Source organism: Venturia canescens, chromosome 3, assembly GCF_019457755.1.
Source record: "Venturia canescens isolate UGA chromosome 3, ASM1945775v1, whole genome shotgun sequence".
Classification (NCBI taxonomy): Eukaryota; Metazoa; Arthropoda; class Insecta; order Hymenoptera; family Ichneumonidae; genus Venturia; species Venturia canescens.
Window position 1 is genome coordinate 10,063,274 of NC_057423.1, and position 1,153,433 is coordinate 11,216,706.

General features: G+C 38.9%; 46 protein-coding genes and 10 long non-coding RNA genes across 101 annotated transcripts in view; 28 read left to right on the top strand and 28 right to left on the bottom strand.

Annotated features, from left to right (window-relative positions):
- LOC122408135 (uncharacterized) overlaps positions 1–33,721 on the bottom strand; it is a 45,704-nt gene extending 11,983 nt beyond the window's left edge. For 2 of the 3 annotated variants that reach the window (XM_043414756.1, XM_043414754.1), the window contains exons 1-3: positions 32,890–33,721; positions 15,384–15,544; positions 3,031–3,188 (exon numbers count right to left, since the gene is read on the bottom strand). In XM_043414756.1, coding sequence (XP_043270691.1) covers positions 3,031–3,188; positions 15,384–15,537 — 312 coding nt within the window. In that variant the 5' untranslated portion in view covers positions 15,538–15,544; positions 32,890–33,721. Of the gene's footprint in view, positions 1–3,030; positions 3,189–15,383; positions 15,545–20,287; positions 20,362–32,889 lie in introns of those variants that run through there. The other variant, XM_043414755.1, reaches the window with a different exon arrangement.
- A 2,847-nt stretch (positions 33,722–36,568) lies between these two features.
- LOC122408363 (uncharacterized) lies at positions 36,569–41,627 on the top strand. Its single transcript, XM_043415097.1, has 8 exons — positions 36,569–36,747; positions 38,550–39,193; positions 39,288–39,429; positions 39,713–39,817; positions 40,251–40,587; positions 40,701–40,889; positions 41,018–41,181; positions 41,259–41,627. The coding sequence occupies exons 2-8, from the start codon at positions 38,908–38,910 to the stop codon at positions 41,413–41,415; spliced, it is 1,380 nt and encodes a 459-aa protein (XP_043271032.1). The 5' UTR covers positions 36,569–36,747; positions 38,550–38,907; the 3' UTR covers positions 41,416–41,627.
- Positions 36,725–40,492, bottom strand: LOC122408367 (uncharacterized). The gene is made up of 3 exons (XR_006260467.1): positions 40,375–40,492; positions 39,279–39,492; positions 36,725–37,762 (listed from the first exon to the last, which is right to left on the bottom strand). It is a non-coding gene; the product is annotated as an uncharacterized lncRNA (long non-coding RNA).
- A 2-nt stretch (positions 41,628–41,629) lies between the features above and the next one.
- Positions 41,630–44,577, bottom strand: Rpn6 (regulatory particle non-ATPase 6). The gene is made up of 4 exons (XM_043415098.1): positions 43,901–44,577; positions 42,769–43,163; positions 42,226–42,550; positions 41,630–42,060 (listed from the first exon to the last, which is right to left on the bottom strand). Exons 1-4 carry the CDS (start codon positions 44,219–44,221, stop codon positions 41,830–41,832), a joined length of 1,272 nt encoding a protein of 423 aa, XP_043271033.1. The 5' UTR covers positions 44,222–44,577; the 3' UTR covers positions 41,630–41,829.
- Positions 44,578–44,691: 114 nt separating this feature from the next.
- LOC122408368 (uncharacterized) lies at positions 44,692–45,320 on the top strand. Its single transcript, XR_006260468.1, has 2 exons — positions 44,692–44,792; positions 44,868–45,320. It is a non-coding gene; the product is annotated as an uncharacterized lncRNA (long non-coding RNA).
- Swip-1 (EF-hand domain-containing protein D2 homolog Swip-1) lies at positions 45,119–65,287 on the bottom strand. Its single transcript, XM_043415099.1, has 4 exons — positions 64,399–65,287; positions 47,279–47,426; positions 46,234–46,368; positions 45,119–45,968 (listed from the first exon to the last, which is right to left on the bottom strand). The coding sequence occupies exons 1-4, from the start codon at positions 64,566–64,568 to the stop codon at positions 45,831–45,833; spliced, it is 591 nt and encodes a 196-aa protein (XP_043271034.1). The 5' UTR covers positions 64,569–65,287; the 3' UTR covers positions 45,119–45,830.
- A 2,547-nt stretch (positions 65,288–67,834) lies between these two features.
- LOC122408362 (uncharacterized) lies at positions 67,835–73,194 on the top strand. Its single transcript, XM_043415096.1, has 7 exons — positions 67,835–68,089; positions 68,231–68,723; positions 69,120–69,311; positions 71,566–71,885; positions 71,943–72,163; positions 72,312–72,578; positions 72,710–73,194. The coding sequence occupies exons 2-7, from the start codon at positions 68,301–68,303 to the stop codon at positions 73,054–73,056; spliced, it is 1,770 nt and encodes a 589-aa protein (XP_043271031.1). The 5' UTR covers positions 67,835–68,089; positions 68,231–68,300; the 3' UTR covers positions 73,057–73,194.
- On the bottom strand, positions 72,210–77,978 carry l(1)G0020 (RNA cytidine acetyltransferase l(1)G0020). Of its 2 annotated transcripts, XM_043415083.1 has the most exons (13): positions 77,721–77,978; positions 77,333–77,596; positions 76,936–77,094; positions 76,380–76,824; positions 75,654–76,279; positions 75,073–75,366; positions 74,844–74,991; positions 74,579–74,723; positions 74,281–74,492; positions 73,906–74,078; positions 73,522–73,770; positions 73,293–73,434; positions 72,210–72,569 (listed from the first exon to the last, which is right to left on the bottom strand). In XM_043415083.1, exons 1-13 carry the CDS (start codon positions 77,826–77,828, stop codon positions 72,556–72,558), a joined length of 2,979 nt encoding a protein of 992 aa, XP_043271018.1. In that variant the 5' UTR covers positions 77,829–77,978; the 3' UTR covers positions 72,210–72,555. The 2 variants fall into 2 exon arrangements, with proteins under 2 accessions (XP_043271018.1, XP_043271017.1); XM_043415082.1 differs by lacking the exon at positions 72,210–72,569 and having other exon boundaries at positions 73,087–73,434; positions 77,721–77,976.
- Positions 77,979–78,095: 117 nt separating this feature from the next.
- Positions 78,096–83,225, top strand: m-cup (mann-cup). 9 transcript variants are annotated; one of them, XM_043415089.1, is made up of 10 exons: positions 78,097–78,448; positions 79,447–79,626; positions 79,799–79,915; positions 80,153–80,461; positions 80,580–80,943; positions 81,036–81,096; positions 81,258–81,440; positions 81,538–81,783; positions 81,873–81,998; positions 82,165–83,225. In XM_043415089.1, the coding sequence occupies exons 2-10, from the start codon at positions 79,539–79,541 to the stop codon at positions 82,384–82,386; spliced, it is 1,716 nt and encodes a 571-aa protein (XP_043271024.1). In that variant the 5' UTR covers positions 78,097–78,448; positions 79,447–79,538; the 3' UTR covers positions 82,387–83,225. The 9 variants fall into 9 exon arrangements, with proteins under 9 accessions (XP_043271021.1, XP_043271024.1, XP_043271030.1 ...); XM_043415095.1 differs by having other exon boundaries at positions 79,802–79,915; XM_043415093.1 differs by lacking the exon at positions 78,097–78,448 and adding an exon at positions 78,562–78,584.
- Positions 82,685–88,158, bottom strand: knk (protein Skeletor knk). Its single transcript, XM_043415085.1, has 11 exons — positions 87,792–88,158; positions 86,965–87,184; positions 86,782–86,890; positions 86,366–86,604; positions 85,946–86,114; positions 85,754–85,865; positions 85,475–85,611; positions 85,081–85,216; positions 84,714–85,004; positions 84,251–84,505; positions 82,685–84,155 (listed from the first exon to the last, which is right to left on the bottom strand). Exons 1-11 carry the CDS (start codon positions 87,883–87,885, stop codon positions 83,848–83,850), a joined length of 2,070 nt encoding a protein of 689 aa, XP_043271020.1. The 5' UTR covers positions 87,886–88,158; the 3' UTR covers positions 82,685–83,847.
- A 979-nt stretch (positions 88,159–89,137) lies between these two features.
- Srp72 (signal recognition particle 72) lies at positions 89,138–92,983 on the top strand. Of its 2 annotated transcripts, none has more exons than XM_043413961.1 (7): positions 89,138–89,316; positions 89,497–89,614; positions 89,743–89,998; positions 90,133–90,612; positions 91,491–92,158; positions 92,482–92,694; positions 92,772–92,983. In XM_043413961.1, the coding sequence occupies exons 1-7, from the start codon at positions 89,217–89,219 to the stop codon at positions 92,905–92,907; spliced, it is 1,971 nt and encodes a 656-aa protein (XP_043269896.1). In that variant the 5' UTR covers positions 89,138–89,216; the 3' UTR covers positions 92,908–92,983. The 2 variants fall into 2 exon arrangements, with proteins under 2 accessions (XP_043269896.1, XP_043269897.1); XM_043413962.1 differs by having other exon boundaries at positions 89,139–89,316; positions 89,746–89,998.
- Positions 92,984–93,057: 74 nt separating this feature from the next.
- Positions 93,058–101,010, bottom strand: LOC122407629 (uncharacterized). The gene is made up of 8 exons (XM_043413960.1): positions 100,658–101,010; positions 98,343–98,492; positions 97,441–97,592; positions 97,213–97,333; positions 95,993–96,944; positions 95,663–95,903; positions 94,876–95,112; positions 93,058–94,526 (listed from the first exon to the last, which is right to left on the bottom strand). The coding sequence occupies exons 1-8, from the start codon at positions 100,735–100,737 to the stop codon at positions 94,462–94,464; spliced, it is 1,998 nt and encodes a 665-aa protein (XP_043269895.1). The 5' UTR covers positions 100,738–101,010; the 3' UTR covers positions 93,058–94,461.
- Positions 101,011–103,090: 2,080 nt separating this feature from the next.
- LOC122408547 (polycomb group RING finger protein 3-like) lies at positions 103,091–107,529 on the bottom strand. Its single transcript, XM_043415364.1, has 5 exons — positions 107,302–107,529; positions 106,134–106,433; positions 105,774–105,919; positions 105,536–105,679; positions 103,091–104,971 (listed from the first exon to the last, which is right to left on the bottom strand). Exons 2-5 carry the CDS (start codon positions 106,408–106,410, stop codon positions 104,846–104,848), a joined length of 693 nt encoding a protein of 230 aa, XP_043271299.1. The 5' UTR covers positions 106,411–106,433; positions 107,302–107,529; the 3' UTR covers positions 103,091–104,845.
- A 49-nt stretch (positions 107,530–107,578) lies between these two features.
- Positions 107,579–107,968, top strand: LOC122408550 (uncharacterized). Its single transcript, XR_006260500.1, has 2 exons — positions 107,579–107,758; positions 107,855–107,968. It is a non-coding gene; the product is annotated as an uncharacterized lncRNA (long non-coding RNA).
- Positions 107,969–108,431: 463 nt separating this feature from the next.
- Positions 108,432–112,018, top strand: heix (UbiA prenyltransferase domain-containing heix). The gene is made up of 2 exons (XM_043415363.1): positions 108,432–108,721; positions 109,977–112,018. Exon 2 carries the CDS (start codon positions 109,994–109,996, stop codon positions 110,996–110,998), a length of 1,005 nt encoding a protein of 334 aa, XP_043271298.1. The 5' UTR covers positions 108,432–108,721; positions 109,977–109,993; the 3' UTR covers positions 110,999–112,018.
- Positions 112,019–112,494: 476 nt separating this feature from the next.
- LOC122408549 (gametocyte-specific factor 1-like) lies at positions 112,495–115,142 on the bottom strand. 2 transcript variants are annotated; one of them, XM_043415366.1, is made up of 5 exons: positions 115,016–115,142; positions 114,363–114,714; positions 113,910–114,036; positions 113,478–113,655; positions 112,495–112,883 (listed from the first exon to the last, which is right to left on the bottom strand). In XM_043415366.1, the coding sequence occupies exons 2-5, from the start codon at positions 114,465–114,467 to the stop codon at positions 112,646–112,648; spliced, it is 648 nt and encodes a 215-aa protein (XP_043271301.1). In that variant the 5' UTR covers positions 114,468–114,714; positions 115,016–115,142; the 3' UTR covers positions 112,495–112,645. The 2 variants fall into 2 exon arrangements, with proteins under 2 accessions (XP_043271301.1, XP_043271300.1); XM_043415365.1 differs by having other exon boundaries at positions 114,826–115,141.
- An 8,615-nt stretch (positions 115,143–123,757) lies between these two features.
- On the top strand, positions 123,758–132,907 carry LOC122408545 (prohormone-2-like). The gene is made up of 9 exons (XM_043415362.1): positions 123,758–123,965; positions 125,386–125,503; positions 125,597–125,722; positions 125,804–125,912; positions 125,986–126,195; positions 129,121–129,216; positions 129,499–129,587; positions 129,755–130,005; positions 130,536–132,907. Exons 2-9 carry the CDS (start codon positions 125,386–125,388, stop codon positions 130,638–130,640), a joined length of 1,104 nt encoding a protein of 367 aa, XP_043271297.1. The 5' UTR covers positions 123,758–123,965; the 3' UTR covers positions 130,641–132,907.
- A 697-nt stretch (positions 132,908–133,604) lies between these two features.
- LOC122407978 (ankyrin-1-like) lies at positions 133,605–135,656 on the top strand. The gene is made up of 4 exons (XM_043414466.1): positions 133,605–133,881; positions 134,292–134,568; positions 135,248–135,442; positions 135,503–135,656. The coding sequence occupies exons 1-4, from the start codon at positions 133,605–133,607 to the stop codon at positions 135,654–135,656; spliced, it is 903 nt and encodes a 300-aa protein (XP_043270401.1).
- A 250-nt stretch (positions 135,657–135,906) lies between these two features.
- Positions 135,907–140,984, bottom strand: LOC122408544 (peptidyl-prolyl cis-trans isomerase sig-7). Of its 3 annotated transcripts, none has more exons than XM_043415361.1 (4): positions 140,491–140,984; positions 137,688–138,178; positions 137,096–137,337; positions 135,907–136,643 (listed from the first exon to the last, which is right to left on the bottom strand). In XM_043415361.1, the coding sequence occupies exons 2-4, from the start codon at positions 138,000–138,002 to the stop codon at positions 135,932–135,934; spliced, it is 1,269 nt and encodes a 422-aa protein (XP_043271296.1). In that variant the 5' UTR covers positions 138,003–138,178; positions 140,491–140,984; the 3' UTR covers positions 135,907–135,931. The 3 variants fall into 3 exon arrangements, with proteins under 3 accessions (XP_043271296.1, XP_043271295.1, XP_043271294.1); XM_043415360.1 differs by lacking the exon at positions 140,491–140,984 and adding an exon at positions 140,119–140,419; XM_043415359.1 differs by lacking the exon at positions 140,491–140,984 and adding an exon at positions 138,687–139,020.
- A 6,347-nt stretch (positions 140,985–147,331) lies between these two features.
- On the top strand, positions 147,332–168,239 carry gbb (glass bottom boat). Its single transcript, XM_043414255.1, has 6 exons — positions 147,332–149,005; positions 153,978–154,167; positions 157,640–157,794; positions 165,672–165,860; positions 166,777–166,853; positions 167,040–168,239. Exons 1-6 carry the CDS (start codon positions 148,546–148,548, stop codon positions 167,298–167,300), a joined length of 1,332 nt encoding a protein of 443 aa, XP_043270190.1. The 5' UTR covers positions 147,332–148,545; the 3' UTR covers positions 167,301–168,239.
- Positions 168,240–171,328: 3,089 nt separating this feature from the next.
- On the top strand, positions 171,329–234,094 carry Patronin (calmodulin-regulated spectrin-associated protein patronin). Of its 14 annotated transcripts, none has more exons than XM_043415327.1 (26): positions 171,329–171,821; positions 173,592–174,126; positions 207,840–207,935; positions 210,156–210,371; positions 211,394–211,848; positions 212,487–212,602; positions 214,180–214,290; positions 216,026–216,107; positions 216,204–216,420; positions 216,946–217,465; positions 217,770–217,936; positions 219,164–219,340; positions 221,022–221,155; positions 221,591–221,744; positions 221,924–222,131; positions 222,238–222,470; positions 223,892–224,069; positions 224,404–224,975; positions 225,076–225,312; positions 225,714–225,891; positions 226,514–226,633; positions 227,161–227,256; positions 228,100–228,198; positions 229,904–230,098; positions 230,181–230,463; positions 230,583–234,094. In XM_043415327.1, the coding sequence occupies exons 2-26, from the start codon at positions 173,743–173,745 to the stop codon at positions 230,725–230,727; spliced, it is 5,373 nt and encodes a 1,790-aa protein (XP_043271262.1). In that variant the 5' UTR covers positions 171,329–171,821; positions 173,592–173,742; the 3' UTR covers positions 230,728–234,094. The 14 variants fall into 14 exon arrangements, with proteins under 14 accessions (XP_043271262.1, XP_043271261.1, XP_043271260.1 ...); XM_043415326.1 differs by having other exon boundaries at positions 171,329–171,816; XM_043415325.1 differs by having other exon boundaries at positions 171,329–171,791.
- On the top strand, positions 196,308–197,273 carry LOC122408535 (uncharacterized). The gene is made up of 2 exons (XR_006260498.1): positions 196,308–196,771; positions 197,127–197,273. It is a non-coding gene; the product is annotated as an uncharacterized lncRNA (long non-coding RNA).
- Positions 234,095–234,156: 62 nt separating the features above from the next.
- On the bottom strand, positions 234,157–383,916 carry wb (wing blister). Its single transcript, XM_043415324.1, has 43 exons — positions 383,178–383,916; positions 348,574–348,881; positions 330,118–330,360; positions 326,410–326,640; positions 321,070–321,306; positions 319,976–320,140; positions 318,221–318,517; positions 317,051–317,311; positions 316,662–316,909; positions 315,876–316,110; positions 314,808–315,034; positions 314,512–314,699; positions 313,975–314,256; positions 249,067–249,173; positions 248,775–248,958; positions 247,283–247,638; positions 246,882–247,079; positions 246,444–246,614; positions 246,200–246,363; positions 245,773–245,907; positions 245,416–245,671; positions 244,978–245,149; positions 244,666–244,887; positions 244,176–244,429; positions 243,987–244,098; positions 243,234–243,378; positions 242,804–243,116; positions 242,452–242,612; positions 241,851–241,989; positions 241,539–241,779; positions 241,276–241,449; positions 240,992–241,158; positions 240,418–240,576; positions 240,188–240,336; positions 239,811–240,098; positions 239,555–239,723; positions 238,975–239,394; positions 238,695–238,883; positions 237,817–238,151; positions 237,328–237,634; positions 236,701–237,139; positions 235,839–236,207; positions 234,157–235,757 (listed from the first exon to the last, which is right to left on the bottom strand). The coding sequence occupies exons 1-43, from the start codon at positions 383,290–383,292 to the stop codon at positions 235,615–235,617; spliced, it is 9,675 nt and encodes a 3,224-aa protein (XP_043271259.1). The 5' UTR covers positions 383,293–383,916; the 3' UTR covers positions 234,157–235,614.
- Positions 313,572–320,175, top strand: LOC122408534 (uncharacterized). The gene is made up of 4 exons (XR_006260497.1): positions 313,572–313,696; positions 315,584–315,794; positions 317,019–317,321; positions 317,418–320,175. It is a non-coding gene; the product is annotated as an uncharacterized lncRNA (long non-coding RNA).
- A 21,418-nt stretch (positions 383,917–405,334) lies between the features above and the next one.
- Positions 405,335–406,465, bottom strand: LOC122407979 (phospholipase A1-like). The gene has a single exon (XM_043414467.1). The coding sequence runs from the start codon at positions 406,463–406,465 to the stop codon at positions 405,335–405,337; it is 1,131 nt and encodes a 376-aa protein (XP_043270402.1).
- Positions 406,466–410,215: 3,750 nt separating this feature from the next.
- On the bottom strand, positions 410,216–562,408 carry LOC122407587 (uncharacterized). Of its 2 annotated transcripts, none has more exons than XM_043413907.1 (6): positions 561,333–562,408; positions 457,552–457,775; positions 437,320–437,464; positions 425,385–425,507; positions 423,958–424,146; positions 410,216–412,439 (listed from the first exon to the last, which is right to left on the bottom strand). In XM_043413907.1, the coding sequence occupies exons 1-6, from the start codon at positions 561,487–561,489 to the stop codon at positions 411,262–411,264; spliced, it is 2,016 nt and encodes a 671-aa protein (XP_043269842.1). In that variant the 5' UTR covers positions 561,490–562,408; the 3' UTR covers positions 410,216–411,261. The 2 variants fall into 2 exon arrangements, with proteins under 2 accessions (XP_043269842.1, XP_043269843.1); XM_043413908.1 differs by lacking the exon at positions 561,333–562,408 and adding an exon at positions 465,645–466,007.
- LOC122407588 (uncharacterized) lies at positions 467,452–469,315 on the bottom strand. The gene is made up of 3 exons (XR_006260226.1): positions 469,064–469,315; positions 468,803–468,991; positions 467,452–468,737 (listed from the first exon to the last, which is right to left on the bottom strand). It is a non-coding gene; the product is annotated as an uncharacterized lncRNA (long non-coding RNA).
- Positions 562,409–567,712: 5,304 nt separating the features above from the next.
- LOC122408407 (uncharacterized) lies at positions 567,713–575,132 on the top strand. Its single transcript, XM_043415182.1, has 5 exons — positions 567,713–569,423; positions 572,931–573,579; positions 573,726–574,126; positions 574,251–574,535; positions 574,637–575,132. The coding sequence occupies exons 2-5, from the start codon at positions 572,940–572,942 to the stop codon at positions 574,823–574,825; spliced, it is 1,515 nt and encodes a 504-aa protein (XP_043271117.1). The 5' UTR covers positions 567,713–569,423; positions 572,931–572,939; the 3' UTR covers positions 574,826–575,132.
- Positions 575,133–576,148: 1,016 nt separating this feature from the next.
- Positions 576,149–579,747, bottom strand: LOC122408411 (coiled-coil domain-containing protein 43). The gene is made up of 3 exons (XM_043415188.1): positions 579,354–579,747; positions 577,498–577,883; positions 576,149–577,042 (listed from the first exon to the last, which is right to left on the bottom strand). Exons 1-3 carry the CDS (start codon positions 579,516–579,518, stop codon positions 576,970–576,972), a joined length of 624 nt encoding a protein of 207 aa, XP_043271123.1. The 5' UTR covers positions 579,519–579,747; the 3' UTR covers positions 576,149–576,969.
- Positions 579,748–588,933: 9,186 nt separating this feature from the next.
- On the bottom strand, positions 588,934–591,075 carry LOC122408413 (uncharacterized). The gene is made up of 3 exons (XR_006260487.1): positions 590,755–591,075; positions 590,278–590,668; positions 588,934–589,117 (listed from the first exon to the last, which is right to left on the bottom strand). It is a non-coding gene; the product is annotated as an uncharacterized lncRNA (long non-coding RNA).
- Positions 591,076–592,222: 1,147 nt separating this feature from the next.
- LOC122408406 (T-cell immunomodulatory protein) lies at positions 592,223–597,423 on the top strand. The gene is made up of 4 exons (XM_043415181.1): positions 592,223–592,548; positions 593,464–595,032; positions 595,531–595,838; positions 596,572–597,423. The coding sequence occupies exons 2-3, from the start codon at positions 593,485–593,487 to the stop codon at positions 595,792–595,794; spliced, it is 1,812 nt and encodes a 603-aa protein (XP_043271116.1). The 5' UTR covers positions 592,223–592,548; positions 593,464–593,484; the 3' UTR covers positions 595,795–595,838; positions 596,572–597,423.
- Cdk5 (Cyclin-dependent kinase 5) lies at positions 595,943–598,983 on the bottom strand. Its single transcript, XM_043415183.1, has 7 exons — positions 598,846–598,983; positions 598,248–598,336; positions 597,982–598,175; positions 597,336–597,423; positions 597,064–597,235; positions 596,542–596,753; positions 595,943–596,325 (listed from the first exon to the last, which is right to left on the bottom strand). The coding sequence occupies exons 1-7, from the start codon at positions 598,949–598,951 to the stop codon at positions 596,218–596,220; spliced, it is 969 nt and encodes a 322-aa protein (XP_043271118.1). The 5' UTR covers positions 598,952–598,983; the 3' UTR covers positions 595,943–596,217.
- Positions 598,984–599,048: 65 nt separating this feature from the next.
- Positions 599,049–605,075, top strand: LOC122408410 (uncharacterized). Of its 4 annotated transcripts, XR_006260486.1 has the most exons (4): positions 600,461–600,957; positions 601,080–601,229; positions 601,755–601,868; positions 604,356–605,075. XR_006260486.1 is itself a non-coding variant. In XM_043415186.1 (3 exons), the coding sequence occupies exons 1-3, from the start codon at positions 599,279–599,281 to the stop codon at positions 604,746–604,748; spliced, it is 522 nt and encodes a 173-aa protein (XP_043271121.1). In that variant the 5' UTR covers positions 599,049–599,278; the 3' UTR covers positions 604,749–605,075. The 4 variants fall into 4 exon arrangements, 3 of the variants coding, with proteins under 3 accessions (XP_043271121.1, XP_043271120.1, XP_043271119.1); XM_043415186.1 differs by lacking the exons at positions 600,461–600,957; positions 601,080–601,229 and adding an exon at positions 599,049–599,293; XM_043415185.1 differs by lacking the exons at positions 600,461–600,957; positions 601,080–601,229 and adding an exon at positions 599,380–600,096.
- A 276-nt stretch (positions 605,076–605,351) lies between these two features.
- LOC122408412 (uncharacterized) lies at positions 605,352–619,072 on the bottom strand. The gene is made up of 5 exons (XM_043415189.1): positions 619,054–619,072; positions 618,559–618,648; positions 614,710–614,776; positions 609,326–609,449; positions 605,352–605,762 (listed from the first exon to the last, which is right to left on the bottom strand). Exons 2-5 carry the CDS (start codon positions 618,616–618,618, stop codon positions 605,537–605,539), a joined length of 477 nt encoding a protein of 158 aa, XP_043271124.1. The 5' UTR covers positions 618,619–618,648; positions 619,054–619,072; the 3' UTR covers positions 605,352–605,536.
- Positions 619,073–623,116: 4,044 nt separating this feature from the next.
- LOC122407980 (uncharacterized) lies at positions 623,117–639,431 on the bottom strand. Its single transcript, XM_043414469.1, has 5 exons — positions 639,185–639,431; positions 633,237–633,303; positions 628,040–628,591; positions 627,355–627,478; positions 623,117–624,063 (listed from the first exon to the last, which is right to left on the bottom strand). The coding sequence occupies exons 1-5, from the start codon at positions 639,254–639,256 to the stop codon at positions 623,835–623,837; spliced, it is 1,044 nt and encodes a 347-aa protein (XP_043270404.1). The 5' UTR covers positions 639,257–639,431; the 3' UTR covers positions 623,117–623,834.
- Positions 639,432–648,795: 9,364 nt separating this feature from the next.
- trk (trunk) lies at positions 648,796–651,839 on the top strand. 2 transcript variants are annotated; one of them, XM_043413994.1, is made up of 5 exons: positions 648,796–649,091; positions 649,207–649,268; positions 649,757–649,939; positions 651,057–651,233; positions 651,322–651,839. In XM_043413994.1, exons 2-5 carry the CDS (start codon positions 649,248–649,250, stop codon positions 651,487–651,489), a joined length of 549 nt encoding a protein of 182 aa, XP_043269929.1. In that variant the 5' UTR covers positions 648,796–649,091; positions 649,207–649,247; the 3' UTR covers positions 651,490–651,839. The 2 variants fall into 2 exon arrangements, with proteins under 2 accessions (XP_043269929.1, XP_043269930.1); XM_043413995.1 differs by lacking the exon at positions 649,207–649,268.
- Positions 651,840–670,195: 18,356 nt separating this feature from the next.
- DNAlig3 (DNA ligase 3) lies at positions 670,196–719,702 on the top strand. The gene is made up of 18 exons (XM_043414592.1): positions 670,196–670,364; positions 685,622–685,941; positions 686,606–686,923; positions 706,139–706,377; positions 708,474–708,553; positions 708,652–708,729; positions 708,842–709,031; positions 709,424–709,579; positions 710,543–710,674; positions 710,753–710,832; positions 710,899–710,986; positions 711,064–711,141; positions 711,220–711,343; positions 711,422–711,492; positions 711,622–712,206; positions 712,746–712,837; positions 715,159–715,249; positions 717,108–719,702. The coding sequence occupies exons 2-18, from the start codon at positions 685,626–685,628 to the stop codon at positions 717,267–717,269; spliced, it is 2,880 nt and encodes a 959-aa protein (XP_043270527.1). The 5' UTR covers positions 670,196–670,364; positions 685,622–685,625; the 3' UTR covers positions 717,270–719,702.
- CNMa (CNMamide) lies at positions 672,636–690,705 on the bottom strand. Of its 4 annotated transcripts, XR_006260351.1 has the most exons (5): positions 690,188–690,705; positions 679,788–679,974; positions 678,606–678,849; positions 676,128–676,401; positions 672,636–675,953 (listed from the first exon to the last, which is right to left on the bottom strand). XR_006260351.1 is itself a non-coding variant. In XM_043414605.1 (4 exons), the coding sequence occupies exons 2-4, from the start codon at positions 679,959–679,961 to the stop codon at positions 676,346–676,348; spliced, it is 474 nt and encodes a 157-aa protein (XP_043270540.1). In that variant the 5' UTR covers positions 679,962–679,974; positions 690,188–690,705; the 3' UTR covers positions 672,636–676,345. The 4 variants fall into 4 exon arrangements, 3 of the variants coding, with proteins under 3 accessions (XP_043270540.1, XP_043270541.1, XP_043270542.1); XM_043414605.1 differs by having other exon boundaries at positions 672,636–676,401; XM_043414606.1 differs by having other exon boundaries at positions 672,636–676,401; positions 690,184–690,705.
- On the bottom strand, positions 719,499–739,171 carry LOC122408063 (prohormone-1-like). Its single transcript, XM_043414610.1, has 3 exons — positions 739,015–739,171; positions 734,391–734,508; positions 719,499–720,302 (listed from the first exon to the last, which is right to left on the bottom strand). Exons 2-3 carry the CDS (start codon positions 734,499–734,501, stop codon positions 720,138–720,140), a joined length of 276 nt encoding a protein of 91 aa, XP_043270545.1. The 5' UTR covers positions 734,502–734,508; positions 739,015–739,171; the 3' UTR covers positions 719,499–720,137.
- On the bottom strand, positions 739,066–746,948 carry LOC122408061 (uncharacterized). Its single transcript, XM_043414608.1, has 2 exons — positions 746,548–746,948; positions 739,066–739,397 (listed from the first exon to the last, which is right to left on the bottom strand). The coding sequence occupies exons 1-2, from the start codon at positions 746,651–746,653 to the stop codon at positions 739,066–739,068; spliced, it is 438 nt and encodes a 145-aa protein (XP_043270543.1). The 5' UTR covers positions 746,654–746,948.
- An 11,830-nt stretch (positions 746,949–758,778) lies between these two features.
- Positions 758,779–771,331, top strand: AstCC (Allatostatin double C). Its single transcript, XM_043414609.1, has 4 exons — positions 758,779–758,839; positions 759,444–759,648; positions 770,256–770,441; positions 770,757–771,331. The coding sequence occupies exons 2-4, from the start codon at positions 759,499–759,501 to the stop codon at positions 770,832–770,834; spliced, it is 414 nt and encodes a 137-aa protein (XP_043270544.1). The 5' UTR covers positions 758,779–758,839; positions 759,444–759,498; the 3' UTR covers positions 770,835–771,331.
- Positions 771,332–777,092: 5,761 nt separating this feature from the next.
- On the top strand, positions 777,093–793,314 carry LOC122407981 (uncharacterized). The gene is made up of 20 exons (XM_043414470.1): positions 777,093–777,250; positions 778,287–778,509; positions 778,692–778,718; positions 779,287–779,397; positions 779,479–779,634; positions 780,269–780,324; positions 780,724–781,042; positions 782,928–783,124; positions 783,357–783,582; positions 784,259–784,377; positions 784,589–784,688; positions 785,229–785,339; positions 785,424–785,579; positions 789,729–789,919; positions 790,007–790,229; positions 790,467–790,585; positions 790,714–790,813; positions 792,844–792,954; positions 793,017–793,172; positions 793,264–793,314. Exons 1-20 carry the CDS (start codon positions 777,093–777,095, stop codon positions 793,312–793,314), a joined length of 2,910 nt encoding a protein of 969 aa, XP_043270405.1.
- On the top strand, positions 787,157–792,865 carry LOC122408058 (uncharacterized). Its single transcript, XM_043414602.1, has 7 exons — positions 787,157–787,337; positions 789,043–789,361; positions 789,729–789,919; positions 790,007–790,229; positions 790,467–790,585; positions 790,714–790,813; positions 792,848–792,865. The coding sequence occupies exons 2-7, from the start codon at positions 789,068–789,070 to the stop codon at positions 792,848–792,850; spliced, it is 930 nt and encodes a 309-aa protein (XP_043270537.1). The 5' UTR covers positions 787,157–787,337; positions 789,043–789,067; the 3' UTR covers positions 792,851–792,865.
- Positions 793,315–798,589: 5,275 nt separating the features above from the next.
- LOC122408057 (odorant receptor 4-like) lies at positions 798,590–804,913 on the top strand. The gene is made up of 8 exons (XM_043414601.1): positions 798,590–798,799; positions 799,822–800,012; positions 800,106–800,328; positions 801,735–801,853; positions 802,453–802,552; positions 804,374–804,484; positions 804,550–804,705; positions 804,803–804,913. Exons 1-8 carry the CDS (start codon positions 798,632–798,634, stop codon positions 804,851–804,853), a joined length of 1,119 nt encoding a protein of 372 aa, XP_043270536.1. The 5' UTR covers positions 798,590–798,631; the 3' UTR covers positions 804,854–804,913.
- Positions 804,914–805,920: 1,007 nt separating this feature from the next.
- LOC122408052 (probable RNA-binding protein 19) lies at positions 805,921–812,471 on the top strand. Its single transcript, XM_043414593.1, has 11 exons — positions 805,921–806,062; positions 806,173–806,377; positions 806,446–806,627; positions 808,102–809,005; positions 809,502–809,903; positions 810,155–810,474; positions 811,037–811,239; positions 811,543–811,659; positions 811,749–811,854; positions 811,935–812,058; positions 812,189–812,471. The coding sequence occupies exons 1-11, from the start codon at positions 806,027–806,029 to the stop codon at positions 812,254–812,256; spliced, it is 2,667 nt and encodes an 888-aa protein (XP_043270528.1). The 5' UTR covers positions 805,921–806,026; the 3' UTR covers positions 812,257–812,471.
- Positions 812,472–815,283: 2,812 nt separating this feature from the next.
- Positions 815,284–857,716, top strand: LOC122407982 (serine-rich adhesin for platelets-like). The gene is made up of 18 exons (XM_043414471.1): positions 815,284–815,689; positions 830,064–830,124; positions 837,783–837,965; positions 838,055–838,314; positions 838,895–839,149; positions 839,269–839,454; positions 840,032–840,297; positions 841,117–841,565; positions 841,773–841,895; positions 842,457–842,915; positions 843,037–843,388; positions 843,529–843,714; positions 843,796–843,945; positions 844,017–847,616; positions 848,325–853,011; positions 854,650–854,809; positions 854,914–855,015; positions 855,643–857,716. The coding sequence occupies exons 1-18, from the start codon at positions 815,681–815,683 to the stop codon at positions 856,101–856,103; spliced, it is 11,949 nt and encodes a 3,982-aa protein (XP_043270406.1). The 5' UTR covers positions 815,284–815,680; the 3' UTR covers positions 856,104–857,716.
- On the bottom strand, positions 821,984–823,088 carry LOC122408064 (uncharacterized). The gene is made up of 3 exons (XR_006260353.1): positions 822,988–823,088; positions 822,242–822,385; positions 821,984–822,164 (listed from the first exon to the last, which is right to left on the bottom strand). It is a non-coding gene; the product is annotated as an uncharacterized lncRNA (long non-coding RNA).
- Positions 857,717–859,952: 2,236 nt separating the features above from the next.
- Positions 859,953–862,580, top strand: LOC122408059 (uncharacterized). 2 transcript variants are annotated; one of them, XM_043414604.1, is made up of 5 exons: positions 859,983–860,060; positions 860,438–860,574; positions 861,661–861,810; positions 861,908–862,045; positions 862,405–862,580. In XM_043414604.1, the coding sequence occupies exons 2-5, from the start codon at positions 860,449–860,451 to the stop codon at positions 862,483–862,485; spliced, it is 495 nt and encodes a 164-aa protein (XP_043270539.1). In that variant the 5' UTR covers positions 859,983–860,060; positions 860,438–860,448; the 3' UTR covers positions 862,486–862,580. The 2 variants fall into 2 exon arrangements, with proteins under 2 accessions (XP_043270538.1, XP_043270539.1); XM_043414603.1 differs by having other exon boundaries at positions 859,953–860,574.
- Positions 862,581–863,342: 762 nt separating this feature from the next.
- On the top strand, positions 863,343–869,532 carry LOC122408054 (rab GTPase-binding effector protein 1-like). Of its 2 annotated transcripts, none has more exons than XM_043414594.1 (7): positions 863,343–864,020; positions 864,163–864,270; positions 865,468–865,913; positions 866,969–867,468; positions 867,726–868,007; positions 868,267–868,597; positions 868,872–869,532. In XM_043414594.1, exons 1-7 carry the CDS (start codon positions 863,972–863,974, stop codon positions 869,037–869,039), a joined length of 1,884 nt encoding a protein of 627 aa, XP_043270529.1. In that variant the 5' UTR covers positions 863,343–863,971; the 3' UTR covers positions 869,040–869,532. The 2 variants fall into 2 exon arrangements, with proteins under 2 accessions (XP_043270529.1, XP_043270530.1); XM_043414595.1 differs by having other exon boundaries at positions 865,468–865,901.
- Positions 869,522–878,234, bottom strand: Pat1 (Protein interacting with APP tail-1). 2 transcript variants are annotated; one of them, XM_043414597.1, is made up of 9 exons: positions 877,440–878,234; positions 875,938–875,946; positions 875,594–875,844; positions 874,908–875,087; positions 873,509–873,764; positions 873,090–873,214; positions 872,709–872,985; positions 872,355–872,520; positions 869,522–872,255 (listed from the first exon to the last, which is right to left on the bottom strand). In XM_043414597.1, exons 1-9 carry the CDS (start codon positions 877,581–877,583, stop codon positions 872,026–872,028), a joined length of 1,638 nt encoding a protein of 545 aa, XP_043270532.1. In that variant the 5' UTR covers positions 877,584–878,234; the 3' UTR covers positions 869,522–872,025. The 2 variants fall into 2 exon arrangements, with proteins under 2 accessions (XP_043270532.1, XP_043270531.1); XM_043414596.1 differs by having other exon boundaries at positions 875,938–876,051; positions 877,440–878,229.
- A 1,179-nt stretch (positions 878,235–879,413) lies between these two features.
- On the bottom strand, positions 879,414–884,575 carry LOC122408056 (DDB1- and CUL4-associated factor 8-like). Of its 3 annotated transcripts, none has more exons than XM_043414599.1 (12): positions 884,418–884,575; positions 883,896–884,317; positions 883,773–883,829; positions 882,621–882,835; positions 882,385–882,528; positions 881,905–882,128; positions 881,656–881,821; positions 881,394–881,559; positions 881,070–881,200; positions 880,471–880,599; positions 880,305–880,388; positions 879,414–879,981 (listed from the first exon to the last, which is right to left on the bottom strand). In XM_043414599.1, the coding sequence occupies exons 2-12, from the start codon at positions 884,248–884,250 to the stop codon at positions 879,931–879,933; spliced, it is 1,722 nt and encodes a 573-aa protein (XP_043270534.1). In that variant the 5' UTR covers positions 884,251–884,317; positions 884,418–884,575; the 3' UTR covers positions 879,414–879,930. The 3 variants fall into 3 exon arrangements, with proteins under 3 accessions (XP_043270534.1, XP_043270535.1, XP_043270533.1); XM_043414600.1 differs by having other exon boundaries at positions 884,408–884,553; XM_043414598.1 differs by having other exon boundaries at positions 883,896–884,549.
- A 12,235-nt stretch (positions 884,576–896,810) lies between these two features.
- Positions 896,811–909,406, bottom strand: LOC122407983 (zinc finger protein 716-like). Its single transcript, XM_043414472.1, has 2 exons — positions 909,193–909,406; positions 896,811–897,157 (listed from the first exon to the last, which is right to left on the bottom strand). The coding sequence occupies exons 1-2, from the start codon at positions 909,404–909,406 to the stop codon at positions 896,811–896,813; spliced, it is 561 nt and encodes a 186-aa protein (XP_043270407.1).
- Positions 909,407–916,591: 7,185 nt separating this feature from the next.
- Positions 916,592–937,513, bottom strand: LOC122407506 (broad-complex core protein-like). 4 transcript variants are annotated; one of them, XM_043413769.1, is made up of 7 exons: positions 936,933–937,513; positions 935,102–935,189; positions 934,538–934,739; positions 934,121–934,312; positions 932,593–933,181; positions 931,606–931,665; positions 916,592–918,705 (listed from the first exon to the last, which is right to left on the bottom strand). In XM_043413769.1, exons 3-7 carry the CDS (start codon positions 934,721–934,723, stop codon positions 917,738–917,740), a joined length of 1,995 nt encoding a protein of 664 aa, XP_043269704.1. In that variant the 5' UTR covers positions 934,724–934,739; positions 935,102–935,189; positions 936,933–937,513; the 3' UTR covers positions 916,592–917,737. The 4 variants fall into 4 exon arrangements, with proteins under 4 accessions (XP_043269704.1, XP_043269707.1, XP_043269706.1 ...); XM_043413772.1 differs by lacking the exon at positions 935,102–935,189 and having other exon boundaries at positions 932,593–933,124; positions 936,220–937,513; XM_043413771.1 differs by lacking the exon at positions 935,102–935,189 and having other exon boundaries at positions 931,606–931,653; positions 936,220–937,513.
- Positions 937,514–1,030,415: 92,902 nt separating this feature from the next.
- The window catches only part of LOC122407744 (uncharacterized), a 130,393-nt gene continuing 7,375 nt past the window's right edge, over positions 1,030,416–1,153,433 (bottom strand). The window contains exons 2-8 of the mRNA XM_043414157.1: positions 1,136,010–1,136,620; positions 1,120,001–1,120,100; positions 1,117,786–1,117,945; positions 1,038,029–1,038,226; positions 1,033,629–1,033,776; positions 1,033,000–1,033,382; positions 1,030,416–1,032,792 (exon numbers count right to left, since the gene is read on the bottom strand). Coding sequence (XP_043270092.1) covers positions 1,032,205–1,032,792; positions 1,033,000–1,033,382; positions 1,033,629–1,033,776; positions 1,038,029–1,038,226; positions 1,117,786–1,117,945; positions 1,120,001–1,120,100; positions 1,136,010–1,136,340 — 1,908 coding nt within the window. The 5' untranslated portion in view covers positions 1,136,341–1,136,620 and the 3' untranslated portion in view covers positions 1,030,416–1,032,204. The remainder of the gene's footprint in view (positions 1,032,793–1,032,999; positions 1,033,383–1,033,628; positions 1,033,777–1,038,028; positions 1,038,227–1,117,785; positions 1,117,946–1,120,000; positions 1,120,101–1,136,009; positions 1,136,621–1,153,433) is intronic.
- Positions 1,048,738–1,079,390, top strand: LOC122407745 (uncharacterized). Of its 2 annotated transcripts, none has more exons than XR_006260267.1 (3): positions 1,048,738–1,048,960; positions 1,078,255–1,078,748; positions 1,079,115–1,079,390. It is a non-coding gene; the product is annotated as an uncharacterized lncRNA (long non-coding RNA). The 2 variants fall into 2 exon arrangements; XR_006260268.1 differs by lacking the exon at positions 1,048,738–1,048,960 and adding an exon at positions 1,077,863–1,078,006.
- On the top strand, positions 1,086,471–1,087,583 carry LOC122407746 (uncharacterized). The gene is made up of 2 exons (XR_006260269.1): positions 1,086,471–1,086,877; positions 1,087,066–1,087,583. It is a non-coding gene; the product is annotated as an uncharacterized lncRNA (long non-coding RNA).

Below are 1,153,433 nucleotides of genomic sequence, written 5' to 3' on the forward strand. Positions count from 1 at the left end.
CACTTACCCTCGCAACCCCTTGATCTTGCTAACAGGCCTTAAAGGCGTCGGGAAGATCCAAAGTAATCAGGAAACGTCGAGATGATAAATTTCCATGCTTGTGTGCCTGTGATCACTGCGTAATAAAAAAATTCCATCAAATTTTCCACTCTTTCTGCAACGAGTCACCGCATTTTTTTCCAAGTCATCGAATAACCAAATCGCCATGAAAAGAACTCCGATTATTCGATACTGACCTCAGAATCGAATTTTTTCCAACGAAAAGTTTGCAGCGGGCTCAAAAATGCCCAGAATTTTCTACCAAACGCTGAAAGCTTCTTGGACTCGCTAATCTCGTTCAATAATTCATCGTTTTTTCGTTTCTCGATAACGAAAAGATTGACCAGTACGAAAGTTGCGTTCGGACAATATTTCATGACAGAAATTCCGTCAAACGATAAATATTTGCCAACGATCGAAAAAACAAGTTTTTCTTCACCATAATACGAGTCGTGCCCAACCTCGTTGCACACTGAGAAATAAAACTCATTGGAACACCGAAATGCGCTATTACGAGGGGCCAATGAAATATGTGATCACAAGGTTAAACATCAACAAACGAACAAAATAGTTTCAGATCAAACTGTAGATTCATTCTCTCCGAAAACATTGCGCAGTTAACTCAAGATAACTTGTCCAAGAACATAGATTGCTATAGAATCAACAATGTTTTTTTCTCAGTGCACGATCAAAGTATAAATATACAACGTCCATGGATTTCATCTTCAAATGCATATTGAATAAAGGTTCGAGCCTGGGGAGAATAAGACGAATCCTTTGTTCTATCGATAATGACCATCAGGACCCTCGTAACATCAGGAATGTCGACATTATACGTATATAGAAGGTCGATACAGAAGATGGAATGGGGAGGCAGAGAGAATTAGAGTTCCCTCTGGTGTCAAGGTGGCGCTTAATGACGTCGTGCAGACATCTTTTACGAAGGGAAACTGCGAAAGCTAGAAGGGCTGTACGGGGGCAAGGACACCCATGGGGTTCTCTGCTCTCGTATTTGTGCGAATCACCAAAGGGGGTGGGAGAAAAATACGAAAAGAGGCTCGATCATCGCGCGGCAACGAGAAGGAGAAAGAGAAAAAAACAGGAGAGTTTCCGTTTTGGCACCCTCGACAGAAACCGCTAAATCAATAGCTACGTCATCGGTAACAAGTTTTACACGTGCCCTTCCACTCTCGAAACAACCCCCCCCCCTCTCTCACTCTCTCTCTCTCGATCCATCTACACCCTTGTATAGCAATCGACTTCGAGGGTTGTCACACTCCCGAGTGTCACACCAAGGACCACCATATTTCCACAATAATGCCCTTACGCGAATACAACCTTCGTGTCTCTCGTTTTTCATCGCACACTCGAAAATTAATACGAGAAAAATCAGCACCGGAATTTCGAGATCAAGGTCTCGAAACTTTTTCGACGATTCCAGCAACCCTTATTTTTCACAGTTTCGTCAATTGGACCAATATTCATTTTTGATTTGATTAAAAAATTTTCAAATTTTTTATTTAAAATTTGCTTCTTTATGAGAGGAATAATATGATAAAAGGACGATGCACGCTGGGTGATTCGATTCCACTTATTCCAGACACTGCATTCATTTTTTTAGTCAATTGAATTTCGATTCACAATGTGAAAATATAGATGGAGATTTTAAATCGGTGCTGAAATGTCTTCGTCAAAGAAATCTGAACGACTTTTTAAACTCGCACAAATTCGTTGAAATTTGATTCCAGTGTTGAATTGAAATTCTGTTTCAAATGCAAAAAGAAAAAAATAAAAAATAAAAACAATTTTTCAACAACGAAATCAGGTTACGCTGAAATAATATTTTCCTTATTGATATGAAATTGAAGCACAGAATCGAATTGAGCCAAAAAAACGGGGCTGAAATTCGCGAAGGAAATTTGAACACGTCCGAGTAGGAGTGAAAAATCGTATTATCCCATCATCAATTGACTCGTGTGGAATACACTTTCAATTTGGAGATATCTTCGAAGAATTTGAGTTTGGAACGAAGGCATGTCCCACGAGAATTCAGCGTGTCTGGCTGAGGGGAAAGCTCTCATCGGAAGGGTGAGAAAACCCGGAGAGAGGATCAATTCTTGAGGGAGATTGGGAAATTCTAGTGGCACGCGTTCGAGCATATTGGGACAATAGTAGTTACAGGAACGATGTGCTCAGACAGGTTATAAACTCAACCAGCCAAATCCGTGATTATACGTGCAGGAGAGCGGTTAGAAGCAGAAAGGCGTATGTGAATTTGCACGGTATGAAATGAATGGTTCTTCATGATTTGAAGCATTTAAACATTCTCTCGTTTCATTGACACATTTAAGACGATTAAGGAGAAAAACCGTTGGAAATCAATGGGGAAATGTACTTTTTAATCATCGGTATGAAATCATTGATTGATAACAGTCGAAACGGTCGAGCAACTCTTGCAGACGATCGTAATAACGTGGATCTTCGATGAACGATCAAGTGGCACAAATATACAGTCGCACCGAGCCAAAGTCCAAAAAGACGAAAGAGATTCTCAGCAACCTAAAAAGATTGAGTTTTATTGCAGTTTCTCGTCTCCTCGAGCCAAGAATCGCTCGAAAAAGCATTCGTTGAGGAATTGAGAAGGCATTGGAGGGAGGGAACGAGGGGCCAAGACGAAATCGCTTATCTCGAATTTCCTTTGGTCAAAGCCAAACTGCGAGCTTTATACTCAACGACGTTTTAATGTCGGTCGACCAAAAACAAAGGGCTTCGAGAGGCTTTGACCTCTTTCGGCTCAGGTATATATTTTATATATGAAAAAAGTAGATTAGAAAAATATAAGGGAAAATATGACGAGGAAAGGCTTTCGTATACGAAAAATGTCAAGAGGTTTCAAAGATTTGAATTAATCAAAATGTGAATGAACCTCCAATCATGCAGTGTTCACGTGTTTCTCAATGTTCTTTGAACGTTGCTTTTCTTCCATTTTACCTTGACATTGTAAACCCAAAGTGGGGTTTCGGTGCCTGCAGAGAATCCGAGCTCTCCGCCAAACACGTAAAGGCAATCCTTGTAAGCAACTGCGCTGTGTTCTTGAAGGGCCGGAGGTCTTTCCCCGCTAGGATGCAGTTCTTCCCATCTGCTCTCAGCTGAAAAATAAGGAAAAATAAAAAATGGTAGTATTTTTTGAAATTTCAACATAATTCATGTACTTCGTTCGAAAATCATTTCGATGAGAATCTCGTCGAGCCCAAATTCGCTATGATCGATTCAATTTTTATCGATTGCACAATAAATGATTTAAAAGTTATTAATCGCGTCGTTTCACTGCTTGATTTGACCTGGAAATTATTTTTTTTCTTCATTCGCTTATTAAGAATTGGATTCTCCAAGTTTTCGGGCCAACTTTATCCCCGAATTTCGTGGCCTACGATGACGAAACTACGACGAAGATTTTCTATACAAGTCACGCGAGATACTGAGAATATTAATCGAGCTTTCGTCCCCGTTGTGCCGAGAGAAGACTCGGGTACAGTGTCTCTCGGTTTTTTCTCACTTGCACCCTCTTCGCTCGAGTATGATGCACCGTGCATGCCTCGTTCGTTCGCATAACTCTCGCGTTGACTGCGCTCAGGCAAAACGTGCCCTACTTTTTCACACATACGTGCAAACTCTACCATCCTCTCTTTCTTATTCGATCTCGTGTTTCGTCCGAAGAAAAGTAGCCAAGGCAAGGTCTCAAGATGTTCATCTTCAAAGTGTAACTTCAAAATGTTCATTAAATATAAAATAACTTCGAATTTCTTGTTCGGAGTAATTTTTGCTTCTATTTTCTCAAATATATAGGAACATGATAATTCGCGATTAAATTTACAGATGCTCGGAAAAAACCTTGGCAATTTGGATAAATACTAAAAACCCTTGAACATCGTGTCAAAAAATCGTTCATCGTTTATAAATCCATTTTGATGACATTCTAAAAATATCAAGACGGAATTGGCCAGTGAATATAAAAACTAAAGATTGTGAAGAGCACACGAGGGTGGCGAGCGTGGATCGATGTCTTCCCAGGCAAAGTGAGAGAGAGAGAGAGAGAGAGGAGAGAAAAGCGAATCGTATAAATAAAGCAGGAAGGTGGAAAACGACGAGCAGACGAAGCTTCGAGTCAGCGATGTGGAGAATCAACTGCACGATTTTCATAAACAAATTATAACAACAATAATAATAATTATAAGCATTTCCAAATGAGAAGTCACTGCATCTCGTTCGATAGCGTCAATGTCAAAAATGTTTTATGATTCCACGAACGTTATTCGGTGTTTTATTTTTGATTGAATGTTACAATTCAATTGGCCGGTTTTCAATGGATCATTTAACAGCACAGTTACATTCATGCATATTTTTGTATGTGTGCATTTCTACTATGTATATCCCCGGATGTTGGGGGTGCGAATAAGCTGACTGTGTCGCCAATGACAATGGAGAAGGGGAACCCCTTTCGACAATTACATAGAAGGAGAGAAAGATAAAGATAAAGATAGGGGAGAAAGAGAGAAAGAAAGTTTGAATTAGGCCACTTTCGAAAGATCGTAACAATGGGAAGGAGCGACAAGGGGCACTGCAATTGGCTCGAGAAGGGCGGAAATGTTGCGAGCTTGAGCAGAAGCAAGTGAATGAATAAATTGATAAATGAAATAAGCAGATATTCATTTGTTCAATTCGAAAGAAATTTGATTGCCACTTATGATATAAAAAGTTGGTAAAAAGTAACTTTTTATTTATAATGGAAAGCACGAAAACTCGATTTAGAATTTCTGATTTCACGAAATGATTCAGGCGCGAAGATCAAACCGGTGGACCAGCTGCAATTTATATTCAAATAGATATTTTAGGGGACTGTCATTTCAGACGTGAGGAAAGCCATCGGCGCCTGCATAAAATTTTAATAAAAAAAAAATGAAGAAGAAGGGAAAGAAAACTGTGAGCTCGGTCCCGAATGAATGCGTTAATAAAAGAGAATGGAGGATGGAGGAAAACAGGGCTGTTCTCTCTCGTGGATCTACAGCATTACTTTTTCTGCTCCCCTAACCGCGAAGAATATGTCAAAGCAATGGGCATACAGTCGCAGCACCGAGAATATTCTGAGAGCTTACATTTTTCAGCTCTCACAGAGACACTTTCGAAAAATACGTACGCGCATTTTCCACCCTCTCTCGTGGCTTCGCAGCTCTCGCTCGAGCTCTGAACAAGGGTGAATCCTACCGAGGAATCACCCATGAATATTGAAGCCGAAGAACCGAATTACAGTCGCTCCAGGATCAAAGAAAGTCAGCGTGTTATTTTTATCCACTCGCATTCAACTCCCTTAAATTCTTTCGATAACTTGCCTCCAGCGTTTTTCACCTCGTTTTTATTTCATCGCCAATCGAGACGGGACAAAGGGCTCGGAGTTTCGAAGATCCAGGAACTGCGTCGCTTTTATTAATCCACTCGTAATCGCACTCAAAGTACAATCTCTTGTTTATCCGACTGATTAAAATACTGGGCGAAATGTTGAGTGGATTGTGAAACTGGGGAGCCGAGCAAGTTGGAAAACAATCTGAAGAACACTCGAGGCTTCATAGATTCATAGGCACCGCGGGGACAAAGAAATTCTTTACTGAACCAAATCCATTTTTTACAAAGAAAATTTGGTGGATTCGTCGATTATTTTTTGACTGGTTAATTATTTAGTTTATTCCACTGAGTCATATGGATGTTCTTGGCAGATTAATCCCCCGAATCGTCCGAACGAAGTGAATTTGTTCGAACGAATGTTATAATTTATTGGCTCAAGATTTTTTAGCTACTCCAATGATAATTTCTTTTAATCGACCGGATTTGCGAATTATTTTGTTTGGGTATTTCAATAGTATCTTGTTGCTCGCGTCAAACTGAATGTTTTATTTCAGTGATGAAAATGATGATCACTCGCTTACGTTCACCCTTCGGAAACCTCTTTGTTGTAGTCCGGGGTCCGGATGACCCCGGAGTCTTCGAAATATCGCTGAATTAAGACAAATCGAAATGAAATATCGAAATGAAGATCGAAATGAAATATTTGAACGTAGGAGCAAAATATTTCGTTCATTTTCGTTGGACCGAAATTCGGGGCACTTCGCATGTGCATCCCAGTTAAATTCGCCAGCGATGTGTTTGAGCTCGGAGCGTTGAATTCTCATTTCCATTGTATTTCGATGATTTTTTCACCGAGAATAATTCTCGAGCGGAAAATAATGGGGGAAGGCAAAAATAGAGAATCGGAGTAGCGCAGAGAGGAGGAAAAACGTGCCTTGAGACAAAGAGATTGTGGCATAAATGTCGATGAGACGGAAAGGTTCTTTAGCCAAAGAGATCTTGAGCTTTTGAGTCTCCAGCTTTGGAAGATTTTCGTACGTCAGAATAATCGACACTAGAGATGTTCGACATTGATTACCACGGCACGTGACCTATCATCTCGTTCGTTGATTCTCTTGAGGAGAGAAAAAACACAAGCATGGAGTCTATTGTTGGCAAAAAAACGTTTTTGCAAACTCATCCACTCTGAAGTTGAGCAATATCGAAAGTGCACTCGTGCACTCCCGAAGAGCTCTCTCGTACTCCGCAATATGGTATAAAGGAGCGATTCATTTTTCACGATCTGACGCTCTTCATCTGAATCTCGGCTCACAGAATATACTGGAAAACGCATTCAATTATTTTGTCAAACACATTCACGCCAATTTCGTTTATTCAAGGTAGATCATGCCCGAAGGATCGTATTTTATGGGCGTCTAAATTCGATCGATTTTTACTCCCTAATTAAAAATATAATCACTCTAAATTAATGTCAGAGCTATTAATTAAAAATTGTAAATACACTTTTTCAACTTATCTTTCGGCGAATGAAATTACAAGCCATTCGTTAATCGGGGATCCATCACCGACCGAACCCCAAATTTCATTCGTCCCTGGCTAAAATACTATAGTTTTTTATGTTAAAAATTGCATTAAAGAGCGCAAAGGGCAAACACAAAGGGAAATGGATCGAGAAAAAAGTGTTGATGAAAAAACAGAGGCTATGACAGGAATGAACCAAGCCAGGAAAAACAAATTGCCGAAATAAGCAAATGTGAGGTTACACAAGTGCTCATTACCAATTTCGTTCAATCTTTAACGTAATATTTTTTTTATTACTATAGTGAGTGAGACACCGTCTCGAATTTTTACCCTGATCTTCGTTATATGCTTATTCGTTATCGCGTATGTTTTTCATAAACTCCGTAAGAAGCGTTCCTGCGTTATATGGAAAGATAAACGATTTTTTACGCACGGTCCCTATAACCCTGTGTATTTTTCTTCATATTTAGGCAGGTTTGTTTAAACAATAAGACGAACTCTTTAAAATTTGATATGCGTGTCAGTCGACTATCCATTGAAACTCTGTGTAAATTTCAAGATTTTCTTAAGATGATGGATCAGTCGGTAATCACACCTCGAATTTTTGATATTGAAACTCTTTGACATCGTTCGTCCGATTAAAACAATAAAAATGTCATCGTACGCAGCACGATCGCAAAAATCCGATGACATTTTTATTTTTTCGATCAGACGAACGATGTGGAAAAATTTCCTTTTCAAAATATGCAGCTATCTCTCTCGCACTCACGGTTGTGATTACCGACTGATCCATCATCTTAAGAAAATTGTTTCGCGAATGAACTACCTTAACGCCCGCTTCGATGTGTATTTCCTCGAATTCGGTACCCCCGTCGAAGAATAAAGTGGAGAAACTTTGGAGGTAACCATTCATCGATTTATTCATTGATTAATTTTCGATTAATAATTTATTTAGTTAATATTATGACGTTATGAGAAGTAACAAAAGTTAGTTTTTCGTGAAACTTTGTCTTTGTAATACGAAGGCTCTGTTTACGGACTTTGTGAAAAGTTAGAAAAAACTGTGAAAATAAATACGCCAACGGATAAATTGTCTGTACAAAAGAAAATGAAAGTACAAAAAAAAGATTGCGTTTGTAAATGTTTTTCCAATTTTTTGGATCGCTGCAGTTTCGGCCTGGAAAAATGAACGCGACATATTTTCGGTATTGCACAAAATATAAATTGCGATAGTAATACGGGGACGAAGCGAGCTTGGAAAGGCGATTCTTCAGTCGACGAATGAGACTCTTGGCTCGAGCATCGGAAGGTCGTTTTCCAGGTTGACGTTCTCTACCAAAGAGAAATCATATTTCCTCGTCAATGATCGTTTATTGCTCGAAATAATGAATTTCGCTTATGAATTTTCTATAGGGATAGCCAAAGAATGGGGATTTCGTGATAATGAGAATTTTTATGAAAACAATTGAGCGAGAGAAGCGATTGGAGGAAAAAAACGCTCACGTCCTATGTACCGTGTTCAGAGAGTCTCGAAGGGGAATGTTTGAGGATTTGTTGTCCGGAAGCACAATTTCTCGATTTGATGGAGCGTCTTCGTCGCGGTCTGCGTGCAGAGCCTCCGCACTTTCCGCCCCCGCGAGTGCTCCTCGCTCTGCTTCGACGCCGGGATTTGGAGCTTCCGCATTTGTTGCTTCTCCTCCGGCTTTTTCGTCTTCCGCCTCCCCCCGCGCATCCCGCTCCCCTTCGTTTGCTCGCCCTTCTTCTTTTGCTTCCGCATCCCGCGCTCCTCGCCCTCGATCTCCGTCTCTTTTTGCTTCCGCATCCGGCGCTCCTCGCTCTCGATCTCCGTCTCTTTTTGCTTCCGCATCCGGCGCTCCTCCCTCTCGATTTTCGTCTCCTTTTGCTCCCGCACCCCGCGCTCCTCCCTCTCGATTTTCGTCTCCTTTTGCTCCCGCATCCCGCGCTCCTCGCTCTCGATTTTCGTCTCCTTTTGCTCCCGCATCCCGCGCTTCCCGCTCTCGATTTTCGCCTCTTTTTCGTCCCGCATCCCGAGCTTCGAGCCCTCCTTGCCGATCGCCTTTTGCTCCGGCCTCGACTTCGCGTCGAACAGCCTCCCCCGCCCCCCCCGCGCCGGCTCTTCATTATCCCGCCCCCCTTCCGCCCTCCGGTCTTTGGACAATATCCACACTCCCCGGTGCACGAGGGACACTTGCAGCAACTCGGCCTCTTCAGCATCGAGACCGCTCCCGGCGTCCTTTGGAACGTGTATTCGCCGTTACGGTGCTCCACGATCCCAAAATCTTCGCATCTTTTCAATATTTTCGCCAACTACACGGAAAAAACGGCAAATGAGAAAAAAGCCGGAAGGTTAACACTTTTTTTTCCTAACGAAACGTTTTTTTCGACTCGACACTTTCGTCGATTTAACGCACTGGAAATGAGAATGAGGTCAAAAGATTTTTAGTCACTCGTTCGAGTCTTCAGGTTCGCTCGGAAGCGTTGAAGTACGTGAAAGAATTTTTAACTTTGTGACGATAAAACAGTGTACAGGAAAAATGATATTTTTTGTTCATGAAAGCCGATTTTTCAGACTCGCATTTCCGGGGGCTTGAAATAATGGAAATGTGAATAAAAGGAGAAATTTTGGGGAGCTTTCATTCTGTTTTTTCGCTCGTTTATGAATGATAAAAAAAAAAACAGGGAGAATGGAGGATGATTAGAGGCAACTTAAGATTGTCGTTGGATCGGAGCTTTTTGGAGGAATTTCATTTGGAAAAGGAACTTTAAGAAGTTGGTTGGTGACGAATTTTCGGCTCGCAGCGTCGAAAAGTTGCCTCTCCGGCAACTGAATTAGTGTCCTCGTGACGAAGCCCGATGGCAAAGAAAAAACGATTAAACGAAAGTGTCTCATCGGCCTCGACTTTCGTGAGCTGTTCGATCGAAGAAAGCTCGCGGATAGTTACCGGACGTTTGATCGATTCCTTGGGCAGCCCATATTCGGCGGATAAGTAGTTCAAGATTCTCTGCTGCGAGGATCCTTGGTGTCCGTCCAATTTCCGAATGGCTGCGACGACCCGACCGAACGAGTGTAAATCGTCTTTTCCCATTTCTTTTCTGATCGGGGATCGCTCACGAAGTTGAAAGCAGGGCGAGTCCAAGTCCGTGAATCGGTTTCGATTACTTCGCTGGTTTCATTTTTCCAGGGTTATCGACGTCAAACTGTCACCGCACGATTAATTTCCAAAGGCCACCTCTTTCATCGAATATTCCGCCTGTTTTTTTTGTCTTCTTATAAAAAATTACGATTTTTTTTCTCAAAAAAAAAAAAATTATTCCTTCATCCTCTTCCTACAGATTTTTTATTCCTTTCACAAAAATTTTGCTCCCCCCTTGTGCGATGACAGAAGAGGCCGATACTCGAATCCCATTAAAATGAATGCGACGTCAGTTCTCTTGATTTAACAAACGAAACTCGATTTTTCGCTTTATAGATATAAAAACTCCTACGTCGAATACATTTTGATATTTATTCGATCGGTTTATTATATTCATTTAAGAGTATGGATCAGTCGACTAACCTCACTTGGAATTTTTGAAATTGAAATTCTCTGACACGGTTTGACCGATTAAAAAAAGGCTCTGTCAGCCTACGCAGAACGATGGCAAAAATCGACTGACAGAGCCTTTTTTTAATCGGTCAAACTCTGTCAAAGAATTTTGATTTCGAAATTTGCAGCTATCTCTCTCGCACTCACGGTTGCGATATACCGACTGATCCATCCTCTTAAGGTAGATCATGCCCAAAGGATCTAAATTCGATCAATTTTTACATCCTAATTGAAGATATAATCACTTTAAATTCATGTTAAAGTTATTAATTCGAAATTGGAAATAAATTTGTTCAACTTATCTTTTGACGAATGAAATTACAAGCCATTAATTAATCGGAGATCCATCACTGACTTAAACCTACATTTTATTTGTCCCTATAATTATTTACTATAATTTTTTACGTTCGAAATCGCATTAGAGAGCGCAAAGAGAAATGGATCGAGGAAAAAATATTTTTCTTCATATTCAAGCAGGTTTATCGAAATAACCAATAAGACGAACCCTTTAAAAATTGATATGCGTGTGAGTCGACTACCCGATGAAACTCTGTGTAAATTTCAAGATTTTTTGAAGAAAATCGTTTCGTGCACGAACTACCTTAATTTGTGCGTGCACGTAGCGATAGCTGGTCCAGCACAAAGGAAAATATTGAAGAAATTATTTGCATCGTTGAATCTCTGCGATCGAAAAATCCTTTCGAATCCCCATCAAAGCGAAACATCTCGTTGATCTCATACTTTTCATTTACGATTCAACAAATTAAAATACGTTTTGAGAATAAAGCAGAAAGCACTCAAAACGCAGATCGCAATGAGTGCAGCAGCCTCCGATATCTCGACCTGTCGAGGACCTTTCGAGCTCGTTTTTGCTCCCCCTCGAACCAGCCGACGAACTCGCGCGGAGGAAACTTTTTATTTTTATGTTACAATGGAGCGATCCCCGACTCCCTTCCAGGAGTAAAAACACCCTCGGGGGGTTGTCACAATATTTTCGCATTGGCAGATAAAAAAGGGTGGAGCGAAGAACGTGAAATTTATGAACGATTCAGAGAGAAGAGTGAGGACAAGAAGGAATTCGAAAATCGATTTCTCGTCTGTATACCTTTGAATAACGAAGACCGCGGATACGAAATTATGCTTTGGTTTTCTACTTTAGAAAATGACGTTCAAATATCTCACAGCTCGACGACCAGCATCGGTCGATTGAAATAAATTAATTTCATTGAAATGCCAATAACTCGACGATTTTTTCCTCTTCTTATTCGAGCGTGTGTTCTCTCGAGTGTTTTTCAAAATACAAGCATCATAGTTGTGCCAAAAATCTCGACTCAAAGGAATCGAAAATTTTAACATTATTTGTAATAATTGAAGAAGGAAAAGGGACCGGTCGCAGCGCACTCTCCAGGCAACTTTTTCCCCGGGGAACGCGAGTGCATGGGGATTCACAACCCTTTTGATAGCTGCTTTAATATTCACCCGGAACACCCCAACGTACAAGCCCATTTGATTAATAGTTTGCCCAAGGGGATCCGGCTACGCCTGCGTCGTTGATTGGTCCATATTCGGTCCACCGCTCGACGAGACTAATTCATGCTCTTCGTGGTTACGCTGCTCCTGTCATAATATCGATTCGTAAATATCTCTCTTTATTCATGATTTTTAGATATTTCAGTGATTCGACAAGCGTTACAGGATTCCGAGACGAATATATCCCGTTTGTTTTCGGGAACTTCAGAAAGTTGTTGGATGTTTTGATATTTCAAAGAATCTCGTGAAAGCGTCGAATGGAATATCTCTTTCGTTCGCCATTCTTTTTTTCCTTTTTCAAATTCACTTTAACAGTTTTTTTTAAATCGATAATCGACCATTTTTTACAACGAGTTCATGCATTTTCAAAGCGAATTCTGTCCTTGATACGATTTATACAAAAATCTTCTCCCTTCCTTTCGTTAGTTTTTTCTCTTCCTCGCCGATTCTCCCTTTTCGGCTGATATTGACCGAGCGGACCGGACCCCACAGGGGATGTTATATGCAGGCCTTGGTTTCTGTGGCTACGCTGGATAAAAGCGCACCCCCGTGGCCGCCCTCGCTTCTCAAATCAACCACGATTTACCCTTCAAGTTTACACGCGACGTAAAACCCTGAAGTTACCACCGGAATATGTTCTCGTCACAGTGTGTACACGCGCGGGGATGAACTTTGAGGATTTTCCGGATCTTATTCATCGACCACTTCCCCACCGTGAAACAAGTTCACTCCGCGCTTACTAGTCGAGAATAAATGTTTCTTTGCGAAGGACAATTTTTCCAAGGAAAGTAAAGCAAGAAAATAGTTTTGAGCAGATGAGAAAAAAAATTCTTTCGCAAACTTTTAATCTGAAAGGAAATGGAAGCGAATCGAACTCAAATTCTTCGAACGTTCCTGTGAAAATAAGTTTCCGACGAAGTCGAAGTTTTCTCAATTTAAACTTCAAAACGTAAAAAAGGAACGCCGAGTATTCAAAGGACGCGACCTTAAAATGATTTTCTACTCTTGCATTGTCAATGAAAAATTTTGAGAAACATTTCTAGCTATGAAACAAAATCAAATTATTTTCTATCGTAACCAAGTACAGTGAAAAGTACTTGCTGAAGGATTTTTTCGCCTCAATGCTTTCTAGAATGCATCTGCAATTATCAAAAGATTATTATTCTGCTTTTATGCCAACTCAGAATCATAACTGCACAACATTCCACACAATATGATACATAAAACATTTGTAAAGAAAAGCTTACGAATTTCGTAAGCTGCCGTTCTGACTTTTCATCTCGACGACATTCATCGCAGACTCAATATCCTTATCCGCTGTTTCAGCCACATAAATTCGGCAATGGGAATGGGACATAAAGTTGTTGGGTCGATCCCCAATTGGTGCAATGATACTGCAGAGTCAAGCCGACCGAGCGAGTTGAATTCATGGATCCGTGAGTAACGAGAGTTTCTCGAGACAGCGATGCGAAATTGTCTGGAAATTTGTCACATTTAGGAGACGAAGATGAATCTCGCATGCCTTCGGCGCTATTTCGCGTTTCATTTTGCAAAAAGAAACTTCAAGTTCTTGGCAATAAATCGCGGAAAAAACCTCTCGATGGTTGAGCGCCTCCTCTGGAAACTGAATCATTAAAAGGCTTTTTAACGATACATTGACCGCGTTAATTAGTCGTCGATATAAAAGCCCCAGTGGCTTCTTCTAATGAACTCGGATTCATCGTCGCCGTGCACTTCACGCTCGCTATAAACGTAGCCCTCTTCACTGTAGTGCGCGCATCAATTTCTATGGACGCACGAATACATACGATCGAAATGAACTCTCGGTCTCGTTATTGACGGATCTCGAAATTCATTAAAATGTCAGCACTCTCGAGTATTTTTCTTCCCCTCTCAAACATTTTGTGGGATTAATGACCGCGTCAACGACGGCAAAAATATGACGGAATCGGGTTTCCGCTTGTAATTGCGGACTGAATAATCAATCGCTGCTATTCCGACGGACGAAAACGTCGGGAATTATGACCCGAAAGTACATTCGTCATGCCAAATTGAAAAAAACGTGAAATCTTATTGAATCGCGTTCCAAAAAGTTGAGAGAAGATTCATCGAAATTGGGGTGATTATTTTCATGCTCCAGCCACTGGATTGGAAAGTAAAATTCGAAAAATTGATGAATATTTTCGGAAATAATAGTCAACAATATACCCTCGACATTACTAATTTGGAAAAAGCAGGGGAATTCAAGTTTTGAAAAACCGAAGAGGGTTTCATTTTTCACGGTGGATTGCTCTTTTTATTTTCATTTTGAGAACACAAATTCCGAGCCTCAATTTTGATGAAATTGATAAGAGAGTTTAGAGGTATTTTCTGAAACTACTTTCGTCGTGTCGACTTCGGAAAAAGTGACTTTCAGTTTGCTCGGAGTCGACGAAAATTAAGAGGAATTTGTTCGTCCCTTTCAGGGGGATTTTAGAAGCTCCGAAGCCTTTATTTCCCCGACGTTTTTCCATTGTCCATCGATTAAACCTCGCTCACTCGAAGAATCATTTTAAATTACGATTTTCACCTTTCAAGCAATTTCGGAGCCTCGATTTTGATCTGAGAAGTCAAATATCAAGCATCATCGGTTCAAGGAGCTCTAAGATTAAAAATAAGGGGTTTGTTCGCATTTCCATAGAACCTTAATAATGGTGTACTATTGATCAAGAGCTCTGTATAGAGATTCCACCATGGCGCATCGGCTGGTCCGCCCTCGCAGGATTTCCTCGGTGTAGTGTCCTGTGAGGGCTGCTCTTCGGAAATGGGGTCTTCGGCGGTCAAACCTCGACTTTGCACGGACGCAGACAATGTGGATTTAAATGGTAGTCTGCGTGGGTCTACAGCCACCATAGAAATTCGAGGCTCCCTAATCGACCGCCGCTAAACTCTGCAGTAATTACAGGATTTTCTGGACTCGACGATTCTCCCCTTTTTCCTCGGGGCACGCGAGAGCCCCGAGACTCGAGATTAAAGAGGCAAATAAACGGGATGAAAAACATAACGAATTGCTTGGATTAAAATTTCATTCGCGAAATTAGAAGCCTTCGTATTTCGTGGAATTTCATTCGAACGATCGATTATTAACATGAATTTTTTATCCGATTTAATGACGAAGCGAAAAACTGTGAATCACTGGACGGTTTTTCTCAGAAGCCTTTGTGGGATCGAATCTATGCAGAAAAATCATTTTGCAAGCTCTCACATTTTTTTTTATCGGAGCTTATACAAATGTTAAAAAACGCTTACCGAGGCTGTATCGCCAGAGATCCTTCAGAGGTAAATTCCCATTTCGACCGCCAAGCAGATAAACGTGTCCTGCCAAAAGGGTCGCGCTGTGTTTGCTCCTGGATGGTGGTGCTGGACCGTTTTCTACTCCGGCCGCTGTGACCGAGCTCCACATTTTCTCACTGGGAACACAAACATGAGAAAAATGATGGAATTAGGCATCGACAGATCGCGACCAAAGGTCAAAATAATTTTAAGAATTAATAAAAATAAATAAATAAATAACAAGCATCGAGAAGGTTTCTCCGCAAATCGTATTAATGTTCCTGCGAGAGATCGAACGATCTACAGCCTTCGTACAAATGAAAATGGCCTCCCCTACACGAGGCTTATCTTGTCAAGAAACCCCTCGTTGTTTCAGGAAGCCAGCGCCCAAATAAAATGGAGCTTAATAGATAGAAAGTTGCTTGTAATGGGAGAAAATCACTCCTCTTTTTTCGCTCCCTCCTGCGTGCGTGTCCCTTCTCATCAAAGTTGTCTTTTACTCGTGCTCTCGTACCCGTTTCTTCCTAGAGATGCGTACGTGTGCGTTTGCGAGAGAAAATGTTCTCTGCTCTTCTCGCTGATGAGGTCTTCCAGTGTGGATTTCTGCGTTACAGGCCATCGCGGTATCGCTTTTATTTAGATCAGAAACGTGGCAATTACTATTAAACGAAAACGATTCTTGACAGGATCAAACAAACGTGAATCGAGGACGATTTCTTCTACAAAATTTTTATTCTTTATTTGATGATTTCGTCTCCACTTTTGAATTTATCTTTACTTTTCATTTTTATTCTTTACACATTTGATGGTTTTAGTGAACATTTTTATGAGGAATAAATGCAAAGGCAAAGAAAGGAGAGAGAGAGAGAGAGAAAATAATTGCGAATTTTTCTCCTCGACAGATCCGGAGAGTGCATTTCCACAAATTCTCTTCTTCCCTTTCACACTTGACCGTTAATTTATATACTTTGAAAAATCATTCGAAAAGTTCTAATGAAATCACTGAAAAAAAGTGGCGCGACTTTTTTTCACATCGAACGAAAATGAAGCGGCTAAATTTTGCCTCGGGCGGAGCGGGGTCGCGTCCGACAACTCAAAATAAACCCAAACAAACCCCTCACGAAAGATTATTCTCCTATTATCCCTTTTTGAATGAGCCTGTAAGGAAAGCTCTCGAAGCTGAGGAAGGGATCGGGGCATTGACACAGCATCTTCCCACGTGCTCGTATAGATCTCTTTCGTTCTTTTCATCGGATGATCCATTTCCTCGAGCTTCGCCGTCCCATATTTAATTCCGCCGTTTCCTCAGCTCTGGTCTGCCAATCCCTTAACTTTATTCGGTCGATTCGGGCTCTTCGAAAAAAGAAAAAAATCGTAAGGCGGCTGGTCCAGAGATGATTTCAGCGGTGGAGAGAGGGCGAGGCCCGTGACGAGCGTTCATCGCTCGTGTTTGCTTCTTTCTCTCGCTTATCTCATCGCCTCGTTTCTCGGGGGATGCGAAAAGGGGACGGAGGTTTGAAGTGAGCGGAGGGTGCTTTCGAGACTGCGCTCTGCACGCGCGTCTCGTATATTTTCTCTTCTCGGACAGCGTTGCTCGATGTCTCGGGATCGTCTCGATAACGAGGTACGTGGGGAGGAAATATGAAGCGTTAGACCGGGGAAATTTGACGGCTGGTCGAATAATCATCGCCGGGACAAAGAGCAGCTTTTTCCGGACAATCGATCGGGAATTAAAGTCTGCTCGAGAGACGAGACGTTTCGGACTCGAAAATATATTCCGAACGGGCCCGAAAACGCCACTCGCGATGCGGTCATTTCTCTGGGGGCCATTCAAACACGATTTTCTTCACGCCACTCGCTTCACGTCGCTCTTCTTTTGCCTGAAAATAATCGCCCAAGGATTCTGCAATGTGGCAATTCCAGCTTTCCACACCCTCGCTATTTTGTCCAGGAGGCCAGCCGGGGATAAGCAGCTTCGACGAACAGAAATATTCAACGAAATTCATTTTCACGACGAGAATCCAATCGATCCGCCCGCAAGTGAGCTTATTCGAACGCCTCAAGAAAATTCGTTTTGGATCAACCAACCTAATCGCGTCGAAACCAAATGATTTTTTTATTAGCTCACCTCTACTATTCTTTCGATGAGTGTTCGTTCGGATCTTCTTGATCAAACTGACCGAAAGGTCGTCCTTCGAATAAGTCGATAAATTAGTTCATTTCTATAATATTACGTTGCATCAACACCAATTTGTTTTGCGGCACCGAAGCTTTGGTGCGTACAGGATTTACGAATTATTTTGTCTTATCTCGGAAATATTTTGTCGACGAATTCAACGAAATGGAAGAGAGAAGGGTGAAAAACAAAATTTTTGTTGGTCAACAATTTTCTTTTTTAGCTCAGTAAATAGACGGTTTAGCTCGATTATGGCGCTCGTTTAATATTTGACAAAATCGAAATATTCTGAATAATTATTCCATTTTTCTCTTATTTTATTTATTTCTTCATTTCGTACTTATTTCAATTGAATTTTAATTTTTAACTAATCAACTAAATGAAATTGCAAGTTGAAAAATACTGTTTTATCCTAGTCGTTTATATAGTCCATAAATTACCAAGATATAATCTCAATGGAAGATTAAAAAAGCTATTAAAGGACTATCGAGAATAATTGAGAGAACAAAAAATAATAATTATACAACATCAAAAACGAAAAAGCAATTGTGACGACATAGAATCAAAGAGAAAATGGTAAACGTGAAAATATTATTTGATCAAATCAACTATCGAGTGGTGAATTTTTCTAAAAGGACAATAAACAATATGAAAATACTGAAATTCAATAAATAAGTAAAAGATTAGAACCCATCATGATCAATATTATTATTTAAATCATTCAATTGGAGTTCAGGTGAATCTTTTTCATTTTTATCCCGATGAACATTGACCAGGAAACTGAAATGTTCTTGGGTTTGTACAAGACTAATAGTAATTGTCTCAGAGGCTGGGGAGATGGGTGCGAAGGACGCGTGACATAAATATGCACGTGGTGATGCATCAGGAGCACAAAGTACAGGGGAGATGAGTAATATTCGCGTTACAGTGCCAATCGAGACTAAAAGAGAATTTCTCACTCTCAAGCCTCAGCTCCATTCTTCGAGAGAATGCTCTGTCGCCGGTTAATTGTCTTTCGCGTGGCACAAAGGCACCAAACCATTTTACGATGGATGCATTCACGGTGTTTCTGCAGTTTGAGCGTTCGCGCGAGCCGAGAGTTTCGCGTTTGAAATATTTCAAGAGAATTATTGGCAAACGAGAATCTAAAATGCTCCCGGAAATATGGGTTCAACGATGGACAATTTCCGGTCACATTTTTCCTGCCCTAAATATTTATTCGTTAAGATTTTTCGTCTGCTGCGTCTCTCCACATTGTTTATATTTTTTTATCAAATAAAGTTTCTCAAATCGAGTTCGTTTCCTCGAACGAAAAATTCGGCTGAAACACTCAATTTCGAGCTCCAATTAAGACTCCTCACTGCACGAAAACTCCGTTCAGCAAAATTTTGTTGACCCTACGAATTTCATTCGTTGCAATAATTCCTTATTTCAACAAAAAAAAATGGTGAATAAGCAAATTCTTCTTTTCTTACTGTGAAATTAGTGATAAATGTCGCGTCACGATTTCCTATCATGCTGCTTCGATTTCTTCTTGAATCGAACAAACATAAACTCGTAGATATAACTGAACAAAATCGACAAGAAATTTATCACATCAGCCTCGTCATTTCCTCTCTTTTGGTCGATCCCTTTTCTCCAAACACTGCAACGAGATAAACGCCATGTCATGGAGACACGCGCTCTTGTTTATATTTCCCTTTGGTACACTCGTAAATTCCCATGTACGTGTGCGAGCGTGTAGGTGCAAAAGGGAGCACGTTAATCGAGGAGTAGAGCAGCTTTGGAAAAAAAGTGCACGCCATGGGGCAGAATACGTTAGAACAAGCACTTTAATGCCATAACCTCGATCGCGTGAGGCTGTAACACATCGCCGTGTGGAAAAGCTTTTTCCTACTTATTTGTATCGGAAATCTTAACCCAGTACGAGAGAACGATAAAAAACGAACCTAGTAGACGATATCGAAACGATCGCGTATGAGAAGTGTTTCTCAAATATTCATTAATAACGGGCTATTCTACAGCATGTAGAAAAAATCTAAAAATGCATGTTTATGATAGATTTCGTAAAAAGTAAATGAGAAACGTCAATATTTGTTTATAAAAATGCAATGGAAATTTTATAATTCAATTTTAAAAATCTTCTTTTTTCATCTGTTTTTCAAATATCTAAAACGCCACCGCCATATTGGATCCCAGCGTGACGTCACTCCGGTGGTAAACAATCTAGATTTTTATCGTGCGCTCTGTGTTATTTCGAAATTTTACGAGTTATTATCACGTTTGAAGACTTTTATCATTTATTTTATTAAAATCGCATCATGGAAGACGGTTTTGTGAAAGCAGGAAGTGCAAATCTGCCAATGATAAATACGTCGATGGTGGCGATGAATCCACAATTTTTTTGGTGTTTTTACACTTGTATTATTGTATTCAGGCACAAGACACCAATGACATAGGTTATAACGCATTATTTTTACAAATCTTGTTACTCGGTCTTTTACAGTCGTATTGCTTAACAACGGAGTGACGTTACGAACCAAAAAGAGCATGGTGGCTAGAGTTTCCGCACGAAAGTTCAAAATCATAAATGAAAAATAGTTTTTAAGACACTTTTCGGTCTTGTAAAATGAAAATGAAAATTCTACTAATTCATTAGGGTCTCAGGATTAATTTAAAACAGTTTTCAAAAAAAGGTGTTTACCTTTGAAAGGTTTTGTGAAGAAAAAGTATGAGCCTGATTCTTCTGACAGATTTCAAGAAAGTAGGGATGGTGGGGAATGTTGAGGGAGGTCGAAAACAAATTTATTTACGAATATTTAAGAAAAAAAGTGATTTTGGAACAGTGATGATCAAACAACGATTCCGGAGGTCAATAAACTTAAGCATTTTTCCGTTTCAGTGAAATATTCATCTGTGAATAATAAATGACCTCAACTCGTTCGTTTTATCAAGAAACCTCGAGGGAAACAATAATTTTATAAAATCCGTTTTGAAGAATTTTGTTGATCGGAGAAAAAAAGCGAAAAATATTTGGGCGGAATGTTGGAAATTGGAAAACGTGGATCAGGTGCTCGAGTTTTTCGGGGTGCTCAGGCTCGTGGCGAATGAAGATCGAAGGGTCTTCCTATCCGCAATGGAGAACATTAGTCAGTAAAGCCATTTCCCAAGAGTTATTTGAGCTCTCAGCAGCATTCGCTCGTTTTTATCCTCCGGGATGTATAATCGAGTTTGTTTTTTCTCTCTTCAGACTATCGTCCATCCGTTTAATCGTGGTAATATGTTTTTTCGGCCCCTCCGTGTTATTTTGCTATAGGAAAGTATCAGCCGGAAAATTGCTTCATTTTTTGTGCCAGCCCTTCGGAATTTCGTTCGCACATTCGTCCGATCGTCCGTGCCAGCCTCGTGAAACTGAGGCTTCCGGCTATTTCGTCGTTCCGAGTAGAAAAACTCGTTTTGGTCAGACGGCGCCAAGAATTAATATTTTTAGGCTACCAAGATCATGTCGAGCCTGAAATATGAAGGGACCGGAAAAATGAGAAGCTCTCACAGAATTAAGGGGAAAGCACAATCTTTTTTCACGGCGCTTTCGACCTCGAACTAAGTTTAGGCATAATTACGCGGTCATTCCACTTGACTTTCGGCTAAATTTGGTATAAAAATCTTTACGACTAGTCATCCCACTCTCTGATATGAATAATGGCTCGTAACTTTTATCAATTTAGCGTCAAAAGGCATACAAAATATCTCGAGATCCGAGAGACCAATTTCGTTCGAATTTATGCCTCCCTCTCCTCGTACCGTGATTCAGGATTCTACTCGAGATTTGAGTAAAAATCAATTTCAAGTAAAAATCAAAACATTTCGGAGAAACTTTGTTTCCATGAAAACTTATTTTCTACCCTTTTTCTTATACGCTACCCTCGAAGTTTTTTCTTTTCTCACGAAAAAAATACAATTTATAATTTCTCATGCACGGAGAAAACGAGGCCGGAAATTCTAGAGGAAAGTACGAGAAATACAGTATCTCGAAAAAAAAATCTATTCACTCACTTCAAATGTTTATATTGTTAAGTACGCTCGGGCAACCCTGAAAAAAAACATAGAATTTACTCTGCTGACAGTGAAAATTTGTGATTTACAATAAATTTCCACTCATCAGTGAGTGCTAGCCTGACACGATGAATAACACTCGAAAACAAAACGAAATATAGTTCTTACATGCATCAATTTTTGCTATCCACTTAAAGCTGTTTAGAATTAAAGGGAGGAGAAATAGTAAAATTCAAAAAATACAATGCTGCTTGTAATCGGTGGCTAAATACTTTGAAAATTTTTGAAAAATCGTATATTCCTCACTGTACAAAACGAATCCGTTTTCTCCGTGTACCGTAGCTAGAGGAGAAAAAAGTAAACCATCGTTGAGTTTAAAAACATTAAAAAACATCAAATTCGAAATTCACGTTGAATTAAGGCCTTGAAATATTCAAAAATTGGAAACTTCGAAAAAAATTGATTTCGTTTTCCAATCGTAGAGTCAGGGCCTTCCACAAGCATTAGAAATAATATCGCATGCTCGTATGCACATATAAATGTCATTAATATGACGCTGCTTTGGATAATGATGCTAAATACAACGAGTTATAACGTCCTGATGAGGTGGTCCAGCAACACGCGAATGAGGGATGGTAAATAAATGCCCGTATGGTTCTCATCGTCGACGAAATGTGATTATCGGCGGCCCTAAATCGAATTTACTCAAACGAATGCACCCTCGGGTGCTTGACAAACACGTCGCAGACGCACAAATAGTCAGTAACGACCGGATCGAGTGTGCATTGGGATTCGACGTTTTTTATAACTCCGGCGAAGGAAAGGATGAGAAAATACGTGGAGATTGGACGGTTTTAAAAAAAACGAAAAATCCTCATAACGAGGACTATTTTTCAGTATTTTGCACATAAATTTTCAATCATTTTTCTTATGGAAATCGAATAAATAGAAAAAAGAAAACAGGAAGTTATAATAAAAATACGAAGCGAGCTCCATTCAGAATCGAAAAACTGGACGATGCACAAGATTTTTATTTTTCTATTCAATCTCGGACGGTGAATAATGGACAAAAGAGTTGGAAATTTCGACTAAAAAAAGGTCCGTTATGGGTCGAGCTTAATTGCCCTAGAAAAAACTTGGTCGAGGGAGACTCGAACGTTTTTATATTTCATAAACGTTTTTACGCCATTTTTGTCCAGGTGTGAAACGAATTTCCGCTCAATTTCCCGCGTCGCATATTCGTTTCTCCTTTAATCTGTTGAAAGCGATGGGAAAAGGCTCGTAAAGTGCGAGCCCGACATGGCGAAAATAACGAGAATCATTATGAGAGACATTCTTTTTTTACTTCTTCGTTGTTGTTGCTCGTTGTTGTTTTTTTCGTTGCGGCCCAGAAGCACTGAACCGACTGTCCTACTCCACTTTAGCTCCCCGCTCTTTCGCCATTCTTCTCTGCGCAGGGAAAAAATATCACGCCACTCATACCTCCAGCAAAAACGAGATGTTTTTCTCGTCGACCGAAAACTTTTGTCTCGATCTCTCCAATTGTTGTTCGACGCGATTTTTTTCGCTCTGTTTTTTCCCCTATTTGTTTTCCTGCTTCGAAGTAGGGACGGTCAGTGAACCAGAGACAAAACAAGTAGGCGAAACCGTTTCTTGAAGAATCACGCGACCCGCGCTGCTCTCGAAAGCGTTTCTGGACTTTTTTCAATCAATACTTCGAGGCGAAAAAATTGGCGAAATTTCTGTACCTGAATAAAGCGCCTTCAAGTAGAAAAATCGATTTGTGGAAGAGAACTTCAGTGGATTCAACAACTTCAAATTTCTTACTGCCGAATCCAGCAAATTATTCGTGCAAATATCTTTTGACTTGCTTCCATAAATATTCGTTCGAATGCCGATGATCAAATGAACCAAACGATAATCGTTCGGACGAATAAATAAATGATTTTACTTCCACGGTATTTGGTCGCATCGAGATGAATTCGTTCAACTGCGCCAAAGTTCCGTTGTCTCGACTCCTAACTTGTTCCAGCATCCACAAATTGTTTCGTCTCACCCCCGAAATATTTGTTCAACTTTTTCCGTGAAAGAAAGTTCCACGAACTAGGAGCTGAGCATTCGCCCAATGATTTTCTCACTCGACCAACGGATTTCGCAGTGTCCAGCGCCTTAAAACAACCAATGTTTGTCACACGTCACATCGCTTCGCGTTGCATCGTTGTATAGCGAACGTTGGCCGAATAAAAGTCAATAATACGATAGTGGCAGAGTCCACAGTAAACTTCGCATGAGGTTGGCCGTACTTGCGGACGAGCGGATGTGAAATACGTGCTTGAACTTTCGATGCGCGCCGCCCTCGAGACTGCACGGCACGCATGCACCTCGAAAATAGCCAAAAGTATGGAGGAGCCAGACGGAGAAGGTTTCGCGAACTCGGCACTTCCTATTTTTCGGATATTCGTCGGATTCGTCGTACTGACGTTTCAGGGGGTCTGAAGAGACTCGGAAAAGTCACTAAAACGTTATTCCCAAGGATTTCCCTGGCAGGATTCTCCGCGGATAACTCCGCCACTGGAAACATGATTTTTTCCACTTTTCATCGCCCATCAGAAAAAATTTGCTGGTTCGGAGTGTTCCTACGCGGAGTTCGAGCCCGAATATCGTGAAAGCTTTTCCCGGAGAGCAGACGGGTGTGTCTATAGGCTCTCGTCGTTTCGGAACCAAGACTGCGCGCCTGTTTGCGTTGAGGAAAGTTGAACGTGCACAGTAGTCGGTCGGGTACATCGTACCGAGCGGACTTGCCAGCCGGAAATTCGGGAGAGCCCCTGAAGCCCGATGATGGAGTACTTTTTCCGTGAGTTACCGATCCGAAGAGCTTTTTTCGAAGCACAAGATCCTGGGGAAATGAATTACTGAATTATTGATTCACGATTGATCTCTTTTAGGACTGACAGCTGTCAAAGCCGAATGAACTAGCGGAGGGAATGCGAGAAAGAAAATCTAAAAAAATGCTCGATTGGACCATTTTCTCATCGTACGAAACATTGGCAAGGTAAAGCATTCGAAAAGTGGCTTGATATTGAAAAAAAATGAAACATTATCGATCCCGTCGCCGATTAGTGATTCCCGGAACGAAGCACCTCGACACAGACGACTTTTCAATCGTGCGGCACACTCAAATAATAAAAACCTTGAAAAATGCATTGAAAAAAAGTAAAATGATCGATTCGATGAACGTCGTGAAGACTGAAACGAAAAAAAAGTGTTTGGAAAGCCCATTATTTCGGGCCGTACATCCAAATGGTAAAAGACTGATAAAAATTTTTTTAACACACGAAAAAGTGGGACGTTATCGATCCTTTGATGCTGCTCACACAGGAGTTTATCCCTCGCAGGACTAAGAAGATTGGGACACGTGTGCTGGGCTCCCTTTCAAAAGAGATACAGTAGCCATAATATAGCATAAAGCTTCTATGGGGCACAGCAAGACTTTCATCCCTCAGTAATTTTAGTAGCTCTTTGATACACGGAAAGGGAAATATAAATGTATATACATAGGTATAGGAGGGAGGGCTCGTCAAGGGGACATTTCCTTGCACGGTCTCTTTACCACGAGTCTTCTTTCGCCCTCGTCCCCTCGCACGACCCTTTCGAAGCCGCATTTTCGTCATTTTCTCTCACTCCTTTATACGAATCGAATGAGAGAAAAGCTATCTTCGCTTCTCCTGCTCTTTTCATCCTTCTGCTCCTCAACTCTGACGCTGTATTTCGATAAATTAAATATATATATAAATTAATTTGTGTGTATGAGCTGAATGCTGGGAGTTGATGCTCCGTTCGTAAGACTTCCATCGTTCCTGGTTGCCTTTACAATTTCGAGCGCATATTGTGAGCTTGAGGACTGCTGCGCGACCCCTTTTCAGAGCTCCTCGAAAGCTTCGTTCCGTCATCTTTTTCGAGCACACCGCCATAGAGATTGGACTTTTCGATTATTCCGTCCTGCTTCGATGATTCCGTTTCAGACATTTTTCTGCTTTGTTTTTCGAATATTCCAGGCTATGTGATAGCTTCGTTCGTGCTGTGGCTTAGAAACGAATCTCACCGAGCAGCCCAATCCCCTTAAACGTTCGAGGCTCGCAGCGACACGAGGATTTCCGCACCCAAAGTCTCGCTCGCCACGAAAAGCTCCGTCGTTATTTCTCCCCTTTCGAATCTCGTCGGCGATAAAACTTACGGATTAAATCTAAGCGTAACCGAGCGCCATTTTTTCACGCTCCTGAAATTGCCTCTGCATATTTCGTTGCTTCGAACGCTCAGATTTTATAATGTTTCAACCGTCTTTACGAGTCTCGACAATAAAGCATTGAAAAATTTTTAAATATGAAGAAAATTATTCAGTTTCCAACTATGTGCTCGATATACTAAATCGTCCTTCGTTTCCATTCTCAACGCTCGACATCCTGTTATTTTTCCTCAATCATACGAACCATCGTTTTTCTCGTAATCCGTCAATGGATCACACTGACAAGCGTGGAAAATGTTTCATCCGGAGAATTAACGAACGACGAGTTTCGAATCGTGATTGATGATTGATGAAGCTCGTCTGTGACTCGGGGCATTGTTCTCTATTATTTTTTCGCGTCGAGCGACTCGCGCCTCCGCCCCCAATCTGCTCGTCGTTTTATCCATTATTTCTCGGAGAGAAAAACATTTTCTTCACATGTTCGGAGGACGCGTCTGAGAAGGTTGGAAAACGAGAATAAAAAAAAAGTAAAAAATCACCAAACATTATTTACCGTTTGAAAATTATTCAGATTTCTTCATTTTTTTTTTTATTCCTTCGATCAGACTCCATTGAAAATTCTTCCATCGCGTTTGCCCCGGTAGAAAATCCGTTGGAATGCAAATCGTTTGATTCTCGAGTCCAAATTGAAGCAGATTTTTCGTCCTCTGCAGAGGTGTCTTGGGAGCCCAAATGGCGGACGATCGTTTCGGAATTTTCTGGGACAATTGAACCAAGGAATAAAAGGAGTGTGGGGATCCCATGACGACAAAGAGTCTCGAGGGTACAATGAGATAGGAGCGCGATAGAGGAATCGTACAGCAGCAGCAGGAGCAGGAGGAATATGGGAAGCGATTGAGACAAACGACGTCCGGCAGCGTACCTTTGAGCCCCGCCGTCGGAACGCCGCTTTCTCTCGCACGCATTTCTGCCCCTTAATTTCGCGCCATTGCTTTTCTCCTTCGGGTGGAAAAAACGTCCTGGTAAAATCCAGGGATGTTCATGGGCGATGATTCGTTCGAAGGAGAATCGAAGCAATTGCTTCTTCCCCCAGCATCCGAGGTTGCGTGAGCTCCGAGCAATCACGATTCTTCGTGGGAAAGCTCCCAAATGGCCCGGACATCACGCGAAATTTACTTTTCCAAGCGATCGATAAAAATTTATCCAAATCCGCAACATTTAGGATCTTTTAATCAATTTTTTAACCGATCGCACGCGGAAAAACTCGATCGCATTGCCAGCACTCAATAAATCGTGCATTTTCATCCATTTTTATCGCATCACGCGTGAAGCTTCGATCCTTGCAAGTTCCTTCCCCTCGCTCGTCGGAGTATCTTTGTATTTTCGTTGCTATATCGACTCATCGATCGTGTTAATAAAAAACGAGGGTCGCTCGAATCGCGAAGCCGATTATTGCGAGTCGATAAAATCTAACAATCGCTCACCGCCATAAATATGTGCGTTAGGCCCATTGAGCCTGAACGCTCGGATGTCAAACACATATTGGATTTATATCAGCGAAGCTTGAACTGAGGGAGATCGTCTGCAGTGTACGTTAAGGAAGGTCGGGTTACAACTCTCGCGGACAGGCAGTTAAATCAAGTTAGAGCTTTTCTCTTATCGCTCGTCTGTCGTAAGAACGTCCATTTATGCGGACGTACAAAGCTTCCAATTAAAGTTCTCGCTGAGATTTTCCGCTGATAAATTTAAAAAATACGCTCGCGACAGCGTCCTCCTAATGGAAATCGCAAATTCCAACTTTAAGAGTAGAAATTTTGAAATGTGCTGGAAACATACAGCGTGCATTTATTCCCGGAATTATTATAGGATCTACAGTCTAGTTGTCGAGAAAAAAAATCTACGAAAATCACGTTTTTTTAAGGGTATACACAGGCTCTTGTGGCAGGCACACTTCCGGTGCGACCATTTGGATTTAATGAAAAACATTGGAAGGTTTGACAACGCCATGGGTTTAAAATACAGATATGCATTCCCATATAAATAAAAAATGGCTGTTGTCACATTTCGCTTGACGATTTAACTACGAAAGTATTTAAAGCGCGCTATCATTATATTAAAAATGACTAAATCTCGACAAATAAGTTACGCATAATTTTAATAAATGCGATAATAAATTTTAATAGTTTCTTTGATCGTGAAAAGAGCAAAAAGTTCAGTTGCTTTTTTGAACCACAAGCCGCATCTGTGACTGCTTACGAACGAGCAAAGAATTGAGGAAATGCGACTTTAAGAAAGGCCAAACTTTGCTTCCGGTATGTTTTTCCGGGGAGATATTTTCGCTGGATCGAGCATCGACCACTCGCTCAGTTATTCTGTATTTCCGTCGACATCGACGCGGAGTTCTTGCTCCATCGTTTCTCTTATTGTTAGAAATAGAAGACGTTCACTTCTACGTGTCTTGTTCAGTACATTTATATATATTGATTTGCAATGACAAATTGAGCGTATCCAAGTGTTATTGATCGTTCTCGTTTTGTCTTTTTCCGTTGATACTTTTTTCACCACGTTTTGTATGTGTTAGACGTGAAAATAAAGCTATCTGTTTTTACAAATAAAGAATTGAGTTGTCTAAACTTATTTCACAATAATCTATCACTTATTTATAGAATTTCTTTGCCTCGAGAAAAATGTATTAAACATCGAGTTGGACGTTATCGTCGGCGTAACCGACGACGAGAAATTACGGATGAGGGTAGAAAGACGAGGGAAGAAAAAAGGAGGGAGTTAAAGTGTGTGCACGCTCGAGCGTACCAGAATTTCTCATTTAATTTAAAGAACGCCGGTGCGCGGTGCGTCCTCTTCGGTTCTCGTCTCCTCGTACATCCGGAGCGTAAAGTGTGCCGAGGCAAAAGCGTATCGACGAGACGATGCGATCCAGGCTACTCTGCTAATCTAAACTTCCACACTTTTTTCCTTCGCTCCCCCTGCTCTCGCCCCCGACGAGCAGTTCCCCCTTCCAGCTCTCCCCAACCCTCCAGGCTCTTCGCAGACGAGACTCTCGCCTTATTTTCGGTCCACGAACTCTCCAACCTTTTATTTTTATCTTTTCCTCCCTCTCGAACAGCCCCGAACACCATTTCCCTTCATAGTCCTCAACGCAGAATAAAAATTCTCGATTAAGCCTCCGTATTTCCTAATTCAACTTTTATCCTGGCAGTTGATGAATTTCTTCTCATTTTTCCATTGCCCAGTGATTTCGAGCACCTTTGAGAATCTCCCGCGCCTTCATCTGCCTCATCGAACGTTAATATCCCTCGATATTTTTTTATTTCAACATTTATGAAGCTACGTTTGCTTCCACCGACGCAAACTCAACGACCAACCGTTCCTGACCTCATTGTACATTTTTTCGAACGTTCTTTCAGTAATTGTATGGAAACATCTCAGCGGTAAACTCGAAAAAAAAGCTTCGTTGAAGCCCTCAAACATTGCAGGCCATGAACTTTCGATGATTAGGAAAAAACTGCGTTTTGTACAGGAAATTTTGTTGCGTCGACGAAGTAATTTTGTTGGAGTAAGGTCTGACAAAAAATTTGGAAATGTCTTTTCCAGCCACGTAAAATCAGGCTCTCCGGGCCCTCTCATCTCGAGGTCCATAACCTGCTAATTAGAATTCTACGTATGCGTAATGCAGAGTCAGGAATTAAGAAGGCGAGAGTTTTGGTATCCGCAAAGCGACTTGAGGGGTTAAAGTTGCAACGAAAAATGCGAGCAGGGAGATGAAGGCGCACGCGATCCGCATTCAAAAGGGCCGCGGTTACTTTTACCGGCAATACGAGCAGCCATTTCTCTTGCTCTCCTTTCAGCCCTCATATCCGTTCCTCTAATTGCCAATTATTCCCTCGCGTGCTCCTTCCCCGTACATATCCCGTCGAAACAGAGTCTTCAACTCCTCGAGGTGTTTCCACACGTATGCACATATAATCGAATCAACTTTTTCCTTCCCATTCACGCAGTTGCCTTCGTCTTTGATGTTAAATTTCGAAAAATATTCGACTCACGAGTACAAAATTCGGTTGTGAAACTCTAGAATTCCGGGTTTTCATTGTTCCCATTAATTTCCCAATTTTTTCCATCGGCTTTTTTTTAATGGCAATTCGATGCCTGAAAAATGCTGCCGAAGTGCCGACTGGCGATGAAATTTTCAACAGTTCCGACAAAAATGCATGTCGAAGCTTTTGTCAATTCTCACAACGCAACAATCTTTATCGTGCTAATTGTGAGGCGGGACAACGAAAATCACTGTGTTTCCTCCATCGTTACTCAAGGGAGGTGGAAAATCTTTGCTCAGACTCGGCGAAACTGCGTGGACAAAGTTCGCAGCCAGGGCGTACATTTTCCAACAGTTCGTCGGCGTCCCCATCGATCGAGTCCATTGAGCGATGGTTTTCCACGCTTTGGAATACGAGACACATTCCTGGGGATCCAGGCACTGCAATTTGGATTTCCAGACACAAGTTTTTCTCAAAATCGTACTCGAAGGGCGTGTTTTTTCAGGGGAATTACATCTTTCGAGCTCGTCGACGCGTGGCAATAGAATTTAACGATCCGACCGCCTTGATCAAAGTTTTATTCGATGGGAAACGCTTCCCTCTATATCGTCCTGAGTAGCAGTTTTTCGATTGCTCGAACTGCCGCTCCTTTAGCGATTTTAACGTACACGTAGGTTGGCCTCGTTTTTGTCAGCCAGTGCACGATCGGAGGGACTCAAATATTTCTATCATTTTTATTGAGAGTTGCATTCACAGATAATGGAAGCAGAAAATTGAATAAAAATATATATTTCGCTGTGCGAAAAACTCTCGAAAGTAGCCGGATGTTTTTCGGCCCCCGAGCCTGCGGTGAAGCCTCTTCATTTGGGTCATTAATGTTCTCGCATTACTCCACATGTTTATTTTCCTGTTTCGCCTTCCACCGGGCCTCCCGTTCATGTTTATACGTCGGTTTTGTGAGCACGCAGATCCTTGATAGCAATTCTTAATAGGCTTACCGCAGCTCTCCGTAAATCCCTTGCTATCTTGTTAGTCGTATGCAACTTCTGACCCACATGCGAGCACGACGATTAATCGCGACTTACCCCAAGATTTTAAAGGCCCGCAGAAAATGCTGGTGCAAGACGATGCGGCTGAAGCAAACAATGGGTTTGATGCAAGCCGCCATTTCTCAACGAATGATCTTGAGATTCGAGATTAAAAAATAGATTCCAGTGTTCAAATGCACTCGATAAAATGGAGTTGTTAGTCGATGACCGAACGGATAAAACGGATTCATTTTGTATAGTGATGAGAAATATATTATTTTTCAAGAATTTTCAAAGTATTTCTTGAATTTTCCTATTTTTCCTCCCTTTAATTATAAACGGCTTTAAGTGCATAGCAAAAAGTGACGTGCGTCATAACTATATTTCGTTTTGCTTTCGAGTGTTATTCATCGTGTCAGACTAGCACTTACCGATGAGTGAAAATTTATTGCAAATCACAAATTTTCACTCTCAGCATAGTTAATTCTATGATAAATACACGAATATACGCCGAATACGTGCGTGGCATTTTACCATACAATTAGTTTTTTTCAGGTTCGCCGAAGCATACTTGGGAGGATGGATCAGTCGGTATATCGCAACCGCGAGTGCGAGAGAGCTAATTTCGAAATCAAAATTCTTTGAGACAGTTTGACCGATTAAAAAAGACTCTGTCAGTCGATTTTTGCCACCGTCCTGCGTGGGCTGACAGAGTCTTTTTTTAATCGATCAAACTGTCTCAAAGAATTTCGATTTCGAAAATTCAAAGTGCGGCAAATCGACTGATCCATACTCTTAACAATATAAACATTTGAAGTGACTGAAAACATTTTTTATTATGCTTATAGAGAAAAAGACTCTTGAGTCTTTTGAACAAAAGGTACGGGCATGGGTCTTTTACTGTGGTGGATAGAGCAATTGTTATTATTGCTCTTCGAATTAATGCTGCAATCCAGTACTGTCCCCGAGATACTATATTCTTTGTGCTCGACGAAATACTTGAATATTTCAACGAAATTTCTATTTCACCTCCGATATTGAAATCGAAGTGTTGTTTTTTTTCTACTTTTATTGTTATCTTGATTTATTACGTGTTCATGCTTAGATTTATTGCCCCCAGGGTCTCTGCACTGTTATGGTATGGAAATGACTTTAATTGTACATAGAAATAGACATGTTAGGTCTCGTTATCTTTCGACTTGCTTGTGTTGCTGTCTCGACATGATTTTCCTTAATACTAATGAGATTTGGTGAAGAAATGAGTATTTGCACGAAGAGGTGAGGTTTGAGACGTAACAAGTGTAACGACAGGGTTGAAATTGAAGTAAAAAGTTTATTTTCGTCGACTACCAAACGACCGCTTGTCCGATGAGCTTTAATTCCGATGCTATTGTTAGCAATTTCATAGAACAAAACATCCTTAAAAATAGTATGAAAGTTTCTCCCTAGCAGAAATAATAAATCGTGCACCAAGAAGAGAAGCTTGTTGCTCGAACAAAATTCCAATTGGATCAAAGACTCGTGGCGACCGAAGCGAATGTTGTTCATTCACCAGAACTTTTCTCGGCTCGCAGCTACTTTACTGAGGAAAATGTGAGCCAAATAATCAACCGGATATCGCTTGAATTAACGAGCTCCATTTAGTTCCCGACGATTTGACGATCGAATTAAGTTAAACGAAGAAAGTTTGGAGCAGCGTGAACCAGCGACGACGTACCTTTGAGAATGCCTATACGTCGGTGCTTCACTCGAGGTCACGATGCTCGAGGTTCTTATTTCTAGGATGTTCATTGAGAGAGAGAGAGAGAGAGAGATCGAGAGCTATTTGTAGGCAGATTGAAAGAAGAATTGAGCGAGGAATCGAACAATTTTATAAATGTCGAAGGATGAGGTGAGCGAATGCAACGAGAATAGCAAAGTCGATATTTACCTCGATTCGGATGTGGGGACAGCTTCAATGTCACGGCATTCCAATAATAATCGAGGACTTCCGTCAATCGCGCATTACCGCTGGTATTTACTACGCGGGCATATGCCGTTGACACATATCACAGTTCGCGAATACTCGTGCCACTTGTCGCACTGATCTCGCACGATACGGATAAACAAATGGAAATAATAAGAATCGAACTGGCACGAGAAAGAGAAAGGAGAAAACAAGGAATTCACTTCAGTCCGTTCTCGAGCGAGAAACCTCACAGTTGTTGCTGCCACGAGCCATCAAATTCAACAGCGAACAACAAATAAGCAAACTTCACATTCAGTCTCGTTGAATGACACGAATTTCGATCGTTAAATTATTTCTGAATGAGTAAATTTCTCGTTAAATCATCACAAATCCCAGCTCCCCTGACACAGAAAACTTGGCAATCACCGAGCGAGTAAACAAACGATAAAATGTGCTTAAAATTGATGATATGTTACGTCAGATTTGACGGAATTGTAAAACGTCCACAGACTTTGACAGCCTCAAAAGAACCGTGTCGACTCTATTCCCCTTTCCACTCTCTCACAGCTTTATCTCCCTCGCTTCTCCAATTATTTTTTCGCCTCCACAAAATTGGTGGAAAACTGTGAATTTCTCTCAGTGACTGCGTGCCTTTTATTGCACGTATTACGAAGCTTACGACGTCGTAGATCGAGCACACGAGACTACGTGGTACGTCGGATCGGGTACTGCGTCCGGGTCGAGCACCTACCCCCGAGCCCTCGTCATCGAGGACTCGACGCACGCGCTCACAAAACTACCCCGAGAACCTATACCGAAGACTCTGCGCACCCGCGCCAACCTTAACTTTCCTCTGTATGCGTGTACACGCACAAACGAAGCAGCTCTACATCGAAGATACAAAACTAACCAACCGAAACCCAACCCAACTCGGGGCTCGAACCACCGAGACGTTTGCCAGTCAGAATGGAGCTACTTTCCCAGTGGTAACAGCCAATTTGTAGGGAGGCACAACCAGCGAGATTCGGTCGCATAATTCGATCTCGAACTGGCTCATTTTTCTCGATGAAAATTTTTTTCTGCTCGATCAACGATCAGCTCAACGAACTCGCGTTGGTGCAGGAGAATATCGTCGGGATAAAAACTCGTTCATTGATCGAGGAGGTTTGGAAAAATATTCTGGGGAGCAAACAGAAGCTTTGAATTAGTTGATAAACCGTGTCAGGCGCACTAAATCGTTTGGATTCGACGATTTGGTTGAAAAATTGGGGAACTGCGGCATTTTTGTTAGACAAAGTTGTTCGATGAACGAATTATTTTTTCTCATTTGCGAAAGAAAGAATGAATGAATTGGAGGATCGGTAGCTCCTTTAGGCAGAATTTCTCTGATGAGTTCTTGGGCTTGATTTTCGTTAATTTTTTTGGCCAACAATAATGGGAAAATTCGACATGATGGGGTTCGAAGTAAATGAGTTTTTGAGGAACAGTTTTGGACGGAGGTTGCTAAATGCAGTTTGCATTTTTCATTTTGAAACGAACGAATCTTCTGAACGCTGGTGATTTTCTTCGTTGACGAGTTTTTTATTCATTCGTGAGGGATTCGGTGGATTCCCCGTTGGCTCTAAAAGGAGCGCATTCGGGGAGGGCATGAAAGATGTTTCTTTCAAATCGTCAGGGGACGTACGTTCGCTCATTCGATAAGGAGCACGTGTGAGGAAAATCGACGACGGGGAGGGGTCCAGTCTTTTCGACGCGATGCATTTTGCTTGGATAAAAATAATGGTTCGATCGAGCGGAGGCTCATTTTTTTGGAGATCGCTTCATTTATTTTGGGAAATCGAAAAATCGTGAACCGCTTGACAACCAGCAAGTTTTAGTCATTTTTATTTCCCCCATTTTTTTGGGATTTCGAATTTCGAATATTGCTTGATTTTTATTCGTATTCGAACTTTCGATTCGACTTAAAAACCGACTGCTTCGTTAAGCATGCAAAAATAACGATAAAGTTTCATAAAGTTCTTGGTCGTTCGTTGAAAAAATGATTTCGTGCTGATACGGATTTCATGCAACATTTGTCCTCCGTTAGAAATTGCACTTTTATTTCGAGCGACGATGAGCGTTCGCGCGCTCTCGTCAACCGAATGGTAACTGAGGTAACTGAATAATTGTGTGCTCTTTCCGTTCCTCGAGAAGGACAGAAGGCCACGCGATCCTGTGGGAAAACGCGGTCCAATGTACGCCTGCGTCCGCGTCGGTTGCCAGGACGACGAGGGATGCTGGCCGCGTGTGAATGTGTATTGATTACTCTGTAGAGCGCCATTCGACGATCTCTATCGCTTCGTATCTTCCACGCCACTTTTATTCCGCTCTCTCACACTCTCTTCGTCTCTCCGCGCATAGGATCCTAATTCTATTTCCTTTTTTTACTTCCCCACTGCCCAGCATCCATTTGGACCATTCGGCTCGAACTCTCTTCCCACTTTGCTGGAGGAAAAGATTTTTTTTCTTTTTTTACTCTCTCGCTTTTTAAATTATCCCTCGCGAGGTAAGTGCTCGCATTTGATCTCAATTCTAACTTCCCTGGAAGCTCTGATTAGTTGAGATGAAATTTTGCAAATTTTTTTTATGCGACGAATCTTCAAACCTCGAATCACATTTATTTAGCCCGGAAGAAAAAAGCGCTTTGTGCTTTTCGAATTTCTATCGGAAATCCTCGAACTGCGAACACATATTTTGAGCTGTTTCAAACTCAAACATTCTCCAGCGATTTTTCTCGAAGCCCCGCGATTGGTCGAAATAAATTTTTGGAAAAAAACTTCGGGAGGAGATTCTGAAACAGAAAATCATTTTCCGACAGTCAGAGTCGACAAACTACTCTTTTCAAGAATATTTCGAAGAGCGATTTATTCAAATTTGAAAATCATTCTTTTCACCCCATTGAAACACCTAACTGTTTCAGCGTCGAATGAATACTTTACGAGACAAAACCAAAACGAAAATGGAACAGGCTTCGATCCCGAGGCTTCGATACGTACAATGATTTTTTTCCAATCATATAAAAATTTCCAAAACTACGAATAACTTTTGTTGAATCCTCAAAAGTTTTAGTATTTTCCAAAGAAGAAAACGAAGCTGAAAATGGAGGCTTTGGCTTAATAATATTTCAAAATCAATTAAAATTCACATTCCTCTAAAAACTTCTAACCGAAAATACTCAATTGTCAAAATAAAAATTCAACCCAAGAAAACGAGCAATAATTTTTAATAAAAATCAATACAAAACTATCCTTTTCAGATAGGAAAAAAAGAAAGCAAAAAGCTTCGTATGCCACAAAAGTACTCCGTTAACAGGTGCAGTGGTAGTCCTCCAATAAAAGAACAAGTCTCGCGGTCTATTCGAATCGCAATATTTCAAATGAAATGGAGTCAAACGAAGTAAGTTAGGCGACTTAAAAAAATGTATGAAAGAAATATAAACGAGACGAGAAGTTGTCGAGTTGGCCAAGCAGGTCAACGAGCTTTCCGGTCGACATATATACACGCACGTGTAAAATCTCGGTCTCCCCGCGCTGGTTTCTCCGCGAGTGAATTCGTTCGCCTCCGTGCACTTTCTTATTCCGACAGTAAATTCGCCAAGTACATTTCCATGCAGATATACGTGTATACGTTTTTTTTCTTCTTCTTTTCATACACGTAGTACGAGTCGTACAATAGCGAAACTCAGTCTTTCCGGACACTTTGTCGTCAGGCTTGTTACCTCCTCTCACTTTCGTGAAATCTAAATAGAAAAAAAAGAATTCAACAAAATAATTTATTGCAGAAGAAAGAATGTGCACAATCGTTAGTTTGTTTTTTTTTTTTTTAATTTTTTTTTTTTGTTTTTTGATCAACAATAGTTCAACGTTACTCAACGAACTCTTTTGTTCAGCAATCTCGTATATCGATGCGTGACAAAATATTACACAATTGGTCAGAGTTTGGAAAGAAATTTGTCATTTAGACGGAACTAATTGTCGCTCCCAAATATGCTTTACATTTTTCCCACCGGAATAACTTTTGACGCAGATAACGCTTCTGTGTCGAACCGGACGTCGCGTAATGCGTGGCTCTTTCATCGAATTAAGGCCAAGGCTGACGTACGAAGATATTTCTATTTGTTTTTTTTTTTTTCATATTTTTCTACTACTTTTCTAATCGTAATATTGCGGGTTTTGTATATCGACTGAAATTGACAAAAAAAATGGAAATAGAGGAGAACAGAGCGGAGGAAAACGGGGGAAAAATGGAGTAAGAAAGCTGACGGAATTGACGAAACTTTTTCGTACGTCACATACTTTTTTCTTCAAGCCCAATTTTTAGCCAACTTTTGGCAAAAGTTTCGTAAACTTTTCTTCAAAACTCAGGAGATTCGCGTCATCGAGACAATAAGAGCAGAGTTTCTTATTACTGGCGAATGAAAGAAAAGAAAAAAACGTCGGACGATAAGAAAGAAAATAACGTACGTGCGGAAAAATAATAGAAAATTTATGCGTTCGGTAGCTTCAACGAGAAATTTCCTGTGTTCCTTAACACAAACATCCTTCAGTTACGCTTGATATCGAGTTATGGATACTGCATCGTAAAAAGTAAGCTATGAAAGTGGAAAATTTCGTTGGAAATTGCGCAGACTTTCTTTCTCAACTTCCCGGACACCGGCAACAATTCACGAAGGATTTATTTCGTAATGAAATAAATTCTCACTTTTTCTTCACTATTTCGAAGCGTACACTTCATGCACTTTTTTTCACTTCGAAATTCTCCAAATTCGAAGCTCCACGACGACCGTGCGTTGCACATCAGAACGGATGATGATCCCCTTAAAAACAATAAAAATTACGGTTTTACCATTTTTCCTAAAATTTTAATAGCATTGTCGAAATCAATTGACCATTTTCCGGCTCCCAATTTGACTCAGGTCTCTATGATTCGAAGATTAAACACTGTTTGATAAAATAGTGGAGTAACGTCGAATAATTGACTGCATCAGCTGCTCCTTTTCTCTATCTCTCTCTCGATCTCATCGACGAACACACGTATCTCTCTCATTTCAATTTCGATGTAATGTTATGGGTCCCAATTAGAAGTATGGCGTGACAAAAGGTGGAGATACGCTTGCATTATGCGTGACACTCTTGTTTTCACTCGGTCTCATCATTTTGTCACAGTTTGTGAGTGCAGGGACGCAATTGTCAACGTAAATAGACATTTTTTTTAGTAGAAAATGAAGGAAAATAGAGTTTTCGTGTAAAACGTCAGAGTTAAACTTTGCTCGTTTGCCTGAATACTTATTTTGAATAAATTTAATTTTTGCAATGGGAAATTTAATAATTTCTTCCACTTTTCGTGAGTGAAAGTACGAAACAAAAGTCTTCTAGGACCATCGATTTTTGGAATTGTAAGAGAAACTGAAGCATGTTGCTATCACGTTGACAAAAGAATAATCCGCGACTTTCATTTTGAGTTGAATATTTGGATAAGACTCCGAGATAAAATTACGAGATATTTTCGAATTCAAAGTTCCTGGAGTTTCCGACGTTGGCACACTCCCCGTGATTATTGTTTTTTCGTATTCTCTGTTTACGTAACAAGTTTTTTGACACCAGCAAAGAGAGAAAATTCATCGGAGCAAGAATTTGAGGAGCGGGAGGACAGCATCAGAAATTGAGAAATTTTCACTGCGAAACGTCGCTCGTGCATCCCTGAAGGGCGTATTCAACGCGATATCTCATGTATGACCAGGATATAAATGGTGAAACTCAGCAAATTAGAGAGTCACTCTTGTCAGCAAGCTCTTCGAAGTCGCGTGTGCGAGGAGAAATGTGCTGCGATTTTCAAGCAAACAAATATCGGGCATAATCCAATAAAATCGAGAATCAAAAATATTGTTTTTTCGGTTCAATATCGACGTGAAGGGGGCATTTGAAAAATCGCCAAATGACTTGATCTTCGAGGACGTTCAATATGCACGTAAAATGTGGTCTGATGATTTTGTTGGGTGTTGCGATCGGGAGTACGCACTCGGTGAGCGGGGAAAAAGGAAAATACGATTTCGTAAAGCCTTCGACGTCTCAGGAGCTTCCGGAGGACAAACGTTCGCCAAGTTTCAACGATCGTCTGAAAGACTCCGCGAATAAACATCTGGAGAGTGGAAAATCTGAGCGTCTTGAGAGTCAGGAAAAAGCGGACTCTCGACAAGAAAAACAAACGAGGACTATTCTTTCTACTCCTGGATCAACGGAGGGTGGAGATAAGTTTATAAATCGAATATTCAAACGTTACGAACGAACGCGAATGATTACCTTCGTTTTAAGTACTCATTGAACGAAAATTACCATTTTTAAGTCTCAATTGCTGCGGATCGAGATTCGATGTTAGTTCGCAAACTCAGCACGATTCTGGTTATCCTGGCCATCGTGGTGGATTAAAAACTTCCTCGGAGCTTCCGAGATATCCTTCGCGTTATGGCAATCGTCCAGACGACAGGTCACTAAATACTCTCCTCCGTCCACATTTCGCTTCATTATTAATCGTTCGTGGCATTGGCACCTATTCAAAAATATCCGGAAATGTTAGTTTTCTTTTTATTTAGGTCGAACCTCGATGGATGACATTGTCACATCTTATTGCCCCGAGCAAAAAGTTTCATTGCAATTTTCACGGATTTTCATTCATATGATCTTGAAACTAAAAATCTTGTCAATTAGCGCAATAATTAATAATTATTAATGGCTGAGTCTCCGAAATAACTCGCCTCGTTTCGGTTTAGACCCGGGTGGCAAAGCTTCAATCCCGGATCGTCGGGACGACGAGGAAGCGTCGGACCATCCCCGGGATCAGGCTCAGATTTATATGGACCGAATACAGGGGACAAGTAAAATCAATGAACTTCTTCGCCTATTCTGATAAATCAGCTTTTTCCAAAAATTCACTGGCTCGAAATTTTCCAATCGATTTCCATCGTGAAATTGGTTTTTCTACGTTGCGATAATATCGAAATAAATTCAGTCAACAAACTTTTTTATACTTTTAAACATAACTTTGAATGTAAAAACATTGGCAGAACTTTTTCAAGTAAAAACCGTTTTTAAATTGACGAAGTTGGTGAGAAAATTTTTGATTTATCATATGAAAATTCGACCAAAAATAAGCTTTCATTTAAACTGAATGAAAAAATGATTTTTTTAATAAGAACAAAGCATGAAAAAAAGGGGAAATCAGTAAATCATAGAATGAATTCTTTTGAACTACGGAACAAACGAGGAGAATCGAATAAAAAGTGTTCGGTTGTTGGAAAAACAAAACAGGTATGGAACGAGGCCGTCATATTACGGAGACAGCGAATACGACAGACCGGGAAGTGGTGGAAATCGTCCGGGAAGACCGTATTATGGATACGGTGGAAGTTCTTACAGCGACAACGGAGCTTACGGGAGTAGCGGCTACGAAGTGAATCGTCCAGGGCATGGTTACGGCGGGCGACCTCCTGGTGGAATCAGTTTTCACGGTAATCGTCCCGGGTCACATGGCGGTGGTCACGGAATCTACGGCACGGTTGGAAACCAGGAAGACGAGTTTCCTGCGGAGGAACCGCCCAGTGAGGAACCTCCGAATCCGGCGATGAATAATCTCGCAACTCAAAAGGTCAAGCGCGAAATTCCCGAGTCATCTGAAAATTGAAATCGTTGTTCAACTAGATAATCTGGAAATTAAATCTTTCGATATTTTTTCAAACGTTTATCCACTGTTTTGTCCAGGCTGTGGCACTCAAAGCTCTCGCTGGTGTCGCTTTGATCGGAGCTGCAGCTGCGCTCGCCACGAATCCAGTTTTGTTACCGATCGGTGTATTGGCTGGAAGGAAAAAAAGATCGGTTAACATCCCAGTAGAGATCGAGGACATCGATATTTATAAATTGACGAAATTGTTGGAAGATCGAATTCCAAAGGTAAATGATAATGAATAAAATATCGATTGAAACGAAATGATAAATTTCGTGAGGAATTAAGGATCATTCCAACTCCTTTTATCCCAATTGTTTTTTCTTTTACCTTCATTGAATTTTCTTGTCGAAAGGTCTACAGAGAAAAACTGCGAAACGAAGTACTGGATTCGCCTTCTTGCGTGGCCAGGCTCGTTTGCGAAATTGACAAAGAGTACAAAGCTCAGAGGGAAAGTAATAATCACGATGAGAATTGGGCAAACGTGTACGAACGTTTGAAACAGCATGTGGCGAATTTGTGAGTACAAGCGAGCCAATTTCCCATCATTTCTACAGTTTCCCCCGAAGCCTTTTTCAAATTTCTTCTTTCTGCAGAATCGAGACCGAAGCTTTGGACGCAGAAACGCTATACAAGAATATAAAACAGTTGATGAAATCGGCGGAAACGTACGAAGGCAAGTGCGACGTTTTCGTCTGTGATTTGCCTAGAGACCAACATTTCATCCCCTTAATTTTGACGTACTTTCACTGAAATGTTGGCTGATGGAAAATTTTTCTGACAAATGTTCTTCGAGTGAGAAAAAAAAACGTTTTTATCATGTCAAACCATTCAAACATTCGAGCATCTCATATTTATTCGTTACAAAACTCCTCCTCGAATCTGATCGGCGAAAAAAAATCGTTCGTTGTTCATCACAATGTATCAGAATAAAATAATTAAAAAAAAAAAAAAAAACTGCAAAATATTATTAAGCTTACGAGTTGTTTATTGATTTTTTTGTCATTTTATGGACCTCTTTCGCTCGAAGTTAGAGAAGGGAAAGACACACGATTAATCCGTTATTATTTAATGACAGTAGCTAATCGTTATCATTAGTAATATTTATAATAGAGTTTTTTTTTGTTTGTTTGTTTGTTTACTTATATAAATTCATATTAAAATGGGCTAGGTGAGTTTCTTGGCTTTCTGGTAAAGAGTGTCGACGACTTTTCCCATGCTGTGTATCGTGTCCAGGGCTATCTCGTAGGTTTTGTCCCGCGGTGTGTCCTCAAATACTATCAACACACCCTCCCCCTGATCCAACACGCCTAACAATTTTTTGTCGAGTATCATCTGAGAAAGTTTCTTTTCGACTTGAGCAATAGGCAACGTTATGCAGGATGCTATGTGGGCCACCTTGAAAACAATCAATAATTTTTTCTAAGATTCACGTAGAAATTTTAAGTAACAAAATTTAGTAAATCTTCAAATATTGACAAGGCACACATGAGATAAATTTATTAATTCATGAGATGAAAATTGAAAGAGTGATTAAATTGACGAAATTTTAGACTTGTATACCTGTACACGTGAGTATGGCTCAACGAGACGACAAAGATTTTGTTCGAGCATAGTGTCATAGAGGGAACCGAGATGAGCTCTGACTATGACATCGTCCTCGAGTTCCTGACGATACTGTTTTACAGCAGCTTGAAAATCGGCTAGAGAACGTTTATGACTCGCTTCCGCTACTGCTTTCATTGCATCGAGATCACGACCAGCGTATTTGACTGCTAATTTTCCTGACATTATAGATTGTACGTCTTCCGGGGTGCGGATCATTATTTTTGAGAGCAACATGTACTTGAGGGCTGTTAATGCTTTTGGATTGTCAACACTGTCGTATCTGAAAAGACAATTTCATGGCATTGGTTATTTTTAGATGGTAATTTTGTGGGTTTTATTTTATTATGGTATTTTATTTTATTTTATATGGTATTTTAGGCAATAATTTTGGATAAGATTCAAGGAAAGCAATGAAAATGCATTCTTTTGTATTATTGTTTCATTTTGATAATGAAGGACTATGATCAAATCCTTAGGTACTATTAATTATGTTTTTACCCTTCAAATGCTTCATAGAAGTAAGAATAGGCAGTCTTGAAGTCTCTTTCGTCAGCAGCGTGTAAAATGCCCGATTGTAGGTCGAGAGCAGCTTGCATTTTGGGCGGACAATAAATGGCATTGGCAGTTGTTCTAGCGCTGGTTAGCGCTGCTCTAGATTTAGCCAAATTGCTCAATGCGTGATAAGTCTTGCTCTCGAGTAATTGTACCTCGACAAGTAACTGTTTGTCATCAAGTTTCTTTAATTCTTTCAACAATGTAGAACCCAATGTAAGAGCTTCGCTGAACATTCCGGTGTCGAAGTACAAAGCTATCAATCTTGTCTCCAAAGATTGCCTGAGAAAAGTTCTTCTTTCTTCTTTCGCCCATTCTATACACTCTTTGCATAGTTGCACCTGTTTTCAAGTAAAACTCATTCATTAACTTCATGATTTTTGTTCAGTGATAAATGCAAGTTGGACAATAACATAAATGCCATGACATTTCTAGAGCTCCTTCAGGAAATTAAAAAACCTCAAGGCAACTATGAAACCGCAAATATTATTAGGGAATTCTTTGAACTATGTCAATGCTAAATGTTTACAAAACATCTATAGGTAACGACAAAAAAGTATCTCTCAATGTGAAATATTTTGGGTAAAATAAGACAAGAGATCAAATGAAAATAGTCTTATTAAAAAAATACATGATTGTTGGATAGCCACAGCAAAAATTTAAGCTATTCAACTTTGTTTCCTTGGTTTCTGTTATTTTTCAGGTATTTCTACCAAAAATGCTATTCAGCGGTTCTGTTCTTCGAATAATTTTCATTTTGTTCAACAGTCGAAAGCAGCATCTATTATCACAGTTGGAAAAAGACATTGTTAAATTGAAAGTTTCGTGGCAGCCCGTCCTCTATCCAGCATAGAAAGTAAGGTTAGAAAACTGTGCTGTGTCACCGAGTAGTAGGATTCAGGTTGTTGACCATCACAGGTTAATGGACAGTATCGAACAGTCAAAATAGAAAACAAATATTATAAGAAACGATGGAAAAAAATAAACACACTGTGAAAGGTTAATACTGTCCGTGTGGTTGAAGAGAGATATTATGAAAAAAAAATCATTTTTCGATTGGTAATGAATTCGAACATACCTCGATTCCAATACCAGCTTCCAGATCAAGGAAAAAGTCAACGAGTGAGCGTACGAGTTTGGCGGCTTTAGCCTTGCTGATGAGGCTCAAGAATGGTCGTGTAGCTTTGATAAGTTCGGCGAGTTCCTTAGCTTTGCCTTCTTTCTTGTAGAGTTCGCCAAGCTGAAGAATACCTTGTTCCTTGACGCGAATTCTTTCTTCATCATCTTCGTTGATCCCGATATTTGGATCGGAAACAATTTCACTCAGTAAAGAGATGCCTTCGCTAGTATTTGTAGCGGAAATGGCTCGAGCACGCTCGAACAACATTGCACCTGCCATTGTGCGCGATAAGTATTTCAAGTCGTTGTTCTTTTCAATTCGACGTGTCTTTACTCAAAAAAGGCTCGTTCGCCGGTTCGTCACAGCGAAACCTCGAAACCGTAGTGTTAAAAAAGTGAAAAAAAATTATGCCCACTCACTCAAACGCCCGAAAAGTCACAAGTTTTCCTCCGAAATAAAAAAAAATCAGCTCCTTTCTACTTTTCGCGAACTTAATATTCGTCCTCGCGAAATTTTTTACCACAAACAAACCCCCCAACTTCTTCAATGTTTTGTCAATTTCAATGATTCTTGCTTCGCGTTTTTTTATTCAGTCTCTCAACACTTTACGACTGAAGCTCCAAACGATAAAACTCGTGTCATGCTGGCTACGCTAGTCAAGTGGACACAATAACCTCCACACTAATAGCCCTAGCCCGCTATTCTTCGCCATTATTCACACTTGAGGACAATTTGACAGAACGAAATTTCCCTATAATTCGAATCAGCAGCGTTCGTTTGAAAACTTCTTAAAAAATTGACAGATGGCGCTAATTGCTGCGACCAGCACCCGGTACCAGCTGAGGTTGAGGTATTTCGCCAAAACTTTTGGAATCTTGACTAAAAAATAATGGAAACTTCGTTAACTTCAATTTTCAAATTTCAGTGGTTATATTCAATAAAAGGAAAACCGATAATTATGGAACGTGAGTACGCTTCAAAAATGACAACCAATTTTTTTTTTCGCCATTACATTCCCGGTTCCATTAGTCAGTAATACACTGCGTCAAAGGGAATTGACATTATCCTTTTTGCACCTGCGTTGAGATCTGAAAAATTAAAAAAAAAAAAGCTATCTAGAGTACAATGTACACAACACACACACGCGTAAAATTTTATTGCAAAAAGAAAAAACAATTTTATATAGTCACAATAATATTTATTCTGGCGTGTTAATTTGCACTCGTAGATGATCACGTCGATACAGTCAGGAAACACAGAGGTTGTAGGTTGTCTGATGTAACATTAAATGTGTAAATATAATATTTATAATATAATAGTACATTTTTGAGTTACACTTGTTAACTAAAAATAAAATAATACTCGAAAAAGTTAAAATCAAAGGAGGAAGAAAAAATAACAAAAAGTATTATGTACAGATGACAGCAGGCTTAAAATTATGTCAAAATTTCTCTCTCCTTTTTCATTTATATTTTTTCGTAAACCACATTTATAAAATGACGAATATTTCATAGGACATAGATAAAGAAAAATCTAAAATGATAAATGATGCTCAGTCGTGCGTGTTTATCTCAATTTTTTAGTCTTCGAGACATCTCAAATATTTTGTTACCTAATTTCATCAACTACGTTAAAAAATATTCAAAAAACAGTGAGAATTTGAAAATTGAGCCATTCTCGATTAACGGTACGTAAAATTTCTCATGTAATTTACATTTTTTTTTGTCAATAACTCCAAAACGAATGTATACTTCTCGGGTCTAAAGCGTGTCGAAAACACGTCCAATTTTAAGGCTAGACGTAATCACATTTATTCTAAATTTAAAACCACGTAAAAGACTCTGGAACAACGAAACGACGTCTAAAACAATGTTTTCTTCGTAGAATATTAGTTATTTCCGAATATTGCTGCGCGCTCTCTGAACTGCGCTCGTCGCGCTGCTTTTTCCTCCTCTTCTCGCTTTCGCTCTTCTTGCTCCTCGCGAATTTCGTCCTCGAATTTATTCGCTTTACGCAGTTGCTCGATCTGTGGGAAAAAAAGGTTCAAGTAAATCACTTTTAGGACATTTAAATATCCTAAAAATAGTTTTTTTCTGCTCTAATTAAATTAGTTTTTATCTTTTATTTTTTTTCCAATTGGACCAATTTCAAAAATTAGCTTTCCGAACAAGTTTTTCCTCCGTACAGGAAACAAACATTTTTCCCATCGAAATTGACGAATCAATTGCATCGTCATCGATCGTTGAAAAACAAAATAATTTTTCACATCGAAATAATGAATCTCATCGTACTTTTGCTTCGAAAAAGTGTTTGGCGCCAGTGACTCCAACTTCATCGACGTCGACTTCCGTTAAACGTGCCAATTGTCCCAGTCCTGAGTCCTGCTCCAATTCGCCAGCTCGTGCTTTTCGATAGATCAAAAGGAACTGGAATAAAAAAATAAAAAAATTATTTTTACATTGGAAATAAAAAATTTCACCATGAAATTATCATGAGAGCCAAGGAAGGGTTATTCGCGTATGGAATTCGTGGAGTTCTGAATAAGCCAGATGGTATCATGTTACATCGAAGGCTTTTGTGACATGAATCATCCACGCGACTGACCGTTCCATCAGGTGGACGATTCCAACTCGTTCGGAAACGTGTTATTTTCTTCATTCGATCGTACAATTGCGGTGTAAAAAAATATACTCGTTTCCCCTTAATTTCAGGGGATTTGAAGTACCTGCTTCTCGACACGTGTCATTTCGTTGAATTATGGTCGAACAACGCCGTACATTTTCGTGACGTTTTATTTTGTGCAACTTAAAAAGCCATGCTTTTATAATTTTTTATGATTTAAAATCGCGATTTATTGAAAATATTATTTTTGGCAACTGCTTTTAAAACTTTGCGTAAAACGTAACGATCGGAGCCCTTTCGGATTTATCGAAGACGAATTTGAAAGAAAAAGCACTCATAATTGAAAAGCATCGGAAACCGCGAATAGTCGATTGTCAATAAATATTGAATTATCGATGGTTTTTCTTCTGAGAAAAATGTATTCGATGAATGAGCGAGGACTCGACCTTTGCAACTTTAAATGCCAGAGAGAATGAACGAGGGATAAAAATACGCCAGTTTTTTCACAACTCCAGAGCCTCTCGCAGCGGTTGATTCAACAGACAAATGATAGATAATCACGTTAATAACAACGTCAATAACAAAATCAATTTGCTTCACAGTGATTTTCATTTTTGTCTTTTGTATGAGGAGAAACTTGATTCGGAATCGGCCGATGTTACGGTCTCGTTGAAAATGTCGTCTCTCATTATGGATTGATCGTTATGAGCTGACCTCTCGAAATGAGATGCGACCGTCATCGTCTTCGTCGACTTCCTGAATCATCGCTTTCAAACCGAGATGCGTCTGAGGTGCGCCCAGCACTTCCATCATTCTCTTCAGTTCAGCAAGGTCCAAAAAGCCGTCTTTGCCATCGTCGAATCTGAAAATATTCGAATTTTTATTCGATTTTTATTTCGTTAGATATACAAATGAGATTTTATCAAAATCCCGATATCGTTGTTAAAATTCCTATGTATTGGGAGGAAATTCATTGCAATCGTGAGAGCCTTCGATGCAATATTAGTTTTGAGAAAAAACAATGAAAAATAGCGTTCAAAGACAAATATTTTCGTCCCTTTCGTCGTCTTATCTGAACATTAAGGAGAAATTTGATTGAACAAAATTTCATTAAGGGGTCTACCCTAATTAGAATTTTCGCAAAAATCGATTTTTTTTATTGCATTTTTTGTAAGTTTACATATTTCAAAGTATCTTACTGAAATTTCATAAATTACGTTTTTGGACGGCTCCTTGATCAAATCTCTGAAACTATTCAACCGATCCTTGCCAAAATTTTATCACGTGTTCTTTATGACTACAGCTATAGCGCGTATCACACGAATTTTGAAATTTTCAGTGGAACTATTTTTTTTTTTTTTTTTTAAACGATGAAAAAAATGTGCTTTTTCGTAGTTTTTGGAATAAATGGTCGCCATTTTGTCATTTTTGAAAATAATCAAAAATCGTATGATATGTGCTATGGCCATTTGCTTACTGAATCTAAAACCACGTTTTTTCTCTGATCATCCAATCGAGAGATTTTATCAACGGCACAAACCCACTTTTTTGGACCTGTCTTCTCCCCCATTTTTTTGCACGAAAACTGAGTAAAATAAATATGAAAAAAATGTTTTGTGTATTTTAAGAGCGTATTTTTAAGGCCTGACAATTTTTATATCCATATTTTTATAATTTATTCAGGTCAACAAAATTTGAGAAAATAGTCTTTTTTGCCTGTCCAATTAAGGAGAGTGGACAACGAAATCAAAACAATCAGAATTTGATAAAATTTGATGATAACTTTCTTGGCATCAAGTATACAAATACAATTTTTTTCAAATTTTTTTACCACATGGTTCTCGAATAATTGAGCGTTAAATCGAAGTTCTTATGCACCAGATGTATAACTGTATATATGTAAACTCTATGATTATACACGTGAACTTTAGTGTTCAATTACTCTGAGCTATGTGGTAGAAAAATTAAAAAAATTTATATCGTCTTATATATTTTTAAAGAATACATTTACCAAATTTTATGAAATTCTTATCATTTAGAAATTCTTCATATTTTTAACATGGTTTAGCATAGCAAAATTGTTCCGTCGCGATCCACTCTCCTCTACTGAGTTTTCAAAACGCTTTTAGACCAAGTTCAACGTACCGATTAAACTTATCGTTAGTAGATATGTATTCAAGAATATTTTATTAACGTGAAAAAATATTTAAAATGATAGTTTTGCAAAACTATCAACCGATAGATGCAAATTTCAATGATGACACATTTTCACAGCTATTTATCAAAGAATCATCTGTATTTTTTAACCGATTTTATTGCACCAAGTCTCATTTTGTTCCTCAACCGATCCTCTACGAATTCACCACGTAGATTTTCCTTTGAACTCATTCCTGAGAGAAATTATTAATGAAAAAGTTTTTTCACTTAATGAACAATTAGCTGCAACGGTGAAACGATCAAGTTAAAAAAACAACTACACGGTGGATTGATAGAGGACCAGTTGACGAACAAAATGAGACTTGTTGCAATAAAATCGATGAAAAAACGCAGATAATTCTTGGAAAAATAAGAGTGAAAATGTGTCAGCATGGAAATTTGCATTTATCAGTTGATGATTTTGCAAAACTAGCGTTTTTAATATTTTTACATCTCAATAAGATACGCTGTAATACAAATCCACTAACAATACATTTAATCGGTAAGTTAAACTTGGTCTAAAAGCGTTTTGAAAATTTAGCACTCATTTGACTAGCATGCAGTACAGAAGTTACCTTAAAACTCCAGAAAAGAAACTGTTCAAAATGTGAGCATCGAAAAAAATGTTGAAGGTCGCTCTAATGACTTCAATATCTTTTTTCCATGTTGACTATCTCGATATAGAAATTTCTGTTTTTCAGTGGGGCAACAATTGATACAAGTATTTGATGTAGCCACGACCGACCTAAAATTTGGGTTCTTCAAACGAAAGTTCAAAGTCCGCTTTCATTACGGTCTGGAAACTGCTTTTTTACATTATTTCATCCAGTAGAGGATTGAAAAAATGCAAAAAAAATCGTTGCCAGTAATTTGAGCGACTTTTCAACAATTTTTTCGGAGCCCAAATTTTGGGAGAATTATTTTATTGTGAAATCCTAACAGCTGTTAAAACCAATGGAAAGAAAGGTTCATTTTAAATCCATCTCTAATGACGTACTTGAATTCCAGTCGTTCTCAACCGAACTGTCAAAACAAATGAATTTTTATTAAACTTGCAACATTGTAGAATGAAAATGAGTTTTACAATCAGTGAAAACAACGGTGTTCGGAGGAAATCCAATGAAATAGGAACAGGGTTTGATGCGAAATTAATTTTAATGCCAAGCGAGTTAAAATGAAGCTAATAGTCTTCCCAGGAGCCTAGAATAAGTTCAGTGTTCTTTCTAAACGGCCTTTTTCCGTCGTTCTTATAACAAATAATTCGAGTGTTGTTTTTCCCTCGCTCGCGTCGTATAATCTCAGGAGATTAACGAAAGGGAAAAAGGCACTGCAACGATTGGGACATTAACCTCGGAAGTTAAGAATGCGCGGGAAAAACGAGGCATTCGCGCTCTCTCGCTCGCCGAGTGGAAGCAAATTGCGCAACGTGCTCGAGACAAAGTGAGCAACGATATTTTCACGAATGAAAGTTCTCTCGGGTTAGCCGATCAAGCGATTCGCGCGCGAGCGTAGAATGCTAAATCGCGTGGTGAAACTATAAACTCGAGTCGATTTTTCTCAGTTTGTTTCTCCCCTCCCCTTCGTCTTTCCTTCTCTCTATGGGTTTGTCAATAAAAATTCTCTCTTCGCTGCGACAGTCAAGAGACGAGCATAACAGAAAAAGAACATTTTTCTGTGCACGTTTTGTCATGAAATTCAATAGTGAAAATATTCATCGATTAATATTATGAGATTGAAAAGTGTCATTCAATAGTAATCTTGCTTCGGGGCGAAGCCACGCACGTGGGACAGAATATATTTAATAAAATCGCGTCTTCAGAGGCTTCGGTCTTTCCTCGAATTAATTCAGTTATGCAAATGTTTGATTCACTCATCATTCGTATTAAAAGAAATCCGAAATTCGACGAAGAAAATTGAGTCATTGAAAGTTTTATAAGGTGCGAGAAAAAATTCATTTTCATTCATTTTTTCTAAATCATGATAACAGTTCAGATTTTTTTATTATAATTACGAAAAAAGGTCATTTTTCGTAATAATAATTACGGTCGAAGTTCCATTTTTTGTAATGACAATTGCGATGAAAAATTCATTTTTCATATAATCTGAAAAGCAATCCACTTCCCTGCGGTTATTACAACATCTGAAGTCATTGGATTTGACATAAATTGTAGCGAAAAATTCGTTTTTTGTCGTAAGACAAAAAGCAATCGATTTTCAGCCGAGTTTACTCGCTATAAATGACGCTGAAGTTTGCAACGTTCGAGTCGAACGAAATGATCAAAAAAACTCTCGAATAATTCCAGTAAATCTCCAGCTTTGTTCCCTGCCGAATTTGCGTTATTTTTCAATCCACGTGAATAATTCGTGAAATGAAAAAATGATGAATGACAAATATTTTATTCCTTCGTTTCGTTGGACTCTGACTCAAATTACAAGAAAATATTATTTTTCGTAAATTATAACGGAAAATTGATTTTCGTAGTGACCCAAAAGGCGATAAATTTCTATCCGAATTTACTGGAGCATTGGGACTCTTCAGCACTGAAATTAAGTCTCTTCCGATTTAAAATTTCGTTTTCGTCTCTCAGAGGCTATTGCCAGGAATAAGAACCGACGAATTCGTGAGAAGACACAGCTTTGTCGGTACAGACGATGAAAATTTCGCGTGGCAGACTCAAAGTTGCACAATCCTTGCGGCAGAAGCGTTGCGCAGTGAATTCCAGAGCAGGAAATTGTCTACGGTCGATAATCTATTTAAGCCGCCAGCGGAGCTCTGCGGAGCTATTACGAGCGGCTCGATTCTTAGTGCAAATTTCGAGTGCTTCTCACAATTCCCTGGCTACTAACGACGAACCTTAATAATCTCTCCAAGTCTCTTTCGTGCTGCATTATTTTCCAAAAATCGAAGATTTTCTCGCTTCGACGGTTGGAATCATTTTTCGGATCAACCGAATCGAGGAGGTTCGTCATTTTTCCGGCGGATTCGTTCGTGAGCTCGATTTTCAATTGATCAAAATTTATCAAAAAAAGAGAAATCGAGGGAAAAATGATTTCTCGAGGCTCTCGCGTGTGAAAATGCATGCAAATCGATCACGTGAGATCAATGGAATGAGGAGAAGCGTAATGGGAAAGCAGCTGAACATTCCACGCTAGAATTCGCTTTCATTGAGCCCCGTGAAGTGATTTCCTGTCAGCTTCCGCTTCCCCGCCGGTAATCGGGTGCATTGACATCCAAGTTTTCTAGTCCCCGCGGTGGGACTCGAATGAAAAGGCTCTCCGGCTCATGAATCGCGAGGAGGAAGAGGTTCGATAAAAAATCAGAGAAGAATCGTTCACGAGCCAATTCGGTCGTCGGCGTTTCCAGCCAAATCGACTTTTCGTCAGCAGAAAAATGTTCACCAAACTGCAATCGAGTGTCAAAAAGCGAGTTACTTATTTTAGAAACGAACCAGGCTGCCACGCGTCCTCGTTGATCCGGAGATAAAGCTTGACCTTGAAATCTTAAAGCTGAACGACTTTCAACGCACAAATTCATGTGCGTGCGTCAACACTGGGATCGAGGCTCCCGGCCGCGAAGCCGAGGCATCGAAATATATCGAAAACAACAACAAAACGTCGTTACGCAGGAACGAAAGTGCTGGAACGACGGAAGCTTTGTCCGCCTGGACGAAAAAACCTCGTCGAATGCGTCCAGCCAAATGAAATTAGCAAATTTGGCTTTTAGCCCGTTTTTGTTGGGTTTGCATGCAACGTACCGGCAACAGGAGCGGGAACGAAAAGATGCGACAAAGGTTGAGGAGGAGAAAGCGTCGTTGTAATGCCCCCGACGGGACGAGGAGTGAAAACCGTTTAATCGATAAACCTTGGAAGCCTTGAAAACTACGACGTCGACGCGACTTCTCGTTCATTTTAGTTTCTCGAAAATCGTGCGTTGATTTCATTGGTGCAGCAGAAACTTTCTGCTAACGGAAGCAAAGTCTCAAGGTCACGAGTTTCATAGGTCAATTAAACATGGAGAGTGTCACGATGCACGCGCTTTCGGAATAGCCTCTGCGATCAATTTCATCGTAAATATCATTTTTATTCTTAACATTTTTCATTCGCTCTTCATAATCGATTGGACACGTGAAATGTTAATTTTTTTTTAATTTTTCCCCGAGTTTTCTTTAAACATCGACATTTCCGGCCTTCTTTGTGAAAAATTCGACGAATTTTCGAATATTTTCATCGAAAACGTCGAAAAAAAATGGAAATTTGATAGAAATTTGTGCCGCAAGCGGAAAAACGATAGAAAAAGATGGTTCGTAATCGTGATAATTGACGAATTCATTTCCGTTTATCACGAGCATAGAAAATAATGTAAAAAACATGAGAATTTTTATCGGAATGAAAAAACGAGTGAGAAAATGGGTTTTGGCACAAAAAATAGTGGAAAAATCGAACAAATCGTTTTCGAAAAGACCGATGAATGTGCGCGATGAAAAAAATATTGAAAATAAAAAACGAAAGATAAACTTCGAGGATTCGGTAGCCAATAATTTCGGTTACTGGACACTCGGGAGAGAATCCCGCCTCGTTGACGTTTCTGGAGAAGATAAAAATCGGTTGAATTCGATGCCGGGGCAGGTTTATCCAGCAATTCAACGGGTTGATCCACATCGGGGAATCGTAATGGAATCTCAGCGCTCGTGGCTATAGTTCCGCGATAGAGACTCGTTCGAGTTTACCGGAGAGATAGTAAAATTCGTACTCTACGGAGAGGGAATGGGGATTGTGCGCATATATACTTGGATGGAAGAAAATACGCTGCGACCAGCAGGGAGCACGAAGCATAGAAACCGGAACTCGGTCAAGGAGAGCCGCGGCATTTCGTCGGCACGTACGATTCGAAGTAACGAGAGCGATGTGCGTGCTCGAGCTGCAGGGGCCGTAATTTTTGACAGTTCTCGATAACGTTTTTAATCCCGATGATATTTCCGATGTTTGCCACTTAAATGCGAAGCTTTATGACAAATTCTCGGGCGGCCTCAGTGTTGGAATGAAATTTTAACGAAAACATTGCGCGAGGCATTTTTTCGTTCGATTATATATCGAGCCAGAGACGAAAATCGAATCGTATTTTTCGCGGCTTTATCGAGTGATCGAATCAATACGAGATTTCTGCGAGCAGAAAACTTCTGTTTAGTCTCGCGACGAATTGACTCGCGATTCGAAATCGATGACGCGTTGCGTCACGAAACGAGGATCGAAGGTCGGAATTCTTTGTGGTGCGAGATCGCGGAGGGCGTCGAGGATCGACAGCGTCCGATGTTTATTCGAATCGAGACTTCTTCACGCGCTCAGGATATTCTGAGCAATTGAGTCGTTGGAGGGACTTCTGCGAGCTCGTACTCGACGCGGTATAAAGCTCGGCGTGGACGGGGAGTGCGGGCTCGCAACTCGCTGCTCGCATTCGTCAATTCTTTTTCCTTCCGCCTCATTCATGCCCGGCCGCATTTCTCGCTGTTTTCCAATACATCGAAATCCGATTCGGAGGAAACTAGCCACAGGACTTCGACAAATTTAATTAACCTCCGTCCTCCAGCAATCGGGTGGAAACTCATTTAACGGAATTCCCACGAAATGTTTCCTTTCCTTCCAAATTTTAATTTTAAAAAATATCAAAAACCACGTGCCGATATGAGTTCGACGTAAAAAAACGCAACGCGGCTTTCCTTTCGCTTTAACATGAAAATACAGGAAAAAGTAAAAACACGATTTTCCCCTTTGTTGATGCGTGCGAGGCCTCCCGAGGCTCTCTGGGCCGGGCCAAATTTAGCTCCCGACACGAAGCCACAGCTCGCGAGTCGCCGCTCGCGTTGCGTAGTAACCTCTCGAGCGGCCGTTGCACGGCTAAAAGGGAGAGATTTCGACGCGTATATATGTATCTACGTGTTTACATGGGTGTACAGACTGCCCTGGAATTCATGGAAAGCTCCCTTTCGACACCCTGCCCGGGGGGTCTTCCTTCGCTTTGGTACTTTATAAATTTCATTTATTCTCCAACTGCTGACATTCGAAGTATTTTCGGCTACCGAAAATCCCACTTTCGGCCCATGTTTACGTTTTTACTTTATACCTTATACTTTTTCTTCGGTTTCTAGTTTTTTTCGAGCTGCTCGAACATTCGAAATCTACGCGTGTGGCAATAAGGCGGGAAGAAAAAGAAAAATCACTCGATTTTTTCAATGTTGGAGACAAAGCAATCCGCTATTTTTGACCCGAAATCGTTCAATTTTTACCTCCGAAATTGAAAAACTCCTCGATCTTTCAGAATTGGAAGGAAAGTCATCCGATTTTTCAAAATCAAACTTTTTATTTTAATTCCAAGATTTTCTTGATTCTGCATTGAACAAATTTTTAATGAAAAAAAGAAATTTTTTTAATTTATCGAAATTCAAAAATCGTTTTTTGAAAATCGCACGGAAAATCATTCGATTATTTATAATTGAACGAAAAATAATTGAATTGTAAAAAAGTAATTCGAATATTCGAATCGGACGAAAAACGATACGATTTTTGGAAGGATTTCGATGTAAAAAGTGAAATGAAATGAGCCGAAATCACTGGAGAGCCGAGAAACCAAAATTTCATCCAACTTTTAGACTGAACGTTGGAGAATTTTCGTTTCGAATTAACTTTGAGTTCAAAGTATCCGAAATCGATAATTTATTATGCACTCGTATTTGTATCTCGAAATAAATAAAATCGATACTTTTTTTACGACGTGGCAAACAAGCTCGTCCCTGTTCCGTGCACGAAATCCGTCAGCGGCATTTCGTGCGTGACATTTTCGTGGTTTCGACTCACGTAGATCGCGCGCAGAGCGCAGAGTCGCCGCTAACGGCAAAACGGTGTAGCATATGCACAAAGCCAGAATGTGTAGGAAATACGAACTCGAGTCGTACATATTTAGCGTACGAACTAATCGTGTCGGGTCCGTAAGCCGTTGAATAACGAATTTCACTCATCTTTATACAAAAGCTCAAATATTTACATTCCGAATGAAGGACGGTAGCGGAAGGGAGTGGGAGGACAAAAAACTGTGAAAAAAGGCGTCGTTCTTGTGCCAAACGTGAACGTTCTTCATGCACACGATTATCGGATTCGATCACGCGCCGTTCCCTGCGTTTTTTCGTGAGGAAAAAAACGGTCTGCGATGGAACGAGATTTCGGGAAAATTTAAGGAGTTTCGGTACAGGCGATACAATGTTGCCATGCTAATCCATGCTAAAAAAATTCAAAAATTCAAAAAGTTCAGAATTTTATAAAATTTGGTGAACATATTCTTTAGTGCCAAATTTGACGACACAAATTTTTTAAGATTTTTCTTCTACACAGTTATCGAGTAATTGATCACTAAAGTTTACGTTTAAGCATAGCGTTTCTATATATATAGGTATACATTCCGGGCATGAGAAATCTGCTTTAATGTGTAATTACTCGATAACTAAGTAGAAGAAAATTTTGAAAAAAATTGAGTTTTCGCACTTGATGTTGAAGAACATTATCACCAAATTTGATCAATTTCTTAATATTTTGACTTCTGTACCGAAACTCCTCAATCCCGAAAACTCGGCAAAACTGGACAAAAGAAAAATGAGAACAAAAAGACAGTTAACGATTCGAGAGAATCCACGCACACGATTGGACACTCAACGCGAGACAGGCACGAACAAAATTCCTTGCGAAAATGAATAAAATTAAAAACTCTAATGCCTCAGAGAAAAACAGTGAAATCGTATACGAGGAAGAGTTGAAATACGGAGAAAATAACACCGCGACTCGTTGTGAGCCTCCTGCATAAGGTGAGGACGGGTCAAGATGCGGTCACACCCGCGTACTGCCGCAGAGAGTCGCACACACAGGAAGTGTCTGTCGAGATAAACCGCATCCTATATATTGTTTTACAATGTGAAACGACACTGACCGGAGAGTTGGACGATCCTTGACTCCGGTAAACCAACGAATATATTTATTCCCATACGAAGAAATTGCTGAAATAATTGTTGCGACTGTTTTTCGATACAAAACCACCACCTGAAACGATTACAATTAAATATTCCGAAATTTTGCTTTTCGTCAAAGTCTGTAAATAAGGAAGATTCGACTATTTTTTTCGACCATCAAATTTTATAATTTTTTGATACTTGAGAAATGTGTCGATTCACGTGAAAAGCGAATTGTTGAGATCATGCCCGAAGTATCCTATTTTATGGGTGTCCAAATTCCATCGATTTTTACTCCCTGATTGAACATATGATCACTTCAAATTCATTTCAGAGTTATCAATTCGAAATTGTAAATACATTTTTTCAAGTAATGTTTTGGCGAGTGGAATAACAAGCCATTATGGATCAGTCGACTAAGCTCACTTGGAATTTTCGAAATTGAAATTCTCTGACACAGTTTGACCGATTAAAAAAAGGCTCTGTCAGCCGATTTTTGCCATTGTTCTGCGTAGGCTGACAGAGCCTTTTTTTAATCGGTCAAATTGTGTCAAAGAATTTCGATTTCGAAATTTGCAGCATCTCTCTCGCACTCACGGTTGCGATCCTCTTAAGGAGGGTGGATCGCGACGATACAATGTTGCCATGCTAAGCCATGTTAAAAATACTAAGAATTTCAAAATGATAAGACTTTAATAAAATTTGGTAAATGTATTCTTTAAAAATATATAAAACAATATAATTTTTTTTAGATTTTTCTACCACATAGCTCAGATTAATTGAACACTAAAGTTCACGTGTATAAGCGTAGAGTTTACATGTATACAGTTATATACGGTGCATGAGAACTTTGATTTAACGCTCAATTATTCGAGAACCGTGTGGTAAAAAAATTTGAAAAAAATTGTATTTCTATACTCGATGCCAAAGAATCTTATCACCAAATTTGATATATAAAATTCTGATTATTTTGATTTCGTGATCCACCTTGCTTAATTAATCGGAAATGCGTCACTGTCCGAACCCCAAAAATTTCACTCGTCCCTGGATAAAATACTACAGTTTTTTGTGCAAAAAATCGCATTAGAGAGCGCAAATGGTAAACACTAAGGGAAATGGATGGAGAATAAAGTATCAATAAAAAGACGGAAGGCTATGACAGGAATGGGCCAAGCCGAGGAGAAAAAACAAAATGCTGAAATAAGGACGAGTGCTCATTACCAATTTCGTTGAATTTTTAACCCTTAATAGTCAACTACCAAATAGAAATTTCGAGAAAATGGGACTTGTTGTGCCCTCGGTCGATAGTTCGAACCTTTGAGAAGAGCCTCATCGTTATTATTTGAAAGGGCCCGTTATAGTTTAGTATTGGTAGTCGATCAAAAATAACACGAATAGAATAAAATCGTTATGGTCGTTTCTTAAAGGTTCAAAATACATTGCAGTATTTTTATTTTATTTTTTTTACAGTTTTTCAATTATTTATCGTCCTCCAAAATAAGTGGGGTACTTTGGACCCCGTGTGACTATTACGCCAGAAACTTGAGGCGTGACTAGTAAGAAAATCGTCTCGAATTTATTCCCAGATCTTCATTACATGCTTAATTAATTGTTATTGTGTGCTTTTTCATAAACTTCGTAAGAAGCGTTCATTCGTTACATGGAAAGAAAAACGGTTTTTTACGCACATTTCCTTCACATTTAAGGACCTTTATCGCAATAACGAATAATACGAACCCTTCAAAATTTGATACGCGTGTCAGTCGACTGCCCATTTAAATCCTGTGTGAATATCGAGACTTTCCGGATAAAATCGTTTCGTCGATGAACTACCTTAATTCGAGGGCCACCCGGAAACGAGTGAAAATTAGCGGCGTCCGGGGCTCTTAAGTTTTGTGGAAAAAATTCCGAAAGATTTTCATGGAGCGTTGAAAAGCGTGAATTTTTTGAAAAAAATAAAGTGGAAAATGGTGTTTGTGATTGAGAAACGAATGTGCAGGGGGCGAAGCTCGCAGGCCGTCGCAGGCACGACCAAGTACGCCAGTGAAAACGTTGCGTGACAAATTATCAAATGTGAGAAATGAAGGAAAAAAACGAATGCGGTCTCGATTGCAGGGCATTGTCACGGATGCTCCCCCTGAATCACGGCAAATAATGAAAGTCGAAGACCGAACATTAATTCTGACTCATTTCTATCGCTCGAAGTTTAGAGAGAGCGAAAATTCGCGCTCTCCCGAGAAAGACCGAACGTTACGAACAATGGCTCGCTCAACGCCATTTTTCTCTCTTTTTCCTTTGAGACTTTTGGGTTACGCTGAAAAATTACTAGTGTGCTCCAGCGTTTCTTAGAAAGCACGAAGCATCAAATTTCACTCGCGTTAGATCTTCGTCGTTATTCGTCGTTATAACTGTATTTAAACCGCGCGTGTATATTCGAATCTGGAACAACGAGACGGCGGAGAATTCATGTTTACGATTCAATGTAAGCGAGTCGCGATGCACGCGAGTGCAGTTCCAGACTGTTTTGCCGTTTGTCAAGTCTGTAATTCGACTAGGAGTATCTCGAAAAAGGAGTTCTCAAAAACTTGCAGCAGTTTCCTTCAATTCGAACCAAATTCGAGAGCACAAAAATGCAGTGAAAAATGTATTTTTCATGTTTCCCGTTCATTTTTTCCGTCCTCGACGTTCCATTTCCAAGCTACAATTCGAAGTGACAAAAAGCAAGGGCGCAAGCTCGATTCGCTCTCGGAAATGAGATTTTAACGCGTAAATTCGTATTTCGAGAATTTTTCGTCATTTCGTTATCTCCGATGCAAATTCTCTTACGTTCGAGTGTGAAACTGTCATGAGAGAATAGAGCGATGCGAGTTCGCATGCGAGTTGCGTCACGCATTTGAGGTTTCGACGCTGCATGCCCCGGGGCCGATGCGGGGGGTCGGAAGTCGATGAATCCGTGCGGCAGGCACCGGTCGAACGAGCAGCGAGTTCGTTATTGGCCAAGAGGGTCACCGGGGCCTCAATTGACCGGAGAAACGTCCCGGAGGCATGGTTCGGCCCGGAGGTCAAAATAGGTCGGTTGTTTGGCCCGTGAAAGCGTCGATTGTATCGGGTCGCTTCAGAGAGGATTGAAAATTTCGCGATTCCCATAAATTTCAATTCGCTGACGACTTTCTTTCCTCAACGCAAAAAATTGCTTCAAAATAATAATAATAATAACGAGGGTACGAAAAGCTCGGGGGGTTGGAGGAGACGAAAAAGAATGCAGAAAATAAATGAGCGGGCGTGCTAAATTTGAAAAGAGCTAGGAAGTACGAAAAGAAGTGGTCGACGAAGAGAGGGGGGGGGGGGGGGGGGAGGAAAAAGATAAAGAAGAACAGAAGAAAGGCAACGTGCACTTTACACGAGCCCACTTGCCCTACCTTCGCCGCGCCACTTCCACTTTCGTCTCTTCCTCCTTTTCTCTTCCCTTTCGCTCCAGCACACTTTGCTTACACAGACACGCGCGCGCACACCGAACTTCGTTCCTCAAAGAGGACCAATCTTTGGTGCTTTGAGAGTGTACGAAAAAGGCCAAAAAAGTTTGTTAATACCACGCTTCTTTTGACCCTTTGCGTTATTCTTACTGTTTTATGCTTCGGTCAAGTTTTGCTTTCGTTACGAAAACTTTGGGCTCGGGAGCACTGCTGGCTGCGGATGAAAAATCTTGTCAATTGTCTCACTGCTTGGTTTTCTCGTCTCCGGGAACGTTGGTATGGAGAAGAACACGAGTTTCGAGCGAAACGATGGAAAAATTGTGTTCATCGAGGAACGTAACGATTTTTATTTTCCTCGAACTCGCTGCTTCTTTTTATCCAGCATTTTTCGGGCTTTGCACACTCGAAAGTACCCAATGACGTTTATCTTCTTTAATTAGAAGATTCCTCGTACTTTTTATCGCTATTCTGCAACGATCGCTGTTCAATATCTTCGACGAGCGTAATCGAAGCGTTTTGTAACGCGAATGACGACGATCTTGTTTCCAGGGAGCTCAAATTCACTTGATTATTAAACGAGAGCGCGAGCGCATGCGACGTTTTCGTTTCACGGATCGTATAACACACCATTCGAAACGATATTCAGTTGCGTTATGTATTTTTGCCTCGACAAATCTCAAGAACCAACCGCCCGCACAGCTTAAGGAGGGTCGATCACAAAATCAAAATAATCAGAATTTTATCAAATTTGGTGATAACATTCTTTCGCATCAAGCATACGAATACAATTTTTTTCAAACTTTTTTACTACGTGCTTTTCGAACAATTTACCGTTAAGGAGTTTCGGTACAGGCGATACAATGTTGCCATGCTAAGCCATGCTAAAAACTCAGAATTTTATAAAATTTCGTCAACATATTCTTTAGTGCCAAATTTGACAATACGAATTTTTTAAGATTTTTCTTCTACACGGTTATCGAGTAATTGATCACTAAAGTTCACGTATATAAGCATAGCGTTTCCACATATATTTACGAGCATAAGAAATCTAACGCTTTTAGACCAAGTTTAACTACCGATTAAATGTATTGTTAGTGGATTTGTATTACAGCGTATTTTATTGAGATGTAAAAATATTAAAAACGCTAGTTTTGCAAAATCATCAACTGATAAATGCAAATTTCCACGCTGACACATTTTCACTCTTATTTTTCCAAGAATTATCTGCGTTTTTTCATCGATTTTATTGCAACAAGTCTCATTTTGTTCGTCAACCGGTCCTCTATCAATCCACCGTGTAGTTGTTTTTTTAACTTGATCGTTTCACCGTTGCAGCTAATTGTTCATTAAGTGAAAAAACTTTTTCATTAATAATTTCTCTCAGGAATGAGTTCAAAGGAAAATCTACGTGGTGAATTCGTAGAGGATCGGTTGAGGAACAAAATGAGACTTGGTGCAATAAAATCGTTTAAAAAATACAGATGATTCTTTGATAAATAGCTGTGAAAATGTGTCATCATGGAAATTTGCATCTATCGGTTGATAGTTTTGTAAAACTATCATTTTTAATGTTTTTTCACGTTAATAAGATATACTTGAATACATATTTACTAACGATAAGTATAATCGATACGTTGAACTTGGTCTAAAAGCGTTTTGAAAATTTAACACTCATTTGACTAGCATGCAGTACAGGAGTTACCTTAATGCGTAATTACTCGATAACTAGGTAGAAGAAAATTTTTAACAAAATGTGTGTTTTCGCACTTGAAGAACATTATCGCCAAATTTGATCAATTTCTTAACATTTTGACTTCTGTACCGAAACTCCTTAAATCGAAGTTCTCATGCACGAGATGTATAACTGTCTGTATGTGAACTCTATGCTTATACACGTGAACTTTATTGTTCGATTACTCTGAGCTATGTGGTAGAAAAATCTAAAAAAATTTATATCGTCTGATATATTTTTAAAGAATACATTTACCAGATTTTATGAAATTCTTATCATTTTGAAATTCTTCATATTTTCAACATGGTTTAGCATGGCAACATTGCATCGTCGGGATCCATCCTGCTTAATTTTCAATCCACATCGCTTCGTTAGCCTCTTTTTCTATCCTTCTTCCGTAATCAGCTAAATGGCCCACCGTGGATTCGAACTGTCAACAATGGCTACCGATCGATTCGAAATCCAGTTCACAGTTCCATGCGTTCAATATTTTATGCAGGAACAAAAAAATACAAAAAATAACGAATCTCGTTGCATCATCGACTCGAAAGAACCGTCGGTCGTGATAAGATTTTTTCAAGTTCCCCAACATTTCGAGTTCTCGGTGTTGAAATAGACTTGAAAAATGGAAAAAATTTGTCGGAACTATAATTTTGAAACGGTACAAACTTGTGATTTGCCACAGAAGTTTCGAATTCAAATTAGTGTAAAAAAACGAAAACGAAAAAATGAAGGAAAAAAAGAATGAAAAAAAAATAAAAAACGATAAGTTAGTTTCGATGCAGTTATTCGTAGATATAAAAAAATGTATTCTCCGAACTCCGCACTTGTCAATTGAAAGAGTTACGTGACGAGAAGAATTATTCCGAGCACATATGTATTCCAAACGTCCAAATGGTCGAAGATGAAAACAGGCGATAAGATATCTCGAAGAGAAGAAATAAAAAAAGCCGGCTTTCAATTCGTACAACGAGAGATAACGAGGACAGTGCGAAGAAAAAAAATCGTTCGAGTAAAAAGGGAAAAGCATTGACGCGCACAAAAATCTATCCTGCTATCGAGCGAGCTGTTTTTTTTTTTTTTTTTTATTTTTCTCCGAGTGAATATTGTCACGTAAATGAATAATTTTGAAGCAAACTACTCGACAATCGTTGTTGAAAAAGGTCAGCTTTTGTTTTCACCTTGAAACAATCTTTATTTATTCGAATGTCCACTCTCACCTTTCGAGCGACAAACGATAAATCATTCCACGACCTCGATCGCTTTTACGCGATAAAAAAAAAATAATAATAATAATAAAAAAAAAGAGTTAGAAAGCGAATCGAACGTTGGCCACTCGTCCACATTTTCGACGTCGCCAATCCAAATTTGCGTATGTTTTTTTTTTTTTTTTTTTTTTTTTAAATCAATTCCGAGATACAAAGTAAAAGTGGAAATAATAAAAAATTGTCATTCGGCGTGTTTTCGCGAAAGCTGCTCATTAAAAAAATTATGATAATCATTCGTCACATCGATCACTAGTAAACGATGTTTTTCGAACGACCGAGGGAGAGAGAGAGAGAGAAAGTTTGCAAAAAACTCGTAAATTAAAACGAGCCTCGTTCGAAATGATCCACGTCGATTAATTTAATTATGAGAGAAAATATAAATAAAAATTTATCGAATACATTCTCAAGTGCAGCTGCGATTTCGGATGAAATTTTTAATTAACTCGTTGCTAATGCGATCGTCGGACTGACACATTCACTTTCTACTCTGAAATGTATATTTTTCGGGTTTTCACATATACGGTCATGTGCACAAGCCCCACCGAAAACGAACGTGACTGAATTATAGAATTTCTTCGTTTTTTCAAATTCGAGTTTTTATAAAAACGAAAATCTTTTTCAATCTACTCGAAATCACGGTTTCACATAATGTTCCAATTTTCAACCGAAAATCCTCCGCAAAGATAATTCAATGGAGAAAAAAAATTTCGTGCTCAGAAAAGTGCGCATTGAAACGTATTCATATCTCGACTCGTTCGACTGATGATAAAAATAAAAAAAGAAACACCGAAATCACTGCTCATTTATTTATCATGTCATTTACTCGAACTCGAAATTTCACGATATCATGGAAAATGACCATTTCACTTTCTCGATGTATCATCATCGTTGTCAGTTGTTCAGACACCATTTAGTTATCAACGAAAATTCGTAGAAAACTGATCGATAAACGAAGAATGATTTTTTTGGATCGCTGCACCTCGATTTTGTAAATACGACTGGAATTTCGACACTGGATAGCGAAATTTGAAAAAACCGTTTTGAGGAAAGGAAAAATGTCACAATCTCAAATGATTTCAATGACGTCAGACGTGACGACGAAAAAATCGAGAATTATTCCCCACCGTCGAAAATAGCGAAAGTAAATTTTCTTATCTACGCAAATGATAAAACTCACCTGTTGAAAGTTTGTTCGTACTGTTTGATTTCGCGCCTGGTAAGTTCGTGAAATTCGGTGAAGACGTTGACAAATTTATATTCTTTTTTGACTTCTTTGCCTTCTTCGAGTTCGTCGTTGATTCTCTGTCTCCTGTTGAGAAGATTGCTCAGTTCGGCGTCTGCGGGCATTGTGTTTTGATTTGAATCCCTCCTCAGAAAATGTTGGTTCAATTTTTTATTTTCTACTTCTCGGATCAGCAGAATGGGATACGTTTGAGGACGCAGGGCAGACGGAAGAAGGGAGGAGAAAAAATATTTTGCAGTTTCTCCACTGCTATCGTCCGTTTCGTTTTGTGCTGAGGTTTGTCCGCACACTTTTCTCTCTGTTCGCCTTCCTCGCCGCGATTTCTCGCTTTTCAAGGCCAAGGAGTATCGACGCTTTGTCGGGAGGTGAGACCCCAACGGACTCTATATATACGTATGATCAGCACGTTTAGCAAAACTGCGTGACCTTCGACCACGTGGTACAGGACCACCGGAGAGAATTATCGACCGCACACTTTTCGCGGCCAATACGATGCAATTTTCCTTCTCTGTCGCCGCGACCCAGTAACTTGTGATTTTCCAAAATTTTATGGCTAATCCAATGAATTTCGGTAGCGCACGAACCCTTGTGAATTTATCGCTTTTCTATTGATTTATTTTCAGTGAAGAATGTCGATATCGACGTTTTGACAGCTGACGACAAAGTTTCTTTGTTTTCCGATTAAATTTTCTTCTCAGTTATTGTTCTCATTCTTCGTGCGTTCTTATTGACAGGTGAAGATTTCTCGATCCCAATAAAATTTACCACGTCTATACCTCGCGGGGAACACGCGTTTACTGAAGCGAATTGTTCGAGCTCTCAGCGGTCTCAGCTGCTGTGGCGCTTGATGGGTGACTTCCCTCTCCCAGCTTCGCTGTGGCCCCTTCCTACTCGTGCTTAGAAAACGATTCCGAAGTACGCACCGGTTTCGACTTCGGCGCTTGCGCGCACCTTCGGATTATATTTTACCCTTTGTTTCCGAGTAGAAATTTTGAAGTCGATTTTTTTAGAGGATATCCGACCGATGATGTTTCGAGTGGTGCTAGATTCACGGTTTTCGATAAAAACGGGCTGAACATTATTTTTTTTCGGTGTTTTTTTTTTAGATTGTAAATGGACAGTTTCAAACTCATTGGCCGTTGGTTTATTGAAAAAAATTGGATCGCTTGCCGATTCGGAATGTTTCGTTGGCTGAGCCCTCTCGATTTCCCGGAATTTCCCACTTGCTTGGCGAATGGCAAGGTTTTTGTTCAGTTTCATTTCATTGTGAAATTAATCGTGCCACTGTGCTCGAGGCGTAATTTTTTTTTTATTTCGAATAAATAGAATTTCTCCTGTCTCGAAGGAAAAATTTCTTGTTTTTCGCATCGATTGTTGTTGAGCGACGAATGCAGGTGTGTGAAAATGACTTTATTTCTTACGAGTCGATTCCTTTGTGCGATCTCTAACGCGCGTGTCACGCCTTTTTCGTCGAAGTGTAAAACAAAACAAATGAACGAACAAGAGAATTAATAACTGTAAATAAAAAAGGCGGCAAACTCGTAGCTTTGAGATTTAAATGAAACATTTCCGTATGAGAACGTGAATCATTATTATTATTGCGTTTGTATACGTTCACGTCGCGTATGTTTATACGCGCGCGCGCGAGATCTTGCGATACGTGTGTTCCGGTGTTTGCCGAAACGGGACGACGTCCTATGCGCAATTTCACGTCTACGATTCGAGAACGAGAGAGTTGTTTATCCATTACTATTTCATACGGATTTAAAAATTGCTTGTCGCGCGTTCGTCACGTGAGAGTTAGAGAAGCAAAAACATCAAGCATTTCTCGTGTTGTGCGAAGGAACTCGCGCGCGAGAATCGTGCGACAAAATCGTCCAATTTCCCAACGCTTTTTTCTCTGCTCGTTATTCTTTCCGTCACGTGACGTCCCATAAATATTTTCACATTCGTCGTTTTTACCTTCGCGATTTGTTTTATTAGAATATAAAAGACATGTTGAAATTTTTCCGTTGTTATTAAAAATATGTTTTTAGAATCTTTGCAAATTGAAAAATGTTACTAAAATTCTGGATAGCTCGAGATTTTCAGCGAAGAATCTTTTGAAATTTCTTATCAAGAATCACGGGAAAAGTGAATCCTCCACGCTTCGTCATGCGTCGTGATTACAGTGAATAACGACGATACGGATAATAAAGCCGAGCGCTATAGACGATTGGAATATTAGTCATCGACTCACAGTCAGAGAAATGGAACGAAAAAAAAATTCGTCGTACGACGTCAGTCCGCACTGCCGCGGTTGTATTTATTCGAACTAATGTTGTTTTCGAAAATAAACGATAATACAAAATAAAAAATTTTATTTTTTGAACGAGATTTTTCGCCGAACATGTGAAAAAGAATGGGATAGAAATAAACTTTTTTAAACATGTCAGTTTTGAAGGCCATTTTTTTTTTTCAATCTTCATACATTGTCATTTGAGAAACCCTGAAGCGTGAGTGTCGTAATATAAAGTATGGTTGAATTCGTAGCGCAGTGAAAATCGATAAAATATGCACGTGAGTCATCCTGCGAAGTAATATTAAACCCTACAACGTTATCAATTTACTGAGGGCGAAGTCCTGTGGGGATTTTCGATTGGAACCCTAACATTAGCAGCAGGGACATGCAACTGTCCTCATAAACATGCAAACTTTCTCCCTCGAGTTCGCACCAATAGTTTTCCTTCTTATAAATTATGCACTGCCACTGGTATTCGTCGTATTTCGCTCCGAGTTGTACTATTGATTTAACAGGGGTGTAAATGCACCCCGCTACGATAATTTTTTACCAACCGTATAATTTGCTTCGAAAACTTCTAAACCATCTGAACGACGACAATTTTTTCAACTCTCGCGTTCATGTACTATCGAATAAAATGTAGCTAAAAATAAACGTACTAATTTTTCTTTAAAATTAATTCAAACTGAATTTGAATTAAGTTAATTGGTAGCCCTGTTGTTAAAAGACCAGTTATATTACTGACGTACGTAATTTTTTTTTTTTGACCAAAAAAAATCTGACCGTCCCTAGGGAGTTTTGGTGAAATGTCTATCGGCGGAATTCAGAACTAACCAAAGAAAATACGAATTGATTCCGGTATTTATGAAAAATTCATTTATGTTCAATTATTGTTTTGCCAGCAGTTGTATTAAGTATCTTCAGATATATGGCGCAATTCAATTTTGGTACAAAAATAATCGCGAAAACTCAAAAATATGGAGAAAAAGTGTTAAATCCGGTTTTGTTATCAGCAGTCGATGACTGGCCTGTAACGAGACAAGTTTGACACCCCCTCGTACCGTTGCTCGTACATGCGTTCAGCCATCTTTGTGCAATGTATTCCATGAAGAAATAGATGGTGCAAAAATCTCCGAAATCTATATTCGCGTACATCGCGTTGTTGAGAATCGTGTTCTGTGACGTGATTTCCAGTGCTATATTATTATTAATTAACAAACATTCGAGTGTACAGAAAGAAAAGTATAATACCCGATTATCAGTGAAAAAGTGTCTGAACAACGTGTTAGAAAATAGGTGAAATGCTGGAGGGTTAAAATATCGAAGAATCTGAAACAAAAGCAGGTAAATAAGAGATTGATATCAAGTGTATATGCGTGAACGTTGAAAAGCATGCTTGGAAGGAAGTGCTGTCGTGTTTTCGGCGTAGTCGCGCCGGTGGCGCTTTGGGGGTGAGTTTTTAATGCGATTAAATTTAATGCGTAGGTGATTCGCGACAACAACAAAGAATCGAATTGCCGGGGGGGGTTTTTGGGCTTTAATCGGTCTAACGAAAATGAGTCCTCTAAATCGGGGTCCACCACTCGGGCCGAGAATGCCGCCGGTGGGAATGCGACCGCCACTGCCGCGTTTTGGCGGGAGGCCTCCAATACCCTTGCGAATGGCACGCCCTCCGGGTCGCCCTCCACTTTTTGCTCCCATGCGTCAGAGGATGATGCCACCGAGGCCTCGTCCTCCCATGATGGGACCCAACGGCCCACCACCCCTTTTTGGTCCTCGAGGCCGTGGAGTTCCTCCTCTAATGCCACCCATCATGGGTCCCAGAGTTATGGGTCCCCGAGGACCCATCATTCGACCCGGACCCAGAGGTATTTTGCCGCCACAAGGTCTGCCGCATATGCGACCAAGATTTCCAATGGGCAACGGCAATATCAAAATGAAAGCCATCAACATCGCTAAAAAAGTCATCAAATTGGAGGTAATATTTTAGTGGTCTTCAACCATTTCTGGTTTTCTCTTGTACACTAAAAATGATGGTGAAAATCACTTTGAATTTGTGTCAATGAAAGAGGCCCACGGAAGTAGAAAATTTTCAACACTTTTTAGTATAAAAAACTTTTTTGGTTCATTAGAGCATAAAAATGAGACTTGAAAACTTTTCAAAGTGCCTCTTACTAAGCTGGTGATTGTAAACACAAGAATTTCTTAGCGAATCGTAATGTTTTGTAGATCAAAGTTCTCATTCATGACTGTTTTTTATAGAAACTATTCGAAATCTTTTTTGCCCTGGAATTTTATTTGCGAATAAAACAATCAATGATTCTAATGAACTTTGAATTTAAACAATTAAAGATAATTTATGAATGCGATTTAGGAGCTGGAAATGAAAAAACCTTGGATGACGGATGAAATCAGAAACGAGATACAAAAAAAGAATAAACTCTATGCCAAAGGGAGAAAAAATAAGGATGCCAAAGAGTGGGAGGAGTTTAAGGATTTGAGGAACAAAGTTACCCGAATGATCAGAGACGCGAAGAATGAATATTTGGCCAAAAATCCTGAGCAGGTTTGTCCCAAGTTGCAAAGATTTTCAAGTTTATAAGTCATCTTTGTACATTTATGTACTGAAACAAATATTCATGAAATGCAACGTGACCCGCTTTATCATTTCTGATGCAATAAATTATGTTGCATTCCATGAATAATAGGTAAGTATGATAAAAACATTTTTGTGCATGTTAACACCAAAAGTCCCACAAAATTGGCAACTCCTTTCACAAAACCCTCCCAAGACCGTATCCCGAGTTTGGATCTTGGAAACTTTTCAAAACCTGTGTTGAATCCTGAAGAAATAGGTCGAAAAATTGAGTTGAGTTCTGAAAACAATTAAAAAGTCGAATGAAACATAAAGTTGAGAAAAAATGAAAAAAAAAAAAAAAAACGTTTGCAGAGTACTCGTTACATTGATCGTTGAAAGGAAACATTTGAAAATTTGTAAATTCCATTTGTTTTGATTGTTTGTTGTATTAAAAATGTTGGTTGATGGGTTGCTTTGGTTACAGGGTGGTCAGAAATCAGAAAACAAAGATAATACAATTGATCCCACGTGTGTTCAGGAAAGTGAAAGTCCTGAGAAAAGTGAGAATATGGAAAGTACCGATAATACTGACAATGAGAATACCGAAAATACTGAGAAAATCGAAAGCAACGGTTGCGCCAATACGCCCGAGAATACTGACAATAATGGGCTTAAGGAGGAGACTCAGCCTTCCAGCATACAGGCTCAGTCTTAAAGCTTCAGGCTAATTCCCTCCTCTCTCCGAAGTAAAAGAAAATTGCATATATATTCTAAATGAAAAACAAAACAAAAGATCAAAACCAACGACATCGTGTTTCTCTTTTATTATATTCATTTTATTTCACAAAAGTATTTCTGTATTTTTCATATTTTTTTTCACATTCTTTCCAAACTTATGTATATTCTTTTCAGTCCTTGCGATCAAGGGACAGTATCGCATTAAATTAATCAATTTGTAAATGCATTAGAAATTAGTGAAATAACGAACAAAAAGCAAATCCTTTTTTCGTTGCTTTTAAATAAGCAAAAAAATGTACATTATCGAACGTCGAGTTAATTATTGCGCCACTTATAATATTGTCACAATGTCTCCTACACGAGAATCTTGTAATAGTGGGAAAACAATGTGATCGATTTGTTTCTCGGTTCCTTCAATTATCTTTGTTTTTTTTTCTTCTTATTTTCTTTCATTCTTTTTTTTAATATATCCTAATTTGAACGAAGCTTGTAATGTTGTAAAATTTACTGTACGAGATCCAAAGGGTCTTGGATGAGAACAAAAATTAAGAGATTATTCCAAAACTTGGATTTATTGTTGAGATTCTCTTCAAGCGTTTTTCATTAATAACTTTCATTTAAAAGTAGATTATACAGTGTTTATCGTGCCGTAACATTCCCTCACCGGTACTCGCATAGCCATAGCATTGTATAACGAATGAAAACGTTGAGAAATATTTAAATTAGATTTATTTAACGAGTACAGAGAATAAAAAACAACACGTAGCTTTAAACACGATCCTAATTATCAGGAACTCAGTTCACTCTCTCTTTCTCTCGTGTGCTTGAATCCATCAGTTTTAATTTTACATGCCACTCAATATTCCACACGATTTTTCCTCCCCTCTTTATCAAATCGACTATCATACTGATCTTGAACTCGTTACGTACCATTGCATCAACGGAAACCGATAAATCATATAAAAATATGAAACAGAATGAAAATAAAATCATAAATTTGTAACTAAAATTCATATTGCAAAAATAAATAATATTTCTACAAGTTCTAACGAAAGTGTTACTTCTCTTCTTAAAGCCAGTAAATGGGTTAAAGAGGTACGACGATGGGTAATCTTTTTTTTATCGATAAAAAGAGTAAATGTTTTATTCAAACACGAAAACAACATTATCGCAGTTCATGCGAAATCATAGTCATGCCTCTTGAAAACTCACCGAATTTGCCTATAGAAGAATACATGAATTAAGGTTCGTGTCTGTCTCAACAAAGCACACAGATTCGATCATTGTTAATTATTACTTTGTAGTGTAAAAACTATTTTCTAGCAAACTTTTCATTAACACAAAACTGTTGTCCCACAATCGCCGGTTGCTTAACATTTTTATTTTGTAAAGGAAAAGAATTGCGTTTTGAAAAAATCAACTAAAAGATAAAAAACAACAAGCCGAATCTATCCTTGTGCCAATCGTCCCGAGTAACGAAAAAATTTCAAGCAAACATTTGCAGGCGCATTTGTACGAAGACGACAACGAAGAGCCTTATGACCAGAGGGATGAGACGTATACGAGCTCGGAAGATGACATCGATGAAGACGATCCATCGAGCCGATATTGCGAGGTTTGCGATCGTGAGTTCGAGACGTCCGATTTGCTTCGGAGACACGTGGAAACTCATACAACGTGTGACATCGACGGATGCACATTTTCGGCGCATCCTAAGCTCGTCGAAAAGCACGTTCAGATGCAGCATCGCACTGGTCTTTATCACAGAATTAAACATATTTCTACACCCGAAGATATCGAAAAATGGATTATGGAAAGAAAGAAGTAAGTTTTCTTGTTCTTTCTGCTCAATGTGAAATTCTCATAGATTTTTTATCTCAGGAAATATCCGACCAAAGCCGTCGTGGAAGCGAAGAAAGCTGAACGCTTGGAAAAGATTGAAAGGGGTGAAATTATCGAGAGACAAAAAAATGATCGCGAATTGAAAAAACCTGTGCGTGAGAGAAGACGAAAGACTCGAAAACGGAGGACCAAGGAGTCTGTCGTGGAAACCGAACCGGAAGTTCAATTGTACAGGGGTTTACGTCCGTTTTCTGGAACAGGTCAGTTCTCGTTCGAATTAAATACTTGTACTAAAAAAACAACCCGAAAGTGAATTATTGCACATTTATTTGTCACGTTAGAATAACAAGATTCAATAAAAAGAATAAGGGATTATGTAATTTTTAAAAATTCAACGAACTCCCACAGCTAAATTGCGTGAAATCGTTGATGAGAATGAAGATGAAGAGCCCGAAATTGAACAAATGGAGGACGACGAGTTTCTTCATGTGACGTGCCAAATTTCTGACGACGAAGATGAAAATGTTCCAGTTCAATGCAGTGAGTCGCTTCCTCCAACACCAGAAAAACCTCAAAAGGAAAATATCCTCGTGGAAAATAAAGTTTCTCCAGTGATTGAAAACAAATCTGGCCTCGCCAGTTTGATGGCGAGTTATGGCAGTGATTCTGAAGAAGGTAAAATTAGGTTTTTTTAGAAAATTTTGTTCACTTCAAAAATCGATTAAAATTCCCAAAAATGCTCGTGTACATTTTTTCCAATTTTTTCTAATCGCGCCTATAAGAATTTTCATCTTTTTCGTTCATAGACGAGGCCCCCGAAGAAATTCCGATCAAGAGACTAAAAGTGGAAATTCCACCTGCGAGTGAAGCTCCGAAAGTCCAAGAATCTTTGGAGCAGGCCACGATAAGCGAGCCAAAAATAGCTGAGAAAAAGCTCGAAGTGAAAGTGAAAAATCGAAAAAACTCTACGAGAAAATCAGAAAAACCACTGAGAAAGGAACAACCCCGCAATATTAACAACAATAATGGACATTACAGTCAGAAACGTTTGATGTTGCTGCAACGACTTTTATCTCGCTCCATACAACACGAAAGAAATCTTATTTGTCAATGTATAAAATACATAGCGGATAACAACTTTTTTGAGGAATGACCAGTTCTGATGGAAAGTACAAAAAAAAACTGTTTTCTGTATATATTTATTTAAAAAAACAGCATATGTTTTTTGTTGTTGTTATGATATTCTTTATATTGTACAGTTTTTCATTAAAATTGAACAATCGCACTGTCATCCTTTAGAAAATCGTTTTTTCTTTTTGTTATTCTTTCGATCGCCCCCGGAAATTTCATCGAGCGCATCGTTCATTGATACATTGGCACGTTTCTCACCGCTCTTTATCGAGATGAGAGATTTGCTGGAATTGCTTTTGAGAACGTTGTCCCAATCTTCGTCGGTGCCTTTTATCGCGTACTGCTTCAAATTTTCCTGTTTTAATTTGGCTAATTCGGCACGTTGTTTGGCTTGAAGTTCCTGCGAGAGAAATTCGCTTGATTGCAATTGATTTGCCAACAAAAGTACTAAAGTCACAAATTGTCGAATTTTTCAAGAAAATTTCACCTTAGCTGCGGCTTCCAACTCGGCGTTCATGCTTTTTCCCTTTTCCGCATCGACACGTATCTCGTCGTTTGATCTTTCGCTTCTCATCATCGTACTTTCAACAAATTCCTCGGCTACGCCGTTCAGGAATTGCATCGACTTTCGTACAACTCGGTTAAACAAACCGAGCAATTGTGACGATGGCAAATCCAATTCTTCCGCGAGCTTGTCCACCGTTTTGTGTTGAAGACCCAGCCCGAGAAGTATTGCCTGAAAAATTACCACAATTATTTCGAAAACTAGGGGCAAATGTAATTCGAGATTTAATTTGTAAAAGAATTTTGAAACCATCAAATCCATTGTAGGGGGGAAAATGAGTCGCAGAATTCGTGATAGGCTACATACCGCTTGAACCGGTGAAAAGTGCGTCTCTCCCATCAAATTGAGGAAATACAGACGTGCCAGAGGCGGCAACAAATCCATTATCAAATGATAATCAGCCATATTATTACTGTACATTCCCAAACGCTTCAGATCGTAAGGCGTGAAGAATGCGTCCAACATTTCTTTTTTGATAACTGAAAAAGAATTTCCGATGCTGATTAATAAAAGCTTTTTTCAGAGTTTCGAATTCAAATTATAAATAGTAAATAGAATTATTGAAACAGTTTTTCCTGGCACTTTGACATCAAATAATTACCAATTAACCAGGATAAAATGATAGAAACATTTTTATTCGAGAACAATTTTTTTTTTATTCCTAATCAGTTTTGAACCGACCTGTGTTCGTAGATTTAACAGCTTTATTCGTGAGAATCCCGAGAGCTAAAGACGGGGAATAGTTATTGAAAGAGTACGACAGAAGGGTAGTAAATCTTCGTCGAAAATCTTTCCAATAAGCCTCGAGCCATCCAAAGTCTTTGTCTTCGTCCGAAACGATTTTGCACAGCATTATGCATGAATGTTCAGCAGTTATGTCATTTGCAGTTTGCCTAAATTTGATGTGGAATAAAAAAATTGATCGCTAGGATTCTCGGATTTGATGATTTTATTCAAGGACACAGAAAGTAGAGCAAACCTCAGATAAACCGGAACGAAGTTTGATCTTTTCCAGAATTTTAAAAGAGGCTCCGTCAGTCCGTAAGACACGCCAATGTAGTCCAAACTTTCGGGTCGTCGTTCAGTCAATTTGAGCAGAAGTGGTGGCAGAGATGCTCTGGGTTCTGGAAAAAAATCCAAATAATTGTTAGACACCCATTTAAAAATGTAATTTAAAGAAATGTTTTTTGGTTCAATTCAATTCCTTTCACTCAACGAGCTCTATAAAAATTGACAATTTTCACCGATTGTTTCCTCGAGAAGGTCCAAATGTTCGTCCGCAATTCGAGAAATTTCCGTGCTCGCTGCCTCGTCAGATTTTTCATCGAGATTCGGTATTTTCATTTCGTAATATTGTCTGAGTAATTCCATAGCTCGACTTCCGTAACCCATCTGCAAAATGTTATCGTAAAACTAGTAAATTTATAGATTGAAAAATTTTCGTTGACAAAAATATGCGAAAATGTATCGTACGCCTTGATAATCAGGATGCGTAGCTAAACGCACGATCCGAGCGCCAGCTAATCTTGGAAAATCATTGTCCTGATACTGCTGCGCGATTGTCCACGGTATAAGATCACCTGCGGCTCTTCGTCCCCGTCCCAATCCATCGGCTATCGTTTCTTTGCTGACTTCGCCTTCCAGACATACTTGTATAACCACCAAAATTTCGGGCAGAGATTTTCTGTTGGGATCGACCGGGCCAAGGAGACAGAAGAGGTGATGAGCTGGTGCGTCCGACATCATTTGGAGATCGTTTGGACTATTCTAAAATGAAAAAGCACAATTCAATTAGAAGAAGGAAAAATGAGATTGTTAAATTGTTATTATGAATCTAACCCAAGATTCTCATAGTCAAAACGTGTCTTGTCAACCCCAGCTCTACAGATTTTAGTAATTGCAGAAAAAAACTCTACAAAACGGAAGAGTTCTGGAATAATGCAAACAAGAAATTTTTCAATGAAAAACAACGAAAATCGAAAATTATTCAAAAAAGGAGTTTTCAACGACAAAAATGGATGTCTCCTCCGATTCTGTTGTAAGAATTCATTTACCTTGTAGTGAGAAGCGACGTAAAGTGCGACAAGTCTTTGAAGAAACAACTCTGAGGCTTTGTGATACGAGAAAAGAGTATCTCGATTGATATAATACAATTGGCAAATGTCGGGCGGTGGACATCCGGAAAGGATCGGCGCGTGAGTCATGGCATCGAGGCAGAGTAAATTTGTGAGCCACTCTTCGACGGCGTCGCCGGGTTTGTAACGAATAGATTCGTCGAGCGTAAGCTCGTAAAGTTGTCGACCGAGAAGAGATTTTTCCGATTTCGATTTGTCGGATTTATCCTGATGATTCGGTGTGGTAGTTTGAGATCTCAGTTGTTGCAACAATTTGAGAGAAAGAGAACGTCCTGTACCCTCGTAGCCGTTGATCGTCGAGGAAAGGAAAACAAGATAAGGGCCGAGCATCGCTTTGACGTAAGGCAGCGGAATCGCTGCTGCTTCGTCAATTACGAGCAATTCCGCTTGACTCAATTTGTGTACGTCCGTTGGATGGATGTACTGGATCGTTTGTCTGTGATCTCGAAAAACGTTGACGCGGACAGTCGCTTTATTGAATTCTGGATTTGTTGATTGAACCAGGCCGTAATCGAGATGTTCCTGGTAAGCCAGAGCATCGAAACCTTCAATTTGGTAGGGGAATAAAATTTTTTTTAAATTTGATGAATCAAGTTAAAAAGTCGATAATTTCATTTGATTTAAACAACCAATATTTCGAGTCACCTTTGAAAACAAACTCGAACAACGTGTTCAAATTTTCTGGACTTGGACTTGAGATGTAAATGTTCGAGTATCCGAAAGCGACAGCTCCGGCGATGGCGAGACCAAGAGTCGCAGATTTTCCACGACCTCTCGCCGCGGTTAACGAAACGGTTGATCTTAAAGTCTTTTCGGATATCGTTTCGATGAATTTGAGAAGAGCTTTGGCCTGATCAACCGTTTTGCAGCAGTTTATCAGTGATGAAACTGGCTGTGTGTCCTTGAAACTTTCCTTTAGCGTTTCAAGCTCAGCTTGTTCCTCGCTCGTAGTTTCACCTTTTGGCAGGGCTTCTATTTTCAAGTTTTGCGACGATATTGGTAAAACTCGTAGTTGATCATCCACAACGAGACAACGGTCGCAAGAAGCAAGGGACAATAAAAATCTTTCGTTGAATCTACAGACTACATCCTGAAATTTGAAAGAAGCCATTTTTGTGGAAAACTATCCCATGAGAATTAAGGCAAATATTATAATATGAATACCTGCAAAAATTCAATGAAATTGGTTAAAATTCTGTACCTGATGTGCCTCGGTCCGAAAACGCTGATGAACATCCATGCTCATTGTATACAATTTTTTCAAAGACGTAACGGATTGTAACAGTAATATTATCACTCCTCCACCTTCCACAGTTTCTATAGTACGAGCCAAGAGATTTGGTGTGAGAGCTTCAAAATCCTTTGAAAGAATAATTAATTTTTAATCCTATTTCATTTAAATCCAACTTGAAATTCCAATATGTTGATATGGATTTGAAATCAATGATTGGTAACATATTTTTTTAGCAAAAGTTGAATCTCGAACATCAAAGAGACTGGTTTATAAAGCAAAACTAAATTTAAGAGTCCTAAAGCAGAAAATGACTCTAGAAGTGAAAAAAAATCAATTATTCAACTAGTTTAAATCATTTTTGTACCTGAAGGACACACATTCCGTATGTGTTTCCTAAAATTTTATGTGTCTCGTTATAATAACAGTAACGGATGTTTGTTGATACAACAAACAATTCGAAAGGGTCGTCCTCGTTGACATCAAGTTTCCCTGCTTTAACTTTTTTCTGAATGGATTTCATACGTTTTTTGCGATGGCTACTGAACCCCAACTCTTTTTTATAACACCATAGAACGGAGGGTCGTGCTTTAACGACGGATTTCGATAACATGTGATGGAGAAGAACAACCTGAAAACAAAAAATTGATTGTCATTTTTCATCGATTTTCATTCCAATGTAATCATTTTTCCATTTCGTGCTAAAAATGTTTTTTCCGTTTGATCACGGGTTCAAAATTTTTCGAAAAAACTACCTGATCCCTCGCTTTTTCTCCAACAATAACGAACATTGTTCTGTGTCCACTGATAACTCCATTTTCGATTAAAACTCGTATACGGTTGTCAATCTTTTTACGAACCATACTGAAGCTCAAATCCTAAAAAGGATTAATAAAAATTTCTATTTTATAACTATTCTAACACTGCCAATTGATTTCATATACTTTGGGACTTTGGGCAGAGTACGTTTTGAGGTTATAAATCGCTGGCACGTGTGCGCAATCGCGATAGTAGCGTTACGGACGAGCAAAATGGGAACTACCATGGGAATGATAGCTATAAGAAGAAATATATATGGGAAAGCTCGCAAAATACGAGCGTATGTGTATATACATATATATATTTTTGAAGAGCAGTTTATTGACATCATTTGGATGTTCTATAAAAAAAATAATATGGACGCACTCGCGACGGGGTTTTAAAATTTTTGTTTTTCGCGCCAAATATCAGTAAAATTTTATAGACGCATGTGATGATGAAACATATCGAATCATTATTGCATTTCGTATTTGAATCTGATATAATCCCAGAATGGTATCAATTATTTGCGTTCACGACGATCGAGCATACAAATGCTGCTGTCATTTTATTAGAATATATACGCGCTCTAGAATGCAACGGGCACAGAATAGTGTGTGCTTCGGTCATCGGTGACAATCTGACAGTTCAAGGAGCAAAACAACAGTATTGAAACTTCGATCGGGTAATTATAAAGCTTTGCTTGTGAATTGTTTTCGTGAGAATTCTTCGTGTACACTGGATGGCATTGGCGAGAATTTTTTGGATTTCGTTTTATCGTCCGGACAAAAGGACAGTTGTCCGCGAAGGTTATAAATGTCGTACGAAAAATGCTAATAATAAACTCGTGTGAATGTGCGTTGTGCATTTTCTCAACAATATGTACGCGAAAGAAAAGTTTCACGATCCGAGCATAAATCTCCTTTGTCCTCGCTAAGAGAACATTTTTTCTAAGTCGTTACCAAAAGTTGACAATCATTTGAATTGAACAGTATTGGCTTGACAGCCGTACACATTTCCTTTGTACTTGAGGTATCTTTATATGAACAAGGGCGGGTTGTTCCAACTACTATAGGTAAGCCTATCTGACAGTTAAAGGTCTACAGAGATAAGCTACCTAGAAGTTGGAACAACCTGCCCCAAGTACTCTTTGTTACATTCTCCACTTATGGCTGAATAACGTCAGTCATTCGTTTTGCGTCGCTTTTAGCGGAATCCTAGGTGTTTTTATGCAGTTTACATTTCGTGTCGTGACGGTATAGACGTTTTTTATTATTTTGGTGAAAAATCACTCGTTCCTATCATAATACTGTAGTTTCCATTGTTATCATTTTAATAAACGCACACAATTCAATCATTTTTATATAAATCGAATTAAATATGAAATTTTTTCAAGTTAATTTTCTTATGAAGTTATACTCGGAATTTCATTTTGGTTACATCTCAGAAAACTAGTAATTTGATTTCTTTAGTAACAAATCATTTATAAAATATTAGAAAAAACTATTATCGTTTACTTAACATTGATCAATTTATAGATACGATTTATTTAATGAAAGTAAATAAAAGATTTGTACGCTGAAAACTTTGGAAGTCAATAATTAATTGTGAATTTGATCTAAACAACATTAATTTGTTCATGCATAAATTTTTCATAATAGTATTTTTTTGACACAATTGCAGTGAGACGAGATAGCGACTTTTCAATGATATTCTGCAACACAGATAAGTGCAGCTAACAAAATGGATCAATTATACAAAGATCTGGTGAAAGAATGCAAATTCATAGCACCAGGAGCTCGACTATCATTTTCAATTCGCAATCGGTTGGAAAAATACAAAAAAGCTGTGCGCAAAGATATAGTAAGTCGTTTGAAAGACGACTGTGCTCCACTTTTTTTAGCAGCAAAAAGAGGAAATGTTGAAATAGTTGAATATTTAATAACGACCTGTGATGCGGATGTAGAACAAAGAGGAATCTATGAAATGCCTGAAGATAGATCCATTCATTGTGTTACACCTCTGTGGTGTGCAGCAGTTTCAGGACAACTGCGCGTCGTCAAATGTCTCGTCCGTCATGGCGCTGATATCAATGCTGTCTCGGATTCAGGATCGACCCCTGTCAGATCTGTCTGCTACATGACGCGCCTTGGTAAAATTCTATTTTTGTATTTTTCTTGCTATCAAAGTTGTATTTGTGGGTCAGGAATCTGGGTCAAGTTGCGAGGATTTGAATATCCACATCAAGGTTTTGCAATCGATTTATTATTGTTCTCTGTTGAAATAAATTCACTGATTCGTCCCCAAGGTTAATGGAATATTAAAGTGAAATTTACCAGTTTGAACCTCCATAATTTTTTGTTCTATTTGATGGTTTTCTCAATTGTAGAAATCGTGGAATATCTCGTTGAACATGGAGCAGACATTCTTAAACCCAACTACAACGGCGGATCCTGTTTAATAAATTCTGTTCAAAGCGTAGAACTCTGTACATTTCTTATAAAGCACGGAGCTGACGTTAACGCTAGTGATGCTCAAAATAACGCACCTCTTTATTATGCTATTCAAGAACACAGATTTGAAACTATGAAACTTTTGCTTGATCACAACGCTGATCCTTATGCAAAATCGTCGCACGGTGAAGATGCTCTACAAACAGCTTGTCTCAAAGGAGCAACACAAATTTTCGATTATTTAGGTAAATTTCACTCCTCATTTTCTGTGATATTGTTTTGTGAATTTTTACTTAAAATTCATCAGGTTTTTCACCTAGAGTATTCATTTTTTCTAAAATTTTGATTATGCTTTAATCGCAGTGGAAAATGTATCTTACTCGCAAGAGAAATTAGCCGATGCAAACGAGCTTATGGGCTCGACGTTTTTCGACGAGCACTACGACACCCAAAAAGCTTTGGAATATTGGCGAAAAGGAATGGAAATTCGATACGCAAATACTGTCAACGGTAATCCATTACCAAAGAGGCCAGTAATGCCAAAACGCGATACTTTTCGTTACGCTACGGAATTTTCAACGTTTGCGGAGCTCAACGCAATTGCTCACGATTTAGACGCCATTCGTATTCAAAGTCTTCTCATTTGCGAGAGAGTATTGGGCGAAGACCATAAAGACACGGTTTTCAGGCTCATGTACCGTGGAGCCGCTTATGCTGACGCTTTAAGGTAAAATCTCAAAATTATTATTCAGTGGAGAGTATATTCTTATGAAAAATGTTACATCCATTGTGTTGGTGTAAAAAATGAATGTTTTTCAGGTATCAGTACTGCATCGATCTTTGGAGACAAGCCCTGGAAACTCGCGTTCTCAAACATTCGGTACGCTTCTTAACTCCAAAAATCATTAACATGTCTGACTACCAACGAAATCGGACTTAAAAAATCGAGTACTTTCAATAACGAAACGTGACTCCGAAATTTAATATTTTTTATGTTTTCGTTGATGATAATAATTATTACTGTTTCCCTCACCCAAGCAGATTCTTTGCACCGACACTTGTTTCACCGCTCAAGCCTTAGTGCGGATAATGGTCAATTTGAATGAACAAATGCTGCAAGTAGCGGATCGCAATCGTGACAAAGAGGAGCCTCGATTCTCAGACGTTGTCGCAGTCTTTAAATTACTTACGAGCCGATTGGGAGCGGCGCGAAAATTACTTGAAGTAAAACCATTTCGTAATCTTAAGTAATAGAAAAATACAATACTAAAATTATAAACACATTAAAAATACTAAATTTTCAATGATTAAAAAATTTCAGATGCGTCCAGTACACAAACGACAACGTGACAGTTACAACAAAATATTAAAGTGCGTAACTCACCTTATATATTTATTGGTGAAAACGGCGAGAACGAGCGAGACACAGGCCGAAGCGCGACAATTGGTTCATGATTTGGTAAAGCAAAATCCCAGATCGGCTTCAACGGAGGACACGCTATTGCATCTTTGCGTTTCGAGATTGAATACCATTAATTCGAGCTATTTCACTGCCGCCGATGTGCAGGTACAATTTTTTAGTGTTGAAACTTTGCCACCCCAGAAACGATCGACGAACGTTGAATTAATAACTCGTCTCGATTTGGCCTACTTCAGACTATTTTTCCGGATCTCGACGTCGTAAAAATGCTACTCGTGTGTGGAGCTTTCGTGAATGCCAGGAACGAGTTCCGGTCCACGCCTCTTCACGTCGCGAGCAATGCTTACAATTTCATTAATCCGGTAAGAATTTTACTTCCCTAGAAAACGACAAATTCTAAAAAATTTTGGCGAATGGTAAAAATTAAATTCTTTTTCTTAAACACATTCAGCAAAAATGATACAAATGGAAAATGATAAATTTTTTTTTCAATTTTACTGTTTGATCGTTGAATTCATTTTTTTTCAGTTGATAAAACTGCTGCTGGATCACGGTGCTCATCTGGACACGCCGAACAAAGCGGGCGACAGTCCGGCGACTCTCATTTCTCAAAATCCTCACAACACTGTAAATCTTGTGAATTACATGTCACTGCAGTGTCACGCCGCTCAAGTAATATTCAAGTATGGAATTTCGTGTGACCAGTTGCCAGTTGCACTCCACCACTTTTTACAATTTCATCGTGACTAAAATTAAACTACAAAAAATTTTCATACTATGAATTTTAATTATCGAGATTAATTCTCACGTTGAAATGCAGTGCGATTCGTAAGAGCTGCGTCTGAAGAGTGTTTCGATAATAAAGAATTTTTAACACATTGTTATCATTCGATCGACGGTCATTCATCATTTTTCATTCCTTTGTTCGGGATTACCATTGAAACAATCTTGGTCCATATATCAATCGCACCAAGTCTGAAAATTTTTTGCTACTGGATGCGACCAGTGACTCCATTAAATGAAGACTTCGATGAATGAAATCCATGGAAAAGAGAAAACTGTATTCATCATTATATTCCATAACGTTCTAAATAACTAACACCAATTTGAGTAGACAATCGAGTTTTAGAAACGAAATATTTTACAGCTACTTGAACATATTATCGTACGGAAATGTCCGAGTTAATACTTTATTAATGAATCATTGTAATATAGTGAAATTGTGAGTAGCTAATACGAGACTGCCTACGGTGAAATATTGTTGCCGAATTTCAGATTTTCGTCCTTCCAAGCAAAATCGCTGGGAGGTAACGAGAATAAATACGATTTTTGTTTCTAGTTGACAAATTTTGTCGTCACTTAAAATCAAGCAATACTAATGTATTTCAATAATCTCGGCCAATTTAGACCAAATTTCATCGTCGCAAACCGTCCGTAAGATATTCAATGAATTGTTATAGCACGAAAATCCGGGAGCAGCCCAGTTGTGATACTATACGTACTATTTCGTAATATCATAATCTTAAGTTTTGTTGAATTTATGATCGAAGCGTTTTTGTGTATCGAATAATGATGAAAGGTGAAAAATCTATGGTCGGTGATGATTGATTGAAATTTATGAATAGTACCCTCATCCCTTTGGGTCGAACGAATAATTTTATTTCTTATTTCTTTCCAAACTTTTGAGTCGACATTTTTCTACAAATCCCAGAGTGAAATCCACTTTATATGGAGAAAATTATACATTAGAGTTTTAACATATCTACTAAAATTAATGCATTACACATTCTCACCGAACTATATGTTCAAAGTTCCATTTTAGTTTACAGAGTAAAGCCGAAAAATGTCAATGAGATTTGGATCCCATTGGAGTTTGATCACGTCTAAGAATGCACGAATTTTTTAGTACGCTTACGTGAATTTTTATTTATTCTGAGAAATACGAAATGGAGGAGTAAAAAGGTCAGGACGTAAAAATTTGTCATGGAATTATTTCTCCCGCTCAATCTTAACGAATAAATACTTAAGGAATAAATGAATCGATCTGACTGTATGTGTAGTGTCGATGAAAGAGAAAAAAGAGGAAATCACACATTGGCACGACAAGCAGCGACAATTTGGTAAGTCATTCGCGAGACTCAACAATTTATTTCGAGTTTCAAGCGCAACTCGAAGATATTGAGCAATTTTCTTATCCTAATTTTCTATCCTTTACACAGTGAGCCAAAAGGCCACGGTCGTGAGGAGAATAAGAGAGCCTGTCGTGATCGTGATCGCTTCGCTCGTTGCCACCCTCAAGTAGGAATCGACGACGTGAATTTTCCAGCCCATGTTCGAGTGCGTGAAAGAATTATAATAAACGACATCGGGCCAGCTGGAGTTTGGAGTCACCTCGAGGAGTCCTGGATCGCCTGGTTCGCACACAGTGATTAAAGTTCTATTGAACTTTTTGAAAGTCTGGAAATTATCGTCCAATCTTCTGTCTCGTGCGTTGTGCTTGCTCAGGCACAAAGGACCGACTGAGAATTGAAAAAATGAATACATTTAAAACGCAAAGCTCAAGAGATGATCAGCGCAATTCTTTCTTTGATGAAAATCGAATGACCAAACGAACCAGCTGTCGGTCGCGGTCGCCCTCTCCTCGTGAACTCGACACCTGCCAAAACTCTCACTCTGCTCTGGCCAACGTCACTCAGTCTGTCGTAACCACCGTGAGGCTCGTCAGTTATTATCAGGGGGTGATAAAGATTTGGACTGTGTGGATTATTTCCTCCTCGTACGTGGAAGCTGTAAGTCAAACCTCGCCGCAGATACAACTCTGGTATCAGCTGGCCGTTAATATACCAAGCCAGACCCATTGTTGTTAAACCTGTGAACGAATTCGATGAACAACTGCTCAGCCTTTTACTCACACGAAAATGTTTTGTTGTACTTTTCTTTCAAATTTGAGGATTTTATTTTTGTTTTGAATGAATTTGAATTTCGATTTGGTTTGCATTTGGTAGGAATAGTAATTATTTATTTTCTCTATTTCATTTTCCCTCGGAGGATTTATAATTCTAATGAATGATTGATACCTGTCATTCCTTGATATCCTCTTTTTCCTCCCGATGGTCCGATCGTAGCATCGAAGTTTCGAATGCTTTTGTCAAATATTTCTGCTTTTTCCCAAACCTCTCGCAATTTTCTATCATTTTCAGTGAAATCCATGCAAGTGTTTTCAGGCTCGTTGCGATTGAGTTCCAATTTGAGATTGCCTTTTGGATAGTAATCGTGGAAATTTGGTTCCTTGTTCTCGTCCAGTCGTCCCAGAGCCCAAATTACGTAAACCGGTCGGTCAATCGGGTATTCTTGATCTCCGGGATCCGCTGAATCATAAAAACGCCATGAAAAATCTTCCCAATCTGTTTTAGATACTCTAATTCGACTCTTTTTTTTGCTTACAGGAAATTAATGTACGTCGGTACGTTATGATGTTTATTCCATTCTCTCGTACGGCTGTGTACAGCTGATTGTTGTCTAATCCACCGACGAGCTCGTCCTTGCAAACGCCTTTGTATTGCCCAAGAGTTTTGCCACACTGAAAATTCAAATTTTCATTAAATAAGAGCACCATTCGCTTTCTTCCAAATACAATATTTTTTCAATTCGATATTCAATCTTGAACTTAAAAAATCGTAATTTTATAATTTTTATGAAAGGAAGGTACAAAAAATCATGGAGGTGTAAGTCTGGTAAAGAAAAGACGCTTGGTACGAAAAAATTGGGATCGTCTAGACTTCGAGTGACCGCAGAAGGTTGGCGCTCCGAAAAATTATAATTTTTTCTCCTAACTTACAGGGGCTTTGGCCGTGATATTGTAATCCATTGCATAACCTCGTACACCATCCATGTAAGCGATTGCTACGTCAGCACCTTCCATTTGACTCTTTTCTTCGGATCCGGACAAGCCGAAGGCCATGTATTCATCCTCACCTATCGAGTCGAAAGGTCAAAATGATCGTTCTTCCTCAAACTTCATCATCGTTTGTGAAAATACTTTTATTGATGTAATTACTCGAGTCGGTCATTTCGTTACTTGCTATGTATTTAGGAAAAAAAAATGTGAAATTCTTACCAACTTGTCCAGCCAATTGGATAGTGATTTGTGGTCCAAAAATTTCCCAAGCGACTTGATATTTTTTGTGAAGTTGCACACAATTTGGCAGGCTTTGAACGTGTTTTTGTACCTACAAAAGCAGTTTTTGTTTAAAAAATGTAGTGAATCAATTCATCATGATTGAATTTGATTCTTCAGACTTTGACTCACTTTGACCAACGAAGGTGGCACGTTCAATCCATCAGGGATGATCGCCGAGCCAAAATTCGTTTTTGTAGACAAATCATAAATGCTTAGCCAATCAATATCGAAAACAGTCATTTCTCCTGGCAATTGGATAACGACGTCTTCGACTCTGTACTCGTGGAGTGGATCCAAGCTATGGGAAGGGAAAAATTGTATTTTTCTGAACACAAACCCTGAAATTGCATAGAAAAACATCTCGATCTTCTCTTCAGCACAAAAACTTCTCTGTAAGTATTAAAGAGATTTAATTGTACACCATTCTCTTCGTTTTTTGAAAACGTAGAAAATGGTCCATAATGGAAATGCACTCATCGAAGATTCAGTGACAAAATCTCTATTAAACATAAAAATCATGGAAAATCTTGACAAATGCTGTTTACTCACTAGCCATACTCGTCAGGAACTTTGCTCCCCTTGCTGGAAGGTTGGGGGCCGGGTCCAACCCAGAAGAAAGTTTCAGCACCTTGGCCATCGTACTCAAAATTGTGGATGCTAATAGTTTTGGAATCAAGAATAACGATCGAGGCGGAGCTCACACCGTGGGATCGTTTGGTCAGTCCAGTTATCGACTGGGGAGCTGGTGGATCAAATTCTTCAGGGATGTAAACATCTCCAAAAGTATTCTGCATAAAAATCAAATTATAATCCAAGTAGTGACACAGATGTTTTTGTCGACAAGTTGAAAATAGAAAATTTGTAATAAGAGAGAAAAATGACGGAGCAAATCACATAAAAGACTTTCAAAGATTTTTCCTAAATAATTAAATAAGTTGATGAAAATTCAAATGAAAAAAACTTACCTGATTGGAGAGATCGTAAACAGCGAACCATTTAATGTCCGTTATCTTTTTATTGTCCGGCAATGTCAATGTAAAATCTTTGTTGAAGTATCGATCAAGAACATTTGTCCTGAAATTTCATTATTCAAATCCACTGAGCTGAAAATATAAAAATTTGAGTATTTTTTGACATCAGTTACTCACTTTCCCCATTCGTCTGGTATAATAAAACCCTGAGGACCAGGACGATTCGCTGCACCAGCCCAGAAAAATGTATCAGCTCCATTTCCATCGTAATTGAACGATGTCAATAGAAGAGTAAATTCGTCAACGGCATAAACGTCTCCTGAGACTTGATGATGATAAGAGTTTAATTTTCCGAGATATTTTCCTCTGTATTCCTCTTTTTCTTCTTGTCCACTTGCTTCATTTAAAAACAAAACAAAATCGTAAGTCTTGGAAACAAAGAAAAAAAAACGAACAATTTTAATAAAATGTCATTGTAACCAAAAAATCGATTTTTGAAAAGTAATTCCTAATTTTTTGACTATTTTTGGGTCTCTCAGACCCACGAGTGTTCTTCAAGGTCAGAATAACAAATAAAATAAAAAATTCGACATTCGAGCTATTTATCGATCTCGGAATTTTGTACAAACGAATAAAAAAATAGCAAACATTTATTAAAATTTCAAAATAGCTTTTATGCTATTGTTGTTATCTACTTTATTTATTAACAAAATGAAGCAAACTTTATCGTGTATGATTCTTATAACGAGTAGCCGGTGATTTCAATGCCTGAGAACGTGAAAAATATTTTTCCAATGTTTTGATAAAGGTTCAAAAATGTTCTATTCCGTGGATTGTATTTTTTATGATTTTGTTAGTAACCGATTATTTTAAAAAATTCTCAAAACAATAACAACGTTAAAAATGTGATAAAAAATTCGAACGGCTGCCATTGTTGCATTCTAACGAGAATAATGTGTATCGTGTATTTTGAAATAATAATAACAATATTTTTTTGTATTCACCATATTGAACGCAGAACACAACAAATAAAGAAAGTGCGACACTCTTAGTCCAAACCGTTATAAACGTTACACACGTCATTGCCCACTGAACCATATTTATGTACTAAAAAATCTCTCAATGACAGATCATCATCGATACTTTCGGAAGAAAACAACGCCCGTAAGAATGCACCGGGAATTTCGGCCTTTTTGTAAAATCGGTTAAGAAAAAAAAGGAATTCCTTTCCTCGCTTACGCAGGAACTGAACTCACTCTTGACCAGTTTTCGAGCAATGTTGTTTTTTTTTCACGGCTCGCAGTGAAGTTCTTAGAAAGCTAGGACCCTGATTTTTTTTCTTAACGCGTATAGTAAGTGGAAGTATATACAGAATGTTCGTCAGTCCCCACCGTTCGTTTTCGAACGTCCACCTCCACATTTTTATGCCAGGAGAAAGTACACGACTCTGTCAGGTCACCTTTTGTCTCCATCGATTCAAATCGAAATTTTTATTCAGTCATTTTTTTTCAATACATTAAAAATTAATTAATTATTATGTAAATTAAAAATTCTCTGTGCAATTTCGATATTTTTAGTGTGAAATTGCAAACCGATCATCAACATTAAAATTTTGAGTTTTAAGCAGAGTTTTTAAAAGATTTAACTTTTTTATTTTATAATCGCTGCTATTCTTTTTGTACAATTTTTACATTTTACACTCCAACTGTTTTCGTTTACTCCGACTGCAGTTGAACATTTTTTACCCATTTTTTCGGCACCAAAAAATGCCGATTTTGTTGATCTTAAATTCTTTTCATGCATTCGTACATGCATTGTGTTATCAGCATTATTCATCACAAAGAAATCCAAATCGATGAAAATTAGATTTTTCGCGATTTCCGTAAAATATTACTGGTGTTTAAAATTCTTATTAGGGCAAACCTTTAAATTTAAACTATATTCTATAATTCAGAAAATTAGTGATAGCAAATTTATTCAAATTCATTCGCCTCTGATTTTTGAAAATCCGCAGTATCCGAAGAAATGTGAAAATTTGGAAAGGTGGCACCGCATAAAATGTATTATTTGTTAAACATTAAATAAAAGTAATAGTCGGTGAACAACAGTCCGTTGTGACCATTGTAACGGAAGTTAAGAACATATATGGAAAAAAATGAAGAAAAATGAGTCAATTTGAGGGCGCTGACAAGTGTACGGATGAGGTGAAAAAATTTTACATATAATATATATATGAGACGGGATAACTTTTGTCGGTAATGTAGGTTAGGATTCGGGTCCCTACATCATCCTCGAACCCACAGGGGCGCTGACCGCAGCGCTCTTGTCGCTTGAGTAAGGGGAGTGTCGTGTTGGAACCATGATAATAACAATCAGAAAAGTACAGTGTACAGTGCGGCGGTGGAAGAATTTTGGAGTAATTGCCCAATATGGCTTCGAAAGAAAATAATCTTCCAACTCTTTACGCTGAATTAAGTAAATTAGGAAGAAATGGAGAATACGAAAGAGCTTTAAAAACTGCCAACCGAAGTGAGCTTCGTTTCTTTTCTTAATGATATACTCGTCTGATTGAGCTGTGAATTGTTGATTAGTGTTTTTGTGATAACCAAAAATCTCTTTGGAGCTCGAAAATTTAGATATTTACCTGTTAAACAATCAAAATAAACAAATGAAATAAATTGAATGTTTTGTTTTTAATATTGTCTATAGTTTTGGGAATTTCCCAAGATGAGGAAGCTGCCATTCATTGCAAAGTCATTTGCTTTTTGCAACTGTCAAAGTTCAACGAAGCCCTTCAATTTATCATTAAAAATTCCAAGCAATCGAGGTATGTGAGAAAAAACAATTAAATTCTATATTGAAACGAAAGAATCGAACAGTCCTTGAGATTCATTTTGTTAATAAATCAACTTTTCAAATTTATCTTCTTCATTAACCAATCGTTGTTTTGTCCAGCAGTTTTGAATTCGAAAGGGCTTATTGCCTTTACCGTCTTAATCAAGTTCCCGAAGCCTTAAAAATCGTTGACAACATACAAAATCCTTCGCTCAAGATCAAGGAATTGAAAGCCCAGATTTTATATCGTCTTGAAAGATATGAAGAATGTTTCGCTGTCTATCGTGACATCATTAAAAATTCTAACGACGACTACGAGGATGAGAGGGAAACTAATCTCGCAGCAGTTCTCGTCAACCTGCAGATCAATGGCTCGGTAAATCAACGTTAAGATATTATCTCAATGTATATTCCATAAAAAAATTCAGAAATAATGTCAGTGGTCTAGGAAAAAAGTGTACAAAACAAAAAGAAAATTCTAAAAAAAATGTACACATTTCACACTTACAGGAAATAGAAGTTCCATCATTGCGTGAGCACACTTACGAATTGACATACAATGCAGCATGTAAAATGGTGGCTCAAGGAAGCAACGGTGATCGAGCAATTCTCGTGGAGGCTGAAAAGAAATTACGAGCAGCAGAAAAAATGTGTAGAGAGAGTTTGGAAGAGGATGGAATTCCGGAAGACGAGATCGAAGATGAGCTCGGAATAATTCGCGTGCAATTGGGTTATTGTTTGCAGCTCCAGGGTCGTGAGAAAGAAGCGCAGATTCTTTACACTAATGCGCTCAAAGCAAAACCAGACGATATTGCTCTCGTTGCTGTCGCGAGCAATAATCTCGTAACTTTGAACAAAGATCAAAATGTTTTCGACAGTAAAAAGAGAATGAAAAGCGCCACTCACGAAGGCCTCGAACACAAGCTCACGTCGAGGCAAAGAAGAAGCATCGCTTACAATCAATGTCTTCTTGCGATGTACACGAATCAAGTAATTTTTTCTCTTTTATTTATCCCCTTTACTCTTGTATACTACCATTGAAGCTAATTAATCCGAGGCAAATCTGTAATATCCGTTTGTTCGACCACCCTTTTGTTGGAAAGTAAATTGGCAAAATTTAACCCTTAGTGTGCACACTTTCACAGCGAGACATTTCGTGCACATGGGGTCACTTTGACCCCAGGTCATTTTTAACATCGAATATCTCGGTAACTATGCGCTTTTCGGAATAAAAGGTTTAGTCACTTTTTGCAGTGAATTGATCCAACTTTGAGGCTGCAAAGTCGGATTTCCAAAAAAATCTTTTTTCATCGTTGAAAAACGTGCTCAAAGTTGATAGTGCGCGTAAAAAGCACTTTTTCGGTTAAATCTCTCGTAAAAAATTAAATTTTGACTTTTGAAAAAAATCCTTACAGAGTTTTACAGACAAGGGTCGATGCATTAAGGTAAAAATAGTCCACTTTGCAACCGTTCCAAAAAGCGTATTTATTTTGGAGTATGAAGTGGCTATGCTCCCTACTTTTACAGAGGGGATAACGATTTCTTAATATTGGGGGTTTTACTTATGAGATGCTCATCTGTAAATGCTATTCATGTGAGAAAAAAATTGTGGGGTCAACCTGACCCCAGATACACACTAAGGGTTAATACTCAATCCAGCCTGCAAGAGACTTTGTCTAAATAATAGTAAGAGAGTTAAATTTCTTAAAGAAACTGTTGCAAGAAAAAACGGAAGAATATCGATGATGTTGCATTTCCTTAAACAACGTCCACCCTCAGATTTGAGATGAGTCGAAAAATGGTGTTTTCGTAGTGATGTTTGAAAGCTAAGTGCGGATAGTTTTCATTTATGAAAAATTGTTTTTCAGAGCGAGCATTGTCATCAGCTTTGTAAAAAATTGGTGAAAGAACATCCTGAGCTGGCAGCAGATGTAACATTCGTGCAAGCAGTGCAGTTGAGCAAAGAAGGCAAAGCGAGTGAAGCTGCAGATTTGTTGTCGGGGTACGCGACCGGTGAAAACGAGCTTCGAATAAAATTGGCTTCGATTCAGTTGCTTCTGAGTCAAAACGAGAGGAAAAAAGCAATTGCGATCTTGGAAAATCTAAACGAGAAAGATAAGTCGCTTCCGGGGATCGTGAGTGCTCTGGTGACTTTGCATATGGCGGAGAACGATCGCGACAAAGCTTCGTCCGTGCTGAAAGACGCGGTTAACTATTATAAGAAAAATAAGGAAAATACTGGAAATCTAGGAACTTTGTGGCGACAAGCTGCAGATTTTCATCTCCGTGGGGGCGAAGTTACTGTCGCCGCTGCAAGCCTTGAAGCTCTCCTCGAAGCCTCACCCTCCGACAAGAAAACACTCGCTCAACTCGTCATTGCTTATGCTCAATTCTCACCCGCCAAGGCTCAAGCGCTTTCCAAACAATTGCCACCTCTTCATGATCTTGCCGAGACCACCGACGTCGATAGTCTCGAGAGCAGCAACTGGGTCATTGGCACTAAAGTTGTCAAACGCAAGATCGAACCTTCTCCTGGGTAAATTCAAATTTTTCACATACATTTTTGCACTTGGAAATCTTACATCATCAGCAGACTGATATTTGTAAACCAGATTGTTTAGTTGATAAAGAATCATTGCTTTGGAGTAGATGAAACATTCCTCAGAATCCAGAGTTCATTTTCGCTACGTAAAATTCTTCTCTTGTAATCCTCTCAGCAAGTGGATTAAATAATCCGAAACTATTCACCAAAATAGTGCTTCGTTCCAAGTTTTGCGACCATTAGACCTCAAAATTTGCAATTATTCCTTGAAGCAGTTCGATACTTACATTTTTAATCCTATAATTACCGTTTTTTAGGAAACCTGGAACGGATTCAACCCAAAAAAAACGTAAGAAGCGTAAGCGCAAGGGCAAACTGCCCAAAAACTACGACCCAAGTATTGGACCGGATCCTGAGAGGTGGTTGCCGCGGCACGAGAGAAGTGGTTTCCGGAAAAAGAGGGACAGGAGAAACAGGGATGCAGCGATGAAGGGCACGCAGGGAGCGGCTGCAGGAGCGAGTGACTTGTAGTGAGTTTCGAGAGCCTGCACGAGCCAAATTGCACAAATTGTCATAAAATTCATACGACGCACCATTTTTTTTACAGTGACATAACGAAAATGCCAGTAAATGCGAAGCCGTCGCCGAACCCGCGACACAGCCCGGCCGTCGAACCAGCGGGACCTCGACAGCAGCAGCGCAAAGTTCAGCAAAAGAAGAAAAAGAAGGGTGGAAAATGGTAAACAAAGAGCATGAAAAATCAGGAGGAAAACTTTGCGCAATTCTTAACGTTTCGTAATAAAGAAAAACTACGAGAAACTGTTTTTCTTGATCAATTCGGAGGTACCTTTTCCCTGGAACCAGGCGATTTGCGATAGAAAATACGAAGGAAATGCAATTCATAAAATATGTTTATTGTAACATCCTTTACGTGTCGTTCTCAACGATTAACACATTGCAACGTAACACAACATACAGGTAACACGGTTGTTTGTTATTTTTTTCACATAATGACTAGGTACATTGGCAATACATATTTTTTCGTTTTTATTATTCATTGGTAACAATTGTATACAAAAATACAATCTGTGTATTCCGGATTATATAATCTATCAACTTTCTCTCTGTCGTTGGGAACTGAATTTTTTTATATTTATTCTCTCGATTATTTTCGCGCTTAAGCACGTTTGTGCGTCATATAGTAAAAAATCTTGACATAAAAGAAATTCGGCATTGAAAATTGCACTCTGATTTCACGATTTCATCGAAACATCTTTTCGAATGTGTAAATGCCTTGTTGAAATGCCCTCTTGATTATAACAACGGCCTTTTACACGTTAAACGTCTTTTATTGTGGCTACGGGATGGGAGGGAGCGGAAAAGTGTTCTTACAACTTTGAATTATTGTCTCGTATCGAATATCAAGTTCGCTTGGTACTTTTTGGTTTCCTGTGTAAAACAGTAAACGGAGGCAGTTAATGTATTGAGGAATTTCGCTAATTCGTAAACGTGACAAAAGTCTTGACGGTTTGAGAAGGAAACATTGAAAAAAAAAAAAAAAAATGAAAAATACAACTGCTCGCGACTTGTAACATCGAATTTTCGATTCGTTTATTCTTCAAATCTTCCTGCGGTAGCGTGATAGATTCTCGATTTACGAAAACGAAAAATATTTGAATACGAATGAAAGACTTGTTCTATTATAACATCTCATGAAACTGCACAACCCTGTTGATATAAAGGTAACAACAAAAGTCCGATCGATTTGAATCAATAATCGATAAACTGCAACGATAATTGAAAAAAATGGTCGTAAATAAAAATATATATTTACGTCTATTATTTGAATGAAAGTTGGCCTATTAAAATATTCTTGAAACTGCACGACCCTGTTGTTGAAATGTCAAACGAAATGATTTTAATAACTAGCCGTGATAATGTTCATCGATATTTTAGGTGATATGCACTTTTATGAAAACAAAAAACTATTTATCCTCCCTGCTTGTCGACTCTCGAGGCACATACAGCTTTTTGTGTTTATTTATTTTTCCTTTCAATCTCTAGTCTTTCTCTTTTTTTCCCTGATTCATTTTTCGCCTCATGCCACACTCATCTATGTTGGCTAAATTTCTTCCCATTATGATCCCAAAACCTCTTTCTTTAGCCGTATCAGCTCGATTATTTTCGATTACTGTCGATCGTGATTATTAGATGAGTAAGGCACAATGATGCTTTTTTCTTCGTCTTCTTATCTTTTTTCAATTTTTTTTTTTTACCTTTTCTAATATCTAATCACACTATTTCTCGGTTATTATTCCCTCCCATACGTCCTCGCGTTGCTTGTTCGCCAGTCTTCTTTTCTCTGAAAGAGTTCACATAGTTTTACAATAATCATCAGAAAATTTTAAATTCATTTTTCTTCCAACCTTACAAACATTGGTTTTTATTCATATTTACGGCATGAGTTTCTAGACTTAACAAAATTCTACGAATCATAATTAGAGAATCAATCAAAAGATTGGAAATTTTATCAACTTTTTTTGTTACAATTACTGATTCTCGTGTTTGGTATAATTTTTGTAAACAGTTGAATGTTACAAAACTTTTTGCAAATGGCTAAATGTCATAGTTTAAATTAATTCAATTAAATGTTCAGCTGTGAGTAAAAAGTGAAGAATTGTAAATTAAAGATGAAAAATGATTTCCCGTACCTTTGGCTTCTCGCAGGAGGAGTTTTTCTTGTTCTCGTTCTTGTCTAGCCGTGGCGAGCTTGAGGCCGAGGGCTCCTGTAACGAGACGTCTCGCGAGGGCGGCACAGGTTTGTGGACGACTTTTGTACGGTTGTAAAAACTCAACGCTTTTCCGGGCTTTCGTTTTGCTCAGTGAAGTTGCAGCACTGAGAGGTCTTGTTTTCACAAACGGATGATCCGAGCCCAACACTTCGGCAGCTGAAAATAATCGCACACTTGTAAGACAATCATCGCAAATTTAAAGGCTTTCTCTCTCTCCTTACAAGTTATGATTGCACGAGGCTATTCTATTGGAAAGTTTTTGATGTGTTGTGCCACGCGAATGGAAAACTTCCCACTCGTACTATAGCTCCTGAGAATCGCTATTAAATAATTTACGTTATTGTTCGCAAGCAAAATATTAACTCAAAGTAAAGTTCAGCCCATCGGGTCGTTTCAACCTCGGAAAAATCCAATTGTTGGCTAAAATGCAATTTTTTAAAAACATTAATCGAAGTGGAACTCTTACTTATTTCCCAATATTGAGTGATAAATTACGAATTACACCATTGAACGAGCAAATGTGAACTGTTACTTGGCCAACTGGATAATCGATGTAATCGAAAGGACTTTCACTTTGAGTACGCGCAACATCGTTCGATCTCCCTATTGCATCAACGAATCTCGATACAATTTTTTTTGGCAAAAAAACTACTGATATTTGCGGAACCAAAAAATTGGAGGTATAACTTTCGAAATTTTTATTTACCAACGAGGGGACTGCTAAATACTCCAAGGCAGTGGGTATCGTCGACCCATTTGAGTTCAAAACCCCCATTTTTCCACGGACTAAAAACCGCTGCGAGATCACACGTTTTGAAGTCGGATGGAAAATTATAAATTTCGATGACATGACCGAATTCGTCGCTCGAAACTTCGACCGGTCTGCTGAAAGCTTTGTAATCATTTTTCGGTTGTTCTATCGTGACTTCGCCGACGGCAGCCGTCAGCTACGAAAAAAAAGAAGGGAAAAGTTTGATTCGAAGAAACAAGTTTGCCACAAATGAATGTTAACTTGAACAAAAATAAAAAAACTCACTTCCTCAATCAATGTTGGATCGAGGCATTCACCGTTGTCATCGAAAAGGCTGTCCCAATCGCACTCGTCACGATTGAGTTTGATGGGCGGTGAGGGTGGCGAAGCGGGTTTGCTTTTGACCCTGGCGACTTTTTTGGGTTTCTTTTCGGGCGGGCTTATAACAGTAGTGTTTTCCTTATCAACGTTTATCATCTTATTATTCTTCTCGTGTTCCTTGGGATCCGAAATAATAAGGACATTCGAGACGTTGCAAGGAATCGGGACAGAAAGATTTTTATTATTCGTTTGTTTATGAGAATCGAGGGGTTCAGTTAGTTCGGGATCTTTAACAGTGGAGTTTGAAGACGAAGAAGAGGACGACGAAGAATCAAGCTCAGGGATCATATCGAAATCGCTGTTCCGTCTTTGATCGTTGCTCTCCAGAGATTCGTCGTTTTTTTCGAACGGGACGTTACTACACGTATTGGTTAGGTTACCATCGACCAGCTTTTGCTGGCTCAAGGACGGAATTTCCGTGAAAACTTCATTTCGTCGATGTTCCGGGAATTCGTGACAAGTTTCATTCGAATAATTTTCCGGCGGTTTCCTCGTTCGTTCGTTAAATAGCACGGATTCAACTTCCTCGCTCGTTTCTCCTCGTTCGTCCGACTTGCTCCGAGATTCCCGGGAGGAGGATCGCATTGAGGAAATACTTTTCTTGTCCCACGATCCCCCGGAATTCCGGTGTTGATGCTGATGCTCGTTCCTGTCGTGATCGTGCGGTGATACATGCTTTCTAAACGAGTCGTTCTCCAACGACGGCGAACTCGTTCTCGTACGATTGCATCTCGATCTACAAGCCGGAGAAATTATTTCATCGGCAATTTGCCCGTTTCCACTCTCCTCCGCTTCCGTACTTCGACGATGCTTTGGCACGTAAACTGCACGATCCGGTCTTCGTTGACGGTTCGCTCTGAAATTCATTAAATTCATAAAAACGAGCTTTCGACAAAATTCTTGTCAAAACAAAGACTTTGATCGGTTGACTCATTATTGACCAAATTACGGTGAAATTTCGCTCAAATAAGAAAATAAAAACGCGAAAAATAGCGTAATTGCAAACGAAAGATTCGAGAGGGAATGTGTTTCAATCGATATGGAAAATGACGTGAAACTGGAAACTCGAAGATCCAAGGAAGCCGAATTGCAAAAAAAATCAGTTTTTCCTTCATCTCACTAACTTTGCAGAGGAGCTACTAGCCGAGTCGTTATGAATCAGGCCAGTTGAGGACAATTGGCCGTCTTTACTCGCTCTCCTCGCCGCGGGTGGTCTGTAGATTTCAACAGCTGGCGACATTTTCACTGAAAAAAGTGTTTCATTTTTATAACGTCATGAATATTTGAGTTCCCCGAGAGAATTATTCAACGTTGTATCATTTTTCAAATTAAACTTTTTCGAAGACCTTTACCTTGTCTCATTTTCGAGTGTTCCGGGGATGCCGAATTTTCCGGTGGTCGTCGAGCCTCTTCGACGCGCATAGCTCCACAAGCCGAATCCAGCGGACGAGAGTCAGTGAGCTCGACGCACGTTCTCGATGGGACACCATTCAATTTCGGGTCTCTGTCAACGATAAAAAAACGATGAATTACTTGAAAAGAAAATAATCAATTCTGAGACGAGCTCCATCTCTATTTTCTCATACAAAACGATCCTCATGCGTCATAAGAAGCTTTTATTATCCACGATTTTCATTGGCTGACGCGTGATAGAATGGGATCTGGTGAATATTCGATTAAAAAATGAATGAAAAAATTTTTCACCCCAAAAAATTGTCATCTTTTTCGATCGCAATCTGCTAATGAGAAATCCGTAATTGAAGAATCGTTGACGATCCTAACTTTGATAGAAAAATCCCAAGTTATTGACTGGTAAAAAAAAAAAAAAAAAAAAACAAAATGAAACCAAATAAAAAAAGCGAAAAAGCGCGTTGAAAATACGTTCAACGATCTCTCCAATTCCGAAATAGAATTAAGGTTGCGGGACAAAGGATATTCCTCGTGTATAAGAGCATCGACATTCTCGGGGAGCGTTTCATTGCGGGGATCTCTAAAAATAATCTCAATCTGGTGACTGTAACGACACGCGGCTTGAGAATCGAGGAGGAGAATTATGTCCCGGGGGGTGGATCAGAATCGACTGAACGTTACGATTTGTCAAGCGCACGATTGACATGTGGGTGGTTATTGATAAAAATAATTAAAAAATAAAAAAATAGAAAAAAATGTTACTACAAATGGAATGGTAAAAAATGAAAAATGGGTAATGAACATTTTTTGTTTTTCGTGCAATAAATGAAACATAAAAGTTCACCTCAGAACGTCGGATTGGTAGCAGACGACAGTTCTTCTCGCCGGGCCTTGGCCGATCGAGAAAGTTTTCAGAAGATCGGAAAATCGATCTTGGACCAATTGGTGAATAATGAATCTCCGATAATTATTTACCGGAGGGAATATCAGTACTCTGAAAAGAAGAAAAAAAAAACACAAAATTCAGCCAAAAAAATAAAAAGGAAAATAATTTCAAAGTAAAATGTACGTCTAGATTTTTCGATACTTAAAAAAAAAAAGAAAAAATTTAATAAATCATGTTGGAGATCGTTAGTGCGGAGAATTCAAACGAAAATTGTCAGTCTTCGAGCCAAGAGCACGTAACCAAAATAATGTTCGGGTTAAGAGCGGTTTGTGTAATTTTGTGACTGTTGAAAAACACGAGGACACGCACGCAACTTAACAATTTGTTTATCTATAGCAACGGTTTATATCAGTGACTGAAGGAGCGCCATCACAGTTAAAACTTTTACATAACCGATCACTCGAGACTCTCCATGTACTTTAACACGACTTTCACTTTCGACGGCTTCCTGAAACACTGTTATTCGTGCACTGACATATATACAGGGTGAGGCAACGACTAGTAACACTCGGAATATCGAAGAATCCGGGAGTTTTAAGCCGGTGGTGGCATTAATAAAGTTTTTCTATGTAAAGGTACCTCGACGATTTCAAGGTCATTTTTAAATCGTACAATCTCAATTTTATAAAAATTGAGCGAAGAATTTTTGTACTTGTACAGTTTCAAAGTTTTCAGACTTTTCGAAGAATTTACGACGCTGAAGTTTGCAACGTTGGAGTCCAACGAAATGAACGAAAAAAACATTCGTAATTCACCAATTTTTTACGTAACGAAGTATCAGTGCAGATTGAAAAACTACGAATTGCGAATTCGACAAGAAATGAAATTGGAGAATTACTCGAATTATTGGAGGTTTTTTTTTAATCATTTCGTTGGACTCCAACGTTGCAAACTTCAGCGTCATAAGAATTTGGGATTTCGCGAACTTGATCCGCGAAGAGGATGATTTTCTCTGGCAACATCGAAAGTGCCGTTGTATTCAGATAGGATTGCGAGAACTTTGAGAAAATACCCGAAAAGTTTTCAGGGAGGTCGGTTTCAATACTCGATTTCGGCAAAAAATATGCGATGTTTTTGGGTATTCGTGGCTAAATTTGTCCAGAAAGTTTCCAAAGTGTCAAAAAACTGCATTTGTAAAAAAAGTCATGAGATTTATTTCCTTTTTTTTAATGCTAATCGAAAAAAAAGTTTCGCTTTATTTTTCAGTTCGGATTCGCAAGATCGATTGACTGTGAAAAACCGTTGGAGCGTAGCGCGCGGCCTGTTTGGATGCGGATGACATTAAACACCGGAGTTTCCAGTTTCATTTTCTTGTCGTTGACTTTTGCTCTCTCTCTTATTATTCGCCAGAAAAAGTGAAAAAGAGGAGGAAAACGAAACGATATAGACTATTAATCAACACGATAAATATAATTAGTCGATAAAGGAACATGATAAATAATTGATAATATTTTAGAAGGAGCGTCTTATCAGTGTAGCGCAACAATATTAACAAATTGCGCAATCGAGTGATTAAGCTCGTGCAAGGTTGGCGTAACATGTGGCATCGACCGCGTCCGTATCTGGATTCGAAAACAAAATAAACGACGGCGAATATTTCTTCTAAGCCGAAGTATGTTCTGCGAAGCGGGGCGGAGAGGAGGCAAAAAAACGGGAACAGTCCACAAAAACAGAGCGGAAAACAGGACTTTAATACGTAATTTTGCGCGTATGTATTTGTGGTGTACGTGAGAGACCTCGCGTGCGTGGGCGACGCACATGAGAAAACACCGTAATGAATTGCGATCGTTCGCGGGAATGACCGATTACTTAACGAAGCTTTGATTTTCGGCTTATTCCCGAATTACTTCCAAAATTCTGTTGAACATCATTCGATAATAAATTCACTTATAGTTTATTCAATAATTTTGCGGATGGTTTATTCCAAATCGAAAACATTTTTTACGTAGCGGTGAAAAAAAAGAAACAAAACTAGTCTCGATAGGCTTGGAATATTTATGAATTCATATCGATGTCGAACAAAGACTCGAGGGAAAAAGACTAAATTGATAACTTGAAGGGAGTTACGGATCACTATTTCTGTTGTAATGGACAGAAATGTATTATTGAGAATCGAGCTGGATCAAACTCAAGTAAAATGTCTGTTCCTTTTGTTCGATTAAGAAATTCCATAAGTTTTTCCCTTTTCCCATTCTATGTCCCTCCTCAAATACCTCTTTCGCCTCGCGTTCTCCGCGAACAGCGTTATATCATTCTCCACTTCTTCGGCGAAAATACCGTCCTGAAGACTCATCTATCGGTAATTGTTGTTTTATTTAATCCAGCTAAGTGTATAATAAGCACAGGAAAAACTGCACTTGTGAACAAATCACACCGAAAACCCTGATTTTCGACAGATTCAAACGTTCACCACCCATGCTAAACACCACGGCTGTTTTTTTCAACTATTTTTCACCACGTAGTTCACTTCAATCCTTTGTACTGACGAGTCGTAATATTTTTCGCTCACTGTACCGTTTATCCACGAAACACAATTCCAACCCGAGTCACAACGCGATGACCGAATGAACTTCCCCTCCTTCCCTTTGCCATTGCCCCACTCGACCATTGCGCTTTGCCAACATTGCACTACTGTGGGGAATCACGCGCATGCGTGCATCTCTTAAACGTTTCCGCGCAGGTCTAATGGTGGTGAGAAAAGCGTCGAGCGAGCAGGTGTTTATTCTCTTCGGCGAAAATTCCAAAAACAATGAACCATTAACATTTTTTTAAACAATATTTGTTTAAAATAATAAATTCATTTACGAAAATGGACGATTTACAAACGACTAAAAAAATGTATTTCTATCCTCCTCAAAAGAGGCGGGAAAAAATTCGCGCAGTTTTGTGATTTAAAAAATTCGACTGAAGATGGCGTCGTTAGTCAAGGTCGTTGAGCACGGTTGACATACACGATTTGACGAACGTGAACGTGAGCCATGATTTTCTGTTTCTTTTTTCATTTTTTACGTAATATAATGTCTTTTGTGTAATTCGAAAGTCCCGACTGGGGCGTGATAAATTTTTTAAATAGCAGCTAAACTTTTAGTAACGTGTCTCATTTGACGAACGTGAATAATGATAAAAATACCTTTCGCTGAATACATATATGGCCATTGAGAATAAGGAATGAGCAAAGTTTACATATATATAGGAGTATGCAATATCTCCACAACAGGGTCGAAATCAACCGACATATTTTTTTCTTCAGCAAAAACTTTTTCTCATTCTCTTGAATCTACGGCTCATCTTGGAAAATTTTTATCAAATTTTCGTTGAATGCCACTTTGTCTTGTACTGTTCTCTTGCGACAGTGAGTCAAAAATTAATAACCTTCATTAAAACTCCATCGCTTTTACAAAAGAAACCTGTTATGCTAAGATAGCAATCGCGATTTCAATTCCGTAGCAGAGAATTCCAGTTTGAAAAAATGTATCGCAGGGGTTCAATATTGACAGTCGATTCTTCGATTCCCATCGTTTTGCGCGGTATAAATATTTAAAAAAAAAACATTGAAAAGATGAATCTTGTCGCGTGTATATCTGCAATGGTTATTATATGAAAGTTTTACCATATCGCGAGTATACTTATACGAGCAAGGCCGTTTAGTATCCTGTATGTGGAGGTTAGAAAGAGGAAAAGAACGAAGAAAAAAAATACTTCTCACCTTGTCTCTCACGATGAGATCGGGAATCTTACAAAACGAGCCTTCTTGTATTTCGCGTTTGCTTATCTGGAAAAGTGAAAGGTAAATTTATCTTATCTTATGTACGAGGGACTTCCTTTTCCCTTGCTCCTGTGTGTTATTATGTCACAGGATCTGATTATGATCAAATTAACATTATAGCAAATACTTTCGCTGTAGAAAACAACGAAACTCGTGGCTTTTCTACTGGTTAATTAAAATTAATTAAGCTCAATACAATTGTTCATAATTTTACTCATTTTTTCAACTAAATAATTTAATATATTTATAAAAATGGTTTATTTTTGAAGTATCGATTGACCATTCATCAATTTCGTCGATGTATTTATACCTGTCAATTACAATAATATTCCAATCACATTATATTACTTGGTAATGTGATCAATAAATTGTTGGTGTAAATCCAAATTTGATAGAAAAATCTGTCCCACGAAAATGTGAGTTAGACAGAACCTAAAAAATTGATTTTTTGTATTGACAATTTAATAAAGAAATAAACCCGCGAATGAATGGGAATGTTTTATTTCTTCCTGATTCCTTTTTCAAATGTGTAAACACACTATAAAAATTAAATTTTTCATATTTGAAGAAAAATTTCAAATTCTGCGGTTTTTGTTTCACAAGAATAAAGCGTGCAATAAATCAACTGTACAAGCCGTTATGATTCACTGGAGAATGAATCGTCAAACCTCAACTTCTTAGAAAATCAGAATTGTTGGGAAAGAAATCAAATTCAATGGATTGCAAAAGTGTGATTTTAGAAAAATGTATGATTGCAAACAGCATCAATTGCAACCTTTGGAATTATGATTCACTCCGAACTCAAGTAATGGGAAAAACTAAACTCTGCGAGAGTAATTTTAAGGTACGAAAAATGGTTGGAAATACAATGAGCCTGTAATACTGTACAAAACATATTTATTCAATAATTTATAGTGACACGCATTAAGTGTACAACGTACAAGCGTTAACGTTTCTCGTATGCTTTCTACTGTTTTTTTCATTTTTCAAATTGATCTTGTAATTTATGTTTTTCCTTTTTTTCTTTAGTTTTCTGTCATCGTTATCAATACTCTATTATATACAATCACACTTTTTGTTATTAAACGTTAGAAAGATGAAAACTGTTTTGTTTTGTTGTTCACGAGTCTCAGTTGTCTATTTTTTCTGTCTCATATATTTACTTTTTTGTTTCTTTTTCAAACTCTTTCCATCTTAAATGCACTCGAAATGAAAAATCAACAATTTTGTTCGTTATTTTCGTTAAATTTATCGTTGAAGAAAATATTTTGAAAATATCGTCAATTTTCCTATGAGAAAAAAAAATTCGCGTTTCCTCACCTAAGAGATTTTTTTTCTAGTGAACTTTCACGATCACGATAGCAATATTTACAGCGTGTAAACATACAAAGTTTTGAAAGGCCCAGGTCCCAAAAGTCCAGACTCAGCTTTGGAAATGATCGAAAGAACGGAAATCGTTCAGGAGGTTAAGCATCCTGAAGTACCTTTTCTGTTTTTGATTTTTTATTAAATGAAAAATCTTTGAAATATCCAAAAATATATCGTTATCTGCCAAGCAGATCAAACTTCTTGGGACTTTTTTTTGTTACAGAGAAATAAACTTTGAGTTACTTTGATTTTCTTTTTGCTGAGCTTCCGTCCGGACTTGAACCACGAACTAACTTTTCTGTTTCCCTGCACCAGCCACATTTACAGGTTTACATAAATTCTTAATTACACAATTATTCCATTGTGGAAAAAATAAAACAACTCGTTACTAATGCAACATACCAAATTCCCCGAAGTATTATTCAAATGAAATAGAAACAACGCAAATTTATGATTATTATGATTCTCTTGTACAGTAATAATTGCACTGATGCAATGCTCGATTTTATCGATCGATATAATACCATTCATTGATTTTTTCTTTCTCACGATAGATAACGCGATCATGGAAACGAAGGAAAAGAAAAATTCGATTAAATTTTTACATTGAAAAAAATATCAGCCATGAAGTACAACGAAATTACACGTAAAGTACTGAAACTTTTTGATTCATCGATACTCTCAAATTCTCTGTTTTTGAATGAATATTGATGACCATCGATAGCATTTTTTCTGTTAATATCAATCGGATGATTAAATAAAACTAGATCATCGTTTTTGTTTCGCTGATCTTGTACTGGGGATTGTTTTGTAAATAAATAACTTTTGTACGCCCAGAAAGAATAACGATCGAAGTAGTAAATTCAAATAGAATGATTTCAGATCCAGGAATTCAATCGTTTGTCTCAATAAACTTTTCTTATTGAATGATTTTTTTTTAACGAAAAGTGTCAACAAAAAATGTTAATTCTGCTTGGATCATTCAACAATTAGTCGAAGATGACAGAAAAATAATAGTTCATTGGAAGTAAATTCATGAAATATTGCCGTAGAATGCAATTGACTCAGGAAGAAATTCAAGATTTTCAATCTTGGTTTAGGTGTTAACTGAAAATTATGTGCAACAAAGAAATATTTTGAAAAATCAGGAAGTGCTACGCGAATAATACAAATGTGAAAGAGAGGATGAAAACTCTCGCTCGATTTGGAGAAATTTCATTACTTCTCAACCACATGGATAAATGGAAGAAAGAACGAAACAGGGTTCTTAAATGTCTATTCGTGGTCGATATTGTAGCCTCAAGGGTGGGTCCCTGAACCTCCATCTGGTAACGTACACGAACTTCAACGTGTGGTCCTTACCTAATAGTTCGTCGTTACAGAGAATATCGATCTATAAGAAGAGAAAAAAAATTATGAATTTACAGAATTTAATTTTCAAGAATACGAGTTTTCGTTACATGATCGAATGTTTCCATGAGTTTTCGTTAGTCCTGAAAATCTGATTTCTTCGCAGCAAAGTGAAGGTTCGCGTTTTCCTGAGTTACGAATAATAAATTTCAACTCGGATCCCGATATTTTGTGTTGAAAAATAAAATTTTTCCATTTTCTTTACACTTTACTTTTTAGAGTCTTTCCTTTTTCCTTAAGTGCAGTTTTATCGTACACCATTTCCGATGTTAACGAACAATGAAAAAAATGGGGACAATTGAATGTTGTTATGCATACGAGAAACATATCACGCTCGAAAGAGAATTTACCGTTTTCGACTGTGTTTCAGAGTTTTACTTCGGATAAATCGATCTTGGAGGTTGAAGGTTGAAAAAGAACTTTAGCTTCACTAGATCCTTGAAGGAGAAACTTTCGTTCGGAGAAGTGAAGAACTTTCGGGCTTTTAGATTTTTTCCCTGAATACTTTCGACCTCGAGCGTATTAAGGTGTTCATCTCTATACTTACGTCGCGATATTTCTCCAATCCATTCAGAACCTTTTTGGCTATAAACTTCTTGAGGTGAGTTATCGTAGCTTGAGCAGAACACCTTATGTAACGTCGTTTCAAAGCTTTCAGACTCGAGTTCATACACTCCAAACAAACATTGACCTGTGGGAATGAGAGAATCAAGAAATAATTAATCACTTCTGATAAAGTAGCAGAATGACATTTTTTCAAGTTACTATCCCATAGGAATACATACTTGCTCGTCCGCTCTGTGATAATCAGATTCTGCATGAGCATCCGCAGATGTTTTTTCCTCTTCGATCTCCCCTGCATTAGGTAATACGTCTTTGGGACACGGCAAACCTCTAGCTCTGTAGAATTCTCTTTCTCTTTTTATTTCATCTGTAATAACATTAGTATTCATGAAATAATTTCAAGAGAAAAATTACAATAAGAACAATGATAAACAATGACAATCTAAAGCAAGAAATCAAATGAATCTTTTACTCAAAAATTCCACAATCTCTGACTCTGTAATGAAATCAGTATGATACTGTAGTTGGAAATTGATTGGAATTTGTTCACATAATCTTCTGCTCCAAATCATTGTACTTACTCTCCTGAAGGTCAGGAACTAATTTGTAAACAATATCCTGCATTGTTCTGTCGAAGCTGATGTATTGTAGAGGATGAGATTGATGTATGACTATTTGGCATGTTGGACAAGTATGTTTCTCCTCAAGATGTTTGACTAAACAGCTCTTACAAAACGTGTGTAGGCACTCGGTAACTGTGGTTGCGTCTATCAGATAGCCTCTACATATTTTACAAGTTATGTGGCTGTTCAATGTTTTCAGTTTTATTCTTCTCTCCATGGCATTGGTCAGCACCATTTAATCAGCTTTAATTCAATCCCCTGCAATTATGATTTCAAATTTTTCTTCAGGTGTTTGAAAAAGACAATCCAAATGATAGTCCTTTATTATTTCTTCCACTACTACCGATAGATTTCTACAAAAGGATTTTTGAAACCACGCATAGACAATACTCTGTATTTATTTCGCAATGAATTTGTACAAAATAAATATAAACATAATTGCTTGCATATTAACATTTTAATCAATCCAATTTTAAAATGCAATTTTGCATCTTGCAATTCCAGAATTGCAAAATCACTGATCGGAGTATACTTAGGATTCAGGAAATTCAAAAACATACACAATCTAAAATTTCTATACAGCAAAATCTTGTTATTGGGCCTTATGATTTTTCAGAGTTGACAGGAAGAATAGCATTTAGAATAAAAACCAGGTTTCCAGATTCATGATGTACTAAGAGCACAAAAATGTGGATTGCATATGCCAAAAAATGATTCCTCCAAAAGATCTGTAAAGATCTGAAGTGGAATTTGATTGTTATAATTTAAGATTTGAACAATAAAAAATTTGTTGCTTTTACACGTTTATTATTTTTTGAAATTCGAAATAAACACAATGTTGATTCATTCCAATGAGGAGTTCCTAATGTTTGAGGGTTGAGTGATTAAGAGAATTATAGAATCTCACGCTTTGAAAAATTTACGAGAATTGACAGTTGGAAAAGGCAGAAAAATTATGACGTTATTTTTGTCTGATCGAACCACGGTAGTTTTTGCGAAAATGACAAAAAAAATTATGTATTACTATGCGGAAGGTGGTAACGCAGATATTTTGTGAATAAACAATGAATTATAGATGGTAAATTATAGAAAATATCGGCGTAAAATGAAATCTACGAATTCTAACCTCAAAATGTAAGATAAGTTCGTGGTCACTTTTACCAGCCGTACCCTAATTCGCTACAACCACAACCAACGTTTACCCTTAATAAACATTTTTGAAATTTTTTCGCGATATCGATAGAGAATTTGAAAGTAAATTAAAGCAGATTCTCTTTAATAAAAACCCTTTGAAAACAACTTATTGTAAATGTGGCTGATGACAACAAAACGACTCGACTGTGGCGCCGCGGACGGTGATTTTTTTTACTTTGCCAAGAGACACGTACCGCAGAAATTAGAGAGAGATTCCAAGCCGAACTTGTTCTTGGGGAATTCGTAATGAAGCGCTTTTTCGTAGCGTTTAACTCGGTAAATAGTGAAAGTTAAAATCCTACGAAGCTCGACGGCTCGACCAAGCTCGACCAAGCCTGAAAATTTCTTTCCTAACTAGAGTCGATAAACTATCATCATTTGTTCATCGAGTAAGTTCCCATGAGTCAAGTTTTTCTTCATCCCCATTTCCAAGTTTCCGATATCACAGTGTATGCCGTATATGCCCAGCGCGCTGAATTTTTCAGAAAATGAATCCGAATAAGCGACGGGAAATTTACACGTAGAACTGTGACGAAATAAACAAGTGGGGAAAGGTGAAGGATGGAAATGCGACGAGTACAATCAGCCGATATTGCAGGTTATCCATTAAATTTTATTTAATCTTCAATAATTATGTTTTAGACAATGAACGAAAATTCGACAATTGTTGTTATTATAGACAAACGACCGCGTTTCGATCAGGCTCTTGAAAATGAACAATATTTTACAATTTTAAATAAATTAGTTAATGACGAATAATATATGTTCATTTTATATGAAATTTTTTTACTGAAATTCGTTATATGTGAAAATTGAACAAAATCGACCAACTTCACTCGCATAATTTTATTTTGACTTTTATAATGAACTAATTTTCTACACGCATCGATTTTTATCCGATAATCACTTACGAGAGCCTGACAAAAGATTTACTCTGATAAAGTTAAAAATTGAAAATAAGTCGACCTAATTTTCGGAAGTGGGGATAAGGGCCAGTTCAGAATAGAGCATCAAACAGGTGTCGCTATCTACAGGAAAAAAAGATGAGGCTCGATCTCCACATTAGTCCCGGTACGTGGTGCCATCCCGCTACTCAAAAAATCGTGTCAGCAGGCTTGAGGAGAAAAACACGTCATCAACATAGTTGAAACTATTTGGCTAAACAAGAACAAAATTGGAACTTGAAATATGTTGATAAACTGACAATTGAAAATATAAAAAAGTCAAGAATAGAAAATATCTTCAAAGTGTTCTGAGCATATTGTTGAAATTCAGTACAAAATGATTGCACATGAAGTTCGAAAACTGTCTTACCTAACTCTCTAACTCTGACTCGTGAAAATCACAAGAAGGTAAATATATTTGTTCGATATTTCTACTTCGTTTTTAGGGAGACCTGTAACCATTTTTTTTCATTCACTCAGAAAAAAATTTAATAGTACAGGATAAAGTTAACGAGTTAATCATGAATTATGGAAGAAAATAATTTGGCTTTATTATTGGACCGAAAATACAACGTGAAAAAAAACAGAAATTGTATCATTGGATGATAAACACAGCTGTTTATGATTCTTCTGCCGACGTATTTACATGGTTTCAACTAAATGTGATTCGAAATTAAGTAGAAAAATTTTTCTGTAAAGCCATCAATTTTTCGAACCGATTCAAACTTATGAAGAATATTTTCCTATTTTCCTTACGTATAATCCTTTCAGCTAACCTTCATGTTATCGAAAGTACAGAAATTAATGCATTATTCAACTGTATTCAACAGTAGACAAACATATTTTTTTATAATTGTTGACTTGATAATTTTCGTGTATAACGCTGAATTATGAAATTCAATTTTTCATGAATATTATTGTTAGATAACACTATAACATGCTGTTCATGATTTATTGAAAGACTCATTGTGTTTGTAAATTATTCATTAATTCTGGGAATCACTATTTTGGCTCTACACACGTGACAAATTGATTCTTTGATGATTGTCCAGAAGCTTGGATACAATTTTCAAAACATTCTACCGTAGTAGAGTTTATAACGTTAATTGAGCTTACAGTTGAACAAAAATTTCTTGGAACTTATAGTTTCTAGTTGAAACACTATCTGATTTATTGAATTCCCAACTATTTTTGGACAAACATTGCAACATATTTTCCAGCAATGGAGAATTTTTAAATGATAAATCTGTACCAAAGTCAAGAGCTACAACGAAAAGTGTAAAAGTTTCAATTTATTTTTTTGCTGAATCTGAGACGCTGAACCATCAAAACTTGAATTTTATTTCGACAAGCGTACCTTCGGGTTGAGATTCATGACGACTAATGTCTAATTTCCACATGGTTCTTCTAAGGAATCCATGTAAAATTTTTAACATAGAATATTAAAAAATTTGAAAAATTTAGCAAGTAATCAAAGTTATTTTCCAAATATGTCCTCTAGGATTCCAATATTCATATTTAAATGGTACCTCAATAGAAATAGTTGCTAGATTGTGTTTACTCTTGAATAAAAATAGAATTGTATTACCTCAGGAAGTAAAATTGGATTAACCGAGCAAAAATTTTCCACAGTTGTAATGAATTTTTGGAAATGACATTCCAGGGTTAAAAGAAAGGACAATGGTATCAAATGGAATTCCAAGTCCAAGGGGAGAGATGGAATCAAAGACGTCTTCGTTGTTGGATGGTACGAATGGAGCATCGTCGGTATCGCCAGGTGTAAAGTCACCATTGATGAAGATATCGTCATATATTTTGGCGACGAGGCCCTGGTCACTGAATGCGTCGTTGATACCGGGTTTATTGGGTAGCGTCTTGGCCTACAGACTGAGTGGTTATGAGAATTTTAATCCGATAACATTCGTATTAGCATCGCTAACGATAATGTTTGTTCACGGTGCGGGAAACGTAGTGAATACATACTTTGATTACATTAAAGGTGTGGACAGTAGAAAAAGCGACGACAGAATATTGGTAGATCATTTATTGTCGAAAGACGAGTTAGTTTCGCTCGGAGCTTTGCTTTACGCTCTTGGTTGTCTCGGTTTTATATTATTAACAGCAATATCACCGGCGAAAATGGAGCATTTGGCGCTCGTTTATTTCGGTGGTTTGTCAGGATCGTTTCTCTACACAGGTGGAATCGGACTGAAGTACATAGCTCTGGGAGACGTGATGGTTCTCGTTATATTTGGCCCAGTATCGGAAATATTTGCTTTTTTAGCACAAACCGGTTTCATACATTGGGGCACGATATATTACGCGATTCCATTGGCCCTCAACACCGAGGCAATATTACACAGCAACAATACACGTGATATGGAAAGCGATAGAAAAGCCGGAATCGTTACGTTGGCCATTGTAATTGGTCATACAGCTTCACACGTTTTGTACGCATTTTTGCTATTTACACCATACATTAGTCTCGTTGTAATGGCCCTCAGGTATTCTGGATGGTTCCTTCTACCACTTGTGACCCTACCGACTGCGTTCAAAATTGAAAAACAATTCCGAGATCCACACATGATACAAAGCGTGCCTAAACAGACGGCGAGACTAAACGTGCATCTCGGTATTTTGTACGTAATCTCTTGTCTTCTGGCTGATCCACTACCCTATTTATAATTATTTATATTTTCAATGAAATTAATGAAGGAGAAAAAATTAAACAAACACTTTTTTTCCGTTTGGAAAAATTAAAGTGTATATGTATACATATCCTGATATGGATGTATATATGAATATGTACGAACAAATTTCTACAAGTCGAATATATGGCAGCTCGAGAATCCCTGATATTGCATAAAAGCTGCGTTGGTTTTTTCGGCACGTCATAGGAACTTTCTTCTCTTTTTTGTACGGAATCGCTCTCCCGGGAGAAAGAGAGAGAGAAAGAGAGAGAGAGAGAGAGAGAGAGACAGGGAGAAAGTGGAAGAGTAATGAAATGGTTTTCAATTTTGAAAACTTAACAAGAAGACCGATGAGCAACTTGCAAGACGAGAAAAAAGCTCAGTGAGCCTTTTACATCCTGAATTGTACGCCGATAAGCTGTTTCTTACGATTTTAACATGTTCGCAGTACATGAGTATCCTAAAAACAATTTTGTATCCATCGATCTTATGTTTTTTTGTATCATTAACAAACTTATTTATTGTTTCATACCGTATCATGACTTTGGAACAATGTGCCCCGAGAACGTATGAATGTGTTAGTGATACGCTTTTTATGCAATTGAAAATATCAAGACTTTTGTGAAACAATGAAAAAATACAATCGACAACCCAGGAACATCGTCATCTTTACATAGACGTCGCTGACATCGTGAAAATGTACTTATTTATGCTATAAGGTCATGTTTGGTTTTATATTAAAAGTAACATGGATCTGATAGTGATGTCATGTATAGATTGCCTATATGCTACGGAATAATATAATCGCCAGGTTTTCCACCGTTGAATATGTGTAAATGTTTGAAAGAAAAACAAATAATGATATGAACAATGATTTTGCCAAGCAAAATAACATTATTGATACTGTTCATTCCCCGGATGTATAATTATAGGGAAGACCAGATAAAACGTATGACAGTCGAACTGGGGGACATTTGACCAATTGTCAATAAAATCATAAAGAATTATTCGTAAACTGTTCTTTTTCATTTATCATAAATCTCGAAATGATTCATGCCAAATATTTATCGTACTTTCCTATTCAAAATAGTCTTTAAATTCTTTTTTATTTATAACGTTTCGGTGCAGTTGATTTTTTCAAATTTCTTAAGATTTATATTCGATTAGAAACCCATGGAAACTGGTTTATTAGCTGTTTCCGGTTCGTTTTATCATTTTCAAACTTACCAACTGATGGTTCGTAGAGAATATTTTTGAATAGAGAAAATGAAGTAAAATTATGGAAGGAAGAAATAAGGAAATGTATGGAACACGAAATTTAACTATATGTTAACTTCACTCCCGAAAAATAAGCAATTCGAAGTTATTTGCTTCGAAATTTCTTACCGCTTACAAGATTATTCAGATCAAGAGATGATAGACAAAGAATATTTACCTTATTATTTAATGGATAATTATTATCATAGCTTCGATGAGTATCAAAATTTGCGATTCAGTGTCGACGAAATCAGGGAATCAAACTTTATTTAGTCTACGTCCAATAACTGTATCAAGTAATTAATACTCGGTTGTTTTATCTCATTAGTTAGTTTCAGTTGAATCTTATACAGTTTATTATTTGCACGGAGAGGTTGAGGAGTCTTTAGTCATTCTTGTTGACCTGAGCTGATCCGCGTCCACGGCCGATCTTCGTAATCATTTCATTGTGTGGCTGACTCCAGGGTTTTCCACGCCCAACACCCATGAAACTCTTTACGGATTCCATATCTTCTACTTCTGATTGTTCGGACTGCTCCATCATCAGAGCTTGTGCCAATCCACTCGGTGCGCGATTTCTCGAGTGCAACGATAGTGGTCGACTCGGCACAATGTATCTCAAACTATAATATAAATTAAGTTAAGAGTTCAAATGTGCATCTAGGCGCTGAGTCGCTTGACCGCAGAAGAAATTGAAGAAAAGTCTCTGAAGAGAAGGCATAACTGTTGCATTTTCTTAGATTTTGAGAAAACTGCATGACAACCTTTCATAGATCGATCAGCTTATAGAGTTACTCAAATTCATCATTTTTCTCACATCCACCGCAGTAGAATCTGATGGAAATTTTGTTATATTCCATGAAATAACATCAAATTATTGTTTTTACCTCATAATTTTCTCAAGCAGGATAAAGGAAGCTTTTCCAAGAAATATAGAGTTGTATAATTGTAATGTTGATAAATATATGACTTGTAAAACATATGAGCCAGTGAGAAAATATTGAGAAAGTTTGCATGATAAATTCTTGCCTAAATAAGAATTTTGTTTTTTCTCAAATCTTTCACTTTTTCAGTTGCTTTTTTGTTTTTCTATTGAATAGACGAAAAATTGGAATATGTAATGAATGGAAATAATTTGGTTCGGTAATGACAGCATGAAAGGATTCCTCGAAGCCGAGTGAATCTGTAGAAAAAGAAAAAAAGCCAAACATTTGTACCGGTTATCCAAGTTTCTTCTGCTCTCGCTATTCATTGGAGTGACGGATGGACAATCAGGAGGATATATTACAGGATACAAAGAATTTTCATTGTCGTCTTCCCAAGTCTCTTGGCTGCCAACGACACTGAAACACTCTGAAGCGACACTTGACATGTCTGCTCCTCTTTTAGAGCATGCTGTAAATAATAAAATTAAAAATAAATCTTTCGCTATTCTCTGCAAACATGTGGTTAATTTTCATTTTATTTCTTATAAACAAAATCAATGTCGAAGGTGTGACTTATAAAATTACATCTTTCAATGAGATTTACATGAAAAAGTTCATCCTGCTCGGAAAGTGTTGTAAATGACAAATTTTTTAAATACAAAAAATGAAAATTGAATTATACTATTCGGAAGAATGAAATGAAAAATGAACCATAAAACTTACTTTCATAAATACCGGGATTGACGTGTTGATGATCGCGACAGTTATTTATATGTTCCTCGACTTCGTTTCGGAATAATCGGTGAGTTGCATTGTATGGACAGCTCACTTTATAATCAGGCGGATAATTCTTGAAATATTAAAAAAAAAACAAATTAAAATCGCATACATTGAGGTCAAATTTTTTGCTAGTCGTGCCGAATAATATGAAGATATGATTTCGATTTCGAATACTTCGGCGATGAATTATTTAACTTTTTTGTCTTTGTTATACTTTATAAAATGTGTATTGAATACTTATGAAAAACGTCGAAAAAATATTTCGTAATTTCAGAGATTAAAGGATTGCAAAAGTAGAAGGATCTTATAGTGAGATTCTTAGAAATATCAAGTTTTCACGAGGGTTTGGCAGACGTATCGTAAAAAAGGCATCAATATAAACATGAAAATACGTACTTTGGAACATTTCACTAAGTGTATCTGTATTCGTGATGGTGCTATGCGGTGATTTCGATCATACGGACAGATGATCGGCCTTTCCAGTATATTCGGATCGGTCATTTTTATTCCGATATTCGAAGAATAAAGTTTTCGGATCTTACATAAACTCTGCAGCGACGTTTTACGTGTCCTAAATACGACTGGACTGATTTTGACTAACGAAGAATGAATTGATGGGGAGGACGGTGATGCCGTCCGCGAATAAAGGAGACAGGAGACCTTTTCGTGTTTGTCGCGTGTATGTGTAAACCGGCGCCGAGCCGAGAGTAAAAATGTAAACAAAACACCACACAAAGAACAGCGACAGCTAAATCAGATAAGAATAAACGGATGAGAATTTTGTATAGTTAATGAAATTATTGATAATCTTTTATGACTTTTCTGAAAGAACAAAATTTTTTGAGAGAAAGAAATTTACCAGTGTCAAAACGCTCATTTCATTAAATTGCCGCATGATGGCCGAAAGTGTATCTATATGCACATTTCTGCAAATGTTACTGAAGTACGGTAAGTCATGCTTTTTTGTTTATATATAATGATTTCGGAACAATGTTTCAATTAAGATACGTATAACTGCTACTGACATTTTCAATTTTAGTTTGCCTTACCGGGTAGAAAATTTTTCCTTTATACTATATACTTGATCAGAATAGAGACGCTGCCGTGTGTTTATCTTTCGGGTTTTTTTCCATTAAAAGCCGGCCATACACGCTACGGTTTACCGGAGAGGTCTACCTGTACAGACGTGCCTGCGCAGGTTGACCGGAATGTGTATGCTGGCGATATTGGCGATAGACCTGTGCAGGTCTTTTGACCTGTGCAGGCGACCGGAGCAAAATCGAAAATCAATTTTTTCGGGTCTGATCATGCGGTGGACCGAGCGTGTGTGGATGTTTTTCGGTGCCCCGTACACGCTACGATGTCAGGTTGACCTGTATAGGCACAAACTGCACAGACAATCAGGCAAACCTGTCAGGTATACCGTAGCGTGTATGGCCGACTTTATAGTACAAAGGATCGGCAGAGGCTGACTATAGTGGTTAGGAATAATCGTCAATATTATTATTTAATTACCATTTCTTAAAATTGAAACAAGAGCACTGAAATTATGAACTTGATATAAATTTGATTGTTTTTCGTCGAAAGAAAAATGTGACGGAAATGAATGCTCTGAACTCAATTTTTTTACTGTCTTTAAGGAGGGTGGCTACGTTCGTCAAATTGATAAGAAATTGATCAAATTTGGTGATAATGTTCTTCAACATCAAGTGCGAAGACACGATTTTTTTCAAAATTTTCTTCTGCTTAGTTATCGAGTAATTACGCGTTAAAGCAGATTTCTTATGCCCGGAATGTATACCTATATACATGGAAACGCTATGCTTATACAAGTGAACTTTAGTGATCAATTACGGGATAACTGTACAGAAGAAAAATCTTAAAAAATTTGTATTGTCAAATTTAACTCTAAAGAATATGTTCACCAAATTTTATTAAATTCTTATCATTTTGAAATTTTTAATGTATTTTACATGGTTTAGCATGGCAACATTGTATCGTCCCTAGCCACCCTCCTTAAAGGTCCACGTAGCGCTCATACGATGAGTCTGTGGGAGAAAAATCTAGAAACATCACATAAAATTTAACAGCGTCATGAAATTAGCGAAATAAGGCTGTTTAAAGTAGTCGTCGATATTGTCGAGGGGAGTGTGCGGACAGTCGGACAGCCCCGGACGATGGCTAAAACTCGGTCAAGGTCGTTTTTCACGTTTTCAAAAATATAACGGTTATCTCATACGTAAATTCTGGAGAATTTCACTCTATTGTTGAAAAAAAATCACATAAAAACTCGAAAAATGTTCTTCAAATGTGGAGGAGCTTCCTTCCAGACTGTCTGAAGCTTTGATCAAGATTCTACGAGAAAATCAAGCTTTTCCATGACGGTAATCGATCGGTAAATAATGTACGAAAACTGATCAAGCCTGTTTCGAAATTTTTCAGCAATCTGGCTCTAACTCCATAAGATTTATCGCGATAGCCCCAGCAGCAGTTCGACTCAAATATTTATAACTTCGCAAGCGTCGACGAAAATTCCAAAGGAACGTCAATTTCGAGAGTCTTCGCATCCATTTCGATGGTAAGTCCCCTAAAAAATGACTTCCCACTCCCCAACGTAATGACACTAATAAAACATACGCTTTGATCCCGAGGATCGTCGTATCCTCGAACAGCGGGATAACGAAGAGGGGCAGAAGAGCCGAGGGGCAAACTGCGTCGAGTCGAGGAGGTCTGGGAGTTTCATGAATGAAAAGCTTTTCGTATATCAACAGGCGAGTCTCGCACTGCGCAGCTCGAGAAGATGCATCGATCCGGGCTGACTCCGGGCACGCTTCCTACCCCCGCTGCTTCCGTCCTGCCTCGCCGCAAGGCATCGAAAATTCTTCTTCTCCCTTTACACACGTAAAGCCTAGAAACGTTCGTCGGTGTGGGTCATTGAGAGAAACCTCGTGCGTGTATGCCCCGATTGGCCAGCCTCGTTTCACGCCGCCAAATGACACCTTTCGTGCTCTCTTCCACAGGTGAAAAATCTGCTGGAACGGTGCGCGGATGGAAATCGGCTGATTGAATCGTCAATATTTCAGATCAAATTATTCTATCTCGCGGAAGAAAACGAGAGCGAGGAAAGGAAAAATAATTTGCTCGTCTTCGAAGTGAAGAGAAGACACGCGGACTCCGAATTGTTCGTCTTCGACGAAAGAGGCAAAACACTAGGAAGTATTGCGACCGAAATTACGAACGGGATCGTCGACTCTCGCAGAATTTTAACCGAAAACGTTTCCACCATTTTCGACGAGGACAAAAGTAAATATTGAAGATGACGAAACGAAATGAATCTCGACGAACATTTGTCATTTTTAATTCACCTAGTTTTTATTTCCCGAAGCATCGGCGCAGCTTGAAAAACTACAAAGCGCGAATTCAGCAGGGAATCATTCGAGGGCTTTTAGATCATTTCGTTGGACGACGAGAGAACTGTTGATACAATTATTCACGCGGTATTGTGGCCAACAGAGCGAGGGGATAATGGAAATGACTCGCTCGACGAACAGCCAGCTCGCAGGATACGTGCCCAGTGCTCTCGCGTCCTATATTTAGTCAACAAATATGCATGGACGTACGCATATGTGACCCAGAAGCTGGAGAGATCAAAATGACGTGAGAGTCCCTGGAGTGGTTCCACCCCTTCCAGGCACTTTTGTGGCTATTGTAGTCGTGCGTGCGTGCTTGGGAGCACCGAGCCTGCCGCACAGCAATCCACAGTTTCTGCGTGACGTCAAAGGTCTACCGCAAAAGCTCGGTTCGTTTCGAGACCGGCGCTGCTCCCCTTCGCTGTTCCTCTTGCTTCCACGAAGCCATTTTTTCAACCCTTTTTCTCATTACTCAATGATTACTGAGTCGAATAGTTGAATTAATTGGATCCTACACGAAGGGAAGGGAACTTAAAATTCACTCTCAGTACTGTCAAGTACGTTAAGGCAGCTATGAAAACGAAAGATCTGAAAAGCGAGGATGGATCCTGAAGCTGGAAGCCTCAAGCTACAATCTGCTTTTCTTCATTTTCCCTACGATCATTTTTTTCCGAGTTACAGTCTCTTGAAATCACCTAAAAGTCTGTTTTTCCAATATCCTTCGATTGGTGTGCCTCCTGTGCATTTTGTTACCTCCTTCCTCCTTCGTTCTTTTCACCTCTATTTTAGTCAGCAGTCACAATTGCTGGCAGCAGAAACTCGCATGCCGATTGCAGAGGACTCGCGACCGAGTGGACATTTCACTGCGTAGTTTTCCTTCTCGGCATCGAAATATCAGCCTTTTTCCATCATTCTCGGAATATATTCGATTCGATCGGTATATTATTGAGGAGTTAATCGTTCCGGTTCATTGACCATGTTCTCATCGATCCTATCTCGTTACTCGTATTTTTCTCCCATTATTTACGTTTATACGGAGAATTCCCAGCTATTTCAAGCTGCTGTGACCTTCATCAATTTATAAAGGGGAGAGTGGGGCAAAACGGAACATTGTCCACACGGAGACGAAGATTTAATGTTTTTTCTAGACTTTCCGTTTCACTTTCGCTCTGCTCGACTCTAACCGTTGACTCCACACTCCCCTATTATTTATTCTTCAGTTTTTAGTCGAATTCGACAAGTCGAGGGTTGTTTTATCATTATTTTATTTGAGAAAAACCAGGAGAAATTGTGAGTTTATGGGATCGGGGGAATGAAAATTTCTGTAAAGTTTCTTTGGAGAAAGCGATGGGACGAAATTCTTCAACTTTGGTTATCCTTTTTATACTTGAGGCCGGCGTGAAATACGGAAAAGAAAAATCTGCCAGCGCACAAACCTGTTCTAATGCAGTGTGATCTGGTCTCGGGAGGAACCCTCGTCCTCGGATACTCAAACGAAACTTTTTGAACTCACTGAATAATAAAATCAGCCCACATCGATTGATCAAAGTTTCGTAATATCCTTGCGAGACAAGCTTCATACTACAGGTTGGCCTAATCGAGTCAACTAGAGAGTTATGCAACCTCGGCTTCGACAAAATCAATAGAGGAATTAGAACAGAAGCCAATATATTCAACGAATTGGGTTACGTAATTAGTCAGTACATCGAGTATGCAGTTTCAATGAAGGATTTTCCGATTTAATTTACCATAGATTTCGAACGAGGCGAATAGAAGCTTCGATTAGAGCTGGAATCTCGGGTTCTGTTACCGTCGAAAAGAGATTACGAAGCTCCGCTTTAAGGGCTCTACCCTTATCAGAATTTTCAAAAAAATCGATTTTTTTTTATTACATTTTTCGAAAGTATAAATATTTAAAAGTATCGTACTAAAATTTTGTAAAGATCTGAGCAATCTGAGTGTACTTTTGAGCGAAGTTTACTTGGCTGCCTGAGCGCGCCAATACGCACGCGTTTTTCTCAAAATTACGTTTGTCGACGGCTCCTTGATGAAATCTCCGAAACTATTCAACCGACCCTTGCCAAAATTTTACCGCGTCTTCTTTGTGACCATAGCTAAAGCGCATGTCATACGAATTTTGAAATTTCGAGCGGAACTATTTTTTGTTGCAAAAAACGATGGAAAAAGCGTGCTTTTTCGTAGTTTTTGGAAAAATGCCGACCATTTTATCATTTTTGAAAAAAATAAAAAATCGTACGACACGCGCTGTAGCCTTGTACCTGTTGAATCCAAAACCACTTTTTTTTTCTCCGATCGTCCGTTCCAGAGATTTAATCAACAGCGCACACCCATCTTTTTATCGGACCTGTCTTCTCCCCCATTTTTCTGTTCGAAAACAGAGTAAAATAAATATAAAAAAATGTTTTTTTTTGTATATTTAGAGTGTATTTTTCATTTGTTAAAAAATGTTAACACTTTTTATATCCATATTTATATTTCATACCGGTCAAACAAATCGTGAAAATAGTCGTTTTTTTGCCCTTAAATGTCGATTTATCGTCGAGCCCGAAAATTTCTGCGGTGTTTTACCTGCTCGGTTATTGAATTTTTCAAGCATATTCTTCGCATAAAGCAATTTGATTCGCCTCCCTGAGCACATATGCTCGCGTTTTATGCAAATTGTTATTGGAATTTTCATCCTCGAATATCATCCAATTTCTCGAATGTCTTTAACTTTATTGCGTGGCAATAAGATCCCTTTTTCCCTCCTGATTTACGGAAGATTCGATGCAATTGAATTGAAAGTTCATGGATAAATCTCCATAAATCATTTTTAATTATATAAAATTATCAGTTTCCTTGTTTTTTTTTTTTGGGCTCGATTGAGCGTTATTCGAGTGAGCGCTTCGTCAATTTCGGTCTGCGTATTAATTCTTCGTAGTTTCAAAGCGGTATTTGCATATCAAATAAATATGAATATTCAATGGGCGAAGTTGAGAACAATGTTTATTCAGTATCACCGCACGAAGAAGCTTCATTTGATCACTGCACAAGAGTTTACCAACTGGTAGTAAAATTCTGAGAGCCCCGGCCGAGATTCCCTGAGATCGGATATTTACGGCGAGCACACATGCAGCTGCGAGGGATAACGAATGGTGTGAATTTGGACCCTCCGGATTTGTAAGCTCGTCAACGAAAAAATCCCTGTTTTTGATGAAAAATTCAACCCAGCTGCCCAGTTTCAATACGCTCGAGAAGTTTTAACTATAAATAAGGCGATAAAATCAATTCCGCTCTCTCAAGCCCTTCCCAAGGGTTTTAAAGCTCTGGAGTGCTTCTCGGCAGCAATTCGTGCGAAGAAATCTCAGCGAAATGAGTGATTCCCGGTGGGCGTAGCAGCTGAAGTAACAGAACGAAATAAAAGCATTAAAAGCTATAAATTTCGCTCTTTTATCGACAGTTCCAACGACCGATACAGCCAGCTAGATTCTTACTGCTTTTTAACTCGTTGAGGCCATTAGGAACTCGGAAAAACTGCTCAACGCTCAGTGATCGATGTACGAACCCCGGTGCACAGAAAATACGAGGCCAAAAATTCTAGAGGTAAGTACTACGCGAATAAGTATCTCGGGGACAGTATGGACGTACTGGATCGCAGCATTTATTCGAAGAGCAGTAACAACAGTTTTTCTATATACCCACCATAGTAAAAAGACCAATACCCGTACCTTTTACTAAAAATACTCGAGACTTTTTCTCTATAAGCACAGCAAAAAATGTTTTCAGTCACTTCAAATGTTTATATTGTTAAGTATGCTTGGGCAACCCTGAAAAAAACTAATTGTGTGGTAAAATATGTCACACGTATTTACAATAAATTTCCACTCGTCGGTAAGTGCTAGTCGGACACGATGAACAACACTCGAAAACAAAACGAAATGTGGTTCTGACGTGCATCACTTTTTCAGGGTGTCTAACGACCTGAAAAGTCATGAAAATTCTTAAATGTCATGAAATTACACTCGGACCTGAAAAAATCATTAAATGTCATGAAAAATTACCAAACAACCTGATTTTTTAAGATCTCTGCAACGCTCATTGTCATTGTCGATTTTTTGGTTTTCTTCAACATGATTTCAAAATTCGCGCGGGGTGGCGACAATGTCTGGTTCGTCAATACTCATCATCGATATAAAAACGAATATCGAATGAGTAGTTTGTAAGAAAAAAAAGATTCTTTATTTCAAAATAAAATATCATTTCTTTGTTATTTTTATTGAATTTTTTTATAATTAAAAGATGAATAAAAAGTATCAGAACCATAAGAAATATCATGAAAAATTCCTGTTCCTTCACTTAAAAAGCCTTAAAAGTCATGAAATTTCTGTTCTGGTCAAAATTAGACACCCTGTTTTTGCTATGGACATAAAGCTGTTTAGAATAGAAGGGACGAAAAGTTGAAAAATTCAGAAAATATAATGCTGTTTGTAGTCGGTGGCTAAGTACTTTGAAAATTCTTGAAAAATAATAGGGGAGACCGGGGCAAAATGAAAAACCCGAGAAATGAGAGAAATTTTTTTGTCTTTTTTTTTTTTCAATTTTTATACTTGTCCGAAAAGAACATGAAACATATTTTTTCCAAACTATCTTGTTTTTTTTTTCGATTTTGATTTTTTCTTTCAAAGAATTCGTTTTTTTCAAATTTTCGTTTTTTACATAACTTCCAAAGTGAAAATGTTTTTGCACAGATATACAAGAAGTATTTGCATAACTGCAATTACTGCTTCGCAGATATATGTTTGCGGACCATCATTGTGTGGTTACACCTGCACATGAATCGTGTGCCCGCTCCGCACAAATTTGGCACTGAATCCATGATTCAGTGGATGAAGAATACAAATTTTTACAAAATAAACATTGGCAATCTTCGTTATTGTTCGTATAATTAATTTTGAATTGAATTACAGAGTTCGAAGTACGTTGGAGCGTTGTAAGCGCTGAGATCGCTTTCAGCGCTTACAGCGGTAAGTCGGAAGCACTCGGTTACAGGTGCATTGAATTAAAATCATAGTAAAAAAAATTTCACGAGTCTTTAAGAGGTATCCCTTTTCGCCTCGGAATTTTTTGTTTTTTGTAAATTGAAAAAAATTCCAGTAAATTTCTCAGTTTTTGGGAGTAAAAAATAGACAGAGCTTCCCAAACTTGTGAAAAGTTCGATATTTCCTTAGGTATCCCGTTTTGCCCCGGTCTCCCCTACATTTTTCACTATACAAAACGGATCCGTTTTCTCCGCGTGTGCTTGGTTAAACGGTAGGCCTGCATCGGAGCTTTTCTCGAAGCTGCTTGACTCGAGGGCTCGTTGGAGGCGTGCACCGAGGGCACGCCGACGACGGCAATCAATGACAATCGTGGTCCATATTGACAGAGGTGAAAGCGATTTTGGAGCAAAAGAGGACAATTGGAATGAAATAACGAATCGTTTGCGGGTTTGTTTGGGTTTGTTAAATAAAAATAAAATAAAATAACGAATCGTTTGCGGTCCGAGGAATCCGCGAAGCACAATGAATCTGTCATGAGAAAGTTGGCGCAAGCTCGAACCTCGAATTCAGCCCCATCGAGGTCCAAATTCCCACGAATTTCTTCCTTTCCTTCCAGGCTTCGGGTACTCGGCTCGTCACAGCGTGGGCGTAGGATTTGTGCTCGCGAGTCACGTGGGCGTTTAGTCTGTTGCGTGGGCCGCGTTGCCGGGCTGCCGCACAGTCCACCCCGGAATCCTCTTTGCCCTCTCCGTCCCTCCCACTTTTTCTCGATACTTATTCTCTCTTATCGCCGGGCAGCGGGGGTACAAAATCTTTGCCTCGCGATTATGCGGAAAACTCGAGGTAACCATGGACACGAAAAAATCCTTCGAAGCTCGTGCTCGTCCATCCAACGAGAGTCGCTCGTTTTCACATCGCGATGAGGGACGACCCCTAAAACGTAAAATCTTTACTCAAATTTGTACACGCGAAAACATTTTATCGAGAGTTTCCAAAAAATCTTCAATAAAAACCGACAAAGCTTCGCCAATTAGCTCGAAATTTGGAATCTCAAGTGTCACATCGCATTGAAAAGTTCGCGGCTCGTACTGCCCAACAAACCCCTCGGGCTCTCGATCTCTGCGTCTTTTCTCACAACCCCCCTTGCCCCTCGCCTTTGGAAAGTTCGTTTCGACGATTTTTTGAAGCCCGGAGTCGACATTCTCCCACCATAGCCGGGGTTGGGACGAAAGAGTTGTTAAGGGTGGGGATCTTGGAGCAGGGAGAAATGTACAGCCGCGGGTGGGGTTGGTTGATCGACCGTGCAGCAAACGGCGGTGGTTTCCGCCTCGAATATCTCGCACATCCCGACACGTTCATTCCTACCCGGAGCCTCGTCCTGGATACACCGCGAGAGCCGAGTTCGAGGGAGACTCCAAGTCGGCAGACATAAATAAACTTTGCTTCGACAGTAGCTTTCATCGCGAGGTTGAAGAAGATCGGCTGCGAATATTGAGCTTTTGCTTTGACTTTCGGTTTTGACAAAACACTCGTCCGCCCACCGAGCTAAGGTATTTCTCATTTTTATTCATTCCCATTCTCGGCTGGCTCTCCCCCGTAACGAGTCGAGGCAGAAAAATCATTTTCATTCCGCGATCTCGGCTTTCGAAGATAAAAATCTTCATCGATACTCGATGCCTGGAAAACCACTTTTTCATATCGCGCGCACTTGCCGTTTTCGACTCGGAAATATTCAATAAATTTTATGCTATCGAACACTCTAAGGGCACTCGCGCGTTATCTTGAATGAGAAGCCAACCAGCTTCTATGAATATTGCGAGCCGCGCGAGTTGAGGCTGGTAGAATTCATGAATGAAACATATTGCGGGGTTTGAGAATTGGGCCGGGAGCAACGCCGCAACAAGTGTTCGACAATTCGAAAATTCATCTCGTAGCCCAATCCCTGACGAAGAGGCTTCTGCACTTTAAGGGGTCTGCACTAATTAGAGGGGCAAACAAAAAATACTATTTTCACGATTTGTTTTGACCGGTATAAATTATAAATATGGATATAAAAAGTGTAAAAATTTTATAACAAATGAAAAATACACTCTAAAATATACAAAAAAAAACATTTTTTTATATTTATTTTACTCTGTTTTCGAACAGAAAAATGGGGGAGAAGACAGGTCCGATAAAAAGATGGGTGTGCGCTGTTGATTAAATCTCTGGAACGGACGATCGGAGAAAAAGAAGTGGTTTTGGATTCAACAGGCACAAGGCTATAGCGCGTGTCGTACGATTTTTTATTTTTTTCAAAAATGATAAAATGGTGGGCATTTTTCCAAAAACTACGAAAAAGCACGCTTTTTCCATCGTTTTTTGCAACAAAAAATAGTTTCACTCGAAATTTCAAAATTCGTATGACATGCGCTTTAGCTATGGTCACAAAGAAGACGCGGTAAAATTTTGGCAAGGGTCGGTTGAATAGTTTCGGAGATTTCATCAACGAGCCGTCGACAAACGTAATTTTGAGAAAAACAAAGGCGGGTACGCAGTAGCGCATTAGCGCGCTCAGACAGCCAAGTAAATGTCGCTCAAAAGTACACTCAGATTGCTCAGATCTTTATAAAATTTTAGTACGATACTTTTAAATATTTATACTTTCGAAAAATGCAATAAAAAAAAATCGATTTTTTTGAAAATTCTAATAAGGGTAGAGCCCTTAAATGTATTCAACAACGTAAATATTGTTTTCGGGACTCGGAAAATAAAAATTTTTCACCCTCACAGTCCATCTCATTGAAATTTGATTCTGCAATGAAACCTTCGTTAACTAAAAGGTCGAATTTCAAAATAATCGAGTCCTGATGGGCCTAAAATATGAAAAATTTTTTTTTTATCAAATATTTATTGAAATAACAAAGAAAATGGGTTGATACGAATTTAGTGAAAACGCTGCGTATTCAATTCTGGTAACTTTCGTTCCAGATGATTTCTCATTGCTCATGGATGTTGCTGCTGGGGATCCTGGTCGTAGCGGCCGAATCCTTGAGCACCGGTTTGATGGAAGACGTGTCAAAAGCCGATCAAGCGATGCGGCCAAAAGGTAGCCTCGAATGGAGTTTTCCAGAATTACGACCCGTTCGATAAGAATTTCCACGGAGAATAAACAAAAACATAAAAATTCCCTGTTTTCCAGCTAAACGCGTCCAGGAACTTTTGATGTTTGGCAATCAGCAGAACCGTAGAGCTGACAGCGTCGCGGCTGCGGTAGCAGCCGCAGCCGCAGCTGATTCAAATACCTTTACCTCGAACACCGAAAAAAGTAATTTCCCCTTTCAATGAAAATGATAAATAAAATGATCGAACGCAGTCTGAAGAACGATTTTGAACGAATTTTTATCAGGAACATTGGACACTTCCGGTCTCGAGGATGCGAAAGTAGCCGCGGACGAATCTTTCAGCAATTCGAAACATCCGAGCAACCCGACGTACAACAAAGATCAGTTCTATGGGTAAGCATCTTCGCCCAAGTCTGAAAAAACCTTCATTTTTTTTAAGGTATTCATTGAAACATTTGGTGAGTAGATACGAAAAGGTTTTGTCGAACGATTTGTCCTCGAGGAACTGGAATTTACCTTCGTACGATCCGTACAGCATTATGCAAGACGATCGTCGCAAGCGATCGGAAAAATCGGCGCCGACCCAGCTCCCTGCGTCAACAACATCGACCCCGACATCCTCCTCGCCTACGACGACTGAGGCCATCCCGGAGCCTGTCGCCCAGGCTAAGCGGAGGTAAGTTTATCTTTATTCGAATAAATCAACCCCTCGTGGCAAGAATTCCGCGCTCGTGACGATCAATAAAAAAAAGACGAATTACGTGGCAAGCAAAATGAGGGGGAGGAAGATTCCAATTTTTCAAATTTGGGGGCGTTCAAAAAATCCTCCTTTTCCAATCACATTTTCAATTTAATTAAATGAATACGGATCAAGATTCGAGTGAGAAAGCCTCTCGGATTAATCAACGTTTTATACAAATCCTCTCAATTCAATCTCTCATTCCCCAGAAGCGTGAAAAAATTTATCGAATTATCTTTCGTGGAGGTTGAAAATCCAAAAAATTCGAAAAACCTCGTTGCAGTCAAAATTTCCTATGGATGACCGTGCTTTCGAAGTTTCGTGAGTGTTGTATATGGAAAAAACGTCGATCAAGTGTGTCCGGGGTAGGCCCACCTGTAGAATATCGTTACTCAGGCGCACCGGGAACGACGAGCATCGATCTGTTTTTCCGCGCGGCCCTCCCTTTCACTTTTCCCGCTCAGCTTCTCTCCATCCGTTCTACCATCTTCTCCCCCTCGACCCGCAACTCGGCCAGGCAATTATTATATGTACATAGATATACTTTGTATATGTTTCCGACATCTGGAAGGGAACACTCGTGCAAAGGGCGTTGTTTCTTATCGGCACGATACCTCGTCGATTCCGATAAGGAGGCGTGCGTTATATTTTTCCAATTATTTGCCGCCATTCGTATTCGAATCAACGATATTTCATAACTACGTATCAGTCCGAATTGTGCATTCAAAATCATGGAAATTTTTTTTTCTGGTTTTGTTTTTTTTTAAGCTAGATCGTGCTCGAAGGATCGTATTTAATGGGTGTCTAAATTCGATAGATTTTTACTCCCTAATTAAAGATATAATCACTCTGAATTAATGTCAGAGTTATTGATTAAAAATTGTAAATACATTTTTTCAACTTACATTTTGGCGAATGAAATTATAAGGCATTAATTAATCGGGGATTCATCACTGACCGAACCCCAAATTTCATATTCGTTCTTGGTTAAAATAATATAGTTTTTTATGCTAAAAATTGCATTTAAAGAGCGCAAAGGGCAAACGCGAAGGGAAATGGATCGAGAAAAAAGTTTTAATAAAAAGTTAATATAAAAAAGTCTGTGACAGGAATGGGCCAAGCCGAGAAAAAACAAAATGGCGAAATAAACAAATGTGGGGTTATACGAGGGCTCGTTACCAATTTCGTTCAATCTTAATATATTTTTATTACTTTTTATAACTTCGTTAGAAACGTTCATTCGTTGTATGGAAAGATGAACGATTTTAAGAAAATTGTTTCGTGCATGTTCATGTGCACCTTAATATTCAACGTTTCGTTTCGATTGTTATCAATCGTTTAAAATTGGTGCTACAAAGTTCTTCCAGATGAAAATTCGAATACTAAAATTCAATGTTGTTCACTCAGTTTCCATAATTCGAGGGCTTTCGCGGTCCACTCGTTTCTTTTTTGAAAAAAATAAAAAAAAAACTTTTCTGAGATAGCTCAGCTTCCAATCAGGTTGAAGATTTGAACTTCTCGCGAAGTATGGTCTCGTGAAATTCCCAATTCAAGTGATAAGAAGAAACAAGATAATTGATCGAACGTAACAATTCTTGAAGCCGTGCCTTTCCAGGAAACACGAGCATCAATATTTTCTTTTCGTTTATTTTAGCTCGGAAATTCGAGCTTTAATTTTCCACAGTCCAAATCGCTCGAAATAACGCTCAAATTGCTCAAATAGCTCGAAATAAACCTCGTTTCCAGCTTCATTTATTATTTCATGAGATGTAGGAATTTTTATCACAAAATCATCGTGTGATAGACGAGAACGTATGAAGGTAAAAGGGGATCAGTGCGTATATGCTTTAAGGGGCAGGGAGCGTTCGATACTCGTGACGCAAGAGAACTCTGCTGGTGCAGCGAGGTGAGGTTGGGTGTCTCGAGCGCCTCATCGCGAACAGATGAAGGAAAAGCTGAATGGAACAGCTAGCCGGGGAAAGTGGGTCAAAGATGGGGTCAGTTTCGGCGACTCCGCACCACCCTCCGCGACCATCGCTCGGTTTCCCTCTCTCGCTCTGCGGCGCGCTCTTTTTAAGAGTCGTAGATAAAACTGGGGCTGTTCAACGACGCCCCCGCGGCATCAACGAGTGCACAACTTCCTGTGCGCAACTGTGTATATATGTAAAACGGATCGAAAGACACGTACACGAGTGAACGTGCTGCCGGAAGGCGTTGGTCCAAAGACGTTGATCGGTTTATCGAAAAGTTTTCTTTTTCGGTTTTAGCGTTTCTTTTTTTCATTGCACGTTGGCTTTCGCGATCAAACGTCAGCGAATCGAGTCGAGGAATCTTCGGGATTTTCTTTTTCACGAAATATCTGCATGAAAAGTTTCAATACAAAATCAATAGTTCGATCAATAAAAAAATAAAAATTAAAAAATTAAAAAAAAAAAAAAAAAAAAAACACGTCAATCAATAAAAAATCAGCGAATCGAATAGGATGAATTTTCGGGATTTTGTTTTTCATGGAAATCTGCGTGAAAAACGCTTCGATCCACAAATCCAATACTTCGTGAACTTTTGGGAAAACTTGATGGTGAACGGAAAAAAAGAAATAATTTCGGTGGAACGATAGGAAATTGAGTATTTTTCTTGTATTTCGTGTTTCGTGGGAGAAGGAAGATTATAAAATGATGTTTAATATTGAAAAATGGGTCTGCCGGGGACGAGGGCCCCGGAGACAAACTTTTTGAGTAATTATTAAATAAAAAAAAAAAGAGTCCAAGAGTCGGAAAAAATCGGTGAAATTTCATCTCCGGGGAGTGGTTTTTTAATGAAAAATTACCAAATAAAAAATGGTGTATTTTTGTCTCGTTGCAGCATTCCGGTTTACCAGGAACCCAGATACAAACGCGGACTCGATCGCGACGATTTTCTGACGCTCCTATCGCTCTGGGAAAACTCACCGCGCAACCGGTAATCTTTGCTTCGCATAACGATTTTTCAAACGTTTGTTCCTTCCCTCAATCCGCCAAATTTTGCTTCGTCACGAGTGATTTCGAAAGCTCGGAATCTTTTTAAACGACTTTTAACCACTGGAAAACTATCTGTAAATGTGTGTTCGAAGAAATAGCACGAAAATGGAGAAAATCAGTGACGCACGCTGCTGTAAATTCGCTCACGAGATGAATTTTCATCAATATTTCCCATCGATTATTCCCGCAGTTGAAAGACCCTGAAAATATTGAAATATTTTAGCAACTGGCGCAATTATGGAAACGACGAGTACGAAAACGTGGAGGACGACAGCAGCGTCATGGGGTTGGATGAAGAGGATCCGAGAAATGGTAAATCATTAAGAATCTTTAAAGGTCCTTTCATTCCCTGAAAATTCGATGAAATAAGGTAACAAATGTTAGCCAAGAGGCAAGAGGAGTTCTACTCCCTCCTCCGCAAACTCTTTCCGTCGTCGTTTTGACAAGAGTCGATAAATTAGTGGATATTTGGGTACCAGATGGAGGGTGGGTGGCGATGGAGCCTCCCCGTCACTTTGGTACCGCGATGCACGGGCCGCAAGCTGTTTCGCCCTTCGACATTGGAATCCCCCGAACCCATCCGGTGAATTACTACGATCAGCTTGACAATCAGTACGCCACGCCTTACGAGACTTCGCAATACGGTGGAGCCCAATACGGTGCTCTTTATCCGTCGCAATCGTACTATCCACCGGAAAAAAGATTCCTCGTTGCTCGAAAACGTTCTCAGGTTTGTAAATAAAGAAGAGATGAGGATAAACAAATTTCTAAATTGAGCGAGACGATAAAGAAAAACTGGCGATTCACTTTCTACGGGATTATCAAAAGTCTGATTTCGTTTTTTCCAAAATGTGGGCTAAAAGGTAAAGAATTTTTTTGAACGTTGAAAAAGCCATGGGAAATGTGCAAAAATATCTGGACACAAGGGCACTGGCAAAAAATATTCGAAAATTGATTATTAATCACGAAGGAAGTTCGAGCGACGAGCAGAGCATGTGCGAAAGATTCGGATGAGCTTTCACCGCCTGGTAATCGGGCGAATGAAGATGTCAGATTAAACATGAGCTTTTACGAGTTTTCAAAAAATTGCCAACCCCAACAATAAATATCTCAATTCGAGCTCGAGTCTTGAAACTGTTTAAAAAATTTCATTGTGCAAAGTAGGAAAATTATTTTTCCACAAGGAGCGCTCGAACCTCCTTAAAGCCTCGCGAGCAAGTGCGAGGATGTGTTAAAAGCGTTACCACCATCAATTTGCAGGCTTACGATTCCTACAACGGTCGTAACGACTTGGCGAGTCTCTCACGACTGATGAGTTCGCAGCCTCAGGTTTATCCGAATTATCCCCACCGTCTTATCTACTAGACTCGATCGTATACCGGAGAACGAAGACGAAGAACGATTAAGTTGATGGATCGGAAAGAAGAAAACAAAATGGCAGCTCGAACGTTTGTTGAAAATTCGAGGGAAAACAAAAAAAGAAACGAAAAAAAAAAAAAAGAAACAACTCGCGTACCGACGATGATTGTTTTTTTTTTCGACCTTATTTTTATGGTTAAATCGTGCTATCGCCTGATGAACGGGTTCATCCTCTGTGTATCGAAGTTTAAGCTCGTATAAGTCGCTACTTCATTCACAAAAAACCAACTATTACGATACGAATATTCCAACAGAATATGAGAGAAAAAAAACGAAAATCAACTTTTCGATGCTCGAAAATCGCAGGAAAAAACATTTAACGAAGGTGTCAAAGCACTGGCAATCTATTTATTTGGCAGTGATAAACGAGCTTCTCACATATTTACTCGACGAAAATATTCGCCTTAATATTCGCTGTTGGCTCGAAAAGCAAGAACAAACCAAAAAGAAAAAAAAAAACTAAAAAACCAAGTGGACAAAAACAAAAAGATCAATATTCGTGCGAAGTTCCTCATCGTTTTTATTCCTTCACACAAAATACATACGATATATGTATATGTATATATATATAAATTTATATATATTTTTGTCTTGTATTATAACTTAATAACGGATAGACTCGACGCGGGGACGTGACGAATTGAACTTTGTAGTTGTACGGAAAAAAAAAAGATTGTAAGAATTTAAAAAAAAAAACAAAAAAGCCACAATGTTTGAAATCTGGGAAAAGTAAATTAGAAAATTAGTGCATAGCAGTGTCTTTGCCCGCGCATCTTTCGGCAAGATGTGACAAGAATTTTTTTAGAAAAAAAATCGAAACACTACAGGCTCTACAACCGAATCTACTTCCGACTTGTATAAGAAAGGCTTTGCGATACTCGCGAAGCACTAACAGATGAAGAAAAATCGAAGATATTCTGACTACCTTAATCGAAGGCATTTCAATCCGATGAGCCCGACTAGGTCGTCATTATCGTTAATCCAAATTTTTTAAATCCCCCGTTCCCCCGTCACCGGGGACGTGGATGGTTGATTATTTGTCATGGTTTTTTTGGCAGCGAGGTTTTTATCATTTGAAAGGAATTTGGGACGGATCGGAGTGGAGTGCCTCGAGTCCGCGAGTCGCGTAATGCAAACTGAAAAAGATGCATCTGTCGTTCTGTGTCAATTATTTATACATACGCGTGTTTTAAAATCGAGCCAACACAATGATCGGGGGGCCCCCGTTTTTCGATGCGCGTCGAGTTTTGCGGTTGCGATATCGATTTTGCAAAAATTCGCAATATTTTTGGCGAGTCGTGCATTCAAGATTGCATTTATAAGAGAAACGAGGAAACGATCAAGAGTGAAATTCGTAGAGAAGAAAAACAACAAAACAAAAGGACCATACCAAAAGTCGAAAATTTGCGAATTTTTTGCGTAAACCCGATTCTCATGGCGAATGTCACCACGCGATAGTAATTTTTACTCCAAAAAAACAAACTTCCGCGACATAGGAGTCTATCGACTTATTTGTAGACTTAAATTTTGCAAATCTTATCCTGCATAATGGTAAAAAGTACACGTTTGCGTTGAAAATGAGGAGAAAAAAAAACAGATAAAATACAAGATCGCGAAGTGATTTTCTCCGGGAGACGCTCGATCATTGTAAAATGTTTAACTCAAACGCTGGCCAATTTCGGATTATATAAAGTGTAAAAATTAATGCGCAGCCTTCGTAGATACCTTCACGAATGAATTTCACGGTGAAATATAGTGAGAACCTATAGCCGTTTATATTTTATTCGATTCGCGTAATAATATATATTTTTGTTGGTAAAATTATAGTATTTTTTTAACGAACTTTTAAACGAAAAAAAACGTCAATGTACGAGATACTTATTATAGTGAAACTGGAACTAGTGCATTGATTTATTATACAAATGTTTACTATTCGATCATACGCGTACATGCATATATATATATATTTGTAGAAAAAATAAATATATATGTATAAAGAATGGTAATCAATGTGAAAACGTTGCAACTTGTGACATATCAGAAAAACAAACAACAAAATTCATGTGTTTTTTCGTTTTTCTTCGTTTTTTCCATACGACTACTTATTGTGGCTTCAAAACATTTTACAAATACTTCTTGAATGGGAAATCTGACATTACTTATGACGTCACTTTGTCACCGGAAAAATATATATATACGAGGTATTATCCGACTATGAGCCAATTTCATCTTTTTTGCTCCTGATCCCACCTATATTTCCACTACCTTTTCTGAGCGATGAAACGAATTTGTTAAAATTGATTCAATGGTGCTGGGACTGCTGGGAAGATCCGGGAGGATGTACCAGAGAAAATTTCGTCACTATATTTTTATTGCAGATTTTTAATTATACGAGAGTTTACGATCAAACGCTTTTTTCGTGTGAATTCTACTAGTTCGTTCATGGTTTACCGGAAACCGCATTTTCTTCGGAATATTGAACGCGTTAGTGTCATTTTCTTTCCTAACGTGATTTTCGATAATGTAGTAAATCTTTAGATTGAGTCATAAAATTGATGACGACCCAACTTGGGTTGGACGAATAAGTGGATTTTTGACTTTTGGCAAAATTGACACCGTAGCACAAGGCTCATGTTGCTCCGTTGTTATGCGATTGGGTTGTTATTCTCTCGAGCCATTTGATTTGAATCAATAATTTGGTCGCAGGACCGTGTATGACATCGCAGAAAACCTTTTTCAAATTCCACGTCAAATGCTTGCAAAAATTCGTAAACTTTTCTGAACGTTGACCAGAGCTATGGGCAATGAAAAGCTTTTTTTGTACTTTTCGATTCTGATGGAATTTGTAAATAATTATCGTTTGTGTTCAATGTGAAGTTGTCGCCGTAGGATTTTGAGTCTTCTGTTCAGATGGCGGAAAAACAGGAAACGCGCGTTGTTGTTGTGACCGAATCTTCGGACTGGAGATATTTGACGAAATCACAATTGAACACGAAACTCTTGCTCGCCTGTACGATTCGCGATGTACGCACAGCTGAACGGGCAATCATGTACGGAGCCAATGTCAATTGTCGAAGATCCGATTACATGACACCGTTGCACATTGCAGCTGAACACGGTGACATTGAATTGATACGATTACTCTCCAAATCTCGAAATCTCGATCCAGAAGTGAAAACTATGCATGGTAATTCGTGAAGAAATTTACTGTGGCTGAAAGTTCCTTGGCCCTGTTTCTGCATGGAGGTTGGAGCCAACTCAATTGAGCATGCCAATCTTTCAAAAGTTCGGCACTGTTTACCCTGAAAAATAATTTCCCCATTTTTTTAGTCAACTGTCAAGAATATTTATCAATCGAGTCTCTCGATGCAATTTTATAATATAAATATTCACAAGTATCGAATATTATCGAGTCAATAAATATTTATTTTTTATGTTGCTAAAAGTAATTGGGATGAGAATGAAAAAAGGCTCGACATCGACGATGCTTGGTTGTAATAATTTCGTTAATTTCAAGATTCCATCTGATGCTCGTAATAAATTTGGAAGGTGATCGCCTACTCGAACCGAATTTCGTATCATCATTTTATCTTTCAGGGTTAACCTCCATGCACATTGCAGCTTTGCTTGATCATACGAGGGTGATGTACGAACTTTTGAAAATTGGATCAAGCACCGACTGCACGGATAATCTCGACCGCTATCCTCTCCACTACGCTGCTCTTCACTCCAATTTTGAGTGCGCTCGATATCTCATTAGAGCTGGTTCACCGATTCACGTTTACGACGTTTTTCAAGAAAGTCCTTTGCACATCAGTGTACTGAAAACCAAGAATATACCGATGATTAAACTTTTCGCAGCTCAACGTCTGAGGTGATTCAAATTCAAAGAAAATTCAGTAAATAATATTCTACTCGAAGCAATTTTAATTTCGATCCTTCTTCGGCATCAAATTTTCGTAAAACGATCTTCGATAACCGTCCCAACACCCTGGGACTTAATTTGTCTACGTAGCCTTCACATTTGACCTTAAATGAGGCTTGAAAATTCATTGAAATACGAGATTACATTGGAAGGCGAAAAATAATGCTAATTCAGCCACGCTTTGTCTTTGGCCGATACAAAGTCAACGTTCTCGAGCCGGTTCCACATCACGTCATCAGCGACCAGGAAGTGTCCGGTTAAAGTGGCTTAAGAAGCCCCGCTGCGAGACGAGGCGATTTCCCAGAGCCCTTTTACATTAAAAACAAGTTAAAAATGAAAAAAAAGTTTTGCCTTCCGATATTTTTTCTCAAAAAATCAATTGCTGCCGAGTAAGACTGTCGCAATTTGCTCACTCCAAATAGTGATAATCTCGAGCAGCAGTAGGATCAGCAGGGATATACGAGAGGGGTTACGTCAGACGAAACGTCATAGAAAAGTGTCCTGATAAAGTGTTTTTTTGTGTTGAAAATGATTTGGATTTTTTGCCATTCAGGGGGCCCACATTTCCATGTTTTTCCTGCTCAAGCATTGAATAATTTTCTTGCACAATTTTCTGACCTTTTCGCAGACGATCACCCTTTACTTCGAGAGATGCACAGTGTTTACTGTTTGAAGCTATACTCGGTGCTCGTGACGAGTCTCATATCAAAATAATAAGCATGATTCTCCACTACGCCGGGGATGTTATAAATGTGCCTGATCCGATTGGTTGGCGAACGCCACTGCATATAGTCGCTATGACCGGGTACTTCGAACTGGCCGAGTGGGTATTTTCAAACGTATTGAAAATGTCGAATTTTCTACGTTCACATTATTTCGTCAGATACCTGATGGATCGTGGAGCAGATTTAGAAGCGAAAAATCGTGCTGGACAAACACCGATGCAAGTAGCCCTCAATTGCAAAAATTATAACATCGTTCGACTCATGCAAGATCGAATGAAATCGATGGGGGATAATCTATCGGAAGTTTCGTAAAACGAGAAGTATCTTTCTTGACATGACAACGAATCATTTGAACTTGTTATTTTAATATTTTTTTCCATTAGTCCTAATCGTTTAATACGAAGGCAGAAAGTTATTTCGAAGTTTTATCGTTGAGGATTTAAAAAAATTGGTTCGTTGGAGGTTATTCAGTTGGAAAAAGTGTAATGTTTACTGAGTACGTTTCTGTGTTCGAATCATTCAATAGGAAGATTGAAAAAATATGAATTCTGTACACGTTGAATATACTAAAAAACTGATCGTTGATTTTATTTGTATTTATCGTGTCTGTAATCTTTTTTTCTACGGTAACGTTCTTCAGAGTGCTCTCTTGGTCGTTTGTCTCCCTGTCTGACACGATCGTTTTTTTCGCTTCTACCGTCCAGATAATCTCTTCTTTTATCATCGTCTTGTCTCTTTCCACGGCGATCGAATGGTTTCTCATTGTAGCGTCTTTCTCCGCTTCGACTGCGACTCTCTCTCCGCGATCTCATTTCGGTACGATTACTTTTGTCTTTCGCACGATCTCTTCTACGGTCGTTGTTTCTTTCGTTATTGTCGCGTCTTTTATCGTATCGCTCGTCATCGTTTTCTCGACGATATTTTTCGGCTCTTCGTTTATCGTGTTTCAATGATTTTGGTCTCTCCTCGCGATTTTTATCGTTGGTTCTTGCTTCGGATTTCGAATCTCGATGATCGTTTGAATTTTTCCGACGATCTCGTCCGCCTCGACTCTCGAATGCATCCGGCTTTGATTTTTTCTCCCCCTTGTCTTTATCCTCGTTGTACATAATTCCTTTACCCTTGCCACGCCATCGCATTTTCGACACAGACTGCGAGAAATCCACGTGTATGCGACGGTCGTCGATGAGAACATTGTCCATTTTGAAATAAGCTTCCTCGCAACTCTTCCTATCGGCAAACTCGATGAACGCGTATTGCAATGAGTCCCCGGTTTTCCGATCTCTGATTACTTCGCAACTGAAATCAAATGTATTGCATTACTTCACTATGTACTGAACATATGGGAAAGCCCCATTTGCCTTTTTTCATAAATACGATTACTGGAAGCTGCTGACGCAGGAGAAAATTAATTGTTACTGCTAATTGAACGGGTAAAAATTTATTCTCAAAGGCTGATTATCTAGACATTCATAGGAATTAGTGGAAAAGAGAATTAGATTTTACATGATGCCAGTTTTGGAGAGTGATGTAGCGGATGGGGAATTCAATCGAAAAATTGACTGTCGAGTTTTAAGCAGAAACACGCTTTCGAATAATCACTACGAATAAATTCAGCATGCTATAGTGGTTCACGTTATTGCACCGTGGTTTCAGGTCATGTTAGGTCTAGAGAAAAGAAATGCATTTCATTTCAGCTATGGAATCTCATTTCGTAGTTGAATTAGACAACAGTATGAAGAGAAACTCACCCGACGATTCTGCCGAATCGACTGAAAATAATTTCGAGATCGTCATCATTCGTAACTGGGTTGAGCTTGCAAACAAAAAGTACATTTTCTGGGGGAGCCATTTCAGCGTCAGGTATGTCACCAACAATCTCTAATATCGTGGCTCTCGCTTTCGCTTCTTTTTCTTTTTGTATTTCTGTTATTTGCTCCATGCTTAATCCAGCTGTGTCATCTATCGCTTCATCCGCTCCTATTCGATCGCTCTAAAATGGTTCGTTTATGAGGAATGACTGTAGAACATTTTTTTAGGATAATGAAAACTGGTTGACAAAAACTTTTTTCAATGGCATCGCAATGCTTCGAAACAAATATTCATTAATCTACAATATGATAAACTGTTTTCGACATTACAGAAATATTTGATGACTCGACATTGCAAGTTTCAATAAGACCCAAATTACTCGAGAATTGATCCAAAACTCTCTATTACCCTTATGGAATAATCCTAATACAAAATTCGTTCCAAAATTTATGCCGAGAGCTAGGTATAGAATTGTAGGTAAGTGAATGGAACTTTTAAACAATATTCATTTTCATAAATGAGTATAATTACCATTAAAGCTTCTCTCGTCGGTTCAGGACTTCTGTCAGGAATAACCAGAGTTTTTGGATCATCGTAAGGATCCTCGAGGATGACAGTATGTGAAATTCTTATATCCTGATAAGGCCTATGATCATGGTCACAAATAGCCTCATTGAATTTCAAAATGACTTCCAAGCCTTCAGCAATTTCACCAAAAACGCAATGTTCACCATCCAGAGATTGGAGATCTCTGTCAAGAGTGATGAAAAATTGGGAGCCGAGCATGTTGTTACCACAATTCACCATCGACAGTAGGCCGACCTTGTCGTGCTTTATTCTTGGCATTTGTTCAGCTTCGTAATAACGAGCTTCCTCGCCTAATAGTCTCCCATATATACTTTCACCACCCTTGCCCGTACCAGTCGGATCCCCCGTTTGAGCTATAAAGTTACTCTGTACTGTGTGAAACAAGTTCCAATTGTAATATTTCACTTTGCACAACTTCAGGAAGTTGCGACATGCTGGAAATGAAAAAATTTAATCATTTTTTAGTGACATATCGATGTTGAGGAAAAAGTCGAGTTGAAAATAAATTTCTAACTATACTAAGAATTCCCATTCATAATTCTCATGGGACTAAAATACAAATGGGTAATTATCGACGAATCAAAATCATCCAGTTGTGAAAAATGGCTGACTCGGAAACTGACTTTAATAAAAATGAAAATCCAAGGCAGAGAATCGATTTTAATGAGACCACAGAAAAGCGACTTTACTCCGACATAATTTCAGCATCTGTTTCGCAACTGATTGTGCAACGAAGAACAATGAACATTCTATCATTGAAGAATACTTGACCAACGAATTTTTTAATTTTTCAAACTCAGTTTTTATAGGACGAGTGTTTTTAGTTTGTAAATGTTATTGAAGCCACATAAAGTAACTTCTTCTGTAATAAACATCGTCGTCTCAAATTAACCTAGAAATATATGAAAGTTTATAAAATGTGGGTCCTGTATCGTTACTCACTTTGCGGACGTTGCTCGGTATACAAATCGACAGTAAAATCGCCTATTGTTGTCTCTATTACGACCGCCATAATCAGTCCGCTCAATTGTGCGAATAACAAACAACGATGAAAACACTAAATTTGTTTACTAAAATCAACACCAAAAAACGGTTTTTTCCCTTGTCACACGTTATGAATTAAAAACGGGATTACTCATCATTGAAAACTGATGATCCGATTTGCATATTATTTTTGTTTATTGTCTCGAAAAGAAACAATGAAAATGAAGCGTACACTTTGTGGCGGGGTTCTAAAAAACGAATTGTTTGAGGTTTGAGGTTATACGTTATGCGACGAGTAATTCAGCTTAGTCGATATGACAGCGAAGCTTTATGATACGCCATCTACTTCATTTTTAATATAGGCATGTCGAAATCTTCTTTACTGACAATCCTATAACAGTAGTGAAAATTATTTTTTGTCAAAGCATATATTTTGTACAAATTTCGCAATTTTTTCGGGTTTTTATAAGTTCATATGGAAGAAAAATATATGAAAATGGAAAAAGTATTCGGAATTTTTGTTGCAGACAATAATCACGATCTCCACATTGCACGCAGCGGTTTATGCAGCTGAGAAACTGCATAAACCATGTACAGATTTAATATTTCTCACATTAAAAAAATGTTTTTGTACTTTTTCAATATCCATATGAAACTATACCAAAAAGTTCACTATTATTTCCGTCTATCCAAAAACATTCCAGAAAATAATCGATTTTTTTGACTTTTTAAAGCAGGACCCCCCTTAATAATAAAAAGACGGGAGGCTACGACAAGAATGGGCAAGGCAAGAAGAACCCAAAATAAGCAAATGTGAGGTTACGAGTGCTAATTACAAATTTCGTTCAATCTTTAAGGTAATATATATCTTCATTACTAGTAAGACAATAGTCTCGAATTTTTTCCTAAACCTTCATTTTCATTATATGTTTAATTGTTATTATGTACTTTTTCGTAAACTTCGTGAGAAATGTTCATTCAGTTTCCATAATTCGATGGCTTTCCCGGACCACTCGTTTTTTTCTTTTGGAAAAAAAAATCGTTTTCATGCCAATTTTTATAGAGTTATGCCAATTTTTTTTCATATTCAAGCACGTTTATCTAAATAACCAATGACGAACCCTTCAAAATTTGCTATGCGTGTCAGTCGTCTATCCATTCGAACTGTTTCAAGACTTTCTTAAGGAAATCGTTTCGTGCATGAACTACCTTAAATCCGAATCGTCGGACAGGAAGTGTGCCTGTTGCAGGAGTTTGTGTAAAACCCTTCAAAAAATGTGCTTAGATGCTAGGAATGTGAACTTAAAAATGTTTACTAGATCCTATAATAATTCCAGGAATAGATTTCACGCTGTATATTTCTAGGATATTTCCAAATTTAAACTCTCACCGTTGGGATTTTCGATTTCCATTAGATTCCCTCGAACTTCCTTAAATTCATCAACTCCGCGTATAACCATGCACGCATAAGCGCCAAACGATTCCGCTGTCAAGGGCTCGGGACCGTGTCAAATGAATGAAAAAATTTGGACAATATGCGCGATAACCGAAAATTGGCACGCAAAAGACTCTACCAGGATTCTGGAGTTCGCAAACTTGGCATTCGAATAAAATTTCGTGACTATCGAACAACCTCTGTTGATTATAGAATGAAGAATGAATTTTTCCACCCAACACAAAGAAACACGTCGCCCTCTGCTCTTTAATATTACGAGAAAAAAGTGAAATGTGCGAGCATTTCACTGCACCCATAAAAACCTACCGCGTGCTCATATAACGGTCCGTTCGAATGGCGCGACTTCGTAGTAACATTGTCCGTAAACTTAACGAGTCCAAAGACATTGAAGTCGTTGGCAATATGTTCGTTGTGTACGTTTTCCGAAACGTGTTGAGCCGCGAGCAAAATATAGCTCGCAGTCATAACAAACAGCGACGAAAATCGTGCTGCGGCGAGTTCCCGAACCGCGTCTCCACTTACTCGCTAACTCGCGCGACTACGATGTCAACGTTATTGTTTCTGTAGTCACGCTCCAGAGCAATTCGTTCGTACCACAACAAGCCTTTCTCACGACTCGGCCCTGCCAATCGCCACAACGCAAAATCTCTTCGAAAACTTCGCTCTTTTAAGGCAAGCGCTTCCACGCAGTTTTTATCCGTCAAACATATATTTTTCCACAGCACCCGTGACTCTTCGTGCATTCATCATTTATCGAAGGGAGATGACGCGAGAGCAAATTCAATAGACTCGAATAACTAAGGTGCGCCGCACAACGTATGCAAACACCTTGGGAGAGATCCGAGAGTTGCGCGCACACGCATTATCTTGCACGCGTGTGTGACGTATCTTATGAACGCACACACGCGCGTTAACCGCCGAGTGTATAGATACAAGCACGATATACCGGTTAACGAGTATATACGCAATGCTTGATAGGAATTTGCCTGAGGGGCCTCCCCGGACTCGCTTTATATCTCGTGGTAGACTCTCTGGCACCGAGTGCTGGAACATGCAACGCATTTCCCTCCCGCTCCTGTTGTCAGCCTCTCTTTCTCTCTTCTCTCTTTTTCCGCTTCTTCTTTCTGCATTTCTTGAGCACAGCCTCGTCGGAGAGGAGCTTCTTGTATGGTCTCTTTGGGGGTCGGGGATAAACGCATCAATTTCAATCGCGCTCGGGAGCAACAAATTCTCACTTTTGGGGTGGGGGGAGGGCAGAAGACTTTTTTACTCGCAGCTACGGACGAATGACGCAGCAACGCGGTTGCTGTTTCGGGCTCCTGCGTGCGGCTTTTTTTAGCAGAGCTTTCGCGGCTTGCTCGTGGCAAGGTTGGGAAAGGAGGGGACTGAGGATTTTTACTTGCTTCGGGCCAATGAAATCGTGGACTCGAATAAATAGGGCTGGAATTGTTATTTAATTATTGAAATAGTAAAATATTGAAATAGGAGAAAATTGAAATGTTCAGTGCCTTTTTCTTCGACGGCTTGAAAACTCGAATGTGTTCAACGTGCTAATTGACTCGCTGCGAAGGCAAACGCGCCCTTGTTTACAAACTTTCTGTTCTTCAACTAAGCCTGCTTCTGAAGTTTCGAAGAATAAGCGAGATGCTCGCCCGAGAGCTGATAAATAATAAAAATAACTTTTTTAAAACCCACACCGGACGTTCGTGCGTAATCTCGTCAAACGAGTACCACAACCTCGAGAGGTGAGAGCGTTCTCCTTGCAGGGAGAAGTCCCTCGGACTTTTCTTCGTTCGTCTTCATCGTTTCTCTCTCTCCTCTCTCTCTCTCTCTCTCTCTCTCTCTCTCTCTCTCTCTCTCTCTCTCTCTCTCTCTCTCCTCGATCTATTCTCTCTCTTGCGTTTTCCAAGCAAAGAGAGCTGTGCCACGGCAGACTTTGTGGCACCTGCGGAGAGTCCAAGTCGGGGTAAGTTACAGCCGAGAGCGCTGGAGGACGAGAGAATACGGACTTCTTGCCGGACGCTTCGTCCGCGACGAGTTTCGACCCCATCGCTTTACTTTTAAATCTTACTTTGCTTGGTTTCATTAAACATCGGACTTTCGCTATTTACGGAAAAATTGTGATAAAGGTTCGAGTCATTTTTCGTCCTGAAACGAAAAACGATAAAATTTTTATCTCATTGCTTTGTTTTTTTTTGTAGAAGCACCAATAAACATTTTTTGCTCATTTTTTCAAATTTCTTTCGCCGGTACAACGTCCGATTTTCGGCTTTACAGCTACATTTGCATCCCACCAATTCATGTCAATATTCTTAAAACTAAAAGAGTTTTTAAAACTCTGTTTTTTTTTAAAAAAAAAACACTGAAACGTGTTTTTTTGGTAAATTTGATAAACGTTTTCAGATTTTCCTTTTCAAATACGTATAATCGAAAATTGACGAGGTTTTTTTAAATAATTTTTGTAAAAACGCTCGTAAAGCTCGAAAATTCTTGTTTCCGACGAATTAATCAACAAAATACTCGCAAATTAAAGTATTTTGTTAAATCTGGAGATAGATTCGAATTTATCTTGATTGACGAAGACTATTTATGGTTCTTTCATCTGAAATGATTGAAATCCAAGTTAATCGTACATTAAGAATAAAGCCAGGACTCGCAATAAATGGTTGTTTATTTCGAATAAATCATGTAAAATCGTGACAACGAGTACGTGGGAATTATAAATCCAACGAGGTTTCACAAAATCGAGAAATAACCTCCAACTGGAATTTTGTGAGACGACCAGCCTGAGCAAGCGTCATAATCGTAGTTTGATATTTTTGCACTTGTACATCGCTAACTAATAACTAAGACACGATTATCTTAAATGTGATGAAATTTAATAAGTGGAATTATTTCACCATTTACGGTCAAATCAATGATGAACAAATTGATCTTAAGATGATGGATCAGTCGGTAGTCTTTGACATCGTTCGTCCGATTAAAATAATAAAAATGTCGTCGTACGCAGCACGATTGCAAAAATCCGATGACATTTTTATTTTTTCGATCAGACGAACGATGTAGAAAAATTTCCTTTTCAAAATTTGCAGCTATCTCTCTCGCACTCACGGTTGCGATTACCGACTGATCCATCATCTTAAAGCCAACAGTCGAATAGGCTCACGTCGTGATTTTATTTCGTCAAGATTCGCTGACAGAATAATCATTCAACAACCAAACAAAAGCAGTTTATAGTTTCGTCGATAATATTATAATAAATCACGTAAACATTTCAACGTTTTGAAGACATTTTGGGTTGAATCGAATTGACAAAGTCGGGTGAAACCTTTTTTGCACGTTTCTAAAGCCACCGTACAAGTTCCTTCCGAAAGCGTTAGTCAGTGCCTGAAAATTTGACGTTTTGAAACCAGAAAAAGCCCGCGGAAACGGCCAAGCCCAAAGATCACTTTTTATCAGTTTCCCTCGATCAAAGTGTCCCTCGACAGGTTGAAATTTGAAGGATTCTATCGACACCGCGACCGATGCGATTGCATTATTTTCATAATCAATATGAATATATCGTAATTCGAGAGACGCGGATGAAGCTCCCTATGAGCAATTGGCAGGAATTTAAAAGCACATCCGTTTTGTGCTGTTAAACTGTTAAGGTGCGGATGAGGACCGAGAAGAAAGAAGCGAGGACGATACGTGGACAGAAGTGTGTAAGGTAGCCACGAGGAGGAGTCGATCGCGCGTAGATATCTCTCGGAGCTCTCCCGCGGGGATATCTCCGAGAGATATGCCATGCTCGCTGAGAATTCGCCTCCGGGGCCATTACCGCCCTCTTATACTTGCCACTTCTTCGTCTACGTATTTTCTCTCGCTTGCTCGTCTCGGCAGCGCAACGTCTCTCGTTTCATCCAACAATTTATACGCATGGAGCAGAGGCCGCGTTTGAGCAGGCCGTGCCACCGGAGTCCTTTTTATTTTACATGAATTTTTTCCTTTTTATTATCCTCGACGATGTTCCGCGTGGACATGATTTTTGGATTATCGATGGACAACTATTTTCAGGGGCTTTTCCCCCAAAGTTAGTGCACACGCGAAAACATCGAGGGCCGTGAGAATTAACGTTCGCAGAGAAATATCGCTGGGCCAAGTTCTGTCGGGGGAGAAGTTTCTCCGCAGGGATCTTCCTCGCTTTTATTCGCTTCGAGCGAACCGAGGAGTTCGGAGGTTCCATCTTCTGGGTTTTTTTCAAACGACTTCATTTTCGAGGGACTCGAGACAATGACGCTTGTGAATACAAAGTTATTTTCATTGATCGAGCAACTCTTGGTCGAGTCGAAAATCATTCGCGGCCCGCGTCCCTCGACGGACTCGAATCGAAGATGACTTTGGTCGAGTACTTTGTTCTGGAATTCAATCGGAACTATCAAGTTCCCTAAGTTCAACTAAGAAAGAAATACTGAGAAGAGTGAGTTTGTCTTAAAATTTTTCCCACTCGCGAGTCGTCGTGAGCCGGAGGTTATGACGAAACATAAAAGTGTTGATTGGATTATGAGGAATCGCCGCGGAGACGTGCGTAATGAAATTCTTCAAAGAATCAATAGAAAAAAATGAAAAAAAAAAAAAAAAAAAAAAGAGAGAGAGATCCGTGGATGATGATAGGAAGCTGCGATATAGACGATGATCGCTCGATGAGTCGCCATCGCGATCGTCATGTATTCAACGAGGCCCTCGCATGGATCGGTTTGAATCCACTTTAGATCGGCCACGGTCTCTGTAACCGCCTACTTCTTCGGCAGGGGCGGGTCCTATCTCTCTATGAGTCAGGAGCGTAGCCTTTTTAATGTCACTTATGAAGCATCGAAGGAAAAGCTCCTTTAATCAGGATCGTTCGTTATATTTTTGAGGAAAAATTCAAATGATTTTCGTCCCGTGGATTTACCGTAGATTCGCAACGAATTCGCACCCCATCATTTTCGGCCTATCGACCGACGAGATTTGTCCCACGATTAAGAACCCACGGGATCGTCGTAAAAATAACTTTCAAAATGGGCTTGCCCCAACCCACCCTCGAAACTCCATATAAACAATTTCGAAGCCTTGAAAATTCTTCTGAACACGATTAAAACAAGATTTTTCCATCGAAGTAGAGCTGGTAACACTGCAAATTGGAATTTTGGAATTCTACAGGGAAGATAAAAGCACTCGCGAATCCGTTAAGGTGGATCGTGCCCAGAGGATCGTATTTTAAGGGTGTCTAAATTCCATCGACTTTTACTCCCTCATTAAAGATATAATCATCTCAAATTAATCTCAGAGTTATTCATTCGAAATTGTAAATACATTTTTTAAACTTATACTTTTACGAATGAAATGACAAGCCGTTAATCAATCGGGAATCCATCACTGACCGAACCCCAAATTTGCCTCGTCCCTCACAAAAATACTATAGTTTTATATATTAAAAATCGCTTCGGAGAGCGCAAAGGGAAAACACAAAGAGAATGAACGGAGAAAGAAGTATTAATAAAAAGACAGGAGGCTGTGACGGGAATGGGCCAAGCCGAGAAGAAACAAAATGCCGAAAAAAATGTGAGGTTACGAGTGCTAATTACCAATTTCGTTCAATCTTTAAGGTAACATTTCTTCATTACTGGTAAGACAATCGTCTCGAATTTTTCCTCAGACCTTCGTTTCGTGCTTCGTCGTTATTGCGGGTACGTTTTTCATAAATTTCGTAAGAAACGTTTCATTCTCGTTATGTGATTTTTTTCTTCGTGCGTTTAAGCACGTTTATCGAAATAACCAATGAGACGAACCCTTTAAAATTTGAAATGCGTATCTGTCGATTGGCCTCTGTGTAAATTTCAAGACTTAATAAAATCGTTTCGTGCATGAACTACCTTGACGAGTCACCTGGATCCGAATTTTAGTACCAACGCTCCCCGCATCCGTCTCGCGTTCGAACGGATCGGATCCGACAAAGAAAGTCGTTAAAATAGTGTTGAAACAAAGGTATAACCGGCATTCTTGGAAACAAAAGTAAGAAGAGACTCCCTGCTGATATTCCCAAGTGGGATTATCGAGATAGCAGTTGTAATAAATGAAGACGGTCATCTTTTTAAGATGCTCCTCTCAAGCTTGAATTCATGAAGCCATCTTCCCAGTGGGGAGTCCAAATTTCTTCCACCGTATATTCGTGTACGCAATCTCGATTTTCAACTGAAATAAAATAACACTGAAACTGTTCTGGGGGGATGGAAAGAGTGGGCAGATTCTTGGAAGTGTTTTTTCTCAATAAACTGATCGTGGAGCGTTTATTATTGCTTCTCAGTCCCTGCGTCAAGTTTCACCAGTTTGAAGCGCGTGTCAAGACGAAATACAGCGTTCCACGTGCTCACTTGTCGTCGTGTGCTCTTTTCACTGCGGAGTGAAAAAATCGACTTGAGTTTCGTCGGATTTTATCGTTATTCTATTGTGCATTGCCCATTAAGGGGGGGGGGGGGGGGGGGGGGCACGATTTCGAAGAGATTTCTCGACAGACGTTTCGCCTCAAGATTTCTTGAGCTCTGAAACAGAGCGGCGTGCCCGGCAAAGTGCGCTGTGCAACGAGCCGAAGTTCACGCGGAGCAAGATCCGAAAATCGTTTGTGCTTCGGAGCCAAATCATATCTCGGTCGCACTGCGATGGAGGACACCGTGTTTTTCGTGCCCGCGTTTTCCGCAGGGCAGGCCGCGGATATTCGTTGTCATTTGTTCCGAAAACGCGACTTCTCGGGTGTCGCGCATTTCCGTAGATCGGATTACGTTCGAAAGCGGTAATCAGTCGACTCGCGTCAGACGAGAAAGTGCACGGAAATAAATTCTCGTTGCGAGGCATCCGGTCGTTGACCTCCGCCCAATCGATCGCTCCCATAAAAAACTCGGGAAACTCCTCTCGTCTCTGCTTAAAATGAGGAGCAAGGTGCGACGTCGAAGTCTCCGCTCGGCATCGCGCCATAATTAAGGAAAAGCGAACGGGGAGGGCCCAAAAGAAGAAACGCGTACGCGAGACTTAATACGCTCCTGAAAGGCGGTGGTGAGGCCGTGAGGCCAAAGACGAGGACTTGTCCACGAGAGACTCGAGGAGAGCACACCGCAGAGTCCGTAAGCAAAAGCTGCCCAGGCAGTGGCAAAGCGGCTCAACATTGAACAAGTCCACTCTGCGTTCGTGTACGCGTTTGTGTGCCGTTGGTGTTGCACGGTCCGCGCGTGCGACTCGTCCCAGACAAACAGACTCTCGGCTCTGGGCTCTGTTGGCTCATTGCGTATTGCCAGCTCTCAGAGTCCAGCGGTCAACGGGAGTTGTCGGTAGCGGCTCCGGTTAAGCATATTTATTCTCTGCCTATCAATCTCCGCCTTAACAACCGTCCCCGTATTTGTCTCCGCCGACTGAAATACCCCAGCAAACGTTCGTTCTTTCGCCCCCGCCCTCGTTTCCGGATCGCGTGCGGGACCGGCTCTCTCGGTCTTCCCTGAAGATCGGTATTAGTATGGAAGCGGTAGGAAACGAGCGCGAGTCTCTGGTGAAGCCTGCCAACGAAGAAAAGTGTGCCGGAAGTGAATTCGACGACTTGGGCCATCAGAAGCGATGAGAAACGGAGCGAATACGGGGCTTTTTAAAACCGGCTGATCGGCGCTGTGGCCCAAGGGAGCCCGGAGCCTCGTTTCTGAAAGTGTCCACTGGTGCTGGATTAAAGCTGAACTTAAAAGTCCCGAGAAGTCCGAGAAATCGGAAGAGACGTTGCGAGGGGGCGCGAAGCGGCGCAGAGGGAGCAGAGACTCAGGCCTCAGGACAGCGAGGAAAACGCGAAAGGTTTTTTATCACTCGTGGAAAATAATCGGTGGTGTTCGTTCTCGTTCGAGTGTTTTGAAAGTGATGAAAATCCGTGGGAAAAATCGTTGAAAATCATTGAAAAGGAAAACAAGAAGCGGAGCTTCCTTTTGCACATTTCGCGCGGAAGATAAATCGAGAGTGAAACGCTACGCGCTTCGTAAAATCGACGAACTGGATCGTATCGGTACAGGATTAGAGAAGGCTAGCCCGGGGAGCCCGGGAAACGTGAAATCAGCAGGGACGAAGAGAACAATCGGGGAAAGGATCGGAAGCAGGAAGCGGGCGAACGACGAAGTGGACCGCCGGGCGGCAACCCCCGGGGTGGAGGGTGCGAGGTCTCGAAGACCGGAGACAAAAACGAGGACGAGGAAGAAAAGTCGTGAAATTCTTATGATAAAAAATGAGAGGCTCGATCTCTCAACGAGCATAAAATCCATCGAAAGTTATCCGATAAACGCTCGTTCGTTCTGACAGACGAATCCAAATCGGCGAGTTATGTTCGAGGCTGCGCCGATGTTGAGAAGACCGCGAAGTTTCTGCGGCCAGGCCTGCGGTATTTTCATATTCGTGGCGACGCTCGTCGACCTGACGAACATCGCGTTATCGGCTCGTATGAGCGGCCTCTACATCGACAACGGTCACGACCAGACCGTCGTTCACCGAGTCGTTTCCCAACGCGAAAAACGCGAGGTCGAACACGAAATATTGAATCTTCTCGGGCTGCCGGACAGGCCGAGGAGCATCGCCGGTAAATCACCTCAGGTACGAAGGTCCGCGCCGAAATTTCTTCTCGATATTTACGAGAAGCAGGCGCTCGGCGAAAACGACGACGCCGAATCGGCCCTGACCTCCGCCAATCATCGCCGCGATGTCGAATCCGGCGAGTTCAATCTCACCGGCCAGGATCTCAGGGCGATCGACCAGAGCGACGTCATTATGACTTTCGCTGCGCACAGTAAGTCTTTCGTTGTAGCTCAACATTTTTCCTGGGGGCCGAAAAGCCGCCGATTTTCTTGGCCTCTTCGTTTTCTCACAGCGTCCTTTCGTCTCGCGCCCACGAATCTCTGTTTCTGAGGATCGATCGGTACTCTCGTTCATACGCGGACGGAAGATCGTAAGCAAAATGGCGGTTTCGCGTGGCACCGACTCGATGTCGCTTTCCTTTTTAATCCGATGTTTGGAGAAATTTTTCAATCGTTTCTTCCGTTATCGCGGTAAGAAAGCAATTTGTAAAGAAGCTCTCGGTAAACGCGTGATTCCCCGTGGCTGATGACCCGCTGTTGTGTTGCCGCGCGCGCGTAGGCACGCTCGATCGTTGCGCGTGGAGGAATCCTTCTCGCTTGTGTGCCCGAAGATCGAGTATTCTTCGCGGGAATGCTGCCCCGGAGATCGAAACGGGGAGAGAAAATTCTTCGTTTTGTTTTTTTCGATAGACACGATAATGTGTATTTAGCGGCGATAGCCTCCTCCACTTTGCCAAGGTTTGAACCTCTTCCTCGACGGGATAGCGACGCAGAATCCATAAATCACGATGAGAAAAGATCGAAGAGTTTCCCCACCACCTTACGTAAAAACGTGAGGATTAAATCGCGTGGCATAACGCGCCAAGGGAAAACGAACGTGAGATTCGGAGGTCCCATCGAAGCAAAAAGGCTTTGAGAAAATGTTCCTTCTTCGTGCGCGCGGACGTTTCTTCGAGTGAATGAACGCTCGATGAAGGGGCACCAGAGCGGGAAGATCCAACTACGGAGGGGATAAAATCTTGCGAGATCGCTTGATTTTTCTCTCTCTCTCTCTCTCGATTTTCTTTCTCTTTGGTCGCGAGACAGGCGATACGTGCGCGACATCGAGGCTGAACACGTTCGATATATATAGAGGCAGTTTTTATACGAGAATTCTTTGCTCTCTTATCTTTCAAGATGCTTTGAAACTTTGATATTCCGTGTGCGTATTTCTCTCAAGTATACGCCATCGTCTTACGAAGATTCACGTTTCCTCGTACGATAATTTATGGGATTGCGAGGAGACTCGAGGCGCATTTGTTTACAGAAGCAGCTCGGCGCTACGTTGTTGCAGGCTTCGATTCCACGAGTCGTTTATCGCTTCCGTCACTATATCGCAGAAGTTTTTTCTTCACGATCGATCACAAATCTTTGGTTCATCCACTACTTGAGCAGCGAGCTTGTAATTATAATTTTCAATTGTCTCCTGGCTCGAATACTTCGGAGCCTCGTTAGTGCGTCAACTTTCTTCTCTGTTTCTCCGCTCTCAAATAACTTTATAAGCTAGTGTTTCTGCTGCACGGCAGTGCTACAACTTCCTGTTTACTTTTTCATTAACTCCACGCTCGAATACGCACGTTCTCATACAATCCCATTTCCGAATACGATGATCCCTAGACACTGCGTTACTTCAATAATTTCGAAGTAGCTCAAACCTCAACGAAAGTCGTGAGGCGAGGTTAATTGAGACTAAGCGCCGATTAAGGTAGCTCATGCACCAAACGATTTTCTTAAACGAGTCTTGAAATTTAGATAAACGTGCTTAAATGTGAAGAAAAACACACTGGGTCGAAGGGACTGTGCGTAAAAAATCGTTTATCTTTCCACATAACGAGAATGAAACGTTTCTTACGAAATTTATGAAAAACGTACCCGCAATAACGACGAAGCACAAAACGCAGGTCTGAGGAAAAATTCGAGACGATTGTCTTACCAGTAATGAAGAAATGTTACCTTAAAGATTGAACGAAATTGGTAATTAGCACTCGTAACCTCACATTTTTTTCGGCATTTTGTTTCTTCTTGGCTTGGCCCATTCCCGTCACAGCATCCTGTCTTTTTATTAATACCTTTTTCTCCGTTCATTCTCTTTGTGTTTTCCCTTTGCGCTCTCCGAAGCGATTTTTAATATAAAAAACTATAGTATTTTTGTGAGGGACGAGGGAAATTTGGGGTTCGGTCAGTGATGGATTCCCGATTGATTAACGACTTGTCATTTCATTCGTAAAAGTATAAGTTTAAAAAATGTATTTACAATTTCGAATGTATAACTCTGAGATTAATTTGAGATGATTATATATCTTTAATGAGGGAGTAAAAATCGATGGAATTTAGACACCCGTAAAATACGATCGTTCGGGCACGATCTACCTTAACATTAACTGCAGCGAAGAGGGCATCTGCCAGAAGAGTTTCGCGATTGTTTCGAAGGTTATTGATAAAATCACACGTCGAACACTGTCACGGGTACGTCAAAGAGAACGAGCGAGTTAGGGAGGGAGAAAAAGGAGCGAAGAGAAAAGGCGCAAAAGAATGAAATAAAGAGAGGAAGAGAAAGAACGAGTTTTTAGCAATTTGTCGATGGTGCGGGCACAGCCCATGACCACGTCTGTGGTCTCTCGATGATACTTTGAGATCGCACACGCACCCGAAAATTGAGCTATTCGAGAGTGCTCGAGGCCGCTACTCGCGCGGGACAAGAGAGAACGAGGATAAAGTATAAGAGGAAATAAAGAAAACGAGGATGAGGAGGAGGTTCGATGGGAGCTCCGACTACGGAGATCGAATCTCTCGAAAAAGCCCGAGGAGCCGAAACTCGCTCCATATATTATCCACCGTTTCTGCGTCAGGGCCCCGGTGTCCGAGGATAGCCAAACTCATATTATATCGAGCCCTGAAAGTCAAAAGGGCCGATTGCTCACTCATCGCTATCCCAATCTCGTCTTTCTTATCTCAAAAGACTGTTCATTTGCAAGAGTGGAATATGTCTTAGTGCTGAGAGAATCGAACAGCGACGAGTCAATGTATCTTTCTCTCTCGCAGTATAGTTAGAACCGGCGAAGGCTCCAGGTAAAAATGTCTCAACTTGCCCAATTTCTTCTTCTCCGTTCTTCACGTCTCTTTTCGCCGTTGCTGCTGCTGCGCTTTCCGGTTGTCTCGCGCCTGTCACTCGCGCGGTACAATCTTGTTTCGACGCATGGAAAAATATGGCTTGCGTCATGAAAGCAATTTAGAAAATTATTTTTCTTCTCGCTGTACTTTTCGCTCCTCCTTCGGCTCCCGTCTCTGTTACCTCTGGCTCGAGGGTCGAGAGATATTCTTGTACATTTAACAATCGACTCGGGAGCAGAACGAAAGATTTCGGCACCCGCGAATCCGCGTTCCCGACGCCACGAGCTTGCGGAGCTTCCTCATATCACAAACGCGAAGGAAACTATATCGAAGAATTCCGCTTAATTGGGGCCTCCGAATCATTCTGACGAATTTCAATCGCGGCTAAATCGACGACGATACTCTCGCGGACATTGCCTTTAGGCGCGGGACTAAATTTCGTGGGCTTCATCGAGCCTGCGACGCGATTTTCCGCTATAATTTAATCGTGAAAAAATTCTCTCGACATTTGCTATTCGCTCAATTTCGCTCAAAAAGAAACATCTGCGGAAGGGAACGAAAGTCCCGGTTTCCCGGGACGTTTTATCAATTCGGCAATCGACGATGGAGTTTTCGCTTTAGAATCCCCCTCACAGTGATAACCGAGTCCGAACGAGAGCGTTGCGAGGCCCGGTGAAATCGATAGACACCTCGAATTAGCGCGAAATCAACGAGATTAATGAGTCAGTGCCGGATCGAAATAAAAAAAAAAGAGGGAGCGAGATGAATGAGAGTAAGACAGAAAAAAGAGGACTCGAGAGGAGGAATGGTCGGGAAGAGATGAAGCGTCGGAGTAGGGATAAAAAACAAAAGTCCTGACGGCGCTCTGGGGTCCCAGAAACGGTTCCCGAGGGGCCTCGGAGAGCTATTTGGACCACCCCGATTTGGGACCTTCCTCTTCACTGTACGCGCCGGCGGTTTCTTTCCTCTCTCTCGCTCTCTTTCCCCGGCTTTCTCTCTCTTTTGCTCCCGGCAATCAGGTGCCGTTGGAATGCGACCTTCCAAAAAAGAGAGTCAAAAACAGAGACGGATAAACGTCTCTTGGTGAGAAAGACGGAAAAGTGAGAGAGGACGCGAGCCGAGAAACAAAACAAATTTTTATGCCCTTATCCAACCGAGGAAGAACATTAGGCATTACTTAGCGAGCCGAAAAGGCCCTCGGCTTATATCCTTCCTAAATTCGTCCGCGTACATGTGTACGCGCTTATACGGGGTGTTCGGAGAATGGAGAGCGGCGACTCCAGCTCAGACTTCCGCTCAAAACCTCTCCTCTGGAGCTTCCTTTTCTCAATGTCTTTTCAACCGACTCCCGCCGCGGTAAGCAGTTTTTCTTACATCTCCCAATTAGAGGCGGACCTCCGATCAATTGAATTTTCATAAAACCCATTAAAGCCTTTCCAGTGCCCCCCGAGTTGCTTCACTCCATTTCGGTGATAGAAAACGGGCACGAAACGTTTCACAGCGAGTGAGACGAGGCCCCGCCTGCGCGTTTTGACAGGACGGTCACTTCTCATCGTCCATCAAATGTTTAAATTCATTTTGCGACTTTCCAAGTCAACGGATTTACTACTCGGACACCCTTTGTGTGCATCGTCGGGATAGTTAAGCGTGTATAAGTATAGTGGTTGGGGAATGAGACGGTAAGGCCCGGCAGAAGAAGAAGAGAGATAAAGTGAAAGAGCTCGAAGAAGAGCCAAGAGGTATAACGTGTATACAGTTATAGAGGTTGGGCTCGTTTTCTGTGGAGGCTAAGGAAGAAAAGAGTGATTTCACGCAGCGAATCTTCCATGGCTCGTTATAGAATCAAGGATTTCATTTCTATTTGCTTTTCTCCCATCTCTCCATCGCTCTCTTCCGACTTTTATTGTTATTAATCGACATTGGACGAGCTGTTTGGCAAAATAAACTCTTCGAAGGGCCATTGCGCGCGTGTGTGTGGCTTCCCTTAAAGCAGAGCGTGAGCGAGCGTTGATTTTTTGTTTCTTCTATCGTCAGATCATCATGTACCAGGAGTGAGACACGAGCGAGGCAAGAGGCTGTGGTTCGACGTATCCGAAGTGCCACCGGGCGAAAATATCATTGGCGCTGAGCTCAGGCTCTACAGAAGCATGGAAATGAAGCACCGAAAAAATCGAGGATCTTCGTACACGATCACTGCTTATCGGCTCCTTAAAACTGACGATGGGTAAGCATATCTCTACAATTTCATTTTAATTCGACCCTCACGCACGTGGGATTTTTTCGTCGCTAGTTCGTTACTGAATATTGAAATAATCACGGGATTTTCCATGCATCTTTTCTTCCCGGTTCCCATACACTTTTCGAGGTTTATCGAGCACTGTATTTTCGTATTTTTGCGACGCTCAAAAACTCCAGGCCCGTTTCTCTCTCCGTTTCACGAGGTTCGGCTCGTTTCGTGTACACTTTTGACATCGTCATCGGTAGGAACGGCTAATTAGTCGGGTCCGTTGGGTGAACGTGGCTTCTCAGGATCCCGAGATCCCAGGTAGAGGTCCTTCGAGAAAGGATCGATTCCGATGCTCCCACAGAGGCGACCTTCGATCGAGCTTTCTCACTTCGTGCGCGCAGTTTCTCGCCTGCTTTATTCCTCGTGTTTTTAAGAGCATTGAGCAAACCGCAAGATATCGTAGAAGCGGCTTTTATTTTTATTGCGAATCGCATCGCTCGCCTATCAAATCATTTCAGCCGTTCGATATTTCCCCCCATCTTTACATCGAACTCGAATTATTGCCATCTGATTTATCCATCCGGTCTATACGACTGGGTACGAAAAAATGATGGAGAAATCGCACGCACTCTTGACTACTCTTGTGGCTCATTCAAAAAGCCCCGACTTTCAATGTAAACTTCGTACACAAGCTTGTGCGAGGACACGTCATAAGACGCTGATCGTACCTAACTTTTTCTTCGCGCCGCTTCCCTCTCGCTCTCTCTCTCTCTCTTTCTCTCAGCTTCTCATACGGTACAGGAAACGCTATTCCGTAAATTGAGGTAAATTAGTGGCGGGTACGCGTGTACGAGTCTCCGTGTGGATATTCCTCGCGGTTGCCCTCGTGTCTGGAGCGGGCGTTATTTAACCTACGCAACTTGGAGCATATGACGAGTTCGAATTACACTAAGACGTACGTATTCGTGCGCGTGTGTATATGCGAATGAAATATAAAACGCGGCAGAAAGCCCGGTCTCTTTGGGCTGTTAAGGTAACTCCTGTACTGCATGCTACTCAAATGAGTGCTAAATTTTCAAAACGCTTTTGGACCAAGTTCAACCTACCGATTAAACTTATCGTTAGTATATATGTATTCAAGCATATTTTATTAACGTGAAGAAATATTTGAAACGATAGTTTTGCAAAGCTATCAACTGACAGATGCAAATTTCCATGACGACACATTTTCACAGCTATTTTTCAAAGAATCATCTGTATTTTTTAACCGATTTTGTTGCACCAAGTCTCATTTTGTTCCTCAACCGATCCTCTGCGAATTCACCACGTAGATTTTCCTTTAAACTCATTCCTGAGATAAATTGTTAATGAAAAAGTCTTTTTACTCGATGAACAATTATCTGCAACGGTGAAACGATCAAGGTAAAAAAACAACTACACGGTGGATTGACAGAGGACCGGTTGACGAACAAAATGAGACTTGTTGCAATAAAATCGATGAAAAAACGCAGATAATTATTTGAAAAGTACCAGTGAAAATGTGTCAGCGTGAAAATTTTCATTTATCAGTTAATGATTTTGCAAAACTAGCCTTTTTAATATTTTTACATCTCAATTAGATACGCCGTAATACAAATCCACTAACAATACATTTAATCGTTAAGTTAAACCTGGTCTAAAAGCGTTTTGAAAATTTAGCACTCATTTGACTAGCCTGCAGTACAGGAGTTACCTCAATCCCTTCCTTTTTCTCCATCCTTACTTTTTGCCCGAAGATTCGTGTCGCGCAGCTCTTCCGTCAAATTCGCGAACGTGTGTGTCGCATCGTTCCTCTTTTTCCCGGTTGTGTATGCACCCGCGCATCTTCGTTTCCTCGAAATCGCCTTCTTTTTCTATCGTACCTAACTCCCTTTTTTCTCTCGCTGTTGTTGCTCTTATTTACGAGGATAATCGCTTTGACGAAACGACTCGTCGATCCTCCTCCAAACTCCCATTTTTCTCGCTAAAAATATTCGACGCATTCTCCTCCCGGCTCTCACATGCCTCTCTTCTCCGAATGACCGATCGCTGATATTTCTTCTCCAGGTTATATTTTATACGCTCGCGTATATATATACGCGCATAGCATAAATACGTATGAGAATTTTTTGCGTGTTTCGCGAGACAAACTGGCGACACGACCCATCCTTTTTTCTCTCTCCATCTCACTCACGTCAAACCACGCACATACACACACGATCGAAATGGAGCGCACTCGAATTCCAGATAGATTCTTCCATCCTAGAAATCTGTAGCATCAAAATGCCTCCTCATTAGAGTCCCGTTTCTATAGAAACATACGCGGAGAGACTTACATCCGATAAATTCATCTTTCCATTGGGACGTACATCAGCACACGGTGGAAATGAGAACTGTTGTGAATGGTGTAAAGAAAGGATAGTTTCGTCGAATTTCACAGTAATAAAAAGGGCAATTTATCTACTCGGAGAAAACGGAGTCGTTTTGTGGAGGGAGGAATATATTATTTTTCAAGAATTTTCGCTATTTTTCGTCCCTTGGAAACAGCCTCATGTGGACACAAAATAGTGACGCACGACAGAACTATATTTCCTTTCGTTTTCGAGTGTTATTCGTCATGTCAGACTTACCGATAAGTGGAGTTGAATTTTATGAGAAAAGTATTACCGAATCAACGAATCTCGTTTCGTTCACCACGATTCGTTAGCAATTGAAAAGTGTCTATCGGGAAAGTTTCATTTTGTGTAAGAAAATATAAATCGAAGCTTACTTTTACAGCTAAAAATCAAAGCCTTTTATTGAAGAGGAAAACAAAAGTCTTGTGACGTGGAAACTTCATTTTTTCATCAACCCGATTCTCTACGAACGGCGACCACTTCAACGTTGCAAGCCAAGCTAAATCGGCCAATCTTCAGTATAAATACGCTGCGCGTCTTGCCTTCCTTTTTTAATACTTGGCGTCAGAACGCTTCCTTGTTTCAAGATTCTCTTTTTTCACCATTGAATTTTCGATGACTAATAAGTCTCATTAGAATGAATTGATGTCGTGCTTTATCTCTTGAAAACACTCGGAAATGTTCCTTCGAAATCACTACTGAAAATTCCTAATCCTTTAACCCTCTCAGTTTTTCTTTCTCCATTCTTATATCACGAAAAATATGAAACCGTCCTATGATTCACTGCAAACCGCAGGAATGTTAGAGGAATCGGTTTTTTTTATAGTTGCATAAGATATTCGTCGTTACGAGTGCATTATTGACGAGGAATTGCAACGTCGCCTAATGAGTTTGCTTTCAATGCAACATTACAATGATTATGATAATTTTCATTATTATTATTATCATTATTATCGTCGTCGCTGTCGAATGGTTATTCAGACTTCTCACATCGAATAATTTCACGTAAACGCGGTATAAAGTGTTTTCAACATGCCTTAATTTTTTCACTGCAGCACTCGAGAATTGCAGTACGTAGATTCGACGAATACGACGGTAGGAAAAGAGGGATGGATGACGTTAAACGTCACCGAAGCCCTGCAGCATTGGGTCAACAACCCGGAAGGCAACAAGGGATTGTACCTCTCGGTGCATCCGGCAGATCGTTCCGGTAAGTTGGCTCTAGTTTTCGAGGGCACGGCAATTTCAGCTCGTCCTGAATTTCCGCATCTGCTTGTTTTTCTGGGGAGTTTTTTGTGTTGAACATTTGTATATTGGGCATGCGTGTTAATGAAATTTTTCGATCAAGTCAATGAAAATGGAATGGAAGGTGAGCATTGACACACTTGGAATTTCCACTGAAATCAAAAGCGGATGGATTTTTTGTTTGAGCTTCAACTTGACTTAGAATTTTCTCACGTCGGAACGTATCGTTGACGCAATTGATATCGAATATTTATTGAAGCAAAACAATTTAAATCTGAGCTTTTCCGGTATTGTAAATGAATTAAATGGCGCGCGCATTTATAGGAGCGAGAAATTTTCGCGTTTGGAGTTCGAGCGCGTTTCTCGTTATTGGCGCTGGCGCAAGTGCGGATCGCGAAACTTCCTCAATCGAGAATGTTCAACGAGATTTATAAACGTTCACTTGTCTGCGAAGGTAAAACGCCTACGAGCACCGCATCGAAATTCTCTCGATCAATCTCTAAATATAGCCCTTCCGCAACCAGCTGGCCGAATATAATTGAACGAGCGCGAACCAAAGCCCGCGAGAAGTTCCGCGCTCAATGTACTGTGTACCTGCTTGTGTAAAAGTTTTACGCGTGCCCTCACGCGGAGCGAGTGGCCCCTCTCTTGAAATCACGCGCTCCATTCGATTTTCAAACATTTCTGCCAACCTCCTCACACGTACGAAAACATCGGAATCTTGAGGGGTCTACTCTAATGATAATTTTCAAAAAATCGATTTTTTTATTGCATCTTTCGAAAGTATAAATATTCAAAAGTATCGTACTAAAATTTTATAAAGATCTGAGCAGTCCGAGTGCACTTTTGGGCGACGTTTACTTGACTGTCTGACCGCGCTGATACGCACCGCGCACCTGCCTCTGTTTAAACGCGTTTTTCTCAAAATTACGTTTGCCGAGGGCTCGTTGATCAAATCTCCGAAACTATTCGACCGACCCTTACCAAAATTTCACCACGTGTTCTTTATGACCACAACTGAAGCGCGTGTCATACGAATTTTGAAATTTCGAGTCGAACTTTTTTTTTGTTGCAAAAAACGATGGAAAAGACGTGCTTTTTCGTCGTGGTTTTTGGAAAAATGCCAGCCGTTTTGTCATTTTTGAAAAAAATCAAAAATCTTATGACACGCGCTATAGCCATTTACCTACTGAATCTAAAACCACTTTTTTTTCTCCGATCATCCGTTCCAGAGATTTAATCAACAGCGCACACCCATCTTTTTATCGGACCTGTTTTCTCCCCCATTTTTCTGTACGAAAACTGAGTAAAATAAATATAAAAAACGATATTTTGTGTATTTTTGAGGCCTGACAATTTTTATATCCATATTTATAATTTTTACCGGTCAAAAGAAATTCGTGAAAATAGTATTTCCTTTGCTCGTTTAACTAGGGTGGGCCCCTTAAACTCTCCTGCTTGCAGCAGTTTTTATCCGGGAAATAAGGAGCCGTCAGTACCGCACCGCAGTGTGTGCAAAGCTCATTTGTAAATTTTCCCATTCTCACAGCTCTGCTTTCCCGTTACAATTGCTAAAAAAAGGTTTTCCTCAGTATAGTCACACCGAGAAAGCATATTTCTTGATACAACAAAAAATCAGTCGACCAATTCAACCGAGTGACGAACAATCGACCGAACTCTCGTTGACTCAGCGATCTTCGTTTTCTTCTCCACCCTTTTTTTATCCAGCATTTGTCGAAGCGGAAATTTTGACTTTGAATCTGTCCCAAAAATAAAAGACACGGATATAGAAGGGATGATTTTGAAAAGCGAACGTTTGCTCGTCGCAAATGCACGTTCTTTCAGTCCCTGCCTCATCCGCAACCAATATTCAACTCAGCTAGGTTCAAACGCGGATCGAAAGTGTCCCGAATTTTCGAATTTTTGTTGCTCCGCAGGCACAGCAACGTTAAATTTGTTCCCCTCCCACAAAACCGAGTACAGATTCATTTTCCACACACTTATATCGCCCAACGTGGATGCAGATTTTTTCAAAGGGTTTACAGTGACGAGCAGAAGTTTCGGGCCACTGCGCGTCCGCGCGTATAGCGGGAATTTTTGCATGCGCATTCTACAGCAAGAAGTGCGTCACTCCCATCGCTCCTCTCAGCTGTTTTTATCTTTTCGCTGTTCGCTCACTTTTTCTCTCTCTCTCTCTCTCTCTCTCTCTTTCCCACTCTTCCGATATGCATATACATGCAGAGATATTGGTTACTTACGTTACTTCCCTCCATGAGAAACCAACGTGCTGCTGGACTTGATCGAGCAACCGGTTTACCTTTGATCATTCGATGCACAAACACAGACACGGACGCGCGGGTCCGTGGATCTACACGTCGACGAAAGTGTCTCGCGGGGAGGCCGAGATTCGTCCAAATTTCGCTCGACATTTAGTTTTTACGTGTCGTTCATTAATCTGGCATTTCCGATGGACGTGCGTGAGTGAAAGCGGCTAAAAAATTCCCAGCGAATAACTAAAACGAGGGAAAAGAGTCGAGTCGAATCGAGTCCGATCGAAGGGGGGAACGAAATCTCCACGATTTTTCGTCGATTCATTTTCTCGTTGGTCTTCGCGGAAATTTCCACAAAGTTTCTCGATCCTCGATACTCGAGAGCGTTGCTTTAATGAGGCGTGAGAGAGCCTGCCTGTTCGTCGTTTCACCGATCGCTTTCGAAAGTAAAACGAGGCATACGTTGAGATAACACACATGCGAGGGGATACGCATTCATATGGAAATAAAAAAACGAAAATAAATGAAGAAAAAAAAGCATTCAACCAACACCCGAGAGTCACACCTCCGAGTCGAACCACCTACGTACTTTATGTATTAATATCACAGCTCGGGATCACGCGGATCACATTTTACTTGCGACACGTTCCACCTTTTCTAGCGGCAATTATATTGTTGTTTTTTTTTCTCGCGTCCCCGTGTGTACATTGATTACGCAGAGTGCGAGATACTTTTATCGGAATAAATAAGATTTAATCCGTGTTCTATGACAACGCTAAACGAACCGTGCTTCAATTTAATATGTGCACGTATACATGAATTCATTTATTTACATACAATGGAAGTGGTGCGCCTTTTCTTTTCGAGAAGAATTTTGTCGACGATTGCACTTTCGGTTCACTCGCAATTTGTTTACGCAAGTCGGATTACGCGGATTGGGGTTTCCAAATAATTTCGTATCCTCCCACGAAAATTAAGGAGAAATCGAGGCACTTAAATCGACCATCTTCGACTCGGTCGGACAGTGAACTCCTCGAATATTGCGCCGCTAGGGAAATTTTCGCTCAATTTTCTCCATTCTTTTCGTCGATCCTTGCCACGGACTCGTGCCAATTTTCTTCCCCTTTCAACGCACAATGTCCGATCAGCGTCTTTGAACGAACACCGAAAGAGGAAACGAAGAATTTTTTGTTTTCATTCGCTCAGACGCTTTTCCGGGGACTCTCTCATTAAGCACGCTGAGACAAAAATTCGGTTCTAACGCTTGAAAAATGGTCAATTTGACTCAAATATTTAGTCCCACACGCACGACTTTTTTTTGCTACGGAAATAATTTTACGTTGGATCTCCGTAGACTTTTTTGTGGTAAGGAAACTTTCAGCTGAATTGACAAGTTGATAACACCGTTCGAGCAAAAAATTGAGAGTATAAAAAGAAAGCTTCTTCCGAGGTGGACATTTTTATAGACAATTGATTTGCTTCGTCATCGATAAGATTTAGTTAAGCCACACGAAGAGAGAATTCGACTATAAAAATTATTTGTCATTTTGCACAAATCATGATGATAATACATTTCAACAAATTTTCGGTTATATTGAACAGAAATGAACAAATGTTTCGAGTCATTAGAACAAAAGATTTGGTTTCACTCGTTCAGTTAATTAACGTAAAGAAAAATTTAGTGATAGTCAAATGCACGAAGCAACAAAAATATCAACCGAAGACATTTAGTTGTTGCGAGGACTTTTTTTCTCAGTGCAGAAGCATCTTGCTTACGCGCGGACTGGAAAAGGTCGGATTTTTTGAAGCTCATGTGCGAATGCTCAAATATAGATAAAAAAGGGGAAAATTTTGGTGATTCATGGTTTTTATTATGATGCGCTTATATGCAGACATCGGTGCGAGATCCGCGGTGAATTCTTGGAGCAAAGTTGTAACGGGCTTCGCAGGCAGGTGTCCGCAATCACGGCAAATGCGCATTCCACGCCGCGGCCAATTTACCAGCTTTCACGAACTCGCCTCTCGCGGGGCCAGAGCTCCGCGATTCGAAGCACGAGGCATGTGCGCGTCCCCCGTCGGACGCGAGAAACGCACGGAATATCATTAGTTCATCGGCAAAATGCTCTCAGCGCCGCTTTACTTGCAAATTGCGGGAGATTTTTCGTTCGCGAATAAACAAATGCCATCGAACTTCGAAGGATTCTCGAGGACGAAGTTTTGGGACGGAAATAACACTTTTCGAACGATCAGCATCGAGTTCAGCACCAATTTACTGTTTTGGAGACGGAAATCGATACTTCGCGGTGAAGCTCCTTTGCGTCGGAGTTCGCGGCGGTCCCAGATCCGTGTTCGATTCGATTGTTGCTACGATCACATTTCCCTGGGACGGAAAATTCGGCGTAAGAGAAAAATTGTTTTTTGTGGTGAAAAACGATTTTTTTACGATACACGGAAACGACTTTGAACTAAATGACTTGTCACCGTCAGACCAAATAAAATCGCACGATTGGTCGAAGAATAATTGAATCTTACGCGAGTCAACTCAAATCGAAATTGAAAATTTTTTAACTCAATACACGAAGAAAACGGATTCGGTTTGTACAGCAAGGAATATATCATTTTTCAAAAATTTTCAAAGTACGTAGCCACCGGTTACAAACAGCACAGTATTTTTTGAATTTTTATATTTTTCGACCCTTCAATGTGGATAGCAAAAAGTGATGCACGTCAGAACTATATTTCGTTTAGTTTTCGAGTGTTATTCATCCTGTCACTTACCCATAAGTGGGAATTTATTGTAGATCACAAATTTTCACTGTCAGCGTAGTTAATTCTACACGGAGAGACTTTTATACGAATATTTCCGACGAATTTGGTAGAAAAATTTTCTATGTTTTGTAGCAGCGCTGTTCTCCGTATCGCCATTCTATTACATTTCACCAAAGTGTATAATAATTTTGATGCCGAAATCAGTTCTCTCAAATCTTACTATGTACGACAGGCTGAATTTAGGTCTGCGAGATTCTTACGTCGAGCGATGTATCGATATCTGCTGAATGTCACTCGTGTCTTTGGCGAAATGTTAAAAATTGGTGAATTGGACTGGACAAATTGCTTGAAATTTTACTATGTGCCACTGGTTAATTTCCATGTTTATACTCGCAACGCCTCCTATAATTGGTGGACGCATGAATTTTGCTATGTTATTGAGCAAAATTCAGTGTGCTAAAAGGAAAAATACGAAACTATGCAATTTCATATCTCCTAAATTTTCATCAAATCACTTCATTATTTACTATGTTTTTTATAAAAATTCGCTCGGTGTTCATTTTTGATATAGTACAGCGCGTTATTTACTACGAACCGTGGTAATGCTTCCCCAAACTTTTCCATTATTTGACACACTCTGTGGCGATTATTATTATAATATCGATGTGGTCCGACGTTACTATAAAAACATAGTAATTTTTGCTATAAAAGTCTCTCCGTGTATGATAAATACACGAATATACACTTTTTTTAGGGTTGCCCAAGCATACTTTACAATATAACAATTTGAAGTGACTGAAAACATTTTTTACTGTGCTTATAGAGAAAAAGAGTCTTGAGTCTTTTTAATAAAAGGTGTGTCCATTGGTCTTTTTACTGTGGTGAATAGAACAATTGTTATTACTGCTGTTCGAATAAATTCTGCAATCCAGTATGTATATACTGTCCTCGAGATAGTATGTTCCTCTAGAATTTTCGGCCTCGTTTTCTCCGTGTAATATTCCGAAATATTTTCGAGAATAATGGTGACACACGTTAGGAAAAATCTTTCTTAACAGAGTTGAAATGATTTATAAATTAATTGGCTAACATCATGGCTCATTTCCAGATTTCAAAATTGATTTTGAATTGTCTCTTGACTATAGTTGCTGCATTGGGTCGATTTTGAACCGCGCGATGGACGTTTGGGTCAGTAGCATTAAAAATAGATTTCGAAATTGAGTTATCCGAACTTGGATCGTTTCGACTTAGAACAGGAAAATCTCGGTTGCGATAGAGCAGTTTACGATCCTGGTTGAAAATCGTTTTCTCTACGATCTGGAATCTCATTGAGATTCCTTTTCAAATTTCCGAATTATTTTCTGAACCCCTGAATTATTACGCACTGGAAAAAAGTTTGCGGACGACGCCGATTCGTCATTGCACATTCACCACGAAGATTTTCTTCTCGGAGGCTCCAGGCAGGTCGTGCTCGCAGTTGGAATTTCTCGCTTTTTGTATTTTCATATTTCCACTTTTGCCACGAAATCAGAAGCATCCACAAAAAGGGAGAGAAACCCGAAAATGAGAGGTTGAGAAAGGGAGAGAGGAAATGCTCTTATAAGCGCAGTGATAATTTAATGACAGGGAGATAAACTTCCAAAAAAAATCGAGATTCACCGACGTGCCTAAGCTTCCGGTGTCTCTTTATACACGTTCGGGAATGGACTCGTCCGATCAATTTGGAGACGCCATTTTTTAGAGTTTCACGCCGAAAATAACGCCTCGCTAACTGATAAACTTCGATTAAAATCATTGCATTTAAGGCTCTATTTCAGCGGTATATTCATACTTATTAGTCCGACGATAACAGAGTTAACGATCTACGCTTACTCTAAAAGTATCCTTTTGTTACTATATCAAGAACGAAACGAGTGAATGGATGCTGAAAGTCTCGGCCGAGCGAGCGAAGTAAGAACCGGGTGATCGACGATGCATACACGACTCGCTAATACCCCCGAGGGAGTTTCGAGATTCTCAAATACTTAAATATTCATGAAGGTTGACTATTAATAAACACGCACGTGACGGTTTCTCGACGTTCCAATGAAACGTTAGAAACGAGAGTTCACGATTATCCTCGAGGTTCCGCCGAGAGTCCTCGGCGCGGCATGAATTTTCATATCGTTCCAAAATCCAGCAACTTCGATCCAATGACGTTCGAAAAAATAACACGAAATTTGTCTTTGTACTCTGTTAACGTTTTCGGGCTGGACGCTCACAAAGTGAACTGAAATTCACAGCTGAATCCTCGAGTTGAGAAAATTCTTGGACAGGACTTTTCCGAAGTGATGAAAACTATTGAATTCTCTTAGAATATTCGCCATTTTGCAGTTCGAAGAAGCGAAAAAGTTGGCGGGACGATTTTTGTAGTACGGGAAATTTCTCACAATGAAGGTTCTCCAAAGATTTTTGTATCTCAGACCATTTGGTCGGAGATCGAAGAAATTCTTTGGACAGAAATGTCTGGAACGTGGCGTTTTACAGTGGGCTCTCAAAGCTGTAAAACTGGAAATAGAAAAAAAGTGTGAGGAGCTTTTACGTGGCAAATTTTCTCCCCTACAAAATCGTTCCTATGGGTTTTTGCTCCAACTCCAACCGTTTTGACAGTACAACAAAAAATCTTGCACTCTACGAATTTGAATGAACTCGAGGGTACGAGGCTGACCGCGTGAGCGACGGAACCCCCTGTAGACGAATGCCGAGGCATACAACAGTTGCAATTAGCTATAATAACATATTCCCCTGATTCTCGTGATTACAGTGCACGAAATGAGACCGGAAGACGTAGGAATAGTTGGTTTTCGTGGTGACGCCGACAAGCAACCGTTCATGGTGGGTTTCTTCAAGAGTTCGGGAATTCGCGAATCGAAAGCGAGACAAAAGCGCGAAGCGAGAAGACGAAAGAAGAGCGATTCGTCGAGTCTTGATTACAGAAACAATCCTTATGCGGGTGAGTAATTTTCATCATCATTCTCAGTTTTTCTTCGTAGAAAAATCCTTCCGAGTACTCAAAAGGGTTGCTGCTCCTTCTACAAAACCGAGAAACATTGAAAAAAGTGAATTTTCCTCATTAATTTGTCGATTAATTTAGTCGAAATTCTCCAGCCCTCCTGGCCACATTTCTCTACACGAGTGACCATAAAAAATTCATTATTATAAACCGTTTAAAATTTTTAAATCACCATTCATTTTGAATATATTTGCAGAAATAAATTTTTTTGATAAATTATCGTTCCCACCATTCCCACGATGTTTGTCGTCAAGCTTTTCGTGTGCTTAAGGAAGTTGAGGCTGTACAGTCTTTTTTTTTACCCAAAAGTTATGACCTGTACCTTTCAAAAGTTAGGCCAGTTTACAGTTTGACAATGTTGCATACACTTTAAAGAAAAGTTAGGGAAAAAAAGACGAAAAACTGGTGAAAGCTCAATCGAAAACACGAACGGTGACGATCCTAGCCTCAAAAAACTGCACGGGAAACAGACTATTATTAATATAATCTCAGCAAATCTCCTAATAAATCTGAAAAAAATTGACATTGTTCAGCAAGCCTTGCTCATGTTGCCCAAAAAATTTCATATTTATAGCATCATTTTTAACGGAGATATCACTGAATGTATCTTGACTTCCATAAGATTACATGTTATTTGGCCCAAATTGTTATTGATTTTTCTCAGCAACAACGCTCCTAAACTGTCTGAAAATTTAAGTGATTTTTTTTTTACGCTTCACTTTATAAGATGCAATCGGTTTAAAAGCGATGACATCATTTTCATTCTAATGCCTCAACTTCCTTAAGAATAAAAGTTTATCCCGAATTCCCGTAGCGTCGTTTTAATGGCTATTTAATGAAAAGTTTAAACTCCCAGATCCGGCGATACAGTACAACTCGAGAACGTGCAAGATTCAGACTCTCTACGTCAGCTTCCGTGATCTTCAGTGGCAGGTGATTACGCAATATTATTTGACGTCTCTTCGCGGTGCGCATATTAGCTGTTTTTCTAAATGCCAAGAATGCGTATGAATACGAGAATATTGAGATTGGAAGAAAGAGGATAAAAAACGCCAACGCCTCGCTCGATAATGAATATTAATTTTTAATACGTTTTTCATTTTGTTTGTTCCAACCTAGGACTGGATCATCGCGCCTGACGGTTACGACGCTTATTACTGCAGCGGTGAATGCAATTTTCCATTGAACGCTCACATGAATGCGACGAATCATGCGATCGTTCAGACACTCGTTCATCTCGTTAACCCTGGCAAGGTGCCCAAGCCTTGTTGCGCACCAACCAAACTATCCCCAATTTCCGTACTCTATTTCCTCGACGAGAGCAACGTTATTCTCAAAAAATACAAAAACATGGTCGTCAAAAGCTGCGGATGTCACTAACGCCCGCGAGCGAGCGCTGTCGAACGCCCTTAATTTCTACTTCTAAGACCACTGTTCGACCAGTTTTTATCATCTTCGATGTTCGTTCGATTATTATTTATTTTTAATTACTTCTTTTTTGTAAAAACGACTCCCCATTTTTTGCTGCTACTTTTCGACTATAATTGCACCGGACGAAGGAGGTGAAAAGTGAAACGCCGCGATGACAGCGATCGATATTTCTTCTCCGTGCGATTTAACTCTTTCGAATGAGAAGCGTCGCTATTAGGCACTAGAAAATTCGCTGATCGAACGGAGTCTCATTTAGTTGGTCAAAAGTGCGGTGGATTAGAGAATTTATTTTCTAAATTCCAATTAATTAAGTTCGTTCAACCGAATGAGATTCGGTTCGATAAACAAAATTTTTATCCCAATTTATAAAAATCGAGCGTTTAGTCTCAACTGAAAGTTATTTCGAGCAAGCAAATGAATTTTTGTAATTTAGTATTATCGTAGAAAATAAGTTTTACTCCGAGCTCGATGAATTTTCGTTACCGATCCACGAGAAAACAGGAAATCAATGAATTTCAAGGTTCGTTGGGTTTTCCGGTTGCTGTCAAACTTCCCATGGGAATCCGTTCTCTGGATTACCAACTTTGTTTACTTTTACCTAGCATTACTTTTTATATCGAGTCATCGATCGAATGGATTTACGAAAATTTCGCACTAGATTACAGTTTCTCCCTAGCGTAAGGTCGGCTCACACTTCGAGCATTTTTGTATGACGAATTTGCAAGGCAAAATCGATGAAAATTCTCAAGTCGTCTCTTCGATTATAGTTTTAAGGAGGGTGGCTACACTCGTCAAAATGATAAGAAATTGATCAAATTTGGTTATAATGTTCTTCAACATCAAGTCCGAAGACACAATTTTTTTCAAAATTTTCTTCTGCTTAGTTATCGAGTAATTACGCATTAAAGCAGATTTCTTATGCCCGGAAATATATGCGAAAACGCTATGCTTATACACTTGAACTTTAGTGATCAATTACTCGATAACTGTACAGAAGAAAAATCTTTAAAAATTTGTATTGTCAAATTTGGCCCTAAAGAATATGTTGACCAAATTTTATTAAATTCTTATCATTTTGAAATTTTTAATGTATTTAACATGATTTAGCATGGCAACATTGTATCGTCGGTAGCCACCCTCCTTAAGGATATATTGCACAGGCGATACAATGTTGCCATGCTAAACCATGCTAAAAACATAAAAAAATTCAAAATGATCAGAATTTTATAAAATTTGGTGAACATATTCTTTAGTGCCTAATTTGACAATACAAATTTTTTAAGATTTTTCTTCTGTACAGTTATCGAGTAATTGATCACTAAAGTTCACGTGTATAAGCATAGCGTTTCCATATATATAGGTATACATTCCGGGCATAAGAAATCTGCTTTAATGCGTAATTACTCGATAACTAAAGAGAAGAAAATTTTGAAAAAATTTGTGTTTTCGCACTTGATGTTGAAGAACATTATCACCAAATTTGATCAATTTCTAATTATTTCGACTTTTGTATCATTCACCCTTAACGTGTCATCAACCGTCCGTCATCCGCCACGAGAAAATATGAGATTGATATTCGACGTAATTTATAACTCTCTCAGACCGTACGTTGCTCCGACGCAAGACGCGCTTCCAGGTCCCATAAAACTGCATCGGTCAGTAAGGTCGGGGCTCCAACTGCCCAGTTCCATCAAGCGAGGTTAGATTGCACCGTAGATACTCCTAAACCGAGAGATAAACTGCATTAATCGATCGAAATATCAATACGAAGTCGGCGTTTCGTGTTGCGTTGGCGCTGTGCGAAAGCGTGCTTTAGTTATCGCAAAATAAAAGTGAGTACACTTTTGTTTTTCATGCTCGAAACGTTATATTTTTTCACAGGCAAGCTAATGCGATGTATTTGAGGCGTAGGTGCTAAATTCATTGGTAAATTTTGCTGATTTTATCCCCCGGGTAGCTGGTATCAGCCGATATTCAAAAATGTTTATTTCCCAACAAAAAAAACAGCTGCAATGTCGGATCACAACGGATTCGTAAACTAGAAAGTATTTTGAGGTGAAATTATGAAGGGAATGATTTTCAAGAAGAAAGAACAAAAGTTAGGAAGTAAGAAAAATATAATCGAAAAAAGAAAAACAAAAGAAAGGAGAAAGAAAAAAAGGTGAGAGAGTGCACTATTTTTTGTTGCTTTCGATTAATCGAACTGTATCTTAAATATTAATTGTATTTACTACAACATTTCAATGCAAGAGTTTAGAATTAAGGGATTACACAATATTTCATCGTGTGGCAAACGTATTTTTATTATTATTCATATTTCAATGTAGTTCTCGTTCGTGTGCTCTCCTTTCACAGGCAGCAAATTCATTCGTTTGATGTTTAGCACCATGACACAGAATTGCTCGAGTTCAACGTCTTGGGATCTAATGTTTTCTGTTACTTTTCGAATTGAAATTTTTCCGGAAATCTTATTTTCACTAGTTTTAACGCGAACCGAAAAAATTCTCCTTTGTTTATTGAAACAATGCTTGAGGGCTGTCTACAAAGTTTCGTCCGAGATTCTGTTCGAAAAACATTTTTCATGCGTGCTATTTTCACTACCAGCGAAATTTTCGTTTGACGCGAGAACTATGTTAAAACAATGTGTCACAGCGACCGAGCTTGCCAGTACGAAAAAAATGAGTTGCGAACTTCGAAACGTCTTTTTTTCAAATGGTTTTCACATGGTCGATCGGATTGAAAAAAAAATCGAGTCTGTTTTTCCGATGTTTTGGCACAGACGCATATTTTTTTTCATTCCGATTCGGCTGTTCTATTCCCGAGATTGTACGTTCAAATGTCCCGAATCGATGTGCGATCACAGTTCTTCTACGCTGTCAAAGTGTCAACAGGAACAAACATTTCTGATTGGAAATGAGACTGTTGCGTGCAGGTTATTAGCGTAGATTTTTATTTTACTTTATATTTACGCGAGGTGTATAGACGAGGTTTTTCCATAACCTTTTTATTCGTATTGACCATGTAAATACTACGTAGATGTAAATAATTTAGTCATGTCATGTCCAATCTCAATTCTGTATATTATAATATAAGAAATAGAAAACAGCACCATACGAGATCGTCGTAGAATGATTTTTGTTTTTGGAATGCTCCTATCCCGTTAAACCGACACGAGTGTTTTCAGTGTTTTCCAAACTGAGGTATCACTCTTTTTTTTTTTCGTTGCTCGAGCTGGGCATGATGCAGTCACGGAGTGAAATCTGAATTCGAAGATTTTTAGGTTATGATACTTGTTTATATTTGAATATGGCGGTTTTCGAACATTTTTGTTTCGCATCGTTATTGTTATTTAATCATCGTCGTAAGATACTTTTGAAAAACATCAAAAACTGTAATATTGGTATCTTTCGAAACTCAAGTTTGTCGTTTGATTTTTGTACTGGAGCTCTGGTGGTCGACATCGAAATTATGAAGACAGAATTGCGTTACTTACAGTCGATAAGGCGAACATGTGACTTATCAACACTTTTCTTAGAGTGTATGAGCGTTCAAAGATGGCGCTCGAGTTTCTTTTGATCGTCTACTGGAGGATTTCGATTCATTCGGTTTTGCAGTTCTCAATATTATTAACCGACAACAGCAGCAGCGACGGGACGGTCGCGGAACTGCGTCGTTGCTGATTATCGACTCTCGAATACCATCAGATTTTTTAATTGAATTTCTATCATTTTTTCCTATTCCTATCTTCTCGCAGAATTGCTTCGAGATCGTCGTCGTCTTCTCTTATATTGTCACAGACGTCACATAATTTTGTAAAATCGAGAGATCGATCTCTCGACATTTATCGATTCAATTTTATACAACCCATAATGCCATAATATATGAAAAGTAGAAGTAGTGGTAGTTGCGCTGATTCGCCGTAGCGCTCCCTCGCGGCGCAACGATTCGGGTTTTTTGTTCACTATGGTCGGCGGCGAACGTGCCATGAACATGGAGTTCTTTCGTGTCTCGTGGTATTTAGAGCTTACAAAAGCCTATCGAGTTTAACGAACGTGCCAACCAAAACTTCTGCAGTTTACGGATACGCCGCGAGGAGCGAGAAATTCGTTACAATTGACTGACGTTTAGAAGCTCAGAGTGGATTATTACCATTAGTTTTCGGTGTTGTGTGCATCTAGTGCGCGGGTTTTGAGATCCTCAAAGTTGTGTGTCCTGTGCTGCTGCTGCAAGCGAGAGATCGGCCTTGTTTCTCTTCTCGAGATTTTGTGCGCGTTCGACCGCTGTCAATTCGCTGTTGCGCTACGAAACTTGACTCGCGAAAATAGGTGGTTTAATAATTACGATTTCATATTGATCTCAATCAGTGTTACGTGCCGCCGTGTGTCAATCGAAAATAATACTTTTTTGCTTAACCTCGGTGAGCCAAAGTGTCGCGAACAGGTACGCCCATTTGCGGAAACACTTCGTAATGTATTCTCTTTTTCCCCTTTATTTCTATTCTTAACGTTCATAAGAGCTTTTTTCTCGTTACCAATTTATATATCTTTCATTTTTCACGGATTGTCAACATTTTTCGTGTCTCCTTGCATTCGTTTCCCCTTTTTTAACGTCATTTCGTCAGTTTTGCTGTTTCAATCTCTTTCAATTAATAACGGATTTCTCCTGCAATCAAAGTTGTTTTTCAATGCAGTTGATTTTTCAGCTTTCTAAAATTTTTGAGGTTTTGCCACGATACTCTTGACCAAAAATTTTTGAACTGACATGTCTATGAAGTTTTTCCCGGAATCGTGCTGATTTCCGAGAATCTAAGCCGGACTCGAAGTGTCCCCGTGTGTTGTCACTCCCATCGGTCATTTTTTTTTGCAACAACATTTCGTCAGGGTCGCTACTGGAAAAATTTCGATTCTCCCTTTCTACGGAAGCTCAAAACTCAGTATTTATTTTTGAATATAAAATCATTATCCTGATATTACTTGAGACCAATTTTTTTTTCAAAACAGTCGCGAAATGTTTTTTCTTTTATTTTTTTGTGTTGTCGAGTTTTTTTTCAACGACAATGTTCGTTTTCAATTGTGTGTCCCCGTAGATAGATCTTCTTCCGAATGATTCGTGCGGAGGGCGGGGGTTCGCGAGCGTAGAACGTGCCACTTTCGTTTGGGCGCAAAATCGATAGAGCTTGCACATTCCACGAGGCAACACGAGTTTTTCGTCGTTGCCTCGTCCGAGTGTACTTGTTGATAAAAATAGTTTATTTTTCATTGTTTTTTACATCCTCTCGCTCTATATTTTTTCCAAATCTTCTTCGACAAGATTGAAGAAAACCTTTCGAGTGCAACAAAAAAAATCCTCGAGGACGATTTCATGTTTCTCTGACCCCCCATACACCGCTGTATATTTTCAGACATTTTTTCGTCAACGATCCAAAGATTCGGAATAAAATCTCGCGTAAGAGATGAACGGAAAAGAAACACCTCGTTATTATTCCCCACAATGTGCACGGTCGAAGGTCCACGTTTCGTTTTTTTTTGCGGTGATCGTACGCGACCTGCATTCTAAAAAAGGTCACGTTGCTCGGCCCGTTGTTCGGTGAATTTCTGCTTCGGCTTCTTTTTTTTTCTTATCTTATATTTAATTCGTATTTGATAGTCCTGTAGAGTTCGAACGGAAAACTGTTTTATCGACCGTTTTGAGGTTACTGTGTATCGCAAATCGGAAGAAAATTCTCTCGTAAACTATGTGACCGCCATAGCCGAGTGTCATTGTTATTATTCACTGTAACGAGTGATCGTGCCGAGTGGCTTTCGAAATTCTCTGTAATCTCGTAAATAGTATGTACTTTTTTTCAAGCCATCTCTGCGAATGATTTAACGCGAGCCTGTACGTCCGTGTTTCCGTTCGCATGCACGTATGTGTCTGTGTATATAAATCTCGAGTTATTGATTGTACGTACGCAGAACTCGAAATGAAGGATGTGCTGATTAATGCACAAAGAAATACGCGAAATTCGATCTCGTATTTTTGACAAGAGAATAAATATTTGCCCAGCTCGTTGCAGTCATTTTTTATTCGAGTATTCTCTCAACAGCCGTCGGGTCAATGATCGTCGTTGTGCCTCGTTAATAAATCGATCCGCATGGAAATACGTGCCTCGATCGTTCTTAATATTGCGAGACATTTTTAAATTCATGATCCTTCTGACGAACGAACAATAACGAGAATGAAATTTACATATTTTTTCAGAATTTTCGTACTAAACAATAATGTTGAGTGACAGGTGACGTGCGATTGTAAATTTCGTACGTAACGATTGGCAATGAAGAGATCAAGGACCCGCTCGAAAGTGTCATTCCTCGTGGCGTGCAATTGGTGATATCGAGACTGAAAACATTGAATGTGGAACACGATAACGCGTCTCTTTGCTAAGGGCAAATCGACGGAGTACGGTGAAGAGCCGATCGTCGAGGAGACCGAAAACGATAAAAACATCGGTAAATACGGAAACGCTTGTACGACGAAGCTCCGAGAATTAAGAAAGGAGAGCTCATCGAGGATTCATCAATTTTCGAATAGTGAGTGCTACGAAAACGGGGTGCCGTTGCCCAAAGTACCATCTGTCCATGTTTTCGTCCCGATGGAACGTAACATGGGCGATGAAAGACGCAGACCAAATGCCGGTGCTCACGGTGACCATCACCAACAACAACAACAACAACAACAACAAATTGGACCTTCCGGTGATGCGGAACACTACACCGACGCTTACGACACCAGACTGGTGAGTTTTCTTATTTTATTCAACTTCATTTTTTTTTCTCTCATTCATTTTCATTTTCTTACCGTACCGCGAAATAATCCAATTTCTTTGTTCTTGAAATTAGGGTGTTTCGACTATTTCTCGGAACCTGTACACGTACGAAGGCTACGAAAGCGCTAAAATTGATTATTTCTGTTGGATAAATCTTCGTCGAAAGTCAATTTTCCACATTTTCTTCAGTTGAAAAATGATTTTTCTTTTTATCTTTGGGCCAACTATATTTTTCGAATGTTTCAAGAGACGAAACTTACTTTAACGAAATAATTTTATCATTTTAGAAATATTATTGGTAGAGAAGCAACATTTTTGTACAAATTTATTATTACAAAATTATTACAAATTTTTCGACGAAATTTTCGTTGAAATTTCGTTACTAAAAAGGGTGCGAATAACGCGCGCGTACACACACGAAACCACCGAGACTGACGTCTTGGTTTTTAATTAATTAAGGAATCAGGAGCGTTAACGCAGCTCCGGATCTTCGGCCCGTTGCGAACCGGAGCGTTGTGGGAGTGCCCCCTGTCTGCCTCGGACATATACCCATGAATCTTAACCTTGCGCCCAATATTTTTTCAAATATTTATATTTTTTTGAGTTTTTTAAAAAAATGCTCACAATTAGTGCTCAGAAAAATAATTGTGTATATTGAAAAACTACGAAGTATAAATTCGGCAGGAAATAAATTGGAGAATTGCTGGAATTATTGAACAATTTTTTAGATCATTTCGTTGGACTCCAACGTTGGGAACTTCAGCATCATTCATAAACTAGGAACGATGATCGATTTGAGATGGAAAAGCCCGTGTTTGTGGAGTAACCACGAGCACGGTCCATTCGTAAATTCGTTCTTATTCCTTCGTTCTCGTTCCCAATCCGATAATCAATATACGACTGGATTTTCCAGGCATTTTCTTCCTCGGTTTTCCTCCTCGATAACGCGCTTTCCCAATAATTGTTATCGTTGATCGCGTCGCATACGAACTTTTCGAGTTGCGAGCTCGTTAAAAAACGGTGGTTGTCGCGTCGGTTTTGTTGGGATTTTTTCCGCGATATTTCTATCGACTTCGCGATTCAATTGACTTCGAATCATAATTGGCCTCGTATTTTCATCGGGATTTCAGCTCACAGAGCAAGAAAAAGCAGCGAAATTCACGGTTAACCAAAAAAAAAAGAGAGGCCAAGTTCCCAACGTTGGAGTCCAACGAAATTATCAAAAAAAAACCTTCAACTTGACAGTAATTCTCGAATTTTGTTCCCTACCGAATTTGCCATTCGTAGTTTTTCAACCTGCACCAATAATTAGGCGAAACAAAAAATTCCTCAATTGAAAATGTTTGTTCCGTTAAGTTCGTTGGACTCGTCGCAAACTTCAGTCAAAAAAAATGGCATTTTGCAGCATCTCGAAAACTGCGAATGAGCAAAATCGTCCATTCGCATTGAAATCTGATTTAAATTGACAGCAGCAGATTTTTTGCTGCACACGAATCTCGCAGTCCTTCGTCCACACGTTTCGCTCTGCACAGTCCATTAAAGACGCGATCGAAGTCCACGGTCGATCGGTTCGCGATCGAGGTTCCTTCCGCTGCCGGTCTCGCGCGCATATTCTCATGCACCTTTATTTCTGGACCCACGTGAGCGTGTGTGTTCCAAGATCGCATCGCGAGCGTTTTGCCATATCGAAGCAACTCGGGCACTCGAACTTGGCAGGATTTTTCCTTATTCGAATCAATGTCCTAGTGCGCGCCAGCTCCGATCTCGTGCGGCGATCGAGTCCAACGAAAATGGCAATAGCTTACACTGACAACTTTATTTCCTCATTCCTGGCGACCCCGCCATTGAATCGCAACAAATTTATTCGCACTCGCTGCACTGCTCGAAATTTATTCGCATTTGCAGTGTGAACAATTCGCGTACCAAGATCGTCCTTAAAATCGGATCGAAAGATAACGCGCGGCGAAATCCATCGAGCAAATTTCGGGACTTCGACCCCGCCCCTTGACGGCTGCGATCCCAAATTATTCACTGATAAAAAAGGGCCATTTTTTCCCATGAAAATCATTTTTCCACGCGATTTATTTGCGAATTTTCATTAATGTTCTCGGCCAGCCGAGAACGCGCACGAGATAAAAGAATTGAGTTTGGCTGGCTCGCGTATGACTCATCGAGTTTTAGACCGCGTGCGCATCGCTCGGGTCATTTAGTCTCGCTTGATAATTTCAAGAACGTTTTCATATCGCGATGTGATTCACAACACGGACGTTGGCGGACCTCTCTCCCCTCGTTCCAAGTATTTTTCAAATTCCTCATAAAATCAGGGGCAGGTTTCATTGATGAAAATTCGTTCGAGTTCTGTGCGTTAATGCAATTAAAAAATGAAGAAATTAATTCAAAATAATCAATGAGAAATACGAAATGAAATGAAGAAATAAATAAATCGACTCTAATTTGTCGAAAATTTTATTAAAGTCCCTAATAAATCGTTTCCCAAACGTTACAGTCGACGCTTTATTTTCCGATCACATATCTTTCCAGAAAATCACAACCCGAACAAATTATTGAGCTCCGGCCGAGGGGAGTCGAATGCATAAATTTCCTTCGATGAAAGTGAAAAGCTGAGAAGCACTTTTCAAATTGTTTTTCAATTTTTCCATTAAACTCTTTCATCAAACTATTTTTCCTCAATTATTTCATGATGAAATATTCATTTGTTTGAAATAATATAAAAATTGGATTTTATATGGACCGTCCAGATGAAGCTTGAGACATTTTTTGAGCCAACGTGCCACGTGTATTTTTATCCGATGTTCTCTTCAAAGTACACTGAAAACAGCGTGCGACACTGCGCCAGTTTTAGTGACAACCTTACTTGGCTCCAGAGTAAAACAAACAAGAGAATTTTTGGAGTAGACGATGACGCGAGAAAAAGCTCGCGAAAATGTATTGAACTTTGGGGAACTCGTCGTGGGATTTCTTCGTCGATGATACTGCTCCGCAAAACTGTTACTTCGAAATAAGCGTCGTCTCGTTGTTCTCACAAGCACTTTGTCCCCGAAAATCATTTATAAATAGAATTTCCCAGTATAATTCTTCGCTCGTAAGTAAAAAGAGAAAATACTTGTGGAAATCTAGACTCTCCAGTTGCCGGCCGGTGAACCCAGCCCGCTTGTTCTTCGCTGCTGCTTCTTCTTCTTTCTTATGCAATGGTTTCGTTATCTTAAGAACTCACGTGTCTAACAGAGCTGTGAGAGTTGAGCTCTCGTCTTTCGTGCACGTGGATTCGACGCACTCTGATTTTATGAATCGCACGAAAGTCTTAAGGAAGTTGAGGCTGTACAGTCATTTTTTTTACCCAAAAGTGATGACCTGTACCTTTGAAAAGTTAGGCCAGTTTACAGTTTGGCAATGTTGCATACACTTTAAAGAAAAGTTGGGGAAAAAAAGACGAAAAACTGGTGAAAGCTCAGTCGAAAACACGAACAGTGACGATCCTAGCCTCAAAAAACTGCAGGGAAAACGGATTATTATTAATATAATCTCAGCAAATCTCCTAATAAATCTGAAAAAATTGACATTATTCGGCAAGCCTTGCTCATGTTGCCCAAAAAATTTCATATTTTTAGCATCATTTTTAACGGAGATATCACCGAATGTGTCTTGACTTCCATAAGATTACATGTTATTTGGCCCAAATTGTTATTGATTTTTCTCAGCAACGACGCTCCTAAACTGTCTGAAAATTTAACTGATTTTTTTTACACTTCACTTTATAAGATGCAATCGGTTTAAAAGCGGTGACATCATTTTCATTCTAATGCCTCAACTTCCTTAACAGCAGAAAATTAGGACGATTTTTCAAAGCTTGAATTCGCATTTTCTGTTGTAAATTTCTTTGCATACAGAAGTGACGATTCCTTTCTCGTACTTTTTCGCTCCCGCACACTTTATTTTCTACAATAACCGATGAACCAAACGCACCATTTATGAGGCCAATATCAATAAAATCAGCTAGTCCCCGTCAACACGTTTGAGCCCACGAAGTTTGCAACGTTCGAGTCCAACGAAATATGGTCTAAAAAACTCTCCAATAATTCCAGTAATTTTCCAATTTTTTTCACCGATTGGGTTCTGGGAGTCGAGAAAAACGTTCATTTCCAACAGAATTTCCCACATCAATATTTCCCTCAAAAAAAAAAAAAACATTTTCCATTCGATTTCCAGTCCTCCTCACCAAGAGGACTCCTCTTGGCTCGTATTAATCTTCGGTCTATTTTTATTTTTTGTTCTTAACCACTCAGAGGGAAAAAATGTTCCCTCGTTGCGATTGAGCCCAATATGGTCGTGTCCCACTGTCGACGTGGGTGTCGCGCGACGTCCATACAAATATATGTACATTTATATCGCTAAGAATGGAACATGTGCCCGGTGTACTCGGTTTTTCATTCACTCGTTCGCTTCTCCGGACTCGGTGCCCTGGCTTTTTGTCACAACTCTCGGGAATATCGAAACCTTCGGTATTTTATTCACTATCCAGAGTTTACTCTCGCGTTTTTACGCTCGTATGAGATTCCCGCGGCAAAACGCAGCCGCAATGGTCAGAAAGAGGCTCCGCAGAGAAAACGTCTCTTCGGGGGCGTTAGAGGAAACCATTTGCTGTCGTTTATTACGTACGTGTGATGGAAAACCTCATTCGGAAACTCTAATATCGAAAATCCGTTAACTTTCTTCGCCTTTTTTCGAAGCCACGTTTTATGGATGCTTTCGTTCTGGAAAATACTTTTTTTTTCTCACAGTCAGCTGTAAAATCAATTCATGCTGAATAAGATCGTCGAAGAAGCGAGGACGTGCTCGACAGTTATTTCACATTCGTAAGTAAATAATGGGCGTGGGCTGCTCAGTGTCACCACGCAGCTTTGGAGCACGACCAAACAAAATGAGCCATAAGAAGTTTCATAATTGCAATGCCCCGTTTCCATTCTCAAATGTCATTTCGATCACGTTACTTCTAGGATTCGCACAACTTCGTAAGAAAGCTTTTTTTCAACATCCGAATTGATGAAAAACGGTGAAATCACTTACGTACCGGAATCCATCAATTCGAAGATTCGTTTGAAAATGGAAAATTTCAAAGTTACGAAAACGTGTCGCCACAGGAGCGTACTTGAATTAATCAAACTTTTTCAAATTTAATCAATTATTGATTTAAAAATGTTGTCTAATCAATTTTTTATTTCAATTTATTTTTTGTTCATTGAATTTAAAAAAATTTTAATTTTCATTAAGGAGTTTCGGTACAGGCGATACAATGTTGCCATGCTAAAAAAATTCAAAAATTCAAAAAGTTCAGAATTTTATAAAATTTGGTGAACATATTCTTTAGTGCCAAATTTGACGACACAAATTTTTTAAGATTTTTCTTCTACACAGTTATCGAGTAATTGATCACTAAAGTTTACGTGTATAAGCATAGCGTTTCCATATATAGAGGTATACATTCCGGGCATGAGAAATCTGCTTTAATGCGTAATTACTCGATAACTAAGTAGAAAAAAATTTTGAAAAAAATTGAGTTTTCGCACTTGATGTTGAAGAACATTATCACCAAATTTGATCAATTTCTACGAAGCTGAAGTTTCCAACGTTGGAGTCCAACGAAATGAACGAAAAAAACGTTTGAAATTCACCAATTTTTTATTTCACGAATCGTTGGGTGCAGCTTGAAAAACAACGAATCGCAAATTTGGCAGGGAACAAAATAGGAGAATTACTGCAATTATTGGAGAGTTTTTTTCGATCATTTCGTTGGACTCCAACGTTGGAAACTTCAGCGTCATTCAATTTCTTAATATTTTGACTTCTGTACCGAAACTCCTTAAATTGAAATTGAATGAATTATTAATTGAAATTGAATGAATTAGGAAAATCGAATGAAATATCTGGTCGGCATTCCAGTGATGTAAACTTCGATACCTCGGAGCAGCACAATCATGACGAAAATAATAAATAATGAAAAGCACTGCGAGCAAAGCTGCAGCCTACGCGTGTCGCGGTACAGATGCGTGCGTAGCCCTCCTTTTCCTCGCTCGTATCCGATGCATAGAGCGCCGCCAGCTGACTCACGGACGCAGCACAATAAACTGGTGTTGTTTGCTCGGGAATCAAGACTCGACTGGCACACGCTCTCTTCATCTTTTCTTTCCCTCTCCTTTTCTCGCCTGTTCTCTCTCTCCCTCGCCCACGTAATTCGCGTATGCCTCCTCTCAGTCTCCTTCTAAATTCTCCTCTCCCTCGGAGCTTGTATTTTTTCTAACTCAATGCAGCAGACGGCAAACTTACGAGGAGAAGGAGCGAGTAGTTTATTCGTGGCTGCCAGTCGGTTCCGTTCTTTCTGGGCTCGCGCGCGCCACGTTCTCGTTGCCACTCTTCTGCGGTGCCGGGAGTTGCTCTCGTCGGGAGATGCGAGGGGTTATTACTTTTGTCCAGTTTTCCTGAGGCCGGTAGTAGCGAGGAAAAACAAACGCTTTGGAACGAAGGATGCTTTTGTGGTCGGTAATAAATCGACAAAAGTTTCAATAAAGCCTGTGAAAAGATCGCGGTGTGCGCAAACCGGGACGATTGGATCGTGAAGATTGGATGCGCGCTTTCGCAGTACCTTAATTATTCAACAGACAAAAGTCGAGTGAATTTGTCAAAAATTTGTGTTCATTATCGACCCGAAGCAGGACGAGTGCCTCGAAAAGTTTGCCGCATGTTTTCCCCTCCGGATGTGTTCCGTACGCACGAAATCGTGTGATTCATTGAAATGTGAAGTGCGAAGTTTTTTATTGCTGGATTACTCACCGAACGAGATTCAGGATACGCCGATTTATAACGAGCCTTTATCCAAACGCGGAGTATCGAAGAAACGAAAAAAACAAAAAATCATTCGAATAAATGGCCAGCGAGGTCATGCTGGCGCCGAGAACGGCGCCGAAGACATCCTGCGACTTGGAAATTGACGATGTCAGGGATGTCTTCAGAAACGCCTCCGTCACGACCGTTTATGTGAGTCTTGCAAACTCCGGCTTTTTATATTTCTCCTTTTCTTATATTTCCTTCTCTCCTTACTTATTTACTTTCGCGATCTGGAATAAGATCAAAAACTGTAAGTCCTACATATTTGTAAAACACGACGACGAGGGGTTCGACTCCCTCGGATCAAAGAGGACACCGCAGCTGCACCCGTTCAACCGGAAGCGCCGAGTTCCCTTCCCTCCCCTCCCCATTCCCTCTCCGGAGAAAATCGCTCATCGCTTTTGTGCAAAGGACATTTCATAATTGGCGCCGTTGCCGATCCTCGGCCCTTCGATCGAACGAATTCTCCGCGATCGGACATTACTTTTGCTCTCGAAGAAAAATCGATGCTTTGACGCGATTTTTCAAACAGTGCTTCGCTCCAGGGCGCAGTTTGATTCTCCCTCAACAAATGCCTTCACGAAAATTCATTTTCGCACTGATTTCGAATAAATTCCCCCCAAGTTTCCATACACCGAAGCCTCCAAAGCCTCCTGCCACATTTTAACTCGCGTCTCACACTCCGTTTTTTCGTCTCTCACCGATTTCAAAGCGTGACCAAACGGAAATCCTCTCTGACGTCGCCTATATCCGTCGCCTCTCCCCTCTCGCCTTTCTTATTCTTTTATCGTCTTGTTCTCCAACCGGTCGATTCAATGTAGCTGCACAGACCACAGGACTCGAATCTCCCCTCGCCTCTGCTCACCGAGGGCTCATTACGCGTCCTTGAAAATCTTGTAACAGACACTTTGTTCGATGTAACTATATCCACGTCCATACTTTCGTATATGTGCACCGAGTGGTGTACGTACATAAATTTTTCAGCTTTTTCCTCTCTCACGACGATGTTGAATGCAGGTGAGCCATCACGCTCACCGTAATTACCAAGAATGAGCATCCCAAGGCCCTTCGACTATTTTTAACACTTTACGACTCCGCTCGATCTTCAGCATTAAACGCTGAGAAGATTCGATTCTTCAAAAAGCATCGAACCAGTTCGCCTTTCTCTGCGATCAGCCTTAAGATTTGTGACTAATTTGAACAAACTTTTTCTCCCCTGGACGGACGATCAGAGGAGCCTGATCATTGGGCACGATTAGGGTGAATTTTGCTCGTCAAAATTCACGCATTTTCGTTTAAACTTTAATCGAATAGAAAATAAAAAATATTCAACAACGCGAGCGGATTTCGACACAAACGTTTCCAGACGTTCAGCTAAAACGATAAATCTCGCGTCGCTATCTTTACGACTCCTGCGACTGATACGCTTCGTTTCCGAGATTATGGATTAAAACTGACGTCCGGCAACAAGATTCGAGAGTGAACACGACTGGAGGAGTACGCGTGACGAAAAAGGGACCAAATTCCGGTCGGTAAACTTCAACTTTGAATGATTTTCCAGTCGAAGAAAAAATCTATCATAATTGTCGTGCCTAGAATTTTTTGTCGAGTTGTAAATTTTATTCTCATCGGGTTCGTTGCGAAAGGAAACGTTTCGTCGAGCATTCGTTTTTCTCTTCAGCTTTCAAGCGAACGACGACTAAATTCGAGAGGATTTTTCAAGCCCAATTTAATGAAGCGTTTTCGAATGACCCTTCTCCCGAGGTTTTCTCACGTGAAACTTCCCAAAGGCATTTTATAGTTTCTCTCAGTTTCTTTCTCTTTAATGACCTGGCATGAGCGTCTCGCTTTTTGTAATTTATGGACCCGACGACCGGCTGACCGGCCCTTCCGTTTCGTCGACGAAGCAGGAGCACTCGATCGGCAATGCTCTCTCTAATTCAGGTTCACTTTCCCTCTTTTACTTTTCACGTGTTTGGCCCGCGTTGATCTCCTGTCCGGATGCCCTCCGAGTCTTCTGCCTTCGGCGATTGTCGCTTGTATCGATACTCACGAGTTTGGGCGTTACTTTTCCCGGTGGCAAGCCCTGCAGATCCGGACCGATTCGGTTTCGCTGGTTTTTCTATTCGCGACTCCTCCAGCCAGCACTTTTCGGTGGTATTTCATCCTCTCCGCAGCGATTGTTTGCCCCGTGCGTTAATTGGGCGTCAGTTTCTGCGAGGAGCAACGAGAAGTGTTGGACTGAGAACCGCTGCGAAAAGTCTGGAGAGAAAAAATTTCATTCAAGTTACGAAATCGTAATGCTCCCGTGACCAGGACGCCTGTGCGACGCTGATGTGTCTGGACGTGGGTTTGTTCTCGGGCGCGGGGGCGGAAAATCATGAAACCCGTGACAGAAAGAGCGAGGGAGAGGGAAGGAGACCAAATCAAAACGAGAGAAGAGAGCGAGGCACGCAGGGGCGGGGGCATTTGGGCGAGGCAGGCGCATCTTCCGGTCAATAAATATTCCGCGAATATAATTGAGACTCTCGGCTCAAAGCGTAGAGTGAGTTAGCGCAGTAGAAAACAAACATTTTCTCCGCGCTATTATTCCTTTTGCCGAAGATTCTTCTCCCGTTAGAGCAAAGCGTGAATATCTCGCGAGTACCCCGCGCACGAGAGCTTGAAATATGCGTGTGTAAGACGTTCCAGGAGAGCACACGTAACGCACGTAATATTATAGACAGTAAATCTTCCGTGTACACTCCCGAGTTCTTAGATAATTCATAATTCTTCATTCCTCTGGCAATTTCCTCATGATTATGGATCACGAATTTCCTTAGCCGTACAGGATCATTTATCTCTTCTGTTCGGAGCGTGAATGTGTATTTTAGCAGATTAGGTGAAGCAGCGAGGCTGCTTCACGGAGCTGCTTTTCGAAGAAAATCACGGGCTTTTCAATGTGCCCGCGTACCATTTTTCGACCTCTTTATTTTCCATGGTAATCGCGTGCTCGCAATGAACGCGCGCGAGCGTTTGCTCTCGAGCTGGATAACTTTATCGCGAATGCTGGACCCGCCGCGTTTTTCGTTCGTTTTTTTCAAGCTTTTTTCGTCACCTTCACGCACATATGTGCGTGTGGATATCTTACGCGATCGTGCACGTATCAGGATTCTCGAAAGCGAGTGTGGGCTCGTGGAATGGAGTCCGCACCCACGTGGTCACCGGAGAAAAACAAGTGCGAGCTACTCCAGGCTATCACTAATTATTCGTCATTTACGAAACGAGGGAAAACGGGAAAAATGACAGATTTCGAGGGAAAATTCATCAACGCTGGGGAAAAACATTGCGTGTATTTTGATGGGATCGAAGAAGCAAGCTTTGTCGATTAAAAACACGTTCGTACGAATGAAAAGGAAAAGCCAAGTTTACGGAATGAAACAGGGCACAGGAACGTTAAATGGACCCATAAAAACGTCAAAATTTCTCCACAAAACTCCGCGCTCTTTTCTATTTCGGTACTTCCTTCGGGAAAAGATTGCTGGTAACGCGCACAGAGTCGTCGAGTTCTCACTTCTCGTGTGTACCGAGCTGCTGAGATATCTCGGCGGTGGGCGAATTTCTACGAAAGCGTTTCGCTCCCACCCCGAGGTCGCGTCGTCAAACACATTTTTTATGGTTTCTTTGCATCTTCTCGGTTGTTTTTTTCTTTATATTTTTCACGCATTCACTCTCGGTACGAGTCTCTCTCCCATCGTGAAACCACGACGCGTTTTACTCTCTCGAGTCACTTCCGCGACGTTTCGAGCTTATGAATGCGCCCTCTCGGCGCATTTAATACGTCAATCAAAATAAATTTACCCGAACCGTGGCCAAAGGCCTCTCGAATGCGACTGCGAGACACGACGCGGAACAACGCAGACGTATAACGATTCCACGTTCGCCAAGAAACTTTTTTTCCTTCAATAATCTTTCTCATTCGGAATAAACAATTAGCTGAATCTATTTGTCATAAAAATTCAATTATTTTTCATTTAGCAAGCCCGACTCGAGCCACCTCCATAATAAAGAGACTTGAGAGTCTTGAGACAAGTCATTGACAGCTTCGTCGTCTGCTGGCTCGAGATTAGCCCGGACTCGATAAATCTCCGAGCGAAACTTTTTCTGCTCCTGGAAGCAAAAATCGCACGATTTTATTCGATAACGAAATTCTTGAGAACTCGACAAAATTGAACTCCGTCGATTGGGCTCAAAAAAAAGTGCGATCGATGCCGTAATTCGATTACCAAATGAACTGCCTTAAATAATGCGAAAATTAATAATTCCCATATATGCGCCTGTTACAAATTGGACCTAAAAAGTTTTGGGATTGGCCACGCAGTGGCACTGTAGACGTTGCTCACGGTCCCTATTAGCCCGTTTCTTATTTTTATATGGGATGTTATCGCGAAGGTATTTTCCCTTGAAATATTTGAGTTGAGTAATTTTCAGTACAAAATCGTTACTTTTTCACTTTATACCCAACGAGAGGGACAATTGTATTTGGTGTTGCCACAACGAATCGAATAATTCGTTTAAAATTACGTTTCATCTCGACTCACAATCAGTTATGGCTCAATGAATTCGGATGCCAGACCATTGAAAAACGGGTCAGAGTTCGTCGCATCGAAGAATAATTATTCCGAATAATTGTCGTCCATTTTTTTCAGATTATTGCTTCCATACTCCACAAACGTAATCCCACATTTTAACATCAGAGATTCAACAGAGAATTCTCATTTAAAAATGTATGCATTATCGCAGTGCTAAAAATTGAAGAAGAATTTAGGATTTTTTAAGGGTACAACAATAACGATGCACGCAGGTGAGAACCCCACCGACGAAAGTCATTCGAGTCGCCTTTGCTACGAGAAATTTATGCAGACGTGAATTTTTCTTCGTACTTTATAACGTGCCTCGCTCTCGAACGAGACTTGAGAGATGCGTGGGTGATTTGGTGGGTGGATTACAAACGGTACGTTATTATTCCTATCTTTATTCGATATTATATATTACACTCGTATCCGTACAGGTATTACGAAAGAAAAAGGAGTAACTGACATTATCGAGCACTTATATCGCTCGATTTACGACCTTTTATTTGCTAGTAATCGACGAATATATTTATATTTGTACGTATATAGTGTTCGCTCGTGAGAACATTGTAAACAACACTTGGCAGTTTCGTTTAATTCTCGATCCTGTTGAACAATATTCGTCAAACTTTCACAACGTGTACTCGCTTCGATCGCGCAGCGCCCACGCTTGTGGCCGCAGGAGATTCTCTGGATCATCGCATTAGAAATGGACCCTTCGTCACTCGTCAACGATTTCGAGCGCATTTGTGTGTCACGTTTTATTATAGATTTTATGAATTCTCTAATTATGAGAGTCGAGCGGAAAGTCGGTCTTGCGCGACTTTTTTTTTGTCATCGATCCGAGGATCGCGATTTTCGAAAAGCCAATGAGAAGTCGATGTTTCCAGGATTTTAAGGGATTTTTCGAGCCCGAATAATCAATGGCGCGTTCCTTGGATTCGGCTTCGAAAAATCCCCGGTCTTTTCCGACTCCGAAAGCTCGGAGCGTGTGCGTTTACTCTGACGGTTCACACAAAGTGTTGAAGCCTCAGCGAACGTGGCCGCGCCTCCGCAAATGTGTTTTCTCTCAATTAACTGCTTATATTTCCCTCCGGGTCACTCCTCGGGCATTTTCGTCTCCAGTTATTCCATCGTTGACGTAAGCGCCCTGGAAAAGACGGTGTCGCGTTCGTCTCTGACCGCAGAATTGATCGTTTATTTATTCTCATAACTGGCCTTATTACGCGCATCGCGAGACGTTTCGATCCCGAAAACTTAATTGGTCACCAGCCGTAATTGCCATGGCGTAAGATTCCTCTCATTTTAATAGAAATTCCGGTGCGACGCACGCTCATGTTTTTATAACGATGAAACATCGGAACACTGAGCCGCGAGATTATTGAGAATTTACGAAAAAAAACCAGCGCGTTACACTCCTCATGAAAAATTTCGAGCTATAAAAATATTGTAGAAATCGATAATGAATTTCGGGGACTGAAAAATACGCGATTTCAGAAGCTAACGATCTCACTTATTTTCCTCAACATAAAACGAGCGTTAGATATCGATGTGATAAACGGCTCGAGATGTTGAGAAGTGAGTGTAATTTGGAGTGGAATGGCCGAGAGGCCGAAAAGCAGTCGCGGGAGAGATTCGTGAGAGAATCGCGAGTCTCGTCGAACTCGAGGCTTTTGCTCAACAGGCACGTGTGTGAGGGCAGGTGTATAAATAACTCTAGTCCCTGGTTTTCTAACCTATGCACACGTATATAGTGTAAGCTGTAAGAGAACAGAGCTCTCGTATATATGGGGCCTGTATCACGCCAACTGCACCGAGTGAATCGACTTAGCAACCTCTCGCCGATCCCTTCCGCATTATTCGACCGCCTTATCGAGTCCGCATACGTTATATCGCGTCGCGGGCGCTCCCCTCTGCTTCCGTTTCTCTGCAATGACGCAAGGTCGTCTTTTATCCTGGTGGGGAAGATGCTAGCAGTTACAGATCATTTATCGAACTGATTTTAGATCGAGGAGCAACGAAAATTCGTCAATTTGTTTTCACTTTAAGTACATTCGACGTTGCGATACAATTTTTACACTTTACGCTCGCAACTGCTGGAGGTTTGACACGAAACGAGCAAATGCGAAAAACAATTGAGCAAAAATCATTTCGATTATCAGATTTCTCAGTTTTTTCTACAAAGTCGATCAAAACATTGATTTTTCAGTGTTCGCGTATGAAAAATCGCTCAATTAAGGTCAAACGTCTCATTTCGAAATGTATCAATATTATTTTTCTACTCGTTGAGACGAAATCGCAAATACGCCGTACTGCACGGAGAAAACGGTTTTTTATGGTTTTTCAAGAATTTTCAAAGTATTCAGGCACCGATTACAAACAGTGTAGTTTTTTTTGAATTTTCCTATTTTTCGTCCCTCGAATTTCAAGCAGCTTTATGTCAATAGCAACTTTATGTAAATCACAAATTTTCACAGTCAGCGTAGTAAATTCTACGATAAATACACGAATATACACCGAATACGTGTGACATTTAACCATACAATTAATTTTTTTCAGGATTGTCCAAGCATGCTTTACAATATAACCATTTGAAGTGACTGAAAACATTTTTTACTGTGCTTATAGAGAAAAAGAGTCTCGAGTCTTTTTAATAAAGGGTATGGGTATTGGTCTTTTTGCTATGGCGTATAGAACATGATAGAATCCGTTTTCTCCCTGCATGTGAGTCATAAAACTGTACAAAATGGCCTGAAAACGCCAAATGTCAATCAACCATCGAAGAACACACAAAGACTCCAAAAACATGTAAATGCACTGGCTCGCAAGCTTCTCGATCGAACCAATGAAATAGAAGACTGGAACGGATGAAGCCTCTGGACCTGATTAATTAAGCAGACGAATAATACGAAATAAAAAAATGTAAGATCATCGAAGGCAAATGCAATCATCGCTAGACGGGGGATCGATTCTAAATTATAAAGAAAAATCGAGCAATTTAATCGCACAGCACAATTATTGAATATTCCCCACGGAACAGATTGTTGCTTATAATATTGTCAATAAAAAAAAAGAAGAAAAAAATAGAGACGAAAAGTTTGAGAAAAATGTTTTAGTCGACTCGACTTTGCACTGGTTAAATCCTGGAAATGTTGAGTTACATATTTACACGTATACGCAGTCAGGTATTCCGTAAAGCTCAGCGATCCGTTGATGAGAATTTCCGCTCAACGGAGTAACGAACGATGCGAGAATTGACGCCGCCGAACCGGTCTCAAAGTTTCAGATGTCAAAACTTCTGTTCCTCTTCCGCAAATAAAACATCGACGTGACCCGGAGTCCTTTAAGTTAGGAGCAATGATGATCTTCGGGTGAAAACTCCCTTCACGAATGACTGTTTAATCGCTTTTTTAAGGGAGTGAAAAATTGATTGGCTCCGAGTTCCAATCCGGAAGTATTTTAAGCTCAATCGTAGAGTAACTTCGTCTCCTGGTCGAATGGAAAAGCAGTTTTTCTTGGTCGCTGTTCAGAGACCTTTAACGACCTGAGAAAACTGAGATGACCTTTGAGGGACCTTGAAGGCTCCCTAAAAAATAGAAATTCCAAAAGTCAGACCAATTAACGTCGACGTATTCGAGTTTTAATTAAAATAATAATTATATGCTGTAAAGTTTATCAGCGTCAATTTATTCGCTCGAAGCTGATTAAATAACGTTCAATTTTCTTATCTTCGATCGTGTGCATATGTTTAACTTTTTGTTTCAAAATTTTCCGACGAATCAATCATGATTCGTCGCTTTTTTTCAGCGATACTTCAACTGGGATCCTAAAACACGAAACTTGGCCTACATGACTCAACGTTTCTTCAATCGCGTTCGACATGCCCTTTTGTTCTCTATCACTCGATAAATTCATTTATGGGAATGGCGTTCGACATGAAAAAAGAATGAATTTTATGCTCGTACACGCTCGGCAGGCCCTTCCCACCGCGGGGACGTGCGCCTGCATCGTATATTGAAAATTGAAAGTGTGTGAAAATTTGATTGATCTTAAAAAACGAACGTTCGCTCTCGGAATTTCGTCATTTCTTTCATCCCAAGTAATCCGTGGTCTCGAATCCCATGAAAAGGAATTTTTCTCTGCACTGAAAAAAGAATTTTCGAAAGAAACGTCGTCTGAACCGAAATATTGTGTTCGATAATGGCAAGAAAATATTTCAGAGGCAAAAAAACGATCGGCGAGTCTCGAGACAATTTATTGCCCGGACGAATCGGGCATCTGAACAAATTCATGTTAACGCGCAACGAAATGTCATCGGATTGATCCTGACCGATCGCGGTTTGGACAACTTAACAATTGATATTCGAACGTATGTCAAAGCAACTAAAAAGCATGCGTCAGCAAATAAACGATACGATTTGTCCGATGAAAATCACTCGGCTTCTATTTCGTTGATGAAGTTCCCACGATTTGGTCCGATAGAGAAAAAATCATTTGCTACTCAACAGTCTTTCGTTCCTCCAAATTTTGGTCCAACAAAAATTGGATTCGGTTGAGTGAACAATTTGTTTCGTCAGTGCAGTGAACTCCCATCGTTTCTTCGTGCTCCAATAACCAAACCCGACGAAAGAGATGAATCCATTGATCAGCGTTCTGCTGTCCCATTTCTACAGAAAGTCATTTCGAATTTGACATTTTCGGGCACTCGATTCCAAGCTCCTTTCAAAAGTAGACTCGATAAGTCAACAACTACGAAGAACAATATTGAAATCAGCAACGGTTCATTCGTTCACACTCCTCGCAGCGCTAGTCTCGCACAACGAACGCGCTGCAAAGAAAATTTTGATACAGTCGAGTTGTGGGGTCGTTAACCCAAGTAATTATAAGAATTGAGTTAGCACCGTTACGGATCTTCGATCGCGCCGCCCGGAGACCGTCCCGGTCTCGCGTCCTCTGGGCTCTTTAAAAGATTAAGAAAATCGGATGTGAATCGTGCAGCAATGTGCAACGAGAGGCGAACAAAGAGGAGACGATTGTTACGGCGGGAGAAACTCGAGCGAGTTGGTGCAGTTGGAGATCGTGGCTGCCGGAATTTCCGGGCGGCAACCACGTGGATCCTGGTGCACTCGAATCTTCGTTCTTCTCATTATATTTTCCATCTCGCTTCGTCCCTTTATCGCCATCTTCCTCGTTTCTCTTTCCTTCTCGGATTCCTCGCGTTCTTTCTTTTGTTCAAACTTGCGGAAAGTCGGAGCTTGGACTATTCGGTGGGTTGAAAATTTCTTTCAATCAGTCATGGGCCACAAAAGTCGTGCATCACTCTGATTGTGATTAATTGATATATCCGTAACGGTATTATCGCTGTGTATAATCACAAATGCCGGAGAGCACACACGGACACTCGCGCATGCACACTCTTCCGAGCCTTTTCTCGTTAACTTACTGAATACCGTACCTCGAGAAAGCATCCTCCTCGGACACGCTTTGGACGAGGCGCGTTTATTCATCAAATTATTCGCCACGTATGCCAAGTTGGATGGTCTCACGGAGGGAAAAAAGCCTCGGTTGCCTCGGGTTTGCGCGTTACGCCAGCTTACTTGTGCCCTTTTACTTGCCAGGAGAATATTCGCGTCTATAAATATATGTATGCGCTCGCATATACGTGCTTCACGCTTCCATGTACCAGCAGCGAATGCGCCCATCTTGCCGGAACGTGTCTTCTGTTTTGCGATTCTCTTACCGCGAGAGGCATCGCCCATTATGCAGATTACGAGAACGTGATTAGTTCGACTATATACGGCCTTTCATCGCTAACGTAAGACTATAACATTCTTGTACACTCGCTTCTGTGAGGCTGCGGATGTCTATAATAATACAAAATGTGGCTATTGCTGAAATTTAAACGTTTTTCAAAATCGCCCGATCTGCATTGCTGCTTACGATCTTATGACGCTGAAGTTTCCAACGTTGCAGTCCAACGAAATGAACGAAAAAAACGTTTGTAATTCACCAATTTTTTATTTCACGAATCGTTGGTGCAGCTTGAAAAACTACGAATCGCAAATTTGGCAGGGAACAAAATAGGAGAATTACTGGAATTATTGGAGAGTTTTTTTCGATCATTTCGTTGGACTCCAACGTTGGAAACTTCAGCGTCATACGATCTTACGGTAAAATTATCTCAAATTTTGTTTGGCTTCGAGGTAGATCATGCCCGTAGGATCGTATTTTATGGGTGTCTAAATTGGCTCGATTTTTATTTCCTGATTAAAGATATTGTCACTTTAAATTAACGTCAGAGTTTTATTAATTCAGAGTAAATACATTTTTTCAACTTATTTTTTGACGAATTAAATTACAAGCCGTCAAAATCACTGACAGAACCCCAAATTTCATTCGTCCCTAGCTAGAATACTAGTTTTTTATGTAAAAATATCCCTTCAGATAGTGTAAAGGGAAGACACAAAGGGAAATGGATGAAGAAAAAAGTGTTAATAAAAAGATAGAAGGCCATGACAGGAATGGGCCAAGCCAAGAAGAAACAAAATGCCGAAAAAAAATGTGAGGTTACGAGTGTTCATTTCTAATTTCGTTCAATCTTTAATTTTAATATATCTTTATTACTGGTAAGACAATCGTCTCGAATTTTGTCCCAGACCTTTGTTATATACTTCATTGTTAATGTGTACTTTTTTATAAACTTTGTAAGAAGCGTTCATTCGTTATATGGAAAGATAAACGATTTTTTACGCATAATTCCTATACCCTTGTGTATTTATCTTCATATTTAAACACGTTTATCTAAATAACCAATCAGACGAACCTTTTAAAATTTGATATGACTACTCATTTCGACTACCAATTTAAACTCTGTAAATTTCAAGACTTTCTTAAGAAAATCGTTTCGTGCATGAACTACCTTGATCAACTTTGAGTGGAAATTTACAGCTCAGTCATTGGAGCCCAATGACTTTAACGAAAAAAACATTTGTAATTTACTAATTTTTTATTTCACGAAATCGTTGGTGTAGGTTGAAAAACTACGAATTGCAAATTCGTTAGAGAACAAAATTGTAGAATTACTGAAATTACTTTTGTTGGATTTCAACGTTGCAAACTTCAGCATCGTCAAGTTTCGATGATTCTTGTAGGTAATCGATAAAGATTGTCAGGTAAAACGAAGGAAAGGATGGTTGCAAAGACACAAAAGCAGGATCAACAGCAACGCGCCAATCGTTTAGTCAATTATGGAATTTCAAGGTCACTGAAAATACTTCGATTATCGATTTCCCCCTCCTTAATCCCACAGCCAGAGATTGTAATAACGAATTTTCAAAAATTCCTCAACACATTCGACTTCGGTGTACGCTCAGAGGATATTTATAGAAATATATTTCGTGCTGTCATTCGATACCTTTTATCAGCGATTTCGTGCTACTGTTCACAATTAGGTGTTTCTCGCACACACGAACGTACTATCGAGAATCGTGTTCCACAATTGTTTTTTTCGCAAGATACCAACGTAAAAGAAAGTTTGTGTGAACGTTCGGTGTAATTCCGATATCCTGGCTGCGGAGATATAAAGGCAGCGCAACACTTTTCCGAAACTATCTTCTTATCGATTTCTCAAGTGCTAATTTCGTTTTTTTTCCTTTTTATCTCGTATCTATGCTTCAATATATAGCAATCAGACTTTATTTTTCGTGCACGTTTTCGTTTCTCCTGATAAATGCGAGCTCCCAATCTTTATTCTAGTCACCAAGAACATTCGTTTGTCCCTGATCACTCGGTAACAACGTTAAAATAAGGTTTCTTCGTCTGTGAACATTGGTTACAGCGCTCTTTTACGGGATTCGAAAAACTGATGAAAATTGACATTGCGTCGCGAATTCTAATGTATTTAAGGCGATGGCTCAGTCGATATACGCGCATCGAAATTTTAAAAGCTGATTCCTGCTGCACTATTCAATTGATTGTGTTGAAATTTGAACTGTGAATATATTATTGTACCAAAATTGGGCTGACAGGAGGGATTTTTGAAATTTCGAATACAGCTCAATGATAAAATCCATCCAGAGACGCAGCTCTGTCTCTGTGCCAAGTATTTAAAAAAGAAAAGATTTTAAACTGGCCAAAGCAAGTCCATCTTGGAGATCGGGCGATATTCTCTTCACTTTTACACTTAAAGTTTTGTCGCCATTATCGAAAGTACTTCAAGTTTTACTTCGAAACTTGGCAACCGTATTCGTCGAAGATTCTACGTTGATGATAAAAAAACAAAGTTTTCAATCCTTTGGAGTTTCTAAATATTTTCCCCTCTGATTCATACGCAAACAGAAATGACCGGAATTATAAGTGATCCTGCTTTTTTATACGGCAAAATTATGTGCCCCCACGAACATGAGCTGTTTTGGTATTGAAACTCGAATCAATAATATCCTTTTCTATTTGCTCATTAAAAATTCGGCTGTCACTAGAGGCCCTCTTGAAGTCTTTTTCCTTAAGGGGGAGCCCTGCTTTAGAAAGTCAAAAAAATTGATTGTTTTCGGGATTGTTTTTAGGATAGACGGAAATATAACTCACCATAGCGAGCTTTTCGGTATTTTTTCAAGGATATTTCAAGAGTACAAAGACATTTTTTTAATGCGAGGAATACTAATTTGCACATGGTTTATGCGCCAAGTCCGATCGTCGAAGTTTCTCACCTGCGTACAATATTCCAAACGTTTTTTTTTTCATTTTCGCATATTTTTCTTCCACACGAACCTATAAAAAGCCGAAAAATTGCGAAATTCTATATTTTTAACGAGTTTGAAAGAATCGACTTTTTTGACTTTTTAAAGCAGGACCCCTCCTCGAAGAAATGAATGAAAAAATTGTTGACAGCCTCATAAATCAATGAATTTTAGCTGGGCGTTGAAAAACGAGAGAATTTTGAAAAGGTTGCTCGTCCGTGGACGAGTGTAGCAACCCCGGTGAGCGAGTACGTAAACGGTTAACGCGATCATCGGTGCGTGTACAGCGATCCACATACGAAACAGTGCGAGTTCTTCGGGCACGAGGAGGTCCCCCTCGAGCTTCTCGATTCTTGCTTATCTCCACTCCATTCCCGTAGAAATATTAGTCTCGTGGTTGCCGTTCTCGTTCGATATCGCAGTTCCGTGAGTTTCTCTTCGATACTGTGTGTTTTCCTTGACAAAAATTTCGTTTTCTCGCCGTCACATTTCGCCCGGGAATGTTGGAAGCTTGAGCAAAACGGAGGATTATAATTTGTGAAATAACCAAGATGTGGCAGGTGACGACGAGTCCGAGTAAAAGTTCTTGACGGCTGCGGGATAAGTGGAAGAAAAAAGTGACTGAAAGAAGCATTCGAGGCTCGGCTGAATGATTTGGATACTGAAACTCGTTCTGGTAACTAATAAATACTTCTTCAAGCCATTAGAAAAGCGTCGCTCGTTCGTTTTACTTTTGAAATCTGACAGAAATCCAGCTTAATTACTCTCCGTTGCAATGGGCGGCTCGAAAAACAATGGGAATTCCTCGAGTTTTCGACTCCGCTTTCCGACGATGCTTTTTTATTACGAAAAAAGAAAGTAAAGAAAATTCAGATTTTCGAGAAGGAGCGAGTGCTTGTTGACAGTGGGTCGGACGACCAAGTTTTTTCTCGAGTTTTATCGTCCGTGGCTATCGAAACTGTGATCGCCGACCCACGCGACCACGATCCTTGTCGCTCCACTACTTCGGCGGTTTCGAAGTAGATATTCGTCCGCTTAAAAGGAGTGATCGTCGGGTCAAAATATTGACTACAAAGACCGCTTCTATTCGTCGTCCCCAAATCTGGGCCTTTGTTTTTGGCTTCGGTCCTCGTCGGCTCGTCGTTTATAAATACGAGTTCGCAAAATCGTAAGTAGAACGAGAGCTCCGCGACTGCCATACCACGGTTCAAGAATCGGAGGTGAGAAACTAAAATTACTTGCTGAACTCTCCCTCTGCGCGATATGTTTGCGAGAGTATAAACGGGGCTATCGCTCGCTCGCGGATAATCAGGGACTAATTTCGTTGCAATTATATGCCGCGCGGTGATCGCAGTCGTCCTCGTTAGGCGGAGAGAAAAAGTGCCTCGTTCACTCGTCCAGGGTGCTTCATTGTAACCGGGCAAGGTGAATCGATAATCGCTTCTTTCATCTGCGTTTATCATTTATTCGTACACGTACGCCTGCATGCGGAGGCTGACGACAAAAAGATTCCGAGCGAAACAGGCCCGATGTGGGACGATTTCGGACGAGCAAAACGAGAAGAAAATCTCGTTCCTTGGGTCTAATTATCGTAATTATTATGCTCGAGTATCCAACGCTCAGGGATCTGAATTCTGGGGTACAGTGGCGAGTAAAAGTTGTGCGAAAATAGCTGGATTGGCCACGAGCTTCGTATGAAGATGTTCGATTTGAATATTCGTAAAACGTGAGTTCGAAGGCTCCTCACGAGCGTCACTAGCTTTGATACGAGGCGTAGACTTATCGCTGGCGGGGAGTAAAGACTCGAATAAATTCCGACTGGGTTTATGAAGCCAGGTAACTGACCTAGAGCTACATCGAGACGGCGAGTCGTGCACGAGTTCGAAAGTAGTTGCTACTTCGTCGTGGCTGCATCGTCAAAGCGGTCAATGTTCTCAAATTTCTCCTCTTTTTTTCCGATTCAAAATACATTTTTCGAATGAAATATCGTTCCAAGTTTTTCGAGCTAGTTGCAGGGGCCTGCATTTGTGAATTGGGACGCGTTTCCAGAGGTTGCAACGCGCGGATAAGGAGGTTCGAGCCCATTCCGTATCGAAGAGTGAGAAGCGACAACGGTAATTCTTGCTCGGAGATAAATCTTATCAATTAATCATGAAGGAAATCGGGTCACTAATACCGTCGAGGGGAGTGTTGCTGCTCGCGATACTGCACCTCCGGGACTCTCTCGCGATAGACGTTGCAAGCTCTGGTCCTCGAAGAGGCACGTTTTCGCATTTTCTACGCGATTAAGGGGCGATATCGGTGTGTGAAATAAACGAAATTGGGCGCAAAAGGCTTCTGCATGGTCCAGGGATAGCTGACCAATCGGTAAGAACTTGTTTTATATTAATATTCAAGTTGCATCATTCAATTTTACCATTTCAAAACTTTGAACGCGTTTTTCTCGAAAGCATGCTTTTTCACCTGGTTTTCTGTCAAATTTTCTCCAATCGACTTCGTTCAAAAAGGATTCTCTTCAGAAAACTTGTCGCTATCGTCGTAGAGTTTTTTTTTTTAATTTTTTACTTTTTTTATTAACAATTTACTGCAAAAATTTTGTGTAAATTTGGATTTTTTTTTAAATGGGCGCCATTTTATTTCTGATCGAAATTTTCAAATTTTCTACATGCTGCGATAGCTATACTGTTATGATTAAATAATCTTTTCGAATTTTTCATTTCAGATGCTTGCCGTCGCACTTATGCTGTCAACCGTCGGAGAGTCTTTTTTTCAAACGCCATTTTGCGACCGCTCCTCTGCTTAAATGTACTAAAAATCAAAAAATTTTCTTGTACACTTCACTTGATTGAATTCACAAAATTTCAAATAATTTGATCGAGCCTTTTTTTCAAAAAAAAAAATCCCAAAACATGATATTTCCCTTAAGTCACACTGATATTTCCCCTTAAAGAGAAGAAAGAACTCTCGTTTATAGCGATTTCGTGATCGTGGTTTATACGCGGTTTTTTTTGCGGTTTACCTTCGTCCTCGTTATGTCTCATTCCTCGTAATTCTTTCGTTTATATTTCATCGTTAATCCTGTTGTGAGAGAAATAATGTAAGGAAGGAGAGAGAGAGAGTACGAAACTCACTGACTTTTGCGTTGGCGACGAATCGCACGGCCAAGAAGCCCACGTGTAAAGAATTCTGGCGCGTACCTTCCATTTCCGATTGATCTGGGTGCAGCAACCAGCGCCAAGGATTCGTCGCCCACGCCTACGCTCAGATATTCCGACAAAAGTCCTCCCCCGATTCTTCCAGCTCGATCAGAACAATTTGAATTCCAAATCAGAGTCTGTTTCACCTGTCTCAAGTTCGCTTACGCGCACGTCGCGAACGTGTGTCAATATTTGTTCGATCGAATCGTAGCCTCGATTGACAAGCAATATTTCCAAAGGTACCGATCTTCAAGGTCGACTTCCGGTTCCCAATGCCGCTTGATTTTTTTCAAATCTCAAATGAGTTCTTTCGATTTTCAACAGTCGATTTTTCAACAATTCCCAGATGATTTAAAAGCGTTCGTACCGTCCAATCAGAAACTTTGGCACGCTAACGTTTTCAAAAGAAAGACTAAAAAATTTGGCTCGTATCAGGTGCCAAATCACTCGGACAAAAGCGTCGAAGTCCCACCATGCGAAATTCACGATCCCGAATGAATTATTCGAGCATCGAATATATCCCCTGACGTCACTATCCGCATCTCGAAGCTACACGCACTGACAATGGAAGGGTTGAGCATCCAGACGACATTGATTTTTCTCTCCTGACGTCCCGGGGAAGCCTCTTCTCGCTCTTTCATTTTATTTCTCTATACATCTCCCTTATAATGGAGCATCCAGGGGGACTCTCTAGATGCAGTCCGAGGGAACCAGCAGACTCGCTTCCCAATCGTTATGTCACCGAATGCCGCAACGTTTTTTTACCTTTTTCCCTCTTCGTATCGATCACTCTCACTCTATTTGTGTTCGTTGACGAATAACTGAGCGTTAAGGGGACCGGGTGGTCTAGAAATTTCAAAAAATCGTTTTTTTTTCGATATTTCGAAAGTATAGGATCTTAAGAACATATTGTTATTGAATCAAAAATGTACAAATAGAGCCACTTAAAAAATTTAAAAAAGGGAATTTCAAAAATCCACGAAAATTTTGATAAAAATCATGAGCATTCAGAAAAATGCGGACGTTCGATTCGTAAAAAAAAAAACAAGGGTTTACTGTAAAATTGTTGAAAAATTATTTATTTAAACAATTTATTAATTACTTTGGGCAATATTATTATTGATAATTGTAGTGCATAACTTTCCAAATGTTGCTTTCCAAATGTTCAGATTTTTATTGCATCACGAAGTACGGAAATTCCCATCAAGTGCAATTTATCGGCTGGGCTATCCATCCAGTAATACCTTAAACTCATTTATCTCGAAACGACTTTTTTCGGCACGGTGGGGGTGAAAACAAAAAAACCATTGAACCGAATCACTTGAAATTTGGATATGTTGTTCACAACGTGTATGGCTATCGTCGGAACTAGAATCATAATTTTATTTAAATAATTTCCTATTGTTTACACTAAAAAACTAGTGAAAAAAGACCCGATTTTACGAACGTTTTTTTTTCAAGAGCGCGCCATTTTGTCTATTTTTAATTTTTTCAATTTGTTCTAGTTCCGACCATAACTGCACTCTTTCTGATAAAGAATCTTCTTGAATTTTGTGTTTGAGATGAGTAGAAGTGTCGAAATCACCTACGCCGTCCGGGTCCGATTTTTCGAGAGGGTCGTCTTCAGCGGCATTTTTATAATAATAAATATTGCTTTTAAAATAAAAAAAAAAATTTTGTATGCTCAATAAACGTAGTAATAAGCCCGAAAAGTTGAAACATCGTTTTTAAATTGTTAATGGCAAAGAGAAATCGTGAAAATAGGTGAAATTTTCGTGCTCTATAGACCACCGGGTTCCCTTAATACACTTTTCACATGATTTTTCGGGAATGAACATTCCCGTAATGGTTGAACGTCGAAGCAGAACTTTCGTTGGAACGAAAAATCTTTCTAGTACTAAAAAAAGGGTGATTGTGCTGGCTGCTTTATTGATCGAGTGTTCTCCTCATTTTCCACAAAAATTCTCTCATTTCCGAATGTTTTGAAAAATCGTGCTACGATTTCCGAATTAGTCTGAGTTTATCCCTCCGCTCGATGAATCACAATGACGCGAATATCCAGGGAAAAAAATCTGAGAAACTGTTTCGGAATGACGGAATGAGCAACGGCCGGTTCTTGACAAATAACGCTCTAAATGTCTCCCGCACCAAAAAAACATTCGTCGAATGAAAAAAGTACGCGAACAAAAACTGACGACAGAAACCCGGAATTCTAAGTTTTTTACGCCCACGAGCACAACAAATATTTACCAAATAGTTTCCAACGATTTTTTCTACATTTTCCAAATAAAAAAATTCCAACAATTTAACCAAAAAAGAAACCGAATCAGCTACATTCTCGTAGACACACACGGGCATAGAAGTTAACGCAAACTCGAAATAACAGGTAAAAGTAGTTTGCGGGAGGCAATACACGTTCAGTAAGAATGAGACACTGCAGGGGAAACCAAACACGTGCGCGCGAACCCTCATCAAAAGAACAGTGCCGGCATTCGTTCGTTTGTGTTTATACCGTTAAGGTGATCTGAGCACGTTACCAGTGATTGGCACGCCGAGCATGGCCGATCGGTTTCTGCCCTGTGCCAATGTGTATGCCATTTTTACGGGGTCGAAGAGTGCAGTGTGCAAACTTTGAGAAGCGGTACAAGTGCCCCACACGTTTATCCACCCTCGTCTCTTTGCTCGTGAGGTTTTTTCCTGTAATTTGTTTTTTTTCCACAGTCGCGGTTCACTCGTACTTCTCGAGTTGTCGGCAACATTTTTTTATTGAACTACGGCTTGAGAAGAGCGTGGAAAACGCACGAGATTGATGAAAAAAAATTGAACTTTCTAAACAGTGCAATGGGCTTGTGGATAAATAGACAATCGCGAGGGCTCTTCATGATTTTTATCGTTTTTTTTTTAAATTCCTATGAGATTATCTAACAAGTGGCTGTTTTGTTCCCTTTTATTCCATGATGTTGAGTTTGCAATGTTGGGGTCCAACGAAATGATGTTGAAAAACTCTCAAAAAATTTCAGGATTTCTACTATCTTGTTGCCTGTCGAATTTGCAATTCGTCATTTTTCAGTCTACACCAATGATTTGACGAAGGAAAAATGAGCGAATTACAAATGTTTTTTTCTTCGTTTCGTTGTACTCCGACGTTGCAAACTTTTTTATTTCTTGCCTGATCTCTCCATTCGTTTCGCTCATGCGGATACCTTGACAAACTGTTTGTAGAGCCTTTTTTAAGTGTCAGTATCGTCGGAGGTTCTTGTTGCAAAGATATTTTGATGGAGAATTTTTTCGTGACGTACATAAACCTGTTAAATTCTTGCTGTTGTCCGTATACACATAAAATTCGTAATTCGTTCCCGCGACGCATGAAAACTCCGCGAAAGGATCGGCGTCGAGAGATCGCGCGTTGACGCGCAGGTTTTCTTTGCGACGTACTTTTCTCTTTCCTACGTATATGTCCGTCATACGAATATCCACGTTTCACAGTTTTGCACTTGCAACACACGTGATACGTACATTATACGCGTGCATGCACGAAGTCCCATGCAAACCTTTCTCCCTCGTTCCCGTAAAGTTGGTTTTCTCGTTTCTCGCAGTCGCACAACCCACCGACCTACTCCTTACCTCGGGAGTGGTACGCTCGTCGACGAGCTGGCTCCCGCGGGTGCGAGGGGACCGTTGGAGACCACTTTGGAGGCATTTCTCTTTCGCTCGAGATTCCTCGACTCGCCGCGAAAATTTATCGAGAAAGATGATTCGCGGGTAAAAATTGCGGTCTCCTTTGCGCCGGGTGGCTGCTTCGCGAGGAAACAAAATTTCTGCAAAATCGTTGGGTAACGCAAAGATAGGCGAGACGGAGAAGAATTTTCCGGCCTTTGGGACGAGAGAGACTTCGAGCCGGGGAAGAGAAAATGAGGGAAGGAATGCGACAATGTTGTAATATCAGCGCTTATCTGGAACGAGCAAAGTCGATCTGTCGCGGCACGTTACTTGTACTAAACGCAGGCAAGTGCAAAAGCAGTTTTTGTTAAGCGCAACGCACACATTTCTCCATGCCCGGCATGGGAAAATGCTGTGAGGAAAGCAAAAACATATTCACTCGACTTAAATCGGTCGACTTACGCCCCTCCGACTGGCACCGATCGCTATAGATATTTACAAGCGAATTTAAACGAATGGCATTGTCGTGGGCGCAGTGTCCGTGGCCGGGATTCGCGTTGTAACCGCGTGTGTACACACGTTGCAATGCGCGCTTGTCGTACGTTGTAAAAGTTGTGTTGTGCCGCGCGCGCGCGCGTAACTTCTGATAATTATCGTTACGCAAAATTACCTTGGCTGACTGTCTCCTCCGGACATATGTTATCCTTCCATATCGGCTCTTTTCTCTCCAGCATCGTATTCCTTCGCGACATCCTGCGCTGCCTCTCACGCAATGCGAACAATCGGCGAGCGGCGGTGCTGGGCTTCGTGAAATTCCACTCGCCCAACGAAAATTAATCGCTTCATTTATTCCGAGGTATATTTAATAATATACAACTTATCGGAATGCAGGGGCTGCTTGATTCATTGAATCCAGTTCTGGACCCTCCTGCATCGGAGCAGCGACGTTCAGAAGCTGAAAATTCGGTTTCTTAAGGTAGATGGGTGACGGCGCTACGTGCACCAGCAATTACATTTTACGAAAGTCTCGAAAGACGAAACTTGCTGTAAAATAATAATAAAAATAATAATTTTATTATTTTAGAAATATAATCGGTAGAGAGGCAACATTTTTATATAATTTTATTATTCAAAAAAACGTTCGAAGAGTTCTTTTTGACTAGCACGGTGCAACAGTTTTGTTTGCAAATTTTATACGTCGTGAAGTGAGTAATTACTGTCCAAAGTAGTATTGCAGTGGAGGAAAATGAAAAAATGAACGATTAAAAAGTTAGCCGGGATAAAAATAGTCGTTTTGTATAAAAACTGACTAAAGTGGCGCGAAGGAAACGAACGACAAAGTACGACATCAAAAGGTCGAACTGGGAAATCATTTTTCAGACCTCCACCCGACCTTTATTCGATCGTGAGACGAGGGAAAAATGATTCTAACTAGACGAGAATTTTCTCAATAAAATCCCTTCTTTTTGCCTCATTTCATGGTCACCATTATTTTCGATCAGCTGTGCTTTGAACATCAATTCACAAAGATTTTTCTTGCACATGGGATGTGATTCGTTTGCTTCTCGATCAGTTATCTTTCCATGCATCTACGTCAGTACCCATAAACCGCAAATTATTGTTAAATAATACGCTATTCGATGTAATCATGAAACTTTTAAAGCACGAATTAGAAAATGTAATGCAGGCCCAGTTATTATCTATTGTCGAGCTCAAATCTTGGCGGTGTTATTATGCCCGCGGCAAATACAATCGTCAGGCCTCTTTCCCTCCCTCGCAATCACGTGGTATGCGTGCTCGTCGATGACTTCGAGTCTTTTTATAGAATAAAGTGTTACAGAGTCCTACATAGAGTAGCGCAGACGTTGGAAACGTGGAGACTTTGAAGAATCATATCGTTGAAAAAAATCCTCTTCGCCCAACCATCAGGCATTGAAGATTTGTTTCAACTTCTCTTTTCACGAAAATGCATTTTCCCAGCGTCATCGATTCCAGAGAGTGTCAGCAAACACTTTTCGATTACTTTTCATATCACTTTGCTCTCGAATCGTTCCGAGTAAGAAAAAATCTCAGGAAAACGCCAAAAAAGATTCTCGTTACGCGTTTAAGAAATTTAAAAATCCAAAACGAAGTGAAAAAATGTTATTTTTCATATTCAGCGACGGCAGTTTGAAAAGCCACTTTTAAATTCAAGTCACGACTGCCTTCTCCGAAATTCTTCACAACCGATGACGTTTCTTTGTATCAAGGGACACGGCGAATGAGAAACGCATTACAGGCTTTGATTGCGCGTAACGGCTCGTCGATTCATTCATGCGAGAGCGAGAGAATCGTTCGTATCCACCAACACATAAAGGATGTGTGCCGCGGTGTATGAGTTTCCTCGCCTCTATTCAGTTTGCAACACAAGCAGGCGGCGCGCCGTCATCAATAACTATAAACGGTAACGACAAGAAGATGAACGGAGCTGTATACAACAGACAAAATGAATTTGCTTGTACTCCCCTTCTTACATTTGATGCCTCGTGAATATCAATTGAAAAGTATCGTTACTCCTCTCCTGTGCAGACTCTGAGACAAATTTCTGTTTTTAACATTACTCGCCGTGCACTTCTGTTTTCAAGATTTTGTGATAGCGAAAGCGAATTTTTCTTCGGCACGGCACATTTGTTGAGAAAAAAAGGTTTTATGACGTTCGCATATTAATTTCACATATTTTTACAGTTGCTTCGATTCGAAGCGTCACGGGACCGCCTTAAGATGATGGATCAGTCGGTAATCACAACCGTGAGTGCGAGAGAGATAGCAAATTTTGAAAAGGAAATTTTTCCACATCGTTCGTCCGATCGAAAAAATAAAAATGTCATCGGATTTTTGCGATCGTGCTGCGTACGACGACATTTTTATTATTTTAATCGGACGAACGATGTCAAAGAGTTTCAATTTCAAAAATTCGAGGTGTGATTACCGACTGATCCATCATCTTAAGAGTATGGATCAGGCGACTAACCTCACTGGGAATTTTCGAAATCGAAATTCTTTGACACAGTTCGATCGATTAAAAAAAGGCTCTGTCAGCCGATTTTTGCCATCGTTCTGCGTAGGCTGACAGAGCCTTTTTTTAATCGATCGAACTGTGTCAAAGAATTTCGATTTCGAAAATTCCAAGTGAGGTTAGTCGACTGATCCATACTCTTAAGGTATTTCTTTCACGAACCCGAATATTCTACAAACAACTGATTTTAAATTACAGTCAAGTAAAAGTGCATGCGGATAGATTGGCAAAATTTCAGGTCAGGTTATCGAACATTTAATAAAGAATTGAAACTTCAAAAATCGACAAATTTATTCGGGAGCTTATGGAGATTCCATCGTCATCACATTTCTATTCAATAATTCATGTACTAAATAATTCTAAATTTCTGATACAAACTGTCTCACGGATAGAAAAAAAATTAAGGAATCCATAGCGACGACAAAAATAAAGGGTTACCGAATGCTTAAAAGAGATGTCAACGATAGAATTTGGAAAAATGGCAGAAGCAGAAGCTTTTCCTGTCGTAATTGCGACTTCTCAGATCAATCGAAATTTCGAGTGCCCCAATTTGCGACAGCAAAAAAATGCTCATGAGAAAGTAGTGCCTTAATTTAAGTAATTCTCCAATTCTGTTACCTGCTCAATTCGTAATTCGTAGTTCAAAAAAATTGGTCAATTAAAAATGTCATTTTCGCTAATTTCGTTAGACTCAACGTTGCAAGCTTCAGCGTCGTTTTTATTTATCATTTGCCATCTTTTCCGATTACATTTTCCCGCATTCGAGATCCCAAGAAAACGCCGAATGATGGATGACGTTAATGTGAAACGGTGACGAGGACATCACCGAGCGTTTAATCCGCTGGAAAATTGTGCTCAACGACAAATTTATGTTTGAGAACGTGGGCCGGCGCGCGAGAGGCTCCTTCCTCATAACTCGTTGACTGCCTCCTGGATCTTTTTCCTCTTCGAGCATATCGCGTCGAGGAGTTATCTTTTTCATATCCATTTCACGGATGGATAAACTTTCACGTGCTTGGAGCACTCTTATCCTGCGTCACTGCAATGAGACTCGCACAAATTGAGATGAGAGACTTTGGCCAAATTCGTGCGAGAGTTTTGCTTGCGATTGGAGAGAGGGCGAGTCGTTTCTCGTAAAGTTGCGAGTTTTCACCAATTTCATGAATTTCGTGTATCGATTGTTCCTGCATAATTCGTTGGATGAAGAGGCTTTTCACACTTTTTCATTCGTCGATGCTCCATCGCGATCGAAAATTTATCACTTGAAGCGTTTCCCCGACGTCGCCATCTCTTCGCGGTGCACTAAAATATTTCCATTCGACGTAAAACTTTCCTCGACCTTTTTTGCGGTGTATAGCCCTCGGGAGATCGAACGTAAAGAGGGTGGAAATTCGTGTATCGAATGGCACACATCGCCGGGTCTCTCGGCCTGCACAAGTTCCTCTCCGTACACCAAATACCTGTACATGCATCCACATACGTTCAAATTTCTCTCCTTTCTCTGAGAGGAGAGTTGAAGACGAGGCAAGCCTTCCTCGCTCGTTCCCCGAGCGATCTCCTGACCCGCTTTCCAGTTTCAAAGACTGCCAATTCCAACGTGAAACCCAATCATTTTGGGCCACTGGTCCACACGATCGCGAGTCCTCGTTCCAATCATTTTTTACTCCGTGTCTAATTTTCCATTTTCTTTCATTTTTTGCCCAAAAATCCATTCTACTACAGTACGATAATTTAAAAAACCGACAAGGTTGGGTGTGCGCTCGGTGAATGGCGCTCGTCTACGGGAATAGAAACACGAACAGGAACAGCACAGGGTGCGGGGAGGTTGGGTTAGAACGATAAGAACGTTTCGTAAAAACCCGAAAAGGTATTCGGAGGAATGACAAAAATAATATAACATTTGACCAACTCCGCAAAATTGTTTGAATTTAAAAAAAACTGCTTTGCTCCTGATTCATGGAAAACTTTTAGCCATGCCGAGCACGGAACTGACCGACGATGCAGTTGCCCACGCAAGCTTTTTACTCGGTTCCTCTTCGATGGGTTTTTTTATTCTTGCCTTCGTGAGAGCTGCTGGGCTGGATCCGGCCCTCGGAAACTATCCACCTCCCTCCGCTCCACCCTCTCCTGGCTGCTAGCTCTACGAACACAAAGCTCAGCTTCGTATGAAAAAAGTTGAGATCGCAATAAAGGAGTTTGGGAGGATGAGAGTCGAATGCAGTCAGAGAAGATACGATGGCAAACTTCCGAGCATTTTTCTTCGAACGAATATTGTTCTTTTTTGCATATTTTCTGATTCCAAATAAAGGGCAATGGTGAACTGATCTTTCAAAGTGACTCGCAGATTCGATGTCCACTTTGCTTTCAATTTTCTAATAATTTTCACAAAAATTCGTACGAACGCCCATTTTTGTAAGGGTCGATGGGAAAAATGGATTAATTTCAATTTGAAATTCATCATTTCGAATCTCAAATGCAGCAAGATACGCAAATTTGTGTATCTTTGTATAATCTTGTTGAGTTTGACACAAAAACTGAAAAAGCCTGAGTCTCCGAAATCGACACGAGATCTGGGAAAAAATTACGAAGGGGATTGCCCACAGAGCAATTTCGAACGACGGATTCATTTAGCTGAGAGACAAAAGTAGTGCGCATAAGTGGGTGTAACACGCTCGATGCTCGACGAAAACTTCGAGGCGTCGCGACACGTCTCGAGAGACTCTCCACTGTATCGTTTGTATACGTATATTTGTTGCTTTATAAAAGAATTTTATTAAGGAGGCCAATGAATAAGAGTCAGCTATAGCGCACCGAGGCGCAGAAAAGCATGCTTTGTGCCTTTGTAATAGTACTTAGCAATCTCGATGACACGAAACTTTGTGTGCAACAAAGTTTTATTTATATTGTAAGGATACGTTTGGTTCCCCTTAATAATCGTCATTCCCTCGAGTTCAGTGAACAACCCTCGTGTCCATGTATTTGGTCCAAACACTTCAGTGTTTTTTCAATTAAATTTTTATCATTTGATTAGAAATATTCGACCCTTTTTGGACTGGAATCCTTGCAATTTTTTAAGGAATTTTCGGTCCTTTTTTTCGCCCCTTTGGATTGGTGGCGAGCGTCAAAAGACGCTGAGCAGAAAAATAATTTTACATCCGATAAAGCTCCTCTGAGTAAGGCGTCGTAAAAAGTGAATCCGATGAAGGAGAATCCAAGAAAGAGAATGAGAAGTTTATTGAATGAAAAAGATTGTTGGATCCACTATTTTTGCCTCCAGCTCCATAGAATTTACTGAATTAATTTTCTTTCAATATTCTCATTTTCATAGGAACTCTCTATACATTTTCTAATTCTGATTTTCTATGTGAATTTTCCAATGTAAAAAATTCTTTGCTACCAATGTCGTTGCGTTATTTTAAACGCAGAGTTATTCTGAACGTGAAATATTCTCGATCTTTGAAATCTTTGAATCTTTCGTTTCAGTATCTTTTCGACGTTTAATTCGGAGTATTTGTTGTTTCAGGCCAAGCAACGTGCCTCCGTGAAATGGCTGCTCTCGAAGGCATACAACAATCGTGTACCGGACAATCTCCGGGAGCCTTATTACCGTGATCTCGAGGTAAATCAACGTGATTTCAATTCATTTAATTTATTCCTCGATTTCGTTTCAAATTTTTTTTTTTTCAAGTACGAGAATTTTACTTAAAACGAAAACACCAAAAATCTTGGGCTCCGCACTTAAAAATTTGTCTTACTTTACGTCAGTAATGTTCTAAAAAAATTTTCTTGACCTATGACCCTAAAGTGAGTAAAATTCTCGCTATTTTTTTTGAATAACAACAATAATATTGAACTTGGATTTTAAAAAATGTGTGACCTTTGACCCATTCTCGTTGGTTTCACTCGCTTTCATCGTTTCCTCGAAGGAACTTTGAAGTTTCCATCATCACCTTGCGCTCGCGTTGTATGTTCACGAGGCTTGAATTTCTTTATTTCACTTCGACGAGACCAGCAACTTTCTTTGATCGTACATAGACACACTTGTCTCGAGAACGAGGCGGATTTGCCTTGGGCTGTTTCAGCCTCTCGTACACCAATCGGAGCACATTTTCTACCGGAAAATCGATGCTCGTGCAGCAGCATTTCTTTCCTCCCAAAAATATTGCTTTTTGAAATAGTGACTCAATTGAATTTCCCGATGCTCTGCTCGGTCTCAGTTCCGCTGAAATAGCGCAATATTCCACGGAGTTTTCCAGTCGAGTACTGAGAAAAATTGAAAAATTCCAGAGCTGCAGAAAAATTTGTAACTTTTGGTACTCGGACGATCGTCTTTCGAATCTTCGACGCGGCGGCTTTTTTCGCAAGGAAATTCGTGTGTCCGAGCACGTGATGCCTCCACGTGAGTCGGATTTTCGTTCTTCGGAGTTAACCCTTCTATTGATGTAATTGAATAAACCGAATTATGGTCGAAGCCAATGCGACGAGCCGCATAAAACGTCTGCGAGTCAGTTGCCTGTGTAACTTTATCGAGAGAAAACAACAAAAGTCTTGACCACGGAAATGATCGGATGGAGGAGGATGAGAAATGAATTTTATTTCGTATCGAATTTTAAATTGTTAAATACAGAAATAAAAGTTAGTGGGATGAAGAGCATTGCTGGACACTTTTATCTCATAGTGAGAGGAACGAATTCGCGAATACTGGAGCACTGGCCTCTCGTTTCTTCGCACACGGAAGTGCTCGCCGTTACTCTAAACCTCAAGGTGAATATCGCGTTCTGGAAAGTCGTTTTTTATTCCCTCCCTCGCGCTTATCAGGATGCTCCCGGTGCCATTTCGTTTCTACCTCGTTGTCCGTAGAGACAGAGTCTCGAGTTTCCCAGCTAATGCAGCAAGGTAAGCAGGGCGGGAGGGAGCAAGATTTTTCCTCCAACTCGTGTGTTCCATGCCGTGAGGAACTTGAATCCAGAAGGGAGAAAGAGGGGAAAAGAGGTGAGCGAAAGAGCAGCGGCGTAGTGCGATTATCCGTGGCTTTCCTTTCGTTTCTTGCATGACAGAGACCTCGAGGGCCTCTGGCTCCTCTCCAGGAGTTCGTTATTCCGGTGCCTCGTTCTCGTCTCTTCGCCTGCGAGGAGAAACTTCAACGAGACACGGAATCCCAGCGTTCTCGTCTTTCCCGCGTAATTGATCGTTTCGAACTTCTCTTCTACGATTTTTATCTCCTTTTGTCCATCTTCCTCGCAACGAATGAGCAATTAGATCATTAAATTCATTCTTCGACCTCGTCGAAGAATTTCCTCGCGATGATTCGTTACGAAAAAAAATGCAATGCGGTCGAAATTGGGATGGAAATCGGCATTGTGTTTCGACTTTTTATTATTTCCTCGTTATAATTTAAATTATCATGGGAATTTGACACTTTTCATGAATTTCAATTCAATCACAATCATTTGGCATTTTGCTCGCTGGAGTTGCCAACACTCTGGGAATAATTAATCGAACTAAGCTTATCCGCAAGACGAATTCAAAGTTAAAACGAATTGTCGGTTTGTGTAACTCGGCGCCGTCTTATTAGCATCTTCTCGTTTGCACGAGATCAATTACCAAACGCCCACTTATTTGCCTCTAAGAGTCTCTCGTTTGAGTTGCTCGAGAACTCGGTATAAATTGGTTGGTCGGCGACCCGACTGCATAACCCGCGCATCGAGACGACCGATCGAGATCTTGCCTCGAAATTTATTCCCCAGTTTCCCTCCCTCCTCTTTCCCCCTCCTCTCCCGTTAACTTCAAATCATTAAACGCATTGATTAATTAAATTTGTTTTTTTTCTCTCTTCAAGGATCAGGAACATCTCAAGCCACAGATCGTCCACACACTCTCAAATGCCGAGCTTTACTGCATGGCTCTGGCCAACATTTACTCGGATCCAAATTATCACAATCAGAATCATTGGGGAATACTTCAGGCACTTGCGAGAAAGGGTGTCTACGTTGCCGAGCCAAATAACACTCAGCTCACCGAGACAATACTCATTCAGAATTCACCACTTAAAATGGTACTAAGAACTTGATGTCAGAGGATCGCTGCGTTGCAATGCAACGACAGGTCTTCGTCGAAATCATCCAGAAATTTGTTTGGGTCTAGTTTGGAGGATGAATCTGAATGAAATTTTTGGGCATTTGTGCCTAGTTAAAAGAATTATTTATTTTTAAAGCCTCAAGTGTGTGCCACTGATTTTTTAAACTCCAAAGAATTTGCTCTAAGATATTTCAATTGTTGATTGAAAAAATCGATTTCTCTGCCTCTTTTTTCATTTTTTAAAACTTCAGACAGAATCGACATGACTTTTGTTAATAATTTTTGACATTGGAGAGCCGCAAGGCAAATTAGTTGCATTCCAACGAAGCAATGTCAAATTACTCAGAATTATAATCATTAATTTTTATTATACTTTAATAGAAATTCTCTTCAGGATTCAAGCTTTAGGTTTTTATCTGTTCTGGTGAGAAAGTGAAATGTGGAACAACTTGATAAATAATTCTTAGAATTTTAATGGGTTCTTAGTCTTTAATGGGAATTGAATAAATAATAACCTGAGTATTTGATATAACGAGGAAAAATTTTCAAAGTTATCGTATTGAACTCAATTTTTTAGTCGTTCATCGCATTAGGAAGAATGTTGAAGCACTTACGACAGTAACTGTCACAAAATTTCGAAATGAGCATTTTGGAGAACAGTAGCCATGCTTTATTGGCTAACGAATTTTTTTTGACAACTTGTGGGAGTTTGATTTTCACATTTTTTTAGAATTCATTAAAAATTGATCTCTTACACTCAAGCCATAGATTATTCCTTCAATTTGCTCGCGTAATTATTATTCAAACATTTTTCAAACGTTCAGAGAGTTTTCGTTGCCGATTATTTTGTTTCTAACCAGGCACGTTTTACATTTGAGTAATGAATTATTTTATCTCGTGAAATCATTGAAAAGTAAATATATTGAGAAATGATACTGTGAAATAATATTCGATTGTTAATAACTATTGACGAACGTAAAAAATGTTGTTTTTTTACAGTCTGCACATATGGCTGTGATAGAAGGCCTTATGGTCTTGTACGCTAAGGAAGTGGTGACCGGTGATCGTGTGGTCTCGGCAATTCGACGTTTCGATCCACCGGCAGACGTAGCGACACCAACGGATCACGAGAAGGGCCTTTTGCTGTGGATAAGTCACGCCTCGCACGCGTTAATTGCCAAGATTCAAACGGACGAGGGTTCTGGTGACAAAACCCGTTTGCCCGATTTACCGGCTGCCAAAGATTTTCAATCGTTGTGCGACGGTGTTGGATTGGCTGCTGTTATTGCTTTCTATTGTCCCGGTGAATTGAACTGGATGGACATCAGAGTCTCAAAACGACCTTCGGTCGCCGATGCTCTTCACAATCTATCCTTGGTGCACGCTTTTTGCATAAGATGTCTGCCGTACTCTATATTTCACATGCAGCCTGAGGACGTTACTTATATGAGAGGGTAAAAAACCAATGACGATTCATTTTTTATGCTTTTTTTTTTCTAAATATTTATTCGTTCCGTGAGTGTCAAGTGCACCACAGTCGAAACCCCACAACGATTATGAAAACGACTTAAATTTCCTAGCAACAACTGTTTTTATGGCTTTTTGGATATTTTCCTTCGTTTTATGTAGCCTCTATTTTGTATACGAAGAAATATGGTTTTTGAAAGAGAGATTCCAGTTGTTTTCAATCTAGTTACGACGTAGACGTTCGGAGAAAATAGGTTGTAGGGATCGAAATTGAAAATACATTATTCAAAATACATTCATTCTGTGTAAAAAAAAAACCATCAGGAAAACGAGAACAATTCAATTATTTTTCTATTTTTTTTAATGGGAAAATTGATCAAAGATACGATTATGATTGGCTACTGGATTGTGGGAACTTATTATTATGAAAAAAAACTCAAAAATATTATGAAAATACTGGCTTCAATAATTCTTATGGTCATTTTGATAAGTTTTTCTAAACGTTTCAATACTGTTTTTTTTTTTTTTTTTTTTTTTCATCAAATCTGAAATTCCTTAATGTCATATGAGAAAGTCTATCCTGCTGAAAGGGTTCAGGTTTTTAATAATTCTAATTTGTTTTCAGGTCCATGAAGCAGAACTTGGTGGTTTTTCTAGCGGATATGTACAATGTATTGGAGATACATCCGGTAAAATGCGTGAGATATCCCGGCGAAGAGAGAGCGTTGCAGTTTTTAGATGGTACGTAACGTTCCGGAATCAGGCACAAGTATATTAACTCTTCGTTTATTTCAAACTTGAGAAAATTTTTTATAATTATATTGTGTTGTACTCTAAACGCACCGACCCTCTGTGTCCTGTCTCTCAAACGATCGACGAAAAACACGTACATATAATACGTATGTAAATATGTACGAGTACGGGACGTCTCAAGTTAAATGGTGAATGGAGTAAAATTCATTTCAGAACCAAATAATAAGTCAAAAAGTCTAAAATCGTTTTTTCGCTTCAAATTCCTTCAACTATTCATTAACTTTCGAAGCTAGTCAACGGCTATAACAAGAACAAAAATGTATGGAAACCAAACTCTACAGAATTGGTCCTGTTCATTTTTTCAAATTTTCCAATCATTTCGACAACTTCAGAGTATCGAGGCAACAATGAAAAAACAAAGACCAAGTTACCGCGACCCTAACGCAAGGGTTACTCTTGATAATTCATCGTTGCGAGTTTTGGTACAATAAGAAAACGATATTTGACTTTTCGATTTGAAATTTGATGGTGAACTTGATTTTACGTTACCAGCCATATGATGTGAAACTTTCTGTGCATTTGGTGGCGGGGACTACTGTGGCGACAAGACACCCGTTCTCGAACTCTTATCCGTTATATAATTTATTTTATTATACGTTTATTCATCGAGTTCCATTGCGACTGAGGGCAGCTTTCTAATGATGACACACACACACACACACGCGCGCGCGCGGGGGCGTACACACTTATGAAGATTTGGTCACTCTCACAATTGTCTATGGAAATAAAATAGTCGAAATCTTCACTGTTCAATGGAAACAAGCCTTTTAAAAGCTCACAGTCGAAATGGTATCACGCTTCTTATCAGTGTTCCGATACACACACTCGCCCAGAGCCATGAGATCCAGTTAAACGAGAAATTAAAAAATCAACGAAATGTCCTCACTTCTTATTTGACCTAATTAATCTCGTATGGTCCAGCCCGTGAACGCATTTATAACGGAATAATAAAACACGAGATTAGGTTAAGCGAGCGAGAGAACGACTGAGGAGGAAGAGATGAAAAAATGGAGACACTATTTCCTAGCCTTCATTTTTTTATACACAATTTCACTGAGCGGCAAGTGATTGTACCGAATCGAATAAAAGTCTAACGAGGATGGAAATGTGTCGAAAAGTGTCGCACTATAATGTAGTTCGTGGAACAACGTTGATATTCTATTCCGACAAGACAATAAGAAACAAAATTAGATTCAACGCATAGCGAAGCAGGTCACTGAGTTTTTTTTTTCAATCTCAAAAATATCCAACTTTTTCGACTGTTTTAACGAAAAACAAACAGTAATTGGAATAATGCTACTGGAATTAGTGGTCTAAATAATCTTCAACGGTGAATAGTTTAACTCTAAAAACACTTTATTACACACGTATAATATTTCCATATATTTCTATGGCCTTAAACCTTCTTGATGCTTGACAACAACGCTATCCTCCGCCTTCTTCTAATCGTCAACCTTCTACCGGTTTACCAATCAACCGAAAATATGGTGCGGTGACGGTTGCAGCCTGCCCGCGCAATAGTCACGGGGTAGCTCATAAAAGAAGTCTACCGCTGTCTATAGCTCCGATACCTGATCTGAGAAGCAACCTCTCCGTGTCCGCGCCAGGCTTCACAGGTATCCACACGTTGAAAAAAAAAAAGAAAAAAAAACATCAATCATCCATCCTAAGTGATTCCTCTTGTTCATCGCCTCGGCTAATTTCGATGACATCCTGCGTTTGTGTCAGACACAAAGATTTTTTTGTTGTTACATTTCCTTGAATAGCAATGGAAAGACTATTTCGTTACTTCATGTCCTGGATCATTTGTTATCGAGATAAAAACAAATCACTTTCGCACTTTCACTATGATTCAAATGCTAACGCACTGTTTTTTTTTATCACCAAATCTTAGTTGAGGGTCGAGCATATTTATTTTCATGTTATGATGAGTTTTTACGAATTTTAGTACTCAGTGATTGAACGTGGATTTGAAATATTTCATTTACATTAAACTCATTCTATGAATTTTTTCAGATTTCGTGCAATTGTGGAGTTTTGGAATTTAAAAAAATCGAATTCAATCTAAAACTTTGGTCGATCTTCGTGTCAAAGGATTGTGAAAATTCAATGAGAAGCACAATCGTTCTTCAAAACAATCGTTCAAAAAATGCATTCGGAGTGTTGATTTTATAACTGCAATTTTGAGTAATTTGAAATCGAATTGGAGGGATAACGAGGAGATTTTCGTTTGCGTCTCAGCATTTAAATCATAGCAGTTTTAGTTTGCGGTGGAAAATAAAAACGCAACGAAGCCTCGAATAAGAGAAGAATTCCGAAGAATTAGGAGCATTGCTTGTTAATTGATAATTATAATTTGCATAACGTGTGAATCGTCGTCGTTGTTTGGATCATCATAGCGTGAACCAAACGCGATTTCTGCATGGGAGCCAGTCGGAGAAAAAAAATGTATTCTATACATATGAATATTTATCCGATAGAAACTCCTGAGACCGTAAAACACTGGCTGCAGCTTTTATACTGACATTGGCTTACTCTTTGACTCTTTTTTCGCATGCTTTAACCCAAAATTTGTTTAGTACCATTTGTCAACTAGTTTTTTTTTCGTTTAATATCGTTTTAAAACACTCGGCAGAAAGGAAAGCACTTAACAATTCGCGTTGCGATGATATTCCACTCCACATTGAGTTTGTTTGTTTACTTTGCGATGTTCTGTCATTCGATTATTTGACGTTTATTACAGTTTTGTTCGTTATGTTGTTCTTCATCATTTGTATTATTTATGTGACGCCCACATTTCCTTAAACCTGCTCCATTTTTATCAACATTTTCAGATTTGTGATAACACCATCGTTACGAAATTCTAGATGCTAGATTTTTTCGTAGGTAGCCAGTGATTGTCACTCTCGAATTATTTCATATTAAAATTCTCAAACGGTGTATAATGTTTCGAGCTTTTTTCGTCGTTCTTTCAATAATTATTGTTTATGGATTTCAAACATTTGTCAATCATTACCGCAGATTTGAGATCTTCGTGATTTTAGCGTGCAAAAAATGCAAAAAATAGATCTTTAGGACAATAATTTATTATTAGAACGTAGTGGGACCACGAAAATTACAAATCTCGGATAATTTTCGTTATTTTCTTGTAATACGAGCTTTTTAGTTCTATTTTTCATTTTTTTTCATCTCCATAAGGAATGATTAATTTTTACAAGATTTACGATTCTTCTGGAGAGTGCGTTTTTTAAATATATTGTCAATCTAGTGTGCCAGAATGAAGTGAGATAAAAATCTCTTCAGTTTCATGCCCATATTTGAGTTTGAACAAAATAATGTTGAACGTTTCAGTTGCCAAATCTGCTCCTCCAATTTCTGTGAAGAAATCGCAGTCGTTGCAGCAAACTGTCGAAAGTCATTCGTTCGATGAGAGGTACATTTTCCTTTTTTGTCATCACCAAATGATTTTCCTCTACAAAAAACAAAATGTTCATGTCAGAATACTAATAATCTAAACAACGATTTTCAGGGGGAGCAATGAAGAGAATTTTATCGTTCATCGTGTCAAAGGTGTACCCACACTAAGTTCGGTAGCGGACGAAAAATTTTCAGCCAGAGCCGAAGCAGCTGGACGACCTAGTAACTGGGAAGATCAAAGACGAAGTTCGTACGCCGGACGACGTTCCCGGCGAAACAGCGTTACCGACGATTCTCAGTTAACGATCGAGAATTTTGGCGGATCTCAGGTAAAGCACATTTCACATTGAAAAACTCACAGCCTCGCTAGAAGCGTATGAAAATTCAAAAACACGAAATAAGATACTCGAATCAAGATAATTTGATAACTTACCTAATAACATAGTTTTTTTTATCATTTGACTGTAAACAAAAGCATCCCACACACAACTAATTCATCATGGAAAACATAACGTAAAAATGAGTTTACTATGAGAATTTTTTTTTCTTTTAATTGGCAATTTCAAAGGAACGTATGACGAATTTAATAGACCAAATCTACGATTTCTTAGACTTAGTGATTAAAAGTATAATTGAGTGACAGGAACGTTAAAAATAATGGGGTTTTATACGATAAGAAATTCCTGTCAAATAATTAATGTTTTTGTAAATTTTCACAAAAGAAGCTGAATTGTTAGCAGAATAAGTTATTCTGCTAAGAATATCCAAACTGTCATTTATTCTTTCTTAGGAGATTGAAGTTTTTGAGATGATTCCAGAGATACAATCTGATTGAGAATGTATTGATTCTGCAGGACAATTTGCACAATTTCGGCTGCGTGAGGAATCCGGACAAAGAGATCGGGGCTCATGTTGGTAAGCGAACAACAACGGAACCAACGTTACCGGCACGCTCGAGCGTACAGGATGTGTACGGTAGCGACGTTCAGCATATTTTGGCCGACAACGGTTACAACAATGACGAGCCACCGCCAAGACTGAGAAGACAAGCCTCGAACTCGAGTCTTAACAACGTTACACTCAAGAATATTCTACATTCCAGTGAAAACGATAGTACGGACGGGGAGGCTACGAAAATGGCTAGTTTTGCGAATCTCAGTAGGCAGAGCTCCGAAAAGGGTATTAATTTGAATTACACTGAACAAGAACGCGAAGCCATGGCTGCCAAATCGAATTTTACGAATAAAAAAAATGCCCAGAGCAATGGCAATGCAACCGGAGAGAAGAAGACTACGTTTGCTACTTTACCCAACACCACCACGTGGCAACAACAAAGCCATCAACAAATTCAACAAACCGAACAGCACACGACAGGTGAGGAAATAATTCAGATAATGGCAAAATTGATCAGACAAACGGAGTAGAAAATTTTTTCGTATTTATCTCCAAAGGTATTTCAATCCAAATGAGAACATGCTCCATTACTCAATCATTAATTTGCAGCAATACAAATATTCGTGATTATTTTGTTGACAAAGTAAACTAGTGTTGAACTAGTTTTCAATAGATGTTTAGAGAAATATTGAAAATAAAAAGATATTTCGTTGCCTTTTATCGATCCAACTTTCAACATCGTAGATTTGATTGTTTATAATAACTTTTATTGATTTTTCAACAGACGAGAATGGCGGAAACACAATAGAAATATCGCAGTTAAATAAAATTCGACTGAAGCTCGAGGAGAAACGTCGACGCATAGAGAATGACAGAAGACGAATGGAGGTCGTCATGTCCAAGCAGCAACAAAAAGTTGGAGAAGCCGCGTTTCTGCAGGCAGTTACGAAGGTAAGAAAAACCAAAGACAACGAAAAGTCTAAGGTACTTGGAGGGAACATTCGACACGGAGCTCGATGTTTCGGTCTCGTCAAGACGTCGTCATCAAGATTTTCATTGATTTCATTGATTATTTCGTAATTCACGTTCATGATTCAAAAATATTATTCATTTTATGTTTCATTCCATTTCCCCTTTATCGCTCATGCATCATAGTTGTAGCAGTAGTGCTCATATCACCCGTCAATGGTCGTATTTTTCTATTTTCGACGACGTAATTTCGTTAAAATTGTACAGTTGAGTCTGAAAAGTGATGAACAACTGTAGCAATTGAATTCATTGAAAAATTCAAATTTCATTATAGAAAAATACAAAAGCTTTTCCGTTAATAATCCTTTGGCCTTGGCATAAGACAACAACGAAATTACTGACAAGTCAGAGGCTCAAATATCTTGTAAAATTCAGCTATTTTTTTATTCTCAGGTGGAAGTGAGCTAACTTATTGTTTTTAAACGTTGTACATGTTTTTCTTTTAAGTTTCATTCTCTTGACCAGCTATGAGTATCTACCTCTATTTATTTCGTGCCCCATCGTTGTGAACGCGATTTTTTTTATCAAATTTTTTCTCATCGCTGCAATGACGCAAAAAAATGATTTATTTTATGAACTATACCTCGAAAAAGGTGTTGGATGCATGCATTTTCTCAAATATATGTATTATAATGCCCGAAGCCAAGTGCACAAGAGACAGTTTAGAATCAAGAGTTTATTTAGATTCTTTTTAAGTCATAGCTCGAGCACGATTTACTTGAATATTATGTTTTACTTTTTTTTGCATAAAGAATGCTCAGGCTATACAGTTACATGTGAAAATTGGATTCAATGAAAAATTTTGTCTGATTCTCAAAAAACCACAAGAAAAGATTGAACCTCAAAAAATTGGCAACTTCTTGAAAATTTTCCATCAGAATCCAAATTTCAGAGTTAATCGTATACGCCCATAAGATTCTCCAGATAGCTGTGTCAGCCTATTTTAGTTGAGATTGCTGCTTGTACGAAAAAAAAAAACAGTTTTTATAAAAAAATACTATAAAAAAAAAAACGAAAGAAAAGTTGAAAAAAGAAAGAAAAGTGGAGAACTTGGCTACGCGGAGTCTCTGACCACGGGGTTGTATGGTGAAACACGGTGGAGGACTGCTCAAGTACCTTAACAGGGCACGCTGGTTGGGCTGGTTACAGGGTAAGGTTAAATCTCCTTCCTCATCGGCATCCGGGGGGGACAGCCCCGGAGAGCATGGCCCCCCTAACCCGATAAGCTCAGGATCTTCTGGACTGACCCCGTCAAGCGTAGACGAGACACCCCCGGTAACACAACCAAATTCTCAAGAGAAACCGCAGCGTCCTTTCACACTTAAGGTATGCATATTGAAGAAAAAAAAAAATCAAAAGAAAAGAAAAACAAAACAACGAAAAGCAGGAAAAAATCAAACTGAAGAAAAAGATTTTTTCGATGTGACCATATGGTAGAAACCGTAACACATTATTACCGAACTTTATTACGCTGAGAATTTTTTATGCGGAAACCGGCAATAATACGCTTTCAAGAATGGCTTCGAATATTATGTCCGTATTACAGATATATACTATGTGTATATATATATATTCAAACATATGCAGAATATAAAAAGAACATTCCCCCTTTAATCCCAATTATCCCCAGAGTTCTACGTTAGTTTAGAAAAGTGCTTTTTTCCAAGTAAAATATGAGAGTTACTAATTGGCATTTCTTTTTGTTCTTAATAAGCTTGGAACGCCCGTGTGAATCCTAGATAATTAATATTTAATCGTGTATTATTTTTTTTGTATTCTTCTAACTTTACGTTCACGTTGTTTTTGGTTGGTGATGGTCACTCTTCAAACTCACTCATAATCCTACGATCGTTTCTCTAAAGCACTCAATATTGAATTGCTCACATGGCGATTCTCCTCGCTCGTACTTACAATGACCTTTGTCTACTAATTTTTCTGTTTATTTGATCACTCTTTGTACCGGCAATTCGAATATAATATATAACAAAACAAAGACCTTGGTGACTTTCACTGTTATATAAGATGTGATATCGATCAAACAAATATATAATATGTGGAGCAGACAAATGAGAGGAGTATTCTTCCAGACTCGATCTTGGAATGTTGACAAATTTCTCATCCGTATTATGAGTCAATTTTTGTGGAATCGCTCGACTCACTTGATTGTCAACCACGTTAATCAGGTTATTCAGAAAACAAAATTTCTGGTTTTTGATGATGTATAAATTTTTCGTATGGCTGACACTGAGAAAATATATAATTATCGATCTCCGTGGCGTTGGGAAAAATAAAAGAAAAACGTTGAAATTAATGAAACGTCAAATTTTTTTTGAGTCAAAATTATCAAAATTTCACTTCTTTGGGAAAATGTTTGGTCGGGTCATGGACAAAATATACGTCATGTTCTCATCACTGATACGAAATCGATACAGTGTCGACAATATCAATGAATTGGAAAACATGAGGACTGAGGAGAGTGGAAATTCTGTCGAATTTGTTTATCGCTCGGTTCCTACGAGAAGCGCGGTTGAACACAATGATTCTACCGAATCCGTGGATGTGTCGATTGATTCTCAAGCTTCAAATTACGTATCGCTCTTCGGAAGTGAAGAAGATTTGCAGAATGATAAACTCGAGTACAACGCTCGGGGCAGAGAAAATTTTGACATTAAGCAGAGATCGAAATTAACGAGAAACGACAATATCGGACTGCAGCATAGAAAACAATTTACCAAAACGTCCAAAAACTTGGTCGATTATTCGGAAAATTTGAGAAATTTTAAAAATAACGTTAATACTGATGGCTCTACTATTTCCGCAGTTCGAATCAATGTGTCGCGTCAACTCGACGAATCAACCAATTGAGTCGGTTGGAGAAGTCAATTCATTAAAAATTAACGAAAGATGTAAACAACACGTTTATTAGATTTTCTCACGGTTGCAACTCATTTTTTCGTCGTTTTTATCCTAAGAGTATCTAAAAATTTCGTTTCTTCCAAATATTCAGGAAATTAGTGAAGGTGTCCGAGACGTTGAACACAAGTGGCTGGAACACGATGGCAGTGCACCGTTCATCGAAACGAGACGCACACCAGATATCGAGAATATGGATCTCGACCAGTATCAACAGTCAATATCGCAGTAAGTCATTTTTTCGAATGTTTTTTTCTTCTACGTAGAAACTGATGGCTCCCAGAGAAAGCACCCAACTACAAAAGTGCGCAAATTTGCAGTTTTCCTCAATAAATATAAAGGCTTCATAGGATTCGTACAGAAAAAAGGTTTTTCTGCAATCCTTTTTGAGTACTTAAAAAAAAAAAAAAATGAACGGGATACCGACTGATTCTTCGGGGGCAAGATTTAATTAATAAATTGTGAATGAAAATGGGAAAGATTGCGTTGGATTTATCGCCCCACCGTTGACAGCAGGTGGAGCTGTAGAATGAGCCGTTTTTTGGTTCTAAATGTTAGAAAAGCAATGAGTAATAAAGCAAAAATTTTGAGCCCTCTGTTCAGATTTTCTTTTGCAAATGAAGTTGGTATAAGTTTTTAACGAGCATGATTTACTCGAAACAGGATGAACAACAGTCTAAGTGAAATACAGGCCGATATTCAACGTCTAGCGAGTCAACAAAATCAAATTCAACAACAGCACATCATGACTCAACACCAGCAACAAATGCATCAACAACTTCAACAATTGCAGAGTCTCAGTCAACAACACCTTCAGGTAGAATTCGAAATTTTGGTTCGGAAAGAAGAAAAACATATTTTTTTTCTCACTCATTGATTCAACAACGAGCGATGGTTTTTTTTCTGAACAACTAACCGCACTTTTTCATTTTTCTTTTGTTTCGTTTTGTTATTTTCAACGCTTTCAATAACCGAACGCTTTTCGCTCGCACTCAGAATTACGGCATGTCCGCAATGAATCCAGTGCCAACTCCGAGGATACAAGAGCCTCAGCAGTCGCAATTTTATTTGCACGATCAGCCGCAACAAATGGCTAGAAGAACGTGGGGTCGTCCACCAACGGCACAAAATTTAGCTAATGAAATGGCTGCTGTGGGTTATCAACAATCTCCCATGGACTCTCGCTATAGTCCACAGCCTCAAGGTAAGACGAGAGATAAAGAAAAAACGCAGGGCAAACATTCTTCAAAGAAAATCACCGAATATCTCATGAGCTCGATCGCTTTATCCCACAAATCGGATTTCTTCAGTTTACCAACAAGATCCTCGATTGTATCAAGACACGAGGACTTGGGCTGTTCATCCAAATCAACAAAAAGGCTTTGTTCTCCACGACAACAGCCAGGAACAAAGGTACCTTAACGGTGGTGACCACAGTCTCTGCAATACGCAGATGCATCATCCAATTCCTAGTTATCCTTCGTCGTCGACACTCTTCAATCAAACACCACCCTCTTCCGCTAGTCCGCAACATCGTAATGCCGTGAGTATTATTTCTTTGCAGTGGTGTTTGCTGGTGACTTTTTTTCTACATTTTCTTGTGCCTAATAACGATTCGACATCAGAGTCGAGAGAGCGGCTTTTTTTATTTTCATTCAATTTATTTTCCCTGGCTGAAATGACACTTAAAAAATTTTGGAGAGGTTTTTGTTTTGTTTTTCTGTAAAATCGTTCCACACTACTGTGACTAACAGTTTGAACAGTTGAATGTAAATTCTTTTTTATATTAAAAATTCACATCTTGACAAGTATTCCGATTCCTGAAAACTTTCGCGAACAATTGGGAATGAGGCCCTTCAGGTAATTCAGTTTTGGAGCGGTTTCATTTCGGAAAAGCATATTTTTCCGTCGAGAGGTTTCCGTTTAAAAAACTGGCACGAAATCGACATTCGACATCTCCAATGTTGCATAGAATTCGATTGCAAAATTTTTTCTTCCATACTTTATTTTTTGTATACCTTGAAGGAAGATGTGGATCTTATTGAATGAAGAGTAAACGTTCCTGGAAATTCGAGGTTTTTTTTTCATGTTACTTATTTTTGAATCTTTGAAGCACTCTCCTTCAATGGTGGCATACAAAACCGAGTATAAAAAAGTGGCTCAACTTTCGGATGTTTTGATTCTTAAAGTTGCCAACTCGTAGATTCAAATACAGTCGTTTAAATCAAGTAATTTTCAACTTTGATAAAAATAAACGGGTTTTTATTGATCCTGATGGTTTCTTGTCTATTTTCTCACATTGGACACAATATGCGAAGAAATGATTGGAGTGTTGAGATACGTCATAAAATTAATGTCCGTCTGCAACAGCGAGAGCTGACCACCACTAAACGAAAGAGTTCAGCTCTTTAGCGTCGTGGCGAAAGAAAAAAAAACCTGTTGGTGACGTAACGCACCTTTTAAGACGCTCTATGTTGTCACCCAACATGGCAGTGTCTTCCTACACCGGTGAATTCTCTCTCAATCTCTCTTCAAGAAAAACACCTACAGTCATTTTTACGACCCACTTCGTTTACCTTCGACTCTCCGTTTGTCAATTTAAATAAGATGTATTTATTCTATTCGAAAACGATTTCCAGTACGCAAAGTTACAGTGAAAAGGTTCGTTTGACTTTGTGTGTAAGAAAAAAAAAAGAAATTATTATTCTTTCAAACGCGCGATATGATGTTATTTTTCGTAAAAAGTGTAAAATTCCAACGTTATTTATTAATTATTGTCGAGGCTCCGCAACTACAGCAGTTGAAATTCCTTCTGTCATATTTATCCATCAAGTTTGTACGAATTTTACAGCAACGGTGTCAAAATGTTTTTCAAAAAAATGGTGATACGAGATATTGTTTCGGGGTTTTATTTTTCTTTTGGCTCATCAAGTGTTACACTACGTTCGTTAAATGACGTTTCAGGTTCATCGGATAAGTCAGTTGATGAACGAAAGCCCTGAAACAAAGAAGCCAACAGTTCACCACATCCCAATAACATGCGAGAGTCCTACCGAAAAAAGACAGATCAACACCACCCTCCATACCCCCGTTCCAGCTCCATCGGTCGACGATATGGAACCACAAAATATTTCCTTCATTGGTGAGTTCTCTTTAAGGGAAATAACTTCTTTTATATATCGAAATATTTTTTTCTTCAGTACTAAAGTTTGCCTCGTTGGAATGCAGCGGAACGCATTTTCGTAGATCTCGAATTCGGGGATTTTAAAATCCTTCAGAAGTTTACAGTTGTGAAAATAAAACGTCCTTGAGTTCTCATCACGCAGTATTTCGATTCAGTTTTTGTTCAAGTAGTTTCTGTGGCGAGTAATAATCAATAATTATAGATAAAAAATCAATAAACTTTTAAAACGAAATATAAATAAACTGGAAAAAAAGTTATTACATGAAATTAATAATTTTGTTTGGTTTAACAGGAAACGACGACGATTTGCCTCATGGTTTACGAGCATTGCACATAACATCGGGAAGTCAAACTTACAGAATACCTTCGCCGACGCGACCATCGATATCCCGAAATTCTTTCCAACCTCATACGTCGTTCCGCGAAACGTCACCCTCGCCATCTTCAACGCCTGAAGTTACACCCCTCGATCCAACGGATGCCGGTGAAAAAGGTTTTTACATCTCATTTGACAACGATGGTCCAAAGAAGCCAAAACCAACGTTACGAGTCAAAAGAGCGTCACCGAAAAAGGAGCGTAATGTGTCGGCGTTTATCGAACAAGAAGACTTTTCCGTAAGACCGGACTCGCCACCGAACAATGTTGCCGAACGCCAGCGACAATTGGAGGCACAGAGAGACTTTGAGAAAGGAAATATCCGTCAAGCGGAAGGACGACAGCAGCAACGACAAGAAGCTCGAGATCGTGAATTACAGCGTGAAATGGATCGCGAAAGACAGAGAGAACGTGATCGCAGTACCGAGGCTCGACAAACTACGGGCGTTGGCCTCGTCATTGGACCGCAATTGGCTAATCCCGATCCCGTGCGTTAAACTAAATTTTTATGAATCTTTTTCTGTCAAACAATGTTATCGTTATGGAATTCAACGAGAAGTGAAACCTTTTGTATAATTGTTTTTTCAGAATTCGATCGACGAGATGGAACGAAGAAAAGAGAGAATAATGCTTCTCTCCTTGCAACGAAGACAACAGCAAGAGGAATTGAAAGAGAGAAAAGAACTCGAAGCGCAAACAAGAAGGGAACAGGAAAAACTCAAAGAAGAGACAAGAGCAAAGAAAAAAGAAGAGGAAAAACAAAGGAGAGCTGCTATTTTGGAACAGCACAAATTGAAAAAAGCTATAGAGGAAGCCGAACGGGAGGTAAACATTTCATTCTCATTTCCACTTTTCATTTTTCAATTTACAGAACGATTCATGCTTTCATAATGAATGAAATTATTCAATATTTTCATTTTAAAAAATGCTTATTTATTTGAAAAACGAATCAATTTTTTTCTAATCTTAGAAATAGATTATTTGCATTAACGATGATTATTTTAGACACAGCTGATGGTTTTTGCTCATTCAATTCAGAAATTGATTTTTTTTAGCCAATCTGATGATCAATCGGCTAATTTTCGTTTGCTTAAAGTTGTTTTTGATGTACAAACTTTTTTGGTAGATTAAGTTGAATTTGGTTGTTTCGAAATTTGTAAGGAGAAATAGTATGCGCCACCTTGAATTTATTAAAATTTTTTTGTACCACCGAATCCGTCTTTCAGGGTAAGGTTATCGACAAAGAAATCCTCAATGCCATAAAACCCACAAAGCTACGTAATAAGAATGCACCGAGCCGTCCGCGTCCGAAAACGATACACGGAGACGCGAGTGCAGATTTGGACTCCGGAGTTCTCACACCTAGTCGGGGGAAGAAAGGTTCTTCCTCAAATCTCAGTACAGGTAACATCATCCTCACCTGGCGTTGCGTCATTTAATTTTTCGCTTTCTCACCATGTCTTGGAAATCACACCTTAAATACCTTTTTAAATTAACGACAAAATGAACTATGTGAACTCGAATAATTTCCAAGACACTGGTTATCGATGTTGAAGCAGAACATTTCAGCTGGTGTGAAATCGATTGCGATTTTATCGTTTGTTTATTAATCGTCAATGTCGTAACTGCATCAATTATTGCATGGCAAATTTATTAAATCCTCCCGAATTTTCACACAATTTTTCAATCCTTTTATTTTGTTTGAACAATAATTATGTTGGAAGCGTGGAACCTATTTGATTTTGATAGAATTATTGAGCGTTACAAAAATCCATCAAGCTTTCCACAAGGTTTTCATCAAAAACTGATAAATATCTCCATGTACAAAAACTAAATTATTTTCATAACTTTTATTGGAAGAAATTTGTGATTTCAATAGTTTAATGAAAATGCTAATGTAGAATAGTAACTTGAGCAGCGTCGTTGACTATAGAATAGGGTAGATCGTTGAAGCTACGTTTGTTTTTGAATTTTATTTTCGATTTTCCAATTTTACGTTGTTGTCGCACTAACACACTTACTATAGCGTCGCTGAGCTCCACGACGATGAGGCGAGACTACTTTCGAGGCTCGCAGGACAGTCTCACTGGTGCCCAGCTCGAAGATCGGAGACACGGCAGCCTCTTTAGAGGTGGCAGCCTGAGGGGTATGCACAACACACGCACTCTCACTCACATTTAAACAAGCGCTGTTTCAGTTTTCCCCCAATAACAGTTACGATGATAATAACTATTTATAAAGAATAAATTGTTTTCCCGAGTCGTTTTCATATTCAATACCATGGTTGCAACAATGCGAAACTGACAAGCTTGTTTTTTCATGAGAAATAATCTTAGATTCAAAACAATCACCCGATACACGAATCAGTTTCATGACTAGAAGCTCTAAACGCTCAGAACGATGATAAAATGCACTTCAGCTTCGAAAGCGAACTTTTTTTGGTTTCGTATCACTGATAATTTTTTTTGCTTTTTAAATCTCTTTTGATTTATATGATTGCTCGTACTGCACATTTGTTTTTTCTTACGATGTAGCATGTTTTCGAAATCCTATTTGCTATATTATTGTAGTTTAGTGTAGTTTTTAATCATGCAGTAAAAAAGAAAATAGTTTTGAAAAACGAGTTAGTACTCAAGGCGACCAGATCTTAATAGTTATTACCCTTTATTTTAGTATCTTCCGTAGACTCGCCCGATGATGGTAGAGGTTCATCGCCATGCAGAAGCTCCACGCAGCTCGGACGTCGCGGTTCCTGCAAAACGTCAAGAGGTGCGTTCGATGTCTCTTTATCAGTATTTTTTTGTTACATCGATTCTATTAACTTTAACGCTGTGAATGCAATTGAATGCCCAATCGCAAAGTAGATTCTTCAATTACAGGAAATAATCGTCGTTGGCATTCGCTCGATCGCGCCTTTACGACGCAAACTCGTTCAAACGTACTTAAAATAAGAACAAGAATCATTTATTTATTTAGTACATGTGCGTTGTTTAGGTATTCGCACCAGTTCGAATGAGAAACGATCAACAAAAGAAATCGTGCTTCTCGATGGTTTATATTTCATTTGTAAAATATTTCGAAACCTCGATAAACTCAATTTTAATTAGAATGTTAACTGAATAATATTCTGATTAATTTGGATAATGCCACTATGAAATAGCTGTTGAATCCTTTTTCACTCGAACACTTCAAATCTTTTCGTATTTGCCGTAAACAAAATCTTCGTTGGAATCGATCGTCTTAAATTAATAATTATGATTTGTATTTTTATTTCGAGTAGCGCCTTGCAGTAGAATTGCAATTTCAGTTGAAACCGCAACGTTGTACCGCACCAAGCTGCACCGGCTATGATTGAGTTTTATTTATATATTTTTTTTTTCAATTTGACGTGTATCTGTGAACTCGTAGTTTTTTTAGATTTCGATAATTCTTCCCAGGCTCGTACGTGATACTGGTGCACGAACGAGAAGCATCCTGCGAAATTGCGAAAAAAAAACAAACATGAATTGAAAAACATATTTTTTTTCTTTTTTTTTTTTCATTTAAAAAAAATTTCATCCCGTGTAAATGCGCGTGCGAGTGTAACAACGGAAACGTTGCATTATATTACAGATGCACAGGAGCCTCAGCAACAAGTTAGAGGCAGGCCTAAATACTCGACTAACCCAAACTTTAAGGGAAGAAAGTCTAATTCGTTGATGAATTTGTGTGGTAAGAAGCACCAAGTGACTTGGACATATAAATTTATATATTACCCGACTACTAATCCTATACATACATACATGTTTATCAAATTGTCAAAACAAAGAAGACAAACAAACAAATTCGCTGTGTCTTACCCATATGTTTATTTGAATTATTTTTTACTCCAACGACACCGCACCTAGTTTGGTTTAGGCAATATGACATCAATATAGTTTACACGTAGACGCATGCTCACAAGCCTAGAGAGCACAGGTGAAAGCGTTTTAAACAGTGAACTACGCCTCTCCACACCAATCAAGCACATTACACTCAATAATGCAAAAGCGATGGGTGAAATTGAAATTTTCTTTTATTTACTTTCTTTATGATCATTTTTATAATTGTGTTATTTTTTAATAACTGGACTACAACAAGGAGAATCTTTTTCCGGGCCCAAAATTTACAGTTTTTCTGTAAATAAAGCGTTGAAAAAGTCGCGTCGAAATAGTTCCTCTTGCGCAATGGAAAAAATGGGAAAAATTTCATTTTCAATCACAATCACTTTTGTAAAACCATCAAAGATGAAACTTAATAGCGATTCATAATCCGTGAAATATATTATTCATTTCGTACCATAGTTAAGGGTTGAGGCGCGGCTTGCTGGGCTTCTCGTTGTTACAGCACTGGTTGTGGCTCCTTGTATTTCTAAGTGTATTTCAGATTAAACGTTGGTGGATCCGGTTCATTGTTTTATATTTGGTTATTATTATTTTTACCATTTTTTTTTACTATTGTTTATCGATTAATACATCTTTTTGATCTAACTCATCGTCTATAGGTGTCTTCTCGCGTCATGAATATTGGTTCTTACATTTGTGTTTAATAATCAATAATACTTATCCATTGTAACGTTTGTCCTTGTAAATTCACATGTTTACAGGTAATAAAATAGCAACGACAAATTCTTGTTATCGGTAAATTCTCATAAAATACTACAATAAATTGTAAACAATGGAAAATGCAGGGCTCTATAAATATGAGCTCGCTCAATGTGAATTTTTGATGGCAGCTTTCGAGAAATTTCAAGAAGAATAACATGAATTTGTTACGTACGTTTTACCTGCATTGTCATTTTATTTATTGACGACTTCAGTAGCACATTGTGGTTTGCAAAAGTTTTCAATCAAAATGAATTTCTATACAATAGATATAAATATTCGAAGTCTTGATTATTCAGACGGATAGAAAATGACATGCTATAGTATCTTTATAGAACCTTCGAGTTTAGCCAATACTAGTTTGCACTACATTTGTACATTTTTTTTTCATTGCAATTCGTTCGGAAATGAGAGGAAAAAGTTTCATGGGAAAGTAAAAAGAAACATAAAAGAGAAGTAATAATGACCGTGTATTTTTTGATGACACGTGTTGATACTTTTTTACGTGTTCGTCAATTTCAACATGCAAGGGTTATTGAATTTGAATATTGCAAGATATCTTGTAGATAATTTTCAATACAAATATTAGAAAGCTATTAACAAAGAAAAACGTATAACCGTCGATAACTGGTGGAATTTGGATTCGTATTTAACGCGGGGAATAATTTTATCTCAAAGGCGTAGGAACGTCCTCGAGATTTTGTGTGGGCTTTTTTATCCTTATAATTATAATAATTCGGTCTCAATCATTTCTAATAAGCCTTAATTATGATTTTATTTTATTTTTCGTACAGACACGGACAGTGGCTTGGGAAGAAATACCCCACCGAGACGAGCAGCCAGTCCTGGGCTCAGCAGCATGAGACTCATGACGTCACCGTCCGGACATGGCTCGCTACCTCCAGGTCTCATGACCAAAAGGAGAGGCTACGACGATGGAGGTAGTGATATCAGCAGCAATACGAGCTCGATGATGGTGGATTACAACGGTGAGGAAATAAAACTCGTCCACGAACAACACGGTTCAGTGCTAATTTATACTGATCTTTATATTTTTTCCTTCAATCGCAGGTCCTCGTCTCTTCAAACAACCAACGACGAAATCGAATAGAAGCATCATGTTCAATGCGGTTCAGTATTGCGTCTTTCCTGGCACGGTTAATCAAGAAGCTAAACAAAGAGTACTCGATGAAATATCGAGATCCGAGAGTAAACACTTTCTCATATTGTTCAGGGACGCCGGTTGTCAATTTCGTGCTCTCTATTCCTACTGTCCCGAAAGGGACGAGGTTTCAAAACTCTATGGCACCGGACCCAAACAGGTCATCGATAACATGTTCGACAAGTTTTTCAAGTTAGTATATTTTTATTTTGCCGAGAGACCTCCCTAAAACTGTACGTAGGGATTTAGAATTGAGGAAATTTGTGTTGAGGAGCTCGAACAGCAGAATAACATTTTTTTATTCCTTACAGATACAACTCCGGAAACAAATGCTTTTCGCAAGTTCATACGAAGCATCTGACTGTGACCATAGATGCCTTTACGATACACAACAGCCTTTGGCAAGGCAAAAAGATGAATCTACCAAACAAGAAGGACATGGCCCTCGTCATATAGTTTTACACTATTGTCACCATTCTCCTCTAACATTTAATGCTAAAAACTAATGCCCTCTGTTGTTCATAGTTACTATTTTAATACAGGCCCATATTAAATTAATCCGGAAACGTGTTTTTGCGTTCTTAGTCAATTTTGTAAGGACAAGTCCAATCGATGCTCGGGGCATGTTCCGCCACGTCTTGAACGAAACAGTTTTTACTTCCCATTAAAGCACGTGTCACAAGCGTACCCGTTCTAATTTTCGACGCGTTGTTTCGTTTTCTTTTTTTAATTTGTTTTTCTGATTTGAAATATTTTTTTTTGTTTTTTTATACTTACATTAGAATCAACCAGCATCGATTGAATAATCATAAGATTTACCAGTATCTACGATAGGAATTGTTTGTCGACGATTTAGCTAAATATTCCTGTTTCATCGTTCCCCGATCAATCTTCAATACTAACTTTCGATGCGTAAACATGAGGACGAAGCAAAATATTTCTTTGAGTCTCTTTTTTTTTTCATCAAGCTCCGTTGCTCTTTCGAAAAAATATTTACTCGTTTCAAAAATTAGTAACGTCGAAGTTTTTAGAAAGAATATTTTGGGAGCTTAATTCGAAAAACAAGAATATAACGCTAAGATTAATGTCAAATTTATTACATCAGCTCTGATCAAGAGTGGAGCGTTATTCTGTGCGAAACACGAAAAATAAGTGACGGTCACGAAATCAAGTCACAAATCTTGAATTATGAGATATTGATTTAGCAAAAAAGGAAAGAAATTTGTCACATTGAAATACGTTGGCCGAATGGAAATTGGCACTATCACGCACTATCTTCCCATCCTCCCCAATACTTGCTGCCCCAATCAAGATCCAAGATCCACGACTGTTGACAGTTCGTGTTTTCCGACCATAGTGTAATTTGTAATTCGCTTGTTGAGATATTGTGTATGAGCAGTTCATGGACAAAGATAGTTTTGTAAATAAATAAGTTGATCACCATAAATGAAGGAAATACCAAATCAGCCTTACAGTCAATTTGGGCGTAATTATCGTTTTTTTTGTTTCTTTTTGTCATATTTTTTTTTCCATCATTACACGTTCATTATAGCACTTCGTCGTTTATTATATTTTATTTGCGTCATAATCATTTTTCAACGGATTAGCAAATTCAAACGGCCATTTCGGGTCTCGTAACTTCAATGTCTCGGAAAACGTTATTACGTGCTTGACACGTTAAAAGATATAGGAAAAATTGCATAAGTGTAATTTTTAATAGAAATCGGTCGTATATGCGGTATTTGACGCGCTAATATTTATCCAATTCTCAGCAACGAAACGTCCTAGCAAAATTTTCCCTCCATGCATTCTTCCTTCCGGACACTTACAGATTTATTTCAAGCGGATCTTCGACTGTACATTAGGCAAAAAGCGAAACTTTTCTTTCTCATCATTCGGTGCTTTTCCGAAAATTCCCAAAATCAAATTCTTTGATTTCACCGATTAGTATACCTTCATAACGGGCCACAGTATTCGACGATTCGATCGCCTGGAATATAATGAAAGTTTTCACTGATGAATAGATTAACTACTACATTTTGGTGCCGTGAAAACAGATTAAGTTGTGATGATTCGCGAATAAATGTAAGAATTTTGAAGTTGAAAAGTTTTGAAAACCAAACAAATTTTTTTTCCAAGTGAAAACTATAACTGGGAGATACGTTCAAACGTATTAATATTTTCCGGATGAAAAATCAATTTTGGCGAAATGAAAAAATTTTAATTTGACTTTCCTTTTACTGCCCAAGGTGTTTGATGTAATTTGTTGAAGTAATTTATGGAAAATTTTTTGATCGAGCTACATTTACAAAGTTCAAGATCGCGCGAAATGGATCTGGCAATGGCGCCAAGGAAAATGAAGAGAAAACAATTTATCGACAAAATTCGACGAGTTTATTAAATTCTATGATTCAGGTAGAAATGGATGAATGACAGAAAATTATAAATAGTAAGATTTCCCGTAGGATTGTGCCAGAGGGCCTAAGAGACATTGAAGCACTTCAAAGTCAAACGTAAAACTGCAAAAAACCAACTTTCATGGGGTGAGCCTTGTGCAAAAGCATAAAAACTTCTCGCATTTATTAATCCAATAAAGTTGTTCGACATATCGATATACCACATTTTACCATGCGGTTCCGATACACGTGTTTTTCCATTTTTCAAACAGCAAAAAATTTTACATATAATCGTATGTCGATGTGCGCGTAAAAAGAGTCGAGTCTCTCAAATAATGAAAAGGAAAAGTGTGACGAAAAGTGGAAACTAGTAAAAATGAAGTGCGATCTCTTGGCTCCCTGTTCGTAAACCTCTGTCTATCGCATATTTTCACAAAAATTTTAGCCAAACATTTAATCGAGAGGACAAAGTGAGCACAGACGAACAAGAATAAAAAATAATAGTCCGACATGACAATATCGATTACGCGAAAAACGCCATAAACGAAGAATATTACAAAAACTACTCGAACAAAAACGAGTCAGAAAGACTTCGCGTTGAAGAACAAAAAACATGATTACTTGGTCGATTGAAGTGGAGGACATAAGGGGAAATATAGTCACTAATATTAAGATTCGACGAGATCGATTTCGTCGCCAACGAGGAAGAGAGCGAGGAGAGAGAGAGAGGAGTCGAAAAAACTGTGACGATAAAAAAAAACAGAAACCACTGGATTGGATAACACTGATCGATGTATGCTTGATATTTATATTTTTCAAGAGGAAAATATTGTTTAGTGTGCGGCTCTCTAAGAAGCATAAATATTAAACGGAAGTGAGACAAGGAGTATGATTGCAAGAAAAACATTGAGGGAAAGTAGTCTAACTGCAAGTTATTTAGGAGTTGCAAAGGAGATAAGAGATTGACAAGTAATGTGCGCCGGGTGTATATGTGTGATTGTGTACGCTGCCGCAAATCGCGCTTACTAATGATAATTAAAATTATGAGAAAAAACAATGAAAAAGCAAGAAAAAAAAACAGATAATCCTTTACGTAATAATCATTCATTTTTCTCGTCACGAGAAAAACGAAAAAAGCTCGTCAAGCAATGGTTTTTCCAATTTATCCGTGTCTGTAAATATTATGTTTTTATATACATCCCTATATATATCTATATATACAGATATATATGAATATATATATGCACATGCATACATACAAATATATGTATATATATAAACGATAATTACTACTCGATGACGTATTTATTAAGTACATCAAGAATTTGGGTCATATTTTACTGTTAGAATCTTGCAGCAGCGAATGTCATGAGTTATGAGAAAACAAAGAGTAATGAAAGAAAAGTAATAAACCCATTATCAACAGATCATTGGAATCGGATAATTTTTCAGTTTTAGAAATTTTTCACGGGTAAATCATAAACACAAATTTTTATCTCGACTTTATTCGTCTTCCAATATCTTCATTTATACGAAAAATCAGCTTTCATTTACCACTGAATTTTTTCGTTTTGCTCCTACAATTTTTATATATTACAATTTTTCTTCATATTTATTATCCTTAGGCGGTATAAATATTACAAAGATTTTCGTGGACAACGGATACCGTAAATAGCACGGTTCCCGGAAGCCAACGACACTTTTATACAAGAAACTCGTTCGATTTAATGTACTTCATTATTCTCGTTACGTTTCGGTTTGCTTACATGTTTATCATTTTTTTTTCACGTGCAACATTCAGGAAATTCATTATATCGGAGTTTCAAAATCTCGCAACGAGACAAAAATTTACGAGGAAAATTGCAATTATTTCAAATATTCGTAAAAATCTTCCAACTATTCTACAACAAATGATCAGATTTTTTAGCCCACATCGTCAAAAGATTTCAGCGACGTATTTTAACGCACGTCATAATTTTTTCGTACGTTTTTCTGGTTTTTTTTTTACCAACTCAAACATTTTTCAAGCCTCAATAAAAAAGAAAGCAATTGACATGAAAAAAAATTTCTGTATGATCTTCTCAAGTTTACGCAATTCGTTTTTTTTTCTGCAAATCTACTGATTTTTTTATGGAATAACGTAATTGGGATGAATACACGTGTAATTTATCGTCGAAGTGATGATTGGGGTATGAATTCTTTGAGGGCGCCAAAAAGTACTTATCTTTTAATCGTTTTTTCGTTTTTCTACATACTATAAAAGTACAAAACATATAGTCTCGTTTCATTTTACGACTCAATTATAATTCTTGCTCATCGAGTTTTTTATATTCTATATATATCTATGTATATATATATATATATAATCATAGTAGTAATAAATAATAACGTGTTTAAATACTGATGTACAATGGCGGCTGATGGGGACTCACGGTGGAAAATGGTTAATTAAACTATATGGCAGTGAAGTTTCTACTTAAAAATTAAGGACCTCTCCGGGACGTAGTCCGTGTGATGAAATCGGTTGTTTATTTCGTCTCGTTTCGTTATTAGCAGTGGTGACTCGTTGACAATCGCCCGGTCCATTTAACTGCAGTGAAAGTATTTACCTTACAGCAGCAGTACTTAAGTTTGTTTTTGTTCGTTTACTGTTTAGCATCTTTTGGCTTCGTTAAGTCTTTAAGGTCTCAAGATTCAACGGATTGCTTCGATCTCCATATGATTTATGGCACACTAACGCTCGGTGACAGAATTCATCGCACTTTACGCTTCTAAAAGATACTCGCAATGACATAAAAAGTCTCTGAACTTTGTGTGCGGATTCTTGACGACCACTTTTTGTGAACTTGAGACCACGGATCGGCTTGGTTTTCAAATAATACGAAGATTGTTTCCTCGTTTGTATTATTCGTCCGTTTTTTTTCGTTCATTATTGTTTTTCCACTTTTCATTGGACCGGACACGAACTGAGGTGAATGTTGTGCAGCTCCGCCATGTCGGTCCAGTCTCGTCTCTCTCCACCGATCATCACGTTTCGGATGCAGCCGTTGAAGTGATCTCGTGTTATCAACGTTCCTTTTGGCGCTGATGCTGCGGAGTCAAATTTACAAATAATTTTATTATTCTCACTCGTTTGACGAAAGATTTTAGTTAATAAATTTCTGTATTAACCTGGTAAACCACCGATGTACAAGGGACTCGATGCAACCGAAGCCATAAAATGCTCATTGATGTTTGCCGGTAAACCATACTTTTGATCGAGCTCGTCGACTTTCAGGGCCAACTCTTCGTCGTTATAAACCGCTTGAATTCTGTGCCATCTGTTGTCGCACATCGCATAGGGACTAGGAAAATGTTGTTCGACGTACAGCGGATTATTGTCACCGAGATCACCGGACATTATTATCTTTCCATTATTCAATTCCAACGACAACGACGGCGAACCACCCGGTGCTGTTATCGATAAGAGAACTCCGGAAAGTTCGGACGTTCGGAACTCTAGTTGCAGCTCCAATATCGCTCCGAGCTCAAAATCCTTTTCTGTAATTATAATTTCGATGAATATTTGATAATCCTAATGCCCGATGCATCAATCAAATTTTTTAAATAAATTGGTAAACGTTACTTATCAACAAATCCTTATGATGCTACATAAAAAATAGAACATCGTTATTTTCAAAATGTTACTAAATTAAAAATTTTCTAATTTTCTATATTCTGAAAAAAACCTTTAAATAACAAAATTTTGTTTTTTTTTCTAGATTATCGAATAATGTCGAAAAATAATGTGAAATTGAACTACGAATTTTTTACTTCTACAGAAATTTATAAAAATAATAATCAAAAAAGCATTGCCGGTTTCCTAAAATAATTGATTTGTGAATAAAATAAAAAATAAATTGCTCAAATTTGAAAAATGGATGCAAAGATTTTTGTGTCTGCAATGATCCAGAAATTTTCTTTATCTTGAGAAATTTCCAAAAACCTTAATCATTTTGTAACAACGTTAATTCTTTCGAATCATCAAACTCACTGTATATTGCATAAGCTTCGTCCTGGAAGTATGCGCCGCTTTCAACGCTTGGAAAGCATTGACCAACATTGTAAGCTCTACTGGTCGATCCAACCATATCGTAAATATTCCCATTGACCCGCAATCCTCTGATGCACCCTTTGAGAGTTTCTAGCTTAACGACAACTTGGTCGGGCAAAGGTGTGCCGCTTTCTGGTAGACCACCGATGTACATCATCGAGGCGAGACCAATTTTCCTGGGTACTTTGATCGTCCTTGGAGTTTGAGTGTCAATTACCAGGGTCAATTTTCTCTCGTCGTGAGTAATTACAACGTGATGCCAATTTCCATCGTTGAAAGGTGTTTTGAATAACACTTCCTTCTTTTGCCTGCTCTTTACCATTAACAAGAGCTGACCGTCTCGAACTATCACCATTAGAAAATGTTTCAATCGTATTCCCTGAAATCACATGCAATTAAAGTACATTTTCAAGACGATTCGATAAGCCAAAACGAAAAAAGTGGACCATTTTACTGGTCAGTTAAGGCACGTTATTTTTTCTGATATTTTAATTTTGAATTCTTGGGCCATGGCGCTTGAAAATATTTCATTTATTATTCATAAAATTTATAAGATTAAAGCCTTACGGGAGTGATGAAAAGCAGACCATTGGGGTAGTAAGTTCTAAAATCAAACTCGATGACGTATTTTTTTTCCCAGAATTTTTTAAAATTCAAATACAGCTGCGTATGGCTGTGAGGTTTGTCACCGAATTTCAGAGCTCCAGGCTCGAGCGAGTAGTAAGGCACTTTTTGGCAGCCTTCCGGTTGCGTGGACATTCCACGCGAAAGGGAAGCCGAGGGTGCATAAGTCGGTGGATCTTTGCCCATGCTTGGGCCAGCCCGTCCTATGAGGGCGTGATCGAAGGAGGTCGCTTCGTCGAATCGTAGAATTCTGAAATCATTGAAATTTCGAAATTCGTCAGAAATGTTTTTTCAAATGAATTTTCTTACAATTGAAGTCATTCTCATTGAAACAGAAATTTCAATTTTTCTCAACTTCACTTAATTTTTATTCGTCATTTTATTTTTAGCGTCATTTCAGGGCCATTTTGTAAAGCTTCAATTGAAACTCACTCATCATTGAAGATCGCATCTTTGATTGCGCCGTACAACGGAACTCCGGTAGCTATCATTTTCGTATTATTTATGAGAGCTGGCAGTCCACCGAAAAATAATCCTCCATTGATCTCAGGTGCTTTGATGGCAGCTCCGGTCGGTAGCTTACCACCACCCTGATAAGCGTCGTCGACTCGAAGCTCGACTTCTTTTCTGCGCTTTGAAATTGTCACCGAGTGATATTTTCCATCGTTGTACGTGTTATTCGATTGAAGAATCAATTCTCCTTTGCCGGAATTCAACCGCACTTGGACTTGACCGCCGATCACAGCGACCGAGTAATAACTGTCCTTCTGAGAAAATTCGAAAGTGTACATCGTTATGAATTATTCAAAAAAAAGCTCAGAACATTCGAGTTTTCACGAAAATTATTGTTCTGTGAAGCAGGCCGAATATGTTAAAGTTTCTATTTTCAAATCTGACACCTATAAAACATCAGTGAACTTTGTAACTTTATTTTAACCCTCAACCGCTGTAAGTCCGAAAACAAACAATAAAAACATGATCTTCTTTTTAGAACTTGATCACACGTCCCTGTGTACTTGAGAATTTATAAAAAATCAAATTTGTAAAAAATCTTTGACTACTGGAAGAACCGTGATTCCTCCATTGTTTTTCAAAGCAATTCTTTTCGTAACTGAAGTTGATTATATTCGACCTCGTTTGATCCACGAAAAAAGCTCGTTTTTTGTTTTTTGTGTAATTAGTAAAATCGTGTCAAAGAATTTCCCTTTTGAAATTCGCAGCTATCGCACTCCCGATGGCAAGATATTCTGAACGAAGAACGCTGAATAGAATTCACTATTAACGATCACGTTGATATCATCAAAACTTACACTAGCATCTGATCCACTGTTTTGAATATTGTTTAGCCTCTCTTCTTGTCCCTGGAAGGTGGACAGGAGAAGTACAGCCTCCTTCTGGAGTGTACGGAAAGAGAAGCTGATCGTGGATGATATTTTTTTAAGAATGAAAGAGTGATACTCGAGATATCCGTCACCGTAGAATCCAACAATCTTCGGAGCCTTAAAATATGAGAAAAAACGAATGTTTACTAAAACGTCGAATGTTAACGAGTCAAAATCATTAGCCTTAAAGTATTTCTCAGTGGCGTACTTTGTTACCGCAAGTTGGTTCAACTCCATAATACTGTTCGGCCATAGGATCGTAGCCCTCCTGAACGACAACGTTTGAAATGCAACCCAAAAACGAGATTTGGCTAGGGAGATGCAAATTAACAGCCCGGAAACCCGGTGGCAAGCCGCCAATGTAATATTTTGCTTCCTCGAGGTCAGGAATATCCTCTTTTCCCGGTTGACGTGACGGAGTTCCAGTTTTTCTGTCGTTGCCTCCGCCGACGTTTAAAATACACTCCTCAATATTTTTACGAGGCTGGTACTGTCGGAAAGCGTCAACCTTCGTCCAATTTCCAGTGTTGTACTTGTACGTCGAGGTCAGCCTTATGCTGACGTTTCCCCCGTAAGCGATGTGGAGAACTACTCGTCCTTCGCGCAGGAATATCATTATGTGCTGATGCTGAGAATTTTCAAGAAATTATTACATTTCAGTATCGTCTGCTTATTCCAAAATTTACTGCTCAACAATAATTTGCTGGGACATCAATATCTCAGGGAATGTTGAAGTTTCTTTAGTTTGGAAAATGAGTGAGTTTTATACAATGAAGAAAATAACTTACATTTTTCGGATTGATAGCTAAAAATAGTAGAGCATTTTCGTCAAATGAGCGGAAATTAATGGAAACTCCGAAGGTATATTTGTTGTATGGGCCCGTCGAAACTCTCTTCCTCACGGCATATCCTTCGCCGTTGAAACTATAAGCTACGTCGTCCCTCGCGTCTTCCATTCTATGGCGATTGAATAATTATATTGTACGTCAAGTTAAATTCATTTTTTAAATGTTTTTCAAAGTTTTGACACTTGGACACACTAACCCTTCAACGCAAGCTTGACAAGCGCTGTCCGGTGCTGAAGTAATGAAATTCCATAGCCCTATAGGCTTGCCGTCAAGGATAACTTGATGGATACAGCCCGGAAGCCCATTGGTTGCTCTTAATTCAGCCGGACGTCTCTGAGATTCTGGAATTCCACCGAGCCACACTCGGTCGGTGCTCATCACGTCGAATCGTCCGAATTCCGAGTTTGTCGCATTTATTACCGGAAGGTAACGACCGGAAGTGGAGCTTTGTTTTCTTACACTCAATTTTCCTTTATGCCTAATTCTGCAAGTGAAACCATGGACGTTGAGCATTTCTCTTGGGTTTGAATTTTTCTACAAAACACTGAAAACTTTGATGAAATTCATTTTTACCTTTCAGCTTCGATCCGATACCACGCACCGTCGTCTTGAGGATTACCAACTTCGATTTCCTCCGGATGAGTCAAAACCCCGGTGCCACCTCCTACGTTCCATAGAAAACGTATTTTCCCGTCGACCATTTCCAATGCTATAAAGTCATCCTGAAAAAATGTTTAAATTCGTTTCAATTGATTTTCGTGTTGTTGTTTGAATTTTAAAAAGATATTTGCTCCAATAATTACGTTCAAACTGCTTGGTAAATAAAACAACGCGCCGTTCCGGCGTGCGTTTGAAACTGCAAGAGTCATCACGATAGTGGTCGTTATCGAAGGCTGGAGCGTCGTTGGTCTGTACGACCGTACACATTTTTTTCCATCCACCGATCTCAAAGACACACGCATCTGTTCAAAATGACAACAAAATATATTATTCGTTATCATTGAAAAATATTTTTTATTCCGCAGACCCAGTTCTGGAGTTTTTCTTAACCCCGAGGAAAAAACTGTGTGCCAAACAATCCTTAATATTGCTAATTATTCACTGATCTTCCTTGGGGAGATTAAAATCTTTGTACTTGAGATTTTTTCAGTGGGTCACACTGGATAATTGTGAGTAAAGGGAAACAAATAGAATGAAAGAAGCAATTATTCATGAGCAAGTGGTAAAAAAGATTGGGCTCTTATGCCATTTAGGTATGAAAAGTCTGGAAAAAAAAAAAGTTTTCAAAAAAAATAGTGAATATTCAGGAAATATTAGTGTGAGAAGCACTAAAATTGTATTTGTGATTCATTTCCATTGTTTTGGAAAAATACTTACGCCCTCAGCAGCGTTTCTTGCTTCTGCGATTTTATCTTTAAGTTTTTGGAGTTTGGCTGCCAACGTTTCGTTCCACCGATCGAATTCGACTTGCCTCATGGCCGAAGCGGTAGCCAAACTGATTAATTTTGCATCGGCTCTTTTTATGTTACTCTGAGCTTCGGTTACTGTCAAACAAACAAATCGAACGATTTCAATATAAAATGCTGAGATTATTCAATATTCTAGGACCCATAATCAGAATCGTTTTAATCGATAAAAAATGTTGGAGAATGAATACTCACACTTTTCACTACCGAGACTGATTTTCGAATCGCCCTCTCGTTTGAGTTCTTGCAATTGAGGCTTCAAAATACCAGCGATACCTTCTTTGTAATCGTCGATAAGTTTTCGCGATTCATTTATTGATTCGACAACTTTGTCCGCATCGTTTTTAGTTTTTGCTAAATTTTCCTGCACTGTTCGGTCCAATTTGAGAAAACCAAAAGTATGAAAATGGATTTGATCAAAGTATCGAAACGTGCTTCATCATCTTCTCTTTACTCACGTATTTTACTGTTGCTCTGAAGTTCTCGAAGTTTCACGTTTATCTGATTATCTTTGATTCCTGTGCTATTGAGAGAATCTTTCAAGTCGAGTACAGCCTGCTGTTGATCTTCTAACTGTTCGAGTGCTATGGAAACTGGTAAGTCATTGGCCTTGGCTCGTTTCCATTGTTCGGTAGACTTCGCCGAAAGGTCAAGGGCATTGTCCAGCAACGATTTCGAATTCGGTCCATCGGGAAAAACCTTCGACAATAAAAAAACGTAATTTTCGCTTCGATGGAATTTCCAGTGTGAAGATGATTTTTACTGCTCACCTTGAAGTAAGCCTCCCATGAAGCATCTTTTGCTTCCTTCGCTGATATCTTCGCAGAAGCTAAGCTGTCTACGATATTTTTGTAAGCTTCACTCGCCTTCAAAGGATTTGCAGCTTCGTCTCGACTTTGGGCGAACAATCTGATAAGAGAGTGAGCATTGTTAATGACAATTGAGAAACGAATTGATAGGAGTGGTTTCCACTTAAGGAGGGTGGCTAGCGGCGATACAGTGTTGCCATGCTAAACCATGTTAAATACATAAAAATTTTCAAAATGATATAAGAATTTAATAAAATTTGGTGAACATATTCTTTAGTGTCAAATTTGACAATACAAATTTTTTAAGATTGTTCTTCTGTACAGTTATCGAGTAATTGATCATTAAAGTTCACGTGTATAGGCATAGCGTTTCCTTATATATAGGTATACATTCCGGGCATAAGAAATCTGTTTTAATGCGTAATTACTGGATAACTAAGCAGAAGAAAATTTTGAAAAAAATTGTGTCTTCGCACTTGATGTTGAAGAACATTATCACCAAATTTGATCAATTTCTTATCATTTTGACGAATGTAGCGACCATTCTTAAAAAAATACTCACGAGACATATCGATCCACATAATCCGAGAGATTTTGAGCATGTTCGACAGCTCTTATCACGTACTTGTCCTCGTACTCGTAATTCAGTCTGTAAAGTATTTCTTCTTTAACGTTCAGCTTTTCGGTCCAGAATGCTAATTTATTTTGCAGTTCCGGAAGGTCCTGTGGAGAAAACGAAAAAAAATATTTTTAATGATTGATTCCGAGAAAATTTTCGACGGACTTCCTACATTTTTATACTACAAAATTCATGTTTTTGGATAGTTATGAGATTTCACGATTTTAAGGGCGGAAAAGTGAGAAAATAGCGATGATGAGAGATCATTTGAGTTTTTATATCGTTTTAGCAATACCTGGAAGTTATTCTGACTGTCAACAACGAAGCCTTTCGCTTCGTCGTTTAATTTTTTTCCCTCGTTGATTGACTCGAGTACTTCGACATTGAGTAAATTTACTTTGCCATACCGAAAATCTGCCTCTTCGTAAGTCATGTTTATCTCGTTGTATAAAACGTCGTATGAATAAAGTGCCTCCGTCGTATCTTCCACGTAAGTGTTGAGATTGTCGAGCCTCGAAGAGTAATTTTCTGACTTGTTTGTCAAATTTTCTAAAGGCTCCGTTGCGTCGAAGCGGGAGTTGAGCCACTCGATAAACTCTTCAGCTTCCCTGTGACAGTATGCATTCATTATTTCCATTTTTTTTTTACCAGTAAATATTTTCGAAAAATTACACTTTGCATTAAATGCGATTCCGTCTGAAATTGCGTGCTGTGAAAATACTCACTCGATGTACGTTTCACATGTTTTTGTCTTTGGTTTGAGATCAATGCTTTTTATCATATTCAAGAGCATTCGAGCCTGCTTGAGAGCCTTTTTTACACCAATTTTTTCACCATCGTCCCCGTACTGACGAAGTTGATTCGTCGTAGCTAAAACAGAGTTCAATGTTGATTTGAATCATTTGAATAAACTTTCGTCATATGATCGGGCAATCGCGTCATGAGACTTTTTCTAACACTTGGAATCTAACGCTATCGAATGACGATTACTCGAAAACTGTAACTTCATTTTTATAAATCTTTTTTTCGTTTTTTGAGAATTATTGATTATTACACTTTTATTTTTCAGTTGCAAACATCATTTTGCCTCCACCTAAAAAAATCCAGCTCAAAATAGTCCAATATTTTTCCCTAGTAGCGTGACATATTTTCAACTAAAATTTTATTAAGAGTTTTTTCCATAAAATTATAATTTTACCCTCTGCTCATTTTATTTATTAAACATTTTTTTTCAAACCAGTAATTCGATTTCGTTGCATGCCAATGTTTTTGAATTGCCGATGAATTTTTGAACTCGCGATTGAGCAAAGAATATGTTGACTTTATTTGAATATTTTTGTAGAAAGAAATTTCGGTGAGCTCACTCACATAATTTGGTTTATTATTGTTGATCTGATAAACTGAATCACTGAGTTTTAAGTTAGGGAATTAAAGACTGAAAAACATTCATGTGGGGAAATCGATCATCACAAACAAACCTTGTAACAGATCTTTGAGGTTTTTCACTTCCACGTGCGAGCTGTAAATATTATTTTTGAAATCATCGGTTTTAGATCTAACGTTCCAGGCTCGACTCGTCATCTCAGCCATCTGTAAATAAAACGAATGACGTAGGCTCGCAGAATCGAAAAAAATGATAATTCCAAACTCGTCCAGTCGGAACTTACATCTTTGAGTAACTTTTCAGATTTCTTCATCAACCGATGGTATTCCGACCAAGGAATATTCTTCATTCTTTCCTTCAGCGCTGTTTCACGCTCGAGCTCGCCGAACAAAATTGTTGTGTTGGCATCGACGTACGATAATTCTTCCCACGGTGGTGGGATGTACCCGTTAGCAATGTGAGCGGTTTCGAGCGCCAATTCTTCCGACAATAGTGTCAGGTCGTCCAACAATATTTTTGTGCAATTGTCGCTGCAGACTGTGAAGTTGAAACGATTGTTTCAATCATTTAGCTGCCCGCGAGAACAGTTCTCTCGAAAAAACGTGTTTCATAAAAGTTTTTTCAATGGAAAAAAAAACTAATTCACATTCCAAAAAGATTATTGTGCAGAAAAATTTCACTGCTTTCGTGATAACTTTGAACTTTGCTCACGGATAATAAACCAGAAAGAAAAATAAAGGAAAAACATTTGTTCCAGTTTTTTTGTTACTTACAAGTGCAAACATCGTTGATGAGAACATGACGAGGCGCTGTGCATTCGGAGCAATCCCTCCCGGTAGATCCGGGTCGGCAATTGCACTGTCCCGTTTCTTCGTCACATTCGTCGCTCGCACTTCCGGCAACGTTGCAATTACACGGCGTACAACTACCCCCGGGAATGCTCGGAAAGCCGTAATAACCGTAGGCGCATCGTTCGCACTTCGAGCCCGCGTATCCTAAAAGTTTTTCATTGACGAAACGATTCACGACAGTTCGACGTTCGCCGAACGTTTATTTCTAATGAAATTTATGTTTTTCGAACCCACCAGGTTTGCAGTGACAAACAGGCTCGTGTTCCGCCCTAACGAGGCAAGTACTCGAGAATCTTTTGTCGGCGTGAGGACAAGGGCACGGTTTGCAGCCACCGAAATCGGGGTGCCCATGGAAGCTGTCGGCGCACATCTCGCAGTAAGGGCCGGCGGTATTTTCTCTGCAATTCTGATCACCGAACAATTATTTCTCGATCAATAAAGATGCATAAAAAACTTGAATAAAAAACCGGAAGAAAAAGTCAACAAATTGCGAAGAACGAGGTGAAATCTTTCGTTTGAAAAAAATGTTATTTGCTCGGTGCAGCAAAAATATCGATGCATCCTTCTCAAGTTTCATTTCCAGCTGATCCACAATTTCTCAACCCTCCAGGAATATTCAATTCTCACGATCAATGATTTTGGCATGAAAATTCCTCGAGACGACGACCTTACCGAGCAAAGTCCAGTTTCCCTGTCGCAGATTTCCGATCTCCCGTTGCACTGGCAACGTTTAGCTTTGCCGACGAGGTCGATGACTATGGTCGACGTGGCGGTAGTATTGCTGTACCATCTGTAATAACCGATACTCGGATCCTGACACGAAGTGCTGTTGTACTCAGCGGGGCATTGGCAAACTTCCACTTCATTGGCGAGTGGCGGTGACCGCGTGGGTGTTAATACAGCCGCGTCGAGCGCAGCTTCGAGCAGCCTGGGCAACACATATTTATCGTCGTTAACGAGAAAATGTTTGCCGATTAGTTGAGCAACTTGCTTTTTGCTGATTGAGCATGCAATCGGAATGGTACTTACGTCGCTCCTTCCAAGTTCGAATTATCGGATGCTTTCAGGAAAATGTGCTGAATGTTCTGGAGTGCCACCATCAAAACTTCTCGCGATACTTTGTAATCAGGCCGGTTCTGTATTTGCCACAGTGACTCGTGAAGCCTGAAACGGTGGTTAAAAGTCCTTCAAGAAAGTGGATACGGAAATGGAGTAATCAGGAGTAATTAATGAAAGAAAAAGTAGCGAATGGAAATGAATTTCACACCGCGGAATGATAAAGCTCGTAATTATGCGTGTTTTTGTTGAACCAAAACGTTTTCTTCGAATGAGAACGTTTCAGATCAGCTTACTGGTGCAAAGCTGACGGACCTCGATTGAAATTAGCATGAAAAAGCTCCTTGATGAATTGTAAAGAAAAGTAAAACGGTGAATGAATAGAGTTCAGTCTTCCTACCTGATTTTAAAGTGATTGTCATCGACCGGCAAATGCTGATAGTGTTCAAGAATAATTTTGTTGTTGCCCTGAATCTGTGCGACGGGATATCGAAAACTGGACCTCAACGGAGCGCCGCCAGTGGAGGAAGTTTTAAAACGCAAAAACCCACCGTAGGAGACAACCTGAAGCAATTAACGATCTAGATAGTTTTGTCTGGCGCTGAGAAAGCATTACGATTGTGTTTTCGTATGTATCTGCTCACTTTGTCGCCGAGAAACGATTCCGGCAGTTCCCAGTACAGAGGATAATTGTAGTAGAGATTCGACGGTAGCATCACGTCACCGAGACTTCCGGGTATTGTGGAGAGACCATTCGTCACGTTTAGTCCTCCGTTCAAGGATGGCAGGACTACCGAAAATCCGAATTGGGTGAGCTAATTTTTTTAAACGTAATCAAGTCGTTTAAGCATGTTTCCAGGTAGATGGTTATTCATTATTGCATTGAGGATCTAAGGATTGGTAAATTTTATCATTTAGCGGTTGAACGAGCGGATTGAATCGTCATTTTCTGGACGTTTTCGCGAGGCTCATTCGCTTGGAGCGATTTACTCCTGTTTCAATGTCACGTTCCTTTGCTGCTGAGAATAAACTTTACCAAGACTGATCCAGACGATTTTTTTAAACGTTTTCACAGCACTTACAACGATGTCGTCAGATGTTTCGTTTATTCGCAAAACCCGAGGACGAGACAAGCGTCTCTGCCCCCAACTCAATCCGGCCTGCTGACAAAGCGTCGATCTACCGAAGCAGAAACACTCGGTGCATCCCCTCGGATTTTCCTCCGATAAACCAAACGTTCCTTCTTTGCAGAGGTTGCATTGTCGGCCTATCGCGTTTTCCTGCGAGGGAGCAAACATTTTTTAATATTTATTTTTCTGCTTTTTATTTCACTTGACAAAGATTATTTATTCGAAGGAATCCGGAACTCTGAAGGATGAACAAAAAAAGGGAATTTCTTATCCGGACAATGCTTTTGTCTTAACGTTTTTCACCTTCATCGTCATCGATGAGCGTGAGTAAAAGATTGAGAGACAAAGTTCACCTTGCAAGGACACTGGCCATCGGGTCCACAATCGCAAAGACCATTCTCACACTTGATCGTACCGCCATGATTGCAGTTGCACGGTCTGCAGCGAGGATATCCGTAGTAACCGGGCGTACAACGATCGCATCTAAGCCCCGAGAAGCCATCGCGGCAAGGGCATTGCCCGCTCGCGTCGCACTGTGATCGCATCGATCCTGGAGTACAGGAGCAAGCCTTGCATCCGAATCCTGGTATGAGATCGTAAGAACCAGGCCTGCATCGATCGCAGTGCTCCCCGAAACTCAACCGAGGACAAACACAACGGCCCGTATCCGGATCGCACACGTGGCCCGGTTTTTCGCATACTTCGCACACTGCCACAAAAAACAATATTTTAAGGTAGATCATGCCCGTAGGATCCTATTTTAAGGGGGTCTAAATTCGGTCGATTTTACTTTCTGATTAAAAATATTATCGCTCTAAATTAATGTCGGAGTTATTAATTCGAAATAGTGGATACATTTTTTCAACTTATTTTTTGGAGAATCAAGTTACAAGCCATTAATTGAACGGGGATCCATCGCTGACAGAACCCCAAATTCCATTCGTCCCTGGCCAAAAGACTAGTTTTTTGTGTAAAAAGTCGCTTTAGAGAGCGCAAAGGGAAATGGATCAAGGAAAAAGTATGAATAAAAAGAAGGCTATAACAGGAGTGGGCGAATCCAAGAAGAAACAAAATGCCGGAATAAACAAACGCGAGGTTACGAGTGCTCATTACAAATTTCGTTCAATCTTTAAGGTAATATAACTTCATTACAAGTGAGACAATCGTCTTGAATTTTTTCCCAGACCTTCATTACATACTTCATTGTTATTGTGTACTTTTTCATCAACTTCGTAAGAAGCGTTCATTCGTTTTATGGGAAGATAAACGATTTTTTACGCATAGTCCCAATAACCCTGTGTATTTTTCTTCGTATTTAAACACGTTTATCTAAATAACCAATAAAACAAACCCTTTAAGATTTGATATGCGACTGCCCATTTAAACTCTGTGTAAATTTCAAGGATTTCTTAAGAAAATCGTTTCGTGCATGAACGACCTTAATGTAAAATCCGATTGAAAAAAAATCGAATATATTTCAAAAATTTGGCGACCGTGGAGTAATGAAATTTTTGCTTCGCGTTGCTTCTACTTTTCTGTGAGATATTTGTTTAGTACGTTGATCGTGTCAAACAAGAACAAAACGAAATACAATCGACAAAACTTCTGCGAATTTTAGTGTATGGTTATTGTGTGCATAACCAATTGATCTTGCGCAGAATATTCTTTTGTTATGCAATCAGGGCAAGGTGTCAATGACATCGACCTCGAGCACGACTATTATTCGTGAAAAAATGATGTTCTGAAACATCAATTATTCCAACACTCGGTACAATCGTTAAAAAAGAGTTTCGAAAAACTTTTGAAAATAATGTTAAATTTAAAAAGTTTTAAAAGTGGTCTTACGTAGGCAGCCTTTTTCCGAAAATCCGTAATAGCCGGGCAAGCAGGAGTTGCATTTCGTTCCACCTACGCCTGGCTGACAATGGCATTGTCCAGTCTCGTGATGACAGGAAGAATTTGCGGAGCCGACTGAGTCGCAATCGCAAGGAGCACATCCTGCACCTGTGGCGATTCCCCAATAGCCGACCTTGGTTCGTCAACAAAATTTGTTGCAACGATTGTCAGCGTTTTCTCACAATAATTATGGCGATCAATCTAACGCGGAAAAAAATGGAGAAATAAATGTTCGCGTTACCTCGCACTGGTGACATTCCCGCCCCGTAACATTCGGTTTGCATGGACACTGCCCGCTGACGATGTGGCAGGCCATGGAAGTGGAGCCTAAAGCATCGCATTTGCAGCCTGAAAAGAAAAGAAAAAACCACGTTACAATCGCGTTGACAGTTTCACGAATCATTTTTTTTCTATATTCTCAAGAGAAGTTTCAATTTCAGCGACGTTCCCGCATCCTCGTTCGAATATTTTTCTCACTCCCTCTCTCCCTGGAGATATCAGCGTTTGTGCTGTCTCGCGCGCGAGCGTCATTCGTCCTCGGGCTTTCGCAATTAGCGATGCGACGCGTCCCAACGCATTGTATTCAAATGAGACGAGTGCGAGAAACCATGGAGCGAAAGGGTGAAAGAAAAATGGATAAAAACAAATTCAATGTCGGCCTGCTGCAGAGCCCGGGGACGAACGTTCGTTCATCTTGTTCGATCAGTTGAAGATTCCTTGCGACAAGAGGATTCTTTGTGCGCATGCTATTTCAAGCAGGTGCTTCGTGGAAATATTCTGTACGATTGAGCGACTCGTAATTGCGCGAATTATGAGAATCTTTATGACCGCATTGAATCTCTTTAAGGGGGTCCTGCTTTAGAAAGTCAAAAAACGATTGTTTTCGAGAATGTTCTTAGGATAGACGGAAATGACTCAGCACAGCCAACTTTTCGGTATAGATTCAGGATATTTCAAAAGTACAAAAACATTTTTTTAATGTCAGAAATGCCAAGTCTGATTGTCCAAGTTTTTCAGCTGCGTACGATGTGAAGATCGGAATGATTATCTGCAACAAAAATCCCAAATTTTTTTTCCTTTTTCATATATTTTCCTTCCATACGAACCTATACAAACCTGAAAAAATTGCGAAATTTTGTATTTACAGTACGTTGAAGTGATATATATTCTTCTTTAGAAGCGTTTTTTTTCAAACTCACTAAAAATATAGAATTTCGCAATTTTTTCGGGTTTTTATAGGTTCGTAAGGAAGGAAAATATATATGAGAATATATGCGCATAAACCAAGTACAAATAAGTATTTCTCACATTAACAATGTTTCCGTATACTCTTCAAATATCCTCGAAACTATACCGAAAAATTCGCTATGCTGAGTTATTTCCTTGTACCAAAAAAATTCTCGAAAACAATCGATTTTTTGGACTTCTTAAAGCAGGACCCCCCCTTTAAACTCTATGTCACAAGTAGAAATGCTCGTATCAGATAAGTGTAATGATATTCATGACGATAATTTCAATTATTGTTATCACTATTCAATTTAAATGTAGAACGACGAGGAAGAAACTCGCAGAGATTCCGATTAGAGTATTAATTTCCGGTATTATATTCGATACGGATTACTTTAAATAATAATATGTTGGGTGTAATTGCAACTGGAAATTTGATCGGATTAACAAATGGAGGTACGAATATTTGCCTGGTTATAAAGAGAAAACGTGAACGACTCGTCAGTTAACGGGGATTATTGGTTAATTGAAAATGTCAGTCGTGTCCTCTCTCTAATCGAGTGGATTTACCTTCCGCCTCGAGGCGAAAGATCCCTGCTCGCGGACGTCTTCGTGATTATAACGTGTGCTCACGCCGTTAACGTGTCACTCGATTAATTTATTAGCGCGTGCGCGCGCGCGCGCGGTCGAGCCTCGCTCACAAACTGGAGGAGGAAAAAAAGGAGGAGAATCCTGCTAGTGGTGCAGCTGCTGTTTTGGTCAGACACGCTTTGATTTATCGTAACGGTTATCCAACTTCCGGTTCCTCGTGTAATTTCGTAAAATATTATTTTTCATTCGAAGCTTTATTATAAATTGGCTCGAAGATGACGAATTTCTTACTCTACGGCAAAAACGATATTTTAATTTTCAAAAAATTCGTTAGCGCGGTGGTTTCTGCTCGTGAATTCGATCGATTCGAAGGCTCCTGCGTGCGTGCGAGTCTTCGCGCTCGCATCGGGAGCTCATCAAGAAAAACTATTAGTCTTGCATGGTTATACAGTCGCGGGAGGTTACGACGGCGGAGGATTCGCGTATAACGAGTAACGCCCGACCGCGGCCTGTAATTTCGTCGTTTATAAACGAATCGCGGGATCCTCTTGATCGTCGTCGCCCCGCGTCTCGTGCCGTTCGCTCGCACCGAGCGCGGTTCATTCGTCCGCTCGCGAGCGTTTCGAAGGTAGCATTACGCAGTAAGTGATACCTGACCGCTTTTCGATTTATCGATCGATAAATTGCACCCTATTACCGTCGAGGATTTCTCCTTGCAGATGTCCGAGTCTCAGCGGGGCTGCGCTCCTCAGGGAAATCGAGAAGTTTGAGCTCGCGATGGGTCTCGGGAACTTTGAACGATCATGAAACTAGAGGAACGAGTGACTGCAGATCGACCGGCGTCGTGGACGATACGCGGATTCGGAAGTGTCGAAATACTTTTCATTTCATTTCCACTTGCTACTGTTTTTCTCGGTTTTTCATGTCGTTGAGAAAATTACTAATTTTCCTTACTAAACGCCCATGGATGCGCGCACTCGCTCATAAAAATCTACGCGGCAGACGTTTTTTGTTACTTCATAGACTTTTCCCTGCTTCGTTTTCTTCACTTCTCATTTTTAGTGTAGTAAGGAAATCGTAAAACGCGCAACGTCTCAACGCTCAATAACACGAGAAAAAGAGAGATATCTCGCGAGTGCGCAGGGAGAAGCTGAAGATCGAGGCAAGATTTAACGATCCCGACCGTTGCTAATTGGACTTTCTCGGTAATAACGTGATCTCGGGGCCCATACACCGCGCGCGTCTTCTTATCTTCCCTCTCTTCCTTTCTCTCTTTCTATCCTGGGTGACGATTCGTAAAGATTTTCCCTACTCGGGAGCGCATCTTAATTAGGGAGCCCAGAGAGCAGGACGATCTCATGCTCGCTGTACAAATACACATACAACAGAAGCTCCGAGGTCTCATTCGCTCCGCGGGAGATCGCTTATAGGATTTAAGGATCTTCCTCGCGTGCATCAACATTATCAAGTTCATTCTTAAAAGTTACGCACGCGAGGACTCGTGTGCGAGGGCTTTGCGGCTCTTCAATCGCGCCGCAACTCCCTCACAAACACTTCCATTCTTTTGGCTGTCATTTCTAGCGAAGTACTCTACAAAATTCGATGAAAATCGTTGCCATTTCAACACCACTCGTCCGTCTGTTCTTTTTCCTCAAAATTGATCATTTTTGCTTGCTACAGAGCCAGCAGACGTTCTCGACTAGCTTAATTACATTTTTGTTAAAGGCTGAAGTTTGCAACGCTGGAATCCAACGAAATGATGTAAAAAACCCTCCCATAATTCCAGTAATTCTCCAATTTCGTTCTCTGGCGAATTCGCAATTTGTAGTTTGATACTTCGTTAAATAAAAAATTGGTGAATCACAAATGTTTTTTTCCTTCGTTTCGATGGACTCGAACGTTGCAAACTTCAGGGTCGTTATTCTCCTAAGGTTCTTTGAAACGAGCACTAAAATCACAACTCGCACGCAGTTCATATGAGAAATAAATATTAAACGACCCCTCTTTAAAATAAAAGTGCAATAATTTCGAGCGATTCTTGTGTAACGTCAATAAAGTTATAGAAGAAAAAGACCCTCATTGTCAAAATAGAACGAGGCCAGTTAACAGATTTTTCCATATTCATTCTGCAGAAGCAATTGTGAGAGAAAAGCTTCCCCTGATCCCGCCCCAAAGACCGATTGGGGACCTCAACCCCAGTGGTTAATGCATGCAGCACGGTCGATGAAAAATTTTCAAATTCATAAACCATATTCTCAAGATAGCAAAATAAAAAAAATCTTGAGTTCTCATGAATATAAAATCAAAATTTCAAACTTATCTAATCAGAAATTCCCCCTCGGCGGGCCCCGACTCATTTCAGTTACAAAGTCTTACGCAGAGGTTTACGACACTCGGAGTTCTGACTTCGTGCATAAATATGGCTATGACTAATGGAAAGAAGGGCTGCCCGACGTAATTTGGTATTTGGAATATCCAATGATATAGTTGCACTTACGAAATCGGCTAATTCACAAATATATTTTCATTCGTATATAGTGAAACATTAAAATAAAATGAGACGGGGAGGCTTGTTTATCGCGTTAGAATAAAAATCACGAGAAACCAGTCGATTTGCGGGGCGAAATCGCGAGGAAAGGCGCCTTCCTCGTTGGCTTATCTCCGGCGGAGAACGGGCCCGAGAAATCGTTTCGACCATATAGTTCTCGTGTATATCGTCGGCTCTCGCGCGGAGTCGGTTGGGTACTCTCATCGCACACCTAAAATATTGTGCGTAAAGGATGTAGAGCGGAGAATGCGCGCGTCAAGAATTCTCGTTTATTGGGAGTGCCAATCACCGGCCGGGGATGATTTGATCTTTCCGGTTTTGTCCGAGGAGCGCGAGCGTCGGCTCTATTCTCGCATTTATTTTTCACCCCCATTTATTCTGTTAACACATATTTTATTTGTTTATTTATTTATTTAAACTTTTTCTTCATCGCCCATGCAAAAGTGCTTTGCCGCGGTTGGCCGACGCCTCGAAAACCGTAAAGATACGGTGCGGAATGAAGAGGCGGGACGTGGCGAAAAAGATGATTAAAAAAGAGAAAGAGAGAAAAAAAAGCGACGGAGAGCGAAGGCGCGTTTGTACATTCGTGTGGTGTGCTAATCTGCAAAGCGGAGCTCACTTAAGTGGCTGACAACGGTAACGCATAAACGATCTCGTCTCATTCCATTACGTTTTTAGCGAGTGTTGCCAGACGATGATCCTTCGAGGTGAGATCCTCGCGAAGGAATCATCGAGCACGCTATTTGTAAGTATAATGCGCGAAATGCGAAACGCGCCAGAGACATTAACTCTCGCTCTTTTTTCTCTCTCTTATTTATCTTTTATTCTAGTCATCTCATCGCGCTGATGACATCGAGAAAAGGGGACGGATAAGAAGCTATCAAATAAACCATATTTCTAACCACGTTTGTTTTATCTCTTTAGGAATTTATGAGCCTTAATTCCCTCAATAATCTCGGCATGGAATTCGTCATAATAGAATCTCTATGATATTTTTAAGGGGCCTGCCCTAATTAGACGGGCAAAAAAGTATACTTTCACGAATTTGTTTTGACAGGTATAAATTATAAATATGGATATAAAAAGTGTTAGACCTGAAGAATACTATTTTCTTTTTTATATTTATTTCACTCGGTTTTCGTGAAGAAAAATGGGAGAAGACAGGTCCAAAAAAAAATTGGTGTGGGCTGTTGATTAAATCTCTGGAATGGATGATCCGAGAAAAAAAGTGATTTTAGATTCAATAGGTAAATGGCCATAGCGCTTGTCGCGCGATTTTTGATATTTTCAAAAATGCCAAAATGGAGGCCATTTTTCCAAAAACTACGAAAAAGCCCGTTCTTTTCATAGTTTCTTGCAATTAATTATTCGTCCAGAAACAAAGGAGCCAAACATGCCTCACTGGCGATATTTTCAATGATTCATTGATCTTGTGTAAAAAATAAGCGCGCAGCCTTAAACAGCGACGAAAGGGTCTCGGAGTGTTCGAGCTCCGCTCTGGGCCCTCTCCCGAAAAGCATTGAAATTCAGTGCATAGTAAATCGGGGAAATCCATTTCGCGAGGGATAATTTATTAAAAAGTGATAAAAATAAAGTTTGCAATAATACGAAGCGCGTTCGTGCGCGCGCGGAGGAGGCCCGAAATGCGTAATTGCCGTGAGATTTACGAGCGATTTTTAGAGGGCCGAGACTCCGAGGGGCCTTCGAGTTCGCCCCGTGAAAAATATTCGCTGAATTAAATACAGCATAAGCTCCGAATAAATTCCGTGCTGGATCACTCGCGGCGGAGGCTGCGCTCAAACTTCCGTTTCGTTCTTCTCGTCCGTATATAAATCCCAGGGGGAATCCGTATAATCACCCGAACACCAGAGCATCGTGGAACTCTCAAGTGGGTAAGAAGCGACGTGAAAAAACGGAAGAAAAAAGTAACATCTCGAGCACTTCTGTACCCCGAGACGCGCTGATCCATTACGCTTTGATTATTTTCTTGTGGATCTAGTACGAGCCAGGCTTATTTTGATCCACGGCTATTGGCGCCGCACGATTGGATCATCGATCGGCCTTGAATGTACGCTCGTATTCGTACACAAATGCTCAATCGTATAACGTGGCTTTGATGCTTTTGAGAACGAGCGTGTGTATCGGAGGTTGGAAAAATCTCTTCTGATTTCTTCCGCAGTTATTACTGGACCCGATAAATATGGTATCGGCTCGAATCCGTGGGATCTAACGAGACTTCGAGTCACGTTTATTCGCGATATAATTTTTCGAAGCAGCGCCTCCGCTCTATTTTACACAAGCATCGACAGCGTTCGAGTAATTTTATTTACTTTTCATTTTTTTCCTTCTCCATTCTACACGCTAATTTCGAGTGCGGACTCACTGTAACGCAGAGTCCAACGAGAATGGAACTTTCAGAATATCGACGTTTTCTCTCCTCTGTGACTCCTCCATTTCGAATCGTTTTTATCCTCAAAGCCCGCGCGAATCGCTTTATCGTCTTTCACGATAGTGAAAACTCCATGACATGAAAGCAATTTAACGATCTCCGTCTATAGGCGCGAATACGTGCGCACGAACTCCGGACAAGCGAATCCCGATGACTCGGTAATCGGCCGTATCCAGCAGCAAACGATATTTGCTTTACAGCCCGTTTCGTTTTCAACGCAGACGCCCTTCTCCGGCTGTGTATAAACGAGCCTCGCTCGCAGTTTGACACACGCGCTTCTCATTTTATGCTCCATGATAATTTTTTCATAAGTTGCGAGCAGTATATTCGTCGCACTTGCGTGATCGGAAAATATGCGACGCATCCGCGAAGACTCATCTGGCAACTCGGTCTAATGGAATCGTCCAGATTTTTTTCAGCACATTCACTTCGATTATAGATTCGAAGGAGAATATTTTCGAATTGCGGAGTGCACTTTCCCATTTGAACTTTTTCATTGTTCAATTTATACCAAACACTTCCAATTACTGGAATAATGCACTCACTCAAAACTCTCGACGCGCAACGCTGTAATGAGTAACGTCCCAATATTTTTTTGCCATAAACAGAAAAACCTGCTCGTTACTAGACGAAGCGAGTGTCAGAGTTGACCCGTGTAGGCTCCCTTTGAGCTCACACACTCACCACACTGGTGCAAATTTGCACTTGGACTTTTCAAACGTTTTTATTTCATGCATCAATGTACGGAATTGATCTTACAACGAGACTTTTTATGGGTAACAATTCCTTGGTAATCGATTACGGTCATTAACAGAATTGAAAAATCAAGTTTCATTATAGAAAAATGGCGAAATCAAAGAGAGGAATTTTGACGTTCTACACTGAGAGAAAACAGTCATTGCAATAACGAAATAACAAGGTTAAAAACGATTTAAGACCAAAATTGTTTCAGATTAAACTACAAATTCATTATCTCCGAAAACTTTGCAGTTGAACGAAGAAAGCTCTTCCAACAGCATCAATTTTTATTGAATCACTAATTTTTTTGCTCAGTCTAGACATTTGAAATTTTCGCGAGTGCAAATTTGCACCAGTGTAGTGTCTACGGGTTAAACAAGTAGAAAAATTCTTAGGATATCTTCATGACAGTGCTAAGAGAGATAGCAGGTTATAAAAGGGTCCAGATCTCGAGCGAGATAAGCTCGAGATCTGTTGAAGCGTGGGTGTGTAAAAGAATGATGTACACGAAGGGGGCTCCGTAGACTTTTTCGTACTGAATGTATATGTGACGCAGTGGTGAATTGATCTACGATCTAGAAAGCGATCTGGCACCGATACACACATCGTGAAGCATCGTGAGTGAGAGACCGATGGGGCCGAGCAGTTTATAACCGCGTCGGTTTTAACCCATTGAATATGTCATGATTGATTCTATGGGGACGAAAAAATTGGTAAAAAAACTAGAAACGAGGCTGAGCTCAGCGTTAGAGGTCTGAGAAACCTAGAGAGTTAGGCAAGAAATGAAAAACAATTTCATTCCAATATCCAATAAAATCTTTAGAATATTTTTCAATCGTCTCTTGAGTGACTTTAAGCGTGACGAAAAATGTGATCTTTTGAATGATCAATGAGAACAGACGCGTCGCGATGATCGATCGATTCGGTTCGACGCCCTATTCGTTCGAAGGAGGAATAAATCTTTCGGTAATTTAGTATCATTGAAGGCCTACGAATAAATTCAGACCTCCTCGATTCAAGGTATCCTTTTACGAACCCGAATATTCTACAACTTACTGATTTTTAATTACAGTAAAATAAAAGTGCACGCAATTAAAACCTCAGAAATCGTAAAATTAATACGCGAACTTATGGAGGCTCCATTATAATTCATGTACTAAATAATTCTAAATTCCTGATACAAATTGTCTCACAGATAGAGCAAAATTTGAGGAATCGACAGCGACGACAAAAATAAAGGGTTGCCCAACGCTTAAAAGAGATATTAACGATAGAAGTTGGAAGAATGGCAGAACCAGAAGCTTTTCCTATGCAATCGCGACTTTTCAGTGGTTGGAAATCAGTCCAAATTTCGAGTGCCCCAATTTGCGCCACCAAGAAACACGCTCATGCGAATACCTTAACTCCGAAGTCGTCATGACCGTCACACTTTTCTTTTTCCTCAACATCGTTGAGGAATCCTTTGGGGTATCCAGAAGGATCGAATTTGGGGATGAAGTGTGCGGATACTCCTGAGAGAACTTGACGCGATGGTTGAGGGTTCGGTGAAGGCCCATAGAGGCGACTTCCGGTACGCCTACGTTCCAGAGAAATTATTTTTCTTATTCCCCATTCCTCTTTCTTTGTCTTCTCACTCGATCTTGCAACGTCGAACTTCACAATTTTACAAAGTGTCGTCCAAGTCGCACGTTATCAAACTTATATGCTAGTTTTGTTCTGCCATTTTACCTGAATGACAATGACACAAAAACGTTATTCTCGAAACGCTCGCCCAGGATTCGAGTCAACGAAGTATCAATCGATGAACACGCACCTTGTTCCAAGGGAAACACAAACTAAAAATGACAGTTCTCGCAACGATCCTTCGTATTTGCACCTTTTAAAAAAATTACAAAAATCACAAAAATTACAAAAAAAAAAAAGTCATTAACAAATCACACAACAAAACCGAGAGAACTAAACCCAGAGGAAGTGCGAAATTTGAAACTTTTGCTGATCTGAAATTTGTTTACAACCACATTACGCAATAAAAAAAATATATTTGGTACTTAAAAAAGATGGAGGCGCGGTGCGAAGATTGTTAAATCTGCGCTCGACGCTCCATATACAGAAATAGTTATGTACACAAACACACATAAAGAATATTATCTATATCGTTGAAGGAGTATTCCCCGTGGACGGTGGTTGGTGTTGCGAACGAGCATCCAGCATCACCGCATCGGGAAAGTATAACCACAGCTTGCGAGCCAAACCACGGCACGTATAAATCTACGAGAGACAGCGTAAAACCCCACGGCATATTTGAGCTCTAGCCGCAGATTCAGGATCTAACTCCGGTGTATGGATTCGAGCCAAAGGAACGAAGCGAGAGATCGTTTGAAATAAGTTAAAAAATAATAAAAATCCAGAGAGCGAGGGAGAGCGACAGCTCACCCTCATTTTATTACCACCCAAGTTGAGGCAACGCACTGCACAGTCGTTATTTTCGCACACTTGTGAACTCTTCCGTCAGGCTGCGCTCTAATGAACGCCGCCGTTCTTTTATTAAGGTAGTTCTGTACTTTTTTTGAAATCTTAAGAACCGCCTGAAATTTGAATGTCCTGTAGCAGTAGTCTTTGTGGACCGACTGTCAAAATTTCGACTCCGATTCACCATATTTAGTTTTCGAGATATTCGCGATTAAAAATGGGTCATTTTGTACGCGATGCTTATATCTAACGCGTCGCTGGATAGCACTTTGTTTACATTTTTTATTGTCGACGCTAAACGGATCTTACGACTCTAAAATAAAACCAGTCGTATATTCGGTTTTATCGTGGTATTAATGTAAAAAAATGGGAATTTTGGACCATCTAGATTCGGAGATGTCGACTGATGAACTGTGTTAATTTTACGTGGCGCGGAACGGGCGCATGACCAGCTGCGACGACGTGGCAACAGTGTACGGTGCGGCGAACCGACAGGCGTAATACAAAACAATATGAAAGCTTTTTTCTCAAATGTTCTTTCTCGATTGAATTGCCATTTGAAGACTTTAACTTTTTTCGTGACGAATAAATAAGAGTTTGGGAAACACCGACATTTTGATGAAACGTGATTGTGCGTAGGACAAGCAGAGTGTACAAGCTTTGACAAAACCGTGCAGCCGGCAGCACTGGATTTCATTGCACGCGACCGCCCGGACTTTTAGCTCGCACGTGTACATACAAAACTACCTTAATCAGGAAAATGATGAATTTTCAAAAACTTTTAACCAGCTGAAGAATGGATGGAAACGTCGAAAAATATCTGCTGCAACGAAACCGACTCTTTCCCATCATTCGCTCGTCGCCTTTATCGACGCGACAAGTTCCCAAGAAAATGGACGTTGCTTCACATACTTCCGAAGTGGAGTAAACTATTCAACAGTAATTATGGATACTTCGAAGACGCTTCAATCTCTAACCAGGCTCTCTGGTATTCGATTAGGAAATGGCAATTGATAAAGAAATAATTTGTCAATTGACTTAAGCTACGGGATTCCGCGTGTGACGAGTCTCTCGTTTGCGTTGTTTTTTCATATTGAAACGTATGCACTTATCGAGGTAATAAGGGCGTGTCTCGATACATAGAGCGGCTTATAGTTCAGCTGCACGGCGATTATACTTTATTCTCATTATCTTCATCATCGTTATCGAGATCGGCTTCTCGTTTAACTTGGGGAGCTCTCATGATTGCTGGGACGCGCGATTCTCTAAATTACATTACGCGTCTCTCGGTTCGTTCGAGCGCGACATAGGAAATCGCGTTGGAAAATAGTCTACATGCAGGTGCTTGTGTGCGTGCGTGGATTTTTTTTATTCTTCCTGCAAACCGAGAAGCTATCACACGAGTCTTTACACTTATGTATATGCGGCAACATTGGGATCGCAATTATATACGTACTCGCGATGCGAAACCCGGACTCTTCATATATAAACATAATTTACTTGCTTGAGAAGTGCCTTTAATGTCGTTTACATCGATGAAAGCCTCGAGACATTGGGAATTTGTCTTTGAACGTAGACAAAAAGCGAACAACGAACGCGTGGATGTTCAATCCGAAAAAAACACTCACACGAATAAAATAAAACTAGAAATTGTTTTATAGTTTTATAGAAGATGCCATGAGTCGTCCATGGCACTTTCTTATCGGGAAGTAAACAACTTTGTTCGGTGGAGGGTCAAGGAAGACGGAACGTTCGAGCAGAGATTACGAAATCAAGTTCATTACAAGCTCAAACAGACGCGAACGAAAGAAAAGGAAAAAACTGGTGTTTTGTCGGTTGAAAAATGATCTTTTTCCTGACCTTCCGTCATGCAGGACCGCACGAACGAAAACCTCGAGTTGCCGACCAGAAATCGATTTCCGTTGTTTTCAGAGTCGGAGGAAAACGAACGAGCAAAAATATCGAAATGGAAGTTCAGTAAATCCGGGTTTTGCGATGCTCGAGCAGAAGCGCACACGTTAACGAGTCGCGCAAAGACGCCGTTAACACCTCGACCCAACCCCGTCATTAGGCCATATATTTATGGGTGTATACAGCCAATGAGGGTCGAGGGGGAGGCAAAATAATGGGAAGAATATTGCGAGTAAGTGAAGCGCCCAGGGGCCACGGAAACATCCATCATCGTGTCTCAACTCGCTCAATCTGCATTGAAAACGCATTGCGGGTTTTCAGGCTTTATAAATGCGGAGGCAATGACGGACCTCAAGGGACCGCGAAACACATTCAATTACGACACCTGTCAATTACACATTCAATTATTCTGATTCCCTACCGAAGCATGCTGCAACCAGGATCGAACATCATCAATAAATTGTTCGCAGCAATTGACCTCAATACTCGGAAAAATTTAGCACTTTTTCTCCACGCACAAAAGTCTGACGTTTCGAAAAGTTCGAGTCAAGAAATTTGATCGTAAAAAAAGGAGATTTGTTTATTTGTACGTATGCTACAGCACTAAAACGTATGTCTGTATGGAGACGGAGTGACTCGCATCCGCAGACACTTTAAACTGGAACGACTATCGTGAACAAGATGCTTGTCCGCTCGTTCCTCATTCATCCTCTCGCCCTGTTCGTCGCGTCGCGCTACAGAACCTCTCTCGTTCCGTTTCTTTTAGTTTTTCTATTTTCTCTCTTTATTTTTTTCTTACTTTACACATACGTAACGTTCGGCTCACTCCGCGAGAACGTTGTAAAATCTCAGGACTCAAAGCTCGGCCACGATTGTAAAGACACCCCTTGACTATATACATCGCCAAGGAGAACTTTACGATCTTGTCGAATATACGTGTATACATACGAGCAAGGCGCATATACTGTAAAGCACGCTATAAAGTAGAGTAAAGCAAGCCTCGTAACACACCATTCATTCGATCGCATGGCGTCTCTTTTTCGATCGCAAGGTGCACGAACAGAAATAATGAGAATCGGAGAAAGAGTGCGGAGAGAGGGAGACCGGAGGGACATAAACAAGGGAAAAAATTTCGTTATCAGAGGTGGAAAGGTGTGACATCAACTCGATCGTTGTTCAATCGATCGATCGAGATCGTCAAGGAGTGTTGATCCATTTTATCGCAGCGAGTATTTTTATGGGGCACTTCTCTGATAATCTACCTCGGGATAGTTTTCGTATCAATGATATATTATTCTTGCCCTGTTTTTAGTGCACGATTGTACGGAAACTTTCCAGCTGATCTCTGGTGCTCAATGGTATTTTTAATTATCTTAGAAATCGATTCTATTTCGGAGGAGAGCCTCTCGTGAGTATTTTCAAAAGAGACTCGACTAGGTTTCTAAATGAAAATAGTATCGATCCTGATGCAGTTTCCTTGCAGAGTAAAGAAAAAAATTATGAAGAAGTAAAGAATGTTTTGTTCAGAAAAAAAAATCGCTTTTCTCAATCACAGTTAAATCGGTACGGTTTTCCAAATATTTTTGACCATGAGCTCAAAGAAATTGAGCTGATTGCAACAAAATTTCGTACGAAGTTACTTGTTCATTCAAATCATCACCGTCCACTCAATTTGGTAATCGATATTCGAAAAAAGTGGAACATTCAATTAAATAGATGTGCGCAAGCAAATAAGTGCTTGTTGCGCAACAGTCATTTGGCTCCAGTGATTTACAGTTGACTAAGATCTTTTATAAAATCCATTTGATCGAATTAATTCTCAATAACCTGCCAAGAAAATATTTGGATCCATCGATTTTTCGTTCAGAAAAGTGCGAATTTTATTCGCTGCAAGATTTCTGGCAGAATAACAACCATCCTCTTTACGCCTCTAGTCAAGAGCAACTCTGCTTCTAAAATCTTTATTCCAAAATTCATAACATTTCTACGTCTACTCGTGTATAATCCATAATCTTCAACATCCCTACTCACGATGAGCAGAGATATTGCGGATTAAATGTCACACCGGACTAGATATGTTAAGGAGGATGGACGTTCTCTACGCAGATCCGCAGTTATTAAGGAGCGGAGTTGTTATCGAGAATATGGCTACCGAAAGAGTTGTTAATTAGCAAACTATACTCATCACAGCTCTACTCGATAACAATTCCGCTCTTGAAACACGTATTTAGAGGAGAACTGTCGTTGAATACGTTTACCGAAAGTAGAATTGTCGACTCGCTGCAACATAGCTCGACTCTAATAAATCTACTCGATAACATTTCCACTCTAAAGATTTTTATTTTATGCACGAATAACGTCTCTACTCTTTAACGCGTCTAGGCGGATAACACAGATTATTAATGACAAAAGAGGAAAAATATTGCGTTGTATTGACTTTGTAAATTTGAGAGTAGAGCAGTTTGGAGCAGCGTTGTTTTTGAGTAGAGCCGTAAAGAGTACGGTTGTTATTCTGTCAAGAATTTTTCGTTCGAGTGTATTTCTCGCATCGGATATAACAACCTTCATAGCAACGTTGTTAGCCTATTTTTTTGGAGAGTCGTCAACGGTTCTCGATCCCGTAAGTAGCTTGAATAATAAAACGGTCAACGTACGTTACTGTAAAAAGGTTTCCGTTACATTAAAAACCACACACGACGCGAGGCTTTTCCGTTTTGTGTATCTTTTCTGTCGTCATATTCAGTATCCAGTGTATACATGAAGTCGAAATGTGAACATATGGCCGGGACTGTTCGTCGTTTTGAAAAAGGCAAACTCTTATTTCGTAAAAAGCCGAGCTTTCTCACACACTGCGTGTACGCGAGCATGTTGGGAGTAGAGAAACGACAGAATGACGGAGAAAAGCAAGGGCTCGTTGGGCGAAAGAAAGCGAAAGAGAAGACGAGAGAAGCGAAGAAGCGATATTGATGCTCGTTGTAAGCGAAAGAAAATCGCTTCTCGCCGGCGCGCGCTTATTCGCGCCGAATTACGAGCGTTCTCTCGTAATTTCACCGATCCTTATACCCTGCTTCGCCGAGCCTCTTTTCTCATGTCCGCGTTGATCGGCCAACGCGCACTTTACCAACGTTCCACCTGACCGAGTCCGCGTGTGCATTTTGCACCCGCTTCCACGATTTTATCGCCCCCTCATACCTTACCGGCTGATATACATAATAAGCGCAAATAAACATTGACTTTGCGTGCTAGGATAGGAGAATATTCACATCGCGAGATGCGCGCCTCCGCCGTATTAATTTCACGTGTTGGATTGCTTGCTTTCCACGCAAGAGACAAGTTATCGCGAACGATTAACGCAGGCGTGCAAAGCTTGCACGGGACCCCGCGCGATCGCGTGTTTGTTATTTCCATTCAATAAGTTCGACGGGCTCGAATCGATGTTTGAATACGTCTCGGACCCGAACGAGCAATACGAAATATTTGACATTTAGCGGCGCTTTTTCAAACGGATTTCAAAGTGGGGACGCCGTCGCGTTGTAAATTCGTTCCTAACTCGATCCTAGCTCCTTTTTAAGGAGCTCTTACTATTTTATGGTCTGACAAATGACGTCACGTGTTTTTTTTTTTTTTCATGAAACACATCCCATTCGCAAACTCATCGTTTTCTTTAGTGAAAGTATTTAAGCGGTTATATTGTATGCCCCATTAGAGAGAAGCCAAAACATTTTATGATACTCATGAGAGAGCTCTCGTGATTCTGCAGATCTTGCAAACCTCGTAAGAAGCCCCCCTCGTGTATAAATAATGCATATAAATATACACGTGCGCATAGATACCGAGAAATATTGCTGGGAGCGAGAGTAAGCACGAATCGAATAGCCAGCGGAGAGAGCTTTATGACAGGGGTTATTACGACCGATTGAATTTATCGTTAAAATAGAGAGATCAGACTCGATCGTTTATAATTACGGATCGAAAGATGGAATGCGTACAGTAGATTAATTACGATTCGATCCTCACCGACAGCTTCGATTAAACTTTGTTTATAAATATATCAACCGATGAATTATTATTGCTTCGAATGAGAAAAAAATTGATTCGATAATTAAGTGAATAAGGCCTTAAAAATCGTATCAGCAAATCCTCTTCTGCGGGTCATCGATCCAGATTTTGCTCCTCATATATTAATAAAATAATCGCCATTTCTCCCGTGTGAAATAACCAAAGCAACCAGAAAGTTTTGCTCAAATATTCTTGACTCCCTGGAACGTGGATAACTACTATATTTATAAGGTACACTCCGGATTGATAACGTACACCTTGCGGTCGCTTATTTTTCCATATTCTCTAATTCCTGGTAACTCAATACGTCGCAACGATTTCACGTGTCGTATTACCCTTTTGCAGAGAGCAGGATTCAATGAGTACACATGCGACCATCGAACATTACTCCGATCCCCTTGCTCGCTCTGTTGCATGTACACTTTCATCCCCATTTTTTCTCACTCCGAACTTTTATGCAGTGGACGTACAGAGAGCACATTTTACTATGAGTATCGCTAGGGGGAGCACGCTGGAATACCTTAGAGAAACGAGGTAACGAGATCGATGTGTCGTGAGCTGGAAGAGAGCTCTGTTACCTTCGTGAGTGAGGCATGAAGCCCTGAGCTCTATCAAGCTTTATTTTATAATATATTCTATATATTAACTTGAGAGTGCATTGGGCTCCTTCGGGCTAAATATCCGGACTGTGCGGCTCTCGCTAAAATTATGCATGAATTTACGAGAGCCAACGAGAGCCCTGATCATTCGATGTGTGTGAACACATTCGTGGTCGGAGGATCGTTCATTAACGAGAATCCGTGCAACGGTTGGGAATAAAAAATTCTATAAAAATTACAGTTCAGCATATTGTAGGCACGGTGGAAAGTCATTTTCGAAAAGAATTACGTTTCAAGCTTGAATTCCTGCTCGAGAGTGATAAATATTCTGCGTTGTCAGCATGGATGAAAAACAAATCTTGCTCCGAGTGTGCACACGGACGACGCGCCATCATTCGCCATATTATTCCGACGTCGAACTCATGCAAATGCTCGTTCACACCTCCGTCTCAGTTACGTGATCTCAGGGTTCGTCAGTATTTAGATTTTTTAAATTCTTCTTTACACTTTCCTCGGAACCGTTAGATGAGAAAATCAGAACGTTGCGGCATAACGTGGATATCGCGTGGGCCGTATTCGATATTTTTTGCTTAACAAGATTATGCAAATTATTCAAGATTTCGATAAATTGCGAGTCCAGCAAACTTCTTGACTCGTAATTACATTAAATTTTTTATTACCGGCACAGATGTTAACAAATGTTTCAACTTATTCTTCTAGGAATTAGGAATTTACAATTTTTTCAGTTCAGCTATCGGATTTCTTCATCCCCCTTGCCTCTGCTACACTCAAGCTGCGGTGTTCCTTTTCAAGGTGAGCTGTACGATATGAGGATGTGAATGAATCTCTACCATTCCGCCTTTCAAGTCTCGCAGTGAGTCTGCGCAGACATACTATGAGAAATGGCAGGCCTGCATGCACGCAATGACTCATGGATAAGATGAAGAAATATTGGAAATAATACGAATCGTAAAGCTCGCAGAAGTCACGTAATGATTAAATGTCCAAGAAAATTGTGCAGGGAGAGCTTCCTGTGTGGTTTAAGGTATTCCTTTCACATGGCCGTATTTTTTGGTGGCGCATACCTTAAGCATGCGGTAACCCTTTATTTTTGTCGTCGCTACGGACTCCTCAAATTTTTTTCTATCTGCGAAACAGTTTGTATCAGGAATTTAGAATTATTTAGTTCTAAATAATTCTGAATTACAATGGAGCCTCCATAAGCTCCCGTATAAATTTTACGATTTTTTAAGTTTTAATTCTTTGTTTAACGTTCGATAACCTGACCTGAAATTTCGCTAGTCTATTCGCGTGCACTTTTACTTAACTGTAATTTAAAATCAGTTATTTGTAGAATATTCGGGTTCGTGAAAGGAATACCTTTAAATAAAAAGAGAATAACGAAAAGGGAGGAATAGACGAACGGAAATACGAGAAGAATACAAAGAAGAAGCTTGTGTTCTTCACCGCAAGTCGAAAAGTTTATGCTCGTGCGTCGGCTTTTGATGCGCGTTTTAATAAAAGGTTTTCGCGCGTACCGAGGCGAATGTACACGACTTTATAACGACTCTGGCACGTCAACGAAGGGGTTTCGATTTTACTGAATATTCCACTCTCTCTCTCTCCTCCAGCATCGAAAGATTATGCATTTATGCGGCATGCGGGAGTAAAGTGGGTGCATGTTGCACGCGCTTCTCAATCGTTTCTTCTCTCCCGGTAGATCGAGCAGCGTGGCTGCTCCTCCTTCAGCCTTCTCCCTCATCTCGTTTCACCTGTAATTTGGGATTACGCGAGCCGGTACAGTAGGCGTATCGCGTCTACAGGCTTTACCGCGTGAGCGCGAGAATCCAGAATAATACAAAACGAAAAAATGAGTGACGATAAAAATGCCGGAAAGTGTAAAGCTTTCAGTGATAAATGCAATCGAACGAATCACTTCTTAAAGTGAAAAAATCGTTGCTCGGACGAGCACAAAAAAGGTCACAACTGCGCTCACTGCATTATTCCCTCCAGAAAGACTTGTGCATTGTTCAAAAAATTGCACCAACTTACTCCGCAAGTAAAACCCTTGAAACTCCTTCGACGATGAGACTTTCGCAGACCGCGTAAGAAGCATCAAGAATCCGAGCTCATTCGACGATTCAAAAAATCTTCGATACTTGCAGCCTCTGTGAAAGATATGCGCGCATTTGTAGCAATAAATGCGTGGAAAACGTTGGTGAATTCAAGCGTCCGTAGCTCGAACGGTGCCATAAAATAGATTCGTTCGTTCCAGCGACTTCAAAGAGATATCTGCCGTAATTCTTGGAGTCCTGTGCGCGCGGTACTGCGAGCCACTATACTTACATAGTGTAGTATAAAACATATATAAGATCAGGGCGATTAAGGTTGCGAGTTCTGGCGTACCCGGCGTGCACGGAACAATGTAGAAAGGTACGAATCGATCGCTGTATACGAAAGGAACAAGCCACGAGAGGAGCCCTCGACAGGATTGGCTCTCGTGGAGTTTCGAACGAGATAAAAAAGGCCTGCGATCGCGAGCGGTCCATTCGCACTAGCGTAAAGTACGCTTGGGAGAATGCAGATAAGGTAATCGATTTGAGATTATGGCATCTCGTGAGAGCGTACGAAGAGACGAATCGAGGAAGCGAGAGCAAAGACGAGATGTATCTCAATCGAAGATTGCCGAGTATCTTTCGTACTGCGTCAATAAATTGGATTATCGATATATTCCGGATACGAGCAGCTCTTCCAAGGCAAATCTGTTTTTATTCGTCCAGCAGATATGTACTCGAGGAACAGGTGGTACGTTTTTAAGGAAAGAGGGAAAAAATAATCGCGGGATCATCGTCTGGTGGGCTGCTCGTACGAACGATTACGTAGCTCCGGTGTGCCATAAGTACATGGTATGACGTCCGGTGTGCAATCGAAGCGTACGTCTCTATACACAGCAAAGATACGATCCTGGCTGAAAGATTTGAGCACCACCTAGTGGCATACTGTGGAAAAAGGTGGAGCGATTATCGCAGAAGGCTTACAACCACAAATAAATGGAAGTGCGCTTGAATATTTGAGCCTATGAATTGAGCAGTGACTTTTAGAGGCGCTTTAACTCTCGTGTTGAAACAATAAAATTCCTCGGAGCACACGGGACACAAGTGGAGCATGCAAAGGCGAGACGGGCGGAGGGGAGGGAGAAAGCTTGTGTGTGTTCGGACAGGAAAGAGATACTGTAGATACGGAAGTTCAAAGGTACCGACTCCTACCCGAGGAGCATCCGAGTCCGCCGCGATCACGAGGACGACGAGGCGCGCGGAGCATTGTCGCGGAGGACCCCACGACCGAGAGTCCAGCGCCACTCTCTTGCTTTTGCTCCAAAGCAAAAAAGCCTCCCCGCGGCTGTTTTATTTCGCCGTTCCCGTCGCCTTCTTCTTCCTCCTTCTTCTTCTTCTTCTTTTTATATCCACTTCCTACTTTTCCCGCATACTCAACCAGAACCATCCTCTCTATTCTCGCATTGTGTACTTCGCTCGTCTCTCGTGACTCTACCAGATGCACGATCCCCAACGACGAACAAGTCGTCGTGAGCTCCCATCCTCGATATGGATACCAGCAAGCAAAATAACTTGTCCACGTGTCTTCCTACTCTTGGATTATTTGCCTCTGAACATATACACAGCATCTTTGACTACGATCCTATGAGGCCGTGGCGATGTAATGAGGTACTAATAAATCGACAGAGATGCCCTCGCTTCCTAAACAAAAACCTTTCCTCCCGCGGACAATTTTATGAATAGATTATTCATTTGGTATCACGATTTTACGTGAGTCCTCGGCATCCCGCTTCGATTGCTGAACTAAAACATTGGGGGCTTGTAACGAAGGATTTTCATGGTTAAAAGTTAGTCGGACGAGAATGAATTTCACCGATGGAGTCTTAAAAGGTAATTGCTTTATTCCAATTCGCAAAGGGATTCGCCTCTCCATTTTTACTGCAATCATTGTACGGATTTTTATTGTTTTTGTCTATCATTTTTATACTCGGAGAGAAAATTCCAGTAAAAACTACCATGGTGCCATATCGTAATATTTGTTAATTCTTACGAAGATACATAATCATTTTTTGTGAAGTAAGAACTCGATAAAATTCTGCTATGTACGATAGTAAATTTCTAAACACTTTTGCGGATCATCGATGCTCGGTTCGAGCTCCTCAAATTTGACTATGTTCATCTGCAAGTTCCCATTGTGAACAAACCATAGCGAAAAAAGGCATTTATAATTTTACTTTACAGTTCATCATCGAGTCAACACAAATTTTACAATATTTCCTCGGCAAACTGCGTACGAAAAAATAGCATAATTTAAACCTTTGTCAGAGCGAAATACGCAATTTAAATGTTTTTATTCGAAATTTAATTGGAAATTACAATGTTTTCGGTAAGAACCTTAAGCACTGTGGCGTCGTAGTAATTTTAACAATTTTATTTCTCCATTGTATTGTATTTGACGCAAGATTTGATCACGTCGTTTACAGTTAAATCGTGATATTACGTCGAATGGTTGTTTGCTGGACTCAATGCCTCATTTTATTCTCACTTTCGACAGGATTGCTGATTTCTTTACACGAACACTGCTCGACGAGTCTGCCATGAGAGCAGATGCCGTTCGGTGTTTCATTACGCTCATGAAACGTAATTGAAAGTTTCTTTCATCCCGGGTACGTTTTCTTCGCATTCCGCGATCTTTAATTGTCGCACAGTAAACTCATCGTTAATTGCAAAAGTAATGACTCGATTACCTGCACAGGGGAAGTTTACACATGGCAGCGTGGATCAAACACGATGATATACGGTTCTCCAGCGCTCAGAGGCTTCTCGCTCTCGTTTATCTACTTTTATATTAATTTTTTGTTTTTTCATATTCCCTCACACGGATGTGTGTTTTGTTTTAACGTGCCCCGCAGGTGCGCGAGAGAACGATTTTCTTGCGAGTGTGCACGTACGATAGCACGTTGTGAATGACATCGCCCCGAGAAGTTTTTACACTCGCATGCCTTCACAATAATTACACAATGAGCGCACAAGTTCGACGGTACTGGAGGGCGAGCGGCAAGGAAAGAGCGAGAGAGACGGAGAGGGAACGATAAAAGGAAGATTGCGATGCGTTCTCTGTGCGCGGAGATTAATTCCGTGATTAACTTGAGAAAAAGTAACGCATATTTGTCACTCGTAGGAAAGCTTGGTGGAGAAACTCACGTTTTTTTACCGCTCTTGAACAAAATGTTTGTGAAAAAAGTGAAGTTTTTTTTTTAACAGCAAACCAGCAAAAATATAACGCCAAAAGAATTTTCAAGCTCCGTCTTATCCACGGTGGACGGGGACCTCCTCGACGCAGTTTTCCACGGACGATTACCGATCTTCGCGCTCAGGCACGCGCACACCGTACCAACATACATTTTCCTCGTGCGTATGAAGGAAAAAAGTAAATGAAACGATGAAAGAAGTGTGCACAGAGCTCCTCGTTGTCCGACCGAGGCAGACTTTTTCTATAAGTTTCAAATTCCCCGGCGCGTGACTTATAGAAAAGAGACCGTGCGTGGCGATTTTATAACCGAGGAATAGTGAGATTGAAAAATCATCGGGATTTGCAGAAATTTTCGAGTGTTTCCTGTTCCAATTATTTTGTCTTTATATTTTACGCTTTTCGCTCTGCAATGATAATTGGAATTCGAATTGAAATTTTCTTGGGTCCGCAACACAGCTCCTGGCTCGAATCATTTATTATTGCCGCTTCTTTTCACTCTGGTGAAAAATAGTAAAAATAAAAAACTTTAATCGATGAAACACGCGGTTATGACGAGCATATTTATTTTTCTCAACAATATTCTATTGCGACAACGTTTAAAAAACGTTTCGTCGATGACGACCACACACGTCTATACATATATAGAAAAAGAATCTTTTTTCCATTCCTCGTAATACTCTCGTTGGTCTCTGTCGATACGAGAAACCACATGCGTGATATTTTTAGCCCGTTGGAGCATTAGCTCTCGGGAGAGTTGCGAACTCGAGCAATCTCTAATGATTTGTCATGGATGAGTTGTACACGTACGCGTGCGTGTGTTCACGCAGTGTTTTTCTCGGTTCGTGTCTCTTCGTTACAGCCAAAGCGCTGTATATTTAATGGCGTTTGTGTGAAAACGCGATCTGCGCGCAAGTTTGGTCCGAGGGATAACTTGGAAATAAAAAATTTGAGTATATCTCTGACCTCGCTGTTTTTCGAAAGGTCCGAATCGATCGGCGCGTCGAAACGCGGTAAGAAGCGTTTAATTTCATACGCGCATAAATCCTGAAGTTTTTTCTCGCGAGATAGCTCAAACACGGTGGAAGATATTGGAAAAAATAGGAGCTGGGGAAAGGGCAAAAACGATGTAAAGATTAGTGAAACGAAACGCGTTGGTCGAGGGGCTTAAATCCCGTGATTAATGGCGGGCGCGTTTGTCCTTCGTGACGAAATGGAACGAGTAAGGAACTCACCGTACTTCAAGCCCCGCCATTTCATAGCTTCGTCGCGATACCTGTTGCTCGGTGGTAAAATAATTCTTGGGGGTGGCGGACAAGGCTTGTAAACAATCATACAACGCACGCACTTCCGGTTGGTGGGCGTGGGCGGTATTATGGCGGGTTGAATGTGAACGTAGGCCAGCGGTTTGCTCATCGAGCGCGGGGTATAGTATCGCGAATACTTCTTGTTTTTCACGGCAACATTGGACGGTGCTTTCGAGCCGGAAGCCGGAGAATTTTCTCCGTTTGTTTTACGCTGTTTGGCAGCGCTGTGAATTCTAGCATCGCGATAAACGTGCAGTGGCCAAGAGCGCGACACCGATTTTCCCGGAGATCGATACCGATAGGATGCTGCAGTCTTTTTCCGCGAACTCGTGTCGTAATCTTGAAGACTGCGTCTTCGCAAAACGTGACCATCGTCAGCAAAAGTTTCCATCTTTTTTTTCGTGCCCGCGGAGATTCGAGGTTCCGAAAACGCTGACTGCTCCGACGAGTACATCCTCGGCGCGCGATCGGTTTGCCGAACGACGTCCGAGTGACCGATGCCCGGTGGGCAGATGAGAAGAAGGGTCGTCGCACCGAGGGCCAAAACGCCCCGGGCCCAGACTGACCTTCCGGGGTACATTGCCGCTACCCCATAGTCAGAAAACGCACGATCGTCTTCTCTCCCGCACCCAGCACGATTGCTTCATATTTTCAACAGCTATTTTACGCTCACTTTGTAAACTACCCGATCAAGCTCCCTTTAAAAATCTTTTACGAGGGGTCCTGCATTCGATGAATTCACAGGTCACTCAATGCCTTTTCCAAGTACTCGCAGCCAAAAGTAAATCTAATTCAATGATCGCTGGGGGGACTCCCATTTAGATGCACGATCGCAGCTTCTTCGATTCCTCGCTTTTGACGCTCGATTTTTATCACGCAAACGCTTTACCACGATTCGAAATTGAATTAGATTTCATTTTGGGACACACACACGCACACACATGTCGGAATAAAAAATAAGTCGCGGATTTAAAACCTTCGTCGTCCGCGACTCGAGAGACACTGTGCCTCTCTGCTACCATTCCCATTAGCTTGGTTCGCCCTCACGTCCTATCTGCTTCCCTCCTTCGTGATCCCTCTCTCCAACTTCGTCGTCGTCGACGTCGTCGTCGATCTCTCCTCTCTTCTCTCTTTTTCTGGCTTATCGCTCGCGTTTGCTGGATACCGAGAACACAAGAGAGCGAGCGAGAAAGATGCGAAGAAAAAGCAAGATACACACAGCATCCGAAACTCTCTCGCTCCACGTACCTTGAAGATCGAGCCCGCGCGCGCGCGCGCGCCGCTGTGTTTATCCTCAATACACAGGCACGTGGGTGTAAGAATGTACGTGTGTGCCTTAAAGTATCAAGCAGACACACCGGACCCATCGCTTCAATCGAACCTATCGACGAAGCTGAGATTTTCATCCTTCCCGGTCGATGTCCAATGCGAGCGGGGACAACGATCATCACCGTGATGACGATGATCAGGAGTCACGATAACTGATCATGGCGTCGTTGTACGCTCTTTAAATTCCAATTAAAAAAGGTAAGAATTCTGTCAAATCGATTATCCAGATACTCATCAGCTCTTGAAAAAGTAATAGGGAAAGACCACTCTTTCGCTAACTCGAAAGATAAATCTTCGTTTTATATTTTTGAATAAAATATTGTGAATTTTGAGGATTCATCGATCGAGAAAAAACAATTTTTTTATGTTAGGGGGGCCGCACCGATTTTGTCTTTCGCGGGAGATAAGACGGCACGAGGATTTTCTAGGCGCCTTCGAGATAGTGAACTTTTTTCGTTTCCTCAGTTTCGCTGGTTCATTCGCGCGTCGCCGGGTTATCAAGACCCACATCGATAACGCCGCTCGTAGTTACTTGTCATCGAGATCTCGTCATCCATTATTGTCAATCGTCGCGTGTACCGCTGCTTTGTAAAAATGAGAAAAAAGTATTTGCCTTATCGAGTTGGAGAAAAAAATTGCTATCGATTTCCTGCTCGATTGTAGAAGCAGTTTGATTAGGATTTCCCGTCGGTTGATGGAACAGCCGGAGCGCAGCGATTACCGATATACTCTAAGTAAGTATGAATGAGGGAGAAACAGAGATGAGTCTGAGAAATAAAAGAGAAGAAAATTTACGCCCAAGCCGTCTTGCGCGCTTGATTTACCGCCTTCGGGATTAATGAGCATTGAGTCGAGATATTTAATTAAAAGAGATCGCGAAGTTGAAGACGGAGCGATGGAGATTCGATTAAAAATTAATAATCAATTGAATCCATAAATATTCATTGAAATAAATAAATAAAACAGAACAAAACTAATCGATTTGATCAATGAATTTCCTTTCCACATTTGAATCTTGAAAAACGATGTATTTACTTTGCAACGTTGGACCAAAGAAAGACGGACTCTTGGTGCAAGAATCGATTATCATGTCCCAATGAGCCAGGAACATAAATTTTCAATCAGAAAAAAAAACACTTTTTTGAGCCAGAAAACTTTTGGGTTCACAAAATATCGCATTTTTTGAAGTCGATCTCTTGGAAAATCAATGATGAATTACAGTAAGGTGAAAAAATTTTGATATCGTTCCACCCTGATTGTGGAAGCCGAAAGAATAAAATTGGTTGAAAATGTTTCATGAATTTTCATTTATTTTTGCAGTTCGTTCATAATCGTTGTTCCAGCGGTTGTTACAGAATTATTCTCAGAGCACAAAATTCATCTCACGTCCAAACTTATTAGCAAATGAAGAAACGCAAAAAAATATTAAAAAATACAAATGTCGAAATTTTTATCAGAGATGAAAACAAGGTCGGTCTGCACCCTCTTTCGAAATCATTGTTTCAACGAAACGTCAGTAGCGTCATTAAAAATGATTTTCAATCACGTAAATGTTTATTGAAATTTTGTTCCCCTCACACCATATACTTCAATTTTAAGATCTATAACAATTTACTGCAACAATTTTTCATAAGCAGTGCGACGCGAACTCGAGATTGAATTTTCGAAATATTTTCTAAAATAATCTAACACTGAAGCTCTTCCAAGTTTCCATGAAAACAGTCAATTTTTCAAAGTCGACAGTGAAACAAAACTTCGACCGTCAGCTGAAGCGTTTTTTATTTTGAGATTGAACAAGTTCATCTTCAAATCCGTGACAAAACGAATAGTCGCTTAAGGTTGATCCTCTGCGACAGCCCCAACCAAAAGTTATGTACTGTCTGCATATTAAAAGGCTTGATAATTCGTTCGGATCCTAATCAATAACTTTGTAAAGACCCTATATACGTACTCGGTGCCAGCAGATATAGTACAAATATCATTTGCTTTCGTAAAATTTATTCTAAAAGTATTTTTGATCCGACATCGTGAGTAAATTTTTTGACGGAACTATCCAGGTTACGCTTCAACACACAGAAAAGGTTGTCTATACAGACGACATTCGCTTGTTCGCTTGCAAAATATATCGTATGCAGCCTAAACCTTCGTACTTCTCGAGGCTATATCTGTCAAACTAGATGGTCAATCACCTTGATTTTTTTTCACAATATCTGTGATATCCTGCTCTAGCTCCTCCTCGTTTTTTATAAACTTCCTAATTTTAGTACTAGCGGTAGAATTAATAATGTGCCGTTTGCTTATGCATGGTCCATATGTTACGTGTTAATTGAGTCAACTTCAATTACATATATCTCGGGTTCGGGATGGTGAAACTTGTTAAAATTTTATAGAGGTGTTGTTCATATGTTAAACAATACGTATGTCAAATTTAAATAATTTCCTAATTTAACTGTCTCGTGGAGGAACCACCTTAATGAGGACTCCATTTGAAAAGACAAACGAGTATTAAGTCCGTTTATAAAATTATGGAAAAATGAAGCTGGGGGCACAAAAAATGAAAATTTCTCGGTGTGTTCGGCGTAGTGAATCGCGGACGACTCAAGTCATGCAAACGCAACTTTATAAAGCCTCTCGTTTGTCCACAATGAAACGCCCACTTTGTTAGAAGCGTACGGTCTCGCGGAGGGTATTACATTATCTACCACACGCGCTTTCCGGTTTCAATTAAGCACGCGGCGTGTATGTGCCATGGGAGGCTCTCCTCTTTGAGTCGCTTTTGTGTCTCGTGGCGGCATTTGCTCACGAGTCGCTCTCTGCTGGTAGTAGGAAAAGCGACAGGTGTACAGCCTCCGGTGCTCGTCGCGGCAAATTGTGCATACTCCAATGCGATTATGCAGTATCTTTTGCTCGTGAGAATAACGCACCTTCGGGCTGGACAAACAAAACGATAACGAAAGCCAATATCGCGCAATAGACTCGTCGCAAGGCACACACTAGCCTGCTTGCATGCATCATTCTCTCATAGGTATCTAATCGTTCAAATGTTTATTCATGCTCGAATACTCGTTACATAGCAATCCGGGTGAGGCGTCTGTGCTAAATTAGATCAAGCAAGAGTAATAATCGTCGTTTAAGCGCGCACTCGAGTGCGCCTCTCGCTCTTCAAAGCTTACGCACGCGAGTGCGTTATTGCAAATTTATATGAGTTTATCGAGCGTGATCCTCGCGCGAATGTCTGCAGAAATATGGCCTATTTCAACTCGTATTTATAATCCAGTGCCTCTCATCAGTTAACCTTTTTCAAACGTTTTTTTAGTCTCTTATGGGACAGGTCGAAAACCACTTCGTACCGATTTCATATTCTCCAACGTCTTCTTTCTCAATTAAATCCATGCACGTAGACATAGTTACGCCTGCTGAACTTACAGTGGAGTCATTTGTGTTACGATCTTTATATTTTTATGGGACATTAAAAAGGGTCGTGGTACGATCGAGGATCGATTATTAGATGAAACTACTATTTCGAAACACGGTGAAGCCTAAGCTTGCTAATTGCTTTATCAAAAATTTGAAAATACTCAAGTGTTTACTTAAGTGCGGAATTGGATTGCCAAATTTGTATATTTGGCTAAGCACTTAATGGAGCCTCTTGAAATCTTTACTACGATCGTGTACGACAACTCAACGATTAGATAGCCCCGAAGTTTCGGTTGTTCGATAGTAAACACGGAAAAAAACATGCTCCCGGATAGTGTCGTAAAATTTGTTTTTTACAGTTTACGAATTCGGAAGATGCTTTGCATAGCGTGCGTGGTACGAAGCTCCTACGAGGACTAGCAGCGTTGCATGCTCCTGTCCGTTCAGGATTTTTTCGATCACGAATCATGTAATTTCATAAAATTCACAAAAATGACTCGCCACTCAGAATTATTGGGGATTTATCGAGTTCATGACAAACAAAATCGTCCCCCACCCCTCCCTCCACTGAAGCCTCTTCCAGCACCATTAAAATCATATCGCCAGAACGCTTACCGAAAAAAGATCTCTTAGCAAAAGTTCGATTGAAATTCAGTAGCAAAGTGATTCCAACTATACGATTGGAACGTTGTACAAATTTTTTTTTCTTCACTGACCGGAGGACCAAAATTGTTTGTTTACGAGGGCAACCAGCTCAACTGGCTGCTCATCTGATTCTTTGCTCATTGTAAAGTTACCGGTCTTTGGAATCCCTATCTCTAGAATGCTCTCCCAGAAAACGTTTTAAATTTAGATAAGGGTTTTTTTCGTAGATCAGTAGAGAGCATATTGATGGAAAGATTAGCTTAGATTAATAAATATTACTAGTATCAATTGCATAACAAACAACAAAACTGTGTAAAAAATAACAAAAATGTTTAACAAAGGTAAAATCAGCATATGCCAAAGGGCAAGTCTCAGCCCTTTGGCATATGGTTGACGTATCGCAAAATTCATTATTAGATAGAAAAGTGATATTTTTTTATTTGATAGTTAAAGTGCACAGGAAAACGTCTACAAAATTTTTGGGCGCATCATTGACTAATTATAACAATAAATAATCGATAAAATTTAGAAATTTAACACACAGATTAGGGAGCTGCAACAGAAATTTGAGCTATGAATAAACAATTTTCCGAATTGGATGTTTTAAAAAAAAGTTCTCAAATGTTAAAAAAATTGTAAGGATTATTTTGAATAAAAAAAGGTTTGCCGAACAATAAAAATAAAAATCTTTGATTTAGTCGAGTAATTACGTGGCGTGGCGTCGTCTTCTGCTACTACCGCTCTAGCTGCATAGAGGTGGCAACGCTGCATAACCTCGAATAACACGGAACGGATTCGAATATGTGAGCTATCAAACTGTTTTCATTGAATAGTGGGATTGAAGGTTCTTATCAGAGAAACAGAATCCTAGAAAATATAAATTTGTTTGAAGAAAATGTTTTTGGTCAGGCCGAAAATTCAACCATGGTCAAACATAATCTCCTTGCATAGACCAATGGTAAATGGCAAACAAACGAGACAGCGTTTCCATATGTATTAGAAGTATGGCTGATTGGACGATGTGAGTCAAATCAGGACATTAAAAAACTTCATAATAAATTATGTTCCATAAATCATCACGACACACACTTGAAAAATTATGGACTTTTGTAATGTTAACAAAATAACTCTTGAATGTCCATCATCTCTACAGCCAATTTCAAGTTTCCAAAATAATAGGATGTCTCTTGATTACCTGCTATGATAGGTCAACCTTAAGGAAGGAATGCAACTACCCACCTAGTCAAAAAAAATTGACCTAAGTAGTACTGAATTTGGCAACGTCGCTTTCGGTTGATATGTGTGCGCGTGTATATGCGTGTTCAAAGCCTTGCATATGCCGTCGACAGCTCATCGGCTGTGTCAGTGAATTTTTGTTCAATTTAATCGCGAGTTCGTTATGCCAAAAAATATTTCAATGTATCAATTATTACATGTATCTCAATTATTTGAAAAGTAATTGAGACTATGTTAATATGACGAATATTATTTGAGTTAAAAAATATTTTACGTATGTAAGATCTGTCATAAGTCACCTTTCAATATTTTTAAGCCAGATAAATGATTCTAAGTATTTTATCTCTCTGCTGTTTAAATTTCGTCTTGATCTATCCATCAATTATGGAGATATTGAATTGGTTTGCGGAATTGGCCTCGGACCTTAAAAATTTGTATGATTTTCTTTTTTATTATAATCGAACGTTCTGCCAAGTTTGGTATTTGTCTGTACATCAATTCTATTTCCTGCGTTACTTTTTTAATAAACTCTATTCTATTCGGTCTCTCGCTCTCGTTCCTCCCTCTCCCATTCCGTTTCTCTCTCCCCCTCTAACTTTGTCAGTAGTGAAATATATGCACAGACATGATATTCAACGTGTTTATATTGTTGTAAAAAAAAACGGCACGTATCCACGTTCGTGTATTCTGATAATTTAACCGCGAGTGTGGAGCGAGGAGAGTTCTCGGGTGTTTACACACACAACTAACCCATTATCAGGAGCGTGAATGAGATTAGGGATTCTCCGGCATCTCTGCAAGAATGTTGGTAAACGCTTGCCTCTCTCCATCTCGCTTTTAGATATTTTAACACGCGGGCTCAGCTTCCTTGAGACCGCTTGAGAGCGATAGGTTTAACATTGTCACCTGCATTCTCGCGCCTCGAGCCAGCCGCCCGCCAGAGCTTCGAATAATCCACTGCTAGAACGACTCAACTAACCGGTGGCCCCTGTACTCTCGGAAACACCAGTTCTCTCTTCTACGATATATGTGCACGGAGAATGTTCATGGTACAGGCTTTCGAGACGAGTATCACCAGCGAATATGTACGAAGAGAAAGTTTGTAATTAAAGTTATTAATGTGATCAAGTTGGCTCTATTCGTCGATCTATTTTGTCGCACGATCACTATCATTGATAATAAAAGTTCGATTATTAACGAAAATACCGAATAAAAAATAGGATCGAATATAATAAATTCGAAATTCTTTATTTTCAAATTCAATTTCAAACGAATTACAATTAAAAAAAAAACGACTCCGTTCTTCGAGGTTCACGAACAAAATTGTCACTTCTCTTGATATTTTATTTTTCTTCACTTTCAATTATTTTTTAAGAAATAGTTGTTCTTTTTATCACTGTTTTTTACAATGTGAACATAACACATTTCGAATACGTTTTCTCTTTCATGTTCCGTCCTCACAGATTTGTTAAAAAAGTATTTCAATACAAAGAACTTCATTAAGAAATTTGTCAATCGATTTTTTGCATCAATCAATGAACTCTTCGAACGGACGTACCACCACTTATAATTGCAGACGTTTTTTTTTTTGAAACTATGAAAGATTATTCAACCGCGCCCTCTTATGAATTAAAAGACTGCAATTCATCTCTGTCCTCTGAAAACGTCTACGCGCGCTTACGTGCGGAATGAAATCCATAAGGAATTCACGACATGGCACATCAGACACAAGCTCATAATCATCGGTCCGTTAACTAGATTGGAAACGATACTTTTTAATTGATCCTTTGGGTCTCGGGTAATGGTGAAACACGCACCGGTCGATCCGGTGCGTATAATATTCCGTACCTATATCTTAACATATGTATGGATATTATAAGGATTTAATGTGCGTGCTTGATAGGTCTTTCTCGCCAAGAAAGACTCCGGTAAGAGCCCGGGCTCTTATCGATTCGAGCGATTCGATTAATCGCTGGGCGGAGCCACGCGCGCCCGGGTGTGAGAGAAAGAGTGAGATTCTGCTTTTCGCAGCATCAATGGGGACCCTCCTACCTGGTGTTCAAAATACGAATATACACGACGCGTATGGAACGGTGCTGATGCATTAGTTGAATTTTTATGGCTAAAGTTATCCCTGAGACTTTCCCAAGCCGTGGAGTTCATATGAAGTCACCTAGACGAAACGCCTTCAAGACAAAATTAGCGGAAACTCATCTGATCCTAATCAATTCTCTCGTTGCTTCTTAATGTGGCTCTTCAACAGTTGGATATTCTGCCAAGGGATGTGCCCGATGGACGACGAGACCGCGATAGCCTGAAGACGATGAGGAGCAAATACTTCTTTTTCGCTTCCAAAAAATTCAAGTGGGACCATGCGTACTTGTGGCTGCGATGCTCCACTCGAGATGAGACGCGCACGATGAAGAGAGATTACGAGAAGAGAGGAAGCGAGGGAGATGAAAAATGTGTAACATACAGAACGCACAGAGAGGACGATAATGTAAAAAGTGTCAACGTGAATCCACACGAGATCAGACGCCGTGCCTCGCGCAGCACTGGTGCGGACTCCATCTTCCTTTCTCTTTCTTCCTGCTGCGTGGCCCGTGGAGCCGCATCGCGGCTCTTATATCGCGAGACGAGAAGCGATACGATCAAAGAATCCCCTTGTTCGTTCTCTCAGCATGCCGAGTTGCTATGTGTATCGGATCTCTCTCTCTGGCTCTCTTTCTTACGAGATTTCAAACTCTTTCGGCGGCGAGATATCTTTTGCTGCGGTGCTGCTGGTGCTGCGGGGAGAACCCGCGGAGGGAGAATTTTTGTCACGCGGAAGGTATAACTCAGAATAAACGGGGATAACGTAGGAAAGTAGAAAAACGAAGCACGGACGCCGGATAATATTTCTCGTTACTTATTCACTGTAAAGCATTTCCCAAGGATATAATCATGGCGGAAATTCGGGCACGTAAATTAATGCGTGTTCCACAACACACACTGCCAACGAGATCGGTGAGTACATAATCCAAGAGTGTGGAGAGCCAAGCTCGGATCGCGTTATTAATGGGATTGGACTCGCCCACGCTCGTGAACGTACACGATGAATACTCGAAGCGACTTGTCGAGCAGATAATACCGATAATTATGCCCCTGAGAAAACACTCATTAAGCATGGCTTATGAATGAATTAACGATCGATAAAATGATCTTGAGTGACACTCTTCAGACACCATCGGAAATGCGGATCTGCATGTAATCCTCCGGAATTTTTTACAACGTGTATTTTTCATAAATAGCAGGTTTTTAATATGAGGAACAGTAGAGGCTATTCGAAGCTCAATCTTCATGAAAATACGCGCGGCTCAGATGAAAAGAAGGAATAAGAATTGGTGTGTAAATCGTTAATAATTCTCGTCGACGAAACGGTTATTTTTGTTAGTTACAGGAACCACCGCCCCTAGTTCCTCGCTCCTCTGATTCATCTCCATTTTAGCCGGAAGATTCGTCCCTCCTGGCAATAATCGAAATCAAACCCCGCAATAATCCGAGCTCCTTCTTTCGTAGTGCATCCTAAACACCCGAATTTTCGATCATTAGCCAACATTCTGACACTCCCCTTTCCTCCAGGCTCGAGGGAATGAAGAGATTTGACTAACTTGCCATCGTTTGTTCCCTGTTATTTCGCCCATGTGATTTCTGGCACGCTACACACTTCAACGTATTCATTTTTCAAGGTTTCAGACCGACGAAGAGACGACGAAGATCCCAAAGTTAACTTACTTCTATGAGCAGACGCCACAAAAAGTCATTTCAACTCTCAACGGGTTCAATGTTAATAGAAAAACTAGAATTAAGGCTGCAGGTATGGAAACCTGATTTTCCGATAGTGATGCGGGCAACTCGCCAGCGCATTGTTCGCGCTGGCGAGTTGCCCGGTGTCGAGCTGACACACTGCTTTCCGATATGACCTGCGAGGACAGGAACGATTATAAAAATAATAATAAATTTTGATGAAGTTTACCGCACACGTACTAATGCCACAGCCGTAAATGTCGGATGTTTAAATATATAAGTACAGGTACTTAAAACGATTTTAAATTTGCAAAGGGTAACAACGCTCTATGTTCACTGAGAATTCATTGAAGTTTTCTGGAATCAGAATTGACCGGGCGAGGGCTTTAAACTCTGTACAAGGTGTCCATTCAATTGGGTTGAGATTGCACTTGCGACTTAATTTTTGTCAAATTTTATCCTTAAGAACTGCCGAGAGTTGAGCCAAGGGAGGCTCTGATTGGATCTCGTTCTCGGGGGAGGTGGGACTCCGCAAGCGCCATGCGGACGCGGTGACAAATGACGAAATTTCAAGTCGAGATTCCCCAAAGTATTCATCAAAAACCAAAATTCATTAGAATGTTTCTGGAGCAATCAAAAATAAAGAAACGATCGTTTATCTTCGATGAAAAATGTTGCTGTCTAATGACTGAAAAAAGTGGAACATCGACAGTTAACATCGAGGAGAGTCGCACGGCGCATGGAAATGACTTAATACGAAGGTTATAGCATATCTTGGTCCTCTGTATACACCGCGAGAGGATATATAGCCGATGGCGTTTGGTCTTGGTGGCGGACCACCCAGGAGGTGATTGCCACGCTGAAGATCCATCTCGCGCAGGAAGAAGTTGCGTTGGGCTCTGGGCAAAAGCAGCAGCCTGTTAGCCCTAGACGTCCCGGAACGTCCATAGCTAGACGTGTGCTCTCGCGTATATATTCCACTTCAGCATTCCTAGATCGAACGGGAGCCCACCGACCGGAAACTAATAACTGGCAGCGCTCAGATCACGAGTTTTGCTTTTCTCCTCTATATACATAGAGTCATGGGGTTGTACGGTGTACATAGATACCATTAGTTATGAGCTATTGAGCCTTGCGAGAGTTTATCTTTGATAAAGTAGTTTCACTGCGGGAAGCCGCGAGTAAAAAGGTGCTTCGAGCCCTTTAGCCAGAGCGTTATGCTCGCGAGGATTTTTTTCAGCAACGTCGTTTTCAAATATTGTAAGGTTAACAACGCAGCTCGTGCTATTGTGCTTAATAAAATCTTGTAATTACTGTAATAACCTTTTGCGCGTTCTACAATTACGAGTATCGGTCGAGTTCTCTTCTCTTATTAATATACTCTTCTGCGCTACAACGCGCTTAAACGCAAACGGAGAAGAAAAAAATTTGAAATTATACCCATATTGAATATTCGATGTCGAGTTATAATTATTTCGTGGCTGCACATAGAGATCCCGTTGTGTTTGCATCAGTGCAAGGGAGCAACGTGCAGCCTCGAGTTATGCCCACACCGCTCTCGCTCCTTCACTCCGTGTCCGTCTTTATGGCTCTCTTTGGTGGCTTTAACGGTGGCACGGTGTGGTCCAACGGGCCGGAGAACAAAAAATTTGTGCAAATAAAAAACGAGCCTGAGAAAGAATACGAAGATGACGCGAAAGAGAGACAAATAAACGACTGCGATAAACGGACTGCTAAAGTCAGAGAGAGCCAGAGAAAGAGAGAGTAAGAAAAATTAGTAAGCGTTGAGACGCTTCAACTGGCATACCAGGAAGCAGCACGAATATCTGTGCATATCTGCGTACGAATGGACACACGCAATGGGAGATGCGCGAGTAAACGTCAGTAAGAGAGTACGCACCATGCGAGGGTACATGAATCTGTCGTAAAGCGTAATATCGCGACCAATATTACACTTTAATTGCGGTTAATTAATCACGCTGGTCCGTGGCGTTTATATGACGATTTCTCATACTGACAGCACGTTCTACGTGTATGCGCGCATACGTTTTTTCGGGCGGATAGTATGATTCAATTATTATTTTTCATTATCGTTTTTTACTGTTTCAGCTGAATCTGTTTTTTGAGGAAAATTTTCATAGGCTTGTTGAGTATTATTCCTATTTTCATATCATAAATATTATGAAAAATGTTTTATAAAAATTACTGTGCTTAGCACTTCGAAAAAGGTGCAAATCGCAAAATGATGACTATTTTATAAAATTTCAAATTGCGAATTCATGATGTAGCACAGTAAAATTTCTCGTATAGCAGACAAATAATGCCCATTATCGAAAACCAATGTTCTTGGACCAAAAATGAAACCTCACTACAACTCGATCATTAAATGATGGTTAGGTGTGAAACTTTATGAGGTAGCTGACGATTTGTACTGTGCCATCTGGTATTTTTTGCTCGCTCCAACCCTATAGTGCGAGCTGTGACTTTAATCTTGTTAAATAAAATCAATAAATTACAGCTTCGTATGCTCCTTCCGCTTGCTGCAAGATTCTCTTTTTTTGAGTCAGTTGATGATAGTTGTTTGATGTGATTAAAAGTGTGCAAATTGAAGAAAAAAAATCGAAACTGGAGGTATTGTTATGATCCCCAATGAAGATGGACCTGTTTTCCACATTGTCAATACAATTATACTTGAAACCCCTTCAAAATTCTCTGTAATTACTTAAAAACTATTTTCCGTTGTAATAGACGAAAAAACCGAAAATTTTTGGTTATACGACAAAAAATACTACTAAGAAATTTTACATCTCGATGACATAATTACTTGTACTCTTACTACTTCGGTGCGCTCCTGTAATGGTACTGAATACGTTGTAGAGATGTAGTTATATAATTATGTTAATAAATGAAGTGAAAAAAAATTCAAAAAAATTGTGTTTAAGAATTTTCATTTATTGTAATAATAATAATAATAATAATAATAATAATAATCGTAAGAGCGAATAATGATGATAATAACAATAATAGGAAGAATAAACTGTGCACAAAATTTTCTAACCGGAAAAGAAACTTAGCCATAAAGATCGGCAAATTTTACTGTGCCAGACCAATATTTTTGATCGTGCCCGTATACTATCGATTTTAACCTTACTTTTCAGTGACATTTATATGTGCTACTTTTGTTTTCTATAGTGCTTGAAGATCGCAGACGCTTTACAAAAAAGCGCAGTAAATTATCTAGAAATTCTCGATAGTTTTATAAAACATTTTTCTCCGTGTATGAATCGTTCAAGTTTAAAAGCCATTGAAGTTTTCACGGTTGACCAAAAGAGAAGATGATTCATCACGAACGTGAAGAGTGTGACGAGTGTATAAGCAAACACAATTTGGCTAGGAACACAAGATTATTCAGAAAATTGTTGTCCTGTTTGGACCTCAATTGGAAATAAGTGAGGGAGTAAACTGGGATCGTGACGGTCCAAATGAAAAATCCATTCAATCATATTTAAACCATTTATTTATTCGTCATAAACATGAACAGATTTTTATAAATACTAAATTAAATTGTAATACGAATTAGGTATAAAAAAGTTGGTAACTAATTTTTATGCTAACATACAAAAAGGTTGAGCGCAGATAATTTTTGGCAATCAATTATTGATAAATTATTAACAAACGTATTATTACGTAAAATGTGATAATTACTAAAAATTCATTGGATTCTTTGTTTTATTTCGGTATGTTCTCAAGTCTGAATCTATTGCTTTATATCACGTAAAAATACGAATGAATTAATAAATACTGTTGTACACTACATGCAATTATAACAGTATGGGAATTCTAAACATAATGTAAGCTATAAAAAGTACGCTAACCAGGACGATTAAGTGCAAATTTGAAATTTACAAAATGTACACACGACGAAATGTACGTCGAAGAGATTTAATTGTCTTTGAATATTTCCATGATTTTATAGACAATCGTAACACATGTAATCCGTTTGTCTCGGTGTGTAACAGTGATAATATTGAATGTGTCTCAAAAGCCTATTTATCGATATCGCTCGGTGTTTGCAGTACGAGCACTGCAACATTTTTTGGGCGTGATAAATTTGATGGCGTCGCCACGCGATTTCAGTGTGCAACTTTTTCGGACAGTAACGGCACGAGTAAAAGTTAGGTTGATTGAATTTATCGAGACTATCTTCACTAAATTTTCTTTTCCTATTACCAAACGTCTGCGTTTTTCTCGTTTCTTCGACAGGCAAATCTTGAATTTCACTGATCGTCGAGTATTCAAGATTCGCTAAGTCTTCGAGTTTCACGTTGAGAAGCGAAAAGTCAGACATGTTGAGGGAAACCAAATCGGTGTCGAGATCTTTTTCAGCTTCTTTCTTCTCGGCGTTTCCATTCAACTGGATATTTCCAAATTCACGAATATTTCTCGGCCACTCGTGCAATTGCTCTGGAAATAGAACATGGGAATCCTGGAATAGAAGTATGCCGATGAATTAGAAAAATTATTCTCTAAATGGAACGTGAATTTTTCGCTTGCTACGTTCATAAAGTTAGGGCAATTATTATTGTGTAAAAAACGATAATTTTTTCGATTTATAACAATGTAAGAACAAACATTCATCAAATCCCAAGATCAGTTCCGCCGTCACAGCTAGAAGCCAATCACCGGCCTTCTTTGTAAGAACGCCGATCTCGAGGCACGCTTCCTTCTAGAGGACGCTGTGACAGCTTCGGGAAAAATAGTAGAGAAGCAACCAAATAAATTTTTTTATCGTTGCGTTCTTTTAAAAAAATCGTAAAATATTTATATAAAAGATGGGATGAATTTCTTTTTTTATAAATTGAAAAAATTGAAAGATGATGCTCGATGACATAGAAGAACGAAATGCTTTCGATTGTTGGTACTTACGTTCAGATTAACCGGAGATGTGTTCTCCATTTGTGGGTGACACGATCGTGTATTTTGAGCGATGCGTTCTTCAAACATTGGAGAAACATCTTCCACTAACTGGTTGTTTGAACCAACGATGCTGCACGGATCAGGGCGATGATCGTCGAATATGGAGAGCACCTGGCAAAACGTAAAAATAAAAAATTTCTTCCTCAAGTTATTTTATTTTTTAAATAACACATTTATGAGCTCGTCACATTCAACGGACCAATTTTATTCGGATACATACCTTCTCAGCACTGAGACGTTGGAACACGAGATAAGACGCGTTCAGAGACATAATATAACTCATTATAATTTTTAAGCCGAATTGATAGACGTGATCGTTGCTGGTAAAAATTGATGTTTCAACCGATTTTACACACTTAAAAAAGTAGTTGCGAAAAACAAGAACATCCGGAGCTAGACAAGTCCGTCGAGCGCAACGGTTCGACACCAATTAATAGCTCGAATGATTCAGATTTTAGAGTAATTTTGGCAACAATTTGTCTTCGCAGCTGAACTTTGAGCGTCCCTTGAGTGGAATCATTTAAATGGTGGGGCTCCTCGGCGACGTATACCTGTCGGGAAATCCTCGTACGAGGATTGGACCGATTGTTTTCCCACTCCAAAAACAGTCGAGGGGATGTTTTGAGTTTTCTCACTTTCTTGAATTTCCCCATCCACGTTTAGGAACGATTCGTATTCACCAATTAAATACTGAAGCATTTCTCCATTCCTTGAATTCACAAATACAAAAACACTTTTTTCAAACGTATCATTGGAGTGTATTTGGAAAGTGGTACACTGAGAAAAAAAAGGAATTGCTGATTCAATAGGAATTAATGTTATTGAAAGAGTTTTTTTTATTTAAGGAAGTTTAAGCGATATATGCAGGATACCATACGAAAAATACATTAGATTTTATTATTCCAAGTTAATGAATTGAAAATTTGCGTGAATTTTGTTGAACAGCGCTTAATTGTGTGTAAAAGTTTGGAGAGGTGTCACCATCTAGTAATTGAGATATTCATTGTTGAAAATGATAGATTAAATATGGGGCCTTAGAGAAGCTTTCAAAAAATTGCCAACTTCAAAAATGAATATACTATTGTGCAAAGTTGGAAAATAATTTTTTCATAAGATGCGCTTGAACCTCTTTAACTGCAATGTTTTCGGAGAGAATGAATCTGCAGTTTGATCTAAAACTATTTAATTCGTTTAATCATGAGATAACCTTGAGATGATCATTGACTTTTTTTTCAGTGTGCTGTTCCGTATAATAACCACAAAAACAAATTCCCCCATCGCTAAAATACGATGAAAGTATTCAAAGATGGTATCAAGCCTAACAGATTTATGCCTGGATTGTTCATCGGCATTCCCACGACTGCAAATGACGAATTTGATAAATCAAATTTTTTTTTCGCTTCAAATCAACATTCCCGTAGTTAAGCCCTATACGAATGTGTGAGTATACAGAATACACAAAGACTGTAGACACGTGCACAACAAATTGCAAGAAGCTGCCTAAGGTGCATTCATAATTGTCTAAAAATAACGAAATTCTCTTTCTGAAGCCGACTAAAGATTTCGAGAATAAAAAAAGCTTCAAAGTTTTCACTCTGCACTTATGAAATAGCATTGGGAACATTCCATGATCGACTGTAGCGAATGTAACCGGGCTCTTTACGGCGAATTAATTTCCCAAGAACACAAACATTTTTCAAAAGCTTTAAATTCTGAAAACAGCAAATTTCATTTTCTTAAGGTACTCCTTTCACGAATCCGATTATTTTAAATATGACTGATTTTAAATTACAATAAAATAAAAGTGCTTGCCATAAGAATGGCGAAATTTCAGGTGAGGTTATCGAACATTTAATGAAAAATTAAGACTTCAAAAACCGTCAAATTTATACGGGAGCTTATGGAGATTCCATCATCACCAAATTTCTATTCAATAATTCATGTACCAAAAAATTCTAAATTCCTCATACGAACTGTCTCACAGATAGAAAAAAATTAAGGAATCCATAGCAACGATAAAAATAAAAGGTTATCGAATGCTTAAAAGAGATATTAACGATACAAGTTGGAAATATGGCAGAAGTAGAAGCTTTTCCTATACAACCACGACTTCTCAGAGGTTAGAAATCAGTCCAAATTTCGAATACCCCAATTTGCGTCACCAAAAAACACGGTCATGCGAAAGGAGCACCTCAACGTTGCCAGGAAATAAAAAAACTGGAAGCTCGCATTCGCATAAGTTGTCGCTAAGTAATAAGAAATTGCATTGTGAACGTCCCATGAGTATCTGTAGTAGATGTAATCGATCCCTACCGCGTACGTACATAATTTGCATATCGGATCATCGATCGAAGTAAATCATTGGGGGTCGTCAGGTTTGCATATCTGCCGGAACGAAGAGATCTCGGTTCGTCTTTACGCGGACGAATATTGATGTGCGATTGTTCTCTTCTCAATTGGTGCAATTCGTCAAGATTCAAATCGCAGTCGATAAAAACAGGCGATTTGTGTTTGCATGCTTGCGATTCTTGGCCTCAAAGACACCAATTTTACTGTGGAGACATTATTTCTCATTCTTAGTTTCAACATCCCTCTTCGTCTCGTGAAAGATCTTTAGACAGTTCCAACGATGCTGCGATGTTTTTTCCCGAACAAGAGTAGCCAATGCGCATTGAAAAAATCATTTAAAATGAAACATTCGAGGCTTTTCTCTTCCGAGCAAAAATATCAACAGCAAATGTTTTCGAAGCAATTTTTCGTGTCCAGTACTTTCGTACGACAAATACGAAAGCAGTGAGTGCTCATCGCCGTCATTTTTGAAGCTTTGAGTATCGTGCATTATTGCACACCGAATGCTCGGGTTTTTCCCCGCTTGTCTTTCTCCCCCAGTACAAGTTTTTCTTCAATATTATTTTGACACATCGGTAGCGATTCGTGCGGCTCAGGTGTCTGCGTGAGTCAAGTTTTCAACAGGTTAACACTTGCACGGCGAACGCCGTTCGTTCGGACGCGCAGGTACACGCTTTTATGTACATTCGTTCTTATTTTATTACCCGACCAACAGATAGAAAAGTGGCGCGACGCCAGACCCCCTCTCTCTCTCTTCCTGCAGTGCTGTAAAGGGCGGCAGGGTCTCGGTCCGACATCGGGCACCGCATTGTTGAGTTGAGAACTTGGCGAAAGGGCTGTGCGAAAAATGTTGACTCTTTACGCAGCTTTAAGGCTCCGGTGTGTCGATCAGGTAAAGCGACGAAGATCATCGGCGGTACAATACCGAACAGTAGTCCGTCATAAAACCTCTTTTGTGTTATTATTATAACAAGATTCAGAGTACGTGAAATATTTTGGTTTCGTAGTTATATGCTGCTTAACGCAGCTGCGAGAAAAATTATTGGCAATAAAATTGAGCGGAGCCTAGCACGAAAAATCTACTCTTTCGTTTTGAGGGTGCCAAAAGTCGAAAAAATATTGACAATTTGAAAAAAATCGTCGTAACGTTTGTTTGGGGTGAATTATTCGCTGGCTCTACTGGTGTTTTCCTTTCTTTAAGAATAATCTTTCATTAAGGACTAGAGCATAATTGGGTTTAGCCACATACTACTGAGGTCTTCCCTGTAGTGGGCGCACGTGCAATTTGAAAAGCCTCTACTTGGCACTAGCTAACCCTTTTAATCCTTTGCGCCTGGCGCTCGTCCAATGGCCTTGAAATTCGTACAGGGCCCAAATTTGGACAAGAGAATCGGGGTACGGGCTTTGGAATTTGAGCTTTGAAATTATACGAGAATAATCCGCATTATCCAAGCCTTTACATAGCATAATATTTGTCAACTAGCATGGTAAATCGTTCAGAGTTTATATATGCGAATGAAGTAAAGACAAAAAGGGGGGAGGGCGAAGGTAACTGGACAGAGCATATAATGATAAAAATTTATGAAACATTTTGCATAAAGCCTTGTCTTTGTTGTCTTCTCTCTGTTACGGGTGAACGATTTTCTCGGTTTAAAGCATCCCCAAAGGAAATTGGTGATCGTTTTATTTTGTGCAGTGTCCCAGCAGGCACACGTAGAACGAAAAGTACATTCTCGTTCGCAGTGGCTACTTGATATACGCCTCTAGCCCTCGGGGAAAAAGCCTGCCTTGGCCGACCATGTTGAATTTCGTCTTCGGAGAAGCCACCGAGAGAGCGTGCACACATTTACATTGGATTTCTACAGGCGTACATAAATGTTGTAACTTCGTGCGAGAACGTTGAATACATCGATGCGCATCAGGAGAGTCGATACGCCTTTTTGACTTTGACTCATCGACGTGTACAGCACGTAGCATCGGCTCAGGGATAATAAAGTCTATTTCTCCACCCCCTAGTGATCGAAAAGGCTCAACCTATTCGATTTAACTGCCCGTATTTCTAGAGTTAAGTCCTTCTGCCTTCGAATACTCGATCTTACGATCGTGCCCAGTCCGCTCCTTTGTATGTATAAAGGTAGTACGGAAAGTGTGGGTGGAATGATTTTCTGGTACGGTATCGCTTATAAGAGAGTCAGCCAACGAGAGTGTGCTCCGAGAGAGGTACGTTACCACCCTGTAAATTAACGATCGAACGCTCGTGGGCGTACCAGTCGCATTATTATATTCCAAGACGGTAAATCAGACGAAATGCCGCCGTTGCGCGTTCCTCGACTTTTATATACAGGGTGTTCGTGCCCTTAATGCGGTCATGACCATAATTGACTCCAAACACCCATTTGCACGAGTACAATTCATTTAATTATTGAATTTTCTCCCCCCTGCCCTCTTTCCTTCGCTCTCAGGAAACACGCACTTTTTTAGGTAGTGTATCATGTGTGGAATGTCAAAATTTCAAAATCAATAATTTATTCATTCAATTTATTTAATCAGTGATTAGATTGATTATTTATTTACTTGATGTATCCATTAGTTGATGGTATTGTTGTACATCGCCTAGAATGACAAATTTATGGTATTTGACATGAATTTTATAATCTCTGTTAATCCTAATGAATTGGAGCCCTCAAATTTTGACGCCTTTGATGACTTGTATTGAAATAAGATGCCGGCGCGAGCCCTGGCACAATGCACGCGAAAATATCGGTTTTCCCATTTACTTTTAGAGCACCCTGTAATATATATCGATATACAGAGCTCATGTTTAGGAATGAGGGTTTCTTTACGCGTTCCAGGTCATGCAGTCTCCCATAATTTTGATCGTTAAATCCTTTCGGTATGTTGAAAAGTTCTTGAAACTTTTATTATTAGTTTTGTTAAAAATCTGAGGAATTTTAACGTTTCGAAATCACGCGAGTGTTTTCTTACGTGCCGATGGATTGACTTTTTTCGTACCAACTTGTTTGGTTTGTTCGACAAATATCTTGGGTTATATGTCTGCGACAGTTCCAGTTGAGAAAACTCATTGATCTGCATATATGTAAACACAGAAATACTCGCGACGAGATCTTCGGGCGGGTACGGTGGCTAAATAACGCATCAGTTTCGTCGCGCGTAGGCGGATCCCCGTTGCACTCTCACACTGACAGGAAGAAACAATAAATTATGCAATGAAGTCGTGGTGATAAGCTCGCGCTGCTGAGTGCAAAGGGACCAACGAGAGGATGAAATGGGCTTAATGTAATTATCGATTGACGAATGTCAGCTGAGAAATATTGACACGTTGTAACTCCGAATTAAGGTATTCCTTTCACGAACCCGAATATTCTACAAATAACTGATTTTAAATTACAGTTGAGTAAAAGTATGTGCGGATAGATTGGCGAAATTTCACGTCAGGTTATCGAACATTTAATAAATAATTGAAACTTCAAAAATCACAAAATTTATACGGGAGCTTATGGAGATTCCATCGTCAAATTTCTATTCAATAATTCATGTACTTAATAATTCGAAATTCTTGATACTAACTGTCTCACAGATAGAACAAAATTTAAGGAATCCATAGCGACGATAAAAATAAAGAGTTACCGAATGCTTGAAAGAGATATTAACGATGGAAGTTAGGAAAATGGGGTAGGGTTCAATATGTCAAATAACCAAATGGAAGAACGGTCGATATTTCGAAATTTTTTAAGTTGTAATATCATATTGAAAAAAAAAAATAAGTGGTTCGAAATTTTTATTTCCAATCGACTATTCAACAGACTACGTGTTTAATCGAATTCTTTGAATTCGTATTTACTTGAAAATATATATTCCTATAGTTTTCATTTCGAATGCAATTTTAACAAACCATACGAATGTCAAAAGTTCATATTTTCGTATTTAAAATGGAGAGTAATTGTTTTATAGATGGACTAGAATTGCTATGTCGATACACGTTTTGTTTGATAGTTAGAAACTCCACTGTAATCTCAAGATCGAATGCTTTGCGATCATGAAAGAAAACGTGTTGTTATTATCAGGAATTGTTTCACTCAGGCTCGCATTTCCATCTCGTTGTCATTTCTCTGTCGGACTCGCACGAGGATTATTCAATGTGTATACAAACGTGTATACGTCATAGCTGAAGATGGATCGATGATGTTCCGAGATATCGTCCCATGAAAATAGGGGGTTTCGAAAAACGCAGGCACTTGAGAATGTATAAATATATGAATATTGTGTATTACGAGCTGTCGGTTAAGCCTGACATCTTAAGTTTGTACCTGTCGACGCTGAGAGTATCGAGATTATGCATGACGTGGCGTGTGACAGCCATCAAATCGGGAGTGCCGGCATCGATAATTTTGAATTCTTTTCTCAGTCTAAACACACGTGCAAGAAGCCCAGAATTTAAAAACACGCAGAACCGATTGCCGCCTTCCAACTTTTCGTCGATTACGAAAACCAAAATCGACGAATCCCACAAATGGAAAAAATTCTCGAACGACCTTTGCCAATAACATGTAAGCTCAAAAGTACACGAGCGAAGGAACGGGACGAATAGCATCGTTGCAGAGTTACAGACAACAAATCCAAACAGGCTTGACTCGATATCATGAGGAGCACGTACAGAGAACTGCGAATATATATCGCTGCACATGGCTTTCGTACCGCGGAGAGTGGATGATGGTATAAAACGTAGCATAAATCCCGACGCATGAGACCAAGCATAAATCATATCGGTCAGAGTATCATAGAATGAACTCGAGCTCTATACCTTAGCAATATATTAAATGCCTATGTACACGTGTATACAAACATACAAACGTCGTGTATAAAAGTCCCTTAAGGAATAAACGTTGTGAGGAACCAGACGAACGAGTACAGTATCCTCATCTGCTGCTCTTCCTCCCAGCATATACGTTTGTGTACATACAAGTTTATATCGAAACGGTGCACTTTTCGTCGTTCATATATATACAGCGCGCGCGCGCGCGCGAGACATAATACCGCAGACGCCGGGTACACTCTCCCCGGAAATCAATGAGGTACAATGTGTGCACCCTGCGGGGATTCAACAGAGATGTTGTATATTATGGAATGATATATTGGGATAAATGATAAAAAGTCGATATAAATATAAGTATACATTATTAACGCATCGAAGATTTTTCATCTTTGCGACATGGATAAATATTTCGAAAATGAAATTTCGCGTTTTTTCAAAACTATTGCGACTTGCGCTCGGTAATTAAGGTTGACCTGTGGTTGCAGACGAGAGATGAGCGATCATTTTGGAAGCTGTTGATGAGCGATAAATGGTGAATTTACAAGCCATTTTAAGGGTGTTACGAAACTCGATGATTTATTGTTCAGCGATCATCTATGCAACGTTTTTCGTTTATAAAATTTTATGTCAACCTGATTTGACTTTTATTCTCCGATCAGCACAAGAGACTTGATTTTTACTGGGGTCCTGTTCGTCAGGCAATCCCTTAACGAGCATGTTTCATTGTTTCGCTGATAAGATTTTTTAGGATCGGTTTCCAATGGGGACCTTCTCATAGGAAACGCAAATCAGTTTTCTTCTAGTGGAGTTTTTTGTGGAGTTGTCAGGTCCACGTAGTTAAAACGACGGTGCCAGAGCACACCGACGTTTCAAGTACTGAATCAACGAATTCGAAACGTTTTATTCTTGTCGGACCTTACATTTCATTCATTTTTGTTGTAAAACAATCCTCACTTCTTTTTAAACAATAACATGACTCTAAAAAAAATTTTGCTGTTTGTCCTAAAGTGCATTTTCATGATTTTCTGGTTAATTATGAACAAAAACGAAGAAAAAATACCCTTATTTCATGTAAAGTTTGCTTTTGTGAAAGTTATACTAATAATACTCATTTTGATGTTTTCATAAGAATTTTCATATTAATTTGAATACATGCAAAAATACTCAACGATAAAAGTGGGGTTCCTGCGTTCACACTGTGTCTTCAGATGGTACTCGAGCCATAAATGACAATCAGGAGAACATTTTCACCAAGATATGAGCTTCGAAAATTTTTATTAAGGCCAATACAATGAAAATATGATGGGAGACTACATTTGGGGTTTATTGAGAGAAAGGACTCACGAACATAAAAGAAAAAGTAAAACTGTGCATTTTTAAGTCATTTTCCACTTGTTTGTAAGCTAGTTTGATAGTTCAAATTAATCAAAATATTATATTCGTATGGTTTTATTATAAAATAAAAATCGAAATGACTCATTTTCAAACTTTTTCATGCCACGTAATTGTGTTCCGTTCAAATATCATCTCATCCGAATCTACCAAAATTTCATACTTAAATGTCAATGTCAAATTTTGTGTTGACAAATTTTTTGGTGATTTTGTCTAATTCACGAGTTACAGACAAAATTTTCAAATTGAACGATTTTTTTTCTCACGAGTCACCGACGCGGTCTTTCGGGTTGGCAGGCGTTTTCCTGTGCACTCCGTGACCGTCCAATGAAAGAAAATATCAAACTCCTCGACTAGTATTTGCGTAAAAGAAAAAAATTTCCTCGTAAAAAAGTTTCTTGAAGGTTCATTGACACGAAAATGTTCGTTTAGCCTTCGCCTCTAAAAAAATATGGGTCGGGACGTTAAAACCGTCATTTTTTTGTGTTACGAGTCACGGTGAATACGCAAGAGTTTATTATTTAGTCTAGACTAATGATTTGCATCTCGGCGAGAGCTCTCCCGCAGTTGGTACTTCAACGAACTACGAAATACGCAGTAGCTAAATATTTCATAAATATATGTATAGGGGCTCGTGTGTATGCGAAAAATCTGAGGTTCACCGAACGCACGCACCCCACACGTGCAATCAGCAGCGACACTAATGTACGGCGAAGAAACGTGACGTTCGCCAAGTCTCGAAGGAGCTCGCAACCGAGAAACGCTTGACCCAGGTCAGCAATCCTCTCGCAGACGTTTTTTTCTCGCTTGTACACACACATGCGCGGAGAGCTGGAGCGATGTGTGAAGAATATCCCGTTACATTTTATTTACGGTTTTATCACAGTTGAAAAAAATGTTACAACTGACTGTTGGAGGATCGAACGATAAAACAAGCGATTTTCATTCTTGTAAATCGAAGAAAATGTGTCATACGCGCTCGACGAATTTCCGGGTTCACACACACGCGCGCACACACAGAGCAGGAGTCACCAGCGAATGAGAACGTATACGAGGAATTCTGATCGGCCATAAATTTGCTGGATAATCTATAGGAAATCATCGGATGCGGTAATCCTAAAGCTCTCAGAGGTCATTCGAACCGTAATTTCGAGGCAGTATGCCAGTGAGCCCTGCGCACAGCAAAACATTACAAAACGACAATAAATAAAATATCATTTCAATCTCCCCACGCCCGGCTCGCCGGTTGGTCTTAAGCTTCTGTAATCGAACGAAATGACACGTTGCCATCCTTAAATATGCCTAATTGGAGTATTGATTAAGTCCGATCGAAGAGAGCGATTCGATAAGAATATTCATCCGTAAACGATCCTTCGCGAAGACGCTGGTGAAGCTCGTACTTTTTAGAACAAAGTATGCTCCGCTAAACGTTATTCCACATTTAATGAACTTGTCATCGTTAATAATCTCGTTACTGTTGCATACATTTCGTAAAATTCCAAAGTAGGAACTTCGAGCAACGCGTAAATAAATACATTCATGAATTCTAGTCGCGCAGCGCGCAATGATAATCCTCGAGTGCGTAAACTCGGTATAATGCGATAACAGTTACGATCGTCGTATCATTAATAAGGGTAACTTGTTGGTAAGTTTAGATACGAGTACACTGTCGTTGGTGTTCCCAACTCCTGGTTAGTTACACTACTGTACTGCCCTGGAGCGTACTTATCAATGGGCTATTCTACATCAAGTGGACCACTCAAATTTCACTGAGGGGGAGCCTTTTTAGGAAGCTGAACATTTCAGAGGTTTTTGTTTTTCCTGTCTAGAAAACACCAAAAAATTGGCGCGATGGCAAATCGGTATGTACACACTGTTTTGTGTGTTTTTCGGAAAAAGTTTTTTATTTTTTTAATCCTTGTAACTTTGGAAATTTGTTGTAATAACTTTGGGTTTTTATTGTACTTTTCGAAAAACAGCATGAAAAAATAGACGGTGACCTTGACTGTTCTTCAGCGTGAAGCAAAAAAATGTCGATTTCAATGGGAGGGAAATTTTTTAATTTTTTCAAAAAATTCTCCGATTAACTTTGACGAATTTAACTATTTTTCAGATTAACTTTATCGTGGCAAAATTATTCTTCATATTTTTTCTTTTTTATGGAATTTTTTTTTCATCAAATACTTAATATTTTGTGGGGTTGAATGGAAAAAATGTTTCAATCCACATAGGTTTTTCAAAAATAGTAGAAAAAACGTCGTCTTAACGATTAAAAACTGATGGGATCAAGGTAGCCAAAGTGATCGAGGTGAGATCATGGTGACCCAACATGACGGAATCATATCAGAGGCTTTTTTCCGCAAAACACACAAAAAAGTGTGTACACACTGATTTGCCATCACGCCAATTTTTTCGTCGTTTATAGACAGGAAAAACAAAAACCTTCAAAATTTTCAGCTATCTAAAAAGTGTCTCTCTCAATGAAAAAAAAAAAAAAAAAAAAAAAAAAAAAAATTCTTCTAGTTTTGTCCAAAATTACGCGAAAATTAACGTGGATCGTTGAGGAAGTCGTTTTATTATAAAGTATGTGTAAAAATCGAAATTTTAAAGAGAATTTCACAGAGAAATAAAAAAAAAAGGAAAAACAGACTCTGGGTAAAATCGAGCAGTTTAAAAATTTGAAACGATCTCTAGATATTTCTGACAATTCAAACGACACAGCAAAAATGTATCGATTCGCTTTGAGATTGTGGAAAATTGGAGTGGTCCACTTGATATGGAATACCTCGAACAGATATAACCCCTACATTCGCATAAGTCTTTCGAGTGGTTCCAATATCCGGTTAATATATTGCTGTATACGGAAACAAAAAACGAAAAAATTTTTTTAAAAAATACACAAAAAAAGCAACGAAGAAAACCAACATGAGATCGTCGCGTAATGCTCGAGTGTTTTGCAAAACTTCGTGAAAGATACCCCGCGACGGAATATCCCCGATGTGTGTCTCGCGCGGATGCAAAGAAGCTCCGGAGAGAGGAAAATCCACGAGAAGGAAGGAGCACAAGGAAGAGAGAGGGACGCAGGCGAAGTAACTTGCTCGGCTTGCTCGCCTCGAGCAGGATCCTCGTCTGTATATGCGTGTTCCTTATTAACGTTAAATTGCTCGATCGCCATAAACGATCGTGCGTACGTATACGAGCGACTCTTGTAAACTAACTATTTGAACTGCACGTATGAGGATGGTGCGTGTGTGCGAGCGTGTGTGGATAGTTGTGTCGAGAAAGTACATTGAGAATTTAATCCCCCGAGCTACACGCAAAGCTTCGACGAATCGATCGGGAAGACATCGCTTATAAAGTGTTTTTTCGCGATCTAATCGATACAAAGATATATGAATTTCGTAAAGCTGTGTGAGAAGGTTCAAGACTCTTGACAATGATGGGCGGACCGGAAAACGAATATTTTATGCTGAGAATTTGTATGGCTAAGTTGTGCGCCGAGGACACCGATCCGCCCTTCAATTAATTATTTTCTTATCTATCATTTCCGTTTCTCTGTTCATATTGCTTGGCCCAACGAAACCATGGCAAATGAACCAGCGTTCACGCTAATTATAGAGACGTATGGAAATTTATCGTCGAGGAAACGACACACAGAGACGAACGCGAATGGACTCTGTCCGTGTTCTTCACACGTGAGCTTATCATTTGCGTGTGTCGGACCACCAGAGACGATGGCACTCGCGACGCGGAAAGGTACTTGCTCGTTGTCTTGTCTCTACTTTCGAACTTGGCCATTGAACCTTCTAACTCGAAGAAGCTTCGGAACGGGGGGAGGTAAAGAGGGAAGCGGTAAGGCGATGCGAAAAAAATTTCGGATTTTGAGCTTTCATTGGAAAAGAGAATTTTTTTAAATTACAAATTTTCCCGATTTTTCAGCCCCGTGCGCAGATTCGTTGCTCTAATATTTTAGTTGAATTTGCACCGATGGTTTATCACTATGAAAACTCGGTGGCATCTGGAGATTGTTTTGTTTTTGTCATCAGCCAAAAATCAGCGTTTTTATCATAGATCGTTAATCGAAAATATCGACGTTGGCTCTAGCAAAATGCACTCTTCATGGAGCATCGATAGTGTTGAAAAGAAACAAATAAATCCTGAAGACAAACGCGAACGAAGTAATTTTCGGCCTCTCGACTTCCCTTGAGTTGATTGAATTTCACCCTTTAGTTCCACCGCTTACCAACGCCGGTATCCGACAACTCATGCGGCTGCTGACGCTGATTGTGGTAAACACTCATTCACCTGCGGCAGTCACTGCCAGCAACAGACAAAAGCAATGCAAGGGAGGGTGTGCGTGTTGGAAAGAAACGGCTAAGCAGTTAAATATGCCAGAGGTTAAGAGCCAAAACAATAAGATTCTTATGCATTGCTTGTGTTCGGGAGAGGGAGATGAGCGTCGTAGAGGTGAGAGTATTGTGAGTTCCGAAAAACTGGTGATTCTATGAACTGTTGAGAAACATTCAATTGTGATAAATTCCTTCGACCTCTCGGAAATAAAAATTCTATTTTTTCCAAAACATTCTTCGAACTTGCCATAGATAGTTGATAAAAAAAAAACGAAACGGTCGAAGTAGTTTCAACTGTTTTCAAATTTTTTCATATACTTTGAAATCGTGTCAATTATTGTCGTGGATGAAAGAAACCGTACATTCGAGCACGATTCGAGTCTGAAAAATCGTTGCCAACGCTCGAGTTAGCGGCGATTTTTTTTCTGAACGCGTTTGGCACCGAGCCGGCGTAGCGGCTCTTTTGATAATGTAATCGAATCCGCATAATGGTTGAGAGATCCCGGAGGCGCGCAATCTAATTAGTTTCAATTTCATTTCTCCACAAATTTTTAATCGTGAACAAACGATCGGAATTCCAAATGAGAAGATTTCCAAGGAAATCTTATCTCAGCGGAAAGGGAACTTGCCTGGAGGATAATTAGAGAAATATTCAAAAGGCTTTTGTGTCGATTAGGAATCGGAATGTAAAAAAATGATTTGCGCTGACTACGTTGCCAATTTGCCACGCGTATGCGCACGAGCAGGTCGTGGGATAAAACGAAAATTCAATCCACAATGTTGGTACGTTCATAGGTTATGGGATTATAATTTTTCTGCATAACCATGTGATCTTGTCCGCGTGGCACTCATGCTTGCTTAAATATATTTTAGCAGGCACATAAACGTAAGTTTAGTTCGAAGGAGGAAAATGGTTATAGGCGACGCTTATGGGAGAGGTTCGATAAACTCGATGAGATGCGATTTAGGATTATGCTGATTGTTTGGCACTGGGAGCACACGCGAACCTTAACGAAGAGGTAGTGATCTCGTCGTCTCTCGACATTTACGCCATTGTGCGCAAAACTTATCAGAAGCATATAAAGAAGGATTGAAACTAAAATTGTCCACGTGAGCCTCTCATTTTAATCGAGATCTCATAATAACTCAATTTTTTATTAACGTTTTTATATGCAACTACACGGAGAAAACGGATTCGTTTTGTATAGTGAGGAATATATTATTTTTCAATAATTTTCAAAGTATTTACGCACCGATTACAAACAGCATAGTATTTTTTGAATTTTCCTATTTTTCGTCCCTTGAATTCTAAACTACTTTATGTGGATAGAAAAAAGTGATGCACGTCAGAACTATATTTCGTTTCGTTTTCGCGAGTGTTATTCATCGTGTCAGACTAGCACTTACTGATAAATGAAAATTTATTGTAAATCACAAATTTTCACTGTCAGCATAGTTAATTCTATGATAAATACCCAAATATACACCGAATACACGTGTGACATTTTACCATACGTATTATTTTTTTTTCAGGCTTGCCCAAGCATACTTAACAATATAAACATTTGAAGTGACTGAAAACATTTTTTACTATGCTTACAGAGAAAAAGAGTCTTGAGTCTTTTGAATAAAATCTTTTTTCTTGGTCTTTTTTGACTATTGGTCTTTTTACTATGGTGGATAGAACAGTTGTTATTACTGCTCTTCGAATTGATGCTGCAATCCAGTCCGAGATACTATATTCTTAGCACTTTTCTCTAGAATTTTCGGCCTCGTTTTTTCCACGCATTTTCGAAGGATCGATTCTCGCATTGGAATCGATCTGAGGAGTTTGTTCAGACGGAAGTTTCCTCGAATCGAACGTTTTGACGTGAAAGAGCCTGTAGGCGAGTACATTTTTTGGATGCCGAGTCTCAATGCCGGTTACGTATATATAAGTACGAAGATAACGCGCTAATGGAGTTTCAATCCTGAAGAAAAGTTGTTAACTAATTGCCATCAGGTGGGGGGTAGCAGGGAGATCGAAAGGTATATTGGAAGGAGAGACAGAAAGATCGCTAATTCAAGCTCCAATCGGGAGCAATTCTTGAGTGCATTGAAAAGGGCGTTACCCGATTGAAAGCATACTTTTTTACATAATTTATATGAGAGGATATTGATTTTATATCGAGTCGCAATTCGGAATAACCAATTTCGCGATTCTCACGAGGGCGAGTTACCGCAATCGCGGTAGGGAGATCGAAGCAACATTTTTAATACAAATTATCTCGCAGTAATTAACGGGAAGCCAAAAAATCGATGATGTTCAATGCAACTGGATAGAGGACACCGAGGCATCACACTCGTGCAAATTTGCACCCACGAAAATTTCAAGTTCCTAAAACTTCAAAAATCCTTTCTTCTATTTGGTCATTTTTCCATAACAAAGCTTGATTTTTTCATTTTTTCAATGATTGTAATGAATTACCAAGGAATTGTTACCCCTAAAAAGTCTCGTTGTAAAATTAATTCCGTACATTCATAGATGAAATAAAAACGTTTTGAAAAGTCCAAGTACGAATTTTCACCAGTGTGATGAGTCTGTGACCTCAAAAGAAGTGTGCTGTCTACCGGTTTATTATTCATCCTTCGAGAACGATCCTCAATCGAAGAAAGTACCTATTGACAGTGCATCATCTTTCTACCTTACGATTTAAGAAATATTCTAATAAAAGTATAGAAAGTAGAGCTACTTTGAAAGACATTAGTGACAACTTCAGCGCGACGTATTTATGATACTCGCAAGTAATTTCGATCGCATAGAAACTCCATCTTTCTCACATGCTCACACGAATTTGCCCCTTCATTGCTTCCTTTGGAACAAGCGAGATCGCTGTGAGAGAACTTCCCTCTCGGCAGGTCCATATATCTCGCTTATCTCGATCGCCGAGTATACGCAGTGGTACTCCTTCCAACGCTTTTTTATTTTTAATTCCTTGTTCCTCTTTTACCTTCCCCCCTCCTCTTCTCCCTCTCGCTCTTTTTTGCCTCTATAAGCTGACCATTTCGAAAATAAGAGTCTCGAAGTTGTGCGCAGGAGCAGTGCAAATGTCCCACAAGATTCAGCTTACTCTCTTCCTTTCTCTCAACCTCTCACTCTTTCTCTTCCCGCGAATTCTTAATTACGAATGAGTTGCCTCACATTTTTCCGCTCGTTTTAACAACTCCATTAGGCGTTGATCTCTCACGGTAAATGGACCGAATAAAAATTTAGTTGGTAGAAACTGATTTGGTTTCTCTCTTGATTGAATGAAAATTTCTAAATTACGAAAAATCGAATGAATTCGAACGAATTAACGAAACTCCGAGACAGAATTGGGCTAGAGCAGGAAGTTTTTTTTTTAATGCTTTCAAGTTTTTATTTACAAAAATGAATTTTTGGCAAGTTTTGCTACCACGTCTCTAGATATTTAGTTGAATAAACTGTATAATTCTGAGAAAATTTGTCGGATCCATGAAAAAGCAAACAGGAATAGACAACATAATTTGACTTCGTTAAAAAACTCAATTGCAGCAGTCTTCAGTGGGGTTTTGAGCTTGAGAGTGCTGGAAACGCGAGCCTCGTACGGAGACTCGAGTCCAATAAGTTCACTGACTTTCGACCTCGTAGGAATATCAACAACGTGATTATGGGGCTTGTTGCTGTGCTTAAACTTTTTCAATGCTATTTCAGAACTAAAGTCGTTTTTCTGGACTCCTCAAGACCGACGTTCTTCTCCGTGCTTTCCCAGCTTCAACTAATTTAGTCCGGTCTGAAAAACAGACCGAAATAATATAACCAACAGGATGAAACGGAGTGGAACGAAGAAAAACTTTTCTTCATTCTGAACTATAGCCATGGAGGCTACTGAGAACGAGGCGTTGGTGAAACAAAATGATTGAACTTTACTCGATAACAAACATGGTTCAAAAGAATAGAAAATGATCTTGAATCTTTACTGCGACTCTAATGTAAGGGGGTCCTGTTTTAGAATGTCAAAAAAATCGATTGGTTTCGGAAATGTTTTTGGATGGAAGGATAGCGAACTCAGCATAGCGAACTTTTTGGCATAACTTCAAGGATATTTCAAGAGTGCAAAAGCACTGCTTTAATGTGAGAAATACTAATTTGTACAAGGTTTATGTGCAAAGCCTGATCGTCAAAATTTCTCAGGTGCGTACAATGTGGAGATCGTAATTATTGTCTCCAACGAAAATTCCAAATTTTTTCCCATTTTCATAAATTTTCCCGAAAAAAAAACCCCCGAAAAAATTGCGAAATTGTATATTATTAGCAAGCTTGAAAAAAACGCTTCTAAAGAAGAAGAGCACACTTCAACGTGCCGCAATGGCGAACAGCATTAAAACAGTTGTTTGATTCCCTTCATACGAAATTTTTCATACTTGAAAGCACGACATTTTTCGGCTCATGGCTTCTTCATCAGACAAATGTCAAATGTCAATGGCTTTGATGATCATTGCGTAATTTTTTAAGCCCCCTACTCGATATGTCATCAATTATTAAACGAATAGTTTTTTCATTATTTTCAATAATTCAACCGAAATATCGAAACGAAAAAGTTGTTCGGAGCGAGACAAATGAATTTTTCGAGTCAATTTCATATCGAATACTGTGAAACAAACAAATACTTTTTGAACGAAAAAAAATGTTTGCACGGCGCACAGTCGGTCCGCGAAGTTTCCTTAATGTATGTTATCGATGCAGCACGTCCCACGCATAACTGCACACAGCTCATGGCCTCACCTCGAGTGTTTTTTTTATTTTATTTTTTTTTTCGTTTTTCTTTTCTTTCATTTCTCTTTCCGCGAGAGGCACAAGAGTGGGAGAGAGAGAAGAGGAAGCCTCGCTCTAAAAGTACCAATTGCATCAGTATGCATCGAATGCGACAATCCGAGTTGTGCGTTGCGGAAGAAAAAGAGAAAATGGATTGCTGAGCGGTGACGAAACGAAGATGGAACACTTTATAGCCACCTCTTTTGTTGCTTTATCGCAGTGACTTTGTCGGCGAGCAACCACGCCGCCCTCGTTTCACTCAATTCACATATGCATTTATTTATTTGCTCGAAGTACTTCAATAGCTTCATATATCGGCATACGAATACATAAGGATGTGTAATATAAGAAGGTGAATTACGAATCCTCGTCTCTCACCCCGACACGATAAATCGAATTTTGCACGAGAGTACTGTGTATGCACAGCCTCGGAATGATAATTGATTGAGTTACTTAGTTCAACGACATTGATTCACTCATACGTTAATTGAATAACGAAGCGTCACGTGATTCGCGTGGGTGGACAATGGGCGAATAGAGAAGTGCGTGTAAGTGTAGCGAGTAAAAGATCGCCTGGTATATATACTGGCGCGCCGTGCGGACGGAATCCATGAATGAAATCACGAAGATCGTACGATGAGATAGAGCGGATATAAAGGAACGAGGCTCTGCGATCTCGTGAATCCCACGGGCGTTGAGATAAAACGGCGCGGGTTTGAGAGAAAAAATATAATCGTACAACGGGTGTCTCGATGAGGGGAAACGGGGAAGAGTATAAGTGTAAAATTGACACTTTTTTTCTTGAGAAATGGAGAAATTGAGGAAACGGCCTGTCATCGGTTTCTCTCTCTTCCTTTCCGTCCTCCTGCCGCTCGCTGTTGGTGTCTCCGCGACGAGAACGTGCACGTGCACGTGCGACGATGAGCTAACATCCCACGCGAGTTTCACGGACGCGTCCGGCTCCGCGGTCAGGTGGGCAAGCGAGAAAACGTCTTCTGAACGACTCAGTGATTCAGGGAACGAAAGATGCTTTAGCGGAGGTTATATATACGTGGATCCGAGGAGGAAGGAGAGCAGAAAAGTTGGTTTGCGAGTACGGAAGACCCTGTGGATATCTGATGCTCCGATTGCATCATTAGCGAATGTACGTGCTGGTTCTACCGACTCCTTGAGCAGGAATGAGCCTGAGAAGATGTTGGAGGATTGTGAAACGCAAAAAAGTTTATGTGGAGCACGATTTTTTGTCGATTCCGTCCGCACATGCTTGAAAATTGTAAAATAATCGATGTTTCTACATATTTCATCTCGGTGGACGACAATTTTTAATCTTCATTTTGTAATGCTGCAAAATAATCATCTTGGGCTTTCCATTCAAAGTATTTCGACGGAATAATCGGCTGTACATTGACTCAGAACGATGGAGATAGCAGCGGGGGAAAAAGCGAGAGGGTGAGACGACGTTGAAGTTCGCAACGTTGGAGTCCAACGAATTTAACGAAAAAAATATTTGTAATTGACTAATTATTTATTTCACGAAATCATTGGTGTAGGTTGAAAAACTACGAACTGCGAATTCGGTGGAGAAGAAAATTGTAGAATTACTGAAATTGTTGGAGAATTTTTTAAAATCATTTCGTTCGTCTTCAACGTTACAAATTCAACATTGTAGGGCGAGAGAGAAACGAGGAAGTTTGAACAAACTTCACAGAGGAGTAATAATAATTTTTTGTTTTTTGCAAACGTACTTCCTTCTTTCTCTTTCTCTCTCCTTCTTTTTTATTTTTACTTTCGTTGTTTCTTGGGTACGTTGCATTTTATTTTTTCATTTTATCGATCGTCCATACACGGAGAGAATTAAGCGGTAATATTTAGCGTGAAATTCACTGTAAAATTCACCGGATGTGTTTAACTGCGGGGACAAGTTAACGAAAAAAAATTAATTCCTTTAACGCGCTGTAAAATTTTCAATATTTTGCCAAATTTTTCGTTTTATAATAGTCAATATTGCAGATAGTAAAATTTACGGTACGTATACTGAAATTTACAAAACTTTTAGTAAATTTTACGGTGCATCACGGTTAAATGTCTTTGCCCCAATGTAGGTATCGATCACTCGCTTCCGAATTCCGTAGCACACTGAATCGGTGATTTACACACTTTGACAAAGGGCTGGGCAGTGAAAAAGATATTGCGAAATAAATGTTGAAATAATATTCAAAAGTACGGCAGCTTTAACCAGACATTTCTTTCAGACATACTTTTAGACATACTCCGGTAAAAAAGATCTTATTTTGAACAGTGAATATTATTCAATGTACAGGAAAATTCAATTTTTTCAGCATCATAGTATCGTGAGTTGGAGCTCGTCGCCGCACTATCGTAAGTGAACAGTAATTTTTCAAATTCCATTTTCTCCGTGTACGATCTTGAGTTTCCATTTGTCGTGCATAACTTTCTTACGTGCTCTTGTCTCTGTCCTGAAGCTTCCTAACGCTAGTAACGCTTCGATGAAAAATGGAATTCTCGATAGAAATGTTCTCGTTTTTTATTTTGACCTTCATTCAGCAATTCATTTATTAACGAATTTATATATATTTGTAACGTCAACGTTTCGACTTCTGCTCACGAATCTTTTTCTTTAGCTCTCAATCTTTCTTTCCCTCATCGATTTTCATCTTCTTTAGCTCCAATGTCGTTCGTCTCGTGTATGCTTTCTTGGTGGATGCGCCCGCGCGTCCACCTTGATGCTCTTGGACACCTCGCAAAAACTCACCCGCGATCATTCGGAATGTAGTTTCGTTAAACTGTCGGACGGATCTCGTTCAGTTACACTCGTGCTATATACACGCTTGTATGTACAGATATAGTATCTGCCCGTACGGAGAGACGAGCTGTCGGAGAACTCTGCCTGAATTTCGCACCAAATTTGGTAGCCCGCTTCCTCCAAAAATGGTCGAAATTGCGTTCATATTCAGTCTTAACTGTACATTAGTTATCATTTTATTTCCACACGGAGAGAACACCGCGTGCAAAAGGCAAAAATTGTCGTCACACCGTTAGAAATTGTAGAGCATCTTGAGTAGTTGACAATTTATGAAGTAAAAAATGTGAATTTCCATAAAAACTGACAAAATTTTGTAGTTTCTTGCCGAATATTCCTTTTATTTTTATTAAAAAAGGACACTTTGAATTCTGGTTGGATTAATAAAAAAAGCTTTGGTTGCTTTGTCGTATTTCTCGATTCGTTGATCTTGGCATGGAGCAATTCGATTTTTTATTCGACAAGACGATCCTCACGAGTGCACATTCCAAGCATCTTGGTGAATGTGTGCGAGCATATGTCATGCTGTTCGAAGAATAAATCCTCGGATTACGCAGGGAGTGAACACATCTAACTATGTATATCCGTGTTTGCTGACTGCGTTGATTCCGCAGGTAAAACACAATTTCATCATTTCCGGGTACCACGTAAGCTGTCTTAGGCGCGTTGATTTCTCACAAATAAAAGAACTCCGTTGGAATTATTTGATTCATCTATTTGGTTGGATCGCGACCTTGCTGTCCGCTTGACATGATTTCGTCGTTTTTATATAAGAAACACGATACCAGACTGGATTTCGCAGTGATCCGAAAAAAGTGGGCGGTCTGATGATCCATTTATTTTTTCCAACTTGTCTCGGAAAAAAAAAACAAAACGTCGAGCGAACGTCGAGTATTTTCAAAGCAGGAATTCCTCCTAATTAAGGAAGATCATGAATTACTTATGATTCAAAAAAGCAACTGAACTTTTTTTCTCTTTTCATGATCAAAGCGACGATTAAAGTTTATTCTCAAAATTATTAAAATTATGTGTCACTTATTTGTTAAGATTGATAAATTACTAATATAATGCATAGCGATTAAAATACTTTCGTAGTAAAATCGTCAAGAAATATGTGACAACAACCATTTTCTATTCACATGCGTATGCACATTTATATTTTAAATCAGCTGGCTCATGCTGTTGTCAAACTTTCAACAGTTTGTGACGTTATTACTTGTTAACCTTAAATAAGTGTTTTTATTTTTTCATTTCCAAAAACATTCTATTTTGTTATTCTCGTTTTTATGGCTCTTTAAAGTTGGGAGGATCCCATTTCATTAAATCTAAATGGTCGCCCAGAAAGTGCGCCTGCCACAAGAGCCTGTGTATAACCCTTAAAACAAATGAGATTTTCGTTAATTGTTTTCTCGACAATTAGACGGTAGATTCTATAATAATTCCGGGATTAGATGCACGCTGTATATTCCCAGCATATTTCCAAATTTCAACTCTCAAAGTTGGAATTTTCGATTTTCATTAGATTCGCGTGAACTTAAAAAAAAAAACTTAAAAAATTCTTACAGTTTTACTAGCTGTTATGAGAGGATGGATCAGTCGGTATATCGCAACCGTGAGTGCGAGAGAGATAGCTGCAAATTTCGAAATCGAAATTCTTTGACACAGTTTAACCGATTAAAAAAAGGCTCTGCAGTCGATTTTTGCCATCGTTCTGCGGAGGCTGACAGAGCCTTTTTTTAATCGGTCAAACTGTGTCAGAGAATTTAAATTTCGAAAATTCCAAGTGAGGTTAGTCGACTGATCCATACTCTTAAACGACAGCTAAATTGTTTCATAGAAATAATAATAAGAAGTTACTTCGAATAATCATTAACGAATTGGTTATATCAATGAATTAGTTTATCTCAATATCGAATGACAAATGAACTTATTCATAACGTTTGCCATTTCGATAATTCAGTTAAAAAAACAAACAAACAAAACCCATTATGAAAATAATTTGAACATCATTTTACAAATTTGCATTATTTGCCAATAAAAAAATAAATATAGTTCGAACCGAATATTTCGTCTCCCAAAATGGATTGAGTCTTGAACGAACGATTTTTATTCTCTATACGGAAAAATACTGGCTACCAGCTACCGATGAACGTACAATAAATACGAGTCGGAAGAGCCACAAATCAGCGTCTTGCCTACACTGTCAACACATACCACAGAGGAAAAGAGGAAAAAAAGTAATGAAACGTCCATATCGAGGGTTAATAAATGATAGTATCGACGTCATTGGATTTTCAAGCGACAACGTGATGATATTTCCGCGACGTTGTGGCAAGAAATGCGCGCGTGTGTGTAAGGATATCGATGTTAGACGGTGCGGGTGTGCTGAAGATATCGAGAGGATGATCCAACCCACCGGACGTACCGGTAAAACAAGCCACGGTGGTAAATCCATCTCGTCGCAGCGGGACGTCCTCGAGAGGCGTAAATTAACGCTTCAAAATGTCGTGCAACGTGTAACTTCTCGTTCAAAGCTTCTCGCACGTTTTTTACATTCACACGCATTCACACGCGCGCGTGCGCCTCAGTGCACACATAAATACGTGCACATCTCGAGAATATTATATTATTAATACTATCGCGCGTCACTTCGATAGCCACGGAAGTGTTCGCGTGAAGTATCTGCTCTTGAGAAACGATCCCAGCAGCTTGCTAACTTTACCTTGCTACGAATGCATGCGCGGGAACGCGATGCTGCTTGTACGCTACGTTAACGAACGGTCAAAGTTCGAAGAGGATTTTTATACCACTCAAGATTTCCACGTCGCGATTCCACGACGGTTAATTACGGGACAGCTTCTCGATTTTTTTGCAACCTTCTCATTTTTTGGGGCTGCATGCACCAAGCTTCGTACCGCACTTGCGATTAATATATCCGTGGTTAAGCGCACGCGGACACTGACACTCGAGATTACGTGGACGTTTAATTACAACTCCTCTGACGAACTTCTCGACCGCTGTACTCCAACGTTGTGACAGAATTTTTTGAAAAATTACGTTTGAAACCGATTGTTTTTTTTTTTTTTTTTTTTTTCAATTATTCTCATTTTAGGTAGATCATGCCCGAAGGTAAATAAATTTTTTCAAATTATATTTTGGCGAATGAAATTACAAGCCATTCATTAATCGGGGATCCATCACTGACTGAACTCGAAATTTCATTCGCCCCTGGCTAAAATACTATTTATTTTTATGTACAAAATCACTTGGACCAAACCAAGAAGAAACAAAATGCCGAAATTAGCAAATCTGAGGTTACGAGTGCTCATTACCAATTTCGTTCAATCTTAAACGTAATATATCGTTATTACTAGTATGACAATCTTCTCGAATTTTTCCCCAGACCTTCGTTACGTAATTCATTGTTATTGTGTACTTTTTCATGAACTTCGTAAGAAGCGTTCATTCGTTATATGGAAAGATAAACGATTTTTCACGCACAGTCCCTACAGCCCTGTGCTTTTTTTCTTCATATTTAAGCTCGTTTATCTTAACAATCAATAAGACGAATCCTTTAAAATTTGATACGCGTGTCAGTCGACTAGCCATTCAAAGTCTGTGAAAATTTCAAGACTTTCTTAAGTAAATCGTTTCGTGCATGAACTACCTTAAAAGAATGACTTTTTATGGAGTTATTACAGCTGGGGATACCACAGTTCTTTTGTGGCTCATGATAAAGTCGGATAAATTAATCGGATCCTAATTGGCACACTCTCAAGGCAATTGATCGACTCCAATTTGTTTGGATGACAATTGTTTGGAATACGAATGTCGCACTCATCGAATAAAATGATTATCCGGACTTACAGTTTTAGCCGATCGCTGTTTATTGCTCAATAATCTCTTAATTATCGGGAGTCTCTCGAGAGATTGTACCGAGGAACGGAGGATCCAGAAGTTCAAATAGTTTAAGCGTAAATGCAACGCCAGATGGCGAAGCGACGGACATTTTCTGCAACATACATTATTCGCAATAACACGTTGTTGAACGAGTAGCGTGTCTTGGTAAAACGCGTGGGATGCCGCGAGCTTAGCGAAGCGTGTCAATTGAAGGCGAGTAATGTGAAGGTGAAAAGGTAACACGGTACGTTTAAGAAGTCGGAATATGGCGGCGGTTCAACAGTAGTAAGAAGTTTAATTAACGTCCCGGAACAGCTCGGGGTATATAAATTAAGCATCGCGCAGAAAACGGACCACCCGCGCCAGAGAATGTAGCTAAATATTTTCATCGCGAGACCAAGACTCGTTCGTTGTACTTTTAACATTCATTGTTCTTTCGTATTTCGTTAACGGGACGCAAGTTTTCGACACGAGGATTGTAGTACAAGTGGAAATATTGATGAGGGGACATTCGTAGGGCTCATCGCTTCGTCATCGACTGTTAAAATGATCGCGGAAAATACAAGCAGTCCTTCCAAATTAAGGAGCTTCGAAGGAGTGGCGAAATGTTGAAATTTGTGTCAAATTTCCTAAGTTTTTTCTTCGACGTATATGCGCGATGGGCTGTCCGAACTGGGAATCAATCGTCCGCACCGATGCAGTAAAACTGAACATCATAAAATCAGCTTCTAATACGGTCAGATGCGAAAGACTGATTAGCGAGAACGAAATATTAAAAATGGTCGAAATACTGCCAAACTACGAAGTAAACTGTCATAATTCTTGTGTCGAAAAATAAATTCGACGAGATCGTGCTCTCAATTATGTACGCATTTGTCAACCAAAATGGTGAGTTTTTCCCGTTTAAATGTTGCTGTCTGATGTTGGCACGTGGCTCGAAAGCGATACTGAAACTTCTAAAATATGGCTGACAAAAAAACTTGGCGAAAGGCTGTCACGAAATCGCGCAAAAATGCACCGGTTCGTGAATCGTCAAAATTCTAAAAAAATCGATTTGGAAAAATCGAAAATACGTTTACGTATAAATTTCAAAGAAAACCGTTTTGCTAATGGATTTAAAGAGTGAATATCGACGATACGAATACGGAGCTGGTCACTATTTCCGAGAAATGTTATGCTTTGCAGAATGGTTTCATACGTTTTGACTTTGTTTCAACAGCAACAAGGGGTTTGATCGAAAAATGTTATTTCAACTTTTCCTATGGGAATTAGAATCCTGAGCCGAAGTTTAAATATTTGATTCTTCAATCTCCAATTTTCCTGTATAACTTTTGTCAACTGTGCGTGTGTGTGACGAGGCCAAAAAAATGGTTCAAAGATATTCGCGAAATATTCCCGGAATATTTGTTTTATTTATTTTTCCGATCTCATCGAGACGTTCATCGCAAAGTGAATCATCGAGTACATAAATATCATCGGATTGCGATTGCGGACATGCAGCACCGGGTCGTCTGAACGAGCCTGAGTTGCGAGGGGTAAAAAAATGTAAAAAAATCAAATAAAAACGCGCAAAAACAAACGGAGAAAAAGGTCGACGGCACACACTCGGCCTCGAGTACACGGATTCGTGCACCTCACTTCCCTCACAACTTCCACATTCAAATGTGCGCGCATGTGTATTTGTGCAAGCGGCAACATCGACGAGTTATTTATTAGTGTCTTATAACTGGTTAATTTCACGTTTGGAGCGCGTGGGAGAGCAGTTTTCGCGCGTAGGCTGGCAGACCCTGAGAGAGGCTATGCGACTGGTCGAGAGGAAAGGTAAATTCATCGTAAAACTCTCTCCCTCTTTCTTGTGATGAATTTCCGCTTTGCAGACTTTCGCGATCATTATGCCTCGATCTCCAATTTCATTTTCAATTTTCCTCGCACCGATGTCTTTTAATTAGCTTTCACATTCTGAATATTTTACATCGCGATTTCATGATTATTTCGATCAGTGTTTTAGTAAATTTTATCATCTTTACCGAACGTAAGCTCGACGGCGCTTCATTTATATTTCGTCGTAATCATGATTAATCTCATAACACTAAACTTACCGCTACAGCCGTTTATGCTCAATCCGTAATGGTGAAGCTCGCACTCATCGCAGCGATCACCAACAACACCCTTTGCACAAACACAATTTCCGGTTACGGAGTCACAAACTTTATCGACTGCCCCGATCTCACAATCGCACACTTTGCAACCGGCGTTAACATTTCCGTATCCTTCGATGCACGACGAACAATCACGGGATCCAAATAACGGGAAACAGGCGCATTGGCCACTGATCGGGTCGCAAGCACTCGAATTACTCCCGATACGGTCGCAATCACAAGCTGCAAAAAAAACACACAATTTTTCAAAATATACATTTAAAGTACATAAAATTACAATTTGAATTGGAAACAAAATCAAGAAATATTCGAATCCAGAGTTTATGAAGCCTGCTTCGATTCTGAACTCTCGATTCAACCAAATTCTTACCAAAAGTGGAAATCACAAGAATGTTTACTCGGGTATGGGCCGATGCCAGTTCGAGATGATCAAATTTGTTAATATGTGCGTCTAGCATACGAAACAAGCAAACTTACGAAGGCAGTTTTGCTCGAGTGGATTCCCGTAATGATTTTCCTTGCACTTGTCACATCGCCAGCCCTCGGTATTCCCTTGGCACTCCAAGCACTGTCCAGTTTCTTGATCGCAGCTTCCTCCGTTGCAGGAGCACGGTTCGCATTTCCTTCCTAGTTTCGTTGGGTCTCCAAAGTAGCCATAATCGCAGCTGCAGAATAAATCGTGGATGAGACGACAAGGAGATCAAATGTCAGTTTGTAAACACAATTTATTCCCAATCCAAACAAACGTTTAGGGGATCATTCAATGAATTAACCTCTCGCAATGGTCTCCCGTGTAGCCAGCAGGACATTGAGTGCATACGTAAGCGTTCTCCAAGTTGTCAGGATTATCCAGTTGACAGCTGGGACTAAAATTGTTGAGGTCGTCGACAAGGGGACACGCGCAGCGCTTGCAATCGTTGGGTGTTCCTCTCGTCGGGTCACCGTAATAGCCGAGCGAGCAGCGATCGCATTTTGGGCCTGTCGTGTGGTGTTCGCATATCTGTACAAGAATCAATAATTCAATGAATGTCTCGATTACTCGGTTGCAGTCGATTGAGGAAGTTGAGGCATTAAAACGAAAATTATTGTCATATTTATCGAACAGATTGATTTGTCGAATGTGTAAAGAAAAATGGGTCAAATATACAGAGAGTTTACAAACTTTGATGCTGAGAAAAATCAATTAAAATCTACATCAAATGAAACTTACGGTTATGGCAATCGAGACACATCCAGTGCTATCTCGGTGTAAAATTATTTGTTTTTAAGAAAATTAGTAAGAAGCAAATTGACCAATGTCAATTTTTTCAGACTTTTAGGGCAAATTTTATCGATTGTAATTTTTCTGTGTTTACACATTTGCTGGAAGTTGTAACAATATAAAGCTCATGGAAAGAACACCCACAAAACTCATTTTACTTTTTTACCAACTTTTGAATCGTACACGTCATTGTTTATGGATGAAAAAATGTTTGTACAGCCTAAACTTCTTTACGTGCTTCATTATTATACTTTGATCGAAAAAAAGGATAATAATTTTTCTTTCAAGGGATCCATGATGAGGAACCTGTGCCACAACTTCATAGATAAATCTTTGCCTCATGGTGTATACAACAGAAGATAAATATGCATCGATCTACAAAACTTTTTGACCGACTGCTGATCGATGATGATCGATGATGTGACTAAACGTTGCCAGCTTGCGACATCTATGAGTGGACTCGTTAATTCAACCAGGAAAGTGAAGTTACCAACAATCGGTAAAACCCTTCGATGATCTTGATTTATTTAGTTTTTGAATAGGGAGCCGGTTTCACACTGTAGAAAACGAATGTACGCACCTTACATTCTCCCATCGCGAGGTCACACGAGCCAGCATGACCGTTGCAATCGCACTTCACGCACTCGTGATGATCTTGGTGATCCGTACCGTTTGTTATTATTTTGACGTATCCCCAGGCACAATTTTCACACGAAAATCCGACGTAGCCTTCGGGACACTGGCACTGCTCGACCAGTGACTCGCTTGTTTCATCAATCGCTTTTTCACCAATGGGCAATATCGCTGAGAGCAGGCTGTAAAAACCCACAATGCATAAAATTTAACGGTTTGCACCAAATCCAATTTATCCAAATTCAACTCAATTACTTCGGTTCGGTTGATTCAATTTATATTAATTTTGTGACTGTTTTCGTAATAGTTTATTCGATTGATCAAAAAATGCATATATTTCTGAAAAAATAACGAAGGCTTATGGTTTCTTATTGACCCTCGAGGGATCGACGATTCTTTAGAGATTTCAAATGAAACCTCGATTGATTCGAACTTTTTTCGACTTCGGAACGAACCTTCTAAGTTTCTTCAGAGAAATATAATCTTCCGTTACTAGAATAGAAGTTTGACATTATTCGAAATGAAAAAAAATCGAAGAATTTTGGCGTGGCATAATTTTTGCGATAAAAATAGATCGACAAAGGTTCATTGTCTTCGGAAGTTTTGCGTCAAGGCACTGTGGCAACTCAGAACAAATTTTATTTAACTTCCCGATATTGAGACGAGAATGAAATATTTGAGAAAGAGCGGATTCGAGATGCTGAGTTTGCAGAATCCCGAAGAATTTTCTCACCTTCCTTCGATCTGCTCGGAATGATATTGGGCCCTTATCATGATGTGTTGGACGTCGGAAAGTATGCGAAGCATTTGTGACCTAGTAACCGGATTGCCGCGATATTCGGTTCTCCTTAATCTCGTAGGAATGTCTCGTATCTCGCTGCGAACATGGAACCATCCTTGTTCTTGAAAAGTGACCGATATCTCGGCGCTTTGTCCGCTGTATTGTTCTTCGCCGTATGCGATTCTCATGCCATTTTTGCCCTAAAATAACCGTTGAAAATCGTACAGAGAAAAAAAAACCAAAAAAAAAAAAAAAATCTAATATTCGAAGCACAAAATTCGTCGTATCTCATTATTTCGTTTATTGCAGCATAAAAATGAATACTCGACGTTAACACTTACGACGAGAATGACGTTCGGCTCTGTAGTGGGTTTGCCGCTGGTGTCGCCACGCATGACGACCCAGGTGACGGAGTAAGTGAGATTGCTGCCGTACGAGGAGAGACGATTTCCGGCATAGATCTTGGGCGCCAGCCAATACGGACTTTGATACTCGACCTCGAATGAAGACATGGTCAAAAGACCGCTGTCCGGATCGGCATTGACGAGGAGAGAACGGGAGGCGTTCATGTCGGTTATCATCCAACCCTCTAAGCTCGATATCTGACATCCGGTAATAATAAAAAATCAACTGTCAGCGATTAATCCTCAATGAAACGTTATTGATTATATTTTTATTTCAGCGGCCTCTTTTTTATTCGTTTTATAGGCTCATTTATTCAAGAGTTGGAAGAGATTGCAGCACCGAGTTGCGGAAGAAGCAGATAATTTCTCGTTGCGGTAAATAGAAATCGTGGCTTTGCGAACGAGCGCTCATGTGATAATAATAATTACGATATGCCAACTCTCTTAAGGTGGACAAATCATCATCCTTCATGCGCGGTTTTATTTATCCTTGTATGCGTGTTCACCGTCACCGTTGTGTGTGTGCGCGCGCGCGCGTGTGTCTTCACGAAGGAGTCGTTACAGCGACAACGTAATTGCGGGTTGGCTCGATCGTTTCGAACCGCCAACACACCGATAACACGCTTTCGTACGTTTCGTATGCGATGCTTTTATACAGACGGGGTGGTTCATACACGTATATCCACTCTGGGCTACACGAAGCAGCATCGTTACGTTACTAATACTACAATTCACTTCGATAAAGCTCAACGTCCTACCTTATCTCTGATCTCGCGAATAAAGCGCGAGGGAGAGAGCCCGGCGGGGGGACGAGAGAGACGAAGAATTTATGACGCGCCGTTTTCCTTAAGGTGATCGACGTTAAATCGATTCCAATGATTATTATGATACAAGCATTAGCGATAAAAGAGAAAAGATCAGATGGCAATGGCACCGACGCCGTCATTATCCACTGAGCGGTGCATGGTTAGTGCAGCTTGGGAAAATCAGATTGTGCTAAATCGATGCTGAGAGACATCCAAGTATTTGCTAAACGTTCGAAAGAAATATTGTGCTGCGGGAGCTTAAGGCTTTTTTTCACGGATTATGAGGAATGGTCAAACTCACCGGCTCGTAAGTCAATTTGGCAGCTCTGCACTCATTCGTAATGCCGAAACAGTCACACTGCAGACAGCCCTCTAGATTGTCGCGTGTCAAAGCGTAATATCCGGTCTTGCATTCGTCGCAAAATTCACCGGCAACGTGAAGCTTGCACAAACAATCACCCTCGCAATCGTGGGCTGGTAAAATTCCTCGGGAATCACACGGGCATGGCATGCAATCGGGAAATTGACGATAGCCTGCCGCGCACTGATCACACTTGTACCCGGAATAACCGGGCTTACACTCACAGGCACCTGTTACCTGAAAATAAAAAACGTCCGCCAATACTTCTTACGTTTCACGAGAATAACGGCCGGTTTTTTAACCTGATGCACACCTCGTACGCGTCAACAAAGGATGAACAGCAGCAGCCCAGTGACCGTGAAAATTTACGAGATTTTTGTTGCGAATAAATTTAGCAGTTTTTCGACGAGTTTTTCATATTCATTTTCGTTATTGCATTCTCAAATTCGTTTTTTTATCAACGAACGTAGGAACGAATCGACAAAAATCGTAGAGAAAACCGATTCAAAGTTCGGGCCCGTTCAGCATACGTGGAGGAATATTTTGAAGGGTTTTCAAGGAAATTTATCAAGAATATTATTGCTTGTACCGAAATTTCTTTTAGTCAACCGAAAATCGACTCTTTTTTTCGTTACACAAAGTTCAAAATATTCTTTGCGCGAGATTAAACTTGTTGTACATTTCATTTTTTTGCAAAATCTCGTTCTCAAGATATTTTGTGATATCGTGACGTCACATCGAGAAAATTATAAATTTTATATAATCTTTGTGAAGATGGAGCAGTTTGAAAATATTTTCAGCTCAGTATATAATCGAAAATCGTAGTGGGTTGAGAAGTGTGACATTCGTTACCATCCTAGCTCGTTTAATGAGAAATTAAGGGAATATGCTGACTCAATTTTTGTGTTAAAATGCTAGAGAAAGTTTGAAATACAGTGCTTCTGTGGTTTGCCACCTTTTCAGTTGATTACCGCAGTTGAGTTCAGCTCAGGACGTGTGCCCGAAAAAATGATGAGATTTGCTTTCACTAAAGTGGTGCATAATTTTTCCGATATTTCGAGCAAGAAAAATACTCGGTGCGCTTCGCAGATGGCGAATGATTTTTTACGAAATTCAAAATACCGGATTGAAAATGCTGCCAAAGGGTATGGATTTCATGGAATTTTTTTCAAAATTTGTCAGAAAATGTGAGTGCTGCATTATTCATCGTGCAATATGATCGCGTGGAGCAAACTGAAAGTATGAAAAACGATAGGAAAGTATCGGAAACCAAAAAATCAGCAGTTCAAAAATAAACAGGAAGAAGATGAAATTTGTTGCGTCGTTATTGAATAATTTTCTCAGCAATTCCAGTCTTTTTCTTTGACAATCGATGTCTAATAATTTTTCGATAGTTCATCATTTCTGATTCTGTATTTTCAAGCAATGCTGGAATATCGAAATGAAAACGTCACTCTCAAAATTCGACCTTCATAAAATGAACCGAAAAACCATCCGTGACGTCACCGAAAAGATCAAACCTTGGCAAGAAACTATTGAATCATGATTCGTGAACATTCATCTGTGTCGATCAACGATCAAAAAAAACGTAAATTTTTATCGCAAGTCATTGTTTCTGCATCTAATTATTGTAATGGAACGATCGTATTTTTATTGGCGGCATAAAATGAGAGCCATGTGCATTGTATAGTTTACCTTTCCAACGTTCGTGTAAGAATCGTCGGGTGTGCAATATCCGGTGCTGCCCTGAAGATTGCAATGATCGCATGGTAAACACGGCTGTGGTGCATCGGGCGGAACGCCGTTTGGTCTGTAATAGCCGATCTCACATTTCTCACAATTGATTCCCGTTGTATGATCCTGCAATAAATTTTTTATGTCGTTTCCAAACGTAATACAATTACCGACGAATTCAACCAAGTCCAATGCGTAATCAACTTATTGCTAGGATAACTTATTTATGGAAACGAGTATTTTTCCATTTTTTTCAATGAGATTTTATTTTAAGGTAGATCATTCTCGTAGGGTAGTATTTTATGGGTGTACAAATTGGATCGATTTCTACTTCCATAATTGAAGATATAATCACTTTAAATTAATGTCAGTGTTATTATTCGAAATTGTAAATAAATTTTTTCAACTTATGTCTTTGCGAATGAAATAACAAGCCATTAATTAATCGGGGATCCATCACTGAGTGAACCCCAAATTCCATTCGCCCCTGGCTAAAATACTATTTATTTTTAAGGTAAAAAATCGCTGTATACAGGGCACAAAGTGTTAATAAAAAGACAGAAGGCTATGACAGGAATGGTCCAAGCCAAGAAGAAACAAAATGCCGAAATAAGCGAATCTGAGGTTACGAGTGCTCGTTACCAATATCGTTCAATCTTTAAGGTAATATATTTGCATTACTAGTAAGAAAATCGTGGAATATGGAAAGATAAACGATTTATTACGCACAGTCTCTACAACCCTGTGTATTTTTCTTCATATTTAAGCACGTTTATCTAAATAACCAATGAGATGAACCCTTTAAAATTTGATATGCGTGTGTGTCGATTACCCATTTAAACTCTGTGTAAATTTCAAGACTTTCTTAAGAGAGTCGTTTCGTGTATGAACTACCTTAAATTAAAACCAAGCTTTTTTTCATTCAAGATCGTTGTAAACTCCACAGTCATTGAAATTCGGTGACTCTGAATTTAAAATACGATTACAAACGAATTATTGAATCGTCCATCAATTTCGACGTAAACAATTATTTGTTTCTCCATTTTTGTACTAACCGTGCAATTAATACAAACACCGCCACCCCGATATTTCCCACGTATATCAAGGGACAATCGCCGCTCCGCGATATCGTCATCGTAACGACAAGAGTTCGCGTGACCGTTGCAATTGCATCTTTCACAATGAAAACCTTTGCCGGAGGTGCCAGGTTTCCAGGGCACTTGGTTGTACATGGGACAGCATTTGTCACATCTTTCGCCACACGTGTGTCGTTCGCACTCGCACTCCTGATGCTGAAAAAAAAAACAGGATTTGGTGCCTATGAGGCATTGTAAAATATGGAAATGCATACGATAATAAAACACTTGAAATCTCGTCGTCGTTGATCTTTAACCAACGTCCAAACAAAGTCAAGACCTTAAGAATCTTCAAAACCCTCTCGTTTCCGGCTCCACTTTGTACAGTTTTATTCTATCATTCAACAGAACATCTTTTCCCCTTTACGAAACGATTTAAAAAATATTCCCTTTGAATGAAAACGTGCTCAATGAGAAATACCGAAAAATAAATGGATTAAGAGATACGCCACTCGAGACGCGATGTTATCCGTACTATTAATTCTTCATGATTGATGTCTAAAGCTCCTCCGTACAAGTAAATCGAAGACCAGCATCCCATATTATCCCCATTGACTAGATTAATGTCGTGACCCTTTAATAACCCAAGCTTGTGTCTCGTTTACGACCAACTCGCTTCAACTCGAATTTATAATGTACACATGCGGAGAAGAGGAAAGATGGCGTAAAAGATCGATAGACTCGAAGATACGAGGGAACGAGAGAGATAAATTATTTCACGTACACTTTAAGTCTGCGAATGTAAAAGCACCAATGTAAAAGCATCATTGTGCGTATATATACAACGAGACCCATATTACCTCGGGCACACAGTCCGACGGGCAATCACGAAACGGCCCTTCACTCTCAATCCCTCTAGCGCCCTCTTTCTCTTTCTCCCTCTTTTTTACTCTCAGACAAACTTTATGAGAGGCAATAAAATTATCAACCGCCATACGCATCTCTTCATACATTTTATACATGTGTATATTTGCTTCACCCATATAATATGCATTCAGAACCCCTTTGTGCAGTGAAGCCTTCGAGAAAAGTTTCGACAATCAAAAACAGTTATTTCGAGAAAAACACGTCATTAAAATGAATTGAAATGATTAAAAGCGACTTTGCTTTATCGAAATCTTCGGTAATTCTGTTTTTAAGTCAGTATAAAGAACGAATTACGTCGGGAAAGTGCATCAAAGAAAGTACATCAACAAAAAGTAATTTTCACAATATTTCAGACTTCAAGAAGTTTTTTAGGTAGTGCTCAAACCACTTTTCGATATTTTCCTGTTTTCTCTCAAAAATCGCGGAGCAAAAATATTTCTTGATCTCATTGCAGAAATGACAGGGAAATGTCGAAAAGTGGCTTGAGCACTATCCAAACTTTTGTTTAATCTGAAATTTTGGGAAAATTACTTTTTTTCGTGTACTAACGATTACCGTAGGAATTCCGAGAAAAAAATCGATTTTTTTGCATCACTCTAGTCGGCATTCTTATATTTATTGATAATAACTCTGCTGAAATTTGTTGGGATCAAAAAATATTTCACACGACATAAATGAGCGGAAATAACGGAAAATAATAATTGAAAAAATTTCACAAAAACACACTGGGAAGATCCAATTTGGAGATTAATGGAAAAAAAATTGACTTTGGTACTTCCCTGTGGATATTAAGCCGACAAATGAATCGGTAGTCACTTAACATTTGTGAAAATATAAATTTAGTTCGTTACCGTGTTCTCTCGTTACGTTGACAGATCACTGCGGTAAGGACTAATTGCAGGAACCGTGGACTTGATTACCCGTGTATATTTTATATATACACATACGTAAGTTTTTTGGAGAGTTTGTAGAGAGCGGATATGTATAAATGTGAGAACGTAAACGTGTAGTTTTGGCCAGAGGCGATTATCGGGCCGGTAAATAACGACGAAAGGTGAACGGGAGGATCGGTCGCAGTGATTCATCGCTTGATCGCTGAGCCATTAAAAAAAAAAACGGTTCCAAGTGTGTACAAATTTCGAGCTACTCGACCGAATCGACCACACACGACCAAATTACCGAAGCAGAGTGTGCTCGGCGATATTCCTCGTTAAAATTGCGGGGGCGATTCTCAAAATGATTTTTCGGCGTATCTGCGCCAATCATCAATTAGATTATTCTGTAAAATATTATTCGAGATCCTCGAGACATATTCATTCGAATAATTTTATGTTACAATTCTGTAGAAAAACTTCTGACGTTGATAAATTCCCAGATTTTCGGGCAAAAGATGCTGGAAATTTCGTTGGCTTTGGCTCTTGTTCGACTCATTTTTTTCGTACATAAAACAGTTCGTTAAAGTTTGCTTTCGAAGTGAACAATCCCGCGTTCGTGTGTTCGAAGAATTTCGATCTTTTAATTTCCACAAAAAATGATGTAAGAAATCTTGTTTTTGTGTTCAGTGTATTTAAATCTGAAAATTCATCAGTATTCCGAAAGAATATGAATAAACGATAAAAAATTGGAAAACTAATTTAAAAAGGATGCGAAAATGAACTGCAACTTCGATTTTAGTTTTCTTTACAGGAAAAGTTGCATAAAATTGAATAAAACGATGAATTGATGACAAATTATTCCAATTATGTTATCGTAAAAAAATGACACTCGAGCGGATATAAAGATGTCATTTTGACAGTTCGAAGTTCTTGTTCGAATGTACGCTCGGACCTTGAAAAATTCGATCGCTATGCCTTCTATGCCATCGGGCATGTGGCACTTTGGAATCAATGAGTTTGGGTACGAGCAAAGATTGGCGATCGAGTGGGATGAATAATATGATTGCTGAGGGGAAAATGGTAGCAAAGGCTAAAAACTAATTCAATTACGATGACAATCGTCGTGGCCATAAGTTGACTCCACCGAACTATATTCGTATATACATCGATAATGGGGCCTCTTCTGAATCAATGATCATTTATCGTCCCTCGACAATCTCGTTATACCGAAAATTCTCAGTTTGAATTCAAGCGAGGCCAGTGAGATTGACCGAAGAGTAGCACCGAACGCGGGATCACGGTCGCAAAAAGTCAAGTGATATTCTCGACGGGACCGATCGAATTAAATCTTCACTTACATATTCAATGGCTTAGCAATGGAATTTCCGTTTTGAAAAAGCAAAAGATTTTACGATAATCGGTATTGGTGAAATATTATTCATCCAATTTTTTTGTAACTTCGATAAGCTCGTATATGATTCACGGTGAAAGTTAAATTGATTAGTTTAGTGAGATGTTGAGTTGATCGTATTTTACGGGTGTCTAAATTGGGTCAATTTTTACTTCCCAATTATTATCACTCTAAATTAATATCAGAGTTATTGATTCAAAATTGTAAATAAATTTTTGCAATTTATTTTTTGGCGAATGAAATTACAAGCCATTCATTAATCGGGGATCCATCACACAGATGGCTGTGATAGGAATGGGCCAAGCCAAGAAGAAACAAAATGCCGAAGTAAGCAAATGTGAGTTTACACGAGTGCTCATTGTCAATATCGTTCAATCTTTAACGTAATATATTTGTATTACTAGGAAGACAATCTTCTCGAATTTTTTCCCATACCTTATTCATTATATACTTCACTGTTATTGTGTACTTTTTTATTCGTTACATGGAAAGATAAACGTTTTTTTACGTACAGTTGCTACAACCCTGTGTAATGTTGCCATGCTAAGCCATGTTAAAAATATTAAGAATTTTAAAATGATAAGAATTTCATAAAATTTGGTAAATGTATTCTTTAAAAATATATAAGACAATATAAATTTTTTTAGATTTTTCTGCCACATAGCTCTCGAGTAATTGAGCACTAAAGTCACGTGTGTAAGCATAGAGTTTACACATAGACAGTTATACATCTCGTGCATAAGAACTTCGGTTTAACGCTCAATTATGCGATAACGATGAGGTAAAAAAATTTGAAAAAAATTGTATTTGTACACAAGATGCCAAAGAATGTTATCACAGAATTTAATCAAATTCTGATTATTTTTATTTCGTGATCCACCCTCGTTAAGCACGCTTATCGAAATAACCAATAAGACGAATCCTTTGAAATTTGATATTCGTGTCAGTCGACTACCTAATTAAACTCTGTGTAAATTTCAGGACTTTCTTAAGAAAATTGTTTTGTGCATGAATAACCTTAAGAGAAAATGAGGAAAAAAATGTGTTCACCAAAATTCAACAGGTTCGAAGTAATTTATACCAATGTAATGAGGTCAACGTGTAAAAATGTATGCGCATCTTCTTCCACCTTAAGGGGCGTCTTGCCCCGGGGATTGCGAATGAAAAAATGATAATCCGACGTTCGGAGATCGTGACCGATATCTGCACTAAGCCAAGGAATAATTCTGCGCGGACATTGGACAGAATTTACGTGAGAAGTAAGCTGGGGACAAAGTTTCGTTACGAATGTAAGAGTAATGCATAAAAGCTGAAGGATCGATCCTTACGGACATGCACTGGCTGAGAGAGCTGAAAATGCAGCGACAGTCGCCAAACTTGGCAATGACCATAGTCGGAGCATTTTTTTCATCGTACTTTGCGAGAAGAGGCAGTTCACATTCCTCCTTTATATCTCTATATATTTAAAAAGTAAATGTGCGCCCTCACTTTTTTGTACTTTCCACCGGGAGAAAGTATGTTGAGGACAATGGTAATTAACGTTGATCGTGCACAAAAGACTGTTCTTTTAAGGAGTGCTACCTTATTTACGATACGAGGACAATCGCTGCGGCAAAAGACGACCCACCGATTCCAACTCACCGAAGCAATCGTTCGTCTATTAATTTTCATTTTCTTTCATCGTCATATGCCATTTTCTTCATTTTTAATTAACTTATATTAAACACTCTTAAATCTGTACATCGCTTTACTGAAAAAGTGTTTAATTTTGGCTGAAAATGTCACGAGTGAGCACTACAAAAATTCTGTCAACTGTACTTTGAACTCTTATGACTTTAAATCGTCTTAAAAACTTGCTAATTAAATAATTACTATTCTTAGAGTAATCAATGAAAGTTGACGTTTTTGACAATCGCAAACAATTGTGGAGCTTCCACGTCGGATGTTCAAGACTCGAACTGAAATTTTCTTGAATCATTATTCCTGCGTGTTGAACCGCTCATACCGATTCTTAGAGTGCAGCAAATCCATTGATTTTTCCATTCTTCGTATGATTCGACGAAAGTTTTGATTCGTTGAAAAAATAAATATTCATAGGCTACTAACCCCGTGTCGAGGGCTGTACCGACATCTGGATGCATGACCAGAGCAGAGGCAACGTCCGCCGATGCTGATCTCCTTTATCGAGTAGAATGCTCGTCTTTTGTCAGCGATGACACCGCCACCGCGGCGAAGCCCTTGAAAGCGCAGCTTCACGTATCTCGCTTGAGTGAATTCTTGAAGCGAGCTCGAGTGATTCACAGCCCCGGGACGGCCGTTCAACAGATGCGTGTGAATCTGAAAGTCAAACAAAATTTTTCATCCTTTTTATTATCGATTATTTGAACGCCGAGCAGGAAATTATCATCGATGAGCTCTTGAAAAAACAAAACTGCATTGAACGAGTGTCGAAATCCTCGAGACCAGAATCGTTTCTATTCGCATTCCTTGTCAGTTTAAAAATAAAGAGTTCAAGAGTGCCTTCACAAATGTGAAATCAATAAAAATTGGCAGTCGAGCAGACTTAATGTGAGTTTAAAGAATCGAGAACGAAACTCGAAGCTCTGAAAATTGAGAATGTAAAATTAATTATACGCAGAATACCGAAAGAGGATAATTGTGTCGGAAATACTTGATTGAGTATTATTTGGGGATGAAAAAAGTTGATGTACGACGAGGCCATAATCTTGCGTCACACAAAGCGTACGACGGCGAGCAATTCATCCGCGAAAGGTGCTGCGAAATAATGAGTGTATCGCAACATAGAAAGAAGTTGCACGGACAGAAGGTATTAAGTTGGCGCTCAGCTTCCGTAAATGGTTCGCGCGGTGCCTAATACGGAACAATCCGGCAAGGGTTTCGGTATACCCACAAGACATGTATGCGTGCCGCGCCCATTTTACGCATTTGCCACATACATATATTTACCGGAGCACCAATTTGCTCCAAAAGTATATTTACATTGAGTATACGAAGGGAAAAGAAAACACTCGACTCGATAAGTTTCTTCGTGAAAAAATCACTCGCGCTCTAACGCACGGAACACTTCTGATCAAGAAATCGTTCGTGTTCGGCTTTGAATATGTGCGCAGTCTAAAGATTTTAGTATTCTGATAATGCTCTCAATTTACATTGAAATTTAGGCAACTAAAATTCGCCTATTCCTTCTTACGATTTCCATTCGAGAACTCAAGAGATTAAAGAGTACTGAAAATTCTTAGAAATGAAGCAATTGTCATCGCGTTTCTTCCATACAAATTTCAGCACTACAAAATATTGGTAAATATTTAAAATACTCACTTTTGCTAAAATGGTCCTACATTTTTTTTTCAGCATCATTCCCAATAAAACATGATGTGTGGATTCATTTTGGGGAGGGGGAATGTACAAAAAGTAAAAAAAAAAAAAAAAAAAAAATTTCGAAAAATCCGAATGAAATTTCAGTTTCTTCGCTATTGTCATCAACGAAAAATGCTCCCAACATTTTTGCCAACGTGTAATATAAATAAAAAAGTTATATGATGAATTTTAAGAATGTCGAAGGTAACACCATTTTGTTTTCATGAGCGAAATTTTTATTTTTTAGTTACTGTAATTATTCATTCTTTCAGGATTCATTGTTCCAAACTCCTACAACCCCCCCTTATCTGTAACACGTAAAAGTGGTTGGGTGGCTCCGAAAAATCATCCTTATTTCGTATTTCGAATTTTCTGCTTTCCCCCCTTCCTGCTTCTTTTTTTCAGATTTAAAAAGAAAATGTTCAATCAAACCTCCCTAAAATTCTCCCTCCCTAAAATTAATCGCGGTATCATTTTTCATAAATGAAAATTGTCAAAAAATCATGTGACATGCTTTTCAGCAAAAGTGAGTACTGTCGATATTAACCAAAATATTCAATGCTAATTTTGCCACGTTATTGGGCTACCAAAAGCTCGTAGTCTAGAAAAAAAACTTGTAAAAAGTCTACAAAAAGCCTTATTTCGTTGCATACTCGTATGAAATATTGAAAGTTCATATGAAATGGGGCCCACCAAAAATATGTTCCTTCCATTTTCATAAAAATCCTTAACTCATCCAACGTAAGAGGAAAAGCACGTAGACTGTCGTCCTCGAATTTGATTCAATAACTTTCAACCTGACTAAAAAAAATTCCCCTTCAGTAGATTTGACGTGGGCAGAAACGACGACACCCCCACGATTTTCTCGCTGTACGACCACGGTGAATGCATATCAGGAAAAGATCCATCGTGGGATAAACGACGATATATATAATTTCAATGATACTGTGCAGCAAATTGTTTCGATAGTTATCAAGAGCTTAAATATAGAGTCATGTATAGTCATATATGAATGTAGTGCAGTGATGTTTGCTGGATTAAATTCTGGCGCACGTACGTCATGCAAGATCGCGCGTCCCTGGATCGTTGGATTGTGTACGTGTATACAGATAAATAGTGAGTGCACATAAACGTAAAACGGTGTATTCTCTCGTCCCGGGAACGGTAGAGTGGGCAGGTAATTGTCTGGATTCTCGGAAGTTGTGAGCAAAAGAGAGAAAGAGAGGTGAAAGGGAGACGAAGATGAAAAGAGGAGCGGGGGGGGGGGGTCTAATTAAAGGTGGTTGCCTCGCCGAGCGTTTACGCGAATGCAACAGAGACGGGAAGTTCGATGATAGAATGAAGCCTGTAAGCCTGAGAAAAGGAAACTTCTGATGTGAGAAAGCAGAAAGATGAGCTCGAACCACGAAAGAAAGACTCGGCTCCGCGAACCTACCGCGCGAATGTAACAGGCTCCGTTTCTGTATGCGTGCCATTTTTCCCTCAGGGGAGTTGCGAGCGAGACAGCAAGGGAGGAAGAGGGAGGTGGAGGCTCTGCCGATGTCGTCGAGATGAGAAAAACGGCAGTCCCTACATTCCGGCCATGTACGGTGATACGAGCGGGCCCTTGTAAGGGATCTCACGTACACACTTCTGGTCAATCTCTGAGGGAGAGAGAAAGTAGGAAGCAGCTTTGTGCTTGTGATGCATACGCTTTCCAAGACGAAAGAATATCAGGGATGAAACCGTCGGAGAATCTTTGCAATGGTGGGAGTCCTCGGGAATTTTGAAAACGACTATAAAATGCAAGAAATCTGGAAAATTAGGAAATTCATTTGTGACGCGAGCACCTTTCGTTTCGGGAACGCTGACGATGACGATTTTTGTTGTCGAATCAATCGCCAATTTGGATTTATACTAATCGTCGTTAGCGCATTGGATATAATTGAGACGATAAAAAATGCTTGGTTCTGGTCCAGCTACGCAGAAACGGCGGAACGTAACAAGAGACAGAACCGGTGTCGTGTGTTTTGCTATCGCCTCTCTTTCTCTCTCTCTCTTTTTCATGTCGAGTTTTGTACATCGGCGCTAAAACGACGCTCGATAATCATCCAATCATGTAATTGGGGAATGCGTTTTATGTTGGGAGCTTGTAAACCGGACGATAATTAATGATCGAGCGCGTTCGTGTGCGACGAGGAGAAATACTCTCGTGTGCGCGCGCGTTAGCCACCCCACAGAGAAGAAAATAAGGGACTAGCCGATCGGGCGCTACACACATTTGTACGTGTACAAGTAAACGGGAACACGGTTCGTCGAGACCTCTTATTATGCGCTCATTATTCGGCTTTTTCTATTATTTTTGTTGGTGCTGCAACAAACGATTTTATTTTCCAGCCAGCTTTCCTAATGCCGTGTAGATTAAAATGATAAAGTTGAAAAAAAGTGATCACGTACCTCGCCATTTTCTATTGGAGTTTGCCGGGAATATATGCTCGTGCAGACGACCTCGTCGTCGCTGATCGACTGAGGCTTTCCCGACATTGGTTGCACCGAGTATCTGCTCCAGCACTCCTCGTCAGTCGGTGCGTAATATTGCCAGGGACGAAAAGTCTCTCCGTCCAAAGATCTTTCGAGGATCCAGGCTGCTGGTCGCGGTGAAATCGCGGCCTTCACGATTACATTTTCGATTTGATAAATCTGCAACAAAAACGTTTCGAAGGGGGCATTAGACTTGGGAAAAATATTGTTTCGAACGCGACGCAGCATCGAAAGTCGCGCGCAGTAGCGACCCCTGCACGTTTGGGGTGCGTTTCTACTGGAGTGGAAACGAGCAGGGAGGGGAAGATTTTTTCTTGACAAAATAGAGAATCCAGCAGGAAACCGGCCGCAAAAAAGTGGTTCGGTCGGCGTCGCATTTCGTCAGAGTTTCGCCATCAGACACAAAAGAATCAACGAGCCAGTTGCCATTCTCGTGGCAATTTTTCCTCGCACCACTCGTAATCACTTTATTTCCAAGTATTTGGCGAGAGTTATTTCGCGCGGTCGACTGTTACAGATCGCCGAAATTCCTAACGCATGGGGGACGATCCAATATAGTAGCCAAAATAGCGAGAGAATGCCAGCAGGGACAGATTCTTCAAAGGACACAGCTCATAGACAAGTTAGTTTTTTCTCATCACCAGAATTTAAAAAAAAGTGAGATTGTTCTACAAGCGAATGAAATTTTTAAACATTTTTCAAGGTCGAATACGAATTCTGTGTGTTTTTGCAAAATTTACGTTCCGATTCATAAACGAAGCTTCATCTCGATGGTATAATAGAAAGAAAAATCAAAAATTCTTTTTTTTCAACCGTTCCAAAGGCATCTGCTTCAATGGAAAAAAAAAAATCTACGAAGACAATAACAATGATCCAGGAGGAAAAATCTAGTCTGAAAAATGCATAAAATGTAAAGAAACATTAACTGAAACGCTATACTGGTGAGAACGATGAAGAAATGAATGGAAAAAATGCATCACAAAATGCAATCGTGAAAAAAAGTTAATAAATGACGAAACCAAAGACGCTTCACGGTCATGTGGCGAGGTTTTTATTTATACTCGATTCTTCGTGTTGTTACTTCTTGTCACGAGCGATCTATAGGGGTATTACAAGGCATCGTAACAAAGAGAACGAGCGAAGGTTGTAGGCCCCGTGCCATAGTTGGATGACGCCCACTTTAATTTGAAAAAAAACTCGATCCCGCGCAAACGAGAAACGAGATAAATGTGTACGCGTGCACGCATCCTCTCCACTTGTACCGAGTGTGCAGGTTTTGCTTCCTTTTTGCTGATCTCGATCGGTCCATTTATGGAATTGTATCAGCAAGAGAACCTCGACGATTTTCGCTGAGTATCTTTCGGAGCAGAGATGACCGAAAGGCGAGACATTCTTTCAGCACTCGGATCAATTATAATAACGCAGACAGTTCTTTTTTCAGACCTGAAAAACTGACCAGGACCGAGCTCACGTTTGATCAAAATTCGAGAGAAAATATACAATTTTATCATCCAGCCTGAACTGCCGCTCGAAGTGTTCAATTCGAAATTCATGCTCCACCTGATTTTGTACGTATAGCCAAAAAGTTCCAGAGGATTTTCCAGCAGAATATAACAACCGTCCTCTTTACGGCTCTATACTCAAAAACAACCCTGCTCCGAACAGCCCTACTCTCAAATTTGCAAAATCAATCCAGTGCAATATTTCTCCTCTCTTGTCATTAACAATCTGTGTTATCCGCCTAGACACGTTAAAGAGTAGAGACGTTATTCGTACATAAAATAAAAATCTTTAGACTGGAAATGCTATCGAATAGATTTATAAGAGTCGAGTTATGTTGCAGCGAGTCAACTATTCTACTTTCGGTAAACGTATTCAACGACAGTTATCCTCTAAATACATGCTTAAAGAGCGGAGTCGTTATCGAGTAGAGCTGTGACGAATATAGTTATAAATAGCTGCTGGTTAACAACTCTTTCGGTTTCTCGACAACAACTCCGCTCCTTAATAACTCCGGATCTGCGTAGAGAACGTCTATCCTCCTTAACATTGATGATTTTAGAACATATCTCATCGCGAGTAGAGATATTGAAGATCAGGAATTATACGCGAGTAGACGAAGAGATGTTATGAATTTTGGAGCTAAGATTTTAGAAGCAGAGTTGCTTTCGAGCAGAGGCGTAAAGAGGATGGTTGTTGTTCTGCCGGATTTTCCAAGTCGCGACATTGGAGTCCAACGAAATGATGTAAAAAAGCCTCCGATAATTGCAGTAATTCTCTAATTTAGTTCTCCGGAAAATTTGCAATTCGTACTTTTTCAATCTGCACCGATAGTTCGTGAAATGAAAAATTGGTGAATGACGAATATTATTTTCCTTCATTCCGTTGGACTCCAACTTTAGCGTCGTGTCTCGAAGCGTATCCCAAGCCAAATATTATTTCAATCTCGCGCACGTGCGTGTTTCGATCCTACGAATCACTTTGCTCCCACACGCGGCACGAAGGAGAGAAAAAGATTAAATAAAGAAACGATGTTGAGGTAGATCGTGACAGGTGAGACTGCGAGATTGCGTGTGACGTCGAGTGCGTACTCGAATTCTCGCGGTGAGCAGGAAACCCTCGTAATTTGCAAAGTGCGATCTGGCCATCGGCAATGAAAGCTGCGAGAGTTTTTCGCGTCGAGAAAAGACTGGAGCGTCGTATTTAGGAGCGAAAAATAATTTCGTTCCCGCCCTCTTTGGCCAGTTGAAATTCCGGCTTTTGGAATTCTCAGTGCGCATGCGTAGCCGTCATTATGTTCATGACAATAGGTGATTCCACTTGCTCTTTTACGCTATCTATAAATATCAGTCGAAAGAGACTAAACGGGCTTTCGACGCGATGGCAGATCGCTTCGAAAGGCTCCCACGATCCTCGCGACGACGCCGAGTCGCCAGCGTTTCTTCGTGTCGCGCGCACGCGAAAGAGAGAAAAAGAGAGAACGAGCAAAAGAAGAGGCGAGAGTACCATGTAAGGAGGATCCCTCGCGACGCCCGTGGCATTAGCATCGAATGACAGAAATGGCTTTATAGACGAGAAACTCGGGAGAGAGATGAAGAAAATCGATAATATAGCCCCTTACCCAGAAAGACAGTACATCACGGATTTTTCTTTCGATCATTTGTGCTCGATCTCTCGCACCAACGATTACGAGTTTATATTTATATATTGGTGAGTGTAACGTGTTCCACTGTCACAATAAGAGGATTACGAGGAGAGTCGAGCTTCACTATCGTCGGAATCGCATTTTACAAGGAATTGACGGCAGAATCAAAGGGATCATAAAAATGTGAGGTAATAAAAAGAAACGAAGTAGTATGTAACGATTGTAACGATACGAAGGCGTCGTAGACCTTAAGGGACAGGGAGATAGATGCGTGAGAGGCAAGGGAGCCGAAAACGGTCGAAGATGACGCACGATCAAAATTTATGACGCTGAAGTTTGCAACGTTGGAGTCCAACGAAATGATCGAAAAAAACTCTCCAATAATTCCAGTAATTCCTCCTATTTTGTTCCCTGCCAAATTTGCGATTCGTAGTTTCGCAAGCTGCACCAACGATTCGTGAAATAAAAAATTGGTGAATTAAAAACGTTTTTTTCGTTCATTTCGTTGAACTCCAACGTTGGAAACTTCAGCGTCGTCAAAATTTGAGGTGCGAAATGATCGATCAAGGAGACGAAGGTTAGTAGTCTGGCTGGGGCGTTTACATAAAGACGCTCCTTCGAAGAAAAAGAAAAGAAGAAATCAAGAATCAAAGCAGCGTTCGTCTTTTCAAAATCGTCGGGATCAGCTTCGGGGTCGTACATTTCGCCAGGATCTGGCACAAGAGTGTAGTCCCCGGAAACACAATTGGATGAGCATTTAAAAAGTCTGAACGCCGTCGTCGCAGCACCGAACGCCGGACGAAGGATTTCGTATTTTGTTGGAAAAAAAATTATAACAAAAGACCGAAAATTTAGCAGCTCGAAAAATGATTTTTTTGTTAAAACTGTCGTCATTTTTTTCAATTCGATATTTTTACAAATCCTTCGTCCAGGCCCAAGCTACTATTACAATAAATAAGCGGTGTAAATTTGGTATGGATCGAATTAATAGTTTTTCAGTTATTATGTCCACCGCAACTGGTCCTCAAAAAGGTGCTACTGGGATGCAGCTGGAGTGCTGTCCATCATTTTGAGAAATTTTTTGATGAAAAAAATGTCGTTCACAGTTTTTCAATAAACATTTATTTTCTTGTCGAAAAAAAAATCAATAAAATCGTCAGGTTTTTTCGCTCGCTGCAAGTGTTATATAAGGCCTTAAAAATAAACGTTGATCTTTCTCATTGTTTGTTGTCTCCTGCATTTTAGATTATTTCATATTTCCATCTGGTAGCATCTCGAAACATAAATTTTGTTACGAGTAATAAAATTTCGTACAGAAATGAGTTTCGGAGTGTGTTGCATCGAGTCAAACGATTGTTGGGCCAAAGAGTGCTCGATTCGTAAACTTTCGCACTTGCGCTTACAAATCGGTGCGATTCGTCACCGTGATTATCGGTGTTAGGTGCTTTATTAGCTGGTTCATTGAAACGATAATTAACAGAGCGATTAGGAACGGTATAAAAGTTTCGTAACAATCAAACAACCAGGCGAGTCCTTTGCCCACCACGATGCGCTTTTCTACTCCACTCGCCGTCGCTCTAGCGCTTCTCATTCACGATTGTTCTTCTGCGCTCGTTATATCCAGACCACGAATTCCCTTCGCTTGCGACGTCCGGAAAGAGGAATATTTCACGTTTTGTTATATCGCCAAGTGCGAGGAAACTTGCGATAATCCACGAGGTTTGTGTCCCGATAACTTCCATCCGAGCGTCAAAGATTGTCGACCTGGCTGCGTCTGCTTTCCTGGCTTCGTTCGAGATGAGGATGGCATATGCACTGGAGCGAAAGTTGCTTGCGAGTATCGAGGTACTTCAAAGTTCGAAAAATCTTCTTAGCAAAATCTTTACCAATTTTTCAAAAATATATTAATTCATTTTTTAAACTACTTTAGTTTTGGGCATCGCATCGAATTTCAAATATTTTATGACCCTAGAAAATCTTGTGATCATTCAAGAAATCATTGGTGTAGAGTTACTGAGTGAACTGAAAATCTGTTCAAAGTTAATTGCTAAAAAATTATTTATGAGATGGCAGTTGGAAGCATGCGTGATCAATGGAAATGCGTTCGAAGGATATTCTGTTACAGTGATCAAATAAAAAAATTGTACAACCCAAAAATAGATTTTTCAGGATTAATTGAAATTCTGGCATTTATTGAAAAAAAACTCGTCGATTTTAATGACTTTATTGGGTGAATTCGATCACATAATTAAATCATGACTTAAATTTGAATCCTAATATCAATCCCATCGTTGCTGTCATGAGATTGCGTGAGTTTAAAACCTGAAAAGATTGTTTCCGTATCTAATGGTCAAAAGTGTAACATTGCAATGAGAACTGGTGTGACTGGACAACGGGATTTGATCAATTCGGAGATTTTTTTTGGATTTACATTTTTCGGTCTCATCACGACACGTTTTCGTCGTTTGTTTCCTCTGCAGCTTCAAACTAAGAGGAAGAGGGTCAATGTCAGAGCTTTTTTTTTCTTGTAACTACCTTGAAGAGTCGGAAATTTCGGGAAATTTTTAAACATCCATAACGACGAACTCAACCTATAGTTTATGTCGTCGATTTAGTACGTTTTGATAGAAAAAATAATCAATTTTTCTATTTCAGATCTTGCTGATAGTTTCTCGAGAAATCCTTACTGGCACGATCCTCTGACTGTCGGTAGAAACAAAAACCGACGCCGGAGATTGAAATACTTGATGCAACTAACATAATTACGTTGCCGTATCACGAAACTTCTCATTTTTTTAAGGTAGTGCATGCACGAAACGATTTTCTTGATAAAGTCTTGAAATTTACACAGAGTTTCAATGGCCAGTCGAATGACACGCGTATCAAATTTTAAAGGGTTCCTCTCATTGGTTATTTAGACAAACGTGCTTAAATATGAAGAAAAATACACAGGGTTATAGAAACTGTGCGTAAAAAATTGTTTTCTTTCCACATATAACGAATGAACGCTTTTTACAAAGTTTATGAAAAACGTACACAATAAAAATGAAGATATATTGCGTTAAAGATTGAACGAATTCGGTAAAATGAGGATTCGTAATATCACATTTGCTGATTTCGGCATTTTGTTTCTTCTCAGCTTGGCCCATTCCTGTCACAGCCCTCCGTCTTTTTATTAACACTTTTATCTTGATCCATTTCCCTTTGCGTTTTTTAAAACAAAAAACTATAGTATTTTAGCCAGGGACGAATGAAATTTGGGATTCAGTCAGTGATGGATTCCCGTTCAATTAATGGCTTGTAATTAAATTCGCCAAAAAAATAGGTTGAAAAAATTGATTTGCAATTTCGAATTAATAACTCTTACATTAATTTAGAGTGATAGTATATCTTTAATTAGGAAGTAAAAATCGAGCCAATTTAGACACCCATAAAATGCGATCCTACGGGCATGATCTACCTTAATAGCACACGTGTTTTGGAACAAATTTCCGTTACTATCGGAAGGTCCTTTTTCATGATAATTACAATAAATTTGGTAACGTTACTAACAGACGATTATAGTGTGTCGCAGAAAATAAAAAAAAAAGTCCATTCCGCATCGCTGAATGGAGAGTGAAAATTTTCCGTGCATAAATAATAAAACGGTGAATGAGAAGAAAAAAAAACTCTATTGAGTACACGCACGACGAGGGAGCTCCTTCTCGTCGTTGAACAACACGACGGGGATGGAGACACGCTGAGAATGGTCAGGGTCGCGGTCGAGGGCAGTTAAGAAAAAGTCTCGGTGGAGAGGAGCCTCTCAACGCGGCGGTTACACGCTACAGACATATCCGTAAGAAGAAACAACGTGAAATCCCGACCTGCCTATAAGATCTCTTGTGTGTACCGAGAACGAGAATCTTCTCGTTTCCTCCCCGCGTGGAAAGGAAAATGGCCTGAACGTGGGCGAGTCAAAGGATCCTCTGTTTTCGTCCTTTTCGAGAAAGCATTCCTCGAGAGATTTTTTTACATGTGAAATTTCTCTGCGATGTGAGGACCTGTACGATTTGAAGCTTGTTAGAATGGTGGAGCGAAAATAACGAAACGAAATTCTGGAATAATCCAATTAGGATTTTTGTAAAAATGATACTTTTCTCGAATGATCTTAAGTGAAGTGACTTGTCTCGTTAACTGTCGAGCCAAAGGATGTCGTATAAACACGGAATTGCATCAGCACTCCATAAATGTCGCCTACACATTAAAATCCCCTACGATTTCGATTTTTAGGTTTTGCCAAAATGTTGAAAACAGAAATAATAAAATGAATAATAATCCACGTGAAAGTATGCCCGGAATAATGAACACAGAAATCGTGAATTTGATGAAACTGCACGAGACGAACAAAAACTTGAAGCGATCGTGAGGAGGAAGGAGGGCGGTTTTCCGACGAGACTGCACGTTGGATGAGTCACAAGGAGAAGAGTCGTTGTCTCCCGCGACTCCTCGACGTTGTCCAGCTACCTGGAAACCGTGGAGGGAGTCGTGACGATAAAGGAAAGAACGAGAACGAGCAGCCGAGTATCGTATCGTAAAGGAACCGAGAAAGGTAAAACTTGCGCAAGGTTAGAAGGGGAGAGCAACGGAAAGAGGGATAAAGAGCGAGGGAGGGAGGGAGCGGGAAAGACAGCGAAGGGGTGGAAGAGGGTGGACCACCATTGGACAAGCAAAACGTGTGGTCAGCTGCTGCAAGCGAAAGACATTGCATCGCTACCGTGCTCTTGCTCCACTTACTTTGTTAAGTTTCTCACGAGAGTGGAGCCTCCTCTTGTTAAGCTTGCTTTTACCTTCTCCTCCCGCCCCCTCTCTCACATTCTCTTCCTCTTTCTCTCGTCCTTTGATTCTCCTCTTTCAGCTCCCTTTATGGTGATAGTATGTGAGTTTAAAAGGGGGAAGAAAAAGAAGGGAAAGAGGGGGAGAGCGAGAGCCACACGATACCAAAGAGCTTACACGACGCGGGAGACCTCCTTAACTAAAGGCTTATAAGCCTTAAGGGCACCGCTAATAAATTGGCCTCGCACGCTATCTTCCTCGAGCTTATATATCCACTCGATGCCGTATGTGTTTGCACAATATACGCGAATATTTCTTATACCCACACCTTAACGAGCGCTGCAACAAAAGCACTAAAAAACATTCACCGCATTTATCTATACAGATACGATTATAGATGTGATAAAATATTGATATACGAGGCCCTCGACAATGACTAGGATGTAAAATGAGATCGGAGATGAAGATCAGCTCGCATAGCTGAGAATAAATACGTCGGAAGGACGATTCTATGCGTTATAATGAATTTCACGTCGTTAATGTGAATAATGGCAATGCATCATGAATAGCTTTGGACGCGGTTTAAAAATTTTCGACACCCTTGAAATATGCATCCTTCTTACATGCTCCATATCCGCCCGGGAAGCTCGTTAAGGTATTCCTTTCGCATGAGCGTATTTTTTGGTGGCGCAAATTGGGCACTCAAAATTTGGACTGACTTCTAATCTCTGGGAAGTCCCAATTATAGTAGAAAAAGCTTCTGCTTCTGCCATTTTTCCAACTTCTATCGTTAATATCTCTTTTAAGGATTCGGTAATCCTTTATTTTTACGACACTGAAGTTTGCAATTTCTTATTTCACCAAATATTGGTGCAGGCTGAAAAACTACAAATTGCAGATTCTTGTCAGGAAACGAAATTGGACAATAACTGGAATAATTGGAAGGTTTTTTAAGATCGCTTCGTTGGACTCCAACGTTGCAAACTTCAGCGTCGTTTATTTTTATCGTCGCTGTGGATTCCTTAAATTTTTTCTATTTGTGTGACAGTTTGTATCACGAATTTAGAATAATTTAGTACATGAATTATTGAATAGAAATGTGATGATGATGGAATCTTCATAAATTCCCGTACAAATTTTACGATATTTGAAGTTTCAATTCTTTATTTAATGTTCGATAGCCTGACCTCAAATTTCGCCAATCTATTCGCAAGCACTTTTACTCTACTGTAATTTACAATCAGTTATTTGCAGAAATAAATAATAGCTTAGTTAGTTATTTAGTTAGCTTAATAAAATTAAATGGCTTAATAAAAAAGTCATCATTGGCACTCGAGGTTGCTCAGCTGCTCTCAATTTTTTCCCCAATCAATCTCTCACCGAGAATTGAATAAAAATCAAATGAGCGGCTCGTGATGAAGTTGAATGAAGTTATTTGGGCTAAAAGGGAGGTGACGTTTGAAAAATGGATGTTGCCTAAATTCGCTGGCAGATGCGGGCCCCTGGTAGGTTTTATTCGCGGTAGCAGTGACGAATAATTAATCCGCCCATTAGCCGCAGGCCGCGAGTTCAACAACGTACGAATGTTTTTTATTTATTTTCTCCGTAAGTCCGGGACGCTCCTTTCACGCATTGTCCTGGCGCCCACGAGCGGGGAACCCTTTGGAGAGTTGAAATATCCCAGGCTTGAGAAGCAGCGGCGGCGAGAGATCCGAAGAAAGGAAGAGGGCGAGTGAGAAATGGAGGAAGAAAAGAATCCTGGAGATTTCTGGCACGTGACTATCTCTCGTCTCTCAGCCAAACACACACCGCCCACGCTTAATGTGTACCCGCAGACTCTTTGCAAGAGACCAAAGATGCGGATAAAACGATTCTAACAAACGAATACCTATACAGTGATGTAGTAGTTGAATTACGCTTGCAGCCTCGTTAGTCATCATACGCTTGAGAAACAACAGGCGACGATTAATCTCGACGTTGACTCAATTGTAATAAACACTCTGCGCGCGCCTCGCTGCCTGCCCCCGGGCAACATTTTCACTCTTCTTCATTTCGCCTTCCACAACCTTTTTCCCCGCATTTCCTCATTCGATTTCTGCTGCTATGTATTCCGAATCATTTTTATTCTAAGAAAAATCATATTTTTTTTCATCTTATTTTTATGGACGGTCGACAATTCTGTCCGGAGCCGTTCAAAAGCCATCAATTCGAGACTCGAGTTGATAGTTTTTAACAAAAATAACATTCGACGATTTCGACAAGTCCATAAACTGTACGAAAATCGCCTGAGAAACCTGTTCCCAATCTCAATGAATATTTTATCGCAACAAATCAAATATTGCTCGAGATACGAAGATCACTCGAGATTTGTGAGCTCATTTTTATTGACACGGATATAAAATTCCAGTTAAAACTTGTATGGTGTCGTAGGAGTACGGTTCTATATCGGAATATTTATTAATTTTTACAAAGATTTTACAAAGAGCTAAATACGCAATTTCAAAACTTTTATTCGGAATTCACTTGAAAATTACAATGTTTTTGGTAAAAATCTCCAAAATGGGCGATATAGAAGCCTAATTCTATGGTTTTATAGTAATTTTAACAATTTTTTTCTCTCCATATAAATATTCAAGCGCAAATGAAATTCTGCAATGTGTCATAGTAAGTTATAAAAAATTTCAGTGGATCGGCAATACTTGCATTCGAGCTCTTGGAATTTTACTATGCTCAACTGTAAAATAAGCAATTCAGAACTGTTTATTTTGAAACGACAAGAAAATTACAACATTTTTGGTAAAACCTCCAAAATGGGCTACACAGAACCCTAAAACTACAGCGGCATGGTAATTCTTACTATTTTTTCTCTCCGTGCAGGTAAAAAAAACTGGTTCACTTTTTACACGACAGATTCGCGATCAGTTTAATCGGATTAAATCAACGTCGTATCAGCGATAAGTAACTATGTAAAGGGAATAGAGAACGAGCTGGCATACGAGTTTGCACACCTTGGTAATTGGCCTGCGAAAGAATATTGAACGAGAGCGAGACACGCGGGTATGGGAATAATTGTATATACCGTTAATTCTAACCAGCGAAGATGGAATACAGCGGGAATAATCCAGGGCTACTATGGAAGTGCGGATATGCGTACTGATCTCTCTGCTTCTCTCTCTCTCTCTCGTTTTTGTATCTGGATCTCTGCTGGTTGCCGCGAGGGTTACGGCGCGGTGACGTGTGCTTATAATCGGATTATGTCGTCTCGCGTTACCTTAATTCCACCTGCAATTAATACCTGCCATGGTCCAGAATCCACGGAGCGGCGGGAGAGAAAGCGGGGAGGAGAAGCAGCGTAGAACGGTAACGCGATATCGCAGAAAAGCATCTCCCCCACGGCCGGTGGAGAGGCCGGAGAGTAAACGCCCCGAGGATCCTCCGGGACGAGTTTCGGACCGTCCGAGCTGCGTTTGTCTCGAATCCCCGAAGGAAAAGCAATCAGAGTGAGCAGATGAATACGCGGAAGGGAAGAGACGGGGGGGAACGCTTTAGAAATGTCGGTTTTTAAGGCTGCGCAGCCCGATTAAATCTCAAATTGACTAATCAACTTTCGGCAGTTCACGGTGCAATATTTTTTGTTTATTATCAACTCTGTACCCGGGGATCCCCATAAAGAAGGAAAGAAATGGGAGTTTCGCTCCGATGAAAAGCACCTTAAGGTTACAGAGCGCAGATTAATAAGGAGAAATGAAAACGCGTATTCGGCCTTACGGATGCACGCGGTGCCGGGTGGTCCGATGGGAATCGATTTTACGACAGGATTCTTTGGTTTCCCCCCGCTCGAGACCGCGACTCGAGCACGCACTAAAGGCTCTTTAAAAACAGCGAGAGGAAAGGAGTAACGAAGATCGAAAAACCGCAGGCCGGAGGTGGTTCTACTGACAGCGGGCCTGTCCTCACTGATTGTGTAGCGACTGGCTCTCGGTGCTGTTTTGTTTCTTCCCTTTTTAAATACGGAGGGTCCTTAAAGCATGAAATTTTTACGAGCACTCTCGTGTACGTACGTGGTAAATTGAAGAAAACTTTTGCCTTTTTTCGCTTGCACCATAACTTGCCTTTTAATTTACATTGCCTACTGGAATTTCCTATTGTGGAAAATTCAAGCGGATTGTGTACAATAATTTCCTAGAGCAATCTTCGTTGCGGGAGCGAGAGGGGAAAGTCGCAAGAAGGAGATAAAAGTATGCGGAAAAGAAAGAGTAACAGAAGCAAATGGAGCGCGGAGAAGGAAAAGAGAGAGAAAAAGAGTAGCGAGAGGGAGCGAAATCATTTTCTTCTTCTGCACTCCCTCTGCCCCTCTCTCCTCCTCCCTCTTTACACATACAACTCGTCCATCGTGACTGGCTTCGCGATATGCTACAGTGGTCCCTGACACACCGTCGTCGCCACCGATGAGTCGGCATGTGAAGAATCAAGAGTAGAAAAAACCTTAAGGAGCAAGATGGCGAGGAAAAGAGATGAAGAGCGAGAGAGAGAGAGAGAGAGAAAATGGAAAGAAATGTAGAAAGAGCCACCACAGCCTGTAATTATCGCCACGGTAACCGTGGGAATTGAATTACGCATTTAATGCCTCACGTACACACGTAACACACCGTAGACCGTAGTGAGACTAATTCGGACGTGGATTACAAAGGCATCGCCAAAGAGGCTCGAATAATAATCAAATACGCACGTCAGTTTGCTGCGTTGAAGATGAAAAATCGCGAACTAATTGTAACGAGTTGGGAAGAAACTTTATTGGAAGGGCATAAAAAATAAACAAATAAATGAAAACGACGACGAGACGAAAAGTTAATTGATAATATAAAATGTCTCTAATTAGGTTATTCGCTGTTGGAAAAAGGGGCGCAGTTAACACGACGCTTCACACTGATTATCAGGTAAAAATTCATCTCGCGACGAATTAAAATACAATTAGAGATACTCGGAGACCCGTGAACGAGATAATGAGGCGTGCGAAGATGTGTGTTCTCGGCCCCCGGACGATTATAATGGAAGGAATGATTCGTACTCGTATCAGAGGCGCAAAAGAGAAAGAGAGGTGCAACGGAAAAAAGGAGAGCGCTAATGATGCTGCGAGCGAAGCCTGCAAAAACCCAAGGGCTTTGGGGGATAGCCGCTCAATTAGCGAACACCGAGATTCCATGGATTCTTCCTGAATCGCCTGGTGCCAGAGTATAATTGGCGTGCGCGCGCGAAAATTTTCAGAACAACGCGCCCTTGGGATTTAGCCGAAAGGTACTCCGGAGACGGTTGATTGAGAATGAAAAACGAACTGGTTCGGTTGAAAATTGTGAGGATTCTGTATTTCAGTCGACCCATGAATCTGCAATTGGCATATGAAGAAGGCGAAATCTCGGAGACTCAGAACGGAAAAATAATTTTATGAGTTTCTTGTTCAGGTCTAGCAAGCTGAGGGGGGTCCTGCTTGAGAAAGTCAAAAAATCGATGGTTTTCGGAAATGTTTTTAAGGTAGACGGAAATAACTCAGCATAGCGGACTTTTCAATATAGTTTCAAGGATATTTAAAAAGTATAAAAACATTTTTTTAATATGAGATGTACTAATTTGCACATGGTTTATGCACCAAGTCTGTATCAAAGTTTCTTAACAATGTGGAGATCGTAATTATTGTCTGCAACAAAAATTCCAAATTTTTTTCCCCATTTTCACATTTTTTCCTTCCATATGAACCTATAAAAACCCGAAAAAATTGTGAAATTCTATATTTACAGCACGCCGAAGTGATATTCTTCTTCTTTAGAAGCGTTTTTATTTCAAACTCGCTAAAAATATAGAATTTCGCAATTTTTTCGGGTTTTTATAGGTTCATATGCGGAAGGAAAATATATGTGAAAATGGGAAAAAAATTTGGAATTTTCGTTGCAGACAATAATTACGATCTCCACATTTTACGCAGCTGAGAAATTTCGACAATCAGACTTTGCAGATAAACCATGTACAAATTAGTATTTCTCGGATTAAAGCAATGCTTTTGCACTCTTGAAATATCCTTGAAGCTACGCCGAGAAGTTATGCTGAGTTATTTCCGTCCATCCAAAAACATTTCCGAAACCAATCGATTTTATTGACTTTTTAAAGCGGGAGCCTGCTCCCTTAATAATTGGGAACATAGATCGACGCAACATTAAAAAAAAAAAAATAGAATACACGGGTTAGTCCACTGCAGAAATGTCTTTAGCTGCATAACTTCCAAAAATGATTCCCAGCAGGGACATGAAAATTCTCGTAATCCCCGGTTTATTCGTGCACCCAGTTGAGAATAATGTTTCGAGTATTTCTGAGAAAATATTCGCGACAAGTTTCCGAGCCGATTGCCGGAAAAGCCTTTTCGCAAGAATATTAACGAAGGAAGATGTTAGTTTCGGGCAAAGTTCTCACTAATGACACACAGACTCGAGATTGGCTCAATGCCACATTGTTTTGCACGGTTGTCACGGAGTTTTCACCGTCGCTTTTCCCATCTTCGAGCTCCATGGATTATACGGGAAGGGAGACGCGCCGACGACGCCGACCACTCTGAATAAAGACGGGATGATGATTCATATTTAACCAGCACTTTTGAGAAAGCCAAACTTTTAACATGAAGGATCACAAACGTATGAGAAGAGAGAGGATTTCATACGCACGTAGACGCGCTCCCGATTAATTCTCTTTCACGTTTTACACCCCCGCACGAGTCTCTCGTTCAGCGGACTTCGAATCGCTCCATCTCACTCTTCCTCTTTCTTTTTCCTCATAATCCGTGGACAATGCGGATACGCACACTCGGCATGTATGCCTGTCAAGTGCTACGAGAGCATTGAGAAATCCTTTCACGCCAGAAGGATTTCAGGCACGAATCCCCCCCTCACGCATATTCTCAGGATCCGCGCTCCGCGACACACATGCACGCTCGTCCGCACACTGGGATTAAATATGACGAGGATTCGGACTAAAAACGCTCCAGATCAACCTGAATTGCATGTACATACTAAGTGAATCAAATGCTCTCGAGGTATTGAATTAATTCGTTTCGTTATAAACCGTATTGAAAGTCTGTTCGCTTGCAATGTCATTGATTGAGATGGAGATACAGAGAATATTCCGTTGAACGAAACACGTCGATAAAAAAACGATGATTTTTTATTTTTACTATAAAAAAGTCATTAATAAAAATGATTGGAATGAAATTGCGTACTGCAGCCTCGGAACGAGTGTATCGATTTGTTGTTTTCTCTTCGAGTGCATGTCTCGAAGGAAGATCAAGGACTCCCAGAACACCAGAGTTCGAGGAACGATAGAGAAATAAAATGTTAAATTTTGTTTGGAAAACTGCCAAGCAAATGCGATCGGAACTTTGGTGTCAGAGAGTCAAATGATTCGTGTGCATCGTCTACAAGGAAAAATTACAAAGTCTGGTCGAAAACTAGTATTATAAGAAAAGCCCTTACTGTGATTTGTAAATAGCATTTTTAAATTATATCTTTCATGCTCGCGCAACTATGATAGACCACCGCAAAGTAATTTTTTATTGCTGAAACAGTAGAAAATTTCATAATTTCGTTAGACTTTCTGATCCAAACGATTTTTCTCTTTATACGGTAGATAATTGAGTAGCGATCGAACAAGTAGGAATAAATCAGTGTCGAAAAACGAATTATGAAAAAAATGTAATTTCGCGTCATTAGTGTTATTTCCACGGTACGAAGGTTTAAAGATTTATTTGCGTACGTGAAGCCGTGCACGGAAAGACGTCGAGAACCCTTGAGACTCTCTCGAACGACGTACACACACTCGCACGTGCATAAAACGTGCGAAAGGAGAAGAGCGAGCAGGAGGGAGAGACAGGAGAAGTGAATTGTACGGAGTCTCGATGGAGCATAAGTCTCCGACGAAATCGCTTTTCTGCAGAGTTATCTGCTGCAGCGAGTCGCTTCCGAGATCTCCCGGCGCCAAATACGGTTGCGATATGAAAAAAATCTTGTTGCTCGTGTGTCTTGGGATATTGCCACTGTTTTCTTGTCTTTCGCGCCGAATGCAAACGGATTTATCGTTCATTGGTGCACGATACTTTTCTCGTGTTCTTTAATCTTAAAAAAGGGGAGATAAAGTAAGACGAAAAGGGTGCAAGTGAGATTAATTTTAAAAACTACCCACACACGCCGCGTAAACACAACGCGGTCTACGACAGAAAACAAAGGAGGGGGCGAGCGAGAAAAAGGCGGAGAAAAAAGAATGGAGAAGCCAGTCGATCGGCTCATTCATACGAGTGAGAGCGGTTCATTAATCGCTGCACGACAGCGACGACGTCCTTGACCTGGCGGGAATATTAAATTTTCGCCATTGCGCATTTACGATCCGATGTAAACGGCTGCGTAAAGTTTGCGAAAAAAACATGAAATTTCCATGGGCTCGATCATATTTTTACCGAGATTATGTTTATTTTTTTATTCACCAATTATTTTACTCGACGATTAACGATTCAACTTCTCATTGTTTTTATTTCTTCCAATGAAAATACTTTCGGCTCGATCGTCCTCGATTGTGCCGCCATTATTTATAAATATGTAAGTTTAAACATACGCACAGAATGCAGGCATGTGGGCACACTGGCTCATGCGATACGTCCACGTCCGTGTAGGTATTTGGAGAGTCAGGATCTTTAAAGAGGATTGGACGAGGCCGCACACCATAGGCCCATTACTGTGCGCGAGAATCGACCCTTAAGAAAAAAGGGCCGAGTAAACTGGGCGCACGGGGCCCTCGTTAAAACGTTATGCCACAGCTCGCAATTTGTAGGAGTGGCTGCAGAGCGTTCTTCTCTCTTTCTCCCCCTTTCTCTCACTATTTCCTTGTTATGGTTATACCTGGTTGGCATACGCCGCCGAATTCCCGGAAAGGATCAAAAGATTCTTCGTTCTTTCTCTCTCATCCTCTCTCCCATGTTCCCTGTATACTCTTATTCCCCTTTTGGCCCTTTTCCTTTTACTCCTCGCCCTTTAAGGTCCACCTAGTTCCTTCTCGCGCAATCTCAATCGTTCTCTTTCCTCCATTTATTTTTCATCGTTATTCTTCATCGTTCTTTTCCATCCACCGCCTCTCTTTTCTCTCTGATGCAGTCTTGCTCTCTTGTCCTGTTAGTCGCGACGAAACTCCCCCCCCCCCCCCCCCACACACACACACACACACACACATACCTCAGTGCAAGAGAGGAACAGCCGACGAGCAGGCTCTTCTCTTTCGTGTTTCGAACAAATCAGGGAAGAAAAGAGGAAAGAGACATAAATCGAGATAAAAGCATGCACATGGATACTTTCTCCGTTTTGGGACTGATATATGTCCTGGTATGCAGTCAATGGACTGCCCGACAGAGTCACAGCAGTAGTTTTTTAAGGCCTAAACGTATCGACGCGGTACATGCTTGGTCCGAGGTTTGTTACGACAGCTCGTTTTCATTTCTTTTTTTGGTGTAAGCGGAGTTTATGTACGAGTTGGAGGAAACATTTTTTTGGAGCAATCGTTCAATAAATTTGTAACAGTCGATGGAAAAATATTCAAATTGTGGCTTGATGAGACGTGACGACGCACAAATTTTGGCGGCCTGCATAAGTTGAGCAAGTGAAGCGTCAAAAAAATTCCATTGAAGTGGTTAATGTTAAGAAAGTTCACACGAATCTAATGGAAATCGAAAATTTCAAATTTAAGAGTTGAAATTTTGAAATGTGCTAGAAATATACAAGGTGCATCTAATCCTGGAATTATTACAGAATCTACCGTCTAGTTGTCGAGAAAACAATTAACGAAAATCTCATTTTTTGAAGGGACAGACTCTTGTGGCAGGCAGACTTCCTGTGCGACCATTTGGATTTAATGAAATAGAATCCTCCCAACTTTAAAAAGCCAAAAACGAGAATAAGAAAACATAATGTTTTTAGATATCAATGATGCCTTGGGAAAGCCTTGTTACCGGTGAAAATCACTTGGGAATGGAAAAATAAAAAAAAACACTCGTTTGAGGTTAACGAGTAATAACGTCGCAAACTGTTGACAGTTTGACAACAGCACGAGCCAGCTGATTTAAAATATAAATATGCATACGCATATGAATAGAAAATGGCTGTTGTCACATTTTGCTTGACGATTTCACTACGAAAGTATTTTAATCGCTATCATTATATTGGTAATTTATCAATCTCAAAAAATAAGTGACATATAATTTTAATAATTGGGAGAATAAATTTGAATCGTTTCTTTGATGATGAGAGGAGCAAAAAAGTTCAGTTGCTTTTTTGAGTCACAAGTAACGCACGATCTTCCTTAAATGTCGAAAATTAAGATTTTTTCTCATTACCAACCTGTCTGAGGTCGAGGATTATCGTAATGTACTCGAACCGGTCGCCCTGAGCGAGAGTCGGGCTCTGCCACCATTTACCAGGATCAGGATTGAGGACGTGACTAATGTTGTGTCTTTTGCCAGGATCCGGGCTCCGAGCATCGCAAACAGCGCATCTGGAGGATTCCGATGGTTTGCAAAATGTCTCGGGGCCTTCCTCGCCGCAAGTCGCATTTGCAAATATCTCCGCCTTCGTAGCAACGTTGAATGTCGAAGGAAACAATCCACCGTTCTTCAGACTTTTGCTCGTACCGAACTGATCTCCTTGACCTGGGAATAATCAAGAGAAAAGTTGACTATACAAAATACCGTTGAACTATGCGAAAAGAGAAAAAGACGGGAAACTTGGCTCATTATTAATGAAAAAATGAACATTCAACAGCTCATAATAATGAATAATTAGGATCGGAGCACAGAGAGATAAATACTACGATAAATCGGTACACAGTTGACCCGATGAACTTCACGATCTTCTTGAGATGAAGAGCAACGGCTCTACGTGTGCTGATGGCTCGCACTCTCCCATAATGTAGATCGTTTTTCATGCCAGTGCTCGGCAACTCAGAAATTATTATGTCCCTGATTCTTTCATATTAAAATGATGGTAAAATGATCGTTAGTGTTATTTCCGGCAGCCTTCGTAGCTAGTCGAATATGTAAATAAGAAATTCCGCAATCAGCATAAAATTGAGAGCACGCTCACGAGGCAACTGTTCGAAGATGGAGAGAAATAAGTTTCTTCACCTTCGCGAAGATTCGCTGAGGTCTCGATGACTTGGTTCAGGAAGTCTCGCATCTCGCTATCGGTCATTAAACGGACGCGGGAATCACGGGTTCGGTGTGCCTCGATTATTAAGGGTAACGAAACCGAGCTCCTCGTATTGCGGAGAACGAGCCAGAGTGCGATGTGCACTTGCGAGGAAATGATAATTTTAGAACGATCTTCTCGCCACCTGCTCCCGCGCAACGCTAGTGCCTCGGTTTGAGAACGTTAGCGCGGTGAGTCGTGTCCGCCGAAATGTGAGAGGGAGCGAGAGCGTCATTTCGGAGTGTCCCTGGCTCGTGCCAGACTATTTGCCGACGGGAAGACATGACTCTCGTCGTTGAACTTTGTTGGGATGATGGTCAGAGAGTTTCTTGACCACGATGACGTTTCCCATCCGGTCGATTAATCATATAGAAGCGGTTATGGATGTCGGCGGTGTAAACTCGGCTGCTTCCGATTCGGCAGGCTAAATGAGATCGAGATCATTCATCTTGGATGATGGACCGTCGTTTTTTTCACTGCATCAAGTTACCGAAAATCACGTTTCGCGTTTGAGTGGAAACTGCTGATGGAGGAGGCACGATTCTGATTGGAATTAGTGGCAAGTTAAAAAAAACACAGCGATTCTCATCAGTGTTCTGCTGGCAATGATCTCAGTCTCGAAATTTCCCATTGAAGGGACGTGACGCGTGGTTAGTCAACGGAAAAGCCTCGAAGACTCGATCATTCACATAATCTGCGGTCAACGGAGAGCGGCATCGCAAACGAGCCTCGCAGAGATTAATCCACCGCTTCGTCTATTTTGAGGGCTCGAACGAACAGCTGTTGGCAACTGCCAAAAACGGTAACGACAGGATAACGGTACATAAATCGAGGAAAGTTTGCGCGCGTGTACAGCGCGTAAGCTCATCGAGGGAAGAGAGTTTGAAAATAAGCGTGCGTGTTTCTGGGCTGTCTAGGCCAACAGCCTTGGCGGCGATGTCTCAGCAGCGTCTTCCATGCCCACACACGCGGGCCAGCGTGTGTTGTGTCTGCAGAACCCGAGCTTCTGGAATAAGTCGAAGCAGTTGCGAGTGTAGTCGGATTACTCGCTCGTGGCTTATCCGCAACCACGAAAAGATACAGCGCGAGCGGAATTATTCGGTGAGAGGATGCAGCGCGCGAGAGAGAGAAAAGGGGGAACCCGATATATGGGAAGGGAGTTTGCTCCGGAGGAGCAAGAAGAGGAGAATCGCTCAGAAAACGAGACGAGTGTTTCACCCTCTGCGCGTATTCTTTTCTTTCCCTCGCTCGCCTCTTCCTCGTGGAGCTTCCTATAGCGAGAGGTGACTGATGAGGACGAAAATAGAGAGCGAGTTGGTCCGCGGCTTGTTGCCTGCAAACGACTACAACGCGGACTGCTCGCTCGGGCCTCATCCTCAGCGCGCTGATGATGCTTGTATCGTTTTTCCCGGCGAGTGTGCCACGTGCACGCGGCTCTGCGTCACGAGACATTATTCCTCGTCGCGCGGGTGTCGCGGGGGACCCTCGCCAAAAGGAGAGAGAAAATAGCGAGAAGGCCGAGAGAAGAGAGCGGAGAACGAAAACAAATGCTGAAGAAACGGGAGATTTGAGGATACGTTTACTAAATAAAACAATTTGTAAGTCAACCGCAGCGATCCTAACCGTAAATTTGTCGTCGAATATGGTTCGGAGGAGCAATCTTTGTGCCATTTACGAAACTCCTTAAAGAGTCTTCGTACTTGCGACTGTATGTGGATCGATAGAATTTCTGCTCGAGCGAAGAAAGCGAGGGGCGAAGGGAGAAAATGTACCCTTGAGACTGCTGCGAAGCAGAGACGAAGGACTATTCTGCGATGTGCCCCCTGGGGGACCCCACACGAGGTGGATATCCGGCTTGCTTGCTTGCCTCTCAACCTTATATGGAATCATGATGTCTGCACACTCACTGCAGAAATATTGCACTCTTGCTACTCTACACGTTGGAACATTCTCTTTCGAATCCCGGTTTCACTCTCACCACAAACACTCGCTCAAATCACTTGGATTTCGATACTGAAACGTATACAGAAGCAAACTCGGAATGAGGTTTCATCCATTTCCCCCACCCCTCTATTTTCAGAACTTTCAAAATTGTGGATATTGCTCCGGCTCTCTTTCAAAAGAAGCGAATTTTGTACCGTCGTAAAATAAGGAGTATATATAAATTAAGCACTCTCAGCGTAAATGCATCAATGGGGAAGTATCGACGCTCTCGAACGAGCCCATCGAGCCTCGACGTCAACATCGAAACTTCCACAAGAAAATGTAGGCTATGTTCGCATGAGTGGGGGGAAACCCTCGCAAATCTATAAAATTACCGATTAACCAAAAAACGCCAGAATTTGTAACGAGTAGTCTCGAGGCAATAAAACCTCGAATTTGTAACTTCTTAAATAAACTTATTGTTAACCTGTAAAAGTATCGAGTCGAAGACCACCTCTTTGTGGCCTTAATCCCTTAAATAATCGTCCCCTACAACACGTTCCTTCGCGACGGTCTTCGCGGTCACAAGAGCAAAATTCCATATTTTGACATTGCGTAAACTTAATTTTCTTGTTTACAAGTGCCTGCACTGAGAAAATAAGTAACTGGAACGACGAAACGTGGCATTACGGAGTGCCCATGAAATATATGTTGATCACGAGGTTAAATATGCTTAAACGAACGAAAGAGTTTTAGATCAAGCTGCAGATTCATTCGCTCCGAAAGTTATGGCAGTTAAATGAAGAAAATTCTTCCAATAACATCAATTATTATTGAATCAACGATTTTTTTCCTCGCAGCGTATGTGCACGGCATAAATATCAGTTCGACGGATAGAAAGATGGTCAATGCGAGAGCAGAGAGCTAATGGCCCTCTTCGATCTCCCTTTTTTCCCCAGTCGCTCCGACGTGAGGTGAGCGCTCTCAGGTTTTATCCTAAATCGTTTCTCACGAGAAACCACCGCCTCCATCAGCCTCTTCCACGCACGTATATATTTGTGTGCACATACTCCTGAGTCCGGGGGTTCATGTTCACGATTACGTATTTACAAAACATCGAAAGAGCCGTTCCGAAAGTTGTGCTGGGTATTGTTGTATAATGCGTCCCATCGCGCGGGCTTCTCGAACCACACGCGTGTGGTTATGGTTCCTCCGCATCGTGCACGCCCACGCCTACCAGCCTCGCGTGTGTGGGGACGCACGCGCACCGTGTGGTCCGTGGCTGAGGAACCACTGGCGCAAGTCTACAAGAATAATGCCACATGGAAATCGAGCTTCTCTTCTTTCTCGTGTTTTTCTTCTCCTCCTTTTGTGTGTGTGCGTTTCCCTTTAGGTTCTTCCAATTATACGACGTTTTTGGCGCGTTATCTTGCTGACCATCGAGAAAATGGAAATGGATTGGCTTCCCTGGACTCTTTCATCTTTCTCCGAAATGCTTGGCCCGCACTTTTTGATTTATACAAACTATTTGAACTTTGATCAAGTGGCTTGTGGAATTGAAGTTTGCAACGTTGGAGTGAAACGATATGGTCTGAAAAAACTCTCCGACAATTCCAGTAATTCTTCAATTTTGTTGTTGTTTTTTTTGCGTACGTAAGAGTTTCGATTTTTCATCAATGCTCGGTGAACGCGGTTGGAGAAGCGACGCAAACTAGGATGGAGTTTCTTACCTGTCAGCGGTCTCGCTATGACAATTTTTACAACATTTTCCTTCGTAAGAATGAAACTCGAACAAGGAACCCCATTTTTTTCTGATTCCCCTCAAATTTCTTCTTCCATCGGATAGAAGAGGCTTTTAAATACATTCATTTGTCATTCCCGATCGATCTTTAGTCATTTTGTTTTAAGGAGGGTGGCTAGGGACGATACAATGTTGCCATGCTAAACCATGTAAAATACATTAAAAATTTCAAAATGATAAGAATTTAATAAAATTTGGTGAACATATTCTTTAGAGTTAAATTTGAAAATACAAATTTTTTAAGATTTTTCTTCTGTACAGTTATCGATTAATTGATCACTAAAGTTCATGTGTATAAGCATAGCGTTTCCATATATATAGGTATACATTCCGGGCATAAGAAATCTGCTTTAATGCGTAATTACTCGATAACTAAGCAGAAGAAAATTTTGAAAAAAATTGTGTCTTCGCACTTGATGTTGAAGAACATTATCACCAAATTTAATCAATTTCTTATCAATTTGACGAACGTAGCCACCCTCCTTAAGCATAAAAATCAGCTGCATACGAAAAATTCGAAATCTTTTAAAACCACACATTGAACTGCATCAGAATAATATTCTCACATTCATCGAATAAAGAGCGTTAACCTGACGTATCCCTGAGCGATTTCCTCATGCCTCGACTTTCTTACGGAGTGTCTATGCGCAGCGGGACCGCCGCCGCGTAAAAGAGTACGTCCAAAGACAGTCTCCTCGTAATTCCCATTTGAATAGCGTTATCGTGCACTCACGGTAAATTCTACGCGTGAAAATGCGATCCAGCAATATTCCCGATCCTCAAAGCGGTCACAGTCTTCCAGACACACATCTGTGCACGCAGTATGGAACGACGCGGAGTGAACGTAGCAGGGCACACATGCAAAATTCCGAACGCGGTACGGCTTCACCTCTGGCTCGTTCGAGTCGTTTTTCACCGTGGCGCCGCGGTCTCGAAACTCGTTTTCACTAATACACGTGTTTATTAAATGCATATATTCATGCACGGCAAACTCCTCGGTTGCCCTACGCCCGGGCGCCCGGGCGGGGACGCGGCGCACGTTCGCCCGCTCGCTTTTCACATATCGAAGCGGCGACCATGCACCCACGCGCGAAATCGTAGCGCGGAGGAGAAGCGAATGCGTTACAAAAAAAAAGACAGAGAGCGAGAAAGAACGAGACGGAAAGTGAGGGCAAGAGAGTGGGAAAAGGGGAAGGAGAAAGTGCAGGAGGAAACGAGATCTGGAAGTGAGAGGGTGGAGTGTAGTGACGCGAGGAAGCTTCACGCCGCTCTCGCCCGAGTGTGAATGAAAGTCATCAATGGACCAGTACGGTGGTGCTCATGGCTCGACAGCCCTCGTAGTTGTAGTGGTAACTACGATGTACACTATCCATGTGTTCATGCGGTATTATGCTGTGGTATTCCTTGCCGCCTCTCTGCGGAGGGAAGGAGCGAGGCAGAACCGAGATCTTTCTCACTTCCGGCTACACGGAAGAAGGCCTGCTCAAGACGACGCTGAAGTTTCCAACGTTGCAGTCCAACGAAATGAACGAAAAAAACGTTTGTAATTCACCAATTTTTTATTTCACGAGTCGTTGGTGCAGCTTGAAAAACTACGAATCGCAAATTTGGCAGGGAACAAAATAGGAGAATTACTGGAATTATTGGAGAGTTTTTTTCGATCATTTCGTTGGACTCCAACGTTGGAAACTTCAGCGTCATTGCTCAAGGATATTCGCACTCGCGAGGCTGCTGCGTCGCGGATTGCAGAATTTCGAGTTGCGGTGCATCGATGGGAGAAGCCATCTGAAATTTGTGTCGATTTACTCCGGATTGGTTGTCAATAATCCGGAGAAAATCGTTAGTTACAGGTGAGACGACCTGCGATGGAGGCTCGACCAATTCACTTGTTGAAATATCGACCGTTGACGCTGAAGCTTCCAACGTTGGAGCCCAACGAAATGATGTAGTAAAAAACCCTCTAATAATTCCAGTAATTCTCTAATTTCGTTGCCTGCCATGACGCTGAAGTTTGCGACGTCGGAGTCCAACGAATTTAACGAAAAAAAACATCTGTAATTCGGCTATTTTTATATTTCACGTGATTATTGGTGAAGGTTGAAAAGCTACCAATTGCGAATTCGGTAGCAGGGAAGAAAATTGGAAATTACTGGAATTTTTGGAGAGTTTTTTTACATCGTTTCGTTGGACTCCAACGTTGCAAGCTTCAACTTCATAAATCCGCTGCAAACTTCAGCGTCGTTTCATAACTTTCCGTATTCGAATTAGAAGTTTTCTGACTCGAACTCAGTGATTTCAAGTGAAAAATCTCGTGGCTTATTTGGTAGTGCAGAATTGTTTTATCGACGTACGTAAACCGGGTTAACTTCCGCCTAGTTCATCTGCTCGAAGTGATAAATTCTTTGGGTCGATTCATGATGTCCCGAAGGAGAGATTAAAATTCATAGTTTTCACTTGATAATTCGTCCATGGATTCCTACAACGTACACCCACATACTGACAAAACCATATTATCACAACTATAATATCCGTAATGCAGGACCGAGTGAATGCAAATGGAATCATGTCGATGCCCACTCTCTACCGACTCACTGTCGTCTGATATGTTAATTAAGGTACAATGCATTCAGGCCGATACTTCACCAGCGAGATTCAAACTCGGGCTATTGAGCAATGGTTCGTTGGAGCATTCGCAGATTGTCAGTAACGCAGAGATCGCGTTTGAAAAGAGATTCAGTTGCAAGGAGACTCAAAGTTTTTGTGGTTATTGAAAAAACTGCTTTGCAGAATGCACTTGAAGCTAGGGATGCCAATCTAAGGATTGATTTTTCCGAGAATCGATTATTAACCGACGAATAATCGATTTTCCAGGTCGACTCTCTCCCACTAATTAATTATCCGAATCAATCTTTCAATTGTAAGATCGATTTTTTAAATACTGCTTTTTAAATTGATGATTCGTGCGAATCATCTTTGATGTGAAAAGATTCTCGTGAATATTTTCGCGAATTTTCGTATTCTTGTGAGCCTTTGTGAGTCGTGAAATGAATTTGAGTATCCAACCAAATGGAAGAAGAAGAAGAAGAAGTGACATTGACCTGGTGATTTTTACTTCCCTACCTCTTCAGAAGTTGACTCGTCTCCCTGCTTTTTTCAAAATCTTGTCGTTATTCATTATTTTTCATTGAAATTCACAGAATCGATGATCGCCGCGTGTACTCAATTTATTATGAAATCGATTTGTTGGGCCCCAACTCGACTCGATTCAATTAATCGATCTTTTATTTTCAACACACCGACACGCCTGCTCGAGGATTCTAGAAAGATCTTTTACAGATTTTCCAAAGGATTGAATCTACGAAAAGATCCTCGTACATAAGAATCCGAGCCTTAGCGAAAGATGAAACAAAAAAAGGAAAAATCTTCGGGAATGATGCTGAAGTTTCCAACGTTGGAGTCCAACGAAATGATCTAAAAAATTGTTCAATAATTCCAGCAATTCGCCAATTTATTTCCTGCCGAATTTATACTTCGTAGTTTTTCAATCTACACAATTATGATTCGTGAAATAAAAAACTGATGGATGTATCATTTTGTTTTCATTCATTTCGTTGAACTCCAACGTTGGAAACTTCAGCGTCGTCTTCGGGACGATTCCAAGGGAAGCGAAGTAAACTTGTGAGTGACTGCAGTCTTCGTATATCCTCGTATATTGAAAGGTCTCTGAGAGTGGATCATTTGCACAAGGTGCTGAAAATATATGCACCTTCTGTGCTCTGGTGCCAAGTTGGGTATATAATTTAGCCAGTGCACCAGGTGAGCTCAAGCAGCGAATAGCATTGGTCTTAAGCACGAAGCCTCGTGGTTGACAGCAGGGATGGTGGTTCATGTGCTCGGAAAAGTAACGGGAATGACCTGCAGTCTATCCGATCGTCACTGCCCGCTGGCGCGGATGTGCCTGAAAATCTGGCACTTTGAGCGAGAAGGGGAGAGGGGCAGGGGGGGGAAGAGGGTCGTAAAAGACCGACGCGTAAAGTGCTTTAAATACAGCGGTGCGTGGAGGCTCCGAAGGTGAAAAAGAGAAGGACTCCCTGCACAGAAGACATAGAGACGCCAACACTTTTCACCATTCTTCATGAACCATTGAACAGAAAAACCTTTCACCGTGCCACGATTTTACGATCGTAACGAATTGGAAAATGAAAAAAAAAAAACGATAAAAAGGAAACGTTTTTCACCTTGCTTCTCGATAAATAAGAGAGGACTTTCCAAGTACTCGAATTTGTGCAATCGCTACGAGAGTCCAACGAAAAAAGTTTTTACATATCGTAGGATAAAATAAAAAGTCGAACAATCGTTCGGGAAATACGCTCATGAGTGTATCACGTCCAGAGCAGTAACTGGGACACTGTGAGAAATCTTTTCATGTGAATAAATATTTCCATTTTATCACGCCGATAAACTATTGCCACCCTCGAGTGGGCTCCCGTCGAGTTCCCCGAGAGAAAGCCAAGGAGAGAGAGAGAGGGAGATAAAAAATAAATGGAAACCTGTCTAACGAAGATAATTAATGTTGCGAGCTCGCGAAACTCTCCTTCGCCAATTAATCAGAGGAATCGGTTATTGTTCTTTATCCCCGAGGCAAGGCTTACTTCCCTCATGCTCCCGGGAATTCTCCGCATGTTGAGTCCCATACAAGAGAGTTTGTTATCGAGCGAAATAAAAGTGAACAAAAAAACGAATATATACGAGTTCGCAAATTTTTCTTTTCTCATGTCAACTTTGATAAAAAATGTTATTTGAGCTTTCGAAAGACTCTCTCCGGCGACACGCGGCGTGACTTTCGAGCGGTATTTTATTCCGCGTGTTAACCCTTTGGTATTATTTTTCGTGGTTTTCTAACTCTCGGCGTGACTGCTTCGCACTTCACCCTCAAGTTTTTCCCTCGTTTTTTTACCCACTTCGTTCAACACCCTCTCGCGCAGAGTGCGCGAGAGGTATCGCGCTCCGCTGGCTTCACATTCAGCAAGCACGAGAGGAGTGTACGAGCCGACACAGGTCTGAAGATCCTGGAAAGCTGTCCTCCTCTCTCTCCCGCCCTTTTTCGCGGTAGCCAACTGTGGCTGTAATTCACTTCCTTGTGAAGCTCGCCGCGAGCCCACGCTTATATACTCGCTCGTGCGAATAACTTCCCTCGCACGTTCTCGCTTCTATTACGTACAAATATATCTCTATAGATACGTATAATACGCGCCATGAGTGCTCTCGAGTATGCGGTGTGTGCTTTAAACGTGAGACTTTAATGCAGCAAGAAGCCAAGATACTTTCCTCGCTCGCCCTCCGAGAAAGGGGAGAAGGAGAAGAAGAAGCGTCGAGGAGCAGGAAGAGAAAGAGAGAGAGAGAGAGGAAGAGATAAAGCTCTTTCTTGTCACCGGAGGTCCAGATCGTAAAGCAACGGCCCACTCTCACACGCGAGAGAGTATATTTTGATATTGTTTTGCTCGTGCCTTGGAGCGTTTACCGGCAATATAATTCGCGGCGATCTGTGGCTCTCCCGTCGTCGAGCATTAAAATCATCTCCGTTCATCAGCGAAGAATTCATCTTTCGTTCGCAATGTGTCTGTACACTATCGATGATTTTATGGTAATGGTTGCGCGGCACACGTTGTACAAGAGGTATCAACGTATAAATATTCAATGACGGGATTTCATCGCGCGTATATCGTGCGCGAAGGGCGTAAGCCTGAAATAGTTGGACGCTTTAAAACTCAGGGGTAAGGCCTTTTCTTTATTACCGTTTGATAAACGATATGCGTTAAGTGTCAAGGGGCCTCGTACAGATTGCATAAAAAACAAGAAAACTACGATGAGTGTGAAGAGTCGAGAGTACCGCAGAGACTGTCGTGAGAAATTTACCGAGTCTCGAGCGAACGAGATGAAAAATAAGATGAAACAAATAACAGTTCGAAAACACTTGACACGTTGTACGTACGAATTCGTACGCGAAATTCACACACACGGAGAAAACGAATTCGTCTTTTATAGTGAGGAATATATATTATTTTTCAAAAAATTTCAAATTATTTTGGCACCCATTACAAAAAGCATAGTATTTTTTCAATTTTCCTATTTTTCGTCCCTTGAGTTCTAAACAGCTTTACGTCGATAGCAAAAAGTGATGTCAGAACTATATTTCGTTTTGTTTTCGAGTGTTATATTCATCCTGTCAGACTAGCACTTTCTGATAAGTGGAAATTTATTGTAAATCACAAATTTTCACTGTCAACATAGTAAATTTTACGATAAATACACGAATTTACACCAAATAAGTGTGACATTTTGTCATACATGTACTTTTTTTTTTAGAGTTGCCCGCGAGCATACTTAACAATATAAACATTTCAAGTGACTGAAAACATTTTTTACTATGCTTATAAAGAAAAAGACTCCTGAGCCTTTTGAATAAAAGGTATGGGTATTGGTCTTTTTACTATGGTGGATACAACAATTGTTGTTACTGCTCTTCGAAAAAATGCTGGAATCCAGTACACGTATGTCCCGGAAATTCTATATTCCTAGTACTCTCTTCTAGAATTGTATTATTTAGCGAAAATTTTACCATTTATTTTATAATTTATTTTTTTAGCGAAAATAGTACCCAAAAATGTGTCAAAAATTCTTGACACTCCGAAAATGCATTATCAAATGACGCTGAAGTTTGCAACGTTGGAGTCCAACGAAATAATCTAACAAAACTCTCAAACAATTCCAGTTAATTTCCAATTTATTTCCCTGCCGAATTTGCCATTCCTAGTTTTTCAACCTACACCAATGAATTCGTAAAATAAATAATTGATGAATTACAAATATTTTTTTCGTTCATTTCGTTGGACTCTAACGTTGCAAACTTCAACGTCGTATTATCAAAAAAAATGTTGAAAAGGAATACAAGGATGAAACAAAATTAGAAAGATCCAGCAATGTGAAAGGAGCCATACACGTGTAAGAAAAGGCGTCAGAGCTTAATTGCATTCCTGAGATAATCGAGCAGGAGCACACGGTGTGTGTTGGTAATTGTGCGTAAGTCGCAAGGTACCATATAAATTGATGTACATATGTATGCACGTGTATAATTGAGTACGCAGTGAGTACAATACCGCGAGGCTGCACGCATTGCGCGCACTGTTTCTATGTTAAAACAAGCACTGTAGTTCTCGGATTAGTCCTTGGTCCGCACATCCGTGACAAGTGGTTTTCTCATAACGATAAGGGCTCAAGCGAGTGTCGCTCATAAGTACCGCTTACACTTTTTACGACGAGACGAATTATGGGAAAACGATAAAGAGCTTTAGAGCGCATATACAATCGATTACCCAGATACAGAAGCCGGGGAATAGATTTTTTAAGTACCATTTTTATGAAATCTCTCCTTTGGAGTGCGAGGAACGAGATACGAAGTATAATTTAATGTAGAGCGTCGGGGAAGAGAGAATCTTTCTCTAACTGGCTGTTGAGAACTGGGATCTGTTGGGAAAAATTATGTGGAAATCCGTAGAACGTTGAGAGCCTTTATGCAACGAAGAAAACTGCTCCATATTCTGGAATATGATTCAGCTTTTCATTCACGTATTATTAGACTGAGACGAGAAAAGCACTGGAAATATATGAAGAAGTTGGAAATCACGAGGCAATAAAAGGAAGAGAGACACTTGAGAAATTCTCTTCTCCTATTTCCCTTCCAAGGAATTCCAGCCTCCCATCTCGGTAACGAAAGAAGTGTTTTTCTTCTATTTTCTGGTCCTTCCCCATGCTTTCTTAGACTCGCTTTTCCGGGTCGGCACCGTCTATGCTTTCCCCCCATTGGCTCACCCTGCTGCTACCTGTTAACTACAAACTTTCGTAAAATCCCTTTTTACATAAGTTCGTATTTATATACATAGACAAATATAAACTTTGTTCCCCTCGTGCACGTTCAAAGCTGCTCAGCAAGACAGCAGAGTCAAAGCTTGTTTCTAATTAATGAAAAACTCCAGGCTAATGGTCCTGCTGGATATTTCTGTGCGTGTTACTCAATCGTAACTCGATACTTTAAAGTCTAAAAACTTTCTTTTTATTTCTTGCTCCCCTCGGTACATATAAACGCGTTAAGTGTGTTGAAGATCCTAGAAAAGTATATACGCTGAGCGATTCAATTGGAAATCATTGAAGGCAATAAAAGTTGGAATTCATCTCGATTTATTTGATTTTGTGAAAGCTTTCAGCAATAACGCTGATATTCGACATCTGGTCGTACATGCCTGATCTCTCAGTGGCTTAACCTTCTTCCATGGGAATCTCGACTCTCGATGATAATCCGAAAGTGACGGAACGATTGTTTGAAAGTTGATATTGCGTTCGCCGTTTTCTAGCTACAATAGAAACTGCAGAGATGAGGCAGCAGTCACTGATCTTTTTCGAAGCGACATCTAATGCTCGCTTGTGCAGATTTTATTGTTCGTCGAACTGTTCGTGCCTGCCAATCTGTCTGGCTCTTTCCTCTTTCGTCGTAGCTCCGTCAGACTTACTGTTCACGGTGGTAGACTCGAAGCTCATCCAACCGCAAGATTCACGTTACTGACCACCTTTCGTGTGCGTTGCAGACACGAAATCATTTTCACGTGAGACGATTAGGTGGCGCTACAACGGTGCAATTAAATCCTGTGACATACGCGATGAATCGTCATCGCGGGTCAATTATTAAGGAGGCCACCCCGTGTGACAACCGGATTTTTTGGGGGTTTTCGCGGTTTTTTGCGGCGAGGAAAAAAACGTAGACTTTTTAAGAGTTTATTTATTGGTTTTTCGACTGCATGATAGAATTTTTTGAGTCTTATATCTCGGGTAGATTCGGCATAAAACTTCTTTACAAAAGAGCGTTTCGATTTGTAAAGCAGTGAAATATTAAGAATTCAAGGATTTTCGCGGTTTGGAAGATTTTTGAAAATAAAAATTTGTCTTTCAAAGCCCAAAAATTCTTCAATTTTTAATCTTTTTGTATTATTTTAGTTCAGGCGATAGCCACTGCTTTACGCAAATCGAAACGCCCTTCGCTTTTTTTTATCTCAGATAAGCCAATCCTTCGGAATAGTCAAGACCATGGAGAAACATATCGGCCCCTGTAAAATAGTTGTACACCGAATCTACCAGAGAAATTAGAGTTAAAAAATGCTGTCTTAAAGAAGAAATACCAATAAAAAAACTCTTCAAATTTTAAAAGTCTACGTTTTTCCCCTCGCCGAAAAGAATCGTGAAATCCCCAAAAAATCCGACTGCCACACGGGCTGCCCCTCAATCGTGTTTGAATAATTGAAAAACTTGATGAAATTTTGCCCCGAGCGAAGGTTTTGTGTCATTTGTAATCCCGTGCCTATTGCCAATCTCGTTCCTAATCTGTTCTCGATTATTTAGCTCGTGTCTCGTTCAGTGAATTTGACAGCGAATTGGCCTTGAACGGAGGTAAAATTACGGAGTTTCCGTCTACGAACGTAGCAAAGAGGAAGCGCAAAAATGAGATGAAGATCGAGCGTGCGCCCTTTGGCGTTCGCTGGGCCTTAAATCAATGAGAGGAGGGGGAGAATTTCCCCTGTCGATCGTCTTGTGAGCAGAGTGAGCTGGAGGAGAGTTTGCAACATTTGGCGTGTCGTGTTACTCTCCGAATCGTTTTCTCGTACACATAAGAGCGAGAATATATCACTGCGATACGACAAAGCGTATGCCGACTCGTGGTAGGCTGCCGCGACGTTGAGAGAGTGAAAAAGATAAAGAGAGAGCGAGAGAGAGATGGGAAGCAGCGAGGAGCATGACTCTTGCATCCCTTTCAAGTGTCAGGCCAACTGCGAAGGGACTTGTGTGTGCTACGACGACTGACGCCATTACACGAAGTATCCGGCGTATTCCGCTCGTATACTATCACGGTAAATGTACATACCTTAATGTACATTCCCATGCACGTATATATATCCGAACGTGTATTGTTGCAGGACGTTTGAAACACCTTGCAAATTGACGGATTAAGTCCGAGCTTTTACCACTGCAAACTCTCGTCGCTCCTCAAGAAGGATCGAGTCTTGTGAAACGACGACGGGAGAGTCTTGCCACTGACTCTGCTGTACGTTCGTTTCTTCACACACGTTTTTCTGGTCGTGTCTTCTCCCCCTTGAGCTCCACGGCGTCCCCCTTAATCTCGACGAATTCCATCGGCTCTACGTCTTCGTCAATCATCCATTCATCTCGTTGCCAGCATATCTCTCATTTTTTCGTGTTACCAAGTTTTCCAGTACTCAAGCGTTAATTAATCCGGTTCGATCTCTTTTTCTAGCGGCGTGCAATCGCACGTAGAGAAAAATATAAATTTGCGTATATGCGGACAGAAACGAAAGAGCGAAGGTTCTGTGCGATCGAAGGTAGAAAACTCTCGTCCCGATTCGCACGAGTGCTGGGAACAGATAAAATCATTATACATATTTATGCAGTGAATACGTAACACAGTGTGCATACACTTTGCGTATGAACATGCGCGCATAAGCAAATCCGCGAGTATCCCCGGTTCGGAGTCAGCTTGATTGAACGGAAACGAGAAATCGTCGAGTCTCCCTTTCATGGACAGCGAACGCTCTGTATTTATCTCAGACTCGTATGTGTTATATTATACATACATGTATACATTACCGGATATATAAACTTATAGCCAAGTTGGAGAAAGAAAAGAGTAATGGAAGGAAGGCTTGAATAATAATTCTACGTCTCGTCTCGTGGCTTATCGTCGATCGGGGGATACTTCCAGAGTTTTCTCCCTCTCCGGCAGCTGTGCAGCATCCGCGCATCGCTCTTCGATCGCTCATCTCGCTCGGCTACCGAACGAAAATCGCGTCAATTCTTCACGCGCGTGATCTATGCACTGGGAAATTAATTTCGATCATGGATTTCCGTTTTTGAAACTCTGCACCTTCGACGCGGACGAACAGAGGAGAAAATGAGAGAGAGAGAGAGAGAGAGAGAGAGAGAGAGAGAGCGCGTTGCGTAAATTGCGCAATAAGTGCGCGGGTGGATGGACCCGTGCGAACGGTGGACCTGCTCATGTCAAATTTCGCATCGTCTCGAGTAATTAGCAAGCCACTCTCTCCGGAGGGGACTCCGAACGGTGTGTACATACGAATGTGCTTCTCTGGTCGAAGAAAAACTCAACTTTTGCGGACTCGCTTATATTTTATGGGATTTGGTTTTTCTACGTTTTTTTTTCGAACTTTGGTGTACGTAGATCGTGTGCTAATGGAATGTGGCGAACTATAAAAATGAGAGAACGAACGAGCTCGGTGCTGGAGACTGCTCTTCGTATGAAAAAACGACGCTGAAGTTTGCTACGTTGGAGTCCAACGAAGCGAAGGACAAAAAATATTTGTAATTGACGAATTTGTTTATTCCACGGAGTATCGGTGCAGGCTGGAAAACTACTAATTGCAAATTCGGCAGGGAACAAATTGGAGAACTACTGGAATTATTGGAGGGTTTTTAAGACCATTTCGTTGGACTGGATGCTTCCAAACTTCAGCGCCATACGAAAAAAAATATTAAAATCCACGAAGCGGACGAGGAATCGTCCCATAAAGCTGTGGGAAGGGGAATAATCGAGAACGATATTCACTCGGATTTTTGTGCTTCGCAGAGGAAAAATGAAAAATTGACACGGATGCTTGGCTCGAACGTAAAAATTAGAAGATTAATGTGACTTTCATTGAAAAATTCATGCGAGGACACAATTGCCACCCGCGGCTTTGGCGAGGGTTGCACCAGTGCGTATGATATTTTTTATAGCCACTTGAAGCTGCAAGATAATGAGACGGGCGAGATAAAATCTTATCGCAACGACGGGATCAACGTTTACGCGTACGAAAGGTAAAATTAGGAACAGTTATATTTATCGAGAGAGGGAAAAAGAAGGAGAGTAAGTAAGAGGAAAAGAATGGAGGTTGCTGGACCTCTCCACGTGTTTCCTCGACTCTGGCAAAATGACTATGCATATAAAAAGCAGGTCGTTGGCACGCGCGTTCTACATAGTTAATATACATGAGCGCGAAACAGAATCGAGAGAGAGAAAGAGAGAGAGAGCGAGGACGAAGAGAGCGAAAAAGAAAGAAATAAAAGGGAGAACATTATTGCAGAATGTAAAACACCGGGTATACGGAGTAGGAACAGCTTAATGGCAGTCAGAAACGGTGGCGCGAGAGAGCTTGTACATAATATTTCATGCTACTCGGAATCTCCTGTCTTCCCTTATTCTTCAACATTAATTGTCTTAATTAGCAATTAGATAACTCAGATCGTGACTTCACAGACACTATGAAAACGTCGACTTTCGATTTGAAGAATTTCTTAAGGGGGTCAGCCCGTGTGGCAGCTGGATTTTTTGCGTTTTTTTCGTGATTTTTTTTCGGCGACGAAAAGAACGTGTAGACTTTAAAAATTTTAAGGGTTTATTTATTGGTATTTCAACTCGCCTGATATAAAATATGATACAGAAATATTAAAAATTGAAGAATTTTCGGGCTTTGTAACAGAAAATTTGTAATTTTCAAAAATCTTTCAAAGCGCGAGGATTCTTTAATTTTTAATATTCCTGCATAATTCTAGTTCAGGCGATGGCCACTGCTTTACAAACCAAAACGCCCTTTCATTTTTTTCCATTAACTATGTTTTTTTGCCAAAATACCAATAAATAAAGCCTCCAAATTTTAAGTCTGTTTTTTTTCCCTCGCCCCAAAAAAATCTCGAAAAAACTCTAAAAATCTGGCTGCCACACGAGGTGGCCCCCTTAAATATTAACGGAGCTCAAACGAAGTAATGAAAAAATCGACGCGATTTATTCTCTCCAGCACAAATGCGAGTCAGTAACCACGTCTCTGCTGGGAGAAACGTTCTCGATGCACAAATCCGTATTTCCGGAATGATAAACTTTCCTTTTTCAGGCGGTCAGTACCACATTATAATTTTTTTTATTTTTCCATTGAACTGTGAAATCGATTTCCAAGATAAAAAAGAGATAATTCTCTGTCGGGGTCAAGAATTTACCGGGTGAATCGAATTATATCTTTTCCTCGCGAGTATACATTTCGAGTGAATGCGAACGCGAGGGAGGCCAATGTATAGAGAAGAAGAAGAAGAAGGAAGAGGAGGAGTTCGGCGCCTCTCGTGGCGCGCGCGCTCGCTCGCGAGCGAACGAATCGACCGTAATTATCGGCGGGTGAGTTCGATTACAGGCCCTCTCGCCACGCGGCTTCGCGAGAGCCTGCGCCAACTTTCAGAGAGACTTCTAAGCTCATGCGTTCACATGTGATTAATGCTATGCACACTAAGGAAACTTTATGTTTGAACGGAACAAAAACCCGCGAGTGCTCCTAGAACAAGCGCACTCGCTTTTGGTACATGAAAAAACGAAGAATTTTTATACCGAATATTTTCATTCCATTTCGTATGCAGATAACGGAACACTTTCATTTTTAAAATAATACATTTTTTGTGACAAATTATGTGATTTCCGGGCCCCCAGGAATTGCAATGTTGGTAGCTTTTCAACGATGTCTCGTACCCGAGCAACGTGCAAGATTTTTTTCCCAATTTTTTCCGAATTAAAAAAAATTGTGCCCCCGACGATATCGACCAGTATAAATTGTGGACACATGAAAAAATTGAAAACGCGATCGCTCCTGTAAAGAGTCTCTCGGAGCGACTAGTTAAAGCGCATACTTGATTTAAATATTTCCCTTAAATTATTTTTACTGAAAAGAATCGACGTGAAATTAGGGGTTATCTGGATGCAAAAAAATAATGCAGTTTTCGTGTATAATAGCTCTATTTTTGTTCTCATCTTTTCGTGCAGTCTCGACCGAGCTCTAGTTTCCTTTTCTTATTTTTCTTTTTTTTTTCAAATACTGTTTTCGTTTTGGATAGCGACGAACAGACTTTCGCATGTCAGATGTAATTCGTGCGAGACGCGCGAGAGATATTACCTCTGCTCTCGCGAGACCCATTCAGCATCCGGGAGAAAAGACGTGCACCCTCCAATTTGGATGCCAACAATCACCTTGACGTGAGCCATACGTGTGTGCGTATATTTATAACTTCTTTTTTCAATCCTATGACGATGAACGATATCTTGACACGTTGCACTCTTCGAATTCCCCACAGCTTCTCCTCGAGAATCTGCGTGTAATTTTTCATTGAGACTCCTTTATTTTGTGACGTTGTGAGACGCATCAACGCTCTGTACGATCCATTAGTAAATGGGAGAAATTGTATGCATAGCGAACTTCTCTCATCGCAGGCTCGTTATCTTCACCGTAATTTTCCTCGCCCTCTGCATATTACATTTCGTGAGAAGCGAAAACGAAGGATTGTTAATTAGCACGAAAACAAGAGGTACTGGATAAACAAGGCAAAAAAGCGAGTTTATAATTTCGGGAGATTATTCGAGGTTGTTGAAGAACCGGTTATGATGAGTTTTCAACGAATGGATTCGCTCAATGTTTCATCCTCAACGTCCAAGTATTAATTCAACGATTAACCTATCACATATTCAATGCATGCTTCTCGTTCCCCGGCGCGCACGAGTAAATAAAACTCTTCGAAAATCGTACTCGCAGTTGTTATCAGCTTATCTCCGAGGTTCTCGATTTCGACGTGGTCGCAGACTCGTTTAAATAAAAGCTGAAAAAATCATTTGCCGGAGCTTGTTTGCCGGAAGAAAAAAGTGAAAGAGAAAAATCACCGGTTGAGGGTTCTTTGCCGCCCATTTCCATAATGCGAGGTGATGGAAGCAGCTAAAAAGTGAAAACGACCATTTCGCCAGTCGTTTTTTTCGAGCGGATCGCTGTGAACGAGTCGATGATCCAAAGCATCGGGGCTGTCCGCCCGTGCTATAATTTTGAATTAATATGAGGCGTTAATGATGAAACAAGAGTGAAAAAGATGAAAAAATATGATTTTCGCGCCCAAGGATACGCCGATGTCTCTTCGTCGCTTCGATCATTCCCGCGTGAATGTTGTTATCGCCTTCTCCTCCCGAGGTGATCGTGCTGATCTCTCCCCCCGATTCAGGGACCCGAGGGCGCGAGTCAAGAGATCGAGAAGCTTCGCGATCGTTATCCGATCGTGTTAGAGGCGCGAGAGAGCGCGCGCGCCCCCCCCCCCCCCTCTCTCTCCCTTCGCCGCCCTCTAGGACACATTGTCGGAATACAAATTATCCTTCGAAAGAGGGAGTGGAGGGACAAGAGCTGTTGCTCCTCCCTCCAGGCTATCCCCCGACAATTCCAAACCCACGAGGCTCCTTCTCTTAACGAAAATCTACATAGAAACGAGTTCAGCGAACGACAACTTTGCCACGTACAGGCCTGTTCACGAGGAATATCGTTGGATATTGTCGATCAACAATTTCTTCACGTCATTCCCTCCGAGTGCAATGGACGGAGGGTTACGATGCTGAAGCTTGCGACGTTGGAGTCCAACGAATTTAACGAAAAAAACATTTGTGATTGGGCTATTTTTTGCTTCACGAAATCGATGGTGCGGATTGAAAAACCTTTCGAAAAAAAAGCACCAACCGCCCTTCGTTGTTTTTCGAAAAATACGATGTTTGAAAAGTCTACAAGAGTTTCCGAACCGAATGGAACATCGTCAAAGAGCCAAACTCTTAAAGCAGCGAGGAATTTCCACTCTGCGATAATCGAACTCGAAACCTTTACAGCAGAGATGTTTATTCAGTTGATGAAATTATCGAACCTCGTAATTGTAGTACGAGTAAATACGTTTGTGTTCGATCGAGCGAACGGAGCAGTACGGACTGCACAATTCCGGCTCGAGGACCGAGAGTAATGATTTTATAAAGGATCCATCCGATGAAGCTTGGAGAAGACTTTAACGAGATACTTATCATAATGCATTTTTTTATCGTAAAATTTTATTATGATAATACAAGCTTGGCTTATGGTTAATGGGCCAAAGGACGTAACACATAAGTGGAGTATTAAAGCGAAATTGCGCAAGCTGCGTGCTGGATTTTCTCTTTGAACTACACGAATTGAGCTATTTCAGTTCCCAGCAGCAATCTCGTAATCTCGCATACTTTTGCACTGTTGCTTTATAATTCATTATAATCAAGAGTTCACGTTACTAATAACAAAGATTAATTTACTGGCAATTGAGTCATTGCACGATTACTACGTCTGCTATTTGTATATGATCTAGACGCGCCGCAGTGATAAAGTGAAATATCGTAATGATCGTCCAAGTCTCTACAGGCGCCTGGGTCTGTGGCACGAAGGCCCATTTTTCTGTTTTCTCGTATTTAGCTTGCGTTACAGCGGCGTAGCGTGGATAACGGTTGGCAGAATTCCTCCGCTCTTATTTGGGTCAGGCACGCATTCGTTTTTCTCCGGAATAACTGGAAGGGAGACCAGAAGTTCGTTTGGCATTTTTTAAGGAATTCGTGAAAAATTGAGGGGAGAGTAGAGTTGGAAAGCTCAAAGTACGACAATGAACAGTTTGTGCATTGCAAGGTACACCAATACCCAAACTTTTTATTCAAAAGACTCGAGAGTCTTTTTCTCTATAAGCATAGGAAAAATGATGTTGAACTTTGCAACGTTGGAGTCCAACGAAATGATGTAAAAAAGCTCTCCAACGATTTCAACAATTATACAATTTAACTACCGAATTTGCAATTCGTAGTTTTTCAATCTACACCAATGATTTCGTGAAATAAATCATTGGTGAATTACAAACGTTTTTTTCGTTCAATTCGTCGGACTCCAACGTTGCAAACTTCAGCGTCGTACATAGTAAAAAATTTTAGTTATATTTTTAAATACTTAAAAAATTCTTGAAAAATAATATATTCCTCGCAAACAAGCCCAAACAAAACGAATTCGTTTTCTCCGTGTAAGAGGATCGTAACAGCGGTTAACGCGCGATTAAAGAATTTTTCAACGGTCCATGGAAGAATCAGTTCCATTTAAGAAATCCACTTTTCTCAGGATTCCCACTGACCCACATCTCTCATTTGTAAGAAGCTCGTTTCTCAAGTGTACTTAACGTCACTTCATGTATCTTTCATACTCGCGACATCAACATCGATATATACAGCCGCATACGCATCAATATATCTGTACAAATCTACAAAAGAACTAACTGTGGATTGTCTCCGAACTGAAGACTCGCGATTACAAGAGACATTTGCCGCAGGCTGCCGGCGAGCGTCTCTCTTCCTCGTCGAGACAGGAGGTTCGTCGTTTGCCCGATGACAGAGACACTCGTCTCGTCGATTACGAGCTTGCGTTTATATATAAACAGCAGCGAGAATCGCGATCGAGAGAATTCGCGCGAGACCACCAACAGGAGAATCGCATCAGTCGAGCACTGAAGCATATATGCGGTGATTTCAGTAGCTAAATTTGAGAGAGGCTTCGAGCCGTTGCTCGCAACAATAATTACGCCCTTTTGGCTCCGAGGCGCAAGGCGAAAGTCAACGAGCTGATGTGCGCTTGTTTATCGATACCACGAAGCACCGGTGCGATAAATCTGTCCCCGTGGACGTGCGATCTCGTGGTAAATTTTCTATATGTATATACGCGCAGGCAGCGGCGGCGTACGTACACGTGCACATACGTCGTTCGAGCCCACAAGGGACACCTGCAACGTGCGGAGCATTGGCATACGAGCGAGCGAGCGAGAGGGGAGCGCGTGGATGAGGAAAAATGAGGATGCTGGAGATACATTCTGCCAGGGGGTTTCACCGGTGGCAGTCTTGATTAACAACTGTCGTCGCGATGACTATTCGGAGGGAGATTTGAAATTTCGAAATTTCCTGATGAGCCACTGGAAAACATGAGCTTCGACGAAATTACGAACATCCAAGTTTGGATAATACCTGCGCCGATTAATACGGACGATCGTTAATCACGAAATAAAAGATAAAATGCTCCTCCTAGAGGCGCTACGATTAGCCTGTATACAAATGTATAATCGCGCATTTCTCGTCGGAGGTATACGAAGATGGATCAAGTGTTAGGCGTTTCTCGAAGTAGCTGCGCGCGGATGACAGATAAATGGGAGACTCACGCGCGCTACCTCATTTCTGATTTATTTTAAATGTATAAACGTATATCATTCTGGAATTTTGAAAGGATTCCTTTAGAGCCACGTTATCGCTGGCAAGGTTTCACACTGATGCTGCTCGAAAGATGTTTTGACACTATCTTGTAAAAACATGCGACGACGGTTCAACTCGGAAAGTGGGTGAATTGAATAGGCTTTTTCTTCGATCGGTGTGAACGAATCTCTTCGATATCATTACGGTTAAAAGAGCTCTTGAATTGATTTGTAATGAGCAATTTTGAGTGAGTTTTAATGGCGAGACAAGAGCGTTACAACAATATAATTGTAAATTAATCGATAATGCTCCGTAATTACAAAATGGAAATACGGTACCGAAACGACGCTGAAGTTTCCAACGTTGGAGCCCAACGAAATGAACGAAAAAAAACGTTTGTAATTCATCAATTTTTTATTTCACGAATCGTTAGTGCAGCTTGAATAACTACGAATTGCAAATTTGGCAGGGAACAAAATAGGAGAATTACTGGAATTATTGGAGAGTTTTTTTCGATCATTTCGTTGGACTCCAACGTTGGAAACTTCAGCGTCATGGTACCGAATAGTTTAACCTTTGCGAAATTCATGTCACACTTTCCATGGAAAAATGTTCAAAGTAGTTCGGCCGTTCGATAAAGTACGGTGAAGGATGACGCTGAAGTTTCCAACGTTGGAGTCCAACGAAATGATCTAAAAAAACTCTCAAATAATTCCAGTAAATCTCCAATTTTCTTCCCTGCCGAATTTCCAATTCGTTATTTTTTAAGCCACATCAATAATTCGTGAAATAATAAAATAATGAATTATGAATCTTTTTTTCGTTCACTTCGTTGAACTTCAACGTTGCAAACTTCAGCGTCGTCGGTGAAGGTCCACTTTTTTGCGGTAATTTTGCAAAATTTTGAATCATTTAATTTATAATATAGAGTATCCTTAACACGATATACTTTACGGGAGAACTCACAATGATATTAATTGTGAAAAAATTATACGGTGTTCGAACTTCGGAAAAGTTTATACCGTGAAGAAAATTTATCACAGACTCCGTTTCTTTAAAAAAAGAAATTACCTTACGAGGCTTTTGAGGAAAAAAACATGAAAAAACTTGAGTTTTTGACGCATCGAAAGCGGATGTCAGTCGCTACTGCTGGTAACAGCTGATTGAGCTTCGGGCAAATTCGGGAATCGCGGGAATTTCATCAAATTTATTTTTGAGACTGACTCACGTGCTTTAATTCGTCTAGTAGCTTCGCTTTTTGTGCCATTACACAGACATAAACTTTCTTTCGCCCAATAAAAATGTTCCCTCGATTGCGTGTATTTCTAGTGTCACCGATTCCGACTCAATCATTAACTATAGTCAAGTTGAAGTATAAACTTCATCTTTTATGATATTTTTAAAGCATTTTATAACATTCTTGTAATAAAAATATTCTCAGTGTAACCGTTTATGAATTTTATTAATAATTTAGACTTATAATTAACCAACATAAAGTAATTGCAAACTTTACTAGTCATAGAACGGGGCCAAACTACTTTGATCGTAATGAACCAAGACTTTGAAACCGTAGACCGCTGGCTCCAGATGATAAGATTTACAGCTACTTCCGGTTGAGGAAAAGGGTTCGCGATAAAATTGGATCGTACGAGCCTCTCGCTCCTCCGGACTGTCAAGGGGGGGAAAATTTATACAATGCGAGGGCGCAGACGTCTGGAGTACATAGTAGTGCTGCTTGCATTGAAACAGGGTTGACAGAGAGGCGAGAAAGAAAGAAAGAGTGAGGGGGGGAGGGAGAGGGAGAATGCCTAAAGCTACAGCATACAAACTAACAGAGACATATCTCAATCTGGCGAGTGTGAAAGATACAGAGACCAAGAACTAGAGGCTGAGGGTGTTACGCACTTTTATTACTACAGAGAGCCATATATACATATATTCAGCCGGAAGTCGAAGGTGACTCGAATGTTTGCGACGACATTTATAACAGAGTCTGTTACACTCAATGTGTATGGACTTTATTAAAGCTCAAAAGATTCGCGTGACACTTAAATGTGGGGGGTAGTACACTGAACGGGAGTATAAATAATATGCGGCAAGGTGCGACCGGAAGTCGTTCGGATTTTCTCGCGGTTTAAATCTCTCATTTGCAATAAAGTTCAGAGCTCCCATTGTCGTCTGAGGATACACCTACACGAAGAAATTCGGCTGCGCAGGTCCCTCCGTACATCAAGTTCCGGGTATTTTGTCATTTATCTTACAACGTTCACCACTTTTTCGTAGGTTCACAATATTTTTACGGTGTCCGCGAAATGTTGTGCGCACGTGCAAGAGGGACAAACCGTAACAATATTTTACAATAGTTACATTAGCTGCGTTTGAAAAATGGCATTTTATTTGTTAGAAATAACAGAGAATCCTGGTGACAAAACGCAGCCAGATCTTTTGACAATTTTTTGAAATTTATTTTTAAAGAGGATTCGAGGCAATCCGGAGACGTGGTATTCGTACGAAAAACCAATACAAAAGCTCTGCCGCACTCCTGTGTACGCGTGAGTATCACGGTTTTTGGGCTTTTGCAGTTTCTAAGAATGATTATGGAATATTATAAAATTTCCCATCGTTTTTTTTTTTCATCTTGTTTCTTTCTCTCAATTGTTGTCTGAACATTTGGGTAGTTTGTTTTAGTGGAAAATAAATGATGGCATATTTGCACTTTATAATGAAAAGGAAGCCTCTCAGATTTGTAATCGTAGCAAACGATCGATGGTACGTAAAAAAAGGAGAATTTTTGTCAATAAAAACTCTTTTAGTTGTGATTTTGGAATTGGCAATCCCACATTCAGTTTATGAGAAACCACCTCATTCGTTTTGACATCGCCTGATTTTCGAGGAATTATGAATCATTTTTTTTTTCATCTTCACCTCGCATTAGTATCGCGTGAAAAAATATTCAGAGTTTCAAATAAATTTGCAGCAATGTCGCGGTGTAATTGCAGTGCAATTCGTACGAAAGACAAAGCACTTTTGCGATGCTCCAAAGCTCGGTGAAATGAAAACTCGGGCACTGGAGAGGCGACTACTTCTCGAGTGAGAAAAGTGGCTCGGGGTCAAAGGGGTTCAACAATGTTTTCCCTGCTCTTGTTCGAGTTCAAATAAAAAGAAGAAAAAATAAAGCTTGAGGAATCACTGAAATGCTAACTGTAGAAAAGCAATGAGCATCGTTATATTGGTAATGCTTTTAATTATTATCCATGAAATGGGTTTAAATACTCAATGCTTTTCATTCGCTTCAAAAGAATATGAAAGAATATTTTTCGTAAATCAATACGGTGACTGAGAGCAGAATAACTGTAGGGACAAGGAAAAAGATGAATGAGCAGGAATCCATCGAAGCGAACGTTCGTGGGAATAGAAAGGCGTGAAATTGTTTCTTCCATAGATTTGCAAAATTATTACCGCGAGATGAGCAAGCGAGTTGAGGGTTATTTTTATCGTCTAAAGATGTCAGAAGTAGCCAACGCCAGTGAAAGAGCTGGCTACACTTTACAGCCCATCGCTTATCGCTCGATCTTTCGTCTTCGTCAAAATTTATAAACTTTTTAGTAGAAAATGACAAAGACTGAGAACCTCGAAAATGAAATATGCAGTAAATTTTCCTAAAATGCAGTAAAATTTTAAAGTTCGAGTTTTTCAAGGGTGCGATCAACCCTAGGCCAAGTTCATATTTTATTTTCAAATTTTTTAGTAGCTCGACGAGCAAAAATCGAGCAAAATTTACTAAGAAAAAAAAACATTTAGTCGCGCACTTCATCGAAAAGTCCTTAAAGTACTCAAAATCTTGAGCAAGAGGTACAAAAGAGAGAGAGAGATGACACTGAAGTTTACAACGTTGGAGTCCAACGAAATGGGGTAAAAAAACCCTCTAACAATTCCAGTCATTCTATGACGCTGAAGTTTCCAACGTTGGAGTCCAACGAAATGATCGAAAAAAACTCTCCAATAATTCCAGTAATTCTCCTATTTTGTTCCCTGCCAAATTTGCGATTCGTAATTTTTCAAGCTGCACCAACGATTCGTGAAGTAAAAAATTGGTGAATTAGAAACGTTTTTTTCGTTCATTTCGTTGGACTCCAACGTTGGAAACTTCAGTGTCGTGTCATTCTCCAATTTCGTTCCCCGCCGAATTCGCAGTTCGTAGTTTTTCGACCTGCACCGAAACTTCGTGAAATAAAAAATCGGTGAATTACAAATGTTATTTTCGTTCATTTCGTCGGACTCGTGTCTTAAAGATTTTTCCTGTCTTCACAGATGTGACATAACCACCGAGCCGCTTTGGCTGTGACGTGATTGAAATGCCTTATAGAAAGTCGATATTTAAACGAATCGTTTTACGATTAACCACCGTTTAGGGGGGAATGAGTTGATCGTATCGTCCTTAAGTCAATTCATGAATGTAATTATAGGCGTTACGGCGTTTCACAATCGTATAAAAGCTAATTGAAAGAAAACACACGCAGCAGAGGGCACAAGACTAATTATAACGAGAGCGTATGCTTTTCTGAATATAAATTCTTTCGAAGGGCTTTTTAGTGAAATCACTGTTACACAGAAGATACGTAACATATGTATAAATATATCTATTTAAATGGTCCATAGAGGAAAATATTCACGGTCCAAAAATTTCTTGACACCAAGCAAGAAGGTCGAGCTCATAGATCTCGTCTCGTTTCAAATGACGCGAGGGGGCGGTTGATAAAAATATCATTCTCTCTCGTGATCCTCTTCCTGCTACTCCGGCTAAACGGAAGTTTTTGCTCGTTTTCTTCGTTTCAGGCATCTCAAAATTCTTCCTTTTTTCATACTTTTCGTTTCATCACTCCAGCTCGTTTTTCGCTTTTGTCGAATAAAAAATGACGAATCTCGAATGCGTACGGGATTCTATATAAATATAGCGGGCCCATCTTTTGACGGGATGGAAAAGAAAAAAATGTAGCAAGATCGAGAGTCGCGAATGCGAGATAATTTGCTCATTTCTTAATTCCCTTCTCACCCCCCGCTCCGAAAATGTTAAGCTGTAAGAATATTTTAGCCTGGCGTCAAAATAACGCCGTATTATTTTTACGATGCGTCGGGATTGCCCGGGACAGAAAAAAACTCCCTCGGCGGATATCCAAGGAGATATTTCGGAGGCGAAAAAAAAACTTTACGGAAAGAAAAGTGAGAGAGCACGCGCGCGCTCCTCTGCAAAAATTCTCTCGAAGCGAATCTCTAACCACCCGCGGCAATGTTTCTTTATTGCCGGTTTATTATACGCTCGGGAACGCGGCATGCTGTACCGCCACGGCGCGTGTACTAACTTATGCTTCCGGGCTCACGAAACTCAGTTGAAGTTCGAAGACAACCTATAAAAGGAGGAAAAAATGTTATGCAATTTGATGCGAGAGGAAAGAAACGGGAGAGAGGGAGAGAGGAAAAAATATTTACCGGAGGAAACCGAACCAAATTTTTTCGTAATTCTTTTTTTCTAAGATTCAAGTTCAGTTCGCTGCAGTGGGAAAATAATTTTACACAAATTGAACGAAATTTGACGAAAACGTTGCTTCGTCAACCAACATTATTTCCTGTAAATTTCAGATCCAAAATACTTTGAAAGTTGAGAAAAAAACATGTATTCTGCAACATTTTTTACTCCCAATTTTTCCCAGTCAATGAGATTTGTGTGTTGCGACAAAACGAATGTGTTTTCCCTCAAATTTACCGTGCTAAAGTAGTTTGACGAGAATTTATGAGTCCCGAGGACGAAATTGTGCTACCCTCAAGTTTTCGTCGCCGTGCTATTGATAAAAGCGACAAACGCGGTTTCGAGCACTGTGTCATTCGTAAAAAACGCGATGCGATCGGAGAAAAGAATCGATCAAAACCATTGCCGCAGTGGCTCTCATCGAGCAACGTTTCCTTGCGAATTTCCAATCGATTAAAGCGATTCTGCAGTGCGACTGGGTATCGTAGATACAAAATGATTAAAAGCACAAGAATAAATGAGTGTGAGTAATCGGCCGATTTGTCTTGCACTTACAGAACCTCGAGCACCTTCCCATCCAATATAATCAAGCATCATCTCGAAGGAGGTTTTTGATTGACCGAAATATTAATTGGATGCTGGCACCCTGAACGAGAGAATTTCGCTCCCTCCCATTCACTCTCCCCCCGGTAATTCTCTCTTCGTCACTTGCCTTCTGTCTCGAAGCAAGTAGCTGGCGTCTGCTCTCGAAATAATCTTATTCCGTACCCCGCGTCACCTTGTTCTTATTTAAATGCCACTATCGAGAGAGACAAAGATGTGGATCGGGGCGAGAGCGAGAGTGAGAGAGTAGCGAAGATGGCATGCAAAAATAACACGTACGTACACATGCATGGTACAGACGTCGAGCGCGTCTGAAGCAACTCTTCCAGGGAGTACGTGCTTCGAGTAACGATTCTCGATCGGGGCCCCATTGGGTTATCCCGATGCGGAGACTGTGCGCAGCCCAATAGACTCGCAACGGGCGTTTATGTGCGCTCTGTGTGGAGCGTGTGTGCATATGTCGATGGAATGCGCGCAATCCGCGCACGCGGACCCCCGACCCTGACCGGCAGGATCGCCTTGAACCCCCTCGGCTACGGGACCCCACCCTGCTCCGATTCACTTGAGGATTCCTTACGAATGCTCGCACCACAAAGTCCATTTGCGAATCAACTGACACTTTCCGCCAGGTGCGTGGCATGGCGTAGAAAAACATGCAAAAAGGAAAGAAGCCTCCGCGATAGAGACGGGAAGGAAAGAGTTTTTTGAGAATAGCAAAGAGAAACTGAGGCGAGGATTGCACCGGGAGGTCGGAGCGTAACAATTTCCTGGGGACAAAAAGCATGGAGAGATCTTGACAAGATAACTGTCAATATTCGCAGGAATTTTAAGGGGGGGGGGGGGGGGGGGCGTAAGGTCAAATCATACGAAAAAAGCCATGTTTTTGTGAATTTTTTACTGACGACACAGTAAAAATATCTTTACTTAACCAGTGGTACATTGAAGTTTGATATTTGGAGAATATCTTCTCAAATTTTCCGAAAAAAATATTTAAAAATACGGCAATGGCAGCTATTTTTCGGACGTATCTCCGAAAAAAGTAGGTTTGCGGTGCCCCTCGTAACTCGCCGCTGGATCATCCGAAATCAAAAAATTAAAATTCATTCGTTAGATAATAGTTTTCCCCAGGTAACGCTGGGAGGATTTTTCGAATTTCGAATTTTTCTATTTTTCCGACCACTTTGAAGGGAAAATCACAATTTTTTGAGAAAAAATCGGCTAATTTCTTATTGCAAAATAAAAAAAAAAAAAAACTCTCCAGCGTTACCTGGGGAAAACTATTATCTAACGAATGAATTTTAATTCTTTGATTTCGGATGATCCAGCGGCGAGTTACGAGGGGCACCGACTTTGAAAACGTGAGTTGTGGGAAAAACGCTTTAAAGTTTTAAGTACTAGATATTATGCATTCAATTTCAAAAATAAAAAAAAAAATTAAATACCTTATCCCCCCCCCCCCCTTAAGGTAGATCATGCCCGTGGGATCGTATTTTATGGGTGTCCAAATTGGCTCGATTTTTACTTCCCAATCAAAGATATTATCACTCTAAATTAATGTCAGAGTTATTTATTCAATATTGTAAGTAAACTTTTTCAACTTATTTTTTGGTTAATAAAATTACAAGCCATTAATTAAGCCATCACTAACTGAACCCCAAATTGCATTCGTCACTGGCTAAAATACTCGTTTTTTTTCATATAAAAAATGAAAAAAAATGAAATTTTATACTAAAAAGTATTAATAAAAAGCCAGAAGGCTATGACAGGAATGGGCCAAGCCGAGAAGAAACGGAATGCTGAAATAAGCAAATGTGAGTTTACACGAGTGCTCATTACCAATTTCGTTCAATCATTAACATCATTTTTTCTTATTACTAGTAAGACAATCGTCTCGATTTTTTTCCCAGACCTTCGTAATATGCTTCATTATTATTGTGCACTTTTTCATAAACTTCGTAAGAAGCGTTCATTCGTTAACGATTTTTTACGCAGAGTCTCGATAACTCTGTGTATTTTTCTTCATATTTAAGCACGTTTTTCTAAATAACCAATAAGACGAACCCTTTAAAATTTGGTAAGTGTGTCAGTCGACTACTCATTTAAACTCCGTGAAAATTCCAAGATTTCAAGAAGATCGTTTCGTGCCTGAACTACCTTAAGAGCTAGAAGATTCAAACGTTAAAGTTAACAAAAAAGAGTAAAAAAGAAAAAAAAAAATCAATTTTTGAATTAAAACTTGATTCGAATCTACAAATCGCCATGATAAATAATAAGAAAAGGAATCTTTTTTTCGTTCACGAAAAAGAAATGCGAGAGCTCCGGCATCGACTTGGATAGGGGCGGGCGCTTCGTTTGAGCGTTGCTCGCGATCTTGGATATTACTACTCCCTCTCTCGCTCTCTTTTTCTCTCCGAGAGTCAGCGCTCGCGCGTATGTATTCATGCATCTTTAAGAGCACGATCTTTGCAGCCCGCGAGAATGCACTTCCCTTCGATCGCTCTCGGACACGCCCACACGTGAGCGATATATATCGATCGATCGAGAGATACTCAGCTTACCGTTAATTATCGGACTTTTGTTTTTATTTCTCAACGCACCAATAACTATATAACAGAGGATGAGCATCATCGTAAATAACCATAGGCATAACAATAAATTTTTTATTGCTCTTGTGAGAATTGTCGTCGCAATAATAAAGCGGAATGGCGAGGTGAAAATTTTTCCGGTTTCCGGTGAATCTTGAAAAATTTTGTGTTCAGTTGTTAAGGAGTTTCGGTACAGGCGATACAATGTTGCCATGCTAAACCATACTAAAAACATTAAAAATTTCAAAAAGTTGAAAATTTTCTAAAATTTTGTGAACATATTCTTTAGTGCCAAATTTGACAATACAAATTTTTTTAAGATTTTTCTTCTACACAGTTATCGAGTAATTGATCACTAAAGTTCACGTGTTTAAGCATAGCGTTTCCATATATATAGGTATACATTCCGGGCATAAGAAATCTGCTTTAATGCGTAATTACTCGATAACTAGGTAGAAGAAAATTTAGAAAAAATTTGTGTTTTCGCACTTGATGTTGAAGAGCATTGATCAATTTCTTAATATTTAGACTTCTGTACCGAAACTCCTTAAGGAGGGTGAATCGCGACGATACAATGTTGCCATGCTAAACCATGTTAAAAGTATTAAGAATTTAAAAATGATAGAATTTCATAAAATTTGGTAAATGTATTCTTTTAAAATATATAAGACAATATCAATTTTTTTAGATTTTTCTACCACACAGCTCTCGAGTAATTGAACACTAAAGTTCACGTGTGTAAGCATAGAGTTTACATATATACAGTTATACATCTCGTGCATAAGAAGTTCGATTTAACGCTCAATTATGCGATAGCCATGTGGTAAAAAAATTATGACGCTGAAGTTTGCAACGTTGGAGTCCAACGAAATGAACGAAAAAAAGATTTATAATTAATCCTTTTTTTATTTCACGAATCATTGATGTGGGTTGAAAAATAACGAATTGCAAATTCGGCAGAAAACAAAATTGGAGATTTACTGGAATTATTTGAGTTTTTTTAGATCATTTCGTTGGACTCCAACGTTGCAAACTTCAGCGTCATAAAAAATTTGGAAAAAAATTGTATTTGTATACTTGATGCCAAAGTATGTTATCACGAAATTTAATCAAATTCTGATTATTTTGATTTCGTGATCCAGCCTCCTTAAAGTGTTGAGTTTTTCGAAAAAGATGATAAAACAGAAGATCTTTTCGGACGCTGATTACAAGTTCGCATATTTGTGGGAGCTGCTGAGGCAATTTCTAATTATTCTATGTTTCAACTAATCCTATTAATCACTCGATTATTAATTAACTGAAAATAAACAAATTTGAGGCCATTATAATCTGCGATCGGATGCTGTGCACCGAAGAGAATACAAAATTTGTAATCATGCAGAATCGTTAAATGCACGGGGATTTGTAAACTACATCGTAAACATGTTTCGAGTCTCTCGTATTCAATGCTTTTCTATCTGTAAGCGCGTACAAAGTAGCTTCTGGAATGAAGTATCGTTAATTTATTTGACATGTTTATCGATTAACAGGACTTTTCTCTACGCTTTTCTAGATTATTAATAATTATCGTTATTTTCAAGATTTAACAGTTACTCAACTCCGCGTTAATTGCTGAGAATGTCAACGTTAGCATCATAAACGTTGTGTCGTTTGTTCGGGGGAAAAAACCCATCGAGACGACTCCGCAAGTTCAAGGATTATGCAGATTGTTCGAGGCTAAAGATACACGTTGTTACGTAGTTCTGGAATCTCACACGACCACCTTAATGAGACGTTTCGTCATATATTTTACATCACTAAAATCATGCTCTTTCATTTGTGCGACGAAAATTTTTTAATCATAAGCATCATGATGGGAAAGAATATTTGAAAAACGAACAAAAATGAAAAAATGACGATTATTTTTAAAGGACATGATCGCTCAATAACGACGCTGGAGTTTGCGACGCTGGAGTCCAACAAAATGATGTCAAAAAACCCTCCAATGATTCCAATAATTCTCCAATTTCGTTCCCTGCCAAATTTGCAAATTGTGAAATAAAAAATTGGTCAATTATCAATATTTTTTCGTTCATTTCGGTGGACTCGAACGCTGCAAACTTCAGCGTCGTCAATATTACTCGAGCAGAAGGTACCGGCGGAACTCATGGCGCTCAATGCCATCGTTACTGTTCTCCAAAATTCTTAATTAATATTCAATTTTTCGACGGATTCGAAGAAACTGGAAAAAAATGGTCATGGGGTGCCGCCGAAGGATATTCGATTACGATCTTTTCTCGGCAATCGTAGCCAGCCGGAGATTCAATGAAAGAGAGAAAGAGAGAGACGCGTCTATCGGTGCGGACTGATTGAATTCGTTAGAGTTTGAAGCGAAACCAGATATCCTTAGAACCTAACGATTGAATATCGAAGTATAATTTACAACAATTTAGTTGAATCTGATGATTCATTTGAGCTTCTAGCATTCCCAAATCCATTCGAATCAATTTATTCAGAAATCTGTAATTATATTTTAATTAATTTGCGACCAAGATGATTTGCGACCAGATCGATTTTCGAAATGCCATCGGTAAGTGTGTCGTCGAAAAATTACGTCTGATAATTTCAGTCGGAAAGATTGGGCCCACCTCTGAGAGAGACGAAAAAGAAGAGAGAAAAACGTGGAAGCAGACTCGGTGGTGCTAAATATACATCGAATGAAAGCCGGGGTGGCACAAAATCCTATTCCGATCTCACTGCTCCTCTCTTACTCGCGTGTCACCCGAAAATATTTTTTCCGATTAGCTTCAACACTGAGCACACATTTCTCTCGGGTTTTTTCATTCATTTTACTTTTCTTGTCACACAACCGCAATGTTTATCAATAAAATGCTCAACACCGGAGAGTTAAAAGATAAATTGTGTAGCAATAAATATAAATGTAATTGGTATTTAAAATATGCGGCATTTTCGACATCGATTTTATGAAATTTGAGAGAATTGATGAAGCAGTAAACGCATGAAACGAAGTATCCGTTAATGAGTATGTAAATACTCGATAGAGAAAGAATCGGAACGAAAGTGTTTCGTTCAGCGACGAAGGTTCGACCTCGACGCCTGGAACTTCCGATTCCCCAAAAGTCAACGAAAATCACTGGTACTAACCTTGCTTGTAATTTCTCTTGAATCCTCGAGCTCCGTCGACGTAGACTGAACAAAATAGCAAAATTAATGGAATGACCCGGCATGGCCTGAGGGCCGCAAACGAACTCGCCGACATTGTGTCACAAGGACGACTATTGAAAAGCGAAGAAAATGCGAACCGAAAAACAGAAGCACTATTTTCACTGTCACTTTATGTCCTGATTGCGCTGATGTCCGAAAACATCGCGCGCGTGACGCCAGGAAATTCAGACGATACACGAGAATTGCGGTAATCGCGCGACCGATCGAGAGCTTACGAACTTTTCCGTAAGAAAATCCGGTAGGAAACGGATAAACGTCGGTGTATAATAAAACAGTGAAAACAAATGTAAATATCGTTCACGGGAACACTTCACTGCACAAAACGCGTATGAAAACTGCACTTTCGGTACTCCTCAATGGGAAAAAATGGTATGAATTCGTACGTCGTTGATCGCGACGTATTTTTCGCACGATAGAGCAACGTCATTTCGTGACAGAGCGAAGGAGAAGCACTGCCGGGAATTTGAATATCGTGTCGTTCGTTCGTTATCGTTCGTCATCGGAAGGGGATGGGGAGGGCGAGGGGAGAAATCAGCGGGAAATCGAGACCTCAATTCGAGTTCAAATTCGATAAAAATGATCTGCAAACTTTCACTTTTATTTCCATTTGCACGAACGTGAATTTTTCGTGTGAAAATTCATTTTTCTAATCCCAGGGGCCGAATATTCATCGGGAAGGAAAAACAAAACAATATCGGGTCGTGGAAGAGTTAAATAACGAAAACAAACGCTCGCGCTCGCTTCGTAAACACAGCCGCGCGTCGTAAGCGCCGCGAGCGAACTGAAGGCCCGAAGTGAGTCTCTCGGGACTTGGCTCAACTCGCTCTGCTCGAGCAACCCCCACCAACCCCCTTTGTCCAGGTAGCCAGTCCGGTACTTCGCTTCTCGGCAGTTTATTTCTTCGGACACTTCATCTCAAGAAAACTCAAACATGCATCAGTTTATGCATTTTTATATGGGCTTGAACGAACCAACCCTTCGCTTCGTCCTTTTACCGCACTTCATCACTTCGTACTTTAACTTACTTGGCGAAATAATCGGATTCTCGAGTCCGCTGTGCACGCGATGCGCAAGTTTCGACTTTTTGAATTTTTAGTTGTCGATGATCTTTTCCGTCTCCGTCATATCCAAACTTGAGAAATTTTTTCTTTTTTTAATATCAAAGCGCTATTGAATCGTTTGAATTTTCGATAAAACGAAAATACATTTTTTTATTTCTAGTCGCCAAAAGTGCCCATTTAACACGTAAAAGATTTTCGAAATCGATAAATAATAACGGAATAAAATTAAAAGTGTAATTCACATGCAGGTTTGAAACTGCAACACAATTTTTTTTAAATCACAAGTTTATGCATTCTTAGTCCCTGGAAGCCGAGTTCCTGTCGCCGGCCACACGAAAACTGTACGAAAGTGCTAAAATCCTGATAATATTGACTCCTTTACGAACTTACCGTACGTATGAAATAGATCTCCACTCCTCGGGCAATAAAAGGCCGAATTTGAGTAAGGAAGAAATTCAAGGAGCTCGTATATTTGATTGTTTTCATAAAACTTACCGGACGTACAAACTCGATCCGCATCTCTCTGACAATCGAAGGTCGAACAAGTAAAGGAAAGTGAGAAAAGGAACATGGAAGTTTTGATTATTCGTAGAAATAAATATTCCCCAAAAGTAGATTTCTCAACATTTTTTTACTAAAGAAACATGTCTCAGAAACGAACACACACGGACATATTCAGTGGTCGAACTAAATCAATATAGTACTCGGCTAATTCCATTCTCCATTCTCTGTTCCCTCTAGAAGGTCATTTAAGATGCTTCGGTTATCTTTTTCTTTCTCCTCGTGTTGATTCTTCGGGTGGAGGATGAGGAGGAGGGGGGGGGGGGGGGGGGGTATTACATAGGAATATTTATGGATACAATCGTTTATTTCATTTCGTTTTTGTTAGATTACCAAGCGATTCGAGATTTCTTTTGTTTTATATATTCCCTCTTTCTTGGTGCTCTGCTCTATCATTATTCTTTGATCGAGTCACGTGTTCGGGCTGCTCGACTCCACGAACAGGGCCGACAATAATAAGCCCCGTGGACGCACCACTTTTTCTCTCAAACCGGAAGGTCGAGGGGGTGCGTGTGATTTTTCGTTTTATTACTGGTTCGTGGGTCAAGCGAGTCAAACAGCGCAGCCTATTGCCTCAACCCTAAAATACATTCTCACACGAAAAACTCGCAAAATCAAAGGCGCTTTCCTCCCGTAACTCCGCATTAAGGATGAAAAGATATGTCCTCGAAGCGATATGAAAACACCACAAGGAAGAGTGACGCGAGAGTTATATATTTATAAATATCTTTTTTTCTTTTTATTTTTTTTCTGTATTTGGACGATTCTTCGTTATGAAATGCCCCCTTTAAGCAGGACATTCTCGTTCGCGGTGTGTCTGTTCTATCTTTGACTGTTCACGCGTATACAGAACATTGACTTTAAGTGAAAAAAAGGTTACAAAGTTTGACTACAACGTTTTGTGACGAATCGCGTCGGAGCGACGTGGAGTTTAGGAGAGTGACGTTGATTTTTCGTTCTGAAATATTATCAGTTACTTCAAACCGTTGAAAAAGTAGGTTGAAACACATGTGAGTCGAGAAAATGTTTGATTTTCCTTTTCAAGGATAAACCCTCAATCTTATACAAATTTCAACATAAATGAAAAACATTTTATTTTCTTTTTTATCGCCGTTTAATTGATGGCAAACTATTCATCATTTTCCTCATCTCGTTCTTTCTCCCACTCTCACTATATTTTGTTTCTCCCCTCGCCGATGGTAGCGAATTGCTTGGACTTCGTTACAACCTTTTCGAAAGTCTCGCTCGTCTATTCCCTTTTTTGTATTTTGTTTTTTCTCCCACTTATTTCCTCCTCTGTTTGCATTCATTATTATTTTTCGTTTATTTTTTTTTTTTATTTTTTATAATTATCGCATCGCACTTTACCCATCCGCACACGTCCTCTACGTATAATTTATATTATCAATATAATATACTTCTCTGTTCGTTCGTCCACCTAAGTATTCGTTTAGTTAAATACTGCATTAAGGAGGAGCTCCATGCTCGAGAGTCGAAAACGATGATGCGACGAGAGTTCAAAGCGTTAAATCTATTGATATGCTTCTTTGGTTTCGTCGAAAAATACCCAGAGAGAAACCCTTGCAATAAAACGATAAAATGATTGTAGCGATTTTTGATATTTTCGAGGAATTCTCGATTTCCACGATTGGTCAGGCTCCCATCCAAATATTCGTCCACTCAACTGATGCAACAAATTCAACTGTTAGAGTCGAGAGATAAAGTTGAAAATCGAAGTTGGAGAAAAGCATGGAGCTCCTACTTGATAGGGGAGAGGGGCCGGGGGCAGAACGGGCTGCAAATTTTGACATAGGCATCAATCGAAATTCGTTTCAACGAAAAATGTCCAAAGATCGATTCCCATTGGTAAGACGGCTGGGATAAGCTGTAGAAAAAACGTCGAATCCAATATTTTCAGGTATTTCAAACGAACGTGTTGCAAGGTTCTTCAGAAACAAAATTCGAAGTTTTTTTTCGAAAATTGGGCAAAAAATATGCGAGCACGACGAAAAATCGTTCGTACTCGCGAAAAGAAGTTCTGAAAATATGGCATATTTGATTTGAAATTGCATAAGGTGCAACCCCTTCTTAAATGCTCCGAGATCGACTCCGTCTCGCTGCCTCTTATCCGCTGCGACTAAATTTACAAACTATAAAGAGGGCAACTCGAGTCTTATATTTTGTTCATGTTTTACGGTGTGCAATACGTGTGAGTGTTTGTGTGTTTGTCGTTATTTATTTTCTTAGGTCTTCAATCGCGTGTGTTTCCGGTGTATTTTATTTTATAATTTGTTTTTTGTAATTTTTTTGTTTAGTTGTGCCAATAAATTCGCGTATTTTAAATATACAATATACGGGTAAGAGATAATTATTACAATCATACGTAATAACAGTAGTAAAAGTAAAAACAGTATGAAAAATTATTGTATTGTTTCCCCATTACTTATTGTTACGACATTTTTTATTTTTTCATTCGTTCTCTCGCGACTTATTTTGTCGCATATCGATAAGCGATTGTTGTACGATGTTTTTTAAAAATTATTATTTTTATCTCCATCCATCTCTCTGTTATTTCATGTGATGATCGACTTTCGTCAGGAAGTTTAACGAAACACATGGCTGCTTACATAGTACGAATTTAATGGTATATATATCGTGACGTTTTATATATTTTGTTTTCATTGTTTAATGATGAGAGCCTAAGGAGATGATAATTTGGTTGATTAGGACGATTAGATGAGTTGTTGATTCTTTTAAAAATGATTACTCCTTAATAAGATGATTACTGGGATGCCATACGTGGAATTTCCAATCTATCAATGACAATGACTCAAGGTTTTGTTTAAAATTAAATAAACTGTGTGAAAGATTATGAAATTCCCATAAGACGATATTGGATGGCTATAATCAATATCGAACGGTGAATCAATTTCGTTATTACATTAATTATTGTTACATACATACGAGTGTTAATGACAGATGCGTGTATTTTTCTTTTACTTTTTCTTTTTTCGTGATATTTTTATAGCGCACGATTCCCCTTGAAATATGAAAACGAAAAGTCTTGCTGCATCGGAAGTTTTTTTCAGCTGCTTCATAACCCACGTCCGATTCTCATCTTGACTATATATTTTTATGAATAGCAGTTCGCATTTATGTGTTAAGGGCGTTTATCAACGTACGAATTAACCCACCGATGTTGATACACGCTGAGACGAATAATCAGAGATCAATATCGACGAAATAATAATCTCGTTAACGGTGAAAAGTCTCAGGAATTAGTTGCTCCTTTATTTTCGTCATTTATCGAGGAAGAGACTCGAATCAAGCAGCAGAGCGTCGGTGACGAGTTCTTTTTTGGCCGTACCCGAATTTTCTTACTCTTGACTCGTTATATATTTTTTAATTTATTATATATATACACATATTTATGTATATATATACGTATATATGCATACATATATATTTATATATATACATGCATATTTCATCTCAATAATTGTTTTCTAAGCACGAAATTGTCAAGCAGCGATTTTCCGACTAGCTACGATCTCTCTGATCGATAATCTCAAGTTGAACTACCCACGATCCCACGTCAAAATCACGTGCACGAACATATTTTATCTAATATATTTATTTATATATGTATATTTGCCTTTGGTTTTTCATATCTTGAAATATTCGAGATACAACAATATCCATAGTTCACGTTGATGGAAAAAAACGTTCACGATTGTTGGAGAAGAGAAAAAGGAAAATCATAGGTTATGTACACGCGTAGAACGACGGAAGTCAGTTCCGCGTTTTCACGCATCACGTTCGACAGACTAACGCTCATTAAATTCTCTCGCTTTTCTTTACGTTTTTCCCCCGGTCCGATCACTCTCAGTCCCTCGTTATTTCCGATTTAGTTGTCAGTCGAATTTTCATTGGGTCGAAATACGAGAAATATTTTCGGCTCCAACGAACCAAAAATGCCCCCTTAATTGGCGTGTTCGATAAATTCATAATTTATTTAATAATAAAACCGTGCATTCAAGAGCGTCCTCAGCGTGGTTTACACGTTTATGAGCGATATGCTTCGTACTTTTGTTGATATGATGCTGTCTGCCCGGCCGCGGTTCTTCCATCGGGAAACGAGCCTAGAATTTTGTGCTGTGTTAAACCGCCTTCGCGGCCGACGGTTTTCTCTCTTATCGACACTCGGAAAAAGATTTCTTCCGCGCTTTCAGGCACGCTGAGTTTTACACCCCGGCGGTAGGTGTCATTGCTGCCGGAAATAGATTATTTCTCATTTCATTGGATCGCATTAAGGGGATACCTCGAAATGAATTTTTAATGTTCGCTATCTTCGCAGTGACGCGCAGCACCAGTCTCGTTATTAATTTTTTATTGCTTTTTTTAAATGTTTACCGACAAAGATATGCTTGATTCGTGATAATTGTTTCTCGAATGCACGAATTTTGATTAAATATAATGAAATTCAACGAATTAAATGTGAATTTCGACAAATGATGTGCGGAAAAACTCGTCCGATTGATATGTTAAAATACTTCCTTTCTATTTTAAGGGTTCGAACTGCGGAATGACCTTGAAATAAAAGTTGTGCTGGTAACGATTTTAGCTTTTTCCTTCAGACTTTCCGACTGTACGCGGTCAGCGTGCGCTTGCGCCTCGTTTTATTTCGCTTTCCTCGTTTTTGCCTCTAACGAGTAAATCGTAATGCGTTGCGTGAGTTGAAACGCGGACACGCCGGATTTTACTGAGCTCACGCAATCGAACAACGAGAGTTTAAAAAAACGTTTACTCCAAATTGTACACTCTTTTCTCGTCGAGAGCGCGATGCGCATACTACCGAAAATTCTTAAACTCGTGATCGGTCATTTTTACGATTTCGTCTATCGATTCAATCATTTTTTTTCCACGTAAGCACAATTTCCAGATTCCCTTTCCTTCTCTACACTGTATTTATATAGTTAAAGCTATCGAATTATCCCGATACTCGCACATCCTCTAGGACCTCGCCAGAATCTATGGATTTTTTTTCTTTATTTTAAGAACGAAAATAAAATGAGAAACGTCATTAGTGTCGTTGCAGAGGGATCGACCCGAGAATTTTTGTCTCCCCGTCACATGGATTCCTGATGAATTTCCTTTCTCAAATAATTCGTGATCTTTCATGATTAATCGTGACGAGAGATTGCTCAGGAAATTTGAGAGCCAGTTCGACTCTTCACGATTCTCGACTCGTAAAACTGAATTCATTTCGTCATCCTTTCCTCTTATATTCCAATCTTATAACTCTTATTTTTCTCGTGTCCAATCCTCTTTACAACTTTTCTACCGTTCTCCAAAATGGCAGTTCAAGAGCTAGCTCCGTTTCCGAGTGTTCTCCCGATCAGTGAGATTATCGGATCCCTTATTTCTATGTCGTTCGGCAAACACGAAGGACGTTTATCCGAATTCACAGTGCACGTAAAACTTTCGGATTTCTATGCATTCGACGAGACAAAAACTTGCTGACACTCTCTCCTGCTCTATTTCACTGCTCGATCTCCTCCAGCATTGACTTTTTATCTCAGATTTCTGCCATTCCTTCGCTCTATTCGTAAATTAAGATTTTCCACCAATCAGAGAATTAACGTGATCGTGAAAACGTGAGAAATGTATGAACGAAGTGGCGGATGCTGGATCGTTAAAATCATTATGAATTGGCAGTTTCGCTTGCAGTTTTTATGTTTTTCATTAAATGGTAGGAGAAGTATATTGGTTCGGATAAATCGAGAGTTTCAGGAGAACCGGTACAATCACTGGCCATCGTAAAAACCGGTCAAAACAGTATGTAAACAACAGGCGTAAATATTTGAAAAAAAGCGATACAAAAAATCGACGTTGAGTAATCCAAAAACTCGCGTTCACTGTGATTAATGAAAATTGATAAATTACGTCGAGGCTGCAACTGATTTGTCCGAACTCTCATCGCGTGATCAATAATTGTACCGTTTTGAAATCATGTTCGTCAGTTGAATCTCCTTAAAATATTTTCTATACGAATATAGTCGGTGCGACCAATGGCTCGTTATTTTTTCGCACATGTAACATTCATTCGCGCCGATATGTGGGCAATTCAACGGCAATTTCGTCGCTAATTAAAAATTTATTATTTCTTTGATGATACCTAAGAACATAAATGCGCATTGGTAAAATGGGATTCAAGTTGCACCATAAAAGTCTTTGTGTCTGGTTGATAAAAATGAATTCCACCTTAAAAACCACCTTTTCGGTAAAGCAATGAAAGATTTTTTAACAAAGTAAATCCACTTGGAATTGCTATGCGAGAAAAAACTGTAATTGAATTCCCCACATGCATATAATTCATATAACTTCTACTTATACGTGTAATAATGCATTCTCTTTTTGCTTTCACATAATAATCTATAAAGACGGCACAAAGCTGAACGGCTAGTGTTAAATACAAGTATTTTACAAGTACACGCGTATGTTTAATCAACTTTTCACCATATTTCCCGTCTCTTCTAGCCATACTAAACTCTTTTCTCTCAATTTCTTCAATTATTGCGTTATCGTCGTTCCCTCGGATCTCTACGGAGCACGCCATTGATGATATCTGCATCGTGATAACCGCCGAAAGAGTGATAGTCGCGAGTAGATTGTAAAACGTATTCGAGCAATTCCGTACGAGGAATTGAGTGCACGGAAATTCGGTACTCAAAGTAAGCGTCGACTAGAGATTTTCCATGGAATAAAAAACAAAACGTTGGGTTCTCGGGCGATAAGAGCATTTCCATTTTCGAGTGAATTTACTCGTGGATACCCGAGAAGTAAATCCTGAAGGGTATTGCGATCAATGATACTCGTATTGTTTCTAGAGTCTGTTGAACGAGTTGCTTGGAACTCGCTCTTTCCGCTGTTGCCGAGTTGGAAAACTTTCGAAGGGGATTTTCAGGGGCAGAATTGCAAGACGATTCAAGGGCGTTTTGTATCCACTGCGCTGTAGGATTGTACACATTGAATGTTGTTCCAAAACACGCAACGGAGAGTTTCTCAACGACGTTCCCACGAGGCTGTGCTTGACGATACATATATAACGGATATATATGTATATGGATTTATTTTACGTATGTATTTATAATATATATAATGTATGACGAGAGGAGTCGCGAAGTTCGCGACGCCACCGCGCGGGGAGCGGTGAAGGGCACCACCGCAGCCCCTCTTTCACCCTGCGAGCTTTGGTCCAGGTCTGCCTCTATGAAACCCAACGAGAAAAGGACAAAAAATAAGCAAAAATGTCATGTGAAAAGTAGATGAGAGATGGCTTGATTAATCGCGGGAAAATAATTTTTTCTTCTGCTCAATCAGCCCGTTTTTTCAGTAGCCAAATATTTTTTTCTGTTCATTTATCTTTGTTGATCGTTTATTTTATTCATCTTCTACGATTCTTGTGTGTTTTTCCTTTGCAAAAAAAACGAGAGCTTCAACACTTGTGGATACTCACCTACACAAACCATTCGTCCTTTTGGCTGGAGGAGATGTCACTGCAAAATAAAAGAGGTTATTCAGACATTAGTGAAAATTTGATCATCAGTACGAAACGCTGATGTGGATTAATGAGTCGAGGCAACGAAACGGGAGATTTATGCATTCATATTTTATATTTCTTCGTCCGAGCTCGTGCCAATATGGTGATTTTGAGAAACAACGACAATTCGAATTCTATTATTTTTTTAATTATTCAGTGTATTGTGTTGGACTTGAATGCACTCAAGTACAATAAAATTTACGAATATTTTTAATACTGTTGCAATTTTCGTCGCGTAAGTAAATAAAAAGCGTAACTTGTTGTTTATTTTTACCAGGATTCATTTACATTTAACAATTCAACTCATTAATAACTATCGAAAGAATGTCCAATTCGAAGAATTCTCGAGAAATCGAGTCGAGCAAAACGATATCGACGAAATGTCAAAAATGCTTTGAATTCCACGCTGTCATTTAGACAGTACGAGTGAAGTTTTTTCCGAATGAATTTAGCCCCACAGTGGTCGTGTTTCGAGAACCAATCGGAATCGCGGAAAAGCGATGACGATGAATGAACAACTAATTCACGCGTCACAACCTTACTTTATGAAAAGGGATCCCTTTTGTTGTGACAAGAAGTTGGAACTGTTCGAAAATGATAGAATCGGGAATTCACTATTTCCATTGAAAATCCTTCGTGACAATGAACTAACCTGTCCGAGCCGTGGCTCCTCACTTTGCCTGGCAGTAGAGGCGGACCCGGGCCTCGCTGTGCCCGAGCCTGAGGCCCGCAGGGTGTAGCCAGTTTCCCGGCCGTGGTAGGGTCGTTGCGCCCGTTAACCCGAGTCCTGTTCCCATGTTCCCCCCCATGTTCCCCATGTTCCCGATCGGTCCCAGAGTACCCATCGATCCCTTGAGGGTTGTCATTCCCATTGGCATACCGGTGCTCGCACCGTTCGATCCGTACATCTGTTGCACTGGAACACAGTCAAAGAACATCAGTCCCGCCACACGAGCCTTAAAAGCCCCACTGGCTAGTGTGTAAATCGCAAATTCATCGACAAAAATGGCACATGCAAATCCGTCGTGTAACGAAGCTCACAGGGGAAAAAATGGTTTGCTATGGAAACGAATTTTTGTTTAAGAATCAAAATATTAAGTGGGACGTAAAAAAAGTTTTTTCTTCACTAATATTTTTATACCGAGAAGAGACTTCGTTGAGACATTTTGTTGGGTGGTCGAGTATTCACAATGTTGTTTTGAAGCTTCAACAAAATTTCGTTTCCATTTTTATAAAATGGAAATGCTCGATTTTTAAGGTATAACTGGATGGATAGCTCGACCAAAAATTATATCTGATTGGAATTTCCGTACTTCTCGATGCAATAAAAATCTGAAAAAATTCAACAACATTTGGAAAGCTATGAACAACAATTATCAATAATAATATTGCCTAAAAGTTAATAACAAATTGTTTAAACAATTAATTATTCAATAATATTGCGGTGACCTGTTGTTTTTTTTACGAATCAAATGTGTGTATTTTTTCGAATGCTCATGAATTTTTTCAGAATTTTCGTGGATTTTTGAAATTTCTTGAAAAAATGTTGAAAAAAATTTTTTAAATTTGAATTTTGGATATGTTTTAGAAGACATATTTACCATTAGTTTTGAAAAGTCTCAAGGTTACTGGATCAAAAATGTACAAATATAGCCACTTAAAATATTTAAAAAAGGGAATTTCAAAAATCCACGAAAATTCGGAAAAAAATTATGAGCATTCAGAAAAATGCGCACATTCGATTCGTAAAAAACAAAACAAGGGTTTACTGTAAAATTGTTAAAAAATTGTTTATTTAAACAATGTATTAATAACTTTTGGGCAATATTATTATTGATAATTGTAGTTCATAACTTTCCAAATGTTGCTGAATTCTTTCAGATTCTTATTGCATCACGAAGTACGGAAATTCCGATCAGGTACAATTTATCGGCTGGGCTATCCATCCAGTAATACCATAAAGGAAAGCCCTTTATTCCAAATCTGAAAGCACATGATCGAGAGGACGAATCAGTCGGATAGTTGCAAATTTCGAAATCGTAATTCTTCGACACAGTTCGACCGATTAAAAAAGGCTCTGTCAGCCCATTTTTGACCTCGTCCTGCGTAGGCTGACTAAGGTCAAACCTCAAAGAATTTCGATTTCGAAAATTCCAAGTGAGGTTAGTCGACTGATCCGTGCTCCAAGATTGAAATAATTTCAATTACAATTTGATGGTACAGAAGAAACAACGATTGCGTATCGTCAAAAGTTGGATAAAAGGAGAAGAAAATGAGGGAAGATTTTTGTTCATTCATACCGCATACGATGGCTGCGCGTGTGTTTTTTTCATGTACAAGAAATATGGGTCAAACGGATTTCCTCTGTGTGGCCGAGGCATTCAGGTTTTATGTTATTTTCATATAGAAGAATTTTTTTAGTGTTGAAACCCTGGCGTATACTCTGCTATTATTGGCTCGGAGGATATCGCTCTCACGTACGGTACATTCGTATTCAAGCTGCAGTTTGAAACTTTGCGAATATAGCAACGCGGCGATATTTCGTGAAATCTTTGTGAAAACGTGTAAGTTGATCCCTCAACGTTTTTTCTTATATACTTATGGCCATGTGGTTGTATATTTATGAGGTCATTAAGTCTTTGTGACGGATTAATGGGAAAAGTGCTTTCTTCGTGTTTATTCTTTTCCAAAGTTTCTTACCTAACGCTGCGCGAACGAGAACTTCTTTAATCCGCAGCTGAATTTAATGCTAAAATATGAATGTTGCCACTTATGGGCAGCTCTCATTATGCTCTCCCGTGCTTTCTTTCCGGCTGCACAAGCAATTGGAAAAAGTATTTTTAACCCGCTACTATTCAGCATTGAAAAAATACTCATGGGAATCTATTATGCGACGTTGAAGCGTGGCTTGTTCTCTCAAGCCGAAAAGCTACGTGGAGTATATGGATAAAGATTTTAAACTTGGAACGCTTTCCTCACGACCGGCAAGCCGAGGGTACGGAATGAAAGAAAAATGAAAAGTAAATAAACGCAGGCTCTTGGAATAAGAAATGAGCGACAGGAAAATTGAAAAATTTGAATGAATTCCAAACAAACCTGGACAGCGAGATTGAGGGTGAGAAATTCTCAAGGGTCTGAGAGTTCTGCATTTATAAATTATCCAACAATTGATTCCCAGTGCGACGAATATATTTCGTACAGCTTTTCATCGACCACTCACACATACACCGTTCTTTTGAAACGTTGGGAAATATAACGAAACGCTTAAAACACGTTCGGTGTTGCATGGTTCGTTCGGTACAGAGAAATTAAAACTCTGCGACGCGAATTTAGAGCGAAACCCACAAGGGATTCCCGAGCGATATGGATCGCTTTCTAAACATCACGCGAAAGCCGAGGTGATGACGAGCACGAGGATGAAAACGTGTTCGAAGATAACAAGCTCAAAGTGCGAATACAAAACTCTGGAATTGATCGCTTTGCTTCAAAAGTATTGTTTCCACGACACTTCGAATACATCGAATTTTTATTTACCAACGAGCAACGCGACCTAGAGCGTGTACTGAAGTATCCAATTGAAAAATAGCATGGAAATGACGATTTAAATAAATTCTCATCATCTCCAATCGTCCTTGCTAGTCAAATGAGTGCTAAATTTTCAAATCGCTTTTAGACCAAGTTTATCGTACCGATTAAACGTGTTTTTAGTGGACTTGTATTACAGCATATTTCTTCAACATGTAAAAATAGTAAAAACGATAGTTCAGCAAAACCATGAGCTGATAAATAAAAATTTCCACGATGACACATTTCTACTGGTATTTTTCAAAGAATCATCTGTATTTTTTGACCGATTTTGTTGCATCACGGCTCATTTTGTTCCTTAACCGATCCTCTACGAATCCGCCATGTAGTTTTTTGAAACTCGGTCGCTTCACAGTTGCAGCTAATTGTTCATTAAGCGAAACATTTTTTTCATCAATATTTCCAGAAGGAACGAATTCAATAAAAATCTACGTGGTAAATTCGTAGAGGATCTGTTGAGGAACAAAATCAGACGTGGTGCAATAAAATCGGTCAAAAAATACAGATGATTCTTTGAAAAATACCAGTGGAAATGTGCCATCGCGGAAATTTTTATTTGTCAGTTGATCATTTTGTAAAACTATTATACTTTCAATATATTTTTTCACCTTGATAAAATATGTTTAACTGCATGTCTACAAACAATACATTTAATCAGTGCATTAAACTTGGCGAACGTTTTGAAAATTAAGCACTCATTTGACCAGCACGCAGTGCAGTAGCTACCTTAATGTTTCTACTTCGAGTGTCGTACGTAAAACTGTTTGAAAATACTGAGCTTTCCGCACAAACGTATATATTCGTATTCGCTGAAAATCGAAACACGGATATCCCTAGAATGGTTCTCAATATTCGTAATTAATTCGGCTCTTTACAAACTCGAATAAATTCGTCGGAATGCGTCGAGTGCTCTTAAAGCCAGCACTGCTATAGTTAATGCCGTATCGTCGTTATTTGCTTTCGATCGAACGTGGATATTCAATCTAACGAGCTCTTTACTCCACTCCATTCCTATTACCGTTCCTCTCGCTTCACAATGCTGGCTTTACGGTTATCGTTATCAAGTAACCGTACAATTTCTACCGAAACGAGAATCGTAGGCTTGTTTGTTAATTGCTCCTCGAATCAGCTGAGTTCGCTAGTGTGATTTTCATTCATAAGTTTATCCAAGCATGCGTATTAATTTATATGAACACAGGACAATGCGACATCGCGTCCAATTAATTATTAATGCAGGGATGCGGTCAATAAAATACCAATTATAAGCGAATTCACGAGGGCACGCGATTTCATCATTTCTGATACGATTAGCTGATGGATATTTCCGGATACGCTCGACTGTTGCTGGACCAAAAGTTCACCGTGAATGGATGACGAGGGATCTCAATCAATCGGTCATTGCAAAGGTTCTGGCAATCTGTGCGCTACTCCACTCCTTCGCTTGAACTATCTCTTGAAAATTATTCATTCTCGTGCTCACTGTACTCTGTACGAAAATAGCTACTGTGTTTCCCGAAAGATAGGAAATAATTGAGTAGCCACTCGAGTCACAGGAAAGAGGACAGAATAAGAAAGAATAATGACAATTCTGCCATTGCTGGAAAAAGCATCAACTAGTTTATGGACGAAATCAATGCTGGGAATAATGAATTTTCCAAGAATCGTATTCCAAATCGTTCTGCAACGACACAGCGAAGGCGAGGCTCCGTGGGACTGATTCTGGGTCAAAGGTCTATCGAAATAACATTTTTTTTCGATAGATTGAGTCCGGTCAATGATTCGGTGAAAGTATAATTATATAATAAAAGATACGTGAAGAAGATATCATTTCGAGAATCATTCGATTTTATTAAATCAATTTCATTGTGAATCGTTTATACTAATAAGGATTGCGTTTTTACCACGATTGAGGCGTTTTAAGTATTTTGAACACGGTTTAAAAAACGCCATTTAAGGTAGCTGGAAACGAAGGTCTGAATGGTTTAATGTAAGAATTTCAAAACACTACGACCATGCTGCGAAAATCCGATCTATCATGGACGAAGAAAATATTTTTTTCTTATAAAAAAAAGTGTCAGCATGGCGCCTGCGAGGAAAAAGGATTTGAATGCGTGAAGTTTTAAAAGAAACAAAATATCAAATGGACAAATGCTCTAAAAGTAAACTCGATTTTCTTGTACATAAAGTTCAAGGAAAGTCTGTTTGGTCAATCGAAAATGGTCACGTAGCGCGATAACGAGATGCTTTTCTTACAAAACGCAACTTTTAACGAGCTAGTATCGTTAGATTTTCCGATTCGCTGGCTATACGCGACTGTAAAATCCAGCGTCGAAATATGCTTCTTAGAAATTGAAAATGGCAGTTGCTACGAACTATTGGAAAATCCGTGCTCGTCCATTTTCGAGGTGTCACTGTGAAAATGTTTGTGTGCAGCAAGTTGAAACTTCCCTGGTTAAATTCCTAGTGAAAGTTCGAGCTATAAAGTGAATACATACTGCGTTAAGGGGGAAGCACAGCGAAAATTTCCCCCACATAATTTCGCTCGGTGTAATAATTGAGAATAAATTTCCTTTGCTCAGCGGTTAGCGCAGGGTGTGATAAAAGTGCAAATAACGTGGGAAAGCACGCAGCGGTTTGTGCAATATTGGATGTGAGCATACATCCGTGCCGAGGAGCAACACTGCCGTATTTCCTTTAGGAAAATATTGTCTGTTAGCTATTCTGATTCGCTTGTTTGTACAAAATCTGCAATAATTATCAAGATGGCGCAGCCGAGTTGCTGCTGCATCCTGCTATTAATGATTTCACTGATTGAAATTTTTATCCAAAATTCGATCATGTATACCGGGGCAACTTTATGAACTTTTGATCGGACTCGGTTCTTCTGATTTCTGATTGTTTTCTTTCATTTCAAAGATTAACGATAAATCCAAAGACGAACGATTTCTTCGGATCCGTGGATAATATTGAGACAAAGAGGAACAAATAGACGAGAAAAGAACGATTAAATGATTTTCATGTGTCAAATATTGTTCAAGAAGATACTCCGCATCGCATGGAAGTCGGTGCACGCATCCATCATCCGAAAATCGCGATTAAAACTCCAAGTTGGAACTGAGCGAGGGGCAACGTGACAGTTGATAAGGTATTTGAAGATGTCGACAAGCTAATTTGGAGTCATCACACTCTGAGACATGAAACGACTTGTGCGACCCGAGTAGAAGCAGCAAGGGGAATTGGATCAGGCTAGCGAGTGAAAGCTGTCCTAATTCTGTGGATTAGACGCAGAATCTTTCTCACACGGAGAGACTTTTATACGAATATTTCCGATGAATCTGCTAGAAAAATTTTCTATGTTTTGTAGCAGCGCTGTTCCATATCGCCATTCTATTACATTTCACCAAAGTGTATAGTAATTTTGATGCCGAAATCAGTTCTCTCAAACTTTACTACGTACGACAGGCAACATTTAGGTCTGCGACATTCTTACATCGAACGATGTATCGAAATCCGAATGTCACTCGGATCTTTCGCGAAATGTTAAAAATTGGTGAATTGGACTGGACAAATTGCTTAAAATTTTACTATGTGCCACTGGCTAATTTTCATGTTTATACTCGCAAGCCTCGTATAATTGGTGGGCGCATGAAAAATTCAGTGCGGTAAAAAGGAAAATACTAAACAATGCAATTTTTCGTATAGCACAGAGAAACGACTGCTATGTTATCTCCTAAATTTTCATCAAATCCTTTCATTGTTTACTATGTTTTTGATCAAAATTCGCTCGGTGTTCGTTTCTGATATAGTACAGCGCGCTATTTACTATGAACTGTGGTAATGGTTCCCCAAACTTTTGCATTATTTGACACACTCTGTAGCGATTATTATTATAATATCGATGTGGTCCGACGTTACGATAAAAACATAGTAATTTTTGCTATAAAAGTCTCTCCGTGCATGAACTTTTGCGATCACATACACGGAGAAAACGTTTTCGTTTCGTATAGTGAGGAATATATTTATTTTTCAAGAATTTTCAAAGTATTTAGCCACCGATTACAAACAGATTATTTGGATTTTGCTACTTTTCGTTCCTTGAATTCTAAACACCTTTATATGAATAGCAAAAAGTGATATGCACGTCAGAACTATATTTTGTTTTGTTTCCGAGTGATTTTCATCGTGTCAAACTAGCACTTACCGATGAGTGGAAATTTATTGTAAATCACAAATTTTCAATGTCAGCATAGTAAATTCTACGATAAATACACGAATATATACAGCGAACACGTGTGACATTTTAGCACACATATAGTTTTTTTCAGGGTTGCCCAAGCATACTTAACAATATAAACATTTGAAGTGACTGAAAACATTTTTTAATATGCTTATAGAGAAAGATTCTCTATACATTTTCTCGCTGGAAGTTGCTCGCGTCGATAGGACATATCATTCCGGACCAAGTGTTTTTATAACTTTTTGCAAAGAAGCCCAAACTATTAACTGGTCTTCCGCGCAGCAAGATTCACTGATTATACTCCGTTGGCGATGCTGAATACGGTAGATTCTCTCTCGCTTGTGCGTTCTATCCGCAGTTTTCTCGGAAAAGTCTACCGAGATTGGCACATCGTACACGTCTACCGAGCACACTCAAGCTCGGATCCTCACGTTTCTGGTTTCGGGTTTTCGTCCCCGTTTCCCCCCACTCCCAGAGAATCCTACGGAACAGAAAAGTCTCGAGAACAGACATACGGACATTCCACATACAGCAAATGTACGAACGCGTTTTTGTAGATTTTCACCATCCACAGTTCGGAGACTGAACGAACTTGAATTGTGTACTCGAGATACAATAGAAGCACTAAACAAATCTCATAACTTTTATAATTTCCTTCTGCTCCGTACAAAACCGAACGAGAGATTGAATTTCTCACTTATTCCTTAAAATCACCATAATTTTGAAAGACCGGAAAAAAGTCATTCTTCTTTCTTGTGCAAAAACGTCACACATCGCGTAACCAGAGTAATAGAAAAAAGGAGACCAAAATATGAACAGTTACAGTGAAGTCGAGTCAGGAAACGGAAAAGAAAAATACAAGCGATTGGAGGAAATATTACGGTAAGAGACCAATCGAAAAGGAAACTTCGCAGTAGTTCAATCTTTCTTCCCCCTTTTCGAGAGAACTCTGAGTCGCGAAACATAGTCCGTCAAATGGACTGTAACGAAGCCAGCTAAAATAATGGGCACAAAGGCCGATTTGAAGGCGGAAGTGTACGAACTGATTGGAAATCACGTTATACCGGGTCGTATATCGGCACGAACGATTCATCGCGATTTTGCGATTCGAATCCAGGATATTATTAAAGAAGGCCTACTAAAGGCGGGGAGAGAAAATTTCTCCTGGAAAAATTTCCTTCTTCAGTGAATGCTTTATTCATAGAACCTTCCAAGCTCGATCCTGAGGAGAAAAGCATCTTTTCAGGAACCCCTCGGAAAAAGAGACGAACGTCCATCCTCGCAAAACAGAGTCGGATAAAGGTGTGTTTAGCCGGAATAACGAAGTTGATGTTCCTGGTTTTTATACTCAATGCAAAGGGGAAACTAACGTTGAACATTTATCGAGACCGTCCAGAAGGTGTAACGAGGATTCTCGCTGATTTACAACGAAAAAATCCCTCAAAATGGAGTTTGAATCTCAAAAATGTAAAGGCGTCCCTGAGAGACTCCCAGAGCACATCAGACACCGACCTTTGGCGATTTCGAGAGAATCTGGCCGCAAGAATGAGGGCGATTGGGGCGTTGGAGGCACGATCAGGAAAATGATCCGATGAAGAGATAAATCTCATTAGAGTACGAGCAAAAAAAAATTTTTTTCAACATTTAAATGGAGTGGGCGGTTAAGGAGGTGTCCGCGTGCAGGGGCCGGTTTATATCTACTATTTTTCTGCGATTTTTCTTGTGCCCAAGAATAGCGGTAGTCATCGATTAGTTCAAAACTTAAAACGGTTGGACGAGTTCACGAATACTCAACATTTGAAGCTCGAAGGTGGGAAAACGGCCCAGAGGTTATTAACCTCTATTGATTTTCGGTTCCATGTTTTACTTTTCACAGCATGGTCCTGCTGATGAGCTACATATTTAATTGGCGTAACAATTCTGCAATTTTTCCTTACGTCGACACTGATATGCAGGAGGAACGTTATACGTAGAAACGTAAGTGTCCCTGTCAATGTTGAGCAAATTTCAAGAAAAAAATGTCAAGCAGTTTGCATATATTGACTCCGCAGTTTTTCAGCATGTTTTTGACACTCTTTCTCGCAATTCCATTCGTAAAACTGCCATTCGCCCATTTTGATAAGAATCTTTGCATATGAAAAAGTATTTTTCCAGTATGAAATCGCGCACAAAAGATGAAAATCGATTTTTAATTTCGTAGGTATATCCAGCGTTAGGTGAACAACATTTTACAGCATTTATCCTAATGATATTTAATTATTTGGGCCAAAGGGGCGTAAAGCACACCGTTTCATTGGAACTCAATGATTCCCTATCTCGAAGATTTTGTTACCAAGCAGATGAATGATTTTTTTTTAATCGTGTTTTAGTGTCACTTCTTATATTCACTATTAATTGTTACATTAAGAAAAACGGTCCATCCAATGAATAAATCAAATATGGATCTGATGCTGTGTCAACGACAAGCACAGTTACAAACGCGCAAGCCAAAATGTACGCAGAATACCGAAGCGAATGAATAGAAAAAGAAAAACGAGAGAGTCGTCTCTAAAATTCGAGCAAAACTTTTTTGAATTGAAATTAGTTGAAAAGGAATTTTTATTTCATTACTGTCTGTCAAAAAATCACGGATAGGGGCTGTTCAAAACGGTTTTCTTCGCATCAGCCCGCTGTAGATACAATCGCACATGCTCAGGCCTGTGACCTGATTTTCGTATCCGATCAGATATCACAGGTATGAACGGCCAAATTCAATTAACTATGACTAATTTGATGATTCTTTTCAAGTATTCCTGGACGAAGAAGATCGATTCGAAGGCGCTATTAAAGATATCTGCATTTTTTTTACAATGTATTTTTTTGTGGTATTCTATATTTATCTACAAAAGTTTAAAACACGAACAATTCTTGGTGAAGTCTGTAACGTTTTGATGTATTTGTTTGCTTTCATATATTCGGTGACCGATATTTTTTAACGTAGAAAATGCTTATAAATGAATTTTGTGACGCCGACTCAATTGTATTCTTCTCCTAAATCTTTATGCTTTGATATTAATGTGGTATTTCAAACGCACTTTATAAAAATTGACATTCTATGAAATCAAGCAATTTTAGGAACGTTTATGCACATCTTGTTTTGGAGATTCGTTTGAAAATTTGGCTTTGCGTACGTTCGACGAGGTTAACGGTTCCGGAAAAGTGATTAAGGGAGAATATATTGAAAGAAGTAGACCTCAGCGAAGACGTACAACGGATAATTTACTCGCTTCAAAAGTTGCAAATCTTAATGAAAAAAAAATCATGAGAATTGAAATTTGGATCATTAGCTCCGTTAACCTAAACCATTGAATTACGTTATGCACGTTCGTGGACCAAACACGAGTCACGATTAATACGATATGGGAAGACGAACGTAGAAATCTTCAGTCGAAACACTTTCACTCGAGCAATAAATATACACAAGTTATCTATCACGAATATCGACGATGAAAGAAACGCGCAGGAAATTAATATCGGTCGTTGCCCCGCATATGGAACTGGAAAAATGAAATCAATCACTAATGAGTGTTAAAAATGATAAACAGAGTGTTATCCATATTTAAAATATGCTTGCGTTGCTTGAGGCTTTTGACACGAGTACGTGTCTATTAGGGTGGTCGTTATTTGGGTCACATGTGAATTTCTCAAGTCCCCTCGTAAAAACACAATCAAGGTGTATAAAAAATGAGGTGTGAGAATTTTTAAGACGCTCGGAAAATTTTAAACTGTGCCCCTAGAGGTTTGAATTTTAAAGGCAAAAATAAATGTATTTTGTCACGCTCTCACTCAATCGTTTCTCCTACGTTTAATATTGGTGAGAAAAATCTAAAACTCAGCACATATATTGTGTATATGATAAGGTATAAAATTTATTTTTTTTTTAGATTTTTCCAACAACTATTATTATAATTACCAGTGGTACATAGATAACCTTATTTTTGACTTTTTAAGTTATTCACGTCGACCGTTGCTGGTTGTGTCTGTTGCTATTTTAATAAAATTTTCGACTATATCTATGAAATTCCGTACTTAAAAGTTCAATTTTTGCAAAAGCTCTGGAAATTCTCTAGAACTAAATTTGAATTTCAAATTTAAACAAAAAAATAATTTCAAATAAATTAAATAAATCGTATGAAAAATTAACTATAAATATCATTTGGTAATATATTTCCACGTAAGCGTTTGACGGACCGCTTTAAACATTGTTTACGTTCGATACCTCTACGTCACCTGTAGCAAACTCATTGTAAAGAAAATCAAGATACCAGCTCCAAGTAAGCGGTCCGTCAAACGTTTACGTGGAAATATATTACCAAATGGTATTTTATAGTTAATTTTTCGTACGATTCGAAATTCGGTGATTTTTCATAATTCGATGTATAAAAATATAACACATGTAATTTTATCGTCCACAAGAGTTGAATCTTTAATTACAATAATTTATTTCATTTATTTGAAATTAAGTTTTTGTTTAAATTTGAAATTCAATTTTAGTTCTAGGGAATTTCCAGGGCTTTCACAAAAATTGAACTTTTAGGTAGGGAATTTTATAGATATAGTCGAAACTTTTATTAAAATAGCAACAGACACAACCAGCAACGGTTGACGGGAATAACTTAAAAAGTCAAAAATAAGTAATTGTAATAATAGCTGGTAATTAGCTGGTAATAGTAGCTGGTAATTATAATAATAGTTGCTGGAAAAATAAAAAAAAAATAAATTTCATACCTTATAATATACGCAATATATGTGCTGAGTTTTAGATTTTTCTCACCAATATTAAACGTATAGGAAAAACGATGGAGTGAGAGCATGACAAAATACATGTATTTTTGCCTTCAAAATTCAAACCTCTAGGGGCACGATTTAAAATTTTCCGGGCGTCTTAAAAATTTACATACCTCATTTTTTATACACCTTGATTGTGTTTTTACGAGGGGACTTGCGAAATTCACATGTGACCCAAATAAGGACCACCCTAGTGTCTATATCATGGACGAACGTCGGAGGCATTGACGCTGAAAGGTCCCATGGCGAATGGCGCTTCCGCCCTCGTTTCGACAAGAAAAAATCCTCGATATTTGGCATCGACGTTGTCGCCCGCTAAGACTGCTGGAAACTTCGGTGGGCATAGACCAAATAGATAAGCTGCATAACCGGGACATGGCCAACCCCAAAAGCCAATCCTCGTGTTGATGGATTCGGCGAAATAATCAGCCGAACGATGATGACTGCAGTTAAATGGAGCTTGCTCCTGCCAGCATCCGGGCTGATTAATTCCACCGTTCATGTAAAAATCGATGTGTCCGCTGGTTTTGATTTGACCCTGTATGAAGGCGTTGGTATGATAAACATCGACGAATTCGGCGTCACCAGCGTCCAATTTGCCGTTATTATCGACCTGAACAAATAATGGCTTTGCAGGATCGAGGCCCGTGATACGCGGTATTTTGTAAGGCTTCAGAACATTAGCGCTAAATGCTGAAATTTGCGCGCCCAGGCTAAATCCAATAACGTGAATATCCGTCGTGCCGACATCGCGCAATCTTTCGATAAGCTGGGCTACACAATGACCCACGTGAGGAACGTTGTAAACGACCATTGGATAACATGGGCCAGCCGCCAATCGATGCCAGTCTACTGCTATCAGATTAGCTGGCTCTTTCTTCAGATATTCATTTTTAATATCAACCAGCGGGCTTAAATGCATATTCGAGTTGTATCCGTGGATGACGATTTTCGTTGGATAGTTCTTCGAATAATTTATTTCGATCAAATTCGACCACGTGCCATTAACACGAATCTGCTGAGCGTTGGACGGATTATCACGGGTGTAGAGAAAAAAACGAGGAAAAAAAGTTACTTCCTCGTCGGGGCAGCTTTGTTTCGTGTGGATACGACACGGACCAATGAAATAGTCTCCGTCGAGATAAAAAAATTTGATTGAGTTATTGGAGCTGCTACTCGTGTCCTGTAAAATACTGTTGTCGTCGAGACTCTGGGAGACTGCGTTGCCAAGAAGCGTTGTTGTGATTATGGAAAATACCGAGAAATGGTTGAGACCGATGAGGCATTTCGGACACGCGAACCTTCGACGTCTTGAAATATTTTGCGAAACCATTATAGGAGCTTCTTCCTCGCAGGCTCCTTGGCGATATGGACCAACAACCCGTCGACGATGACGAATCAGTTTTGTCTACTTTATCGTGCACTTTTATAATTTATTACGAATTTAATTATTCATTTATTTTATAAACTTAATTCGTTTTCGAACCTTTGTTCGATCGGATTTGTATTGAATCCCGCGACAAAGCCGCCTAGTCACACGTGTTCTTTAGGACGATGGCAATGACGAACTGAAGCAAATTCTTCTTCTTTTTTTACTTCTGAACTTTTTTTGGGGGAGGGGGGGCTCGATATGGAGGCGTTTTGTCTTGGCCTCTGGCTTCTCGTAGCCGAGACAAATACATTTTCCAGAACAGCCCAAGCTCTCGCAATCCAACTGGCGTCATAACATCGTTTTCTGTCCTCTTTGTCACCAATCCGAGATCGAGCGACTTCGAATACGGACGCTTTGAGAGGTGTGCAGGTGTGAATTTCTGTGTGTACGTGTATATTTAAGTGCATGTGTACTCACCTGTAAGCGGGCGATTATGGATTTATTGACCGTATAGTCGCGTCGATAAAACGATGTAAAAAAAACGTACAAGTTTGTTGCCCTTCGTACTATACCGAGCTAGTTTCTACTTCCCGAACTAAAATTTTTATTCATTTACCTCGAGAACGATAGAAATATTGAGGGAGAAAAATTCCGCAGTGCTTTTGCGACAATTTATTCAAACACTTTGAACCTTTTACATTGTTTTTTCAACACGAGTGTACCTACAGCGAAACGATCCGCTTCTACTTGTACGTACAATTGACTAAATTGCTCTGTGCTTCGTAAATTTGTGCAACGCATTAATGAAATTGTAGCAACACGAAGAATATTTTTTTCTTTTTTTTTACTGCCGGACCCAGTGATTCACTTGTTGCCAAACGATGGGAAATATTCTCTGCACCTCCATCCCGAAACAGGTTGGCGTATCTAATTTCGCCGACGGATATCAAAACGGTGATGACAATTTTCATAAATCTTTAATCGTTTTTTTATTATTTCCATTCGTATGAAGGTAAATTGTAAATTACGCAATTTCTTTTCTCAAAAATAAACTATAAAAATGCCCTTTCCCTGATTTTTTTTATTCCAAACAAATCCGCTTCCTGTCCCTGAGGTATGCCAATGCGTAGAAACGCGCTTTCGTTTGTACATGCATTTATAAAAAGTAACGTAAAGGAGTTTGCACGAACGTACATTAATGACAAGCAGACTGATGTACATCTAGGTGTGAGTGGAACAGGGATGTCGAGGCTGACTTGACTTTCGAGATTCCTCGCATGAGAGTTCTGATTTCAGACGTTTCATTAGCCAGGCTGATGTTGTTTGTGACCTGCACTCAACGACGCATAAATATGGTGTACAAAACCATTGAACATGAAAGGGAAAATCATATGAATTGATTGTTTTGCTAATCAATTCGTTATTTCCCGTTAAACTACACCTAATTATGTGTGTACCTATGGAATGCAGCCCAAAAGTATAAATTCATGTTAAGAGGATGGATCAGTCGGTATATCGCAACCGTGAGTGCGAGAGAGATAGCTGCAAATTTCGAAATCAAAATCCTTTGACAGAGTTTGACCGATTAAAAAAAGGCTCTGTCAGACGATTTTTGCCATCGTTCTGCGTAGGCTGACAGAGCCTTTTTTTAATCGGTCAAACCGTGTCGGAGAATTTCAATTTCAAAAATTCCAAGTGAGGTTAGTCGACTGATCCATACTCTTAATGCATTTTTTATCGTTGAAGATTTCTCACAAAACGGGCTGTTAGTTAGAAATTTATCTTCCAAGGTTCTTTGTATTATTATTCAATAGTCACAACCGAATAAATTCAATTTTTTTCGACATATCATTTTGCAAATTATTATTTCAAAGATTTTGATCGATTTGGATTTAGAACGAAATCATTAGAAGATAAATGTGAGGTGCTTCCGTTGAGAGGTCCGTTGTAGCGTCCTCACCAAAAAAGCGAGTGCACGTGACACGTCGAGTTGATTGAAATGAGCAAAATCAATACACGACTTTCTTAGAAAAATGCTCTATCTATATTTTGTAGGAGCGATAAGATAATATTGAAGATTTGGAAAGAACTGAAAATACATAGGGACAGTCAAAAATGATGAATAATTAGTTTTTCGGTCGCGGTTCGACCGAGCCCATAACCTGGTCGATAAAAGAGTTTTGTCAGTCACAGAATATTGGAACGAGTTATTTAGGTCTCGAAGAAATATCCATTGCAAAAAGTCACGTACTATCTGCTTGGCAAATAAAACGTTTTTCACGATAAAGTATTTGAATAGGAAAAAGCCTGGCATCAAAAAATTTTTGGTGTGATATCGCATAACATGATGGGACATTGCATAATCACATTCTCATTCGAGTTTACATTAAGATAAGTTGAAAGCATCACGCGTTTGAATTTATGATATGCATACTGCAATGCTGCACGACTACGAGGCAATGTATCAGCAGATACAGAAACTAATCATTGCTAGTTCACACTCAAATGCATCAACTTATATGACGATGAAATTCAGTGTCGTCTTACAATTAATTAATCGAAATGCTTTACGATCAATTGATTAAAATATAAACTGGAAAAAATATTCTTTCGAATTTGAGATATTTTTAATGAGATCAAGCTGGAGTCAATATATGGATATGGAACTCAAATTCTTCTAAAAAAAAATAACTCACAATCAGTGAGTAAAAGGGAAAGGGAGAAAGAATAAACCACGTATGACGTACTTTGATAATATGCATTAGACATAGCAATAATTAAAGGATATGAGAAAAATTTTCAGGCTCTAATTTGGAAGGAAATAGTCGGACACCATAAAATAAAAAAAAGGTAATCGTGGTTTCGAGTGTCCATCTTCAGGATTCATACTCGAATTTTTTTAGCATAACCGATTCATGAGTCGGTGGATTTGCATAAAAAATTTTCAATTTTTTTTTCTCTTTCAAAACAGTTTACGGTCTTGACAATTTATTTTCGAGCGATGCCTTTCATTATACGCATTTGAAGAATTCAATACCTTTCAATTTGATATACTGATGAGCTTTGAACGATCATTTGTCGCGTAGTTATTGGCAATCAAAGGAAAAAAAAGCAAGGTAATTCAACGTTTAAATTGATTTTTTCTACCAAAAATCACCATTATGAGTAATTTTGAAATTTTTATCATTCTTTCAACTCTGAACTTGAACATTTTTCTGTGCAATGACAAACCATATTTTTTGGATCGAAAAAATGGAATTTGAAAAATTTAACAAAGATCTTGTTCCTGTCAAAACTCACCGCGTTCGCAATATTCCTTATATTAAAAAAAATGCTCAATTATTTTTAAACTGTCATTTATCGTCGGCATTAGCGTACCTAAAGCGTGCCACGTATTTTTTATCTATTATCGTTCTTTGTTTATATTATGTCTATTTTCATTGGAGATACGATGACGAGAGAAGTTTTCGGTCAAAAAATAAAAAAAATTTCGGAATGATTTTCTTTGCCATTCCGTTGGTATTGGAGAAAGACGGATTTATAGAATGTTCCTTTAAAGGGGAGAAATTCTGCTCGGTTATCACCTTTTAGACAAAATTTTACGACTTTTTTATTACCAGTGTGCTGTCTTGAAAACCACGGTTTTTTTTACTTACTTTTTACTAAATTGAATTCAACTTTTATCTGTACATTTGAAAATTGTGGAGTGAATGAAATGAATAAATTCGATTTTTTACTTGTCTCAACTTTCCTATACAGCATGTGCGTTCTTATTAATAAATGGGTTGACAGCAAGTAACTTTTTCACACTTTGACATTTGCCATCTCCATAATCTCACTACAGTCACTCCATAAATATTAATGGAGAGTTAGAACCGTTCGAATTTTACAAATATAACCAAAGTCACATTCAAGAAAGATCTCAAATATCACCACATTTTTCACTTATTTATTGTCAACTATGAAGCACAGTTCGTAACATAAAACTCGATTCGCAGCTATGATTTTTTTGTCTTTAAAATAAAAAGTATATTTTCATATGATTTCGACATTTGCAAAATCAGTTATAATTGAGATTCGACGATCGCAGTGGATATGATATTGTCAGAGTGCACTCTGATCACTTTTCATTCCAGCGATAGTTCATCGACAGCGGTAAAAATATTCGCTACCAAGAACCAGAAAGCCAAACTGTTGCGTCTACAAGCATAAGTTAAAGGACGTTGAATGAAGGGTTCACCGATTCACCACAGACAATTGGTTGGAAAAAATGCACATAGTTTCTAAGTGCTAGGACCAACGTACGTTGTAGACATACGATGGATCATTTATTCACTATAAAAGTTGTCAACATTAATGAAAAATCATTACGAGAATTGAGAGTTGTATCGCGTATTTCGAGATCATTAATTCGCTAACTTAAACTATTGAATTACGTCATGCATGTTCGTGGATCGAACATGAGTCACGATCAATACAAGAAGAGAAGACGATCGTACAAATATTCAACAGAAGCACTTTCACTCGAGCAATAAATGTATGTGCATATAAATAAATAATCTATCACGAGTATCGACGATGAAACAAACGTTCGGGAAAAGTAATATCAGTCGTTGCCCCGAATGCGGAATTGGGAAAATAAAAATATAAAATGAAATAAATCACTGGTGAGTGTTAAAATGAGAAACAGAGTGTTTTATCCAGCATATTTGGAATATGCTTGTCTTGCTCGAGGCTTTTGGCACGAGATGTCTGTATCACATATGAGCGTCGAGCGCACTGACACTGAAAGGTCCCAGGGCGAATGGCGCTTCCGCCCTCGTTTTGACAAGGAAAAATCCTCGATATTTGGTATCGACGTTGTCGCCGGCTACGACTGCGGGGAACCTCGGTGGGCATAGACCAAGTAGATAAGCAACGAGACCGGGACATGGCCAACCCCAAAAGCCAATCCTCGTGTTGATGGATTCGGCGAAATAAGCAGCCGAACGATGATGATTGCAGCCAAATGGATTTTGCTTCTGCCAGCATCCGGGCTGATTGATGCCGCCGTTCATGTAAAAATCGATGTGTCCGCTGGTTTCGACTTTACCTTGTATGAATGCGTTGGTGTGAAAGACATCGACGAATTCGGCATCGCCGGCGTCCAATTTACCGTCATTACCGACCGTGACAAATAACGGCATCGCGGGATCGAGGCCCGTGATACGCGGTATTTTGTAAGGCTTGAGAACATTAGCGCTGAATGCTGGTACGTGAGCGCCTAGGCTAAATCCAATAACGTGAATATTCGTCGTGCCGGCATCGCGCAATCGCTCGATAAGCTGGGCCAAACAATCACCCACGTGAGGAACGTTGTGAACGGCCACTGGATAACACGGGCCAACCGCCAATCGATGCCAGTCTACCGCTATCAGATTCGCCGGTTCTTTCTTCAGGTATTCAATTCTAATGTCAACGAGCGAGTCCAATTGCATGTCCGAGTTGTATCCGTGAATGATGATTTTCGTTGGATAGTTCTTCGAATAATTCATTTCGTTCAAATTCGACCACGTGCCATTAACACGAATCTCCTCACCGTCGAACGGATTATTACGGGTGTAAAGAAAAAAAGTTACTTCCTCGTCGGGGCAGCTTTTATTCGAGTGGATGAGACACGGACCAATGAAATAATCCTTCTCGTGATAACCAATTTGTATCGAGTTATTATTGGAGCTGCTACCCGTGTCAAAGTCCTGTAGTATGCTGTTGTCGTCGAGACTCTGGGAGATCGCGTTGCCGAGAAGCGTTGTTGTGATTATGGAAAATATCGAGAGCAGGCCAAGACCGATCAGGCATCTTGGACACGCGAACCTTCGACGTCTTGAAGATAAATTTTGCGAAGTCATTATGGGAGCTCCTTCCTCCAGGCTCCTTGGCGATAGGGACCAACAACCTGTCGACGATGACCAATCAATTTTGTCTACTTTATATTGCACTCGTTTTTATTTATTACGAATTTAATTGTTCATTTACTTATTAAACTTTCTTTCGTCCGCCTGACCAAGCCTTTGTTCAATCGGATTCTATACCCGGCGTTTTACCGTCTACGCGCGGTGGGATTAAATCGCCCGCGACAAAGCCGCCTAGTAACACGTTCTCTAGCACGATGACAGTGAGTAACTGAGGCAAATACGTTTTTCGGGGCAGCCACGGAGCAGCCGAGACTCTCGCTATCCTACTGGCGTCATAACATCGTTTGCCGTCCTCGTTGTCACAAACACGAGATCGTGCGACTTCGAACACAGACGCTTTGACAGGTGTGCAGGTGCGAATTTCCGTGTATATTTAAGTGTGTGTGTGCTCACCTGTATCCATGTGATTATGGATTTATTGACCGTACAGTCGCGTCGAAAAAACGATGTTACATAAAAAGTACAAGTTTGTCGCCCTTCGTACTACACCGAGCTAGTTCCTACTTCCCAATCTAAAATTTTCGAATATACCTGTTAAGGTAGCTCATGCACGAAACGATTTTTTTAAGAAACTCTTGAAATTCAGACAGAGTTTAAATGCGTAGTCGACTGACACGCATATCGAATTTTTAAGAGTTCGTCTTATTGGTTATTGAGATACACGTGTTTGAATATGAAGAAAAATGCACAGGGTTATAGGGACTGTGCGTTAAAAATTGTTTATCTTTCCTTATAACGAGTGAACGCTCCTTACAATGTTCATAAAAAAGTACACGATAACAATGAAGTATGTAATGAAGGTATGGGAAAAAATTCGAGACGATTGTTTTATTAGTAATAAAGATATATTACGTTAAAGATTGAACGAAATTGCTACTGAGCACTCGAATAACCTCACATTTGTTTATTTCGATATTTTGTTTTTTCTTGGCTTGGCCCATTCCTGTCGTAGCTTTCTGTCTTTTTATTAATACTTTTATCTTTACCCATTTCCCTTTGGGCTTTCTAATGCGATTTTCTACATAAAAAACTATAGTATTTTCCCCAGGGACGAATGAAATTTCGCGTTTAGTTAGTGATGGATCCCGGATTAATTAATGGCTTGTAATCTCATTCGCCAAAAGATAAGTTGACAAAATTTATTTACAATTTCGAGTTAATAACTCTGACATTAATTTAAAGTGATTGTATCTTTAATTAGGGAGTAAAAATCGATCCAATTCAGACACTTATAAAATATGATTCTTCGGGCATGACCTATCTTAAGTCTTTCATTTATATTCACAATTTTTCTCGAGAACGATTCAAATTAGGGGAAAAAGTTTCGCAGTATTTTTGTTTTCCCAAACACTTTGAACCGTTCACATTGTTTTTTCAACACGAGTGTACCTACAACGAATCGACTCGCTCTTGCTTGCACACACAATTCACTAAATTGCCTCGTGCTTTTCCACATTTGCGCAGCGCATTGATGAAATTGCAACAACGCGATGAATTTTTTTTTTTTTTTTTCATTGCCAGATCTAGTGATAATGTCATCATTCGGAAAAATGAGAAAGACAGAGGAGAGAAGATTAAATAACAAATATGGGGAAACATGGTTGACGAGAAGAGACACGATCCACTTGACGGCAAACGAGGTGAAGAATTCTCTGCATCTTCGTACCGGAGCAGCTTGGAATACCTTTTTTTGAATGAAACGGTGATGCCAATTTTTTTGAACTTTCAATGGTTTTTTTATTATTTGATAATTCAATTCATTTAAATAAACTATAAAAATGATCTTTTTCAGTTTTTTTTTTTAATTATTATTCCAAGAAATCCGCTTCCTATCCTTCAGGTATGCCGATTAGGGTGATTTAAAAAAATTTTTTTTTTTTTTTCCATTGCAAACAGGCTTAAAAGTTTCTTTTTAGTGTAAAAAGACTCCAGTTAAAATTTGAGCCCTTAATATTAATATTTAGATAGTCCTCATTGCACTTTTCTATTTTCCATAAGAATTACATGGGAAATTTCTTTTTTGCACATTCTGATACTTACTGCAAGCCGATCGTGCGTCATATAAAAAATGTCTTCACTTATTCTTGTAGAAAATCGCACGCTCTACAAAAAAGGTCTCTTATGATTTTTCGTTAAACTTAATAGTTTCAAATTTATTAGAGGTCAAAGTTCAGTCTATCGCAAATTTGACCATTTTCAGTACATTATAGCGGATTTAATGGTTTTATTGGAAAAGATTGGCGAAAAATTTGTGATAATCTTAAATTTAGTCTATTAGAGAATATTTGTTCATATTTTTTTGTAATAATATGGCCAGCGAAACTCTGAGAAAAAAAATTAAAAATAACTTTCAGTATTTGATGAAAATCATATTTCAAAAAAACAATACACACTGAGGAACACCAATATCTATTTTTACGAGAATCAACAAACTAAACTACTTCATCGACTACTCCACCGAGTAGAAAAGTAGTTATATTACCGATATAGGGTCTAAAAGTTTTTTTTTATCGGTACATTGATATGTATGAGACAACTCGATTGCTCAACTATAATTTTGAAAATTGATTTTAACCATAAAAGTTTTCAAAACATGTACGGAGACTATAATAAAACAAGAATAATTAAATACAGTACTTTACTTAACAAGATTTTTTTTACATAAAAAATTTTATAAATTTCTACTAATAAATTTTTTTAAACTATTCGATTTTTTTGGATTACTGTAAAAAATTCTTCATGAACGTTTTCTAATAAATTTGAAACTATTAAGTTTAACGAAAAATCATAAGAGACGTTTTTTGTAGAGCGTGCGATTTTCTACAAGAACAAGTGAAGACATTTTTTATATGACGCACGATGGGCTTGCAGTAAATATCAGAATGTGCAAAAAAGAAATTTCCCATGTAATTCTTATGGAAAATAGAAAAGTGCAATGAGGACTATCTAAATATTAATATTAAGGGCTCAAATTTTAACTGGAGTCTTTTTACACCAAAAAGAAACTTTTAAGCCTGTTTGCAATGGAAAACAAACAAAATTTTTTTTTTGAATCGCCCTAATGCCGATATATACATTTATAAAAAGTAACGTAGATGAGTGAATTTGATGAAAAAAAAACACCTTAAAAAATATAATTGGAGGGTTGCTCAAAGAATGAGGGAAAAGAGCAGAGGGACGAGGAGTTTCATGAGAAATAAATTCATGGATGTGCTTTACGAAACTTTTGTTTAGTTAAATTTAAAAAAATCTGAGGCTCCGATGCTCGCTATATTAAGCATGACAGTGACCCACTAAATTAAAAGTGAATATGAATAATTCGATTATAGGGAAGAGAAAACACAGGAGGTGTGAACACCAACGTGAAAGTATTTCCGATACGGAAGTCGGTGAAACGCATAATTATTTGATATGCCTTTTCGCCTGGACGAACGCACAGGCTCATGACAAGCAGACCAATATATATTTAGGTATGAGTAGAACAGGGACGTCGAGTCTGACTCGACTTTCGAGATTTCTCGCATTGAATACTCGATTGGAACCACCGATAGGAATCACTTTTGCACTCGTTTCATCCACTTTGTCGTCGCACGAGAACTCCGATTTCGGAAGTTTCATTAGCCATGCTGATGTTGTCTTTGACCTAGACTCGCAACGACGCATAAATATGGTCACGCCATTGAACACGAAAGGGAAAATCTTACCAGTTGATTGTTTTGCTAATCGGTTCGTTATTTATAATTGAAGTGCTCCTAATTATGTGTGTGCTCATAGAAAAAAATTGAAATTCAGATTACTGCATTTTATATCGTTAAAGATTTCTTACAAATTCATCGTCCGAGATATTAATTAAATTTTTTTTTCTAAGCTTCTTCGTATTGTTTTTTTAATAGACACAACCGAATAAATCAATGACAACTATTGAATTTTTTTCGACGTATCATTTTGCAAATTATTATTTCGAAGATTTTGGTCGATTTGGATTTAGAAGATAAAAATGTGAGGTGCTTCCGTCGAGAGGTCCGTTGTAGCGTCCTCACCAAAAAAGCGAGCGCATGTGACACGTCGGGTTGATTAAAATAGGCAAAATCAATACACGACTTTCTTAGAAAAGTGCTCTATCTATATTTTGTAGGAGCGATAAGATAATATTGAAGATTTGGAAAGAACTGAAAATACATAGGGACAGTCAAAAATGATGAATAATTAGTTTTTCGGTCGCGGTTCCACCGAGCCCATAACCTGGTCGATAAAAGAGTTTTATCAGTGACAGAATATTGGAACGAGTTATTTAGGTCTCGAAGAAATATCCATTGCAAAAAGTCACGTACTATCTGCTTGGCAAATAAAACGTTTTTCACGATAAAGTATTTGAATAGGAAAAAGCCTGGCATCAAAAAATTTTTGGTGTGATATCGCATAACATGATGGGACATTGCATAATCACATTCTCATTCGAGTTTACATTAAGATATGTTGAAAGCATCACGAGTTTGAATTTATGATATGCATACTGCAATGCTGCACGACTACGAGGCACTGTATCAGCAGATACAGAATCTAATCATTGCTAGTTCACACTCAAATGCATCAACTTATATGACGATGAAATTCAGTGTCGATGTACAATTAATTAATCGAAACGCTTTACGATCAATTGATTAAAATATAAACTGGAAAAAATATTCTTTCAAATTTGAGATATTTTCTTCGAGATTAAGAATTCGAGTACTTCAATTTAATGTACTGATGAGTTTTTGAACCATTATTTGTAGCATAGTTACCGTCGATCAAAGCAAGAAAATTTAAAAGCGCTGCGATAGTCTTTTCTCAGTGCCTCAAACGTTTTTTGAAATAAAAAGTACATATTTGTATCCGATTTCAAAGATCGCAAAACGAATTTTTCATTAAAAAATATTTGCTAACTGGCAAACTGTTGCATCGGCAAGAATGGAGAAAACGTCTAATGCAGGATTCCCCGATTCACTATTCAAACAATTTGAAAAAACTCATCAATTTTCTCAACAGTACCAGCGTACGTTGCAATACCTTTGTAAAATCATTGAATTTACAATCAATAGAAAACCTTGCTCAACGAGCGAAGAGAATACGCGAGCTTGACAAAGTCCATGTCGAGAATCGGTCATTCGAAATGCGAGATACTGTTAGCCTTTGAGCCATCAGTTGCCAACATGCCCCAACTTCCAATGGGTTTTATCGTCCTACAAAAGAAATTGAAACTGCACAAGAGGATTTGTACGCGATGCCTATGTAAGATAAAAACTAGACGGAAAAAGGATCCTACAAAATTAATACGACAGTATGATACACTTGGCTGAACTTGGGTCGCGAACAATACGAAAGAAGAGGACCAGAGTTTGGCAAAATCGGCCTCCTCTTGACCCCTACGCCCCACAACACGTATAGCCACTCTCGTGAATCGAATTCTATATATCGGAAGTATGGAAAATCCTGTTTCTCAACGAACGAATGGCAAGAGACTGTGAGGAAAAGAAAGAGAGAAACAAAAGTTTTTATATATCTAGTGACGACGCGAAATGGCTAAATTCCGATAGGAAACCCAACAGGAATCCGTATTCGTTCACTCACTGGAAATTCCCTGATACAAACGAATCCTAGCTATGCATAGAAAGCTCGGGGCTCAAGCTATGGAGCACGTACCACGTGTATGGAAAATTGCATGCACATATCCAGTGGGCTGTGTGTCCGGAAGAGATAGCCATGGTGTGATGGACAACGTCCTTTATTCTACAAATCGTGAAACGTTTCCGATGCCCAAACCAGCCGAATTTGTAATAAAAGGAATTTTGTAATAAAAGACGAGGACTTCGGATCAATATAATAGTGAAATTCGTGAGAAATTAAATGGACAAATGGAACAAAAAATGACGTTGAAGTTTGTAAAGTTGGAGTCGAACGAAATGGTATGGAGACCAACTCTCCAACAATTTCAGTAATTCTCCAATTTTGTTCCCTACCGAATTTCCAATTCGTCATTTTTTAACTTACACTAATGATCTCGTGCAATAAAAAATTGGTGAATAACAAATGTTTTTTTCGTTAAATTCGTTGAACTCCAACGTTGCAAACATCGGTGTCGTAAAAAGAAAAAATAATCCAACTGTTAAGTGTAATTTATTCAATTTTCCAATTTTTCTGTTCAAACGATTTGAGCCTTGAGAAAAATTCTCAATTCACATATGGAAATAACAAATCATTACGAAAAATCGTAAATAAGAAAGTCGATCATAAATAAAAAAATGATTCTTTAAGAAAAAAAAATAAAATTCCTTAGACGTCCTTGTCAACTTTTTCGATTGTTACGATCATCGATAAATGTTCCGTGTCAAGAAGGCTTTGACACACGGTTGAATCGTACCTGTTCCTTACAAAACTTCAGCTCGCATAGACTAATCAGTTACCGTTATTTGGAAGTCAAGTAAAACCGTGAAGCACAATTGGCTATGTGCAGGTAGTTTCATGTCAAGTTCGAATCCCTCGAAATGATCGTAATTGCAGAAGTAGAAATAACGACGAACTTTCCTTTCCTTCAACGAGAAAATATGTAAGTGACTATAGCAAGTTGCGAGATTTACGTGGAAGTTTACAAATGTAAAGTTGACGCATCCAAGTTATGTTTTAACTACTTTCGAAGCCCAACTGACGAAAAGTTAATTTTTTTCTACAATTCTCTTGTTTACACTGTTCACCAACTGAAATTCAACGAGCTCAGTATTCATTGGATACGGTAGGAAACCCTTGAGGATAAAAATGAAGGACCCAGTGAAATTGGCAAATTGTTATCTCCGGAGGTAAATTGTTATCTCCGGAGGCGCGTGCTACCAGCAGACGGAGCGAGTACAGAATTGTCGAACACTCTCACGCTTTTTCCTGTTTGTTCCTGGTGAATTTGGAAACATTTTACGAGTGTAGTAATCCAATATTCTTGCACGCAGGAATCAATTTTTTGTATGAAATTTTGGCAATGGCGAAGCAAAGCCGATGCTTGTGAATCGATTCCTGCTAAAGTAGACTGTAAATTGCGTTCAAGTTCGAAATATTAATGACAGGACAAACTTTACCAGGAGAAAAATAAGACACCGACCATGAATACAGAAAAGTGCACTATTTAAGGATGCTGTGTACAAAATGTTGTGTGTCTTTCCATTAACCGTTAAAATATGTAAATTTAGAGCATTGGAAAGAGAGCGATTTTTACTATAAAAACACGAATACTCCCGTAAATCTCTCTTGGGAACTCAATATTTTTTCACGATCAAATGCAGCCAATGTCACTCTCCGTCTTTTCAACTATTTCTATGTCAAAAAGCAAGTCGTTTGGTTGGTTCGATAGGACGTCAAGGAAGTACAATTTTACGAATATTCCTGTAAATCTCCCTTGGGAATTTGATTTTTTCCAGGAGCAAAAGTAGCCTATGTTACTCTCCGTCGCCTTTCAACTAACTCTATGCCAAAAATCAAGGAGATTGGTTGCTTGCTCAGGGCGTCAAGGAAGGACAAACAAACAATCGATCACACACACACAGCATTTATATAATATTAGCATAATATAATAATTTAATATAATAAAAGTAAATTAGGATTAGAATTAGGATTCATTTTATACGATTCCGTACCAATGTGCACCTACAAGAATTGGTCCTTCTTCCTGGATGCTCGAGGCGATTAAACTCGCTGAATTAATAAAAAGTCTCGAGAGTTTATAAGTTAACGAAAATTGAATAAATGTTGAAAAAAATAATGAAATTTCCCACAGTGAGAAAGAAAGTTAGTGGTTCAACGATGTTTCCTTCGTAGTCAGAAAATATTTATTGGGGCCAGAAAAAAGAGGGTTTGAATGACCGAAACTGTTGTTGTCAACGAAAATTCGGTTGCATCAGCCAATTTATTTTCGTACAATCAGCGCCTGCATTATGCACCAAACAGGATTGGTATGGAACTGGAAATATCCTGGTGAGTTTTGTGCACAATAAATTCTGTAAACACGTAGATTCGATTACATTATTTTCTTAACGAGAAAATGCCCAGACGCGCGAATGTGTTTTCCAGGGATTTGTGTATTCGTAAACTCCAATGGAGAATATCCAACGAAAGGACTTGCAGAGTAAAAAAAACAGTTGGCAAACACTATAACGAACTCCGAAGCTCGCAAAGCGAGTGTGCAGCCAAACCGATACTTCGTTGCCCTCCGCCCCGTTTCTCTTTCCTTTTTCCCCTGGGCCCTGAGGCAACGCGATTCGATAGCAATTTCGAAAGCTTTTAATTAAGTAAAAGTATCGCTGTGGTTGAAGAAATAAACGAAATGACTCGACGCAACGGGGTCGTCGGTCCAATATAAACGCGCTTTTATTTGTGATATTGAATTAATCGATCGAGGACTATTGCTAAAGAAGTGTCCTCTTTCCACTATCTTTCAATATCGAGTTAACTGTCAACTCACGTTTAATTGCTTATACTGTAATCGAGAGGAAATGAGGGCACATTAATTATAAAAACAAAACAAAAACATTCAGCCATCTTGAAAATCCCATTAAATCGACGAGAAATTATGCTCCTGATGATTTCCGCTTAAAAATAATAACAATGCTTTCGGAGACGTTGACGCAATCATTTCGTCGCCATAAAATACGGTTGCAAAAATTTCAATCCCCCGCTCCCGCTTCCGCGCAACCGATGAGAGATCGCTTGAAGTTATATTCGTTAAAGTAAGTATTCGAGTCACCGCTTCGTGGATGCACACATTCGTGAAACTTTGGAAAGTCACTCTACAGTTTTGCATCTAGAGAAACGGGCTGCGTATTTTTCATGGTTAAATGCCCATTTCTTTTGGCCAAAGGAAAAGGAAATAGAGGAGGGGTGGAGGGACTAAATGACAAGGTTGAGCGTTGCGTACGTTATTCGAGGGTCAAGTTTGTAAGGGTTCAAAAGACGGGCCGTGCTATTGCAGTGTGCAGAGCGTATATCAACAGATGAAAGTACGGGAAGCGAGGGGGGAGAGAGAGAGCCTTAATCTCCGGTTTCGCGAATAATTCAAGCGTTTCTCGAGGCTGCTCTGGTCTCCGAAGTATGCACCCTGCAAAGCCATCCCCTTTCGTTTACTCTCACTTTCCACCTTCCCCCTCCCGCTCTCTCCTTCTGCCAGCTTCCCTCTCAAAAGTCTCTAATAAATCTTGCAGTTCCGGGAGCGTTATCCAGTCGACACGCTCCATTAAATCGAGCTCTGCGCTCGGTGTGTCTTACTCGTCCATACGTATATTTATGTACTATTCGCTTCCACAGCTATTTCCCCATAGATGATTGGAAGCTTGGGGCTTAAATCGCGAGACAAAGGGGCGCGATGCAATTATTATGACCGCTCGCTAATATATGGATGCGTACACACACACACACACACACACACACACACACACACACACTTATTATACGCATGTCACAACGAGAATGGGCGAAACTTTGTTGTGGTTAAGCCCCGAATCCATTAGTCATTATGCGGACTTTTCGCGCTTCAAAAGCCCGCCGTATTATCCACGCGTCACAGTAATTAAAGGAGCTCATTCGTATAAACTCGCTGTAAGAAAAGTCGTTGAACAATAGAAATTCCCTTGAATGGTGGAGCCGGGAGGAGGCTAGAATATTCAACTTTTATCGATTCCACACGCCGCAGGGTTTGACAAGGGGGCACAGAGCCAAACTATTTGGGGCAGCTTTATGCGATCTTCCGGTTTAGGTGAACCGAGCTCACGTGTTTATCCGATAAAACGTCAAATCGAAAGAAAAAAGGAAAAACATCGATGCCGTAATTGGCAATTTTCAATTCAGTGATTTTTGTATAACGCACGCACTTTCGCATGGAAGATCAAGCGAAACACGAGCCAATTTAGGCGGGCTCGACGAACGAGAATCATCCCGCGCTCACACTGCCGCCCAAACACGTTTTGTCCCGAACTCGTGGTTTTGGGAAACCACGACGCGTCACGGTGAGCCGCGCACGCTCGTTGCGTCAATCGCAATCATTCTTGTGATTATTTTATTAATGGGATTTTATTGATCGCGTGAAATCGATAAAAGTATATGGCTGCTGTTAAAGTTACGAGAATAATAGTAAATGGGGATGAATCAGGGAAAAGGGCTGCATGCATTTTTTCTCCACAACATCAAATAAAAATATGTGTGGCCGCGCGTATGAAGAGAAAAAAGCCTACGAACGCGAGAGGCATGAAAGCGTGGCAACGGATCGCACGATGCGATAACGGAAAATTGGCTTTTCTCAATCGCACGAATACCCAACGCGCATGTGTTTGGTATAAATTTATAGATAAACGTACAGGACGATTCGTCACACACGCACACTCAGAATCCGCCGACTCATTTTCAGGAGTGAATTCCGAAACCGAGAATCGTCAAGTCCCAAAACTTTCGTCGCACACTCTGTCAGAACCCCTTAAACGGGTCAGCCCAGCCGGATTTTTTCAAGTTTTTTTGCGGCGAGAAAAGAAACATTTTTGAAATTGGAATTTCGTGTTTCAAAGCGCGAAAATCCTTCAGTTTTTGATACTTCTGCATGGTTCTAGTTCAGGCGAAAGCCACTGCTTTACAAATCGAAACGCTCTTTGGTTTTTTCATCTCAAATAAACCAATCCCTCGGAATCGTGGAGACCGTGAATAAACGTGTGGGTTCCTTGGAGTAGTTTTACACCGCATCTACGCGAGATATCGAAGTTAAAAAATTCTATCATACAGTTGTAATACCAATAAATAAACCCTCCAAATTTCAAAACTCTGTTTTTTATTCTCCCCGCAAAAAAATCGCGAAAAAACCTCAAAAAATGCGGCTTAAGAACGTTAATTATTCAACGAAAATTCGTTAACTGTGCGTGCCCTCTGAGATTAGCAGTGTTTACTTCTCTGGTAGGAATTCAATCTTGAGCTCGAGTTTGCATCATCAGCAGCAGTGGTCTTCCAGCTACGAATCATCGATTATAATATTCGTACATTTCGAAATCTAAACAAAGTTGCACGTACGAGAAACGATCGCTCTCGTATGCTCGTGCATAGCATTGCGCACGGATCAGGACGATTTTTCATGAGAAAAGTATTCCCAAGCAATAATAATGATGGGAAAATATTTCAATTTGATCCGAATGCAACGGTCATAAAAAAACATCATTCACATGCTCCGAATTTACACTGTCGACGCGTACAATTTACCACGTGAATTTTGGCGAATAGAACCGAAAGTTTATCGAAATCGTTAGTCCGCGGATATGCGTTTTGGAACAAAACACGCTTCCATCGATTACGTTGCTGTTATAAAGAATCGCCGTAATCCGTGCGACAATCGAACGTGCCAACGTAAGTGGATAAACTCTCGAATCTTATTCGGCCAGGATCATGGATCCAGTAGAGAAAAAATACACGTAAATATGTAGGCAATATGCAAGTATAATTTGGACTCACATGGGAAGCTGACCGGAGGATGTGGCTGTGCGTTGTGCGCGTTGTGCGGGTGTCTCGGGGTCGTAACACGATGACGACTGTAGCACAAAATGGTAGCAGCAACGGAGCCAGCCATACTGAGTACCGACAGCACTAGTATAACGGCGAACCACGTTGTTTGCATCCCAAGAATCGTCGAAGCTTCGGTGTCTAAAAAAATGAGAGGAAAAAACGGCGGCTGAGTATCGAGAGTTTCAAAAGGATGCTGGCAACATTAAATGAATGTGTGGAAATTCTATTAATCGTTTCGTTTATAATGAAAAATATATTTATAAATCATCGTGTTTTTATATTCGAGAAATTTCAAGTCGCAACATCGCATCGTCGCCAAGCATTGAAAAGAAAGAGTCCAAACGCGACGGAGGTAAAGTCGCGCCCCGAATACACCGCATACACCGAGATTCAACTTTCAATTAATTGCGCTCAGTATTCAACTCGACAACACTCAGAAATCCGTTCGCTTACTGCAATTCCGATGCGATTTTACTAATGAAAAATTCCTGAACCGGAAAAGTAGCCCAAATTTCTATCAATCGCTACGTAGCGACTTGCCTTTAGCTTGTTCTCATTAATCAAAAGAAACACTGCAGTCAACATTGTATACGGAGAAAGTAACGAAACGTCATTGGCATGTATCACGTGAATCTATCTTCGGATTGATTAATACCTTTTGCGGGATAACCTGGGACACAACTCGAATAGTGAAACATCTCCAAATTTCTCGGGAATAACAATTTCGTTATTTTCCTCGTATTTATGCGAGTTATAAATTTTTTATACACGCAGAAAACGGACTCGTTTTGTGTGGTGAGGAATATATTATTTTTCAAGAATTATTTAAGTATTTAGCCACCGATTACAAACAGCATAGTATTTTTTGAATTTTACTATTTTTCGTCCCCTGAATTCTAAACAGTTTTATGTCGATAGGAAAAAGTGCTGCACGTGAGGACTACATTTCGTTTTGTTTTCGAGTGATTTTCATCGTGTCAGACTAGCACTTACCGATGAGTGGAAATGTATTGTAAATCACAAATTTTCACTGAAGTGACTGAAAACATTTTTTACTAAGCTTATGGAGAAAAAGACTTTTGGGTCTCTTGAATTTTCGGCCTCGTTTTCTCCGCGTGCCGAACAACTCAAAATTCGTTGAAAATGGATATTTGGTCGTTCCATTAACTCTAAAACATTTGGAATATAAATAAAAAAATGTAATTTTCGAATTTTTTAATACTCCAACAGTTGAATAATTCTGTAATTCTAATAAATCATCAACAACAAAGGGTCCGACACCATATCACATTACATTGGATATTAAAATAATAACAAATTGCAGTTAACATAAATTATAACAAAAAAAAATTATCCAAAGATTCGAATCGACTTACTAGCACAGAGAGTAGATGCGGATTCGTCAGAGCCATCTTCGCAGTGATTGACACCGTCACAAAGAAGGTCCATGCCAATGCAAAACTCGTTGAGCTTGCACCGAAAATCTTTGCAAGTGTGTTCTGTAAAATAAAACATACATTGTTCGTTAGCTCGAACGTGTACAAAAAAAGTATCGATCTAGTGGTGCCAGATTATTTTATCAACTGAAGCTGCTGTTCTTTCACCTCCCATGAAAAGTCAAACTTAATATTCCACGCTTAGGAGGATTTACTCGAGTCCCTGCTCGTTTGAGAGAGTATTTTGCTAATCGGCTCTCGTCGACGCTCTTCCCTCTACTTGTATGCAAGTCAAGAATCTCAAGGGTTCTCCAGTCACGTTGAGGAGCTTGAATGATAGGCTAGTTTCAAACTCTAAATTGCCTAAACTGGCTCGGCGATCTCTTCACCTCTCTTTTTTCTTTCCTTTCTTAGTGTGCAAGAATTCCGAGCGAGAAATTATACGAGAGGGAATTTTCCAAGCGAACACATCGGCAAACTTTGCATTGTACATTTCGCACTCCGAGGTGCGAAGAAATTCAGAACTGTCGATTATGACTGACGATAACTGGGCTATTGACTATTCTCTTGGTGGAGGATCAAGCAGATTTCATAAGTTCATCATCAAACGAAATAGTTTTTCAAGGCTAATTATCCAAATATCGAATCATTTTATGTTAATCCTTCACCTTCACTTTGATGCAAATCATTCACGTGGACACAATCCTGTATTTATCTGTATTTATTGTAAAAGATAACGTGTGATTGGTTCTTCTGTAATTTCCTAAATATATTGTCATTCAGAGTGAAATTGATTCGACTTTTTATGTACTTTGGATGGTGGCACTTCCATGTCACAACGTCGATAACTGTTATACATATTTTCGTTGTCTGCTAATAAGCTTCAACGTAATAACTAAAAGGTTTCAAAACTTTCTTGAAGAAGATTAAAAAAGTTTATTAAATTCCAGCTCATCGCTGTCTCGGTTCTCTCTCTGCTCTTATATGGCGAAATACCGATCGACGTTTAATAAATCAAATATCTACCACTTTGTGCTTCATCAGGGCAGACGGAACAAAAGAGCTCTGGAAACTAATTGCCTTTCACGTTAATTGCCACTCCTTCGGAAAATTACCTAACGATCGAGAAAAATATTACGAACTTCCCTCTGTAATATCTCTTTACATCTACAGGGTGTCTCAAACACGGAAATCCTTTCACACTAATGTTCGAGTTCACAGATAATATTTGGACTTGAGAATTTCATTTTGAATCGGAATTTCTCCAACTTTTCAATCACGAGGTTCATTGGCCCCGATATCGAATGTTCTATTTCAGGTTATTTGTCGACGACGCTTCATTATCTTCCGATTTTCACGAGTTAAGCGTTTTCGCCGATTTTTTTTCGATTTATTTGATTGATGACTAGTTTGAGATTAGAAAATGCTTTCAACGTAGTTTCTTGTAGAGAATTTTTAATTAAGGGGGAATATGGGCGTGGAAAAAAAGAGTTTGGGCGCAAAAGAGCTTCTGTGCGGTCCAGGGATAGCGGATTAATCGGTAAAAACTTGTTTTATATTAACATTCAAGTCACATCATTCAATTTTATCCTCTCAAAACTTTAAACGGGTTTTTATCGAAAGCATGTTTTTTGACTTGGTTGACAGCATAACTCTGTCAAATTTTGTCCGCTCGAGTTCAATCAAAAAGGATTCTCTTCAGAAAACTTATCGTTATCGTCGCATCGTAGAGTTTTTATTTTACTTGTTTACATTTTTTTTATTTACAATTTACTGCGAAATTTTTGTGTAAAATTCGAATTGTTTTTTTAATGGCCGTCGTTTTTTTTAATCAAAATTTTCAAATTTCCTACGATGCTGCGATAGCTATACTATTGGAATTTAATAATCTTTCAAAATTTTCGATTTCAGATGCTTGCTGTGGTACTTATGCTGTCGCAACCGGCGTCCGGGAGTCTTTTTTTGAGACGCCATTTTGCAACCTGCTTAATAAAATGTATTAAAAATTAAAAAGAAAATTCCTCGTATACTTCATTACCTCAATACTTAATACACAAAATTTCAAATTATTTGATCGAGCAATTTTTTCAAAAAAAAAAAAATCCCAAAAAATACCTCATTTTTCAGCCTCTCACACTGATATTCCTCCGTAAATGATGCATAATTGTATGAAGATATGCTTGATTCGTCTGCAAAGCAAGCCACGAAAAATGAACAAATTTTGAATAAACTGAAACTGCTGAAAATAAAAATCGCGGTAGCATGAAACTTTTCAATGTAATTTTATAACAGAGCAGATCATTTGTGCCCTTAAGGAGTTTCGGTACAGGCGATACAATGTTGCCATGCTAAACCATGCTAAAAACATAAAAAATTTCAAAAAGTTTAGAATTTTATAAAATTTGGTGAACATATTCTTTAGTGCCAAATTTGACAATACAAATTTTTTAAGATTTTTCTTCTACACAGTTATCGAGTAATTGATCACTAAAGTTGACGTGTATAAGCATAGCGTTTCCATATATATAGGTATACATTCCGGGCATAAAAAATCTGCTTTAATGCGTAATTACTCGATAACTAAGTAGAAGAAAATTTTGAAAAAATTTGTGTTTTCGCACTTGATGTTGAAAAACATTATCACCAAATTTGATCAATTTTTTAATATTTTGACTTCTGTACCGAAACTCCTTAATTATTTTTATTTCGAGGAAATGACTACGAAAAAGTAATCACGTCCTGCATTTGGTTTGAGTCGAGAGTGGCGGAATTTCGTTCGAAATATGACAAAAAATGGAAAGGAAGAGATAAGAAAGAAATTGCCAATAAGGTTCGGAACACTGCGATGTAATTTTATGCAATTTTTAAACAAATTATTTTACCCACTCCCCCTTGTCTTGAGTCCACACTCCTTTTTCTCACTTCAAGTCATCCCCCTCCCCGCTCCTTCCGGAGGAGTTTCGTTATCGCGGAGCTTCGGTAGTTGGTACTGAGTCCGGAAACGCCACAAACTTTACATTACGCTTTTTCTTATAAATGTCTTCTTCGAAAAAATGACAAATTATTGAAAGTTGTCATTCATATAAATTTTCAATGTTCAAGCAAAAAAGTTTTTTTGGTTCGAGAGGTTTTAGAACTTTTTGCAAGCCTGATCATCAACGCATGGATCAAAGATAAAAAAAATGAGATCAAGTTTTTCGTATATGAAAATTTTCGTACCTCAGTGTACGCATGCCTGCTGTTTGTTTTCTTGCGTTTTTTCAACACTTTCGTGGAAAATAATCGAATATGAATATAAAATATTTAATAACTTTTAATTAAATGAACTTCTTTTCAATTTGTCTTTGTCCTACGCTGCGGCTTCAAAGTATCTCATTTTTTCAATAAGTATTTTCATTGTATCTCTATCCCATTTTACTGTTCGTTGAATGTGGCAGGTACCGCAGGTACATCGAGGCAAACGAGAGGTATTCGCTTCAAAATTCCTCGGTTCTTGTATCGTAATAGTAACAACGTGCATGCATAGCACAACTACCCGAATATTTCGTTACAAACTTCCCGGACTAAAAAACTGACAGAGAATCTCGCGAGCTCTTCGACCGCCTCAGTTATTTTTCATCTCCAATTTTTCCGGTTTTAATGGTTTACTACAACAATGCTTTCGACATTTTTATGATTCGAGAGCCTCAATGTTTTCTCACTTTGCCTCTGAAAAATCCAGAGTTGTGGCAGCGAGATTCCGATGCACTTAAAACGGGCTCACCAGAGATATTCTCGTGCGGCATAACCCGAAATCTACGGAGTCCCGAATAGTTTGTTTAATTAATGAAAAATCGTACGTCACTCATTTGTATAAACCGAAAATCGGAGAGAATTTTTTGCTTTCTATCGCTTCTTTTGACACCGATTCGTCATCAGTTCACATCCAAATATTATTATTCGAATATCGAAATGTGAAATTGACATGGGAGGAAATGAAAAAATTTGAAAAAAAAGTGAACAGTGGTCTTGCTGCCGTCGACCCTGTCATTTTCGAGTCTTGACTCTCATTACCCCCACTCCTGTCGCTTTCATACCGTACACTGTCGACCAACGTCCGCGTCTTTGCTGCCGTACCCGAGGGACCTTGACGCAGGAGCCTCACCATTTCTCTAGTATCGACTATTCGTTTGTAATTAGCCAAGTGTATTGTATCGATTGTGGCTATTATTGAACGAGTAAAATAGGTGGATCCGGTGATATAGAGCAGCGAAGCTGCGGTTAATCCTCGAGGGGATAAATTAAGCTGAACGTAAGATTGCCAGCCCCTGGAGAAAGCGAAGAGAGTGGGAAATAGAGAAAGAGAGAGAGAGAGAAAGAGGATTGAAAACGGTTACTATACGTGAATATCGTGCTAGATCCACCGAAATCCATAAAATCGATCTCTGCGAAAGCAACTCACAACGAAGAAGCACTGAACAGAATACTGGGAATGCGGCGACTTACGGGGTGCGGAAACGAGCAACGGGGGGACGTGGAAGCTCGAACAATATTGTGCTCGGGCATCGAATGCCATTTTCCACGGATCTCACTCTGCTCAACCTGGACAAGGGAATTCTGTACTCCGTTGCATGCTTGTCTGTCTTTTTCTTCTTCCTCTCTCTCTCTCTCTCTCTTTCTTTTTCTCTTTAACGGATATATTTTCAAGCAACGTTCGTAAGATTGGCACAAGCGAATAGGATTTCCACGTGGCGAGCTCTCGAGTCCCTCGCACTTCTTTTGAGACCTCATCTTCTCATTTTTGCTGCAAGCTCCCAACAACTTCTTGTCTCAACTGCCTAATTATAAAGATATCGTGGCACGAGCCCCCTTTTCACCGTTTCATTTCAATCGCTCGAGCGATCTGGTCGTTCGTTCGTTCGTTATCTAAAATGAGGGGAAAATCCTCTCTTTGCTCGATCTTAAACTTGTGAATAGGAGACCTGCACGCGACTCATCGAATCGACGCAAATAAACGTTTTTTCACTATTACGTCGATAATGGTTTGTGAAATTTTGTATACGAAGAAATCCGGCCCTCATAGAGTGCGTGCGTGATCGTGTGGAGCCACTCGTCAATCGATAAGATCGATTCGTCACCATTTTTGCGTGTCCATTGAGCAATAATTTCACGCTCATCTGAAACCACACACTTGCTTTGGCTTTATGTCGAATCTTTCTCGCGCTAATTAGCTCGATGCTCGTTGGCTTAAGGAGGTTGAAGCGTATCTTATGTTAAAACTATTTTCCAACTTTGCACATTAACATTTTTTAAACAGAAAGGTTAAGACAGTATTAAACTTCTGGCGGGATATGCCGATGATTCACCGTCGTGAAATTGAGATATTTATTTTTGAAGTTTGCTATTTTTTGAAAGCTTCCATAAGAGCCCATGTTTAACCTTGTCATTTTCAACAATGAATATCTCGATTACCAGGCGGTGAAACCTCTCCAAATTTTTCACACATAATTAAGCGCTATTCAAGAAGACTCACGTAAATTTTCAATTCATTAATTTGGAATAATAAAATCTAATGTATTTTTCGTATGATGTCCTATATACATCGCTTCAACTTCCTTAATCATCTCTCTCGCCATTCACTAAAGGAGCTCGTTTTTCTTGAGTTCTCCCTCCTCCAGAAACACTTCAAAGAGTATCTCGTCGATGAGTCCTCTCCACTCTTGCTATAGTTCTCTAACAAGTTCGATAACTCTTAATCAATAAATAGCGTAAAAGTTATTCAGTAATAACTGTGCTTTGACCAACATTCTCTGTGACTGGCTCTAAAGTCATTTTTTTCACTATAAACTCATTTTTAAAAATTCTACCAAAAGAAATTTTGCCTGAGTAAAATGAAAGTAACTATTATAACACCCACGGCCATTTTTATTGAAGTTTTTTTCCACTCGGTGAAACAACATATAGCGAGGTCCTGAAGAGCATTGATACTTTTCCTCTCAGTTTGATTTCCACTCATCACGTTGAGTGCCTACCCCGCGTTCTGAGGAGAACGGAACCACAAATATTTCGGTCCATTCAGCCACAGATACTTCACTATAAAATCAGTAAAAAATGCTTTTCAATCTGATGTATGGTGCAAACCCAAAAAATAATTCACACCGTAAGCAAAAAGAAATACGCATTTTGTAAATTATACAGTTTTTCCTTGACGTTTTTTCGACTTTTTTTCACCTGTTTAGAAAGAATTTCGAATAAAGTTATAAAAACTTTCTTAATTTTGATCATTTTTAAAAGAAATGGAAACGAAAAATCGGAAGAGTAGAGGATGCTCAGAATGATTTTTTTTAACGAAATTTAAAAACAGACAAAAGTCGATTTTATGGAGACCTCACTTTTTTAAAATAAAAGATACACCAGAAAAGTTGACAAACTCTGTAAGCGTGAAAATATTTCCCAAGTTATCGCAGTCTGAATCTAAAAGAGTAGAATAGAAAGTCAAACAGTTCAACAACAAAAAATGAAAAGTAGCTCACTAAAAATAGTCGAAATTATGTAATACAAAATATTGTCGTAAATGAGCTTAAAGGTAGACTGTCCAATCGTCAACTTTCACTGTTTCGAGTAGAAGAAAATGAAACTTTTTTCTATTTTTAAACAAGTACTTTCTTGATTCAGGGCCTGTGAGCAAGAATTTTTTGGTTCATGAAAATCATATGAGAAATCACAAGCAGCTTCTGGAATTGAGGATTTCGTGCTGTTGCTCACAGGCATAGAGAAACTCGTGCTCGCTCCCTGGCCTGTTTGACGGAGGTTCGTCGATGGGAAATTCTGATATTATCGAAGCGCGAAGTGATTCGCACCCGACCACGTTCTGTTTCCTCCGGAGCATCGCTATTGTATACTTTCCGTTATTTACGAAGGCAATCACGATTATGCCAACAGCAGTTGCAACAACGCCAGTTGCAACGAAACGCACGCAAAAGCTTCCTGCTCGTTGGGTTCAACCGAGAGGAAAAAAAAAGAGCGCAAATCCTCTGTATTGGCAATGTCCCTATTCTAGTTTCGTTTCCTTTTTGTTCCACGTGATTGGGCAATCAAGTGACCTGCTTTATTGGAGAAAAACCTTTTTCGGTCAGACAACTGATGTTTGAGCTCTCAAAGCGCCGAAAAATTACAATTTTCATCGACGAAACGCTACTATGAATTTATTTTAAAAATACATTCTATTTCTCATTCTCCAGTTATCAGACGACAAATGTTTTGTATCGGTACCGATGAAGCGTCGATGTTTTATTTTTTTTAAGACCCTTCAGCACCGTATTTGTAATGCGAAAGATTATCATTCAAAAAAACACAGTAAAATGTTGTATTTACAGCTTCAGTCAGAAATGAAAAAAACACAAAAAGGCAATCATTTAACCCGTAGACACCACACTCCCTTTAAGGTCACACACTCATCAGACTGGTGCAAATTGGCACTTGGACTTTTCAAAACTTTTTATTTCATCCATGAATTTATCGCCTTAATTTTACAACGAGACTTTTCAGAGGTAACAATTCCTCAGTAATCGGTTACAATCATTTAAAAAATTCAAAAATCAAGTTTCATTATAATAAATGGCCAAATTGGAGAAAGGAATTTTAGAGCTCTAGACACTTGACATTTTCGCGGATGCGAATTTGCACCAGTGTCGTGTCTACGGGTTAAAATAGTCAGACCTTCTTCTGAAAAATCCAGTATTTCCTGATTTTCTGGGAGAAAAGAAAGAACAACGACAAAGTAGGTACTCAATGTTGGAAGGATTATTCGGAAGATTTAGAATGTAAGCCAGATTGTAATCGATATCCCAGTGCTACGAGTACACCATAGTGCGTGAGTGTGAGAGAGAAAGGAGAGAAAAGGCAGTGGCGGACACTGGGGAAGAGAGAATAACTCGAATTGGAGTACTTACTAAGAGTGGAAAAGAAGCACGTCAGGAAGAGAAACGCGAGTACAAAAAAGGTAAAGAGCGTTTGTTTGAAGTCGGTGAGGATTGACATCGCTCAATAAACGAAAAAGCTCACTAAGTAAGGGAGATAGAAAAACGGGAAAACGAGATGATGGAAGAGAAAAATAGGAATGGAAGAGCGAAAAATCCAGCGAAAAGAAAAATGGAGCAAAAGTATACGAGGTACATAAAATCCCTTAAGGGAATAGTTGAAATGGTGAAAAGGACGTGAAGTTGAGAGTGAGGGAGGCGATAAAATTCGTGGAGGCGGAAACAGTGATCCGCGATGGAAAATGTGCTGATCGTCCGAGGAAAAGTTCGAGGCAGAAACAAGGAAGACAGTTGAAGAGATTTTTTGACTGATTTCACGCAGGCTTACGCTTCGATAAAAGTTTGTAAAACAGTCAAAATCATAAAATCGATTACGCTGCGAGCTCAGCGATACCCTCGTTGTTACATTTTCCGCGTTATGAAGAAAGCACTTAAGGTTGTTCGACATGATCATGAGAAATTCGTCGAGTTTTACGTTCCTAGATTTATTATGATTTTGGCTATTCTTCGAAAAGCGAGAGAGGATGGAGACACACATTGAGGCGGTCAACGGTATCGTCGTCAAAAACTTCACTATAACCCCCTAAGCAATGTAAAATGGTGCGATTGAAAACTTCAAGAAATGCAACGCCTTAAAAATAGCCTCGCCTTCGTATTCTGTTGGTTAGTTGTGTCGATGGAAACTTGGCCGCAATAGCCAAGATTGGATAACTCCTACAATGTTAGCAGTGCACTGGCCTCACGTTCCATCGTAAAGCTGCAGTTGAACGGTATTTCAATGGTGTCACAACGGAGTGCCCTTTGACACAACATCCGTGGATATTGTACAGAGATATTGAATCACAGGACCATTACACTTTATACACGTTGAAATTGCTTTTTATAGGATAGTATTTATGTGCTTATACGAAGATTATAATTTGCCACGATGACCCCTGAATTCCTGACTTCGGTAGTGCAGGATTGAGCCACACTGTTTAAGGTAATAGACGGTAAGGTGTTGGAATTAACCCACTAACGGGCAAAACGAAAATTTTGGGCATGCAATTTGAAGTACACGATTTTATAGAAAATAAAAGTGTATTTAGGATAATCCAAAGAATACGTGTGATTTTTTTCAGAATTTTTGAAAGTTTTTAAATATTGTTAAAATTGAAAAATTGAAAAATAGCTAAAATATTATTGAAAAAAATTAAACGTGTGCTTTGGATGATTCTTAACACTTTTTGTTCTATGAGATTTATTCGTTAAGTTGATACTTATCGAGGAAAAATCATGAAAATTTACATCATGCTGTTTTGCGAAAATTGCCATCTTGGAAATGAAAAAAAGAGTTCGTAAACGGCGTTCTGGAAAGGTCGGACATTAAGGACACCTTTGCTAGTGACAATATGGTTATTCGAGTGCAGCGACAATAAAAAAAATCTATTTGAAAGAAAGAAACGTCCAAAATTCTTGACTTTTTAATTAAAAACGCAAAAATAATGAAGTTGTTGATTTAATTTTACAAAATGAATGCCAAATTTTGTGTACTTCAAACTGCGTCTTCAAAATTGTCGTTTTGCGCATTAATGGGCTGACTTGATTTACGTCAGTGCTGCACTTTATATTTTTACAAGGTCAGCTCAAGGTTATTCGTCTCAGCATAAGCAGAAATAGTTCGAACGTTTTGTCAAATGTTTTGTCATCTCAAGATCGACTTTGCTGTCGTCTCAGTGCAACAGCTACCGACAAACAAATTCCGAGATAAGTTTACGTCCATGCTGTATCGCTTAGAAGAAAATACTGGAAACTGAAGGACTCGCGACACGAATTTTTCAAATCTCCACAATTTGCACAAAATCCAATATTCAATGAAGCTCTCTCACACAAAATAACAAGATTTACAAAAAGACCGAGATACATCTCGTTTCAGGTGGCTCCCATAAAAATAATTTTTCTAGCTTTTGTTTATTAAATTGAATTTCGAGTTTTTTTTTTTTTTTTTATACACATAATAAAATTATTGCTGGTAGTAACTCCCAAACTGTACATTTATCCGAGCACCTTAAAACCGTACACACAAGTGCAAAATGAAATCCAAAATGCAAACATAAGTATAGATGCTTTAGGGGTAAAATTTCCTGGCCAATCGCGTGGCTATGATTCAGTGACGTTTGAAACTGATGCGAATAAACTGAGGGTTTATGGGCTCTTGGGTTTCATACAAGAATATATAAATGGTATATCGATAAGTCAATGGGCCTCCGCGTAGCGTCAGTATATGAAGTTCAAAGGTACTGAGAGCTGCTTTTGCCGTTCAAGAACTGTCATTCCGATCCTCGGCGTTATATAAGGCGCTCCGAGTCCGTCGATATATAGAATCGAGAAAAAAGCCCAGAATTCCAAGGTTTAGCGTTGCTCGACGTGAAAATCGAACGTGGCGGAAATCGAGAGACGCGATTGCGCATAAATCATCGCACACTCCCTCTCAATGGGTTTTCGCAGGTTGGATCGTTTTTTTTTTCATGCGCAAGACATTCGCAGACGAGTCAGAGCAAAGGAAAAAGGGAGTGGGAACGAACAAGACTTTAATTTTTAGACTCTAATGGAAATTATATCCCACGAGAGTCTGGGTAATTATTAAAATTTTCATCATCCGTGAGGTCCTTCTGGGATATGACGCTCGGGATGAAAAATTTGAGATTTGAAGAAGCCTCGCACATGCTCTAAAATCTGACGAAAACGATGGCGCTCTCTCATTCCAAAGCACGTGCGAACACGAGTGAAAGATAAATTCGTGTCGTTTACTCGAACGAATATCTGTGAGAGTGATAATTTTCTATCAATTAAAATGGAACTCGGCCGAGGAAAAGAGAAAAAAGCAATGTTTGATGTTTCATTTGGTTTTTTCGTGTGGAAAATATGTTGAGAAATGAAGATAACGAGGGAGAATGTGTGTCGAGTGACTAGAAACATCACGCCTCGAGATGGGTTTTTTCTCACTGGCAAAAGTAATTTCATTATGATAAAAAGTGGAAACGGAGAGGTTAAAGTTGAAGAACGTAGAACTCCGGTCTCACGTGGCTCTCGGATAATGGATAAATGGACAGTGGCGCGTCGTTGGCGAACAATGTAACCTCTGGCGACGGAGGGGAAAGCGGCCACGATGAAGAGAAGAAATAAAGAGAAAAAAGAGGTTGAATGAAGGGAGAAGAAAAAGGCGCTCGAGAAACTGCTGAATTGAAATGAGAGGGAGAAAAAAAACATCACTAAAATCTGTCGGCAAAACGTGAAGCATGAGGGTGAGATGGGAGCACAAAGGCACCTCACATTTCTGTCTTTTTTTTGCCATAAGGAACGAAAAAGCAACATTTCGCCTTTACTGTGTATGAGAAAATTGTCGGGTCTTGCTCTCTTTTTTTCATCTTTTTAGACGATAATGGCCTGTAATATATCACTGCGGAAGCGGCAGGAATCCTCGGCTCAGATTAAACTCACCCCGGAACGAGGTTTTATTATTTTTGTAATTGAATATTTTAGCCACTGTAACAACGTAGTTCGAGATACGCAAAAGGTAGAAAAGTCCATTCTATTTGTGCATGAAAATGAATTTAATGAAACTTTATTCTCGTTAAATTCTTTCGTTTCATTAATAAATTTATTATGCACGTGCAGTAAAGTTCCTTAAAAAAACCAACACTGTCGAACAATGCTCGAAAAGTTTACAACTTCACTTGGCTGTTCGTAAAAAAGGCTCCCTCAACAAAAACAGAAATTTCCCGCACAGTTTTGGCCAATTCAAAAAATACAATACAACGAAAATCTGTGAAGATTACAGTTGACGAAGAAAATATTAACAATCAATTGACACTCACTCTGATCTTTGATGGCGGTAATAACGAGCCGGAAGCCATTTGCCTCCATGCCCCATCCGTCCGTGACGTATTTGAGGGTGACGAAGTTCGTCCGCGTGTAGATTGCGCCGACGCCAACGTTTGTGTTTTTGCAAGAAAGATCAGCCTGCAACAGGGAAAATAAAAATATTGATATTACCCATTTTTCCTTATGAATAAACGAATGCAAGTTGGTCTCAATTAGTTCATATTACAGTAGTGCGAATTTCCACCAAGATGGAATCTATTTGCTATCAATTAGATCGTTATCTGTTCGAATCATTGTCTAAATATTTTGCAAAATTTAACAAATATATTTTGTCGTGCGTGTGAGTATAAATATTTTAGTTAAACTGCTCACACTTTTCAAGCGTTTCGACCAAATTTTTTCCTCAGTGTAGCAAAATAGAATTTTTTCAAACTTTCGTTCTCATTTTGCCACGAAATATTATTTTCAGGACTCGTAACGACGGTGATACCTTTCCGACGAATTTTCAATTAAATAATACACGACTGTTATTCCATACTTTTCGATAAGCCAAAGTGTCCTCCGAATAACATTCGTGTGGCTCGATAATTGTATAATTACGACGAATCATCGATTCCAATTTTCGTTCAATTTTTCTGTCGCCCTCTCAAATTCTTTGTCGTTGTATCATTCAAGCAAAAAAACTCTTTCAAAAACGTTTTTAGGTCACAAAGAGAACCGGAGGTCGAACGTGAATTCGGAATCGCGTCAATCGAACTGTCAACCTTGTCACTTGTGGTTTAGGAGGAGTTTGTAACAAGATGAATCGTCGCTGAGGCGCTGAATAGTTGTTTCGCAAGGGGTTGGAGAGGTCGGAGCAGGGCACCCGTAATTTGCTTCGAATAGCGTGCAAATAACACTTGTTGCACTGTGAGAACAGCGCGGTCGATCATATATATACGATTCAATGAACGGACGCTCGAAAAAGGTGGGTCTGGGCAGAGAAGCAGTATCAGGCGTGTGTATAGCCTAATCATGCTATATTCATCTCTCCCTTGCGCTGCGAGAAGCAATAAAGTAATATTGCCAATGAATAAAGAGAGACGAGTGAAGCTTCCCTTCGCAGATACATTTCGCGGTTGGAGCGAGGAGCCAAAATATTCAATGTAGAAACTGTCACTCATGATCTATGAGTAAATTAGTGGATAAAATATTCGTCAAGGTGAAATTATACCTGCAGAATTAAAAGACTTTCAGTCTCGTCTACGGTCATTTGGGAACAAAAGCGATATGAATCCTTCAGCCGTAGACGAGTGCGAATTCGCACCAGCGAAAATCAATTTACACAGGGGAATATTGGAAATCACTTTTTTCAATGCCTCATCCTCGTAGCCCGTTCAGACTCGATAATTGATTAAATTATTACCACGTTATCAGGCGGGTAATTTGACCCAAAACCGCATCTCTCCTCATCTTACCGTTTTCGATAAAGTTTTCACCGCGAGAACGTGAGTTGGAAATCATGAAATCTTGCACCGGTGCACACGGCTCGAAGGTGCTCGGATAAGTGTACGGTTCAAGGCTTAATGAAACACACAGCCCCTGGCCAGAGACCGGCGGGAGTGGTGTTGAGAAAACGAAAATCAATTGGCATGGAATCAACGAGTTCGAACCGAGCGTTAATTACAATTTAATGATTAAACGAACTTACCTAAGTGAAGTTCTATCATAATTGTATGTAGCGCCTCTTCCGAAAGATCAACTGTAGTACCCCCATCTCCACGAAGGTGTCACCACAAATTTTCAAAGCCATCTGAGACTTTTTCACTACGATAGTGGTATCTACACTAGCTCGTCATTTCATGTATTAAAAGCGTTGCCGTAAATCTCTGGGCATATATCCATTGTTAACAATTGATATGGGTTTTCCTGAATATATAAAGGGTGGGACTGATCTTTCGGAAGAGGCGCTACATACAATTATGATAGAACTTCACTTAGGTAAGTTCGTTTAATCATTAAATTGTATTTCGCGCCTCTTCCTCAAGATCAACTGTAGATGTTCAAAGTCATTTACGGCAACATATATTTATTTATTTATTTATTTTTTTTTTTTTTTTTTTTCACCAAACAACACATATACGAAACAATATTTGTAACTATTGCAATATAGCTCGGGCAAATGCCTCCTTATCATGAACTATTGGTAAGTTATAAAAACGAGCAAAAGTTTGTGAGTTGCTGGACCATCCTGCCGTTGCTCTAATACTGTCAATACTGACATCTTTAATTTTAGCGGTTGACGTTGACGCATGTCGAGTACTGTGAGCTGAAAAAATCTGAGTATTAAGGCCGCTCTTAGCCAACATATTCTTTGTCCATCGACATAATGTTTGAGAAGAAACAGTCTTATGAGGCTTCTTAAAAGCAATAAATAATGACTCTGTTGATCCACGTAAATTTCTTGTTCTTAACAAATAGGAGTCTAATGTAGCTGCCGCACAGATTGTCCTGTCCTCGTCAAAAAAAGGCAGAACTAGTAGAGGTTGTTTTCTGTTGGCTGCGGAAGTTTTGATTTTATCTGGAATCTTTATTTGCACAGACGATCCGTGTCTTTCGATATTTTGTATTTTAATTAAAGAGAAAGTTTGCATTCGATGTCCGGTTACCAGCGAAAGTAAAGTAACCAATTTTAATGAGAGCATCTCGAGAGACATCTCCTCGTTTGAATCAAGAGTACGTATGTAATCTAAGACAATTTTTGGGTCCCATGTCTGCTCATATTTTGGTTTTGATGGACGTAATTCAGACACACCTTTAAATAATCGCCGTATTCTAAAATCCTGGCCTATTTCAGGACCCATTATTAAAGCTATTGCCGATCGTAGGCAGTTCAGAGAGCCTCGTGAAGCTCCGGTGTTATACTCATTAGTAAGTAATATCATCACATTCTCGATGGAAATTTGGAAAGGGCTGATTTCTCTTCCAATGCAAAAATCCCACAATTTCTTCAATGAACTGTTGTATTGCTTGAGTGATGAATCTCGAAGCAAAGCGATCATTATCTCTATTGACTCTTCTGGAATACCTTTCAGCTCGAATGCTCTCCTGACAAAAGTCCGACAACCAGGGTATTCTTTTTCCATAGAGGATGTGGATCTCTATTCGAAGAAGATAATAAATTTATATTAGGCTTCTCGGTCATGTACAAGATCTTTCTCTACATCAGACTCATCATTGCTGAACGATTGTCTCGACGTCTGACTCTGACGGCCCTCATAGCTACGACGAGAGTCCGAAGAGTCACGAGAATGTCTCGAACTGTGTTGACGCCCTGATAAAGAAAAAATAACCAACCTTGTCGTCATCATTTTTATATTTATTTATGTCACTGGGTTAGAGCCCATTGACATGTGAATTTCCGAAAGCCTGCCCATGTACTCGATAAGGTTAGAGCCTTTCCAGAGTGATGTAAGGGCATATTTCCCTTTTAGACCTGAGTATAACTCTTCCGTAAAGGTTAGAGCCTTTACGGATGGTCATTGTTATTGCCATGGAGACGATCTCTCGGTCCGAGTTATAACTCTCGTGAATAGGTTAGAGCCTAAACACGCGACCATTTCCAAGTCTTTTCTTAACAATATTCTCTTCTGGCTCTAGACAAGAAATTCATTAAATTTCAATCGAGACTTACTGCGCCTCCTCTTTTCTTTCTTCTTTTCTTTACGCCAAATTAATTCTTCCAATCTCTTGATCCGTTTGTCTAAATCATTCTCCTTGTCTTCGCTGTCCGTAGAAACAGTTCTTCCACGTTTTCTACTCATCTTAACTTAATATCTTGAATTAATATTCGTATAACCCAATGAGAAAAAAAAAATACGTGTGGTTTCACCCGCACAAAGATAAAGAATGAAATGACGAGCTAGTGTAGATACCACTATCGTAGTGAAAAAGTCTCAGATGGCTTTGAAAATTTGTGGTGACACCTTCGTGGAGATGGGGGTACTACAGTTGATCTTGAGGAAGAGGCGCGAAATACAATTAGAATTCCAATGGAAAAGATCAGACAAGACTCGTTGTTAATGTCTTCTAGAAATGTGAGAATTTCCATGATTCCGATGGAATCCGATGGACTTTAAACGAACAACTGGTGAGCTTCCAGCCGCCAGTTTCCGAGAGAAGAAATAATATTTCGCATTTTAATATGAAAATAAGAAGAGAAAGTATTTTCCTTTTCGGAATAATTATTTCGAGACAGAATATGATAGTTCAGAGCGAAGGTTTTGCTGGCATCTCCAGTTATGTATTATCCGGAAGAGCGGCGCGCTAATATAACGTTTCCCAATTAGCGCGGATGGAAACCGCAGGAAAGCAGCGGGAGGCACGCGGCGGAACAGAGAGAGAGAGAGGAGCAACGGGCTGGAATAATCCATATTTAATTAGACTGAGGTTGGTGCCTACGTCCAGGACAGCGAAAGCTGACCGATCTCTCACAGAGGTCGAATCGACCTAGGGCAACACAACATACACGAGAGAGGCAACATAACGCGCCTTGCGAATGTCCAGGACATCACGGTCGAGGTTAGGACAAGGGAATCCACAGAGCTGCGTTCTCCCGACATCTACATCATGCCAATGGTCCGTGGCTGACCAATACTTGGGCGTGCACCAACCTCATGCCTACTTAAGCCAAGCCTCGCTCTCCTTCGCTGATGAAACAGCAGAGCAATGATAATTGAATCAGACAGCACACGTGTGTTAGTAGTAACGCTCTGTGGATTGTCGCACATTGCGTGCCTTCCACTGTCGCCCTTGTCACTTGCTTTTGGGTCACGTACACATAAACGAGAGAAGCATTGAACATGATTTCTGAGCTGTTTGCGAGTGATGCTGTTTGAAATGGTTATCTCGAAGGTAGCTACGAATTGAGAATATTTTTGTTGTCGTTATATTGTGACTTTTCATAGTGGAAAATATAGAATAATTTCTTGGTTTCTATAGATTTTTTACTGATTGGAACAAAAAGTGATTTTGAAGGTCTGATCATTTTGACGATTTAAATTAAATTGATAGTTTGTCATTAATGGTGAATTCGGTTATTAAACATGAAAATACTGTCGCATTGCACTGCTCCTTATCAGTCGTGGATCCGATTCAATGATATTTCCATTAAGCCTGATAAATCCAGAGTAAAGCAGCTGCGATATAATTCGATAAGCGCGCGAGGAGTAAACGAGAAGAAAGAGGAGCAGTGGAGAGAAAGGCCCAGAAAGCCTCCATCGACAAAGTGCCCTTCCCATACAGTCTCAAACATAATGGCCGGGGGCGCGACGACGCCGCACTCTTTTTCACGTCTTGCCCATTCTAGTCATGCAAATGGCAATCTCCCACGAAATATGGTTAGCACACCGGCGACAGGAAAATCTCGTAAAAGGGAAATTAAATGATCAGAAATGTCGAAGGGTAGTGGCAGGAAAGCACCGCCATATTCTCCACCTAAAATCATTTCCATCGAAACCCAAGAATTAACAGTCACAATAAAAATTGGCGAAAATTCGCTGACTTTTTCTGCAACGATTATTAACCAAATCGAAGATCCCTGAGGATTAAATCTCAAGTTTTTAAATAATGCTCCTTAAATAATACACGTACAGAGGCAAGAGTCGTCGAGACACAAAAAAACTCAGCGTCAAAGACCGCGTGATGTTCTCAACGAAGGGCGACATTTCGCATTCGCGAAGGGGGTTGAAAGACTCCACATGCCATCGCACAGCAATGTCGAAACTCAAATAAGAGCCATTGTGTAAGCTTCTCGTATCCGGCCTCGAGTATATGCGACAAGGATGAGACATTTTATGGAGAAGGATGAAGCAGGGGGACGACGAGAGACAAGAAGCGTGGACGTGCACCAACAAACCTACGAATACGTATGCGCATCTCCATACGCAGACGCGCAATGTTTGGAACGACGCGAGTCGTTCCGTATGCGTTTGTCAATGACGAAAGTGGCTCAGGAATGTGTGAAAAATTGTGAACTTTTCGCAGTCGCACGAATTTGGGTGGATTCAATGTTTTCTGGTGAGGAAAAAATGTCTTAATTCGTCGATTTCTCGTATAGTTTTAAACAAGTCCGTATCCCCTGATGAACGTTCGATGCTTTTTCAAAAAAACAAGCCCTTCGATCTTCAATGACGTAGAATTTCCTGCAACGTCATCGTTTACCAGCAAAGGCGTTAGGGTTTGGATTCTATCAGATTGTTTTCCACACAGAATGTCGGGTATTTATCTTGTGGAGGGAAGCCTAAGCCTCCCTTCGCTGAAAGACAAAATCGAAAGGAAAAAGTGAGGAATAAAGGGAAGATGCTGGGTATATCAGGAGAAAGAATGCATCGGAAAAGCGAAGAAAGCGAAGAGAAAATAGAGATTGCGGGGGAGCCGAAGAGATAGCACGAGATTATAGATCCATCTTTGTAAATGTGAATACATCAGGCACACGAACACAGGCGCCCGCGAACAGGCGACACAGAAAGTACGTGAATGGAAAAGCACCGCTAATATACATTTTTACATGGAGAACGACGTCGCTCTCTGACGCTCTGCTTCTTTCGCAAATAGAATATCTCTTGGGGCGTAGAGATAAAAAAGCTATCCGTGACGGCTGATTCCTTTATACTTTTCGTTCCCTCATTTTTTTCTCCATTCACCCTTTTCCAAGAGCTTTTAACTTTGTCCTACCCCCCTCAGAACCCATCTGCGACGATACGAACATCTTTTTTCCAGAGTTTTTTTTAAGGGAGACTCTCGAAACGAATTCTCCCACGAATGAGGTGACGCGATTCGTCATAACCCGGAGAACGGGAGGGGAAAACCTCGCGATGGATGTAATAACTCAACGATTGTCATCGAGCTTTTTTAGTGTGAAAATAATTCAGTCGACTGTGCAGACACTTTCATCGTGTTTGACTGAACGATTCGTAATTTTTGTCTAAACAGAAAACGAAATTGCAGGCTTTAGCATGCTCTTCGAGCTTGTTATCAAACATTTTTTCTATACCTATCACGAGAGAAAAGAAAACAGCAAAAAACAGGCTCAACTACCTACATTTTCAACTTTCTCGTCCGATATCTCAACAACGATGAACGGTAGGTGAAAAATGTATACAATTTGAATTGTAGAACGCTGAAAAAGGAACAAAAAAGTATTCCATCAAAACTTTCGTATCTTTACGGAGAGCCGAGTTATCGGGAATAAACCGAGTCTAACCCTTTTTTCAAGATGGAGGCAAATGCACGTAGGAAATCTTGGTAGACAATTTGAAGTTTTTCTAGGCCTTCCCTACTTAATATCGAAAATTCAGGTTTCTCTGCTCACATGCATTTCTAACCCGTTTTTTCCGACGTAATAACTGGGACTAAAATATGTCTTGTTGTATTAAGGAGGGTGGCTACCGACGATACAATGTTGCCATGCTAAACCATGCTAAAAGCATAAAAAATTTCAAAAAGTTCAGAATTTTATAAAATTTGGTGAACATATTCTTTAGTGCCAAATTTGACAATACAAATTTTTTAAGATTTTTCTTCTGTACAGTTATCGAGTAATTGATCACTAAAGTTCAAGTGTATAAGCATAGCGTTTCCATATATATAAGTATACATTCCGGGCATAAGAAATCTGCTTTAATGCGTAATTACTCGATAACTAAGCAGAAGAAAATTTTGAAAAAATTATGACGCTGAAGTTTCCAACGTTGGAGTTCAACGAAATGATCGAAAAAACTCTCCAATAATTCCAGTAATTCTCCTATTTTGTTCCCTGCCAAGTTTGCGATTCGTAGTTTTTCAAGCTGCACCAACGATTCGTGAAATAAAAAATTGGTGAATTACAAACGTTTTTTTCGTTCATTACGTTGGACTCCAACGTTGGAAACTTCAGCGTCGTAAAAAATTGTGTCTTCGCACTTGATGTTGAAGAACATTATCACCAAATTTGATCAATTTCTTATCATTTTGACGAGTGCGGCCACCCTCCTTAATAAACTTTATAAATGCCACTCGTTCATTTTTACTCTGTTTAAAAAGGCTTTTCAGTTAAATGTATGAACTCTGTGTCTATGGAGACATTCATACATTTCATACAACATTTTTCATGCCATTGTTTTCTTCGTGTTAATTATGAGGCTCCCTCCGATGAAAAAAAAAATAGAAAATGCTCACTCCGTAAAGTTTTGCCAGCTGGGATTCTGCGGGGTTCTCGTTAATCCCGCATATTGTTGTGATCTCATTGTACCACCCTCTGTTATTATTTTCACTCGATAACCTCGTTTCCAAGAACAATGAAATTTGCACGTGAGCACACACACGCCCACACACGGACACAATAACCGCGCGTTCTGTCCCGAGAATATTTACTGATGGGATCCAGCTATTTAATGAGTCGAATGAAATTAAACAGTGAAATTCAATGATCAATTTATCCAAGAATTTTCCATCGGAAAAGCTACCCTGATAAAATGAAAAGAATCAACGAAAGAAAAACTTGTGGAAATTTATAAAACGAGAGTGCAGATGCTTAAGTGAGACGAAATGGGAACGAACAGACAAAAGTTTATGAGCTTTCCTCCTCGGACACAATCGCATGAATTTTGCCACGCTAACGGTACCGACTCCTCATCGTACTTTTAACAAATTGAAATTGCCTATACAGTTCCGAAAAATAGGGAATTAACCGATCGTTAAAATTCGATTTGCATATAATATCATGCGGAATGTGCGTATACAAAAATAATAATTTTGCACAGTTATAAATGCATGAAATCCGTAACAATGATACTCGTCCGCTAATACCTCTCGTCCACATTTCGTCCAGTGTGGAAATCGGCAGTCTATAAATAATCGATCGCAAAGTCCATTAACAGGGATCCGCATGCATACGCGCAATTCATTATTAAGTACGCCCACGCATATACGAACGAGCCCAAAAGTGCGCTGGTGTTTTGGAACCGTTGAAGCGTTGAACGCTCCGCGTTTGGTCAACCGCAGATTTTGAATGAACTATTGACATGACGAATGAAATATGCAGATGCGGTCAATCACGTCGTACATTGACAATACAGAGAAGAGACACGGCGCTTGTTTCCCTTCACATGCAACGTGGCTGCTCTACAAACTGGGTCGTTCACCGAAAATCATAAATTTTCATGGGCCATTATCGATGAGAGAAACGTCGACGACGGCTTCTTTGATGCTGGAGCTTCGTGGCACGCCACAATTATTAAAATTACGAAATTGAGGGAAGAAAAGGTTTTATCGGTGCAGAGAAAGTGGAAGGGAAAAGACATTATTTGAAAAACAAAACGTTTCCACGCAAAGGTCGTTTTGTTATCGCGACAAAGTACGAAATACATCCGAGTGTAGGGAAAGGAATAAGCCACGCATTTAAAGCCCACGACAAATGGAAAATGTAAAAGTGGAAAAGGTGAACGTGCTTCTCGGGTATAAGGCAAGTCCCTCCTACCGCTTCTGCTACTGGAATAATAGAATCGGGCTGGAGGAGGAAGGAGAGGAACAACAGATATAGAAGAACGGAGGTTGAGACCGTGAATGGAACAACTTCTCAGCTTGCATACAGCGGACATTTTGTGCCGAGTTTTAAACCCGCAAACTTTTCATAGCTGTGATTTTTCTTTGATTTTCGATCTTCCGTATAAAATTATATCCTCCGGTTCAGAAGCAAATTCAGAAGAAAATATTTTGTCACTAATCAGAGTCGTCAATCCTCTTGTTCGTCTACTTTAGCATTATCTTCGCTGTGGCCAAAGCCATTTTTATATCTCGCTGGAATTAATTTTTCAACGACATTTGTCAATATCTCAATTCGTAAATTTTCGCTCTACTTACGAGCTGACTTATCGAGTTTCCCTGATTGCGGAACGAGTGAATTTTCATCATAATTCGTTCAGTGAATGATGAATTCTGAAATTTTTTAAAACTTCCGTTCTACGATTTTCGCAAACACGAAAAATCATGAGGTCGAAAAAAAAAACGTTTTAATCAAGCCTCACGAAGCAGTTCGATTTTGTGGGTTTCGTTTTGTCCGCGGTGTGAAATGTCCCATAGACAGTATTTTCTCTCTTTCTATCTGTCTCATCTTGGGCTTTCTTTCTACAGCGGGCTTTTGTAAGCTTACGCGCTCACTGAAAGGCTCTCGGAAGAAGCTCTCACGTTTATCATAATTGCATCTCGCGGTTTCAACCCCGCGTCCTCGCCCTCTCACTCTCGACCCGCCTTTGTCTCCCTCGCTCGCTCCCTTCCGTTAACTTTTTCTCCTGCTACGTTTCTGCACAAGCCGATGGGAGAGCCTTAACTCGAGAAAAGGGCTCTGAGTTTTCGACCTTCTTATATAAACCGTCGCAACACACCGCACGATCGGCTACAGCGCAGCCCCTTCGAGGTTTTAACCACGGGGTGAGACGAGACATATTTTCTCTCTCCCTTTTTCTTCAGGCATGCAAAAACTCGAGGAAAATTAGTACCCAGCTAGTTTATGCATGGAAGAATGAATTATGAAGACGATACTTCCATACCCGGCCACACACACACACACACGCGCACATGCAGATTTTTAGTCTCTACAGCTTGTCGGCACGGATCCTTAATTTACATATTGCGTACAAAATGCTTCTGGTTTTACGCACAAGAATGAAAAAAAATTGGAATCCAAAGGATTTTTCACGCTGCATTGCATTTTTCGATCGATAATCAGCTTTCCATCGCATTTACTAACTAAAATAGCATTAAGGAGTTTCGGTACAGAAGTCTAAATATTAAGAAATTGATCAAATTTGGTGATAATGTTCTTCAACATCAAGTGCGAAAACACAAATTTTTTCAAAATTTTCTTCTACCTAGTTATCGAGTAATTACGCATTAAAGCAGATTTCTTATGCCCGGAATGTATACTTATATATATGAAAACGCTATGCTTATACACGTGAACTTTAGTGATCAATTACTCGATAACTGTGTAGAAGAAAAATCTTAAAAAATTTGTATAGTCAAATTTGGCACTAAAGAATATGTTCACCAAATTTTATAAAATTCTAAACTTTTTGAAATTTTTTATGTTTTTAGCATGGTTTAGCATGGCAACATTGTATCGCCTGTACCGAAACTCCTTAAAAAATCGTTCTCGAAGACAGCGTCTTGAAGCCCACAACCGAAGGAATCATTTTCCATTCGAGGAATAAGTCTCATAACCAGAAAGATGGCTCAACAGAATCTTCAACACAAACATCAATTTTAAACGAGTTTATGAATAAACCATGTTCGTTGTAATTTCGAAATATCCTTGTTACGAGATCAAAGTCCAAACTTGAAAAAGTAATCAGAATTTTTTTCAAATTCATCAATTAATTGGCGTCAAACATAGGTGGAATTTAACGTGAAGTTTTTTCATGTGTCATCAGAGTGATTTTTAAGGCTCCTCTCGATGCGAATCCCCCCCAAACTTCATTCCTTCGTGACGCATCGATTTATTGAAACAATAGTCTTGCCGCACGTACGAGGGATCGCATTTATATTATAAATCGAAAACCAAGCTATTTCCGCTAGAGTACGCACAACTGCTTTCGTGGGAGTCCTCTCCGGAAGGTGGCTCATAAGTTTACGTACGTATACACACGCAAACAGCGGAACATCAAAGGGAAACAAGAATCTACGGCGAGAGGAGGGAGCAGAGAAAGAGAGAGAAATGGTTATACAGAGAATAACGGAATGGACACGTTATGCACACTGGATTTATCGTTGTAGCATTACGGCCTGGGGATCGTTCAAGCGTAACTCGTGGTCTCAGCCCTGAACCTCCGTAACTCGGATCTCTGTTTCTCCCTCACGAATCCGCGATCCTCTCCAAGTCTCCAAGGATATTCGAGAGGATATTAGTTCGGCAAGTTTCCGTTAACGGGGGGCCGTCTGTGCTGCATCGATATCCGTGAAACTTTTGCTCCCAAGTTTCATCTTGTCTCTATTCTACTCAACTAAACGCGGTAGGCCTTACGGCAAATTATCGGTATTAAGCGTTTTTTTATAACTTTCTTACTGAAACAAAAGTGCTGGCGGAGAATGTGACGTTGAAAGATGGAACATGGATTTTTGTTTTTATGGTTCTCGGCTAAGTGGTCACCCATTCGAGTGTTGGCCTCTTGCAATAAAAAACTGCTGAATTTGGGAGAAAGCCGAAACCATACGTTTCGGCGTTTGTTTCAGCGAAAACTGTTTGTTTCCAAAAATGTATAAGTCAAACAACTTCGATTGTGCCTGCGTCTGGATCGTCGCGAAATTTGAGCTGACGTTCCGTTTCGATAAGTTTATTTGGTTATGGCGTGTCCTAGTGGCGTCGCAGTTGCTCGGGTACTGAAATCAGAAATTGCCGAGACCAAAGTACTCGCTCAAAAATATTTGAAATTGTGGAAAATTTCGTTTTTGTTTATAATAATATTTTTATCGTGATTTTACGTTTTATTCAAGTAAATGGAGACGTAAATCCGTGTTTGAAAATTTGAAACAGTGTGCGGCACAGAGAAAAAGTCACGATCGACTCAACATCGGCCGAGTGACGCCCGTAGTTGGCCAAAGTTCAGCCGAATGTAAATGTCTTTAGAGAGCCGCCGTTCTCTCATTCGAGCTTCCTTTTTATTTTTCAAACTGTTTTCACGGCCCACCCCTTAATTTGATGCTCGATTAAACAAAATGGGAACGATAAATATTGTAAAACTTTCAGTCAAAATATCAACAGAGAGCTTACGAAGGAGTAGATTAGAAGAGCAGAGGAGGAAGAGAGCGAAAAAATGAAGCCTCGAATTGCAAGAACGAGGGTGGGATTGATCCAGGCATTTATTCGGTGCGCGATGGGTGTTTTTCTTGCATATACTCCTCTCGCTTGGTCCTCAAATCTGGAGAGATTGATACGAAGTCGTGTCTCACAATATCATCGCATCTTTCGTTAGCTGGCGAAGCCTCGAGCGTCAAGCAGAATTTCTTCCCTCGTACGCAGAGCCTGATTCATGGCCGAGGGGCACATCCGTCGTGCTCTTTGAAAAAAAGCGTGAACAAGATGAACGATGAAAAACGTTGGTTAATACATTGCGAGACGGCAGCTTGGACCTCCATTCTCAATCATTATGGAATACACTTTTTATTGTGGCTTGAGCTGCTGGATTGTGCTCAGACACTAAAAGCAAATGCTAGCATGCACTGATTCGGACACAATTCAACTACTGGGTAATTGTAATTGTTATGAATAACTGAATTGAAATTATTATTAACCAGCACATTCGTACTGGCACATTTAACCAAATTATTACTTTGCTGAATTAGTACTTTGCTGAATTTCATGGTGAGCAACAAACGAATGATCACTAATTAGGTTAACCCGATTTCTTTGCGATTAACAATAATCCAAGGGCCTTAAAACCGACGAATCTGAAATAGAAATACAACACGGAATGCAACGAAAAATATTCTTGGTACGAAAGCCATGAGATGGCGAGAGGGACGCGAAATTTGGCAAGCGCTCTTGTCTCCAGTATTCCGTTCTTATCCAACAATGTTTCCCGTTACATAAATTCGGTCAACTTACAAGACTGGGCGTGCGATATTTGTGGAAGCTATTTCCGCAGTACAAGAGCCAAGCTCGCACGGTTTAGGGGATGGAAAGTGGAGAAAACGGTTGCTCGCTTTATATTTTAGCCCCCTAGAAATAGCACAACCAGAGAGCAGTAACAGCCGCACCACAAAACACGCAAACTGTTACGCGAAAGAAGGGAAAAGCGACAGAGACTGCGAGTCGGGAAGAGAGATCGACAAACTTGAGAAATTCTAGCAGGGAAGCTAGCAGGAATCGGTTCTCGAATCGCATTTCTCTATTCTCGGTCTCTCTTCCCCCCCAGTTCGCAAGATGCGGTTTCCACTCGACCCGACACATACCAGACGTACAGTTCCCTCGAAACAGCTATCCGAGAAAAAAGTAAGCATCCCAACAGAACCTAAGTACGAGACACCTCGACTCGTTACTGCATGTGACGCTGGAGCAGCTTTAAATGAATACTTTTGCCTGTCGAAAATTTGTAAAAATACAGTCAAACTCTTTCTTCGATTTTTATGCGACAACGCAAAATGACATTTTCGGAACTTCCGGTCAGATTTCAACAAGTTCGTTTTTTATTTAATTTCATTGAATTCATTTGAGAAATTCAATTATAGTTAGCATTTGTCATAAAAACTGCAGATTCGAGAAATCGTGATGGGCTCCCGAGAGACAGTGTTGGTCAGCGCAAAACTTAACAAGCTTTTTCTATGCTGTACTCCTGTGAGTGTTTCTTTTGATCTTTCACTCTCAGGAGCTCACGTAGTGCGTTCGAAATGTCGTCGGCGAGTGACTCAAGTATTAAGGAGCAGAGATCGAGGAGGCTGCGAACGAGAGCTTTTCGTGTTGCATGGTGTCTGAGAAAGTGTGGACCCAGCGAGGACGTGTAACGTCGTGAATCCTTCGAGTATACCCGAGGGGGCGTGATGTACGATGTCGTTACAACTTCCGGTAGAAAACGGAAGATGGCGGGAGGAGTAGAGAGGAGAGAGAGGGATGAGGATGAAAAAATTATTTCTCTGGATCTTTGACGCTGCAGGCGTGGTTAGGGAAGTTGAGGCATTAGAACGAAAATGATGTCATCGCTTTTAAACCGATCGCATCTTATAAAGTGGAGTGTAAAAAAAAATCAGTTAAATTTTCAGACAGTTTAGGAGCGTCGTTGCTGAGAAAAATCAATAACAATTTGGGCCAAAGAATTTTTTGGGCAACATGAGCAAGGCTTGCTGAATAATGTCAATTTTTTTCAGATTTATTAGGAGATTTGCTGAGATAATATTATAACCCTCTCAGACCGAGACCTATTTCGCGTTGACGGAAAGTGATTCCCTTCATAATTTTATCTCAAAATACTTTCTACTTTCCGAATCCACTGTGACATTTCGGTTTTTTTGTTGGGAAATATGAATTTTTGAATGTTCGCTGCGCGCAGCACCAGGTCCTTGGGGAGCAAAATCAGGAAAATTTACGAATGAATCTACCACCGAATACCTTAAATACATCATATTAGCTTCCCTTTGAAAGGAAATAACGATTGGAGTACGAAAAAAAATTTTTACCCACTTTTCTTTTGCGATAACTAAAGCACCTTTTCACGCACAACGCCAACTCAACATGAAACGCCGACTTCATATTGATATTTCGATGAGTTAAAGCAGTTTATCTCTTGGTTTAGGAGTATCTAAAGTGCAATCTAACCTTGCTTCATGGAATTAGGCAGTTAGAACCCCGACCTTACTGACCGATGCAGTTTTATTGGGCCTGGAAGCGCGTGTTGCGTAGAAGCAACATACGGTCCGAGAGGGTTAATAATAATCTGTTTCCCGTGCAGTTTTTTGAGGCTAGAATCGTCACCGTCCATGTTTTCGACTGAGCTTTCACCAGTTTTTTGTCTTTTTCCCCAACTCTTCTTTAAAGTGTATGCAATATTGCCAAACTGTAAACTGGCCTAACTTTTGAAAGGTACAGGTCATCACTTTTGGGTAAAAAAAATGACTGTAAGGCCTCAACTTCCTTAAACCAAAGACGGTAGGTCATTGGGTTGAGAAAAAGCTTGACCCTTCGAAGTGACATTTTACGTTCCTTCGCAGGGAGCCGTTGACACTTCGTATCTCGAGTTTATTCCACGATCTTTTTATTACGTCTCGTGTTCTTATTGTTTGAAGGATTATTTGCAAAAACATTTTTTCATGTAGTTTACGACTACAGAAGTGAGCTAGAACTGGCAATAAATCTGTCTCGATGTGCAGAAAAGCTGAGTAAAATTTTCATCGCTCGACACAAGGAACTTTGTTGAGTGGCTCCGAACGTAACGGACCATCGTCGAAGCCCGATGAATCTTTATGAGAAAATCACAAAAATGATTTACTCCAAGTCAATAAATTACTTCGAAATGTTTATAAAAGAATAAACTGCAAAAGAGTTGTCGGCAATGTGCAATGAATTTATATATCGAGGACCGGATGAGGCTGAACAACTTCGAAGTGTCATGTTGAAAGGAGAAATGAAAAAGGAGTGCCCTACACATTTGGAATGATCCAGAATGGGGGATGACGCTGAAGTTTGCAACGTTGGAGTCCAACGAAATGAACGAAAAAAAGATTTACAATTAATCATTTTTTTATTTCACGAATCATTGATGTAGGTTGAAAAATAACGAATTGCAAATTCGGTAGAAAACAAAATTGGAGATTTACTGGAATTATTTGAGAGTTTTTTTAGATCATTTCGTTGGATTCCAACGTTGCAAACTTCAGCGTCATAATGGGGGAACGTGACGGGATGTTTAATAATTCTTTCTGGAATTGAAGTACACGTTCAGCCCATCGAGAGGAAGGTCAAAAAGGTTGTGGACTTGGCTAAAGTAAGAAGAAGCAGAAGAAGGAGGGGAAAGAAGACGAGGAAAAACAGAAAAAAATAAATGCAAAACACATAACGAGGACGAAAAGAACGGAGAGTAAAGTCTGGTATAGTAAACTGCTGATGGTGTACTGTTTGAAAAGAAGCAATAAAAACCACGCTCAACGGCCCATTACGCAGCCCATAAAAAAGATTAAAGTTAAACCGCCATTATGCAAAGTTGCATTACTCTCTGTCTCGATGCCGGTGGCCAAGGGGTGAGAACGTAATATGCATGTTCGTATTACATACATACGTGTGAAAATATACGTAGAAATGCTTTCATGACGGTTCTTCAGTGTGTGAGAGCAGTTTGAGAGACTCATCTACCATGAAAATACAAATTTCCATACGAGGTGCTTGCTTAATTAAAAAATTAATAATAAAAAGTGCGTTTTTTAATTTTACGTAAGCCCAACGACCCTAGTCATAATTTTACTTTCCTGGTGAACATTTTTTCCCCTCAAAATCGTCGGAGGTCATGTGCCTCCATCATTTTCGGAACGGTGATATTTTTTAATCATAGCACACCTTCGAAACGATGCACAAACCGATTTTATAGACGAGACAGGTGACAAAAAATATTTACTACTTCTCCAAAGTTAAACAATTTTAATGAAAATACCTGAATATCAAAACATCTTCATGCAGATGAATGAATAAATTTTTTCTATTTTTATTATCTTTATTTATTACATGGTCACGTTCAGATTTCTTGCCCCCAGGGTCTCTGGACTGTTATAGTATAGAAAATATTTCAGTTATATACTGAAACAGGTATTGGGTCTCCTATTTTTCGACTTGCTCGATTTATTATTTTTATTAGTTCGACCACTTTATTTATTTATTTTCAATTAATTTTTTTATTTATTCAATACTTTTCTATTTATTTATTTATTCATCTATTTAATACTAATGAGATTGGGTGGATAAATGAGCATTTACGTAACGAGGTGCGAGTTTATACGTAATAAGTGTTGGTAGTCGAGCAGCTTGTTTGAGTGTTTTTTTTATAGCAAATCTCCATTTTTTCAATGTTGTTTTCTTGTATAGTGGCAACAGGCATTCTGTGCCGACTTTAGAATATTTCCCTACGACTATTCCTCGAAGGTAGTTGACGATATATTTTATGGAATGAAGAGATTATGAATAGAGTTTTACTGTCAATTTGATCACAAATAGTGTTTGTATAAACAAACCTTTTTAAAAAACCAGTTCAGATATGGATTTAATTAAATTCGAGATATATTTTTCCAAAATCTTTTAACCATTCGTTCCCTATCAGCAGCATGGTATTATCACTGAATATTGCTTGCAAGATGAAACTGTAGCCAATGAAAGATTCGCCACTCTTTCAAACGGAAGCAGAGCGCAGATTTTACTGTACGGATGAAAAAAAAATCTATTCAAACTTCGGTAATCATTGGCTCCGAAACCATCATCGTGTTTTTTTTTCTTTTTATTTATGAAAACGTTGTTCCAAGAAAAGTGTGCTGGTGTCCTTTTTCTTGTGGTAGCGAAACTCATAAAAAAATCGTGGACGATGACGATGATAGTAAGAGTCAAAAAACTATAACGAATTCGCATCGCTTACATAAATGAATATTTGTACACAGATAAATTGCTGACGTGCACACATTTGAGCAATTCAAGTAGCTTAAGCTCGGAGGACAGCAATTATAATTGTAATCGCTCCAATATACCGTATACGTATCGTCCTCGTTTTCGTCTCTTATTCCCCGAGTTTCTCGTACGTACTTCGTGCACGTACATATTATGTGCCCCAGTATCACATGGGAGTTGGATCTGAATGTGTAAAATGCATATAACATATGTACATTTTGTATGTATTCAAATTTATAAGCGAGATAACGTGTACGAGTCTCCGCACTGTAAATGGAATTACGCTTTTCCACGTACATATATAGGTCACTGAATCATTTATTTGAATGGATTACGCGAAATGCAAGAAACCAGATGCCGTCTGACGTCCTGATTGGAACGTTGCCGTGTGGACCGAGGGCGAATGTAATTCTGTTCAAATTCGCAGTGACCCAATCCCCTCGTTTTTCCTGTCTGCTGACGCTCGCATATAGAGAAATGTGTGTTTCTTTTTCAACGTTTTACGATCAATGGAGCAGCGGGTTGATTTTTTTATAAACGCCCGTGCCAAATGTTGGAAATTTCAGGTGATCGTTTTTTGTTTCGTGTTAGAAAATTGATTTTCGTTGTCTGTACGTTTCGCTGGAATCCTTAAAGATGCTGGAACATCAACAGTTTTGAGTTTACTTTATTTGCTCGAGATACGATGAGGACAGAAGGAAAGCGAGGGAGACAGAGCTTCGTCTTTCATCGTGCACGATAAAGTTAGCCGGTGAAATTGACACGTCTCTCTAGGCAAGGCGTAAATTGTTAGTCGCATCCTGCCTTACCCCCTCTCAGTCGGAATAGAGGATGAATTAAGGGCGCGCGGAGAATATATACGTTCTGCTGAGACCGGGGAGCGAGGAGGATAAGAAAGATGGGGAAAGAAGGAGACAAGGATAAAAGAAGAGGCGAGAGTCGCGAAGGGTTGGAGGAAGAGAGAGAGCCTCGAAGAAACGAATCTTGATTAATGGTGCAAGTTTCCAGACCCTGTCTCAGTCTCATGCTTGGAATTTATAATGGTTGGACGTATTAAAATTCAACCTCACGAGCGCGCCAAGAAACGCGTTCGTTCTTCCACCAGCCATTTTCTCTCTTCTCCCTCTTTCTCTTTTTCTCCCTTTCCCAATCTTTTTTCCTTCAAGTGTCTTTCGTGCGTGTTCTTTTCTTTCCTCTCATTCTATTTTGAACTGGGGATAAAATTCTTTCACGAGCGTGCAACGGACCAGCGGCACGATGAGAATTCCGCATTTTCGCGTAACTCGTGAGCGAGAGGAGCAAAAAATTTGCTTCTTTTTCTTCTTCTTCTTCTTCCTCCTCCTCCCCCTTTCTCACACCAGCAATATTCAGTCCTGTCCGAGAAGAACCGAGAGTGAGTGGGCGAGAGAAGAACGCAATTTACGTCTGTGAGATGATCATTTGTTCAGGTTTTGCATTGCAAAGCAGGTTATGAACGCGGAGGAATAAAAAACTATGAGAAGAAGAAATATTTTCCAAAGCAGGCTCAACCGTAAACGGCTTTTTGCTGAGGCCTCGGAGACTGACTAAAGAAGAGGAAAAATTCACTTCTCTCCCGCGGAGTTTAATCGGACCTCGAAAATCCGACATCCGCAACATGGAAAAACGTTTCGAGGCCTTTTGGCCATTTTTATTGTTTCCGATAAGCTTTTCATTGTTTCCGAGAAGCGACACGCCATGGTTTCTAGCGGCATAACTGGGCGTACCCAGCATCCTTTTTTGGCGCTCCTGACATAAATCGAAGCTTTCTCGGCTTCGACGAAACGCGAAACTCGGAACGGAGGGGAAAAGGGAAATTAGAAAAAGCCGAATTTGTGTAGGTTTTCGTGAGCAACTTGGACCTGCTGAGGGGAAAGTCCCTTGGTCTAATTTATTTTTTTTTATTATATCGACGTTTGGAGATTTTAGTCTCCTGACGTGTGTTGTTCAACTCGGAAAGTTTCGATACGTGACTCCTTCGAAAATCTCTATTTTCGTATGAAATACAATTATTTTCACTACATCAATGATCGGTCGAGTGCCCACTTCTTCTCGAACTCACCTTAAAATTGTCGACAGCATGTGCTCCATCGTAAATGTAAAGATGATCGTTGCAATCCAATTGAAGTCTGTCGAATCTCAGCATGAAACGTTGGAGGATACTATGAGTCTGAAAGGTAATGGCGCAGTCGAGATTCCTCTCGTTCTGTGACGTGAGCACAGCACCATCGATCTTCCTATAAAGATCGTTCATAAAATGGTGCTTGCATACGTTGCTCATCTTGTCTGTAAAATAAACAAAAAACAAAAGAGATTGTTACTTTCTCATGATGAAAGAGAGGAAAAAAAATGCACATTTGCAATAAATTTGTTGCAGCTGAAAACAAAAAACGAACCGCATCATTCGAGCAGCTCATTTGTACAATCATTTCGTTTCTCACCGGTCAGTAGAAATATTTTTCTACCTACGCTTGTGTGACGCTGAAGTTTGCAACGTTGGAGTCCAACGAAATGATCGAAAAAAACTCTCCAATAATTCTAGTAATTCTCCAATTTCATTCCCCGTCGAATTTGCAATTTGTGTTTTTTCAACCCGCACCGATACTCCGTGAAATAAACAAATTGGTGAATTACAGATGTTATTTGTTTTCCTTCATTTCGTTGGACTCGAACGTTGCAAACTTCAGCGTCGTACGCTTGTTCATTCGAATATTTACACATGTTTTACCATTGCCAGCTTCGCCACAACTAACCTCCTCGTTTTTTCCACAAATCTAAATGTCCATATGTTCCCGAAAACAGAGAAGGCACGGAATTAAAACTCGTCTATATTTTTCGGAGTCGCTCATGCGCGTTAAACGAGCTGTAAAATATGTACGTGCGGTCTGTAGATAAGTATTGAACAAAAGGACGTAAAACCACGCGATTTAACACTGAAAATATCGCGAACGAAGCTTTTATTTCGCTGTTTTTCCCATACATACAACCGCGTATATGGGTGACCGTACAAATATATACGGAATGGAGTCGTACGTACACACAGATAAATATTGTAACAGAAACCGCGTGGGATTACAGTAAATACAAGCTTTTTTCTCCTCCGCAGGATACGCGAAATCCAGCACCCTCTCATTTCATCCTCACAAACGCGCACGCACACAAACTACCATCGCGCTTCGGCACCGACTCATGACCACTCCATCGTGGGCTTTATATCTCGGTGTTTTCTTTTTTTTCGGCTGTGTGTTCGTACTCCGAGTGCAGTGTCTGGTGCTCGGTGCTGAAAAACTGTTGCGAATTCAAACCGGCGTTTAGTTCGGATATTTTTACATTGTAAACGCAGAAGGAAATTGATCTGGCCAAAATTCATTAACGTTATCACGTTTCCACTCACTGTCCGGTTATCGTTTATCCGACTTGACTCAAACTCATTTTGCCATTTTCGTTCGCGCGTATCCAGTTTCATCCGAATTTGAAGTTTTATTATCGTTAAAAATGTTTGAAGAGATCGAATTTACAGAATATTGCGAATAATCGTGCTTGTTGAAGCTTCACAATGGTGCGGCCTCTCGAAAAATATTGATGAGAAAGAGACTGTTTGAAATTCAGCGTCCAATCTCAACGAGTGGATAATCAATACAAGAAATGAAGATTCAAAGCGAAACCATGCAAAAGATCTCGGAGTTATTTCACATTTCAGTGTGTACCGCCGAATACATATTGAGCTATATAATAAGCGATTGGGCCAGACATTTGAGTTTAATAGGAGGGAAGTCGCGGCCATCGCCGGTTATGACCTGCCCCTTCCACGGAGCGTCGAATTATCCGATCGATTGGCAACCGATTGATTTGTGCCTCGACGAGATAATGGCTCGGTACGATCAAATCCGGACGTTGGCCTGGAGAAAGATAGAGCCAGAGAGGAAAAAGAAGGTCTTTATCACTCCCACGACGAGCCAAAGCGGCGTATTGTAAAATCCAGTACGATGAAGCTTCTCTTCCGATCTCCTCGTCCCCCCTCCTCTCCTCCATAAACCTCACCCTTACCTACGAAATCTCTGTTGGGCGCTTTCGCGATGAAACCTCAGTCTCCCGCTCTTATAATACACAGATATACTCCGAGTGCGTGCCTGTATGGAAGGAAATGAGGAAAACTGCTGAAATGGAGAAAAGCCGGGAGCTTTTACGGTGCCCGCTTTCTGTCTACCTCCGCACCCGCTCTGTGCACGCGCCACATTCGATCGACTTTTCACTCGAGCTTATCAAAATGAAGAAACAAAAGAATACGCATCAGCGGGGATTAATTTGAGAGTTAAAATAAAAATGTTTATTTCCTAACGCCAGCTTCATAATTGAGTCTTCTCTCGTGCGGGTGCTATTGGAGTTTGCATCGCGTGCATTCGAGGCTTTCATGAAAAATCTTTTCTCTCCTGCGTGCGTGCATGTTTTTTGTTATTTTATTTTTTTCGTTAGATTTCTCCTCATGTGGGCTTGAAAATGGGAGTCTAAATATTGTGCTGTAAAAATGCCAAGAATGTAGGAAGAAAATTTGAATGAAGCTAAAATCGAGTGTAATTCATCTCGTTCTACCGTTAATCGCGAATATCAAAGTTTGCTGAAAAAGTGGAATATTTTCTCCTCCCGAGGGCGACGATCCTTTGTTCGAATATATAACTAAAAAAAACTTTTTGCTCGAATCTGATGATCTTCCGTTTTCGTCACACAGTCCAAATGCACTAGCTCGCAGTGGAGCTTGAAGCACTCTCGTTCGGTGTGTCTCTATGTGTGTGTATGTGTGTTTTTTTCTATTCAGTTCTTTCATAATTGTTTCTTTCATTGGTGATACACGACGACAATTTCATGACGAATGTGTGGCATGAAAAGCGACTCTGAGGGTGCTCCAGAAAGTCTGTAGTGTGTGTAGGATTCCATGACAATAGAAATATACAAGGGCGGGGAGAGAAAAATGCGAGTAAGCAAGAGAAGGAAGGAGAGAAGAGAAAAGCGGCATAGCACAGAATCGTGTCAAGGGTCTCCGAGAGAACGATAGTTTTCCGGATGCTTTCGTCGACTGTGGAAACCTCGTCGGACGTATACCATCCTATGTAGGTCGAACGTTTTGCCGAGGTCGTGGACTCTCTCCCTCGGGTGTTCGCTATTCCGTATCATATATCCAGATGTACATGTTCATACGGTTAAGCATATAACTAGAACGGAAGAGGGAGAGCCCGATATAAACTCTGCTCTAAGGGGATAAAGTCAGGATTTAGTCAGACCTGGAGGGATCCAAGGATTTCACGAATTCTCAAAAATTATAACGACTTTTTTCGAATCTGTGTCTCGAGAGATCAAATCTTGTGCCCGATTTCTTGTATTTTGAGAACCTAACCTCTTTTGTAGGGAGAAAGGGTGCTGGATATTTGATCTTCGTCAGTAAATAACTCACTTTACGATATCAACGGATTGGGCTTGACGCGACAACTTTGAAGTTTGCAACGTTGGAGTTCAACGGAATTAACGATAAAGACATTCGGAATTCACCAATTTTTTATTTCACGAAATCCTTGGTGTAAGCTGAAAAACCATGAATTCCAAATTCGGTATGAAACAAAATTGGAGAATTACTGGAATTATTGGAGAGCTTTTTTACATCATTTCGTTGGACTCCAACGTTGCAAACTTCAGCGTCATCTTGACGCGGAGATGAATATTTTAACGACGTTGAAGTTTCCAACGTTGGAGTCCAACGAAATGAACGAAAAAAAGTTCGTAATTCACTAATTTTTTATTTCACGAATCGTCGGTGCAGCTTGAAAAACTACGAATCGCAAATTTGGCAAAAACAAAATAGGAGAATTACTGCAATTATTGGAGGGTTTTTTTCGATCATTTCGTTGGACTCCAACGTTGGCAACTTCAGCGTCATATATTTTACTGTAATCATCCGGGACTATCAGTTGAATACCACGAGTGAACAAAATTTCCAGTGAAAAGGAAAAATTTCATACGAGAGAATAATGATGAGATATTCGCTAAGGAACGTTGGAAATTCTTGGAACTTCAAGTGAATTTTCCCAAGTGAATAAATCCCCTCTTTGTAATAGTCTAGTACAGATACAGTGAGCAAGCACGTTATACAAAAATGTATGTACACAAATACCATAAGTACACTCCCTTAATGATGGTTCCCATTGAAAATTTCTATGAATTCGTAAAAGCAATGTGGTCAAAGGGTGCTCACGAGATGTAGAGAGAGCCGTAGAATTCAGAGTATTTTCGTTCCAGGAAATCGGAACTTCCCCTCATCTGCAGGTCACTCGAGCGGAGAGTAGCATCCTACGTCTCTTACACTCTTTGCTGAATGTCCATTGACCGCCAGACAACATCGACGGGTCGCTGACCCTTGCCCTTTGGGATTTCGATCGCAATATTTTGTATCCTAGTCACAGCCGCGGACACATTATTTTCCTTTCCGTAATATAGTAGAATGAGGCATCGTTAAATTAACGAGGCTGAAGTTTACAACGTTGGAGTTCAACGAAATGAAGGAAAAAAACATTCGACATTGACCGATTTTTTAATTTCACAAAGTATCGATGCTAGTTGAAAAACTACGAATTGCCAATTCGAGAGGGAACGAAATTGGAGAATAACTGGAATTATTGGAGGGTTTTTTAAAGTCATTTCGTTGGACTCCAACGTTGCAAACTTCAGTTTCATTTAAATTAGTGATCGTTCTTTTTATTGGAAGTGCCCTCTTAAAATGATTGCGTGCCCGAAATGATCTAAAAAAAACTCTCGAGTAATTCGCAGTTAATCTCCAACTTTGTTTTCTGCTGAATTTCCAATTCGTTATTTTTCAACCCACAACAATGATTCGTCAAATAAAAAAATGATCAATTGTGAATCTTTTTTTCGTTCATTTCGTTGGACTCCAACGTTGCAAACTTCAGCGTCGTGTTATATTGACAGTGGCCTGGTGGGATACTTGGTCGAATGTTCCGTCATTCATTCCCTTAGAAACGCTTGTCAGATAAAGTGTGTTTCTTGAAACGTTAAGGTAGCTTATGCACGCAAGGATTTTCTGAAAGTGTTGGAGTTTACTCACAGTTTAAATGGACTACTCGACTGACTCACATTTTAAAGGTTCGTCTCATTGGTTATTGAGATAAACGCGTTCAAGTATGGAAAACACGAAAATTAAATGAAGAAAATGAAATATGAAATCTTGGATTGTTTTATATGGATGATGGAGAATAGTGAGTATCGAATCTTGCAATATTTCATAGATTCTGTTGCCAAGATCACGTCCGCATCGCTCGTGCAACTACTTCGACTTTAATACAGAGTTACATTCAACTTATTGAACAAATCAGAACTTGTAAGCAAAAAGTATTATTCGCGTTGTCTCAGAAATAAATTTTTGAAAGAACGTATTAACGATCGAGTATGTTCTTGGGTACAAACGTGTATGAAATTACCGCGCAAGTTAACAAACTTACGTCTCCCCTTAAACTTCAATATACTCGAAAAATCGAAGAAAACAACGTTGAAACTTGCGTTGTTGGAATAAAACGATTTTTTGTTTTTTTTTTTTCAACTGTCATACGATGACGCTGAAGTTTGCAACGTTGGAGTCCAACGAAATAATTTAATAAAACTCTCAAATAATTCCAGTTAATTTCTAATTTTTTTCCCTGCCGAATTTTCCATTCGCAGTTTTTCAACCTACACCAATGATTCGTAAAATAAATAATTGGTGAATTACAAATATTTTTTTCGTTCATTTCGTTGGACTGTGCAAACTTCAACGTCGTGTCATACGGGCCTCGAAGCTACTGACGTTAACGATCCTTGTGGGTCAAATTTCGGGCCCTGTGCATTAAACGCGCGTTCATTCTGTCAAAACATGCGAATAGAACGTAAAATGAAATGGTACTAGCTTCTCCGTGTACGTTAAATCTCCGGCTGCACATCTATTTCCACTGCTTATTTCCGAGCGCAAATTTCTCTGCCTTCAATCGTACGATCCTAATTCGTCACGGATAATTCGTGAACCTCAAAACGTGCCCAAACCGTTGTTCATCGTTCAAGAACGAATCTGGTATTGTGTTTCAGGCGAAATTCAAATGAATGAAAAACTTTTAGAGCAAATATCAGCACCCGAAAAGTCACGAAGCTGAAGTTTCCAACGTTGGAGTCCAACGAAATGAACGAAAAAAACGTTTGAAATTCACCAATTTTTTATTTCACGAATCGTTGGGTGCAGCTTGAAAAACAACGAATCGCAAATTTGGCAGGGAACAAAATAGGAGAATTACTGCAATTATTGGAGAGTTTTTTTCGATCATTTCATTGGACTCCAACGTTGGAAACTTCAGCGTCATGAAAAGTCAAGTATTTGACCTTTGAAAATTTTAATATTAATTTAAAAATTTTAATGAAAACTACACGAGTCTTTCGTACCACAATAGCCGTAGCTTAGCCTGCGTTACTTCCGGTTTTATAAATCATCGAACTTCGCCACGTGAAGAAAAGGCTTTTAAAACGATTCAAAAATGACAGCGCGAAATCATTTTCTGCAGACTCACACTTGGAAACTTTGAACAGAACTTGGAAGAAATTGCATGTTTGAAAGATGAAACGGTTTACAAGTCCGAACAATTTAATGAGAACGTGTACGAACGAACAAACCACAAGGCCGTTACATCTGAAAGACGTTTCTCACTTTTTTCGAAAAATCGGGGAGCTTTTTGCTCAACGTTGTAGCAGAATTGGCCAGAAGATCGCGCGAAGGGTTTAATGACGTTTGAGAACTCGCTACATTTCGCGTGAGTGTTAAAATCGGTCCAACACTTTCTCATTTTCAGTAGGAATTGCAAAAAAAAATCAACACCCGATTAATTGCATTTGAAATATTCGCTCGAGCATCGCTGCAAAATGATTGTACAAAATCAGTCAGTTGTATACTCGAAATTTTGAGGGCTGTGGAAACTGACAATTTCGACTGGAACATCTTATACGCTCGTGGAAAGATGAGCAAGTAAGCAAGCGAGCGGCGAGCGCGGCCACAATGTCGGCGTATAAAACGAGACGGTAGAGTGACAAGGGAAACGACAGAGAGGAAGAGAGACAGAGAAAGAGGGAGATAAAGGATCGAAGGGAGAATCTCTCTCTCTCTCTCTCTCTCTCCGTCTTTCTCCCTCTCGGTTTTGGCCTACGGGATCGTATGTACGTCGAGGGCTGTGCACCCTCTAACACACGAACCCACCCTACGCTCCCTTTACTCTAGAGCCCACGAGCCACCCTCGCTCGTCTCGCTCACTCGCTCACTCGCCGATGTAAGCCCACGGCGATCAATATTACTCTCTTCGAACGTGTACACTGCCTTCGTGAAAAGCAGAACACTAACGAGAAACCGAGAGAAAAGTGTAAAAACGGGAATTAAAAAGAAATTGAAAGACCGAAAAGAACGAGAGAATCCTTGGAGCGTTGTCGACGTGTTTTTATTCCCATTATCAGGACAGAGGAGGCCTGTTTCAGTTTTTCCAGCTAAACCTCCCGAATAAACATCCAAATGGAAAGGTTTTTTAAATAATTTTCAAAAAAAACGAAACGAAATTATCGACGGGCCAGTGAATTTAATTTAACCGGTTCGAATGATCCGAGATTTCCTCAGCACCGCAGCCGCGATGACGTATACGACCGAATACTCGATAATTCCGAGCCGCGAGCTTAAATACACGCGTAAATAGTTGTCAACTGTTTTTTAAGATCCACCGGACAAAAGCAGTGCGAAAGTATCACTGATCTCGTGTGATCATCTTCGGTATCGTGTATTTCGAGTTGTCGAATTTTCGTAATCAGGAGATTGGATTTTCAGTCCGTAGAAAAAGATGCATCGAGCGGAATGTTGTCGAGGCTTTGCTCAAAAATGAACAACCCACTAAAAAACTCGTTGGAAAGGAAGACGAATTATTTTCGTTTTGATCCAACGATCCAGAACTCGAGGTAAAAGACACACACTTTTCTTACGCTTGCTAAAAATCACGGAAACCGTCACCCCGGACACTCGAACCGCGCAAAGTGCGAGGCGGATCTCAGCGAAGACGAATAGCCAAAAAATGTGCAATTACCCTGATAAAAGTAACTCACAATTTTCATTTTTTCCCTCGGCCGTGGCAGTGATAGTCCATCCGGCGATAGCGAAAAGGAGGGTCCAGCGTAAGACCGGAGGACCCTCCGAGCACCACCACATATTTATTGATACGTTTTCATCGACACGGTATGCAAAAAGGACGAGACACGACACTCAAAGTCATATTCACTGTTAAGCTCGCAGCGGTGTTGAACATTTTCGCAATTATTTAAAAGCGATATTTCTCCTGGTTCGTTCGACGATCAGTGACACTGGGGAATAATGAAAAGTATAAAAGTGCCACGAGGCGAGAAAAGGGACATGAGGAGGCGGTGTGAGAAATGGGAAATTGGCGATAACTGTGTCCACACGGTGCAGCGCCCGGCGCGCGACTGAGCACTCGTATTTCCCCGTGTCCCTTCGATCCAACTCGTACGTACACTCGCCACTACCGATACTACTTACTATCCACGCTACGTCTATATATTTTCCTTACGAATTCTCAACGTCTGTATACAATCGGTGAGCGACTGTACGTGAGCCGAAGGATGATAGACGAAAGGGCGTAAAATATTGAATCGGAGGCGTGCCTCCTCGGCGAGTTACGTTCTTTTGTTTTTCACCTACAAATATACGTGCGTTGCGCGCGGTGTATGTAAACAGATATACGTTTGGTACGTTTGCTCGTGAGAGAGCGAAGGGGCGCTTGCGCGTCGCGAAATTAGGGTGGGTCGTACGATACTCCCCCCACCCTTCTCCTGCGCACGCTCCCCCATTCGCCCCTCGTCGCACGTCCTGAACGGGGCTGGGGTGGGGACAGAGCGGGGCACTCTGTCCTTTGCCTGGTTTCTCTCTGTCGCGAGTAAACTCCCGCAAAGTTTTACGTCCATCCGTCTTTTTCAGTGCACTGTCATCGTCAGGAAAAAATATAAAAAACAGCGGTGTTTTTCGAGCGTGATTTCCTCGCGCTACAGGCCGATTTAATTTAACTTTGTGTGCCCCGCCGCAACGCCAAAGAAAAGATTCCCTCGAGTACGAAACATGGCGATTAAGCACGTATGAAATTTCGCTACCTTTTTTTATCAACACTTATCAGGTCGGGTATTTGCTGATTGAGAATACTGCTGCGACAGATTTAAGGGGAGTGAAATATGCTTCTGAATTTTTTTGGGGCTTTCCGACGTGCTGCAAAATATTTACAATTGTTGACTTATGACGTCGAGTTTATTCGGGGTGAAACTAAATTTCGTGGTAAATTTGTTGACTTATTTTCGTTGAGCAATTTTTTTCGTTTGCACCAATATTGATTGTATTTTTTTTCGTATTTTTTAATCGTTCGAATTTATATTCTGCGAATTATGTTAACTCGGGCGACTGATAATGAGCTCCAATTTTTTATGATTCTTGGGTAAATTTTTTCGGGTTTTTATCACATTGGCCTCACTTTACTGCAAGATCCTTCGGAGTACTGCCCACAGCCAATTGTTCCTAAAGCATTACTAAAGTATTTGTAGAGGAACGAAGGAAACTGTGGAAAACCAGGCCGATACGGACGGTTGTATTTTTTGTCAGAAACCCAAAATGCTTTTCAGGCATTGATACGCGAGTCAGTGCTTAACCCTTTCGTCGGTGTCAGGTTTTGTTACGCGTTTCGGTTCGCTATTTCGGATTTGTCATTTTTAATTATTGCATTTTGAGTGCAGATTCGAAATGAGCAACCTCGAAAAGCTAGTTTTCGGGAAAATTCGAAAGCTTTTTTTTTGACGTTTTATTGGGCACTTGGCGTGAAAAATTTCTCTTCAAATAAGCGCTCAACTCGAGAGATTACCACTGAAGCGGTTTAATTTTAATTGCTGTTGTACAGAAAATTAAACATCCGAAATTTTTACATTTTCTACAATTGTACGGATTTGTACGGATTTTTGTTCAGCAAACCGCCGATAATAACTAAGAACTCTTGGATCAGCACTCGACTGTTTAGCAAATTTCCAGATGTACTCCCCATTCTTGGCATATTTGTCAACGAAGTTCAAATTTTTTGCATGGCCACATGATCATTGGATCAGTGGAGAAATGCAGTGACAAGACAAAAAAATTCGATAACAAAGAATGAAAATTAAATTTTTCTATAGAGAAGCTCAGAAACACTACGACCGATCAGAATTTCGGGAGAGATCCAGTGCTATAATATTTCAACCTTTTGTATTTAGAACTCGAGATCCAAATCTGTCAAAACTGTCGATGGTAACAATTTTCGTTGCGTTGTGCTACAGCTTTCCACTGACAAACGATTTTTTTAAGTACTCTGCTATCAAATAATCCCTTCTGGAGGTTTCACAGCTGATTCATTTTATTGCAATGTACCACTTTTAACTTTTCATTTCACACGATTCTAAGATTACAAAACTTTGTGCTATCCGTCATGAAAGCTCATAGGTCTTATGTTACTATTGTTACTTACAAAATTGTGAGCTTGTAGCGTTGGCTTTATCACAAAAAATTTGGACGAATATTTTTGTGAATTAGCTTATAACAAATTTTAATATACATTGTTTTAGAACTTCAATGATAATCGTGTTGTTTCAGAAATTCTAAGCCATTGAGACTCTTCCTCAATGATCAATACTATGAGAACGGTAAAGATTTTCAAATTCTTGCAAGAACACATTATTGAGGTCGATTTGCAACTAAACAGTTGTCATTAGATGTCTCAGAACATTAATCAAATAAAGTAATCAGGGTCGTGAATTGTTCCATATACGTCATAGGAAATCGGAATAAAATCATGGAGAAATGAATTTTAGTCAGAAGTGTCTCTCCAAAATTTGAATTATGTTACCAGATATTTCCCATCTTTGTAATGGGACTTGAAAAACTAAAGTTACCAGTGTGAAATCAACATTTCTAGAGCGATTGAACATTCAGTCCTGATAGTTTTGTGTTCAAACTACTCAACGGATCATCGTTTGGATCATCAACAACGTAAATCAACTGGTTTTCTCGATTGCGCTTCTTAACAATTTCTTTTATCGATCCCATGTACTCGTACAGACTGTTGAACCCAAGACTGAGATACGGTATGTAATTTCCAGTCAATTTGAAGAATTCGTCTGCAATAAATTATGTTTTCTGAAAGTTGGATTTGTTTCAAATGAGATTTCATGTTTTTTTTTACCGTCTAGTTCGTTCTGCGGTATACCACCCGGACGAGATGAGATACAATATTTAAGAATTCTGTATGTTTCTTCCATAACTTGAAATTCCATAGTTCAATTTTGTTGCGAAACGTTAAATACCAGGAACGAAACTATTAGTCAAAACGTATCTAACGTGCTGTCAAAAAATAATCCAACTCCAAATTGCCCTGAAAATCATTGACTGTTTTAGTGTTTTTGTAAATAATTGCAGTATGTGTTTATTAAGTGTTTCGTCTTACCTGCGGATATCTCGCGTATGATAAGGTCTTTTAAAAGATTTGAACGTGTTTTTTGAGGTTAGGTTTTTCGCTCAAAATGAATAACATTAGTATTTCAGTGAGCTGTACAAAGAAAATTGGAAAAACTCTTCAAGTGATTATGAACGAGGAAAAAATGCAGGAATGCCTATGTTTTATGAACGATCAGTTTCAACATCGACATCAACAGCCATATATAAGTACTCGCTGGTTTTGTTCATCGCGTTCACGATTCTCGGTTCTCCTAACCTCTAAATTCGTATTGTTGGATTATGCCATACAAACGATACAGATCGAACCGCCATGATCGTGACAAAAGTGAGTCTAAACTAAACCTCTTTGCACCATTTGAAAAATTGAAATAAAGAATATTTCATATATGTTTGCAAATTTTCTACACACGTTAAGCACTTTACAACCAATCGATCGAATAATGTGAAAAGAATTCGTTTACAAACTTTGCAACCGAGCCCGGGCGTACTAGCGATATCCGCTTATACGAATTGTTTGAATCAAATTGAAATCCTGTGCACCTTAAAAAAAAAAAACACGGTGTGGGATTGTCACAAAAATAGTAAATGTCACTGGTCGATCACGAATATTGAAAATTTCTGTTTTTCTTGAGGGAAAAACGAAAATAAGATTTTTCCATCCAAATATATATCACGAACTTTATTGTACACGGTTTGCATGTAAAAATTAGAGAAGTTTGTAAAAAATTACGCGATAATCGTGAACGTATGTTTACTCAAATTTTTTACTTTCGTGTCAAGTACTGCTGCTCTAGGCTTAACTGCCGAATTTTGCTGCCGAATTTCAACGCACTGAAGTCCATCGTGTATCGTGTATCAGGTCATTAGCACCGCCACGGCCATCTCGTGTCAATTATTCTGTCGAACGTTTCCGTGCACTGTCGAGCACGGGAAGATATCAAAGTATTATTTTTTTGGCTCGACATTTTCGGGAGACAAACTCAGTCTAATTATTGTTCGAACTTCCGGACAAACCTTATAAAAATAAACAAAAGTAGAATATAATTCTTGCAAATCTTTTTCTTTGCTCCTAGTGTTCTTTGCACTTCTCAATCTTCGTTGTATTGAAAACCATAGCAAAGTTGCTCTGTAACAGGTGGGTGCGTCTCAAGAACATGTAAAAATTCTAAAGATTTTTGACGTTCCAGGAGAAAATCCTGAGAACGAATCGTGTACGATTTCCGTTGAGAAGAGTTTGCATATACGAAATAAAACATATCTGTGGAGCTACAAAAGTTTCGGCAATGCTTCTTTCTCTCTTTTATACGTGTAGACCCGCGTATCCGTTTGTATGTGTGTGTGTGTGTGTGTGTGTTCGAATTGAAAGTTTTTCACGAGACAGTAGGAATATACGAGGCAAAGTGGGTGTACCGAGAAGAGGTTTGCAGATGTCATTTATCTGCCGGGGTTGCGCCACTTGAAGCGCCAGGGTAGTTTGTATCAGCGAACCGTGAAGTTGGATGTTCTTTCGACTAGTGCAACAGAAAGTTTACGCGATTTCGTATCTTATATATATAAACGCACTTGTATACACGTATATAAATATCATTCGTTGCGGTAGAAATAGTACAACGCGGTACATCGTGGAGTTCTCGCGTAGGTTTGTAATTACGAATTTCGCAGGTTTTTTGCCTTTTTTTTCATCTGGCTGCGCCTCTCGCTTGCGCTCTAGCCCTTCCCCGTTGCTGTTATCATTTTTGCCTATTTGCGGTGTACTTTTAGGTATGCTTAAAACGAATGCACCGTAACATACTCCGAGGGCAACGTAATCATAATTATCGCGGTTTTGGGCTTGAGCATTCAACTCAATATTTATTTCGAGCTCCATTTTATTTGAGAAAATAATGAAACAGTGAATTATTATTAAAGAATTTATTATTTGACTCGGACGTACGGAGTTTTGACGTAAATAAATACGAGCTTTTTCAGACAGCACCTTAAAGCGTCGAGTTTTATTAATTGTTCGATTGCACAAAAGCGTCGTTTTGTCGGAAAGGTCGGTTATACTATACGCGATATTATAAAAGGTCACGTCACAGAAATAGAATTGAGCCCAGAGATGCTGAGCGTAGACGTAACTGCGGGTTACAGTTCACGAAGGTTTTTATTAGAACATTCCACTGGGCTAAGTACATTTTTATGAGCCGGTGAATGAGTTGCTCAACTATGCTGAGAACTCGCACGGCGGTCCTGACTCGTCAGAGTCACCGTTTCTCCGAATTTTTCGTGCCACAAGTGTCAAAAATGTTTTTTTCGATGTTTTGAGCCTACCGAAAGGGAATATTATTTTTTATTCTATATATTTATTTTCTTTCGTCACAATCTATTCTGCTGTCGAGTCGTATTCGATTCTATGTGTAATTCTTTGATAAATATATCGTGAAATATGATTTCGTAGAATTTTTCAACAATTAGTTGATACTTTTGTGAATTTATCGGTACTAATAATTCTTTAAATAAATTTAACTTCCGATCCATTCGACGCGTTCATTAAATCTACAATTTTTCTGCAATCTCAAGTGCTCTTATCACCTCCAAAAATTTCACTATTTCTTCACGGAAATAATCGAAGGATATTAACCTTTTAAGGACGGGGATTTTTACGTTGAAATCGACTTTTTATTTACACGAAATTTGCGCATAATATCGACGAATTTTTCAAGCCTCATATCTCGTCCTCTAAACGTTAAAATGGGGTTTGTAAGTGTACGAAATCCAGGAATCAGAATATTGCAAAATTTTATTTTTTAGAATATTAAAGTTCATCGATGTACTCGTTAATTTGTGTAGCACTGAAGAGCAAACACTGAAGAGCGGCAGCGTTGTTTTCGGTCTTCGAGGCCCCTCTGCTGGTGTCCCGGTCCGTTATACAATTCGGTGTTCAATTACAATCGATCTCGAATCAGCAATATTGCTCCAGTTAAACAACGGTCGTGATTGTTGCATTGAGATTAGTTGCGACGCAAAAGCTCGCCACAAATCATTTTTTCTCGTTCGCATAAGCTTTCCGTGTTCTCGCAGAGATTCGCTGATGCACGGAACACCGAATGAAGTGACAGTTAAAATTTTTTATCAACTTTTCTCACCTTTAAGGGTTTTTAATTGCGCCCCCTCCGCGTGATTACGACGAATGATGATTAAAAAAAACAAATTGCATATTTCGGGTGTGCAGATCTATTTTCACTGTTGAAATTTGAAATTACTCATTTGACAATCCAGTTTTTCATTTGCAACTCGCCGCTCATGAATGGAGCTTTGGCTTAGCGTGAAATAGAGCCGGCTCCACGATTATTTGAGTTTGGGTTCGGAGATTTGCGCATATTTCCAAACTCTCCACCACACACGGAGAGTTTCTGATCAACAAAAAAGACAAGCGTATTCGTTAAGTAGATCGCGGATCTGGGGAAACATGGGCAAAAGAAGTAGCTGGGTAAACTCACGTGACAAAATGCTGCAGTTTCCTTATCCACGCAGTAATCTAAAGGATCGTTGGTGCATTTACGCTGAAAGTCCTCCTAAATTTTTTCAATATAACGCTAAATAATATCTCACTTGTTTCTTTTCATTCTGATATTTATTTTTTATAAATTTTCCACTCGCAGATTTTAAGCTCGAGAGTTATTCGCGAATTCCAATAGGATCGTTTCGCGTCGCAAAGCTTCGGAGAACTGCGAATTTTATGAAATGTTTCTTCAGACTCACCGCTCGTTTGTGATCGAAAGAATGTACGGCGACGACAAGTAGGAGGATTGAAACGATGAGCAGGCACTTTGAAGTCACTGAGAAGATTGGAATGTTTCAAAATTCATTACGAACTTTAATGAGCTTTAATGCTCTTTTGCATTTCGTTATTCTCAATTTTAACATTCTGAATGTCACCAAGGAATGGATGAAGCGACATTATTTTTTTGGCAAAAATTAAGGAGCTGTTTCGACCAAGGAAAACGAAATTTTTCGAAAAATGCCGAGTCAGAGGCCCGAGTTAAGCGAAACCCATTTGACTGGAAATAACAGCTTTTTCTCTTAAGGAGGAGTACAGCACGTTGAAGTGATATTCTTATTTGGAAGCGTTTTTTTTTCGAACTCGTTAAAAATATAGAATTTCGCAATTTTTTTGGGTTTTTACGGGTTCGTATGGAAGGAAAATATTTGAAAATGGAAAAAAATTTGAAATTTTCGTTTCAGACAATAATTAGGATCTCCGCATTGTACACAGCTGAGAAATTTCGACAATCAGACTTTGTGCATAAACCAGTGCAAATTAGTACTTCTCACATTGAAATAAATGTTTTAGTGTACTTTTGAAATATTCTTTAAACTATACCGAAAAGTTCGCTATGCTGAGTTATTTTCTATCCTAAAAGCCATCCCGAAAACAATCGATTTTTTTGACTTTCTAGAGCAGGACCCCTCCTTAAAATGCCTTAGTGAATTGGGTTTACAGTTAAAAATTAACTGCTCTTTTAGCTAAGATTAGCTCCGATACACCGTTATAACCACTCTATCAACTCACCCATCGTACAAAGATGTTTCGTCTTACGAATTTTTCCAAGCAATGACGCACAAACGTCTATTGACCTTTTTATATCCGTCAAAACGTGTGTGTATACAGATGCTCGACTGCCTGTTACGCCGAATGAATTTTAACATGTGGCAAAGCGCGCACGACGCTTAGGAACTTCTCCCACAAACGCTAACTCTCAATTATTATCCAACCACGTCTTATCACTCCCAGCACACTTGTCGGGTTCGAGTAATGGATAAAAATGATTAGTGGATTCGGGGGTGTCCAAACTCTAGATCGCGAACGATATTCACGACTCCGTTTTACTTTCATTTGTATAAGCATCAAAATTTTTGTCTATTTTCAAATATGAAAGCACGTTTAATAAGGAATTAGGTTCACCCACTGTACTGTACGTAAATGTGAATTGAGCGTTCTCCAGTAAACCAGTCAGAGGACCCAAAGAAGATGTGTATTTTTTTCATCACCAATCAACGTTTGTCTTTATTTTTCTTCACTGTATCTAATTTTTTTTAAATTTTAACTCGCAGCAGCAGCTCAAGATCTTGCATCTACGCCGGCTTCGTCCGAGTCTGAGTTCGAATTTCGTATTTTTTCTTCAACACGTGTGTTCGGTCGTCAGTGACTTGAAAGCGACGGTTCGGTGAAAAAACGTAGATCCCACCCAAGCGAAAATTAATGTTTCCTAGATTCCAGATCGTTTCGTAAAAAACATTTTTTTCCTTGAGTGTTAGCGACTATTTTTAGGAATTCAGTAGAAAAAAGATAATAAATGAAGAAACATGGTAATCAAATTTTCAAGTTTTTTATCCGGTTCCATAGGCTTGCAAGGCTTTTTTCGGCTTGATTCCCGAGACAACGGAAATGTGGCTGCAGACAGTTGAAAAACAAAAATGATGCTAAATCTTATAATGTTGGGAGGGAAGGGAAGAAAAATTAGCCTCTTCGAAATTCGCCGCCATTTTTCGCACGTTTATGGCGACCCAGTCGTTATAACACAGAAATTTCGATATTTTTCAATTCCAAAAAAAATCCACGTTCCTTTTTAACGCGCTTCAAGGACTTTCGTTCGCTTCGGTATCGAAAAATTAACGTCAAGCGCGCCTCTAATCGAACGATATATGTGAATACGTCAGGTTCGGCATCGATTCCTGCCACCTGTGCGCTGAGCGAAAATCGACGCCGCAACGAACGTGCGACTTAATAATTGGTTTTTAATAAATATATCGATAACGGAGCGACGTATCGAGCTGAAACTAGTCGCGTTCGCGTCATTTTTTCGGGAGGACTCTTCTCAAAAATCCAATTGATTTATCCGGGTGATGGAGATCCTCGTATTTTTTGCTCTTTCCATTCTGACTAATTGGAGCTCTGTATAACTCCGTGCGTATTAAAAATATTTGCTGTTTCTCTTAACGATGTATGGTACAAAAGTCTAAATAATTAGAAATTTATCAAATTTGGTGATAATGTTCTTCAACATCAAGTGCGAAAAAACACATTTTTTCAAAATTTTCTTCTGCTTAGTTATCGAGTAATTGCGCATTGCAGATTTCTGAATTTTATAAAATTCTGATCATTTTGAAATTTTTTATGTTTTTAGCGTGGTTTAGCATGGCAACATTGTAAGCCTGCACCAAATATCCTTAATATCGAGTTTTTGTCGTACAGTTCGTCCCTCAGCACCCTCATTTTGGTCAGCATGTGAAGAAAAATCTTTTCTGACACACTATTCGACAATGACGTTTTCAACTTCATCAGCTGCGTGGCCTTTTTTCATTTGTGGTTTTCCACAAAGATCAAAGGTACAACCCGCGCAGGCTTGAGCTCTCGGAGGTGCACTCGCGCTTCGTACAAAGTAAATTCTCACAGTTGCGGGAGCCAAATACGTGCACAAGTGCGTGAGGCATTTCAGGCCAGATCAATATCGAATAAGGTCAGGTTCGCTGCGGCTCTTTTTCGAGTCGAACGATCAAACTTCCTGATAAACTTTTGTGCAAGAACATTTGGTGATTCTTCTCACTCGTATTGAATTTGACACGAGCTGTCATATTTGTAGTTTCCTCCTGTTAAAACCTCGTCGAAATGATTTTGTAGTTTAGACTTTCATTGTCGCGTCATATTAAAAATTTGCGTGCGTTCGATTGACTCGAATTTTTCTTTCCCATGCCCGTAAGCCCAGTTTTCCTTCCATCTTTGCCTCTCTCATTTGCTATTATTGCGGTGACCTCAGTTCCGGAAGTATTTAATCTAAACACACATGTGGAATCGTCAAACGTGACTGACAACGTTGGCTGACTCGAATTCGACGGGAAACAATTTATCTCTCCGTCTATATCCACAACTCGCGTGCCAATGAGACGTTTCATAGTAATTTACACAATTTCGTTGATCCATTATGAAACTTTGGGTATACACGGAGGGTATGGAACTGCAGCCAAAGTCGTGCACGCGTCTCGTTTGCAAAGCGAGTCCGAGTGTGAGACTCGTTTCAAAGTCAAAGCGCACAGGCGAGCGATATCCCAAACATTGCCAAGAGAACGTGGTCATAATACGAGGAACAAAAAACAGTTACAAAAAAAGGGGGAAAAATTCTCTTAAAGTTTTCACTCTCGTATGTGTCCCCCGAGTACAGAACTAACAGCCCGTGAGATTTCCCGAGTACAAACTCTTCCCAGGGATTATCCTACGAAAGAGAAAAAATGAGGATCGCAAATTTAGCAGGATTCACTCTCTGCAAGTTCTCTCGCGTGTCAGTTCTTTCATCCCTGCGCCCAGCACCGCAACTTCGTGTTACTCTTCGTGTGATATGCGCTTGTGTGCATATAAGTGCATAGAAAATTAACGCAAACTCTCATAAGCAGCCTTGAAATGATGAGGGAAAGGACGAGACAGGAGAGTTGGAGAGAACGGAATTTTTCGGGGTGCGAGTTTAGTACTGTAATGGAGCAGTGAACCGAGTAATTAACAAAGGACTTCACTTCAAAGAGTGTGTAGCTCTGGCAGTCCAGTCTCATACGAACCTGTCTCCGTTTGAGAAAAAAGCCTGGAAATGGAAGCGAAGAAAAAAACACGAAACGAGGGGACCAAAAGGGACGAGAAAATGGTCGTGGAAAAAAACGCGTATCTTCATCTTCATTGTCTCGTTGCAGCATATCCGAAAAGTCTCTCGAGACTCGCTATACCGTACATTCTCTGGCTCGTACCATTATTATTTTTATTTTTTTAAACTCTCACCTCACTCGGAAGGGGCATTCATTTAATTCAAACAGAGAGTTGTGACCGCAGGTCTATTCAGTTTTAATGGAATCCAAGACCGCCTTCTGATTTTTCCGTGACAGCAACGAGGACTCCCGGTTTTGCAAAAAAAAAAAACAATTTCAGGGGACAATTTTATTTTAATGTTATTTCAATCGCTTACGAAGAAGGGAAGGCGATGGGTCGAGACGATAAGAGTTCTGGGTTCACACGCCCGGGATTCTGCGTTCCGGGGAATTTCGGGACGGCGCCCAGCGTCCAGGTGGTCCGCGGGTGAAGATAAAAATGGTGGCAAAAGACAATAAAGCAAGGCAACGAGACGAAATCTCTGAAAGGAGGGTCGATTTTTTTAGATCTTGACCAGGAATTGTTGGAAAAATGTTTGGAAAAAATTGTCGAAAGCTGTGGACGAACGAGAGCGACCGTAACGTCGTGACGTTGTCAATAAATTAATCTGAAACACTAGAAAATTTGGATGAAAAACGCTTTGGAAACTGCAAGTCTGAAAACTCCGTTGGGAAAATCCTTAAACGAATTATAACGAATAAATGCGTGCAGCCCATTACCTCGAAATCTGTGATGAAAATCTCATTATCGTCAGGGCAGATTAAATGAAAGCACGGGAATTGAAAGGCTCGAGACGCGAGTTTTTTACGATGAGATTTACTGTTTTAAGCTTTATTATGAAAAGGTAGTAAAGAGCAAGAAAATTCTCTTTTATATGAAAAAGAGAAGGAGAGAAATAAGTGCTGAATTGTTTTCCGGTGTGTCGAGTTCTTGAGACCACTCTGAGGGGGTTTTAATAGTGAACTCACGCCCGAAGGACAAGGGTGGGCCTCTCTTACTCTTGAATAGATTTTCGGCCGTTGAAAAGGGATAGAAGGATTTTTGGCGGCGGGACGTTAAGTTCGCTGTTTTTCGGGCTTAGAAAATCTCATATAACTATAGACATTTGAAGGGTATAATTGCTGAGATTCCCGACTTTGAATTTTACCCAGTAAATACAGAAAGAGGCAGCGCGCAGTAGCAAAGGACGGGAAAACTGTTGAAACCTTTTTAAACGGCGTGAACCGAATTACCAAAGCTCCGGTGGGCGGCAAGTACTGGAAAATGAATAGAGCGAAGTGTGAAAGTCGGAGGGAATGAAGTCAGGGAGTAAAAAAGGCTCCGAAAAAGCCACGAGGAAAAAACAATTGCTTCGTAAACAAAGCACGAATAGAAATTTAATTCAAAGAACAGAAATCTATTTTCTCCACTCACAGCAGGGTCTAGCCACATATGCTTCTGACCAAAGTATCTGAAAAATCAATTTTCAATCGGAAACTGAGTTCGACTCTAACGCAGGATGCCAATCGGACCAAAATTTGGAGTTTCAATTGATCGCTGCAGAAGGTTCCTACTTTGGCTTTTCCCCCACTCAAAGTATTTCCCATAAAATAATCTCCCCATAGAGATGCGTTTCGTACATCAGACTTGCCAGCGATGCTCGCAGCTTGATGATGAAAAGCGTCGCGGAAACGGCTTTCGCTGTGTCACGTGCACTCGACGAGACCTCCATCTCGCCACATTGCGTCTATGCATTTCAAAACTATTTGTCAAAACGAATGATTGCTTTCTCAGTCTTAGTGATCCGCCAGCGAGCTATGTACAAAGGCAGAAAAACAGCGGTGATAAGAGGGGAAGAAGCAGAAATCCCTAATGGGGGCTGCCCTCGCACAGGGCAATGGCGAACTCGTTACAAGTTGGTCGAGCAGTTAATTTGCCAGGGAGCTGATTGCGCGAGAAGGCTTCCTGGAGGCCCACTAGTTACACACCATCCTGTCTTCTGCCCATTTCGCTTTTGAATTTCTCCCTATGCAAAAACGTGTTTAACATTCAACACAAACATGAGGGGCTATCTGTGCGAGCAGTGGCTCTGGAGATTGCGCTGTATATACGGAGGAAAGGAGCGTCGGAAATTCCGGGAGTACGGGGAAGCGTTGTCGCTGGTCGCATATCCTCTGGGCGAAATTCGCGGCCCGTTCCGTTTTATCTCGTGCGTCCCAACTCCCATTTTGCTTTCGCTAACTGCGCATAGTTCTTGCTATGACTTTTCCTTGCCTGACTTTTCTGGTTCCTCTTTACTGCTGCGAGCGAACGCGACATCTTCCGTTTTTCCTCCTTCTGCACCCGCGTCGCTGTTCTTTCCCTTTTTTCTCCTCTTCTCACTGTATTTTCTGGAAAACTCCTCCTCCGCATTGACGACGCTTAAAGCATTTAATTAAGATGCGCGATTTTTGAGATTCTCTTGTTCCGCCGCCAGAGCTTCGTCTCATGGACTTTCTACCTCCCGCGATGAAAGCCCGTTTTTAAGGTGGTTCCGGCGCAGCTCGAACGACCGGACCTCAGAATTACCGAGTCTTTTCTCTTCGACGTTCCTAAAAGACCAACACGTCGATCACGCGAGAAGAAAACTTCGTCGATTTCGTGAATTTTGGAGAGTGCGCTCACCGATTATTCATCAAAACTCGACAGATTGGCAAGTTGGAAATTCTTCTTTCGCGGAGGACAATACACGATGATTAACTCTCGCGACGGCAACGTATTTTCATAACTCGCAACAATAATAGGGAGCCTCCGTTAATCCGCTGCCAGAGTTGACTTCAGCTCCGTGGGAATCCCCACCTGCTCCAGGTTCGTGACAACTGCCCTTCGACGCGTAGCACCCAACGCAACAAACTGAGCTAACAAGTAACTCATTTTTCTCAAAGGAATTTCCATCCGCGTGCACCTTCCTATGTGCACGTGCGTGTAAATGCGGCGTTGGAATTATCGTCAACATTCGTAGCTCCTTAATAACGTATTCAGAAAGAATCAACGAATCAACGTTTAAAGTCTTCACGAAAGTTTGCCCAAAATCCTGACAAATTGGCAGCGAACGGCAGATTCCCGGCGGAGGGACGATGGAGAAGCGATCTCTGATGTAAGCTACGTACAGACATTGCTCCTGAAAGTCCCTAGAGAACAACTAAACTCACACATGCTTTAGCCTGTACTCTCACATGTGCCGAGCCGCGCAGCAGCGGGAGGCAAGCTGCAGCCCCCTGAAACTTCGTCATGTCTCCCCTTCGCTATATCTTAAGTTCCAATTAAATTACCTACTCACTTTCCGGGACATTATCGAACCGCGGCTACATGCTGCGATTCCCTTCTCTTTCTCTCGTCATCGCAGTCTTCCCCGGAGCGAAATTCCATCAAATCCTCCGGCCCACACTACTTGATTTTATAATTTCTGCGATACGGGTAACAAACACGATGTGATGTGACATGGTAGATAGAACCGTGGTCTGAATACTGTCCAGCTTGAATCCATTTGGAGCCTCGATAAGTGCGCATTTAAGAACAACTTTGTTAGCGAGTAGGGAGAAGAGATCGAGAAAGTTTTTCGACCCGATTGTTCGCGAGTGACGCGTAGAGCAAGGTTTTACTTAGCGGAAATCATTGTTGCCGATGCGATATAAATACGGATATTGTGGATATTAATGATGAAAGGTTTCGCACAGGATGCGATTAGGGGAGGTAAGAAAACACGAGGTCCCTTTCCACCCCGGCGCTCTGGGACACGAACAAGAGGAAAGTGCAGCCGGGATAATTGGTTTTGAATCCCAACCGTCTTGTCATCGAGTTTTCCTTCTTAAGCCTTTATTACCCGGTGTTTTTGTGTCAACTACTTAAAAGCGCAGTCCGCGTTGAACCTTCCGTCATGGAAGAGGCAGTAAACTCGTGCTGGAAGAACAGCGGAGGCCTGGATTATCTCTCGGATATAGAAGGAAAACTCGGAGAAAAGTGGGTATATATTATAACGTTTAAAATGTATTCTAGTTCCGAGGAGAAAAAAGTTGTCGTCGAGGAAGCGACGAACGAGAGGAAACACTCTCTCGACTTCCGTTTTCCTTTTGTTCTCATCTCCCTGCCATTTTCCTTGGGATAGGAATCCAATTATCCTTTGCAGCCGCAGAACAATTAGGAAACGATATAAATTTGCGGACTCGCTAGTCGAGATACTGAAGCCAGTTGCACGAGTCCGAGCCATGTCAACGTTTCCCACGCTGGTAATCGATGACATCGTGTGTGGTTTACGTATACAATTTGGCTGTTTTTATCGCTGGATTAATCATTCGCCAGCCTCCATTCCTTAACATGATCCCCGATCAGCCTGGGGGCTTGATCGAGGCTATTGAGAGAGGCTCAAGAAGCGATACCCGACAAAAGTCAATCGGTCAAACGTCGAAAACCCGTGGCAGAAGGTCTCTCGTAATCTTCGAGGGTGTGAGTACCGTTTCGCAAGGGTGTATTTTGGCCTGTACGCAAGGGTATGTTTGGGAAAACGAGAGAGGGCTAGGATCGACAACAGCTGTGGAGGCTTGGTTGGCCGGTATCGAACAAGTGGGAAGGCCTGAAATACCTTTGGGTTAGTTACGTATGCAGAGAAACCGCAGAACCCGTCGACCACCTGCTCCAATTACGCTTGTTAGAGACTAGTCGTACGAGGTCTTCGCTCTTCCCCTCTGTTCTCCTGTTATCCACGGTCCTTCAGACGTTGTACATCACTAACACCAACATTCTCACGTTACATGCACGTAGATCCTCATTTTCGTTAATAGACGATGTTAAAATGTCGCTCTCTCAAATCATCCTTTCCTATGTTTCGTGTCCACAATCCCTCCACGATTAACAGGCTATGTTTTTCAAAAAATATCTTCGTAGCGTAACGAATTTCCTTCACCACCGGATGTAAGCATCTACATGCCTGAAGCTTGTAACAACGTACTGAGGCGAGCTTGGATTTGTTCGTTGTCTTGAGACCATGCACAGAGGTCCGAGGTCATTAATTTGTGGATCGATATTTGGGATGTTTCTACTGATATTACATTTTTTTCAATTTATCCTCAGAGGAGTAATTATTGAGCAAATAATATTCACGGAACGAAGCAACTCGTGAGGAGGAAGCAAAATTTACCAAGGGACGAAGAGATGTGCAGGATAAAAGGATAAGCTCGAGAGAGCGAAAAGGTAAGGAAAGGAGGAAAAGCGACAGCTTGAAAATAGCTGCCTGGAATGGCCGATCTAGAAAGTATGTAACCACTTTGGCCACTATGAACGGGCCCAGATGGTTTTATCGCTCTACGTTCTCGCACTAGGAAAAAAAAACAGTTATAGAGGAGAGAGAAAAATACAAAAAGACGATAGCACAACTTTTCGTTTTCCTTTCTGTTTTTTTTTCGTTTTTTTTTTTGTGTTTTTTTTTTTTTTATTCCGTTCAAAGAACTTTCATGAAACGTTTCAGTCTCCTCACGTTCACCAATTGGGAAGTTCTTCAAAGATTGTTCGCAAAGAGGACGATGGTGACAACAACGACAATGATGCTCCCGGCTCTCCGGATAGCCAGCATGCGATTCTTATCCAGACTTTCCTCTCTTACTTTCTTCTTACACTCTTTTTGTTTTCTTCGTGTAAATTCTCGTGTTGAGAGACTACTCCAGATATATCTACTACTATAAAGCATTTTCACAGCTAGTATTTTCTGTAATGTCATCAGATCGGATATCTTTCAACAAAAGTTTCTCGTCCCTTCGGAGATACTTATGCAGCCTTCTGTATCGCATCAAATATTTTATAGAATTTGATTTTTATTCGTTGCGCAAAACAGCAAAATCTTTTTTATTCTTTTGTAGTGTGTGACAATTTTTTAAGCGTTTTTTAGAAACTAAAGAATTGATAAACACACGCAATAAGGCTTTTTGGATTGCAACGGTTTATCTGTAGAACCTTTGGGAATTAAGGTAGGCAAGTTAATGACTTTCTCAACTTTTTCTAGGTCTTCCATAAGGCATTCGAGTGGAATAATTTGAAGGTAAGTAATCGTACGATAATTCGGGGAACTGCTGTTGCGAGAGTTATCGTTTAAATTTCTCGTTCGATAATCATCGCCGTGGGTTTAATTATCGACATCGTGATGCACTCACATATACATACGTACGTACATACGTAGATTGGTGAATGTGGAAATGTGGTAGGAAAGTTGGTTTTCCTGGGACCACGAGAACCACGAAGGTTTCCGTTCAACCCCCGAGTTATTACGGAAGCCCGAAGGGGAGGATGCATAAGGTGAGCCGACCGAACGAGGCTACGGACAAAGTTACTCCAGCGTGTGAGAGACTCGCGGCAAGCGCAAAAACGATTATCCACACGATCGGACTTTAATAACCCTCCTGGTGTAATGTACACAGTTATCTGATGTATAAAGATCGTCTTTTACATAAAATATCACCGGTGGAAATGATTGCGAACTTTTTCGAGGAACGGAGAGAAATTTATGCTTTCGGGGTGTTCAACGGCCTGGACGAATGATTTGAGAAAATCTAAAACGTCATGAAGTTTGAAAAAATCAGGGTTTCATAATAAAGTCATCGAGCCTCCACGCTTTATGAAGTGCGCCATCATATTTTTGCTTCGAGTCATGCACTTCGTTGCAATTGTCCTATCACTTTAACCCTCTCAGACCGAGACCTATTTCGCGTTGACGGAAAATGATTCCCTTCATAATTTTATCTCAAAATACTTTCTAGTTTCCGAATCCATTGTGACATTTCAGTTTTTTTGTTGGGAAATATGAATTTTTGAATGTTCGCTGCGCGCAGAACCAGGTCCTTGAGGAGCAAAATCAGGAAAATTTAGTAATGAATCTAGCACCGAATACCTTAACTACATCATATTAGCTTCCCTTTGAAAGAAAATAACGTTTGGAGTTCGAAAAAAAATGTGTACTAACTTTTCCTTTGCGATAACTAAAGCACCTTTTCACACAACGCCAACTCAACATGAAACGCCGACTTCATATTGATATTTCCATGGGTTAAAGCAGTTTATCTCTTGGTTCAGGAGTGACTATGGTGCAATCTAACCTTGCTTGGTGGAAATAGGCAGTCAGAACCCCGACTTTACTGACCGATGCAGTTTTATTGGGCCTGGAAGCGCGTGTTGCGTAAAAGCAACATACGGTCCGAGAGGGTTAAGGAAGTTCACGCGAATTTAATGTAAATCGATAATTCCAACTTTAAGAGTTAAAATTTGGAAATGTTCTAGAAATATATAGCGCGCATCTGTTTCCGGAATTATTATAGGATCTATCCTCTAGTTGTGGAGAAAACAGTCAACGAAAATCACATTTTTGAAGGGTTGTACACAGGCTCTCGTGACCATTTGGATTTAATGAAATAGGATCCTCCCAACTTTGAAGAGCCAAAAACGAGAATAAGAAAATAGAAAGTTTTTAGATATCAAGAATGTTTTGAGAAAGCCTTGTCACCGGTGAAAATTTGAGGTTAAGGAGTAATAACGACACAACGGTGGGAGGTTTGACAACGCCATGAGCCAGCTGGTTTAAAACATAGATATGCATACGCATATAAATAGAAAATGGCTGTTGTCACATTTTGCTTGACGATCTTCCTACGAAAGTCTTTCAACCGCTATCATTATATTGAAAATTGATCAATCCCAGCAAATAAGTTACACATAATTTTAATAATAGCGGGAATTAATTTTATTCGATTCTTTGATCATGAAAAGAGCAAAAAAGTTCAGTTGCTTTTTTGCATCACAAGTAACGCATGATCTTCCTTAATTGTTAGATTCATTCATACTTTTAGTATTGCCAATTTAAACAAGTCTATCCTATCTATTTTATCTTGATTCACTAACTTCCATCTTTTGCTGAAGCATAAGGGCAAAGGGGAACTGGAACAAAATCAGAAAAATTGTTGAAAAAAATATTATCACTAGAAAGACAGCAGTTTATCGAAGCCCATTGAAAGATTGATTGAATCAGTGATGACAATGGTCTTTAGACATTGCTCACTGACAACCGATGAAAATTTAAATCTAATTCCGTATGTAATAGTCGGCTCATGCAATGTCCAGACATTTCCGTATGTACACAATGCGCCCGACTGACCTATTTCTGCCCGATTTTCCGTCGCTTTCTATAGCAGCTACCAGACAATCTTGCCCCTTTCAAAACCCTGTTTCTCTTTCAACTAGCCTTTTAACTACTTTTAAGGTACGATGAAATTCTCTAATAAAGTCAAGTGTACCTTGCAATTTATTTTATCATTTATTTTTGTCAATTTATACCACAGTAGTCACAACTCTCAGTTGAAGAGAATTACTAAAATTTGGTGAAGGAGCATGTACGTGTTGCCTCCGTTGATTAATAAACGTATCAATGTTAATTCCGTATGGTAGGTGAAGTCGACAGCGAGTAGGTTTGACATCGTAATCAAACGAGTCCTAAAAATAAAGGAAAGCAATAACGGAAATGTGATCGCATCCGTGGAATAACACAGTGTGGAATAAAGGAGAATGTAGGAAGAGAAAATGGACGATATACACAGTCCAAGTAATACTATAAAAGTAGATAGCTTCAGGCGTTTTACCCAACGAGTCCCCTTCGTAATATGATAGTAATCCGGTAGTCACGCTCCATTTGCTCGTAATGGCGACTGCCAATTACATACAGATCGCGTATCTCCGGACTCGGTGTGCACAATAATTGACCTGATGTCGATCTTACATACAAATATTTATAAAAACAAAGAAATAAAATAATATCCCAAATTCAATTTTTATCGAGATCTTTTCTGCATTTGACTTTCAATGATTCGACCTTCGTACGCTAAAGCAATTTTGATGATGTATCTTTTTCAAGTTTCGTCTCTCTTCGAAATATGCCTTTTAGTATGGTTATCTATGGTATATATAAAAATGTATGTTTATCTGAGTCTGACGTGATTTCAATTTCAACACACCATTCTACAAAAAAATACTATGAAAACAAAATTTTTTTTTAAGTTTTTCCAGTCTTCCTGAGTAAGTAAAAGATGTTTACAAGGTTTTATGTAAATCCATTCAACCAATTTTTATTTATAAAATAAACAAAAAAACACCTAAAATTCCAACGTTTGCACTGTTCATAGCCCTTGGCAAAAAGGAGGGGGGGGGGGAGCTGACCGCTGCCATTATTTTATCAGAGTGTATGTCATTTTTGGACGATGCATGAATAATTAATATGATTAATAATTAATAATAAAATGTGGATAAAAATGATGTTAAGGAAATAAGAAATATTATAAACATTGCTTATACTCATTGAGCATCGAATGGGCACATCGATCGATGACACGTTGAGAGAAACCTGTGCTTTTTAGGATCTAATACACCAATTGCTATCGATCTCGTGAATATATAATTGCAATTCGACAGATTCGCCATCGGCTGCTTTCCGGTGTGGTATTTTGTGTAATGTCTGGTTTATGTACCTTAGCTATAGTGGTTTGTCCGTCGAATTATAGCTGTGACGGTAATCAGCATTTCGTACTACGAGAGTGATGAGAGCGAGAGAGCGAGCGAGGAGCCATCAGGGGGGAGGGCACATACAAAACGAGCTTCGCCACCACGGGGTTTTTGTGATTGCCCCCTTTGGCAGCCGTGTCCAATCAGCGATGCAATTAAGGCAAAATGTGACCGTGGAGCGCGAACTCGTGGAGCCACGATTTTAATTAAAATGTCGCCACGCAACCTCTCCTTGCCATATTCGTTTCCACTTTGTAACATAGTGTACATTAAATGCTGTATGCTGCAAAAATGATTTTTTATTTCCAGCAAGTTATTTGTAACCTTCCAGTATGACTTGCCTCCTGCTTTCTAATCTTTTTACTCCCGTTACTCTCGCAGCATCTCAATCATTTGGGAAATCGACTAAGAAATGATTTTCAGAAATTTGATCCTCAATATCCGCTGTTCTTAAGGAGGGTGGATTGCGACGATACAATGTTGCCATGCTCAACCATGTTAAAAATATTAAGAATTTTAAAATGATAAGAATTTCATAAAATTTGGTAAATGCATTCTTTAAAAATATACAAGACAATATACATTTTTTTAGATTTTTCTACCACATAGCTCTCGAGTAATTGAACACTAAAGTTCACGTGTATAAGCATAAAGTTTACAAATGTACAGTAATACATCTCGTGCACAAGAACTTCTGTATAACACTCAATTATTCGATAACCATGGGGTAAAAAAATTTGAAAAAAATTGTACTTGTCTACTTGAAGCCGAAGAATGTTATCACCAAATTTGATCAAATTCTGATTATTTTGATTTCGTGATATCCACCCTCCTTAATGAATAGTGGTGAGAATTATGACATTGAATATATTAAGAAAGTTGAAGCGATATATATAGGACATCATACGAAAAATACATTAGATTTTATTATTCCAAAATAATGAATTGAAAATTTACGTGAATCTTCTTGAATAGCGCTTAATTATGTGTGAAAAATTTGGAGAGGTTTCACCGCCTGGTAATCGAGATATCCATTGTTGAAAATGACAAGGTTAAACATGGGCTCTTATGGAAGCTTTCAAAAAATTGCAAACTTCAACAATAAATATCTCAATTTCACGACGGTTAATCATCGGCATATCCCGCCAGAAGTTTAATACTGTCTTGAGCTTTCTGTTTAAAAAATTCTAATGTGCAAAGTTGGAAAATAGTTTTAACATAAGATACGCTTCAACCTCCTTAAACCGTCGATATGCAACCTTCCAGATGCTCAGTTTTTCACGATATTCCGAGACATTTGATTCGTCCAAAAATTATTCGCATGCTCACGCAGCTCACCATATTAAGGGAACTATTTCAACCTATAAACAATGACATTTGTAAGGAGTGAATTCTCAAGAGTCCCGTACCGACTAATTCGGAGAATTAGGGAGTTTGCACGTGGCTGAGAATCCTTAAGCGAATATGAGGTTACGCCTGGTTGACAGCCCACCTTCGTAGGGTTCGATACACTCGGAGGCAGAGCTCCTTCGATCGTATTCCTAGCACGGATGCGCACACTCTTGTATATAGTGTAAGATGTAGTAAGCTCGATCACGATGCACCTATCGGTTCCTCACACACAAAAAGATTGATTGTTCGTATTGTTCCATTTGAAAGTCCCTCGGAATTACGTCCTTATAATTGTCAATTCAGGGAGGTTATAGATCTTGAGTTATAGGGATGTAAGTACTGGGTGAAACGAGGAAAGCGGAAGAGGAAGGAGAAACAAGGAGCAAGCTAGTCATTGAGGTAGTCTACTTACTCGGGTTGAATGTTGTCTTCCTGCAACGGGGATCCCCGCGTTATATACATGTTTACATATACAGTGATATCCTTTGAGTACCTGTGTTATATGTACAACTACGTGCTATGAGTCCGAGATAGCGATCAAGCCCTGGCCTACCGCCTCACCTGTCTCTCTTCTTTCCCATTGCTATATTCCACTATATCACTGGATATCCGTTCAAGGTTTGCAGCTGAACCCTTCTTCCGTGGAAACATGCTCGAAGCGAGCTAGCAGAAGGAGAAGGGGCATGAAATTCCAGAAAATCCATGAATTTTTCCTCCTCCAATACTCCCAGATTGAACATCTGTGGGATGAAGTCTCGCCGTTTGACAATGGGGAACGCTTCCTCCTGCCTTTGCTCACATGTGATTTTAAATTTCAATAACTCCTTGTACCTGCTGTGATCCTTAACGCTCTGGAAGTTTGACCTTAAAATGCTGCAGTTTACTATCAGGATTTGGCGAGAACCGAGGCCAGGTTGGAAACTGTTCTTCAAAACTAATCGTCAACTATTCAAGGTTGAATGAGTTTTACGCTTACTCAAAAATGGTATAAAAATTATAAGAGGAACAGATTTTCAGATAAACGTACATTTACACGTTTATTTTTATGGTGAAAAAAATGTTCAAATAAATCCAAAGGTGAAGGCTAGCTCATCCAGTCTCGAGAGCCTGTAACTTGAAATTTGATGGCTAAAACCATAGGAAATCGGTAGTTCAGTTGACTGGAATCTCAAGAGGTGAGTGGAAGCGTTCAAAGGTCTCAGATCCACAGCTGCCATGTTAGAAAAAACAAACAATTTCCGTATCTCCCCTGAGCGTATTTTTCAAATTTTAACTCATTTGCTTAAGATACACCACGGCAAGTAAAACGACAAAAACAATTAGAAACAATAAACCAAGTTGAGGAGAGCCCTCGGGAGTCGAGGCGAGAACAGTGAATAGCGATGCAGGGAGAAATCTCTGCTCCCCCCCCCTCAGACCCACTGTCAAAGGTAAAACCCCTTCTCGCTGGATATTAGTTAATAAAGCCAAGCCACAGTGATTGGAACTCGATTGCACTGCTGCTCTCGACGACCCAAGCTCCAGCTCTCGCTGAGCATGCCCGGCCGCCAGCCGTTCGTTGTAGGGTGGCCATGGAAGTTAACCGCGGATTTAAGCGACCGGCAAACCACAGGAGAGGGTTACGAGAACACAGTAGAAGTATGTGCCCTCTATTCTTGAGGCTGCCTTACGTGCCTCTAGTTTGTATGATTTACATTCGTCTTCTGTCGAACAAAAGGACTCAGACGATGCCATTTTACGTGGACACCAATTTGTAATACTTTCTTTCTCTTCTAATTGACACAAACATATCTCTGTGCAAGTAGATTCTAGACGTGTGCGCCCCATCTGCTGCATGCGATTTCATGCTGTAGCACTCGGTTCCTTATAAATGTACATTGACAAATGAAAAACGATGTTCGATGAAGCCACGAGAGGCACCCGGCCGAAGTGGAGCTTCAGATGATGGATCAGTCGGTAATCACACCTCGAATTTTTGAAATTGAAACTCTTTGACATCGTTCGTCTGATTAAAATAATAAAAATGTCATCGTACGCAGCACGATCGCAAAAATCCGGTGACATTTTTATTTTTTCGATCAGACGAACGATGTGGAAAGATTTCCTTTTCAAAATTTGCAGCTATCTCTGTCGCACTCACGGTTGTGATTACCGACTGATCCATCATCTTAACAAAGCATTTTTTGAGGACTAATGTATTGATAAGTATTGTGAAATACTAAAGAAATTGGGAGTTAGGATGAAATGGAAATAGAAATATCTAGAGACGTCGCAGCCTCTTGACGCCAAGTACTTAAAAGAAAAATGTAAGCAAAGCAAGTCAAGATGGGCCGCGTATCTTTATTATACTCGAGATTGCTCGGTTTTCCCTCAACTCGTGAAGATGAAGTGGCCGCCGTTTGTTGGAAATTTGTCGGATGAAAAAAATGACAGTGCCACATGATAGTGTGATTTATGTGCTTCCATGATGAAAAACTTTGTTTGCTGCGACGTGAAATACTAAAGAATTAGGAATGTTGGGGCGACGACGTCAATTCCTACGCTGCTTTCATTTTACTTAGCAAAGAAGATTGGGGTTCAAACGACATTTCATGTCGCGCAAGTACGATGTATGTGAACACAGAGAATCAGCGTCGCGTGTCATTAATCTCTTGTCTATATGAAAGCTCGAAGAATGCTGATGCGAGAGAAAAATCGCACGATAAATTTATTGAAAAAACCAGGTAATATGAAGATGGAAGAAAGGATGAAAAAAAGGGGGAAATGTGATTTTAGGAAGAGTGAAAAATCTAGAGGTACGGAATGAATGCTTCGATGTCTTGTGGCTACTGCAGAGTTTAGAAATATTCCAAAAGCAAGTGCACATTTCCGAGTTCGATGTCCAATATGCCAAGGAGAAGTTCCTCCACGAAGGAAAAAAGGAGACACGTATGGATACTTAGGCTATGGGTGCTTTCACTTTTCCTGTATATTAAAAAAAACTTATGTACACAACTTCATGCACACTTTGATACCCACATAATTGGGAACTAGGTATCTGCACGAGCATTAAATATCTGACGGTTTGTTAATAAAATATTCTCAAGTATTTTGTTTTTTTCATTTTCATTTGTACAACTTGTTGAGATATTTCGACTGATCGTGTTGATCGATACGCTATTTAATAAGTTAAAAACACTCAAATATGTTGAACGATTCTGTAACGAGCTTCAACGTAACTTGGAATTTGATTAAATTTGTTAATCTAAATAGTATGTGCGAATTATGAATTCATCCGTTTCACGTGCAATGGCTTTCATAATGTGCTAAATGCTGGAGCAGGTTCTACCCGTACAAGCGGAAATACCTAAATATTATAAACCTTCACTGCGTTCAGCATTAAAATGAGCCTCTCGAAATTCGGACTAGAGATTCGGTATAGGGTTTTGTATATTTTATAAGCTGATAGAATTCATGGCTATGTACCGTAATAATTTTTGTGTGATGTTCAATGTAAATGGGAATAATTGTTTCAATCTATGTTCGTTTGGTCAACGTTAAGGAGGGTGGATTGCGACGATACGATGTTGCCATGCTCAACCATGTTAAAAATATGAAGAATTTCAAAATTATAAGAATTTAATAAAATTTGGTAAATGCATTCTTTAAAAATATACAAGACGATATACATTTTTTTAGATTTTTCTACCACATAGCTCTCGAGTAATTGAACACTGAAGTTCACGTGTATAAGCATAGAGTTTACATATAATACATCTCGTGCATAAGAACTTCGATTTAACGCTCAATTACTCGATATCCATGGGGTAAAAAAATTTGAAAAAAATTGTATTTGTATACTTGATGCCAAAGAATGTTATGACCAAATTTTATCAAATTCTGATTATTTTGATTCCGTGATCCAGCCTCCTTAAAAGGATGGATTACGATAGTTGGATGAATTTCGAGATAGAAATTCTTCGACACAGTTTGACCTTTTAAAAAAGGCTCTGTCTCAAAGAATCTCGATTTTAAAAATTCAAAATGAGGTTAGTCGACTAAATACTCCTAAATCTTTCCACATAATTTTTCTTGGAACTAGTTCATAAAAAATCGTCCTCTATACCCCGTTGGCCAGCGTAATCAATTTTCGGATATGAAAATATGACAAAGTGTGACTGACGCGCGTGTTATTGTACGGAGATTGAACTACGAGTTTGATTCCAATAAATATAGTAGTTAGGATCGTAAACCTAATTTCGATGAATCGTCAACCGCGGGAAAAGTCAAATCTCTCTCTCCCTCATTCTATTTCACGAAGTGTCCGGTGATCGGGTTGGTTATGCAACTTAACGATCAGTTCACCCTCTCTTTCATTACCAATGCTAGGGTTAATTTGCATTTTCAATCTATTCCCGGTAGTAGGCGGACGGATATAAACCCGACGACGGAGACTCGACATCACACAGCCCCGAGAATTGTCGAGAGAGACATCGAGTGTTAAGGATAACAGATTAGTGCAGATATGCACAAACAAAGTATTTACATGCCCATATACGTTTTGTGTGTATGTTACGTAAACAGGCGAAACAGAGAATAAGAGACTTCACGATGCAGGGGGATCTGGAATATTAGGTGACTAAATTCCAGCTCTCGTCATTCGAACAGCTTGATGCACGGTAGAGACATTTCATGTGGAATGAAACTCGATGTATTTTTAATGAGCTGAGGCGTCCATTCCACTTGATTCATTAATGAGTTCTAGACTCTCGGAAAGATGTGCGTACATTATTTTTCACTCCGGGTCTATCCCTCGAAATGGTGAGCAACTGACAAAACGTCTTTGCTGAAAGTACGAGGGTTCATAGAAATATCGATTCTCGAAGAAGGCCTGCTCAAACAGCCAATTTTATTTGAAACTCAAAGATACGAATAGCACTTGTTTTAAAATGATATTTCGAACTCATCAAGAGCATGGGAAGAATCTGGGGACGAGTAACAGCTCTGCAGTTTGCTCGTACGTCTCTGAATTCGTTGCCTGGGACTCGCCGAGTATATATTTTCTTCCAATAAATACTATCTTCGAATTGAAAATATTGAAACCGTTCAAAGGGGTTCATCATTCGACGCAAACTCGGCCAGCACTCTCATTAGAGAATGAAAACCTACGTTCTCCAAAATATAAGCGAAACAGTGAATTTCAGATTTCCACAAACAGGATCATTTTCGAAAACCATTCCGTTACACATATTTAACCATAAAAACTGTATGAGTAGCTGTTCCATTTGAGACAGAAGGTCTTATATCCGTGCATTGGGAGACTCACAATGCTGACGATCCTTCTGCCTTGTCGCGTCGAGCTCTTGGCCACTGTGCGCCCAGAATTACATACGTTCGTCTACTATATGCATAATGTATGTATGGATGTATGTGCCCGGCGTATAGATGCTACGACGTAGTATATTATGGTCTATACTTCTATGCACAGGAGCATGTCTGGAACGTAGGGCTAGAGAAAGGGAGCAAGCTGAACGGGACAAAGGCGGATATGAAGCTGGTTCAGAGCAAGGATGTTGTTCGTGCTAGGATACAACGTTCTTTCTCCTTCTGTCTCTGTCTCTGGCTTCGTCTGTCCCACTCTCTCTTTCTCTCTGGGATATTCAGAGATCACCCCTGCCATGGATTCGCGGCGATCCTAACACGCGAAAGCTCGCGTCCGTCGGCCATTCACTTCTCATCGTTTGGCCTTCCATAGATGCAGAGACGTGTACAGAGAATTCGTTGTAGACACGAGCCACTGTCGTTGTTCCATCCTAGTTTTGTGGTTAATTATATTGATGTTTGAGGTGAAGAATTTGTGAATAATCCGCTGGTTCGTTTATCGTTTGTTCTAGCGCGATTTCTTTTCAAACGCTACGACTAAAGGGGATTAAGGTGGTTTCGTTGTTATTCTGAATGGAGCAGGTGGAAGGAAGTTGCTACTATTTATTTTAGTTTTATGGTGAGATTTTTTATGTGAAAATAAATTGGAAAAATGATTCCGGGCCAGGCCAAGGCAGTTGGATACAACGAATTTATACGGTATTAATTCGACAGCGATTTATGCACGCGGATCCGGAGAGACCGAGGACGACATTTCACAATAGAGACGACAAAGGGAAAATGCCACGGGGACAAAAAGGACACGCGACGGTTCCACAAGTCGTGACGTCCCCGGGGAACGACAAAGGGCGCGGTCCCTGTTTTATTAAGTACATATATCAATTAACTTATTCTCGAGTGAGTTACTATGCACGTGAATTTAAAAAAAAACGATAAAATGGGCTTGTATACTAGACGAGCTAATGGCTGCGTTTGTATTATTCGTTTATCCCCAATGAACTGCTTTCGAGTAACACTTTTATGAATTTTTGCTGATTCTATTTTTTTGGCCATTCAGCGTTGGACGATGTTGTAAAAAATAATTTGTGTGGACATTTTTTCAGATGATGCTGAAGTTTGCAACGAATTCAACGAAATAAACAAAACAATATACATTTGCAATTTACCAATTTGTTATTATTTCACGAATTATTTGTGTAGGTTGAAAAATTAAAAATTGAAAATTAAGGTATTCCTTTCACGAACCCAAACTTTCTACGAATAACTGATTTTAATTAACAGTAACGTAAAAGTGCAAGCGAATAGATTGGCAAAATTTCAGGTCGGGTTATCGAACATTTAATAAATTATTGAAACTTTAAAAATCGTAAAATTTATACAGGAGCTTATGGAGATTCCATCACCATCACATTTCTATTCAATAATTCATATACTGAATATTTTTAAATTTCTCATACAAACTGTCTTACTGATAGAAAAAAATGTAAGCAATCCACAACGACGATAAAAATATAACGTAGAAATTGAAAAAATGGCAGAAGCAGAAGCTTTTCGTATATAACCACGACTTCTCAGTGGTTAGAAATCAGTTCAAATTTCGAGTGCTCCATATTTGCGGCTCCAAAAAAAACGGTCATGCGGAAGGAATACCTTAACCCCTCCGATAGCAAAACATGTTTCACGCCGAGTGCCCAAAACACTGAAAAAAAGAAAGAAAAAAAGATTTCCATGAAAATTGGTAGCCGTATCGATATCCGAATGTCACTCGTGTCTTTGGCGAAATGTTAAAAATTGGTGAATTGGACTGGACAAATTGCTTGAAATTTTACTATGTGCCACTGGTTAATTTTCATGTTTTTACTCGCAACGCCTCATATACAATTGGTGGGCGCATGAATTTTGCTATGTTATTGAGCAAAATTCAGTGCGGTAAAAGGGAAAATACGAAACTATATGCAATTTTTCGTATAGCACAGAGAAACGACTGCTTTGTTATCTCCTAAATTTTCATCAAATCATTTCATTATTTACTATGTTTTTTATCAAAATTCGCTCGGTGTTCATTTTTGATACAGTACAGCGCGTTATTTACCATGAACTGTGCTAATGGTTCCCCAAACTTTTGCATTATTTGACACTCTCTGTAGCGATTATTATTATAATATCGATGTGGTCCGACGTCACTATAAAAACATAGTAATTTTTGCTATAAAAATCTCTCCGTGAATGTTACCTAAACTGCAGCATCATTTTTTCCGAAAAATTGAAAAGTATTAATTACAAAATATAATTACATTAATGCCAGCAACTTGAAGCTACTGTAAACAAGGGGGGCATAATTCGCAAAGTTCTCAACGCAAATAAATAGACTCGGAGCCCTTCTGCTTGTAAACACGAAATGCTCGTGTAAACGTGAATTTTGCGTAAGCTCGTATCCTCCACAGTGCACAACGAGGGAGCGTACATTGTTGTTGCACCAATATTTACATCAGCCGAATGCATCGAAGAACCTTCCCGAGCGTTCGCAACTTTGAGGACTCGAATTTTCGAGATTCGCAGCTCTCGTTTCGCACAGCCCGCCAGCACGGCGTCAGAGTGTTTGTTATCACGAGGCAAAGTCCGTTTGCACTCCCTGACGAATAGTAGGCACGCAGTAAATATCGAATGCGGGCAAACAAAAAGGTGTTACCGTTGCGTTTCAGCCCTCATAGTTATGCGGTATCCGACCTTTTTTACATTGCCAGCAGCCCCTCGAAAACGAGAATGTGTAAAGGCACACATGGTCGTGTATTTTAAGCTTGTTTCGTGATCTCACTCACTATAGCACTCCAACCATGCAGGTTACGCTTATAAAATGCGTGATTATGTTACCGTATTTTTTAGGAATCGATTCATGCGAAACTTCGCGCTGCATAAATGCATTACAGTTCGATTTTACAGTTCTCAGAGTTTCCATCAAAGCACAGGTAAAAACAAATGTTTTCTGTGAAATGTTAAAAAACACATCAAGCAAGGTGTTGACCGATTTTTTATGAAACATTCAACTGATTCATTGTTGGACGTTGAACAAAAATAATTTGAGACGATACACGATCGTTGAACTTCCGATAGAAGCGGTGTAGTGAAGCGAATGCAAGTCGCAGCCTATCGAGAAAAATTCGAATTAAATCCTCAGTCGAGTAAATTCTCTAATTTTTTTTTGGTTTTTAAAAAAATTATTATTTTCATGAGAAAATAAAATGAAGATAGGAAAATTATGGTTAAACTTTCTTTATTATCGTACAAATAAATTCACGGATTATTTTTATTGAGTAAATATTTTGTTATTTATGAATTATTTGAAGGGTCGGGCTTTCCTTATTTTTTCGCATGAATTAAATTCATTAAAAAGCTCGAATTCACGCGTAACGGTGTGTTCGCTTGCACAATCGTCCCATTACATTATTTTAAATTACATAAATTCAGAAATTTTTCCGTTCAAGTTTCTTGTTCCCGATTGGGAATCTCGCCAAACGTTTATGCTCCGAAGATTTCGGTGTTAACAGCCAAGAGCAGGCAAAAGTGCCAAAAACTTGGCGCCTTTGGAAACTTTGACTGTAAGATTGCTTCGACTTGCACTTTTCCTCATCTCCATCACAATTCTAAGCCAAATTTACCAGGGACGAAAAACCTTCTTCCTCTTTTGTTATATGCTTCGTGGCTCGAAACTTTTCTCCCATTTGCTATCAGATTCTATGGAATCGTGGAGGGGGATTCTGCGCTGGGAACAGCATCGAAAAAAAACAGCGAATCATGCAGATCTCCGTTGAAAGGAGAAGAATTTTTCATCAAACTTCGTTACAACTTACTTCCTTCCGGGAACAATATTTTTTACAAACATTTTTCCATTGTGGAGAGTTTGGACTTTCGCCTTTCTCGACAAATGTAGCCCTTTCGATTCGATTGTTTCGTCGTCTATTTTCTGCGTTTCCTTCCCATATTTGATTCAGGGACAACGTTATGGGAAAGAAATACCATTCCTGACGGAGATAAACCACGAAAATTGAGTTTCCAAATTGCATATATCTGTAAATAATCCCAGTGAAGGGTCGCGATAACCCACAGAGAGCGAGTGAGCTCTGAAATTCCGTGTATAGTGGATTCAGTTCAAATGTGGATTCATCTATATACGTGTATGTACGGGGAAAGACAGGGGATGCTGATTGCTCTCGCTGGTTGGCCATACCGAGTTTTGATCCCGAGCAATTTCCTTGTCGAGATGGCTCTCGTAAATCCGCGTGTGTGGTGCGAACTACCTGTTAAAACATACATGCTCCGATGCAAAATTCATCTCACTCTTTGTTCATGCTGGCATGCCATTTACAAAACAAAAAAAAAGGAAAAAAAAAAAAAAATAAATAAAAAATACTGAACAAGCAAGTGGCCGGCGGGATCGATATCTGCGTATATAAATTTGCTATGAACGATCGAGTTTTAACGACTTTACCGATCTCCTTTCATCACGCATCTTTATTTCCAATTGATTCTTTCGGCCGGATATAAATTCTCACGGCTACTTCACTACAGGAATATTCATAACCTTGTTTCGACAATCAATTTAAGAAAAAAAATATTCCTTTGAGAACTAACTGCATCGACAGGCTTTTCTATCGGAAACACAATTCTTTAGTTTTTCTTCCAATAGAATGAAGGATTTTTCGTTTTAGCATTGTTCATCACTTTAAATAACTGTAACGTTTTTTTTCTATAGAAAATTCGAGCCGTAGCGACACTTCATTATTTTTCGTGCAGAGGAAAAAATTAAGGTAGTGCACGAAACGATTTTCTTAAGAAAGTCCACAAATTTACTTAGAGTTTAAGGAGTTTCGGTACAGGCAATACAATGTTGCCATGCTAAACCATGCTAAAAACATAAAAAATTTCAAAAAGTTTAGAATTTTATAAAATTTGGTGAACATATTCTTTAGTGCCAAATTTGGCAATACAAATTTTTTAAGATTTTTCTTCTACACAGTTATCGAGTAATTGATCACTAAAGTTCACGTGTATAAGCATAGCGTTTTCATATATATAGGTATACATTCCGGGCATAAGAAATCTGCTTTAATGCGTAATTACTCGATAACTAAGTAGAAGAAAATTTTGAAAAAAATTGTGTTTTTGCACTTGATGTTGAACAACATTATCACCAAGTTTGATCAATTTTTTAATATTTAGACTTTTGTACCGAAACTCCTTAAGTCGACTGACACGCGCATCAAATTTTAAAGGGTTCGTCTTATTGGTTATTGAGATAAACGTGCTTAGTTATGAAGAAAAATACACGGGGATATAGGGACTATGCGTTAAAAATTGTTTATCTTTCCGTATAACGAATGAACGCTTCTTACGAAGTTTGTGAAAGAGTACACAATAACAATCAAGTATATGGTTTGGGAAAAAAATGGAGATGATTGTCTTATTAGTAATATAGCTATATTGCGTTAAAGATTGAACGGAATTGGTAAAATGAGCACTCGTAACCTCACATTTGCTTATTTCGGCATTTTGTTTCTTCCTGGTTTGGCCCATTCCTGTCACAGCCTTCTGTCTTTTTATTAACACATTTTTCTTGATCCATTTCCCTTCGTGTTTTCCCTTTGCGCTCCCTAATGCGATTTTTTACGTAAAAAACTATAGTATTTTAGGGAGAGGCGAATGAAATTGGGGGTTCAGTCAATGATGGATTTCCAATTAATAAATGGTCTTTAATTTCATTCGCCAAAAGATAAGTTGAGAAAATGCATTTACAATTTCGAATTGATAACTCTGACGTTGATTTAAAGTGATAATATCTTCAATTAGGAAGTAAGATTCGACCCAATTTAGACATCCATAAAATACGATCCTCCTTAAGGCACGATCTACCTTAAAAGTGACTAAAAAACGTAGAAACAAGGGACGGAAAATACTTTTGTTCCAAAGGTGGTTCGAGTTCGTCGAATATTGACAGAACTGTCAAGTTCTTCATGACGTTTAACAATGGTCAAAGTATGTACATACGATTTTCTACGTCGATCGACTCTCGGTTTGGCCGAACGTTGCGCGAAGATATATTCGTGGAAAGTGCAGTATATCATTGAAAGACGATAACTCGATGCGTGTTAGTTTCCGGGGTCGCAGGATCGTTATAATTCTCTCATTCCATTGGTGCGACGAGACGAGGAATTTTGTCGGTTTTGCTAGCGCTCCGATTTGGAGAAAGAGGAAACGCAGCATGTAATTTATCGTTTCGCCTCGCCTCTTATGCTCTCGCGTCGATACGTACAACATTACGCGCGTGCGTCCCCGTAGGATACGTCTACATATTTAATACACGACGGTGTACATCTATGTAGCAACGCCAATGAATTATCTCCCCGATTATCTGAATTACGCGAGCAACGTGGAGAGAAACCAAGAGCTTTGAATCAATTCCCATTAACGCGGGTTCGAGCTTTTCTCCTGTTGTGATTTATCGGTTACCCGCTTCGCGTTACTCCGAATATTGCAAAGTTCTCCGAGAGAGAACCTTCCCAACGGATATAAATACCAACGCAGTAGAATATTCTTCACTATTTTTATTTGTTAAGGGGGAATATCAGTGTGAAAAAGGAGCTTGGGCGCAAAAGAGCTTCTGTATAGTCCAGAGATAGCAGACCAATTGGTAAGAACATGTTTTATATTAATATTTAATCTACATCATTCAATTTTATCCTCTCAAAACTTAAAACACATTTTTCTCGAAACCATGTTTTTTGAGCTGGTTGACAGCATAAATCTGTCAAATTTTGTCCTGTCGACTTCATTCAAAGAGGATTCTCTTCAAAAAACTTATCGCTATCGTCGCATCGTAGATTTTTTTTCAAATTCTTTACGTTTTTTAAATTAACAGTTTACTGCAAAGTTTTTGTGTAACAATCGATTTTAAATCGCCGCCATTTTTTTCTAATCAAAATTTTCAAATTTCTTACGATGCTGCGATAGCTATACTATTATATAATTTAATAATATTTAGAATTTTTCATTGCAGATGCTTGCTGCGGCACTTACGCTGTTAATCGTCGGGGAGTCTTTTTTCGAGACGCCATTTTGAGACCGCGCCGCTGCTCAACAGAATATACTAAAAATAAAAAAAAATCTCCTCATATACTTTATTGTTTCAATAATTAATACACAAAATTTCAAATAATTTGATCAAGCCATTTTTGAAAAAAAATTCCCAAAAAATATCTCATTTTTCAGCCTGTCGCACTGGTATGCCCCCTTAAACGTTGAAACACTCTTTCGCGTCGAATCTTTTATCCCGAGGATTATATTGAGCATCTTCTCATCACTTTCTCATTTGTAGAAATATTTTTGTCACACCTTCCTCGGAAGTTCGATTTTCAATTCATGTTTCTTAGTGTGACTTATGTTGTCGACGATTCGTTTCTTGCCAGTGCGATTGCGGACTGAGACACTGATCTAGTGCAGTGTTTACAGCACTCACCTTAGGCTCGTGCCGCAAATAACACTCGCACTTGTGCGAATATGCATCATAAGCGTTCGCCTCATGCGGCAACTTCGCGCGCAATCTAATTGATCGCTTTCCCCGCACTTGTTGTATAATCCCACTATTTGCAATGCTTGTTTCGGCAATGCGATCTCGATCGGTGTAGACAGCGCGCGGAAAACGAAGCGTTAATTTTTTTTCAGTATAATTGTCAATTTATTGAAATATTTCGTTATTCTTCAGAGTTCAACACACGCGCACAGTTCACAGTTTTTTAAAAACGGAAGTTTTATTGAAAAATTTTTCTCAGCGAACCCAAACACAAGATATTAAGAAGAGATTTACAAAAATTTACAATTAATTTATTGAAACTTTACAAAAAGTCGTTAAATGAGTAAAAACTCTAAAAGCAGTCCAATATTTTCTTCAACTAATTCAAAGTCCATTTATTCCATGGCACAGTTGTTCTACACAAAGAAACCTCGAAACAAAAAAGTCTGATTGATTTTTGTGACCACTTTTCTTCTCTTACTTTTTTTTATCATTCTTCTTATCGAGTTCGTAACTTCCATCCTCGTCACAGCCAATAATCATGAAACGAAGACCTCGATTGAAAAATTCTCCATTCCCTCCAATCGAATAATCGATCAGGTTGAAACCGACTTCTTTTTCGTGCGGAATCACATACTCGTGGAAGGGTAAAAGCGTCTCGGGGTGTTGAGTCAATTCGAAAATTCGAGTTCGTCGCAACCTCCGTCGAGGCTGAGCAAATCTTCGTTTTCGACACGCACGATCAGTGAGTAATGAGCATCTATTAAGAACGATCGATATCGCGTTTACGATCGACGAATAGATAACCATAACCACCAAACTAACACGCATGCATACTAGCTCAAGAGACCGAATCTAATCAAGGACTAAGGACTAAGGACAGCTTATCGACTCAGGGATCTACACAACACACGCACACGTTCCTCTCTCCCTCTCTCTTTCACGTCTGCTTCGCCTGGATTGACGAACACCGAGCAGGGCTACACAAGACCTCGTTCAGCCGATCCTACGTGTGGTTCATGCGTGAATAGTGGCGATGGCAAATAGTGGCGGTGATGGAGAGCAGCGTGTTGATCAAGGGTAATTCAGTCTCGATGAAGACAAACTGGTTCGGATGCACATGAACAGTGCTTAAACTCGCGATACATCCTAATATACACACCGAACATTATATCGAACGAGATTTGCTCTGGTAAATACGAATAAATCCCACATCACTATTCAATTTTCTTGCTACGAAAATTTCCAATATTTGTACGTTAATGTTTCCACAATACAGTTTAATTGAAGTGGAAATTCGCTTCGTTTCAGGGGTTCCGTAATGTTTGCTCCTCGGACAAAATATCCGCGATTAAAGAACCGCGACAAAATAACCGCAGACCAAGTAACCGTAGCTAAAATAACTACGGATAAAATAACATTAGATAAAATAACCATGTATAAAATATCCGCTACATTCCATTCGATGTGTGTGCGGGATCGTTGGGTGGATGCAGAGCACCTTCGTTCGATGTGCGTGTGCGGGATTTTTATACATGGTTATTTTATCTAAGGTTATTTTATCCGTAGTTATTTTAGCTACGGTTATTTTGTCTGCGGTTATTTTGTCGCGGTTCTTTTGTCGCGGATATTTTGTTCGAGGAGGAAAATTCGTGACACGGTTTCAGGTGCTCGATAAAATTTTACACTTGCACTGAAATCGAAGTCATAAATATTTTATTTTATTAGGAGACCAAAAAAAATTCTCTCTCCTACCACAGCTGATGGCGGAGCTCTAATTTTTGAGAATCGAGTTGCTTCGTTGCTAAAAAAATGTGATGAGGAATTTGCGAGTAGGATCGGTCGAAGTACGAGCCCAAAATATACTTGAATCACCAGGTCGCTCGAAGATGATCCATCACATATAATTTGTGGGAATTCTTGTTCATCACGTCTGAACTAGAAAAGATCGGGATGAGGGATGTGAGCTACGATCTCGAACATTTCTGACGAGAATTCATTTGGGAGTGCATCAACGTTGACACGAGCAAAGAAAATGATTGCAGAAACTATTGTTTCTCGTGGGCACGTAAACTATTACGATCGACTACTATCGATTAAGGTTGTTACCAAGAAATATGAGAATACAAATCGTACTTGGTGAGTGGATAAAAATGTTGATGCAGTGCGACGACGTCTTTGCCAGAGCTTTTATTTACACAGATCTCGTGCTCCCACAATCCACGATGTGTTACCCTGGCCTTGGTGGATCTAAAGAAGTACATGCTCATATATATTATATAAACACATATTATTGTACATATAGATGAAGACTTAGAACGCGCAAGAGAGCCAAAAAGTTCCCTTGACTCTCGTCAACGCGCAATTCACGATGGAGAAAACCTCGCGAAACTCAGGGGACGAGGGAGAGCTACTTTCTTTGGGAGGGGAATGCGGGCCAACAGCTTGAAGAGGAGTTCGAAGTAGGCTTCAAGTATATTTCCTTTAAAACATTTAAATTGCACAAATTAAAAAGAATCTTAGATTCTTAAATTGTTAGTTTGCATATTATATTTTTAATTGTTACGAATGCTCAATTCGATCCACGCGAGGACATTCATTTGTGTTCACCTTAATAAACAATCCCACCTTCAGTCGTGTTAGTAGATGTTTGTTAACTATTTTCCACGAGCTTCAATTAGTCAACAAATTATTATTTCATTATTTTCATTTACTTTTTTATAGTCCTTCGTACATTAGCCCTCAAGATTTTTCAATGGAATCTACGTGCACATCCTTCTCTCTTTATATGATGGTCTCGCAGTTGCTTGTCCCCTCGTAAACTCAATGATTATATGGCACGGTCGTAAAGTCTTCTGGTAAAATTAAATTTTTTCCTGATGACGTATAGCTGGAGTCTCCTCCCTCACAAACCAGTTTTATAGATGCTCCATTTTTTGTCTGCATTACTGTTGGGTTCAACGATTTCTTTACGAGAGCTTTTTCTAAATTAGGAAAAAGGGGGCTCTGAATATTGTATAATTTCATATAAAATTCGAATAAAGTCTCTCATGACATATTTCATGGATTATTAAAAGCAGATCAATGAAAGACTTGTTTTAGGCTGTTTTTCGTGGTTTATTTCAACGCAAAAGTTTCGATTACATGACTTATTTCATGGATGGACTAGCTCCAAAAAAATAATGGAATTTCTCCGAAGGGCTGGATTTGACCTTCGCTGTTAACTTCAGTTTTGATTCTCATCTCTACTCGAATTTTCTTGCTCCCTATAGCATCTCTTGTTAGCAGCAAATTTGTATCGAACACTTAATTAAAGGACTCTGTACGAGGACTCGATACACTGTGCATATAATAGACATTTATTGGGTTCGAAGTGCACTCAGGAGGGTTTGCAATCGATGGTTCGAGCGAGGTAACTCTCGCACCAGGTTCTCCAAATTCATCAGGAAAATTGCTTGATGACGATGTTACTCGATCAAATGAGACGTAACGTTTCTACCTTGCGCGCAAACTTTTCTCGACGACGTAAACGGAGGAAAAATTGATCGAGTGCAAACCATTGTTTCCGAAGTTTCTTTTTTACTTTATCTCCGGTTTCTGCATTCATATTTATCATTATTTTTTTTAATTTCTTTCTTCGACTTTTTCATTCTAATTTTTCATTATTTTTCTCATTTCTTTCTTCGACTTTTCCATTTTTATTTTTCATCCTATTTCATCACTGTGTTTATTAGTCCTTATCTTTCGACCGACTCTGGAGTACTCCACACGGAAGAATTTGAATATTTATTTTATAATTTTGAACGAGCATTTCGCTGTTGAAGAAAAATGGGAAAATAAATTTGACAGGAGAAGGAAGAGCTTTGCTCTCGTTACTGGAGAGCACCAGGAGCATTTGGAAAGTATTGAGGTGTCACGTGTGCAAGTGTTCTTACTCGAGGATGGAACAATAAAGGTCTTGATTGCAATATGGAACACGCACAACATTGCAGATGCTTGCTCCTTGATGAGGCTTGTCATTCTCAAGTCTTTCCACATACGTTGTGACCCGGGTGTGTATGTGCATTCCGATATTGCTCCAAAAGTGTTCGCAACAGTCCCTCGTCGGCGAGGTTAATAACGTATCTTTTCATGCTGTCACTTCTGCAAGTATCTCCTGAGCTCAGTGTGAACAAAGCTGTGTGAATCTGCCACGAAAACTGGAACACTCGACTCCTCAGACTCGCCTCCATTCGGGAAATGATGAAAAGCTACAGAAAATAAGGAACTAGACATTTGACGAAATTCTGTTTTATTTTTTGTGAAAAACATTTGACGATATTCTGTTCCGAGCATTTCACTATGTCCTCAGACCACCGAAAATTACCTTTTGCACGAGAGGACGAGAGACGGTTCGTTCCGAATTATAATTTAACGAAAAATGCCTGCGTCATGTGGGCGGAACCAAAGCGATTTGACAATCAACATCGTACAGGTATTAATTTCTTTCGCGTCGAATAAGTTCGCGTTTAAATACAGCTTTCGTAACACAGTTTTCATTCGAGCAAAACCTTTCCCCTCGAATCCCCTTTTTCTCTTCACAACAGTTCTGTCTCCCGCACTCTTTTTCTCCTTTTTCCCCTGAGTGGATACAAGCTTTAATATTCGCCAACGTGTTTTCCGTAACTCGAGCCCACGTAGAGCTTGGACCCTGGCTAGGATTTTCTGTAGCACTCCGCCGGGTGAACGTATTAGTAAATCGCGAGAAAACGACGAGAAAAGCAAATGTATACGGCGACGTGGCGAGTGCGAAGGGGCGAAGGGTGAGGTTAGTTAAATTACAGAAATAAATCACGTCCATTGTTGCGCCAGCACGATTTTACCATTCGTCCGAAATTGTACAACCCCTTCCAAGCCTCCGTGAACGCAGCAGACTTATAGCAACAACAGTCCACGCGGATACTCGCGTTTTCCTCCACTCCGCAATTCTGCTGTTCTTTGCTTGATATCTGCGTTTCAATGTCGGTATGATTCGATAAATTTTATGTAAGGATAGACATTACGATACAAACACAATTTTAATATACTCGAATTTCCTTTTTCAAACTGCCAGGGTAATTCGGGTTCACGTAATTGCTTTTCCCGTCACACAGTACCTCCGAATTTCCTCCAAAACACCTTAATTGTGATCCAATTTTTTTGCGCGTTTCCAGTCTTGAAACGGTACCGATGAGTTAACGAAGCAAAAACTGTTTACTACACTCAGCCAAAGGCCAATGTGGAATTGAGGAGAAAATGAAAAACTAATAATTCAACGATATTTTTAACTCACATCGCGCCTCGTGTAACTCTAAACATGACAGGGCCTTCGTCTGCTAGATCAAACGTCCATTACTTTACCTGCCTCGCGCTCTTTGCTTTAGCTATACGAACCAATGCCAGAACTTGTAGTTCGCGTGGACATAGAAAATCGATAAACTCGAACGCGTATGATTCCCATTACGTTAATATTGTACAAAGTATTCGTGCACAAATGCGAATGGATTATTTCGGCACACGAGGTTCAACGTGCAGGCAATCGATGTAGGAAGTTCACGATACACGGAAGGCTTTCTTTCTCAGTCCCTCGTCACTCGGTCTTTCTCCCCCATCGATCCTCCCTCCCTGTCGTTTCAAATATATTTCAAATCCCGCTGCATGTTCACTCAGTCAGGGCTTCACAAGAGCGATTTCTATATCAAAGGCGTAAAATATTGATGCGTATGTAACGGGGCAGTCTTATTTTCTGGCACGATTCCTAGTGCAGCGGAAATAAGCCACGCAATCGAAGCGTTTCCGCGTGGGCGTAGCACCACCCACACACGCTTATGGAGCCCCGAACTTTTGTTTCCTCCGCCTCATTTCTGTAGCAGAGATCTACGCAAACGTAAGAATTCCACTGAGTGGATGCACGGTGAGAAGGACCCCGTCTGGCAGCGTACTGGCAGCAGATAATCCTGAGAAAAGTTGCTCATGAGTTGGATAAAAATATTCGTTCTTGGAGGAAACGTGGAGGCGCTTCTCGTTCCACAAAAACAAAAACTTTATTGTCTGCTTCCAAACAGGAGTTTATGAGATGGACTGCAACCTCGATTGTTTGAACTTTCATTCGATTACTTTATGCAAAATTCTCACGATGCAACCTGCACGTCTCTGCACCTGGGAGAAACGCTCAGCTCGCGCTGTTTGAATGAAAGAGGTCACAGTGTTATAAAGACAGTGAAGTAAATCATTGTTACGTGGAAGGTGAGGCCTCTGTGGCCGTCTTATCCATCACTCGCTTCGCTCAGCATGAGGACCGAAAGAGAAAAAATTCCTGCCAGCATCTTGGTGTGGCTCATCCGTGACAACTCCGTAATTAATTCTGGAGCATCCCGTACGAATGTTCCCAGCGTTGGGCATCAATACTGTTTATAGAATTCAGTACCCGAAAGGGAAGCTGGAGCTAAATCACCCCGAGGCAACAACGCATGGATAAACGTGTGTGAGCGAACACATAGAGACTGTGTGCGGTCATGCTAGCCTTACACTCGGTTAATTCTCTCCGCTCGAACATTGTCAGGTGCGTTCTCTGTCCGATCGCTGTTCAGCCACACAATGGTGACGTGGACCACGCACACGCGAGCTATTGTGCTTTCGTGAGCGCAATTAAAACGCGTACAGTGATCTGTCCATTGGACTGGCTCATTTTTTGCTTCCTGTGAACCGCGAAGTTTGTGGTGTTGTTCCATGGTGCGAAGGAATAAAGGCTGAAAAAAAATCGAATCCTTGCAGAAGTGAAATTGCATTGCTCGAGTTTCTTTAAAACTTGTTCAAAGTGGAGTAGAATGAGATAAATCTTTTGAGGCAATTAGCAAATCGTCGATGTAACGTGTCAAAAGGGAAAAAAATCGTCCCCAAACAAACGACTCAACGCACGTTTCAATCCGTTTCCGAAGGTTTTAGCCTGGAACAACCTTAAACTGATTAACGTTTCCTTCGAACAAAAACGCTGTGTGCTTCCCGGATGATGTCACAAGGGGCATTTGCCAAGAACCCTCGTCAAATCGAGTGTCGAACGACACGATTTTCCATTATGCTTTTGCACTGATTCAGATAGCTGGCTTGGTATTTCCCTTCTCGTCGAACGGGGACAATTTTCTTCGGGGAAAAATGGCTTGAATGGTTTTCCTTCCATCGTTGAATGTTTGCAGTGTCTATCCATTTGACTCAATTTTTCAAATCTATTTGGGTGAATAAGTGACGAAGTAACGTTCCGACGAAAATAAAATGCAGTCAAAGTTTTGAGAATTGAAAAGCAACAGTAGTTAAACCAATTCCAGATGGAATTGAGTAATGAATAACTTTTTTGAGATGAAAATTATTTCATGAGATTAGAATTTCCCCAATAGTGATCATTCAACATTTATCATGAAGCTTTGTTGAATAGCTTGTCTGAAGTATCATCATTGAAAATCAATTTTTTTCGAGTTTTAATAGAGCTAACATTTCTTAAATTATTTATTATCATTTACGAAATTTTATAACCTCGATCTAATCGATTTTTAATAAATTATCGAATCTAAATTGATTTTAAAATTTGTCACTTCAATCGCTGTTCTGTAAATCCTTGTTTCAGAATTCCCATTTCCATTCCACGTATTAGAATATTTCACCAGTAAATTTCTTTGTGTGTTTTTTTCAGTTTTTCATCACGAATGAGGGAAAAATTTCTTTTTAATCTGCGAAAATTAATTTCACTCTCAAACAGAATAAAAAAAGTAACGCTACAGTTGCAGAACTCACGAGTATTGATGTGTAAGCACATGAGAGTGGGTGTTTGTTCCGGTCGAGAAAATACAATTCAACATGCAGTGCTTCCGACGTGCACATAAATGATACTTTTCTTAACCTTATTTCCTCAGTCCTTACGCTCAGTTTTTATCCAGTATTTACACAGCAAACCTATGTAAATTGGACAATGTATATTTTTTGGTAACATTGAAAAATTGTGACTTTTTCTTACCAAGCAAAAAGAAAAGTGTGACTGAATGAGAGATTTCCCGTTCCTAGGCGTGCTTTTTTTACATTTTGAACGTTTCACCGACGGTGTTTGTACTTTTCTATCCCCCCTTGACATAACGCGAGCATCAGCCGAGTAGTGATTGTTTGCTCGAGTAGCGGGCGCGTCGCGTACGCAGACGACAAACTTACGTTAGAATTGTTATTTCAACGGGAGTGTGATGACATTCGTACTCGTGCATGGTCCTGACAACTGAGCGTTTCAATCGATGTTTATACATTGAAAACTTTGGTCATCAACATCTGAAAGCCTCCCATACATAAAAATGATTATTTTAACATTCGCCACATACTTGAAACGTGATTATTTCAGCTGATTTGAAAAATCATTGAATTTCTACAGATTCGTAGTGGATTGGAAAATAGCTTGGATCTGCGACTTCAAACACTGCAACCGAAGACCGCAAATCATTTGGGTCAAAAAATTCAAAAAAAATATATATATCGACTGGAAATTGATCACGTATGATTGACCAATAGAAGAGGAAAAATCTGGAAAAACACGTCACCGCGATATTCAGTTTTTCAGTCAAACGGTTCGTCCGTAAGAGCGATTCGAACCCACTGTGACGTCGCATGAAACCGAGATATTCGAGTTTATAGAATTTCGGCAGGACCCGCGTCAGCCCTTCACTCGGGTCGAGTCTCCCCCTTTCAGGCTTATTTCCGAAGACAGCAGAGTTACGTTCGTTTCATTCCCCTTGTTTATTTATCCGTATTCGGAAGAGTTTCTAATTAATACGAAGATTCATGAGGCTTTTAAAAATCTAAAGGTAAACACAGTTTTGAGGAAGAATCGCGCATAAATCAGCGAAGGCTATCTCCGAGTCGATGGTGGGTAATGTCAAAAGAGGGCAGTTAAAAGTTTAAAGAGAAAATGTTGGTGATAGCTCGTGCTTTTGCTGCAGGAAAAGAATTTCTTTGGCGTGTATAAACGTCCACATTTTTTTATTTTATTTTCAAGGGGCTGCTTTCTCCAACGACGAAGTTCGAGTTGGAGAAAAAGAGAGCTCGGTTCTCGCGACGCTAACACTAGCAGTAACGGTATAGGAAGGTGGTATTAGCAGAGCGACCCAGTGGGGATGACAGGTGGAGTCGTTTTAGTATCGCTCCGATTCAATTTAGATTGTGCGACCCTCCGTTCCAGCGATTCGTACATTGCTACACGGCACTGTCGCTTTTAGTCCTGCTACCTTCTGGAGCTTTCTCTTTTTTCATTTTTTTCACCGTCTTTACTCACTCCCTCTGTGTCTTCCATCTTATCGATTCGACAGCGCGAAATCAGCCAGTCCGAAAGCGTGAGAATATAAAAGAAGGCAAATTTTAAATCCGACGCACTGCAGAACGGACCGAATTATTTTTCAACAAATAAATTACCGTTTAAGCGTACAATGGGAAAGAATAAATCCAATTACTCTCAAGAGAGTGGAATCATCTTTGTGCAATTTGCGTAGTCACATAATTGCGTAATGGATCAGTTCAATTGTTGAATTTAATCAGTCAATCGGTCGGGGATAAAATGTTAGAATGACTAAAATGTCGAAAATTAATAAAGCAGAAACTTCAAGGTTCGAAGGGCGTTTGCATCTAAAATAGAATGTGACAATCGCCCATAAAACGACGACTAAAATGTCGTTTTTCCGAAAATTCGACTATCGCTCTTTCGATTCATAAATTACTACAATCAGCAATACTGCGAACATTCACAATTTCGAAAATATAATAACCAAATATTACTGAGGCTAAAATACTGGAACAAGTCGAACGGTCAAAATGGCGAAACGTTAAAAATCGACCGATCAGAATAAAGGAATGCAGCGGAGCTCAAAATACACGACTCACTCATTCGATCGGAAATAAGAATTTCGAACTACTTATTTTTCTCCAATCTGATAATACAACTTCAAAAATTTCGAAATATCGAGCGTGTTCTACAATTTGGTTATTTGAGATGCTGAACCCTACCCCGTTGTCTCGTGCTGATCATCTTTGATATTCTAAAATTTTTTTATAAATCCTCGACCATCACAGGCCTGTAAAAGGACCGTGAACAATTAATGAGCTTTCATTCGAAGCTCTTGCGTTTGAGTTTTTCTTTTTGACAATCAGTTGAAATCACTCTTTCCGACTGCCCATATATACGCCTCCAGATAAATCAAGAAGCTGACAGTCGAAAGTATTACGAACCAATAAAAACACACTTCCCGAGAAAATCTCAGTTCTGCGTTCCCTCGAGTCCCAAGGGAGAAAAAAATTCTGTCTCTCAAGTTCGATAGTGCGAAGCCGCACTTCCGCGAGCAGAGAGGATACCTGAATTCCAACTCCTGAAACAATTTGAATCACTCGTCGATAGTATCTCCGGAGAGCTTTCCTCAAGCTCCGTCCTCTGCGTTCCCGTGAAAAGAAACTCTTGGGCCATCGACTCTTCGGCTGTTTTTTAAGGCTGCTCATCCACCGGGGAATCGACTTGTATGCGAGGAATTTTTCCTCGAACGAATTATACTTTGCGATCGATTTATACAAGTTTTTTTCGAGCATTACCCACTTCGTAGCGCAATCAAGTTCGGTGAGATGTCGTTTTTCCAGGGTCTTCGAAGCCGTTTCCCTTCCCCAAACGTCCCACAAATTATTATTTCCACAAACCCCATTTCGATTCCTCAACAGATAAAACTCATCTAATACTCACGAACTTAATAATGTTTCAGTTTTAGTGAAACATTCCTCATGTATACTGAATGGTTCTCATGTCTGACCAATCTGCACGAAGCAAAGGACGAATGATCGGCGCTTTTGACCTTTTTTTCCGTGCACGCACACTCGGCCTCATCTTACATGATCTACGATTATATATCTGATGCGATAGGATCTGCGGAGCTTAAAGGGAATAGTAATCTATGGTTTGTTTTGCTCGAGCATACTTCGATCCCCGTAAAATCCTCAACGTGCTATTACATGGGTAGCTGTCTGAGAAAAAATCCAATAATGGTCTGGTCTTTAAATATTTTCTTGTGGCCCGCTAATGAATTAGAATTTTCTTCAAAGGATACAAACACTTTTATTTGCTAAAGAAGCCTTCGAGCTTAGAGTTTTCCTTCCTTTGCTCAGTGCCTATTCACTCCGAGTGACTTTCCGTCTTGAATTCCTTTTCTGAGATACGAAGGAAGATGTCCCGGGAGATCCATCTATACATGTATATATAAAAATAAAATCTTATCGGAATGATTTGAGATTCGAGACGCGAAGCGGCAAGCTGTGCTGTCCTTGCCCGGGTATGTACTGCGAGTCCAGGGCTCGAGGGATTACCCTTAAAATCCTCCTGAATCTTAGCGGAATCCCTAAGCAAGAACGATTCTCTTCTGTTTCCTGCTACGTACACGCATACACGGACACTCACACGTTCAATTTCTGTGAGTGGACAGTCTGGTCCGAGTGGCCGGTCGTCGGAGCGCGAAAGGTAAAGATCTGTCGGAAGGTTCTGCCCGACAGAGAAGAAGCGAGCCGCAACATCCCTTTTTATTTTCTGCGCTGAAGCTTGCTACATGAAAAAAGCTGTTCAACCGTAAATGTTCTCCTTTCCCTTTCGCTCCCTTCGTCTCCTGTCACACTTCCTCCCTTTGCTTCGCGATCCTTTTGAAGAATTCTTGCTCACTGAAGAGGTCGTTCAAGTTTTTGTACATTCATTTTTGCCTCGCCCTCTTTCTCAGCCTCCCTCGCGCTTGCGGTGCGCTGGCTTCATACTTTTTACGGTCCATTGCTGCACCAGGTGCACGATTCCGTGTGACGAGAGACTTTTCATAACAATGGTTAACGACAATCTCGATAGTTGGCTTCATTATCTTCTAAAGGCAGTACGATTGAGGGAGAAAAGCTCGTCCTAAAGATCCATTCGGATTCATTGCTATAAATGTTCACTGGAGTTAATAAAACGAGGAAAAAAAACAGCTTAAAAAGGGATAATGAGTAAAGCAGTGTAATCGAAACGGAGAGAAAGCAAAACAAGTTAAACAATAAGAGAAAGGAAGGATGTTAAAAAGAAACGAAAATATGACGTGTGTGTGTGTGTGTGTGTATAATGAACACAAAAACTCGGGGAAGCTTGACAAGGTAAAAAGAAAATGAGAGAAACTCGTGAAGGGAGAGAAACAATGAGTCTGTAACGACGAAGTTCCGCTGTTTTGCTAATTATGCAGCTCGACGTAGTCACCTCGCATTTAGATATACAGATATTCCTGGCTCCGTGCGTAGGAATGTGTATATCTATAGAGGTTGAGAGCCCTGATGTTTCGCACGAGAAAACCTGAATCTCACCCTCCGCACTTCTTGTCCACCCTCGCACTCACCCTTCCGAAGCTCGCTTTCTTACCCTTTCAGACTCGACCACCCCATTCGCCTGACTCCACATCGCCTTCTGTCACGACAGGGAACCTCGTTAGTCAACGATATTCTCACCAAAACTCTCCCTTAAATGCGCGGCGGGGTTCGGATACGTCAATTAAATTCGTGACCTCGTCATGCGTCGTGTGTGTTGATATTGTGAAAAAAAGGTTCGGGTTTGTGAACATTTTTAAAATACTCGAGGCGTGTGTGTATTTTGTTGCTTGAACGAAACTTTTTGTTGGACGGGTATTCGACAAAATATTTTCAAATTTATGCGTTCACTTTTCACTTTTCCCCTCCTGTTGCTTTTCCAGTTCCTGCCAATGCCCTTCGAAGTGTGGCTGCGAAAATAACTCAAAAAACGTTCCGCAATCCGCGACCAGGATTCATGAAAGCTGGAATAAATGTTTCGTCGTACTTGAAAAAAATTTATTTACGCAACGAAAGATGGTTTTCTGTATACACGAAGACCCCGAAAGGTGGAACCGCGCCAGGCTCAGCGGCGTTAAAAGTAAATCAAATAATATACAACACACCCGAAAGATACGAGAAGCGAGGTAGTTTCGCTTCGAAAGTTACGCGACCCTCGTCTCTCGCATCGCCAGATCAGTTTTCATCTCCCACTATTTTTTATATGACCGTACAGATTTACGTTTGGTGCGAAACCGGACTGAATCATGTTTATACGGTTCCAGGGGGTAAAGGGGGTTCCAAAGAGCCGCAAACTTTCACGGAAGGGGTAAACTTTATCAGAGGGGTGCCCCGATGATGCATCGCTTGGAAATGCCAGCGTGCTTTCTGACCGGAAGTACCCCTCGCATGTGGCTCGGTCCATACAACGCGAACTTTCGGCTTTTCCATGAGATTTTCAAAACGATGAACGCACACATAATGCGCGTTGTGTGTATGCGCAAGCACACATGCAAATCGTGTTTACTTCAGGAGTTTAAACGAAAGCTTTACGTTTCGTCATGAATCGACGTATGATTTTACCTAATCATGTGCCTCGCACTCGAGAAATTGAGTCTGCACGCATGCGGACTGGCTGATACGAAAAATCGAAAAGTGAAGAACAGAATAAAAAATTTAAGGTGGAGCGGTACGATTTATCAAAAAAGAGACATTTTTGTGCAGATTGGTAGACACGTTCGAAAGTGTTTGCTCGCGAAATTTTAACGGGTTCGATCATACCGTTACTGAGAAAATTGAATTACTTTTGTACATTGGATCTTATACAAAAGCGTAAAAAACTCAAAAAAACGTTGAAAAACTGCTCTTAAAAATACCACTTTTTGGTGAAACGAATGCTAGTATACGAACCAATTTTCAAGATAACTCTCGAGAAATTTGCAATGATTTCACACCGTACCGTTTATCCGCAATATGCAAAAGAAAATTAACAAACGAAATTTGTCTCTCTCTCTCTTCTGGCGGACACAGCTTCAAGCGCAGCAACATCGCACCGATCAATGCACTCTCGTGAGAGCTTGCCCTCGAGCTTGAGCGGAGCAGCCAACAGTCAAAAACTGAAACTATGACCCTGCATTGCTGCTGTCAAAGCAAATGTTCGATATTTTAGAATATTAAACAAGAAGCTTTTTTCGCCAAAATTAGAAACATTACGATTGAAATAGTTATTTTTTCGTCTGAAAGTACACAATTATTATTTTTTCGTGTAAATTGAAAATCAGAAACTAAATTCATGTGCAGTTGGTAAAACGAGAGGCTTTCCACGCTCAAGCACAGAAGTACCCTTCTCGCGGCCTGCCCCACAAAAGAGATACAGTTCTACCTTAATTTTCACTGCTGAAATGGCTGCTCAACAAATAACTGACTGCGAGCACGTCTCGTTTTAGTAATGCCGGTAATCGCAGAGGAATGTAAAAAGTATTAATCGGATTTGGAATTCACGTAAATTTATTTTTCAATTACCAATTTTCTGTCATTACAATTACATATTTCGCAAAAGAGCCGCTGAGTTTCGTAGCCTCAAATATTAGCAGTCTGACAAGAACAATTATAATGCTTTGCGAATTCGAAAATACGATCAGCAACATGGAAAATGTAGCACGTAGATGCGACATCGCGATAACGACGATGCTCGTGAGCTCACATTACGTGGTTATTTACGAGGCGATTCTCCGCTGTGCAGCTATAGCCTAACGCAGCGATATGTTTGCAAGTTTACGCGTTACAAACTTACAAGTGTATTAAGATCTGGGGAGGCGATAGAGACTTATCGGAACGATGTGTACCTCGTTAAGCCGAAGAGAACTCGACTTGCAAATCTGCTCGCGACCAGCAGACTTTAAATGCTTGTTTGATCGAAAATCTTTTTTTACAACGCCATCGAGCTTTCTTCTATTCGAATTTATGAAGAAAAGTCATAATTGAAATGTGAAATTCCACGATCGGTCAGCCACGCTTTCCAAAGATTCGATCCCGAATATCTTCATAGATGTTCTTTCCAAATTTTAGGAACACTGGCAAATAATGTTTCCAATATTTCGTGAGAGCCGATGCTTTGACCAATTTTCTCGTGAAAATGTTATTTTTTCTATTGACCCATAAATGTATAATTTGCATTTCTAGTGGCTATTGATTGTCGTTTTGAATAAAAGGCACCAGAGACTTGGGAGTGAATTCTCGAAGGGAGAAAATTAATTTCATGCACAATTCCCAATGGTTAAGCGCTACTCAGTGAGATTTGAGGGCTCCAATAGTTGAAAAGCTCGCAGCCATGCGTCCTCGAGCAGGAGTCAAAGTAGCTAGGTTTGAGTTTAAAAGAAGTTGAAAAAGAAAATTCCCGAAGAAATGCAGAGAAAAGAGAAGTCAGAAGTCTCTCTATCTTCAAATAACAAGCTTACGAGGTACAAACAGCATTTTGTATTTTTTACAGAAGCTTGGGGAGAGGTAATAAAGACGAGTTAAGTAGAGAAGGAGAGAGCGCGAGAAGTCGACGCCAAGGAAAGGAATGTGCGTCGAACGAAGCGGCGCGGTGCTGTACGTTTTCTCGTTCATGTTTTGCCTCGTGCAAACTAGTGGTCTGCACCGGTCACCCCGCGAGCCCTGTCCCGGCTTTGTATTTTCCTATAATGGGGTGAAAAAGTGGACGCGAAAAGGGTGTCATTAACTAAAGTGAAGGCTCGATCACGGGCAAGCTTCGAGGCGCGATAGCGTACGAGGAAGGAAAAATTGATGGCATGCTCAAATGACTCAATTCTGAAAAAAAAATATTTAAACCACCCTTCGCTCAATACTCTTTTTCATACTCTGTGTCGAACGATGTTCAAGAACTTTTCCCAGAATAATCGTAAGCTCTTGGCTTTATACAACTTTCGGTTACGGAAAAAAAATGTTTTTCTTACTTACGTTGTCGATTTTACGGAGTATTAATATACAACGTTACATCACAGTTTTGTTTATCATAAGAATCACTCAGCAACTTACCTGAAACAGATAATAAATACATTTTCTATAAAATTATGAATTTTGAATTTCTCCATTTTGAGTAGAGAATGTCCTCTGAACTATTGAATCGACTATTGATTTGGTACCTTCAACGCGAAAATGTTAGCCTACAAAAAACGTGAAATAAACGAATAAATGAACGAGGCTGCACCGCTCGAAGAGGGGTTGGTGTTGGAACAATCTACCACGCAATATCTTGACGCAGAACTTCAAACGGTTGAGTCTCATACTCTCTCGAGGGCGATCGATGCCCTTCTCTCCATCCCACTCTTTCCTTCCTCGCATTCATCCTCGTGCTCCGCCTCTCCCTTCCGGTCTTTTTCCCTCTCTGTCTCTCCCCCTCGTAGTCAGATAGCGAAAGGGGTTGGAAGAACATTCCGGCCCCGGGGGTGCAAAAAGCAACGGCAAAGACTGTGTACATGCACGTCGCGTCGCAACGCGGGCCACAGAGAAATGAGGGAAGAAAAGCTGTTTGTTTCAGGGAGCGAGAGGACAGGAAAAGTCGTCGGGAAAAGGAAGGAGGCGGGGAGGGAGGGAACGAGGCAAAAACAAGCAGCATAACGTACATCGCACAAGCCTCTCGCAGCTCTTTCACAAAGTACTACATAATCTCTGTAAGAGGAGCTTTTCCAAGAAGACATTTCTCTATATATTTTACGAACTTTATGCCGATGTACATTTGTACGCCTCAGCTTGAGGATGCAAATAGAAAGGTGCACAGAGTAAAACGAAATTGGTACACGCGTAATGTACTGTAGAGATTGGAAGGCTACTTGTGCATGAAAAGATCACAAACGAAACGAACTTCCATCCAGCGCGGAGGGCTCGAAAGGAAGGAAGCACAAAGTCCAACGGCGCGAGGGAAGCCCTTTTTGCTTCGACTTCTTGATCGCAGGGTAATGACTTTTTTCACTTTTCTTGAGTTTCTACTTTTTTCCGGTCTCGAAGATTTGGAGGATTGCAGACGAACGAACAGTGACGACAGCCATCAACTTTTTTCTATTGTAAATGACAAAAATGATGCTCCGAAATGAGCATTCCCCTAGGACAAGATTAAAAATCCATTCCATGCGAACTTGGAATCGCAGTGTTTGTGCTGTTCCTGTAACACCGACGTCTCAAGATTTTTCGCTGCTCTTCTGTCTCGAGGAATAAAAGCATGGCGAGATTTCTAAGAAATTCCGAATGCATCCCTCGTGCTCTTGCCGCGGTGCTGTTTCCGGTGCATCGTCGGTTCCTGGTTGCTGAGCTCGTATAATTTAAAGCCTCCAGAAACCGCCTCGAAGTACATCCGGTGCGTCGAGAATTTTCATTCGCTCGTACATAATGCTAGAAAAATACGGTTCTCTCGATACACTTGGGGCGAGGAAACGATGCGCGAAGAGGAAAATCCGCAATGAGGAAAAGCTAATGTTTATATATGGGTATGAGGGCATGCTGAATGCACGTGTGTTGTTACATCGCCTCAAAAAAACGAGACAACTCCAACTCGAATCCGGAGGTTGCCCCCCGTACTGCCAGTTCCCTGTTTCCTGTAACTCGACCCTCAAATTTTACGAACCCAGTCGACTAATGAATTCGTTCGAGGGATAATCGAGCTGCCGCTTGCTCATGCCGCTCTCGCTTTCGCCCTTTTACTGCTTCGACTCCTTCTGCTGGAAGAAGGGATGGACCTGCTCGAGCTCATTTATTAAGCGTAAGATTCTTACCAAGGAAACACGCGTTTGCTGAACTCTCTCAGGAAACTATCGTGCACTCTAATTGTTACAATTGTCCGAGAAGCGGAACGAATTAATGAACAACTCGTTGAAACGATGGATATGGAGCTGGGAAGAACTTTACCGTCGAAGGGACGCTCCTGGCAGTGCGACTTCAACAAAATAAATGTCAACTTTCGACGTTCCTGACTCTTCGGCTCGGTGCCCCGAGGCGAGGCTTTACGACATCCCGATAACTCGGAAGGTTCATATCCCGAAATAAAGGATCGATAAAACTCATAAAATCGTAACTGCTCGTCAGTTTTACTTGGCTCAGTTAATTAACAAGTGTGAACCCGATGAATATTCGAATAAATTTAGTTCTTTATGTCGTCTCATGAATTCACAAGACCCCATAACAATGAAAAATTCTCGACAATGTCGACCCCGCAGGCTAATAAAACGCGGAGAAAATAAAACACGTGTTTGTACAACAGCTTTGTGAAGTCCTCGGCTTTCCGTGTTATTAATCATCAAACGATAACGCTGTTTACTGTGAGAGCAGACTCGATACCAGAGATATAAATAATGCATTTCCAATCTGTGGTTACGAGCGCGAACGCGGCCTCGTAACGTGAAATAATGTTTTATGGAGGAAAATGTTCCGATACTATAACGAATTCGCATCGCCCATGATGTATCTCAGTATAAAACGTTTTTCTAATCCTTCATGTGTACGCGCGTGCATGTTGCACGCCCAGTGATTTACAGATTTATTATTTACGTATTTCCTATTCGCGACGGTTTTATTTCAAATGAAATGTCGAATAATCTATTATAAGAATACTTTTTTGGCAAAGATTAATGATGCGCCATGCTCGTATGTTGAGACCGCGAATAACGAAATGACTCGTTATTTCTTACATTTTCAGCTTCCCTTAAGGTATTCCTTTCACGAACCCAAATGTTCTAGAAATAACTGATTTCAAATTACAGTAAAGTGAAAGCGCGTGGGAATAGATTGGCGAAATTTCAGCAGGTCAGGTTATCGAATATTTGAATTAAAACTTTAAAAATCGTAAAATTCAATGACCCTGAAGTTTGCGACGTCGGAGTCCAACGAAACGATATAAAAAAGCCTCGAATAATTTCAGTGATTCTGCAATTTCGTTCCCTCCCAATTTGCAATTCGTAGTTTTTCAACCTGCACCGCGATACTTCGTGGAATAAAAAATTGGTGAATGACAAATGTTTTTACCGTTCATTTCTATTCAATAATTCATATACTAAAAATTCTAAATTCCTGATACAAATTGTCTTACAGATAGAAACAAATGTAAGGAATCCGTAGCGACGATAAAAATAAAGGGTTAGAAAATGCTTAAAAAAGATATTAACGATGGAAGTTGGAAGAATGGCAGAAGCAGAAACTTTTCCTGTAGACTTCCCATAGAGGTTAGGAATCAGTCCAAATTTCGAGTGCCCCAATTTGCGCCACCAAAAAATACGCTCATGCGAAATACCTTAATTTTTTTCGTTTTTGTTTGCTATTCTTGAGCGATGAGAGCTACGCAATAGTGAATTTTGACATACTTCAGTTTAAACGAATTTGACAAGTTGACCATACTCCCTTCAGACCTGTTAACAAATATTGGCATTAAAAAATTGCGTTGATTCTAGTTCATGATAAAAAAAAAACAAACGGTATGATTTTTATGATCGATCTCGGGGCGTTGCTCTGCTGCTTTGGTATATGCATTGGACTTTCTATGTGCTGCAAAGCTATCAGAGGTTATTTTCCTTGTCATCGGCTTTGACACAAAGTGAATCGTTTTGTAGAGTATACAAAACTGTTAAAACGTTTCACAAACGTCACATTATTATTGTAAAAAATGTGTCCTTTACAGATGTCGCAAAACCAGTGATTATTCAAACGACTGTGGAAGATAAAAGATTCGACGAAGCCGGACAAACGAATGAGAGGCAATGAGAAAAATGACCCCAGTAATTTTATCTCGCGAGTTCGTATTTTAAAAAGTACCAAAATTTTTCGTGGACTCACTACTTTCAATTGAACTCCAAACGTCGCAGTGTAACTCCATGAATTCATTATTTTGTAAGTGAAAATACCAAAAAGCACATTCGTTAATTTACATAAAGGTCCATCCGCATATTGTATCAACTAATACATACGTATAAAAACGTTTCTTTTTTTTGTTGTACGAGGATGAAACTCGGCACATGAGAAAAATACTGTCATTCGTACGTATTATATAATCAACGTGTATGAAAAGCTGTGAAACCCGTTTGCGTCAGAGAGATGCGAATTTCAATGCACGTGCGGCTAACGTCATTTTCTGGCTCTCCATGAAAAATATCATAATGTCACCACGTATCAGACATGCATAATGCACGCCTTGTATCCTGGATTTCACACGAGCTCAGCCATATATCTCGGTATATAAAGCATATACACGTAGGTATGTAGGCGTGTACATGTGTACACACAAATGTCTTCGTATAATACCATAATATGCCAAGAGACTCGTCTACGAAAGAGGAAACGATATAAAATCCCAACGGAACAAATTCTCGACGAGAGTGAAATGAGTTTTACTCGAAATGCGTTAGTTTCGCGTCTCAATCAGCCTGCACATTCGCGTTTCGTTACTCTTCACAATCGAATTATTGGGAGGGAAAGAAATTCAAAAATTGAAAATAAAATAGCGATTTAGAAACTTGATTCAGTGCGGATCTGATTGGTCGAATCTTAAAATGACGAAATGGGAGGATTAAGGCCTTAGGCCACTCTAGAGGCCGAAAAAAATAGGCTTTTTGGGAATTTTTTTTCAGAAATACTACAAATTAAATCGAGATAACAGAAACATGATTTTATTATTCATATCAGTGACTGCTTACAATAATTTTTTTGAAACGATTTAGTGCAAAATGGCGGCTGTGCAGCGTTTTTGCGATGGCCCAACTTTTCAAGTTGGCCGGACTCATAACTCAGGCAATTTTCAACCGATTAACTTGAAATTTTGAAAATATCTTGAAAAATACATTGTCTATGGAAGTACGTAGGATTTTTGCGATATATTGATTTTTGGCCAAATGGCGCCCTTCTAAAGTGGAAAGTGAAGATCTTGAGAAACTTGAGAACTGAAGAATTGTCAGATAATTGTTAATAACGAATGAACTACGCAATATAAAAAAAAAATCCTACGTACTTCCATAGACAATGTATTTTTCAAGATATTTTCAAAATTTCAAGTTAATCGGTTGAAAATTGCCTGAGTTATGAGTCCGGCCAACTTGAAAAGTTGAGCCATCGCAAAAACGCTGCACAGCCGCCATTTTGCACTAAATCGTTTCAAAAAAATTATTGTAAGCAGTCACTGATATGAATAATAAAATCACGTTTCTGTTATCTCGATTTAATTTGTAGTATTTCTGAAAAAAAATTCCCAAAAAGCCTATTTTTTTTGGCCTCTAGAGTGGCCTAAGGCCTTAAAGGAAACTCAATTTTTTCACGCCAATTCTACTGAGCTTCCGAGCCAATATTTTCCTTTTTTGTCCTGTCTCTTTCGTGCACTTTTTAACCCGATTAAATAATCGAAGGACCTGAATTTTTATTCTCAAACTCGAAGAGTATCGAGACTCGAGGATTTTACGAAATTGGGGGTTTGACGCTCGTGTGGATCGAAGAGGCAAAGAGTTAATTATGGCCTGGGCGTGCCCCACGGATTCTATCGGGCAAAGTTTCGGTGGGGGGTGAAGAACGCTCTCGTCATGTTCCCTCTTTCTCCCTCGAATAGCTCAGCAAAACGAAGAGAAACAGAACAAGGGGGAAACGAGGGTTGGCTTAATTTACCCACGTTTTCGCTTTCCCTCCGGCGTGTACTTTCCCACCGAAGTTCACAAAATCAAAGCTTTTACTGTATCCTTTCCATCGCGATGTTGCCTACGAATAAGGTAATATTTTCCCTGTACATACACACCGTAGGAAGAGGTCACACGTCAAAATATATCGCGTGTAGAGAATTCATGAATCAGGAGAACGAATCTTCTCGTGAAACGTCCTTGGAATAAACGATTTTTTCAAATTATTCCTACCAAGTGTCTTTTCGCACATTTACTTTTCTCACCATCCATTACAATGATGTTATTTTATCAACTTCCTCTTCCTGCTTGTTCCCCGGTAATTTAACTCTCACAGTCTTCCCAGCCCACCCAAAATAATTTGACTTAGAATCCTTTTTAATAACGACTTGTTGGCGATGCATTACGAAGATAAATCGGCAGCCAAGAAATTTCCAAAAACTTTCATATCGCAGTGATTCTTCACTCGCTCTTGAATTTTCGGTAACGCAATTCAGTGGATTTTGTGTAGTACGCGGTAAGCACCTCAAACGGACTGTCAAGAATACAATCGCGTTTACAGCTTGACGTTTACTTACTTCCGCGTTCTCCTACTAGTTCTTGCAACAATTTTCGTGTCCTCTATGTGAACTGACTTATATATGTGTGTAGATACGTTCATATATGCAGGAACATGTATGTATAAATGAACTTGCATATCCTGGGAGTATGAGCAGTTCGTGAACATCTGCCCGGTCCATTCCCGTCGGATTTGCACTGACATAACACGTAGATCCTCTTCTTGCCAGTCCATCCGCCATATGTGCTTTGGGTCCGTTATAATACGAGCTACAAAGCACACACTGTGAGCTAATAGATTCGTCTCTTATTCTAAATTAAGGAAGGTCGTGCGTTACTTGTGATTCAAAAAAGCATCTGAACTTTTTTGCTCTTTTCATGATCAAAGAAACGAATAAAATTTACTCTCCCAATTATTAAAATTATGTGTAACTTGATTGTTGAGATTGATCAATTTTTAATACAATGATAGCGGTTAAGATGATGGATCAGTCGGTAATCACAACCGTGAATATGAGAGAGATAGCCGCAAATTTTGAAAAGGAAATTTTTCCACATCGTTCGTCTGATCGGAAAAATAAAAATGTCATCGGATTTTTGCGATCGTGCTGCGTAACGATGACATTTTATTATTTTAATCGGACGAACGATGCCAAAGAGTTTCAATTTCAAAAATTCGAGGTGTGATTACCGACTGATCCATCATCTTAAAATACTTTCGTGGTAAAATAATGAAGCAAAATGTGACAGCAGCCATTTTCTATTTATATGCGTATGCATATCTATATTTTAAGGAGTTTCGGTACACAAGTCTAAATATTAAGAAATTGATCAAATTTGGTGATAATGTTCTTCAACATCAAGTGCGAAAACACAAATTTTTTCAAAATTTTCTTTTACCTAGTTATCGAGTAATTACGCATTAAAGCAGATTTCTTATGCCCGGAATGTATACTTATATATATGAAAACGCTATGCTTATACACGTGAACTTTAGTGATCAATTACTCGATAACTGTGTAGAAGAAAAATCTTAAAAAATTTGTATAGTCAAATTTGGCACTGAAGAATATGTTCACCAAATTTTATAAAATTCTAAACTTTTTGAAATTTTTTATGTTTTTAGCATGGTTTAGCATGGCAACATTGTATCGCCTGTACCGAAACTCCTTAAACCAGCTGGCTCATGGTGTTGTCAAACCTTCCACCGTTCGTGTCGTTATTACTCGTTAACCTCAAATAAGTGTTTTTCTTTTTCCACTCCCAAGTGATTTTCACCGGTAACAAGGCTTTCTCAAGACACCATTGATATCTAAAAACGTTCTATTTTCTTATTCTAGTTTTTGGCCTTTCAAAGTTGGGAGGATCCTGTTTCATTGAATGGTCGCACAGGAAGCGTGCCTGCCACAAGAGCCTATGCATAACCCTTCAAAAACTGAGATTTTCGTTAATTGTTTAGCAAGGGTTTATCCTATGATAATTCGGAAAATAGATGCACGCTGTATATTTCTATCATATTTCCAAATTCTAACTCTTAAAGTTGGAATTTTCGATTTCTACTAGATTCGCGTGAACTCCCTTAAGGAGGAACATGACTTATCTCGCTGTGACAATATCAAAGTGTTTCTCTGTCAATCGCAATAATGTGGTGGTACAATCTCATGAATTTCCAAGAAACCTTAGAAAAGCCCCGTGATTATACTAAACGTGAAATGGCAAACTGCGTAACCGCGTGAACATGAACCGCGTGGATCCGGAAAGATAATGACCTGCAGCCATTCAGTACCCAGTTTCCAAAGCCCTGAGACATTTTCTCTGTTCAAGATGCCATACATTACGCTTCATATGGCCGGAACAACGTGCACTTCGATCGTACCGTTTGCTCGAAACCTACTACAACAACCGCTGGTGAATGTTCCAAGCGTTCGCATCGTCGAGGTTTTAAAGACGGCAGTAGTCATAAAAATGTCTACAGAAATGAGACCTCAAATGAGACGGTTCATCGATATGGATAAATGCTCTTCGAGCTTTTATGATCGTCATCAATCCATGGGGTGAAATAAATGTAAGAAAGCTCGTTGACGAGTGCGTGATCTCAATAACAATGTCGTCTATTGAAGACAAAACTCCGCAAATGCAAAGCTTGCAAACGCAAAGTAAAGTGAATCACGGAGTGGAACTTCGCAGGGGCTAAGTCCATTTATAGAGATGCGGTAGCATCCTGATGCCAAAAGAAAATGGTTTGAACGACAAAAGCAAGACGCGCCACGTATCGAGAATCGAAATCCGATTTATTTCTGCCATGCGCATACCTCCGCTCAACACTATTTGAAAATGTTCTTAATTTGTTTGAATTTGTGTCGATCGATCCTATCGATCCATCCAATTCATGGAGAAAATTAAATTTGGAAAATTACCGTGAGTAACGAAGTTAATTAAATAAATAAACGCACTGTAAAATTTATTATTTTATATACAATTACAGTTACAGTTATAGTTTCAGGAATAAATACTCTTCATTAATTCCTGTAGTCAAATATATCACGGTAAATTTCACGCTAAATATTACCGTTTAATTCTCTCCGTGCAAAATGTTACCTCGTGGATTTAGTTTAAGGTAGATCATGCCGGAAGGATCGTATTTTATGGGTGACTAAATTTGGGTCTATTTTTACTTCCTAAGTAAAGATATTATCACTCTAAATTAATGTTAGAGTTATTAATTCAAAATTGTAAATAAATTTTTTCAACTTATTTTTTGGCGAATGAACTTACAAGCCATCGATTAATCGCGGGGATCCGTCACTGACTTAACTCGAAACTTCATTCGTCCCTGACGAAAATACTGCAGTTTTTTATGTAAAAAATCGCATTAGAGAGGGCAAAGGGAAAATACCAAGGGAAATGGATAAATAAAAAAGTGTTAATATAAAAAGACAGAAGATTATGACAGGAATGGCCGAAGCCAAGATGAAACAAAATGCCGAAATAAGCTAAAGTGAGGTTACGAGTGCTCATTACCAATTTCGTTCAATCTTTAACGTAATATTTTTTTTATTACTGGTAAGACAATTGTCTCGAATGTTTATCCAGACCTTCATTATATACTTCATATTGTTATTGTGTACTTTTTCATAAACTTCGTAAGAAGCTTTCATTCGTTATATGGAAAGATAAACGATTTTTTACGCACAGTCCCTATAACCCTGTGTATTTTTCTTTATATTTAAACACGTTTATCTCAATAATCAATAAGACGAACACTTTAAAATTTAATATGCATGTCCGTCGGCTCCCATTAAAACTCTGTCTAAATTTCAAGACTTTGTTTAAGAAAATCGTTTCGTGCATGAACTAACTTAAAAAACCAGAATAAATATTATTTCACGAAGTATAATTGAAAGACATTTTGTTTTCATCAATGAGATTATAAAAAATTGGTATGCGTTGAGGTAATTCAAATTTCAATTATAAATTACGATTTCATTTAAAGGAGGGGACGAGATTAATGAGACATTTGAGGGAGGCGGATAGTACGAGATACCACGGAACTAATTATCATTCTGAGTAATTTAGTATCGATTGGTCTTGGATGTGGAAAACAGATAGCGTTTCGTTCGATGCTCTTCGCGTCGTCGTATTTGTCGTCGTCGTCTTGTTCTATATATATTCTATGTATATCCAGCCAGCCCCAAGAGGGGCTTAAGAATTGCTACTCGCAAATGAGCTCACCGCGGATTTGCCCTGAAGAAGGATGACAGATCGTGGCGGAGCTTGTAATAGTCCAGATGCTCAGACAGAGTGGAGTCAGTTTCGTTTTGAGATCGAGCGGGAAAGGTGTGACAAAACGAAAATGGTGGCATAGCAGAATCGAGAGAGAAAGAGAGAGAGAGAGAGAGAGAGAGAGAATGAGATAAAGGAAGGACTAATAGAGAAAAGGAGCGGACTTTTGAAATGAGATTCCGAGAGTTTCGCAGGCTGTTCTGCTGTCAACTCGTCGTAGCTTCAACTCCTCTGGATTTACAATGAGTTCGTACAAAATTGGGAGGATAAAGAGAAGCCATGGGACAGAGGAAAGGACCAAAAGAGAAAGAGAAATTTAAGGACAGAGTGACATAACAAGTTGGAGCGCTTTACCGCTCACCGCCTCATGATTAATACATGAAGCGGACGACTGCGTCCTCTCCGTACAGACACTCTACCTACCCCCCGCGCGCTTCTCTTTGCTGCATTGTACACTTTGGATGAAATTTCATTCCAGGATTAACGCAAAGCGGGCTCTCGCATTATACAAATCGTTACATATCATTTTCTCGCAATTTAATTACTTGAGATATGAATATTCATGAATAACGGGTGCGCTTTAACCGATTGAATAAAACTGTTCTACAAATGTCTTCAAATTCCATGGTGCGACATTTTTCGCGGTCTAACGATGCCCAATTTTGTTTTACTTTTGGAATTTATACAGCAAATACTCAGGAATCCTAAAAACAAGCCGACAAAATTTTTCGAGTTTCCTAATCCATGTCTGCCTGCACCCTTAAATAAAACACTCAATGCAGCCCAGTAGAGCTGAAGCCTCGATATCAATGATGCTACGGATGAGGAGAAATGTCCTCCTGCGAAATCCTTCGCTTTTTTATGTGACTTGCTGCAACGATATCCGCCATTACACAGCGATTCGCAATCCTTCAAAACTAAACTGTCAGTCGTCGAGGTTGGCGTTTCCACGAAACTTGGACACTTCGTAGGGGCAACTTTGCTCGAGTTAGAGCAGGTTTATTCGGCATGCATCAATCCTACTCGCATACGAGAATACTTATATATCGCCAAGCTACACGCTCTCGAGAGCTCGCCCAAGTTTCGTTGAGTTTTATCCGTTAAGCGAAATCAAGACTTTGAACGAGCAATCGCAAAAGAATCTTCCACCTCGTTCATCGATCCGATGCAGTACTATTAAATTTAGATTGCTCGAGAAAAGAGTTGGCCACACGCGAACAGCCTTAATGCCAATAAATATTGATAATTACTTCGTCGTACGAAATTCCTTCAAGAATTGACGAATTCGCATTCGCGTTTATGCCTTAAATGCCGAATAACAGTTCATCGTCGTGCAAGCTTAAGGTGGCTAGTACCGAATTTCCGATAAAACGTTGCTCCGTATATTCATCCACGGCCACAACGTAATAGCATCCTATTTTCCTTCTCTCACCTTCTTCCTCTTCCTCCCTCGCTTCCTCTCGGTTCCAAAAACTTTACGAGGCAGTATAGGAACGCGTTTCTCGTTTTACGAGCAGAAACGATCGACGTAGCAAGTAGACGACCCAGGGCAGAGAGAGGGAGAAAACGGAGGAGGAAAAAGCAAGGGAGACCTCCGGTTCCATCGACGAGCGAGAACTCGCGTCAATCATGGCCCACCACCTCGTGAAATTCCACCCTTTCCGTGTCATCGCCGTTCCATCTTATAGCATAGCCTATCCTTCACCTTTTTCCCGCCTCGTCCCCGTCACTTCCTTTCTCCTTTCGCGGCGACTTGCCCCGACGAATAGTCTACGCGTGGAAACGCATTCGCCCGTGACTCTCGCGAGAGGAGAGCCAACTCCGAAAACAATTTGTCGACCATTACGATTGACGTACCGAACGTAGAAAACGAAAATCGCTTTTCGTTCCTGGCACACACACTCTCGAGAGAAATATGAGAAATGATCGAAAAAGAGAGAAATTTGTGATAGAGCGTACGAAACCTCTTCGTGATGTAACTTCGCTTGATTTTATGCACCTGAAAAATGGCATTAATAATGGCAACAGTAGAAGAAACTTTTTCGCAATTTTTACGCTGGCATTTCATTGGCTCTTGGACTTTGCATCTTATTTTAAATCTCGTCAATAGAGGCATTGGAAGCGAACTTTAAATCGCGTCGTCCGGCTTTTATATTCGATACTTTCTGTTTTCGTGCTCATGAAATATTGCACAACGATCATGAACGCAATATGAAACGCAATTGATATATTATTACTGTACAACTTTCCGCTTGGCTCGCGATCCTCACGTCCGAATGCTAACACGGTGGTAGTGCCGCTCTGATCAAGAGAGAAAATCTCGCTCCGCCGTTCCGTTTTCTATATTTTCCCTGTCACTCCTCTTCTCGACTGGTCTTTTTCCACTCGAGCGATATTAAATCCTTCTTGAAAAGAACTGCGGCTCTGCACCCGCAGCAGCAGCAGAACTCTTTCCCGAATGGGTTCGATACGCTTTACGGACCGTGACCAGTTATGAGGGTAGAAGCTACCCAAAGCTTCCGTGATTGCTTCTCTATTTCCGAGCCAATGCTGGGGACCGTGAGCCGTCGGTACTTTTTAAACTTTTTCATAAAAGACCCAAAATCAGCCGGGTTTCTTGTGTGGCGGATGCATTTAATTCTGGGCCTGTAAACGTTATGTAAACATTTATTTCATCCCTATATTGAGGGGTTTTCCGTCTCTCGATGACGCTGAACAACAGGAGTCAGGACGCTCGAGAGCAGAGGGCAGAGAGCTAAACTGATGACGGGAATTGAAAATTAATCGAAGTTTCAGAACTTTAATGAGTTGATGCAAATGAGATCAACAGACTTGGGAGTCTGCTCGTTTCATTTATTTTTCTCAAACTATTACTCGAGGATTCTTATACTCATATACCTGCTAAACTTTCGAAAGAGGACGAAGATATACGCGACACTTTTTAGCTCTGGATCGTTGAAAAGTTCGGATCCAATCAGAAGAGGATATTGTGGAGTCATGGCGGGATAAAGTTTCTCTGACTTCTTCAATACGTCTTCTCAATACGATGAAACACTTGAAAATGGCAGCTCAAATTATCCAGACATTTCCGTACGGTTATTTATTTATTCTGAGGCGATTTATTCCCATGACGCTCTTTTCTGTGGTTCGAATAAATAATTTCGTTATAAGAGAGCTTCCCACCTCCGACTTAGTGCGGACGGATAAGTAAGTTTATCAGCAAAGGGATGAAATTTTTTAATTTATCCGAACCGAATGTCAGGTTATCACAAGTTTAAGGCCTTATATACAGTTGTGATGCGGGCGGAAAGATGGACAATTTTTTTATTAGATATTCTTCAAGTACAATGACTGAAGAATATTCTCACCAAATTTCGTAAAGATCGGAGCATTAGATTCGTAGCTATGGGCATTTCAACCGACCGCCCGGTGCGCGCGGTCTTCTAATACTCGAATTTTTAAACGCGATTCGTCTTTTTTGAAAAATACCTTTGCGGTGGAGACGATTACTAAAAAAACTATTAATCCGATCCATACCAAATTTATATACCACTTAATTAGTGTAGCTCGGACCTGGGCGAAGGATTTCGTAATTTGTTGGAAAAAAAATTGTAACAGAAAAGCCGAAAATTTAGCACCTCAAAAATGATTTTTTTGTTAAAATTGTCGCTATTTTTTTAATTTTTTTTAAATCAAAATTATAGTTAATAGTTATAACAAGCGGTATAAATTTAGTGTGGATCGGATTAATAGTTTTTTAGTTATCATTCCCACTGTAACTGATGCTCAAAAAAAGGTGCTACTGGAATACAGCCGGAGTTCCGTCATTTTGAGAAATTTTTTGATGAAAAAAATTGTACAAGTACTTAAACATATCTACTGATGATCGTCGTTCACAGTTTTTCATAAACGTTTATTTTCGTGTCGAAAAAAAATGAAGAAAATCACATTTTTGCGGCAGCTGCAGGTATAAGGCCTCAAAATATCGAATAAAATAATTGATCGCTCATGCCAAGTCATATCAAGTTTTTCATCCCTCTATGTTTTACAATAAAGTTCACTAGCGACGAAAAGGGATGAGAAACTCGAGGCCACGAAGGGATGACAGTGCTGACTCTGCAGAGTCCGTTGGTCGATAGAAATCTGCAGCTTTCACACTGGCAACCGTTGAACCAGTCCGCTTGCTGATTTCGCAGTCAGTGTCACGAGAACATTTTCTCCACAATCCGTTTGGTCCCTCTTCCAATCCTTCAAGGCTTCTCGCATCCTGCTTCCTTTCCGCACTATCTTTCTCCCTTTCTCGAAGTTCGACGAGACGAATACGTATATAGAGCTCAAAGCGGATGGGTATCCTTGTCAGACTTGTCCACTTTGCTTCTGTGGAATACCAGCTCAATCTTACGCGAGTTTCGTGCAGGCCCCGGGGTTATCGATTATCTCGCGAACCCCCCTAAACTCACCGACGAAACCGGAGTCATACTACGAAGCATCTGTCCCGTCCTACTCTATTCAAATGAAAATCCTGCTTCGAGTCGCTGTAACGTGTCAGTGATATAGAAGCATTAATGCCAGACTGGAGGATGGAATGATAAGAGACGAGATATGGGTTCAGTTGGAAAAAGGATTCGTCGACGCCCGCAGGAATGATTGTTTATGCTTGATCGTTTCCGTCGGTACGTGTCCTCATTTACTGAAAAATGCACAGTCGTATCCTGTTTTTAATCGTAACACTCGGATCTCAAGAATAAAAGTAATTTTTAGCGATCAACTCCATCTGACAGCATCTTCAGTCTAGAAAATATAAAGCTGATGATGAAAAAAAGGACGGGAAGGCTCACAGAAAAGGTCAAGAGATTTTGGTCTGCTTCCTGAAACGGGAATCCGGAGAAGTGCGGCAAGAGTTAAGGGGATACGACTTATCTGGACGGGAGAGATATCCACCTTCTCACCGCTTCAACAAATTTAGTCATTTTGAAAGTTTCCCAGCAGCATCAGGAGACAACACCCAGAAGAGTTGCTCTCTTCTTCCCCCAAACTGCTCTTTCCCTACCCACCTTTCTTCTCGTATCGCGCGACTCCTCCAAAGTCTGCTGTGTGCGAGCCACCCTCTTTTGGCTCTACACGAATGCAGCAACCCCTGACTGCAAGGCCAGCAAAGCTGTTAGTAAACCCTCGTGCTTTTGGTCCGTGTCACCTGACTCCGGAGCAGCGTCTTCCCGACTTCTCACAATTAGAGACCCCCGTGAGAGAAAACCACAAGGCTTAAGAGCCCGGCCTGACTTCTAAACGACTCTGGAATGTGATTTCCCGGAAGTACAATTTCCGCAACCAATGAGAATAGGGCCAAATTGAGGCTCGATGTATCGTCGATTTATTCGACGATTTAACGAAAACTAAGAAAAACGACCGATTGCTGGACGATGGAAATGCATCCATGGCCAAGCCAAACGAGTATGTATGGGAAAGAGAGTACCTACGGAGGAAATATCGACTCGGTAATGAGGCCAGAATAGACCCAATGCACGCGACTCAAGCTTCCTAACGCTCAGTCCAATGTGCCTCCTCTGCCTTCGTGCTCTCTACTCTCACTCGATAATGATTTTTGAGCCCGGAAACGCAAAAATTCCATAACCGATCGCGAGAATTGAGGATAAAGATCTTTAAATAGGGACGAAAAATGCAAGGAAATCCGGATTCACTTCAGAACCGGTACATCCTGTTTAAGGAGGTTGGATCACGAAATCAAAATAATCAGAATGTGATATAAAATTGGTGATAACATTCTTTGGCATTAAGTATACAAATACAATTTTTTTCAAAATTTCTTACCACATGGTTATCGAATAATTGAGCGTTAAATCGAAGTTGTTATCCACGATATGTAAAACTCTATGCTTATACACGCGAACTTTAGTGTTCAATTACTCGAGAGCTATGTTGTAGAAAAATCTAAAAAATGTCTATTGTCATATATATTTTTAAAGAATTCATTTACCAAATTTTATCAAATTCTTATCATTTTGAAATTTTTAATGTTTTTAAGGAGGGTGGATCGCGACGATACAATGTTGCCATGCTCAACCATGTTAAAAATATTAAGAATTTTAAAATGATAAGAATTTCATAAAATTTGGTAAATGCATTCTTTAAAAATATACAAGACAATATACATTGTTTTAGATTTTTCTACCACATAGCTCTCGAGTAATTGAACACTAAAGTTCACCTGTATAAGCATAGAGTTTACATATATACAGTTATACATCTCGTGCATAAGAATTTCGATTTAACGCTCAATTATTCGATAACCATGTGGTAAAAAAATTTGATAAAAATTGTATTTGTATACTTGATGCCAAAGAATGTTAACACCAAATTTTATCAAATTCTGATTATTCTGATTTCGTGATCCACCCTCCTTAACATGGTTCAGCATAGCAACATTGTATCTTCGCGATCCAACCTCCTTAGGAGTCATCGAGCTCACGTGACCAACTGAAAATCGATGGTGGCGCCCCCGTAGTAAAGTACAACTGTATGTAGTAAATACGATCGCTGTCACATGTCAGACGCCTCGCGTCTATTCTACCGGATATCTCCGTCAATTTATATTGAAATTGCGACGAATAAATTTCGTAATGAGCAGTGAAGTGGTGTGAATCCGTCTCTGGTCTCTTCGGTGTGGCAAATGTGTGTGGAGTTTGTGATAAAATGATATTTGTGACCTGTGCAAACGGTGTCATGGCGTACGCAAACTGCTCCGTATTTTTATTTACTCATTGCGTTGGTGATAAAAATCTGCCGTCCGAAAACGGAGCACAGCTGGAATCGGCTAATTGAATCACATTTTTTAAATATTTTTTATATTCACCTAGTCGTCATATTTGCGACGAAATCCAGTAGAAAAGGATTTCAATCTGATTTTTGGACCCGTTAAGAAATTACTGGCCCTTTTGAAATAGCGGAAAGCGTTAGTGAACGAAACGCAATGATCGAGTAACGATGACTCGTAGCCCAAGGACTGTACGAGAAAGAAAAGCAATTTACGTTTTCCATTTTAGTAACGGTTCAACGAGCGAATAAGATTATGTTTTTTCATGCATTTTTGTTAGCGTCTCAATGTAAAAGTGAATTTAGGGTATCGAGGGTATCGTCGTCTGGTGTACCGGGGTGCACTATGAAATTTCTATCGAAAATGAGTAGAGAGACTGAACGTATAGTGTATTCGGTTTGGAAGGCAGACGACTCAGCGTCCTCAAGGGAGCTCGAAACCGTTCACGTTATCCTTGAGCGAACCTGGACTCGAGAGAAGGTTATACTTCGATTGTTCGGTACGAGGAAGAGACACTTACGAGAGCAGGTTCTGGCCACTCGACCTTGGTACACGAGGAGAACACATCGAGGTTCGGAGCGATGAGAGGCGGATAAAAATAAATATACGAAGAAAACGTCACGGGCATACGGGAAGAACACCCTCGTGAACCACTCGAGAGGTCACACAAGAAAGACATCGAGCCGGGAGGTAAGGGTTTGCCCTTTCTCGAGAAAGAGTCCTCCACGTTCAGTGGATTCACGATTTATGCCATTTCGACTGATTTTTTTATCTCATATCAAGTCAATTAGCATTTTTTTATAAAAAAACACATCCTCCGAACGTGACAGAGCGTATTTGAAAAAAGGGGGGTACGAAAAATAAATTTGACGCAGAAAAGCAGATAAAATTATAGAATTAAACAACATTCGAGAGTGAAATGAAACTAAGAGGAAAATATCGTTTGCTTGGGCGTGGGCAACCACAATTCTAATTTTCTTGTTTCACAAATGAATCGTGGTAGCTCCGAGATTTTTTTTTAGTGAAGAAAAGATCTTTGCTGGGTATTTACAGATCTGAAAAACAAAATCTGAAGGAGCAGCATTTACCGGATAAATTGGATTCTCTGATTTTTATTTCATTTTTTGAAGTGTTTATTTTTTTTTTCAATTTTCTCCTTTCTCATTGGATATTTTCCTTCTTTCTTCAACTATATGGCATTTCGCAGTTGCTATTTTCGCACAAATCTTGGGAATGAAAAAATGCATTTTTTTGTATCATCCTGCTCTTCATGGGTCGGTTGTGACTATTAGGTTTACTCATCAGTTCGATAACAATGAAAAGACAGAAAATTATAGGATTCGTACTAAAACTGTGAGCCATCCGGGAGTCGAAGCCACTGCTGAAAAATGAGCGCAGAGCTAATGAGCGAGTGCTCCGTAATCGACGAAACTTTTTTAACGCCGCAACTATGGCGCGGACAAAAATTCGCATTCCAGCACATTAATCCGCTCGTAATAAAGCCTTTGTTGGACGAACCATCATCATTTCTACGCTTCGCTTTTCACTGTCTCTGACAAGATGCTCTGGCCGAGTTCTTGGATTCAGAGGAACTTTCCAGACAATGGAGAAGCTCTGTCTTCTCACCGTCGTCGCAGTTTTGATCCGGGTGCTTCCTCGGATCGCGCTTTTGTTGCGCACCATTAGAAAGGCGAAGAATACCATTCGTATGTGAAAAGAGAGTTAATTTTCTTTGGTTTATCAACGTCGTAGCCTTTCCACCTGATAAATATAACAAGAATCTTTTCGAAACGTTATCAAACTGTTTCATCGCAGTCAAGCCACTCGCAAGGTGACCTGCCAGCGTCCTGAATCGAAATGTAACGACCCTTATCATCATGCCCTGATCTCCGGACTGTCTCGCCGGTCCCTGGTCGACTGACTAATTGTGCTCTCATCAATTTTCAAAACTCAGACCCAATTGCGCTGTCTGGAGGCTATCATTGAATGATGCTATCACTATACACTTGAGGACTCGACGAAATATTTTACGTGTCGATACTGGTTTCAATATGGATTGAACGAATGAACCGTAGAGCACGCTCCAGTTGAATACAAATACGCTGAAACTTTGTTCGCTGTTTGACACGAAGAATACGGAAGGTCAGAACTTTTTGCAATTCTGGCCCACAACTTTCTTGGTTAACATATCCAATTTTTACCAGATCAACTCTGTTTGAATTCAATGAATTCCAGTTGGGAACTAGTCTATGTCCACTAGTCTACGAACTAGTCAAATAACCAACTACTTTACGTTGATTAAATTGAAGTCTAAATTATAAATAAAATTAATAAACAATTACATTGAGAATATTTTTATCGCAAGAATGTAATAAAGTAAAGAATGTAAAAAGTATCATAAAAGATTAAATTTATAGTTCAACTTGACTAGTTAGGTAATGATTGAGTTGGTACCGGTGACACTTGAAATACACATAACATAGGGAACATTTTTATTGTGCGAAATAAAGTTTATATCGGTGTAATGACACCGAGAAAAAAGAATGATCAATTCATGAAAAAAAGCGAAGCTACGAGACGAATGAAAGCACATGAGTCAGTCTCAAAAATAAATTTGATGAAATTTCTGCGGTTCCCGAATTTGCCCGAAGTTTAATCGGCTGTTACCAGCAGTTCAACGCAATGACTAACATCCGCTTTCGACACGTCTTTTTAACACGTTTTTTTTAAAGAAATCGAATTCGTGATGAATTTTCTTCACGATGGAAACTTTTCCGAAGCTCGAACACCGTACAATTTTTTCAGAATTAATATTATTGTGAGTTCTCCCGTAAGGTATCGTATTAAGGACTCAAAATTGCAGATAAAATAATTCCAAATTTTTGCCCATAAGAGGCCTCGGAACTGTGCTCATCGTCATCAGGGGACCTTAAACTTTCATTTACCGCAAAAAAGTGGACCTTCACCGTACTTTATTGAACGGCCCAACAACTTTAAGTAGCATCGGAGCCGGAGATGTTTTTTCACTTTTCATGATAAATACGAGCCTCTCTAACCAGCTTTCCGTACATAGCCATTCGAGATTGTCGATCGAGTGAGACTTGCCTCCTTCGCATTAATCGAGCGTGTTCCTTGTCCGCGGCAAAGAGCTTGTTCTCATCCTCAAAACCGCATGAAAGTGACGTGAAGGAAGTGGTCGGATAATAACGACTACTTTCGGACATCTCGAGTAGTAGTTAGAAGCATGGGGAGGATCTGACAAAAGAGAATGTGGCAAATCGCCAGTGGGATTTATTTAAGAGCCGCTCGCAATGACCTCCGTCCGTCCTCATGCGTCCTGGATTGATCCAAGCTGGAGAAAAGGGGAAGGAAAATCGAAGTGAGCGCGAAAGATATTTGCTGTTGTAACTTCGAAAGAGGGAGGAAGGGGTTGACGTTTTTGTTGCCTCCCACCGAACGATAGAGGAGCAGCTCGTCGCTCGACTCAACCCACGGACGACTAACTCTGTACTCCTAAGATCCTAGCTTAGCAAAGGAGACGCCAAGAAAAGTGCCTCCGAGAGGCAGCGCGAGGTTGCGGAAAGAAGAGAGAAAAAGGGGGAAGGAGGGAGGTTCGGAAAAAAATAAGGGAGAAGTAGCTATGATAGAGGACGGTGGACGCTTTTCTCGAACAAGAAAACCTTCTCCTTACCCCCAACCAGCATTCCGAACACAGCGGTCCAATGAAACGAAAGACCGAGGAAAGTGAGATAAAAAAAAACCAAAGAACTCTTATGGATCTGTGGAAGTGCGAGGCAAGGGGTAGCTTTTGTCGCGAAAGGTTATTCAGCACTCCCGTTTGAATTTTCTTTCTTTTTTTTTCTTTCACGAAAACGATTTTCGATATCCTCATTTCCAGCTTCCGATTGCTATTTTCTATTCACGATATTACCATTATTACCTTCAGCTCTAACGCCACAATTTTATCAAAGTGTCGTTATAATCAAAATATATAGTGCCGGAAATCCAAAGGGTTGATCCTTAAGAGGATGGATCAGTCGGTGTATCGCAACCATGAGTGTGAGAGAGATAGCTGCGAATTTCGAAGTCCAAATTCTTTGACACAGTTTGACCGATTAAAAAAAGGCTCTGTCAAACTGTGCCGAAGAATTTTCATTTCGAAAATTCCAAGAGAGGTTAGTCGACTGACCCATACTCTTAAATGAATCATCATTCTGGGGACAGAATCCAAATCGTTACTTCTGATACAATGCAGATACAAACTCTGTCAGCATTGCATCACAATAGACATCCTATGACATAGCGATGTTTGTCATCGAGGTATCTGATTGTGAATTGAGACATGGAAACTATGTCAAACTCGATAACATTGTTGCATATCTACCATCGTAATTTGACTCGTCTATATGCACCAGGAACTGCTTTACACATTCTACAATGCGTATAAACTAGATAATAATTAAATGTCCAGCCAAAACGAATCATTTCGTTGGCTCGTCGTGATTTGTTGGACGTTTACATAACAGTTTTATTCTTTGTGCACAGGGAGGCAGATGTTTTCAATGTGTCTCATGTGAAAAATTAAAAAAAAGCTGCCAAATTCTTGGATATAATCGATTTGAATGCTCGAACGCGATTCAATATTCATTCTTTTATAAACTGGACGTAGCTGTATTGAAATATCATTTTCTATATAAAAGCTCGTATTCTGAATAAAATAGAGAGGGCATTTCAAGAGAACACTTTCATTGCTACTCGATATAAATCGATTTTCTCTGTGTACGTTAATTATGAGAAAATTTTGAAAATGAATGTTAATGTAACAGCTGATTAAACCGGGCAAATGAGCGATTGAAATTTTAATGATTCATTTAATATTTATCAAGAGAAGTTCGTTCAATCGGGATACATTAAAACAGGATTATCTGGCATGATTTCTGAAAATGATAATCTTTTTTTTTAACGCAATGAAATAAACATGGATGCGACTGTGACATACGTTTCGATTCGCCAGAAAATTTGGTACGTGAATTTGTTATGTGAATTCACATAATTATTCCATGAAAATATCAGTGAATCTTTAGTGCCTCAAATATTGTGAAACGCCATCCATTGAGATTTTGAATAATTGAGATGCTTCGAAAAAAAGTTGACATCAAAAGGTAGTGCATATCGCTCCAAAGGTTGGTTTTATTCTCCTGGAGTTTGCAGTCGATGAAATTCCTCGTGAAATTCGATGTTTAAGGCAAACCTTTTCCCAGAAAAAACCAGAGTTCACGACACAATTTCGTATCCTAGTTTCACGTAGCCAAAGGATACAAATAGTCGAGTACCAACATTGATCCGGCGAATTATAGATTGTCACGACTACGCCACAATTCCGAGATATAATCTCGCGAAACTGGACCATCGGTTATCGATATTTTACTAATATGTACGGTTCTACTACCATTGCGTTTACATTCTTTAGCTCCCTGGATTCGAGACCAAAGCTTTTTTCATTGTCCTTTTCTCGATACGCCTTGTCGACCTTTTACCATTCAGATTTATGTGAACTCTCCATATATTTTTTTCCTAGACTCCAAGATAAATTCTGGTTACACTCCAAATTAAAATGAAAACTGAACACTGAGCTTTTTGTACTGAACATTCAATTTTTTATTACAACTGAGAAAAAAAATTGTTGATTCAACAGCAATTGATGTTATTGGAAGAGCTTTCTTCATTTAACTGCAATGTTTTTGGGGAGATTGAATACACAGTTGGATCTAAAACTATTTTATTCGTTTAATCATGTTTAATCTCGTGATGATCATATATTTCGGTAGCACGTTTAAATATCACAGACATTATATGACCACGACAAAATATCATACGTCAAAAAATCACGAGATCAAAAATAACTGTAAATATCAAGTCGATGGTAGATGAAGAGCAAGCATTTATCACGAATTAATCGAAACTCAATATGCTGTGTGCATATTTTGAGTCTTGTCTGATAACCGTGATTGTAGTTTAGTGCGAAAAGTGTGTGTCTGTTTTTTTGTTTGGATGTGTGTGTGTGTGTGTGTTTGTTTGGGTTTGGTTTTGACTTCGAAACCAATCGTTACTAATTGTTTCTTTACCAAAATAATTTAATGGTGATTTATTGTCTGCGTGATATTTTGTCGGAGTTTTTTTGTTGTGTGACTTACAGCCATGGAACCATATATTTCATGGGCACTCTGTAATGCCACATTTCGTAGTTCCAATGACTTTTTTCCCAGTGCACCGCGTTCGTTTCACTCTCGTATTCAAAGTAACTTCTTTACTGATTCGTAATAAACATATCAAGATCCTGAGAATGAAGCCTTCGTGTGCCTTTGTCCCAGTGAAAAATCGTTAACCAATTTCCATTAGCGAATATGAGCAAACTTGAGAAGCACGTCGCATTGCGATCATTTTGATTTTCAATCTTCATCGTGGATTCACATAAGTTTCTTCCAATTACAATTTCACCGTAAATGCATTGATATTCCAAATTTTCCCGACTGTCTTCCGAGTCTTCGGTTATACATTTCTCAAAACTAAGCGAACGAGTATAATTCCTTGATTGATAGCTGAAAGTATTGCGAGAAACTTGTAATTCCGTCGTTTCATCATCGGTCGGTCAGCGACGTGCCCATATCGATATCGGAGAACGTGATTTAGGCATCTGCCGACAGATGGCTAAAAACAAGCCGCCATCTCTCGGACCTTGATCAGCACTAATTTTCGTTCGCCTATTGCGAAACGAGATATATATAGTGAAACGTGAATAAAAGCACATGATTTTGACAGTTCTCAATTAATTCCAATGGAAAACTTGTTATTTTAATGACAAACGATTCGAGTATGAACAGCTTTTAAAGCATTCGTGGACAAATTAAACGTGGTATAGATCCCAGAAAGACGATTATCGGCGCATATAGATTAGATAAATCCAATATACACGCAGGTATATATCGATATTCCATGCATGCGTTCTCCTTATTGCATATTCCAAGCATAGCAATAGGTTTGTGAGAGAAACGAGGGGGTGCGAATACGATTTCTCATGCTCACGTTCGCATAATCGAGTACTCGTCGAGTAAAGCGATCGGATAGACTAGAATTGTTGATATATATATATATATGTTTATGTAGCGAAGGCAAACTCTCGTTGGAGAAATTCACGGTTTTGTGCATTTGCGGGCCGAACCCCCGCGGATTTTCAGAGCTTTATCTGTGTGTGCATGAATATATAGGAGCGTGTGCGAACGCATAGGTACAGACACAACCAGATGCGAGTGTCGGAGTGGGCTGCAGATTCGAAGAAAAGATAGAGAGGAGCGAAAGGAGTTGAACCACTTTTGGAAGCGGCGGGGATTGCTGCCCTGAAATCGAATTTAGATTAAAAGTTCGGTGCTATTTCTACTCGCTCTCTTCAATAAATCAAACAAAATAATGTTTTCCGATGGCAAAAATCAACTGGTAACGTCACCGTAGCTTTTCACTTGCCTCTGGCATCTTAAGGTGGTTCATGCACGAAACGATTTTCTTAAGAAAGTCCTTGAAATTTACACAGATATTAAATGGGAGTCGACTGACGCGCGTATCAAATTTTAAAGGATTCGTCTTATTGGTTATTGAGATAAATGCGTTTAAGGACTATGGGTAAAAAATCATTCATCTTTTCATATAAGGAATGAACGCTTCTTACGAAGATTATGAAAAAGTACACAATAACAATTGAGCATACAACGAAGGTCTGGGAAAAAATTCGAGACAGTTGTCTTACTAGTAATAAAAAAAATATTACGTTAAAGATTGAACGAAATTGGTAATGAGCACTCGTAACCTCACATTCGCTTATTTCGGCATTTTGTTTCATCTTGGCTTGGGCCATTCCTGTTATAATCTTCTGTCTTTTCATTAACACTTTTCTCTTTATTCATTTTCCTTAGTATTTTCCCTTTGCCCTCCCTAATGCGATTTTTTACATAAAAAACTGCAGTATTTCAGCCAGGGACGAATGAAATTTTGAGTTCAGTCAGTGATGGATCCCCGATTAATTAATGGCTTGTAATTTCATTCGCCAAAAGATAAGTTGAAAAAATGTATTTACAATTTCGAATAAATAACTCTGACATTAATTTAAAGCAATAATACCTTCAATTAGGAAGTAAAAATCGATCCTTTCCTTCGTCTTGATAAAGTTCTTTACTGTTTACAGATGAAATCTATCAACAGAGGGACGAAATCGTTCCTGACGGAATTTAAAATGAAGTAAAATGATCTTAACAAATCTCCAATTTTATTTATTCTTTCATAATGATTTGTTCTCTATCACAATGAAACAATAATATTTTTTAAAGTAGAATAAAAAATTGTCGCATGGTTTCGTGTTAACTGCGACCACTGATAGGTCGCAGAACATAGCGGGACGCATGCTTTTATATCCACAGATTGAAACGCCTGTGCGTACGATTGATGCGTACACAAGGAGCTGGTCTGTGGGAAGAAAGTGATTGAAAAATCATTTCCCAGGCCTTCTAAAAGTCACCCGCGCACTTGAAAATGGAATAAAATTTTATTAGCATTTTTGATGGTAGAAGCCCGACTGAGACGAGGGTTCGAACCTGATTCGCTCGCCGTTTCAGTTACGACTTAGCCCGCTCGGCTACAACAGCGTCGTAGAAGCAATGCTTCTCATCGTCGATTTTACGTACAGAAAAGTAAGTGACTTTTTAAATAATTTTTTTAATAAAATTTTTATTTCAAAATAATTGAAGTGAAATAACAAGTTACCGCAGTTAGAAAAATCCATCAATTTTGATTTTCTTTCCTTAAAACTTTATCGCTCAATCAAATGAGCTTAAATAAATATTCGAAAATCTTGAAAATTTCAATAATTTTTCAAACTATCCATTGAATTCGTGATTCACAAAAACAATTTTTTTCATTACAAAAAAAATCGAATAATTCCACTGAAAAATTATTCGAAAATTGTACATTTTGGTCGCCATTTGCTTGAATTTTTCATCAAAGTTTTTGTTTTTTCAATAATTTAAAATGCGTATTAACTCGGTGGTTGAATACGATTTTTCGTCACAGCTCCCGATATGGAGTACGAAGCGTTCGAGTGAAATTGAAATATAGAGCAAATAAGCATGCACACGAAGAAGCATAAAAATAAGAGTAAAGAGAGAGAGAGAGAGATAATATTTTTTGGTATTCCGTGATAGGAGGATTGAATTTTTCACTGTACGCAGGAAGCGTTAAGGTTATTCGATTTGTTTTCCGTCAGCTACTCCCGCCAAGTACAACGACGGGGCTGTAGCAAAACATGGGGAATTTGAAATAACGTTTTTCCTCTGCTCACACTGCTTCTTTCTGGCTCACATTGCTTCTTTCTGTTCACATGTTATGTGGACGTGTAGTACGTCTAGTCGCCTGACTTATGTGCTAATAAATGCTTTACTACGTACTCACGTACGTAAATATGTACAGCACGTAGCACATACGTGTGCACATAAAAAATTATATTGATGGAAATAACAGGTCGTAATAACAAAAGTTTTATGAATATCCCCGAGACATTGGGAGCAGGATGAAAAAATCTATCGATTTATCTCCATCGATACTGAGGCGAAAAAAAAGTTTCGATCTCTCACAAACGATGCTGGATCTTATTAAGGAGTTTCGGTACAGGCGATACAATGTTGCCATGCTAAACCATGCTAAAAGCATAAAAAATTTCAAAAAGTTCAGAATTTTATAAAATTTGGTGAACATATTCTTTAGTGCCAAATTTGACAATACACATTTTTTAAGATTTTTCTTCTACACAGTTATCGAGTAATTGATCACTAAAGTTGACGTGTATGAGCATAGCGTTTCCATATATATATGTATACATTCCGGGCATAAGAAATCTGCTTTAATGCTCGATAACTAAGTAGAAGAAAATTTTGAAAAAATTTGTGTTTTCGCACTTGATGTTGAAGAACATTATCACCAAATTTGATCAATTTCTTAATATTTAGACTTTTGTACCGAAACTCCTTAAGGATGCATGTATAAGCTCCATTTGAGATGGCACGATAATTTTTTTGTATGCTATAGTCCAAGCTTAATACTCAATCTGTGTGAAATTTCAAGGTCTCTTAAAGACTGATTAGTCGAAATATTTTTAGTCAAAAAGTTCACAATTTTACGTGGCACCTATAGCCATAATGACTTCGAAGCCTGTATAACTCAAAATTTCATGTATCAGATTTTAATCATAAAAAATGTATATTATGTGCATTGAGCCCTGAGGATTCTAACGATTCATTAAAAAAAAAGGGTCAACGAACATCTGAATTAGAAATACAAAGTTGAAGACGACAAATGCTCATGAAAACTCAGGATTTCATAACCTGCTCGCGAAGAACTTTTTAGAGGTTATGGTAAGCTTCAACCTTAGCTGTCAACCGACCACGTCCAATGTTGTCAGACGTCTTTTCGTAATGAAATAAACTTAAATATTATTTACCATTAAAAAATCATTACGAAATGTCTTAATGATATTGGATTGGGCGTGGTAATTTCTTTGAAAAAATATGATTAAAGACTATACATTGACTAGTACGACCTTTTTCCACATCCTTAAGGAGTTTCGGTACAGTCGATAAAATATGTTGTCCATGCTAAGCCATGTAAAGGACAAAAAATTTCAAAAAGTTCACAATTTTATAAAATTTGGTGATCATATTCTTTAATGCCAAACTCAACGATACTTGTTTTTTATAGATTTTTCTTCTACACAGTGATCGAGTAAACACGAAAGATCACGTGTATAACGCAGCGTTTCAATATTTATAAGTATAAATTCCGGGTATAAGAACTCTGCTTCAATGCTTAATTACTCGATAACTCTGTAGGCGAAAATTTGGAATAAAATTGTGGATTTGCACTTTACGTTGACTTTACGTTATCACCAAATTTTGTAAATTTCATGTTCACCATTTTTCAAGCGTTTTATTTCCAAGAAAGGTGGAAAAATCGCACTTAATTTTTGGCCACGGTCCGTTCCAAATGAAGTTCCCTGATGCACGAAATCCATAGATTTCGCGCATATCTCGTAAAATATTTGCCGGCTGCCTGTGCCTACTCTTATTCGTGCAAAAGAACGAGAAGATTTTTCGTTTCGAGTTGCGGAGCAGTGGTACGGATTCGTAGGCGCAGGTATTATACAGGTAGAGAGGAGTGCCGATGGCGTGTGCCATATATAATACCGAAGCCTAGAATGAAAGGGTCCTCTGGCTCTGACGCGCCGCTCTATTCCCCAGATTGCCGGGAGGGCTCGAGCGGAAAAGACTGGAAAGTAAAAAAGACAAGAGGACGCGAAGAGAACGAGGGAAAAAGAGAGAAATGAGGGGAGGAAGGGGAATGAGGGGATTAACGAAGAGGATGAAATTGCAGGATGGGGAATGAAGGGGAAACGTCCGACGTTAATGGCAGAAAAGTGTGCCACGATGAGAAAAATCGTAAATCTGATACACACCGCATCCGCGCACCGCGCAGCTTTTGCCTCGTAATATTCTGCGAGCTTGAACACACTGTCTGCTGCGCCAGAGATATTACACACGTTCAAGTTAAAAATTCGTCTCTTGAGTTATTGGAAAAGGATGGAAAAATTGGGAGAATGTAGGTCAACATTAACGAGGACGAAGGGGGAGGAAAAAAGTCTGTTAAATCCGCAGACGAATTGTAGTGAGCGCGCACATGGGTAGTTACTCTTCGGAAACCAATCGATTCTACGCTCGGAGCCGATCGTTCTCTTTGACACAACGACAATGATGACGAGGACGAGGACGACGAAGGAGACGAGAGAACGGAGAAAAATGCTCTTCGGAAAACTCATTTCTAGTATCGACTGGCCATTTGTCTGTGTGCCGTACAACCGACTTATTTTTCTCTATCTTTTTCTTATTTTTCGTTCTTCTCCCCCCTTTCCACAAATGGATTCTTTACACAGAAGTGCGCTTTTCTTATCCTCCACGAGGAGGACGTATATAAGCTTGTACGGTGTACAACACACGCTTTTACGTCCTAGGTTCCGTGGAACATCAAATGGCCAGGGAAGAGTACCGAGCCAAGTGGAATTATCAATTTTTTTTTATCAAATTCCGTTTTCATCGAGCACCTCCATTTCCCTGGCATTCTCCGTCTACCCTGGAATCTCATCGCTCTCTCTTCTCTTTTTCCTCCAAATCTTTTCGTAGTTTTCAATTCTTTCATCACATTTCTGACTGATGTTCCTATCGATGCCCGAACCGAAAAGCCAGGAAACCAGGATATTCCCTGAATTAAATTCCTCCAAGATCCGGATTCGATTCTCAACGAAGAAAGGACTCGAGCCCGCGTACAGAGAATTTTATCGACAATGGTTTTCCTCGTAGCTCTAACGGTATTTACTATTTGCTACGATTGATCATTGAGATCCGATATTTTTTCACAACCCCCAATTTATTTCCGCTCCAAGATAGTCCTTGTGAAGCGAAGAACTCTCTGGGAATCATTTTGGACAACGATGCGAAATAATGCTCAACACTCCAGACACCAAAATTCATTCTCGTTCGGACGTTACCAGAAAATATTTCTGCATAAAAAATCTCTTCCTCCCTGCCTGAATTTAAAAGCTTTTTCTTTTTATTAACTCCATGTTTTGTGCACGAGTTCGGTTTATACTTTTTCCGACGTTATTCTCCTCGCGGAAGGTTAAGTATGGCCGAGGGTCCTTGTTTGCATTGCCCTTGTGAGTCACCTGGTAAGACAACATTTACGTAGTCTGTGAGGATGAATTTGCTGCTCTCTCTCTCTCTCTCTTTCTCTCTCTGCACAAGCCTCAACAGTCCGCCTTTAGTCTTACGTGTCGAGACGTCTCACGGTTTTCTTTGAGGTTTCTAGAGGCCTCGAGAAATAGATGAAGAGTGGAATGAAGGAAAATGAAGAAATGTAGCGAGCGAGAACGAGCGAGAAAGTATGTCTCGGCGGGCGCAGTCTTAATTTGGAGAAGCTGCTGCTCGTCCTTAAAGTATTTGCGCTATTTATTTTTAAATCTCCCCCAACCCCTCGCTCCTTCTTTTTCTCATCTGTCTACCTCTCGTCATCAAACTTTTTTGTGCTCCTGCTAATCTGCAGTGCCTGAGAAAACTGTTTCATCGAGTCTGAGTACCTCGATAGACGTGTGAGTCGTTAAAACTGCAACTTTCTTATATAATTGGCATTCGGTTAAACAATGGAGCAAGACCAGCAGAACGACGGAAATTCGTTCGAATTGTTGGATCAGACCAACAGTTAAGGTTTTTGTACAGTTGCAGCGGACGAAAAAACGTGATTTTCTTCATTTTTTTCGACAAGAAAATAAATGTTTATTGAAAAAATGTGGACGACACTCATCAATACACATGTTCGTGTACTTGTAGAATTTTTTTCATCAAAAAATTTCTCAGAATGGTGAAACTCCGGCTGTATTCCAGTAGCACCTTTTTTAATAAATTCGTACCACTTATTTATTGTAATAATAGCTTGGGCTTGGACGAAGGATTTGTAAAAATTGAGATTTAATAAGAAATGCCGACAGTTTTAACAAAAAATTCATTTTTTGAGGTTCTAAATTTTCGGTTTTTATGGTACAATTTTTTTTCCAACAAAATACGAAATCCTTCGCCCAGGCCCTAGCTATTATTGCAACAAATAATTGGTAATAATATCGTATGGATCGGATCAATAGTTTTTTGGTAAACGTGTCCACCGCAAAAGTATTTTTCAATAAAAATGACGATTCTGAGATAATCGCGTTTAAAGATTCAAGTATTAGACAACCGGGTCAGCTGGAATGCCCGCGATGGTGAGAATATTCTTCAGACATTGCACTTGAAGAATATCTGAAAAAAAAATTCCATTTTTCCGCCCATCCCAAGCGTGTATAAGGCCTTAAGATAAAACTTTGCTATACATGAGAAAATTTAGGGTGGGGATCAAATGTTGGAATGACTAAAATTTCGAACAGCTAAAATCTCGAGTTTATAAACTTCGAATGATAATATGGAGACGGATGGATTCGACTAGAGCTTTGAATGCCGAAAATAAATAAAGCAGAAACTGCAAGGTTCGAAGCACGTTTACATCGAAAATAGAATGTAACAATCGCCCATAGGACGATGACTAAAATATCGATTTTTCGAAAATTCGACTATCACTCTTTCGATTCATAAATTACTACAGTCAGCGATACTGTGAAAATGCACAATTTTGAAAATATAATAACGAAAGACCAAATATTACTGAGGTTGAAATACTGAAACACCAATAAGTCGAACAGTCAAAATAGCCAAACGTTAGAAAGTCGATCGATCAAAATAAAGAAATGCAGCGTGGAGCTCCAAATACACGCGTCTCACTCACTCACTTACTCAGACCGGTGATCTCCAATTTTAAACGTCGCCATTTTAACTTTCGCCTTTTCGAGCCATCGCTATTCCGCATATCCAAGTTTTATAGGCTCGAAAAATTCACTTTCGATTTTTTGCTACTCTATATTCTGGTCTGTCTGTAAAACAATTATGCTCTCCACTTTGAATTCGAAAATATGAACATTTGACATTCGGATGGTCTGGTAAAATTGCATTCGAAATGAAAACTATTGAAATATATATTTTCGGGTAAATACGAATTAAAAGAAGGAATTTTTGATTAAACGCGCAATCTGCTGAATAGTCGATCGGGAATAAGAATTTCGAATAACTTATTTTTCTCCAAACTGATGTGACAACTTTAAAAATTTCGAAATATCGACCGTTCTACAATTCAGTTATTCAACATATTGAGCCCCACCCAAAATTTAAATCCACCAGAAACATGTGGAAAATGGAACGCACAATTGGATAAAAAATGTGATAACTCACTGCCCCATTGGACATGGCACATTAGCGTGACCCCATAATTGCGAAACAGTACTACAGATATGCGAGGTTGTCTGCAATTTGGTCCGTTGAATAATATATTATTGATGATTGCGGAGAATCGAGTCTCCCCATTCCTCACCGAATGCTGTCAATTGCCATAATAATGGGCTGCTTAATTAATCTCTTCGGAGGGCGTATGTCCGGGTAATCGAATTTCATTGTCAGCCGAAAATATAATCTCACCCTTTTCGGCTCTCGCTCGTTTTCTCTCCACCCGGTACTGCGCGCCCATATTCAATAAACGATGTCTAATTTTCGTTGGAGGACGAAGATGTACGTAGGCAACCGTCGAAATTAATTAATTCATACACAAATTCGTTCGGTAAAGTTTGTAAAATGAATATTTTTTTTAATTATTCTACAATAATAATGGAGAAAGGAAATCCACAACAAAACGGTTGGTCAAATCGTTTTTCCTCCTCGCGCCATCCTTCTCCCTCATTCTCATTACCGCAGCCGAAAATGAACGGAAATCCATTTTTGTGCATATTCCCTTTCGCTATAGAAACAAGCTTGAAAGAGGATCGCGATATCCAACAGTAATTTTCCACGCCCAGACACCGATCCATATAGATATGGAATTTATTTAGCAAAGGATGCGAGGGGTGTAGAAAAGAGGCATGCGCGATCGCAGAAGCATATTTTCTCACGAGTTATATCGTTCCCAGCGGAGAAATAACCATCCACCTAGCAGTGCGCCGACCACAATATGCTGCACCCACAGATAGAGACGCGGTTTGAATACACTATATGAAATTTATTCCTATTTTTACGTATTCACCGTCCGACGGACAGAAGGACGCAACTCGCGTAACTCCACCGATGAAACTCCATCCGGCTCTGACCTTCTATTACGAGCGGCAGTTTTCTCTTCGCGTATTTTCCAGCCAAACTTGCAAGCAAATAAGAACGAATGGGGAAGAATAAAATGCAGAAAAAATGGAGAGTAAGGAGCTTAAAACTAGACACCCCTTAGCGCCGTTCAGGATCAAGAGATTTGATGTATTCTGCAGCGTACCCGCGCCTCTTCACGCTCTTTTCTCTCCCTTTAAATCGTCGAGTTTCTTGCTTTTGTTTGCAGTGTGAAAAAATACTGTGGGGGTTCGAATTCGTCGTCAAAACTCCAGTGATTTTTTGACTCCAACTAGTTTCTGGGACGGAAAACTATCGATCGTTAAATCGACTCGGCTACGAACGATTTTATAATTGTCTCACTACTTCGCCCAGTTTTACATCGAAATTCGATAAATCTTTAGAAACGCGAACAGATTCCAGACGATGCAATGCCTGACAAGGTTTCAATGATGATTGGTGGAATGTCTTTGCCTCTTTGACTATTTTAACGTATCGACGCACTCCTCATCGCCGACGGATAGTCCAACATGTGACAGATGTTTTACTTTTCCTTCGTCTCAATTCCCCCCCCGGTCGAATTTTCCAAGAGTCTCTACGGCGGAGCGCCCACGCGAGAGACTTTTTGAAAGATTTCTCGCTCGCACAGGAGAAGCTTGAGGAAAAGCTTTCCGTGTGTCTGATGGGTGTTCGCGGCTAGGCCGTGGAAACGAGAGGAGTGAGAAACGAGAATCACCAGGCAGAAGCAGCAGCAGCAGTAGTAGTTTCGATACGCTACATTGCGCCCCGTGCAGCTTTCGAATCGATTGCACGCCCGAGCCAACAGCCGAACAGGCGAACCGAACGAAACAACCGGTCCGATAAGAGCTTTGTGGAATGAGGACTAGCAACCCCCTCTCCTCGCCTTCCAGCCATTCCCAACTCACCTACGAGAGCTACCATCCCCTGAGTCGCCTTCACACATTCCTCAATCACGCCATGGAGGAAAAAATCAAATCTCTGAATAAGTAAAATTATCACAAAATCATTTAGAAATTTTATTCTCAGTCGACTTGGAATCGATATAAAAGAAAAACACTCGTTCGAGGAAATAGCAAAAAGGAAATGATTTTAGTAGTGACAGTGGGAAAAATTCACTATCCCTTTTCATACACGGAGAAAACAGATTCGTTTTTTATAGCGAGGGATATATTATTTTTTAAGAATTTTCAAAGTGTTTTTATTTTTCGAATTTTGACAGTTTTCGTCCTTTGAATTCTAAACAGCTTTATGTGGATAGCAAAAAGTGATGCACGTGAGAACTATATTTCGCTTTGTTTTCGAGTTTCATTCGTCACGTCAGAGTAGCACTTACTGATGAGTTGAAATGTATCGTAGATCACAAATTTTCACTGTCAGCATAGTAAATTCTACGATAAATACACGAATATACGCACCGATACGTGTGACATTTTACCATAAACATAGTTTTTTTCAGGGTGGCCCGAGCAAAATTTACAATACATTTCAAGTGACTGAAAAATTTTTTTCTTATGGAAAAAAAGACTCGGAGTCTTTTGAATAAAAGGTATGGATATTGGTCTTTTGACTATGGTGGATAGAACAATTCTTATTACTGCAATCCAGTGCGTATATACTGTCCCCGCGAGATATTATATCCCTAGTACTTTTTTTCAGCCTCGTATTTTCGGTGTAGCAAAGTAGGGTTGTTCCGCGTGTGAATTTGTTGTTCATTGTCCTACTTTTCCGTGATTTTGCATTGGATCCCTGACCTCGAGTCCAATAGTGACTCTGACGTTATTCTGTTCTTTACAAATCACGAATGCGAGGAACGATAACGAAGGATACTTACTCTCAATGAATTTAGCTAAAAAAAAACAAATTTTATGATAATTCGAGTGAGGAATCGATGAAGAACGATCTACTGTGTGAAATTATTTTTTTTAATTCTTTCAAAAATTCGATTGATATTAGAGTCTGTTTCATTATTGAAAATAATGGAAAAGAAAAAGTTATTGAGCGGAAAACGCGCATCGATTTAGCCTAGTTCGAGAAGCATTTAATTTTTCATAAAAATAAGTTCGAGACGTTTTCTTCTGAAAGAATATTTTTCTTGGTGTCCATAAGTGCAGTGGAAACTTCATCTTCTTTGATTAAGTATAAGACCAATTCTATTTCCACCCAATTTTCAATTGTTCGGGTAGAAAGGGACTGCACTATAATAGCTGACAATGAATACAACTGCGTGCACATGCGAGGTGCACTCACGTTTATTGGAGAATTTGTCGGTACAGTGAGAGATGAATCGACTTTAATCTTTCTAACCAATATCCACGTACATTCTACGCAATCGGTTGGTTGTGTAGACTTCATTGAGGCGAAATTGTTGCTTAATATTGCAAAAACATCCTAATCGACATTTATTTGATACAATTCGGCTTTCGTGAGTACGTTTCCCGTCACGTTCTCAGTATAATCAGCAGTAGAATACCAAATTCCCGATTCCCCTTAACACTGAAGGGATGACGAACCTGAAACGCGATAACTTCGCCTTAAAGCTCTTAAACGAATTCGATAATCTTGTTCAATGGATTCACGGATGGCTCACTCTGCCAACCATTCAGATCTCGTAGAAGTTAAAGTTTTGGTTTTCCTGAAAATACTCGATTTTCATCAATTTTCATGAATATTGGTAACCCAAGACTTTTCGTGTCGCTGATCACGAAAATTCAAAATAACAGGTCCAATATGGTGGACGCGAAATTCAAAATACTTTTGTTCTAAAACTTAGCATTCAGAGGCTTCGGGATCGCTGATTACGAATCCGGCGTTAGATTTTGAAAATGAAAAATGGCGTATCCAATACCGTGGACGTCAAGTTTTATATATCTTTTTATTCATTGGCCTGAATTTAGTCACTTGAAATACTTCAGGCAGAACTTAATAATAATTTATAAATGCGAGATGGCGAATTCAAGGTAGCGGACCGAAAAATTGGCTAACTTTTTGTTTGGGGGTTCTCAGAGGTCCTGGTTATGAATCTGAACCCGGAATATCATAATTCCTAAATCAAAAAATCTGGATTCAAGATAGTGCATGAAAAAATGTAAAAAATTATCGAAACTTGTTCCTTGAAGAATTTCTTTCCTGCAATGAAGGTCAAATTTTTCGACAACATATTTGTATCTCTCAGCACTACCCGGAACTAACGACGAGGAGGTGGAGAGCATCCAAATCCACTTTTGTTTGTTGTATTTTTCAAATTTCATGTCCGCCATATTGGATCTGACATTGAAAATTTTCCAAATCTAATGTCAGATTCGTAATCAGCGACCCCGAAAACCCTGAATTAGAAAGTTTTAGAAAAATTAACAAGTATTTGGAACTTCACGTTCGCCATATTAGATCCAGCATTTTGAATTTTCAAAATCTGGCTTCATACTCGTTATCAGTGGCTACAAAAACCCCTAGATATTTTTTTTTATGTGGAATTGCTTCGATATTGAGCTTTGAGGTAATTTTTTTCAGTCACAGTGACTGAAAGGGTTAAAGGTTTTCGGAATCCACATGGAAAAATGCTACGCGAAGCGATAAAAATAGACGAGGCAGTGGTTGAAACAGAGCTCGACTGGAACGAGAGGAGCCATTCACACTTCACAGCGATACCAATTGGCTCGTCTGCTCTCTCTCTCTCTTTCTCTAACCATAGATATATTTCATGTAATTAGACACTTTGGTTCGCTCGAATGACGAAGTTTGACGGGAATTGTGGCTAACAATTTGGGAGAAAGTTTCTCGCTTCCCTCAGTCCATTGTGTCCCCTAACCTGAAGAGTTTCCCAGCACATCTGTGTATGTCCGGTTTTGTTGGAAACTATGAACCCCTAGCGAAACACGAGCTTGCAGTTCTCCGTACAATTCAACTTCTCACATCTGCCGGTACAGAGAAAACCTTTTACTAAAACGTCTTCTTCTGGAAATGAAGGAGACATGCTTCCAGAAAAATAAGGGGATAGCGGTTAAGCAATTTTGGCCTCAATCACGTTGTTGAGAATTCGAAGGCTTTTATATAAGTGTTTTCTGCAAAATTTCTGCAGAATTTCATTAGAAGATTTCCAAGCGGTGCGCAGCTACCATTCGCTGTGAGCAGTCCAGTATTCAGGATGGCAAAACGGAATAAAGCCTCTCGTACAACCACTGCGATTTCAACGTGGACATTGCAATTAACGTAAATGAATCGTAACCGTAAATCGGAACGAATTTCCATAAAATTCTCTCACTGCGCTGCAGGAATTCTTCTCGTTAAGTTATTGCAGTAAAGCTGCAAAATCCAGTTATAAGACGAGTCGTTACAGTGAGATATAAATATGCGAGTTATAGCCCTGGCTGTACAGTGCTCTGTAACTAAAATCCTTAAACTCTTGAATGTTTTGGAGCGAAGTAAGTTAGGCGAATACCCTGCAGAATGTGGTGGCTACCACACGCCCCGTTCCCGTTGTTGCAACTAGACTGGAACAATGTGGAGTAAACTTACTCCTCTCCGGCTACGAGTACTCCTTGTATTACACTCCCTATCTTCCCCCAAAGTATACAAGAAGAGTGAAAGAGACGGTGAGGAATCTGTGCATAACCATTTTCTATTTTACCATTACAGGTATTTATAGAATAATGACTGTGGATTTTGTTGAGGAATCAAGCTGTTTCAGACGTTGACAGCAACAGATGAGAACGAGTTTCTCGTTTTTGGCTTTTTAAAGTTGGGAGGATGCTATTTCATTGAATCCAAATGGTCGCAGAGGAAGTGTGTCTGCCAGAAGAGCCTGTGCACACAACCCTTCAAAAATGTGATTTTCGTTAATCGTTTTCTCGACAACTAGGCCCTGGATCCTACAACAATTCCGGAACTAGCTCCACGCTGTATATATTTCAAGCATATTTTCAAATTTCCACTCCTAAAGTTGGAATTTTCGATTTCCGTTAGATTCATCGCGTGAACCTCCTTAATGGATCGGGACACTCGATATGTACCGAGAAGAGGAGTGTAAACTCGGACAGTTTTATCCCGCGCGATCGATCGAAATCAATCCTTTAAACATGAGCTGTGCGAAGATGAGAAAAGAAAAATGTATCTAGCTCCAAGTATACGCAGAAAATTGAGCGTACATCATCAATGAGGAAAAGTTGCGAGTTATCATTCGAATCACTATATAATACACATTGCTCATGCTGATAAAAAGAGCATCGAAGATAGATGAAAAAGAGGGACTCATTTTTTATAGCCCTCTTTTCTGCCTCGTGCATTTTCGCACACACACACACACACACACACACAGACACATACACGAGTGAAGAATTCACGGTGGGTGTTGAATTTTCGAGTCAGCGATAGCAAAATGCGGGAGAAGGTGGCAGAGAAACGTGACAACGTATGTAGCCCAACGTCATAAATCTACCCACTTCCGTCCTATAACGGAAAGTAATATTAAAGGTGGAGGGAGAGAGAGAGAGAGCGAGAGGGGTTGCGACTACCTCGCACAGGGATCGCAGGTTCGGACCCCTGAAGGGGGCGTCGGGTGTCCACCTACCCGCCTAGAAAGTTTCCTAGGTACCTCCTCAGGGTATTGTCAGGCTGCCATGCTGCCTTGGTAGGGCGCTTGTAAGGCCACCTGATGACGCCCTGTTCCAAAATGTTACGCCCTGAAACAAATGGCCGTGACCAGGTTGCTTGGTCAGGCCCGAATAAGGCGCCCTGGTCCGGGTCGGTTGACGTTCGTTTACAGACCCTGATCAGGTTATCTGACCGGGCGGTGATCAGGGTTTTCGACTAGGCTACTGTCAGGTTGTCCTACATGAAAATCTCGTGCACATAGACTTCTAGAAGACATCGTTATTTTATTAATCTTTATTAAATCAATCATGTAAATTATAAGTCTTTTTTTGAATATTCTGACATGTGTAACCTATAATTTAATAATTATGTTTTATAAACTGTCAAATTTGAGGAACGTGTGGATAAAGAGTATAATTTTATATTCTTAAAAATACGCGTTTATTGGGCATTTTTTTAGCGTATAGCCCGATTTCCGTTCCAATCCTTGGCATTGTTGATGACTCTGCCAACAGCTTGATCAAAATCTTTGACGCTTACGGATTTCTTCTCGTTGCTGGCGAATTTTTTCGGGCTATGTAAATCTGTGAAATATTGAACAATAAAATAAAATGATTGGTGTGCTAAGATTGGCACAATTTTAGAATTTCTAAGAGAAAAATCACAAATTTGTATCAATAATTCTCTGAACACAATTTTTGCTCGTTTGTATAATGTCAACAATTCTAATTCGTTCATATAATTAATGCAAATCACTTTAAAATTGTACATACCTTTTGTAAATTTACGCATAGAGCGATATCTTCGCATACGCATACGCGCCTTATACCGACGTTGGTCATCTCGATTCATTTCAACTTATGTTCAGATACAATTTTTTTATTGTTTGATTTCAGTTGAAAACTTGTCACTCGGATCTTTTATAAAATACGAATAGAATAAAACTTCATCAAATATATGGAAACTCACTTTGAAAATCACTTGGAAACTTGTCACTCGGAGCTCGTACAAAACACGAATGGAATATAACTTATTCACCATCTATTCGAATACGCGTGTGTGCCAATCATAAGGCAAGCCTTGGAAGGACCTAATAGAACAAGTACTGTCAAGGCAGTATTGTGGTAGATTCCAGCTGGAATCTCATAAGGATTTCCACATATGGCGTGATTAAGTCGAGCCTGAGCAGGACCTGAATGAGATAACGGTCAAAAAGGCCTTATCTAGGCGAACCCGATCAGGGCCATTTTAGATTAGGCTGTTTTGGAAATTATTGTGGAAAACCTTATAGCGGCCACATCAGGCTTTTAACAATAGGATTGCCCGTTTCAAAACCTGATCATGACCTCATCATGAACAGGTGAACCCTAACAAATTTCTAGGCGGGTAGCTTCTCTGCCGAGAGCTTCACGCTTTTTCTCATTCCTTCGAGCATTTTTTATTTCCCTTTCACCTTCTTCTTCTTTTTGTATGTGCCATACCTCCGAAGCTTCGTGTTCGACGTTCGCTGTAAAGTACTGGAATTTTTTTAGCTCAACTTTCGATCTCTCTCGCTCTCTCGTGCTATTTTCCACGAGACCTCCGCCAGCTTTGAAATTCTGTATAAGCGATTTGTATTATACAGATATATCGTCGACGCAGGATGAAAATGGCGAGCGGCGAATCGACCAAATTTATGTATACATGTACGGAGACCCTCTCCAAGGTCTCTTTGCTCACGTCCACTCTGTAACCCTCAAACGTTTTATTCCTCTCCGTACTCTTCACCCTTCGGAATATCTTTTATCTTTTCCTCGCGTCCTCGGTCCGTATTCTTTTTCAGTCTTTCCACGTGTGCCACTTCGAATGTCCGTGTACTTTGGGTCAGCGCATTCGTGTCGTGGCAAACGGCATACGCGAGCTTGGATATTTATCAGGCCCTCAGGTTCGTCAATGCGCGAGCAGCGGCAATTAAAGGGTGTTTGGAAATTTTCCTCAAAGCTTGCAACCGCGAGGTCTCGCATCGGTTGGAGAAACGAGAGAAAGAGCTTCACAATCGAGCGAAGAGGGCGTTAGAAAAGGGCGACGAGGTCATTGGCCGCTTTGTTTCTCGGCGCCAAAGAGAAAATATTGTACGAGAAATATTTTTCCCGCCTGGTCTATCTTTTGCTTCCGCCTTTCTCTTCTCGCACAAATGATCGTCAACTGCTTTCCTACTTTTTCTCCCCACCTTGGCGCTACTCGGAGCTCGGAGCTCTTGACACACGCGGAGACTTACAAGAAACTTTGTCATTCAGAAAGAAACGGTGTCGTGAGGATTGAAGAAATTTAACGGAAGCGACTGGCTATCTACAACTGTATTCCATGAAAAAATCACATTTCTATCTACCAGATTTAGAATCTTCGGGAATGAAATACACCGATAACTATGGGGCATTATTGCTACACACTTAGACTCTGTGACGAGAAGACGAGCCGTGTCTTCGCTTTCAACGTCGGTGCGTTTAAAGTTGCAGCTTTTTTCGCGAGGTTATCGTAAGCGAGGTTTGGCTGTCATTGTTATTTCACTGAGCATCTTTCCTGGACGCAGAAATGAGAAAATTTGAATTTTACTATGACGCCATGGAGCTGGAGTTCTGTATCGTCCATTTTGGAGGTTTTTACCAACAACTTTGTCATTTTCGAGTCAATTCCGAATGAAAATTTCTCAACTGCATATTCTGCTCTGACCGAGGCTCCAAATCTGCTTTTTTTTAACGCGGAGACCTCGTAAAATTTATGTTGACGATGGCTGGTACACTGCTTCCACAATCGAAATTCACAGTTGAACGTGTACGCAAATTCCAAGAGCTCAAACACAAGTATCGATGATCCGCCAAAATGTTTGGAAATTTAGTGCGTGCGTGTAGCAAAATTTCAATCACACTTGTACGAATATCGACGCTGTACACTGTGGAGGCTCCAGGGCTTAGTTTTGCTTATATTTGAAGGAGCGTGCAGTTCATTCAGCTGTGATGAAATGGTAGAAGCGAAGGCGAGTATCCGGACAGCGTGGAATTACGTTCGATCTTTTGTTTCGTATAGACGATAAATATATGAAAAATAATTTTCAATTTTTTCTTAATAATTCATAATAGTTTATAATAATAATTGATAACAATTTTTTTTGTAATACTCATCATTTTTTTATAGAATTTTCGACTGTTGGATTGCAATATTTCAAGAGGCACATTGCACAATTGTACGGTAGCCACTCAGTAAACTTTCAGTCAAACTTTGACAGCTCGAAATATACATTATTTCACTGCGTGTCCCGATGTATTTCCAAATCTATTTGATAAATGAGAAATACGATTCGGTTGTTATTCGACTTTTTCATTTATTGGTTCATTGAATCGTGTTATGAAAAGTGATAAATAGAAAAAGAGAACACAAAGAGGAAAAAGTCTTTCGATCAATCACATATGCCGTTGCGGGCTGCCAGTTATATTGAATTATCATCACAATATTATAAAGTATCAAACCAATATATCGGATTTCAATCCAGCGGCACAGTTAATGGTCCAAGAACAGCATTGCGGTCAAATCAATGAAATCGCGTCCGATAGCATCAAATCTTATTGTACTATAATGGCTGCTTAATTTCACGATACAAATCATGGAAAATAATAGAAATACGTAATTATTATTTCCAAAGTGCTATTGCTCCAGTGGCAACCCTAATGCAAATATAATTTGACTCGTGAATTGATAGCCAAACGTACACGAATCGTTACGTTTTGTTGCATTAAGGAATTTTTTAACAACACATTTGCATCGACAAGAAAATATTTTGAATGGCAGATGACGCCGTTAGCACTTTTCGTAAAAAAAGTACTTTTTTCCTACCGTCTGATCGTAATCGATCTGCTTGCGAAATAATCACTCAATTCCTGTCATTACTTCGACTATAATTAAGCAAAAATGTGGGCGCCTTTTCGCCCTACAAATTATGTAGTTTTTCTAGGCTACAGTGAGGCTAGAAAAAAACCGGTTTTTTCGAGATACACCCACGTGTATTGTTGATTGCGAATTCGTTGCAGGTTGCAGCCTCAAACGACGGTGAAAATCTTTCTTATTTTTTATTTCTTCTTTCAATACTCCAAAAGATACGTTCGTCAAGAATGCTCTTACCAAATTTTTTAAGGAAATTTGCAAAATTTACGGAGATAGAGCCATTCGAAACGGACGATCGCGCCGAAATGCAAAATCGCCCTGACACGCTGTAAGGGTCGTTTGTGTGCGAAACATGAGAAAAATTATGAGGTTCTGGGTGCTGAGGAGTAAACTCTGTGGTCCAGGAATAGATGCCCAACAGTGCAAAAGGAAAGAAAAGAAAAATTTTCGAAAATCCAATATCTGTGACACCACGTAGGGATTTTTTTAAGGGATTTTTTTAATTTTCTATTGTTTCCCGATGAACGATGAGTAAAAATGGGCAATAGAATCAGCTGATCCGCCATTTTTTTACTTTCAGTGAATTTTATTTTTATTTTATTTTTTAAGCAAACCGTATGGCTCAATTGTTGTTAGCCATTGAGAAGCAACTTCGTCGAAGTGTTCTCTCAGAAGCGGCGTACACCGCAAATTGAGCTTTAAATTCGAATACAAAAATTTGTATACACTCTCCCATTTTTATATATTGACCATGACTGTTAATAAAAAAAAATCCATTCATCGCTCGCGTGTAAATAATTACAATACACCCTCGTACGGCGCACGCACCATCGTTGTGGACCCTTAATTCGTTTGCAAAATATATCTCATATCGACCAGGAAGCAAAATACTAACAATCGATTAGCATGACGCTGAAGTTTGCAGCGTTGGAATCCAACGAAACGATCTAAAAAAACTCTCGAATAATTCCAGTAAATCTTCAATTTTGTTCCTTGCCGAATTTGCAATTCGCAATTTTTCCACCCCCATCAATGATTCGTGAAATAAAAAAATGATCAATTACAAATAATTTGCAAACTTCAGCGTCGTTCGATTACCAAAAGCTCCGACATTAGCAGCGACTGCTAAATCCCATCACGTTATATTATCATCATTATTTTTTGAGTATCATTCGAATTTTTGAATAAAAGTTCCTCGAAAGCTCATCCACAAAATTACCGAGTTCATTAATGTCTGCGTTTCATCTCTTCAACTTTGCAACAAACTGTTGATCCGGCTGTTACGAATTAATTGTTTTAATTATCGTATTCACGTTTTTAGAGAAAAAACAATGCAACGAATTCGTGAAGGGTCTCTCGAGACCGAAATATTTGATCTGGCAAATTGCAATCAGTTGAATAACCAGATTATGCTTTTCATAAATATAAATGAAAATATAACATCATGGAATTGTTGATGGTTTCCCTAATCGATTGTTAGTGTTTTCTCGAGTCGAAAGCTCATTGAATGCAATGAGCTTTTCATTCCTTTAATGCATTCGTGTACTTGAAAAAATTCTTGCAATTTTCGAGAAAAAAAAACTTTGCTAGCAAAAGAATAATCGATAGAAGTCGATCACTTTTACTTGGGCGCTTTGTATCGATAGGATTTTTTTCTTTCACTTGGTCACCCTAATAAGTTGAGTAATTTCATCAAAAATCATATTTTAGAGATGCTCGTACCTCTCCCCGGTACAGTATCATCCAGTAATTTCTAGAATTTTCTACAAGGCAGTTTTTCCGTGTTTCCAGGCATAAGGAGCATACCGGAGCTCGAAATATGATCCGAGGTGCGCTCAATTTCAAATATTCGCGGATAGAAGCGTCTTGAGGTCACACAATCACCAGACTAGTGCAAATTTGCACTTGGACTTTTCAAAACTTTTTATTTCATCTATGAATGTATGGAATTGATCTCATGAGACTCTTTAGGAGTAACAATTCCTCAGTAATCGATTACATCACTGAAAAAATTGAAAAATCAAGTTTTATCGTAGAAAAACAGCCAAATTGAAGAGAAGAATTTTAAATTTCAATCATCACTAATTTTCAATGTTCTCTCTGCAGTTGTTTTTCTACGATTGAAAATCTCGTGTGATTTTATAGTCGAGTAACTGCTGATGCGTTAATGAAGCGTCAACCTGTAGCATGAAAAGTATCCTGATTCGATGAATCACGAAAACGTATATAATCGAAGCTCGCTAATCCCCTAATTGTATCAAGGCATATTTCATCCTCTATTTTGACCAGCGGAGAGACACTCTCGATCAGCTAATGTGCCACATTCGAAATGGAACCTCGTTGAATTATTTTCAGTCGCAAGATCCAACACACGCGTGGAAACGTGCTAGTTTTTATCTTGGTTTCTATAACTTGTTCTCCAGTCCCCAGGCTCATTTCAGCACCGTCGAAAAAATCATTTGAACGTAAATTTTGAAAAAGCTTCCCCCGAAAATTTCTCCCACTCCGAGTCCGGTGTTGGCGAAGCATCTTTCCAAAAGTCCTCCGCAAGGCCCGTAACTCGAAAACGAACGATAAAAAATGTCGAAAAACTAATGTGCGGCTCTCGCAACGCGTTTTAAAAGCGTCAAAGTCCGCAACGCTGCCAGAATGTACTTACAATGTTTTCCTGGTTCTCCTCTGCTGCTCCATGGCAAAGTAACGAATACAACGAGAATAGACCAAAGTAGAAAAGTGTTGGTGGTCCCGAGGTTGTCCCGGATCCCATGGTGAGACCGGTGACACCGGGGCAAAGAGCCCCGCGAAGTTGAGGTCATAATCCTCAAACGAGGTGCATAATTCCTGCAACACTCATTCCTCTCGGCGTGAAAATCGTGGTCCCTGTCGCTCCCTCCGTTCTGCCGAGGTCCACCAGCGTTGCCATAACCTCCGAGAGTTCACGAGCGACACTGTTCCACGCGTCGAAAAAGACACCAGAGGCCAGCGGCTTCGAGCCGCTTCGAATGTTTTGCCGAGAAGAGCAGCTGCCGGTTAAAATATCGAGAGTCGAAAGACTACAATAATGTTTTATTCCCTCTGGCAGGAAGTACCGAGCACAGTTTCTCATAACCCTGAAGCGAAGCACTTTTTCCAGTGATTACATAAACCCAGGAAAATGAGAGGAGTCACGAGCGTCGTATGTGAAGAAGTTCACTGGGAACGAGCCCACCGAAGACCGAGTTGCACTCTTAATTCACTCTCATTTTTTGACTCTCCGAATATTTATGTCGAAAAAACAATCCGATGGGTTACGAGCTTGGAACGAAGCTCGAGGTTCATATATTCATGGACGCAGGCTTGTGTAAACGCGCGTAAGTGCACATGTACGTGTGTACGTAATAAAGTTGTTTGATCCTCGCAACCCCTCGTTTTGGCAAGATTCGAATTCGGCGCAATCGTACCGTGGGTACTCGTTTGTGTCTCCCCGCTCGTTGGTAGTGTGGGAGAGCGGTGCGTGTGTGATCCTCGGACAATGTTTTGTTCGCGAGGAAGAGTATACGGCTCGGGAGACTGCGGCGACTATTTGATCATCGTCAGAACGCGATTACACGACTCCGCCACTTGTTCGCGAGCACACACGTCCCTCCTCTTTCGTCCCTTCGCGAAACTTTATCAAGAGCGCGCGGGGTCAACTTTTTTAGGAACAGGTTATCGCGGCGACCGCACGAGGCCCGCGCGCGCCCTTATCGATCCGTCGGCCAACCACCCCGAAGTCGACCTACCACGACAACTCCGTGCCGCCGCTTCCATTTTGCTATTTTACCGCCGCGTACCACCCACCACTTCTGACGCGAGACTCATGCGCGTGGAGCCTCTTTTCACCCTTGGCAATGTGTGTTACACCATTCGTAGGCTCTTTGCGGCGGAGAGAAAAATGGATTTTCATTTTCGCACATTTTTCTTTGTGTCTGACAAACGCGAGCTGCGAGCGTATTCGTTGGCTGCTGCCGAGCCGTTTGCGGCGGTCCAGTCAAATTTTTTGACTAAAATGTCTCTTTGCCATTTTAGCCTTTAAGAATTTCTTCGTTATAAGTCCCTCCTGAAGCCCGAAACTCTTAGCTCCGAATGGAATGACCCGTGCTATTCATAATTATCGATTTCTTGGACACAAAATTACCCGCGGTTGACATTATACGACTCCTCAAATTGTCGCGAATACACCCTTTTCAATGAGCACGCTCAAATATGTGTCACGTCGTTTTGAGGCGCTTGCGCACCCCGCTCTCTCACTTTCCTTCTCGCATTAACGCGCTCTTCGACTCAGCAAATTCTTACCCAACAACAAACGTCACAGCAAACATTCGGAACATTTTTTTTGGCTTGCTGCATCGAGCTTTGTGAACCTTCCAAGTTCGTCTGATGGGCCCGGAATAAAAGCTCATTACTGTCAATACTATCGGTCATGTGCTTGGGTTTTATGTTCCTTAAGGTAGACGAAATGGAAACGCTGGCGCCACCTGCGGAAAACCATCTGTCATATGAGCGAAAGCTCCGCCGGCAAGTTTCGAAATCGCAATAAAACGTTGCCGCTTGGAATTTCTACTTCGAATGCATCGAACGCCGGAATACGCGCGAGTTTCATGCCTGGTTTATTGACCCGTTTAGACGCTAAACGGATTAAAAACTTCCGGAGAATGCGTTTGAGGTTTTTCCGAATTTTTGAAATTTTTCAATGAATTGTCAAAATTGAATAATTGATAGAACATTTTTTTTAAAATCACACGTCTTCTTCGGACGATTTTAAACAGTTTTTGCTTTATAACATTTTCTTGTTGAGTTGATACTTTTTGAGAGAAAAATCATGAAAATTGACATCATGAAAAAAAAGTTCTTAACCAGTGTTCCATATACCAAATAACCAGATTAGCACCAGCAAAGAGACCTTTGCTGGTGATAATCTGGTTATTCGAATGCAGTAACAACAAAGAAAATCAATTTGAAAGAAAAAAACGTCAAAAATTGTCAATTTTTTAATTCAAAAAGCAAAAATAATAAAGATTTTGATTTTATTTTACAAAAAAAATGCCAGATTCTGAGAAAGCACCCTCGAAAACTCCCTACATAAGATTTTGAAGAATTTGTTTTGTTCCTCAGTTAAAACTGTGTACTTGAAATTGCATGTCCAAAATAATCGCTTTCTGCATCAATGGACTAAGTTAATTGCGGTGCATCTCATTACCTTTTTGCCTAGATTCTATTCAACAGATTACAATCATTATTTACATTTAACCAAAACCTGTTCAGGCTGTTTTTTTATAATAATTAATCGTTGAAGATCATTATTGATCGAACAAACTAAACGATAAGATCATGAGATCTCGTGAATTGATAAACTCGTAAAGATTCATGGATGAGAAATTCACGTGAAGCTCTTCGTCCATCGAATCAACGGAACGACCAACATGTTTTTTAATCGTTTAATTAATATTGAAATATTGTATTTGTATTTTTATAAAATATGGAATATAAAAATATAAAATATGTAAAATCGTGAAATATAAAAATATTCTTGTTGTCCACGTACGTTTTTATTTTCTGGTATTCGAACAATGCTTCGTGTCCAATCTCCACAAGTAGCGAAGAATCGGGTACGCACATTATTTGAAAAATTATTGGAAAAGGGAGAAACGTGACCAATGACGTTTTTTAGATTTGCCTAGTTTTTGCTATCGAAGCGTGCGTCAGCGTTCGAAATTCACGCTGACCGCAGCTCCTTCTCTGCGTTGATGAAGTTTCCAGCGCTCAAGTTCAACGATACGAAGGAAAGAAAATTTGTAATTATCGAATTTTTAGAGAAACATTTTTACTCACAAATTGAAAAAAGAAAAAAACCAATGGCAAATTTGGGAGAGAAAAATATTGGAGAATTAGACATTTTTTTTTCGTTTTTTTAGTTGAGCTCCAACGTTGCAACCTTCAGAGTCGCCGGAATTATTCCAAATTCCTGAAAGGCCTCCAGGTAACTCCGGATAGCAAACGACCAACTCCGGACGTCAGTAAAACGGTGCGACTTGTTGATGAAGCAATAGAATAAGAAGCGAAATAGGTGAATCGGAATGTAATCGGAACGAAATGTCGCACTACTTCTACAGCGAAGCGCGAGGTGCAAGTTCATATATATAAGCATAAACGATCGGTCACGATAGCTTTATCGTCGATATCGCTGCGTTTTTTTCTAATTCCCAGCGATAATCTCATGATGCGTACATATAGCGATCATAACTCGTCAATTTACGTCATAAATTCATGAATATTCGTGCTCAAAAGTGCACGAAAATGGGTCGGAATGCGACGAAAATTCATGTAAAAATGTGACCTCCGACCTGAAAAAATGTGACAGAAAAAATGAAAGTCAGCTTGTAGTCTCGAATACCTGTAGTTACACTTAAACTCGTGAATCCAATGAATGTATCCCCTAGACCACAAGCCAACTGATAGAAAATCGTGAAAATAGACACGGCATTCGACACTTCGTTGACGATTGAGAATCACTCGAATTGCGAATTGATGATACGGCACGCATGCGGTGCAAGCGACTCAAGAGAAAAGCCACGTGCGTTTGAGCTCTCAAATATTGGGCAAGATTGCGAATTGTTAATGCAGAAAAAAGGTTCTAAGTTTAGGCGATTCGATTACGTCACTTGGTAAAAAACAATTGATTTTGCAATATTTCCCTTAAACTTTTCTATCGATAATTATTCGCTGTTTGTCTGAATATTTTACCGGTCGTTCCTGTTCAACTTTTATACTAAGATATTTGACCTCATTTTTCGAAAGAGAGCGATTTTTACTGCAAACATACGAATGTTCCATAACCAAATGTAACCAACGTAACTCTCCACCTTTTCAACTATTTCCGTGCCAAAAATCAAGTCGTTTGGTTGCCTCGATAGGACGTGAAGAAAGGATAATTTTCCGAATATACCCGTAAATCTACCTCGGAAATTTGATTGTTTTCCAGGAGCAAAAGTAGCCTTTGCTACTCTCCGTCCTCTCAACTAACTCTAAGCCAAAAATCGAGTAGATCGGTTGCTCAGTTGGGGCGTGAAGGAGGGACAAACAAACAAGCAAACAGTATTTATAATATGAGGATATTCGACCTCATTTTTGAAGCTTTTAAATGAATGATTGAAGAAATTGTACTAGTTCCTCAAACAGCAAAGTTGATTGAGAAAATAAATGAAATCAGAGCGTTTAATCGAACGATGAAATTGGTGAATGCAACTTAATTATGGAGTGAGAAAGAATTATATTAATTAGGTACGTACTCGTCGTTGCATAACATTTCCTGTGGCAAAAGCTAACGGAAACGGTAGAGAATTCGCAATCGCAAGAGCCATCTAATAATGGCTACATATTATATGTTAATATACGCATAAAGCGAACTGCAAATGTGTGGAAATAATTGCGTGATTTTCGCTATTCCTCCAACTTGTGTTGCCGGTAGCAGTTCCGGTCTTGAGGCTCTCAATTGCAATGTGCCATCGCTAAAATAACGTTGACCTATAGTATGAAGGAAAATTATTACGATATCAATGACGACTGGATCAATTATGGGTTGAGATATGTCTCGTGTGTCGAAAATAAAATACTCTTTCGAACAATGGGAAAATGTAAATTTGGTTAATTCACATTCGAGAGAAAGTTAAAAATGTTTAATTCATTGGATTTTCAGATGAAGCTCGAGTTAATGGGATTTTGTCATTTTTATAATGAAAATCTTATAATTGAAAATGAAAATCTTGTTACGAAGCGAACATTTTTACGGGATGAATAAACATCGAAAAACGGCGACAGGGCATCCACTGATAGGATTTCACGATTAACATTGCACCAGAGACGTTTTTATAATAATAAAGTGAAAGAGAACGAGGAAGACTTTATCGTATTACGAATCAATAATTTTCTGAAAATTGCCCTGTTCCACAATAATAAAAGAATCTCAATTTTTCTGAAGATGACCCAATAAATTTGTCGACGTTTTTTTTTGATACGATGATTTGAAATTTTGGAGGAAAACGGACATAAATTTTGCACAAACATTTTTTCTCAGCATTCATATTTTTATTTATTCCGTTATATTGTAGTACTACAAAGGGATAATTAAACGGTAATATTTAGTGTGAAATTCGCTGTAAAATTTACCGGTTGTCTTTGACTTCAAGGACAAGTTAAGGAAAAAAAATTAATTCCTGTAACGCACTGTAAAATTTTCAATATTTTGCCGAATTTTCGGTTTTATAATAGTCAATATTGCAGATAGTGAAATTTACGGCACGTGTACTAAAATTTACAGAACTTTTAGTCAATTTTACGACGCATCCTGGCACAAACATTCGTACGGAATTTTTATAGTGCAGCGCGATAAAATTCACCGTGACGCTCATGTAATATTTCGAATTAAATATTGAATCGATCTCCAAAAGTACGACACTTTTAACCGGAGATTTCTTTTAGACATACTCCGGTAAAAGTTCCTACTTTGAACAATGAATATTATTTAATGTATAGGACACGTGTAAAAATTCTGAGAGTTTAACAGCCACTGAATTACTTCAATTTAATTTAACTCAACGGTTCTTCCCAGCGCCTTTTTTCGTTACAAAATCGTTTTTTTGAGATGTTTTTTAAACGAATCTCAAGTGTTCGAATTCAAAAAGATATCGTGCCTCGCAGTCACGAAGTCAAAAAAAGAGGGAGGCAACGCTCGATTCTTTACTTTTCTTCTGATAAAAGTTGTACTTCAGCGAACCAACAATACGACCGTCCTTCAGTTAAACGTCCTCTCTTTCCAATCAAATATATTGTTTATCGATTGTTGAGTTTTACATCGAAAATTTGAATGAAGGGAAAGAAAAAAGTGTCAGTACGAAATGCCAGCTGTATTCAGAGTTGTTTTTATTGTGAGAAACGGGTCATCGAGTTATCGCATTATGAACTGACAGTGTGGCGGTGGCGAGGGAGGGATTGGGACGAGGGAAGTTTCAGTCTGTCGTCGTGTGGCTCGAACGTTCGTTACATTTTCATTCAGTCTGCAACGAATGCCGATCTTCCAATATCGTTCTGTTTATCGAGTGGATAACAAAATTATAAAGCGAAAATTTCGTTGACGAAATTCATGACTTGAGCGATCGTGTATCAATTTAAAACCATTCGATCCGGGGATTCAAACTTTTAGTGGAAATGAAATAAATGTTTTTTCCTTACAAACGAAAATCCTAATCATGGGTGCATCGATTTTTTCGTAGAATTCATTTCACTCGAGTTCGAATCCAGAACAGTGTACACCAAACCAACGTGGCTCTTGATGCAAATTGGAGGTTGCAAAAAATTTAGCAAACGTCGAACTCATCACGGATTGAGAGCAATTGAGTTACCGGATTTTCTCGGCTTCTTTCGTCCGAGTAACGTACTCCAAGATTAAAACATTCGATCTCTAGCTCCAGTGAGTAAATGGAGAATTCAAAACTCGTTTAACAGAGACTTTGGTTCAACGATGTTCACTTGTTTACAACAATGCTCCTTAAAACATCCACGTTTTATTTTTATGCATCTGTAGAATGCTGAATATCAATTACTGATGAGTCAGACCAAATGGCGATGTTTTGCCTGGTTCAATAACATGAAAAAATTTACCAGAGTTCTTCGGTCCTACAAAATCATTTGCTGAAGACAATGGATTATGGAAATTTCATTTGGAACTAGTTGCTTTTGAAAAATGATGAGAAAACGAGTCATAGAAATTCATTATTCGTTTGTGACGAGCATGTAAACATTGAGTGAAGGAATTCTTGACGTTAGCAACCGAAAAAAATTTGTTCATTTGCCACTCGTCGATGCTATTTAACGATTTCGTGGCATGAATGACTTTTGGACAGGAAAAGTCTCGAGTTAATCGACAATTCAGTGGTTGAGAATGGATCGTACTTTGAAAGCATATTATTGAGGTACACAAAGATGAGAGAGAGAGAGAGAAAAAAGGAAGGACAGAACAAGAAAGAGAGAAAGAGAGAGTGCGGTGTTAAGAGATTAGTCGAGCGAGCGATGCGGTCGTCCACACATCGATTGACAGTCGAAGATCGAGAGTGACCGAAGAAGTAACCGCGTCCATGAAAACAAGAAGTTCGCGTTCGTCATTTGCCTTCGAGTTCCATATTTTACTTCATATTCTTGTCATCGACGTCGCGTGAATAAAAAAGTTGCAACGAGAATGCGAGAGGATTTAGAAACAATCGCGAGTATGACAAGGCCAGTTCCGTCTTCGTGACCGTCAGTTTTTCTCGTGATCGAGAACGATAGTTAAAAAAAACTGAACGTGAAAAATTCGTGAAAAAATACTGAACGTTGAGAAACTTGGAAGCGCGTGTGCTTTAACGCGGCTTGGAAAGTGTCAATTTTTCTAAACACGCAGAAGCTTCGATCGTCCGTCAGGGTTTTTTCGAATTTGTAATTCCGATGACGGATAATTCACGTTGGAAATTTAAATTCAGGAAAATTCGTAATCATAGATCGTGAAGAATAGCAAATAAATGAGAAAATTCACTGTTTACGGAAAACGTAGTTTTTATATGTTGACTATTTTTGTGTAAGCCGAGGTTCAAGCAAGTTGTCATCGTATATGGCTAACCAAGAAGCCGGTTAAGTGTGCGTGTAACCAACCCGTTTTTGTGCCATTTCAGCAAAAGGTGTTCGTATACTCCGAACGTAAAAGGTTCGTATCCTTCTCGATTGTGTATTATCGCATTTTTCACATCTAAATTCGAACTGGCCGTCGAAATTTAACGGCAAACAAAATGAAAAAGCAACTCTCCGATCGACCTCCACGAACTTGGATTTTAATCCGATCCATACGAGATTTGTACCACTTATTTATCATAATAATAGCTAGGGCCTGGACGAAGTATTTGTAGAAATTTTGATTTAAGGAAGTTGAGGCTGTACAGTCTTTTTTTTACCCAAAAGTTATGACCTGTACCTTTCAAAAGTTAGGCCAGTTTACAGTTTGACAATGTTGCATACACTTTAAAGAAAAGTTGGGGAAAAAAAGACGAAAAACTGGTGAAAGCTCAATCGAAAACACGAACGGTGACGATCCTAGCCTCAAAAAACTGCACGGGAAACAGACTATTATTAATATAATCTCAGCAAATCTCCTAATAAATCTGAAAAAAATTGACATTGTTCAGCAAGTCTTGCTCATGTTGCCCAAAAAATTTCATATTTTTAGCATCATTTTTAACGGAGATATCACCGAATGTGTCTTGACTTCCATAAGATTACATGTTATTTGGCCCAAATTGTTATTGATTTTTCTCAGCAACAACGCTCCTAAACTGTCTGAAAATTTAACTGATTTTTTTTTACACTTCACTTTATAAGATGCAATCGGTTTAAAAGCGATGACATCATTTTCATTCTAATGCCTCAACTTCCTTAAAGAAAAATGGTACAGTTTTAACAAAAAATTCATTCTCCGAGGTGCTAAATTTTCGGTTTTTTGTTACCATTTTTTTCCAACGAAATACGAAATCCTTCGTCCAGGCCCCAGCTATTATTATAATAAACAAGTAGTATAAATTTCGTATGGTTCGGATTAATAGTTTTTTAGAAAATCGTGTCCACGGCGACTGATGCTCAAAAAAACGTGTGACTGGAAAAAATTGCGAAATTTTGAATTTACAGCACATTCAAGTGATATTTCGTGATATCTTTGGAAGCGTTTTTTTTTCAAACTCGCTGTTTGGTTGATATGGGAATAAAATCGCGTCGAAGGTTCCAAGAAAACATGAAAAACTGCAGTTTTTGTATTCCAACTTTTCGGATACGTACCAGCAGCTAATGCGCTTTTAATTTTTGCATCTCTCGATCGAAATGTCGAAAGAGCGAATTGGACAATAACCGTTTCTGAATATTGATCAATGCATCGTAGACTCCAGAAATTTATTTGAATTTTTGATTGAAATTTTCAGATAAAAAGCTACACAATTCCATCATTAAATCGACTAAATTATAATAGCTAAACTATAAAACGATTTCTTTTGTGGTCTGCGTGCTGAAAATTCACGTATTTTCTTACTACGAATATGTGCACTGGTCGATCTGTCAACTGAAAGCGGATATTGTTTTTCAAAGCTTCTTTTCCACGCACACCTCCTCAACTCTCTCAATTTACTCGATTTGTATTCCATACCTTTCGACATACATGTACGTTAATCTTTACCACAGCGAGTCACAATTACCGATATTTTCTATTTCTGTGGATCGAATTGATTGGTAAACGTATAGGGAATTGTCCAACCGCTTCCTCGTGCGAGCTCTTGCGGTATCGAATTACACGAGAACACATTTAATGCAAAGTGTTTTGCGCACGATAAGTTAATCGGCCAAGCGAATATCTCCATCGTAATTCAACAATATTTTTCTGGATTGAGAGACATTTAAGGTCTCAAAGCATGCCTGACGTATCGGGATGCCTGCTGAGCTTTACTAATTTGTCTGTCAAATTGAGGGGAGTAGGAAATTTTGATCAACTTCTGTGAGGTTTTGAGATTCCGAGACTCTGTAAAGCGAGGATTGCTTTTCGAACCGTTTTCAAATATTTTTTTCGTATTATTCCGAAAATTCAAGACTCTTGCAGATGCTTTCGGGTTCACGTATTTTGAATTTTTCTTATTCAGTGTTACCTAGGCCTTAAGGAGTTTCGGTACAGGCGATACAATGTTGCCATGCTAAACCATGCTAAAAACATAAAAAATTTCAAAAAGTTTAGAATTTTATAAAATTTGGTGAACATATTCTTTAGTGCCAAATTTGACAATACAAATTTTTTAAGATTTTTCTTCTACACAGTTATCGAGTAATTGATCACTAAAGTTTACGTGTATAAGCATAGCGTTTCCATATATATAGGTATACATTCCGGGCATAAGAAATCTGCTTTAATGCGTAATTACTCGATAACTAAGTAGAAGAAAATTTTGAAAAAATTTGTGTTTTCGCACTTGATGTTGAAGAACATTATCACCAAATTTCATCAATTTCTTAATATTTTGACTTTTGTACCGAAACTCCTTAAAAAATTTTCATTGCTTGTCTTCGTTATTATAGTACATACGTGCGTTAAATGTAAATTACGATGCTGATTCCACCGGGTGGAAGTAATCTTTTCGATTGAATTCCAGCAAAAGCAGCTTCAAGTTTCCTTATCTATTTTTATAATTGGATTTTGCATAATTAAGTTTTTGCACAAATCATCGGTACTTTTTTTCAAATAAAGTTATTTTTAAACTGATGCCAATTTATCATTAAAATTATCCTCAAGAAATACGTTCGTAAAATTTCAAAAAACTTTGCTGCAATTGACGTTTATTTATATTTTCTTGATAAGCGCGGTCGATACGCTGGATTTCTTATGGAATATTCTTCATTGCTCAACTCCTAAGCTCGGATAAAGTTTATCTCGTCCCGCATTGATTGAATTAATTTAAGACCTTCCATGCACTTGTAGTGAGCGAAAAAACTCGATTTTCTTCATTTTTTTCGACAAGCAAATAAATGTTTATTTAAAAACTGTGAACGACACTAATCAGTACATATGTCCATGTACTTGTACAATTTTTTTCATGGAAAAATTTCTCAAAATGGCGCAACTCCGGCTGTATTCCAGCAGCACCTTTTTTAAGCATCAGTTGCGGTGGACTTAACTAAAAAACTATTAATCCGATCCATACCAAATCTGTACCACTTATTTATTGTAATAATAGCTTGGGCTTGGACGAAGGATTTGTAAAAATTGAGATTTACTAAAAAATGCCGACAGTTTTAACGAAAAATTCATTTTTTGAGGTTCTAAATTCTCGGTTTTTCTGGTACAATTTTTTCTTCCAACAAAATACGAAGTTGTTAGTTCAGGTCTTAGCTATTAGTATAATAAATAAGTAAATTTGGTATGGATCGGGTCAATAGTTTTTCATTAATCGTGTCCACTGCAAAGGCATTTTTCAAAAAAGACGAATCTAAAATAGCTACGAATCTGATGCTCCGATCTTTATGAAATTTGGTGGGAATATTCTTCAGACATTGTACTTAAGAATATCTAATGAAAAAATGTTCCATTTTTCCGCCCATCACAAGTGTATATTAAGCCCTTAATCCAACGTGCAACGTTGAACCCAAAATGAATTATAATTTTTTTATGTTCTGGGATTATTGGAAACAGGTCATCAATATGTTTTACTTGAGTGGAAGAGGGAAGCTCTCCAGGCATCCTGAAGCCAACGATGAGGATCAGTTCGGTTGGTATCTTGGAGACGGTGAATTAGTTGAGGACAAAATCTATAAAAAGTCGTCTCGAAGTTCACGGCTGCCGGGGCAGGTTAATGACGTTGACGAATCAATATCGACGAACCCTACGGTTACGATTATTACGTGCAACGACATCAGCGACCATGAACCGTCTAATTATTCAGTCTCGTCTGACTTGAAAAATGAGAAAACGTCGCTCACGGCAATCGAGCACATTGAAATGAACTCGTTCGTCAAACACTTGTCATCCGAAAACCAGGATATTGATCTGGAAATGATCGAGAACGACGCCAATCGGGGTGTTTTTACTTCGTCTATTAAGTCAGCCGGAGAACTCGACGATTCTTTAAGCTCTGAAAACAAAAAGGTGGACAATGAATCTCGAGGATTTTGTTACACGCCTGAAAGATTAGTCAGAACTCAAGCGTACAGAATACTCACGCCTTCCCCTAGATATTTGTCCATTCCTCGTAGCGCAGTCAACGGTATCGATGATACGAACACTCGTAGACTTCGAGGTCACCGCAGGAAAATTGGTGATCTCATAGATGCAAAGCAATTTGGTAAATTTTTAATTTTTAATGATTTTTACACGAAATATTTATTCGTCGAAATTTCCTGCCCATTTTCATTTTTTCACATTTTTCCAATGCAACATTTCTGTATTTCAATGGCGCTGATAAATGTTTATTCTCATTTCACGAAACAGGGGCGTCCCATCTCGAAGCTTTGTTGGATTCAGGGGTACCCGAGATTCGATTACCTCTCGCAAATCGTCGTCGATGGAACCGCGATCGTTCAAGTTACAAAAAAAATATCGAGCTCAATAATTCTCCAAGCGAATTTTACGAACCACTGGAAATAGCAAATCGCGAGAGTCCTGAAACCTTTCAAACGCCCGACCTCGTAAGCAGTAGATCGAGTTACGAAAGATTGAACAGCTGGGAAGAAAGATCCAAAATAATTCGAAGATCGTCACAGGATGACACCTCTGGTATTCACAGTAATGACTGGAGCAGTGACACACCGAGTGATGTACAAGCTCCGGTCTGTCTCTGCGACGAACTCGCCTCTGCATCGAGGAGATTTAGCTTCAGCATCGAATCGAGGGTACCATTTTATTCAAACTTTTTTATTTCGTTCGAGCGAAGCAAAAAAGCCAGCAGGAATTGTGGCAAATTTCGTAGAGTGTTTGCTGAGTATAAAAAATAATTTTTTTACGTTTCTTTTCCAGAACCGAACAGCTGCGATAAACGAAGTTGTATCAATCCTCGAAGATTTAGAGCGAGATCCAGATCGAGCCGCGGAGCTGCTCGAGGAAGACCGATTTCTCGATGCTACTTCCGGTCACGATCACTTAACGAGGCTGGCCCTTGCAATCGAACCGGACGGTTCTCCGCCAGCAGTTCACCTCGATCCTGAGAATCTTGTACTCGAACTTCGTGGCAAAGTAGAACGACTTCAGGAAACGACTAGAAATATACTCAAAGACGTCGATGCTCTGAGACGAGATTTCGAGGTTCGTTCAGTTCGTTGAAAACATTCGGCCTGTAGAAACAAAAAAAAACAGAAGTAATTTTGAAAAAAGTAAAAAAATCATTTTCTCTCATTCATTTTTAGTGCAATGAGAATAAGGTTGACGGTCTGATCGACGCAGCGGTGACTCTGCGTCAAGACACAAATGAGATGCGTTACCTGGACGATCTCCTTAATTTGTTGGACGGTGAGCTCGAGCGGATATCAAGAAGGAATTGGCCCTTTGTCTTTGGTCACGAGAACCAAACGGGAGAAATGAATCTCGTAGTTTAATCGTTTCCTCTTCCCACAGTTCGTACGTTTCACTTTCCGCTTAACGAAAACTTTCGAAGCGAACAATCGCAGGTGTTTTTTTCATATGTTTTTACGTCAATTTCCATTTCATTCGTGCGTATATCAGAACCAAAATAATGTGTGCATTTTTCTTTGCATTTGGTTTTCTTACTGATTCTCGAAACTTTGCAATGTTTATTAATAAAAAAAAAGTTTTTTCGTGGACTTCTTTCCTCTCTTCTCAATAGGATCAATATCATTTTCTTTTTTTACTAATAAAACCGTGTCCACTTTTGTGTACGTGAAATATGCAAATTTTTTATTCACCCGTTGACCTTTTATTCATGGATAGACAATCGAGATAGAATTCGATTCTGATCGAATTTCGAAAATCAGATTTTCATCCTCCCCAACGCTGGTCTTTCAGAGGGCCACAATGAAACCTTTTTCTATCGGATAAAATCTCAATTTTAACATCTTTAGTGCGATATTATTTGAGCACTTGGCACACATCAATTGGACAACAATGATCGATTGTGCAGTTTTATAATCAACTCTTTATGGAGAAACGTGTACAGCTCTTTGCTTTTTACAATTAAGGGCTATGAACAGTGTAAACGTTGAAATTTTAGGTGTTTTTGTTTCTTTTATAAATAAAAATTGGTTAGATGGATTTACACAAAACCTTGTAAACATCTTTTACATACTCTGAAGTACTGGAAAATATTTATTTTTCATTTTTTTTTAATGAAAACACACGTTTTCCCCACAAAATGCAATTTGAATCGAGCCACTGGAGCAAAAACTCTTTCCGTTTTGCTGTCACGCCGATTCAAGGGGTGCCATTTTCAACACAGCATTGTACAAAAAAATACCATGAAACATTTTATTTAAATCCAATCAATTTTTATTTATAAAATAAAGAAAAAACACCTAAAATTCTAACGTTTACACTGTTCATAGCCCTTAAAACAAGAAATATAATTGAAATTTTCTGTAAGTTTGTACACATTTTCATACAGTAACAGGAAAATTCGCGGATAACGCTACTGCAATGTTGAAGGCTCATATTCGTTGTTATCAAAAAAATTATTAATTTTCTCCAATTTAAAAAGTAAAACTTAATTGAGAATAGCACTCTTGAAAACTCGCAACTCAGTAAAAGCTCGTCAATAAAAACTTGAAAATTCAGTAAAAGCTCAAGTAACATCATCAATATCGAGCATGATGACAAATCGAAATTATGGACCTCAAGTTCTTGGTTTGGGGAAGGAACGCACAGAAACTGCAATGAAAGGCTCTGAGGAAAACCGAACAAGGATATTGTTGTAGCTAATCGAAAGCGTATATTCAACATATCAATATTAAGTACAGAAATATTTCAATCTAGATGGGGGAGACTGAAAAAAAATCTCCATGGAGTTATTTGTTTAAACTTGTTCCAATAAATTTTACGAAATGAAAGTCAACAACACACCGTATAAGCGAAAGTGACAACGAGTATTCGGGAGATTACCGTAAACGTTTCCTTTCAATATTATTTGCTGCTCTATCAGACAGTAATTTTCAATTGTAAAAGTTTCTCGAGTGTTTCAAGACTATAATCAGGCCTTTGTTTCAATACTCTAAGGGTAGATAAATCGATTTTCGCCACGTCGAGGTATGTTTTAATCGCACAATCGCGTCATTGCAAATATGAAGTTCATTGTGTCTCCGCAACGTTAATAAATGTTGAAATGAGATAGTACTTTTTGGTAACAATGAATAAATTTTAAAAAATTCTAAATTATTCCGTTTCAAATGAATGCACCAAACAAAAAACTTAGGACATTTATTAGAATTTGATGAACTAATCATCAAACTCGTTGATCAAAAATGACAAATATAGACCAAGAATATAATGTGATTAATAAAATGAGGTATCAGCCTTAATAGAAAGATCATTGATTCGAGGTTTAATGAGAATTTAAGTTTTTTCATCTAGAAACGTTGCAGAGATCGAATTATGTTACACGCATCAAAATAAATACAAGTATACACCGTAAGTGTCTAGACGACATTGTACGCTGGGTTCTTCTTTTCTTCTTTCCAACGTGACACAGATTTGGGCGTTCATTTTCAAAACTTTTTCTCACTCGACTATGCTACCTCCTTCTTTCACCTTTTTGTGTTTTTCGCTTCTCCTTTTTCTCTTCTTTCAGCTGCTTTTGTTTCTCTCTGAAATAAGGACGAAAGAAAATAATACTCTTTACAGAAGATAATGAATTACAAAAATCACAAATTCACATTCATTTTTTTCGGTCTCTGGGTTATTGAGATTCTTACTTTCACTAAAGGTACTAACGCACCTCAGATTTTCGAAATTGGTCAAATCGTGTTGGAAAATTGCAACTTCAAAAATTTGAAGTGAAGTCAACTCACTGATTTATACTGTGGGGAAGGTTTCAATAAGAGAAACTTTCCCAAAAATATGTTTACCGCTGCTTATGGCCAATAGAAAATAAAGTAGCATCTTGACAGTGAATCTTTTGTGACCTGACCAAGGACGTTGCAGCGTCTTAAAACAGCGTAAGCATATCAATGTGTTCAAAAATGAAAAAAATTAATCGAAAACTTGATGGTGATGTTACATCACATTAATACACGAATTACAATTGAAAAAATGATCTCACCGATCCTCTTTGTCTTTTTCTTTTTTCTTCAAGCTGTCTTGTTTGGCTTTCTCTCTCTTTCCTCTCTCTTGCTGAACTATCATAGCCGCATTCATATTTTTCTCAATACCACAATCAGCACCAGCCACCTCTTCTTCCCCCTCTTCGTCACTGCCTTCTTCATCGGCCATTTCACTGTATTGAGCAAGTATTGCTTCACGAATTCGTTTTTCATCATCTGTGTAACTTTTACGAGTCGTCGTTGGTAGACTTTGCGACTCCAGCATTTTAGCCAATCGTATCTCTACATCTTCCCTCGGCGCTGCTGCACTGGCAAGATCTTCGGAAGGTAGCCATTCGACCCATGCTGCTAATATTTCAGCCACGTGTGTTGGAATATTATCATCCTGAAAATATCATAATTTTATAAATCAGAAATCTTAATTACTTTGATCAATCTATTTGATGCAATGGCAGCTCCTATTTGTATTTTTTCTAAAATCTTGATCAAATGTGTATCTTTTCACTCCTATTTTTGAAATAAAAAATTTAAATATTAATCATATGGATGTATTTGGATAGAGCTTTTGTCCTGCTTGGGTTTTTTTTTGTATTTTCATGCCCAAATGGACAAACCTAGAAGGTTTAATTCTAATTACATGGCAGCCTGAGCTTTTTTATTGCCTGGCTCTATTTTGTATTTAGTTCTTACTATTGTGAGGCTGCTCAAATTTATATTGCATGATACTTTAGAAACATTTTCCAGTCAAGAATCTCATACTTTATTGAATCCATTTTACGACGCTGAAGTTTCCAACGTTGGAGTCCAACGAAATGAATGAAAACAAAATGATACATCCATCAGTTTTTTATTTCACGAATCATAATTGTGTAGATTGAAAAACTACGAAGTATAAATTCGGCAGGAAATAAATTGGAGAATTGCTGGAATTATTGAACAATTTTTTAGATCATTTCGTTGGACTCCAACGTTGGAAACTTCAGCATCATTCCATTTTGATTTTTTTCCTAAGATTTCTTATTGTGTTTGACAAAAAGATTAACTGATTTTTGTTACCCAACGTTACACATAAACTTCAGGTTCTATTGGAGAACAAAAAAATCTTTGGTTCCTTTGCGCCAGTAAAGCTTAAATGTTTGCAAGGTTGTAGTCCAATGAGATGAACTAAAAAGATATGTGCTCTTTTTTCCCAAATTTGCAATTTGTAGTTCTCCAAACTATAGAAATTATATGTGCAATAAAAAATTGAACAACCACAAATTCTTTTTTGTTTGTTTTGTTGGACTTCAATGTTGCAAACAAAGTTAGAAGTAAAACTACAGTCGCAGAATTCTCTAACTTGGAAGTTAATCAAAAAAGTTGGAGAGAATAGAAAAGTGATATAAAATGTATTACTTTGCGTATTTGAGAACAAAATATGGACTTTTCTGAAATGGTATGTTCCAATCATCAAGGTGAAGATCTTTTGAGGACATTGAACGAATATGGATTTTAGATATTGTTACCAAAATGCTCCAAATTACTGATAGTCAACACTTCCATGTGTAAAAGTTATTTAGAATGAAAATAATCTCCCCTGTGGGTACACTCATATTTGATATAAGTACTTCAAGTTCCTTGTCTATTTCAATCCATTTATTAAATAGTTTTTGACTATTAGAGTGAAGAAATGTCTTAAAATTTTAATTGAAAGAAAAATGTATATACATGGATGTACTTATTGTTATGAACGTTTATATGAATGATTCAAGACTTTCATAATGAATCCATATGAATTTTCGAAAACTGTTTTTTCCCGAATACCATTCGGCAGACACCGAGTGCATTCTAACCTCACATTCCAAACGGTCCTCACCGTTATCCCGGCGAGTATGCTTTCAAGGGCTTCGGTCTTCTCATCATTACTCTCATCGCCTTCCAATATTCCTTTTATATAAGAACCAAATACACCTTCGTCTGTATTTAACGCTTGTAATTTCTTGGTCAACCAAGAATCGAAGGAATTTTTCACCACCGCCATTACTATGCATGCAGCAACACACCAACACCATACACAGATGCAGCACTGACGTATAGCCCGTATAGCAGAAGAGTTAAATGTGGGATGATGTTGACCGGTACTTTAGCGCCGTGAAATTTATCCGGCGACTTTAGTTTTCGATATTTATCCGTGATTCTAAAAGTTTGTGCTTTATTAGTAGATTATGGTTGGATTAGACTCAGTATCTTCCAATCTTATTATTGAGATACGACGTGATAATTTTGCGGCCGGTAAAGAAGGTAATCCACACTTTTCTTGGAATATCAAGCGACGAGTCTCAGAAAAAATCATGTGTATACATTCTGTTATCGCTCCCGTACGTTCACTCGTATTTCGGATTATGAAATGCCCAGTCAGGTTAAGGGTAGCACCTCAAATATTGATTCTATGAAAAAAGTCGTAAGGACCAAATTTCTTGGAAATTCAATTCTCTACAACTTTGTTATAAGACATTTATGTCTAAAAGTTAATAATAAACGAGATATCTTGATAATAATACTTTTTCACTCTTTTGCCGCTTAACTTGAAAAAACTCGAAAAATATCGATTATACAAAAAAATGTGCAACAAATAAAATGTAGAGAATTAAATTTGCAACAACTTTGCCATTTAAACCTTTGACTGACCTCCCCCCCGCCCCAAGATTCCAACAATAAAATCGAGCACGGAAATTTTTGCAGGGTTAATGCTAACCCGACTGGGCAGGTATTCTCAAAAGTCGTATGGTGGCGATGCCAAAACTTACCTTGAAGTCTAAAAATGATATATCAGATATCATGCATAGTTGCGATATATCACACTTGATAATTCGAAAAATAAACGAGGGAATTATATACACGTTATATTCTCGTTTGTAGCATAAAAGAAGAGGAAAAAAAAATCGCCGTGGTAAATGCAAAGCACAAGATTTCACATAGTTTCTCTGCAAATTGTATACAAAGCGTGTTCTATTGGAACAAAATAATCAGTGGATCGGTGGCAATATCAATAGCAGTAGAAAAAGCCTTAGGAAGTAGACAAGCGAGCCCCAGAATAATTCAGAAATGAGACTTTTTTTTCACTCGATTCGAACTAAATGTGTCGTCATGAGTCCCAAATAAGATAATTTTTTGCGATACGGTGAGGGGAAAAGTTCAATTTGGGGCTTGATTCGGGTTCCATTTATTCACTTGAGTCCTCATGACAATTTTTTTCAAGGACTCGCTGATGCGTCAAGAAGAGTCGGATCGCCGCACTTGTTCTAAAGAGATTTTGGCAGTTCTAATGCTTTCGGTTTCGAATATTGAAATTGTAGGGCCAACCGGGACGGGTATTTCAAAAAATGCGGATTTATTTTCCATTCATAGTTTTTTTACATGTTTCCAGAAAAAAACAAAGTAATTTTTTCAAAATTGCCTGAAAAAAAAATCGAAGAGCAAGAAAAGAGAAATTAAACAAAAAAAAAGATTTGGAAGAATTTTTTTCTTTCCTCTTTGACTGCTTCTTCGAAGAAGAAGTAGTCAAGGTGCGTTGGATGGAAATTGCAGCAAAAATAAATTCGCAAATTTTTTAATGACTGTAGTACGTTTAAACGAACCTTAACTTCGAGTATTTTATCGAACTTTTTCTTCAAAGACAAACAAGTTTCAGAGCAGCCTCAAGAAATAATAAGATTTTCATTGGTAGTATTTCCCACTACGTCAAAATTACGAAACTAACTTTTGAGAATTTTCCAAAAGAGTTTAATGCAAATCTTTTAAAATAAGATCAATGAAGCGAGTTTCTTTTTCATAAACGCAGTCGTCCCCAGATTTCTGTAAACCATATTTTTTTAGTAGTTTGCACACTAAAGATTTCACGGTGTTCCCCCGCACCTCTAATTTGTGGTATGCGGTATGCGAAGCTGTTCCCAATTACATCCTTAAGGGTGAATGATACAAAAGTCGAAATAATTAGAAATTGATTAAATTTGATGATAATGTTCTTCAACATCAAGTGCGAAAACACAATTTTTTTCAAAATTTTCTTCTGTTTAGTTATCGAGTAATTACGCATTAAAGCAGATTTCTTATGCCCGGAATGTATACCTATATATATGGAAACGCTATGCTTATACACGTGAACTTTAGTGATCAATTACTCGATAACTGTACAGAAGAAAAATCTTAAAAAATTTGTATTATCAAATTTGGCACTAAAGAATATGTTCATCAAATTTTATAAAATTCTGATCATTTTGAATTTTTTTATGTTTTTAGCATGGTTTAGCATGGCAACATTGTATCGCCTGTGCAATATATCCTTAATCGCCACGATCACATTGTGCAAGGTCAAAATCATAAAAGATCAAGCAAATTCTGCGTATTTTCCGACAGGCACAACATCTCAATTTTTCATTTTTCTTATTACTAGTTCGTGGGTACATAAGTATTGACAACAAGCAGGAAGTGTCGTGCTGGAAAAAGTGTTCCACTTCAGAGGTCGTTGAAATCCGAGATCGTGATCCTCCATTTTTAAAAACACGTTACAGGATTGAAATAACATTGCCGAAACGTTACTGCATGCTGTAAGAAAAGAGACATTAGATGATGTGAGATTCAAAATTTAAATCGATTCTCCAAAATCATTCGCTTCTCGCTAATCTCGCTCTCTTCGCTCTGGAACGTCAACGATACCAGCCTCGTCGACGTCCCAGAGCGAAGAGCCAACAAGGGACGGAGTTCTCGAAGAAGATAAGTTTCTCAAAATTCTTTGTAATATCCATTCGAAATTTAAACGAAAGACTATCCTGAAAGGTGTGCCGGAAAAATTTTAAATTGACGTGTGCGTGCGTACGTGCGTAATTTGGTATGAATGTATGTAATTAAAAGTTTACTCGACGGAATAACCGCAATTTTAGTTTTGGATAATATCGATTCATTGATAATGTGTAATTCGTTTTCTTTGCCACGTAGAGCTACCGGTTAAAAAGAAATATAAAATAAACACACAATAGTGAAAGAATTAGTTTTCGTTATTGTAAATGTGTGCTATCGTATCTGCCGAGGAGTCCTGGGCAGCCCTGGGGAGGCTCCAAAAGCACATTTAAATGCGCTTTTTACCTCGCCTCGTGCGGGGAGAAAATATTTATTTTTGTTTACACAGACTCGATTATGGGTTGGATGAATTATCAGTATTTTTGGTAATTATGCAGAAGTCGGGTACCAGCCCAATTTTAGGGGAAACATTTTTTGTTTTCTATGAACGACTTCAGTGTGTCACTATTAGTAAATTTGAAACCGGGGAGACTGACATTTTTTATTATTTCCATAAGTTATGGGGTTTTAAGTTTGAGAAAACAAACGATAAAATCGGGCATTTTCGTACATTTTGGTACACTTTCGTACACTTCTGCATGATTACCATATTTTTTTACATTCCCAAATGAATTGATGGACAATTATTTTTCCACTTGTTCTCAAAAAAATGCTTCTACATCGCCCTTCATTCAGCTTTGATTGCCCAGAATGTTATGAAAAATCAACGAAACTTCATTTTCTCTACTCTCTTGATTTTCCATTTTAAATACCAATTCAATTTTACCTTTTGCAACGATTTTTTAAAACTTGAACAGAAAGTGCTAGCAACTTGTCCATTTTTGAATGAACTTCGTTCATTCTGACATCTTTGTTGTTTATAAAAGTATGACTAGTACTTACAGTCCTGGGTTCTTCAACCGGTTTAGCTTCATCTGGTGCAACAGTAAGGGGGCTAATCATTAACGCGAAAGCTTTTTCAATGGCCGTGATCTATAAATAATTATATACAAATAGAATATTAAAATATTAAACAAAAAATGTATGCAGGAGTTTTTTTTATGGTTATAATTATAAATCACAGCAACCACGTCACAGCAAACTTTCACCAGTGAAATAAGGTTTTTCCAAAATTTTCGTTTTCGTCGTACTGCATTTTCACTATTGAAATATTTTTTTAACACTCGTTATGACAACTATCAGATTCTTGGAGATTTCGAATGAAAAATAATAAGTTATAAGTAATAATGATTTGCTATGATTGCTGAAGAACTGTCGATCATTTGAGTGTTGTTGCAATACGACTAGCTCAGCTACATAAATAATAGGTTGGAAAATTGGAATATTTCGTGCTCTATATTCATTATTGTTTGTAGAATTTTGGCAAATACTTACTTTTTGAGTTTTCGCGTTTGTGAAGATGTCTGAGTCAATGTTCAGCAGTGCAACAAAAATCTTTGCGATTTTTCGTAAGCTCTTGACCTGCACGTGCAAAAATATTATCTCTGGGTGACTGGGACCGATTCGATATAGTCTAAGTGCAAATTTCTACGTGGTCTTTTTCATTTCAAAATTTCTGTTCGTGTCACAAAGTAAAGTCTCTTAATAGAGGGACAGACTTCCAGCAAAATTGAGTCGGAATAATCGCTTTTATGGTATAAGGTTTTTATGCACATGGGAAAAAAAGTTGTTGATCGAATGTTTCCTTCCTCTCACCAAAAATATTTTTAAGATAATACGAAATGAGTTGTAAACGCAGCAATAAGTTATAGGCCTAACGAACAAAAGTTTGGTTTGATGATGGATTTTCACCAAGTGAAAGACTACAGTCCACTTCATGAAACGTTCAACAGAAGTCAACATTTGAGCGAGGACAGACGTAACAAGAAATATAGAAAATTGCTGCTCAGCGTGCTACTGTACAAGAATATTTTCACTTTTTTTAGCTAATCGAAGATAGAAATAATTATCTAGTTCCAGCAGTTGAGCCTGTTGACTTTCTGCTCATCAAAAATGTTCGAAATTTTCAAAAAATCGATGTCACAATCACCAAAGCACATCAATTTATCCGACAATTTTTTCAACAACGTTTCACTCGTTTCTTACGAGCTACAATGACGCCATTACGAACCATTTAATCAATCAAAGCGTTGTTTTACAACTTGTCATTAAAAGGGAAAACTGTGAATATTTGTTGAAATTTTCGTGGATGCTCAATCGTTGGTTGCTTATGACAATGACACTGACACTTACACTCTCGACTTTCTCTACATTTTGGGTGGTATCTATTCGGATGATATCAGGACTGAATAGCAGTCTGGCCAACTCTCTCACATACTCGATCTAGAAGTTGGGAGACATGATTAATTTACAATTTTTCTTCATGAAATTGTTTGTAAACGATAATCGATTTATTCACATTCGATGATTGCGTTGTCTGACCACAAAATATTCGTTCTTGCAATAAAATTTTATTCGTCGTTGAAGATAATGTGTTACGAGGACTTACACTTCCGATTCCTTCGTGAAGCCCGGTAGTGTACGGACGAACGAAAAGCGGCTTTATCAATAGCATGGTTACGGTTTTCCAAATCGCGACCTACAATAGGAATAATCATAGGATGAAGTATCGTGATCTGAGAATTATATTGACGTATTTATACTCATCGGGGAAAAAAAGTTGAGTTATTATTAAAATATCTTGGAGAAAGGACCTTTTCGCCATTTTTATATTTTATTTATTCATAATAAATTCAAAATGTCATTCATCCTCCGGGGTCGCACATTCTAGAAAACGTGCTGGTCACACGGGGTCGGATTGACCCGAGCTATGCTTAAACGCTCGCCGCGTTGCCAGTATCGTTCCGAACGACACAAAAATTCAGGATATTAGTTTGAACCTCTCCGAATAAGAATATCATAGGAAAAATTTTGATTCAATTTTCAAAATGGCGAAAAAAATCAACGAGACTGTGTTTAAAAAAAAAACCATTTTTTACTATGAAAATCATGACTCCGACAATGGTTTAAGAGGATGGATGAGTCGGTATATCGCAACCGTGAGTGCGAGAGAGATAGCTGCAAATTTCGAAATCAAAATTCTTTGACACAGTTTGACCGATTAAAAAAAGGCTCTGTCGGTCGATTTTTGCCATCGTTCTGATTAGGCTGACAGAGCCTTCTTTTAATCGGTCAAACCGTGTCAGAGAATTTCAATTAAAAAAATTCCAAGTGAGGTTAGTCGACTGATCCATACTCTTAACCAGCTTCCTCGGGCGCCGATAATTAAAAAATTCTATTCTAATTTATACAGAGCTCCATATTTATGGATTTTTGGAGTCACTAATCATCGATTCGACAGCAAATCCACCGGTTGTTTGTTTCGATATCTGTATTTTGTATTAAAAATTTTATTCTAAATTACATTGAACAAAAATGTCTGCCATTACAAACCTCCATACGAGGGTTAGTCTTTTCCGAATCATCATCAGCTTTAGTGACCACGCCATTGGCGATTACAATAAGAATCAAAACGCCAAAAAGTCGAATTGACCACATCACTTTACGGATACGAAGATTTTTGGTTACAATGTCGATAATAAGGTGTTGCTCTACCCGATTGCGCGTGGACTGTTATGGATTAGTGGAAATTTCCTAATTTTTATACTATGCTGTTGCACCTGTGATGTTTTAGGTGTGACTGACTTTTGTTTTTCGTAAAACTTCTATTGTTGGGTGAACCAAACGCTTATTTTATTTTTAAAGAAATAATAGAGACACCAACGTCGATATTCTGATATCAAATGTTTTTATGGTTCGGCTTCAAAAGAGCCAACAGCTTTTTGACATATGTTTCGACAGTCTAATTATCTTCAAATATCGATTAAACAATCTAGCGATAAGAGAATTATTCAATTTTTTGATTAAAAGTTTTCAAGGAATGACGTCAAACGTTATATTTATGTGCAAATGTGGTCGTGTACCGTTAAAATATATACGGCACATGTCGTATAGAAATTCAATCAATTTCCAATTAGCGAATCCCGCCTACAGAACGCTTAAAACTGGCGGACTCGACTTTTTTCTCATTTTACAACGTTTTTTCTCGTTAACACGATATGGTAGGCTCAAAAATCATGAAAATACGAAAATTTTCAAACATACAAACTTTTTCCAGTTACTTTTGTTATTACGAATATTTATTTATTCTTTTCGTCGTTCGAATAAAATTATGCACTTTTTCTTCATCGGACTTTGAATCTTTCTCGCACGCATTTTTCATAAAATCGATAACGATCTTCTGAATTTTTACTGCCATAAATAAGACTTCGGTGTGAAGGCTAAATGACATTTTTTTTGCAAAAGTAGGAGAAGAACCTTGCGATAACGACCCCAGCAACTATTTAATGGGCTGTACAGCCTAGCAATTTATCAAATATTGGAATAAGATATGCGACGATCATGTAGTATGAATAAAACAGGGCAATTTCCAACGTCCAGGAATAATAAGAGGATAAATTATTTGAACGAGAAAGAAATAATAAATAAACATTTATAGTGAGAATTATGACTAGCAAATATGTGTGCAGATGCAAATTCATTTCATAGGTAAATCTGATTTGGAATGTTGTTTATGTATCAGCCTATTACGAATTTTCTATTATTTCGGATTCTATATACAAAAATCCCTACTTCGGAAAATATTATATAGAACACCCTCGGGACGATGTCAGAAAAACATTTAAGGGTGAATGATACAAAAGTCGAAATAATTAGAAATTGATCAAATTTGGTGATAATGTTCTTCAACATCAAGTGCGAAAACACAAATTTTTTCAAAATTTTCTTCTGTTTAGTTATCGAGTAATTACGCATTAAAGCAGATTTCTTATGCCCGGAATGTATACCTATATATATGGAAACGCTATGCTTATACACGTGAACTTTAGTGATCAATTACTCGATAACTGTACAGAAGAAAAATCTTAAAAAAATTGTATTGTCAAATTTGGCACTAAAGAATATGTTCACCAAATTTTATAAAATTCTGATCATTTTGAATTTTTTTATGTTTTTAGCATGGTTTAGCATGGCAACATTGTATCGCCTGTGCAATATATCCTTAAAAAGAATTTCAATCGGAGGTTAGAAACGGTTCCTGAACAATATTGCTGAACAAAGATCGTACACTGAATATAATATAGTGCTCTCAAAAAGCAGGGTGAACAAGTAGTTTATAATCTGAGTTTACGTTTACTGTTTATTACCGACTGTCCCTGGCATCATTATTATAGGAATTTTCGATACTAACTCAGTGACAAGTCGAGTTAAGAAAAAACTCTTTTGGTTTACAAAAACCCTATTCCAAAATCCACTGCGCAACTATATATATAGGTCAAAACGAGCCAAAATGCTCTTCATCCGATAGTACGGTCGATAAATTGGAGCCGGTGTTTAAACAGTACCAATCGACTAACAGCTAATTTCACATTGACGTCTTATAGTCTTGTTTCGTTTTTCCAGATTCAACGTATTCAGACATTGAATTTATATGAGATAAGGGGATTTTGATGGGGATGTTTTCATGGATGTTCTGGTGACGACATTCTCGAAATCCTGCAAACTCACAGACGAGATCATTTTTGCTACCCAACACACCGTGCAACACGTGCGGTGATTTTAACCACACTTTCCAAACTCTATGGAACGCTACTCAGTCCCTTCAACAACGAAAGCGTCATGGCTGTTTTTTATGATTTTTATCAAGATGGAACTCTTGACGTTATCCTCGTTGAATTTGACAAAACCAACAACAATTAGAAAACAGCCGCTTTCAAAAACAGTCTCTACTATGATGCCAACTTCGTTAAAGCTATGGTACTCACTGGTTTGACGAACAGCAAATATCCCATTTCCCCTGGCACCTTGGGCAAGAAGAAACGAACTTACGGGACCAATTTACCTGGTCCTTCTATCGCGTATAAAACTATCACACAAGATAACTTTCTTTTGGATTGTTTCTTCGAAGAAGTAGTCAAGGTACGTTGGATGGAAATTGCAGAAAGAATAAATTTATGAATTTTTTGAAGATTGTTAGCACGTTTAAATGAACCTCAACTCCGAGTATTTTATAGAACTTTTTTTTTGAAGATGAACAAGTTTCAGAGTAGCTTCAAGAGATAATAACATTTTCGTTGGTAGCATTGAGCTACTGAGTTTTCACTCAAAACGATGAAAAAAGTAAAAAGCAATGATGAAGTAACGATGAAAAAAAAAAACAAGCAGTGTAGCATGCAAATTCTCAGTATTTCCCACTACGTCAAAATTACAAAAATAACTTTTGAGAATTTTCCAAAAGAGTTTAATGCAAATCTTTTAAAATAAGATCAATGAAGCGAGTTTCTTTTTTATGAACGCAGTCGTCCCAAGATTTCTATAAATCATAATTTTTTAGTAGTTTGCACACTAAAGATTTCACGGTATTCCCCCGCACCTCTAATTTGTGGTGTATGCGGTATGCGAAACTGTTCCCAATTACATCCTTAATCACCATGATCACATTGTGCAAGATCAAAATTATAAAAGATCAAGCAAATTCTGCGTATTTTCCGACAGCCACAACATCTCAATTTTTTATTTTTCTTATTACTAGTTCGTGGGTACATAAGTATTGACAACAGGCAGGAACTGCCCTGCTGGAAAAAATGTTTCATTTCAGAGGCCGTTGAAATCCGAGATCGTGATCCTCCATTTTTAAAAACACGTTACAGGATTGAAATAACATTGTCGAAACGTTGCTGCTTCCTGTAAAAAAAGAGACATGAGATAGTAAAAGTGTTAGCATGAGTTTTCGTTATTGCAAATGTGCTGTCATGTCTGCCCAGGGCCCTACAATCGGGAGGGTCCAAAAACACATTTGAGTGTGCTTTTTACCTCACCTTGTACGTGTAGAAAATATTTCCTTTCGTTTATACAGACTCTCATATGCATTGGATGAATTATTATTAGTATTTTTTGTAATTATACAGAAGTGGGGCATCACCCCAATTTTAGGGGAAATTTTTTTTTTTTCCATGAACGTCTTCAGAATGTCACTATATTAGTAAATTTGAAACGGGGGTTCTCCCCCGCCATAATATTGCACGTTTTATCATTACTGATTCATAAGATGCATTATAACAAAATGAGAATCGTTTTAAGGTGGTGCCCCACTTTTGAATAATTACCGAAATTTTAATCCAATTTTCAAAATGTCGAAATAAAAATTAACGAAGCTATGTTCTGGAAAAAAAAAAACTACTTTTTACTATAAAATCATGACTCTGGTAATGGTTTAACCAGCTTCCTCGGGCGCGAATAATTAAAAAATTCTAGAAGTTAATTATTAAAAATTCTAAAGTTGCTCTTGGGCTCATCTTGATCCCTGGAGGGTTAAGGGTGAATGATACAAAAGTCGAAATAATTAGAAATTGATCAATTTTGGTGATAATGTTCTTCAACATCAAGTGCGAAAACACAAATTTTTTCAAAATTTTCTTCTGTTTAGTTATCAAGTAATTACGCATTAAAGCAGATTTCTTATGCCCGGAATGTATACCTATATATATGGAAACGCTATGCTTATACACGTGAACTTTAGTGATCAATTACTCGATAACTGTACAGAAGAAAAATCTTAAAAAATTTGTATTGTCAAATTTGGCACTAAAGAATGTGTTCACCAAATTTTATAAAATTCTGATCATTTTGAATTTTTTTATGTTTTTAGCATGGTTTAGCATGGCAACATTGTATCGCCTGTGCAATATATCCTTAATTTGTACAGAGCTCCGTATTGATGGATTTTTGGAATCACTAATCGTCAATTCGATAGCAAGTCCGCCGGTTTGTTTTGATATCTTTATCGCTTGCAATAATAATTGTATTCTAAATTACATTGAATAAAAATGTCTGCCATTACAAACCTTGGTACGAGGGTCAAATTTTTCCGAACCATTATCAGCGTTAACGATCACGCTATTGACGATTACAATAAGAAGCAAAACGGCGAAAAGTCGAATTGACCACATGATTGCACGGATACGAAGACTTTCAGTTACAAATTCGATAATAAAGATTTGCTCTACGCGGTTGCGTGTGGACTGTTATGGATTAGTGAAAAATTCCTCGTTTTTATACTTTTGTTGGTGTATGTGTGATGTTTCGGGTCTGACTGGCTTTTGTTTTTCGAAAGTCATTTACATTTATTGTTGGGTGACCCAACCGCTTATTCAAATATTTTTTTTGGTTCCGCATCAAATGATGGAAAAGTTTTCGGCATATATTTCCTAGTTATCTTCAAATCGATGAAGCAACCTAGCGATAAGAGATTTATTCGATTAAAAGTTTCCAGAGAATGACGTCAAACGTTATATTTATGTGAAAAAAATGTGGTCGTGTACCATTAAAATATATACGACGCACGTGTCGTAGAGAAATTCAGATCATTTTCAGTTATCGAATCTAACCTGCAGAACGCTTGGGACTGACGGACTCGATTAGGATTTTTATTGAGGAAAAAATTTAAGTAAAATTTCCATTCCGCCACGTGGTGCTAAAAATTGTTAGTTCGGCCACCTTGATTATTAGTTCGAAGTATTTGCGAGCGGTTTAGTTAACGAATTTGATCACTCCCTTAAGGAAGTTGAAGCGATATATATAGGACATCATACGAAAAATACATTAGATTTTATTATTCCAAAATAATGAATTGAAAATTTACGTGAATCTTCTTGAACAGCGCTTAATTATGTGTGAAAAATTTGGAGAGGTTTCACCGCCTGGTAATCGAGATATTCATTGTTGAAAATGACAAGGTTAAACATGGGCTCTTATGGGAGCTTTCAAAAAATTGCTAACTTCAACAATAAATATCTCAATTTCACGACGGTGAATCATCGGCATATCCCGCCAGAAGTTTTATACTGTCTTAAGCTTTTTGTTTAAAAAATTTTAATGTGCAAAGTTGGAAAATAGTTTTAACATAAGATACGCTTCAACCTCCTTGAAAAAGGTCGTGCAACAATTTTTTTTCTCATTTTACAACGTTTTTTCTTGTTAACACGATATGGTACCCTCAAAAATCATGAAAATACGAAAATTTTCAAACATACAAACTTTTTCCAGTTACTTTTGTTATTACGAATATTTATTTATTCTTTTCGTCGTTCGAATAAATTATGCACTTTTTCTTCATCGGACTTTGAATCTTTCTCGCACGCATTTTTCATAAAATTGATAACGATTTTCTGAATTTTTACTCCCGTAAAAAAGATTTTGATGTGAAGGCTAAATGACATTTTTTTTGCAAAAGTAGGGGAAGGACCTTGCGATGACGATCCCAGGAACTATTTAATGGGCTGTACAGCCTAGCAATTTATCAAATATTGGAATAAGATATGCGACGAATATGTAGTATGAATAAAACAGGGCAATTTTCAACTTCCATGAAGAAAAAGAGGATAAATTATTTGAACGAGAAAGAAACCGAGTCTCTTGATAAATAAAGATTTATAGTGAGAATTATGACTAGCGAAAATGTGTGCAGATCGTGCAGATGCAAATTCATTTCATAGGTTATAATCTGACTTAGAATGTTGTTTATGTAGCCTATTACGAATTTTCTATTATTTCCGATTCTATACCCCTACTTCGGACCTCGGGACTATGTCAGAAAAACGTTTAAAAAGAATTTTAATCGGAGGTTAGAAACGGTTCCTGAACAATATTGCTGAACAAAGATCGCGTACGCTGAATATATATTCAGTCAGACCGAGCCAAAATACTTTTCATCCCATAGTACGGTCGATAAGTCAGGGCCAGTGTTTAGCAAACTTCCAGTCCATTCCAGTCTCACGACGTGCTCATCGCGGCGTTTGCATGAGCACCAAGCAGCATATACCAAGCGACTAACAGCTGATTTCACATTGACGTCTTGTAGTCTTGTTTCTTTTTTCCAGTAACACGGAGAGTAACTGCAATACTGAAAATACGTTTACAGACGAAACGCAACAAAAGATAACGGGTACAGTGAATCAATTCGGATTCTTGAACAAAATAATAGGTGTGACGATAATACTGAGGTATAGTGAAGATCCAGAAGGAAAAATGGTATTGGCTCCGAGTTGACTCATTTCTCATTTGTCAACGATCGTCATTCCCACGCCATAATCTCCACTCTCTCTGTTATATACCAGGTAATATTTGTCAGTTACTACGTAGCATTATTTTTTTGTTTATTACTACATTATAACCTGTCATAATGTTTAAATCCCTCAACATATTTCAACTCTGAAATTCTTTATACCAAATACATTCGTTTAGTTATTTACATTGTGTCTTTACATTTGAGATGTGACCATTTTTCAAACGTGCTCGTATTAAAGTCAAATTATCTGATTGAAACCAACCTTTTATATGCTCGTGTGTAGGCGAGTCAACGTTATTCTTGCCTGGAAATGCAGGTTTATTCGAAGGTTTCCATACAAACTCCTTTTATTTACTTCTATTTCTCAATGTTCAGTTTTCTCTGCTTTTCAATTTTAAACATAACTTTGCGGTGAATGACATTTTCGGAAATGTTAAAGTGTTCAATTTTTACAACAGTAATACCCTTCAATTAAATTGGTCAGGTTATATACAAGTTTTATACATATAAAAGGAGTATAGGTTCAACGAATTTAGACTTTAAACTCGTTGATAGGTGGTGGCATTTAATAAAAAATTAATCATTTCAACTATTACTACCATCATTGTTATTAATGTTTCCATGATAATTTATATGACATAATCATTCATTTATGAAACAGCACTTCAGTCAATCCAGTTATCTCCAAGCTTTTTTCAAACTTCACAAGCAGCACAAATATGTTCATAGCGAACTGATAGAAATGATAATTGAACTTACGTTCAATCAGTTTCACTGTGATTTCTAATTGTAACTTTAAATACAGATAATCTTTCTATTCCGACAGTACAAATTTTGACATCTGCATTATCCACGCATTCTATTATATTATTGTGAACAAATTTGACATGGTTAATAAATATAACATTTAATGCGATGTGAAGAAATTCAATAAATGAATTGATGTATATGTTTGAATCCGCAGATCATGTGAGCGTAATTCACCATGAATCGCAAGTATGTAATTGCAGCGTTTTTGGTAACGCTGTTGTCATCGATATCTTGCAGCGACATAACGCGAGCGGTATTCGGTGACGTGTTAGATGGAATGCCAGCGGCATTTGGTGACTTCAATTCGGATGAGTTGACAGACGTCTTTGTGCTTCGAAAGGAGCGAAAAACACTTGAAATTTTATTGGCTTCGGACCAAGAGCCTCTCCTCCAACCAAATGTGAATTTGAGTTGTACGTTCAAGGATTTTGTGACGAGCGTAGTGCCGGGGGATTTCGATGGGGATGTTTTTATGGATGTTCTGGTGACGACATTCAACAGAGAAACAAAAGCGATGCGAGCTCATATTTTGTGGGGTGGCACTGGTCAGATTAATTGTCCTAACGAGACAGATCCGATGGTTGAAATGCATGGTCAACCATTAACCGTGGATTACAATCAGGATATGATAATTGATCTATTTGGTTTGAACACCGAAGATCAACGAACGTTCTGGATATTCAACAAAAATCGAACTTCTCCAACAGCCATACCGATGGAGCCCAGTCATGAGCTTCGTACTCTTCTTCCAATAAGAAAGCCGCACGCTAATGCTTTCCTTGATCTGAACGCTGATTTTCTCCCAGATCTCGTTGTAACAACGAAAAAGTATTTTGAAGTATGGCGTGGAATTTCAAACGGTTTTGTATTCAATCACACCATAGAACTACCTTATAACATAACTAATCGCACCTCGTTTCCTGGACACATCGGCCAATCGCTCTACCTCGACGTGGAGTTGACAGGGAAAATAGAATTAGTCTTGCCGATTTGTACAACGGCTGATTGCGAGTCGAGTGCCATAATGATTCACAGTGACGGTGTTTGGCACAATCTTGACATTAAGTTCCAGGACAATGATCACGTTACGTGGGGCTTTGTACCGCACGACGCGATCTCTCATCTGTACACCGATACCATTACCCTTCGAGGTGGTGATTTCAATATGGATGGATATCCCGACTTATTGGCAACTCTTCGATCTCACCCTCGCAATCCTGCAAACTCACAGACTAGATCGTTTTTGCTACTCAACACACCGTGCAACACGTGCGGTGATTTTAACCGCACTTTTCAAGTTCGATGGAACGCTCTCAGTCCCTTCAACAACGAAAGCGTCATGGCTGTTTTTTATGATTTTTATCAAGATGGAATTCTTGATGTTATCCTCGTTGAATTTGACAAAACCAACAACAATTACAAAACAGCCGCTTTCAAAAACAGTCTCGACTATGATGCCAACTTCGTTAAAGTTATGGTACTCACTGGTTTGACGAACAGCAAATATCCCATTTCCCCTGGCACCTTGGGCAAGAAGAAACGAACTTACGGGACCAATTTACCTGGTCCTTCCATTGCGTATAAAACTATCACGCAAGATGGCAGTCCAAGGAGTGCTATTGCGGCACAACTACCACAGAGTGCTCACTTTTCACTTAATTTACCATACACGACTTTTGGCCTTGGCAGAACTCCTAACTTTATTGATACTTTAACCATCGGGGTAAGTTTTATGTAGATCAAAAATCCTATGATAGTAATAAATCATTTGAAAACAAGGAAAAATGGTTAATTTCATGTATAATTGAATAATTTTCAACGATTTGTTCGGTGTTATTACATTTATATTCTCAATATACAATGATTGTTTTAACTCAATTAAGACAGAGGAATCTTTGGAAAAAAAATCATTAAAAATAAGTAGAATTTGAGTTTGAAACTCAATTTGAACGTATAAATGAATAGAAGCGGAAAAGTGGGATAATGAAGAAATAAAAAAAAACTTAGAACTGAGTTGTGTGCATGGAAATAAGACGTGAAATTTCCTAAAAGTAGCAGCTGAAGTATATTCAAATAGTGAGATTTATTATCGATTAAAAAAAAGAAAATTATTCCAAACTTTTAATTTCAACGGAGCATCATATTTTGAATCGATTTTTTTCTCAGTACGCAGTAACAATTTGAATGCCATTTCTTATTTAAAATTCAAATCTGTTTCCAGGTATCCGGTAAGTTGCGAGAATGGCCACAAATAATCCCGAACTCACAGATGGTCGTGATACCAAATCCAATCAGCGAGCCCACGAGATGGAAGGCTCAGTTATTCGTCACACCAAGCAAGCTTATTTTACTGAGTGTCATAGCACTTACAGCCACCTGCGGTTTAATTGCCGTGATAATCATCGGTCTTTATTGGAAGGAAAGACGAGAGGATAAAATCGAGAGATTACAAGAGGCGCACAGATTCCACTTCGACGCTATGTAGATACCGTCAATTTTGGTGACGTCTCATTACTATGGAACGTTAATGTAATATACAAATATATATCAATATCTACATATATATATATATTTAATTTAAATAAAATTAGCTCTGAGAGACCACGAACTGTCGTAAAATCATTAGTGTTGGCTTTTTCGTGGCAAAATTGAGATTTTTATTCATTATCTTTGGACAATTGTATATAAAACAGGACTTTCGAATAATCCTCGCAATTTGATTAACGCACCGAGCGCTCAGTATAATAAACAATCTTTACCGGACTGTTGTTTTTGCTTTCTCTTTTAGCAGTTAACGGTTTTTTTTGTTTCTCATATATTCGTTCATATGAAATGTTCATTTATCTTTTGGTCACTGCGCTATGCGCGCTACGTGCAGTCAGTCGAACTATTTATAAATAAAAACGCGTTATTGGCATCGGTCGTTTTTGAGGGCCGGGTTTAAGTCGCTAAAATAAGGATGTGCCATTGCTCCTTCTGCTGATAACCGAAGAGCTGGATTGCAAACTAATAATCTCTGAAAAAAATGAATCGATTTGCGAATAATGTTTATTTAAAAACTTCGTAAATATTTAGAAGTGGGCCCTTCCTCAGTAATGACGATATTTTTGCTCTTGAGCAACAGCTTGAAGTTTGAAAGCGACCATGGACTTTTTTTAATAAAAATCGTTATCCACTTCTAAATATTTACCGAAAATTGCATTCAGTTAGTATGATTCATATCCAGTTTTACCTGAAGTAGATCTTTGCCTCTGATTGTCAGTTTCGGAGTGACTTGAGCGAGTCCTTGAGAAACATGGTAACGAGGAAATGATTTGTAATCCGGGAGAGTTGTCAAATCTGGCCAGGTTTCCTCGGTCGGTGTTCCCAACATTTTGAATATTCTTTTCAACTGATCATCCACATCTGACCCCGGAAATAGTGGTCTGCCTGCATTCGCCAATTCTACGAAAAGGGATTATTCATTAATCTTGGTATTTCCACAAGTTTTCTGAATGGCACCAAATTTTATCACAACATCCAGATAAATGAATACAAAGATTGCTGTGATAATGGTTTTGACAAAATTCGTGAACTGAAAATGTCAAGCATGGAAAAAATCGAAATGGAAGAAGCTAATAAAATATTAAAAACAAAAATACTTTGTTTTAATCGTAGAGATTAAGAAAGAATTATTTCCTAGCAATTTTAGATTATATCTGAAGCAACATTTTTCAGCACAAAAAATCCAGTTTAGAATAAAAATCAATCTCACCAGCGAATATACATCCCGCGCTCCACATATCTATGGACGTTGTGTAAAGTTTTGCTCCAAAGAGAACATCTGGCGGACGATACCAGAGAGTGACAACCTCGGCTGAGTAACATTTAACAGGTATACCAAAAGCTCTAGCTAAGCCAAAATCTGCCAATTTCAACTCGCCGTTCTACCCAACAGAAAAAGATGCACAGAAAATAATGAATACCTCCACAAATTGCCAATAGATTTACATCTGAATGTTAAGGTAACACAAACGGTTTTCTCACCTTGTTGATAAGTAAATTTTGTGGTTTGAGATCTCTGTGTAACACATTACGGCTGTGACAAAAAGCTAAGCCGCAAAGCAATTGATACCTGATATGGAATTAAACCAAAATTTGTTAGACAAACTGGATATAAATTTGGAGAAAAAATAAAATGTACAATCGAAAAAATTGTATATGGCAGAACCAATTAGAAATGGAGAATTCCTCATTGAATATTCAATCATAAGAATTATTGATTCTAACACTATTCCAGAAATTGTTCGATTGAAATCACACATACCATATTTCATATCGTTTTCATCTCTATAAATGAATTTTTCAGTATGGAAAAGATTGGTAAAGAAAAGGCTTTTATTTTTATTACCTATTTTTGCATGGTAGCAATACCCGTACTACCAAGAAACTCGGTAAAACATTGAAACATACACATTGACAGTTTTTTCGTCTACTAACCAGGAGTTCACAGAGTTTTATACTTTCTAAGGAATATGGCAACCAACTATGAGAATAGTTAATCTATTGTAGGGAAGTCATTTTGTCAAAATGTGAAAGACATTTTGAGATAAGTTAATTTTTTCAAGTCAATTGTGCTATTTTACGTTGGTGAAAGTTGGTCTGTAATTAATCATTATAATTATAAACTTACAAGAAAGATTTGACAACGTCCAGATCTATTTCGCCGTTAAGACTATCAAAATACTTCTTAAGATCCTGGTCACAATGCTCGAATACGAGTGTAAGCTTTTTGTCACTGTGAAGTACATCGTAGAGACGAACTATGTTTTTGTGTTTCAACTCTTTGAGCAGGCAAATTTCTCGAAGAGCTGATGAGGGAACACCCTGAAAATTGTATTCCTATTAGAAGAAATGAGTACAATAATTGAAATATTGAGCGAGTATTTATGAGCAAACCTCGTCATCTTCATCGAGACGAACTCGTTTGAGAGCAACTATCTCGTGTGTTTCACGATTTTTCGCCTTAAACACCGTTCCATAAGTGCCTGAAAAGAAAATATTTATTTAAATATAATTTTTAAAAAACCCACAATAACAATGCTTTGATTTCATTGCCTTTGGGATCTAAATTAACCTAAAAAGACTTCACCAAATTGCTAAAACGAATTTCAAACAAAACCCAAATATTAGACAAGAAATTGAGTTGTCCTTGGACCCACAGGTGAACAGGAATCTCGAGAAATACCATACTCTTTATAAAATTGATTTCCTGTATACACTACTCAATGAAAATATGTTTCGATCGACTGACGAACCTACTGTCGAACTGGATAATTCAAAATATCTCGAAAAACTTCGCTATTCTGTTCATCCTGAACCAAAAACAAAAACAAAAAAAAAAGAAAACACAGATTCTGACAGTTCGTTATATGCACGCGAAGAGGCATTACACCGATGTGATTTATACTTTGGATTCCATTTCAAGCATTTATAACATTTGTAATGGGCATGAAAAAAACAACGGAATTAATAAGAAATAAGAGAGAATCCATACCTTCTCCTATTTTTTCAAGCTTCTCATATTTTTGCATATTTTTTGCGGTTCCACTGGGCGGAATGTTACGCACAGTGGTTAGCGCTGAACCAGAACGGCGAAACATGGAACTAAAATGCTTTCTCAGTTATATCAATATATATCTCTCTCTATACCTATTTCTCTCCCGTAATCGTGTTTACCAACGCGCAGCTTCGTCCTATAATTGTTCTAGAAAAAAAAAGATAGGGGCTGCTTTTATCCCAGAATCATGCATATTATTACTATTATTGAGAAAATGTACAACGTTATCGATGCTGTAGAATTATTCAAGATTCACGTATAGAAATGCAAAGACTCATGAAATATATTTATAAATTTTTATTCGCGCTTATAATCGGTAGGGTTACTAAAATAAATCAACTATTGAAAAATCCATGAGCTAAACCGTCCAATGTTAGAAGTGGAGGTAAGGTGGCTAATTTGAGATGATTCCCAGTTTATCTTATATATTAAATTGTAGGATTTTCTCCAACAACTTCATTAGATTTTTAATTTCATATTCTCATAAAAAAACTTCAGTCCAGTTTTTCATGCAAGCATTTATATGATGAATATACAAAAAATCCACTCCATAAATGTTTTTTTTCTTCATTTTGTAATTCTACTTTGAAAAATTCAACTACACTATCAGATTTATGATAAAAATTAGGTCAAACATCTGTTCCGTAACGCATATAAGAGGGTAAGCGAAAAAAGTAAGGTTAACATAATTCCACACGTTCGAAATAGAAAGAGAAAAACTGAATTAAGAAATTTCGAAATCGGTAGCTCCCGAAATTGAGTATTGAGCAGATGCAAGTACGCGAAAGTGTTTTTAACACGAACGAATGAATTGAATACAGAATCTGATAACACAGAGGCCCAATTTTAATTTTTTCCCCCATTTACACACAAATCAATCTTTGCCGCGGTGGTAAGAAAACAATTAGTAGCAGAGGAGAAAAATGATTTCGTCTGGCTGCTGTATTCAAGCGGTTCATTTACTCATGTCACCACCTCATCATTATTCGTAATCGATTGGTTAGATTGTGATTGTTGCTAATTAAACGTTCTGTCAGTGTCAAAATTGAACATATCTTGTTACTGATTTGTTTAGAATTATTGTGTGATAAAAAATCATTGAAGATGATACTCCCGTTGGATTACATATCGAACAGCATTGTTTTTATGCTTCTAAATTTCACTATTGCCATGTACACATTCCGACGAGTAAGTTTCGTGTTACTTTCGTACATTTTTCAAGTTTATTTTTTCTATACTGGAAAGTTCACTGCATTTTCGATGACTATACTCCTCACAGTTTTTTGCCGTTATGAAATCACACTATCAACTAGTCGCTGAAATCTCAGAGTTCAATTCAATTGTGAGTTCAGCTATGATGGAGCATCATGTTTCTCAACCGTTGGCAGTTATTTTGGCTAATGAATCACATTTTAGGTTCGTCAATCGCGTATGAGTCTCGATTACATGAATAACCAAGTATCCGAAGCGATGAAAGAGGTAAAACTCACTTAATTTTTCAACTCAATTGATCACTAATCTGAAATTCCGGTATATTTCGTTCGGACCGAACTCGCGTCACGAATCGGCGCACTCTACACTCAACAAAGCGTTTGAATGACCGCTACAGCGGTAGAGGTCGGGAACGAACTTGAGTCTTTCGAAATGTTTACACCGCGAAGAGATTATGGGAACAGAATATGGGAATAAAATAAAACGAATGATCTTTCGTCGGTAACGATTGCATGACCAGATAGTGAACGAAAATTATTTACCCAGTGAAAAGAAGCACGATTACAAAATTTCGTACATTAAAATATAACTCTTTGTAAATTTTTATATTCGTCGCTTTGGAAATAAAATTACTAACATAAACTGTTGAGCTGGAATAAGCACATAGATGGCGCCAAGTCCTGATCGGAAAGAATGTTGAAGTTATACGAGCTAGGTGGGACAAATGGTCCCAAGGCTCTAATTGTTTTCTGTATTTATTTTGAAGTTCGCGCACACCAAAATTATGTACTCTCGGCTAGAAGGGACAGAAGACTTTCTCCTTTTTTCTACCTCTATGTACATTCTCAATAAAAAAAATAATAATTACTACGTAATTGCACTCGTTTATTGGGTCACCTTAAAAATACAGTGAAACTTTCGTAATTGCTGACTTATATCTTCCATTCTTCTCTTTATAGAAATAATTGTCAACTAATTAAGGTGGTAACGTTATATCATTGAGTGACAGGACATTCATGTGAATTTGTGTATTGACGAAAGCTCATTATGCAACTCGTACTACTAATGAATTTGTAGTACTGGATAATTAACTCGTCATAGTGGGCAACGTACGAGTCAGTTATTTTATGTGACATTAGATTTTTGTAATTCTCGTAGCATTGAAATACTGCGGACAAATAAAATATTTTTATCGTGAAAGAACAACGTCAAATAATTAATGCAAGTGCGAAAATAATATTGAAGGAAATCATCGCAGTGGAAATGGACATTTGTCTTCATAAATATTTTTCGTTGCACTTACTGTTGTAGTAATTTAAAAATAAAAAAATAAAAAATAAAAAATAAAAAATAATTGGTCATTAAGGCCTCAAAGTTGTTTTACAGCCAGCAGACTGTTTTGTATATCGAAGTTGTCAATGAATTTAAATCGAACGAATAGAAAAAATGGTCATTTGACGCTATGAACATTTAGACAAGCACAGCATTGGGAATTGGGATTTCTTAGTATTTTCAGTTCTTTCTGGTTCCTGGAGAAACGACTTTAATTATGTATAATCAAAGGATATCGAAACGTTCGATTTTTAAGTGTGACTTTCATACGGAGATTCTGATTTATTATATTTTTTCAACAGATAGAAGGTGACATTGGAAAAGAGCTCTACGTAACCCACAATTTAACAAAAATCAGTTCGAAAATGGCCATGATTTTGCGACGTTTCAATGCATTGGAAGAAGGTGTCATCGAGGTAGAGAAAAATTGACAATATTGAAATATTTATAATCAAATAATATCACAATACGGAAACTTGGTCAAAAGTTGGTTTTTTGTTCTGCCGGATGAATTTATTGTTGTTTGTTTCTCAAAGTTATCTTCAAAGCGTGCATTTTTTAATGCCGAGAGCACAAAAAAGACGGAGTTAGCAAAACCGTATGAAAATTCGTTTTGGTGAAATTCACAAATTCGAAGCTTGTGAATTTGTAAAATTTCAATGGTTTTACGACCGTTCCAGCAGGCATCGAGCGCGCATGTATCAATTTCATACCAAAACATTGAATAATTTCATCAGGAAGAAGTTTGCATGATTATGTAACAGAACCGACAGATTCCTACTTCATCAGATTAAGGAGGAAAAATATTAGATTTATTATTTTAATATATTAGATTTTATTATTGCAAGTTACTGAATAGAAAATTTGCGTGAATTTTCTTGAACAGCGCTTAATCATGTGTGAAAAATTTGGAGAGGTTTCGCCGACCGGTAATCGAGATATTAATTGTTGAAAATTACCGGTTAAACATGGGCTCTTATGGAAGCTTTAAAAAAATTGCGAACTGGAACAACAAATATCTCAATTTCGAGACTGTGAATCATCGGCATATTTCGCCACCTGAGTTTTCTATTTTAAAAATGTTATTGTGCAAACTTGGAGAATCATTTTTCCATAAGATATGCTTGAACCTCCTTAAATCCCGAACTTTCATGAGCAGCACTGATCAAGAAGCAAGTAATATCAATAACAATGAAATTTAATTACAAAAACTCATCGCTTTGATAGAAATAAAATGAGATATAAAATAAATACTTTTATTGTTTTTTTTTCTTATTTATTTTCAGGGGCTTTGAGCTCTAACTTTTGTGCCCATACTGCCCCGCCAGTAAGGCAGATTCCTTACTGACTCGTGATGCATATACAATATTTACATTTCTCATTTTGCTTTATATTTAATTAGTTAAATATTAATTAATTGCTTTAGATTTAATTTACATTCAATCAAGGTCGATACCAGCCCATTCCGCGGTTCCGTGCATCTTGTCACATTGCCAAAAAACGTTTAGAAAATTATGATTACATCTTATTCTATTCAAAGACACTATCGCTTTTCTGCTTATACACAGTTTCTCATACCACGGCTTTGCGTCATACTCAAAAAATTTTTCAAAGTGTTTTTTCCCTTTGATTTCTTTGGTACTTGCGTGCAATAGTTTTTTCCTCGGTCTTCATCCCGACTTCAATTTGGAAAATATATCCGTATATGGTACAAGAAACTGGCAGTCTATCCCCACTCTGATTGCATTTTTAGCTCCTTCATTCACTATTTCATTAAATCTAACACCAACGTGGGCCAGTAGAATCCAGTAGAATTTTATCCTTATACTATTTTCTACGAGTTTATACACATGTTCCTTAATACTACTAGTAATCAGGTACGACGTGGGCTTTTCTATAACTGTGTATATCAAATGTGACCCCTCATTCCCAGTCAATTTGTTAACGATGTTAACGTACAAAAGTCTAAATAATTAGAAATTGATCAAATTTGGTGATAATGTTGTTCACAACATCAAGTGCGAAAACACAATTTTTTTCAAAATTTTCTTCTGCTTAATTATCGAGTAATTACGCATTAAAGCAGATTTCTTATGCCCGGAATGTGCACCTATATATGTGGAAACGCTATGCTTATACACGTGAACTTTAGTGATCAATTACTCGATAACTGTACAGAAGAAAAATCTTAAAAAATGTGTATTGTCAAATTTGGCACTAAAGAATATGTTGACCAAATCTTATTAAATTCTTATCATTTTGAAATTTTTTATGTTTTTAGCATGGTTTAAGGAGTTTCGGTACAGGCGATACAATGTTGCCATGCTAAACCATGCTAAAAGCATAAAAAATTTCAAAAAGTTCAGAATTTTATAAAATTTGCTGAACATATTCTTTAGTGCCAAATTTGACAATACAAATTTTTTAAGATTTTTCTTCTACACAGTTATCGAGTAATTGATCACTAAAGTTGACGTGTATAAGCATAGCGTTTCCATATATATAGGTATACATTCCGGGCATAAGAAATCTGCTTTAATGCGTAATTACTAGATAACTAAGTAGAAGAAAATTTTGAAAAAATTTGTGTTTTCGCACTTGATGTTGAAGAACATTATCACCAAATTTGATCAATTTCTTAATATTTAGACTTTTGTACCGAAACTCCTTAACATGACAACATTGTAAGCCTGTACCAAATATCCCACGTCCCCATGGTGGCTTAACAACACTAAATATTGTTACATTACAAAAAATCCGAATGTCATTTTCAGACAATTTGATTCGGGACCATATTTGTTATAATTTGCTTGCATTATTGATAAAAAGTGTGAATAAATTTGAGCTCAATGAAAAAAAAAATAAATAAATAAAATAAAATAAAATAAAATTCTTCGTCACAGCTGGTTCGCATGGAGCACAACACGGAGAGCATAAAAATCGAGACGCCGAGTGACATAAACACCGAGGTGAAGAAGATTCTCGTGGCAGCAAGAAAGAAAGAGCGAATTAATACGGGCGAGCGTCCAAAAACGCCGAAAAAAATAAAAATATCAACGTCAACGTACCACGCTGTGAACGAGTCTCAAGTGCAAAATCCTTTGACGAAGTTTTCTGCCATCCAACCATCGAGCCGTGGTAAAATCGATTTTTTGGAAATCTCTAATTCCACGATGTCCAAGGGTGAGAATCGAAGCTCACTGGAAAAGCCGCTCGTGAAATTATTGACTGAAAAAAAAATGGAAAACCTTTCGCAGCCCATTGGCTTTCGGCCGTCTTGGAAATGCGAATCGTAAAAGTGATGAGATTTTTTCATATTTCCATGTCCTCATACACCCACATTTTTCCTTAACTCATTCAGTTAAAGGGAATCGAAGTATGTAAAGAACTAATCGAAATACTCGCTGCGCTATGCCATTGTTCAAGTTCGTTTTATTATTAACATCTTCATAATACATCATATAATTCATAAAATACGTACAAATTAATGCATCGCCAACATCGATAATCAAAGTTCAGGTTCCTTCTCCACTGGGATCGTCTTCCCTCGTTCGAGAGCTCACAATTCAACAATAATGCGTCACAATAATTAATAACTTCAATTTTGTACGTAGATTTATTAACCAGTTACTCATCTTTTTGAACGATTTACAATATTTTTTATAACTCTTATTATTCCACTATAAGAGGACACAATTTTGTTCATAAACGATTAATAAACTATCGTACGTACATGTACGCCCAATCTCGAGTACAGATACGCTCCGAGTTTTTTACTTTTGTCGTTCGAAGACTATTTTCTTCATACTGGGCGTCGAGACGTTCTCGCATCTCCAGATATCTTTGGGCATGCACGACACAAATTAATTCTATTCAGATTTGACAACTCTACCATCAAAATTTATTTATAAAATACTCTATGTCGAAGTAAAACTTTACTGAAAAAAGCCGACTTGGCTGTTGTGATTGAATTCGATTTTTAAGTTAAAAAATCAACTCGATTATCACTGCCAAGTTGGTTATTCAGTGGAGTATTCCTTTTAAATATCATTCGTTATTCGGAGTATAATAAATATTTGAATTATTAATTAGTGTTGATTGCACCGTTGAATCCGTAATCGATCTCGTCAAAATCACCCTTTCCACCGGTATGAGAAGCCACTTGTTTCGGAATTTTTATCTCATTTTTCTTAACGAAACTGTCCAACTTCGTTCTATCGATCACGTCGAAATTTTGCTTCGGAAGAACTCTAGCAAGTACACGAAAACATTCTCCAGGCTTCGAGTACGTCGTTCCGGTTTTTGGAAACCTACTGACAATCAAAGTTCGATGCTTAGTGATGACCATGTATATACGGTTTTAGAATTTTCAAAAAATCGATGTTTTTATTGCATTTTTCGAAAGTATATATATTTAAAAGTATCGTACTCAAATTTTATAAAGATCTGAACAGTTCAAGTGAAGTTTAAATGCGTTTTTCTCGAAATTACGTTTTTGAACGGCTCGTTGATCAAATCTCCGAAAGTACTCGACCGATTCTTACCAAAATTTTACAGCGTATTCTTTATCACTATAACTATAGCGCGTATCATACGAATTTTAAAATTTTGAGCGGATCTATTTTTTTTTTTGTAAAAAACGATGAAAAAAATCGTGCTTTTTCGTAGTTTTTGGAAAAACGGCTGCGATTTTGTAATTTTTGAAAAAAATCAAAAGTCGTATGATACGCGCTGTAGCCATTTGCCTATTGAATCTAAAACCATTTTTATTTTTTTTCTTTGATCATCCATTCCAGAGATTTTATCAACAGCGTATACTCATCTTTTTTTTGGACCTTTCTTCTCCCCCATTTTTCTGTACGAAAATTGAGTAAAATAAATACAAAATAATTTTTTTTGTGTATTTTAAGAGTGCATTCTTTAGCCCTAACACTTTTTATATCCATATTTATAATTTTTACCGGTCAAAAAAATTCGTGAATATTGTCTTTTTTGCCCGTCATATGAGGGTAAATTCCTTAAGGGAAAATAGTATATTACACACCTAGGGAGGGAAAGTAGACTACTTCAAACCGCGGGCAGAATTGTCACCCGAGCCGAAGGCGAGGTGGTCTAATTTCACTCCCGTAGAGTGTATACTATTTTTCACCACACATGCACCGAAAATTCAACCTTCCGATTTCGGAAAGTTGAACTTTCGGCGCAGGTGTGGTGAAAAGGTCGATTTTTTCACTGCTTTCCCAATTGTTTTTGTGGCAGTGCTCTCTGAGGATTCGTCTTGACGTAAAACATTTTATTTTCTTCGAATACATCCCCTTTAAATAAATCGGCGACTAGGCGATGCGTGTGTATACGTTTGGGTGCATTGTGTGCGTGTGTGGATACCTAACGATTAGAAAATTTTGTTTGGCGCCCGTTCTTCCATGTACGTATTCAATCGTATCAAACCGTTTCCAGAAGTGTTTTTATCGTTCATCTTATTTACGATTCTCGACGTATCGTTGCCGCTCATTCGCGCCAATCGTGCTCCTCCTCTCTTCGTTTCTGTCTTTTTATTTCTTTATTTTTTTTCCCAATGAACACAATCACCATGGAGGGTTCGTCGTGCATGTTAGTTCATCGTAATTGATTACGATCCCTTTGTTTTTCTCTGCTTTTTCAACCATTGCAAAGATCGTTTTGGTCCTTAACTTACGAAGCAAAATGACGAAACTTTGACGTGGCGAAATAACGAGTATTTTTTTTGGATACCGTCGCATTCTTGTTTTACATTCACACCATTTTTTTTCTGTTTTACTTTCGTAAAATTTTTAAACGGAAATTTTAATAATGTTCCGGTCTCGGGAGTGAATTAAGGATAAACTCTTTTCGTATCTCAGCTCAGTTGAACGAATTTTTATAACATTTACAAGAAAAAATCTACTTGGTTGACTCTCTGTGTACAATTCCTCGGCAATTAAATTTATAATTTAAGTCTGAGAGACAGTTTCAAGTCTGAAGTGAATTAGATGAATTTAATGAGAGCCATTGTCACAGGTGGTCTTTTACACAACCGTGCTGAAAAAAACTCGATCTTTCTTTACGACCAACGATCAAATTCTTATTGCACACGCCATACGATGCTTTACTACCAATTATCTGACAATCTTGTCCCTAGTTCAATCAGTTGTGAGACTTTTCAATTACGGATAAAAGCAACAGAAATTATTATTATTTGACGAGCATGAAAAGTTCTGTGACAACTGGAGTTGGGATTTTTCACCATAATTTTTCACAATTATCAAAAATACTCTCCATACTGGACGGTCTAATTGATTAACGAAATTTAATGATGTGTAAAGCGAGACAACGTAAACGAAAAGTTTTGGAATTAAATGACTGCAGAGTTCGAGTCAAGTTTTCTGTGGATTTTCAATGAAAATCTGATAAAATAAGGAATTGGTGTATTCCCGGTTAAAGATTATGCTTGTGAGAATAATTGTCGATAGAAGAAAACTTCGAATTGGGCGATTTTCCAGGCACCACATAAAAAAACGATCCAATAAAAGAAAAACGTGACAAAGGGGTCAGAACCTCTTTAAGTGTCGAATGAAAACTGTGCTGAATCTTTTTTCTTTTGGTGTTACGAGCTATCACGCAAGTCTTTTTTGGCCATTTACGTCTCGTTGTGTTCACAAGCAAACCTACTTTGTTCCACTCCGCAGGAAACGACTCCCCGAAGACCACTTTCCTTTCGATTTCATCTCTTTCTTGGCTCACTCAACGATTTTTCGCAAGATTTTTACTTAATACTTTTATTATCATCGAAATTAAATTCAATTTATTCCTCATTTGCGTAAAATCTCGTAATTTCTTTCAAAATTTAAATAATCACAGAATAATATTTCGTGAAGATTCATGCCAGCTCAGAGTGTCGTTACAACGTTTTTTCGTCTAATTTTTTTGCGATTAATCTGCAACATTTCTCACATGCTAGACTTACACGAACCACCACATACTCATTACATCACTGTTATGAATTTTAATAACGTCATTAGAGATGCGAAACCAAAAATTTAAAGCTCGATCTCACGAGGTGCAAAACGAGGTGATACTGTGCAAAAATTCATGAAATATCCAAGCTCGAATCCTCTGCCAAGTCATCTTCTCGGAGTGCATCTGAAGCATATTCGAAGGTGATTTGCGCTCGAGGCAAGACGCGCTGTTCAGTGCACGAGCCTGGATAACAACATTTTCTTTGAGAGAAGAGGATCGATTTCTTGATGCACTAGGGCGATATTGAAAGTTTTGGAAAATTATCCGAGGAGCGTGAGTCTTCGATCAAGTCTATAGAGGCATTCGCTATTTTTTCACTCCCATTCGTCAAGATACGTAACAGTTATATCGGTATTGGAGCGTTCGTGTTGCAGGAGAATGTATTCAGGAAGCTTCGATTGGCGGGTCAGATATGAATCTGATAGAAATTTGTGTTCTAGGTCACTATTCGTATCTTTGATTTGTATGCAATCGGCTGTCACGATTGTTAAATGAATTTCACGATTTTTACAATTTCGAAATGAAATTTACGATTTCGAAATGAAACAGTGGATTCATTGCTCTTCGAGATTTCATAAATTGAAAAATATCATTGAAAGATATTTTTGTTAGAACTCTCCTACATTGAAGAATTTCAATCGTTTATTTAGGGAAAGCTGGAGTGTGCGCACGAGAATAATTTTCTATGTTCAGATGATTTTTTACTTTCCTGTTTACTAAACGAAAATCTCATTTTTATAATCGAGTTTTGAATTTGAATTACAATTTATAAATTCATTAAGTTCGCTTTGACAATAAGAATATTTATTTGAGATTATTATGAAAGGCTTGAACTCACGTGTTCGGATCGTATTTTTTGCTCTGTCCGCACGTCGCTCCGGATAAAGAGTCGAGACCCGTGCGTTCGTATTTCACGAGACTGTTGTCTTGGCGAGGTCGGTAATTTGATATTTCCGAATCATCTACATAAAATGGAATAAATATATAAATCAATCACGTAATCAGAAAAGAACGTGGCACACCGAAGAAGTGGATTTTTCATGCTGTTAAATAGCCTCGAATTCAACAGCCTTCGGTTGGAGTCTTTAAGTAATTATCGTCTCTAGAGAATCCTCACGAGATCGTGAAGAATTCATGATTATGGAAAAAACCAAGAAAATCGAGTGAATTTTTGTCATGGTTGAGAGTCTGTGCACTTCGAATCCACTAATTACGATGTGGCAGTATGTCAGGAATTATTATGGAACCGAAAATACGCGGACAACTGGGATTTCCAAATACATATAACGTAATTTATTTAAAATTTCATACAATCGAATGAATTTTCTCAAATGATAATTTTCATAAATCAGTAATGCGCATATTCATGGCTGAACGGTGTTGGCTCTCGTCGTTATCGTGGCGATTCGATGATCCGTTTACTCCTTTCCCGAAGCTCGTAATATTTCGATCGTTTGCGTCGAACTTCATTTGACCCTGGATTCGATGGAGTTCCCATTTTCCGCCACGCTCGTATGTCGTTCAAAGAGCGTTTTCACGGTCATCAGAAAGCATTCTGTAATCTTGCAGATCGCCGACGTCTCTCAGTAAGTTACCACCGCCGATGTGATCGAGGTTTCTCTGTTGGACCGATTGGACCGCGGAATTTCTTAGCGATTTTCCTTGTTGATGTTTATTTGCTTGACCAGCTTCATTGAAGTAGGGAAGGAATTCTCGTCCGGAAGGATAAATTCGACCATTCGTAGTTCGAAAGTTTTGGATCCACGGAAATTTGTGATCTTTTCCAAATTGCGAGTCCGTTAGTAAGTCCCCACCAGGGTGGTCATCGTACCAAGATTGTACGTCCTTAGGATCAATAACGAATTGTCTACCTCCCGTAAAAAGCCCAGAGTTTTCATCGCCCACTTTTGCTCCATTTGGCAATCTACTCGGACCAGATTTCTCGCCCCCGATGCGATCCAAATTCCTCCGCAATTTCATTATTTCCTCTTGAGGAAGTTGCGATGAGTCTGAAAGATGATTCAAATAATTGTCACATCTCTGCGAAGAAATTTTTCAAAGGGACACAAATTTCCGATTAAATCTTTCAATATTTTCAACAAGTTTCATCACTTTTTATCACTGACAATGAGTTATGCTCACATTCGATAAGAATAAAGAACAAAAAACAATCGTTTCAAGCGCTAACACATATTTAGACATAATTAATAAGCATGTGTTGCTTACCTCAGTGCACGTAGCTCCTGCCGATGAAATCGAGATCTTTCATCGTTAATAACAAAACAAGGCAATGTTAAAATACAGTCGACAAATAATAAAAGCGCTACAAAACGTTTAGTAAACATTTAACGAACACAAGTTTAAACACTGACCGATAAATCGACTACAAGAAATCACGAACTTTTATCAAGCTGGATCACGAACAAGTTTTAATCCTCCGAGGAGAAGCATAGAGTTAAAAAAAACGATTCTCCGTTTGTGGAGAAAATTTCATTTACACGAAAAAAACCGATACTCCAGAAACCCCTCTTCCGCTTTATCCTCTCCTTCAATATTAACAAAAAAGACACTAAAGTAAGACGATCGGGCTGACGGTGACGAGTAAAACGCTCGAGAACTGAATAACGAGCAAGAGGAAAACGTTAAAAAAAGAGGCTCGATAGAAGCTGATTCAAGAATTTGCGGAAGGAATAATAGGTGAAGTGGAATAATACTCTGAGCGTGATTAGAAGGATGCATAGCGCCTTTGATCACGCGATTGTGAAAAAAAAACGAAACAATAACAAGTACATTGTTGACGTGTATATTATGGAACGCAATGTTCGGAAATTCTCTAGGGATTCGTCGTTGAAATATTCAACGTAGAGACCAAATCGATTAGGATCGCTATTTCTACTGTTTTATCTCTACGTTTCATCGGACCCTGTTACGCGTGACTCTGAAAAGTCAGTTGATCATTGCGATCCTGGACGTAATGAGAATTTTTTACTCTTTCTTCGTACACCGCCGGGGAATAAACGTTAGTCGAATCAAAAGTGACCTCTTGCCAGGAACCTCGTGATCTTTCTTTACTGAATACTCACGGAAACGAGCACGGAAACTAATATTTACCCATCAGAGCGAAATTATATGAAATACATTTAAATTCCGTGTAACGCATCCTTCATTGAAGTATTCGCGAACTAAAAAAATCGTACGTACTTGTTCAATAGTTTGTACATAAAATCGAAAAAATGAGATTTTTTCGCTTGGACTTGTCCTTTGGCATACACAGCCGATTTAACATTTGTTGTGCAATTTTGTTATTTGTTATAAAGTTTTGTTGTTTGCTGTACAATTGATACTTATGATATTTATTAATCTAATTGTAAGCTAATCTTTCCATCAATGAATCTACGAAAAGAATCTTTTTTTTAATTTAAGAAGTTTTCTGGGAGAGAATTCCAGAGAGGAAGGATACTTCAAAGTACAAAAACATTGTTTTAAATGGAGAAATACTAATTTGTACACAGTTTATGCTCTAAGTCTGATTGTCGAAATTTCTCAGCTCTGTACAATGCGAAGCTCGCATCTGTTGTCTGCAACGAAAATTCCATATTTTTTTCCATTTTCATATATTTTCCTCCCACATGAACCTATAGAAAGGTGAAAAAATTTCGAAATTCTATATTTTTAGCGAGTTTGAAAAAAACGCTTCTAAAGAAAAAAATATCACGAAAGAAAAACTGTAAGAAGTTGGTGAAAAATGGCGAAAGTACGTCCACTACCGGAAGTACAGAATTGAAAAATTCATGGAATTATTCGTTTGCATTGTAAATCGATTATTTTGCTGTGATCGAGCAAATGTACGGCCAAAATGTGGCAGCATCTTATGAATTTTGAATAGTCCGCGTACTTGAGTGCATCCAGGCACTGCTGGGAAAATACGTACTGGCCACACACAAAGTTTCGAGGGAAACGGTTCTCGTTGTCCACTCTTATGGAAAATAAATTTATATTAAAATCTCGTTATCTTGGTAAAGAGAGACGAATTTCGTTCAGGAACTGCATGAAATATTGAATACGGGGAGAGCACCTCGAACTCTATGCTTGAAGATGCTGTCAAATTCATAGAATTTTTTTCAATATTAAACGATCGTTAAATAAAGTCGAATCAGGGACCAAAAATATTATTAGTGACCTTTCGAAGTTTCCAGTTGTCCCGGACCTCCTTAATCCACAAAACTTTCAAACACGGTTCCAATACTTCTCATTCCTTCTGGTTGAATTTTTATTTTCCCTGCTGTGGACATACTTCCGGGGTTTTACGAGCCCTTTCCATCGCCGCGACACCAATTTTCCCTCAGTTTCGCTGTTCCTGTTTCCGGTTCTACGAGAACCCCCCACAGAGCGTCGCTCACAGCGACTCGATAGAGCTCCATTTGCACGACGTCCAAAGAAAATTGAAGCGAACGTGGCCAAGCGGTCACCCATCCCGAAATTGCCCTTGCACGACGCCCCTTAATTTGGGAAATTGTCGAAGCCACGCACGGACTGAGCGCACCCATCACCGCCCTACGAAGTTTTTTCATTTATTTGACATCCCGCAAAATGGCGAAGGAAACACTTCAAACTACAACTTGCCTCTTTGCGGATCTAACACAATTTTTCATCGTTTAAAAAATTCATAAAGTTACACAACCTTTTATGTATAAACGTCGTACAGAATTTAGCCAAGATCCCGAAAAAGCAAGTTCGAAGCCCAAACTATGTTTGTGCACGCTAAAACGCGAGCGCGTAGTAAACTGCAAGGGTCGGACAGGTCCGGCATACGAGTAGCAAAGTGCCTTTTCAACTACAAGTCTACGATTCTCGTGTCATCTTAGGTTCCAGGATGTGTGTCCCTCAATGAAATGTTTTGAGTGCAACAAGGAAAATATTCGCTCGCTTGTCCTAACTTACACGATAAATGTGCTGGTGCTTACTTTTTTACGTTCCCTGTAATGCAGTGTACCAGAGCTTTAAAAGCAGCACCATTTCCGCCACGCTACGAATACTGCTGTAGTCGCAATAAGTATTTGATGTATTAAATTTTTTGTGTATTTTAAGCGTGCACTCTTTAGGCCTAGGACTTTTTATATCCATATTTATAATTTATACCGGTCGAAAAAATTCGTGAAAATAGTCTCGTTTTGCTTATCTAATTAGGGTTGACCCCTTAATATTAAAAAGTTGGATGGGGTCAAAAATTCCAACTTTTGATACTTCGCAAATATTTGATGATGGATAAAGTGACTTATAATAAAAATTATCATAACTCAAGTCATGATCGTTAAAAATAATGTGCATTCGTGCCTGTTGGAGAGAAAAATGCAGAATAGCCAGAATCATGGAGATTTCGACAATGGCGTTAACGAGTTGTCAAGAAATGAAAGCGACGTTCCTGACAGCACAACAAAAAACGAAATGGACATGTGGACAACGTACGCAGGATGATTCAATTGGGGAAACAGTGACAAACCGAGATAATTTAACTTTTTTTCTCTCATGGGGCAAAAATATCATTGAAAGTGGTTATGGAGCTTGGATAAACGCGTGTATTTTGGTGGGTGGTACGATTTAAAAGCAGCGTGTAAAGGGGGATTGGTCTATTCCCCTGAGTTGGGAATTACACTTGGTTTGGAATTTTGGTTTTAAGCACACTTTGTTCTGCCCTCATCGTCCTGCCCTTATTAGCTTACCAATCTCAAGTAATAGTCATATAAGTTCGGGAAAGTTGGCCATTTATTTTGAGATGCACTACTCCAATTAGCTCTGACGTTGAATGTTTGAAGATGCTCAAAGCTCCGGTGAACCCACCCCACGAAGTATTTCGGTTATTTCCTTTGTACACGCAATACAAACTCTCGGTGACTTTTTTCCTTTTTTTTACTTTTTCCGTGAGCGTGGATTTTTGGGAAAAGCACATATTATAATACATTTCACAATTAACGAAGCACTCGGACTTTGGAAAACGTTGGAAGAATTAGCGTTATTTACAGCTTTCGTCACTAACGAATAATGAATTACTAGATTATTCGCGTGCCGAATAATCCAGAATTGTGAACTGACGCGTCTGTACGCTTCGAGTATCACGATAACGGAATACATCATTTTTTTTATTCACGCAACAAATAAATTTTTCATCAAGTTAATAATTTTTAGAAAACATGTTAGATACAATAAAACAAGGAGGTCACATACCGAAAGGGCCATTGAACATTCCCAGCGGATATCCCATATTTGAATCAGCCAAGGGCGACATCACATTCTGAAATCAACCAAAAATACGTTTTTCGATCAATCGAATGTTTCATTTTTTTCCAAATTTCTTATTATCATAACATTTTTCTGTGCTAATTCGTGTGAGATCGATATTTGTGCATTATTTTTTCTTTTATTATGGAACGTGCAGAGTTGGGAGTAAAAACTTTTAAGGATATTTTTTTTATTGTCACTCCTGTTTAAAAGCACGTCCAACAATAAATATTTTATCTGCACTGATACCAATAAGAAAAGAATGTTCCGAGTTATCGAATGCAAAGGTATACGAAGCCAGTGAAATTGATGAGTGTCGCTGTAACCCAGTAAACTCGAAAAAACTTTAATTTTTATTCCAAAAGCTATTTTTCATTCGTACAATTATGCAAAACTAACTTCATCTGGATGTGAAGTTGAGATCGCGGTCAAAGGAGCAACCCTTTTCCTTCGTGTCAATATCGCGTGGGAACAAGACGTCACGTTCCCTCGTGTGTCTTTCATGTTTGACAGAATCGTAAATTATTAAGAAAAAAAAACCATTTAAAATCATATGAATGATTCATGTCATGAAGAATTTCAGCGGTACCAACATATTGCATAAATGTTTTTTTTTTTACCCCAGAAACCTCGACTTTTCTCAATATGTAGATTTTTGAAATGCATTTAATGTTAGAAAGCTCTTTAATCGTCAGGAACGATCAACCTTTGATACTCTTGCTCTACATTAGAGACCAAGGATATCCACTGTTCCTTCGGTATTTGAAAGGAACATTTTTTTTTCGATTCAATATTTTTTTGAACAGCGAATTCATCATAAATCTCAGTGCAATAATATTCTAGTCGTGCTATCCCATCGAAATGATTTTTTGCACATAACTGAACAATAGTTGGACAAATTACTATAAGAAATGTGAGATTTCCATTGATTCTTGAGAGTGAGCATACATGTAATGGACGTACTTTCGATAAGAAGTTCTTTAAATAGGAACGCCCCACTGAGTGAAAATTTGATGAGATATTATGGTCTGCAATGCCCTCATTGTATCTCAACTGATGAACGAAGAAAAATGATAGAAAAATGCGTCATTGAGACGTAGCTTCTGTAACGTTTTTGGATCTGATTATACGGAAATTAAAAAAACCTTGTTGGCCTTCCGTTTCAGCTGAACAAGTCTCATCAATGAATCGATAAATGTTAGATAATAATTCGACTGTGTGATACTTTCAATGATTTTTGCGAGAACCGAGTGCATTCGGTAAAAATCAAATATTTTACTACAATTAAGATTGAGAATGGCAGTTGTATGTCTTTATAATTATGATCGTTTCGCATTTCCAAGCACAATTTGTTTAGGTTTCGAGCAGCAGATTAACCTCTGCATATTTCTGTCTAAACGGGTAAATCTTTCAATGTTGAAAGCAGCCCTTCGCGAATGATTAAATCTCGTTTTCACAGAACTTATCTTCTCAGATGATTGCGTTCGATTAATCGAGGGGGGGGGGGGGGGGCGATTAATGTGTGTACACTAAGGCACCTTTGCTCAGCCGTTTTCATCCAAAAATGGATAATCTTAAATCGTCGTCTTCAACGAGTTTGAGTTTGGCTTTATTTACTGTTGGATAAATACTGCATGCAGGACTCGAAATCGCTGATCAAATCGTCCTGATAAGATTGACTTGTTTCGAAGGACGAATAAATGATCGATGTGATTGGATTCAATTGTCGTTTGTTTGGATTATTCGTTCGTAGATGTATCGATAAAAAGGGCCAACACACACGTGGAGGTGGTTCCACTGATTTTGGGGAAATATGTTTTTTGAGAGACTTAAGGTAGTTCAAGCACGAAACGATTTTCTTAAAGTCTTAAAATTTACAGAGAGTTTCAATGGACAGTCGACTGACGCTCATATCAAATTTTAAAGGGTTCGTCTTATTGAGATAAACGTGTTTAAATATGAAGAAAATTACATAGGGTTATAGGGACTATGCGTAAAAAATCGTTCATCTTTCCATATAACGAATGAACGCTTCTTACGAAGTTTATGAAAAAGTACACAATAAAAATGAAGTATGTAATGAAGGTTTGGGAAAAAATTCGAAACGATTGTCTTACTAGGAATAAAGATAAATTACATTAAAGGTTGAACGAAATTGGCAATGAGCACTCGTGCCTCACATTTGCTTATTTCAGCATTTTGTTTCTTCTTGGCTTGGCCCATTGCTGTCATAGCTTTCTGTCTTTTTATTGACACTCTTTTCTAGATCCATTTCCCTTTGTGTTTTCCCTTTGCGCTCTCTAATCCGATTTTTTACATAAAAAACTGTAATATTTTTGTCAGGAACGAATAAAATTTCGGGCTCAGTCAGTCAATGGATACCCGTTCAATTAATGGCTTGTAATTTCATTCGCCAAAAAATAAGTTGAGAAAATGTATTTACAATTTTGAATAAATAACTCTGACATTAATTCAGAGTGATAATATTTTTGATTAGGAAGTAAAAATTTACCTACTCTAGACAATCATACAATACGACCCTTCGGGCACGATCTACCTTAACTTCTACCTTCGAGCCTCTGCAACTTTATATGAAAAAAGTTAATTTCCCAGTGGAATCGATCAGACTTTTCATATCAATTACCTCTATCGCAGAAAGCTAAGGATCATTATACTTCGTTTCCCAATCATGATTGTTTCGTTATCAGAGTATATGGAATGCGAAAAATTCTTTTCTCGGAAGAGTTCTATTAAGAATCTATAGGAGCAGAAATTTTCGATTCAACAGGATGTAGGTAATTTATGAATATGCGTGCATATATATATTTCAACGATCTGCATGCAGAGAATACGTAAGTCATGACTGCGTTGTATTAGTATGCATGAAAAAAGTTGTTGCTTGTGCATATAACTTTATCCACAGGTAGTGGTTCGGCTGTTCCGAGGGACAACCTTAATACAGGGTGCGTACCAGTCCTCCGGACATTCTCGTGAATTCTCGTCGTACATTCAATTTTCACCGCGATCAACTCTTGCTATATGCTCCAATCACAATTCATTTTAGGATGATTCATAATATATGCACATACCTGAAGACAAACTTGTATAGAGTCTACAAACTAATGAGGGTGATACAAGAATTCAGATCACCGGACCACAAACCGAGCTGATAGTATCGCCTGAAGTATCCTCAATATTTCTCATTTTTCGGAATAAAAATTATTCAGAAAAATCTACTCAAACTCTCGACTATATTTTATCGAAATTGCAGTAATCAACTGTTCGTATAAAAGAATTGAAAAAATTCTTGGACTACGACAAATCAAAGGACAAACTATAAACGTCTGCAGTGTATCACTATTGGTAAATTTGAAACCGGGGAGGCTGACATTTTTTATTATTTCCATAAGTAATGGGGTTTTAAGTTTGAGAAAACAAACGATAAAATCGGGCATTTTCGTACATTTTGGTACACTTTCGTACACTTCTGCATGATTACCATATTTTTTTACGTTCCCAAATGAATTGACAGACAATTATTTTTCCACTTGTTCTCAAAAAAATGCTTCTACATTGCCCTTTATTCAGCTTTGATTGCCCAGAACGTTATGAAAAATCAACGAAACTTCATTTTCTCTACTCTCTTGATTTTCCATTTTAAATACCAATTCAATTTTACCTTTTGCAACGATTTTTTAAAACTTGAACAGAAAGTGCTAGCAACTTGTCCATTTTTGAATGAACTTCGCTCATTCTGAAATCTTTTTTGTTTATAAAAGTATGACTAGTACTTACAGTCCTGGGTTCTTCGACCGGTTCAGCTTCATCTGGCGCAACATTAAGGGGGCTAATCATTAACGCAAAAGCTTTTCCAATGGCCGTGATCTATAAATAATTATATACAAATAGAATATTAAAATATATTAAACAAAAAATGTATGCAGGAGTTTTTTTTATGGTTATAATTATAAATCACAGTAACCACGTCGCAGCAAACTTTCACCATTGAAATAAGGTTTTTCCAAAATTTTCGTTTTCGTCGTACTGCATTTTCACTATTGAAATATTTTTTTTAACACTCGTTATGACAACTATCAGATTCTTGGAGATTTCGAATGAAAAATAATAAGTTATAAGTAATGATGATTTGCTATGATTGCTGAAGAACTTTCGATCATTTGAGTGTTGTTGCAATACGACTAGCTCAGCTACATAAATAATAGGTTGGAAAATTGGAATATTTCGTGCTCTATATTCATTATTGTTTGTAGAATTTTGGCAAATACTTACTGTTTGAGTTTTCGCGTTTGTGAAGATGTCTGGGTGAATGTTCAGCAGTGCACCAAAAATCTTCGCGATTTGTCGGAAGTTCTCCACCTGCACGTGCACAAATATTATCTCTGGGTGACTGGGACCGATTCGATATAGTCTAAGTGCAAATTTCTACGCGGTCTTTTTCATTTCAAAATTTCTGTTCGTGTCATAAAGTAAAGTCTCTTAATAGAGGGACAGACTTCCAGCAAAATTGGGTCGCAATAATCACTTTTATGGTATAAGGTTTTTATGCACATGGGAAAAAAGTTGTTGATCGAATGTTTCCTTCCTCTCAACAATAGTATATTACACACCTAGGGAGGGAAAATAGACTACTTCAAACCGCGGGCAGAATTGTCACCCGAGCCGAAGGCGAGGGTGATAAGCACGCGGTTTGAGGTGGTCTAATTTCACTCCCGTGGAGTGTATACGATTTTTCGGTCCGACGCAGGCGGAATGCGGCAACTTCGGTACGCGCAGCGGGCCGAAAGTTGCCACTTTCCGCCCGGAGGGCTGAAAAAAATATTTTTAAGATAATACGAAATGAGTTGTAAACGCAGCAATAAGTTATAGGCCTAAAGAACAAAAGTTTGGTTTGATGATAGTTTTTCACCAAGTGAAAGACCACAGTGCACTTCATGAAACGTTCAACAGAAGTCAACATTTGAGCGAGGACAGACGTAACAAGAAATATAGAAAATTGCTGCTCAGCATGCTACTGTACAAGAATGTTTTCACTTTTTTTTTAGCTAATCGAAGATAGAAATAATTATCTAGTTCCAGTAGTTGAGCCTTTCTGCATGTTCAAAATTTTCAAAAAATCGATGTCACAATCACCAAAGCACATCAATTTATCAGACATGTTTTTCAACAACGTTTCACTCGTTTCTTACGAGCTACAATGACGCCATTACGAACCATTTAAACGACCAAAACTGTGAATATTTGTTGAAATTTTCGTGGACGCTCAATCGTTGGTTGCTTATGACAATGAAACTGACACTTACACTCTCGGCTTTCTCTACATTTTGGGTGGTTTCTATTCGGGTGATATCAGGACTGAACAGCAGTCTGGCCAATACTCTCACATACTCGTTCTAGAAGTTGGGAGACATGATTAATTTACAATTTTTCTTCATGAAATTGTTTGTAAACGATAATCGATTTATTCACATTCGATGATTGTGTTGTCAGACCACAAAATATTCGTTCTTGCAATAAATTTTTATTCGTCGTTGAAGATAATGTGTTACGAGGACTTACATTTCCGATTCCTTCGTGAAGCCCGGTAGTGTATGGACGAACGAAAAGCGGCTTTATCAATAGCATGGTTACGGTTTTCCAAATCGCGACCTACAATAGGAATAATCATAGGATGAAGTATCGTGATCTGAGAATTATATTGACGTATTTATACTCATCGGGGAAAAAAAGTTGAGTTATTATTAAAATATCCTGGAGAAAGGACCTTTTCGCCATTTTTATATTTTATTTATTCATAATGAATTCAAAATGTCATTCATTCTCCGGGGTCGCACATTCTAGAAAACGTGCTGGTCACGCGGGGTCGGATTAACCCGAACTATGCTTAAACGCTCGCCGCGTTGCCAGTATCGTTCCGAACGACACAAAAATTCAGGATATTAGTTTGAACCTCTCCGAATAAGAATATCATAGGAAAAATTTTGATTCAATTTTCAAAATGGCGAAAAAAATCAACGAGGCCGTGTTTAAAAAAAAACCGTTTTTTACTATGAAAATCATGACTCCGACAATGGTTTAAGAGGATGGATGAGTCGGTATATCGCAACCGTGGGTGCGAGAGAGATAGCTGCAAATTTCGAAATCAAAATTCTTTGACACAGTTTGACCGATTAAAAAAAGGCTTTGTCAGTCGATTTTTGCCATCGTTCTGCATAGGCTGACAGAGCCTTTTTTTAATCGGTCAAACCGTGTCAGAGAATTTCAATTTTAAAAATTTCAAGTGAGGTTAGTCGACTGATCCATACTCTTAACCAGCTTCCTCGGGCGCCGATAATTAAAAAATTCTAGATTAAAGTTGCTCTTGGGCCCATTTTAATCCCTGGAGAGTTAATTTATACAGAGCTCCATATTTATGGATTTTTGGAGTCACTAATCATCGATTCGACAGCAAACCCACCGGTTTGTTTCGATATCTGTATTTTGTATTAAAAATTTTATTCTAAATTACATTGAACAAAAATGTCTGCCATTACAAACCTCCATACGAGGGTCAGTCTGTTCCGAATCATCATCAGCTTTAGTGACCATGCCATTGGCGATTACAATAAGAATCAAAACGCCAAAATGTCGAATTGACCACATCACTTTACGGATACGAAGATTTTTGGTTACAATTTCGATAATAAGGTGTTGCTCTACCCGATTGCACGTGGACTGTTATAGGCTAGTGGAAATTTCCTAATTTTTATACTATGCTGTTGCACGTGTGATGTTTTAGGTGTGACTGACTTTTGTTATTCGTAAAACCTCTATTGTTGAGTGAACCAAACGCTTATTCTTTTTTTTAGAGAAGTAATAGAGACACCAACGTCGATATTCTGATATCAAATGTTTTTGTGGTACGGCTTCAAAAGAGCCAACAGCTTTTTGACATATGTTTCGACAGTCAAATTATCTTCAAATATCGATTAAACAACCTAGCGATAAGAGAATTATTCAATTTTTCGATTAAAAGTTTTCAAAGAATGACGTCAAACGTTATATTTATGTGCAAATGTGGTCGTGTACCATTGAAATATATACGGCACATGTCGTATAGAAATTCAATCAATTTCCAATTATCGAATCCCACCTGAAGAACGCTTAAAACTGGCGGACTCGACTTTTTTCTCATTTTACAACGTTTTTTCTCGTTAACACGATATGGTAGGCTCAAAAATCATGAAAATACGAAAATCTTTAAACATACAAACTTTTTCCAGTTACTGAAAGTAATACTCGATGCTAGCTCGTAAGACGAGAAGTTTGGTGACGTCGTCACCAGCACTTGAGATGCCTGAGGACACTTCGCCTCGCTTAGGGAGTACAATGGGGCCCTATGTCCAAGGGCTAACGGATTCGGGTCTTGGCGAGACGGGCTGAGGCAGATTGGGACGAGACGCGGAGTGGAACACACCACTCCACTACGACCTGCTAATTGTGCAATACTTCTGTTGTTTAAATAAAATCAGTAACTTAATCAATTAGTCAGATTCAAGGTTTCTTACAATTCAGAAGTGGGATAAAGAGCTCATCCGTGGCTTCTCCGCAGTTCGTGAGTTAAAATAGAGTGACAGTGCTACGAAACGTTCTGAGGAAAAATATTAGATTTATTATTTTTTATTATTATGATTTATTATTTTATTATATTAGATTTTATTATTGCAAGTTACTGAATAGAAAATTTGCGTGAATTTTCTTGAGCAGCGCTTAATCATGTGTGAAAAATTTGGAGAGGTTTCGCCGGCCGGTAATCGAGATATTAATTATTGAAAATTACCGGTTAAACATGGGCTCTTATGGAAGCTTTAAAAAAAAATTGCGAACTGGAACAACAAATATCTCAATTTCGAGACTGTGAATCATCGGCATATTTCGCCACCTAATTATTTGATTAAGGCAAATTTCTTATGCCCGGAATGTATACCTATATATATGAAAATGCTATGCTTATACACGTGAACTTTAGTGATCAATTACTCGATAACCGTGTAGAAGAAAAATCTTAAAAAAATAGTATTGTCAAATTTGGCACTAAAGAATATGTTCACCAAATTTTATAAAATTCTGATCATTTTGAATTTTTTTATGTTTTTAGCATAGTTTAGCATGGCAACATTGTATCGCCTGTACCGAAACTCCTTAAAGTGTATGCAACATTGCCAAACTGTAAACTGGCCTAACTTTTGAAAGGTACAGGTCATCACTTTTGGGTAAAAAAAATGACTGTACAGCCTCAACTTCCTTAAAGGGAATCGAAGTATGTAAAGAACTAATCGAAATACTCGCTGCGCTATGCCATTGTTCAAGTTCGTTTTATTATTAACATCTTCATAATACATCATATAATTCATAAAATACGTACAAATTAATGCATCGTCAACATCGATAATCAAAGTTCAAGTTCCTTCTCCACTGGGATCGTCTTCCCTCGTTCGAGAGCTCGCAATTCAACAATAATGCGTCACAATAATTAATAACTTCAATTTTGTACGTAGATTTATTAACCAGTTACTCATCTTTTTGAACGATTTACAATATTTTTTATAACTCTCATTATTTCACTATAAGAGGACACAATTTTGTTCATAAACGATTAATAAACTATCGTACGTACATGTACGCCCAATCTCGAGTACAGATACGCTCCGAGTTTTTTACTTTTGTCGTTCGAAAACTATTTTCTTCATACTGGGCGTCGAGACGCTCTCGCATCTCCAGATATCTTTGGGCATGCACGACACAAATTAATTCTATTCAGATTTGACAACTCTACCATTAAAATTTATTTATAAAATACTCTATAATAAATATTTGAATTATTCGTAAGATAGATATTTCTTATGATTTTTTTCTTTAAGTACTCTATACACAGGTATGTACTTTCTGTATTATCACCCTCGCATTTGGACGAAATACATGTTTGACAGTTTCTCATTTCAGGTAAACAATTATCGTAAAGCCAATTGCTGCCGTTATGACAAAAAAAGGTAGGACTGTTTCCACGTCAATTATTAATTAGTGTTGATTGCACCGTTGAATCCGTAATCGATCTCGTCAAAATTCCCCTTTCCACCCGTATGAGAAGCCACTTGTTTCGGAATTTTTATGTCATTTTTCTTAACGAAACTGTCGAAATTCGTTCTATCGATCTCGTCGAAATTTCGTTTCGGAAGAACTCCAGCAAGTATACGAAAATATTCTCCAGGCTTCAAGTACGTCGTTCCGGTTTTTGGAAACCTACTGACAATCAAAGTTCGATGCTTAGTGATGACAATGTATATACGGTTCGTTCAGTGGGTCATTGTAAATCGATAAATACTGGTAGGGATTTTCAACAACAAAGCGGTTTAAGGGCTCTACGCTAATTAGAATTTTCAAAAAATCGATTTTTTTATTGCATTTTTCGAAAGTATACATATTTAAAAGTATCGTACTCAAATTTCATAAAGATCTGAACAGTTCACGTGAAGAGTTTAAATGCGTTTTTCTCGAAATTACGTTTTTGAACGGCTCGTTGATCAAATCTCCGAAACTATTCGACCGATTCTTACCAAAATTTCACCACGTATTCTTTATCACTATAACTATAGCGCGTATCATACGAATTTAAAAATTTTGAGCGGATCTATTTTTTTTGTAAAAAACGATGAAAAAAATCGTGCTTTTTCGTAGTTTTTGGAAAAACGGCTGCGATTTTGTAATTTTTGAAAAAAATCAAAAGTCGTATGATACGCGCTGTAGCCATTTGCCTATTGAATCTAAAACCATTTTTATTTTTTTTCTTTGATCATCCATTCCAGAGATTTTATCAACAGCGTATACTCATCTTTTTTTTGGACCTTTCTTCTCCCCCATTTTTCTGTACGAAAATTGAGTAAAATAAATGCAAAAAAATTTTTTTTGTTTATTTTAAGAGTGCATTCTTTAGGCCTAACATCTTTTATATCCATATTTATAATTTATACTGGTCAAAAAAATTCGTGAAAATAGTCTTTTTTGCCCGTTTTATTAGGGTAAATCCCTTAAGGGAAAAAGGTTGATTTTGTCACTGCTTTCCCAATTGTTTTTGTGGCAGTGCTCTCTGAGGATTCGTCTTGACGTAAAACATTTTATTTTCCTCGAATACATCCCCTTTAAATAAATCGGCGACTAGGCGATGCGTGTGTATACGTTTGGGTGCATTGTGTGCGTGTGTGGATACCTAACGATTAGAAAATTTTGATTGGCGCCCGTTCTTCCATGTACGTATTCAATCGTATCAAACCGTTTCCAGAAGTGTTTTTATCGTTCATCTTATTTACGATTCTCGGCGTATCGTTGCCGCTCATTCGCGCCACTCGCGCGTCTCCTCTCTTCATTTCTGTCTTTTTATTTCTTTATTTTTTTCCCAATAAACACGATCACCATGGAGGGTTCGTCGTGCATGTTAGTTCATCGTAATTGATTACGATCCCTTTGTTTTCCTCTGCTTTTTCAACCATTGCAAAGATCGTTTTGGTCCTTAACTTACGAAGCAAAATGACGAAACTTTGACGTGGCGAAATAACGAGTATTTTTTTTGGATACTGTCGCATTCTTGTTTTACATTCACACCATTTTTTTTCTGTTTTACTTTCGTAAAATTTTTAAACGGAAATTTTAATAATGTTCCGGTCTCGGGAGTGAATTAAGGATAAACTCTTTTCGTATCTCAGCTCAGTTAAACGAATTTTTATAACTTTTACAAGAAAAAATCTACTTGGTTGACTCTCTGTGTACAATTCCTCGGCAATTAAATTTATAATTTAAGTCTGAGAGACAGTTTCAAGTCTGAAGCGAATTAGATGAATTTAATGAGAGCCATTGTCACAGGTGGTCTTTTACACAACTGTGCTGAAAAAAACTCGATCTTTCTTTACGACCAACGATCAAATTCTTATTGCACACGCCATACGATGCTTTACTACCAATTATCTGACAATCTTGTCGCTAGTTCAATCAGTTGTGAAACTTTTCAATTACGGATAAAAGCAACAGAAATTATTATTATTTGACGAGCATGAAAAGGAATTAAATGACTGCAGAGTTCGAGTCAAGTTTTCTGTGGATTTTCAATGAAAATCTGACAAAATAAGGAATTGGTGTATTCCCGGTTAAAGATTATGCTTGTGAGAATAATTGTCGATAGAAGAAAACTTCGAATTGGGTGATTTTCCAGGCACCACATAAAAACACGATCCAATAAAATAAAAACGTGACAAAGGGGTCACAACCTCTTTAAGTGTCGAAGGGAAACTGTGCTGAGTCTTTTTTCTTTTGGTGTTACGAGCTATCACGCAAGTCTTTTTGGGCCATTTACGTCTCGTTGTGTTCACAAGCAAACCTACTTTGTTCTACTCCGCAGGAAACGACTCCCCGAAGACCACTTTCCTTTCGATTTCATCTCTTTCTTGGCTCACTCAACGATTTTTCGCAAGATTTTTACTTAATACTTTTATTATCATCGAAATTAAATTCAATTTATTCCTCATTTGCGTAAAATCTCGTAATTTCTTTCAAAATTTAAATAATCACAAAATAATATTTCGTGAAGATTCATGCCAGCTCAGAGTGTCGTTACAACATTTTTTCGTCTAATTTTTTTGCGATTAAGCTGCAACATTTCTCACATGCTAGACTTACACGAACCACCACATACTCATTACATCACTGTTATGAATTTTAATAACGTCATTAGAGATGCAAAACCAAAAATTTAAAGCTCGATCTCACGAGGTTGTGAAACTGTGCAAAAATTCATGAAATATCCAAGCTAGAATCCTCTGCCAAGTTATCTCCTCGGAGTGCATCTGAAGCATATTCGAAGGTGATTTGCGCTCGAGGCAAGACGCGCTGTTCAGTGCACGAGCCTGGATAACAACATTTTCTTTGAGAGAAGAGGATCGATTTCTTGATGCACTAGGGCGATATTGAAAGTTTTGGAAAATTATCCGAGGAGCGTGAGTCTTCGATCAAGTTTATAGAGGCATTCGCTATTTTTTCACTCCCATTCGTCAAGATACGTAACAGTTATATCGGTATTGGAGCGTTCGTGTTGCAGGAGGATGTATTCAGGAAGCTTCGATTGGCGGGTCAGATATGAATCTGATAGAAATTTGTATTCTAGGTCACTATTCGTATCTTTGATTTGTATGCAATCATCGTCTGTCACGATTGTTAAATGAATTTCACGATTTTTACAAGCTACTTTCGAAATGAAACAGTGGATTCATTGCTCTTCGAGATTTCATAAATTGAAAAATATAATTGAAAGATATTTTTGTTGGAATTCTCCTACATTGAAGAATTTCAATCGTTTATTTAAGGAAAGCTGGAGTGTGTGCACGGGAATAATTTTCTATGTTCAGATGATTTTTTACTTTCCTGTTTACTAAACGAAAATCCTATTTTTATAATCGAGTTTTGAATTTGAATTACAATTTATAAATTCATTAAGTTCGCTTTGACAATAAGAATATTTATTTGAGATTATTATGAAAGGCTTGAACTCACGTGCTTGGATCGTATTTTTTGCTCTGTCCGAACGTAGCTCCGGATAAAGAGTCGAGACCCGTGCGTTCGTATCTCACGAGACTGTTGTCTTGGCGAGGTCGGTAATTTGATATTTCCGAATCGTCTATATAAAATGGAATAATTATATTAATCAATCACGCAATCAGAAAAGAACGTGGCACATCGAAGAAGTGGATTTTTCATGCTGTTAAATAGCCTCGAATTCAACAGCCTTCGGTTGGAGTCTTTAAGTAATTATCGTCTCTAGAGAAACCTCACGAGATCGTGAAGAATTCATGATTAAGGAAAAAACCAAGAAAATCGGGTGAATTTTTTTCATGGTTAAGAGTCTGTGCACTTCGAATCCACTAATTACGATGTGGCAGTATGTCAGGAATTATTATGGAACCGAAAATACGCGGACAACTGGGATTTCCAAATACATATATCGTAATTTATTTGAATTTTCATACAATCGAATGAATTTTCTCAAATGATAATTTTCATAAATCAGTAATGCACATATTCATGGCTGAACGGTGTTGGCTCTCGTCGTTAACGTGGCGATTCGATGATCCGTTTACTCCTTTCCCGAAGCTCGTAATATTTCGATCGTTTGCGTCGAACTTCATTTGACCCTGGATTCGATGGAGTTCCCATTTTCCGCCACGCTCGTATGTCGTTCAAAGAGCGTTTTCACGGTCATCAGAAAGCGTTCTGTAATCTTGCAGGTCGCCGACGTCTCTCAGTAAGTTACCACCGCCGATGTGATCGAGGTTTCTCTGTTGGACCGATTGGACCGCGGAATTTTTTAGCGATTGTCCTTGTTGATGTTTGTTTGCTTGACCAGCTTCATTGAAGTAGGGAAGGAATTCTCGCGCGGAAGGATAAATTCGATCATTCGTAGCTCGAAAGTTTTGGATCCACGGAAATTTGTGATCTTTTCCAAATTGCGAGTCCGTTAGTAAGTCCCCACCAGGGTGGTCATCGTACCAAGATTGTACGTCCTTAGGATCAATAACGAATTGTCTACCTCCCGTAAAAAGCCCAGAGTTTTCATCGCTCACTTTTGCTCCATTTGGCAATCGACTCGAATCAGATTTCTCGGGTTCTTGAGCTTCGCGTAACAAGTGTGCACCTCCGATACGATCTAAATTACGAAGAAGGTTTCCGCCTCCGATGCGATCCAAATTCCTCCGCAATTTCATTATTTCCTCTCGAGGAAGTTGTGATGAGTCTGAAAGATGATTCAAATAATTGTCACATCTCTGCGAAGAAATTTTTCAAAGGGACACGAATTTTCGATTAAATCTTTCAACATTTTCAACAAGTTTCATCACTTTTTATCACTGACAATGAGTTATGCTCACATTCGATATGAATAAAGAACAAAAAACAATCGTTTCAAGCGCTAACACATATTTACAGACATAATTAATAAGCGTGTGTTGCTTACCTCAGTGCACGTAGCTCCTGCCGATGGAACCGAGATCTTTCATCGTTAATAACAAAACAAGGCAACGTTAAAATACAGTCGACAAATAATAAAAGCGCTACAAAATGTTTAGTAAACATTTAACGAACACAAGTTTAAACACTGACGGATAAATCGACTACAAGAAATCACGAACTTTTATCAAGCTGGATCACGACATCCTCCGAGGAGAAGCATAGAGCTAAAAAAAACGATTCTCCGTTTGTGGAGAAAACTTCATTTACACGAAAAAAACCGATACTCCAGAAACTCCTCTTCCGCTTTATCCTCCCCTTCAATATTAACAAAAAAGACACTAAAGAACATGGTAAGGCGATCGGGCTAACGGTGACGAGTAAAACGCTCGAGAACTGAATAACGAGCAACAGGAAAACGTTAAAAAAAGAGGCTCGATAGAAGCTGATTCAAGAATTTGCGGAAGGAATAATAGGTGAAGTGGAATAATACTCTGAGCGTGATTAGAAGGACGCATAGCGCCTTTGATCACGCGATTGTGAAAAAAAACGAAGGAATAACAAGTACATTGTTGACGTGTACATTATGGAACGCAATGTCCAGAAAGTCTCTAGGGATTCGTCGTTGAAATATTCAACGTAGAGGCCAAATCGATTAGGATCGCTATTTCTACTGTTTTATCTCTACGTTTCATCGGACCCTGTTACGCGTGACTCTGAAAAGTCAGTTGATCATTGATCCTGTACGTAATGGGAATTTTTTACTCTTTCTTCGTACATCGCCGGGGAATAAAAGCTAGTCCGATCAAAAGTGACCTTTTGCCAGGAACCTCGTGATCTTTCTGTACTGAATACTCACGGAAACTAATATTTACCCACCAGAGCGAAATTATATGAAATATATTGAAATTCCGTGTAACGCATCCTTCATTGAAGTTTGTACATAAAATCGAAAAAATGAGATTTTTTCGCTAGGACTTGTCCTTTGGCATACACAGCCGATTTAACATTTGTTGTGCAATTTTGTTATTTGTTATAACGTTTTGTTGTTTGCTGTACAATTGATACTTATGATATTTATTAATCTAATTGTAAGCTAATCTTTCCATCAATGAATCTACGAAAAGAATCTTTTTTTTAATTTAAGAAGTTTTCTGGGAGAGAATTCCAGAGAGGAAGGATACTTCAAAGTACAAAAACATTGTTTTAATTAGAGGAATGCTAATTTGTACACAGTTTATGCTCGAAGTCTGATTATCAAAATTTCTCAGCTCTGTACAATGCGGAGCTCGCAATTATTGTCTGCAACCAAAACTCCATATTTTTTTCCATTTTCATATATTTTCCTCCCACATGAACTTATAGAAAGGTGAAAAAATTTCGAAATTCTATATTTTTAGCGAGTTTGAAAAAATCGCTTCTAAAGAAAAAAATATCACGAATGAATCTACGAAAGAAAAACTGTAAGAACTTGGTGAAAAATGGCGAAAGTACGCCCACTACCGGAAGTGGAGAATTGAAAAATTCATAGAATTATTCGTTTGCATTGTAAATCGATTATTTTGCTCTGATCGAGCAAATGTACGGCCAAAGTGTGGCAGCATCTTATGAATTTTGAATAGTCCGCGTACTTAAGTGCATCCAGGCACCGCTGGGAAAATACGTGCTGGCCACACACAAAGTTTCGAGGGAAACGGTTCTCGTGGTTCACTCTTATAGAAAATAAATTTATATTAAAATCTCGTTATCTTGGTAAAGAGAGACGAATTTCGTTCAGGAACAGGATGAAATATTGAATACGGGGAGAGCACCTTAAACTCTATGCTTGACGATGCTGTCAAATTCATAGAATTTTTTTCAATATCAAACGATCGTTAAATAAAGTCGAATCAGGGACCAAAAATATTATTAGTGACCTTTCGAAGTTTCCAGTTGTCCCGGACCTCCTTAATCCACAAAACTTTCAAACACGGTTCCAATACTTCTCATTCCTTCTGGTTGAATTTTTATTTTCCCTGCTGTGGACATACTTCCGGGGTTTTACGAGCCCTTTCCATCGCCGCGACACCAATTTTCCCTCAGTTTCGCTGTTCCTGTTTCCGGTTCTACGAGAACCCCCCACAGAGCGTCGCTCACAGCGACTCGATAGAGCTCCATTTGCACGACGTCCAAAGAAAATTGAAGCGAACGTGGCCAAGCGGTCACCCATCTCGAAATTGCCCTTGCACGACGCCCCTTATTTTGGGAAATTGTCGAAGCCACGCACGGACTAGGCGCACCCATCACTGCCCTACGAAGTTTTTTCATTTATTTGACATCCCGCAAAATGGCGAAGGAAACACTTCAAACTACAACTTGCCTCTTTGCGGATCTAACACAATTCGTTTAAAAAATTCATAAAGTTACACAACCTTTTATGTATAAACGTCGTACAGAATTTAGCCAAGATCCTGAAGAAGCAAGTTCGAAGCCCAAACTATGTTTGTGCACGCTAAAACGCGAGCGCGTAGTAAACTGCAAGGGTCGGACAGGCCCGGCATACGAGTAGCAAAGTGCCTTTTCAACTACAAGTCTACGATTCTCGTGTCATCTTAGGTTCCAGCGTGTGTGTCCCTCAAGGAAATGTTTTGAGTGCAACAAGGAAAATATTCGCTCGCTTGTCCTAACTTACACGATAAATGTGCTGGTGCTTACTTTTTTACGTTCCCTGTAATGCAGTGTACCAGAGCTTTAAAAGCAGCACCATTTCCGCCACGCTACGAATACTGCTGGAGTCGCAATAAGTGTTTGAACTCTTTATTACCGTTCATAGGGGAGTGTGCGAAGGTCGAAGGAGTTTTCTATTACGACAGCATTTTGGGTGAAGGAGAAAGATCAACGGGTTGGAAAGCGTTTGTGCATTGAGAAAAAAAAATTATTGATTCAACAGCAATTGATGTTATTGAAAGAATTTCCTTCGTCGAACTGCAATGTTTTTGGAGAAGATGAATCTGCAGTTTGATCTAAAATTATTTTATTCGTTTAATCATATTTAATCTTGCGATGGTCATATATTTCATTGGCACCCTGTAATGCCACGTTTCGTTGTTTCAAAGACTTTTTTTTCTCAGTGTCGTTATGTAGGAACCGCATTCGCATAGCGATGCATGAGTTTTCGGTTTTCAGTTAAACCACCAGGGGAAGAATGTTCATTCCAATGGTCATCTTTTTTTTGTATCTTTCTTCTCCCCCGTTTTTCTGTACGAAAATTGAGTAAAATAAATATTAAAAAATTTTTTGTGTATTTTAAGCGTGCACTCTTTAGGCCTAAGACTTTTTATATCCATATTTATAATTTATACCGGTCGAAAAAATTCGTGAAAATAGTCTCGTTTTGCTTGTCTAATTAGGGTCGACCCCTTAATATTAAAAAGTTGGATGGGCTCAAAAATTCCACCTTTTGATACTTTCGCAAATATTTGATGATGGATAAAGTGACTTATAATAAAAATTATCATATCTCAAATCGAGATCGTTAAAAATAATGTGCATTCGTGCCTGTTGGAGAGAAAAATGCAGAATAGCCAGAATCATGGAGATTTCGACAATGGCGTTAACGAGTTGTCAAGAAATGAAAGCGACGTTCCTGACAGCACGATAAAAAACGAAATGGACATGTGGCCAACGTACGCAGGATGATTCAATTGGGGAAACAGTGACAAACCGAGATAATTTCACTTTTTTTGTCGCCGTTTCTCTCATCGGGGAAAAATATCATTGGAAGTGGTTATGGAGCTTGGATAAATGCGGGTATTTTGGTGGGCGGTACGATTTAAAAGCAGCGTGTAAAGGGGGAATGGTCTATTCCCCTGAGTTGGGAATTACACTTGGTTTGGAATTTTGGTTTTAAGCACACTTTGTTCTGCCCTCATCATCTTGCCCTTATTAGCTTACCAATCTCAAGTAATAGTCAAATAAGTTCGGGGAAGTTGGCCATTTATTTTGAGATGCACGACTCCAATTAGCTCTGACGTTGAATGTTTGAAGATGCTCAAAGCTACGGTGAACCCACCCCACGAAGTATTTCGGTTATTTCCTTTGTACACGCAATACGAACTCTCGATTACTTTTTTCTTTTTTTTTTACTTTTTTCGTGATCGTAGATTTTTGAGAAAAGCACATATTATAATACATTTCACAATTAACGAAGCACTCGGATTTTGGAAAACGTTGGACGAATTAGCGTTATTTACAGCTTTCGTCATTAACGAATAATCAATTACTCGATTATTCGCGTGTCGAATAATCCAGAATTGTGAATTGACGAGTCAGTACGCTTCGAGTATCACGATAACGGAATACATCATTTTTTTTATTCACGTAACAAATAAATTTTTTATCAAGTTAATAATTTTTAGAAAACATGTTAGATACAATAAAACAAGGTCACATACCGAAAGGGTCATTGAATATTCCTAGCGGATATCCCATGTTTGAATCACCCAAGGGCGACATCAAATTCTGAAATCAACCAAAAATACGTTTTTCGTTTAATCGAATGTTTCATTTTTTTCCAAATTTCTTTTGTGCAGAGTTGGAAGTAAAAACTTTTGAGGATATTTTTTTATTGTCAGACCTGCTTAAAAGCACGTCCAACAATAAATATTTTATCTGCGCTGATACCGAAAAAAAGAATGTTCCGAGTTATCGAATGCAAAGATATACGAAGCCAGTGAAATTGATGAATGTCGCTGTAACCCAGTAAACTCGAAAAAACTTTAATTTTTATTCCAAAAGCTATCTTTCATTCGTACAATTATGCAAAACTAACTTCATCTGGATGTGAAGTTAAGATCGCGGTCAAAGGAGCAACCTTTTCCTTCATGTCAATATCGCGTGGGAACAAGACGTCACGTTCCCTCGTGTGTCTTTCACGTTTGACAGAATCGTAAATTATTAAGGAAAAAAACCATTTAAAATCTTATGAATGATTCATCTCATGAAGAATTTCAGCGTTACCAACATAATGCATAAATGTTTTTTTTTTACCCCAGAAACCTCGACTTTTCTCAACATGTAGATTTTTGAAGTGCATTTTATGTTAGAAAGCTCTTTAATCGTCAGGAACGATCAACCTTTGATACTCTTGCTCTACATTACAAACCACGGATATCCAGTGTTCCTTCGGTATTTGAAAGGAACATTTTCTTTCGATTCAATATTTTTTTAAACAGCGAATTCATCATAAATCTCAGTGCAATAATATTCTAGTCGTGCTATCCCATCGAAATAATTTTTTGCACATAACTGAACAATAGTTGAACAAATTACTATAAGAAATGTGCGACTTCCATTGATTCTTGATAGTGAGCATACATGGAATGGACGTACTTTCGATAAGAACTTCTTCAGATAGGAACGCCCCACTCAGTGAAAATTTGATGAGATATTATGGTCTGCAGTGTCCTCATTGTATCTCAACTGATGAACGAAGAAAAATGATAGAAAAATGCGTCATTGAGACGTAGCTTCTGTAACGTTTTTGGATCTGATTATATGGAAATTAAAAAAACCTTGCTGGCTTTCCGTTTCAGCTGAACAAGTCTCATCAATGAATCGATAAATATTAGATAATAATTCGACTGTGTGATACTTTCAATGATTTTTGCGAGAACCGAGTGCATTCGGTAAAAATAAAATATTTTACTACAATTAAGATTGAGAATGGCAGTTGTATGTCTTTATAATTATGATCGTTTCGCATTTCCAAGCACAATTTGTTTAGGTTTCGAGCAGCAGATTAACCTCTGCGTATTTCTATCTAAACTGGTGAATCTTTCAACGTTGAAAGCAGTCCTTCGCGAATTATTAAATCTCGTTTTCACAGAACTTATCTTCTCAGATGATTGCGTTCGATTAATCGAAGGGGGGGGGGGGGGGCGATTAATGTGTGTACACCTTTGCTCAGCCGTTTTCATCCAAAAATGTATAATCTTAAATCGTCGTCTTCAACGAGTTTGAGTTTGGCTTTATTTACTGCTGGATAAATATTGCATGCAGGATTCGAAATCGGTCATCAAATTGTCCTGATAAGATTGACTTGTTTCGAAGGACGAATAAATGATCGATGTGATTTGATTCAATATTCGTTTGTTTGGATTATTCGTTTGTAGATGTATCGATAAAAAGGGCCAACACACCCGTGGAGGTGGTTCTACTGATTTTGGGGAAATATGTTTTTTGAGAGACTTAAGGTAGTTCAAGCACGAAATGATTTTCTTAAAGTCTTAAAATTTACAGAGAGTTTCTATGGACAGTCGATTGACGCTCATATCAAATTTTAAAGGGTTCATCTTATTGAGATAAACGTGTTTAAATATGAAGAAAAATACATAGGGTTATAGGGACTATGGGTAAAAAATTGTTCATCTTTCCATATAACGAATAAACGCTTTTTACGAAGTTTATGAAAAAGTAATACGATAAATTACGTTAAAGGTTGAACGAAATTGGCAATGAGCACTCGTGCCTCACATTTGCTTGTTTCAGCATTTTGTTTCTTCTTGGCTTGGCCCATTGCTGTCATAGCTTTCTGTCTTTTTATTGACACTCTTTTCTAGATCCATTTCCCTTTGTGTTTTCCCTTTGCGCTCTCTAATCCGATTTTTTACATAAAAAACTGTAATATTTTCGTCAGGAACGAATAAAATTTCGGGCTCAGTCAGTCAATGGATACCCGTTCAATTAATGGCTCGTAATTTCATTCGCCAAAAAATAAGTTGAGAAAATGTATTTACAATTTTGAATAAATAACTCTGACATTAATTCAGAGTGATAATATTTTTGATTAGGAAGTAAAAATTTACCCAGTCTAGACAATCATACAATACGACCCTTCGGGCACGATCTACCTTAACTTGTACCTTCGAGCCTCTGCAACTTTATATGAAAAAAATTAACTTCCCAGTGGAATCGATCAGACTTTTCATATCAATTACCTCTATCGCAGAAAGCTAAGGATCATTATACTTCGTTTCCCAATCATGATTGTTTCGTTATCAGAGTATATGGAATGCGGAAAATTTTTTTCTCGGAAGAATTCTATTAAGAATCTATAGGAGCAGAAATTTTCGATTCAACAGGATGTAGGTAATTTATGAATATGCGTGCATATAGATATTTCAACGATCTGTATGCAGAGAATACGTAAGTCATGACTGCGTTGTATTAGTATGCATGAGAAAAGTTGTTGCTTGTGCATATAACTTTATCCTCAGGTAGTGGTTCGGCTGTTCCGAGGGACAACCTTAATACAGGGTGCGTACCAGTCCTCCGGACATTCTCGTGAATTCTCGTCGTACATTCAATTTTCACCGCGATCAACTCTCGCTATATGCTCCAATCATAATTCATTTTAGGGTGATTCATAATATATGCACATACCTAAAGACAAACTTGTATAGAGTCTACAAACTAATGAGGGTGATACAATAAGAATTCAGATCACCGGACCACAAACCGAGCTGATAGTATCGCCTGAAGTATCCTCAATATTTCTCATTTTTCGGAATAAAAATTATTCAGAAAAATCTACTCAAACTCTCGACTATATTTTATCGAAATTGCAGTAATCAACTGTTCGTATAAAAGACCTGAAAAAATTCTTGGACTACGACAAATCAAAGGACAAATTGACAGCTACAATATTTTTTTCTTTTATTTTGATTTTTCATCAGTTGGTATGAGAGAAATTATTTGTTTTGGTCCTTCACAATTCATTGCGTGTAAATGATGGTGAATTTTTCTCAAGCATTCATAAACTATCAACGGTTTATTTGGGAATTATTCAACAGAGTGTTTTGATGAAAAATGATATAGAAAAAAGTTCGATGGTGAAGAATCTGAAAAATTTGATCACTTTTGACTACTTTTTTTCTTTTTATCTGATACTGGGATTTTAGTATTGATAATTTCTTTTGGTTGTAATTTAAATGTTTTCAATAAACTTGAATGCTATTCAGTGATTTTCTTTTCAAAGCTAGACAAAATATTTTATCAACAAATGCACCATGCAAGAATTTCCAGTTTTCGCACTTGTTACATATAAAATATTATAAAAAACGAAACGAATAATTCCTACCAATAAAATTTTTGCGAATCCGAATTTGAAAAAATCTCTAAAATCGTTTGAATGAACGAAAGCGAATTCCACATTTACTGTCGGAGTATTTTTTGTTTAAAAAATCTGCTAATAAATCGTGATAATTGAGACAATTGAAAATATGGGCTCTGTGAGTTCCGAAGTTGTCTGAACTTTGACATCCTGTGGAGAGTTTGACCGAACAAAATTATTGCAGCAAAGCACGTGTCCTTAATTAGTATGAACTGGACCGTGTGGAACGAGGAATTTTCATGCAACTCTGATGAAAAAATCTCTTTGACTTAAAAGTTCTATCCTCCATGATTTTGTTCCATACCTCGATTAACCATCTGATGACAATTCGCATGCTAATTTCAGTGCGAATGCAACGAGTATTGAAGAAACCGCTTAGATATGGAACTCCTCGTATTTTTTTTAGGGAACCGTCAAATTTCACAAAATCCAAGCTCGATTGAGCCAAAGACAAAGTTTAATTTTAAGTTTAATTAAAAAATTAAAAAAAAACAGTCATTTTACTCCAATCATAAAATCTTTTTTACAGTTTTTTTTTCATTCACAGCGGAAAGGTCACGCGCTTGAGTCATCTCTTCAATTCGTTGAGTTCGTGTCACATAAAAGTAGCCAATGGTAAAAAGTTAAATGCCACAACGTATATGGCAGTTGTGAATCTAATCAGTGAATTGTGATGAGTGTAGCCGCATGGACAATCCACCCTCGAGTAATAAAAAGTCAGGGGGTGAGTGTTCCATTAAATTTGAATGAATGATAATTTCAGGATTTGTGTTTTCTGGGTTATTGGATTCTTGCTCACTTTGACCTGTTCTGCGATAGAATTTTTTTTACGCAGCGTTCGACGCTATTTTTGTCAAACCAAATTACAAATATTTTCATATATTTATTTCATTAAAAAAAAAAATATTATTTCTTGTGGCCTGCGAACGATTTTGTATTATTTGGATCAAAATTTAAATTTTGCGCCGTAAAAATTTTCAAATATTCGACATTGTTCGAGGTTTTTTAGTGTTATTATCGCTGACATCGCTCATCATAAATCTACTTGCATGAATAATAAAAAAAAATAGAAAATGTGACGCCGTAAATTTCGTGCAACTTAAACCGTTATGATAGGATCTTTTTTGACTGGTTTTAAATTAGGAAACTTATACGCTTTGGTGTGGAAATACACAATACCGTTGGAGCGAGCACTAACTTTTGCTGAAAATTGTTATCATCGCCCATCTAGGTGACTGCGTACGAAGTCACTGTGAGTTCGTTACTGTTACGTTTGTAAATTAATTAAACTAATTTCATTTCGAAAATACATTGAAATCACTGCAATCCAATCAAACTCGAGCGGAACACAAATCGTTGTGTAACGTAACTAAAATACAGTGCAACGCTATCTTGGGCCTTTATGACTTCGATTAAATGAATTTTGCCAATTGGGAAACCGTCGAGAGAGCGTTGAGATGAAAAACAATTACCGATCATTTGTTCCTCGCTTCCAGCGATGCTTTCAGAATGAATTTATTTATTTCATTTGCGTTCGCTGCTGATATTCATTCGATCGACGTGTCACTCGATCCCTCCCACCGATACGTTACCAGGGAACTTGGATTCGAACAAATCAAGTTTTCTCATTTATTGTCAGGGGTAAAAACGAAGAAAAATTCAATTCGCTTAAACTCGGACGAAATACCTTCAAAAGCGTTGACTGGCAACACGTTCTATTAATCTTCACAATAAAAATCAACAATTTGTCTCAGTGGAGTGAACCGCACCGATCGTGAGATCGAGAACTAGATAAATCTAGAAAAATTATTATTTTTGTAGTTCAATTCGTAAGCGACCGCGTTACTTCAAATATTGGTCGCGTGACAAACGCTTGTTTCGGAAAATAGAACCATTGAATTTTGGTCACGTTTAAAGTGAACAAATAACAGAAGTAGAGCGAAATTTCGAAACTGAAAAGAAAAATTATCTTGGCTACACAAAAGAACAAATTTGGTGGGGATCGGAAAAATTTCCGATGCTCGTGCCATTGGAATTTCCCGCATTATCGTCTTTGAATAAATTTTGAATCATGTCATGGCGTTTATGGAAAAATTCATGATTTTCATCCTTATTAATTTTGCTCCCCTGAAAACATTTCCCCATACAAACGCTTAGAAACGCGACATAAAATAAAATATTCTCGAAGCATTGTCGATACCAACATGAATAATGACGGAAAAAACTTACCCGCGAAGGCGCTGCAGCGACGGACGCTGCGATCGTCAGTACGATGACCAGTGGCTGAAGCAAGTTCTTCATCGTTTACGTACGAATAGAATTCTACGATTTCTCTAAAGTATTGTATTCGTTAAGGTTGCGCTATTAAGGCGCAGATATTTCAAATAACTGAAGCGAAATCTCAGGTCTGAGATTCGAACAAGCCGGTTAAACGCGGGTTGAACAGTGGCTGTCTCGCGCCCTGTCGCGTAATATTTAGACTCGTGTCAGACGCGCAACTTGACTGATGGAGTGGGAAACTGGAGCTTGCGCGCGCATTCCCCGCGAGAATCACTTTATTTTCCCGAAAATCAGATAGGGTTGAATGCCAGGAAAGACGGAATGCCAGGAGAGACGAGACAGTGCGCTCGTTTTAATACATTCAACGCTCATTTCCCACGTGAAAGTGTGGACTAAAGCGCTGATTAATGGCAAAGCTCGGTTTTATCATTTCGGAGAATACGCTGTTGGTGTAAAGTCATTTTATCAAATTTCTTTTCAAATTGAGTCGCGAGCAAGCTCACCATTCTCAAAAGTTTCGTGGATACTGGACTTTTCTTTCCAAGTGTCATTTATAAAAACTCGAGACAAAATATCCTCGTGACTTCTTGGAAAAACTGTTCGTTACTGAAACCCACGCATTTTTTTAAGCACGTTACAGAAGTTGCGGTGTACGCTCTTTTCGCATGTCACTTGTATTTAACTCAACACGCTTCCACCATCAAAAGAGCACTGAAATCGATTTTCCCTTCCTATTCGAGTAATTTTTTTATTCTGTTCTTGACGCAACTACTCACAGCGCACATACGCATTCTTTATGGGGGAGATTAGATTTTGGCGGAAACGAGTCGTTACTAACGAGTCTCGAAAAGCAGAGCATTTCAGCAAAAATTTTTATCGAAAACTTTCTAAAAATCTTTCATCGTATGGGTTAATTCTGGCCTGAAAAAGATGCTGCAGGCTCTCGTTTTTTAATTCATTTTTCTTTTCGATTGTGACGATTTTTTAGAACTTTTTCGCCAAATGCAAATGGAAAATTTCATAATTATTGTTTCGTCCCATAAATAAGAGTTTAGCACACATTTTTTGAGAAGTTTCTAAGAAAGTTATCAAAATCACGGCTCAAAATTTTATAATCGAAGTGACACTTGGGAATTTTGAAAATTTTATGTAATTAGCAGATGTTCCGACTGACAAATACGATCGAACGCCAAAAGCGAAAAGTCGATAAAAGTTTTCGCGTGGAAACGTCTAAACTGAACTTCGCTCTCGCTAAACATTAAACTCCAACTCAAGATTTCTTTGAACAGGTTTCATTTTAATTTTTCGAAAACTAATATAAAACGTTAAATGAAGAATATAATCGAGCGAGATATGTTCAGATCTACGACGTTCCTAAATCAAAGTTCATTTCATTACTCAATATTGCTCAATACGAAGTAATGTCATTGTTAATTAAATAAGGAAAATTCATTCATTCAAAACATGGCGTACGTGCTCGAGTTTTAAGTTTTAAGCACGTACGTTTTGTGTGAATTCGATATTCAATGGTTTTCTTAATTAATGAGCTGGCATCGCGAATCCTCCTGTGTTCGAAAAAATATCGATTTGGGTCTGCGGTTAAATTAGGCGTATATTGATGAACTGTATACGCACGAAACGTGTGATAATCCACAACGTAGAGTTCCAATTTATACAATCTATAGGAAACACGCTTCGACAAATCCATCACCACGTTTGTTAACATAAATAATTGAAGATAAAATGGAAGGCCGAAGATCCGACGCAAGCTATCTTGATGTATATGTACGCAGATGGGCAAATACTCAACTCACGATCGACGAAAAATTCTGTTCAAAGAGGCTTAATTAATTGATCGATTCTTTACAGGAAAATATAACATCAACTGATGCCAACACTTGTGGAGACATCAGCAATTTTTCGATATTTCTAATCATTGAATACAATGAGTCAGCTATTATTTTTATATCGAAATATAAAAGAAAATTATTGGAGGCAAGTATTGAAAAATGCTGAACGTTTTGGAGGCTTAAGGTATTCCTTTCACGAATCCGAATATTCTTCAAATAACTGATTTTAAATTACAGTAAAGGAAAATACATGCGAATAGATTGCCAAAATTTCAGGTCAGGTTATCGAACATTTAATGAACAATTAGATCTTCAAAAATCGTAAAATTTATACGAAAACTTATGGAGATTCCATCATCGCCAAATTTCTATTCAATAACTTATGCACTAAATAATTCTAAATTCCTGATACAAACTGTCTCACAGATAGAAAAAATGTAAGGAATCCACAGCGACGATAAAAATAAAAGTTTACCGAATGTTTAAAAGAGATATTAACGATAGAAATTATAAAAGTATGGCAGAAGCAGAAGCATTTTTCAAAGATTAGAAATCGCTTATGCGAAAGGAGTATACTTTAATTTTTGTGGTAATTGACATGTAAACGATGATCAGCAAGTATACCACATTACTGTAATTTTGGATCGACTTACATGGATTCGATCAATCGTAAAATTCGTTTTCACCTTTGATGAATGGACTGAAGAGAAAGGATTTCATGTTCATTTTTTTGACTCGATTGAATGGCTTCGAGGTTGGAATTCTTGAAATTTTTTTTTATTACAGAGCCAAAAATGCTCTAAATACAAGAGAATCGCGTCTCTTTTGACGACCGAGTTCTTCGTGTTTTTCTCTAGTCCGTTGGCTACTTTTAATAACGTTCATCTGCGACAGTGGACTTGAGTATTAAAAACGGTTCGACAAGCCCACCGTGGAATTAGTGGAAGATTTGCGTCGTTAGTGAGCTGATGTCGTAATGAATTCATCGGCTTCCTCTCTTTCGTTGACCATTCAACGGATAATGGATTGGATTAATTAATATGGTTAAGCCGCTATTTTCAAGCATCTTTTCCATGGCTTTACAAAAGAATTGTTTATCATTTTTGAAAAATTTCGATCGTTTGAAGCTGATTTTCATGTTCGTTACACACCTTATTTTTGATTCTTCGGAATTAGAGGACAAACAATGCGGAAATAAAAATGAAGAAAGTCACCCCTTCCTTTGGAGTGTTCCAACATTGATTTTCATTAATGAACGTGCTGTGCGGATAAAGTGTTACAAACTCGATTAAGGAAGAGAGATGATGATTTTTGGAGCCTTTATTCGTCGGTTATTTCTCGGTCGAATATTTCCTGTAAGAGTTCTAATTGTGAGTTAGTATCGAAAATTTCTATAATAACGATGCCAGAGACGGTCGGTAATAAACAGTAAACGTAAACTCAGATTATAAACTATTTATTCACCCTGCTTTTTGAGAGCACTAGATATTCAGCGTACGATCTCTGTTCAGCAATATTGTTCAGGAACCGTTTCTAACCTCCGATTGAAATTATTTTTAAATGTTTTTCGGACATCGTCCCGAGGGTGTTCTATAATATTTTCCGAAGTGGGGGTTTTTGTATAGAATCTGAAATAATAGAAAATTTGTAATAGGCTGATACATAAACAACATTCCAAGTCAGATTATAACCTATGAAATGAATTTGCATCTGCACACATTTTCGCTAGTCATAATTCTCACTATAAATCTTTATTTATCAAGAGACTCGGTTTCTTTCTCGTTCAAATAATTTATCCTCTTTTTCTTCGTGAAAGTTGAAAATTGCCCTGTTTTGTTCATACTGCATATTCTTCGCATATCTTATTCCAATATTTCGTAAATTGCTCCTGGGGTTGTCATCGCACGGTCCTTATTCCCCTACTTTTGCAAACAAAAAATATCATTTAGCCTTCACATCAAAATCTTTTTTACGGGAGTAAAAATTCAGAAAATCGTTATCAATTTTATGAAAAATGCGTGCGAGAAAGATTCAAAGTCTGATGAAGAAAAAGTGCATAATTTATTCGAACGACGAAAAGAATAAATAAATATTCGTAATAACAAAAGTAACTGGAAAAAGTTTGTATGTTTGAAAATTTTCGTATTTTCATGATTTTTGAGGGTACCATATCGTGTTAACGAAAAGAAACGTTGGAAAATGAGAAAAAAAATTGTTATACGACCTTTTTTAAGGGAGTGATCAAATTCGTTAACTAAACCTCTCGCAAATACTTCGAACTAATAATCGAGGTGGCCGAACTAACAATTTTCAGCACCACGTGGTGGAATGGAAATTTTACTTAAATTTTTTCCTCGATAAGAATTCTAATCGAGTCCGTCAGTCCCAAGCGATCTGCAGCTTAGATTCGATAACTGAAAATGATTTGATTTCTATACGATACGTGCGTCGCATATATATTTTAATGGTACACGACCACATTTTTTGCGCATAAACATAATCTTTGACGTCATTCTCTGGAAACTTTTAATCGAATAAATCTCTTATCGCTAGGTTGATTCATCGATTTGAAGAGAACCAGGAAATATATGCCGAAAACTTTTCCTTCATTTGAAGCGGAAACAAAAAAATATTTGAATAAGCGGTTGATTCACCCAACAACTTTCGAAATACAAAAGCCAGTCACACCGAAACATCACACATGCAGCAACAAAAGTATAAAAAGGAGGAAATTTTCACTAATCCATAACAGTCTACATGCAACCGCGTAGAGCAAATCTTTATTATCGAATTTGTAACTGAAAGTCTTCGTATCCGAGCAATCATGTGGTCAATTCGACTTTTCGCCGTTTTGCTTCTTATTGTAATCATCAATAGCGTGATCGTTAACGCTGATAATGGTTTGGGATCGGCTACTATTACCGAGGTTCGTAATGGCAGACATTTTTATTCAATGTAATTCAGAATACAATTATTATTGCGAGCGATAAGGATATCAAAACAAACCGGCGGACTTGCTATCGAATTGACGATTAGTGATTCCAAAAATCCATCAATACGGAGCTCTGTACATTTTTAACCCTCCAGGGATCAAGATGAGCCCAAGAGCAACTTTAGAATTTTTTAATTATTAACTTGTAAAACTTTATAGTAAAAAATGGTTTTTTTTCCAAAACATAGCTTCGTTAATTTTTATTTCTCCATTTTGAAAATTGGATTAAAGTTTCGGTAATTATGCAGAAGTGGAGCACCACCTTAAAACGATTCTCATTTTGTTATAATGCATCTTTTGAACCAGTAATGATGAAACGTGCAATATTATGGCGAGGGGGAACCCCCGCTTCAAATTTACTAATAGTGACATTTTGAAGACGTTCATAGCAAAAAAAAAAATTTCCCCTAAAATTGGGGTGATGCCCCACTTCTGTATAATTACAAAAAATACTAATAATAATTCATCCAATGCATATGAGAGTCTGTATAAACGAAAGGAAATATTTTCTATACGTACAAGGTGAGGTAAAAAGCACACTCAAATGTGTTTTTGGACCCTCCCGATTGTAGGGCCCTGGGCAGACATGACAGCACATTTGCAATAACGAAAACTCATGCTAACACGTTTACTATTTCATGTCTCTTTTTTTACAGGAAGCAGCAAGGTTTCGGCGATGTTATTTCAATCCTGTAACGTGTTTTTAAAAATGGAGGATCACGATCTCGGATTTCAACGGCCTCTGGAATGAAACATTTTTTCCAGCAGTCCAGTTCCTGCCTATATTGACAATACTTATGCACACACAAACTAGTAATAAGAAAAATTTAGATGTAGTGGCTGTCGTAAAATACGCAGAATTTGCTTGATCTTTTATAATTTTGATCTTGCACAATGTGATTATAGTGATTAAGGATGTAATTGGAAACAGCTTCGCATACCGCATACCACAAATTAGAGGTGCGGTGGAACACCGTGAAATATTTAGTGTGCAAACTACTAAAAAAATATGATTTACATAAATCTTGGGGCGACTGCGTTCATAAAAAAGAAACTCGCTTCATTGATCTTATTTTAAAAAATTTGCATTAAACTGTTTTGGAAAATTCTCAAAAGTTATTTTTGTAATTTTGACGTAGTGGGAAATACTGAGAATTTGCATGCTACACTGCTTGTTTTTTTTTTTTCATCGTTACTTCATCATTGCCTTTTACTTTTTTCATCGTTTTGAGTGAAAACTGAGTAGCTCAATGCTACCAACGAAAATGTTATTATCTCTTGAAGCTGCTCTGAAACTGGTTCATCTTCAAAAAGAAGAACTTTTTGCTCAATGCTCTTACCACAATGTTTCCAGAAAACTTTCCAGATTATAGTTATTCAACGAATTATTTGAAAAAGCAGCAAAGCTTTTGCTAGCGAACAGATTTGTAGGTATCCAAACGAGGTACAATAGAAAATTTAAGCTTACATGATTGTTTGAATTATAAACTATAAAAAATATCTGAAAATGAGCCAAGCCGAGAGGAAAACATTAAAAATACAAAAAAAAATGATAATGAGCAATCTAATTAATTCGTTAATTATTCTGATAATTCAGCCTCTTTATGATTTCAGTAAACTTTAATGAAAATTCGGAAATTCTTTCGTCGATTAATCCACTCGAAAGTATTGCATAATTAAAAACGATTAACGAATCTTCAGAGTGTTTTACTCATTCTAGTGCACCTGGAATCAGTAATCTCGTTTTATTACGTCTAAATTTGGTCGATTTTGGAGTCGAAAGATTTTCAAACGTTCTCAAACTCGTTGAAAAGTGCTAGAGAACACAGTGAGATATTCCATTGGTTTTGGAGTTTCTTAATTCATACACCGTTTCAATAAGTCTCCAATAAAAATAGACTCATGTATTTAATTGAAAAATAAGAATAAAAATTCCGTGTTGTAAGAGCTTGGAATATTATATTTTCGAATATTAACCCTATTAGCAAGGAGTGAGTTAGCTCCACGGTAAAAAATGATATTATCAGGAGGGAAGATAATTTTATTACATTATAGCGTGTACAAAGTTGTAACCTTCAAAAAAGGCGTACCTCTCCTCCGGGCTATATGAAGATGAACCTTCAGAGTTCTATATACTGACGAGACAACATTTTCTTGCCCGGTGAACCTTATCAAAGTTCTCCCCAGCGTATTCTTTTATCTCTTCGCGGAAAACTTTTTCCACCGTACCGAAAAAACTTGGACACGCACTTTTCTCGTAAGAAAGCGTTCGCATGGGAGCAGATTTTTCGAATTCGATCGTATGGCTCATAAAAATGGCAAACGATCGATCTCTCAGGGAAGAAAGTTTTCACTGTTTTCTTTGCCAAGATAATTATTCGATACCGCGAATGAGGAAAAATAACAAGAAGGAGAAACGTCGTCGAAGAAAAAACGTGTTACCAACCTACCGATCGATCCCCATCGTATCTGGTGCAGAAAATAATTGCCATAGCCATGAAACTCGCAAATGCGTGCACCTAAAGGTAAAAGCCTACATCGTATGTTTACGTACACACGTACACACCGTTTTATCTACTGGAGCTTTCGATACCGAATTTCGAATAATGAGCTCCCACTCATATTTTAATTCGCCTGGCTCTTTAACGCATTCATCAAATTATCTGAAAGCTCGTTATTATGAGTATTTATGAAACGAAATAATTTAAATTATAACAGAAAATTAAATACTTCGAGCCTTTTATATCCTTTATCCACGATTATTGTTTATATATTCGGAATATTATTATTCAGTCTAAATGTAGATGATCACCAATCGAAACGAATAAAAACTGGCATCAATAACATTTGATGTTTTTCCATTTTTTCTTTATTCGAAGTCTCTTCGTAAAATTGTACTCATTAATCTCATTAAACTTTGGCAAACAGGAACGAAAAAATATTGGATTTCAACGAAACTTTTGAGTGTCAGTTAGCACGGAATGCGTCATGTATTTGGGTAAATCCATACCACCGTACGGCGGTAGACCAGAACAAGCTGATCTATCGCACTTGAAGTTCTTTTGAGAACTCCGCATGCTAACGTACACTAATCCCTGAATTATTATCAGAGTAAGAAAAAATTTCGAGTCTAGTTTTATCATATTTTATTGCAACTCTTCTTTCGATCTTACCGCGGTAGAAAAAAAGTGTTTTTTTTTTTTTACAAAACAACGTTTTGCATTTCCCAGTTCAGAGGGACCTTCTATTAGTAGCCCTGCACTCTTTCCTAATCCACTAATGCATCGGGTCCGTGCGAGAGCTTAACTGGCACTCTTATAGGTGGGTGATATTTTACAACCTTCGAGCCATTTTTACAGCATCAATGGCTGATACAAACTACCTGTGGCTCAACGATTGATACGTGAATCAGTACTAAATGGTCACCGATCCAAGAACCGTATTCAGCCAAATTGCTGTGTACATGGCTGGGCACACGCATTCAAAGCGACTCATGAAGCGTGTATTTCGTCGTTATCGGTACACCATTTATTTAGTTATAATTTCATAAGTTACAGCTATAATTGAAAAAACTAATTCTTGTTAAGATTCCGGATGATTACTCGAACAATAAGATGCTCAAGATGTGCGAATTTCAGTCGAATAATTATCTTGATGGTATTTAATTCTTATTTCACATACAGTTGTGCTGGAACCCAGTAAGTTGACGGCTTCAATGATCAGAAATGATGTGTATGGAAAGTTCTAAGGTTGATTGAAATTGAATTATCTAGTGAAATTAATAATATAATAGGATCATTCCCCCAAATACAGAGTTTAGTTGTCCTGGAGGTCTGAATTATGAGTAATTGCCAGTTCTATTCAAAAGTACGTGTCGTGGAAGTATTTAAGGTAGTTCAAGCACGAAACGATTTTCTTAAAGTCTTAAAATTTACAGAGAGTTTCAATGGGCAGTCGACTGACACGCGTATCAAATTATAAGGGGTTCGTCTTATTGGTTATTGAGATAAGCGTGTTTAAATATGACGAAAAATACACAGGGGTATAAAAAAAAATACGAAAAATACACTATGGGTAAAAAATTGTTTATCTTTCCATTTAACGAGCGAACGCTTCTTACGAAATTTATGAAAAAGTACACAATAACAATGAAGTAAATAACGAAGGTCTGGGAAAAAATTTGAGACTGTTGTATTACTAGTAATAAAGAAATATTACGTTTAAGAGTGAACGAAATTGGCAATGAGCACTCGTGCCTCACATTTGCTTAATTCGGCATTTTGTTTCTCCTTGGCTTCGCCCATTCCTGTTGTAGCCTCCTGTCTTTTTATTGGCACTTTTTTCTTCATCCATTTCCCTTTGTGTTTTTCCTTTGCGCTCTCTAAAGCGATTTTTTACATAATAAACAATAATATTTTCGCCAGGGACGAATGAAATTTCGGGTTCAGTCAGTGTTGGACTTCCGTTCAATCCATAGCTTGTAATTTCATTCGCCAAAAAATGAGCTGAAAAAATGTATTTACAATTTTGAATAAATAACTCTGACATCAATTTAGACTGATAATATCTTTGATTAGGAAGTAAAAATTGACCCAGTCTAGACACCCATGAAATACGATCCTACTCAATAATTAATCATCGTATATTGTTTTTAACAATTCGTTTGAGTAATTTTTTGTGGTGGTTGCCACTGATACGAAGCCTGATTCGTTCAAGGACTTCAATCCATTCGGTGACAACGAGCCCCCAAATATTTTCCCAATCTTTCTAAATATGATCTCTCATTTTTCTCGACCTTCAGGAATGCGGATAAAAATACATCGTTACGTAATACGCTTATTCAACGACGAGACAGGATGGCCTGTCTCCTGATCTGATCGAATGAGACTGAGGAGAATGAGACTGTGCCACGAGCTGCAAAGCCCCCAAACATCCCACAGATTCGGAAAGAACAATGGAAGAGTTTCTTCCCTATCGAATGACAGCTAATGGCTTCATTGTTTGAAAACTGATGGTGAGCATTACACCGTTTTTACCTGCTTTCACCGTGGAGAGGGTGGCTTCATCCCCTGCTTGACAAAAACTATATAAAAGCCGAGTAACGATGCTTATTTGCTGCAAATCATCAGGAATATTCTTGCCAGTGGTACCCAAAGTGTGAACGGTGACGATGGCGTTTTCAACAGTTACTGTAAGCCTCGTTTTTTCGAAGTTTTTTTACTTTCTTCAAATTAAAGTGTTTAATCAGAGAGGATATTTTATTGGCGGAAACGATATAAAAAGGGGCGAATTTGAATCGTCACTGAGAGAACAAATTCTGTGAAATTACTGCGCGTCGAAAGTTATCGCGTGAACTTTGAAAAATGCACACGTCAAATAAAATTATAGGAAAAAGCAGTGTTTCCAAGTTTTTCACGAAATAATCTCATTTTCGTCATCAAGTGAGAAACTTCGCTGAAAAGGGGATAATTCTTTCACCTCAGTCCAATTGATCTCTACAAATTGAAAATTATTTTCCACCTGAAATTCATAACATCGTAGTGCAAATGAATTTAATCTCACAGCTCTTTAATAAACATCAGTATCACGATTTAAATAATACAGCACGCACGAACTCGATTTTAATTCGATGCAAATAAATTCTCATGTGGTTTAATAGGATTTCATTATTGTTCGCAGATCGTGATATTTTTTGCGATCACACAAGTCACAAGAGTAAATGCTTTTCGTCGTTGGAGCGATGATCCCTTGGAGCCCGATTTCATCGACATTCGCAACGACTGCTCGAGCGAAGCTTGCCTTGCATTATTTCCAAAAAAACGTAATGGAGAAATCGAACAAGTGGATGAAAAACCAAGACAGGTATTTACAATACTGGAATAGTGGAAATATTTCCTAGGAAAAAAGTTTTCGTCAATTTTTTCAAATTCTCTTGTCAGAAAAAGAAAAAAAAGGCTAAGAAATCCCATAAGATTTTCGTAATTTTTTTTTTTACAAATTTGTTACTATCACCTGAATACAGCTCGAGACCGAAGGCTTCTGGTTAAATTCTGTCAAATTATAGTTAAAAATTCAAAATAGGTGAAGCCTCCTGTCATTAATTTGTCAAGAGGGAGTCCAAAAAGCTCGTTCACATCATACTCTTAAGCTAGTTCGATAGCTAAGTGCTGTATAAAATATACGGTGCAGCCCCCTTCATGTTTGAACACTACTCGTTGTGAAATATGTTCCAAAAAATCACTCAAATTATCGTTAATGATTCCACTCAAATTTTCATACAATTTTTATTATTACAGTAATTTTTTTCTCAAAAACTAGACCGTAGATCATGCTTTTATATTTTATTTTTTCTCCAGAAAATACTCAAACACTGTGTTTTTTAAAATGAAAATCGTAAGAACCGTTCTCGAGTTATTTCGATACACATTTTGCCTTTGACGATTGCCATCTGTTCAGATGGAGAAAGCATAGAACTTTAACCTGTAATATCTAAAAAAACTATACGTTAAAACGACTTTTTTGAACGATGTATGGTACAAAAGTCTAAATAATTAGAAATTGATCAAATTTGGTGATAATGTTGTTCATTATCAAGTGCGAAAACACAATTTTTTTCAAAATTTTCTTCTGCTTAGTTATCGAGTAATTACGCATTAAAGTAGATTTCTTATAAACGCTATGCTTGTACACGTGAACTTTAGTGATCGATTACTCGATAACTGTACAGAAGAAAAATCTTAAAAAATTTGTATTGTCAAATTTGGCATTAAAGAATATGTTGACCAAATTTTATAAAATTCTGATCATTTTGAAATTTTTTATGTTTTTAGCATGGTTTAGCATGGCAATATTGTAAGCCTGTACCAAATATCCTTAAAATCGATTCGTTAGATTTTTCTGCGCGACGTTTTTTTTCAAAATTTCTGCAAGAAATCGGGTTTTGCTATTGAACAATCCTAAAACGGATACCGCCTTACAGGTTCTAACACCTTATCACATAATGGGAAGACCCTGGCAAGTGTCTTGTCCCTGTGAAACTCAATACGATATACTAGATTTGGGATTGGACAGTTATCCAAGATATTTGGCAACCGCCCGATGCACACCGAAGACCTGTTACAACAAATTCACTCCGTGCAGACTCATACACTACAAGGTTTGAAAAAAACGAAAATGGAGACGACAAAAATGTGGAAAATTAAAAAAATTAGGCCTAAACGATAACGGGATGCGTTCCTTTGCAGGTGCACATTTTACGTCAACGTGACACGGGCGTTGAAAGCGATAGATCAGAAGAACAGCAGCAGTACGTCGAGCAGATTGCGCTTCCCGAATCCCTTCGTTTGAAATGGGAAATGAAGCCGATAAAGATAGCCGTAGCTTGCATTGCAGCCGATGGGAAGAAAAATTGAGCATCCTCAGTGTCATGTATCATCGCGAATATTAAAGTGATTGAGTAAGAAGGAAGAAGAAAAAAATTCGGATTGTAGATCTCGCAATTGTACAAGTGGAAGAATTTAGTGGCTTCCAATAAGTAATCAATGTATACGCCCTTGGAGGTTTAAACGGAAAATAATTTTTCATTTTTCGAGGTCAATACTGTGAGAAATTTCGTAAAAGAAAACAAACCAGTCTTGTATCGCTTTGTAGAATCTGACATTGTTTTAGAAAATTGTACTCTGCGATAGCCCACAGTTCGTAACTCCTCGAAACTTTCACTTCACATTCAAAGATGTTGAGAAAAATCTTGAAAATATGATGAATGCGTAAAAACCCTTATTTCCAGGACGCTTTGCAACGTTCGAATCCAACGAAACGAACGAAAAAAAGATTTTTAATTAATCATTTATTTAATTCACGAATCGTCGATGTGGGTTGAAAAATTACGAATTCCACATTCGCCAGGGAACAAAATTGGAGATTCGCTGGAATTATTCGAGAGTTTTTTCATATCATTTCGTTGGACTCGAAACGTTGCAAACTTCAACGTCATTTATTTCCTTCATCGGCCTCGGTGCTTTGGAGAATTCTGACAAGAATCTCATCTCGAGCAGGAGTTCAAATTCATCATTTACCTCGAAGTAAACTGGACACGTATACTTTTAATGGATTTCCGTGTTTCTCGTAGCAACTGAAATTTTTCTCTCATTGTCTACCCTCTGGTACAACCCTCCGGGGTGGGGGGAGAGGGTTAGTTGTCATCGTCATCGATAAACATCGGTAAAGCTTGCAATATACTTTATCCTTGGATCTTGGGATACCCAAATTTTGTGTGTTATTCTAGCGCGAAAAATGCTCGGATTTGAATTTCCTTTATTTTCGAAGATTCCGGTGGCAGGGGTTGCATAATAGAACTTTAGAGGTGCGTTAACCTCGGGTGTCTCCCTCGTCGGAACGAAGGTGTTTAATCTCATTCATAAACGAGATATCTTCGCACTCGTATAATTTCCGTGGTGGGATAATACGCAGCGAAATATTTGTCTTTTTACGTCCCTTCTTCGGTGACATCAGAAAAATTCTTAATAAACTTTCGTAAATTAAAACTTTCCACTTTGATAAAACCGTGATGAATGTTTCTCAGTTGCCATGCTTTCTGGTTAAGGTCTTGTTGGACATTTTGTGCTTTTTTCAAATGTCCTTCGTACGACATGCTTCCATTCGTGGTAAATTTGCATTTGACATCACTAAGTTTATAATTATTAATTAAAAGAGTCAAGAAAATGAGCAATTTATCATTTGGCATTGTACCAGCAGTCCAATTATCTTGATCATTAGTGTCGCTTATGCTAATTATTCATGATAATGAGTATTCTAATTAACATATTTATTATCCATCTTTCGCTGTTTGAGGGAAATTATGCACTGGTCGAGAGGCGTGGTAGCGGCGTGACAATAATGATTCGGAGAAAACCGGCTCGAGCGCTTTCACATTGGCGAAAACATTGAACGAATGCAGATGTGAGTCACGATTGTTTAATCTCGTTTAGACAGACATTCGTCTACGAGTGTGGCGGGGTTCGTTGTAGCCTTTCTTCAATTCTTCATTTTTTATCAAGAAGACAAAACGTCGATTTGTCCATTACGAGTCTCGTTCATGTTAAATGGGACTTTTCGATCTCGTCGAGATCGAGCGCTAGAGGAATCATACATAAAAAATTCATAAAAAATACAAGTATTATAGATTTTTTGATGTTATTGTAGGATTATTAGTAGTTTATCGTTTAGTTTTGGAATGTTTCTAGTCGAGTGTGGAACGAGTTGTTTTTAATGAAAGAAAAATAAAAGCGTTTTGTTAACAAAAAAAAAAGAAGTTGCATGTCAGCTTGAAATTATGTTCTGATTCTGTTATATTTGAAGTTAATGAGATCATGCCCACCACACGAGCGTTGAACAACTGAATTTTTTGTCATGATAAGGGATTGGTGCTATTATATATTCTCTCAAAATTTATAGATTTAAAAATTAACATAACTAATCAATTAGTCCGTTGTAATTATCAATTATATTAAAAATATATCATTATTAGTAAAAATTTGACTAGTTAACTTTTTGATTTGGCAACTTTGTTGTTGGTGGAGAGATATATCTACCTTGCCAACGGTAAACTGATAGCTTGTCACTCACATATGACTTGATACACATAACCAACAATTTATTTGAATTTGAGGTTACGTCATTATTTGTGATTACAAATATTTTTGTTATCACAATATTTGTATAAATATGAACAAAAAACATTTTTCTATTAATTATATCGAGAAAGTATACACGCCTGCACAGTACCGATACACTAATGTAAGCACGTCACAACTAAACACGATATACGTCGATATACATATATATAAACAGCTGATAGAGCGGTGTTGCCGATGTCGTACCGAACCTAGTATTCAACGATTCATCGTGAGCGATAATCGTGGTTAATTTATGATTTCATTCTTAAAGTTTCGGTGACCTGATATTTTTATAACGCCATTAACAAGATAAATGTTCAACGAATACGTATATGATTTAATTTTTTTTTTTCCAGCATTTACGATCCCTTAAATTTGATTGAAAAATCACGATCCATTTACTGCCACTACGATGTCCAATTTTTATTACTTATTTTCTTGCTTAAATGTTCGGTAACCTCCCCTCAATTTTTTTTACCGTAATTTTCGAACATTTTTCTATGCTGTGTAAAAAAATCAGATTTTTCTGCAGATTTTAAAATAGTGGCCATGATCTGATTAATAAAGAATTGTTAATTGTTTTCGCATCATTCACCCTCTTTCTCTTAATTCAATGACACATCAAAAAATCTATATTATGTTAGTGAATTAAGAGAAAGAGGGTGAGTGGTGAGAAAACGATGAATTATCTTTTATTGAGAGAATGGATCAGTCGGTATATCGCAACCGTGAGGACGAGAGAGACAGCTGCAAATTTAGATTTCGAAAATTCCGAAAATTGGAAAAGTAAGATTAGTCGACTGATCCATACTTTTAACTTCCGAATATAAAAGAATCGGAACACAATTTCAATCGATACGTCTTTTCGTCATTCAACCTGACATTAAACTTCTTTTTTTTAAACAAAACGCTTTTCTTTTTCTTTCATTCAAAACAACTCGTTCCACACTCGACTAGAAAGATTCCGAAACTACGCGATAACCACTAATGATCCTACAGTTTCAATCAAAGTTTCTGAGTTTTTGCAGGGCAGAGAATAGAATTGCTGTCAGCCGTGAGTGCATGTGAAAATCTATAAATTCAGATCGTTCGCGAAAGTTTTAAAACGTTTTTGATACTTTCCAAACTGCTGCAGCACTTCGAAAAGCAAATTTTGATAGCTGCACAGGCAGTAATTGACAGTGAAAAAATTTAATTAAAAAAAAGTAAAAAATTCATAAAATCTATTTTGAAGTGCAAGCCCGATGCACGTCACTCCACGAAGATTTTCCGGTATTTTTTGTGAAATATCGAAAACCAAGATATCTACTCGAGAGCAAATCTACAATGAGCAAAAGAAACATTAAATCGAGAATATTTCTATCGCTGCTAAAAAATACATGTAAAGGCTCAAAGTTATGCTTATAAGATCTCATGGGAATCATTTCGTGTTTGTATCATTGAATAAAAATGTCGGGGTAGTGGTTTATCCCTATGAAGGACGTTAAACGATTTTATCGCTGTAATACTTAACTCAAAGCTCGGAATATCGATCCCGTATATTCGCAGTAAGATGCATCCTCGATTCTACTTTTGACAGTTTATCTTCCTTTATATTATGACAACCGGACACACCCAAAGGAATACTCGCATACAATTCTAGAGAGCTAATGGTCAAAATAGCTGGTGGAAGCGGTAAGGTAAAAATTCTCGCTTTTAACATTCTCGCTGCACGTTAACAACGTTAACCCTCTTGACCTCCCTCTCGACATCGCACAACCCTCGATCGTGCGGCTCGGTTTGTTGAAAGGCCAAACGCGCTAATGATCGAAAGGCATTTAGCGACAAGCTCAAACTACCCACCCTCTGCCTTGTGTGTTTCCTAAATGCATGAGAAACAAAAAAGCTCCTACAGAGTGAACGAAAAAAAATTAATTCAATTTTTACGAGCTTTCGACCGTCGAAACGTATTTTTATGTAGTTTTTTAGTGCCTCGTGTAAATCGCTGCGCGTGTTTAAGCTATTGGCCTTGGTCGATTGAAATCGAAGTAGAAAAATATGGCCCATTCATTAACACGTGGATCGTTCCGCAAACCAAGTGTTGCTGGTGGCTCATTATCAAATATGGGAGAGACGTGCCGAATTCACGAGTCGCGCAAATGTCTTTCTGTCAAAAAATAACCGCCTTTTCTACTTTTATTGTATTTTGATGACATGCGAAGATGTGGCTCATTCATCGGATCTAAGGTCGAACCATTTATTATGTTAATTCGATCAATTCAAATTGAACGATTATTTCACATATTTTAAAATTTTTTCATGGCTTCATTATGAATGTACATTAACTCCTGTTATAGCACAGTTGCTATTCGTTCATTAAAGATTCAGAATCGATAATAATGTGTATTAGTCATTCTTGCTATTCTGATAGATCGATTTTATCTCAAAAAATATATACAGAAAGATATTTTTACAAATTTTCAAATTTTTTTTCTCTACTTATCTATAAGCTCTTGAAAATTTGAGGCATTTTATAATTAAGAGATCGAAATTTTTGTCTTCAGAAGTTCTTCCATTAGATTTATGAGGTTTGAATGTTTGACCCTAGCTTTCACAGGATTTTTAAGCATATAGAACTCCAAAAAACCCACGAACAGTGGTGGTGTTTGCACAGTATTTGCAGAGTAGTGGCAGATTCTCCAAAATACTGCAAGAAGTCATTTTTTACACTCTTTTTCGAGAGTTTACGAGTTTATTTTTTTTCCAATCTAAGAAAAATGTCATTATTCTTATTTCATGATTTTCCCTTAAACTTTGGTATGATTGATGGATTTTTCGCGTAGTGACAGCCTATTAAAACCACAAACTTCAAAAATTTTCCTGCTCCTTCAATTCTTTGGTTGTGGGTTGTAATTGAATTTTTTTACGTGAACACTCCCAGTATAGCTATAGTTGAGATCATTTCCGTCTAATTCACGTAATCAATGAAATGTAACAAATATTTCATATCAGTGTCATAATAAATACGTAACTTTTTCTTCACGCAATCATAACTGATTGTGCAATAAAATTCAGACGTCCCGTCGATACATGGTCACTTGACCACTGTAAAACGTAAGCATTACGTAGCCAAGCGTTTGTTTGTGCACCTGCACCAATGCAATGGAGATAATACGAAAAATCATTATCAGCAAAGTGGAAACTTAGTAACAGGATTACGAGATACACATTCGATAAATCGTCATATGAAATTCTGAAAAAAATTCAAATTAAATGATTGAACCAGTCTAAAGGGACAAAAATACATTTTCTTTCGAGCAAGATCAAAATTTCTCCGAAACCATATCTCGAAAAAAAACTGATCAAATGATTTCGATGTCTGGATGTCGTTATTACTTCATATAAATACAGAACGATCTGTATTATCATGATTAGTCATGATCTGTAATAAAGAACATTAAAATAAAAATAGTCTTTTCGATTCCTTGTATAGAAACATTTATCGATGAATTATTATGCATATGTCCAACATTGTAAGAAAAGTTTTTTTCAAGTCGGTTGAAGAGGTTCGTTATCAATCAGCTGAACAATGTCTAAGAAACAGGTCATTGACTCTCATTTTTTTTCTTGCCCATTTAGGCTCGTGTGCGATTATACTGTACTCTTTTTCTCGAGAGAAATGGAATTTACGATTGAAAATAAAGCTTCATTACAGGCCACGTACAGAAACCCAATGAGGGAAAAGAAATGAGAAAATACGAAGGGTTCTCAGGAGGAGATTGGAAAAAAATCCAGTAAAATCTTTCGTTAGGAGGAAGTCGAACGATTTTATGAATAATTATTTTTCCTTCATCCTTAAACTTTACTTTTTATCATAACTCAATAATTATGAACTAAATCAAACAAAAATACACGTAAACTGCGTTATAGAGGTTACCAGTAAATACTAATTTGTTCGAATGTACAGATATGAATGAGTGTCAAACGTACAGAATAATGAGAATTGACAATAGCAACGTTTCATCTTTCGAATATTGATATCGTCACGATTTCTTCCCACGTTGAATTCGTATTTGCTTTTTTCTTAATCGATCCTGTGCTCATGTTTCTTTTTATTCACCACTCCAACGCACTTTTTCGTTTCCTTTTTCTTAATTAGAGACTATCTCGAGGGTCACGTTCGAAATGTGTGGGAAAGCTTGCTTCACTTTTACGATCGGTTTTCCTTTCAACCTTATTACTCGTAATCGTTTCTTTCTTTCCCCATCACTCCTTCGTCGCTTCTCTGAGCTCAGGTCAGTATTACAGAAGCAAAAATAATACTACGAGATACACGTCGTCGATCCTTCAAAATTAAGGTACTAAAAAAATAAATGAAGAACACTTGATGATGAGAGCGAAAACAAAGGAGATTAGAATTTTAGTGACACAAACAAAATGGCTCTTAGGTTCTCATACATTCTTCATTACTCGTCTATTCATTCAACATGAATTATTTATACGTTCGGATTATAAAGCCTCAGGTATCCAAAGATTTCGCAGAATCATCCAAAGATGTCTCGGACACACCCAACTATTTTCGGAGACCAATTTTCTGGGGGCAGCCTTAAAAAGCCACTTTCCTAGCCATGAGAAGCTGTGTGAGTGCAGTCAGTTTAGTTTGGGGACATTTTCATTTCACTATAAATATTCTTGAGCATTCGATCGAACCTTCGATCGTCTTTTCCATCTATGAAATCGAAACTGAATGGAGAAAATATAACTCTTCCAATAGAAACATACCACTGTCGGACCTTAATTCCTCAAATGGTATTTTACTGTTGCATATGCACAAAAAATATTGTCGAAATCCCGGTATTGTATCATGAATCTACAAAGCTGAATGCGTTTTTCAATCTTTTAAGGATTATCACAATTGGAAGTATCGAGGTACCACCCTGTATGCAGAATCTTTTCTCGACGCTGCGATACCCGAAAGGCCACAACCACTTTGTCCTTATCAGTATACTTTGGGTCACTAAACTGCATACGCAGCATCCTCATCTCCTGCCCGTTATCTACCAGCATCTCTACAGTTACACCACTCCCTTCCAGCCACAGCGACCCTTCAATTTCAGTTCCCTCCAGCCTCGATTCCATCCTGAACTCCTCGAGTTCCCTTCAAGTCGTAAGCCCATGAGTAATTATGTGTATTCACTTACTCTTGCCTCAACGAAAACATGAATTCGAATTTAAGCAAGTATTCCAAGGTTTAGGGACAATTGATCTCCCTGCAATAGTTGATCCTTTGAAATCGAATGTGTCGCACTGTACGCAAGAGTCAAGAGAATAAAAATTCGGAGGCTGATTAACTTCCAGGCTCACGTTCTGCTCGGCGCATTATTTTTGAGGGAGGGTAAATATGCTGGACGTGTGAAAAGTGGCTTCATCAATAGCTCGGTTACGTGTTTCAAAATCGCGAACCATGATAGGAACAATCATAGGATGAAGTATGATGATCTGAGAATTATACTTGGTTATTTATACTCATCAGGAAAAAAACAGTTTATTCATCCATAATAAATCCAAGCTGGATTTTCCCTGATTTTTTTGAGTCAACAAACACGAACATCTCACAAAACCCCACATTTTTGAGACCTTTTTGATACGTTTCGTCTAAACCGCCTTTTTCGCGGATTTATCAATTATTTTTCCAAGCTGGACATATAATAAATCCAAAATATCATTCATTTCTACAAAGCTTACATATAATATTGATGGATTTTTGGAGTCACTAGTCATCGGTTCGATAGCAAGTCCGCCGGTTTCTTTTGATATCCGTATCTCGCAATAATCGTTTTATTCTAAATTACATTGAATAAAAATTTTAGCCATTACGAACCTTGATACGAGAGTCAGTTTTTCCGAATAATCGTACGCCTCAGTGACCACGCCATTGACGATTATGATAAAAACCAAAATGGCAAAAAGTCAAATCGACCACATCACTGTACGGATACGAAGATTTTTGGTTACAAATTGGATAATGAAGCGATTGGCTTTACTCGCTTGCTCGTAGACTGATATGGATTAATATGAAATAAGAAATTCAACAAATATGTAGTATGAAAAAAATTGGACCCAAACAAACCCAAACAAACCCAAACAAACCCAAACAAATATGTAGTATGAAAAAAATTGGACAATTTTCAACGTCCAAATAAAGAAATTATTTGAATATTAGAGAAAGAACAAATAAAGATTTATGGGAAGAATTACAAGTAACAAACATTTGTGCAGATGAAAATTCATTTCATAAGTAAATTTGGCGTAGAATGCTGTTTATGTATCATCCTAGTACAAATTTTCCATCATTTCCTACACAAAAACTCCTTCGGAAAATATTATAAAACACCCTCGGGACGACGCTGAGAAAAACATATTCAAAAGTAATTACAATCAGCGAGGTGAGAACCATTTTCTTAATAATTACTAAACAAATATCGTAAGTTGAAAATATAGCGTACTGCTTAAAAAGCAGCAGTGAACAAATAATTTATAATCCGGATTTAGGTTTACTGTTCATTACCAGTCGGTATCGATATTACAGAAGTGTTCGACACTAACTTAGTGACAAGTAAAATCCTGAAAACTCTTTCAGCATCATATTTTATCAAGGAAACGAAATTATTTCGGTAATTTTTCAGAAGTTCGTTTGTTGTTTGTCGTCCATTTTTCGTTACTTTACAACAGCATTAATATTCGAAAAATTAGTTTTATTATTTCTTCTTGCCAGTTCCCCAGGATGCTCAGTACGAAGCACTCATTGGTCAAAATTCGGACGAATGGAAAAATCACCATTTTTTTTTACTAATCTAGTAAACTTTAATAATTTTATCATCCAGTAGGTATGACTAGTACTGACAACTGATTTTGTCAAATGAGCGTACTCCCAAGTTGTTTGGTAGATTGAAGCGGTTTTGAAAAAGTGAAACACGCGATAAGTGCGGGATTAACATTAAGTGGAAAAGTTTATATTTGCTTTTAGTAAACTGGTTGAAAGCTTCATGATGTCACGATGGACATTAATAAGTCACGTATGCTCGAGAGGGAAAACGAGATAAGGCAATAAAAAACGAACGAGTGCTTGCACCCGAACTCCTGTTGAGACACTCTCTTCAAATTATCAAGCAGCCTGTTACGCCTACTCACAATATTAATAATGGGAAGCCCAAGTGCTCAGAGGAAAGAGAATTCGCCAAAATTTTCAACTGAAAATCAATAAAAATACGTGAATCCAATTGGCTGCTTTATTTCCACTAAATTTAATCGTCGAACAATCCGTTGTGACTTCTCATGGGGTGGGGGCATTTAGTAATTGAAGGGAAGCATTTGACTTTGTTTCAAAGTATTAAAAATGCACTCAATTATATAAAAAACATGATATGGAAGAGACTGGGTTGTACGATCAGATAAGGTAGCCTGCGTGGAGAATTAGATAGGCTTTTTCACAGCCATTTTATGAATTAGGTTGGATTGATAGTGTTATCTCGAAACACTGAATCGCTATCGAGCCCCAAATTTCAAAGCATTCGCACGAGATTCATGTTTATCCACGTCAGATAACATAGGAACAAATCCGTACGTGTGACAAATTTGATAAACAAAAATTGAGTGGCTGTGAGCCGGGGTGATACTTGGATGGGTGATCGCTTATAGAGGGAAAAAGTGAGGCTTGCGTAATAAGATGAGCTTGTGAAACTTCGATGGAGTTTGGACGAAAGAGTTTAGACTCATTACCAATTTCCTTCAATTTTTAACGTACTATATCTTTATTACTAGTAAGACAATCGTCTCAAATGTTTTCCCAGACTTTCTCTATATACTACATTGTAGACGTATTTTTTCGCATAGTCCCTATGATCCTGTGTATTTTTCTTAATATTTAAACACGTTTATCTGAATAAGCAATAAGACGAACCCTTTAAAATTTGATATGCGCGTCAGTCGACTACCCATTTAAAGTGTAAATTTTAAGATTTTCTTAAGAAAATCTCGTTTCGTGCATGGACTACCTTAAAAATGTTTTTGTTTTACTAATTACGCGTTTCGGACGAATGTGTATAAGGATTTCGAAGAATACCATTTGTTAATCAATTCAATCAATTTTTTTCTATCCAGTGAGCTTTCCCGAAATGAATCTAGAAAAATCGGGTTTACTCAGGATAAAGTTCAACAGAGAAAACATCATCAGAAGGCTGAACAAGTTCAAAACACTGGACATAATAGAAAGATTCCAGAACAATGTATAAAATCGTGAATAACATCATAAAAATAAGACCTATGTGTCAATGTAAGGATGCCTATGTGGCAATGTATGTGAGTATGAAAGCTGCGTGATATTTAAAAAAAAACAAGATAACCACTTAATGCTAAAACATTGTAATAAGACAAGACAACTATTCAATGCTATATTGTTAGTAGCTTATAGTTAACGCTGGAAAAATTATAATAAAAAAAAAAAAAAATCAGGATAAAGAACGAAGTATTTTCAAGGTTTTATATCATCTGTTAAATGACCGTTACGAAATGATGATAGCCATCGCTGTACGCATCCCTGCGGCCACATTTTAAGTGAATTCGTGGATAGTAGGCGTAAAATTCATTACTGTTTGGTTCTACGCGATTAAATACTAAAGTAATTGACACCTGTTATCATATGTGCAGGAGTTTTGTTGAATTTGTTGAGTCATTAAATATACGAGCTGTATATTTCATCGTTCCTAGTTCAATTAAGCGTGAAAGGCAAATAAATTAATAATTTGTTACATATTTGACCTATAAACTCACTAGCTCAGTAACGAATCTGTGCGTAGCAAATTGGACAGAATTAAACGAAGGCCTTTTGATTTTCCACATTCCATGGATGTTAAGGCCGTTCCTGAACAATATAAGGATCTTTTTTTTACATTTTTCACAGGAAAAATGATGGAACACGCAAAGATTTGTGACTTTTTAGGTGTTGTACATGGAGTTGATAAATATTAAGGTATTCCTTTCTCATGACTGTGTTTTAGTGGCGCAAATTGGGGCACTCGAAATTCGAACTGATTCCTAATCTCTGAGAAGTCGCGTTACTGTAGGAAAAGCTTCTGCTTTTGCCATTTTTCCAACTTCTATCGTTAATATCTCTTTTAAGCATTCGGTAACCCTTTTATCTTTATCGTCGCTATGAATTCCTTACATTTTTTTTCTATCTGTAAGACAGTTTGTATCAGGAATTTAGAATTTTTTAGTACATGAATTATTGAATAGAAATTAGGTGATGATGGAATCTCCATAAGCTCCCGTATAAATTTGACGATTTTTGAAGTTTTAATTGTTCATTAAATGTTCGATAACCTGACCTGAAATTTTGGCAATCTATTCACATGCACTTTTACTTAACTGTAATTTAAAATCAGTTATTTGTAGAATATTTGGGTTCCTGAAAGAAATACCTTAAGTTGACTCAGGGGAGGTTGCCGTCGGAGAAAAAAGGTCGAATCACATTGGGTCACTAAATTTGCCTTGAATTTAAATCTAGTGGATCAATCATCGAATATAAATGAGCCGGAAGCCGAAATTTTGACCCTTCGTTCTTTTTCACTTGGCTCCAGGCTACCATGTTTTAAAAGAGTATTTTTTATTTATTTTTATTTAGAAAGGACGTTGGTACGGAAAGATTGTGAAAAATCAATGGAAACACACGAATAATTGGGGCTACAAAAGAATCGCGAAAATGCAGAAAAAAAGCTGCCAGAAAGACGAATTTACTCTAAAATTCGTTTTTATTCTCTTCCCATTGCTTTCATATTCAATTTCGTAACAACATAGCTATTGAACTGCTCTCTACCGGAACTCACACACGTGTCGTTGAAAGCTGTAAGGGTATCAACGGAAATATCATAACGAATAAACCATGTCCGAGTACGAAGCGTATACGCAAACGTACACAAACTGGTGGTCACTATTGCTGGTAGAGGCAGTTAACAAAGAAAGGATACGACATCCCTGCTTCGCACTAACGATGTTAACTCCCTCGACCCCACGCATCCCTCGGTCATATTGCAAGGTCCGTTCGACGGTCGAATGCACTCACGGCCGAAGGACGTTTAGCTAGCAACTCGAATAGTTCTACTTCCACCACTCTGCATGTTTCGCAAATGTTCGAGAGACAAAAATTTCGAAGCTCTTACAGATAACATGATAACGTTAAAGGATCTTCATTATATGTGAGGCGTTTCAAACGCCGAATCGGAGGGTTTGGAAGGGCAAGTTTCGCAATTTTTTTCAACAAAATGATAACGGATGAGCGTAAGAATTTAATCATGATATAACCTTTTTTAGAAGTTGAGTCTTACGTGAATTAGCACTTTTTCGTAATCGCTTTTCCGGGACTCTCAGTGGTCCGGGGTCGAGTCAAATTACGGTCAAGAAATTCTTTTGTTATTTTTCTACGAAATCGTGACCGAGCTTTATTTCCAAAACGTTTCGAAAAAGTTTAATTGGAATTTTATCAAGTGAACAATAAATGATGAAAAATGTTGTATGGTTTACTCATTTTCGTCACTGAAACTTCATCAAAAAGATATTTGATTTGAGCTGTTGTGGAAAAACGAGTCATCAACGATAAGTATTTTAGGGATTGGGGCCAAAAAATGAGTCGAAACTCCGAGGGGGAGAAGGAACTCGGAGAGGTAATTTCAAGGCACTGTCATTAGTAGATTTATTGGATCTTAAAAATCTGTATGAAAGAGAACGATCGATAGCGGTTGAGATTTTACAAAAATTTAATGTTTCCTATCGGAGATCAGAACATGCATTTTGCGAGGATTTCGTAATTCTAGTTTCTAGGTTAGAAGTTCGAGGACATCATTGATATTAACAACGGAAAAAAGTGTCTTATTGATTTGCTGGAAGTAGTAATTTTTTTATAGGCAACACGGAAAAACACTCTAAAAAATTGCGCCATAATTGAAGTATTTTACGGTTTTAACGATCGACACCTACTTCCACCGCGTTTTATATTCTGTAAGTCTATTTTTCATTTTTCTTAATACATTTTACGTAACACTTTCAATACTGCGAACTTCTCATAGATATAACAATTCACCTTAAAAAATTGTGTTTTTCAATCGATAGACCAGGCAAAACTTTGAAGACGCTCGCAGTCAATAACTCTAATTACGAGGAAGGCAGCGGTTGATCCAGAACCGAGAAGATAATTGTGGTAGCACAGCAGCGAGGGTCAGCGTTCGACCACCGTCGGTTCTTTATTCTCACCTCCTAGCTGACCCAGGATTGCTTTCTGATATCGTTCCATGGAAACACACAATTTTGTAAATTATTGTTCGATAACGTTTGTTTCTTAGCGACCGAAGATTGACTATTCCGATGGAAAATGTAGCATTGGAAACATTGAAAAAAAAAAAACAAAAACAAATAAAACAAAACAAATACCTTAAACAAATTCCAGATTTACCACAGTATCATCGCTCGAGCCGATGTTCGAATAACCAATTTACAAGTTTTTTATGCAACATCTTCTAAATCGTCGATTCATTGCGGGTACAAGGCAATGGCAAAGGATATGCGCGCTGATCTCCTTTTCTTGCATAAATGGGATTCCCTACGCTCTGGAAGCCCAAACCTAGCAAGTGAGCGTTGTCCAAGCCAGACCCAGTAGATCCGAAACCTTGCTCAGTGTTTGGCTCCTCATAAAAAACTTGGTCAGTCCGTATTTCCATCTTGGGTTCCAATGGTAAAGGTGCTGTTTCCCCAGACCACGCGTACGATGCGTTTGTGTGTAACATCAAGGACTCTAGCCACCTGGCTAGCTGTGCCAGCTCTGTTTCCATGTTTTCCAGTTCATCAGCCACGTTGTTGCTGCAAAGCCCTTAATGCCCGGTTACGAGAATACGTTTGCTTGCATCCCTCGCTGAGTGCAGCCTCATATATGACTATAAATCGTAGTGTAAATAGCCAACATCTCGGCTTGTCCGACGTTGCATGTTCACTGGGAATGGTAAGGCTCACTCTGGTGTTGATTTTGGAGTGCGTCGACGCCAAATCCTAATCCTTTAAACGCGTTCGATGCAGATGTTTTTCGACGTTGAGCAAACTTAATGGAAACAGCAACTTAACGATGTATGGTACAAAAGTCTAAATAATTAGAAATTGATCAAATTTGGTGATAATGTTCTTCAACATGAAGTGCGAAAACACAATTTTTTTCAAAATTTTCTTCTGTTTAGTTATTGAGTAATTACGCATTGAAGCAGATTTCTTATGCCCGGAATGTATATATATGGAAACGTAAACTTTAGTGATCAATCACTCGATAACGGTACAGAAGAAAAATCTTAAAAAATTTGTATTGTCAAATTTGGCACTAAAGAATATGTTGACCAAATTTTATAAAATTCTGATCATTTTGAATTTTTTTATGTTTTTAGCATGGTTTAGCACGGCAACATTGTAAGCCTGTGCCAAATATCCTTAAATGAATAAAGTACCACAATTTTACTTTTCTCAGTCGATCGTTTGTAATCGTATTCTTAGTCAGTGTTTTTTTAGCTGATTGCTTTGTCAGAAGTTCACTAGAGACAATATACTGTTATTTCTCAATTTGGAACGCGATGAAAAATGGTGGAAAAAATGAAATTTTTTTCTCGGATACGTAACCTGAAAATTCATTTTACACCTACTCCGTAATGAAGCACTTCAGAAAAAGGAGGATTTATCACGTTTCCACTGTTTTAACCAACGATAAATTATGTTTTACAAAGATATAGGTAATTTCATTATCCCCGGCGATTGGTTCGTTACGAGTTTTTGTCAGGGTCGGAAATGTGAAATCTTCGTGTCGACAAACACCGCAGGGAATTGCTTTTGTGAACGGTTTTTTCCTTCCTTTATGGTTTTCTATTCCTTCATCTGATATTTTTATACTCCAATTGATTATTTTTTTGAGTAAATTTGTCTAATTCCACTCGTCGTTCGCGTGCTTTTTATTAATTCTGCGTGTTTAAACCAGAGTTTTTCGAGTCTGCGCCAAAATAATTTCGGTCAATAACTTCCCAAAAGAGAAGGGTGGTCGCTGCTACCCTCACGTAAAAAAAGTTATGTAGGAAAGGGAATCAGCCCAGAAGGTTGAGTATCCAGGACCCTTCGGAACAACTCCGTGAGCAGGTCAAATCTGGAGCGGACACGAAACATCCACAGTTTTTTAGACGGCATATAACCAACTCGCAGGTGAATGCATTTTTTTCTGCTCACCGTTTTTTTCACATCGAATATCCTGCAAAATAATTTTTTTCCCCATAATACAACTAGTTTTTCATACAGTTAGCACAAAATGCGCCAACAAAAAAGAATTTTGTGTATAAAAAAATTCATAAGTGGACAAGAGCCGTTGGAACAAATGATAATGGAATGTGCTGAATTTGTGAAACAGAGGCTTCGGACATTAGCATAAATTTCTTCAAAGTTTTTGGGTCTATTGATCGACGTAAATACGGCCGGACGTGAAACACCCAAATTCACAAATGGGAGGTGCCGGAAAACCATTTACAGCTGGAAGGTGAGGTTGAAAGGTTTTTCTGACCGGGTGTGTTGTCATGTTTATTGAAATGTCTCAAGAAACCTTATACCATTGCGGTTGATTGAATTTCCACTAAATGATGGCGTATTTGTAGGTGATTTTGAAAACTTCCAGGTACAGAATTTCTTATTATTTAACATATTGATGAAAATCGATGAGGTTTATTCGACTTCCGCCATATTGGATACGTCGTCATTAATTTTGGAAATCTAATGCCAATTCTGCTGTCAACATCCCTTCAACTATCCGGATTTGCGATAACGTTTTTTAACTCTTCTGTTGATCTAACTCTATGGAAAATTAAACGCATTTTATTATGCAACAAATTTTCTTTGATAACTAATTAGATGGGATCACCTCGAAAAAAAAAAATTTTTAATTTGTTCGATACCTCTCGGTTTTGTGATTGTTAGCATACTTAATAGCACACCCAATAGAAAAATTACGCACTCTTTGACGGTAAAGGTCATATATAAAAACGACATCGTTGAAGGGCTGGCCGTTACCCCGAAGCGTCATCGATCAGTCATAACATCGTTATTCTTTACCATCAAGTATAGAGCACGCAGTCTCGTTGGCGTTCCCTCATCGCATTTGTTATTTATAGTGAAGTGATCTATTCGGAAAGATCGTGACCAGCAGTACGGTTAATGTTTAATTGTTGTCGGAGACTTACCATCATGACACGCAAGAATGAATTATTTCATTTTTTCATAGTAAAATGTGACAGTAGGAATATCAATATATCCACGGACGAGACCTATTGCAACAGCTAGTGAGGAGACACCTTATTATTTTCAAAACATTAAATTAACTATAGATGATGGATTTATATATTATTTTATCAGTATTACGAAAGTCCATGATTTTTCAGGTGTATGTCGTGATGATTTATGGAACATCATTTATTATGAAGTTTTTTAAAGTCATTCTCATTTGACTCACATCGTCCAATCAGCCATACTCTATAATACATATGCATGGCAACGCTGTCTCCTTTGCTTACCATGTACTATCCCTTTGTGCGAGGAGGTTATATTTGACCATGAATCGACACAATGTTCGGCTTGACCAGAAACATTGTCTTCAAATTTATTTTTTCTAGCATTCTGTTTCTCGGATAAGAACCCTCAATTCGACTATTCAATGAATGTAGTTTGACAGTTCACATATTCGAATCTGTTCCGTGTTATTCGAGGTTATACAGCGATGCCACCTTTACGCAGCCGACGCAGCCAGAGCGGTAGTAGCAGAAGACGACGACACACCACGCAATTACTCGACTAAATCGAAGATTTTTATTTTATTTGTTCGGCAAACTTTGTTTTTTTTTATTAAAAAATGATTCTTATCATTTTTTTAACATTGGAGAATTCTTTTTAAAAACATATCTAATCGGGAAAATTAGTTATTGATGGCTTAAGTCTCTGTTGAAGTGCGGTCTTCATGAGCTGTGTGGTAAATTTCGAAATTCGAAAGTCGATGATGCGCTCAAAAATTTTGCAGGCATTTTCCTGCGCACTTTAACTATGAAATAAAAAATATCACGTTTGTATCTAATAATGAAGTTTGCGATAGGTCAACCTTAAGGTCTAAGTAGTTCGAGTTGGCTGAAATTTAATTTTTACAATATTCGTTCAACTTCGTCGAAAACAAAGCAGTTCAATGGCACAACAAATTGTATTGTCAAAACGTACTTTAACAGTCTAAATAAACAGTTCAAATGCTGAATCCTACAAAACTGATATTCATTTGAAACCTCAAGTGGAATTCAAGTCGATTCCCAAATAACTTCCGGAATATAGCACGAATGTTTTATACTTTTACATTATTATTTGAATGTCCTTGTCTTAAGTCTCTACCGAGACTCTAGTTCGTGTTTTCCGGTGTTTTTCAAGCGTTGAGGTCGATCATCACGATTTATCGTGCCTCCGGACCAAATAAAGACAGGAGACAAATCGTTCTTCTTTTACAGTTTCATTGTAAGTTTATACGGAATGAAAAAGCAGTCTGTCCCATGCCGGCGACGAATTTACAATAGTTTTGGAGATGACGCTCAAATTCAAGTAGAAATCTTTTTTTCCTCCAATAATTTGCGTAGTATAAATCATTCTTTTTTCAATTTTTCACTGGAAGCTGATTTATTAAACGCCTAATTCAGAAATACAATTATCCTAAGATGTAACAAACACGAAACTTCAGATTTTATGTACCACCGTCGGTAATAAGGATAAAGCGTTTGTCGTGGTTGAACGGAGTATCGACTGAGAAGGTCAAAATCTGTCAGCCCTCGAATTGTTGAATGGAGCTGTTGTTAATTTTCCCAAATGCACACTCAGGATAAAAAGATAATCTCCCTTTTGGACTCATGACGATAAAGGGTGGGAACACGGTTTTCTCTAAGCACCAAGCATGTCGCTTTAGCGATTTTAATAAAAATATTAGCATGCTTATGCATGAAAAGGAGATAAAAATATTGCGCATAATAAATAAAAACGAGAAATGAGCAGGAAAAATCATTACATCAAATTTGTTTGTGTTAGCTACACTCTTTTTACTCCAGTAATGGATAACAATTATAGAAAAAAGTTCTGTAAAAATGCAGACTTCGGATGAACGGATCCAAGAACGACTTAAATCGCTCGTTAGAGAATGATATTTTAGATTTTCATTTTATATTTTTTTCTTCACTGCATTTTTCATTGCTTCTCATGCGTCCAAGTGAAACAAATGTATCGACTGAGCACTCGTAGTATTGACTTTTAGGCATTGGGGAATTCTTGTTTGAATTTGAATGAGGTTCGATGTTTATCCGCCAGGGTATTTGTGCTGACAACTCACGTCAGCGGCTTGTTAAAAATCACGTGACACAAAACTTCTCAGCATAGTTATATGTACAATCTGTGTGAGTTAAATAAAAAAAAATATATTTATCGACCTGGAAACGTCGCTCGTCGAAGGAACTTTACCGTGATCTTGTTGTCGTGAAACAGAAAATCACGTAGTCAAGGTAAACTATCAACATTATTTCAAAGATTTTGTCATTTTAAGGTTAGATCGTTAACTTTCTGTTCGTCACATTTCATGTGGCAGTATTTTCTTGGCAAATGTGCGTTGAAACAAATAGTTGGCCAACAACTTTAAATCGATTTGTTGGAAATTTTTTCTTTCTTTTTAAAACACGTAATCCCAATTTTGGTGTTGGTTATCAGTCACGGGACGAAGGGTTTATAAATAGAAAATATTTAGCTAGTCACATCGATAGATGCCACTCAACATCAGTTTTTCAAACATCTTACCCGGCGTAGATGGCATTGCGACCACATTGAAAAAAGTGTCAATTTCGTTTTTAGAATTGTTATTCTCAAACAAACATTCTAATCAGTCGAACAATCACCGACGAACGATTATGAAACGATTACGAATAAAATTATAAAGGGAACAATATTTTGGGGGATTTACTTTTGACGGTGGTTTTTTAGAGTTATTATGGTCGAACAGACGTTTTAATTAATCAAAAAGCATCACTAAACGAACGTAAATTATTGGCGTTGAAAAAAATCAGAAAAGTCGACATGAAGGGGCTAAGTTTAGGTAGCCTAAAACCCTGTTTTTCCTCATTGTTACTTGCTACTTGCTACATATTCAACGTCGTTGGAAGCGGGATCTTCATTGTCGACTGCGCAGTAGATTCATCGATGTATGGAGGGGAGATAGAAATTAGAATTCAAATGAAAAAAGGCTACTAAAAATACGTCTTTCATTTGTTTTTCACGCAAATTGTTTTTCAGGCTCATTAGACAGATTATCTCTTGACCAAAAAAAGTGAATCTCATTCGATTATATCTGACGTCAAGTATCTTCTTCGTTTTTTTTTTTTTTTTTTTTTTTTTATTTCACATATCCACATTCGTCCTTGCACTTGTATCTTACTCCGGTCAAATTTAATTCGAAAATTCATCGATTACGAAATTTGTTGCGTAGATTAAAACAAACGTTGACATGTCGGCATACCCAAAGTGGTCACGGGGGATCATGAAGGGAAGAAGGGAAAAAATGATGCGCACTTTATGACCGTAGTAATACGTCTTGAATGAATTTCGAAATGTCGCCTCAAGAGCAACGATTGCAATATAGCCTTGACGCACGCGTGAGGTTTTGTAACTTATGATTTCCTACCGAACGATAAAAACAAAAAAAAAAGAAAACCGTAATGTGGCATAGAGTGAAATTCATACTTACTGATAAGCTTATAACCAGTACGTCATCCTCGATAATCGTCTCTCCTTCCTGGGATTCACTCAGAAATCTTATAAAAATAATGTTTTGTTGCTATTGTCAATAGCGGCATTTCCAGAAAAATTTGCCCAATTGTTGATGAATACTTTTTATCAATGACGAGTGTTGTTACGTGCCGTGTCGAGAGGGAGGGGGGAAGCCTTCAAATGTGAGAAAATTTGAAAAGTGTCCAAAAGATTTCGCTTTTCAAGGAATTAATGAAATGTAGACACATATCAGAGGTTAGAATCATCAAAATTAATTTCTTAAAATTTAGCATTATTTCTTGGATTACCATTTTTCAATAATAAGCGCGAAAAAAAATTGTAACAGTTTTTTAAATTGTTGTTTTCATCTCTAATTGACAATGTATCGCTTCTCAACTAGGGTAGATATTTTTCATTTCAATTTTTCACTTCTGCTGTAGAAATAGAATTTTCCCAAAGATCGGAAGGTTATGAGTGTGCCCACATTAGAATTCTCTAAAAATTATAAAGGAACATTTCATCAAGAATTTAAGAGTGACATATTCAGAGTGAGTATTCAGAATTGTAAACGATGTTTTGAAATTGTTTATGAAATTCCACTAATGGTTAAAAACGCTTCTTCACATAAACAGCGTTTCATCCTATTTTTTGTTGAAATGATTTTTAAAGCACCATTCGCAATGGTCGCGATTCAGCACTTTGATCACTATTACTCAATGCACGTTTAATATCCAAGGCTCTGGTAAGTATGCTGTAATTAGAACACCACGATTTATCGTGGCATTCTTTCGAGACAGGACAAAAAAACTAAATGGTCGAACAAATTAGGATGAGGGTGGACTGGAAGTTATTGATGACTGTAGTAGAATAACGATGAATTCCATTTTTTTTTTTTTTTTTTTTTTTTTTTTTAATAAATAGAGTTTAATAATGCTAATAAGAAAAAAAAGAGAGCAATTTTTTCATAAATAGTTTATGCCAAGGGTGCAGAGACAAAGAACCTTAAATGGCTCCAATTTATCTTGCTAATAATTGTTCAGATTTATTTTTGTCCATTCTGTTTCTCACTCCATTTTCACACCCTCTCGTACACAATCTAACACTGTTTTTTTTCTATATACTCACGACTTCCATTCTCAAATATCGATCAAAATTGATGTTTTTAGCATTTCTAAGTAAAGTATCTACACACGACTTTTCTGCACAGTGTACAAAAGACACAAGAGTTGATATAAATAAGTCAGGTGTATCTTCGTCACAGATATTTTTGCTGCTTTTCCAGATAATATACGTTTATTGCTTTTTTTTGTATTCTCAAAATCAGAGACACCTGGTTCATAATAACAATAAAATATGATTATTCAAAATGAAATTTAGCTTAGAATGAAACATGATTTTATGAAAGTAACATAACGCGATACACCAATTAATTTTTGACTTCCATAACCATAAATTTGTGCGCGATTTTTTTGCACTTTTTCATACTATAGACATAACTACGTTGAATGTAACATTCGTCCGTAATCGATGATTTTGCAACCTCGCTCGTTCTTTTTTTTGTTTTTTTTTTTTTTTCACATTTATATTTTTACGAATTAATCATCGGGACACCAATAAACCCTGCACCCTTGCTACACACATCAGTAATATCTACGAGAATAAATATGATACGCACAATTGTCGCGCTTTTGGTAAGTATTTTTGTCATCAGAGCCTGCTTGGAGACACTGCGCATTTATCACACTTTTTTTTTTCACGATGCAATATTTACGTGTGGCCTTTCAACGAAATCATTTATTTATACATATTTATTACATATCTGTGAACTCAACTGACGAGTAGATTCTTAAGCCGAAATAAATTGACGTTAAACGGTCACTGCACGTCGATGCAACTCTTTGCCACCTTTTTTTATGCTTCATTTTGTAACGTTTATGTCGATCATGAAAAGTAGCAAACGAAGACTTTGCTTCCAAAGTTTTTCAACGCCCGTAAATCAACATCCCATAAAAGTGATATACCACCAACAAAAAAGTTGTTCGCAGATTAAACGCGAATATTTCTTCACCGATCGGAGAACTTTTTTATTGCGGATATTCCGATAGATTTTTAGTGAATCCCTTATTTTACATATATTCGTGTAATAAAAATAGAATTTTCATTGTTTCCTGGATGAGGCTCGCCCTCTACAGTCCTTGAACGCAAGTTGCTTTGGCTATTCGTTTTCTAACGGAATTTTCGGGGTCTTATCTCTCCTACGTTTTAGAGACTCTGCTTCAGGGGTTGACTATTCTTCTAATAGTGCCTTTGAAACTTTTATCAGCCCATCAATTATTTTCCGGGCATATTTAACTCCAATTTAAGAACTAAGCAGAGTCAAAAACAGTTGCAGAGTTGAAATTTAATGAAAACTGTTTTTTCAAGCTACTTACATGCTTCGGCAACATGCACTTTTTCTGTAGGCAAAAGTCCATTCTTTTTGAGTTTCTACGGGTGCATCGACGAGTATAAATAATTCGATTAAAGAGAATCAGAGCCCGATTTACTTTCAAATTCCATCGCCCAACACACGCCAAGAATATTGTACTGTTGATAACTTCAGTGTTGTTATTGTGAATTCGCATTAAACCCGTGTAATGTGTACATTGATATAATATTATTTTCTTTCGTCATCATTTCACAATTATTTACTGTTATTTGTAATAACAGATTACAATTTTACAATAAAAGTAAAAAAAAATGATTTTCCATAAAAATGGTAAATCATCCAGTAATTTCACGTCTTCTCCACCGCAGTGTTTTTGCGTGTAATATTCTTTTCGTGTGTGGATCTGTGATTAACCCGTAGACACGACACTCCCTTTGAGGTCACACACTCACCAGACTGGTGCAAATGTGCACTTGGACTTTTCAAATCGTCTTTATTTCAAATGTATGGAATTAATCTTACAACGAGACTTTTTAGGGGTAACAATTCCTTAGTAATCGATTACGGTGATTAAAAAAATTGAAAAATCGAGTTTTATTGTAGAAAAATGGCCAAATTAAAGAAAAGGCATTTTGAAGTTCTAGAGACTTGAAATTTTCGTGGGTGCAAATTTGCACCAGTGTCGTGTCTACGGGTTAAGAAAATCGTTGTGACAATTGTGAAGATTTCTTGATATGGATAAAATCCTCCTTTTTATTCGTATTGACAAAACGCTCGTGAAGGCTTCATACAGAAATGTATGTGAAAAAAATTGGTTCGCAGGTACAATCGGGGTGAAGAAAACATTGAAAACATTGAAACAAAGCACGTTGAATCGATGTGCCGGAGGTTGAGGGTTGTTGATGGAAAAGCTTAATGTCAAGTGATTTTTTATTACGTGTTCCGACGAAGGGACGAAGGGCTTTCCTCTTGAATATATTTTACATTTCGGATGGAACCAGCCAATCGGAAAGTTAATGTAATTACAAAAATACGAACCCGTTCCGGCGAAAGCGTATTCACGAAATTCGAGTTAACTATAATCACGTGCGAAAACCGTGGGATAAAAAACTTGACTAAATAATTTATGATTTGACTGACATTAGAGCGATGTGAGCAAACACATACGGACAATGTAAAGAGATGGAGAGGTAGAAAATCTTTAGAAATACTTGTCAAACAACTTTGGCATTTCGTCATCGCTATAGAATAAAAATTATCAGATATAATAAACTCTATGAAAGTGAATTACATGAAAGACTCATGAAGCTCATACTAATTCCTTCGAATGCAAAGCCTCCGCATTAGACTGTTAAATACTAAAGATTGTGCTGCGTGCTCGTGCGCGCCCATGAGTGTGCGTGTGTGTGTGTGTGTGTGTGTGTGTGCGCGCGTGTCTATGTGTTCGCATGCGTACTAATTTTGTGTTCTATCGACGTGATTGCATTTTTGAATTGAATGTCAAGTTTTTCGTTCATAATAAATCTCATATGCTTTATGATTTTTTTTGTGCGACAAATTGAATTTTATTTTCATCACGTTACGTACTTGAATATCGAGAGATCGAAATTGCCATTGTGCACAAAGTATCGGCCGCCCACATTTCGAACGTTCTTCATGAACATTTGTCCATTGACGCCAACCTTTCTCTTTCGGCTGACTTCCGCGATGAATTTTTAATGTGGACAACATGGCCAGCGTTGATCGTGATCGGAGAGTCAATTCCCGGTAGTCCTTCCGAATCGACTGCGTGTGTATATGGTTTTTCGTTGTTTTCTACTTTCTTCCTCTTTCATTGCCCATTTTCAATTCCCAACGGTCATGTACGTCAAATCCCCGTCATTGTTCTTTCATTGGGCATAATTTGCTTGGGAATACGAGGATGATTTTATTATTCATCGAGCAATTTCAGTAAAGAAAAATTGATCTGCGTGACCCTTCGTCGAAATTCAACAAATAATCGAACACACGCTTCGTGCGCTTGGTAAGGAAAGAAGATTCTCATTTTTCGCTCGCTCGCATTTATTCATTTATTTTGTACCTTCTTCGTGTTTCGCCAAGATCTTTTTTCCCATCAATCGTCGGTTTTTGTGCACAGTTTTGACGCTCTTTTCCTCATCTGTCGTTTCTCTCGTTATTCTTGTTTGCATGCGCATTTGAAGTTCTAAAGGAAATTGAGTGTAGCGAATGGGGCAATTGAACGGGGTTGTATCAATGACTCGCGAGGCGCAGATTCTCTCGATCGGATACTTGCAACACTCACAATTGACGCTTTCGACCCATGTTGCAAATTTTGAAATGACACAGCGTCATGTCTGAAACAGAAATATGGCTTTTTTTAGTTTTTTTTCTTACCACTAACAAATTAATCATTTTTCACTAAACGAGGGACGTCAATCTTACACGGAGAAAACGAGGCCGAAAATTCTAAAACAAATTACTTCGAATATAATCTCAGCAGTACGTACTGGATTGCAGCATTAATTCGAAGAGCAGTATTAAGCATTGTTCTATTCACCATAGTAAAAAGACCAATACCCACACCTTTTATTCAAAAGACTCAAGACTCTTTTTCTCTGTAAGCATATGAAAAAATGTTTTCAGTCACTTCAAAATCACTTCAAATATATTCGTGCATTTATCATAGAATTTACTATGCTGACAGTGAAAATTTGTGATTTACAATAAATTCCCACTCATCAGTAAGTGCTAGTCTGACAAGATGAATAACACTCGAAAACAGAACGAAATATAGTTCTCGCACGTGCATCACTTTTTGCTGTCCACATAAAGCTGTTTAGAATTCAAGGAACGAAAAATAGTAAAATTCAAAAAATACTATGCTATTTTTAATCGGTGGCTAAATACTTTGAAAATCCTTGAAAATTAATCGCTATACAAAAGTAATCTGTTTTCTCCCTATACAAAGTCGAATCAGGTTAAAATAGCGAAATTTTACTGTGCCATTATTTGATTTCGTTAAAATGAGGCAAGTTTTCAAAGGGCATGTGTAAAGTGTGTAACATCAACGAAAGAACGTCGACAGTATATTTCATGATACCACTAGAAAGACGAGAAGACATCAGTGCATAGAAGACGAACGAAAATTTTTTCGAAATTGTTAACACCAACAGAGAATCACAGTGCAAAGCTTCAACTGGAGCCTTCAACGTTGCGTAAAACGTGCTCTCTCTAAATCTCTCGTGTAAATAAACTGCAGTTTCATTCAATCTCGAATCCATTGAATGTGATGTCTCGCGATGCCAAGTGTTTGTTCCAGATAACTATGAGAAGATTGTTGTCGAATGGACAAAAGTCCGTAGAATAGAGAGAAAGAGAGAGGGAGAAAAAGAGGAGACGCACTGCTTAATTGAAAAATGTGACGTCAAAAAATCAGGTGTCAGTGGGAGTCAAGTGATTCAATGAACGGATCGAAGATTTTCATTCTTCTAGTCTCTTAACTCTTTGCAACTGTCAGACCTCTTTTCTATATTTCATGGCGTGAATAATTCAGGCTCAAATATACATGAGGCGTTCCATGAAACTTTTGTCATGTAGGTGGCATCGCGGGAGCCAGTTTTTAATTGCCACCGAAATGACGACATGTTGTTATTCATATCGGCAGCAGACACTATTATAAAAACTGATTCAAATGTATCGTTTTTAGCCTGTCAAATTAGAACTTGAGGTAATGAAATACGCAAAGGTTTTTAACGTGAGCAGATTGCTAATATCCGAAAGTCCTCTGTGATAACTCAAGTTAACGAAAATCATGTAATGTCCAAAGTATTGAAACGCTGCCTCAGTAAAGGCTTTTTCCAAATAATTCTCATAAAATTTTCGAAGCAGTATTTTTGTATGCGTGGGAATAAACCATTATTGGGTTGATGAATCGGATTTTTCAGTCATCGAAATTATAGTAAAACTTTTTATGATGGGAAAAAAATTCATTGCGACCTCCATTGAGGGACTTTGCATCGATCGAGGTTCTAATAATCGAGGCTGCAGTGTGCCATCAGTTCGAAAAAATAAATAGAAAGCTTCCCATGTGATGGATTGTAAGAATCAGAGTATTCCTCATTCCATTATCGAACGATTTTTTGAGAATAGAAAATTGAAAATTCTCATAATCGTGATGAAAAGGTAAAAAACGATGATTGGCAATTTTTTATCATATCCATCGATATTTCAATTACTTCAGGGATTATCGGTATTCGATCGTTCGAAAAACTTCTAGAATCGAGCCTTCGGAAGAAATGGCAACCTTCCAAAGAACAAAATGAGGATCCAAAAGTGAGCAAATTTATAAGTAAGTCGTATAAAAATGCTTCGCACAATTACGAGTTCAAAAAGTTACTAGCGGGCAAGATTCTAAGTGAAACACATCCAGAAAACGATATTTTTCACGTAATTTCAAATTATCAAATTTACCATACGAAAACAACTGGTCCGTGATAACGAAATAGAGCAAAATCATCAAATATTGTAACCCGAAGTTGAAATATTATTGAGAACTCACAACTGGTTCGTTTTCCTGAATGCACGGGTCCATGATGAACAATCGCGCTCGGTATGGGCAACATTTCGATGTCTTCGCCGGAGTAATCATTCTGCACGGACTGATGCATGCGTTGATTTCTCCGCGCCTCCTCTTGCTCGTCGAGCATACCCTGAATCACCATTTTTTCGTTCTCAAGTTCCCGGGCTTGTTCGAGCACTTCGTGTTTACGGCCTGCTATTTGTCTCAGCCTTTGGAGCAATAGCTGAAAAATGAACAGAAATGATCTGCATAAGAGGACTCCGTATCAGACGTGTGAATAGAGCTTGAAATCATTTTCATAATATATTTCGAAATATAAGTATGTGCAGAGACGCTGCTGAGTTTTTTGGACATAGGGTCACACGTTTTTTCGATACCAGAAAATGGTGTCAGGTGTTCTCACTAGAATTTGACGCATGAAACGTTGGTTTACACGGTTTACGTTGATTTGAAAATTTTATCAATTTTTTAACACCACACAGCATGAAGTTTATGCTGACACCATCAATCACTACGAGCAATCGAATTGGAACACGGTAAACCGTTTCTTTGTCACCACGAAGTACATTATTTTTTATTCTACTAAACCCGATCATCACCGGTTAAACGTGATGAATTTTTTTTAATCCACTTTTTCCTGTAGAGCAAGATCCCACGAATACATTGATTTAGAATTGTAAGGTATTTCGTAATTTTTTTTTCTACTGAGGAAACAGGTTTTTTTTATAAAGTTTTTTTTATAAAGAAGTAGACTTAAAAAAAAAGAGAAAACCGTTATTATGGAAAAGTTGATTACAGTTCAGAGTGAAAAAAATAGCTTCGCGTTATGGCAAAAACTGCTTCCGTTTGGAATTAAACTATTAATGGCATTTTTTTACGTCTGATGAGGACTCAAAAACGTATATGAATTTTTGAGAAAAACGTCTTAGATGAAAGTTGAAAGTTGTCAGAACGACCGCGTTTCTCAATCTATCATGTTTCTTAACAAATGATAATTGAAAAAAAAAAAAAAAAAAACACACACACAAAAGTCCGGCATTATAAACCGGAACTTCTAGTTTTCTATCACTTTGTACAAGAACTTGTACAAAAAAGTGCAATTATAGGATTAAGTTATTCAAAAAATCCATTTTTCAATGATAAATATGTGTAAATACTTACGAAGCTTTCAGCATCGTCGACGTAACTATCGCTGTAGATGAGACTCGGGGGAACGGGCTCGGGTTCAGCCTCGACTAAATAATTAAACGGTGAGCACGACAGAACTATCGCCAATAGCCATAGTCCCGAAAATCGCACGACTAACCTTCCCCTCATTTCCTGATTCTTGCACATGGACGCTCTGAAACTGTTGAACGAAAAGAAATGTTGAACGCTCAGTTACCTCCGAAGCTGGACAAGCTACATAATCACAATCATAACAAAAATACGTGTTGAACGCCCTAGAGCGGTCTTGTAACTTGTGTCGGAAGTAGACAAACGTACACGTAGGATAGAAATCGCTGAGTGACATGGTCGACAGAGTGAAACAATGACGATGAAACGCATTAAAAGAGGAAGAAAGAACTTAATGTCACATCCGATTAAGGGGGTGGATTTTCATTGCGTTCTACGACTTGTTGCGTCTGTTTTTCATTCAATGTCCACAATGGCATGGTACAATTTCTGGGTCAAATATAATGATGTTTGTTTTGACGTTTGATAGCGATGAAAATTAAGCTCTATATATTTTTATTGACGTTTCATCGTTGTTATTATTATCAATATTTTATCTCATTTACGTTATTAAAAGATAATTGAAATTTATAATTCTATTGTGGACACGACAAAAGTACTCTTTCGAATGTTTCACTTGTTGATAAAGAAAAAATTCCGAATTATTTGGAGGGAAACAGAATCGACCCAGTAGCCAGCCATTACAACGTCGAAGCTGTTGGAATCGCGAAAGTTTAATCGAAACGGCCGTTAGTCGCAGACTTTCGAAATGATGCGTAATTGTTTTAAGGGAAAATTTAATTTGAAAGCACTTATCAGTAGGAGCGTCGCTACTATGTTATCTAATATAATTTGTTCTTTTCCAGAGAAAGTTTACATCGCACCAGTTATTTTTTAACGCTGCGTACAACAACATTAAAAAAAGCTTTTTGTATCCTATCGCCACCGGCTGAACGTTTTATGTTCAACAGGATGCAATAGGGATTTAATGTTACTCGTTCGAGCTACAAACGATATTTCTTTCCTGTTCAAAACAGTCTCTGTCTGTCAGGATTACTACGAAAGTTTCACAACCGTGTTTTTTTTAACCACGTAAAAGGTCCAGTTGCAGCGTTCCCAAGATAGGGGGAATTCATTTTTGTTGACTGCACTGAAAATCTGTTGGACGAATGAAGTTAAACGGCTCTAATTAAATCGAGCTCATCAGCAATGTTTTTTGTTTTAATCGAATCAAAATGATTTGACGTTCGAATGATTTAATAAAGGAATTCTATATTTGAATAATCTGAATGATAATCGGTATTTCGTTGAATCGTTAACCTAATTTATGTGCCTCATGAAGCAAATTCCGAAGCTCCAATAGTTACTATTGTAGTGGAATAATTATTATCCATGTGTGTTAAGGATTAAAGCTTTATATAATTGAGCGTGTCGATGCAAAAGGGATTCGCCTGTCGAGAATTTGCCTGAATCCTGAGAGAATCCTGAAAATTCGCTTTCAGTCAATTTATGATCGTTGAAATGAAAGGCTATTCAATGAAAATCAAATGCTTTGATATCGTGCGTTCCATAAAACTTTAAATTTGGACAATGAAGTAGGGGAGAGTAGGCCAAAGCGGAACACTTCCCAGAAAATTTAGAACATTTTTTTCTTTATTGGAAATCTACAAAATTTCGTTATTCGGCTGAAAACGTGCTTCAAAAACTCAAAATTGGAGGGAAAAATTTTTTTTTTTGAAAATTGAATTTTTTTTTTTTTTTTATTTAATCGAAATAGTGAATTATATATTTGAAATATCTTTTAATTATTTCTTTTTTGCAATTGTATGATTTGTCACGAATATGTATTTCAATATATGCAAATTATAGCCTCGTACACCCGCTAGGGACTATAATTCATAACTCATTTGATCGTAAATTGCGACAATGAAATACTAAATTGTCCAGCGTCAACGTGCACCGCGTATTAGCGGCGGGACGATAATATCCTTTTTAACTCGTATTTGTTCTGACGTCCGTCCCCACTGGTATGACGCGAGAATTGTGAAAAAAAGAATACGTAAAAGACTCTGATTCATTTTTCCACATGCAAAATTTCTTTCGTCCAATATTATGATCGACGGAGAAATATCATACGATCGTCTCGATATTTTTTCAGGCCTTCAATATACACCTGGAAATGTTTCCTCAAGTTTTACATTGAAATCGAATGTCAAAATGCTCAGCTATTTTTATTATCAAAAAATGATTTCCAATGTAGACGAATTTTCTCGATTATTCGTTTCACTTCAAAAATCAAATTATTAAAAAAAAAAACGTATCAGATTTCTCGATTTCATGGACAAAAAAATACTTTCCAAGTGAATCTGAATGACTCTTACTTCATCTGCTAAATCATGAGGTTTGTCATGATTGTATAAATAATGAATAATCGATCACGTGTCACTTTTTCGATTTTGGTAAAAAAAAAATTTTTTAATTTAAAAAATACGAACAGTTGATCATAAAAACTCAGGCTTTTTTGTTGACGGTCACCGTGTATCTAGTTGGATCGTAGAACCAACGATTTCGTCATAAATTTTTGAAAATAAATATTTATGAAAGTACCTCCACCTTCAATGAATTATCACGGTTGAATTTTTCCTCAAAATAACTTTTTTTGGCACTTTTAGTATTGACGAGTCAAAAAACATCCATACTGTGACCATCCTACCTTCTGAATCTTCGGATAATTGACCCACGTATTTTTGATTTTTGGAGAATGACGAAAGAACGTTGCACTTTTAGAAATTTCAAGACGAATAATGCTTTGATGAAACACTTTACTTCTTTGATGATGAAAAGCTTTCATGAAATAAATTCGGAAACTTTGCGATATAATTCTTTCCGGTCGATCCCGGGTCTTAAATTTTAGTGGGATGCTTTTGTAGCTCGCGGTGAATTTTCCAAGAGTGAGCAGTGGAGGGTAGCTGCGCCCTCTATTATACCCTCGATGCCCAGCTTCCCCGTTCTCTCGCTCTTTTTACCTTCCCCTGAACTTCTGCCACCTGTAGAACGCGCTGAAAACGCTATGCCGCCTACGTGAACGGGGTATATTTGATAGCCAACGTATATGAAAGTATCAAGATGTTCAAGCGTTTATATCGCTCGTGTGAAATGAAACTTCTATATTATTCGTCACATTCGTCAAAAACGAGTGTGCGAATGGAAGATTGCATTGGCTCGTTCCTGAACGTCTCAAAGTTTTATGCAAGTTTTCTCGCTCCTCGTATTTTCTAATTTTTATTTTTTATTCAATATTTCTTCCCGCAGCGCAAACTAACGTTTTTTCGCTTCACTCATCCGCGTTAATTTTCGTACGAGAACGAATAATCATTGAAAAATGCTCTTTGTTGAATTTTGCACTCGATTCATAATCTGACATTTCATGGTGGAAAATTCATAGATATTCGTCCTCGAAGGCACTACGTACGTGACTGAAGTGCACAAGTATATGCGAAAGGTTTGCACAAAATATATACATAAATATGAATAATGGTTTTGATTCGTCCAAGCACGGAAACCATATCCGTAAATCCAATTGGAATATGGGATCGGGATTCACGAGATTCTTTACTCCGTTTCCACATGCGTATTCTAGAGGCTTTTTTGAACACAAATTTCCCGGGTATTCGCATAAATCGCGTACGCATTGGCTGTTCTCTTATGCAAACTGTTGGAAAATGTGAAGTCGGGGAGTGCAACCTCACGAAAAAATAATATTGATAAATGTGAGGAAAATTTTGAGGTGTGAATCTCGCTGTTAAACTATTGTACACAGTTTTTATGGACGAGGGTGATGACAATTTTTTATTGCCATACGTCAATTTGGGGGATAATTATGGGCAACCGATTCTGCTCCAGCGATAGCAGCCTATGACGTGTCATTTTTCTCGAGCTTCAGACATTCTTTAAAAGTGAGAATCGTTTATGAATTATCAATCAGAAAACGGTATGATATTATTTTTCATGCGAATCGTGTCTCTGCGATAGGGCCACAAAAAATTGCGATTACATTTATATCAGTAGGGTCGAAAAATTGGATTTTCACAATCACACATCCGGCACATAGTTCATCGAACCATCGTCATGTGTTTCTCTGATCTTCAGTTACATTTATCAAATTATATCGCCCTCGGGTCGAAGAATCTTTCATTTAAATTCACAAGAGAGCCCGAACTCTGGGCCTCGTGAAGAGCCGATGGTCGGCCAAGTGATAAAGATGCGTGTGTGGTCAGCCAAGCGCGTTTTCAATTTCTTCCACCGGAATTAACATCTTCAAATTTTCATAAACGTACTAAATTCGTTAAGAGCTTAATTCATCAATTACATTCACTTTGCTTCTTCCATTTTCTCACTTTTATCAGAAGTAGACATTTAAAATATTAAATTTATTGTATTAACATTTAGCCCAAGGAAACATGGTTTCATTGCATCGGTTGGAATGCAAATTAATCTGGAATTTTTTAAACGATTTTATAGCGACAAGAATTTTGATAACTTTCTCGTTGATTTTCCTCCACTTTCAAAGCGACTCGATGAGAGCACACTTAAAATAAACCGACCCTCCGCCATTCGTTCGGTTTCATCAATAACATTGCGTCGACGATCGTCCAATCGATGGGCGTCGGAGTAGATGATTCGAAGCTGTCGATTGGTCACTAGTGACGTCACGAACATTATAAAACAAAAATCATAAGTTCATAACACGAGCGATAAGCGTATGAGTTCTCCACGGTTGGAGCCCCCGCAATGAATCTCTCGTCGTTTGCTTGATATACGATATCGTTTGAATCCCCCCCCTCGCCGCCCTTCATTCAGATCGAATCCCCGGCAAAATGGCCGAAGACATTACCACTGAAAATAAGACACGTTCGAATCTCGACTCACAACAATTTTTTGCAGATCCTATTTCTTTGAAATTTATTCTTCAAGAACTGAATTCCCAATTTCAAAGATTAAAAATTTAATTGGAAATTCAACATTGTAAGAAAGCACGTAATGAATGAAAAGTCAATTAATGCTCTCGCTCTTCTCCTTCCTATATCGCCAGACTTTGATTGACAAGATGTCAAAACAACTTATTCACGGTTGTGATAATATTACTTTTACAACATTCTTGAACATTTTTGACATTTTTTTTCCCTCGGGTTTGATCATTTTCCCATCACTCATGACAAATTGAAATTTTATCGGTATCTCCACTGCACTTCTCCGATTGCTCATCCGTAATTATTCATATTTTTGCTACTTTCTTCCCCATCATGTCTCTTGCTCTCTCTCTCTCTCTCTCTCTCTCTCTCTCTCTCTCTCTCTCTTCAAGTGCATAGAAAAGTGGAATAAAACCGGACTGCTCTTGCTTGTCCACAAGACAAGCAAGAGGAGTAATTCACTCTCTCCATCTCTGTCGTTCAAAACTTCGGTCATTATTGTACATCACATTTTTTAGAACAAAATAAAATGTAAGTTTTACACTGTAATTTTTTAGCCCATCGTTTTCTAACGAAAGGGGCAGAGAGTGAAACCCATCCTGCTCTTCGCATCTCATACGAAATAAAATTTGTGATAATTCGAATAAAATAACAAGTTTGAGGATTCATCTGTCGAAATTTCTAAAGATCGATGTTAATCGTTCGAAAATTGTTCGAGAAAATGAGCCAGTAGAACAAATTTCCCCAATACGATTGGCCGATTACAGAACTGATTGAATTATTGGTTTAAAAATTTTGTTTTTTAAACAGAAAAATGTCCGATCAAGAAGAAGAGACGGAAAAGCCATTCGCCGTTGAGAGGGCGAAAACTGGTCGTGCGAAATGTAAAAAGTGCAAGTGTCCGATCGATAAAGATGTGATCAGGATCGCAAAGCTCATGAGCAATCCATTTGGCGATGGTAAAATGAAGGCTTGGCATCATTTAACGTGTATTTTTGATGTATTCGCCAAACAACGCGCCACAACGAAGAGGATTGAAAATCCATCCGAGGATGTCAGCGGTTGGGACGACCTCGACGACGATGGAAGAAAAAGTGTTATCGAGAAATTAGAAGAGTTCGAAAACAACGGTGAGTGTGTGCATTAATTGGATCAATCATCAGTAGAAATGAGTTCGTTGTCATCTTTATTCAGGTAGTTCTCGATTCTAATTCAAGCAATCATTTTCCAAAGTGAATTGAAAGATTTGAAATATATTTCTGATCAAGCATCACGTTTTTACATTTACTTTTCATGGGTATAAAAATTGTATTATTTCTAATTGTATAAATAATAAAAAAATGGGGCCTTCCAAGCATGAAAACATTCCCATTTAATGAAAATATTAGTGGGTTAACGAAGCTTTTACACATAGATCGGGGAGTGAAATTTTCGGCGCTATTGTAGCGAGACACATAGCTCGAGAACAATATGAGATTGTCAAGCAACAGACCACGAATTGACGGAAGAATATTATTGACGTTTTTAACGCAGTTTATCGTTGTCGAGTTCGCACGGTTTTTCGCCGTCCAATATAAAAGTCAAAATGATTAACTTGTCCTGTGATCGGTAGCACGTTCCGGTGTGTAAACTACAAATAGACTAGCAAATGTAATACGAACCATAGACACGAGATTGGTTGTTCGAAAATTCCATTTATTTTAACCTTCAATAATTTGGCATTTACTTGTTTTTTTTTTTTCTTTTTTTCTTTCGATAAAAATGTAGTCAATATTTATCGCATTGATTTCTCAGCCCCGTTCAAAACTGCAACGAAGAAACAAACAATGAAGAAAGCTGTGAGAGCTCAAAGTCCATCGAATCTAGGCCCTCCGACAAAAGTCGCTAAACTCAGCCCCAAGGATTCTCTCCCATCAACTAGTAAAAAAAATCTTTCGAATGACAAGAAGCTGGATGTGAAAAAAGCGATCGATTCATCGGCGAACGACAAAACAACGAGAGACCATGCCTTCCGTGAGTTTCGTCGCTTGTGCGCCGACTTATCGAATGCCAGCGCGTATACAGAAAAAACTGCAATTGTCAAGAGAAGACTAACCATGGGAGCCAACACCGGTAAGTCAAACCTCACTGAAGCACTGTTTTCTTACTGCTTCTTTCTATAACAGTAATCGAGTATGCGAAGCAAAATATCAACACGAAAAAAACGGGAGACGTTCCAGGCGTCAATTGAACTCGAAAATCACTTTTGAAATAATCCGTGCCATTTATTAACGAACCGAGCTATTCTGCTCGAAGATTTTATTTGTGCATCGCGTCTACGTCACTACTCAGTCGTTCTTCGACGAATCTTCAAATATTCATGAGTGCTTCTTTCACAATTAAAAAAAAATAATTTATATTAAAATATCCTAACTAATATTGCAAATGCAAAAGTGTATTCGTTGTCCTTCCTTCACGCTCTAACTGAGCAACTAATCTACTTGATTTTCGGGACAGAGTTAGTCGAAAGGACGGAGAGTAACATAGGCTACTTTTAGTCCTGAAAAAAATCAAATTCCGAATTCCCTTATCGAACCAACCAAATGACTTGATTTTTGCCATAGAAATAGTTGAAAAGATGGAGAGTGACATCGGCTACATTTTGTCATGGAAAAACATTAAGTTCCCAAGGAAGATTTACAGGAATGAAAAAATATAAAAAGAAAACAACAAATGAATGTTATAATAATAGAAGCACTAAAAATAATTTCAATTAAGGTAGTTCATTCACGAAACGATTTTTTTAAGGATATTTGGTACAGGCGATACAATGTTGCCATGCTAAACCATGCTGAAAACATAAAAAATTTCAAAATGATCAGAATTTTATAAAATTTGGTCAACATATTCTTTAGTGCCAAATTTGACAATGCAATTTTCTTAAGATTTTTCTTCTGTACAGTTATCGAGTAATTGATCACTAAAGTTCACGAGTATAAAGCATAGCGTTATACATTCCGGGCATAAGAAATCTACTTTAATGCGTAATTACTCGATAACTAATCAGAAGAAAATTTTGAAAAATTTGCGTTTTCGCACTTGATGTTGAAGAACATTATCACCAAATTTGATCAATTTCTAATTATTTAGACTTTTGTACCATACATCCTTACGAAAGTCTTCAAATTTACATAGATTTAAATGGGTAGTCGACTGACACGCATATCAAATTTTAAAAGGTTCGTCTTATTGGTTATCGAGATAAACGCGCTTAAATAAGAAGAAAAATACACAGGGTTACAGGGACTTTGCGTAAAAATCGTTTATCTTTTCATATAACGAATGAACGCGTCTTGCAAAGTTTATGAAAAAGTACATAATAACAATTGAGTATATAATGAAGGTCTGGGAAAAAAATTCGAGACGATTGTCTTCTTAGTAATACAAATATATTATGTCGAAGATTGATTGAAATTGGTAATGAGCACTCGTACAACCTCACATTTGCTTATTCCGGCGTTTTGTTTCTTCGTTGGCTTGGGCCATTGCTGTCGTAGCCTTCTGTCTTTTTATTAATACTTTTTTCTTTATCCGTTTCCAATTGTACGCTCTTTAATGCGATTTTTCCATAAAAATATTATAGTATTTTCACCAGGGACGAATGAAATTTGGGGTTCAGTCAGTCTTGTAAATTCATTAGCCAAAAAATGAATTGAAAAAATGTATTCACACTATGTATTTACACAACGATTATATCTTTAATCAGGGATTAAAAATCGATCCAATTTAGACACCCATAAAATACGATCCTTCGAGCATAATATACCTTAATATTTAGAGATCAATACCGTTGAAGCAATTATCCGAATGGATTTTGCATTCCAAATGAATGAGGCCCGATGCGTTGAATCTTTGGTTTGAAGATCGGTTGTACGGTTCTGGTCAACTTTGATTTCAAGCATTTATTTGTGGGTTATAAGACCGTGAATCTCAATAGGGTCTGGTCTCGCCGCAGCAAATTGCTCTAATCATGTGAAAGTGTTAAGAGGCTTAAATAGCGGGTTGAATCGAAAGACGCACGCGCTTTCATCCCGCGAGTAAGAGTTCTATATTCGTATAAATAGGTCCATGGTGGTGACGCATGATTTATGAGACTCAAGTCGAGCCGTGCTCGTTCAACGGCTTGCAATATACACGTCCAAATCGATGAATATGCATGCTAACTAAAATGCTTTTTTATGACGATCTTTAACCCTTTAAGAATCGCAAGAATTTTCCCACTTTACGCATTGTCGTAACATCTCGTTACCCCCACCTCTGCGCGTGCTCGATTTTTCGTTTCATTTATTGATCATTTCAACGTCGATTCGGAATTCCATTCAATTTTCATCCAGAAATTCCTAATCATTTGGGATTAATGTGTTTTTACGTTAGAGTACGTTTTTCAGGAATCGATTGTCGTTAAGTCATTCATTAATTTGTTCGCGTGTATTTAAAAAAAAAAAAAAAAAAAAAAAAAAAAGTAATGAGCGATACATTATTGACCGTACTAATCATCGCTTCTGTCGATTGTGCACCATCGAATCAATGGCCCGCGTATCGGGTCTTGAGCAGAGTGCAACCTTAAACCGAGGGGCACCCCTCGAATGAAAGAGAGGGAGAAAGAGACAGCGAGAGAAGTAGGCATATTTCACACTGTTTGCTTACGACGACCAGTCAGTAATTAACAATTCATGTGATACCGGAATCGGATACAAGGAAAGCATCAATCAAATTGATTCCTCTCTTCTTCGACCCTACAACGGTAGATTTTTTGCTGTATCCGTTACCGCGGTTAAATGGAAGATTTTTTTGGGGTTATCTCAAAGCGGAGCGCGAGGGGAATTAAAAACAAATATAATATAATCAATGACCGTATCCGTTCAATGAAACAATGGCGGTCTTAAAAATGTGCTTGTAAAAACGCGGAATGAAATAATAATAAGAATAATTGTGTGATTATGAAAATTCTTCTTCTTTTTCGCTCTTCCTCTCTTCCTACTTTGAATTGTTGAATCTCTGCGTTGTCTCTTTCAATTTTTATTTTTCATTGTCATCACACTGAATTTACATCTACCAGGGACTCAATGGGGATGAAAATTCTGGACTCGGTTCCAAATTTCTATCTCAAAATCGAAAAATAAAGCCACCTGACCGGGAATAAGTTTTCGATAAAGGGTTTGCTATTTACCAAGAATACCGATCGAGGTATCAGTGATTTTCGAGTTTTTCATTTCCAGTTATTCGAATTTTACGAAATCGCTTTACATTTTGATGGAAAATCCGATAAATCAAACGCTACTGTACCCAATAAAAGAATGAATTGCTAAGGGCCATCAAAAAAAGGTGCGTACTCACTTTTTTTCTGCGCTAATCCGTTTCCAATTGTTGATTTCGCGTTGACAAATTGTAAAATGAGATTTTCCAGGGCTTCTTTGAACTTTTTGTTAATATCGTTGTCACGCCACCGTCAAAAGGATAAATTGAACGCACACAATGTAACGACGTAATAATCGTGATCAGTGTTTTTTTTAAAAGTGCAATCCTCCTCGGCTTAAGTCATTTTTGTAGTCTGATAAATATTTTTGTAAAAAAAATATATTTTTACGATGAGAGCAAGTACAACGATTGGTTCGTAGACTTTTTCGCTAATCGCCGATCGATCGATTCACTGATCGACGGAACACCGAACAATCGATAGTGCTTACTGCTTTAAACTCCACGAACAACTTTGCTTTGTAATTGGCAATTGTGAACTTTGATTCAACTGTGACGAAGCGAGTTGAACAGACGAAAATTTTAAATTACTCAAGAGTTTGCTTTTTCTAGAAGTTTAGAGGTCACTGCATTCACTGTTTTGTGACTATTGGCCCAAACGGAGAATCGTGGTGACTTATAAGCTTACTGTCCCCACCGCCCATCACTGATAGTTCATTACGATGACGAGCCCTCTTCATGAGCAGCCAGCTTGGCGGCACCTGATTCTCCCACTCGCACTCAATCGCTCTTCACTTTTCCCCCATGAGATCTCGAAGCTTCCCGATAATTATTAACACTTGGAAACATATCTCCATTCCTCAGCGTGAGTATGCTTTTAATTGGACATTGGATTTTCTTACGTTGATTAGCCATTTTTTCAGCTGTTGTGGGAGATCGTTTCGGCTTTTGCCATGAAGCCTGAATGAGGGTTAAAAAATTGTTTCACTTCGTAACATTCCATGGATTTCCTTCATTTTTTTTCAACCATTCAAATACGATTCTGATATAGAAATATAAAAATAAAATATTCAGGGATGAAGCAAAATAGTCGAATTCAGTGACGAATTTAAAAACCTTCAGAAGTGAGTAGAATGGCAAACTAAATTAACAATCTAACGTTTCAACCATTTCGAATAAAAGTTCGTACGTGCTAGTTTCCAGAAATCAACCAAACAAGATTCTCTATTTTTATAAAATCGTTTCAGAAAATCGAGGGCATAACTTCTCTAGCCACTGGATTTTGTCAAATGTCGACACGAGAAGCAGTACCAGTTGAAAGTACAATTATTTTTCACATGGATCGGTATCCTCGAGTACAATAAATATGTCCAAAGGACAGGACAAATGTTAGAAGTAGGACGAGTCAGAAATAGGATACGATCACTATTCTACTATTCATTCATACGTCAAATTGATATGGGAACTCGGCGTAATTATTTTCATTGAATAATGAAATTTTTTGGAAGAAAAAATTTTAATTGACCTTGTGCACGTGTTTCTACTTCACTGTCACCCGACGTCTCGTCGTCACGTATTAATTTCACACATTCTCTCCTTCAATATCTTTGCGAATAACCCAACTCGGATCAAATTCGGTATTATCATCAATGACTTCCATGTTATATTGCATTAATTTCGGGCAATCTATATGACACCAGACCTTAAGAGTCGTTGATGACGCAAGTTTCGCCCGGACGAACGAACGCAAAAAGAATTCAAAAATGGCCTCCGCTTCGTGTATCATCACTCGAACGAAGACTGTACACTCTTCAAAAAACGGAAAGAGAAAGAGAGAGAAAGAAGGAGAGCGATTATAATGCCTCGTGGATACATCCGAATTAATTTGACGCATTGCTTGCGCAATATTTGACGTAATCTGTTGCAAATGATTGCAAAAGATTTTGCTCAGGGAAGATGAGGAAAGATGGGCTTTGTGGGGCAGAATAAAGTTTATACGATTTATATTTATTTTATATTCAACCGTTTTTCCAGTTTCTATATTACTGGAAAGCAGGAACAGAACAAAAATGCACGTCACATGTTACGTAGAAAAATAACGTTGATTCTTCTGATCAAGTAAAAAAGTTTTATTCTGCACTAAATGACTTCTGAGCGAGTCGAATTTTTTTCATGCTTTTTTTAATAATAAAAAATATTCAAATTAATTTTGTTTGTTAATATTAATGTCTGTTTATCGTGATACAAAAGTGAAATATCGGCTGTTTACATTGTTTTGAGTAACTGTGCTGTTGCTGACGTCTTCAAATGTTGAATTGTCACTCAATCGTGATAATAACAAAGCTGTTCGATTCAAGCTTCCTGAAATATTATCCATATAAAATAAAAGGGAAGTGAGAAACACGAAATACTGTTGTAAAAATTTCAAATTGATTTTATCCCAAGAGAAATATTGCTCTGAAACGTTCGTTCGTCGTTCACTTTCTTCTCATCGCACAAATCTCGTTTGTATGGAAATTACGTTGAATCGAGATCCACCGATTGAAAAGAAACGACGTTTTCAAACGCGTGATCGTTATTCGGATTTGAAACTCCTACAATCGAGCTCGAACTTTCCTGTATGGATTCTCAGTCAAAAAACATTGCAGGAGCTATCTCTGTGATGGCCTATTCATGAAAAATAATTGTCAAGTCAATTTTAATTCCCTGAACCCGACCATTTTTTCAAGCCCTCAGCAATTCCACTTACCCTCCGTTTCTACCAACCCCATCACTCCACGCGTTCATTTGAATGTTAAAAGAGGATTTTGTAACGTGGTAAACGAAAGTGAAAACAGTATTTTGTGCAACAAGTGCGGAAAGCGACGGATTACATAGTGCGTGAGATTGGCGCATGAGCTGGAAGCTTTTGATGCACACTCGCACGCGCGAGTGCAAATGCGTGGCACGTCAACGAGCCGATAACAAGAGCTGCAAGTAAATCCGAGTACTCGTACGAATATGATTCATAGGCGGTTGCGAATTCGGTAAACGCACTATTTCATTCGTCCTTTATTGCACAATATTTTTTGTGGCTTCTGCGTCGCAAGTTCGATTCGAGATTCGCTAAATGTGAACCAGCACTAGAGCGGTGAAGTAGGACGAAATTCGAATCATTGGAGAAGTTACTTTCTTGTAAACGTCAATCGGAAATCAAACTTCCGATGCAGGTGTCGCAAAATTATAGCGGCCGCGATGGAGGGCGAGAGTAGATTATTTGAAACCGTGGGCAAAAATGTTATACGCGCCGACAGCGGGCGCGACGAACCCACGGTTTGTAAATCGACTCCCACAAAATGGAAAGTTGAAGTCTTCGCGGAGGAAAAATATTTACGAATAATATTATGCCCTACTCTTTTAAAACTTCGTGTCGTTTTTTTTTGTTCGTGAAAATGTAAGAAGTTAGAAAATTTTCAGTCCGGCTGTGTGTGTGCCAATTCCGAAAATTTATCGAAGCGTTTTGATTTCGGAGGATTCAATAAGAAATTCTATCCATTTCGAATCTTATTCGGGGCTCGAGTCGAATCTTAAAAATCGAAGCCTCTTATCTGGTTAGCCTGCCTCAAGAGAGCATAAAACCTATTCGGGACCTGGGATTGGAGTAACAAAAAGCAAACTCGAATTGAGTCTAAGGTCGAATTTTTTTCTGTTATTCCTGATTTTCAACTGGAAGTGATTTCAGTTCATTTTCAAAATTTCTGTCCAAATACCCCGACATTCGTACTGTCAAAGGTAACAAATGTGGACGAAATTGAAAAAAGAGTTTTGGAGATAAAAATTCGGATATGGAACCCTTCGAAAAAATTTATAAAAAAAAATCAATATTTTTCTTGAATTAGGAAATTGGATTTTACTGTTAACAGAAAAATTATCATTGCAATGAAACGTCAAATCTATGTCGTACTTTGAAGATATTTTATTTCAAACTCATTTTCATTTGCGTATGCCCAACGAATGAAGTGTTCCAAAGCTTATTGGAAATGAACTAAAAGCTGGATCATACACCTTTAAACTGATACGTTGACAGGTGGACGTTTTTGACAGGTTGACAGGAGGGGTTTTTTCCACAGAGGACTGTACATGTTGTGGCAGCATAAGTAGAGCACTCGTTGATCAAGCAAAATTCGAACAGGCTCGAAAATGTGAACGAGAATAAAAATGTATTGTAAACTATTTACACGCCACACAGCAAATAAGAATCAAAGAATCTCCACTAACTGAACAGTTTCCGGTGTTGTTAATCCTAAGCTTTAAGATACCAATTTTTACGAAAATGTGTTCTGCTAGGAAAATTTACCCAATTTCTGGTAATTTTTTCCGTACGCAAAACAATTTGAATCAGATATATTTTGAGGTATCTCGTCCATAAATTATGTGAATAAAAAAGTGGTGATCGTGGAACTTCTGTGCGAGCTTCTGTATTAATTGTGCGCTCCCTGAAGTTGAAATCCTTCAATAACCAGCAACGCGTCTTGAAAAATTTCCAGGCTTTTTGCATACACTTCTGCTACATTGTAAATGAATATTAGTTATTCGTAGAGTGTTTAGGTTCGTGAAAGGAATATATTTCGAAATGAGTGGCTTTAGAGGTTGTACCGGAGTTCTTGGTCAGTTTTTTGTACTTTTTTTGTCTCATGTATACCTCTGGCCTTTGGGGAAAAGCTAAAAGAACAAGAAATTTTTATCAATTTTCTCTTCATTTTTGGAAGGAATCAGTAGGAAATAATTAGTCAGTAAATTTGACAGCTTCGTCGTTGTACGCTTTGGGTAAAGCAAATGCTGGTGGTAGGGACGATAAGATGTCACGTAGTACCAAAAGCAGCTGGAGGTTGCATTTTTGGATTTATGACAACTTGAAAAAAGAGTCGATGACACTTTAATTTTTTTTAATAAAAAACACATTTAATTTAATTTTTAATTCTTTCAGGCTCAGTAATCGTGTTTCTTGAATTATTTTCAAAACTTTGTTCGCTCTCGACGGAAAAACGTTTTGCCCAATAAATTTGCAAATTTATAGGATTTCTGTGGATACATCGATCCGCAAAAGTTGTATTTCACAAGAGTGTTTCCATTGATATTTATAAATTAGCAGTCGGTTTTCCGAAAAGCTGTAAAAAAAGCTCTTCTCTTACAAAAAAATTACAAAATCCTTTTTGTTTTATCTTCACCCGGTTATTTTTCACTGAGATACAACCATCCAAGAATTGAGAAAAAATTGATGAAAATTTCTTCTTCCTTCCATTTTTCCCGTATTTGCCAACTTTCGATGGTCCAAGCCAGTTGAATCTCAGTAAGTAAATATCTGGCTGGATTTTCCACAGTTTCTTTCGGCCTTCGAGCATGTATATGCGATACTCTAGTGCACCAGGACAGAGTGGCTATCGAAAATACTCTGGAAATAGAAAAAGCGCGAAACATGCAATGGGGCAGGGGGAGGAAGCAGGGCTAAAGTGATTGAATGATTTCGTGAAATCCGAAAAGTGTATATTCAGGTTCTCAAAAATGTTTTAAATGAAAAATGTCTTTCAGTTGTAAAATTAGCTCCGAGTGTAGCAAATCCGTGTACCGATGCATTTCAACGCTACAAAAATTCTGAGGAAACTGCTCGAATGTACAAAAACTCGCCATAATTGCAATGAGATACAAACCACATAAAACACTTCCGAGTACGTCCGGATATGAATAGAGATTGGCATAGTGCGGCGTTGAAAAAACGTTAAATTCATCACTCTCATACTAAGCATGAATGACGAATTCTTCCGTCTCGTACGATATCGAAAAAGTGCTCTAGTATACGGTGGAGCATTGACGAAATTCGAATGAAATGGTCAACTGCGCAGCCAGACTGTTTGCCCTCGTAATAGATATTAAAATTGCGTGAGATACGACATCGCCGGTTGATACCGTGAATAAAAAAGGAAGAGGAATTTCTCATTGGGAGCACCATGACATCTGGCACGTACCAATATCAAACGAAAACCGTACGCGTGCTGGGCAAACTCTTTTCGATTGGCCTCGCACTCGTTGTTCTCTATAAACAATTTCTCGAGTACGAAACATGAAAAATGAGAGAGAGAGAGAGAGAGAGAAAGAAAGAGAAAAAATCCGGGACTTGTATTTTTACAGATGCGCGATTCATGTGTGTGCCAGCGGCAAATACCTTGACCTCTTTAACCCCCGGAGAGGCGTCTGAGCGGATTTCACACATGAAGTCACCGCCTCATTTGTTCTTCGATCTCCATACGAAAGTAAAACGCGTATTCGTAGTTATCGATATTTTTTTAATTTTAATTTTTATTTCATTTGTCGGAAGATATACAGCCCATCTGACTATGCTTAATTGCATGTATAAATGAGATTGAAATCGCGCGTAGAAACATTACGAGTTTTACCATATCGCAGTAATTGAATTTCGGCGTAAAAGCTATCGTACGCGTTATCCTTTTCTTTGACGTCTTGAAAAAAAAGAAACGGGATATCTTTGATACGAACCAACGTTTTTTATCCCCAACGCTATTTTTTCGTATTAGATTACTCGCGTGCGCGCGGCGACATATCTCTTTGAAAGAAAATGGCAAAATTATGAAGCGACGCGCTCGCTCTTATGGATAAAAAACTCATTCGAGAATATTTTATTCCGATGTTCCAACTGCCTATCAGCTTATATGAGAATTTTTTCACTCCAATCTTAGCTTTATCCGAATCGGCGTATTTCCTGATACGTACTTCCGCTTGGCACGGATTACGCTCCGGCTCTGTCATCCCATTTTTTTACTCGTGAATCTCACCCAAAATATTCGTTTGAAAATGTCACGTTCGCCGAACGAATATACCATCGATTTTAATCGGGAATTAAATAGATTCACGATCACAATAACAAACTCACTTCAACGTACATTGTTACACAAAAATTCAGGGGAAAAAATACTCTTGACCGTCATTTGTGGTGCTACCAAGTGATCGAAACATTTTGCGGTGCTTAATAGTTGAACGTTTTGTATATTCATGTCTCATTATCGCAGTATAATTTTATGTTATGTATCATTTTTTCGATGGGCTATGGAATTCAAAAAGAGTATTCCGTCAACTCGGACACATCATAATACGATGATTGTAGATCAGGCCAATGACCTTTCCGTGTAGAATAAATTTCTTAATTATGCCACGCTCCAGTATTGAGAATTCTCTTCCTAGAATTATCGCAATTTTAGTTCCACTGTCGACACGTGTATGGTGAACGTTGTTGTGTGTGCTTTCTTTTTTTTACTCCGACTTCCCCTTAATGGACGTGACATCAGCTTCGTTGGTTTTCTGGCTTCTGAGTCGTTGAAATGGCAATAGTTTCTTCTGGACACTCCAATATCAGTTTAGAAAAATTTTTAAGTTGAATGAGAAAAAAATATTTGTTGCGTGCGTTTTCTTCAAAATTATTCCAACTCGCTAAAAATCTTTTCGGGTATCTTTTTGAGATATCTGTGCAAAAAGCACGCTAATTCGAGGTTGGATCTTTTTGGTGGTTCATCCTCAAGCTCATATTCATCCGCAATCGATATTTAAAACCAACATTTGAAAATATTCTTCGTACATTTTTCTCGAGAAAAAATTACGAGGAAAATAGCAAGTTCTAGTACTTCCGATCTGCAAATCCAACGCTCCACTAAAAACGGAGTAAATTTTTCGAATAGAAGTCTCTACTCCTTCGTGATGAATGCCAATGACAGAGATTGATTGATCGATTGATTAAATTCATGATGCGGCGGAAGAGATTCCAATCGACAAAATTAGAGAATACAGTATACCAGTAATATGGCGGATGCAAATTAACGAACGAAACAAAATTACAAGTGAAGATAACAATAAAAATAAAACATGGTGATGATGAAGCTATATAAAAATAAAACTAAAAATCACAATTAAAATAGAAATAACATATAAATATAAGAATAGAAATAGAGTACAGGTCAAAATATATAAATAATAAAATATAAAGACAAAAATGTAAAAATGAGGATAAAAATATAGAGTAAAAATATATGCAACTAAGTCTAAAACTAAAACTAGGACTAAAAGTAAGCTAAGGATGGCGACAAAAATAAAAATAAGGATAAGAATAAGAATAAAGTAAATTTCGAAAATCAATCAGAAGAAACCGAAATAAGCAGCTAAGAAAAATTGAGTAAGTTTTGCAAGATTTCACGCAAATTAAGCAAAAAGCAGATAGAGAGAGAGAGAGAGAGAGAAAAAAAGAGAGAGAGAGAGAGAGAGAGCTGTGACGGTGCTTCAAAATTCCAAGAATATTGTAATGATTCAATAGTCAGAGTATTGCGTATTTTTTTACAAGTATTACTCGGAAAACACTTCGAGGCGAAGATACACATGCATGAGCATATATACATGCACAGCTGAAAAAATGTAACAGTGTGATATCTCGCAGTGTCAACTGTCGTAGTGTTTCCCAACGAGAATCACAAGTACGCTGAGTGAACTCTTACTATCGAATTCCATGATGTGTCGGACGCGTCAGAGCCGTATCATTCTTTCCTCCTCACCTTTAAGCATCAATACCGAAACACTTAGGTATGACGGACAACCGGGTACAGCTTACAGATAATACGTTATTTAAGAGAGATTTCAGTGTAAACAAGCCACATGCACGCACATTGCAATCAACACGTTGCATTCTCCAATAATGAACTCATTGCATATACAGCAGGTGTTGAATACCTGCCACAGCGGTTCTCCATTTTCGATTCATCCCATTAGGGCTCATATTGATCGTGCAGTTGCCACGACTCCGTTAAATTATTCCAAAATTTCGAAAGTTATGTGTTTGTAAATATTGTGACAGAATTGAAAAATTGCATGCACTTTGATAATATTTTCATGGTTAGGCAAGAAAGTTTTTTTTCTTACGTTTATCAATAATAAAATGATTTTACTCAACAACGAATTGTTGAAAATTAATTCAAATCGGCAGTACCGATTCCTTGACTTTTTCATGAGCTGTTTTTTCTGTTATTGATAAATTAAGGAATTTTCTGTTTCATCAATTTTTGAATGTAATATAATAGTAACTGCCATAAATTTTGATGCTTTTGCTGGGACAGATCAGAATGTTTTTTTTCGATCTAACGATCAAAGAGCAAATGTCCTTCATCGCAGTTCATGATTCCTCAGGGCCCTCAAAGGGTTTGTAACTTCTCATCGAAACTCGAAAACATTGCAAGATTTCGAGGAATTTGATCCTACTGGAAACCCGTCATGAACTGAAAAGACTGTTGATCTTCATTGGTAAGTTTTTTGAGAAATCGATGCTATTTTCGTGACTAGAATTCTGTCAATCTTTGTGATACTTATCTCGCCATCTTCACAACTTCGTTAATTAAAACAAAAATCGAAGGACATTGGTTAAGTTCTCTACGAGATGATCAAACATGAGGAAATCATAAAAAACATTAAACATCGTCAGGTTTGATATCACACACTATCGCAAAGGGATTTATCCAACAGTAATAATGAGTCAAAATAAATGTTATCAATTCGAGGAGAAAATCGGTAAAAAATCGATGAAAATAATGTCCCTCATCCAAACAATAAACTGAGGAATTAAAATTTATCGTTTTCTCTAGTTTAAAGACCGTTTGCAACTGAATTTTTTGGATCGACGATCTTCAAATAAAAATTAAAAACGCAATATTCCTTAAGGCCTTACATACACTTGTGGTGATGGGCGGAAAAACGAAATTTTTTTTATTACATATTCTTCATGTACAATGTCCGAAGAATATTCTCACCAAATTATAAACGGCCTTAAACGTTATACAATGGAAGTATTGGGAAAAAACTCGGTCGATGATTTCGATAATTTTGTTGAGATAATCTGCTTCAAGTATCACGACGACCGATCCCAATTTGTCCGCACTGTTTACATTCACCGCCTCTCTTCTTTGCACATGTCGATAGATATTACATTTTTGCAACTTTGGAGTGGAAAGCTACTGTGTCATTGGCACTGTTGGCATTTTTAACCACATGATTTTGTTTTAGCGCGATCAGCGTCAGTTGTCCCATATTATGCAGAGTGTACACTCACAACAGATCGTTGAATGACATCATTATGCGCAATTTTCTGATGGCACGTATCACAACATATTTGTTCCGGTACAACAACATTTTTCGATTTTCTTAAACGTTTTTTTTCAACAAAATGTAAATTGATTAATTATCTTTTCATTTGAAATCCCGTTGGCAATGCTTGTGCCAGGCCAAGAATCGAGAGAGCATCTGAGAATTTTCCATGCTTTTGAATCCCTCATGTTTATTAATAGCTCTATTATGGCAAAGCTTGAAAGACCTGGTATCGTTATTGGAGAGTAATCGACGCGATTCTTTTGGAACATTACCGAAATTTTCAAGTCCCAAAACTCAGCTGGACATTCTTGGTTGAATGATCGATTTTATGGTGATTACAGTGAAATTTGAGTTGAAAAATTCTTATGTCATTAAAACATTGATTGGGGAGTAAAAATTAGGCGTTTATTGCTAAATAAGAAGGGAATGACGAGAAAAATGGTCGCGTTTTAAGAAATATTTATTTGACGATCAACGCGAGAGGAAACGTCATGAACGAGGTCTTCGATCCTTTTTTCCAGTTCAATGTCTTTCAGTTACGATATCGGTATCGCGAGCCCCTGTAAACATCGGTTAGCTTCGCGAAGTTTTACCAATCGATTATGGAAAATCTGATGAAATTCCATAAAACTCATCGTACATAATCCGTTGGAAATGAGTAGAAAAAAAATATTGAATTTCCATCGGAAGGTTTAACGCCTTCGATCCTCAGTTGAGACGTCATCAATTCTGATTCATTCTGCATTTATTTACAATCTTTGACCCTGTCGTCTATTTAGTTTTGCTCGAAGTTGCTGTCGATCGTATGGTAAAACGTGCAGAGGGGATTTCGTGTGCGAACCGAGAGTTCGTAGAGCCGATGCCACGCAGTCTGCTTCGTTGCTTTATCATTTTCTCACTCGTGGCCTCTTGATAGCTGAGACGCTCTTCACGTCTCAAAACAATTCGTGCTAATGCTCTTTGACGCTTCGCCTTTTTTCCTTCTCCTCTCCTACCCCCGTAGATTTTTTTTTCATTAGCTCATCTTTTCGTTCTCGATGGTACGCGTTCAATGAAATTATTACATACGCAACTTTCTGTGTGACACTATCGAAAGCATAACTGCGCAACTTAAATCTCATACCGCGTGGTTGTAGAGGAAAAAAAAGTGACTCGAGGATTCCAATAAATCTAACATCCGCTGTCAGTTGCTTATTATTATGAATTTTATGTATATCCAGTGTCACGAGTCATGATGTATTTGTCAACTTCGACTTGTGCTCTGCTTCCTCCAATCGTTTAACTTCGATGTCAAGGATGACTTTTCATGACTCTGCAAAACTCTGTTTCAATGTTTCCAATCCATAATAACGTTTGGCATGATGCAGTTACAAAAAATTACATTTTATTACTATCTTCAACTATCTACTATCTTCAACGTTACGATGTAGAAATTTGATTAGTCATTGGAGAAGTGACTTGGTTACCAGGAACTTCCTGAAGCTATGAACCTTTTGCACACTTCAGAGGCTGAATTTGTACCGTCAGAACGCTCCGGAACAGTTAAAGTAGATCATGCCCGAAGCATCGTATTTTATGGGTGTTTAAATTGGATCGATTTTCATTTCCCAATTAAAGATATGATCGACTTTAAGTTAATGTCAGATTTATCAATTTGTAATTGTAAATAAATTTTTTCTACTTGTGTGTTTGGCGAATGAAATTCCAAGCCATTAATTAATCGGGGATCCATGATTGACTGAACCCGAAATTTCATTCGCTCTTTAAAGTAATATATCTGTATTACTAGTAAGGCAAACTTCTCGAATTTTTTCCCAAACTTTCATTGAATACTTCATTGTTGTTGTGTACTTTTTCATAAACTTGGTAAGAATAGCGTTCATTCGTTATATGGAAAGATAAACGATTTTTTACGAATGGTCCCTAGAGCCCTGCGTGTTTTTCTTCATTTTTAAACACGTTTATCTCAATAGCCAATAAGACGAATCCTTTAAAATTTGAAACGCGTGTCATTTAAACGTTGTGTAAATTTCAAGACTCTTAAGATAATCATTTCGTGCATAAACTACCTTAAATGACACATTGAAGTACGCAAATGAGATTGTTATGCAGAGAGATGAAGGAATCTGCATTGAGTCAAGACGAAATTGAATACTTTTTCAAAGTCGTCAACGAAGCATGGGAAATTAAATTGCTTTTCCTCGATAAGGTCACGTAGCTCTCAGAAGCGCTGCGACAGTAGAAATCTTCAAGGTGAATACGAGGTTCGATGGCCACGGGGTTTCTGACTGATGGCTCCGCTACTTTCAACGTTTCTCTGCGTATTTTCAACGTCGACTCTGTATATGCTACTTATGATTGTTGGTGAAATGATTGAGGAGTACAATAAGCAGCAAAAAGGCTGATATCGATCAATATAAGGACAGTTCGAAACGATCCCAAAGGAATCTTCGACCCTGCTTCGTAGCAGTTTTCAAGAACAAACATTTAAAATGTTAACGCCGAATTACCCTCGATAATTGGATCTCTTGGTTCGCTTGAGCGTAAACTTGGAAAATATGGAAATTTATTGACGCAATAATAATGATGACGTAAGTAAATATCCGAGAATTCGAGAAGAAGGGGGCTTTTGTAAAATGGCTCAAATTGGATGTAAGAATTCAAAGAGATTCGGGGAATGCGAGAACATCGTGAGCGTCCATTACGAGTTGCGTCATTGGCACTGATCGTCCGTTACAACTCTTAAGAAATAATCGTTGTTTTCTTCGTTTCGTATTTTTTGTTCCCCATCGATTGACCCGCGTCGCTAATGGGTGGCGATCAATGTGTATCAAGCTACGGAATGATGATGACAAATGTGATACGAGCGTGTGAGATTTTTCATGACTGCTTTGGTCTATAAATTACGAGAATTCATAAGTTCTTAGATTGACAAGCATGGCCATCAACTATACAAAAAATAATACATCCACACTATAAATCTCGTAGCGATATATTCAGAATGTAACTGTGCCAAAGCCACAGTGACTTTCCACTAACTAACAAATAACAAATGACAAGTATCGATCTTTCAAAGACCAATATTGCCATTCTTATTCCGTATGCGTAGATTGTATTAAAATAATATTTCGAGGACACGAAGAAGCGGCAGCTCATGAGTTGTGATTGTTTTAAAGTTCGTTATCACTCCGAGATTTTCAATCGTAAGCGAAATGTATGTTTATTGTTTATCTATGCATAATGATGGATGGCTTGAGCATCGATTGGAAAAACATTTGTCCACTAACTGGAAAAAAAATCGTTTTGTTGCACGAAAAATCGGGAGGTGGAACAATTTTTTTGTTGAATGCAAATGATTCGGTTGATTTAACTGAACCATACAAATTTCGAGAAATAAAAAACAAAAATAATATAATTCAACGATTACAAGCACGAGCAAAAATGTTTAACAATATTTGTTCGAATTGCAATTATCAAATGATATGAAGGACATTCGTTTAAACGACTAAATGAATGAGTTTATTTTGGTGATGATTTGTGGCATTAAATCCTGAATATATTGAACTGCTTCAAAGTATCGTTGATTCGATCTTGTTTAAACATTAAAAAACGGTTTTGTCTTGTCTCAGAAATATTTTGATTTCCGTATTGAATCAAGTATTTGGATTGTCCGAAACAATTTTTTTTTGTTCGACTGTTTTTATCAATTTTACTCTCGACCGAAGCAGTATTCCTGAGTCTATTATTTCCATAAACCGTTACGATGGTGGCTCCATAAAGAAATCGTGAACGTTTCTGAAAATATGCCTGACGCACTCAAGTTGTGGACGTTGTCACGTGAGGTCCTTTCCACAGTTGTGATATCGTGATTACAATTTAGCAATCACGTGCCTTTTTAGCAAGGTATTTTCAGCTGAAATCCATTAAGCGCAATGCCGATTGTGCTTCTCGCGTTTTTTTTTTTAATTTCTCCAAATCGATGAAGCGTTTTGAACAGATGTTGATTTATTCCTGGTTTACTCGTTTGCTCGCGGTTAATTAAAGAATCGAAAAGTCTCCCTCGTCAAATATCTTTATATTCCAGTAAAACACGTGCCACATTTACTCGCATTGTAAACAACTTCGTGCACTGGTTTTCGGTGGCTATTGTATAATTGTTTTTTCTGTCTTTCCGATTGATTCTCGATCTCAAATCTTCCATAAAACAGGCCTTAACCAGTTCGCAGTTTCAATCGTAAGCGCTTCAATTATTTTTTATCACTGTAAGTTTCTCGCTTATAAGGCGTTTGGTCGGGATTAACTGAAAGGATCGCTCCAAGTTGACGCATGCATTTCCGGAAATGCTTACGTTAGCCAGACTTGCATCTTGCGACACGTGGATGATGATAATAATACAAACACGAATCTATCTTATATGATGATAAAGAAAAGGAATAATCGTTCTTTCGTGGTAGGTATATCGATATATCGCTTGTCCAATAACAGGGGCGTCTGAGAGTCTAGTACGTCTCTTGAGTGCACGCGTCTCCGGACCTGTCCATTTTATAGGCTGTCCCAAAAGCCGTTTTCAAAATGAGAAAGACGAGAAGATTTTGGGCGAAAATATTTTTTCATATTTTACGAGTTTTACTGTTCAGGAGATATGGGACTGAGACTTTGACTGCAAAATTGCGCAGTTCGACAATAATTTTATAACTATTTCAACGTAGACACTGAATGACTACCTTAAGACAAGGTAGACAGGATAACCAGAAGAACGACTCCAGCCTCGGGCTTCATATGTGTCTGTTTATCAAATTTCTTCTCAGTTTTATTTGTGTAGTACGACGTTTTTGTAAAAATCACAATTTCCCCAGCTAGCATGTTGTTTTTCGCAAAATATTTCGCTGAAGAGCATGACTCAGTGGGTGCTTCCAACATTGAAAAACGAGTGGGGTTAGGCGATGGTACATTTGAAGCTCCATAACAATGAATATGTTTCAGGGAAAAAGTGTAAAAGAAAAAAAAACAAATAAATACAATATTTTCTGATGTACCAAGTTCTACCTTCGTCTTCGTCCCATAGTTCGTCAAGATGGCGTGAATTTTTCAAACATTTTTGGATATTTACAGCCACTAAAGTATTTCTATCAAAATTAATGTAATTTTGTTTAATTAATTAACAAAGTAAAATTGATGTACTTGAACAAGTTTTTCAATGATGAATGAAGTAAGAAAAAAAAACAAATAAATACAATATTTTCTGATGTACCAGGTTCTACCTTCGTCTTCGTCGCATAGTTCGTCAAGTTGGCGTGAATTTTTAAAACAATCTGTATAACTCGAATGAAACGAGTTTACGCTTTTTTGTGTATATGCATTACACGAATATACACATCCATGAAAGTGCTTCTGTGTCTCTTATTTTCGAACTTTATATTCGTCTCTGTCGGGCAATTTGATTATTGAATATTTATACAACAAGCTTGCGATCGGGGTCCAATGTTTTATCCTCACGTCTTATCAACGTCGTAATTTTCCACTGCTTCATGATCAAAGCTGTTACTGGCGCGCGCGCGACCTCTCGCAACCCCATGCATTACTCCCGCGATGAACACAACACACAAATATATTGCACTCTTATGTTTTTACACGTAGATGAGCAGAATACAATGCGTACGAAAGAGTTACGACGAATCTTTAGCCATTTCCTTGATGCGGTCGAAATCATAAATTGCACGCTTCGTTTTTGAGATTGTGGCGTAGTCGCCCTTGCGTGACTCTCTAATAGCACTGGAAGGCAGACAAATTAAGTCCACAATTATCGTTCGAATGTAAAAATAGCAAAAATAAGTCATAGTTTGTTTTTAAGGGACTCGAATTGCGTATACGAAGGATTTTCGAATTCATGTGACTGAGTTCTTTGTCATTGATACGTTTCAGATGGCTTCCAAGGTGATCTTTTTCTGTGGTGCAAACTTTTGTTGCCCGGAGCCGTCAAGAGAATTTATAATCTCCAGAGCAAACAATTGGTCAAATTATTCGCACGATTGTTCCGGCAGAATGAAGACGAAATGTTGGAGAATCTGGAGCAGGGTGACGTCGCTGAAACCATTAAAATTTTCTTCGAAAAAAGTACGGCGGTGACTCCAAGTTCCCAGAGTCTTCTTACCCTTCAAGAGGCAAGCACTTTTTAGTCTTTCTATTTTCGTGGGGAATAACATGGCCAGCACTCAAAAAAGTCCGTTACCCGGACATTTTTTCAAGTTTTCGAAATACCGTGAATTTTTTTCACTGCGTTAGTGAAAAAATACATTCGCGACAGACATTGAAAATGTTCCAGGAATAGATCATGAGAATTTGATGAAAATTTCATAACGATGGGTACTTTTTGCTAAAGAAAATATGGAAAACATCGTTTCGAAACGTCACTAAGAAGTCGTTGGAGAAATATTGATCATGGTGAATTACCGTGGTACAATCGAATGGTAAAAAGTAGAGCTATGGGAAAGCATTGTTTTGTTAAAATTGCATGATGAATATGAATAAGATTTGTTTTTGAACGAAAATATGTTTCTACATTTCGAGAATACGCAGCTATTCAACATAAAATCAAAACAGATTTTACATTTCTTATTGATTACGACTCGATTCAGTCATGAATATGTTATTAGGGTAAATCTCTGAAAAGCGAGAAGCCGGACATGTTAATCCAATTCATTACCCTCGCAGAATACGACACCCACAGCCCTATTTACATTTTGTGAAAATTCATTCAAACTTCAAAGTGAATTTAATTTAAAACTTTACACACTGCAGTTGGAATCGAATTGAACGGTTAACCGTTTTTGTTTTTGGGCTGGAAAAATTAACCTCTGTTTTATCCTCGGTATTGAAGCGCCGTGAGTCGGTTTTTATCGTCTGCGACTGGTTGATTCATAGAAACACGAATGTCTAGTTTTCATAGGATTCGTTTGGACTTTATTGCAAGTTATAACAAAAAAATGAATTAGTACCGATCATAATCTGGTTTTCCGAGGGTTTGAGGGTGAAAAAGGATGATTGTAGGCAACACCATATCGAATAAAGAGGGTCGTATGAAAAGTGGGCGAAAAGAAAATCGATTTTGCTTCGGCGAACATTCAGAACCAGGCCTTCGTCTAAGCTTGGCTTGTATGACTTGAATCATCAGCAGCAAGTTGATCCAGTACTCAGAAAAAAAGGTTGCGGTGTTGCAAACTTTTCAACGTGGGTAAAGCGATTTCCAGCTTCGAAACGAAGATTTCCCACAGGCAGCAAAACTCTTCACTGGCTTTCCCGTGGATTATGAGGGATATTATAGCAGTTTGTTGGCTCTATACATATAATCAAGTAGACGCAGCTCGGAATTAGCATGGGAAAAGTTTGATAGCGAAACCTCCGAAGAAATCTTTACCCTCCAATACGGTAAACTACCAACCCAGACTTAATTTAATATGTGCTTAAATCGATCGTTTATCTAGCTCGTGGATCAAACTTCTTCATTCTGACCATAATATGCCTTTCGCTCCAGTTATTATGGTTACGGATATCGCAAATTTAGTCGAACATAAAAAATGTATTGCGTCTACGCAGCGTCCAGTTACCTCGAAACTTTATACACGAAATCTTTCTACCGAACCTTCGAGCACAGGATTATTAATACAGTAATTAAATATTCCTCGACATTTCCGCGTAAAAGCTCGAGTCGTACTCTGACTGAGTCGTCACAAGGGCTTGAAAAAGATTTTCAAATTCTGGGAGTCCACGCAATTTTTCAATCGGAATCAAAACCAGATCCCCTCCATTTTGGACCTTCTATAACCTTCTATACGTGAACTCTGTACACTTATCGAAGTGTAAAATGGGCGAATCAATCGATTCGTGGCCTCCATGAAATCAATTATGATGTTGAAGTTTGCAACGTTCGAATCCAACGAAATGATGTGAAAAAAATCTCCAATGATTTCGTGAAATAAAAAAAAGTTAATTACAAATGTTTTATTCGTTAAATTCGTTGGACTCCAACGTTGCCGACTTCAGCGTCGTAAATCAATTAATTATCAGGCTCTCGACAAAAGTCACTTCAAACCATTCAAACGAACACCAACTTTTTCTCATATCTAATTTTGCATATCTCTGCACTTTAAGTGAACAATATGAAGTGTCAGGTGAAAATAATTATTGATGGCTAAGAGAAAAAGGGAGCTTTGACGAAGTATAGATTGACAAATGTGAATTTATGTCGGTAACGTCACAGGTAGATGAATTTTTGGAGGAACTAACTCAACTCACGAAAGAGGATGACCAGGCTCAACACTTTCGATCACTTATTAGCAGGTATATTACATCAAATCATGAGTATCAACCTCATACAATTTTTCGAAATTTCATTTGAGATTTCTATAATTAATTTTTTGATCCTTCTGATGAATCAGATGCACACCTAATGACCTGAAGATGATAATAAGATTGATCAAGCGAGACCTGCGAATCAACGCCGGCCCTAAACACATGTGAGTTTTTTTCCAACTGTCAACTAAAAATCGGCAGGCTCATTAATCTATGGAGTTTTCAATGTTTCATTGAGAATTTGACGATGTGAAAAATGTCTGCCGTCCTCCGTAGACTCGAGGCGGTTCATCCAGATGCTTACAAGGCCTACCAAGTCTCGAATGACCTTGGCGCTGTGATAGAACGTTGTGTAAATGTCGATTCGTCAACTGGAGCGTCTACGTCGATTAAGGATTCTCCAAAAAATGCTGGAAAGAACGCCACTATATCGCTGTCACTGATGACACCGGTTTTACCCATGCTGGTAAGTTTTTTTTTAATTTTCAATAATCCTAAATTAAATTGAACGCGCTAACCGACAAAATCGGTCAATCATAATATGGCTACTCATATTAACATTAAATCAATACTGAATCAAAATGGACGAATTTGAAACAAAAACGAAGAGCCGAATAATCTGCTGCCAATGGTCACTTAAATTTCTGAAATATTCATATAAAAATTAATATTTTTCGTGGAGGAAAATCGATTCTTCATTATTTCGTCAGAATCTTAGAAATTCGGCTGTAGAATGACTTTATCCGCAAAGCATAATCGAGAAGTATCCTAAGGTGGCCACAAAAAATATTTCAGATTCTTTTCTTGAGAGATCGTAACATGAGATTTATCGAAACTGTATGATTTCTCATTGAACAGGCAGAACCGTGTAAATCAGTTGATATGGCTATGAAAAAATGTCCCAATGGCATGTTGTCCGAGGTGAAGTACGATGGAGAAAGAGTACAAGTGCACAAAAAAGGAACCGAGTTTCGATACTTCAGCAGATCCCTCAAACCAGTGCTGCCACATAAGGTAAAAAAAAAACAAAAAAATTATAAGAGTTGGGTGTCAATGGAATTTCCAGAATCCATTGTTATTGACGGTTTCTAGCCTAGAGTCCAAATCAATGTTGAAAAAAAATAGTAATTCGATGAGTTGAAAATATTAGTTAAAATGTACCATTTCAATTTCACGAAAGTGGGTCGTGTCATATTCGGTGAGCTCGAAAACTTTGTCCAATGAAATCACTAACTGGCTGCATTAAGGAGTTTCGGTACAGGCGATACAATGTTGCCATGCTAAACCATGCTAAAAGCATAAAAAATTTCAAAAAGTTCAGAATTTTATAAAATTTGGTGAACATATTCTTTCGTGCCAAATTTGACAATACAAATTTTTTAAGATTTTTCTTCTACACAGTTATCGAGTAATTGATCACTAAAGTTGACGTGTATAAGCATAGCGTTTCCATATATATAGGTATACATTCCGGGCATAAGAAATCTGCTTTAATGCGTAATTACTCGATAACTAAGTAGAAGAAAATTTTGAAAAAATTTGTGTTTTCGCACTTGATGTTGAAGAACATTATCACCAAATTTCATCAATTTCTTAATATTTAGACTTTTGTACCGAAACTCCTTAAATGCACACTTGACCTGACACAATTTCAAGGGTGGCAGTCTTTTGTCGGTCTGTTCGATACCTTCCGATCAATGTCAAATCTCAATGTACCTGATCCGCCGATTTGTATGAATGCCAGGTCAATGTTTCGACCTAAATTGTTAGCACTGTCTGGGTCACTCAAAAAAGGCTAATTATGAGTTGAATACCCAGCTGTCAGTTCAATTAGACGCGAATGAATCATCGAAGTCTGGAGGGGTCCTGGGGTCTTTGGAATGACGAAAATACCCAGACCTCGTAGACGATTACATCAGAGGAAGAACCCAAAAAGGAATGTTCCGGACAATCGTTTCTCTGTTTCTTTTGTTTCAGATCAAATTGTTCAAAGACTATATACCCGAAGCTTTTCCTGACGGCGATGACCTTATTCTGGATAGTGAAATACTCATGATCGACACAAACACCGGCCAACCATTGCCATTTGGATCCTTAGGAAAACACAAGGTACTATGAAGGCGCAGACCCTCTAAACAAGAGCTTTTCTGTATACAATCAAACGCACAATGTGCTTAATTCTTTCAGAAAGAAGAATTTAAAGATGCCAACGTTTGTCTGTTCGTCTTCGACTGTTTGTATTATAACGGTGATGTCCTCATGAACAAGTGAGACTTTTATTTTTGCATACAAGATTATTGGATCAGAAAGGTGTAGCATTTTATTATTTACAGGCCCATGAAGGAGCGCAGAAGAATTCTGAAAAACACAATGACCATCATTCCAAACCGAATAATGCTTTCAGAAGTCCAAGAAGTTCACGTAAGTTCAGTTTTCTTTTTAAATATTTAATCACAACGCATTATCATCTGCAAAGTCATATACGAATGGGTTCGCAGGATCCGAAGGATCTGGCTCAGATGATTGCCCAGGTATTGAAAATGGGCCTCGAAGGATTAGTTCTCAAAGATATAAACGTAGGTTTCTCTACATTGAATTTACTCGTATAATTGTCAGTAACATTCCCTTCCTTATTTTGACTGTTGGTATTGCAGAGTTTGTACGAGCCCGGGATGCGACATTGGTTGAAGGTGAAGAAGGATTACTTGTTCGATGGGGCAATGGCGGATAGCGCAGATCTCGTTGTTCTCGGTGCTTGGTATGGTACCGGAAATAAAGGTTTGCACGAGAGTTGTTGACAGATTTTCTTCTGTTACTTCTTATACTTCATATATGATTTGAATAATTTTGTCGCAGGTGGAATGATGTCCGTTTTCCTCATGGGATGTTATGATGATGACACTAAACAGTGGGTTACGGTAACCAAGGTATCCGATATAAACTGTCAAAAACGCCAATTTAATCAGACATAACTTTCACAGATGAAAAATGTTGTTTTTTTGAAAATGATTGATCGAATATTTTCATATTTTTTTTGTCGTTGTTCCCTCGCAAAGGTTCACGGTGGCCACGACGATGCAACTTTAGCGAGACTTCAGGACGAACTGGACATGATAAAAATTGGCAAAGATCATAATCTCGTGCCAAACTGGCTGAGAGTAAACAGGCCAATGGTACCGGATTTCATAGCTCGCGATCCGCAGAAGTCACCCGTTTGGGAAATAACTGGAGCTGAATTTACGAACCAAGGTGTTCACACAGCGGACAGCATCAGCATAAGATTTCCACGAGTGACGAAGATTCGTGATGATAAATGTTGGCGAACAGCAACTTCATTGAAGGAACTTCGAGTTCTATTTGATAAGAGCGCATCGTCGATCGACTTCTCTTTGTTGCTGGGTGATGCGCAGGACAAACAAGACAAAAAACCATCGTCGCTGGATACTTTTTTGCAGCCAAGTACGAGTGGGATTCCAAGGTCACCATCTCCGAGCCCGCTCAAAAAAATCAAGGACGAAAGTCCATCCGACGATGAAGATGACTTCAACGGACGTCCTAGGAGAAAAGCCGTTGGCCTTTTCTCCTCTGTACACTACGATGAGTCGTCGGATTCTGACCCAAGTGAGGATGAATCGGTACCGGTAAGCTCAGACCATTTTTATCAATGGTCATTTTTGTGGCTCAGTGAGTGAAAACGAGATTCGGAACTAAGATAGTCACACCCGTTTACTGTGGCAAAATTTTCAATTATCTGAACAATGAATACGCGAACTTAACGTAGATAGCTTGCCACTGCCTCGGGTACGAACAATCCACTTCTCGTACCGTCACCTATTCTATGCCCTCTACACGCTTGAATAGCGTTTCCACAAAGCAACTATTTGTGTTTTGTGTACGCTGGACCTTAACTCACTTCGAGCTCTAACATTGGGTAGCTAGATTGGACTCTGAGGTTGAATAAGTCACCATGCAACAACGCCGTGTCTAAAGGTCACATCGAATCGTTTTACGAATCGCGTATATCGGTTAACGGCATGATCGTGTCCGAACTGTTCAGCAGATACACAAAGACGAGAAGAGTTGCGTGAATGATGACTGTCTCACAGAAAAGTTTTAAAAGAGCTTGAATATTATTTGAAGATCGGGTGAGGCATCGTTTAAACAGACAATTTTTTCACAGCAAAGCGATGGAATTTTTTCTGACGTTCGGATCAGCCTGAGTCGTGACCTCGGCGAGTTCAAACGGAAAGCTCTTCGACAAACGTTAAAAGCGTATCCTTTTTTATCGCTAGTAAGATAATTCCACTAGGAATATCTTCCCTGGTCGTCGTGCTATGGGAGCCAGGCTAACCATAGCCTACTATTAAAAGAATTTATTTAGTTTTGAACTAAATAAGGACCCTGAGACGAGAAAAGTTTGCAGGAAATTGTAGCGGGAGTAAAAAGCTACATGGCTTTGGATTTTTCATCGTGAATCTCGTAGTTCTTGAATTATAGGAATGAATTTGTTAGAGTATCAATCGAAAATGGTTCAAAAAAGTCAATAAAAATTCTGGGATAACTTTACCTAATTAAGATTCCCGTTAAAGCAACTGATTGAAAATATTATTTTTGGGAATGAAGTTTAACTGTAGAGATTATAAAAATTAAATTAAATTTCACCCCTTCCAAACGATTCAGAAAAATGTACACGGTGTCAACGATATGACATGGCTTCGAAATATTTTCGCAGTCTCGGAGAGAAAACCATCGTTGACAAGGCATATAGTATACAGTCCCAGATAGAGAGGAAAATCAAATTCTTGTTATGCATAAAATATATTTAATTCGTTCATACAAAATTTTATTATTGAGCCTCTACAATATATGTTAGAGCTGCTTGATAAATTTGACAGCAGAAAGAGCCATCTGGAAGACATCTCTAAACGTAAATATATTAAAGTAAATTAAAGTAAATCATATTTTCTTTGGATCTTTTATATTGGGTTAGATTTGAAGATTCTAAAAACTCAGGAAATTTCTGTTCGCATAGATACGTATACGTTAGACTTCCGAATTTTCAAAGTGTTTCGACAGAAAAATTAACGAAATTTATTTTGAAAGGATTTTTTCTGAACCTCCCCGAATACTTAGGCATTTTAACGGATTAATCGAGAGAGTGCAATTTCATTATCCCACGTACGAATATGACGAAGTCATGTCGCGCGTATATATACCGATGAAGAAATATCGTCATGGGTATCACGAGGATATCTGATATTGGCCTATTGACCATAAGTGCAAACCGCAATCAAAATTCTCATTCCGAAATTAATTGACCACTGATTGCTAGTGTGTATCGCGTTTCCTGTCAATGAATTTATCGACGCTACGGTCAAGCCGAAATCACAAACGGTTGTAGAATAACGAACCCATTCAAACGCGATTTTACTTCGTTTAGACATTGTAGAAAATGCAATGACTGTTGAGATTCTTTTGCACCGGTGTGTATTAATAGAATTAATTATTATCAACTGCTCGGATATACGGAGTCCGCGTTTACTTTAAGTGGTACAAGTAGAGTTTTATTTTGTTTCCAATCATCTGACAAAATTCCGGTAAAAGGTCCAGTTATAAGTGCATAGTTTTGTGAGTCTTGTAACATGTGATGATTTTTTAACCCTTAGTGTGCATCTGGGGTCAGGTTGACCTCAAAATTTTTTTCTCACATGAATAGCATTTACAGATGAGCATCTCATAAGTAAAACCCCCAATATTAATAAATCGTTATCCCCTCTCTAAAAGTAGGGAGCATAGCCAACTTCATACTCCAAAATAAATACACTTTTTGGAACGATTGCAAAGTGGACTATTTTTCCCTCAAAGCATGGACCCTTGTCTGTAAAATTCTGTAAGGATTTTTTTCAAAACTCAAAATTTAATTTTTCACGAGAGATTTAACCGAAAAAGTGCTTTTTACGCGCACTAACAACTTTGAGCACGTTTTTGAACAATGAAAAAAGATTTTTTTGGAAATCTGACTTTGCAGCCTTAAAGTTGGATCAATTCACTGCAAAAAGTGACTAAACCTTTTATTCCGTAAAGCGCATAGTTACCGAGATATTCGATGTCAAAAATGACCCGGGGTCAAAGTGACCCCATGTGCACGAAATGTCTCGCTGTGAAGGTGTGCACACTAAGGGTTAAATACGAAATCGTCTCGTTATATGTAGGAAAATAACATGGTGTCAAAGAAGATCCGATGCATAAAAGAAAGCCCAGTATCCTTAAAGGTAGTACACCTCAAAAAAGGAGAAGCAACGAGATGTGTCAATGGAGGTTCTCTTGGCAAACGAGGGGAAGGGTATTTGGAAGTCTCTACGGGATTTCGTCAGCGTCTACCAGGAGGCAAACTATTCGAGGTGACCTTAAAGACGAACTGTCCAGGTCAAATTGGTCTTGTTGCAAAGGTCACCCTCAACTATTACATCTTCAAGTTTAGAGGATTACCAATAGTTTTAATGGAATTTTCCTATGAGAGCAATTTTGAGGCGAGACTTATTATACAAAGCAATTAAATTCCTTGACCAACTACGAAATGCATCTTTTCTTAGTAACGGTGCTAGAATCCTAAGGCGTCAAGCGTTGTCCGAAGCGACCCACGTTATACACAACAGTAACGCAGTGTCAGCAACCGTTTTACTCGTGAGTATACGTATGACGAATGCAGTCTTTCAACTTTGTAGGGAAGGAGTTTAAAATATGCGAAAAAAAACGTCTTTGAACATATTTATTCAGGTAAATTGTTAACGCGACAAACAAGATGGAATCCCTTTTGCCAGAGTAGTCTCCCTCATTAACCGAAGCTGTTGTATCTGCTTTTCGACTCGTCGCTCGCAGTATATTGACAACACTAACCAAGAACGGAAATATACGTTGCAAATCAATATTTTGAAATAAGATTCGATATTTTTTAAATTCTTTCAATTTTGAGTAAGAATCAGAGAGGACTGCAATACTAAATTCGTATTTGGAATACTGTATAAATTCTCCCTTATGTATTGATCAGTCCAAGCAACTATTTGATTACTTAAATTAGTTTTATTAAAATTTAAGTGATTTTTTTTACTTTTTCTTTTTCACAGCATAAACTTCGAATTTCTGTTATTGACCATTATAATTCTTATTAATCACAATTTCGTAAAACTTTCATATACAAATAATTACATTTTGAGATTCTAGGATAGTAAAAAATGTCTGTTGAATGTGATATCGTCATTTTTTTTTTGAAACATGCCAGTCGCAATTTATACCCAATGAAAAATAACAATCGTACGTAAACAGAATACGAGAACGAATGATTCTCATTCATTGCAGTTAACACTTTTCTTTCTACTTATAACTTACCTCAATGAAACAGACTGGATGCTTTTACGCTCACGTTAACGTTGAGTCTGATGGAAATTTTGGAAGTTTGTCAGAATACGTGTTTATCCAAACTTGAGCTCGGTAATAGCGCATGCAATCGAATTAACATCTAATCTAATTAAGTCGGTCATTCCAGCGTCCCCATTACTGATACTTGAACAACGTTCAACAAGCTTCGACCTGATTCAACACGGTGAAGCAACACCTTTTAGCAAAAATTCCCACGTCTATTCATGCACACCATTCAGCACGAATTTACTTCATGTTCCCTTTTTTACTTTAGTTTTGTTCTATTTTTTAAACTCAAACGCTTTGCCGCAGGATTTTTTCGATCAGAAATCAGAGTTTCGTTCGCAACACGCGAAACAGTTCGAGCAGTTTTTTTTTCATTTTCATGCGTTTGAAAATTCCTGTACGGTCCACTACATCGCTGCATCCGAAGATGCAAAATGTTGTACCTTTTTCAGCTGTGTGGTTTCTGGCCCCGGGGAAGAAATAGAAAAGCGCGATCATTTACGTGAAAATAACAAGCCTTTACGTGAACATTTAAAGGAATTAAATATCATCGTAATTCTTTTGAGCTTCGTTTTCAAGTTTACAACCAGAAATGTGAGAAAAGCTTAGAATATTTCACTTCATTTTGGAATATTTTTCGTCACATTATTTATCTGCGGAAATACTTTTTTCACACCTACAATGTACTCGAAAGTTTTTACGTTAATATTACGAAATAATGCAATTCAAATTTTTTTTAAACCACAGACCGAGAAATTTCGAACAATCCTGTAAAGTGTATGGAGGTTACGAAAAATATTTTTATGCATTCATGAGTGCACTGATATTCATTGAAACCCTGGAATTCTTTGTACTGATAGTAAAAGATGGCAAAATGGTGTCAACTAAATCGTATAAAAACTGTACATTACGTTGTACTTTGATTCAATTTTTTTTAGTACGAAGATCAGTTTATATTTTCTTTGCCCTGCAAGGCTCAATGGTCTTGTATTCTGGAAGAAAAATAATCGATTCGAGGAACCGTGCTTTTTCCCTTACCCAGTGGCACTGTGATCGCAAAAGATAGAAACTGAATTAAAAACTCATCGATTCAACGGCTCATTCGCGTCTTCCATTACAGGATCGTTCTGGTGTACCGAAAACAGCAAGACACGTGAATTATTCGTGGGTCGAGCGTTCTGCAGCTGAATCAAAGATGTTGGATGTTTCACCGCACGCTGTGAAACTGCTCGGAGACTATTGCGAATGTCCCTGTTCTCATGGACCTCGTGGTGTCCAATAAATGAATGGGGCTCCAACAAACGATGCTTGTACTAAAATTGAACGAGATTCTACTGTACCAGCGATGCCTTACAAGATCTTCCCGTCTCAATATAACTTGAATGATGAAACAATTGGTAGCGATATTTGTTCAGATAGAGTGGGCACATCCGTCATATAAACAATCGTTTTATCAGGCTTCCCATTGATTTTATGTTGTTTGTGTCGGTCAATGAAAACCGAGGGAAGATAGAATTTCTAGTGCACCACCTACTTCAATCATCTCGCCCGTGATACCTCCTCAAATTTATATCAAAACTTCATTCATGTTCAGGCAGAGACTAGAATATTTGACCACTTTGAAAATGTACATTTTAATGTTCATAGTAATTCCATACGGTTTTTTAACGAATTTTTTTACGCAGCAATAATATTCACGTACTATTTGATGATCTTTTGTTTTTATACGTGAGTGCAGTTATACTTCTGTACACATTGACACCGTCTGTCTTCGATAACAAATTCACGTAATTTTGGAGGTCGCAGTAAAAAAAAAACTTGAACCATTGGAAGGGCTTTGATCATATTGTGTTGGGGGAGTTTCGACAAGTCGAATGCTTTCCCAATGGCTTCAACTTGCAGTTCAAAAGTGACGGGAAATCGCCCAATCTCGAGTATCGATACGCTGCACGTCTTGCCTTGGTTGTTTGAGAATTTATTTTTTTAATACTTGGTGTCGTGACGCCCTGCGACTCTGGATAAATATAAAGTATCAATAAGGTTGCAACGGTCGAGTCAAGCCCCTTCTTCCACGGGAAAAACTTCCGTCCATTTTTCCTGGATATATTTTTTCAACTATTAGTTTCTACGTACTGTAATAAATTGAATATCTCCAGTTACTTCGAAACAAAAGTACAGGGACACAAAATGCGAGATGTCGACCTGCTGCAGGAATTTTGTAGCATAGACGCACCATGAGTTCTTTTGACTTGATGAATCCTGATTTCAAATTTGTTTGTACTTGGTTTATTAATATTTCGCGCTTTAATTATCGGGAACGCGCAATTTTATATGAGAATTTTGAGAGTTATCCAATTATTGAATGTACATAGTACACGAACGACGTAAAATTCGATGAAATGCCGCAATATCTGAACGGAATCGTGCAAATGAATCACAGTCATTTTTTTTAGTAACTATTTTTGAGGATTTGACGTTTAACATTTTTTCAATGTTGCGACTCATGGTGTTCCTCCAGACACGATTTGCTTAAAGGGGAACGCGGCTATGACGAGTCAGAAAATTTTTTGAGTCGAAAGCAAGAATGAATATTGGAGTTAACATTTTATTTTATATCAAGACAAAGCGACACAGTATTTCAACGCGTTGTCCTCGATACTCGGAAGTTTTTTTTTGACCCAATTCTCTCGAGTCCTCGATGCCTAATGAGCGGATTAATATTATTTTTGTTCGTTATCGCATCAATTAAGGCTGGGTCCATTAAAAGTTAAATGATCAACGTTTTTCAAGACTGCTTCAACAGAAAAAAGTTTCTAACAATAAAAACAAACATTCCACTTTATCATTTATAAAAATGGGATAAACAAAATAAAAAATGGCCACGCATAAAAACAGCCGCACTTACCGAGGTAACGAGGCGTTATAAAAACATGGTAAATTCAATTATTTCTTCCAATTTCTCTCGAATTAAAATGCATCTATGCTATAGATCACCACGCTTGTTGTTTTTTTACTTGTGATGTATCCTTTACTACGTAATTATTCGTAATCAGCTTTACTAATAGTTTGATTTTTGGAGAAATATCAAAAATTAACAAGGGAATGTTTTTCCGAATTTTCATTTATAGACAATGATTCGGAAATTGATTTGTTCTGAATTATGCAATTGGAATATTAATTTATTTTGAAGTGCACCGTTTTGTCTGTTTAACACTCTATTTTGTAGACAGTTCTTTAGTACAACATCAAAGTTGTAAAAACGAGGTTACAATCATCGTCATCATTATGCTTTTTATTTATGTAATTATAGATTATACGTACCTTTATACAACGTTGATTCGAGATGTGTTAACCTTTGATAGGGTAGATTAACACTCTTTTCATTCATATACGACTATGCGACAATGCCACAAATATGTGGCAAATCTGGTCATTTGTTTTTGTACAGATTCGTAAGAAATGAATAGTCGATAATTAGTTTTATGTGGATTTTGGAATAAAATTACTTCGAGAATCAGTACCGATATGTATTTCAGTAAACTATGCTCAGGTTACAAGTTTTTTCTTTTGAGTCGCTCCTCGAATACTTATTCCAGTTTTACAATTGTTACACCGTGAGCAGCCACCTAACATCCAATAGAATCAATCTTTGTTCGTAGTGTTATACATTTTTTGTTACATTTATGCACATGAAAATAAAATGATCGATAACAGAGGAGGGAATAAATTTTTTCCAATCTCTGTGCTTTGGTTAAATGAAAAAATGCTGTGACGTATCATAATCGAAGACAACATTAATTCAACTCGAATGAACGCCAGTGGGGAATGAAAAAACGTTCCAGACTCACAAAAATGGGAAAAATTTCATCGTTTCCATGTGAACGATTATTGAAAGAGAATGGACTGTCCAGTGTGATCTAAAATACACGTAAAAACCCAAGCAAAAGTATGTACTGATAAAAATGATTGATCATGAAAGAAGCCTCAGAATAGCTTCTCATTCGTTTTCATTTATTTGAATGAACTCGGCTTCTTGTACTACGTCGATTAACATCTAAGTTTTGTGTCGATGAGGAAGCATTGGAAGAAAGGGGAAAAATATAATCATCTCCCACGTAATGCCTGCTCCAGAATCATGGTCACGTGATGATTACTTGCCAAAGCAAGACACCGCGTTGAAAGCGCACTGTTTCCAGTAGCTTCGCTTACGTTGCAAATCCCCGATATCCATTTGGCTCCGGAGACGTTGCACCATTTGTTTCGTGAAGAGGTAGTTGATCAGTGCTGTTTCGATGCTTCCATCATCGTCGACCAGCTGGAAATACGACAAATTCAATTGTACGGTGAAAGCACAATAGACAGTGCGAAGCAATCGTTCCAAAACTTGGTTCTATCTTTCATTAAATTCCTTCGCTTCTCAACAACTCATTATCCGAATGAAGTAAAACGAACGGGAAATTTATGAATAGTTATAGTTTGTACAATATCATTATTTCTGAGCGCGTTGAAAATACTCTTCCAGCGTCAAAACTATTGGAGTGTATCAGGTTTTTGTGATTTTTTTCCCTGATTGAGATACACGAGAAATATAAATACACGAATGAGAAACAGCAGATTATTTAACGTCGATTTTTCAATGAAAAAAAATGAATGAATGGAAATTGATGACAGCGTAAAGCGATAGTGCTCCAACGAAAAGTAAAATGCTGAAACGATTTATAAAATCGTTCGAGTTTTTAGTGCTTGAGACTCTTTTGTCAATGTTAAGATACTTTTAGTGGCGCCTGAATTTTATGCTTTCAGAAATTTCGGCGAAATATCCTCTCAACTACTGTTATTATTTTATTGCTAAAGAAACAAATTTGAAAAACAGTTGAAAACGCGGTGCGGATACGAGCGCCAATTGACGCTGCGAGTAATGAGAGTACAGCAAACTACGCGATGAGGTTAATCGATCCTCGTTTCGCTACAGACATACTCATACGTTTGGTTAATCACCCGGTGATCGCTATGTTAAATGTCATGTCGTTGAGGAAACTACGCGATGAATTTGCCACCAATTTCTGATCTATTTACGTTGAGTAATAGGACGATCGAAAAGGAAAGAAACTTGGAGTAGCAGCGTGTACATTCGGAAGAAGTAGAGAGATGTTGCGGTGTACTCGACTTGACGGATGAAGTATTTCGTTACCATTCAATTTTCGTATTGATGTATGAACTGAAAAATTGTATGTTGCAATCGTGAAAAATTTCAAGTTCTTGTGGATTTTTTGAAAACCATTTTCAATGGTTCAGAATGAACTTTAAAATATATTCGAAAAAGTTTTCACATATACAATCAAGATTTAACCGAAAATTTGTCAAAAAAGTTTGGATTTTCTTCCCATTTGGTGAGTTTAATCGGAGATGATATACATTCTCAGATATAAAATATCTACATACACAGATTTCAATCTTACGTGTCCAGAGACGAGGGAGCGTTTTGACGTCAAGTATCTTCATAAAGTTTCTTTCGATCGCGAGTTCAAAAGTTCAAAAGTGAGATAAAATCGCCTAATCCCGAGTAAAGATAAGCTGCATGTGTTGCTTTAGCCATTTTAAAACTAATTTGCCTTCAAGAAACTGAGGCATCAACGTATACTTTTAAATAATCAAATAAAGTTTATAACTCCAGGAAATAAAAAGAGTCAATTAAAAAAAGAATTTTTACGAAGAAAATGACTGCGGCGTTTGGGTCAATAAAAACTTTGAAGCTCCCGAAAATAATTTCAACATTTCAAATTTCCAGTGCTCCCTTTCAGCCAAAATTCGTGTCGAAGAAAACATAATTTATCCATGAATAAAATGGGCACGTAGGCCAGAGAATCTCATGATTGGTATACGTTACGTATGGGGACGTGATAGGATTTTACGGAAGAGTGGGTATGCGCTGAAGGTAGAAAGGGAAAGAGATCGTCAGTCGTAGAGCATATAAAAGCTTTGCTCGAAGGATCAAATGGGGGAAGAGATGAGATGTGCACGAGTTCCTCTCATATTGTGGTTCACGTAACAGCGATCTGCTGGTATCCACACAGTCCAGTACCACGGGGGATTGGTTCTGTTCTTGGCAATGTAATATCTACAAACTGACTTGGTATACAAGTACATAAACACCAAGGGATTCCGTTGCGAAGTCAAAGGACCTTGGGATCTCTTGATAACACTTCTGAAAACAAAATAAATTGATCTTTGTCGACGGAGGATTCGTAATCGTTGGTTCATTTATATGAACGCATTTTTGAAGCTAGATGCATTGGAAAACAAATTAAAATAACCAAAGTTCGATTAACTCATGTTATTACGAGTATATTCCAACGCTTTTGTTGCCCCTGAAGTTTTTTGAAACTTGAAACGAATCTAGGACTGATGCAAGCTGCGATCGAAGGCCGGGTGACGAAAAGTAGGGAAGAGTGATTAGTGTGTCGTCAGCTAAAGCCTGGATATGTCAAAAATTGGTCGGAATCAGTTGTCCAAGTTCTATGGACAGTTCCAAATGCTTTGTTGTGGGCAACATTGGATTATTTTCATCAAATGTGGTCACGTTTTTTCCTTATCACCCACACACAAAAACTTCAGTTATTTCTGCAGATTATTTTCGCTGCTACTCAGGATTGAGCAGACTCCTCGAAAAAACACCTGCCATTGCATGGAACAATTCGAACTCGTATCCATTGGACAGATGACGCTGAAGTTTGCAACGTTGGAGTCCAACAAAATTATCTAAAGAAAAACCCTGTAATTATTCCAGTAAATCTTCAATTTTCTTCCCTGCCGAATTTGCAATTCGTGGTTTTTCAACCTGCACCGATGCTTCGTGAAATAAAAAATTGGTGAATTACACATGTTCTTTTCGTTCATTTCGTTGGACTGCAACGTCGCAATCTTCAGCGTCGTTCTGGACACCTTCCCATGGAGGACGTTTCACTTCTGCATAAAATGAATAAAGCTTACATAACTATGAATGATAAAAAATATCGCAGAACGCATCGGGAGTTACGAGCAATATACCTTCGATATTTGCGGTTGATCGTAGCTTTGACTTTCTTGGATGTGGGGTGAAGTCTTACGGTGACAAGATACGACCCTCGCCCCAAGTTTATTTTGCCCCAAGCGTGCTGAGCTTTTCGCGATGGATTTCCCGTAGCACGGACTTTATTCTATATATTTGAATCACAAGTCAACCGGATGAAAAATAAGTTGTCATAAATCATTCATTCAGTGACATTTTATATCCTTTGGAACAACGGATGTACAACTTGTTTGGAAACTCGGTATTCGATAGGATCAAAACATACTCAGTATCGTGAATATTGTTTTAAACTGAAATCCGAGATAATGCAACGTTATTTTCCATGCACATCGATTCGACTTTTCGCCTCTCAGCAATAACGCTGGATGTAACTGGAGATGTAAAAATTCCAGAAAATTCTGTTCTGGAATATCTAAGATCGGGATAAATTGAATAAGCTTGAAGTAAGATTCGACTTCCATAACACGAGATGCGACGCATCGTGTAATATCATGCATCGCGAGCCAATCAGAATAGCGGAAAATCGGTATTGAACTACAACTTTGTGCATTACTCGTGAACTTCGTAACAAGGTGAGAGAATAAATCACACTGATATTTCATAACACGAAAAGTATCTCTAACCACTCCATTGGACGATAGACGTGTGCACGTTAATTTACTTGCCTGACGACCGGTCTTCAAATAGTACTTGGATTACATCGACCTAGTTTGGAATCCCATATTCCTCAAAACGGTAAGTGGAGGAAGAAAATTTATTGTGAGTTTCTCTAAGAAGCTCAATATTTCCACGAATCGAGTAATATCAATAGTATTCAATGCATCTCGAGGCTGATAGGATTCCAGCATGTTGGTTACGGGTGTAGGCACGAAGGTGGAACGCGTACGAACACACGTGTCTGAGGATAATGTGGAATCGCGAATATCATTGGGACCTTCCATAGAAATATTTTTGTATTCGATATATTTTTTTATCTCTTCTTTATTATTTTTATGTCACAGTGAATTGAAACGAAATAGGCCCCATAGCTGAGAACTAACTGTTTCCACATCTGGGTCACTGAGTTATTTTTCTTTTATGGATGTTTGTCTGGGAGGATTTGAGATGGGCAGGCAGGGATGTGGGGAAACACGGGGTGTTCTAGAGCCTCGGTGGGCATCCTTCTCCGTGTTTTATATCCACTGCCACGTCTATGTGTGAAACTCTTATTTAGAAGCTCACTGCTGTCATTAGAGGTCGAAAATCGAAAATTTTTCACCTTTCGCTGTTTCATATTTATATTCGTGGAAAAGAGCTTGTTAGCTTAAGGAAGTTGAGGCATTAGAATGAAAATGATGTCACCGCTTTTAAACCGATTGCATCTTATAAAGTGAAGTGTAAAAAAACAATCAGTTAAATTTTCAGACAGTTTAGGAGCGTCGTTGCTGAGAAAAATCAATAACAATTTGGGCCAAATAACATGTAATCTTATGGAAGTCAAGACACATTCGGTGATATCTCCGTTAAAAATGATGCTAAAAATATGAAATTTTTTGGGCAACATGAGCAAGGCTTGCCGAATAATGTCAATTTTTTTCAGATTTATTAGGAGATTTGCTGAGATTATATTAATAATAATCTGTTTTCCGTGCAGTTTTTTGAGGCTAGGATCGTCACTGTTCGTGTTTTCGACTGAGCTTTCACCAGTTTTTCATCTTTTTTTCCCCAACTTTTCTTTAAAGTGTATGCAACATTGCCAAACTGTAAACTGGCCTAACTTTTGAAAGGTACAGGTCATCACTTTTGGGTAAAAAAAATGACTGTACAGCCTCAACTTCCTTAAAGTAAATCATACAAGCACAGTGGTTTATGTTATGGAGAGGGAGGGAGGGGAAAAGGGCTCTTGTAAAAAAACGTTCATTTTCATATGGACTCTGATTGTGATTCTATTTCGATATTATTGTGTAATGGAGTTTTTTTAGAGGTTTTGCTTTTAGGTGTTTGTTACGTTTGTGAGATAGTAAATACGATGCGAAGATCTACACGAAAGACGAGGTAGCATCCTCAACTCACAACGAAAGGTGAAGTGTAAAGTACGGAGTTTCGGAATCTTCAACTTTCACACTCTCTTGGCATTGCCCTCCAGTTTAATGGGATTTACTGATAGGGGTTGTTGTCGACTCTGTGGCTGCTGGGTGGCCACACCGTTGCAGATTCGATGATTGAGGACAAATTGCAATGTAAGTAATTACTGAGAGAAGTTAGTGGAGAAATGAGTATCTCAAGGTTTGAAAACTTCGAGGGAAAAGAAAAATAACTTTTTATATCATTAAATTAAGTATGGGAAATTTCTTTATTTATTATTAAAGATCGAGAAAAATTATGTCTCCCCACTTTTTTGTACACATTTTTTCGTGATTGAAATCCAAGACATAATAATTCACTGCAAACTCAAAACTCTCGTCAAAAACGTTTTTGAAACCATAAATAGACTAAAGCGAAAACACTTAATACCGTGCACCGAATTTTTCGTTGAATGGATTCCGAAGGGAGAAATTTTGCTTATCTAAACCTATCAGAGTGATTGGTTGATAATGTGCCATCGATGATTAATTCTGGAGAAAAACTTTTGGAAAAGCGTAATTATAGGCTCAGATGAGGCGACTTGGCATCCTCAGTTCTCATTCTCAAACCCTTTCGATTGAAAAACCATATACAAGATGATTTATTAACCTTTGAATCGAAGCAGTATCAACCAAATTTTCGATGGAGCATTGAGAATATTTTGTGGAAATATTAATTAACATCCAAATACGTGAAGATACATTTTCGAAGGTTTCGCAAGCCAGTCTGAAGGGAGAAAGTAGATTTTTATATTTTCACACAAAGGGTTGATATACGGAAAGATAAAGAATGTATTTTTCATTGAAAGATCATAAATCTTGATGATAATCAAAACGTGATTTCATTCCCTGATAAAATCGCTCAGGCCTGATCCCCAAGATCAAAGGAATCAGCAATAAAGCTTAAAACTCTGTAACGAGCTTTTCATTGAAGACCTGTTAGGAGTTCCATCTCGACGAAAACAATCTATGGATAAGAGAAGAACAATCAAGATTTGAATCGAGCCGAAAGAGAAGAGAGCTCTCCTCTCATTTGAGTCGAATTTCGATAAATCTCTAATGCCATCTGAAAGGTCAGAAACGAGGATCCGTCGATCGGAGGGTTCGAAAGGCGCGGATGATATATGGCAAATCACCCATCGTCTGCTGCACAACTTCCTTTTTCGTTTGCGATATACTTTACCCTCACCATCAAGCATCGTTTTATTAGATTAAAGTACAGACTTGGCAAGTACCCCGCAGCATCTAACGACGCAGGACGTTGCCGAGTCTCTCGATTTCTCGATTAAACTCCAAACCTTTGTCCCTCTTCGATTTTATTGCATCAAAGTAGGAATAGGGATTTTCACGTCGTGCCGTAGACTTAAAATGTACACTCTTCTTGAAATGTCACTACACATTTCGTGTAATCTTCACTCTGATTAAGAGTTGAATACATTATCGTCTGAAAACTGAAAATATGAGTGGGAAGTTCGGTAAAATTAATGAAGTATGAAAAGCATCATGGCTTCAGTTCATTTCGTTTTTCAAATGGTGCAAATTGAAAGTGATGAGTTTTATTCTATAAAAACCGTTTTCGTTTCCACTCTCCTTTTTCTGCTTACAACTTTTGTTCGTCAAGCAGTATGAACACTTTTTTTGGCAGTCGCGTATAAACACGCAACCCTTCGGTGCACGGTTCAGAGTTGAGCTCTAAAAACAAGAAGCGATGTAACGGTGAAAGTTATTAAACTTTTGCTACCTACAAATCGGAAAAAAAGAGGAGGGATTGGACAACAAAACTTCGTACCAATCTGTATATACCCACATGTATACTCACGGGGAGGTTCTCCATGCAAAAGTTTCTCTTTGTTGAAATTTAATTAACGCGATGTTGTATACGTAACATATGCTGCGAGAAAGGCAACGTCATCGATAATGACCATATGTGGAATTTTCGTTGAGCTTTCCACGGGGATTATCGCGTTACGTTACGAAATGTGGAAAATTGGTTATCAGATTAAAACAGTTGCTAAGCGACTACAGACATAAAAATTGTGCGTTTGACAAACGTTCTCGATTGTAACACGGAACGTTTGTAGATATCGCACAGAGCGTGATTATAGACAGTGAGAAAAGTTTGTTGAAAAATCGTAATTTTATTTTTTTTGTCGATGATAAATCACAAAATTAGTACATGAAAATTAGTACGGAATAGTACATGCATCGAAAATACGTTTTCAATAATTGAACGCATTTTTCTTTTCGTGTTTTTTTCCATTGCCAGCCAAAAGCGAATGGCATTCCCCTCCTAACATCTCCGCAAATTATTTGCTTCCGTTACATATTGAAACGTTTAGTGAATTAGAAACGATCTAGTGAATTTTCTAGAGTATTTAGGATAAACTTTTGTTTCATTTATTGGGTTCAAAATAGCTGTTTCATAATTATCAAATATAGATATTCTCATGGCCTACTGTCTTTTCATTATATTTGACAAATTCATACTCGACTTGAACCTCGACACGTAACGAAATAAATTTAGATATATATGATTCCTGGTAACTAAGGAAACAGATTGAAAAGAGAACGCTTCACTCACTTGGAGATAAACCGTGGTTGAATTTAGGCCATCTAACGATATGCGAATAGTGATTAATTGATAAGTTGAAACAAAATGAAGTTTAGCGACTTTGGTATCTGTGTGATTATTATAAAATCGATACTCATAATCATGTGGATCCTAAACTTAAAATTAAACAAAAAAATAAAAAATGAGAGGGTTAAATAATTGAAGAGAAAAACTATTGCAAAATGTTCCATAATTAATCGAAATTTTCTAAATTTTGCAGCTAGATAGAGCTGTTAAACTTGCACTGATTTTCATCCTGGTTGATCCTATCTGTCGCAACTCAATTCTGTAAGGATGTTGCAGCAATTTACAGAACGGAAGAAAGGAAGAGGGCGTCTGATAGGAGAGGAGCATGTAAAGAGAAAGATAAAGAGAGAGAGTAAAGGAGAAAGAGCGTGTATGTAGAGCGTCGAGGATACTAAATTGGACCATGTAATGCGATGCAAGACTAAAAAAAAAGAAAATTCATGATCAGTGCAGGACTGCAGCGATATAAGGTATTCAAAAAATTCCGACTGCGTTTCACAGGACAGAACAAATTGTAAGATTTTTGAAAAACATAACAGTCTTCCTTTGCATCTTCAAACAATTTTGCCATCTTGTTGTCTCGAAAAATTTGAGTTGCTAGTTGGTGTTCGCTTGGAGGGAAATGACTGGCCTAACTCGGTTGACAATATTCGAGAGGGAAGTTATATCAGCAGAGCAATCGTTCGTGTTTCGTCTTTTGTTGTGTCAAAACATTTGTTGAGATAAGGGTTGAGGTGAGTTTTCAGCGAGGCCTTGATAAATTGAAAGGAATAAACATTTCAGCATAACCGAATATTGCAGTCGACATATTTCACGAAGCCATTTCGTTGATTCGAATTCTATGTTTTTCCTCAACGCACAAATTCTTTTTCATACTTCTTCCATCATAATAAATAAAAAACCTTTTAAAAACGAAAATGCGAATATGTGTATACATATACAAAAGCGATTCCTCCCTCCGCCAGCGAATTCTTTTCATAAGTCGAGGAGTAGAGCGTAAACGAACCTGAACCTATTTCCATAAAGTATCCCTGTAATGTAAGCAAGTGCGATAGTTTCCTTACCGGAATTTCTCATCATACTGCTGCCAACGAAAATTTTTGCCTTCTCGTTCTTCAACACAGCTAAAATATGAATACTTTTCCTCTCTCCCATTCGTGTGGCGAGGAGCGACAGTTCCGCATACTCTTCATGATTGGTGGTAGGAATACGAAATGCATCTTGCCACGATTTGAAATAGTTACTATTTACGAATTCTTGAGTAGTTTTTCATGGTTTCTAGCAATTTTTGGACAAATGGAAACGATTTTAGGAGTAAGAGTCGTAAAATGTTGGAAAAATTCGAGTTTAATGTAGTCCCAAGACATCCACATGCTTTAAATTGGAAAAAAACGTCAAAATATGAACAACAAAATTAGTCACATTTCATGGATTTTATTTATTAATATAACTTAATATAGAAAAGTTGTGGAAAAGAATGTTTGCAACTAATTCATTCAATTTTAGTAAAGTCTCGTCTACACCAAAGTTTGTAGTTTCATCGCGTCAGATAAAATATGATCGCATTATAGTACTATTACATATATATTATGCAATAGCTTGCGCAAGCTCGAGTGCAGCCCACTTGTTTGAGATATAGTTTGATTGGTACGAAATAGTTAAAAGTTAGGCATCCTACGTTAAACGGATACGGATGAAGTATTTGTCCATCCCAACAATCTTTGATTGATCGCGGTCGTTCATCGTATATGTTATACGATTTGATAAAGCACCAACAGGCTTGCCGTTTTCATAATACGTCGAGTCGTGATATCATATTCAAGTGCAGCAGGGCTCGTGCTGGATTTGGCTGATCATGGCGGCGGCGCCTTGATGAGCGTTCTCTCGAGTGGGAGAAAAACCGGTAGCATGATTGATAATCCGAAATTTTTTTTTCAACGCGTGACCGCAAATACGAACGGATGTATTGCTCGTGCAAATGACAAAAAATTATTTTTCTAGATTTGGAAATGACTTTTCTTCGATGGTGAACGTGGTTGTTAGCAATGCATTCCACTTAGCAAGAGATTTTTCATTCTGTTTACGGGAAAATGCAATGTTTTTTTCTTGCACATGCAGAAACATGTGATGACAAAATTACAAATTAAAAAAACGATTGGAATACGTGGGATAAAATGATCGCCAGAAATCGTGTTAATGTCACACTCAAAGACCCAAGTTCCAAAAATCCTCATCTGCGTATATTGACAAAAACATTTGAGTACATTTAAGAAAAATGTTAAAATTCTTACAAAAATACTGTTTGATCTAAAAAATGACTAAGAATCATGATTTTCTAAGCTTCTCGTTTTTCTGCGTGAAATGCCATGACAGCAGCTCCCCAACTGTACATCAACGGCTTCGTACGAGCTTGACTCTCATCCGGAGCAGCTAAACCTTCCCTATATGTCTCTCGGGAGTTTCTTTGGATCCATGACGATTACACATATGTGTGTTCTTCGCAGTGTGATTTATGAGATAAGAAAGTTGAGTTCTGTAGCAGCACGTGACAGCTGTTCCAGCATTTTCTTTTTTCACAGTCGTGTACGTAGCAAAATGTGTGTGAATCACTTCAGGATTCGACGAATCCACATTGGCCAAATAAAAATTCACTATTTTCAAGATACGTCACTGTCCCCGATCTCGAGTGCGTCTCACAAATTACTGATAATAACCCTGATATCACATTTAATAAGAGATTCTATGTTACAGATATTCGTGGTAATTACCAGTGCGGATGTTTATAATGCACTTATATGAATTTGTAGGGCAGCGGTCAGTGTGGATTCATAATTGCTGATTTTGAATATACAGTGGGTTCTGCTTGATTAGTGTTTGTCTGCAGAGTTATAGCTGTGCGCCTGATATTGCTCACTGCAAGTGAGCTTTGATCCGGTCGTCTTTGATGATGACTCCGTCAAACGTGTAGAGGTTATTGGTAATATTATTATTGTTGTTAATATTACAAGGGTTATTATTATTATTATTCCTTATTATATTATCGATATGCTGAGATAGAGAGTGGACCCACACCTGTGATGTCATTGATGACCACAATGATGATGACACGATCATTATTGTGATCCGATAGTACATTCGAGCAGTGTTTATTCATAGAGTTTGACCGAATTTTCGTATATCCATATAAATTATATTGGCTCGTAGGTTTCTGTAATTTTTTAGAAGTCAAATAAATTCGGTTTTTGAGTAAGCTCGTGCGGACCGCGGATGAGATGGAGAATGTATTGAGAGTCTGTCCCCCTTTAGTTTAGTCCGTTTGTTTCGGTCGCTTGAACGATTTTTTCAGGCGAAAAAACAAATTGCTTTTCTGTAGCTTTTCTTGAGATCGAGCACTTTTGTCGGCCGGCAAAGGGGCTCTTTTCCATTTTTACCCAAACGCTGAAAGGGGCGAGAATAAAGTGAAGGTAAATTCGGAACTCGAAGGGGTCCGCGAAGGCTTTTCCTGCCGTCAGGATCTTTCGGTTGAGGCTGAGAGAAATCATGAGACTTTTCATCCCATTGTCCATAACAAAACAGACTTATCACCGGGTTATAAAGTCTCAAGGTAAAGAAACTTTTGTTGTTCTCATCGGTTAATTCGATTTTCCACTCTTCTTCGTATTTTTTCTTTTCTATTCATTTCATTGTTCTCTAATCTTTGACAAGCATTTTGTTCTTCTGCTCTGGCAGTGTATCCGGTTGGAAAAACGAATTCACCCAATTATCACAGACTTAGGGGCAAAAAATCCACTCAAAAAGTGCAACCGGCGGCTTGTGAACCAGGCTCAAGTTACCAGTGAAACCTTGTGTCACTCGACTCTAACGAGTTATCGGATATTATATGCCAAGGTAGGAAGAGAGGCATGAGAGCAAAGCCGAGCGAGAAATATGTGTATTTAGACATTTGCATAAGAAATTATGATCATTAAATAACATTATTGTAGCAATGTAGGAACATCATTTGGTGCGCGAATAAATTGGAATAAACAAACCACGTCAGTTCGGTTCATCCTTCGAGCCTGTCAGGCGTAGAAAAATGTGAAACTCAACTTCCCCTAATTGATTATGCACGTACACAAGATCTTTGGATAAATAAAAACATTAGGATTTTCCACTTCATCTAGTATGAACCATTTAAAAGAATTCTGAAGAGTCGTACAGAGTGCGGAACGAAATGCCATATTTAATTGGCGTTAAAAGACAAAAGGCAGTTTTTTATCCACGTCCTACATGACTCCCACGCGACAATAAATTCTCGTTATTGGCCCAGGTCAGAACGAAAGGATACAAACAGGATAATCCACGCAACGTAGAGAAACGAGCTAAATATATTTCGAAATACCTCGCGCTCGATTTTAATGGGACATAAACCTTTTTTTTATTGATTCAACGACTCTTATGGTCCATACGCACTTGGGTTTGTTGAATTTCTCTTTGTACAATTAAAAAGGGCTCACTGGAGTAAAAACGCCTGAAAATGTGAACAGCCGTCAGACCTTTACCAAAATGGATGATGGAATATATCAATAGCTTGTTTTTCAATATTTAAATGGCCATTGTGAAGCGAAACAAAACAAAACCTGAGCTGCTCTCATGACCCACGAGGGCAGGGTATATGTAGCAGGTAATAACCCCTGAAAAAAGCCTCCTGCGGTCGACAGCAAATTGGTGGTACGTTTGAAGCGTAGAGAAGCAAAAAAGTGAATTCAGAAATTTTATAAAATACTTAAATGACGAGTAGACGAAAAAAGAACTTTGGAATTTTAGCCAGTTTTGATGTAAAAAAACTGAAAAATGAAGCTGAGTGGTCGGCGAGTGAAAAAGACACGAGTCTCGCTGTCCATGTGAAAATCTCGAGACTAAATACACATCGTTTATTTTGAGCCTGGTCAAAATTTTAGAAGTACGAATATACTATCGATGATTCAAAGATTTTGAATTTTATTATCAATGTTTCCAACATCCGTAGTGCGTAGAAAAGTCAACAGTGCTCAATTGTTTATTTATTTCGATATTTTCTTCGAGTCTCAAAGAAGCAATAGAATCTCAGACTATCTCAGCTTATACTTCTTTGAAATGACATCATTGAAACTTCTTGGGCGATCACGTGACATATACAGAATGTGATTCGCCACTATCGGGGGTGGCAAACTTTCCCTCGATCGTAAAATGTTACTCATCGGAATCACGATGGCATTCTTGAACTTTTATACCAACAAATGTTCCAATGCAGGAGGAAAGGCTCCTCCATCCGCTTGAAAGCATTTGAAACGATTTGAAAAAGGCACCCTAACAAAAATTGCATATAAACCCCACCCGATGTATATCGGTATGTATAGAGGACGACAAATAATATCGTCCATTATTTCGCGTGTTTCATCAATTTTGGAGGGTTGTGTTCGTGATAAAAAATTTTTGAATCGTTCTCTCTCCTCAACTTATTGAATTACTTCGATTTTTACTGTTATTCTTGGGTTTTACTATCCTAAATTGCTTGCACAATAATATATCGTAGTGAAAGTATTCTGGATCACATCTACCCAAAAATAAGTGAATTATGAGAAAACTACATGAACATACGCCATGGAAGATTGAGATATGGACTCAGAAAGTCTATTCAAAAACCGAAAAGTCATTCCAAATTTTTCACATTTATCGAAGTTTGTTTTATGCCAAATTAACTTGATTCTTTACCAGAACTTTTCAAAGATAATACTGAAAGTTTAATGATACAAAACTCGACGCATTTCGGAATCGTGATTTTATGCCTTTTTTCCGGAGCGGAAACACATAAAATGGGACACTTATCTTTCGTGTCACGAGGCAGGGGCTGCAGATAAGTCGCAAGCATCCTGTGAAGAAGATCATTTTCGGAATATATCTTATCCCAACTTCGGGAAGCGTCTACATTCCGATCCCCCCCAGGCGACATGTGTCCAATTTTTATTCGACCCTTTTTTCGCTCCCTCGAACCCTAACAGCTACCATGTTATACAGACATTTTTTTATCTATCAAAAAAAAAACAAGAAGAAAGTTTGGAATACTTTCATATTTCTATGCAGAAGTAGTGGCCCATGCGGGTGTTTCAGAGACGGGTGCAGTTCTCTTGACACATTTGGTTATATTTCAAGTCAAAGTAAACGCACAAATTAATGAGGCAAAAAACAAACCTAAACAAACAAACTGGTCTTTATTCGAATGTTTCAGATAAAACGGTATTGAAAAGGTTAATGAACGGGGGCCTTCTTGTTTGTTGTCCCAATGACTTCTCGTGTTCACTCAATAAGTACTGATCGTGCTGAGTCGCTTGAATGCACGTTATTCGTGGATTGATTATCCATCTGGAAGGCTTCATCGCATCATGAGTCCAGGATATTTGACTGATAACAACCGCATTTTTATCCGGTAAGAAATAAGTCAAAGGTTCGAATTGGCAGCATGTTTCTTGTATGACAATTGTCACTGACGATTATCACACGTGATATTCAAAGATATTCCTCACGGGAAAATTTATTTCATTTTTTACGTGTTGAAGTGAAAAAAAGTGAACTCACGTCAAGCTCGTTGATGAATCTTTCTTTATCGCCGGCGGGAAGAGCGGTGGAGAAGCTCGTGAGAGCTACAAGAAATACGACGACGAAGAGTGCTGTTCTCAGTGTCATCATGTTGGTGCTGAAATCAAAATCGATGTTTCCAATTCAGGGGTAAGCCAATTCTCAGTTCTACTTACACTAAATATATGTTAAAGCTTTTGCTGAAAATTTATCGATTCCGTGCACAAAGGCTTCGTTCTCACTCGTATGACATGAGTCCCGGGTTATTCGTGGGGCGACTGTACTGGAAGAAACATAACTGTAATCGCGAATGCTCTCGAACTTCAATTTATATTTTTTTTAATACGAAAACTTGTATGTCAGGATCTTGAGAAGAAAATAAAGCTTGTTTAAACAGTTTTTACAGCGCGTTGAAGTGATTTTTTTTCTTGAAAAGCGTTTTTTTTCAAATTTGCTGAAAATATGGAATTCCACAGTTTTTAAAGGTCCAAGGAGAAACCACTTAATTCAGAATAAAAAAAACTTTATTACGCCTCGATCGAATGTATAGTTTTTTTGCAATCTTTCCTGCAGCTGAGAAACTTGAATAATGAAGCATTATGCATAAAGCATGTAGTACATATTATTATTTTTCCCATAAAAAAAATGTTTTTGCACTCTTGAAATATTCTTGGAAAACTATACCAAAAAATTCACTATGGTGAGTTATTTCTTTCTATCCTAAAAACAATCCCGAAAATAATCGATTTTTTTTATCTCTTGAAGCAGGAACCCCCCCTTAACAGTGACCCCAAAAATCTCTTGGCATAGTAAGAAAAATAAGTTGCGCACGAAAAATCAAGCTTGGAACGATTAGTTATTGGGATGTAATTCGAAAAAAGAGTTACAATTGTATAACCACACTTCATTAGCGAAAGCAACAAATGACGACGAGATAAGCCGTGCAAAATGGCGGATATCACAACTCAAAGAAACATAACTTTGGTTGGCTAGTTATAGCACAGCAATTATCGTTAATAATTGCAAAACTCTGTTGTTACTACGCTAGTAATGAAATCCTCCTTGACGTCATTTAACTGTCACTCTGAACGAGCCGTGCGTGCTTCATGTCCAGCTTTCAAGTCATTATGCATGCTATAGAATATTAATTACTGATTGAGCACGTATGTAGGCAATTTGAAATTAAAGATGTCGATGTCGATCGCTGTGAGCATTTCCAAATGTTAAAAAGCTTCACATGAATTTCGAACGATACGAATCCATTAATTTAAACTCTGTTCTTAAATTGAAATTCTTCTAAAGTTGTGAATAAATCCAAGAATAATTCTCATCGTTCAGTTTTCATTCAAAAGTAGAAGCAAAAAAAAATTTCATTTTCTTCTCACTGTGCAGACATTTTTATTTTCCATATTTTCAAATCTAATTGTTGCTCATTTTTTATTGTCATCTCAGTGACGAAGCTTATCAAACAGAAATATTTTTTGTCGATTATTCCATGTACGCCTTATTTTGAGTCCCCACCTTGACTGGTTCAGTAGAGGGAAAAAACGAAAAAAAAAACAAAAAAAACAAGAAATCAGTGTCAGAATAATGCTATTGTAGCCTTTTTCAGTATCTTTTGAAGAGTTTCTTCTACACAAAAGCTTCCTTTTATCGCGTAATAATTATCTGTACATATATATTCATATATATGCCAGATGTACTTTATCTACCTGTGAGGGAAGCAAGCGCCGGAAATTTCATTAACCCCGCCTCCTGCGTGAAAACCTCCGCCGGAGCTTTATTTCACTCACCACCGTACATGTACGATTTAACGTTATTCCCGTTAATTAATCGACGTTGTCTGTTCGGAAATGATTTTCAGTATTACGCCGTTCAAGCCGCTAGCTCGCGAGGATCTTGCATAATGTGAATGATTATAGTGACTTTATTTTCTTCATAACTGCCCCATCATTAATTTAGGTTTGGTTGAAAATCGATAAACAGTATCCCTCTCTGAAAATTTTTCATTTAATCTTTCCGACTTGCCCGATTAGGGAATAACGACATTGAGCAAGATCTTTTTCACTCCCATCAATATTGATGATGTGGAAAAAAAATTAATTGTAATCTGCCTTGTGGGAAAGAAAATCCTACAAAGACGTGGTGAAGTTTAAAAAGTTCACTAGAATCCAACGAACCTTCCTTTGTCCACATAAATTTTTTATTGATTCGTTTTTTTTTTTTTTTTTTTTTCAATTAAAAGAAAATCGTTCATGGTTAACGAACTCATTAATAAATTTATCTTAATTGTGTACATACATTGTCAGCACAGCACAAATTTTTTATGAACACGCAGATTGTTAGACGAGAAGGAACGCATAAAAGAGTGTGATATAAAAGTAGAATATTGCCAGTCGTTTGACTCCATATATCACAGCCCTTAATAGACTTATGGCTTTTTTACGATATGGAAGACCAGTCACGCACCATTATCTTCCTCTTAACGTCATTTTATAATGCTCCCACATTTTTTTACCACTCCCTCAGTCATGATCAACGATTTTCATGTCTATCACCCTGTCTTTGACTTTGCTTTTTTATAACGGATAAAAAGAAGAGCCTCTCCTGTATCGTAGCGTGTTTATATCACAGTCCGAAAGAAGCCCAATATCCCTAAAGCCCTGCATATAGTACCTTAGCATCGGGATATAGATAATTCTATGACTGGTTATAAAGCCGTTCGACATACGCTAAGCTCCTCGTAAAGTCGATAGTCTGTATACATACGCGCAATTATCCCATGGTTTACTCACATTCAAACGACACACGGTAGGGGACTAGATTTTTGTCTAAGAATGAGGGTTTATTCTTTTTTTTTTTTTTTATTAAGAAAAATCAGAATGCAGATATTAATATTGTTTGCTGAAATATACAGTTTGTCATTTCGATCGAGCACCAAAATTGAGATTTCATCTGACAAACATTCCTGCTTGTTGTGGTTTTTCTACCGATTTTTTTTCCCCCCATTCAGAGAGTTGGTAGCAAAAATCGTGTTGCGACTATTAGTTTTGCCTCTAAATTGAAGATGCGCGGTAGCCAATCGAGACAAATACGTTTTCACAATGAGAAAAAAATGGTTCTCTAAATTCGTCTGACCACAGCCGCACTTTTCTACTGTCGACCCCTCGTTGCTGCTCGATGGTATTTTCACTCCAAATTTAAGCCCTTTCATGAAGAAAATTTGTTGAAAAGATTATTTAAGTATCTACGTATCTTAATGTGACACTCAACAATGGAAATGTTTATTTTTGAATTTTCTGGTGTATTTGACGAAAAAGATATACAAAAGTCGCATGGGTAAGCCGAGAATAATTAATCAGATTCTTTTTAATCAATTCAAATGTCGGTGATAATATTATTTTTTGATTTTCAATAATTACTGATTTTCACAAATTCCTTATGGCGAGTTCGCTGTAAAAGTTGCATTAAGTCATTTCGAAATAACTTTCATAATAGCCATCAATAGAGATTCCGCATATTTTATTTGGAAGCAGAAAAAACTTAAATTTCTATCATATAATTAAATTTGAAAATGAATATCGTTGCTAAGGATCATTGTGAAAACTGAATACAAAGACAGAAAAGAGTTTTCGTTTTTGTATAAAATCTAATAAAAGTTGAATGTGAGGGTATTTTACTGAAAGTGGTAAAAGCCTTTAGGGTCGAGACGATTAAGTGATAAGTAATAACGACAGGGGGATATGGAGCTGAATCATGGTATACCTCAGGCACTCAGGAGAAAAGGAAAATCAAGTTGAATGATGGCTCGCACTATGGGAACTGGGATGGGAGGCGCAAACGACCTTGATGTACTGTGACGAAGAGTTCTATGGGAACCTCTTCATAAACAGAAACCTCTTTAAGCGGGACCGTAAATCGACCAAAAACTTTCAAGTTTCATCCGCCGGTTTTAACCAATCATGCATCTTCGTTCTTATTCATTTACTCCCGTATTCTTTTACCTCGTGCTCTTTCATACACGAACGAAAAAATAAATTTACATTTTCACCGAACCCTGGGAAAATTACTGTAATCACCAAAAAAAGCCCCGACGATATTTTTTTACAAAAGTAACTTATAAAAAGTATTGTTGGGAGGGTTTCAATAATATAAGAAATAAGAATTTGAAAAATCAGTTGAAAATAAGTCCAACAAACAAAAAAAGCTTGATTTTTGATGATAATATTTCATGGAATCATTTTTCCAACGTCAGTTTTCTCAAATAAACATTTCATTTATCCATTTATTTGAGTTTCGTAATTTAGAAAAATGTTATCATTGTCCTCGAAAAATAGCGATTCAAACAGAGCAGCAAAATTATATTATCGTGAAAACATTAAATAAACATAATAAAAATTCTTAATTGATTATTTTATAACCGTTTGATGTTTTAAGAAAGTTCCAAAGACTCGTTACCACCGTCATATAATTCATTATCAACAAAAATAGGATACCGAAAAAAAATGAAATGAGAATACGAATCAGACTGTCATATATTTTCCATAAAGAAACACGAATCAAAACGAAATCAAGATAAATTAAATAGTGAAGGTAAAAAAAGAAATTTTAGTGAGATAAATACCTGCTGATGAGATTTGGCGGTTGCAAGGTTAAGTGGTTGCAAGGACTTGAGTCAGACGTGACAAATTGAGGATGATTCTGTTAGCAGCGATTGTAGTTTGATCGTGTTGCTCGCTCGTAGTGTTGGTAGGTGCCTGTGCGGGGTCTCGACGCAGCTGTGACTGAGCTTGGAAGCACGCGACCACTTTATATCCTTGCCGTACGAGGGTGTCGTGGGACGATCCTGTCGAGGCTGATGGTGGTGGCAGTCTACCACGAACGAAAAACCTGCCCAGCTTCCTCGCATCGTGCGCACGAATAACTCATCCCACTCCGATGAAAAAGCAGCTTCACTAACATCTTCATCCTCTTGTCCATGCTGTGTACCGAAGCAACAGGATATCACTGTCAATCATTCAAAGGGGTTTCCTAGCAGTGCCAGTATTTACGTGAAATTATTTTTTAACTTTTTATAAACTCTACAATCTTCACTACGTAGTATTTTAACCAGCTTTATTCGTGTAGTATCATGACTTTAGGATTACTCGAAAAAATTACTGTGGAAAAATGTATTTTTGTAACATTATTAAAATGAAATCATGAAGCGAATATTCCAGAACAAAACTCAAACTTCACTGTTATAACCTTTTTATATCGTTTCCAAAGCAGCGCAATTCGATTATTAATTCCTTTAACTCACTTCATCTTGCAGTTCATTTCCACACACCACTTTACTGATTTAAGGTATTCCTTTCGCATGACCGTATTTTTTTGGTTGAGCAAATTGGGGCACTCGAAATTTGGACTTATTCCGAATCCCTGAAAAGTCGCGGTTATATAGGAAAAGCTTCTGCTTCTACCATTTTTCCAACTTCTATCGTTGATATCTCTTTGAAGCATTCGGTAACCCTTTATTTTATGGCTATGGATTCCTTCAATTTTTTTCTATCCGTGACACAGTTTGTATCAGGAATTTAAAATTATTTAGTTTATGAATTATTGAATAAAAATGTGGTGATGATGGAATCTTCATAAGCTCCCGTATAAATTTTCGATTTTTGAAGTCTTATTTCTTCATTAAATGTTCGATAACCTGACCTGAAATTTCGCCAATCTATTCGCATGCACTTTTACTTAACTGTAATTTAAAATCAGTTATTTGTTGAATATTCGGGTTCGTGAAAGGAATACCTTAAAAAGCATCAATTGAATTAGCACTGATCGAAAGATCGACCAACATTTTGTATCTGATTTCAGCCGAAGTAAATTCTTCATTTTTGTAGAAAAATTTTAGTGCAAAATTTGTTAGGCATATTCAAATAATGTCTATTGATGATTCTGGTTTTAATTCTTTTCACGTAATCAACTTTTACTTAGAAGTTCATTCGCGGGTGTAGAATCTCAGTAACATAGTTTGCGAGACAACATTAAAGCTTCATTGTTTTGAGCCCCTTTTCCATTTCCTGCGCTGCATTTAACGATTTCGCTCATTTTATTTTTCTTTTTTTTGTTTCATTTTGTCCCAAACGACAGCTGCGAACATTGTATAATTAGAATGAAACAAAAGGATACTTAACCGGTCACAGATCCATATTGGAACTGCCTACGAACGATATTTTATTATATGCGACTGTACATTCGAAATCAAACTGAGGACTAGTATTTCAATAAACAATGGGAACGGGCACAACAAATTACATCATCTCGTGGAAATATTTTCGTCAGGTGTTATCAAATTAAGATTACATGGTCATGCGATTCTCGAAAACATAGTAATGGATACCCATAATCTATTAAAGGATTTTGCATTATCATATCCGGCTCCGGAAATTACATTATCATGTTCCATTGCTGCACGTGGGCACATTGCTTATTCAGTGGACCAGAGTTTGCCCGTAACGAATTTTTATTTATATGAAATTTCGTTGCTTAATTTTCACGTTACCTAAAACATACTTCCCCCCCCCCCCGCCCCCACCCCCACCGCCACTCTCAGCTCATCCTTCAATAATTACAGTCACTTCTCCCTAAAATACTGGAATGAGACGAATTTGTGTTTATGCACTCAACTATAGTTGACGAATTCTTCCAATTCTTTGATAGGCGAGTTTTATCTTTCCAAAATAAGGGGCTTAAAAATGTTTGGATTGCAAAATGCTTGAAGAAGTTATTCGTCGAGTTTGAAGGTAATTAATTTGTTAACGCAACAGCATAGGAAAAATACAGAACGTCTTGAGTTTCTTCGAAACTTTGGAATACGTCAAATCAAATGATGGAACGCTTACTCGATATCTTGATATCAGAAAATGAAGAAAAATATTTTGAAGTATCCAAATGCTCGAATTTTTTGGAAAAGTAGTGAAATTTATTGAAGAATTCGGAAGAATTCGGTGTGATATCATTCAAATTATAAGACTGACGTGGGGAATAAAGTGAAAGGACTGAATAAAAAGTGATTTTATAAAGGTTCGCATCAATCGGGTGGAACCTTAAGAATTTAATATGCGAATCAACAAAGCGGGTGTCAGCCATTGGCAGTGAGAAGATAAAATAAAATTGACGATGTTAACACTTTGAAATATAATATTTCATTAAATTTGTGTAAATTCTTGTTTAATTGACAAACAAGCCTTAATCAATGACGAAGAACTGAGACATCTGACGTTTTTATCAACAAGGCACAGCCTTTGTCATTGCGACCTATGATCAAAGTATGACCAATTAACAACTCTTTTCAGCATCCAAGACAATTAAGATTTTTTTAATAAGCCAAACGATTGCGTGGCCGGTTAGCAAAGTGGGCCAAGCGAGGATTCACCAAATTACTTCCATAACATTTCACTCCTTTCTTTTTGCCGTTCGGCTCTTTCAAGATCCAAACGTTCCGCCTACTTGATGACAGCGGTAAAAAAAAATAGCTGACATTCTTAGAAACCGAAAAGCACCCCCGGGGCTGCTCCTGAAACGGAAAAAAGATAATGCCCCAAAATCTCTTGAACGTTCTTTATCTCGAAGAGTAAAAAACCTCTGAAATATCACCCTTCTCAATGCTTAACGGACGCTCATGAAAATACACTATTCGAATATTTCATTTCGAATATTAAAAAAAATTGATTTATTAATATTATTTTAGTATTAAGGGGGGAGGGGTATATAAAAACCCGAAAAAATTCTATATTTACAGCACGTTTAAGTAATATTCTTCTTCTTTAGAGGCGTTTTATTTTCAAATTCGCTTAAAATATAGAATTTCGCAATTTTTTCGAGTTTCTATCGGTTCATGTGTAAGAAAAATATATGAAAATGGAAAAAAAAATTTGGAATATTCATTGCACACAATAATTACGATCCCCACATTGTACGCTGCTGAGAAATTTCGACAATCAAACTTTGCGCTTAAACCATGTACAAATTAGTATTTCTCACATTAAAACAATGTTTTTGTACTCTTTAAATATCCTTGAAACTATACCGAAAAGTTCGCCATGGTGATTTATTTCCGTCTATTCGACTTTTTAAAGCAAGGCAACTTCATTTGTAACCCTTGCAATTGCTCTGACGACATAAGGAAAGTAGAAAATATTTCAATGATCGATACCAATGGCATTCTTGTGTATGTGATGAAAAAAAAGCATCCTCAAATAGGCTCAAAAATGATTAATAATCGACAGTACCATGAAAAAAAAAATATGGTCGTACCAAAAAATCTACTCCACTTGATCTCTTTATCAAAAGTCATATAATTCTTTATATTATTCCATAGTGTGACACGAGGGAACACTTTCATGACATAATGACAACCAGATCTGATACCAATGGAAAAAATAAAAAATTACTTCCTATACAAGCTTCTGTGCAAAGATCCATGGTTCGTGACGTGCTCGATGCCATATCGTACGTTTGCTATCAATGCTTCTTATTGTGGTTATTGGCTGTCATTGGAGAGACAAGTATTGGAGTATGGTTTGCGAAATATGTATTTGTTATGTTCGTGTGTTAAGCCCTATGACGTTTCGATATTATGATATGATGATATATGATGCGTGCGGAGATGCTTGGTTGTTATATGATGGTGTATGGTGAAGTGATGATGTAGGCTGTAATATGATTTTATGTATTATGCCACAGAATTCAAATTCAAGAAGGTTATTCCTTGTGCTATTTCTACGCGGTCGAAATACTATTTACATTTGGTCGACGATCGACCATGTTTCTGTATTTAATTGAATTGTAGTGTAATCGAATAATTGTACTGTTTTGGGAGTACAGCCTGATGATTGCTTTAGAGAAACTTTTCTAAAAAAGTGAATTATCGTTGAGGTTGATCATTTTCACTTCAGTTGCAAAAAACTTACAATTAGTAGTAAAACACTTATAGCGAGTTCGTGACCATGCATGGGTAATTCATTCTTTGAATTAAATGAATAAAATAATTCATTCATTGATCATTTATTAATTAATGAGGTACGATTATCTAGGAGAGGTTTTTGCCCAACAGGAAGTCCACCTTACTCTCAAACCATTGATCTGTAAGAGGGTTCGCTATGTTTCCCACTTAAAAATTGATTAACCAATTAACTCATTGATCTATTAGTCACCTTATGAATAAAGGAAAATATATAAATAAATGAATTTTCGACCTTTCAGAAATTCTTGCTCAGTTTACTGAATAATAGCACACATACTCGTGAAATGTAAATAATTGACTCATACTGTAAGTATATGAGCGGACCACTGTTGGCCACAATAGGCCGAGCAACCTTTTCGTTACTTTTACGAGTCTATATTCTTCCACTCGTATTTTAAGATTATTTCAAGCCCTCCTTTTAAGGTAGATTGTGTCCGTAGGATCATATTTTATGGGTGTCTAATTTGGGTCGATTTTTATTTCCTAATTAAAGATATTATCACTCTACAATAAATGTCAGAGTTAATAATTTTTAATTGTAAATAATTTTTTTCAATTTGTCTTTTGGGGAATGAAATTACAAGCCATTAATTAATCGGAGATCCATCATTGACTGAATCCGAAATTTCATTCGTCCCTGGCGAAAATATTATAGTTATTTATGTAAAAAATCGCATTAGAGAGAGCGAAGGGAAATGAATCAAGAAAAAAGCATTAATAAAGATTAAGTAGTAATAAAATTAAGACAGAAGGCTATAACTGGAATGGACCAAGTCATGCAGAAACAAAACGCCGGAATAAGCAAATGTGAGTTTATTCGAGTGCTCATTACCAATTTCGTTCAATCTGCAACATAATATATTTGTATTACTAGCAAACAATCGTCTTGAATTTTCCCAAACCTTCATTATATACTTCACTGTTATTGTGTACTTTTTCATAAACTTCGTAAGACGCGTTCATTAGTTATATGGAAAGATTGGTAAATTTCAAGACTTTCTTAAGAAAATCATTTCGCACATGAACTACATAAATATTATTACTCAATCTCGTATTCGTTCCGCTTCAAACGAGAAGAACGATGAGGTATTTTTTGAAAGGTAAATTCTTCATGACCAATGATGAGTAACTGTTTCATTGCGAGTTCTTTTCGTTTTCCTGTATCCCTTAACAAGTTGAAAAATATTCAACCCTAACTAGCCACTCTCCGGTCAGGACAACCGACCGCAGATAACCGTGTTTTCTTTTGTACCAGTCGATACGGTATGAAACCTCAAACCGGAAATGGGTTTATCGCGTCGATTCAAAAGGTACGAAATAAAATAAAAGACGTTTTCGTGCGCATAACGGAGTTTGACCTTTAAAGTCTCATTTCTAATTATTGTTTGGAAATTGTATTTCCCCTCCATTTGACTCGATTATAGCTCATTGGGATAATTTATCTTGAAATTTTCGATACTTTTTTTCAAATTCATTAATCATCAGTGTATCTCAGAGTTTTAATGAACTATAAGGCTCAAATTGAAAACTGGACAAAATGGAAATGTACAAAAAAAATGTTAAAAAATATTTATACTTCTATTTACGTATTGAGAGAAGAAAAAGGTTTGTTTTTATAAATAATTGACAGTATAACCATGAAGTTCCCATAAGACAGCTGCGGTAGAGATGAAACGACGCAGCAAGTCGTGCCTTTGTCATTAGAGCTGAAGAAAAGTTGGTACGAAGGTGAAAAATCGCATGTGGCAGAGGGTTACCAGGCAGAACAATAATGCGTTTCCGAGGAATGCGAAAATATTACAAATGATCCTGAATTCACGGTGAAAAAAGTCGAGTGATTACTCGGAGAGAAATTGAGGTAAACAGTTACTGTATACATCGTCGGGAGAAGCCACATCGTCATTTCTGAGCGAAGGAGCAGTGAGACTCGAATACACACAGTGTGTTGGGTCAAGGAAGAAGAAGAATGATCGTCTCAGTATCTCAGAAGGTCGTATGTCATGCTGCTCATCACTGTTCTCTTTTGTCGATGAAAGTAGTTCGAAATAGTAGTTCAAAAGATCCAGAAGGAGATTGGTAATTCAAAGCCCTCAGTCTAAACCGTCGGACTCGCGGTGCCACGGTTAATCAGCGACGGGATTAATCGTCTTTTTCGCATTCGTATATTCCAGGAGGTCGATATTGTTATTATCCAAGTGAAAATCTAGCGAATGTTCTCAAAGGAGACTTTAAGATCGCGTACCGAGATAAAGGGAGTCAGGGTTTGAAAATTCGCGACAACGCGTTTCGCATAATCTCTCATTACCGGAGTTCCGAACCATAGAGAGGGTGAAAGTTCAATCCTGTCGAGAATCCAGCGCCCCAGATTATCGAAGATTAGCTCTAAGGACAAGCGTCCTATTTCAATCTAGCGGAACCAAAGCGATCGTCGTCTCGTTCTATATTTTGCACATTCTGTTAAGCTGCACCTTCTCTAGTTATTGTTTTTGAAAAATTTTCATCAAACAATGGATGATACTCCGGTAAACTATCGCACCAACAAAATTTCGACTTGGGTAGGTAAAAAAGTTTCCTTCGTTCACGGAACTGCGATTTTTCCAAATTTTTCCTTATTTTCAGCGGGTTTTTACAACTTACTCAAGATTCGAATGGTGTGCGGGCTAAACGTACTCTGGATTCGGATTAAGGTAGTTCATGCACGAAACGATTTTCTTAATAAAGTTTTGAAATTTACACACAGCTTCAATGATTGTATCTTTAATTAGGGAGTAAAAATCGATCCAATTTAGGTACCTATAAAATACGATCTTTCGGGCATCATCTACCTTAAGCGCCTCAAAATACATTAAAAAAATACTTGTTCTAGGTCAATAAAATTTTTCTCGGTATTGCGACTGCGATTTATGCAATCGTCACTTATTTTCAGCCTGCTTTTGTAATTTACTCGAGATTTTGAAGGTAAAAAAATTAACTGTCATTACAGTCAGATACTTCATTAGTCGAAGGCTCGCAACATCAACCGTTCTTGTGATGGCCCGGAGATATAACAGTGATCCTTATATCAATAAATTGGTACTTGATCCATTTCCGATTAATTGAGTGACATGGGACTATAATAATTGGATGATAATATTGTCTGGGGCTCACCTGCTGATTTCAGGATCTGTGTGTTTCTCCAAAAGGAAATGTCATCGTCCGTTGCTGCGACCAGGAAACATAGAATTAAGAAGCTCACGCTCAACGACACAAACATTGAATGGCACGCTAATTAACGGATTGACAGATTGTGTGGAATCATCAAAACACAAAACGGCTTGAATTTCACCAAATGAGTGAGAATCAGATTCTCACGTGAAATTCGTACGAATACGATCGCTCATCGAACACTTTGGGGTCTTGTTGTCGCTCCCATTGCATCCGTTAGAATCTGCCAGAAACTTTTAATCATTTTTATTCTCATTATCACTTCCAAAGTAAATTTAGGAATTATTCAAATGGGAATAGATCTGGAAAGGACACTTCCAGATTCGATTCAGTACGATTATTAATGTAAATCAGATGAAAATTTTACGCCACTTTTACATCCTTAAACCTTTTCTAGGATTCGAATTCTCATTCGTGCTCGTTACTGTTGGTAAAGGTTTTCTGATGCTTACAAACCCCAACATACCCGGCTAAAGCTGCTCTGCATGGATCACATTTACCATGTGAACAATTCAAGTTCTTATTTGTAAATCAAATATAACTCACGTGTAGGATTTCTGCTTTCCTAGAATCATTTATTCTCGAACTTTACGAAGGTATGCATGCGTGGTCGATTACAGGAAACGAGGACAACAGAAAAATAAAAGTGAGGGCGGTAAAGATAATTAATATAATGAACGAGACTGCATAGACTGGAACAAGTAATAATGCAAAAGAATTTCAAATAGTTCGAACTCTCGTTGAAACGAGTTACTTAAACGAAGCGGAAATCGATTACGGAATTGTCTAATGAAGCGAACGGTTGAAAAAAAAATCTCAGAGGCAACAAACTGAGCTTTGAAATCTTCGGACGTATTAATGGACATGAGGACACGCTGAATTAACTTATACTCACTTTTACCCTTTATGCACCGATGATTTATGTAGCACTGATTTCACTCTCCCACCAGTTTTGTGCCCTGTTAGGGAGAAGTACACGTAGCAGCGCCAAGAGAAAGTAACAGATTGAAAAAACTTTGGTGCGAAATAAAAAGTTTCGAGGCTCATTACTTGATGTGTTTGGAGCGTGAGCTTTACTGGGAATAAAACTTTTGAACGGCCTTTGAGGAGAACGTTTGATCTGAATTTTTGTATACGAACAATCAAAATTAATTAGGTTAAGTAAGGTGCTACATGTGTATTGGAAACTCACGTATATTACTGTGTTTGTTCATCAATGAAACTAGCGAATGATGGAAACGGATAAAAGTTTATCATTCTGCTTGAAAAAGCGTCCTCCAAGTTGTCGCCAAAAAAATTTCTAGGTCATTAGATTTCCAAGGAAATTTCGTTTTAGAGATATTGATTATTGAAGTTTGAGAAAAACGTTATCGCACCGGTTGCTCAAGTAAGACCACAGTCCTCGTATTTTTTTGCGAATATCGCTCGAGACAAAAAAAATTATTTAGGAAAATGAGATCTATACCAGGAAATGAATCGTTATTCGTTCTGTAAAAGATATTCGGCAACATCAAACATTCAAACTACAAAGACATCGTCAGAGAAGTGCTTTTAAATAACAAGGTCGTAAAATGAGTCTCAAATTAGAAAAAAAACACTTACAATGGGGTGGTGAGTCGTGAAGTGATGACTTGCCACCTTGCTACCAAGTTTCCTCTAACTTTAAAATATTTCTTTAATAATATTATTGTAGTTAGAATATATTTGATATTGCCAGAAAAATTTGGTATAACTTTTTTCAAGGACATTGAAATAAATACGAAGCATATTAGAATGACAACGTGGTGGCAGATTACTCTTGGTTGTTGGATTGCGATAACCTGGCAAAGTTTTGGAAGCTAAAAACAACAAAATGTGACCTAAATTAAAAAGAAAAAAAAAACAATAAAATAGAGTATTACTGATAATGTATGTTTATTTCACTTATTAATTTATAATTCACTTACGACGACAATTTAAATATCATCATGCGCATCGAAAAATACTTCTGCTAGCACGAATTTTGCAGTTTTAGTAGTGAGTCCAGGTAGTTTAAAATTTCCGCATGGGTCATGGAATATAAAATAATTTTTGTACCTTGATATTTTTTTTCGACTTGGAAAATGCTCTTTCGCCAACTCACAAATGTATTTTATGAGCCGATTTAAAGATAAAATACGTTTTTTTTTGTGTTTATTTTTTATAATAAATATATCGACTCTACGTCTGCACTTGAAGTAAGTGAATTATTATTTTTTTATCAGTATTTCATTCTGGACAAGAAATTTAATGATTTGGTACACATAATCAAAGAATAGGTTGATTCACGATCTTTCTATATTCATTGCATACTTTTTTAACATCGAAGATTGGTGGAAAGGTCAGCGGGTGGCTGAGTGCTACGAGAGAAGCCTTTAGAGCTTTACCCGACTCAATATCGTTTCCAAGTTCTACCATTATCCCGAGAGAGTTAAATATGGTGTGCGGTGATCGTACTCGGTGTGTTGTACGCTCTGATTGACTTCCAATGTCGTACGAACCGTTTTCTCTCTCTTTTCGTTTTCGTCTTTTATTATTTCCTACCTTTTTATTGACAAATTCATTTCCGCTGTAGAAGCATCAATCATTTGACGCTAACAGATATTATTTTCTTCATATTTGTCGATATGAAAAGTGACTTTATTCATATTCAGCTGCTGGAGAGTCGTAAGAAACTCAACCGTTTATAAATATCAGATACGGAACCAGGCTACATTTTCGACAAGCAAAGTCAAGTATTTATATTCGTCCACTTTGTATTGAGAGGCATGAGACCGTATGTTCACACAGTTCTTGTGTAAAAATTGCAAAAAAAAAAATACGCATGTGGACCGTTAAGATCACTTTTTTACTTCGTTTTCTGTATATTCGTGGTTATTAAACTGGTTTTCAAAACGTTTCGAAACCCAACATAAAAAATAAGTAGTCTTCGATCGCAGCTGTACATGTCGTTGGATTTTATCTGCTCGAGTTCGGTACGAAACTTTTTTCACACTTTTTTTCCGAGACATATTTCCAAATTCTTCAAATGATATTTTTCCACGTGACGAAAGACTTAAATGTTTGGTTTTTAATTTAATTGCATAAGCAGAGAAATGCCCAGCATGAATCCAATCTTCACAGTTTGGTTAAATGTCCCAATGCTCTGAATCCCCCAACGTGTTGTCTTGATAACAGATTTAATTAAATTTAATACACATGCACAGTTAAAGACAAGATGTCGTGCTCCATTAGTATTTTTTATCGAATGTCATGTCGATGGTGTATAAATGCGAAATGAAATGAAATGGTGTAGTCAATGTTGAAACGATCACTTTGAAGGATTTGTGAAAAAATAAATAAACTTGGTTTCAGCAAAATGTACTACATCACTGGTATCCTACTTTTTCTCTGGCTAAAATAACGGTCGTCGTAATGGAACTGTTTTATCCGATATATTATATTTTTGACGATAAAACGAAACGCAAATTTGATGGATTCGAATGATGCAGCATGTAAACTAATGAGAATTTCTATTTTATGGCGATATTGAATTCGATCCATGGTACGTTGAGGTTACGTACGATATGAAAATAGAAAGAAGTCACCAAAATAAAAGTCTTCATTTGTGAGTTCAGTTATTTATGTTTCTTACAATAGTGAGAAAAATCAACAAACGATAAAGAGCAGCATTTAATTAGACTCGGGCTTATGCAGTATATCGAATCGATATCAATAAGAGTCTCGTTTAATAGAACACCCGCATCGATTCGAGTTTCGTAGGACCAATCGTGCTCATAAAAACTAACGTTCCATCTTGGCTTTTTCAATTATGATGTGGCGCCGCTTCGTATTATCAGATTGAACTTTAATCCAACACATCTTTGAGTCCAAAGCCTTCTCCAAAGGCCAGATAAACGAAAATTTATAATACAATGTGGATAAATATTGTTGTGAGTTAGCTGCATGGATGATCTGAAATCTGAATCACAAACATTTAGGTTTTGACATGAATTTTAAATCTTTGGACTTGGTAACTTTTTAGTTGGTGGAGTCTTCGCGAATAGAGTGAACCTTAAATTTCAAAAATTAAAAAAGGAATGCCAAGTATTAAAAAGTCGCGACCTTAGTTTTAAATGATTTCCAGTATTTGCATTGTTAATAAGAAATTTTGAAAAAATTTTAAACTATGAAAAAAATGAGATCATTTTATAACGTAGACAAGTGCAGTAAAATATTACGGTTCCTGCTAAAGAATTTTTTCGCCTCAAGGGTTTCTAGAATGATTCGGCAATTATTGAAAAATGATTATTCTCCTTTTATGCTAGCTCAGGATTATGGTCGTAAAACATTCCACACAATATGATACAAAACATATTAATAAAGAAAAGCGCAAATACGCGTGCGCAAATGCACGCATTGTACGTGTATGAACTGTACAAATTCACTGTCAACATTACGACGAAACTTGGCGTGCATGGTTTTCAAATAGAAGATCGGCGAAGGAATTCTGCATCTAGAGCGAATTTCAATCCCCACTAATTTATTTGTTCTTTATTTCGTTGTCCCTCATCCAGTCACGTATGGATTTGTTTACTTGTCTACTAATTCATTCGTTGGTCTATCACAAGTATTCTGTATCCCATTCGTTGATGTGTTCATCAGATTGTCAATTTCTCTTGTAAAACTTCATTTTCTTCACATTCCATTCACTTATCGATTCAATAATTCAATCCATTCGTCTACATATTTACTGTGTCAATATTCAATCATTCATATTTTTTAATTATTTAATTTTTTCATAAGCTCGCTCCGTTCATCAAACAAATATAGACTCAGGCGTCCTATTCATCAAACCATTAACAGAGGCTTTCCTGTTTCATCGAGGGATCGAAGTTTTTTTACTGTCGCTAATAAAACTAATTGAAGATCGATTTGGATATATTCAATCAATTGTGTCTCCCCGAACGAGTGAGTGGGCCGCGTGGGTACATTGGAATGCGTATGCGCATGAAAAAATGGTCGTATCTATTGGCATAAGATTAGGCCATAAACGGATTAATATCCGTGCGTGCGTCTCAATCTCTTATCTCGTCTATTCATTTTTTTGTCCATCTGTCTATTCGTCTACATAAATTATGTAAAGTTATTTTTATTAAATTTTTTAAAAATTATTTCATCGCTTTTTTATTCATGTTTACCATTGATTTCATCTTTTCATCCACTCGTTTAATTGATCAGTTTCATCCATTTATCTCAGTCATCTATTTTGTTCATCAAATCATTATATGATATTATAGCCTCTCTTATTTTATTGGGGGATCGTTTTTTTTTTATTATCGCCGATAGACTACTAATCAATTATTGATTTCATAGTATATTCGAACAATTGTCTCTTCCCGAGCTTCTATTTGAAAACCATACATGCCAAGTTTGTGCCAATTTGACAGTCAATTTGTCCAGTGCACAACCATTTTTAATAAAAAATATAAATATAATTTTTTTTCAGCTTTAAACTATGTATGTAGATATATTCTTGTACTGAGTGCTTAATTCGTTATGGCTACGAGTAACACCATTAAACTTCTAGCGTATATACAGGGGAGACCTAGGTAACGTGAGGTTTAGCATTGCGGAAATTATTTTTTTTTTCCGTTCTCATAATTCGATATATTTTTTCGAACAAAAGAAAAAAAAAGATATGTTTTTTAAATTAAATAGAAAGCTTCAAAAAGGATGTGAAAGAAGAAATTTTAAAAAATATTGAAGAATACATTCACTTTCAAAAACAGCATTTAATATTTCAAACTTCAAAATCTTAAACAAAAACACTTCGATTTTTGTTTTAACATTTTTCTCTGTAAAGGTTATTTAAAAACAACGCTTCTGAAAAAAAGCTTCAATTTGAACCATTATTAAGAAAGTTGTGAACAAAAAACCAATTAATAAATGCAATTTTTTTGAAAATTCGAACACGCAATCAAAAAAATCTAAAAATTTAACAGAAAGGCTCTCTTCAGGGATACTTAAATTCATAAAAAAATGGAAGAAATCTAATATGAAGAATACTCAAAGCTTCCGATTTGGCGTGGAATCGCCCATATATACTTGACTTTAATGGCGTTAGTCAGACGTGGCTATACGACAGGAACGGAGTACTTCCGAGCAACTAATACTTCACGAGAATGCGAACACCCGTTTTTCAAGTAAATTCAATCAGCTCTTGAAAAAACGTATTAGCGCGAGTATTGGTCATTAATTTGTGTCAAAAACGTGACGCGGCTTCTATCTCCACAGTTTCCGACATTTTTTAATTAAGTGGGTTCTGTTTATAAGCAGCATTTAAGAAGTACAGTTAATGCGAAAAACACTACTTACGTAGGAATTAGGTTTTAGTAGATTAAAAACACAGGAAAACTGTCTTTTATTATTATTATTATTATTATTATTTTCATGTCTATTCAAAGGTGCAATTTTTGTTACACGTGTAACCTGTAAAATGTCGCTGATTCTGCAAACCAATTCTTTTTCCTCGAGTAGAACCGAAAAAAAAAAATTCAATCCACTTCACCGGATTTATCAACGACAAATCTCTTCCAACACAGCCCCCAGATTTTTATTCTATGCTTTTATCTAGAGTCGATACTCTATAGTCTAGTGAGATTTCTGGGACCCAAAACATCATCTCAAGCTCCATTCTCAATTTACAATTCCACTCTGAACAAAGGGGAAACATAAATTATCACTATACTCTTCCCGTTTTGGTGACATCGATTGATGCAGTTTATAAATATATTTAGAGATTAAAAAAAATATTGCACCTTGCAAATAATACGACAGTCGATTTTTTATATCAATCAATTTGCAATAATTCGTTTTTTCTGTAAGGCTATTGTAACATATGCTTTCCCATGAGAAAGAAATGGCAATGCCAAGGGAGGAAAAGAAACTGTGAGTGTTTTTTTTCGACGTAGATTGATGAGAAGAGAATTGGGTGCATCGTTGTACCGAAAAATCTTGTAAGCATCTGATGTAGTATGAACGTGGGTTGGTCGATATTCTCCGAAGACTTGATAAAAGTTTCACGAAAATTTGACTCGGCCAGTAGCAAATGTGCTTCTCTGGGCTTCTGTCAGGCTGACATGTGCCATACTCTCTAATAAGGATTCCATTGGCTCGACGTCATATGAAAGAATCTTATGCGTACTCACAACAAAGTTTCAACTAATTCAAGAACAAATACCTACGACTATACATGATACTCTCTTAGGAATCGCCGGACAGGTTTCCATGCAATGACTCGGCGACCACTAAATTCAAGTCGAGATAGATTCCCCACTTCCCCCAGTCTCGAAGCCTCCGTTTTCACAGCACGAGAAGCACTGACAAGGGGAACGAAGTGAAAAGGATCAGTTCAAGGACTTTTTTTATTTTCGAAATTTCTGCAACATTCCCAGCACTATTTAAAGTGACCGCTGTCACCTTCATGACTCCACGCCTCATCTGGATAAGTTATTTCGAAAAAACAGTTGTACGCAATTAATATCGATGCTCCTTTGAAAGATTTTCGTGTGATAGAAGGGAAAAGCTTTTTTAAATAAATTGTCGAGGTAGTGTCGAGGATTGATCAAGATCACAGGGGAGATGGAAAAGTTACAGAATTGCTCGAAAAATAAGAAAATTCAAATGCTATGGTTTCGCTCAGGATATGACGAATTACTCGGTGGTAAATGATAGCTTAAAATAAACAGCGTACAATCGAGAGCTAAATTATACCGGTAAACATTGTAGAATGATGGTTATTCGTCACAGTGGTGCGGGAGAAGAAAAATAATGAGGCGACTCATTTCTCAAAGATAAGATAGAAAAAATTATCTGACACTGAAAATATTCTGAGGGTAATCAATAATCTGAATCCAACGGACTTTCGAGGGGCGAGAACGCTGCAATAAAATACTCCACAAAGTGTCACGAGAAACTTCGTTGATTTGGGTTCAGGGGTTCGATGCTCTTACTCGTGAGTGCAATTACCACTCTTCGGGGCGGTAATATTCATCCAATTACAAACGAGCGAACAACAGAAGTCACTATATGTATATATTCTTGATGTAATAAGAAGCGTATTGTGGTAAGATGAGAAAAACCAACTGCAGCGTGAAGCTATAGCTTCTAGGAAGACGAAAAATCATTAGTATCTAAGTGAAGATAACGAGTTTATGTCGTCTGTCATTTGGGAGTTTTACGTCACTGCTATTCCTGTTATTAAACGTCCACGAGTAACGAGGAATCTAGATGACAAAAAGAGGAGCGGAGTGAGGACGATAGATTGTAGAACGCCGTTTGACTATTTATTATTGAAACTTGCGTATCTCAAGGGGCTCTTTGAACAGAAAAAGTCTCTGAAAGCATTGTCACTTGGTCAAGAATGATGATGAAAGTTCTACAGTCATAGAAGTTGTAAAATTCAAATTGAGGATTAGCCTCGAAATAAATAAGTCAATCAATGTCGTGGTACGATGTGGCATGCGGAAATGTACGATTAAGAAATTCATGAGACCAAGCATAAATTCACACTGATATATCACGATTATAATTATTCAATGAATTTAACCGAATTTTAGAATGGATTCAACATCAAGTTTCGCCAGCAGGTCGAAATAGTATCGGTGATTTTCAATAAAAATGAAAGTTCTCACACAGTGGTGGGTTGTTAAGGTAGATCATGCCTGAAGGATCGTATTTTATGGGTGTCTAAATTGGATCGATTTTTACTCCCTAATTAAAGATATAATCACTTTAAATTAATATAAAAATTATTAAATCGATATTGCAAATACATTTTTTAACTTATCTTTTGGCAAATTAAATTCCGAGCCATTAATTAATCGAGGATCCATAACTGACTGAACGCGGAATTTTATTCGCACCTGGCTAAAATACTATAGTGTTTTACGTAAAAAATCGCTTTAGAGAGCGCAAAGGGAAATGGATGAAGAAAAAAGTATTAATAAAAAGACAGAAGGCTATGACAGCAATGGGCCAAGCTGTGATAATTCTGTCTTTTCTTCTTTTATTTTTTTTTTGTGGATTTTTTATTATTCAACTTCGAAGTAGAACTATTAATAATTCGATTAATCATTAGTTATTCGAACCAGAAAACCCATGTACTTATCTTGTCTTTAGATGCGTGGATGGCCAGGAAAAGAGACAGGAGACAATATGGATATGATAACTTTATTATTTTCGTATATGCTTGTGGCTAGCCCAGAGACAACTACCCGCCTAGAAATTTGTTAGGGTTCACCTGTTCATGATGAGGTCATGATCAGGTTTTGAAACGGGCAATCCTATTGTTAAAAGCCTGATGTGGCCGCTATAAGGTTTTCCACAATAATTTCCAAAACAGCCTAATCTAAAATGGCCCTGATCGGGTTCGCCTAGATAAGGCCTTTTTGACCGTTATCTCATTCAGGTCCTGCTCAGGCTCGACTTAATCACGCCATATGTGGAAATCCTTATGAGATTCCAGCTGGAATCTACCACAATACTGCCTTGACAGTACTTGTTCTATTAGGTCCTTCCAAGGCTTGCCTTATGATTGGCACACACGCGTATTCGAATAGATGGTGAATAAGTTATATTCCATTCGTGTTTTGTACGAGCTCCGAGTGACAAGTTTCCAAGTGATTTTCAAAGTGAGTTTCCATATATTTGATGAAGTTTTATTCTATTCGTATTTTATAAAAGATCCGAGTGACAAGTTTTCAACTGAAATCAAACAATAAAAAAATTGTATCTGAACATAAGTTGAAATGAATCGAGATGACCAACGTCGGTATAAGGCGCGTATGCGTATGCGAAGATATCGCTCTATGCGTAAATTTACAAAAGGTATGTACAATTTTAAAGTGATTTGCATTAATTATATGAACGAATTAGAATTGTTGACATTATACAAACGAGCAAAAATTGTGTTCAGAGAATTATTGATACAAATTTGTGATTTTTCTCTTAGAAATTCTAAAATTGTGCCAATCTTAGCACACCAATCATTTTATTTTATTGTTCAATATTTCACAGATTTACATAGCCCGAAAAAATTCGCCAGCAACGAGAAGAAATCCGTAAGCGTCAAAGATTTTGATCAAGCTGTTGGCAGAGTCATCAACAATGCCAAGGATTGGAACGGAAATCGGGCTATACGCTAAAAAAATGCCCAATAAACGCGTATTTTTAAGAATATAAAATTATACTCTTTATCCACACGTTCCTCAAATTTGACAGTTTATAAAACATAATTATTAAATTATAGGTTACACATGTCAGAATATTCAAAAAAAGACTTATAATTTACATGATTGATTTAATAAAGATTAATAAAATAACGATGTCTTCTAGAAGTCTATGTGCACGAGATTTTCATGTAGGACAACCTGACAGTAGCCTAGTCGAAAACCCTGATCACCGCCCGGTCAGATAACCTGATCAGGGTCTGTAAACGAACGTCAACCGACCCGGACCAGGGCGCCTTATTCGGGCCTGACCAAGCAACCTGGTCACGGCCATTTGTTTCAGGGCGTAACATTTTGGAACAGGGCGTCATCAGGTGGCCTTACAAGCGCCCTACCAAGGCAGCATGGCAGCCTGACAATACCCTGAGGAGGTACCTAGGAAACTTTCTAGGCGGGTAACTACTTGAGCGAGACGATCTCCCTAAATTTCTACAATTAAGAGGGGGTAAACGGTGGTCAGTCGACTGTTCCTACCTATGTGCGCTTGGCGCTAGATTTTAAATTCACCACAAAGCCAAGGAGAAACAAAACGCCGAAATAAACAAATGTCAGGTTATGAGTGCTCATTTTGCCAATTTCGTTCAATCTTTAACGTAATTTATCTTTATCACTAGTGAGACAATCATCTCGAATTTTTTCTCAGACCCTCATTATATACTTCATTGTTATTGTGTACTTTTTCATAAACTTCGTAAGACGCGTTCATTTGTTACATGGAAAGATAAACGATTTTTTACACATAGTCCCTGTAGTAAATGTGTGTATTTTTATTCATATTTAAACGCGTTTATTTCATTAACCAATAAGACGAACCTTTTAAAATTTGATTTCGTGCATGAACTGACTTAAGCATTTTTTATTTCGAGTTTTCGAATAAAATTACCGATACAGTTATATTCTGTTGCTACCCTACGGTATTGCGTATACGAAGCTCTTTTTCCTTGGAATTTGGGTGAAAAAAATAATCAGCTATATATTACTCTGAGCGCTTTGAAACTATCAGGTATTTTTTTGTGGCTTTAGTTACCAAGCAACAGACGTGTGAAGTTTGGCGGATTAAAATCTCGAGGACCGGCGTGCGCAGGAAATCTCAAGTGTCTAGTGTCAGAAATTTTCATCTGCCAAACTTAACGCGCCTGTTCTTAGCCAGGAAAGCTTGCGGAAGCCACCTGATGCAGAACACAAGCTCGAAAGTATTCTACCGATTATTTTCCTCCGAAACGATTTTTTCCCCAATCATCTTTACGTTTCTGACACTTACGTTGATGGTAAACAAAAAACTATTAATTGTTGCAAATCACCTTTATCAACAGTTCGAAGATTTTTGAAAAATTGCTGATTTGTAAGTTGAGAAAACTGATGGAAAAAACTCATTTTCGTACATTGACAAACATAGACTTTTTCTACTCATCATTTCATTAGAAAAATGCTGATGATATAAATGATGATGCGTTTGCATATAAATCTGTTGAAAAGCCAAACGTGAATTGCTGAAATCCAGAAGAAGTTCTTCTTCACATTAGGAATAACGGCAGCCCTCCACAGACCAAGTATATAGAAGGAATAGAAAAAGACTTCTCCAATGATTCGACGGTGCGCTCGAAACATTTCTCAATTCTCATCTGTCATAGATTTATCCCACGAGGTCTCGAAGTGAAGATTGCATCAATGTATAGGAAAATCACTTCGGTATCCTTGTTTATATAGAGAAGTGCGAAAGAAAGAAACAGCGAATTGACCAGTTTTTAAAATGAAACGTATGTACTTGTCGACCGCAGGGAATTCCTTTCGTATTACCCAGCAAGAGAAAAATCTGAAGTGTGCGTACATAAAGCAAGTTTTCGCGCCTGCGTTCCCTCTCCTGCCTCTAACGGAGGACCAAAGTATATAGGTCCGTGTTATCCACTCTCACGCGTCACAACGCGCCCGAACAATAACACAGAACGGTACAAACTTTAATGCATTAATCATACAAATCGTGTAATCACTGCTTGGTTAGAATCACGATTAAATCATTTGATTAGAAAAACAATTGAGGCGAGATTGCAATATAAAAAAATATAAGCAATTTCGTATGTAACAGTCATGATGGAGCGAACATAATTGAGTATCGAATTCGCGTGCGTGTCGAAAAGGCTGAGATAATTAGCCTATTCATAATCGTTCATTCGTGAGCACATTTCAGCCGTAAATCTCAGTCATCGAAGCTTAAAACAACGTCAAAACGTTAAAACGGCGTTAAAACGACGTCAACATCGACAACGTCGAAACAAAATCACTATTTGCCTTCAACATATTCTTTCTTCCCTCCGTCCATCAATTTGTTTCTCCTTTCTCTCTCTTTCCTTTTTCTGTCATTCGATTGAGAAGCCTCCGTCTTCCCACTCATCGATTTGATAAAATTTTTCCCGTTTCGATATCTTCCTCTTCATCAATTCGGATTCTCAGTGACTCCATTTGTATTCACACATCAATACCTTTGCACCTGCATATTATATTTCCCTCGTGACTTCATAAACGTGTTTCACGGCAGCGAGTGAATTTGTACAGAAGCGCAAACGCGTGTAACACAATTCGTTTGACGAGTTCGAGTCGAGATCTCGATATGGCTACGTCTTTCATACTTTTCGTACTGATGGCAACTCTCACAATCACCGGAAGTGTCGCTCTTGTTCTTCCCAAGCGCAACCTACCTGACAACGTACCGGATAATTACGACTATTACGATTATCCCGAAAAGTACAACGACTATCCAGTGAGTCAAAATTCATAATACGAATTAACAGAAATGGGCAAACTCATTTTTCACATTTTATAGTCACACGATTATAAGATCTGTCGCAAAATCTGCATACAAACAAAGATATTTTTTCCAATATTGGTGTACTTTTTGCATGTACGTATTTGAGTAATAACAGAGCGTAAATATGCAGAGCTGATGAATACAAATGATCGAGTACTTATATTTTGTTTATTGGGTAAATAATTCAAGTGACGGCGCAGTTTAGTTTTTCTAGCTTGGTTTCTTTTTTATTTTCAATAAATCCCATTTCTGACAGACCTTTTTTTCTATTCATGGTTTTCTATGAATTATTCTTTCAGCCGACGTGTGACATTGAACTATTGGAAATGCGATTCCGATGCACCACGGCGACATTCATTTGAACAATCAATTTATATTTACTTATAATCGCAAATTTATTTGGTATTATTTATATTGAATTTATCCATATTATATTGACGAGTAATAATGTTGGAATGTTAGTCGATTGAAAACTTAGCACTCCTACTACGAATATCCTGAGCCACGTAATCGAATTTTTCCATTACCCCTGAAAAAATGAATTTCACTTTTCCTCGGAACTCTCGTTCTACCCTGTCCGACCCTCGCTTATGGATTCATACATTTTCATTAGGAAAAAAATGCGGTTTTAGATTAATAACAGTCCTAAATGCTGAGCGTGGAATACAATTGGAATTGTATTTCCAATTGAAAAACTTTCGAATAATCATGTTAAAAAGCTCACAGAACATAAACTTTTAGTTTGATCACCCACGCGAGAGCTTTCACTTTCGAGTAGCCCTGAAATAAATTATCTTCTTTCGACTCAGACGTCTTACGCTTTTTTTGGACGAATTCTATCGGGGAAATTTCCCAAAGGTAAACTCGTGTAACGATGTAGCTTGTCAATAGATTCGTGATTGGAATGTTTTGTTGCGAGGGCGATGTAAATTGGTTGCCTCCCTTAATAGTGTTGAGCCTCGAAGTGACGAGCACGCATTTACAGGGGAAATTAAATAGGACATTGGCAAGGAAATAGAACTGGCTCTGCGATACAAGGTTCATTAAAAACCTGCGAGCGCGCGCCAGTGCGGCTTGGTTCAAATCTCATTTTGAATTTTTCCTCCTTTCCAGGTAAATCCCAATGCTTTTTCTCTTCATTTATTCGAAATATTTTGAAAACTCACGTATCCTAAATTTAAATCCATCGAAAATGGTACTAGCTTTAAAAAAGCAGGAAGCGCCAATTCCCACTCTGCAAGGTTACCGTTTCATCAAAATGCGAAGCTCTTTGGTTTAAGGTTCGCACCCCCATCCCTCCCCGCACCGACTAACTCAGTTTTTCAAATTCTCTCACCGCCCAATCGGCGTATGTCGTCCGAGCCCCCAAATTTATACAGAAAATCATCAGATCATGCAATATCTGTGCGAGTAATTTATGAAAAGAAAGTCTCGAAACGGTCATATTCGAGTTTATGATAATGCAGCAGGACTCGCACTGCCTTTTTTTTTCATTACTCGACGCCACTGTCACAGCTCCTGAAACCGTTGCCCGACCACAGGACGGACAGTCAATCCATTTCTCACAGTATTCGAATAGAGTGCGCTCGTTTGAGGAATGTACCACGAACTCTAGACAGCTGTGGGAAATAAAAGTATGCATGCCAGGGTCGAAGGGGACACAGGAACTCAAAGGTCATTTCAAACCCCGTACAAAGTTGTCACCCAAGAGCGAAAATGGTAATATAAGCAATCTCGATGTCAACGATTTTGGCCGGCCCTCTTCCCCTTACACAACACTGGTCCAATGAGGGTTGGTCGGAATTGAGGGCATTTTCCGACTCGTATCAGAATCTCATCGGGTCTGTTAAAAAATTCATTCCATTTTCTATAGAAATGCCCTTTCACAGGTGGCACGAAAATGTGGTGTTAATAAATAATGAAACGATTTTTTTCTCCGACAAAAAGGGCGCCAGTGAGCCACGATTTTTCGATCGAGTCGGCAGATAATAAATTTATCATTAATCTCGAACGGTATCTACAGGGAGCATTGTATGAAAAACATCAATTTAATCAAACACATTAAATATCTGTATCGTTCAGAGAACGTTGGAGGTTGACGGAAAAACTGCGTTTATGAGGTGCAAGGATGGGCAAGAAGTGCCACCTCTGAAGTAGACCTTCAATAAAAAAAATGAGCGTCCATCCAATGAAATTTTAAATAATGAAATAAGAAAAAAAAACTGAAAAAAAATTAATTGCTTAACAAATGTGGTTCTCAAGAAACAGTGTGGCTTTGTAAATAAAATTGACTGTGCTCCCCCTTCGAGGGATTTAAAAAATTGAGGAATAGGATTGAAAAATATTCAGCAGATCAGCGGGGGGAACATCGGCATTCGTTTTCTCCACAGTTAAAAAAGATTCCATACTTTATTGATTCAGATATATTCTTAATATTATTATGAAAGTCAACGACGTTTCAAAAATATGCTACCTGGCATTTTGTCTCGAGGATCACATTTATTCGTCAATGGGATTACCTTCTTAGTGAAATCGATAATACACAATCGACCGAATCGAAGATTTATTAAATGATCGTCTTTCTAAGTTGAAAAATAACCATTACCATGTTTCGAGGATTTGAGAATTTTCTCAAAATAAACTTAATCGCGAATCTACGTATTCCTCGCTCAAATCGCTGTTATACCGAAAATTTTAAATGCCGGAGGTTGGATTGGTAAACTTTATCCCAACGACCCAGGAAAAGGACATGAAAAAAGTGAAATCCAGCCTGACGCGAATCCCAAAAGTATATTTAATGCGTTATGGAGGAAATATGAATTATTTCAAAATAGCTTCCAATTACACACGGTGCTCCAAATTGACTTCCTTGAATCAATCTGCTTCGTCGCGTAACTAATTCGTTCATTCGTTTCTAACTGCGTCTATTTACACGAGCCGAACGTTTAGTTTCGCAAAGTTGTTACTTAACTCATCGATCTAGTTTCATCCCATTATCGAAAGCAGCGGGGAATCCGGGACTGGTGAAGTATTTTGTGACGTTTCAAGTATTTTATTATCACACACTGGAATCGATTCGAATGAAACTTCAAGTCGAACAAAAGTTATTTAACTAACTTGGCTAAATTGTGATTTCACGTTATATTCAGAAAAATTTCACTAAAGTTTTGTCTTAGATTATTTTATTATCTGATTACTCGTGATTTACCGCGCGTGGGTTGTTTCATACGACAATGAGAACAGCGCGGTCGTAAACAAAGAAGATCACGCTGTCGCATATGACGGAGAGAGAAAATCATATTTTCGATGTTACCTGCAAGGAATATTGCGATGCAATTAGGCTGGAAAGCCACAGTCTAGTCACGCTGATAGTGCGTTCCTGTAGAAGGACATGTCGGACTCTCCTGCCACGATTTTAATTGCAACGCTTATATTCCTTGACTAAATACACTTTTGTATTCAAGCTCAATATTAAATGACTACAGAGAACATTTCTTTTTTATTTTAATAGGAAAAAGGAGACTCGAATCTTTATTGAATATGATATTGACAACAACATGAAAATATTGACATTGCAGAGGTGAAAAATGAATAAATTATCGACAGATTATTATAATGAAACTCACGCTGTTTAAAACAATATTTGGTGACATTTAATTAGAGTTATAAAGAAAACGACTAAAACGATGGAAATCAAAAAGATTTTTTACACTTAAGTAGAATGTATTGAGAGATTTACCATTCATCACGATCATTAGAAAAAAAGTCCATTAATTAGCAACGCTTCTGGAAATGCTGTGATTCATTCAAATTGTGAGAACGGTTTTTGAAAGGTTTTGATAACAGATGGAAATCCGTTCTTTTGGGTATAAGAGTCTCGGAGCAAAATCACTTAAAAACTTACTCGATTGGATGATCTGAATGTCGTAAAAGCTTCTGAGATAATGTATAACCTTCGTTGTCATTCGTCTTCGTAGGCTCCTGCGCACATTGTTTTGGGTTGTTAATTTTCACGTAACACGAAAAAGCTTCTCGTCGAGATATAAAATTTTATATTTTTATATAATCCTCGAGCTGGATGAGTCTTCAGCAACGCGACACCCTCTTTCGATCTCACCCCCTATGGAGTATCACTAAAGTTATAAAACGAAGAGAAAATCTTATTTTCTTCGCAAGCCTCATCCCACTATATATTACCTTTGAATCGACGAGAATTGATCCGAAGGAAATTCGTCTGGGAACGTTCTTGTCTGAAAAATATTTTACCGCAAGGTCTTTTCTGAAGTTTTCAATTTTCCCATTGGACAATTCGCAAATGGAATTAGCGTCAATTAGTCGTAGGATGTGCAACAGTGCAGCGTGAAGAATTGTGCGGTGCTCGAAGTTATGATGTGTGGAATAATAGAGTGGATGATGCTCTGGAGGCAACATTTTTCGGATAGCTCGGAGAGCGGATTTCCCATAAACGAATCTGACTGAGGGGGTTGAATTTTCCTAGAACGCTTTTTTCATCGTTTATTTTTCGAGAATCTTCCCCGTGCTGGGAGTCACTTTTGCCATTATCTACATTTTTAAATGAGAGGTACTATTTCGTAGGTGGAATTTCAATGGAGAGCATGGAATTCAGTAATTCAAGTTGATGAGGTCGAGAAAGAAGAATACATAAATAGATGAGAGATAAATAATTAGCAATGTGAAAGAATACATCAGAATGTTTTCTCGCTGTTTAACGTGATAGGTGGGCTTCCGATTCCAGGAATTTCATACAGTGATACTTCTTTTGTTATAAATATACGTGGAATTTAAAAGGTAAAGTAGGCTCAAAACACTCGGTCATTACACAACATTACTGCAACGGTTCAGAGAATGTGCACGTAAGATTAGCTCAAATAAAAAGTCGAAAAATTAATTGCAAAATAAAATAAAGGTCAAACAGCCCAAAATTAAAGTTGCGAAGGAAATCGTTTTTAAATATTGAATTTCTCAACTATCAAAAGCACAAAAATCGACTCACAGCGCTCTACTACGTTTAAACAAATAGGGTGGAAAATGTTCACTTCGTAATTCGCACTTTCATGGTTCATACCGATCATACATACCCTTAATTTAAAAAGTCACGAGTCGCGAGTATGATTCTAACTAAACGTCGAGACTGAAAAAAAAAATATCGGATGTCGTATCCGCAAGGTTCGTAGCCTATTTCGATCAACCTCGCTCTTTTTACTCCTCGATGGAATTTTTCGTTCATCTTGATAATGGTTAGTCGATCCCTAGGAAACACGAAATATGGCTCAGGAAAACAACTCGATAAATCATATTGAATCTTTAGAGGGTTTTAAAATATGTGGTGAATTAAAAAATCTGCCCATGTCGATACTTTCTGTTCTATTTTCAAAGTAATGATGTATTATTTTAAAGGACCATAAAATAAGAAACGAATGGAGTTTTTAATTAAATTTTTCTATCATCGCTGCACCTAGTATTTTTGGTCCGAGCTTCGTGATGACATTATATATGATCGTGTGCACCTTGATGAATTCATACCTATATTTATTGCTCTTTCTAACATTAAAGTACTTACAAATTTCAATAGTTTTTCAGCGGAGAGAAATATTTTAGTTCGAATAACTTATTTTTAATAGCGTTGTATATTTATATCCGTCAATTTAACGATTTCAGATTATTGTTGATAATAAAAAGAACAGATAATTCAATAAAATTGATTATATTAGAATATCCAAAAAACTATTTTCTCGGAGATTCAAAAGAATCATTTTGAATTTGTGCAGAATAGAAATTTGTGTATCGAAAAATTAATTTCTTTTGTCCTTTTGACCACTTGTGCTTCCAATGAATGGAAACTGGACTATTTTATAAATTTTCAACAGATGTTATCCGCGTGAAATAATTTTTGCAAGACTGCTTTTTCTGAGAGGCCATTTTCAAAAGATCCCTTGCGACAGTTCCGAATTCGGAAGACTATGATTTCCTAAAACCTCTAATCTCAGACAAGTCAATTCATTTATCCCGACGTTTTCTACAACATTAAGAATTATTCGAATAACTGATCAACATGCTGACCCTCTATTACTCTCGGGTAATTCGTAGTACATTTTATTATAAATTCCAAATGAGGTCGAAGATACATTTTTCTAAAAAAATCGAGTAAAAAAAAGTAATTGATAATGCTATTTAGATTTAATAATCTTTCATTATTGACTATCAATATTTGTCAAATGTTCTGTTTTTCTAAACGTGAATATTGGAAGTACGTAAATTTAATGAGTTTACTGTTTGAAACTATATCGAGTTTTGATAATCGTGAGAATGGAACCAAATTTTCTTCACAATAAAATCATTAAGATAAACTTTTATTCTTAATCCTTAAAGTGGATAAAGCTTATCCATGCAACTTCTTATGAAAATAATTGTTCCATGATTATCGCGCCACGTAGTTTATTTGACTTAAATTCATTGGGGATACCCTTTAAGAACAGATGAAACAAACATACATACGGACCTTCCAGTGGGGTTGACTATTCAAAGAGAGTCGATATTCAATGGATATTTTGTTTGCTCGTTCCTTTGACGTTAGCGGATGCCATGGTGAAAAGATTGTTCGACGATAAGACGCCGAAGGCGTCTTAAACGAGATAAGATGTTGATGAATAAAAGAAACACAGTGCATGGAGGTTTCACCATCGGTCTTTCAGTTAAACAGGAATATGTGAACCTTCGGATCGTGATAAACTTTTTGGCGAAAAATTCATGTTCAATATGAATTAATTTTTTGTACTCGCTTGCGAATCGAAAAAGCGTGGAGGACTGAAAATGAGTCCTTATATAGTCAGAACGGTTCAATTGTTCTCTTTCCGTTAAGGTAGATGCCGTAAGGTGCGATTTCTTGTGAATTGGAAATCGGAAAGACTTATAAAAGAAATTATGTGCGTAGAGAAACCAACAGAATTTCAAATTAGCTAAATGATTCTCTCACCTTTCGGTTTTCGTGGAATTGGATAACCCAGTCCTTTAATCTCGCTCTACACAAACATGATGGAGTGAACTACAATATTGGTTGAAATGCCAATGACGCAGATTTTCCGATACAATTCGTTCACGCGGAGTCAGTCTACGAGAGAGAAAGCTCGTAGTTTTCGTATCACTGTTTATATACTTCAACGCCTCTCGAGACTTCTCGACCGACTATTCACACTTAATCGGCATGTTACGCGAGCAATCAAAATAACATTTTCCTTAAGGTAGATCAATAAGGTATTTTAGTCTATTCAGAGCAATGGAAAGTTCGTTTTCATAAGGCAAACTGATAAATACACTTAATTGGATGTGCTTATCCTTCAATATTTTATGCACGAACAAATAAGTGAACGATCAAAAAGGTTTAGGTATTGTGACAACCAATTCTCATAATTAGTCGCACAAATTTTTGGAATGCAGTTAGCTACGTACTGCATCCACGTGTCTATTGGACTTATCAAGTGGTAGAGTACGAAGATGTCGCTCTCCGTCTGATCCAGGATCCTGTAAAGAATTATCCATATTTATTCGAGTCTGAAATATGAGGGAAGGAGTACGTCCTCGCACATGAGCACACAGCGTTGCCACCTGCTGCTATACTTCGACATGCGCCACGGAGTCGTTCGGGGACACGTGTTCTCCGACCGACAGAGCTGCTACAAACAATTACGTTGTAAACAATCTTTCATACGCGCGCTTTTTGAACGATCTGTGTTGACATAAAAAAATAACAAACTGAACAAACTAAAAAAGCTCCAAATTGAACTTCCTTCTTAGGAAGCTCCAAAGTCGACGAATAAAAAGTCCGGTTACGAGATCATTTGACCCGGGTCTCTTCATAACCATGTAGGAAGCGAGGGTTGAACGTCAGTAACATCAGAAGACATATTATAGATTGTCGATAGTCGAATGAACAAAAAAGGCTTTGACTCGTATCCCCAGCCTCTCGCCTCTCTTTGGTAACCACTAAAATTTCCTGTGTTAGTCATCCGTGAAATCGATAAAAATAATACCAATCACAAGTCGATTCCAGCCAGGTGAATTTGTTCCCTTCCAGGAATTAAGTCTTCCCGACCGACGTTAACATGGAATCTATTTAAAGTAACCGTGTTTATCAGAAACTCCGATGACCTTTGTAAAACTTTCATGAAGTGTGCATCAAGGGAAAGAAGAAAAAGGAGTGAATATATCTAAGAGACGTAAGCTTGTACGAAGTGATCCGATGAACTTTGTACGGGCTCGAACGTCATCATGATCTACACGCTAATTTCTTGGTAATCGAATCAAGTAAAAGTTTTGGAACTTGTGATAGCCGGTTATAATATAGCCATCGGGGAGCTAGATAATGCTTCCTGGTCCTGTCAGGTCAGTACGAGCTGGACGATAAACGTAGGAATGTTTCATGGGTAACTTATTATCGAATCCAGAGTTGGTGAGTTAGTTACAGGACGTTAAAGCCAGTATTAGGAATTCAGTGCATGCACATGTGCATGTAAGAAGTGAGAGTACTCGATATTACTCAAAATAAATCGTTTTGCAACTGAACAATTGACGCAAGACATAAAAGCAGTTTTATGAAGGGGCGCTGATGGAAATGTTGTTGATTCGAGTAATAAAAAAACCATCCCAGCAAATCTTAATGGAACTTTATGCTGGGCGAGCAGAAACCTCATTTTTAACGGTACTTTGTTTTCCACAGAAATATTCACGAATATAAGAGTGCGATACAGATGTAAACAACTACATGAAATTTGCAGTAAAAAAGGAAACTGCTAAAGTCTATTTCATCAGTTCCATTGTTAAGTCGAGTGCGGTTTACACGAATGAAAAAAGTAGCCACGTAATTAGGGTATAAGTGAAGATAAAAATTGGGTAAAATATTCGGTTAAAGAAAAGACAAGTAATGAATACAAATGACATTGTGTCGGACTGCTCAACGATTCACTGAACATGACAAGACAGTAAAGAACGATATGAATAACCACATACGAATGTTGAAATTTGTAGTAGCAAAGACACGATCTCCCCATTCTTACTTATACCCACCCTTCGCGAGACATCTAAAAGGAGACCATAATTATAATCGGCCATACAAAGACTATACACAGACAGCAGTCGACGTACTTGTTCGGTGTCTCATGGCAAAAGACGAGACAAGATTCCCATCTCTTTGTAAAGTGACCTTGATCGCTGATACCCATGAAGTTCATTGCGCTTGAACAATAACCAATGATCGAGTCTTCATTTCATACAGCTCGAGACTTTATTGCTGTACAGACGGTACCCAACAAAGAAAAAAAACGTTCTACTGAGAATCAAACCTGTTTATCGGCAATAGACTACGCTATACAGCGGTTCATATGGCATCAATCGATCTGAATTCAAGCACGAAGATGTGCTTTGTCAAGTGAAGAATTATGGTGGATTGTATCTTTAGATGTGAAACGATGGAAAATATTTATTAATGCATGAGTCTCTTCTTCAAACAAACATGGTATATTGAATAATTTGTTTTTTCTTATTGGTTAACAATCAATTTTGATGTTCTGAAAATGATTGAATCCATGATTTGATAACTTTATTTCGGTCATTGAAAAATTTCGTTGTAGAATTTGTAAAATTCTTTGGTCTCTACAATAATCGATTTCATTTTTTGCCTCAATGATAAAAAACAGACTTGAGAAATCCTCGAAGGGGATGTCGTGAGGAACGAGAGACTTATCTCGGATTCTCTTTTCCATAATTCAACAATCCTGTCAGAGATGGGACGAGAAACACGAGACACAACTTCGCTAAATTCTTTGACTGTTCAATCGCTCACAACTAAAAGCTTAGCATTAAGTGAACTCTTGCCAAGTATATCATTTTAGAGAATAAAATATCTAAAGTAAAATATCGAAACTTTAGGATTTTTTAGATCCTTTTCTCTCTTGTCACGTGTAGAAGGGTGCGTTAGGGTTATCGTTTTTATTATTTTTATTTTATTTTCCGTGAAAATCGGGATCACCTCGCTTTTTGGTTTAGTCTATAATTTTATTAATTGAAAAAAGGTTGCTGAAGATTCCACCCATGGGATTGAGTTACAAAAAATGATTTTAAGAGCAATTTTTTAAGATCGATTGAAAGTCACCTTGAAGGTATCCTCGAATGTCTGCCATAAGAGTCATGTGAAAGAACACACATAGCTTGTAATTTCACGACATGATTTCCCTGATGTCAATCAAACCGTTCATAAAATGTACTTACGTTATTAAAATAAAACAAAGACGAGATTATCAGTGAAAGTTCAAAATGATTGAAATTGTTTGATATTCCAAATAATTTTGGTCCTGATAACGCTGCACGTGGTGGACATAGGGCGATGAGTAATTGAGCGACTAACAGGGTGAATGGAAAGGTTGGAAAGGAGGGGGGTGTGCCTATAACCTAAGGCTGTCCCATTACAGTCCTTCGAAAAAAAACATATTCGGATACAGGTAAACACATATTTCTGGAAACTGAGTTTTCGTATTTTGTACTCGTAGGTCGTGGTTACCAAACGAGCTGCTCTACTATTGGACAGACTTATGGTCGCTCTGCAAAAAGCAATTGATGATCAAGGAGGATCCGAAAGTGGTGGAATGGATACATCCGTTGGATTGCCAATGCGCCAACAGCCTCATTCGATTGTCAATACTGGTGGCACTTCCATTAGCAACGACAAATCGAGTGTAAGTTAAATATATGGCAAAAACGAAGTTTACTCTCAGCTATTTTTTTATTCCGATCAACAAAAATTTATGTTTAATCTCATTTAAGTAAATTGGAATAAAAAATTTCATGGAGACAATTAAATTAAATTAAAAACAATATAAAAAAGTGTAGTTTGATCATCTATAGTTTGATCAAAATTGCAACAAGTTAAATTTATTGATTTCTGTTTTTGTCAAGATATGAGGGAATGATTATTTGTGTTTTCTGCTGATGAGGCTGCTTGCAAAAAATTGATTATTTGAGCCAATCTCAAATGCTGTGTTTTATTACAGATCGATCGTCGAGCGCAAGGAAAAGGCCGAGTATACTGGCGATGTTACTTCAATGCTGTGACGTGTTTTAAGAAGTAGAAAAGAACGATCTCACAGTAGAATCACCGACAATTCTTTTCGTCTCTTTTTCATTTCTGCTTTCATGACTTACTTACTCGATATATGTGGAACGTGTTAATGGCAACAAAATCATTCTGTCACACGTTTCTTAAACGCTGATATTATTTCAACGCGATTTCAAACTACACATCACTTGAAGGCTTTCGACTCGTCTTCCTGAAAACGTTGATATTTTTAAGATAAAATAAAAAAAATATATATATATATATATATTCAAACAATTTAAGAAATTTGTCGAATGAATGATTCACTACTCTCGTATATCCTTGGAATAACTGTAATAAATCATAACCCATGTCAAGCTCGATAAGGCTGTTTTTATATAAGTGCGATGATTGGCAGTAATCATTTTCGTAAAAGTTGAACACTCGACATATAATTTCTCCCTCTTAAATAATTTAAAACTTATGTATTCAATAATAATTTAGTGAGTAGAAATTTATTATTTATATCAATTGGGAAATGAGATTTTTTTTCATTGTTCCTCGATTTATTGAGATTCAGGAATCTTATGAGCTTTGAATGAAGAAATACCTATGCTTCACTGCTTAATTTAGAATAGTGAATCACGTTCAGCCATGGAAGCAGCTTTTCAATTGAATTTTTATATTGGTGCGCAGTTGTGTACAATCAATTACTTTTACCATATAAAATTGAAACTGATTTAGTAAAATTGAATTCATGGAGGTACATTCATCAAGGTATATTCGAAATTGAGGGAAAATGTATTGATTCCCAAAAAAAAACAGAAACACGAAATATTCAGCTTTAAGCTGGAACTCCATATCGCTGAAGGTACGTCCATAAAGAAGGTGATTCAGAAAGGAATTTTTTTTTGTATCTGAAGTGAAAGGACCCATCGATTCATATCATGTTCAAGGAGATATACTTCCAATGTAATAACGTCGGTGTTTTTTTTATCTGTTACTAACTCTGACAGAAACGTGGGTCTCTCTCGAATGGCAGAAAAATATTCGTTGCTCCCTTTCTCACTATCCCACGATCCTCACTTATTTTAGTTTAACGAAATGAAAGCAACCAGAAAACAGAAGGGAAAGCTGCGTTTTTGGATTTTCTCATTTTTATCTTTACATGCGCGATGAAAGTAGTGCTGTCTCAAGTGAGGTTCGCCCTTACGATGCTACGTGTGATGATAAGTCATGAAATAACCTGGGAAAATGCCAAAAATAATATGCCAAAGTTTCTGAATTATTTGAAGCACAGAATACTTTACTTTTTTTGCGTGGGATTAATGTGAGGAATCCCACGCCGATACGAATTAGTTCTGATTTTGTCCTTAATTTATTATATTGTTACATTGGGGGCGAAATAAATGATTGAACTAACTTTCGGAAAGTATGGGATGGTTGATTGCACAGTATATAGAACACAATAGCACGTGTATTGCTTGAGGTCCGTACATCTTTTATGTCTTTTTATCTGATTTATTACAAAGGACGATCGTTGTCAAAAAACATAAGATCTTCATTTTAACCCTTAGTGTGCACACCGTTAAAGCGAGACATTTCGTGCACATGGGGTCACTTTGACCCTAGGTCATTTTTGACATCAAATATCTCGGTAACTATGCGCTTTTCGGAATAAAAGGTTTAGTCACTTTTTACAGTGAATTGATCCAACTTTAAGGCTGCAAAGTCGGATTTCCAAAAAAATCTTTTTTCATTGTTCAAAAACGTGCTTAAAGTTGTTAGTGCGCGTAAAAAGCACTTTTTCGGTTAAATCTCTCGTAAAAAATTAAATTTTGAGTTTTTAAAAAAATCCTTACAGAGTTTTACAGACAAGGGTCCATGCTTTAAGGGAAAAATAGTCCGCTTTGCAACCGTTCCAAAAAGTGTATTTATTTTGGAGTATGAAATTGGCTATGCTCCCTACTTTCAGAGAGGGGATAAGGATTTCTTAATATTGGGGCTTTTACTTATGAGATGCTCATCTGTCGCGTCCGCCCTTCGATATACGGACGGATCATATATTTAATATTATTTTTTATCGCCGGTTCGGGGTGAACTCGTGCGACCGCGGGCTTTCTGATGTGGAGAGCTTGGTCAGGTTGATCTCAAAATAAAGAATCCCTCGCGAAACAAAGCGACGGGTTTTTTGTTGGTTTTATTAAAAAATGCGCTACTGCGGATCACACAGAAGCGCGAGACAATACAGGAATTATTGGAAATGTACTTGAAAGTAATGCCAAACGACGCGTAGAGCTGCTTCTCGTACTTATGCAGAGAGAAGACTAACTGTAACGCAAAGAGAACGAAAAATTGGGAAAAACGCGGGGAGACAGAGCGGGGAAGTAAAGATATAGGTAGAATTAGCGCCGATAATACTCGGAAGGAGAGGCTTCGGGCGAGACACTTTGTTTACATTTGGCCAGCGTGACCAAAATGCGAAGAAATAAGAGTGCTTAGATTTTAAGGGGGGGTAAGGTATTTAATTTTTTTTTATTTTTGAAATTGAATGCATAATATCTAGTGTTTAAAACTTTAAAGCGTTTTTCCCACAACTCACGTTTTCAAAGTCGGTGCCCCTCGTAACTCGCCGCTGGATCATCTGAAATCAAAGAATTAAAATTCATTCGTTAGATAATAGTTTTCCCCAGGTAACGCTGGAGAGTTTTTTTTTGTTAATAATTTTCATTTTGCAATAAGAAATTAGCCGATTTTTTTCTCAAAAAATTGTGATTTTCCCTTCAAAGTGGTCGGAAAAATTTAAAAATTCGAAATACAAAAAAACCCTCCCAGCGTTACCTGGGGAAAACTATTATCTAACGAATGAATTTTAATTTTTTGATTTCGGATGATCCAGCGGCGAGTTACGAGGGGCACCGCAAACCTATTTTTTTCGGAGATACGTCCGAAAAATTGCTACCATTGCCGTATTTTTAAATATTTTTTTCGGAAAATTTGAGAAGATATTCTCCAAATATCAAACTTCAATGGACCACTGGTTAAGTAAAGATATTTTTACTGTGTCGTCAGTAAAAAATTCACAAAAACATGGCTTTTTTCGTATGATTTGACCTTACCCCCCCTTAACATAGAGCATGAAAAATTACGCGCGTTAATATAGTTTTTCTATTAAAATTCGAACATCATCTGTAAATGCTATTTATGTGAGAAAAAAATTTTGGGGTCAACCTGACCCCAGATGCACACTAAGGGTTAATAATAAGACAAATACATGCACATGCAGGAGGGGAAAACCGTAACAGTATTTTAGTATAATTTGTAGTGTCGTAATACTTCTAAAAGCACTCAGAACTTTTTTTTTTTATTTTTCGTTACGATTTAACTTAACGACATTATTATAAACAAAAATCGAGTGATACTTCATTAAATATTTTTCCAAAAATGTGAATTGAAATTAATCGTATGAATTTGAGCTCCAATGCGTTATACTAATAACAATCCAGGTATAGCTGAATCGACACAAACGTCTAAATCACCAGTTTTTGATGCAGGAAATATCCTCTGACATTGCCTAAATTCTATAATTACTGCGATAGTTATAGTTTTATTGTTTTACAACTTTTATTCGCTCCGTGCAAGTTAGTGGGGGCGACCTCTGGCAGCTCAAAAACGCGAAAAACCTGGGAAATTCGGCCATTGGGAAATTTTATTAAAAGTAGAGTTGATTTAAATAAATGGCTGTTTTAGGAACAACTTATATGTTATTATAAGCGGATATTATTCGAAAATTGTCCTCAAAAAGAAACAAGTACCATAATTATTCACGAGCAGAAAGTAGAAAGAACAATTCAGAATATTTTGAACCAATACAATGCTAGTCGTAAGGAAATCTTCCAGAATTATTGTTCCTTTTCCCCACCGCCGACGCTGGGGTAGATTCGCTTATCCTCTCCAAGGGCCTACGCGGAGCCGACTAGTTAGCTTAACATGAATTATTTCAATGTTCTTTACAACTGACTTTTTCATGTTGCTTTAATTTCACTTTTTTCATTTTACTTCTTCCAATCATACTATTTCGCGGTGCAGAAATTTATTATTTTTGAAACAATTTTATTATTACGAAAGGAAAACAAACGTTTCCACATCGGTCGTGTCCAATCATCCGAAGCATGGCGCACGTGTTGCAAGTGAACGTATCATCGTATTCAACAGTTTTTTGTTTTGATATTTTGTTTTTCGAAAAATCCATATACGCTTGTGTCGAATCATTATTAAAAACTATGCCCAATGGTAATGAAATGTATTCTTCGAAAACTGTCAAATAATTTTTTGGAGTTTTGACAAAGATTCTGCATGAAAAATATCCGAGAATCAACTGTTCCTGGTCAAAATATTCAAATAACTGAACCATCTTACCAGAGCACACGGTCGAGGCCTACAAATTGCCGCCTTGTGCTCATAGCGAGGGCTACGGGTTGATTTTTTCCGAATCCTGTACCATGTATTTATCTTTACCTTGAGTGGTCTTGTATCGCATCGCCGCGGTAGAGCCAAAAGTTATTCCCTGTATTGCAAGGATCAGGTCGTGATCGTGCGTTATAAGTGAAAGTTTCCGCCTGCCAATGCCGAATACTATTCGACACGACATTTAATGATATGTAAATTATCGTATCGCATATCAAAGAGGTGAAACAAACAATTTTGGCTAATTTTCTCATTTGCGCACTGATGATCGCCAAACAAATGTTGGATGCAGAACGGTAGGTGCTCGTAGTTCTCATTCTTTTGTTAAACTGGGGCAATAGACATTTGACGGTTTCTGGACTTACTGAAAAGTTTTACTCTAGAATAATTACATCAATTTAATGAAAAATAAAATTCTCTTCTCTTTCTCTGAAAGAATCAGTCTCCTTTATTTGCAATAAAAAAATATTGGATATTTTTTTATTCCGATAGAATGTTCAATCTGATATCAATATCGCTTTGGCTTACACTGAAAAAAGCGGTTTCTGGAAAACCTTTTGAAATTTAATAGAAATAAAAATATGCACATTGCCCCTTTGCTTCGATCTCATTCCAAGAAATGAGGGTCATTTTATGAGTGATTGTATTAGTGGGGGTGGATGGTAGTCTCGATTATTCGTGGATCGCGAATTAATGAGGGTGCTGAAAAAATCCTTGCACGTTTGTTTGCGGACTACAATAGAAATGAAGAAACAATTGTATAATTAAACACTGCGATATAGAGCCGGAATATGAGCCCTTCCCAAGCTCATTACGAAAAATCCCATTCAACGACATATGATACAAAAACCTTGAGGAGTGTTTGTGAGTAATTATCAACCCATTGTTGAAATTACCGGCAGCGAAACAATAATGAGATGCTAATCACTGTAGAAACATTCGAGGGTATCGTTAGGTTCAATAATTAGGCTTCAATCAACATTGATCAAGCATAAATATCAGTTTCCTTTCTATTTTCATTTTCTTTCCGTATCACGAGCTCGGTGATGTGCTGAATCTACAAAGGCTACCGCAGTGAGAGTTCGACGATCATAGACTTCGGACTACGTGACGGGACCCCATAACATTGAATGTCTCCCTCGAACTCAAAATGACAAAGTCAAATGAATTAAAAACGTTAACAAAATATCCAACAAGTGCTGAAATGGTCCCATGCAAAACTTTTTTCGTACGCAACATTTTGGTATTACGCATGACAGGGTTGTTTTACATGAACTCTGTTTTCACCGATAACGTTGATAAATCCACGATTTGGGAAACGATAATTCCCATCATTGGCGTAGGCCAAATATCGATACTTTTATGGTTTGAATCGGCTCAGATGATCAATCGGTGGACATCGGACCCAGACAAGGCGATCGAGCCTGGCTCAGGGGCAGTCACTTGTTGTTTTTGCATTGTTAAGGTAATAATAATATTAATGATGATATTCGAACTCACTCAATTTCATCCGGAACGATTAGTATAGAAAATGTATTGCATGCCACGAAGAATCGCGTTCAAGATGAATTGTGCATCTCGTTCATGTGCCCACCTCTTTTGTCAAAGCAGAATGACCAACCACCATGTGCCAAAAAAAATATAGAACAAATGATGAGTTTGGTCAACAACGAAAAATCGATTATTATTATTATTATTATTATTATTATTATTATTGCACATCAAAAATCCTGTTGCACATTTTTCATAAAAGTCTACATGAGGATGTATCATTTATATGTCAAAGGGCTGGGTTATTTGGATCAATCGTGTTAGAATTCGAAAAATGCTGCGTCGTGTGGCAGTCATGTGGGAAGACTCCAATCGCCGACCAAGAATAAGAGAAGAAATCCTAAATATTGCAAAAAGTGCATACTACTGGGAAAGATGGTATATTATCACCGCCGTAGTAGCTTGTCTGGCTTATGCCGTGCGACCATACGCGTAAGATGATAATAATAAAAAACGTAAAAATATAAGTAAAGTAAAGTAAAATACTCTCTAATACGTATCTAAGTAACGATATTTTTATACGACTTCTTTCTTAGAGGTTTGCGAACAAACTAAAACTAAAACTGTAACTTCTTTTGATTTTTTCTTTTTTTAGCTTTCAATTATTTTTGAGAATGAGCTCTTCTTTTCATCATTGCATTTCGAATGCATTTCTTTTTTCATGTTCCGTCCCCACTACATATTTTTTCTTGCATTATATAATTAATATATCAATATTAAAGAATAATATATAAATATAATATGATAATAATAAAACATGAGAGTTTCTCGCAAAACAACTAACAACAAAACTAGTGAAAATGTACATTTTGTTTCAAAGCAATATTGCCTCTCAGTTTATATTTTTGAGAGCTCACGAGCTGAGTTTTATTGCGCTTTCGAATAATTTATAGTCGCTTCAACGAAATACTGATATTGATTAAGGAAAACCATTTATTATTCCGAAACACTCCGTTGTGCCTAGATGAGAAATTGAGTTGGTAGTATCGCCACCTGCGCTCCATCCTCAGTTCATTAATACGTAATAAGACAGTGCAGATTTCGAATAAATCAACATATAGGATAAAGCGGAAGTGAATCGAATAAGTGTTCGTATCGCTTACGCGATTATCGGATTTCCGTCATTACCCAAGTATTTCATCTTGATCCAAAAGCCTTTAAATTTTTTTTTTTCAATGGCTTTATATGGAATAATTACGTGGTACGTCCAGAATTATGGAATTTCGACAAAGTAATCCATTTACAATGGAATTTTTATTGTAAAATGAAAATAATTTTGATACTCAAAATTCTATGGTTCGTGAAAATGAAGCCCGTAAAAAAATAAAATTTCGAGCTTAAAATCTTGACAAAAGTAAAACATAGAACTGCATAAAAAGTTTAAGAACACGACCCGTTGAACATAAAATATCCAGTAAAGTGGAAGTGCGAAGATTATAACACTTATATATGCGATTATTCATTACAGTTTTCTCTTGCGTCATCATTTGTACGAAAAGCACCAGAATGTTTCATACGATTATTCTCTAACGGTGTATCCAGGGAAGTATTTCTGGTCAACGGATACCTTGGGCAAATACATATTGTGTATAAGTTGGGAGCAAACTATCGTTACTTTTGTCGGCTTGTACGCCATTGCTACAGATTGCCTGTGCTATCAGCTTACTGCACATGCCGGAATAGAATTTCGAGTAATTACGGAATAATTAATAACTTATCAATCGTGTTACAAAACTTCTTAGAAATCTTAACCCAAGAAAGTTTCACAGCGTTTAAACGAGTGTATTTTCGATACCTCCAAAATTTGGTCATTTAGTCACATGAGACGTCATTTTTATTCATATCCGTGATGTATGTGTTCTATGATTCGCAGGTATTGCAGCACGATCTGGAACATTTAGTGAGTTCAAATGAAGATCATATCAGCAAAGAAAACGAAAGAGTATTGATCGCTCGATTATCAACAATTGTGGAGAAACACTGCAACTTATACAGGTGGAAAAAGCTTTTGTATCGAATATAAACATTTCACATTGCAAATACCTTCATAATGAAGGGAGAACCTGTAATAAAAAACAAAACTATCGAAACAAGTATGTAAATCATGTTGATTTTCAGACACTGGGAAAAGATCAAACAAACATTCGGAGCGACAATATTTTCTATTTTATTTCTCACCGCCGCAAACACTTGTTTATGCACATTTCAAGTGCGAAAGGTATGCGTTTGGCTCTCCCTCCACGTTTCCTTTTCAAATCCTTTTTGTATTTACATAAGTATGAGAGTTATTTCAATTGGGCTATTCGTATATGGAAATGGAATGATACAAGAGTTCCTATTTAAATTTTATAAATAATAATAAGTTCGACGTTGAAGTTCTTCGATAAAAAGGGACAAATTTTCTTTTTCTGCTCCCCATAATCAGTTTGTGTTGATGACTAAAAATGAATAAAAATGTTTGTTGTTAGGAAATATCACGCAACAATTGGGGAGAGGTCTTCAGAAATCTTTTTCATGCTCTTATTTTGGGTGTTTCGAGCTTCATGCATTGCATGTATGCTGATCAAGTAGCAGAGCAGGCAAGGAATAAAACGAGATATTTTTTCTCTAGCAATTAATCAAGATTTTTTCTAACCAGTGAGTTTTTTTTCATTGAACAGTCGAGTTTAGTTGCTGAAGCAGCATACAAAAGTCAATGGATGCATCGGAGTAAAGAATTCAAGATCATGTTGAACATAATCATGATGAGAGCGCAACGGCCTCTCGATTGCACCATTTATGGCTTGATTTCACCAAATCTCACCCAAGTTACGCTGGTGAGTGCGTTTGCATCTTAATATCTGTCAAAAATAGTCATTTTGCATCAACATAAGTGAAAAACTATTTACCTCGTTTCCTTTTCGCAGATTTTCAAAGCAGCTTCGAGTTATTTCGCTCTTCTAAAATCGCTCACCTAATCAAAACGTTCATTACCGTCGGTCCAAATAATGGCATCTCTGTACTTGAGTCACTGTTACGTCAAATCTGCACGAAGCTTAAAATGCCCATAACTCGGGTCGTAAGAATCGACTGCCTAATTATCACGGAGATGTTTCATAATTATTTTTTATGGCTGAAGTTTGGTTCCGATAAGTTGACATCTTATTAGAAAACGTCACGTTTTGAGTGGACGTTATGAAATCTATAGTTATTTCATCAGTGAAAAACGTACTGCTGATCGAGTCAATGGCAATCTAAAGAGGCCTCCTCACAGAAAAGAACGTATAAACTTCGCCGAAGGACTAACTTTGAACTAATCGTTTCAATCGAATTCACAATAAAAAACTTTGCGATATATTTATCCATTAAAGTACTCTAAAATTCGAATGGTAATTCGAAGATAATGGAATTTTCCTTCCATTCGGCTATTTCGTACAAAATTATTATCCAACACTCACTTAAATTTCGAAGCTTATCAAGCGATCGGACATTCTCCTATGGTTGTATCATCACGATAATCGGAAAAGGTGAGTTTTTTCTTCTTCCAAGGAACCTCGTCTTCTCTGAGGTAAAAACGAGCATGCGCTCGTCCAGTTAACCACCGCCTATGAAGCATAGAAATATTTAATTCATAAATAATCATAGAGTAGACGGTTTCTGGTCGTTCGGAGTATAATCAACCCATCATTAGATGTACGTCCGCGCCGTTGATCCATCCTGAGAAGAATATTCGCTAGTGCATTGCTCAATTATTGACGGGAAGAAAGGAAGTGTTGGAAGGTTGCTTGATACGCGAGTTCCTGAAGTTATATTTTACCACCATTATCATCGAACTACTATGATAAACTATAGTGCAGTTCCTTCAACCTTGTATGTTCTGGAATAATAGTGATCTGAGGCCAATTGTTTTCGGGTTGAATGCATAGAATGGCAGAAACAAGGGAATTTACGAGAAACAGAGGAAATGAACGTCTACAGGAAGAGATCACGTCTTTCGAAAAATTACTTGGACGCGACGTCGGAGTTTTAAGGATTGCTGGATTGTTTTCATTGAACAGTGTTTTTAGTGGCAAAGTTGTGAAATCTACGATGTGGGAACCCATACTTTTCACCATCGGTATAATACACATTTTTTTTGTTGCTTCCTGCGAATTTGCAACGATAATTAGAGTTTGCCGTATTGATCCAAATTACGCGATAGGCAGTTTCACTGCAATGTTTTCTGGAATCCTCTGCGCTGTGAAGGTGTTGAATTTTGAATTTCTTATAGAAATAGTTTTTCAGTGTTGCGTCACTACTTCCACAGATTTCACCCTCACTGGTCTTTTTTCGTTGACACATTTCTGTTCCACATTAGAAATTGATATTTTAATACAGGGTAGAGCGGGACATAGCGAAACGGCCGAGCAAAGGGAACACCCCCTCCCCCCCCCCCCCCAAATTTAGATTGTTTTTTCTTCTAGTGTAAGATTGCAAAGTTTCGTTACTCGCCTGAGTACGTGCTTCAAAAACTTAATATTTTTTTCCTTTCATAAAAGAAAGTTGTCACGAAATCTCGAAGTGCGAGTTATTTTTGAAGCTGCTATAGACGTACTTTGATTGGTCGATGATGTGCTCGGAGTTCGTTCATGTGCGTATTTCAGATCGTAGAAAAAAGGAGGAAACAATTGCAACACATTCGATCGCAATCGTGTCAGATAAATTTATTTAGCGACATAAGAGTGAAGTGATGGAGTAATTTAGTAAGAGTGATCTTACGCAATTACTATTCGACCGTAGGTACCGTGATTTTTGCAATGAACTATTCGAAACAATAGTCCTGAGTAATATTTTTATTTAAAAAGTGTTAAAACAATTGAAGATAAGCGCGCGCTTGCGCGGTGACCCTAGTTTTATTAAAAAGAAAACAATTTTTTCGAACATTTAAAGTTTTTCTCCGTCAATGAAATTGGTCCATTTAACTCCGCTGTGTGAGCTGATTTTTTTATTTCGATAAAATTCGGTTGTTTTATAATTGAATATCAAGTTTTAAAGAGATGTCCCTAATACAATATTGGAACTTTCTACCAGAAAAAAAAACGTTCACTTTTCGAAAAGGGTGCTTCGCTTTATCCGACGGTTCGACTTTATTCCATGTTCAATCTATAATTCTATTGTAAACTCATCGAATCTAAGAGGAACCTAATTTGCATTTATTAACATGCATTATACATTTTTTGAAAAATTATTAAAGAATTCTTCACTTAGATATAAGAGGTTGAAACTTTGTCCCCCTTTTTATAAAGTAAGATTGTGACGCGTGAATTAGCTGTTCATTGTCATCGCTTTTCCGCGATTCCGATCGGTTCTTGAAACACGAGCATTGTGGGGCTAAATCAAAATGACAGCTTGGAATTCGAACCATCTTTGACATTTTGTTCATAGCGTTTTGCTCGACTCGATTTCTCCAAAATTCTTCGAATTGGACATTCTTTCAATAGTTACTCAATAGTTATTAATGAGTTGAATTATTAATCCTGGTAAAAATAAATAAAAAATTACGCTGTGCAAGAAGATGACGTGCGCGGAGCGCGCGTCTGTGACTCGCCTAATAATACATAAAAATAAGGGTAGGTAGTGATGGTATATACGTAGACCAAAAACTTAAACCGTTTTTATAGCCATTTGCTCCGGAAATTTTAACGTATTGCTGATTCACGATTCCCTATTTTCTGCCGGTAAAACTGTTGAGCATAGAGAGAAATTCGGTAAATTGTGAATAATAAAACCTTCAAATAAATATATTCGATGCGTTTATTTATTCAAAAGTGACAGATCGTAGATGAATCGGTCGGTTGTTCAATGTACCCTTTACATTTGTAATTCTGACTGATTGTGAGACTCTTCTATGAATCGATTGAATTTGATACTGAATGACTTTACTTTCTGCACCTCAATTTACAAAAAAAAAAAATAGGTGAATCTGAAAACGGATTTTTTTTACAATTCTCAACTACTTTGATAATTTTGAGGAGCATAAATTGACTATCCGCAAGCATTTCATTGTTTAAGAATAAATTCATAGTTTTATAAATTTAAGGAACGAACGTCTTAACAAACTTCATACGATTCATTTGTCTGCTGTTATAAGGGTCTAAGGATATGGTTTTGGCGTGAAGAATTTCGTAAATTATTACGGCTATTGGCCATAATGTGGAACGAATCGAGTGATCGAGTCCAAATCAATCGAGAAAATGAAAAAACCGCAACCAACGTGTCTTGTGTGAGCAAACGGTATATCTTGATGGTGTTTGTACTCTGCTCAAGCTACGCTTTGCGTCCGTACATGTGAGAGAATAATATACAAATATTGCTAAAAAAGTTTATTGTTTTTAAGTCATAATAAATTATGATATCGAATGATTTTTCCATCACCGATCAAATTTTGTGCGAATTAAATAAGAAAATGTTTTTTCTCAAGTCATTCTTTACGAGTCAAACAAATGTGCATCAATTACCTCAATAAAAAACGTATATTTTGAAGTGATGCAAAATAATAAAATGTTGTTTTAATGTTTAGACTACTCCTGCACTATCATTGGTACGAAAAACTATCGAATACATCGTATGATTACTCCGTTACGATATATCCGACAACGTATCCTCTATATACAACTGATACAATGAGCAAGTATATTATTTGTGTATCTTGGGAACAATTTGTCATAGTTTTCGTCGCACTTTATTGGATGGGTTCCGACATCATGTTCGCCCAGATTACCACGCATACGGCAATCCAATTTCGAGTAAATGCGAGTTATGGAATTTGCTTAACTAAGTACCAGAAAATTTTTTTTTACGAACTAAAATATGGACTGGCTCGTAACAATGATTCGAGTATCTTAACCCCTTTGTCGGCATTGATGCTGACAACTGAATTGAGGATTTTTCAGTGTTCCAAATCGCGGATGACGCCATCAATGCCGTCATCGATCGTTTCAAGATTGACTTGATGGATTTTTACCAAAATTGCTATAGCGGAGTTTTTGAGGTTGCTGATTACGAATCTGCGCGCTTCACAAGAGCGGCTTGATCTCTTTTGACGATTTAAATATCGCCGCCGAGGTCAACAATCGGGCGGACCATATCAGGTGTTATCATAAAATGTATATCATGAAATGTAGTTCGTTTTTATTTTTTATTGTGTTTTATAACATATTTGTTTTCTTTTAACATTTCCAATTTTTAAAAATATATTTCAGATTCGAATCAGCGACCCCGAAAACTCCCGAGCACTAAGTTCCATCCGATCCAAATTAGTTTTTGTATTTTGGTCCACTATTTTGAAAATCCGAAAACTTTTCATCTGCATTTTGGGCACTTGGTGTTAAAAATGTCTTGCCGACGAAGAGGTTAATAATTACATTTTTATATATGGCATTGATTTTTCTTGTAATTAATAAGTTTATGGCTTTTTGACAGGTATTACGTCACGATTTAAAGTACATAACGAAAACGCTAGACAGTAAAAACACGAAGATCGAAGAAGTACTGGTCAATCGATTATCGAACATTGCAAGACGACATCACGACCTCTACAGGTAAAAATATATGATTTTTGTCTTTTCTCCTGCCTTAAAACAAATATTTCTGCAATTAAAAAAATAACTCTATTAAAAATCTTCATTAACTCAGTTTCTGCTTTCGCTACTATATTAACTGCATAAAAATGAATGTTATTATTTACTCTCCCAAAAAATTTCGTCTGGACAGGAGACGATAAACATACAGATGATATTTAATGTATTGCAGGCACTGCGAAATGATTGAGCGAATTTATAATCCAATAACTTTTTTAACAATGTTACTCACCGCAGTCAACATGTGCTTCTGCGTGTTTCGCTTGGAAAAGGTGTGAATGTAATAAAGGAAAATTCATTTTTTTCCAATGAGGTGCATGTGACTGAAAAATTTCATCACAGTATTCAAAAATATTAATTAACCACGAACACTTTTGTTGAGTGGCTTCGGTGGTTCTCCGCATTAAGCAGCGTCGATTCACATTTCGAAAACTATAGAACAAAATATTTGAGATCACAGTGTGTTTTCGTTTTTTGCAAAAGTTCAATCATACTCTAACTCTTTACTTTCGTCTCGATAGTAGTAGCAGTAGCACGTGAAGAAGAAATATTGCTGCAGACAGTGCTTCAAAGACTCAGCTTTTCAATTGGTAAAAAAATTAACGAAAAAAATCGAAACGAAAATAGTAAAGCGTGATAACATTAATTTCTCAATCACATGCCTCTCTTCGTAGTAGGGACTTGATCCAAATTTTCGTGAATTTTGATTAAACGATAAAAATTCAAAAATATCTGAAAATAAGCCTTATGTTGAAACACTGAAAAAAATTCAATCCTAAATACCAAGTGCTAAAATTTGTTTGTTCTTCAAGGAAGTATCGTTGAAAAATTGGGATGAAGTTATCAAATATTTATTTCACGCCGTTACTTTGATTGTCCAAGCTATTATATATTGTGGCTATGCCGATAAATTAACCTATCAGGTAAGAATCCAACCAAAAAGGAATTCAAGTTTCATTACCTTTATCGCGTACACAACTTTCCGATTTAATGTTTCATATTTACAGACGGGTCTGATTGCTGACGCGGCTTACGATTGTCAGTGGATAGAACGTAGTAAAGACTTCAAAATTCTCTTACACATAATAATGATGAGATCTCAAAAAAACTTTAGATGCACTGCGTATGGATTTTTCTCCGTGAATCTCAATCAGATTACCGTGGTTAGTGATCATGGATTGAATTCTTCCGACAGAATATACAATTCTGATAGAATATTGTGAAATAAGTTTAGACAACTCGGTTATTAATTCGTAAATTCAGATAGCTTTATTTTCACGTCTAACACATACAAAACGTTGTGAAAGGAAAATCAACGGAAAAAGACAAAACGAGAACGATCAATAGCGCTTGGATGCGCTCAATTTGTCATTGCAAAACAATATATATAAATGTACTGGACAAGACACGTAGAAGTGAACGTCTTCTATTTCTAACAAATTCTATTTCGGACTGCATACGATAAAACTTGGTTGTAATCGTATTTTTTCAAGGGTGTTTACATATCATTTACTTCAATTTTTTTCAGATCGCGAATACAGCAGCAAGTTACTTTGCACTTTTAAAAACAGTTGCTTAATAAAAGCAGATGTACTTCAGGGGATATGTGCAATGTAAAATGCATGTGAATTAAAGAAGATTGAAAAACGTTTTTATGAATTGGTCATTGTCAGAAAATTTCACAATCTCAAAGACAATTTCGAAATGATAATATGAAACAGTTTTGACTTAATGGCCGTTCGAGTTTCGAATAAACTGTTAATTGAAACCACCATTGTTTTTTAAAACCATGAGTACGAATATGGTCAAAAAAATCTCTTTTGGTGACATATGCTTGCTGATGTATTATGGAAAACCTTCAATTTATAAGTACTTTTTCTATTCGAAATGACAATCCCAATCCAATTCCATTTAGAATTTCACGCCCATGACATCTCCCGAATAAATCTATTTAATAACTTATGAGTCACTCATTGACGGCCAATGAAGCTTATCTGTGATACGTTGACATTAACTCGCTGCTAGGTGCCCACGGTAACTGGTGTCGCTCGAGTATTGCTTCACTTTTGTGTCGCTGATCTCAGCCCTGTTTGTGAGATCGAATTTCGAAAAACCTCCCGAAACAATTTGTCTTGAATTCTGTAGTTATCACTGTGCATAATACGTTTTTTAATCCGCGGAATTTCCGAAAGCTCCTACTTGGACATAACTCTATGCCTTGATACAAGGCGTAGCACTAAGAAAAAGCTTCTTTTGTTGCATGAAACTTTGTTGATGACACCCGTGTAATGTCGAATGGGAGATATGCAATGTATACCCTTTATTCTTCTATACTTGTTCACGAAAAGTTCTCTAGAAGGGTACATTGGCATAACAAGCGGTATTGAAAAAACGACGGTGCGAGCCGGAAGGGGGGGGGGGAGGTAAAAGCGCATACCGAAACTCCTGTAAAACAAGTTTCTCGTTATAACCCATTATTACCTCTTTTACGACAAACTTTCGTTCACATCGAATGCACCTGAGATGCGACCCATAATTTATGGCGCTATTCTTGTATGTGAAGGGCAGCCCTAGTACTGATAAAGGTTCACTTATGGACAATAATGCATCATAAATGTTTCTCGGTACAATGTAAGGGAGACAAAGTTTATACCCATAATTTACTTCTTACTCGGTTTTTCGTGGCTCCGTGACGACCAAGATCAAAACTATTCTCTTCAAAGTTGAACATGTGATGCTAACACTAACGCAATCGTGACCCCTAGTTGATCTCAAAAACAGACAATGTAATTCTCGACAAAGCAAAATTTACGAATTCAGGAGGGTTCTCAGTCACACACTGGATTTAGTCGTGAAAGCATAATAAATTTGCTTGGAAATTTCTGTGACATAATTAGTTCCTCATTTTTGTGATGGTTCAGGTAGGTTGTAGTATAAAAAACATATCCGCGTATGTAAAAGCGTGACAGGGCGCGTGCTTAATTGAGTGCTTAGGTTTTGACTGATTCATTAAGTTGTTGGTAACTTTTTCAATTCATTCAGTTATTTTTCTGTCAGAATGAATTTAGAAAAATGAGACATCGGTTTTTGAAATTTTTCCAAGCGGAGTTTTATAAGTCTTACAGGATTGTAACGCTTTTGAAAAGTTCATTTGAATTTTTTTCACGCTTTAAAATAATTTTCATTAAAAGGTTTAAGATTTTTTTTTACAATACGTGTGATATAATGTGGAAACGGGCGGATCATCAATTCAATTATCCGCGTTCTTTTTCCCAGAGAGATTTTGAAGGTTTTTACTTTGATACAATTGTGATAGAAATAAAGATGAAAATGGAACGGTTCGAGTCCTATAAGTACGGGTGGGGTTCCGCTGGCTCTGGAGCGCTTCATCCGCAATCCTCTAGTCTGTTTTTTCCACACCAGAAATCGTGCTAAAGGATAAGGCTGTCCCTGTTCACTTGCAATAAAGTTACAATGTGTCAGGTCCCGCGTTTAGATCGATTTATTCAATTCAATTTCATTATTTTCTGACGCGAGGATAATTCTACGCGTCAGATAACGCGAGACATGACGTCGCTTCACCCCAACACTAATATATCGTTCTCATTAAAAGTGTTGGAATGCCCTTGATTTGTTCTCTACGTGATTCCTCGTGCCATCGCGAGTGGAAGAAACCCCTCGGAATCTGCCGATTCGGCATTGCCTGATCGCGGCTTCCGAGGTGGCTCGTTGAATCCCCTGGTAACGACTGAAATGCTGATATGCACTGAAAACCCCGTCACAGCGATCGCTTTCGAACTCTAGTCGCCGTGGTGAGGATTTTTGTACATTAGTTCCGATTGATCCTCAACGGACAACCGGTCGTCCCTCGAGCTAATTTCGTAGCAGTAGTGCTCGCGATGGTATTGTAAACCCCTGCAAACACAGGGCAGACTGTGCTCCGTTAACGCGTATGATTGAGCAGCACCAGCCCCTGACTCAAGGACGTACCAACACGAACAGAGAAAGCCCTTCGTCTGTTCACTTTTATTCTTATCTTTTCTTTCCGTTATCAAAATTGTTATTGTGGTGTGAGCGTGTGGACCCGCGTACCCCCGTGTAAACGCGGATCATTGCCGAAGAGTGAATCAAGCGGGGGAACTGTCCCCGCAAATCAACGCATGTAACTGGGTTGTAGCTTTCTTTAAACTTTTTCTTTCAATTTATCTTTTTTTTATTCTCCAATAAATTTAGTGGTTGTATCTCTTCTGGTTTATACTTTGCTGACTATTAATCATTTGAGCGATCCTTTCCAATCAATCCGGGGCTCGTACGGGACCAAAGCAGACAAATTTCATTGAACCTGTTCCCATGCTTTATTAGATTTTAACAAATATTGAATAAACGACGAATTCATTTACAAAATAGGTCGTTATAACCAGCATTTTCCGCTAACAACAATCAGACGTTCAACTTCCAATGAATTATTTGTTGTCTCTACTGTCATTTTTTCAAAACTCAAAAAACTTAAGCACAACGGTTCCTGATAAATAACAGTGGTGAAATTATTTTGTTCTTTCAATCGCGCAGAATATAACCAACACTCGCATACGATTTGTGATTTGTTCATGTTTAAAAACGTTCTAGATAAAACTGGTCGCACGTCAAAACTATGGAAGAAATAGTGTTCAATAATGATGTAAAAATCACATCATTCGAGACATTGCTTAAACGCGATGTTACAGTATTGCAAATAGTAGGACTGCATTCACTCGCTGATGTATTTACGGCTGAAAGGATGAAGCCTAAAATTTGGGAATCAATAACCTTCGAAATTGGGTTGGTTAATCTGGGTGCAGTCGTACTATTTGAGACTTGTAAGGTGTTTGATGTATGGGGTCGAGATCCGGAGTATATCGTCGGTGCCTTATCTGCTATTGTCTCCGGAACAGTTTGTCTTCTTAAGGTATAAATTCTAGAAAAAACTTTGGAAATGCTATTCATCAATCACTCCGAAGGACATTTTACTTATTCACAATATTTTCTTCATATTACCTGTCACTGTATCATCACAAGGAATCTCTTGTCACTATGGCGGTAGGGAATCGACAGTTCAGTTGAGTCTTCACCCCTAAGTCTCCTTTAACCTTAATTCAATTTGGCAGTTACGAGAGAAAGTTTATTTCATGAGAATAAAAGGAACTAAAATTGCACAAGGTTACTTTATGATGTATCACGAGATTTGGGCATAGTCCGCTTGTAACAAATTTGAAAGGCACCGAAAAACAATCTAAAGGAGAGCTGGGCGAAAATATTTTTTTATTCGGTACAAGGGTGGTCGGCTGTGGTTTTGGCGAGAAGAACTCCGTAATCTCTTACGCTTTTTGGCCGTATTGTGGAACAAAGAAAATACAAGAGACAGCATTGAAAATATAAAAATGGCGGAAGCGACGTGTTTAGTGACTAAGATACACATCATGATGGTGACAATACTTTGCCTAAGTTACGCCTTACGACCGTATATGTAAGAAATGAAACAAACATTTTCCGACACAATTTTGTTATCACGTTTTTTCTGAAATCCAAAATATTAATTTTATTATTTTTTCAGACTCCTGTTAACATATCAAATGTATGAAAAGAATCTGAATGAATCGTACGATTATACAGTTACGGTATACACGGCACTGTATCCTTGGTCAACTGGAACCACAATTAAATACATGTTATGCGTCACATGGGAACAATTTGTGCTTTGTGTCGTCGCACTTTATTGGATGGCTGCTGACATCATTTTCGCCCAGCTCACTACACATATGGCAATACAATTCCGTGTAAATGATTTTATTATTTTATGGATATGCCAAAACGAAAAAAGAAGCTTCCTATTTTCAAGTCAAATTGCTCAGCTTGTCATTCTAACCATTTTTTTTCACTTGCCATGGCAAAATCGGTACACACTTGATTTTGCTATGAAAAATTTTGAACTTGTGAGAATAATTGAGGATTCTTAGTCCATGAAATATGATTGATAGGAACACTGTAAATTTTTAACTTCATCAATTTGCTAGGTTCTTTGGAACGATTTGGAACATATCACCATCTCTGACAACGGCCAAAAGGAAACAAATGAGATTAAACTGAGGCATCAGTTATCCGCGATTGCCAAACGACATTGCGATTTGTACACGTTAGAACCACCTTTCATAAGAATATTATTGATCATTTTGACTACATTCACCGGCCAAAAAATCACTAAAGCATGTCAAAAAAATTTCTAACTCTCATTCCAACAATTCCAAATTTGCTTTGTTATAGCCATTGCGAAATGATCGAGCGCATTTTCAATCCGATCGTTTTCCTTACGTTATCATTCACCGCTGCTCATATGTGTCTTTGCGCATTTCATCTCCAGAAGGTATGTTAACTTGTTAACTATGTTAATATATGTTTAGGTTCAGCGTTCATCTAATATTCAATTAATGAATTTCATTTATCAAAACCATGATATCGTTCTCGTTTATGACAACATTTACACGACGCTCTTATTCCGGTTTAGTTATATCAATATAGATACACAAAATACTATAAATATATACAATTATACCCGTCTGAATGTGCAAAACTGAAATAAAAGCACCGTGTAAATGTAGTCAATGATTTTATTCGTTTTGATGTATTGGCAAAAGCACAATTTAATTTCGCGTGGCTATTAATGTATAGCCAATCTGTAGTAATAGTGAGGTTGGTACACGGCTTCGGCGATCTTCTTAAGGTTGTGTGGGGTCTAGCCGCCGGGGGTGAAGCAAGAGGGGGGCGCCCTATGCTTATACATGGGGCCGACTAATTGTTACCAACTATATCACTATGAAATAATCGCCATAATTAATATATGGTTTTGGACAGTTTTTTTTCACGTTTAATCATAAAAAAATGCATTTTTAACAAATTGACGATCTCAGGAAATATTCTTATTAATTTAGAAAATTATTTTCGATAATTTTTTATACCTCAATTTGCGACATACGAATTAGCAACGGCGCAAATCACGTTATGCGATAGCGATCAGATTGGCGACAGTGTCGCCGAACTTTAGAGTACGCATCCTATACATAACCTCAAAATCACCAAAACTTTCAAAACCAACATCAACATATTTATCAACGGAAACCCTTGTACAGGGTTACCGATTGTGAGTATGGGTAAAGTAGGGAGTGTCCGTGCCATCTACGCTGTTGCCGTGTTCCATGACGTAATATTTTGCGTACTCGATTTTACAGCGAATTCTCGATTAAAAACTTGAATAACTCTAAAACGGTGCTGTAAATTCTAATTTCGGAAATGCTACACGATAATCTGATATTTCATCAAACCGTACCAATTTTTATAGCTCTGTGGTAGCATTTTTTTAGGAAGTATATCTAAAAAACTGAAAAATGGTCGGAATGCTCCCATATAAGCGACATGTAAAACGCGCATTAAACACTTTCCGAATTTTTTTCTCAAGAACGGTACTGTGAATCGCCTTCAAATTGCACAGAGCGTTCAGCGAAGGGGTCATGAACACAGAAAAAAATTCAGCTTGGTGGTAGCATTTTGAGCTGGCCCCATAACAACCTTAATCAGTGCTAAGCTGCTTCAGACGGCACCGGTACACGAATAAAAACTTCGCCGTATACCGCCTCCCGCATTCCTGAGAGATAGAAAGGTTTTTTGAGTTTCTAATGGTCTCACTAACCGGAATTTAAGTAAAAATATAGCCACTTCAATATTGGCAAGATTTTTCACCTTATCAATGACCATCGGACGAATACAGTACAGTAGTGCATCGGGAAAGAGTGGCTGTGGGTTTGAAACAATGGGATGGACTTGTTGAGACTCGCGACGGTATACGTAGAAACAATGAAAATCCGAATAGACTCTAACCAAAAAAATATTTACTCGAAAGTGATTTCAAGGCAGCAGAAAAATCACTTGACTGAGATTTGGCCCACCTCCAAGCTTCAAAATTCTTTTTTCTTCTGATTCTCCGTATAATCATTTTTACGAAATAACAATCTCTTAAAATTCGCAGAATTGCTAGAGCTTTTTACTCCTTCAATGTTTTTTGACTAACATAAATAGTCTAAATATGAGGGTCTTGATTTGAATTTCTGCCAACCGCTTTGAACTCAAAATCCTGAGACAAATAGTCAGACTGGCATGCATACATCGTCAATTTGGAAAGCCCATATTTGGTAGTAACTCTCGACGAGTAATACGCATAATCGAATGATCAACAGACTCGGTAGAGTCTCAGAACAATTACTTTGACAGCTCTGTCGTCTGCTGGCCCGTGACTCGACGAGACTGTATTTTCTCTGTAAAAAACGATTCGCTGTGGTAGGGGAAAATCGGTATACAATTGAGTTAATTTATTACACTTTATACATAATTTGTTCTTGGAAGCAAGTAATGTATGGAAACTGGGAAGAAGTTGCCAAGAGTCTATTCCACACCGTCACCGTCATAATACAAGGATTTATATACTGTGGCTACTCCAACAAATTATCTCTGCAGGTAAAATAATAATTGTATTGGCAATAAACATAAAGTTTTCATCTTATCATTTGTATTTGCAGTCAAGTAGAATGGCGGAAGCTGCTTATAACTGTCCATGGATAGACCGTGAAAAAGAATTCAAGATTATGTTGGGCGTTATTATGATGAGATCGCAAAAGCCATTCATTTGCACGGCTTACGGATTTTTTGATCTGAACCTTATGCAGATGGCCGCGGTTAGCAACAATTTTTTATGTTTTACCTTTTATTTTTATCTGAACATATTTTGCATCACGGAATATATCCAACTTCGTTGATTTTATACAGATTTTCAAAGGAGCTGGGAGCTATTTCGCACTTCTACAGTCAGTCACGTGAACCACGTGATTATTCCTTTAAAAAGTTCAAAAAATATATATTATTATGCAGCAAAACGTACATATCTTCGTCGTTCAAATCCTCCCATTTGCTCCGTTGTTTTTTTTTTTTTTTTTTTTTTTTTTTTTATTGAACATTACAGTATGAAAATCGAACGAAACCGAATAGTACATTCGGATCTTCGACGGCCGGCTTTCTGCAAAAGAATTAACTGCGTGTAGTAATGTGAAATCCCAAAACCAAAGACCTTAGTGATTTTTTATTTCCACTCGCAGAATTCGTGGTAGAATAAGAAGATTGGCGTTACAGCGAAATGCAATGATCGAGAATGATTACTCGGAAACTGTAACAAGCATCGAGAACCGTAAAAAACTTGGCGAGAAAGAATTTCCATTCTGTTCGCACCCGAATTTCAAACTGTAGCCGTCACGTTGGACAGTGGCGGCCAGTAACATAGTGCTTTACACAAACAGTATGCATGGCCGATGCCCATCCACTACCGGCCGAAAATATGGGGACGCTAGTTGAAATTTCTTGACGCACTAAAAGTTAAATTGCTCAATCAAAAGAAGCGATATCGAAATTTTGCAAACGACATTTTGAAGGAGACACATGGAGCTTTACTTTGCGTCTTTATAATACATTTTTCAATTTTTTTTCGGTCCGGTAAACGAACTTTTGAACTAGGCCACTTTTCAACTTTTTGTCGGTCCTTGAACATCGCGGGCACGGTTCGTAGACAATTTGTCATTGCGTATAATTACATGATCAAAATGAATAAAATAATTCAAATTCGGAACGAAAACTTCGGAAACCATGGACCAGATCAGTTGGGATCACAGTGAATTTCCGGTTATTGCTCGGTTCGAATCACTCTCTGACCCTTTACTTTCGTCCCGATATCGTGCAGTAGCGCGCGAAGAAAAAATATTGCTGCAGACAGTACTTCAAAGACTCAGCTTTTCAACTGATGAAAAAATTAATGAAAAAAATCTAAACAAAAACAGTGATGCGTGATAACACTAATTTCTCGATTGCATGCTTCTCTTCACAGTACGGACGTGATCCAAATTTTAATGAATTCTGATCAAACGATAAAATCTCAAAATGATCTGAAAACCAGCCTCATATTGAAGCACTGAAAGAAATTCAATCCTACGTCTAAGGAAAACCTTCGATTTATAAATACTTTCGAAACGACAATCCCGATCCAACTCCATTTAGAATTACACGTCCATGAAGACGACGTCTCCCGAATATATCGATTTAATAACTTATGGATCACTCATTGACGGCCGATGACACATTTCTGTGATTAACTCGCTGCCACGTGCCCACGGTAACTGGTGTTGCGTGAGTGTCGCTTCATACTTGTGCCACCGATCTCAGCCCTGTTTGTGAGATCGAATTTCGAAAAACCTCCCGAAACAATTTGTCTTGAATTCTGTAGTTATCACTGTGTATAATACGTTTTTTATTCAGCGGCATTTCCGAAAGCTTCTACTTGTACATCACTCTATGCCTTGATACAAACGTAGCACTAAGGAAAAGCTTCTAAGCCGATAAACCATGTATTTTTGGCATGAAACTTTGTTGATGACACCTGTGTAATGTCGAATGGGAGATATGCAATGTATACCCTTTGTTCACGAAAAGTTCTCTAGAAGGGTGCATTGGCATAACAAGCGGTATTGAAAAAACGACGGTGCGAGCCGGCAGGGGGGGAGGGGGGTAAAAGCGCATATCGAAACTCCTGTAAAACAAGTTTCTCGTTATAACCCATTATTACCTCTTTTACGACAAACTTTCGTTCACATCGAATGCACCTGAGATGCGATCCATAATTTATGGCGCTATTCTTATATGTGGAGGGCAGCCCTAGTACTGATAAAGGTTCACTTATGGACAAAATGCTTCTCGGTACAATGTAAGGGAGACAAAGTTTATAATTTCGAAAAACCTTCCGAAACAATTTGTCTCGAGTTCTGTAGTTATCACTGTGTATAATACGTTTTATCCAGCGGAATTTTCGAAAGCTTGTCTTGATACAAGGCGTACCACTAAGGAAAAGCTTCTGAGCCGATAAACCATGTATCTTTGGCCTGAAACTTTGTTGAAGACACCTGTGTAATGTCGAATGGGAGATATGCAATGTATACCCTTTATTTTTCTATACACGCGTACAATGATATTCGCGGAAAGTCCTCTAGAAGGGTGCAACAGCATAATAAGCGGTATTGAAAAAACTTCGAAGGGGGAGGGGGGACGGTAAAGCGCATACTGAAACTCCTGCGAAACAAGTTTCTCGTTGTAACCCATCATTACATCTTTTACGAACAATTCGTTCCCATCGAATGCACTTGAGATGCGACCCATAATTTATGGCACTATTGTATTTGAAGATACGGTGTGTATGCTACCACAATTCTGATAAAGGGTCACTTATGGACAACGGTGCATCGTCGATACTTCTCGGTATAGTGTAAGAGTGACAAAGTTTATACCTATAATTTACTTCCCACTTGCTTCTTCGTGGCTCTGTGAAGACCAAGGATCAAAACTGTCCTCTTCAAAGTTGAACACGCGATGTTAACAATAACATAATCGTGACCCCTAGTTCATTTCAACAAACGACGTAATTTCCGACAACGCAAAATTTACGTATTCAGAAGGGTTTTCAGTTACACACCGGATCTAGTCGTGGAAGCATAGCACATTTGCTCGGAAATTCCTGCGACATAACTCGTTCCTCTTTTTCGCTATGGTTGAGGTAGGTCGTATTAAAACATATCCGCGTATGTAAGAGCGTGACAGGGCGCACGGAGTCTTTTTTCTAATTCTAGAAGTCGAGTCACTGCCGTGTGTTTTGATATATTTTAGCACCGAAATATGAAATTTTTCAAGTGATTCATTGAAAATTCATAATTTTTCGAGGTCTGCGTGAATGTGATTTCAGTGACAAGTTCTTCCATGCGTACACTAATGTGAAACATTGAAAAACCAGCAGAATGAAGTGCGGGAGCCATATTTCCATAAACTAAAGATTTTTTATTTACGCAAAGGAAATATAATTTGAAATAACTCTTACACTTACAGTAATATGTTAAGAAGAGCGTTAAAGATGTAAAAGCGGTTCGTACTAGTCAATGGACAGTCTTTGACCATATTTTTTCAAAGAAATTACCACGGGCAATCATATATAGTACAATATTATTAAGAAATCTTGTAATGATTTTTTAATACTAAATAATATTGTTCATTTCATTACGAAAAGGATTTTATGCAGAGTTATTAACACGACTCAGTAGTGCAGTGTAAAAAGTTTACGTCTCACATGAGACATAGTCAGTTGACAGCTGAGGTTAGAGCTTACCATAAAGACAAAAAAGTTACATAGAGCATTTTTGCTGTCCTACATCCTTTGTCCACACTATTTGCTGTCCTACAACCACTTAGAAAATCACAAATATTGGAACGCTATGTCACTTACGTAGATACCTCCTACATTAAAAAAAAAATCGTGTTTTTCCGAATTTATTAATAGTAATTTGGTCTCCTAATGTTAATACGTTAATTTTTTTGTTCAAGTCCCTGAGTTATTCCGTAAGAATTAATACTCCGAATTACCAATAAAAAAACTTAGCTACAAATTCTGTCATAGATTTTGGTGCTGTACGTAACTTGGATGATAGCCTTAACTCATTTAGGGCGGGTTGTTCCAACTTCCAGGTAAGCCTATCTGACAGTTAAAGGTCTACAAGTCAATGCTTTTACCCGCCAGATAAGCAATCTAGAAGTTGGAACAACCCGCCCTTAACTATTTTTCCGTCGGAATAAAATTAGAAAGATGAGACATTGCTTTTTAAAATGTTTTCAAGCGGGGTTTTTGGGTGTTATAGAATTATAGCGTTTTTGAGTGGTAAATTTGATTTTTTCCACGTTTTAAAATGATTTTAGTAAGATTTAAGAATTTTTTTTAGAATTCTTGTGATGTAAAGTGAAAAAAAAAACGGATCGTCAAATTACTGGTCCGCATCGTTTTCCTCAAGAGGGAATCTCAACCCTTTGAGGAACAGCCGTACATATATGTATCACCATTTTTCCTAGGGTTTATTATTGCCGTTGTATTTTGCAATATCTTTATACTTTTAAGTAGCTGCTAGTAACTTGAAGGTTCGAGCTACTTATTCAAGCTACTCATAAGATACTTATTGAAAAAAGTGTATATTTGTTGATTTATTTATTTTTTCACGTGTCCAGTACTATTATAGATTTTTTCCGATTTTTCGGCACGCTAGAATTTTCAAAAAAATTTTTTAAATTTTCCAAAAATTGAGTTTGAAAATTTTGGGTCCGCTTTTTCAAATTTTTCAGTTCTGACGCCAGAATCGTAATTAGCCACCCCAAAAAAACTCACATTAGCAAGAAGCGGAGTACAGAGTGGGGGCATCTGAATCGATCGCAGCGATCGCAGTGGTCGAAATTTCGTTAAATCATGCTCGTATTTCATTCACTTCTCTTACGGCTCTACCGTATAATCATGGAGACTGCCCATGATTTAATGTCGTTGTCAGATGTCGCTTTCGTCGCGCACCCTGCCAATACCGAATTTCGTGCCGAGTGAACGAGAAACTGCGAATTTAACCTAAAGTAGTCGCACTTTGGGCCCGCCATTTTTAATTTTCAGATTCTGATCCCAGAATCGTAACCAGCGACCCTAGGAAGTCATAGGACATCTTCGGTTTTGTAAAATTATCTAATAGAAAAATGTGCCCTTCAAAAGGTTACGGTTTTTACTCTGTTTGATACCATTTTGGTAGGAATAAGGATGAAAATAAAAAGGTTGGAGTCTTATAGGTGTACGGATGGGGCTTTATTAGATTTTAACAAATATTGAATAAACGACGAATTCATATACAAAATAGTTCGTTATACCCAGCACTTTCCGTTAACAACAATTAGACATTTAACTGCCAATGAATTATTTGTTGTAATTCACTACCGTCATTTTTTCGAAACATTTATTGATGCTCGTACTGTTCAAAAAACTCGAGCACAACGGTTCCTGATAGGTAACTGTGATGGGATTATTTGTTCTTTCTATCACAGAGAATATAACCAACACTCACATATGATTTGTGGTTTGTTTATGTTTAAAAAAGTTCTAGATAAAACTGGTCACGTCAAAACGATGGAAAAAATAATCTTCCGTAACAGTGTGAAAGTTACATCATTCGAGACATTGCTTAAACGCGATGTTACAGTATTGCAAATTATAGGACTTTATTCATTTGCTGATGTATTTACGGCTGAAAGGATGAAACCCAAAATTTGGGAATCAATAACCTTTGAAATTGGGTTGTTCAATTTGGGTGCAGCTATATGGTTTGAGATTTGTAAGGTGATCGATGTATGGGGTCAAGATCCGGATTGCGTCGTTATGACCTTGACTGCTATTGTCTCTGGAATAATCTGTTTTCTCAAGGTATACATTCTAAAAACAACTTTGGTAACGCAATTCATAAATTTATTCGAAGGCCGTTGCGTATTCTCAATATTTTCTCCATATTACCCGTTAATTTATTATCTCAAGGAATCTCTTGTCACGATGATGCTAGTAGTATAAGAACCCACGATCAAAACTGCGTATATCATAGCAATACGGCCACAACTGTATAAAATCATTAGATTATACGATTCTGAACTCGACTAGGTGGGTGTAGTAACGGTCAAAAGTGTAGCAACTCCGTGGGAGATCATTTCTGCTGTGTCAAAAAAAAAGACAGTCGGTATTATGGTAATACGTCTGATATTAAAAATGTACATAGATTTCGTCATTTCTTGACGAAAGAGTTTGTTTTTAGAAATTTTGCAGGTTGCATATGGCCTGAGTGCATTTTTAAAAATGTCAAATGATTTAGCTGACCTGACAGCTATTCTTCTGACAGTGACAAAGTATTCTCCGCTTTGGAAGAATTCACATGAAGATTGTCGATTTAGCATTTTAGATTGTCTTCATCACCCGAATCGTTTTTTTATTTATTAATTTTCCACGAAAAAACCTTTTTTGATTTTTATAAAATTGCGAACAAAACACGAAAAAGGCTTGCGGCACTTTTCAAAATTGGTATTTTTTGGGGAGGTTTTTTCTTCCACCATTTATGAACTTTTGAGAGACGGTAAATGAAAAAAGAACAAATTGCAAAATCAAAATATTTCTGATACGGGTATTTTGTGAAGTGCAGAACAATCGAATCTATCAATTTGATGCAGTTTTGGTCGCATTCGCATTGCTATGGGACAAAAACTTTGGCCGTGAGCTCTCGTACCATAGGCATAGGGAATCAACAGTTCAATTGAGAGTTTTCACTACTCTAAGTCTTCTTTAACCCTAATTCGATTTGGTAATTACGAAAGAAAATATAGTCCACTAGTAATAAATTTGAAAGATACCTCAAAACAATATGGAGAAAAGTTCGGGGAACATATTTTTTTATTCGGTATAAGGGTAGTCGGCTGTGGTTTTGGCGAGAAGAACTTCGTAATCTCTTGCGCTGTTTGGGCGTAATGTGGAACAAGGAAAGTGTAAGATACAGCGTTGAAACTGAAAAAATGGCGGAAGCGACATGTTTTGTAACCAAGATCCACACCATGACGGTGGCAATACTTTGCCTAAATTATGCCATACAACCGTATATGTAAGAAACGAAACAAATATTACTCTGCACAATTTTGTTATCGTGCTATTTTTTACCCCGAAATCCAACATATTATTTTTATTCTTTTTCTAGACTCTTGTTAACACATCAAATGTACGAAAAGAATGCGAATGTATCGTACGATTATACAGCTACGGTATACACGGCGTCGTATCCCTGGGCAACTGGAACCACATTGAAATACGTATCATGCGTCACTTGGGAACAATTTGTCATTTATTTCGTCGCACTTTACTGGATTGCTGCAGACGTAATGTTCGCCCAGCTCACTACACATATGGCATTACAATTTCAAGTAAATGATTTTATTATTTTATAAATATGATGAAACGAATGCTCAATTTTCTAACAATATTTGTTCAACTTGTCAAGACATAACCGGGTTTATATTCAGTCAAAATTGATGAAAAGTGATCGAAATCAACAAGGGTTCAATATGTGAGATTCTTCATGAGTGATAAGTAATGTTGGTCAATTTGTCTTAAGGAGTTTCGGTACAAAAGTCTAAATATTAAGAAATTGATGAAATTTGGTGATAATGTTCTTCAACATCAAGTGCGAAAACACAAATTTTTTCAAAATTTTCTTCTACTTAGTTATCGAGTAATTACGCATTAAAGCAGATTTCTTATGCCCGGAATGTATACCTATATATATGGAAACGCTATGCTTATACACGTCAACTTTAGTGATCAATTACTCGATAACTGTGTAGAAGAAAAATCTTAAAAAATTTGTATTGTCAAATTTGGCACTAAAGAATATGTTCACCAAATTTTATAAAATTCTGAACTTTTTGAAATTTTTTATGCTTTTAGCATGGTTTAGCATGGCAACATTGTATCGCCTGTACCGAAACTCCTTAAGGGACCACGAGCGTCTGCGAAGTGACTTCTATAGAGACCTAGCCATGCCATGAAAGAGTTTTTTATCCAATGCCTCGGCAGTACAACTGTACTATTCATTTTTTTAGTTTTATAATTCTACGGAACATTTTTTTCGTATAAATTAATGCCTAAGATAAAGGAAAAAAACGCTATCGCTCCGGTAAAGAGTCTCTGGCAGCAACTCATCATAACATAAATGTACTTGTCTCAGAGTCGCTGCCGCGACTCTAGATCCTACAGAAAAGTAGCTCAATTCGTTTTCAGATTTTTATGCAAAATTTTTTTCTCATTACCCAACTGAAAAACTGCTAGTTTTACTCCAGAAGCTTATGTTCGTTTTATCCGACACGGTTCAAACTAGTTTCAATTTGTTTCAAGATCAATGAAACAAAGTACTAAAACGCGCTCCATATTGTTCCATCATTCGGGCCCTCAAGATAGGAGTTACTAATTAAAAAAGTCGGTGATCGATGAAAACATGTTTGACGAACCAAAAAGAAAGCGTGATTGGAAAATGTGCCCAGCCGAAGCCCGAAAAACTCCAATAATCTCGGATAGTGTAGGTCCGATTTTGCCGCTACGATGCGATAAATTATTTCGTAGGAAAACACTAATGTGTACGATAATGTCAGCTACAGAATGTGAATCCCAGTCCAATTGCTCGCAGTTCCTCAAAAACTTGACGAATTCCTGAATAGAGCTTACGGAAATAATTTAAGTCAAAAATATTTAATTTCTCGTACTGTTCTATTCTTTGTACATAATATATGATATCTGAAAACACTGTGAACTTTCTATTTCATTTATTTGCCAGGTTCTTTGGAACGATTTGGAACGTATTACCATTTCTGACAACGGTCAACAGGAAACAAATGAGATTAAACTAAAGCATCAGTTAGCCACGATTGCCAAGCGTCATTACGAATTACACACGTTAGAACTACACTTTTCGTATTTACTTTACATCTATTTTTAATTAAGGAGAGTGGCTACATTCGTCAAAATGATAAGAAATTGATCAAATTTGGTGATAATATTCTTCAACATCAAGTGCGAAAAAACACAAATTTTTTCAAAATTTTCTTCTGCTTAGTTATCGAGTAATTACGCATTAAAGCAGATTTCTTATGCTCGTAATGTATACCTATGTATATGGAAACGCTATGCTTATACACGTGAACTTTAGTGATCAATCACTCGATAACTGTACAGAAGAAAAATCTTAAAAAATTTGTATTGTCAAATTTGGCACTAAAGAATATGTTCACCAAATTTTATTAAATTCTTATCATTTTGATATTCTTAATGTATTTAACATGGTTTAGCATGGCAACATTATATCGTCGCTAGCCACTCTCCTTAAAGGGACTAAAGCACCTTTAACATTCTCAAAATCGGTCGAATTCAAACCATCTGTCATAAGAAAATTATTAATATCATTTTCACTGCATTCATCGGCCATGACATCGCTGGAGCATGTTACCGATTTTTTAAAAACTCATTCTAACTATTCTAAATGTGCGTCATTATAGCCATTGCGAAATGATCGAGCGCATTTACAATCCGATCGTTTTTCTAACGTTATCATTCACCGCTGTTCATATGTGCCTTGGCGCCAGATATCTTCAGAAGGTATGTTAACTGCGTAAATATATATTTAGATTGAGCGTTCATCTAAAATTGAATTGTGCCGCATAAAAAATAGGGTGCAGCCCCCTTTCTGTGTGAACATTATTCGTTATGAAATATGTCCCAAAAATCCTTCAAATTATCGTTAATTATTGATTAAAAAAAATATATGCTAACGATATTTTACTAAAATTTCATAATTGCTCGTGATTTTGGAATTTTTATATTTTTTCTTTTGCGTACGCCCCTGCTAGAATACATCTTCATACCGTATGCACATATAAGAGCATACAAATGAACGCTCAGAAGCGCGTCAATCGTAACAACATTGTACACAGGCAACTGTTTGAGACGAGCGCAGCGTCCTAAAGTATAGTGATAATGGTGATAATCATTGCCCGTCTCACCTCGACAGCGTTGTCCTGTCGCGAACCTTGAAATTTTCCCACTCAAATTCTCATACGATTTTTATTACAATCATTTTTTTCTCAAAAACTAGACGGTAGATCATTTTTTTTTTTTTTTTAATTTTTTCTTCAGAAGATATTCTAACACTGTGTTTTTTAAAATAAACATCGTAAGAACCGTTCTCGAGTTATTTCGGTTAATATTTTTCGTTTGACGATTACCATGTGTTCAGATGGGGAAACCACAAAACTTTAACTTGCAATATCTGAAAAACTAAACGGTAGAACTACTTTTTTTTTATAATCGAGTCGTTAGATTTTGGATATATAAAGATGCTGCCTTCGTCATTTTGAAAATACTGATTAGATATTTGACTCCTTGAATGCCGCTGCGTCTCCAAATTTATATTGAGATGCATTTTCTTGTTCATCACGACCATCAAATGCTCTGAACCCACCCAAAGATTCCATTGCATCAGCTAAATTTTTCATGTTTCCATTGACCCTTGGGTGGATACGGTACAGTGGTGCATTGGGAAAAAGTGGTTGCGTGTTCAAAAGGGAAAGTGGGTTCGAAACAATGGGATAGATTTGTAACAGTATACGCAGAAACAATAAAAATAACAATAAATTCTAATCAAAAGAATATTGCTCGGAATAGATTACAGGGGAGAAGAAAAATCACGAGGTTACTTCAACGAATTATTGCATTCCCGGGTGATTGAGCGAAACCGACTATGTTCTCGTACACAAGATAATTGGGTATATTTTGACCGAGTTCAAGATACGCGAGGTATCGCTGTTCAAGCTTTTCAATTCGTGATTTATTCTTGAATTTTTAATAGATACAGCAAATAAAAGGCGGATTTTGGAAATTCAGATCTTTCCCAGGAAAGCATAATTGGTTGGTTTTTTAAAAAGCAAAACAGGGTTTTCAGTAGTTTACAAAATGTCCGGCTACTTTGAAAATATCGCGAAAAGCACCTGTGCTGCGAGGTTGGTACGTTCGTTGAGCCATTTATTTTCATTTTATTTCAAAGAAAATTTTTAAAAAATTTTAAAAACCCAACTCCAAGTTTAAAAATTCTGTTTTCATCTGTTACCCTGTATGATTGTTTTTACGAAGTTACAACCTTTCGAAACCCGCAGCAATTACTAGAATTTTTCTGCTCTTTCAATATTTCTTGCCGAGTCTATATAAAAATGGTCGAGCAAACGTAGCAGTCACCTCACATTAGAATCTGAGGTAAGGAACAATCAATGCTGGTCAGAACCAGCAATGATTGTATGATTATATTTTCCATGCCGAACTGGCATCCAACCATCCTCAGTGTGGAATGCCCATATTTGGTAAAAACTCTCAAAGAGCAGTATGCAACCGCATGATTATGCTTTTTACATAATTTGTTTTTGGAAGGAAATAATGTATGGAAATTGGAAAGAAGTTACCAAGAGTCTATTGCACACCGTCAGCGTCATAATACAGGGATTCATATACTGCGGCTATTCCAACAAACTAACTCTGCAGGTAAAAAAAAAACAATTTTATTGACGGTAATTATAAAGCTTTCTTCCTGTCGTTTCTATTTGCAGTCAAGTAGAATGGCGGAAGCTGCTTATAATTGTCCATGGATGGACCGTGGAAAAGATTTCAAGGTTATGTTGGGCGTTATTATGATGAGATCGCAAAAGCCATTCATTTGCACGGCTTACGGATTTTTCGCTCTGAACCTTATGCAGTTGGCTGCGGTTAGCATCAAATTTTTCTGTTTTACCTTTTTATGTTTACCTTTATTTGAACATATTTTGCATCACGGAATATATCCATCTTCGTTTCTTTATACAGATTTTCAAAGGAGCTGGTAGCTATTTCGCACTTCTACAGTCAGTCACGTGAATCACGTGATTATTCTTTTAGAAAGTTTTTAAAAATATATATTATTATGCAGCAAAACGTATACAAATCGTCATCATTCAAATCCTCCCATTCGCTCCGTTGTGTTTTTTTATTGAACATCACAATTCGTGAATAATTGATTCAATTTTATTGAACATCACGATTCTAAATCGATTGGCCGTTGAAAAAAAATCACACTTGAGTAAAAATTTAACAAATTTGCGGCTATAACTCAACACTTTTCTTTCGTTGGTCAAATAAAAAATAATACCAAACGAATGTTTTAATTAATCAAAGAATCACAAACGATTGACGAACAATCATTATTCAACAATTAATTCGAAAAAAAAGGCAAAAGTCAAAATTGAACAGCGTTTCTCTCTTTGGCATAGTCTGAAGGTGTTTCCTTGGCAAATCTCTACCCTACCGACCGACTGTGCTACCCCAACCGTACCCGGAGAGAACCTGCGATCACCTCCATAAAGTTGGCCGAACAACTTCGACTTTCTAAATTTTTTATAAATCGTATCTTTGGTTGTAGGTGGCATAATAAAAATGATTAGTAGTCATTAGTAATTTTTTAATTAAATAAATAAACTTTTCAGTGAAAGCTAGTCGAACATTTTTGATTTTTCGTACAATCGATTAAACAAGGGGCTAAATCTATGTAGAATCGGTTATGTGGTCATAAATGAGTTGTAATGTTCAATAATCAATAGATTATTCAATAACTTAAAAAAACTCTTAGCACTAGTTGGCAGGAGCAGAATCGTTTGGTAGCGATTAGTAATCTAATTTAAACATTTAGTAGTCACTCCTTATTTTTTAATTAAATAAATAAAGTTAAGGCAAGGTTGGCCGAACAATTTTTATTTTCATTCAATCGTTTAAACAAGAAGCTAAATCGATGTAGAATTATTAGGTGGTCACAAATAATCGCATTGTGACGTTGAATGGTCAATAGATTATTTAGTAACTGCGAAAAACTATTTGTGACTTTAGACGTAATTAGACCTAGTTCTTCCGGTGTGCGCAGTGGGTACTTGCAGAGCACACGTGAAAAATACCGGTACTAAGCGACGACATTCATTATTAGTCAACAAAACCCACACACGTTGTGCACGTGTTATATTAAAGGATCGATTATCGATAATTATTTATTGACAAACAACAATGTCGCGTTTGATTGTTAAAAATTTGCCTAAAAATGTAAGTACACCTCTAATCAACTGGAGTTTATTTCATTTGTCACTGAATTCGACTATTCTTTTTTTTTTAACCTAAAAATTTTGCTCTACTGTGTTTAATTTTAATTTCAGGTCACGGAAACAAAGCTCAAAGAGCTTTTTAGCGAGAAAGGAATAGTTACTGATGTACAATTAAAACATACAAAAGATGGGAAATTTCGCCGTTTTGGTTTCGTTGGTTTTAAGACTGAAGATCAGGCTAAACTTGCTCTTGAATATTTTGACAAAACTTGCATCGATACTTCCAAAATATCAGTGGAATTGTGCACTGGATTGGGTACTCCAAGATTCATTTGAATATTTTTTCTCACTTTTGCACTAATAAATTAGACTGATTTATCACAGGTGATGCGGCCAAACCAAAATCGTGGAGTAAATATGCCATTGACAGCTCGACGCATAAAAAATTAACTGAAAATGAATCACAGCCTGATTCAGAAACTTTGATTAAGGACAAATCAAAGAAAAATAAGAAAAAGGAAAAAAAGGAAAAGGAAAATGCTGAAATTGCAAAGGCACTAGCAAAGGTAAAATTTTTTTTTCATACCTCAACTGAACATTTGCGAATCGGGTTGAAAATGTCTAAGGACAGTCTTCTTCCAGTATATTATGCAAACTGGTTGCTCATGTAACTAGTGATTTTTTCTCATACGTCAAATACATGAAAAATCTGTCGTACAAAAACCAAATGTTTCAACTATAATGGGCTACTTACAATATATTGGGTACATTAAGATTCAAAACATGTTGAGTACTTTATACATGCTTGACTACAACTAAGTCTTGAAGATCGCTGATAGATTTGAAAAATTCAAGTAATTATTTCATGAGTGTTTTCTTTTATGTGCTTTAACCTGTAGAAGAGCGGAAAGCCGATATATCGGCTCACCCTGTGACATGAACTTTGTATATAGTTGATACGTGATACCAGACACTAATTTGAGCACTTTTCAAGGGCGATTTCGACTTTCAAATGCCGGTCTTCTAAAGGTTAACATTCTCCAGTAACTTGTTTTTTGATCAGTGCCTGATGAGAGGATTAGTACTTTGCTGTAACGAGAAATCAGAATTTATTGACTCTGGAAAATTCAAAAAGTGCCAATATTAAGGATGTACAAGCACAAGGGTTGTTTTTAGATAACACTCTAATTTTTTCATGTCTTACAATCCAAGATTTCTTTTCTACACCTGTGAAATTTCAAGACCCTTTATCAACTGTTCGATTGAAATATTAACAGTCGAAAAGTACATTAACATGTCGCTTATGGCCACAATGATGTACTGGCCCCTTCAACCATCCTCAACTCAAAATTTGATGTATTTCTAAATTATACGTCAAAGTTGAAAACCATTTCTTTTATGAATTGAGTCATGGAGAATCTAGTGATATGTTAAAAAAGGGGATCAACGGCCATCTAAATCAGAAATATTAAGTTGAAAACGAGAAATGGTTACAGAATTTTCAAATTTTGTAGGCCCATACATCACTTGTCATGTACAGCGCAACCTATATCACATTCTCAATGGAATTGACAGCTGTACTTTTTAGGGTTATATATGGTGATCTCTGATCTAATCTGTCAACAGACTACATTCAACTTTGTCAAACTTTCCCTTTTCGCAATGTACTATCGTATCATGATGAAGACTCGAAATGAAATATGTTCTGCAATGAACTCAAGTTAAACGTTATTTACGATTAAAAAATTAAGATAACGCCTTTCTGCAAATATTGTGCTATATATGAATGACCAGGGAGTTCCTTTGAAAAGGTATGGAAAGCCTGTCAATTGACTAGCACGACGCGCATATACATCCTAAATTGATATCTTGTTCGATTTTTCAAGCTTCAGCTCACAGTGTACATTATCATGTACAGTGGAAAGAAAATTTTGAAAAACACAATCTATCATGTTGATTTGTCACAGTAAATGGAGAAGATTTTCATTTCCTTCTACACATTTACCAAATAATTGAAACAGAAAATGAATTTTATTGCAGCACAAAGATGATCCTCTCTTTAGCGAATTTCTGGAAAGTCATGCAGGACCAACAGCTAAAATGGCTTGGGACAATGACGCGGTTAAATCGCTTGAGAAGGCTGATGACGATGATGAGAACACAGCAAACAACATGGATTCGGAATCAGAAGAATCCATAGATGAGGACAGAGTAGAAGGAAATGAAGTAGAAGAGAAAATTGCTGATAAGAAGTTATCCGATCTCGAGTACATGAAAGCACTGAAAAATAATAACAAAAAAGTGTCTTCTATCAAAGAGGCTGTGGATAAAACGGATCACGGACCGAAAAAATTTTTCACCGTTAAAGTTCGAGGCTTAGGATTTAATCACAAGAAAAAGCACATAAAACAATTTTTCCATCCTCTAAAGCCTCGCTCCATAAGGGTACCTCAAAAAATTAAGGGAATCGCTTATGTCGGCTTCAAGACAGAAATACACATGAAACAAGCATTAAATAAAAACAAAAGTTTTCTCGAAGGTAAACGTTTGTTTGTTACGAAATACGAAGCGAAAGATAACGAAGTTGAATTTAACAACAACGAAAAAAGTAACGGCGATCCGAGATGGAAAAAACAAGAAGATGCGCTCAAAAATGAAGAGAGTATTGCTGAATCGGGTAGAATATTTCTCAGAAATTTGTCATATACAACTAACGAAGACGAAATTAGAAATATTTTCGAAAAGTACGGCCCACTTTCCGAAGTTAATTTACCCATCGACAAAACAACAAGAAAACCAAAAGGTTTTGGTACTGTAACATTTATGATGCCAGAGCACGCAACAAAAGCTTATACAGAATTGGACGGTTCTGTTCTCGATGGCAGAATGCTACATTTGTTGCCTGGCAAAGCTAAACCATCTGCCACAGATTTACTTGAACAAGGTAACAGGGCCAATTTTTTGCGGATTCATATTTTATTCCTCAATTAATTCTTACGAAGTACACCGAATGGAGTCGACCAAAATCGACAAAATCCGATTCACTTTGTGACATTTGAAACCTTTGTTTAATCTATGACTTGGGGACTTTTGGAAATATATTCCACAAGCTTGTATTATTTTAGAATCGCATTACTTTAGTATCTATTTCGTAAATTTAATAAATTCGATTAATATAAGTAAAAACAGAACTTGGTTCTCGAAAGTTTCTAGAAATTTGTCGTACTGTATAATTATGGTAAAACGAGACGAGGGAGATCATTGCTCAACGAAACTAAGAAATACGTAACGTAAACTCTATGTAATCGGTGACTGAAAATATGAAGATGCTCCTTTTCATAGAGTTACTCTGAAAATATGGTGGAGCGAACTTTGTATGCAGGTACTTTTAGTCTATGTTGTCAACATACTAATTCAACATTGGCTATTCAAATTTACAGATGGCTTGAGTTATAAACAGAAAAAAGAATTGGAGAAGAAAGCAACAGCTGGATCATCGCACAATTGGAATACACTTTTTCTCGGACAAAATGCAGTTGTCGATGCAATTGCATCGACTTACGGCACAACAAAAGACAAAGTATTAGAGGACGGTGGTAAAGGTACTAGCGTAGCTGTGAGATTGGCACTCGGAGAGACACAGCTGGTCGAGGCAACGAGAAAATTTCTAGAAGAAAATAACGTACGTTTGGATGCTTTTAACCAAGCACCTGATAAAAGATCGAAAAATATCATTCTCGTTAAAAATCTTCCGTCTGAGACTCACATTCGAGAAATTAGAGAAAAATTCGTTCAGTTCGGTGAACTTGGTCGTGTTGTTATGCCACCATCTGGAATTACAGGTAAAAACAAACCCGTAGCACTTATAAAATCTTGATCTTCTATTCGAAATCGATAAAGAATTTGATATTTTCGAATATTTTTATATTTCTTACTTTTCGTCTCATTATTGGATCCTTACTTTTCTTACTTATTCATTAGATTATTGAATTGTCCATTTTCTTTTAAATTAGATGAAAAATTGAGCAAACCATTAGACTTCTTTAAATTTATTCTATTCTCTATGAAAAATTAATTTGCGATGTTTCCAAAGCTCTTGTGGAATTTCTGGAGCCTTCAGAAGCTCGAAAAGCTTTTACCAAATTAGCTTACACGAAATTCAAACATTTGCCTCTTTATCTGGAATGGGCACCGGACAAAAGTTTCAACGCTCCTGCCAAACCTGTTGGACAAAAACTCCAAGGATCCGACAAGTCTCGTATAGAAAAAAATGCAGATGAAAAAAAAGGTGATTCTGCACCGATGGAGGCCAGTATCGATGAAGAAGGGGAAGATGAGGATGAGCCAGAACCCGATACAACGCTGTTCGTAAAAAATTTAAACTTTTCAACAACCGACGAATCATTGAAAAATGTAAGAAACCATGATCAAATAATTGCGGTTGTTCCATGTGATTTTACGTATCCCGCGACATCAAGCATTAAAAATTCTCTTAGATTTTTTTTTCTACAAATAATACCCATAAAACAAATTTGATCACCAATTTTTTTTTACTTCTATCTCATATACTCCAGTCACAAAAATTTCCAGGAAAATTTCATTTGAAAATTTCGGAAACATTTCAATGCCAATAACTCTTGAATTGGCCGAGAAATTTTCAATGTTAACGAATCCATTTTTTTTTATCATACTTGCGTGGAAACTGAAAAAATTTTCATTTATGAACGCGAACGATTCTTTTGCGCCTGAAAATCGTTTTTCATCTAGCAGAGCTTATAAAAATCGTGTACATCAGTAACACTATTTAAAGCGTGCTTAGACATTCGAAAAATGCTGGAATTCAATTGACAACTATGAGGTCAATCGAATTCCAAATTTAGAAATCGGTTCATAATGATTGCGTTTGAACTTTTTTGTTCATTCAAGAGGAAACTACAGAACTAACATAAGAATTAATGTCGATTCCATTTTACAGTATTTTTCAAAATGCGGCAAACTTCATTACGCAACAGTTGCAATGAAAAAAGATCCGAACAATCCGGGACAAAAATTGTCTATGGGTTATGGTTTCGTTCGATACAAATACAAAATGGATGCTGATCGAGCATTAAAAGAATTACAAATGACAGTACTTGAAGACAAAACGCTAGAACTCAAACGATCAGAAAGAACATTGGGGTGAGTTTAAATATTTATATTTTATCAGTTTTTGTGTCAATCTACATTGCCCTACACACAATGAGCATACATAAACTATTATATTATTTTACATGGTTTACGAAAGAAAGATATTTTGTTGAATATATATTTTTTTTCATTAAATTTTTTACACTAATATAAAATAATAAATACACAATCGAAAAAAAAACTGAATTAAGTCATTATGGGGTAAATGTGCTTATGGTCATAACCGACGACGATGCGAAATAAACCTTTCGTTAATCCATCGAATTATTTCAACAAAAATTGTGTTATTCACAGCACTGACGTGACTACGACGAAAAAGACATCGAAGATTACGGCTCAGACGGGGACGAAAATTCTCATAAGAAACATTCCGTTCCAAGCGAATGCGAGTGAGATAACGGAATTGTTCAAGTAAGCGTTAAATAGTATTTTATATAAATAATCGCACTGCTGAAGTAACTTTCGAAAATCGATGGGATTATCGAATGGCTATTTTTCAGGGCATTCGGCGAAATAAAAGCAGTAAGATTACCGAAGAAGTTGGTAGGCGTTGAGAAGCATCGTGGTTTTGCCTTCGTCGAATATTACACGAAAAGCGATGCGAAGGTTCGAATTTACTCTTCTATACAATAAAGTATGCAATAAATGTTGAAGAAAAAACGACTGAGACGTCATTATAATTTTAGCGAGCTTTCAAGGCTTTGTGCCAGAGCACCCATTTGTATGGCAGAAGATTGGCTCTGGAATGGGCGCAGGCAGAGGAGGATGTCGATGACATTAGAAAGCGAACAGCAAAACATTTTCACCAAGGTATTCGCGAATTCCAATCACCCCTTCGCATTCACACGCGTATCGTTCAACATTCCCAATCTACGGCGCGACCTGTCCTACTTTCTTCCCTTTTTTCCCCCAAATTAATTTTTATGTTCCTGATTTTTAGAGGATTCAGCCAAGAGAAGCAAAAAAGGAACCTTGCAGCCAGAGAACTTTGGACTGGCTGTCGAATAAATTTCATCTTTTGCTTCGGCGACCCTGGGAGTATGGCATCGCTAAAAAAAAAAACCAATACTCGTTTTTTATACATGTTCAAAAACTATATGTACATTTTTTCAAATTCGATTTTCCAATGTAAATATAGAATTGTTGTTTGTACGAAAGAAAGTTTGTAAGTGAATTAGCTTATGACATCCGCTGTAAATAAATATTTATGTCATTACAGATTATCTTTGTGAACTTGAACAATTTTGTTTAATCTGAATTACTTAGTTCCTAACTAAGTAATCTTTAGTCACGTAGTTTTTCGAGCATTTTTTCTACATTTATTAAATTCTATACATCAATCGAATGCGATTTTCCATTCGAAATCTTGGATACTATAAATTGAGAATTCTTCGCACGTGTTTCTTACAGAGAACAGTTATAATTTCCCATTTTCCACGGTATCGTTGAATCTTTTTATATCTTCAGTAAATTCTCATTTGCAGAGGAGCCTTTGACGTTGTTCATCGCAAGTTTTCTCGTTTTTTAACGCAACAAAATTAATTTTATTCATTAAGCAGTAAATAACTGCAGTGCACTTTGGGCAAAAGATCATCGGAGTTTTAGAATGAAAAAAATATGTAGAAACAGTTTCCGTGTTTGGCTCAGATCATCTCTCGAGTCAATCGGCCTCAGGCGGAGCCACTACTTTGATGGGTGATCGCTTAGTCATGCACTGGCGCGCTCACGAATCACTGAGCGGGAGACAATTTTACTGAGTTTCTGAATAGCTCCAACCCAGTGAAAATATCGATGCCAATATCGGTCAAGCTTGTGTTACCATTGCTTTTGCAGTTTTTAGGGATTCGAAAAAACCACACTCGTAACAAGTACGAAAATTCGTAAAAACTTAAAAGCTGCCCATTTCTATACGAACGTGCCTTAAAAATTTCAACTGTATACTGTCCAGATGTTATTCGTGCGATCGGACATGTCCTCGGATGCCCGATTCCATCGCTGCATTTCATAGAAATATAAAAATTATTTTTCTAGTCTTGTTTTTGTACGAGGCTGAAAGTATCAAACAAAAAAATCTTGATCGTACAAGCAGAAATACAATAAAAACTCTGTCATCGTGTAGACGATTGTACATACTTGAAGAAGGGATAAAAAATGTTAGATCCACTTGGACCATTTAAGGGAAATTCTCAAGGTAAGCCTTAACGATAGTGCCATTGCTCTAATTTCTTTTCGATTCGTTATACGATGATATTTGGATGTAAATAATTAAAATATTTTAAGTTTCATCGGTACCGGCGACTTTCTTTACGATCTCTGTCACTTCTAACTCCTCGTCACGTTCTCGAACTTTTCCCTCGATCGTTTTCGTTCTCGCCATCGTAAAAAATGAAAAAAACGATCTCTCGAGGCGAGCCGGCTCCGATAATGGCATGTAACTGGGGTTCGACTCCCTCAGATTACTCGGTGCAAATAATCGATGCTTACCTGACTGGACTCCGTCCTACGTAGCTGCTTTTAAATATTTATAAGTAAATTAACTAAAAACAACTGAGATGATTTATCGATTGGTAACATTTTTTTCAACTATTCAAACAATCTTTCAACACTCTTAATCTCGAAGAAAAAAAAAACGAAATTCATTTCGTTTTTAATTTTATTTTTTCTGTACGAAAGATAAAAAAAACAATGAAACGAACGTAGCTTGAAAGTTGGCTCGATCGTTTCCCTACAGCAATGCTCAAAATCCGCGGTAACTGCTCGACGCAAGGTATTTAACCGGTTAACTGGTACCGTTTAAGGACAAAAAAATATGCCAGTTTGAGCATTGTATAATATGATGAACAAAATTGAATAACTACCTGAATGTTCAACTGATTTTCACAAAATTTGTACACAGGAGTTCTTCGAAATGCTCTATCCGAAAACTGGATCAGTACGTAAAATTTAAAACGTCAGTCTCGGAACAACGTCATATATGACCAATTTTACGAAATTCTGACACAAAATTTTGCGGTTTGTAAAGTGGAATCTAAGTTTGGAAATAAAATCAGGAGCTTCGACAAGCCCAGAACCAAATGATCGTGTATTTTGATAAATAATTTCCTCACACAAGAATTCTTGTCATTTTTTAAAAACACGATGTTGATAAAAACTTTGAAAGTGTCTGAAAAATTGAAAACTGAATATTGAAAATCCCTTTTTGTTCTAATTCTTTCAAAAATTTACAATAATCTAATACCCTTTTAAATTTTTCATTTAAAAATCCATTCCACGGAACCATTAACATTAGAAATATGAAACGAGTATTTTATGTATCTCGCCTAACGTACATCTGCGCGATGAAAATTTGTACGGCGCCTATTTGGAGAGGAATTTTGCTCGAACATCTGGCAGCTCAGTTATAAAATTCCGTAAAAATCTGCAATTATTTGATCGCTTGAAATTTTCCAAATCAAATGTTTATAAGAAAAAAAACTGATTTAAAAGGACAAATTTTATTTCAAGAAATTGGATATTATTCCAATCCAATGACACAATGGAAATCGCTTGTGAAAAACCTTGATTTTATTATTCTAAAAACGCGAAATAAATTGGAGAGAACATTTGTTGAATTCTGGGCTCAGAAAGTCCGTGCATTTGTGAGAACGTACAAGACACCTGCATCCGAATTCTTGCACATTTAGTGGGTGCGATACGTGGCCGTACGTGCCCGCATATTTAATTTGGCCGGCCGGCTTCTTTGAGCGCGAGCAATTGACGGCAAAAGGGAAGAAATGTCTTAACACACATAGCGATTCTTATGTTTAGACATGTAAACCTTTCACCTGCGGTATGACGTAGCCACGAAGCGACGAGAACCATCTCTTTGCGCGAACGTGGAACGTGAAAACCGGGCGCGCGTGCTGCTGCAAAGCAAAAGAGAATATCGTACTCGTTCCGGTTGGTGGGGCTATTGGAAGGTGGAGTTGTATCTCCCGATGAACAACCATGAAAGTAACAGTGCTGTGCAGCACCTTGGCGAACGCGAAAGGGGAACGCAAGAAAACCGGGCTCTGTTTTTATTCAAATCTTCTCATCTAACTGTGAACGCGATTCCAATTAAATTTGTAGTCAGTGTCTTTGATGATTTATTTTTGATCCTCGCAAGTTTTGACATTTCGTCAAGTAGAATCTCCCCGTAGATTCAAACGGAGAGTTTTTAAAATAGTTGCTCGTTCGAAACTTTGTTGTTTCTCGTCAGAGCATAGGGACAAGAATATAAATAATAATAATAAATAAATAATACAGTGAGGTGAACGTACAGAGTGCCCTTTTGCCCGGGGTCAGGATGAGTGCATCCTGAAAGGCCACGTTTTATTTTCCCTGCCGCCAGGACTCGTCGCCTCTCTTGCAGCAATTGGAGAACAAACTTTCGATTCGACATTCATCGACGATGGACTGGGTAGGTTTCGAGTACTTTGTTATTTATTTATTGAAAAACTCCTTTGTTCGCTTCATTCGACTTACTTTTCCTGATCGACGCATATTCAGTGAAATCATTTCGTGAAGAAAATCTCCCAGGAATACGTGCAAGTTTATGAGGTCGAAGAGAGTCAGCCTCGAGCCTTTTTTCCTTGCTATTCATTGCTGGAGTCTAAGCTGCATGCGATACCAAAACGGGATAAGTTAAACGGTAGATAAGTTTTCGATTATAACGGATGAAACTTTCTGCAGCCTTGAAATATTCATTATAATAGAGAACGCTGGAAACGACAGAGAGAAAGAACGATGAGATTCGTTTCTAACGGACGTCGGTCATTAGTCTGTCTCGTCAAGGCTTTTTTTATTGCTGAAAGAATAAAAAATTCATGTCGACAAGAAAATTATTATCATCCACGAGTTATTATTTTCTCCGATTTTAAAATTGATCATGCAGGAAGTCTCTTCTAAACGTGCTTCTCAATGCCCTGTTCTGGCAAAGGCCAATTGAGCGACCACAGTTAAGTTTCTGATTTGAGAGAAACGACAAAAATTCTGCGGTTACAATAAAATCCTTATAATCCAATCTTCGGCATAAGTAGCTAATCGAATTGAGGAGCCAGTTGCGGAACTCGACGAAGAGGCAGCAAAATACAATGACAAGATTTTAAGTTATTTCGACGATTTTACAACCGTAAACGCAACTGCTGCACATTTTCTTATGACACCGTCGAATTTCCGGGAAAGCAAAAGGAAAGATTTTAACAGAGGATCTTCCTCTTCCTCGAAGTGCTAAATGTCTTTGAGGCAAAAGTGAATCTGCCGTCATCTATTCACATTGAACTCGCACGATTGGTGGAGTGCCTCATAGAAAAAATTGGAAAATTCTCGCCCCTTCGTTTTAGCGTATCCAGTATCCATCGTTAAGGATAAAGAAAACATTAGAGTCCTTAAAAAGTTGGACAATTCAACTTCGTGTAACCACGTGAATGAAAAGTTCAGATTTAGTTTTCAAGTGCTGACTGAATTTTAAGGGTGCAGGCTTTGAGCCGGTGAATCTCGTAGGGAAAGTTTCAAACAAATGTTTACATTAGAAAAAACAAACAGGAAAGAATTGATTAATTCTCACAATTGGGCTTTTCGACCTCAAAGGAAGAAAACCCAGCGACGTTCACCATTTTATGAATAAATTGTGAAAATAACCGAAAGACTGTCGAACGAATCCGTAATTCAATAACCGTCGATGTTTATCGTCCCGTCATTCATTAGTGAAAATAAGTGTCATATAGAAGCTGTTAAATAATATTAGGGAACGAAGCGTTTCGTCGCAACGAACCAATGAAGGAATATGTCACGTAATAGCGCGATTTTATAACGCCGGTAGCATCTCCGAAGCGAGATTGTCCATGTCTAGTAAAGAATATCAAATCTCCGTAAAGCCTCGCTTTTGATGCAAGCCCGAGGGAGGACTTTCATACCTCTGGGTATTATATTTACAGTGTGAAAAGTTGGCGATGTGCCGCGCAAGAGTTACCAGATGGATCATTCGAAGAAAGAGCGCCAGTGTAGCAATAATATTCAATTGCAAAATCTCTCCCGTGAGGACGTATTTTTGTATTAAGATGTTGACGAGAGTCTCACATTTTCTCCTTTCGTGGTTCGACGTAAGAATCGCCGTGGGGTGAACATTCGAAATCCGCGAGTTACTCAAGCCAGATGTGACCATTTTGGGTGAACATTTGCTTCAAAGGAATATTTTTGAGCGTGATGAAAATTCTCTGGAGAAAGCCACGAAATTGCGTTTATTCTAAATGAAGATTTGTTGGAATCTTCAAATATTTGGTTGCACGTGTTTACCAAAATTTCAAATATAACGACACGGTTACTTTGAGCTGAAACTAAACTTTGCTGAAACGATTTTTTTTTGCTGCATGGTTTTATCGAAGGTAGTCACTCAAATATTTGAAGATTTCAACGAAATGGTGTTTTTAATGTTGAATTTTAATCGCGGTGTAGCCTTCAGTGAGTTTGATTTTATTTATTTCGGTTTTTCGTGTTAGCAAAGCGATAAAGATTTGAGAATTCCAAATTTTTAACAGTTTGAGTAATTCTCATGAATATTGTGCCCGGAGGCACAATAAAAAATTCGACGTTTCCGATCAATACGATCGAACGCTCTTGATATAAAAGTGAACGTCCAGAACGATCTGAATAATCGACGACGATGTATCGTGTCGTTACATCGCTTCGTGAAAGCAGATGATTTTTTCTCTTTATTTGTTTTTTTGTTCACGCACGAGGAAGTTCCGCTCGTACTGCCGAAGATGAAAAGTGCCCGTCTCTGGCTCATTGGCGACGAGAATCGACCTTCGCCAAGATTTCGTATCGGACTGCTCCGAGAGTGGTACGCGTGAAAGAGAAAATACGCGCGTACGTTCGATGACGAGAGCGAACAGCGAAGAGACGAAAGTTGTACGATCGTATATGAAATAAAAATATAACTTGTCCAGAGACTTTACCGAGTCTCTTGATGTATGCATGAATAAAAGAATCGAGGCGCGTTGTCGAGGACGATCAGCTGTGGTTGACCTTTCTCAGTGGTAAGATTACCTGCTCGGGATGAACGTACAAAGTTTTTTCAAAAATCCGGTGCCATTGACTTGCTTTAACATTTCTAGAATTCTTCGCATAAACGTTGGAAATGAATAGATATAAATTTCATAGAAACGAATTCTTGAGGTAGTTCATGCACGCAACGATTTTCTTAAGAAAGTCTTAAAATTTACACAGAGTTTAAGGAGGGTGGCTACGTTCGTCAAATTGATAAGAAATTGATCAAATTTGGTGATAATGTTCTTCAACATCAAGTGCGAAGACACAATTTTTTTCAAAATCTTCTTCTGCTTAGTTATCGAGTAATTACGGATTAAAGCAGATTTCTTATGCCCGGAATGTATACCTATATATATGGAAACGCTATGCTTATACACTTGAACTTTAGTGATCAATTACTCGATAACTGTACAGAAGAAAAATCTTAAAAAGTTTGTACTGTCAAATTTGGTCCTAAAGAATATGTTCACCAAATTTTATTAAATTCTTATCATTTTGAAATTTTTAATGTATTTAACATGGTTTAGCATGGCAACATTGTATCGTCGGTAGCCACCCTCCTTAAATGGCTAGTCGACTGAGACGCACATCAAATTTTAAAGGATTCGTCTTATTGGTTATTGAGATAAACGTGTTTAAATATGAAGAAAAATACACAGGGTTATAGAGACCATGCGTAAAAAATCGTTGATCTTTCGATACAACGAATGAACACTTGTTACGAAGTTTATGAAAAACGTACACAATAACAATGAAGTATATAATGAAGGTCTGGGAAAAAATTGGAGACGATTGTCTTACTATTAATAAAGTTATATTACGTTAAACATTGAACGGAATTGGTAACGTGAGCACTCGTAACCTCACATTTGCTTATTTCGGCATGTTGTTTCTTCTTGGCTGGGCCCATTGCTGTCATAGCCTTCTGTCTTTTTATTAATAATTTTTTCTTGATCCATTCCCCTTTGTGTTTAGTCTTAAAGCTGTCTAATGTGATTTTTTATATTAAAAACTATAGTATTTTATCCAGAGACGAACGAAATTTGGGGTTCAGTCAGTGATGGGTCCCCGATTAATTAATGGCTTGTAATTTCATTCGCCAAAGGATAAGTCGAAAAAATTTATTTACAAGTTCGAATTAATAAGTCTGACATTAATTTAGAGTGATTATATCTTTAATTAAGAAGTAAAAATCGATCTAATTTGGACACCCATAAAATACAATCCTTCGGGCATGATCTACCTTAATTTTAGAATCTACAGGATCTTCTGTAACAAAGATTCTGAACAATTGTTAAGCAAAAGTAAGTCAAATTCAATTAATGAATTTTCAAAATAACTGATGCTTCCAAGGAGTGTTTCGAATAAAACGAATACCTTAATTTCATAGCACATTTTTGCAATACTAGGAAAAAAATATTTAATCGTACTTCAGGTCGTTTTTCCAATAGCCTCACTCGTGAATGGTGAAAGTCGAAATTAGTTTGATAAAATCAAAAAGATGTTCAATATTGGTCATCAAGAGGCCCAAAACGGCGGATGGATGCAGAGCATAGAACAAATTTCAAGAGAAACCGCGAAATAATACTCATATAATCGTGACTTTTACTGGTTATTTATCATTACATTGGAATGATGAAATTCATCAATTCTCGCACGCGCCTTATCGCCACATTTTTTCATCATTATTTCCTATTTTCATCTCACGTCAACCTTTCAACGACAGCGGGTTTTGTATGTATATGCCTAGCTGGACATTATCATTCCCGTTTTAAAATCCAGTTTGGCCACTTTTCCTCTCGTCGCTCATTCCAATTTCTTTTTCAATCCTCATCCTGCTCTGACGTTACACGTGCGCGCACACCCGTTTATTCTAATTAATCAGGCTACGAAAATAACTAGAACGATTGAAAAAAATGATATTTTGTAATTGAGCCAGTTATTATTGATAAGAGAATTTTTTTCCATTTCATCAGACAGAAAAAATAATACGGCGTTCAACGACTCGAAGGCTTTTCCCGTTTATTACTTCATGCTCAGCCAAAATTTCCGATTGGTTGTGTAAAAAAATAACAATCGACGATATACGTAAAGAAAAAAAACAGCCCAAGTTTTCATGCAATAAAGTCAGAGTATGGCAGAAATGTCTATATATTTGAAGCCAAGGCAGCAAATTCCTTGGAAAAGTAAAAGTGAGTCCGTAGCACATATATACACGTATTCATCGTAATCAAACAGGTGGGGGGAAAGGATTTACCGATCCACTGATTGAGACGAAGGAGTATTTTTGTCGAGCCTTAAATTTAATTTATAAAAAATCATTAGATACCGAGGGACCGCTGAGGGATGAAAAAATTACTGGTACGACCTGCCTTTTCGAGAAAAAAAATCATCGAAAACAGGGTTTACTCGGCTCTAAGCTGAAACGAGACACTAGCATGGGCATTATATTCGCATTTAGGGAGTCTCGTGGTGTTTAGGATAGCGAATAGAAAATAAGAATATCGTGACACGTTCGTGAAGATTCTGGTTAAGCAGCGAAAAAGATAATGGTGAAAAAAAATTCTGGGGTTTTTCGACTGAAGGTTTCTTAAGATACTTTCACAAATAAACAAAGAGGGCTCAGGTTTTATTGGAAGATCGAGATAAGAATTTCTCGAGGTCAACTTGTTTGCAATCGTTTGGTCACTAAAAGGAGGTCCAACGTCTTCAATTTCCAAATCCGATATTTCTATACTTTTTCGTACATTCGAATAAATTAGCCTTTCCAGTTTTACCAGTCAGCTATTTAGTTATTTTTCATTCCGAGTTCAATGAGTTGAATGTTCGAAAAACATTTGATTTGCAATGCAGTATGAGACAGAGTTCAGATAGTGTTTCTCCAGTCACTGTAAATCATTATAAATTTCATGAATTTTATTTTTATTTTTATTTTTTATCAAAATGACTTAACCACTGTACTTTGTTCCCAACAAAAATGTTCCCTTTGTCAGTGACTCGTAGCTAGTTACGTTATTAACGAAATTAAAAATCGTCTTCACGTTTTTAAAATTAGTGATCGTCAAGAAGTCCTTATATTTTTATTTAAATAAACACTAATCCAAGCATTGATAGAAATAATTGGACTTCGAGACTCATTTGGTTGAGAAAAGAGCTCCATTGCTGAATATTTTTATTAAATCAAGTGTGACATGGGTGACTTGTTTAGAATGCACTCAGCTGATAGAGACACATGACAGAAATTATAAGAGTTTCGATGAGCATCGTAACGGTAAGGCTGGAGGAGAAAGTGCGTCATAGCTACATAGCGCTCAATCGCGTTAATTCCTTCGCTATGAAAAATCGACAATGAGAATGACTGGCCATTACGAGATATTCATTGCAACGGAGATAAAGCTTCGTTTCTCTTTTTTTTTGTTTTTGCAATCCATAAAAAGTTTATTTCAGCATTCTACGCTAGAAAGAATTAAGTTATTTGACTCACAATCAAATCGTTTTTTCCTATAGAAATTTTTTCAGATATATTTTAAAAAATCCGAATCGATTTGACCGTCAAAGCGTTCCTGTACACAAAATACGTGGAAGTTTAAATATTCGTAAAAAATATACAAGCCGAGCCATCATTCCGGTTTTCGTAATAAAATGAAATAATTTTCTACACACATAGAATAAAAAATATTCTTTATTGATAAATATTCAAAATCATATGTTACTGAATATTATTAATATCCCGTCAACGATGGCATTATGAAATTTTTTCATCTTTCTATATCAAAACGATGATTACACAGAAATTTCAGATCTCATAAGATTGGAATTCTATTCCTACTGATTCAAATTCGTCCCTGTAATGAAACATTGAATAAAATTAGTTGCCTGAATTCACTGAATTATTTCGTAGCATCAATGACCGTTTTAATACCGTGATTGAATTATCTTAGAGCTGCTAATTGCCAAATTAACCACGTGGCATTGCACATCCCAGAAAATGTCTTGATGCGACCAACGTTTAGCGTCTTGGCACGAACACCGATTAGGTTTCTATAACGTGCATAACACGAGTCCTCTGCAAACAGATTTTGAAGTCACACCTTCTTCCGTGAGAGTGATTTAATAACGGAGTATGAAACCATCACATTTGAAAGAGTGACTCTCGCTGACTGTTTTTATCTCGTCATCGATCAATGCACTATGTCACAATCCAGGTATTCACTCTGAACAAACATTATTATCTTATTATCACACTAATGCTAATGTGCCAAAATCAATTTCCACGTTTACGATCGAGATTCATGGAAAATGGAGGTCTCATTTTATAAGCTGAATCCATCCTTAAATCTTACTTGAAATATCTTCTGTTGGGAATATCGTATTACAAGATTACACGAGAATATTCATGAATTCAAAGAGAACATGACAATAGAAAAAAGGTCGTACGGTCAGGGGCAACAGGGTTGGGATCCAGAATCCTGATAATATTTTAAATTAGAATATTATCGAGATAAAGAACGAGGAAAGTGGAAGAAACACGCAGCGAAATGCTGTTAAGGGAGTACATAATGTGATCAAGATACGAGTATGAGAATATAATTTGTACATTTTATGAACGGATGTGTTTTATACCTGTGCGCTTGTAGTCGTTAGAATATTGAAATGCCAGACACTTACTTTCGGCGGTCCCGGTCTTCCCGGGCGGCGGCTCATGAGGAGCGGGGCCAGGGGGCAATAAAGGAGCTACGGACTGCAATGGCGAAGCGGTGCGATCGTCTGCATGCCTTGTAATATGAATACGGGTTACATAAATATTCATCGCGCGAGACTCCCACACCTCAAATAATTGTACATTCTGTTACTTTTGTTCTTGTCCAATTACTCATTGCGCTCTAGTGAAATACGAATGGTTAATGAACATGAGAAACATGCAAAAGATCGTTTGAGCAGTGCATTTGAGTGCTGGATCATTCGTTACACAAAAAACTCGAACTTTATTTTTTTATGGGTCAACCCCGGACTTGGATCTTTTCATCTCAATTGAAAGACTTCGAGATGCGAGTTATTGGCGTTTGCGAAAATCGTTGGGATAATTGAAAAAGTGATTTCTATTGTAAATCTCTGGGCTTTGGAATTTTGTCGGTTACATTCGAGGGGTTTTTTTAATTCCGATTTTCACTGTACACCACGTTGAGACGAGTGTCGATTTTTTTTATTGCATTGGACCACCCGTTAGTGCTGATGGAAAAGATAATTTGTCCAAATTATAAACATTTTTTCAAATTTTTTTGGCACTCCCCTACCAATATTTCTCCATTCTCACGAAAAAATAGTTCTCAAACTTTAAACCTTCCGATAATTTTCTTCGAAGGCTGCTCGAAGAACACGCGATAAGAAAGGAATATTGAAAAGTCGATACAGCCATCGGGAAAAACTTGTTTAAAATGAGACTCGAAATTCGGGAGAACCTCTTTTTCAGCAACTAAAATCTTTCGATACGATACCGAAAATCTACACGGATTACATGGATTCCGGCTAAAGTCCGATCGAAGTTACGTAAGATTATTGCAAATCATTCAGTCACGATCTAAAATAATTGAAAAGCATGCAAATTTTCAAAAAAAAATTATCCAATTTACATTTGTTTTTAGAAGTCTGACAAGAACGAAATTAACAATATTTCCGAATCGTCCTCGTAGATACACTTGTGAAGTGCACTTGAAATGATTAAATCAACTTCACCGCGAATGTCGTTGAGTTTTATAGAGTCTAGATTTCACTAATCAAGCCCCAAAATTCGACACAAATATTTCAATCTGCACCACCGAGTTTTCCACTCGGTGACAGACTTTGTTTCCTAATTTCCAGCTCCCCTGAATAAATACAAATCCAATGTTCCACAGAAATAGTAAAAATGTAGATAGACACATGATTTGAAAAAATTCAAGGTGAGTTTGCCAAATCACCGGTCTCTCAATTAGCCGATTGAACTTCAACCGCATCTACGTAACTTTCATATATATTTATAGTTACGTTTCTGCGGATGTATTGCCCGGCAGAAATTCCTGATGACGGTTGCGAGAAAGTCGCTCCAAACCCGCACTCAGTTCTTTCTTTCTCGCGTGCTTTCTCTTTATATGTTTATTATATATATCGCCCATAAATGTGTGAGTACACAATACACACAAAAGTTTAAGAGGGTTGCATAACGGAGGAGTGGCTGTACGTCGCGGCTCTATGTACTTTGCCTCAGTTTTTCTCTCGTCGCTTTTTATTCTTCTCGGTTTCTATAACGTACCGCCACCTAAATTCTAACGTTCGAGGCAGAAGACTGTCTGTTAATGATTGACGATATAATTTACGTGGTACATTTATTTCCTCCAAGACTTGACGGGCACGCTCTACGAATTCCAACGAGGCATGAAATTATCGATGAATCAGATTGAACATATCTAATTTCATATACCTTTAATAATCACTCGTTATTGTTCCTCGGAAGAAAAATACTTAATTTGCCTTGCGACTGAGTACTTAATTTGACTGCAAATAAAAAAGTACGTGTTTTATGGACTCTTAATTCTTTGTAGAAATTTCTACAAAGTTCTTAGATCAAAAGTGTTACAAATATCGTTTTTTTATTATTTTACCACGAAATTTAACAACGAATTGTTATTTTTTTATTTTCGTTCTTGGAAAACTCTGTAGAAATTGAAACCAAGTAATTTGTAGTAGAGCATGTATTCGGTTCTCCACGAGTATAAATCTATAAATCATTACCACTCTCCGCGTGTAGAACAATTATAGCCCTAACGATTTAACTACACAAAAGTACAGTTTCGTACATGTACCAACCAGCATCAACATTTTTTTTCTTTACAGCACACTGAATTATTTCATTCATGCATAATAATTAATTTAGCACAATATTTTTAATTTACGTGTCATTAAAAAAAAGAAATTCTACAATATCGCTCGAACGTAAAGAACGAAATAGTCGCATTTGAAAAGACGCAAGGTTCAATAATCCTCCAAAAAAGTTTTTTCTCTTCGACGATGACGACATCTCCGAAAGTATTTTACCGATGAGCTCCCACTCGTCCTAGAGAATATGGGAAACTACTGAATGGAAAGACTGAGGTGAACATTGCTGGCAATGAAGACTATCAAGAATAAAAACTTGGAAATTTTTCCAGCTCGAAGGGTATTCGACTGATTTTTTTAGCCGAATTTCAAGCAATATACATTTGCTATTCGTCATTAATTTTTTAAGGGTTCATCTGTGGACCATTCTTTTTTACTCATCTCGACAACGAGGATGTTTTGAACACGCTCATAGGTTACAAGCTCTAGGAATCTTGGTTTTGTTGGCTAGCAACGTCAGAGAAATTTTCGCAAACATTACCGGTGGAATTCCATTTTGCTAGTACCACTGCTGAGTCTTGAGAGCAGCAACCAAAAGTGACAACGATCATAGCTTCTTGTCACTTTTGGCTTGCCTCGTTGTTTTATCGTTTACAAGCCAACTCATAAAAACCACATTTTCAAATCATCGGATTTCTTATTCCTTACCAGTAACTCTGGTAATTACAGGGGAAGCTGTTAAAATTTGAAAATTGCAGAGACTTTAAGCTTTACGCTTTCGCCACTAACTAATTTTGTATTAACCCACTAGCAATTGGAACTGTACTCGAGGACAAATGAAAATTTGTGACAATTTTGAAATGCTCGTAGTTTAACATAGTTTGGTGTCAGACGTAAGTTAGATCGATAGTCGAATAGTAAATAAAAAAAGAAGACAAATTGCTTCAATTTAACAATTTTCGTCTGTAGATCTCTACAAAATTTCATGAAACTTTGTACAATTTTGTGGATAATTTTTTTATTTTTTTCGTAATTTATGATAAAAAGTTAAAGCTAAAAAGAATGCATCTATAATTAGAATTTTCTACGTATTAAATTTTGATATAAAGAGTTTTCGGCTATTGCACGTTCATATCCTCGCAGACGTTTCCTTCTACGTGATTTCATTAATAATTGATGAAAATTTCTACGAATGAATGAAAGAGAAAGAGAAAGACAGAAATTTTCATATCCGCATTCCTTTTGTGAATTTAAATGTAATTACCTGGTGATGATCCACTAAGAAAATTTGATAATTTATGTTCCTATAAAAAATCACAAAAACAAGCAGGACTGGTAACAAAAAAAACCAACGGTTCGATCACCTCCCCCTAAATGGTTAACCCACCGTTGTATCGTTCGTCAAATACAGAAAAATCATTGCATTCGACATTCTAGAATGAAAGGAGTCGTTCAAATATTTCATAACGATACGTGTATTTATCATTTTAAATGCCCGAATGTACGAGAACGGAAGTTGCAACGATGTGTACGAGGCGTGTCGTTTCCTGAAAGAGAGTGAAACACAACTGTGGAAGTTGCTAGAACGAATGTTGGATGTGAGCGAATGTCTTGTGTAATTCTGCAATGCTGATTTATTGAGATTGTCTTATCATTTATTAATATATGGAAAGTAAACGAAAAAATTATGCCAATTAACTGAGATAATTGACTCAATGCACATTCTCGTAATGACTTAAAAATTTTACGACTGAAAGAATTCAATAATTTAATCGCGTACCTTTGAATTGAAAATAATTTTATGAAAAATAAGGGCCTAATTGGACGGGTAAAAAAAAATACAATTTTTACGATTTTTTTTTGACCGGTATCAATTATAAATATGGATATAAAAAGTGTTAGGCCTAAAAAATACACTCTTAAAATACCCCAAAAAAAAATTTCCATATTTATTTTACTCAGTTTTCGTACAGAAAAATATGGGCGAGAAGACAGGTTCAAAAACAAAGACGGGCGTGCTGTTGATAAAATCTCTGAAATGGACGATCGGAGAAAAAAAAGTGGCTTCAGATTGAATAGGTAAATGGCTACAGCGCGTATCATACGATTTTTGATTTCTTCAAAAATTACAAAATGGCATCCATTTTTTCAAAAACTACGAAAAAGCACGTTTTTTTCAACGTTCTTTGCGAAAATAAAATAGTTTCACTAAAAATTTCAAAACTCGTAATGTGCTATAGCTATAGTCATAAAGAACACGTGGTAAAATTTTGGTAAGAGTCGGTTGAACAGTTTCGGAGATTTTATCAACGAGCTGTCCAAAAACATCGTTTTGAGAAATACGCGTTTAAACAAAGGCTGGAGGTACGTGGTACCGCACTGGGCGGTGCTTATTAACGCGCCCAGACAGCCAAGTAAGCGTCGCTCAAAAGTACACTTAGACTGCTCAGATCTTTATATAAAATTTTAGTATGATACTTTTAAATAAGTATACTTTTGAAAAATGCAATAAAAAAAACAATCTTTTGAAAATTTTAATTAGGGAATTCATGGTGGAGTGCGACGATACAATGTTGCCATGCTAAACCATGTTAAATACATTAAGAATTTCAAAATGATAAGAATTTAATAAAATTTGGTCAACATATTCTTTAGTGCCAAATTTGACAATACAATTTTTTTAAGATTTTTCTTCTACACAGTTATCGAGTAATTGATCAGTAAAGTTCACGTGTATAAGCATAGCGTTTCCATATATATAGGTATACATTCCGGGCAGAAGAAATCTGCTTTAATGCGTAATTACTCGATAACTAAGAAAAAGAAAATTTTGAAAAAAATTGTGACTTCGCACTTGATGTTGAAGAATATTATCACCAACTTTGATCAATTTCTTATCATTTTGACGAATGTAGCCACCCTCCTTAAGCAAACAATGCGGGTCTATTTACAGGACAATATTTTCGTGGTGATAAAAGAGATGTGTAAAGATCAGATTCTCATTTACCAAATTTATCCACTTTTCAAGCAAAACTTTTCAAGCATGTTTGCCTCAGAATCTAGAAAATTATCACAATCATAATAGAAAAATATCAATCGGAACAACTAGAAAACTCTTTTCGCATACTGGAATTATTATCTGTTTTTCGAGTATTGTGTGTAAAAAAAATGAGCGTAATTTTTTCAAAATCAATTTGTGACTCACATTCCATCGATTCGTAAGTTTTTCTATCATCGTTTTTGGTGAGGTGAATAATAAAGGTGATAGCGTGTGAATCTCACTTGAATTTTCTTTTTTTCACTAAGTTCCAGCTTTATATATTTTTTTTTCTCATTAATGAAGGACTATACAGTTGGAATCGTATTTTCAATTCCCAAAGTTCATTCTCAACCTAGTTCGAGATTAGCTCTCAACATCGCACCTCGATATCAATGGGAAGTGAGAGGTCTAACTCAAATATGATTTTGCAATATGGATTCTCAAAATATACTTTATACTTCGATGGTGCTATTATAATAGTGATGATAATGATGATGTCGAATATGCTTATATAACCCAGCATCAATGAAATTGATTCTAGGGATTAAGACAGATTCAAAAATGTTCCAATCCACTCTTCCGATCTTTTCGGTGGGAATAGAAAGGGCTTTTTTGAGTGGGCTCCAGCGTTTAGATCAGATCAATAAAGATACAATCGGTTTTTAAACAGTCAAGATATTTTGACACCTTTATAATGATGGAGAAAAAGGATCGTTCGATTTTACCTCTAATGATTTCGACGTTTATAGTGAAGTACAGTATCTAACGTTATCTAACTTAATGCATTTTGTCGGACAACTATTTGGGAGAGCTAAAAATTAATGTTTTTAATGGCAAACGATCTAGTTCTTCAACTGGATGATACAAAATTTTCGTAGATAATTGAACGAAATCATCAAAGCCGAATCGAGAGACGCGGCAGCGTCTCGATGCCAAGTATCGAAAGAAATGAAATAGCCAGTGCGAGGCCTGCGCTCAATGTTTTTCGATTTTTATCTTCCGATTGCTTTTTGTTGCAACTAAATCGGTCCAAAACCCTGAGAATGATGATATTCGTGAAATATTTTCCACCTTCGATTATCAAAGCGTTACACATTTGTCCCACTTAATTTGAATCTCGATTATCGAGAGCCCTGAATCATCTGGAAGAATAGAAAAATTAGTTTATTCCGATAGAATTTTGTTGCGTTACCATCAATTTGTTCAGCTGCACCAAAGTTTTTTTAGATCAACCTAAACCTTCTTCGAGCAATTGGAAATTGTTTTCTCTTAGCTTAGGAAATTTTTCCTACAAAATATTCCAGCTAAGCTCGTCCATATCCTATTAAATATTTTGATTTATACAAACGAAGTTTACGCCTGTCAATAAAACTTTGATCTCTGTGTGTACCAATTAATTATCCACTGAGTACATAATGCGTGTCAGATCTTCAGCTTTCGAATGCTTCTGTGCCGGAAGAAAGTGAAGTATGTTTGTTCGGCTATGCCCTTGAATGCTTAGAACAATTTAGACAACGATCTACATGAGTGAATCAATTAAGTCGTAGCATGCTCGACACGCTTCGAACGATCTGTATGAACAGACGAAGAGTCGTATCTGCTTATTAACTAGCACAAATTAGTACGTGAGGTGAGCACTTTACGCCAGATCGATAAGCGATCAGAGGTGGTCCAAGTGAGAAAGTTTGTAACCTTGTAAAAGTGAAATTCTTCGCTCCCGATTAAACACTGAGGAGGCGACGCTGCCCCGAATAGCCGTACACAAATGGACCGGAATCAACACTGAATTCATCGAGTTTACAATGAAAACGATCCACGTGTCATAATCATTTTCTATTTTTTATCTTTACAGAAGACACGGATAGCAGCGCTGCTGTTTTGGATCTTCATCGTTCTTTCATCAGTTGCAGATGGTGAGCTATGCACATAAAATCTCTAGAAACAATTGTTTTTATTGCAAAAGGAGTTTGTCGGCTTCATGCTCGTGTCAGTTTATTTCTCTCTGTAACTATTGCCGCGCGCACTTGTAACGCGTGATCCCTGCTCCTGCCACCCTGCATCTAACCTTGCTCAGTACGAACATTTTTTACTAATTTACCGATGAGGTTTTACATGTTCGGTAATTCGACAGGCCGCGATTAGCGCTACAGTTTTTTTTGAAAAATTCATTGCTTCAACGTGAGAAGCTAACTTAAAGAAGCTAATTTGATTCTATCAAGGAATTTCGCGTAGATAAATGAATAAGGATACTCGTCGATTGATTTCAAATTTTGAGAGTTTGTTGAGGACTCTGCGATATGTTTTAACGTATGAAATGTAAATGAGATTGAAAATGATCGCAGTTTTATGTATTTTTCTACAACTCAAAGCCTCTTGTGAAAACTCTACGAATTTGATTCTGTAATAATTGATTTACAATTAATTAGAATTTTCCGTAAATTATTTCCATGTTTTCGAACACGAATTGAAGAATTAACTTTTTATGAGGATCGCGAGACAATAATTTTATAAAGTGGCTATCTTGACACGGAGTACCCCATACAAAAGCAAACAAACTTATTCTTCTAAGGCCTTTAAACGCGATAAAAGAGCTCGTGAAGTCTCACGAGTAGCAACGACCACATAAATGTACGTTAACAAGAAGAATTTTTTTGTACATTTTTTTTCATTGCTATGAACTATCGTTGTGATCGGTTTCCGGATCTAATGTCAAGAGAAAGTCTTCGAAGTTATTCTTTGCGAAGAGCAGAGCTCAAACAACGTTGGAAACAAAAGTTTACTGCGTTGTATACAATCCAATATTTAATAAAGATTCGTTGAGGCAACAATGAAATTTGTGCTATAATCGACCGGGGTAGATTTATTTCTGAGTTGATGGAATAAGGCTCAACGTGTCTTGCTATCTTTCGTGAAATCAGGTCACGCCATATTTACATAATTCAATTATTTATGCATTATAGCTTCGCGGATACTCGAATCGCTTTTGGCTTCATAATTTACCAGATTATTCGCGTACACACGGGGAGTATTAAATGGTAATATTTAACGTGAAACTCACTGTAAAATTTACCGTGATACAATTGACTGCAGGGACAAGTCAACGAAAAGTATATTCATTCCTGTAACGCACTGTGAAGTTTGAAAGATTTTGCAAAATTTTCAGTTTTATAACAGTAAATATTGCACGTCAAAATTTACTTAATACTCCGATAAAAGTTCCCACTTGGAACAATAAATATTATTTAATTAATGGAAAAATTCAATTTTTCTCCCATAATAATATCATGAAGTGCAGATCGTCACCGCACTATCGTTACTCACTTTATTGAGAAAATTTTGGGACGTCGTACTGAGTGTCATTAGCTTGATCCTCTGGATAGTTTCTTTTCCAAGTGGCCGAATCTGTTGAATTTTCGTTTGTGTATAGTTCACTCTCCTTTAATGATCGTTGAATCAATCAATAATGAATATTTCTTTGGAAAAAGTTCGATTTGAAGGATGATAAATCGGATTATAATGAAAATAAAATCATTGAGATGGAATCGTTTTAAATTCATAGCTACATCAAAAGGCTGAAATAAAAATAAAAGAGTAATCTCCAACGTGTGTTGTGAAACAGCTCCATTGGTCTGGAAAGACTTTTTCCAGAGGCTGGAACTGAAGCTATTTTCGGAGGTTTTTGTGTGCAAAAACAACAATCGTCGATCTAAAAAAAAATAACTATGAATTCAGTCTCTGAGTGCTGATATAAAGAGAATTTATTCTCCGTTCGGAGCGTAACAGAACCGGTTTTGAGTCATTTTGATACGGAGAGCTTAGACTAAATTTAAATCTGTGCAGTACACAACCAAACCTGCACATCCCAATGAGGGTGACCTCAATAAATTCCTGGAGATGAAATATACAATTTCAATATAATCCTCCCACTAGTGAAAAAACATTCTTCAAAACCTACTGGAGCATTCGAGGAATAATATTTGTAATCATGAACCAAACCGTTTGTTAAGAAGTACGAACGAAAAAAATGGCTCCGAGGTTCTGTGACGATTGTGCATTCGAAAAGACGAGTGAAATCGTCACCTGGCAAGAGACAAATTATACTGCCTCGATGTTCGTAAGCTATAATTGTCAGTTTCGAAAGGCGAAGGCGTACCGCGGATCAAGAAATTCGGCTTGAACTGTCGCTGCTGTCGAGATCGACGCTTTCGACAGTGCGTGAGCCTTAAATATTATGCATTTAAAAAACGCCTCGAAATCCTGACCTGACTTCCTGTAAGAAAGCGATCTGCCATTATGTTAGCACGAAAAATAGAGGGAAGAAAAACACACTGGTGGGCTAGTATATCATCGTTAAATGAACGTGTGTACATGGACTTTTCTTAGGAGTAAAACGAATTGTGCGAGTAGACGAGAAAAAGTCGGACTGCCGGAATTAATCAGAGCTGGTATGTGAGGCTTCCTCGTAATTACTCCTTCGGTCTCTGTTCTGTAACACCCCCATATCTCAATCATAAAGAAGGAGAGAGCCATTTTGCTGATATAATATACGCACACATCATAAACAAATAATAAACAATCATGAGAATTTCTTGCTATATACAATTTCCTTGCAAATCGAGTTTTATTATGAAGTGAAGATCTACCTGAGCGAAAATATGGGTCATTGAATGGAAATTTACGGTTTCATATTGATGGTTAACTTCTTCTTTTCCATTCTTTTATATCTCGACCCACAAAGTCATTTTTACAGAGGAATCGAATAACAACTGATATGATCTCAGAGAAAACGTCAGAAAATGAAATTTTTGACATTTCGTTGTCAATTCTTAAGATAGAATTGTCTGATTTTTTTTTTATTTTCGTTTTCGACGAGAACAATTTTACTTTACTTATATAATGTGGCGTTGAGAACGAAATATTAAGGGGAGAAACTTTTTAGTTTTCGATTTTAATGTTGCTTGAATATTTTCAAAATGTTTCCCAATGGATTTCATATTATTTCTTGAACTACGTTGAATTTTAAAAAATTTGTCTTCTATTGGTAAAAATGGAGTAACTTTGCGATAAATATTTATGTCATACTTTTGAATTAATAAAAATGAAATTTCTGCTTCAGTCACGTACAAAAATGCGTACCAGGTAAAAAAAAAAATCACAAGAATTTTTCCGAAAAAGCAAAACGAAGCTGGATTTGTTTACTTCAAATGTGAAATTTAGTTAACTAACCTTTAATGCGGCAAGAAATAGCAACTGGTGCGTACAAACTTTTGAGCCATGGTATAATTATATTGCCATATTAAAAACTCAGGAACACACTACATAAAGTTTCAATAAAACGTCTTGCAATGAAAAAGTATAGAGTTGTGCCTTTCTGAACTATGAACCAACATCATAACATTTCTTTGGATCCCTCGTGTCGACAGTATTATCCAATAATCCGGTAACTATTCATTCTCCATTGACTGGATTTATCGAATTTAGGTCACAAGGAAGTTTGTCCACTGTTTGATCTTAAAAAATCCCCCTCATTGTTCACAATAATTTTAGACGATTTTACCATCGAGTAACACAAAAATAAAAAATCCATTAATCGTTGAAAATGAAGATTTGAACTCCGGAATTTCAATACAAGCAAAAGTCCTGGAAACAATGAAATACTTCGAATCAAATTTTCCGAATAAATTAACGATTTCCATCGATCGTCACAAATTTACTCCTTACTATAAAACTTTACTCTAAAACTGAAATGTCAAATTCAGTGGATGCTCAAGCACTATCGGCTTTTCGACATCAGCTTATTAGAATATTTAAGAACGTAAAAAGGATAAACGAAAGTGATAATGATGAGATAAACCTTGATTAATGATACAGTTGGAGGCACTACTCTATTTTTATCGCTGCATAAAAAAATCCAAGGGAATCTCTCTTTTATTGTAAATCCATACACTTATGAATACCTTGTCAACTACCGGACTCGTTAAGGTAGATAAACGTACATACATTTATCTACTTCGTACTTGATGCGTAGTAACCCAGCATACTCAAGTTTCCCTTAGGCATATGAGTGGCCTAACTACTGTTACGCGGACAAACACGTATCGAACGTTACACGGGCATGGCCTTATAGCCATAGCAAAGAGGAAAGTTTTTTTATAGCGGAAATCGGAGCTATAACGAGAAGAAGACGTTTCTACATTTATATTTTTGATGTACGTGTATCGTCAATAAAAACTTTCAAAAACTACAAAAAGAACGTCAAGTCTCGAGGTAGTTGTCTCGTCACAGTCACGTTCAAAAGCTGGGGCCGGGTTGAAATTCCGAACGGTGAGAAATCAGAAGGCTCAAAAGTCCGAAAATCTCGCTAGTGCGGTATATCTATATATTTCGAGTCCCAGCTAGATTTTCGGACTTTTGAGCCTTCTGATTTCTCACCGTTCGGAACTTCAACCCGGCCCCCAAAAGCTCATTCTTCTGTCAACGTTCGAATAAAACTTGGAAATAATCTGAAGGGATAGAGCTAATAGTGATAGTTGTGGCATTTTATAGGAAAAATTGAATTTATGAGAGTTCCATACGAATTTCAGAGTTTTTGGCAAAACCAATAATCCTTACCTGATATACTGCGGAAACTAAAATTTTTGAATTCCTGTGTGAATAATAATGGAGAACAAAGGTCGGTAAAAGAGTTTGGGCGATATTGAGAGGATTTTTTGACGAAATTTATACTCAACCAATGTTATTGGCTCGCTCCCTTAAGGCTTTGTTCCTTTCGGACTCTAACCTTTTTGTTACTGACTGAAAAATAACTACAATGCAAAGACAGTGCAAAGACCATTTAATGGAAGATCGAAGAGATTGGATACGATGGAACAATGTACAATTGACTCAAATATTGCATAGGACTGTGCCAAACAATGTCTGCTGGATTCCCAAATGTTGGTGACATTCCTAAATTGATAGTGGCCAAGACTTGCCAGGTTGTTGGCTTTCAATGCTTGAGTTGAGCATTCCCTAAGCGTAGGCAGCTATGTGGGCCTTTGTAGGGGCCCCCAACGTAGGTCTCTCAACGTTCGTTGACCCAGTGGGTGCTGGGCCAGGAATTTGTAACTTTTCATGGATAGTCACGATATGCATCATCATGAGAGCTCTTTTTATTCCAACTTCATACAGTCAAATTCAACTTTATTTGCACTCAGAGTTTAGTCACGTTTTCAGATGGAATTGTCATGCTTTTTTTCGTTAAAAATTAAGTGACTATTCGAAGAAAAAACATTCAAATTTTTTTTAAAACGCACGCACTCAGACTTCACAGCTACCTCGTTAAATGTTAGACGCGAAAGTTGGAAATAGTAAAAAACAGTTGAGCTAAGGTTAAATGCACGCTTTACATGTGAAGAATCGGAAAAAATCGAACCTGGAAGCCCTTCTGACCGTGTTTAAGGAAATCATTTACAGATTTCGCCAGTGAAATAGCTCACAAACTATCTTCGGGAACTTTTCTACTATACTGTCCAAAAACTTTTCACCAGTGCTGTGAATAATGACGCGCGAATGTATACGCAATGACATGGACGTAAAAAGCATTTTAAAAAATCATTCTTTTTGCGCTTCTAAGAAAGAATAAAAAATCGTATCCGTCAAATCTTTAAAGCCCGGATCAATCGATTCAGTACGAGATTCAGATTCTAGACGCGCAGCCTTGAAATCTTTTAAAAACGATTATTCTTTGGGTCTTTATAAAAAAATGGACCGAAAAAGCCACAACCTTGAAGTTTCTTCTAACACACTTTCTCAGGATCTTTTAAAATACAGCTTTTCAGGACATGATTTTTATCGATTCAGGCACGAATCCATAGGGAAAAATTCTGACTGATTTATGGCTAGAGGACTCCCTTTATATTTTTGTGTAGGAAAGCCAGACCAACACAGGGTACTTAAGGAAATTCTAAAGAATTTTTGCAATTTTCTTCAATTTTTTTCAGTTCTTAAGGTACAACGGGCTTCCCCCTTCACAAATGGGTAAAATTTTTTTTCACCGCAATTCCAATTCGATGCACCTTAATTTTGTCTTTTAAGCAATCGCAAAAATTATAATTTCTCCAAAATTTCTCTTTTCTCCAATTTTCATCTTCTTTTAAAATTTCTTCTTTTTCTTCCTTTCCGAGATTTTTTAGAAAATTTCGAAAGCATTCTTTTCTTCCCTTTTTTTGAAGAGTATACCAAATTGCTCCAAATAATTTCCGCAATTTTTTAAGTGCCCCCCGTTGTGCTGTATGTCTATATGCTTTCGAATGTTCATATATATTCTTCTAAGAAGTTTTGCACTTAGAATGACAGTCCACCATAGGCGCAGCGGCTCATTTTCAATTTCTCCAACGGACGTTAGTCAGACATAAGTTTCACTCCTAGCCATTTATGTACCGTCGCTATACTCACGATCTGCCTGCCAATTCCGTTCGGATCTCTATCAGTACATGCCGATTTATTTGATGCGTAGAAAAATACTTTCTTTTAATGAAGTTTCAGCTACTCCAATGAAAATAATAGTAAACATATTTCTATTTCTGTACACGAATATGTAGATCGATTTTTTAAAGATATTTTTTTGCAAAGCTCTTCCATCGTTGAATAAACACACTCAAATTTTCGAAAGTCAGGAATTGACTGTATTGTTCCACAAGATACAATGAGGTAGCAACGAGGCAAAATTCTCACGAAATCCCAATGAATTTCTCTAGTTTAAGTTGATCTGTCACTTCATATATTGTGGCCTCGCGACACTCCTACATTCACATTTTCATTTTAAGGTCATCTGAACCCTTTGACGGTGACCTGGTGTGGTATTGCACCATCGATTTTGTATGTATTTGAATTCTGTCGTGAATAGGATTTTTGTTTCCTCTTTGAAATCAGATTGCTCTTGTTTCCATAATCGAGGATTTGCAATAGTTTGCAGAGTAAAATGTGAAAAAAGTATGCGCACAGGCAAGTGTGTAATCGTGCTTATGTTAGCATTTTAGAAAAAATGGGCGTTGATTCCCATACATTCTTTGTTTTTCTTCTCTAACAAATACTGAGACAAGTTCATTCAAGAGTTGTTCACTGTGAGATACTTTCATAGATAGTACTAAAATTCGCTTGCTTTTCAACAGTCTTTTTCAATAATTGTTAAATGTCAACATTTTGGAGAGTTCTCAGTGTGGGTTCCCTCGCAATTTTCCACCTTTGTTCAATACATTTTATAACCTGATGACACAGTTGTTCGGCGTGTTACTGTTCACTTACAACTAGTTCGAGTGTCATTTTTGTTTCCAACTGCAAAGCAGTTGCCAATGCAAATAGCAGGTTTCTGGTGCCGAAAGATTGACGTAATATTTGAATTCTGGAGTTTTCTAATCACCACATTCCTTTTCTGGAAGACTCTGGAATAATGGAAAATGTTTTTGAACCCACCTAAAACCAAGTCTGAAAGTACAATGACTGTTAAAATTTTCCAGCGAATTCCTACTTTGCTAGATTTTAAAAATCATCGAGATGTATAATTATTTCCACGGGTAATGTGTTCTTACAGGAAATGCTGAAAAAAAAGTCGTCTGTTACTACACAAATTGGTCGGTCTACAGGCCTGGAACGGCCAAATTCTCGCCTCAAAATATCAACCCTTATCTCTGCACGCATCTCATATACGCTTTTGGTGGTTTCACGAAGGAGAATACTCTGAAGCCTTTCGACAAGTACCAGGACATTGAAAAAGGTGGGAAATAATGAAGCCAGTAAAATTAGTAATTGCAGATTGGACTCCAATCGACATTAACAAATTCATAAATATTTGTTAATTCTCAGGAGGATATGCCAAATTTACGGGCCTAAAGACTTATAACAAAGATTTAAAAACGATGGTGGCGATCGGTGGTTGGAACGAAGGATCCAGTCGATTCTCACCGATGGTTGCTGACCCACAGAGAAGAAAAGAGTTCGTCAAAAACACGGTCAAGTTTCTTCGTCAAAATCATTTCGACGGTCTTGATCTCGATTGGGAATATCCAGCGTTCAGGGACGGTGGAAAACCACGGGACAAAAATAATTATGCGGATCTCGTTCAGGTGTTGATTCTTTGTCTTGACCATAAAAACTCCAATAAGCGCATTGAATTTTTTTCAATCCCGTTCAGAAGTCATTTTCTTCATAACTAAAAAAAAAAAGAATTTTTCTTTTTCATTTTCACGGTATCAATCATTTTTTTCAGAACCGTATGAATCATAATTTTTCAGACTTATTATCGTTGCGTCGGTTACTATATTGAAATCCTTAAAACAAAATTTAGAAAAAATCTGATTCGAGACTCATCAATGAAAAAATGAAAAAATGTGAAAAAAAATTCCATAAGAAAAATCATTGAACCAACTGTATAAATAATTTCCACACAAAAATTCGAAAAAAATTTAACAAATCATGAAGAAACATTACATTAAAAAAAATACAAGTCTGTAATTATTTTTTTAAGTTTTTTCAGACTTATTATCGTTGCGTCGGCTACTATTGAAATCCTTACAACAAAATTTTTAAAAATCTTATTCGAGACTCATTAATGGAAAAGTGTATGGAAAAAAAGGCCATCCAATTTTATTCCGCGATCGGTAACACGTTTTTTTCTTGCGGGCAATGATAAGTCTCGTTTTGCAGGAATTACGACAAGAATTCGAGAGAGAATCCTCGAAGACCGGTCGACCGAGACTTTTGCTTTCAATGGCCGTGCCCGCTGGTATCGAATACATTGACAAAGGTTACGACGTGCCACGATTGAACGAGTTTCTCGACTTTGTGAATCTTCTCTCTTACGATTATCATTCGGCCTACGAACCAGCTGCCAATCATCATTCACCCCTGTACCCTCTGGAGGAGGACAACGAATATAATTACGACACCGAGCTCACAATCGTGAGTGACTTCCGTACAATTTTTTTTCTCTTCCAAATCCCATCGATTCGTTTCCCATCGACGGCTACACGCTCTACTCAAATTTATAATAACCAATGAATTTTTTTCACCTGCTGTAGGATTATACGATCACGCACCTTTTGAAAAGCGGAGCATCGCCAGAAAAAATTATTCTTGGAATTCCGACTTACGGCAGATCGTACACTCTCTTCAATGAAGATGCCACTGATATTGGAGCCCCGGCAGATGGTCCAGGTGAAGAAGGTGATGCGACCCGAGAGAAAGGGTACCTTGCCTATTACGAGGTAATTTTTAACGTGTTGCTGCGCGTAAAGTCCTGCAACTCTAAATTCAAATGATTTTCGAGCTGCGCCAATGTTTATTCTCAAATTCTCGAGAATGTGAGCACCGAAATCAGAGTTTATGGTAATTTCGATCTTTCTACGCGAGCCGACGTTTTATTCAAATTAAAGGGAAAAAAAAAAAAAAAAAACAGTGAGTGAGCGTTGGCGTGGTCAACTCGATATTCGGTATTTGTTAGAAAAATTCGTAGCAATAAACGGCTGAAAGGAAAGCTGTAAGCTGCTGGGGAATTGGCTTTCTGATCTTGCGATCGGAATATCTTTCGATCTTTCCAATAAATTTAATTCGACGGTAGTTCGCTGGACATCGAAGATATTTCTTGGAGAATCGTCATTCGAGTTTTCTACACCAACTTATTAGGAAGCTCGTATAGACAAAAAGTGGGTGAATCTTTGGCAATAAAGTAGAAAAACAAAACACGCGTCACACAAATTTCCCATTTTTCCTCTCATTTTTTATTCGTCGCGAGATCCTCGGTCACGATAAAAAGTCTTTATTGAGCGACGTCTTTTTCTTCAGATTTGTGAAAGTATCGCAAAGACGGGCGAGTGGCAGGTAGTACAACCGAATCCAAGCGCCATGGGACCTTACGCTTACCGTGGTAATCAGTGGGTTGGTTACGACGATGAAGATATAGTCAGGGCCAAAGCGCGTTACGTGAACGAGAAAAAACTCGGTGGTATAATGTTCTGGTCGATAGACAACGACGATTTTCGTGGAAAGTGTCACGGACGTCCATATCCTCTAATCGAAGCTGCGAAAGAAGCGATGCTCACTGGAGACGAGTGAGTATTATTTCCTCCTTAAAATTAAGCATGGCTTGTCGCCCTGGCGAAAAAACGAGCCCCCGGAACTGCGCTCCTTTAATTGTCGGGCTGAAAGTGCCGTGGGGTGTGTCACCGGAAGAGATCCAATTGGGTCTTTTTTCTCTTCTACAAGTGAAAACGAAAGTGAAGTTACGAGACGAATTGAACGACTGCTTTTCGAGGGAACCATCAAAATTTGGCTTTCCATAGTTCCAAATTGTATTTTCTCCATTTGCATTTTCCTATATCGCCTATTCAGAATTTATATTTATTTAGTATTCAAAATGAGGAATGCAAAAACAAATTATTTTTTGTCATTTTTTGCGTTGGAAAAATTGACGAAAGTATTCATCAACGCGTTGAAGCGAGCGGTTAAAATTTTGAATCCTGATGAATGGCTTTCATTCAAACGGAAGATCAATACTGATTTAAGAAAATTGTTGACCCAACCAACTTGAATGCTGCTACAATGAATCGCGGCAGACAACTTTTCTTGATACAACGACGTTTCCGTCGTAGTAAAAAATATTCGTTTGAGGCAACAAGTTGAATTTTCTAACCAAAATTTCGTTCAATCGACAAAATTTTTCTCTCGGTACACCGGAACCCTGGATGACAGAAAACGCGGTTACTATTTGTACGTGCGAAAGATATTCTATCAAAATAGTATATTTTACTGGTTTTTAATACTGAAGAATTATTTCCACCAAAATAATATTCATCCATAATTTGTTTAGTCTTTTTAGCGTCTATACATTTCCGAAGCACAACTCGTCATTATTGAATACCCTATTGCAGAAAAAGTCATTCTGGCACGAAAACAAGAGTTTCGAGTACACGCAAAAAGAGTAGGAACCAGGCAGGTTCAAGATTGCAAGTTGATTCGATCAGCAGAAAATCGAAGACGGATAGACGAACCACCACAGAAGCATCGTCAACGAGAAGAAGGATCAGCACATCTCGAAGCAACGGTCGTTTCAATGGAAAGGCTCGTGGCAACGGAAAAGTTGAAGATAACGAAGAGGATGACGAAGAAGAGGTTAACTCTGTTAAATCAGCTGAAAAACCGAGATCCAGAGCCCGCGCTAAAAATACACGGTCGAGAAATCAATCACTCGGAGGAGGACGTAAAAAACTACAGAATTCACGTTACAACGATGAGAAGAATGTCGAAGAACTTGAGGAGGAAACACGCAGTCATAAATTAACGACGCCAGAACCACCGACTACTCCAGATCCTGGAAGTGGTGAGTAATTGTGGTTGGTCAATAAGCTCCACGATGGAGCATTGATTTGAGATAAACTACTTGGAAGAGCATGCTCACGTAATAATCGAATGTTTGATGATATAATTCGAAAAATACAGTCAATCATTTCAATTGTTAAAGATTGGATGGCTGATTTATTTTTTTCGAAAATTTCATTTATTGCATTCCTTTTGTGACTGTCTGCAGATTTCAAATGCGAGGACGAAGGATTTTTCCCGCATCCTCGTGATTGCAAAAAATATTTTTGGTGCCTTGATAGTGGCCCCAGTGGTCTTGGCATCGTTGGACATCAATTCACTTGTCCGTCAGGTAGTTTGTCACTTTCATCTTGAATTATCTGCACTCAAAAATATCGCTATGCACATACATCTTGGTTTACGATTTCCTGAAACTTTTTCATTCGCAAAATCATCGAAAATTAAATTCTGTTGCTATGGACAATCCATTGATTGGAAATGTTTGAATAACATGGATAAAATTTGGGTAATTCCGAGTAATTCTGAGTAATTATTTGACTCGCAATGCATTGCCGTATTATTAATTATTTCCAACGGAGCGTTTACCAGAACCAGCCTCAAAAAAATTGACTCGAGCTCCATCTTCGTAATTTATTTCGTAGTTTTTTGAAATATTTTAAACGGAAGTTTCAAAGCATTATTTGTTTTCACATTATCGGAAGTCTCACGATTGACAAAAAAAATTTATCCAAATGATTGACAGTCGGATTTCTAATAATCTTTGTCACAAAGAATATTTTAAGTAACGCTTGTTTCTTCTGTAATTCGCAACCACAAAGATTTTTCAATATGTTATTTTTTTAATTAAAAAAGTAATCTGATCAACAACGTTGAACATTTTCTTGTCTTTAAGGTCTTGTGTTCAACAAGGCTGCGGACTCTTGCGACTATGCACGTAACGTCGTTTGTCCAAAGGCAAAAGTTTCGCAAAATGCACTTACGACGACAAAAGCACCGATAACTGCGGCGACCAGCCGTACAACGTACCTCCATAAACCGACGCACCGTACAACTACACCAAAAGACGAATCGGAAGAGGAGTACGAATATTACGACGACGAAGACGAGGATGCGGATGATTCTCGGGAAATCGAGGAAGAAATCGTCAGCACAACTACACCAAAAACTTACAAAACAATCAGTCGAAATAGACCAACATCCGCTACAACTCCGTCGAGTAAGACAACCACCGAGCTTTCTGTACCATCGTTAACGAAACCTTCCAAAACAACAACCGAAAAAGTACCAAGCTACGAAGATGAAGAAGATCCAAGAGTCATCAAAGAGCTAATCGATTTGATTAAAAAAGCCGGTGAGTTTACTTACGAAGAAAAGTCTTTTCGCCAGACGATCAATAATTTCTGCTCGTCTTATATAATATTTTTGCAAGGAACATCGTCCGGCAAAGCTCCAAAATTTGTATTGTTTCGTAGGAGGGATAGAACAACTGGAGAAGCAGCTGCTCTATCAGGATAAAAATTCTGGCGCCATCTCTGAATCAACGGCAGAAAACGGAAAATCAACTCCAGCTACAATCAGTCGAAGCCTTTACGAGCGTGTGTTGAACCGTCAAGCTACGAGAATAGCTGGAGGATTCCTGGGTTCATTTTCAACGACTCAAACATCAAAAAGTCCTGAAGTCGAACGTAGCACATCGAAGAATTCAAGAACTGGTTTCATCAATGGCCCCGGGGGTGCTCAATTTGAGGGTCTTGACCAGGTACCGGAAGTCAAGACTCTTAGAAGAACGACCAAACACCAATACGTTACGATTGAACGACAAAGGTGACGAAACATTCCACGTTAAATTTCGCATCAGTTTTAAGTCTGTTTTATTCAAGACGTTTGATTATTAGCAGATTTTCTTCGTTTCAATGAGTCTGCGATCGAATGTCGTTAATGTTTGCATTGCCCCATTTTTAAAGACAAACGACGAGTGAATCACCAGCTGAAGATGAAGAGGAAATAGACGAAGAAGACGAAAACGTTAACAAGGAGATTGCGTCCTCGGAGGACAGAGCTGTTGGCACAACCTCTGAAGAAAAGCCTTCCAATCGTCGGTTCACGCCGAGTTATGTTAACATTCGTCGTTCACGGCCTTCGACAGCAACGTGAGAAATAACTTGGCAATTTTGTGCCAGTAGTTGAGCTATCACTCGTTGTAAAATACGGAATATTTTTGTTTAACGCAGAAGCGAAAACGATGTGGATTTGAAAGAAGAGGGAGAGGAATCCGGGGAAGAAGAAAACGAGGACTTGGAGGAAGAAGGGAGGGAAGAGCCTCCGAGCAAAAACCGTAAAGTTGTAACGACCGAAGAAGAAACATCGGCCCCAAAACCGAGGTTGATTTGCACAAAAATAATTGTATTTCCAGAAGCTTGGAACAGAAAATTAATCGAATGCGATTTTCCAGGTACACGAATGTTCAACGCTTCCGGAGTTCAACGTCGCGTCACAGCGTGGACGAGGTGACGGAGCAAGTATCGTTGAGAAATGATTTGAAGACATCGAGCACTAGCACGTCCACAACGACAGAGAAAACCGTGCCAGTGACGGAAGAAATTACCGAAGATCCGACGACTCCCCCCGCGACATCGTCGCCCGTATCATCGAGTTCGCAGACGCCCATCGAGCATAAATTCCAGAACGCAACAGTCGACGCTAATTCTAAGGAAGCTTCGTCAACGCCGAGTGAAGAAACGACGAAAATAAGTAGCGAGTCGGCGTTAAGGCTCGTTGAAAATTCGGCGACGGAAATTTTATTCACTACAGTTCCAGCATCATCGGTTTCACTCGAAAGTAATTACGACTCGTTTACACGTGGGCCAACTGTCTCGCCGATATCGCAGCCGAGGCCATTCGGTTTTTCGCGGAGAGGACGACCTACGACGACGGCAATACCTCCAACGACGGCGACCCCGGTGACCGAGCAAACACGTACCAAGGTGAGTAGCAAACCAACGAGAAACTTTGCACGGTCGTCGAGTCCGTCACGGCTTCGCGGCGCTCGGCCAAGATCGAGATTGACATCGACGTCGTTTTCCACGACCGAGAGTCATCTCCGAGACACTAACGACGTCAAGTATCCCGACGTCATAAGAAGAAACGATTATGAGGAGAAACATTTTTTAAACGATACTAATGACGATGAGGAAACGCTTGTGAACAAATCGCAATTCGCTTCGAGGAGAAGAGGCGTTAACAGATACACGCCACCCACTTACCGTGTTGAAAAAACCGAAAACCAAGAGAATACACTGCTAAACAAACGAACACGTCCAGCTTCCGTACCGGAAGATAAATTCACCACCGAATCAAGCTTTGTCGAAGCCACCGTTGTGCCGATTCCTCGGGGACGCTCGAGGTCAACGACGGTTCCCTCGACTACAACCGATTACACTACTACCGAATCAAGCAGAAAATATTCAAGACCATCTCGTGTGAGGTCAACAACAACACCAATTAAGGACAGTCCAATTATACGGATAAATCCTCAAGTTATCAGAGAATCCAAGACACGAGGTGAGCTTAGCCACCGTGACGACGAAGACGATCAGAAAATCACGAATATTCGGGTCTTCGATAGTTTTGATGGAGCAACGTCCACTGAATCGACGCGTGAAGATCGTCGGAACGTTACAACGCCGTCGTCGCTCTCTTACAGTGTTAACTCACCGTCTACTCTAGAGAATCTTGAACCTACAGAAGTATACCAGGATCGGTCGAGTCAAGGCAAGAATATTTTGAATGCAGAAGAAATCGGTTTGGAGACGGTCCCTAGATTGGCGCCTCCTAAAATTGAGCAAACTACAAAACCCATTAGAAGAAAAGTCCTTAGACAACGGAGACCAGTGACCTCGTCAACAACAGAGAGTTACAAAACGAGCAGCCACGAAATCAGCGAGGATAACTCAAACCCCAGGAAGAGAAAAATCGTCAGACGCCTTCGTCCATCGATGCAAGATTCCACATCAAACCGCGTAATCGTTAACGCCGATGATTCGCGAGCCCAAAAGTCTCGAAATTTTTCAAGCTCCGCGATACCCACGGTTGAGACTTCTGGTTTTTTGAATGAAACTGCTGAAGGAAACACGACGAATTCAAGGCCATTTATGATTATAGTGGAATCTCCAGAAATCAGTGACCCTTGGAAGGAGATTTTGAACGAGGACAATTCGACTTCGAGCTATTTCGATACGAGGGATGGTGAATTCTATGAGGAAGATTCGTCAACCCTTTTACCAACAACCATCATCGATGCACCCACCGACGAACCGGAAATAGTGGATTCCACAAGTGAAATTGTTGACAATCCTGAGAATGCAGCGGACGAAAACGATGCACTTGAAATCGAAGGAACCTCGATGATTCCGTCGTTAGAAACTTTGCTTCCGAACGAATCGACGAGCTTCGACGGCGATTCTAGCAACGAGGCGGACAGCTCTAGCACCGAAAGTCCGACGACGTTAGAGTTTCGAGCCACCACAGCCTCGTCAACGTCTACAATCGGTGAATCGCGTTTTGTTAGAAAAAAATTTGTTTACAAGCGTCCATCAGCCTCCTCATTTAAGGCACAGCGTTTTGGATCCACGAGACTTCCAAACCGTCCACCACCATCGACACAATCTAAGGATCTCAATGGTCTGTCTGATAGACGGAAAAATCTTTTTGTGCGCCGTCGTCCTGTTATTTCAACGACCACTGAACTGACGATTCCCGTAACGAACGAAGAGACTGAAAATTTAAGTGTTTTCGATGATTTTCATGACAGTGACGATGCCTCCGAAGAATCAACTACCGAAATCCACAATTCCGCTGGGGCTATCGTTAACGACAGTGAGAATTCGGATTTTGATGATTTTTGGAAAAATTATACGCTCACCGGACCCACGGAGAGCACCGATACGGCTACCGTGACTTTATCGCACGACCTTCAGCAGGATTTCACGAATCCGATTTCGGACAGTAACAAATTCCTAGTCGACCTTACGGAAGATAAAGTGAAATCGGACGACGGGGACGAGAATGTTGGCCAAGAACCCGATGAAGGAAAGGAAGAACATTTTGAAATAAAGAATTATCGCAAACTTGATGAGCGTCCGGTATTTCAGGTTCCGCAATCGCTGAAAAAGGGATTGAATCGTGAGACAACGACGGAGTCATCGCGCTTAACTCAAACTGTGTTTGACTCTGCGCCCGAAGAATCAGCTGAAACAAAGTTATCGGACGAAGATCCTAAAGTCGTTGATTACCGGGAACCACGAGCCCGTTTCGGCAGCACTCAAAACGACGCCACCGAAGAGCACTTGGACGAGGATTTCACCGAGAAATTTCGTTTCTCTGCCGGCCGTAAAGATCCGTTGAAATCCGGAAATGCGGATCTCTCAAAGGGTTTTTGGCGGACCCAGAATGCCAAAAATCGTGTTTATCGGAAGCGTTTGACGAGCACGACTGAACAAGCGGTAACGGAGACTCTCATACCAGCAAAGAAATTCGACTACGTCGCCGATGCACAATTACGGAAACAGCAATCGTTAAAGACGACACAACGCTACGATGAAACAACAAAAATGTTGGCCGAGAATCGAAAAGCCTCTGGCCTCGAGGACGAAAATTCAGTCGAAACGGATTTCACGACAGCGTCCTCGAGCGACAAGCCTCAAATAACGAGACTCGTCACTTCGGTCGTGGAATCCGGTACCACCGAGAGACAAATAATCCACATAAAAACAAAATACTCATCGTTGACCTCAACGGCGAGAATACCAGTTCAAAATGCTCACAATTTAAAGGACAATTATTTCGATAAATCTGTCAATTTACCGAGGGAAAATAATGATGAATTTCCCAATGAGATACGTGAATCAACAGAAAGTACAGCCGAACGATCAACCCTGTCAATCGAGGGTGAATTCGCTTTGAAGAATCGCTTCACCACCGAATCAACGATCCAATCATCGACCATAGAAATTGAATCGGTCTTCAACAACCTTATCCCAAGGGATTTGCGATCGTAGCAACAATAATAAAGCGAATATCACGAATTAAATCAACAATAAGCAAATAGAAAGATAACCAAAACACAAGACAAACAGACGATCTACGCATCAAACCCATAATCTTCACGAACCCCATAATCTCAATCAAAACTGCCCGACGCATCGTTATTTATTATACATCATATAGTTTATGAAAAGATGCTCTTTGCACACATACATAGAGACTGGTAATACTGTACATATAATAAAACGCAATACTCTGTACGAAAAAAAGTGATCACAGATCTATAGATATGTATAGATATATATACATGAATATATTTAGATATGTATGTGTATATAGTATTTATGTGCATGTCAAGTTTATGAAGATCGAGAAATCGACAACATAAGCCCGTCCATGGACTGTTAACGACGTAATAACTGCCAAATCGACCTTGAACGTCGATCGTCCCCGTCCGATATCTCCATCATCTTTTCACATGTAATATACGATCACTGAATATAACCAATATAGATGTATACCTATATATACACACAAATGAAAGAGACAAGCCTCAGTTACTGAAAATGACAATGAACGCCTCTGAATCTCAAGAGGGAAACACCAACCTGAACAACACCAACAAGAACAACAGAAATTACAGAAACAACAAAAACGCAGAGAATTCCTGACGGAGAGAGACGAATCATTTGCCCTGGACCGTTTTAAACAAAATTAGCGTGGTCATGTATCGTTATGATTTTCAGGTCGATGAGGAAACCCTCAGACTTCCAACCCTCAAGGAGCTCGTTGGTTTTACAAAGACCTTATCAAATCACGTAACATCAGAATTTACTGAATCGCCGACGACGAATCTCATCGTTGATACAACTGTCGGGAATAACGAGCTACGAGATGAGTCGGACGTTCGTTTATTGGGAAAAGATCAATTGAGTAGGTACGATCTTTCCAAAGGGGGAGAAAATTCGAGTGCTTCCGGGGCTCTTCCGGAAGAATCAAATGTCGAGAAAGATACTCTCGATAACGATATTCTGAGCTCCGAGGAAATTCAACGTCGTTCCTCGGCCACATCTTTTGTTCATTCTAAGCAAACGCGAAACGATGGGTCCACTTATGACCGAGATAAAAATCCGATAAGCAGTAAAGAGATCGGGACAGTCGAAGTACCTGTTACTATTTTGGATCACACCGGTGGTGAAGAAATAGCCGAATTGGTGCTACTTCGTGTGCCTGAGAATAGATTCCACTCTGCCATACTTAAGCCCGTATTCAGGGTGAAAATCCTCGAGCAGGACAACGAATCGGCCCTTAATGACATTGAGAATACGAGAAAGGCTGGGAAACTTGAAGTTTTTCCTGAATCCAGTTCGGAGAATGAACTTCCGAATAATTCCCGAACGACTTATGGCAAACGTGGGAAAATCGGATCTTCAGACTTGAGTGAAGAGGCTGAAACCACCTTCGAGAAACACCAGCGTCCAAAGAACCGCCCACACAACAGACAAAGAATCGTTAAAGCTCGACGAAGAACTCGTCCACTTGATTCTCTCAGACAGAATGACGAAATTATGAACGTTTCAAACAGCGAACCAGGGCACTCCCAAGCTCAGATCATTCGGATTTCCAGGAGACGTGAAAATACAGACAAATCTGCCACAGAAACGACAACTTCGGTTCCTGAATCTTTTGAAAATCTTTCGAACACCATTGTACCGACAACATTGAGAGGAAATTACTCACTTTTTTCAAAAGTTTCAAACGTCACTCGTGGCTTTTACATAACAAGAACAATCGACGAAACTTCAACCACTTCTGATCCTATCACTACAGAGTACTGGAATGATCCTTCCGATGATACAACACTCGATTTTACGACGCAGAATTATGACTTTACAACTCGGATCATAGAGCCAACGACTTCGGATTTGGACACCACCGTCCAGACAGAGGAGACTGGGACGCCTGTAGAAATAACAGTTAATTTTTCTTCTTCCTCAGAAGAAAGTAGTACAGTTCAAAGCACGTCTACTTTGTTAGACGCCTTTCAGACATCCGTTGTAGACCAACAGCTTACGGCAAGTCTGGGAGCTGTAATTTCCGAGTCCTTATCAACGGAAACAGATGAAATTCCTGAATCTACTAGTTCATGGGATCCAAAAACTGAGAAAAACCCAATTAACGAGCCTGAAATAACGACCTTTCGACCACGCACGACTAAAACAGCCACTACGTCCGATGGAACGATACCGACGAAATCTGCGACGACCGGATTTACAGTGAATAGTTTAGAGAGCACTGACAACAATGCTGATCTTCCAAATTCCGGAGAAGCCAACGATGACGTAGCGCAACCGTTGGATATTGAAAATAGTGACCGGATATCTTCGACGACGGGTGAGCCAAAGATTGTACAAATTGAAAAGGTCCCAACTCAAGATGAACAGGACGAAGCTCGGACAAGAACACTTGGAGCCAGAAGTGCAACGGTATCCAGTAAAATAACCTCCAACCGAAGTGGCACTTCATCAACAACAGTCGAAAAATCAAAAGTTGAAAGTACAACCATCCCCATGCGAAATACGGTTTATGAGCTTGACACAAACGTCAAGTCGGAAGCGGAAAGATCTTCACATGGGACGAATAATTTTAATAACGCGACAGTCACGATTTCTAGGGCCGGTTCAAGAAGAGGTGGAGTGCGTTACACCACGACAGCAAAATCACCAATATCAAGCGATGGATCATCCTTAAAAAGTCGAAGCAAACCGCAGAAATCGGCAAACGGAGATTCAGTCTTGCCGACAGATATTATTACAACCAAATCCTACGACGCGACAGTGCGAAATTCCGCGAATCAAAAAGCCACTCAAACCGATCCAAGCAGCCTCCCACCAAGCTCGACTCCTTCTTCCAGGCGACGTGGTAATGGAAAAGTGTCGACGAGACCCTTGAGGATCGCTGAAAACAAAAGTAGCTCTTCTAAACCGTCAAAATTGCAGAACATCGAGTATGCTGTGACCGAGGACTATAACCACAACGCGAGATCAAGGGTTCATAACCAACCAACTTATTCCACTACGAACTATGACCAAACGACGGTAAATCGTGCTCAAACCCTACGGGGATCCCCCCATGGTCGGGAAGGTCGCTTGAAAACAACATCCATCGATGAAGCCGGAAGATTCACTCCGACTTATCACGAAACGAGTTCAATAAGCTCGACTGAATTTTATGAAAAAGCAATCGAAAGCCCTGAGGGAAATGAATCCCCACATTCAACAATGAATTCTGAGCAAGAAATTGTTAATAGTTTGAACGCTGCACAACGAATTTCCAAAGACTCTAGTGAGACTCAAGAGACCAGTGAGCCTTCCAGCTCTCAGAAAAATATGGATGGAACATCAAAAACTCCACGAACGTTTCCCAATAACTCTAGTGAGACTCAAGATACCAGTGAGTCCTTTAAATCTCATAAAAGTATAAATGACACGTCAGAAGCTGCCCAACCGTTCTCCAACGATTCCAACAAAACTCAGGAGACCAACGAATCGTTAAACTTTTATAAAAATATAAATGGCACATCAGATCCAAAAATATTACATGAACTGGTCACTGAAGCAGTGACTGAAGCCTACGACAGAACAACTCTCAGCAGTGAAGCTCTTCCTACGACTATCAATTATGAAACCACCACCACGAGCAGTTCTGTCACTCCTGATCCAACCTTCCCCGTGTTATTAAACGATCAAGAAACCACGACAACGATCTCAACCTTAAAAGATTTGATTTCACCCGTCACACCGCCAGAGTCTGACGGAAAAACCTTGGAATTAACGATGTTGACTGACCCAACGATTGATTTAATAACCAGCACAGTGGAGCCGACTGAAAGCGGCATTTTATCGTCGCAAGTTCCTGGATCGGAGATAACAAATCTTCCCACAAGTAACAATTCAAATGGCAATGTGGAATCGATAAAAGAAGCTCCGACAAAGATTTTAGCTACAACGGATATTTACGAAGAAACGAAGAGCGAGGAGTCGACGACACTCTCTACAGAATCGACAACACTGGAAAGTGAGTCCAACACATTTTCGACGAACATTGACACTTTGGATAAAATCACTGAATCAATCGATTCAGTAGATACGAGCCCGCCTTATGAAGTTACTACATCAGAAGCAAAAGAAACGACATACAACTATGAGGGGACTTCATTTTCTGTAAATCAGGGGATACGTGACAATGAAAGCGAGATTTTGATAAACACGAATGATGGTACAACGAAAACGACGATGGAAATTTCTCAATCAACAACCGTTTTGTACGCGACCGACGACCGTGACGAATTCGTTACCAATTCTGCTGACATTGGAAGAAAAAAAGTGGCGAACCTGCCAGGGGAAGCTTTTGAAGATATTCCTCCATCAATAATTTCGGATGAACAGAAGAGTTATATTCTCAACAAGGTATCTGAAAAATCGACTGACAAAACCATAAAAACTAATACGACGAATGAAAAAATAAAGTCACGTGGCAAAGAGTTATTTTTGCAAAACGACGTTGTTCCCAGCGAAGCTACATCGACAACGTCGGTTTACGAAAACTTCGTGCACTCGACAACAGACGTGTCGTCGACTCGACAAGCATCCACGGTTGAGCCGCAGATGAAACGTCCTCGAGGCAGAGTGAGGTTCACCAGTTTTGCTGGCAGTTCTAATGACGCCGATGAACAAAATCGAAGGCCCATCAAACAAGTTGTGGTCCGTCGTCGTCCAGCCAAAGATCGTCGACAGAATGCCACAAGCTTGGAATCAAATTCGAGAAAATCGGAAATCGCGTCGAGTGACATAAATAGAAAGACTCATCGTGCCAAAATTCAGAGTAGAAACGATGAGAATTCAAATGTTAAAGATGAATATGAAAGTACGAAGAACGTGGAGATCGGAAAAATAAGTGATGAAAATGCGAGGAGAGATCATGCAAGAATCACAAACGAATTGAACGACCAACGACCCGGAGAAAAAACAAATTCCCCGAAAACAACGAGACGTCGTGTAGTCGTCTACCGGGGACGACCGCGCCCCGAAAAAATCGCGACAACCGCCGAGCCCGTGACCACGACGTCGACGACCCCAGCAACCGTGCAAAGTTCTAGTTCCAGTACCGAAACACTCGATAACAAAAAAAGGAGAAGGCACAAGTGGCGAAAAAGGTTAGTTCTGAAGCGATCAAGGGTCAACGTCGAAGAGGAAGACCAAAGTATCGCCGAGTCTGGTGATTTCAGAAGAGTTTTTATCAACGATCGATACGTCGAGAACTCGCCCGATGAAATTACCACACCACACATCTTTATGCCTGATACACTTGAAAGATCCTCGGAACACGAGGATATCGCTGTAGAGGTCAGTTTAAAAAGTAAAAAAAAATCTGGCTCCTTCTGGTAACGCTGCTGCTGCTGCTGCTACTGACCTTGTGATGCCTGTATCATCTGCAAACCTAACGCAAGAAGATTGATGCCTGTAATGATCGATCCATAATTAGAAACACAATGCATAAATCTTGGTCAATCGATTACCATGGCTTGACGCTACATCTACTGTCTCTTCGCCTCCATATTCTACCGCTACTCTTCGGTCCATCGCAAAATAGACCTCTGTCTGCAGCAAGCTCTATTTTCCTCTATCAAATAAAAAGGAGAACTGTGAGATAGAAAAAAAAAATAAACATTAATGAAAAGCTACTTCGCAGTTTCGACGACTCGATTTACGGATTTCGAGTGTTGTAAACGAAAGCTTTACATCTCTGTTTCACCCTCTTAACAAAGTCAAATAGAGAAAGAACATGACAGTGCGCTTCGTGAAATTAAAAAAAAAAAAAAAAACAAAATAAAAACACATCGATGACGTGCTTAATTGATACACGAGAAATTCGATATTTCTCGGCTCAACTTCATCTAGCGAACAATAATTCTCTCATCCACATTTGTATCTATCCTGAATAACCAAAAAGCGAAAAAAGCTTTTGCATTAAAAAATGCTTCGACTGTTTGGCGACATTATCACATCGCTGTGCTTCTTTTCTTCTGGACAGCTGTCCACTCTATAATAATTTATAGTCAGAGTTTCTCCAAATTTGTGATACTTTGAGAGTCTATAGCTACCAACGTGACGAATCAGAATATCATAAGAGGAAAAATGAAAATAAACAAACTTTGTGAACTTTAACGATATTAACGATTTTCTAAAATTTAAACTTAGTTTTAACGGCGAGATCCACACCCACGTCGTGTTTTGATATTCTGATATCGCAACTCGAGCTATTGTACTCCAAAGTACGATTAACCTTTCACGAAAAATCCATTTCATTAACATTTTCCACAGCTCTCAAACGAGATTTTCCTCGTACCATGTCGTTTTTACATTATTTTTTCTTCCCCCAATCTAATACAGTGCGAGAGCTATGAATAACACGTTGGTGATGATAGAATATTAGAAAATTATGCTACTTAGATGAAAAGGAAAATATTCATTAAATGTGTATTAGCCAAAATTGAATCGTCGTTAGGATAACATTTTGTTCGACTTCAATCGAAGAAACTTCACTTTTTAGGTCAATTTGACGCGTCACGTTTGAATTTTTGTTCTTCACTCAAGAGCAAATACTGTAACGATAACAATAGCGACGACTATTGACGAAAAGTGCATGCTCTAATAAGTCTTTTCAGCAATGTTACATTTATCATGAGCAATACTTCCAATTATCACTGCCCATCACGAATCAATGTCATGAAGATTTTTCAAGTAGAAAAAGGACAAAGTGAGATAAATTTATTTGTTCAGTTTGATGCGAAGCGTCCAAATCCGCTTGATTTAAATTTTTCATTCGATAACTTCGTTACTTGATAAATTGTGGCTCCCTCAAAAGTTGGCGTTGACCTTGAAGTTCGATAAATTTGACTTAGTCTAAACACATTTGTCCCGAAAATGAGGTCAAACGGAATACGATTTGTGGAAATTAATAGTACTTTTCTCGATGAACAGGCCAGTCCGTTCAAAACTACGGGAGCCTTCCTGCGGAGACCGGGAACGTTGGTCCGAAACGATGCTTTGAAACGATTGCGCTCGAATGTTCCAAGTACCTCAGTGCCAACGATTCTTCCGAGCGCAAAAGCTGCTCCGTTTGCAAAGATCGTGACAGTTGGTAAGCGTTTGCGCGACGTAGAGAAATTCGAAAAAACTTTCACGAAGGAATAAATGCGTATTATCATCGCAGAACTTTGGTTACTGACTTTTTCATTTTTCTAGATCCGACCTACGAAATGAAGACAGAAGATCAGAGTGTAAGAGCTCAAGAAGTGGCTGTGACTCTGTCTGATCCCCCAGCAGTCGATACTTCACCGACAACTGGTACGATCCTCCAATGAATATTTTATAAATATCTTTTGTTCTATTTAGAACATTGTACTTTACGTGAATCACGGAATCGCACTACAAAACTCGCTCAATCATACCTCGATCTCCACTTATTTTCGTTTATCACTCGTTTTTTATGTCATTGTGCAAATTAATCAAACGACTGATCTTTCTCCTCAGCTCAAAATCATCACGTTGTGTATCGCCCTTGAACTAACTTAAAAAAAACTATACCTCGCCTGGCTCGACGATCCGACGTTCTATACTCATCCGACTATCTTCTGCCACTCGCAATCATCTGCTAAAAAATTGCATCATTCTTTCTCGTCATCGCTCTTCCGGGCATCTAATTCTGTGTGCTTTATTCTTGCACTAATGCGGATATCGTTTCCCTTACTTTCTTTGTGTGTGCATAAATTCGACCTTGCATCATCTTCGCACCGTGACTATTCGTCATTTGGTCATTTTTCATGTTACGAGTATCTTCGAATCAGTATTCATTTATATTTTCTTTAACTTTTTCTGTTCTCTTTATTCTCCGTCGTTCTCTATTCGCTTAGTTGATAAAAAATGGTAAAAAATAGCATGTGTAAAAGGAAAATACCGGTTGTGTACAATCAGGTCGTGTAGGCTTGAGAACACAAGGAACAACAAGAAAAATAAGTACAACTGTAGCACCAAGAACGGAACCGACGAGTACTCCAAGAACTGTGTCGATCGTTAGGAGACGACAGAATGGCCTCAGATATAATAATAATTTACCAATCGTCGAGACTCCAGTCAGACCGAGGAGACCAGCCATAATCGATTACGATTATTACGTTGATGATGAAATTCGTCTCGTTTTTAAGCCTGAACTCAAGGACAAGCTTTTCGTCACTAAAAAGGGAGGGATACGATGCCTCGATCAGGGAAACTTCGCTCATCCAACTTCCTGCAAAAAGTTTATCACCTGCGCAAGAATGGTCAATGGTCAAGTTATCGGTACGGAGTACACGTGTCCAGATAAATTATCCTTCGATCCTGTCGGGGGTATATGCAACTGGTCGGCTGGTCTCGGATGCGAAGAAAAATCGAATTAGTTTCAAAATTGTGTCAATTCGCTGCTTTCCTTTTTTTATTATCTACTCGAACCAGCGAATGCTCAGTTATCACTGAAGGCTTCCAGCATTATCATTACGATCCAATTATTATAATCGACTCGTTAAAAAACCCGTTGAATTATTTTCGAGCACATCGAATGCGGTGAGAAAAATTCAAATGAGGAAAAAATTACCGGGGCTCAAACGTTGCTCCGGAAATGAAACGTCCATATGAAATTTAGGTCAGAATCATGAATTCCACGATACTCTCAAGTCTCATACTGATGCATTAATTTCAATACTTCCGCGGACGCACTTGTAACGAGCGGTAATATAATATTAATAAGGACGCTACGTAAAGTTTCCTCCGCTACATTTTTTTCACCGTATTCTATTCAGGCAGTTGAATTTAAAATTTGGCTTGCTGTGATTTAACTTCGATCTACAAGTTCTAAAAAAATAGAGTCAAGAAGTGCAAGGAATATTGGGCTCGGAGGAAGAGCCCCAGAAAAATGATCAGTTGTCATAAACTGCTTCAAATAAAAGGCAATGATGCATCTATAATTGTAACATTGACCATTGGTAGCCATAAATACTGCATAAGTGCATCGTAGTGATATTATCAATAAAAGTTTATGACGAAATTTTTGTATATAATAATGACTAGTGTATATTATTTTAAGATGAAGCAAACGACTCAACTTCTAAAATATGTTCAATGATTATTGTCCTCCAACAATGCATACAAAAGTTATAAAACTTGAATATTCGACATCACGAGACTGTCACGTCGCCGAACTTAATGCTATATAATATTAAAATAAAATCCTTCAACGTTAGCTTACTAATGGATGACACATTGTTTATGTATTTGATTTTTGAAATTATTTATATTGTATTATTGAAGGGTCAACATTTTAACGAATCGGTAAGGTATTTATTTGAAATTCTTTATTACGAACATTACGACTTAAAATTTAGTCAAGAATTTTTTCATTTAAGTACGTTTCATTGATAATTTTTATTAAAAAAACTTGATTATCTTCGACCGATTATTTGTACTTGAAGATTTACAATAAATGACACTGAAATTGTGAGCACGTATTTGAAATCAATAAAGGAGACAACATAATCTATATGAAAAATTTTAATTATTTATTGCCTTCAATTTATTGTAATTTAATATCAAGTTACTTTAGCCCCATGCGACCCCGATTGTTGAAACCCCAATCTATGCAATATCTGTAAGTGAGATGCGGAGTCGGTCCCGTCGCTGCTCCAACAATCGAGGTCGTAGTCTCTTATCTATACTTACTATAGCTAGCCTATTCAATCACAGGTGTTGAAGTTGTCTGTCTAGATTAAGTTCTTCTGCTAGTTAACAACGGAACGATTTGGGTACGACGCAAATTCTTCGTTTACCGCACTCCAATAAAGCTGTAGCTTGTTCGCTCTCGACTACTTAGAAAAAAACAAATATTGGTAAACATTAGGAAATCAGACTCAACCGTGGATACGGAATGGTCGAATGTGTCTGATTCTTCGTTTAATTCGATTGACACAAAATTGATTGTGATAATTATGTAATTTATGACAAAAATAAAATGGGTTTATTGATGGAGTCATAAAAAAACTGGAATTTTTTATTGATTTAGCTTCAATACGCATCGCTCATCTCAATTGATGTGCCTCATAAATTAATTTGCATCTACTTAAGAATGTTTACCGAAACATGCTTTTTTGGTTATTTTGAATTTATTATAAAACCAAGCATTTGTGTCCAATCTTATCGACTGCAAGAATACTTTGATATATTTTATTTCGATTGCGCAAAAGAATTTTTTAAAAAAAAAAAGTAATTGAATATCTCTAAACGGCGATCACTTAAATTTTTCTAGATATCAGTTTTTATTTTTCCTTCTTATCGACTACCAACTATATTCATGAAAAAAATTCAAGTGCGAAGGAACAGCTGTAACAAATCGATAAAAAAAAATTTGTCAGTCATCGTGTATTGACACCTGCTTTTTGGTTAGATTATTACCAAAAATATATCGATGTGAAGGAAAACTCTAGCTGAGAAAGAAGAGAAAACTGTAAGAAGAAAAAATGGAACACAAGAAAATTAATAAATGGAAATTATAGATGCCAAAGGACCGACTGCTCCGGATTACTGCAGCCTCATAAAAAAAACTCCTGATGACCATTTGGCACAATCAGTTTTTTCTTATTTTTATAAAAGTCGTTTACTTTGTTGCTTTATTTATGAGGTATTCTATGTGAAACCGGTGTACTTTTTCTCTGACCCCCGCCAATTTGGTTAATTTTTTTTATACGATTATATGAAGTCTAAAAGACACCCTGACGTTTTTCAATTTTCTTACCACAACGTTGGCTTGCTCATTTTTTAAAATAAATTCCTTCCGGTCCTTCCATGACTAGTGTAATAGCTTCAAATATTGTATGTATAATTATTAGGGTGGTTCAAAAAAATCGACTATTTTTATTTCTTCAAAGCCCGGGTTTCAATTATTGCAGTGAGGTGAAAAAAGATGCCTGACAAAATTTGAGCCCTTAAAAAAATTTTTTAGAGATCGCTCATCGCGATTTTCTATTGTCCATTTAAATAACACGGGGAAGACGTTACTAACTGCTTTTGAATTTTATTCCTCGGCAACGGGTGAGGGTACGACAACGCCCAAAGTGGTTTTTTGTAGGGATTTGAACGCTCTATAAAAAAAGTCTCTTGGCGTTTTACGCTAAACCTACTCCTACAAAAGTTATTCAACGTCAAAATTGGCTTTGAAGAAAATTTCGACATTTTTTCACTTTTCCGGCGAAACTATCGACCCTGTCACAAAACGCTGTGGAAACTTTTTCGGAAATCATGTGATTTAGTATAATATCGTGATCTTAGATTATTATAAAATTGAATAATTTATAATAATACTACATTACGAGGTTATTCTTAGAGAAAAACTGCAATTTCCGTCGAGTGAATCGTTATATTAACAAAAAAAGTTCCAAGTTTCATTGAGTCATTAGGTAATGCTTATTGTTGATGAAAATTCCAAAATGCATCGGATTTTTCCACCTTCCATTTATAATTTCTTTTGGGGCATTAATTTTTTTTTTTTTTGGGAATGCAATATAAATACAGATTCAAAGTTATTCGAATTAAGTATAAATTGAAACGTCTAATGTAATTGAGTTGCAAAAATTGAGTGGAAATGATGTTTGGAATTATGGATCATAGCCTTACAGTAAGGGTAACCTCCTTTTCCGTTCTGCCGGTATCATAGGATGTTGCCCTTACTGTAGAGCTATCCATTATTCCAAACATCATTGCCACTCAATTATATTAGACGTTTCAATTTATACTTAATTCAAATATCATTAAATCTGAATTTATATTGCATTCCTCAGGAAAAAAAAATTAATGCCCCAAAAGAAATTATAAATGGAAGGTTGAAAATTACGCGAAAATCAACGTGGACCATTAAGAAAGTTGTTTTATTAGAAAGTATGTGCAAAAACCGAAACTTTATCTTTTGACATTTTTTTTGTGTGCCCATTAGTTTTCAATACACGGAGAATTGAAGAAAAAAAACGAAAAAGCAAAAACTGTGAGTAAAATTGAGCAGTTAAAAATTTGAAATTATTTATAGATAATTCTGACACTTCAAACGAAACACCAAAAATTTATGAAGTCATTTAGAGATTGTAAAAAATTGGGGTGGTCCACTTGATATGGAATACCCCATACATTAATCGATAAACATTTCCAAGTAATAAGCAGCCTTATTAAACTCATTCCATAATTCATATGTACTGAATAAATACGGTGAAATGACGAGCTTCAGTTTTGTGCGCGTGTACCAGGTTTCAAGTTTGTATTAGATTGTATGCCGACTGCAAAGCTAAGAATACTATCTTTAGCGTGACATAAACGTAAAAGTTGGTACTCCTAATTTAATTACTATGTGGGTATTTTGCTGTTGAAAAAGCATGAGAATGTGAAAAAACGCCTTGAAATAATCAGTACTTTGTGTCTTCCGAAAATATATGAAAACTCAAAAGCGTCGATATTTAAAAAAAAAAAAAAAAAAAAAAAAAAAAAAAAAAAAAAAAATCGTACGCGGATAGACAAAAAATAAAATAAAACAAAGTGGAATATACTAAGTAAAGAAATAAAAAAGCGTATATCATGTATGTATGAAAGACCCACGTGCGTCATTACCTATTTTATTGTGGGACGTTATCGATATCGATCGAATCAAATTCGATGATAATAACACGTGTTCCAAATTATTTAATCACGTGAAAATGTTTAGTCTGTAGCGAAATGAGGCGAGAACGTTGGATATATAAGCCAGGTGTGATCGTTGCTGAAACAAGTTACCAACAGAGATCATCCCAACCAACAATGTGTCATTTCCAAGCTTTTTTTCTCGTCGCTGTTACGGTTTTGGTAAGTACGAATTACTTATTACGGAGGGTGGATCACGAAATAAAAATAATCAGAATTTGATAAAATTTGGTGATAAAATTCTTTGGCATTGAGCATACAAATACAATTTTTTTTTCAAATTTTTTTACCACATGATTATCGAATAATAAATTTTATTAAATTCTTATCATTTTGAAATTCTTAATATTTCTAACATGGTTTAGCGTGGCAACATTGTATCGTCGCGATCCACTCTCCTCAAAAACTGATCAATGATGCCTTATTAGCTTCGTACTTGTAAATTGACTTAGTTACTTTAATGTAATCAATTACAAAGTGTCAACGGGAAGTTTATGAACAACTTGCTGAATTTTTATTATTTATTCATTTGTGTATCACATTTCGTATAAAGTATCACAGTGAATAAGAATAATGAGGTCGAAAAAAAATATTTCATGTTAGAGGATATGAACAGTGTAAATTAATAAAATAAAAATAAAAACAATGTTTTTTCATAAATCATCAATTCACACCCCAAAGAATATATATCTCAAGTTTTAAGTGAAATTTCGACTTATGGCTAAAAAAAAAAACACCATAATACTAAATATTAACCGTCAAATTTTATCGATTTAATTATTCTCAAACTTTAAACGCCGTTTACTCGAAATAATATTTTTTTATCCCGTCGACAGTAAAACGATGAGAGCTTTTATCCTGGCTACTTGATTTTTTTCTAAAGAATATTTTGAAAATTCCCTACGTCCAGCTACAGCTGATAAAAACATACATTTTGAGAATGTTTTTCGTTTTTAGCCCTCAAATATTCCATTTTAGTGAGTTGCTGTCAATGCCACTGAATGAGACTAGATTCAAGAGGTGTCATTTTCAACGCACCATTGTGCGAAAGTATACTATTAAAAAAATAATAAAAACATTTTTTCCAGTACCTGCAACTGTACAAAAGTTGTGTACCAAGTTTTATGTAAATTCATCCAACCCATTTTTATTTATAAAATAAAGAAAAACACCAAACACGGACGATTCGTTCGAATGTATCATTCCATTTGTTTTCGGAATAACACGCTTCAAAAAATAATTCTCTAGATACCTTATGCCGCCACTCTCGAGGAAGAAGAACGAGTAAGACTAGAAACTGTCAAGCAAAAATGTATTCAAGGCATATACCAGACGTTCCGTGATGTAAGAGACGAGTATGAAACCTTTCACTTCGACGACGAAAAAAACTATTTTTCGGTAATAAATTAAAATTATCGATGAAAGCTCTGCCTTGAATGATTAAACGCTATGGACTTGAGTAAGCTATTAAATATTATCCTTTTTTTTTTATCAGGGATTGAAAAAAATATTGTTAGACGGGTTAGAAGATGTTAGAAGTCTTGTCAAGGAACTAGATGAACATAAAAAGTCGATAGACACAGTGCAGACGACGCCGAATTTCTATGGACGTTCGATACATTGCGATGCAAACGTAAGTAATCGCGCAGACGAATGATCATTGGAGTTTTCTTATCGCGTATATTGCTCGAAACATTCCGATGGAAGCCGAAGTCTGTACCGTCAATGTTGAGAAAAATTCCTCTTGGAGGAAACGTTGGATTTACAATTTGGGCTTGCATCGGAAAAATGTTCAGTTCCGTGGATCGCTTCAAGAGCTGAAACGTTTTTATTAGGGTAATCTTTTGAACGAAAGCAACTATGGAGTCGAACAATTTTCCAAAGTGACGAATACGTTTGAAAAAATTCATTGCGAATTTCACTGCACGTAAACTACTTTTTTTTTCTTTCTAGCTAACGAACGCATGACATTTTTCTGTTCTGTAATTATAGGTGACTGACAAGTTATCGGAAATCGTCAATAGAATTCGCGAGCGCTCCGGATTAACGATCAAAGGACTAAAGACACCTTAAACGATATTATCTGGAACTCAAAAATAACTTAAATTCATCGATGACGACTTTTGTAATAAAACTGAAATTATATTAAAATCAAATAAAAAAACTACAAAGAGACTGTGAAGAGATGGATTAAGTCCCAAACAGGATTTTTTTACCCTCACTCGGTTCAAACCGAGACTTTCGTCGGGGATCAGTCGATATGGAATTCCGCGAATCCCAATTCGAGACTCGAATGAAGAGAAAAGTTCAACTGGGGACTTAATTTGAGGGTAAATTTTTCATAAGTCCTGCGAATCCGAATTCTGATTTTTTTCTAATTTTTTTAGGTTAAGGTAAATAAAGATCACATGCAAAGAATCAGGTGGCAAGTCATATATATAGTATCTCGACTTCAATAATTGTAAATAAAAGTTGATTCAAATGCACTCACTCAAAATAATAATTCCCGATTATTTCCATATTAATTTCGTTCTTTTAATTCTGGAAATACACTCAATTCGGTGATACGTAGTATTCGATGCTTAGTTGACGATTGTTTATATTTGGACACATGTCTTCTGCGTGCTACTAACACAATCAGTCTGCTGAACGCAGTTTGCCAATTTTATCGCGCGTCGCGCGCAATGAATAAGAAATTTTAGCGATTCCACTCCGTCAAGTGTCACAAAACTGAAATAAAAAGAAATATAATGATTGATTTGGATAACTCTTTCAATATAACCTACAATCTCGACTGAGTTTCGTTGAATGATAATTCGCTATTTTTAAGTCGGTACGATATTCCGGTCGCGAGAGGGCCTTGCTGCTTGAGGCAATAAAGTTTAAGGAAAGTACTCTTCAATATGCTTGTTTTCGTTTTCGATGATTGTCAGTGGCGATTGGCGATTGGAACACAATTGTCATTCGGTGTATGATCGACTCGTCAGAAAAAAGAACTTCGAAAAAAAAATTTCGAAGAAAACGCATTCAATACAGACCAATAAATATATACACACTCGTTCATCAAAAAAATAATAATAAGTAATATTCCGGTAATTCCGGTCCAATTAGTCGACTTTGTAAAAATCGATTTGTTGAAATGAGGACCTGCTTTTTGAGTATCGATACAAGGAATAAACCCTGTTATTCAATTTTTTTCTAATTTTTATTATTAGAATTGGTAGATAATACGAGCAATACATGCAAGATATCAGAGTGTGGCAGTTTCTCGGTTTCACGTGGTGTTACGCAGTCCATCGAGAATAAATCTGCTTCTGTTTCAACGCATTCATTAGCATTATTCTCGATGTATAACAGCTGATAGTACTATAAAACACAGTTTTGAAAAGAATTTGTATATTATGTGCAATTAACATACTGGCAATACCTCATCTTAGTGATGAAATGATTTTTTGTCGTTTCATTGTTTTTGTCCCAAAATGGATACGTCGCGTGTAAAACTATTCGATTGACAGTAAAGTGATCATTTTCTTCATATGACTAAACAATTGTTGCAATAATGGAAAACGACAGTGAGGAAAAACACAATGGTGATGAAGATCGTAGTGGTGTGTTTGCCTTGAGTTTTTTAAATGACAAAATAACTATTGTAATATCGAATATTTATTATTTCAAACTGTAATTCAAATCCGTGCAATCGATTCATCTTTGATTCTCCACATGAATAAAAGTCCATCTGTACCTTTGCAGATGAAATGCGGTTGAAGATTGAAAAATTGGAAACGGAGAACGGCCACATGCGAGAAGAATTCAATGCACAGCGAGCCAAGCTAAAAGAACTGTTTCTTCAAAAAGAAGGTACAGTTAGAATATTCCAATAGAGTACATTAAAGAAGTAATACTTCAGTGGTACATATAAGATAAGAGTTTGCCTTCATAATGGGTATCAGATTAGGCATGTGCCACTATAGTTAAGTCAATACATTTTTTAGACCCGTGTTCTACACGTTGAGTTAAGAATTTTTAAAATAACAAAATTTCTTCATCTCATTACAACTCGCTTCTACTTCCAACCAGTGTATCTTTGAAACTGAAAATTTGAAGAATAATTTTTCTTAACATATTCTATTTTATGTGTTTTTATAATTAAAAATAAGTTCTCTGGGAAAAAAAGGAAAGAGGATTTTCTGAGTTATTGCAATCATAAATTTACAATATAATTATCCATTAAAATGCAATATAATTCATTCGAATTTGAAGTCCAAAGAAAGAACAAAAAAAACAATTTGTAATTCTCCAATTACATTTCCTCCCTAATTTGCAGTTTGGGATGTTACAACCTACACAAGTGATTTGGGAAATTACAAATGATTTTTTAGCACATTTCGTTAGACTGCAATGTTGCAAACTTCAGCATCATTAATTTGAAATATAATTATACTTTTTTTGCAAACTTCTATTGCGATAAACATGAAACTACAGAATTTTTTAAAGCATTCTGAATAACTTCAAATTCTGAATAAAAGTATTCTAGTTCCTTCACTTGATCAGGATTAAGTCTTCCAATAGAGGTTAAAAATTTCAAATTTGTCACCAAGCCCAGAATAGCCTAGGTTGTTCACAATAACATTTATTACTGTGTGTCCAAATTACTCATGCAGTAAATGGATTTTACATTGAAATTTGGAAATACAATTTGGAAAGCAGTAACACCATATCAATGTACAAAATTTCACTATTAAGCAATATAAGAAAATCCTGTGATTGCAAATTTAAAGAAGTTTGAACTCTTAACTGAAAATGTTTTATTCTATGTGTAAATCCTGTGTGGCTAGGGAGTCTACCAATAATTGCATTTGTGTTTCAATTTTTTTTTTTATCAAGTCCAGTTCCAAATTACGTTTTCATCTCCATGGTGGAAAAGTTGATGGCTCATAATATATAGTCTATAATAACCCTACAATAAGTCCAAAAACTTTCACTATTATTGCGGATATTGAAAAAATGTTTTCTCAGTTGCGTTTCATTCACATGATCTGCGTTTTTTGGTTACAGAGGAATTGAAGAGACGATCGGAGGAGAATACACGATTGCAAGAAGAGATAGCCAAATTGAGGAACGAATTTGACGAATGTAAAAGTCAGCTTGTAGTGGCCAGTTTAACATTAGAGAATGATGTCGATGCTGAGAAGCGCAAAGCGCAAGAAGAAATTCAGTCATTACAGCAAGTTGTATTAGACACAATAAAAGAAAGCTCGTTATCGAGAGATCAATTGGAGAATGAATTGCAAAAATTTAAGAGCGTTGTGTCGAAATTGGAGCAAGAAAACAGTCTGTTGAAGTCTCAGATGACAAAAGATCCGCAGTCCGATGGACCCCAAATTTCTCTATCCACTGTTACCAAAACTATAGCTCGCAAAGTTGCCTCACAGTTGGGAGCTGATGCTCTCTCACTGGGATCTGATAACCTCGAAGAGAGCATGAGGAAGGTAAAAAAATATGTACGTAAGCTTGCAACCACATATAGATTATATTTTTCAATTTTCTACACTCTGTCAGAGCTTTTTGTTTCATTCGATTATTATGTGAATATTTTTTCCTCATACGCTAACAAGTTTTAGAGGTCTTCTTACTCGAAATCGTAAAATCATCATTGTTATCCGTTCGTATTGAACGGCCTATAAAATTGAATGTTTTTTCAATACATTTTTTCCTATTATTTTTTGTGCTATATTGCTTGATTGTAACATTCAATGAGGCTTCATACAAAAGAATTCTGTGAACCACGAATTCACAAACTATGTGCACGCTCACCGCTCTGCCTCACTTGGTTTAAACACTGTTCAAACACTCGCTCGTAAAATATTCACTACTCTTATCTCGACGTCCTAATCCTTCAGTAAGCTGAATAATAAACTTTACCAATCACTTTACTCACTCGAAATCGAAGAAAGAAACCATTCAAAATTTTTACTAATCGAGGAGGTAGAATTTTTTATCAAATTCCTCATCCTTCTCCACTGGGTGATGGTTTCAGCGATAAGGTTTTGGGTCATTAGTGTTCACGTATGCTAAAAACCTAAATTTTCACAATCATTAGGTGTTACATTCAATCAATTCCCTCAATTCTCATTGTTTGAATGGGAGTTCACCAGAACTCTGTTCAGAGGAGGAGGAAAACATTTCGAAAACTGCATGTCAGTCTCAGTGTTCTCAGCTCACTGATTGTATAGTTCAAATCATGTGTACTAGTCCCTGGTTGAATCGCATATTTATGGACCGATTCGAGATTAATTTAGTACATGTCATCGTGTTACGGGAATGAAAATACTAAATATTTCCGATCACGTTAAACAGGAAGCTCTGAATTAATTTTCCAGTGCGTAAACAAAAATATTGGAAAAATATCTTTTTTTTCATGTAACGGATTAGATGTACATAAACGAATATAGAAAAAAATTTATGAAAAAATGACCATATTAGAAAACAATGCTGGATTCACTTTACAAAATGAGAGGTATCCTGTATTCATTATCAATTCGAACAACATTTTCAGGCCGAAGAAGACGCTGAAGTATTGCGTTCGCTAGTCGTACCGCTCGAGGAGGAAATAAAAGCACTGAAGGAAAAATTACGATCGACCGACGACGAGTTGCAGCGATGCAAGGAATCTCAAGTTGTGCAAAAAAAATCTCAAGAAACGAGCTCGTTAGGACCCACTTGCGACATGTGCGTTAATTACGAAGCTCAGCTAGTCAAAATTCAAACAACCGCGAAGGAGCTCGAAATTCAATTGAACGATACTATGCGTATGCTTCACGCTCAAAGAGAGGACCTCGCGAAAGAAGTTGAATTTCGTAAAGGAATGGAAGAAAAATGGAACGAGAAGAAGGAAGAGCACAAAATTAAAGTAAATGAGCTCACAATGGCTTCGCAAATGGCCCAGCAAGCTCTTTGTGAAATTAAGCAAACTTACAGACAAGGCCAGCAAGGCATTATGGAAGAATTGAGCACATTAACAAGAGCGAGAGAAGAAGTTCAGAGACATCTCTATGAGTAAGGAATAAAAAATGTATTGCTACTTTACAAATTACATAGTCGACGAATGTGATATTAAAATAAGTACAAGTGCAAAACAGACGGCTAAGTAGCATGTTTCTGTTTTCCAGTTATTTTTTCGAACGAGATGTAAAATTAAAAAAAAATCAATATCAACCCGACAAGTATTTTTAACATTGAATTTATTTACAAATCATCAACTTCAATAGAATTGAGGTCAGAACGAAAGCTATAGCATTTTTTTTAAACTTCAGGCTGCAACGAGAAAACGAAATGCTGGTGGGGAAACATAGCAAGCATTCGCAGCAGTTGCAAAGCGAGACTATCAATATGCCAAATGACGTCGAAGAATTGCACGTAAGTTTACTCAAAACTCACGAAGACTTGATAACTGCGAGAGTTGCTCAAGAAGTGGCGCAAGAAAAGGAAGAAACTTTGAGATATGAAATTGGTCTATTGAGAGAACAAATGGATCAGGATAATAGAATGAGAGAACAACAAGAAGCGATTGTGGCCAGTGAAATACAACAGCTAAAGTAAGTTGCAAGATTCCGATATGAAAAATTAGATGATTCTTATTATTCAGTTGTACTTTTATTTCTCATGGTATAAAAACTCTACTGGGATTCTATGTTAGGTGGAGAATCTTTAAATTATTAGAAAATATTTGCCCGAGTGGCGACTAATGTTTTACCAAAAATGATAGATTTTCATTGACACTAGTCCCTGCTTAGTGGCCGAAATAAAAACTGCTTCGTTCAAATGAATTAAAATAAATAATTTACTGTGGAACAGAACTATGGTTGAAAAATATCGGCGAGATGTACGCGAACTAGCGGAAAAAGAAGAAAAATTGCAACGCGTTGAAAAACAGTTGGAGGAAGTGACGAAAGAGAAAAATGATGCGAGTACAACGATCGCCGAATTGCGTCAGAGAGTTGCCAGTCTTCAACAAGTATTAGATACAAGTGGCGAAGTGCAGAAAGATTTCGTCCGTTTGTCACAGTCGTTGCAGGTACAACTTGAAAAAATTCGTGAATCTGGAAGTGAAGTCAGATGGCAACATGAGGAAGACGTAGACGAATGTCCGACTTGTCATTCGGCTTTTACAATATCAAAGAAAAAGGTAAATCGAACTTTTCGAACATTTTCATATTTCATATGTCCATACTGCTTCGGTATACTTGTACCACTCTCGTTTTTTTGTTTCGTCAACAGAACGAAACCCGAAAAGATAAATAATTAAAGAACGAAGACACCTGCAAATTTTTGAATAATGAAATCTCTATTGAATTGATGTTACTTTAGCTAATGTAGAAAATTGCCCTAATGTACTTTGCAATATCTAATTTATAATCATGAAACAATAATCATAATCACAAATTTCCATCCGTTTTTAGGTACACTGTCGGCACTGCGGTCACGTATTTTGTCAATCCTGTATGACGCGAACAGTGAACAGTGGACCGAAACAAAGGCCATCCCGTGTTTGTGGAGTATGTCATACGTTGTTGGTGCGAGACACAGCTCCTTACTTCAGTCAGGAACCACCGCACACTCCGGATTAGATCGCTATTTTTAGTTCCCTCTCCTAAATTGTTCGTTTCTTCAAGTAACGGAAGGAATAGAAGATTGTGTGCAAAAAACGTGCAATATAACAAAAATGAGAGTTATAACAAAAAAGGTTGCCCATCTTGTGATTGTCTCACGATTGCTATGGTTGTAGAAAAGAAAAGAGACCGTATGAGAAAACGATAAATGTCCTCTCATACAGTGAATATTCCAAGGAAAAAGAAAAGTTGAAAATATATTTTGAAGGATAGTATCCGCTAATTTCGAAACAAGCTATCTCTCTTCTCTTCATCTAAACGAAAAAGCAAAAGTCTTAGACGTTGAACGCTAAAGTGAGACAAAGCGCTAGTTACAATTATTATTGCTCGGTGATAAATATCGTTCGGGTGATACAAAAAAAAGAGTCGTGTAAATACGAAGAAGAAAAGTTCTGTAATACTTAATGTTTATGATAATGTAAGAGATTAAAGCTTTTGAATGTATCTGTTATCATCATTGTATTTTTGTTGCTTTTTTATCCCCTCGACAAAAATTTTACAAATGTAATTACTGATGTATTTTTTTTAGTGAGACCAAAAATTAGCCTCACTCGATGGTTTTGTGAGTTACGATGCTCAATCTTGGTAACCACTATAACTCGAAACATTTTCCGTCGATGCATTTTTTTCTTTTTCAATTTCAACATTGAAATTTGGATTGAAGTCGTTTTTATAATCTCGATAATTTGAAAAACAAACAAATCCCAACGCTGTCGCGAATTTGGCAGCGAAATATAGCGTGTCTTCAGAAATACGATTGGTTTTAAATGGGCGTGCGTGCTTTCATAAAATGTCCATGGATTTCGCAAAAAAGCGTTCTTCAAATAGGAAAAATAATTTCATAAATATTCGTCGGTGAGATTAGAGACGGAAAAAAGCTAATCAATGGGGAATTTCTCGTTTACATTTTTTATCGACTCAAAATTCCACGATCTCAAATCAAATGGTCCACTCTCAAGAGAGGAGCGCTGATGCATTTTTCTGTCGTTGCATTACAAATATACATTTATAAATTAGACTAAATACAGATCACATATTAATAATCTCGAGGGATCACAAATTAACAATCTCGTTGATTTGAGATGATGAGATGACTTCTTTTTCATAGTTTTTTTTTGTTGCGTCGCTGTTAACTTAAAATAACAAAAACCATGTTATTCAAGAGCTGCTGATAAATCGAGTTATGGTTAAATTCTATAGTCAACAAAACAAACGAGCACATAAGTGAAATACACGAAAAAAAAATTCAATTTTAGTATCAAATTACAAAAAAGTTTGGCAGCTTTCCTCCTGTGTTCGAAGAATAAAAAAAAAACGTAAAAATATTTCAAACGAGTGAATGAGTGAAAAAAAAAGACGGGCCAAGAATATTCTTCCTTGACAACATATTTACTATTTAATTATATACAAAGTAAAGTGTAAATATCCGATGCCAGCAAAAAAACAGTGGATAAACAAACGTTGGTTACCATTCCTACGACATACTTCTGTACAAAGTACATTCTTCAGGCGATTTATTACCCGCTACTGATACATGCAAGGTTACATGTAAGAAGATAGATGAACAACTTGAGATTTCGTTGTTTTTCTAACACTGTCTAACGCGATTTCGCTTTTGCAGCTCTGTATATCGATCCGATCCAGTTGAACCAAATGGAAAAATATTATTTCTAAATCTTCTGAAGCGGGCGTGTAATACATCGCCTAAAGACTCAACTTTGTGAAATGTCTTAGACAATCTTCCGCGAAGAGCACTGCTCGAAATACTCTTGATTTAATCAACGTGGGCTTTCTTTTCGAATTTTAAAACGAAATTTACACCTTAAACTGTGAACGAGTGATTGTCGAAAATGTTCAATAGTACAATAGATCGAATTCACATTTGTGTGTGACAGAAGAAAAAACTTTTGAGTTTTCAACAATTTCCAATTTTTTTTTTATATATTTTTTTTTTTTAAATCAAAGTTCATCAATATAAATGACTATTTTAATGCGACGTTAAGGTTGATAATTACGTACGGTTTTACGTTTATTAATCAAATATTTATGAAGATTAAACGAATAACAAAAGTCGGATCATTCCCCTTTTCATTCAACTAAGTAAGTGATCATCAAATTTATAATAAAATCCGGAATAATTCTTTACTATTTTTTATAGTTTGGAATGCTCTTACACTCTTGAGAGTGTAAAAGCATGGCAGCAGTCCTAACATTGAAATAAAAACAAAGCGTCATACTTGTTTATAGCTTTCAAGCCAAAATCCTCAAAGGGGTACGTACATTAGATTAGAAATAATAAAAATAAACAACAATATATAATTCGATTTTTCGCTAGTTGGTCATTGTTCGTGACTTTTTTGTAATCTTGTTCCTTTGTCTCCGATAATGAGAAATTTAAAAGAAAAAACCACCACGATTATTCGCTTTTTCGTCTGCGGTGGGTGAATATAATCTTCAGTCTACGTCTGACGTGTCTTTGCAATCATTTAAAAAAAGTGTTAAGATGGAGACTCGGCGTTGAAAAATCATGCTAGACTATGTGTATAACATATTTTCTGAGGAAAAAAAACCCTCGTATGAAAAATTACGAACGAGCGGGAATTCGAAATGGCTCTTTCCAATCATATGCGAGTAAATATTTCTAACCCCTGAAATCGGAAAATTTTGATAAATCGTTCGTTCGCAATAAAGAAAAGTAGCGTAGAGTACTACAAAGTTTCCCTGAACTCGTGCGATCTGATCGATCCCAAAGAAGTACCATCTCCAAAACCGATGGAAAAGATAGAAAAATTGCTCAAACTCGACAGTCCTGCTCGTCGGTCTCCCTTAAGAAAGTAACAAAAGTCATTTATCGAATTCCACGGCATACGATCGTGGAGAAAAAGTGTAGCGATACTGCGGGATAACGATACGCGAAGAAAGCCAATATTCTGTTATAGAAACATCACATCGCAAAAAATTCGTCTATCACGCGGTCAATCGGTTGTGGACGTTTTTGCAAATCGATCGGCGGATCTTCTGACTGTGCGTGTTGATCTCTCAACTCTTTCCAATGATTCAAAGCATCCACGTACTCGAGAGTTTTATCCAATTCATTCAGTTTTGTATAAAGGTGTAAAAGACCTCGATAATCATATTCCAGTCCACTGTAGCTTTTCCCAAATAATTGTATGTCTGAAAAATCAAAGAAATTATAATTATCTCAACTTTGATTTTTTTGGGCCAATATTTATACATTTATTGTGTCTGTTACACATTATTTGGGATATTTACTTATCGCGATACTTCGTAAGTAGAGTTGTTCCGCGTCTCGATATCGTCCCATGTGAAAATTGTACAATGATGCCAAATGACCTATGCTCAGTGCCATTTCATAATCATCCGGTCCAAGGAGCTCTTTTTTTATTCCGATAGCCTTCAAGTGCATTATTTCGGCTTCCTGAAACGAGCGATAAAAAAAAATACTCAAACGATCTTACTTATTGGTCATTTTTTCAATTTTTGAAATTCAAGAATTCGTGCTAATATAGAATTTCTAAATCAATTGAAAAATGTTGTGCTCCGCGACAGTGTGTTAAATTTCAAAGTACTGCAGTAATTATAAAGATTATCGGAACACATGCTTACCTCGAACCTTCTCATACTTTGATAGAGACGACCGAGATTACCGTAATGTTTGGCTGTCTGTACATTTCTTTCACCGAATGCCGTTTGCGCGAGTAAAAGAGCCGACAAATGTAGACCCTCAGATTTGAGCAGTAAATTTTCTTCGTCTGACATTGGCGAAGAGTCAAGAGCTATTTCTTCGAGAATGAGTGCTTTAACTCTCTTTGCACCGGCCAACATCAAATGTTCGCTTGGCAAAAGCTTTTCCATTATTTCGATTGCTCGGCCTGCGCGATCACTGAAGTAATTTGCATTATAGTAATTAATAACTCTATCAATTGTGTTTTGAGGAGAGAGAGAGACAGGGATAAACTGTATGAATAACGTGGAGAAATTATCTACCTAGATACTTGAAACCTGCCAGAAGTATACTCATGGACGTAGAGAGCATAAGCCAAATTCTCATATGCTATGGCTACAAGAAGATTTGTTTTGCCAAATATTGCTTTCCTTATATTTAGCGCAGTCTGAAAATTGAAAAAAGGTTGTTTCATGTATCGATACGCTTGCTCTGATTCTACAGAATGAAATAAACGTTTTCGTCGTAAGAAAAGGGTCTCGTGAATTGAAATAATATTTGTATGAGATAAATTTCAACGCTGCTAAACAAATTTTTTACTGAAATCGTGTACGGCTTTTTCGTACATAAAAGAAAGAGTGCTCGTACTACAGCATGAATTTATAAAAGCTTCGTTCAATTGGAAAAAGTTATACGCAAGCAATATACATTCTCCTCTGATTTGTGTGTTTCGTTAATTTACCTCGTAAACAGACACACTGTTGGCGATACTGTCATAATTCAACAAATAAAATCCATAGTCTAGGAGAACATCGCAGTATTTCGGATGATCGGTATCGAAAACTTCACGAGCAAGATAAACAGCTTGTCTTATGAGCAAACCAGCTCGCTGGAATTCCCGCTTTACAACGCAAGATTTAGCAGCTTGGCGTAGTACATTTATTGTTATTCGGGCTGGTAACGAGGGTACCAACTCTTTTAGAGCCGCTAGACTCCACCTGATAACCAATAAACAAAATGTGCGTAGCAAGTGTCTGACATAAAATATATCATGCGTTTAAGGCAATCTTTCAGTCGTATGCTTGATGAAAATCCTGTTTTCGAATTCGTTTTATTGGGAGAGGCTTGATATTTTAAAGAAAATACAAGTAAGACGCTGCTAATCTTCTTTCATCAGAGAGGGAGGTGTACTTAGTATTTTTCTTAAAATATCAGCGAATTCGCGTAAGCACAGTGTATCCGTTTTTTATTTGTGTTTTTCGCGCTTAAGGAGGGTAGCTACATTCGTCAAAATGATAAAAAATTGATCAAATTTGGTGATAATGATCTTCAACATCAAGTGCGAAGACACAATTTTTTTCAAAATTTTCTTCTCCTTAGTTATCGAGTAATTACGCATTAAAGCAGATTTCTTATGCCCGAAATGTATACCTACATATATGGAAACGCTATGCTTATACAAGTGAACTTTAGTGATCAATTACTCGATAACTGCAACAAAAGAAAAATCTTAAAAAAATTGTATTGTCAAATTTGGCACTAAGGAATATGTTCACCAAATTCTATTAAATTCTTATCATTTTGAAATTTTTAATGTATTTAACATGGTTTAGCATGACAACATTGTATCGTTGCTATCCATCCTCCTAAGCAACTAATAGATCACCTTAATACGGACAGAAGTTACAAACTTCTGCAATAATTCAAACAATACTGATGAGTATTATTGGTAGGAGTTTAGCAGTGGTCATATATCAAATCACAATTATTACAAAGAAGTTATGGGATAACATAAATAATGGCTCAGGCAAAGTGTGAGCCCGAATTTCATAACCTGATCTTGAGAAAATCAATCATTTTTCTCATATATATATATATATTTTTTTGTTGAACAACACTTCGAGTGTTATTAAAAAATGTACTAAAATATTGTTTGTCATCGATAAAAAGAACATCAGATTTTATTGCTTTTGATTTGATAAATAATTGACCAACAATCGTCCGAAACTCGGATAGCCTTAGAGTTATTATCGAAAGGTATTCGTTTGGAGAATTAAGTTATTCAAAGTTATACATTTATGGGAGAAATTTGTATTTATGGGAGAAATTTGTATAGATATAGATGAGCGTGTCTTTTGTACCTGTATGATTTGTCATATTCACTTCTTGTGAAAAAAAGAACGCTGAATTCCGCATAAAGCGCAGCGTGATTGGTATTTCCATACCCGGCAGCTTTTAATTTCTCGACAGTAGAGAGTGCTAATTCGTGTGTTTCGGCCGCTCCTCTGAACGCACAATAAACCGCTTGTGCGTGCAATAACCTACAAATTTAAATAACAATATTGAAAGTCTTGTATTGAAAAGAAAGAATTTCGGATTCGCTTTTTTGTAAATAATTTTCAAATCGATTGGTAGTTAACAGTTTTTTTACAATGTGTAAACGGTCATGCTGTGAAATTTTCTCACACTTTTTTGAAAACGATGTCAAGTCAAAAAATTCAAATAGCACGAACATTTGAAATTTTTTCCCAAAAAAATGTTCTATACAAGATAGTTTTTCTTTGGAAGTAGATTATCGTTTTTCAAAAATCAAATTTTTCATAATTTTTTATTCATTTTTTCACCTGAAGGATTAAATACTACTGCATTCATGATTTCAACAAATACTTATGTTTCAAAACTACAACTTTGTGGTGGAATCATTTGCAGATTCATAGACTAAGTATAAACTGGATTTTTTCCAAGGAATTTTAAAAGTAAAGTACTTGAAAAATGAGAAAAAGACCATTAAACATTGTTCTTGGGAAAGCAACAGAAGATACTTTACTTGTGACAGCAATCCAAAGTTCTGCACCAGGTTTCTCGATTGTCACCGCCAGTGAGGCAGAGCTCTTTGCAGGCGAGCAAGACTCTCTCGCTCTCACAATACCAACCGGCGTCACTGAGAAATCCACCGAGTCTTAGACCCAAGTTAATAATGTTTTCATGAGCCGGAGGTTTCTTCCTGGCAGCCAAACAGTAAAGACTATAGCCAATGGCCAACTCGGTACCAATTTTAGTCCCATGATCCATTAGCGCCTTAACCGGATAAAAACCATTTTTCAATCCATACAAACATCATCGCACATAATCCTATATCATTAGAAGAACTTGGAATACTTTTTGCTTTACCTGAAACATCTGTAACAAATGAATTCTTCGATTTTGTACTTTCAACATTCGAGAAAACGTGTGGAGTTCGCTTAATTCTCCTGTGAGCAGGCACAAACGCTTGTCTTTGTACAGCTGGAAAAATAATTTGAGGTTTGTTCTTTTTAATATTGTATCTATAACGTAAATTGAACTGTAAAATTCACAACGGGATGTAACATAGGATGGCTCAAATATATTATATTTTCGAATTTCCTCAATCAAAGTTGTCTCGCAAAAATATTTTTCTATGATCGGTCAAAGCCAGGAACAGTACAATGTGATTGCTCGCCAATTTTAAGGAATCATTGTTTCAGATTTAAGATACCATATTTTAAAGTTTATAAAGCTTTATATGCTTGCATTATAGAATGTGGTTGAAATTTCTTTCACCTCAACAACTCTGAATATTTTCTTTAGATTTTCTTCAATGCTTAACAAAATTTGTCAGAATAACTAAGATAGTAACCTTCATATTTTCGGATACAAGAATAGAAAGTAGAGTTTGAAGAAATGTGTGTTTGTGGATGTGTATACCTACATATACAATACTGTAAGCAATGTCATCATCTATGCTCCTAAACTTCATTCCTTAAACTTCATTCTTTCAGTTATGATTATAAGTTTTATAAAGTTTAATAATGATTTCATTCTATCTGCCTTCAAATGTCATGATGACAGCTGGTCCATTCAAATATCTATAACAACTCAAATTTTTTTGTGATAATTAATGGATTGAAAAGATGATAGTGAATCATGACTACTTTCAATAAATCTGAACCGATGTGCTTAGTATTATGCCAAACATAGATAGAATGACCAATACAACGTTTTTAAATTACATTTTTTTCCTCATACAATGATTAATATTCTGTTCTCAAGATATTATTTTGCAATGTTAACGATAATTTTCAAAGTAAAATGAACTTTGTATAACTAAAAAGAAGAAAGACATGCAGCGCTCGAAGTAGTGATAGCAGAGTAATAGAATAAGAAGAATATAATAAAGTGAAGTATTATTTTAAAAAAGGACAAAGAGTGCAGAATTTTAAAACGTTGGCTAAAAAAGTGACATTAATCAGATGAAAAATGGTGGCTCATACAACATTAAGAGATATTGGCAAGGAACTTCTTTTCCGACGAAATTTAAATCTCTGTGAGGCATATATTGTGCAAATATATATACAGATATATCTGTGCACGTTTGTAAAATGAAGAGCGAGTATAAGCATTGCGAGCTAACTCGAGGGAAGATAATAAGGCCAAGTCGTACGAGATAAGACGATCGCAAAGTGCAGAAAATGAAAAAATTGAATAATAAAGAACATATTATTTTTTTTCCGTTATTGTCGTACGGAGAAAAAGACAGGGACAAAGAGAGAGTTTGAGAGCGAGAGGGAGAGAGAAAATAGGAAAGATATATAGATAGGAATACGAGAGAAGACGAATATGACGACAGACGGGTCACAAGTTCTGACACTTACCTGATAATACACGTCAAATAATATCTTTTCCGGTAAGTCAACGATGTGCTTTTTAGATAAAAAAAAATCGTCAGCCATTGCCTTTACACCGAGATCGTAAAGAGTTTTGGTCGAAAAGACCCGTGATTCGCGTCCTTCGGCCATTTTCCTCGAGGGGCCCTCTACGATGTTCAATCCAGGCGATTTACTGTCAGCACTCGGAGGCACAAGACACAAGCACCGTGGTCACTCGTCGACGACACACGCTCATATGTTTGTGCGCAAGTCGTATTTCACAGATACGTTTCACCAACACTACGCACACATACGAACTCGCTTTCCCCGCTCTTGTCGCTTTGTCTGCTTGACAGCTAGCTTTCCGTTCATGCGTTCTTCCTATGCTTTTTTCTTTCTCTTCCTTTTTGTTGACTGTTCGCTACCAAACTCACAAACAGCTGATCTTTCGCGCTTCTCATATCTTTGAATATTGTCGTACGTTAAAAATCACTCGACCGCCAAATAGCACATCGCTATATATCACTAAACGCGTATTCCGTCAACTTTTTTACGTAACAATGGAAAGTTAAATAATACGTCTGTCATCGTGAAAATCGTGCTCTCTTATCTATTAACGCTTATCGCAGCCCTGCGATCAATTTCATCGTTCTATTATTCTGTCACATGAAAATATCATTGTTGAGAATAAACTATAAAATTGTATACTGCATTCATGGATAAACAATATTCGAGAGCATTATCGGTATCAGGGCCTGAACGATTCTGAAACAATAAAATATAGTTGATTTTATTGTCCGGGTTAACATCTTTGAACACTCCTAATATTGGGAATTGAGAGTGTGTATACTCTGCGTTCCGAAAGGCGCAGTTTATTTGTGTTGGTACAGTTCTTTCAAAAAATAAACTGACATAGCAGTGAGAACTAATATCGAGAAATATGGAAGTGGAAGCCATTTTTTTGCTTGACTATACGATAATAAATGCGCGTGCACAAAGGCATGCGCAGATCAGAGAGAAAAGGATAGCCTCGCCTTGAGTTGCTATCTTTGTCGGAGCTTTTGTATCCCGATAGGACCTGATGAGTGCTCGAGTGCTGCGTTGCGTTACTCACGCTCGTTCGGCCAATACAGAAGCACGACGTGCTGTTCTGTTGTCATTCCCTTTTGCTGTTACGAATTATTTGCACACGTCATGTCGGCGTGTTATTGTCGTTCTTTTTTCTATATTTAATTAACGTAACAAAAGCTTTATGCAAAGGCAAAAGATGCCATATTTGTTTGAAAATGCAATTTCGTGTCGTGATGCTAGCACGAAATTTCTAGTTCATCTCGTAATCCGTTAATTAAAGTGGTTCTGAGCTTTTTCATTTCTTTTTCAATCAGAAAGATGAAGACACTTTTTTAAATTTATTTACACGAGCTTTTACTGTAGTCTGAAAAGGAGCTTCCCAATATTCTGAACTGCAAAGAAACTTTTGACAAACTAACGATAAATTAACCATAAACTAGTGTATCAATAATAGGATATTTATATACACCGTGAATCGCAATCTTGGCAGTTGAGGCTTCAGTCCATTGATTGAGAAGAGAACAGAAAGGCCCATAACTGCGGACAACTGTACCACGACAAAAATTAGGAGTTTTCAAACCTAATACCATGGAGTAAAAAAGCCGAAGGGCTTAGATTTTTTTTCCCGAATTACAGATTTTCGTGAACGTATAAATATCTGATGATCCATCTTCATAGAATGTTCGTCGTATTTTTTCAATCACTTTAAATGATTGTTATCAGTATTATTCATTGAAAGTATTTTTCGTTATATATTCTTTACCGGAATATTTACCTTTACCGGCATCAAAAGAAAAATGCCTTTCGAATTATACTGTTTTTTTAGGGATTAATTTTTTTATCGTCATCATGGATCGAAAGGTTGGCGTATGTTAAATATTTCACTTTGCACAGATAAGGATTCGTTGATTTAAAATAATAATTTACCCCCTCTTTATTTGTGTATAGATTTTTTTGTTTTTGTTGTGAAACAACCAGCCTCAACGTAATAGTAAATAATGCAGTAAATAATTTATTTCAGTGGCTTAATAATAAAAGGCTCACGGAGAAACGTAAAATTATTGCCGGGATCGGGAAATGTAAATTTACTATTGGGGAAGATCTTTGTAATTTGTAATTGTAATCGAAATTATTTTTATATCAAGACAAACATGAACAGTAAATTTTTGGTGATTTTTAAAATCTCTCGAATTACTGATGTTCGTAACGGAACTTTTTCTTTCGCATAATCTGAAGTTGCACTATTTATAATATCGTTATATAATATTTATGAAAAAACACGACAAAATGTATAAAATATTTCAACTCCTTTTTCATATTGAAGATTCATGTGTTTTCGCCCGCATAGCAATAATAATATTTTCTATGTTACGTTGCTTTCCTTATTCGTAATCCCATTTCAATTCGCCATGTATTATTCATCATCTTAATCCTCGTCACTCGATATTCCGTTCCATAGATTGTTCGATCGAAGACGCTGTAATAATAATGTTCGTATTAATTTAAAAGTAATCGTCATGTTATTTAATGTTTTGAAAACTTTTCCCGTTAGATTTCTCGAAAACGGGCGCAACTGATTTAAAATTTGACAGTTTGAAACGATTTAACAGTCCCTCATGATTTTTCTGAAATTTTTTTATTAGTAAAATCTCTGCTGACAAGCTAAATTTAGACGGACCAATTCTGGTCGAGAAGGATTTTGAAGAGTAAAATCATCTCTGTTTTTTTTACAGCCGAAAAGCCCCGGAAGTCAACGAAGAGCTATAATCGATGATTTTAACTTACTTTTTTTTGACTTACCGTTAGTTCGTAGTATAAATTATCATAATGACTTTCATGTGAAAGATGACTATTCATTCGATCCCTCAAGTTCGCTGTAACCGACTGAGAAACAAATGAATTTATTTGTTATCGTTTTTGTGGTAAAAATTAATTTATAATGTTGTCGAGATTTATTATTTCTTACTTCTTTGAGACCAGTTCTGGTCAAAAGAGAAGGTGGATTAACAGCCGATGGGATCCAAATTTTGACGTCGCTGTCTAAACCGCTGCTGGCTAATATGGGAATATGTGGATGAGGTTTGACGCAATTAACCTGGCAACAAAAGCTGTCGTAAAGATAGAATCTTGGCTTAATGAATTTTTTTACATAAACAAAAAGTGATCTGTATATTTGACTGGACCCCTTCATCTGGAGTTCGAATATGGGGTCACATTGGTCAATGTACCTCTAAAATCTTGATTGTAAAAAAACGGAGTTATGAAAGGCAAGATGACCGGACTCCGAAACCGGGTCCGGTGCATCAAAATATTAAAAAAAAATATCATCGATCTAGGTCAAAAAATAATTTCTCTTATGCGATTATTTGCAATTTTCATCCATTGTCAGCGGTATTTTGTAATTTACTTGAAATTTCGAAGATGTATTGGCCAATCTGATCCCGGATTCGAATTTAATGCGTCCAATTATATGGAGATACACGAGTCTAGTCAAATTTGCAGACGATTTATTGTTTGTATGCCAGTGTAATTGAGTTTAATGATTAAAAATGAAATATTTCATACCACTCCTTCAGCATCTGCCGGCAAGTATTGGACTATAGCTTCTGTATTTTTTTCCCAGATATATATATTACCACAATCTGAACCAGAAACGATAAATTCACTTTCCGGTCCGAAGTAATTGACACCCTTTACTGTAATTTTTAAATATTTTACTAATTTAAAATAGAGTAGTGCATTGATTTGTTATCCAAAATAATTGTTTCTCCTTATATCAAATTTTTTCCAAATTCGTAAGATTTCTTTGTTCAAAACAATCGTTCAACATAAATGTTTGTTTTAAAACGAGTGAAACCCTGAGGGATCGTTTTCTGATGAATTACTTACTTGTCTTATTGTTACGATGACCCTGGTACTTGTGGGCGTAATCACCGTTTGGATGAGGTATAAGGGTATCAAAAAGATAAATGTCATCGTTATTGTAAGACGCAAGTATCTCAGTGCCGTTATAATTGTATGCGACAGCAGTAACGTGAATCTGTGCGGTTTCAACCTGTATACAAGGTGAAAAACATGAAACCAAAGAAATCAATGAAAAAATGGAATCGAAGAATTACAAATGGAATCAATTGGGTTTGAAAGTGCTTACTAAATTTTTAGGACGCAGAATCAAAGTGGGTTCCTTGGCTTTACGACGATCGTAAATTCTAACGAATTCCGAATGACCGCCAATGCAGAATTCGTTACAGTTTTGAGGATTCGCTTGAATCGTGTATAGTTGCATAGAAAAACCTTTTTCTTTCGGTGTCACCAATCTGTTGGAACATTATTTATGAAAGAAAATGAAAATATAATCATACTTGAACTTAATTGTGAAATTTTTTTCTTTGGTACGAACTTTGAAGTTTCGCCGTCTCGTACATCTATGGACAGAATTTTACCATCGTCTCCAACGGATATTGCGACGTTGGGATACTCCGGATGAATGGCAAATCTATTGCAAGGTCCTCGATGTGCAGCTAATTTTCGTGTAGTACCGTTGTTCAAATCTAGCAATCGTACTTGACCATCACTGGAACATGTTACCATCATTGATAAGTCGTCGCGAGGTAACCATGACGCCTGAGCAGGAGAAAAAATATGCGTCGTTAAATGACCGAGCACAATTATTTAGTAACTATCAAAGTCGGTTTATTTCAATTATAATAGAAAATTTTTGCTCAAGTGAATTACACAAGAAGGTCGAAAACAAAACTAATATTTTTCTCAAAATAAAGGGTTTCAAGAGAATGCAAAAAGTTTCTCCAGAAAAAGTAAATTGAATAATGTTAAATATTCGAGTTTTGCTAACTTTTTTTCAGTAACAAATTCAACTGACCTGAAAAATATTTTTCCGATGACCACTGTAATAAGGCTTGCGCATTCTTCCAGTTGCCCAATTCCAAACAATCACTTCCAAATCGTCGGATCCACTGACAAGAAGATTGCCTTGGGCGTTGAACTCAACTGTGTTTACGCAGTCCTGAAAATTTGTAATGAACATTGAATTCTTAATCATTCAATCATAAAAGTAGGAATAAGTTTGATTTTGTGAGAAATGATTCAATAGCTTACCCGATGTTCTTCGAGTGAATGCAAATATTGCAAACGCTCTACCATATAAAGAGACCCATAAAATTTCCTTTCGAATTGAACTCCTGGACGTATCTGTCTGTGGACAATCTCTTTTATGACGTTCAAGGTTGGTTTAGGCTTGACTTTGCTGAGAACTGTCGGTGTAAGATATTTTTCTTCTTCCGATGTTGTCCAATCGTCTGAGTTTTCTTTACCTATTGAGGCAGTATTGGACGAACTTTCAAAATTCTTGCAAATAATGGGGAATGTTCAAAAGTTCGATCCAAACTAGTTGAATGGTTGATTAGAAGTTTGAAGAAAATCTAGATAAAATGATTCCATAATCTATTCTCAAAAGTTTGTATGCTCTTAGTAGCCCACCTATGGTTCAATTTTTTCAAATATTTGCTTGGACATTTAAATATAAAAATAGTACGAAAAACGTAATCTTTGTTCCAACTAACGGACTATTTTTACAAGTTCTGGTTCTTATGGACATAGTAAAAAAATGTTTATACCAAATGATAATCAACAGTCTACAAAACTAAATTTGATAAGAATAATTTAATAATAATTCAACATAAAGACATACAAAACATAATTTTTATCAAAGAGCTGTAGAAAAGAAGTGTAATATACACTGATGTTAAATCACGTTTTACACACAGTCTTTTTCTATTAAGAATTTTGACAAATGATTCACTTGAACGTTCCAATCTGATATAAAAATGGAATCATCCACGTTTTTTTCTGATATCAGAAGACAAATATGATTCTGAGAAGAAACCAAGGAGCAGATCGCTTACTACGCTGAAGTTAACATCGCAGTCAAACAAACAAAATAAATGAAAAAAATTATTGTTCTTAATTCTCCAATTTTCTTCTCTCCCAAATTTGCAATTCATAATTTTTTACAAACACTTTGTCAAATTAAAAATTGGAGAATTACAAATCTTTTGTGTTTTGTTTATTTTGTTGGACTCTCTTGATAGAAATTTCAGCACCATGATTATTGGTAAAATTTTGCTCTTTTTTTTTGCCTCCAAGATCTATATGTAAGGTTCTCAAATGAATGGTTTTCAAACGAAAATCATGGGGATTGGGAGTTTGGAGAATCAATGTGACTCGTCTACAACAATAAATTTTGCTTACGTTCATGATCACTATCAATAATGGAAGATGTGTCAGAACCATCTGGAGTGAAACAGTCTGAAACAAAACAAGTTCATCAAAAAAAGTAAATTTATGAAGTAGTTAAAAATACAATATCACCACCTGCATTAGGACTTTTATTTCTTTCACTTGCAGTTCCAGTACTCGTGTCTTTTCCATTTAAGGTGGTTGTACAAGAAGTTAGTTTTGTCTGTTCTTCAGATTCATTCAAATTCGTAATGCTGCTGCTAGGTTTAGTCGAATCATCGACGTTTGAGCTGTTCGAGTTATTTTCATCGATGTTCGAATTTTTCTGACGATAACTTCGTCTCTTGGTATTTCTTTTTGAACGATTAAAAATTGCACTACTTGTGCTCGCTTGATTTTCAGGTGCCACTTCTGAATCGTTCAAGTTTTCAATCGAATGATTCTCAAGCTTCTTGTCATGTTCTACTTTCTCTTCAACATTTTTCTCCATCCTGTATTGTCGTTATAACGATAACCAAAACCTTGACCAGAGTCTACATTTGAGGTTATTTGACGTTCTGAAACACACGGAATTAACGATGATTGCGAGGTGAAAACAGCGAAAAGAATCACGAAGTTACGAATTTATATATAACGAGTTATCACACGAATAATAACTTTTCTTCCTCTTCGATAGGTTTCTGAGGATAACGATCCTTTATTTTAGCTTCTGGATTTCCGAATTGACCGGCCAACAGGTTTGAAAAAAATAATAACACGATATTCTTGTACGTGATTTGAAAGGAATTGTAAAGTGAATATAAAAAAAATATATATATGAATAATAACAAGGAGACTATTTACAATATAAGGTGAAGCGCCTCTCGTTGCGAAGATGTGAACTGGTCGTAAATTGGTATGATTGGTACATTACCGTTTGTCAGTACGTTAGTGAATCTTTCAACCGCAATGAGTTCTCCGTCATCTCCGCGCAACTAAACCGAAACAAGCGTTGGTATGGCAGGATTCTATATCATTTTTACGAAAATTACTGCTTTCATTTTTTTATTCATTCATATATTTTGTCAGATTAAAAAAAAACCACAAAAATAACCGCCAATGCAAATTTAGACTAACAAATTCGGAAATGATTTTTTTTTCATTTCACAAAAAACTTCATAACAAGGCTAATAATGAGAGTTATTTCTGAAATTGATTTTCTCATGAATAATAAATATTTAACCGAACAATAATTATTAATCGAGAGATTTAGGAAGATCGAAAAGCAATTTAAAAAATCCAATTTCGGGAAAAATAACACAATTTTTGTTTGCTATAATTAAAGATTTATTTCATAATATTACACCAACAACTATTATTGAATTTTTATAATAATCATTCCTTATCGTGTTAAAAATGCGAATAAACACTTATCTCATAATATAATTATATGTATACATATAATTATACATATATATAAATACATATATAAATATATATATATATATTTATATATATATATATCGTAGTTATTATTATATCTTATAGGTAAAATATTAATAGGCTAAAAAAGTGCAAGGGGGATGCGAGCTTGAGTCCCACGCGAATTATTCAATCGTCGCGTATTTTTTTTGCAATGATATTTCCACTCAATCATCGTATGAAATTTTCCATCTCGGTTTTATTACTGCGGAAAGATGCATCCTGCCAGATTTAATTTTTTTTTTTTTTTTTTTTTTTAATTTCAACTTTCTTTTTCACTTGATCGACATTCGATTCAGTTCAGCTGTATTGACATTTTGTTTTCTATATTTTTCTTTGAAATACGTTTCAATACGCCGATTTTTTTTTGTTTTCATGGCATTGATATAACCCTGAAATCATATGTATTTACATTGCCGGTTTGAAATTTGTCATAACTTGGAATGCTCGATTGGCGTAATTATTCATACGTCATTATTACGACATGAAAATAAAATAAATTGTGTGAACGTTTTCATTGTTATCGCGATCGAGTGGACGACGGAGATAGAAACGATAAGAAAATAATGAATTTTTTCTGTTCGTTCATACGTTCAAAAGAGTTCGGTAAATTCGTGGCACACGTGGAAATGCCCTTAATAAAAAGGAAACATCGCTATAAATAAGTATCGATTTATTCGGATGATTTTTAAGCAAAAACGATTTTGCTCGTACGTGTATGAAGAAAGAAAAAAAAATGCCAAAGAAAATGATTTTTTTCGATATGTTACAACAATGACCAATGCCATTTCTAAAAGCTGTCGTAATTGTGTTTACCCTCCTTTTTTTAGTATTTTGTTTCTCACGAGTTTGCGCTCATTCGTATATAAATATATGCGAGTTAAATCTGCAAAATATAATGATATGGCGATCGCATGCAATTTGTACACGCACACGAGATTAAACTTTATCTTCATCGTTTTTCATCATATTCATTATTCATCTTACAGCCGATCGTGTGATCCGGTCCTTCGTGTGTCAAACGGCTCAGACTATTTCCACCAATTCTCTGTTTTATTTTTCGTTTTTTTTTCTCTCTCTCTCTCTCTCTTTCTTTTTATTTCCCACGCTATTCTTTCAATATATATATTTTAATATCGATAATGTACAAGACATAAGTACAATAAACTATTGTAGCTTAGATGAGAATCTGTTATTGCCGAGATCCAGACGAAAATACGCGATATTAGGGATGTAATCACTATGAAGATATTCGCAACATCTTAAACATCGAGACTATTTTGAAAAATTGTACGCTCTTATTGAGTCCTAGGCAATTTTTCGTCGATTTAGCTTCCGGTCGTTCGAATGCCAGGTCTTTGTTTTCTTTTCAATTGACTCCGATTCTTATTCGGACCGATAATTTTTTTATAAAAATAAAAAATCATTCAAGTTGTTGACTAAATGATCCGATAAAGAATGACTTCAATTAGTATAATACGAGTGCATGTATTTTTCTGTTTACTGATAAATTTTAATCAACCCAAATAATCCTACAAGTTCCAGGGTTCGAACGGCTTTCGAATTAAAAAAACGTGTAAAAATTGTTCCGCCGATAAACCGCGCGGCCCCAAATGCAGTTTGGAAGAGAACGAACGAAATGGTTCGTGAATCATGGCAGTGTAGATTTCAGAGATGTTTTATTTTTTTGACTGTTCAACGTGTCGCGTTCTCTTTCGCAAGTGGAAAAGTTTAAAAAGAAATATATTTTCTCGCGATTCACAACACACGTGTATCCATGAAGGAGTAGAAAAAAAGAGTCTGGAATCTCGGCAATTGAGGTATTTGTGACGTACTCGTCCTTTCACGCTATTACGACCAATCGTCGTTACTACCAAAGATTCGTTTCGTTTTTGTTTGTTACTTCATTTCTTCTGTTTTTTTTTTTCATATCTTAGTATTAAAAGTTCTTCATCTTTTTCTTCCGTTTCGTTTTTTCATTCTTTTTATTTATTTATTTATTATTTTCACCTTTTGAATTTCTTAACTACCAGAATCGTTTAATCATTTTTTATGCTTTCTTTTAACTCGAAGACAGGTTTCTTTTTCTTTTTGTCTTTATGTATTTGTATTCGTTTTGTACTTGTACTGTTCAGCAAGGCAGCGTGTTGCACTTTGTTACTTTTTTTCATTTCTTTTTTAATTCTTCTTATTTTTTTTTCTCTTCCTCTTCATTATTTATATTATTTGGATCGCAATGGGCGCGAAAGTGTAGTACGATCCTTTATATATGCGCATTGCTTTACCACAGAATTTCATTTCTCATTGCTCTTTTTTAAAAACCTTTATTTCCATTATTTGCGAGTGCGATGCATTAATCTTATTCTTTTTTTTCTTCTTCTTCTTACTATCGAGACGGTTAACAATTGTACTCTTGAAAGAAAAAAGATAGTACAAGAATAATAGTTCGCAGGAGGGAGATGTGAGCTCGTGTACGAAGATTTTTTGTTTTTTTTTTCCTTTTTCTCGAGGGCGGGGGAGGGGGGGGGGGGGCGAGAGGGTACCAAAAGCAAAAAAGTACATATCGTTGCGGAGATCCTCGGACATCCGGATCCTTCATTTTTGCTTTCGATTTATGTTATCCTCCGTCAATTCCCCCTCTTGAATAATACACGGAAACAAATCGTATGACAAGTGTTTTGCATACTCAATTTACAGACCATCTTTTCGACTACAACATAACAAAAATTATTATATTTCGAATAAGAATATTACTCCATGAATTTTTTTCCCCATTATTTATCATCATTCTCTTACGCCTTTTTTTTTTAAATCTTTCACTATTAACTGTACCCAATATTCACAAGTACTCGGCTCACGTTCGATACATAATGGGAGCTACCATTTTATACCATAAACGATCGTGCGTGATTTACACGCCACGACGAGCTCACGCGTGAATCAATCGCTAAAACGAGAGAACGCTCTGTCGTTGATTTTTTCTCTTCTTTCTCGGTCACCAATTTCATGGCGTTACATTGAATAAGTTTTGAAAAAACAAACATAAACATCAATTATAATTGCAATATAATATAATAGTATATCAATATACCAATAATAATGATAATAATAATAAAAATTAATCGACAAGTTCTCATAAACATATTTCAACAATCACTTTGAGAACTAATTCACTATCGTATGAATATAATAATAGTAATAATGATAATAAGAATGATGCTGATGATAATAATAATAATAATAATAATAATAATAATAATAAAGAGAACCAAGAAGGAAGAATAAACCTTGAGGAATATGTTTACATAGTAATATGTATGTATAGATATGTATACGTATGTACACTTAAAAAATTAACATACCGTGTCAACGTTATGTTCATCGTATCGTACACATGGATAGATTAATTTCACATTGAATCTTCCTCCTTGATTTTTATATATATAAATATATAATTGCCAAGAACAGAAAAACATGTGTTCAATACATTGTATTGCGATTTAAAATAATAATAATAATAATAATAATAATAATAATAATAATAATAATAATAATAATATATTATTCACACATACGTAAGAGTTTTTTCGTACATTAATACGTCTTATGTTATCGTGTGATCACATAGATCGTCAAAAACGAATAGCAAGTGGAATAAAAAAAAAGAAAAAGTTTTTCTATCTCGGTTAAAGATAATATAAATTGATATTTAAGATTGAGAGTAATTACACGTTTACTCTAGTGTCTCATAATATGAGCAGCGATCGTAAACGCTAAATATGATCGCACGTCAAAGTGCAAGATAAAGAATTAATAGTGCACATCTATTGAAAAAAAAAAATAAAATTAAATAAAATTAAAAAAAAAAAAAAATAAAACAGAAATTAATAGTTAGAAACGTGAGAAGTGAGATATGTTTTTGTGCATATGTGTACAGGTGTATGTGTATGATGTTATCGTAATTGTATGAGCAGAAAGAATATTTACTATTTCACTCGAAGATACATAATTTTTGACTGATTATAAATGTATTGACCGAAAGGAAACGATTACTGAGATGAATAAAGTCGGTATGAATCGCATTAAGATCGAAGCCTTCGAGTCAGTGATAAATGCAATGGAGAAAACTCAATATTTTATGTTTTTACGAAATTTTAACGAACTTTTTAACTGCATTAATGAAATTCGTTATTTCATTATAAAATTTATTTTTCGTTCTCGTTATAAAAACTTGACGAATCTTTTTCTTTCGGTGGTCTTGTTGCGTTTGACATCGGTAGAAGAAGAACTAGAAACTACTTTATTCAATTGACATAAAAAAGTGTTTGCACGGTGATTTTTGTGTATTTTTTCCTTTTACTCGTAAATTTTTCGCAACACTAATGCCGAACACAGCGATATTTTGGCTACAATGCGCTCGCTTGCGCATAATGTCGTTGTTTCTTGTTGTTGCTTTTTTTTGTTGTTGCCATACTTATTCGTAATGGGGGGAGTGACAGTGAACGCAAACTGTACCTGAGAGAGAATTTGACGAATATTTTTTTCGATACCATACAAATTCATGCTTTTTTCACAGATCAAAAGTACTTACGCACCCACGCACATATACAGACACACGTGCACGTATACGTCAATTAACGCGCTTATCAGCCACGCGATAAAATCCTTCCGAAACCGAACTTTGGTCCAATTTTCTTCATTTTTTTTGACAAAACGTTTGGAAAAAATTTCATTTTCTCTCTTTATCTTCTTCGTAATCTATTTCATTTATTTTTTTTTATTTATTTATTTATTTATTTTTTCATGCTCACGTACAATCCTCATAGTACTTTCCATTGTCAAAAGTCTCATGTCATTCTTTTTCTCATACAATTCTCTTCGAGACCTGATCTTTCCGATGATTCAACATTATCGACCACTCAACGTTCGAAATATTTATCATGTCCTTTTCATTTTATGGTAAAACTGAATTTTTCCTTTATTTTGTTTCTCTGCATGCTTTCATCTCTCATATTTACCATTACGATTGGATATCGATAGATAGCAGCGATATATAATATATTTGTTTATTTTTAATTTTATGTTTTTTTTTTTTTCATTTTTTTGTTTTGTTTGCAATTTTCCCTTCCAATAAATTTAAAAACTTTTCGTAACAATTAATTTATACTTAAGGTTCCGTTAATATTAATTATGGCACGATATAAATATTATATTTAAAGTCTTTTTGAAGACATAATAAAAATAAATCTAAGTAGTCTTTCTCCTATGTTTGACAATTTCACCACAATTTTCGTCTCCTTTTTTTCATATCCTCGATATAATTACATCCCTAAACTTTTTCGACTCGAAGACATTCTTTCTGTACGGTTGGGTGTTTGTGTGTATTTATTAAGTTTCTTTAAATCATTCTCTCGCTCTGCATTTCTTCACTTTGCTCCTTCGTCGTAGTAGCTTGTTTCATTTTAGGTTTTGGTTGTTTACCTTTTTATTTTTCTTTTCATCTTCAAACTAAACGAAATTTTTTACTCTCTTTTGTGTGTGTGTGTTTTTTTTTCTCTTTAAACCTCGACGTGTTCAATAATGAAAGAGATTCGCTGCGTTCGCAAGGCTCGCAGAGCTTTGTCGCTCTGCTTAATTTGTCCGGAGCAAAAGTTTTTTTCTCTCTCTATTTTTCCGGACTAATTCGATGAGATTGACATATTGGCCTGAAGAGAACGTTCCAACGAACTTTTCAATATTCTTTGGTAAAACAATATCACATGAACAAGAAAACTTTAGAACCAATCAAAGAAAAAACAGTCTAATCAGTCGTTATAACGTTCCTAAATTTAGGAACAAAAAAGACAAAAAAAAACAAAACAAAACGAATGTGGAAACAAGTTCGTGTTAATCAATTTCTTCTTAATTACACTGAAGTGAAATTTCTTTTTTTCACGTTTCGTTTTTTATTTTTAAATTTATTTCCGTAATCATATATAAAAATCAGCCTTCTCGAAAGTAATAATTCGATAAATTCAACGTATCAAAGTATTCCGTCACAGCGCAATAAAACGAAAAAAAATTAAAAATTGAGCTTCCGCCGATTTGTTTTCTTTTTTTTTTAATTACATATACCCGATTCGAAATTCAAAATTAATCGAAACTGATCCCCTCCGCCTCCCCCAAGTACTCACATCCCGCGCTCACTAAAATCGACCCCACTTCCTTATTTCTCTTTTCATTTATTCAAGCTTCGTGCATCATCACCGTGGAAGGAAAATTGTTGGAAGTAGAAAAATTTGTACCAGCTATAAAAGTCGGTATTTCAAATTGGAAGAAATTCATCAGACTCTCACGAAAATAGTGTGCTTTAAGAAAAAACAAAAAGAAATAGTCCCTGATTCCCGGTTATGTTTTTTTTTTTTTATTTTTCTTCTTTTTTGAGACACTTCGAGACTTTAGCATTTGAGAAGCAAAGCAAAAAAAGAAAGGACGATTTTTTGCAAATGATTAAATATCGAAAGGCTCGATTATTAATCGTCGAAAATGTTCTTACGATTTCTTCGCTCGATCTCGACCTATTTACTCCTCCCTCACTCTCTCCTCTCTCTTTCTCTTTCTCTTTAAATTCCTTATCGATATTGATATTTCTATTGTATGTATGTACACGTTATCATGATATACAAGAGTGCAAATAAAAATATATAGTTTAAAATATTTGTTTCCCCCTCCCTCCCGCCCAGCCCTCCTGTCGCCCGATCAACTCCAGCACAGCTTTAAAAAAAGAAGTCCATGCATTGAAAATTCTCAAAGTCCGTCTTTTTATTCTCGTCAAATATTTTTCTTCGTCTTGTTAAAAATCGTAAATCGTTATATCCTTTTGTTTTAATATTCGACTTTCTACGTTGGACAGATGGCAGAATACCCTTTTTATTTATTTAAAAAAAGTCTCTCGAACAAGTTGGCACATTATAATGAAAATTGTTCATTATTATTTTTTTTTATTTTTTCTTCAACTTCGTCAAATCGTTTCAATTGAAATAGAAAGAAGAAAAAATCACGCTCGAACAGATGTCGAAGCGTTGCTCACCCTAGAAAGATATGTCAATGAAACCTGTACCTATTGCATGCGAATAATCGTGGCAGCTGATCATGCAAAAATCAATATTTCCCTACGTTATAATCGAAATGTACATATACGTTTTTCAAAAATATTTTTAAACAAATTATTAGTAGTATCTCGCTCGAATAAAATACGACTAATGAAAAATTTTGAACTTTGGCATCGAGACAAGTTTTTTTTTTTTGTTAATTTCGAAGAAAAACAAACAACAAGAATAATTTACCAATTGACTGAAAATGAAAATTTATGAAAATCAAATCACAAAATTGGGCGTATTCTTTAATACTGATACGTATACAATCGCGGACGTGCGAGATTCTTCACAATAAATGACGAATTTGGAAGATTTATTTTCGAGCTGTCATCACCGAAATGAAATATAAAATTAGTATAATTAATTTGATCAATCATTTGAATTTATTCCATCGATCAGCTGCCAACACCTTCGTGCCTTTCTATTCTCGAATCACCAGAATCACGATGAAAGGTTTTTCCCATTATGAACTATTTTCACAACACTAAACATTCATGTATTTTCCGTATACTTTTTATGTGTTTTTTTTTTCATTTTTATTATTTTGTTGTTTTTTTCGAATAACATTCGCAATTTTAGCATCTAGTATACCAACTGAAGAACATCACAGAATTTCCCAATATCGTTAATCAATTTTCATTTTATTTTTCCTTCATCTTCTTTTTTATACGAGACATTCGCGACGTTAGACACAATGTAGGATAACACATCGCTCACAAAATATCCTCGCTGGCTGATTTTTTCCTCTGATTGTTCTCTTCAACCTTTTTTTTCCTTTTTTTTTTTTCATCGCCACTCTTATCACAGAATTACAGAAGTTTTCGAAAATGACTAGGTTCAATTTCCCTACTGACGCGTATCCTCCGTTCGTATGATTAAAGGATCGAAAAGCCAATGTTTCATCTCCCTTTTTTGCCCTTTTTCTCATCATTCTAAATAAATAATCACGGAACGTTAAATGATTTTTTGCTTTTTCGTTCTTCGTTTCAGTCAGTTACCTACATTACGTCGTCGCGAAGTCTCGGAAGAATATAGAATGTTTTCTTTCTCGCCTCTTTTTACACTTACAATTTAAATATGAACCTTGAAAAGTCCGTTTTTTGACACAAATATTTTTGCATTTCCGCAAAGTGAAGAACAACTTCGGGAAGACACCTAATTCTATAATCGTATAATTGTTTTTTCTTTTTTCGTTATGTTTTTTATTTATTTTTACGGTATACTTCACACTTCGAGGATATGTCAGAAAACCTTTCTTCCATTCGTTTATCTCTCTCTCTCTCTCTCTATTTCTTTTTTTTCTTCCTCTCACTTTCCCCCTTTTTTGACTTTACATGTATCTGTCCCTAGTATACGTATGTTATTTAGTTCTTTTTCATCTATTTCGCCCTCCTTTTTGTCCTTCTTCGATTTCTGGTCTTTCATTTATTCTCTTTCTCATTTCTTCTTCTTTGCTTACAACGAAATCTAAGATACACGTAGTCGTAATTTTTCGTTTCTTTTTTTTTTCTCTTAATAATTTGTACTTGCTCGTTAGTTAAAAATGGCCTTTTTTCTCATAATAACGCCCGCTTTTTTCGTAGCTTACGGATAAAACATTGATCTTTTATTATCGTTTTATCCACGTTGAGTTTTGAGACCTGAATATACGTTGTTGTGTCCATTACTGAATCGTTTTGCAGGGCTCGAGGTTTTTTCGTCGTTTATTTGTTCTTTTGCAATTTTATACGTGTTTTTCTTTCGTTTTTTTTTTTTTTTTAATCTCTGAGTAGGGTTTTTTGTAATTGGAGAGCAGGATAGTGGAAGGCACGCTTGATGGTAAATTGCGAACGGATTTTTTCGTACATATCGTACGGTCAGCATGTAAAATCTCGATTGAGCCAAGCTGCTCCTTCGCATTTGATTTTTTTTGAATTTCAACATGCCGAGGAAAAGCGCTGTACATTTTCATAAATGTTTTTCAATTTACGAACACGTTTTCTTTCCGATTGATACGAAAAATTCATTATTTTTCAATAATATCAATATCATAATTGTTGGAAAAATACTCGGTAAAGTGAAAGAGTCAAGCTTTTTTTTCTTTCTACGTCGAGAGAATCTTTTTTTCTCGAGCGCAATACAAAAACGTTTAGCCAACGATCTTTTCGCGTCCCTCAAATTGCACACTTGCCAAAATAAAAGAACTTTATGACCCGAAAAAATCAACGGAGGGCGAACCATTTTTCTTCTGTACCGTTAGTATATTTTTTTTCCACCGTCCAGCTCGCCAATAAATTCCGTACACAGTTCGACAGGATTAGAGGCCTCCGTTGAGGAAAAAGACAAAAAAAACAGAAAAAAAAACAACGCCAATGCACGACGATCCGCAAGATGCATCGATTATTAAAAAAAAAAAAAAAGAAACAAAATCATGTTCTCTTTCCTCGCTCATCGATACCGAATTTTTACGGTTTTTTCGAACTTTTAAAAAATGATGAACTCACATTTTGTTGACTGCCCGGAGTTTTTAGGTTTTTTCTCTTTTGCTTTCTATTTGCCAAAGTCGGTTCTTATAAAATTCTGATCGAGGATAATATCGTCGTCATTAGCGTATCGTTACGAATATAATATATCTATTTACACAGTTCAAAATATCATGTTCATTTTTTTCCTTTATTTTATCGTTTGTTTTCTTCGTAAGAGTTAAAAATATAGTCTGTACTTCGCGGGCGCGTGGTGGACCGTTTTTAATTTTTTACACGTGTCAAATCCGTAGATTCTCGATATCCTTTCCCCTTCCCTCCTTCTCCCCGCCAGAACACGTCAATCTTATCGTGATTGTTTTCTCGTGTATTTGTTGCTTAATCCTTTCTAACTATCCATTTATTTTTCCTTCGTTAACGCGATACTTTGTTGGATTTGAGCACATTAGATTTCGTAATTGAATTTCGATATATTTTTATCTTTTAATCCTTTTTATTTTCCTCGTTATTTTTTTTTTCTCTCGTTTTGTTTGCTTTTTTTTCTTAGGCCTAAGAAGACGATAACTTTTTTGCTATTCCCAAATGTTTCATTTTGACTTATTATATCTGAATAATAAACACGTGCCGCATCCTTTATACAGTTTAATCGCTCCCGGTATGCGACGTGTGAATATATATATATTTATATATATGTGTGTGTGTGTGTGTGTGTGTGTGTTTGTATATATATTTTTTTGTTTCTATATATATGTACACGTTAACGGCCGAATTTTATTTCGTTAATACATGAGCAGAAACATCTTTTTGTCGTCATTCTTCAAAGTTTCTCTTCTCATTCCCTCCCCCCCCCCTCCCTCCCTCCCGCCCCCACACACACACATCATTCACAATGTTTTTTTCATTAATTTCATCCCTTATTTCATCGTGAACCCACGTTAGTCTGCCTGCGTCAATAAATTTCATATCTCGCTTTATTCTATTTCTTTCATTTTACTTTTTCGTTGATCAAAAATGCCTCGAGAATTATTTTACCTCGAGATTATTTTATTTTTTTGATAATGTATCCCACGTATACGCGTATAAATAACTCGGGACAATATTGAAATTGAAAACAAACGAAAAATTGTCCCTCGCCACGAGGGATTGACGATTAAAGAATCGTTCGATTAAACTTTCTTCCCTTCTCACTTAAATTTCTTCGCCGAGATCAAATGGAATGTTTCCGATTGTTCGCATTTACGTTTGGTTAAGCTTACTAATAGACGAAAAAAAAAAAACAAGAAAAAAAAAAAAACACGAATTAAATTTTTTCATCGCATTACTTTCGTCTCTTCTTAAAATTTCTCAGTCAATTTCGTTTCCATTATTCTTTGGATTTAGCGCAGTCTTGACGAAAACAAAAAAACACATAATTAGAAAAAAACGCTTTCTTTTTTTTCATTTCATTATCATTCGCTGTGAACCTTCCGAATTTCGATGTTCCACGCAGGCCGACCGAGCCGAGGGAGTATACACGTCGCATTCATTATATATTTCATTAATGTATTATTCGATAAACTTCCGATTGACAGAGCGACTTCTCGCTATACAACGAGCAACGCGATCTCTGTCAACAGCGAAGGGATTATAAATTTTCTCTCATTCTTTTTCCTAACTCTCTTTGTGTTTTGATCCTGCACCTATTTTAGCGACGATTTACGAAACGGCAGTGTGTGATCCTGTTTCGAATCGTTTTTCATTTCCGTGATTTTTCTCCTCCGTTGTTTTAAATCGCTCGGAGAACACGTTGATTTCGTGTTCGAGTTTCGTGGATTCGCCGATCGAATCAGTCGGACGAATCGGTCGCTGAAGATGAACGACGTAAACGAAGAGGAGAAAAAAAGGATACTGATCGTTATTCAGTTGTGACGATAATTGTGCATAGAGCGACGCGATGAACCGTAAAAATCGGCAATAATGTTGCTGCTTGAGCCACGAGAGCGTAGCCACTTTCATTGCGGCTGCTGCTGTATGTGAGGATGCTGCGCCAGTACGTTCTTGATTGCCGATGTTTTCAGTAGCCTCTTGAGCATACCGCTCGAGCCACGATGCTGAAGACTCTTGTGGGTCGTTAGTGAATTTTTCGTACGATAACGACGATTGCAAAACTCACACACGTAAAGGGTGTTCGATTGCTCGTGTTTGTCCTGAAAGTGTCGTTTTAGCGAGTAATAGCACGAGAAACTGCGTCGGCAGTAGGGACATTCCTGGGGCTCGTTTATACCGCCAGCTGTCGGCGGTGGCATCCGGTACACGGCAGCGGGAGGCGTCGTCGGTGGATGCATCCCATTGCCCGTACCTGCAAAATAGAGTTCTCCATTTTTTTCTTTGCTTTCTTCGTTCACTTTTTTTCTATCATTCATCACATCTCCGACAAGCAGACATTGGAAAACCATTTAGTTTTCTCCGTTCGGTTCCCAAATGATATTTTCATAAATCGTATTATTGAGGAAGTTTCAGGCGGTAAGTTTGATTTCGAAAATAAAATCTGTCCTCCCAGTTTTTTGCGTGAAAACTTTGCGCCAAGGATAATTTACATGAAAATATTGCAATAATGCGAGTTATTCGATCCCGTGAATCCAGTGAAGATTCAATTCTTCTTTTAAGCACTCCTTTGCGTACTTGAAACTTCCACAATATTTGAGACAGCTGTATCAGTCCAAATATTTGAATCACCGGATTAGAGAATTGAGAAAAAATCTCACGTTTCCAATGAACATCGGAGCTGAGATGAGATATTTGAAATAATCAATGAGTCACTCCAAAACGAGTGTTTCGAGCTCAACGTTGGTACGAAAAACGGCATTGTTTTTTTTCTTTCAATTTTCAAATAAAAAGTTATGGTTCCCGAGAATGAAATAAATAACCATTCGCCAGTAGGAAAAAAATCATGCAATAATAATATTGAAGATCGACGAGTCGTATTAAGATTTTTTTTCAAACCGAAAAGGAGCCAAGAGATGTCAGTGGAAACTGTGAGAAAAGCTGGAAAATAGTATCATGCTTTTTTTCGTCGCGTTGAAGTAAGAAAAAAGCGGCAGCGCAGTGTTAATTCGTGCACGATGAAATGATGATGAAAAAAAAAAAAAAAAAAAAAAAAACAATATTAAATAGTGAAAGCGAGTAGGTAAGATTATGAGAATTATTCTGAGAGACAAAAGATCCGGATCGTTGTGCAGTCGCGACAGTCTGAAAGAAGAAAGTTCAGAGTGATTCAGTCAAATAAAACAAACGAGCATGCAGACAACACGAAACATTCAAAGCCCATGCACGATGACACACAAAAGCAACTGATAACGAGTATAAAACAATCATAGTAAATGATGATAATAATAATTATATGAACGAACAGTAATTGCATTGAGAATAAAATAAATTAAATAAATAATATAAATTCGGTTGAATAACTAAAGAAAAATTGAGGCAAGTGGGATTTTGGATCAATTATTTGGGAGCCTGAAGCATAAACAATACGATTGTTTTCTTTGCTTGTTTTGTTTGTTCGTTATAATCACAAGTATTGTTAACATTAATACGAAATTTTGGTTTTTTTGTTTTGTTTTTTATTTCATGAAAAATCAAAGATGAACCCTGAATTTTCCTAAAAAATCGGTCGCTCCAGTATCAATGAGAGTGTCCTCTCGTTTTCAGACGCGACACGATGACCTATTTGTCTCATTTCATTATTTTGTTGTTCTTATAGATTTAGAGGATCGACGCTCCGATGGATTTGATTAGTAGACGCATTTATGATGTTTCAGCACCGGATTAAGTTTTCGATCGTTCGAGTATATTATTTCTCGTATACTTATGCATCGTCATTCCGCCATTCCACAAACTCGAGCTTCTCCGATTAATCAACCCATGCATGCATTACGAATTTACGAAAATAATAATAATAAATTAAAGTAATTGACAAACGATACTGGATGAGGCGAAGTGGGAGGAAAAGTTCGAAGGGCTTTTTTGTACTCCATTTGTCAAACGCATTTGTCGGGTGTGTGAAAAAGGAGATTTCCAAGAAATTCAAGTTTCGACAAGGATTATGAAAAAAAGGAGTGGAAACAAGTTTAAAAGGTTTAGTTACACGAGCTTGGAACAAGAACCACGATTGAGCTAATCATTGTTCAGACAATTTTAAAACCACTGGATTTTAAACGAAATGAAAATGATCTCCCTTACGTGACTATTAAATTAAGCATAAATGTGCGCCCGAGGATAAAATTTTCGTGGTTTTTAAAACAACGTTAGAAGAGGCTCGTTTGCACTCGTAGCTTTGTTAGTCGTTCATGCACTTGCTCCAGGAACTCACGAGACAAGGATATAGACCGAATGAAACCAGATAATCATTTGGATAGATATCAAGATGGAGAGAGAGAGAGAGAGAGAGAGAGCGACAGTGAGAGAGAGAAGAGAAAGAAGCTCCGAAGGAAAGGAAAGAAAGAAATATCGATCGCATGTTACAGGAGAATAAAGGTGATATCCGTTTGAATGATGAATGAGAGAGAGAATCCAAATTAAAAAAAAATAATAATAATTAAAAAGAGTATTAAACAAATCAAATCGAAGAAAATAAAGAAGAAAAACCGTTTGATTGTTTGTTGTTGCAAAATTGTTTCGATTCATTGTTTGTTGTTTCAATATTTTTCGTGTGCGTGGCCCTACCTTATCTAAACCTTCAAAAGAACTTAATGTCAATGTCGCCAGGTCTGCTCTTATGATAGGTATAGATATGGGTCATCAAGGAGTTTCGCGAGCAGTAGACTCGCTCGCAGATGACACATCGGTATTCCTCCTGTCGTTCGGCGTGCTTGTCCGCAACGTGACGTTTCAGCGATGCTTTGCTGCAAAGCACCTTGCCACACAGTTGGCAGGTGAAGAGCTTCTTGGCAGACGGCGTGTTCAGCGAGTTCAATGTCAGCCCTGGCATGGAGGCGAGCACTGAAACACAACAACGCACCTCATGCAACACCCCACACTTACCTACCACCAAAAAAGAAAAAAAAACGAAAAAAAAAAATAAAAAAATAAAAAAAAACAATTCCTGACACTTATCGTGATATGTTCTCTCTCCCTCCCTCCTCTCTACTCCACCCTTCTATGCGAATATTTGACTCTTCATCGTGGCTCTACCGTAATCAATGAAAATGCATAATTTAATTTTTTTTTCTCCATTTAAAAAGAAATCGCGATAAGATTATTTTATCTCGCGCGATTCACCCTTTTCCACCGCTCATTCTTTTCCTCTCCATGTTTCCTAACGTTTTATTCCTACGGTGATGTTATATACCCGGACGTTTTCATGGCGCAAACTTAATACGATTATACTTGCAGTTGAATAGATTGACTAACGAAAAAATGTTTTTTTTTTTTTTTAATTTTAATTTTAATTTTTTTTTTCCACTCGCGACGAGAAACTCGAGGGGGTCGACGACTCGATTTCAAAAGAGTTTATTTCTCTCTCTCTCTCTCTCTCTCTCGCTCTCTCTCTCTATCTCTCCCTCGTTTTTTTCATTCTTCTTTCATATTCCGCCTGGAGAATGTGTTGTATCAAGTGCCGAGATCTCGTTCATCTTCGACTTAAGAAAAGGAAGATTTTTTCTCCTCTTCCCCGAGATACGAACAGCAGCGCATCCGTTTTTTTTAACACGATGCGGCGACAAATCTTGAGCATATGAAAAGGCCCAGGGCTCGTTTTCCTCCGACAAATTAAAAGTCAATAAAGCGGAAATGGAGAAAGAGACTCAATAGAAAAAGTCTCGTTTATTCAGCCCGAGAATTCGCGAGTCAACGAGGAAGAATAAAAAAAAAAAAAAGAAAAAAGGACGTTCCTACATCTCCGAGAGTAAAAGCTTGACAGAAAAAAAAAAACATAATACTTATCGCGCGTTCCTGCCTGGTCGAAAAGCACCGGTTGGTTGGATGGTGACCCGAGGGATGTAAGAAGTGAAAAAATAAAATAAAAAAAAAAGACACAATAACCGCAGTTGTGAAAGTCACGGCGTTCATTTTTCTTTGGAAATTACTCTTTATCCAATTTCTCGAGGTTCACTATATTTTCTTCTTTTTTCTCTCCTTTTCTCGTATCTCATTAAACTTCAGGCTAAAGAAATTGCTGGGTCGTATAGAAAAAGGGGTGCAACGAAGCCAGTGAGGACTTACTCAGAGATCGGAGAGTCGAAGGAAGCGAGGGGGGCGGCGGCGGGGGGGGGGGGGAGGAGAAAGGAAAAGGGCTTTTCTTTTGAGCATAGAGCTGCGACTCGGATGTTAAACTAAAGAATACGTTGTCGTATGCGACAAACATAGCTGTGCCGTGGTCGTAGCGCATCAATGTATAAACTCCTTTGAATTTGTCGATTACAAAAATCACGCGAGTGTGCGTACCTCGTACACTCGCCAGATCAGAGAAGTACGACTGAAATAAAGAAACCTCGAAGGAGAAAAAGAAGTTAAAGAAACTGGGAGCATGAAGAAGGAAACAAAACAATGAAAATGTGATTGAAAAATATTTTTAAATAAACCGAGAAAAAAAATTGTAATAAAACTGGTACAATCGATCAGGAGAAACGGGAAAACGGCGCAATGCAAAACTGAGCTCTTTGTACGACACTTTGGAAAAAAAAAATATATATTCATACTCGTATATATATATTTATATATTTTCAAGATAAATATTATATAAATGAATATTGTAGTGATGTATATCGTTAAAACTCTCGACTCTCGTCGTTTTTCATAATGCACAATATAACATAAAAATAATAATATTAATAATGTATATAAATATATATATATATATATTTATGCGAGGGCTCAACAAAAGACGACGAGGGATACACTGAGCATTCGGGTAGACACTTAAAGCATGCAATTTGATAGTGAATAATAACGCGAACTGCAGTCTATCTGTATATTTAAAAATACTGAGGAGAGAGCTCGGAAGCTATTCTTAAGCATACTTATTGTTTTTTTTTTTTTTTTTTTTTCCATTTCTTTTGCTGAAGGCTCTTCGCAATTACGCGAATTTTAGTATGAACACGATATCCACCGCGATTATGACTATCTAACTCGTCCGGTGACTTTTTCTTTTCATATATCTTGTTACAATACGCGAAAAACGTACGTGTGTTTTGTGATGCATAAAACTCTGCTTAACGAGGAACAAACACATGAATATAGCATCGTTTATTCACGCATGACTGTATATATATCGTTGGGCATCATCTTACGGGAGAGGAAACGAATAAGGGTGTCGAGCAATCGCGCCATGTCTCGAAACTTGACGATTTTTATATCAACGTTTGTTTTTCACATTTACAATAATTAGATAAACGTGAAAGTTGGTATTAACCATCGAATTTGTATCGAAATCGTTTTGTTTGTGCCGATATTGGATCGTTAATACCGAATCTAATGGTGACATTCTCTAGGAGAATTCAATGTACTAAAAAATAAAATAATCTTTATTATTGCTTGAATGATTTTTGTTCTCGTTTAAAACGAACGTTAACCGCAGTTCATGATTTTTTTCAGATGAAATATTGCGTTGATAAGGGACGAGAAAAAAACGACTGGAACGAAACGGATCTACGAAATAAATACATTAATTGTACGAGTCAGGAGTATTTTGAAGATTTCTCAATATCGAAATGTCAGAGGGAGGAGAGTGCGGTTTCACTTGGACATTCATGTTTCATAGAGTCGACGTTCGACCCTCTTCGTTACAGACTAAGACATATGACGTACCATTCGATTTTTCGTACAAATAATACTAACGCGACATTTGAGTTTGCTGATTAAAAAAACGTTGAATAATCGGCTATTTTTATTTTTAAGCTTAATTTATTATTCGTGTGTTTTTAGGATTTTATGGCTGACGTGACAACAGTTACAGAGTACACATCGACAATGAGCTTTTCATCTTACTGAGATCACGAACTTACCTTTTTCCTGAAAATTTATTAACCGTTCAACGAATTATGCATAACGAGCGCGAGCCACGTTGACTCACGAACGATCTCATTTCTTTCAACGAATCAACAAGCATTCTTCAGTCAAATCATTCGTCGATGATAATCGAACGATTTAAAAAGGATCGTGGGTTTTTAAAAATTTTACGATTCTCGTGGTTTTTTTATTCGACCAGCAAATGGTCTCTGAATGAGACCACTGCGAAATACTGTCCTCGTGGTACGAGGAACACGAGTGTCGTATTGGCGACGAGGAACGAACGAGTCCAACGAATATTTATGGGGTTTCGTTGGTTTTTTTTTGTAATGAGGATGCGATAGGTATCTATGAAAAATAATGAAAAGTAAACAACGAAGTTATTAAACCAAATAGTACATTTCATATAATATAAAAAGAAAATATATTAAAATGCATTTGACATGGCTTAAAAATTAAAATAATAATAATAATAATAGATAATCGTAATAGTCATCAATAAATATATAATATAACCAGAACACCTTGGCAGATAACAAATAATAAGTAAGCAAGATAACGTAACGATCTTTGTTTGTGTTGTTCATTTTGTAAATCACTTTTTTTCTATCTTTCTTTCACATTCACTTTTATCGATAAATTTTCATTGAATTTAGTCTCGAATGTTCGCGCGACGAGCGGCGTATTTTGGTGCGTTTTCTCAAGACGTTCCTTCCTTCAATTTCATTCATTTTTTTCTCCTAATTGTCTAGCATAATCGTACACATGAAGCTTTTTTCATCTCGTCTTTTTTCATCTCTAACAGTCCTTCGATTAAAATATCATTTCAATAAATTCGCTCTGGCCTATCATCCAATGTAAATTCAAACTATTTACGTTCCCGCAGGTACCAACGTACTTCCCGCTCGTGATCTTTGCTATTCGCGAAGTTATTTCGCCACGTTATATATATATATACGCTTAACGTATATTTATTCATTCATATATCATGTTTATTTATATATAAATTAATGATATATAGGCGCAATACGGTAGCATAATAGAATTAAAAAAAAAAAAAAAAAAAAAAAAAAAAATTAAAAAAAAACCGTACAAGATGGATGAATTGTTGTTTAAGCTATTGTACGAACGTGTGCATTTGTGTTATTCTGTTTTCCTGTTAATATAGTAGATCTATGAAAGTAACAAAAATCCTATTACATATTATGTTTATTCGATTATACGTGAAGAAAGCTGTACTTGTGTATATATGATTGTAATCCCTTGACCATTGATTTGCGCGCTACATTATTGGTGGCATCGAGTGAACAACAAAAAAAAAAAATAAAAAATAAAGAAAATATATATAATCGCACCAACGCGATCGATGTCGCGGTTCGATCTCTCGCTCTTCTCGCTCTTCTCTCTCTCTCTCTCTCTCTCTCTCTCTCTCTCTCTCGTTCGCTTTTTTTTCTTTTCCTCTATTCATAAAACCTATATACGCTGTTATTTGAGAAACGGTTTTGTATCGCGGTTATCGAGTTTCCTGCAGGCCCCCTCCCTTTCATTTTTTACTGTTTTCTCTTTTATTTTTTATTCCCATCCGATTATCGCTTTTGTTAAATTGCACGCCTCTTTTTTTTTTTTTTCATGCTTTTTGCTTTCCTCTTCTCTCCGATCATCATTTATTAAATTCCTCTCGTCTTTGCTATATAGTTTTTCTCCGAATTTCAATTTCTTTCTTTAACCTTAATCAATAGGGCTAACGCCTCGATTTTACTAACATTTTGGTAACATCAGTCAAATATTTCATTCAGTCCAATACAATTATCAATATGTCGTGACTTATTGAAAAAAATTTAAAAAAAAAAATAAAAAAAAAAAATAAACAAAGAAACGTAATTATTATAGAGCGAATCAGTCCAATTATCAGTCCGACATCGGTTTGTCGCATGTGGCCGTTCACATTCGATTTTTTTTCTTGTCACAGGTACGATTTCAATTTTTTTTCTTCGTTTTTCTACTTTTAGGTTCCTTTTATTTTTATTATTATTATTATTATTATTTTTTTTTCATAAAGAAAATCGAGCCCGCAGTCAATATAAATATTTATATATCTTTGTGTATATATAATATATCTATATATTTTCATTTGTTTTTCATTTTATCGTTAAATATAGAAGCCAATTAATTTTTGGCCATTTTCTTTTAGATAGTCTCAAAAACCAAATTCAGTCTTTTCACAAAAACATAAAAAAAGCACGCTACTATTATCGTCACTCGACTGGGCCAAATCTACGATAGAAACTCTCTCTTTCTCTATATCACTCGATCTCTTAATCCCCTCCTCTCTTTCCCTCTTTCTCTGAATTCGTTTTTCAGCCTCGAGATTTAACAGTATACGACGAGACCCAAATCCTATATTCTCTTACAATCATTAAACAATTATTATCTGTCTAGTTCTTTAATTCAACGCTTTGTTGTTTGTTTTTTTTTTTTTTCTATATATTACGCTCGGCCGCTCGATTCGTGTAGTTAGCAACGTAACCATAATAACGAAAAATAAAAAAATATATATTAAGAAAAAAAAGAAAAATTACAAAATGAAAAAGGAAAAAAGATAATAGTGAATCAAATAATCTCTACGAACATGTATCATGTGCAATTAAATATTCCTCAATTTATATTAATTTCATTAATAATTTATTATTTTCATAGAATTCGTCGCCCATGAAGGGGGGACAAATATCCGCGTATTTGGCCATTTTTACAGTAGTCACAAGTCAATTTGTTCCTTATTTATTCTTTTTTTTCTTCTCATTTTTTCTTTTTTTTTTTTTTTTGGAAGGGTGAAACGGGGCGGGGGATAGTCTATGTTTAAATATTATCAATATCAGTTCTTTCGCGCCTTTGACTACTATAAAACTGTTATTAATCTTTTATTCCGTTAATTTAAAGCTTCTTTTCTTCATCATCATATTTTCGCTCCGAGTGACCGACCCAGATATCTTCATATATTTATATATTTATATATTTATATCCTTCTCGATCGTGTACCGAAGTTTACATACTTTTTTGCCCCGCTCATGCGCATCCGTGCTTCGAATGAAGAATTTAACGGAAACAAAATAGTCATTCGCGCTCAGAGACAAAATTTGTGTTCGAATATTGGCCGGGATTTTCCGTTAATCAACAAAAACAACGGGGAAACATTTTCACTCTTCATCATCGCGCCATTTCTCTATGAATTCACGTCTGCCAACGAATTTCCCCAACTCAACCGCGCACGAAGGAAATATGAACAATAAATTCGACGTTAATAATAAAACGATCGTATTCTTCGTCGTTGGCATAGTCATTGGAAAAGCAAAATCATATCTGTCCCAAGATCAATGCATTTTTATGGTGAAATAACAACTTTACTCCATTACAAACACGTCGACGGATTAATACGTAACTAGGAACAACGATAAAGTATAAAAATGCTCGGTTATTTGCATCGATTAAACAGAGTCCCTTCACTTTTGTATCACTGGTTCGAATAATACAGTTGAATTTATAGAAAAATTAAGGTGCGTAGCCTCGAAAAAAAAAAGTATGTTTCAGTCGGACCACTCAATTGAACATACCCTACGACAAATCTATCATAGCCTACCTATAAATAAATGTTTCAACGCGTGTTGGGTTTCCTTTTTACACATATATACATACACATTGAATGAATGTATATATATATGCATATATTTATACGTAAGTTTCGTGTATTCCAATATATCGATGCACAAGTATCGGTATGTTTCCTGTAAAATATAATATATATACCGTATGTATGTTGTAGATTTTTTTGTTTTCAATGATCCTCGTAGGCTGTTGAAATTGCAACATTTTGCTATTACGATTATTCGCTATGACAGGAGCCTAAACTGTCGGTAAGTTAATCGATCGGATTCGACATTCGAAACCTCCTCGCGACGTTGAAACGAAATAAAAAATAAAAGTTGCACAAGTTTATACATTAATAGGTTATTTTGTTCACATATGATGAATAATGAAAATGGAGCTAAGTTACTTAAAATTATAGCAAAACGTCGTACACCGGCGGGGGGTCAAGGAGGCTCGAAAAATCGTGTCTTTTTGCTTATGAAAGTTCTACTAAAATATATGTATATGTGTGTATGAAGTTGAGTTATATTAAGGTGTATGCGGCTATTCGTTATTATCGTTAAACGAGACTTCTCATCCGCCGATATCAATGGACCGTTGTGTTTCATTATTCTGCATGCTTTTTTCAAATTATCTTTTAAATAACCGGTTGAACTTTTTGGAAGCTTAATCCTCTGCGTTATTTCGCGTACTCGTATAATTCGAGGGTGAATATAAGTTTGACAATGACGGTATTGAAAATTCGCGAAGGGTTTTATCCACTTCGTTATTAACGAAAAATGTCTCATTATACCATCAAATATTTTCCATTCCGGTGGAAGAAAAAAAACTATGAAAAATATACCTATAAGTAGGTGTCTGTAAATTCATATATTTATGTATGCTTTAATGTGTGAACGATTCGTGAAAACCGTATGAAATATGTCAGTGAAGCGAGGGAAAAAGCAACGACGAACGTTCGCGCACGCTCACAGACAGCCCGTTAACAGAATAACGTTCATAAAAAAGTAGAACAACTTTTTTACTTTTCCTTCGCTAATAATATTAATGATATTATTAATGACAATAATAATAATTACGATAATTATAAAAAGGTACTTTATAGAGTCCCGCTCAAAGGCGACCCTCAAAATAAAAAATCTTTCGCGAAATATATATCGTACCCCGTTAAAGCCTTTTATTTTATCTCTTTCGTAATGGAATGAATTATGTCAAATTTTCAAAATTTATACACAGAGCAATGAGAAATCAGTGTCGAATCTTTCTTTCTTTTTCGTAGTTATTGAAATTTTTAATGGGCGTTTCTCGATCACTCGATATTCTCGTACGTTTTTATACGCATGTATATATACATAAATAAAATAGCGAATTTTTGTAACGTCGAAAACTTAACGACACTGTAAATAATTGGGAAATTAAAGTATTTCTGAAAAAATTAAGTTGCTCTGTTGCTGTTGCAAATAATTCAATGACCAATTATGTAACGTGCATGATATACTTGAGTGGTTCGTGCTCGTGATATTCACTTGTTTATTTGTATATATACATTCGCATTCGACCCACGTGTGTTTCCCTCTCAATACGATAATCTCTCGTTGCTATACATTGAGTCTCGAAACAATAAAAATGATTAAAAAATTCTCGAGTCTTGTAGGCAATTAATTTGTTGTTGTTGTTTTTTTTTTTTGTTTTTTTTTTTTTTCGTACAGTCTTTTAAACGTGTGTGAATGTTTCTTTTCTGTTTTCTTTTTCTTTTTTCTACATCTTCCCTAAAAGTTAGTTGGACGATGGCGTCTTTGACACCTGGAAGTTTTCATATCCCTCATTTCTTGCTTCGTTTCTTCATCGCGTTACTTTTTTTACATTCATAACTCTTACTTCCCCTCATTTAACAGAGCCTAACTAGATAGTTCGCGGTTTCAAAGCCGCGTCTCGTATAACACTTCGTCCTTAATTTCAATATATCGCACTATCGCGAACACTGTACATCGTTTCGTTTTTTTTTTATTTTTTTTTTTATTTCTCGTATTTCTTTCGCCTCTTTGTTAAATTATACACAAAAAGAATGGAGCGAATATAATTGAATTGAGAAATTGTCACGGTCCACGTGCTCTCTAGAGTTCCTTAGCTCGTTGAGAACGAAGCAGGAAGAACAACGGTAAAAAAGGGCAGAGCTGGGGGGCAGACGGGAACGAAGAATCGAATAATTGAGCGAGCTTTTTCAATGACGGACGATGGATAAACGTTGACGAAGATACAATTGCTATTAAGGATGCAGCCCGACGAGATATTCTCTCGAGCTTTCGGACCGAATTCTCTATTCTTCTTCGTTGCTTCGTAACTAATGATCGGTGGTGCTGCCCTCGAATCTGGATTTTTCTCGCTCTCGCGAGTCCGCATCTCTGAATCTCTCTTCTCCGATTCCTCCGCCCTCGTGTCTTCATAATATTGTTGCATATTTTGTGGAAGCACTTTTGTTTTTTTTTTTTTTTTTTCATAACGTTTCATCGCCCGAATGTAAGAGCTTCGCCGTTTTGGGAAAGCTCGAACGAAATAGCGAGCGTCACTGTACGAGCGAATACGCCGAAGGCGTGACGCCGCGACGGCTGCCAATAATCTCTCTCGTCTTCGTTAAGTTCTCTTTCTTATCTTTTTACAAAAAATTCTTCGAGCCCGGGATCGCGGGGGAAAAAAGGGTCGCGCCACGGCCCCTCGGCTCTCGTTCGATCCTCTATTTCTGCCTACGATGATAAATGCTCTTGTGATTGTTCAAGCTATTTAAGGTCCGGAAAACTTTGTTGCACAGTATGCAGAGAGCACTGTTCAACGGCTGAAAATGTTGCTGCTCTTTGTGACGCTTCAGTGTCAACTTCGTCGAGAGAGTTTTACCGCATACGTCGCAGGTGTAACATATCCCCGGAGGTAAAAAACTGCTGTGCAAGGGATGCGACAATCGCATTGCTAATATCGCAGACGGAGGTCCTAATCATAGTTTCAACGAATTCCCGATATTTCGTAACGTTCGAAAGATTATCGAGGGCGATAATATTTCGAATGTTTATCATTGTTAATTGTTATTTTTTCAAAGAAATTTCGTCAACGTTGAGAGAGAGAGAGAGAGAGAGAGAGAGACGATAAAGACACGTAACGTTTGAACGATTGAGACATTTGATTTTTTCGTTTCATTTCAGTTTAAACGTCAACGTTTCCAATTGAAAAATCAGAGTTAACCAAGCACCGTTATCAAGATAAAAACCCAGTGACGTATGCGTTTCAATTGTTGGTGTTGTTGTTGTCGTTTTAAAAATAATATCCGTTTACGAACCAATTGACGTGGAGGAGGCGAACACACAGAGAGACCGAGCCACGTGTGGATGGACCCCCAGCGAAAATCCATTCGTGAAGGTAGTAGTAGTAGGTACACACAGAACAATGACGAACCAGAGCACGTATAGCCGAGCGAGCGGGACCGGGAACAAACAAGAACAAAGATACGGCTGCCATTAATATTGTGGACACATTAGTACGATCCTGGTATTTCTAATACAAAAGCAATTCGGTCTTTGGTAAAAGGATAGGATGAAGTTTTTGTGCTGGGCAGTTGGGATTGAGATGGCGCGATGGAAAGAATTAACGAGTCTCGTTTTGAATGGATATTTTTGAGGGTGCTTGGGAGGCATATTTTTTCGTCTACTCTTTATGAAACGACATTGGATATTTGGAAGGGAATTGTGGGTGCTGGAAGAATGTAGGAAGAAAGAGGGACCAACTGTACAAAATTCTCGATTTATTTCCTTTTCTATTGTTTCTTTCTTTCTTTTCTTTTTTTTTATTTTTTTTTTCTTTTTTTTTAATTTTTTTATCTTTCTCTCTCTCGACATTTATTAGATTTTGGTCGTTTAAATCCTCTTTCGCAAACGAGAGAGAGAGATGGAGAGGTTGAATTTTTCTTTTTTCGTTTCATAACAATCTCTATTATCACGAGAATAGAGGGGCTCTTGCGGGGGCTCTGGTTTGTCATTGATCATGGTAATGCGATTATCGTGTCAGCCACAACTGATCGACGATCGGGGAAACGCACTCTTTCGTCTTTTTTTCTTTCTTTCTTTCTTTCTTCCTTTCTTTTCGAGTCTTACGCATCGATTCGAGCTTCGTGGAAAACTCCCCGCATTCGAATACAAAAATCAACGTACGACAATTTTCCAACACGTCAGCTGTATTCCGAGACCACGATCATTTGATTAATCCTTCTCCGAAAGCCTTGCAACGTTCTATACTCTCCCTCAACTTTGAAAGAGATTTTTCAAAAGCGATACGTCCAGTCTCGGAATATGGCTGATGACAGATTATTCATTTACACAACAAAATTCATATGGTTAAACAAATAATATTTTCAGATCAAATTGAAATGAGAAAAAAATGAAGTTTCTTTCAACATACCATTCTCAATGCTTCCCCGGACGTGGACGAGTCTAATGAGGAACATTATAGTAGCACAACCAAGCTTTCAACGCATCGAGATAAGATACGTGTCAACTTTGCCAACTTCGCATCATCGTCATCATTATTATTCGCATTAAAATACGACGTAATAAAAACACGAGTGAATTTTTAAATGAAACAGTGAGCGCACGGTTTAAACTCTTTCGTGATCGATAAATTTAGGAAAATTTTGACTCCTCGCTTCTACTCGAGAGCACTCTTTTCTGCTTAATCATCTCAGCAGAAATACTTATCGCCAATTCAATTTTTCACTAATGAAGGAAGCGTAGTAGCCAGAGGATGAAAGTTCCCTTAACAATGGTTTCCTAGAGTGGCCATCGCTCCTAAAAGTCCATATCAAAATCTCAGCTCTTTTCGTCGACCTTGCAAGTTTCACTTTCGATTGAGGGAAAATATTAAAAACTCGAGGAACTCGGGCGTAGCTCGACGTCAAAGATTTATGGCTTTTCCCCCCTGAATTTCCAGTCCCATAACAGAAATCATCGTCGTATTCGATAAAAAGGGGGGAAGATTGGATTAGATTCGACAAATCGTGATTTAAAAAGTCGATTAAAAAACAGGGAAAAAAATTAACGGTCACCTCTGCTCGACACGGGGCATTCGATACGAGCGAATTCTACACTGAAAATATCGATCGCGATACTCTTTCGTTCATATCCGTTTACAGACAGTAGGCAGCTCTCGTCGTACTCTTCTTATTCGCTTATTTCGATTGTTGATGTTCGTAATGGAGAGAGAGAGAGAGAGAGAGAGAGAGAGAGAGAGACAGACAGAGAGAAAGAGAATTAAATGGAGATAAAATAATAAAATAAATATTGGTGTACGAAGGGGACTCTCGTTGATTAAATGGAGAAAAATTCTTTTATTCAACATAAATAATGGCGAACAACGTGCGCGTAATGTTACAATGAAAATGCATTATCCTCGATCCCTTCCCACTCCAAAAAAGATGATATATATTTCTATGGGTTTGTTTTTCGTTTAAATATATATTTATATATATATATATATCTATGCTATGTGATAAAAAATATATTATGCCTTAAAACTCAGGTATAAAAAGTATCTATTTACAGCGTCAGGCGACTTTACGACGTCGAATCGTGGCTGTGCTTTCGCAAAAATGTCGTTTACTGTATTCATATACATTCGTCATTCCCGGAGTTGGCTAAGTGTGTCCAAAACTACTACGAAGGCTTTTCAACGAGGGCTGGAGCAATATTTTATTGCTCGTTTCGAAAAAAGTCGTTTTTTTTCTTCTGATGAAATTCGACAAAATGATTGAAGTGAGGGTGATTTTTTCTCGAGTCCTCGCGAAGATATTGAACTCGAAATTTTTCTTATTGACATAAAAAAGTTGCTGCGAATCGTAGAAATTGTGGACACCATCCCGAAACGAGTTCGAAATCTCGATCACCCGAATTGCAATCGCAGGGGCTGCATTTTCGCCAAGAGTGTACGTTTCAGGACGTCTGGTTACCGTTTCAACGGTATAAATTAAGGGGACGTACAGCGTGACAAAGAGAAATGGACGAGATGCTTCGCTAGTTACACAAAATTTGAATAAATTTCAAAACTCGATGGTACATCAATTTCGCTCGATTTTCTCGTGATTTTTCGCTAACACGGAGTTGAACGATCCTTCGAAATATCACAATTTTACGGTCTCTCGGTTAACTTATTTTTTTATTCAAAAGTGATCACAGCGAGCTCGCGCAACTGTTTCCCTTCGACGTACATATGCGCATCAACTTTCGGTACAAGGTTTTTTTCTCTCCGTAAACACGCCGAATTTCAAACCGAATAAAACTTCAAATTCGTTTCTTTTTTCGCCAAAATTTTCGCTCGTTTCATCGATTCTTCCGAATTAAATCGCACAGTAATTTTCCATCTCCCATTATTCCATTTACGTGATCACAAAGAATCGAAAGAAATAAAATTAAAAGTGACAAGACGAAAGATTTTGAAGGCCGAACGGACGAGCAATTTATTCCGCGGAGACAAGACTTTTTCTCCGTCGAGGGCGTGCCTACGTCGCGATTTACTTCAACAGAAATACTTTTTGGATATTGATTTTTTACTTTTTCGTTTTTTAGCTCGGTACAGGAACTTCCCGTGCTTGGGTGTCACGCTTCGGACGGGAAGCGCGAGAAAAGTATCTACCTTTAATGTACGATAAATTGGTATTTTGTTTGTTCATTTAAATAAATTATTTTCTATATACCCGTTCCGAAGTAACGCGACACGGGGCCTCGTTGCGCAACGATTCATATAAACTTTTTTTTTTCATTATAATTATCGATAATAATGACAATAATAATAATAATAATAATAATAATAATAATAATAATCTACATAGATCTCTAGATTTGCAATAATAAGAAGTATCGTTATAAATGTATGCATAAAATATCAAAGTTACAAACGATATATCATCAACAAGATCGTATATAAACATCCCAACGAAATAAATCATCAGTTATTTCGATATTTTTTGTTTCATTAAATTACAAAAATCTTAAAAAAACAAATGTTTTTAACGAGAAAATATTGCTTGTACATTCCAAACCGAAGCTTGACGTCTATGAGAAATTTCAATACCTCGCAATCCGTTGCTTTTTTTTCCCCAGTAAAAATCGTTTCTTTCTCCATACTTGTGTGTCGATGTTTTTTTTTTTTTTTTTTTTTGAAAGAACGAAAAAAATGAATAATGATCGGAGAAAAATAGAGAAACAACTCGAGAAGAAAAAACTGAGGACTCGTTTCACTGATGAATCTTCGCGTATTATTTAGCTGTAGCATTGTTACCGGAAACGAATAACGGGAAAAGTAGCGAGTGTCGATGGCGGTGGTCGATGAATCGATGAGAGAAGGTAATATTTGGTGAACGCCGGAATTGAAATCCGGATCTGTCAGGTACTAATTACTAGCGTTTATGACGTCGGGCGAGCGTAACGTAAACATTTTAGATTTTCAACTGCATATGCGGATGCAACGTTGCGAGTGTGTTGGTGCTCAAAATTGGTGATTTCCGTTGGATAAAAATCTCGAGAATTTAAGGTGTCTGCGAAGTACTGAAAATTCTGACGAATCATTCGAGTGGCGTGGAGTACGAGAAATAAGTAACGAAAAAAATGTTCTAGCCGTAAAGTCGTGTTGAAAAAGTGTGAATTTGATAACGCGAGTGACGCGATTTTCAAGTAAACTCGTAGTTTCGTTGCTGCAAGACGAGAATGAAGATTGCGAAATTGCACAAATACCGGATATAATTAGTGTAACAACTCGATGAAAATAACTTGCACGGCTAAGCCCGTCGCTAACTAGCTTTGAAAACAAAGTACTTGGCCGGTTCCCGAAAGACTCGCGAGTCAGTGAACTCGTAAAGTTATTTATCTAAGAGACGCATCGAATCCCGCGACCATAGAGTTATTAAGGTACATTGAATTTAATCCTAAACATCAAAGATGAAAATGAGTAATAAAATTAAGGAGAAATAAGTGAATATTGTCTTATCGATATTCGATATTTTCCGAAGGATAATCAAGGGGGTTTCGGAGCTCTCTGCGAAACGCGCGATTCAACATTTATATTTAACCCATAAACGATAGCCTCGATTGCAAAATCCTCCCGTGATAGCGAAACCGTCACGAATAAACATTTATTATAATTAATATTGCTATTGTAATTATTTACAAAAAGAGGAAAGAAAGAAAAAAATAAGTAACCTAATAACGACGATCGTGGAGTCCTTAAACGGCTAATTAATTGAACTTGTTTAATACAATCAGGAAACTCTAGTTTGTTATCTTCGCGTTTTCTTCGTCGGTCACATCGTCCGCTGGATTAATCACGGAGTAAATTCGCACGACTTCTCGTTCTTGAATTCGCTTTTTTTTTCGCAAAGTTCGTTAAATTGCGAAATAGCAACGAACGATCTTGACTAATTCGCCGGCGTGGCTCGTCGCCTCGAGTTATTGCGACGTATTCGTCATTTCATTGGTTATTGATCGATCGTATTTGTTGATTTATTTATCGAGCCCGTTTCGCGAAGATCAACCCATTCGTGAATGTTGCTGTTGGCCATAATTTCTACCCTGTTGTTGCTGCTGTTGTTCCCTGTGCTCTCTCTCACGTTGTTCTTCCTCCTTCCTTTGCTGCTCGATCTTTCCATGCTGACGATGGTAGATGCTCTTGTGATTCCTCAGACTGTTGAGACTGGAGTAAACCCTCTTGCAGATGTTACAGATCGGTTCCTTGCTCGGCCTCGTATGAACGTTCTGTATGTGACGCTTCAATCGCGTTAACGAGGTGAGATTTTTGTTGCAAGGCTCGCATCGAAACTCGTCAGTCGTGCTGGTACGGGGCAACAGACCTGGCGGCAGAACCAGACGCAGATGGGTTACTTTTTCGTGTTCTTTCAGTTGCTCGTTCGGGGATTTTTACTTTTATCTGTTTTTTTTTGTTTTATTTTTATTTTTTTTTTATTTTTTATTTGTCGACGATCTTTTTTTTGAGCACGGGGCGAATGAATTTTCTCGCCAATCGAAATTTCAATCTCTCGCTCTTCCACATGACACTCTTATAACACCGAACCCTTTTACCACAACGTGCGCGTCTTTTCCACGTGCATCACACGTCTCCGTGCCTCTCACGCTCGATCCCTTGCATTGTTTTATTCTGTTTTTTGTTTTTTGCTTTTGTTTTTTTTTTCATCTATTCATTTTTTATTTTTTTGTTTTTCTATTGAATTTGCCACCGTCACCCGAGAAGCCGTGCTGGAATCTTTGCGATCCATTTTATTTGATTTATTATTCAACTTTTTGTTTGTTTGTTTCACTACTTAATTTCGTTCGTTTGCTTGCTATTTCACAGAATGCCAGGTTGACGCGACGTCAACTCACTTGCTTCCGTTGTATTTGCGTGTGTGTTCGTGTGAGTGTGTTTCTTGTGCAGTGATGTCGCTTTTCATAAACGCGATAACGTTTATTAGTAATATTACAAACAAATTTATCGCAATTAATTTTCTATTGATTTACGAAAAGTTCGTGTATCAGAGGAATTGAAAAATTATTTTTCTCTCCCGAAAGCTCCGAAATATTCGATTCTATTGAAGCAAAAGCTCATTCCGTATTGTCTTTGAGCCACTGTAGTTTGTACGAAAATCAAAAAGAAATGCCAATCGACGAAGAAAAGTCTCACGAATTCATGAATTATTATTAGTTTCAATCACAAGAATATTTCTCTCCACGTTTCCAACAGCCTCACGTTATCCGATGCAGTGACGAAATAATTGCTTCATGTGGGCGGAGCGAGAGACAAAATCCACACGAATTGAGCAACAAAACGAAAAGAAATATTTCAAAACGTTTATCGGCTGTGAAGTAACTGAATAAAAATCGTGATCGGATGGACTTTTGACGAAACAACATCATGGAACTCAAAACTCGCGACACCGAGGTTCGGTAACGAAAAAATTAAGGCGACAGTGAATTCGAGTACAAAATTATATAAAATACTCAACCAAAAGGGCTAAGCGTTGTCTCCAAAAGAAATATATCTTGATTCAAATAACCGAGCACTCGATCAACAACGATCGAAAAGTTTTCATCGTAAAAAGTGAAAATCCACGATTTCATCGTTCCGAGAGAGCCATTTTTTTTTCTTTTTTCTTTTTTTTTTTTTTTTCACGTCACAGTGTAAGTGTACGAGTGTCATTTGGTGTAAAGTGTGAGTGTAAAAAATTGAATTGGATTTTTATAGCGATAAGTAGAGTGCAAGCAATCCAATAGTCCAGCGATCGATCGAGAGCGATGACGTTAGTGTTCGGTACACCAGATGTATCCGTGTTGATGCGTATTATTTACAGCAGTAGGATAGTAGAAGTAGACTTAAATACGTGATAAATAGTACAGAATAAATATATTATATAAATGTAATAATAAATGTATATACAGATGATTTGGTGATCGGTTTTGATGAGCTGATGCGATGAAGCGGATGTTAAGGTACTTCGGCTTGTTTTTTTTTCTTTTTTTTTTCTTTTTTTCTTTCATTTTCATTAACCGGGGCTTAGTAAATAACGATTAATCATTATTCTTGAGATATTACGAGAGCTGCATACACTGGGAATGGACGATGACGCGTGACTAATTTCTATATGTACGAAAAGAGCTGCGAATATTCTTTCAGAATGATTAAATCATTAATTTATCATTTGTAAAGTCAATGGACCTGGTCGACAATACGAAATCCCTTTTCCACTAAAATCAACGAGACAAGGACCCCCGAATTCATCTTATTTCGAGTCTGAAGAGGCTTTTTATTTAATCTCTTTCGAGGGACACACGATTTCATAATTACACTGGTATTTCTCGATTGATTGTAATAGCTCATCTGTCTGTTCAGTCCCTTAATAAAGTAGAATAAATAATAAAAATTATACAGATTCCATGTAGCAGGTGATGCGTCATGGTGTCACGTGGCCTGACTTATTTGCTGTTGTTTATATTTGGTGAAGCGTGTCGGTCGGTAATATACGCGCAATCGTGGTACTTTGATTCGCGTCGGTACGGTCGTGTTCTCGATGACCGATGTTTTGCGCGATTCAAGTGTTTTTTTTCTTCTCGATTTGAAACTTGGGATGTTGCTGAAGATTCGAGGTGGGACGATACGAATGATCGTTTTTCTTCCGACGGTGAAATCAGTCGCGAGAGTCCTGAAGTTTGACCTCGCTGACTTTCGTTGTTTTTATTATTTTAAGTTAGACCGGAAATGCGAGGACGGGCTCTCAGTAAGTGAGCTCGCAATGAGCCTCGTGATCTTTTCTGTCTTTTCTCGCGTGATATTGGCTCTTGTGGCTGACGAGACTGTTGCGAGATTTGTAGCTACGCCCGCATTGGTCACAGGCCAAAGATTGCGGCACGTAGAAGTGGGTGTCGGCGAGATGGCGTTGGAGGGACCAAGCGCGTGAAAAAGTTTTCTGACAAAACCGGCAGTAAGTCGTGCTCCCGGAGGTGCGGAGGTGAGCGGCATATTTGCGTTCGGTTTCGGCAACCGGTCGACGGCTCATTCCACGCAATTTGACGCGAGGTTTGAGGGCGTCCGAGGTGTGCTCGAGCTTCCTCGTGGACGAATGATTCTCGGCCGACGCAGTAGTTTGCTTGGCAACGTTACGATTTTTGTTACGTTGGCGATAATCACCGTTGCCATGAGAATTCCCGACGTCGTAATCGTCATCGGTGTCATCGAGCACGAAACAGGATTCGAAGTCATCGACCACGTTACATTTGGGCGACGCCGGTTCGCTCTTGAACGCGATTTGCTTGTTGATCTCGTCGAGAAGATCGATTATCGGCAGGTCCTCATGCTGCTGATCCGTCATCATCGAGCCGAGTCGATCACTGTGACGTTCCCGCTCGTCCGAAGTTGTCGCGAAAATCGACGCATCTGCTGTACCCCGATAACGACTTTTCGAGGCTTCGTCGTTATCGTGCTCGCGAACAGCCTCGTTCTTGTGCTCGTCCTCGTCGTTATCATTGCCCTGCGGCCCATCATCATCATCATCATCATCATCATCATTATCGTCATCGTCCTCATCCTCCTCTTCCTCTTCCTCCTCCTCCTCATCATCATCCCCATCATCAACATCATCATCTTCTCCGCTGCTCCTTTCGATGCGTCGGTTGCCCTCATGGCACACCCTGTCGGACGTGATTGCGGACCGCCAACCCCCGTCCTCCTCGGCGACCTCCCGGTCTGCAACCAAAGAGGATGGGGGGGCTGAGTCCAATACCGTTTCGCAACATAGTACCTCTACACAGCTCCACGGCTACATTAAAGAGTAGGATACTTAAAAACAGATCCGCGAGCCCTTATTTATTTCAACGACGCAACATAGAATCGCCACTATGAATGTCGGGCGAGCCATACGCGCTGAGGCACACAGCGACGTGCACGAACGAAAATTCCTATCTTTACGAGTATGGGCGAGTAGGAGAAAGAAAAAAGTGAAAGTTAAGTAGGAAAGGCTGAGAGGGAAAAAATGTTCAAAGTCGCTGGTGTGTTTGCGCGGTAAAAGTGGTTGGGAAGGGGGGGGCGAGGGGGGCCTCGTCAAAATTCCGCGCTGCGAGCGGAGGAGCGGACTTTATTGTGGTGGATGAAGTAGGCTCGTGACGAAGGTACAAGGACGCAAAGCGAGTGGACGGAGGAAGACATTCATGCCTGATTCTCCGGTAGAGCTTTCGGCAAAACTCCGGGTCAAACCCTTTCAGAGGGGCGAAAATCCATCATGCATTCGAAATATTCAGACCAGCATTGCCCGGGCGCTGGGGCAGGGCTTGTTTGTCCGCATTTACTTTTTCATGGCCGCGTAACCGAGGGGTCGTGTGTCTCTCCAAGGATGTTGTTGTGCACGACGATCTTTCGCGGATGCAAAGAAAGGAGGAGCGTGGGGGGGCCGCGCGCCCCGCTTTTCGCAAAGAAAACACGGTGCACGGTGACAACGAGCGATTCAAGGAGTTGAGGCACTTTTTGAGGAAGCCGCCAGCAGGATTACGATCGAGGTCGCAAGAGGCCGCGGTAAAAAATGTACGTGATTCCTGAGCGTTGGACTTTCAGGGAAGAGAAAGGCTCAAGAGCTCTCACCACATCGCGCGCGGGGTCGCGGCGCAAGGGCGCGAACCGACGAGCACCGAGTTAGGTTCCGAGCAATGTCTCTTCTTGGAGCAGCACCAGGTCCCACCGATTCTCCCGCGTACCGAACATATTCATCCCCCGTATTTTACTCGCTCATAAAAGCCCTGCAATAACGCCTGTCCAGATGGGATGTCAATACAGCCGCGGCGAAGCCCATCGCACCGCCGGAGCAAGCGTGAGAGAAAGAAAGCCGCTCCGGTGCCGGCACGACCAAGGTGGAGACCAACCGGCGGCGCTTCTTCGCGGGATTTTACCCGGCCGCGGTTACCCTGGCAACCCTTCGAGCGCCCCAGCAGCCGAAAAGCTTCGCGCCAGTCTCTCGCGAGACGGATGAGCGCGAGAGAGAAAGAATAATCGCAGAGGGGAGAATCCGCTAGGATGCGTATTATTCTTAATAACTCCGGCGTAGCGCGCCCCGTATTATGACTGATGTTGACTCTAAGCGCGCGCGAGTCTCCGCGGAAAAACGATCAATAGGCTAACCTCTCTCTTCGCCGCTTGTGCTCCGAGGAGGAGGATCTCATCTCGGATGATGAAGAAAAATGTAAGCATCTGTGCGGGACTCTTCATTTTTCTTGCTTCATTATTGATGACGGGAACCACCGACACTTCTCTGGGTACAATCCTCTTGAATTTTCTCCATTCCCGGAGCAAGGACATTCTACTTAATAACCGATGAGTTCCCACCTCGGAATAAGGAGGCCAATGAAATTTTCAACTTTCGTCCGATTTACCTTTCCGTGCATAGCTGCACCAAGGCGAATCTCGGGATCGGGCTAAATCTTGACCGAACGAGCACTTCGGATAGTCATAAAATTCACTCTCGAAAGATTTCGCTCTGCTCCAGTGTTCTCGAGCCGTCTTCGAAACAGCCATATTCCCTTGAATAATGAGAGAAAGCGTTTATATTTGGAAACAAGGAAAGCTAGCCGCGCGCTAAATGCATTTCGTACGCTATTGGAGAGATTCGAATAGATTTCTCGAAACGAAGTACATCGAGAGGTCGCAATGTCATCGGGCCACGGTTCCACGTTAAAGCGAACTTGCTGCTACGAAGACTCGAGAAGTTACCAAAATTCGAGTAGATAAATTCTATGAATAAGTAAAAAAGGGAATTCTCAGACACAGAAATTTGCTTGTGGGAACCCGAGCGTCCCGAGCGATTGAGAACTTATCCCGAGTCACACGCGACGTTTGACGGAGCCGTTTGAATCGCACCTGCTCAATGCTCGTTCTCCGCGCTTCGCCCCGACAATGTGGAAAATCTATTTCCGGCTTTGACACCGAAGCATCAACGGGCACGACGGAGGGTGAGGAGCAGGAGTTGAGCGAGAGAACGAAACGAGACACGCGATTGAACGGTACAAGCGAGGAGAGTATCTGGGCGCGATTGGCGGCTCAACACACGTTTCGAAGCTCCGACCACCGGAGTATTTAATAGAGTTTCTTAATCGACAATGCAAAGAGAGAAACGGAGAATGAAACAGAGATGGAGGGACGTGAACTCTTGACTATTGACTCGTCATACGAGTGACAATTGACAATGGGAGGGGTGGACAGAGAGAAGGAAACTCCGAGGCTTTCATAGTAACGCTGTGAGAATGGAGGAGCCGCGACGATGGCGAATAGAAGCTTGAACAGGTGTCTAGAGCCTCGTGGGACTGGGCGAATCTTTGGAATCCTCCAAATTCTCGTGCACAGCGGATTCGCGTTGAAGTATCCGAGTGGCACTTTACCGGGGGGTTATACAGATGCGTGATACGGGAGAGTCTATATGTGGCTTGAGATGGAAATGAGAAGTGCATTTCAATCTCGCAGTTTCGCGACCTTTCCCCGCCCCAGCTCCTCTCTCATTCCGGTCCTATTCAACCTACTTTTACACATTGACATAATCGATTTATTTTCTTGTACGTGCTCGTGTGACGCTATAAAAAGAGTGAACAATGGGGTCTCGATAAGACGAGAGAAATTCAAATTTCATTCACGAGATCGAAAGCAGGCGGATAGTCCTCTCCGCGTCTCTGTCAGTGAAAAATTTATCAAAAATACAAATTCCATTTTCGCCCGCTGCTGCTTTTCATTCGAGAATACCGTCCATGCGCGAATTCGGCTCATCTCTCTTTGCCGCTCGCTCGACCAGTCGCTTGCATTTTCTTCGCTCATTCTTTCTCTCCTTTCTCTCGGAGGTCAGAACGAAAGTTCATCATCGATAATAGCACAAGAGGAAAAAACAAGCGAGCCATCAGCTAGACCCGGACGGCCTCCATCGATAAGTACCACGTTCGCTAGCGATAAAACTCTCCCTCCCTCCCGCCCTCTCCCCCCCCCCCCCTGCACCGCCACGCCGAAAAAAACGAACGAAATGTCGGACCGGTCGAATTCGCAAATTCGTTACGCCGTCCCGCGAGAACCGAGAGAACTTTCGTTCGCGACCTTGAGAGATTTTTTTCGAGCTACGCGCGCTTGGAGCTAGCGCGCGCTCTATGCGCGTCAAAAAAAGCGACGAGGCTCAACTTTCGAAAGAAAATTCCTCTCGACGAGGTCTAAAAAAAAGCACTCGATACAAGACCGAAGGATTTTTCAATTTTTTCGGCATTTTCTTCCGATTTTCATCACCAAAAAACTGTTAAAGAAATTGACAATCCTCCCTGATTTTAAGGAAGTTGAGGCCGTACAGTCATTTTTTTGCCCAAAATTTGTGACGTGTACCTTTCAAAAGTTAGGCCAGTTTACAGTTCGCCAATGTTGCATACACTTTAAGAAGAATCGGGGAAACAAAAGACGAAAAACTGGTGAAAAAAACAGCACGGGAAACAGATTATTATTAATATAATCTCAGCGAATCTCCTAATAAATCTTATAAAAATTGACATTATTCAGCAAGCTTTGTTCACGTTGCCCAAAAAATTTCACATTTTTAGCACCATTTTTAACGGAGATATCACCGAATGTGCTTTGACTTTCAAGTTATTTGGCCCAAATTGTTATTGATTTTTCTCAGCAAGGACGCTCCTAAACTGTCTGAAAATTTGCCTGATTTTTTTGACACTTCCCTTCGTAAGATGCGATCGGTTTAAGGAGTTTCGGTACAGGCGATACAATGTTGCCATGCTAAACCATGCTAAAAGCATAAAAAATTTCAAAAAGTTGAGAATTTTATAAAATTTGGTGAACATATTCTTTAGTGCCAAATTTGACAATACAAATTTTTTAAGATTTTTCTTCTACACAGTTATCGAGTAATTGATCACTAAAGTTGACGTGTATAAGCACAGCGTTTCCATATATATAGGTATACATTCCGGGCATAAGAAATCTGCTTTAATGCGTAATTACTCGATAACTAAGTAGAAGAAAATTTTAAAAAAATTTGTGTTTTCGCACTTGACGTTGAAGAACATTATCACCAAATTTGATCAATTTCTTAATATTTGGACTTTTGTACCGAAACTCCTTAAAAGCGATGACATCGAATTCTTTCGAACGCCTCAACTTCCTCAAGTAACTACGAGCGAGTTTCGGTCGATCCAGAAATCTATTGAGATGAAAATATTTCAATGATTCCTCAAGCAATGAATGCCTTCCATTTTTCTGGTGATCCCCATAACCCCGCGCTTTTTTACGATCGCGTTTCGTTATTTCTCCGCTCGGAGCGCTCCACGGCCCGATGTTTCGGCTACGCACTTTTATCTCGCGAACGCTTTCGCGAATTCGCGTTTTACGACCTTCCTCATGCTCCTCTCCCTCCTCGTCTCTATCACTCTTACTCTCGGCCCTGCCCCCTCCCCAGCCGGGCTCGACAGACGCTGCTACTTTTTTCCTCCTCTAGCGAGAGCGCGGGGCGTACTGTAGCAAAATGAAGTTCGAAGAAATCTTTCGGCTAAAGTCTACGTGTGCATTTGGCTCGCGATCTCCTACGATATATCAAAGGCATAGGAGACTAAAGTATGCCTCGAGGATACGCGATTACGTTTCAATGTATGCGTGCACATTCGAGTACCGTGCACATACAATTTTTGTACATGGAACAAAGCTGGTATTAGCGGGCTTGTTGAGTGTGCGTTCCAATAAAAAGGAAACGAAGAAAAAGGAAGGAGCGAGTATATTGAAGCGAGACAGCGACGTCTCTACGCCCGCTGTAAAAACATTCGTTTTAGCACATGCACATTAACGAGGAGCAGAAGCTTCCACAATTGGCGAACTCGCGGACTCGTCTCGCCTACGCGCGCGCGCGATCGTCCGGGCAAAAAGAAAAAACACAAGATGGGAATAGAAACTAAAAAAAAGGAGCACGAAAAATCATTAAAATGATAGCGGAATTTTTGTTCAATGGCCGAATTCATCGTTTTTTTTTTCATCTTTCACGTCGCCTCGAAGGAATCAATAAACCGCTCAGAATTCAACTGAATTTTCGGCATTCGAAGAAATAAAATCGCCCCCCCCCCCTTCCTCCTCTTTCGTCCCTCGCCGGTCGCCCCTCCCCCTCGATTTTCGCGAACGAATTATCCGAGGTCAGGAGATGCCTGCTGCGTGACGATTACTTTACATTAAAATGTGATAGCGAGCCCAATGAGAGAATCTCTCCCTCTCCTACGCCCCTCGCCTAATCAAAGCACATTTTCAGTCGACGTAACTTGCCGTGTCAATAAGTGAACAGTAAAATTCGCAAATGTAGGCTTCGACGAAACGAAAGAGAAATAAAGTGGCGCAATCGCTCGAGACCCGTAAATCGTCGTCGCGCATCACACGCCCGAAGTACGGCCTTGCAATATCTCGCGCTCTTTTCTTCTTACACCGGCTCAGGTGCGCACACGCACCCAATCGTCTTTTAAGTTCGTTTCAAAATAACCGTTTTTTGTCGTCTGGTGAACGATTATTATTTGTGTGTAGACAGACTACGCCATTTCGCGATTGAGGATTCCACGTTGATGCACGTATTTGCGAATTTAATCGTTCGAGCATATGCGACGGAACGTTTTTATTCATGATTATCGCCCGATATTTGGCCCATTTCTCGCATTATTCACACACGGAATATTCAAGCAGTCGTTCTCTTCGAACTTTTGCACGAAATAATCTGACAAATGGATTCTTTGGAACGCTCCTCCGCAAGGGCAAGCTTTGCATCCTCGTTTCAGTGCATCAAAGATTTGTCTATTGTTTTTTTTTTCTATTTTAATACGAAAAATGTGATGGGGAGGGATAATCGAGAATACATTTATCGACTGGCAGTCGACGTGGGGCGATTTTCAAATAATTTTCATCCGTTCCAAGCCCGGATTCGAACTTGCGAGATCCTCGTCGTAATTTTTAAGTGTTTTCATGATTTTAACGACCTTTTACTCCCTTAAAAACGACAATGTTTTAACGCACGTTACGAATTTGAATTTTTAATGTGCGGATGCACTCTACAAGTTTTCGATATCGAGTATAAAAATACATGGAAGGAGAGAGCTCCCGAGATCCGTGTATCTCGAGTTCGCTATTTTTACGCGTCTTCGGGGGCTTTTACAAGGGGTTTACCTACCGCGTGTAGCGAGAGCGCTGCGAAGGATCGTTCGTGGAAAGAACGAGGCAATTTTCCCTGGGGAGACGCGAGAGAAAAAGAATCGAACGTTGGAGACTGCGGGCTGACGTTTTCACACGGAAACCGCGGGGATGGAGTCGCCGTGCAACTCCAACGGACAATGAAAAAAACGCCGAAAAGCCGGACACGCGGAAAAGAGCAAGTGGAAAAAATTCGCTCGGCGCTAATAAACTTTCGCAACTTTCATAAACGATTTTCATTCTCGAGGGAAAAAACGAATCAATGAAAAACGCCGTTGCGTGTCCTCGGGACAATCTGAAGCGAAAATTTTCTTTCTCCGAGGCCGTGTCAACTCTCGACGGAGAGAGGGAACAGGGAAAGCGGGAGAGACTCGATGGGAAGTAATTTTTCAAATTTTCCGAGTGCTTTCATGGAGAAAAAAAAATAATAAATACTTAATGGAATTGCGTTGAGATCTAATAATATTCTTGTGGGCTCAAACAACGCGCCCTTTTGTGTCTCGAGTGTCGTGCTTCATCTACGGAACAAAGAAAGAATTTACGAGATGGCGAATGATGAAATAGACGGGCGATCTCATTTATTTATTATTTTTTATTCTGCCGTCATCCTCGCTCCGTATCGTCAGGGTGTTGATTTTTTGCGTAACCGCGTTACGTGCGCGCGCTAAGGACGATAAAAATTGGAGTTGACCGCGCGATCACTATTGAGGGAGTATCAACGAGAGGACGATCCGGAGCGAATAGAGAATCAAATGAAATATGAAGAGAGAGAGAGAGAGAAAAAGAAATGATTTCACGACGGAGGCATTTATTTCTGTCAGATAACGAGTCGAGTGTATCGCGTCGTGGCGTGCTCTATTTTTGCTGAGAGGTTGAAGAGGTTTCGGAGGACTCGAAATGACCGGAGGAAGAGAGAGAGAGAGAGACGGGGAGAATTTAGATAAATTCTTTGCTGAAAGAGTAAAAAGAGAGGAAAAAATGAAGGAATAAAAGCAAGAGAATGTGGAGGATGAGTGCATCGATCGTAAATTATGAAGAGTAAACGAGTCAGGAAAGAAATTATAGAGTTCGGTCGTTCGATGAAGTACACGGCGAAGGTCCACTTTTTTTGCGGTAAATGATAGTTTAAGGTACCCTGACAACGATAAGCACGATTCCGGGGGCCTCTTACGGGCCCGAATTCACGATAATATTAATTGTGAAAAAATTGTACGGTGCTCGAGCTCCGGAAAAGTTTATATCGCAAAGAAAATTTATCACAGATTCCGTTTCTCTTGAAAAAAAAAAAAAAACATTACCATACGGGGCTTTTAGGAAAACATGAAAAAACTTTAGTTTTTGACGCGTCGAAAACGTTGAACTGCTGGTAACGCAGCCGATTGAACTTCGGGCAAATTCGGGGATCGCCGAAATTTCATTAAATTTATTTTTGCAACTGACTCACGTGCTTTCATTCGTCTAGTAACTTCGTTTCTTTTAATGAATCGACCATTCCTTTTTCTCGGTGCCATTGGACCGACATGAACTTTCTTTCGCGCAATAAAAACGTTCCCTAGATTATGTGTATTTAAAGTGTCACCGGTACCGACTCAATCATTAACTAGGCAAGTCGAAGTATAAATTTTATCTTTTACGATATTTTCAAAGCATTTTATAACATTCTTATGATAAAAATATTATCAATGTGAGTGTTTATTAATTTTATTTATAATTCAGGCTTGAAATAAATCAACATAAAGCAAACTTGACTAGTCATAGGACGGTCGAACGACTCTGAACGAATTCAGTAACGCTCGAACTTTGATCACAGCAACATTTCGAATACCATATATTAATGATGAATTTAAAAAATATTTCTCTCTTCAATTAAAACGGAGTTCGAGTTTGAGAAAGAATAATTAAAGGTCACCGTATCAATGTTTTTCATTCTTGCAACATTGTAAGAATTCAATGAAGAATTTTATTGCCCGCTGGCAATGCCAACAATTTAATCTTATTGCACAAAATATATATGTTTTGCATCTGGAAGAAAATAGTGCATGAGAAAACCGGGAACAATGACCCCCGGGACGCAAGTTATTTTCTCACTTTTCAAATTTGAAACGTGTCCAAAATACGAAAACGCAGAAAGCAATGAAACCAAAGCAAACGATTGGAATTTTTTTTTTTCATTATTTTTGTTTTTTCAACAGGAAAAAGAGCAAACGATTGTGACAGGCAAATAGAATCGGGGGGCTTTTAACATCGGCTACTAAAATGGCGGCATATATGTGCACGGACGATTTTCACTAACGCGCGCACGAATCAACATTTTGTGTCCGTTTTGCTTAAGGAGAAAGAGATAGAGGAAAAGTGAAATAGCGATAAAATGAGAGAGGGAGAGAAAGGTGGAGGCGGAGGAGAGAGAAGAGCTGGTGGAGTTTAATGTGTCTAATAATTCACGGTGCGATGTATGAACGTGAGTGGCGTACCAAGGTCGTTGTATTTTTAGTTTGGGCCAATGTTTAGTTGGCCAACGCTGCCAACGAGCAGTCCTTCTCTCTCTCTCTCTCTCTCTCTCTCTCTCTCTCTCTCTCTCTCTCTCATTCGGGAGATAGAGAGACCTTGAATTTGGCGGATAACATCTGCCGGCTTATCAAGCTCCCCTGGCCTTCTTCCCCTTTGGGTTTCTCGTTGTCATTGCTCGTCCCCCTTGCGGCTCGGCCCGATTGCGGGAGCGCGCTATGTCGCGACGCCCGAAAAAAACCGCCGCCCCGGACCGCCGATAACTTTTTTTGACATCTTTTATTTCTGTTACTAACCTATCGTAAGCCAACCGTTCAAATATTAATGGAGGCGTCGTCGGCGTGGCACTCTCGGCACACCGCACCTGAATTTGCTCACTGTCTCGCGCGATCACCGGCGAATTTCGCCCATCGGCCTCTAAATTTTCGCTTTTTATTTGCTTTTCATTTTTATTTTAGAAATCTTTTATCCCAAGGTTGCTCAGCAAGGTTCTTTCGACTTTTCTGAGCTCGTTGCGTAGCCAGCGCAGCATAATTCGATGAAAATTTTTTCTGCTTTTGCTAACGGAATATCGCGATGAAAAAAACGAAGAACGAGGAACAAAATTCTGCAATGAAAAAGCTGGAAAAGGCGGGTCGAGAGTACTCAGAAATTGTTTGCTTTCGAGCGGCTCGTGACGACCGCGAGTCGAACGCTTATTTTGGAGGATTTCTAGGATCCTTGCACTTTGGAACTTTTACAAGTGCTCCGCGAATGTGTCGGTATTTATGGTTTTGTGTTTGTTCTACGATTACATGTTACGGTGCCTAGAAGCAGCGCGCCCAAACCGAGCGTTCAAGAGCAGGGATGACATTGTCATCGGTGGAGGCTTAAATACTTTCGTTTCGGTATTAATGTACGTTTAAAAGCCTAATTCAATGACTATAACCTTAATCCACATTGGTGATCCTTAATTTGATAAAAATTTGGACTCGTTATCGGAGTTTACAGCTTTCTTCGACAAACGATATCTTCGGCAAAATGGTCGATCGGTTGACTAATCAGCCACGAAGATAATCTCGAGAACCTCCGAGCCTCGAGTGCTACGATCAATAAATTGAGAATCCTTGGAAACAAAAATATTGAAGAAAAAAAAGAAAGAAAGAAAGAAAAGAAATGCTTTTTTCAAGCTACGTAAATTAGTCTTGAACGCGTTCAAATATTTTCTTTCGTTTATGCGACCACATTATCGAGTATTTGCTCGAACGCATTCGAGTTTCGAGCGAGAGCCTAATTTAACGCGGAAATCATGGCACTTTTCATTGGTCGATCGTTAAAGCATGTGAATATCCGTGTCACACGTGTTAACATCGCGAAACCTCGAGTTTCGGACAAATATTTTATCGGCCTTGAGATGTATTGAGTCACCGGCATCTACTCGCCGTTTTTTCCTTCCCCTCTTGCCGCCCGCCCCTTTTTGATCGTCTTTCGGATGTGGACCGCTCATGAGGCTTCTCACGTCACAAGACACTGCGTTATGCAAACACACGCTCCGCGCCTTTATCCTGTGACGGGGAAGACGTTTAAAAAAGAGAGAAAGATAAAAAAGAGGCAAAATATAACACGAATATCGAGCTAACGACGGAGAGCCTCCGAAGAGCCAGAAACACATTCTTATCTTTTATCGAACTAGCTATGCATGTGCGACGTGAATGACACGTATGCACGCTCGAAAAACGAGACTGACTTTGAAGAAAGAGAATAAATGTCAAGCGGGACCACAGACGGCCCAAATAACGATGAATAATTGCTCTGCACAAATATTAAATATCACGAGTCTTTCTCTCTTTTTTTGTTCTTCATTAATCCTTCGAAAAATTGGCAATTTATTCGAAAACAAGTTTGTTCTCTGACGAATGTTCGTACGCATGAAATATTGCAGGTTATCGATTCGACAACTTTTTCATTTTTTTATCTCATCGCATGTGATAGTTTAATTCCAGCAGGGAATAAGAGCATTCGAATGAATTCGATCGACTCGAAGGAAACCAGGACAATGGGTCGTCGAGTAATTTGAGGCTTTTGAGCTTTTTCGATGATTGTTCGCTGCAATTGTTTCGAGATTCGTTCATTCGTGTACGGCGCATAGGTCGATGAGGTGTTTGAGAAAGCCGATTCGTTGGCACGACTTTTCAAAGTATAATCCTGCGTCGCATCCTCATTTTCATTAATTTTATTTAAATCCCGTTTTAAATTCGTTCATGTAAAACGTGATCGTTGCGCATTTTGCATAACGGGTCAGCCATAAATTCCTAATTCACACGAAACCATGAATTTTAGTGTTGCTTCGGTATACTTTTTTTTTCGCTCGAATTCGACGTCCGCTGTGCCGGGACACTCGAATTGAATCTCTCGATGACGAAAATAATCGTCGAACGGACGAAATATGGAATGGGACGACGACAAAACACTGATACAAAACTTACAAATCGGACAGTACGAACACGGCACGATAACTATAACTAAATGTGACGATGGTCAGCGATCGATGATTTTTTAACGTTCCAATCGTCGAGACAGTTGAAGAGAGCATTGATTTCTTTCGAGTTCGTAAATAATCACCGGTTCTCGATGACCATCGACGACGAATGTGTCTTTCGTTTGTCTATATTCACAGTTACGCAAATTTTTTTTTGTTTTGTTTTTTTTTTTGTTTTCTGTTTGTTTTCTTTCGTTTCAATCCGTTTTGTAATCGATGCTTCAAAATATATGGTCCAATTGAAATTGTACAGTGATGCCAAACTCACGATTCTCTCTTTCACGTTTTTGTATATGCCAATTGGGTAAATGATCGATACGAGCTCGGTGGATCGATGCCGATTTTCTTTTTTCTACAATTCTTCTAAATGCTACTTGATTTTCATTAAAAACTTTGGAAACAATTGAATATTCCGAGCCTCTTTTATCGTAATGAATTAATTTGTTGACAAAGTGAATTGGGGGAAAAAAAAAATGAAAATTCGTCGATGAAAAAATCTCGAATCGAAGAGAGCAATGCGAGGCGAAGAATTCAGAATTTTTCTTCGTTAAAGACAATCGCGTTTGTTTCTTTGACGATTAAGCAAAACTTTCGGCACCTCACCACCAATCAGCGTAATGAAAATATATATATATATAACATATAAATATATATTAATATATTTATAAAAATATATATATTTATATCCGCGACGGTAATGAATTTCATGATATGCAAAATGTAAGCGACTCGTGATGATTTCGTAAGATAATAGAAATGATGAAATTTTGTTGTTGTTTTTTTTTTTTTCATTTGTTCGAAAATTTTGTTTTAAATAAATGATTTTGAAACGCATGCCAATTAGAAGAAATTTAATCTTCCAAGCAGACAGTAGTGTGCTCTTTCACCGCAACCAATTAAAAATAAATAAAAAAAAAAAAAGGATTTTTCTTGTTGATTATCGTAATTTGGTGTTTTTTTTTTAAATCTTTTTTTTTCGATGTTTCGAAAGTGAATTTTGGTTTTTTGTTAGTTTGATATAACTGCACAAGTCACATTATTGACTTTTAGACCATAACCGTTACATCGAGAGTCATGTGGGCTCTTGGAGATGTATTGGCAAGTCGATTGAAGGTTGAATATATAAAAATAATAATAAAAAGTATATAAGAGAGCAGCGAGAAGTTAAGTTCGAAAAGGGAACGAAGAAGGAAGAATAAAAGGCGAAAAATCGAGAGAAACGTTGATCGATGAGCTCTTTCTTTGCGCGTCATCTCTCTTTCGTCGTTTTTAAGGAGAAAGTTGATTCGGAAAAGTTTAGTGATTTTTTGTAATACTCGCCTTATTTCGTTCGTTCTTTGTTCGTTTTTATGTAATCGGGACGTTACGGTTTTTATGAAAAGTGCTCTTACCTTGTGAAGTTCCTGCGAGATCCGGCGTCTGTAAGCCGTGGCCTAATCCTGGAAATTTCACTAGAGTTACACGTAGCAATCGCAGTTCGTCGACGATTCGTGACCAAAACAGACAACGGACCACATACGCAAATTTTTCAAATAATCCCATCGACTTTTATTTCGATCAACAGGACTCGAAGGGTTTCTCGAAAAATATACGACAGGCAACGCAATTTTCATGGAGCATGGGAACGCTTTGGATCTTCCGGGCACAGAAAATTCATTGGAATCTCATTCAAATTTTCGTCGAGGATTTATCGATTTTTTCAAATCACACTCAACAGTTCAATGCAAATATTTAAAAATCTTGGACTTTCGACGAATGCGAATGAGTGAGATTTTCAGGTTTTTCGACTATTTTGCACTCAGCTCATGCTTCAATCAATCAACAAAGATGTCTAAGAAACAACAGAAAAAAAACAAAAGCTCTTGAAAAGCCGGATGCACGAGGATGCTGATTATTGAAAGACAGCCGAAGGACAATGCCAAAGAGCAAATATAAACACTGCACGATTTTAGAATACATTAAACTTTCCGCTATATTTTTCGTTCGAAACGTCAAAAAAGTTACTTCCCCGGTTGAACAAGCTTCGCAAGAACGCGAAAGAAGAGAAATCGACTAAATTCGTGTACGAAAAAAACTCGTCGAGTGATCGGTCGCATCTTCGTGTCTGAAGTTTCCTGATGTTTCGAATGAGTAAAAGCGAGGTTGTAAAATTTCAGAAAAACGATACGAAATATTCGTTCCAACAGTCTCAATCAGGCATGCAATAAAAGGCATGAAAATGTGCGTTTTTTCGAGTACTCAAAAGACACGGAAAGCTCTGCGATCAAAAACGCTCTCGTTACGACAAAAGAAAGCGCGCGATAAAAAAAGGGAGAATGAAAAAATGGTTTCGCGTGCGTACAGGCCCGTTGTAGATCGGAAGAGAAGGTATCGCTCACCTGATAAGGGCGTGTGATCCGTCGTGAGGGCTGCCATGCTGAAATTAAAGCTTCCCGGTGTCGAGGTGAAGAGCTTGCTCTCCGGCAAATAATTGGGTGTGGATGGATGTTCGGGTTCGTGATCGTGTTCGTTACTGCTCGCGGATGCTGGTGGCCGATCGGAGGCGGCTGCTCCCGAGTCGGAAGAATCCTCGTTATTGGCGGCAGCGCCGCCATTACCACCGGTCAATTCCAAGGGTTCGCACTTAATATTATCGTCGGCGATACGACTGTTCTCGTCGTGGAGGCCGTTGCCCTCGACCTTGGAGGACAAGTGATTTTTCACCATTGAAAAATCGGTCGGGGTCGCGTCGTTGTTGTTCAACGGTGGTGAATGAACGCGTATTCTTTTGGTCGTTTCGTCGTGCGAATCCGGCGAGCGCATCTCGTTTCTCCGTATTTGTCCTCGTCTAAGCATGTGTTGAACCGACGTTGGGGTCGGCGTCGCCGGTGTCGGTGGTGAGCCACCCCTCGGGAAACCCTCATCGGCCAGCTTATCATGCGGTGGTAAATGGTTAGTACGGGCTGCCAATGCACGTACGTGCGATAGCTGAACACAATAAATAACCAAAAATACTCTCACACGTATCCAACCAGTCGACTCTCGCCATTTATACCCAACTCATTTTTAAATAAACAATCCGAGTTTCGATCGGGCGATTTTCAATCAACGAAATCGGACGATCCGACGATCCCGGGGGACAAACTGTTTCGGTTCAAGCCACTCTGACAAATATTTATTCCAAAAACGAGACTTATCGACGCCAAAGTATTTTCCTCTCGTCATTCGTTGCAAAGTTACGACTTTGTTCTACCACCTTTTGTTGAATTATTTTATAATCAATAGCGCGATTCGACGAGACGAATAATTCGTCGAAACTTTTGAAAAAGTCTTTCAATCCTTTTGCCGAATGCTCTTCTTTTCACCCTCGGTTCTTAACGATATTAAAAGCGTTTAGGGCCGTTGAACGAGGCTACAAAAACTTGAAATCCGCACAAATTCGTGAAATACTTTCTCTACTAGAACCGTAGAAGATAAGATATGATTGGAGGCCCCAAATCGTCACACGGAGTTTCGAGACTTCATAAAAATAAAACCGAGGATCAAACACAATGTCGATTATCGGAGCTGCTTGACCTATGACAATCTCTGCGACAGGGACGCGTGATTCGGGCTACCGCGCTCGGAGATACCGCCGATGAGAAAGAGTCGCGAGAAGGCAAGCGTTCTATGAATTCGAGTCGAATCCAGAACGCCACAGTTGAGTTTAATTCCCGAAACTTTTTAATCTTCGAACGAGTTTATTCACGCCGGATTGACAGAAAATCGAGCCTGTCGATCCTTTGATTTTCAGGTCGATACCGAATTCCTCTTTTTTCCTTCTCACTTCTCTTTTCATCGAGCTAACGAGTAATCAACGGGGGAGAAAAAAAAAAAAATAAAAATAACGAAAGAGTTTGTTAAGCTGGAATTTTTGTCGGGACTCACCTCATCTCGCTCGGTCTGATCGGCTTGTTGCGTTAGACCCGAGACCCTCAGGACCTCCGCAGTTTTGAGGAAACTGCTGAGCGATCTCTGGTGAACGTTCACCTCGCCATGGTAGATGAATTCAACGAGGGCATGCAAGTCACTGAATGCCACATCCTGAAGTACTATCACCGGATGTTTGCACGGTGTGCTCTGTAACGAAAGAATCAAATTGTTTTTGCTTTTTTCCTGCAGCGCACGATTCGGAGATTTTTTTTGGATTTTCTATGGAGAAGAATTTTCAAGGGATTCGGTGGGGAAATTTGACGCTAGTATATTGAGGAAAAAAACATAAATTTTAGGGGAAAAGAGCAAAAGTGTTGGAGGGGGAAAAAAAAAAAAAAAAACACAATGAATGAATAAACGAGTGGTAATTACCTTGAGCAGTTCTCGAAAGTATGGACTGCAGGCGGAGAGCACGACGCGATGCGCCTTGAGACTCTTGCCATCGCAGGCGAGTGTGACGTCGACGAAATCTTCGTCATCGCGAAGATTCTCAAACGCGGATGTGATGCTGCTCTGGTAATTGTTCCATCGCAGACAAAAATGTTGCGTATCTACCATCGTTATATCTATTCACCTGTGATAACAGAAAGAGAGAACAAAGAGATTATTAAGGAGTTTGCAGGCTGGATATTTCTCAAAAAATTGATAGCAAAAATACGAATGTTTTGCTCGCTTTAACGCGAGGTTGAAAGTCCCACCGTTATACTTTCTTTTAACTAACATAATTTCTCTAGGAGCATGACCAATGAAGATAAGGCGTTAAGCAGCTGATAAGAATCCGATAAAAACGTATTTCGCGAGAGAGTGAAGTAACTGAATTTTCAATGAATTTTATTCCCGTGCACTCGTCGAATGTGGGATTATTCGCTCGAGTCTTTCACAGGCTTTTCCTCCGGGAACTGCAATTCCCGACGCCGAAAGAATATTTCTACGAACCTTTCGGAATGTTATTTTTGGGAGCACCGCCGAGTCAAATGAGGGAGTGCGAAAAAAATTTTTCGGAGCAATTACGTCGCGAATTTTTCTAAGCACAGAAAGATTGGCCGCGAGTCAAGACTCGAGAGAGAGAGAGAAAGAGAGGAGAGCGTAAAAATAATTCTTTTGCACGATTTCGTGAGTGCGAAAAGAAAAAAGGAAATGCCGATAGAAAATGCGCGCGGCGCGCGCGTTCCTCCTTTCTTTATTTTCCTCTATTTTTTACGTTTTTTCTTCTCTCTTCTTTTATTGCCAACGGTACACGAATAAAAAAAAACACACACACACACACACACACACACACACACAAAAAATCAGGTCGTCACTCTGGAGCCAAGCCAGAGGATACGATTAAATAATGCTCTGTTACTCGTAGAAGTGCAAGCGTTAAATGTACGCTGATAAAAATGCTATCTTGGTGAAACGATAATAAAAAAACATAAAACAATAATAATAATAATAATAATAATAATAATTCTGAAAATAAAGTTACAGACCAACGAGTCTCTGTTATTCAAAGCACTCTCACTCTCACCCTCGCTCTTTCTCTGCTTCGCCTACAATTGAGAGCTCGGTACGCTTAAAAGTGAGATTGCTGGGGGAAAGAAAAAGAAAGAAAAAAGAAATTCCGTTATCAGCGATTTTGAGCGGGCGCGCTCGTAATGCTGCTAATACATCATAATCTTCGCTTTTTTTTTTCTGTTTTCATTTGACAAAACATCCTTCCCTTATCTCAAATGTCAAAAGGATCTTTTAGCAGCAAGCCTTCGCGATCATCGTGGACTTTATTCGAGACTAGAGTAGTAGTGAAAATGATGATAATAATTGTACGCTCCGAAGCTTTGAAATATTAAAGTTGTGGCTAAAGAGCGCACTTGCGAAAAACGTATCTATAAATATCGATAAGATATTTCGAGCTGCGACGAGAGCAATGGGGATAAGACGTTTCGTGAGAGAAAAAAAATGCCGCAATGTCAAAAGCTCGCGCAAATATTTGAGCGTTAAGTTTGTTTCGCATCGGCGTTATTTTTTCGCCTCGGATCGAAAGGTTTAATTGTATATTCGAACGGTTACGATACCTTGGGTACTTTGACATCGGCTTCTAAATAAACTACGAAGGCACTTTCACTGCACTCCGAACTTTCGCGGTGTATAATAGCGCGATACTGTGCTTAGAGTCGCGCAGCAATGAGTTCCCGGGAAAGAGATGCCGGAGATAAACAAAAGTAAAAAGGCTTGAATCCCCGTATTTATCTCGCTCGTTCCCCGATCGAAATAATTGGCAAAACGTCACTGCCGCTGATGCATTTATTCCCGGAGCGACTCGGCAAACGCGCTCCGAAGCGGATATTCCCGGCGAATGTCTGCTCAGATTTTCCGCATGTATAAAAACGTTAGTCTATCTTTACTTTGTCATCTACGAGGAGCGCTCTTTATTTGTAAAAAAAAATGGCATCGTAGGTCCGAGCTTGTCGCGCACGTATCGATAAATAACCTGGAGCGCGGAATCCGCAAAAGTTCCGTTCCGACTGGCCGACTGGCGTATTGTTTTTATAACGTCAAAATGAGGAATTCACTCTGACAGATATTAGTCGGGGAGAGCGAAAGAGAAAACAAAAAAGTAACAACGATCGTTCGATACGGAGGATCGAAGTTTGAAAGGGTTAAAAACAATGAAAAAAAAGCGCACGCACACACACACACACAAACAAAGCAACGAAAGAAAAAGAAAGAAAACGTCACAAAAAGGAAGCACCGTATAAAAACTGTGGCGATTGGTTAAACTTATCACCCGTGGCACACGTGAACTCGATTATTTTTTAAACGTTTGACGATCGGAGCCCGAGGCGACGAGAAGACCGATGAATGTTTCGGCGAGCACGCGATCATCTCGCGCGCCTTTCAGTTCGAAATTCCGTGCAACGGCTGATTTCAAGAGAGCGCGCCCTTTCGCCGTGCAGTTATTGGTCCACGGTGTGTGCTCTTGACGCCGCTGTACGAATGTGCTCGTGGATACGTCGCGTATCTACAGGATATATCGAATTTCAAAAAGTACCCCTTAAATCGGGGGGTTTAACGGAGCACTTGGGGGGCTTGAAAGAAACTTGGAGCGGTCGTTATTGCTCGTTTCTTGGGCATAAGTAGAGAGTGGTTGTTTAGAAAAAAAATAAATGATAAAAATGAAACGTGCGTCGTCGAGTAGCGTGTTTGCGTGTGTGTGTATCTCGAGCGGTCTCTTTTCTGTCTTTTGGTCTGTTCCTTCCTCTCAATTAGCGGGATCACAGTAACGGAGCAAGAACGGCAGCTCGTTCCGCGATTGTAACGCGTGTCGTGGCGATATCGTGGAGTGTATACGCGCGACCTGCCATGCCTCAGCCGTCACGCCGGAGGAACTAACCCCTAAAACGTCACGAGAGTGGCCGAAACCGGGGCGAAAGGGGCCGCAGCCGCGGCGCACGTCCGGAGGGGAGTAGCGGAGAAGCCTGGCGGGCAGCAGCCCCGCATGAGCGAGCGAGCGCGTCGAGGGATAGAGCGAGAGGGCGAGAAGGAGAGAGAGAGAGAGAGGGCATGGGGGATCCCGCGAAACCGCACGAAAATGCACGAAATTGCGCGACCGAGAGTGAGCGAGAGAGAGAGAGAGAGAGAAAAGAACGAGAGAGAAGGGCAGATGTTTCGTCCCAAGGGGAGCGAAACGAGAGAGTTAGAGGAGAGGAAGGGGCACGAGAATGAGGGAGAGAGAGGAGAGCAAGGGGAGAAAAAGATGAAGTACGAGAGAGGGGAAGAAAAAGTGACAAGGGCGTCGCGCGACGCCGCGAAGAAAAAGAGGAGAGGTCGAAAGAAGAGCGATACGCGAGAGTCTCGTGCTCGTGACGAAGAGGCCGAGAGGATGAGCCCCGACGTCGGCGAGAAAGCACGCGAGAGGAAAGCGAGGAGTCGCGTCGTGCGAGGGAGATAAAAAAAACAGTAGCGCGCCGCGGGAGTGAGAAAAAGTGCGGTTGTACGAGGAAGAAAAAAGCGGGAGCGTGAACCGCGAGAAAGAGCGGGGGCGAAAAAAATATGAGAGGGAGCATGACGAGCGGCGATGATATGCGAGAAAGAGGGAGAAAGAAATATGGAACCAAAAAAAGAAAAAACCGAGGAGAGAGGCGGAGAGCGATAGTTCAAAAAATAAGAGTGGGAAATGGAGCTGATGAGAGAGAGAGAGAGAGAGGAGGAGGAGGAAGGGGGGGGGGAGATTTAAAAGAAATGGAATGAAGCGGGAGATAAAAAATAACGCGTCGAGAGGAAAAAAATGGAGAGCGATAGGCCTGCTCGTCTGAGTGTGTGCGGAATCGTTCCACTGGAGAACGCTTCGCATGTGTACAAACGGATAATGTGGCCACGCGGTCGGTGGTAACATAGTCCGTTACTACTTTGACTCGGAGACTCGATACCTCGCTGGACGCACCAGGGCCCCGCGGACGCTGACGAGACTCGGTCTGAGCTACCCGGCTGCTTCTACTTGAATACAGTTTTGACCATATTTCCACAAATACTCACATATACGTGCGCACTTATCTGCGTACACGTTCGGTAGAAGTTCAACCGCACTTACACGGAGAATGAGCGGCGGTGACGCGCGGCGTCGCACCCGCCCCGGAGCCTCTCGAGTGCTCATGTTCCAAGGGAATCTCAACACGAGAAAGAAGGGAAGAAAATGAGCTGTACGAAAGCCCGTGGATACATCTGGATCGACGTAACGCACACTCGTTTCGAGATATACTCCCTACTCATATTCACCTCATCGCACGAGCGTACGAGCGTAAATTCGTCGAAGCAGCCGCACTTACGTCACGAATGACAGCGCAGTTTGCGGCGGGCTCCAACGAAATTATGTGAAAAACCGTGCAATCGTTTCAGTCATTCCCTCATTTCGTTCCAGGACGAATTTGCAATTCGTTGTTTTCCAACCTCCATCGATACTTCGCGGAATGAAAAATTGGCGAATTACTATTATTTTTCCTTCGTTTCGTTGAACTCGAACGCTCCGCCGTACGTCACGAACACCGCTCATAGAGGAAAAGTAAAGAAGGATGCTTCCCCGCCAAGAGTTTTTACACTTGCACACGCTTTTTTAACGATCTTTGTATGAATCGCATGTTTCTCCGGGACAGATTCACGATATCACGCTGTGCTCGCTCCACCTATTTTTTAACCTTCCAAATCTATTCCTGGCACACATTTATCGACGTATGCGCTTCTTTTTCCGTAGCTCGATGCACGGATGTTAAGAACAATTTAGAATACTGTTTATAAAGATAGTTCATGATTATATAGTCAGTGACCCGAGCGAGAGAGATAGACGGGAAGCGTGAGTGGAAAAAGAGGCCGAGAGGGATGATTATCGCGCCAACTCGAATATGTATCGTTAGAGAAAATAGAGTTGCGCCAAGGATACACTGTCTGCGTGCAGCACATAGGCGAGGAGAGAGAGAGAGAAGCGACCGCGGTGTGGCGGGGATCAGAGACGACGAGAGCACACCGAAACGAGGGGAAACGACATCGATTACGTAACACCTGAAAGATCCTCGCGGCATGAACGAAGAGAGATATTATCTCAATCAAACATCATTTTAAAAAAGGTGTGTATTTTATGAAAAAAAAAAGAGAGAGGCGGGGGGAGAAGGAGACGTCAGAGTCGTCGGTGTACGTGAGAAACGAAAGAGCGCGAGTGCCTGCTCGTTTTTTTGCGATGACCTCGATTTTCAATAATTCGATTAAAAGCTGTGAATCACGGTTGTTTTATACACGTTACCTGGTATACGTGCGTGATCATTTGCCGCTTCGATTAGTCCCCTAATTTCATAGTTCGTTTGAATTTAAAAATCCACGCTGTCAAAGACTCAATATTCATTGGGCGAAAAAATAATTCGTCGGTGAAAAGTGTGTTGGCTCGATACTGCGGTTATTATTCGGGGTAAATGTTTTCATTCGTAGACGACCGCTCATCCGGTGATTTCAGTCGGTTAGATTGCCACGATTCGTAGCGTTATTCATGTGAAATATTTCAACGTCATACGTTTTTTGGCTATTTAAGCACGGGCTCGATTGGACTACAGAGCGCGAGAACGATACAGAGGATCGACGACGTACTTTTTATCGGCGCACGAGACATCTGTCGTTATAAATGGGGACTAAAAAAATAGTGCGTACGCAGAAACGAAGTGGGGGGCAGGCTCAAAGAAAGGAGAAAGAAGAAAGAGGAGGAAAGTCAAGATAGAAATGGCGCTGGTGGGGATCGAGTGGCTTGTGTGTGCGGCGCTTTGTACATCGAATAGTCTCCGAGATCCCCCTTCATTCTCGAGACTTTTATATTTCTCTGCCCCGCCGCACACCCGTGTCCCCGCGAGCCTGGATCAAAACGCGTCAAGCTGTAACGAGTTTCAATTATGAAGAGCGAGACGATAGTATTTCATAAATTTCATGATTTCACCGCTATTGAAATCCTTCGAACATTGTTTTAATGTTTACAATTGCGTCTGTGCGAAGCGCCTAAATGGAGCCCGATGGTTTAGCATATTTACGCCGCGTAAACAGAGGGGGATGCAAGAAAATTTGTTCATCATAATTGCTCCGCACGAATTTCGTCCTCGTGATGATTGTTTCGAGGTTAACATTTCTACGCTCATTTTCGTAGTGGGTCAGTCGCGAGAAAATAAATAAAAAGCAATCGATTTCAAAGGATTTTAGAGCTCGATTTATCATCGATTCTTCCCCGTCTTGATCCATTTAACAAATTTCCAGTCAAGTCGCATTCGAATTTCTCACGTTTTTCTCGTTGGCAGTATTTTTGTTTTTTTATTTTTTCAGGCATTCAGAGTTCGAACAGTTTGTTGAGGCCTCGTGAACTCGTTCGGAGCCAAAGATAATTTCGCAGTTTTATTGTGGTTAATTAATTCCACAGCAGAAAAGTTATGAACTTTCTACCCAAATCACAGACAGCTGTCAGAACGAAAATGCAACGCCACCTGTTCCCTCGGTGCTTTTTTGAATCGGCTGAATTTTCGTGCGAGCGATTATTTCACGACGTTCGGCCAACGAGGGTTTTCCAGCAGAGAAACGTTTGGTCAAATGTTACATCAGCGCTTTTTTTTATCTTCTGCCACAGTCAGACCGCGGACAATTTTTTTTTTTTTTTCAAAAATCGTCGTTTCTACCGAGAGGAGAAAAAAGAAACTGAATCGACCGCTCGAAAAACATTTCACTTCCTCTGTTGTTCTCTGAGCCAAAATTCGATTACTCGAATCGCGTTGATCGCCGATTGTAGAAATTCGAATTTTTAGTAGATTTTTCAACGCTTTTACGAATTAAACGATAACATGAATCATGCCACGAAATTTAAAACCGGACAAACAAGATTGTACGATGAAAGAGCGTATTTTCGTAAGAGGAAGAAAAATCTTAGTCCGATATATACACGAGGCCAGCGGCCATGAAAAAAGAGCCCACTCCAACGAGCTCTTTCCCTTTTCTCGACAAGGATGTATCACATCATCTTTCCTCTCTATCACGCAAGACATATTCTTTTTGTACCCCTGAGTCAAGACTAATATTTTCAGCAGTGAAAACAACAGTGATTTAAAATCCGGGAAGTACGCTCATCCTTCAAACCGTGAAAAAAAGCCTGCTATAAAAAAAATCGATGGCAAAACCTAAACGACGTTGAAGTTTGCACCGCGTTGAACTCTGACGAAATGAACGGAAAAAAGATTCGGTATATATTCACTTTTTTTCATTTTTTATTTCACGAATCATTGGTCTAGGTTTAAAAACCTCGAATTGCAACTTCTTTTTGTAATACGATGGCAAAATGTAGGAAGTTCCATTCGAAAAAAATGGTTATAACATTAATGTGCGATCCGTAGAAGTCAGAATTAAATTTTGGCCGAGGAAATTTGAATGTTCCACCGAAGACGATCGGATGACGGGTTGGAAGTAGTAACGAACGAGGTACCTAAAACGCCGAGAAAGAAATCATTGAAATGTAATATCGTGGGAGGAGGTAACGTTTACCGAATCGAAAATACGGAGAAAAGAGCATTTCTCGGCAGTTGTACGAGTATCCTCGCCCCGAAACAAAAGGAAAGCTGCGTTATCGTTATCCTTTTTGCTCCCGCGTTCGTTCGTCTCACACCCCTTTTTCCGCTGCCGGGAGTGATCTTTCTTTTTCTATGATAGGCTATTTCTCTCCGCTCGTGAACGTTTCCGTCGAGCGTAGTTCGTCGTTGTCTTTCTCTTTCTCACCGACCCGCCGTTCTTCGTCCTTCGAGTTCCTTTCTCCCTCCGTTTCTCTTAACACGGCTCATTCTCTTGTCGTTGTTGGTTCATCCACCTACCGTAGGAAGGACCAACTACCCGCTACTTTACCAACACTACTGTTATAACCTTCGACGTGCTACCCCATCGCTCCCGCGCTGTCCGTAAGCCCCACTTCCATGGTTTGTGTATAGCCCGTACGATCAAGCGGTTCGGTTCCCCGTTGCCGGTGCTGGTCTCCGCCGCGTCCCCCTCGTCTCGTCCATGCCATCCTCGTGACCCCACTCGATTCGCCCCCTCAAAAAATCATTACGCCGTTCCGCGGGCTGCGCATGAACGCGGTTTTAATTCGCTACTAGTAGAAAAGTAAAGTACAAGGGGGGCAGAGGCAAGGAGCTGCGGAGCCCGGCAGCACCGGAGAGACCAACTTCAACCCTCGCGTACACACGTTCGCGCTCGCCCCGCGATGTGTGGGTGTATGACGGAAGGGGCGACACGGGGGGTTTACAATATTCGTACAAAGTGTCGCTGGAGGGGATGGATCTTGGGGCTTGTCAAAGGGGGTCGGGGGAGAAATATCTCGCGCGCTATGGCCCTCCGTCCGTCTCTCTCGCTCTCTTTCTTTCATCCTTTTTCTAGCGGAGGGCTGCCGCTGTTCTTTGGTGTTGGTGGGACGAATGGCGAGCTGCGATGTCCTGTACACACGGAGGACTCGACTCGTTGCTGGCGGAGCGAGCAACGAGAACACGAGAGATTTCTCAGACGCCAGGATATACAACGTTCTTTTGCTTCTGTTTTTTTTTTTCTTTTGCGAATATAGTATCGTGTACATTCGCACGATGAAGCGAGATGCTTTTAGTCGAGTATATATATATTTATGTTCCCCTACTTTTGTGGCATTTTCTCTCCCCCCGCCCCCGGACCCTCCTTCCAGCTTCACTCTCATGCCTGTCTCTCTCTCCTTCCTTCTTTCTCTCCTGAGAATTTTCTCTCGCTTTACTCTCTTTCTCTCCATTGTAATATTTATTGATTGGATTCCATGCGGAGCCAGAACGCCCAGAAACCAGACCGTGTACCGACGACTCCCTTTTTCTCATCTTCTCTTTCTTCCCTCTCTTTTGCCTCGGACCTTTTTATCTCTTATTCATCTCTGTCTTTCGGCACTTACGATCGAATCCGCGAGGCGATCGGAACGCCCTCTTTCATTTATCAATTTCTTCATTTTGACATGCACAAGTGGGATGACGGAGGAACGGAAGAAGATTCGAGCCCGTCGAGAGCCTGGCTCGCGCTTCTCAATGCTTTCATTTGTCCTCCCATTGTCATCAGTTTTTAATGTTTCTCTATCGTCTTCCCTCAATCCACTGGAATTACGTGGAAAACTCATCTCGATCTTCGAACCTGCGCTTCGGCTTCGAGTGTCGAGAATTTTAAAAGCGGCGACGAAATTCCTGAATGAAGAAATTCATAAAGATAACGGGAACGGAATCGACGATCGTATACAGTTCGCTCGAACTCGACAAATTGATCGCGTAAGACCCGCACGGAGGCGCACCGTAGGACGACCAACGGAGAAGATAAAGAGCAACGGAGAGCGACGCAGAGAAACGGCCGGCATGTGGTGTGCAAGGGTCACGTCAGGCCTTGACCGCGATGCCTGTCCTCGGTCACTGCCGTGCGTATAATCCCCGGCGCGGTGAGACGAAACTCTCTCGCCACCCCGAGAGCTGCTATAGATATGCACAGACTCGTGGCGATGTGTGCACGTGATGTTTGAGTGTGTAAGACTCGAGCCTCCTCAATTCAACATCCCGTACAGTCACGCGTATATACAGCTAAACACGCGCTCAAACAGATCATTCGATGCAATTTTGGATCACGAATTCGAGGATTCGCTATAACCGTGCTGGGTGCGAAACGAGTTCAACTGTGGGGGTGAGTCGACGAATCGTTCGAATTTCAAGAAGCCTTTGGGCCTGAAAATAGCCTAAAAACGTGAATTCGACGTAATTTCGACATGTCAATTCGGGGGTTTTTGCGGGGAATCAAAAGACTGAACACCGCAGTCAATGAAGCCTCGCGCGCGAGCATTCGCTCGCTCGATTTTTTTGTCAATCGATTTATACGCGAAAATAACTGCTCGACGATCTTTCCTCCTCTATACGCACCCGGATTCTATGCGCCGCGAACGCGGTATTGCAACGAAGCGCGAATGTGAGCGAGAGGGAATGTGCAATTGGGATGTTTTCTATGCCTCGCGGCGACGTCCGGTGACTCATCGTGCATATAGGCGATGCCTGTTGTGGCTGGTATTTCGCGACAAGTGTCCTTGAGGCCATATAAAATAGAATATCGCGGTTTGTCGTGCGAGCTTGAATTCTGCGCAGACGAGATTCTCGTTTATTTTCATAGATCGTATTTCCTCGACAATTTTTACCGGGAAAAGAGAAATTATTAATTTACATGCAACATTTTAGGTTCGAGACAATTAAAATTAGTCAATAAAGCCAACGACGATTGGATTCCTCCGAAAAACTTGTCGCGCCTTCTATTTTCGTTTTCTGTTTTTCAACCCTCAAACACGTAAAAAATATCTAAAAAATATTAATTATGAAAATTTCTCGTTGTAGAATCGACCGAACGAACGAAGCCGAATGATATTTTGTTCGATTAATTGAAGCAACTAAAAGTTCGCATCCCAACGATCGAATAGCCTCAACGGTCGTCGTACGGATCAACGAATGAATTAGTTTATTTCGATGATACACAAATGATTTTGAAATAAATGAAATTTGTTTCCGTCAACATGACGCTGAAGTTTGCAACGTTGGAGTCTAACGATATGATTTTTAAAAAGCCTCCAATAATTCCAGTAATTCACCAATTTCGTTCCCTGACGAATTTGCAATTCGTAGTTTTTCAAGCTGCACCGATTCTTCGTGAAATAACAAAATTGGTGGATGACAAATGTTGGTAATTATGTCGAATCACGGCTCCACCTCGAAAAGGGTCCAAATGTTTATTTATCATTTCCTAACGCTTGTAGATGATAACCCATGCAATATTAAGGAGGCGCATGACTTTTAACCTCTTAAAAAAAATAAATTACAATTAGTAGCGATATTTAAAATATCTAATAGCCGAATATTCGAAAAATAACTGATTTTTAATTACACGGTTAAGTAAAAGTGCATGCGAATTGATTCGCGAAATTTCAGCTCAGGTTATCGAACATTTAATAACGAATTAAAACTTCAAAAATCTACCGAATTGTAAAAATGGCAGAAGCCGAAGCTTTTCCTACATAACCGCGACTCTCCCGCGGAGGTTAGGAATCGGTCCAAGTCCGAGTGCCCCAATTCGCGCCACCAAAAAATACGCTCATGCGAAAGGAATACCTTAACCGGAATATTTTCGAAAATAATGGATCTGCAGTTTCATCTAAAACTATTTTATTCGTTTAATCATGTTTACAATCATTTAAAAAATTAAAAAATCAAGTTTCATTATAAAAAAATGGCCAAATTGAAGAATTTCGAAGACACTTGGAATTTTCGTAGGTGCAAATTTGCATCAGTGTCGCATGTCCACGAGTTAACTTTCCTCCGACCATAAATTTCATTGGCACCCCGTAATGTCCCATTTCATTGTTCCAATGACTTTTTTTTCTCCGTCCAGTTTTTCCTCCCGTGCATGTATTACATCGTAAAACATTTCCCGTCGAATCTCATCAAATGAAAAATTGTAAAAAAAAAAAAAGAAAGAAAAAAAGAAAAATAAAAAATACTGCAATAGAGAAGTTCCGATATCCGTCTGGCCGAGTAGATATATAAAGGGAAACGAAGAAAGAGATTTAGAGGGAGAAAGAGCGAGAGAGAGAGAGAGAGAGAGGGAGAGAGGAAGAGAAAAAAAGAGAGAGAAAGGTGTTCAAGATACCCCGCTATGCCTGACGGCTGCGGTGGAAGCCGGCAGCTTAATGTAGAGCGGCGTCGGGCAACGTTCCCCAAGAGTTCAAGGCTAACCACCGAGAATATATGTATACAGATATACGTGTGGTTGTATAGAGAGAGAGAGAGAGAGAGAGAGAGAGAGAGAGAGAGAGAGAGAGAGAGAGAGAGGACGATATAGATAGAAGGCAACGGTGAGTTTGTGCCACGGAGCTTTTCTCGTATATAGTACATATGTGTACGTGTTAGCCGAAGAGGATAGCAAACAGCACGCTTTTATGTGAACGTAGCCCGGGCGTCGCCATGAACGAGCTCGTTCACCCAGAGAGAGAGTGAGAGGGAGGAAAAAAGGGGGATAAAAAAGGAAGGGAATGAAAAAATGAAATAATTCAGCTCACACACCTGGTGTGCAATCAATCCGGGGAAAAAGATTTGCGAATTTGTTGAATTACTTAGCCATAAATGCGGAATCAGTTTTTTGTGTCTGCTGCGGCGGCTGAATAAAGGAATTAGCTGATTGCATTTCCGGCTCTCGTTTTAACCGTTATTCGCGTTCTTTATGCACCGTTTTCGTAACGGTTTCCGCGTGGAAGAGATGCAAAAAGCTTGTTGCGAAAAATCATTTTGGCTTGATGCGGATAGACTAATTTTATGCGATTTTTATCCGCGATGACGCGAGCACAGAAATCATGAATTATTTTAGTCGTCCGGGGGTGGGAACTCGATCGCGAGTCCATGTAATCCTGGATAATCGATCGATTCGTTCGGGAATGGGACGAAATGGGAGCGAGATCGGTGGAATCGACAAAGAAAAATTTCGACCCGAGTCGATTTTACGAGGAAGGAGGAACAAGTGGGGAGAAAAACGAGAGCAGAGGAAAAACGAAGACCGAGTTCGATTCAGGGGTCAGACACGTTTGGCCTCGAGACCCGTGTCACAAACTACCGCTACGGTGACTCCGTGACTCACTTTTATTTCAAGTTCTCTCCCCTTTTTCCCTCTTCTTCAAGCTCTGCGTTCCCAAATAATGAGGCAGTTTTTAGCGATACTGGCGTGCCCCGGAGGCCTTAAAAGTGCTGATTATAAGCCTCTGAATTTCTCATTCTTCTGTATCAACTTCACATATTTTGGTGTTTGACACATTCGACTCGAGAGTTGAGCTCGTCGACTTCTCATTGGCTCACGACGCAAGTTCGAAAGGACATCGAAATTTCAATTATTTTGAGATCGCCAACAACTATTTCAGTCGAAATTCAAACTGAGAAAGTCCACTTGCTCAATACTCGTTTTCGAGTATCGAAATAACGTGAAAAATAATAAATCCATAAAAAAGGTGATTGCATCTAATGCAGGCTAACGATTTTATCAACGGTGCAGTGATTATCCTTCTCCCTCGCTTTCAATTTCTCCCTCCAACTCTTATCGTCCGCTCGCTTTTTTGGGCAAAACGAAGAGTGTATCTATGCACGAAAAGCTTATTTGAAGGAATAAAACGAGGGATTGGCTGCCCGGGCGGTTCGAAGCGTACGACTCATTAGCTAACCTGAACACACCTGCCGCCGCATAGCCCAGCAACGAGCTTACACATACACGTGCAACGGCGGTACACACAGTCGGAGAAATATATGCCAAAAAAGTATATGCGAAGTAGGACCGGGGGCAGGGACGAGGTTCGAGCTGCACGTACATGATCCAGAGTGCATGAAAACGCGCGTATAAATTCGTCGCTGATAAATGTATGCATGTGTCCCCGTGTGTGTGTGTGTGTGTGTGCGGGGAGGGAAACGAAAGCCTAAAATCGTGTGCACCCATCAACCAATGGGCGATAAAGAATATGGATCGCGTAGCCTGGCTCCTGGCTTCGTTGTGCTCCGATGAACCAACGAAACGAGCGCGCCGGGGAGAAAGAGATGGAAAAAGTGTTCCGGCGATGTGTGAGAAAAAGAGAGGCAGCCGCGTGTGCAAATGCACTTTCCGCACGCAATTTCGTGATACCGTCGATAGCCGACCACGAATGTGATCCGGCGACGTGGGACCAGAAGAGAAAGAGAGAAAACCCCGAGGGAAAGACGAAAGAAAAAGACGAGGAGAAACGCAGAGGCGCGGAGGAGCGAGAGAGCAACTCTTGCAAGCAAAAGCAAAGGCTAACCAAACGATTGCTCGTGTATTCCGTTGCAGCAATGCTCCGGGTCCCCTCCATCTAGAATTCGCAAACATTTGGCGGTCGTTGACCCGATATGCCGGGCCAAACCGCCAACAGACCTGAACAACAACCAACTATTCTCACTCTTTCTTTCTCCCTTCTATACACATCTTCGTATATTATACGTTTATATGTGTGCGCGCGCGCACACGCTCCTCTCAACGTTACATGACGCTTTTCTTCCAGGATATTTTCTCAAGTTAAACTCCGACAACGCTGAAGCTCGCGACGAGTCCAACGGAATGAGAAAACGTTTGTGATCCAACTATTTTTTATTTGACCGAGTATCGGCGCAGATTGAAAAACTGCTAATTGCACATTTGGCGGGGAACGAAATTCGAGAATTACTGCAATTTTTTTCACTGAATTACTGGATTCTTTTATATCGTTTCGGTGGACTCTGACGTTGCAAACTTCGGGCTCGTGCTAACGAGCGTTCTCGTGAAATGGATAAACGCAGCAGCTCGATAAAACGGCTCGCTAAGTATCGTTGGACTAGGAAATTTTAACTTTTTTTCATTATTAGAACTCAAAAATTAAAGCTCGAAAAATTATCGTTGTTATGAACGATCGCTGTCGTCTCGACTGAAAGATTCGCTGGGCGAGGGTGAAAGCGAGAAAAATTCAAACTGTGCCGAGTCTCCGGGATCGCTCCTCTGACGACGGAGACAAAAAAATTGGAAATCTGACTACGCGGCAGCTCCCTCTCCGAATGGAACTGCCCGTGCTCTCGGAATACATTCGTTTTCATGCTTTCGGGCTTCTCGACGAGCTGCGTGTCTTTATGAAAGCGCGTGCACCAGAGACTATTGGTGTGCACACGGTGCACACAACCCGATGATAAAAATACTCGAAAAAATTTACTTCGGCTCTGTTACCAACGACGCCAGATTTTTACTACTCGCTGCGCTCTCCTCCTCGGTTTCGCGAGGCTGCAGATACTCGATGCGTCTCTCGCCCACCTGAAGAGATAAAACTCCGAAAATTGAATGATCGATCTATTCATACGCCTCGCAGATAGAACGACGATTTTAGGATGAAAATTTTTTTGCGTCATTCGCTCTCCGAATCGTTAAATTAACACAAATCGACAAAATCGTGGCAAACATCGGGAGTCACAGTTTTCGACTTTTCTATTTTCTGAATGCGTTCTCTCATCGAGAGACGGGCCGAACTCAAAATCTGAGTTGTGACGAGCAGTTTTTATTTGTTTATTCACTCTGTCAAGGTTCTTGCTCGAAACAGATTCCAATCCGAATCCACGCTCCGGCATCAGGTTGACCACGCAGCTCGTGAGATGAGCCATGAAAATGAAAGAAATCGAAGAACGTTTTCCAAAATTTGCGTACGAGGATGGAGTGAAATTTTCCGCAGGAATCGTACGTGCTTGGGAGTGACGACGAGCTTTTTGCACCTCGATCTTGTGATAACGTCGAAGTTTGCAGCGTTCGAGTCCAACGAAATGAGGCAAAAAACCCTCCAACAATTTCAGTAATTCTCCGATTTCGTTTCCTACCGAATTCGCAATTCGTAGATTTTCAATCTACGACAATGATTTCGTGAAACAAAAAATGTGACAAATGTTTTTTTCTCCCTAAGGAGTTTCGGTACAGGCGATACAATGTTGCCAAGCTAAACCATGCTAAAAACATAAAATATTTCAAAAAGTTCAGAACTTTATAAAATTTGGTCAACATATTCTTTAGTGCCAAATCTGAGAATACAAATTTTTAAAGATTTTTCTTCTACACAGTTATCGAGTAATTGATCACTGAAGTTGACGTGTACAAGCATAGCGTTTCCATAAATATGGGTATACATTCCGGGCATAAGAAATCTGCTTTAATGCGTAATTACTCGATAACCAAGTAGAAGAAAATTTTGAAAAAATGTGTGTTTTCGCACTTGACGTTGGAGAAAATTATCGCCAAATTTGATAAATTTCTCAATATTTAGACTTCTGCACCGAACCTCCTTAAATTCGTTGGACTCGAACGTTGCAAACTTGAGCGTCGTATTCTACGACCATTATTTGTTTGAACCCCGAATACGCTAGCGGAGTAAAAAGATTCTTACAAATCGTTTGTCTCGTAAAATTGAGAAGCTCCCAGCAATTTATGCGAGCGTACACGTGTTGCATTAGCAAGTAGTAAAAACCAGAGTCTCGTCGCGACTAGACGAGCGTTCTCCGCTACCGAGCACTCGCTCGCTGCACTAGTAGATGCACTCCGTATGCAACCAGCCAATTTACGTTGCACAGATCGTAAACGGCGCGTTCACTCGAGCCAACCAGTCGTCTGACTGCACCTACGGCCATTCGCCGGCTCCACTTCGCAGTCTGCCTAGCACTAGCTCTCAACTACTTGCGTTTCGCTACCTGTGGCTCTCTCGTTGACGGCAATCTCCGGTGTGGAATCGTTGACCAAAATGGATTAACGTTTCCATCGACTGTGTGCGGTGAGATAACAAACTTGTCCGGCATTCAACTCGATCCACTTGGTTCGACGAGAGGAGTGAACGAATCCAACAACTTTTTTGAAAATTCGTCGTAGACTGATCAATGGTGACCACCGAAACGGAGTGATTCGTTCGTACGCGGAGAGAATTAAATTTGAAAGATTATCGGCCTCCGGCGGTAACGACGCGGTCCGCTGAAGAGCTCCAATTCACATGATTATGGGAAAGAAATTGAATCTTCTTGTTAAAAAAATAATATTCGTTCTTCACAGTAGGAACTTTGACGGGAGTATTTAGTGAATTTTGACGTCACGGTGAATTTTGGGCCGCTGCACTGTCAAAATTTCCGTACGAATGATTATCCCAGGATGCCGCTACGCTGGGGAGTGTTCGACGCCCGCGTTAGGGCAAAGACACTTCACCGTGATGCACCGTAAAACTGACTAAAAGTTTTGTAAATTTTATTATACGTACCGTAAAATTGACTGCAATATTAACTATTATAAAACTGAAAATTGTGCAAAATATTGAAAATTTTACAGTGCGTTACAGGAATAAATATTTTTCGTTAACTTGTCTGCGCGTCAAATATATCCGCGGTTCATTTTGCAGTGAATTTCTCGCTAAATATTACTGTTTAATCACCTCCGTGTGGGTACTGTTACTGCTCATTTGCTAAAGCGCATTTTAGAGTTGCCTCGATGAATATTTGTTTGAATCTCATAATCGAGCGGACCGAATGGTAATAGTTCGAATTAATGGATAAATTAGTTGACTCGGATGCTATTGCGTCGCCTTATAAAGAAACGATTGCACCGCGCCAGAGCTTCGTTGATTCGAGGATTAAATTTACGAATTATTTCGTCTTATCGCAAAAACATTTCGTCTCGTTCGTATCAGAAGAATATTCTGGTTCGGAGTAACAAAATTTTTTCAGATCTACCGAATTTCATTCTCATTGCAATCGCGCGACAGAAATAATCGTCAGCTCGAGTCTTTATTTTTCCACGTTCACACATTGCCCATTCAACTCCCGAGGAATTGCAGTAAATTTATTCCAAATTCGAGTGATAATTCATCGAGGAAACTCGTCGAATGATCTAATCGATTCGGACCAAATAATCAAAGATGAAAAATCTGGATCGAGTCCCCAGAGAACGTGCTCAGTACCAATGGGCGTGTCATATTTATTCGGCAAGAAAAAAATTCTACAATGAGTAGAACGGATTTGGCATAAATAAGAGAATGAAGATTGCGTCATTTTAGGCAAAAATGTTCGCAGATAAGTCGAAGGAGGATCGATGAAGTGACGCGATAAGGGGGGACGAGGCGTCAAGGTCAAACGGACTACGGTGAAACGCGATTGATATTGATACGATCGTGCACAATGGGACGAGAAAGAGGTTGGGGGGGGGGGGGGGGGGGAGGCTAATCAATTATTAATCTTTGCTCATCTGACCTTGTGCTGTGCATATACTGACAAGTGACAATTTTCGGTTCTCTCGACAATAAATATGCCAAAATTGTGGAAGCTCTTTGAAAGGCGTCGATCCGCGGGGAGCAGAGAGGGAAAAAGAAACTCTGAGAAGCCTTGACTAATGTTCGGCGAGCGCGTAATTAAAATGCTTCGTTGTCAAAAACAAGAAATTACGTAACCCGAGAAAGAAATGCGATTAAAAACTTCAGGAGGAAGAAAAAAAAGGAATGTTGGCTGATAACTCACTTCGAGTCGTAGAGACGAGAGAAATTAATCCGAAAATTGCGCACGCGTCGATCGTGCTCGTCTCTAATTTGCATAATCGAGAGCAAGGGAAGGACGATCGGTTCTCGAGCCTCGTATTTCCGTCTGCGCTCGAAAATATAATGTTAAATGGGTCAGCGATGCGAAACACAGAAAAAGAGCGAGAACAACGGAGAAAAGGAAAGGGGAAAAGAGAGCGAGTGCACGCGAGACGGTTAGGCGATATATTTTTAATTGCTCGACAGACGCAGACGCTGCTCTGTGTAATGACTCGTGTGTGCATAAGCCACCGAGAGAAAATAAGAAAGAGAGAGAGAGAGAAGGAAGAAAAAGAGAAGTGTTCCTTCGTATCTGAAATTTTTCGTTGCACCCAAGCAGCGAACTCGGTTGCGTCATCGATGGGGGAATCGTCTATGCAAAACGCACGCACACACACACACACACGCGCGCGCGCGAATCCCCATGGGAAGGCACAGTGACACTAAAACACGAAAATTATCCATGTTTTTTGTTTTTTTCTTAAATATTTATTCATTCGTTGTTTCGTTTCTTACACGAAAGGTATAAATGAACAAAAAAATGAGAACTTTAAAATAATTATCGTAAATAAAGAAATTATTGAGGAACCCGGCTGTCGTCAACAGCTCCTCGCAACTCTTTTTTCTCCACAAATATGTCAAATATACTAAATCTAATAAATTCTTCAAGACCAGGTGAAAATATCCGCGTCTGCGTACGAGCGCAATTTCTGCGTTACGAAGAATACGAGGAGATGAGGACTCGTCGCGACGTGAATATCTCGTCGCGGGCACGTTCGCTTAGGCGCATCGCGCGCGCTCGCCTCCGAAAGATCGTCGGTATGAGTGTCAAGGATACACGCGAACGAGACTCTAATGCAAACATACACGGAGGCGCACATTTATATGAGAAACAAAGAGAAGCAGCAGCTACGAAAGAACCGCATGTCCGCCGCCTGCATAAACTTTTAGTCCCCGAGCTCCTCCTCGTCCCCTTTGCCGTCTCTAATTCTGCCGGATACGAGAAAGTAAGCCACGGTGGGAGTATCCCAATTGTGGAGACTGCACCTCGCGAGCCGGCGTCGATTCGTCAATGTTTCGTTTTTGCTCTCTCTCTCTCTCTCTCTTCAATCGAATCTTTAGTCACTTTTACAACGGGCCTCGTTGCGAGTGCTCGCAAAACAATGAAGGAAGGCGGAATCGTGGGAGCCTTCGCGACGTTTGGCCTCGGAGGATTGAATTTTTACAGCATTGTGATATTTTCGTTTTTTTTTTATTCTGGGGACAGATTTGGGGCTCGACCCCTTCTCAGGAAACTTTCAATGGTTTTAATGAACTCTGGGACTATTTTGAAGCTGCTCGATCAAAATGAACAACGCGCCTTTAATGAAGGGCCACTCCATGTCGATTTTGCTCAGGATTCAGCAAAAACTGGGCCCAGCGAATGGAAAATTGTATTCGAAAGGAGGACCTCAAAGTCACCGACAAGTAGAAGCAGAAGTTTGTTTTGCCAAAAATCCACAGACCCGTCACGAGCAAATACAATGTCGTGATTAATAAAGAACGCAGATAATCGCGTGACGCTGAAGTTTGCAACGTTGGAGTCCAACGAAATGATAAAAAAACTTTCCTAAATTCCCGTAATTATCCAATTTCGTTCCCTGTCGAATTTGCAATTCTTAGTTCTCCAAGCTGCACCGATACTTCGTGAAATAAACAAATTGGTGAATTACAAATGTTTTTTTCGTTCATTTCGTTGGACTCGAACGTTGCAAACTTCAGCGTCGTGAGCCTGATGCGCGAGCCGTTTTCATCGACGGGAGCGTCGATGCTTCGATCGCGTCGTAGGCAGAGGCCATCAAGGTCAGCGGTTGAGACTTCCCTCGTAGCTTATTTCAGAGCGTACTTCATCGAACCTCGTGCTGGGCAACTGCCTCGCTCGATTGATCCGTCATCGAGTATTTTACGTCACATTTATCCATCCAGCAATGTTCAATGTTTAGAACATAAATTAGTCGTATTTATCGCAAGTAAAAGAGGATTAAATAAAATCGTAGACACACGAAGTGGAATTTGATCAATGGTACGAGGTATAGTGAAATTATTCCATACCAAAGAGAAAGAGGAGCGAGAGAAAGAGAGAAAACGAGCTCGACGACCAAGACGACGACGACGAGCGTCCGCTCTCGGCCTCTCGTCTAAATACATATTCACCGGGTGGAATCTAATTTCAGAGATAACGCGAGCGACGAGTAATCTAGTTACTAAGCGTCTAATCTAATCAGCGATGCCAATTGTATATATATGTGTGATTTTTATTCCTTTATTTTGACTTCTGAAACTAATGGACGTCTTGTCGCTAAACTACCCGCTGATGTTTTTCTTACGACGCTGAAGTTTACAAGCCTGGAGTCCAGCGGAACGGAGGGAAAAAACATTTGCAGTGTGTTTTTGTTCCACGAGGCGTCGGTGTAGGTTGAAAAACTACGAATTGGAAATTCGGGAGGGAACGAAATTGGAGAATTATTGGAATGATTGGAGAGTTTTTGAGATCATTTCGTTGGACTCTGCGCGACGTTGCAAACTTCAGTGGCATTTTTCTGATCAACTCGATATTCCCTGCGGTGTCTAATCCGCGTGCTCACGTTTCTTTTATTCTTTCTAAATTCACAATCGTTTTCTCTCTCTCTCTCTTTCTCCGCGGATATCTTTGCTTCGTATCACGGTTAATTGGACCCGTGACCTGTTAGACGATTCGTAACTGGGTCGTCGTTCATTAATTTTAATTACCGCCTATTTTCGAATACTATTTCGTCGTTCGGCGTCCAATTATTCATAGCGATTAAGAGACTTTCCAGGAGCCGCTCAAGTGCCAGAAATATTGTAAAAAAATTAACTTCTCGGACACCTTTTTTGCAGCCTCGGTAAAGGAAGAATTCCGAAGATAATCGTCCACAATTGACGTAGCGAACTGTTCGGGTTTAACTGCAAGATTCGTTGCTCGACAACGCGGTTCACGAATGTCGAGTCTCAAGGTTCAATTATTTCTTAGGACGTGGCGCATAATTCGAAAAAGTCGTGCTCTCTTGCCAGTAGAACGACATAAAAATCTTTTATAAATGATATTACGCGAGCGCTCCTCGCGTAATCGTCTTATCGACGATTTGCCGAGGATTAATTCAAGAAATAAACAAACAAAGACCCGTGAATGTAAGTAAAAAAAAAAAAAAAAAAAAAAACTCTCTCCAACAATTCCAGTAATTCTTCAATATCGAAATAAAAAATGAGCCCATTACAAATGAATTTTTCGTTAAATTCGTTGGACTCGAACGCTGCGGACTTCGGCGTCATAATTTCTCGGGTGCCCTTTCAGGCGAGGGGACGAGAAACTTGCTCGAAAGACGCGTCGACAGTAGAGAAATGATAGAAATAATAAACCTCAATAGCTCAAGGAGGGTGCTGGATCACGAAATCAAAATAATCATAATTTGATAAAATTTGGTGATAACGTTCTTTGGCATCGAGTATACAAATACAATTTTTTTCGAATTTTTTCACCACATCGTTATCGAATAATTGAGCGTCAAATCGAACTTCTTATGCACGAGATGTATAACCGTAAATATGTAAACTCTGTGCTTATACACGTAAAATTTAGTGCTCAATAACTCGAGAGCTGTGTGATAGAAAAATCTAAAAAAATTTATACTGTCTTATATATTTTGAAAGAATACATTTACCAAATTTCATAAGATTCTTATAATTTTTAAATTCTTCATACTTTCAACACAGTTTAGCGCGTCAACATTGTAACGTCACGATCCTTAATTTACCGTTAAAATAAACCAATATCTTACTTACGATAGAAATAACGGCAGCTCAAAAAATAATGATTACGATAATGTCTCGTCGATTACCCATCAAGGGCGAGGCTCCGCTTCCTCCGTCTACGAGAATTTCGTCCTCGAGGCAGTCTCGGCTATTCTACTCGAAACTCACGTTCAAGGATTCGCACTCGCTTTGCATACAGCGATTCGGGTCTGGTTAAACTGCCAAAGGCTCTCTTGTATCGGGGCTCGGTGTAAGTGCCCACCTCCTAGCCCGTCTTTCTTTCTCTCTCGCGTGCTCTCTTTCCTTCCTTCGTTTCTTCCCCTCGCCTCTCCCTATCTTCATATCCCTCTTTTTTCTATTCGCACACACGCGTGAACTCGAGACTCCTAGCGATTCGAGCTCATACGAACGTGTACATGTGCGAATCGCGTCTCGTTTTTCAAGAACCGAGCTCCGGCACTCTCGTACACGTAATGGCCGACTCATCGCTATATTATTTTTATTTTTTTACGCTCCCTCCCCCTCTCTCTCTCTCTCGCACTGGCATAAATTCCCGTGGCACAAAAATCTCTATTTATACACGCACGCACGATACACAAACTCATCGGTCCTCTCGTACGTATGCTCGCGATATATTCTCTACTCCAAACTGCATGCAACTCGAAAAAAGTCTCTTGCACAGCCAGCTTTTGGCTACAACCTAATAGCGATACAATTACACGGCTGTGTGTGCGCGCGCGCGTGTATAAAAATATTGGGAAAACGAGTGGAAAGAAGAGTTCTAAAATCGTCGTGGCTACGACGTTGAAGTTTGCAGGAACGTTAGAGTCCAACGGAATGAACGAAAAAAATATTTGTAATTCATCAATTATTTATTTTACGAATTCATTGGTGTTGGTTGAAAAACTAGGAATGGCAAATTCGGCAGGGAGAAAATAATTGGAAATTGACTGGAATTGTTTGAGAGTTTTGTTAGATTATCTCGTTGGACTCGAACGTTGCAAACTTCAGCGTCATTCTCGTGGCTCGAGTGCCGTCTCAGGCGGTATACCGCGTATTTACTAAGAAAATTCACAAAAAGGCGTCAACTTTGAACGGAGACATTTTTCGCTGCTCGTCACCGAAGACGCGGCGCCGAAGCTGCAACGCTCGAGTTCAACGATTTTAACGGAAGAAACATTTGTTATTGAGCGATCTGTTTGTTTCACGAAATCTTTGGGTGCAGGTTGACAATATACGAATTAAAAATTCGGTAGGAAACAGAATTGGAGACGAGGCTGAAGTCTGCAACGGTCGAGTCCAACGAAATGAAGGAAAAAAGACATTTGGAATCGACTGATTTGTTTACTTATTATTCTGGAATAACTGGAGGGCTTTTTTTTACATTATTTCGTTGGACTCGAACGTTGCAAACTTCAACGTCGTCCGACGATCGTAGCTTTCTCGTCAGGTTTTCGGTACTTCCGTATCTCGACGAGTCGATTCTCTTCATTCTGTTGGGAATATTCGAGCGTAATTCCGATGAATTCCCAGCGACATAAACTTCCCAATGATTTTCAATTGCTTAGAAACAAAATTCTGCTTTGTGCGAAGGGCGGAAAGGCTTTTTCGGCTGGTTATTATTCATTAGCACGTTTCGATTTCCGGTCCCAACGATCTCCCGGTTCGGGTGGGACGATTATCTACATAGGCAAAGTATCGAAATCCTAGTTCCGAATCCATATTCAGATTATTTCAAACGAGCGTGAATTAATGAGCCGGAATTAAAACGCAGACGGGGAGCAACGCGTTTGATTCCGCAATCGATAGGTCGCGGGATGACTGACACGCCAAATCGAACGGTAACGAAATAGCGATGAAAATATTCTGAGAATCGATTGAAAGTGAAGAAAAAAAAACTTTTATACGAAAATCCCTGAAATTGCGCACGCCCGACGAATTCTGACAGTCGAAAAAAATGCACGGTTAATAAAATCGCTTCTCTGTCGCTGCTCCCTCCGAGCTCTGAGCGCACACAGCAGCACGCGTATTAAGCAACTGAACAGAAATGTCTCGAGGTCAGCAAATTTTTGTCGAGTGACGACTGAAAAATGTTCAAAGTAAGGCGTTATCGGAACGCTTGAAATTCGTCGGTTGACCAACCGCGCCCGCGTCGTCTATATTTATGTGCTGGAGGAACATGCGAGCTTTTTTCGAGAGCGCCAATTTGAGCACGAGAAATGAGAGTAAACGAAAATTCCGTAGATCCAAGACGAAGTTTTCCCTCCCGAAAAATCCGAGTCCTTAAAAAAGCCGCACGACGCTGAAGTTTGCAACGTTCGAGTCCAACGAAATGAACGAAAAAAACATTCGTAATTCACCAATTTTTTACGTAACGAAGTAGCAGTGCAGATTGTAAAACTACGAATTGCGAATTCTACAAGAAATGAAATTGGACAATTACTCGAATTATCGGAGGTTTTTTTTTAATCATTTCGTTGGACTCCAACGTTGCAAACTTCAGCGTCACAAAGCCGCCACTGTTACGACGCTGAAGTTTGCAACGTTGGAGTCCAACGAAACGAAGGAAAAAAACATTTGTGATTCACCAACTATTTTTTATTTCACGAAGTATCGGTGCAGCTTGAAAAACTACGAATATGACGCTGAAGTTTCCAACGTTGGAGTCCAACGAAATGATCGAAAAAACTCTCCAATAATTCCAGTAATTCTCCTATTTTGTTCCCTGCCAAATTTGCGATTCGTTGTTTTTCAAGCTGCACCAAAGATTCGTGAAGTCAAAAATTGGTGAATTTCAAACGTTTTTTTCGTTCATTTCGTTGGACTCGAACGTTGCAAACTTCAGCGTCATCCGCTATTTGACGGTGGCTTTATTGACATTTGGCCCAAAATACAGTTTTTTTCAAGAGTGAAAAAAATCGAAATTCGGCCCTCAAGGCAGTCACGCAGGAGATCGAAAGTTGAAAATGCTTCGACAGAAATTCATTTGCCAAACTGGTCATGTCGCTAAAAAATATTTTCCTTAGCATGAGCGAACAAACAAGAAGACAAAAGATTTGAAAAAAAAAGGAAGAGAGCGTCGTTAGACGTACGAAGAATAATTGAAAAACAGGTTTTGCGCGCGGTTGGGCCGTACGAGTCGCGGGGCGATCGCAGAGGATTTAGTCTAGCGACAAGGGATACGCGGTCTCGTCGATTACGTCATTTTTTTCGCACAAACGCCACAGAGCCGCGCACACAGAGGGAAAGGCAGCAGACACCGCAGCAGGTATCGTAGGATAAGGCGGTGAGTCGCGAGAGCTCGTCTCGTTTCTGGGCATTATTCCGCGTCTAGCATTCGTCTAGCCACGTCTCGATCGCTGGTGTCTGTGCCGGGGCAGAGAACGCTGCGAGAAAAGTAGGGGCGCGCCGTTACGGAGGCCAAACAAACGGCGGCGCACACGTTTCTTTTTTGTGGTAGGACCGATCGTCTGAGAATTCACTTGAACGAGCTCGTAACTCGGTTACGCAACTGCTCTCGCGCGTTCGTGTACGAAAAAAGTACGACGATCGAGGAAGATTCCACTGATTTTGACAAGTATTTATAAAAAACCTTTGAAACCGCGCGGCGGACGTCCGATAATTTTCGGGGCTTTCAGGTGCAAAAATGCGGGAGACAAATACGAGAAGGCTTTTTTCCAATTGTTTTTTTGTGCGGTAACGTTTTACGAATCCCCGAAAAATATCTTTCAGGGAGGTGACTTTCATGGGGATTGAAGCGGCGATCGAAATTCATGTGTTTACACTGATTCGGCATGGGCATGTACACTTGTATAATACGTAAGAGCAAATGTGCGAGAATGCGCGGGGATCTCGCACGATCGTTGATTCAGTGAATATACAAAACGAAGGCCGCCATCGGGCGCTCGCTCAGCTGCGCTCTTTCCAACCTCTTCGCGGGCTCGTTTATTTCGATTTTTTCATCGTTGTCGCCGCGTGTTTGTGTCGATGTGTATGAATTAGGTTATACGCTCGAAATTGGCATTTTCATAAATATTTCTTAAGGTTATTCGGTACAAGTGTGATTTAATATTATTCTGCGTACCTCAATCGTCTGGAGATGTAATATTGTCGCTTTCCCGCGGCGTGTCCTTGCCCGATTCGGCGTCCCGAAGTACTTCGACGGCGCTAGTGTCGAACAACCGAAACGCAATATTTTTGAATCTTCTCTTCCCCCCGTTCACGTTCCGTGGCGAGCCACCGTTCGCCTGCTTCGTTGTTATTATTATCGTACTGCAATATTATGATTTCTCATTCCTTCTCTTCGCGCTTAGTATTTTTCCTCGTTTCGATTCGAGCCGATTATGTGGCACTTTCGACGATTTCCGGCTTCGTAGCTGGTTTCGTTATCCCTCGTGCTTTCGGCAGTGTCTTTTTTCCATGGAGCTACGTCGAAGATTTATTTTTTCTAATGTTGACCTTTATTCACGTTTTCCTTCGATTACGATGTTCCGACGAGATGCGGTTATGGGTTAGTGTCGAATGTTTAATGCACGTGTATTTTTCACTCCTCATCCGGCACCTTTGACCTCGTCGGCCGAAAGCACGCTCTCGTCGTTCAAACCAAATGTTTTTTCCACTAAACCTCGTTTTTATTCGCAACGATAGATCGTTGCTGTCTCGGCGCACAGATTCTAAGTTCTGCGTCCATGGCAAAGAGTTTTTAATGTTTCTCCCGTACTTTATTTCCCCTCCGAGGGCTATTTTATTTTCACGATTTCTAACAATGCTTCTACGATTTATCCAAGATCAAAAACAACAGTGAAACGTTTCACGAACTCTTGGCAAACACTTGTTTTTTTTCGACTCTTCTTTTGCCCCGTTTCACTGTATTTTGTCCTTCTCTAATAGCATCGAACCGCATGAAATTCCTCCGCTCGCGATCTATTTATTTTCTCTTATTCGTTAAACGAGTGTTTTTATTATTTATGGTTAGTCTATCACAGATATGTGTATACACGTTTATGTATCACCAATCAGCGATGAAAACGACTATCTTTATACATATATATATGTAAATATTTATACGTATTTATACGTGTACGTATGCGTGTGTGTTGTGTGTCAGCGAGCGCTGCTCTCCGCGTTGCCGTGATATTCCCGTTGCTACTTTGTAACGCCACTGGACTCGAGCTCGCTCTTTTTTTTCTTTCTTTATTTTTGTTAGCAATGTATTTTCTTTTATTATTATTTTAAACTCTTTTATTATTTTCTTTCTAGCTCTCTGTCTTATCTGTCAGTCTCTCGCGTTCCCTCCTTCTCTTTTTCTTCGCGACTCAAGCTGATGACAGTCACGAAGCTGTCTCTGCACAGTCAATTATTTTCAATCTCGTAACGTGCACGTTTTTTCTCTTCCTTACGCACCTTCGTATTGTTCTGTAAATCCGTAAATCTCGATGAGAAAACACGTTGTAAGTATTATTGGTTTTGTTGTGTGCGCGCGTGTGTGTCTTTTCCGATAGTTTCTCTTCGTTTTTCGGCTACGGTGGCGCGTCAACGACAACGGTGGTTGCTGTAATGCGAGCTGCGCGAGATTGCCGGATCGAGCGGGCTTTTACCTCGTGGCTGGAGGGCTCTCCTCCTCGTGGCCAGATTTTGCTCTATTCCTCTCTCTCTTTCACCGCTTTTCACCCACCTGACGCTCGTGCACTACGCGTTCAGGATGATCGTTGTTTTTTCGACGCAAGTGAAAATTACACCGACACCGATGAAAGAGGAATAGTGAGAAAAGAAAAAAGAAGTAGACAAAAATAAATGTAACAACGAGAAAAAAAAAAAAAAAACAGTTCTCCTCAATTTCCTCGGATATTCCTCGACGGCTCGCTCTTTCGGTGTTAATATTTGCCGGGGCGAGAAAGAGAGAGAGAGCGAAATGTCGTGTGTTAACCGTCCGGTGTGCGCGCACTCGCGATGTTTATCGTGACAATTTTATGTACTTGCATTAATTCTTTAAATTCTTTTTAATTTCCTTCCTTTATTTCACAAGCGTCCCGCACACGGTAGTCCAAAACAGGAACAGCGAATAATGAAACAGCGTCGACTGCGCGATGACTGCGACGTCCCGAAAGTTCGACGACAAAACGAGTGCCGTTTTGAGCGCGCGGATGCAAATACGTGATATAGAAAAATCTGAATTTTTACAAAGTCTCCCGAACAGTACGTGTATTCTCAGTTCTTTTCGTATTCGGCCCGTTAGTCTGTACTTTTGTTTTTCTAAGCAGGTACTTGAACAACTCGTCGTTGAATGTTCGAGCGTCGAGACGATGACGTTGTTTGCGCGTGTGCTTTATCCATGAGAAGAGAGTAGAGTAAAGCCCGAACGAGACGGGAGGAGAACCGACGTGAAAACAACCGGAGAGAAGAGTGCGGTGCGCGGGCCTTTGCGGACACCGGGGGACTACCTAGTCGTAGAATGATTGGGAAGGCGACTGGCCAAAAGCACTTGATTCGCGCGCTGTTCGGGGTTTCGCCCTGCGCCTCTCCCATGCATTTTTTATTCTTCGCAGTTGTCTCTCTCCTTTTTTTCCCTCTCCCTCGCTCTCCCTCGCTCGGCAGGCTTCTTTCTCTCTTCTTTTCGGGGGGCCACGTTGTATTGGTGCGTGTAGCGATATTCGCGCGGGTCTCTTTCCCTCTCTGGGCCCCCTCTCTCTTCGCTCGTCCGAGCTCTCTCGCACACTTGCGGCGAGCTGCGGTGTTGTTCGCAGAATGGCCCAGCAGCTTGTTATGTGTATTATATATCGTGCGATGCCTGCCGAGCGAAGCGCTCCTCTCTAGCTGCTACAGAGAGCGCGGCGTGCGCTTTGCTCCCCAAAAAAACCCCGCGTCCGCCGAGTTTCGAGTCTCTCTTCGTCGGATATCTTCCTACTATACACGAACTCGAGTCCACCCGTGTGTATGTTACTTTTCGCATAATATACGTTCACCCATATATCCGAGTACGCTCGTCCATAAGTATACCTATGGAGGCACTAAAATCGTGTGCGAGAGAGTAAGACCAAACGAATCCCCGCGCAGCTTTGCATCAGCGAGAGAGGAGGAACCGATGCGAATGAGCATACGCGCGAGTACAGGGCTCTCTTCTTTCGTTCTCGGTCTCGCTCGCTGTTTTTTTTCTCGCTCCCTCTCCGGTGTGTGCCGTCAGGTCCGCCCCTCTTTCTTTCCGTTTCTGTGCAGGCTCTCCGAGGGGGTACAGTAACCGAAATGTTAACCTCGCCGAGCGGCTTTATCCTTATTTTTCTGCTGTTCCACTCATTTCCCGGGTGTCGTGTTTTTCTTTCCTCAAATATTTTTAAAATCGACTCTCGCGAAATTCATAGCGCGAGGATTGCTCGCGAAGAGGGCGCGCGCGCGAGTCAGGCGCGGCGATGAGCGAATCGCTCGTTCTTTTTCTCCGAAAGAGTGCCCGCGCGCGCTGTGCTCACCGGGAAGGAAGAAGACAGCGCGACTAGTCGGGGATAGAAAGACCCGGAGAGGGAGAGTGACGGAGAAAGCACAGTTCGGCGGGCGAGAAAGAGCCACCGAAGGAGAAAGAGTTGAGCGAGCGTCGAGGGGAGGGAAATGAGCTTCGCGGTGGGGGCCGAGCGCGAGCGTTTCGCCGAGGGGTTTAAGGGGCGAAAAGGCTCCCCACTGTTGCCCGTAACGACACACAGCGATGCCCGTTGTGCGCTGCAGATTTAACCAACACGCGTTTAAATCTTCGCCGCGACGTAGAAGGTCCTAACTTGCGGCTCCCTCGACCCAGTTATTCCCCTTTTCCGCCTTTCTCATTCCCGCATTATCGGCCCCTCGCTCCTCAACCTCTTCCCAAAACGGGCGCAACTTCGCCCCGGTTGCATAACCCTTCGAGCGATTTCCGTCCTTCCCAAATCCGCACGCGTCCTTAATACTCGATTCTCAAGCGCGTTCGCGCGCGTCCGCAGCTTTCTCTGTACGTGTGTGTCCAGCCGAGAGGAAGCTCGAAAAGAAGCCTCTCGTGCTGCCCCCCGTCCGAGCCGGGCGACGAGCACGTTTGAGTTGCTGCGTCCTCTGCTCCGCGATTCTTCGTCCCACCGAACGGCGCTACAGCCAACATGTTGCTACAACTGCGCCACTGCTTAACGAGGACGACTGTGACTACGTCGAGAGCGTCGAGAGAGCATCGGCTTCCTCGCCCAAAAATCCCCCGGCCCTGGCTCAGCCTCCTCCGCGCGTGCATCTCGCTCCCGCGGGTGTCCGCGCGCGAAGCGCGGACACCCGCGATCCTCCGGGACCCGGCCGCATGCGATATTCTTGCCGGGCGACGTCGACGACAACGAGGCTGATGACGACGACGACGACGACGACCAGGACGAGGATTCTCCTTCCAAAACTCCCTCTAACCGCTCCCCCGGTCTGTCGAAAATCAAACTACGCTCGTACCCCCCCCCCCCCCTCCTTCCTCGCCCCCTCTCGGCAGTCTTTCTTACTCCCCACTCCAACGACCTCTAGCTGGCCCCGTGCGTCCCACTCTTTCCTAAAATTGACCCCTTCTCTTTCTCCTCATTCTCGTCTGAAGCTTCTTCTCTCTGGCGGGGCCCCCTCCTCGTTTCAACGTTTTCGCCGTCGTTCTCTCTCTCTATACGCGAGCAATTGGCCAAACGGCATTTATCTCGTGCGTTGGCCAAACTCGCGCAGGGGCTCGATCGACGCCGAATAGGGGCCCGAAAATTTGGGGAGATTGTGTACTTTCGAGGTGCTCGAGAACTAGACGTTGAGTCTGGAGCAGCTGATTTTAATTCTCTCGTTCTTCGATGCAGCAACGTTATTGTTTTCTTTGGGTCGTGCGCGCTCGCTCTCGAGATTATATCTCGCAGTTAGTTTTCTCGTGATCGAGCACGGAACGAGGGATGATACGCTGGACGAGGCGGTGCGAAGTCCTCACCGCCTCATCGAGGCCCTGAACCGTTCTCCGGTGACGAACTTGTCGAATGACCTTTCCGCACTCTGCTCGAACTCGCTCATCGATGACTGTGCGAGAATCGACTTTTTTCCAATCATTTTTCGCAGGGAGTTGGAAAACTTGAAGGGCACGTGATTAGACGGGGGGGAAAAAAATTTGCACAAGTTTGGTTTGACCGGTGTAAATGATAAATGTGGATTTAAAAAGGGTCAGGCACCAAAAATACACTAACGTTTTTTTTATATTTGGCTTACTCGGACTTCGGACGGACAAATGGGGGCGAAGACGGGTCCAAAAAAATGCGCGTGCACCGTTGATAAAATCTCTGGAACGGATGATCGGAGAAAAAAGTAAAAATGGTTTTAGACTCAATTGGTAAACGGCTATAGCGCGCATCGTACGAATTTTTTAAAAAGTCACGTGTTTTTTTCATAGTTTTTTGAAAGAATAAAATAGTTCCACGAAAAATTTCAAAATTCGTATGATATGCTGCGCTGTAGTTATAACCACAAAAAACACGCGGTAAAATTTTGGTGAGGATCGATACCGTAGTTTCGGAGATTCGATCAACGAGAGCCGTCGAAAAACGTAATTTTTTAACGCACTTTTGTACAAAAGTACGCTTAGACTGCTCAGATTTTTATAAAATTGAAGTACGATACTTTCGAGAAATGCAGTAAAAATAATGGATTTATTGAAAATTGTAATCAGGGTAGACCCCTTAAAGAAGAAAGCAAATTGTTCTCTCGAAATGTAGCGTTCCTCGCTATTTTGGCATGCCGTATAGGTTCATTACCTTCTCAACTTCCGAATCTTGGCTGCCGCATCCTCTTCGTGCGACGCGACTTAATACCTATATAGAAACTCACGCATACGCGACAGCACTCGGGTCCGTGTACGCACATGCTTTTGCTACTTCTTGCGTGCCGAGAGCGAGAAACCTGTGGAGCCTTCTGGGACCGACGTTTCGCGTTGTCTCGAACGTTAATCGTTATACACTTCTCGCTTCTTTCGTCGCTTCATTTCCATATTTTCTATGAAGCAGGAATGACGAAAAAAAAAAACATCGAGAAAATCTATTCAGCCGTGCTGGAATGGCGGGCAGTTTTTTGCGTTCTCAGAAGAATAGAAAAATTCAAAAACGAGTTTTGCCACGGTTTATTGACTTCTGAAATTCCCTCGAAGCTCCCTCGGTCCATTTTATTTTCATTTTTCCACAGGATTTGACACAATTAAGTGTCGTCAAGAGGACCGAAGCGTCCAGAATCGAAATATAATTGAATCGCGCGATCGATTCACAAGTCTGAGGAAGACGCTGTACGTACAGCTTCGTCCAAATAAATGAAACGGTTTTATCACCTGAAAATCGACGATTGGAAAAATCAATGAACTAATAAGATGAAAATGTTGAGAAAACGCGAAAGCACAGGGAACGATATCGCACTGTTCAGATTCAAATGTATCGACATTCAATACCGTTTGTGGCGCGGCTAATCATTTTACGATGAGATTATAATTCGGGCATGGACATTTTTCCTCTATCGGGGGCAAAACCATTTTAATTAATCCGATTCACGATAATGCTTTTATATAGACGTCGAAATATCCATGACTCGGTGTGAAGAGCAGACGAAAAAAAGGAAAAAATTGAAAGAATAAAAAAAACAAAAAAAAAAAAAGAAAAGAACACATACAGGATTCAATAGAACCGTTCATAACCCGATATTCTCGAGTCGACTCTCGTCCTCCTCTTAATTGAGTTAATTTTCGGTACACCAGAGTCGTATGCCAGAGATCGAATGTGACGAACGTCAAAGGACCATAAAAATATTCTCGCTTCTCTTTGAAGTGGAAAATTTGTTTTGTTGAGCATTTAACGTTTCGTTATAGACAAAAAAATGAATAAATACACGAAACGAAAATATTTGTTAATCGGTTTCTAGATACTCGATAAAGCTCACCGTCGTCAGAGAATCGTCCGATGCTGCACTTTAGCTCGAAAGGAAAGCAGGCTCTCACGAGTCAAATTAACATCCATAAACAATATCTGGGCCGCATCTATTTCGAACTACCAACCGCGAGTCAGCCTCATCGCATGAAGAATCAACTATCGATTTTCTCACATTCATACTCACTTACATTGATACGTGGAGCGCATGTTTAATTCCATGTTAAGTGTCGAGCGCTTTAGTTCATTTGAAAATAGCTCTCTCATCTGTCCAATCGTTTTAATTGAATCAACCGCTCGAGTTCTCCGATTCGACGAGAGAACTCCGAATGGAAATGCTCCGATCTCATAGAAACAGCTCCCGATTCATGAAGCAGATTCATCCTCCGACCGCGATCGAATAGAATCGAGAATAACTTCACCCACGGAGCTCATATCATTCACACTATTTTCCTTCATCTAATAACCCCCCGAGAAGCAGCTTTCATTGAAAAATGTAGCAAAAACTCCTCCAGAAGCTCTGCCTTGTCGGTCTCAACGAGGACGTGATTTCTTCCATTTTTTCTCGTCATTTCCAAGAAATTTTCAGTGACTCTTAATAGAATTAAAGTGATTCTTAAAAAAATAATTTGGTTTTCGACATTTTTTTCTTAGAATCTCAACTCGTAATGACGTTTCACGAATTCGTTAATCAAAGCTCTCAAAAAATGTTCAATTTCCCACACGGTATTGACACGAATCTTGCTACATTCGTATCGACCACAAAGTGATCAGGCTATTTATTCATATTCGCGAAAAAATGAGGCTCATAAGAAATGCAGACTCTTAATGCTCCTATGAAAATAAATTTGCTCGTCACATGCATGAAACGAAGCTAATGGATGGGATATTAAAGTTTCATTAGAAAGTGCACCGAACGTAATTCAATAATTTCATACAAGCATAGGCTCTTGTTCCATAATGCAGGCGGTAGGAATCGCGAGAGTTGAAGAATGGTTAAAAGGAGCTTGAGATTTGGTTGTATCTCCTTTTGGACTTGAATTACTTGAAATATTAATGGTTAGAAATTAGGCCATGCGCATCTCTCCTGTTCGTTGGTTCTCTGTTTCCATTCTTCTCGCGCCAGCACGTTTTCTCTATTGCTCTCGTTCCTCTTCTTCGAGATTATAATGGATTAAGAATTCACTTCGTCGGGGTGCTAAATCCCGCGTGACCTGTCGTTCGCGTGTGATTTCACATCCTCTCGTTTTACCCCGGGATCGACGGGGAAGCGGAGCGAGAGGTAAAATCATTGCTGCCCGAGTCTCAACTTTATCGAATTATCTCGTTCACCTCGATTCAATCATTTCTCAAATGCTAATTATGAATGAGCGCTCATATGTCTGGACACCTTTTCTCATGTGAGATAAAAAATGTATTAAAAAACGAATTACGATATCCTGTGGCCGGAATGGGGCAGCGAATTCGTGGTAAGAAGAAACGTGCCTTTGGACATTTTCAACTGGCCAAATTTCCATGTCGAGGAGCGAGCAACACATTTTTTTTTCATTCCCATTAACATTTTCCAGTTTCCCGATCGCAAAACATCGGAGCCCGATTTTTCAATAACTTCGATAATTGTCTCAGCTTCCTCTCGAACCAGTTTCTCCGGAATCGTCGGAGACAGTTGCGTGTTCTCTGAAGTTAATTGTTTTTCAGGTGCCAATAAGACGGAGATCGTTTGATGCTTAAAAATGAATGTTTTGAACCATCTCAGAGATCTGTCCGCAGCAGCTTATAACAAGAGACAATAGCTCCTGGCTGACAAGCTCATTTACGTTGCCACGTATATCGAAGGGGGAAGGCTCGTCACAAGAGTCTTTACAACAAAAGCAAAGCTGGTTAACCGTTTTTTCTCAATTCAAAAAATTCTTTTTACAATATTTAACGAATTACAGTGATTCCGAAGATCCTGCGCGATTCCATGGTTTTATTTATTTTTTATCTTTTTATCGTGACTTTTGAACGTGTATTTTAAATATAAAAGTCTCTTTTTTCGGCTCACTTGCGTGAGTCGAATTGTAATTTTTCGAAAGGATTTGATGCACTTGAAGTTGTCTCATTTTTTTTTGACAGCATTTCTACTGTCCTCAGTGCGTAAGCATTGCCCCGACTCAAAATCTCTTTGTGCAGGGACAGCACTCCATTGCCTCGTTATGTAAACACAAAAGAAAGATATTTTTGTTCTCCTCAAGTGAATATCTGGCATTAATAATAGTCTTTTGTTGTTAACGAAGGGTCACGCGCTTTCGAAGATGGCAATATTTCTTCAGCGATCGTCAGGTCCACCTCAACATCATTGCTTCCCAAGAGTTTCATTTAACAATAAATTGTGTCTCGACTAAGCAAGCCGGCGATACGATAGGATTGAAGAAATCAATTAATTTCTATTTCAAAAAGATGCGATAAGATTGTCATTGCCAGCGGAAGTGAAAACAAAAGCCTATTTGCGGTGAAGCGAAACAAATTGTGCACACTCAATTACTTGTCCTTACGCTTCTCGCAAGAAAGCCTGCAAAAATAAAGCCACGGATTCGCTCACGAGATTCGATCGTCTCTAATGCTGTATACGCGTGAATTTGTATGTAACCGTCACTCAATATCGGTCCAGCTTCGGCGTAGATCGACTTCACCGTTTCATGAACATTCATATTTGTATTCAAGTGCTTTATTCAAGACTCTGCTTCCGCAAGAGAGGCATTCAGATGAGGGGAGCAATTCGTTATAATGAGCATTTCGTGTGATCCACGCGGAGAAAATTGAAAGGTATAAATAATCGTTACAGCAGCAAGGGGACCAAAAGATACCTTGAATGTTTGAAAATGTTCACTGTGCAACGTGTCAATTCTCACGAAACACACCCTAGAATCGCTTATTTATTGCAGGAAATTCATTTAAGTAGAACTCGATTGAGGCTCGATCGAAAAAAAGTAAAACTCAAAATACAGAATTTAATCCGAAAAATGTTCTTGTTTTATTGCGTATTCTTCGATTTTATTCTACTTCAACAGAAATCGTGGGTGGTAGTCGACTTACTAAAATGTACCCTCAACTAATGCCGGAGATCAGAAGTTTGGGCTGAAAACCTACAATATTTGTAAGTTCCAAAAACGTTTTAAGCGGTCAACCCTGATTAAATGGGCAAACAAAATTTGCACAAATTTGTTTTACAACAAACATCTTTTTTATATTTGTTTTATTCAGCTTTTGTACGGAAATATGGAGGAGAAGACGGATCCAAAAAAAACATCATATACGAACTTTGATTTTTTCAAAAATGGCAAAATGGAGGCGATTTTTAAAAAAATAACGAAAAAGCACGTGTTTTTTCATCATTTTTTGCAAAAACAAAATAGTCCCACTAGAGCTTTTTGTGCAACATCAGACCCACGGAAAGTTTCATCACCGTTTGGATTAATTTTTTCCTCCGACCCTCTGATCTCGTCGATAATAAATAGTCAAAAATAAGAATTAAAAGTCGCCATAAAGATCGTCTTTTTTCATCGCTTTTCTCCCGCAGTTTGATTTTCTTCGCTGCCTCGATGCATGCACACAAAATGCATAAATATTCACACTCTTATGTGCTTATACTGTGTGACTGGTGGTCGTTCGATGACTCTCTCGTCGACTATACTCTCAACTCGCACCCCTTCACCATATCCGACCGACATTATCGACTTTCGACCTCGTGATCAATCTCCCTGCCATCGAGTCTCTCTTTTGTGGTCTATCACGTGAACAAGGTAAATCGAGCCGTCCACAGGGCCAACAGCACTCTTCCACACGACACATGTTATGTAGGATCAACTCTTCTGGACGAGAGAGTTTCCAATTCTCCTCGTACCCTGTTGCCTGCTGACTTTAATAATCATATGTAGGATGCATCGATTCAAATTTCGCAGCATTTCGTTCACCAAGATTATCGTCACACACCAGCTGGAAAGGTGCGGGCATCAAAGTGTTTTGAGATTCCCCCCGTTCACCTCGATCCGAAGTTTGAAAAGAGATTTTGGAATTTTAGCGTTTATAAAATAAGCTCTTGGGAACAAAGAAATGGGAAGAAAAGACTGAAAAGAACGGGATGAAGAATTTGCTTATAATATAAAAAATATTGGATCCTTAGGAAATAGATTTCATGAGATTTTTCATTTGAATTTACTTTTGCGAGAGCTCAAGAAGTGGTGCAACGTAGGCCAAGGCTACTTACTTCTTATCAGCTAATCGTAACGAGCCCATTTTATCATTTTGAAACAACAAAAATCGCTTGATAAAAGAATCAGCGACAATTTTTAATCTAAGTGCATACGTGCTTTTACACGCTTTTGAGAAAAGCCGAGAATCGTGACGACCCTGCGTTTAAAAACTAATTCATTTTTAGGGTCACCTTGCCGGGCAGTGGCATCGGTCTTATTATTATTAAGAAATTAAAAAGAAGAATTTTCTTTTCCACTTCTTACGCAGCCGAACAACGATGAATTTTACAGTTTCTAACATAAGCAGCAAATGGATCCTGGAAAAGTACGTGATGAATTACTTAAGAAAAAAAAATATTCGATAATTATTCGAAAAGAATGAACCAAATCCACGCTTCGATGAGTTCGATGATGGAACAAAAAATATTGAAATTCCTTAATTACGAAAACGAAAAGTTTCGAAGTACCCTGAAAACATCTTTGCTACGCACGTATCTGAGCAAAATCGTACTTTGAGTCCACGAATGCTGTGGCAAGAAGACCAGGCGACTGCACTACGTATACGCTCGGGTTTGAGTGAGATAAGATTGCAGCAGAGTATGCGATGATATTGTTCCCGATTCCTCATCGCTAATAGACCGCGAGACGAGGAGTGGAGCGAGACGCTGAAATACGATAAAAAAAAGAAATTTCTGCAATAAGTCTCAGTTTCGCTAACGTTAAATGTCTACCAACTGAGATTCTTTCGGGCTCGATTTCGACTTGGGGATGGAGGAAAAAAGAGCGACGTTTCAAAAAATCGGTGATGTTTCAATTGAAAAAGTATACCGATAACTTTGGACGAACGTACGAATATAAATTTCTCCGCTTTCATGGTTTTTTTCCAACGCTTTATCAGGTCACTCGAAAATTAGGAAAAAAACTCAAACGGGTCATAAAAAATCGGGCTCGTTTGCATAAAATGCAATATACGACGACGAGGGCTTCCCGCACAGTTTTTTTCCCAAATTGTAATCTCGTATTATGATATAAAAGCGAGTATCGAGGTTTTATTTGGACAGATTTGATTAACTGGGTCGCATCTTTTTTTATGCACCACCTGTGTTTGATCTCTAACGTCGATCACACACATAGAAAAACGTGAATAAATAGGCGCGAGCCCCAATTGGCGTCTGAGCAAAGCTAACATTTTATGCTCTAAATATATCAAATAATCAAAATTGATTACATTTTGCAATGTACTCTACTATAATTCTTGCGTTTATGTACATAAATTATTGTAACGTCTAGAATTATTCGTTAGTGGAATCCTCCGAGAGATCGAGAATATTATCATTTTTTAATGAATTCCACTCGTGGATTTTAATTATTCTTGAGCTTCAAGCATTATTATTCAATACAATAAAATTAATCCCGAAAATAATGAGACCGAAAGTGCATATTACAAAAGCGTCGAAATTCGATTTCCCGAGAATGATTTTTGGAACGAATATTACGGAAACAATCACTGCGGGAACTAAATAAAATGCACGAACGTTTTCATCAACAAATTCTATAGTTACAATAATATGTGAATTCAGGAAACACAACAAATGCGCGGTGCAATAAAAAATTTAAATAAAATAATGATTTGAGCGAGCAGGAAATATAATAATTGACGAAATAAAAAGGAAGTAAAACAACATCGTGGCGGGTGTCACGTGGCCCGAGGAGCGAAGGTTATCAGAAGCATTTTCCGCAATTTCGTAGCAGGTCGAACGAGCTGCATTAGACGAGACTAGATCAGTGTGTGGCGAAACGCTGCGAACGTGCGTCACGACGAGTTTTTCTCATCGATCGTCAAACTGGACTTTTTCAGGTAGTTATACCTGTATACATTGGCAAGAGCATCCGAAAGAAGTAGAAACGAGCCTAAGCGAGAGCGAGTTAGGCCTGACGTTGCAGGATCGTGATTGAATGATGACTGCAAAATTTAAGCAGCATGATATCGAGATTCGAGCATGAGGACTCGAGCTGCTTATGAGCAGCGCATTTTGACAAAATCGAAATTTTTGGGACGTGATAAAATTGCGTCAGAAGCAAAATTCCTACTGAGAAGAAGTTTAAAGTTTGTTACAAAATTATGTAAATACAGAGTTGACGACCGATAGCAAGATTTGCTGGTTGATAAAATTAGTTTCGCTCAAAATCAAAACGATTTGATGAAGCTTTAATTCCATTTCGATAAATTTTCGAGAGAAAATGTATTTTCGGATGAAAAAAGTATTCGAGGACCGATTTTTTCGGGGATGGAAAGCCAAGGAGTTTCATGTACAGGTGAATATTTTCAGTCGCGAAGAAGCGTTTGAGATACGTTGGACTTTTCTTGCGAGAGGAAGCCCAGCAAATTCGCGTTAGTGCGGCCCTTGCTGAGGCCTCTGGGCCTTGCTAGCAGATTCGGCTCTCTCTTTCCCTATCCATCCTTTTTCCTCGTCTCTCTTGCTCTCCCTTAGACTCAGGAAGCGCGAGTTTGCTAGAGTCCGTCCGAGAGGGCCATGAACCCCGAACAGGTTGGCCCCTTGGACGTTCACCTTCCTCGTTTTCTCTCTGACCAACCTCGCGAACCAATCGTTCCCTCCTGCTCGCCCTTCTCTCTGTCTCGCTCTTTTCGTCGGCTATAGAAGAAGGTATGTGAGCTATAGGTGGGCAGAAAGGAAAATGAGAGAGAGAGAGAGGGAGGGATTGCAACGCAGAAGAGTCCAAACTCTTTCGCCAATGCCTTCTTATCCCCTTTCTCCTTTTCTTATGGGACCCACGAAATATCGAGATACCCCTAGCCCTTCGGGCCTAGTCCCACCTCTACCTTCTGTCGTTCTTTTTTCCCCTCCACTTTTCTACCTCTTTCCCTCCCCCCACTCTCCATCCTCTTCTCTCTTCATTTTTTCTATCTTCTTCTGTTTTGTCTTCCGGAGAAAAGGGCACACGCGACACCGTTTCGTCCTCGAACCGTCGCCCTTTTGCTCGTTAACTATCTACTCGTTGCATCAAATTGTCATAGATATATAGTAAACACTGTATACAGTTTCTGCCTGCCATTACTTCCTTACACTCACACATTCGAAGGTCCTCTCGATCTCTTGCTCTTTTCCCCCCTTTTCAGTCTTCTTCCCACTTTAATCGTTTCTTCGCGATACAACCTCCTATACTATATTTCTCAGCAACGACGAACCTGAGGGGCTTCTTTCACCTCGCATCACATACACGTTGCATTTTTATGTGCAAACGTTCGTAAATGTGTCCGTGTGTGTGTGCATATAATTTGATGATGCAGCACGAGGGCCCAAGTGTTAGATAATCTCTCGTGTCAAAAATCCTTTCTTGCCCCCTCAGGCACACACGAAGGACAGAGAAAAACAGAGCAAGAAACAGAAGGACAGAGGGAGCGGGTTAAGGTGGATGAGTCGATGCGAAAAAATTCCAAACCTCCTCTCTCCTTCGAGCAGGTTTCGACGACTTTAAAAGCTTCTTGCATCGCTGACCACATCCACCAATATCTCCACTCAAAGATCCCCGTGCGATCGTCTTTTCTATTCTTCTATTTAGTCATCAAGCATTCTCGTGACTTTTGTTATTGACTTTTCGAATGAAATTATTCGCTGTTGTTCATTTCATCTGATCGCATGCTCGATATCGTCAAAAACTTGAATCGTCGCGCGGAATCGATTGCAAAATCATGAAGAATCTTGGCGATTTTCCAGAATTAAGGGGAAAAAAAAACAGAATTTTACGAGGCTACTTTTTTGTTTTAACGAAATTCCATTAACGTTACGCAGAGGTTTACGAGACTTGCGATATCAGCTATAAATTTGAATCTGTTGGGAGAAGAAATGAGCCCGTCGACTTTGGCTTCACCTCATTGGCCGTATGATTACTCACAATTTTATTTCATTATCTGCCCGTAAGAAGGCTGAAAAGAGCAAGCGTGTCGCGTAAATTAAGATTATTACGTTCGAGGGATGCTACTAAATTAACGAGTCGATTAAAAATCGTATTTTTGTATAAAAATAAGGGCGCTATCACGAATGTATCGGTCAACGTTATTCTTAGTTTATTCTTCTCCTCGTTTATTCGAACTGACTAAAAATATTGAAAACATTGCTGGAACGTGGAAAAGTTTTGAGGTCACAAAAAATGAAGCAATCTATGTGCAATAAAGAGTTTGAAATGAATAATACCTCGTATTATTCGTTCCCGGAAATGTTGGCTAAAAGTAACCGAGAAATTTGCACGTTTCGGACTCCAGTATTTGTGTCTGCCTGTCTGTGTATTTCGTTCTACAAATAAACGAATTCTCAAGCAACGTCGCGTCACTCACATACCGCCAAGTTTCGCAAGACCCCAATTGCCCTCGAAAATTGCTTGTCGAGAAAGACAGAAAAAGAAAGGAGAGAGAGAAACGATTTTCTCGAGCAAGTATTCGTAGTCGAGGCAAAACCGAGACGCAACTACGATGGCACTGAATAATGAACCAACGCTCATTTTTATAGCTTCATCCATGATATGAGGTATTTCACACCTATGCTACAGACGAAAACCCAACAAATTTGCTTCAACGTCGAATCAATATCCAAATAAATATAACCTTTTATCTCTCTGAACCCCCTTAAAATCCTTTTTTTGACTGAATTCGTCCAAGTTTTTTGCGCTATGCAAAATCTTTTCACCCAATTCTTCCATTTTCTCAGTATTCTGGCTTTGTTCCGTAGGAAGAAAGCACCTGAACTTTTTTGCTCTTCCGACGATCAAAGAAACGATTAAAATTGATTCTCGCAATTATATTAAAATTATGTGTAACTTGAATGTTGAGATTGATGAATTTTTAATGCAATGATAGCGGTTATTAAAATACTTTCGTGGTAAAATCATGAAGTAAAGCGTGACAACAGACATTTTCTATTTATATGTGTACGCATATTTATATTTTAAACCAGCTGGCCCATGGTGTTGTCAAACCTTCCACTGTAACAAGGCTTTCTCAAGACATCATTGATATCTAAAAACATTATATTTTCTTATTCTCGTTTTCGCGACTCTTCAAAGTTGGCAGGATCCTATTTCATTAAATCATATTCTAGCATATTTCTAGCATTATTATTTCTAGCATATTTCCAAATTTCAACTCTCAAAGTTGGAATTTTCGATTTCCATTAGATTCGCGTTAACTACCTTAAGAAAACGTTAAAAAGTTCTTATTCATATTCGCTTATGATATAATCAACACTACACACATTCATTCAACTATTACTACAAATAAAACAACACTTTCAACAGAAATTGTATACAAATACGGCAGCGATCAGTCTGGCCAGGCGATCCAAAGCCCGAGGTCTGACCCTCGATAAAAGCGACGTGTCAAAAGTCCATAAGAGTCGAGAATGATTTCCTCAACATAACCGCTAAAGAGTCGATACTAATTTCCCCTTAATCTACATCGAATATCTCACACATTATTATTCACACCAATGATTTTCAATTTGTTTATTTCTTGTTACATTTAAACTGGTTCAAGCAAACTGGGTTTTTTATGTCTTTTGAAGGCTTTTCCCCAAAACCTTGTTGTTATTATTTTATTTTATTTTATTCACACTAACTAACTTTGCGAAGCAAACAATCCCATTAAAAATGATGAAACTATGCAGGGATATTCAAAAGCCTAATTTTTAGTGGTCGATCAGCGATGGTGGGCCTCATTTCGAGATACCGAATGTTGATAGAATTATGATCAAGTACCAAGTCATTTTTCAGTGGCTCATCAGTCATTATGGAAGAAACACTGTGGCCAATTTACAGATATTAACCCATAGGAACCAGCACACTCCCTTTGAGGTCACACACTCACCACCCTGGTGCAAATTTGCACTTGGACTTTTCAAAACATTTTTATTTCATCCGTCAATGTATGGAGTTGATCTTACAACGAGACTTTTTAGGGGTAAAAATTCCTCAGTAATGGGTTACAATCATTTGAAAAATTGAAAAATCAAGTTTTATTATAGAAAAATGGCGAAATTGAAGAAAGGAATTTTGAAGTTCTGGACACTCGAAATTTTCGTAGGTGCAATTTTGCAACAGTGTCGCGTCTACGGGTTAAATTTTAATTGAATTTTTATCGAGTACGTTATTGTCAATATCATTACGAGGATTGAAGTAATACGAACGTAAGCGTTATAAAAACTGCACAGATATGCACGGTGAAACGGTTCAAAGATTAGTCACCGCGTGCACGTGTGAAAAAAATGTATGTAGAAGGCAATACGAATGTGATGTGTGTCAATGTGAAGGCGCACGATCCGGCGAATCGTTCCTAGACTGCAGCGAATCGTCTATACGGAATTCAGTGGTGTTCGTTCCATCATAGAAGAGAGGGACGAGCCACGTGGGCAACTGTAAACCTCTGACTTTCCTAGAGCTTCAATTACGCTGACAGAGGTATAACGATGTTTCACACGCGCGCTTCGACATTTGCTTAGCTCGACATAGAAAAAGTATAGACACGAGACGGAGCAGGATCGCGTTCGAATGGCGAAATGCCGTCGAATATTTAGCAACGAACGAGACGACGACGACGACGATGACGATTTTATTCATTTTTCGTCGTCAGGAAAATTGCGACAGTAATTTATTTTTATTTTTTTAATTCAATATGAGACACCCACGTGCATTTTTCACTTGCTCCCTTGCTCGCAATTTGATGCGGAAACATTTTTCTGGCTGTTTTTTTTTCTTCTATTTATCATCAAAGTGGAGTTTCATTTATTTCTTAGAAAGAAAAATAAATTTGCAGCACTAAAAAGTTAACGAGAAAACGATTTTTTTCATTGAATCTTCTACCTGACGAAAATCTATTTTCACGTAAAATACACATTGAGCCAATGATTGCATGTTTATTCGCTTTTACAGTTTGGACATATAAAGGGAGGCAAAATATCATCGATTCGTTCGTATTGAAAATATTGTTTAAAAAGGGACAAATGAGGAATTCATTATTGTTCTCTGTATATATTTATATAATACGTCATGGAATGATAATGGCTTCGTATTTTATACGATCGCACGTACACATACTGCTCTTCCTACGAAATCGTTCACATTAGCTATGCACGTTCTCAATTCGTGAACAATTTTCATATTCGATACGTCGAAAGAGAACGGACTTGTTCGTCGCCGCTCTCTTTGTCTCGTTAATTAAAAATTACAATCAATCCCCTTAATTAAAAACGGGAATAACGTACGTACCCATTTCCCATTTCGATATTAATGCGAATCAGCCCCCACCGATCCCTTCCCTGCTCTCATCTCTCCGCCATTCGTTTTGCAATCTCGCTTTAATGCCTGCACAAAACTTCGACGATTCTATGCATTTCGAATATCAATTTGGGATTTTTCGTTTTCCATGCATTCTCTTCTCGCCCTGGCCCTTCCGGCCCCTTTCGTCCCCGCCCTTCTCTCTCCCTCTCGCACTCTCTCCGCGTCATTAATATGCATATTTCGACTCCCGTTTTTGTGCAGCTTTTGAATAACACACTGTTCAATACAGATAGTTTCCTGCATGAATAGTTTAAAAGCATTCGCGTTCTTCCATTTGATATTTCATTTCGAGTACGTATTATTTGGTGGCGAATCGAACATGTCAAAACGATAGAGGGAATTGAATCGAGCATCTGGATAATAAATCCTCTGCATGTTACATTTAGACTTCGCTGGTCGGATTGACCGTTAAATAAATTTTTCGATGAATAAAATTATCGATTCGGTGCATGTCCGTGTGTCCTTCATGACGTCGGGCTTTTCCATAAATCACAATATTTCCTATAAAAATTACTCTTCAAATTAAATGGGCGGTATTTACTCGGTAATTATAAAATAACTTTATTAAATCGTCAAATTTTCTTCCAAAAATCTCCATCGTCCAAGTTTCAAGCAGAATGACAAAAATCTCGAAAAAGCTGCTCGAAAAGCGTTTAAAGTGTCACGAAATTCCTAACTTTATTTCTAGTCTCTCCATTTCCGTGATTTTTTTCAATAGCTGAGGTTGAGGAGAAGTACATTGACCCTAATTTCCCAAAGGTGCGCATTTCGTCCTGCGCCCTCGTCAATTGCACGGATGCGTTTCAACGCATAATATGTGTAATAATGGAAAGAGTAAGAATGCCAAAAAATCTCCCCCACGTTCGGTTCTTGACCTGAAAAAAAAAAAAAAAAAAAAAAAAAAAAAAAAAAAAAAAAAAACACACAAGACACGAAACTAAGGAAAAAGCCCGGTCTTTTTCTTCTTTTTTTACGCGCGATTCGCTGGTCCCGGGTACGAGGTACGTAACACGCAATGTTTCCCGCACGCTTGCTTGGCGTATCACCCTCATTCTCGTACGGTACACCCAGGATACCCGAAATAAATAATTCATTCAATTGTGGCAAAGCTTCGTTGGCATCGCGATGTTACATTGCTCGAGCATCTATATACCGGAAGTCCAGTCGAAATTGCATACTGCCAATTACACGGTTTCGTTTCTCTTTCATTTTTTGCCCTATGTACGTTCAAAGCACTCGAAATGTATCCGCGAACTAACGCAGAAAGAACCATTCATCAAAATCATTCGAAAATGAAACAAACGGGCGTGCAATGCAACTTTGTATTTTCAAAAGAATTTCTGTATTTCCATTGAGTTTGCAAATTCAGATTAAAAAAAAAAAAAAAAAAAGAAAATAATAAAAAGTTGAGTTCTGATATTGCGCTGGAATAATTCGATTCGCTGAGTGAAAAAGTTGTGAACGAAAACGTTTGATAGTCATAACACGTTTCACAAGACCAACAATTACGAAATTTTTCGCTTTTGTCTCGAGGAAAACACCTCAATTGTCGCAATCAAACGGGCTGAATGTGTTTTATAAATGTTTAGTGTTGCCGTTAGCGTTACGAAGGAACGAGATATTTCTTTTGTTTTGTAAGGAACTTCACGTTGAAACGTTCCAATGGGAGAGGGAGGATGAGGGATCTCGCGAGAAACCAATCGACGAAACAATGTCAAGCCTATACAACGTCGAATATTACAGAGCCGTAGAAAAAGCAATGATGTCAGAGGGACATAAGAATAAAAATAAAAAAAAAAATACATCGAGTTCACAAATTATGCTAACGATGGTCGCTATCGAAAGAAAAAAAAAAAAGGAAAATAATAATACCACATTTTCAGCCAATTTCTGTTTCCAACCGCAGAACTCGCCAGGAAAGGCAATGCATTGAAAAAGGTCATGAACCGTGGTTAAAAGCAGCTGCAAAATCTACCAACCACGAAGAATATGCGAAGGAAAGTGGCCAAAAGTATCGCGTAAAGCGTATGTCTATGCCGAGGGACGTGAGGCTCGGTCTCTTTACCGCATTTGTTCCTTCGTCTCTCGTTCGTTCGTCGTGTCGTTACTCTCCCAAAAAATGTCCCAGGACCATTGAACTTTACCGCTAACGTGTATGCAGCCTCGTGAATAATTAAAAGCATTTTAGTTGCTTGAAAAAAATTCTCATTTTGTTAAAAATTCAATGACAGACGAAATTAGATCCGGTAAGAGCAAAGTGATTAACGAATTTGCAATCAGAATTTAGAATTAAAAACAAAAAAAACTGTATAAAGCGACCATTCGAGCACTTGAAGCAGACTCTTAAGATAGATCATGTCCGTAGGATCGGAAAAACCGAGCCTCAATTGGCTCGATTTTTACTTCCTAATTAAAGATATTATCACTCTAAATTAATGTCAGACTTATTAATTCGAACTTGTAAATACATTTTTTGAAACTTATCTTTTGGCGAATGAAATTACAAGCCATTAATTGATCGGGGATCCATCACTGAATAAACACGAAATCTCATTCGTCCCCGGCGATAATACTATAGTTTTTTATGTTAAAAATCGCATTAGAGAGCGTAAAGGGAAAACATAACGGGAAATGGATCAAGAGAAAAAAAAGTGTTGATAAAAAGACAGAAGACTATGACAGGAATGGACCAAGCCAAGAAGAAACAAAATGCCGAAATAAGCAAATGTGAAGTTACGAGTGCTCATCACCAATTTCGTTTAAGGAGTTTCGGTACAGAAGTCTAAATATTAAGAAGTTAATCAAATTTGGTGATAATGTTCTTCAACATCAAGTGCGAAAACACAATTTTTTTCAAAATTTTCTTCTACTTAGTTATCGAGCAATTACGCATTAAAGCAGATTTCTTATGCCCGGAATGTATACCTATATATATGGAAACGCTATGCTTATACACGTGAACTTTAGTGATCAATCACTCGATAACTGTGTAGAAGAAAAATCTTAAAAAAATTGTATTGTCAAATTTGGCACTAAAGAATACGTTGACCAAATTTTATAAAATTCTGAACTTTTTGAAATTTTTTATGTTTTCAGCATGGTTTAGCATGGCAACATTGTATCGCCTGTACCGAAACTCCTTAATCTTTAAGGTAATATATCTCTTTAAAATAGTTATTAAATAATAAAGATTAAAGAAAAAAATAGAAACGTTCATTGCCTGCTGATGCTAAATATTTACCAATCGCACACACAACCTGAACATCGACACTGAAAAACAAGCCTGAGAGGAGGCCTAGATGCTTTGGTAGTTTCCAAGGTAATGAGGACAACACAATTTTTTTTTGTCTCGGGGAGAAAAGAAAAAATCAGCGGTAGAGAGAAGATCATCGATAGAGAAAGAACGATATTGATTGAGAGAAATAAGGAGAGCACAAAATTCATCTTGGTTCAGTTGTCTATTTCGTGATTCTCCTAATCAAGATTAGTTTACGATATATTAATTTATCTCAACTATAGAATGTAAGGTGCAAGAAATAGATAATTCTCAGCTCACACAGTTGTATCCATCTCAATGTCGAAACTCTATCTCACCGTGTGAGTCCTGTCTTGCACATCTCGCCATCTCAAATTTATTAATTCTCTCTCAATCTCGCTGTACTTCTTTTTTTTTTCTCGTTATATTGATTACTAATTATATAAGTCTATACATATTTTTTACTCAATTGTAAGTTAGTTTAATTTTACACATTGTATTACGCATTATCCATGCTCAGAATTTTTTGTAACTGGGCTGGATTATTATTTTCTGCTTAATTGCCTAACAGGTCCCTAAGGCAAATAAACTTAATCATCATCATCATCATCATCATCATCAATCTCAAAATTGACTATATGAATGATTCTCCTCGAATTTACTCTCCGATTCTCATTATTCTATCACATGAAATCATGCTTCTTCAATAATCGGTATGGATCAATAATATAATTTCTTTCAGAGATTACCAAACGAACGATTATAAGTTCCACACATATATTGAAAAATATCTTTATTACTGGTAAGACAATCGTCTCGAATTTTTTCCCAAACCTTCGTTATATACTTCATTGTCGTTATGTACTTTTTCATAAACTATACCCCTGCGTGTTTTTCTTCATATTTAAATATGTTTATCTAAATAACCAATAAGACGAATCCTTTGGAATTTGATACGGGTGTGAGTCGACTAGCCATTTGAGCTCTGGGTAAATTTCAAGCCATTCTCACGAAAATCGTTTCGTGCATGAACTACTTTAAAAAAGACCGTCAAAGAGATGTTTGACTGCATTGAATGGGAAAGATGAAAAAATAATTGAACGTAATTCCTCGAAATAATAGAACCAACCTTTTTGTAATATCCTTTGCACGATTTTGCTCGGTGGCCGTTGAAATGTAGTCAAAACCGGAATATACGATCCAACGCAGCCATACATACACCGGGGTACACAGAGCTCGAATTTGATCGAACGAGAAAAAGAGAAACGGAGCGAGAGCGCGAGAGAGAAGCGAAAATTTTGGGAGACTGTTTGTCGTGCGGGTCGTCGTAACACGCTACAATCAACCGTGCATTCATCGGATAAGCACGACGCTTAAGGGGGTTGGGGAAGGAAAAACTGGAGCTCGATGATGCAACTGGCGTTATGAAATCGCGCGAGTGCGATTTGTTGTTGACGCTTGTATTCTCCGGTAGAGGCGAGGCACAATTTTTAGACTTGTTTGCAGATTTTACAGCAACCTCGTATATTCATTGTATATGCACATGCAAAAAATATATAAGCAAATCAATGGAAGTAGGGTGAGCGAGACGCGTGTGCACGTGTGGAGAATTCCATCGCGCACGAAGGGGCGTAACTTTGTTTCGTTTCGGACTTGAGTATCGTCGATCGCGGAGCGTCTCACCGGCAATCGATACCCGAGCGGTTCTATGTCAACATGACCTGGCTACGGGTCTCATTACTCAAATTACAACGTGCAATTTAGTTGCCACATCGCTCAAAACGATCTTGAGCGAATGCAGTTGTTGCAGTGGACGGTTCCATGTGCTTAATAATATTTTCAAGTTTCCCCTTTATTTCAAATGAAACTCGTCGCTCGGTTCTTTCGAGCAGTTTCGAAACGGTTTTCCAAAAATCCAAAGTTTTGAGTGCGTCTTTTCAATAATTAGATTAAAAGCACCATGGGATCGTGAGACATGCGATGAAACGCACGAACGTTTTTATGGAAATTTACTTCATTCGTGTTGTCAAGGATCTCGAAGAGTGTTGTAATAAAAGTAAAAAAACGCTGATCATGGAGAACGAATTGAGATGAAAAAAACTGACGAGGATGTTTCGCGTTGCAGTCGGGCGAGTATCTTCTACGCGGAGGCCATGGATTTTCGTGGAGAATTTGAGAGAAAGAAGGTTAAGTGGTGAGGTTTGGAGATCCGTAGTTTTGGCCAAGCGCAGGGTAGACATTATCTATATTTACGTGTACACAAAAGAGTGGGTGTCCCTTTGCTCTCCCCCCGTTTGGTTTGCTGATCGTCGTAAATTTCGACAATGCACGCCTAGCGAGATCCCTCCACTCGACCTCACTCGCACTGCAAGCCCCACTCCTGGTTAACCAATGTGATCCTCGAGACCACTGTGTCCCCGATGCATCGAGTTTTTATTGTCGAATTGATGCAATTCGCACAATCATTTATACATGTTTGTACTCGTTGTACTATTGCGTGCACGGAAACTTTGCTGATCGAATCAATTTCCTATCGATCCAACTTCGGGCTCGTCGCGGTGCATACTTCGGGTTCTATGTGTAAGATTTATTCTCGATTCTTATCACCGACGAGACTTCCACTCTGAAATAATAAAGAATTTAATTGGAGTTCTTGTCTTTTTGACTTTTTTCAAATTCCCTTCAAAGGGTACAATGAAATTCATGGTTCGAGCGAAATAACTTTGAGGTTGGAATCGAAGCTCCTTTTCTGCTAGTCAAAGGTCAAAAAACGAGATGAATCTTCACAAAATCACCTGAGGGCGGAATCAACGATTAAAGGGATAACGAAATTTTTATTTTCACCTCTTTCTCGTGGTCTGTTAAAATGAACCCCTTTCGGTTCAAGAAAATGTATGACTCCTGAAAGGCAATAGGGATTTTATTAGGATTCAGTGATTAAGGAGGGTGGCTACATTCGTCAAAATGATAAGAAATTTATCAAATTTGGTGATAATGATCTTCAACATCAAGTGCGAAGACACAATTTTTTTAAAAATTTTCTTCTCCTTAGTTATCGAGTAATTACACATTAAAGCAAATTTCTTATGCCCGAAATGTATTCCTATATATGTGGAAACGCTATGCTTATACACGTGAACTTTAGTGATCAATTACTCGATAACTGTACAGAAGAAAAATCTTAAAAAAATTGTATTGTCAAATTTGGCACTAAAGAATATGTTCACCAAATTTTATTAAATTCTTATCATTTTGAAATTTTTAATCTATTCAACATGGTTTAGCATGGCAACATTGTATCGTCGCTATCCACCCTCCTTAAGAATCTCACACGAGAGGAGAATTTTCACGAGACTTGTGTGAGACGATGATGTACCGTGTCTTGCTCCAGTTTGAGAATTCGAGAATTGATTGATGAGACATAACTATATAGAATTGAGGCAACCGATATGATAGTTTTCGAGGATAAACTTCATTGAATTAGAGAACAAACACGAGTGAGCAATCGAATAAAGCGTAGAGATTATCACACACACAAATCAAATATGATTATTCCAATAAAAGTGTAAATTATAAAGAAACGTTCTAGATTACCTGACGAAATCTCTCGATTAACTGTAATTTTGATCACACAGATGCAAATTTCGCAACTTTAAGAAACTTTAAGGAACTTTGATTGAATATATTCATGACATAAACTTTACGTCCTTTTTCACCGTTCTAACCAGTCGTTCTGGACTAGTCAAAGACAGTATGACCATCCTCGTTGTCAACAGCAATCGATAATATTAATGCTCAGTTCAATAAATGAACCATTTATCAAACAATAAAAATTTCCTCTGAACATAGTTAATATTTCATAAATTCATATCAAGTGTGATTTCATATTAATAATAACCATAAAAATAATATAAATTCCATATTAAGTTTAATAAAAAGTGTGAAATATAACTTGTGTCTGGCGAACTTTGTCATCCGTTCACAACTTGATTCTGGTCAGGTGACTTCGAAAAGATTTGACTTTTGATTTTGGACATTCAACCGGTAGAATACGAACTCGGAAGGAGTTTCCACAGCTGAGAAACTGAGGTACACGATAAACACATACATTTATACAAAGAGGATAAGGCCACGTGGGAATTCCTCTTCCCGGACGTTGCTTACGCATGTAATACACGATTATTACGGGCATCCTTGCAAATTTCGTTGCACCGGTGTGTTATACCACTGGCCTGTTAATGTGCTAATGTGGACACGCCATTATAAAAGCTCATCGTACAATGTTTTATGCACATACATATTTTCAAATACATATATTCGTATCTCGATGTGAGCATACACTTATGAATATACGGATGACGAGACAGAGAGAGAGAGAGAGAGAGAGAGAGAGAGAAGGTAACCACAAAAAAGGAATGAAAGAAAGGGCGGTAGGAAAGAAAAGAGAGGAACGGATATATATTTCGGCTTAATAATACCAGGCGGCCGGTATAGATGTAAGATAGTTATAATTAGGCGTGCATTCGGTCTAGCAGCAACGAGCAGGTTACGCATGTGAACTTCCCTTGCAACTTTTGGGTGTGACGATATGCGAAGGTGCGGTTTTCCGAGCGTGTCTTTCACGTGGACTAGGGCAAAGGCGAAGACCGGAGAGGATGCAGAAATCGTTGCAGCCGGAGAGATAGTTTCCGAAATTAGCTCGATTAAGAGTAGTTTTAAAATTGATCATAATAAGTGTCGTGTCTATTTTTATTCGATATTTCGAGCGGCGTTTCTGCCGAATGGATGTAATCATTTTTGTTTTCGTCAGTCTTCCATATTATTCCCGGTGATTCGAAATTGTCAAGTACTTTCGGCTGCTTTGGTTCGTCGTACGTTTTAACGAGAGCGATCTCTATCAGAGTCGAAAAGAGCGGGAGCTCGTAAAATACGAAGAACGAACGAAGCGCTCGGCGATCGTCGATGCTAGTCAATACCGCATCATGTGCGCAGCGAGAGTTTGTAATATAATTAAATTCGTGCTCGCTAGACGCAAACATACACACACGCGCGCCCGTATAAGCCTTGGTATATGCACAGGGAGGAAGAAACAGCCAGAAATGGACGAGTGAGTGGTGCAAATAGCGCAGTTTTATTATTTATCCATCTATATCTCTTTGTGTTTACTAAAATTACGTATTCGCGTTTGCGATTATTGCGTTTCGGTCAGTGGATTTGTTATTTCAACGTTTTTGCATTAAATGCGGGGATGACCCCTTTCCTTTCTCTCGAGCATATCCACTCATTTGACCCGGGCACTATTAAACGTCCCTTGCCCCTCTCCGCCCCCCGGCGCTGCCTTCTCCTCGTTCTCTCTTTATTGCGCCCTCGAATTTTCATTCGATTTGTACGAAGCGATGCTAATCGTACATACAGGCTGTTGATGATTGAGCATGGACGCGAAATGTTATTAATTCTGCGGTATCCGACAAACAAAAATGATTAATATTTATCGTTGCTGCAATTTCTCCACACTCTAGCTTCGCTCTCTCTCTCTCTCTCTCTCTCTCTCTCTCTCTCTCTCTCTCTCTCTCTCTCTCTCTCTCTCTCTCTCTCTCTCTCTCTCTCTCTCTCTCTCTCTCTCTCTCTCTCTCTCTCTCTCTCTCTCTCTCCGCTCTATTTTCTCTGCAAAACACTGATGAGCTTGTGTATGGCGAATAAAATTCTTGGCAATATTTCCCCCGTTGTTTACATCCATCCTCGTTTTACACCGGAGCCATACTACCCCGAATTAATTTCAATCCGTATTTTCCATCCCAATATCGTTAAATGTAACAATTTCATTAAACAACGTGAAAATAATGAGAAACATTATAACAATAATAAAAGATTTTCTTTCATAATTTTCCTCGGCAATGAATTCTCGGTGATTCGATAATATTTATGCTCCTTTTCAGAGTATATTAAATTTATCGATTCGATCGTCTTTATTTAAAAATTCTAAATCCATCGGATGCAATGGGAATTATTTCATTTATTTATAAACCCAAACACGTTTTTGAATCTACACTCATATTGCGATGCTGATGAACTAATACAAGCTCCGAATCTTAGCGTTAATATTATATAAGTGCAGTCTATAGTTATATAAGAGTTACACAACGCAGACTGTTCTTTGTACTGTGCCAATGAGTTTTCGTCCTCCTTAAAGAGCCCCACTTCTCTCTCTCTCTCTCTCTCTCTCGCTCCTCTCCTCCGTTCTTTCGTTCCACAGTGAATTATACTGTCAATCAATTTGTGTAAATACTCGAGTAAACCTTCGACTTTCCAAATGATATTTTCTTCCCGCAATAGCAACGTTGCGACCGGGAATGTATAAATTCGTTGTTCGCCGTGCACAGACTCGATGTGAATATTTATTTATCGAATCTTAACAAAATGATTATCCGTGTATAGCGTCGCTGGCAGTCCCCGGTGCTCGACATAACAACGCGAGTATGGAAAACCTCGTTTATTACTTTCATCTGATTACCTTCGTCGTTATATTGAAATTGTTCATTCGCAGTACGATAACAGAAGAGCACACATCGAAACGAAAATTATTGCTATCACAAACCTCCTCCCAACGAGGCTGCCATTCTCGGGATCAATGAACACGAAATATTCGACGAGCAGAATCGACAATTTGTAAATTATAGAAATTCAACGAATTTAGCGCGCTATCCAACCGCCAATATAACGTCGTCGATTACTGTTCACTGAGCTTTTTCAACGATATATATTGCGCGACGAAACCGCGCGAGGTACACTTTTTTCAATTCATTAATCCGCTCTCTCTCTCTCTCTCTCTCTTTCTCTCTCTCGCTGGAGAGAAGATGAGTCTAAATATGTAGGAAGATATTTTTGCATCGTCAGAAATCGTAACCTGGGCGACATCACCGACGTTTTGTCACGTGACAAGAATCTTCCAAAAATATATGTCCAATTGGAAGATTCGTTGTTCTGAGAATTCCAAAAATCAATTTTCATCTGTATCCAATGGGGCTGGAATCGTCTCATCTTGCTTCATTAACTTTGGTCAAATTTCAAAATCCACAATCCGACCCATTTGTTAATTGTCTAAGCAAATTCTGTGCTCGCTGGAGCGGAAAAATTCTCGTCGTAATTTCAGAAAGTTTTCCAGAGCATTTTCGTCGTGTTTTTCGAAGCTCCATGGACACTGCCGACTCTCCATCGATCGAATTAGTATCGCCCACGTTTCTCGAAATAATTACTGACAGCGGAATTAAAATAAAATGTCGATATTTGACTTCTCGCTTCAATTGAATTGTGATAAACGCGCAACAGTGGCTTTTCTTCGTTACATGCATTGCAGGAGATCGTTTAATCTCCTTTTTCCTTCCCCCCCCCCCCCCCTGTCGCGCTTCCGTTCCTTCGTGTCCAAGCTAAAGCAAGCGTGACAAAATTAAGTACAGATGTAACGAGTGTCTCTTTGCACGTTGTGTTTTGAGCTCTTGTTCGACTCGTGTCTCGCGTGTTTCGATGCTCATTATAATTCCCGCGGTGTTCCCGTGATGCTCCGCGCACATTTTCTGGCGTCAGCTCTCCGTCTCACTTGTGTTTCTCCGATTCGTTTGTAACCGTAGAAACACGAAATTTTAGGTGCAAATATATTTGTGGAACGTGGAACATTATCATCTAGATTTTCTCCTCGTTTTCCTTTGCTCTCCCCTGTATTTCGTTGCCTTCGTTTTCGTAAGGATTCGACGAGCTTTATTGACTGATTTGTCTGATTATAGAAACAATAATAAATTCCTGCGCCACAGACGAGTTTTCTCGAGCACTGTTCTGAAGATTCCTACGAAAGTTGAGCTGTTTTTAGTACTTTTTCTTCTCGTTTTGCGAGGTTTTAGCGTGGAGATTGAAGCGTGAGTGGGAGCAACGGTGGATGAAAACTGCTCCAAAATTCAAAATATTCTTTAAAAATCTGATTCTTCCGGGATTAATAATGTTAGAATATAATTGACAGCGGACTAGAGCGAATTCTTTACATTCGCAGAGAAATTATTCGAGTCGGAGAGATAAAAAAGCTTCGCTCCCCAACTGCAGTCGTTAGCAGGGAATAAATTCTTCGTTGACCAACGTCGCTGTGCACTAAGAGGGCCTGGCTGGTCTGACGTAGATACAGATCGGAGAGAAAGGCCCGTAGTTTTGGTAAGTTGCAGTTTTAGTAGTCGTAGGGCTCGTTTTCGGGAGAAAAATCGTCAGCATGTGGGAGAGCACGCGGGCGGTAGGATGCGACGAGACAATTGCTCGAGAGCTTGGAGGATGGGGTGAAAAAAAGAACGAAAGAGAGAGAGAGAGAGAGAGAACGAAGAAACAAAGACGGGACCGAAAAAAAGGATTGCAGTGCAGTGTTCACGGACCCATGACACACTCTCTCGGTGCGCTGATGGTGATTATTATTTGGGTGTTAAGAGAATGCGCGTTTTATTTGTTTCACAGAGAATATTCGTATGCAAAGACTGCGAAAGTTTTTCACCGAAATATGTGGAAGGAAAACATTTTCGGTCGCATTCTTTTTTGGTTGTAAAGCGATTTTCTTCGGTGCTGATGTCCCGGGGAACGTCGAAATTCACCGTTTTAAAAATCTATTCAGGAACTTTATCGTGCGTCGATGAACTTGTGTGTAGTATTTTTCATTTTTTTTTTAACGGGAGTTCAAGAACCCCCTGAAATGTTTTTACGAAGTTTACCTCGAACCGGAAACCCTTCTGTTGGGTGAAAGAATGTAAACGGGTACATCGGCCCTCATCGAAGCTTCTTTCTTTTCCCGGAGCATAAGCGGCTATTTCTTCCTCAAATCAAACAATCTCTGGAAATAAAGTTTTGCTGCATCTTTTGTATACAGAAAATTCTTCTTGGTTCACTCGTACTCATTTCTGCGTCAGCTCTCGTCAGTATCGATGTTATTTACGAAGATCAACGTCTTTTGTTTCTTTTTTACGGCGGGCATTGAGCTTTTCATATTTCAATGGATATTTTTAACATCACAACGCTTTTTTATTATTCCAATTTTCTTCGGTTTCAAAATACTGCACTAAAAACACTGCTCGAACGAGGGTTTAACAATCGAGCAGATTTACGATTCGTTTCTTCCACTCTTTTATTCAATACATCAACAATTTTCCATCAACTCGAACATTTCTGTTTTTATTATCTCCCTCAACTGTATTTTCTATGGACTCCTCATGTCAAATTGTTCGGAGTTTACTATTGTTCATCTACGACCAATTTGTTGCGAATGGAATTTACGATCCGCGAAATGCTCGAATTATGACAACCGAATATTTTGAGTCACTGTTCTGCGAGTAAGCACAGCATTTTTTTATTTTCAAGATAACACTCACATTCAATTTAATCGAATGGAATTGAATCACGGACGAATTGAAGACGAATTGTTCCCCGAAAACGACATTTCGTTGAAAAACTTCAATTTTTTTCGTCCCCAATGAAATTCTTTCGTTCCAAACCTGAAATTTCGAATACTGCAAAAAAGCTTGTTTCCACCGATGGAAATTTGGTTGAAACGATAAAATATTTAGTTGCGCCAACGAAATATTTTGGCGAACGTATTCAATAGAAAGCTTGAAGATTTCAATGAAAAACGTGGTTCCAGTGATTGAGAAATGATTCAACCGCTCTTTTTTTCTGGGGTTCTCAATGGCGAATCAGCCATTCTGAGGTTTGAGCTTCCCGAGCATAAGAACGACGCATAGTGTTGTAGCGCACATGTCAATTTTTGGGCTGGGTACGTTAGCCCCGTCCTGCTGCTGCACGCATGATGGTCACGCATCGTGGTAAGAAAAGAGAGAAAAAGCGAGTAAAAAATGTTGGCCCTAGAGATCGAGGCCGTTGCACCTCGAAAAGCCCTCGATGAAGGAGAGCGTGGCTTCGCCGACGTTCGCGACGTGGGCAAACTGCAGTAAAAATTGGCAAAGCCCGAGGGAAAGGCGAAAAGTATCGAAGGGAGAGCTAAGCTTCGTTCTCGTAATATTATATTACGTTTCTTGCCACATAATATTACGCAGCGTAGCATTTATCCCGCATTTATCGAATTATATAATTATTTCGATTTCCACGTTAGAATTTCAGCTGTGCCGGCCCATCGTTTAATTTCGTTGTGCGAACAACTGTCCAAAGAAAAACGATTCGCAAGTATCAGCATTGATTTGTGCGTGCCGTCATTACAACGGCGAAGTAAGCGAATCGAAGAAAGCGTCGATTGAGAGGTTCTCGGAAAGTCGAGAAGATCTCGGGGATAAACAAAGCAATTGATACGACAATGAGTAGGATTGGTGAAAACGAAAGAAAAAAAATGGCGATAAGCCTCTCGCGAACTGTAGATTCTAAATGGCTAAGTCAAGTCAACAGGGGCCAATGCACCGAGGAATTGGAGGAAGAGGGACGGAAAGAGAGCGTCGAGGGAAGGCTCGAACGAAAGAAACGCGAAGAGAGACCGAGAAAGCAAAAGTATAGAAGAGAAAGAGAGAATAAAATTGTGGAGTAGGATGCCAGAGGATGAGGTGGGATGGAAAGAGTGCGCTGCTGGGCCTTTCGTGGGCAGGTGGTCCAACTCGGCTCAAAGAACTTTTTCAGGGGCGTTGATCCTTGACTACGAAGACGACGACGACGACGACGACGATGACGACGACGACGACGCGATGGAAACGAAGAGAGAAAGCGTCCTCTTTTGATGCAGCTTCTCCAGCAGCAGTAGCAGCAGCGTGCACTGCCGATAGCCAGAGACTCACCGAAGAATAAAATTCGGCGTAGCTTTGTCTGTCGTTAAAAAAGTATGGAGGACTGGCGTCAAGCGACCCAACATTTGTACACGCGCCGCGTTTCCACAATGCATCTGTATACATGCATACCGAATGATATTGAGATATTAAAAACGTTGGTGGGAATATGGACGAGTTTAGGGGACGAATGAAAAATTGGAATGAGTCTGTAAATAAATCAATCTTTCATCGATATTCAATCTGCCAAAATCCACATGTCATCGGCCACTGAATTCTTCGATCAATTTATTCATCGCCAAGAAATGACCTGAATCAATGATTTGATTAGAACGTATACGAGAAACTACGCGTTCGGCCAAGTCCGTCAGATTTTCAAAAAATTATCTCGTCTCTTCGAGTCGAGAGCCAGTTTGGACCGATTGAAAAAGATGCACTTCCGGCGATCTCAACTATTAACGGAATAAAGTGAATCCGAGCATTCCTGAAAAGCAAGAAACTTGAAGTTTTCTCGTTAAATTGTCAAAGCGCTCGTCCACCGAGTTTTTTCTTCCTCTAAAATGAAGTGTGAAAATATTTCGAGTCGACGAGAAAGCGAGTGGTCCAAATTTCTACCCACTCGTTTTCGTTACACGTAACACGTACGACTTCAATGTCCGTGCACATATTACACATGCAAATGCACGAGGGCGAGGGCTCCTTAAAAGGGCGTAAATTTAACGCGTCCAACAATTAGGAAAGCCATTTCGATATTCAGCCATGCTCGCCGCTATATACGCATATATATAGAAATACGTTGTATGTGAAAGCAGATGAGGTTTCGTGTGAAATACGCACGATAGGATGCTACGAAAAAACGACTGCGGGCGAGTCTAGTGTGTGCGTGTGTGCGGCAGCGTCGGTTATTTGTGCTTCGAGGGCAACGCGAAACCGTTGAGAATTAGCAGCAGTCTCCAAACTGTGGGCCCGATGCATAACACACGAATTTAAAGCGTCCATGTATTTTTTGCATACACGAGCGCCGCGACTCTCCGTCTCACTCGCTCTTTTTTCCCCACTTTTCTTCGGCTCTATCCTTCTCGTTCTCTTCTGTGTATCATGCTCGAGAGCATCGACTTCGTTTATGCATGTTCCATGGCGCTGACGCCCGCTCTTTTGGGGTGCTTGCACGCGGCCGATGCACCAAATATTCAAGGAATCGATTATTTTGTTATAACCGGAAGCACGCCAAGTTCCTTGTCGCTCTATCTCCTTCTGTCTACTTTTTTCACGATAGCATCGTCTCTGCTCTAACGAGCTCAATCTTCTCGCAGCGAATCCAATCCGGGAGCACGAGCGTTTCACTAACGTCGAGTTTCTACAAACTCGGAATAAGCATCGCGGAGATTCTCATTTCAAGATCGATCATTTTTATCCACAGATGAAAAAGCTCTGCTCGGAGGCTCAATATTTTCATTCGAAAATCAGATTTCCGTTCGGAGATCGATGATTTTATTCGAAAGTCGAAGTTTTGCTTTCCAAGGTTTAAATTTTCGAAAGCTGAAAATTACGATCCAACGGTTGAAACTTTCATGATCGATGCTTTTTTCTCTACACGCTTTCATCGTTGTGCTGAATTCAACACTGCCAGGATAGTGTGCATCGATTATAATTGGCACACTCGAAGAATTATTTTCTACGACAAATATGAAAATGAAAGTGTGAAACGTCAAGTGTCGCATTGATACGAGTTAAAAACGATAAAGCGATGGATGGCAGAAGCTAATTATAGATTCATGCCTCGTGTCACAGTGGGAAAAGATATACGAGACATGGACGCCGAGACTGTTGGTCAGACCGGAGTGCATTCATGGCGTTGTGCGTTTCGCAATATATATTCATTTCATTTAATAAAGGAACGTCATATTCTTACACTCTTGTGTGAAACGGGGGTTCACTTGAGAAAGATAGCGCATCATTTGTCGTATCTTGAATGACAATCTTGCGGAGAATCTATACATGTGAAGAGGTTGTAAAAATGCATACAAATTTTAACGTTTTTATATGGGAAGCATCTGCATAAAAAACACGTACGTATCCATGCTTGTAGATGTGGATGAAGTTGGAACGAGAAGTAGGGGAGACCGGGGCAAAACGGGGTACCTATAAGGAAATATCGTAATTTTCAGAAGTTTGAGAAGCTTTTTTTTCTTGCTCTCAAACACTGAGAAACGTACTGAAATTTTTGGTATCTTCGAGGAAAAAACGAGAAAATATTCTCGGGACGCGCGTGGTGCACGCGTTAAATATTGGTGAAAGTTTTTTTTCCGCTGCAATTTCAAACCTATTCAACTTGAATAATTTCCGTAATTTTGATGTAAATGTTACGGACTTGTGAGAGGTTTGCATATATCGAAGTTACGAAAGTGATCCAAGTGTGTTTGCTGGGAATGCGATTTGTCTGCTTCTTTCGAAAGGAAGTCGTAAAAAAATTAGAGTTTTTTCAAAATTTCTCTTTTTTTCAATGTTCATTTTTTTCGAAATTCCTTACTCTTCATTTTTGAAACGATTTCTGGAAATTTTGAAAGTACTCTTTTTTCTGTCTCTGGAAAAAAACCACCGCGAATTGCAAGAATGAAATAAAATGAAATAAAATTTTGTTGAAGCACCCCGTTTTGCCCCGTTTTTTCCAATTTCAATTTCATTCAATTACACTCGTTCATGTAACTTTTTGCTTGCACGTCCTGTTTCTGGTCCCTTGCATTGAAATGTGGCACGAGTGTGCTTCAATCTACTTCGTTTTTCAGTAATTCGATTGCAACTGGATTTTATCAAGCACTTTAAATCGAAACGTCACTTCAAATATCGCGAGCCAGTGTCAAAGCTCCGAAGTTTACAGTTTAATTGATAGTCGCCTGAATCAGATAGAGAAAATCTAATCAAACTCAGCCGGATTAGTGGACACTCGCGAGAGCCTGATTTCGCGCAACTGCAGTCAAAGAATTCACACAGAACTCTGAATAGCACTCAATAAAGTGTGAGATAAAAAGCGATCAATCGCTGTTGAAGAATTTCGAGAACGAAAAAAATTGTAAAAATTTTGGAACAACCCCGTTTTGCCCCCGCGTAATCCAAAGGCGATTCAGTTCGCAAAATAAAGAGGGTTACGCCCCGCTTTTTTCGAACATGCTTCACGGCTGTCGTCGGCATTCGCGCCCGCGCGCGCGCGCGCGCGCGAATGCCTGTGAAGTACGAGGGGAAGGTGGACCTTGAATGGATGAAATGAACGAAATAGCTCGCAGCGCGAGGAAGCGCGAAGAATGAAGCTCGCAACAAGAACAGCTTCACAAGCTGGGTTTCTCCTCGCCCTGGCACTAGTCCACTTCGTCGGTTTTGCTTTGGTAAAAAGCATGTGCGAGTTTACGTAGGCTCGTCTCGTATTGCGCTCATCGCGTCGTCTCAGCTAGTAAGCGGAGACGATTCCGGAGCGGGTGGAGGGTGGAAAGACAGAAGGAAAAAAATGTGCGTTACGGAGATGGAGTAGGAGGACCAAGGAATTGAGGAGGAGGAGGAGAAAAGATTATAGAAAGAAACGTAGAGAAGCAAAGAGGAAGAATCGAGAGTCGAGGACGCCGCAGAACGAAGCCAAGCAGCAACGGAAGCCGTGAGGAGGGCCGGGCCAAGAAGAAGAGGGAAAAAAGACAACGGCGCCACCGAAAACCGCCTAGCGATTGCATTAAGTAGGCGAGAGAGTCTCCGCCATCATGGCCGAGGTCCTCACTCGCACATGGAACGACTGCAGGGATAACGACGACGACAACTTCGAACGCGAACTTGACAACGAGTTACCCATCGCCAACATCAAAAGACTCTCATACGATTTGGGAAACGCAGAGCGAAGAAGACTACTCGAGAATATCTTTCTGTTGTCCTCGTAAAACGCACGGTTTTCGCTAAACTGAGAGCTGCGAGTGCAAAATTTTGTATTTTCTGATGAAATATCGAAAATGGGTGAAAAACCCTTTTTTCTCACTCTTGCAGTTTATCGTAACCATAAAACAGGGACCAAGAGATCGGGATTCATTGCTTCCGCGGGGAGTGCGACGGGAAAACCGATTTTTCTGGAAAATTCAGGACCGCCTAATTTTCGTTCGATCGGTCGAATGATACGACAAGGGTCGTATCGTTATGATTATCAGGGGACCAGCATCACCGCAATTTCGCCTGCAAACAAGGCGAAAAGCTGATGGCGGATGAGAGGATTTGTGGTGGTGCGCCGTCCGTACGGGAACGCAGACATAAACTTGCGCCGAATTTGAGACTGCATTCGTCGGAGATTGTGGTAGTGCAGAGCGAGGGAGAGAGAAAAAGAAAGATAGACGAAGGGAGAAAGGAGAGAGCGGCGAGAAGTAGCAGTAGCGAGGGGCGAGGGTGTAAAAGGAGGGAAAGAGGGTCTAGAAATCAGGTTGTTGCACCGGACCTGCAGAGTGGGGAGAGAGCCCAAGGCCCCTTGGCATTTCCCCGTCGTGAATTTAGGCCGTTGCACTCTTTTCGGCCATTCCCGTATGGTGGGGGGCCCAAATAGAGGCGCTGCATAGTCGCCTGGTGGGGATTCGTATATTTGTATTCTTTTGCGTGTATGCGTGGCGTGTGCATGCCTGAATTTTCGTATGTATGATGATGGCCCGACGGCTGCGTCCATCGGAGATTCAGCAACGGAGAGAGAGAGAGAGAGAATTAAGGAGGGAAGGAGACGAGCGAGGTAAGGGAGGGATAGTGCATTTTAGGTGCAGCAGCAGCAGCAGGCAACTGCAGTCCCGACATCGGCCAACTTGGCCACGAGAGGAGGAGGGGGAGGAGGAGAGACGAGTCTCTAGCAAAGAGACAGGGCCGCATGCTGACCCTCAGGATCCGATCGAGCATTTATGTTCCCAAAAATGTTTTCCTCTGTTCGTCCGATCCTTCAGTTTTCTCGATATTCCTTGGCCTCTGTAAAAATCAATTTTTGAAAGTATCGCAGTTTATTTCATTGTCAAAGAATATGCTTGTACGGAGCTAGTACAAATTTGACGTAAACTGCGGAGACTTTGGTATTTGCGTCGAGGCGTTTTTTTTTAAGGAAAAAGGCAACTTTAAGCTGCACTGAACCCGAGATTGTTGTGGCGGCTTTCTGTATAATTTTAGGAACATGATTGTAATTTTTAAAATATCGAGAAAAGTGCTTTGTTGCCAATTTGTTTAAAACTCCTGACCACGTGTGATCAGAAATTCCCGACGAGCCTTTCTCAGTGAGCGTCGATCGTGTGCTTACCCCCGAATTTTAATCAGTTCCAAAAACACAGCGAGGAACAACAATCACGAATAATCGATCATCCGCGCCGACAACGTTAAATTAGTTGTGTAATCGATAATTGATTCTAGTTAAGGTTTAAGAAAGCATGTTATCATTAGCTCGATACGAAAATGCGGAACTCGATGCCAGGCCCTGAAGTATGCTCGTGCATGTATATTCGTGACAGGTTTAATGTAGGCGCAGCCTTATTTTAAAAACTATACGAGCCGAAGAGCGAGCGAGAGAAAGAAAAAGGGAGGCTAAGGCCAGAAAGAAGGAGGGAGAGAGAGAGAGAGAGAGAAAAAAGTCGTTTCTTATACAACGTGGGTTCTCCGTCTTGACAGCGTGTAGAAGATAACTGCGCACCAGTCCGCGATATCGGAGAGATTGCAAGCTCTCCCGGATGATCCACGTGCATTCCCTCATTCGGCAATGTATATATAAACGTATGTAAAGTATATAAAAATCGGTGTATATAGACATAAATATATAGTAAATTATATATAGTACGGTATATAGTTACGGCAATATTCTTTAGGGGCATGACGATGATGATGGTGCTTGGTCGTTGTAATGGCGGCTTACTCGTTCTCCTGTTTTTATTTTTTCTCGTTCGACTCGCCTGGACGCGAGGCCTAGGTAAAAAAGAAAAGGCAAACTTGCGAAAGCCGGGCGGCCCGCGAAGTAGATTGCATTTAGGCCGTTGCACCTAAGGTGGGGTAAGGGCCCCGGGGTACCCGTTCCATCGTTGCTCCTCGCTCGGGTTCTCCTGGTTTTATTAATTTTTTCTTATTTTCCTTTGCTTGCGAAAGTCCATCGTAGTATAGCTATATGTCTAGGTGTGGAAAAAACAGGGGGTAAGTGGGCCTAGCAACTAGAGGGGAGGTAGATTTTGTGCGAGAGAGAGGCAAGGGGAGAGAAAAAGCCGTGGACGTTATGGTGGGATCTGAAAAGCCGTTCGTGCACAAGCGTAGTATAGGAAGCGCATACGAGTTTGAAAGGAGAAAGATAGAGAAGCAGGGAGAGCGAAGAAAGGGGCGGGCGAGAGAAAGAGAGAAAAGCCACCGCCGCGCGCGCGCGCGCGCACACAGTTTTCGATGCATTTTGGGTCCTCGCGTGCATTGGGCGGTTAGAGAGGCCCGGAGAACGAAGGAATAGAGGGGACCGAGCGTCGATGCTGCTTCCAGCCAATGCATTTTTGGGACTATTCCCGGCTCCGCTGAGCGTGGTGGGGGTAGCGAAAGAAGAGAAGGAGGAGGAGGAGAGAGCCACGAATTGAAGTGGGCCCTAGCAACGAGAAGACGCCTAGCAACGCGGATAGCAAGGAGAAACCGAGGGGAAGCAGGACGCAGAGAGCTTAGCCCCACTATGTCTTTACCTGTGTCTGTGCGTGCTGGTTAAATTGGACGCGCGCGCGCGCGCGCGCGCGGGGCCGGACACCCGAGCAACCGAGTGGGGCTCCCTGCGCTGCCCGACAGCGGGGGCGGGGGAGCCTAGAATGCATTTTAGGCGCATACAGGTTGTGCTTCGAGTTTCACCAGAACCTCTCTCGCGCTCTTCGCGCCCGCACCGGGCCCAAATCGAAGAAAGGCCGATCCCCGAGAGTGGGGGGTAAGTAGGGTTCACCGGAGGTTTTCGACTCCTTTCTCAAAGCCCCGGCCTATCCTTGTGTGCGTTTGCTTCTCGCTCTCCTCTCCTTTTCACTCCTCCTTCTTTTTCAACAGCTTCGTCGCCTCCTCCTCCTCCTTCTCCTCCGGCTCCTCTTCATCCTGACGACTAGTTTCAGTGGTTCCCAAAATATTTTCCGATCGGTCCCCACCGAGGAATATTTACTCCAGTCACCTCTTTCTACCATCATTTTGGGCATTTCTTCACCAAAACGTATTTTCATGCGCATCTTCGCCTCCTGTGAACGTTAAAAAATATTTTTCCCCTTGTCTTCTTCACCGTTCGTTCGCAACCGCATTCCACGTCTCTTCGAAACAATTAGCCTGATCGTGAAAGATATAAAAGACAAACGATTGTACAAGTACACATTTTAGGCTTTTTCTATTACAAATAAAACTGTGAAAAGTGGCGTGTAAACATTTTTTCTTCTGCCTCATAATATTTCATGATATTCCGCATTCGATCGATTCGTTATAGAACGAGACAGCATGCTCTTCGCAAAACACGTGATGAACGTATACGTAATTTGAGCGGCGAGACGAACGCGAGCACTTATACTACGTACTTATAGTTAGCGAACGGAGTACACGCTTATGTACGTCGATAGAATATTTGCTCACGACGTATACAACATTATTGTACACGCATGAGCCAGGGACGAGTTTGAGCACGCGAGTACCACGCTATATCCGGGTAATCGCGGTATGGAATTGTATGTAATAAAGTCAACTTTGTGTATAAACTCATAGAAAAACCATGGAGCGGTATTACATGAAACAATTTACTTTTTTCAATCAATACCAAGTGTTTGGAATGGGGAATTAAAAATTGCGCGTTTCTCCATCCAACTTTTCCTTTTCCAGGAAGCATTTAGAAGGGAAATGTTCAATTTCAAGCAATTCAGTTGACACACGGTACACAAAAGTATTAATTATTCAGAGCTTTTCCTATCATTCTCGCGAAATTGATTCAAATATTTAATATTAAAATTTAGTTGGTTTTTGTCATATTAAAGTAATTCGGCCGTTCTATACTGGTTAATAAGTACTTTATGTTGATTAAATTGAAGTTTAAATTGTTAATAAAATTAATAAACACTTGGATTGAGAATATTTTTATCATAAGAATGTAATAAAATGCTTTAAAAATATCATAAAAGATAAAATTTATACCTCAACTTGACTAGTTAATGATTGAGTCGGTACCGGTGACACTTGAAGTACACATAATTTAGAGAACATTTTTATTGCGCGGAAGAAAGTTTATATCGGTGCAATAGCACCGAGAACAAGGAATGGTCAATTCATAAAAAAAAAACGAAGCTAGAAGATGAAAAAAAGCACGTGAGTCAGTCTCAAAAATAAATTTGATGAAATTTCCGCGAATCCCAAATTTTCCCGAAGTTCGATCAGCTGTTACCAGCAGTCCAACGTCAAAAATTAAATTCTTTTCACGTTTCCTTTCTTAAAAGCCCCGTAAGATAATGTTTTTTTAAAAGAAACGGAATCTATGATCAATTTTCTTCACGATATAAACTTTTGCGTGTTAGATAACGTGTTAAAAACTCAAAATTGTAAATGAAATAATTGAAAATTTTGGCCCGTAAGAGGCCATGAAACAAACAAACGAATTGGATATTCGAGAATTTGTACGTTCGAGAACCGCGATCGGCGAACTAGTGACTAAATTTTGCAGAACATTTTGTAGAAACAATAATAAGTCGACACCCTCATGGGCGTAGCTGAGTTTGCTTCGCGAATGAAATAATTATTGGATTCCGAGCTCTGTGGATATTGACCTGAAAAATGAGCGATTTTTCGGATTGAATATCCGTTGAAAAAGTGGTTAAAGTATAACGTCACTAGAATTTAATTGGAGTACAAATCGAGGAGGAGAATATCTCTCGGAGTATTTGCATTCCCAAAGGGACAGTTAACGCACCCGGAAGGAAATGTTATATAATGCAGCGGGGATGAGGGTAGAAGGTTAAATCCACATCGAGAGTCTCGTTACGCGTACGAAAGTTTCGAGTAATATCCTCCTTTACTTTCCATTTGCGACGACATGACCTTGCCGCGTGTGGCCACGGGACAGACCAGCGAAATGCTTTTCTTCCGGTCTCGCCGTCGCCTCCGCGTACGATTAGACTGCATGCTGCACAGCTGCGGTACACATCCTCACAAATTCATGTGGGCGATCTTGCAATGAAACGTGTATGAGCGACTTTCGAGAGCCGACGTTTCAAGCCGTGATTTTCAAACGGGGGCTTACCCAACTTTCGTTCCTTGACGTACGAAAACTTTTTTCTTCGTCTCATAACCGAATAAATTCAACTCTTAGAATGTTTTTTTTTTCTTTTCAATCAACGATAAATCTTATTTATATAATTGAATGGTCAATATTAATCGAGAAAATGTACCGAAAGCGAAAAACTTATTGCGATTCGATCCAAAGAGTACTTGAGCCTGCTCGTGACGAAGTATTTTCTGAGATTTTTTCTTTCCGTCAAATATACGACGAACCGCCGGATAATTCATTTAAAATATTTACAAAAAGTACAAAAAATAGTGATTCGCAATATTGTGAAAAGAAATGGGGAAGGATTGAATATTTCAAAAAATGTTTAAAGTTATTTGGAAGCTACTCAGTTACCTAACTAGTCATAAAAACATTAAACCATCGTTTGACCTGAGTAGCAATTCATCTGTCGACCTCAAAAATTTTCACGCATGACGTTTACATCATAATTTAAAATTCTGTAAAGTTTCATATTTTTCTGTCCATTATCTTGCTTAACCTTCTTAAGAAAACGGAGTGTAAGTGTTGACAACTTCCATTGAGGAAAGACACACGTGAGCCATCAAAATTGCAGCTCGTGGCTGCTTAAGGAGGGTGGCTATGTTCGTCAAATTGATAAGAAATTGATCAAATTTGGTGATAATGTTCTTCAACATCAAGTGCGAAGACACAATTTTTTTCAAAATTTTCTTCTGCTTAGTTATCGAGTAATTACGGATTAAAGCAGATTTCTTATGCCCGGAATGTATACCTATATATATGGAAACGCTATGCTTACACACTTGAACTTTAGTGATCAATAATTACTCGATAACTGTACAGAAGAAAAATCTTAAAAAATTTGTACTGTCAAATTTGGCCCTAAAGAATATGTTCACCAAATTTTATTAAATTCTTATCATTTTGAAATTTTTAATGTATTTAACATGGTTTAGCATGGCAACATTGTATCGTCGGTAGCCACCCTCCTTAACGTGACATCGACAACCTGTATCTTTGAGAAATTTAACGCAGAATAATGTTATCATTTTAAAACAGAATAAAGTGGCGTATTTTGGTATTTTATTAATAACGCGACCGAGTTGGGAACGAAACACCTTGGGATATCGCGAACTGCCTCGAGTTGGATTCGTCCTTCGAGATGACAATGGCGTTTATGAAGAGGGTGTTCAACAACTTTTTTGATGGACATGAAAATCTGCGTCATCCACTTAATCTTCTCGTTGTATCGGGATGAACCGACAAAGTATATTTTCGGGTCTGTACATTAAGCATGTTTATCCCGATGTTACATTACAGCTTCAGACTCGTCAATCGCAATAATTGATTGTGTCCAGAAACAAATGCACCATCGTTATCAAAAGAATTTTGAACTTTTCGAGACCGGGAAAAAAAAACTGGTGCGATTAATGAAAACGGCAGACTGGAACAGAAGAAAAGTCTAAAATTTCTATTGATACTTTTGCGATTACGATTGCTTTTTTCTATACGCAGAAAAAAAGAGTCGTTGCCCGGGACAAATTTCGTTTGTCTCCATCAAAATATTGACTCTGATCCGGGTAACCCGATATTTCTGAGGTGAACAAAAAAAAATGTTTATACTAAAGCAAGTTAGTGAACGAACCAACAAAGCTTTGGTGCAACGAAATTCATGTTAAGGCAACAAAATATCAAAATAAACTGGTTCATTCAGTCGTCCGAGCGATGATTATTTAGTTATTCGGTTATATATTTATTGAAGCGATGAAAAAACTATACGCGCGAGCAAATAAATATTATTGAAGCCCGAATGAAATGATTGTAAATTTGCAAGTCATGATTGATTGGTCAAAGCTACTTAACGCTACCGGAAACGGTTGGATCCACCAAATGCTCGTACAATATATAAAATGAATTCGGTTCAAAAAGAACATTGATTTCTTGGTGTAAATAGGGGTTGATTTCTAGAAGGGATAAACGCTGAAAAAGTCTGAAAACCATAATGATGGGGAAAGGAAATGATAAAGAATGAGAGGAGGATAGGTGAAAACCGGAAGGAAGAATCTTTTCGATCATGAAGGGCCTCTCATGGAAGTTGTGTGTGGGTGTATAACTTCCGAGTCAAGCCACCCTCGACGTTTTCGTGCTCTCCATCTTTTCCTCGATCCTCTGAAAGCCTCTCCGCTGTGCTGTCATATGTATGCGAATAGTTTCTCGGAGTCCTCTCACTCGTGTTTCCTCCTTTTTCACCCTTCGAACTCGTGGCTCGTCGCTCGCGGCGCGCGGTGCGGCGTCTTTGCCTTCTCCCGCGTCTCTTTCTCTGCTCCCATCTTAAAATCAGGCTTCTTCGTAAGGAGGCCATATTTCATAAGACTACGCTGTGCTTCTGCTATTGCTGGCTGCTTCTGCTCTTTCCTTTTCTCCTCTGCTCATAGTTTCCTCTTTCTTGTTCTCCTCGCGAGGGGTCGTTCCCGCCGAGCTGCCCTGCGACGCTCCCGCGTATTACTACCAACGGGGGCCGGGCCCTCCGCGAGAGGAAAAAAGAGAGAAAAGAGAAGGAACACGAGAGTCTAGGAACGCTTGCGCGCGGCTCATTCCATCGCCTCCCATCCAATACCACGCTCTTTCCACACAGCCAGAGTACCTACTACCAGCCGCCAATGTAATGTTTCTTTTATTGATTTTGCGGCGGTCGACGGAAATTACACCGTTCTCACTCCTTCATATAGGCTATGTGTGCATGCAAAAAAGCTCATGGGAGAGACCCACCACCCTTTTCTCCTATCCATCGTTGACGCCATATCTGTGATCCCGGCCCCCTGCCTCGGTACATAACAACCTGCGCACACGTTCCCTCAAAATTCTCTCGAGCTACGCTATATTTTATTATCCAATATTATCAGTCTTGTATAATTAACGCACTCGTTTCCCAAATTCGTTCTTGGATGCGAGGCTCATTTTTGGACTCCCATTCTTGGACTGGTTTCAACTTTAGCAAATTTGTTATTTTTTCTGAAAATCCCACAAACCCAAACAAAAATTCTCAATTTTTCCCAAATGAGTAGTTCATCCACGCTCCAACAATTTTCCGTCCGAGTTCATTTCGAATGCTACATTTCGAAAGATTTTTGACATCGTTACGCTTTTTGATGACAGAAAAACTGATCCTCGACGCGCTGATATTCGATTTAACGCGAGGAATCAAACGTTTCGCAGAGCCGTTGAAATTTCATAGAGAATTAATTGACATTGAAATGAGAGCTGGAACGTGGCCTCTTCATTGGCACGAGAGTGAGTGCAAAGGAACAAAAAATCTGGAAGACTGCATGCGCGAGAAGGAGGCTTCTCCAGGAAACCCAAAGGTCAGGAGACCCTTTATTCGTTGGCCGTCCCGTTGCTTTGGTCCAACGACTTCCGGGTGTTCCGCGGGTGCCGAGATTATTCGACGTCGATAGGTCAAGGACGTTCCCACGGTGCGAATCCACAACTGGTGTGCTGCTGGTGCTCTCGGGGTCAGGTCGACAAATCACCCTTTCCAGAGCCCGAACGCCCGTGAAAAAAAGCTCGCCAAATACATTCGTAGACTCGAAAATACGTACACGCCAACACATCGAGAGAGAGAGAGAGAGAGAGAGACACACGGAAACGAGAACACGTGGAAACGTATCGTCGAGAGTGAGAGTGGCGAGGAAAGAGCGAGGGTGGTGAGAGACGCACCGACAGAGAGGAGTCGTGGAATAAAAAGAAAGGAAAAAAAAACACACCGACGAGAGTGAGAGAAAAAAAAGAGTGAGAGCGAAGAGTGGTGAGAGGATCGCAGAGAGCAGCAGCGGTGCAGCGTGTGTTTCACCCCCTCGGGCATACATATATGGCGTGGGTCCTGATCGGTCATAAAAAAAATTCTGCTACTCGATTGTATATGTATATAGACGTACGTTATAGGTGTGTATATATACGAAGTACATACCGCCCTGACAATCTACCCGTTACCATATTTTTTCTCTTCCGTAAAATCTGGGTGACGAAAAGTGGAAAATAGAGCATTAAAAAGAGCGCGACCGTTCTCGAGACCGTTTTCCCGAGCCTGATGCTTCGGTTACCAATATTTATAATCGTTTAATGATTTAACGATGTTTGATCGTGAACAATGAAAACATCTTCATCGTGCATTTAAGTACCGATTAAAAACGAAGAAACCTCAATATGTTTCCATTGGATTTTGTGCTTTGAGTAAAAGGCTCATCTGACGGTTGCGAGTCTTGTATCCACGATACAGAAATTCGAGGAAAAATAGTCGTTGAGAAATATGAGAAGGAAAACTCCAAATGAATTATTTCCTGATTCGGTGTTCAATTTTTTAATGCGACTGCCGTTCCAGTTGTCACAAGGCCGGAGCTGATTTTTATCAGATTTGTTCTGAACTGTCAACCGCGTTTGATTAGCTGCCGGACCGATCGTTTGCTCATTTGTCTCGCGGTTTGTTGAACGCTTTACGTTTCGTTTTATGAAAAATATAAAAGAAAAATATTCAATTTCATCTCGTTGTTGTCGTGTTTGTTTTTTATGATTTTATTTCATTTCGACGAGAGTGGACACTCCGGAGCGTGTGTCCGCGACGCGCGAATCATCGGAGCGCGGGTGCGGAGGCGTCAGATGTCAAACAAGCGTGGCGGAATACGCCCGGATACCAATTGGCGGTTCAACCGTGTTTTCCAGGCCCGTGCTCTTCGTCGCGGCGTCCGTCATACTCGATTTCCACAAGTATGCGCGTATACGAATTGTCCTCTGTTGTCGCCCACGAAATCCCAAGTTATCCATTCGCAGCACAACCTACAGGTACACGCTTATGTTCGCGAACAGCAGCTTTCAATCGATCCGTTTATATATTTTGCCATGAGAACTTAAACACGAACAATTGTCACGAACCAACCGATATGGGGGTTGGAAAGCGTTGGACCGAAAGTCGCATCGAGCGAGATGATTCTCGCGTCCAAATAATCACTGATTATACATATTTATGGAATCTTCGTGTTTTCGAAACTATCGAATGAATGTTTCATTCGAAATGTTGGAAATATGAAACCCGAGCATTGTTGGGATGCTCGAATGCAAGATTTTCTGGTATTCGGTCCCTCTGGTCTCGTTGTCCATCGGCGGAGCTCCTACCGAGGGTTTTAATGCTGCAGGGGAGCCAAAGGTTGTAGCTTGATAAATAGTAAAGAGAGTAGCAAGTGTCTTGTGCTTGGTTCGCAGGCTGGAGCACATTTTACCTCTGACGTTTTGGAGTTGTCGTATGTAGTTCGTCCTCTCACCTCGTCTCCGGGTCTCTCTTTGTCTCGTTCGTGTATACACATATATAAATAAGCAGATAGAGGTGTGTGTCCGTATATAAGCGTTGGTGTTCGTATGTGCATGCTACGTATATAGACGTGACTCTCGTTTTCGTCGAGGATTCGAGCGTGTTACCGTATAGAAAGTGAAAACGTTTCTCCTACCTACGTTTCGCCCATTCACGCAGAGCGTTGAAGGTGGAGGTGAAAAAAAGCGAAGAATCGCAAACGGAGAGAGGCCACGGTGGAGCGAGTGATACGGAAAAAAAGTGATGAAAAAAAGAGCGAATGGAGCAGGAGAAGAGTAAAAAAAGAGGAGAGAGAAAAATAGGCAAAAGAGCGAAAAAAATCAGTGGAGCACGGAAAACGGAAAAAAGCGGGCAACGCGTAGGTGGCTGACGCTCTTTTCTCTCTCCTTCTCCGTGCTACACTTTCATACAGATATAATCGTGTAAAGCGCGAGTACGAGCGGTAGTGGTTTTGGACCGCGTGAGCGAGAGCTGCCAGAGCGAAATAGCGAGATGCGAATACAAAGAGAAACACACGCCATAAAAGTGAGTGGGAGAGAACGCGAAATAAGGGAGAAAGAAAAAGAGGGGGAGGAGACGCGTCAGCAGTCGCGAGAGTGTGAGGGAGCAAAGGGCAGGTTTACGAAAGAGTGAAAGAGAAACCGCGCGAGAGGCTGGGAGGGCTGAAGGGAGGAAAAATGAGAGGCGGATACATAGGAGAGTGAAAAAGAGGAAATACGGACTAGATCGAGGCAGATGGAGACACACCAAGAGCAAGTAAACGCCGTGCGGAAAGGACGGAAACGAAAAGTGGGATGGAATCGCAATGAGGGTGGATAGAACGAGTTGGACGAACTGGAGGGGTGAAATACTGAGAGAAAGAGCGAGCCACCCAAATAAAGAAGGATGGAATAGGGCGAGTGCTCCGGTGGGGTTGACCGGGGGAAGGTTATAGAGAGAGAGAGAGAGAGAGAAGGAGAGAAAGAACCGCGTATATAGTGCGAGTTAAAAGAGTGGGATAAAAACGGCCCGAAGGGTAAAAAGGGAAAGGGGATTGGGTTCGTTGCCAGGGATGAAGTACGTAGGTATTGATCTATTTAAAGCCTAGAGTACCAAACGAGGTCCTTATTAAAAAGCGGAATGAAACAAGGGGGAGCTCGCCTCTGTCCCCTGTTATCCCTCCCTTCCTCTCTTTCTCTCCCTCCCTCCCGCGTCGCTATTTCTCTCTTTTTGTCTCTATTTCTCTCTGCACCGTGTCACCCTTGCACAAAACTCACCACGCGTACTTTATCGCTCTTCCTTTCTAATGTATACTATACCACACACTCGTGACTCTCTCTCTCTCTCTCTCTTCTCTTCATCCTGCTTCCCTTATTTTTTCCCTCTCATCACTCTCTTTTTCTCTCTCCATCCATTTCCTTCGGTCTCACACCGTGCCGCCCCATTTTACCGAGAGCCTACTCTTCCTCGGCAAGCCCCCCTCTAATCACCGAGAACGTACTTTCCGCGTCTATGACGAACGCACCTCCGCGACTTTCCCTTCCGCGTTTCAACCAAGAGAGAAACTTGGAACGCGAATGAGATGCGAAGAGAGGAAATAAGAGACAGCGGGAAAGAGAAAAAGCGAATAGACAACGAGGGGTGAAGACGCGGAAAGAAGAAAAATAAAACACGGCTTCAACGAATACGCTCGCTGCTATAGTCTACGTGTGCACACACGAGTAGCCCTTTGCATAGAACGAGGGTGAGGACAACGACGACGACGACGACGATGACGACTGCTCAAGGAGAGAATTGGGGTTGCCACACCGCGAGACTTTTGAATATACGTTTGGGGCAACTACCCAGCTACGCTCATCCTCCCCCATTTTCACGTTCAACTATATAACGCATTTCTTATGTATATTTATATCTATGTGCATAGAAATATGGTTGCATATATACATGTTCAGTTTCCATCACACTCGGTACACAGTCCCTCGTCTCTTTCTCTTCGTACCAGGTACAAAAGAAACCGTGTATGAATAATTAATGATTAAAATTTTTGTGACCGCGGTTATATTCATAAATGCTAATATTTCTCACTATTTTCGGATGTTTATGGATCAGAGAAAACGATTATTTTTAATTGGAAGCAAAACTTTATTTTCGCCCTTTATCACTGCGTTTCGCAATCAAGAGTATTTACAATTTCATTATTTTACTTGATTATTTGATTTACTCTCATTTAGAATGATTAACGTTACATAGCCGGATGAGTTTCTGTTCTGTAAGTTCCTCCCTTTCCCAACATCGTTAGGGCTGAGCTTGGGTTGTTTCTTTCTTTCAATAAGAAAGAATGAAAATCATTGTAAATTCAATTGTTTATTTACTTTATTCGTACAATTTTCAGAGACGAGACAATTTATTCTTCTCATTCTAAGCACGTTGAGTGAGTTTTTTTGTTTCGAAAACTCAGTTATTTTCAGATCTCATCAGTTCGTTGTGTAATTTAGCATGATAAATGTTCCATTCGGTCATTGACTCGGGAATAATTTTTTCGATTACAATTACCACCGCGTTATGTAATCGCGATTACGATAATTTGCATGTCTGGATCCAAGGAATTAGGGGAAAAAATGACGTCGCGAAATGAATAAAGGTGGAAGAACGCTTCGATTGTCCTACGTACTGTGGAAATGTACTGGTCTCACTTGTGCCGAGATACAGATATACATTCGTTGATTGGTCGGATGAGACAAAAATGAGAGTAAAAAGCATCGAGATAAGAATTATTCTCTGGGAGTGAGCAGCAGCTTGTGAGAGCGAGGTCCACGATATAAAGCGAAAGCAAGCTCTCCACGCGATAGGAGAGGATCCCGCCTTCACCCCCTTAGCGAGCCCCACTACGACCTCTCGGCAGATATAAAATCCGTGATTTTAAAGGCATTTTAGTATCGATCCGAAGCTTTTTTCGCCCTAGACGTAAAAGCCTTCCTCGTGCTCTGTTACTACTGCCGCTTGGCTCCGGCTCCACACTCGAATGGTGGGGAGAGTTTGCCCGGTGGTGCGCGGTGGTGGTAGGAATTAAACTACCCTCTGCTCTCCACTCTACATCCAGCCCCGGCTCCCTTTTCCCGATTTACCCTGTGCCCTTCTCCCTCTCGTGGTCCTCGCGAAAGAGAGCTCTTTGGAGAACGCGGGAGGGACAAGGGCAACAGCGGCGGGGGGGTTGGCGGTGGGGGCTGCCTAGATGAGAAGGGCGAGAGAGGGGTGGTGCGTGGTTATATACGATGGGAAATGTATGAGTGCGTTAATGTGTAATCAAATTCCGAGAATTCAAGCTTCCCCTGATTTTACTAAAGAACCAAAAAACATTCGTTCCTGACCTTTAATGCTTTCGAGGACGCGAGAAGAGAGCCCCGCGAACGTTCTTTTTCGAAAGGACTTTCATACGTCCTTTTTTCTCTATTTTTCCTCTCCGGCTCTTCTCATCACTCGCACTTTTCACCCCTTTCATAGAATTTTCATTTTATAAACGCTTTTTTATTTCCTGGCCAAAGTAGCGATGTGGAAGAAGAAAAACAAACAAAAATGACGAGGCGCGAGCTCGCACAGCTGCTCGACGAACGAAACGCTCGGGAATCAACCAGACGAGATTTACGCCTGTTTTTTCACTTCTCTATATCTCCCTCTTTTTTTTATTACCTTTTATTTCGATTTTTATTTTATTGTATTTTTTTTTTTTAATTTTCCTCTTTTTTATCCCTTTTTCCGTCGGTGCGATTACACACGTGGAAACTTGGGTTGAAGAGCTACGTATTTCCTACAGCATCTCCGTGGTTACGAGAGCACTCTGTACTCTCGCCCTCTCTCTCGCGTGGTAGTGCGAGGCACGCATTTTTTTCTTCCACCCTTCATTTTCTCTCCCTGCGTTATCGCGCCCCGTTGACCATCCGTGTATTACACAGCTTCCCGTATCGAGTTGCCCCGCATCCTCGGGCCGAAGCTTGCTTTCTCTCACACGTGCGCTCCTATTAATAGCTCAGATCTCGTGAGAGCTTTTCTTATTTGACGTTCCACGACGAAGGATAAATTATGTAGAGCGTAATCTTCGAGGCAAAGGAACGCACGAGGAAACGATTCGTAAGGAGGATTCTCTACTCGTTTTTTATTCCATAAAAAAAAAACTCCGAAGCATGAAATTTTTTTGAAAATGTAAAAAAACAGGCATCCCAAGAAAAGTCGCTTGTTCATTGATCGTAATGAATCATGAGAAATGCAAAAATTTTGATTGGCAGAAAAATCGTATTTTCTTTCAGTAATGTGACAGAAACGATGAATCCTCATTAACAACGAATTTGGCGAGAATCGAAATCGTCGATGAAGAAAAAAGGTCTCGTTTTGTCGCATCCATGCGCACACGAGCTTCGTATCGAGTACGAGCCCCGAATATATATGAAAAAAATGAGTAAAGAGTGAAAAAAAAACGTGGAATTTGATCGAAGCGTAAAAAAATGTCGGATCGAATGATACTTTCGGAATATCTGTTCTAGAACAATCAGCCTCCATAGAGTTTTACAGCGACGTGCGTTGTACAGGGAGAAGAGGAGGCGCGCTTCGGTTTTTCGTCTGGCCAGTGATTGTAACGGTAGAACGAGAGTAAACTATACCTTCATCTCTTTCCCTCTTACTCTTTATTCTTCGCTCATTTTGCGAGGGTGGAGCAAAAATGTATATATATTTGGGGAAACTGAACACGCGCATGGCCGGTTTTACGGGGGGCTGCGATTTTCCTCTCTCGCTATTCCTCGTTTGCCTCGTGCGTTGGCTCTCTCTTCGGCCAGCGTTATGTTGCCTGTATAAAATTCGAGCAATGCAACGTTTCGTGTAACGCGTTTTATTCCGCGACTTTATGGCGGTGTGCCGCTGCCGCGCGGTGGGCGTCGGGGAATGGCGGATTGGCAAGGGGGTGCTGCTACTGCTGCTGATGCTGCTGCCGCTTCTATGCCTAGGAGTACGCGAGGACGAAACGGGGGGTTGATATAGTGGTGGTTGAAACACGAGAGAGGGCTCTGAAAAGGGGGGCGCGACTCGTCGTACTGGTAGCGGCAAGCAGAGGGCAAAAAAGCCTGAGAGAGAAAGAGTCAAAAGGAACGGGAGAAAAGAGGAAAGAACGAACGAGAAGAGCTATAGGAAAATCCATAAAGTTATAAAATGTGCGGAGAGCGTAATAGTACGCACCGCGCAGATTAGTTATGAAAATATAAAAGAGAACTGGGGGAGTGATGGCGAGCCTGGTGGGGATGATGCGGACAGGAGCCGAGAGGGTGACTATATCCTCTTTCGCTCTCTCTCCCTCTCTCTCCCTTACTCTCTTTCGTTTCTGGCAGGGTCGTACGGCAGCCGAGAGGGCTCAACTTTTCCAGCCACCCCGTAGCAAACAGACACCATCGTATCCAGGGACCGTGTACGCCACCGGTGAACCCAGCAGCAGGGAAAAACTGTAGTTATGTATAGCGACGAAACAGGACCTCTGACGGCCTACCTGCTCGTAGCCCTCTCTTTCGACATTTTCTTTTGCCCCAATCTGTCCTCAGCACCCCGGTGCGGATCAGAAATTAAAAAGAATCTGCTTTTCGTCGCATACACGCGTCGGAACGACAGATGAATTTTGGATTTTTTTCCATGGTTTTTTTCCTGGTTCCTCTTGATCTCCACGGAGAAAACGAGACCGAAAATTCTAGAGGAAAGTACCAGGAATATAGTATCTCGAGGCGTACGTACTCGATTGCAGCATTCCTTCGAAGAGCAGTAATAAAAGTTGTTCTATCCGCTATAGTAAAAAGACCAATACCCAACCTTTTATTCAAAAGACTCGAGACTCTTTATCTCTATAAGCGTAGTAAAAAATATTTTCAGTCACTTGGAATGTTTGTGTTGTAAAGTATGCTCGGGCAACCCGCCTGAAAAAAAAAACTATATGTATGGTAAAATGTCACACATGTTCGGTGTATATTCGTGTATTTATCATAAAATTTACTATGCCGACAGTGAAAAATTGTGACATGCGATCCATTCCCACTTATCAGTAAGTGATATAGTCTGACATGATGAATAACACTCGAAAACAAAACGAAATATAGTTCTGACGTGCATCACTTTTTGCTATCCGCATAAAGTTGTTTAGAATTCGAGGGACGAAAAATAGGAAAATTCCAAAAATACTATGCTGTTTGTAATCGCGGTGCCAAAATATTTTGAAAAAAAAAAAAAATATATTCTTCATTGTACAAAACGAATCCGTTTTCTCCGTGTGGGACAAACGAACGATTTTTTCATAATTGTGTTTCTCTAGCCTCGTAACGATGAGAATGTGCCGCGCGTCGGGGGAAGATCCATCGCCATATTAAATCCGAGTAATCTCTAAAATTATTATCTCTGTATTTGGGGTATACGAAAGAAAAAATCGTCCTGTATCCATCCCATTAATAGTGATTACGTCATGAGACAGAAAATGGTCGAAAAAGACTCGCATAGAAATCGTTTGATGTATCGCGGCCAAGGCGAAAGGGTCCTTTGCGCCAGCCTCTGTGTCACTCTTTCTTCCACAGAGAAAAGCAAGTTTGCAGGAGATTTCTCGCTATATGTTTTTCACTCACCCTCGATGCATCCCCTTTTTCGGATATCCGTATTCCGAGCATACTGAATTCGACCCGATTACACATCTTCCTCGGGCTCTAATGACCAAAAGAAAATTGCTCTCTCAAGCAAACAAGCAAATCAGTACCATTCGACTAGAGTCAGCATGCTTATGAAATTCGAGATATTTTCAACCCGTTTTCTTAGCATCCTTTTCCTTATTTCTCTTCCTCCAAAATAGTCTCAAATTCATCGACGTTGTGACTCGCCTCCTCCGAAACATTAATTCTTCCATCATAATGAAATAACGTGAATATATAGTGACAATGAGATCGAGACACGTGACGGTGACCAAAACTTTTAAGCATCCTCGATCTATTTCCAGTTAACTCGAGACTTCAATTATTTCGATATTCCACTGTAACTTCGATATCCCGATGTTCCGAGTAACGGTCACGCAATCCTTTGAGCTATTGTCACGTGAATCGGGAGACATGATAAATGCGAGCTGGCTCAAAGGGAAGAAGCGAAGAAAGCTGAGTTGTCGGCGGTGCTGGTCCAAGCGAAAATCTCTCCATCCGTGTCTTTTACTCTTCTTCTTGAACAAGGTGGATCATAGAATCGATAATGTATGAGACACACGAGGCTGGGGCAAGAAATGTGTTCTTTACAACTACCAAGAGAAAGAGACCAACATCATCATCGCGAGGTTTATACAATTCGCTGTACGCTCGGAGTCGCGTCTTTGGGCTGGAGGAGAGCACTGGGGGCACACACCGGTGTGCTCATGCATAATTCAATCAGAGTTAGACTAGAAACGTCAATACAGCTCGCAGATTATTTCTTTTCCCGGGCCGCTGTTCTCTCCGTCTGTTACTCTCGCTCCTTCTTTTTTCCTTCTCCATCTCGAAAAGCCTGCCTCTCTATTTAAATATATACACGTATATTTGATATATACGTATATGTATTTAGAACGAGCATACCGAAGGGTACATACTTGTTCCCTCTTCTCTTCACTCTCGCTCTCTCTCGCTCTCTGTCTCAGTTACTTCTGAGGCTACGAGAACGAGAGAAAAAAGGGTGGGAAAGAGAGAAACATGTACAGCGGTACACTCGAGTCAGAAGAGAAAAGCAGCTTGGAAGAGAGCTCGGGAGGAAGGTAGAGGAAGCGAGAGGTTCGACGAGAAGCGGTGAAGTGAGCGCGGAGTGGGTGTACGAGGACGAGCTTTTTCTCCTCCGCGCTGAGAGGGCGCCTGACCCCCCTTACCTATCCATTCATTTGTCGTTTTCTCTCCATCCTTTATTCCATATCTCCTAGCTCTTCTCCCTGCACAGTGGTTCTTCCCTTATTTCTCTCCTTCTCTCTAAAAACCCGTTTCCAAAGCAGCCTCCCTTCTTTTATATTTTAATCAACTAATGCTGCGCAATGCGTACATTTATTGCGTCGTTTCTTGTCTCTCCATCTCTCATACACTGCTGAGCATTCCTCTTCCGCCGGCCCCTGGTTCTTCTGCTGTTCGCGACCGTTTTACGTTTTAATTGCCTAACGTCGCGCAGATTCGATGACGGTGCGGGGGGACACCGTCTTCCTTCCTCATTGTCCAGATGATTTTATCTCAAAATAAACTCCCAATCCCGGCTAATTTGTCTCGCGATTGATGCAACGCTCAATCCTTGTTTTTGGCATTTCCGGTCGCCTCTAATTATAAATAACAAGACGAACGTTTTCACCTCCGAGTTAATTATTATCGTTATCATGCGTCCCGGTTAAATCTCTTCCCTGTTCATTTGTACATTATACAGCGAAATTATCAATATGATTTTTGTTGAGACTCGTAAATAATGTACATTATTCTCGGTATTGACGAAATTTCATCCACTTTTCATTATTTTGTTTAATTGGCATTGGTGCCGTCTATTGTTCGTTCGTTTGGTACAGCACATACAAGAGAGAGATGTGCGTATGGGCTTCGATATTTGTACAATTATTAGTAGTGAATGTACGCGTAGTTTATTGTTCGCTCAGCATTCTCTATCTCGCGAATAATAAATCATGCATTATTTTAATAAAGAATATAATGAGACCTGACCGTAAATGTATTTTTCGTTTGACCAATGGGCGATGACGTTGACTCATTAATTTTAATAACCTCTGCTTCGAAATATCGAATTCGGATGCATGCAGTAAAAAATAATATTCGAGATCGACAGTTATACACGTTGAGCAAATGATTCATTATAACAAAAGGAAACATGAAGTTATATTCGACAAGAGTTTGCGCTGTACGGAGAGAGAAATCTCAGTCGTAATCAACCCCTGCATGACTGGAGCTTCTTAACGAACATAGTTGCTCGACCTTTCAGGGGAGCGATGGCTCCATTCCCGCTGTTTTATTCACCGCGAGCGTATTCTTCAGGATGAGAAAAGGGCGAGGAACCGCGTCAATTTTTTCGTACGCGATGGTCGCCCGAAGACAGCGATGATCGTCGTTTTTGTTGCAATCGCCCGTTCAAGATGCTCGCGAGTTCTCCCTCGTTCAAACATTCCTTCCATATTTTGTGGTTGTACTCGAGCCCAACGAACCGTACGTGACCATATCGTGGATACTTTTATGCCCGAGCTCCTTCTTGAGAGCAGCTTTCGTGGCAGTTTAGTATCTTTTTCCCCCCAAGATTTCCTCTTCACGTATATAAAACACTGCTGAGAAAATATTGCATTAGCATCGCCGCTAATAGTTTCCTTTGACGAGCCATCGGTATACGGATGGGCCTTTAATCTATCTTTTACAAAGGAACGTTCACGCATCCAGAGGAGCGTCTGGTGTACGCATAACGCGTGCTATCCAAGGTACGCTCTTTCTATATAGCGACGCTATAAGCCCCAACTCCCTTTTCTCCTTAGCCTGCCTCTTCGTACCGCACCCTTGGTGTAATATTATGCTATATTATACGTTCATGCGTGCGACGTGCGCATAGTGCACGCACGTAGATAAATATATATGCGAGCGAGGGTGTAAAAAGGAAAAAAAAATGAAGAAAAAAAAAAAAAAAGAAAAAAAAAATAACAAGATCGAGTTAAAGCGTAAGGGATGAGATGCGTAAGGGGGTTGAAACGCGCGTGTGCCGCAATGAGAATTATCTCTCGGTACACCGGATGAAGAAGCGAGCGTAGAAGCTTCTACGCGCGCGGTAGGGAACCAACCAGAATGACGAGTATAAAACGAGTCCTACGGTTTTCGAATACGAAGCACCTCGCGTCACCGAGCCTCCCGGTCTTTTACGTATAGTTGAGAGTTTCTTTTTCTCTCTTTTCAACCAGCCTCCTTCGTTCTGACTGGCTCGATTATAAATACACGTGGAGATTGCTGTAGCAACTCGGCGATTGTCTGAGTACCTTGTTTTCATTTTGCTTGTCGTTTTATTTTTCCAATTTATTATTTTTTTTTATAATTCAAGGTAGATCATGCCCGTAGGATCGTGTTTCATGGGCGTCTAAATTCGGTCGATTTTTACGTCTTAATTGAAGATATTGTCACTCAAAATTGGATGTTGGGGTTATTAATTTAAAAATAGATTTTTTCAAATTATTTTTTGGCGAATGAGATTACGAGCCGTTGAGGATATTTTTGGTACAGGCTTACAATGTTGCCATGCTAAACCATGCTAAGAATATAAAAAATTTCAAAATGATGAGAATTTTATAAAATTTGGTGAACGTATTCTTTAGTGCCAAATTTGACAATACAAATTTTTTAAGATTTTTCTTCTGCATAGTTATCGAGTAATTAATCATTAAAGTTCACGTGTGTAAGCATAGCGTTTCCATATATATGCCTAGGTATACATTTCGGGCATAAGAAATCTGCTTTAATGCGTAATTACTCGATAACTAAGCGGAAGAAAATTTTGAAAAATTGTGTTTTCGGACTTGATGTTATCACATTATCACTTTCTAATTATTTAGACATTTGTACCGTACATCGTTAATTGAACGGGGATCCATCACTGACCGAACCCGAAATTTCATTTGTCCCTAGCGAAAATACTAGTTTTTTTTATCTAAAAAATCGCTTTAGAGAGCGCAAAGGGAAATGGATGAAGAAAAAAGTATTAATGAAAAGACAGAAGACTGTGACAGGAATAACCCAAGTCGAGAAGAAACAAGATGCCGATATGTGAGGTTACGAATGCTCGTTTTGCCAATTTCGTTCAATCTTTAACGTAACATATTTTTATTTCTAGTAAGACAATCGTCGCGAACTTTTTCCTAGACCTTCATAGCATACTTCATTGTTATTGTGTAATTTTTCATAAATTTCGTAAGAAGCGTTCATTCGTTATATGGAAAGATAAACGATTTTTTACGCATAGTCCCGATAACCCTGTGTATTTTTCTTCATATTTAAGCACGCTTATTTAAATAACCAGTTAGACGAACTCTTCAAAATTTGATACGCGTGTCAAGGCTTTCTTAAGAAAATCGTTTCGTGCACGAACTACCTTAAAAGAATACACGAATATCGAAATTGTGTCGTGAGGTTCGCTTTAAATAATCACTCGAATAAAGTACGAGTTTTTACATTTTTTTTATAAAAACGTCCTTCAATAAAATCTGATATAAAGTAAATATGAGAGATAAGTTTCTGCAGGTCTTCTGCTAACTTCTTCTTTGTAAGCCCCTTTTAAGGCTTCGCCCTCTTTTTGATGAGGTCGAAGAAATAGTTTCTTTTATTCCGTATTTTGTTTGGGCGAGCCTAAGGATTCATAAATATAGAATCTATGCAGGCAGAAGCACAGGGCGAGACGAGAAGAGGAAGACCTTTTCGTCCCTCCATACTCCATTTTTTCTACCGCATATCTTTCCTCCTTCACTCTTTCATATCCCTCTCGTCAAATGTCTTCCACGTTCTGTCTCCAGTTCCCTTTATTTAGCCTGTTTCTCTCACTGCATGAGTTTTTTTTCAAGCCTCTCATGTTTTTGCGCGAATCCTCCTCTCCGGTCTTGATTGGTCTCGGGAGCTAAGCCGCGTTCGGTTCTTCGCGGGTTGTATACGAATCTGCAGTCGCGAACATTAGGATTCGCATATCCGGCAAACCCTTTGCGCGTAGCTCGAGGAAGAGAGCGAAGCGGTGGAGTCGAGCTAGCTTCGAGGCTTCGAAAAAGAAGGAGGATGTGCGATGAAGGCTGAAGAAGAGGGAAATGAAAGCGAAACTGTTGAGCAGTAGTGAGCTTGCCGAAGCGCCCCTCAAAGCTCGACGTCCCTTTTTGGCTGGGCCCTCTCTATCGCGGACTGGCGCTTCCCGACCCCGCTTTTTCTCACTCCCTCATTTATTCTCTCCCGTTCTCGCTCTCTCTTCCTCGCACTCTTTTCCTACTCGGCCCACCCTTCTAATTTTTCCACCCCTTTCACTAAAATTAAAATCAATAGTGGCACCACGTGCCCGGAGAGCAACCACCTTTCCCCTTCGCCCTTCTATGCTCTCTGTCTGTCGGCCGCCCACGACAGCGACAAAACCATCCTTCGTTCTCTCTCTCTTCCTCTTTCTCTCTCCATACATCTCTCTCTCACTTTTTCTCCATGTTTATACGAGACATCTCCGAGTTTCTTCTCTCTCAAAATTACTCGCTCACTCTCTTTTTTTAATCTCTTTCTCCCTCCCTTTTGCTGTAGCTCTCCCTCTCTCTCTCTCTCTCTCTCTCTCTCTCTCTCTCTCTCTCTCTCTCTATCCCGCTCCCTCGTTCTCTTTCTCTCGGGGTAGTTTGTTCGCACTGTTGTACTGGTTGAAAATCGTGCCCGTGCGTCCGGACCTCCCTCTTTTTACCCTTCGAATTTCGCGCGATGCGCGATAGACCGGGAGCTTACAAAACTCTCCGTGAGGCTTTTTGTTTTTAATAGTCCCTCCTGCTATCTTCTCTCGCGCGTATATTCAGGCTCTTCATGTCCTAACTGACGGAATTTCAATATTTCCTTTTGAAAAAATACACCGGCTTATAAGAGTCGAGATATTCCCACCGCTCGGATATACGTGCAAGCGTACGGTCCTCCTTTTTTGCACGCCTTTATGCGTGGCCACGTCAGAAAACCGCTTCTTTATATCTTTTAACCCATTCTCTCACCCGTCCTTTGTTCCTTCTCAGTTTGCATTGCTCCGAATTCCGTACCAGTTACAGTGTTTCATCCTCCCAAAAAAACTTCCTCCGCAAGTACGAAAAAGCTTCGTTGCAATATGCGAAATTTAGTGGCCCCCCAGCGAAAAACTTCGTTGAGCCCCAAACAAGATTTCCTCGCCCCCGACGCCTCGCCGCCAAATTTCAGCGTCTTCGCTCCAACCCGCCTATATCCTATTATCGAAATTGAATCCAGCGACGATTCTTTGGCGCATCCCATCAATCAGAGACACTTATGGGTACAGATCTACGCGGCTATGTATCCGCATGTAAATATAGAAACAAACAACGCATTAGCACCGTTTGAGAAGAATCAATCCCCTCTCGCCGCGGTCGATCAAGTGGCTCATCGTCGTCGTCGACGAGGCGGTTGCCTCCGTCGCGGTTCTCCCTTTCCCGGAAGCGGAAGCCCTCCATCGTGACCAGACCTCTCGAGATCTTCTTCTTTCTCTCTCCCTCTCGCGCTCTCCCGTTCTCTCGCTCTTGGTTCACCCTCAACGTGGAAAGGGTGACGCGACATACAGTATATATGCAGGGCGATATACAAGGCTCTATATATATCTGACGGTCGAGTAACAGGTAAGGTTCAATCTACGGCGGGCAAAAGCATACAGGTGGCCGACCAGGCTATCCTATATGCTGGCTATGTACATACAAGATCACGTGGCTGCATGTGTGTGCGTGTGTGTGAGCGAGCGTGAGAGAGAGAGAGAGAGAGAGAGAGCTGGGGATTTGTTCGCGTTAGAGGGTGCTCCGGGGGTGGTTCTGGCTCGTTTGTGTGTTGCGCGAGCATCGAGCATATGTTTACAAATACGAATGAAGAGATAGGCGATGGTGGTTGGAGGAGGCGAAGCCGCGCTTCGAGAAGGGAGGTAAGAATGTGTTCGAAAAAAGCGAGAAAATCTGGCGAGCCGAGCGATAGCGAAAAGGCCGTTTTCGAAGGGTGGATGGAGAGTCTCGATGAGCTGGGAAACGTCAAAGTGTGTACACACGTGTACCCACCCGTGGCTGTGTGTTGGCCAACACGGCGGGAAGAACGGGAGAACCGGCGAGGATAGCACGTGGTACACACTGCGGAAGAGACGCCGACTGACGGAACACGGCCGAGAGAATGTGCGGAAAGGGGTTAAATCCGCCCCTTCGTGCTCCAGTTTCCCGATCTCGCCTCTCCCCCTCGTCGCACTAAGATCTACAGCTTAACGGAATTTCGACCGGGGACAGGAAACGCAGCCACTTCGCGTAAAGCAGCGATCGAACATTCGAACGGGGAAAATCGCGCGGGAGGCTTTTCACCTCTTCCGTCCGGACTTTCGGCTCTTTATTCTCCCCGAATTTAGCCTCTTCTGAGCTCTTCGTCAATCAATATTTTTCCTGACCAAATCTACTTTGGATCATTCGTTGTTTTTTGCTGCATATTCCTTCCCATGATATTTTTGACGCCAGGAAATTTCGCTCGCCGTGGACACTGGGTCCAGCTCTCAAACTCAATCAACTCTCCCGTTACGTTGAATTTATCACAGCAAACAATGTGTTTACAAATATTAACGAATTTATGCATATTTTTAGTTTTCGGATAAAAGTGTATAATGATTCCGGTTGCGGGCGAGCGGGATGATTTAATCAGCTATGTGCGTGTGCCCCATCGAAAACCAGGTTATTCCAGAGGGAAAACTTTTATTTGTGTATAGCCGAGCGATGATGATGGAATACATGATGGCGCAACGAAAGCGACGAATCCGGTCGGAGCTGTCCCCACTTCGTATTAAATGACGACAGTGCCGATATGAAAATTGGTTTGTTATGTATCCATACAATAAATATAAATATGTATATAGATGGAGATAAACTTTACATGGGGAGGTATCACCGCAACCTGTGCAGAACGCATATCTTGTGATTAATGAAATGTAAAATTTGTTCAATTCAATGTTGCGTAATCGAATAATTAAAAAAATATGTCGGCATATATGCATTTCGTTATTACGATGATATTGATCGCTTTTCGAAGGGTTTGAGAGCCTTTTTTCACGTGTACAGATTCGAAGCATCGATATATGCCTATATATAAATTCAATATTTTGAAATGATTCCAAATTCTATTTTCCTCTTTTATGGAGTACGACGAAAAATGGATGGCCAAACGGCCGTGCGCCCTCTGGCCCTCTCGTTGCCTCTCTGTCGAGCACGTAAATATTTTTTATCAAGACGTATATATATTCATTGGTAACGACACGTACATTGAGCTGTGGTGCAAGCTCACAACAATGGGAGCATCGTTGCTCTGATAATTCCCGCGGCTCTGTTCCCTCGTTTTGCGTTCACGTTCTACGACAATAAAACTCCCATGTCGGCCGAATGCACTTCCGGAATAAATCAAAATCCGCTCTATGTGCGAATCGTCCTGACAAAAGCGTAAGTTACGAATTAAACGATCCGCGCGGTGTTGAGGAATAACGAGAATGAAAAAAATAAAGAGAGAGAGAGAGAGAGATAAAGAAACAAAAAAGAAAAAGGAGAAAAAAGCAAACAATCGAATTGCACAACTTGAACCAACGTTTACTCGAAAACGACTTCCGCTAACGGAATCCATTTTTTTTTCTATCTGTTAATACGGGGCGAGGGGAAACATGCATACGGAACAATTTTTAAAATAAATCCGATCAGTAGGTGCGAATTCAGAGGTAAAAATTAAAAATTTTCATAGCATGACGAAACATGCGGTTGAAATACTTTTCTCTTCCGAGTACGTTCGACCGGTGTTTTGTCGCGTGTGGGTATATGTTTATGTGTTAAATAAATGCCGCAGAATACGCGTGGATAGACGAATAAATAATTCACGTGCGTATATAGGAAAGGTTGCGTGTAAAAGTGCGGGGCCGTCAAAAATATCGTTGTCATCCCACCGGTTCGATCGTAAACGAGAGTGGTGGATGGTGCGAGGAGCGTTAAAAAGCCGATACACCCGAGGGGGTGGCGTGCCCCTCGAGATAGACGAACACATAGTTATACCGATTCGCACATATTTTCATGTATCTGTCATTTGGGACGAAAAAGACTCGAGCGCATGGCTTTCGGGGCACAAAACTGGCGCTAGTTTGGCCAGTCTGTTTGTCAGGTGTCAATGTTTCCGCAATGGGTACAGTTATACGGAGGCCGGTTAATAGTATTTGATAATGGAAACGCGGCCGCGTTTTGTGCTCTCGCCAGTATAAACCTTTACGAACGTTAGGCATTGGTTAATGTTACGAGATGTAACCAATCCCCTCCGCTACGCTCCCGCTCCGATAGCATAGAATTCGTTCTCCTCGCGCCTCTCCTCTCTTTTTATGTTACTTTCTCTCTCCCTCTCCCTCTCTGTCTCTCTCGCGAAGGGATGCTTTCCCGTTGGAAAAAGAGCGAGGGAGCAAGAGCGATGAATTCGCGAGACGCTAGTCGCGCGAATATCATTTTCTCTCTTTCTCTCTTTTAACCCCTCCTAGGAACGTCGACAATGCTATGGTATTGATTTAAAAGTACATTCGTGTTTTCATAATGTTGTATCTGTACCGTAAGCACCGACGCCCACTTTTCCCCAACGTTTCTCTTTCGCCCCCCTCACTGTCCTCATACCCTATGGCCTCATCCACCACCCCCGCACTCTCTCTCTCTCATTCCCTTAATATACTTATATATACACATAAATATATGGAGATATATGTATACGTGAACTTATGGCCCTCCTGTCATCCCTCCCGTAAGCCGCACGTCCGCACCCCGTCCTTGTGCCTTCTGCCGGAGCTTCCTCCATCTCGCTCTTCTTTAACCTCCGTCCCTTGCTGACACACACACACACACACACACACACACTCGTTTTTTTCCCTTTTTTTCATTGAATCGCGACCAAAATCACCCGGAACGAGGGATGCAGACTGAACAATTAAATCACGCTGCTAATCGCCGAGTAAATAACGACGATTCACTGCAGCCAAAAAAAGACATAATTGCACGCTCCTGTCACAAGCTATATGCTCTCACTTTTGAACATTGCACGAGATTTTGGCCCCGTTGCTGCTCATAGCTCAGCCACGGGAGAGCTTCCTTCCTGAAAAATGGATTTCTTGTAGCTCCGTATTTTTTCATAGAACCATTTAAATTAATCGAAAATTCCAACTTTGAGAGTTGAAATTTGGAAATTTTCTACGACATGAACACTGGAAGGTTTGACAACACACCTTGGGCCAGCTGGTTTAAAACATAGATGTTGTCACGCTGTTGTCACGCTTTGCTTCATTATTTTACCACGAAAGTATCTTAACCGCTATCATTGTATTAAAAGTTTATCAATCTCAACAATCAAGTTACACATAATTTTAATAATTGGGAGAATAAATTTTAATCGTTTCTCTGATCATGGAAAGAGCAAAAAGTTTCAATTGCTTTTTTGAAGCACAAGCAAAGCATGATCTTCATCGATGTATTGAGCCTACAACAATTACAATCGATCAGAAGTTAGAATCTATCGAAGCTTCGATGATTGCATTCGTTTTTGATTTGCGAAAAATTTTTTCGTCGAGATCGATCTAATTGAAATCGTCGCGTCCAAACATTACGTGTCTCGTTTCACATTTTCCTGGATGCGATGATAAGACCAACAATTATTCCTTGTACGTTGATACATTTGTGAGTAAGTGTGCTTGTCTGCACCGAGGATGACGTCGGAATTGCTAAGGAAGAAATAAATAAGCGAAACGTCTGCACGAACCACTGCAAAACACGCCATATACGAGCGGCTCAAATTTCGACGAGGCTTCACCCAAGATGTAGACTTTTTCGCGGTTTAATGACGGTGCTCTGTACCTGAAAGCCCGCACCTGTTTCGTTTTTTGCGATTGAGTTTAATAATCCAGTCATTACGGGTGATGTGCTCGCGACGAGCATTATTTTGCCCCTCGCGCTCATGGGGAATGGGCTTTTAAGTTCCTTTTTCTTCTTTTTTTTTTCTTATGATACTCGCGTCAAGCTGAACCTTCTCCTGAATGAAAAATATAATTGATACAATTATAATTTTGCTTGAGATCTCGAATCGCGATTATAATCTCGCTGCTCTTGCTAACGATTCCTTCGTTAAAATGGAATGAGCCGATTCCTTGGCGCACGCGAGTACTGTGGGTCGTGGTTTTCAAAACCATTTACAAAAGTTCCGATCGAGGAAGCTTTTTTTGGAATATCGTTGAGCCGTTAAGGAGGGTGGCTAGGGACGATACAATGTTGCCATGCTAAACCATGTAAAATACATTAAAAATTTCAAAATGATAAGAATTTAATAAAATTTGGTGAACATATTCTTTAGAGTTAAATTTGAAACTACAAATTTTTTAAGATTTTTCTTCTGTACAGTTATCGATTAATTGATCACTAAAGTTCATGTGTATAAGCATAGCGTTTCCATATATATAGGTATACATTCCGGGCATAAGAAATCTGCTTTAATGCGTAATTACTCGATAACTAAGCAGAAGAAAATTTTGAAAAAAATTGTGTCTTCGGACTTGATGTTGAAGAACATTATCATCAAATTTGATCAATTTCTTATCATTTTGAGGAATGTAGCCACCCTCCTTAAGCCGGAGAAAAGTTGTCACCGCGAGAGTTGAACGTGGACATTTTCCGTTGAACTTTCCATTCATCAATCGATTTGTTTCGATCGCTCAATCCCTCTCCCTCAGAACTATATTGGCAATTATTGACATTCGCGAGGCTCCGGTGGTAACCGATTTCGGTAATGGGATCAATCGGCGAACCTACGAGTCATGAAAATTAATTTGAAAATTAATTTCATAATGATCGTCGAAACTATCGATAAATTCGTGCTTCCGAGCCTCGATAAAACACTCACTCGTTGATAGAGTCATCGCAGTGTCAATTGTACGACAAAAAAGTAAATTAGACACGCTTTTAACGTTGAAATATAAACTTGCCGGAAGAGTTTTCTGTCTGCAGCCCCTCCCTTTCTGGATGAACGAGGGTCGGCTACGTCGCTTGTAACCGGGCACACGAGAGTGAGCCTCCTTGATTCGGGGGTGTGAGCAACACAAAGTGGAGGGGACGCACCACCGGTTTTTACTATTGATTACCGAATTAAAAACGCGCATGCATAATTCAGTGATACTTTCTTGCGCGTTTATTCGCACGCGCGCGCGCGCGTGTCAGGAGTCCTCGTTATCCGTTGCCGCATACTCGTCGTTGGAACCTTCAACCCTCTTCGTTGGAGCTTTCGTCAAGTGGTAGCTGCTGCTGCTGCTCGGCGATAAAGAAGGGTGCGAGTAAACTACCCTAAAAGTTCTATCCTCGGTCGGTAAAGCAGCGAGGTTACTAATGAGCCACGGAAAAATGGGGTTGGATTTAAGGGTTGTCAAAACCCAGGGGTAAGTTCGAGGATTCCGATGAATCGTGAAACAGGAATTTCTGTAGCCATCGACTGGTCTCGCGATGACGGTTTTTTCTTAACAATCTTCGGTTGTTTACCCTCAGTTTTCACGAGCTTTTCAAATGATCCCGGAAAAAGTAACCAGGTGACGGTCTCATTGATATCGAAAATCGATTTGATTAATTCCATTTCACAGACATTTCTGTCGAGTTTAATCGTAAAGGCCGTTTCCTACTTCGAGGATATTTGGTTGCGCAGTTATCCATTTGAGAATCCAGTGCGATCCAAATCGAAATGAAAAAAGCAGGGACTGAACAAGTCGCAGAGAAATAAGGAGGCTGCCGATCACTCACAATCTATTATTAATAATTTATTTTGCAAAATAAATTGACTTATACAAGGGGGATACCTTAGCAATTCAGCGAAAATGAATTTTCCGTTACAGATCGAAAATGGACGTTCTTAAACATTAGGTGATACAATAGCATGATGTTTTCTTTAATTACTTTCGATTTTTATTTCTTTTTTCGTTTCTTTTTCAAGCTGCGAACAGCCACGCGCGTTCACTCGCCCTAGCACTCGTACTCTCAGACACGAAACTTGCACGCGTATACATACAAACTTTGTTAGGTTAAATGAACGGAAATAAATGCGTATTAAGAGTTTTCTCGGTTGTGTTTTTTCAATGTTTCTTCTTGTTTCCGTGCAAAAATTCGTGTTTTCCCAAAAAGTCACAATCTCGACTGCGCAAGCTTTTAATCTTCACGATCGTCAACGAGATTGCAATAATTCGACACGAAAATTGACAAGAACTCGCGAGTTCCATTATTTATAGCTACGATTATAATTAATTGATCGTATGGAACGGTTGAGTGACGTAGCTCCTCGAATTCCTTTCTCCCTCAATATGCAATGTATGCACTTATTTTTATTCATTTATTTATCGATATATCGTTTTATTCATTAAATCACTTATGCTAGTGTATCATTTTACGATGAATTATAAATGATTTCCAGTCTATGGGATTTATGATCTAACTGCGTTGGTACAATTACGTTGTATCGATGATTTTTTATTGGCACAAAACAAACTAAACGAGAGAAAGAAAATCTACCGATTTTACGTCCTAAGTCGATCTTACACACATCCCCATCGTCTAGTAGATTTATTTTCGTCATATTTAGGATACATAACCGCGCTACTAAATTTTTCGAACGAATTTTAAGGGGAGTCTTGCTTTAGAAAGTCAATAAAATCCATTGTTTTCGGGAATGTTTTTAGGGTAGATGGAAGTAACTCAGCATAGCGAACTTTTCGGTATAGTTTCAAGAACATTTTAAGAGTACAAAAACGTTTGTTTAATGTGAGAGATACTAATTTGTGCATGGTTTATGTGACAAATCTGATTGTCGAAGTTTCTCAGCTGCGTACAATGCGGGGATTGTAATTATTGTCTGAAACAAAGATTTCAATTTTTTTTTCCATTTTCATATGTTTTCCTTCCACGTGAACCTATGAAAACCCGAAAAAATTGCGAAATTCTATGAGTTTGAAAAAAAAAAAACTTTTGTCTAAAGAAGAAGAATATCACTTCAACGTTCTGTAAATACAGAATTTCGCAATTTTTTGGGGTCTTTATAGGTTCATGTGGAAGGAAAATATACGAAAAAGGAAAAAAAATTGGAATTTTCGTTGCAGACAATAATTACGATCTCCTGCATTGTATGCAGCTGAAAAATTTTGACTTTGCCCATAAACCATGTACAAATTGGTATTTCTCAAATTAAAACAATGTTTTTATACTCTTAAAGTACCCTTGAAACAATACCGAAAAGTTTGCCATAGTGAGTTATTTCCGTCTAGCCAAAAACATTCTCGAAAATAATGGATTTTCTTGACTTTTTAAAGCAGGACTCCCCCTTAATAACGCAAGGGAGAAGTCAAATTTTGGCCTACAGTTTCTCACCACGGTGGTCATAGCAAGAGAAGCTTCTTTTTACAAACGTTAGCAGGTGCTGCATGGTGTCAATTAACGTATAGACAAAAGGCTGAGTGTGCGCGTATACGCCGCGATAAAAATCGCATGGTTTAGTTTTGCTATGGCTCAACGAGTAATTCGATCGTCGTCTCTCGGACATTCAATCTTCGCGGATTCGAGTGATGACTTTTTGTTGCCGTATCGAATATCGAGGCGTGAAATAGGAATTAAAAAAAAAAAAAAAAAAACAAAAAACGCGCGCGCAAAATCTTCGACTTTTGGTAAAGTTGATTTTTTGCCAACAGTTTTCAAAGGTTCAAATCCTTTTGCATTTTGCAGAGAAAACAGAGACGACATTTTTTTCTGACCCGAAGAAACATGAAAAGCGAACGAGCCCAGTCAGTTTACAAACATCGTGTAATGGAATCGGACGATCGATCGATCGACGAAGACGCTATTTCTTTCACTTGGTATGTTTTTTTTAAATTCTTTCTTTCATAAATTTGTTACAATCTACGATGAATTCTTACATAAATATTCGATAAATTACGATTTACGGACTCGTCTATAAATACTTCAGACATGAATTACGTCGTAACTTTAATTTTGTTGTGTTTTTAATATAAAATCTATAGTAGCCATTAGTCCAATCGTCTTCATCACACTTACGCTTTAGCACCCTAGATTATTCGCCTAAGTATTACGAAATGTCATTTTTTCAAATATTCGACGAGACAATTAATTATTTGGGTAATATCTCGCTTTGTTTTTCCTCGGCGTCTCATACGAGCTACAGAAAAAAGGCAATAAAAATGAAAAAACTTTGACACCAATGGCCCTTTTACACTATCGGTAATAACGACGTCTAAAGGTGACTATATTACAGTTCCTCATGGGGAATTCGCTTATTCGCTATCGGTTTTGCGACCCCCGCCTACCGAGACGACTCCTCAAATTCAAACCCCACTAAAAAAAAAAAAAAAAAAACGCACACACTCTCACAAGAATCCGTAGCGAAATATTCAGAAGAGAATTCTCCTGTCACTCACATCGAGTTTTTTTTCATACTCCTATGTGTACAGCAGATTTTATCAAGCACTTTTTGATGCAGTAAAAACGAGGATCGGACAACGAGAGAGGTCGAAATATCAAATTAAAATGGAGCGTTAACTCAAAAAGGTTCACGAATACCTAACGGATCGTTATTGCCCGTGGCTCGCGCGACGAGAAAAAAGTCTCGTTAATCCGGAGGACGAAACGGATGATATCGACGTTAAAAACTACTCGCACGCAATTGGATCATCAACGACGTCGATAATCCGTGTGTTTATGTTACCAATGTATTCAACGTAATCGTATATAAAATTTGAAATGTATAACGTAGTATTAATACTCAAAACAGAGATATAATAATTTATATTTATATATATTTTGTTCATATATTTACGATCGTATAGTTAATATGTAATCGCAGAAACATTTATAAAGTTACGTAGTTCGAAGTCTTAAGGAACTATTTTGGCACTATAAAATGTTCATGTCGTGTTGCGCAATCATTGTGCTCACATATGCTGAAAATATTTGATACTCATAAGTCGTCTAGCGTCAACGAAGGAAATATTTGTCCCTAAAAACGTGACAATTCCTTACCGAGGAATCCCTCGCGTTCCAGCACGCGCTTTCCCCTCATTTTCATGAGTTTCGAGGCATTTTAAGCCCTGCGTTGTGAACCATTATAATCGCTTTCGAAAGTTGTCAAGCTTCAGGAAAATCTCGGGAATAAAAATGATGTTGAATTCTGCCAGAAATAGTCATTTCGTTGCCTCGAAACGGTGCGATTTGACGTCGCAGCAGCCAACGTACCAATCGCTGTTTGACGGGATCGACTCCATCCGGAAAATTGTACTTTTGCCTCATTCATCGAGTGCTCGTTCGTTAAGTCTGTCAATACGCCGCCGGTTCGGAAGTGACCAAACCCTTGTGCCTCGATAATTTCTCCACGTTTGCGGACGTCAGGAGAACCAACGGTCCTTTCCTCCCTACTTTGCTCCCAACGAACAATGCCCTTTAGTGTGTGTACTCGTGTTTCGTAATGCGAGATGTGGCGAGTGAGTTCGTTAGCAGACGATTGTTCGCTCTGCCGATTTAGCGGTCGCTGTCTTTTCCGGCAAATTTGTCCTGCAAAGTGTCGAGGAAGGATCGCACACACACATATTTATGAGGGAGCGAGTGTGCGTGCCTGCGTGTGTTGGTCATTAGGCTATATTGTCGACCTCGACCACGGCTGTTCCGCCACGTTTTCATCCGTCGCTTCATACGTCTTCTCTCCTCTGTCTCTTTACTCTTTCTCTAACCTTCCTTGACACTCGCATCCCGTATGCATTTTCCCGAGATTTGACCAATTTACTCCGCCGCTGCTGTCGCGCTCTGACAGTAGCAGTAAGTTGTGGACGTTCGTCTTGGCTGTCCATCGAGATAATCGTCGCAATGTTTTTTCTCTATTGAGGGGTTTTATTGGGCGTTGACGCGAGCTCGTAACCGCTTTCGCACTGACAGACCCGAAATATTGAAGCAATTATTCGGGGTCCTGGGACTCAAAAATCGATTCCTAAAAACTGATGGTGTTGAGAACTTATTGTTGGAAAAAAACGTTTCGTTTTGAAAATCATGACTTTTCCATGGGTTTGGAAGGAAATAGTAAAAAACTGAGAACTCAATGACCTCGATGAGGGTTTTTTTTGAATTTGCTTTTCGAAAATTCCCTCCAGATTGTTACTGTGGTGGAAATCGTTGAGGCGGGAAAAGAGAAATTCGAAATATGAAAAACTGAGCTGCTGCTCTAGACTGCCACAAACGTGGCTGGGAATGCTGACCAGGGTCGAGGACTTTTTTCCAGAGTGTCAAGAGAATTCTGCAGATTGGAGTTTTGCCAATTGACTGGATGGTTAAAAAATGGAGCAACAAGATTTTTCATAAATTCAATATTTTGGAGTAAAGTGTCTGATGAATCTGCGGGAATACGGATTCAATGAATATAAAAAACTACTAAAAACTTATCGGATAGTTGAAACGACAAAGAACGACGAAGTATCGTGTGCGAATGAAATTGGACAATTTCCGTTAATCGAGTTTCTCTTCTACGAGATACAGTACAATCGAGAATATGCGTAGTCGCTGAATATTTGGTCCGTCGATACGAAACAAGGGATGCCTTCGAATGAATCAGCGAGATGAACGATGCGTTTTAGTTGTTGGTTAATAAAAAGAAGACATTTCGTTAGATTAACTCTCTTTTTCTTCGATGGGGCTAACCTCGTTTTGGAGAAGTTCGAATTTCGGACTGAGACCGGGCAGAATGCTCTTCGTACTCGTTTTTATTTGACTGTAAATATCGAGTGACTTTTTGCGATCGATCTCGAGACTTTCCTCGATTAATCGGGGCGGTATGCTCCCACTGCGTTTGTGAGTCGGTACGAACGTGCTCGTCCCTTCGGATTTTTGTTTCTTTATTGTTTTTATATCTTGATTAATCGTCGGTGTATCCTCGTTCATCTTGTGCTCCGGTGTCAATGTACCGTTGCCCAATTTTCTCTGTTGTTCCTGCAGCGTGTCTTCCAGCGTCTCCTCTTTCAGCAAAACTCCCGTTATCACTGGTTTGTTCGATTCTAAGCTTTTCTCCATCAATTCATTCGTCAGACTTTTGCACTCCATCGATTCCAGCTTGTTCGCTGTTGTACCGTTCATCTGGAGGTTTGGATTTGATCTCACGGTGTCGGTGGAGTTACTCGCGTCTGTCGAATCTTGGTGCTCCAAAGACGAGCCAGAATCTTGCGATAAATCAACGTTGTTCCGTTTGTCTATCAAGGATGTCTGCAAAAAAGAAAAGAAAAGAAAAACAAACGATTCAATGAAATTCGAGAAAGCGCCCAACACTTTTTCTTCATTTTTTTGTAGCTCAATAGACTGATAATTTTTTGAATGAATTCAAAATTTCTTTGAAACCATTTGGAAAAGTGCAAAGTTGCCTTTGAAGCTCGGTTTGAAGTTGGAATAATTATGTAATGAATTTTAGCTCACCTGCTCGTTAACGTCCTGCTTATCCAAACTCAAGTTTTTCGTATCGTTTAGCATAGCTTTATCATTATCGGAAGAATAATCAGCTTCGACCCATTTCTCGATGCTCGAAGCTTTCGACTCGTTGAGAAGGGTCTTCTCGGTGTCAGGAGAATATTCAATTTCCACCCACTTGGAGCCACCCTCGAGTCTTCGCGAAGTCGTGTCGGACTCGTAATCACCGAGTCCGTTTACGTACGTTGAATAACCAAACTGACCCGCCACCTCGTACTCGACTTGATTTCCGTAACGATAACTGTGATTTATCGAACCTTGGCTCGATATCGAGAGATCCGATTGGGAAAGACCGGTATTCGTGCTACCGAAAAATTTCGTCTTGTCGAAGTCTGAAATTCATATGAAAGAACATCATAAAAGAGAATTTATAACGAACGAGAAAAATAATTTTTTAAAATTAACATTTTCGTTACAAAACCGTGGGAAAATGATTTTTCTCTGAACTGAAAGTTCGAAATGTGAAAAGTTTCGTATCATGATTGAAATGTACGAAACTCCGTTGCAGAGAAAACTGATGTTATTAGCACTTAAAACGATTTTTTCTCAACGTCGAGATGCAGCTGAACGACTCTTACCCGAACAATGATCCTCTGGGATTTCTTCGCGATGCACAAGAGCCTGTTGATCGGTGACGCGACCCGTTGTGTTTCGATATTCTGTCTGGGCCTCCACGACAAAAGAACAATTGTTGTCTTGATACTTGTTGTTACTTTCCATCGTTACCTGCAACAGGTTTAACCGAAAAGGTTCATCAAACGCTGCTTTAATCTACTGACGAGAAAAATATTTCCCAAAGAGAACAAAGTTATTGTACATATTTGGAGATTGACGAAATAAATGATTATTTGGATCGAATTCTTCATATTTTTCAATTATCAATAATAATTGGATTGAATAAAGAGTGATTTTTTGAGTATTGAAGCAATCGAGTTCTCAACTTTAAGGTAGATCGTGTCCGAAGGATCGTATTTTTTGGGTGTCTAAATTGCACCGATTTTTACTCCCTAAATAAAGATACAATCACTTTAAATTATTGTCAGAGCTATTAATTTAAAATTGTAAACAAATTTTCCATCACTGACCGAATCCAAAATGTCATTCGGATGAAGAAAAAAGTATTATTGAAAAGACAGAAGGCTATGACAGGAATGGGCCAAGCCAAGAAGAAACAAAATGCCGAAATAAGCAAATGCGAGGTTACGAGTGCTCACTACCAATTTCGTTAAATCTTTAGCGTAATATATTTGTATTACTAGTAAGACAATCGTCTCGAACTCTATCCAGACCTTCATTGCTATTGTGTACTTTTTCATAAACTTCGTAAGAAGCGTTTGTTCGTTATATGAAAAGTTAAACGGTTTTTTACGCTCAGTGTTTTTTCTTCATATTCAAATACGTTTATCTGAGTAATCAATAAGACGAACTCTTTAAAATCTGATATACGTGTCAGTCGTCTACCGATTGAAACTCTGTGTGAATTTCAAGACTTCCTTAATAAAGTCGTTTCGTGGACGAACTGCCTTAATACGCTGAGCCTGAAGAGAAAGATCGGAGTTGGTGAAATATCGAAAATCGTTGCGAAAGTGTTTGCACGAGGGATAAAAAGTCGAACGGTGGATGCTCGCGGAGCTTTGGCATGCGTCCTAACGAGAACAGACGTGTTGGAGCTGAACAAATATTTGGCGCAATGTTGTTTGAAATCCTGATAGTTTTCAATGGGCTGAAAATGCCGAGTGCTTCTAGCCACACGAGAACTGAATCGATTGGTCCGGAATGTCCGGAGTATCCGCGGGTGTCGGCCATATTGGTAATAACACATATCTGACCGGCGAGCTTCGGAACGAAGCTCGTAAAATGTGGAGCGAATTTATCACCATGAACTTCTGTGTACGGAGCTTTCGTCATCTCTCTCTGATCGGTATGTGCGGTCACTATTTTATACATAGAACAGCAGAACGAAAAAGAAGACTCGAGGAAAGATGCGTGTTCGTTCTCCGTCTTCGTGAGTTCGGAGAACTCGAGAGTGAAATAATAGAAGTAAAAACGCGAGAGAAACGTTTGAGCTTATTTTTTTCATCATACAGAATAAGATCGAGTTTGTGGGTTAACGCAAGTTGCCTGCGATATCGAGCTTCGATCGCATCTCTCGACTAGAAGCTGGGTCACATCTCACGGACCGCAGCTCCGTGTGATCAGCTTCTTTCTCACTTGATCTCGTTCTTCCTTCCCTCTTCTCTCCTCCTCGGCATCTGCCTCGCTCTCCATCTCTCTTTTATTCGAGCAAATATTTCTGAGTCCGTCTTTCTCGCGCCTCCAGGGTAACGGGCGATGCACACTCCGCTTGACATTCGGGACATCGATCTGTTCCCGTGACCTCCTCCGTAGCTCGCCAGCTCGCTTTATCGACGATACCCAACTCCCGTGATGGTTCTCGAATTTTTACTAGATTTGTGAATGCCCGGATATCGCGGTAGCTCGTTAGGAAGTTGGGCATGTTCGTTTTTTCATCTGCGTCTCTCGAGAAACTTCGTGGACGAAGAAACCAATTCTCGAGACAAATGTTCCAGATTAAAAGTGCTTTTGAATCATAATCTTTCATGAATCTCCGAAAGTGTTGTCGAAAGTGTTCCCATTACGAGATTGTCCCGAAGATGTTCGACTGGGGACATTTTCCGAGTGCGACGCATCAGACTGCGTGTCCAATTTCCTTTAAGGAGTTACCCCTATTCAAATACGACGAGAAACGACTTTTTTGTTACGGTACATTAATTCGTGTTAATGTGATCCTCACGTTCGAAGCTTTCTACAAATTTTGGTCCTCGATCGTTCAAGAGATCTGCGCGCCCTGGATTATTCCGGTAAAAGTTCATAACGATGTGCTCAGAGAACGAAAGAAATCACCGCTATAAAGACGTCCGAGGAAACGAGGAAAAGTTGCCTCCAACGCTGCGCCTAGTGTGTCGGTTATCGATCCTCGGGAAAACACATCGACAGGGGTGGTCAACGGTGGGCAGAAGGAGGTGACACAGTAGTTACTCTCAAGAGACAATTCTCCCGATCTCCGAGGTATAGGTACACAGATAAATAAGGGCAGAAAATGCCAAAGAGGAATTCACATCCGGCACGGCAAGGGATCGAGGGATGAAGGTGACCCAAGGACCGCAGGAGGCTTGTTAGTCGCACACATTATACCAGCCATTAACGCCTACCCGGAACTTCCGACGTGTCTCTCCTCGCTTAGCTGCCTTCGAGACAATTCAATGCGGTTTGATCGAACATTCTTAGCTCCGGCGTCTCGACTCATCGCCCCATTTATTTTCACTTCCTGTTAACGGGAAACGTATTTTTATGCTGGAACGGACAACCCTAAAACTCGACTTCTAATGAATTAAATGGACGACGCTGAGAGTGGTGATTGATTATAAATTGTTCGCGTGGACAGCCAAGTTCCATCGTGTCCGATTTGGATGCTCAATCAACGACGTTGTCGCTCTCGAAGCGCAGCATCGTCGTAAAAATAATTTCGCAAGAACATTAATCATTCGGACATTGAACGATGAAACGATGACGACTTGATGCAATTAAATCCTATTAACGCCTACGACAAATATTTCACTCCGAAGAATCGTTTGTCGTGATTATTTATTATCAGATACGATTCTGTGGATGACCGTTGTGAACGATCTACGGGTTGTTGGCGCTCGGTATTCACCAAGTGGAAAAGCTTCCCCCGTTCTTTCCGGTACATCGCCTACGAGCCACGTACCAATTCGTGATCCACGCCTTTTCATTGTTCCGAAGCTTTTCAGGAATGTCGAAGGCATCTCTCGACGGAAAACACGGAGAGTTACCGGTGCATAGGGACAAAAGATTTACGTACCGAGCACAACATTTCTTGCTATAAATGAATTCCCAAAAGCGGAAGTACTCGGTAGATCTTTTGTGACGGCTACTCGTTGAAAAAAGTGAATGTGGTTACCAAATTTTTAGATTGGCAATATTGGAAAAACAAAAAAAAAATTCAAACGAGGTTTATTTTAGCAAGTTTTCTCTTCTTTTGTGTGTGTTTTGTTAAAATCGGAAGAAAAACTTTCTGTATTAATGATGATGAAATGAAATAAAACAACATTCTTGTTCCTGATTCTTTGGATTTATCCTTGATTACAAAGGTTGCCAGTCTCATTAAAATATCATCAAGATGATTCCAATTATCTAATTCTGCACGACTAATCGAGGCAACTTTGTTAATATACTGAAATATGGTATGATTGGTTTTTTCTGACATCGTGAGCGTATGACGAATCTTTATTGAGAACTTGTTTCACTCGTCATACATTTCTCCACTTTCTGAGTCGAGTGAGCTTCTTTCGTCCAAAGCCTGAGGTTGTCTCGCTACTGGACTAATTCTTTCAATACTGAGATTTATTTAATGAATCTAAAAATTGTGTTAAAATGGCAACACTAATCAATAGTATCCGTATTGCTTTACGCAAGTCTGTTAAGAGATTTTATTCGCTTGTGTGAACGATTCTTGGGTCAAAACACATCCAGCCAATCTTGTGTTGGTTTTTTATTCGTTCACGATCTAAATTGTATCGCTGATTATGTTGGTTTTACCAAACCAAGTGAAAGAAAACTTTTCAGTTTAGTGCACTCTTGTAATATTAATATTTGCAAGGAAAGTGCTTTTCTTGCGTCTGCGAGGTGATTTTTATTTCATTCTGCCAGTTTGTCGTTACACAATGCCCAAATTCAAAGTTAAAAGCCATTTCCATGCTAAGAAGCACTGCCAATGATCTATGCAAAAGGGGCTCTCGCGATCTTTGAACTTCGTTTTCACCTCTTCGCCCTCTCGTCATCAGCCACACGAACTTGAAGAACTTTTTCTCGCAGTGCCTTTTTCTCATGGTCGTATATGCCTTGGAACGCAAGTTATTACAGCTATGCCATGAATATATACGCGCGTTATACTCACAGCCCGTTCCTCGGTCTCAACGATGATGTGGTTGTTCTTAAGCGTGAGGGTGATAATGTTGCCGTTGGCATTTTTGCTGGTATGATTCCCGGGGGATGCGTACTCGGCGACGTTGCTCGTCGCGGCTCCGACGAGTGCCACTTCATCCATTACCTCGGTCTCACAAATGTACCTTGGACCATCGAGACCGTTGACCAACTGAAACGAGAGTAAGAAGGAGAAAAAAACGTGAGTTAGTACGTTTCAGAATGACGCGAATCTTTGACGTGTCAATATGAGGAAATAAAAGTTCGCTGATTATTTAAAAGGGGATTTTCTCTCTGAGCGGAGGAAAAGTTTTTACCGGGGCAAAGGAAAATCGTCGGGAGCAAATCCCTGATTTTCATCGCAACGGTCTCGAGGACCTTCGCAACAGAGAGTGCACGAATTCCATGGATCTTCTGCCATAGCCAGGGTGTGGATTTGGCCGGAATTTTAATCGAAATTCAGGGAAAACGAATACCATTTGGAGGTAGAGGTTCGTTGTGCAGGAAACGCGTACCGCAGAAGAGGGCAAAACGAATGACCAAGCTTTTACTCTTCGACCAGGAAGATCGCTGCCGTCGAACAACTTCAATGTTTGAAAAAACCAGAGCGAGAACGAGCGAAAGAGAAAGATTTTTCCAGGATAATTCCGGATCTAATTTCAAGGATTCGGAGATTCATGGCTTCGTCCATCGATATTTCCAATAAGTCTTTCGACCCTGTGCGCGAGCATGAATACCCACTGTCGAAGAGTATTCGCTCTTCCCAAACCTCCGGATATCTCGATCATAAATTTTGACTCCGTGACACGATTCGTTGGACTTTGCTATAGGCATGCCAGAAGACCGTCCGGACTCGTCATCTTTCTCTCTTTGCAGATTCGTTTTTTTCTTTTCTTCATTTTTGCAGCGATGCCATGAATGGACGAGAGTTCTCAGTCCAATCGACTATTTTGGAGCCGAGAGAGCGTGTACACGCGAGACGATGGTAGGATTAAATATTGATCTTGTCGAAATCGAAAGGAGCATGTATGTATATATATTTGCTGACTTTTGCTTTCAGTGATAGCGCATATACGAGAGAACGATGGCCCAGGGAGTGCAACGTGCGATAGCCTCAGTCAATAAGGACATCGAAGAAAGAAAAATTTAATGGTGCACTGCTAGTGAACGTTTCGGTATACTTTAATATGCGATCGGGCAATAAGCCGAGACTTATACGTTTTACTGCATTCAGCTTATTTTAACGACTCTTCCATTCAGTATATATTGAACAAAAAGAAAAAACTGATTCTTCAGAGATCGAGGCATTATTTTCTATTGGAAGAAAAGAAAACCCATTTAGACATCACTGCTATTATTGTATTTTACTATTTTTATTGCATTGCAATAAAAATAGCATTATGGTTTCTATCATTTCATGAGACCTTTAAAGTGACTCTTCACCGATTTATTTCACGTGACAATCATACTGGCTGAAGCGTAACCACCGTTGTGTATTTCAAACATAAACGTTGCTTTCGTTATTGCGTAACTCTCTTTCATGTTTTTCTCTCAACGTTACTTGAGGTTGTTCGATACCAAAACTCGATTTCTTATGGAAATTTTGAAAAAAATATATGTCGCGCAGACAAATCTAACGAGACGATTAAAGAAAAGTTGTTCTACCATATAGTTTTTCAAATATTGCAAGTTAAAGTTCTATGGTTTCTCCATCTGAACCCATGCCAATCGTCAAACAAAACATGTGTATCAAAATAACTCGAGAACAGTTCTTACGATTTTGATTTTAAAAAAACACTGTGCTGGAGTATCTTCTGAAGAAAAAATTAAAAAAAAACATGATCTACAGTCCAGTCTTTGAGAAAAAAATTGTTGTAATAAAAATCGTATGAGAATCTGAGTGGGAGAATTTCAAGGTTCGCGACCTGGCAACGCTGTCACGTGAAACAAGCCGTGATTATCACTATACTTTAGGACGCTGCGCTTGCCTCTGTGTTCAGTGTTGCCACGATTCACGCGCTTCTGAGCGTTCATTTGTATGCTCGTATATGCGCGTACGGCATGAAGAAAAAGGCAGAAGAAAAAATGAAAATTCCAAAATCACGAGCATTTATGAAATTTTAGTAAAATATCGTAGCCACACATTTTTGAACCGATCACAACGATAATTTTAATGGTTTTTGGAACGTATTTCACAACGAATAATATGTTCACACAGGAAGGGGGCTGCACCCTATTTTTTGTACAGCACTTAGCTATTGAACTACCTTGAGTAAACGACAACGTCGTGACCCTAAAAAGTTTTTTTTTCACCAAAAAGCTCCCGTCGGAAGCTGTATGAGCTGGGGAAATGCACAAAGTTTTTGTACGACTAAGGGTGCGTCATACTGGGAGTGGTCTACCAGAAGTTTACATTGTCACGAAAGAGAAGAGAGAGAAAGAAAGAAGGAGAGAGAAGAATCTTTTTTCCCCACGTTGCTTACTTGTCTCGTGAATTTTCGTCAGCTATCCGTCGCTCTTTTCTTTATATCCCTATTTTTCTTGACGCTTTCTCTGTTATGGCTAAGGTATCAAAGAGCTATTAAAGTGTGTATTACGATCCCCTTGTGTTGCTGAATTGTTATTCACATGAGTATTTTGTCTTCACACCTGTTTCCCTCACAAATAGCTTTCTTCTCGGAATGCTTTTATACTCGAAATATCTGCCAGCTGAACGACGAGAAATAGTGAACGTTTCTACAAACATCTGTGGATAGACAGTGGCGAAAAAATTAGTATGAAATATTTCTATAAATAGAAGCCTGACAGACGAAAGCTTTAAACTCCAACGCTGAATCCAAATTTCATGATTTTTTTTTTTTTTTATCTCTATGCGTAAATCGTTATTTCTTATCAAATGTTCCCCCCGCCTCTTTCTCAGGAAACTACGTCGAATCGACTATACTACTGACGTCTATTTCCGGATGCTTGGTCTTCCGTTTTCCTTCAAAATTTATAGCTCTTGTTGTACGTGGTATAATGGACGATACGCCCATTTCTGCTCGATGGGATGCACCCGATCACGTACTTGACCGGGTTGCAGTACCAATCCTTCCACAATGCCGGACTTCATTCCGGTACTTTCAACAAGCTATACCTCGTATTTTCAGCGCAGAGAAAGTACTTGCGAGCTCGTTATAGGTAAAAAATATTGAAAAATGGAGACACTATTCGGCTAAAAGTCTCCATCATCGTACATTCAACGTAAGTCTATTTGTCAAAATGGACCCCTTTCGGTCCAAGAAAATTTATGATTTCTTTAAGGCAATAGGAATTTGATTAGGATTCAGTAGTAAAATATTATGATAATTGATTCGGAACAAGACTAATCTCACACGAGAAGAGAATTTTCACGAGATTCGTGTGAGACGATGATGTACCGTGTCTTGCTTCAGTTTGAGAATTCGAGAATTGATTGATCAGACATAATTATAGAATTGAGCTAATCGATATGATAGTTTTCGAGGATGAACTTCATTGAATTAGAGAAAAAACACGAGTGAGCAATCGAATAAAGCATAAAGATTATAGCGCACAAATCAAATATGATTATTCCAATAAAAGTGTAAATTATAAAGAAACGTTAACTTTTAGTAGATTACATATGACGAAATCTTAATTAACTGTAATTAAAGTGAAGGAAAAAATGCACTCCGAGAATTCATCTCCATCACTCGTTCTTTCGATCACAAATATGTAAATTTAGCGACGTTAAGAAATCTTCTTGTTCTTTGGCAACTCAAGTACGATTTTAAGGACGAAGAGGTAATTATAACACAAAATATTGATATTAGATAAACTGATTGAATATTTCCACGACATAAACTTTGCCTCCTTTTTCACCGTTCGTCGGAAAAAAACTGTCTCCAAGTAAACAAGCGTCTTTTTTTCGTTTGTTCCTTTTTTCTCTTTTATATTCATTTATGTATCTGAACTATTAAAAGGCAGCGTGACCATCTTCATTGTCAACACTAATCGATAATATTAATACTCAATTCAAAGAAAGAACCATTGATCAAACAACAAGTTTCTTTATTTTATAACATCTTTTAAACAGTACTATTATGCGAAAACTCTTGAGTTCTCTTGCTGAGTTTCCTTAAATTTTCATAATCTTCCATTTATTTTGAACAGAACATCGATTCCTGGAGTTCTTCTTCGGTATCGCAAGCCCCATCGTCTAGTTAACTCTCATAATAATCTCAACGTCAATAGTTATTCCCGTTTTCTGTGACGATTGTTCCTCACCGTTTGGATTACACCGATTGACTACTGTTCCAGGCCCTTTTGTTGTGCTTCCCACGCAGGCAGCCCCGGTTGCCGAACAGCCAATTGTAAGTGGGTGGCCGGTGATGATACAACGCGAGCTTCACAATCGGAGAATCGATAAGTCACCGAGGTTGGAAAAGCGCGGCGATGTCAGAAACGAGTGGGTCGATGTATACGTACGCGTGTTCTCCGGAAGCGATGAAGCCACGGAGCTCTTCTTTCAAGCGTATAACCGAGAGGGTATCGATCTCCTCCTCCGTGCCAAGGAGACTCTCGGTACAACGCATTTCTACGACTCTCTGTTTTCAATTTCATGAGCGTTGTAGGAAAGCTATGCAGACCTCTTTCTTTTCTTGTTCGACCCCGGCCGTATCCCACGTCATTCTCTTTTCTCGTTTTGCTCCTTCTCGCAGTGCACATCCCCACAGCGAAAACTCGCATAAGAGCGAAGAAATTGGCAATTTAAGCGGAATGTCTTCGCCGTTTCCATCCTACTATTCTCCTATGGAATGGTAACGCATACATACGGGTGTGCCACAAGCGCAGTACATTGAAAAACGCATCTGTAACTAACGCCGTAAGGTTCCTTCCTGGATGGAACTACTCGCACGACTTCTACATCCGCAATACTGGATGAGAGTGGGGCGGGAAGTATTTTGCACCCAACACCGAAACTTCGCATCCTCTTTTGCCCCTTTCCCATGCTTTCTTTCTTTCTCCCTTCGCTCCGGGAGCTCCTCGCGCACTCGAAATTCCCTCAACTGTGCTCTTTAACATCCTGTTTACTATGCGTTTACCTTTGCGATTATTTAAAGCGAGAATTCCAGTATGATTCCGCAGGGATCGCCTGAAAATTCCCCATCCACGTGAAAATGGATTTTTGCGTAAATCGTTGATCCAACGTGATCGAATGGCTGATGAAAGATTCTTTGAAGTATGCCCACCGTGAAAAAAAATCGTTGTGAATCGAATTAGCGCTGTTTCTGCGTTCGGGAGCTTAAAAGACTTTGAAATATGAGTTTTTACAGGTAATAGAAGTTCCGGATACGCTTCGAAACTGGGCTGGCCTTTGATTAATGTACTTCAACCTGCCGCTCGTCCCAAATTTGTGCTCTTCAGCTTTTCAGCGTCAGAGTATAAGCGGCTTGGGTAAGAGTTCTGAGAATTGCGAGTCCTAATTGAGAGACCGGCTGGCTATGACGTAATCTAAGGTGGACGCCTCCATAATACGGTACCCCACAGAGGCCGTTAACCTCGTCTGTGAATTTAGACTTAGATTTAGCGCTATCTTTCTTTTTATTTCAGCTCCGCAAGACGGAGCGTCGTTCGTCTTTCCGCTTCTATATCCCGCCAAAATAAATGTACTGTTCTCTATTCGTGCTCGCGCAAAATCCAGACAAACCCGTTGAAAACGGCTTATCCTCTCCCTCCCTTAGCGAGTTCACATGTGTAAAGCATTACCAAGGCATTGTATCACAAACGACCTGGCAAGCGAGGCATTACATCGCGCGCGTGGGCCCGCACGCGGACTTGCGGAGCCTCCGCGTGTGTGTAACCCGCACAAAAGACGCTCGTTTATTCGCCGCGTGTCTCAGGACCCATTTTTTCTACAAGCCAAACAAAATCTACCTCCAAAATAATCCAAATTGTTTATACGTGTGTCGCACTCGAATAATCTCGTTTAATAGCAGGCTCGCACACACGCGATGTCGAGCGAATAAATGATTAAATTTTTGTCCGCAGCAGGCAGATGGAAGAGAAAATTATCAATGATATTGAAAAGAAGAAGAAGAAGAAGATGAAGGAGAGGAGAGAAAAACACGTCTGCAGCGTCTTGATTCGACGTCAGGGTTCTTTTACGTCCGAAAGAATGGTTCATCCCGTTCCGTTATCGTACACCCAAGAAAACTTTGTCTAACCTCTCTCCTTCGAACTTCGCTCTCTCGATAACAAGTTCATTTACTTTTTTTATTTATCTGGCAAAGCGCACAGACTGGTTTGCCCCCGAAGATCATTCGCAAAGATGCCTCCAAGTTGGATGACCGTCTCTTACTATCGCTATTCATTCTGAACTTTCCTCAATTCCGAGCCCATTCAAGGAGCATTCTTTCACTCCTCTACAGGATAATGACCCACACAACAATTTTTTTGACCTCACGATAAGCTCACTTGTATCCTGCTCTTTCGAATTGAAAGAGTTCCGAGTTGAACCATGTGTGGAGACGAGTACGCAGACTCGAGGCAACTGCAGACCGATAAGGGACTGCGAGATGAAGGGAGAGAGAACGAGACGCTTATTTGGCCGAAGGAAAAGTTCGTGAGGTTGGGACGAGCACGTTCCACTCTAATTACTTGCTCCTCAGCCCGGCTATCTCTCCTACAACCCCCTTTACCATCGTCAAGGGAGTTTTGAGTGAGGATTAATGACGAGAGAAACTCTCCCTTCTTCGATCCCGAATGAGACTTGCGACTTGCACAGTTTGTAATTCACTCATATAATGTGTCTGCAATATCGATCCAAATATAGTGCAAGTCTTTTGCAAATCGATATAAATTCACATCAGCCATTTACCGAATTCGCTGACTAATCGCTCATCAGGAATAACTAATGGCACCTGTCAAATTGCGCAGCTAATTATTCGCCAAAGTAAGCCAGGCCAAACGAGAGTGAGAATATTATTTCAGGCACCTGAATACTCAAACCTGTTAGACGAGTGTTAGACCGGTGAAAGTGCTAGACTCGCTAGACCGTGAATGGTCTAGACGATGCTCAGACATTAGACCAGTCAAGGTTGCCCAGCATCGTGGAACCTCTGCCGCTTCTCGGCCGTTTTCATGTACGTATTTAATTATCTGGTTTGATGCGAATGTTGTTGGGTGAGTCATGGAGGGACGAGGCTAGGCGAGAGTTTCATTTTTTGAGGTTTATGTACATTCGAGGTTGGAATCAACGAGGCCGAAACAATCGACAAGATTTCATTCGTTTTATAATTGTCGTGTCGTTGACTTTAAAAAATCGGCTTTTTTTTATTATTTCGGTGAAAAATGTGAACATTTCTTAATTGATCGTCAATTAAATCCGTAGTTTTTAGTAAATCTCTCGAACAACATGCTCGAGCACACACGAGGAGAGAGCGAGAAGGCGCGAGAAAGAAGCGATGCCAAAGGCTACTGACCCTGACCCAAGGGGCGTTGATCTTGGTCCCGAAACCGCCGTTTCCTCTCCGTGCCCGGCTAGTTCGGCCACGCGATTTGAGCAAGCTTTTCGCCATACCGGCAACCGACCGGCGAACCGTCGTGAGGACGAGGAAGAAGAGGAACGAGAAGAAGAGAAGAAACGAAAGCGATGATGCCTGCTCCTCCGATGCCCAGCGCGCGCGTTTTGTCTTGCCTCTTCCTCACTGTGCATCTTCTTTTCTTTGCGGTCCCGACTGAGCGTGCGAGCACATTTGCCAAAATAAAAATTGGCTCTCAAACTTATTCGAGGAGTTGTGAGTTTCCTCTCCGGACTTGACGTCGCTAAGGGAATCTCTGATGAAATTGGATCCTGAATAATTTTGAATATTTTCAGTCGGAAAGAGCGCTGATGAAAAATGCCAAATTTCGAAATTTCCCTTCCTGTGTTTTCCTACAAATTTGTTTCTCTCAAATTCTTGGCTCTGATCTGTAGCAAGTCGCAGATCCGAGCGTCAGTTTAAATTGCGCACGCACCGTGATAACCGGTAACAAAGTATAAAAAACGCGCAACACAAAATCGAAACGGCTTCACCGACTTGTTATAACGGAACGTGATACTCGTTTCGAGCAATAATGCATGCGAAAACGTGTGATGAATTTCACGAGCACTGGCGCTGTGGCAGTTTGGAGCTTAGGGAAGATCGAAAATGTTTTATTACTTTTTTGATATTTTTATTTATTTCTATTTTTTTTTTTTTTTTCAAAATTTCAAAACAAATGGATGAGCATTTTCACCTGGTTTTCTTTATAGTCACTGAAAATGGGTAATTCATTCTCGTTATTTCAACTAAACTCTCAATTGTGAAATGGCCGGAGGCTACGTTACGCTATGAAAAAGATTTTTCTCATTGGATTATATTTTCTAACTGAAATTCAATAAAATATTCATCGAATACGCAGAGGCGGATTCACGAGTTTATGAATTTCGCGATAAATGCAATTCAAGAAACGTGAATTCGTAATATCGAGTGCCGATTTTACGTGTATCTCTGTGCCAATTACCTTTCGTACAAAAGCACTGGTCGCGTTGATTATTGAATGTGAATTATTTCGTAGCGCACGAGAAGCTTATACCGGGGGCAGTGTGAGGTACCATTTTCATGTTTAAAAACGTATGAACAAAGCTCCAGTGAAGTGACGAGAGTCGAAAAAGCTCTAAAGTTCGTATGAATCGTTTGTTAATTTACAGATATTTTTCGCTCCACAAATTTTCTACAATTTTATATTCTAACAAGACTTACGTTCGTACTCGAATGTACTTAATTTAAAGGAAGAACAGAGCAAGTTAATTGCTAGTTAAAAAAACAATCGTATTTGTCTCCTCAGTGTAAAATAGCAAAGCGTTTTCGGAGCCAGCAAGAGCTCCAGCCATTTTCTCAAACAGAATTAATCTCTGAGACGACGAGCGTGCAATTTTTATTTCGAGATCTTTCTGCATGAATTAATTCCGCTTTCCTTCCACCGCCCCTCATTCTCATCGAAATGTATATTATATTATATCAAAGTCGTTAATGCTTGAGCCTTCGCGAAGTACATTTGTCATTCTGCCCTTGGTGAAGTACCGTTCGTTTGGTATACTTAGTTCTCTCTCATGGCCTACAAAGCGAAAGGTGCGTATTTTTATTTTCATTTTTATTTTGTTTTTCGTAAGGTATAAGATTCGAGAGAGGTCGGCCAGTTTGTATCCTGAGCATCGTCCGTAAAAGGATCGACTAAGACCCATTCTCGTATCTGTGGCCCGTGGCCCTCTCGTCTCCTCCTCCTCCCACAACTCGAGCCTCGCAAACGCACAGTCTTGAAGCTACAGCATCAAGCAACCAAGACAAGGCAAAATCCCACGTAGACGAGTTTTGTCGGTGTCCTATATTCGGGGCCTTTCACCTTTCGAACGTACTGTATTCATTTTCACTATATTCCCTGCCAAAGAAACGGAATATCTGTATTTGCTAAACAAGGCGAACCATTGCGAGGGATCAATCTAATTTTTGGTTCTCTAAGCCGGCTTCCAAGAAAAATCACTCGTTTGATGAAGACGCCTCTTTTTCTATTGGCGTCAGAAAAAACGATATTTTGCTCATTCGACTTATATTCCTTGTTTTTTTTACATTTTATTATTCATTTTTGCAAATGAATGCACGATTTAAACGACTTGAGTGGGTAAGAAGAAATTATAGTTTAATTTTCACTCCAATAGATAGTAACAAAATGTAGGAAAACGATAAAATACCACGATAAATATGGAACAATTTATAAAACGTCGTACCGAGCTTCGGTCGTTGTGACTTCGGTTATTAATATCGAGATTTGCAAAATATGATCGAGAGCCTGGCGAAAATGATGTTAAAATGTTAATCGAACTTTCATTATTTGTGACCGAGAGTTCAATGATCTCTTTTTTATGTTGAAAATCCTGAATAGTTTTGTGATGTGTTCGCAGTCCACAGAGCATCGTCGGGTTGCGAGCCCCTGTACATAGGTCGAGGAATGCGGCCCGTCTTGTTCTCAAGCAGGGGGTATAAAGAACCGGTGCTAATTCCGCCATTGATCGTTTCGCTAGGATCGTTAATAAGTGTCTCGATACCAGTCGTTTAAATTATTTTATTTGATAAAAACACGCTTTATTTCTCTAAATTTTATGAAGCTTAAAAAAAGATGAAAAAAAGCGAATGGAAGCACGTGAAAAGAGGTTTTTTACGTGAGAAATTGATAAAAATTGACAAGTTCGAATTCATAATAAAAAATATTTCTGTCTTTATACATCGAAGTAATGCGCGAACATGACACGAGTCGTTGGCACGGAATAATTGCGAGTGAATTTATGGATTGAAATTTCCGAAGGCTTTTGTTGCCCGTGAAAAAATCGTGGAGTTTTAAAATTGGTTGGGTAAATTCGGAGACTTGGCCTAGGTCCATGGAAATCTTCCGAGTGGATGTTTTGATGCAGGCGCTCGAGAGGAAAGATTCGAGTGGATTGGCTGCAGCCAAGTGCAGCTCTAATTCGTCCTTGAATCTAATGCAGCTTCATTCGCGAGGGAGCGAAGGAGAGGGAGAGAGAAAGAGAGTCGAGTCGTGGTCGTAGACCTCCGGTCGTTGCCCGTTAAAACTGCGTCGAACGATTCGCGGGCCGTCGAAGGCCGGCGAACTGCGCCAACCGGAGATTGTGACTGTGTGCAGTTTCTTTGAAGAGTTGAAGTAGAAATGAAAAAAGGTGGCGATTCCGTCGGAGTTTAGTTTTAGGCACATGTGTGGCTTAGAAATGTTGGCGCGGTGAAACCACTAAACAGCGGCTGGTCGCGCAGGATTATGTGCGAGGAAAACTGCGATTGGTTGACGAATGGAAATCCGTGGAAAGTATTCCGAGGTAAGCGGATAGTGCGATAATCGTAGGATGCGTTAATTCGTTCGGTGCGATCTGCACAGTTGTGCAATGCGGAGATCGAAGCACGTGCGATTCACTCGATCTCTCTTATAGACGGGACTATAATTTTTCGAAATTTTCCACTCTCGTGTTGAGCGACGGGTAAAAATTCTTCGGGAAACGCCCTGGAATAGTGTCGCCGAAAAAAGATGGTGAATAATCGTCCAACGGGATGAAGTCGTTGAATTTAATCACAACTCATTGGCGACATGGACTTTTGGCAACGGGAGAGTCTCGGAGTGGGAGTAAATAATCGAAACGCAGTCAAAGGCTCGTTATTGTTCCGAGACCTCGAGGCGTTTACGTAATTCTCAGCTGGTTCGGAGAGCAGCGAATTTGCTCGATGGCCAGCCAGTTCGTGTGCGAAATTCCTCTTGTTCCCGACCTCTCTATCGCTTCGACTAATATTTTCCTCGATAACATTGTTCGCCCGTTGGAGTTGGGCTATGCGCTCGGCTGTTGGGACGGTTGATTGGTCGAGGACCACTAAAACGCATCCGCAGTAGGCGTGAAGGAAAGATAGAGATTGAGCGAGCGTGTGACGCGAGCGTCACGGCTGCGAAACGCGCACTCCTGCCAATCTCAGAATTAAACTATTCTAGCAATGTGCTGGTGCGACGTCTGCGGAACTTCCTGAGGGGCGAGAGAGGACGAGGGGGAGGCTGGGACGTATTGCGTCTAGCATCGTGCTTTGTCGGAGAGCGCAGATCCTTTTGTGCGAATGCTTCGCTCGACACTCTCTCAATAGTGCGCTCCCCCTTCTCTTGCTCTCTCTCTCTCTTTCTCTTTCGCTCATGGATTATGAAAAGAACTGGGACGAAGACAAGAAACGTTTGCTAGTAGAAAGAGACATCGGAGGAGTTCTCGTCTCTCCACATCGCGCCCCTTCCATCCTCGGTGCTTCCTCTCTCTCTCTCTCTCTTTCTCTCTCTCTTTCTCTCTCTTTCCATCTCGTATAACAGTCACGAAGCTGAGGATCTTTTTCCACACGAAAAATTATGATATCGTTTTTACACCTGGATTCTAGACGCGGGAATAATTCGATCGGTGTATGCGTGCCGAAAAAGTAAGCGCACACGCGTACAAGCGTCACGTAGGCATTCAGCAAACTCGTTTGTGCTAGTTCAAGGCTAGGCCAGACGGAAGTCTGGCCTCTCGTTTTTCTCTCCACCTCTTTCTCTAGTGTGTTTGGAATAACATTAGTATTTGACGGTCTTCGTGCGTCAGCGAAGTTCAGCCTGGCAATGCGAGAAGGGGCTCTAACACACGCACGCCGCACAAACACATGCGCGCACGCTTTCGCGTCTGGCTCTTACCAATGTCGGAGTCATAAGGCCCAAGTATGCCTCACGAAGAGACGAGGACGGCGCATGCTTTCGAGCGTCTCCGCGTCGAAGCGATAGTGTTAGACGCGTCTGGGCGGTAACATAGGTTAGTGACACGCCAAGGCCATTCTTGGAGTATTAAATACGCGTTAGAGGGAGAAAAACGCGTTTGAATTTGCTCGAAAGAAAGAGCTAGAGATATTCGCATTGAGAGGGAGTCACACGAGTGTCGAGACTTGGAAAGCGATACGATAGAATTCCAAATATTAAAGGCACTTCGCAGACGCTTTTGTGACTTATAATCTGAAACGATTCACTAAACTAATCGATCGTACATCGACCCCAGAATTATCTCGAATAGCAAACAAGATTATTTACTCTTCGTATCTATTAAAATTACAGGGATTAGTCGTCTAGTCTGTGCTATTTTTACTTGCGGATACTAAATATATGCGGAAGGATGAGAGGGATTGTGGCATCCACTATACTTTGCGTAACGAGAAAAATTTCAATAAATTTACAGACAAAACATTTGCTTCGTTGGAAAATCGTAAAAAGAGATTATCAGCGATTGTAATTTCTTAGGAACACGTCCCAAAGGAATTTTTTCGTAGATGCAGTTCCGAAGGGAGCCAAGAGAGAGAGAGAGAGAGAGAGAGTCTAGAATATCGATTTGCCCGATTTCAGGTCATCGACTTGGTGTATGCAGGTCACGCGGCCCTTGTGGAAACCACACACGCTGGATTTCTCTCTTTTCCTTTCTTTTTCTATCACGACATGCTCTTTCTCCTTCTTATCTCGTAAAGCGGATAGATACTTTCGGAGAAAGGAGGAGAAGTGAGAGATAAGGTGTTCGAACAGGTTCGAAAAATCGCGGCCGCTCCTTTCTGGATGATGCTGATAAGAAATGCGAGTGCATAGCACATGAAGATATACACCCATGGGGAGAAAGTTCGTGCTATATTTTCATACCACCGAAAAAAAACGAATAAAAGAGTAAAACGACCGAACCCATTTCTCTTCTGCGCACAATCTCAGAATAGAAATATGTTGTTGGAAAGGGCGCTTTTAGATTGCGGTGCCAAGGAAACGATGCACCCTCTGACCTGTTATGGCCGAATTCACCGAGCTACTCCAAGAATCACATTTTTGTGAGCCCGCAAAAAAAACCCTATTTTCCTCACACAAAATGGGTATTTTTATATTACTGATTCGATCTTAATTATCCTGCACATTTTTTTGGCTAATCTGAAATAATTAACAATATTTGGTATGAAAATAATCAATAATAGCTCTATATACGGATATAAAGACGCAGATGACGCGAGTGGAAAATGCCTGTCGAGCATGCGATGTAAAAATGACGCAGCTGCAGTGCACGTGGCCATGAAAATGTTATTTCACCTTTTACACGCGATAAGAGCAAACATAACGCGAGACAGTCTCGTAGACGTAGGCACCTGTGAAAATGCTCCGCGCACCGGCCATTTTATATTCCAGACGGTTGTTCGGTATTCACGCTCTCCGGGATTCTAATACCGATAGTAAAAGGAATAGTAAAAGTAGACTGCGTCTAGTCCTAGACGAGCGTAGAAAGGGGAAAATAAAAAAATGGCTCCGGGGACAGACTGTGAGAGACGAAGTTATACGGAGACCTTCACTCTCGCGGACGTGGAGCGAGAACCGTTAGAGTTGACAGACGGTCATAGTCGAGAGCGAAGTGAACGTGAGAATTTGTCTAGCGCAAATCCTGCTCGCTCACGTAATACGAAATCGTAACCGGTTAGCCTTGTGCTTTTTATTTCTAATGTGCGATGATGATCGCATCGCGACCAGGGTCGCAGACGGTCAAACTCCATATTGGGCAAGGAAGTCTACGTTCGCCTAGGCTGCTGTCTATCTGTCTACATTTTATTTTCTCTCTTCCTCTTTTTTCTATCTCTTATTCCTTTTCCCATACGAATCTCTGTCGTAACAGAAAAATTGCGTAATAATACGAGCCCAAGGTCTTCACCCCTCCTTCCGCGCGGCTATATCCACAGACGTCCGCGAAATATTATTAGAACCGGTCAGCGGATAATTTTCGAGCAGAATCTACGCATACTGTGGAATTCTGGGAGAGCACGCCGCAGGAATTGATACGAAACGATTATGTGAATTTATAGTTGTCTGAAATGTCGTGTCGTTTCTTTTTTTCGTTCTTTCTTTTCCATGGGAATACGAATGTGCAAGCATGTGTGCGCTTGTGTGAAAATATACCTTGGGAGAGGATAATCTAGGTCAGACTAGCTCTTATATCGTAATGTCTTTTCGTTTGGCAATACCGTTAAAAGACGAGTCTCGTGTCAGATTAGGCCGAATATAAACGAGATAGACGGGATGGCCTGGCTTCTCTCAACCTCACGATTGCGTATATTATTAACCGTATATATACAAACCAGTTTGTCAATTGGCATTGATCGCTTTCATATTTATAGCAGAATACAGCGAAATGAGATAGAGATTATTATTGTGATTTTGACACTAATAAATGTGAATATTATGTACTCAATCACAAATAGCGTTGTACTTTGAAATATTTATCTCGAAAATTGGACTTCTATGCTCAAACTCGTTAAGGTCATGGAGCCAGGGACGTGACAAGCGGAGAGAAAAAATATACAGCTCATTTGCTTTCGAGAGTCATCTTCGCTGTCAGTGATGCGTTCTCTCGCGATGAAGATTATTTCATTACCACCTTGTTTTTGTGCTTGTCTGCATACGTTGGTGAATAAACCTCGAAGACTAATACTCGGATTTAAGACAAGCTAAATTCCTCAACCTAGATTGCTATCGCGCATCAAGCTTCCCACATACATGTGTGGAATATATATCGCTATAAAAGAGCCTGCTATTTTCGTCCATCGACTTGGAGTCTTGTGCGAATTCGTTTGCGGACTAGCAACATTCTGCTTTTAGGTATATAATGACTCGGTTGCTCACTGCGACGTACATCCGGATCTCTTCTGCCTTGTCCGACCCAACGGTATTTTAACTTAGTTACTGGAAACAGAAAAGAGAATTTATGCTTTCTGTTAAGTTTCGTTCGACTCCAGCTTTGCGGATGTCTGCTCCTAAAATATTTTCCTCGAAAGTTAGGAAACGATGGGAGGAGAGATTGATGAGTAATATACACGCTGCTCGCTGGATTACTCATCGCCACGATTTTCTAACGCGACAAGCGCTCGGTTGGTGTCGGTGGTCAGTGACGTCGTGAGAATCATTCTAAGATGTTTGTCCACCTTTTCTCAAAGTCATCGAAACAGTGGAGATGATTTAATCGAAATAGAACAGGGTTCCTCGTCGCACGTTAAAGAGCCAGGAAGACCTCGACGCAGCTGTTGAACTTGACTCGATTCACGGCTTTCGCTCGAGTGGCTCGGAGATCAAAATGGAGGGCATCGAATCGCCTCTAATACCTTTCTTCGTCTTTTGCGTTTGCTCGCTTCCCGCCGGTTGCTATTAAAGGTCAAAACACAAGAGAAGCGAATGCCATCGGCAATAGCAATCGCTGCTCATGCATCGCGGTAAACCGGAGATCATCGCGACGCACCGGGGCTTGTAACTCGTTGAGATGCAACCGCGCGATGGATGGCCTTAATTCTGCGGGAGCGAAGGTGAGCAACGTAGGAGTAAAGTCCCAATATTACGCAAAAGACATCGTTATCGTGATATATGTACCTTATATATAAATCCCGAAAAGAAAACAGGTTTATTATGATAATAAATGTCATTTGAATCAAATAAAATTCGATTCTGTTATTTGGTAGGTAATTGCCCAATTTGCATTTGTGTCAGATATCCGAGAGTCTAGACATCGATAAATTATGAGAAAAGAGAAAATTAATTAAAAGCATTTACATATGCTTCGATCTTCAAATGGCTTTTGCTGATTTGATATTAAATTTTCGTGCCGTTTATCGACGCCCACTTCGCTCCGTCTCATAAATGCGTGTACACAAAAAAAAAAAAAAAAAATTCAGCTACAAAGTTGCGTTGCCTCCAATTTTAATGGATCGACATCCGAGCATATAATACCGTTAGTAAATTACCAAAGTAGTTCGACCAGTGTCTTCCTGCGATTGTGCGTGTGACGCGGTCTCGAGTCCGACAAACTGGCAAATTTGCGATTAGCATGCAAAAGGTCATCTCCATGTGTGTGCCTCCGTAAGTGTGACTTTGCTTCGAGAAAAAAACAAATAAAAATAAAAGAAGAAGAAAACGAAATATTCGAGGTCACAAGAAGGCTGTGCGTTTGTGCTGTTTTGCCACCCGTTACAACACACACGATCCGATTGGACGTGAACGACTCGCATCGTTGGCATCGCAAATGCTGCTCTCGGATACATTAATATAGATTATATATGATCCAATGGGTGCCAGAAGATTCTGCGCATTCACCAGGACGTACCTATTTCGCAGTAGGCATCCGCCACACGAGTCTGTGTAACATTCGAATCTTAATGAATTCTTGCTCGTTTTTCTTCCTTTAAAAGCTAAAACGATTGTTCATTCGAAGATTAAGAGGTCAGATTTAGCGAAGAAGTGGTGTCGTGCTCGAGGTTTTATTCCGTCAGGATACGAGCAACGATCCAATGTGCCAGTTGCCCTCAACGAAAGAGTCCATTTCTCTTGAAGGGTTAAAAGGTTTGGGTTCTCATAGAGCTGTCTGACCTCGCGCAGCGTCTACTCCAACAGTGGGTACGTTGTCCACCCTCTTTTCCGAGTGCGGAGCCGCTTGGCTCCACGTTCACCGAGTGCAACCCAAATGGCTCTATTAAAAACGTTTTGCGGAGGGACACACGAGAGTTACGAGAGAAATGCGAAATGGGAGGGTTCAGAAGGACTGCGTACTTCATCTTCCACGTATGCAACGTGCGATACTCTACTCGTTTTCTCTTCACCGTGGCTGTACTTCGGCATCAACGATATGGAAATTTGTACCTCGATGTATACGCGAGAACCACACATTTCTATGAATTTATTCAGACTCGAGAGGGTCAATGGGCCCTGCTGCTGCTGCTGCTGCTGGCTACCGTTATTACCGAGGATCTTGGACTACATAAAAGGGGTGTTGATATTTCATTCCCACTTTTGCTGCTTCTGTAGCAAACGGTGAACACGCGCTGATCAACAAATTTTATTTAACCCGAAATACGCGACAGGTTTTCACGATAAAACTGTATCGAAGCTCGAGCAATCGTTCACAAAATTTGACTGAAGCGGGAACTTCATTCCTAAACCTACTGGTGGGAGACGGCAAAAAAATTGCTATCTTTCACTATTGATTCGTCACACTGGTCCTCCTGTCGAGAGCCTACATTTTTCATAAACCTCGTAGCCACGATTTCATTGAGTTTCTAATAAAAAATTGTAAGACAATTGATTTTGTTCGTCATCGATAAGATTTTGTTAGAAAAAACTCGACTGTCCAAATTATTTTTTATTTTCCACAAATCATGTTGGACAATGTAATAATACATTTCAACAGATTTTGAGTTATATTGAACTGACCAGTAGGATTCGATATAAAAAATATTTATTATTCTCAGCAAAACCGTTTAGATACTTCAGTACTTGATATTAAAATCAATATATCATAAAAGTGTATGTGAATTAAGTAGAAATAAACATATATTCCGAGTTCTTCGAACAAAATATTTGGTTTCACTCGTTTAGTGTTAATTCGCGTAAACAAAAATCTAGTGATTCGGATGAGTAAACTACTCCTTATTCACGTTAGTTGGATCAAGCAACAAAAATATCAACTAAAGACACTTAGTTGCTGCAACGATTTTTTTCTCAGTCTATTGACTTATGGATTACCAGTAGGGTTCGTCAGAGGTCAGTAAGAGTCTATAAGTGTGGCAAGGGAGTTCCGAAAAAATTCATTGACGTTAAAGTGTCAACATTGCCTCTAGCTAGAATTTTGACTTCAGCCACTCGAAAATTTCTCTCGAATTCGAGGTGATCCCTCATCAGGATTGCTGCAGTATATTATGAAGGTAAACTCGTACGGAGCACGCACTTTCGGATGACGTTAATAACTCCATGGAGATTTCTTCGTAACTTGTTTACAATGTTCATATTGAAACCGGTTGATATATACGATCGTGTCGCGATTCTACACGACGCATCGAAATCCTCCGATATTCCAGCAGTGAGATTAGACGGGGGTGGGAATAGTCGAGTTAGCAAAGTTATTGATCGAACGTGCGACGGAGATTATCTAACGAACTATTGAAGGGTTATGGAGCTGGCAATCGATGCGTTCCACATTTGGCTACTGGTCAATCTTTGATCCTCCACATTTCTCGTGGTCAATACAGACCAGTGGAATTGTTCAGAATAATTGTTGAGCTGTACCCGTGAGCAAATGTCCTATTATTACTCAATTCAAAGCTTCATATGCATGGCATAAGATAACTGCATTTGTCGCTGTTCTCAGCATGTCAGAGCCATCGGAGAACGAGATGCAGGCTGCTGGCTGGGAACTACCTCGTTCAATGAGGGCTCGAATCGATTCTATTGCGAATTCTAGGGATCGTTGGCGTCGATATCAATTATGATGGCTCTAATGAAGGACGGGTAAATTGACTCGAAAGCTTGCATTAATGGCAACAGATTTTCACACTTCGTACTCCGTTTATCGTCGAGTAGGCTTTTTCCCCTACAAATCTGTGAGCAAGTGCATCGTAATCGCGTTCCTCGGTGTACGACGTGCGTTAGACCGCGACGATGCACATTGCACGCCGTAGGCGATTGCACTCTAACGGACTCTGTAACGGGGAAAGGGAATTTCCCTCTTCCTGTTTGCTGTGTGTTGCGACTGCTCTGACTGCCGACATTAAAACTGTCTGTACAGCGAACGGTCGAGCTCGCGAGCTCTGGAATTCTCGGTCAAGGTTGCCCACTCTCGGAGCTCGTACTACTGCACGCTCCATTCTTCGTCTTGTGTTCCTTGTATCTTGCACTCTTGCGTGGCGCTTTATTCTGACGGAATGAAAATTGTCTTTCGTCAGCTTTTCTCCAACCTCGTTATCCAGGCATGTTAATATTCTTTCAAATCGAGATTTGCTCGGCTTACGACCCAAACGTTTTACATCCGCATTCAAATTTGTGGCCGCCTATGCAAAATCCCAGACGAAACGCACGTCATTCCGGCAGGATCTCGTCTCGCAGATCGAATCTGCATTTTTTAAATGTCCATGCTGAATATGCTCATGGAAAAATTCATGTCAACGTATATGAGGGTCAAACGAATTCGGTGTGACTATAAGAAACTAATTTCGATTGCGTGTCTCATATGCAGGTAAGCCGGACTCGTTACTTCTTATCCTCATTTCCTTCCTCACCTGAATAAATACTGCATGAGACGCTATCTGCGATGGTAGCGGAAGCTGCACGGAGAGCATTAATAATTGACGTAGGGGATTGAGACAAAGACGGGGAGAATGTTTGTGGCCGGGGAGAAACGCACTTTGATGCTTCCCAATGACGAAGTCTGCGGTAACAAAATTTTGGTACTTTCAGGCTTTTTTTCCAAATTTCCCCAGACAGTCGCTCGATTCTTATCTAGACAGCAAGAAAAATGAAGGAACAGTAAAAATGTATTATACACGGATGAGGAAGCAACTCTGAATGTCAAGCCTTCAGGACCGAGAGTGCGAAGGAGACCGCGGAAAATTGAGAAATGCTCGCCGGAAAGAGGTCCACTGTAGGAAACAACGGTTCGTAAACTTTTGTCCCGGCAGACCGGGCGTTCCGTTGCTCATTTCTCTCTATCCGTGGCTTCCTGCAGCTCTTTTTTTCACTGAAATTGAAATTAGTCTACCGCGGCGTCCTAGCAAAGTTACGCTTCGCTTCAAGCGGCGACTGGAGAAGGAGAGCTGCAATACCACTGAAGAATGAAAAAAAGGCTCCTCCTCCGTGGGAATATTAAACATCCTATATGTCTTCATAACTATGTACGTAGCACGACGTAAGCAAGGATCTTGTTGCGGGAGGTGTCGACGAAGAAGACAATTAAAAGGGCAGTGTGAAAGTCCAGGACTTTCGTCGCACATTGTGTAAGCTGGGTTCTCCTTCCCACAATTGAACTAGTCGGAACTCGAGTAGAGTGCACATCCGGTATTACGGTGGTCTATGTAAAATTAAAAAGAACGAGAGAGCACTCAAAAATTATGTAAAAAAGGACAAAATGCTCCGACACCGTGTCAGGTTTCATTAAACTACGTGATGGAATATCTAAAGCTCAACGAACTTTGGAAAATAATCTCCAAAAGTATAACATTATTAATAAGTGTAGAATTATGTAATTCGAGTTTCCGATAAAAAAGGTCTTGGAAGAAGGAACGAAAGAGGGAAGCTTGTGAAGGACCCAAAAAGAAAAAAGGAGCAGTTTAAATACGAATTCAAGAGAATGATGACGTGTATTCTCTCTGTTCATGAAATTCATAAATTCATTTCAATCGTTACAAATAATTGTGCTTATATTTCAATCCTACATAAGTAATAAGAAAAATCAAATATTTCTTTGTTTTTTCTTAGTTACTCTGAATAAATAATTAAAAAAACTCTAAAACACTTTTTTCCAATATCCCCAAGATAGTTGGAGCGTAAAGAAGTTCGTTCGATTAATTCCTTCAATTGAACGTCATCACCGAGGTCATCACACAAAAATAAGTAGCGAGAAAGAGTTTTTAAAAGTGAAAAACAAAATTCCCATTTTCTTCAGCATTGCACGACAGAGCATCCTCAGGGTACCTTCATTTTTCGAGTCAACTAGAATAAAACCTAAATATCCTGTTGTTTCATAAGTTTTCTCGTTGTGAAATATTCATTCGCAACTGATTTCAGTACTTTTATTTTTACAATTACAATTAAACAAACAAGTAGACCGATAGAGCATCGGACAAATGGTGTTTTTCACTTGCAAATTTGCACATAGAGTTGGAGAAGAGAACGAACAAAAGTAGAGCGAACTTATGTTGAAGTTGGTTTTCTTTACACCTGATGGTTACGAGCGGGAAGTAGCGGAGTCCGCTCGTTAGGATTTCGCTGGCAACTCCAGCGGGTGGAACGACCAGGCGCATATATTCGAGTACAGCGTGCCCTGCGTGTGCTCTCTCTCGCGGCTGTGCGCGCCCCTGGTACAGAGATTCGCATATATTTATATCCATATCGGGTCACACGGCGAGCGATACGAGTTCGCCGAACCCGTAGAAGATTAATGAAGATATTCAAACTTGCTAAGCGGTAGCCATCATGAAGCCTTTCGGGAGAGTTTAGAGAGCCTCTTCGTTAACCACGGCACGATATGGCGGAGCAGATAGGGAGAAAACGATCAGTCTGACGGAGTGGGATGAGACGTGAATTTCTTGCGCTTTGCGCGGTAGCGATTGTTAAATTAAGGCGACGGTGCGTTCAACTCATTTTTCTTTATGGAATATTCGATGAAAAAATACAGGGCAATATATTCCATTTGAAGAACAAGCAATCCTGAATCTCTGATGAACGAAAAATTCTTTAGGCAGCCCCATCGACAGATGGTGGCATCGTCCAGCTTCATTTTCTATGCATGAATTTCCCGATGGTGACGGGAACTGGAGTTCTTTGACTCAACCATTATTATTTTTATTAAACTATAAAACAGCGTGGTAGTCAGCATTTTTCCGAGTAAAATATGGCAGCGATGAAAATTGCGACGTTATTTTCACGGGAGAACTTGGTGAGCCTCAAATTTCAAGCTTGGATGGCTCGTAAAAAAAGTTGAAGCGTCATATTTTGTTATAAAAATGTGCTAGGAAAACGATACCCAGGGATATTGCTTCTCTCGATGGACATTTGTACCACAAATTGTGGATTACGTGCATATACACGTCTCTTATTTTTACTGGCTTTATTCGATCGCCACGAGTCTCACGATCACTGTAATAATATTGACACTCGGAGTACTCCATTGTTGCAAACATTGAAATCGTTTGATACGTACACGTGCATAGGAGAATTTCGTTAGTATACGAGAGAGCGGCAGAGATAAGTGCTAATCTTTCTGTCACGCTAGTGCGGAAAGTTGCTTCTACGAGGCGGCAAATAATCTCTCGAAGCCGTCGGCAAGGGGCTTATCATTCTCGCCAACGTGTATCTACAGCGGCTTGATAATTTCTGCACTGTTTCCTGCTTCAGCTCTATAACGAGAGTATTCTAAAGCGATAGCGCGCTCTACATTCCCTATTCGTGCTGCATTGGGATCCTCCCAATTTGTTGAAACTTTGACGTTCGGTTGCACATTACAATTCTTGCTCGTGCGTAAACAACCTAAAACACGTAATTATCGTTAACGCTTGTTTGGTCAAATTTTCATGCCAAATTAATCAGAAGCCTTAGGAATTTTTTTCTCTCCCAACGAGAAATAAAATGAGTCTGACAATTTTTCAACAGGAATTACGATCACTGTTAAAATGAATCGCCCTTTTGGTTGAAGAAAATGCATCATATCTTAAAGGCAATAGGAATTTGATTAAGATTCGGTGATTAGGAAAAATATTATGATAATTGATTCGAAGCAAGATTAATCTCACACGAGAAGAGAATTTTCACGAGACTCGTGTGAGACGATGTTGTACCATGTCTTGCTTCAGTTTGAGAATTCGAGAATTGATTGATGTGACATAATTATAGAATTGAGCTAATCGATATGATAGTTTTCGAGGATGAACTTCATCGAATTAGAGAAAAAACACGAGTGAGCAATCGAATAAAGCATAAAGATTATCGCACACAAATCAAATATGATTATTCCAATAAAAGTGTAAATTATAAAGAAACGTTAAGTTTTAGTAGATTATCTGACAAAATCTTGATCAACTGTAATGCAAGTGAAGAAAAAAATGTTCTCCATTAATTCATTTCCATCACTCGTTCTTTTGATCACACAGATGTAAATTTAGCGACGTTAAGAAAACTTCTTGTTTTTTGGTAACAAGTACAATTTTAAGGGCGGAGACGAGGGCGGAGACGTAATTATAACACAAAATATCGATATTAGATAAACTGATTGAATATTTCCATGGCATAAACTTCACGTCGATATTATTAATACTCGATTCAAAGAATGAACCATTGATCAATCAACAAGTTTCTTTATTTTATACAACATTTTAAACAACGACGAATAATTTTTTCCATAGCAAAAGTACTTTCGAGCAGTCCACTCGAGTGATTTTAATTTCATGAAATTTCGTATTCCCCTGAAAATTTCTGCACATATTCCAAAAATGATTCCATGAGAGAGATATTTTTTAGGCATAAACGAGGCAAGACGTGTGTATAGAAGCGATAAAAGATTCATCAGAATGAAAATTCAGGAAGAGCAGAGGGCGTTACGTCTCCTGCAGGCACCTCGTGTCCCCGCTCATCGTATCCTACGTCCGTGTTTGTAAGGTCCAGCGGACAAAATAAAGATGGGTCCATGAAACAGAAGAAGGAAGAAAGGAATAAAGAAAAGAGAAAAGAGACGGATGAGTTCGCCTTCAGCGGTACTATCGTGGACCATACGAAACTCGCCAGCAGCAACATTCTGTACGGGCTCGGCTATTTGCATCGTGTATCGCCGAACGTGCAATGAAATATGACAGGACTGTAATCACGATTCTTTAGAGTGCGCAGTATCTCAGCCTAGAGAGAGAGAGAGAGAGAGAGAGAAAAAGAAAGAAAGAAAGACGTAGAGCAAGAGAGAGTAGGAAACGATTGAAGGAACAGGTACGGAGAGAACTGAGGAGAGGAAAAAGTAAAAAAAAAGATTCTTTGGAGCCTGCGGACGGCTGTGCTTTTTCGCTTTACCAACCGTACGTACCTTTATCATGTTCGTGTTTCTCGAATGAAGCTCTTTCTTCTTTTCTCAACCTTCGTTGCATGCCTCATAGTGGGTTTAGCCTCAATCCTCATGCATGCACTACTCACTAGAGGCCCTTCCGCCCTCAAGGTACGACGAATCCCTTGCCCCGTTCTCTTCGGGCTCCGATGAATTCTCATCTTTGTATACTTGGTCCGACGTATGCACTGTGCCGTACGATTATAAGTGTTAACCGACCAATAAGATCCAATAAGTGGTCACGTCATGAACGCTGATGTTGAGAGAAAGAAAGCCAAAAATGAGGAAGAACGATGGAGAGAATCTGCTTTTGAATAATCATTTTTTTTAACCAAAATTTTGGCTGCGCGTGTACCTCGAGCTTTGAATTCGATTCCACTGATCGCGATTCTGATTTTTTTCCTTCGTGAACGCCCAAGCATTTATTTTTGTGACTGCACATCTTATCGTGGCCGTCTTTGCTCGAATCACGGGCCAAACCGCTCCTAGGCGGAACGCTGAAAATTTAGCACGCGAATGTTAGATAAATATTCGGTGCTTGTGCATCAAGGCTTCATCCAACTTTTCGCACTACCGCCCGGACTCCATGAAATCACGAGTTAAACGTTTAGAGGCAAACTTTTCGTTTATTTCACGGTGTAATTGACGGTTTCTGAAGTTTTAAGAAGTGCTCTCCGGCCACATGATCGGCCCGCTTTTTCCTTTCCTCCCTTTCTCGCGGTATATGTGCACACGATCCATCAAGATAGCCCAAGGGCGTTCAACTTTTGTCTGAACCTGATTATACGTACGTGCATGTGCAGCGGGCCACACAGCCGATTATCTCAAGATATCTTAATGTGGGTGAGCGTATCTGTGTTTTCTATTTCGATGGAAATCACGTAGAATTTTTACCTCCGAATTGTTTATGAAACGATGATTCATCGAAAAAAAATGAAAATGAATAACGAACACGAAGACTCGTCGAATGAATGTTCATCGTGCCACGTGGAATGGATAAAATGTCAACTTTTTCCAAGCAACTTCCAGCTCCGTATTTTCGATTATTAAAATGAGAAAATCGTGAGCCAAACAATTTGGAGATTCAAATGCGCTGCAGTAATATGGTTCGGTACAGTTAGTGCAAGCGACGCTATGAAAATCCGCTCTACCAAAGCCGAATAAAATGGTGTATTTCCGGTTGACGGGATCGCGACAATAATGACGTTGAAGGAAGAGCGAGACAGCGCGTTCAATATGGCGAGTCTTCGGATGCTGTCGCTCGTCGACAGGCGGCAATTCAGTGGCCCAGAAATCATAATTTCCATAACATTATGCTCTGAGAGAAGAGAAATAGGACGAAAGGTCGAGGCTGAAGGATGAAAAGGGCTTGAGAGGCGAAAGGATAAAATGAAGATAGAAAAAACGGGGTGTTAGGAGAGACGGACGGAGAGGGATGCACAACGTGGAGATAAAAGTCTGCAACGCCGAAAGATACTTGTCGCAAATTCTCGACGAGTAAAAAAGCTACGATTCCCTCTTAGAGTGTTACGGTTGAACGACATCAGCAAACAGCATCAGCTTTTCACAAGGGCACCGTCCCCAAACCTTAGGATCTCAGTATAATACGATCTTCAATCCTCATGAGCTCTCTGTCCAGGATCTTCGCTCGCTTCGTCCAACGACGAAATAAGAAGTTGTCTCTCGGCCGCTCGTACTGTACTCATGTGCATCTCCAGGATTAAGTGAACTATAGAAATGTGTTAAGCTACGAAAAGAGAGCCTGCGAGAAACGACAGGTAAAAAAGGCTCCTAAGGAAATGGAGGAAAAGAGGAAGTGCCGGAGTATGAAACTGCAAGAGAGAAGAAACTGTTGAGGAGAAGAAGAGAAAAAAGAGAAAGAGTGGAGAGCGAATGACGAGTATAGAGTCGGGAGAGTGCGAGTGTGCAGGAGGTAGCTTGAGCGAAAGGATGCTGCATTGGTGAAGGAACAACTACCGCGCGAAATAACTGACTATCCTCTCGAAGAACCTGGCAGTAAATAACTATAATTTCTTTCGCTCGTCCGCGAGTCCATGGGTATATTTTTCGGTGAGCAATGGAGGCTTTTCGCAGCCATATGAGCCGTCGTTGAAACGTTAGTTTGGACGCGAAACTCTGCTACGAGAGTATGGGCCACTCTCTATTCGATTAACAATTTATGCGCATGTGAGTGTCCACAGAATGTGGCGCGAAGCTTCAGGAAGCCTGCGGACGTTCTCTAGCACAAGAGCCCAAAGATGGAACTCACGAAGTTTGAGAAAAAATGGTAAAAGAAAGATTTAGAGGTAGAAATGAGTGTATGGCTGGGTAGAGTAAACCAAGAGTTTTGGGTCCCCAAGGCCCGATCAACAGCTTCACGCCGCAGCATCGGCAACAGAACCGATTGCGAACGTGACGATGCACAGGGAGGGGATGAAAGCGGGCCTTGCTTCTCTTTGGACTGGGTGCAACGACCCTTACCTTCGGGTCAGCCACCCCGCAAACCTGAACTTACGCACGCGGACAGATGGACGAATGGACTGGTGGAATAAGCTAAGAGAAGATAAAAGGACGACGAAAACATCGACTCTCCGTGGCCGATGCTGCGCGAGGGACCACACCAGTCCCCAGCCATGAGAAACACTACAGGGGATAAAGAGAGACAGACTTACGCATTATACAAACCGCGAGAACGAAAAAGAATTTGCTCATCGGGGAGAAGCGATAGCGTTAAATAGCATACACGCCGAAGTGTTTGAGAAGAGACTGCTATGGTGAAATTAGGTAATAGCACGTTACCTGAAAGCCTCTTTTTCAAAGTGTTAAGGAAAGATCTATAAGAAAAGAATCGCTTCGATGCATTTCACCTTCGGGAGAAATAGTTCGTGCGGATCATCTTTAAGATTATGGTGTGGCGAAGGACAAAATTCTCTTTCGCTCTCTTCCAATGCTTTCGGCCAGTGGAACAAAAATTTACCCGAGCACAAAGACACTTTTGAAAATATTCTTCTGCTCAATATTCTCATTCGAATTGAGATGTCAGAAAAAATTACTCGACACCAGAAAAAAAATGTGCTGACACGAATTGTACTTTCAAAAAGTACAGACCTGCAGGACATAGGTTTTCGTTTTCCACCAAGTAGAGTTTGCTTTAAGGTAGTTCACGTGTTTAAATGTGAAGAAAAACACAGAGGCATAATGACGGTCTGGGAAAAAATTCGAGACGATTGTTTTACTAGTAATAAAGATGTATTACGTTAAAGATTCAACGATATATTGGCAATGAGCACTCGTATAACTTCACATTTGCTTATTTCGGCATTTTGTTTCTTCTTGGCTTGGTCCATTTCTGTCATAGCCTTTTGTCTTTTAATCAATACTTTTTTTTTTATCTATTCTCCTTCGTTTTTTCCCTTTTCGCTCTCTAATGCAATTTTTTACATAAAAAACTGTAGTATTTTCGTCAGGGACGAATGAAATTTTGAGTTCTGTCAGTGATGGATCCCCGATCAATTAACGGCTTGTAATTTCATTCGCCAAAAGATAAGTTGAAAAAAGGTATTTACAATTTTGAATTAATAACTCTGACATTAATTTAGAGTGATAATATCTTTAATTAGAAAGTAAAAATCTAGCCAATCGAGGCACCCATAAAATACGATCCTACGGGCATGATCTACCTTAATTCTGAAGAAGCCAAAGTTCTGCTGGAAGGGAAACTGCTCTTTTTCTTTTGTCTTTTTAAAGCGCTGTTTCACTGGTTTCGACAAAATGAAATTTTAATTGAATTTGTACTTGTGAAAGATTAATTTGTCGACAATTCAAGGCCTGCGGATTGAGCGGTCTGAGCACATAAGATTCGACCGACTGCCTAAATTTTCGTTCAAAATTATCTTCGATAATTTTGGAGCGATGGGAAAAAACTAAATTGATAGTGAGCTAGCAATCAGAGCGTAAAAGCTGTGCACGTAGACCTAGGAAGTCGTGATAGAATCGAAGCACCATCGAAATTATCCGTTTCCATGTGTATAGCTAGCTGTTTTGGGGGTCGACAGTGTTATCAAACTGACTCAATAATCTGATAACCCTGGAACGGGAAACCAGTAACCGGATATATAGGATTGAATTCGTTCATCCGGATGAATTTCCCATCTCGATAATGGGTCGATGCCCTTTCGGTTCATGGACAAGACTTGCATATAGGGACAAACATCTCGCAATGGAAACTACATTTAATCGGACAGGAGTGCAGAGTGCATCGTGTTCAACCCCCGTGCAGCCAGGCATCGCTCTATGAAATTGATGCGAATGGATTTGCTGCCGGAAATTTGAGTGCTACCAATCGTGTTTCAAACCAGTCGGCAGATCGCGATCTCGCGATTTTAATATCTGACAAATAAATTCCAAAAATAATCATGCATCGCAATCAGTATTGGAAAAATAAACATTGTGATCGTGAAAATTATCAAAAATTCTTGTTATCGATAACCGAAGGAGCTTCCTCTTATAATAGAAAAATTCCTTCAAGAGCGAAAATTGTCGATGCTGAGTTTCGAATTCTTCCCAACTTAAAGTGCTCGAAATGCTATTGAATTTTGACACCACAACTGACAGGTAACTAAATTTCAATGTATTTTTTTTCCCCCCCCCCGAATAAATGGATGCTGAAACAATATTCACTAATTTGCAACGACACCAATAAAGTTTTGGGGTTTATCGAGCCTTTTGAATAGATAAAAAAATGATGGTGGGACTGATAAAATTGAATGACGTAGGAACGATAAGGCGTAAAAGTTTCGAGTTCTAATAACAATTATAAAAAAAAAAAATAAAAATAGCAAATTCTAAGGTTTTTTCGTTGCAATCACTGTAATACTATAATTGGTAAATCATCGTTGATTATACACGTTCCTCGTGCTATCCTCTATCATCGTTTGACGTAGTGGGGCTAAACCGGTTTGCCGTGGGTTCGAAAGCCTGCAGGGATACTATTTGATGCAGCAGCGAAAAATCTTTCGTGCGAGAGATCAGCAAACGTGAGTGCATAGTCTTTAGCTAAAAAAGTGCATATCAGTTTATCGAGATGGCAATAATTTGGGAATTTGAGTGTGATAGTCCGTAATGAAAATACGTGGGAACGGACAATTTGGATAATCTTGTCATTAAATCTTTCGTAACATTGAGAGATTTGTTGAGCAGCGATGATTTTTACGGTAGTTATAATCTTCGTTAAGGAGTAGTTTTGTTGAGGAAAAATCTTCACGAATGTGTGCATAGATGTACGTGGAGTCCTTTTAAATTACTGCAATAACGTATGTGTTCACATTAATGCAGGCGCAATTAGCAGCAGGGGGCGCCAACCGCGTTATAGAAAGTTTTGTACCAGGATTTACGAGGAGAGGAGAAAAAGGAAGAGAGAAAAGAATGAAGAAGAAAAAAAAAACAAAAACAAGGTTAAATGGGAACGAGAAAGATGAGAAGTGTGCAACATATTTTGGCCAGCGGGTCGAACAAAACCGGAGAGAAATCGCATCAGGATATTAGTGGATGTGTCGGCGTCGAGAGATCGCTATTCGTTGGTCACAGTTTGAAAACTGGAGGCGGTAGCGAGAGCAGAGCATTTCGGGCCGTTTGGTGTCACGCGGCGGAGAGAAAGGAAAGGAAAGAAAGAAAAAAAGAAGACGCGGGATGATATTCGTCGTGGCAGGAATGTGGAGAAACCGTGTCGATGAGAGTGCCATCAAGTTGCACGCTCACGATTTCGTATACAACGACAGAAAAATGATCAAGTCTCTTTCATCTCGTTTTGATGTTTGAGCACGGAGAGGGGCCGGGGGGGGGGGGAGGAGTGAGAAAAAACGGGAGGGCAAAGAGTTTTGATTGAATCCTCGCGTGATTATGAGATGTTGAGAGAGAGAGAGAGTTTCTACACGAAGAAATGCATTTGAGAGACGAGCCACTACCTCGTGCTTCGCATTTTATTTATTTTATTTGCCCTTTCCATGGATGACGAACAAATGGGAAAGAAGCTCAGGAGACAGAGAGAACGAGATGATTCAAGAGGGAGAAATTGGTTGAGAAACTACCGAGTGTGAGACAGTGATGAAAAAGAAGTTTGCTGCCAGCAGAGCAAAGACCTCTCTTGGCCAAAAGTCCGAAACTCTTCTTTAGGTTTGCCTCTCTGGTGCGCGGAGACTCAAGAAATAATGCGATGGGACAGTCGTTGTGGTCCGCTGGAGCTTCCTTTCTCTGCTTCTTCTACTTTGCTTCCTTTTTCTTATTACTCTTTCTTCTCCTTTTCTCTCGCTCTCTCTCTCTCTTTCTTCGACCTCCGGTACCGTTCTTCTTGCTATTCTCCCTCCTCTTGCACAGGCTTAGAATGCAAGAACGAAACAAGCCGGATGAAAGCAAGGGAATCGGTCTAAGAGTAATTTTCAGAAAATGCTCCTACTCGTTCAACTTCTTCCTCTCTCTCTCTTCTTCCCTCTCTCTGTGCCCTGTTCTTTGCACTCGCGTGTAAGTAGTTACCGAGGTGTTCAAACTTCATTCCTCTCCAGAGATGCTCGAGTTCTTTCGCCTTGTTCCAACTTTGGTCTGTAGCACATCTTCCGGCACAAGCTCCAGAATTAACGATCCCATCATTCGAGATCAACTAAGCTTTTGTAGACTACGAGGATGATACGCGGAGATGCAGAGATTTGTAAATATTTTATTGTCCCTCCGAGTTCCTCTTGATGCCTGTTCATTGGTTTAAAACTTAATCGATCGAACGACGATGAAGTCGATTTTACTAATGATTGACCTCCCAAAATTGCATGGGTTCCTCCATAGATTCAGCGTTTAAGTACCGAGTGGCGAGACTTAGATTTGGGAAAAAAGGTAATAAATGTCGAGCAAGAATTTACAAGTTTTTCGTTGTACGTAAAATTTGTGTTTGCTACTGAATACGAGATGAGCCCTTGTTACTTTTTTATAAGGAAGTAAATGGAAAACGCGTTCCCACGCCTACTTCGGCCCTAATATCGCGTTGCGTAAGGACTCGTGAAAAAAAATATTGTGAAAAGGTATTCGGTGTGTTGCAAAGTGGTATTTTTTACACCCAAGGGAGGAACCGAATTCCCTTTCAGGTTGTCAGGCCCTGTTGGCCTAACGGAAATTCCTTGTCGATTAGAGGGAAGCGTTGTACGAGAGGAAAAGTCTCTACAGATTCAAGAAATGTTTTCTTTTCTGGGTTTTTCGCAGTCTGCTGGCGGGCCAAACGTGTTTTTTCATTTTCTTTGGGTCGGCATTGCGGTGGACAGGCTTTCCGGGGCATACGTTTTCCCAGTATGTTGAGTGGAGAAAGATTCTATATTACTGTGTAACCATTGGTCTCAGCTTTGCACAGGCTCGTTCCATGAACGAGGAAAAAGAGGCCGAGCGAAAATATGAAAAATGCCAGCGAGGAAAAACTGCAAAAGGAACACAAAAGAGCGAGCAACAATCTCTTGCATTCTCACGAGTGTCGTCGGCTATGCCCGAGGAGACGGAAATTGGAAATGTTTTTTAAAATTCATTGTGGCATACGAAAAGTTTTTGCTTGCATAAAGTGGTCACGAGGCGCCGGACACGTGTTGTGCACGCGCGGCACGTCAACCGTTGCTCCTGCTTTACTCATTGTAGGCAAAATACATTTTTTCGTTGCAAATTCCTTTCGTACTTTTTTTGTCTTATAAATCGATGAATTACGTGCGTTCGTAAGCGAACCCGACCTACCGCTGTTCTGCACCAAGTTGCATGCTATAAAAAACACGCGGTGGATCCGAGGGGCGAGATCGATGAGTTTTGTAACGTGACTCGAATCGTGGAAAACAGCCATCGCTTAAATATTTTATTTCTATCTTTTTCAAGTAGCTTGGCCCTTCGATAAAGTACGGTGAGGGTCCACTTTTTTTTGCAGTAAATGATAGTTTAAGGTCCCCTGGTAACGATAAGCTCAGTTCCGGGGCCTCTTACGGGCCAAAATTTTCAATTATTTCATTTACAATATTGAGTTTTTAACACGGTACCTTATGTGAGAACTCACAATAATATTTATTGTAAAAAAATTGTACGATGCTCGAGCTTCGAAAAAGTTTTTTTCGTTAAAAAAAAAAAAAAAAAAAACATTACCTTACGGGGTTTTTAAGAAAGCGAACATGAAAAAACTTTAGTTTTTGACGTGTCGAAAGCGGATGTTTGACATTACGTTGAATTTCTGGTAACAGCCGATTGAACTTCGGGCAAATTCGGGAATCGCAGAAATTTCATCAAATTTATTTTTGAGACGGACTCATGTGCTTTCATTCGTCTAGTAGCTTTGTTTTTTTTTTAATGAATTGACCATTCATTTTTCTCGATGCCGTTACACCGATATAAACTTTCTTCCGCGCAATAAAAATGTTCACTAAATTATGTGTACTTCAAGTGTCACCGGTACCGACTCAATCATTAACTAGTCAAGTTGAAGTATACATTTTATCTTTTATGATATTTTTAAAGCATTTTATTACATTCTTATGATAAAAATATTCTCAATCCAAGTGTTTATTAATTTTATTAATAATTTAGACTTGAGATAAATCAACATAAAGTAGTTGCAAACTTGACTAGTAATAGAACGGCCGAACTACTTTAAATCTTCATTTAGGAGTCGAAAAACGATACTTTCGGTTATTCTTCATTTAATTTTGTCCGACCATGAAAAGCAACCAGCTTAATTTTTTTTCAAAGCTTTGAAGCAGCGCAGCCCACGCTAGACCGTACTGTTGAATCGTTCATACGCTGTTAACTGCAAAGTTTCTTTTCAAATGTTTTCTATACAACTTACGCGAAAAAAAAAATCATATTCTCGAAATATGAGAGTTCCGCAGCTTTCAACTCGTTTAAATTCAGCGACTCTAAATGTACATAATGAAGTGCTTTCGAAACTTTATCAACATCCGTTTTATAGGAAGTTTTGAAAAATTGAACTCCCCAAAGTTCTTAGCACCGGGGCGGCCTCTGCAGCGGGGGTAACTTGTATTTTGCAAGCATTTTAAAAGGCGGTACCATATGAAGCGGTCCTTTTAATATACAAATGGTAAATATAAAAAATAAATAAAAGCGCCATTTTACAATATATAATTCAAAGGAAATATTTGCATAAGAATTGGCTCATTTCCATGCAAATGTTACGGCTGACTCGAGTAATTCCGAGCGACTTATTGTTGCATACACGCCGACTTGGTACGAATGTACATAACAAGGCGGAGAGAAGGCTCGAAACATACGAGAAAATTATGGCGGAAGTGAATTCCGGAAAGGACGAAAATTGGCCAGAATTCGTTCCTTTTCCTGGTTCATCAATGCAAGTGGAGTAAAGCGGGGTTGAACGAGGTCATCGTTGAATGAAAAAAATCTTGAATTACATGCAATTCGATGATTTTACAAAACACTTGACAGTCATTAGCGTTGCGAACGTTAATGATTACATTTCGATCGATGATATTGTGAACTGAGAACTTGCGGTGATTAACGACGAATAGGTTGATCCATAAGTATAGCTCGGAAAAATTCTTAAACTACATTTTTTTCGCAATCACACATTTTCAACTCTTTAATAACGAATTGCTCGATTTGTCGAGTGTTTTAGGAGAAATTTACGAATAAAAGCTCGCTCGTCCGACGCTGAAGAACTCCGGGAGATTCGAGTGCTGAATCTCTCATCGTTTTCTATATATTCTCATCTGTTTCCCCTCGCTTCATCCTCTCGATGCGTCGCTTTTTTTCCTCGTTCGTTGCACGAGCTCTGTGCATCTCGCTTGCGTGGCCTACTTTGCGCGCGACAGTTCACGATATTCGCGCGTGGTACACGAACGAGAGACTTGCACCATTGGTATTCGAATTAAATGCATCTCTTGTATAGGATGAGAGAAAGCGAGAATATAGCGGGAGCGAGTGAAAGAAAGAGAGCGAGATGAACGGAGAAATAAAAAAACGAGTAGGCAGAAAATAACTCGAGAGTTTTGAGCCTCGGAATTGCTGATGCTTGCGCGATCGGTACAATCAAACCAAACGTCTATCTGTGATTCAATTTTGCTTATGAACCTCGTGCATTCGCAAATACACAGCCATCGGACCGCTGGTCAATTAAAAAAAGCATGTATATCCACCCCTTCAGGCAGTATTCATACGACCTGCTATACAATATGAATTGGACCATGAAATCAATTGTAGAAACCGAACTAACGATTGAGGTCTTAAATGAAAAAGCGAGCAAAAGACTATTCTACTAATCGAAGCTTCTCGGGCAGGCTTTTTGTACTTATTATTTGGAATTGTAACGAGATCGTGACGCTTCTTTTAAGGGGTCTATCCTCATTCGACGAGCAAACAAAAGACTATTATCACGATTTTATTTTGACCGGTATAAATGATAAATATGGATATAAAAAGTGTTAGGCTTCAAAAATACTCTCTTAAAATACAGCAAAATTTTTTTTTTTTTATTTTTATTTTAGCCAGTTTTCGTACAGAAAAATGGAGGAGAAGACTGGTTAAAAAAAAAGATGGGAGTGCACCGTTGATAAAATCTCTGGAACGGATGATCGGAGGAAAAAAATAAAAATGGTTTCAGATTCAAATAAATGCGCATGCGATTTTTCATTTTTTTTTAAATATTACGAAATGGCAGACATTTTCTAAAAACTGCGGAAAAGCACGTTTTTTTTTCATCATTTTCTGAAAAAAAATAGTTCCACTCAAAATTTCACAATTCGCGTGATTTGCGTTATAGTTATGGTCCTAAAGAACACGCGGTAAAATTTTGGTAAGATTCGGTTGAATAGTTTCGGAGATTTGATCAACGAGCTGTCCAAAAACGTGATTTTGAGAAAAACGCGAACGTTGCTCAAAAGTACACTTGGACTGCTCAGATCTGTATAAAATTTTGATATGATACCTTGGAAAAATACAATGAAAAAAATGGAATTTTTGAAAATTCTAATTAACCTAGACCCCTCAAGTGGTTTGGGAAAGCATGAATTACAATTGATTCCTCTCAGACGATTCTTGTAAAATTCCGCATCAATGTTCCTTCAATCGAAAGATTATGAGACGAGAGTCGAAAAAGGCAGAATGTCGAAGGAAAAAAACGGATTTGACAGGGAACGGTGTCAAATCGTGAAGTGTTCGAGTAGCGAAAGCGCAACGTGAATTTAGCACGAGGCCGTGGCGGGAGTTGTTTCTCGAGTGATGCGTGGCCGCTCCCAAGAGCAGGATCAGCGCAGCATCATGCGAGTATATGAAGAGAGAGAAAAGCCTCGCGCATCGTATCCTCTAGGCCCGAGAGATACTGATGGCCTAACGGGCCTAATGAAAAATGCGGGTCTGTCGTTTTCGGTCTTGTAAACGCCGCTCTTCCGACGAGACAGGCGAGACTTTACGTCTCAGCCTGTATAACTATGTGCCTGTGCCTGTGTCGAACAGAGACGAGAGATGTGAAAATAAAATGAAACGAGATAAAAGAACGGTACGTTCAAGACCGAAGGAGTGACTTACGCGCGAGAGGGGCGGCGGGGGAATTTGAAAGAAGAATAAGTGCCTTTAGGAAGATTCTCGTTGCCCGGATATAATAATACGTTCATATACTCTCATTGGCCGCAGCATTTATTCATCCACAAATAAATGTAAATTCGTATCTCAAAAGACCTGAAAAAAGCCATTTTCTTGTTGCAGAAAGATTCCTGGCATTTGGGCTGAAATAATATTTTATTGTCTTATTATTTTGAATTCAGGGTATAAATGCTTTTCGATGTTTTGATCAGGAAGTCAGTTGATCAGGAAAGCATAATATTCGAGCCTAAAATTTTGAAATGAATGTTTGACTTCGGAATATAACGAAAAAGGCGTTGTCACAGCGGGAAATTCGAACAATTTTGTTCGATTATTGAGTTCAATAATTTCAATGAAATATTCAAAGACAGAGCGATGAATTGTTGGCCGAAATTTGTCGTCGCAGGCGACTTGAATTTTCAACTTTCTTTCAAATTTAAGTGCCCGCGTAGTTCTATCTGATACGCGGATTAAACGTCGCTGCAGTTCCGGATATCTTTGAAACGAAAGAAAACGAGGTTGCCTTTATTCTAGTAGAGCGCAAGTGTGTGTTCTGGTGTTCGCGGTGCAAACTCATCGTCCGCACACACAAGGCCAAATGGCAATTTGAAATTCCATTGTCGAAAACTTTCGCTACGTCGCCGCCAGGCAAAATGTTCTTCGGTTTTCGAACTCTCGCGCATTCAAACGGAACAATAATATTATTAATTGATCGGGGTCAGCGGAATAGAATAGGCTGAGCTCACTCGGGTTGCACCGAAGAATCATCGCGCATTCTTTTTTCGGTTGGACGTGAAATCCCGCATCGCGTGTGTCATTTGTACGCCGAAATAAAAACTCTCACTATTATTATATACATTAGGAAGGTCGGATGCATCCGTCAACTATAATGATTTGTCAGTGACCCACGAGGAATTCGGAACGCATTCGACAATCACAATTGCAGATATAAGCGATTCACCAGTCGCTCCAATCTACCGCAATGAATTTTAATACAAAACACACGTTTGTACGGCGACACTCGAAAATATAAAGAAAACCGACAACAACAACAACATATTCGCTTTGGTAACGCCTCTAGTGCGGCTATCAAAGTTTCCTACGCCGAATCAAGAGCTTTCGAAAGTCAGCTGCTTCCCCCACTCGCTGACCGGATACATTTGCGTATGCCTGCCAAACAAGTCCGTTGGAATTTATCAAGAAAAATTCAATAGCCTGTTTAATGGAAATACACGAGGACACTTATTTAATGAAGATGCAAGAGATCAGTGAAAGTTTTATCCTCGTAAACGTGTTAAATACGAGGGGGGAAGCTGCCAGTTATTGGCAGCTTAACGAAACGAGAGTAAAATCCTCTGTCTCGATTATTACTCCGTGAGTTTGACTCTTAGAATGTGAGCTCGTAGCTAAATTTGCTGGTCGTGAAAAATAGTGATTTGAGCCTCATCGATTCTTGATCAACGACTTTAAAATACAACTTGAAACAACTGCGTTCGGACAAATCGTCGACGCACGCGTGAGATTTCTCATGACGAGAATAAAATGAAATTTTCGACCTTGTACAACGCACAGATCCCAATATTTCATAATTATACTTAAAAAAACACAAATTTTGTAATATTCCTTTGAATTATTTAATCTTTAAACGGTGCCAAGATATCTGGCCTAAAAAGATTGGCACATTTTCCTGGGAACGGTGCGGGTATACTTGGTGAAATTGCAGGGGCTCTATAACGTATGTTTCTTCGAGCAAAAGGCGAGACTGTGCGCAAAAACTCCCAGTCCCAAACGTCCGAAACGGTTCAGAAAGAAAAGAGAGAGAGAGAGAGAGAGAGGAATATACATAAATGCTAAGAAAAAAGAGAGAAAGAGGCACTCGCGAAACGGATAAAGTGGAATTGGGCACACGCGGAGTGTGCAAGAGCGGTTAAGGTCTAAGGCAATTGCAGCAGCAGCAGCCAGCTCGGCTCTCTGGTCTCCGAGGTACAGCTCGCTTGTGCACCGTGGCCGGGTGCAACGTGGCTCTTCGGGTTTACACGTTGTGCCACCGCTGGCTCTCCGAAGAGTTTTTCGGGTGGGGCGAAAAAAGTGGTGCTACTATTAGTACGAATAAATTGGGGCAATGATGGTCATTGCCAAATACAATGATGGGCAGTGAGAATAAAATTTTATCACGTTTGTAAAAACCGAATTTTCACGGGTTTGGCGAACTTCGTATATCATGAATTTTCTGCTCATTTAAATTTCTATTCATCAATAGCACAGTTCGTTATTATCCAACTTATTATTTTCCTCGTATTTCTACTGTGAAGTCGAAGCTTTCGAGCTTTAAAGCCGCACGTTTCCATCGATCTCGTTCATATTTTAGTTCCCCATGTTATTGAAAGCAACGGGCACGCATCCGGGACGAGTAGACTCTGTAACGATGAACTCTGTTCGAGGATCGAGCTTTTAAGCTTCTTATGCCATTTAGCGGTATTAAGGCTCGTGAATGGTGAAATGTGCAACGGCGTCTCGTTAAGGTTTGAGTCTCACGAGCCGAGGCATGGAAGTTTGCTTGGGATAAAATATCAAAAAAGTGTTAATATTTAGAAATGAACGAGTGGCAGAATAAATATTTGGCGAGAGTTTTTTCCCGGTGAACGCATTATTCGAGCGAATCGTTTTTTTTTTTTCTTTTTTTTTTTCACCGAGATTCAATGTTGTACGACCAGAGTTTGGCGGACCAGCGAGAGAGAGGGCGAGGGGGCATCGCGCGGCGTTGGCGGTTGCAACGACGAAGGCGGTGTGTGCAGGCTGCAGCAGCAGGCCTGATGCACTCTCGCCAGTGACGCCAGCAGCACCGTCTATATATGCCCAGAGCATAGGGGCAATAGAGGGCAACGCACCCAGTCAGCCTTGGCATGAATTGAGTCTAGCAATGCGAAAGTGAGGCTTAGCTTTCGAGCGTTTCGTTGAGAGAGCAAGCCACGAGGGCAAAGCATTTAGAATATATTCGCTCGGTCTCATTTATCGCTCCTTCTCTTTCTCTTGCTTTTCAAACGTCCCTTCTCACCAGACAAAGCAGCCTGTCGAAAAGGATGTAGATCATGAATTTTCGTAAATTTCTAATAAAACCACAGGCGAGCTGCGCTCTTTGCGCTTAATTTTCTGTCATTCGGAGCGTAAAATAAAACTCTCGATGAAACAAACGAATCGACTCTTTCGCATTAATGACCGTTCATATTTTGCCTGAAGCGTTTCGGCTTGGAATATTAAAAAAAAATTTCACAGCACGCAGTGAATTCGATGGCTAGAAATAACAGAATAAAATTGACAAGAATGTGATCAAACGAAATGCAAAACGATTCAGTTCAAGTCCAATTATTGTCATCCGCAGTACGTAGAACAAATAGATCCGATTTGAATATAAAATAACGCAATTCGTTATCGTAATTATTAGTAAAAATCGATGTGAAATAATGCCAGGGCATCGTGGTTATGAAGAAAATAAAACTGTGCAGCATCCATTTTAGAATTTTTCATCTCAATCTGGCTGCTCTTAGTGGCCGCGACTACTTGAAATTTCACCAGGAGAGCTCGTTGAAATATTTCAACTACGCTATTATTAGTTATCGCATGCTTCGCATATTATGATTATGACGTTTCTGATTAGAAGCAAACACGTACAGCGCAGGTATATATTCAACGCAAGATTCTCGCTCCCTTCTCCCTCGCTCGCTCGCTCTCGACTCGCTTTATTTTGCTTTTAAAGCAAATTTGCATAAGCCAGTTTTCCGAAAGCTCCTAACGAACCGGGGGCTGCTCGATATGTACGCGTTATCCTCCGTGTACGTATGCTGGTACATGAATGTATATGGTATATGACAGGAAAATTGTGTACGGGCTGGAACCTAACGCAGATTAGACGAGAGGATGACCGACCAATGCTTTACACGAGATAGACTTCATTGTTAGTGACGGACAGCGATAGGAACGTGGTCAGTGCGTGGTTCTGATGGTCTTCCATGTTCAACACTAATGTTTACGTCTATTATTCCGATTGGTGACTGTCAATTCGACTCTATTAATTCCTGAATGTCCGGTGACATGTGCCGAGCTTCTCTGATTTATAGGTCAAATTATTTGAGGGAAATGGTATGGAACGTTCACTTTTATCCTGATGAATCGTTGTTAATTTTCTATGCTGTTGCAAAAGTAATGCCGGAAAATTTTTTTTTGTGGAACGTTGACTATTGCAAGAATGTGAAGTCGTCCGGAGTCTTCGTCATTTCGATGTTGCCCTATGACCGTGAAAACTTGGAATGGCTCGAGAATAATTCGTTGAATTTTGCAATCCTACACATTTTTCAATACGATATCACAAGGTATCTTTCTTTCCACAGATGCGGTAAATACCAGTGTACAAAAAAAGGTTTCATCGTTTTTCCATTCCCCTCCGGTGCATCGTACCACTTTCAAATTTTGTCTTGGTACAGAGTGGAGCTCTCAATTGGCATGGCGAAGAGAACTTTTGCAAATATTTCTCCTCTTCCCATCTTCGATATACGTATATACACACACGGACGAGCTATCTTCACTGTGAAGACCCCCTGAGGGAAATAATTCGAAAGAGTTGGAAGTCGTTCGCGTGCTTATCTCCCGGATCTTGGCAGTCGCGATGCTGCGCTATATTTCTGCTCGAGAGAAGTGTCTTATTGATCCGCAAAGAAGAAACATAAAAACAAAAAATGAAACAGAAATAATAAAATACAAAGAGAAGCAATGAAGAGGAATGAAAAAATGGATCGTGTACGACGATCTCATTTAATCGGGTACGCGCTGTTGCAGTACACAGCACAGATATCTAAGATTCGGTCCAGAGACAGCAGACCAATTGGTAAGAACATCTTTTATACTAATATTTAATTTACATCATTTAGTTTTATCCTCTCAAAACTTAAAACACGTTTTTCTCGAAACCATGTTTTTTGAGCTGGTTGACAGCATAAATATGTCAAATTTCGTCGAGTCGACTTCATTCGAAGAGGATTCTCTTCAAAAAACTTATCGCTGTCGTCGCATCGTAGAATTTTTTTTCAAATTGTTTACTTTTTTAAATTAACAGTTTACTGCAAAATTTTTGTGTAAAAATCGATTTTAAATGGCCGCCATTTATTTTCTAATCGAAATTTTCAAATTTCCTACGATGCTGCGACAGCTATATTATTATAATTTATTAATCTTTTAGAATTTTCGATTTCAGGTACTTGCTGTGGCACTTATGCTGTCAATCGTCGGGGAGTCTTTTTTTGAGACGCCATTTTGCGACCGCTCCTCTGCTTTATAAAATCTACTGAAAATAAAAAATAAAACATTTCCTTTTATACTGCATTACTTCACCAACTAATACACAATATTTCAAATAATTTGATCGAGCCGTTGTTTCAAAGAAAATTCCCAAAAACTACCTCATTTTTCAGCCTGTCACACCGATAGTCCCCCTCAATTTATAATAAAATGAAAAAGCTTTCTGTTTCAACGTTTATTTATAATCGATCTGCCGAATTGGATGTAAATGCATTGCGAAGCTTCGTCGAATGAAGTTTGAACTGGCAGTTCCCTGCTTAATTATATTTCGACATTGATTGAATTGCGAGTATGTTAAAATACAATGAAATGGCGAAATGGCTGCCGTTAGCCTTGAACTTGCATGCATTTTGATGCTAGAAATAATCGAGTGTATCGAGGATTCTAGAATAAAAGTTATTCGTCCGTGGAACATTTGAATTTGCGATAATGTGTATTCCAAATGAATTACATTTGGTATGCATCGAGCGTCATTATCGTATTGTTCGTGATGAATAATGGGGTCGGCCGTAGGCGCAAAGTGGAATAAAGAAATATAAGTGCGGATGAAATTTTAGCTTGAAAATGTTTGAAATGAAAGAGAGGCCTCGTGTGCCGTTGGTTCGAGGCGAGACGCAGCAGCTCGGGCGGCGGGTCGCCAGTCGGAGAGGAGCTGTACCTCTATACACGTTTTATGGTGGTTTGTCCAAGCTCGCGGGTACAATTTACGAAGCATGCAGCACTTTTGGTTGGGCGCATATAGCGTGTCTGTTTTGCTGGCACATAGAACGTGTGCATGCACTATATACACGCGTATTTACATATATCTATATGTACAAAAGAGAGAAAGAAAAAAGAGAGAGAGAGAGAGAGAGAGAGAGAGATCGGTAAGCAGACGAGTGCAAAGGCATGCAACGAGAAAGCCTTTTTGCTCGCGAGCTGCTCGGTGTGTCTCACTCTCGTGTTCTTTTTCCCTCGCGCGAGATCTACACACGTACATAAAGACACACACACACGATAAACTCGACGATACGTACATGCGTGTTGAAATATATAAGCTAGTATAGTGGACGAACGCGCGATGTGAAATTGCATCGGGTCGCGCGAGCTGTGCGCAAAAAGGGGGAAAGGGGAAGAGGGAGCGAAAACGAGAGGCCAGAATAGGAGGAGGGAGGAGGGGGAAGGATGTTACGGAGCTAGGGAATGATGCGGGGACAGTGGTTGGCCGTGCATGATGAAAAGAGTCCGATGGTACGGAGGCTCGGATGATGGGCGAGCGCGTGCAAGAATCTTCGTCCAATCACTGTCATTTTTCTCGTACTCTTTAATGGCCAATCGTCGTAACGTTCGCCTTTTGAGAGACAGCGAATGCCAGGCCGGGAGGAAGGGGAGGGAAAAAGGAAGGACGAAAGATTGAGCCGGAGCGCGAAGAAGCGAGAAGAAGAAAAAGTTGCATCGGCAACCGGATAGAGAGCGAGAAAAGCGAATAGCGCTAGTTACATTTGCAGGAGCGAGAGAGAAGGATTTATCTCGCGAGCACGCAGAGCCTTGTCGCTTGCCGGGTGGGGTTGACGGCAATGCCGAGCTGCCCGGACTGACGCGAAATTACGGGGGTAGGGGGTAGACGAAGAGGTGGAACGAAAGTGCATCGACCATCGGGCTCGCATAGTGGGGGCAAACATTCTCGCTTTTGAAAAAAACCACGAAGCTTTAAGAAGGCGCGCTGTACCCCCCACTACCGAGAGTACGAGCGACGCGGTCTTCTAGCCTCGACCATAGAACATAGAGTGCTCCAAAGTGATATCTAACGCAGTTCTAACTCGACGGATTCGAACGCGAGTCTAGGAAAGAATAAAATCCATTGGAATACCGTATTTTATGGAATTCCGCGGTGCCGGGAAACCTCGCGCGACAAACATTTTGAACCTTCGGTTATGTGATTATGATTACCGTTGAACAAACGTGCTCTTTTATTCAACCGCACGAATTCTTATCTATTTTTTATTTGACACCTTTTGCCGCCCGTTCTCTTACCGCTTTGCTTCCCATCCGCCTCTCCTCGCTCTACTCCCTTAACAGCTTTAGCTTGCCTCGGTTTTCCATGTTTTTCTCACTTTTTATGTACTTTTCCTGTCGATTTTCAGACCTCTATACTCTTTGCATTCATCACTCATTTCATACTCTCACGAAACTCTATTTTATTCTCGTTTCTACATCTTTCACTCCCCCCATATTTTTTTCTCGTTTACTCCAACCCCCCGTGCTGCCCGCTCTCTTTCTTCCCGTTTCTATTGCTCACGTACAACCACAGAACGATGAGATCTTTCTTTTTCTCATGTTCCATGCTTTTTTACTCCTTCGTGCTTTTTTTACCGGAGCAACGATTTCGGGACTAAAGGGCACGGGATCTCCCTCGTATTTCTCTCGCACTTCCCCCCCCCCTCTCTCTCTCCCTCGTTCTGTGTCTGCATAGTTCTGGGTGGTACTCGCCCGTTTATTTGATCGTTTCTTCGCTTTTTTACTCTACCTTCTTTTCTTCGTTTTCTCAAAGCCCAGCTTCTTTTCTCGATTGCTTTCTCGGGTTATGCCAAACCAGCAAGCCATCACCAAAAGCTATCCCAACTACTATCCTTCGGGAATACACACTTTTTTATCTTTCTTTCGTTTTCCTTCATTCCACTCGCTGATATTTTGCAGGAGTTTTGCGAACTCGATGTTACACGCCTTCGGATCTTTGTCATACAGACGACCTCGTTGCACCCATAAAAGTAGTGTTCAACCAAAGTTCTCCTCAGCTGCGTCTTACTTTACATTTTTCAAATTTTATTTTTCTGTCTACAATGCAACTTACTCTGTCAAGATTATTTTCTTAGCCATTGTCGTCGAGACTAATTTAGCTTTTTTAGTTTTGTTTTTAGTTTTTAGTTTCGTTACGATGGTTCTCGAGAAAAGCAGGCTCTTCGAGCTAAGTTTGCGTCGCTTCGTAGTAACGAAATATTTCGAGTACTTTCAAAAGTTTTCAGCCTCGAATCTCGCGGTGATACTTTCATAGGGCTCAAAACCTTTCACTCCTTCCAAACGGATGCAGCTGGCAAAATGGAATCATTAAATATTCAGTGTTTTCGATGCTCAAAGTGGTGAATTTTGCTCTGGTGAATTGAAAATTCGGTTGAAACTTGTATCTTTTGATGAAAGTTTTCTTAAAAAAACGACGAAAGTGCTTCGAGTGGTTGATACATTTATCGATTTTATAACAAGGGAAAAAAACACATTTTTCGATGGATATATGAAATCTACGCGACATTAAATTGGATGTACGAAAAGAGTTTCATCGTTTTTTTCCTGATGAGAAATCAGGCGTGAAAAAGCCCGGATAAGGTACGATATTCTTTTCAGGAGGATTCGAGGCTCCAGAGTTTTGGGTTACTGCCAGAACACTAGAAAAAAAATGTCTTCATAATCGAAAAATCATTATTGACTTGAAACTTGATTGGATTTTTTCAAATGCATGTCAAATTCAATTGATTCTGGCTAACAGATTTGAAGTTAAAGATTAAAAGTTTCTTTCCAAATGAATTCTTACACTGTTTCAAGAAATTTACCAAAAATTTGTTCGATTTTAAGTTGAGAAAATCCCAACGAAATCACACGCATGAAGACTGTAAATGCATTTCTCGTCCGGAAGTGAAGTATGAGTGGTTTAATCGCACCGTAAACTCACATGATGTATTGTCAATTGAAGCAAAAACGTTCCAAGCCGGACTTACGGAGCCTTCGAAAATTTTATTTTTTCGTTGTGAACAATTTTGTAAACACGACGTTCGCTCGTTCAAACTAATAAGCGGAGAAATCTTGCGAAAGAAAATAATGTGCGTTTACCAGAAACGAGATAATCATGTTTATTTAAAAATACTTGAATATAATTAACAGAGCAGGTAATAAGCATTTATAAATTCCTCGCAAAATTTCTTGTACTCAAATACCGTTGATATTCCATAAATAACTAAAATAACATTCGAATCATATCACCGGAGAAATGTGTGTCTCAATCACAGAATAAGAATTTTTTCTACTGGTACAACTGCGGACTAATGATTTCTGAACGTATAACTGCGAATAAATATTCAAATTGTAAAAGAAAAATTACGAATAAACGTTGAATGAGAAAAGAAATCTTTGGATACGTTTTCTTTTTAATGGTGCGACAAGAGTCTCTTGATTGTGGTGTTAACATGGATAGACGAGATATAAATATATAACCAGGAGTCGAGGTAAATTTTTATGGTATCTCGTGAAAGCAGGCGCCTCGCGGATATAGTTACAATAAAAGCTGCTGTGGGCGACGTACGTTTCTTTTCGAACCTGTTCGCAGACAGGATCATGAAAAACATGAGAAGCAACTCCTTCGATCCTTATATTTATATATAATATACTTACGTAGCCCATGACGGCTCTCTCGTCGCCGTCTTCATCGTTGTCACTGTCTTTTCCTCGGTTTCAAGTCGGAAACGCGCTCAGGATCCTCGGCTAGGTGCTTTTTCGCGCATTATATTTTTGTTCACTCATTCGTCATTTTTTTGGTTTTGAACCTCGTACAGCGCTAATGACGAATAGAAACTTTGGCCATCTTCCATCGAGGAGACAAAATAGAAGAATGATGAAAGTCTTTTTTCAGCTGTGCATTTCGAAGTGCGTTACAAGAATTATTTTCCTTCGCGAATATTAAATTTACGAGTGAAGTTTCTTTTCAGGTTTGGCGAAGTCGAAGTGAAAATATCTTGTGAATTTTTCCTCTTGTAAATATGAGTATTATCAAATCTCATATTTTCGATTTCTTAAAAGGACTCGAACGTTTTTCATCCAGAATACAATCATGCGATAACGCCTTTCGCTTGAATAAAGTGAACGAAGAACGAGAATAATTTATATTTTGGGTTTTTTTTTCACTCTGACACTTTCCAGGATAAAATTTATCGAATTCAGCACTGATCCGAAAAAAATTCTCCACCGATAACCCGATTCATTGCCTCATCGATAAATGGCTCGGTCAACAAACAACTTCCGGTTTCATGCGCCATTAAGCCTCGTCAAGTTTGGTTGGGGAGTTATTTGATGGAGAAAGAAGTTCCCCATCATTTATAACGCTTTTCGTGGTCTCGTACACGTAGGAAATAGTTTCGGTGCGCCTCACACGTGCGTCTCTTTTCTGTCTTATTTGCTACGTGACTTGAGCGATCGGATCTCGGCATCAAGGCGAGAGTGGCGAACACGGGAGGAACAGGAGTAAAGAAAACGAAAAAGAAAAGAACGGGAGAAAGAATTCGGTCGTCCGCGAGCTTTGGCGTACGCCAACAGGAAAACATTCGAGGGGAATTCACCGCAATAATATCCAGCATAATTCTCTGTTATGCAATGTACACGTATATACATTCGTGCGAATTTCAACCGCCATGCTTTTCCCACATTCTGATACAATAAAATTATTTTCACGTTGACGCAGAATAACGCGTAGCAGATGGAATATTTAGTGCCACGCAAATTTCATATCAAACCATGGGGGAAAACGTGCACGGTTTCACACTCTCCCAATTTTCGTTATTTTTGCATATTCGTTCATTCCACCGCGACCGTCGCATTTTATAATTCATCAATATATGACACATTGAATTTTAATAAAAATACAATATTTGGCTCACCGAAAACGGGAAAAAAATTATTTTCCGTGTGACAAAGTGTTAAAACGAACCCCTCTCGGTCCAAGAAAATATGTATGATTTCTGAAAGGCAAAATAGGAATTTTATCAAGATTCAGTGATTAGGAGATAAATATTATGATAATTCATTCGGAGCAAGACTAATCTCACACGAGGAGACAATTTTCACGAGACTCGCGTGTGAGACGACGATCTACCGTGTCTAGCTCCGGTTTGAGAATTTGACGATTGATTGATGAGATGTGTATAACTATAAAATTGAGGTAATCGATATGATAGTTCTTGAGGATGAACTTCGTTGAATTAGAGAAGAAACACGAGTGAGCAATCGAGTAGAACGTAGAGATTATCGCACACAAATACAACACAATTATTCCAATAAAAGTGTAAATTATAAAGAAACGTTAAGTTTCAGTAGATTGCCTGACGAAATCTTGATTAACTGTAATTCAAGTGAAGGAAAAAATGTACTCCATTAATTCGTCTCTATCACCCGTTCTTTTGATCACACAGATGTAAATTTCGCGACGTTAAGAAATCTTCTTGTTCTTTGGCAACTCGAGTACAATTTTAAGGGCGGAAACGTAATTATAACCCAAAATATCGATATTAGATAAACTGATTGATTATTTCCATGACATAAACTTTACGACCTTATTTTTCACCGTTCGTCGGAGAAAAACTGTCTTCGAGTAAACAAGTGTCTTCGATTGTTCCTTTTTTTCTTTCATCTATGCATCTGAACTATTCAAAGACAGTGCGACCATTCTTACTGTCAATACTAATCGATAATAATAATACTCAATTCAATGAATGAACCATTGATCAAACAACAAGATTCTTTATTTTATAATATCTTTTAAACAACAATTTTGTTCAGGCAATAAAAAATTTGTATTCTCCAATTTAAGACCATATCGACATTCCTAGAGACGAAAATAATACGTTCAAAAAATATGAGTTTGTTTTACGAAAGTTCTGGATTACCATAGAACATAAATATTTCCGATGACGCGGCTTATCTCTCAGTTTCATTTCAGCGAGAAGCAGTTGAAGTAACCAGAATATAAAACCAAGATCTGATTCCCGTTCTTCTTGGGCTGTAAGTTCGAAAATCCATGGAGTACATCAATGGAAGGTCATAACCGCAGGGAAGTTTGGCCCCCAGCGAAAAGTGTTATTCCATGCAAAATAAGTGTCGGGGTCTGTCGGCTTGTAAGAAAAATATGAAGAGCGATCGTGGCCGATCGAGAGATCGTTGTAAATATCCTGGCAATTCCTTACCAAGGATCCGGGCCGAGAGAAATATGGTGAAAAAGTGACGTGCCGAAAAGAAGGTTATCGGCAAATTATTTTTACGGCATTCCAATTTTTGTCCGTGAGGTCGAATAAAAACGTTTGAAAATATTTTTCGCTTCATGATAAATCACACGGTCGTATCGTGATTTCGGATATGCACGTGGACGCAAGAGAGAGATACGTCATGAACTCGTTGTTAATGACTGTGCCCGCGATAGAGCAGCAGGGTGAATCCCGAATTTTATTCGTCGGGAAAACTTTTTCGATGATATATTACGTGCGCACCGTTCCATCGCGATTACGGACTTAATATTTTACGATATGTGAATGTGCCCACGTCCATTCGCGTGTGAGCGTCACAAAACGTAATATGTTACAAACTCGGAGTTGCTCGCTGCGATATATATTTTCGAAAAGTAGAATACAGTGTATACGTGTTTTGTGGAATAGCGCAATACGTGCTACGGGGAAAAGCCTGAGCTATGCTGCAGCAGAGAAACAAGAATGGAGTATAGATATACGAATATTTGTGTGTACCTGCATTTTCGATTTATTCTCGAAGGAGTAGCATGAGTTATGTCGAGATATGGACCCTGGGGAGTGGGCACGTTCGCAGCACCGACATTGGAGTGCATCTAGAAGCTAAGCTCACGTATATAGATGGGAGGTGAGTTTTGTATGCTTGTGTACAGAGAGTTAGAGTTAGTTGCAAAGCGTTATAATCAGAAGGACGTAAGGAGCACAACGTAAACCGCAAGTGCTTGGGAGACGTAGCTTCAGAATTCTTGGTGTCTTATGTGTACAGAAAAGCTTGGCTCCAGCTTGTAAAAGCTTTTGTAATGCATGGACTTGTAGGGAATAGATTACAAGAGGGAAAAGGAAAGGTGAATGGCTCACACATTGAAGAAAGGTTGGATGCGGTGCATGCAAAGTAAGATAGCGAGGGGAACAGAGGCAGGAGAGATGGAGCAGAAAAGCTTCTTGTACAATATGTTCAAACGATCTAAAGACTCAACGTTCTCTCTTACAACACTAACGTTATCGACCTTTGAGGCGTATGGAGGAGCACAAAAACCCCGAATCTTGACCCGGAAATGGAGAGCCTTTATATAGCCTAAAGGGTTACAAGGCTCGTCATTTTCACCCACCAGCATCATTTCTCTTGTATTATCTTTGTTCTTTTTTATTTATGTGACCACGTACCATCGATTTTCCATTTACTGTGTGGATTAGCCTCGTATATAATGTACATTCAATCTCATTCAAGTCTCTCCTCTCCTTTTGGGAGATTACCTCTTATCGTCAAGCTGCCTTTCTTGCACAATATTTACTCGCCACTGAATAACGAAGGGTTTTACGTTGTGCATTTTTTTGATTCCAGAAAGAAATGTTAGAGTATCGATTCATTGGCTAGCATGTTCAGCACACAAAAATCGAGGACAAAAAATCTTTGATTGTTTAAAAATGTTTACATTTAGCCTCCACTGTAAAAATGATTCGAAATTTTAATCGACTGTTTCTTGAGCAAATTATTGAAATTCGATGAATGTACGATGCTACATTACGAAGAAGGATTCCATCGGTATGGAATGTGATGGAAATTTACATCAGAGTCGTTCTATCGAGCACAGATCTCCACGAATCCTAGTCGTCAGGTTTTCCAGCAAAATTGTCGCATCTGACGCTCCTGAAGTTGACTCACAATATTAAATCGCACACCGCGACGGAAGGATGCAGACCCACGTGCGTATCTTCTGACGCCATCGCTCAGTGCGATCTTGTCAAAAACGTGACAGATGCCTGCGAGTGATCAAGAAGGTATTGCTATTAACCCTCAACGTGCTCATGCGGCGACGAGTTCAGATGAGTCAGAGAGCACGAATCCGTTTGAAATTCCGTATTGCATTCGCGAGCATTACATTCAGCTCTTCCTAGCTCCCTGTCCCGGTGGCTCATGTACCGCATGATTCTCTCCGTATCTCATATGGCATGTACGTCTACGCATTATAGTATGTAAACTATGTACTGCCACGAATTCTCCAAGTATGTTGGGATATATCGTTAGTTAGTATGCAAGAATGTCTTGTTCGTCGACATGTTTTTCATACCGGTGTCGTGTCTTTATACGAGGTATCTCCGGCCCAAACTCACAACATCGATGGATCGTGGCATTCTGAAGATAAAAGCATCGTTCACTTTCTCTGTGTGATAGTTTGCTGCTGAAATATCGAATATCCAATTATCGAGTGCAAGTTAATTTGTACGTGAATGTGAGCAAATCGGATGCAGCAGTGACGCGGAAGAAACGATCCCCTGTTCAGAATCTGCTGGTCACACTGAGGTAAGAATTAGGAAATCCAAGCAAGTCGGTGATATTCATTCGTGTCAGGTTCGTCGAACAATTTTATATTCAATTGGGCGAAATTATAGTGGATTCAGACACGTCTTTGTGCGGTTTAAACTAAATCTTTCGGCATAGAAAAAAATGTAATCCACTATATTTTCATGGAAAATGCATGAACTTTCCAGTGAATTGTATGACAGTTTGGGAGTCAACGTTTCAGAAACCTGAGTATATACACGGAAAAAATTAATTGTAGCAACGAAATGTGCCAATGAAGTACACGATCGTCACAAGGTTACAGATGATTAAACGAATAAAATAGTTTTAGGTCAAACTGCAGATTCATTATCTCCAAAAACATTGCAGTTGAATATGAAGAAAACTCTTCCAATAACCTCAATTGCTATTGAATCAACAATTTTTATCCAGTGCAGTTCAGAATACTTGTAGAAAAAGTGGTTTTTTGACTGTGGAAAAAAGGAATCCATTTTGCATTCCTCAAGAGAATACGCACTCTTGTTACTCAGTCCACGATGATTCGTATAGGCAACCAGAGTGTATGCAGACTTGCACAGCTGTTTCACGAACTTTGTTGAGCTCTGGTAATATCGGAAGTCAACTGATGGGAGATACATGGCCGTTGGAGCGAGGTGGAATTAAATACTCAAGACAGGACAAGCCAATAAGGTAAGGTCTTTGCTGCTACTGCTGCTGCGGAGCTCCGTCGGGAATTACCATGTCACGTGGGTCCTAATTCATCCATTTCTCGTCCAGGCTTCGAAAGCTGTGTCTATAGGTATACGTCCCGTTGTCGTAATCACAATGGAGTGCTCTTGAGACGTGAGAGAATACTACTACGATGTACACGTAGACACAAGCTAATGGGAATCGTATGGGACATTCTTGTTAGCCAGAACGTCGCATTCTCTTGGTCATTTGGAACTGTTCAACTGTCTTACTAAGAGCTTTCATTCTTGAGCGTTAATAAACGATAGGAAACATACTAAGCATCGAAAAAACTGGGCGCAGACAGTGGGACTAAGAAAAAGGGAAATAATAATTCCAGCAACTTTTCAAAACTTTATCTTTACTCGAACAGATCGTCTCGTAATAATAATTATTTACTAGCTAAGGCACAAAGAGGAATCTAGTCACTAGTCACTCCCTCCTATTCGTTTTCCTGGCATCTCCTGTAATATCCAGCCAAAATTGCAAGCTTTATTTGTCCGCCCATTGACCAGCTCAGTTGATTCGCGGACCTATTTGAATTGCTTTCCGTCGGTAGATTAATCGAGTAGCCAGCCAATCGATATTCACCAAATTGACTTGGTGCGTTTTGTACATAACGGGATTCGCGTGCACGCAGAGTGCTTCACGCAGCATACATCGTAATCGATCCTCTCGTTGCTTACACATCCACACACGCGTCGAGCCACATATATGCATACGTAATATAACTCACATGTATATACATGCCTGCGTGTCGAGATATATGTATTTATACATAATTTCCGGTGTAGGTTTGCGAACGGAGAACTGAGTTTACCTACCGTGCGTACCGACGTTGTACCCAAATCAGTCAACGTGGGTGGGCATGTGTGTATAATATTTACATATGTGTGAGAAAGGATTCGACAGAATTCAGACCACTCATTAAAAAAGTAAAAAAGACATGAATCTTGCGAATTAAAAAAGTTTCGATTGTCAAAGGATGTATCGAACTCTTTCCAATTAAGGTCGTCGTTTTTAGAGGGTTTGAGGCATCGGACACTTGGACGTGTGATTCGATCGAACCGGGGTGGAATCTTCCAAAACTTTGGGAACTTATTATATCATTGAAAGATTTATTGATGTTGAAGGACTTTTGGTCACTGGTCAGAATGAAGGAGCAAAGTTTAGTGCTTCCTAAAGAATTATTCCCAGTTTATCTAATCCAAAGGCTTTTTGAACGTTTGCTTTTTTATTTAACCTGCTTGAATAAAAATTTGCAGTAGCAAAAAGTTTTCATGAAAATTGGACATCTTTGAATTGAACGACCGTTAAAAGCTTTCGAACATCCGCTCTTTGTTCTCACTGTTAGTCAAATATTTAGAGGTCATAAAAATATTGCTCATTTCACAGAAAAAACAAAAACTCATTTGAGAATAAAAATCTTTGGCAAATAAAGTATTCCTTCGTACTAAAATGTGAATATCAATATCATCTATTCGAGTGGATATATTATTGGAATAAAGGTGCCTTTATTTCAAGGCACAAAAGCGATAATATTCCACAGAAAATCGAGATAATACGCACCGACCTGTTTAACCGCGACAAATGTAGCGATGCAACGATTTCGGTTAACATTCCAGTCTTGGCGTGGTAACTATTCATAGCTCTCGGTCATCCGTTATAATTGCAATTATTGCGTACTGACGTATATCACACACGGTAGTCAGGTATTTTTGTCTCTCATTAGCGCAACAGTAGCGCTCCGAAAATAGAGGAATTGTTTATAAATTCTTGCTGAGGTTGCATCTGCATGTCTGCTAAATACTGTCACAGAATAGCACAAAACGTGTTAAATTCGCCATCAGCCATCAACAGCAGAGCTGCGCAGAACTTTTTAAATAATCGCAAACATTAAAATTAGTTTCACGAATAGAGGTTTTGACAAAGGTGCCAGGGATATTTGAACAAGTAGCACCAAACAAACGATCGAAAGACCTGAAATTCTGTTTTCAGTTGATCAATTAAAAGTTAAATCTGTGGAAGGGATTATGGAAGTCAGAATTCAAGAAGCATTGATATATTTCTGAAATATAAAAGAAATATAAAAAATCGTCGGATGGCGATGATGGATGGAAGGGAGTAGGAAGAACGAACGACTCGGGTTGTTTTTCTGCAAGTAGCTGGCAAATCGACGAAGCACCTCGCAGAGAAGCGTGATAAAAAAACTCTCTGATTGATAAATTTTTGCATTGTTTTGTGATGCTTCGAGTTTTCTCGTAGGCGCAGTCGTTTCTTTAAGCAAGTTTCTTCTTCGACTGTTTTTCGAGGTCGGAATACTCAGCAGCCGGACTCAAAAGACAAAACTAGATGGAGATGTGCACCCAATTAGCGGTGACATAGCAACGGAACAATGGGAATGAAATTTTATGCAGTGCTGTATCGATTGATACTCCGAGCTAGCGATGCAGGCCTCTTTTAACGATGTTTTCACGAATTCATCGAATATTTATTATTTGAATATGAGCTCCGGCAAGCTTCATGTTTATATTTCCATGGATATGAATTCGTTCGATAGTTTGAACACGAAAACTATTGAAACAACTCGAAGCAGCTGTAATGCGTTGTTTTTTATCCTTCCACAAGAATCATGCATCTTGAGATGAAAACTTTCTTGCATATTTTGTGCCCCTAATCCGCGTCTATTCTTCTCTTTGTTTTTTCGCATATAATTTTTCCTCGTTTTTTTCAAGCGTGCATCCGAATGGAGTGCATATGGCGAAAAAGTTTTGACAAATTCTTCAGTTCTCCTTCCCTCCGAACGAAGCCAAAACACAACACGTATGCGTGATGCTAATAAACACGCTGAACCTTCTCTCTCTCTCTCTCTCTCTCTCTCTCTCTCTCTCTCTCTCGTGCTCTCGAAGTTAACTGAAAAGCAAACGAGCCTGTACTGCATCGAGGCCGTTGACTCTGCAGAGCTGCCGAAACACGCACAATGCTGGTCGAGCAACAATAGGCCGACTCATACAGATATAATAATATTTATGCCGAAACAGGGCCCCGGGTTATATCAAGTTTTGGCTCTCGCACGCAACTAGAACCGATACAAAAGGCAGCTCTTTTATATTTTGTTGTAAACAATTTTGTCCATCGGCATCCAAAGTTTTCATATGATTTTCGAGATTCTTTTATGCTTGTATCTCACATCACATAGTGAAGACTTAAAAAAACATTGCACTTTATCGCCCGTACCATTGCATATTGAACCCTTAAAATATTCGCTTCACTCCGTCGGGTTACTAATTTCTCGTTGAATCTCGTTATTTTTTCGTTTTCAGTTGTTTTTATTTCATTAAAATGTACGGCAGAACAGAACTGTTTCACTATTCAGCCGTAAATATCGACGCATATTTTCATTGATACATACCCTTTTACCCCTTTTCATAAATTTATATTCATACATCCGGAATAGTGATGAATTCGAAATATTTTTTGGCCCACGACATGCCTCATGAAAAATCGAAAATGAATTGCTTTATAAAATTGATCTCACAAATTTTCGTTCGGCTCACCGAGCACTGGCTTATTAGCGAAAACCGCTTTTCCACAATAGAAACCACGTTGACCAATCTCTTTATCTGTATCTCTCCGCCGCGACGTTCCTGCTATCTCGGCGGCTGGCTCTCATAGGTGTACGTTCAGTGCTCGCGGTACCGAGAATGCATGCTACCTCAATAAAGGATATTTTCGAACTCGAGACCGCGAGTACATACCACATTATGGATGGCCAGCGACTCGAACTGGGTTAATGAGTTTACAGCTCGACGAACGCCCGAGAAAGAGAGAAAATGAGAGGGACGTATCAGGGGGTGCGTGGTCATGGATTATTATCACCCACCCTTGATATCCCGACGATGAGAGAGAAAGTCGATCAGATACGTCGAGGGACCGATCACCGACACCATACATTCATTACGCAAATTTGTGCTTGATTAATAATTATTAAAGCCGAACATTCGATCACAATGTGCATTGAGAATGCACTTTTCAAAATAACGCTGATTCTACATCGATGATTTATCTCGTTTTTGTATTCGTTCTCAGGCTGCCAGAGACGAGTAGAATCCACGTTTTTTATATTTTATTGAGATCAACGACCGACTTTTGCACAAACGAAAAATTTCCGCGGCTGCGGTGAGTACGAGTACATTCGGTCGTGCACTAATTCATACCCGGATCATTTTGCTCCCTCGTATTGTGCTTTAGAAAGCAATTATTTGTTTAATATAGAAAGATAGTAGTGTGAAACTGTTTTCGAAAGGAAACTCGACACTGTTAACGTTCCACGATTATCGTTCCCTCGATTCCTTTGACAACTACTCCACCACGCTTGGCCATTGTCCGAATAATTTTCCCTCCTTTAACATAACACCCAGTAAATGTAATAATCCGAAACGATCGTTCTTATTGGATATAATTCTCATATAGCTCGACGAGTATTCCAGCTATATTTTGATGCAACCAATTCAACGAGAGAGAAAATGTTCTGCATCCACTTTCCTTGTGACTACGTACGTCGGAACGACTTCCTTTCACTGGAGCATAAAGTTGCGATCCTCAAGTTCGGACGAGCGAGAGAGAGAGAGAGAGAGATCAAGAATTTTGGGTATCTGCCCGTTCAGTATAATCCAATCCTACGGACATACACACAGGAGCAAGAATATATAGATAAGTTTCTACACAGGTACAAGGATCCATAAAGTTTACGTCCTACCGTTATATAGTGATGAGGCCCTTTATACCCGAGATAATTTCAGTACAGTGGCCATGACGTGCGTTCGGGTACATTCAATGTGATATTCACATGCTATGTGGAATTATGGCGAACCGTTGAACGATGTATGATGAAAATCTATATAAGACCTTGCTCTTTCGGATATTTCACATTAAGTTCGATCGAATGACTGGCAGATTTTCCAATGTAATGGCTATTGGTGACCGAAACAGGTTTTACTATAATAGTAGACATTTTAGTAGCCCACGCGTTACTTCCGGCTTTCACAGGATTGTGCTCCAAAATTGCAAAATTGAAGGATGCAATTTCGTTAGATGCTTCGATCATTTTGCTTGTATCCTTTTATATTTTTTTTTTCGTGCGTATCTTCTCCTCTCATGTACGAAAAAATTTCTTCCTCTATTAGGAAATAGGTGGTGCGACATTGTTGAAACTCTCACGGTGATTGGGTAAGTATAAGATTTTATTGGATGGGACAGCTGACTCGATTGAGTTGACGACCAATAAAATCTATCGAAATCGCACGCCTATGAAAGAACTGAAATCATTCACCGGATGTTGGCATCAGCTCTGGAAAGAGTTCCCAAGGAAGAATTTCACTCGATCGATTCTTTTGAAGCCAACTTTATCCAACAATGCCTCTGGCACCAGAAAAACTCGATCTTGACGTGGAAGGTGTCTCGTTTCATCTTTTGATTTATAGAAAAATCTTTGTAATCGTGAATGCGTGTAAAAAACAAGGAAAAAATGTTTTTTCTTTTCAACTAAATGCATGCGAAGAATATAGAACGGAGAATAGGAAGGAAATAAGTCTCTGTTAAGGTAGATCATGCCCGTAAGATCGTATTTTATGAGCATTTAAATTGGCTCGATTTTTACTTCCAAATTAAAGATATTATCACTCTAAATTAATGTCAGAGTTATTAATTAAAAATTTTAAATACATTTTTCCAACTTATCTTTTGGCGAATGAAATTACAAGCCACTAATTAAACGGGGATCCATTACTGAGTGAATCCGACATTTCATTCGTTCCTGGCGAAAATACTATAATTTTTTTATGTAAAAAATAGCATTAGAGAGCGCAAAGGGAAAAAACAAAGGGGAATGGATCAAGAAAAAAGCGTTAATAAAAAGACAGATAGCTGTGAAAGGAATGGGCCAAGCTAAGAAGAAACAAAATGTCGAAATAAACAAACGTGAGGTTCCGAGTGCTCATTTTATCAATATCGTTTAATCTTTAACGTAATATATTTGTATTACCAGTAAGACAATCGTCTCGATTTTTTTCCCAGACCTTCATTATAAATTGTTATTATGTACTTTTTCACAGATTTCGTAAGAAGCGTTCATTCGTTAAATGGAAAAATAAACGATTTTTTACGCATAGTCCCTATAACCCTGTGTATTTATCTTCATATTTAAGCACGTTTATCTAAATAATCAATAAAACGAAGCCCTTAAAATTTGATATGCGTGTCAGTCGTCTACCCATTTAAACTCTGTACAAATTTCAAGACGTTTTTAAGACAATCTTTTCCTGTATGCGTACCTTAAATATACTTCCGGTAACCAAAAATTCTCAGGGGTAGAAAAAGTCACGACGATTGAATTGTACAAAATTGATTACTCGCTTCAGCGGTTTGTTATCGGTTTTTTGTACTCGAACGAGGTAAATCATTGAAGCATTGAATTGCTGGTAAATGTTTACTTTAAATGCTTCATCGAATTTTCCTCTACGTCTCGTCGTCGTGTTCTATCGCAAAGTAATTTACTTGAACAATAGAACGAGAAACCGGGAAACTGTGCTTCGCCACTTTTCTCATATGTTCAGAGTCGTTTTGTCGTCGAGCGAGATGAAGAACCGTCGAGATTATTTCAGGTACTGTCGAGCCACGCTTTAACCGGGTCACTGGAATCTTTTGTTTCTGAGCGTCGAGTCCACTTTTGACTTGGGCTATCAAACGTTCACACAGCCATGTGCTTAACTACAATACACGAATTGTTGGAGTAACTTGGACCACGAATTGAAGAGCAAAGACTCTTGAAGTTTCAAAAGAAAAGCAGGATTGAGGAATATTCAGTCAGCGAACAAAAACTCTGTGTTTCAACTCGACCGGCATGTTTCCAAATCGTTGGATCACGAAAAACTCTGCCATGAATCAAGGAAACTGAAAATATTGCCTATTCGTGAAAATAAGCTGAGAAAAAAGTTTCAAACGTACATTTTTTTGATCGTTTGCATTGTTTCTTCTTAAAAATGGAGTGATTCGATGACTATTAGAAATTAAAATAAATATAAAGTTGGAAGAAAGTGATTTTTTAAAAACTTCGTAATAAAAGAATTTTCACGCTATGATAACTTCGCTATTAAGACGTTTAATTAATCAAAGTTTGATCAAATCGAAATCATCTCTTGTTCCGGGTGTCGAAGTTGAAGTATAGCTGCAGGCGTTCCACAGATATTCTCTCTCGATACGTGATCTCCGATCGTTTTATCGCTTACGAGAGTTTGCCCTCGACATTTAATCGCACGTGGCGAACTATATCACAGCTTTTGTCTTTGCGTTCTCACAGACTTTGGGCATTAAATTCGAACGAATTTACTATGCCCAATGAAAGGGATTCGTGATTCGAAGCTCCGAAACTCATTCGTTCACGTTTGAGAGCGAGAAAAGGGCGTAACAGGAGAGTTTTCGGGAAAGGGGGAGGGGGGCAGGGATGTCTTTTATTACCGGATGGAAGCCTGAATTGAGAATCGTCGTTGAGGAGGAAAACGATTTCATGACAATGGGAACAAGTTTTCGGATTACTATAAAAAAAAGAGAAAATTACTCTGACAATATGAACAAATGACCCACCCCGAATTTGTTAAGCTTCCTATAAATTTCGAAACAAAGATTTTTCTGCAGCATTAAAATTGCGATTTATTTGCTTCCCCAGTGCATATTTTATTTCCAGTTCCAGACAAATTAATAGCCTAATCTCTCGTGTAGGCTCATTTGAGATGCAATTATTCGAAGCTCCCATTCGGTCTCCAGGGACTCAAGTATTCCATGTATAAAACACATTAGCTCGTCATTTTCTTTCGACCCGTCTTTTTCGCCGGCTCACAAAGGAGTGAAGGGCTCGTAAAAAGTCCACACTCCGTGACACCCGTAGATCGTTAAAAGTTAAAAAAGAACCAGTAGCCGGCTATTTTATTGCAGCTATAATGTATATGCCCTGCCCCAAGATGCATCCTCGCAGTGCGACGTCTCCTAACCTTCGTAATGTTTTTTTCATTTTCAAACTCTCTAGAGTAGCCCCTGCATTGACGGCTCTTTCAGGCCTGACACTAATTAGCAACTGACATTATACCGAAGGTACTGAATTAAGCTTTTTTTGCAAGACAAAATTATCTATAATGATGACAATTTGAGCTCGTTCGCAGGCTTCAACAATAGCGCACCCTGGAATAATCGGATAGAAGCTTCGGCAGGAAGCTGTTTGGGAACCGAGCCTAGAACTCGTGTCCCAGTTTTTTCAACTTCCGACACGTGATTGAGATGGTGCTCGATCCCAACGTATTTCTGGCCATCAAATTTTCTTCGTAAGATAAAAGACCTGGCAGCGTGCGAGATTTTTCGTTTTTCAATGATTAAAAGAATAATTCGCGACAAATTTAATCTCGTGGAACGTGCGTCGCTGATGATAGCTCACTTTGGAATTGAAACATTCGGAAAATCGATGGAAACCATATTTTTTTGATATTCCGACATCGAGGTCGCAGTCGACCTCGCCTGTGCGTCGTGAGACTAAAATTAAGGATCGAGACGAACTTCGGTGCCTCTGAATCCCATTAAAATTTCCGTCATTCCCTGCCCATCGTTTCATGTTGATTTTTCATAATTATGTACTTCGGGCCAAGTCGGAGTTTTTCCATGTTCAACTCCACTTCATACTTGTGGATTGACATATCTGAAGAGTGGGAAAAGCAATCGCTGATCGAGCAAAGTCGCATTCAAATATAGCAGTTACAAGGGAGTTTCTTGATTGCGACTCACGATGCTGGGGTTCTTTGCCTGCTCCTTGAAGATTGACTCGAAGAAACTACGAACTTCCGTTATACTTCTAGACTCGTCGATACCCAAAGTTTTCAACTGTTCGGTCTGCAAATTAGCGTGTTTTCATGGGCTCGGCAATTGACAGTGGTTGACTTTTCACTCGTGGATCAGCCCAATGCATTTTGAGGCACAACCTTAAAAGCGACGTCGCGTACAAAGTGAAAAAAGGATCCTCATTTTCTACGTCGTCTGACAACGATCGGGCGAATTGAAAATTCTGAAAAAGGCAACCAACTTTTTTCCCAATTAATTCTCACCGCGAAACGACCGCCAGAGTAACGATGCACGGAGGGAGGATTCGAAACGTGAGCTCGGATATACGCGGTGGCTAAAATGACCAATTAATTTCGGGGTATCGCGAGCTTCGCACAACTACCAACGTGCATTTAGGTTTTCCCTCGGTTTCTATGAGCGCGCAACAGCGGCGGGGGAAATTGTTGACGGTATCATCGATCGCTGATAGGCTAAACGGCCTACGGCAATTTTCCTCTTTTTCCCATCCACCGGTAACTTTTATTTCGAATTTTACTCCAATTACTCAAAAACACTGAACAATTTATTTCCAAATGGCGTCAAGCAACAATAATAATGAATTGATAAACGTCGTTTTACATGCGAATTGAATTCGTTGTACGGATACAATTCGCTCCGTAGCCCGCGGTAGTGAAAAATGAGAGATAAATCTCAGCAAGAGTTAGCGCGTTCGGCGTCATAATTCGGAGCAAATAAAAAAAAAAAAAAAAAACAGAGCGAAACAAAACCCTTGGCAGACGGGTAGTCCTCGTTGCAAAATATGATCTGGAAACGCGGGATATTCCCAGCAAACTTTTTCAGCCAGTCGCCTTACCTTGTGGCACAGCTTACCTGTTGGAAAACACTGCGAGGGGGTTGGGCTTTGAGAGGAACGGAGAGTTTTACGGTAAGACATGGAGCTTTCGTGGAACCGCGATATAACATTCTTGAAAAAGCGTTGGAGAGGAATAGAAGAAAAAAGTGTATAAGATGGAAAAAATGAGAAGAAGGAAAAGCTCGAGGGGGTGGGAGAGGGCGAGTAAAACAAAAGTTGTGCAACTCCATAAATATTACTGAGGTAAATGCTAGAGATGTTTCCTCAATTCGGACTTCTGTGTCGTGTACTTTTTGGTCGAGATGTCTCTCCCCCTTAATCTTTATCGCTGTAACTCACAATTTTGCATTCCATTCCAAAAATTATCTCGAATACACGTCGAAGTTTCGTGGACGAATTGACAGAACAATCTAATGTTGAAACGAAATACTTGTCTAACTTGAGAAAAAAAAACGGAACATCGAAATTTCGCATTTCGCGAGTCAAAAATGAATATTGCTACTATTGAACGAACAAGATAGTCTTAGACCAAACAGCACATTCATTCTGCTAGCACATTGTCTGTCGAATAAGCAAGTTCACGCGAATCTAATGGAAATCGAAAATTCCAACGTTGAGAGTCGAAATTTGGAAATGTGCTAGAAATATACAGCGTGCATCTATTCCCGGAATTATTGTAGGATCTACCGTCTAGATGTCGAGAAAACGATTAACGAAAATCACATTTTTTTAAGGGTTAAACATAGGCTCTTATAGCAGGCACGCTCCCTGTACCTTAAAGAGCCAAAAACGAGAATAAGAAAATAGAATGTTTTCAGGCATCGATGATGTCTTGAGAAAGCCTTGTTACCGGTGAAAATTACTTGGGAATAAAAAAAGAAAACCACTTATTTGAGTTTAACGAGTAATAACCTCACAAACTGTTGAGAGTTTGACAACGCCACGAGCCAGCTGGTTTAAAATATAGATATGCATACGCATATAAATAGAAAATGACTGTTGTCACATTTTGCTTGACGATATTACTACGAAGTATTAAAACCGCTATCGTTACGTTAAAAATTGATCAATCCCAGCAACTCAATTAAACATAATTTTAATAATTGCGAGAATAAGTTTTCATCGATTCTTTCATCATGAAACGAGCAAAAAAGTTGAGTTGCTTTTTTGAATCACAAGTAACGCATGATCTTCCTTAACAAAATTTGCAATGACATGAATTGATCGCACTAACAACAAATGAATAGAAAACAATTTTTCAAAGAAGTGAATATACAGTAAGTTTGTAACCAAAATAGTAGTACTGTTATCTTTGCGAACAGATTGAAGTTACTTTATTTTGTTAGTAAAGAGAAAATACGAGTGGACAAAGTGAAGAGCAACGTGTCGGGGCCACCGAGTAGGGTCTTTCTTTTTAATGCGGTGATTAAGACCGGGAACGTGGGATCAGATAAGCGGTATGGAGCAGACACTACATGCATTTAATACACGTATTATGTATATGGAAGGGCGAAGAGAGAGAATGTAGCACAACGTCGACGGACGCGGGTGCTGGCCTCTAGTGGCATTGTGTGGTTGTAAAATTCTACTCATCCCGCGCGAAATGCAGCATTTCTCTGGAGAAAAGAGGTGAGAAGAATTAGAGATGGGAGTGCTGGTTGGTTGGGTCCTCCAGTCGTAACACGTTCTTGAGAATAAGCGTCCTTGGGAAAACAGCCCCAAGGGAAAAATTTCATAATGTTGAGAGGCGAGGAGAACTTGCTGTTGTCTTGTTTGGTATTCCACTCGTGAAAAGTTCGAGTCAGCAGCCCGTTGTTGACCTTTCTGCGTTGTAATATTTTTGAGTCCATGGCAAGCTTTATTTAAAGGAACAAATGTATCAGAAAAACGTAACGAGAGATGTGGAATCGAATGAATTCGTGCTCGGAGCCGCTGAATACGGGTGCGTTCGGTGTGGAAATGCTTGGTGACGATTCGGCAGTGACGCGCAAGCAGAAACGTTGCTACAGTCTTTTGGGAGATGGACGAGCGTCCAGAGAATGTCGAGACTTCGAAGATTGGTAAATCCGTCACCTGGAAGTATTTGCATCTGCTACTGTGGAAAGGGAAAACACGATGAGCCCGATAGCGGAGCAAAGCGAACGACGCCGAAGATACAATCAGAATGCAACAATACTGCAGCATAAGGTGTGTAGAACAGAGAAGGAGAAAGCCCCGTTATTAATTCGTCCGGATGTCTCACGAAGAGCATCGCGCTCGGGCGACGGGAACGTCTGTTGCGTCTATTGTGTGCGGCCACGAGTCTCGCATCGTACCGAGGAATGCTGAACTTCGTATGGCCCGTCCTTCGGGAAAACGTGACGACGTTTCAGCCCAAACTGTTATTCCGGCAGGACATTTGGGGATTGTCGACAGTTGACGAAATTAAGGTTGATGGATGGACGCGACGCTGATATTAGATTGGATTATGGGAAAACGGCATTTACTAAGGTCGCTTCGTTAGACAAGAATTTGCAAGCACACTTCAGTCCCGCCATAGAACCATCGGCACGGTGATTCTGTCTGTGAGATACACAACAGGATGTTCGATCCTCCACGAATTCACGAGATTCCCAAGGACTGTCACAGCTCATATATGCGAGGATGGTATCGAATTGCCTCGTCTCGCGTCTACGCCGCAGCTTGAGATAGGAGGGTTTGTTTGCATAGAGAAAAAAGTGTTGAAGGTAGGCTGTTAGTGGATCTTCGTGTCAAGTGTGCTCGGCGAGGCTGCTGGCTGCTTCGGATCCTCCGGGATGTTGAGCAGCATTGCCGGTTCTTCTTCCACGAGCGAGAAAACTCCGATAAGCGTGAATTGCCGTGAATCCACTTTTGGTCTTGGTATGCGAGGAGACTGGTGGTGAGGCTGGGCAGGATGAGAGTAGAAACAGGAGAGCCGGATAGAGAGCGAGTGGTCGAGCAAAGCGAAAGAGAAAAGCAGGGGAGAGGGCTCCCGCACCCGGTTCTTTCTAGAACTATGTATAGTGATAGAGTTTTGTTGGTGTAGCCCCCGCACCAAGTAGGATCTCGAATACCAAAGGTTCGTGACTGGGGAAGGTGGGGAAGCGAAGGAGAGGAAGAGTCCCTTGAAGAAGCAGCAGCAGCAGCAGCAGCAGCAGCAGCAGCTTCCAAACGGGAGATCGCCTGGTGTATACGCTGCGAGAGGGCACTCCCGTAATTCACTTCTTGCGAGAAAGAGATCCTGGCGATGCGCACACAATCGAGTTGCTCGACGGTGCTTGCTGGCCCCCGAAGATCACGATGCCAAATGAACAAAGTCAGAGAACTGTGGGACAAGAGAATTGGCAACGGGGGAAGCTTCTCTCGATGTTTCTATTGCATTGGCTTCGGTACATAATGTACAGTCGTTTATGTATGCAAAGCCGGATACAGTTATAGACGTAGGTGGCCGAAAAAAATCTTACGACGGGATTTTTCAGCGTAGCTACTATTCCTCCAAGCTGATTGGAAGATCGTCGTTAAATCTAGACATAAATCTCATTCTCTTTTAATTCGGGTTCGCCTAGAAAAACACGGCTCATCTTTGCCGCTCGGCGCGTTACTACCAGCGTTGCCTTCTTCATTTTTTGTTTTCTTCCGCACTATAGCCCATTCCTCGACGTATAATTTATCTCCGAGAGCCCAGCACGTTGCTTTTTCTCTTCATTTCATTTTCTCTTTTTTCAATATATCTCCCCTTTCTTCCCTCCGCTCTTTCTCGTGTAGCACGCTCGCTCGATTCCTAGCCTCGAGCCTCCCGTCATCATCGCTTTAACAGCCCTCATCTCTATACTCTGTTATAACCATCCTCTATCTTGTATATATTCTTCCTTTTGCCATCACGTACCGACTCCTCATTTTCCCTTTTTCTTTATTTTTTTCATCTTATCCTCTTTTTCTTTATCACGCTAACCATCAACTCGCACATATTGCTTCCACTTATTTATTTGTTTGTTTTTGTTTTTTTTTTTTTTTTTTTCACTCAAAATCTCGCACTTGTTCCATCATCCTGAGTATTCCTCGCTGGTGTGCACGTATTTTTTTTTGTAACGTTCAATTTAATTGAATATCCTTCAAAATTGTATTCTTTCGTGCTAAAACGAGGTAATGATATTCAACATGATTTTCATTAGGACGTTGAAAAAGTCGTTACGATCGCGCATCCCCTCCTGCGAAACGGCAAAGCCCCATTAAATATGTGAATATTTTTGCCTCAAGAAAGGTTGAGAAAAAAATGTTCTTAACCGAGGGACCCTACGTTTGGGGGTTTAGTGTTTCAAAAGTTCAGACAACTGCGGACTTGTTACACGCAAAACAGGGAACTCGGGTAAAATATGACACGGAGGCAAACTCTAAACGAGAAAATATCTGATTTATATTCCGGACAAATATTCTCCGCGAAATTCTAAAATCGTACGAAAAACGGCCACATGGGTTCGGGCGAAATACACTGGCAGGGCAGAAAATATAGATCGATAGAGACAGCGAGGGAGGTTTTTTCTATTACCTTGCGAGGAAACTCGACGCATCGCGAAATGAAGAGGGCGAAAAAAAGAAAGAAAATCAAACTGGGGCGTGCTCGGGGCGTTACGTTACGTCAAGAAATGGCGAATTGGTTGCGAGTGAAACTCGCCTATTTCTCTGTTTCTAGAGTCGCGGAAAATTCTCGAGCACTTTTCTTGCTGTAGCACATGAGGGCCGTATCGGTATTCTGCCACGAGCAGCCTCTCCTATCATATCCGCAGTTTCGTTGAGATCACTCACTTTCAAGTATAGCGAGGGATGCTTCCAACTTGAGGCCGCGTGAAAGGGAAAGAATTGAAAATTTCATTTTGAGAGGCCGTCAAACTTTTGTGACGTTTCGAATAATTCCATTCTTTCGTATTATACAAATTGTACGGCTCCGAACACAAATCCACAGAAATAACTGTTTTCATTTCATTTCTTCAGTTTTTTAGCCAATTTTTGAGGTTGATCTTACATCCAACTCATTTCAAAGATGGAAAAAAGGTTCTTATGTATATAGTTTTTATTGAAGTAACCAAAAAGATCTGGCTGTCGGAGACGTTTAGAAAAAATATAGGAAATGAGGTATCCGCTGCTAAAAAAGTGGACAAACCCCGTAACATTGACGTATTTTTTGTTCCAGCTGTGTCATTTGGCAAGCTGTATATACGTATAATTTTCACACTCTCTTTATTCGACGCACAAAGAGCTGAAAATTCTCAAAGGCAAGCTTCGCGAACTCGGTGACTCTCTAGCAGGTGCAAAAATTCGCGTCATCAAAAGGACGGAAAGTAATGTATATTCTCACCTAAAGAGGAGACGAAGAACACCTGCCACTCTCATGTCGAGTCACGAGAACGAGACACTTGGGAGAAATGGGCAAATCTGCTCGTCGCTCGCGAGTCGAGAGGTGAAATCATACACTCGCTAGAGACAATCTTACGTCGTCTACGCCCATTAACCTTAATACGATCGTTTGCATAGGCCTCCTTCATAATACCTGAGCGTGCGTTGTACGATGAAAATTTAGCGTAAAAAATTTTTCTCTGCATCGTACGTTCAGATGAATTTCTGTCTGCACGAATCCTTTTATCGATTTCCAATTACAGGCGAGGACAACGGTACCTAAGCTCGAAGTTTAAGTAGCTCAAATCTTGTCCCGCACACCTCCAGAATTACAAATTTTATTGAAAAAAGTACACATTATTAAATTAAAAGAAAATATCTGATTAAATGGATGCCGTGATTCGTGAGTTCGGAGTTCAAAGTTCGCGAACACTGGATAATAGAATGGCGAGTGTAAAGTTTTACTCACACTAAAAAAGTATTGTTGCAGGAGACTCTGCTGCAGGAAACTTTTGTACTATGGGTTCTTTCGTACTGTCGGTTAAATGAGTTTTGAAATTCTCCTTAACGTAGAGGTATGAGTGTGATCATGTGGAAAAAGCGTTTTTATTGTTATTTCGATAATCTAAGTTCGGTTTGTAATTTTTTTTAAATTTCTATTGGAAAGATTCTTTAGAAAATGATGATTTCATTCATACGGAGACGTCAACTGGGATTTAAATCGTAGCAAAATTCGTGCCTGTAGTTAAATCTGGCAGCATATCAGATGCTTCAGAACACGTAAGTTTGCAACGTGAAAGTCGAGTTGTAGAGTTTATACAAATATTTGCGATGAGATTTGTCTGCCTCTCCCTCAAAAATGTGCCTGAGGGAAGCTGCCACCTTTTTCTGCGTGGGCGAGGCAAAAAAGTGCAAGCACGTCACGTTCTTTGACAAAAACAGTTTTTTTTCCGCTACGTGTGGTAATCGCCTATTTTCCTCATAAAATTCATGTGTTAAAAGTACTGTGGAGATTGTAATGCTGTTGAAAAACCTCGTTATTATTTGTTTGAACAAATATTACCTGGTTTTGGTTGACGACTTTATTTTATTTATGTGAATTTATAATAATCGGTCGTTGAGTTTGAAAAAAAAACATATAATTGTGAATGATAAAATAAATTTGAGATTGATAAATTTACTTTATGAAATAATGTTAAAGAATAAGCAAGATTTATCAAGTTCACATTAAAATGCGTGCCACACTAATCCTCCTGTTCAATTCCCAATCAAGTTAATTGAAGACACAGAGATTAATCGGATCGCGGTGGCTCATTGATGATTCCGGTTAATCTGCGGGTTTGCTAGGTGTCTTCAAATAATGTTTTTGTTAAATAATTACAAACTACAATAACTAATAGATATTAGAAAATTTAACAAGAAAAATAACTTGAGACTTTCAGCAAATCTACAACTATAATTACGAAACGAGCATGACGAGTTTGTTTGAAATTGAATGATGTATTATAGTTTCTAACTTTTAATTAAACTATAGAAAGCGTTTTCTCTCTATTTAGAGTGTTGTAGGTAAGTGTTTATGAAAAAAGAAGGGAGAAGATATTTTTTTGATATTTTTTGGTTTTCTTGGATTCGAAACGAGATTCGTTCGGGGTCTTAAATATATTTATTATCGAGAGTCTCAATCTATGGTTTTACTAACTAACTTTTCCGAACATTATTATTTTCGAATTGGGTTGATCCGTAAATTGGGATTTTAGTCGTGGAGTGTGATTTTTTGAATGTGATGCAAAAGGAATTGTAAACTTTTGGAATAAAAAATTGCGCCGTCATTCATAAATGCAAGAAATAGAAAAAGCATTTCGGAATGATCAAAATCTCGTTTGAAAACTATTTGAAGATTATCTTCGATTCTCGATAGTTTATAGCGCATCGTATCAATCTCGTCCCATTTTTACTTTTTCTTTCCACCGTATTTCTACGAAATAGAGATCGATCATTCACTGAGGGTTATTCATGGAAGTGTGCACTTGGTATCGATCACGCCGTCGAAGAGTAATTACCCTTGTAGTACGTGTATCGAAATTTTTCAATGGAAGGCTGGAAACGGAGAAGGAGCAAGAGAAAGGGGAGAGGTAACACGGAAAGATAGAGAGTAAGTGAAAGGGGATGAAAAAGAGGGAGATAGGAGAGCCTACTCAACCGGAAATATCGAACAAAATGTTGTAAAAGGACGTGATTTTTCAGAAGTCAAGCCGAATATATTCAGCGTGCGGGTAAGCTTGAAACGATTATTCACTCGACCACCAATCACGAGAAAAATTGGAGCTACTTTACTGAATTTATTCAAAAATACTCGAATGAGTTTATAATAATCTAGTTTATAAAAAGGTGCACGATAACAATGAAATATACAATAAACGTTTGGGAAAAAATTTGAGACGATTGTCTTACTAGTAATAAAGATATATTACGTTAAAGATTAAACGAATAGGGTTAATGAGCACTCGTAACTTCGCGTTTGCTTATTTCGGTATTCTTTTTTCTTGGCTTGGCCTATTCCTGTCATAGCCTTCTGTCTTTTCATTGAAACTTTTTTCTTGATCCATTTCCCATTGTCTTTTTCCTTTGCGCTCTGTAATGCGATTTTTTACATAAAAGACTTTAGTATTTTCGCCAGGAACGAATAAATGGCTTATAATTTAATTCTCCAAAAGATACGTTGGAAAAATGTATTTATAATTGCGAATTAATAACTCTGAGGTTAATTTCAAGTGATTATATTTTTAATTGGGGAGTAAAAATTGATCTAATTTATACACCCATAAAATACGATCCTATATGCGGGCATATGGTCTATCTTAACTTGAAATTATGTTTAAAGTAGTGTAGAAAATTTACCCAAACGTTGATATATAGTACGAAAAGTGTAACGAACCTCTTTAGACAGGATCGCGAAAAACAAAGTAAATCGTGATCCCAGATTTGTGTTTGTTGGAAGAAAAATATTCGAATCCTTTTGTACTGAAGATTGCTCTCCTCGAACATGCTTCGTTTCCTTGAGAAAACAAAAAACTGAAGAGTTTCAAATCCAGGAAATTTTCTTCGTTTTTCTTCATAATCACGGTACGAAGCACGGAGAACTGCGATGAAATAAGCGTCACTTATTATGCTAATAGAATCATCTTTTACGGAAAACACTCTGCATAATCATAAAAGCGCAATGAAGACGTCTTTTCGAGAAACTATACATTTTTCTTCGTTATGAGCAACAAAAAAATGTACGCGATTATGCGCATGGTTACTCGCAATACAGATATACGAAGATGTTTGAAAAACTCGCGAGCATTTCCCTTCGTCTTTTGCTTGCTCAAAGAAAACGTGAAAAATGTTTTTCTCGAGTGGGTCAACGACGCTCTTTCAAGAAGTACGTAATACAAGAAACGAATTTATACGTATATAGCGTAACTCAAGTTACAATGACATCAGAGATACCCCGAGCTTAATATTCCCCCCCGCTCTCTGTCTTCTTCGCTCTCTCAAGTCGACTCGAGAGTTTGCTAAAGAGGATTCTTAAGAAAACTCGAAAAAACTCTAAGAAAAATACACGATACGGCTCTCATGTCAGTAAATACTAAGAAAAATCAGGAATGTCACAGACGTATGAGAGTATCAAAAAAAACGTTATCTTTCAAAGAAAAAGAAAAACTATGATCATAGAATGAGAAAAGCTTGTTATACGCGATGACGAGAAAAGTTGAATGTCAAAATTCACAAGAAAAATACGTCTGGAGAATTGATAGGAATCTGCGAATTTCAGTTTTTCTATACCTCTCGATGAATCGAGAAAAATCGATAAAAAAGTATTATCCATTCTTCAGAAATCATCCGAGCTAAGATTCCATTCCGAAACGAAGTGATAAACAGAATTTAATCGAAGTGAAAAAATACTTTGTTCGTCTTGTTTTATTTAAAGATTAGAACGCTTGTTACGTCAGCCCAAACATCAGCAGCAAAATAAAACGTAATTCGACGATGATGTTGTATTCGAAACGTATTTTCAAGCACGCTCTAAATCCAGCCCTATTTTCCTGAGTAAATGAAAATGGTGTAGTAATGATATAAGGCTTGCATGGGTGCGTTGAGGCTAGGACACATTAAAAGGAAGTAAAAAGTACGAGTTGGTGCGCGGAAGCATCGTTGTGCTACGGAACCTGGGGACTTTCATCTTTGTCTCTGGTCTCTCCCTTTCTTGCTCTCGGGACCTCCCAAGTGTGACAGAGGTCGTCGAGCGGTAGTGCGGAATGCTGTACGGGTAGTTCAGGCAAGGCGAGATGCGGTAACTCCGTGCGCAATGCAAACGCTTTTCTTTTATTTCTTTCTTTTCGCTGCTTCTTTTTTTTCACGCTGAAGTACGTGAGAGAGGTAGAGAGAAAAAGCAAAGTGCAAAAAGGAGGAAGAAGAGAGTGAAGGGAAAGGGGCGAAGGCATTTAATGCGAAAACACGACTCGGAAATGCGTGTCCATCGGTTACCTCGATATCTGCTTAAGCAACAGAAACAAAAATATTTTTTTATCGCTTTTGTATAATTTTATGTGAATTCTGCTCAGATCGTCGTCGCCGTACGTTGCTTGATGCGAACAAAGTTTCCGATATTTCCGAATGGATTAGCACCGAGCACAAAAAATGTCGAATCTAGTCAAGTACAAACACGAGCTTACGCACCGTTCCACTGAAACTTTTCATAGTTATTAAAACGGTATTTCTGAAGATAATTTTTGACCAGGATTCCAAACTTTCGGTATCTTGTTAACCTGATAATGCTCCCTCATAATTGTATCATTTCAGGGGATTGGCACGTGAAAAATGAAAAAGTTTTTCACTCGCTGTTACTTGGCATTTGGACAATGGATTGTTCTGATTGACGAGCACTGAAAATCGAGCACATTTTTGCATTGTTTTATCAATTTTTTCCATTTCCTATCAATCCTATTCGTCTGTTTGCTGTATAGCAAGGAACGTCGAATATTTTATCACGTTTATTCAAGCGTGTATATTTTATATAGATGGTACGTGCTTTTCCTATTTTGCTTATCAGTTTGAGTGCTACTAAACAATCAAACGGGTATGCACGTCGAGCCACATCCTGATTCGAGTGATACATTACCGATGGAAAGTGTTTTTTTTACAAACGTAAATGTAAATTCAAATACGTATATTTGTGTAACCCAAATAACATTTTATACGTAGGACAATGTACAAGGTTTGTTCACAGAGTAGATTCGCTGGAATTACACGAGTGATGATGACAGTGGGAGAACGAGAGTGAGCAAAAGGGTGGAATAAAAATAATAAAAAAAAAAAAATAAACGTAGACAGAAAAGTTAGAGTGAGCAAGCATTTGCCGCGGTTCGTATCCAATTTCGTCTGCACACTCGTGTATATTGCGTTACGTTCGCACGAGGAAATAAGAATAAAATTAAAACGATAACAAAAGGAGTAGAGTTTAAAAAAAAAAATAAAAAAAAAAATAAAAAAATAAAAAAAGACGTGAGTTTTCTTCTGGCACCAAAAACTCTCGAATGAAAGTGGATGAAAAGCACGCAGCTCTGTGAAGCTTTTTCGAGTTGGAAATTACTTCATGCCGGGTGACTGTATTGCGAAGAGTGTAAATTTAGTTTCCACACCTTCCTCCCCAAAAGTACGGGGAGGCGAGTGTCGTGATCTCACTGTTTCCGGCCATTGCAACTTTTTTATGGGACTTCAAGTTTCGGCAAGTGAGCTCCGTGAGGCTATAGCCTGCGAAGTTTATGGCTCTAAATTCTAAATTTAAAAGTGATCTGTAACATTGAAGACTGAAATTAGGCAACGATGAATGTTCGGAGGCGATATTTGTTCGACGCTCGTGCAGAAACAAGTTACGATATTCTTCCTAGAGCATTGTTATTCCGATGCAATGTCTCAAATTCATTGTCGAGGTGATTGAGTCGAGAAAGTTAACGGTAGAGTTGATTTCATCGCTGATTCGATTTCGATTGATCGACCATTCCTTTTCTTCTGATGGCAACGTGCGTGCATGTGTGGACTTTTCCCTGAAGAGCTTCTCTCGTTGAGAGCAAATCTCCGTTACTCGCTTAGTCCCTTCCTCTCTCTCTCTCTCTCTCTCAGCTCTCTCGAGAAAAGACAATTCTATAAGCCACCACGCTTGAGGGAACGCTGAAGATGGGCTCGCCGGGATCCAGGAGTGTCCTCGGGGCTGATTCTCGACTCCCGAAGTGAATTTGTTCTTGTCCGAAAGATCTCTGTCTTTGAAATTGAATGAAGGAGCTGCGTCGATTATACCAAGAAAGAAAGAAAGAGCCAGGCATTGAAAAGGGTATCGAATGAAAAAATGGCGCCGAAGGCCAATTGGAAACCAAGGATTATACACTTTTCGACGAAATTTCGAAGCAAGATTCAATTTTGAAGGAAAACAATCTTCCAAAAAAACTATTCTCCTCCTTGTAAAAAGATTCCAAATTTATTCAACCCAACAGACGAAGAATAAAAATCTTTCTTTCCGTAACAAATTTACGAGCTAAAAGATTCAATTTTTTTTTTTTTTTTTTTATAAACCACGCAAATTTCTCATATTTCTGTTGCAAAGACCCGAACATATGAGGCACGAGAGAAGGAATGAAAAATCTTTGGATAAAAAGTTCGACGAAGATCGATGATATAGCTGCGGAGCAGCTTTATCCTTCTTACCGTGTATATACAACAGTAAATATTCTGACGGTTTAGCTGTCACGTTTATCCGGTAGTGGCCCGTCCATCTTGACTTCTTTATCCTGCAATACACTTTCAACCATAACTTCCTCTTACGTGGCTCCATCTTGCGATTGAAATAGCTTTTTCCAACAGAAAACTTTCACCACGTTTCAGGAAATATTCAATGGAATATCCTCCTACAGCGGTGTTATATCTCTATATTTTAGTGTATAGATATAGGATATGTTTTTTCCCCTGGTGAACGAACGACGGAAATGGTGGAACGTTCGAAAAGCCCGACAAACTTAAGTGATTTATATATAGGACTGGTGGGTTCGCAGAAGAAGCTGACCAGACTATCGAAGATGTTATTTCTTCTGGCAAATGCATATCCCTTTAGTAAGTGTCAATCTCTTCCAAACAATTTTTCACTCTTCCAAATCTTTTTTTCATTATTATTCTCGTTCTGTTCCTCGTGTCGAGTTGCGAAGATTTCTTTTTCACCAACAATAAAAAGCTCACGATCAGCAATTTCGTCATAATGTTGACCTCACGTGGGGATTTAAGCTGCGTGCAAGTGTTACGAGGAATTTAAAAAATTCTACCCTTTGACCGTGTCGAGTTTTCTCTAACTGGATCGTAAAAAGCCCTTCTCATCAGTTCGGATAACGACGAAGACGAAAGTCACCGTGGTCCACTCTTTTGTTACGATGGACTAACGGAGAGGCAAAAAGAACGAGAGGAATGGGCGAAGGGCGTGAGAGAAGGGAAAAATGAAGGAAGCCATGCATGAAAATCCGTTGAAACATTAATTAACGTCGGTCCGGTGGCAGTAATTAAAAGCAAAATCCTCTTTCGTTTCCTCTTTTCCTCTCTCCCTTGCTAACCTTCCAGCTGTACATGCTCGCGCCAGTCGCGAGATATCCCGATGAAAAACTTTAATTCGTAGTCCCGAGATTTGCTGAGGTACACGCTAACTCGGTTCGCTAAAATTACAGCGAAACATTCGAGATACGTCATTTTCTCAATTCGTCGCCCAGAAATAAATAAAGAATCATGTTTTCACGAGCTGTAAAACTCGAGATGGCCTTCGTCAAAAAAACGGAAGTCGTCGGTCCATTCTAATTAGGAAAATCTTCGATATTAAAAGATCACTGAGATTAACGAGTAGATAACAAAAATGCGATGAATTTGAATAGCAGCTCCCAAAAATGAAACTTTTCCTCTGATTAATTATTTCATTTTTACGTCCAGCACATATCTTGTGCCCTTCAAATTATGAATAACTCTCGCTTCGAAAATTCAATCCAAAACGTTCGCAGGTCCTCGAACAATTGCTTGATTATTCGTTACATTTTTTTTGCTAACTAACGTGTTTCAAAAATCGTTGCAATTGACAATTTTGATGCTTTCCGGAAAGAAAATGATTGAATTTTTTCACGTTTTCGTGACATCCCACAACACTGATAATTTCCCAAAAACATTGTCGGGTACTGTCTACGTGTAAAGCTCGTTCAAATACGGTTTTAGTGACCGCAAACCAAAGGAGATGAATTCGCAATGTTCGGAACATTCCAAGTGAGCAGGGGAAACGTTTTGGTGACACACATGAACACGCGGATATGCTGTTGTTCCTCGCAGCTAAGCCAAAGACCACAATTCTCTGTAGATTAGGACGTTCCGGATCCTTCGAGGTCCTCGGAATGCTAGTGAGTAGCGAACTTTACGCATAATCTATCTGTCCGGTGTGTCTGACCACAACCGCTCGTATTTACTTGTACGCCGTGTGGCATAGCCACGAGGCTAGCAGGATCGCAAACCTTTGGAGCCGCCGAGGGCAATGATGGGACGAATATCCACTCGGTCGAGGGGTTTGTCGGACTTGGTTACGAGCGATAAACGGTCTCAAAGGTGGTTTCAACGTTTCCTCTTCTCCAACATGTAGCAACGAGTTCCGAAGCAAAGCTTTGCTGCATCGAAACGTTAAACCTGAACGGACGTTGGTGAAGGAGAAAGCTCGACATTCTCTACAACAAACTTCCACGTCAAGGATCAACGTTATTATGGACATCGTTAAATTCGTATTCCGTTTAACTGCGGTTCGAGCTCGCAGTTGGAAAAGATTCACGCGTGCCTTAAAATTGCGTTCTTTTTCCTTAATCAATGAATTTGAAGTTTACGCAGGAACCTCGGACCTTCGAACATTTATTGGCGCTGAAAATCATTCGAGGATTTAACTCTGGGTATTTTTTCACATGGAAATTTGGGGAAATGGGGGTAATTCCAACCGCCAAAGGAAAATTGATTAATAACCAATCACATGATGAAATCACAAAATAAATTTCCGATCTATTTTATTCCTTGATATCTTGTTTACGATTTCCGATGTAAATTTTAACAAACGGGTGAAAATATTGCTAGATATTTAGGAAAAAACAACACTCCGTAAAATTTAAATTTACCCTGAACCTCCGGAGTTATTCCGGACGGCCCTTCGACTGAATCCAGATATTGAAATAGAAATTGCTGCACGCATATCGCAAACATATTTTTGACTCGTACTTTCGCTTGTGCAACTTTTTGAGCCCACATTTCACACCAGGTTCACATAATCCAGTCTTTGGATGGTCGATTTTCATATTTTTCCAAACAAAAAAAACTTTTTTGTTTTCACATCGTTCACTGCTACATCTATGCACTCAATATCATGCGTTGGTGCATTATTTCATATGTATTTATGTCGATATTAAAATTTGAAAAAAAAATCAATCGATATGAGGAAAGAGCAGAACGTCCAGAATTCTCCCAAACAAGGCGTTCGAAATTACTCCAAACTGTGAAATTTTACAAATTAGTTAATAATTAAAAAATAGTAAAGTAAGCCCAAGTTTGAACTGTGCTAATGATTCGTATATCGAATGAGAATATTAAATTAATTTTTTTAATAACGTTGAAACGTTTTATCTCGTAGTTTAATCCATTTAACGTATAGGCAAAAATTAGATGAAAATTTACGAAATTTTATGATCGGTCTTACCTCGAAGAAAATAAATCACTTCACTCCTGAAAGAATTTGAGTACACTGAACAGGGATAGGCATGAGTCGAGTGCGTGAAAGTCGGGTTTTCGAAATATAAAGATATTGCGGTGTCTGCGTTTACCCTGCGTCCGGAATTGCCCCACTCTCCCCTATAAGATCTTAGAAAACTTTAAAAACTTAAAAGGGCTTACTCGAATTTTTCACTCTCCTCGGCGTTTTTTGTGACGATTATTAATTGGAATTTTATTCGAGGAAAAAGTAACGAATGACACTGCAATCTTTCGTTAATTTCTTGTGCCAGTAAAACCTCAGTGCCACTAAAACAGACGAAGAAAGTGTAAGGCAGAAGTTAAACAGAAGCTTAACCGAGTTATTGGAGTCTCTGTTACGCCAGGGAATGAATGACTGTAATGAACTCCAAGGAGCAAATATTCGTTTCATTTCTACGAGTCTTTCGTCCTCTGATATTCCATTCGGAGCATAAGTTTAATAAACATGAAAAGGAGTGAGTTGGAAGGTTCGTTCGAAAGGTATTTTTAGTACGAGAGCTCATGTCATTTGGAAATATGCTCGAGGCGTGAGCATTATCAAAAAACTTGAACCGGATGAAAGTTTAGGAATTGGAAGAGTTTTGTAGGCTGGTTTAAAAATCGCAGTTATTTTTCATTGAGTTTCTCGGTGCGATGTTATACTCGTGGAAAAATTTGTAACGATGTTTCGAGTTTCCGCATCGTGAAAAGTCGGATGGGAGTTTGTTTCTGAGCTGTAAAGCTCCGCTGAGAGATTGTATTAGTTTCGAGAGGAAAAGCTTGAGCTTTGTTTACGTAAAGGGAGGTGGTCGATGTTGCTTAAGGTTTTAGGTGTTGTCTGGGCACTCTGACTCTCCGTTTTTTAAAGCCTCTATCGATATACGAGATCAACTCTTCATTCCGGCCGGCCTCCCCTTCTCTCTCTCTCTCTCTCTCTCTCTTTCGTATCGGGTCAAAGCCCACGGTAATTCTCGATAATGGAGAAACAGTGTAGCCTTTCTGGAGGCACCGCAACGTGGGGTATCGCCGACGAAGGCGACTACCATTTTACTCTCAACTTTTTTCAAGCGAAACTCCGATGGCAAGTCTCGGTGTTCGTTCATTGATCGCAAGGGAATTTTCAAAAAAGACAGAGGAGAGGAAAAAATCGACTGGGACATCAGAGTTCGTGGAATATGAGCGAACCAGCACATATTTTCTTATTTTGTAGTAAATTTTTTGCACCGAATAGAGCACACGTCTGCTGAAACTTATTCAAAGCTTTTTCTGACGTACAATACTTTGTTCCCTGCGCTCGTATCAACCGGCATGAAAAAAACTTCGATGACGGAGAATTATTTAATTCCATCAGGCACAGCGACTGAAAACGACAGGTTCGTTAAAAGGTCTAAGCCATTTTCGTTCTCCATGGCTCAGGTTATCAAGTAAAAAAAGTATTTCTGCATAAATATGTTTCTTCTTCGTGTTTTTGCGATTATTCGAGCTACAACTCGCACAGCGAATGCGCTGAGTTTTCCACGCTTCGTTGTTTCTTTTCCGCTTTCATATGACAGAAGTGTTCGGGAGGAAAAAAATATTGCAAACGGGCATTAGCGCTCGTTTTGCTATGCAAGACCATTTCCATGTGTTGCTGCAGGGTATTAAATTCGCCCCTCATGTTCGCTCATGTGTATCCCTTTTTCACACAATTCATGGTAATGAGAGCTCTTTTTATTCACCGTTTTTCACGAAACTTTGTTCGCTTTCAGCTTACGAAAATTTGTCTCTCTTATTGTACAATCCGCGTGATCGCTGCTCCGTTTTTTGTTGCGAAAAGCGTGGAAATAACTCGGTAAATACGGAAACGATAACGCAATAATTCGATGAACATTAATACAAATATAAACAAAAGTTCCCGATCATTTTGTGTCCGAGAATCCCAATGAATAATTGAACTAACGAAAAAACCCAAATGCACTGATGTAGACCGATAAATCATGGCATTTGTTGCACAAGGGACTTGAGAACGTTGAATTGATAGGCCCTTTATTATCGAAATAATCAAATCATTGTAATTAAGGGGGATTCTGTCACGCGCGAAACTTTCAATTCGATTCCCGACGAAAAGTTCGGAGCTGGTGAAATTTTTGGATAATATTTCTGCCCCGAAATCATCGAGCGTTATCAATATTGAAACTGGTCAAAGAAAAGAAGAATTTTCGACTAGCGAGAGCAAGAGGTTGGGAGGACCCTGATGTGATGCCAAGCGAAGCGAAGGAATCTTGCAGGCAAATGAAAATTGAGATAAACTGACTTACTTGCTTCCAAATAACGGCTGGATCCACAATTTTTTCCACAATTCTGACTCGTGAAAGTCTGGGAAGAGGGGTCAGGCTGAAGAGTCATTTCTCGCGATTTAGCAGGTCGGAGAAATCCTACAGAGTCCCCACACAATTGACACTCCGAATTTTCGTACTTACGTTATATTTAAGGCATGTAATTTTAGCGCTAGCCCTTTCACTCGAGCGAAGGGATCGAGGATAGATTTTTCTGTCTCAATATAATTCGACCGACGAAGATAAATTCTGCTAAATAATATTTTTTCAATAATTTATCGTTCGTGAATGAAAATACCGGTAGAAAATATGATGTTTATGAAAAGAATGCCTCGAACGAACACATTTAGGTGGATAAAAGAGTTTTATAACGAAAGTAAAGCAATTTGAAGGGACGTGAAAGTGTTGGAAGTTTGCCTGCTTGTGTGTCATGAAAGAGCTCTGAGAGCTGGTCGAAGATGTGCGTCAAGTTAAGTGAGTTTCGATGCATATACATGCAAATGGATCATCGTATATCTATATACGAGAAAAGAGGAGGGGTTAGTGTCTGGGGTATTGGTTACTCGAGGACACAACGTTTCTTCATAGTCTGCATAATGTATGTACGTATTGCATCATCTACGACGAGAGAAACCAATTTCTGAACTCGAAACTATTCTCAACCGCATATTCCTCCATAATAGCTGTGTAACGACTGGTCTCGTCGAGGGTGTTTTTCACCTACGTGCTACAGAGTCGAGCATAGAAATGAAACTGTACGACACGGATCTCCTCTGCTTTATTGCATATTTAGTTGTTGCAAATCACTCTTCCGAATGTTTAATTGTACGAATAAAAAAATAAAAAATAAATAAATGAATAAATTAAAAAAAACGTTGCGATCGATTTTCCGTCAGGGATATTCGAGGAAGTCGTTATTTGAATAAACGTGTAAATGTATTCATTTTTTGATGGAATAATTCTCCATTCGAGTAAATCTTCAACCCCAGGTTTGTTTTCATTTGTGGGCAGGTAAATACAATTTATATGAAGAATAAACTGACAGAAATTTGTCACCTGTTCACTATTAAAAAAACAGTTTACCGTATTTACTAACTGGTTTGAATAACGTGATTATTGAAATCGTGGTTTTGCACAAATTATTCAAGGTTTTCGATTTTTAAATATAAATTATTATTATTCATTAATTCGCGTTCTTTCTCCTACGTGCAAACCGATTCCATAAAATAATCGAAACAACATTGACTCACGTCTTGTACAGAGAGGATTCTTGTCGGTTGAATACTGTCGCTCCTGGAGTGGGGTCGATGGCGGAGGGATTCGGCCGTATCGTCTCGTGAACAGACACCTCTGTACCATGGCAGTCCGCTCGAGCTGTTCCTTCTGTTGCGATATTTTCTCCACGCGTGTCTAAAACGGCGGACGAAAAAATGTAAAATTTCATTCTTAATTTTCAATGAATTTTTTTGCAATAAATCGCTTCCTGTTCATTGAAAAATCTACAGATTCGGCTGTCATAGTGTTAATTCCACTCAGACGTGACAAAACTTGATGAATTTCACTACGAGTTCGCTGTACGACGGGACGTACAGCTTTTCTCATTATAGTGTCCTTTGTAACTCTTGGTCTTGCGAGATTGCAGTACGTTTATGTCATGACGATGTCACCGGTGCATGAATTATTTCACCTTAGGCGTCGACCGTTAATATTACAGAACGAAGACAAGGACGAAAGGGAAGGAGAATAAATATTGAGCGGTCTTATTCGCTACGCGAAAACATTAATAACGTAGACCGTGGTGGCGTTAACTGCGCCACGTTTCCACGTGCAGTTTATCAACTATTCCTCACTCTATAAATAAATACTCAAATGATTTACGTGCTCCTGGGAACATTCCTAAGTGTAATTGAAAATAACGAATTCAAGAGATTTCTCAAGCTGTGCTATTCGTCTGAGCGAGTTCTTTCTTCGACTTTCAATCGATGCTGTTCGATTAATCTCGTGGAACTTTATTCAGATCTTGAATGTTTCACAATCTTTAAAATGCTCGATGAAGATTAAAAACCTTTCTGCGGTGTGACGAACGATATAACAGAGGAGAAGCACTCGGGATTTGTTTCTTAAAACATTTTTATAGTGGAAAGATTCGAATGATTTTCTAGACTTGAACAATATAAAAAATGAAAAAAATTACAAAACTTTTTTTGATTTTTCAATTTTTATTCCAAACCTCGCCATAAATAAGTATTTCCGATTTTATGGGACAGCGAATACAAATTTTCGCGTGCTCCGGGCCGGCACCAAAATTTGACTGCTTGTTTATGTCGTTCGTTGAAAAAAAAATTTTCAACTCCATCGAATTGCAGGGCTATAACTGTCAAAGATGATTCTTCATCAGGAATATTTTCTCGATGGTCACGTCATGTTAGCATAAATTCATATACGATGTAATTTCGTGCTACTATGTTATAAAAAGCGACAGTAATTTTTTTCCCTGTTCGAAAAGTAGAAGTGGCATTTCTTCAGGTAAAGAAAAAAATCGAAACAACTTAATTTTCTACGTGGTCCAAAATTATCTCAACTTTTCGTACGTGTCGGGTTTCGCCCGTTTACGATTTAGCTCTGAAACCTTTGGTACGAGAATACCAATCGAAATCACGTGCACGCAATTGCACGAATTCACCCTCGTGCGAGGGGTTTAGCAATACAATCCCGAGGAAAACTTGGGCCCGATAGAAATTCTCAAACAGCCATAATTCGTTCACTTTTATCCGGAGGTTTGGAAAAATAATTCGTGTTACAATGACAGTGGGAATTTTCAAATTTTTTGTTGAAAAATTCTCATAAAAACGGAAGCGTTGAAACTGCGGCGATGCGAATTATTCCGGAGCTCGTTAAAAGTTCATTGCTTCGTTGAGAAACAACATTCTGACGATTTCGCACCTGACTTTTTTGTGTTAATCTTGCTGCCCGTCTTGCTAAAAGCTCGCCGACTCTTATTCCGTTTTTCTACTTTTCCCTTTCTACTTTTCTCGCGGTTTATTCGAAAAAATATACACGAATGTATGAATTTTTAATTACAACGTTCCCATAATGTGGTAAATCCTAATGGACAGCTTACTTTTGCATCATCGTTGTAAAATGGAGAGGAAGCAACCATAAAATCGTGTATACTTTCGTGCTTTTATTCCTTATAAATATCCGAGTCATTAATGCGTTCTACGTTTTTGATGCGACACTGATTTATTCATGCAAAGTGTATCTCGAGTTTGGAGTTTCGAGATTTTAACGTTTTTTGTCGTTACGGAAATTTGAGGCTTCCGGATGGATAGCAACTCCATTGGAATCATCGCAAAATAAGATTTTCACCTCAAGCTCATTTCCGAAATGAATGAGCGTTAAGGCGTGTTTAAGCAGTGTGCAAAACTCGTTATAAAAGGCTCGTAAAATCAAACGAAAACTTACCTCACGCCAAATCCAATTGCAAGAGCGACGATCAAAGGGAGAAGGGTCGCGATGCAAGCGAGAAAAACGGTTTGCATGTCGCAGAAAGCTTCTACTATACCTGCAAGAAAATTTACAGAAAATGACCTCTTTTCTTCGCAGAACGTGATAAAAATTTAGAAGCATATATTACGTGGAAAAAGAAAATACTGCGGAGAATTCCGGCTCCATAAAAAGAGAAAACACAAACGTGGAGTCAGCGTGTCTGTATGTGAGTCGATAAAAAGTTAAGAAGGAGAAATTCACAGGGTTAGCAAAAAGTAAACCACGATACCAGCATCCCTCGGATCCCTCCAACGGAGGGTGGTAATCGAAATTCATCCCTTACTCTCCCCACACTATGCGCTTCCGCACAACCTTGACTCGCTTTTCCACCCAAGACTCAAAGGTCACAAACTGTATTGTCTCGTTTGCTAATTCTTGTTGCCTTTCTCCTCATAACTTTTCCCATTGCTCAACCCACCAAGACGTTTCTCCAAAAGCATTTACCGGAAAACCCCTAGAGATTTCTATCACTTGTTTCTACCGAGTCCGTTGTGTGGAAGTTCTGAAAATTAGCGCAATCCTCGTTCGTCTCAATCGGATGACGTTATTTTCACTAAAACGAAAGTTCATTCAGGGTAGAAGAAACGGTTCGTGCCATGTTTATTTTCCTTTCAGAATTAACCGCGTAGAAATTCGTCTTAGAAATATCTTCAATTACGTTCCATGGGATTCCAAATTTTCTTATAATCGGCTTGATTACTTGATTACGTGCATAACGAGTCCTTGGTCTTCCTCTCTTTTTGGATTATTCCAAAACATCAATTTCGTAGTCGAATCATTATTCAATAGATTGTTTCGTCTACTTAGGGCACATTAGCAGTTTGCTAACGTTTCCCCAACTAAATATTTCACGTTGGGTGGGATTCAATATGTCGAATAACTGAATTGTAGAACTGTCGATATTTCGAAATTTTTAAAGTTGTGATATCAGTTTGGAGAAAAATACATAATACGAAATTCTTATTCCCGATTGACTATTCAGCAGATTGTGTGTTTAATAAAAAATTCCTTCTTTGAATTAGTATTTACCCGAAAATATATATTTCAATAGTTTTCATTTCGAATGCAATTTTAACAGACCATCCGAATGTTAATCAAGAGACTCGGTAGAGTCTCGGGACAAGTACATTGATTCGTATTTACTCGAAAATATATATTTGGATAGTTCTCTTTTCGAATGCAATTTTAACAGACCATCCGAATGTCAAAAGTTCATATTTTCGAATTCAAAATGGAGAGTAATTGTTTTACAGACAGACCCGAATATAGAGTAGCAAAAAATCGAAAGTGGATTTTTCGAGCCTATAAAACTTAAATATGCAGAATAGCGATGGCTCGAAAAGGCGAAAGTCAAAATGACGATGTTTAAAATTGGAGATCACCGGTCTGAGTAAGTGAGTGAGTGAGACGCGTGTATTTGAAGCTCCACTGCATTTCTTTATTTTGATCGATCGACTTTCTAACGTTTCGCTATTTTTACTGTTCGACTTTTTGGTGTTTCAGTATTTCAACCTCAGTAATATTTGGTCTTCCGTTATTATATTTTCAAAATTGTGAATTTTCACAGTATCGCTGACTGTAGTAATTTATGAATCGAAAGAGTGATAGTCGAATTTTCGAAAAATCGATGTTTTAGTCATCGTCCTATGGGCGATTGTTACATTCTATTTTCGATGTAAACGTGCTTCGAACCTTGCAGCTTCTGCTTTATTTATTTTCGGCATTCAAAGCTCTAGTCGAATCTATCTGTCTCCATATTATCATTCGCAGTTTATAAACTCGAGATTTTAGCTGTTCGAAATTTCAGTCATTCCAACATTTGATCCCCACCCCTTGGCACTTCATCCATATCCCGTTGACGTTTATCCCTCGGGAAGTACAAGAGAGTGAAAATTGTGGGCACGAGTGCGAACGAGAGTTTGGGGAACAATTATCCTGCAATGTTTATCCCTGTAACGCAACATCACAATATGAGGATGAGCCCCAACCGACGGTGAATCGTTGACGAGCAGACGTCAAGTGCGTCGGCTTGCGGCACAGCTTGTCGTCGACTGTCCTAACGGTCTGTGGCACTTTGCAAACGCATCACTGTGCGACCAACCACGATCCCGCGGTTTACCTGTCTCCCTGCTACGTAAATCGATATTCTATGCTATCCACATGTTATACATGGCCAACTGAGCTTTCTCAATCGTAATTAATCACATTGTGCGCGTTCAAACTCTTACAATTGATCATAAATTATGTTACATTTCTCGTTCTCGATGATAGTTCTGTAGTCGTGCTTGTCGTGCTTAAGGAGGGTGGATCACGAAATAAAAATAATCAGAATTTGATCAAATTTGGTGATAACATTCTTTGGCTTCAAGTATACACAAATACAATTTTTTTCAAATTTTTTTACCACATGGTTATCGAATAATTGAGCGTTAAATCGAAGTTCTTATGCACGAGATGTATGACTGTATACGCATGTGAACTCTATGCTTATACACGTGAACTTTAATGTTCAATTACTCGAGAGCTATGTGGTAGAAAAATCTAAAAAAATTATATTGTCTTATATATTGTTAAAGAATACATTTACCAAATTTTATTAAATTCTAATCATTTTGAAATTCTTAATACTTTTAACATGGCTTCGCATGGCAACATTGTATCGTCGTGATCCACCCTCCTTAAAAGGTCGATCCCCTACGACAGCCCCAACCTAAAGTTATGTACCGTCTGCATATTAAAAGGGTTGATAATTTGTTCGGATCGTAATCGATAACTTTGTAAAGACCCTATATACGTACTCGGTGCCAACAGATATAGTACAAATATCATTTGCTTTCGTAAAATTTATTCTCAAAGTATTTTTGACCTGACATCGCGAGTAAATTTTTTGACGGAACTATCCGGGCTACGCTTCAACACACAGAAAAGGTTGTCTATACAGACGAGATTCGCTTGTTCGCTTGCAAAATATATCGTATGCAGCCTAAACCTTCGTACTTCTCGAGACTGTATCTGTCAAACTAGATGGTCAATCACCTTGATTTTTTTTCACAATATCTGTGATATCCTGCTCTAGCTCCTCCTCGTTTTTTATAAACTTCCTAATTTTAGTACTAGCGGTAGAATTAATAATGTGCTGTTTGCCTATGCATGGTCCATACGTTACGTGTTAATTGAGTCAACTTCAATTACATATATCTCGGGTTCGGGATGGTGAAACTTGTTAAAATTTTATAGAGGTGTTGTTCATATGTTAAACAATACGTATGCCAAATTTAAATAATTTCCTAATTTAACTGTCTCGTGGAGGAACCACCTTAAATTCACTGTTTTCAGAGTCTGAATTTGGAAACGATGGACACTCTGCCGCCATCTTTTTTTATCCTCTTTTGGGCGATCTTCATATTTTCTTGTACTTACGAATGGACACGTTCATTGTATAGAATACTTGAATAAAATAAATTCGTGGTCAATGACCAGAATGTAGAACGTGGACGTATTCTGCCTGATCAAAATTATGGAATTTCAAATTCTCAGACTGGGCAAGAATCAGTGGAGAGGTCACCCTTGTGACAGCCGGATTTCTTGGGGGTTTTTTGCAGAGAAGAAAAAAACATGGACTTTTGAAATTTGGAAGGTTTATTTATTGATATTTCAACTCTGTGGCAGAATTTTTTAGCTCCGATATCTCGGTTAGATTCCGGGGAATTGGTTTGTCTAAAATAAAAAAAAAAAAAAATAAAAAAAAAACTAAAAAACCTTCCGATCTATAAAGCACTGGTTATATCACCTGAAGTAAAATGTGAAATCTTAAAAATTGAAGAATTTCCACGCTTTGAAGGAAAAATTTTAAATTTTCAAATCAAAATTTCCGAAACACCCTCTCAGGGCTGGGGATCGATTTGTTGGTCACCTTTTCCTCGAATAACTGCGATTCAATATCCAAATATTTCCTTCCAAGTTCCACTGTGGCATGGAAGTTTTCTCACGTGAGTAAATGTTTTGTTGTTGTCAAGTAGCTTTGCAGTTGTAAGATCAATGCAGTAGTTTTTCGTGTATGGAAGAAATAGAGGGTGGAACGAAGCGCCATTTGTGACCTCATGGAGAAAAAGCGTTCCGTTTCCATGGGCACGTAGAGAAGACACGAGGAATAGTGGTAGATTTTATTTCTATTTTTTCGCTTTTCCAAAAGCGTAGGAGGAGTCCGTGGGAGCCCATTGATCTCCAGTGAAAGGAAGAGGGAGCCATGAAAGTTCTTCCATCTCGAAGGCAAGACAGAGAACAGAGTGACAAAGCAATCGGAAGAGAAGCTCTGGTCTGAATACGACAACGACACGTTGATGGCTACGAAGGCTTTTTCAACCTGAATCACATTCGAAGAAGGAAATGGTTGCTCGAAAATATAAAACTAGACGGCACGAAGGTGGCTCTCGTTTCAATCTCAACGGGAATTTTTTCACTCACATTCATTTATATGGTTGAGAGATAAGGAATATGGAAAAAAATTCTACGACATGTCACCGTCGTTCTTCACTTTTTACAGGCTTGGAGTTCAATGAACTGCACGTACCAAAGTGACGAGATCTGAGACTGAGAGTCAGAATGAATCGTTGCCAAAAACTCAAGGAAAAGTAGAAGATAGTTTAATCAAACCCGAAGTTCAGATTCTAAGATTTGTCCTTCCTTTTAACAAGCTGCTCGAAATCGATTTAATCACAAACTCGGTTGATCTGATCCGGGCTTTCTTCATTTCGAGTTCACTCACATCTTGAGGTGCGGAAATAAAAATCGGTTCCAATCATTTATTTTAGAGAAAATATTGGGACTGGTAAAGTATGCGGATCCCAAACAATGTACAAACTTCTTGTAAAAAGCCTTATATTTCTGGTCACAAATTCGTTTCGAACAATGAAACTAGTCATGATTTTTCGAAAACTACAAAAATGGACAATTCCGTGGTTCAACGTTTTGATCGGTAGTGCTTTTGGGAAGCTTATTATTGTTTCATTAAATACCGAATCTTCAATCCTGTTCTTGGTATGCATAATGGATTAGGTTCCTCGGATTCCCCTCATTAAATTCTTCTTCTTCGTGGCTTCAGCTTACTTATTTGCGCAGAAACGAATCTTATGCGTATCACTAGAATCTTTTTTAAAAATAAGCGTATTGGAACCACTACAAAAACCTCGAGGAGCCTGAATTTAAAAAACCCAATTTCTCTCTCGGATTTTGGTTTATTTACTTTCACTTTATTGTCAGAGGTACAGAGATAAGTGAAAAGCATCTTTCAATGGATTGAACTTGGATCCATTAGGCACCTGGTCGAGGCACTTGGAAACTGTTGGAGAAAAATGTGCAGTAACGCACATCATTGTCGCAGCGCTTTTCTGCTTAGCGCATGTGGCAGAATGGATGATTGAATCGTGCATCACGCAAAGAGGATTGCTGTCAAAAGCCTTCAAGATTCGATTACTCCGTTGATCTTCGCAAAATTTATGATCGTAGGGAGGCTCGCAGATCTGCATTTTTCAAACGATATTTTTTTAAAAGAAAAACCCAAAACAAAAAACGAATTCATATTAACTTACAAATTATTTGTCCAATGGTCCAGTGGATCGATCGAGTTCTGTGACACTTTGGATTCCAAACCAGAGAACTAAGTCTATCCCTTGCTCAGTGAGGTGGAAAAGAGGAAACAGTTTGCAATGGGATGGGAGGAGTGCGCTAAGGACAATTGAGAAAAACACGAGCTGCACTGTTACATAAATCGATCAGTGTCAGTTCGATCACTGTGGAAGTCGGTTGGATTAAGAAATATTGTGATGCCAAGTCGTTCTTTATCTTCTGCTCGGATTGGCCAAACGGAAGATTCGAGTCACTTGATTAATGAGGTAGAGGAGAAGAAGAAGGAATGAATAACGAGCGTTAAGCGTCAAAAGGTCAGGGTGCATTTTCCTCGCTTGTACACTTCGCACTGCTCACTAACTTGGACCGTAGATTATCTATTAGTAACGGATTTGTATCTGTTAAATCGAAAATATGATGAACAACTGTTTTTTGAAATTGAAGGATCCATTAATCCTGAAAGATGAACGGTTTAATGTCGAGGCTTCGTTCGTTCGAAAAAACATTCGAAATTCACGTTGAGTTTGGCGTTTCGCTTTAAAAAGTAGAATCCTCGTCAGAAGTTTTAGCCCAGCAGGCAGAAACATTTGTTAACTTTTTCGCGTGTACCTTAAGCGAAATAACCTCAACGCTTTCGTCGTGGAAATCCCCCAGCCTTTGTCGTTGGTCCTGTCAATTCCTGGTACGATTTATGGATTCTCTGCTAGCAATCTTCACCTCTTTTGGCTTTATTTTGTGAAGATCCATTGTTTGCTTCTGTCCTGAGATTTGCCATTGAATTTTTTTGTACAAATATCCCAGCCAGCTTTGGCAAAGGTCGCTTATAATTCCGTTTGCAATTTAAGCTCCAATTAGTTTCTGCTTCTTGTTTTTCAGGGGTCGAATGAAAATTATTATTCTTCAAAACCTACTCGACAATTCTCCAAAAGAGACCACGGATAGATCTGTGGATTAAGTGGTCAAAAATAATACTGCAGAAGAACTCGAATCGTTGAGACAACGCCGTTATATCCACGCTCTTCATCTCGAGTATTTGAATTTTTTGCTTTGTTTTTAAAATAATTTTAGTAATCGGTTGAACGAGCGTGTCGAAGCTCCAATTCATATTAATGGAATTTGGTGGTTTCAGTCATTATGTTGAACTGCTGGTAACAGCCGATTAAACTTCCAGCAAATTCGGGAATTGCGGAACTTTCATTAAGTTTATTTTTGAGACTGACTCACGTGCTTCAATTCGTCTAGTAGCTTCGCTTTTTTTAATGAATTGAACATCCCTTTTTCTCGGTGCCATTAAACCGATATAAACTTTCTTTCGCGCAACAAAAATGTTCCCTAAATTATGTGTATTTCAAGTGTCACCGCACCTACTCAATCATTAACTAGTCAAGTTGAAGTATAAATTTTATCTTTTATGATATTTTGAAAGCATTTTATTACATTCTTATGATAAAAACATTCTCAACGTAAGTGTTTATTTATTTTATTAATAATTTGGACTTAACATAAAGTAGTTGCAAACTTGATTATTTATAGAATGGCCGAACTACTTTAATCAATATTAGCTCAGTAACAATTTTTGAAACCGTACCGTACGATATTTTCTATGGGCTGGAATTATAGTTCGTCAAATTTATGCATTAATTGAAAATTTCAAAATTGGTTGTTCTCGTAATACCAATATAATCCGACGTTACTATAAAAACATAGCAATTCATCGTGTAAAAGACCCCCACGTACGCTTCTTGATCCTGATAATTTTTCCTCCTCCCTGAGTCAATGCACCGTGAGCTTTCAGCTCACGCGCATATCATAAAATAATCATCTTTCGTTATAAAAACGTTTTCATATTCACTAGCTCTTCCGGCCTGCAAGCTGAGAAAACAATCAAATATTTGGATTACCTCAGGATTCGAAAATTTTAAAGATACCGCATCATTTCATCACTAATGATACTTATGAAGACGAGAATACACAGTTATGCTGAAAAACCAAAAATTTCACGGCTCACTAATATTATGTTTTTACAAACTTGTGCGCAATCGAAAATAACTTGGATTCCAAACCTAAATGCATTGAAATTTTGAGCAGAGACTCTTATTTCTTGCCTCGAATATCTTGGCTTAAGGAGACAACTGTCTCGCAGAAATGTCTCAAGTTCGAAAGCAAACGATTGAAAGTTTTGCAGTTGTGGGCAAAATCCATATACTCTGGAGGGCACTTGAAAATTCTGGCGAGGAGAAAAGTTTGGTCAATAAAGTACAAAATAGTACAGATGTAGCTGTGACGCTTTTGCATCAATATTGAGCTGGTTAAGAGTATGGATCAGTCGACTAACCTCACTTGGAATTTTCGAAATTGAAATTCTCTGACACAGTTTGACCGATTAAAAAAAGGCTCTGTCAGCCTACGCAGAACGATGGCAAAAATCGACTGCAGAGCCTTTTTTTAATCGGTTAAACCGTGTCAAAGAATTTCGATTTCGAAATTTGCAGCTATCTCTCTCGCACTCACGGTTGCGATATACCGACTGATCCATCCTCTTAAATGTATAACTTGTTGAAAAACGAAATTCGGAATGAAAATTGAAACTACGAACTTTTTTTTTTGCTCGCGTGACTTTTTTTTTCCTGACAAACGAGGATAGATAAGTGTTCGAGTCACGAATTTAGGTTAAGTTTGAAAAATGTTCAGTCGCGTGAAAAATAGAAAAAGTTTTCCCAAATAGTTGACATGTTTTTGACGATGGAACGATTTTACTCATGGTCAAATTTCCTCGTGATTGGAACTGCTGATTTTAGGTGCAATTTTGTGAAATGGGCCAATGGTTGAGGCCACGAGCGAACATAATTAAAGGAAACCTCGAAAGCCAAGATGTTTGGAGGGAAAACGATATTAGAAAGCTCGTCTGTTTGTACAAGAGGAATCCGTGTCTCTGGAAGCGAGACGATCCGTTCTACCTCGTGGCCGAACGGAAACGTCGAGCTTACGAGAAAATCCATTGGGACATGACGACGTGTTCAAATCGAGAAACCAATAAAGCCCTTACTTTCGTCGAGATCATGATGAAACTACGAGAGGTTAGGAAATTCTATGTCGACGAACTCAAGAAAGTTCTTCGCTCGAAATCAAATTGCTGCCGATACGTACCAACGACCACGTGGTTCTACGAGTTGCACGATTTTCTATATCCCTTTTTGAATTACGACGAGACCTCGGAATTACAAGTTCGTTTTATATTCTTCATCCTCATCCAGAATAAATTCCTCGTTATATTCGAGATACAAAGTTTCATTCTTGGGTTTTGATCTGTTCCCATTGAGATTGAGTCCCAATTTAGTTGTCAGGAAAAGTAAATTCAATGATGAAGAATTATTCGAATTATCTACAAGAGAAAGATGATTAATGAACGCGAGCCCTTAATATTAAGGGTGATCCTGCTCTAGAAAGTCAAAAACCGATTGTTTTCGGGAATAGTTTTGGATAGATGGAAATTACTCACCATAGCAAACTTTTTGGTATAGTTTGAAGAATATTTCGAAAGGACAAAAACATTTTTTTAATACGACAAATACTAATTTGTACATGGTTTATGCGCAAAGTCTGATTGTCGAAATTTTTTAGCTATGTAAAATGCGCAGAACGTAATTATTGTCTGCAACCAAAATTCCAAATTTTTTTTCCATTTTCATATTTTTTCCTTCCATATGAACATATAGAAACTCGAAAAATGGCAAAATTCTATATTTTTAACGAGTCTGAAAAAAGAACGCTTCTACAGACGAAGAATATCACTTCAAAGTACTGTGAATATAGAATTTCGCAATTTTTTCGGGTTTTTATAGGTGCCTGTGGAAGGAAAATATATGAAAATGGAAAAAAAATTGGAATTTTGTGTTGCAGAAAATAACTACGATCCCCACATCGTACGCAGCTGAGAAACTTCGACAATCATTTCTCACATTAAAAAAATGTTTTTGTACTTTTGAAATATCCTTGAAACTATACCAAAAAGTTCGCCATGGTGAGTAATTTCCGTCTATTCTAAAAACATTCCCGAAAACAATCAATTTTTTAAAACTTTTTAAAGCAGGTCTCTCCCTAAAAGTAATATCAATGTTAAATTCAAACTTAATTTCACTATAGAGTATCAACGTTCTTTGAATTACTTACTGGCACTTCAATGGCTCGAGAGCGTTCATTGAATTATCGTCAATTACGTGAATTCCACGTCGCATTTTCTAGCTTTATTTCAGTTGGAAAGCGATTGCCAATTACGAATTCATGCGACCCTAAAATTAATTCGTGTTCATTGGCTTGACACGAGAATAAGAAAAAAATATTACAGTCCACAGCAGATCATTGGATAGCGAAATGCAATCATGGAAGTCGACCGAAGGAAGTCGAAAATTGTCGCAAACCTGGAAAACACGTTAGTCGTCCAAAAATGTCAGAGAATCCGGAGCAATTTAATGAGAAATCCATTGAACGTACGCCGCCATGTAGTTGTAGACGAAAAGCTATCGCACCGGTGAGTGGGCCCCGAAAACATTGGCGAACTGGGTACGGGACGAGTGTCATAAACAGACGAGAGTGTGACAAATTCGCATCATGTTCGTCAAGTAATTCGAGTACGAATAGCGCGTCTTCGTGGAAAGACGATTCAACGGAAACGACAAGCTCGTCGTTGAATATTTGTGAAAATAGGGGAGCTCGCGAACGTGAGAGGACGTCGGAGTCCTGGGAAAGTGGGTCATCGAATAATTCTCGTTCGAACGTAGCAATTTGTGGAACAAAACGTTCTTTGGCAAATCCGAAACGTCGAAGAAGCACGAGAAACGAAAGAAATAAGATTTTCACGAAGCGAGAGCCGTGCCAAGCGAGAAGAATAAAAGCATTTTCTGCGTTGAGACCAGCACAAACTGAAATCGGAACAATCCGTTGTGGACGTACCTCACGCCCAAGTTTCAATTCCTGTTGTAACTCTTGAATATTCAACTCGTCCTTCCCTCAGGATTTCACTGAAAATTGTTCTATTCAAGAGACTATTCCTCACCTAATTTTCTCGTCAATAAAACAATTTCCTTGCACTGCACATAAAGGATTCGTCCTAAACAAATATGTAGGGTTTCCATCGTGAGAATTCCTCCCTGAATTTCTTCATTTCTATCCTTCTAACTTTTTTATTCGTCGTGTAACTGTTTTGAGAACTGGAACGCTATCGTCGATGCTATTTTAGATTGTGGGCTGATACGTATAATTTTTTAATCTCAAAAATTTAATAATGTTGTTCATTTCAAATCGTCTTTGGTATAGAAAAATACAAACAGAACGTAACATTTCGAAGCTGAAGAAAAACGTCGTATCGAGTGAGACTGGGTTTTATTGCACGAATTGGTGAGAGGACTCTGGGTCTGCTGTGTTCGTAAATATCGGGGCTTGAGGCGATAAGTTCTATTTCACCCTATCGGTGACCTTTTACCAGGCTTCATTGTAGCTCAACGCCTCTCAGGGTCAATCCCTTTCGGAGGTAATCCTAGCCACGTTCCAGGCTCGATTTCGGCACGGAATCGCATCAATTTCCGGTTACATCGGCTTGTCTTTGCCTTTTGGTGGGATCGTTGGTCAGGCTAGCACGTCGCTAAAACGCGGACTGCATGTAGGCTGCTTGTTTTTTATGGGTTAACATGCTCTGATAACGAGGACAAATTTATATGGACATTTGTACACCCGGAGGCGGAATCTTCCATCAGAATTCTACTATTTTGGTTTGGACGTTCGCTTCACACCATCAATTTTCATGTCCATTTCTGACGATTTTCCATTGACGTTTCAATGGGGATAAATTGAGTTCCTTTTCAATCTACGGAGATAAATACGCTGCGGAATTTCTGCTCACATTCACAAACGAAACGTTCGTCAATCAGGTCTACATTAGAGTTTTTCATTCCTCATTTTTCAATGTCGCAAAGTTCGTATGTTATAGTAGTTCGGCCGTTCTATGACTAGTCAATTTCACAACTAATTTTTGTTGATTCATTTTAAGCCTAAATTATAAATAAAATCAATGAACACTTACATTGAGAATATTTTTATCATAAGAATGTAATAAAATGCATTAAAAATATCATAAAAGATCAAATTTGTACTTCAACTTGACTATTTAATGATTGAGTAGGTGCGGTGACACTTGAAATACACATAATTTAGGGAACATTTTTGTTGCGCGAAAGAAAGTTTATATCGGTTTAATGGCACCGAGAAAAAGGGATGATCAATTCATTGAAAAAAGCGAAGCGACTAGACGAATGAAAGCACGCGAGTCAGTCTCAAAAATAAACGTAATGAAATTTCCCCAATTCCCGAATTTGCCCGAAGTTTAATCGGCTGTTACCAGCAGTTCAACGTAATGACTGATATTCGCTTTCAACATTCTAAAAACCAAAGTTTTTTCATGCTTTCTTTCTTAAAAGCCCCGTAAGATAATGTTTTTTTAAAGAAACGGAATCTGCAATAAATTTTCTTCGCGATATAAACCGAACTTTATTAAACGGCCGAACTATTTAAAATCTGTTCGTGTACATTGTTGATGAGAACTTTTGGAAATTCTTCTCGTAGGTACTTTTTTTCAGCTCTTTAATATTAATTGAAACTGAGTAGTTCGAAACAGAGTAATTGAAAATTTCATTTGTTTCGAGATTAAAAGTACTTGAGTATAGTTGGATATTTGTTGCGCAGCATCCCAAACGCACACACGCACCCTCGTTTAGCGTTCAAGTACTATGAAAATGCCTGGATCGCCGCATTCACGAGAGTAGCTGTCACGCTGAGTAAACTTTTCTACTGTCTCTTAGTTAAGAAAGTGTTTCGATCTTATTTCCGTCGCTGCTATCTTTCTTCAGCTGCTGTTTTTCTCCTCTACTTATCTTCACTTTTCTCCTAGCTCGGTATACGCCTCGGAGCTTTCCTCGATGCGTGATAATAGTGTGCGAAGCTTTTCTCGTCTAGGATTCACGCTTCGGCACTAAAGATAGATTGCATTATCATAAATCTCGTTACAGGGTTACGTACCACATTGTATGCTTTTCGTTCGAAGAGCGTGCCATCAAATTTTTCGGTCGATCTTTGCAGCGAGGATAAAAGTAGTTGGCAAGAAAGAGTATTTGCAGTGCCATCTTTCGTCGAAGATACGAGGGATGAGCGTAACGCTACAATGTAATTCGCGTTTATGCATTGAAGGGAGAAGTTATCGGTGATCGACGAGTTTACACAACGGAAGAGCACAGCTCGTAAAACTTCTCACTCTCGGCCTCGATCCTCTGGTTTTTTGTCCTCGCACCTGTTAACGTTTCCATATACAAAGGACGAGAACAACGGGCTCGTTCATCCGGGACAAAACGCGTAATCTTTTAAGCCCATTTTTCTCTCACTCTGTTCTTTTATTGGTGAAAAATAAGCTCTGAGATAGTATTATACTATTTTTTTATTGTTGGATTTTTATGTCGTGTTGCGTAATCAACGATCTACAAATAGTTCACTCATTAGTGAACGGCAATGAATTTCCTCAATTTAACCTCGATCAATTCATTATTTCGAGTTCTTTCAATGAAAATCTTGAACGAGCGAATGATGATTTTCACATCGCTGAGTTTTTCGAACACGGTAGTAAGTGTTTCGGAAGTTTACACTCGATGAAAACGTTGCTCAGAGGATACAGAAATTATCAACGAAACTGCTAATGGAGCCAACGTCAATTTTCTCAACTACTTTTCAGTAACTGTAACAAAAAACTGCTGAAATTATTAAAGTGGGTGAAAAATATTTTTCTATGAATTTCGATTCTGAAATGTCCTGATCACGTCTACAAATTAAAAACTCATTTTGGAATAAAATTCTCCGCTACCACCATGAGTTTCATCTCTAAATTCATCACCGAATATCAACGCACGCACAGAATTTTTTCAAATCGTTTTGAGCTTATTTCGGATCGGATTTAATCGACGGAATAAGAGTAGAAAATGAAATAAAGGAAAGAACGAGAGGGCGCGTCAACGACGAACGGGCGAGGCCACCAAGCCCAACTCGGGTCGACTCAACTTCGTGCGAGCGGCCTTGCAGTCCTTTCAACGGGTGGATACAGTGCTAGGCATAGTAGTGGTGGTACTACTAACAGCGGGGACTGCACAAACGGTGGTGTAGAATTCGTATGCCTCGCGTATCGACCCGAACGTGGCTGCCAAGCGAACCGCAAGCCTCTCTTGCCGCGGTGCGCTTTTAGTATGCTAGTGGAGTAGCCAACGAGTGGTCAGACAAGAATGAAGATGCTGGAGGAAGATTTACTCTTGCGTAACAAAGGGTCAAATGACCGCCACTGGATCCGCAGCTGTACCTTATTATTAATAACGTTTGTCAAACTCGCCGATTTTTTAAAATTCTTATAATTGAGGGTTCAAACGCGAAAATTTAAGGAAGTTGTCGTAATAGGAGCGAACGAAGCAGCTTAAAAGATCTATGAACTTTGTTGGCGTGTATTATTGATGATTTAGATGGGGAGAACAGAATTCAGGGGGAAAGCTGCTTGACAGAAAAGTAAATGGGAAACTAAACGTTCGTTGACGGGGATTTATGAAATTTTGAGAATCGTAAGAGTCCCACATTGATCGTCATCGGTGTATTTTTATATTGTTCATACATCGATTTCAGTCGTTTCTCCAACGATTTCGAGTCAAACAGGGTCATTTCTGGACCGAGGGTGTTCAGGCACTATTTTTCATTGTCAGCCGAAAGGGGATTGTTCCCCACTTTTGGGTCTTTCGTGAGGGTAGACGCATATAAATGTCTGAAGGGTGTACGAAAGAGTTTCGAGAGAAAACAAACGTAGACCTTTCGATAAAAGTGCCACGTGTAAAGACAAGGGCGCGATGATGACAACGTCTGAAATGAGATTCGAAACGTGATCGTTTCTTTCATTAATTCTAGAGGTTGTCAACACTCAATGTCCCTTTTTTCATCATGCCGGAAATTCTGACACGTAGGAAATTTTGATTTTCTCATCGATGGACTCAGAAAAAAATAGTCGAATCAATGGAAATCGGTGTCATTGGAATTGGTTTGTCGAAAAAAAATCTGCACCGTTCTCGGTCAAAATTAATGATCTATGTTATTAACTATAAAAAAAATAAAAATAAAAATAAAAAAAAATGTTAATAACAGTTTGTATTCTGACATTTTGGTGTTTCGATAACTTGGCTTTCAGTTTACCCATTCCTCAACATTAATTTTTCTCATTTTTTATAAAATTATTTGCACAATGATACCAGTTGATATTTTTACCCCCAGTGCAATAATTATCAGTAACCCATTAACTCTCGTGATCACATGGGGTCGAAATGACCCCAGCCATGTGTTTGCCACGTTGCCAGTATCGTACCGAACGACACACAAAAATTCAGGATATTAGTTTGAACCTTTCAGTTTAAGAATGTCACGGGAAAAAGTTTTTATCCAATTTTCAAAATGGCGAAAGAAATCAGCAATGAGGCCATATGTTTAAGAGAAAACCATTATTCATTAGAAAAAATCATAACTCTGAAAATGGTTTAAGGAGGGTGGCGACACTCGTCAAAATGATAAGAGATTGATCAAATTTGGTGATAATGTTCTTCAACATCAAGTGCGAAGACACCATTTTTTTCAAAATTTTCTTTTGCTTAGTTATCGAGTAATTACGCATTAAAGCAGATTTCTTATGCTCGGAATGTATACCTATATATATGGAAACGCTATGCTTATACACTTGAACTTTAGTGATCAATTACTCGATAATTGTACAGAAGAAAAATCTTAAAAAATTTGTATTGTCAAATTTGGCCCTAAAGAATATGTTCACCAAATTTTGTTAAATTCTTATAATTTTGAAATTTTTAATGTATTTAACATGGTTTAGCATGGCAACATTGTATCGTCGGTAGCCACCCTCTTTAACCAGCTTCCCCGGGCACCGATAATTTATAATCTCTAAATTAAAGTTGCGCTTGGGGTCATTTTAACCCCTGGTGACCACGGAGGGTTAACAATTATTTCAACATTTTCACACAATTTATCTCATGTTTCTAGAAATAAAATGTATTGTCACTGATCGCGTGAAAAAATGTTTATCTTATTCCATTATTTTATCAGGTGTCATTGAAAATGTGCAGTTTTTCTGTTCTTCAGTGTTGAAAACCTCATCAACTGTTTGATCTCGTTACCGTTTTCATTCCATTTTCATTTAACTCCGGTTTTTATTGTGTCTCGTACTCACTGTATTCGATTTCATCCTGCTCGACAAGACAGCCCGTGGAATTGTAGACGTGCTGGTCGGGCTTAGCCGTGGTCGTAACCACGGGACTGGTTAAGGCCATGGACGGATTAGCCGGAATTGTCACGCTATCGGTAATCGCGAGAGCCAGCATGGTTGGTGGCGAGGGTGACGGGATTAGAGGGTCCTGGCTCGATCTCTCTTCGATCGATGGATCCGTTGGCGATATACTCGCTGCTCCAGCGGTCACAACCACTATACTCGCGGTTGTCGTCAAATTTGTTATGATTCGTCGTAACATTCTACTCCCTGAACTTCTCGCTAATCGCGTCATTTCTATCAAACTTTATTCTCTTCGCGATATTACGAGATCACTGAACGAATAAAATCCTGCTCATGTTTTTTCACTGTGATCACAATCCTTAAAAATCACATGGCTGTTGATGTTACTCCGCAGATTCGATTTATTGACGATTGAGGACTGCACGATTAGAGGAGACGAAAAAACTGCGCGATGCACTCTGTAATCACGCAGTATTCGGCTCAAAATCACTAAAAATCAGAAGATTTCGTGACTTCCCGATTATTCCATCCGTTCGATGAGTGCTGAATTCCTGTAACATAAATTAAGCAGTCTTTGTAAGAATATTTTTTTGTTGAACAATCAAAATGATGAGCGAATCAGCATCTCATACAAAACTTCAATAAAAGTTAACGATAAAAAATCGCTGTGTCGTGGAGTTTGCTCTCCATGTAAAAAAAAACGAAACGAAACGAAACTGAATCCTACAAGATTGATCCATTAATGGATTGCGAAAGTGTGGCGGTTCGGATGCACATACGAGCCAGGAAAACAAAGCTTTCTCTGCGATTCATTCACGTCGCCCGATTAAACACCCTTCGAAACATTTACGTAACTGAAAACGCCAGACATTTTATTTCAATGGGATTACATGGACAGACTTCGACCCAGAAGTTACAGGCTTTCCAGAGTTCGTGTATTCGTTAATGCCGCATAAAGCACGAAACAGCAAAATTGTCATTTTGCAGGGAGAGAAATGGTCGAAGTTGTTTGATGCAAGTTTGGCAGATTGTGTAGCTCCAGAATACAGTCTGCTTGTGGATGGGACTCTATTAATTGCTGCTAGAATAGTACTGCCGAACAACAGACGCTATGTAAACAATGTTAGGGAGCAGCACGACGATTGATTACCCCGGATCTCTAGCTGCTTCTCTCTTTCTCTCTCTCTTGCTCTTTCCCTCCGACTTTCGTTAAGATGAACAGCGAAATAGCGATCTTCGATTCCACTGATTGGGCACCAGTGATTACTAATAACCAGAGTTTCCGATTGAAGGTTCCGAGGAAAGGATTTTGTGCGACTTTCGATCGGGAACGTTTTGTCACGATTAGTGATTCAAAAGTTCGTACTGATTAAAACTATTCCGAGAATCATAATTCAACTGCGATTCGATATTCTCATTATTATGCCGAATCTTTTTCAACGCTCTTCCGTCAGTCGCTTCAGAAATTCCCGAGGAGTGAAGTTCAAAGTCGCTTGTATATGGACTTACTGCGCGACTTCGTTTTCATCAACAGATGTATAAAAAAATCCTTCGTGCAGGGGGCGATTTACCGGGGAGCTAATAAATATTCGCTCAATTAGAGACTGTGTTCGGTTAAGGTTTGGAAATTTTTCCGTTCCTTCAATTTACTGTTGCCTTAATGAATAGACGTCGTTCAACCGTGTCAAGAGCCAAACTTTTGGAGTTCATAATTGAACGTGAACGTAAAGAAACCGCGGTTCGGACGGAGCGATATTTAACCCGTGATAGAATTTCATTAACTTCGTACTGAAACTTCAGTACCAAAAGAGCCTGGTGCCTCCAATTTTTTCATTCACTTTTTACGTTCCCTTTTCCGCGCCCATATAAATTAGTGCTGTCGTATCTTGACGGTAAATTCACTCCGCTTATTTGTACAATGAAAAAACGCGGCAATTCAATATTTACATCTGGCCTTACCTGTTTCAAAACTCCTATAAAAAATGTTAAGTTTTTAAAAAAGTCGTAATGCACGAAATTGAGGCCACGTCAATCGCACCCTTCAAAGTTTATGACTTTTTTAAAATGTCTCAGAACTTCATTAAAATAATAAAAATTATATGGCAGCAACTCCATTCGAGATTCATAATTTCAAGAAAGTTCCCTTGAAAACAGCGTTAAGTAGAATATGAAGACGGTAATGAAGAGAGGAGCGGGGCTGACGATTAGAAAAGGGCTGCCGATGCTTTTGATCGATAATCAGAATAAAATTAGCTTCCGGCCCCTGAGCGATTGGGGATTGGAAAGTCCTTTGGCTCGATGCCCAAGGATACGGAAAAATCGTTCAGATCGATCGAGTCCTTGATTGAAAATTATTCACGGTCAAGAATGAGGGGAAAAGGGGTTTAACGATCAATTTATGGTATTAATTACTCAGGCTAATCAATTTCAAATTAAAAACAAATGTTATAGCCAGTATCGGATAACCATGAACGTTCCTCTATTTCAGGGCTTTACCAAACGTTTAATCGGGTTGGATTCAATATGCCAAATAACCAAATTGTAGAACGTTCGATATTTCGAAATTTTTTAAGTTGTAATATCGGATTGGAGAAAAATAAGTAATTCGAAATCCTTATTTCCGATCGACTATTTAGCAGATTACGTGTTTAACGGAATGTTCCTTCTTTGAATTTGTATTTACTCGAAAATATATATTTCGATAGTTCTCTTTTCGAATGCAATTTTAACAGACCATACGAATGTAAAAAATTCATATTTTCGAATTCAAAATGGAGAGTATATGTTTTATAAACAGACCAGGATTTAGAGCAGCACAAAATCGAAAGTGAATTTTTCGAGCCTATACAACTTAGATATGTAGAGTAGCAAATGATTTGAAAAAAACGAAAGTCAAAATGGCGATGTTTGGAATTAGAGATAACCAGTTTGAATAAGTGAGTGAGTGAAACGCGTGCATTTTGAGCTCTGCTGCATTTCTTTATTTTGATCGGTCGACTTTCTAACGCGTTTCACCATTTCGACCGTTCGATTTTTTGGTGTTTCAGTATATCAACCTCAAAATATTTAGTCTTTCGTTATCATATTTTCGAAATTGCAAATATTTATAATATTGCTGATCGTAGTAATTTACGAATCGAAAGAGTGATAATCGATTTTTCGGAAAATCGATATTTTAGTCGTCGTTCTATGGACGATTGTTTACATTCTATTTTCGATGAAAACGTGCTTGGGACTTCAAAGTTTCTACTTTATTTATTTTCGACATTCGAAGCTCTACTCGAATTGATCTGTCTCCATATTATCATTCGAAGTTTATAAACTCAAGATTTAAGCCGTTCGAAATTTTATCCATTCTAACATTTTATCCCTGCTAATTTTTAATTGGGCAAAATCGCTTCGAAAAGTCGACACTTTTCTCAATAATAGAATAAGATCGGCCATTTCTCTATCGCACGCTCGCGTCACACTAATCTACCAGATTCCACGTTAATGTGATGTGACAGGTGAAGAGAGATGGAAGCGTATCCCGCGATCATTGGACTAGAAAATACATGTGAGATATGATTCAATATTCGACAAAGTTATCGTTCGATTGAATAGTGCTCATTATAATCAAATGCACAGTGGTGCGAGTCCTCAATAAAGAGCCGATTATTAGTTGCTCTGTACAAGAAGACAGTGGCAAACGATGAAATTGATCGGTATTCCATGTATCAATAAGCATGTCGCACTTCGTGTATTTTCAATCAATGCGGATTCACTAGTAATCCAGTTGAGTCCTGAATTGGGGCACACAAAGAGAAGCAAAGTCTCGTTGTGTTTCGGACTATTGGAAATTGTTGCAATAGCGAAGAGATGATCGTTATGGTGCTACGTACATATAGAGAAACTCAATTATTTCAGGATATACTAATTATTTTGTGAATTATTGATAAAGTGTAGGGAGTAAGTTTGTCACTGAAAAATTCGTTCAGTTAAAATCGATTGTTTTTTTTTTCAGATTGTATTTTTAATAGAGCATAATAAGTCATGTAGACGAGAAACGTGCGAGCGTTTTTGGCCCGTTTAATTAACGAGTTATCGCCAATCAAAATTCCAAACTCGTTAGTATATTGTCAACGAAAATTCGTTAGTTAATTGTTGACACGCGCAAGATTAGCGTTTTCCCATGCTTGGTCACACGATGCATCACCGAAATTCAAATTTCACTCGCTTCCTGGTGCGCGCGTGTGTGCGTGTATAGGAAGAAGAACGATACATCCAAAGTTATATTACGTGAATAGAAATTAATTTTCCCTCGCATGCACCTTCCTCGTTACAAGTCTGATAGCAAAGTTCATAATTGATATCGTTCATAATCATATCATTGACGAAACGTTTTGTCGAAGGACAACAAATTTTGGAGCGACGCAGTTTGCGGAGATGTTCGATCCCATGATGTAAATTCTTCTCGAGTGTTGAGTCGCGTGTCAACATTTTTAATCGTAAAAACTTTTTTTCAGTAGGAATTAATTTCCGACCAATATTAAAGCTTGAAGGAATTATCATTTTTTTCGATAGCCCGCAGCAAAAACAAATAACGGACTTTCCATGATTTTCTTTATCGTGCTGCTTGCACCGTTCATCCTGTTTCTTTTCCTCGAACAAAATGGTGAGCGCGCGATAAGAAGAAAAATTCTCAACTCGGCACTTTCATCGAAACTTTTCTCGCTGAATTTCGAGTCTTTGCTCGCTACTCTGGAGAAGATGAAATTGAGAAGGCGAAAAATTGTATCACGAGATAAAAAAAACGTTTAACATCACGGAAAAGAAGGGGGAAAAAAGAGCGAGCGAGAGAGAGAAAAAGCAGGGGGGAATACCGAAATACGATATTTCGTAATTCAGCTGAGAAACTTTTTATGCGCCTAATTCCATAATTCCAGAGTAGAGCGTTTATTTCGGAATGGGAGCCCGAGACAACAAAAGCTGGGTTAATTAATCATCGCGTGCGCATCCACGTTTGATTTATTACACATGCATAGAGCCCAAATGAAATAGAGAATAACAAAGTGCCGGTTGTATACCAGAAAATTTCCAATAAAACGAGACGTTCCTCCTCCATTTTTTCGTTGTTTGCATGTTTTGTAGGCTAAAAAAATTCCAGAACCGGAATTCCTCGGGAAGGGACGTGAGGGGGGAAGCGAAGAAGGATTAATGATTGTGAAAAATGAGGGTAGATTTGAAAAGTGGCAGAGAAGAGGGATAATGAAAAAAAAACTGTTTCATATTTTACTGAATAGGTAACAATAGCCTTTGCAACAATTCAAACGGAGCGTTACGTGCTGTGTGTATTCCACGATTAATTAATCTTACACAAAAACGAACCCGGCAGAGTTGTTAGCTGTGGCTATTTATTTTACGTGCTGACTTTATCTTACATTAAATACATTCATATCGAGACACCTACAGAGACGAGTATTTGGGCATTCGTGCACAGGACCATGAATGCAAATGTACTTAGAAAATAGTGTGGCAACGGCCAGTTAAAGCGAACCCCCGGAACTGCGTTCCACTTTGTCACGGTAAACTCATTAACACGCTTGCTCCGGCTCATCAATACTCATCCACTTTTTTCATTCAGAACTTATAACTACGAATTTTGCTTCTTTGAGCACTCTTTGCTCACTCAGAATAAGGATCTGCACTTTACGACAATATGGTGAACCTTGTTTTTCGGAGGCTCGACTTTTAGCCATGCAAAAAGGGCTTTCTCGAGTGCCATTTCGAATGAAACTTCGTAACTTTTTTGTTCAACATTTCCTTCATAATCTAATGAAAACAAAATTAAAAATGAAGCTGAACTCTGCTCGAAAAACATAATCATCCTGTCTGGGTTTTTAGTGAGGCACTGAAATTGCAGATTACGAAAACAATATCTGGCGCAGACTATCTTCAGTTACTTCGAGTGCTTACTTTTTAATAATCCCCATAACAGAAGGGCGGAATAGCTACAGCAGAAATAAAACGTCTAACAAGAAGTCTTGTTTTCTCCTTGTAAATGTCTGAAAGAAGCTGAGTACAGCGGAGCGTAGCATGTCGCGAGCACTGAGGTTTTTCAAATTAACTAAACGATGCGATGCTTCAAAGTTTCAGATAAGAGAGCTCCGATGTTCTGTTGTGAAAATAAGCGAAGGAAAACCAGTTTACTGTAGAAGGAGCACTGGATTGAGTGTTAAAGGGTACGAAGGGAATGATACAATATTCGTCCTATTTCATCCCTTGGGAAGCTTCTTGTGCATGAATAATTGAAATTCAATCGACAGAATCGTGAAAATTCCCACGATCCCTTCGTCGTTCAAGGAAAATAGCAATTTGAACACCGACACCGGAATTCCCAAAGAAAAACAATTCTAGTTTCTCGGTAATGCTCTTGAGTTATTCACATTCGAGCACGTTTCCATCATGGAAAGGACTCGTCGTTTTTACAGCATGAGAAACGAGAGGAGAACGAATGGAAATTCGGGAATATTGTGAAATATTAAAAAGTTAATCTCGAGCTGTAAAAAATAAATTGATACCAGAGCACCGATACTACCGATGAGTTTGTTTGCCTGTCGAGATTACGATGCCCCAGGTACATCGTTGGAGATTTTTTAAAAAAGCAGCCGGAAGTAATCTTGCCCTTTTTCATATGGAATATTCGCGTTCCAAGTCTGGGGGAAAATCGGGGGCGGAGTACCACGAAGGATATTGATGCTTGGCCCTTGGTATACATGAGAACATAAAGCAATATTTTCCATGAAATATGAGACCCAAAAATCGCGTCGACTAACAGGCGGCACGCGTAAAAAAGAGCGTTTTGATTGTTACGGGAGGTCGAGCTTTCAGCCGCGCTCGAAAAAAGCATGAAAACTCTGTCAAACTACGGACCGAAAAATTCTCGCAGCGGTCGTATGTTTCTTCCGGTAAATATACAGTCCATCGCTTTTTTGTTTTGAAATTCAATTGTTCTGTTTTTTACGAAATCATGAAAAATTTCAAAATGTTCACAGAACTATTTTCTCTCCCTGTTTCATGAATTCAACTCTCGCAGGTGAATTTAATAACATGTAGCAATGAATATAACGATTTTTCATGGCAGCAGAAACGCGAAAAGTCAAAAATACGGTTTGCCCGGTTTTGCTGGTTTTTTCGAAGAATGGAAAATACCTGTCGGCATGCTTCTTTTTTTCATGATATTCTTTCCAATTATTACTAACAAACATTTTTTCAATCGATTTTAGAATGTAGCATCGACTGGACGGATTCACGGAATATAAATGTGCTCAAATGATCATGTTTTCACATCTTTTATGAAGCGTACGTTAGAGTAGGATTACGTAAAACTGTTTTGTTTTACGAGTATACAAGGATTGTAGGATTTTTTTTAGTAGCTTTGAAGAGCACACGAGAAAGATAAAAGAAAGTGTAGAGAAAAGTATATTTCCAGAGAGACGCTTCTTCCCTATCGGTTCTAAATCGGAAAGTATCTTTTTCTCGGAGAAAATGGACCTCTGAGATTCCCGAGGTCGAATCCTGCCACCGTCCGAACAAATATACGATCTTGCTTTTTATCCCTGATTCTTTTGTTTTCTCCCTTTCTCGCGGTGTATTTTCTTTCTCTGCGATACACACCCACCAGCGCAATCTCAATATTTTTATAAGCACGAAAAGACGAAGCGATCGGAACAAATATTGGAATGTAAAGTTTTGCTGTAGCGGGAGAGCGCAGTACGTGCGCGCTAAAAGAGAGAAATCTTTCACGTACGTGGTTCGTAATATTATTTTTATTAGAGCACTCTTACGCGCTTCATATTGCTCATCGTATACGTGCCGATGCTTTTTTTTAATATCCATCGAGAAAACAAGAGGCGTTAAGAGATCGACGTTTCGGGGGACAGGATTTGCTACTTCAACTGAAAAAAATCTAACAGCCAAAATAGATAACAAATTTATGATGGCGATAATATTTTTTTTCTCATTTCCAATCAATTCTTCCACTTTATTTTCATTAATAACAAATCATGGATGGGGATAAAATGTTAGAATGATTAAAATTTCGGACAACTGAAATCTTGAGTTTATAAACTTCGAATGATTCATAAATTACTACACCAGCAATACTGTGAATATTCACAAATTCGAAAATATAATAACAAAAGACTAAATATTACTGAGGTTGAAATACTGAAACACCAAAAAATCGAACGGTCAAAATGGTGAAACGCGTTAGAAAGTCGACCGATCAAAATAAAGAAATGCAGCAGAGCTCAAAATGCACGCGTTTCACTCACTCACTTATTCAAACTGGTTATCTCTAATTTCAAACATCGCCATTTTGACTTTCGTTTTTTTTTAATCATTTGCTACTCTACATATCTAAGTTTTATAGGCTCGAAAAATTCACTTTCGATTTTTTGCTGCTCTAAATCCTGGTCTATTTATAAAACATATACTCTCCATTTTGAATTCGAAAATAAGAATTTTTGACATTCGTATGGTCTGTTAAAATTGCATTCGAAAAGAGAACTATCGAAATATATATTTTTGAGTAAATACTAATTCAAAGAAGGAACATTCGGTTAAACACGTAATCTGCTAAATAGTCGATCGGAAATAATAATTTCGAATTACTTATTTTTCTCCAATCTGATATTACAACTTAAAAAATTAGGTAACAACTTAATAAATTTCGAAATATCAAGCGTTTTACAATTTGGTTATTTGACATATTGAACCCTACCCCAAATCATATATTATAGAAAACGATAATTTTCACGTGATTTCCCAGCTGCAAGAGGCATTAGGGAAAAATCCGTTTGATAGCTGCAAATATGACAGTTCCAACAGGAAAACGAGTCAACGACATCAACGATAATTCAAGTCGACATTGTCATTCAAAAAAATGGAGGACTCTGGATCAAATCAATGAGAGATTGGAGGACACTGCAGAACGTGAGGATCCTGTGATTATCCAGGTCAATAAATTTGTTCGATGGAGTGAACTCGAATGAATTTTTAAACGTCCGAGCAATAAAAAGACCGATTGCGAGTGCAGTAATCCATTTTCATCGCTATTGTAGTACGTATCTCGAATGTTTTTCGATGCACTTGCATGCGTAACAATTCGATCTTTTTTACAAAGGTCTCCCAGCTCTAGCGACGTATCTCGCTTCGTCAATTGTTCAACGAAGTTTCGTGTTCAATGGAATTCTCAGTATCCCGACGTATATACGCATTTATAGATTCAAATATATGTATATAGTTATATTAATGTTGTATAGAGACCAGATCAATCCCTACGGCTTTCAACAAACGGTCGGAAAGCACTTTTACAAACGCCCAGCGCGAATCTCGCGCTTTTCTCCATTTCCTGTCTGTCCACGTACCTTTCGACCACAGCCCACGCAGCGATCGACTGATCTGATATTTATTCCTGTCATTTTTTTTATCTTTTCTTTACTTTTCTTTTTTTCATTATTTTTATTTTCTCGATATATTTTTTCTCCGCCGCGAGCTAACCTCGCTTTGATGGAAATTCACGCTGCTGTGATCAATGTCGTCTCAAATTAAATACGTAAATCTACTCGTAGAATTTCAATATTCTTTGAAAGGATGGCGTTAATTTTATGGACTTTTGAAAAGTTGTTGATAAAAATTCACAGACATACGGTTTTTTTCAAAGAGAATCCATATTTTTATTCATTTTCACGTTCAAGCTTGAATATTTCGTAAAAAGACTTGTTTTTCATATTTTTCATAATCACGATTTTTCCTGTTTTTTTTTTTTTTTTAATTCATTTCTCGTTGGATGGCTTGCTCCGCGAATTTTTCGATGACCAGGAAGCGTTTGAGCCTGTCTCAAAGGATGGTGAGCTTCCGCTGATATTTATGAAAGTTCACCCTTGTCAAAGCTATTTCTTACGTGTGATAGAAATTCGTTTTAAAACCGTCGAGAACGTCCCACTTTTCTAATGTCACAAAATGGAAATTAAATCGTTAATTCCTAACGTTCCATTTGGTGCTGGGTCGCGATATTCTTCGCGAACGGATAACACTTTTGTCTTTGTTTTCTATAGGCGACGAGGCGAGAAGAGGAAATCGTAATCGATCGTGAAATCGCGAGGAGCATTTAATTTTATCGGTGAAGTTGAAAGTATAGCGTGGATTTCTCTCAGATCTGGATAGTTTGATTTTTACGATCACCGTTACGATATATATACATCCAATTTATATGGAGAAGTATAGCCTTCGCTTCTTCTATACATCATTCCCGATTTCCCACCTCCCTTAACGCCACCCGTCCACGAGCAATTCCCTGCACATCTTAACGGCCCGATAACGCGTCTTTTCTCCCTGTTTCTGCACTCGCTCCCTTCCTTCATTCAACGTTACGTTCTTCCCCTTGGAAGAAGCCTGTACACCACTGGGAAATACTCGATCAATCAAATTTTTATCAAGTCTTCTCTTCGCGATTGGATCCCCTGTCCGTGAAATCGCCACTAGATCCTTTCTCATTACTCCATAACTCGTTATATATTAATTACGTCGTCTATGTAAACTTTAAGGGACTCGGAAGAATCAATGATTGATCGACTGAAACTTTTGCAGGAATGGAATTTTTAATGGCTCCAAAAAATGAAGGTGTCACATTATTTTATCCGTATATATAACGCTGCGTCTCTTTTGTTTTCACGATGCTTCAGAAATTTTCTTCGCGATCTGCTTTGAGTTTGGTATTATTAGAAAAATCATTCCACAACAACGCTTGTTCAAAGGAATACTAATTATTTGTTGTCGCTTTTCAATAATTAATGGTTTATTTGACTTTGTCGAGAGTGATGGATAATTAATGAATCGAAGCTATCGCTCGAGTGGAACAAAATGTAGATAAATAAAGGTGGAATGAGCGTTGAAGATATTCTAGCACCCCTTTGACGATCGAATATTAATTGGAAATCGAAATTGCAGCGTTTTTGATAAGCGGGTATTCGTTGGTATATGAAGGAAAAAAATTGGCGTCGATTAAACGGAAAATTGTTGACGTGAAATCATAATAATTATTCTGATCAAAGGCAGTGGGTAAAGGTTTATTTGTTCGAATTCGTAATATGAAATATAAACGCGAGTCGATAAGCCTTAGCACGTGAATTTGGCAGCTTTTTCGTTTGTTTTTTTTTCGGTTTATATGATTCAGCACTCAATTTACTTTGTTGAAGCATTTATATAATACGTTGCGAGGCATTTTCACGGAATAAAGGGCTCGGGAGGGGTGTGGAAACGTGACCTCGTATTTGCTGCACTGCGTTCTGGATGAAGAGTCAATCGAAGCGGATGAACCATAGCTTTTTTGGATTTTCCCTCGGATTATTCAACTTTTTATTTCCACACCCTTTTCTCGTCAATATTTTATGGAAGAAAAAAATTAATCAAACCTTCGTACTGAAGCATGTTCACAGGAATCCCGTTCCACACCCACCGCAGATTCGTAACTCCTGCGTATATGAGATTAGAGTGGGCGTCCTCGCGGAAATGCGGTTGGATCAAACGAATTGGAACTAACCACGAAACATACGTTCTCATACGAGCACACCTGAACACGATAAAGCCTCCGTATCTCTTCGCTTTTGCCAGATGTTACCGTTTTCCTGCATCGAATAAATGCCAGAGTCTTCGAAATATACCTTCGAAAATTATTTCATTTCGCAAATATTTCTTTACGAGTCGCTTTGGAAATTTCAAATCATTTATGAACTAATCGAACGCTTGTATGTTTCAAAACCGCAAGTACATGCACGGAGAAAACGGATTCGTTTTGCATAGTGAGAAATATATGATTTTTCAAGAATTTTAAAACTATGTAGGCACCGAATGCAAACAGCACAGTATTTTTTGAATTTTCTTATTTTTCGTCCCTTGAATTCTAAACAGCTTTATGTAGATAGCAAAAAGTGATGCACGTCAGAACTATATCTAGTTTTGTTTTCGAGTGTTTTTCATCATGTCAGACTAGCACTTAGTGATAAGTGGAAATGTATTTTAAATTACAAATTTTGACTGTCAGCATAGTAAGTTCTATGATAAATACACGAATATACACCGAATACGTGTTACATTTTATCACACATATAGTTTTTTTTCAGGGTTGCCCGAGCATACTTTGCAGTATAAACATTTGAAATGGCTGAAAACATTTTTTACTGTGCTTATAAAGAAAAAGACTCTCGAGTCTTTTGAATAAAAAGTATGGGTATTGGTCTTTTTACTATGGTGGATAGAACAACTGTTATTACTGCTCTTCGAATTAATTAATGCTGCAATCCAGTACGTATATACCGTCCCCGAGATATTCTAAGTACTTTCCTGTAGAATTTTCGGCCTCGTTTTTTCCGTGTACTCTGAAAAATAATCGTTTCTCGTAGCTCAATCAATTTTCCAGTTGGCATAATCAACGAAGTTGAGAAAAGAGACGTCAATCGCTTTAGATAAAGATAAAAATCAATATTTTTTTTATCGAATTCTCCTTTATTTCAACACGTATATTTGCGCATGTACTCTATCAGCCACGCGGAGTTGACGTGTCGAAAATCCCGATGAATATGAGAGATCCGTGGGACCAGGAAGCCTCGTACATCAAGAGATTCGACGGCGTCGCGCCGGCAATGACGGAACGAGAGTTTATTCCTAAATTTTCAAATAAATGACAACTGCTATGTTTTTTGTTTATAATCCGTCGGTACGAAAATAGGAAGGAAATAAGAGAATGTGAGCTAGAAATGAGAGAGAGAGAGAGAGTCAGTCTCGTTGTTCGGCACAAATATTTCCTACGATATTCGCTCCTTTTCCACTCGATAAACAAATAAATAAAGCAAGCTCACATACACAAATGTGTGTGTGTGTGTGTCTGTTTTTTATTTATATTTTTTACTCGCGTATCCGTTGGATTTTCCACGTGATCAGCCACTGGAATTGGAGATCCCCCGTTGGAATCATAACTCGGAAATACATCGACGAGTCTATACACATACGGGTGCGCGGTAATAATGAAGACTCGGGAGGGGGAGAGAAAAAAAGTGAGGAATTGTGGGCACCGCCATGCTCGTGCTGGCACGTCCGAAATATCCGAGCAAGGAAATATTCGATCCGGGCTATACGTGGCTCCATATATAAATCCAAAATATACATAAACACGCTGTATATCTACGGGGAACAATGAAATAATGGCGTTCATATAGTGAAAATATTCTACCCAAGATATTCTGGGAACGATTCGGATATTTTATCTCAGTGAATTTGTATCAGATAAATTCATGGAATATTTTCGATGGAGCCGGTACTTTCAAACGAAATGGAAGTATTTTTGTATAATTTTCAAGTTTTTGACTGCACACTGAACGCAATTGGGACGTCATTGAATGATGACAACGAGAGAAAGGACAAAAAAGACACGAAACTTTCTCGGTGTCTACGCCAGAGTTCAGGCAATGCTTCCGAGATTTTTTTTTGTTCGAGTTTCACTAGAACTCTAAAGTGACGTTTACATTAATCCTGTTTTCTCCGAAGCGCTGCGCAACTACCGCACTATCTTGTTCTTGCCTGTAATGCCCAAAGCTCGGAGCTGCTTTTGGGAATGAGGGATCTCCGTATGCAGATAGAAATGTCTATTAATGTGCTGTAGAAACAAGAAAACACGAGACTGTCCGCTCTTCTCAGTCCAATTTCCATAATTCACAGCTCAGCCCACGAATGCTTCCTGATCAAAACTTACAACGAACATCTAAGACACTGGTCCAGTCCTTTCCGGGATGCTGGAGGTTGCTTCTCGCCGATTCTCTCTTCCCCCTGTCCCCTCGCCCTGTAAATTCGCCATTGTGGATTGCCGCATTGTGTTCTGGAAGCAAGTTCTATTTCACGTTTTGTGCCCACAGCACTTCGTACAGGGTTAACTGTTTGAATTTGAGGGACGAAGAACCAGCCACAAGGACGTATACATCTTTACCAACACATCGACTCGCTCCAAGCAGAAGGGAGCGATCTACGTCGATTTCTCCGCACTAAACTGAGTACTTTACGACCCTTTGTTCGGAGGTAGTTGATATTCGGGTTGCAACGTCCGCTGAGAACAATATTAGCGTAAAATAAGTGACGCGAAGCTAATAAACGGTGTAGCAGCATTGCTTCATTTGCCAATTCGATTCTTTTAGGGTCGCAAACTTCTTAAGGTCTTCACGAATGGATAATGAAGTTTGTTAATTAGATTAAGTGAGCAGGATGGCAACAGTGAGGGACGGGATGGATCGAACTCAGGAGTAAGAGGTTCAATGAAAAATATGTGAGTTTCATTGAATTGCTCACCGAATCATTGGTAAGAGACAACTACCAGGTCCGAATGGAGTAATAAAGGAAGAAAAAAAAGTTAAAATTCTCAATATCTATTCAGAAATGAAAGGAAGATAAGCTCCAAAAAGGTCGACTGCACTGACGAGCTAATGAAAAGCAGCATAATAAAACGAAACTTTTATCCTTCAATCTAACTTGAAAAAGGTGCTCGCCGAGCTTCAGCATCGACAATGACACAAGGCTGTTGAGACCGGAGAGGAACAAAGGCCGGATTTTCTTTATGCTGTTTGTATTAAAAGATTTTCCTAGCATCCTCCAAAACTGGTCTCGAAAAAATCCAATGAGTCAAAGTGCATGAAAAGAGAGTACAACCGTGAATAACCGTTGCCCGATATTTTCTCAATTTAATTACCTTTCGGGATCGTCCATTGGAGCATCGAATAATAAAAGTATTTTATGCTCTGGAGAATAATCAATGAAGCGTAGCCGGCAATAAAATTTTACAGATTTCCAGTCTTAACAAAGAGCAGACAAGAATAATACATTTTTTAAATTCAGTTATTACGAAACCAAGGGCAACCGAGTGTGTATCAGAATGTTCAATGAAATATTGAACTTCAAAGATCAAACATCCTTAACAATCGGCTGTGACTCATGATTTTATATTCCATCGCTCTTGAAAACAATAAAAAAATGTGCCGACTAATCGATCATTCAAGAGACGAGATAACCCGGAAAAGTCACAGAATCATGAAGCTCCCGACGATATTTTCTCATCAGCTAAAATGAACTCGCAATGACAATTCGAATCACTTCAATTCACTTGAGCTAACCCGTGAAAAATCTCCAGATACTAACGACGTCGACGTTGGTACTGAGTCAACAAAGAGCTGAAATGAAACATGAAATTCGACGAATGAAATGAGAAAAATATGAAAATACAAAAGAGGCCCGCCCTCTGAATTTGACTGTGAGAAAGCTTTGCTCCCGCACGCAATTTAGTAGTAAGTCTTTCTGTCGAGCATCAGCATCAGCTCGAAAAAGTCAGCAGAAATTTCAGCATCAGCTTTATTTCTTTCGCCCCAGCAATTTCAACGACAACGATGCACATAAGATTACGTGGATAAATCTACGAGCACCCGGAGGTCTCGGAACGTCGACGAGACGTCTTGTTTCTTTCTCTCCCCTTTTTCACCAGCTGCGTGGTGCACACGAGAAAGTGCACTCTCGCGAGTTTCTTTATTCCTACGTAACAGTTTATCCGGAGCGATACATTATACATATATAAGAATATATATAAATATGGATACGCACACGTATCCTTAAGGAGGGTGAGAAAGTGGAGGAGGCGGGGTCGAGAAATCCTACAGGAGTCGAGGATAACTGTGGCCCAAGGTAACCGAGCGTTAAGAATTTCCGCTCCGTACACCATAGAATTTCTCTTTGCTCTTCTCCTTGAAAAAATTCTCAGCTAGTTCTCGCAATTCTTCGCAGTGCGAATCTTCATTTTGTGCTCAATCCTTGGCGCTTTTTCAGCTTCGTTCGACTCGTCAGCCTGCTCCAATACGGAATCTCCGATTATTTTATTAGACGCAGCGATAAAAATTGCTAGGACAACGGATTGGAAAAGCGTCGGAAAACTCAATCCCACGATCGATGGGCGATAGATTAATGGAGCATGGAATAGCATCGTTGTGGAAGCTTTCAAATACTTTTATCGCGATCACTGTGAAGAAAATGTTTGAATAATTGTTTGGAAGATTAAACGTTGTGCTTGAACATTCGTACGATCAGATATGCGCGAATCGTCGCGGTTCGGTTGAGCACGAGCGCGAGCACGAAACTCGAGGAAAAAGGGGAAAAAGCTATTCGAGGCCGGTTTTCAATGCCGGATTGATAAACGAATGAAAATTCAATGCATTTTTTTCGAGGGGTTTCGTCGTGAGAAAAAGTATGTTTCGAAAGTAGGCTCAAAAGAGAAACGAACTTTCTCGATATTTTCAAAAGACGAATTGAATGATTCGTGGGGCGATGCACCGAAAGAGGTCGTGCGTTTGCGGACGTTAATTACTACATCAAAGCGTGTAATTATCCACGCGATGAATGTCAAGTTGGTGAGCCTGAAAGAGATTGATGAATGAAGGATGAAAAAGTTGGCTGGAGCGCGAAATATTCTCTCGTAAAGCTTGCCCTGGTGAATTAACAAAAAAGTTTATAGATAAAAAATAGTTCGAAGTGCGGCGAAGATGCGGTGAAATTCTTTGACGCTTCTCGACATTTTTTTTCCCTCCCAGTTTCAAGATCTTCTTCGCAGTTTTCTTCTTCTTTTTTGCACACTCGCGCTTTTTTCTTCTCCATTCCTTTTCAACTTCCTACGCTTTTTGTCCGAATTTCACGTTAATTATGCAAGCCAGTTCATTAACGTCATGTCGACGAAGGGGGAAGCAAGGGGAAGCTAGTTATCGCTAACCATGGAAGGCTTGCGATAAGCTCCGTCACCTTCAACGTGGATAAGCGCTTGTAATTTCGTTGAGATTTTCTCATGCTTGCGCAACACGGAGGATGAATAAATTGTAAAGCCACCGCAAAAACCACACACGAGCAGCATATTCGTCTTTACATGTGAGAAACGGCTCTGACTTTGCGGCCGGACCATAAACAAGATCATGCGGTTCGGCACGCTCGCACGATTCTATACGAGCGAGTTCTGTATTGATTTTGTTGTCATGAATTATGGAAACATCGAGAACTACACGTGTTAACTTAACTCCATGCTTGCGGCAACATAAATTCGACGTGAATCAGCTACGCTTAAACTAATTTTATATTTGTGGTGAACTTATAATAACGTGGCAACTGTAAAAGTATTTGTGTACAAACAATAGGAAAGAATAATATAAAAAATTTTCTTCATTCGATCTCGAAGGCTGCGATCGACATCGAATCGATTATACAAAACGTCGCTTTCTTTCAACCTTTCAACGGCAAATAACGCTTCCAGGA

Excerpts from the sequence above, each read along its gene's own strand:
- LOC122408363 (XM_043415097.1), top strand. The coding sequence starts at position 38,908 with ATGCACGTAAAATGTGGTCTGATGATTTTGTTGGGTGTTGCGATCGGG. Across the intron at positions 39,818-40,250 it reads GGACCGAATACAGGGGACAA|GTATGGAACGAGGCCGTCAT; the intron begins GTAAAATCAATG and ends AAAACAAAACAG. Across the intron at positions 40,588-40,700 it reads ATAATCTCGCAACTCAAAAG|GCTGTGGCACTCAAAGCTCT; the intron begins GTCAAGCGCGAA and ends TGTTTTGTCCAG.
- Rpn6 (XM_043415098.1), bottom strand. The coding sequence starts at position 44,221 with ATGGCAGGTGCAATGTTGTTCGAGCGTGCTCGAGCCATTTCCGCTACA. Across the intron at positions 42,551-42,768 it reads TTCTATGAAGCATTTGAAGG|ATACGACAGTGTTGACAATC; the intron begins GTAAAAACATAA and ends TTGTCTTTTCAG. Across the intron at positions 42,061-42,225 it reads AGCCATACTCACGTGTACAG|GTGGCCCACATAGCATCCTG; the intron begins GTATACAAGTCT and ends ATTGTTTTCAAG.
- Swip-1 (XM_043415099.1), bottom strand. The coding sequence starts at position 64,568 with ATGCCCGCAGACGCCGAACTGAGCAATCTTCTCAACAGGAGACAGAGA. Across the intron at positions 46,369-47,278 it reads GTCGCATCTCATTTCGAGAG|TTCCTTTTGATCTATCGAAA; the intron begins GTCAGCTCATAA and ends TTTTTATTCCAG. Across the intron at positions 45,969-46,233 it reads AACACTTTTTCGAAGCAAAA|ATCGAGCAACTGCGTAAAGC; the intron begins GTACGATGAGAT and ends TTTTTCCCACAG.
- LOC122408362 (XM_043415096.1), top strand. The coding sequence starts at position 68,301 with ATGAGTCCTCTAAATCGGGGTCCACCACTCGGGCCGAGAATGCCGCCG. Across the intron at positions 68,724-69,119 it reads AAAAAGTCATCAAATTGGAG|GAGCTGGAAATGAAAAAACC; the intron begins GTAATATTTTAG and ends AATGCGATTTAG. Across the intron at positions 69,312-71,565 it reads TGGCCAAAAATCCTGAGCAG|GCGCATTTGTACGAAGACGA; the intron begins GTTTGTCCCAAG and ends AAACATTTGCAG.
- m-cup (XM_043415086.1), top strand. The coding sequence starts at position 79,507 with ATGGATCAATTATACAAAGATCTGGTGAAAGAATGCAAATTCATAGCA. Across the intron at positions 81,784-81,872 it reads TCACTGCCGCCGATGTGCAG|ACTATTTTTCCGGATCTCGA; the intron begins GTACAATTTTTT and ends GGCCTACTTCAG. Across the intron at positions 81,999-82,164 it reads CTTACAATTTCATTAATCCG|TTGATAAAACTGCTGCTGGA; the intron begins GTAAGAATTTTA and ends ATTTTTTTTCAG.
- knk (XM_043415085.1), bottom strand. The coding sequence starts at position 87,885 with ATGGTTCAGTGGGCAATGACGTGTGTAACGTTTATAACGGTTTGGACT. Across the intron at positions 85,612-85,753 it reads CCAATTGGCTGGACAAGTTG|GTGAGGATGAATACATGGCC; the intron begins GTAAGAATTTCA and ends TCGACTCGATAG. Across the intron at positions 85,217-85,474 it reads ATATCACGGCCAAAGCCCCT|TGTGGCAAAACTCTTGGGCA; the intron begins GTAAGTTAGGAG and ends TTGAATTTTCAG.
- Srp72 (XM_043413961.1), top strand. The coding sequence starts at position 89,217 with ATGGCTTCGAAAGAAAATAATCTTCCAACTCTTTACGCTGAATTAAGT. Across the intron at positions 89,999-90,132 it reads ACCTGCAGATCAATGGCTCG|GAAATAGAAGTTCCATCATT; the intron begins GTAAATCAACGT and ends TCACACTTACAG. Across the intron at positions 92,695-92,771 it reads GCAGGAGCGAGTGACTTGTA|TGACATAACGAAAATGCCAG; the intron begins GTGAGTTTCGAG and ends TTTTTTTTACAG.
- LOC122407629 (XM_043413960.1), bottom strand. The coding sequence starts at position 100,737 with ATGAGTCTTCAGGACGGTATTTTCGCCGAAGAAGTGGAGAATGATATA. Across the intron at positions 96,945-97,212 it reads GCTAGTAGCTCCTCTGCAAA|AGCGAACCGTCAACGAAGAC; the intron begins GTTAGTGAGATG and ends AATGAATTTCAG. Across the intron at positions 94,527-94,875 it reads CCTCCTGCGAGAAGCCAAAG|AGAAAAGAAGACTGGCGAAC; the intron begins GTACGGGAAATC and ends GAACTCTTTCAG.
- LOC122408547 (XM_043415364.1), bottom strand. The coding sequence starts at position 106,410 with ATGGTGCTGACCAATGCCATGGAGAGAAGAATAAAACTGAAAACATTG. Across the intron at positions 105,920-106,133 it reads AGTTCCTGACCTTCAGGAGA|ATGAAATAAAAAGAGAAAGA; the intron begins GTAAGTACAATG and ends ATGTTATTACAG. Across the intron at positions 104,972-105,535 it reads GATTGGAGAAATATCGCGAC|ATCGATATTCTCTGTAACGA; the intron begins GTAAGTATAGAG and ends CTCTTCTTATAG.
- heix (XM_043415363.1), top strand. The coding sequence starts at position 109,994 with ATGGTATCAAATGGAATTCCAAGTCCAAGGGGAGAGATGGAATCAAAG.
- LOC122408549 (XM_043415366.1), bottom strand. The coding sequence starts at position 114,467 with ATGACCGATCCGAATATACTGGAAAGGCCGATCATCTGTCCGTATGAT. Across the intron at positions 114,037-114,362 it reads ACTTAGTGAAATGTTCCAAA|AATTATCCGCCTGATTATAA; the intron begins GTACGTATTTTC and ends TAATATTTCAAG. Across the intron at positions 113,656-113,909 it reads CAATCCCGGTATTTATGAAA|CATGCTCTAAAAGAGGAGCA; the intron begins GTAAGTTTTATG and ends TATTATTTACAG.
- LOC122408545 (XM_043415362.1), top strand. The coding sequence starts at position 125,386 with ATGATTTCTCATTGCTCATGGATGTTGCTGCTGGGGATCCTGGTCGTA. Across the intron at positions 129,217-129,498 it reads GAAAACTCACCGCGCAACCG|CAACTGGCGCAATTATGGAA; the intron begins GTAATCTTTGCT and ends GAAATATTTTAG. Across the intron at positions 129,588-129,754 it reads TGAAGAGGATCCGAGAAATG|ATGGAGGGTGGGTGGCGATG; the intron begins GTAAATCATTAA and ends TTTGGGTACCAG.
- LOC122407978 (XM_043414466.1), top strand. The coding sequence starts at position 133,605 with ATGGCGGAAAAACAGGAAACGCGCGTTGTTGTTGTGACCGAATCTTCG. Across the intron at positions 133,882-134,291 it reads AGAAGTGAAAACTATGCATG|GGTTAACCTCCATGCACATT; the intron begins GTAATTCGTGAA and ends TTTATCTTTCAG. Across the intron at positions 135,443-135,502 it reads GGGTACTTCGAACTGGCCGA|ATACCTGATGGATCGTGGAG; the intron begins GTGGGTATTTTC and ends TTATTTCGTCAG.
- LOC122408544 (XM_043415360.1), bottom strand. The coding sequence starts at position 140,188 with ATGGTTATACGCGGAGTTGATGAATTTAAGGAAGTTCGAGGGAATCTA. Across the intron at positions 137,338-137,687 it reads CGACGAGAGAAGCTTTAATG|AGCGATCGAATAGGAGCGGA; the intron begins GTAATTATACTC and ends GAACCATTTTAG. Across the intron at positions 136,644-137,095 it reads CGATTCGGCAGAATCGTCGG|TTGCGAAGTAATCAGAGATC; the intron begins GTGAGTTTCTCT and ends ATTTGATTTCAG.
- gbb (XM_043414255.1), top strand. The coding sequence starts at position 148,546 with ATGTTCGAGGCTGCGCCGATGTTGAGAAGACCGCGAAGTTTCTGCGGC. Across the intron at positions 154,168-157,639 it reads CTCCTTAAAACTGACGATGG|CACTCGAGAATTGCAGTACG; the intron begins GTAAGCATATCT and ends TTTTCACTGCAG. Across the intron at positions 157,795-165,671 it reads GCATCCGGCAGATCGTTCCG|TGCACGAAATGAGACCGGAA; the intron begins GTAAGTTGGCTC and ends TCGTGATTACAG.
- Patronin (XM_043415327.1), top strand. The coding sequence starts at position 173,743 with ATGTGGAACACGATAACGCGTCTCTTTGCTAAGGGCAAATCGACGGAG. Across the intron at positions 216,421-216,945 it reads AGAATTTTGGCGGATCTCAG|GACAATTTGCACAATTTCGG; the intron begins GTAAAGCACATT and ends TTGATTCTGCAG. Across the intron at positions 224,976-225,075 it reads AATTGGCTAATCCCGATCCC|AATTCGATCGACGAGATGGA; the intron begins GTGCGTTAAACT and ends TTGTTTTTTCAG.
- wb (XM_043415324.1), bottom strand. The coding sequence starts at position 383,292 with ATGTCGGCGAGTTCGTTTGCGGCCCTCAGGCCATGCCGGGTCATTCCA. Across the intron at positions 243,117-243,233 it reads ACATGTGAAACGTACATCGA|GGAAGCTGAAGAGTTTATCG; the intron begins GTGAGTATTTTC and ends ATACTGTCACAG. Across the intron at positions 241,780-241,850 it reads CATGGGAGGCTTACTTCAAG|GTTTTTCCCGATGGACCGAA; the intron begins GTGAGCAGTAAA and ends TTATTGTCGAAG.
- LOC122407979 (XM_043414467.1), bottom strand. The coding sequence starts at position 406,465 with ATGGTTTCGCAAAATATTTCAAGACGTCGAAGGTTCGCGTGTCCGAAA.
- LOC122407587 (XM_043413907.1), bottom strand. The coding sequence starts at position 561,489 with ATGACCTCAACTTCGCGGGGCTCTTTGCCCCGGTGTCACCGGTCTCAC. Across the intron at positions 424,147-425,384 it reads CGCATCTACTCTCTGTGCTA|ACACCGAAGCTTCGACGATT; the intron begins GTAAGTCGATTC and ends TCATTTTTTTAG. Across the intron at positions 412,440-423,957 it reads TCCTCCGGTCAGCTTCCCAT|GTTGTTGGTCCCTATCGCCA; the intron begins GTGAGTCCAAAT and ends CATCGTCGACAG.
- LOC122408407 (XM_043415182.1), top strand. The coding sequence starts at position 572,940 with ATGTTTTACTTGAGTGGAAGAGGGAAGCTCTCCAGGCATCCTGAAGCC. Across the intron at positions 573,580-573,725 it reads CATAGATGCAAAGCAATTTG|GGGCGTCCCATCTCGAAGCT; the intron begins GTAAATTTTTAA and ends TTCACGAAACAG. Across the intron at positions 574,536-574,636 it reads CTCTGAGACGAGATTTCGAG|TGCAATGAGAATAAGGTTGA; the intron begins GTTCGTTCAGTT and ends ATTCATTTTTAG.
- LOC122408411 (XM_043415188.1), bottom strand. The coding sequence starts at position 579,518 with ATGGCGGTGGTGAAAAATTCCTTCGATTCTTGGTTGACCAAGAAATTA. Across the intron at positions 577,884-579,353 it reads GCATACTCGCCGGGATAACG|GATGATAATATTCCAACACA; the intron begins GTGAGGACCGTT and ends TGATATTTTCAG. Across the intron at positions 577,043-577,497 it reads GAAAAAGACAAAGAGGATCG|AGAGAAACAAAAGCAGCTGA; the intron begins GTGAGATCATTT and ends TCCTTATTTCAG.
- LOC122408406 (XM_043415181.1), top strand. The coding sequence starts at position 593,485 with ATGAATCGCAAGTATGTAATTGCAGCGTTTTTGGTAACGCTGTTGTCA. Across the intron at positions 595,033-595,530 it reads TTGATACTTTAACCATCGGG|GTATCCGGTAAGTTGCGAGA; the intron begins GTAAGTTTTATG and ends ATCTGTTTCCAG.
- Cdk5 (XM_043415183.1), bottom strand. The coding sequence starts at position 598,951 with ATGTTTCGCCGTTCTGGTTCAGCGCTAACCACTGTGCGTAACATTCCG. Across the intron at positions 597,424-597,981 it reads GACGTTGTCAAATCTTTCTT|GTATCAATTGCTTTGCGGCT; the intron begins GTAAGTTTATAA and ends ATTCCATATCAG. Across the intron at positions 596,326-596,541 it reads GAGGCAAAGATCTACTTCAG|AGATTATTAGTTTGCAATCC; the intron begins GTAAAACTGGAT and ends CATTTTTTTCAG.
- LOC122408410 (XM_043415184.1), top strand. The coding sequence starts at position 600,814 with ATGTTGAAGTTATACGAGCTAGGTGGGACAAATGGTCCCAAGGCTCTA. Across the intron at positions 600,958-601,754 it reads CTCCTTTTTTCTACCTCTAT|ATAGAAGGTGACATTGGAAA; the intron begins GTACATTCTCAA and ends TTTTTTCAACAG. Across the intron at positions 601,869-604,355 it reads TGGAAGAAGGTGTCATCGAG|CTGGTTCGCATGGAGCACAA; the intron begins GTAGAGAAAAAT and ends TCTTCGTCACAG.
- LOC122408412 (XM_043415189.1), bottom strand. The coding sequence starts at position 618,618 with ATGATTAGCCCCCTTAATGTTGCGCCAGATGAAGCTGAACCGGTCGAA. Across the intron at positions 614,777-618,558 it reads CGGTCGAAGAACCCAGGACT|AATGTGATGTCGCCCTTGGC; the intron begins GTAAGTACTAGT and ends GGTTGATTTCAG. Across the intron at positions 605,763-609,325 it reads AAAAAATACGATCCGAACAC|GTTTCCAAAAACCGGAACGA; the intron begins GTGAGTTCAAGC and ends GATTGTCAGTAG.
- LOC122407980 (XM_043414469.1), bottom strand. The coding sequence starts at position 639,256 with ATGAAGAACTTGCTTCAGCCACTGGTCATCGTACTGACGATCGCAGCG. Across the intron at positions 633,304-639,184 it reads TCGCTGCAGCGCCTTCGCGG|AATTTGATGTCGCCCTTGGG; the intron begins GTAAGTTTTTTC and ends GGTTGATTTCAG. Across the intron at positions 627,479-628,039 it reads TGACCGTGAAAACGCTCTTT|ACGATTCGGAAATATCAAAT; the intron begins GAACGACATACG and ends CATTTTATATAG.
- trk (XM_043413994.1), top strand. The coding sequence starts at position 649,248 with ATGGCGTTTTCAACAGTTACT. Across the intron at positions 649,269-649,756 it reads TGGCGTTTTCAACAGTTACT|ATCGTGATATTTTTTGCGAT; the intron begins GTAAGCCTCGTT and ends TATTGTTCGCAG. Across the intron at positions 649,940-651,056 it reads TGGATGAAAAACCAAGACAG|GTTCTAACACCTTATCACAT; the intron begins GTATTTACAATA and ends ACCGCCTTACAG.
- CNMa (XM_043414605.1), bottom strand. The coding sequence starts at position 679,961 with ATGTGCAAGAATCAGGAAATGAGGGGAAGGTTAGTCGTGCGATTTTCG. Across the intron at positions 678,850-679,787 it reads TCGACGATGCTGAAAGCTTC|CTATTGCTCCAAAGGCTGAG; the intron begins GTAAGTATTTAC and ends TTCATTTTTCAG. Across the intron at positions 676,402-678,605 it reads TTCAGGAAAACGAACCAGTT|ACATGACGCTGTGTCATTTC; the intron begins GTGAGTTCTCAA and ends TTTCTGTTTCAG.
- DNAlig3 (XM_043414592.1), top strand. The coding sequence starts at position 685,626 with ATGTCCGATCAAGAAGAAGAGACGGAAAAGCCATTCGCCGTTGAGAGG. Across the intron at positions 709,580-710,542 it reads AACCAGTGCTGCCACATAAG|ATCAAATTGTTCAAAGACTA; the intron begins GTAAAAAAAAAA and ends CTTTTGTTTCAG. Across the intron at positions 715,250-717,107 it reads TGTCAGCAACCGTTTTACTC|GATCGTTCTGGTGTACCGAA; the intron begins GTGAGTATACGT and ends CTTCCATTACAG.
- LOC122408063 (XM_043414610.1), bottom strand. The coding sequence starts at position 734,501 with ATGATGACACTGAGAACAGCACTCTTCGTCGTCGTATTTCTTGTAGCT. Across the intron at positions 720,303-734,390 it reads GATTCATCAACGAGCTTGAC|CTGGTCGACGATGATGGAAG; the intron begins GTGAGTTCACTT and ends TCGTATTTCCAG.
- LOC122408061 (XM_043414608.1), bottom strand. The coding sequence starts at position 746,653 with ATGTTTGTGTCGTTGAGCGTGAGCTTCTTAATTCTATGTTTCCTGGTC. Across the intron at positions 739,398-746,547 it reads ACAGATCCTGAAATCAGCAG|TGATATCCTGTTGCTTCGGT; the intron begins GTGAGCCCCAGA and ends AATGATTGACAG.
- AstCC (XM_043414609.1), top strand. The coding sequence starts at position 759,499 with ATGGCTACGTCTTTCATACTTTTCGTACTGATGGCAACTCTCACAATC. Across the intron at positions 759,649-770,255 it reads AAAAGTACAACGACTATCCA|GTCGTGGTTACCAAACGAGC; the intron begins GTGAGTCAAAAT and ends TTGTACTCGTAG. Across the intron at positions 770,442-770,756 it reads TTAGCAACGACAAATCGAGT|ATCGATCGTCGAGCGCAAGG; the intron begins GTAAGTTAAATA and ends GTTTTATTACAG.
- LOC122407981 (XM_043414470.1), top strand. The coding sequence starts at position 777,093 with ATGCTGCGTCGTGTGGCAGTCATGTGGGAAGACTCCAATCGCCGACCA. Across the intron at positions 781,043-782,927 it reads GAATCCTCTGCGCTGTGAAG|GGTCTAAGGATATGGTTTTG; the intron begins GTGTTGAATTTT and ends TGCTGTTATAAG. Across the intron at positions 789,920-790,006 it reads TACGCCTTACGACCGTATAT|ACTCCTGTTAACATATCAAA; the intron begins GTAAGAAATGAA and ends TTATTTTTTCAG.
- LOC122408058 (XM_043414602.1), top strand. The coding sequence starts at position 789,068 with ATGGAAGAAATAGTGTTCAATAATGATGTAAAAATCACATCATTCGAG. Across the intron at positions 789,362-789,728 it reads GAACAGTTTGTCTTCTTAAG|GGTGGTCGGCTGTGGTTTTG; the intron begins GTATAAATTCTA and ends ATTCGGTACAAG. Across the intron at positions 790,230-790,466 it reads ATATGGCAATACAATTCCGT|GTTCTTTGGAACGATTTGGA; the intron begins GTAAATGATTTT and ends TCAATTTGCTAG.
- LOC122408057 (XM_043414601.1), top strand. The coding sequence starts at position 798,632 with ATGAAACCCAAAATTTGGGAATCAATAACCTTTGAAATTGGGTTGTTC. Across the intron at positions 804,485-804,549 it reads CCAACAAACTAACTCTGCAG|TCAAGTAGAATGGCGGAAGC; the intron begins GTAAAAAAAAAA and ends TTCTATTTGCAG. Across the intron at positions 804,706-804,802 it reads ACCTTATGCAGTTGGCTGCG|ATTTTCAAAGGAGCTGGTAG; the intron begins GTTAGCATCAAA and ends TTCTTTATACAG.
- LOC122408052 (XM_043414593.1), top strand. The coding sequence starts at position 806,027 with ATGTCGCGTTTGATTGTTAAAAATTTGCCTAAAAAT. Across the intron at positions 806,063-806,172 it reads TTAAAAATTTGCCTAAAAAT|GTCACGGAAACAAAGCTCAA; the intron begins GTAAGTACACCT and ends TTTTAATTTCAG. Across the intron at positions 811,660-811,748 it reads GAGATAACGGAATTGTTCAA|GGCATTCGGCGAAATAAAAG; the intron begins GTAAGCGTTAAA and ends GCTATTTTTCAG.
- LOC122407982 (XM_043414471.1), top strand. Across the intron at positions 839,455-840,031 it reads GGTACCTTGCCTATTACGAG|ATTTGTGAAAGTATCGCAAA; the intron begins GTAATTTTTAAC and ends CTTTTTCTTCAG. Across the intron at positions 854,810-854,913 it reads TGCAAAGATCGTGACAGTTG|ATCCGACCTACGAAATGAAG; the intron begins GTAAGCGTTTGC and ends TCATTTTTCTAG.
- LOC122408059 (XM_043414603.1), top strand. The coding sequence starts at position 860,449 with ATGAGGCGAGAACGTTGGATATATAAGCCAGGTGTGATCGTTGCTGAA. Across the intron at positions 860,575-861,660 it reads TCGTCGCTGTTACGGTTTTG|ATACCTTATGCCGCCACTCT; the intron begins GTAAGTACGAAT and ends ATAATTCTCTAG. Across the intron at positions 862,046-862,404 it reads CGATACATTGCGATGCAAAC|GTGACTGACAAGTTATCGGA; the intron begins GTAAGTAATCGC and ends CTGTAATTATAG.
- LOC122408054 (XM_043414594.1), top strand. The coding sequence starts at position 863,972 with ATGGAAAACGACAGTGAGGAAAAACACAATGGTGATGAAGATCGTAGT. Across the intron at positions 867,469-867,725 it reads GTTCAGAGACATCTCTATGA|GCTGCAACGAGAAAACGAAA; the intron begins GTAAGGAATAAA and ends TTTAAACTTCAG. Across the intron at positions 868,008-868,266 it reads AGTGAAATACAACAGCTAAA|AACTATGGTTGAAAAATATC; the intron begins GTAAGTTGCAAG and ends ACTGTGGAACAG.
- Pat1 (XM_043414596.1), bottom strand. The coding sequence starts at position 877,583 with ATGGCCGAAGGACGCGAATCACGGGTCTTTTCGACCAAAACTCTTTAC. Across the intron at positions 875,845-875,937 it reads ATTTGTTACAGATGTTTCAG|GCGCTAATGGATCATGGGAC; the intron begins GTAAAGCAAAAA and ends TATCCGGTTAAG. Across the intron at positions 872,256-872,354 it reads CTTACGAAGTATCGCGATAA|ACATACAATTATTTGGGAAA; the intron begins GTAAATATCCCA and ends TTGATTTTTCAG.
- LOC122408056 (XM_043414599.1), bottom strand. The coding sequence starts at position 884,250 with ATGGAGAAAAATGTTGAAGAGAAAGTAGAACATGACAAGAAGCTTGAG. Across the intron at positions 882,129-882,384 it reads ATCGGAAAAATATTTTTCAG|GCGTCATGGTTACCTCGCGA; the intron begins GTCAGTTGAATT and ends TCTCCTGCTCAG. Across the intron at positions 879,982-880,304 it reads ATTTATACTACGAACTAACG|CGTCTTCGATCGAACAATCT; the intron begins GTAAGTCAAAAA and ends TTATTATTACAG.
- LOC122407983 (XM_043414472.1), bottom strand. The coding sequence starts at position 909,406 with ATGCGATTGTCGCATCCCTTGCACAGCAGTTTTTTACCTCCGGGGATA. Across the intron at positions 897,158-909,192 it reads TCACAAGAGCATTTATCATC|GTACGGGCAATGGGATGCAT; the intron begins GTAGGCAGAAAT and ends TCTATTTTGCAG.
- LOC122407506 (XM_043413769.1), bottom strand. The coding sequence starts at position 934,723 with ATGGTAGATACGCAACATTTTTGTCTGCGATGGAACAATTACCAGAGC. Across the intron at positions 931,666-932,592 it reads GGATCACACGCCCTTATCAG|TGAAATTTCCAGGATTAGGC; the intron begins GTGAGCGATACC and ends GTGTAACTCTAG. Across the intron at positions 918,706-931,605 it reads TCTCGCAGGAACTTCACAAG|ACCGGGAGGTCGCCGAGGAG; the intron begins GTAAGAGCACTT and ends CTTTGGTTGCAG.